Raw genomic sequence first — 1,153,433 nt, 5'->3', positions numbered from 1 at the left:
TACACAGGTAATTTAAAAATACTTTTCAATAACACTTAATTTTTTTTCAAACCTACATTACAAGTTACAACATAGCTTAAATCTATGTAGAAAAATTGCAGAAAGATATTTTTATGGTTGTTTGTATCGCAAGGGGGCAGGGGGTGACCCAACCTTGGCAGTTCTGCCAAGGATGCAGGACCACCACAGTACAGCTCTGTCTGGGCGCTTTTTTTTTTTGTCAGTTTTGTAATTTGTTTGTTATTTTATTGAAAAAAATCATGACTATTGATTCCAAAATTGACTGTCACCCTGGTCTACCCCCTTAGCAAAGAGTATGAGCTGGTGTATTGTCTTGATGCAGAACCCACGACTTGTTCTTCTGCAGTTCAGGGTGCTTTTTTTATTATATTCTCATTGAGTTGAGCAAGGTACCAATGTTGATTAATAGTTTGACCTTCAGACATCCAATGGAGATACCAAATTCTATAAATATTGTTGAAACTTGATTTGTTCACTCGAGGTTTTTTGTTCTCAATGAAGTTGGGCCTTTGCAATGCACAGATTGGCACTGTTCTGTGTCATAAGTGAAAAACCGAGATTTGTCACATGTTATCATTCCTTTCAAGAAATTAGGATAATTTTCAGTGGTTTTCAAGGTGCCAATATAAATATTTTCAAGAGTTTCTTTTTGTTCAATCGTGAGAATTTTTGGCTCCAGTTTCTCATGTTAAGTTGTTTATGTAAAATTTGCCTTATGCATTCTTTGTCAGTTCCTACAGTTTTAGCAATCAATCAAATGTCAGATTGAATATGATAACCTACTTTTATGATACTTTCATCCATTTGAGTTGAAGGGTGTTCCGGGTGTGACTCATCTTCGGCGTCTACTCGGCTATCTTGGAAACACTTGAAACACTCGTGTATGTGATAAACAGTCTTCACTATACATATCTTTTAGTAAACAATAAATTTCAATAGCAGTTTCTCCAAGTTCCATGTGCAACTTCAAGACAATTCATTTCTCTGGTATTACACTTATAATTTTTCTGACAAAGCAAAATAACAGTTCTTACACATACAAATGCCACAGTCAAGCTGCTCTGTCTATAGACACCAGAGTTGCTGCATTTGACTGAGAAGACTTCACACTTCACAGCTATTAGTCGTTCATCTTTGGTGCATGCAAACTTTCTTTGTGACAGCATCAGTCCTGTGATTTTATACCCACTGCTCGTATTGCTTGCTCCTGTATATCAGAATATTTCACAAAAGTACCTGGCAAGCAAGATCTTTGAGCTCACATGGAGGCTTACCAACAATTGCTGTTTCCACACACTATTCACAAATGGAACAGGAAAATTTGCATGATGTGCATACACACAAAATGTTGTCAGTGATCATGCAGCAGTTGTTCCAACAATTATCATCAAAGTACAAAGCGCAACTAAAACAAGAAGAAAGACTTATAGGTTCTAAGAATGAAAACAATCTGCCAAGCTGTGTCTACACCATGTCCCCACAATATCATTATTTCCACGAGTGCTAGTGCAGCAAGGTATGCAGGAGAACACATGTGAAGTTTGGAAGGTGGGAGACAAGATACTGGCTGGAGTACAGCTGTGAGTGTGGGTCATGAGTTGTGCCTGGATAGTTCAGCCTGTACAGCACTTGCCTGAGAAAGGCAAAGATCTCAGTTCCGAATTCTGGTCCAGCACTCTGTTTTAATCAGCCAGAAAGTTTAAGATTTACATGTTCAGTAAACTAGATAAAGAGACTGTAGAGTCATATCACAAACAGGGACTTGAAACCGTTTGCTATGGAGAATTACAAGTCTATAAGAACAATTGAACAAGCATTGGATAAATACAGGGATTGGACAAAAACATGGAAACAACATAAGACATGTATCCTTGAACATAAATGCAGATGCTAGCCAAGCCTGCATGTTACACTGTTGTGTTTGAACACGAATGATAACTGTGCAGTGCCCTTAACATGTTCCAAGTGTCAGTCGAGGTACATTATGTCGGAGGTAAGTGAATTCAAATGTGGGCAAATTGCTGGTGCTCATATGGTGGGTGTTTCCATAACAGGGTTAGCTGAAGTTTTTGGTGTTTCAACAGGCACAGTATGGAAGATTTATACTGCATACATGGAAAGCAGAAAACCATCATCTGCTAAGTCACAATGGAGACAAATGTGTGTGTTAAGTGATTGTGATAGATGATTATTGAAAAGGATTGTGATGAACAATTAGAGAACGACAGCTGCAAAAGTCACTGCACAACTAAATGTTGCACTCATGAACACCGTCGGAACCAAAACAACATGAAGGAAGCATGGTGTTCCATGAGACCCATGGTTACTCTGCAAGGTCACATTACTGCCATGTATTATTTGATCATTTTGACTGATCAGGTCCATCCCATGGTAAAATGTTTGTTTCCCAATAGTGATGTCGTGTTCAAAGACAATATGGCCCCTGTTCACACAGCTCACATCATCCAGGACTGATCTTGAGAGCACAAGGCTGAACTGTAACATCTCCCCTGGCCACCACAGTACCCAGCTCTCAGTATTATTGAGCATACTTTGGAGAGAAGAGCAAGTGATAAGATTCCCTTGGTAACCATAAGTGACCTGTATTTATCCATTGTGAGGTGACGGGAAGCTTTTTTGAAAGCCAACAGTTTTTCTACACCATATTAGGTGTGGTAATGTGTTGTATTTTTGGTGTTTCCTTATTTTTGTCCACCCCCTGTATGTACATAGCAGAAAAGTTCATGAATGGAGGGACTCTCCCAGTCACTGTAAAGAAGGAAGGGCGATTAGAGTTTAATGTCCCATCAACAGGGTTGTTAGAGACAGAGCACATGATTGGACTGTTTTCGTTAAGAATGAAAAAAAAGCTCGGCCAGCGCTTTCAAAGGAAAACACCCCAGTATTTGCTGGAGCGTATTTGGGAAATCATAGAAAATGCTGAATGAAACACAGTTGTCTGTCAAAAGGGCAATTAGTGCTACCTTTAAAAAACTTCTAAAAAAATCTAGTTATATGTTAAGGCTGTTAGTGGTGCTAAAGCAAGTGTCCAGAAACTCATGCATGACATGAACTGAAACTGAGGATAGCAAAAATAAGCAGAAGTGCTGAATTCTATTTTCAACTGTTACTTTACAAAGGAAGATCCAGAAGTACTGTCTCAGTTAAATTCTCGCACTCTTGATAAGACGAGTAATGTGGATATTAGTGTCAGTGGTATTTAAAAGCAACTGAAACACGTAGGCCCTAGGATTAGATGGAATCTGTATCAGGTTCTATACAGATTTTTGCAGCTGAGTTAGCTCCCATTTCAACCATAATGTACCATGAACCACGGACCTTGGACCAAGCCAAGGAGGGGTGGCTTGCATGCTTCAACAATACAGATAGCTGTATCATAAGTGCTATTTAGACAGCAAAATAATTGATGAGGCCAAAGTAGAGAGGATATAAAATGCAGACTGGCTAGAGCAATAGAAATGTTTCGGAAAAAAGAGTAATGGGTAATGTTGAATATTAATGAATGTATAGGAAGTCATTTCTCAAGGTATTTGGAGTATAGCCTTGTATGGAAGTGAAACATAAACAATAAGAAATTCAAACAAGAAGAGAAAACTTCTCATTGTCGGGTTCATAGTCATGTAGAATTTTTTAAAGAACATCATATTCACTGTTGACTGTAGAAATTATTTATTTCTATACTGCATTTTCAAGTGATACTGCAAAAGATTTTGCTTCAGCACACATCAGACTGCAGAATCCTCCAACATGCATACATCTCATTGTCAAAAAGAAGGGAACAGGAGCTCCTGAATGCTAAATGAGTAGATTGAGTAATTAATGAACTAATGGGGGGAGTGGGGGGGGGGGGATAAAAATTGCAGGAAGAGACCAAGGGATGAGTACAGTTAGCAGGGTCAAATGGGTGTAGGTTGCACAGATGCTGAGATTTGTACAGGATATACTAGCACGGAGAAATGTATCAGTCCAGTATTTGGACTGAAGACAACAGCAGCAAATCACTTGAATAAAAAACTGGGCTTAATATCTGGTAGAAAGCACAGGACACACTCCTCTACAAAATGGGTATCAGAAGTGATCTATAAACTTACTGTCCCATATCACTGACATCCATTCATTGTAGAATCTTAGAACATATTCTGAGCTCAAAGGTAATGGCTTATCTCAAATGGAAAGACCTTTTTCACACCAACTAGCATGGTTCCCAAAAACATTGTTCATGCAAAATATCACCTTTGCTTGTCTCGCATGATGTCCTGACATCTATGGCTCAAGGCTCAAGTAGATGCAGTATTTCTTGACTTCTAAAAAGCATAGACTCAATAATGAAGTACTATCTGAAGACAATTGCACCAATATCTGGCCAAATGTTAAGATTTCAAAACGGTGCAAATAATGGCAACTTGCCTCAAATGTTTAAAAAAACTGTGTAGTTCATAAATTGCAAAAATTTAGTATTCCTATTTCTGCAATATCTAACAGTCACAACTGGAATCAGCCATTTTGTATAAATATTTGGGTATAACAATCTGTGGTGGTATAAAATGAAATAATAATGTAAGCTCAGTAATAGATAATTAGGCTCAGTAATAGATAAAACAGGTGACAGACTTCAGTTCATTGGTAACTTATTGGAAAATGCAGTAATTCTACAAAGGACATTACTTATAAGACACCCGTGTGACATATTCTAAAATACTGCTCAAGTGCATGGGTGTCATACCAAGTAGGACAATTTTCGGTTACAAAACATATGGAAAGAACAACAGCACAAGTACTCACAGGTTAGGTTGATTCATAGAAGAACACAATGGAAATCCTGATAAATCTGAACTGGCAGATGCTTCAAGGAAAACACCAATGATCCTGCAATAAATTGCTTACAAAGTTGCAGGAACTAGCATTAAGAGAGAAATGTATGAATATACTACAACCCTGTAAGGGCCATGAAGAAAAGATTAGACTAATCATGAGAAGCATTTATGCAGTCATTCTTTTCAGGCTCGATATACAAATGGAACATGGGAAGAAATATCATGTGTGATACAATGGGCAGAACAATCTTCTATTCATTTTATAGTGGGTGCTAGATGTAGAATGATATCCATTGGGAATGGATGACACTTATTTTCTTCCACCAGTTAACTCTTTTTTAAGTAATGGAAAATCCAAGATGGAATAATGACAATATTGTGAAAAGGATAGCTTGCTGCTCACCATGTAGCGGAGATGTTGAGTCACAGGTAGGTACAATGAAAAGTCTGTCAGGCAAGTAAGCTTTTGGCTGAAAGCTTACTTGTTTGGCAGTGCTACTTTCCATGTAGTGGAGATGTTGAGTTACAGAAAGGCACAATGAAAAGACTGCCAAACAAGTAAGCTTTTGTCCAAAAGCTTACTTGTTTGACAGTCTTTTTGTTGTGCCTATCTGCAGCTCAGCATCTCTGCTATATGGTGAGTAGCAGTCTAACCTTTTCATAATATAGATACTGTTTTTTTCCTTTCATTCTTAAATCACTAGTATGGCAATATAAAACTTAAAGCTAAATTAAAGGCAACACTAATAATATTAACAAATTAACAATATTAATTGTAATATAAATAAAAAACATTTACATTAAAGTAACAAAAGTCACGGGACAGTGCTAGGCACATATACAGATGGCAGTAGTGTCATGTACACAAGGTTTAAAAGGGCAATGCATTGGTATCTCTGTCATTTGTACTCAGGTGATTCATGTGAAAAGGTTTTTGATGTGATTATGGCTGTATGACGGGAATTAACAGCCTTTCAATGCAGAATGGTAGTTGGAGCTAGACGCGTGGGACATTCCATTTTGGAAATCATTAGGGAATTCAATATTTCGAGATCCACAGTCATGAGTGTGCAGGGAACACACATTTGAGGCATTACCCCTCATCATGGACAATGCAGTGGCCAGTAGCCTTCACTTAACAACAGAGAACAGCAGCATTTGCATAGAGTTGTCAGTGCAAACAGACAAGCAACACTGTGTGTGGCACATACATTGAACATATCCTTTAGGATAGTGTGGCAAAATTTGGCATTAATGAGCTGTGAATGCAGATGACCAATGCGAATGCCTTTGCCAACAGCATGAGATAGTCTGCAGCACCTCTTGGGCTCGTGACCACGTATATGTTGCACCCTACACGACAGGAAAACTGCAGCTGGTCACGAGTCCCAATTTCATTTCATTAGAGCTGATGATGGGGATTGAATGTGGTGCAGACTCCACATAGCCATGGCCCCAAGGCACTGTGGAAGCTAGTGGTGGTTCCATAATGATGTGGGGGCTGTATTTACATGGAATAGACTGGGTCCTCTGGTCCAAGTGAACTGATCACTGACTGGTAATTACTTGGAGAGCATTTACAGCCATTCATGGTCTTCATGTTCACAAACAATGATGGAATTTTTGTGACTGACAATGCGCTATGTCATTGGGCCACAATTGTTAGCTATTAGTTTGAAGAACATTCTGGACAATTTGAGTGCCCGGCATGGATCCCATTGAACATTTATGGGACATACTCGAGATGTCAGTTCATGCACAAATCCTGCACCAGCTCACTTACACAATTACAGTCAGCTATATAGGCAGCATAGCTCAGTGTTTCTGCAGGGACTTCCAATGACTTGCGAGTCCATGCCACATGTAGTTGCTGTACTACACTGAGGAGGAGGAGGAGGTCCAACACAATATTAGGAGGTATTCTATGACATGTCGCTTCAGCATTTAATGAGAATATTTGGAAGAAAGGTGATTTTGTTTTTGTGAAACCTTTTCAAGTAAATAAACCTGAGGGTGTAACATCAAGTAGTAGTTCAATTAATACTAGCAGCAATGATGAAACAAGTTCAGACAACCCAGTTAATGATAATGAGCAACTGCAGCAAATATGAAGGTCATTGAAAATTCCAAACCCAAAGAAACTGCATGACTTTGTAACTTATCAGTCTAAACAGTCAATTGAGTCCAATCCCTTGACATTAGAAGAAGCGATGTTGTCAGAAAATGCTGAAAACTCGCTGAAGGCAATACAAGACGAGTTACAATCTCACAAAGAGAACCACATGTGGGAGTCTGCTGATTTACCTTCAGGTGAAAAGCCATTAAAAGCAAAATGGGTATCTAAAAGAAAGAAAGATATGAAAGGTCTCATTGTATGCTATAAAGCACGGCTAGTGAAAAAACGTTGTGCTCAGAAGCAAGGCCTGGACTATGATGAAACATATGCGCCAGTCATAAGATATAACTCATTAAGGTATTTATTTGCTATGGTTGCTAAATATGATCTTGACACTGATCGCTTAGATGTTGTCACAGCTTTCTTACAAGGTGACTTACATGGAGAGATTTATGTGAAAGTTTGAGAAGTAGATCCAGTTACAAAGACAGTGAAAGATGATAATGTAAAAAGACTGAAAAAGGCAGTATATGGATTGAAGCAAGGTGGCAGCTGGCTGGAACTTGAAATTAGATGGTACACTATCAAATCTAAACTTCAAAAAGGTCAACAGCTGATTCGTGTGTCTATTATAAAAATCAAGGTTCAGACATTGTAATAGCTGCTGTTTATGTGGACTATATGCTCATTTTTACTAACAATTCACAAGACAGAGATGCTTTTAAAAACAAACGCAGAGAAAAATTTAAGTGAAAGATCTGGGTGAAGTTACAAACTGTTTAGGCATCCTAATTACTAGGAACTGCAAAGAAGGTTATTTGTGGGTGGATCAGACACACTATGTGGAATCAGACACACTATGTGGAACAAATTCTCAACAGATTTAATATGAAAGAGTGTAACCAAATATGTACACCACTGGACAGTAATCAGATGTTCACTCATGATATGTGTCTGAAAACAGAACAAGAGCAAGAAGCGATGAAGAACACACCCTAACATGAAGCAATGGGTAGTTTAATGTATGTTCAATTGGGAACAATGCCGGACCTAGCATTTGCGATAGGAATTGTTAGTCATTTTTGCAATAATCCAGGCATACTGCACTGGCAAGCAGTCAAAAGAATCTTCAGATATCTAAAAGGTACTAAGGATATGAAACTTTTGTTTTCTAAATCAGAGGACTGCCACATAGTAGGTTACTGTGATGCAGATTGGGCTGGAGATTCTGTAGACAGAAAGTCAACAACTGGATATCTCATTAAATCTCAAGGAGCAGTGATATCTTGGCAGTGCAAGAAACAGCAAACAGTGGCCTTATCTACAACTGAGACAGAATATGGCTCTGACCTCAGCATGTCAAGAGACACTATGGCTTCAAAGGCTACGCAATGAAATATCACCAAACCCCAAAAAAGACACTGTCAAACTATTATGTGACAACAAGGCAGCAATTGATATGTCTAAGACTAGCGGCTATAACAGTCAAACCAGACATATAGATACAAGACACCACTTCACAAGGGGAAAAATAGAGTCAGCACGAATTACTGTGGAGCACATACCTTCAGACCAAATGCTGGCAGATATGATGACAAAATCTCTGACGAAGGCACGCTTTCATCTGCTACTGCAAGACTTTGGACTGAGAAAGTAGTTTTTTGTTGTGTGTGCATATCTTTTTTGCAGGCATAATTCTAGTGGGGGTGTGGGATTTTAGAATCTATGCCTCTCTGGTGTGTGAATATCTTTGGTGTTGTTATGGGCAACTACGGATACTATGATTTATTTTATTCTGTGTATTGAGCTTTATGTGTGTAATTCATGTAACTTGCTTAATGTATTGATAAATTGTTCCAATCAGAAACCACCCGTAAATTACTCTGCTAACACTTTGCCACATTGGCAAGGGATTTGGTAGACCCCTAGTTTGCAAAGGCCTGGGTCATCCTTAACCGAATCGACAGTTGAGTTGGCATACAATGATTCCTTACAGTTGCAATGGGTAGGCACTGCAGCTTTGCACATCTACCTCAACCAATCACATAACATGATTTTGTAAACATAACATGTCTATGGCAATGCCTCACTGTTGCTGCAGTTGTATAGACAACTGTTGCTTTCGTCTGCAGCTGTAAGTGCTATGCCACTGAAAGCTGACAACAATGCTTATAACTGTCAGGGATCTGCTTACTCCAACTAGACTATTGTGGTGTCAAGATCTTCGAGGATGGCGAAAAAGAATTTTAACATTTTGTCATTCCAAAATTCTGCTGACTTTACTGAAGACATTGCTGACAAACGAGATCTAGGGATCTGAGCTCCTCTTTTTTTCCTGCTGTTGTCTAGGTACAACCTGTTTGAAGGCACATCTTATTTGCTTGCTGCCATACCCATTTCTTTGGAATGTTGTCTCCAGGTCCTTTTGCTCAGTTGGAAGGCTGTCTAGTTGGAGATGGATCACACCCCGTGAGCCAGTGTGTGGAAATACCTTCACAAGGGGAGTTGTGATTACTGTAGGCAGTAAATACAAATCAATGTATGTGGGCTTTCTGTATATGCTGTCACCCAGCTTGCCATCCTCTTTTCATTTCACTGGTGTCTCCTTTAGTGGTACCGTGGTGCAGGAGGTGGCAGTGGTGGTGGGGAGGAGGGGGGAGGGATGGGGGGTGGAGAGGGGGGAGGGAGGGAGGGAGGGAGGGAGAGAGAGAGAGAGAGAGAGAGAGAGAGAGAGAGAGAGAGAGAGAGAGAGAGAGACGGGGGAGGGGAGGGGGGGCTCAAATCGCTAGTGTGCATCGTCAGTAGAGTTCTGGTGTTACACAATGACAAATGCATGTTTTGCCCTGCCCCCAAGCCTTTGACACTACTGGATTCAGTAAAGAAGGATTCTGGTCTTTGCAAACCAGGGGTCTATCAAGATGCCACAATGAATCACATCCTATGACCAAAGCAAACAATCCTGTCAGAGGAATATCCAGAACTAAGCATTATACCAGAGGTTCAAAATACTACTACAGCTTTAAGGTTCTTTTATTTAACACACAACCAGTTTTGGGCTCTTATACGCCCATCTTCAGGTGTTGTACTGAAAATAGCAAGAGACAGAAGATAACTTTTTTTTACACACAGCAATACACACAAAAAACAAAAACCCAGAAAAAAATTTAAAACATTTAAAAAACTGCCAGTTGGGCTAGGTGCTGTGAAACCTGTATCCCCACTAAATTTAAAACTTGCATGCCACTTGTGTAAAGGGAACAGTTTCATTGCATTTTACAGTTTATACATAAATTTTATGTTGCAGTTTCCACTCAGTTTTACTACAGTTTTGTACTGCCCTGTTCAACATATTCCTTTACCACACATAATGCTCTTTTAACATTTTTCATGTAACTTTCTATGTAATGTTTCTTTTTTTTCATTCTTCATTTTAAATGTAAATCACTAATTCAAACTGTGAACAGCCTGGCTAGTAGCCCCACATTCTTCTTCCTGTCAACAGATGGCAGTACTTTTGCCACACTTGTTTACCAGTTTGCTTCCTCCTTCGTGTCCACTACTTCATGCTCTGCACTTGTTGGTAGCACAAGGCATCTTGTACTCGTCCATTGTGGCACTCAGAGTCACAGCACCAAGTGTAAGTGTCCTGGTATTCTTTGCATATTTCTTTACACAGGCAGTCACCCATAGTACTGTCTGTTGTCACTTTAGCTTTGACTTAGGTTTCAAAGCACCTAGCCCAAATGGCAGTTTTTTTAAATGTTTTTAAATTTTTTATGGATTTTTTGTTTTTGTTTTGTGTTTACTGTAACATCAGATCACATATCAGCATTCAGTTGGATAGTTGTCTAAAAGAAGCAGCATTTAAGCACAAATATTTCCAAATTGTATGCAATTTTGCAATACTTCACAAAATGACTTTTCAGTGGTTGAAAAAAAGGCAGAGAGTTATAAGAAAATTAAAAAAGCCTGTAAGGTTAGCATCACTTTGTATATGGACACTTTGATGAAATCAGCCATCATGTAACTGGGGGAGATGTGCTCTGAGGAAGAAACACATACCATTTCAATGGACTGGAGAAAGTGTTTTCAGTTTTTGGAAAACAGAAGGAAGCTTAGCTTGGCTAGAATGTTTGATGATGAGATAAAACACTACAAAAATCAAAATGTCCCTCTCTTCTGTCTGTTGACATGATATACTCTTTCTCTGTGTAGAAATATTTGAAGAGTGATTGCAGACACTGTATTGTTTCACACACACACAATATCTGTTTTAATTTTCTCGACAAGTGAGTGAAGTAGCTCACTATTCAGGAGTAGTTAGTCATAGCATTCTGTAATGTAAGTAGACAGCACAGTGAAACATTGTCATACATTCACCAACTATAAAGCAAAATTAATGACTAACTTGGTTAATAAATAATTCATTTATGGAGCAGTTTCATAGAGTAATAATATATTTGTACAAAGTATTGAATATTTTCACTTTATTTACATGCAGATTGTACAAAATTAACTGAAAGAATTCACCGATTTACTCAGTGACTGAATACAAAGCATGTTTTCAATATATGATGTCATCCACTACCTATTTCACATTTCCACTACCTATATTGAAAACTAGTTTTCATTCCTCAGCTATTTTCCATTTCTTCAATTGAAACTGTACTTTTCCTTAGATTCTTGCTAGGCAGCTCTGAAATGAGAGGAAAAATTTGTGTATAAAATAGCATCCAAAAAATAAAGCAGACAGTGAATGCCACAACTTCCATTAATTCAAGTTTTTTTTTTTAATTTAAAAAAACAAAACACTGATTGCGGTCAAAAATGCCTCGCACACTGAAATACATGATTATGTTATTTTCTGAGTAAAACAGTAGTACCAATTAATTGTTTAAAAAAATATTTTAGTTGACTTCTGAAGATGAATTTTTCTGAAGCTTATTTAGTTGAGAAGGGGGATGCGGGGAAGGATTACCCATTACATTTTAATTTTTCATTTCGTACTATCTACAAAATAAAAAAAATAATACTCAACAAGATGATGGATGCAACTAAGCTCACTTAAACAAGGCGTATGTTCAGAAGAAACTTAAAAATATACATGCTACTGTCTGATTTTTAGATTTGTTATCTATTGCTCCCTCTCAGGTCCTTGTTCCCAATAACTCTTGTGTCTATCCGTATCAAATCAACAAAACCCTGCTTAGTTTTGGACAACAATGTACTATTTTACAGCATCCACACAGTTAACAAATACTGCAGATTCTTTTAGCTTTAGCTTCCAAAAGATGAAAAACTGCCCGATTTTTTGAGCATTTTGAGAAATGAATTTGAGTGTATCTTCAAAATTATTCGAATTATAGAGATCCCTCTGATGCCATTTTAAAGTTTTTGAACTGTGCATTAATTTGATATTCAACAAAACACTGCTGTGAGATTAAATTATTGTTGCAAAAATTAAAAAACTCTGGCTTTTCAGAATCTCAAAAACACCCTTCCTACTTTTTATCAAAAATATGTATGTTTCTTAACATTGCTATTTATCTTTGATAAAATTTGAAGATGAAGGTAAGGTGGGTTGAAAAGGAAATTGACTTTTAAATAGAATACTGATTTTTCTTAAAAGTTCAATTGGCAAGTAATGGTTAACAACTATAGAGTGTGGAATTTTTGGTTGTAGCTTTTACTCTGCTGTTAAGATTGTACGTAGTTTTTACTTTGCAGATATTAATGCGTGTTTTATTATGGGAGAGACTCTTAACCTCTCAGGGGTGAATTAATTCAATTAGGTACTTAACTGGTGACATTTAATAGTCATCACTGAAGCTCCTTTTAAAAAAAGAGTGATCTCAGATTTTGTTATTATAATCCGTTCATCATAAGAATAAGCCTGATGTATACAATGCACTATGTATTCTTCCACATTTGCTGGAACCTCATTGGATTTCCGTTTCATGTGGGACTACAGCCAAGCTGTCTCGAGTTCTGTCAAGTACGATAATAAGGGTACGTTTTGTGCTGTGCGTTACGAGCTCATCGACACAGCGATAATATGGGATAACAGCTTTACCAGCATGTTTAACTTTGACAGCACTGGCTGGTCAGTTGGTACAGCTAGCCTGCAATGACGTGGCCAGCTGCAGTTCACACGTAAAAGAGACGAGCAGAGGAGCATACAGCTCTGGATGTCATTTAATTTTTAAGCAGAATGAATAATACACTGCAAATCTCCCACAATATGCCCCTTAGACGACTAGACGAAAACCGCAACACATTATTGTTTTTAGCTAACGTGCTATTGTAATTAAAAACATGACTGACGAAAACTCCTGACTTAACCACAGGGTATTTTTTTTGCACAAGCTGTGTGTAACGTAAGTGAGTATTGAAGGATTTCCTGTATAGTTAAATATTGAAGCCACTGAAGGTATTACTTACAGCAGGTCAGTCTGGTAATCTCTTAGGTCCTTCCTTATCTGAATCAGAGAAATACATTTCAGTTCTCAAAGTGTCACCTGCTGCTTTGATAATGAGTCTATCAACAACAGAATCCACGAAGCCAACCAGGTGCAGCATTTTCTCTTTTTTTATGATGAGCCGTTCCATATCCCGCCAGCATTCGGCAGAGACGTGTGAAAAAGCTGTGTGCGTCAATTCCAAGATGTCTGGCAGCTCAACAGTCTTGTTACTTCTCGGGCCAAATCCCGCAGCTTGCCTCCAGATCAGTTCTGGTGGGTTCATATTGTAATGGTACAGTAGCAAATGTAAAAATGCAGCATTTGTATTATGTGCTTGATGCTCTGAAGATGATTGTTTTTCATATTTCTACGGTACTTGTCTACCTCTGGGGTATAAAACTATGGACATAGTCAAAATAAAGAGAATTTGGTTTTATGTTTTTGCCTTAAAAGATTAAATTGTTATGTTTTCTTAATTTAATCAACTTTTATGAAACATCAACAATTAAGAATTTGTAATTGAAATGGAAACAGGAATTTCGCGTCCAATAAGTAATTAGAAACAAGAATATCGCATTATTCATAAAAAATGATGAAGAGTTCAATAATTACGAGATGTAGGTATTTCAAATAAAAATAAAAAAAAGGCACAGGGGTAATTTGAAACAACGCACTAATAACCTCATGTGATTCACATTCTACTACGCTATCGAATGTACTATACATTCAATGTTAAGATCATTGTCAACTGCAGTATATACAGCCCTGGGAAAACTTGAAAGCCGGTTATCTCTGTAAATTCATGAAAAACATTAAGAACAACCTACTTCTCAACACTTTTTAACCGTGTTCCACGTGCGTGTTTCACTAAGGAACAGGAAGCAGCCTCGGCCATTTTCATACTGCGCATTAACAGTGTGACAATCAGACCACAACGCTGCAGAGGCTGCGACTGTACATGATTTTTGAAATAAAAACTACGTAACTGGAGCTTGATTAAGAAAAAAGTTGATAGCTGTTAACACATTTGAATGTCTTAAAGTTTCATTTAAGGGGCTCCGGAACGCCCTATACTTGCAATGTTAAAATAACGCTTATAAATTACATCTTTCCTCACAAAGTATTTGAGGTAGGAAGTTGAACTTTTTACAGATTATTTATTGGAATATGGGCTACAACTTAACACAGGGATTTTACAAAATTTTAGTTCAGTTATTAAAGATGATTTTTTTTCAATTGTAATGAAAATTCACAACGTTTTTTTGCAATTTTTTATTTATATATTCAAGAATATACAGTTTTTTGGAAAAAAGGCTGTGTTAAATTATGCAGAAGGTACTGTGTAACATTTACTGAAAGTCTGAAACAAATATGTTTGGAAGATCCTTAGAAAACATGTAATTAGTATGAGAAAATAAAAGTTTTGGGAATCGAGTGACAAAGATTGGATTAACTTTTTAGTGCATTCCAGGTCCATAGGATGGATTATCTTCATCCTCTGCAAACTCCTCCTCCAGCTTCCTCTTGTTCCTCCTCCTGTTTACTCTTGCTTGTATTTCTAGACTCTTTACAGCCCTGTCTGCAGCCCGAAGGCGTTCCTTGTCTAAAGCAAGCATCGCTCGTACCATGTTAGAACCTATCTTCATTCCCATATTTCTAAATACCTTGCACCTTACAATGTTGCCATCATTGAAAGTCGCAACAGCATCATACACACCAAAGTGAAGTGTTTCTATTCCAACGAATACAGTCTTGGGGATTCTCGACCATATAACACTATTTACACTTTCATTGGGGTTTTGAGTTTTTCCGTGAATACACTTTTTCAACAGTTCAGGTGCTGCTAAGTCTCTAAAAATAGGTTAGCCACAACACATACTTTATCTCACATCACTAAATTGTACCTGATGAACACGGACGTTAATAATAACACCATTTGACAGCAGTTTAACAGCGCCACAGTGGGTCATGCCCATGTAGAACACATTTCAAAAAAAATTTAAAAATAGTTGTAGTCTTCGGAATTGAATAAATTATATATCTATTAAAAGGTAATAGTCTGCAGATTCAGAAAACGCAAAAAAGTAAAAATTGAACTTTTCATGATTTTGAGCCTTTCCGGAGCCCCTTAATGTAACTTAGTAACAAGAGGGAATTAGATTTGAAAATGAGACACTTAAAGTAGAAAAGGAGTTTTGCTATTTGGGGAGCAAAATAACTGATGATGGTCGAAGTAGAGAGGATATAAAATGTAGACTGGCAATGGCAAGGAAAGCGTTTCTGAAGAAGAGAAATTTGTTAACATCGAGTATAGATTTAAGTGTCAGGAAGTCGTTTCTGAAAGTATTTGTATGGAAGTGAAACATGGACGATAAATAGTTTGGACAAGAAGAGAATAGAAGCTTTTGAAATGTGGTGCTACAGAAGAATGCTGAAGATTAGATGGGTAGATCACATAACTAATGAGGAAGTATTGAATAGGATTGGTGAGAAGTTTGTGGCACAACTTGACCAGAAGAAGGGATCAGTTGGTAGGACATGTTCTTCCGAGGCATCAAGGGATCACCAATTTAGTATTGGAGGGAAGCGTGGAGGGTAAAAATCGTAGAGGGAGACCAAGAGATGAATACACTAAGCAGATTCAGAAGGATGTAGGTTGCAGTAGGTACTGGGAGATGAAGAAGCTTGTACAGGATAGAGTAGCATGGAGAGCTGCATCAAACCAGTCTCAGGACTGAAGACCACAACAACAACAACAACAACAGTAACAAGATATCTAATACATAAATAGGACCTACTTCCAAGAGCATAACAACACCAGTGTACATGTGCTACGGCTTCTGACCAAACATTACATTTGTGTTTGTTTACATCAGGTTTAACCTTATGTTGAATGGATTATAGTTCATTTGATGAACAAAGTGTGGCAAACCAGTTTTTGGTTGTATAAAATCATTTACAAGAGACAAATTTCTTTTAAGCTTTAGTGCTTGAAAATAAAAGTTATGACCTTCCCCTGGACCACCAACTAAGCCACATTGTGTCCTTGTGTTGGACCTACAATGAGGATAACTTTGAACTCAAACACCTGGATCAGGTTTTCATTTTTGGCAGGTTCAATGAAGGTACAGGGAAGTCAAAGCTGATATCAATAACAAAGAAAAAACTGCTTAGCATAAAATGACATTCTGCTCTTTTGGTGGCAGTGTTGCACAATAGAAGAGCATAAAAAATTTCTCAACATGTGCCTTCACAAAACTCATTATAATACTGACACAAAATGGCCTTGTTTTGTCACATTATAGGGTATAAGTCCTTGCAATGAATGTGAGGACACTGTCACAAGGCATGCTGCTAAAGTAAGTTTATGAAGACTATTTGAAAATCAAATCATGACACCCAAGAAGCTGTATAGTTTTGCTCAAGAAATCATTCCTTGCATTCATTTTAAATTATATATGACAGAGGAATACTAGCAATATATATTACGTTATTCCCCTAATTTAGTAATACAAAAACCATTCAAGAGACTGATAAACTAATTATCGAGTTCTAGATGCCAATCATTGATTTATTAAAATATTGATGAAATGCAAGGCAACTTTTGTGTACAGGGAATAGAAAATGTTTATTTATTTTCTGGAGAGAATGGTATGGTGAAAAATATTTGCTCCAGTAAAAGTCACACCTGCAGTAAATATTACTAAGTATATTTACTTACCATCTAGGAAATGCTCAGCAGTTCTCTTCCTTAGTTCATCAACATTCTCCTCAGTTTCTGCCCATTCCAGCACAAGTCGTCGACCATATAAATGTGTGCTCTGACAAAGTGTCTTAAATGCTCTCTGAAACATCATATAATAATTAAAATGATGGCAACAGAATAAGGCATAACATGACAAATGTATCTCAAAAAACATTTAATCTGTTATAACTACTTCTTCCTAGAACTTCTTAACATACATATAGTTTGTCTCATCAAATATACATTGTACCAAAGTCTTTATCATGGTTTCACCACGAAACCTAAAAGTGTTAAAATTTGTGAATGATGCTACAAATACCAACAATTACAAACAACTACTACAACTACAGTTTCACACAGTGAAAGCTCTTATCATCTTACCTTTGCATCATGCTTTGTGTGATAGTCAATAAATGCAAAACCTCTGTGTTGTCCAGTGCCTACCATCTTTTTAGGAAGACGGACAGCCTTAAGTTCACCAAAAGTCCTGCGAATAAAGCCAATAATTACTATTCTTGGGCATTAAGGCATATCATAACATAAGACAAAAAGGAAAGGATATTTGACAGTGCACAATTCTCACTTGATAGTTTCTTTATATATTTTTCTAGTAGCAAAAACAGGCTGTCAACACTTTTTATAGTAGGCATTGCATAAAGTCTTCCAATTGCCTCATTAATTGAGATGTTCTCCTTACAGCACATTTAAGCAGGTAAAGCGCGTGTAAATCCTGCTACTGACCATATAGACATTGAGTTGCAGACAGGCTCAACGAAAAGACTGTTATACATATAAGCTTTGGGTCAAAAGACCTTCTGGCCATTGTAGCTGGACTGTGGATTGGAACTGCACCTGATGGGTACAGCAGTCTGGAGTGGGTGAGGGGTAAGTAGGAGGAGGGTGGGGAGAGAGAGATATAGCAGGGTAGCTGTGGGGGAACGAGTACTGCTGCTTGTGGGAGCATGCACAGATGTGGTGCCGACAGGCTAGGGCTGCTACTTGCAGTCGAGAGGTTTGGGGTGGAAGAAGAGGGGATGAGGAGAAGGGCAGCAGAAAAGTAGAGAAGAGGATAAAGACTAGTGGGTTTGTTGGTGTAGTAGTAGACTGTGTAGTGCTGAAGTGGGAGCAGTGTAGGGGATAGGTGGGTGGAAGACACAGGAGAGGAAATGCTGAGTCTATGGGGGTTATAGGGACATAGGACATTTTGCAGGAAATGCAATTCAGAAAAGATGGTGGAGATTACTGTCTAATGTCCTGTCAACATAGAGGTCGTTAGAGATGGAGCACAAGCTCAGATTGGGGAAGGATGGAGAAAGAAATTGGCCATGTCTTTCAAAGGAAACATCCAAACATTTGCCTGAAGTGATTCAGGGAAATCACAGAAAACCTACATCAGGATGCCTGCACAGGTTCAGAAAAAATGGTGTTGGTAGGATGGATCCAGGAGGCGCAGGCTGTGAAGCAACAGGAGATGCAGGCTGTGAAGCAATCACTGAAGTGAAGCACTCTGTGCTGGGCTGCATGTTCAGCAAATGGCTGGTCCAGCTGCCTCTTGGCCACAGTTCGTTGGTGGCCATTCATGCGACACGTAGAAAGTAGCACAATTGTTGCAGCTTAGCTTGTCAATTATACAGCGCTTTCACAGGTAGCTCTGTCTTTGATAAGAGAGGAGATGCTTGTGACTAAACTAGAGTATATGGTGGTGGAAGGATATATGGGGCATATCTTGAATCTAGGTCTATTGCAGGGATATAATCCACGAGGCAATGAGGAATGGACTAGGATATTGTGTAGGTTCAGTGGGCAGCAGAATGCCTCCGTGGGAGGGATAATGGGTAGGATATTCCTCTTTTCAGGACATGAAGAGAGATAGTTGAATCGGAATCACATTCTCTGCCAGAGTTTCAACTACACCTCATTGTGTCCTGAAACATGGAATAACCTACCAATTACCCTTCCCGCCCCTCCCTCAGTGGCATCCCACTGCCATTGAACCTAGGCCTGGGTTCGAATCATGGACTGGCACAAACCTCCTATCGCACCAAAGGTAGGGCTACCTGTCAAAAAAGCCACGTGATCTGGCAACTAAGCTGTAACCACTGTGCTGCTTTCAACAAGGGCACGACAACTAACAACCTGTCTGTCTGTGTCTGCCTGTCTGAATGGCCACTGGCAAACTGTTGCAAAGAATAGCTAGACCACCTAGTTACTAAACATGCTGCTCAACATGGGGTGCTCCACTTCCATGACTGTTTCACAGCCTATGCCACCTGGATCATTCTTCCTAACAGTAAATTCTCTGAACTGCACAGGTGGGAATTCTCCTTGCAGTATATCCTAAAGTTCTAGTAACCTCATTGGCACCAACCATTGCTATTTCTGTGCTCCTGTTAATTAATTCATTTTTTGTATCTTTTACAGTTGATAAAATTTTCACTTACTTAATGATATGTCAGATGACTAATATTAAGTCAACTTCAACAAAAAGGATTGGTTTGAATTTCATAGCACTTTACCAGGTATGATAATATGGAGGGGTATGCCTTTGTCTTTTGCAAATGTGGGAATTCACTCATCCAGTTAGTTAAAAATTTAACATAGACCCCAAATTACAAGGGAGCATGTCTGCATCCCCCCCCCCCCCCATATGCCAAGTAACTTCCAGAGGTATTACATAAAAGGCAAATAAACACAACAAAGGACTTACATGGAAAAATCATGCACACCCGAGATTTTTTACATAACGGATTATTCATTCAGGGTACCACAATACACTTGATAACAATGTTACAAATCTTTCTCAGTAATAAGGGCCTAAAGGAAACCAAATCCTGGACTTTTACATTTTCCCCATGCAGCCAGGAGACTGTATGCCATCAAAGAATTAATTCTTTTAGAAGACAAATACTGAAATAGATGACAGAATTTTAGAAGAGCCGACTTATTCCAGCATAATGTATTTCCTCTCTCTCTCTTTTGTTTGTTTCACACGAAGTCAAATTCCATCATCTCAGTTAGACTGGGAAGAGTTATTTCTTTATTTCTTCAAGTTGCAATGAGACAGTGGAAACAATAACCGCAATCATCAATAAAGTGAGCAATACATACTTGAAGAGATCAAAGATTTCCTTCTTCGTAGCTTGAAAAGGAACATTGCGAACCAAGATTTTTGTTCCAGTTTGCTTTCCTATTTTTGTTTTCTTCCTGGCTGTAACAACTTCATTTCTGAAATTAAAATAACCACTGAAATTAGTTACTGAAAGAGATCAAAATATACAAAATTTAAGAAATAAGATGATAATGTTGCATAGTCTACAGAAAGTATATAAATGTGTCTAAACAACAGCATCCACAAAACTAAGTTTCCTTGTGGCCATTAACACCAATATTTTTACAAATTTCAGAGCTTACTTCAGCAAAATGATCACTTACAAGGAATTTACATGGCAGACTAAGCAATTATATAAATTTGAACTTTAATTCACATTTTTTGGCTTTTTGAAACCAATTATGAATAACATAAATTAATCTTTTAAGGTCATGATTGCATTTAATAACAACACAGCATGTTATTACTGCAAAGTAATATCAGTGTTGTTAACTGTCACAAGGTAAGTTATTTACAGACTTGAAGAAAATGGTCATGGGATGGGGAAAGGACGGTGGAAGTGGGAGTGGGAGTGAGAGAGGGAGAGAGATTTGTTGAAATCAGGTTTCTTTAAGGTGTGCTGTATAATGTGAACTTACAATACAACTGTTTTGGAAGAAGGTGGAATCTAATATAAGGGTATGCAAAACGAAGGAAAGAATTACATGTAATACAGGGATGACTGTGCAGCACAAGGAAAAGTTGTAAAATAAACCATTTTACTGTTTCTGCAATAAGGAGCAAATAAATTGTAATGATGAAAAACTCATGAACCAAATTTACAGTATTTGAAAATTGAGTTAAGAAGGATGACAACTGTGTAAAGCATTTTCAATCATGTCCATTCTGGCTAACCACTATATATATTTGTCTCATGTGTGTCGAAAATTAAAATTTCTACACACACACACACACACACACACACACAACACACACACACACACACACACACACACGCACACATACTTTTTATTAGAATAAACTCCACAAGCCACAGTGCAGCATTGTTCCACTTCATTCTTTGAAGCTAACAGCTGTTACTTACTTTAGTGTCCTGTTTGAACGTTTCAGTTCAATGCTATGGCCATCAATAACAGAATGCTGGAGTGTCTTTAAGGCTTTATCGGCACTTTCCTTATGCTTAAACTGAATAAAGCCATACCCCATTGATAGCATCTTCCCTGGGCTTTTTGGATCTTTCTTCATTGCAATTGTCACATAATGTACTGGACCACAATGTCTGAAATGCTAGAAGTTGGGCAACAGTTATAGCAACTCCTTTTAGACTATCAAAATTAAAAGTATATTCATCTACACCTACATTCAGACTCTGCAGAAGGCATTTTAAGTGTCATTATCACTCCCTCTTTCCCCCCTTCCTGTTCCAGCTACGAATGGTGCACAGGAAGAATGGCTGTTGGCATGTAACATGCACAACACTTATTTGTAGCATCTGCCACAGGTTTAATGAGCATCTCTCTGTGGCACTCACACACTAACTAAATAAACACACAAAAAATAAGTGCTCTTCTTTTGCTCTTTTCTATAGCCTATTATATTTCTTTAGGCTTCTTTCAACAAATCCCAGTCTGGCATTTGATTTTCCTACAACTAGCTTTATGTCATCATCATAATTTAGGTCACTCCAGACACATACTCCTAGATATTTAGCATAGTTAGCACATTCTCACATCCTAGTTAGGCTCAAAATGTTATTCAGCTACAAATTTCCTTGAAGGTAATAGCAGGAGAAGATATTGCAACACAGTACGAACATTTCACAGGTTTTCAGAATCCATCTTTAGAGACTGAATGTGTGCATCTAAAAGACAACAATCTTTCACCTTTCCCACACATGATGCAAGAGACAACACACTGTTGTGTAACGTCACTAAACAAATGAAAAGATTCAATTTATTACATAAAGTTAGCTCCCTTCCCTATGAAACTAACCCCCCATTATATACTATTATTCATGACTAAAGGTTGAAAATGATGGTATAATAACAAATGTCAAAACTTCAAAGCAATAACAGCAGTTACACAATGAATCTTTCAGTTTGCAGTGCAGTGTGCATTGTTTTCCGGCATACTAAAACTGTGTGCCAGATTGGTACTCGAGCCCAGGACCTTTCGCAGACAATTTTCTTACAGGCTGATTTATCCAGGCTTGGCCTGCCATCAAAGCATCACTTCTTACTTTCCAAAATTCACATGAGTCTCCTGCATACCTTGCAGGACTAGCACTTGTAGAAGAAAGGATACTGTGGAGAAATGGCTTAGCTATAATCACTCCTTTCACACAAGAGTCCTAGTCCAGCAAGGTACGCAAGAGACCTCTGTGAAGTTTGGACAGTACGAGAAGTTCTGGTAGAAGTGAAGCTGTGAGGGCAGGTCATGAGATGGGCCTGGATAAATCAATTGACAAGAACACTGCCCACAAAAGCAAGGCTATGCTTCGAGTCCTGGTCCTGCAACAGTTTCAATGTGCCAGTAACTTTAAATAACAGCACTGTTAAGATGATTACACTGATTTGATAACCAATTAGTTTGGGCAAGTGTTTTCCGGGCTAAAACTTAATTGCACCTTTACAACTTACCAGTGAATGTCAATAAAAACAAAATGAATGGAAAGCTGCTAAGTGGGAAACAAATGACAAAAACCTATTATACAGCAAACACATAACCGGTACAAAAACATAGTGTATCATCCAAAACGCATTTTCCATCATTTTACATAGGCAGGCAACACAAAACACGCTCTCAAGTTCACCATTAAGTAATAAAATGCAAGCAGCAATTGTACGAAGTAATTTTATCTGATGGGAATAAATCAAAATGAAATTAACTGTTGTAATGCAGTGCTAAATTTCTCATTAAAGTATCAAATCAGCTGATGATTATTTCATATTAAAGCTTCTCACAACATCAGCTGTTTAATGAAAATGAAATTGTCATTTCTCATGACTGAAGATCTACCACAAATTTAAATAAAATTTGATCACAGTGCCTTTAAACATATTAAGCATTAACTTCAATACAAAAATATGTATGAAAAAGGCATCAACACAGCAAAACACACAATTAACCAGAATCATATGACATACCTCTATCACATCTTTTTCCCTTGAGTTGAAATTAAGACCTTTAATGAACAAGACTGTATCCTGTTCAGGAGGTTCATCCTCCTCCTCACACTCATCAGTTTCCTTTGCAACCTCAGACTTTTTAGTCAGTTTATCACTCTCTTTCACAGTTTTGGTTGCAGCACAAATGCTGTTTTCCCCCTTATTCTCTTCTAAAAATAAAAAAGTAAATAAATTAACACTGTACAATACAACAGCATATAAAAATAAAAATAACACACACACACACACACACACACACACACACACACACACACACACACACACACACAAAGACTTAAATGGAACGCCATAAATAATGCCATTGTTTGCAGATGAAAAATGTACAGCTCTGTTGCAGACGACAGCTATTATTTGCTGAACTGTGTTATTAATGAAGCATACATTCTAAAGTGTATACTTTAAGAGTTTCTTCATACAAAATTGAATCAGAATAGCTGAGAAGAGAGATGTGAACATTGAAGTAGCTCAAGCTTGGTTGATAACATAAAGGGGGAGTAGTAGCCAATCAAATTGAACTTTCCTTATATTTTTTTGCCATCATTGAATGTACTGCTGTCTCTGGCACAGACTCCCCCACTTATCAACTGAACAAATAATTATGGTTGGGTAAGCTGAGTTACATGAAAGAGGCCAAGGCATGATACCTTGACTGTAGAAACCTTAAAAATTTAAAAGTAAATTTTGTACATAGATTTTTAATAAAGTATTTTTATTCATGACAGTGAATCATTTCATAGAAAATTGTCACAAAAATTGTCACAAGACACTAATATACCAAAACAACAGAAACATCTATCACTGCAGTGGGTGAGATGTAGCATGAGCTATGATGTCAGCATGAGCAATCTCTACCCACCGGTTTTTTGTGGTGGGGGGAAGAGCTGGCTTGCAACTACCTCTGTACATGTATCACTTATTATAACTGCCTCTGTGCACACATTATGTACTTGACTTTGATCAAAACAATTTTAGGTAGCTGTGTATGCAAGTTCATGAGTAGTGAGGTTGATGTAAACCACCGTACTCCTTGCAGAATTGTTGATGCTGTGGGTGTACTTGTGTATACTTTGATGAAATGGAATGTGCAGATGGGTCATATAGTTGACACAGAAGCTGGATCATTCACAAATACGAAACATCCCAAGAAGAAGTTGTAATGGAAATTGATGATTTCAATAGATGTGTCATTTACTGGACAATAAAATGTTACTTCCAAATATGAATGGTGAATGCACTGTTGAGAACAATGCTTTTATTTGGATTCTACAAAATGATTTAATATATAGATGGAGAAAAATGGTAGGAAAGAGGAAAGGGAGACATAACAAAAACTGTCTGCAATTTTTCCAAGGCCTTGGGAAATGTGATAATTGTGCAAGATCTGTTATGTATGTTATTGAAACTAGAGTGCACTTTTTATACAGTAATCATTATTTTTGGAGTTGTGATGGGGACAAAGGCTTCTTGCACTTGTTTCTAAGAGAAAGTGAGCTAGTACTGTGATTTTTGGTGATGAGAATGGGTTTTCACTAAATCCGTTATTATTATTTAAGTCTGGGATGAAATACTGTGATTATGCTTATTGTAACATTAAAGTTAATCCACCATCTACCTTTCTTTTCAGAAAGCATACCTTCCATGAAAATGTATTTTATTTCACAAAGCTACGGAAAAAGTTGTGGTGTGTTTCTATTTTAACAACAACACAGAAAGATTTGAAACATTTAAAACTGATGACATCAATGTATATGAGCACTCAGTTCTTGGATTGGTTGGTTGATTTCAGTTCTTGGATTGGTTGGTTGATTTGGAGAGGGGGACCAACTAGCGAGATTATCAGCCCTATGATCTAAGATGGCAGAAATCCGAGAAGGGTCAACACTAACAACACAATCCAGTCAAGGAGAAGGGTTAACGTGCAAACAAGGAGGGGAAAAGGAACATCAGAGCAGCAGGAAAAGGACAGAACAGGAGACTAGTAGGTGGAAACAGGTAGAGCTCCAGACATGCCATGTATGATGGGGCACCAGCACTGCCACCAACAGGTCCTGACAATCCACCATACCATATCACGATACAATAAGGACAACACCAGGGGAAGAAGGCACAGGAAAAGGAGAAACAAAACAATACAACAGACCAGACAAAATGTAGGGGAAAGGCAGTTAGAGTATTTCCGCTGTGGAGGCAACATCAATTGTGGGACTCAAATTCCAGAGTTAAATTCAAGGACTTCTACCCGAGATGAAAAACCACTTCTACAAAGAAAACTGATGACAGACATAAGAATAAGAGAGTCGTCCACTAACACCTGAAACAAGAAGATGGTAGGGCACATTAAATGAGAATGGCCAAAAGGCGGGGGCAGTGCAGCAAAATATGGATCACCATGAGAGGAGTCTTACAACTACAAAGAGAGAGAGAGAGAGAGAGAGAGAGAGAGAGAGAGAAAGAGGGGGGGGGGGCAATGGCCACTCAATGCAGAGTAAAAAAGTAAAAAACCATGGGTCAACCTAGTACGGCCAATACAAAGATGGCAGAGGATGGTAGATTCCTGCCAGGAGAGGCAGAGGGAAGAATGCCACATGGTGGTGGGAGTCTCATTGATGGCATGAAGTTTATTCAAGAGTTAGCTCACAATCAAGCAAAAAGGGATTTGATGTAAAACTGCAAATCCGGTCCCAGAAGGGTTATGGAGAATGGGGAGGATAGGTTGCTGCCTCCCCCCACCCCCAGTCAGATGATCAGCAAATTCATTACCCACAATACCTACATGGCCAAGAACCCAAAGGAAATTAACCGAACAAGCACCATCCGAACAAGTACCATCACCAAGATCAGCGAGTAGGTCGTGGATGGCAGAGACCACGCAAAGCCAGGAAATATAATGAGCGATAGCCTTAAGGCTACACTTTGAGTTTCTAGATAACAAAACTCAAGTGAGTGAGAACTATTTAATAAAGCAGAGGGCCGACAGCCATCAGTTCCACAGAAACACCTCACACGTAGCAGGCAAGAGATGATGTTCTGTGCCAACAGAAGATGTGAAGGCATATCCCACATGATCGGTGGTTTTGGAGCCATAGGTGTAAAAAACAACGGCATCCTGAAACTCCCTTAAGAGGATTCGGAACAAAGAATGGAACACCACTGGAGCAATGGAAGCTTTTGGTTCCCAGATAAGACCTGTCCAAATCACGGGCCGAGGAACTAACCAAGGGGGGATGGTCGGGAGAGAATGTGGGAAGAGGACAAGGAGAGGACATGGAAGTCATGGTGGAGAGAAGTGAGGCAGAGCCCAACCGGTAAACCCACTAAGGTCGCACAGTGGGCAGGTGATGGCCCAAAGTCACTTAAAGATAGAACAGGAAGGGTGAGCAGGGGAAGAGCAGATAGTTGTACCATAGGAAATCAGGAGCTGGGACCACTGAATCAGAAGGGGAGGGATCCCAGCGTCAAACAGAAGACTATCGGCAGGGCTAGTGTGAAAGGTACCAGTGGATAAATGGACACTACGATGGTAAAACAAGTCCAAGAGGAGCAGCGTGGAAGGGGCTGCTGATCCATAAACTCAACAACCATAGTCCAGACGTGACAGAACTAATGCGCAGTATAGGTGGAGAAGGGTCGAATGACCTGTGCCCAAAGAGGTGCGAGCAAGGGAACAAAGAATAATGAGTTTACAAAAATTGCCAATCTTCAGATGATGAATACAGGGCAAAAAAGTTAGTTTTTTGTCAAAAAGAAGAGCCAAGAAAAAGAACTGGGGGGACCACGGTCACACGTAGGGCACCGAGATAGAGCTCTGAAACAGGATGGACTGTGGTATGGCAACAGAAATGCACCACTCTCAACTTAAGGGGAGACAACTAAAAACGGTGCGAAATGTGCATGTGGAAGCACACTGGATGGCACCCCAGATCTGTCATTCTGCAGATGCGAACGAGTGGGAGCTAGCCCAACTACAGAAATCATCCACATAGAGAGCACGGGTGACCAAATGTCTGGCAGAGGCCACAAGTCATTAACAGTGTTGAGAAAAAGGACACTTACTTCGTAGTCCTGAAGAATGCCATTCTCCTGGACCAGAGGAGAGCTGAGAACAGTGCCAACCCGGACTCTGAAAGACTGGTGGGAGGGGAAGTGATGAATAAAAATCAGGAGGGATCCCTGAAAACCCCACTCATGCAGTGTAAGGAGGATGTGATGGCGCCAAGCTGTCACAGGCTTTACGAAGATCGAAGAAGACCACGACAAGATGGCGGCGTTGAGAAAAGGCCTGCTGAACTGCAGTTTCCAATCAAAGAAAATGATCGATCGGAGACCCACCACCTGTTCTAGTAACTTACAGGGGACATTGATCAGGCTAATTGGCTGGTAACAGTCAAGGGACGACAGATCCTTGCCAAGCTGATGGACAAGAATCACAATACTGCCCCTCCAATGAGAATGGAAAATGCCTTGGAGCCAAATACTGTTAAACACCTTGAGGAGATCTGTAATTGTGGAGGATTGGGGTGTTGAAGCAATTGGTTGTGGATGGAGCCGGGGCCAGGAGCTGAACTGTGGGGAGAAGAGAGGGTCAGAAGATGCTCCCAAATTCAGTAAAAGGTTTATTGTAGGATTCTGCCCCTGACAAAGGGTAAAATAAGAGGGAAGCTTCAGCCCGTTATTTCTGGAGGAGGAAGGCAGCTGGATGAGGGAGCTGATTCTGAAACCGTCACAAAATGGGTCATGAGGTATACTGCGGGAACAGGAGGATCTGTACAATGGCCACCTGGAAGAGCAAGGCCTGGAATGGAAGACTGCCGATGACAACCTTGGAAGGTGCGGAGTGTAACCCACACCAGTGACGGGGGGTCAGAAGAACCTAGAGAGGAAACAAAGTATTCTCAAGATGGCCATTTGATTTGTTTGATTAAGTAATGGGTTTTGGCATGAAGATGTTTAAAGGTAATAAGACAAGTGGAGAACAGATGCCACTTAAGACATTGCAAGGTGCGACGAAGATAATGGACAGTGGTGGAAATGGCTGTGCTCCACCACAGAAGTGGTCGACAGCAAACAGGGTATGTCAAGGGGGGAACAGCAATGCCAGTAGTGTGGATTATCTTATCAGACATATCACAGACGACTTCATCAAAAGAACCCAACAAAGAAGGGGTAAAAACGACCTGGGAGGTATATAGAGGCCAGTTCATGTGATGGAAAGCCCAGTGGGGTAACCTGGTGATTGGGAGGTAGGAAGGCAACAACAGAATCAAGGGGAAGTGGTCACTATCACAGACATCATTGTGTGACAACCAGTGTAAGGAAGGAAGAAGGGGATGGGAAAAGAGCGAAGATCAATGGCAGAGAAAATGCCACTTGAGGCACTGAAATGAGAACCATTACCATAGGGGAACCATAATTAAGAAGGCACAGTTCGTGGTTCGCGAAAAACTGGTCAATGAGAAGCCCCTAACTAGAAGAAGAAGCGCTGTTCCACAAAGGGTGATTGGCCTTAAAATCCACGAGGAGTAAGAAGGGAGGGGGGAGCTGCTGAAGGAGAACAGTTAGGACAGCAAATGAAGGTGGCCTGTCAGGAGGATGATACAGATTGCAAGCCGTGACCCCAGAGCCCAAGTGGACCAGGACAGCAGCTGCTTCCAATGGGGTTTGAATTGGGATCCATGTACTAAAAATATCTGTATGGACCAACATGCAGGTGCCACCAGAAGCTCTCAAAGGGCCAACCTGGTTCCAACAGCAAGTAAGGAATCCAAAAAGAGTCAGTGAGTGATTATCAGTAACATGAGATTTTGGCAGAACAACGAAACTGCTGAGTAAAAGGCAATTGCAACTCTGGGGGATGATGGTAGTAACCACTACAGTTCCATTGAATAAACACTGAGTGGATATCCAAACAGGAGGCAAAAGCACTGGATCCAATCACATTGCCAGGTCACCATCTGTCACCAATGAGGACGGGGTGACATCCACAAATACGTGACACTAGTTGCGCAGGGGAAGATGGCACCTCTGGGCAGGAGTGAAGGCTTGTCCTGCGACTTTTATTTCTTCTTCTTCTCTTTCATAGGTTGAGGGGGGGCAGGGCACAGAGGGAGAGCAGGACCAAAAAACAGTGGGTGGCCTTAGAGCACTTATGACTGTGCATAAGGTGGCCGAGATGTGACAGTAGACCTCCGACCTGAGAGACGCCAGCCATGATGAGGGTTCCCAGGAGGGAGGCTCATCACTGGCGGGTACTGAAGAATGGGGCACTTCTTCGGCCAGGGAGAGAGAGTGACACCTGGAGGAGAGGGCGTGGAAACTGCAGGAGAGGGGGAGACGAGAGGGAGATGGGACTGGGGTATGGAAGAGGGATGAGGGGAAAGGATGTAACAGAGGTAAAGTAGAAGTCATTGACACAGGATGAAGTCGGTCAAATTTCTGGCCAGCCTCAGTGTAAGATAAATGATCCATAGACTTTTACTCTTGCATCTACTTTTCCTTGTTATAAGCCGGGCTATCTGGTGAGTAAGGAAAGTGACAGTCATGACAATTAACACACACGGGTGATTAACACAGGGGCCCCCTCATGGAGTGGGGTCCACAATCACCACAGAGAGTCTACCCTACTTGGGAAGACACGTACCAAAATGCAAGCACCGAAAGCACCTCATGGGTGGCAGGATGTATGGCTTGACACCAAACTGATAACACATGACCTTGATTTTCTCTGGGAGGGTATCTCCCTTAAATGCCAGACTAAAGATGCCATATCAGTGTGATTGTCCTTACGAACAAAATGAATGCCCCATCATTCCAGATTGACCTGGAGTTCCTCATCAGTTTGAAGGATGAGGTCCCTATGAAAAACTACTCTCTGGACCATATTCAAAGCATGGTGAGATGTAATGGACACCAGGACATCACCAAGATGATCACAAGCACAAAGAGCTGCAGATTGTGTGTTAAAAAAGTTTGATCAACAGGGAACCCGACCACACCTTATTCCGACACTCCATTTTGCCAAACTTCTCTTTCATATTTTCTGTGAAAAATAATGGCTTTCTGGTGGTGAATGTGTGCCCGACTGGTCTAGTACAGACCAGGTAGCAGGGAAAGTGTTTCACACCACGTCAGCGAGCCTGTCTCTCCTCCCAGGATGTAGCCACGGAAAGGAAGCCTACAGGGTCAAAAGAAGCAGCATTCAATGATCCGTCACCATTCAAAGAGACAGCTGTACAACAGCAGCCAGATTTTTGGAGCTTAATATATTTCATATGCAAAGCATCCAACCTGATACTCCAATCAAGAGGGTCCACTCACGGGTGCCACCCAACCACACCAAGGGCCATCTGGTACAGCGGCCACTGCCGGGAATTTCGATGCTCCAGAATGACAAGCAACCCCTTATAAGCATACATGGGGAGGCAACAGCTCAGATATCAGAAGTGTGACACCTGTGGTGTCCGGGGACTAAGCCAGAAGGGTACATGATGACAGCTGCACCACACGATTTGGCTACACATACTGGTGGCCAAGCAGAGCAGAGGGGAGCTAAGGGGGTGGGGATGAATCCACACCATGGACACTAGGGAGGGAGCTCTCCCCAAATGGCTTACACTAGGGACAGAAAATTTAGAAGTGGAGGTCAGACCCCACAGGAAGACCAAAAAGGCCAAAAAAGAAGGATGAAATAGAAAAGGCAAGGAGAACAAAACTGCATGGAATGCAGCAAAACCAGATGGGTAGCCAGGTCAACATAAGTAAGAACACTGAGAGATAGGAAGGAGGGGGCAGTGGAGAAGGAGCAAGGATAGGGAGGGAGAGGCACAGGGAAGAAAATGCAGCCTGGAAAGAATGGGCTGCAATAGCTCGGGGACCCACGGGTGTCACACACGAACTCACAGAGGAACCGTGAGCCCCCCCCCCCCCCCCCATGCTTGAGGGATTCAGTTCTTGGATTACCTCTTTACTTAAATCATATTGAAATGCAATCAATCTAATTTGCATAATAGTGAAACAATATTTACAAAAGGAGAAAGTTACTACTTTCACATTGGATGGTGCACTTGAAAAGTGAAAGAACAATTTCATATTGTAAAGTTGATTAGGCTTCTCATTAGAGTCATTTTCAAAAATTTTTAGAGGAATATCTATTGACACAATGCCAGAACAGTTTATTTCAACGTACAGGGATATTGGGAGTGAGAGTACTAATGTAAACAGCAGTGATCCCTTGTAGGATACCAATATTGGCAACCAACAGCAGTGATCCCTTGTAGGATACCAATAACGGCAACCAACAGCAGTGTCATTTATATGAGTGGTGTTAGTGTCACTTTACAGGTAGTGTGTGTGCTATTTGACACCTTAATATTTTTACGGTGGGTTATAGCAAGAGTGCACAGCCTCCCTCCAGCTTGTTGTCACCATATGTGGCTGCTCTCTTCCCCTAACATGCAGTACATGCTTAACTTAACACACTATAGTACTGGCAATGGCTGCATGCAAGAATACACTTTTGAGGGTATGAAAATCATTTTGGTTGATGTCAAACTTGGCTCTTTCTTAGATCAAATTCAACGTGGCTTTATTGTGGAGTAAACAATCCTAAATGACTCACAATGACTCACTTCATTCAAATTTATAAAAACAGTACTAAACAGGTAGGGAGGAGTGAGGGAACAGAAAATCAAGTGGAATGGTAAATGTAGCCAAACAGAAATTACCTTCATTCACTGCTTGATGTACTGAATCATCATCTTTTTTCATTTGTGCTTCCTTCAGAGCATCTGAGGGAGCCCACTCTAAATAAAGAGGGAGATGCTTAAATTTTGTGTATGCTAACTTCATGAAAGCTGTTCGTGCTTCTGAAGGCTCCAAGAATTCAATAATTGCTGTAAAAATGAAGAATAGTTAAAACCAAGTGTAACATACTATTAAATACTAATTAGGAGTAAAGGAGATCACTCACCGAACAGTAAAGGCAATGAGTTGCTGACAGGTTCACAAAAATGACTGAAATCTCTACTAGCTTTCAGATGAATCCCTTAATGAGCTACAGTACACATACAGACTCTCTCTCTCTCTCTCTCTCTCTCTCTCTCTCTCTCTCTCAGCAATGAATGGAGCAGGGAGAGGTAAGGTACTGGGCCCCAGAAAGTATAGTTCTTACAGAACAATATATATAGAGGGAAACATTCCACGTGGGAAAATTATATCTAAAAACAAAGATGATGTGACTTACCAAACGAAAGTGCTGGCATGTTGATAGACACACAAGCAAACACAAACATACAGACAAAATCAAGGCTTTCGCAACCAACAGTTGCTTCATCAGGAAAGAGGGAAGGAGAGGGAAAGACGAAAGGATGTGGGTTTTAAGGGAGAGGGTAAGGAGTCATTCCAATCCCGGGAGCGGAAAGACTTACCTTAGGGGGAAAAAAGGACAGGTATACACTCGCACACACACACACACATATCCATCCGCACATACACAGACACAAGCAGACATTATATATATGTCTGCTTGTGTCTGTGTATGTGCGGATGGATGTGTGTGTGTGAACCTGTCCTTTTTCCCCCCCTAAGGTAAGTCTTTCCGCTCCCAGGATTGGAATGACTCCTTACCCTCTCCCTTAAAACCCACATCCTTTTGTCTTTCCCTCTCCTTCCCTCTTTCCTGATGAAGCAACCGTTGGTTGCGAAAGCTTGAATTTTGTGTGTACGTTTCTGTGTCTATCAAACCTGCCAGCGATATACAGCAACTACCCTACCGACCTGGTACAGAAGCAAATAACCAGAGCCACTTCCTCATCTCCTCAAACCCAGAACCTCCCACAGAAGAACCCCAACAGTGCCCCACTTGTGACAGGATACTTTCCGGGACTGGATCAGACTCTGAATGTGGCTCTCCAGCAGGGATACGACTTCCTCAAATCCTGCCCTGAAATGAGATCCATTCTTCATGAAATCCTCCCACTCCACCAAGAGTGTCTTTCCGCCATCCACCTAACCTTCGTAACCTCTTAGTTCATCCCTATGAAATCCCCAAACCACCTTCCCTACCCTCTGGCTCCTACCCTTGTAACCGCCCCCGGTGTAAAACCTGTCCCATGCACCCTCCACCACCACCTACTCCAGTCCTGTAACCCGGAAGGTGTACACAATCAAAGGCAGAGCCACGTGTGAAAGCACCCACGTGATTTACCAACTGAACTGCCTACACTGTGAAGCTTTCTATGTGGGAATGACCAGCAACAAACTGTCCATTCGCATGAATGGACACAGACAGTGTTTGTTGGTAATGAGGAGCACCCTGTGGCTAAACATGCCTTGGTGCACGGCCAGCACATGTTGGCACAGTGTTACACCATCCAGGTTATCTGGATATTTCCCACTAACACCAACCTGTCAGAACTCTGGAGATGGGAACTTGCCCTTCAGTATATCCTCTCTTCTCGTTATCCGCCAGGCCTCAACCTCCGCTAATTTCAAGTTGCCACCACTCGTACCTCACCTGTCTTTCAACAACATCTTTGCCTCTGTACTTCTGCCCCGACTGACATCACTGCCCAAACTCTTTGCCTTTACAAATGTCTGCTTGTGTCTTTGTATGTGCGGATGGATATGTGTGTGTGTGTGCGCGCGCGCAAGTGTATACCTGTCCTTTTTTCCCCCTAAGGTAAGTCTTTCCGCTCCTGGAATTGGAATGACGCCTTACCCTCTCCCTTAAAACCCACATCCTTTCATCTTTCCCTCTCCTTCCCTCTTTCCTGACGAAGCAACGGTTGGTTGTGAAAGCTTGAATTTTGTGTGTACGTTTGTGTGTCTATCGACCTGCCAGCACTTTCGTTTGGTAAGTCACATCATCTTTGTGGATATATATAAAAGAGGGAAACATTCCACGTGGGAAAAATATATCTAAAAACAAAGATTATGTGACTTACCAAACGAAAGCGATGGCAGGTTGATAGACACACAAACAAACACACAAATTTCAAGCTTTCGCAACCAACGGTTGCTTCATCAGGAAAGAGGGAAGGAGAGGGAAAGACGAAAGGATGTGGGTTTTAAGGGAGAGGGTAAGGAGTCATTCCAATCCTGGGAGCGGAAAGACTTACCTTAGGGGGAAAAAGAACAGGTACACACACACACACACACATACAAAGACACAAGCAGACATTTGTAAAGGCAAAGAGTTTGGGCAGAGATGTCAGTTGAGGCAGAAGTACAGAGGCAAAGATGTTGTTGAAAGACAGGTGAGGTATGAGCGGCGACAACTTGAAATTAGCGGAGGTTGAGGCCTGGTGGATAACGAGAAGAGAGGATATACTGAATGGCAAATTCCCATCTCCGGAGTTCTGACGGGTTGGTGTTAGTGGGAAGTATCCAGATAACCCGGACGGTGTAACACTGTGCCAACATGTGCTGGCCGTGCACCAAGGCATGTTTAGCCACAGGGTGCTCCTCATTACCAACAAACACTGTCTGTCTGTGTCCATTCATGCGAATGGACAGTTTGTTGCTGGTCATTCTCACATAGAAAGCTTCACAGTGTAGGCAGGTCAGTCGGTAAATCACGTGGGTGCTTTCACATGTGGCTCTGCCTTTGATCGTGTACACCTTCCGGGTTACAGGACTGGAGTAGGTGGTGTGGGAGGGTGCATGGGACAGGTTTTACACCGGGGGCGGTTACAAGGGTAGGAGCCAGAGGGTAGGGAAGGTGGTTTGGGGATTTCTTAGGGATGAACTAAGAGGTTACGAAGGTTAGGTGGACGGCGGAAAGACACTCTTGGTGGAGTGGGGAGGATTTCATGAAGGATGGCTCTCATTTCAGGGCAGGATTTGAGGAAGTCGTAGCCCTGCTGGAGAGCCACATTCAGAGTCTGATCCAGTCCCGGAAAGTATCCTGTCACAAGTGGGGCACTGTTGGGGTTCTTCTGTGGGAGGTTCTGGGTTTGAGGGGATGAGGAAGTGGCTCTGGTTATTTGCTTCTGTACCAGGTCGGGAGGGTAGTTGCGGGATGCGAAAGCTGTTTTCAAGTTGTTGGTGTAATGGTTCAGGGATTCCGGACTGGAGCAGATTCGTTTGCCACGAAGACCTAGGCTGTAGGGAAGGGACCGTTTGACATGGAATGGGTGGCAGCTGTCATAATGCAGGTACTGTTGCTTGTTGGTGGGTTTGATGTGGACAGACGTGTGAAGCTGGCCATTGGACAGATGGAGGTCAACGTCAAGAAAAGTGGCATGGGATTTGGAGTAGGACCAGGTGAATCTGATGGAACCAAAGGAGTTGAGGTTGGAGACGAAATTCTGGAGTTGTTCTTCACTGTGAGTCCAGATGACGAAGATGTCATCAATAAATCTGTACCAAACTTTGGGTTGGTTGCGAAAGCTAGAATTTTGTGTGTATGTTTGTGTGTCTATCGACCTGCCAGCGCTTTCTTTTGGTAAGTCACATCATCTTTGTTTATATAGAAGGAAACATTCCATGTGGGAAAATTTATCTAAAAACAAAGATGATGTAACTTACCAAACGAAAGCATTGGTATGTTGATAGACATATAAACAAACACACACACACAAAATTCAAGCTTTCGCAACCAACGGTTGCTTCATCAGGAAAGAGGGAAGGAGCGGGAAAGACCAAAGTATGTGGGTTTTAAGGGAGAGGGTAAGGAGTCATTCCAATCCCAGGAGCAGAAAGACTTACCTTAGGGGAAAAAAAGGACAGCTTTACACTCGCGCACACACACACACACATCCATCCGCACATATACAGACACAAGCAGACATATCATGCATGCATTAAATATGTCTGCTTGTGTCTGTATATGTGCGGATGGATATGTGTGTGTGCACGCGCGCGCGAGTGTATACATGTCCTTTTTTCCCCCTAAGGTAAGTCTTTCCGCTCCCGGGACTGGAATGACTCCTTACCCTCTCCCTTAAAACCCACACCCTTTCGTCTTTCCCTCTCCTTCCTTCTTTCCTGACGAAGCAACCGTTGGTTGCGAACGCTTGAATTTTGTAGGTGTAACAACAATCTTCAAGCAAATCTTGAATCAATTCCACCTACTAACAGTTGAAAAAATCTCCAAACAAAATTTACCATGGTTGAGACAGGCAATTTTCGACACTGATCACAGTTGTGAAAGCAGTTTCCAAGAAATTTTAACATCCTCTAATTAATAGTGAGTATTACTTTACCATTTGTAAGCTTAACAAATAGAATAACAACTTCAGTGATTAAAAGTAATAAAAGAATTACAATCTACTTCTTTGTACTAAGGGTGCTGATTCAACATGTTAACTGATGTCAGCTTCTTACATGTGAGCGTGTAGCTTACAAATTATGCAGATCGCATTTATCAGCCACTTTACTACAACACAAAGAAAACAGAATGATATACTTGCCATGTATGAAATTCCATAAAAACTCAGTTAACATGCCAAATATAACTGCAAGTTAAGCAACACTCGGCACACCATTGCATATGAAAAGTAATATACATATATCATCAATTCCTATCTGCTAGATAAGCTGTAGCAAAGCAAACTGGGACCCATTCCCATTTTGTTTTGTTATTTGCTCCCTAAATTTTTTTTTTTTTTACTTTATTAATTATAGAGATGTGCTATCATCCTGTAATTCTGAGTAAAAGACCAGGACCAACCTTTCTAAATTACATTAGAATAATTTCCTAATTAGTTTAAACCATTTTAGGTAACTAATTTTGCTAAAGCTCAGTTCAGTTACCTAGCAGTAATTATTTCCTACTCCAATCACAACATTACTGACATGTGAACAGGTGTAATTACTATATTACTGATAAAGTTAGGAAAATAACCCATAGAAATCCTTAAAGTATTCTTATAGCTAATTTCCAAAATGTGGTAGGAACATCAGCAAGTAATTAGTTTCCAGGTATTTAACACTTATGACATTGTGTATTTACCTATTTTTGTAGTTTTCATCATCAGGGACGCTTATTTCAGTCAAAACTCTTATTGTGACAATGTTCAGACTGAAATCAAATTTTCTGCACTATTCAATTAATTTGAGATGTAAAATTATAATTGTAAATTATCGAAATTACGTATTTCAGAAAGTGAAACTATAGTAGAGTTTCACAAAACTATATAAGCACTGGGCCTGAAACCATTTTAAGTCAGTCTGTTCTGAGATTTTGAGAGTAAAACTCATGTCAATATGAACTGTAAAAATGTAATGGTGCAATGATGTGTTGTGAGTAAGAAGATGGACAGTGAAGCAGGGCAATAAACAATGACTACTGATTAACTTTAATACATAAGTGCCATACATATCGTTCATCTGAGCAAGACTGTTGCCAATTGGTTAGGTTTACTGCATAGTGACTATTGTCATATAATTAGAAGGTTCAGAATGTGCACACTGGTTAAATAATGACTTAATTATGTAATTAAGACACAGACTGATCATAGCTAATTCAGTGAGCGGGGGAGGTCTGAGGTTTATGGAAGTGAAACCTGCAAAACTAAAAGTGTGTATGTCAACCACGTTACTGGATCTAGGTAGTGCTGTAGTTACAGCCAATTTTTTGCCGTGATTGCTGCCACTGAGGAAATACAAGCTGATTTATGATAAGGTATGCAACAAAGTTCATGTAAAATCAACTAAACGAGTTGGCATATGGCCGTAAAATTGAGCTTCTGGGGAAGCAACCAAATAGAAGTTAATGTCACCACATGAAAAACCCCATACAAAACATATTCAAAACCTCTCACGCTTACTCTTACATTAGTTTGCCAAAGGGCAGTCAAGGACATTACACTAGAATGAGTCTCCAATGAATCAAAACCAATGGTACAGGTTTAACAAATTTAGGTTCGGCAGACTCAACATAAACAAGTTACTTGGATGAAATTCCAGGAAATCAAAAGTGAAATCCACCCCAGTAACCAGCAGCCAAGAGTTTAGGACCCATTCAGTGGTAACCTTCTGACCACTGTGGTGCCCTACTCACAAGGCCAATAACTGCTAAATTTGTTACACTTTCTCTTGGTCTGTCACACAAAGAGTATATAACTGGGTGTGATCCACCTGTCACGTAACAAACTACTCCAGTCTCAAGGGCCATCAACACCAGGCTGTGTACCACACAAGGCAGACCTCGTGCACTTGCATCTGCACTGCATTTTTTTACGCACCTCTTCAAGTGCTCCCTAACAGGATGCCGTGAAATCCAACACCCAACTATGAGATACAAAGGTCTGGCCACAGACTTAACTCATCAATATGAGCGGGTGCATGGCTCAGATTGTGTTACAAGGGTAACTCCCACCTGCATAGTTCAGAAAACCTGCTACTGGTGGGAAGAACTGAGATGATGTGGGATGCAAAGCAGTCACTGAACTCTATCGAGTTGTGCTCAGTAGCATGTTCTGCTACTGGGTGGTCTAGTCTTGCCCACAGTTTGGCAGTGGCCTCTCATTCTGATGGACAGCTGATTGATGGCCATTCCCAAATACCACACTACGCAAACGTGCTGCAGAGCTGGTATGCTGGTATATTATATGGCTGCTTTCACAAGTGGCCCTGTCTCTGGTGGGATAGGATGAGCCTGTGACAGGACTAGAATAAGATGTGCTGGGTGAAAAAAATGGGCATGTCTTGCACCAGGGTCTTTCACAGGGATAAGTCCCCTGTGGCATGGGGATGGGAGAGTGAGTGGTGGCATACGGATGGAACAGGATGATGTGTAGTTTGGATGGATGCAGGATACCAGTTCAAGAGGGATGGGAAGGATTGTGGGAAGAATGTTCTTCATTCCTGGGCATGATGACAGATATTTAAAGCTGTGGCACTGGACATGCCCGGTTGCTCCAGTCTGAGATGATGTCGGGTGATAAGGTGCTCTTTAGTACCTCATCCTTGGGGGTGGTGGGGGATTATGAGTGTCTGAGGATAAGGTAAGGGGTTTCTGTTTGTAGATTAGATTTAGGAGATAGCACCTGTCTGCCTGTGAAGACCTTTGAGGGATCTTCATCACAATAAACAAGAGAATTCTGTCACTGCAGATGGGTGGCCATGCTAAATGGAAGTGACTTTTTTGTGTGGAATAAGTGACAGCTGTCAAAATTCAGGTACTGTTGGCGGTTAATACATTAAATATTAACAGAGGTAAAGATGGAGCCATGAGAGAGGTAGAGGTGAATCTCGAGGAAGATGGCAGGTTGGGATAAGGAGGACCAAGCGAAGCAAACTGGGGAGGTGTTGAGGATGTGGAAGAATGGGGATAAGGTGTCTTGGCCCTTGCTCCAGATCATGAGGATATTACCAGTGAATCTGAACAAAACAAGGGTTTGTGGTTTTTGGAGGCTAGGAAGGTTTCCTCTAGACGGTCCGTAAACAGACTTGCATAGGAGGGTGCCCATAGCCATGCTTCCAGTTTGTTTACATATCTTCCCCTGAAAGGAGAGGTAGTTGTGTATGAAGATGTAACTGTTTACATGTATAAGAAGTGAAGTAAAGGGTTTGGAGTAAGAAAGACATTGGGAGAGGTTGTGCCTGATAGCAGCAAGGCCACCAATATGATGGCTGTTAGTATATGGGGAGGTGGAATCAACAGTGATGAGTACAGATCCAGGTGATAATGGAGTGGGGATGGTCGGGAAGTGGTTTCTATCACTGATATGAGAGGCTAGGCAATGAGCATCTGGTTGGAGGCACTGGACAACAAGAGTGGAGTTCCTCTAAGTGGGAGCACATTAACAAGCTGTCATAGGCTTATTCTATTCAATCAGAGGCTGGTATAAACCAGTTCTGCTGCAATTTCTGCACAGCATTTTATGTGGGCATTAGATGTCTGCAAACTGGGCATTTTGCTTGCCCATACTTATTTGAAAAGACCATGCTTGGGAATGGCATGCACTAGTATGAATGCTCGAATAGGTAGATTGTGGTCAAACAAGACACCTTGCGTAGGGCAGAGAGTGCACGGTTTGTGGTGCTTGCCGCATTACTTTTGTGACCATTATAATAGTAGCTCTGTGTGCATACAGGCTGGTGTTGTTTCTGACATACTTCCACCAGCTGACAGAACTACACTCAGATCAATTTAGTTATGTTGTGGCATATATTCCTGGATGGTAATGTCTATTCACAATTTCATTATCATACATAAGAAAAAATAGACTGCCTTGTACAATAACAAAAATTTAAATAGTTTAATGTTTCACAAGAAAACTACTTAAAGATCAATTTTTGTACTGATGGTTGGTCTCAGAATAAGAAATCACATTGTTGTTTTTTATAACACCATCTGATTATTGATTCAGATTTATATATGCAAATTTTACCACCTAAGAAATTAGAAGTCTAACTGAAACAAAACTGACTCCCAATTATGCCCTATTAACATTGCAATTACAATCATCTGTCAGGAAATCATCATCTCGTCTCGTTGTGGACCAAGTCTGCTTACTCTGTCTGAGGTTAGGATTTCTGATGACTTTTGCTAACCACATTTAAGGCTGTAACACACAACATTCTTCTTGTTACAGCAGACAGACTGAGAAAGATACTACAGTTATGCTTCCACGTCTCATTATGTGGATTGTGGATTGTTGTCATCATCACTATCTACTTGGGTTGCATATAAGTGAAACGCATTTTTAGATTGGAGACTACTCACCAAATGGCAGGACTGTTGAGCTGCTTATACATATAACTTTGTGTGTGTGTGTGTGTGTGTGTGTGTGTGTGTGTGTGTGTGTGTGTGTGTGTGTCCGTCCGTCCTCTAGGTTATCAAACGATATAACTTTGTGTGTGTGTGTGTGTCCGTCCGTCCGTCCGTCCTCTAGGGTATCAAACGATTTCTTCTGAATGCTACCAAAATTCTTCTCTCTTGTGTGTGCCCTGTCGGTGACTCAACACTTCTGCTACTCAGTGAGTGGCCTCCCTTGCTCATAAATTATATACATTCTTCCAGAACTGAACTTATTATATTTTCATTTGATTGAATATGAAGTGGCCGCAGTCTATAGTCCATTCCACGAACGATGGCAATTCGTGTGTTGTTGTTGTTGTTGTGGTCTTCAGTCCTGAGACTGGTTTGATGCAGCTCTCCATGCTACTCTATCCTGTGCAAGCTTCTTCATCTCCCAGTACCTACTGCAACCTACATCTTTCTGAATCTGCTTAGTGTATTCATCTCTTGGTCTCCCCCTACGATTTTTACCCTCCACGCTGCCCTCCAATTCTAAATTGGTGATCCCTTGATGCCTCAGAACATGTCCTACCAACCGATCCCTTCTTCTGGTCAAGTTGTGCCACAAACTTCTCTTCTCCCCAATCCTATTCAATACTTCCTCATTAGTTATGTGATCTACCCATCTAATCTTCAGCATTCTTCTGTAGCACCACATTTCGAAAGCTTCTATTCTCTTCTTGTCCAAACTATTTACCATACATGTTTCGCTTCCATACATGGCTACACTCCATACAAATACTTTCAGAAATGACTTCCTGACACTTAAATCTATACTCGATGTTAACAAATTTCTCTTCTTCAGAAACGCTTTCCTTGCCATTGCCAGTCTACATTTTATATCCTCTCTACTTTGACCATCATCGGTTATTTTGCTCCCCAAATAGCAAAACTCCCTTACTACTTTAAGTGTCTCATTTCCTAATCTAATACCCTCAACATCACCCGACTTAATTCGACTACATTCCATTATCCTTGTTTTGCTTTTGTTGATGTTCATCTTATATCCTCCCTTCAAGACACTATCCATTCCGTTCAACTGCTCTTCCAAGTCCTTTGCTGTCTCTGACAGAATTACAATGTCATCGGCGAACCTCAACGTTTTTATTTCTTCTCCATGGGTTTTAATACCTACTCCGAATTTTTCTTTTGTTTCCTTTACTGCTTGCTCAATATACAGATTGAATAGCATCGGGGAGAGGCTACAACCCTGTCTTACTTCCTTCCCAACCACTGCTTCTCTTTCATGCCCCTCGACTCTTATAACTGCCATCTGGTTTCTATACAAATTGTAAATAGCCTTTCGCTCCCTGTATTTTACCCCTGCCACCTTTAGAATTTGAAAGAGAGTATTCCAGTCAACATTGTCAAAAGCTTTCTCTAAGTCTACAAATGCTAGGAACGTAGGTTTGCCTTTCCTTAATCTTTCTTCTAAGATAAGTCTTAAGGTCAGTATTGCCTCACGTGTTCCAGTATTTCTACGGAATCCAAACTGATCTTCCCCGAGGTCGGCTTCTACTAGTTTTTCCATTCGTCTGTAAAGAATTCGTGTTAGTATTTTGCAGCTGTGGCTTATTAAACTGATTGTTCGGTAATTTTCACATCTGTCCACACCTGCTTTCTTTGGGATTGGAATTATTATATTCTTCTTGAAGTCTGAGGGTATTTCACCTGCTTCATACATCTTGCTCACCAGATGTTAGAGTTTTGTCAGGACTGGCTCTCCCAAGGCCGTCAGTAGTTCCAATGGAATGTTGTCTACTCCGGGGGCCTTGTTTCGACTCAGGTCTTTCAGTGCTCTGTCAAACTCTTCACGCAGTATCGTATCTCCCATTTCATCTTCATCTACATCCTCTTCCATTTCCATAATATTGTCCTCAAGTGCATCGCCCTTGTATAGACCCTCTACATACTCCTTCCACCTTTCTGCTTTCCCTTCTTTGCTTAGAACTGGGTTTCCACCTGAGCTCTTGATGTTCATACAAGTGGTTCTCTTATCTCCAAAGGTCTCTTTAATTTTCCTGTAGGCAGTATCTATCTTACCCCTAGTGAGATAAGCCTCCATATCCTTACATTTGTCCTCTAGCCATGCCTGCTTAGCCATTTTGCACTTCCTGTCGATCTCATTTTTGAGACGTTTGTATTCCTTTTTGCCTGCTTCACTTACTGCATTTTTATATTTTCTCCTTTCATCAATTAAATTCAATATTTCTTCTGTTACCCAAGGATTTCTACTAGCCCTCTTCTTTTTACCTACTTGATCCTCTGCTGCCTTCACTACTTCATCCCTCAAAGCTACCCATTCTTCTTCTACTGTATTTCTTTCCCCCATTCCTGTCAATTGTTCCCTTATGCTCTCGCTGAAACTCTCCACAACCTCTGGATCTTTCAGTTTATCCAGGTCCCATCTCCTTAAATTCCCACCTTTTTGCAGTTTCTTCAGTTTTAATCTACAGGTCATAACCAATAAATTGTGGTCAGAGTCCACATCTGCCCCTGGAAATGTCTTACAATTTAAAACCTGGTTCCTAAATCTTTGTCTTACCATTATATAATCTATCTGATACCTTTTAGTATCTCCAGGGTTCTTCCATGTATACAACCTTCTATCATGATTCTTAAACCAAGTGTTAGCTATGATTAAGTTGTGCTCTGTGCAAAATTCTACCAGGCAGCTTCCTCTTTCATTTCTTAGCCCCAATCCATACTCACCTACTACGTTTCCTTCTCTCCCTTTTCCTACACTCGAATTCCAGTCACCCATGACTATTAAATTTTCGTCTCCCTTCACTAACTGAATAATTTCTTTTATTTCATCACACATTTCTTCAATTTCTTCGTCATCTGCAGAGCTAGTTGGCATATAAACTTGTACTACTGTAGTAGGTGTGGGCTTCGTATCTATCTTGGCCACAATAATGCGTTCACTATGCTGTTTGTAGTAGCTTTCCCGCATTCCTATTTTCCAATTCATTATTAAACCTACTACTGCATTACCCCTATTTGACTTTGTGTTTATAACCCTGTAGTCACCTGACCAGATGTCTTGTTCCTCCTGCCACCGAACTTCACTAATTCCCACTATATCTAACTTTAACCTATCCATTTCCCTTTTTAAATTTTCTAACCTACCTGCCCGATTAAGGGATCTGACATTCCACGCTCCGATCCGTAGAACGCCAGTTTTCTTTCTCCTGATAACGACATCCTCTTTAGTAGTCCCCGCCCGGAGATCCGAATGGGGGACTATTTTACCTCCGGAATATTTTACCCAAGAGGACGCCATCATCATTTAATCATACAGTAAAGCTGCATGCCCTCGGGAAAAATTACGGCCGTAGTTTCCCCTTGCTTTCAGCCGTTCGCAGTACCAGCACAGCAAGGCCGTTTTGGTTATTGTTACAAGGCCAGATCAGTCAATCATCCAAACTGTTGCCCTTGTAACTACTGAAAAGGCTGCTGCCCCTCTTCAGGAACCACACGTTTGTCTGGCCTCTCAACAGATACCCCTCCGTTGTGGTTGTACCTACGGTACGGCTATCTGTATCGCTGAGGCACACAAGCCTCCCCACCAACGGCAAGGTCCATGGTTCATGGGGGGGAATTCGTGTATGTCGAGGCATATACAGGGATTGCATTGTTGACGATTCCAAGCAACAATTGCGATACATGCATGCACGTGCTTTCTGTTTGAAATCTTGCAAATCAGGTATCTTGCTTGCTTGTGCAGGATTTGTCACTTACTGCTGCAGTCAGCGATGAAAACTCGCAACAAATGGAATCGAAATTCATTAAACAACTCACTACAATCACGTTTAATGCTCAATTAGCTACAGCATTTGCAGCAAAGTGTGCAAAACACTACTGGCTGTCAAAAGAATACGTAATGTAGGTGTGCAGAACAAGCCTAAACTCTACCGCCATTGTTAATGACTCCAACTATAGTCATTCTGCAAAGAGTGACCTCATTTTCTGACTGGTGAGCCCTAAGCAAATGTTTAAAGATATCACAAAAACAGAGTAAGACATTATTTTCATATTATAATTTTGCTGTAGCTTACCCGGAACAGATATTCCATCAGAAATTTGAGGTACAGTATTCAACGTCTCATCTCTATCACAGACATCAGTTTTAATAATTGGAATCACTACAGTCCTGTGCAATGTCCAAATTTTGACCTTCTCCTCTATGAGATGAAGACAGGGCTTTTAAAGGCTACAGTTAATACGACAGCTGTAATGAACTGCCAAATTCCAGTGACACTGTAACTAGCATTTTGGAGCATACAGTCTTCAAGCACTGCATTACAATGAATCTTGCTGTTTATGCACCCATAACGAAACAAACTGAACTGTACATTACCTCTGCTTTGGAGCACCTCCTTAGCATCTTTGAAAAGCTCTAAAAATGTCACAAACTCTTTCACAGTGTTGGTGTTGTAACCTTAAGTTTTCCAGAGATGTCCTTCTCCACTAGCATTTCCATGATATCATCATACTGCCTAACTACAGTCTGTATCAAAAAAACATGCTGTTACATCTAGTCTTTGTTTCTTGCTTCAGGTTCTTCTGTATGAATTCTCTTTACCAGAGTTAAAAACATGCTGTTCCATCTAGTCTTTGTTCCTTGCTTCAGGTTCTTCTGTATGAATTCTCTTTACCAGAGTTTGTCATGAAACAGAAAATTTAAATATAATTGTATAGATAAACAACCTACTCGCCAAGCAGTGGCGTGAGAAAACGCACATAAAAGTTAAGGGAATGTGCAAGCTTTCGGAGCTAGTGGCTTCTTCTTCTGGCAAAAGGATTGAAGGTGAAAGAAGAGGCATGAAGGAAATGGACTGGCAAGAGCTATGGAAAAGTTGCCCAGGAAGTTACCGGGCATGATGAGAAGGAAACGCTGATTGTTGGGAACTGTACTAGATAAGATATGAAAACCTAAGAGTTTGATGGTGGAAAGTACGATAATAAACGAGACAGATATTGCTGACAAAACACAGTGCAAGAATTAATAAGAACAGAAAGCTTAGTGCATTATATGTGGTAGATATGTGATGTGGGCAATAGACAGGTCAGAAGATAAAAGAAACCGAAAACTAAAATGGAGCAAAGAAAGAAATAGTTACTTAAAGGAAAGGCTAAGACCAAAGAAACTAATGTGAATTAAGGCCAGGTGGTGGTGAGAACCAAGGACAAGTTGTAGCATCACTTCTCGCCTGCGTAGTTCTGAAAAAATTGGTGTCAGGAAGGAAAATCCAGATGGCACACGTGGTGAAACAGGTAGTGAGGTCAGGACTACCATGTTGTACCGCATGCTCTGCTACAGGATACTATGCAGTGTTTACAGCTGACATATAAGATGTGTCGTTTCACAGGTAGATCTCCCTGTGATACTATTCTCCCTGACGTCGGTTTCTCAGAACTATGCAGGTGCGAAGTTGTGTCCTTGATTCTCATCACCCACCAGGACTTAATTCATGTTAACTTCTATCTCAGCATTTCTTTTCAGTAACTATTCCTTCCTTCACTCACTTTTAGTTTTCTGTAGCTTTTATTTTCTGACTTGTTTATTTCCCCACCTCAAATGACTACACTTAGCTTTCCCCTCTTATTAACTCTTGTACAGTGTTTTATCAGTAATCTCTGTCTTGCTTATTACTGTATCTCCCACATTTGAGCTCTTAGATGTTCAAATCTTGTTCAGTGCAGTCTCCAACAATCAGTCTTTCCTTCTCATCTCATCTGGTAAGTATCCCCAAGATCAGGTGTTCTGGGCAAGTTTTCTGTAACTCTCACCATTTTCTCAATACTACTATTACTATTCCTTTTCCTTCATCCTTCTCCTTCTATCATTCTGCCAGAAGAAGGAGCTACTGGCTCTAAAAGCTTGCAGATTTCCTTAATGCTTATATGTGATTTCTCCTGCCATCACTTGGTGAATAGATTTCTTTATTTGCTCAGTACCTTTGGTAGCATAAGTTGCAAAATCAACTACTGCAACCTTATTTTTCAAACAACTGTCATCAAAAATGTGTTGCAGGACAGTGCTTAAAACATGTGGAAAGCATGAAAAATGCTGAAAGGATTGGCAATGGTTAGCATATATTAGCACCATGGCCAGTGTGAAATGAAAATTAATTAAGAATCTGGGGAATATACCTAAGTTAAATATTGTTTCCTAAATATAGTTCATAATAGATTCCTTAGATTTTTGCTTCTCAGGAAAGTGAGTTGTCAACAATACCATACTTACACTATGAGATCAAAAGTATCCAAACACCTGACAGAAAATGCACCCTCCATCGGTAATGCTGGAATTTAGTATGGTGTTGGCCCATTCTTAGCCTTGATGACAGCTTCCACTCTTGCAAACATACATTCAATCAGGTGCTGGAAGGTTTCTGGGGGAATGGCAGCCCATTCTTCTAGAAGAGCGTAGCATTCCAAAGGATTGGAAAAGGGCACAGGTCATCCCCGTTTTCAAGAAGGGACGTCGAACAGATGTGCAGAACTATAGACCTATATCTCTAACGTCTATCAGTTGTAGAATTTTGGAACACATATCATGTTCGAGTATAATGACTTTTCTGGAGACTAGAAATCTACTCTGTAGGAATCAGCATGGGCTTCGAAAAAGACGATCATGTGAAACCCAGCTCACGCTATTCGTCCACGAGACTCAGAGGGCCATAGACACGGGTTCCCAGGTAGATGCCGTGTTTCTTGACTTCCGCAAGGCGTTCGATACAGTTCCCCACAATCGTTTAATGAACAAAGTAAGAGCATATGGACTATCAGACCAATTGTGTGATTGGATTGAACAGTTCCTAGATAACAGAATGCAGCATGTCATTCTCAATGGAGAGAAGTCTTCCGAAGTAAGAGTGATTTCAGATGTGCTGCAGGGGAGTGTCGTGGGACCGTTGCTATTCACAATATACATAAATGACCTTATGGATGACATCAGAAGTTCACTGAGGCTTTTTGCGGATGATGCTGTGGTATATCGAGAGGTTGTAAAAATGGAAAATTGTACTGAAATGCAGGAGGATCTGCAGCGAATTGACGCATGGTGCAGGGAATGGCAATTGAATCTCAATGTAGACAAGTGTAATGTGCTGTGAATACAAAGAAATAAAGATCCCTTATCATTTAGCTACAATATAGCAGGTCAGCAACTGGAAGCAGTTAATTCCATAAATTATCTGGGAGTACGCATTAGGAGTGATTTAAAATGGAATGATCATATAAAGTTGATCGTCGGTAAAACAGAGGCCAGACTGAGATTAATTGGAAGAATCCTAAGGAAATGCAATCCAAAAACAAAGGAAGTAGTTTACACTACACTTGTTTGCCCACTGCTTGAATACTGCTCAGCAGTGTGGGATCCGTACCAGATAGGGTTGATAGAAGAGATAGAGAAGATCCAACAGAGAGCAGTGCGCTTCTTTACAGGATAATTTAGTAATCACAAAAGCGTTACGGAGATGATAGATAAACTCCAGTGGAAGACTCTGCAGGAGAGACGCTCAGTAGCTCGGTACGGGCTTTTGCTGAAGTTTCGAGAACATACCTTCACCGAGGAGTCAAGTAGTATATTGCTCCCTCCTACGTATATCTCGCGAAGAGACCATGAGGATAAAATCAGAGAGATTAGAGCCCACACAGAGGCATACCGACAATCCTTCTTTCCGCGAGCAATACGAGACTGGAATAGAAGGGAGAACCGATAGAGGTACTCAAGGTACCCTCCGCCACATACCATCAGGTGGCTTGCAGAGTATGGATGTAGATGTAGATGTAGAGTGCTGCACTGAGGAGAGGTATCAGTGTCAGTCGGTGAGGCCTGGCACGAAGTCGGTGTTCCAAAACATCCCAAAGGTGTTCTACAGGGTGTATCAAAAAGGATGGTGAAAACTTACATGGCTGAAAGTATACGATAATATAAGCACAAATGTCAAGTAAACATGGGCTCTAAAACATACACCTTAAGGGCTATGAGATATTCTTGATTTTCAATATTGTGAAACAAATCTCTTGTGCTGTGAGCTCTTTGCTTTCCATATTTCGGGAAGTGGACCAAAACAAGAAAAGGTATGCATTTTAGCAGATATTTACTGGACTTTTTTTCTTGTTTTGGTCCGCACTACCACTTCCCAAAATATGGAAAGCAAAGAGCTTGCAGTAGAAGAGATCTGTTTCACAATATTGAAAATCAAGAATATCTCATAGCCCTTAAGGTATGAGTAAAGCCCATGTTTACTTGACATTTGTGCTTCTATTATTGTGTACTTTCAGCCATGTAAGCTTGTGCCATCCTTCTTGATACATCTTGTATAGGATTCAGGTCAGGACTGTGCAGGCCAGTCAACTACAGGGATGTTATTGTCATGTTACCACTCCAACACAGGCCGTGCATTATGAACAAGTGCTCGATCGTGTTGAAAGATGCAGTCATAATCCCCCTATTGCTCTTCAATAGTGGGAAGCAAGAAGGTACTTAAAACATCAATGCAGGCCTGTGCTGTGGTAGTGCCATGCAAAGCAACAGGGGGTGCAAGCGCCCTCCATGAAAAACTGGTAAGTATCCCCAAGACCAGGGGAATTTTACTACACATGCTGGCAGAGGACGTTCACCGGGCATTTGACATACCCCCGCCCTGTCATCAGATCGCCACATTGTGTACCGTGATTCATCACTACACACAACAGTTTTCCACTGTTCATTTTTCCACTGTTCAATTGTCCACTGTTTATGCTCCTTACACCAAGCAAGGCATCGTTTGGCATTTACCGGCGTGATATGTGGCTTATGAGCAGTCACTCGACCATGAAATCCAAGTTTTCTCACCTCCCACCTAACTGTCATAGTACTTGCAGTGGATCCTGATGTAGTTTGGAATTCCTGTGTGATAGTCTGGATAGATGTCTGCCTATTACACATTACGACCCTCTTCAACTGTCGGCAGTCGCTGTCAGTCAACAGACGAGGTCAGCCTGTACGCTTTTGTGCTGTATGTATCCCTTCACATTTCCACATTTCACATCAGAAACAGTGGACCTAGGGATGTTTAGGAGTGTGGAAATCTCGCATACAGACATATGACACAAGTGACACCCAATCACCTGACCATGTTCGAAGTCCGTAAGTTCCACAGAGTGTCCCATTTTGCTCTCTCACGATGTCTAAAGACTAATGAGGTTGCTGATATGGAGTACATGGCAGTAGGTGGCAGCACAATGCACTTAACATGAAAAGCGTATGTTTTTGGGGTTGTCCGGATTAATGCCTAATTTTGATAAAGTTCATAATAATAGATAGGCAACAACTTTTCTGACATGTATCGGTCCAAATAGTTGCTGTACATGCACCTGCAGTTAGGCCTGCGGTCTGGACAATGGTGAGTATCACACTCGCCTTTCATCTGCTTGCCTTTCAATTTTTTGTGCTCCTGTCATAGGATGAGACAAAATGTTGGAGACATCAACATGTCCCAGTTTTGAAATAATGGCATAAAATGATGAAAACTCCGCCCAATTTTAATATAAATGGACACAGATTTCTACTACACAATTTGAGCACTTTTTAGTTACAGGACTTTCACTGAAACTGGTTGTGTTTCAGAACTTACAATCTGTTGTGTTCTGGAGACATGTGCCTTCAGATATGTGGGGGTAGATTTGTAAGATAGCAGAGCAGAGCACCTGACCACAATAAACATAGCCAACAAGATTTTCATTCTTACCAGTCACTAATAAAAATCTCTCCCAAACACAGCTCCAACCATCATCTTTTTCACTCATATGATATTCTTTCACCTCATGTTCACATGCCATGGTCCTGCAGCAGGCAAAAGAGTGGTGATCAGGTAACTAGATGGTTGAGGCACTTGAGCATGGGATGCTCAAATTAGTGGAGAGGAAGTTGAGTGCAGTTGCTTCCTGCATTCACAGTGGCTGTATTGACATCTGCCAGACATTCAAGAAACTACATGCACTGAACAATTAAGTGAGCACAAATGCTGGATATATGACAACCTACCAGCTGTCCTCTGGAATAAATAGCCACTACCAAACTGTGGCCAAGATCAGAGCTACCATCTGGTGACAGAACACACTGTCAAGCATAACATATCTGAGTTCAATGGCTGCTCCAAAAACAGTTCCATCTGACCCCCAGCACTAACTTTTCTGATTTGTGTAAATGGGAGTTATTCTTACAATGCATTCCTACACTGTGCAATTATTGCTTCTCCCTCCCACATTCCTATCCTGCACATTTGCTGCCTCCCTCTGAGCCACTAGCTATTCGTCCCAACCTTCCTTCCACTTTCCACTTCCTTCTGCATCTACTGATCCCACCCGACACAACCACTCACCCCAGTCTACCAGCAGAACTGCAGTCCCAGCATTGTATGTTGATCTGGGACAATGTAGCTAAACACGTGTAAACATGAGGGAGTGACTGTGTGTGCATATCATAACATATTGATTCAATACTGATTACACAATGACTTGTCTGTGGAACAGATGTTTTTAATTATTCTGGATGGAGTTGTATTGAAGAGTATATTCACTTTACTAAAATGTAGTTATTACTTAACTGACTGTCTTGAATTTGGCTTTGCTGTCTTCTTATAGAGGTCTGATAATGCTGTAGGTGTGCTACATCACAAACATGACATGTCTCCATTACTCATCAACTTCTTGTCAAATGTTCACACACAAGCAGTACAATGATAACATTTAAAGGGATGAGATTTACATTGTTGTCAAAGACATTAACTGATTGGTAGATTTAAATTAACAGATTTTAACTTAAATATTAAGAAATTATCCAAACATCTCAGATATACAGTAAGTAGTACTGTATGAAATAATGAATGTTAGTGGTTCTAGTTTTATATGTACATAAAAATTTATAAAATTAAATTATCGATACTCAGCGGTACCGAAGAATTGTGAATATGTCTCAGGCTTGATTACACCACAGTATGTATATACACTCAGCTCATTAAAGGATTCGTACAAAAGCTAGAAAAGTCTTCATTGCTTTTTGTGTGCTTGTTGACAACTCAGTAGTTCTACTATCTAGTGAGTAGTCTTCTTTACTCCTAACTTATTTGCATTTTGCCAGAACTTGCTTATCATATTAACATTGTTATTTAAAATGACAAACAACTGTTCTGTAATCACCAAAAATATATGTTAATTCAAAGTGTAGAGAAAGTCATGTCCACAAATTGAAATTTACCTGTAACTCCACTTGGTGGTAAAATCACTCTTCCCAGCTCTCCATATTTACCAAATAGATTTTTGATTTCTTGTAAGCTTGTCTTTGCAGGCAAATTCTTAGCTAAAACTACAGTCTTGGATCTTGCTTTCGGGGCCTAAAGCAAATGGCACCATTACAATCTACTTAAGTGCTGCACAAAAATGCCATGTAAAATCAGTCATTTCCTTATTAGCACAAATGTACAACTGTTTTGTAGTATGTATGACCAGCCATATCAAATTAAATCACAATAATACCAGCACATCCACAACAGTGTCAAAGTGCATCAATAGCATATATAAAAAAAAAAAAAACTGTGAACATCTACCTATGCAAATATACTCCAAATGTTAATGGAAAGTGTATGGCACAGGGTTATTGCTATAAATACGAAACCCTTTTGAATAATAATATAAATCAGGTGTCGAGTATTTTGATTTGTTTTATAAATGTTATACTGAAGACAATCATTTTCTTCAAATTCAATGTTTGTCAAAAACCATTTTATATAGACCTGATTTGTTTATTTTAGAAAACATGGACAATTTTATACCATAACAAGAAGTGCCTTACCTGGTTAAAAGCATCAAGATGAACACCATTTTCAATTAGGAAATCTCTTGTTTCTGTCACTATCTGTGTTTCTCCCAAAGCAAGACGGACAGCTAAACTTTCAGGTCCTCTTGGATCCAAGACCTTGAATAAATCAAAACAAGCATTGCAGCTAACATCAAATGTAGGCATTTGAGACAAAATATTTTAATTTCAGATTGAACTTCCAGTCAATGATTTTGGACCTTCCAAGAATCTTTATAAATAACACATTTTTAAGTATCTACAACTGGCATATATGTAAGTTGCACTCAAAACTATAAAGTACAACAGAAAGTCTTGGAATTACAGGTACACTTAACATGGTAATGATTTAATAACTAAGCAATGAGCTAAGTGGGTTGAGTAAGGCACTAGGAGCACATACGTGAGCTCCCTGCCAGACAAAGCACTGAATCGAAGCAAAAGATGCTTAGTAAACAATCACTACTGTGCTGTACATGCAGCACGACTCGACAGTTAGCTTGGGGATGTTGGGAGGAGATATAAGTAATCTTTGCTGGACACATACAGTGCTTTTGCAGGGCAATCAGCACATTAAAAAAAAAAAAAAAAAAAAAAAAAAAAAAAAAAAAAAAAAAAAAAAAAAAAATTGCACCTGTGTTTTTACAAAAGCAGAGAGGACAAATGGAAGTAATAATTACTTAAATGATTATATAGAATAGTCGAAACTGAAATCTTGTAGCTACAAATTACAAAACACTATTATACAATGCTCCTGTGAACAGTATTGTCTGCTAATGTTGACATCGAATGGAACATTCTACATACCACCCAAATTTTATTGTTTCCCAGCCTCCTATGTGAAAGGGGCATCTTCTACTGCACATATAGTAATTTTGCTACGACGTCTTTATAAATCTGGTAGAAAATTAGTTACCAGTACAAAAATTGTACATTTCTTGGGATATGAGACAGACAAGGCAGAGGACAGAAATAAAGAACTGAAAAATAAGGATCCCCCCCCCCCTCTCCCTCTCTCTCTCTCTCTCTCTCTCTCTCTCTCTCTCTCTCCCACACACACACACACACACACACACACACACACACACACACACTTTTTCTTTACCCCATGTCTAACTTTTTTCAAATGTATCGACAAGATTTATTAGCTCCTAATTTGACCACCTTAAGTTGAAGCACTTGCATTGATATTGTATGCACAAAGCCAAGAAATAATTAATAATTTAGCACTGCTATTATCTTGTGTTTGCTTTATATGTTTCGACCTAAAACTGATTTACAAATGTCTATTTTTGCAAAATAAGCACAGTTCTGACCAGTATTTGGATACTGACAATTTACATTTGGTAACAATGTTCTGGTGGTTAACACTGTAGTTAGGTGTATATTACTGTGTTATTATTTTCAATGTTAAATATGTTTTTAAAATTTGTTACGAGGCTTTTATACTAACTGAAAGGCAATTTTTCTTTTTGTTTCTGTATATTTGAGGACAGTTGCTAGTCAACTGAAATCATTTATCCTTTATTGTGATAAAGATTATTAAAATTTACAATAAGCAGTTCAAAGAATTGAGGACAGTTTTTTCAAAACTTGCTTTCTGCAAAATTGGTCAAAATGAGTTTTTTGTGGCATACAGTATTTGAGATAGCCATCTTTCTTATGCATAAAACAATTTTTTCAAAACCCAAAACACAACTACCACGGTTAGAAGCTAAGCTACCAAGCATCCTCCATTATTCCAAAACTCACTTTCTGCCACAAAACTGATATAGCAAAACTCGCTTTCTGCAGCTAATTTTTGTGGGGTGAATAGTCTTTTGATTTTAATACCAACATTTCCAATGGAAGTTCTATGACTTTTCTCGGATTCATGAATGTCACAAAGCAAGAACAGTATTTTAATGGAAACTTTATAAAGACTCCTGGAAATACCTGAAGTCTTCACAAGTACTGACATTACTTTCAAATTTGGGAGCACAGCTGTATGCCTCCTGATTGGATGTTGGGTAATGTGGGAAAAAAGTACAGAGAGAAGGATGAAATAACATCTTCCATTTTAAATTAGCCCTTTCACATTAAAGTGACCAAGATTCATACCCCTAGATATTCTACAATGGTGACTGTTACCATGGACTGATTGCCAATACAGCAAGTACACAGTGATGAATCCTTCCATCTGTTTGTGACCAAAAAGTTTCATTCAGTTATGTTGAGGGTAACTGGCTGACCATGCACACATCTATCCTCTGAAGGTCTTCTTCACTTAAAACAATTTTTAATTATATTGTGAATGTAGCTGGAGGAAAATAACAAACTACATTTTTTACAAACAGATATACCATTTGTCAGGAATTACAGACATAATCATTATGTGTTAAAACAACATGCAGAGATACCAGTATCAATATTAACTTTTACATCACTGCAATACACATGGCCACTATTTTCTTTAAAAACTGTTTTTGACTAGCAGCAAAATACATATGGAGCACTTCCTCTACCTCTTGATCAAAAGTACATGAACAGATAGATCTCTGACACATCTTTAAAGGGATCCAGCAAATGATATTCTAATGAGATGAGATCAGAACAATATGCAGTATGCACCAAAACCTCAAAATGCACATTTTCGGCTACTGCCACAATAACATATCTGCTATTAAGATTGAAGGAACATAGAGAGTGACAGGCATTCACTATACAACATCAAGCCACAAAAAATTAAAAAAATACTTTGAAAAGTTCACTCATCAAAAAACTTGAACTTGCAAAACAAGGGTCAGTGTCAATACTAAAACCTATGCCTAAACAGCGTGTCAACTACAACTGGGTCAAAAATTATACAAAGATGTAAGTTGTACCTGACAGGTGGCATCAATGTGGGGGACTTGGGCATCAAATTTTAATTTTAATTTTACTTTATCATCATTCATTTTTTTTTCATCTTCCACTTACCTCTTCATTCACTGGATCTAAAAGTTAAGGCCCATTTTTCACCAGGAGATCTAAGACAATACCCTCTTCAAATATGCCTTCTCAGATCGAAATTACCTTCCCTACTTTTCCCAGAAACACATCTCCCACACTTTGTCTCCCCACCTATCATCCCCACAGACCGGCCACAAAGGAATGCACAGCTTGTTACTCAATACCACTCAGGATTTGAGCAACTGAATCACATTCTCTCTCACAGTTTTGACAACCTTTCATTGTGCCTTGAAATGAGAGGTATCTGCCCCAGCCCACCCACAGTGGTACTCTGCAAGGCCCCCAACCTTTGCAATATCCTTGTCTGTCCCTGTTCCACCCTTGTTCCCAACTTGCCCTGCAGCTCATATCCGAGTGATGCAAGACCTTGCCCATTCGCTCCTTCCACTACCACTCTTTCCAGCCCAGTCACATGTATTTCCTACATTTTCAAATGCAAGAGCAGTCATGTGGTCTACTAATTTATCTGCAACTACTGTGCAGCATTCTATGTGGGCATGACCACTAACGAACTGTCTGTTCACATGAATGACCACAGTCAAACTGTGGCCAAGAGGCAGTTGAACACTTAGTTGCAGGTAATGCTGCATAACACAGTTCATTTGAATATGACTGCTACTTCATAGCCTGTGGAATCAGGATTCTTCCCAATAACACTAGCTTTTCTGAACTGCACAGGTGGTGACTCTCCCTCCAACATATCCTTTGTTCCCATTACCCCTTGGCCTCAACCTACGCTAGTCCCTGTCTTCTACCTGACTCTACCCCCTTCCCTGTTCCCATTCCAGTTTCAAGCATGCCTTCTATCATTCAGTGCACCTGCACAGTCTTGCCTCCTTCTGCGCTTCTCTCTCGTTTTTTCTCTGGTCACAGTCTCCCAATGCTGAAATCTGGCAGTCACTGCCATGTCCCAGACATGTCCTTTCACACACCCACAGCCAGCTGACAAAGTACTTTGTTCAGTAGCTTAACAACACCCAAAAAATATCCCTGACTGTCACTCATTGCCTCCTCTATGTGGCAAGCACCATTCTAGCCTAATTTATATTGTTGATTAGAACAAATAAAATATTCTACTGCTTGAACCTGCAATATATTTGCAAACCATATTAACTATCACAGAGTTCTCCCTAGCTACTAAAAGGAGGTAATTAAAGATGGTTATTTGATTAACTGCAGTATTTATCATGCTGCCATTCATATTATCATTGGTGCCTAGTTCACTTACATAGAAGGCCAAGTTATAACTCCGTGTCTGCTACACCTGCTTCAATTTTGCAATGGATGCATCTCATGACATACTCAGTTGCAGGTCAATATCCTTTTGGAGGAGTTAGTTGGTATGTTAATTCCTTTGGCTTCTTTTGTGTCGCTATGTCATAAGCCATTTGTTTGACTAATGAATGTGCTATTATCAAATATATTTTGATCTCCATTTTCCACAGCAGGTTAGCTGTACACAAGCGTATAAGTGGCAGGTTAGCTGATTCCTGTAGACAGGCAATACGAAGTCAATCGTTAAGCCTCCACCAAAAATTGAGCAACTCTTGAAACTTGTGAAGGGTGACAAGAGATTCACAATTGCCAATGGACATTTATTAACCCAAGTGTAAACCTAATCAGACCAAGCAGAGCAGAAGCAAAGGGATGTGTGAGGTGAAGAAATCTATAAGAAATTACACCATACAAGATGGACATATACTGTACTTAACACTATCAAACAAGTAACATCTGGGACACTCTTAACAAAATTCTGGAAATTATAACAGCAATAGGACTGATGGCTCACAGTTATGTATAACATGTGACCCTGCATAATAGAGTTGAAGTAGGCACAGAGGCTATGAAGTGAAAACTTTGTCCAATATCATGATGGACTACTCACAACCAACAGTAGCAACGAGACTACTGTCAATACTGAGGAGTAATTAACCAAGGGACTGTGATGTGTGAACCACTTGGCACAGCTGGAAGCTCATATTGGTACAAGGATATGCTTTCCTAAGTGCAATAAGAACTAGAAGGAAAAAGAAATGGAAGAGAAAAAGAAAAAATAACAATGAGAAATTGGGGAGGAGAACAAAGATGAAACACTGAAAGCAATAAAAAAAACCAGTCAGAAAAGACATAATAAATAAGTACACAAATAAAAAAAATAGCAAAAAAATAAAGGGGGGTAACATTTTAATGAATCTTAAGTCCAAGAGGATGTTGGGATGCCAGAATATGCTAGAGGGCAAGTTCTGTCTCCAGAGGTCACGAAAACCAGTACTGGGTAGGAGGATCTGTGGTGTAGCACACACACAGGTTCCATGAGTCACACTGCAGAGCATGTGCAGCAGCTGGATACTAGGTTTCGCCAAGGCGGACAGTTCTTGTGTGACCATTCATGTGTTCAACCAGTTTGGTGGTTATCATTCCTCTACAAAACACTGTACACAAATTAGTTGATAACCAATATTTGCAAATTGCTCTGCAAGTAGTGAGGCTGGAGTAGGTGGTTGGTTGGTTTAAAAGAGGGGAGGGGGTAAATAAACTGCAAGGTCATTGGTCCCTTGTTCTGATTAAAATAATTCCACAAGGGTGGAAGTAAAATAATCCGAGACATACAAAACACAGGTGGAAGAAGGAGAAAATCACAAGAATGAAAGAAGGGCAACAAACACCAAAATGGACAAAAATGGACAAGAAAACCACAGAGAGACACAAGAAACATGTATAAGAGATTAAAACAAGAGGGCTGGCTGACCATGAGAATAAAAAGGAGAAGCCAGCCACTGTGCAACATATTAAAGCCTCCACCCTAAAAGCACGAGGGTGGAGGACACAGAAGGACAAAGGACAAGTGCTAAAACTTAGATCAAATGATAAAACCCACCCTCATGAATAAAACGTAAAACTAAAGCTGCTGTTGAGGCACTGTCGCCCAACACCGAAGGTAGGGTGCTGGGAAAGTTAAAAGTCCGCCGCAGAGTGGCTAAAAGTGGGTAGTCCAGCAAGAGGTGGACAACTGTCATTTGTGAGCCACAGCAACACTGAGGTGGGTCCTCGCAACAGAGGAGGTAACCATGCATTAGCCACGTATGGCCAATGTGGAGCCGGTAGAGAAAAACTGATTCCCTGTGAGAGGACTGCATGGAAGACGTGACTCCAGGACCCAACCCAACCTCTGACAAACCATAAGTACAGCAGCTTATAAAGAAAGTTGGTGAGGCTGATGGGCTGGTAGCTATCCACATCAAGCGGGTTTTGACCAGGTTTGAGCACCGGAAGGAGGGTGCTCTCCTGCCATTGCGATGGAAGGATACCATTGCACCAGATCTGGTTGAAGATGATGAGGAGGTGTCGCTTGTAGTCAGACGAGAGATGTCTAATCATCTGACTGTGGATCTGAACTGGCCCAGGAGCTGTGACGGGGCAATGTAGAAGGGCGTTGAGGAGCTCCCACTCTGTAAATGGGGCGTTATAGGGTTCACTGTGGCCTGAAGTGAACGAGAGGACTTTCCTTTCCATCCGCCATTTGAGGGTGTGAAAGGCTGGGAGTTAGTTCTCTGACACAGAGGCTTGAGCACAGTGTTCAGCAAAGTGCTTGGCAATCGCTTTTTTGTCGCTAGATAAAATGCCATTGATGTTAATGCCAGGGATAAATGATGGGGTCTGGTAGCCAAAAAGATGTCTGATCTTTGTCCAAACTTGGGAAGGTGACGTATGGCACCCAATGGTCAACACATACCTCTCCCAACACTCCTGTTTCCGTTGTTTTATAAGTTGACGAATGCAGGCACGGAGCCGCTTAAAGGCTATTAGGCACTCTAGGGAAATGATCGTTGCAATGACAACATCGATGGCACTATGTGGGGGAGATTCAGTGGTGTCAGCAGAGGTGAAGGCTTCCCAGTCTGACTTGTTTAAAGCCCATCTGTGTAGACGTCCATGGGCATGACACCGGGGGAATGATAGGAAGATGGGGAAGTGGTCACTACCACACGGGTCATCATGTGCCCAGTGGATAGATGGGGGAAGGCCAGGACTGCAAACCAAGAGATAAATGGCCGAATATGTGCCATGTGCCACACTGATATGTCTGGGGGCACCTGTATTTAAGAGGCAGAGGTCGAGTTGTGACAGTAAATTTTCGAAGTCGCTACCTCGGCCAGTAAGCATGGTGCCATCCCACAAGGGGTTATGCGCGTTAAAATCTCTCAAAAATAGGAAAAGTTTAGGGAGTTGATCAATCAGTGCACCCAATACGCTCACGTGTACTGCACCATCTGGAGCAAGATATACATTGCAGACAGTTATTTCCTGTGTCGTCGTTATCCTGACTGCCACAGCTTCAAGAGGTGTTAGAAGGGGCACAGGTTCACTACATAATGAATTCAGGACATAGACGCAAACTCCATCTAACACTCTGTTACAGTCACTATGGATCCTGTAATACCCCTTATAGCTGTGGAGGCCAGGGGATCTGCATTGCCAGGCACCAGGTTTCCTGGAGGGCAATGCAGAAAGCAGGTGTAAAGCTTAACAGTTGCTGTAGCTCAGCCAGATGGTGGAAAACGCCGCCACAATTCCACTAGAGCATTACATGATTGAGAGATTGGGAAGGCATGAAACACTCAATGAGGCAGTCTACACCTCAGTGTCACCTGCTGCCACCAGATGAATTCCTGTGCGATCAACATCCATTGTGTCTGAGGGCCCAGCAAGATTTATGTCCTCAGTAGATGCCAGAATCTCCACCTCCTCCTCAGATCCACCTCATCCTCAGACACAGAGCTTACTGTAGGTAGTGGTGGTGTGGGTGCCACCACAGTGCCTTGGTTCTTGGGGGTCTTTTTCTTTTTAGGTCTCTCTCGCAGCTCCTTAGGCTTGTTCGGCTGGGAGGGATTCACTGTTTCAGTCTCAGGGACTGAGGAGGACCGTGAAGCCCTATGACCAGCTACCTGTGGTTGCTTCAGCCACTGGTGGGTGTCAGCTTTGTCACTGGTAGGAACCTGGGAAGGGAGTGACCTAAGGGATCCCTTCCTGGTGAGAGAAGCTGAAGATAACTTACACTTCTATGGCTGAGAAGTGGGGACTGATGTCCCTGATGGTTGGGGGGGGATTGCTCCTGAAGTAGGTTGTGCAGGAGCAAATGGAAGGGAAGTGCCCCCCACCATCAAGGGGGCAGGTGGAGTCTGAGGGCGAGGCGAGCTGTTGTTGTAGCAGTGGCATAGGCTGACTTCATATGTACAGGATGTAGCCTCTCATATTTTCTCTTAGCCTCAGTGTAGGTCAGTCGGTCCAGCGTCTTGTATTCCATTATTTTTCTTTCTTTCTGGAGAATCCTGCAGTCCGGCGAGCAAGGCGAATGGTGCTCTCCGCAGTTGACACAGATGGGAGGCGGGGCAGAGGGAGTATAGAGTATTGGGATGTGAAGGACATAAGGACATCCAGGATCAGGACAGGTGACGCTGGAAGTACAGCGGGAAGACATATGGCCGAACTTCCCTCCAGTCGGGGGAGGAACATATGGCTTTAGGTCACAGCAGTAGACTTTCTTGTGTAATGTGTCACCTTCGAAGGCCAAGATGAAGGCACCGGTGGCAACCTGATTTTCCCTCGGATCCCGGTGGACATGCCAGACAAAATGGATCGAAGTTCATCATCAGACTGCATAAGAAGGTCCCTGTGAAATATGATACCCTGGACCATATTTAAGCTCTTATGGGGTGTGATGGAAACAGAAACATCCAACAGCTTGTCACAGGTGAGTAGTGCCTGTGACTGGGCAGAGGAATGGAAATATTTTAGATCTGGTAGCATCCTACAGACCAGACCTCATCGACGGTGTCAGTGTTGAGACAGGGATTAGTGATCATGATGATGTCATTACGACTATGGTTACGAAAGTTAAAAAGTCGGTCAAGAAGGCTAGGAGAGTATTCTTACTAGAAAGAGCAGATAAGCAGTTGTTAGCATCCCACTTAGTAAATGAATCAACTTCATTTACTTCCGGTATGATGGACGCGGAAGAATTATGGGCAAATTTTAAACACATTGTAAATCACAAATTGGACAAGTATGTGCCGAAAAAGTGGGTTACGGACTGAAAAGACACACCGTGGTTTAACAGTGCAATTCAGAGAATGCTCAGGAAGCAAAGGCAGTTGCACTTGCGGTACAAGAAAGATCGGGAGAATGAGGACAGGCAAAAGTTAGTAGAGGTTTGTGCTGCTGTAAAAAGAGCGATGCGCAAAGCATTCAACCACTAACACCGTCATACCTTAGCAAAAGATCTTGCAGAAAACCCAAGGAAATTCTGGTCTTATGTAAAATCAGTAAGCGGGTCGAAGGCTTCCATCCAGTTACTCACTGATCAGTCTGGCCTGGCAACGGAAGACAGCAAAATGAAAGCTGAAATTTTAAATTTAGCATTTGAGAAATCTTTCACGCAGGAGGATCGTACAAACAAATCGCCGTTTGAGTCTTGTACAAATTCCCGTATGGAGAACATAGTGATAGACATCCCTGGGGTTGTGAAGCAGCTGAATGGGTTGAAAATAAATAAATCGCCAGGTCCTGATGGGATTCCAATTTGGTTTTACAGAGAGTACTCTACTGCATTGACTCCTTACTTAGCTTGCATTTATCGCGAATCTCTTTCCCAACGTAAAGTCCCGAGCGACTGGAAAAAAAGCGCAGGGGACGCCTGTATATAAGAAGAGTAGAAGAACGGATCCTCACAATTACAGACCAATATCCTTAACATCGGTTTGTTGCAGGATTCTCGAACATATTCTCAGTTCGAATATAATGAATTTCCTTGAGACAGAGAAGTTGCTGTCCATGCATCAGCACGTCTTTAGAAAGCATCGCTCCTGAGTGGCTCGAAGACTTCTTAAGTAATAGAACCCAGTACTTTGTCCTCTACGGTGAGTGTTTATCGGAGGTGAAGTCCGCTGTTGTTTTCTATCTACATAAATGATCTTTTGGATAGGGTGGATAGCAATGTGCGGCTGTTTGCTGATGATGCTGTGGTGTACGGGAAGGTGTCGTCGTTGAGTGACTGTAGGAGGATACAAGATGACTTGGTCAGGATTTGTGATTGGTGTAAAGAATGGCAGCTAACTCTAAATACAGATAAATGTAAATTAATGCAGATGAATAGGAAAAAGAATCCTGTAATGTTTGAATACTCCATTAGTAGTGTAGCGCTTGACACAGTCACATCGATTAAATATTTGGGCGTAACACTGCAGAGCGATATGAAGTGGGACAAGCATGTAATGGCAGTGGTGGGGAAAGCAGATAGTCGTCTTCGGTTCATTGGTAGAATTTTGGGAGATGTGGTTCATCTGTAAAGGAGACCGCTTATAAAACACTAATACGACCTATTCTTGAGTACTGCTCGAGCGTTTGGGATCCCTATCAGGTCAGATTGAGGGAGGACATAGGAGCAATTCAGAGGCGGGCTGCTACATTTGTTACTCGTAGGTTTGTTCATCATGCGAGTGTTACAGAAATGCTTCAGGAACTCAGCTGGGAGTCTCTAGAGGAAAGGTGGTGTTCTTTTCGTGAATCGCTACTGAGGAAATTTAGCGAACCAGCAATTGAGGCTGACTGCAGTACAATTTTACTGCTGCCAACTTACATTTCGCGGAAAGACCACAAAGATAGATAAGAGAGATTAGGGCTCGTACAGAGGCATATAGGCAGTCATTTTTCCCTCGTTCTGTTTGGGAGTGGAACAGGGAGAGAAGATACTAGTTGTGGTATGAGGTACCCTCCGCCACGCACCGTATGGTGCATTGCGGAGTATGTATGTAGATGTAGATGTAGATGTAGGATACTGTTTTGATCAAGACCGACCCTGATCGCATTTTGGACAAGCCCTCCACCTCCCCAAACTTGTCCTCTAAATGCTCCACAAAAAACTGAGGTTCACTGACGCAAAAGAGTCCCCATCAACTCTCATACATACGAGGTACCGGGGTGAATAAGTTTAGCTGCCATCCTTAGCCTGGCGTTCCTCCCATGGTGCGGGCTTAGACACTGCTGGTGTTTGACTACCAGCAAGAGATGACGTACTACGCTTCATGGCGTGTGATCTGCCCAGGGTTCCTCCTCACAGGCGCCACCCCAGCCTCAGCATAGGCCACCTGGCAGGATGGCCGTTGCGCGGAGTCCCGATGCCCCAGGGTCCCAGGTAGAGGGGCATCTACTCCTTGGCATATGCGAGAAGTTAACGGCACAGGCATCAGCAGAGCGATCCCAGTGTGGTCAAGGGGCTACAACCAACAGGGTACATGGTGGCCCCACCGCAACGGACTGGCTACCGCGCTGGATATCAGGTGCTAAGAAGTCCATCGTCGTCGAAAGTGCAGAAAGTGATACTGCACAGAGGATGGAGGAAAATGCACCCAGGAGGGTGACCTTGCCCAGCAGCTGGAGAATGAGCGGAAGTGCAGATCCATATTGACGAAGGATGTGAGAGGTCTCAGCGCATGATGGACACTATGCACCATGTAAAGCATCCTTCCCGAGTTGGCTCGCTCTTCAGGAAAATTTTGAAGAATGGAGGGCAAACCCTACAGGGGACCATCACATAGCCAAAACGTGCGAGACTTCTTTTAGTGGTCTCTTACGAAAGGCATGAATACCTTGGGCCTATTCTAACCCCTGGGTCCACAGGGCAGGGGGGAGGGGGGGGGGAGGTTGTGGCTGGATGCATATGGCAGGTTTCTGTTGGAAATGATTACAAGCGAAGGAACTTTAGGATAGGATTAATGGATTGGCAATGTCATATTTGGTGACTAGGATCTTACAGAGATTATGAGGGTAGCAGAAGGTGACAGTGGGTGGTGTGGAGAGGATATCAGGGAGAGAGAATTTCATTTCAGAGGCTGATATGAGAAAATCATAGCTTTGGCAGAGCAATGTATTGAGGAATTCACGGTCTGGGTGGTAGTGGGTAGCAAGTGGGGTGCTTCCAAGATTTTTGGAAGTGGAAGCTGTATTAGTCAGTGGGTGAGAGGAGGACACCACCTAGGAGATTTATTAGTGAATAAGATCTTTATGACAGTTGCGAGGCAGCAAACCCTGGGAGAGGTGATCAGAGTAGATGTTCAGGAATTCAGTGCTGTAGCAGATACATTTGCCATGGCTGCCTAGGCTATAGGGAATGGAATGTTTAGTGTGGAAAGTGTGGCAACTGTCAAAGAGAAGGTACTGGTTGCTTTTTTGTTGGTGTCATATGGACTGAGGTTTGGATGCAGGGTTCAGTATGGTGGAGGCCAAAGTCAAGGAAGGTAGCATTGGATTTGGAAAAGGACGAAGTGAAAATGAGTTGGGAAAAGCTATTGCAGGAAATGGAGTAACACATCTTCAACATGAGTTCAGACCACAAAGATGCTGTCCATAAGTCTGTACCAAGCCAGGGACTCCAGCTTCTGGCTCTTCAGGAAACCCTCTCCCACACAGCCCATGAATAGGCTCAACATATCTCTCTGATTTGATTGCACGCCTGGTGTCATGTACTTTTATTCATATATGTCTCTATTGGAAATATTAAAAATTTTGTATCTTGAAGCACTGGCGAGCAGCTCTATCTTATAATTTTAAAAGTTTTCTCGAGTGCATTTTCCTTTTGATACATTATCTTTCAAATGTACACTAACAGCACAGAAAATATTATTCTAAAAAGCATTTTAAGTTATAATACTGGTCTATACATTTATTTTTTTCAGTTGGTGGGCTTTTTATCCGAACCTTTCATTACCCTTGCATCTTGTTCAGATAACAACGACAATTCTACCACGGATGGTAATAATACAACAGAACCAAAGAGTTCTTGGGCTTGGAACGTCATGCAAGATAGCACTTCCAGTGGCTCACTTAGTCCTGTCATCTGGAGGGCATATTGCCTTCATAAGCAGTGGCCAGAAGTGATACACACAAAAGTCACTGAATGAAGAATGCTTACGTCATCCTCATGGCACACTTCAGGAACCTTGCTTTCCTCTGACGGATATCGAATCTGGATCGCTCTGCAAACTGTTACAGTTATGCCACTTGGACTTTTACAAAGACATACAGACTTTCTGGTTTCAATCTTCTACAATCTAGTTTGCTAGCTTGTGTCAATTCAGCATGTTCAGATTTTGCGAATTTTTACTTTGTTCTGAGGTTGCTTTAATTCAGAGTTAATAAAGATTGTGCACTTTGGTACACATGAGCCTTATAAGTGCGTATAAAAATTACCTTGTCTTTTGTAGTATTGTATGTGTCTGCTATAACATCAGCTACAGCATTCTGACCCAAAAATAAAGTATTCCAGTTGTGCGAAGATGCTGCTTCTGCCTTCATTTTCAACATCTTTTTCTGCTTGAAGGTAAGGCCCTCTGAAACAAAGAATTCAGAACCATCACAAGAGGCACAAAAGAAGAATATCAATAAGAACAATAAAGGACTAAAAAGTGAACAGCTAAAATATAAATGTGTCAAAGAGATACGATGACATGATCAAGAAATATGGTGTTATTGTCACAATTCCTTAACAGATGAAAAGGAGTCCATGTGAACATTTCTGTGAACTGTCAATGCAATAAAAATATGTTTTGGTTACTAACAACATCAATCTACAGGATACTGTATTTACTCGAATCTAAGCCGCACTCGAATCTAAGCCGCACCTGAAAAATGAGACTCGAAATAAAGGAAAAAAAATTTCCAGAATCTAAGCCGCACCTGAAATTTGAGACTCGAAATTCAAGGGGGGAGAAAAGTTTTAGGCCGCACCTCCAAATCGAAACAAAGTTGGTCCATTGTAATATGAGACACAATTTAGGTCGAATGAATGACGATACAGCTACAGAAGTTTGGTTCGAGTCGTAAGCTTAGCAGTTAAGCTTTACCGCGTAGCCATTGCTATGCGTCAGGCACTCCGTCCGTATTTATACGGGTACCCTTCCTTTTTCACGTGCTTTGTCTGGTTTGAATCGATTGCTTATTTTGCTTTGATCTGATAAGTGCCGTTTTCGTTGTTATAGGTGTTTGCGTCACTCTTAAGCTGAAAATGCATTACTGCACTGTGTCATGCATTGTTTGTTGCATTCTAATAGCGCGTGTTTACGGCCTGTCGCGGCTCGCGGCATGGCTTGCTTTTATGCGCGCTACCGCCGCGTACAATTAAAAAAGAGAGAGGAATCGTCTCATTAGCGAAACAATGGCAAGAGACTGCTATTTGTTGTTACTTACACTGCTGCTTTCTTTGATAATGATCAACAAGAATAAAATAATAGACTGCGTATGATAGAACATGTTCTGAACGAGAGTTAGGCGAAAATTTTTCTCCATTTGAAAATCTTTGCGGCTGCTTCTTTATTACATCAAATTCTGCACAGAAATTAGAGTCATCTTAGATTTAAAAATCTAGTCATTTGCCGTGCTTCATTTCTGACTGCATCACTATTAGGCATAAGAATAATACGAATATTAAACATGACACGATACGTATATTCTTCCGCGTTTGCTGTTGTCTCACTCTAGTTTCGTAGTTTATTAGGCAGGCAGGATTTAAATGAGATAGCAGCAAACACGAAAGAATACATGGCAAAATGTTTATATTCGTATTATTCTTATGGTGAAGAGAATACTGTATGTGATTCAAATTTCATCAGGTTCCTATTAGCAACCATCTCTTCTCACAGATAGGAAAAAATTCAGAACGTAGAGTTGGCCATAGTGACAAACATCCCAAACAGTCTTGCCAGTCAGATTTTCGTAGTACACTGAAATTGTGCTACATTCGAAGATGAACAATAAGGAATTTGTATTTACTTCGTTGGATAATGTATGAAAATGCAGTGGTCGAAACTCGCGGCGGAGAAAAAAAGCTCGTCTTCCACTTTTTTTTAAAAAATTTGTTTACTGACGCAGAGGTTTTGTCGCCAGTATTTATCTTTGTGCCTACAAAGTATGCCTGCGTAGCGCTACATATATTCAACGGCAGAAGTTAGTTGTGGCGGCACGTACCAACATTTTTCATAACTTCCGCTTGCTTTGTACTCAATTCTAAGCCGCAGGCGATTTTTTGGATTACGAAAACCGGAAAAAAAGTGCGGCTTAGATTCGAGTAAATACGGTATTCACATTGTCTCAGAAAACATATTACTTTCTCCCAAGTTTTGGTGACATGTCAGTACATCATAGTCTGTGTGTCACTGAATACTAACAGATGATGATTATTGTTTTTTCAAGGTATGGCTCTTTATCTTTGGATGACTCAGCAGTGGTGAGACTTTTATCAGGTTTATCTCTATGTCTGTTCTGTTAGCTGTAGCTAGTGTAACAGCTGTGTGAGCAAGATGAAGACAACCCAGTTGGGAAACCAATATCCTCTACCATATCTAACACAGTGCATCACCCAAGAAGAGGGTGTTAAGTCCTAAAGTTTGAACAAGTGCATAGCTGGAGTTTCCAAAGGGTTGAAATTGAATCCCTATTTTGAAGCTCCCTGCCAAAAGCAGCTTCAGCTGTACTCCTCTATCTTCCTGGTGACGACCGTACATGCATGTGGCATATGGAAAATGGCAGCAAACCTGGCACACAAGCTATATGTTTTTCACCAATCATGCTTGAGCAAAATTTTGAATATCAGCTATTGCAACTACATTTCAAATGATAAAGTGCTGGGAAGAAATGGTCTACACAGCCTGTGCAAAATCTTTGCTGAAAAGACACTGAAGCCTGTAGGGTATGTCCTACACATGACAAATAGAAGGAACCCCAAATAAGCACTGTTGTGGAAACCAATGGATGGATACAAAATTAGAAGAAGATTTTATACCATCTGAAAATTATTTTTTGCAAAGGATCTTTAATGCATGGACATAAACTGGGAGGAAGCTGAAAACCTGACAGCTGATCAAGTTCACCGGAGGAAACTTATTGCCTAATGTGCTACGTAGTCCAAGTCTAAGTCTAAGTAAAGTGCCATCTGTGTATGAAAGCTTCTTTAGTTGCAGTTTCCAAAAGCACCAGATGGATAGTGGAGAATCGCAACATGCAGAAACCAAATTAAAGCTGAGAGAAGAGGCCTTGGGATCTGAGATACCACAGCAGGCACTTTTATTCAAGGAGCTTGCATAATCTCTTGGTCAGAGCAGCAGTGTGGTCCTTTCTCTGGCCTCAAGAGAAACAATGATTCCTTCTCATCACTGGAATGGGACTACCCCTTTACATGCGGTTGAATATCTTAAGAGTAATCCCCACCCCCATTAACAATGGACCTTGCCATTGGTGAGGAGGCGTGCGTGCCTCAGCGATACAGATAGTTGTACTGTAGGTGCAACCACAATGGAGAGGTATCTGTTGAGAGGTCAGACAAACGTGTGGCTCCTGAAGACGGGCAGCAGCCTTTTCAGTATTTTCAGGGGCAACAATCTGGATGACTGACTGATCTGGCCTTGTAACATTAACCACAACAGCCTTGCTGTGCCAGTACTGCAAACAGCTGAAGGCAAGGGGAAACTACAGCCATAATTTTTCCCCAGGGCATGCAGCTTCACTGTAAGGTTAAATGATGATGGCGTCCTCTTGGGTAAAAGATTCTGGAGGTAAAATAGTCCCCCATTCGGATCTCCAGGCAGGGACTATGCAGGAGGACATCATTATCAGGAGAAAAAGAACTCACGCTCTACGGATCAGAGTGTGGAATGTCAGATCCCTTAATTGGGCAGGGAGGTTAGAAAATTTAAAAAGGGAAATGGATAGGTTAAAGTTAGATATAGTGGGAATTAGTGAAGTTCGGTGGCAGGAGGAACAAGACTTCTTCTGCTCAGGTGAATAAAGGGTTATAAATACAAAATCAAATAGGGGTAATCCTGGAGTAGGTTTAATAATGAATAAAAAATAGGAGTGCAGATAAGCTACTATGAACAGCCCAGTGAACATATTGTTGACAAGATAGACACACTGCCCACACCTACCACAGTAGTACAACTTTATACGCCAACTAGCTCCGCAGATTATGAAGAGATTGATGAAATGTATTATGCGATAAAAGAAATTATTCAAACAGTTAAGGGAGATGAAAATTTGATAGTCATGGGGGATTGGAATTCAACTGTAGGGAAAGGAAGAGAAGGAAAAGTAGTAGGTGAATATGGACTGGAAGATTTCAGACAGATTGTATAATGGTAAGACAGAGATTTAGGAACCAGGTTTTAAATTTTAAGACATTTCCTGGGGTAGATGTGGACACTGACCACTATTTATTGGTTATGAACTGTAGACTAAAACTGAAGAAACTGCAAAAAGGTAGGAATTTAAGGAGGCGGGATTTGGATAAACTGAAAGAACCAGAGGATGTAGTGAGTTTCAGAGAGAGCATTAGGGAACGATTGACAAATGCAGGGGAAAGAAGTACAGTAGAAGAAAAATGGGTAACTTTGAGGTATGTAATAGTGAAGGCAGCACAGGATCAAGTAGGTAAAAAAAGACGAGGCCTAGTTGAAATCCTTGGGTAACAGAAGAGATATTGAATCTAATTTATGAAAGAAGAACATATAAAAATGCAGTAAATGAAGCAGATGAAAAAGAATACAAATGTCTAAAAAATGAGATCAACAGGGACTGCAAAATGGCTAAGCAAGGATGGCTAGAGGACAAATGTAAGCCTGTAGAGTCATATATCACTAGGGGTAAGATAGATACTGCCTACAGGAAAATTAAAGAGAATTTTGTAAAAAAGAGAACCACCTGTATGAATATCAAGAGCAAACATGGAAAACCAGTCCTAAGCAAAGAAGAGAAAACAGAAAGGTGAAAGAAGTATGTAGAGGATCTACACAAGGAAATATGAAGGAAGTGGAAGAGGATGTAGATGAAGATGAAATGGGAGATACGATAATTTGTAAAGAAAGCAGATGGCAGTTATTAGAGTCGAGGGGCATGAAAGGGAAGCAGTGATTGAACAGGGAGTGAGACAGGGTTGTAGCCTATCCCCGGTGTTATTCAATCTGTATACTGAGCAAGCAGAAAAGGAAACAAAAGAAAAATTCAGAGTAGGAATTAAAAACCATGGAGAAGAAATAAAAACTTCGAGGTTTGCCGATGACATTGTAATTATGCCAGAGACACCAAAGGACCTGGAAGAACACCTCAACGGAATGGACAGTGTCTTGAAAGGAGGATATAAGACGAACATCAACAAAAGTAATTAATAGGAGGTTACTGGAATTAGTTGAATTAAATCAGGTGATGCTGAGGGAACTGGATTAGGAAATGAGGTAATTAATGTAGTAGATGACTTTTGCTGTTTGGGGAGCAAAATAACTCTTGATGGTCAAAGTAGAGAGGATATAAAATGAAGACTGGCTCTGGCGCGGAAAGCGTTTCGGAAGAAGGGAAATTTGTTAACATCAAGTATAGATTTAAGTGTCAAGAAATCTTTTTTGAAAGTATTTGTGTTGAGTGCAGTCATGTATGGAAGTAAAAAATGGACGATAAATAGTTTAGACAAGAAGAGAATACAAGCTTTCGAAATGTGGTGCTACAGAAGAGTGCTGAAGATTATATGGGTAGGTGCTGAATAGAACTGGGGAGAAGAAGAATTTGAAACAAAACCTGACTAAAAGAAGGGATTGTTTGGTAGGATACGTTTTGAGGCATCAAGGTATCACCAGTTTAGTATTGGAGGGCAGTATGGAGGGTAAAAATTGTAGAGGGTGACCAAGATATGAATACGCTAAGCAGATTCAGAAGAATATAGGCTATGGTAGTTACTCATAGATGATGAAGCTTGCACAGGATAGAGTAGCATGGAGAGCTGCAGCAAACCAGTCTCTGGACTGAACACCACCACCACCACCACCACCACCACCACCACCACAACAACAACAACAACAACAACAACAAGAACAACACCTGTTACTCTTTCATTGCTTGGGTGCTTTAGCATCTGGTTGCATACAACTGGGTCATAGAGATATGCAGTGCTTAAGTGGTAGTACACTGTGAAGCTTCCACTTACTGAATGAGTCATTTTAAGGTTCCACATGTTGTAAAGTAAAAGGCAGATACACAGAATCTGCCATGTGTTTCTGAGGTACAAGTGTTTGTTAGCAGTTACTATTTGTGAATACTCTGATAGAGATGTAAGGGTGGCTGCTATAGACAAAAGATAAGTGGCAACACTGCAGTTGATAAAGATCCCTGGTACCATAGCGGAGGATTGGTGAACACGGAACATCTTTGTTTCACCCACAAATGCGACGATGGGGGGTGTGTCCACACTGTGCGGATGTAAATTAAAAATGAAACCATTTGTCAGATCAGTAAAACCCATGAAAAACCTGCCAGAAGTCAAGAGCAAATAAGTTCAAAAATATATAGATAACAATGAACATACCTAAAATCAGTACAATGTGTGCATGTCCAAGTTAAGTTAAAAGGCAGTATGACTCATCACCACCTTTCAAATGTGCATGACATAAGTGAACGATGTAATGAGAGTACCGGCATGGGACTAGAATCAAAATAAGCCCGAACAGAGCCAATTAGACACTGTACAAAAGACAAGGCGCTACAAAGTAAGGCTTGAGACAAAAATAGCTACACTTATGGTACATCACTTGATGCCAAGTTTGCACAGCACTATTATTGATAGGCAACATGCAAATTGCCATAACTACAACAAACAAAAACACTATTCTAGTATCTGTACTATGTAACTAAATGTTTGAGAAATGACATGACTGCAATGTCTGCTACATACCAATTTCTCGTAGAAAGGAGCAATGTGACCATTGGAACAGAGACTGAGTAATGTGCCTTCAATGTGGACCAAGTCCATCGTAACCAAAAAATATATCACCAGGTCATATAATTAAAACATATAAAATAATGAATAGCAGTAAGAAAACTAAGACGGCATCATAAAAAGTACTAATGATGTCATTTAAAAGCATGTGGCACCAGGACGAAAAACATAGAAATTGCGATGAGTAATCAAATCAGTACTGATGCAACCAGACATTAAATGGCCAACAATCATAAAAACAGATAAAGAACACTAGCAACAGGGGCAATGGGAGGACTACGGAATAACACCAACAAGAGTGAATTAGGTAAAAAATAATTGGCTACTTCAGCCATTGCAAAAAATTGCTCATACTGTTTTCATATTTAAGCTCTACCTCAAAAACTAGGGGCCTTCTCATCTATGATTAACAGGTTGCATGAGGTACTGCTTAATAAAGAGTACACTAACACAGAATGGGTCATTGTAAACTTTCTAACATACATGAATGTTACACAATAAAGAAGGTCAAGAATACTCATAGGCAAATGATGGCTGAAGGCAGTACACTCATTGTACACAATGTAGATGAGAAGAAAAAGTGCATTAGGATCCCATACCACACGAATATGTCGGATTAAGTGGGTAACTGGCTGAGGTGTCTAAATATTATTCCCATATTCTTTATACCTAATAATAATAGACAGCAGCCGATTCGGCATGAATATAGAGCTCCCCAGCTATTTAATAAAACAGAGATTTATCATATTAAGTGCCCACAGTATGACTGTAAGTGTGTGGGGGCAAGCTGATACAAGTTTTTACTCCAGGCTCAAGGTGCATTCAAATGCAAGTAAATCCAACCGTGCATTATCTATGTGTCTTGTGCTTAATGATCACAGGTTGGATAATACCATGGAGAATCTGTCGGTATTACATATCTATCCCAAGGGATTGACTCTGAACTTCCTACAAGAGAGAGAAATTTTCAAAGGTACAACTAATATTCCTCAAGTTGCCGTGAATTAAAAGGCACAACTTAAAACATACAAACATTTTGAGTAATTTTATGCAATAGCTGCAACAGTCAATTATTTTTTACCTCCTTTGTTCCTGTTGGTGCTGTTCCACAGTCTTGCCATAGTCCTTGTTCTTACCGTTCTTTTTTATTTTTATGTTTGTTGGCCATTTAATGTCTGGTTGCATGATACCGGTTTTGGGTACTCATTGCAATTTCTACATTTTCAGTCCTGCTGCCAAGGAGTTTTAGACTTGTCATTAGCATTATTTATGGTGCCATCTTGGAAGTTTTCTTACTGGAATTTATTACTTTATACGTTTCAATTATTTGACCAAGTGGGTTATTCAGATTATATGCAGTTTCATCAAAGCTTCTAGCCTGGGTTTTAATGTAACAATTACTTCTGTGCTGTTATTATAGCAGTCATTTACTAGACTTCCACATGCATCTCATGTAGTGCACTAGTTTGACATTATATATGATCTCTCTAAGTTTTTGCGTTTATTAATTTTACTGGTTTTACCTCAAGTTTTTTTATATTTTTTCTAGTTACTTTTGTCTTGGTCCTGTATGTTTTTTATGGGACAGGCACCTCTCGCACTTGTGCCATTACCTTCACCTGCCCATTACTATTTTCACCGCTCTGAGCTTTATCTTGTTTCTCTTTTGTCGAATGGGACAATCCTCACACACTGATTACTTTAGTGCAGCTTGTAGGCGCCAACAATAGATGGATCACACTGCCACTTTATGGGAGAAAATGGTAGTGGCAGACATTGTGGATGCGCTGTTTTTCAGACTTTTAGTTGCTTAGTTATGGATACCCGGATAGTGTTTTCATTTGTTGTCAGTTTCCATGTTGTCCATCAATGTCGGCACTGTGCAAACTTGGCATAGGTTGGCCTTCCATATGTGTACCTATTTATTGTTCAGTTTTAACCTTACTTTGTAGTTCCTAGCTTTTCATATAGTCTCTAATTCAGTGCTATTTGGGTTTATATTGACTCTAGGCTTCACCGGCACTTGCAACATACGGCTCACTTATGTCAGACACATCTGAAAGGTGGATTTGATAGTCACTTTTCCATACTCCCTTAGATGAGCCATGCATGGCAGAGGTACTGCCTTTTAACTTGGACATGTACACTTCATACTGATTTTTGGTATTTTCGTTGTTGTCTATATATCTTTTTACCTTATTTATTCTTGACTACTGGCCGGTTTTTTGTGAGTCGTACTGTTCTGACATACGGTTTCACTTTTAATCTACAATTGTGCCTGAAAATGGGGATGAAAGTCCGAAACCGGGTTGTGTAAGACTTTGGTATTAATTTTGTATAACTGTAGTGGAAGTTTCAGTTAAAACAATTTATAAAACAGTTGTGGATGTACCACTAACAGATATTTATGCTCATATGGTGTTGCTGGCCACTAACAGACCGATCCAAGATTCAATTGTCAATGACCATTTCAGTTTTTTCTGCCATGGGAAGGTCTGCAACCAAATGCGAAGCAGCTGGAATAAACAGCAGTGAAGCTGACGAGCTAGCTGTCAAAGAGGTGGTATTAAAAACAAGAAAACTCACAACCCAGATGAAAAATAAGTTAAATGTCAAAGGATAATCTTAGGACCAGTTTTAGTCTGCATTATAAAGTAATATATGAACACAGCCACAACACTTAAAAGAGTTTCCTTGATGTTACAAAATTCACATCCATTAAACTTACCCATTTGTAACATCTCTTCCAAAGTCTTTTTTGCCTTTCCTGGTAGTAAGTGTAGCATTCTGCCGTGAAAAACAGATCCATCCAGTTCTGTATACGCTTTAGCTGCATGTTCAGGCATCAAGAAAGTCACTACTGCAAACCCTTTTGTTTTTCTGGTAAGCCTGTCAACAGGCATAACAACTTCCGTAAGAGGTCCTGCAAAACAGTGTAAGCTAAGAAAAAAAGATTCTGCATTTAAAGAGAGAGATTAAATGATTCAGTCATACCAGAAATTTGCACGAAACAGATTTTTTGCTTTGCTGCATACATACAACAAAGTCTTTACTGCTGCAATACACAGCAGATTATCTTTTTACTTAAATCATTGCTAATGCTCTATTGAAGTAAAAACCTTTATATTTTCTCCCAATATTTCATACCCTTAAAACTGCAATCACAGTGAAACAAAAGATAAAGTAATAATCCAATAAGACATATATTGTCAGAGGAACTAATTTCAGATAACTTGATAAAGTTTCTTCAATTTATTAACAATTAAGGGTGAGCTTGAAGACACCAGAAGGAATTTCTCAGTTTGCCACCATCAGTTGCTATAAAACAGAGGACAAGTCATTAACATTTCTCATCTCTCCCGGTGGATTGTTTCTTGCATTAAATGCACATACGTAATTAAATCACATGTAATGCATAATTCTTAATACTCCTATGAAAAAGTTATTCTGCTGAAGCTTTCTGGCATACTAAACTGGGTGTCAGATCAGGACTCGAACCTATGGCGTTTTGCAGACAAGTGCTCCACCAAATGAGCTATCCAAGCATGACACACAAGCGCCCTCACATCTTTACTTCCGCCAGTACCTGCAGGACTACCATCACTGCAAGAAAGAATATTGTGGAGACATGGCTTATCCACAGCCTTGGAGATTGTTTGCAACAAATTTGGCCACAGAGTGAAAATTCATCCTGGAATTTCTTCTCTTTCTCAGCTTCTTCAACAAAAACTTTTCTGGATTGGGTATCAGTAAAAACCTGCAGCATTCCCAACAAAAAATTCATGAGAAAAATTTTTTTCAATAAAATTCTTAACTTTATAATAAAATATGTTTTTATTAGAGAAATGGGAAAAATCTGGGAAACAACCATTCATCTGTAGAAGATTGATGCACCGAGCAGCCTAATTATCTAAATGTTTATGCACTGGGAAACTAGAAAAACTAGGGTTGTTATCATTCCATTTGATAAAATTGTCATCTTTGAACTGCTACAAGTCTTTGGCTATGGTTTTGCTTGTTGCTTCGACTCAGGTGTCAGATTATGGATACAAATTTCATTCATGGTCGCAAATTGCGCATAGTCCAAAAATGTGCTTAGATTCTGATGGACTGTCATTAATTCAGCTTCCCCTTTAACTATAAAATCAATTACCACAGCAGTAACAGTCACTGTGTCCACAGTTACTGCCGCCTGCTGCTCTACACCAGAGCTAAAATCTCATTACTTTTCTTTTTCACCTGCATTTCAGAATCTTCTGAAATGATAATCCGAAGATTGTCTGTTTTTACAGTAATCTTGCAGGATCAAACAAAGGCACCCAAGAACTCTCAACTCCCTAAGTCTGGTGAAAAGGGAGGGACACCAAAATGATGAAAAGTTTCCAGGATGTTAACGAAGTTCTTGTAACCAATTTATTGCATCCTGAATACATTTTCCATTCCAGCAACATGCTGATTAGATCTAGGACTGTCAACTCATTATAGGTAAGCTGTAGCGTACAAATACGGATGTACTGCTTCCCAATCTTCCCCCTGTGCAAATGGTAGGACTATTGGCGACACATTGTGTGGCATATTTATCAGTCTCATAAGCCACTGCCATTGATCATTGTCCTCTTCTGCATAGTCCACTGGTAGTAGAATGTTTAGCAGCTGTTCAGTAGTGTCCTTCCACACTTGTCTCATTGCACCATATCCCTTTTTTTTATCATGAGCATTAACAGTGGCAATTAAGTTTTTTTCTGCTGCTATTTTGGAAGGGGCTGACCTGAGATTTGTTCCCAACATTTCACATTTCTTTGCCTTTGTGCTTTGAATTTTATCTCAGTACATCTTCTTGGGTAAATATGGTAAAGTAATAATTGCCTTTTCTATCTGTTTCTTGAGTGTACTTTGGTGTCTTTGTTGTATCTGTATTAGGAGAATGGCAAATAAACACAAGCACACATCTACAAAAAGATTACACATTATTAAGTTTATTTACAGTATATACACTTAATAACTGAATTATACACAGCTCTGAACACGGTAGGTTCTTCTCTGGTACTGAGCTATGTGCAAATGATGATAAGGTTACTGACTGTAACAACCAGTCTTGAATGCTGATTCAACACTGATTATATTTAGTAGTAATATTTAGTAGTATTGTGCTGCTTCATTGCAATGTTCCTCACTGCAGTCACTCACATTTATGTTCATAAATCTCTAGATGTACTGTATCAGGGACGAGCTCTGGATTGTGGATGCTGTCTAATCAGATCTGTGTGGAGCAGGGTCACATGATCCGAGTGTCCTCTGGTGGCATATTGCATAGTGCCCCTCACTGGAGACGATGGAAGGTGGCCTCGCCTGGCAATACGCTGGTGGGAGAGTCAAAAGTGCTGTCTCTTGTGTAGCCACGAGCTGCACTCAGCACACAGGGTGCAGTCAACAGAGATGCTGTCGATACTGCACTTTTGGTCTTTAGATTGTGTTTAAGAGACACTGGTTTGCACTTATGAGGCAGACACTTGGTTCTGTAAGAGTTCAAATGCTGACCAACTGCTGAAAACCTCACAGTGCTTTGGGCTGTGGCAGCAAAAGATTGAAGAACTTCCCAAGAGAACAAAAAGAGGACATGGCTAGTGTTTCTTCACATGATAAATTACCCCATTAGCTTCACAAAAGTATGAGAGGCCATTAGGAGAACTTCTGGCCAGCACAGGTGGTTACCAATCACTGTCATACTCAAATAGGAATGTCTTCAAACAAATCCCAAAGACATCGTCAAAACAACAATGGTGTGATACGTTGCAGCCTCTGATGTGGAAGTGCAGGGTACTGATGGAGGAAGGCAGTTGGAACATCTACTATAAGAACATTCATGAATATATATGTCCTTTTTCTTTAAGGGGGCTGAATTTGGCAGTGTCCGAGTCTCGTAAAATTGTTTCTCAATGTAATCAAACACAGTGCAACATGCTGCAACACCTAAGAAATGAGATAAAGTCAACCACCAAGAAGTTTTTATAATACATGGCTGGATGGAAACTTTTCTGACTCATGAAAATAAGCTTTCTTGATGCCCCTCCTCAAACCAAGGAAGGCCATACATAGTCCAGCAGTTATTACAGAGTTGCACTCACTAAGTGTCTAGGAAAGGACCTTGTGCACATGGTCAGCTGACACCTCACTTGGGTCCTGAAGTCATGTAAACTATTCAGGTTGCTTCCAGTATGAGTTCACGAGATACCTCTCAACCTTTAACAACTTAACACCACTGTAGGTGGCTTTCTTACACAGACAATATCTGTCCACCAAGATGGGATTAGGTTCATCACAGATACCCGCATGCCCACAGTCTGGGCTTTGGCAGGTGAGTTGTCAGTAATAACCTGGAGGAAACTTCTCATTATGCAACAAGCATATAGGTTCTTAACTGATAAACAATCCCTCATATTCCAACTAATCAAACATTTACCCATGGAAATGGCTTTTTATAATCAACCAGTTTAATAAGCCACAGCTGCAAAGTACTAACACGAATTCTTTACAGACGAATGGAAAAACTAGTAGAAGCCGACCTCAGGGAAGATCAGTTTGGATTCCGTAGAAATACTGGAACACGTGAGGCAATACTGGCCTTACGACTTATCTTAGAAGAAAGATTAAGGAAAGGCAAACCTATGTTTCTAGCATTTGTAGACTTAGAGAAAGCTTTTGACAACGTTGACTGGAATACTCTCTTTCAAATTCTAAAGGTGGCAGGGGTAAAATACAGGGAGCGAAAGGCTATTTACAATTTGTACAGAAACCAGATGGCAGTTATAAGAGTTGAGGGACATGAAAGGGAAGCAGTGGTTGGGAAGGGAGTAAGACAGGGTTGTAGCCTCTCCCCGATGTTATTCAATCTGTATATTGAGCAAGCAGTAAAGGAAACAAAAGAAAAATTTGGAGTAGGTATTAAAATCCATGGAGAAGAAATAAAAACTTTGAGGTTCGCTGATGACATTGTAATTCTGTCAGAGACAGCAAAGGACTTGGAAGAGCAGTTGAACGGAATGGATGGTGTCTTGAAGGGAGGATATAAGATGAACATCAACAAAAGCAAAACTAGGATAATGGAATGTAGTCGAATTAAGTCGGGTGATGCTGAGGGTATTAGATTAGGAAATGAGACACTTAAAGTAGTAAAGGAGTTTTGCTATTTGGGGAGCAAAATAACTGATGATGGACGAAGTAGAGAGGATATAAAATGTAGACTGGCAATGGCAAGGAAAGCGTTTCTGAAGAAGAGAAATTTGTTAACATCGAGTATAGATTTAAGTGTCAGGAAGTCATTTCTGAAAGTATTTGTATGGAGTGTAGCCATGTATGGAAGTGAAACACGGACGGTAAATAGTTTGGACAAGAAGAGAATAGAAGCTTTCGAAATGTGGTGCTACAGAAGAATGCTGAAGATTAGATGGGTAGATCACATAACTAATGAGGAAGTATTGAATAGGATTGGGGAGAAGAGAAGTTTCTGGCACAACTTGACCAGAAGAAGGGATCGGTTGGTAGGACATGTTCTGAGGCATCAAGGGATCACCAATTTAGTATTGGAGGGCAGCGTGGAGGGTAAAAATCATAGGGGGAGACCAAGAGAGGAATACACTAAGCAGATTCAGAAGGATGTAGGTTGCAGTAGGTACTGGGAGATGAAGAAGCTTGCACAGGATAGAGTAGCATGGAGAGCTGCATCAAACCAGTCTCAGGACTGAAGACCACAACAACAACAACAACAACAACAACAATCAACCTTGCAATACGAAGCAAACATGACCCTAATGGCACCTGCTGTCTTTCACAAATTGAGGTTTTCCCCAGGATAGAGACAACTGCCACTTTGGTTAGTTATGAGGTCCAGTATTACTGTAATCCACATTCTACGAGGGTGCACTGAAAAGTAGCGCCTTCAAATTTTATATGTGGAAACTCTTAAAGCTTTTTAAATAAAACAATCATCATTAACATTCTGCATCTTTATTCTTCATGTCTACGTATTTGTAGCCCCCTGCTACTAGAGTGCTATGAATTGTAACATGGAAATGTGTAATGTAACTTTGTTGGTGAGTGAGAAACAGCTTGCCGTAACCAAGTGTCAAATTCAAAGAGTTCGTCCACACATTAAGTACGGTCTCCTTCAGCATGACAATGCCAGAAAGGTACACAAGTGCTGCGACATCTGCAACTATCCAACACTTTGGATTCGCTGTCATCCATCATCCTCTACACAGTCCCGACTTGGCTCCATCTGATCTTCTTCTGTTACCAAATCTTAGGTGGTTGGTTTGTGGGGTTGAAAGGACCAGACTGCAAAGGTCATCGGTCCCTACCAAACCTTAAAGAACATCTTCGACAACATCACTTTGATAGTGATGAAGCCTTGCAAGCAGAGGTGAAGTTGTGGCTCCATCAACAAAGTCAAACATTCTACAATGATGATATCAACAAACTGATCTCTTGGCATAAATGTGTTCATCGTCAAGGTGATTAAGTTGAGAAATAAGTATGCAGACATGAAGAATAAAGATGTAAAATTTTAATAACGTATGTTTTATGTAAAAAACTTTAAGAGTTTTCACATAAAAAATTTGGAGGCATTACTGTTCAGCACACATTCATAATTCCATGCCGATATTTTATACCAGCACCACAACTGTATATTAGTCAACAATGTATGGTTCAAGTGGGGGACAATCTTGTCTGTTCTACAGTTTTCCCTGATGATGTGTTCAAGATCCATTTACTATCTACAGAGGAAACATACAAGGAATTTCAAAGGCAATGTGACATTTAAAATGAATTTATGATACAAAATATCTCATTTCCCCCAACTCCCTGAGTACACTACAAGTCATCCATGATATTTAGCAAAAGAAGCAGACATGCACTACATTTATGATAGCACAGTATACCATCTACTGGGTTGCCATGTCCTCACTCTTGAGGCACAAGGTCTAACATGAAAGAAAGTGAAAAATGATTAGAAGTGAGTCACTGAAATCTACAATCAGGCTTCCCATCACAGTTTATTTCTTCAGTGATATGGCCAACCCGTTTTGGTGCTTGTTGAGTACAACCACTTGTAACTACATTTTAGAAGAAAGCAGCCAACTCACACATGAAAATACAATCCATAATTTGGTTGAGGACTATTTTAGGTGATGAAACACAGAAGTGTTAGATGTTTGCCAAACTTTTGTTCAGATTCCATCTTCCCAGCTTTTGCATAGAGTATTGGGAAGAAATATACAGTTTAGTCCTCAGATTGGTTCAGTTAAACAACCATTTCTGCTTTTAACATTTTAGATTTATTTTGGCACTTTTTATACCCTTTCACATTTTTATTCTACCACTCTTTTTCATTAAGTTTCACTCTCTGATAGTAACACATTAGTGAAGTGTGGTCACTGTTGTTCGGCATCCCTTAATCAATAAAACAGCAGCAACAGTAATACCCTGAGCTCATTTATGTTCAGCTTTTTTTTTATGAAGAATGTTATGTACTCATTAGGTGATAAGTGCATACAGTATCAGCTCTCCTACACAGACTCATTTAGTAATCTCTGATTGCCATATAATGAACTGTTCCCACAGTTTCCTGTATGATGACCTGATTTTGATCCTTGCAGCACTCATACAATGCAAATGAAAATCTTTGATAACTGAAAAAAAAAAACTCGTTTTTCTCCACATCCAATTAAATACTTTAGGTGACTAACAAAAGTAGGTACCAACACTCATGCAGCTTAACAAAATGCTCCATTTTATAACTAACAGTTTAACACTGTGAGGAAGGGGGAGAAAACTGTAGCAGCAAACATCAAATCTGAGCTGGTGAGCTACCAGACAATGCACTTATCACTGTGCCACAAAACTGACTTGAAAATCATTGAAAAACAGTCTCTCACATTTTACTCAAAAGTCTTCACAAAGTGTTTTACCTTTTCATACAGCCCATTCAAGCAAGATATTCTAGGAACTTAAAAGGGACATCTATCTCCTCCTACTTGCACAGTCTTGGCCAAATTGATAAGGCTCAGACCATGGCATTATTCTGTCAATACTGAATACACATGATATCCAAGAGCTCTACATGTAACATATCCAGATTCATAAGTAGCAATGCTGGGAACTTGGCATTTTTCACATTGACAAATCATTGCCGCTGGTGGAAGGATGAATTGGGGAGCAAACCCTGGACCTTAGGAGTTGTATTCTGGCACTTACCCACTGAACCAAACTTCAGGTTAAAAATTAGAAAAATAAACTTTATTTAGAAATGAAAACAATTTTCATTCAAATCTCTTGTATGAAAAGCACAGGGTATAAACACTGTAGGAAGTTCTGGCAGAATGCAAAGTAAAGGATTAAAGGAGACCATTCACTGAAAAGCAGAGAAAGCAGAAGTGTTGAGTAATTGATAGGCACACACAAAGAAAGAAAACTTGCTATATTTTCCTTTCTTGAGCTGTAGTAAAACACACACACACACACACACACACACACACACACCTATGCCCCTACAAGGTGCTGGCTGGATGAACAGTACCAGTGCTGCATTTCAGTAGGTGGGCCGTAAGACAGGTTATGGTGGGCATTATATTGGGTAGTGTGCTTAGAGGCAGAGAGAAGAGAGAGGCAAGAGGCAGGGAAAAGGATTGGGGGGGGGGGGGGGGGGCTGGTTAGTGGCTTGGAAGGAGGCAGCTGGTTTGAAGGCTAAGAATGAAAGAGGCAGGACGAGGGATTGGGGATGGTTAACTAGTGGCTCAGAGCAAGGCAGCTGGTTTGCTGGCTATGAATGTGGGAGGAAGAGGTGGCAGATACACAGGCTAGGCATGACATGCACAGCTGTCAAAGTTGTTGGGGAGCAGCGTACACTGAAGGTGATGTGGGGATGTGAATATATGAAAGTGATGACAGGATGGAGGAAGAGGAAACTATTTGGTAGAGTTGTTTTTTTTTATGATGCTGCTGCCATTTGACTGTAATAAATTTTTATTTTATTGTTATATGATCCAGATTTTGGCCTTAGGCCATTTTCGAGTATAAAAAGTTATTTATATGTACTTTAAAATGGTCAAGCCCATAATCTAGATCATGTAACAATAAAATAAAAATTGTGACAGCCAAATGGCAGCAGCATCATTCAGAAAATTTAGCATCACTATGCCTCCAGCCAAAATAAAAATTATCTATTGGGTCATCCCAGTGGACAGCATGTTGGTAGTCATACTGACATATCCTCACACACCCCCAAGAATCAGCTATAAACAAGTGTCCCCCTCATCACCCATTATCGCCCTTGACTGGAAAAACTGAACTACAACCATTGTCAGGCCTTTCATTATCAGTCACCAAGCCCTGAAATGAAGGACAGCCTACCCAAGATCATTCCAATTTTTCCTAAAATGGTGTTCCATCATCCACCCAACCTACACAACCCCTTGGTACAGGGATCATATCCCTATTGTAGCCCAAGCTGCAAGAACTGCCCAACCCACCCATGCAGCACTTCCTACTCCTTCAATTCACAGGCCTATCTTACCATTTAGGCTCATCTTATCAGAGGACAGGACATGTGTGAATGCAGACATTTCATATACCAACTTTGCTGCAAACACTGAAGAGCTTTTTATGTTGGTAAGATTACAAACCAGCTGTCCACCAGAATAAATGGCCACCGCCAAACTGTTGGCAAGAACAAAGTAGACCACCTGGTGGCACAACAAACAGTTGGGCACAAAATGCTTAATTTCAATGACTGCTTCAAATGTGGACCATGTGGAATCTTCCCTCCAACACCAGTTTCTCTGAACTACGCAGGTAGGAGTTATCTTTGCAACACATCCTTTGCTCCCACAATTGTCCTGGCCTCAATCTCCAGTAATCCACTGCCCCCGCACCCCCCACCCAACAGTATCCCCTTCCTTCGTCCTGTCACCCCTATACTATTCAAGCCTCATATCACCTTCAGTTTGTCAGCATGTGCCTCCCAACCCCCCCCCCCCCCTCTCTCTCCATCTCTCCAACAACCGTGCATCCAATGCCCAGCTGGCGTACCTGCCACCTCTCCCTCCCACATTCTTGGCCAAAAAACCAACTGCCTCCCTCCAAGCCACTAATGCAGCACTGGCACTGTTTGTCCAGATGGCACTATGTAGGGGTGTAGGCAGGTGTGTGTGTGTGTGTGTGTGTGTGTGTGTGTGTGTGTGTGTGTGTGTGTGTGTCCGTTTGTTTGTTTCTTGAAAAAGTATTATTCTGAAAACTAGATAGTTTTCTTTTTTTGTGTATGCTTACTGTAACCCAACACTTCTGCTTTTTGGTGAGTGATCTCCTTTAATCCTGAAGTATTTACAAAAGTATAAGGTATTTAGCCTCCTGAAAATTATTGTATTTGATCAACACAAACTTGAGCCCATAAACAAACCATAAAGCATGGCAAACACAATACAGTTAATATCCGTACAGAGCCAGGAAAGAGTAATTAGATATCTTCCATCAATAATATATATGGAATCCCAAGTGTTAAATCCCAAAGTAGTGTGACAGCACTGCATGTAGAAATACTAGTCTTAGTTAATTGTTTGGAGTAACCTGTTTGCTGTAACATCACTTAAAATTTATTGGTAATGTTATTATATGACATTTTTAACAACTCACCATATTTACTGAATAATTTTTCAATATCATCTTCTGTGACAGTGTATGAAAGATTTCTGATAAATATTCTCCCTGATTCAGCAATTGTTTCTTCATTTTTCAAGGTATTTTCTTGCTCCTTCCATTTATTCTCATGCAGATTTTCTTCAGCTGTTTCTTCAGTTTTTGAAATGTATTTCAGAACCCATATTCTTCGACCAGCTACAAAATAATGAAAGAGGAAGAACTTCTGAAAAATGGCATTTATGATGCTTTTATTCTAATTATCACTCAATGTTACAGCAACAAACAAGTTCATAAGTGAAATTTTTTAAGAGGGAAGTTTATAATGGCTTATTCCAAGATGCTATATTCAGTAAAATACGAATTTAAATTTGAGAAGCTCAAAGACATAATAAAACATAGCATTTCAACATATTCCTTATGTATTATTTTCACAATACAATGGGAGAAGCTAGAGTTAATCGAATCTTGCATAGAAAAGTTACATGATGTCATTTGGTGCAACTATGAAAATCAATAGCAGCTGATGAAAAAACAACTTAAGACACCCCATATTGGATTTCACTGCACTTCGTTATTTTTGTATTATAACTTATGCGCTCTGAAAGAATACTGTTTCAAGGTAATGACACATCAAAGATTTATCACAAACACATAAGTGCTATAATTGAATGTCAGTTAATGGCTCATCAGCAGTAAAAGCCTTTGAGAGTTGTTAACAGGAACGATAATTTCACTGAGAGTTGTAAGCGTCCACTGTGGTATTGTGACGTAAGAAGTGGAATAATGAAGTTGAAGGAATTAGTTTTGCATCCTTCTATAAGCTTTTTCGAGTTTGTTACAGATCCTGGGACTTTCTTTGTTATGTCATAGAAGTATGTTCTGCAATATTTGATATCATTTACATATAAGACTGCACTCTCTCAGGAATGAATTTATTCCATTTTCTGATTCAATCTGATCAAAAAATGAAAGATTCAATTGCAGAGAGTGAAAAGATCAGCAATGACATGTGCATTCTTGCTTGTCAGAAATGTTTGACCACTTTTTCCAATTACTGCATGATTTCTGAGGGTGTGGTTAGGCAGGAACCTAAGAGTGCAGCTTATTTGCTGCGAGTGATACCAAGACAAAACTACTGAACTTGGTATGCTAGATACATGAGATATGTGAAACACCCTCAGACTTCACGAAGAATGCAATAATTCAAATTACAAAGGCACAGGTGCTGTCAGGTCATGTATTACCAAACCATCAGTTATAGTAACAAAATATCAACAATATTATGAAAAGGATAGATTGAAAATCACTATAAATATGACCGGTTGTGGTGCAGACAGGCACAATGAAAAGAGTTACACATTACAACTTTTGGCCAAAGCCTTCTTCAGCAAAGAAAACACACACATTCACACACGTAAGTAAACGTCATATACATGACCACTAGCATCAACAGCTCAGACCAACAGTCAGTACTCTTCCTCCCCCTCCCACTTGTACCCTGTTATCCCTTCCATTATCATGCCCCTCCACAATGCTGCTTCTGTGCTATGTGACAGCCTCATTCCGGTCCAAGCTGCTGGACATGGCACTCGTGTGCGTGAGGTGTGCTTGCTTGTGTATGTTTTCTTTGCTGAAGAAGGCTTTGGCCGAAAGCTAAAATGTGTAACAGTCTTTTCATTGTGCCATTCCGCATCTCAACAGGTCTTCTTTACAGGGGGTTGCAATTTATCCTTTACCAAATACTGTTGATATTCCAACCTGGAGTTCCCATTTTTTGATAGTTACAAAATTCTAAGAATTTTGTGGTCTGACTGGTAGGCACACACACACACACACACACACACACACACACATACACACACACACACAGTAACTGACAATTCCCAGGTTTTGTGTGTGTGTGTGTGTGTGTGTGTGTGTGTGTGTGTGTGTGTGTGTAATACTTTATTAACAGAACACATAATAACAAAGGTAGATTCTGGTAGATCCTCATGATCTGGTACGGAATACAACGAAGTCAGGGTCTATTGTGACACTGGTCATGACAGTCACTATTAGGCATAGATTCACAAGGTAATTCACAGAAGAAATATCAATCCAGGGACACTGGGAGCAAGGAAGGCCAGCGTTGGAGAAGGTGATGGCTCTGAGAATGATGGCTGGCAGCTCGGTATTGATGCTGTAGAGTATCTTCCCTGATGATCCAGAGGCAGGGCTCAGTTAGACGGGCATGTGGACCTTGGAGAAACAAAAGTCGCTACGGGCGGCCAGAGGGTGTGGCCAGCATCAAGCCCAGAGCATGAGTGAGAGATGCCTGTCAACGACTGAGCAGTGGTTTTAACAGTCAGCAGCTGGTCGGATACCTGCATGATACTTGGTGAGAAAATGACCTGCAAATGTAACCTAATTCCACAATTGCAGTACTGCTGTTGTTGGTGCTTGTGCTGCTTATAGGTGAGTCTGGCATCTCTACTGGCACTTGCTACAGACTAGCATGTCAAGAGGGGTACTTATGTCTGTGGCTGTAATGTTGCCAAGCATTGCAATGCAATGTACTTGCACTGCTTGATGCATGTACTGTCTCCAGTGAACTGCCTGTGGCACCGGAGCAAGACTACCCATGCTGTTCATAGGTGGTGTGCTGGAAGAGCAGAAGTGGTTGGCAGTGGCTGGATATAATACAGAAGAATGGAAAAACTTATACACGGCAACCTCTTGGGGAATCAGTTTCGGTTCTGGAGAAATGAAAGAATCCATAAGTTATAACAGAACCCACAACTTGTCTTAGAAGATAGGCCAAAGGAAGGCAAATCTGTGTTCATAACATTTGCAGGTCTACTGAGGGCCACACCGCACAATAACCCTGTGTCTGGTGTGGGGCAGCAGTGGGGTGGGTGGACTGCTGTGGCCTGCTGTGGGGTTGTGGACCACTGAGGGCTATGGCAGGATGAAGCCTCTCTGTCATTTTTAAGTCCCCGGTTTAATACGTAACACACAAAGTACATATGAAGTGGATGACACAATGGCAGGATGCCTGAACAAATAATGAAAGGCACATTGTATTCCCCCAGAAGGAAGGGCCGACTAAGAGCTAGATGGCTGGACAATGTGTTGGCTGACTTTACCAAGATGGAGATCCAAGGACTGAAGAGAAAAATTGAGAACAGAGATGTCTGTAGGAAGATTATTGAAGAGGTCAATACCCATCAAAGGTTTTAGTGCTGAAGAAGAAGAAGAAGAAGAAGAAAAAGAAGAAGATAGTGGTGAACCTTAAGAAAAACAGACAGCCAATCTGGCTTCATACCATCCTAAAATGCCACTAATATGAAACTATCAATGCTCAGTCACCTAGATACCTAAAGAGAATCATGCAAAGAAAGCGTAAACAGTCTTGCCATTAATAAGAAGTGTCTCTTCTTTGATCATTTTACTTTTAAATACCAACAACTTGACTGTCTTCTGCCAAACAAGAACATTACTATAATAAAGAGAGAATTACCACAACACCATTCATTATCACCTTACCCAAAAAGCTCTTATTTTTTACTAAAGCCTGCTTCATTTCCTTTTCTGTTTTGAAACAGACATATGCTATTCCTTTTATTTTGACAGGAATTCTGATTGATTTTGGCTTCAATGGATGAAAGAACTGTTTTATGTCTTTCTTTTTAGCACTGATGGCCAACCCACGGACTTTGACAGTAAAGAATTTCTGAAGTGGTTTGTCACTCTTCTTCTTTTGCGGAATATCTCCAGATGGTGGAACATCTGTATGGTCATCATTTTTCACTGTCTTCAGCTTCAGGTACTGTAAATGCAAGAATTCATTGTTAAGAAACAATATTTAACCTTGAATGTCATCATTGGAAATCAAAGGGAAAAGCCCTTAACTACAAATTACCTCAAGATCAGATATATTCTTCTTTGCCACACTGTCATTGTTACTCAAAGTTTTCACATCCTCTGATTGCTGTTCTTCACCTTCACTTTCATTGCCAGAATCATCTGAATGTTTGCTGTCATGGATAGCAAGTGTTCTTTCATTCTCAGGTTTAGAAATGAGAATATCATTATTCCATGGTATCTTAGTTGTTTTTGCACGTACTTCCATAAATTCAGCAAATAGTGGATCATCTTTATGCTGTCCAGAACAAAGTAATGAAAATAAATATTGTACATTACTTGCTGAATTAGTTTATAACTAAATTAAGTAAGGACTTAGGCAAACATAAAGTATCTATGCAGTGTCTATCCTACACACTTAGTTATATATTGTAGATGGATAGATAAAAATCTGCTCACCAAGCAGCAGCAGGAGAAAACACACACACACACACACACACACACACACACACACACACACACACACACACAAATGTTTAACTTCTGCAAACTTTCGGAGCCAGTGGCTCCTTGTTCGGGCAGAAGAGTTGAAGGGGAAGGGAGACGGATGAAAGAAAAGGACTGAGTGACAGATAAAATTTGCAATTCACACACTTTAAGGTGCAATATTAAATGGATACTTTTTATGCACTTGCCATTATAAGAGGCTGGTACTGCTTAAGAGGTCCCTAACCTCAAGATTGCAAATAAGAACAGTCCAAAATGCAAAAGTATCCTGCCTAACTCAACATTGTAGGATGTGTATATTACTTCTTAATATGCTTGTCTAGCAAATCCTTATGATGTGCATGCACATACAAATGGTCAATAAGGTGGAGCAGATGATCTCCATGCAAATACAATTTCAAATATTAAGTTTATTAAAGGATTAAGTCATCATTCAACTGTGCCTGTCATCAATTATTATCCAGAAAGTTTGCCTAGTGATGAAAATTAAGACCAGTGTTCCTTGCTGAGGAAATATTAAAAACAAACTGCTAATTATAAATTGCTTTTTGTTGTTATGTGGTTAGAAGAAGAGCACAAATCAAAAAAATAGTCTACAGCACATTAAGCTGGAGTCTGTACAAAGTATTTTACACAATCAAGCACTACCCCGAAGACTATTACTTAAAAACTGCCTAAGGAGGATAACATGCCCCATTTCAAAGTCATCTTTCAATACATCAGAAGTGGTATGAAAAATGATAGTGAAAGAAAGAAGAGATGGAAGGAGATACCCAAAATCCCCACTTGGAAGCTATCCAACGGCTTCAAACAGCACCAATCACCTTCTACACATTGAGAAAAAAGCAACTGTCAGATGCTCTTTCCATAAAGAGACATCATGTATTACTGCCTCTAACAAGGTTACAACATTGAGAGCCAGTCTACATCACTGAAACTATATTCCAGGCAACCAGTTTCATAAAACAAGGATCTGGTTTAGCTCACCATCTGCAACAGGTCTCTGATATGTGACCAGTAAGAGCAACACTATATTACTTGTTTGGATAGGGATGTTCTTCCAGGCTTTTCATGATGGAAAATTAAGGAATCTTGTTTCTACAAGTCAGGGAATTGTCCTGTTTTCTGTACTGAGTTATAATCTTATGGAGAATATTGTCACATCAAAACCGCAATAAATGGTCATGTCACTTGGATTTCCTGAATTTGGTGGCTGTGCGAGTGGCTGGGTGTAAGTGATGGCAGCATCGTGATACTTCTGAAGAATTGGAGGAACAGACGCTGAGAGACCACGTGAGCATGCAAGCCCTAATTCATGGTCTGGGAACTAAACAATGAGATTGTGTAGGAGAAGATTGCGGTAAGATGTCTCGAGGTGCATTGCAAATGATAATACCACCCGAGAATGAGTGTCTGGGGATCAACGTCCATTACATGAAAAAAGAATATGGTAAATTAGATGATCAGGAAATTGTCATATGATGATTTCAAAAGTGAGCAAGAGTTGGTAACATTGGAACTGAAGAGGTAAAATCCCCACTTCAGTGAAGAGACTATCTACATAACTAGTCTGGAAGGAGAAAGTGGCCAGTCTTACTCCATGATGATGTACTGGGGTGAACCTTATCAAAGCACCAAAGATGCCACGAGGTCAGATTAAAGGGAAACAATGAACAACGGTGTGCTGCTAGATTTGTCACTGGTAGGTCCAATCAGCACATGAGTATTACAGAGATGCTCAGTGAACTTAAATGGAAATCCTCGGATGGAGGAAGACATTCTTTTTGCCAGGTGACTGGCAACCATAGTTCATTCAGGACAGGAACAGGACACGATAAATATGGAGTAGAGTAGCGTGACCCACAAGATATATGGACAAGGAAGCATTTTCATCGAAGAGGAGTCCCACAAATCAGGGCTGTGTAACGACAAGTGTTGGGTACCCAGATACTGTTCTTGGTCAGGATAAACTGTGATATTATAACAACAGAACTAGAGGAATTGTGTTTTTGTGTGCGAAACTGGAAGCTATGGTAAGGTGTCCAAGAGGAGGCTCTTTGGATGGCTCCTTATAACTAGCATTCAGCCAAAGTTACAGATTGGGAGTGACACCAAATTCAAAAGTCGTCTGCATTCGACAGCTATTCAGCACCCATTGATGGTGATGAGCAGGAATATAACACTCAGCACGGAGAACCCATGCAGAGCTGGGTGATGTACCAGCTATAATCCAACGCAACTAGATGAAAAGTGATGAATACAAATTGTAGGGAGCCAACCACAGAAGGTAAGTAAAATGTGAAGCTGCCAAGCAGTGTTGTATGCCTAAGTGGGTCAAGACTACAATGAGAAGTTGGATTTAGAAAAAGGGTGTTGGATTGCTCTTCCAAAACCTAACCAGATGGTCAGCTGTACATCATCCCTCCCACAAATGACACTGATTGAGGGACAAAAAAGCCCCACAATTCGAGAACCCAGCATGATGGCTCATCATGCTATCATCCTTTCAAGAACCTTGCAGAGCACACTGGTGAGGCTAATCAGTCATAGCTGTCAATAGATGTTGGGTTTTGGTCTTGTTTAAGAATCAAGGTGATGATACTATCTCTCCACTGTGAAGGGAAAACACCTTCTAGCCAAATACAGCTGAGGACTCAGAGTAGATCAAACTGTGAGTCACATTCAAATATTGTATTATCTGTATATCAATAGAATCAGTGCCTGGACAAGATGATTCAAGAGCTTGAAGCAGTTCACAGTCAGTGAAAGCTTCTTTATATAATCCAGAATAGTAGTAGTAGTAGTAGTAGTAGTAGCAGCAGCAGCAGCAGAACCACAACCACCACCACCAGCACAACTATTTTTTTTCTTCAGTAAGAAGATTGGTTTGATGAGATCTACACAGTAATCCGCGATGATCAAGCCTCTTCATTTCTACACAACTATCTCAAGAAAACCAGCAGAGCTCCACATTCTGGCACTGACGGGCCAACTGGGACTGTTTGACTTTCACGCGCCCTCTGCTAATGGTGTCACTGGACCAGCACACCACTCTCCCAGCTGTTGTCGGCTTTCTTGACCTTGGAGCTGCCACTTCTCATTCAATTTGCTCCTTGAGTGGTCTCAAGGATGAGTGTGCCCTGATCCAGTCATCTCACCTAGGAAAAATCCCCAGCAATACTGGGAACCGAACTGTGGTCCTTTGCACTACAGCCAGAGACACTCACCACTGAGTTACAGAGGCGGATAAAACTATCACAATTTATATCCATTTGAAATTACTTACTGTATTCAAGCCTTGATCTCACTCTACAATTTTTACCTGCCCCCCCCCCCCCTCCCCACACACACACTTCCATTACCATACTGGCAATTCCTTGATGTCTCAGGATGTGTCCTATCAATTGACCCATTATTTTAGTCAAGTTATGCAGCAAATTCATTTTTTCCACGATTCAATTCAGTACTTCCTCATTACTTTTTCAGTCTACCCATAAAACTTCCAACATTCTTCTGCAGCACCACATTTCAAAAGCTTCCATTCTCTTCTTGTCTGAACTGCTTATTGTCCATGTTTCACTTTCGCAAAATGCTGAATTCCATACAAATAACTTCAGAGAAAGACTTTCTAACACTTAAATTTATATTCATTGTGAACAAATTTCTCTTTTTAAGAAACATTTTTCTTGCCACTGCCAGTCTGCATTTCATATGCTCTCTACTTTGGACATCACTACTTATTTAGCTGCCCAAATAGCAAAATTCACCAAACTACTTTAAGTGTGTCTTTTTCTAATCTAGGTCTATCAATATAAAATGATTTAATTCGACTGCTTTCCGTGATCTTTGGCGGCCCACTAGATAGGAACTCAGCCCATGTCTGGAATGAAGAAGCTACATTCCCAAGAAGGAGTCGTCGTGCTCCCGCCATTCCTTCTTGCTGCATTTAATCAGATACTTTACTGAGCCTTGGTCAACATGGTGATGACAAGGAAGTGACAGGATCACCAAAAATAGGTCACTGTCACAAGATTGTCAATAGTAACCATTTTAGCAAGGCCACAAGATTTGGGGAAGGGACTGTAAGGTCAATAGTTGAAAAGGTGCCACGAGTGGTGCTACAGTGAGTAGGAATATCATTATTGAAGAGACACAGATTAAGACTGGAAAGAAAGTGATCAACCAGAAGGCACTTATTATATGACGTGGTACTACCTCACATGGTGTGGTATCCACTGAAACCCCAAGCAGGAGATAAGAGATGGGAGAGTTGCGGAATCAAGGAGCGCATCTCAGGGTAGTAAATGCCCTGTCCATTGGTAAATGAATGATCAATGGGGTCATTCGCGCTCACACTGCTATTGTTTCCAATGTGGTACAGAGGGGAGTCCACTCACTGACAATATCTGTGGGGACCAATGTACAAATCCCCCCAAATGCTCCCTAAAGGTCAGTATTGATTCTGGCAGGGCAAGTACAGTTGCGACAAAAGCATGGTAACCTCAAAAAGTTGGAGAATGGTCCCTAGAGAAATGCAATTCTCGGAGATCAACACAGACCCAGAATAGAGCATTTGTTGCTGTACTTCTGGCCGGTGACAATAATATCCATTGCAGTTCCACTGAATTATCGTGCTGAGGGCATCTTGGATAGGCACGAAGGAGCAAGAAGACAGGTCACACCCCAGGATCATTCTCTGTTACCCAGCAGCAATGGAACAACAGTGATGAACGAAGGTACCAAGCTATCAGCATGTGGGGATCCAGCTGCTCTGAGGTCACTGGGTTAGCCTTCATCTGAAATTCTCAGGCTGAGGATAAAGAATCAAAGTCCCCAGAGATGGTGCTGCAGGTCAAGGTACTGCAAATGAATGGGCCATAATAGTGGCAAAAGTCAGTATCACTGGAATGGGACATAGCTTATTGTACTTCTTCCTAGCTTCATAATATGAGAGGGTATCAGAGACATCAGTTTTCTGGATTTTGGGTTCCTTGATTAGGGTAGCACACTTTGAGGAGCACAAAGTGTTGTCACCTCTGCAATTGATACATAAAAGAGGTAGCTCACATAGAGTGTTTTCAGGAAGTTGTCAGTTATAGTCTCCACAAATTGGGTTGTTTGCCTACCTGGAAGACACATGCCCAATGCATTGGCATTTGAAGGACTGCATTGGGAATGAGAGATATGGCTTTACAACACAATACAAGGTCATGACTTTGACTTTCTCAGGAAGCAAATATCCCTCAAAAGGGGGGATGAATGCTCTGGTGTCATCCTTGTTGTCTATGAGCCTGGACATACAAACTGCACTACTCGTTTTGCCAAGTTTTTGCACAGTTCTTTACCTGCCAGCAGCGGCAAGTCTCAGTGAAAAATTAAACACTCTACCCTGTTCAAGCAGTAATGGTGTGTTACGGTAATAGATACATCAAATTTTTTACATGAGAGTATTGCTCAGGACTGGTTGGGGTTTTGCTGCTTTAAGACTAAACCATTTCATAATTTACTAAGGGAAGAGTTTTCTCCAAATACATTTTCAACATTCTCCCTAATATACATTGGTTTAGTAGACAGCAAAGGCCCTCCATCAGTTTGGATGCAAGTCAAGAACTGAGGATGATAAATTTCTGCAGTTTGTTTAATCTTGCTTTCCTGTCATGATGCTGCCAAAGACGGAAAGTTAATAGGGTCATAATGATCTGCACTGAGGAATTCAGATTTGTCTGAGGAGACTGATCCAGCCAGAGCAATGAGTACCTGGCTTGATGGCTATCGCAACAAGTCCCAGTGCTCGTAAATGGACATGCACCTTTGTATTTGTGGAGAGGTAACACCTCTGGTGTCAATAGTGCATTTCAACATAGTCAGGGGACTAGCACACGTCTATCGCACTTCTGTAACTTTTTTTTCTTTGTTTTGATAAGTGTGGGGGGCAAATACAAATTTGGGGAAAGCACCTGTATTACGCAAAATAGGTGGTGTAAAATACAGCAGGAAGAGCCATAATTAATGTCCTGCAAGACAGCTCAGTTGTAAGTAGGGAATCTGTCTGCCTTTGAGACCAAATCTGAGAAACAATACAGTCAGAGAGTAAGATTGCAGCACAGGAAAAGAAGAAGTACTGCAACAGTCTGCGGCTCCATGCTCACCATGCAAATACTCATAAAGAGTTCTGAGCCCCCTAGGTATAGATTCAGCATGTACTCCACAAATTCTACCGAGCGAGGTGGTGCAGCAGTTAACACACTGCACTCATGTTCAGGAGGACGACAGTTCAAACCTGCTTCCAGCCATCCTGATTTAGGTTTTCCATGATTTCCCTAAATTGCTCCAGGCAAATGCTGGGATGGTTCATTTGAAAGGGCATGACCGACTTTCTTACCTAATCCTATGGGACCGATGACCTTGCTGTTTGGTCCCATCCCCCAAATCAACCAACCAATCCACAAATTCATCATCTGTTGTCTTGAGTGGTTTTCGTTATTACTTTTTCACATTCATTGTCCTTAAGGCCTGATCTTGTGCAGTCACTATTTGAGTTTCTGACTCTGCTCTCAGGTGTGTCTTATTTCTGGCAATGTTCCAGCTCTCCAAGCAGTTTAGATAATGCCCATGCCAATATTGCTGTCTCCAGGATTGTTTTAGCTTATTCTGAGTCTCAATTTCACTGTCACTGCAGACGTAAGTAAGTATCAACTCCTGCAAACTGTCAACACTTTCTTGCTTCTTCTTCACCTTGGCAAAAATTGAGTTTGCCTCTCAGAATTAATTATTTGATGGTTGGATAATGTGCTAGGTCACAAACCTGCCAAATATGACTATGGTATTTTCAGCTCTGACCTTATCCTCCATCTTCACTGTCGCATATGGTTTGTCGATGTCAACTGTGGAGTGCAAAGCAGCATACGTGTTAAGCAATTTTCATGTCTTGTGGTCTGCAGATAAAGTTACTTCTTGTATCTAACCAACCGGACCAAAGCAGTATTTGATTACATGAACAGCCAGTGATCTTATAACCATAATTTTGTTCCTCGAATGATATTGAATTCTCAGCACATGCTTTAGCCTCCTGGAGAACTCTTTTCTTAATGGTTTCTTTCGTAATTTCATTATTTTTCTCTATACCATGGTAACAGTAAGACTACATTATTTTAAGAAGCTGATGATTTATTAAAAAATTATGATCTGTACAATAGCTGTATGTAGCTTTAAGAAGAACAATCAATTTTGGCCAGATAACAGGCCATCTTGAAGTATAAAGTGACATGTCATTCCCCAACAGATTTCACTGCTTCTCATCTAAACCACAGCACTGAATTACCATTCCATACTTTTCTTAACTTTTAACATTCCTGAGGCAGAAGAGATGTCTTTACAATTGTTAACATGCAGACTTTTGAAGTAGTTCATTTATGAAGGGAAAACAACAATGTGAAATATATAAAATGTACAGGAGCTACATAGCGTATGGGATTATTGTAAACAATCATATCTACTGACCCTGCCTCCGAAAGGTGCCTGTGATGGGACTGGAATGGGAAGTGCTGGGTGTGTGGATAAGATAGGTCTTGCACTTACCCCGTCTGTGTAATAGCTTGTTCCAAACTCTTGCCACATGGGTCTTAACACTCTAGAAGACAAAACAAATCAGAAGTTGCAATGACTTAAAAGCCACTGTCTTCCCAATTTTGTGGGCATTTCACTTCCTCGGTTAGCTACTGCCCCTCCCCCTCTTGTATCTTGTATATTTCTCTTTTCACTTCTGTGAATCCTGACAAACTGGAAGACAAGACATACTCCACTGTTCTTTACTAAGTTGTAATAATTCCATTTGAAGGTGGTTGTTCTCAAGAAATGGCTTTCAGACCACAGTTAAGAACAAATATATCTTAAATAGCAGAATGCTACTCACCAAGTCCTTCTAATCTTCAGTCAAAAAAGTGAAGCAGAGAAAAATGAGCTGGGGGACAAATGATGGAAAGGGAATAAGAGAAAGATGACAAAAACAAAGATAGAGAAAGGTATGTTGATACACAGAGAAAAATAGATGCACTGTATTACACGTAAGTAATCTTCATTGTTCTACTTCTTTTCCTTACATAAGTTACCCATAGAAAAGACTGGTGTGGTTTCAAAAGTTAATAAATATGTTACTATTTGAGATACATAAAACAGCATAAGCATCAGTAACTGCTTATGTTTTCGAGAAACTACTAACAGTTTGCCTTTTATAGTAACTGTGGGACAGTATACAGCATTTTAAAAGCAGCATCAGACACTATGAAGTTTTCTGAGTCACTGCACTTGATGTGTCAAAACCTGTGCTTATAGCACAGTGAGAGTTTCATGAACAGTTCAATAAAAAATTGCCACACAAACATTTCAAATGGATGCTGTCAACATTTTGTGGCAACTGGACACCTGTATAAGAAAAAAAGTAATATAGACCTTGTATGCCACAAATAAAGTAGAAAAAATGCATTAAGTGTTCTTTACATAGTTCCTGCAAGTCTGTCACATATGCGGGCATGGCCATAATGACAATATAGTGATGACTGCATAAGAAATTGCACCTTAGCCTCTACAACCTTTTCTAGCGTACACTCTGAGACAATTAAATTTTATAGTCAATTTTTTGTTTGTTTACTGTTAATGTCTGCAATCCTGGAACACACTGAAATCCTCACATCATGGTACAATAGCACACAACTTGAAGGGCCTAAACAAAATTATGTAGCCCACTGATGCAGTGGAGTATCGTGGTGTAATTCATTTCTGGCACTTAAGGGGAACAATACTGCAATAATCCTTACTGAGTTGGTGGAAATGTACAACAATAATCCGCCAACATACAACCCTGGTTACATGGCACAGACACTTGCCCTGTGGTCAAACAAGACTGGATGACAAAGGACGAAGTGGTAGATCATCTCAGTGTAAAGAAGTGGAAATAACATGAGAAGCAGAGGCACAAATGCTCCAAGACTTAGATATCCCAGTCAAGGCAACAGTGGGAAAAGTGGAAAACCAGTGCAATCCAAATTACTTCTTTAGTTGTCTGGATTATCTTCACACAGTTGCAAAATTTTTATTAAAATCTAAAAGTTTTTTGAATGTCAGATGTACTCTTATGGTTTATGAAAATCTGACATAATTCTTCAAATCAACAATTTATAGTATACAAGCTGTAACATTCATAAGTAAATATATATAACTTTTATCTGGTTAACAAGTAACAAATGTGGTTAATATCATAATAATGTACAATTCAAGTACCTTATCAAGCACTTCCTTGATTATGTTGTCTCTTGCTTTTTTGCTCGAGTTACTTTTTTCCTTGCCATCTTCATTCACAGCATCTGTTGTCTCATGACTTTTCTTATATGCAGAACTATCAAATGAATACTTGCTCCACGCTTTTGGTTTTGTTGGATCACCTGAAGGAGAAAAACATACTACAAACAAGTTTTACGGACAAATTCATGACCTTCTTTGAAAAAATCTGTATCTATCTGCTAATGTCAGCTATACAAATATTTTCTTTACAAGCTCTTTTCCCCCACTCTCTTTACATGCACTCCCTATCCCTTTCCATTTACCAACACTCACTCACTCACTCTCTCTCTTATCAGAACTTCGGTCTGGAAATGCTTTTCACACACACACACACACACACACACACACACACACACACACACACACCTATGTCCCTACATTATGCTGACATTATGTAGGGGTGTGTAAGAGTGGGTGAGTGAGTGAGTGAGTGAGTGAGTGAGTGTGTGTGTTATTCTAGTTCATCAAAGTTAACTCCGAAAGCTAGCAAGTTTTCTATCTTTTGGGTGGGCCTACTGACAACTTAACACTTCTACTTTCCTGTAAGTGATTTCCTTTATTACAAAAGTATTAAAATTCCCTCTTGGTTACAACTGGATCACTGTGAAAGTTTTGTGTCAGTTACCCCAAAGATAATGTTGAAACATGGCACATATCACTGCTTGTGGTGACATGTCACTCATTTCACTGCCTTTCTGACATGCAGGACATTTAATTATTGCTTCTGATGTGTGACTTACAAATTTACATGTTTTAATTTGTAATTCCTGTGCAACACATACCCACACAGTACTCAAGAATCATCCTGATTTTTTTTTTGAAGTGAAGCACCCAGAAGACGTGGTTGCAGGTCAGTGTAACTTCATACATGAACATGCCATCAGTGAATATGTAAATGATTAGAGTTGCAATTCTTTATGATGGGTAGAATGATCACCAGAGTGCATTAGTGTTTAGTGTTGTTACTGGGCCTGGCAGGGTATATAAGAGGCATGAACAGTGTTAGATGCTAAGTGATTACTGTGAAGGACACGGAAATGCCACAAACTCATGTGAGACAGCATTTTCAGTACCTAACTGAACTGGAAGGGTGCTTCGTTATGGGTCTCTCTTTGGCTGGCTGGTTGAATCTTGCAATATCCAGATTTGTGGGACATTTGGAACTGACAATGGTCCATGGGAAGATGTGGGCAGGCATAAATGCCATCAAGGTTCTGGTCCACAAAGTCTAACCACACAATGGAGCCATACTGTGCACCAAGCATGTTGTAATCTGTTCACATCTGTCTCTGCCATCAGAGAAAAAGAAATGGACTCCCTCCAATATATTGGGTCATCTTGCACCATTGGTCAGAGACTGTCAGCAGTCAAACTAGGAAATTACTGTTTCATATGTACCCATTAACAGCACAAAACAAATGGCTGCATTTTGAGTGATGACATTACTGGGACGCATGGGATGTTGATGAATGGGATCACATGGTTCTGCACTACTCTGGATGACCATCACCTGTGGGTAAAGTGGCAGTGTGGGAAGAGGTCCCATTCTCCCAATGTTTTGGAGAGGCATATTAGTGTTACTTCTGCCTTCATGGTGTGGGGAGCCACTGGGTATGATTTCAGGTCTTGATTGGTAGTGAATGAAGGAACTCTGGCAGCACAACAGTATGTCATGGACATCCTGCATACTCCTGAGTTACCACTCATACGACAGTATAACAATGTCATTCTTCAGCAGGACAATGTTCATCCACAAGGTGTGCATCTCTCTATGAAATGTCTGCTTGATGATGTGGTACACCTGTGGCCAGCAAGATCCCCAGATTTATCCACTATAGAAAACATGTGGGACCAGCTTAGATGTCAACTCCATTCCAGTGCCAGTGTCTAGGATATAAATGACCAATTACAACAGTTGTGAATATAATAGAGGGAAACATTCCACGTGGGAAAAATATATCTAAAAAGAAAGATGATGAGACTTACCAAACAAAAGCGCTGGCAGGTCGATAGACACACAAACAAACACAAACATACACACAAAATTCTAGCTTTCGCAACCAACGGTTGCCTCGTCAGGAAAGAGGGAAGGAGAGGGAAAGACAAAAGGATTTGGGTTTTAAGGGAGAGGGTAAGGAGTCATTCCAATCCCGGGAGCGGAAAGACTTACCTTAGGGGGAAAAAAGGACAGGTATACAGTCGCACACACACACATATCCATCCGCATATACACAGACACAAGCAGACATTTGTAAAGGGAAGGCCTTTACAAATGTCTGCTTGTGTCTGTGTATATGCGGATGGATATGTGTGTGTGTGCGCGAGTGTATACCTGTCCTTTTTTCCCCCTAAGGTAAGTCTTTCCGCTCCCGGGATTGGAATGACTCCTTACCCTCTCCCTTAAAACCCAAATCCTTTTGTCTTTCCCTCTCCTTCCCTCTTTCCTGACGAGGCAACCGTTGGTTGCGAAAGCTAGAATTTTGTGTGTATGTTTGTGTTTGTTTGTGTGTCTATCGACCTGCCAGCGCTTTTGTTTGGTAAGTCTCATCATCTTTCTTTTTAGATACAATTACAACAGTTATGAGCTAGCTTGCGTCAAGAGAGGATACAAGGGCTTTATGACATCCTTTACAACCAAATTAATCCACGCATCAGGCCCAGAAGGTGTCTAACAAGTGTCATACTGGTAAGAGGGCTTTTACTGCTAAGTTCTCGGTAAATTTGACTTAATACTGCAATTGCTGATGTAACATCACATACCTGCTCAAGACATGTGGTTTCATTTCATTTCCTCTTGCCCTTCTTAGTGCATGACATTTGTTGTCAGACAATTATTTGTCTGCAGACATACTTCCAAGGGCAATATGTGTGTGTGTGTGTGTGTGTGTGTGTGTGTGTGTGTGTGTAAGGAATCTTTGGAAAAGCCCCAATACATTTCATGCATATAAATAAAATAAATTGTAAATTTATCCAAACCATTATAAACAATGAACTTGCATCTGTGGTTAAAACTGCAGATGGTTTGTATTGAAAAGAACATGTTTTACGAAGCATTAGGAAGTGAGTGGTAGCAGTATTAACGTAAATTCCCCAATAAATTGCCCCAAGAAAATTCAAAAGGGTGAATACTTTTAGCTCATACTTTAATAATAGTTGTGCATTAGAAACAGAATTATTTATAGTATTTGTTCTATTAACATGACATATGGCAGATCAAATTTTTTGGACTTCATGTACAACAGATACATCATATGGAAATTCCAGTTGATATATCAAGCCATTTATGTGGAGGGGAGTATCAGTCAGAAAATATTAGTTCCCCCCACTATTGGAAAAACAAAACCATTTGTGATTTTCCTGACAAATTGCGAAGTTGCTGTTTTGTGTAAATAGTTAAATTATTTTTTCTCTTCGTGAGGTGACTAATATTTTTGACTTGTCAGCTAAATGAGTTGTCATGAAACAAAAAGATAAGGAGAAAATATTTTATGGGTATGGGAACAGAAGAACTTTATTTTCATGTTAGAACTCATTTCCATAATTAGGAATAGAACACACTACCAGACCACATGAAACTCTTGCTAATACGGCATTTTCAAAATTTTATTTCCATTATGTCTGGTTAACTTGTAGTACTTAGACCCACAGCCGGTGGTGTGTGTTCCATTTAGTAAAAGCCAGTGCTGTGTGTTCCATTTAGTGAAAGTAACGCTAACATGCAATGCTTAAGGATTGTCTTGACCATTAAACAAATGTAGTGTTCACATGCAACCAACTACAACATCTTATTTAAACCATTTAATTGTGTACGTCATGGACATCGTTTCCTGCATAGTACAAAGAAAGTGTGAGCAAATGTGAAGCTGGCAGATGCCTGTTTGTAGCAGGAATCAGCAAATGGTAATGGCTGTGCCAGTCAGTGTTATGAAGAGAAATCACCTGAATGAAGGTGTCCAGAAAGGATGATACATGATGCAACCCACCATCATCATATTAAACATGGGGTGTGGAAGGTCTGCTACTTGTGACAGAGAGGCCTAGAAGGATGAGACGAATTGAATGAGACAATTCTTCATGCAGCTGACAACCCTACTGACAATTTAAGACAAGCAGCTGAAAGAAGAAATGTTGACCAGATGACTCTCTGGTGACTGCTACATGATAACTTGAAGTAGCCATGTCATTTACAGTGCCTATGAATAGTTTATTCAATGTGTCAGCTCTTATTATAGTGTGATGGTGCTATTCATGGGATTTTTGTAACTGGCAACAGGACTAATGTGAATCATCATGCAACTGTTGCAGTGCATCTGCAAAGATTTTCTGTGAATGTCTGGACCAACATCGTTGTCGGCTGTGCTTCATGCCAGGCACAACAGGAAAATTTACAATGCTTCCTTAGAGAATATGCTGTCTAATCCATTAGCTGTGTATTTATTAGTATGAGACACATGTATTCATGCATAATGGAGCTCCTCCATATTTCAATATTATACTCATTTACCTACTACATTACACATCCCATGACAGAGGGATTGCAAGGGCTGGACTAAGTCCCTGGCCTACATATTCTCTGTAACTAAACCCACTAAAATATTTAGCTGTAGGGGCATCGGAAGATTGTGTGTCGAACCCTCACGTAGTGGTGGCCTGTGAAAACAGGGACATACCAGTGCATCCAGGATGCAATGTGACTAAGTTGACGGATGTATCAATTGTGTGGAGGTGCATTTTGAACATTTCCCACAAGAAATTGTTTTATGTGGCATGTTAGTAAATTTTGTTCTTGTGTGTTCCCCATGAATAAAGTACTACAAAGAGTTGCAGATAATAACAACTAAAATGGACATAAAATGTTTCTGGATTCATGTTGACAGAATATATTTTATTCTTCTACATATGAGGCATTTGGCTATACATTTTTGTTAGACTTTGTATATTAGTGTGCACCACAGATTTTACAACATACATCCAGAAAGTGAGGCTTAATTTATGGTTCTCATAGTTTGTACTCCCAAGCCAATAAAAATTTAGTGCTGAAAATAAGAACTTATTCTTCAACTCAATTTGCTTTCACCTTGTTTCTAACTTTCCATTCTCATTCTCATTGCCATTATATTAATGTACTCTTCCCACTAGTTTTAATTAAACAATTTTGTAATTTTTCCTCCACTGAATGCTGTGAGATACCAGTCTTCACTATCTTTCGGGCAAAAAGAGATAATCAATTTTCTTTAGTTCCAGTCTATCTACAAAATTAAAGTGTAAATACAGAATACACCAATGCATATAACTGTGACAAAATAACCATACAGTTATAATAAAAAATTAGTTTGTCTTCCATCTTAATATTTGTTAATAATTTCAACTTTTGAACTAATACCATACCTAAGCCAGCACAGATCTCCACTTTTATCCTTGAAGCATTGATACAAGTATTATTGAAATATTCTAATGCTCTCAGAGCTTCCTCTTCTGTTTTATAGCCAATAAATCCAAAGCGGCGAAATTTTCCATCTTTTGTATATTTCAGTTGCACATCAGTAATTACACCTTTTTCACTAAATATTTTCCTTATCTTCTCTTCTGTGACCTGAAAACAAATCATTTTTCATTAATGAGTGACAAAAATGTGCATCCTCATTATATTTCATTACAGTCTTAGATTCAAAGTTAAAACCAAAGTTTCAAAAACTTTCAATCTTGTATGTTTGTCTCTTGGAGCATGGCTGCAGACATATCAGTTTGCTTGATAAAAGATTTCTGTTGCATGCTATAATAATCTCTGATTTTATAGAGTTAGGCAAATTCCATTACTGTAAAAAATTATAACAATATTTTAGAATCCTATATAATTTGGGTATGCAGGAACTGAAGAAAGTTTAGAAAGAATAACTCATAAATAATATTAATAAACAATTGTGACTGACAGCATTCCGGTCATAGAGCAGAGATGAGCTAAGCAGTAGTGGTACTTAAGCCCTTATTCAGTAGTTTTCTTATGTACTTCCCATTATAACTGAATGGTAGCTATTACTCATTTGATTTCAGTTGTTTTATTTATTTTGATATACGAGTTAGCATATTTTGCAATCATTAGTGTAGAGCGAGATAATTTTGTAGAGGAGATTTTATTGCAACTTTTTATTTTTCTTGGTTATATTTTCTATGTCTCACTATTATAGCAGGGCCACATATAGGTAACATAATCCCTTGTTGTGCCCTGTTTGTTCTTCCTTAAACTGTCTCCAACTACTTTAGTTAGTAAATTTTTTTGTGGTTTTATATGCCTTTTATGTAGCAGGAAATAGATATGGACTGTGCTTCCTGTGTGCAGACACAAGCTAAATGGGCCACTGTCCAGAAACATCTATAAGCTCTGCTGGCTATAGTTGACAGGCTTCAGGCTGCTGTTCTCACTTTGCAGGTACACTGGGACACCAATGGCAAAAGCTACGATACTTCTAGTGCCATTGGAATCCCCTGGAAATCTCAATGTCACTAAATGTTCTAATGTATAACATTATCATCCTCACTTGAGGGTTGGTCGATTTGCGGGAGGGGAGCAAACAGCGAGATCAGCGGTCCAGTCATATTAGGGAGGGATGGAGAAGGAAGTCAACCACTCCCTTTCAAAGGAACCATCCTGGCATTTGCCTGATGCAATTTACGGAAATCACAGAAAACCTACTTCAGGACGGCCTGATGTGGGTTTGAACTGTCATCCTCCCAAACGTGGGTCCGGTGCACTAATGACTGCGCCACATTGCTCGGTGACTTGAGGGTGACTGGCAGACAGTTTTGGGTTTGTTTATCTCTGGGTAGAGGAAATACGTAGAAACTGGCATCACAGTTCAGGAGGTCTCGTTTAAAACATGGAGAAGGCTCTGGCAGTGGCTGTCAAATACACAAAGTGCAACAAGTTGCAAACGACGGCTCATGTGGTCATGAATGAGGCCATCCCCAGTTCTGATGACTAGTTGGCAGGACTGGTGATGGCAGTTGTCACTGTTCATAGAATGCAAGTGCAGCTCACTATTTGCAAAATCATACTCATAATTGATCACAATGCTCTGGTTTGAAGCTGAGTGGCAGGTCTAAACTAGAAGCACAGATGATTCAGCATGTATCTTGAATGCAAATTTCTCAGCCTCCACCATCAGGTAGATAATTGTGCCCCCCCCCCCCCCCCCCCTCTCAATAGGCCAGGTGTGCACTACACAAACAGAGCAGCTTCTTGGATTACAGAGTACATGTGGTATGCATTCTTTCAAGATTAGAGAAACCCCTTGTGAGTGTCAATGATGAGCTGCCACTTGAAATCAAAAATAGTTCAGCCACTTTATTCTCAGAAAAGAATTTTGAGCTTGCATATCGGAAAGAGAAAAATGTTGAAGTGATGTTAGTGAAGTGCTGAAGCATTACTAATTCTGTGACTTTAACCATGGATATCACAGCACTTTACTAACATCACGTTAAAATTTTAAACACAATGGTTAGATATGCGTCACAGCAGAGTATTTATTGCTGTAAAGTACTTGATAATATCTAATAAGGTAAGTTGGTTTCGGGTATAAAGGGACCAAACTACAGGTTCATCAGTCCCTTTTTCCTGATGCAAACAAGACTCAAGGTAAAACAAAACCCATATTTAGTTTGGGAAAGTAAAAGGGGTAAAAGGAATGAGGAACCACAATACAAGAGAAAACAAAAGAAAGGAACAAAACAGGGAGAAAACATTTACCACAAGGAAAAGTAGAGGAAGGTATTAAAACCATAGAGCAGATGGTCTGGGCTGGCTGATCACAAGAATAAAAGAGGATGAGCCAGCCACTCTGCAACCCACTAGAATATCCATCCCAGAAAGACCAGGCAAGATGAACACACACAGAGAAAAGATGAACAACAAGGCAAACAAAATGCAAAGAAAGAGTGACAGAGAGTTAAATTGGAGAGAGGGTGGAGGCCCCAGAGAGAAGGCCAGACACCCACCCTCAGATGGTACAATAAAAAACCCTCTAATGAATAAAATGTAAAACCACATCTGCTACTGAGGTATCGTCACTACAACAATGTAGGTAGGGTGCTGGGAATATTAAAAGTCCACTGCAGAGCAGTTAAAATTGGGCAGTCCAACAAGATGTGGATCATAGTCATAGGGCAGCCACAGTGACAACAAGGTGGGTTCTTGCGATAGAGGAGGTGACCATATGTTAGCCACACATGGCTGATGTGGAGCCGGCAAAGGACAACAGATTAACTGCAGGTGGCTTGCATGGGTGACAGCCACACATTTGTTGACTCCTTGATAACACAGAGTTTATTTGGTGTACTGAGGGTGCGCTATCAGTATCCCAGAGTGCGAAAACTTTGTGGTGGAAGACCATAGCAAATCAGTCTCCTGTAGTCCAATCTCCAGAGTTGGTTTACTGGTAGCCTGTTTCGCCAGGCGGCCAGCAAGTTCGCTGCCCACTATCCCTACATGTCCTGGGGTCCAAATGAAGTTCACTGAATGTCAATGTTGCATAGGTCATTAAGAGACTCCTGGATAGTCATTACCAAAGGATGTTGGGGTAAGCACTGGTTGGGAGCTTGTAGGCTGCTTAAGGAGTCACTACAGATGACTAAGGACTCACTAGCACAGGAGCGAATATGCTCAAGAGTGCGATAGATGGCAACCAACTCTGCAGTGAAAAACTGCAGCCATCCAGCAAGGAGCACTGTTCAGTATTACCAACATCAGCATAAGTGAAGCCGACAAGACCAACGATCATTGGTCCATCTGTGTAGCCTATTTCTGAGCCCTGGAACTCGCCAAGAAGACAGAGAAATTGCTGGAGGAGGGCGGAATTGAGCCTTTGGGGCCTTGCAAGAACTCCAGCCAAAGCTGTGGCTGAGGTTTGGACCATGGAGGGGTATGGAAGTGGACCCATAGGAAAGGTGGTAGAGGGGAAGCGCCCAATTCAGTAAGAAGCGACCAGACATGGACGACGAGGGGATTCCCAGTTCTGGGCCACCTTTGTGGGAGACAGATCACTTGAGTTGGGGAAAAGGAAGTGGTAACTTGGATGGTGAGGTGAAATGTAAACGTGGGCAGCATAATTGGCAAGCAGTAATTGCCACCGGAGCTGCAATGGAGGAATGCCAGCTTCCATCAGGAGACTGTCACTGGGTTCGTTCGGAAAGCTCCTGTCATGAGGCGAACTCCACAGTGGTGGATAGGGTCCCGCAGACAGTGTTGAGGGTGATGCTGCACCATACACCAGGCTCCCATAGTCAATATGAGACTGCATGAGGGCTTTGTACAGCTGCAGCAGTGTAGGATGATCAGCACCCCAGTCGGTTTGTTTGTTTGTTTGTTGTTTGCTGGTTGAAAAGGGGGGGGGGGGGGGGGGGACCAAACTGCTAGGTCATTCATCCCTCATTCTGATTAAAATAATTCCACAAGAGTCGGAGTAAAATAACTGAGACATACAAAACACAGCTGAAAGAAAGGAGAAAACCACAAGAATAACAGAAGGGCAAGAAACACGAAAATGGACAAAATCGGACAAGAAAAACCAGAGAGAGAAGCAAGAAACATGTACAAGAGATCAAAACAAGAGAGCACATTACCATGGCTGGCTGACCATGAAAATAAAAAAGGAGAAGCCAGCCACTCTGCAACACATTAAAACCTCCACCCTAAAAGAACTAGAGTGGAGGACACAGAGGGACAAAGGACATGTGCTAAAACTTAGATCAAATGATAAAACCCACCCTCACAAATAAAACGTAAAACTAAAGGTGTTGTTGAGGCATTGTCACCCAACACCAAAGGTAGGATGCTGGGAAAGTTAAAAGTCCACCGCTGATCGACTTAAGGTGGGTAGTCCAGCAAGAGGTGGATGACCATCATTTGTGAGCCACAGCTACACCGAGGTGGGTCCTCACGATAGAGGAGGTAACCATGCATTAGCCACATATGGCCAATGCAAAGCAGGCATAGGACAACTGATTCCCTGGGAGAGAACCTGTAGTGATTCAAGAATTTCTGTGTAAATTCTAGAACCACCCAGCCTTCTACCATCTCGAACACACAATATTCTAGATACGAGTGTGGAATGGTAAAATCCTACCTACTGCGCGTCACATGTTTGTGCGTGCAGGTTTAAAATCAGTCACAGCAAGAAAGTAGACACGGCGGTCAAACGGCACCGACTAGTACCTGTGGGGCAATCCACAGAGGTTTTAGTGCATGTGTAAGGAAGAACCATGGAGTTTTTATGCCATTCTGTGCTTATTGTGTCATTGACTATTTTTATGTGAAACAAGAACAGTTGAAAAAGTACTCTTGTAGACTCTTGACTCAGCCTTGCTAGAGGCAAGGCGCAGTTTCTGATTCATTTTAAGAAAGTCATGGTAGTCAAGAAAACTTTCTTTTAACTGTAATTTACTTTGTTTTTATGTTCGGCGGTACAAGGTACTAACAGAAAGTTACATATGTATGTTGAAAATGTGAATTATATTGTGCATGAAAGTCAAATACATCATTGATTGACAAAACTTAAAGTTTGTATGTCTACTTTTGCACTTTAAGTTGTCATAACACGTTACAACAAAGCAACCTGGGAGGGGGGGGAGGAGGGGGGGGGGGAGACAGTAATTTCCCGTCAAAAACAAGAAAAGAAGCAATTGTGTGTTGCCACAGCAATCAAATATAATACAACAAGGGATTTACTCTGAGACGTTGGAATATGTTCATCAAGTATCTAATGCAGCAAAATTTGAATGAAAAATGGTGAAGACATGAAAAATTCACAATGATAAAACAGCTAAGAAGATTTTGACATATTTGACTATGAAGAAATACACATAGAATGCTTCAACCAAGAAGATCCAGTGTGGGGAGTATACAGCTCTCACACAAGTCGCGGGGGCGCAGACGCGGAAACCAACTTACATCCGACGCCGCCGGCACCAGCTGCTGTTCACCGGTGCTGACCTGCCTCCACATCCACACACCTAGGCTACGAGAATTTTACGCAGGGTGAGTGTAAACAAAACTTTATTACTTTCGTACGAAGTGGTACAAGATCTGTTGAATGAATCTTATTTGTGTAGTTTTCATATTTAAAGTTAGTTTTACATGCTTACAAGAGCTAAAACATACAAGAGTATGGAAAACATACAACAGGTTGGGGAAACTCAAGACCCAGCTATGGCCATCAAAGTTAGCAAAGAAGCACCTGACTGGGCTGAGTTGGTAAATTTAATCAAAGCTCAGAGTGCGACTCTAAGTTTGGTAAATTCTCAATTAAATGCTCAAAGTGCGACTCTAAGTCCATTAAATACCCAGAGTGAAGCTTTAAATGCTCAGAATGTGATTCTAAGTAAAGAACTAGGTTTGTTAAAAGCCAAAGTCGACTCTCAAAGTAAAGAATTTAATAATCTATGCAAAGGCATGGGTGCTTTGAAGACTGAGTTCGACACTATAAGTACTAAAGTAGAAATTTTAAAAATGGATTTAAAGAACGAGTTGACAAATTCTTTAACTTCTCATATAAATCATATGTTTACCAACCTTAGGCAGAAACAGAATGATACCTTTCAGGATTTATCAAAAAGGTTAGAACTTAACATCGAAAACAAATGTAATAATTTAGAATCAGAACTTATTGAAAAGTTAGGATCTTTTAATAATTTGTACAATGTTAAATATATTGATGTAAGGCATGGGTTGTATACATTGCAAGTGAGTGTAGATAAACAGAATGAGTAAATGCCAATCATTCAATCGCAAATTACAGGTATTGGTACACAGGTAGACAATGTAGAAAGGAATTTCAAAGAGAAAATAGCTAACTCTGATATTATAAATTTAATTAGTTTGGAGGAACAATTTGGGGAAATTATAGATCAAAAAGTTACCGAGAGAATAACATCTGGGAATGTATCGCCTATTCCTTCTTCTGTACTTAATGATACCAGGGAAGGTATGGACGACCTGTGGAAAGAGATTAAGCTTATCCAAGATAAAGTATAAAAAAGGGTATCTTCACCTAACATTGTATTAACTAGTGAAGCTGTGACTGATTTACAATGGGGAGCTAATTCAGGGTTATCTAGACAATTGCCTAAGTTTAAGCCAGATGGAGAGGTACATCCAACCCATTTCTTAAACAGATTTAACCAAGTTTTACAAAAAATTGGGAAGATTCCAAGAAGATCGAATTTGCGGTGGGGTACCTTTTAGGGGAAGCCTCAGAATGGTGTACAGTAAATATTGAGAATTTTTCTTCTTGGGAGGACTTTCAAAAGAAATTTAAAGAGAAATACTGGTCTGCCAGTGCTCAAGAAAAGTTGATATCAGATCCATGGGACCCGGGCGGAATCATCTGTCCCCCAGGGATGTTAACATTCTGAGTTAACGGGGGAGTGACGACCATCGGATCCCGAGTTGTTGTTTCTTCCAAAATAGTTTTTCTGCACAGCATTCCTTTAAAATCTAAAACTATCCTACAATCTTACTGCTTTAAAAAAACTGAATATGACCATAAAATAGAGACCAACTTGAGAGAATCACAGAAAAAAGTGATATCTAGACAAAATAAACTGAATAAAGTAGTGTATTTGTAGAAAATGTAATATTATGTGACTAATTGAACAACTGTTATACCGAAGTGTATATCTTTTCTATTTGTATAGAGTATTTTATACCTTTTATGAGATGTGATATAGATGGGAGGGTTTGTATATATTTTGAAAGGGGTGGGTATTGTAGCTAAAAGCTTGATTTACAAGAACAAATAAATCATGACTAACACAAAACACACATCACACATTTCAAACAACCCTTACAAACAAGTGTGCTGGATTCTTCTTCATTTGCCATTTCCATAGGCTTGCTAGAATTTCCTTTGGGGACCTCAAAGGATGAAGGTGGGACCAGTACATTCTGTAGGAGACAATTTAATACCAAACCTCCTCCGGCATCTCACTAAAGTACCTGAGAGGTAGGAATCCTGGGGAAGGAGTGTGGGAAAGTATAAAGGGCAGGCGTACCTACGTGGAGACAGGATGATTCGGTGGCCTAAAAAATATGGATGTTTATAAGGGGCGTACCTACCAGAATGGAAAGAGGAAGTGCTCTCATAAGGTCAACCCACAAGCAAAGAATAGGTGCTGATCCTAGGAGAACGGGACAGTATCGTGACAACAGTCACAAGCTTTATAGGAATTATTCTGGAAAGTGTAAATTCTATGAATGACTAGCATTATTATGTTTTTTGGAAGTAAATGAGTGTCAAAAGAATACTTTCATTTCGCCCAGAGTTCCTCCAAGCTACAACTAATGAAAATAGTACATACTAGGAAAAAGGTAGTAGAAAAGATAAGAATAGAAAATAGATTACTCATGTGTCATAAACACCTGAAGTTTTTGATTGAAAAAGGAAATAAAGAATAGATGAGAACTAACAAATCCTAAATATTAGTAAAGCTAACTAAAATAGAGAAAAAATGCTAATGTCTTAATAACAAAGTAAAATAAGAAAAGACCAGAGAAACAATAAGTGAAAGATTGTTCCAGAGAGGATAGAGAATTGTTATGGAAAGGAGTGATATGTATATAAACATATGTAAAAAAAATGTATACTGTTAATATATGAAATGTTATTATGAGTGATATTACTTGCATAATGATTGTTAAAATATCGAGTGTTCGATCTGAGGGAAGGGGATATGTAGTGATTCGAAAATTTCTGTGTAAATTCTAGAACCATTCAGCATTCTACTGTTTCGACACACGATATTCTAGATACAAGTGTGGGATGGTAAAATCCTACCTACTGCGAATCACGTGTTTGTGTGTACAGTTTTAAAATGAATCGCGGAAAGACAGTAGACGCGGCGGTCGAACGGCTCCGACAAGTACCTGTCGGGCAATCCATAGTTTTTAGTGCATGTGTAAGGAAGAATCATGGAGTTTTTATGCCACTCTGTGCTTATTGTGTCATTAACTATTGTTATGTGAAACAAGAACAGTTGAAAAAGTACTCTTGTAGACTCTTGACTCGGCCTTGGTAGAGGTGAAATGTATTTTCTGATTCATTTTAAGAAAGTCATGGTAGTCAAGCCAACTTTCTTTTAACTGTAACTCATTTTGTTTCTAATGTTTGACGGTACGAGGTACTTACAGAAAGTTACATATGTATGCTGCAAGTGTGAATTATATTGTGCATGAAAGTCAAATACATCGTTAACTGATGAAAAGGAAAGTTTGTATGTCTACTCATTTTATAAGCAGAAAAGTTTTAAAACTTCCTGGACCTAGCGTTATTCGAAGGAGAAGAAGTCAAGAGATTTTCCAGCAGCCAATTATCCCGTACAGAAGAGGGGCTGCAAAATTCCAAGTCAGTCACCTCGTAAAGAAGTGGAAAAAAAATCAGTATACCCCACACCCACACTCACACTTTAAGTCGTTAAAACGTTAGAAACTGCATGGAAGACTTCCACACATTCATAGTCTCCTTAATGACACACAGTTTGTTGTGCGTATAGCTACGCCATTCTGTCTAGCGTAAGACAACACAGGTGAATTTCAGAGATGTCCGTCTTTTCGGAGATGTCCGTCTCCAGAAGCGGCTTCTGCGTAGCCTGTTTGGCCAGCCTGTTGGCAAGTTCGTTGCCTGGGATTCTGGCATATCCTGGGATCCACACAAACATCACTGAATGACAAGACCATTCCAGGGCATTGATGGACACCTGAATGGATGCTACCAAAGGATGGTGAGCGTAGCACTGGTCGATAGCTTACAGGCTGCTCAAGGAGTTAGTACACTGAGAAATGACTTGCCAGGGCAGGCGCCTATGTGCACAAGAGCATGAGATATGGCAGCCAGCTCTGCAGTGAAAACACTGCAGCCATCTGGCAAGGAGTGCTGTTCAGTATGTCCTCCATGGACATACGCAAAGCCTACATGACCATCAGTCATCGAGCTGTTAGTGTAAACCACTTCATGGCCCAGGTATGTGTCGAGAATCAGGAGGAAGTGATAGGGGAGAACCGCAGAGTTAACGGAGTCCTTAGGGCCATACGAAAGGTCCAGAAGAATCTGCTGCCTACGTGTACACAGTGGAGGTGTACGTGAATGGACCTCAAGGAGAGGTGGTAATGGGAAGGGCTTCAGTTCAGACAGAAGTGACCAAACGTGAACCACAATCGTAAGCCCTGACCTGGCCTGTCGATGCGAGAGATGAACTGTCGTGGTTGGAAAAAGGAGGCGGTAATTAGGATGCGCAGGAGAACTACAAACATGTGCAACATAACTGGCGAGCAGTTGTGCACGCCGACCTCCACCAGGACACTGGTCACTGGACGTGTTCTAAAAGCTCCCTTCGCTAGGTGAATGCCACAGTGATGCACTGGGTTGAGTAAACACAATGCTGAGGGCACCGCCGAACAGTAAACCAAACTCCCAAGGTCTAGGCGGGATTGAACAAGGGCTCTGTACAGTTGCGGCAGCTTAGAGCAATATACACTCCAGTTGGTGTTGCTCAGGCAGCTGAGGGCATTGAGGAGCAGCAGCACTTCCCCTAAAGCTGACAAAGGTGAGGCAGCCAAGTCAATTGGGCATCGAAAAACAGTCCTAAGAATTGATATGTCTCCACTACAGTGAGTGGATCATTACTAAGGTAGTAAAGTTCTGGTTCTGGATGAATGGTACGATGCCGACAGAAGTGCATGACACACGACTTCACAATTGAGAACTGGAAGCCGTGTGCTAGAGCCCATGACTGTACCGTGTGAATGGCTTCCTGTAGGCACCGCTCAGCAACACCAATACTGGAGGAGGAGTACAAAATGCAGAAGTCTTCCGCATACAAAGAAGGTGAGACCAACGGCCCTATAGCTGCTGCTAGAGCATTAATAGCCACTAAAAATAGAGAGACACTAAATAAGGACCTCTGCAGAACACCATTCTCCTGAATACAGGGGGAACTACAGGAGGCACCAACTTGAACATGGAAAGTACGGAGCAAGGATAAAAATTGGGAGCGGGCCCCAGAGACCCCATCTCATACAATATGGCAAGGACACAATGATGCCAGGTCGTGTTGTATGCTTTACATAAGTCAAAAAAGATGGCAACCAGATGCTGGCGTCTGGAGAAGGCCATTTGAATGGCAATCTCAAGGGACACAAGATTATCAGTGATGGAGCGACCCTGGCGGAAGCTGCCCTGATATGGAGCAAGTAGGCCACGTGACTCCAGGACCCATTCCAACCTCTGACACACCATACATTCCAACAGCTTACAGAGAAAGTCTGTGAGGCTGATGGGCTGGTAGCTACTCACACCAAGTGTGTTTTGACCAGGTTTGAGCACTGGAATGAGGGTGTTCTCCCGCCACTGCGATGGAAAGATGCCATCGCACCAGATCCAGTTGAAGATGATGAGGAGATGTAGCCTGTAGTCAGACGAGAGATGTTTAATCATCTGACTGTGGCTACGATGTAGCACAGGAGCTGTGTCGGGGCAATGTGCAAGGGCGCTAAGGAGTTCCCACTCTGTAAATGGGGCATTATAGGGTTCACTGTGGCATGTAGTGAATGAGAGGACTTTCCTTTCCATCCACCATTTGAGGGTGTGAAAGGCTGGGGTGTAGTATCCTGATGCAGAGGCTTGAGCATAGTTCTCAGCAAAGTGCTTGGCAATCGTGTTTGTGTCGGTAGATAACACGCCATTGATGCTAATGCCAGGGACATCTGTTGGAGTCTGGTACCCTAAAAGATGTCTGATCTTTGTCCAGATTAGGGAAGGTGATGTATGGCACCCAATGGTCGACACGTACCTCTCCCAACACTCCTGTTTCCATCATTTTATAAGCTGGCGAACGCAGGCACGGAGCCGCTTTAAGGCTATTAGGTGCTCTGGGAAGGGTGCTGTTTATACTGCTGTAGAGCTTGCCGACGCTCTTTAATTGTCTCAGCGACTTCCAGCGATAAACAATGGACTGTCCGTCGCCAGGGGCACCCTTAAGAACGAGGGATCGCGTTTTCCGCAGCAGAAACGATCGTTGCAGTGACCTGTTCAAAGACAACATCGATGGCACCATATGGGTGACGTTTAGTGGTGACATCAGAGGTGAGGGCTTCCCATACTGCCTTGTTTAAAGCCCATCTGAGCAGGCATCTGTGGGAGTGGTCACAACCACACAGGTAGTCATGTGCTCTCCAGTGGATAGGTGGGGGAAAGCCAGGAGTACAACATGAGAGATCAATTGCCGAATATGTGCCACGTGCCTCAATGAAATGTGTGGGGGGGACCTGTATTTAAGAGGCAGAGGTCGAGTTGTGACAGTAAATTTTCAACCTCCCTACCTCGGCCAGTAAGAATGGCGCCACCCCACAAGGGGTTATGGTCATTAAAACCTTCCAAAAGTAGCTAAGGTTTAGAGAGATGATCAAGCAGTGCAGCCAATACGTTCAGGGGTACTGCACCATCTGGAGGAAGATATACATTGTAGACAGTTAATTCCTGCATCGTTCTTATCCTGACAGCCACAGCTTCAAGAGGGGTTAGAAGGGGCACAGGTTCACTACATAATGAATTCAGGACATAGATGCAAACTCCACCTGACACTATTACAGTTGCTGTGGTTCCTTTAATATCCCAAAAGCCATGGAGGCCAGGGGATCTACATTGCTGGGAAACAGGTTTCCTGGAGAGCAAAGCAGAAAGCAAGTATAAAGCTTAACAGTTGCTGTAGCTCAGCCAGGTGGTGGAAAAAACTGCCGCAACTCCACTGGTGGATTATGTATTCGTGAGACTGGGAAGGTATGAAACACTCATTGAGGCAGTCTACACCTTAAGGTCACTTGCTGCCACCACATGAGTACCTGTGTGATGGACATCTGTTGTGTCTGAGGGCCCAGCGAGATCTATGTCCTCAGCGGATGCCAGAATCTCCACCTCATCCTCAGACACAGGGCTTGTAGATAGTGGTGGTGTGGGTGCCACCACAGTGCCTTGGTTCTTGGGAGTCTTTTTCTTTTTAGGTTTCTCTTGCTGCTCCTTAGGTTTGTCCAGCTGGGAGGGCTTCACTGATTCAGTCTCAGGGACTGAGGAGGACTGTGAAAAAGTAGGCTGTGCACAGAGGGAAGTGCCCCCAACCATCAAGGGGGTAGGTGGAATCTGACGGCTCTGAGAGCCAACTGTATGTGGCAGAACGGAAGATGGTAGAACCATTGTCATAGCACAGGATGTAGCCTCTCATATTTTCTCTTGCCTCATTGTAGGTCAGTCGGTCCAGGGTCTTGTATTCCACAATTTTTCTTTCATTCTGGAGAATCCTGCAGTCTGGCAAGCAAGGTAAATGGTGCTCTCCGCAGTTGACACAGATGGGGGGTGGGGCACAGGGAGTACTGGGATGTGAAGGACGTCCACAATCCCGACAGGTGATGCTGGAAGTACAGCGGGAAGACATATGGCCGAACTTCCAGCACTTATAGCACTGCATTGGGGGAGGGATGTATGGCTTTATGTCACAGCGGTAAACCATCACCTTGACCTTATTGGGTAATGTGTCACCCTCGAAGGCCAAGATGAAGGTGCTGGTGGCAACCTGATTATCCCTTGGACCCCAGTGGACACGCCATACGAAATGGAATTGGCGCAAAGTTCATCGTCAGACTACATAAGAAGGTCCCTGTGAAATATGATACCCTGGACCATACTTAAGCTCTTATGTGGCGTGATGGGAACAGTAACGTCCAACAGCTTGTCAGGGACGGGTGAGGGGGGGTGGGGGGCAAGGGTGGGGGGGACAATTTTGAGTGTATTTCTTAGCATTGAAGTTAGACCTTGACCATTTAGAGACTGATGGTGTTTGACCACCAGCAAGAGATGACATACTACGCTTCATGGCGTGTCATCCGCCCAGGGGCCCCCCACCTCACGGGCGCCACCCGAGCCGCAGCAATGGCCACCTTGTAGAATGGCCATTGTGGGGAGTCACAATGTCCCAGGGTGACAAGCATCTACTCCTGTGCATATGTGAGAAGTTAACGGTGCAGGCATCAGCAGAGTGATCCCTGTGGTAAGGGGGCTACAACCAACAGGGTACATGGCGGCCCCACCACAATGGACTGGCTACCATGCTGGATATCAGGAGCAAACAAGCTAAGAAGTCCATTGTCATTGACAGTGCAGAACGCAATACTGCACAGAGGATGGTGGAAAATGCACCCAGGAAGGTGGCTTGCCCAACATCTGGAGAATGAGTGGAAGTGCAGATCCATGTTGACCAAGGATGCGAGCGGCCTCAGCGCATTATGGACACTATGCACCGTGTAAGGCGCCTTACCCCAATTGGCTCGCTCTTCGAGAGAATACTGAAAAATGGAGGTCAAACCCTACAGTGGACATCAGATAAAGGCCAAAATGTGAGAGACTCCTTTAGTCACCTCTTCCAACAGGCAGGAATACCTTGGGCCTATTCTAACCCCGGACCCGCAGGAGGGATGCCAGTCAGTGTGGCCTAGGCATCGAATAATATTAAGGTGCTGGCAGCATTTGTTCTTAAGCTGATGAAGATAGGGAAACAAAGTTAAACGGGCATTGAATACCAGTCCTAAAAAAATGTTGTGTGACTAGGGCCGCCCGTCGGGCAAACAGTTCGCCTGGTGCAAGTCTTTCAATTTGACACCACTTTGGCAACTTGCGCATCAATGGGGATGAAATGATGATGATTAGGACAACACAACATCCAGTCCCTGAGCAGAGAAAATCTCCGAACCAGCCGGGAATTGAACCCGGGCCCTTGGATTGACATTCGGTCACACTGACCACTCAGCTACCGGGGGCGGACAATACCAGTCCTAAAAAGCAGTAAGTCTCCACTACATCTAGTAGTTGGTCATTGAGGTAAAGTTCTGGATTGGGATGGACAGTATGATGGCAACATAAGTGCATGACGCAAGTTTTGGAAGCCGAAAACTGAAAGCCGCAGTGAGCGCCGTTGACTGTACCTTCTGTATATCTCCCTGCAGCCAAAGTTCAGCCACAACAATAGAAGAGGAGCAAAAGCAAATACAAAAATCATCAGCATATAGGAGGGGAGATCCTGACGATCCTACTGCTAATGCGAGACCATTGACAGCAATTAAAAAGAGTGGGACACTGAGGAAAGAGCCCTGTGGGACCCCATTTTCTTGTATATGGGGTGCACTATGGGAAGCACCGACGCGAACTCTGAAAACATGGAGTGGCAAAAGGTTCTGAATAAAAATCGGGAGCAGGCTCCAGTCCCCACTCATGCAGAGTAGCGATGATGTGGTGTCACCATGTGATACCGTAGGCCTTTGTCAGGCCAAAAAGGATAGCAATCAGGTGTTGATACCAGGAAAAGGCAGATCGAATGGCAGACTCCAGGTGCACCAAGTTGTCGATGGCGGAGCGTCCTTGACAGAAACTGCCCTGGGACAGAGCCAGAAGGCTCCGACACTCAAAGAGCCAACTCAACCGCTGGCTCATCATATGTTCAAGTAGCTTGCACAGAACATTGGTGTGGCTGACAGGACAATACCTATCAACATCTAGTGGGTTCCTATCAGGCTTTAGCACTGGGACAATGATACTTTCTCACCATTGCAACAGGAATTCATCATTGCTCCAGATGCAGTTGAAGATGGCGAGGAGGTGGCACGGGGAATCCATTGACAGATGTACCAGTGTCTGTGAATGGATGCGGACTGGGCCAGATGATGTGTCGGCAAGGGCACTGAGAAATTCCCTTTCACTGAAGAGAGCTCAGGGTGGCGTAGAGCAAAAAAGAGGTGTTGTCATTCCCCCCTCTGTTTACGGAGACGAAAGGTGGGGTGGTAATTCTCAGACATGGAGATATGAGCATAATGCTCAGCAAGACTCTCTGTGATTACATTTGGATTTGTAGATACAGCTCCATTTGTGGAAATTCCAGGTAGAGTGAGGTTTGTGTTCCAATGGTGGAGACATAGTGTTCCCAACATTCCTGCTTCCTTTGCTTGATGAGGAGCAGAAACTGGGCATGAAGCTGTTTGAAGGCATTAAGGTTCTCCATGGAAGAGTGGTGCTTATGATGATGGAGCCTATGGTATCTAATGGGCACAGCAATTTCCAGTGACCACCAAGGCACGACTTCCACTGGGGGCAACCAGAGGAACAAAGGATTGCCAATTCAGCTGCGGCAATAATGGTAGTAGTGATGGTGTGAATCACCTCATCGATGGTGGCACGCAACAGAGATTCAACGGTGGTAATGGATGTGAAAGTGTCCCAGTCAGCCTTGGGAAGAGCCCACCTGGGCAAGCATCGAGATGAGGGATGCTGGGGTAGGGATAGGAAGAGTAGACAGTGGTCACTGCCATACAAGTCTTCATGTGCTCTCCAGTGAATAGATGGGAGAAGGCCACGACTACAAACCAAGAGATCAATGGCCAAATAGGTCCCATGTGCCACTCTGAAATGTGTGGGGGTACCTGTATTTAGGAGGCAAAGGTCAAGTTGTCCTGTGTTGTCCACACCCTGACAACCACAGCTACTAAAAGTGTTTGAAGGGGGCACAGGTTTGCTACAGACAGAGGTAAGGACGAAGACAGAAACTGCACCTGACGGTCTGTCATAGGCAGTAAGGTTGTTGTAGTACTCCCGATAGCCACAAAGGACAGGGGTCCGCATTGCGAGAAACCAGGTTTCTGAAAGGACAGTGCAAAAAGCAGGTGTAACACTTAAAAGTTGACTTAACACAGCCAGGTGAGAGAAGAATCCACCACAGCTCCACTGGAGAATGACGCTTTCTGTCATCTGGGGAGGTGTGAAGTAACCAAGGAGGCAAATTAGGCCTCAGCATCACCTACCACCACTGGTTGAGTGTTGGCATCTGGCACCAATGCATCTGAGGCGTCGGCGAGATCTCTGTCCTCAGGGGACACCAGAATCTCCACCTCATCCTTGGACACAGAGCTGTGGGGGAGTGCTGGTGTTGGGGCCACCGTAAGATCCCATTTCTTAGTAGACTACTACTTTGGTGGTTTGTCCTCTCACTGCTCCTTAGGGGCTTTCTGGGAGGACTTCTCAGAAGTAGCTTCAGGGACAGAGGAAGACCGTGAAGTCCTTCCATCAGCAGCCACTGGCTCTTTCAGCAACTAGCTGGTGTCCACTGACCACTGGCGGGGGGCAGGGGGGGGGAGGGGGGTAACAATCGAAGGTAGAGTCCCAAGGGACCCCTTCAATTGAGAGAAGTTGGAGGAGGCTGTTTCTTCTCTGGCTGGGGGGAGGGGACCGATGTCCCCAGCATTTGGGGGAGCAATGCTACCAAAATAGAAGCTTTGGGAGCAACAGAAGGAGACTTGCCCCCAGCCAGCTGGAGTGGGACAGAAGATGGACAGCCCCAAGGGCCCACTGGAGTACCCTCAGATAATGGTGTCATTGATGGTGATGCCATCGTGGCGGCAACATAGGAAGATAGCATTTGAACAGGATTTAGACTTTCATATTTGAGTTTAGCCTCACAGTAAGACAGCTTGTACTCCATAATTTTCCACTCCTTTTTGAGTACCGGGAGGACATGTGCACAGGGAGGATATGTGCCCAAATTTCCAGCACTTAAAGTATTGCATAGGGGAAAGGACATAAGCTTTGATGTCACAGCAGTACACCATCACCTTGACATTTTCAGGTAATGAATCACTCTCAAAAGCCAAGATGAAGGCAACAGTAGAACCCCTATTACCTTTGGGTCTCCTGTAAACGTGCCAGATGAAATGAGCACCCCACTGTTCTAAACTGGCACGTAGTTCGTCATCGGACTGCAACAGGAGATCATGATGAAAAATAATTCTCTGGATCATACTGAGGCTTTTATGGGGAGTGACCAAAACAGGAATATCACCCAGCTTGTCACAGGCGAGTAACGCCCGGGACTGGGTGAGAGATGCTGTCTGAATCACATCTGACCCACTGCGCATTTTGGACAGTGCTGTCACTTACCCAAACTTATCCTCCAGGTGCTCAACAAAAAACAGAGGCTTTGTATCCAGAAAGGAGTTCCCATCAGTTCTGCGGCACACTAAGTAATGAGGCAAATATGAATCCTGTGTTTCTGAGGCCCTCCGTTCCTCTCAAGGTGTTGCTAGGGAGGGGAACAATTTAGGGTCATACCCATCAGCATTGAAATCAACCTTCCCTTTCTTAAGAGACTGCTGGGGCCATTCGGTCCTCAGCAAAAGATGACTTGGTCCGCTTCACTGCTGGTCACACGCCCTGATCAGGTGCTCTCCTCACACGCACCACCCAGCCACAGCTAAGGCCACCGGGCATGATGGTCTTTTGCCGGGGTCCTGATGCCCCAGGAAGACAGGCATCCCCTCCTTGGCATACGTGGGGAGTTTAAAACTCAGGCATCAGCAGTGCAACCCTATGTTGTCAGGGTGCTACTACCAAATGAGTACATGATGGCCCCACGACACCGTACTGGGTATTGTGCTGGGCATTGGTTGCAGAGAAATCTGATACTGTCATACGGGCGAAAGAGGACAGGAGACAAGGGAATTAGATGACATACGCCAGAAGATGTCCTCGCCCAAATAGTTGAATTGTAGGTGGAGATACAAAGCCACGACAAGAAAATGTACAGGAGATCGATTCTAATGAGACTAAGGATAACTAGTGCACCACGTAAGGCGACATTCCCCAAATGGCCCACACTCCTGTAGAATTTGGGAAGTGGGAGGTCAAACCATAAAATGGGACCTGAACTTATAGGGCCGAAAAATGGGAGACTCCTTTTAGTCATCTCTTGTGACAGGCAGGAATACCTTGAGCCTATTCTAACCCCTGGACCCGCAGGGTGGTGATAGTGGTGGGGGGAATCTAATAAGGTTGTTACAAGTTCTGAACCGTATCCTTTTACACACTACCAGAGTCAAAAACTGCAGTGGCAGACTGCTACAGAAAACTTTGAAAATATTGCAATTAAATATCCTCATAATGTTATTGTAATAGCTGGATACTTCAATTTTTCATCTACAGAATGGGAGAATTATGGGATTAAAACTGGTGTAAAGAGAGATTGTTCTGAATATGTTGGCTGGAAATGTCTTCAAGCAAGCACTTAGAAAACTGACTAATGAGAACAACGCCTTAAACCTTCTAGTAACTACAAACCCACAGTTTTTGAAATAGTGTAGAGGAGGGCATAAGTGATCATAATGCTGTAAATACATCATTCACTATGGGTCTTACAGCCCATCCGGCTAGCCGTGCTTGTGTTGCTTCCCGAGCGGGAAGGCATGCCAATCGCCGGCATGAATCCGCAAGGTCGCCGGCCAGCCTGTGGATGGTTTTTAAGGCCATTTTCCATCTTCCTCAGCAAATGCAGGCTGGTTCCCCTTATTCCACCTCAGTTACACTCTGCCAGCGATTGCTGTGCAAACACCATTTCCACGCGCGCGTACACCATAATTACTCTACCACACAAACATTTAGGGTTACACAAGTCTGGTATAAGACAGTGCCAAGAGTGTGCCAAGACTATCACATTTCTGGCATTACCCATCACCACAGACAATACAGTGGCGAATGGGTTTCACATAATGACAATAGCAGTGGCATTTTCATAGAGTTGTCATTGCTAACACACAAGCAACACTACATGATATAACTGCAGAAGGCAATGTGGCACGTACAACGAATTAGATTTACTTTCATTCCAATTGATCGGTAGTGAGGAGGTCCTCCAGGATGTAGAACATGTCAGAAAAACAATAATACATGACAAATATTTACAACTGAAACAAATAAGCTAATGTACCTTCCACAGGTCCCAAGTGGAATGATCGTCATTTTTTTTTTTTAATGAACACTATATGAAAGAATCATTTTACAAACACTAATGCACTGAATTTTAAATAAAAAAGTTTTTTATTTATAAGGTAATAAACATGTAATAAAACTACTATAATACTTATTTACAATGAACAGATTACTGCACTGAAATGGTACAGAAGTTAGATTGTACTTTTACACACACACACACACACACACACACACACACACACACACACACACACACACACACAAAAATCAGTTGGTTCTACTGAGAAATTCATCAATGGAGTAGAAGGAGTTGGCCACCAATAAATCCTTTAGGCTTCTCTTAAACTGAATTTCATTGGTTGTTAAGCTTTTTATGGCTGCTAACAAGTTACTGAAAATGTGTGTTCCTGAATAATGCGCACCTTTTTGTACAAGAGTAAGTGACTTTAAATCCTTGTGAGGATTATTCTTATTTCCAGTATTGATTCCATGAATTGAGCTGTTGGTTTGAAAAAGTGATAAATTTTTAATGACAAATTTCATTAAGGAATAAATATATTGGGAAGCAGTAGTTAGTTTCCCTAGTTCCTTAAACAGGCTTCTGCAGGATGTTCTTGAGTTCACACGACATATAACTCCTACTGCACGTTTTTGTGCCCGGAAAACTTTAGCTTGGCTTGATGAATTACCCCAAAAAATAATCCCATATGACATTATGGAATGAAAGTAAGCATAGTATGCCAGCTTTTTAATTTTTATAACCCCTCAGTCCAACACAATTCACATTGCAAATAGAGATTTGTTACGAGGCTTCAGCAGTTCTGTGGTGTGCTCCTCCCAGTTGAATTTATTATCACGCTGTAGTCCCAAGAATTTAACACTGTCCACTTCTTCTATCTGCTTGTCATCGTATGTTAGGCATATACTCGTGGGACACGCCTTACAAGTTCTGAACTCCATGTAGTGTGTGTGTGTGTGTGTGTGTGTGTGTGTGTATGTGTGTGTGTGTGTGTGTGTGTGTGTTTTTCAAAGTTTAGTGACAAAGGATTGGCTAGGAACCAGTGATTAATGTCCACAAATATTTTATTAGCTGATCTTTCTAAGACTATGCTTGATTTGCTATTTATTGCAATGTTTGTATCATTGGCAAACAATACAAACTTGGCATCTGGTAATGTTACTGATGAAAGGTCATTGATAACACAAGAAAAAGTAAGGGCCCTAAAATGGAACCTTGTGGGACCCCACATGTAATTAGTTCCCAGTTGGATAATGCCTGATAGCTTAATACATGTCTCTTTCCTAATAACACCCTTTTTTTTCTTGCCAAAGATATAAGATTTGAACCATTTTGCAGCAATTCCTGTTACACCATAATATTCTAATTTACTTAAAAGGATACTGTGATTTACACAGTCAAATTCCTTTGACAGATCACAAAATATACCAATTGCTGCAATTTTTTGTCTAATGAATTGAGCACATTTTCACTGTAAGTGCAGATAGCCTTCTCAATATCAGAACCCTTTAGAAATCCAAACTGCGACTTTGACAGTATGTTATTTGAGATATGATGGTTATTAAGTCAATCGTACATTACATTTTCTAAAATTTTTGAGAATGCTGGCAAAAGTGAAATTGGACGGAAATTTGATGCTATTTCTTTATCTCCCATCTTAAACAGTGGCTTAACTTCAGCATATTTCAACCATTCAGGAAATATTCCACTGATAATCAACTGGTTACACAGATAGCTTAACATGTTATTTAACTCAGAATCACATTCTTTAATTAACTTTGTTGATATTTCATCATACCCACTAGATGTTTTTGATTTTAAATTTTTTATGATGGAAATTATTTCTGCTGGGGTTGTTGTTGTTGTGGTCTTCAGTCCTGAGACTGGTTTGATGCAGCTCTCCATGCTACTCTATCCTGTGCCAGCTTCTTCATCTCCCAGTACCTACTGCAACCTACATCCTTCTGAATCTGCTTAGTATATTCATCTCTTGGTCTCCCCTACGATTTTTACCCTCCACGCTGCCCTCCAATACTAAATTGGTGATCCCTTGATGCCTCAGAACATGTCCTACCAACCGATCCCTTCTTCTGGTCAAGTTGTGCCACAAACTTCTCTTCTCCCCAATCCTATTCAATACTTCCTCATTAGTTATGTGATCTACCCATCTAATCTTCAGCATTCTTCTGTAGCACCACATTTCGAAAGCTTCTATTCTCTTCTTGTCCAAACTATTTACCGTCCATGTTTCACTTCCATACATGGCTACACTCCATACAAATACTTTCAGAAATAACTTCCTGACACTTAAATCTATACTCGATGTTAACAAATTTCTCTTCTTCAGAAACGCTTTCCTTGCCATTGCCAGTCTACATTTTATATCCTCTCTACTTCGACCATCATCAGTTATTTTGCTCCCCAAATAGCAAAACTCCTTTACTACTTTAAGTGTCTCATTTCCTAATCTAATACCCTCAGCATCACCCGACTTAATTCGACTACATTCCATTATCCTCGTTTTGCTTTTGTTGATGTTCATCTTATATCCTCCCTTCAAGACACCATCCATTCCGTTCAACTGCTCTTCCAAGTCCTTTGCTGTCTCTGACAGAATTACAATGTCATCGGCGAACCTCAAAGTTTTTATTTCTTCTCCATGGATTTTAATACCTACTCCGAATTTTTCTTTTGTTTCCTTTACTGCTTGCTCAATATACAGATTGAATAACATCGGGGAGAGGCTACAACCCTGTCTCACTCCCTTCCCAACCACTGCTTCCCTTTCATGTCCCTCGACTCTTATTAACTGCCATCTGGTTTCTGTACAAATTGTAAATAGCCTTACGCTCCCTATATTTTACCCCTGCCACCTTTAGAATTTGAAAGAGAGTATTCCAGTCAACATTGTCAAAAGCTTTCTCTAAGTCTACAAATGATAGAAATGTAGGTTTGCCTTTCCTTAATCTTCCTTCTAAGATAAGTCGTAAGGTCAGTATTGCCTCATGTGTTCCAGTATTTCTACGGAATCCAAACTGATCTTCCCCGAGGTCGGCTTCTACTAGTTTTTCCATTCGTCTGTATTCTGCTGGGGTAGTGAGGGTCAAATTCATATTATGGAAGTTACTTGAAATGTCTGGTCTGTGGTATTCCATAGCAGCATCTATGGAACCTGACAACCCCATCTCTTCAGTAACAGTTATAAAATGTTTGTTTAAAAGTTCTGCAACACTATACACATCTTTCACCAATGTATCATTTACTCTTAATGCTATTTGTCCCTCTTCATGTCTGGTTCTACCAGTCTCCTCCTTTACTACCAGGTGTACTGGTATGAAATGAGCGTGGTTTTTTTTTTTTTTTTTTTTTTTTTTTTTTGGTGTGAAAATGAAACACTATTTTGAATTTAAAAGTAGAAACATTTTATTCAAAGTACTGACCATTGCTTTCTATACATTTTGACCACCTTTCTGGCAATTTGTGGACACCACGCCAATAGAAATGTTCATCTTTTGAAGCAAACCAATCAGACACCCAATTTTCGACTTCTTCGTAGGAATCGAAGTGTTCCTCAGCCAATGCATGTCCCATTGATTAAAACAAATGGTAGTCGGAAGGGGCCAAGTCTGGTGAATACGGCGGGTGGGGTAGCAGCTCCCAGCCAAGTGTTTTGATTGTATCCTGAACCAGTTTTGCTTTGTGAGCAGGTGCACTGTCGTGTAAAAAAATTACTTCTGGCCCATTCTGGTCTTTTTTCGATCAATGCATAGTTCAAATTGATCATTTGTTGTCTGTAGCGATTAGTATTCACAGTTTCACTGGATTTTAGAAGCTCATGATGCACCACACCTTTCTGATTCCACCAAACACAGAGCATTGTCTTCTTGCCAAATCGATCTGGTTTTGCAGTCGATGTTGATGGTTGTCCCGAATTAACCCATGATTTTTCCCATTTAGGATTCTTAAAATAAATCAATTTTTCATCGCCAGTAACAATTCGATGCAAAATTGATTTTCTTTCATGTCTTTGAAGCAAAATTTTACAAATGGTTTTTCGGTTTTCCATGTCTTTCATTCAATTCATGTGGCACCCATTTTCCACACTTTTGGATCTTTCCCACAGCTTTCAAACGGTCAGAAATTGTTGTGCAACATTTAGCACTGCTGCCATTTGCTTCTGACTCAAAGTATCATCTTCATCCAATATTGCTTGCAATTTGGCGTCTTCGAACTTTTTTGGTGGTCTTCCACGTTCTTCATTTCTTACATCAAAATCATTATTTCTGAACTGTTGAAACCATCTTTTGCATGTAGCTTCTGATAGAGCATGATCACCATATGCCTCGACAAGTATTCAATGCAACTCTGCAGCACTTTTTTTTTTTTTCAAATGAAAAACAAAAAATTAATGCTTTCTGCAAATCATCACTTTCTGGTGCAAAATTTGACATTGTTAACACGATGAAAACATATGATGATGTTTGTTCCATACCTTGATGTATACTAAATATCTTTGACAGATGTCATACCAACAAAACAAAACAAAAATTAAGGCTCGTTCACAACAAATGTTCCCTATCGACACATTTGTATCTTAACGCTCATTTCATACTGGTACACCTGGCATATCCCATATTGTCTTTATTTTGTTATCTGATATGACTTTTATCTCTGTAATATATTTGCTTTGATGTCCGTATTATAGTCTAATATTTTGCAGTATTTCTTGTAATGTGCTATAGCATCAACATCAGAAGTGTTTCAGATTGACAGATACAGTTTTCTTTTTGTTTTACAAGATACCCCTATTCCTTGAGTAATCCATGGCGTCTTTGTAGACTTTGCTCTAACCTCGGCTAGTTTTGGGGGAAAACAGTGTTCAAATAAGGTAAGCACTTTATTGGCAAAAGTGTTATATTTTTATATTTTTCATTCATGTCATGAGCACTGTAAACATTGTTCCAGTGAATGTCTCTCAGGAGTATCCTAAAATAATCAATTTTTGGCTTATTGATTACCCTCTTGAGCTCAGATTTAACTGCTTTTATATCCTGTTCAGTAGTAACATTTACGAGAAGGAACTGCGTATCATGGTCTGAGAGGCCATTGACTACTGGTCTTGTAATATAATTTTGTTCATTGGACTTTTCTATAAAGATATTATCAATGGCTGTTTGTGAGCAATTGGCTACCCTAGTGGGGAACTTTACAGTGTGAATTAAGTTGAACAATACTGTTACAAACTCAAATAAGTTCTTATTGGGAGAGTCTTTAAGGAAATCTACATTGAAATCACCAGCAACCACTATTTCCTTGTTTCTGGTTGTTAAATGGGCCAGTACAGCTTCAAGATGGTTTATGAACAGATTAAAGTTACCTGCAGGTGCTCGATATACACTTAATATTCTGAAGGATTTTTTTGTGAAATTCTACTTCTGCTGCACATGCTTCCATATGCTGTTCTAGGCAAAATTTATGAATGTCAATGTTCTTAAATTAATGACAGTTCCTGATGAATGTGGCAACTCCTCCTTTCTCCATTTCTGCTCTACAAAAGTGAGATGTTAACCTAAACCCTGTAACACTTAAAAGTTTTATACGAGTGGTCACATGATGTTCAGAGAGGCAGATTATGTCAGCTGGGTTTGAAGACTCTAATTCATCTATGTAGATAATTAATTCATTAATTTTATTTATCAGTCCTTGAATATTCTGATGCAATAAAGAAAGCTGACATTTCACACTGACTAAGTTAAAATTGGGTAGAGTTGGAATATCTGCTGACTGTTGAAAATTGTTAAACAATAGCTGTTCATGCTGATGTAATAAGCTAGAATTATGTTTTTTAGTTTCTTTCTCAAACTGAAGGTTTGTCTCAGTCCTAACATCTCTTAAAATTTGTTTTTTTCTGTCCTCCCTACCCTAAAAAAGGGTCTTTTCTGCACCTTATAACCACTGATATTTTATCACTCATGACAGTGCCTCCCCCCTTTAACTTCCCTGCTATTTTCCCAGACAGTTTACCCTTCCCTTTTGAGGTGAAGGCCATTCCTAGTATAATCCCCCCTATTGAGAGAATCAACAAGAATCACATCAATGTGTGACCCTGCACCCAACATAAGCAGCCGTTCCAACTCCAAATTAACTCTCTTGAAAGAAGAGTTCAAATGAGGTCAGTCATGGCGCCCAATAACAGATACAAACTCAACACTAGTATGCTTCGATGCTGATGCAATCTTTGCCCGGTCACACTCTATACAGTTCCCAGGACCTCTGTCAATACTATTACCAGCCCCACCCACTATAACGACAGTGTCTTCCTTAGTGAAATCTTTGAAAGTGATCCTAAATCCTCTGTCACCTGCTCCCGACCAGCACTAGGTTTAAAAAAAAAAAAAAAAAAGAAAAAAAAATTGGTGACCTGGAATTCTGATCCTAGTTCACCCTGCAAAAGTTGGCCAACACCTCTTCCATGGGAACAGCCTAACAACAACACTTTTTTTCTCTTTACTGATTTCCCTAAATTCTTACTTTTCAATTTGCTGCCGTGTCTACAACTGCAACTGCTAGAGGCTCACCAGCTCCTAATTGAAGCAACAGGCCAAATCTATTTTCTACATTCACCACAAAGCTGTCAGACAAAGTTCTAGGCATGTTCCTCCTGTTGCCACTTCCCACTTCTCTTTACCCTTCTCTATCTTTAACCTGTCAAGATCTCCCCTGGCCTTGTCTAACTCAGCCTGAAGGGCGGCAATTTTTCTCCCCTTGTTCTAGTATCTTCCTATCTCTACTACATATCCTACAAAACCACTGATTAGTCTCATTTACTTCCCCGATTCCCACACCACTACAGTCATCCACAGGGAAAAAACTACAGCACCTGTCACACCAAAGCCCTGACCTAAAAATTCTACGGCAACTCAAGCACTTTTCACTCATGGTAAACATAATAGTTTATTAAGAATAAGTCAGTTAAATTAGACATAAACACGAAAATTTGGGTCCACAAATTTGGCCTACACGCGACTGTGTGTAAAAAAAAAAAAAAAAAAACAGTGCAAAGTTTCTGAAACAACAACTTAAACTTTACGCTACTTTCCGGAAATGTGAGTTAAATAATGAAGAGGTATGCTACAGTTAAATTGCTGGAGAGAGCAAAGAACAACTAAACAAAATTCTATAGATTTGCTGCGGCAAAACATAAACAGAAAATATGACTGTACTATCTTTTTGCGTTTTCTGCTATATTACGTAAAGAAAAATGAAACCTTCAATGGTACGCTTAAAAGGCACACTAATACACCTATTATCATGTAATCAGTACTAAACTATTTATTTTTATAATCTAAAATGACTTATCTTTACGAGAACACCAAAACTCGCACTAGTCGCCTGGCTGCAGGGCTACCAACGAATGTATCCCTGGCTATAGCAGCAGACAACGGGTGACACAAGTACCTTTGATAACAGCATGACATCACCTATAGCACCTCTCCTTGGCTTATGACCATATCAGGTGGACCCTAGATAACTGGAAAACTGTGGCCTGGTGAGATGAATTTGGATTTCAGTTGGTAAGAGCTGGTAAGGTTCGAATGTGGCACAGACCCTAAGAAGCCATGAACTCAAATTGTCAACATACTACTGTGCAGGCTGGTGGTGGCTCCATACAGGTGAAAGCTCTGTTTACATGAAATTGACTGAATCCCCTGGTCCAAATGGACCAATCATTGACTGGAAATGGTTACATTCAGCTACTTGAAGGCCATTTGCAACCATTCATGGACTTTAAGTTCCCAAACAAGGATGTCATGTCACCGCGGCCCACAATAGTTCGCAATTGGTTTTAAGAACATACTGAACAATTCAAGAGAATGATTTGGCCACCCAGAATACCCAACATGAATTCCATCGAACATTTATGTAACTTAAATGAGAGGTCATTTTGGGTACATCATCCTGCACCCCCAACACTTTTGCAATTATGGATGGCTATCGAGGCAGCACACCTCAATATTTCTGCAGGGGATTTCCAATGACCTGTTGAGTCCATGTCACGTCGAGATGTTGCACTACACGGGACAAAAGAAGGTCTGACATGATTTTAGGAGGTATTCCATGACTTTTGACACCTCAGTGTATATAGAAGTAATATTAGGAGCTATCTAAAACAGAGTGACCACATAAAATAAAATGCCAGGCTGGGTTTCATTGGGGAATATTAAGTAAACGTTATTTTATTCACGAAAGAAGTGGCTCACAAAATAGTTGCAAGACTAATTCTTGAATATTGCTCACTAGTCTTGCAACCTGACAGGTTTGGGCAATAGGAGGGAGAGGGAGTGGAGGGGCAGAAGGACGGAAAGGGCAGGGGGAGGGGCTTCGGGAGGGGGAACGTGAAAGGGGGAAGGTGGAGAGAAGGAGGGATGGAGAAGATCAGTGTGTTTCCCTGGGGGTTGATGATGATGATGTTTGGTTTGTGGGGCGCTCAACGGCGTGGTTATCAGCGCCCGTACAATTTCCCAACCTTTGCTCAGTCCAATTTCGCCACTTTCCTGGATGATGATGAAATGATGAGGACAACACAAACACCCAGTCATCTAGAGGCAGGTGAAAATCCCTGACCCCGCCGGGAATCGAACCCGGGACCCCGTGCTCGGGAAGCGAGAACGCTACCGCGAGACCACGAGCGGCGGACATCCCTGGGGGTTGTTTAGCCAGTGTGACAGTGTTAAGGAGACACTCAAGAAACTCCAGTGGCTGATGCTGCAAAAGAAGCATTGTGCATCTTGGTGAGGTTCACATTTGAAATTCCAATAGTGTACATTACAAAAAGAGACAGGCAACAAATTACTTCATCCCAAATATGTATCGTGAAATGACCACAACAAGAAATTTAAAGAAATTAGAGCTCTTATGAAGTTCTACCATAATCCTTCTCCCAACGTCGCATTTGACAATGTATTAGAAAAGGGGAAATAATACAGCATCACCATAACTATCCTCCAGCACACATAGGAAGCTGGCTCATGGAATACAGATGTTAGTTGGTTGTGCATTATTTCATAGATAATTTACAAAATATCAGTTACATCATCTTAACTAAAAAAAGAAACATTTCTTTCTTTTAAATTGACTGATTCATGCATACAGTACTATGACCTCATGTACACCTACATTAACGTGCTGCACTGTTAATCTTGATACAAATGGTTCAAATGGCTCTGAGCACAATGGGACTTAACATCTGAGGTCATCAATACCCTAGAACTTAGAAGTACTTAAACCTAACTAACCTAAGGACATCACAGACATCCATGCCCAAGGCAGGATTTGAACCTGCGACCATAGGGGGCACGCGATTCCAGACTGGAGTGTCCACAAGCGCTCAGCCACACCTGCCGGCAATCTTGATACATTTTTTACACAAATTCATGAACAAGTGAACAATAACTAACAAAAAATACTTTTACCCTATTCACTTACTTGTACATCCATGCCCTGAAGACCTCTGTAAAGAATATGGTAGATGGTACACCCCACTGTACCAATAATTAGGTTTTAAGAGGAGGAGGAGGAGATTAGTATCCTGTTGACAATGAGATCATTAGAGACAGAGCACAAGCTTGGATTAGGGAAGGATGGGGACGGAAATTGGCCGTGCCCTTTTAAACGAACCATCCCAACATCTGTAAGAAGCAATTTAGGGATATCATGGAAAACCTAAATCCCAATGCCCAGATGTGGGTTTAAATAATTATTTGATCCTCCCCCCCCCCTCCCCACCCAATTACATTAACATACAGAGTGCTGGAAGAATGAATAGTTAAGAGTCTATGTGGGCTCCGTAATTGGTCTAATGTTGATTTTGCTATCACTGAAGCAGTAACAAGTAGGAGGTTGTACTGTATTCCTAGATTCATCACTTAATGTTGGACCGTGAAACTTATTAAACAGCCTTCAGGGGGTAATTTGTGTCTCTCATCAATCATTTGCCAGTTCAGCTCTTTCAGCATCTCAGTGATGTTCTCCCATGGGTCAAACAAACCTGCTGCCCTTCTTGGTATATGTTCAATATCCCTGTTAATTACACTTCATAAGTGTCCTTAGCACTAGAGCAGTGTTCTAGGATGGGTTGCACGAGTGTCTTTTAAGCAATATACTTTGTACACTGATTGCATTTTCCTTGTATCCTACCAATGAACCAAAGTGTGCCATCAGTTTTGCCTACAACTGAATCTACAGACTGATCCATTTCACATCCCTACAAATTGTCACACCCAGGTATTTGTTTGAGTTGAATGATTTCAATGACAACTCATTAATACTGTTGTCATACGATACTACATTTCTGCATTTTGAGTAGTTAACAATATTACAGTCCCACACATGCAAAGCATGTTGCCAGTCTTTGCACGACTTTGAAACCTTATCAAGATGTGACAGAATATTTTTGCAACTTTCTTCAGAGTGTACTTCATTGTAGATAATGTATCACAAGAAAACAATCGAAATTACTTGTAATATGAAATTACAATGAAATCCAGACCATTAGTTGCTTACAGTCATTGATAAATATAAATGAGGACAGCTGAAAATGTTTGTCCTGATCGGGACTCGAACCTGCTTACATGGCAGATGCTCTATCTGACTGAGCCACTGAGTCCATGTCCGAAAGAACAGATACCATCTTCATATAGATAAGGCATACCAGTCAATGATCTTCTTTTGTGCGAATGCACTCACAATGCCCGAATTCTTACGGGAATCGGTAGACTGACTGCCACGAGTAATTTGTATAGTGGGCAGGGGCAGTACAAATGTAGTGTGTGGATAGTAAGTAGTAAGTGAGGGTCTCACAGGGATTGTGCCAGAGATAAGTGCCTGCAGTTGCACTATTCTCTGTGTCCTCGGTGGCTCAGTCGGTTATAGCACCTGCCAAGTAAGCAGCAGATCCCGGGTTCAAGTCCCGGTCGGGGCACACATTTTCAACTGTCCCTGTTGATATTTATCAACGCCTGTAGGCCAGCTAATGGTCTGGATTTCATTGTAATTTCATTCTTTGAGAGCTGTAAGATCACTAATGGTATCTGTTCTTTCAGACAAGTTTGAAAGAACAGATGCCATCTTCATACACTTGTAATATTGTCCGCCAGTTCATTAAAATACAACATGAACAGCAAGGGTCCCAACATACTTCCCTGGGGGACATCTGCTGATGACTCTCCAATGAAGATAACATGCTCCATCCTCCATACCAAAAAATCCTCTGTCCTGTCTCTAACTTCCCATGATATCCTATACAACCATATTTTTGATAATAAGTGTACATGTGGTACTCAGTCAAATGCTTTTTAGAAGTTGAGAAATACTGTATCGACCTGACTACCTTTGTCCACAGCATTCAACATGTCATGTAAGAAAAGTGCGAGTTGGATTACACATGAGTGATGTTTTCAGAATCCAGATACCACATTACATTTGAGCTCAGAATATGATCTAAGATTCTACAACAAATGGATATAATGGTAGGTTTGTAGATCACTTCTGCTGCCCTTCTTGTAGACAGATGTGCTTTCTCCCACCCAATGGGAACAGTTTTTGTTTGAGTGATCTATTGTATTTTATACTGAAAGAGTGGCTGAGTCAGGCATGAATTTGGTATAAAATCTGATACAGATTCCACTGAGCCCTGGAGGTTTGTTCAATTTTAACGATTTCAGCTGTTTCCAAATGCCACAGCACTAACATCTATTTCACTCACCTTTGCAGAGGTACAAGAAATAAGTTGGTGCAAAACTCATGGATTTTCTTTGTAAAGGAACATTTGAAAACTAAGTTCAGCATTTCTGCTTTTACTTAGCTACAATCAGTTCCATTTCCCATCTTGTCCATCAGTATCTCGACATTTAATTTGAATATACTAACAGTCTTTACATTTTGGGCAAAATTTCTTTTAGGTTTTGTGAGAGATCTTCTGGTAATATTCTGCTACAGTAATCATTGCAGGCTTCATGCATTGCCCTACAGAGAGCCAAATGTGTTTCATTCAGCATCTCTCTAACTAGAGCCCTATGCTTTGTTTTAAATTTGAATCACATCAATGGACACACTATGCACAAACACAAACTATACCCCTTATGCACACGTGCGATCACTCACCCACGTGCAAACACACACAATAAATGTTAATTTTTTACTCTTCCCTAAGCCATATTATTAGAATAATCCTTTACTTTGTAGTATGAGTTATTTGAGAGGCGTGCTTTAATTCACTTTTTAAATATTTGGATTGCATTCATCTCTAATCTTCTTGACAATTTATTGTTCACTTTTTTGTCTTCTGTTTGTTTACTGATTCTTGTTCCATGATCATAAATGCTGCTCTTTGAGGGATAACTGCTGATGTTCTTCTTGAAAAGCATAACCAATGGGCAGGTGTACTAACATGGTGTAATTCAAATCCTGAGATGTTTAAACAGATATTTACAGGAAGCTCCATTACTGATTTTAGTTATTATTCTAATGACCCTTTTCTATAGGCTGAAGACTGTGTCCATATTTTGTGTATCGAACTCTCAAAAATTATTCCACAGCTAGGGATGGAATGCATGCAGGAATAGTTTGTCACCATGAGACATTGTCTATTACACACTGAAGAAAGGACTCTAAGGACATGGCACGCCAATGACATGTTGTTTGCTAGTGTAGTTGTGTGTTTATTCCACTTCAGGTGACAGTCGATATTAATTCTCAAAAATTTTGTGTTTACTTTGCAATCTATGAAATTTTCATTAGCATTCACCTTTACAGCTAATTATTTTCCCTTATTATGCAGAAATTCAAGCCATTTGTTTTCTCTATATTCGGTGTAAGTTTATTGCATGATTAATTGTTAAGTTTTAATTTGCTTTCTCTACTACAAGTTCTGGAATTCTATCTGTGATTACAATGTTGTCATCATCAGCAAAACAAATTTTTCTCCACAGGTAACATTTTTATATTGATCCCAACATGGTGCCCTGACGAACTCTTTATGTTAGTATACTTGGAGATTACTGGCCAAACACAGAATGCTGGGATTGTAGTTTGCAGAGACTGGTGTGAGGGTTAGTATTCAGCAGGATGGGTAGAGGGAGAAGAGAGGTGGAAAGCAGATGGAAGGTTTGGGGAAGAGTGGCTGAAGGTCCAGAGGGAGACAGTAGGTGTGCGGAACAGGAATGCTAGAGGGAGGTAGCAGAGATACAACATAAGAATGTGACACATGGGCACCAGAGCTGGTACGTTTGTGTAGCACATGATGATGGTGGCACAGTGAAGTGTACTGGGAGCAGAGGTATACGAGACATTAGAATACAGGGTGTGGGTCAGCTAGTTAGCAGAGATTGAAACTAGGAGGATCACTGGAAAGAAGGATGTGTTGCAAGGATAACTCATATTTATGTAGTTCTCAACGTAGAATCCAATCCCTGCTCAAATCCTTATGCCCATCTCAGATTCTCAGAATATTTCCTCCGAATCCATTTCCCTTTTCAACTCCCCCCCCCCCCCCCCACACACACACCCAGCTTCTTACTACATGAACGCCAAAATCCATAAACCCAACAATTCTGGGCATCCCATTGTATCTGGTTACTGTGCTCTCACTGAAAGAATCCTATTCTTGTCAACTATCACCTGCAACCAACTGCTGACTGCCTTTTCTCATATAAAAGACACAAACCACTTCCTCAACTGACTTGAGCAGCCCCATCTCATTACCACCTTGGCCCCTATACATCACTATTAATGACACTTACCTACACACCAACATCTCCCATGCCCATGGCTTCACTACTATTCAACACTACCTCTCCCAATGTCCTAACTTCAAACCCTTTATCTCATTCCTTATACATCTAACAAATCAAGTCCTCACAAGTAACAACTTTTCCTCTGAGGGGGAGATATGTACACAAATCTGCAGTGCGGCCATGGGCACCCTCTGATGTCCATCTGTTTATGGACCATTTAGAGGAAATCTTCCTAGCTCCCCAAAACCCCTTGACTGATTCAGGCTCATTGATAATATCCTCATGGTCTGGACCAGCACACACTATCCTTATTCCTCCACAACCTCAACACCTCTCCCATTCACTCAACTGATACTACTTTATCCCAATGCACCACCTTCCTACACATTATCACTCAGACTTCTGTCGTTATCAAGCCCATTAGTCATCAACAGTACCTGCATTTTACAACTGTCATCCCTTCACACCAAAACATCACTGCCATACAGTCTGACCACCCATGGATGGCACATGTACAGTGGTGAGAATTCCCTTACTCAATATGCTGAACATCTCACAAAGGACTTCACAGACAGACACTATCCCCCAAACCTACTTTGGAAACAGATTTTCTGTGCCATATCCTCATACAGCCTAATCCTCCCACTACCCCACACCAAACTGCGAAGCAGCACTCCTGTATCACCCATCATCCCAGACTAGAGCAACTTAACCACATCTTTCACCAGAACTTCGGCTATCTATCATTGTGCCTGGAAATGAGGGATATCCTACCTACAATTCTTAATACCCCTCTTAGTAGTATTCTGCTGCTCATCATACCTACTACCTGCCCAATTCACCCACCTAGCACATCCTATTCCACTTCTGACACAAGCTTATTCTATCCCGTCAGAAGCTACGCACTTGTGAAAGCAACCATATCACATACCAGCTCTGACACAATTTTTGGACAGCATTTTATGGGGAAAGACTACCAACCAGGTGTCCACTAGAATGAGTGGCCACTGCCTAACACTGTGCCAGTAGAAGAATTGACAACCCAGTGGCAGAACATGCTGCCGGGCACAAAATGCTCATGTACCATCTGGATCTCACTCCCCCCCCCCCCCAAACACCTACATAGATGGGAGTTATTCTTGCAACACATTCTTCATTTCCATAATCCTCCTGGCTTCAGTCTCCACTGCACCCACATCATCTACTCAACATTTTCACCTTCCTCTAACTTATCATACCTTCCCAATCAACTCCTCCACATCATCATCATCATCATCATCAAGTGTTGCATGAACTCACCAAAAGCAGTGTCTGTATGCCACTTTTTTACCTGGTGCACCTACTGCCTCCATACAAGCCATCAGCCACCCTTCCACCCAAATCCCTTCTCTCTGTAACCACCCCAATCTACCTGCTGAATTACAGTCCTAGCATTATCAGTTTAGCCACACAATAGCACCAGTGTGTGTGTGTGTGTGTGTGTGTGTGTGTGTGTGTGTGTTGCCTCCTCACCTCAGTGGTCACACAGTGGTGACATTGCGTTACTGATAGTGTCATCTGTACGAGCTGGTAGGGTGTATCACATTCTTTACTACTTCCAAGGAGTAAATGCATCCCAAGTATCCATAGCTTTTTATATATTCAATTTCTTTATTTTGGAAACAGTGAGGGAAGATAGTTGATAATAACAGCTTGGATGGAAGTACAAGAACTGTCATCCCAAGTATCCATAGTTTTTTATATATTCGATTTCTCGATTTTGGAAACAGTGAGGGAAGATAGTAAATAACAACAGCTTGGACGGAAGAACAAGAACTCCCATGAAAGCCAAGATGTTAAAAAGTTACCCCATCTAATCTACATCTATATTTATACTCCGCAAGCCACCCAACGGTGTGTGGCGGAGGGCACTTTGCATGCCACTGTCATTACCTCCCTTTCCTGGTCTAGTCGCGTAAGGTTCGCGGGACAAACGACTGCCGGAAAACCTCCGTGCCTGCTCGAATCTCTCTAATTTTACATTCATGATCTCCTCGGGAGGTATAAGTAGGGGGAGGCAATATATTCAATACCTCATCCAGAAACACAGCCTTTCAAAACCTGGACAGCAAGGTACACCGCGATGCACAGTGCCTCTCTTGCAGAGTCTGCCACTTGAGTTTGCTTAACATTTCCGTAACGCTATCATGCTTACCAAATAATCCTGTGACGAAACATGCCGCACTTCTTTGGATCTTCTCTATCTCCTCTGTCAAACCGATCTGGTACGGATCCCACACTGATGAGCAGTACTCAAGTATAGGTCGAACGAGTGTTTTGTAAGCCACCTCCTTTGTTGATGAACTACACTTGCTAAGGACTCTCCCAACGAATCTCACCCTGGCACCCGCCTTACCAACAATTAATTTTATATGATTATTCCACTTCAAATCGTTCCGCACACATACTCCCACATATTTTACAGAAGTAACTGCTACCAGTGTTTGTTCCACTATCATATAATCATACAATAAAGGATCCTCCTTTCAATGTATTCGCAATACATTACATTTGTCTATGTTAAGGGTCAGTTGCCATTCCCTGCACCAAGTGCCTATCTGTTGCAGATCTTCCTGCATTTCGCTGAAATTTTCTAATGCTGCAGCATCTCTGTATACTACAGCATCATCCGCCAAAAGCCGCATGGAACTTCCGACACTAATGAAATAACAATCTCTTTGTGTTATCTGTACATAGCAGACAACTTAATGTCTGAGAAAAAGAAGACAGTGCAAAGAAAAGAGGGAGAATTTACAGAACAAACTGCAATAAAGTGCCACTGGTGTTTGGAGCCAGGTGAAACTTAAGAGACTGACGACCATAGATGTTAAGTCCCATAGTGCTCAGAGCCATTTGAAACTTAAGACATAGTGGCTAAGTAGTTAAATGTTTGACCTAATGTTGCTAACATACCTCAGTACCATCTTCAAGTCATGGACATGGCAATCAGAAAGTTCCGCTTTAGAGTGCACCATATGAACAATATTCAGCAATATTAATTCAGTGGAATAAGACAATTATCACTTTTATGCAATGGTTTTCCATTGCTGCATTCAACAGAAGAGTGATGCCAATTACCATTACTAGAATCTTCTATGAAGTGTATATTTAAGTAAAATCAAACAATCATAAATCCAGGCTTGAATATCAACAATATAAGGGAAAGGACAGTTGCCACTCACCTTAAAGATGACATGTTCAGTTGCAGGCAGGCTTGGACTGGGCCAAGCTGCCAGAGATGGTCGTTTTGTGTGTTTGTGTGTGTGTGTGTGTGTGTGTGTGTGTGTGTGTTTTCATAGCCCCTGTCTACAACTCAATGTGGCATCTTTAAGATGAGTAGCAATCCATCCTTCTCCTTCTATTGTACATTTAAGTATGGTGCCCAGAGACAAATGTACTGTTCACTCCTTTCCATTGGAAGGGCAGTTTATTGTGAGTATGCCAACAAGCACATGGGTGTAGATCAAAGTAGATGAGATTTGTACAATGTGACAGTGGCTTTGTTTTTATATGGTAAGGTTGCTGAAACTGTAATCATCCATCACATATCTATGAAAGGGATTCCTTCAGATAAAACAGCATGGTCAGCAAACAACACAGTGCTGCATCCACTGAGTGACAACGCCATCAATGTGGCCAAGAACAAGCCTCAGGAAATAAACAACACAGCAGAAAAAAATTACCAAAACAGATACTGACAAACTAATGGGACATAAACGGAACTAGCGAAACTGTGGATGGAGGTGTTACTGTTATTGATGCCTTTAAATATATTTACAAAACTTAAAAATAGGGGTAAAGTAAAGTTACATGGCATGGGTAGTTTCAGCTGCCTAATTGGAAAGGTTTTTCTTCCTTTTTGCACACTAGCATATTTACCTCGTGAAGTGTGAGAGATCTGTGGTGACTGTAATGGGTGTGCATATAGCACGGTGTCACGATTGTGTGTACGATGATGATAGAAGAAAGAGAATGAAACCGAGTGTTAGTAAATAGCCCACCCCTCTCTAGTAGCACCAAAGGGGTTATTGATGGACTTAATGTCTCATTCCAACAGACTAATCATCATCAACAGTGCCACGTGCCCTCACTCCATAAAACACAGAACAGCAGTTTGGAATTTAATCCAGGACATTGGCACATTGATCAGGAACTTAACCACCAGCTCTCTTCAGCTTGCAGCCAAGTACTACAGCTTGAATATAATAACTTCATGGCTGAAAGTTGCAGTGGCAGGGAACAGTGTTGCTGATGTGCAGCCAGCCACTCTAGACAAGGCTCTGCATGCACCTACAAAACAGGCAACACAGCAAGCAAATTACTTTCGAGGGAAAACTACGACAGACTGGCAGTTGGCCCCTACCACTCAACTATCTGACATGTCAATCACAAAGTTGTTTGAATACAGGGACAGAATAATAAAAAAGCCTCAGGAATTGGCAAATTTTGTAAATTACTATTTCTCTGGTATTGTAGAGAAGTTTCAACAAAATAGTCTTAAAACAAATGTAGCACACTCAATAATGTACACAGGAAAAACAATGATAATGAATTTTCCTTTACAGGCATGTAGAACTTTACCGTTCATTTATTTCACACACTCATGATTTTGACTTTATAGCCATTCTCAAGTGCATGTTGAAATGTTGCAAAATATCTGATCTGCCGACATGACACTCCGTGTCACTGTTGATGTTTGTTTCTCTCAAAGACAATGTTGTTGTTTCTCACAACTGAGCTTGAAAGCAGGAAGACAACACAGAAATTAAAAAATAACAAGTCAGTAGACATAGATGAGGTTTCAGTCTCTGTTTTGAAGGCATGCATAGAGAGCACAAAAGCCCTATTAACCAACACAATAAACAAGTCTTTCAGTTCAGGCGTTTTCTTAAAGTACCTAAAGCAAGCACACGAAAGATGATGTGAAGAGTACTGGAAACTACAGGCCAGTTTCACTACTGTCGGCATTCTCAAAAAGAATTGAAACACTCATGAAAGATATCAGACTAATGAGTTATATGAATAAATACAACCTTCTAAACGAGGCCAAGTTTGGTTTCCAAAGTGGGAGAAGTACAAAATCAGAGTCCATGAAAGTCATTATTGAATATCTTGACAACAATAATTGTGTTACAGGTGTATTTAAGATTTGTCGATGACTTTTTTACACCTTTGGCTATAAAATACTACTAAACAAGCTAGAAGCTCTAGATGCACAAAGACTAGCAAACAAATGGATCTAGTCTTATTTGGAAAACATGGTGCAGAAAGTAGAGATAATTCACATATCTGCTGACATTAAATTTGTAGTAATACGATTGTCAGATAAGAAACATAAGTATAGGTGACCTTAGTGGTAGTGTATTGAGTCCAGGTCTGTTCAAAATAAATATCAACGACTTAACAGACAGTGTAAGACATGAAGAAGATGTTCTCTTTGCTAATGACAGCAACATCAGAGATGCCGATAAAACACTAGAACTCCAATTAGAGAATGCTAATGAAACACTCAATGGGCAGTATATACGACATTATACAATGAACATAAAGAAAACAAATAGTATGCACTTTAGCTTAAACAAGGAACACAGCTGAGTCTTTAAAGAGACCAAAAGTTAAGGTCACCAGTCTCTTATTCACCTCTCCTCCTCCCCTCCCCCAGACAGAAGCAATGCAAACAATGTGCTTGCACATATAGTAACTACTGTGTGCAAGCTTGAAAAAGTGTTGTCAATGCTTGTATAGAGTGTATCTGAGGCAGTACATGGGAACTTGCCCAGTGTTCACCTAGTCGAATGTGAGAAACCACCTAAAAACCACACCCATGATAGCCAGCACACCAACCCCTTGTCATTAAAGTGCCAGGTAGATTCGATACAGGACTGGCCCATCTCCCTGAACTGGAAGCGGTCATATTAACATGCGTGGCCACTTGGATGGATGGGGAACACAATTCTGTCACATTAAACACAGATGATAAATTTATGTATTGTGTAACATACACAGAGTTTTTAGGGATGAATACTGATGGTCAACTAATATAGAATGAACATACAAAGATGCTGCAAAAAGTTCGCTCTTAGTGTTCTTTCATCATTCTGTGACAGCCAATATCTTGCAGTAACATACTATTCCTAAACACACTCAGTTCTTAGTTGTGGGATCCTTTGCTGGGGATTGAAGGCACAAAACATTGGTGTTACAGCTAAGCATCTGATTTCACCCTTCTGCTTTGACCCATGGTGTCATCAATATGGCAGAAATGGTTACTTCCAGCGTATTATAAAACGACATCACTACGTACACATGCCAACAAACATGTAGAAAAACAGGGAACCACCGGAACTCTCATCAATCTCATGTTGATGCCATAAACATGACACCTTAACATATACAGCAACAAGACCAAAAATCTGCAGAAACTGCATGACAAACATCATATCACCCACCTCAAAACGTAATGATACACTCGTAAACTTCACTGTCATAGCCATATGTAACAAAAAAGCAGTTTCACACAACAAACATCAAACTAATCAGACCTAACAAAACTGCCAAACACCTAAACAAAAAAAAACCTTAATAACTCAGTGAAAAAACTCAAATGAACCCAATACCACATATTAAACTCAGTACATCCACATTCACCACCATAGGCCACCATCAAATACAACATGATATCTACAGGGACAACCAACTCAACAACTCCATACCGTAATGATGTCACACACCACAACACTATTATGTCACGGGGTCAAAGCAGATGGATGGAACTGTAGAAAAGGGCCATACAAATAACAATTGGAGTTAACCGTCAGGCTCTGCGTAAAGAACTGTTTGAAAAATTGGGTATTCTTACTGCACCAGGAGAGTATATCTACTAATCTATTGTATATATCGTGGAAAACATCACTAACAATTTCACTAATAGGTCTATACATATTCATGCAACAAGAGCCAGTTTGGACTTACATTTAGCAAGGAAAAACAAACAAAAAAATTTGAAATAACATTTTCTATCAGGGAATAGTAAGGTACAATAAAGTGACCAAGGAGATGAAAAAGATTACTAAAATGGATCTGTTTGAAAATACAGATAAATATTCTTCATCGGTAATGCAAAGTGCACAATCAAAGATTACTTTGAGGACTCTTGAGTAGTGATTAATAATGAAAGGGGGTAACAACAACATCTCATCACATGCCAAGTGATGTGTCAAGCTCTGTAGAGCATATAATAATGTCTTGTCATTCTCCTGAGTTCAACAACTCACTCATCATGGAGGGATGTTGACTCAGTTCTTCAGATAGATTGAGGGGATTACATGAAGACATGCATGGGGAACAGAGGTGTGTTTACACACCTGGAGTCACTTTTCTGAACGGACTAGAGTTAGTGCAAGGGGCAGGGTAGCAAGTTCATGGTTCCAAAGTCTCCAGGGGGTGTCCTTGATGTGTGCAGCGATGAAGAGTGAAACTGTACAATAGGGGGCAACTGAACGAGGCAGTGCTGTTGATAAAACACCAAACTCATATTTGGGGGAGTGGAGTTTGTTCTGTCTGGATATTCTCATGTAGGTTCTCGTAAACAATTTCAGGCAAATGATGGGACAGTTCCTTCATCAAGGCTTGGTCTGACAGCCTGTACTATTCTCATAAGGCATTCTTAGACAGCCTGATCCGAGTGTAGTGTTGAAAATTTCTTTCAAAATTATGGTTCAAACCCACATATCTACGAGTCAAGGCAACTGCACAAGTACATGTTAGCAACCTTAGTCAGAGAGGCAAGTTTATAATTGCAGACATAAGTGTAACTATGGAATGACTTGCCATCCTAACCAAGTTCTCCAGCTATGGTAAAGATCTTTTGTTCACAACAATCTCAAAGAAAATAAATAAATAAAATAATAAGAAACTGGTGCTGACAATGAGCTTGGCACTCGTCAAGGCACGATTGCTGTATCGCAACATTCAGTACTCACATGGACTTCACAGTAATTAGATAGGTTAGTACACTTGATCCAAGCCATTAATTCCCTCAAAGGGTTTACTAGACATAAAAATTTTAGTAAACAGCACAATCCAAGCTACTGTCCACAATAAGTGAATGACATATTGTAAATACAAAACATCAAAAGCTGAGCACAACACCATGACAGATGCCATCTCTATAACACTTGACATCAAACTTCTAAGATTATATGGATGATTTAAGTCGCTCACTAGTTATGAGGAAGCATAAGTGTGGGGAGCGGTATAGATGTGAATGAACCCACAAACATCAGCATCTTGCCACATGGAACTGTGACATATGCACAGATGAAAGGCTCCAGGTCAATTTAGCTGCATCCTCATCAGGTGCTTGACACAATAAGAATGGCTTGTTCCAAACATGGTATTTTAGTACCGCTGTACTCATAGAGACTGACATATTTCAATACTCCTACACAAAACTGACAAAATCACTTGTCACTTTTATAATATGTTCTGAATGTGAACATAAATTTGTTGCCTGTATTGAGTTTACACGTTTTGACAGACCAATAATAAATGAAATACAATACGAGCATATCTGTGCAACAGTGCTTTGTATCCAAGCTTACATTTATATGATTCTTATTCCATCTGTTTACTAAGGGACGGAAATATGCAAAGTAACTGCTTAAGTTTTCATTGAAATATTTGGACGATAAAGAATTTACAGACGTCAACAGCTTGTACTTTGCAATTTAAGAAAAACATACAAATCTTGACAAAATATTTGTTTTGTTATCGTCATAGAAGTCAGAATGTACTATGGTTTTAGATGCAAAATAAACTGCCTATAGAATTGGTAGCAGTTCCCTCCGACTTATTTAAGCACAGAATGTATAGTTGGTTATCCATTAATCCTTTTTACTCAGTAATGAAATTTATGAATGCGAAAATGTGACAGCATAGTAGTAATTCTTTAGGGAGTGTACCACAATTTCTTTACTGCTGTCGAGAAAACACTTTCTTCAAATTGTTTTACCTTCAATATTGTTCTTTATAGGAAATTTATTGTGATTTTAGGTTTTACGAACAATTTTTTTATGTATATGCTGCATATTTATACAGCTGTTACCCGAAGACTATTTCTAGAGCAGCTGAACGGAAATAACACTTTATTTATGTATTTATTCTATACCGTTCGCGACCAGTGTCATGTCGTTTCTACCAAGCTGTGACAAAAAGAGATATAGCGTACCACTTCGTAAATTTGCAGTCACAAAATGCACAAGTTAGTATTTACTCACACTCTGTGGAAGGTTCTTTACAACTAAACGCGACATTGTTGAACACCGTCAGTCACATCCCACAATAACAAAAATCGCCAGTTCTCTTTCTATCACGCTTCGCTCTTCTACGACGTTGACAAACATAAACATTCTATACGACGCACGTGTAGTCCTGTACACAACACCAAAGACAGTATCTTCCAAAGATGATGACGTAGACGTTCAGGTTAAAAAAATTCTCACACGCAAAATTGAAGTGTAAAATTTAATCAAACTATGTTATCGACTAAGGCCCGTCCACACGCAACGATCTGTCTGCGCAAATGTCTGCGCACATCACATCTGCGCAGACAGATCGTTGCGTGTGGACAGAAGATTTGCACCAACCGAGGTGTGTGCAAAACTGGAAGTTGGAGTTGGAGGTTTGAGCGAAACCTCTCAAATCTGTGGGTTCAAACCACATCTGCGCAGACGAGGAGCGTCTGGACAGGAGATCGCCGCAAATTTGGCACGAAACAGCTGTTTGCTCAGTCTAGTGTTTGTATTTGTGCGCATAGGGCACTAAAATGACTGATACTCGTCAGTGTTCTAAAGAGTTTGTAAGTGAATTCATTGAAATATATAGAAACTACCCATGTTTGTGGAAGATTAAAAGTAAAGAATATAGTGCCCAAGACAAAAAGAGAGCAGCATACAATGCTCTCATTGAAAAATTGCGGGCAGTTGACGCCTCGGCAAACAGAGAAACGGTAATAATAAAAAAAAAATTCTTTGCGAACTGGAGAAATTATTTGTAGATGGATGTCGAAACTTATAATTATCTCTTAAAGCTTGTAACCCCTCATATTATGAGAAAAAAATACTTGTATGAGAAGGGCAATTTCTCCTCACAAACGGCTGGCGTAATATCAAGATTCCTAGCAACATGAAGGAGCTACAGGGATTTGGAATTTTCAACTTCAATATCGAAACAAGCGTTGAGTAAAATAATACCCAACACATGTGAAGCTATTTACGCTGTCCTGAAGAATGAGTTCATGAAGGCAAGTCAAGTAAATTAAGTCTGTCAGCGAAATGTTATCCAAAGAGTTATCCAAAGTTCAGAAATCTAGAAGATCTGGTGTAAGAGTAAATCAAGTATACCAGACAACGTTATGGTATTTTGATCTGCTTGGCTTTCTTAGTGATCAAGAAACGCCAAGACCAAGCAGGAGTACAACTGAAGATGAAATTGGAGTGTCAATGTGCGAGGAAATGGAACACGAGGTAATGTAAAACAAAACAGGTTCGCCCTGCAACTCTCGCAGTAAATGTACGTGAGAAAACTGCTTTCGCTTTAGCAACCACTGTCTTCACCATTTTGACCACCTTCTCTGTTTCCTGCGGTTGGTCTGAATGTTTTTTGCAACACAAGCTGCGAACACAGACCACAACAGAACTTCCTCCATTTCTATATTTCAAAATAACTATATTAAATTTTTGACGTTTACGGGGAGCGTAGTCGCTTGCCACTGATATTTCTTTTCTACACCGACAGATGGCGGGCGAGTAGTAGATTGGGGTTTGTGTCGTGTGAACACACCACATTTGCAGCGATCTTTTGCATGTACAGACATCTGCGCCAATGTCTGCGCAGACAGATCGTTGCGTGTGGACCGGGCTTAAATCGCTTATAAAGAAACTTACAGATACAGATTCACATTGGCCACCGCAAATGTTTCCCTCGACCCCAATCCACATTATGAAAATGACAGATTAGTAATGGCAAATTCAAAATAGCCGTCACAACACATCACGTCGCGTCACATCGCGATACCTCAAAATATTTCGCAATGCATTTCAAATAGTGACATTCTCACAGGTCGACAACGGACCGTCACGTTCCGATACGTCAAGATTCCTGGGTATGTTTTTGGGGGTGTAGCTATCAGGTAATATCGAAAGTTAACCTATTACCAAAGCGCCCACACAAGTTATAGTAGTGAATATCGTGCTTTTGTGTCTTTGTAATCTCTCTCTCTCTCTCTCTCTCTCTCTCTCTCTCTCTCTCTCTCTCTCTCTCTCTCTCTCTCTGTCTCTGATATGTATTATATGTATTAATTTACTTATTTCGTGTTCCAAAGATCCATTCCCGAACAATGCAAGTGGGTCAAGTTTTGCAAATTATTGTTTATACATAATTACATTGAATTTACGATATGAAATGTATAAATAATATATGAGTAACAGAAACTTATGAGTAACTTAAAATATGAGTCACTACTCACTCTTATTTAGAAATACACACACACACACACACACACACACAACACACCGAAGCTTTGCTGTACAGACTACAAATGACAATATACATTGTGACTAAGAAATTCAATTTTGCTACAATAACATCCATCCAGAAGTAACTGTCTCAGTTTTTCTTTAAACTTTGGTAGTTTTCAACCAGATTTTGAATTTGTGACAGAAGGGTATTAAAAATCTTGCTACAACTGTACAGAACTTCTCTCTGTGCCGTACTCTTAATTTTAGATCAAATTTTCTCCAGGTGTTATAATTACGGTATGAACTATGGTTTTGAGTAAGTTGATGTTTTTAGTAACAAAGGGGGAATATATTTCACAGTTGTTGTAAATATTTTAAGATTTTTAAACAGATTTCTCGATGAGTGCCTAAGACGGATTCATTATATAATTCTTACAGCTCGCTTCTGTCCACAGAATGCTTCTTTTGCTAATGGTCGATTTCACCAGAATATTATACCATTGCTAATAAATGGATGAAAATAGCCCAAGTATACTGTTTCCATTGTGCTCATCTCCCTATTGCCAGATATAATTCGTAAAGTAAATGTTACAGTGCTTGATCTTTTGGACAGGTCCTGAATATGGTAGTGCCACTTAAGACTGCTGTCCATATGCAGATCCAAAAAATTGGATATTTTTTTATTGTTTCCCTTTGTTTCTGCGGCAAATTGTAAATGTCTCAGAATGACTTGGATATTTTTTCGACAGAGTGGTCTTCCCTCAGCAAGATCATATATATATATATATATATATATATATATATATATATATATATATATAATAGGTTTTACAGTTACAGAGGAGAGCTGACACTGATATTATATATAAATTAGAACATAATCAGATGAAACTGTTCTCAATCAATTACATGTTAAATGATACATTCAGTTCTAATTAAGGAGAAAAAGACAGTTGTTTATAACATTGTTAGCTATGTAAGAAATAATGACAAGGACAAGATAAATGAATCTCTATTTGTTCCCTTATAAATATGTGTTCATATTATAGATTTTTTGTTAGCAAATAAATGTCGATGTTCTGAAATTCTTTTTCACTTCTCAGCACTTTACCAGACAAAATTGATAAGAGCAAACGTTATGAAGTTTGCTTTAGCCAGTCATCTACTATAGTATTTTTAGTTCATCAATTCTGATACTGTATTCCGACATGTTTGTATCTCGAATGGTAACTCATAACCTCACTTTTATTATTCACTAGTGGGCTAAGTGAACTGACAAGAAGTAACATGACCGACAGTATGAAACCATCCTGCCGTGATGGTGCTGTGATATGATATGAGCAGCTGGCCAGTGTGAATTGGCCTTAACTTTGTGACAGTATATTGTTACTGTTGTAAATACCACACTGTGTACAAAGTTGGGACCTTGTATGGGCGCTCAGTTGAGTGGCCCACAAACCAAACATCATCATCACTACGCATCAATATGAGAAAACTACGATATAGTCAATCAGAGCTCGTTTTGTGTCTTTGTACAACTTAATATTTCTGTTTTAAATGGCTGATACCCCTCTTACTGGGATATTTTGTTCTAAAAGTCACAGAACTGTTCCTTTTAGAGAAAACTCATGCCAATATGTAGGACACCAGTGATTTGAAACAAAAATTGTGGCGATTCAGTGGTTAAATACTAGACTACAAACCCTCTCAGTCAGTTTCTTCAAGCCGATGTGCTCAGGCACAAGTGCAAGTGGCTATACAGTGAAGTGAAACAAAGCAGTGTGTTAGTGTCTAGAGCACTGTCATTTGCTCTATGCACCTATGATATTGAATACAAATAAAAACGACAATGTACATAAGATACAATATTCTCAAAATGAAAGTTAGTAGAATATGTTGTGAACATGTTGATGTCCACAATTGGATGTACTAACATTAACGTTTTTCAGATGATGATGTTACTGGAATTCATTTCGATTATGAGATGGGAATGTTGCATCTTGAACGGAAAGCCAAAGCTACATGTCCAGAAATTGTGAATTGATTTAGTGGTTGACTTACAGTGTAACATCAAACTCCAAGCAGTAGTAAATATTTGTTTAGAAGGACTTTAGATAGAAATGTCAGAAATTTTAACACTTTGAAAGTCTTAATTAATTTATTGGGAATATGATCCAAATTCGAGTATATGGTACACTGAGAGAGATTAAAAGCAAGAAATGGCATTATCACCTTTGATACCATGTAACCAGTGTACCAAGCATTGTGAAACTGTTTTTAGACAAGCATATATCACTCTATATAAGTGTTGAAGGGCTTATGGGTGTCATAAAATATGATAGAAAATTCTGACAAACAAGTACTGCAATTTTCAAAACCATATCATAGAGGACTGCAGCACTGTAAAAACTCCACAACTATGACTGCAAATTGATACTTCAAGAACAGAAAATGAGATTACAAAATACTTTGTATAGCTATAGAGATCTTGAATGATCATCACAAACAGAAACTGATCGTCAAACGGTTGTTCAGTGTGACCAAAAATATACTCATGGAAGAAAAAATCAAAATGAAGAAGCAACACAGACCAGTGAATGCAAGGAGTAGTACATACACAACCGACCAAATATGAAATAACAAAAATTGCAAGACGAAAATGAAGTAAGAATCAAAGACAAACAAACTGAATGTGTATCATATAGGAGGGTAGAAGACAAAGAGAATTAACACTTATAAGAAGAGGCCAACATAGACATTGTGTTAGAGGAAGATTAAGAAATGGTGACTGTTCATTATAAAAATACTCATAGATGGAAATGAATATCGAAAACTGGATTAATGAATCAATATTTGATAACAAAAGATGCAAAATATGATTTCAAAAATAAAACTCATTTGTAAAAGAAAGTATAAGAAAAACAAAAGTTGTGGGAAATATACGAAAAGTTATTCCAAAAAAACTTAAAAAAGGCCTCATACTTAGTCAGTTCGAAAAATAGGTGCCACATCCCATGTTCAAATAATCAAATTAAATCGGAGAAAACATAATATAGTTTCTTAGTGGGTATAATATTACACCTATCAAAAAGTTTTAGAATTTCTGTGTGTTTTAGGTTCCTTTATAAATAACTCATCTGCTACCAGTTACGATTTTCTTTATTTTATTTTCAAACAACGCGTTTCGAGAAATGATCCCATTTTTCAAGTGCGTTTTTTGTGTTTGTTATGTCATTCCTATGTGATGTTGTCAATGTATGAGATTCTGCTTCATTTTGTTGACTTTATGGCTCTAGTGAGGCAGGGGATACAACCCGTCGGCTTTGACCAATGATGTCATACATTAGAAATCGGAGAAAACATAATATAGTTTCTTAGTGGGTATAATATTACACCTATCAAAAAGTTTTAGAATTTCTGTGTGTTTTAGGTTCCTTTATAAATAACTCATCTGCTACCAGTTACGATTTTCTTTATTTTATTTTCAAACAACGCGTTTCGAGAAATGATCCCATTTTTCAAGTGCGTTTTTTGTGTTTGTTATGTCATTCCTATGTGATGTTGTCAATGTATGAGATTCTGCTTCATTTTGTTGACTTTATGGCTCTAGTGAGGCAGGGGATACAACCCGTCGGCTTTGACCAATGATGTCATACATTAGTTATAGATAATAATGTCTTCACTTTCAGCCATAGATAATAAAACAGTTTTGTGTCCTGGATACGCGCTATCATTGTACATTAAAATAATTGAACGTGATTTTAAAAGAGATCACAACATATTGCTCAAAATATTCTTTGTGTGCATTTATTTAAATAATTGGTTGTTTGCAATTCATTATGTGCTTAATTTAATTCTTAGTGGTACTGAGGAACTTTGGACTATTAGTTTGTTATTTTAGGGCAATTTTTAGTATCTCATTTTCGTTTGTAGGAATGGATTTAGCTGTTCCAAAGAACCGGGCTGATTTGAGAGAGGCTATGGGCGTAGACATGCTGGCCACGATTTGTTTTTTACGACTTACTCATATGGCGCTGCACCAAAGATCGTTTGTGGCGCTCCATTAGACGAGGGATGTGTTTCGAAAAATCTAACCTCGCCTAGAGAGACATTATGAAGATCATGTATTGTTGGTGTCTGCAAGGTTCGCAGGAGAGCTTCTGTAAAGTTTGGAAGGTAGGAGACGAGATACTGGCAGGAGTAAAGCTGTGAGTACCGGGCGTGAGTCGTGCTTCGGTAGCTCAGATGGTAGAGCACTTGCCCGCAAAAGGCAAAGGTCCCGAGTTCGAGTCTCGGTTGGGCGCACAGTTTTAATCTGCCAGGAAGTTTCATATCAGCGCACACTCCGCTGCAGAGTGAAAATCTCATTCTAGTTCATTGCTTGTTGCAATGGGCGAAGTTGTTTCAATATATTGAAATTGGTGGTGGTGAAGGTGTCAAAAATTTTCGCGATTTCCTTGTTAGTGTTCAGTAATTGTTGGAATGTTTTTTTTAGGTATCATGGGAACTGAGGTACCATCATTGTTTAGGATACATTTCTGATATTAGTCATGTGAACATGGTTTGGTTTGTTGTACTGAGAACTTTGGTTTCGATAGATTAAGTGAAAGTGCTGTATCTAGGGCTTTGCTTGAGCTTTGTGGGTGAAGTGAAATTTGCAACACCATGTTTTAGAGTGGTTGGTTCCTGGTCTAGAGGGCTTTGTTGGAACTGTGTAGCTCGAGTGAAAATTGTGTTGAGGTTTTGAGTTCTGTACGGGTTACTGGTACTGAGGTCTTCATTTGAGATATATAGGTTACATGAAATTTACAACACCAATCGTTTTCATTTTTGTAATTTTTTGTTAAGTTTTGAGGATTTCGTGTGCTTGATTTTTGGGTGAATATTTGTTTTGCAGTGATGTCATTATTCTTACTATCATTTATTTAGTTTGTCCTCTTCATATGGTTGTTCTGATAGTTTCATTCTATTGCTGGAGTTAAATACGTCACATGCTATTTATGTTTGTTCGCAGGTGTAATACATGATGTCATGGTCACCATAATGTATGTGTTTGAAATAGGGTACTCCATGTTGATGGCATTACTGGTCAAAACAGGCATGTGGAGTCATGACTTCATGACAATCTACCTTCTATGATTAACAAGTAGATCACTTTATAGTAACTGATTTTGTTCTGCGGATATAGTTTGTGTATGTTTTGGTTAGTTAAAAACAATGCTGTGTTCCAAGGACCATTGGTCTGTTTCTATCAAAATGGTGTAGATTACTTTGGATTTACACTCTGTGTCTTTGTTTATGGCTACATACTGGCTACATGCTGGCTATTTACAGATTACTAGCTGGAAAGTAATGATAATGAACATATTGGTCTGTGTCAATGCTCATGTTACTATTACAGAATGTGTACATCTAGTTTTAAATAGCACAAGCAATCATTGTAGTCTTTTTATACCACAAGGTTTTTGTTAAATATCTGTCTTTACAGCAGCCAGTTGCCTTTGGTTTTATTCTTCAGTTTCTGTTTACCATGACTAGTTTTAAATTAACAAGTGATTTATCATCAGATGGTACATATTTATTGCATATTAGGCCCAATATTGTTTCTTATATACATTAACGACTTCCCACAAAGTATCAGACATGGAGAAAAAATACTTTTTGCTGATGACAGCAACATAGTAATAACAGGTGAAAATCAAACACAACTGTCAGAAAGAGCAAACGAGGCTCTCAATGATGTCCACAACTGGTCATTAAAAATAAAGTAACCCTAAATGTAAAGAAAACTAACTATACTAACTTCCAATTGAACAAAAAACACAATGCCACTAGAATAAAAGTTAATAATAATGAATTAGAATGTGTAACAAGTACCAAATTCTTAGGGATGAATGTAGACAGCCAACTGAAATGGACAAACCATGTCAACATTTTGGCAAAGAAATTATCCACAGCATGATATGCTCTTAGAATCCTTGCACCGGTATGCAATAATACCTGTCTTAAAATAACATATTACGGATATCTACACTCAGTCCTCAGCTATGGGATCATGTTTTGGGGAACAAGTGCCAGTAACATACAAACTGTGTTCAAAGTACAAAAAAGAGCCATAAGGATAATAACAAACAGCAACAACAGGGCCCACTGTCTAGAATTATTTAGAAAGCTAGGCATTCTAACTGTTTCTTGTGAGTATATCTTTCAGAACATAATGTTCATTAAGAAAAATCTCAACATGTAGAACACAAACAGCCTAATACATGACCATGAAACAAGAGCTTGTCACCACCTCCATCTAGATAGAAAGAACAAGGCAAAGACGCAAAAAAGTATATTTTATAATGGGATAAAACTGTATAACAAATTACCACAAGAAATTAAAGAAATAAATGAGCCCCTCACTTTCAGACAAAAGCTTAAAACCTTTTTAGTAAGTAAAAGTTGTTATACTGTAAAAGAATATTTAACATAGATGTACATTATTAGCAACATATGACATTATCACCAAATATTATGTAATTATAAATGTGTGTATGACTAGTTATAAAAACTACACAAAATATGAGAAACCTGTTTCATTGTAAATGTAAATATGTGCTCATGTGTTGTAAACTGACGACATCCATACAATATTTATTGTTCCACGGATGAATAAATAAATAAATAAATATTTGTAGCATTCTTGTGGCTCATGTAATTATGGCAAGAAAACAAAACATTTATGCACCAAATGTGGTTAGAAGTTTGTTCACAGCTGCACAACTCCAACAAAGCTGCAAACATACAATAAATATGTACCATATGATGATAGTCATTCAAAAGTGGTCTTCGTAAAATAATACAAAAAGTGGCTGACAGCAATTTCTGGAAAGTTTTAATTTTTTTCCCCTCTCAGATGATGATAGTGGGACAATAATAAAAAACTTTTGTGGCTATTGTTGAACACTTTTGTGCACCTTCGGCAAACTTAGTGATAAACGATTATTATGTTTCCTTCTAAATTTTGATTGAAATAACTTCTTGGTTGACAGACAGCTATGGTGGCACAGGGTAATTCGTTATATACATCATTCCACATACTTAGAAGGAGCAAGAGCTGCACATGCAATGCAAATAGAGCAAAACATACATTCAGATTACTTTTCTTGTTGTCATTGTCAGCAGCAGTGGGAAATACATCAGTGGGGATGGCGGATAGGGCAACAGTTGGCTCGCGCCTTCCTGTGCATCGTACTGCAGCTGAGAAAGCTGTGTGGTGCCTAAAAAATCAGTCATTATACTGGACACATAGGTGTCAAGAAAGAATGACAGTTGGCTGACTGTTAGCCACTGCCAGAATGACAGAGTTATTGTGAAAAAATCAGTTCAATCTGAAATTTGATCTGCACTATCAATACAAGACAGAAATAGAACTTTTGTGTAAGCTTTGCATCATTAACTAGGATTTAACAAAGTTATGTACTATGGTATGAAGATATTTGAGAAGCGGAAATACAGAAGTGTACGATCCCGCCCGTCTGCTTTGACCCATGATGTCACAAATATGGTGGAAATGACCATAAACCACGATTCCAATACGGTACATATAAAGTCGTTACATACACATTATGAGGACGAAAACACATCAAAAAACAAACACACACACTTTCCACAAAAAGCCTAATGACACTAACGGGACAAGCGTGGGAAATGGGGTGTTTTTGGGTGGGGGGCAAACTAAATACAAACAAATTTAGACACCCACCCCCATACAAAACCACACAAAAAGAGGAAAAAAAACCAACATCACAAAACTCCCCAAATACCACTAAACACAATATCATCTGGAATCGGACACTTCCCTTGACCTGTATAGCTCAACAGCAGCTCCTGATCCCATAAATTAGGATCAAACATTTCCCTTGGTCTATATAGCTCAAAAACATCTCCCGATACCAATACCAACAAACACAGCCACACATTGGGATCGAACACTTCCCTTGACCTGTGCACTGTTAATTTTATCTGTCATATCCATTCCTGAACAAAAACAACAACTGATTAATTTTACTAAAATTACCACACGACGTACAGCGAACAAGACTAAATTAACCTTCACACAAAATCGTTAACTCACTGAAACGAATTCCACTACAAACACAGCCGACACTAACAATTCTGGATAATGAGCAAAACCAAACTGAGCCCATTACATCACACAAACGAAAATCCTGAACATACCACCAGAGAGCACAACAAACCACAACATGACGACATCTACAAACACGCCACACTCACAAACCAAACTCTGCGCCATCATGACGTCACACACGACAACACCCTTACGTCACGGGTCAAAGCCGAAGTGTGGGATCAGACGCTTCTGTCGACCCTGAGAATCTCCTGTCTAACATACATCAAGTAATTAGTTATCTCAGCGAATTCAAAGGAAAATTTAAAACGTATCTCATCAGTGACTCAATCCACTGATTATCTTAGTGCAAGGATTTGATTCCTTCTTTAGATAGATGGCAGGTAGTGTGTAGTAAACTGTCCTATGTAATTACATATGTAGGTTACTGTTTTCTTTGAAAAAATACATGATTAATGAAGTAAATATTAAGTATCTTATAAGACATCCTGCAGCTACCTAATATAACTGAAGGAGCAGTAGCTTTCTTTCTAATTCAATAGAACACATTTAACTGGCATAAACAGAACTAGTATTAAGCAGTATTGTGATGTTGTTGTTGTTGTTGTTGTGGTCCTCAGTCCCGAGACTGGTTTGATGCAGCTCTCCATGCTAATCTATCCTGTGCAAGCTCCTTCATCTCCCAGTACCTACTGCAACCTACATCCTCCTGAATCTGCTTAGTGTATTCATCTCTTGGTCTCCCTCTACGATTTTTACCCTCCACACTGCCCTCCAATGCTAAATCAGTATTGTGATAGTTTATTGTTAATATAGTGTACAGCTTAAGCAATGTTTGGTTTTTCTCTTTTGTTAATGTTTACCTTCACTTGCTCCCTCTACGTTCACCTTCTTGATGGTAGAGTAGACGAAATTTCTATACTTGTTCACCTTCTTGGAGGGATGTAAGGAATATCATGAATGAGTAGAATAAATTTCTATTCTTTTGAAATTGTGATGGTTTATTTATGTCAAACCACGTTAGTAAATGTATATAATGTGAAGTGTGCTATTAGAATGCTTAATGCCTTCAACACGCACCTACATAATGACTGTTGGTAAATCCGTAGCATCACTATCTTCAGTTGCCCAGTTGCAATATGAATGCAATACATGATCAGATTAGCTGATTATATGTTCTACCATTTAACAACTTAATATGTGCTCAAATGTAGGAGTTTTTACTCATAGGTACTTTATTTGAGATTGATTTGCACCTCATTGGCGACAGAGTGGTGTATTCTACATACAAAATTAATGTTACTGATCAGTACATACTTAATTCTTTTCTAATTTGGCATTTAGTGATGTTATTCTACTTATGTTTGTTCTTTCCATTACTGCCAGGTTCTATCAAACAATATTCAATAAATCATTCAGCATATCTTTGATTTATTTTCAGAAGCCCATTGCAAATCCAGTACCACAACAGGGTGACTACAGAACTGCACAACCAAATGTTTTCTGCCGCCACCCTATATTTTCTGGGATGGTTACTAGGGATAGGCAACAGCCAGTACCCAAGATCATTATTTTTATTTTGCCATCTGTGCCAAATTAATGTGTCTGGTAATATATTAATGTTATGTCACTGTCTGTAGTAGTATTATCGATACACTTTAAGAAAATGAAATGGTTTGCATTCCACTGTGAAAACCCACTGTCATAAAATGTTTATTGATGTGGATGACACTTGTATCTCTTGTGTTGGAGTTACTGTTGCAATGAATGTGATTTTTTAGTGTGACAAGTTAAAAACAACTGCAGTAAAATAAATTTATTTATTGGAAAAGGAGTTGTCTTTTACATATGTTGTATTGTCCCATTTTGTGTGTGTGTTGTTCATAATCCCTGCTCCTATCCACACGGAAAGTAATTATAGAATCAAGAATCATTGCATAAAGTGTGTGTATGTGTCTTGGAATAGGGGGCTGGGGCACGCACTTTTGAAAAGAGTTCAATGGTCCATCCACTAATGATTATAGGTCCAAGGATAATATTTTTTGGCTGAGTTGTTTACATTTCTTCAAAAGTAAAGCTGTGAGAAGTATGAAATTAAAATATTTTGTGATTGGTTCTGCATGGAATGTTTAATGTTTTGTTATAATATATTCAATTATTCAAAATTTATTCGCTTACTGTGAACTATTAGACATCAGCTGTATTAGGTATATTAGTGACATGAAAATTTCTGCTGACTGCAACTGGAGCCTCATCAAAGATTCACCGTGTATATGTTTAGAATAAGGTATAATGAGCCATTTGTAACACATTTGGCCAGTGATACACAGCTAATTATTTGTTGTGTGTTCAGATCTTTTTCTTTGATTCTTTCCACACATCACCTCTCCTCTGCTTGTAACTTTAGATTGATCAGTCTGTGACAGTACATAATGGGCCATGAAAACAAACACTTCTTTTCAACAGTTTCTTCTAGATAAGTTCAGTTTGGTTTGACATTTTGGATGTGACGTGATCTTGAAGAAATAAAACAAGTAGAAGTAGTAACAGTTATGACCAGTGCTTGATTTATAAAAAAGAAGAGGTACCAGTACTGTGACTTAGCAGAGGTATCAGTATGGCATACCATCACAAATCGAGCACTGGTTATAACAACAAAAGCAGTTGTTTGGTTTAAAATAGTGATGCCAGTAGCCGTACCTGGATTGCTTTGTCTGCTCACGGCAACGAAAAAGGAAGATTTATGTTTGACAGTATTATGAAACGATAGTTACTACCCACCATATAGTGGAGTCGCTGATTTGTAGGTAGGCACAACAAAATAAACTGTCAAACACAGCTTTCGGCTGAACAGGCCTTCATTAGATTTAGACAGTACACAACACAACACACAAATGCAATATGTGCAGACGTGGTCACAGTCTGTAGCTGCCAAGGCAAGACTTTGAGCATCTTGCACTGCTGCTCACATTCTGGCCTTGGCAGCCAGAGACTGTGGTCAGGTATGTGTGTTTGAGTTGTGTTTATGCACACTGTCACTGACACCCAAAGAAATTGATAAACAAAATTGGTCTTATGAATTTTTGTGTGATGGAGGCAGAGGGGAAGGCCTGCACTGCCCACATGGAAAAATCTATCTTAGTATGTGTTAATTAAGTAATCCCAACCTAATCATGGATCTGCCATTATAGATTTATCATTGAGCCAGCACAGTAGAATTACAAAATAATTTGAAAGTGATGAATGAAATCAAAATATTTTGTGATTGGCTCCGCATGGGACCTGAACCCTGACACATTTGTCTTTTTTGTTTCATTTTCATTTTATTATCTTCCTGTAAATCATTTACATGATGCAGGAATTGTCACAACAAAGTTATCATACTAGTACAAGTACTACAAACATAATAATGGAATATCACTCTCAAGGCATTTTTTAAAAGTACAAATTTAGACATATAAATTAAAATTTTTGGCAATAAATTTACACACAATCAAAGTACTCATCTACATCATAGATAGTTTTGCTTAAAAGGTAATTTTTAAGCTCAGTCTTAAATTTTACTTCACCTATTATTTCCTTCATGTACACTGGCAGAGCATTGTAAAGTTTTATTCCAAAATAACTTACATGCTTTTGGGTTTGTGTTGTCCTTACCCTTTCTACATACAATTTCTTAAGAGTTCTAGTATTATAATTATGGCAGTCCTCATTTGTACATAGATTTTTCATATGTGCTCTTGTACACAGAATGCTTTTAAAAATGTACAGTGATGGTATTGTGAGTATTTGCAGTTCTTTGAAAAGGGGCCCTCAATGAGTTCTTGGAGAGTTATGTGTTATGATTCGTATAGCTCTTTTCTGAAATTTGAAGATATCTGTTAAGCTTGATTTAGTTTTACCGCAGAACACTATGCCGCAAGACACGATGGACTGAAAGTAAGCAAAATACACTAGTCTAGTACAGTCTGTGCTGTATACTCTAGATAATATCCTCAATGCAAAACATGCCGAATTGAGCCTGTGGGATAAGTACTTGAGATGGTCTTTCCAGCTTAAGTTTTGATCAATGTCCATGCTCAAAAACTTTGTGGATTGTACACTCTCTATCTTCTTATCCATTAGTTTTAACTGGATGTCAATTTCTTGAGTTGCTTTGCGATACTGTATATAATTTGTTTTACTTAGATTAAGTGTTAACTCATTAGCATTAAACCAATGTTGAATATATTTCAGGACTATATCAGTTGTGGTGGTTAATGGTTTTTTATCATCACTTATAATTATGCTAGTGTCATCTGCGAACAACATTATTTTGGTAGAAATATTAGGATTTTTTATGTCATTTATATAAAGCAAGAATAATAAGGGACCAAGAACACTGCCCTGTGGGACACCTATTTCCAATTTCTTTGCATCTGAGACCCACTTGATTTTCTGATTTTTATGTTCTGTGATGATTTCTACCACCTGAGTTCTATCTTGAAGGTAAGATTCAAACCACTGCTTCACAACTCCCCTTACACCTATTGCCTCCATCTTGTTTAACAGAATTTTGTGATTTACTGTATCAAAAGCTTTAGATAAATCTAAGTTAATTCCCACTACACAATATTTTAGTGTCGAGACTCCTGACAACCTCTTTGGTATAGGCATGGATAGCCGATTCTGTGCTGTGGCCCGAGCGAAAGCCATGTTGATTGCAGTTTAGAAGTTTGTGAGCATCTAAGTAATTTATGAGTCTGGTTTTCATTAATTTCTCTAGAATTTTTGAAAATGATTGGAGAAGGGATATTGGTCTATAATTTTCTACCTTGTATGGATCTCCTTTCTTAAACAGAGGTCTAACCTTAGAGATTTTCAACCTCTCAGGAAACACACCTTCGCTGAAAGACAAATTGCCAATATGTACCAGGGGCTTTATAATTTGCTGGGCAACTTTTTTTTATTATTGACACAGGCACTTCATCCATACCTGCAGACATTTTTGATTTTAGACTTTTTATCACCTTTAATATTTCATTATCATTTGTGGGAGTTAACAACATACTACTGTCTACTTTTGGGGCTGTTAATTTCTCATGTTTAATAAAGTTCTTACTTAATGACACTGGTGCACTTAAAAAGTAATTATTAATGTAATTTGCCAGAGTTTCATGTTTTAATTCAATATTTTCACTATTTTTGAGTACTATTTCCTGATCCTTGAGGCCCTTACCTGTTTCCCTTTTCACAATTTCCCAAATAGTCTTTGATTTATTGCCTGATTTTCTTATTGTAATATATTTGGTTACACTGATGCAAAACTTCAAAAAGAGTACACAAGATGAAAGCTCCATGAAAATAAGACTGATGGAAAAAAAGTAAGTTAACTGTTTAGTATTCCAAAAGTAATCACCATAGCTGTGGAATACATTTATGCCCCTGTGAGGCAAGATGGTCAATCACTTCATGGAAATATGTTTGGATTGTTCTACAAAAACATGATTGTACCAATGTGTGCACCTCTTGGTGGGAACCAAATGAATGGCCAAGAATCTTTCTTTAGGGCTCCAAAAAGATGGAAATCACATGAGGAGATATTGGGACTGTATGGAGGTTGTGTGAAGGCTTCCCAGACAAAACTCTGAAGCATAGTTTGAGCAACCTACTATCCTGTTAAATTTACAAGTGGCTTGGTAAATTCCCACGGCAGTGTGCATGATATGAATAAAATAATCCACCCAACTTTTTTTTATTTCCCAATCATCTATCACATAGATAAACCAAATTATTAGTTGCTTGCCTATAATGTCATTGCCACTTATTTCAAAATCGTTCTCTTTATATAGCAATAAGAATTTAGGTCCTAGTAAGCGTTACAGTAAATTCTGCATGGCAGAGTCATGATTAGCTATTTTCATCTTAATATATCAATGTAAAAATCCATAGAGTGCGCCCATCCATTCCACATTTCAATGTCAAAGTCACTAATGTGAACAGATCTTACTGTTAAAGTCACTCAGTTTAGTTATTTAATGAACTTTTATGGAAAATCTGTCTGTAGTCATCCACATAACTTATCTGTGTTTAAGTGTTAAAGTTTCAGTGACTGAGTTCTTTCAAATGCTATTTTCTGAAGATTTACTTTTTTGTAGGCTTGGATGACAACTTTGCCATGGAAAGAACCTGCCACTGTTTAGAGTTCAAGTGTTGTAGCTCAATTGGTCTATTTGAACTATAAAAGTAGTTGTAGCCGAAGTTATTCTTCATCATTGTGTGTTTTTGGCACTAAGAAATGTGAAGTTATCTCAAGTTTAAATCAATGATGTCATGACTATCACTGAACTAGACTACATCTTAACCAATTTCAGAGAATGAGACTTCAAAAGTTTAGCATTATGAAAGAATACCACCAATATAACCAGGTCAGTAACGTTACATAGTGTGGTTACCTTTTCACTGGGCAACTGTAGAACCCCTAATGATAATGAAAAGCTTCCTAATGATGCACTAAACATAAAATGTGGCTACCTATACAACCAAGTATGAGAGGAGTGCACGTTAAAAAACTGATTTAATAAGCAACTTACTTTCCAACTGGAAAAACAGGTTGCCCAAAACTGCAATACTAAATGCTATACTGTACAGTGCACTCATTGACACTTGAAGTGTTTTTTTCTGTTTTTTGAAGTAAACAAATCATATGAGGAATGAGTCCATTTTATAAAGATTTCTATTCATCATATACAAGATATGCCTGTAAGAGTTACTGTCAAGTCAGTTATATGTTCATCAGGCAAATTTAGGAAAACTAAAATTACAAATGGGGGCTAGATACCTATACAAAATGTTAATATGCACGTCTTACAATGAAATTATGGAGTAGTCTACATACTAATGCAATGAGTTTGTTGAGGCGATGAATCCATAAACAATAAACACATTCCAAGTACAGGAAACCTTGGCTAAATAGTGTTATACTGCTGGAGGCTAAATAGAATAAATAAACCTTTCAGTGCACATGAATAATTTTCTGGATTAAAATTATCTTTCACAGATGAATAATATTGAATTCAGTTTGTGTTAATCACCAAAATTTTAATTAATTGAGGGATAACCATTGTACCAAACATAATTCCTTCCTTTTGACAAAATGGTAGCATGTTGTAATTAATAGTATTTCCATGGGTTAGTACACACAGTAACAGAACACTGCTGTTGTAAATGAGAGCAGTAACACTTGCACCAGATCTAAATTCATGAAGGTGCTATCCAGCATAAATATTTTGTGACATGTACACTCTTTGACATAAAACTCGACCGGCGGCCGGCCGCTTCAGAGGCTAAGTCCGCGCCGATCGCGACATGGGACAAAAAAACTGGCCAACTCGCTAATTCTCTAAGTCCGGTTATCTGCACAATCTGGCAACACTGTAGACTGCGGCACTTCCTGGAGGAAAACTTGTCCCAAGATAGAGAGACTCTAGGCTGGTTACGCCTGTGGTCTAGTGGTAGTGTGCGTTGTTTCTGTTCATAATGTCAGTGGATCGAGAGCAGCTGGCATAAAATACTTTTATAGCCTCTTCTGTCTGAATGCTGAAGACGTAAATGTAATGGTAGCGCAGATTCAATCTATTTCGCTTTGTGACACACCGATATCAAAATTTTATCTAGTAACGATTTTACGGCAGATTTCCTGCAGACTGTCCTCCTCTGGACCGCCGTATGCGGCAAAGCTCCGGGATCCATTTGCTGGCTACTGGCAGCGGCCGTGGCGACAGCAGCGGCGCTGCACTCCCCCGTTCTTTATCGAAAGCGCCTGTTACCGCTCATCGCTTTTGATGATTTAAAACGCTTTACTATTAAATGTTGCTCCACAGAAAATTTCTACAATTTCCATTCACGCTCAAAAGCAACGGAGACAGACGCCCTGATTAGTAGGCGGGTAATCGGCAAGAGCTGAGTATGGCCCAAAATGAATTTTATAGACTGGGACGAAATTAAACCACCTCACTACATTCGATGAATTTATAAATGCTTCATACCTCGTTTCTTTTCCTTTCAAACTTAATTATTTGTGCAACTTTTGGTCAATGTTTGGATGTTTTCGTCAAGCCAGAGTGAGCGTCTGTGGTGTAAAGTGTATTACAGTTCTTGTTTCATTCCTTATGGTAAGACTATGCGATAAACTGTGTGAATACCTTGCAATGCATGCTCTGTAGCAGTGCAGGCACACTGCACATTTGGAGTTCCATGTATGGGTTCATGAAGTATTTATTGTTGATCGGAAGTGATAGTTAAGGTCATCAGATTTAAACCAGAAAAATTTGTCGTTTTGAAGGTTTCAGAGAACGGAAAGGAATTGCTAACGCAGGTATTAGAAAACGTCTACAGTTAAATGGTATTGCAAAATTTTAGAAGATGGGAACTATATTAATGAACATGTGCATTTCATAAACAACCTTCTGACATGTTAGACCTATATGACGAACAAAGCTCAAATTTATATCGTTGACAGTCGGTTTGAATCTTTTCAGGACCTATTTTACAGTGAAGCACCTTGGAATTTGCAAAGCAGAAGTCCATGATATTAACTTAATTTACTAAGTCGAAATCGGACGAAGATTGATGTTTAAAGGCATTCTTCAGATTTCGCATAAGAAATTTTTACTAGCAGTTTGCAACTCCATTAATTAAAATGGAAAATAAAAGGTTGTAGTCAGCGGCTTCTACCGTGACTCGAACTTATAGTACAAGCACTGCAACGCACAAGTGAACCTCTGAGCTAACGACACACTGGCGGCCAGACGCGGACTATAGTCACTGCGATGTTGCCTGAGTCTCAAAACGCAACCTTAAACACACAAAAAGAGGAGGTGGAGATTACTGTTTTAACGTCCCGTCGACAACGATGTCATTAGAGACGGAGCACAAGCTCGGATTAGGGAAGGATGGGGAAGGAAATCGGCCGTGCCCTTCCTAAGGAACCATCCCGGCATTTGCCTGAAGCGATTTAGGGAAATCATTGAAAACCTAAATCAGGATGGCCGGGCGCGGGATTGCACCGTCGTCCTCCCGAATGCACACACAAACAGGTGTTACTTATGTGAAGAACGCCGTTCTTGGAGTCCAGAAATTAAATATACTTTCTAATTGTGTCATCTTGCAGTGGATTATATCGTACGAGTCTTCGATGTGGAAAACGAATGTCAAGTGAATTTAGCGAGGTAACGCCGACCTACACCCGGAAGTAAATGCACTATCAGAGTGTTGACAAATACTTGCTACGACGCTGCCATTTCTCGGCTCTCTGACGAGGCAGCTCTTCAGCGAAATGCTTGCCGTGATTCTCCGATACGGTTCTTCAGAGTGGAGACGCGCGCGCACGTTTGGTTTTTATGCGGCGTTCTCCCCTGATGGTTTCTGACGTCGCCTTGTGGGCTATGTATACATATGAGACATTCAATTATCATTAATCCAGAATGATACAAGTTTCAGCTTCCGGCGTGGAAGAAGGCTGTTGACGCCGACATTATATCATTTCACCGTAGGGAAAGCAAAACGGATCATTCAATGTTTCTCATTCAACATAAAGCATGTGAGATAAATTTCCGTAACGTTCATAATCATCTAAAAATACAAACGAAGTAAAAATACACCGGAAGCTTATTCGAATTGAATATAATGTAAGATACCAAACGCTTTGCACCTCGATGTCGAATTTGTCCACTTGCAATCGTTTGCAGCATGCACATAGAATGTCATGATTACCACGAGAATGAAGAAATATGTTGGTAAGGATGGAAGCAAGAAGAGACGCAGTCAACAAATATTCTATTCCTCATGGCATTCATTTCATTTGACACGTAAGAAGAGGTAAAGCGGGAATTTACTTTCGTTAACACGAAAGATATGCCGCACATATTGATAACGAGGAAGTCTGCGTCTTCATACGTTTCCTCCTTGAAATCTGTATGCTCTATTATATACTAAGTAGCCCGATCATTGTTTCTCTTGTTTGACCCCGTAACGATGAACAGATTCCAAATGCATGTCTCTGCGTGAAAGTAGCTGTTCGAACCCTTCCTGGGTTGTTTTTTGTGTTTTATTGCTTGGAATTCCTGAAGCAGACCACTGTGCCTTCCCCTCTCGTGGGTTAGGTCTCAAAACTAAACCGCTTTGTATCCAATGGCATAATTTATTCATACAGCATCAGCATAAGACTCTTGCGAGTGAGAGAATGACAATAACAATCGTAACAAGAACAAGCAAATAATGAATGATGTTTATTCCAACGCAGAACGAGAATGGCTTTAAAAATCTATATCTATATCCATATCTATTGATCTTTGAGTTGGCACAATGCAAATATATTCTTAGCATTTAGTTACTGAATTTAGTTCTGGATGTTTGCAGAGAAAAGGAAAAGTCGGTACTTCTCGCTAGTGTAATATAATGTGAACCAGCAACTACCCTTTCCTTAGAACACGACTCAAGCAGGTCCTCAAGTAGGCACTGCTGCATTCTGTTCCCTGACATTGCTCTGATGACGGTTAATGCAGATAGTTCCGATTATGAAATACAAAACGTATTGCAGGTTACTTCCTAGGATAGTAACATTAAATTTGCGTTGTAGACGGCACATGAACGTGACGACTATCCATATTACTCATAAATATAAAAAGACAATATTTTGGGAATTTAGCAGGATTACTCAAAATGAATTCTGAAATTGGGTGACTGACCATACAGGTGCTAAACGTCGTCAAGAGTATACGATGTCCTAATCGCATTAGAAATATGAAGATCGTCTTCGACAGCTCGCAACTTTCACATTGCTATCTCCACCCTACTCCAGACAGCTCTCGGTGGAATTGCACTACGTTGCCGATGTTATGGAAGGCCTTCAAACCGACAACAGACCACATATTGAAAAATACAAGCGAATTATCTTGCAGCGTAAGCTTATTGTAACTAATCTAAAAATTATTGGAGAGGAACATTGTCCTATTCAAAAAAAGTAAAATGTTACACACTGTTGACGTCAAACGGACATTATCTATGTCCTGTCTTGTGTCCTACTCATCTATAATATCAAGTGTACTATGAAAATTATTATATATAATGGATTATAAGGTAATGCATTGATACCAGATGGTGGGGGCCGGCCGATGTGGCCGTGCGGTTCTAGGCGCTTCAGTCTGGAACCGCGTGACCGCTACGGTCGCAGGTTCGAATCCTGCCTCGGGCATGGATGTGTGTGATGTCCTTAGGTTAGTTAGGTTTAAGTAGTTCTAAGTTCTAGGGGACTGATGACCTTAGAAGTTAAGTCCCATAGTGCTCAGAACCATTTGAACCATTTGAACTATTTAACACAAAATGACATTAAAAATTTAAGTTATTCACGAGCAGCTAGTTGAGAATATGTATGAACATTAAATGACACGACGAACCGTCTTGTTCTGCATATGGATTCAAACCCAGCTCATGCAGACTAAGCAAAGATTTCGTGACTGACGGAAACTAACAGTCATTCCTGATTAGGCATACAGAGAGTGATATACTTCGATTTTAGACAGTATCAGTTAGCAAATATCAACTTTAAATTGCATAACGCAAACATTCCTACCCAGCATCTATTGTCCCTGTTAACGAACTACGAGAGATGTTAAATATTGCTTCTTCACAAGTAACTTACTTGAAATGCCGTGAGCTAAAGCTGTGTGTTGGACATGGATTCGAACCCGGAACCTAATCGGATTGCTATCGAAGCACAGTCAAATGTGACATATCGGAATTTCGCGGCAGTAACTAGATGTTTTAACTGAAATGACGAGACGAAACATTAATTTTTTCCTTCCCAGGACTCCAACCCGGCACCTATCGCTGTTATATTCTAGAGAAAACTAACGTTAAATATGGGTTTGTTGCACCAGCAGTGACATGTGAGCATGTTTGAACTGAAATAATATGACGAAGAGTTCAGCGCTCACTGGGAATAGAGCCCCACACATATCGTTGTTGACTACACACAAAGAGACGTCAGCTACCGAATTTTTCTCCACCAGCTGCTCAGAATAGCATCTTGAACTTACAGTCATCTCGCAAATAGTTCTGTGTCTCACTGGGAGTTAAAAACGTCGGATATCGTTAGTGTTGACAGCGAATGAAAATACATTAAAAATCAAAATTATTATCCACCAGCAGATAGGTGTTCTCATGCTAGAGCTTGATAATACATAATTAAATCTTTAGTGCCGGGCCAGGATTCGATCCCATTCACGCATAATATGTGAAGGTGTTGAGGAATCTGCAGTTTTGAACAAACAACAAATTGTAGCCGAGCTGTATTGCCACGAAGGGATCAAATTCCGCGTTAAGGGCGGTCTGAGTTGCATTCCCAGTTCAGAACCAATTTTATCGACATACAGAAGCTCAAATAAAAGATGGAATAAGTGTCCTGTGACCATACATAGCGTTTGTGTCGTCACTTGAAATAAATAACTAGTATAAGAAAGGTTACTGGTGATAGAGTTTCTACATGTCGCCACTCCAGACTTTATTGTGGTTCAACCTACCGTCTACTTGGTAAAGAAGGAATATCATCTTTAATGTGAATTTTCAGACCACGCAGCCATTATATCTCCTTCACTTGGTGTAGCCAGGAGAGAATGGAATCTGTCTCTCCCTATGTAAAATCATTGACAGAAGTGGGAATCGAACCCAGACCATAGGTATAACAACCTACCATCCGTCCAACAGACCACGAAATCCTCTTCTCTGCGAGTCATTTTTCTATCGTAACGCAGTTGCGCCACACTGGATGAGAATTCTGACACACAGGCTCCCTGTAGTAATTTGCAGCATGTTCAGTAAATTCATTTACTTGATTGACCGAATCACCATGAACTAGCTGCCTCGGCTTCCCAGTGCATACATTCGACTATTTTGTAATTACAGAAATAAAATCACGTTACTGCCACTTACACACAACTGCCAACATTGTAGGATGCAGAAGTTTAAATAGGAAGTGTTCCTTTCCACTTGAGCTATTCTATTGCGCTATCTGTTACTAGAAAACGTCGTTCAGTCCAAAAGAAAAGCTGTAACTGTTTGTCTCTCAGAAGTCAAGACCCGGCCATATGCACAATCTCACAGTGCTGTGGAATCCAAAAGTTCTGGAGGAATAGTTGCCGAGCTCTGGAGCTGTTGTAGCTACGTGTCAGCTTGTAGCATAGATAAGATGTCGCGAGTTCGAATACATTCAGTGCTACATTTTTTAAAACGCAATTCTGCTCTCTGCTGAAGTTATCAATCTAATGGAACTTTGAACATAATTCCCTTCACTTCTCAACCCAAAGTAGTCGCATGTGGAAAAAGGACTAACTACTGTTACATTTTGTTCTATTCAGGTTTAATAGACAGCAGGCAGCAGATGCATCTCGAAGATGTGCAGGGAGAGCGCATCGTGCCATAATATGTCAGAAAAGTATTTTCTACATGGTAGTGATATTTTATTCTTCTTCAAACTTTGATTGACAGCTTTAACTCAGAACAAATTTTCTACATGCATGTAATCAATAAACTGCATGTGCATTGTCAGACTGTCATAGGTAACATCAGAGAATTCGCATAAATCGTTGATGATTAATTTCTCTCTCATGTTTACTATTGTGTTAACAACACTAAAGGAAACCTTACGAAAATTGTGCACTGTATTATAAGAAATGAAATAAAACTAACCATGATAACCTTACGACGAACGTATCTGTACACAAGCATGCCTCTATCGACACGAATTAGTAAAATACTACTCACTTAGATTTTGATTGGGTCTGTGTTTAATTGGTATGCTGTGTCATACTCAAGATGTATGCAAATGTGGCATTTCATAAATATAGTTACGTATTCCTAGAAACCCAAAATTCGCTTGTCAGCAGCGGAAAGAGGCGTTACCTGTTGTGCAGCGTTGTAAGTTTTTCAACATTGCACTATGAGCTGAAAGCATTTTCTTGCGATTTCCTTATTGATGTTTAATCTGACTGCTTGTAGCTCTTTCACAGAAGGGATAAAAACGTTTCAGTCAGTGAGACTAGAACTGCGAACCGTAACAGACACTGTTTCACAGGTCAGCACGTTACCACAGAGCTGGCGAGGAGGTATGGGTCTCAGCTTCCTATTACGACGGCAATAGTAACTAGAACTCGTAAACCGCTATTTAAAGGTCGAGATTAGTTGCGATTTCCACCTGCAACTACTTTCCTGGGCTGAAAACCGTAAATTTTCAATTTTTGTTACCCTTCAAGCTATAATAACTCAGATTATTCAATGGAAATGACAGGTAAAATCAAGTGAACTTTGAGGCTTAATTCCGTGCACACCAGGAAGTAACTCGTCGATCACAGAGTTGCCAAACATACGTTGCCTTGTTGCCAAATCTCAGTTACAGTACCAGCAGGAAGAAGACGAACCGATGTGATCCTACAGCGGTTTGGGAAGTGACCATAGCTGGTGTCTCCAAGTCGCAGCTGCTACGGCCTGGAATACGTAATGCGTCTGATTCGCTTTCTGTAACTAGGTTTAGGGATTGGAGCGTAGTTACTAATAATACTCAGAACTGACTGCAAACTGAGCATCATAAATCAGTAACTCTCATTGTTGTTTTTATATTTCTTTCGTAAGTGCACTCAAAACTAAGAAAGTCATTCACAGGCGTTTTCGTGCCTCGCCGATAGTCGAGCACAACATACAAATAAAAATAAAAAAGAATGTGTGTGTGTGTGTGTGTGTGTGTGTGTGTGTGTGTGAGAGAGAGAGAGAGAGAGAGAGAGAAAGAAATAAAAAGCAATGAGAGAGAGTGTAAAAAATTGTTGTAAAGAAATTGAATAATGGTATTAAAAGAAATCTTTCATTAAAACGACACGTTCCACATCATTACGAAATGTCGTATTCATGATCTATGGAACAAGAGTTAATCTAATGTAATCTAATCTAATCTAATCACATCATATTGATGATTAGCCATGAAGAGTCATGAATTACCGAAAGTTTTGCCAATACCAGTAAGCAAATCTAAACTTGAAAATAAAAGACGACAATTTTTGTAATAAACTGTGACTCCTATCAAGACCCTTTCATCCCTGTTTTCTAACCACGAAAGATGTCTGATATACCTCCATTCTGAAGTAACAAAGTGTGCATGCATTTAAAGATGAAGTGCATGATGTGAAGTTCTGTGACGGAGATACGAACCCAACACGTAATCCGATTGTTAACTAAGAAAAATCAAATGTTACGTATCGGTTTTTCTTACGAGCCGCTAGGTGTCTGAATCTAAAATAAGGATACAAACTTTTGTGCCTAAGCGACAATCGAACTGCACACCTACCGTGCATCCACGAATATAGCTTAAGTATCAGTTGCTTACTCATGAACAGTAAGATGTGTGCGTGTTTGACCAGAAATAACGACACCTGTTGCGATTGTTGGCAACACATGGACAGACATTGAAATTGCGCGTTAATTTTCACTAGCAGGTGGGTGTGCACTTGATAAAGCTAGAAATGAAATTATGAATATTTTTGTACTGGATCAGGTTTCAGACCCACATACTTACCTTTAGAGGAGACCTAGAGAAGATTGCAGTCTTGGGAAAAGGAACGAAATGACTGAACTATACTGTTCCGAGAGATTCAGATCCTCGAAAGAGGAGATACGAATTCGAATCACAGTCCAGCACCAAATTTTTAAACGTCTCTAGTTCAATCAAGTACACGTAAAATAAGAGCCCTGTCCCTTTAAATGGCTATCGGTTCATCAAATAAAATAAAATTTTCTAATGTAAGTAAGCTTACTGGCGACTGTATTTCTTTTTACCATGACTTCCGCTGTGTCATTTCCTAACGTAAACCGGCTGTGCCCAGTTGGTAATGAAGGAACGTGATGTTTAATGAGGATTCTGGATTATAACGTCTTTCTCTTGAGGTTACCAGAGGTAAAATAAATCTGTTTGTGCCTCTTAAAAGTAAATGCCTGAACCCACGCATTGCACTTGTGATAGCTTGTTCCACCAGACCATTTTGGCCACATTACCCAGCCCCAGGAGTGTGCTGTAACGGATGATGTGCTTAGCTTACAAAATTAGTCACGGTGGAAAAAATGCGAGTCTATTAAATGGTCAAGTAGAAGCAAGCTTCTGATGCAGAGATTATGCTATTCTCATGTCAGCAGGATGTAAAGACTCTTCTAGGCATCATAGGCTGGATGTGAAGCCATTTTGATTTTTCACAAATTCAGCAAATTTCTTAGTTCGAGAAAATCCACTGTGAAGTGTGAAGTTGCTGGATAATTCGATTATTACTGTTATTATTAATATCATTTTATTCATACTGCTGCTGTAACACCAGTGCTTGAACATCATTTAGTGCCTTTTGGTCACTATAGAAGTAGTTTCCCAAGAACAGGTTCTTCCCCTGTCTACGGAATCCTTTTCATGTTAATATAAAAGTGGTTCTGAACTGGGAATGCAACTCAGACCGCCCTTAACGCGGAATTTGATCCCTTCGTGGCAATACAGCTCGGCTACAATTTGTTGTTTGTTCAAAACTGCAGATTCCTCAACACCTTCACATATTATGCGTGAATGGGATCGAATCCTGGCCCGGCACTAAAGATTTAATTATGTATTATCAAGCTCTAGCATGAGAACACCTATCTGCTGGTGGATAATAATTTTGATTTTTAATGTATTTTCATTCGCTGTCAACACTAACGATATCCGACGTTTTTAACTCCCAGTGAGACACAGAACTATTTGCGAGATGACTGTAAGTTCAAGATGCTATTCTGAGCAGCTGGTGGAGAAAAATTCGGTAGCTGACGTCTCTTTGTGTGTAGTCAACAACGATATGTGTGGGGCTCTATTCCCAGTGAGCGCTGAACTCTTCGTCATATTATTTCAGTTCAAACATGCTCACATGTCACTGCTGGTGCAACAAACCCATATTTAACGTTAGTTTTCTCTAGAATATAACAGCGATAGGTGCCGGGTTGGAGTCCTGGGAAGGAAAAAATTAATGTTTCGTCTCGTCATTTCAGTTAAAACATCTAGTTACTGCCGCGAAATTCCGATATGTCACATTTGACTGTGCTTCGATAGCAATCCGATTAGGTTCCGGGTTCGAATCCATGTCCAACACACAGCTTTAGCTCACGGCATTTCAAGTAAGTTACTTGTGAAGAAGCAATATTTAACATCTCTCGTAGTTCGTTAACAGGGACAATAGATGCTGGGTAGGAATGTTTGCGTTATGCAATTTAAAGTTGATATTTGCTAACTGATACTGTCTAAAATCGAAGTATATCACTCTCTGTATGCCTAATCAGGAATGACTGTTAGTTTCCGTCAGTCACGAAATCTTTGCTTAGTCTGCATGAGCTGGGTTTGAATCCATATGCAGAACAAGACGGTTCGTCGTGTCATTTAATGTTCATACATATTCTCAACTAGCTGCTCGTGAATAACTTAAATTTTTAATGTCATTTTGTGTTAAATAGTTCAAATGGTTCAAATGGTTCTGAGCACTATGGGACTTAACTTCTAAGGTCATCAGTCCCCTAGAACTTAGAACTACTTAAACCTAACTAACCTAAGGACATCACACACATCCATGCCCGAGGCAGGATTCGAACCTGCGACCGTAGCGGTCACGCGGTTCCAGACTGAAGCGCCTAGAACCGCACGGCCACATCGGCCGGCCCCCACCATCTGGTATCAATGCATTACCTTATAATCCATTATATATAATAATTTTCATAGTACACTTGATATTATAGATGAGTAGGACACAAGACAGGACATAGATAATGTCCGTTTGACGTCAACAGTGTGTAACATTTTACTTTTTTTGAATAGGACAATGTTCCTCTCCAATAATTTTTAGATTAGTTACAATAAGCTTACGCTGCAAGATAATTCGCTTGTATTTTTCAATATGTGGTCTGTTGTCGGTTTGAAGGCCTTCCATAACATCGGCAACGTAGTGCAATTCCACCGAGAGCTGTCTGGAGTAGGGTGGAGATAGCAATGTGAAAGTTGCGAGCTGTCGAAGACGATCTTCATATTTCTAATGCGATTAGGACATCGTATACTCTTGACGACGTTTAGCACCTGTATGGTCAGTCACCCAATTTCAGAATTCATTTTGAGTAATCCTGCTAAATTCCCAAAATATTGTCTTTTTATATTTATGAGTAATATGGATAGTCGTCACGTTCATGTGCCGTCTACAACGCAAATTTAATGTTACTATCCTAGGAAGTAACCTGCAATACGTTTTGTATTTCATAATCGGAACTATCTGCATTAACCGTCATCAGAGCAATGTCAGGGAACAGAATGCAGCAGTGCCTACTTGAGGACCTGCTTGAGTCGTGTTCTAAGGAAAGGGTAGTTGCTGGTTCACATTATATTACACTAGCGAGAAGTACCGACTTTTCCTTTTCTCTGCAAACATCCAGAACTAAATTCAGTAACTAAATGCTAAGAATATATTTGCATTGTGCCAACTCAAAGATCAATAGATATGGATATAGATATAGATTTTTAAAGCCATTCTCGTTCTGCGTTGGAATAAACATCATTCATTATTTGCTTGTTCTTGTTACGATTGTTATTGTCATTCTCTCACTCGCAAGAGTCTTATGCTGATGCTGTATGAATAAATTATGCCATTGGATACAAAGCGGTTTAGTTTTGAGACCTAACCCACGAGAGGGGAAGGCACAGTGGTCTGCTTCAGGAATTCCAAGCAATAAAACACAAAAAACAACCCAGGAAGGGTTCGAACAGCTACTTTCACGCAGAGACATGCATTTGGAATCTGTTCATCGTTACGGGGTCAAACAAGAGAAACAATGATCGGGCTACTTAGTATATAATAGAGCATACAGATTTCAAGGAGGAAACGTATGAAGACGCAGACTTCCTCGTTATCAATATGTGCGGCATATCTTTCGTGTTAACGAAAGTAAATTCCCGCTTTACCTCTTCTTACGTGTCAAATGAAATGAATGCCATGAGGAATAGAATATTTGTTGACTGCGTCTCTTCTTGCTTCCATCCTTACCAACATATTTCTTCATTCTCGTGGTAATCATGACATTCTATGTGCATGCTGCAAACGATTGCAAGTGGACAAATTCGACATCGAGGTGCAAAGCGTTTGGTATCTTACATTATATTCAATTCGAATAAGCTTCCGGTGTATTTTTACTTCGTTTGTATTTTTAGATGATTATGAACGTTACGGAAATTTATCTCACATGCTTTATGTTGAATGAGAAACATTGAATGATCCGTTTTGCTTTCCCTACGTTGAAATGATATAATGTCGGCGCCAACAGCCTTCTTCCACGCCGGAAGCTGAAACTTGTATCATTCTGGATTAATGATAATTGAATGTCTCATATGTATACATAGCCCACAAGGCGACGTCAGAAACCATCAGGGGAGAACGCCGCATAAAAACCAAACGTGCGCGCGCGTCTCCACTCTGAAGAACCGTATCGGAGAATCACGGCAAGCATTTCGCTGAAGAGCTGCCTCGTCAGAGAGCCGAGAAATGGCAGCGTCGTAGCAAGTATTTGTCAACACTCTGATAGTGCATTTACTTCCGGGTGTAGGTCGGCGTTACCTCGCTAAATTCACTTGACATTCGTTTTCCACATCGAAGACTCGTACGATATAATCCACTGCAAGATGACACAATTAGAAAGTATATTTAATTTCTGGACTCCAAGAACGGCGTTCTTCACATAAGTAACACCTGTTTGTGTGTGCATTCGGGAGGACGACGGTGCAATCCCGCGCCCGGCCATCCTGATTTAGGTTTTCAATGATTTCCCTAAATCGCTTCAGGCAAATGCCGGGATGGTTCCTTAGGAAGGGCACGGCCGATTTCCTTCCCCATCCTTCCCTAATCCGAGCTTGTGCTCCGTCTCTAATGACATCGTTGTCGACGGGACGTTAAAACAGTAATCTCCACCTCCTCTTTTTGTGTGTTTAAGGTTGCGTTTTGAGACTCAGGCAACATCGCAGTGACTATAGTCCGCGTCTGGCCGCCAGTGTGTCGTTAGCTCAGAGGTTCCCTTGTGCGTTGCAGTGCTTGTACTGTAAGTTCGAATCACGTTAGAAGCCGCTGACTACAACCTTTTATTTTCCATTTTAATTAATGGAGTTGCAAACTACTAGTAAAAATTTCTTATGCGAAATCTGAAGAATGCCTTTAAACATCAATCTTCGTCCGATTTCGACTTAGTAAATTAAGTTAATATCATGGAATTTCTGCTTTGCAAATTCCAAGGTGCTTCACTGTAAAATAGGTCCTGAAAAGATTCAAACCGACTGTCAACGATATAAATTTGAGCTTTGTTCGTCATATAGGTCTAACATGACAGAAGGTTGTTTATGAAGTGCACATGTTCATTAATATAGTTCCCATCTTCTAAATTTTTGCAATAGCATTTAACTGTAGACGTTTTCTAACACCGGCGTTAGCAATTCCTTTCCGTTCTCTGAAACCTTCAAAACGACAAATTTTTCTGGTTTAAATCTGATAACCTTAACTATCACTTCCGATCAACAATAAATACTTCATGAACCCATACATGGAACTCCAAATGTGCAGTGTGCCTGCACTGCTACAGAGCATGCATTGCAAGGTATTCACACAGTTTATCGCATAGACTTACCATAAGGAATAAAAGAGGAACTTTAATACACTTTACACCACAGACGCTCACTCTGGCTTGACGAAAACATCCAAACATTGACCAAAAGTTGCACAAATAATTAAGTTTGAAAGGAAAAGAAACGAGGTATGAAGCATTTATAAATTCATCGAATGTAGTGAGGTGGTTTAATTTCGTTCCAGTCTATAAAATTAATTTCGGGTCATACTCAGCTCTTGCCGATTACCCGCCTACTAATCAGGGCGTCTGTCTCCGTTGCTTTTGAGCGTGAATGGAAATTGTAGAAATTTTCTGTGGAGCAACATTTAATAGTAAAGCGTTTTAAATCATCAAAAGAGATGAGCGGTAGCAGGCGCTTTCGATAAAGAACGGGGGAGTGCAGCGCTGCTGCTGTCGCCACGGCCGCTGCCAGTAGCCAGCAAATGGATCCCGGAGCTTTGCCGCATACGGCGGTCCAGAGGAGGACAGTCTGCAGGAAATCTGCCGCAAAATCGTTACTAGATGAAATTTTGATATCGGTGTGTCACAAAGCGAAATAGATTGAATCTGCGCTACCATTACATTCACGTCTTCAGCATTCAGACAGAAGAGGCTATGAAAATATTTTATGCCAGCTGCTCTCAATCCACTGACATTATGAACAGAAACAACGCACGCTACCGCTAGACCACAGGCGTAACCAGCCTGGAGTGTCTCTATCTTGGGACAAGTTTTCCTCCAGGAAGTGCCGCAGTCTACAGTGTTGCCAGATTGTGCAGATAACTGGAGTTAGAGAATTAGCGAGTTGGCCAGTTTTTTTTCCCATGTCGCGATCGGCGCGGACTTAGCCTCTTAAGCGGCCGGCCGCCGGTCGAGTTTTATGTCAAAGAGTGTACCTAAGACAAAGAGCTACAAAACAGGACTCTGGGTTAAGTAGGTATAATCTTGTGTAGGAAAGACTTCACGTCAGGACATGATACAAGAAAACATAAAAAATGTATTTACTATCACAGTTATTTTTTATTTTCCGTGTACCATTAAGATTAATCAAATACGTGTAATAAGATACCTGATCACAATACGATTACTTCAGACAAACAAAAATTTATGAATAAACACAAGTGGTAGAACAGCCTACCAAGATATTTTAAAAGCAGTAACTGAAATTTATACAGGTAGGGAATAAGCAAAATGGATTGTGAAATTCTCGGTACTGTATGGCATAGTCCAAAATAAAAGAACTGTGATTGTACAATTGAGACATGGCAGAATCCAAAAACTGAATCTTACAATTCTGCAAGTGGCACCAGTTGCACACCTATTGCAGTAAACTATACATTAAATCATGATCTCAGTTTCAGATATCACTATGAGTGATTGACACTTACAATGAAAATCAAATTACGTGCATTTTATGTATTCATGCAGAACTGACAAAAATTGTTTGTGTAAACATTTTGAAATCCCACTTGTGAAATGTGAACAACAATATTTTAGAGTCATTGGCAAATCTAGAAAAAAAGGAAACTGAGCAGGCAAGAGAGAGAGGGAACATGCTGGGACATAGTAGAGACAGGATAATGAGCTGCTAGTTGCAGCATCTGCAGGCTATGCTGGGTCTGTGGGGAAAGTGGAGTACAGTAAAGAAGGGAAAAGTATTCTGCCAGTGCGCTGGTGGGGTAGGAGGTTGTGCAGGGCTGGAGTGGGAGCAGAGAAGGTTGAGATCAGGGTTGTGGTGTGGGTGGAAAGAATCCCATCAGTGAAGCAGTCATTGAATTTGAGCGTATCATGTTGGGTGGCATGCTCAGCAAATGGGTAATCCATCTGTCTCTTTGCCAGTTTGACACTGGCCATTCATTCATGTGGACATACAACTTCGCAGTGGTCATGACCATGTAGTATGACAGAAAGTGGTTGCAGATAACTTGGTAGATCACATGACTGCTTTCACATTTGCCCCTGCATTTACGCATCTGCATTGGCACTAATCCGTTTATGGGTACAAGTGCAAAACTGAACACCATGGGAGAGTACACAATTTTCATAACTAATGGCTCAAACAATTAATGAAGTATGCCACCATGTGCATAAAAACTGGACAGAAGTACAGCACTCAGAGATGAAATCTTATAAGCACAGAGTCAAAATTTGCAATGTAAAATGTGTCTACTTCTAAAATTTAATGATAATTGTCTTGTAAGTTAATTCCACAAAATTTTACCTAATGAAAAGTAGGAATGCTAGTCTTTACAATGAGTGGTATCATCCTTACCAAATCTTTAGCTCAAAATACTTTAGCTGCTATTTACTATAGTAAAATTTTTACTCAGACATAACTTTTAATTAACATGGTTTTAAACAAAACTAATTGTATTTTTGCTGTCAGGTACTGACACTACAGCTGTACCAATGAAACATGAACTAAATAATAAATGAGCAGATTTATGCCTACATCACATACAAATATTACTGAAAATCAGAACCAAAAGACACCCAGAGACAGAAAGGAGAGAAAAAATGATTGGTGGTAGTTGGGGTGTAATTAGAGTAGGTGGTGGATGCCAGCTCGGTATGCCGCAGTATGCCAGGACCATCCCCCATGATATGTACAGTTGTAGCTTATCTTCACTGAGCCAGTGTTTATTAACACAGAATGTAGTCTTCTTATTTACACCTAACAGAATACTAAGAATACGAATTTTATTTTTCAATGACCTGACATTTATATATAAGAGAAATCATGAGTCATCACCACAATGGGATAAAGATGGATTCCTAGGCAACACCACAGCATTGTCTTCACTTTATACACAGTCTTCTGTTATAAGGACATTGCATACATACAGCAGCAGCTAGCTCCTTGATTGCATTGAATCCAGATGCTCCCAGCAAAGTAATTTGCTCAGAACCACCCATAAAAAAATCACTGTTCCTTTCTTGTTCTGGCAGACTCTCATACAATGACTTCGTTGTTTTCATACAAATTCTGTGTATTTGTTTTTTGCAGTGTCCTACTAATATAACTGAACATTTGTAATACTGTTCTATGAAAGAAATGTAATTGTTTCCTTGTAACATTACATATGAAAACATGACCAAAGAATGAAATATTTAAATTTTTAGTCATTGCATGGAATATAAACAAACAGTGATATACTGAAGTCATGTAATAATACTAGTTCATTCTTCTCAACTATTTATCGTGAAATAAAGTAGAACTATTTATTGTATGTGGTTAAAAGACAGTATGACATTCCCGCACTGCATTTTTTTGTAGATTACGTACAATGTACGTCGTGCACTCATGACATACTGACACGTTGCACATCATACTCATGATCTATGGAACAAGTACTAATCTAATCTGTTATCCCGTATGTGCTTTTTGAATTTACCTTGCAGTTCATTTTTATAACAAAAAGTGCAGTAATATGACATGAACGTAGACATCATGCTGCTCTACACATCAATATGTTACATCTAGCTCCAAATAGCTTGGCAGCCGCACAGCCCTAGGTGTGTCTACCTTTTTGTTAGGAAGGAGTGACCATCTCAGTATGCAGCAATCTGCTGAGCAGTGTGCTCAGTACACTATCAGCAGTTTCATTAATTGTTAATGGGGTGATTTTCTTATTAGCCACTTCACTCAGTTATATTATTAGTCATTCTGGGATGAGCTGTCCATATGATCTTTTTCAGACTCGCTAACTGTAGCTTAGGCGAACTGCTTTTGAGTAGGCCTCATTCATTAAACTGAATCCACCCTACTAGATAGTGCTCACACACAACGAAACCGCTACCACTTCCACTGTACCCACCCAAACAATACTATCTGCACAGGTATGGGACGATACTTTACTCTTAACACTATGCTTTCACATTCACCTTGGCCACAAGTAACCAAACTCTCACCTAGCCACCCTAACCTAATCCTCTGGTTAAACTACAGTTCAGTCATCACAACAAAATGACTATTTAATCTTGTTATGTCAGTATTCATTTAGGGCGATAAAGTAAATATTTACAGAATCTGAAAATTAATTTGCATAAGAATAAAGCGTCTAAAATGTAGTGTTACAGAAGAATGGTAAAGATTGATATGGGTATATCAGAAAACTAAATAGGTGGTACTGAATAAATTTGGTAAGAAGAGAAATTAATGGAACAATTAAAAAATGGGACTGACTGTTAGGACACATCCCAAGGCATCAAGGAGTCATCAAGTCAGTTTGGTACTGGAGGGAAGTGGGTAGGATAAAAATTATAGTGGTGCACCTAGGTTTATCTGCTGTAAACAAGTTCTAATGGATGGAAGTTGTGCCTTATAACAAAATGTAATGGAAGCTGTGTCTTATAACAAACCGTATCCAAGTTTCCTGAATAGATTAATTACAGTTACAGCCAATGCTTTTAAGTGTGATATCCTCATGGATTTGTGCATCAGTACAAATTGACAGGGTTGCTTCTATAGAGTATCAAATATAAATTTGTTTCATTATTATTTTCAATTAACTATTATCAGTTCCAATATTTACTATCAACAAACATTTGATATAATAAGTCAGTGGATGTAGACCCATTTATAACATGATTCCAGCTATTCAAGAAAGTATTAAAAACAACTTCAGAACAGCTCTTGAAGGCCCAATGGTACTGACTGGCTGCTGTGTCATCCTCAGCCCTTAGGCGTCACCGGGTGTGGATACAGAGGGCATGTGGTCAGCACACTACTCTCCCAGCCATTTTCAGCTTTCGTGACCGGTGTCGCTACTTCTCAGTCAAGCAGCTTCTCAATAGGCCTCACAAGGGCTGAGTGCACCTCATTTGCCAACAGCACTCAGCAGATCCGGATGGTGACCCATCCAACTTCTATCCAAGCTTAACAGCTCTTAACATCGGTGATCTGACAGGAACTGGTGTTACTACTGTGGCTAGGCCACTGGCCAAGAAAAATATTGGTTTCATTTTTTATTGTGTTCTGACCAAAGAAAACTAGGGTGCAATTGTCTTCCACATGTTCCTTGGTGTATTACATAACTCACAGACTTCAGCATGTTTACACAAAAAACATTAAATACAAAATAATTTTTAATCATTATGGGTTCCAAATATTTATGTTTTCTGTGTAGTATTATAACTCCTAGCAGATTTGTATGTTTGCGATATTTTTTATTTCAGTGTTACAAAATCACTGATTAAAAAATTGGCTATTTAGAACTTTCTTTCCCATGAATAAAGAGTATTAGATATTTATTTCAACACAGGAAGCAAGCTGTACAGGATACTCCCTCAAGGCAAAATTCACATTCTTTGGCAGTACTTTGTCAGCATTAGTAAATGCAATATACCTTATGCCCTTGATCCTGCAAACCAAGTTGAACCTGGAACATTAGACAATGAATGCCGGTGTAATAAAATCTCAATACTGTAATGTTTAATGCAATTATAATTGCACATTTTGCTCATCTTTACTCTTGGTGCATTTCCTTTGCCACACCTGAATAATAAATCTGTAAAAATGTAATTGTAACGATTACATTACAGTGTGTAGTATGCTATCAATACTGTACAAATTACAGTGAATACTGTTATTAGCTAAGAAAAATAGACACTACATTAACCATTGTTGATTAGTATGGTTATGACTTTAATGTAGAATAGAAGCAAATTCTTCAGAAAATGAGGCGTTAATACAAAGAAAAATCTTAATACACACATCAAAATAAGACTTAAAACTACATCAGAATAATGGTTACAAAGGATCAAACTCAAGAAATGTTCTCCACTTGTTGATAGTAAAAATAAAACTACCTTAAATGCGCACATTGTAAGCTATTCATTTTACAAATCTTATATATTTTACTTGCCATCCCATGATTGGAATAGTCATTTTTTGAGCATTGTCATACCATACTCTTCCTGCCCATGTATCTTAAATAAGCCTAAAATCTGTAGCCATTCTTAAAGCACTTAACGATGTCTTCTGCTGTATTTTATGCACATTTCTCAAGCGTGCAGCATCAGTATTTGGGCATAGTCTGACAGCATTGAGACAATACTCAGTAGTTGAAGTGGAAGGGGTAACTTCTGTGAACGATGTTACTTCCCATGTTTTGGTGTGTGTTACAAAATCACTGATTAAAAAATCGGCTATTTAGAAATTTCTTTCCCATGAATAAAGAGTATTAGATATTTATTTCAACACAGGAAACAAGCTGCACAGGATACTCCCTCAAGATCTGATGTGAAAAGCCTTGAGGAACATTGTGTCCATCTTGATGGAGACCACATAGTAAGAGATAAGCTCTGTCTGTTGGTAGAAACCTGATAGTCTGTCCTTACTACAGCGGTCAATGATACATTATCTTATCTTCACACAATGTAAAATCCATTACGTAATAATGACAATGTTATGAAAAGGGTAGTTGCTACTCACCACATAGCAGAGATACTGAATATATGTTGTCTAATTGTGAAGAATGCTTGTTTGGCTGAAAGCTTTGTTTGACAATCTTTTTGTTGTGCCTAACTGTGAATCAGCATCTCCACTATATAATGAGTAGCACCTATCCTTTTTATAATATTGTCAAACAATATTCCTTTTTTATTACTGTGACATGACAAAGCAATCCAGGTACAGTCAGTGTGACTATTTTAAACCAGACAATTGCTTTTGTTGTTATAACCAGTGCTTGATTTGTGATGGCATACCAACTAATACCTCTGATACAAAACCATTAAAATAATGTTTTAAGACCAATCTGAAGTTACAATCAGAGAAGAGGTGATGTGTGGAAATAATAATAATAATAATAATAATAATAATAATAATAATAATAAAAGAACTGAACACACAACAAACAAGAAGCTGTGTATCATTGGCCGAGTGTGTTATAATTGGCTCATTATACCTTAGTCTAAAACATATACACAGTGAATCTTTGGTGAAGTTTCTAGGACAGATGAATATTCAGTATTTCTTCATCCCATTCACATTGCCAGAAGTTATGGAGTCAAAAGTCAGTAACATCTGACTGCAAACTCACAACTTCACGGAATATTTCCTCACAACAAGAGAGAAATGTTGGTTCAAGCCGCAGTTAGGTAGAAATTTTCGTGTCACTAATAGGCGTTACATTTGTACCTAATACTGCTGATGCCTAACAGTTTGCAGTAAGTGAATAAATGTTGAGAAATTGAATATATCATAATAAAACATTCAACGTTCCATGCAGAGCGAATGACAAAATATTTTAATTTCATATTTTTCACAGCTTTACTTTTGAAGAAATGTAAGCAACTCAGTCAAAAAATATTATCCTTGGACTTATAATCATTAGTGGATGGACCAATAAACTCTTCTCAAAAGTGTGTGCACTTCCCTCCCTCCACATTTCTGAGACGCACACATATGATGTAACATTATGCAATGTTTCTGTAATTACTTTCTCTGGGTGGGGATGGGAGCAGGGATTGTGAACAACACACATATATAATGGGACAATACAACATATGTAAAAGACAACCCATTTTCCAATAAACAAATTTATTTTACTGCATTTGTTTTTAACATGTCATGCTAAAAATATCGCATTCATTGCAACAGTAACTCCAACACAAGAGATACAAGTGTCATCCACTTCCATACACATTATATGACAGTGGGTTTTCACAGTGGAATGTAAACTGTTTCATTTTCTTAAAGTGTATCTGTGATACTACTATTGACAGTGCCATAACATTAATATATTAACAGACACATTAGTTTGGCACAGATGGTAAAGTATAAAATAATGATCTTTGGTATACATCATGGCCTATCCTTAGTAACCATCCTAAAAAAATATGGTGGTGGTAGAGAACATTTGGTTGTACAGTCCTGTAGTTCTGGTGTGGTACTGGATTTGTTATGTGTTTCTGAAAATAAATCAAAGGTATACTGAATGAATTATCCAATACTTTTTGATAGAACCTGGCAGTACAGAAAAGATTAAACATAAGTAGAATATCATTACTAAATGTCAAATTAGAAAAGTATTAAGTACGTACTGATAGGTAAAATGAATTTTGTATGTAGAGAATATTAAGTTGTCAAATGCTAAAGCACATATCCAGCTAATCTGATCAAATACTGCATCAAATTGTACACGAGAAACGGAAGATATATGCTAGTGTTTAACAACTATCATTTTGTGGGTGCATCTTCAAGGCATTAAGCATTCTCACAGCACCTTCACAATATATACATTTACTAATGTGGCATGACAGATAAACAATCACAATTTCAAAATAACAGTGATTTCTTCCACTCACTGGCAATAATGACACCACTTCAAAACAAGTATTCACCCAAAAATCAAGCACACGAAATCCTCAAAACTTAACAAAAAAAAATTACAAAAATGAAAACTATTGGTGTTGTAAATTTCATGTGACCTATATATCTCTCAAATGAAGACCTCAATACCAGTAACCCATACAGACCTCAAAAACTCAACACAATTTCCACTTGAGCTACACAGTTCCAACAAAGCCCTCGATACCACAAACCATCCACTTAAACATGGTGTTGCAAATTTCACTTCACCCACATAGCTCAAACAAAGCCCTAGATAGAACACTTTCACTTACTCTATCTAAACCAAAGATCTCAATACAACAAACCAAACCATGTTCACATGACTAATATCAGAAATGTATCCTAAATAACAATGGCACATCAGTACCCATGATACCTACAAAAACATTCCAACAATTACTGAACACTAATAAGGAAATCCCGACAATCCATGACACTTTCACCATCACCAAATTCAATATACACAAACAACTTCACTCATTGTAACAAGAAATGAGCTACTATTTTCTTCATAACAGAAGAAAAAAGTAAAATATTAAATCTCTGACGACAAGAGACACACGGCACTAATGTATCCAAACATAAAAATGAATCCATCAACTAAAATATGCAAATTCAAAGTAACTCACCACAAATCCAGCAGAAATTCTTTCAATACCAACATGAAACATTCAATTCTTGTCAAACAACTTACTAACAAACACACAGCACAACAGAAAGCTACCAAATACTACAACACACTATCTACAAAGACTCAAAAACATCAAGACTCACCATGACATTACGGGTCAAAGCAGATGGGTGTAGCATCAGCACCTGACATTGTGCAAATAACCTCACATTAGCCTCAGGTAGGATATAGTGATGAGACAATGACTGCCAATTGAAAGAAAACAGGATTATTATCAAGAATGAGACTTGATTACTGTTGGTACACTTGTTCAGAGTTTGCATCTTTTTGGAACAACCCAAAAAGGCCAGTACAGCCTGCTTTGCGCTTAGGAGTTCTTTCTCACTGTACTGCCCATAAACAGAACACTTTTATTCAATCTGTCCTAGAGAATTTTCTTTCTTAGCAGCACAGCTAAGATCTAAAAATTTTCCTTTCTAACTTTGAAATCCTAATACTTACGTCCTAAAACATTTACTCCCTAATGGTCCTTATGATTAATAATGAAGAGTGAATTTGCTAGACACTGATTTGTTTTACGAATTTTCTGATGTCAGGCGAGACATTCATATGAATCCTTACCTATTTCTGCGTCTTGTTTTGCAAACGCAAATTTCCCACAGTATCTCCAGTTTTGTTGCGTTTCTCTTCCTGTTTTTAGCGAGTTTCATCGCTATATACTTCAGTGACTAAAAATAAAGTCCAACAACTCCATTAATTAACATCTCAAAATGTTTAAACTAGAGTTACATTTGAAGAAGCCTTCCAACAGCCACTACAATACACAGCTATAATTTAAATCTGCCATTTATGACGTTCATGTGTAAAACACTGCACGTGCAGCTTGAGTACATACTTCTCAGGATTAAATAAATCCTAAACATTTATATTCTTTGGGAAAATACGATATTCTAAACACATTCATTTTAACCGATCAGCTTGTTTGCCTCCCAGAATGCGAATGCATATTACGTTTCCTGTTTTCTCTCCAACAATTTTGCGTTCCGCTTTTCATCTCTTACAAATCACAATTCCACAACGCCTATTGCTTAGTTACTGCAAAAAGTTCCACACAGCATATACCACCTCGACGAAAACAATACCAAACACACTTACACTGTTACACAGCTCTATCTGCCCGCCAAAAATTTAGTCTTCAAAGATAATAATCGCAACGCCTTCAACTGGATGTGGCAACTGCTGTGAACTACGTCACTTCCCGTGTTTCGCTGTCGCTAGAGTATAGTTTCCCAGCACTAGTATCAGTACGATTTTTTCGAATTTGTAGTAGCAATATTAAAGGCGAAACGCCTTACACAACTAAAATCTGTATCCCGGACTTCAGTTGACCTTTACACTGACACTACCTATTCGAGAAGAACGACATATGTAACATTGATGAGATTTACCTTACATGCCAACTGGAAAGCAGGATACAAATGTTGTGTATAGATGTATAGCTCAACTACAGAATGGGATACTATTGTCACTGCTATGAACAAAACTATGACTTTCAGTCGATACTATTATCATCGAAGGCGAAAAAAAACTGTACCTCATAGTGAAGCATGGGTTACAAATTGTATGTGTGTCGTCTTATTGCCTCTTCGCGCAGTTCAACTGAGGTACAGGTTGCAAATGTAATGTACTTCTATTTCCATGTTTTCGTTAGCAGTGTACATATATATAGGTCAACGGAAGTATGAGAAACAAATATTATGTACGTAGCTCCTTCTGCTGTCGGTAATACTACTATCTACATAAGAACTGGCTATTAGTGGTAGTGGAGGCGAAAGAAACAACACATTTAAAATTTGTATCCTGTGCTTCAGTTGACCTATATAGTTCAACTGAACAACAGGATATTAATGCTAACGAAAATGAAGAAATCGACGTACGCTAAACTTATATCCCAAATCAGGTATACAGGGTGAGTCACCTAACATTACCGCTGGATATATTTCGTAAACCACATCAAATACTGACGAATCGATTCCACAGACCGAACGTGAGGAGAGGGGCTAGTGTAATTGGTTAATACAAACCATAAAAAAATGCACGGAAGTATGTTTTTTAACACAAACCTACGTTTTTTTAAATGGAACCCCGTTAGTTTTGTTAGCACATCTGAACATATAAACAAATACGTAATAAGTGCCGTTTGTTGCATTGTAAAATGTTAATTACATCCGGAGATATTGTAACCTAAAGTTGATGCTTGAGTACCACTCCTCCGTTGTTCGATCGTGTGTATCGGAGAGCACCGAATTACGTAGGGATCCAAAGGGAACGGTGATGGACCTTAGGTACAGAAGAGACTGGAACAGCACATTACGTCCACATGCTAACACCTTTTTATTGGTCTTTTTCACTGACGTACATGTACATTACCATGAGGGGTGAGGTACACGTACACACGTGGTTTCCGTTTTCAATTATGGAGTGGAATAGAGTGTGCTCTGACATGTCAGGCCAATAGATGTTCAATGTGGTGGCTATCATTTGCTGCACACAATTGCAATCTCTGGCGTAATGAATGTCGTACGCGCCGCAGTACATCTGGTGCAATGTCGCCGCAGGCTGCCACAATACATTGTTTCATATCCTCTGGTGTTGTAGGCACATCACGATACACATTCTCCTTTAACGTACCCCACAGAAAGAAGTCGAGAGGTGTAAGATCAGGAGAACGGGCTGGCCAATTTATGCGTCCTCCACGTTCTATGAAACGCCCGTCGAACATCCTGTCAAGGGTCAGCCTAGTGTTAATTGCAGAATGTGCAGGTGCACCATCATGCTGATACCACATACGTCGACGCGTTTCCAGTGGTACATTTTCGAGCAACGTTGGCAGATCATTCTGTAGAAACGTGATGTATGTTGCAGCTGTTTGGGCCCCTGCAATGAAGTGAGGACCAATGAGGTGGTCGCCAATGAATCCGCACCATACATTTACAGTCCTCGGTCGCTGTCGCTCTACCTGTCTGAGCCAGTGAGGATTGTCCACGGACCAGTAATGCATGTTCCGTAGATTCACTGCCCCATGGTTTGTGAAACCCGCTTTATCGGTAAACAGGTAGAACTGCAACACATTCTCTGTTAATGCCCATTGACAGAATTGCACCCGATGATTAAAGTCATCACCATGTAATTGCTGATATAGCGACACAGAAAACGGGTGAAAGCGGTGACGATGCAGTATGCGCATGATACTACTTGGACTCAGTCCACCGGCTCTCGCAATGTCCCGTGTACTCATGTGTGGGTTCATGTCAACAGCAGCTAACACACCAACTGCACCCGCTTCTCCTGTGACGGGCCTGTTACGGACCCATTTGCATGCTACGACCATACCTGTTGCATACAGTTGGCGGTAGATGTTTTGCAATGTGCGGCATGTTGGATGCTCTCTGTCCGGGTACCATTCTGCATACACCCTGCAGGCTTCAGCTGCATTTCGTCGACACTCGCCATAGATGAGTATCATCACCTTTTCAGAGTTCGTATACACCATGGTCACAGTTCATACAACACTACACCACAGACGTCTGGTAACACGGTGTACTACAGTTGGACTGCATGCGGAGACGAATGCAGAATAACAATAGCAGCAATCGCTACATGCGGACACTGCGACTGCTAGACCAAACCACAACAGTGCACTACAGCCACACTCGTAAACACGGTCTTCATCGTAAACATGTCCCTGCAGATGCTGCTCGCCGACTGTGGCCCGCGTTTGTTACAACACGCAACTGAACGTCTGAGGTGTCAAGCGTCAACTTTAGGTTACAATACCTCCGGATGTAATTAACATTTTACAATGTAACAAACGGCACTGATTACGTATTTGTTTATATGTTCAGATGTGCTAACAAAACTAACGTGGTTCCATTTAAAAAAACGTAGGTTTGTGTTAAAAAACATACTTCCGTGCATTTTTGTATGGTTTGTATCAAACAATTACACTAGCCCCTCTCCTCACGTTCGGTCTGTGGAATCGGTTCGTCAGTATTTGATGTGGTTCACGAAATATATCCAGCGGTAACGTTAGGTGACTCACCCTGTATATATGTGTATGTGTGTGTGTGTGTGTGTGTGTGGGTGTGTGTGTGTGCGCGCGCACGTGATGTGAAGTATTCCATGCTACCAATATTTCTATCCCCCTTCATTTTCCGCAGAAATAATACGATACAAGCACGCAATATCCTTAACGTGAAGTGACTACTTGCCTTGATATATGTCAACTGTATTTTTCGAATCTCTTATTCCTAGTCTTGTCAGCTCTTTCATCTGTGAAATAAATGCTCTTTGGCCAAATCTGACGCCATTGATCAAAGCAGACGAGTTGTATCCTTTGTTTCTGAACAGTCTTGTCAGCTCTTTCATCTGTAAAATAAATGCTCTTTGGCCAAATCTGACGCCATTGGTCAAAGCAGACGAGTTGTATCCCCTGCTTCACTAGACCCGACTTTACTGCAATATATAAGAAAACACTCGATTTTTAGTTGGTTGTCGATCTTTTTGTGAAGTTAGTGACGAAATTTAGAAGAATTACAGTTTCCTTACCGTCTATTTGTGCATAATCTCACACACACTAAACATCGCACACAACTTTTGGTACACTTTTAAACATCGAAAACATTTTACATAAACAAAATAGTGTCAAAGATTTTCTTACAAGTAGTCAGCAGAGATGACATTATAGGTCTTCCACAGAGTATGATATGCTTGTACCTTAACAATTTTGGATCATAATTCACTTATGTCTATTTTACAATTGTGCTTATTTCTATGTGTTAGTATTTTTATTTAAGTATACTATAGAAATATCTGATGAAATTCACTGATTCACTTTCAAGTTTTTCGTTTAATATTTTCTGAAATCTGAATATATCTCCAGTTTTTCTAGCAAATCCATTTTATGTCCTTTATTTAGTTGGTGGATTACTTTGACATTTTGGTCTGTTTTTCCAAATGGGCGTCCTGTATTATGTACATGTGTTGCTATGGCTGATGTGGTGTGTCTGTTGTGTGTGTAGGCTTTCATGTGCTCTGTGTACCTGGTGTTGAAATTTCGGCCTGTTTCTCCTAGGTAGAACTTGGAGCACTCCTGGCATGTGACCTTGTATATTTCAGAATCTGAGTATGGAACATGCTTACACTTTATATTGTATATTAGTTTTTGTTGTAGTTTATTAGATGTAGAAAACCCTATTTCTACTTTGTGATTTTTGAAAATGTTTGCAATCTTCTGTGATACGTTGCCAATATATGGAATACTAGATATACATCTGTTTTTCTCTTTTTCTTCTGTGATGCAGTTTGTACGTGGCCCTTTCTTTACTTTGCCTAGGATTGTGTCAACCATGGAAGCATTGTACCCATTGGCAACTACAATCTTTTTCACTGTGTTTATTTCTTGTTGCATGTTTTCTTGGTTCAATGGTATTTTAGTTGCCCTATGTTGCATTGCCCTGTATGCTGCCTGTTTATGAATATTTGGGTGACATGACGCTGCAGGGATTGTGGTGTCAGTCATTGTGTTTCTCCTATGAATTTTGAATGTACATGTGTTGTTGTGTCTTGTAATATTTACATACAGAAAGTTGATGCTTTTATTTTGCTCATGTTCCACTGTAAATTTAATTTTCTCATGTAGATTATTTAAGTAATTTAGAATATCTGTGACGTCTCTGATATCCTGTTTCACTAACAGTAGTGTGTCATCTACACATCTCCTATAAAATTCAGTTTTCTTTAGGCAAGGTTCTTGGCTGTTAAATAATTTTTGTTCTAAGTGATTTATGTATATGTCAGCAATGGTACCAGATATTAATGATCCCATTGTTAGGCCATCTGGTTGTTTATATATGTTGCCATTAAAAGCGAAATAGTTGTAACTTAGGGTTAGCTGAAGGAGTTCCATAAAGTCAACAATTTCTGTGTATGATTGTTTCTTGTGTTTCATAAGGTTCTTTTGTACTACTATTACAGCTTATTATATGGGTATGTTTGAGTAAAGGCTGGTGATGTCAAGTGATATAAACTCAACATCTTGGGGGACCTTTCTGGTTTTTAGTTCCTTAGCTAGTATTGTGCTGTTTTTTATGGAATGTGTTGCTTCATATGTATAATTTTTCATCAGTATGTTATTCAGTTTTTGTGATAGTTTGTATGCTGGGCTACTTATAGAGATGACCACAGCACGTACCGGATTTTCATCCTTGTGTATTCTTGGCTGTTCTCTTAGGTGTGGTGCTTTTGGATTCATGCATGTAAGGTATTTCTTTTCAGTTTGTGTCAGTAGAAAATGTGTGTTCTTTAATTGTCCCTTAATTTTATTTTGAAATTGTTTGGTTGGGTCTTTTTCAATGTGCTGAATATTACTACCATAAAAAATAATGTGTTTTGTCTATGTATTCCTTTTCTTTCATTACAACTAGTGTATTGCTTTTATCTGATTTTACAGCTTCGGATTGGTTGTTTTTCAATTTATTTTTTATGAATTTTAGAGTTTTTCATCATTTATTATATATGTAGATCTTAATTTATCTTTATTCATTTCATTCTCAGGAAGTTTGCTTACTTTGTGACCTATTGCTGCTTTTGTATTAGAATTTAATTTAGCATCATCTGCAGCATTTTTAGTTGCAGCTATAATCTGTTTCAGTGTATGGTTATTGAGGTTAGGTTCTACATTGTATTTTAGTCCTTTTTGGAGCAGATCACTTTCTCTTTGTTCAAATTTTAAGACTGTGTTGTTCACCACTCTACTGTAAATGGGTGTGTGTTTTTGTCAGTTATCTCAAATAAAGGAAATCGTGACTGGTAACAGATGAGTTATTTATAAACAAACCTATTGTTTTCACAGTCGCAGGCTGTCACAACCATTTATAATGGATCAAATCAGATTTCTGTGTTTTCTGTGCTGAATCCAAGAGCCGTGATATAGGATGTTCCTGTAGAATGTATGTAAGATAGTTTTGTTATGTGATGTGTAAGAACTCACTCCCCTCTCCCCCATTTTCCCAGATATTTCGTATTTCAAAGGGTGTGCAATGTTATTTCTCTCTGCCAGCTGTACAGCCGTCCTTCACGAGTCATTCTGAGTAAGCATGAAGAAAGAAGCTTACATAGTAAGACAACAGTAAACCAGCTCTTCTTCAAGATATTTACCCAAAAATGTAGGTCAATCTCGTTTTGTTTTCGCTGCTTCTTCAGGTGTACTGTACTTCATGTTGGACACCCTCATAAGAGGATTTTTTTTTTGGACATTAAACTGTTCATTGGCTTTTTTTGGCCTGTTTTTTTAACTACATCAATAGCTTTAGTCATTTTAGACATACTCCACTTCCACTGATAAACACTCCTTATTACCCTTTTGGAATCAGCAGGAGAATTTCAAGGGGATAAGAGAGTGCACTAATATGAGTAGATTTTAAACATGAGAAAGTAAGGGGCCCAGTTCAAGGAACTGAAGCCTACATTTCATAACAGAATAATTTTTTAACCAAACATCTCAATCAAAATGCAAGAAAGTTTGATACAACAAATGCATCAAAGTACAACAGATATGCTTTGCATAAATAATGTAGCAAACATTACTATGAAAAATACCAATTTTCCATAAATGCATTTACACTCTGTAAAAATGTTGCACTTTGTATAATTTATTTGGCGCCCAATTGATAGCATTTATGATGTAGGGTTTGTTTTTACCACTGCACTAACGTTCAGCTATGAAGTGCACCAAACATTCCCAATAGAAACTATACTAGAAACTTCATATTTCACTTCATATTCATACACACATACACACAGTTTATCTGATTTCACTATTTAAAACAGCAATATGAGAAAAATACTAAACATAATTTTCTCAAACAAGTACAATTATTAGAAATAAATATAATTTTCACAGGAAACATTTTTCACACACAACTAGGCAAATTTTCATTGAAGCAGTAGTGCTAAAGACGGTAAACAAAAATCAGCTTTTTTTAAATGCATGTGGGTGAAACATAGCGTTTTCCGATTGGCCTTCCAGTTTTGATTTTTCATTGGTTGCTTGGTTGGAGCTGGGAAGATGTGGTGGGGTTCAGTAAAAGGTTAAAACAAAAACAATAGGCTACTGAATAAAAGAGCTCATGTTCGTAATGTTGTACTGATGGATGTTTTCTAAAGATTTATGAATACTTTATAAAAACAATTGCATTTTGTATGGCCTTCATGGAATGATGCACTCAAGCGCAGTGCGATAGTGTTAGTGTGCAGAACAGTTTTCTTTAAATGTGATTCTAAAGGAACACAAAGTAAATGAGAATTTCGTTAATTAATCATAGTACACTACAATGTTTGTTTACTGAACTACTGCCCAATGTGTGAAAAACTTACTACAGTTGAACCCTTGTCATAATATTTAGGTATAATACCAAGTGTTCAAGGAGGCAATCAAATGTTACTTTATAAAGGTATAGAAAAGTACCTTCAATTTTAATTAATGTCTGAAAATATTATTAATAATTTTACATATATAAATAAATTTGTATATTAAAACAACGATGTACTAATGAGACGAAGTAAATAAATTATTCACGAATAATTTTGTAAAGAAGTGTCTATGAGTTAAGATGTGCAAAGAAAACCCTGTGAAACAAAACATAATAGGTACCTTCGTTCGTCTAACGATATAAGAAAGCGGAGCACAACTTATTCGCTCTCTCTCTCTCTTTTGTCCTCTACTATCGAGATAAGCTATGTAAGTGTCTCTTGTATGCTTTTGTTGAAATTATGTTAATTTGATGTTCAGTAGCCATGTTTCATTTGAAGATCCCTTCCTTTGCTATTCGTGTTATATGTGATTTTATTATTTATTCGCTCTTTAATCAATCACATTATAATTCATAGGTCTCTGAGATTATTTTTACCATTCTTTTTCTCTCAAAATCCGGGAAATGTTATTACGTGAACTGCATAATATTCAGATCGGTCATTGGCCTCAAAACAATATGAACGTTTTATAATTTCAATAGCATTGCCTCCAGCAAAACGAGAAACACTCATGTAGTGTTTTCAAGCCATATTTACGAATTATTCAATACTTTCTTAAAGTCATGTTTACTAGCAGAAAAAAAGGAATTAACATTCCATTTTAATTAATTAATTCATATCTATATAACCAGTAATAATATAAAACTATTTTATATTTTAATTTTTATTTTTGTATTGAGAAATGCTGTCGATTGTCAACAGATGCGTTATCACGTGTATGAGGTGTAGTTACCAGTGAGATGTATGATTAGTTTCTCTGCTGTGCATAAGCTACTGGTAGCTACTCACATGCCCCATACTCTCCTTTTTTTACACAATGTGTATCACTATACACAAAACTGTTATTTTTCTTATTTAATGTTTTACCATCTGTCTTTTCGCTACTAACAACAAACTGTTCACTTCAACCCAAGCTTCCTATGCTTATTTCATTGTGTATTTGGGGAACAGCAGTCTTCAAACTGGTATCGAGTTTATTAACAATCTGATCGTCCCTTTCGATTATCATGCTTTCTGCTTCTTAAAGGTGAGTGTACTGTTGCTCTACCACTTTTTCTGCAAGTCAAATAACCCAGCATCAGCCCAATTATTAAATTTCTATGTGTCTTTACTGATGCGTTTCTTTTCTAATTTAAGAAATCCCTTATCTTCCGATATTTTCCATTTTTGGTCCGGTAAATCACCATATGTGTTGTATAAATCTCACATGTTAGCTTGCTCTACAATATCGCCTCTGCTCCACTATCATGTTCTGTCTGTATAGCTGATCCGCCTGATGAGTATTTTTTCTGTTCATTTAAAAATTCGGAAAATTTTCAATTAAACTTGTATTTTAACTTTAGCTCCAAATACGAAAATTCTGTCTTAAAGTTGTTTGACATTTGTTCCAAATGCATAGACAATATTTGTTTAGACTTCTTATAATTTGCTCAAGGTATTGTAGGACAAGACAGTCACCACCTGATGTCAGTCAGACAGGGTTTACTAGTCTTTGCTATTGTTTCTTTTTAGTGGGTATTTCCTGTTCCATTGTTTGTGGACTGGTGCATGATTCACACACATCGTTATGATAAAAGCTGTCATACAAGAATGCACTCCTGGGCGTCGACTTTTCATATATTTTCGACAAACCATTGGTTGTCATTTCTTCTGAGTTTAAAATCTGTTTATCATTATCCCTGCTTTCAGTGATTTCTCGTATTGCTGCAGTTTCCATTGACGACTCAGTTACCAGTACATTCATTTCGCCAGACTGCATTATTTCGTCCAATTTTTCAGTTACATTGTTCACTTCCATAGTAAAATTCTATTTGTAATGTCTGTATTTAATAATAGATTCTACTTATTACTGTGGATATTAATAGTCTATTGGTAGGATGGTTTCTGTCTGCACATGGAATGGAACAACAACATAAATGGCTATGTTATCTGTCACTACATGTAGTACACTATTTTAATAACTGAAATTATCAATGGCAGAGAGAGCAAAACTATTTGTCTAGAAATAATAAAAATAATTTCTGAAAGAGTTGTACAAATTGGATACAAATGTGCTCTGTATGATTTAGTTGATGTAATTAACTGAGTTTTTAATCATATATTGCATCTTGGTCCCTATTGTTACAAGAATTCCACTTTGAAATAATATTCATGAAAGGGAGATAAAACAGTATAGTCGGTGCACTTTCTAGACACCCACAAGGTTTAAACGAATTTACAGAACTAAATGAACAAACAGTTTTTAATACAAGACGAAAATTATAGACCCTATTACTTAACTCTGACAAGAAATGGGCAATTAATAAGGGAAGGATGCTTGTTCGAGGAAGATTGAAGAGAAACTCAATAACAAGAAAGATGGAAATCGAGGTAAGTATTGCACAACATACAAAGGTGTGCTATTTCACTTGCGAGGGGTCCTATCGAACTGTTTCTGAGTTCTGTATACTTGAAGATGATGTCACTGATTTTATCAAGTCTACACACAGCATGTTGTGTCATTATAGAGTTAGAAGTAAGAAAATTATGTCATACTGTTACTCTCCAAATTTGTACCACAAGAGTAATAAAAACATGTATCATATGTCAGAGGGTCAAACACCCCAATGGATCCTACCTGAATGAGTTACATCCTATCATTACAAATAAACTATTAGAAGTAGTGTCACTTGACACAGGTGGACCTTTTCCTCAAGGAAGAGGAAGTGTCAAATATGTGATTCTATGTATGAAGACTTCACAAAATAAGTATGTATGTACACTATGAGACCCATTGTAACTAACAAGATTATTAGAAGGATAGTAGAGGGCTATTTTCTTTCAATATGTAAACCGAAGGCCACTGACAATGCATAATATTTTACAAATCCTAAATGGAAAACCTTTCTCAAAGAACAACAAGTAAAACATATTTTAGTAGCCTGATTGCACCCAGAAACAAGTCCAGTTGAATGTGTATTAAAAGAGTTTACTCTCTTTGTTAGAACTTATCTACCCAACCTGCAAACAAAATGAGTAGAGGACATTGCTCCTTTTCAACACATAGTTAATAATTTATCAAATTCATTTATCAGATTTACACCTACTGAACTAATGTTAGGAGAAAATGAGCTTGATGGGTGATCAAAGCATTTGCCACATATGCCAGGGCGTGAACCTTCACTCAAAGAGAAAATTAGGAGCTGCAATTATACCACATGAACAAGTACGAAAATGAACCTTAGGTACAGAGAGAATGTAGGCAGGACTTGCACCTCCCAGATAGGAGATCCGGTGTTGTTGTGAACATATGCAAAACTAATAGAGTTAAAAAGGTACACAAGTAGTGGAAAATATACTCAGGACATTTCCTGGTAATGGAATTTCCACATCCTGGATGTATTTGTTAGTATATACGAAACTGGGAAAGATCGAAGGGGTGTATGCACACAAAGATGTGAAGAACTATGTTCAGTGTACATGTGAAAAAATAAAATGTAGAAGAGAGTAAATATGTAAATAAGTTAGTAGTAAATTTAAATTATGAGCGTTGTCCTGACAGAAGACTTGATGATAAAGATCCATTTTGCATCACTACTAGGGAACATAACTGAAAATTTTGTAGGTTGTATGTAACTTCACATATATAGAGACAATACAGCTATGTTATGACATGATGAGAGTTAGGAATATTTTGTGAGAGGCAATCGATTCATATAAATTGTGAGGCATATTTTTGTGATATGATCCAATGGGTACTATTATTTTAAGCTACAAGAGACATATAAGTATGTATGAATATATACAGCTATATGCAAAACAAACTACGGATATACACATCTATGTTCATCCCAACGACCTACAAACTAACGTCAAATAGGTATAGTCAGTAGGTATAGAAAGTTTAAGTTACAACTGCATTCAAACTGAGCTAAATATTACACTTACTGCTAAAATCTGCTATAAAATACGACACTAAATACGAGCTGCTGCCAATGTAAAGGAGTACTATGCGGAGGAAAAACTGAATGAATGATTAAATATGTGAGAGAGTAAAGTTACGCTCACCTGGCATCAAGCAGGATGTATAAACTCAATTGAAATATTTGTAATGTGCACCAATATAAAGATGTTATTTTGTTGGCAGATTTCCTCCATCTAGAAAGCCTTTGAATGAATGAGTATGAATATATGAACAGCTGGTCGACCTTTATGGAACCAGAATCTAACTAGTTAATTAAGTATTTTTTTTAATAAAGACGATGCAAATGGCGCTTTACAAGTTCCACATTCTATGAAGGGAATAGGTGATTAAGGCAGAGGTAATAACTTTGGGCTCTGCTTGTACTGTAGTTACAAGTATTTTGTGTGAAAATGTTTTACGAATGAAAAAATAATCATTATGGAACTCTATCATATTCAGCTGTTAATGGAAAAACAGGTGACTGTTAGTTGGGACAGGTACAATTTTTACCTTAGCCTTGAAGGAACACAAAACACTGTGCCAGTTACTAATGTACTCTAAACTTTGTATACCTCCACATATGCACAAGTGCGAGTACACCTGTGTAGATGAATCTTATACAATTTAATGAGAAGATGTTTTAGAATGAAGTGAGTATAAGTAGTTGTTTTAGATTGTCTTAGCTACAATTGCTGGAAACACTGAACACATAAACTAGTACATGAATCAGTGCTGTTTCAGACAATATGATAGACGAATTTCTACATAAAAGAGAACTAATTAGTTGCACAAGGAAAATACATTTGCATACAAGAACTTGTCTGGTATAAATTAAGGATGATGTTGCTGCTTGACAAACAGAAATAAAAAAACCCTCATTACTGACTTGCACCTTGAAAGATGCAAGAAAACACATCATACACTATAATGCAACACACAATAATACATAATAACAAATGGTACTATTAAATCTCCACAAGGGTGCAGCGACTGGATAGCCCACATAAGTGGAGTGTTGACAAACAGAGAAGACGTGGTTGATAATATGAAGTAACGGCATGTTGAAATAGTTTTATTCTCCTTTGTGAATAGTAATTATTTCTGTTCTTTGTAGTAAAAAGTTTCTTATATTGAACATTGTAGAAAGTCGTATACTCCACAGCTAGATACTTCTCTTGAAGTACAGAATCTAGATATAGCAGATGTGATCACTGGGATGCAGATACCTGTCCTTGCCCGAAAGATAGAAATGTAGAATTATAGTATTATTTTTATTTGTCTCTTCTTAAATGTAAACCTATATGTACTTGTGCTGAGATTATTTTGATTGTGATTATTGTACTTATGTGATATATTGTAATGTACTCATAGGAAATAAATGTTCAAGAATTAAGAAAAATGTGAGTGAAAGGCTACACCAAGTGGCACATGGGTAAATTCTGTAGTACTATGGTGAGGTGTTGTTAGTGGAATTGAACTGTCGTCCTCCTGAATGTGAGTCCAGTATGCTAACCAGTCAATGTTTGTATGTGAATAATATTCTTAGTGAGTCTCAATATGGCTTCGGATCCAGCTTGTCAACAGTAAAATCAGTCAAACATATTATTTCATTTATACTATCATTATTTAAATCAAGGTTATCTGTTAATGCTGTCCTTGTGGATCTCATCTAGACATATGACTCTGTAAGCCACAGAATGTTGCTAGAAAAACTCTACTGCTATGGTTTTAGATGTTCATAACTATGTTCTATCAGGTCCTAACTGACTGACAGAAAACATATTGTGCAGTTCAATGACATAAAGTCAAATGTCTGGGTATCACACAGAATGTGCCACAAGGTTCTATGTTTGGATCTTTACTTTTCATAATATATGTAAATGACCTGCTCAGCACTATGTTGTGTAAATCCACACTTAGCAGCATTAAACCAAGAAAGTCGATATTCTCAGAGCAGTCAGTAAGTGGTTCCAAAGCAATGAATTGCATGTTAATCATGAAAAAACTATAAAATCCCTCATTAGCTTATGTACTAAAGGTGATAGGAGTGATTGTGCTCCAAATAAACTATGTGGAATCCATCTTGAGTCAAAATTAAAGTGGGATAATCAGAAGAGTTCTATCTGCATTACGTTAGCATGTATGACTCATTTGTTAACTAAACTAAGGTCTTGTGTTAGTGATAAGTTATTGATCAATGCATACTATGCCTTTTTCCACACCCACTTAACATACGCTGTTTTGTTATAGGTGATTTCTGCTGGAGTAAAAGAAGTTCTCATTTGGCAAAAGAAGACAATCAGATCCTCTGTGGAGTCAGAATAATGTATTGTAGGCGATATACCACAAAACGTCATTACGCTCTTTATACTAAGTTGCCTAACTCATACAAAGAAACTCTCAAACTATAACAATCTTTTCATCAATATGACACTTGCCGAAAACAGCAGATTAGCATTACAGGAGTTAGACTTAAGAAAACTCAAGAAAGTTACAGGTCCTTGGGTGGTAAAATTATTTAACATGTTGTCACAGAGTAAGGTGGAATCGAATATGTTTAAAAGCGCCACAGTGTAATGGCTTATAGAAAAGGCATATACAATAGGGTAATAGAAGAGATCCACAAAACTACCGTCCAATATTCTTCACAAGACTTTGTTGTAGAATCGTATAACGCATTCTGAGCAGACACGTAATGATATATCTTGAACACAATAACCTACTCAAAGCCAACCAGCTTGGATGCCAAAATCATCAATCATGTGAAACCCAACATGCCCGTTTCTCATATCACATAGTGAAAGCTATGGGTCAAGGTAATAAGATAGATGCAGTATTTCTTGACTTCTGAAAAGCATTTGACTCAATACTACATCTACGCTTATTGTCAAAAGTTAGATCATTTAGGGTATCAAGTGAAATTTGTGACTGGATGGAAGCTTCTTGGTAGAGAGGACAAAGCATGTTATCTTGGATGAAGAGTCATCGCCAGATGTAGAAGAACTTCAGGGGTGCCCTGGAGAAGTATGTTAGTACCCTTACTGTTCATGTTTTATATTAATGACCTTGCAGACAATATTAATAGTAACATAAACCTTTTTGTAGATAATGAAGTTTCCTACAAGGAACTACTGGCTGAAAGAAGCTACATAAATATTCCATCAGATTTCATTGTGGTGCAAAGACTGGCAACTTGTTTTAAATGTTCAGAAATGTAAAATTGTGCATTTCACAAAACTAAATAATTTGGTATCCTACAACTATAATATCAATGAGTCACACTTTGAATTGGCCCACTCATAAAAATACTTATGTGTAACACTTTGTAGGTATATGAAACGGAATTATCACATTGGCTCAGTAGTGTACATAGCAGGTGGTACATTTCTGTTCATTGGTAGGATACTGAGAAAGTGCACTTATTCTACAAAGGAGATTGTTAACAAATCTCTTGTCTGGCCGGTTCTAGAATATTGCTCAATTGTGTGGAACCCATACTAAATAGGACTAACAGTGGTTACTGAATGAATGCAGAGCAGGGCAGTATGAATGGTCACAAGTTTGTATAACCTGTGAGATAGTGTCACAGAGAAATTGAAGGAACTGAATTTGGAGACTCTTGAAGATAGACCTAAACTATCCCGAGAAAGTCTATTAACAAAGTTTCAATAACCGGCTTTAAATGATGACTCTAGGAATATACTACACTCCCCTATGTATCGCTCAAATAGGGACTCGCGAGAAAAAGATTAGAATATGACTACGCGCACAGAGGCATTCACACAGTCATTCTTCCCGCGCTCCACATGTGAATGGAACAGGAAAAAACCCTAATAACTAATGCTATGGGACATGCCCTCTGCCATGCACCTCACAGTTATTTGCAGACTTTAGATACAGATGTAGATAATGTGATGGACAATTTTGCATCTTTACATACAATAACTATCTTAAATACGCATGATGGACAATGCTGTATCGCTATAAGACAATAAAAATCTGACATATGCCCTACTCCATGTATGTTATGTATGTAATTGTTCATGGCAATGTGTATGGACACGAAATAAGGTATCGATTGTATCTTTAATCCTTAAAGATGAATAACAAATAAATAAATAACTCCAGCTTTAATTTTTGCACATCTCATTTCTGCACAAATCTCCTGTTCACATGCAACCATCTGTCTGCGCTGATGTTGTGTGCGCAGACTTTTGCGCAGATAGATCGTTGCATGTGGACTGTTGGTACTTTTTTGTTTAAGACCTTTGGATTAGCATTATCTGTGTGAGGTGTGTTTGTTTACATGTGAGTCTATGGTGAATTGACAGTAGCTATGACAGCATTTTTTCTTAAAAAAATTGGTTAACTATTATTGTCCAGTGTGTTTGAAGAATACATCAACGTCCATAATGAGTGACACACTGACAAAGAAAATAGGAGCACCGGATTTCGCTCCTGAGAAGTGTAAGTATGTTATGTATAAACGCTTATATACTGGTGGTTGCTATCAAAGAGCATCGCGAAATAACAGTTTAGCCACTTTCTTCTTTGTTAGAGAGCTGACAAGGGAAATATGTCACCTGAGCTGGAATGATGATACGTTGTGTGTGGTGCACACACACCTGTTTGCGACATATTCATTGGGCATTTCTAAATATCAGTATACAGCACTTAGTGGCAACTGTTACTTGTCCCTCTTCGTACATTTTACAAACTTCTATACATTTTTTTCCTCTGCGAATTGCAGATTTTACATTCCATTCTTATTACCAAGTTGATACAATAATAATGTCATAATTTGATGGACGGCTGAAACAGTAAACTATGGATTTGTTTCTTGATGTAGGGCAGGAACTGTATATTTGCAGATTTATTGATAGCTATTACAAACTAGTCAAGTTACGTCCGGTTTCTTTATTGTTCACTTTACCACCTGTCAGTGGTGGTGAGTAACATATTTAATTGCTAATTATAATGAAACTTGTCACATTGCAGTTGTTAAGGAGTTGACACAGCAGTGCGTTGGTGGAATAGAACTGCAGCAACAACGGCAGAAGATCCAGCAATTAGCAGATGAAACGAACGTACTTCTGAAGAAGAATGTGTACCACAATTACATGCAGTTTATTGAAACTGCAAAAGAAATTTCTCGTATCCATTCTAAATGGTTCCTTGGAATTATTTTCAGATGATATTTAATACATATTTCTTCCTATTGATTAAGAGTGACTGTGTGTGTGTGTGTGTGTGTGTGTGTGTGTGTGTGTGTGTGTGTGTTTGAGTGAGAGATGGAAGGGGGTTACATAAAAATAGGATTACGTAATATATTTATATTTTAGATTTACTTAGTGAAAAGAATGAATTATTTTATTTCTGTGGGTCATGTTGTTTATGAAACTCAGGGTGTGATACTGTATATTTGACCATAGTCAAGCAGGAGAAAGGCTCTCAGTTGCTTTTAAACTGGCAAGTTGTTTTCATACACAGTGGTATCTTTTGATGCAATATTGGCATATTCTTCTGACTATTTTCATAAAGGTCATCATCATTAGCCAGTTCTGTCATAAAATTATGTAGCCGTTCAACTATAAATCAAATGAAGCAATCAAATGGTATTATTTCTCTTAGTAGTCACTGAGATGCCGAAAGAACTGTAGTGACCGGCCTACTCTTGAAGATAGACGGAAACTATCCTAAGAAAGTGAACTTACAAAGTTTCAAGACCCAGCTTTAAATGATGAGTCTAGGAATATACTACAATCCCTGCATATCACACCCATAGGGATGATGAGGACAAGATTACGTTAATTATGGTCTGTGCAGAGGCATTTGAACAATCATGCTCCATATGTAAATGGAACAGGGAATAGCCTTAATAACTGGTACAGTGGAACAAACCCTCCCTGCTATGCCCCTCAGTGATTTGCAGAGTATAGACTTATGTGCAGAGATCTGGTCTGGGGTTGTATGGCCATTTGGGCCCTCTACTTGATACCACCTCATTGATTTGTTTGTTGATGGATATTATGAGATGATTAAGACAATACAGACAGGAAATCTGTGACTCAAGAAAATTCATGGCTCGGTATTGTACCCAGGACCTTACGATCTAGAGGCAGCTAGGACCTTGCAATCTAGGCTACAGGCAGCTACGCTATCCACTAGATCGTGAGCTGTGGACTACTCTTCAAATAAGGTGTTAAGATAATCTTTTTGCAGATTGCTGCAACTATCACAATCTTGAGCTAACTGCCACAAAACTGTTGTAACTTTCCATGTATCCTTGTCCCCTTGTGACCTTTTGTAGGGACTGGAAAAAGTTCTGAGGAAGCAAACCAAAGATTGTGTTTTTTTATAGGCAGAACATGTAGAAAGTGCAACAACTCTACTGAAGAGATTACATGCAGTATACTTGCTGACCTCTTCTGGAGTGTCGCTGCATGGTATGGGATCCTTACGGAGTAGGACTGATGGAGGATACTGGAAAAAAGTTCAAAGAAGGGCAGTTTGTTTTGTATTTTTGCAAAATGGACGGTGGAGTTTCATCGAAACATTGATTGGGTTGGCAATAAATCAAAATGGTGTCTTGCATTGTGGCGAGATCTTTACAAGAAATTTGTATTGTACTATATTTCTCCTCTGAATGTGAAACTAATTTTTTGCCTCCCACCCAAAGAGGGAGAAGTGACCATCATGATAAAGTCAAGAAATATGTGATCACACAGAAAAATTTAAGTGCTCATTTTTACCATGTGGTGATCTTCTGTAGAATGGTTGAGAGTGAGTCTGATTGTTGTTCTATGTGTCCTCCGTCAAAGACTTGAGTGTGAATTGGAGAGTTATGATGTATTAAGTAGATATACATTTCCATAGGTCCCTGTACTATCCTGAGTTTTCCTTTGACAAATTCTTTCAGTTTTCCGCTCTCAAACCTAATGGATATTTAACTTGGCTCGAACCATATATTAAGGATTCTTTCTCTTCCATCTACAGATGGAGTGTGGGAGTAGTGGATGCTTGAGCACCTTTGTGCTAGCTGTTATTTCCCTAATTTTATTAACATGATGTCTGTGGGATAGATACATAGTTTATTGAATAATGTTTGTAGTTTCAACACTGAACTGTTTTTGAAGTTTTGTAAGCATGTTCTTGTGAGATATATAGCACCTTGTCAGTTCTTAGCATTTCTGTTACGCACTATCACCATTCAACCAAACCTATTGCTATCCACAGTGCCCATGTTATTTTTGCTCTGTGTATCGACTTGATAGGGATCTCATACAATGGAGCAGTATTTAAGTGTGGGCTATACAAGTGTTTCATAGATGAACTGCAATTTCCAAGCATCCTAACAATGAATAATACTCTGCTAGTTGCTTTATCTTTGTCTGAGCCAGTGTTGTCATTCCACTTGGCATATCATCACACTGCGAATCCCAAATATTTATGTGACATGACTGACTCAAGTTGCAACTCATTACTCCATATGTTTATGTTTTCTGAATTGCACAACCTTGCATTTTTCTGCATTAAGAATTAGTTGCCAAGCTTTGAAACAGGCTTGGGTTTTGTTGAGGTCAAACTGATTGTTATTGGAAATTTCACTACATAAACTTTCCTTATAGCAACTACATCATTGCGTTCCTGGGGCACAGTATATATTCATTCAAGACATGTGCTGTCTGTGGGGTAATTTTTGAGCCAGTTAAAATTCTGGTTAGATTTCCAGTATTCTTTAGAAGGTGTTACATGATATTGACTCTCAAGCTTTTTGAAAACCTGGAAACATTAAATAACCTTGATTTCCTAGTCCTGTAGCACTGAGGACGTAGTGTGTGAAGACCACAAACTGAGATTTGTGTCATTGATGTTTTTGAAATCCGTGCTGGTTTGCTGGTTTCCATCAAGAGGATTATTGTTCCTAAAAGGTCGCAATGCTTGAAATTGAAATATATTCTAGTATTTTGCTACAGTTGTGTGTGGTTGATGTACAATAATTCTGTGGTTCAGTTCTTCTTCCTTTTCTGTGACTGGTGTTGTGGTGTGTGTTATTTTTCAATCATAAGGAACAAATATGTGCCCAAGGGATCTGTGGTAAATTGTGACTAAAAGCAGACTGAAGTCAGTCACAAATTCTGTACGGAAGTTGATTACGCCCAACTATCTTACTAAGTTCTGATAGCTTAAACCTTTTTTAACACCACTAGTCCTGATTATTAACTCATTCATCACAGCAGCGGCACAGATACTGAATGTTGGTAACATTCCTAGATTTTCCTTTGTAAAAGAACATTTCATGACAAAATTGAAATGTTGAATTTTGTCTTTAAGTATTCTTTCACAAAAGAAGCTCAAGGAATGTTGCCATCTGTGCAAAAATCAATATTTCAACTTTGTTTTCTACTTTTGCTTTTGGCCGTTTCTTGTCCACAAGTTCCTGGAAACCAATTTTTTGTGAACTTTTAACTTATGACAAAAATTTCTTGGGTATTTTAGTAATAATAGTAATTGTCAAAAGCATGTTTATTTGTGTTGCTGTACTCCGATCATCATATACAGGGTATATATAAAATCTGGGAACACTTTCAATTATTTATTGCACAAGAACTAAACATTGTACAGATGCCATACATATTTCATTTTGAAGAGAAACTCTGAGTTTTTTTTTTACAATCATTCGATATGCGAACCATGAGTGACCCAGCAGACATCAATATGGTAATCAAATTCTTGCCAAACCCATCCCAGCATGGCATTGTCGACAGGTAGCAGTTGCTTCCCATACTCTCCTGGAGTTCTGCTACATCATGTGATAGAGGTCATACATACACCATTAGCGTCTCCACTGGAAGAAGTCACATGGAGTGAGATCTGGTAAGCGGGGAGACCATTTCATGAAACAGCTGTCCCCTTCTGTAGCACGGCCGTTCCATCAATGCTGCATCTCCATGTTCAGGTTGCCATGAACTTCACCATGAAAGTGGGGTCGAGCCCCATTGTGCTGAAAGATGAACAGAGAGTCTGATTGAATTTGAGGCATCAGCTGTTGCTGCATGTTCAAGTAGGAATAACCAGTGACAGTGCTCTCAGCGAAGAAGAATGGCCCGTACAGTTTTCAATGTGACAAGGCACAAAAAACATTTACCATTGGGGAATCACGCTCAAATTCAATGCATTTGTGTGGATGTTTTGTACCACAGATTCGACAATTATGCCATTTCACTTTCACATTAGTGTGAAAAGTGGGTTGCTAAAAATTAAACGATCGACAATGTCATTTGAGCCATTTCGAGTCCACGGGATGCACGATGCACCAATTTCTTTGGACTCCTTATCAATGTCTCTCATACGAGCTCCACATTCACTTCACTCACACTGGGACGTCCGCTTCTCTTTGCCGGGCACAAGCAAACCGTCGTAATGAATTTGTTGTGCCAATGGCAAATGGCCTTCCTTGTTGGTGGATTCTTACTGTACTTGATTCTAAACATCTGTTGAACAGCTGTAGCACACTTGCTTTTGTCGAACTCCAACACGCAGAAAGCTCGCTCCGCACCTGAATTCACCATATTTGTGACTAGTGCAGATTACCAAACTACGCTGTGGCGGTATACATGAAAAAACTTTCATAGTTTCTCTTCAAAATGACATATGTATGATATCTGTACAGTGTTTGGTTCTTGTGCAATAAATAATTGAAAGTGTTCCTGTACTGTATGTACACTCTGTACAAAAGAAATCTTTCCAAAAATGTTGTCAGTAAGTACTAATGATTGCAAAATGTGCTTAAAACTTTACTAGTTTGGAAAGTTTTTCAGTTACAGTAACCATAGCTTCACCCCATGAACAGATCAATAAGTATAATAATGGGTGGCAGGGACAAAGAATCCAGTGAAATTTTTTAAAGTGCTTTATGTGAAAACTACCTTGAGCAGTTAAACAGAGAACCAACTCGTGGTGATAACATATTAGACCTTCTGGTGACAAACAGTTAACGCAGAACAGGGAATCAGCGATCATAAAGCGGGTACTGCATCGATGATTTCAGCCGTAAATAGAAATATTAAAAAAGGTAGGAAGATTTTTCTGTTTAGCAAAAGTGACAAAAAGCAGATTTCAGAGTACCTGATGACTCAACACAAAAGTTTTGTCTCAAGTACAGATAGTGTTGAGTGGACAAAGTTCAAAACCATCATACAATATGCGTTAGATGAGTATGTGCCAAGCAAGATTGTAAGAGATGGAAAAGAGCCACCGTGGTACAACAACCGAGTTTAGGGAACTGCTGCGGAAGCAAAGGGAACTTCACAGCGAACATAAACATAGCCAAAGCCTTGCAGGCAAACAAAAATTACACGAAGTGAAATGTAGTGTAAGGAGGGCTATGCGAGAGGCGTTCAATGAATTCGAAAGTAATGTTCTATGTACTGACTTGGCAGAAAATCCTAAGAAATTTTGGTTTTATGTCAAAGCGGTAGGTGGATCAAAACAAAATGTCCAGACACTCTGTGACCAAAATGGTACTGAAACAGAGGGTGACAGCCTAAAGGCCGAAATACTAAATGTCTTTTTCCAAAGCTGTTTCACAGAGGAAGACTGCACTGTAGTTCCTTCTCTAGATTGTCGCACAGATGACAAAATAGTAGATATTGAAATAGATGACAGAGGGACAGAGAAACAATTAAAATCGCTCAAAAGAGGAAAGGCCGCTGGACCTGATGGGATACCAGTTCGATTTTACAGAGAGTATGCGAAGGAACTTGCCCCCCCCCCCCTGCTTGCAGCAGTGTACCGTAGTAGGTCTCTAGAAGAGCGTAGCGTTCCATAGGATTGGAAAAGAGCACAGGTCATCCCCGTTTTCAAGAAGGGTCGTCAAACAGATGTGCAGAACTATAGGCCTATATCTCTAACGTCAATCAGTTGTAGAATTTTGGAACACGTACTATGTTCGAGTATAATGACTTTTCTGGAGACTAGAAATCTACTCTGTAGGAATCGGCATGGGTTTCGAAAAAGATAATCGTGTGAAACCCAGCTCGCGCTATTCGTCCACGAGACTCAGAGGGCCATAGACACGGGTTCCCAGGTAGATGCCATGTTTCTTGACTTCCGCAAGGTGTTCGATACACTTCCCCACAGTCATTTAATGAACAAAGTAAGAGCATATGGACTATCAGACCAATTGTGTGATTGGATTGAAGAGTTCCTAGATAACAGAATGCAACATGTCATTCTCAATGGAGAGAAGTCTTCCGAAGTAAGAGTGATTTCAGGTGTGCCACAGGGGAGTGTCGTAGGACCATTGCTATTCACAATATACATAAATGACCTTGTGGATGACATCGGAAGTTCACTGAGGCTTTTTGAGGATGATGCTGTGGTATATCGAGAGGTTGTAAAAATGGAAAATTGTACTGAAATGCAGGAGGATCTGCAGCGAATTGATGCATGGTGCAGGGAATGGCAGTTGAATCTCAATGTAGATAAGTGTAATGTGCTGCGAATACATAGAAAGAAAGATCCCTTATCATTTAGCTGCAATATAGCAGGTCAGCAACTGGATGCAGTTAATTCCATAAATTATCTGGGAGTACGCATTAGGAGTGATTTAAAATGGAATGATCATATAAAGTTGATCGTCGGTAAAGCAGATGCCAGACTGAGATTCATTGGAAGAATCCTAAGGAAATGCAATCCGAAAACAAAGGAAGTAGGTTACAGTACACTTGTTCGCCCACTGCTTCAATACTGCTCAGTAGTGTGGGATCCGTACCAGATAGGGTTGATAGAAGAGATAGAGAAGATCCAACAGAGAGCAGCGCGCTTCATTACAGGATCATTTTGTAATTGCGAAAGCGTTACGGAGATGATAGATAAACTCCAGTGGAAGACTCTGCACGAGAGACGCTCAGTATCTCGGTACGGGCTTTTGTTGAAGTTTCGAGAACATACCTTCACTGAGGAGTTGAGCAGTATATTGCTCCTTCCTACATATATCTCGCGAAGAGACCATGAGGATAAAATCAGAGAGATTAGAGCCCACACAGAGGCATACCGACAATCCTTCTTTTCACGAACAATACGAGACTGGAATAGAAGGGAGAACCGATAGAGGTACTCAAGGTACCCTCCACCACACACCGTCTGGTGGCTTGCGGAGTATGGATGTAGATGTAGTGTGATTTGTCCATGCATGCCTGTATAAGTCTACAGCCCAGCCCAATGCTTTTTTTTCCAATGGGGCTGGAGTGTGGTAGCCCTCCATCCTCCACCCAAGAAGAAGGTTTTGGTTTGGAACTGTAGGGCTTCGTTTCCGAGGTATGTGTGCCGAATGAGGGCATTGCACTAATCTGCTTCTTAAGGGAAGTCTGTGAAGCAGCTGGGAATCAAATGCCATAGTTGCTGAGTCTGCCCAGAATGTTCCTTTTAGAATATTGTAGAATACTCCAGAACATTATGTATTGTTCCAGTAGGTTCAAGAATGTTCTAGAGTTTTCCAAGATGCTCGAGAACATTAGTGAATGTTCCATTAGCCTGTTGTGATGCGGATACATCCCAGCACAGAACAGTGTTTACAGGCAATGTCAGTATACATGTGTAAGCATACTATTGGAAATCAATTGGGATGGGTCAAGGTAAAGTGAAAATGATAGAAAGTGCAATAAATTTCAATGAAAGTGATTTCTGTGAAGTAGGGTTCTAAGTAATATTAATGTATAACAGGATGCAAGTGCTTCAACAAGACATTAGTGTAAGAGAAGTGCAAAGCAGAAAAAGAAGGGATTAAAGTTTGGCAGGTGTAGTATTCTGTTATGAGCCTACTAAAAAGTACAACAAACACATTGACATTGGCAAGATGGATCAGATGTGTCAGTTCATTAGTACCAAGAAATTCATTAGTTTTCTTGAGACTGTAGTGTGCAGATTCACACAAATTATTGACACTTTGTGGCTTGTTATATTAGCTGACCTATGTAATCATTGATTAAGCACACAGGACAGAAAATTGGTCACCTTTAGAGACAACATGGTAATACTGCATAACACTTGACTCGGGCCTTGATGATAATGGTCATAATTTGGCAAGGGAGAGAGTCTGCAAGTTAATAAGATCCAGTAAAGGTATCAAATTGAGATTAGGTTGATTGACATGTTTCATCTGCAATTCCATTTACTTCCAGATTTTTTTATAGGATTATAATTGGGCGATTTAGCAGGTCCTTCAAGGTGGAGTAAGGTGCCTGAGCATTCATTAAAGCAGGAATGTTTGCATACATCCCAATGTACATGGTTGTTGTAAGCAGTGCCCTTCTGGAAGTTTCTTGACTACAGATGTCTATTGCATGCAGTACCCTGCTTTGATGGACCTGCATATTCTGCGCGCACGTGCACAAACACGCTCTCTCTCTCTCTCTCTCTCTCTCTCTCTCTCTCTCACACACACACACACACACACACACACACACACACACACACACACACACACACACATATATATATCTCCATTCTCTGCAAACCACCGCAAAGTGCATGGCTGAGGGTACACTCCATTGTACCAGTTATTAGGGTTTCTTCCCGTTCCATTTATGTATGGAATACAAAAAGAATGATTGACTGAATGCTTCTGTGCATGCTGTAATTATTCTAATCATGTCCTTACAATCCCTATGTGAGTTATATCTGGGGGTAGTAGTACATTCGTAAAATCTTCATATAAAGCCTGATCGTGAAACTTTGTTAGTAGACTTTCTTGGAATATTTTACGTCTGTCTTCGAGAGTCTTCTAGTTCAGTTTCTTCAGCATTTCTGTAACATTCTTGTACAGCTCAAACAAACATTGGACCATTCATGCTCCCTTTTTTGTATACACTCAATATCCCCTCTTAGTCCTATTTGGTACGAGCCCCGCACACTTGAGAAATATTGTAGAGTGGGTCGCACAAGTGATTTGTAAGCAGTCTCCTTTGTAGACTGACTGCACTTACCCAGTATTCTACCAATAAACTGAAGTCTATCACCTCTCTTACCCACAACTAAACCTATTTGGTCATTCCATCTCATATCCCTACAAAGTGTTACCCACAGGTATATCTATGAGTTGGCCAGTTCCTAGTGTGACCCATTGATATTTTAATCATAGGACACTACATTTGTTCATTTTGTGAAGTGCACAATGTTATATTTCTGAACATTTAAAGCAAGTTACCAGTCTCTGCATCACATTGAAATCTCATCAAGATCTGACAGAATATTTATGCAGCTTCTCTCAGATAGTACTTCATTATAGATAAGTGCATCACCTGTAAATAGTCTGAGGTTACTATTAATCAGTTCTGCATTGTCTACATTGTTTCAAAGTGACCAATATTCTCTTTTAAGGGAGTGAATAATATTTTATCTGGTGGGCTTGTATCGTGAAGTGGAACAAGAACATTGTCAGTTTCTGCTCTTGTTTCTCCTCATCCAATAAGGTAGCGTGAATTGTCAAGTGCCTTCTTTGACAATATTATAAGCAATCATATTATTGTGTCATATCACAATTAACTACTTGCAACTAACATAAATAGGTACAACATGCAATTATATTTTAGTAAAGCAGTACATATATCTATTTATTTGCAGAAAAATGACATAAAGGTTGTTCATAAGCTATCTTTATAACTTAAGGCATTAATATCTTTCAAACTATACTTGATATCAACAAACGATTTTCAACATGTCATAAGATACCTCATAAAGTTTTGTTTCCTCATTCATACAATTAAATGTGTGCACCTGCATATTCATGCTTTCCTACATTTGGCAGAGCTGCTTTTCCAGTTTCTCGCCATGGGATGGGAGTTCTATTCAAATGCTTTAGGTTACTGTTTTAACATATTAATCTTTTATTTTGAAATTCCGTTCTTTTAAAGCTATGAGATATCACATAAAATAATTTTACACTAAATTGTGTGCTGTCTCACTTGTTCAGAAAGCTCTTATGTTGATGGGCACACAATATTGTATTCACAGCTATTTGTTGCACCTGGCTGACAGGTAATACATCATATGTTTGTGTATTACTGGTACTATAATTGGTAGAGTGGAGCATGAGCCACTGATGGTACATGTTACCCAGAGGAAAAATCTAGTTTGAGCCACCAGTGGTACATGTGTGCGTGAACATGTCAAATGTCATATTTTATCAAGAATCTGAAAGTAAGCAACAACAAAGTGTTTGACTCATGAATTTTAAATAATAGACAACTTCTGTTCCTTTCAGATGTGTTCTGAATGTACACTTTAACACCCAGAAAAGGTGCAGATTACAACTTAATATTACACTAGTAATAATTATAAGTTTCTGTACATGTTTGTGTACTCTTATTTTGTTGCAGTAAACTCATTCTGTTATGTCCTTAACCTTTTTCTTCAGATCTTGAAAGTGAAATGTATCAACTGTCACATATGCTGACAGAACAACGCTCACTTTTGTCTTCATTAGCTTCTATGTCACTGTTAGGTGATAAAATTTCTAGTGCACCTCAGGAAGCTGAATCAGAAACAGATGCCAAATCTCCTCAGGAGGATGGTGAAGAAGAGAGGCGTCGCCGTCTTGCTGCAATTCTAGAAAAAGTTGAAGGATGTATGGTGAGAACTGCTATTATAATTGCTTTACATACATAAAATGCCCTGTATTTTTGTAATGATGCATTCTAAGCCGGGACAGAGTAGTATTTAACACATGAGTGGGTGTGCCTATATATACAGTGTGCGAACCACAAATGACGTCATCTTGTACTGTTCCATTGTTGTTTTCTAATTGTGTGCTCATACCTAGTCCTTCATTATTGCTCCAGCTAACACAGTTATAAGTTGTGTTGTCATACGTCCAATTGAGCAGCAATAATGTATGATAAACACCAAGGTAGGTGAGAAACACCAAGGTTGATGAGAAAAAACTTACAATCTGTGTAAGAAAATGCCCCAAAATTCTGAGCTAGCAACACAATCTCACAATGAGGCAGTTGTGTACAAGATAATTAGTAATTGAATAAGCATTTGGATGGGATCTGATGCAACTGTGCTGTTCAATGCTTTGAGTGGGGCATTACTATGGAGTAAAACGGAGCAATAGTGTGTTCCAGTGAAAGTGTATTTCAGTATTTTTTAAGTAAACAGTGATTTCTCTCATTATGTAAGTTTATTTTATCATTGTTTCATTAAGGTAAGATGAAATTGTGATTTTTTTCATACATGTTTACCTTGGTAACATAAAGACATGTATTCTTTACATGTGTTCAAAGTACACCACGTAACTGCTTGTGTTAAGAAAATTTGGGTGCCAACTCAAGTATTCATATTTAAAAGTGAAGTAAGAAATGTGGAGCTGCATGAACTCTTTGCAGTATGTGTTTTCTTGTTAAGAGATGGTATGGTGACACTAGGACTTATGGAAATTCCTAAAATTGTACAATACATAAATAAAAGGACTTTTAATGGAATGGAGTGAATTGGTCACAAGGGCTAGGCTATATTGTGCTTTTATGAGAAGGTACAATGTATGCAAGGGAATTATAAAAAGTGTGTAAAAAGAATTGAGGTGCTCTTAATGGAAAGCAGAGAATCGATATATTAGTGCTGTGCATTTGTATGAATTGTAAATTAGGTATTGATGTACGAAAAGAGGAGGATGGGGGTCGACTAGAAGGGTGGAGGGAAGAACGCCATTTTCCATACTTGCAATTCCACAAGTGTGTAATATTTCATCAAATCGTCTAGTTTTCATGTGTTTGTTCACAGTCTGTATTGTTGTAATCAAACAATACCACACTGTGGTGCTTACTCAGTTGTCACTCTGCATGTAACATCAGTTGCCTGTTACCGAAAGCCATATATTATTGATTTCAAACCATAATTCACAATTCAATGTTAGATGAAAATTGTTTGTAAGAAATAGTCTCGCTAAACTGAATGTACCCTCAGATGGTGAAAGCAAAATACTATATATACTTTTCCTGCTTGCCAGATGGCAGCAGACAGAAGTACAAATTGAATCTTATGTAAGTGTTAGCTTTCTGAACTATAAGTTTCTGAATCTGACAAGATAGCTACAAGTTGGAGGAAACTGTGCTGTTCAGGGATCTAAACCACAGGCCAAGGGAGATGCATTCGTACAGAATACAACAGAACTCAATAAAAATGCCATGAAAAAAAAAATTTAAAAGTTTCTCATAGATCTGTTTATAAGTTAAAGGAAAACAGAACTAAAAATACATAAATGTAGGAAATTTGACAAAAAAGAGGGTTGGGGGATTACTGGAGACGAAAAAAGGAGACTAAGTAAGTTACAGTAGTGAAGCAACTAATGAAAGAAAAGATAAGACAAACAGCACAATATAAAACAGAGATGAGAACGGTGGTATAGGTAAATGATAGAGATGGGGATGAGGTGAAGATTTAACCCATGATTGCTCACATCTATTGTTTTCATGTGATAACTCCCATGTTAGATTTTTTGTAAAAAAGAAAATTTTTACGTTTTCAGTGGCAAGTTCTATACAATGTTATATTTATCAAGCAAATTACCCATTTTTTTCTTATTAACACATTATAAATACTTATAAACATAAAATGAAACATCCATCTTGCTGGAACTGAAAATATTTCTGTTTGCAATTATTATATGCAGTTGATCATGACAGTACATCTCTCCTGACAGCACTTGAAAAAATCATAGTAAGTGAACCAACTAAGGTTAACATCACCATTGTTTTACTGACCTGGGTCAGGTCCAACTTCTTGTGCCATCCTCACTTGGCAGGTAAGAACACTCAGTGTTGCATGTTCCGATGCTTGTGACTGGAATGAATATGGCAGTGATGCGTGTGTACCTGCTTTTTCTTCTTGGGCAGTAGTGCCCTATAGATATTTCTTGTGTTTCAGTTGCTCCTTCTGCTGTAGCTAAGTTGTGGGTACCTAAAACACCTTTTATTTTCTTCTAGTAGTGTGATATTCTAGCAGTTGACATATGTTTGGTTGGTTAGTTTGGGGTAGGGGACCAAACAGGGGACCAAACACCCAGGTCATCGGTCCCGACATATGTTTGATCATTTGTGCTGTTGTAAGCACCATACTCACTTTTGTAAGAAATCTCCTCTTTGGCATTAAGTCATTTGTATTCATCTTGTATATTATTTGATTAAGTATTGGTCCTGTGTCCAGCAAGCTGAAAAATAGCATTAGAGGCCAGCAGTTACTTATTCTAGGAACAGAATATTCTGATTTCAGGCAGTTGACAATATCTACACTTCTTTCTGTGAGATAGCAGAATGTCATTACTTCAGGTTTATTCGCCTCGTCTTTGTCAGCATCCATGCCATCATCACTGTGCATGATATATGACATTAGTACATTCTTTTTCTGTTTTCTTGTTTGTAATATATGAGCAAAAGAGGCAATTGTTATCTAGTTTCTCTCCAAATACAAAAAAAAAAAAAACTGATGATTACTGGCCCGTCTTTTATTGATAGCTGTTCTGGTGGAATTTCCCTCATATTCCTCTGCAGAGTACCTAATACTGTGAATTGATGATTAATGCACAATTTGTTAGAGATTAACATAGGTGAAAAGTAGTTGTCCATCGTCTTATCTCAGCATTTGTTGTCATTGGGTCAAATTTGTTGTATCACCACATTACTTGTACCATTGGGTACTTGATATGGACAATCATGCAGATACTTCCGTATTTTGGATGTAAAACTAGCAACACAAAGTGCAGATTTTGCCCTCTTATTTGGAACATACTGGCTAAATTTGCAACACTTCCAAATGTCATCTATTGTTCTCAATGCTGCTACATTATAACTTGTCATGAACCAATCACAAACTCATTGGAATACTTCTCTAATTGGTACCAGATTACCTGTTTCTTTCCTCTGTGCCCTTGTAGGGTTATTGTCAAATTGTTCACCATAGAGAAGAGTATGAAACATCCATTTACCCATTTACACAATTACAAAAAATCTGGCGCAGCCCAATCAGAGGCCCACACCTTATTGGTATTGCATGTGAAGTACAAAACACCAAGGAAAAGAGATAATTCTTCAAAACACAAGGTCAAGGAAAAAATGCTGCGCTGGGAGATCTGTGTGCAAACCTCATCCAGATTCAAGACAATAGTTTATCTAAGAAAATCTTATAGGATGCATTTTGAAATCACATGTATGAAAATTAGGTGCTGGCAACACTGTCACATCATGCAGCACATCAGAATGTACAGAGGAACTTGTATCTCCCCACACTACCACACCAACTGTCATAGCTCTCTTAGTAGACATCAAACCCGCATTTACTGTGGAACCATGATTCAAATCCTTGTCAGGTTCCTTTATTATTTTTTAGATTTCCATTTCCTGTTTCTCATTGCTTATAAGCAAGATATTATTTTGCTATGTGTCAGTAGCCTATCACATGACAGTGGGATCCATTAAATTGAATGCATGTGCCTACTAACCGTGCAGTGCACAACCATAACTGGTCCTGTCAAGGTTCACACAGGGTGGCTTCCCGATGGAATACACAAACGATCAATACTCAATATGCTTTTGCTGCTGGGTGCATCTGATAACCAAGCTGCTGATGCTGCTTGTGCGTATGCTGCACAGTACCCGTGAAGGTGTCATCCTGATAACTATGTTTTTGGTTGTGTGGAGCAGTGCCTTTAGGAAAAAGGTAATCTTCATCCACAAGCAATGGACAGAGGTCATCCAAGGACTAGACATACTCCACAAACATAGGACTTTATTCTTGAAACCATTCACCAATCACCTCAGCGAAGTACTTGTGATATTGCAAGCCAGTTCCAGATATCTCAAAAACTGGTTGATGAATTGTTGCACAGTGAAGAACTGCGTCCATATCATTATAAATTAACTCAACACCAGCAACCAGAAGACCGCATTCAATGAGTACAGTATTGTGAATAGCTTGTGCACAAAGTGAAGATAACAAGCATTTTATAAATAATGTGATATCTATTGATGAATCTAGCTTCACTTGTGAAGTTGATTTCAACATCCACAACAGCCATTATTGGTTAGAACACAACCCACGTCATCCGTGAACGTGGATTTCTGGCACACTTTGGCATAAACCTGTGGGCTGAAATTGTGGGAGGAGTACTTTTTGGTCCTTACATATCACCAAAAAAGTTCAGTGCACCCCTGTATTATACTTTTTTTGCAGTACTTTACCTGATGCATTTGGCAACAGCTATGGTTTCAGCAGGATGGTGCACTGCCACACTATGGAATTAGTCTGTGTAACAATTTAAACGAAGCATTTCCATGGAAATGGATTGGTCCTGGGAGTCCATTTCTGGCCTCCATGTTTCACGTCCTTAATCCAATAGATTTTTATTTGTGGGGACACTTAAAGGAATAGGTTTATGGTACTCCACCCATGTAAGCACATGACTAATAGCTTGTGTGCATTCCACTATGGCAGTGGTAGATGCAGATGTGTTGTGTGGGGTCCAGCAAAGTATGATCCAGCAAATGGCAAAATGTTTGCAAATGCAAGGCGGAAACTTTGAACATCATCTCTGAAGTGAACATTGCTCGTGCGTGTACATACCAGCTTTGTGAAGATAAGCCTGGACGTCAAATTTACAGAATGTAATTATCGGGTGTAGCATAATGTACAATCTAGTGTACCTTATTGAGTACAGGTGCTGTTATTGTATCCACCATTATTTTCTATTGGCTTTATTTATGTAATGGATGAAACAAAGTGGTTGTTTATGTTTGGAAGGAGCTCATGTTGTGTCTTAATGTTTCAATAAAGGAAACAGTAACAGAAGGAAATACCCAAGATACTGCATTGTGGATGTGTAAATTGGATACAGTTTGATTATGTAATGGAAAAAAAGTTTGATGCAAATGTGATTTGAACATCGGCGACTCTGCATATCCATTTCCGAAGGCATTGCCTCATCTTTGCTGGGCTAATGGGAGAACACTACTAGAAAAAGTGCAGAGTTAATGCCATCTGTTCTTGGCATTGGTCAAGCTGCATGCTGTTACAGTGTTGCCTGAGCCTTGTTTTTTAAATCACATTTCTATTAAATCAGTTGGCGAGACTAGGTTTTGTTAGGTACACTTTTGTCTTGAATTGGGGTGAGGAATCGCATGCCGACCACAAAGTGTGGCAATTTTTCTTTAACCTGTATGTCTGTAATCAGTCTTGAGCACTCCATGAATAAGCTACTGTTGTTCTGTCCAGTTCTTGGTTTGTGTACTTTACAATGCAGTCATTTACACTGTCTAGAAAAGATAGTTTCTGGCAATCCAGAACCATTTTTGAATATTTGCATCCTCTGTTACTCTTGCAAACTGTGCCTCAATATTCTGATGGGCTTGTTTTACTGGAGAGACATTGTGCTTGAACCATGTTGTTTTTTCATCCCACCTTGATACATACCATAAATTGCAGAAGTTTGGGCTACTGTATACACAGATTCAGAATCATTGTCAGACTGCTCAGTTGCTGTGTCAATCTCTTAGTGCTCAGGTGTGTGTTGGTATGTAAAGGCAAGCCCCCTATGTGAAAGTTCTCATCTAATGGTTCGAGTGTTAGGTTAACCATGTAGCAAGAGTTAGCAAATGACAACAAATGCTGCAGCCCCCTCTCATTAGAGCCCCTACTCATTAGAGCCCCCACCCTTGTCTGGGTGTAAAAAAAATAGTCATGTTAGATATGAGTGGTATACTACTTACGATATGATGGAAAGCTGGTGGTGTCTCAATCTACAGTGAGTATTAATTACTTTAGCTCATTTCTAAAAGTGAACTCTTGGCACACCACATACTATGTGTTGCTGATTAACAAAACCACAGAACATACTGGGGAATTCTGTAACGTTGTCCAAGCTAGTTGTGATTACCTGATCAATTAGAATAAGATTCTATTGATTACTAATAAGAAAGTAATTCATGGATATCTTATTGTATTATATTTATATGTCCACTGTAACAGTTGTTCATTCCTTCTACAGCATATTTTCTTTTCTTACAGTACTTTTGACATGAGCCGTGTAGAGTGAATGTTCCTTTCTTTTTGGTGGACTATTGTTGTCTAACACACCGTAGTTTTTTGGTTCCTGCATTTGTTTCTGTGTCTTGCTGTTGTTCTGTCATAATCTGCTGGTGATGGTTGAAGTGATTGCTATAGCAAGCAGAAATCAGCAGATAACAGTATTTGAATGCTGGCCCCTATTTTGACTGGAACCGAGGTGGAATCTTCCTACATGTTGGTAAGAGGTCTGAAGACAGCATAGTAAATCGCCAAAATTGGTAGCCAGATAAAGTAAGTTTGGAAATTAGGTGTCTGAAAGGTGTTTGATTGGATAAAATGTATGGGTGGACATTATCCCCAAGAAGAGATGCATACCTGTTTTGATCCATTACCCCCTTCCAGAATGATAAGATCATCCTGTGAATGCCACAGAAACATTCCCCAGACCACTGTTGCATGGTGTTTTCTTTCAGACATTTGATGTTGTACATCTGTCCAATGGAGCATAAAATGTGATTAATCTGGAAAGGCCAGCTGTTGCCACTCAGTGGACGTCCAGTTGTGGTACTGCCATGCAAATTCCAGGCTTCATTGCTGATGAACATCAGTCAGCATCATAGGTGCATGAACTAGATGCCTGCAATGGTGATCCATTTGCAGCAACATTCTCTAAACAGTCGTTGAGGGGACGCTCTTGGTAGCCCCATGGTTCATCTGGGTGGTCAGTTGCTCAACAGTTGCATGTATATTTGCCTGTACACATCCCCACAGCGTCGTTCACCCTTGTCATCTACGGCTCACAGTGCACCACACATTTGGATAGCACGTTTGCCACGCACAGTATACTTTAACCATGGCGAAATGCAAACAGTTAACAAACTTAGCCATTTCATAAATGCTTCCACCCTAGGCCCGAAAGCTAATAATTACGCCCCTTTGGGCTCCGTTTCTGCATTATGACAATGATTGCACTGTTTTTGGTGTTCCTCTGATATGCTTTATATACCTTCCTTCCACTGCTAGTGTTGCTGCCTACCATCCGTGAGTGGTTATTGCGAGTTGATGTTGAATGTAGGTGGTGGTCACATTAATGTGACTGGATCATGTATTATAAGTAATAAATTCCTTCGTATAATAGTAGGGCAGGCAGCTAACCAGTCGTGAAGTATGTCTTTGAACGCTCATACAGGAAGTCCTTGTACAGCTGCTGAGAGCTCATTAAATAATTTGTGCCCCATGAGTTCGTAGCTGGTAACTGGTTTTATCAATCTTAACCCTCTGCTTATAAGAAAATCTGTATACTATTGTCTAACGGTTGAGTCTTTCAGGCTCGTGTTGTTTAAACTGACATTAATTGACACTATTTTGACTACTTACAATGTGAACGACTATTGAGAAATAAATACTTTTAAAATATTTATTTAAAGTTGTCATCTTAAAAAAGCCATTTTTACCCTTTTACTGGTGGCTTTTATTCTTATTGCAAATTTGCACAATGTCTATAAACAATAATAGAATTGGTGAAATAACATGTAATTTGACTTCTCTATCTTTCTTCTCTACACGATATACACACCTCCTTTTCTTAGCTGGTGCTTTCATTGCCCTTCCTGGACCTTTGCTACTAACGAATTCATTGGATCCCATACTACAATGAATTCACTGACTTCTTTACTCCTTCTAATTGCTTTCTGAAATTGATGATGAAAGTCTGACATCCTATTTTTTATAGATTGCTAGCATCATTCAATATGCACACACTCATTACAGTTACATCGATCATGTTGAAGAAAACCACCAATGGCCAGCGTCTTGTTTCTCTCTTCACACTTTAGCATCACATCTTCTGGTCCATGGTGTCAATACCACCGTTTTTAGCGTTGTATGTCATTATAACGTCAGGCTTCTTTACTTGTGATGATGGCACTGTTGATTGGTCATCAAGAGAGCTAATGACAGTGAAAACTTTGTTTTTCTTAGGAACATCAGAGGTTACCATCACATCTGGTTGAAAACCAAATAATGTAGAGTATCCTTCATGTCCTTGAGGTGTAGTGGAATTGGCATCTTTGTTTTATATATAATTATCACAGTTGATATTATGTCCAAGTTCAGTCACCTAGGTTTTTACAACATTCTCTCCAAGTCGCACGGCTCTTGTTTCTTCCGCCTTCCCCAAAAACACTTTCATGTTGCAGCAGTAGCTTGTTGCACTGTCACAAATAGCCCAGAACTTTATTCTGCATATACTAGGTTTTGATGGGATATATTGTTGAAATAGACAGTGACCTTAAAATGTGACCAACTGTTCATCCACAGTCATGCACCATCCTGGAATGTAGGCATTCCTAGCGGTTATTTCTAACATCTCAAAAACTCTTCTGATTGGTTCCAATTTGTTACTTGACCTATGTTCACATTGGGATGCTGCATTGTCTAAGTGCAGCACCCTTAGACTAGCATGGAAGTGGTTCCGAGACATAATTTCACTGAACAGTGGTTGGCCATTCTCAACACTCCAAAGCTGACTGATGTCATCATTTCTTGATTTATAAATTCCAGTCCAGATCAGAATACCAAGAAACTTTTTCATTTCCGGCATATCTATATTCACCCCATCCTCGTAAATGATTCAACTTTCCTTGTTGGTCCACACACACACACTTCGTTAATGAGGGATACACGAAAGAACAACTTAAAACAAGACTCTTCATTATCACAATTCTTAATAGAATAACTTGGATGTCTCTGGTCTTCTTTCAGTACATTCTTTTTGCTCTGCCAACCAGCAATTCCAGCTTGAGGAGCTGTAGCCCATATTTCAATTCCATTATGAGAAAACAATAAGTCACACTCATCAGAATTTGCGCTAAATTGCTGTTCTCCACTTCATAAAGTGATTCTTCATGATCATCATCTTCATGTAGTTCTGAGTTTTCAGTGACATCTATTTCATTATCATCCCTGGAAGATTCACATTCACTAGGTTGGTTTTCAGAATGAGAATACTGCTCTAACAATTCACTTATCTCCTCATCTGATAGTCCTCCATAGTTTTTCAATTTGTATAACAGACATATGTTATGAAATAATGTACCAAAATAAACATGTACCTATCGCTAGGAGGAATGTTGAACACTGAAAGAATACTGGCATGAGTCAACAGTGGCAAATGATGTAACAGACACTGCGCAGACAGATATCTGGTTGTTGAAAAAGTGCTTCGAACTGCCTGGACCTGCAAGGCCCTTAAGGGAGGAAATGTGCACCAACAGCTTAACACAAAGTGATAGGTAAATTTTTATAATTTTTTTCCCAAAATTATGGCTAACTTGACAAATTAGGAAAAGTCATAGTTCATTAAAATAAAATGTGTAGTTACTGATAGAGAAGATATTAAACATCATGGACGGGCATCAGAGGCTCAGTATTAGGTAAAGGGTTAAGTATCATGTATAAATGTGCTTATTACATCTTGTGTTTTAACGATGTACATTTTCTCTGCATGTTACTTCTGGTAGCTGCTTCTTTATATGAATTAAAACAAATATTTGTATATTTTTATCACAATTGTGATTTTTTGTCCAGGATACGTAGCTTTACAGTGTGCTTTATATGACAAACTCATAATTATTGTAATAATTTATTCTACAGTATTAAATATGTCATGCACGCAGCTACAGTTTCCCCACGAAATAATTCCATATGATGTTAAGCTGTGAAAAAATGCAAAATAGGCTGTTCTAACATATAGTTCAGGTTGCCTGAATGACCGTATTTTAAAGTCAAGTTTTAAGACTACTGGGATTGTTACTAGTTTAAAGAATAATTGTGTCTTCTGCATGTATTTCTGTCCTGGATGTAATTAATGAGGGCAAGTCGTTAATTGTAATCAAGTACAGGAAGGGTCCAGCACAGATCCCTATGGAGCCCCTGCCTTAACTTGTACTATACCACCGGATATTTCTTTGCCAACACAGCTAACTTGCCTACAGCTCTGTAAATAAGATTTTAATACTTTAAGTGTCTCTCTCTCTCTCTCTCTCTCTCTCTCTCTCTCTCTCTCTCTCTCTCTCTCTCTCTCTCTCTCTCGCTAATGTCATGAACAGAGGGCACATAGGAAAAGTTTTGTAGGTGAATAATAGCACCCATCTTCCTAACCAAAGCAGAGCTGCTTCCGGCTACTGAAGTTATTTGCCTCCTGACCAGGAATACATTTATATATGCTGTACTGTAGAAGTTCCAGATTGTGTGCTACTTGTGGTATGCAAACTTCAGTATGTGACTTTTAGGTAGCAACGTATTCTCTGAGTGGAGATGCTGTGATTTTGTTGGGGATTTGCCTTCTATTTTGGCCAGAACACATGTCAGATATACTGTAAATTTTTGTTTAGCATATCTGCATCTACCCAATGAGCACAATGTAATTTACTTCATATGAATATACTGATTTATCTAATAATAGTGCTGTTGTGCGAAACACCACCACCCTGCAATAAGAAAATTGATTGAGGAAGAACACGGCATCCACCCAGACTGTTTAAATGGTTGTAAGTCTGGTGGGAAGCTATTTGGGGTACAGAAAATCCCATCTCTGGGGGGGGGGGGGGTAATGCTGTGTGACAGTAGTCCATGCTTTCTTTGAGATGCCTAGTGGATCAGACAGGCTGGTGCAGTAACCATTAGAAGTGAAATTAGATGTGAGACTGACTGTTTATCATTATCCAAACGCTGGTACTGAGCGCCACGGGTTTCAAATCTGCGCCAGACAGCATGGACCTCGATTACCACTAGAGGTTTCTGCAGCTGTCGCACCGTAAGCCGTGGCTGCGCTCGCTCCTGGCCCGTGTATAATGTGAGGGCGCCACGGTGGAGCACGTGGTCCCAGCAGCCAATAGCGACGTACCCTATCATCTATTTAAGCTCCTGCCTCTCGCTCAGTGAGGCAGTCTGATATTCGCATGAGTCTATCGACATCTCACCTACAGACAGCGTGTTTACTTTGCTTGTTTCCACGTATGAGTGGACGTTGTTGATTCGTGAGGTTTTTGCTTGTGACCCCATTGCTTCTTGCGTGTTGTTGTTCATAGGGTCTTACTCGGTCATCAGTCGTTGTTTGTGTCTGTCCTTTCCTTTCGTCTGTTTTGTTTGTTCGTGGGCTGCTCCCATTCGGTCCTGCTGCAGTTTCATTCTTGGCAACCCTGGCAGCTACAACACAAACGAATGTAATTGCTAAATATGTCAATGTTGAAAGGGATGTAATGTTTTAGGTGTAAATAGTATCAAATGTCAAAGTCTAAGTATTACTGTTGTTGGTGGATTTGGTATGTGCTGATAAATCCTGTTTCCTTATCTCACTGATGGTCAGCATCAAGGAAAGTAAGAAAAGATTAAGAAAAGAACAGCATGCAGTGTGTGCATGAAAATGTTTTCAGATCATCTACGACACATTCACACCTTCTACAACATGAGCACTTAAACCTCATCATAGATCTTTCGCTGTGTTTTGGAAATGGACAGAGGACTAAGGATTCACAAGTTCCACATAATCCCTCTGTATGTGAGCCCCAAAGATGCTGTGATAAAAGCCAATTATACTGCTCAAAAGACACACATTCAAGATCCTGCATATACAGTTGTAAATAAACATGCATGACTGAGAAGCTTGGGTTGGCAGAGTGAGCTGTTACTATGTCACACAGCATGACCCAAAAGTAGAAAATAAACTGAAGATAAATTGAGGAAAAAATACGGAAAAATCGATCCCAGTGATGAAATAAGTTCCTTCACCAAGAGAACAGAGAGTTGCGTAATTACCCATAACAATAGTGAGCGTTCAAATTGCACAACACTGAATACTCTCTTTAGCAGTGGGAAATTAGTACCTTTTGATGATGTACACTGTCAGACCTGTAATGAGGTGCACATATACACCTTTTTTATATTATAATACTTTTTCTTTCTTTTTCTGATCGTACATGCACACTATTAATTCATAGTTCATTGTCAGTTCCAGAAACTGTGAAGGGACAATCATATTCATGACTGCAAGTATTGAATTTCGCATGATTTGGGGCACTGATATTTTTCGAGGAATCTTGTCATTTGTGGCATAATCACTAAAATTTTCTGGATGTTAACCATGTTGTTAATTTCCTAAGTACAGTAGTTTGTTTGGAATGGTCTACATTTCAGTGCTACTTGAATTTTCATTAGATGATCAAACAGGGGAATCTATTTGTTAGTTATGCTGATTATATTTAAAAGAGAGTTAAACACTCGATAGTGTCAGTTTGGTGGACATTTGACTCCACAGTAGGCTGCAAAAAGAGCTCGGTGCATCAGTCAGAAAAATTTACCCTGCTTCCAGGATAGTGATCAGCGGAATCATAAGCAGGAGGTTGGTGAGTGACAGTTATATCAATCGAATCAATTGCAGAATTAATGAGTGTTGTGACAGACTAGGTGCAATATTTATAAACTCAAATAAGTTTTTGGGCAAGGAATGTCTAGCCAAAGATGGACTGCATCTAAACAGATTAGGATCGATGACCTTCAGCAAAATGTTTATGGATGTTTGTAAAATCATTAAAACTAAGGGAAACTAATATTTACTCGAGGGGATGTAAAAGAAAAATGCCTGTTAGCTGAAAATAAATCTGCTAAAGAGTGTCTTTGAAAATGTATGCTTAATACCATTAAAACAAGCAAAAGTTCTTATTTGATGCACTGGAATATAAATGGCTTAAGTTTTAAATCTTCCAGCAGTCTAAGCTACAAACTCTATGAGTTACAAATTCTGCTCTCAGAATGTAAAGTCATAAAAATTATTTGTTTAAATGAATACTGGCTTAGCTCTAATACAGTAAATATTTTAAATAAAATTGAAAATTTCAATGTTGCAACCATCTATTGTAGGGAGAAAAAATCTCACGGAGGTTGCTACATACTCCTAGACTCTTCTGTAAGCCAAGAAGTGAAAACAGATTTTAATTGTTTAAATGGAGATTGCATATCTGAAAGTTGTTGCGTAGAACTTAAAGACCTTAAGATGTTGATCATTTCAATTAATAGAATTCTGAAAAGGACTTTAGTCGCACCATTACTCTCTAAATTCTAGTGCATGCTAGATGAACTAAAGAAACTACACAATCCACTGAAGTACAACAAAGATCCTGCTTTTGTAAAATATGTTAGATACTTTAACACTATTTTTTTAAAAAGTTGTGAAAGCTTCAAAACAAATAGCAAATAACAAATTCATTCTTGTGCAGAAAAATAAAACAAGGTCAGTATGGTACGTAGTTAAGTCTGAATTAGGTGTCCGAAATCATAAACAAGACATTTTAGAAATCAAACTTAAGGCAAAATTGGTTGTAAATCCAGCTCAAACATCTGAGTGCTTCAATGAGTACTTCACAAATGTAACAAAATCTGATTTAGACATAGCAAATTATGAGCAGAAAGTAAATGGTTTTGGGTTAAAAGGCAATACCAGTGAATGTATCAAAAAATTCAACACAGTTTCAGCAAAATTTGTTGAAAATGTCATACTCTCCGTAAAAGACAAAAACTCTGCTGGCAGGGATGGGATACCCACCAAAATAATTTTAAAAAAGGTTTACAGCATAATAGCTCCCCCCCCCCCCCCCACTCTCATAATAAACAAATACTTTGAAGAAGATTACTTCCCTGATCTCTTGAAATATACAGAAGTAAAACCATTGTTTAAAAAAGATTCAAGAGATGATATGGGAAATTATCGCCACATCTCTATACTCCATGTTATATCAAAAATATTTGAAAAAATTGCTGCTTTACAGATACAAAGCTTCATCACACAGAATGATATTTCACATAACCAATTTGGCTTCCAACAAGCCAAAAACACAGTAGATGCACTAAATGAGTTTATCGAAAAAATTACTTCATCACTAGATAGGAAAGCTAAGGTCACAGGAATATTCTGTGATCCTAAAAAAGCATTTGACTCTGTAAACCATGCCCTGATGCTTTTCGAACTCAACAGGTGTGGAATAAGGGATGTTGCTTTGAAATGGTTTGAATCATATCTCTTGGAGAGGAAACAAAGGGTAGTAATCACATCAAATGGGGCAGATCACTTCTCCGAGTCGAAAACTATGCCACAAGGTGTTCATCAAGGCTCAATCCTTGGACCCATTTTATTCCTATTCTATGTAAATGACTCACCTCTCAATATAAATACTCATTGAAGTCTGTTTGCAGATGATTCTGCTGCCCTAGTTGAAAATGAAAATTCTGACAATATACCACAGAGAGTCATGAATACGTTAAGTAAACTGGAAACATGGTTCAGTCAAAATGGCTTAAGGCTAAACATTTAAAAAATCCACATGATGAGTTTCAAAACCAGTCACAAACTGAATGAATCCGTGTCACTCACAACAATCAAAAAATGGAAGAACTTGACTCAGTCAGGTTCCTGGGAATAAAATTAGACAGAACTTTGAGTTAGAATTCTCATATAGAATATCTAACAAATAAATTAAACAGCCTTGCATTTGCAATGGAAATTTTAGCTTGTGCCACTGATATGGCCACCAGGAAAATAGCATATTATAGCTACTTTGAATCAGTTATTCGATGCGGAATAATTTTTTGGAGAAACTCGGGAAATGTTACACAAATTTTAAAGTTGCAAAAAAGAATCATTTGCAACATGTGCTCTGCACAGTTGATTGCATCATGTCGACCATTATTTAAAGACCTAAAAATATTAACTGTCCCCTCTTTATACATCTTTGAGGTGGTTCTTTTCCTATGCCGCAGAACTGAGCTATTAAAAAAAAAAAAATCATTTTGAACATTCATATGACACAAGACATAAAGAGAACTTTTATGCTCATCTCCCATCGCTTAAAACTGTGTGCTCAGACTCCTCAGTATATAGCCATGAAAATTCACAACACAATAAAAGGGTGTGACATAATGAATATGAAGATAAATATTTTAAAAAACAAGTTACATGATTTTCTAATTGAACGATGCTACAACTCTGTGGAAGATTTCATGAAGGACGAAGCGATACTTTGAGCTGGATCCCTAAAATGGAATAAAAATTTAGGATAGTTATAGTAGACGTAAATACTGTAAGGTTGACAAATTGCAAGTAAGTAAACGCTCCTCAAAGTATTAATGTAAGTGTGACAATTTTAAGTAAGCAGATTGTAACCTTGACATGTCTCCTGTACATCAGACATATGTTCTGGTATTGTGTACATTATGAAATGAATAAAACACATTTCACTTCCTTCTCTTCATTACTCTTTTGTTGTGATGTCATTGAACATCTCACTTTTAAAAATATATATTTGTTGTTTTAATTGCTGTCTTTGTAGCTATAATGATAACTCAATTAATAAAATAAGTAATTTGTGTTGTGAAAGATCTACATTTAAATAGAACCTGTATAATGAAATTTTTAGGGACTGCTAGAAACGCCAGGGAGAACTGTTCTACATGAGGGTGATGTACTAGAGCTGGATCCAGTTGAGAACACTGCTTTACAAAGGGTGCATGCATACCTGCTTAGTGATGGTCTTATGTTAGCCACTTGGATACCTAACAGGTTTGTTGAATTTTACAGTACATTTCAACTGGTTTCCACTATTATTATTATTATTATTATTATTATTATTATTATTATTATTATTAACTTTAGAGCACAAGAAAATTTCTCTCATAATTTTTGTCATGTGTGGTGTTCTTATTAATGGGACTTTTGCGAAACACTGACAGGCTGTTGTATAAAGTGTTTATGTTCTCATTGAAGTGCTGTATAGTAATGTGAAATACAATGGATAAATAATTGTCATCAGTTGTAAATAACACTTAAAAGATTGATGTAATCTGTGTATATGTTTGTTATACACATAATATGTTGATTTTACAATCGATATTCATCAAGGTAAATTCTCATTTCACTGAGATTTTGTTAAGTTTTCTTGATGTGATCCGTTGTACCATCATTAACTGTCTTCAAGATTAATGAGAGTTGTGATCTAAGAAAATATTTCTGTTTTGTCTGTAGGTGTAGGAAGTTGCACAGACACTTCAACACTTATTACATGCTTAAAATGAGCATATTTATTTACACTATTCACAACACTGATAGATTTACACATAAGCAATCATTAAAATGAAGAATGTCGTGTTGGGCAGTGTGCTCAGCAATAGGGTGGTCCAGTTGTTTCGTGGCCACAGTTTGTCAGTGGCCATTCATGCGTACAGAAAAGCTTGCTGGTTGTCATGTCCACATAGAATGTAGCACAGTGATTGCAGCTTAGCTTATAGATCACATGACTGGTTTCACAGGTAGCCATGGTTTTGATGGAATAGGCAATGTTTGTGACCAGACTGGAGCAGATGGTAGTGGCAGTATATATGGGACAGGTCTTGCATCTGATCTATTACAGGGATATGAGCCATGAGGTAAGGGGTTGGGTGCAGAATGATTACTGCAGCTGTCACCTGTTCCACACCAAGAAGTCCTTTCCATACAGCCTAGCCACCCGTGAGGTCCATTATCAGGTGTAATTCGTCTTAATACATGCTTTATTTTTTCTCTTGAGTGAGATGAAATGCATATTCCTATCACAAAAAGGATGTTAGGTTATGAATTTCATAAGTCAGAAGCAGCAAATATGTGCGAAACAGTGGAAAAGATGAACGGTGTAAACTTGTCAAATAATCCAAGAAAAGCGTTTTTACGTTTTAGCACCAGCATACACTCTTTTCTCCATCATTTTCATACATATCACTTCATTCAAGAGGCATATTCACATACACGTTTGTAAACCCTTTAGAGATTTTTCTGTATATGGTGTGGTCAAGGATGAATTTATTCGTGGTGCATATACCTTGATTTCCATTTCCTTGAAGATTTTATTGCACAGTTGCACACTACGCTGCTTTTTGTTTGTGGCTGTCTATGGATGAATTGTTCTGCCAGAAAACACACAGGAAAGGATAAACACTTTGGATTATGTACACTTGCTATTGAAAGTTACATTAAATTTATGAAATGTTATTAACAGTGTGACAAAGAACTGTGGTGTCCTTTTCTGACTGGCATGCAATTGTTGGAAATTTAAGAAACATATTGTCAAATTTCCTAACAGGACAAGAGATGTTCTGTGGGTATGCTGACTACCTGTGCTTAATATATACAGGCAACCTATACTTTCCATTGATTAAGTACTCAGTTAGTACAGCAAAATAATTCATGAAGCTGCCAAATACAGTGAGCTGGCAAACGTCATGGAATAGTGATATGCACAAATACAGATGGCAGTAGTATCATGCATACAAGGTATAAAAGGGCAGTGCATTGGCAGAGCTGTCACTTGTACACAGGTGGTTCATATGAAAAAGTGTCCAACATGATTACGGCCGCATGACAGGACTTAATAGACTTTGAATGTGGGATGGTAATTGGAATTAGACACAAGGGACATTCTACTTTGTAAATCATTAGGAAACTCAATACTCTGAGATCCACAGTGTCAAGAGTGTCCGAGCATTGGTGTGTGCATAGAGTTGTCAGTGCAACAATGCATGAAGTAAGATCAGAAATCAATGTGGGACACATAATGAATGTATCCATTAGGACAGTGAAGCAAAATTTGTCATTAATGGGCTATGCCAGTAGACTACTAATGTGAGTGCCTTTGCTACCAAAAATGGTTCAAATGGCTCTGAGCACTGTGGGACTTAACTCCCGAGGTCATCAGTCCCCTAGAACTTAGAACTACTTAAATCTAACTAACCTAAGGACATTACACACATCCATGCCTGAGGCAGGATTCGAACCTGTGACCGTAGCAGTCTTTGCTAACAGGAGGACATCACATGCAGTGTCTCTCTTGGGTCTGTGACCATATTGGTTGGACCCTAGATATTGGAAAACCATGAACTGGTCAGATGACACCCAGTTTCAGTTGGTAAGAGCTGATGGTAGGGTTTGAGTGTGGTGCAGACCCCACGAAGCCATGGACCCAAGTTGTCAACAAGGCACTGTGCACATTGGTGGAAGCCGCATTATGGTGTGGACTGTGTTTAGATGAATGGATCATTGATCATGACTCGAAATGGTCATGCTTGGCTACTTGGAGACCATTTGCAGCCGTTCAGTGCTGGAATTTTTATGGATGACAATGCACCATGTCATGGGGCCACAATTGTTTGCAATTGATTTCAATAACATTCTGGACAATTCGAGTGAATGATTTGGTCACTGAAATTGCTCGACGTAAATCCCATTGAACATTTATGGACATAATCGAGAGATCAGTTCTTGCACAAAATCCTGCACCAGCAACACTTTAGCGGTTATGGATGGCTATAGAGGCAGCATGGCTCATTGTTTTTGCAAGGGATTTCCAACAACTTGGTGAGTCCATGTTATGTTGAGCTGCTGCACTACACGGGTCAAAAGGAGGTCCAACATGATATTAGGAGTTATCCCATGAATTTTGTCACATCAGTGTAAGGCTATACAATAAAACTGAAGTTAAAATGTTTTTAAATTTGGTTCACAACAAATGCTAGTGAGAATGACGTCACATATGATCACTATATTCTAACACTTTAGATGACCCGAGGCGATGTGAAGTTGGATTGCAAAATTCACACCTCTCTCACACCAGTTGACTTACTTCACCTGCACAGCTGATCTTCTTCTCTGGATTCTCAGCTCCATTGATCTCCAAAACCTTAGGTAACCTAGACAAAGCATCTGGTATTATATTCTCAGAACCTTTTACATACTGCATCCTAATGTCATATTCCTGTAGGAACAACATCCATCACATTAATATACTATGTAACAATCGACTACTCATTGGAAAAGATACAGCTTGATGATCTGTATAGATATGGATTTCTGACCCCCATACTAGTGTTTGAAATTTCTGGATACTCCATACAATTGCTAACAGTTCCTTTTCAGTAGCTGTGTGATATAATTCACATTTATTCAGACTACGGCTAGCAAAGGCTATGGTTTGCTGTTCTCCATGATCTAGATCCCACTGTCCTTGGAAGAGTTCTGCATAATAAGGTATATTTCAACTTCCGCCAATAACATATTCACCATTTCTCACATTAATATTTTAATGTTTACAAATCATCCGATTCGTCTCGCTCCAGACTCGATAAAATACATCTGCAATAAAATTGGTTTAACAACCACATAATTTATGAACCCATCTTCCCTCTAGAGAGTCCAATATGTGAAGTACTTAAAAGTTAATATTCAGTTGTCCATTTTTCTTTAACAATAATCACAGTTACTAAAACAGCAAAGAATACTACATAATTACTCCTTGTTCTTTCATCACGGCTTCTGTGGCGCTAGCAGCAAACACTTTTCAGCGTTGTTTGACTGCCACGCTTACAGTTTTGTCATAACAAACTTCCAACCTGCACACAGAAAGATGTGGCGCAGCAGATACTTTTCCACTCTCCAACTTATATTTAAAATATTGTGTGTTTGAGATGGTAGAAGGACGAGTGGTTCTAGAATTTACATGGAAATTCTGGAAGTACTACAATATTTCATGCACTGTATGATGTTACAGGATGCTTTTGACTACAAAACTAGAAATACTGCATCATTGATGGCTTTCTTCCTTTCCTTATTTTGTAGAGTGAAAAATACTTGCAGTATTCTAGCTGTTATTGACATGCAGTTATGAAGGAACATTAAATTACTGAAGTGTAATGAAAGAAGCATGTAACTATCAGAATGGGTTAGCAAAATCACATTGGAAACAATTGAAGGGAAAGGTATTTTAAAATCTCTGCAGTTTTGTAATAGTAATTAATTCGCAGACACCCTCAAAAAGTCAGAAACTAATTTTTACTCCTACATTTATTTTCCTCTCAGTGGTTATAAAACTTATAGCAACAGAAAGAGAGACATTGCAGATAGCACTCCAAAAGCATTCAACAAAGGATGAGGCAAGCTGCTCAAATAGCCCCAGCCTAGCTAAAAGCCCAGACACAGTCTACTTATCGCATTAGGTAATAATGAAGAGTGCTCTGCTTGATATGTAGCAAGCATGCCAGTGTCAAACGGTTAACACTTTGCATTACTTCATAATTTTAAGTCCTGTTGTACAGCACTGTGATAAAATATATATGCTTCACTTTTTCCACATTCCAGAGACTCCTCTCTGTGTGGGATCCATATATTATATTAGTGTAAATTACAAATATGAAGATCAGGAGGAAGACTCTGGCATTTTGAGGATGTGGTTCAGGCTGTTAAGCCTGCTCAAGTAGCTCAGTTGGTAAGACTATCGCCTGCAAGAGACATGTTTCAATCCCAATATATCACTCTGAACCTGTCTGGAAGTATAACAACAATTATACTCAGCTGAATATTCAAGAGTCATTGTGGTCAGATTTTAACCTCTCTTAAAGATTTTTGTTGTTGTTTGAATGCACCAACATTTGTACACATTGTTCCTGTTGTATGATTACACAGAATGTAACACACCTTTTTTAAACTTTTTGTAAAGTGCACTATACTGCGTGATTCTGCTGGATATGAGATCTAGTAGTGACATTTTCTCTTTTTTGTTTCTTAAGTTTTACAGTTCTCGTTGGCCAGATTGTTACATGTCCTGACTACCCATTTCATTTCACTTCACTTGAATCTTGTACTGACAATATTTAGTACAAAGCTCTCCTTAGTGTAAAATCTGTTAAGTGCTTTAATTAAAATGTGTGCTTTTTTGTTCATCTTCATCTTAAGAAAGTAATTCAAGTACTCTTCACAATTTATCACAGACTCGCTGACCTGTTATTGCCATGTATCTGACCTTTTTCTTATACATATTGTCATATACATAAATTTATAAGTATTTACAGAAATCTATTTAAAAAAAATTATAGCTGGTATCACTTGAAGCCATGAACCATGGACCTTGCCGCTGGTGGGGAGGCTTGCGTGCCTCAGCGATACAGATGGCCGTACCGTAGTCGCAACCACAATGGAGTGGTATCTGTTGAGAGGCCAGACAAACGTGTGGTTCCTGAAGAGGGGCAGCAGCCTTTTCAGTAGTTGCAGGGGCAACAGTCTGGATGATTGACTGATCTGGCCTTGTAACAATAACCAAAATGGCCTTGCTGTGCTGGTACTGCGAACGGCTGAAAGCAAGGGGAAACTACAGCCGTAATTTTTCCCGAGGGCATGCAGCTTTACTGTGTGGTTAAATGATGGTGGTGTCCTCTCGGGTAAAATATTCCGGAGGTAAAATAGTCCCCCATTCGGATCTCCGGGCGGGGACTACTAAAGAGGACGTTGTTATCAGGAGAAAGAAAACTGGCATTCTACGGATTGGAGCATGGAATGCCAGATCCCTTAATCGAGCAGGTAGGTTAGAAAATTTAAAAAGGGAAATGGATAGATTAAAGTTAGATATAGTGGGAATTAGTGAAGTTCGGTGGCAGGAGGAACAAGACTTGTGGTAAGGTGAATACAGGGTTATAAATACGAAATCAAATAGGGGTAATGCAGCAGTAGGTTTAATAATGAATAAAAAATAGGAGTGCGAGTAAGCTACTACAAACAGCATAGTGAACGCATTATTGTGGCCAAGATAGACACGAAGCCCACGCCTACTACAGTAGTACAAGTTTATATGCCAACTAGCTCTGCAGATGATGAAGAAATTGATGAAATGTATGATGAGATAAAAGAAATTGTAAGATACTTCCAGGGGCAGATGTGGACTCTGACCATCTATTGGTTATGAACTGCATATTAAAATTGAAGAAACTGCAAAAAGGTGGGAATTTAAGGAGATGGGACCTGAATAAACTGACTAAACCAGAGGTTGTGCAGAGTTTCAGGGAGAGCATAAGGCAACAATTGACAGGAATGGAGGAAAGAAATACAGTAGAAGAAGAATGGGCAGCTTTGAGGAATGAAATAGTGAAGGCAACAGAGGTTCAAGTAGGTAAACAGACGAGGGCTAGTAGAAATCCTTGGTAACAGAAGAGATACTGAATTTAATTGATGAAAGTAAGTGAAGCAGGCAAAAAGGAATACAAACGTCTCAAAAATGAGATCGACAGGAAGTGCAAAATGGCTAAGCAGGGATGGCTAGAGGACAAATGTAAGGATGTAGAGGCTTATCTCACTGGGGGTAAGATAGATACTGCCTAAAGGAAAATTAAAGAGACCTTTGGGGAAAAGAAAACCACTTGTATGAATATCAAGAACTCAGATGGAAACCCAGTTCTGAGCAAAGAAGGGAAAGCAGAAAGGTGGAAGGAGTATATAGAGGGTCTATACAGGGGCAATGATCTTGAGGACAACATTATGGAAATGGAAGAGGTTGTAGATGAAGATGAAATGGGAGATATGATACTGCGTGAAGAGTTTGACAGAGCACTGAAAGACCTGAGCCAAAACAAGGCCCCGGGAGTAGACATCATTCCATTAGAACTACTGACGGCCTTGGGAGAGCCAGTCCTGACAAAACTCTACCATCTGGTGAGCAAAATGTATGAGACAGGCGAAATACCCTCAGACTTCAAGAAGAATATAATAATTCCAATCCCAAAGAAAGCAGGTGTTGAAAGATGTGAAAATTACCGAACTATCAGTTTAATAAGTCACAGCTGCAAAATACTAATGCGAATTCTTTACAGACGAATGGAAAAACTGGTAGAAGCCGACGTCGGGGAAGATCAGTTTGGATTCTGCAGAAATACTGGAACACGTGAGGCAATAATGACCTTACGACTTATCTTAGAAGAAAGATTAAGGAAAGGCAAACCTAAGTTTCTAGCATTTGTAGACATAGAAAAACCTTTTGACAATGTTGACTGGAATACTCTCTTTCAAATTCTTAAGGTGGCAGGGGTAAAATACAGGGAGCGAAAGGCTATTTACAATTTGTACAGAAAACAGATGGCAGTTATAAGAGTCGAGGGGCATGAAACATGAAAGGGAAGCAGTGGTTGGGAAGGGAATGAGACAGGGTTGTAGCCTCTCCCCAATGTTATTCAATCTGTATATTGAGCAAGCAGTAAAGGAAACAGAAGAAAAATTGGGAGTAGGTATTAAAATCCATGGAGAAGAAATAAAATCTTTGAGGTTCGCCGATGACATTGTAATACTGTCAGAGACAGCAAAGGACTTGGAAGAGCAGTTGAATGGAATGGATAGTGTCTTGAAGGGAGGATATAAGATTGAACATCAACAAAAGCAAAAGAAGGATAATGGAATGTAGTCGAATTAAGTCGGGTGATGCTGAGGGAATTAGATTAGGAAATGAGACACTTAAAGTAGTAAAGGAGTTTTGCTATTTGGGGAGCAAAATAACTGATGATGGTCGAAGTAGAGAAGATATAAAATACAGACTAGCAATGGCAGGAAAGCGTTTCTGAAGAAGAGAAATTTGTTAACTTCGAGTATAGATTTAAGTGCCAGGAAGTCATTTCTGAAAGTATTTGTATGGAGTGTAGCCATGTATGGAAGTGAAACATGGACAATACATAGTTTGGACAGGAAGAGAATAGAAGCTTTCGAAATGTGGTGCTACAGAAGAATGCTGAAGATTAGATGGGTAGATCACATAACTAATGAGGAGGTATTGAATAGAATTGGGGAGAACAGGAGTTTGTGGCACAACTTGACGAGAAGATGGAACCGGTTGGTAGGACATATTCTGAGGCATCAAGGGATTACAAATTTAGCATTGGAGGGCAGCGTGGAGGGTAAAAATCGTAGAGGGAGACCAAGAGATGAATACACTAAGCAGATTCAGAAGGATGTAGGTTGCAGTAGGTACTTGGAGATGAAGAAACTTGCACAGTATAGGGTAGCATGGAGGGCTGCATCAAACCAGTCTCAGGACTGAAGACCACAACAACAACACAACATCACTTGAATGTTAAATCAGCCATTGATTTGACATTAAAAAATTGGAAGAATTCTTGAAGATTACTGAAATAATAATTAGAGTTAGAGAGATCCAAGAAATTTATGGTACTCACTTCCCCTTTGGCATTCATGACATATTTCATTAGTTTGCTTCATATCCTACTAGTTAGAAATTTTTAGTTCTGCAGTAACAAATTTCTATACAAAGTACTAAACTTTTATCACGCAGTCTCTTTTGAGGCCTTTTCACATATAAAGATTTTGGGTTGATTTTTCAGTTGGTTCTAGGTTTTTGTTTCTGATGCAGATAAACAAGAAGTTTAATATTGTAGCAAAGCTTCTGAACTTGGACCTCTTTTTCCCCCAGACGAGGTCCTGTACGCTACAAATTTCAAGCCATTTATGAACTTGGCAGTCTTGCTGTAGTAAATGTTCGTGACATGGGTAATGTGAAAATGGCTTGGAAGCTTTTGGCATTTCCAGATACTCGAGTTTTCCAGTGTTCCAGCAATCAGAGTAAGGTAAGAAATATTTCTTATCTTTATTTGCAGGTGAGTTCCATAATTGCTGTGGATATTTTGTGTAATAATATTAGTACTGAGACATGCATTTGGGTATTAGACAGAATACACATTTTTTAAATTTGTAAAACAGTGGAATGAATGAATATAACCATTCAACAAACAATGTAGGTCAGTTTGGTTGGTGTTGTCATCACAGAGACAACGGAATCAAAAAGACAGTAAAATAAAAGTAGCAGATAATGAGATATGTCAATGAGGAAAAGGAATTCTAAGTCTGTAGGACCAAAAGCATGGGATTTACCCGCTAGTTGGACTAAACAACTAAGGAGTAGGACAACAGAGGAAAGTGTGATAGAAGCTTAAAGTTGAAGGAGCAAAAGAGATTGACGATGGGTATATATCACATGACTGGTGGAACATAAGCATGCCTTGGAATGAAAGTGCGGGTTTATTAGTATTTTTGCTTGTGACCAAATCTAAATAATTTAGGCGGGGTGCAAGCAGTACTCAGTTTCCATCATGTTGATTTTATTGCAACTTCAGAACTAACACCACTACTGTGCATTTCCTTTTAGTGATTTTTCATTGTCATTGAAAGTTTCATATAAGTCACTGTGCAAAGTGACTGCATGTGAGTTGTTTGGTAACATGAGTAGTTTTGCTGGTGGTTACCACCTAAGGTTGTTTAATCACCTTGTTACAAGTGGGTCAAAAGTAGGTGGACTTTGGTGGGTGCATCTGACAAATTTATATGGAAATCTTATGGCTGTTAGAGACAAATGGGACCAGGTAGCATTTTGCAACTGCAAGGTTTCAATTGATATGTTACAAATTTAATGGGTAACAAAATGCCATGCTGAGAAAATTTAACAAGACCAAAACATATATTTAGTAGACCAGTGTTGTTGAACAAAAAAAGGTTTAGTGGGAGGATTCCATTGTGTGTGTTACACATTATCAAGGAAAGCGTGTATTTATCAATATTTTGTTACAGGAACTTTATTTATTGATCTAATGATTGTATACATTGGAGTTGTCTGACCAAATTGCAGGCCTGGTTTAATTATTTTAGAATGGATTTGGCTTTACTCGTCTCTTACAGTTAATTCATCCTGACATCTCCAGAGATCTGAATTGAGTTCAAAATGTGGCTGTTTTAATAACTCAACATTGCAGCTATGGTTGCTTTAATCATTCTACATTGGTACTTGCACTGAAAAAGTCTAAACATTCAATTTAGTTACACATCACTTTGGCGCACTGAGTGTGTTTCCACCCACACTGGGGGAACTCATTCAAACTGGTTTTGAGAGCAGTTTACATTTTGTAATTTGTTCTAGAAAATGTACAGTTTGGTGTAACTGTTATCATTGCCCTCAGTGTAAATGAATCCTTGTTGGTGAACCTACTTGTCTGTACTTAGAAACATATTGCCTTACATCATGATAGTTTCGATCACCAAGCCTTCCATAAAATGGAGTATTTTAATTTTTTTTCAGCCTGTAGCAGGAGACCAATGACCTCAACTCTCTCTCCCCCCCCCCCCCCCCCCTCCTTTTTTTGATGGTGTTCTTCCAGGTATGCTCAATATTTTGATGACCACCTCAGTCTTCTTCTTCAGGCGCTGCGAGGTTTATCCTTATGTTTATTCACCAGACTGTGAAATGTTGTTTGTCCCACTGTGCTCACTATGCCTTTTGATACTCTTTTGTTTTTTACAGTGCATATGATATTCCCTGAAATGCACATTCTGTTAACATTTCCTAGGTCTGGTGGATGTGATGGCAAATCGGGTTCTCAGTTTATTAAAATTATCTGCCATCACATCCACCAGAGATAGGGAAGACCGAGAGAATGTGTGTTTCAGGGAATCTTAGCAAGGGCTCTGAAAACCGAGAGAGGGTCAAAGGGTATAGTGAGTGTTAGTACTCGAACTCGGCAGTAAATAGCAGCACGGGACCAACAATAGTTCACCATCTGGTTGGAGTCCAGGCAGCAAGTACACATGACAGCACTACTCACAGCAGTTGAAGAAGATAACTAGCTCAATCAACAAAATATTGTGCAAAAAATGGAAACAACAACTTGGCTGTATATGAGGTTGCACACCATGCTCTCAGCTCCAAGCATCTACCAGAAATTTATTTCAAGTTGTGCTTGAAGTACTTGTCATCTGTTGCTCATTTTATCACTGAGTGCACAGCATTTTTTAGGAGGTGCACAAGCACATCACAGTTGGGTTTGAAATTCTTGACAATTGTCCATATGTTGTATATGAGGGAAATTTTCTTTGCTGGACTGTTTTGGGTAGTAGTGGCGAGTTGAATGATTGCCACTGCCATATTGACAGTGCAATAAAACTTCTGCCTGTATGTTTCTGTGTGCCACAAATCTACATAATTGAAGGTCTTAAATATTGTTAGTGTTTATGCTGCAAAAACTGGTTATGTGTAGACAAAATTTAATTTGAAGGGTACAAAACTGTCATAATGACGCTTTTACTACCTGTAAATTGGTAAACCCTCGCGTGTCAAGTTTAAATGTGGTGCGTACACTCTAAGACTCAAATTTACGTGGGAGGTCTGTCATCACAAGGGCAGACATGCATTTAAAAAATCATAAAAGTTCAGAATTGAGTATGTAGAATTGAAAGTTATTATGCATATTTTAGAAACTCTACACTTACATTTAGATAGGTTCACAATGATGTGTTGGTGTGGTTGGTTTCAAAACATTTTGGTAAATGTAGGTCACTGCGTCTTTTTACATTGACAGCCAGTTTGGAATAATCATCTTGTACCGTGGCACACTGTACGACATTTTGTTGGATTCTTATTCTTTTCATTTACTGGGATATACATTGGAAAATGAACCCAATCAATTGCTTGTATACATTAAGGATATAGGATAATGTGTGTTGCCATAATGTTACACATTCTGGGAGCTGTACTAATTATAATAATTGTTATGCAGCATTTACTTGAAAGTCTGAGAACATTTTCAACTGTCACTTTATGGTCCACAATATGGGCAGAACTACAAAAAAGATTATGTTGCAGTTTGTGTTATTTCCACCTTTTGTAGCCTCTCTAGTAAACATTAGAAGGGAAATTACTACCACCATCTGAATTATTACTAAATTTGTAACTGTGGTGTAAAAAATGAGTTATGAGATTTGTAATTACTACTTCTTCAGTAAAAACAATACTGCCTAGAAGTCATTTTGTATCTGGAGAATGGAAATTTGAGACTACTTATCAAATGTAGAAATGATATTTTGGACACATGAAGCTGCTGTAAAAATTATTTTTTATTGTATAACCGGTTTCAGACAGACACTATTTTCCAATATAATTTTTTGTTGATAGCAGGAGTTACACATATACAGTGTGTCCTCCTAGGAGTCATCAGGCACTTGGTTGATTCTGCATATATTTGCAATTTCAGTTTTGTGATCTGTAGCTGGAGCCAACCTAAACAAATACTACTCATAATATCTTTCAGGCAACACCCAGTGTCGACTGAAACTTTTGGTTTGTTTCCAGCTACAAACAAAATTATTTTTAAAAGCAAAATTTTATGTGCCCACCTGGTAGAGGTGTCCCAAGTTAGTCTAGAAAACGAAAACAAAATTTCACATATCTGCCAAAACATCAGAGAAAATATGCCTGATGACTCTTAGGAGGGACACCCAGTATAAGATAAAATGAATGTCAAAATATAATATTTATAAATAGTGAAAGAGCTTTAATACCGCTGACTGCTTTGCACACCTTGTAGTTAAAATCTTCATCAAATCGTTGGTGCTGTAAAAGCTACATGCAAAATTTTTTGGTCTCATTTGGGGGTTCTGTGGTTGAAAGTATAGTACTATCATTCATCCAATGTGAATGTGTTGCTATGTACTATGTAGTGTCATTATTTTTACAGATTTTTCAAAGAGAATTAAAATTAAAGGGTGATATTTACTGCACATGGCTAATTTTTGAAAATACTAAATATTTCAGAAATATTGGAACTGGAAGCCATTTTTCCTGTTACAGAGCAGAATATTATGGCCTTATGTATCATAACCAATACCTGTTCATATGTGTGATTTTGTAACTTTGTTAGTGAACCCATTGAAAATAACCTTTTCTGACTTGTCATCATTAAGGAAGAATTCATTGCTATACGCTTTCAGGAAGAATGGCTGGAAAAATTTGACCAAGCTAAAAAGGCCCGCCTTGCTCAGGAGCAGCAGAAAAGGGAATCTGCAAATACAGGTAGTGCCTCATCTCCAGTGAAACCAGTACGATCGGAATCTATTGACTCGTCAACTAACCGTAAGTGCTGCATTGCTTTATTTGTTTATTTGTTTCAGATGAGGTCTCAAAATGCTAGAAACAATTTTTTGTATGACTGGAAATGGAAAATAAATTTATCTTCTGGATTGTCTTTTTCATTTTATGTACTCACTATTGATGTACTGGTCAGTGTGGCATTATTGAGAGGATCTAACCTGGATGTTCCCAGACATGAGTAGGTGACACTAGTGTATTGGAAGGTGTTGCTAAGTATATATATTCCACTTTGTGTGAAAGAAAATTGCTTGGCTGTTTGATGATATGGACATAACATTGACTTAAATTCATTAACATTCAAACCTGACTTCAGTATGGCAGAAGCAGGTGGAAACTGTGCAACACACTGTAGTGATGACAGTAAATTAACAACCCATGCAGTAGTGGTGCTTCAGTAAGTTCTGGGTAGGCTAATGTGGCTCTTTATAAATTTGATGGGGATTACATTAGATCAGATTCTTGATTTTGCAACCGAACAGTGAGCAATCAAGAAGACACGAGTTCTCCTTGAAGGCAGTGATCATCATCACATATGTACTCTTGGAGTGAGTATTTCTCCAAATTTTTCATAACAAAACCTTCTGGTGTTGCACAAAGCAGTGATCTGCAAAAACTGTATTAGACCATAATTATCATTTGTCTGGAGGGTAGTTAGATGCCAGAAAGTCCAGTCATCTTAAGAAAAAATAAAGGTAAGCATGGTTGTTAGTTCTCTGCTGCCATTATTCATAATTCATTTTTGTAAACTGCTGAAAGAGTTAACAACAAACAGTACTATAATCTGCAATACAAAATATATTAAAGTCACTTGTTGAGCTCATGTGAGTGGTTTGTGACAATGTGAAAGTCCGAGGCAGCAATGAATCTCTTCTAGATTAATTATACACACCAGCTCTCTATTTCCAAACATTTGTATGATTTTGTGTGTGGAGAGAGTTTGATCACTGGAGTAGCTGTCACAGTGCTTTTGATATGTTTCTGTTGGCCCCAGCACCAAACTATAACCAAAGCGGCGTCGATACACATATATTGTAGGAAATGTATACAATCAAAAAAATACTTACTTTCTTGTTTTCTCTGACTCTTTAATCTTTTATGTTTTTCTGTTACATGTATAATTTGTTAGTGTTAGTCACAGTATTTTATAATGTATAGCTCAAACAAATTACAGTGACATTTAATTATACTGTAAAATGCATTCTTATTTCTCAGCATTTGAGGACTCAGAAGACAGTATTCCTGAGCTAGAACTACCAGACTGGCTTTTAGAAGTACCTGAAGACCTTGACGTATGCATTGCCCAGCGCCATTTTGAAGATGCTTACAATTTGCTTGAACGAGCTCGAGATTTTCTGGACAAAAATTCTGGTAGAGGCAGTGATGCAGTTATTATTGATATCCGGTAAACACATACTTGTTCTTAGTTGAATCTGTTTATATGTGTTGTGCATGTTACATAAATAATAAGGCTGCATTAAAACAAATTGTTTTTATTGTGATGTCTTGCATGTAGAAGGTAAATGTGGAATGAACTCTGAACACCGAACTCTAATTTACAGTGTGTTTTTTGGTTGCTTTAAATATCTATATACACAACAGTTTCCTTCATACAATTGTTCTTTGTGTTAGTGTAGGCTTCTGTGGCCGTTTTCACAATCAATAAAATTTTTCTTGGTCTGTGATGGCATTGTCAAAGTGGTCACAGCCTCCAAATAATTTTAATGAACTGTTCTTTGTGTTTGTCGCTCTGTGTTTGAATTACTTCATTTAGAAGTAATATAATACATTGCATGATTGTTGAATTATGTTCAAGGGTCTTACACAAAATAGATTTTCCATTAGTGACCAGTACAGCAGTGTTACGAAAGGATGTTGTTCCTGTTCTTGTGATAGAAACACCCACACTGCTTGTTACCGAGCGAGGTGGCGCAGTGGTTAGCACACTGGACTCGCATTCGGGAGGACGACGGTTCGAACCCGCGTCCGGCCATCCTGATTTAGGTTTTCCGTGATTTCCGTAAATGGTTCCAGGCAAATGCTGGGATGTTTCCTTTGAAAGGGCACAGCCGACTTCCTTCCCCGTCATTCCCTAATCTGATGAGACCGATGACCTCGCTGTTTGGTCTCTTCCTCCAAACAACCACAACTGCTTGATAAAGTGTCTCAAAATATTGAGAGTGTAGTCTGTATTATTAAAATCATTCCTAGAAAGGACACATCTAATGAGTCAGTATATAATCATATTGGAAGGAAATGTAGCTACTTACGAAATCCTTAACATTGCAGTTTGTAGCAAATCTACAAGAAGATGGGAATATCAACACTCAGTTGTCCTGCACAAAGTAGTTTCAGTATTTTATGTTTTAAACTTGTCCCTATGCCTTGTGACTTCAGAGGCTGTTGATACTGTATTGCAAATACTAATACCTTGAGTGGAGTTCACAAGGGTGTTTTGATAAATGTCAGTAACAAAATCAAAAGATAAGATAAACAAAATACTAAATACATTATTGATTTATAGTGCAATTCTTATAACATGACCTTAATAGCAGTACACACTTCTGTTTGCAGCTGAAAAGTATTCCATTGTACAAAGCAGTTGAATAATCATATCTTTTTACATCTTGCCTAACACCCATCTTTGTAGTATGATGAGAAGAGCATGTGAATTCGTGTACTGAGGGAGGTGGGGGAACCTTGTTATAGCAATTCCCCATCACACACCTCAGCTGCAAAGTGAGCGAGCTTTATCATTTTAACGGGATACATATCTTCAGTGCTTGCTTGTTTGTTGTATTTAAAAACTGTGTTAGTGTTTATAATCTTTGGAGGTGCACTGAAAGTTTCAAAACTGAAGGACACACACACACACACACACACACACACACACACACACACACACACTCTCTCTCTCTCTCTCTCTCTCTCTCTCTCTCTCTCTATGATTCTCCAGTGTAATTTCAGAAATTATTATTATTAATCATATGGCAGTTACACATCATATTGGATAAATAAAATATGTACATATTTTACAAAGTTATAGACATATTATTTATATAATATATCACATTTGCTGTAGTGTCCAAGGAGACTGAAGAGTTTCCAGGGTACGAATTTTGGGGACACTCTTCAACAACGTGTCTGACAATCTGTCTCGGGAAGCCACAGACACAATTCATAGTGGTGGTCTTTCTCCACCTGTGCAGTTGGTCATCATGTCTCCCATGATTAGTCCAGATCCTGTTGAGTGTACTCGGTGCCCTCTGGGGCAGATTAAGCTCCCATGATTTGTTGCTGACTTGAAGAAAGCTATGGAGCTCTGGTGAAGTATTATTATACCATTATTTTGGCCAAGCTTAGAGGAGATTCAACTTATCGGGAATTCCTATAACAACATTCCCCCACCACTCTCAGCACATGAATTCACATGCTCTTCTCATCATACTACAAAGATGTATAAGTGGGAGTGCCGGAGCAGTCTGTTGTTTCAGGTAGCAAGCATGCCCTCATGAACTGGCAGCTGCTGGTTGTTGAGGATTTTTTTATATTCCCTTGAAAGGATATTCCTTCTCCTCAGGTTAAGTGATGGAATTCAGCTCAGGGTAGGTAGGCAGAATACTGGAGTGGACTTGATTGGGCACAATCCACATTGTTTGATTTAGCAGGCCTGCAGTATTCTGCTACTGAGTCAACAAGGTCCAGGACAGATGATCAAAAGATCAAAGCTGCAGAACTCCGTGTTGTGCCATATAATTTCTTGTCTTCAGTTTAGCTGCAGTCTTTGTTAAATGCACTTCAAATGGCAGCATTCTGTCAAGTATAACTCCAATGTACTGTGGATGTTTGTTATGGGCCAGGCGAGTACCCTGGAAAAATATGTCCAGTTTTCTGTTGGCTGGGATATTATTCAGTTGAAAGCAAGTCCATTCAGTTTTGTCATGGTTCGCTTGAAGTGTCCCTTTATGAAAATATTGTCCCATTATACTTAGTTCTTTTGTTAATATATCTGCTATTACTCAGTCACCAGCATAACCAAAATTCCCAGACGGAGTGGCTTACTTATCGGCAATATACTAGTTAAATAGTGGTGGAGCTGAGATTGACCCATGAGGTAGGTCATTGTTGAGAATCTTCTGCTCACTAGTGATACTGCATGTGATTACCTGAAATGGCCTGTTAGTCAATATGTTGTTAAGAAGTTGTGCTGTTGTGCAGGGTGTTGCACGGAACAGCTGATCAGCCGATAGACAGCACCCTGCCTCCAATCAGTATCATAAGCTACAGGCAGATCAATTAATAAAGCAGAGATCTTTAGATGTTTGGGGAATCCAGCTTCTACGTAAGTTGTCACTGAAAATACATGATTGTGTCACACAGCTATGGTTTGGTCAGAACCCAGTCTGTTCAGCAGGAATTTTTCCAAGTATTTTGATACACATTCTTTTATATAGGAGTCTCTCAAGTAATTTGTAAATCAGAAGGGCAATAAGACAATAACTTTAAGGTCTGATGTTAGGTTTACCTGGTTTTAAGATACCAGTGATATTTGTTTGCTTCGTAAGTCATGGTCTGGACCCTGTTGGCACAGTGTTGGAGAAAAATTGGGCTAACCATATTTTAGCATATTTGCAAAATTGTAGAGTGAATTCTGGATGTATGCCACCGAAACCTGGAGCTTCAGCTTATTGAATGTCTTGTGAAGTTGTTGAAATGTCATTGAGAGTGAATGGGAGAGAATATGGGCTGTGATGTGAAATTCCACCATCATGGTTCTTTGTTCTCACTTCACTTGTACAGCATGAGGTCGGGAAATAGATGATTTCGATCATGGGTGGAAACAGATGGCCTGCGGGCCACATTCAGCCCATGATTGGATTCAATCCAGCCCGCGGAAGAAATTGTGAGTGAACACAAAATGAATGTAATCTCAAAAAAAAAATGTTTTTAGGCATAATTTGTTGGCATGGCATGCCGGGAAAGGGGTGATATTCATTTCAATGTGTTACCCCTTCAACATTAACTTCATGGAAGCCATAGTTTTCACTTCAAGCACTAGGAGTGTTCCTGTCCCATTCTGAAGAGGTAGCCTGCGATATGAATTAAGTAAGTGAATCAGGTCCATGGGCCACCAGAGGTTGCCCATGCGTGTTGTAAATGTTCGAGCAGTGTATGGAGCCAGCTGTGTTCAGTTTTATGAGGTTGTTGTTGTGTTATGTTATTTGATTTGTACCTCCCAGGTTTCTGCTTGATTGAAGTCATGTTTTTCAACAGTGTCCAGCCATTTATGGCAGCGTCTGGCATCAAGACTATGCAACATTTTGTCTGCTATTTCTTGTTTTCCAGTTGTGAGGAAGTCCCCATACAGTTTCTCACCAACCATCTAGGAATGTGCTCCTACTGTTCATAATACTGCTCCGACAAATCTTCGATAGTTATTGCGCAAGGGAGGAAATCCATCCCAAGATCTTATGAAGGTTGTTAGAGAAGTTGGATCAGTTTGCTTTCTGGAAGTTCCAGAGGCTTCCATTACCACTAAATGATGCTGATTGTTTAGAAAGTCAGGCAGAACTGTTTCTGTGGTTGCTAGTGGCTGGAGATTATCATTTGAAGATACAAAACATAGATCAGAATTGCACTTTGCCTCCAAGCGGCTGATCTAAATGTGAATTGGTTCTCGGCATCAAAAAATAGGTGCGGGATGTGTTCTTCTTCCCATGGTAGCTGTTGACATCATATGCGTAAATAGAAGTGTGTGTGTGAAGGCCATGGAACTGCAGAAGTTTGTAGATATTTACAATATGTAAATCTCCAGTTTTTGTAACATCTTTGTGGATATTGTTAGAGGTTCCTGTTTAGATTAAGAAAGCTTTTTTTTTCTGTGAATATATATGGCGATCCTATAGGCTGGATGGTAAGTTGCACCAAGGAGTCACATCCTGGTAGTCTACTCTTGTCATTAGTTAATCTTCATTATTTGCGAGTGTTTCTTGGCTAGCGATAGTGATCACATCAACATTATTTTGCAAGTGGAGAGTTGATAAACCATTGCATTTAGATCTGTTTAGGTTCACTATTTTAATCTGCAAAATTCTAGTACTGGGTCAAAAATATCTAGGACCTTGTTTTTTAAAAGAACCGTTGTTGATGTTACGTGCTAAAGTGATGTGTTGTGCTAAATCACGCGGATTGTCTAGCTGCCAATTTCGTTGGTTGTGTAGCATCATCCAGATGTCACTTGTTGCGTATTTTGAGGTTATATCTACATACGGGAAGTAGCAGCAACCTCCAGCCTTGGAAAGAAAAGTAACTTTGTAATGATTTTGATATGCTTGACTGAGTTTGAGGTCTCGTTTCTCATGAACATGTGTTTTTTACTATTCAGGGACTACAATGCTACTGTATATGCAGACCTCCATTCGGTAAATTACGTACCCATTAATATGAGATACCTACATTCTTAACATTTTCATGGTGACTGTTTTCTGTCACATTTCCATTAATTCTGTTGGATATTTGATCCGAAGAAATCTCGTGTGGCTGTATGGAGCATGCCTGACTAGGGTTGCCTGTACGACCACATTTAAATACATTTATCAGTGATGAACAGCTCTTTTTACTGGTGCAAAGATTCATTAAAATTCCCCTCAGTCAGTTTGTGTCTGGGCTACAGTTAATTTTCTTTTTATTGCTGCTCAATACTTACATTAATCAGTTTTTAAGAAATGTGACACCAATCTGTTAACGTAATTACCAGCAGAAGACTGTGTATTGTGTTTGGAAAATAGAACTAAACCATTGCAAGATTTTTCTTGCTGACAGTCATACTGCTTAACGCTATTTACTGCTGCCCGCTACTTACCTTAAGGAGACAAAATTCCAGGCCCTCCCAAGAGAGGCACAAAAAATTATCCAGAACTTTTAGTTCCTTTCACAGGAAAGAGGGATAGGTTAAGGAAGGTTGGACAAGAGGAATAGGTCACCGAGTGCCCAGGTTGAGGGGTCTACCTGTAATGAGGATGGGGAGACAAAAATCTGTGTTTAATGAGATGACATACAGCTCACTTTAACATAGAAACATAAAGCTCATTACAACTGATTCATTTTTACATTAACCTTCCATCGGGCGCGGCTGTTCAAATTGATACACCTCGAAGTTTACTGTAAATTATTTGTCGACGAGTGGCAGCACTGACGCCTACTCGCTAGTAGCTAGCCTTTTCCGAACGCTTGTCATTGTTGTGTGCTTCAGTGTCGATACGACTGCTCTGTTGTCGATATATGTGCTGATTGATCAGTTTGATACACTGCGCCCATTCGTATTGCATTTAACAATTCATTTCTTTGGTTATCAACATAACTTAGTAAGTAGTACAACGTTAATATACAATGTGTAATGCACTTATTTTCTTTTTGGACCGTTTAATCGTCAGTTAAGAATGTTTGAGTATCAGGTATCAAATTGATACACTGCACCTCACTGCTTTATTTTATAGGAATTTTATCATTTTAGGTGTGAGACACTTGATCACGGCAGGCTACAGTAAGATATACAACCTCCTTGACCCAAATAATGTTGCAGAAATACAAAAAATGTTGTTCGAAGAGGATAATGATGAAGTTCAAGAGGATTTTGAAGATGAAGTAGAGACAGATTGTGATGATGCATTTGAAGTTCGGCAGGAAGATTCAGAAACAGAGGAAAACGACAGTGAAAACGATGAGGAAGTACTTGAAGAAAGCCAGAATTATTATACTGGAAGGGACAAAGAGACAAAATGGAATAAAGTTCCACCATCGCAGGGAGTACGTTTCAGGGCCCACAATATTATTCAAAAGTTACCTGGTCCTATAGGTGCGGCGAAAGCATTGAGAACACCTTTGGAATGTTGGAATTGCCTCATAGATGACGACATTTTGTCGATTATATTTCTGTATACCAATCAGTATATTGAGAGCATCAAAGCTTCTTTTCAGCGAGAGAGAGGCGTAAAACCTATAGATATTATTGAATTAAAAGCTTTCATTGGTCTTCTGTTTTTGGCTGGTGTTAACAAAAGTAACAGACAAAGCTTAGAAGATCTGTGGGGAAGTGATGGGGATGGAATTGAAAAATTTCGTCTCGTTATGAACATAAAACATTTCAAATTCATCATGCGGTGCCTTAGATTTGACAATCGTGTGACTCGCGATGAAAGGAGAAAATTAGACAAGATAGCAGCGATTCGGGAAATATTTTCTCTGTTTGTACAGAATTGCCAGAAATCCTACACCCTCAGAGAAAACGTTACAGTAGATGAGAAACTCGAAGGATTCTGTGGAAGGTGCAGTTTTTGCTAATACTTACCTAGCAAACCAAACAAATATGGAATTAAGATATATGCTCTTGTGGATTCCCAAGTATTTTATCTCTATAATCTGGAAATATACGCTGGGCTGCAGCCAGAAGGATTGTACCATGTTAGCAATAAACCTTCAGATGTTGTTCTGCGACTATGTGAACCAATTTATCAGTCAGGTCGAAATGTGACGGCAGACAATTGGTTTACTAGTATTGGTTTGATAGAAGAGCTAAGAAGAAAAAAATCTTTCTTTTGTTGGGATGATGAAGAAAAACAAGCGTGAGATTCCTCTGGAGTTTGCTACCAGTAAAGGCAGGGCTGTCCATAGTTCAATTTTTGGCTTCAAGAAAGGCTGTACTCTAGTTTCCTACATTCCTAAAAATGGGAAGTGTGTTATCTTGGCATCAAGTTTGCATGAAGATAATTCAGTAGATGCTGACACTGGAGATAAACAGAAGCCATCCATTGTAACATTTTACAATAGCACCAAAGGTGGAGTCGACACTACAGATAAGTTGACCGCTTCATACAATGTAGCAAGAAATGTGTGCCGTTGGTCCATGGTCATATTTTTTGCAATGATCAATATGAGTGGAATCAATTCACAAGTAATTTACTATGGCAACAACGAGAATTTTATCTGAAGAAAAGGATTCCTGAAGCAACTCTCACATGCATTAGTTCTACCTCACTTGGTTCGTAGATGCTTGGACACCTCAGGAATTCACAGAGATCTTCAACTGCGGCTACAACAATATAGGCCAACATGTGAAGAAGAAGCAGAAGACACAAGCAGAAACGAAGAACAAGGGACTGGGATCAAGAGGAAAAGGTGTAATACCTGCACAGAAAAAAAAGACTGACAAAATATTGTTGCAAAATGTGTCAGAAGCCTATCTGTTTGATACACATTGAACCTTTTTGCTCTGAATGCGGAAAAATTCCTCATTTGTTACCACAGTCAAAAAGCGACGATGAAACAAATGAATGAGTTGTAATATCATTGTTGTTCTGCTCCAGTGTCATAATAGCCTTTCTGTAAAGATAGTTGTCATTTGTAATGTGTTTCATTAGTGAAATATAATAAAGAAGCAAATGAAAAAGCGATGTTTTTATCATTTGTTACTAAAGCCCAACATCGATGATAAGAAATCTGAATGATGAATATTTCTACTGCAGTTGTGCTCGTATGTCATCTTTGTCTTTCTTTAAATGTATTTGGCACTTATAATATGTTTTGTGAATAGAATTTAATAAATGATAGTGTGAATAAACGGTGTGATCAGTTTGATACACCACGCTCAATCTCGCTGCGACAAACACCGCGCCCGACAGAAGGTTAGTCTGAGAGCATGAAAAGCATAAGTGTGATTTGGGCATGACTACATAGTGTTCAGTCTTTAACATTTTCTGTAAGCTGTAATAAATCAAACTTTAATGGTTGTTCTGACATGTCACACACTGATGAGCTAGAACATTATGCCACCTGGCAGTATTTTAGGTGAGTGATATGGTAAGGAAAATATATAAGTGGAGTGGAGATGACTTAGGATTATTTCTAGGAATGACGTGGGCTGCAAGTTGGGAAATCCATTGATGACTTTGACAAAGGGCGGAATTGTTATGGCCCGGAACCCAGGAATGAGCATCTCAGAAATGGTGGAGCTGGTTAGCTATTCGTGGGTTACTGTCATGAGCACGTATGGAAAGTGGTTGAAGGATAGAAAAATCACAAGCAGACGATAAGATGTTGGACGTCCACACCTCTTAGAATCGAAGGTCAGAGGCTTGCCCACCCTGTAAACCAAGATTGGCATCATTTTGTGACATACCTGACAACAGAGTACAGAATTGGTGCCAGCACATGTGTTTTGGAAGACACCATTTTGTGCACATTGTTGAACATATGGCTGTGCAGCAGATGACACCTACATGTTCCCAAGTTGACCCGATGATATCATGAGTTATGTTTGCAGTGGGCATGAGACCATCAAGATTGGACCGTGGACCAATGCAGACATGTAACCTGATGGAGTGAATCACATTTATTGTTATACCAGGTCAATTTTTGCATCCATATACATCCTCAACTAGGTGAACGGATGCTGGAAATGCGCACTGTGCCATAGATGAAGGTCAGTGGAACCAATATTATTCTATGGGGGGAGGGGACATTCACCAGGGCTCCATGGAGCCTGTGGTAGTAGTAAAAGATACTATGACAGCTGTGAACTACATGAACATTGTTGCAGATCACTTACAACTCTTCATGCTTGGTGTCTTCCTGAAGGATAACTCTGCTTGTCACAAGGCCAGAATCATGCCAGAGTAGTTTGGGGAGCATGATAGTGAACTCATATTGGTGTCATGGCACCAGATTTGTGTGATCTGAACCCTGTGGAACACATTGTGATGCTATCAGGTGTCATGTCCCTACCCACAAACCCCCGACCTGTCATTTACAAGAATTTCATGACCGGTGTGTAAACATCTGGTGCCACATTACTCTGGAAACCTGCCAAGGATTTGTTGAATCCATTCCATACAGAATCTCCGCTATGTTGCATTCCAAAGATGGGCCAGTGCATTGTTAAGTAAGTGGTCATAATGTTTTGGTTCATCTGTTTACTTTATCCTTACATTGGTATTTGTTGAATGTTTCTTAATTGCAGACTAAAATTTATGCTTTTACCAGTTATAATGTGAAGCTTACTGAAAATTCAGACTAGTCCACTTTCCCTTATGGGCCATACATTGAATAAAAATTGTTTGTATACAGTTTGAGCAACTCTTTTTAGCTCTTTCTCTTCTGTGTAATGTGTACATACTTGACTTTAATCTCTTTTACTGCAAATAAACCCCTTTCCTGATTCAAAGTACACAATGTATGCACATGTACTGCCCGGCCTGAGCAAACAGTATGTCTGACTTATTGCGTGCTAGCCTCTTGGGGCCACTGAGATAATGCATATCATCGTTTATGGCCCTCCTGTATCCTTTGATTCCATATCTGAATAATAATTGTGGGATCCTCAGCAACATGATTAGCAGTATTGTGAAATGATAAATTATGTGTACAATAGATGATGAACCTGGCACTTTCAAATTCTGATGTGTGCTGGTAGATGTTTCTCCTCCTTACACGAGGCTTAATATGATCTCACAAACAACAAAAATATTAAACTGTATTTCCTGAACAAGGAATCTGATGCCTAAATTTTTCATAACTGTAGAATGTAGAAGGAGTTACTTTTTCATATTTTGTGCAGTTTGCATAGTCATTCATCTAATATACTTATGTCAGTGTGACGATCTTCAAGCTGTTGCTATTTTAATAGTCAATAGTGTATATTACTGTGCCTGTTTTAGCAGAAATAATTATGTAGTAAGTTGTGGGAATATCAGTAATATCCCCCTCTGATGCCTATAACAAGTGGTCGAAAACATGTCAAGCTATTTTTAAACTTAAACAAATAATAGAAAATCCAGGTTGGAAAAGGATAGATTGCTACCCACCATATAGTGGATATGTGGTGTCAAGACAGGCACAACAAAAAAACTGCTGAACAAGTGAGCTTTCAGCCAAAAGGCTTTCTTCTAACATAGAAACTCACACACATTCACACAAGCACAATTCACACACACATGGCCACATTCTCTGTCTGGTCTGTGACCAGAGACAGTATTGTATGTGTGAGTTGTGTTTCCGGGAATGTGTGTGTGTTTTCTACGTAGAAGAAGACCTCTTGGTCAAAAGCTCACTTGTTTAGCAGTCTTTCTGTTGTGCCTGTCCGCAACTCAACATCTCCATTATATGATGAGTAGCAGTCTTTCTTTTTTTTATCTATACAACTAATTTATTTTGTCAAAAATTGATTGTTTTTCATTGTTATATTAGCCTGTCTTTTTCATAATGTCATTATTTTTAAACTTAAGAGACTGGCATATTAGCTATGTCATATTTTTCTTTCTTTCTGTCTTTTCTTTTTCCTCAACCACAAGCTTATCAATGCATTTTTATTGTTAACAGTATCATAAAGCATATAGGTTATCCTTAACTAGGTACATAAATAAAGGCTTGTCTGTGTTAATGTCTATTGTCTGTTTACATTATAGGCGAAAGGTAGAAACTCGCGTGAAAGCATTGACTGATGTGTTAACAAAGGAACTGACTGTTTCACCTGACAAATCGTTGCAAGGAGGACTGAGAGCTGCAAGGAGAGCAGTTAGATTGCTAAACAAGTTATCATGTTCTACTCAGGCAAGTGGTTAATACTACAATAAAAAATTTTACACCACTTCTCTTATTTGAAAGATTCAGTTTCAAAACCAATTCTAGTCAAACCATGGTTAAATATCTGTTGCAATACCAGAGAAGGAAAGTTGCTACTCACCATATAGTGGAGATGCTGAGCCGCGATAGGCACAACAAAAAGAATCACACAATTACAGCTTTTAGCCATTAAGGCCTTTGTCAGCAGTAGACACACATACACACGCGCGCACACACACTCGCGCAAACGCAACTTGCACACTCGTCTGCAGTTTCAGAGAACTGAAACCATACTGAATCTTTTTGTCGTGCCTATCGCAACTCAGCATCTCTGCTATATGGTGAGTAGCAACTTTCCTTCTCTGGTATTGTTACATTCCATCCTGGATTTTCCATTGTTTAAATAAATATCTGTTGGTTTTCTTCCATTATCTCTTATTAATATTGTAATGATTTCTGTAGCAGTCTGTAGCTAGTTAATGTGTTCATGTTTCTCAAAATGGAATTTGCAGTTTGATGGGCTTTAATATAAGTGAAACACACACACACACACACACACACACACACACACACACACACACACACACACACACACACACACACAAAAAGATGTTAGGAGACTAAAAGTCTTTATCTGTGTTATGCTGTGTGTGTTTTGACAGCTGGATGCTAACAGTCAGCACTTTTTTGCATTCCTGTTTGCTGTTAAATTTCTCCTGCATATTGCATCCAGGAAATCCCCTTATTCTTATTATTTATGTTTGAATGATGTATTTGATTTCTGACATACAATACTGGAACTTATAAAACGAACACTTGTAAAAGATGTAATGTAAAAAATATAAAATCATGTATTAGGGTGGGACTAGAACAGAGGGTAAGATTGGCAGTTATTCAAAGCACTGTCCTGTAAACTGAGCATGGCTGATTTATTGGAGCACTGCCAGTTGTATTTGGCTTACTGAAACATTGCTATCTTGTTAATAAAATTTGTACTGGTTTCATGCAAAATGTAGATGTGCCAGGGTGGTGTTAATAGGCACAATTCATATAATTAACTTAATTTCGTGGAGCTCGTATTGTGGAGCTGTGGCAAACTGGATGGTGCTGAAGAATTGCCAGACATGTTGGACATGATCTGCCAAATATTTATCAGTATTGGTGCCAGTGGTCTATTGTCCCTTTTCTGACTGACGTGGAGTGCATACAGATTGATTTCTGGACTTATCATGTCAGATGAAAAGCCATTAGTGACTTCACAGCATATCACTGTGCAGGCCACATCTAATGATATCCAAGGCACATCTGGAAAAATGAATGATGCACAATTTGTACATGGTAATGAGTCCAATTCAGTCTTGGTGCCACTGATTTTGAGTGCAGCACCAAATATTAAGGTGAGAACTATTGGACGGTGGCAGGCAGCAAATTGTAGATCCAAGAACCCATAGTTTGCAGTGACCATCGTAGGTATTTGTGGAGGAAGCACCGAACAATGCAGGATGCATCCAGTATGTTATAAAGCCCATTCTGTGACCGCTTCTATGATGTTAGGAAGAACTGCTCTCCTAGCAGGATTCTGTTAATGCACACACTTAGCATTTATCGTTGTGTTCACCAACTTCCCTGACTGGCATGACTATCATACCTAACTACTGAACATGTCTGGGACACTGTGGCATAGCATCTGATGCAATCTGTGTTACTGGCAACATCTGTTGACCAATTACTGTTACAAGTAGAATTAGTGTGGAATATCTCTTCCCAAGGTGACATCAAACACCTCTACCATCACTTTTATGCACTGTCGGAGAACTGTATTGTAGTTAAAACAGGCTACACAAGATACTGTAATCATTTTGTAAGAATCTTTCTATAAGTATGTGGATATCTTATCATTATTTATGGAAACAATTTGAATACTAAGAGGAGATTAAAATGCTTTAGTCATGTCAGATGATTGGTACAGATTGTTCATTTTCCACTACTATATTTAAGATTTGTGTGTGTGTGCTTGTGTGCATGCGTGCATGTGTTTAAAAACCTATGTGAGAGTACTTTCTGTTGTATACTTGTGACCGGCTTGATGCTTTAGTGATAAAAGTACCAGGCTGGGGATCCGAAGGTCTTGAGTTTGATCCTCAGTGAGTCCTATGGTTTTTATCTGTCATGTATCACTTCTTTTACCTTTAGCAATGTTTATTAATCTGAAGTCAATTTGCACCATGGTCTGGAATCCATGTTAAATTGTAGATGCCAGCATATGAAAAGCTGGCTTGGTAAGTCAGTTAAAAGGGCAGATGGAGGCAACTGCGTGCCATCCCCAATGGGAGCATACCTGCTAAAACAATGTGGTGTTCAAACCAAACTTCAGGTTGATGAAAGCTTTGCTTTACTACTATTTTAATGACAGTTATAGCCTTGTAAAGAAATTTGGAACAAAAAGTAAAGATACAGGACTTATAAGAATATTTAAAGTAATTTACCTGCATTTTGATATGTTATTGTGCATATATAAAAAATTATTTTCTTACTGTGTATTGCAGAATGGTATGTAACATTTAGTGAGTTACCTGTGCCATAATGCAATTTGCAGTTTTGTTTAACTGTTCATCATCATCATCATCATCATTTAAGACTGATTATGCCTTTCAGCATTCAGTCTGGAGCATAACTGTTCAAAGTCCTAATTGATTCTCACTTTTCTTTCAAATAGCTACATATTCCAATAACTACCAACTAAGATAATTATTTCCAATTCTTAGTCATAAATGTTTATTTTTCTTACAGGCTTGTGATTTGTTCCTGAAGCTGTGTTCGAGTATATTGAAAGCACAACTAAAACATGTTAAGCGAGAAGGAGCCACTGTACTTTATGTACGTCAGCTTGGAGGCATATTCTTCACAAACTTGGCTGATATGGCCCGTGAGTTTCTGCGTGCTTTTCCAAACTCACCGAGTTGTGCTTCAGGTACACCCATGCTATAACATATTCATTTTTTATTACCAATCTGCTGTACCTAGAAGAAATTTCTTGAGCTCTGTGTGGTGAATGTACATACCGACAGAACATGCGAACCTCTGTAAAACTCAACAAATTGGTTAACATTCAACAAAATAATTTTATTCTTAGGAACTGAGATATTAGAACTAGTCTTTTAAGTACAAGCAATCCAAATTATTAATATGTAAAATAAGTGAAAGGCAACCACTCACCTGTAGCAAACCAATGCATGTAGCACAAACGCATAACAGTAATCAGCATCCACTCTAGCTTCAAGGTCTTGCTCTTTTTCTAGCAAAGTAAACATCGTCACCCATAAAGTCACCCAAAAGTGCACTCCCTCGACCACGAGACTGATTATTGACAATCAATTCTCGAAAGCAGTTGTGTGAGCTGATGGAGGTGTGGGAGGAGTAGGACAGGACACAATTAGGGGGCTAGCAGGAAATAGGTGTTTGAACAGATGACTCTGCCACCACACAATAAGACAAAAGGAGTACAGAGAGTAGAGCAAAAAGAGAGATAGGAGGAGGGAGAGGAGTTGAAGGGGAAAGGTGGTGGAAGAAGAGGAAGGTGGAGGTGAAGAGGTACAATGGGATTGAAGGGTGAAGTGCTCAAGAACTAATCCTGTCATGGCACTAAGCCAAAATGAAGTGTTTTAGTGAGTCCAGTTATGGGTTGTAATTGAACCAACTACACCAACAGTCTGTCACCTCGATGTTCAAGAACACTTTTACCTTATTGAAGATTTACGGCTGCCTTCTTGCTCTTTCTTGATGCAGTGAACCTGCTATGCAGTGCCACTAATCGTTTTGTGGGACTTTGTTTCTGGCTACAGTTGGCCCCAGGGCTGTAAGAGAGTTCACATCTCTGCCAACTCACTACAAAATGACCAGAATGGCACAAATATCTTTTCAGAGAACTCTTTTGTGTTGTGTTATTCTTGTACTCAATATTTGCAATGTTGGTGACACATCTCTTATTATTCAGAACAAAATGCCTGAAGTGAAGTTCAGAACAGCACATAAGAGAATGACATTTCGCCACAGCTTCTAGAAATGACCTTTCACCCCCCCCCCCCCCTTCCCCGCCCATAGAGGTGCTTCCTCTATGTCTTCCAAAACACTGACAAGCTTTTGGGCAGATGAAGACTCTCGACAGCATTGCCCCTTGCTGATGGCCTGTGCTCATGCTTCTCACACTGTCTCAGGGACTCGAACCCATATTTCCCATTTTACTTGAGTTGTTGCCTTAACTGCTTCGGCTATCCGAGCATGACTCATGGATAGACTCAAACTTCTACACATCATAGTCCACATGTCATACCTGATTCATATATCCCATGAATGTTTGTTTTTTACTGGCTAAGTATTGGCCAATAAATATGAAATTGCAGAGCCTGTATTGTGAAGAAGTATGGTGCAATGTTCATTTGGATATGCATGTGTGTCTAAAGGAAGAGGTACTGCATCTACTACAGCTGCAATGAAAGACATGAAGTGTATTTGCATCTGCCTATATGAACCTAATCCATCTGTATAATGGAATAATGACATTGGAAATTTGTACCAGACTGGAACTCGAACCTGGATTTCCCACTTTATACAAGCATTCACCTTACCTCCAGGACCGCCCCAAACTCCCATATGTAACCTTTGTCCACATCTTGTAAGGCTTGCATACGTGCTGTGAGATTCCTGCCAAAGAGGTACATTTGATATGATCATCATTTTAACCCATCAAGGCATGTAATGTTTATTATGTAATTGCACAGTGTCTGTGTTGACAATTCGTATGAAACAATGCTCCTTCAGACATTCATGTGTGCATTATCAGGCAGGAATCAGATAGTTTGTGTGCGAGCATCACAAGATCTGGGTAAGTGTGACATTTGGAAGTTTTGGTTGCTCCTGAAGACATGTTCAGATAGCCGAAGTGGTTAAGGCAACTGCTGACATAAAGTGGGAAATCAGGATTAAAGTCCCATTCCGGCACAAATTTTCATTGTTGTCATTCCATTATACAACTGGAGGAGGTTCACATTCGCAACTGTGAGTACATTTAATATCTTTCACAGCAGCTGTAGTCGTTGCAATGCCAGTCCCTTTATATATGCCAATCAGTGACATTGCTATCCTTTGTACACAGGTCAATGAAGCAATCAGCATTGTTGATGCAGCAGTGCCGGCCTGTACACAGGCAGAACTCAAATATCGCCTTTATGTTCTTTGAGTGACAAGTGGGGGAAATATTGAAATTCTGGCACAACAGAAAACAACTTTTAAATCTACTAAATGTTTTATAAATACCATGATGGTGTATCTCTAACAGTTTTCAAGTTATGGTATTTTGAAACATTAACAGGGCAATACAAACACCTGTGTATATTAGAAAGCAAACACGGATGAAAAGTGAGCTTCAACCAGAAAATTAACTGAATAAAATATTCTTAGTCTTCAAATCACTGCAATGTCATTGTGAGTAGAAACCACTGATTGTCAGTGGTTTTTACTTCTGATAGTGATGATAGAGAGAGCTGTCAAAAGCTCAAGTGTTTTAGCCAAAGTGACACTGCTGGAACTGAGATAATTTTATACAGGCATGCCCACACATCAGACTCAGGGAACACAAGATGAATTATTAGACAGTTTTTGACTTTTGTAGTCCTCTCTTCTAACAAAGAGATAGAGGGGCTGGCCAGTACTTACCTCAGCTCAGTACAGCCGATAGATACACATAAAACAGAACTGAAAATTTACATTCCTAGCTTTCGGAACAAATGTTCCTTCATCAGGGAGGAGAGAGGGGAAAGAAAGGGAAGAAGGGAAAGGAGATTCAGTTACTCACAACCCAGGCTATGAAGCAACAGGGAAAGGAAAATAGGGAGGGTAGCAAGGATGGAGGCATGGTTGTCAGAGGGAAGCCAAAGATCTTTGGCTTCCCTCTGACAACCATGCCTCCATCCTTGCTACCCTCCCTATTTTCCTTTCCCTGTTGCTTCATAGCCTGGGTTGTGAGTAACTGAATCTCCTTTCCCTTCTTCCCTTTCTTTCCCCTCTCTCCTCCCTGATGAAGGAACATTTGTTCCGAAAGCTAGGAATGTAAATTTTCGGTTCTGTTTTATGTGTATCTATCGGCTGTACTGAGCTGAGGTAAGTACTGGCCAGCCCCTCTATCTCTTTGTTAGTATTTGTTTCACATCTTTATATGAGATTTTCCATTAATCATGTAGTCCTCTCTTCCTCAGTTGTGTGTAATATTAGACAGTTGTTTATGGTAAAGTGATGAGGAATGAACTAACACAAAAAGATAACAATAAAAACCTCTGTTCCTGGCTTTATTTGTGACTAAAATATTTAATCATATTGGGCAGGCTTAATCCCCCATCCTTCCCTTAGAAAAGGGTTTTGTACATATTAATTGGGGTGGTGTTCCTTTTTTCCCCTTTCAGTTTGTGTGTTAAATTAAATATGTAACAATTGGCATTGTCTCTCCAAACATAGTTTATAATAAAGCTCTTCTGATAGTGTTAGTAAGTACCTATAACATGCATCTAAATTATTCTTGAATATTCCTCTATTCTACTGATATTTTTGTATTTATTTCTAGCATTTGTGGTCTGGGCAAGTTCTGAGCTCACTTTATTCACATCTCATCTGATAAAGCAGGTTTTCATGCCCCAGTCTGCTATAACAAGCCTTGCAGAAAGTGTAACTTGCATCAGAGGCCAGTGTGACCAGGTAAGTTGCTGAAGAATTTTTTTAGATCAGTATAGCAATAAACTTGAATTACATAAGTAATTAGATGATAATAATAATATTAGTTGAAAATTAATTTTCAATTTTGTAGAGTCTTGTAACGCAAGGAAAAGTGTGGGAGAGGATGTTGTTATGGTGGCCGGTATCTTCTTTCTACAACACAAATACACGTATGGATTAATACAGTTCTCTATTAACATGAATTGGTTACTTTACTTAACTTGAATAGAGTCCATGTGTTGTGGTACAAGCTCATCAGTAATAGTCCTATTGCAAACTGATGTGAAGTACAATTCTGATTGAGGTAAACTAGTCCCATTGTAGTCAATAATCTGGTTGCTATGTACTGTTGTAACCTGTGATGGACTAAACCCACTCTGTGAGTAAACTGACAGAAGCCAAACTGGATGATTGAGTGAGACTGAGAGATTGAGTGAGTGCCTTCTGGCCAGCAGTGGCGGCCTGAATACATGCTATTGAGAGGGCATTGGCAGCATTTTGCTTGTGGGAATGTCTCTGTAACTGCAGTTACACGAGCGTCGAAGGTCGACAGAACTCATCTAGCAGTGTCCATCCACCACTGTGGAGTCTGAAGATGACTCTTTCATAGAGTTGAAACCGGTCACTCACTCTAATAAAAAATATTTTAACAAGATTGCAATTAAGACTGTTTTAAATTTTAATTTTAACAAATTTTAAGATTGCTGACTATGTTTTCAAAAATTTTAAAAATCTAATGGGACAAATGACATGTGCAAACTTGGTTCTGGTGGCAGTGCTGTAAACCTTTGGGCCCTGCAATCAAGTACATAAAAGAGCCAATGCGTTCCTGGATCACACCTCTTTCCCAGTGCCCACAGTTGCCACAACTGTGAAAAAAAGAACATCATGCGGTGCAAAATGATACTTGTGGATTATTGGTGGCGCTGGATGCTGCTGTGGGTGTAGCAAAGGTAGCAGCATCCATTGGTGGCGGCCATGCAGAAGTTCCACTGACGATTGTCCATCGTGTGGGTAGGGAGCATAGGAGGTGAGAAAAAGTTGCAGCGCCTGTTCCCAAGTGTGGGTGGAGTGAATCTTTGGCATCTGGTGTTTAAAAGTGCATATGAAACATTGTGCTTCTCCGTTGGACTGGGAGTAAAAGAGAGCAATTGTTAGATGATGAATGCCATTTCATTCACAGAACTATTCAAAATCGCATGAAGTGAACTGTGGTCCGTTGTCCAATACAAGTACTTCTGGCAAACCTTCTATGCAAAATATGGAGGACAATGCTTGAATGGTGCTATAGGATGTGGTAGAAGCCATAGGCACAGCAAATGGGAGCTTGCTAAAAGTGCCTACCACTATCTACATCTACATCTACATTTACATTTACATTTACATTTATACTCCACAAGCCACCCAACGGTGTGTGGCGGAGAGCACTTAACGTTCCACTGTCATTACCTCCCTTTCCTGTTCCAGTCATGTATGGTTCATGGGAAGGACGACTGCTGGAAAGACTCCGTGCGTGCTCAAATCTCTCTAATTTTACATTCGTGACCTCCTCAGGAGGTATAAGTAGGGGGGAAGCAATATATTCGATACCTCATCCAGAAACGCACCCTCTCGAAACCTGGACAGCAAGCTACACCGCGATGCAGAGCGCCTCTCTTACAGAGTCTGCCAATTGAGTTTGCTAAACATATCTGTTATACTATCACACTTACCAAATAACCCCGTGACGGAACACACTGCTCTTCTTTGGATCTTCTCTATCTCCTCTGTCAACCCGACCTGGTATAGATCCCACACTGATGAGAAATACTCAAGTATAGGTCGAACGAGTGTTTTATAAGCCACCTCCTTTGTTGATGAACTATATTTTCTAAGGACTCTTCCAATGAATCTCAACCTGGTACCCGCCTTACCAACAATTAATTTTATATGATCATTCCACTTCAAATCGTTCCGCACGCATACTCCCAGATATTTTACAGAAGTAGCTGCTACCAGTGTTTGTTCCGCAATCATATAATCATACAAAAAAGGATCCTTCTTTCTACGTATTCGCAATACATTACATTTGTCTATGTGTTAAGGGTCAGTTGCCACTCCCTGCACCAAGTGCCTATCCGCTGCAGATCTTCCTGCATTTCGCCGCAATTTTCTAATGCTGCAAATTCTCTGTATACTACAGCATCATCCACAAAAAGCCGCATGGAATTTCCGACACTATCTACTAGGTCATTTATATATATTTTGAAAAGCAATGGTCCCATAACACTTCCCTGTGGCACGCCAGAGGTTACTTTAATGTCTGTAGACGTCTCTCCATTGAGAATAACATGCTGTGTTCTGTTTGCTAAAAACTCTTCAATCCAGCCACACAGCTGGTCTGATATTCCGTAAACTCTTACTTTGTTTATCAGGTGACAGTGCGGAAATGTATCGAACGCCTTCCGGAAGTCAAGGAAAATGGCATCTACCTGGAAGCCTGCATCTAATATTTTCTGGGTCTCATGAACAAATAAAGCGAGTTGGGTCTCGCATGATCGCTGTTTCCAAAATCCATGTTGATTCCTACAGAGTAGATTCTGGGTTTCCAGAAATTACATGATACGCGAGCAAAAAACATGTTCTAAAATTCTACAACAGATCGATGTCAGATAGTTTTGCGCATCTGCTTTTCGACCCTTCTTTAAAACTGGGACTACCTGTGCTCTTTTCCAATCATTTGGAACCTTCCGTTCCTCTAGAGACTTGCGGTACACGGCTGTTAGAAGGGGGCAAGTTCTTTCGCGTACTCTATGTAGAATCAAATTGGTATCCCGTTAGGTCCAGTGGACTTTCTTCTGCTGAGTGATTTCAGTTGCTTTTCTATTCCTTGGACACTTATTTCAATGTCACCCATTTTTTCCTTTGTGTGAGGATTTAGAGAAGGAACTGCAGTGCGGTCTTCCTCTGTGAAACAGCTTTGGAAAAAAGTGGTGTTTAGTATTTCAGCTTTATGTGTGTCATCCTCTGTTTCAATGCCATCATCATCCCAGTGTGTCTGGATATGCTGTTTCGAGCCACTTACTGATTTAACGTAAGACAAGAACTTCCTAGTATTTTCTGTCATGTCGGTACATAGAATTTTACTTTCGAATTCACTGAACGCTTCATGCATAGCCCTCCTTATGCTAACTTTGGCATCGTTTAGCTTCTGTTTGTCTGAGAGGTTTGGGCTGTGTTTAAACTTGCAGTTAAGCTCTCTTCACTTTCACAGTAGTTTCCTAACTTTGTTGTTGAACCACGGTGGGTTTTTCCCATCCATCACAATTTTTCTTGGAACGTACCTGTCTAAAACGCATTTTACGATTGGCTGAACTTTTTCCATAAACACTCAACATTGTCAGTGTTGGAACAGAAATTTTCGTTTTGATCTGTTAGGTGGTCTGAAATCTGCCTCCTATTACTCTTGCTAAACAGATAAACCTTCTCCCTTTTTTTATATTCCTATTTACTTCCATATTCATGGATGCTGCAACAGCCTTATGATCACTGATTCCCTGTTCTGCGCTTACAGAGTCAAAAAGTTCAGGTCTGTTTGTTATCAGTAGGTCCAAGATGTTATCTCCACAAGTCGGTTTTCTCTATGAGCCAACAAGCGTTTCAAAATGGTTCTGCAATGTTTATGTGCACTTGTTACCATGGGGATAGTCTAAAGCCAAGCTGAGAATGCCTGTGACGGAGCAGATTGGTTTTCTGCACATGCGCGACACTGTGATGTCATCTGTTTAGTGTGGGCATCCATGCCCTGCCAATTACAGTGCTGGTATACTTACTGTTTAGTGCAAACAATTTCCCAATACCCTTGATGAAGCAGATGTAACACATCCTTTTGCAACACTGTGGGAATAAGCACACACAATTGTCCACTGTCATTTTGAACTAGACTCACACTCTGTTGAACTGAAAGGTTATGCTGACATGCAAAATATTGGCGCACAACTGAGTTCTGGATACTATTCAGTGAACGAGGCCAAGACATGTGAATGTAACGCAACAAAATCTTGAGAGCACGGGCTGCTTCCATGGCCTGTGCTATTTTTTGTAGTGCAACAGAAAAGATTCCAGCAATTCAGAGTCCTGTGCATTAATTTGGCAACAAGATGCAGCAGAATCAGAGTCGTGGCCAATCGGAAGGCGAGACAGGGCGTTTGCATTGCCATTCTTCGCTATAGATCTGTACACAATTTCAAACAGACATTGCGAAAGCAACAAAGCCCAACATTGCAATTTTTGAGCAGTGCACGTAGGCACTGGCTTTGACAGATGAAAGTACTGTAAAGGCTTGTGATCTGCACTAAATAGAACTTGCAAGCAAACAGATAGTAATAGAATTTTGTCACACCACATACAATAGCAGGAGCTGCATTTTCAATCTGCAAATAATTGATTTAAGTTTTAGTTAACAACTTTGAGGCAAAAGCAGTAGGTCTGTCTTGGGCATCAATTCTGTGTGAAAGCACAGCCCCAATTCTGTAGAAAGAAGCATTTACTTGAAAAACTACTGACTTGGCATGGTCAACATGCACTAAAAATGTGTCACTGAGCAAGGCATTTTTGAGTTTTTCAAATGTGTCTTGACACTCTTTGGTCCACACAAAAGGCACATTTTTCAAATGCAAGCGATGCAATGGAGCCGCCATCTGAGCGGCATTTGGTATGAATCAAATGTAGTTTGTCATCTCACCTAGTACTGACTGCAGTTCAGACACATTGCGAGGAACAGGCAGATCATGGTTCACAAGCAAATGAGACTGGAGGGGTTGCACACTGCGACTGTTCATCACGTGACTTAAGTACTGTAGTTCAGTTTGAAAAAAAAGTCACACTTTTCGAGATGACACTTGAGTCCTGCTCCTGACACCACTCGAAGCAGTGATGTGTTCCTTTGGTGTTTGACCTGAGATGACAGTATCATCAAGGTATTTTGAAAAAAAAATGGCACTTTTGCCATCCTCTGTTCGAAAAAAATGGCAGGTGCAGAAGCTTGCCGAAGAGCAAATGTAAATACTTGACGAGTCCTAAATTTATTCACAACAAACACTTACTGTGATTCTTCATCCAATGTAATTTGTAAGTAGGCTTCATGCAAATCTGTCTTAGAAAAGTAATGTCCTGTACCAAGCCTGTCAATGAGTTCCTCAGGGCGAGGTAACATATAAGTGTCAACTACTGTCTGTGGGTTGACTGTAGACCTAAAGTCAACACAAATGCAAATGCAGCTAGGAGGCTTAGGCAAGAAAGTGAGAGGACTTGCCAGTGACTAGCTTGTGTGGGAGCACTTACACCATTATCTTGCATCTTCTTCAATTCACTGGCTACTTTGTTTCTTGAAGCAATTGGAACAGGGCAGGCCCTTAAAAACTTAGGCTGTGCCTTGTCTTTCAGTGTAACAGGTGCTAGAGACTTATTAGCTTTTTCCCATTTCTTCTGAAAATAGTTCAGGAAATTCTTTAAGCAAGCTAGCTACACTGTCTTTAGGTTCAAAAGCAGACACTGAAAATACATTTTCTTGGATGCTAAGTCCAAACAAATCAAAGGCATCTGAACCAAATATGTTCTCACTGTATCTTGATGTCAACATAGTAAAATTCACTATCCTAGTGTGAGATTTGTAAGTGGCAGGCAAACGACACTGTCCAAGCACTGGAATTTCGTGTTTGTTGTAAGCAGTGAGGTGCCATGCACAAGTGGGTTCTTATTCCATCCTTGTCACCACTGTAGAGTCTTGTACCACAAGGAAGCAAGGGCAAGAATGTTGTTATGGGTGGCTGGTATCCTTTTTCTACAACACATGTGGATTAATACGGTTCTTTATTTACTTAACTTGAATAGTGTCCATGTTTTGTGGTACAAGCTCATCAGTAGTAGTCATCTTGCTGACTAATATATCAATAAAACTAGTCCCACTATAGTCACTAATCTGGTTGCTCTGTACTGTCGTAGCCTGTTATGAACCAAACCCACTCACTCTCTCACATATCCAGTTTGCATCTGTCGGTTTATGCACAGATCGGGTTTAGTTCGCCACAGGCTATGGCAGTACATAGCAACCAGATTAGTGACTATAGCAGGACTAGTTTTATTGACTTTACAACAGTCTGCAAGAGGACTATTATTGATGATCTTGTACCACAAAACATGGACTCTATTCAAGTTAAGTAACAGCTTTCTGTTCATGTAAATAAAGAACTGTATTAATCTACATGTACTTTTGTGTTGTAGAAAGAGAATACCGGCCATGATAACAACATCCTCTTCCTTGCTTCCTTGTGACACAAGACTCTCCAGATTTGAACCGTGGACATGTCGAAAGTGTACAGAATACTTATTCAGTGGAAAAAGAAAGGAGGGAGAAGTGATACAAGGTTCATTGACCACTGAAACTACTCACAGTGCTAATTCTTGTGTTCTTCTAAATTTTTACAAAAAATGCTGTTAGCGGTATCATTACTTTGTCTCCATTGAAGGCTTTCACCAGAAAATGGCAGAGAAGGTCTTTCAGTATTGGTATGTACATCTCAGGACCTGTGCCTTCGTGAAACTGTTTTCACTGTATCTCCTCCTACTTCTTGAACTGATGGATCCCAGGTCACCACAAAGAACATGATCTGAATTCTCTGTATGCTCCAGTATCTCCACATGGAGATGTTACCATTTTCTTGGTTTTTGTAACACACATTTTATTTTTTGTTTAATTTGTATAAAATAATGAATGACAAAGTAAAAAAGTACATGCTTTCTCATTTGCATTTGGCTTGTATTTAAGAATATGCATGTTGCACTGAGAGGAGAGTTGTGGATTAGACACTTTGATATATAAAGACTAAGGGACTAAGGGGTAGATGGATACTTTACGAACGAAATAGGCATTGACCAGTGCACAAGCATGTAGAAGTGGTAAATTGGTCAAACTTTGTACAAAATGTTTTTTTCACAGCTAAGACACACACACACACACACACACACACACAGAGAGAGAGAGAGAGAGAGAGAGAGAGAGAGAGAGAGAGAGAGAGCATGCATACGTTTAAAGTTATCTCCTGATTCTGCACTATTACCTGACTGGCTGCAGCTTCAGGCGATAATGGATACATGTGCTTGAAGTTTGTGTATATGTTTTCAGTATTGAAGGTGGACTTGGTCTAAAAGGTAAACAATTTATTGACCCTTTGATTTGCCTATCCATTGTCCATTACCTTCTTTATTTGATGACTAGTGAGCTATCCTCAGAAATTGTAGTCCGTATTGGATTCACCAGAACACACACACACACACACACACACACACACACACACACACACACACACACACACACACACAAACACACACACACACACACACACACCACGTAACAAAAAAAGGTTGAAATATCCAGAAGGGAAGGAGAAAACAAACTGAAACTTCATTGGTTGAGAAGAAGCACATCTTATTTACACTGCCTGACAAAAACAGTGAAGCCCCATAAGGGGACAAAGAAATGGAGTGAAACTAAACTGGTTGAGAGACTGTGTGACATTATTTCTGTGATTACAAAGTTGAGTCAAATTTATAAAGACCTTGGCAGTATGAGCCCACTTATCAGTAGGACATTGCTGCCCTTCTGACCTGGATGCATGTGTTTGGAAAGGGTGTCACAAAGCTGTTGTATCCTCCCCAGAGGCAAGCTGGCACACAATTATTGTAATTAGTCCTTTATATCCTGGGCCAATGTTGATGCCTGAGCTGGTCCTGTACATGATCCATTGGGCACAGATCTGGTCTCTTGCTGGCCGTGAGAGCACCTCAGCATCATGCAGACAGCTCATAGAGACACCTGCTATGTGTTAACGAGGATAGTCCTGTTGAAAAATGGCACCACAATCATATTGCATGAGAGGTAGCACTCTAGGATGCAGGATGTCCTTGATGTGCTTTTGTGCCATACTAGCGGAAACCTCTGTGGTCATCGCTGATGGCTCCCAACACAATAACATCAAGAGTAACACCACTGTATCTCACCAAATCGTTGCACGAATGGGGCCTCTTCCCATATTGTCTTTCTGCTAGCTGATGTCGATCTTCCGGGATAGTGCAGAACCATGATTCATTGCTGAACGCCAAGTAATGCCATTCATCAGCAGTCTGTCTTTTTCTGGTCATGGCACCACTCCAAATGCAGCAATTTGTGTTGTGATTTTAATGGCAGTATATGCATGGGACAGTAGTTTCCTAGTCTGCCTGCTGCTAGTCTCTGACCAACGGTGCATGACAGCACAGAGAATGCTTCTGGAAGTCCGTTACTAGTTCTTGGATGACAGACACATGTGTGAAGGGGTTACGACATGCTTGGTGCACATTATTGTGATCCTTCCTTATGGAGGACAGAAGCAGTCCACAACTGTCACATCCAAATGCCCCATAAATCTGGATATTGCACAATTTGACCAGTTGTCCAAAGCCTGTCACATCCTAATAATGCTGTCTCCCTCCAGTATGAAACATCTCTGTGTCCATCACAGTGATCGCTCAAACTCACACCTCTTTTATGACCCACCGTGTATGGTAACAACACTAAACATGAAGAGCACTAATGCATTCTCATGATCACTCTTACCTTTTGAGTGAATTTCAGCACTATAATCATTTATGTACCCACTAAGGGTGAGTAAATGCACTAAGTTAAATTGACAAATAAAACAATGGGAACTCCAGGTTTAAATATCAGCAATATAAGGAAATGATAGACTGCTGTTCAGCATAAAGATTACATGTTGAGTTACAGACAGACAGAATGACAGGACTGTTACATCTTTAGCTTTTGGCAAAAGCCTTCTTCAGAAAAGGAAATATGCACACACATTTTCATTCACATAAGCAAGCACCCCTCATGTGCACATGACAGCCACCTCTGGCAGCTCTGACTGGAGTGCCATTCCGGCCTGAACAGCTGGAGATTGCAGTTGTGTGTGTGTGTGTGTGTGTGTGTGTGTGAGGTGTGCTTGCTTGTGTGAATAAATGTGTGTGTGTGTGTGTGTGTGTGTGTGTGTGTGTGTGTGTGTGTGTGTTTACTTTTCTAAAGAAAGGTTTATCCAAAAACTAAATGTGTAAAAGTCTTTCATTGTGCCTGTCCGCAACTCAACATATCATCTCTAAGTTAAATTGACATCCGACCATGTCTTCTCAGTCCTTAACTTATGTCAGGCAGTGTGTGTATCTGTAACAAATCATTCTTTACCTGGCACGAAATAAGTGCTGTACTCCACCTCTCCACCCTGGCCTCCCTTTTTTATTTTATTTTATTATTTTTTTAAAGTAAAAATGCACTTATATTACAATGTACTACATGTTTGCTCATTACACTCTGTCCAGTTTTTTCTTCTTCTCTTCAATGAGTAGATTCAATCCATTTAGTGTCATTTTGAACGGGTTGAAAAATACCAGTCTATAGCTGGCATATCCCGTTGGATACCAAGGATTTTCCAGCTATAAATTTCTGTATATATGGAAACAGGAGGAGGTAAAAGGTTGCCAAATCTGATTTAATATAGTAGATGTTCTACAATCCAGCTTTAAAATAATTCACTTTTCATATTGCCAAATCACGTTTGTGTATAAGGTCTGTTGGTCTTATCAAATGTGATACTTTTTCTTTTGTATTCCGGACCTCTTCTCGTGTAGTTTTTATCCACTCACTCCAAATACTTAGTGGTACTCACCAGTTATTGTTTTAACCTTTGCAAGGTAATCAATAAGAAGAATCCCTTTAGTATTCCAGAAACATTAGCTGTAAGCTTTCCTACAGATGAAAAACACCTTTTTTGAAGTAGGACAACTGACTTCCATCAGCTGCTTTGATTGCTGTTCTGTTTCTGGTGGGAAGTGGGCAAACATTCTCTCATCTATATTAACGTATCTTCACATGAAGTTAGTGAGATTGGTTTTAAATTTATTCATTTGTAACAGAGAAATTTGTTATTGTATTTAATTTCGTGAGTGGTTGACAACTGTAGCTCCAGTTTTTCACAAAGCTTTCACATAGTTATGTCTTGTTGTAAAATGTATAATACTATTTAAGTGTTTTCTTCTTTTGTTGTAACTTCAGTGTGTTGTCCACTTCACTTAGTGTGCTTTCTCCCCTCCATTGCTGTGTGAATTAGGTCTTGATTTATGGTATTTTGTCTTGTGACATGCCTATACTGTCAGCTATTTCACATAACTTTAATGGCTAATCGTCCAGCACCTTATTGTGCACTTTCTTTGTGTTTTCATCTGCGGTTGCAGTTTTGGACTGTTTTCATACAGATCATCTTCAAGATAAGTGTGGCCATGTTTGAGTTCAGTTGCCCATTTCTTAAATGTTGGAAATGTAAGTGAGGTGCCTTCAGATGAATTTTCGTTAGTGACAAACTGTCCAAAATTATTAACTTTGTGATAACAAGACATTTTAGTTTATACATTTTGTGGGGCAGCGGAGATAATGATAATGATAATTTAGTAAGTTGGTTGTTATTCAGTTCGCTATCTTTCTCACTCGAGCCTGGCAACTAAATTTATGGTCAGCCAGAAAATGAAGGGAAACATACTGACCTTAGTTTCCAGTCTACATGGCCACATTCTGGTCCAGCCCACTGAAAGAAAAGTTTCTATTCTCCCTCTACTTAGCGGGATCAGGGCCATGATTTTAAATGAAAGTATAAACTTCTATTTAATACTTCTATTGAGTGAAGTTTCTCATGTACAACACTTGGAATTCACAATGTTCAATTGAAAATAAATCTTTATATTCTAACAACACAACTAGCAGTTATGAGGCGACCTCTATGGTATGTTCCTACCAGATTATCTTTTGCTAAAAGTTTGCAATAAGTGTTCAAAATTAATGCTCACCATAAAGTGGAAATAATAGTCGTCACTTGCCAAGCGGATTTGTAATTCTCACGGATGGCACACTAACTGTTACCTTGGCGAATTCCAAGCAATCCAGGATGGTGTACAGTCCTCGCGAGTTCACTATCAATTTTTACCACAAATACGCGATCCATCACAGTCCACCTCTGACTTCATCCGAGGCAGAGCGCAATCCGACGTTTAACAGACATGAATCTTACAGTGACTGAGTGCGAAGTGAACCTTACTACTGGCTCTCAGGCTGCATTGATATAGGTGCCGGAGTGGACGGCTAAGGGAACATATGTTGTGTACGGCTTTCTGCGTACTGCAGCAGCCTCCGAACGAAAGTTATTTGAAAGCATAGAAAAAGTTTCAGCTCGCTTGAATGAAAATTTTGCCTTCTAGAGTTTTATACTGGAACTAACGGTAGATCGTTACCTCTAGACCATACCTTTACTAGAACTTGTATTGGCTATTATTAATACTACAACTCTAAAATTTAGTATAGCTCTATTAACTGGTAGGTTTTATCATCAGCTTAAAAAAAAATTATCATTAAAATTACAGGTACTTAATTTACTACAATTGAGTATATTTTAGTTACAAAATTGGTTTTTACTTAATTATTGAAAAACTGTAAGAGTTAGTTCAATGAGGTCTCTCAGTTATGATTTTTAGGGTGAACCAAAATTTTTACATTTTTAAGTCCAATATTTAGCACCTTTGATTTTTCCTAAAATGTAGATTCCGGTGTTAATGTTTTGTTGTATGGGCTTCAAAATTGCACCACTTATTTATAAGCTCTATATGCACATTCTGACCAAATTATGGCTTTCTAGCTTTGTTATTTAGTGCACTTATCTTTCTCTTAAAATGGCCATTTTACGTAAACTATTAAGTCTAGGTACATAGAACTTTATATTTGGAACATTATTATTCTAAACTATATTTTAACAAGGTTTTCAATGTAAATTTTGATTTTTAATTTCATACTTAATTGTGGTGCAATACTTACACGCTGCACACAATGCGTTAAGGTGATGTGGCGCTACTATCAGTGAACTGGAGTAAGTCCCGGCACACTTGCTTGCCTCTGTATCTCACACACGATACAGTGCTTGCTTTGCTTCAGTTTGACTGCAGAATGCACACTGTTAATTAAGAAAGGGAATAAAGAAACAGAACTTCTGCAGCTTTTATTGCATTCATATAAATATCAACTGTGTGGCAAGCTGAGAACCTTTTACTTTATCATTGTATGTTCTTACCTTAGTGTTGTGCAGATTTGTAATATTCTTCAAATTATGGCCTTCTGTATGTGCGGAGAATAAGTAAATGAAATCGTATTAACTGTGGGTAGTGTGGTCATCATATCTATCTCATGAATGTAATTATTAGTGGCTCTTAAAAATTGTGTGAAACAGTTGTCAAATTTTACCAACCAGTGAGAAATTTGAATTCAATACAGGTGCAACATTAAGACAGTTATAAAACTAAGTAATAATAATGACTGTATAATAGTAGATAACTTTTCATGTGACAGAAGAGGGCTTGATCAACAGACAGGCTCATAGACTGGGTGATAAAATTCTTACTTTTTGAGTATAGTTCTTCAGAGCTCTTTATCTATCCCTGGTCTTCTCTCTCTCTCTCTCTCTCTCTCTCTCTCTCTCTCTCTCCTCTTCTCCACCTCTGTCTCTTCCTTCCATGCTTGTGGCTTGTGTGGAATTATTCCTCATTGGAGAGGCTGATCCACTGAGTTTCCTACGTTTGGTGGTAGCTAGTATGAAACTCTGCCAGGGTTCTTATTGAAAACGTGCATTTTTAGTGGAATTAAAATTCCTCAAGAGTGATGTTGCCCTAATAAGATACTGTGTCCAGATATTGTTGAAGAAATTTCTGGTATTTGTTTGATGCATGTGGTTTTATGAAGAATTTCAAAATATGTGTCCAAATATTGAGCATTTATTTGACATCCTCCACATAAAACCCCCCAGAGAGCAGTGGGGAGCTACCTAACATCCGTTAGTTAAAGCAGTATCATATTGAGTTGCTGCTCATTGTCTAATTTCATTGGCCATGAACAATTTTACATACTGTTTATGTTATATTGACTCTTCATAGTTTTCTTCGTGTGGTTCACTTCTCTTAGAGTTCTTTTCCCTCATCATAGCTGTGTGAACTAGGCCTGGATTTACGTTATCAATTGGATGGCCAGCTGCGTCAACCTCTAGTGCGACTGTTGCGTGAGACAAGAGAAAAATTAGTAGATGCTGTGAAGATGCGTGCTGTTGAAGACCGTTGGCGTCCAACTAACATGCAGAACAAAGCAGGTCTACAGCGTTTCTTGCAGGAAATGTCTGAAATTGGGATTGAGAATCTCGAGTCACAGGTAACAGGTAACTGTGTTTTCTTGCATTCCCTTGAAAGCTATATTTACTTTGTAATCGGGCATATTATATATTAATAAATCAGTTTGTTGTGCTACAAGGGCTGTAAATAAAGTAGTGAAAATGTAGTGCAGACACTCACAGGAGACTCAGCGTGCACAAGTAGGATATGGTAGCAGTCAGCAGGAGTTGTTATTTGATGTGTAGTATGTATTTGAGGGGCATCCAGTTAAGAGAGTAGAGAGCATTGAAATGAAGAGTGTTGATTTCTCTACTCTAAAGTATGTTTTCAAAGGTGGTCAATATTTGTGGATTAAAATCGAGATTGCCCTTGGCAAAAATGCATCAGAATGTTGTCAAGTATTATGTGAAGCCCGCGGTGAGAATGTGTTACGATCACCTTATCATGTCATATGATAACTTACATTATCTTGTCAGAAACACAATGTAAGGCTTTTATTGCAGTTGTGGCATTGTGAGGTTTTGGGACACCCTCCGCTCTCACCAGAGATGAATCATTATGTCTTTGACCTGTTTCCAAAGATGAGCTCTTCTGAGGCCTCCAATTACCTGATGCGGCATTTTTACTCTGCATAGTAGGACACTCAATATTTACAGCCCTTGTATTTTACTGTGTGTTCCCTTTATATCATTGGTTCATTGCCTGTCTGTGTATTATTGCTAAGCTACTGCATGTGAATTATACTTTCTGTTAGATGTACTCTGTTAACCTACATTATTATTTGTCTAATTTTGGCAACAGCCTTGCCAAGCAGTGCAGCACAGAAAAATGAAAATTCAGGGCAAATATGTATAATGTTTGATTATAACACACGTAACTTTTATTATTTCTTTAATACAGTTAAATGGTGCTATTGTAACATGTGCATTATTTAATCTGAATTATATGACACAACTAGTGTATACACCATGGGTAATAAAATTGACCAACTGATGTCACAAAGACATTAAACAGTAGTTTAGAAACCATTGTTTTATTGTGACTGTAACCTGTGGAATGATAAGTTTTGTCAAATGATACCATAGTCAAGCGGAGAAATGCAGTGAACCCGCTGACTGAACTTTTCCCCCCTCCGTCTGTGTGTGTGTGTGGGGGGGGGGGGTTATTATTATTATTATTACATCCTTAAAAATAGTAATATTTTAAATGATTTCTTAGACTTGGGGTCTTTAGTCTCAGGTTCAGATGCAGCCACTACTTAAATTTTGAATAAAAATCATCAGCAAAGGTGGCCGAAGACTTCCAGCATAAGAAGTCACCCTCGTTTAGCTAACAGTCTTGTCAAAGAGAGCAGAGGAGCAGACAGAGATTCAGAGCACTCTGTTGCCCTTGGGATGGGAACTGCCCATAAAAGGTGAAAGAATTGGTAGTGATTAACGGCATGAGGATGCAGAAGACAATACATGGTGTGTATTTGCAGGACCTGTGGCCAGTAATTGAAAAAGTGGTATGATAATCTCTTCATTGGCAAAAGATTCTGGATTAGTCCCCCATTTGGATCTCCGGGATGGGATTGACCAGGGGATGGGATTGACCAGGGGAAGGTGAGAAAGAGATGGAATAATCAGCAAAGGGATAACATTCAACAAGTCAGGACATGGAACACCAGAAAGCTAGAAAATCTGAAATGGGAGATGCAAATGCTCAATCTAGATGTAGTGGGGATCAGTGGAGTAAAATGGAAAAAAGAAAGAAGATAATGATTTCTGGTCAGATAAATATAGGGTAATATCAACAGCAGCAAAAAGTGGTATAAAGGTTGTAGGATTTGTTATGAATATGACAGTAGCGCAGAAAGTGAGTTACTGTGAACAGTTCAATGGTAGGGTTGTTCTCATCAGAGTCGACAACAAACCAATGCCAACAATGAAAGTTCACATATACATGCTGATGTCATAAACAGAAGATGAAGAGAAGGAGAAAGTGCATGAGGATATTTGACAGGTAATTCTTTATGTAAATTGAGATAGAACTCTGATAATCATTAGGGATTTGAATGTGGTTATAGGGGAAGGAATAGAAGAAAATGGGCTTGGCAGCGAGAATATAGAGAGGAGAAAGACTAATTGAGTCCTGCAATTAATTTCAGATGGTATTAACAAATGTTCTGGTCAAGAATCACAAGAGGAAGAGGAGATATATGTGGATAAAACCTGGAGACACAGGAAGATTCCGGTGGATAACATCATGGACATACAGAGATTCCGAAATCAGAAATTGGATTGTGAGGCATACCCAGGATGAGATATAGACTCAGATCACAATTTGGTGAGAGTGGACTGAAGTGCAAGACAGTTGTCTGCAAGAATCAGTGAGGAAGGAAGTAGGATAACGAAGTACTGTAGAATCAAGAGACATGATTAAAGTTCATTACAGATGTGGGTACTGCAATTGGATTACCAGTGTAGGCAGTTCAGCTGAAGAGGAGTGGACATCTCTGTAGAGGGCATTCACAGATGTTGGACACTCAAACATAATTACTAGGATGCTAATTCTGAAGAATGCTTGGGTAAAAGAAGAAAAGAAATACCATACTTCCATTGATTTATGAAAGAAGAAAATGGAAAATGTTCAGGAAAAGACAGAAATATGGCAATGTAAATCACTTAGGAATGAAATTAATAGGAAGTGCAGGGAAACCGAGGTGAAAAGGCTGTAGAAAAAATGCAAAGAAATGGAAAAAGAAATGACCGTCAAGAGAACTGACTCAGCATACAGAAAAGTTGAAACAACCTGTGGCAAAAATAAAAGGAAGGGTGGTCACATTAACTGTGCAACAGGAACTCCACTATTAAATGCAGAGGAGAGAGCGTATAGGTGGAAAGAGCACATTGAAGACCTCTATGAGAGGAGGACTTATCTGGTGATGTGATAGAAGAAGAGATAGAAAAAGAGACAGGAGTCAATAAGCAAAAGATAGGGGATACAGTATTAGAATCAGAATTTACACTGAATAGCCAAAGAATCTGGTACATCTGCCTAACATCATGTAAAACCCCCTCGAGCATGCAGAAATTCCGCAGCATGAAGAGGCATGGACTTGACTAATGTCTGAAGTAGTGCTAGAGGGAATTGACACCAATGATGTCCATTAATCCATAAGAGTATGAGGGGGCGGAGATCTCTTGTGAAAAGCACATTGCAAGGCATCCCAGAGACGTTCAATAATATTCATGCCTGGGGAGTTTAGTGGCCAGCAGAAGCGTTTAAACTCAGATGACCATCCCTGGAGTCACTCTGTAGCAATTCTGGAAGTGTGGAGTGTCGCATTGTCCTGCTGGAATTGCCCAAGTCCATCGGAATACATAATGGATGAGAATGGGTGCAGGTGATCAGACAGGATGCTTACGTATGTGTCAGCTGTCAGAGTCATATCGAGGCATATCAGGGGTCCTATATCACTTCATCTGCGCACACCTCACGCTATTATAGAGCCTCCACCAGCTTGAACAGTCCCCTGCTGACATGTAAAGTCCATGTATTCATGAGGGTGTTTCCCTATCCGTACATGTCCATCCACTCAATACAACTTGAAAAGAGGCTTGTCTGACCATGCAACATGTTTCCAGTCATCAACATTCCAATGTTAGTGTTGACAGGCCCAGGCGAGGTGTAAAGCTTTGTGTCGTGCAGTCATCAGTCTCCTGCTCAGCCGGTTCTTTGCGTGCTATAAACAAGGTGGTGGTTGTCTGCAATCCTGTTGTCATTATTTACTTGACAACACTATTGTCTTAATTCTCAGCATCTTCATTTATGATGGAAAAAGAGGAAATACTGAATTACTGTAATAAGCGTCTTACAGAGTAGGATATTTGACTCTGAGTGATGTGTGGTATGTAGCTTGCAATGGGGAAGGGTAGGTGCAGTACCAATGCCCACATCTTCCCTGATTTCAGCCAGTCTTCTTTTCTTTAAGGTTGTTAATGTGCTTTTGAATTTCTGTGGCCTCTTTGTACATCCTAGCATACAAATGGATGATGTTAAAATCATAGTATTGGAGAGAAGAATGTGTTGGTTTCTTGGTCCCAGTGAATGACCTGCTGCTGCCAGTTTAGGCATGTTTCCCAGATGACAGTTTGTTCTCGTGTCCCTTAAAATGAGTGTTAATGGTTCTTTTTGTAGTTCTCACATACAATTGTCCACAAGCACAAGAGATTTATTTTTATATTCGTGCTGTGGCAAGTGGCAAGCGTAGATCCTTTGCAGTGTTCAAATATTCACATTTTTGTTGTTGGTTGTCAATAGTGCATCCTTTTTATTGCTTTGCTCATGAAATTTGTGATTGTTTTTTTACAAATGTGAGGAAAACTTTTTGTTTAGTTGATTATTTTTCACCAGAAGCTTCATATCTTTTAGGATGTAGGCCCTATTTGTATGTTGGTTAGAGTAGCCATTTTTTTCAAAAAGTTGTTGATAAATGATCAAGCTCTTCCTCCAAGTACTGTGGATCACAGATTGTGTCAGCAACATCCACGAATGTTTTGATCCCTCCTCTTTTCTGTTTGTGACAATGATTGGAATTTATTGAAAATACCTAATTGTGTTAATGGGCTTTCTGTAAATTTTGTGCCCTAAAGTTCTGTTCAATTTTCTAAGTATCTTTACATAAAAAAATGATATTTTGCCTTCTTTTTCTTTCTCTACAGTGGACTTTATAACTAACATCATTAAGAAAATTTAGAAATTCCAAGTGTTCTCTTTATCCATTAGGCCATATAACAAAAGTATCATCAACATATCAAAACCAACAAGAATATTCCTTTTTGACAGTGTGAAGGGCAGATTCTTCAAAAAGTTTTCATACAGAAATTCATTACAGCTATACTGAGTAGGTTCCCCATACCCACACCATTGCTTTGCTCGTAGAATTTTGGTCCCATAAAATAAAAATCACCAAGGACACAAATGCCAGCTGTGAAAGCCTACATTATGTGGTCATATTGGGAAATTATTGTTGTTCATGTTATATGGATGGAGACTGCACATTTAATTATGTAAATATGATGGAATGTAGCATTTGATGGACTAGTGGAGAACTGCTGTTGTTGCTTTTGTGATAAAATGCATAATTTGCAGCTGCATGTTTATGTCAGCTAGCTGATCTATAAATGTTTCATGGTTTGCTATTACTCTGACAAAATTTGATGTAATTTCTGTTTACATAGGTGAGTGCTGGGTTAATTTAACCAGTAGCACTGTAGCGTTCACTAAGCTCTACCTGCCACTACTGGATGACTGCCTGAGGCTGTCCACCCCTGAGCTCCAGCACACTGTAGATGAAGTTTTAGGCGACGTGTTTCAAGCACAGCTCAAACATGTGGAAGCTTCAGTAGCCAGTGACAAGCTCCGTGCTGAGGTATGAGTAGATTTTCTCATATATGTCAGTGCACCTTTATCTGCAATCTTGTTTCTGGAATTTTGACCTTAGATTGTTGCCTGTGAATGTTGTTATGTGTGCATGAGATGTGCTCACTTCTGAAGAAGGCCTTGGCCGAAAGTTAAATGTGTAACAATCTTTTCATTGTCATCTTTACAGTGAGTAGCAATCTCTGATTTTCCTAATATTGTTGTTATTCCAACCTTTAGTTTCCTTTGGTTTATAGGTCGTGTGATGTAGTCACTAGAAAGATAAGAATCCAAGGATGTAAATAAATATTTGGATGTATCACTGGGAACTGCTGTGGTAAGCTGAGTACTACATCTGCCTGTCGGGATACAGGCTTAAACATCAAGTGAGCTTAAGATTTACTGCTCATGTCTAGGGACAGGAAAATTTAACAAAAGTGATAAAGCAAGGAATAACACAGAATTATCGGCTTTAGCAAAACAAAGTGACATCAACAATTTTTATGAGATATTGTGAAATTTGTAATTTTGCCATATACAAATGTAAGTGTCCTCATACCTGTATTTGTAAATGATGATAATTATTGAATGTTAAAACTGCAATTTGACTTCTTATCTTCTCAAGTCTGAGTTTCCTGCATAATCTTAAACTTTCAGTTTGTTTCCTGTGTAACAAAAATAGATGTGGCAATGAAAATAACACAGAATTTGGCAAAAAAAAAAAAAAAAGAAAGAAAAACAGAATTTGGTCAAAACATGGAATTTGGCAGAAAACAATATCGAATTTTACAAAAACATTGAATTTGATCAAACTTTGTAAAAATAAATGACACCGAATATGATAAAATAAACAACACTGAATATGACAAAATAAATGACAGAAAATTAGACAAAAGAACACCAAATGCATGAAAAAAGCCAACACCAAAAATAACATTGAGTTTGACAAAAAAAAGGCCACTGAATTTGGGGTAAAACTAACATCAACTTTCACAGGAAAAATGAGAATTAATTGTGCAAAAACTGATGAATTAAAACAACAAATGTCGAAAAAAACAGGAAACAGAGAGATATTGGAGGGGGGGGGGGGGGGGGGGGGGGAGAAAGAAAGGAAAAGAAATAAAACCAAAAATGGCAAAAAGTAACACTGAATTTGACAAAGAATATAACACCAATTTTGGCATGAAGACTCTGATTTTGTGGAAAAGTAACACAAAATTTGACCAACAAATACCAAAACGTTTGGGGGGGGGGGGGGGGGGGGAGGTGGAAACCCCAAATCTGGCGGAAAATAACCCCAAGTTTGGTAAAAAGAGTCACCAAACATGGCAAAAAATTGCACTATTTGCAAAAAAAAACCCACTGAAAATGCACCAAATCTTGTCAAATAAATATGCCAAATTTTGCAACTAAATATGCCCAATTTGGCAAAAACTAACACCAGATTTGGAAAAAAGCGACCAATTTGTAAAAGTAACAAAGAACCTAGCAAAAAGTGACACCGATATTGGCAAAAAAGAATAACAAATGTGGCAAAAAATAAGAGTGAATTAGGCAAAAAAAATAAATAAATAAATAAAAAAAAATAAAATAAAAAATATGGCATGACAGCCAACATTGTCCTGTCACAATAAAATACAAACTGGACTTATGAACGCGAAAGAGGGATGCCAACAACCTTCATCTGAGTCACAGTATGACAGCATAACAACGACTGAACGTGATCATTTAGTAATTTGTACAAGAGGGACTGGCCATAACCAGTGCAAGACAATATAAAGGTTATTCTGTTCATCTGCCAGGGGCCGCTGGCTTCCTGCCGTGGGTGACTGAGGTGCTGTCGACAGTTTCTGAGCAGGCAAATCCACCTAGTTAATGAGATTTGTAGAGGACATATGAGGCACTTTCTGTAAAGGGGTTTGATCTCAGTGAATGTATATTCCACTTATTTGTCTTCACTATTTTTGGCTGTGTGAGCACAGTAACTGATAAATCAGTGTGTGTGTGTACACCCTGCTACAACCCCCTGTCGGTTACACCTGTCATGTCTTAGAAAGATGCAACCATCTAGATTTACCAAATTTGTGGGAGTACTTGGTTTTAGCCAGGTATCTGAGATAAGTATTAAATGGGTGTCTATTTCTTGATATAAATTACTAAACTTGTCGAGATGAGCTGACTGATATTCTTCATTTGAGGGTGCGACATGGAATTCGGTGCATTCAGCACTATGACTTGTGAGGATGCTGCTGATGGATACTTCTGGCTCTGGGTCAGTGCTGGCAAGGGAACAAACCATAAGAAATGTGCCAGGGAGAGGAAGTGCTGGTTTGTGGAAGTGAAAATGGCAGGTAGCTTCAGGGAGAATGGAGATCTTGTGACCAAGACCAGCAGGGTTTGCAGCAATTGTCAAGTAGCCGAGTGGTGACGGAAAAAGAATCTCGCTAAACGGAGCTAGAATAATCTGTCAACAGTAGTATTAAAAGCAAGATGAATGGGAAAAAAAACAACAGATTGCACCATTGATGGCACTAATGATGAGTATCAATGATGATAAAAGTGGAAGTAAGGCTAAGCTGGTACAATAATTGACAAAGGTTAGTTAAGTCAAGGTCCCATCACTCTATCAATTAAAATCTTGTGTTTTATCTCAACTCGTGTTCAGGTCTTGGTGGCATATCGACAGGAACACTGTCAGTCTGCCTAACCAAATTGATTCTTTACTTTGAACATTTTGATACAGTGAAGCTTCTGTTAGCATTTACTACAGATAACGCTCTCTACTACTTGAACTTGCTATTGTACCCACTCTGCTACTCCACATCATAATAGCCTCAAACTGCCTTCACTCATTTTTTTATTGGTTGCAGCTATCAAATTTTGCATTAGTCTCTGCCTACAGCAAGAATCGTGGTTCCTATAGTTGGGTGTTCCCAATAAAATGACCCCTGGGAGATGAGCTTTAAAGAGCCAACTGGCCCTCCGCTGTCACTTCACTGACTGTCAGAAGTTGGCCAGATGGCCAAACTTTCCCTTTCATGGTGTCCACAAAAATGGTTCAAATGGCTCTGAGCACTATGGGACTCAACTGCTGTGGTCATAAGTCCCCTAGAACTTAGAACTACTTAAACCTAACTAACCTAAGGACATCACACACATCCATGCCCGAGGCAGGATTCGAACCTGCGACCGTAGCGGTCATGCGGTTCCAGACTGTAGCGCCTTTAACCGCTCGGCCACTCCGGCCGGCTATGGTGTCCACATGCCACATCATTGACCATAGGTAACTATTTGCTGTGTAACACTTTCTGTAGACTGCGGCCACCTCCTCCCATTCAATTCTAGGTCTGCAGAACAGCAGTGACAAAATACAAGTCTCAACTTCTTGGAAGAAGTCAAGTTCACATTACTATAATGATAACAACAGTAACAAAAGCTGTTACTGAATTTACTAATAAAATTGCTACTTAAAGAAATGCTACTGCGAGTAATTATGGATCCAGCAACATGCTACTAGAGAGATGTAACTTTTCGAGTGATTGACTGCAACTGCAGTTGTAGGTACTTATATTATCCACGTACTTGAAGCTGCTTTCAAGGCCGTGACATTAGGCAGTGCTCTGTCTGTCTTATCTTACCCCCTGCTCAGAGTTTGATAAGAAAAATGTTTAGATTCTGCAATGTTTTAGTCTTTGGTGGAAGAAAAATCGGAAGTTCAAAAGACTGCTTATGAAAATTATGTTTCCATGAACAATTGGAATCGTTTCTGAACCTGTTTCACATAGTTAATGACTGCTGTTAGATAGTTACCCAGAAACCCTATTCATTTACAGCCCTTTCTGAAATACAGTAGCAATGTCCCATGAAATTGCTGCATATTTATGGCTGGGACTCTCCGTTAAACAGCCTAGGCTTACATGTCGACTTACCTCATGTTTCTAACTGCAGTCCCCCAACCTGACAGCAGGTATCTCGCCAACAATGGCAGCTGGTGATGACCTGCTGGACTGCGTTGTTGGGTGGTGGGATGCGTTGTTGCAGCTCGCTGATGTGTCAGTCGCTGCTTCAGATTGCTGGCCTTGTATCATGCTACATTAACAAGCAACCTTCCTTCATAAAGACACTCGTGGCATTGCTCTGCTCCACTCCTTCCCTGACCAAGGAGCATCCCCATAGTCGGTGTTCAGCCTCCTTGTCATGTTAATATTTTTAACTCTCGCATGACTGAGAAAATCATATATAGCTGGTATTTACAATCTGTGGTTAATACCAACTGTTTTAGTCTTTCTTGATCTTAAATTTAACATTATAAGCACTCATGATTTACTACAAAAAAGTGCTGCTTGAATTTGTCTCATTACTTCTCCACCAATGACAAGCTTCTTGTTTGTTTTCATGTACACTCCCCCCTCCTGCAAAAGCTGCTAAGGTGTCCATATTTATGTTAGTCAGTTAAAAAAATGATCTAGTTATGTATCATAGCCACTACAGTTTGTATACACACATTTCATTATTTATTTTTACCTTTAGTAATCAAGAGAAGGTGCATCACCCTGAGACCGTTTATTTCTATCATTTATCTTTGCTCAACTAATAGTCTGACAAAGTTCTAACTGTGAGTCTCTTTTGATCCAAAGTTTGGAATGACTTTCCTTTTTCCATGTCATCAGTCTTTTATTTTCTGTTTCTTGTATTTATTTATCTCCATTTAAAGAAGAACTTGAGTATTCGTTCTCTCCCTTAGCACTTTACTGGCAACTACATTTACTTATCTCTAGTTCAAGCAATAGAACTAGTAAAGGTCATCACTCATTGTACAGAGGATGAGTTTAATGGTGTATAAGCATGTAATGAAGAAGCTGAACATCAGCCTTGAACTTGTCATTTTCTTTGGAGCACAGCTCGCAGACACATATGCACCCATAAATACATTTTCTGATAACTCTTTGCCATTCCTTGAAGTAGTATACAAGCTGAAAAGCTGAGCTGTTGTTCTTACAACTTGATACTGTGTTCCGTTGGGAATAGTGTGCTACAGAACTGCCTAAACAAATCTTTATTTGCAATGTAGATATTGTAAGAAATGAAAAATGTAGTATACCAGCAGAAAGGTTGAAGGGGAAAGAAGAGAGGTGAAGGAAAAGGACTGGAGAGGTTTAGAAGAAGGGGTAGAGTTTGGAAAATTCACCCAGAACCCCAGGTCAGGGGAGACTTACCGGATGGGGTGAGAAGGAAAGTCATCTACTGCAAGAAGGAGCCACCGGCTCTGAAAGCTTGCACAAATAAAACCTTTTCTATGTGTATGTGCTCCTACCGTTGCTTGATGAGTAGATTTTTTTATCCATCCAATTACATTAGAATGTAATATGAGCTATTTGTAATATGAACTCAAAATAGTCCTACAGGTCTTGTTCAGGAAACAGGGGCTACTAACTACGGTTTCCCAATATGTTTATTCCTTTATGAAATTTGTTGTAAATAATATATGCTTTTTTCAAACGAACATCTCTGCTAGAAATAACAATAATCTCCATTAGGATTTAAAGCCACTTTGTCACAGGAACACACGATTTTCATTACTTTACCAGCAGACGTAAAAAGTTCAGCTACTAAAAAGTTCAGTTTAAGTAGCCAACTCCTCCTACTCCATTAATAAATTTACTGGTACAACCAATTGATGTTGTTGTTGTTGTCTTCAGTCCTGAGACTGGTTTGATGCAGCTCTCCATGCTACTCTATCCTGTGCAAGCTTCTTCATCTCCCAGTACTTACTGCAACCTACATCCTTCTGAATCTGCTTAGTGTATTCATCTCTTGTTCTCCCTCTACGGTTTTTACCCTCCATGCTGTCCTCCAATGCTAAATTTGTGATCCCTTGATGCCTCAAAACATGTCCTACCAACCGGTCCCTTCTTCTTGTCAAGTTGTGCCACAAACTCTTCTTCTCCCCAATTCTGTTCAATACTTCCTCATTAGTTATGTGATCTACCCATCTAATCTTCAGCATTCTTCTGTAGCACCACATTTCAAAAGCTTCTATCGTCCATGTTTCACTTCCATACATGGCTACACTCCATACAAATACTTTCAGAAACGACTTCCTGACACTTAAATCTATACTCGATATAACAAATTTCTTTTCTTCAGAAACACTTTCCTTGCCATTGCCAGTTTATATTTTGTATCCTCTCTACTTCGACCATCATCAGTTATTTTGCTACCCAAATAGAAAAACTCCTTTACCACTTTAAATGCCTCATTTCCTAATCTAATTCCCACAGCATCACCTGACTTAATTCGACTACATTCCATTATCCTTGTTTTGCTTTTGTTGATGTTCATCTTATACCCTCCTTTCAAGACACTGTCCATTCCATTCAACTGCTCTTCCAAGTCCTTTGCTGTCTCTGACAGAATTACAATGTCATTGGCGAACCTCAACGTTTTTTTTTCTTCTCCATGGATTTTAATACGTACTCCAAATTTTTCTTTTGTTTCCTTTACTGCTTGCTCAATATACAGATTGAATAACATCGGGGACAGGCTACAACCCTGTCTCACTCCCTTCCCAACCACTGCTTCCCTTTCATGCCCCTCGACTCTTATAACTGCCATCTGTTTTCTGTACAAATTGTAAATAGACTTTCGCTCCCTGTATTTTACCCCTGCCAACTTTAGAATATGAAAGAGAGTATTCCAGTCAACATTGTTCAAAACTTTCTCTAAGTCTACAAATGCTAGAAACGTAGGTTTGCCTTTCCTTAATCTATTTTCGAGATAAGTCACAGGTTCAGTATTGCCTCACGTGTTCCAACATTTCTGCGGAATCCAAACTGATCTTCCCCGACGTCGGCTTCTACCAGTTTTTCCATTCGTCTGTAAAGAATTCGCGTTAGTATTTTGCAGCTGTGACTTATTAAACTTATAGTTCGGTAATTTTCACATCTGTCAACACCTGCTTTCTTTGGGATTGGAGTTATTATATTCTTCTTGTAGTCTGAGGGTATTTCGCCTGTCTCATACATCTTGCTCACTAGATGGTAGAGTTTTGTCAGGACTGGCTCTCCCAAGGCCGTCCGTAGTTCTAATGGAATGTTGTCTACTCCCGGGGCCTTGTTTTGACTCAGGTCTTTCAGTGCTCTGTCAAACTCTTCATGCAGTATCGTATCTCCCATTTCATCTTCATCTACATCCTCTTCCATTTCCATAATATTGTCCTCAAGTAAATTGCCCTGGTATACACCCACTATAGACTCCTTACACCTTTCTGCTTTCCCTTCTTTGCTTAGAACTGGGTTTCCATCTGAGCTCTTGATATCCATACAAGTGGTTCTCTTCTCTCCAAAGGTCTCTTTAACTTTCCTGTAGGCAGTATGTATCTTACCCCTAGTGAGATAAGCCTCTACATCCTTACATTTGTTCTCTAGCCATCCCTGCTTAGCCATTTTGCACTTCCTGTCGATCTCATTTTTGAGACGTTTGTATTCCTTTTTGCCTGCTCCACTTACTGCATTTTTATATTTTCTCCTTTCATCAATTAAATTCAGTATTTCTTCTGTTACCCAAGGATTTCTACTAGCCCTCGTCTTTTTACCTACTTGATCCTCTACTGCCTTGACTACTTCATCCCTCAGAGCTACCCATTCTTCTTCTACTCTACTTCTTTCCACCATTCCTGTCAATTTTTCCCTTATGCTCTCCCTGAAACTCTGTACAACCTCTGGTTTAGTCAGTTTATCCAGGTCCCATCTCCTTAAATTCCCACCTTTTTGCAGTTTCTTCAGTGTTAATCTACAGTTCATAACCAATAGATTGTGGCCAGAGTCCACATCTGCCCCTGGAAATGTCTTACAATTTAAAATGTGGTTCCTAAATCTCTGTCGTACCATTATATAATCTATCTGATACCTTCTAGTATCTCCAGGATTCTTCCATGTATACAGCCTTCTATTATAATTCTTGAACCAAGTGTTAGCTATGATTAAGTTATGTTCTGTGCAAAATTCTACCAGATGGTTTCCTCTTTCATTTCTCTCCCCCAATCGATATTCACCCATTATGTTTCCTTCTCTCCCTTTTCCTACTCTCGAATTCCAGTCACCCATGACTATTAAATTTTCATCCCCCTTCACTACCTAAATAATTTCTTTTATCTCATCATACATTTCATCTATTTCTTCATCATCTGCAGAGCCAGTTGGCATATAAACTTGAACTACCATAGTAGGCATGGGCTTCGTGTCTATCTTGGCCACAATAATGCGTTCACTATGCTGTTTGTAGTAGCTTACCCGCACTCCTATTTTTTTATTCATTATTAAACCTACTCCTGCATTACCCCTATATAATTTTGTATTTATAACCCTCTATTCACCTGACCAAAAATCTTGTTCCTCCTGCCACCGAACTTCACTAATTCCCACTATTTATAACTTTAACCTATCCATTTCCCTTTTTAAATTTTCTAACCTACCTGCCCAATTAAGGGATCTGACAGTCCACACTCTGATCTGTAGAATGCCAGTTTTCTTTCTCCTGATAATGACATCCTCTTGAGTAGTCCCCGCCCGGAGATCCGAATGGTGGACTATTTTACCTCCGGAATATTTTACCCAAGAAGATGCCATCATCATTTAACCATACAGTAAAGCAACCAGTTGATATATCTGTTATTAATAACATCAGATGTGACTTTTATGGAAAATTTACTTTTGCACATTTTCAGTACAGTATGATGGTGTCTTCTTGGGTAAAATATTCTGGAGGTAAAATTGTCCCCCATTCAGATCTCCGGGTGGGGACTACTCAAGAGGACATCATTATCAGGAGAAAGAAAACTGGCGTTCTATCGATTGGAGCATGGAATGTCAGATCCCTTAATCAGGCAGGTAGGTTAGAAAATTTAAAAAGGGAAATGGATAGGTTAAAGTTAGATATAGTGGGAATTAGTGAAGTTCAGTGGCAGGAGGAACAAGACTTCTGGTCAGGTGAATACGGGGTTATAAATACAAAATCAAATACGGGTAATGCAGGAATAGGTTTAATAATGAATAAAAAAATAGGAGTGCGGGTAAGCTACTACAAACAGCATAGTGAACGCATTATTGTGGCCAAGATAGACACGAAGCCCATGCCTACTATGGTAGTTCAAGTTTATATACCAACTGGCTCTGCAGATGATGAAGAAATTGATGAAATGTATGATGAGATAAAAGAAATTATTTAGGTAGTTTTAAATTGTAAGACATTTCCAGGGGCAGATGTGGACTCTGACCACAATCTATTGGTTATGAACTGTAGATTAAAACTGAAGAAACTGCAAAAAGGTGGGAATTTAAGGAGATGGGACCTGGATAAACTGACTAAACCAGAGGTTGTACAGAGTTTCAGGGAGAGCATAAGGGAAAAATTGACAGGAATGGTGGAAAGAAGTAGAGTAGAAGAAGAATGGGTTGCTCTGAGGGATGAAGTAGTGAAGGCAGCGGAGAATCAAGTAGGTAAAAAGATGAGGGCTAGTAGAAATCCTTGGGTAACAGAAGAAATATTGAATTTAATTGATGAAAGGAGAAAATATAAAATCCTTGGGTAACAGAAGAAATATTGAATTTAATTGATGAAAGGAGAAAATATAAAAATGCAGTAAGTTGAGCAGGCAAAAAGGAATACAAACGTCTCAAAAATGAGATCGACAGGAAGTGCAAAATGGCTAAGCAGGGATGGCTAGAGAACAAATGTAAGGATGTAGAGGCTTATCTCACTAGGGGTAAGATACATACTGCCTACAGGAAAGTTAAAGAGACCTTTGGAGAGAAGAGAACCACTTGTATGAATATCAAGAGCTCAGATGGAAACCCAGTTCTAAGCAAAGAAGGGAAAGCAGAAAGGTGTAAGGAGTATATAGAGGGTCTATACAGGGGCAATGTTCTTGAGGACAACATTATTGAAATGGAAGAGGTTGTAGATGAAGATGAAATGGGAGACATGATACTGCGTGAAGAGTTTGACAGAGCACTGAAAGACCTGAGTCAAAACAAGGCCCCAGGAGTAGACAACATTCCATTAGAACTGCTAATGGCCTTGGGATAGCCAGTCCTGACAAAACTCTACCATCTGGTGACCAAGTTGTATGAGACAGGTGAAATACCCTCAGACTTCAAGAAGAATATAATAATTCCAATCCCAAAGAAAGCAGGTGTTGACAGATGTGAAAATTACCGAACTATCAGTTTAATAAGTCACAGTTGCAAAATACTAACACGAATTCTGTACAGACGAATGGAAAAACTTGAAGATCAGTTTGGATTCCATAGAAATATTGGAACATGTGAGGCAGTACTGACCTTATGACTTATCTTAGAAGAAATATTTAGGAAAGGGAAACCTACATTTCTAGCATTTGTAGACTTAGAGAAAGCTTTTGTCAATGTTGACTGGAATATTCTCTTTCAAATTCTAAAGGTGGCAGGGGTAAAATACAGGGAGCGAAAGACTATTTACAATTTGTACAGAAAGCAAATGGCAGTTATAAAAGTCGAGGGGCATGAAAGGGAAGCAGTGGTTAGGAAGGGAGTGAGACAGGGTTGTAGCCTCTCCTCGATGTTATTCAATCTTTATATTGAGCAAGAAGTAAAGGAAACAAAAGAAAAATTCAGAGTAGGCATTAAAATCCATGGAGAAGAAATAAAAACTTTGAGGTTCGCCAATGACATTGTAATTCTGTCAGAGACAGCAAAGGTCTTGGAAGAGCAGTTGAACATAATGGACAGTGTCTTGAAAGGAAGATATAAGATGAACATCAACAAAAGCAAAATGAGGATAATGGAATGTAGTCGAATTAAGTCGGGTGATGCTGAGGGAATTAGATTAGGAAATGAGACACTTAAAGTAGTAAATGAGTTTTGCTATTTGGGGAGCAATATGACTGATGATGGTCGAAGTAGAGAGGATATAAAATGTAGACTGGCAATGACAAGGAAAGCGTTTCTGAAGAAGAGAGATTTATTAACATCGAATATAGATTTAAGTGTCAGGAAGTAGTTTCTGAAAGTATTTGTATGGAGTGTGGCCTTGTATGTGAAATGTGGATGATAAATAGTTTGGACAAGACGAGAATAGAAGCTTTCGAAATGTGGTGCTACAGAAGAATGCTGAAGATTAGATGGGTAGATCACATAACTAATGATGAGGTATTGAATAGAATTGGGGAGGAGTTTGTGGCACAACGTGACAAGTAGAAGGGACCGGTTGGTAGGACATGTTCTTAGGCATCAAGGGATCACAAATTTAGCATTGGACAGCAGTGTGGAGGGTAAAAATCATAGAGGGAGACCAAGAGATGAATACACTAAGCAGATTCAGAAGGATGTAGGTTGCAGTAAGTACTGGGAGATGAAGAAGCTTGCACAGGATAGAGTAGCATGGAGAGCTGCATCAAAGCAGCCTCAGGATTGAAGACCACAACAACAACAAAGTAAATTTGAACAATAGTTGAAGACTATGAGCAATAACAACGGCCTACTAGCGTTAAAGTGTTTATTTTTTTATGCTAGAGAGTGTTAGTATAAATGTGTGCATGACCCACATTCCCCCTTTCCTCTTTCCCATCCTCTTTTTTGTTCCTCACCCCCACCGCCTTCCACACATACAGACTCTCTCTCTCTCTCTCTCTCTCTCTCTCTCTCTCTCTTTCTCTCTTTCTCTCTCTCTCTGGTCTTGATTAATTAACAGTAACAAAAAAGGTACTGACAGGATTACTGTGCTGTCCCACAAGCTCATGAATTTGAATCATTTGAATTTTTTCTTAGATTCTCTCTGATGTGTACCTGTTTCCTCATTTTTCAGAGACAGTTCATTCACAAAAATGCTGTGTTCCTCTTTGATACACTGTTGAAATTAGTAGAACAGCGTTATGCAGAAAAGATTGGTCATCCTTGTGCAAGGCTAATTTCTCTACGTGATGAGTATTCGTGGCTGAAGGGTGAAGGACACTCTCGTATGTCATCATCAAGCAGTAAGGCAGCCAAAAAATACACATCCCCAGAATTTGTATGAAAGAAGTTTTTGTGTTTATCAGTCTTTGAGAAGTTATAAACAGATTTTGGTACCCTGAAAAATAGAGCAGTATGTACACTTGTATGTACCAGAGCAAGTGGCATGTTTGTTTACATTCATAGAAATAACAGGCTACAGCTCAGTGATAATGTAGAAAGAAAGCAAAACGTGAAGAAATCAAAACATCTCAGTGAATGTATGAATTATTATTATTATTATTATTATTATTATTATTATTGTCATTATTATTATTTGTAAATATTTGGCAAACTGTTGCTGTTGCTGCTGAAATGAACTGTTATTTACTGTAGTAAATAAAGATAACTAAGTGCAGTTTTCTTTACAGTGTACATAAATGTGTAATTTTGAAGATTTATATCATAATTTTCATAACATTTTGGATAGAAAAAAATGTGTATTTTATTTATTTATCAGAATAAAGCACTAAGGTACATACTGTCAGAAAGTTATGAAATATAAAAGGTCATTAAGTGCCTTCTTAGTGTGATCTACTTCAAATGTATTCATCTGCTGATTTATATTTCATAATTGCTCTTATAAAACAATAGTACTGGATTATACAATTCATTACACAATAAAACAATATTGGGAAGAACTCAACAGTGTTGCTTTTATCTACTCAGAATAGTAAAAAAACCTTTAACACTTATTTTAATTCTCACACTTTTATTTAGATGCCAAGTCTGTAAAATCATTCATGCAAGGTCTGTCTGAAGATCTACTTCAACAAAGTGCTTTTTCTGAACATCTATGGCATATGTTAAATTGGTCAACTGCTTTAACATAATAGCAAAAAATATCTTTCCTTCTGTTACAGAAGATGTGTTGCAGTCAGTAAGAAGACTGATTTGAGGCAGCTCTCCATGCTACCCTATCCTTTGCTTTCATCTCTGAACACATACGGTAACCTTGAACCTTCTTACTGTACACACCTCTTTGTCTCTCTCTGCATAAATTACAATGTCATTGGGAAACCTCAAAGTTTTCTCTTGGTGAATTTTAAATCCATCTCCTATTTTTTCATTGGCTTCCTTTATTGCTTGCTCAGTGTACAGATTGAATATCATAAAGTATAGGCTACAACTCTGTCTCTCTCTTCCTTTCATGCTCTGTGACTCATGAATGCCATCTGGTTTCTGCTACAAGTAATGTATAACCTTTTGTTCTTTATGTTTTACCTCTACTATCTTCAGAATTTAAGAAAGTGGATTCCAGTCAATACCGTCCAAAGATGTCTCTAAGTCTACAAAAGCTATAAATGCAGATTTACTTATCTTCTAAGATAAGTCATAGGATCAGTATTGCCTTGAGTATTCCAACATTTCTCTGGAACCTACACTGATATTCCCCAAGGTTGGCTACAAGTTTTTCCATTCTTCTCTAAATAATTCATATCAGTATTTACAACCATGACTTATTAAACTGATACTTCGGTAATAGACATAGTGGGAATTTCTGAAGTTCAGTGGTAGGAGGAATAGGACTTCTGGTCAGGTGAATACAGGGTTAAAAATAAAAAATCAAATAGGGGTAATGCAGGAGTAACTTTACTAATAAGTAAGAAAATAGGAATGTGGGTAAGCTCCCGTGAACAGCTTAGTGTATGCATTAGTGTTGCCGAGATAGACACAAAGCCAACACCCACCTCAGATGTAAAAGCTTATATGCCGACTAGCTCCGCAGATGAAGAGAATCAAGAAATGTATCATAAAAGAAAAGAAATTATTCAGGTAGTTAAGGCAGATGAAAATTTAGTTGTGGTGGGGGACTGGAATTTTATAATAGGAAAAGGAAGAGAAGGAAAAATAGTAGGTGAATGTGGACCAGAGGAAAGGAATAAAAGAGGAAGACACTTGGTAGAATTTTGCACAGAGCATAATTTAATCATTGCCAACACTTAGTTTAAGAATCTTGAGAGAAGGTTGTATACATGGAAGAGATGTGGAGACACTGGAAGTTTTCAGATTGATTATGTAATGGTAAGGCAGAGATTTAGGAACCAGATTTCAAATTGTAAGACATTTCCTGGGGAAGATGTGGACTCTGACTGCAATTTATTGGTTATGAACTGTAGATTAAAACTAAAGAAATTGCAAAACTGTCGGTAATGAAGGAGATGGGACCTGGATACGTTGAAAGAACCGGAAGGTGCTGAGAATTTCAGAGGGAGCATAGGGCAACGATTGACTAGAACAGGGGAAAGAAATACAGGAGAACACAAATGTATAGCTTTGAGAGATAAAATAATGAGGGTAGCAGAGGATCAAATAGGTAAAAAGGCAAGGCCTAATAGAAATCCTTTGATAACAGAAGAAATATTGAATTTAATTGATGAGAGGAGAAAATATAAAAATGCAGCAAATGAAGTATCCAAAAGGAAATGCAAATGTCTAAAAAATGAGATTGAGAGGAAATGCAAAATGATTAAGCAGAAATGGCTAGAGGAAAAATGTAAGGATTTAGAAGCATATATCACTAGGTGAAGGACAGATACTGTCTACAGGAAAATTAAAGAGGCCTTTGGAGAAAGAAGAAGCAGACATATGAATGTCAAGAACCCCTAAGCGAATAAGGGAAGGCTGAAAGGTGGAAGGAGTATATAGAGGTGGTGTACAAGGGAGATGAATGTGAAGGCAATATTATAACAGTGGAAGAGGATGTAGAGGAAGATGAGATGGGAGATACCGTACTGCGAGAAGAATTTGACAGAGCAGTAAACAACCTAATTCGAAACAAGGCTCTGGGAGTATATGACATTCTGCCAGAACTACTGATAGCATTGGGAGAGCCAGACATGACAAAACTCTTTCATCTGCTGTGCAAGATGTGTGTGATAGATGAAAAATTGTCAAACTTAGAAGGGAAGCAGCGATTGAGAAGGGAACGAGCCAGGGTTGTAACCTATAGCTGATTTATGCAATCTGTACACTGAGCAAGCAGTAAAGGAGACAAAAGAAAAATTTGGAGTAAGTATTAAAGTTCAGGGAGAAAACATAAAAACTTGGAGGTTTACTGATGACATTGTAATCCTATCAGAGGCAGCAAAGGCCTTGGGAGAGCAGTTAAACAGAATGAACAGTGTCTTGGAAGGAGGATACAAGGTGAACAGCAACATAATCAAAACAAGGGTAATGGAAATACTCAAATTAAATCAGGTGATGCTGACAGAATTAGATTACGAAACAGGACACTTAAAGTTGTCAATGAGTTTTGATATTTTGGCACCAAAACAACTAATGATGACCGAAGTAGAGAAGATATAAATCGTAGACTGGCAATGACAAGAAAAGTGTTTTGGAAAAGAAATTTGTTAACATCGAATATAGATGTGAGCATTAGAAGTCTTTTCTGAAGGTATTTGTCTGTATTGAAGTGAAACATGGATGATAAACATTTTGTATAAGAAGAGAATAGATGCTTTCGGAATGTGGTGCTACAGAAGAATACTGAAGATTCATGGGTAGATCATGTAAATAATGAGGAGGTACTGATTAGAAATGGGGAGAAAAAGAATTTGTGGCATAATGTGAATAGTAGAAAGGGTCAGTTGATAGGACACCAAGGGAACACCAGTTTAGTGTTGGAAGAAAATGTTGGGGTAAAAATTCTGGAGGGAGAGAAAGAGATGAATACAGTAAGCAGATTCAGAAGGGTGTAAGTTGCAGTAGTTATTCAGAGATGAAGAAGCTTGCACAGGATAGAGTAGTATGGAGAGTTGCATCAGACCAGTCTTTGGGCTGAAGATCGCAACTCCTACTTCGGTAATATTTTCACCTGATGGTACCTGTTTTCTTTGGAATTGGAATTATGACACTCTTCTTGAAGTCTGAGGATGTTTCTCCTGTCTTGTAGATCTTGCACAGCAGGTAGAATAGTTTTGTTATGGTTGGCTCTCCTAAGGATATCAGCCATTCTGGGAAATTTGGTCTAAACCAGGAGCATTTGTTTTGGCTTAAGTCTTCCTGTGATTTTTCAGATTCTTCACACAGTATCATACCTCCCATCTCATCTTCATTGACTTCCTCTTCGCTCTCTATAATATTGCCTTCAGTTTCATTTCCCTTGTATAGTCCCTCTGTATATTCCTTCCAACTTTCAGCCTTCCCTTCTTTGCTTAGTACTGGCTTTCCATGTGAGATTTTGGTATTCTTACTGCTACTTCTCTTTTCTCCAAAGACCTCTTTAATTTTCCTGTAGGTGGAATCTATCTTTCCCTTGGTTATACATGCCTCTCTAGACGTAACATTTCTCCTCTAGCCATTCTGTCTTAGCTATTTTGGTCAAGGTGTCAACCTCACTTTTTAGAGATTTAAATTGTCTTTCAACTGCTTCATTTTCTGATTGTTATATTTTCTCCTTTCTTCAGTAAAATTCAGTATCTCCTGTGATTTTCTAAGGATTTTTACTAGGCCTTGTCTTTTTGCCCATTTCCTCCTCTCTTGCCTTCACTATTTCATCTCTCATAGCTACCCATTTGCTTTCTGTTTTATTCCTTTCCCCTGTCTCAGTCAACTGTTCCTTAATGCTCCCTTTGACACTCTCAACAACCTTTGATTTTTTCAAACTATCCAGATCCCATCTACTTAATTTGCTAACTTTTTGCAAGTTCTTTAGTTTTAATCTACAGTTCATAAGTAAATTATGGTCAGAGTTCACATATGTCTTACAGTTTAAAATCTTATTTCGAAATGTCCTTCCGTCAAGCGTGACAGTTCTTCCTTTTACGGTTAGAGCTACTTTGAGCTGTAAAGAATAAAAACAAGAAGAAATTTCTCACTATTAGTTAATATAATTCTTGGTAGAAGGAGATTTGACAAAAAAATCTGATAGTGAAAAACTATTGAAGGACCAATTCTGTTTGCTCCTCATCATTAAGGGCTTGAAAGTTATCAGGTTTACACAAATTACTAACAAAGTGAGTAGCATCTTTGGTTCACAAGTTGTGTGCATTCAGAGCTCTCATAAAGATAAAAGTTTAATTGCATAATAACAATTAATTAAGGCAATATTACATCATAAATAAGTAAATTAATACCTAGTGTAAGCTATCAATTGGAGGTTTCACATTTATTCGGGTACTTTTTGGGAAAATAAAACATTTCATAGGCACGAATTTTGTATTAGGTTTTGCTTAAGTTATTGTATACCGGTACTGTAAGCTACATGATTATGTTGATAAAGTACAATTTGTGTATGCTTATACACTATTCATTTCATTCTCTAGTAAGTAGCTGAAGTGAAAACTTCAGAAATAAGTGAAAAGTTCATATAGTGTAGGCTCTGTTCTTTGTTTACTTTTGTTTTATCACATAAAGAGTACAGAGTTAATCATTTCTATTTCTCCGGAAGTTTTAAATTAGTATCCAAACTTTAGGCCTAAGCTGTCTAAGAAATTTAATGTATTAATTAAGTAGTGTTGGAAGTTATTCTTGTTTAATTTAGACTAAAGCTAAAGTTTGTTTGCCATGAATGAGAGGTGTATGACTTGCTGTAGGACTGTTAGTTATGGGGTATGATGTGAGGGTTGTTGCAGTTTTTTTATGTGGGTGACTGTATCAGTATGGGAATTGGGGAAATAAACAAGTGGGTTCACTTTTCAAAGAATATACAAAAGAAAACACCATGGTAATAGTGGTGGGGTGGGCAACAGCATAGACAGGGATTCTAATTATTCAGTTGAGGGTGACCTGGTAAAGATAGCTACAGCAATGAGACATACTGGTGTTGGAATTGTAATTGTTCTGAGATGCCCTGACTGTCCTCATTAAAACTTTTCTGGTAGGAGAGTTAATTTAGAAGTGGAACTGCTGCTTGGATCAGGTATGGAGTTTCATATCAGTGTGGTTCCTGTTGATTCTGTCAGTAGGTGGAACTGTACTAGTCAAGGCCTTCACCTCAACAGGAAAGAGAAGGCAAAAACTGTCTGGGCTAATAGCAAATACCTTAACCTCTTTGTGACCTTGGTCCACATATGTGGACCTTCATACGTTATGTTTTTTCTGCATGAATAGGCATATTTTTTTCTTTTATAGACCAAACATTTGTGATTGTGGGCCTTCTAGTGCATAATTTTAAAACCAGGGCGCAGCACATTTCAAGGAACAATTCATGTGTTAGTTTATAGCTGGTCATATGCAGGAAATGGTTATTTCTCCAAATCAAAAAGGTGTGTGAATAATTATTGTGTCTAAACTGAAAGTCTGTCTTTTTTTCGTATCGTTAACTAACTATACTAGATGTTGAGAAATACTTCAAATTTATTTAACTTTTGTTTGTTACTATGAAATAACCTATTTCCTGAAGATCCTTGTAAGTGGATCTCTATCCATAAGACATATTTCCTAATTATAAATTGGTCTTAGATAATGGAATAACCATTATTTTTACATGCTACAGTAATACATAAAATGTTAATTAATCAACAATTAGAAGGTGTCCTTAATGATAGCAGTGTTGAATAATTTGGTTGGGAAGATGAATTCTCATTTTTGACTGAAGATTGCCCTGCTGAGCTTGATGAAACTGAGTGGCACACAGTAAGAAGTCATGCCAGTAGGTAGGGGGTCGTCCTTGTGCAAGTGGATTCCTCTGACAATGAGGATGTAGAAAACATGAATAAAAAGCAAAGAAGTGCTGTGCTGGAATCAGTTTCAGAAGTTAGGTTTTAAAATGCTGGCCACCTACCAAAATTTGTGGAGGCAAGGAGTGCCTCAAAATGCAGGAAACTTTGCTTCAATTCCGAGGTAAGAGGCATATGCATCAAATATGAAATGCATTTTAGTATTGCAAAAAATAAATATTCTGAAGCTTGTCATGAAATGTACCTCAGAGATTTATCTACTGGTGGTAGAAAATTATAGCTTGCACAAAAATTATTGTATGTTTATTATTATCTTGCATTTGTGAAATTGTTTTAAAGCACCAACAAAAATCTGTATTGAAAATCATATAACTACAACATTTTAACATTAAGAATCCAATTTTCTGTTTACATTAGCTAATACAATTTACTGTTTAAAGGAAATATGTAAACTGCTGAATAAAATGTTCTAATTGAAGAAAGGGGGAAGAAAACACAAATCAAAGACTCATAAGTTTTCATAATCTGAGGTCCACATACGTGGACCTCCATTTATGCCTTAGTGAATCATCAAAAAATAGGGGGACACTATCACAAGCGGTAAAGTACTTGTGATTACAAGTCACAGAACAGCAATTTTTGTACTGTAGGGAGGGCAGAAACAAAAGACGTTCAGAGACAAGATGAAAATGACATTCACTTTTTTGATAAAACAAGCAACCAGAAAGCAAATTTTAATGTAAACGTTTCATGTAAAGAGCCCGTGATTGAAACTGGAGATATTAAAAAATTGACCAAAAAAATACTTTCATCCAGTTGTAATTTAGCTAGTACACAAAATCAGTTATCCTTACTGTATCAGAATATCCAAGGACTAAGGGCTGAGTGTAATGACTTGCTTATTTGTGTTGAAGAATTAGAGTTCAGCAAGACAGTTGATGTGATCTGCCTCTCTGAACATCTTACGGTCCATGGTATAGATATGTTGAATGTTACAGGATTCAAGTTAGCTTCTTACTTCTGTAGAGAAACTTTGGAGAAAGGAGGAGTTGCCACATTTGTCAGAAGCTGTTTTGATTTCAAGAATACTGGTATTAACAAATTTTGCTCAGAGCAGCACTTAGAAGATAGTCCAATAGAAGTATTATTTCATAATAAGTCCTTTATAATAGTAAGTATATGTAAGGTTATAATAGAAGGAAACATTCCACGAAGGAAAAATATACCTAAAAACAAAGATGATGTGACTTACCAAATGAAAGTGCTGGCAGGTCGACAGACACACAAACGAACACAAACATACACACAAAATTCAAGCTTTCGCAACAAACTGTTGCCTCATCAGGAAAGAGGGAAGGAGAGGGAAAGACGAAAGGATGTGGGTTTTAAGGGAGAGGGTAAGGAGTCATTCCAGTCCCGGGAGCGGAAAGACTTACCTTAGGGGGAAAAAAGGACGGGTATACACTCGCACACACACACATATCCATCCACACATATACACATATATACACATATACACATATATGTGTGGATGGATATGTGTGTGTGTGCGAGTGTATACCCGTCCTTTTTTCCCCCTAAGGTAAGTCTTTCCGCTCCCGGGACTGGAATGACTCCTTACCCTCTCCCTTAAAACCCACATCCTTTCGTCTTTCCCTCTCCTTCCCTCTTTCCTGATGAGGCAACAGTTTGTTGCGAAAGCTTGAATTTTGTGTGTATGTTTGTGTTCGTTTGTGTGTCTGTCGACCTGCCAGCACTTTCATTTGGTAAGTCACATCATCTTTGTTTTTAGGTATAAGTATATGTAAGTATATAAAGAGCCCCTTCAGGAAACCTTAACCTCTTTATAAAATATCTGTAAGCTCTGTCGTCGTATCTTACATTAAAAAACAGGGACATAGTGGTTGCTGGCGATTTTAATATAGATTTATTGAAAAGCTCTGCCAGTGAACAATTATTGCAATCAGTAACACTGTCATTCAATTTAATTCCTACTGTGAACTTTACAACTGCAGTAGCCACCAGAAAGATCGCAGGAGGCGCACATTGGCACGGCGCGTCACGGACGGTAGTGCCGCAAGTAGAGTCCCGTCCAGCAGCGGGCACGCGAGAATTCGGACGCGACCTCTGCCGGCATAACAGCAACAACAACAACAAACATCAACAACTCCGGCAGCACGGGCCGTGCCCAGTCAGTTAACATCGGGCATGCCTACGACACAGTCCCGGTCTACGCTAAGTGAAGTGCGACGTAAACGTGAACAGTGTTGCTACAACAACTATGATACGTAAATGCTTTGAGACTTCTGTTGATAATATCTTTGTAGATAAATCTAGGAAAAAAGGTCATATCAGGAAAAAGGTAGTAAATAGGCTGTCTGATCATGACATGCAGCGTCTTGCATCAAATGTTGAAACTGGTCAGGATGAAACTTTTTTTTTAAATTGGAGTACAGGAAGGTAATAAAGCAGCAAAAAATTGAGAATTTTAGAAGATTGCTCAAAGACATGAACTGGATGGGTGTTTACAATACTTCTGACTTAACTAGAAAATACAAAGCATTCATTAATAAAGTTACTTCCTCTTTTGGAAATTGTTTTCCCCCTAAAGGTAACTCAAATCAAACAGAAGTCTAAAAAAACCATGGATTACACAAGAAAAAAAGATATCACATGGGACAAAAAGGAGACTGTATACTATCTAGGAACAGCTCCGATGTTAGCATTGTAATGCGTTACAAAGAATACTGAAAAATATTGAAGCAAGTAAATGAGAAATCTAAGCTAGTTTATTATGAGAAAATGATAATTACATCAGGCAACAAAATGAAACCTATATGGGACATAGCGAAGACAGTGACATATGGAGCCAACAAGGAAGAGGAACAAATAGCTTTAAAAATAAATGAAACATTGGTAACAAGTGCATGTACCGGTAGTGTTGCAAACCTCTTAAACTAGTACTGTGTTAAGTTGGGATTATCAGGTTTGGTAAATGGTGCAATGGAGTATCTGAGACCACTCTTTACAAGTAACTTCAGTAAAATGTAATTGACACTCACATCTCCCAGAGAAGTAGCATCCATCATAAAATCCTTAAAATCTATGTACTCTACTGGTTATGATAACATATCAGCAAAGTTAATCAAAGAGTGCTGATGTGAGTTGAGTTGTTCCTTAAGTTACATGTGTGATCAATTTTTTATCAATGAAACATTTCCAAACTGGCAAAATTATGCTGAACGTAAGCCTCTCTTCAAGAAGGGGGATAAAGAGATACCATCAAACTATTGACAGACTTCACTTTTGCTGGCTTCTTCAAAAATATTTTAAAAAGTTGTGTTCAAGCATCTCCTTACACATCTGACTGCAAATGATATATTGTCCAAGCCACAATTTGGGTTCCTTAAGGGTTCCGACATAGAGAAAGCTATTTACACATACAGTGAGAATGTACTTAATTCATTAGATAACAGATTAGAGGCTACTGGCATTTTCTGTGGGCTGCCAAAAGCCTTTGACTGTGTGAATCACAGCATTCTCTTAAGTAAATTAAAATATTATGGTGCCACTGGCAGTGCTGTGAAGTGGTTCGAGCGTTACCTAGTTAACAAGAAACAAAGGGTGTCATTGTGAAATACCTATGCAGTAAGCAGTTAGCCTTCATCTGATTGGGAATTAATTACATATGGTGTTCCACAAGGTTTGTTTTGTTTGCAGATGATACAAACTTTGCAATAGGTAGCAAGTCAAGTATAGATTTATAAATTGCTGCTAATCAAATTTTCACTGACATTAATAAATGGTTTAAAGGTAATTCATTGTCATTAAACTTTGAAAAGGCCCTCTATATACAGTTCAGAACCTGTAAGAGATTTCCTTCCAACATATGAAGACATGCAGACTGAAGTGGTTGACAGTGTAAAATTTCTCGGTTTGCAACTCGATATAAATTCAGTGTAAAGGGCATACCACAGAAATGCTGAATTGCCTAAACAAGTCTGTATTTGCAGTGAGAATGATGTCTGATGTTGTTGTTTTGTTGTTGTGGTCTTCAGTCCTGAGACTGGTTTGATGCAGCTCTCCATGCTACTGTATCCTGTGCACGCTTCTTCATCTCCCAGTACCTACTGCAACCTACATCCTTCTGAATCTGCTTAGTGTATTCATTTCTTGGTCTCCCTCTACGATTTTTACCCTCCACACTGCCCTCCAGTACTAAATTGGTGATCCCTTGATGCCTTAGAACATGTCCTACCAACCGATCTCTTCTTCTACTCAAGTTCTGCCACAAACTTTTATTCTTCCTAATTCTATTCAATACTTCCTCATTAGTCATGTGATCTACCTATCTAATCTTCAGCATTCTTCTGTAGCACCACATTTCGAAAGCTTCTATTCTCTTCTTGTCTAAACTATTTATCATCCACATTTCACTTCCATACATGGCTACACTCCATACAAATACTTTCAGAATTGACTTCCTGACACTTAAATCAATACTCGATGTTAACAAATTTCTCTTCTTCAGAAACGCTTTCCTTCCCATTGCCAGTCTACATTTTATATCCTCTCTACTTCGACCATCATCGGTTATTTTGCTCCCCAAATAGCAAAACTCCTTTACTACTTTAAGTGTCTCATTTCCTAATCCAATTCCCTCAGCATCACCTGACTTAATTTGACTACATTCCATTATCCTTGTTTTGCTTTTGTTGATGTTCATCTTATACCCTCCTTTCAAGACACTGTCCATTCTGTTCAACTGCTCTTGCAAGTTCTTTGCTGTCTCCGACAGAATTACAATGTCATTGGCGAACCTCAAAGTTTTTATTTCTTCTCCATAGATTTTAATGCCTACTCCGAGCTTTTCTTTTGTTTCCTTCACTGCTTGCTCAATATAAAGATTGAATAACATCGAGGAGAGGCTACAACCCTGTCTCACTCCCTTCCCAACCACTGCTTCCCTTTCATGCCCCTCGACTCTTATAACTGCCATCTGTTTTCTGTACAAATTGTAAATAGCCTTTCGCTCCCTGTATTATGCCCCGCCACCTTCAGAATTTGAAAGAGAGTATTCCAGTCAACATGTCAAAAGCTTTCTCTAAGTCTGCAAATGCTAGGAACGTAGGTTTGCCTTTCCTTAATCTTTCTTCTAAGATAAGTCATGTTCCAACATTTCTACGGGATCCAAACTGATCTTCCACGAGGTTGGCCTCTACCAGTTTTTCCATTCATCTGTAAAGAATTCACATTATTATTTTGCAGCCATGGCTTATTAAACTGATAGTTCGGAAATTTTCACATCTGTCAACACCTGCTTTCTTTGGAATTGGAATTATTATACTCTTCTTGAAGTCGGTGGGAATTTCGTCTGTCTCATACATCTTGGTCACCAGATGGTAGAGTTTTGTAAGGACTGGCGCTCACTCTGAGTGGAAAAGTCTGTCATGCAGGATAAGTCGGTTGTCCTGCAACCAGTATCTGCAATTCTGGAAGTTTACGTAGTTGAAACCAGACCTCATCTGACATGAAATAAAGCAATGGGTCCAAGTAACTGTTAACAGTTGTCTTGCACCACACTTGCACAACAGGATTTTAATTTCATATCTTTTAGTACATGATAAAAAGATGTACAAAGCACACCAATCTGTTGTGATAACCTCCTTACCAACTTGCAGGGACTTCTCCTATTGTCTATGCGAATTCTGCCTGTAATTCCAAGGGTGCTTGTTGTTGGTTGTATATGCCTCTGCACATTCTGAATGGATCTTACAGCCCACCATTTCTTGTACAAATCTTGAATAGCACTGGTTGTTGGGAGTTTCATACCAGGATACTTTGCTTGAAACGTTTCTTTACATTCCTTGATGGAGCCTGTCTTAATGTAACACTTCACAATACCAATTCACTGTTCGAAGGCAAGCTGCCCCATTTCTGTAACACTCAATACGAGCTTCTTACTACAACTGACACATGGACACACAGCAGCACTCAACTTTCTGATAAAACACAGTGTTGCCAGCTTTCAAGACAATGTTGTCACTTGACAAGCAACTCGATTAAAGATGATTAACCTGTGCATGGTTTTGTGTTGGACACCCTGTATCTGTTGGTGTACTGGGAACTGAATTTAGTAGACAGGGCTACCATCTCTGGCAATAACAGTGGCTGTGACTTAGCTGGGCATCGAGTTGAATTAAGCATGGATGACAGAGACAGGTCTGTCAACTTTGTGCCAGATTTCATAAATAATAGTGGCTGACAAGAGGTGGTACACCAGCCTCTTTGCAAACAGTGATCAGATGTTTTCAGAGGATCTGTGATCTGGAGGACATGCTATCCAGGCTACCAATTAAACACCCTCTGTGTTATGGTAGGTAAGGACAGTGTGTGCTTTATGTTATTGAAAGATGGCATTGGCCTTAACTGCTCAGAAATATAACACCTGTTGTCCAAATTATTGGCTTCACAAACCAGAGGTGATCATGTTGTGTACTCATTGGTGCCCCACTCCATCACACCAGGTGCTGGGCCCATATAGCGATGATGAATGCAACTGTTATGCTCCTTGAAGCCTCCACACATGGACGTGTCCACCATTGTGCTGTATACAGAATGGGGACTCTTCAGAAAAGATAACAAGGTGCAAGTCCTGTTTCAAGTGTTGTTGTTGGGTACACCATTGTTGTTATGCCTCTCTCTCTTGCCTTGTTAAGGAATGCAGCAAGAATGGTTATTGTGCTGACAGTGTGGTACTCAAGGTACAGTACTTGGATGTATGGTCATGCACAGCCGAGCAAAGAATATGTCTGTCCTCTAGGGTGCTGCTGACATAGGGCCACTAATATCCTGCACAACATTACACATGGCCATCCTGAACACACTGATTCCATATTTTCATGACAGTCAAGAGATTCTGGCCAATGCCAATGCCAATATAATGTAAGTTAACTGGGCAGATTTTTTTACCTGTCTGTCCAAGCAAGCAAGTGGCAACAGGAGAACAAACACACAAAAGGCATTAAAGTTTGCAAGTTTAGGGAGCCAGTGGCTCCTTCTTCTGGCAGAATGATTGAAGGGGAAGCAAGAGGGGTGAAGGAAAGGAACTTGTTAGGTTTAGGAAATGGGGCAGAGTTTGGAAAAGTTGCCCAGGACCCCAGGTCAGAAAATGGAAGATGTAGAAAACTAAAAGGGAGTAAAGAAAGAAATACACTACTGGCCATTAAAATTGCTACACCAAGAAGAAATGCAGATGATAAATGGGTATTCATTGGACAAATGTTCTAGAACTGACATGTGATTACATTTTCACACAATTTGGGTGCATAGATCCTGAGAAATCAGTAGCCAGAACAACCACCTCTGGCCGTAATAACAGCCTTGATACGCCTGGGCATTGAGTCAAACAGAGCTTAGATGGCGTGTACAGGTACAGATGCCCATGCAGCTTCAACACGATACCACAGTTCATCAAGAGTAGTGACTGGCGTATTGTGACGAGCCAGTTGCTCGGAATCCTTTGACCAGACGTTTTCAATTGGTGAGAGATCTGGAGAATGTGCTGGCCAGGGCAGCAGTCGAACATTTTCTGTATCCAGAAAGGCCCGTACAAGACCTGCAACATGCGGTCGTACATTATCCTGCTGAAATGTAGGGTTTTGCAGGGATCGAATGAAGGGTAGAGCCACAGGTCGTAACACATCTGAAATATAATGTCCACTGTTCAAAGTGCCGTCAGTGCGAACAATAGGTGACCATTGGCAACCCACAACATCACGCTGGGTGATACACCCGCATGGTGATGACAAATACATGCTTCTTACGTGTGTTTACCGCGATGTCGCCGAACACGGATGCGACCATTATGATGCTGTAAACAGAACCTGGATTCATCCGAAAAAATGACATTTTGCCATTCGTGAACCCAGGTTCATCGTTGAGTACACCATTGCAGGCGCTCCTGTCTGTGATGCAGTGTCAAGGGTAACCGCAGCCATGGTCTCCAAGCTGATACTCCATGTGGCTGCAAACATCATAGAACTGTTTGTGCAGATGGTGGTTGTCTTGCAAACATTCCCATCTGTTCACTCAGGGATCGAGACGTGGCTGCACGATCCGTTACAGTCACGTGGATAAGATGCCTGTCATTTTGACTGCTAGTGATACGAGGCAATTGGGATCCAGCATGGCGTTCCGTATTACCCTCCTGAACCCACCAATTCCATATTCTGCTAATAGTCATTGGATCTCGACCAACGCGAGCAGCAAAGTTGTGATACAATAAACCGCAATCGCGATAGGCTACAATCCGACCATCATCAAAGTCGGAAATGTGATGGTATGCATTTGTCCTCCTTACAGGAGGCATGACAACAACGTTTCACCGGGCAACACTGGTCATTGTGTATGAGAAATCGGTGGAAACTTTCCTCATGTCAGCACGTTGAAGGTGTCGCCACTGGCGCCAACCTTGTGTGAATGCTCTGAAAAGCTAATCATTTGCACATTACAGCATCTTCTTCCTGTCAGTTAAATTTCACGTCTGTAGCCCGTCATCTTCGTGGCGTAGCAATTTTAATGGCCAGTATTGTAGTTACCATGAAGAAATGCTGAGGCTGAAGAAATTAAAATAGATTAAGGCCAGGTGGGCAATGAGAACCAAGGACGTGGTGTAGTGTGCCAGTTCCCACCTGTGGAGTTCTGAGAAATTCATATCTGGGAGAAGAATCCAAATGGTAAATGTGCTGAAACAGGCACCATGGTCATTATTTTCATGTTGTAGAATGTGCTGTGCAACAGAATATTGTGTGTTGCCAATATACGCCCTGTGCCTAGGCCCATTTATTCTAATTGATAACTTGGTGGTAGTCATGCTGATGTGAAATGCTGAACAGTGGTAAATAACAACTGGTAAATGACATGTTTTGTTTCACAGGTGGCTCTCACTTTGACAGTATATGTTTTGCCAGTTACAGGGCTGGTGTAGGTTATGACAGGAGGTTGCATAGGGCTAGTCTTACAGTGGGAACCATCACAGAGGTAGGAGCCATAGGGTTGGGAGATGGATGCAGAAGGAGCATAGGTGTATTGGGTATTGCGGAGATTGGGGGGGGGGGGGGGGGGGTAGGCACTGAAAAGTTATTCTAAGTGTGGTGGGCAAAATGTCAGACAGAATGGACCTTATTTCAGGGCATGATTTTAGGAAGTCACAGTCTTGTCAAAGTATCTGATTAAAACATCTAAGACCAGGATAATACTGTGTGATAAATGGTGTAGTCCCAAGTTGTTTGTCAGAGGATCAGCATTACCAGGACTGGATGTGATGGCCTAGAAAATCTGCTTTTTAACTAGGCTGCTGGAGTAATAATGTCTAGTGAAGGCTGAGGTGATAATTGTGGTGAAGAAAGAGTCTGCATCTGATGCTGATGGACATTTCCCCTTCTTGGTTGAAGCATAACACAATCTTCTCACTAACAATCAACATTCAGTGTGATTTCTGAAAGAGAAAAGCAGTAGATAATCTTTTCTTGTACAGGGTGCTCTTAAATTCCCCGTACCAACTCCTGGGACTTGTAAAGGGGACTGAGTAGATAAATCTTGAATTAGAACCCATGTCAAGAAATGTACTGTCTCCATGGTACAACCATTTGAAAACATGTTGGAAACAGTACCGCTTTTACAAGTAGTTTATTAGGCGTGACCCAATGCATCACTTGTTTTACAGTTCCACTCATTAATAACAAAAGAAACGAAAGGGAAATATGACCCATTTTCACAGACACTGCTGTTTACAGGTAAACTTAAACAATTGTTGCCCTTTTTTAAAGGAGGGTTAGCATTCTGATTCACTACAAGTAAAATCTGATGTGGCGACCACCAAGTTTGGTGCACCAGATCTTCTTCTGTCTCTACATGAGACTCACAAACCAAACTCTTCACAGACATGTGCTTGAGGCTCGAACCGGGTCAGAAAGGTAGGCTAGGAGGCTCAAATGACATCAGCCAATCTGAGGTAAGCACCCCTCCAGTATGACTACCTAGCAAACATGTTGTCAGATGGCTGTAGCATGGAAACTGTATGTTTCCGGACATGGTTCCAATTCAAAATATTGTCTACTGTGGCCCCTGTACAAGTCCTGAAAGTTTGTAAGGAGAATTTTAGAATCCCATGTATGCAGAACATAGACTGCATTACTCCCATTTGCTTTGTACGGTTGCACTGAAGTACTAATTATTTGCATATCCATGCATCTAACATGCTTCATGCCAATTTAATGTTTGTTGCATTGCATCCTCTTTCCTGGAGGTACGCAACTGAACATTTGAGGCAGACAATACTGTCCTTGTACATTGAGACATAATCACTTATTCTGCTTAACTGAAGTTGCATGATCTTGCAAGTTTGTTTCAGATTTAAATTGTTATGGCTGAGTAAAGCATAATTTAAACTAAAATTTAATTTAATTTGTGATCTCATACTAAGAACATGAAAGGATTCTGTAGATCAGAACTGCATACGTCCTTTTTTTTTCCTAACTCGAATGTCTTTTTCTTGGATCTTTACTGTGTTGTGTTTACAATTTCTCTGGACAACTACCACAATTATGTGTACAAAAAAATCTTGAAAAAAGAACAAATGTGGACACACACACACACACACACACACACACACACACACACACACAGAGAGAGAGAGAGAGAGAGAGAGAGAGAGAGAGAGAGAGAGAGAGAGAGAAGAAATATGTAAGGTAAATGTTCACCAATTTGTTTTCATGTAAAGTGCTTAGAATGAATGATTATACAGAAAAGGCAAATGCCCACTAGAGCACAAAATCTACAGGGACTATGTTGTCATTTACATCAAGTGTATCATCTTCTCCCAATCACATCTTACGTGATTGATCAGCTAAAGAAGCACTTGACACAAAGCAAAGAGAACCCAGAGCTTGAGATTCAATTCTGCCTCTTGATGTTCGATTTACTGAAGAAAATGAACGTATAATTTGTAAATATGTCTCCAACAGAGGTATTCTCCAGTTGCATCTGTTTATCTTCCACAGACAGAACCACAGTCTAATTCTTATAAAATCTTTTCGCAAACTCTTTACTCTACTGACATCAAATTAACTTGTTTCCAACACTTTCCACTCAATCTGTGTAGAGGTTTAATTACTGTAGGTGTTGTGGGACTTGGTCATGCAAAATCTTTACCTTTTGGCCATCCCTTAAAATTATTTTCACCAGTCACTAGTCTGTAGAGCACGCAAATTCCTAACCAAAGTGAGATCCTTGAGAGGCCTGGGATATTTGATGTATAGATTTCTTTATGTGTGCGTGCAGTTGCACTGCAGAGTGGCCATTTAATTGTTATTTGGAATTTTATAACTCATGTTTATACACTATCTGAACACTTACACTCTTCAGTGTGGACAAAGGAATAAATAATTTCGTTACTTTAGTGAAAGATGACAATCGAGAACTTTAATTATCATATGTAATTGTGATAAGAGACTGTTCACATTAATAAACCATCATTCAGGAGGATGGCAGTTCAAACCCACTTCCAGCTACCCAGACTTAGTCTCTCCATGATTTCCCTAAATCACTCCAGACAAATGCCAGGATGGTTCCTGTGCCATGTGTGGCTCGCGTTAATGCCGTTAGTTCTTTGGTATTTTGTCACATCAAGTGGCATCTTGTTTCTTACTTACTGGCGTAACAAAGTTGCTGCCTTGCCTCCTTGAGTGGCAGCAGCAGCGCTTATTGATACTAGTGCTGTCGTACTATCTTTGGTGTGACCGCTAGTATTTCCGGGTGGTGGTGGTGGTGGTGGTGGTGATGGTGTGTGTGTGTGTGTGTGTGTGTGTGTGTGTGTGTGTGTGTGTGTGTGTGTGATGCTAAAGTTGAGTGATCAGTTAATCTGTTATGAAACCTCAACTATTGTGACAGCTCTTCATTCATTTGCGGGTTGTTGCTCCCTGGGCCGTTTGGGCTAGCAGCAACATATGATGTGTTGGAGTTGACGAAATCTTGTAGCAGTCTTCCTATATTGTGATTAATTATTATATTGACTGTAACTTGCCAGTGAAGTGCACCAGTGGTATTTTCTGCCCTGTGGCCATTAATGCCCCAGTTACCTGCCCTGGTCGTTAACATAGTTTTCTAGCAGTGTTCCTTTCCTCGTAGTGTTGATGCTGTCTGTCATGGTGTGTAGTTTGACAGCCTTTTAAGTTGTTTGGTTCATATTTTGCTTAGAGTGGTTATTGTTCCCTTGGCTGTTTTTAGACGCCAATTTCTGAAGACCTAGTGCTGTTCGTAATCTCATCCTCGGCCGATATTTTCCATTGTTGTGCCATTAGTCGGACAGAAGGGAATTGGTTAAATTGTTGGTCGCTCCTTGGGCCGTCCCTAGTTTGGGTTGCCATCTGATTATTTAACTTCAGCTCTTGGCTGCCTGTCTCACCTCACCTTACATTTGAGCTACCTTCTCAGGCCGACCCTTGGAACACTTCTGAGCACCACTTGTTCTCCTTCTTTTAGATTGTGATTTTCATTTTAGTTTGAAGTATTGTGCAAGGCCTTTGGCTGTGTATTAATTCAGTTCTTTTTAAATTTTACATAAAGGCCTACAACTGTGTTAAATTGAAAATTTGAAGATTGATTTTATTTAGAAAAAATTTTTTTTCCTTAAAATTTGTTCTATCTGAAATTGTTTGTAATCCAGGCCCTAAGCCGTTAGTTGTTCTATGTGTTATGTGTGGCCTTCAGCCGAGGATTTACAAGAACCCCTTTTGATAAGGCCTTCAGCCATGTGTATTCTTTAAAGGAATTTTTTTTATAAGAAGGAAGGCGTTTATTTTAAATTGTTTGTCTGACTTGTTCAGGCCTTCAGCCGTTGTTTCAAATTTGTTTGTGGCCTTCAGCCATGCAATAAGTTAATATTTCTTGAATTAGGCTCTTGGCCATTCTGTTGTAAGTTTAAAAAAAAATTTCTTGGTTAGAAAAAAAAAGTTTATTAATGTGTTTTAATTATAGTTGTCCTTCAGATGTGTAGTGTAGGCCTTCAGCCACTAATTGTTTTCAGTTTCATGTTTTTAAATTTTGCCTTCTATTTTTAATTGCTTTGATTTCTAAGCCAGGCCTTCAGCTGTTCTTCTTTTTGGTGTGGTTTTGGGCCTTCAGCCCAGAAAGCATGTCAAGTTTTCTGTAACTACGCCTTCAGCCTTATTGTCTAATTGTGATATTTTAAAGCATTGTGTAGATAAGTGGTTCTTAGAAAAATAAAGTTGTGTGTTTGATTGTGCAACTTATAGTAACTGTTTACAGCCCCATCCACAATTCCACAATTGTAACCTTATCCTGTGCGCTCTCTGAGTACCTACCAACCAGGTTTCAGTTCCTTTCAAAGGGCACAGCCGATTTATTTCCTCATCCTTAACAAAACAATCTGAGCTTGTGCTCTGTCTCTAATGACCTTGTTGTCGAAGGGATATTAAACCCCAATCTTTCTTACTTTTTCAGAATTATGGCTCACTGATTGTAATTGATTTGAGGCATTTTCTTTTGTTTTAACTATTATATTTATAGTAATATGCATGAGAGTAAGTTCCAAAGAGAAGTAAAGGAAACATCACTCACTAGCAAATATTTATTTCAGTATTTACTTTAATTCACTGGCTGCTTCTAAATATTATCACCACTATTATTAAGGCAGATTTGTGTACCTACATTTGTATGTTCATGTCATAGTGGAAATATTTTGCTGCTAAAAAATGCTTCAGTATTTGAAATAGAAAAACATCATTTGGTGTGAATTTGTGGTTGTAGGTTGGATGGTCAGTGATGTTCCATCCAAAACAAAGTGAATGATTCCAATTGACGTATGCTATTGGAATTGTGCATTGCTGTGCAAAAGCATAATGCGTCCACTCAGCATTACATTTTCATGTGTATCATGTTTCACAGATTTTGCAATGTCTCATGGTATTCATCAACATTTATGGTCTTCCCGCAATCAGGAGAATACAGAACACAATACCTTTTTTTTTCCTTTTTTTTTTTAAATTTCAGACTTTTCTGCCAATGCATATACTTCCGCCCATCCGAAAAATGTCTTCTTCACTGTTCCAAGAAATCATCAACCATTGCTGTATGCAATCATCAACCATTGGCTTGGTTTTCTCTAAGTGTGTGCCACAACATTATAGCTGCTATTTTCTCTTAACACTGCAAAATAATGTTTGCCTTCATAACATTGATACTGCGCAACATTATTGCCCTAGTTGAACCTTATGAGCTAGTTGTGAAGGATATGCTTGGAAACCCAAAGGCTGTGGGATTAAATCCCAGTTGAATCACAGAGTATTTGAGCCTGCCTTTAAGCTATATTTCATCTCTCTATACCATGAACATCCGCCAGGAAAAACATGTGGTTAGCATTCTGCATTGAACTGTAGGTCAACTTTCTCTGGTAGAACTACAGGGGTAGGTTGGGATCTCACAAATTGCCAAACAGATGTCCGCTCAAAGGACTTGCACCATACCAAAGAGACATATGGAATTATTATTATTATTATTATTATTATTATTATTATTGCCTCATACCCCAACTCTACTACATACGCATGTAATGTCTGGTCCAACTACTGATCTCATCTGTGGACACGATCAGAACTTACTTTATGAGTGACTATTACTTGACTTACCTTTGATTCTCTTCTTAAACTGGTGGCAAACTTCCTTCTGTAGCCATTAAAATTGCTTCCTTTCTTTGCCCAAAGATAGTATCATCCTTGAGATCATTGAGATAATTGTGATAATTGTTTCTTGATCTAGTTGCAATAAGGGAAATTGGTGATTTTATGACACAGAATTCAAACTTGCTGCCATGCAGTTCTTATTACATCCTAAACCTGACATCTTGTACACTGTCAGGTACTGTAGACAACTTCTTACTGTCAGGCTCACTTGTCTAAAAGTTTCAAATCAACAAAAGTGGTTCAACTTCCTTTATGGAGAAGGCTCTTCCATTTATCTTCAACAAGGGGAAGTTGACAAATTTTTAAATGAAATATATGACATTTAAAGTGAGAAAACACACAACAGGAATTCTTCTTGACATCTATTATTTTTATAAAAATTGCTGTAGCATTGAATTAGAGGAAAATGCAATGATTCATTCAAATCGCATTTCAGGCAGAGTGCAAAGAGTTGTAACTACTTCATGAAATGGTGAAAACAAATGGATAAAGAAGTCAGGTAGTCAGACAAGGCATTCACCAAAGTTTCACAAATGGTTACTTAGGGTTTATCATAGTGTTCCACACAACAGAGTGGCTGTAAAGAAAAGAGATGTCACTATATGAATGTTCATTTGGCATTAAATATTTCACTAAAAGCCATGCAAATAACAAGTTTAGCAAAATCATTTAGTCCTACACTGATCATATTATATTCATAGTACTTCACATCTTGGAAAATGGTTGAGTGCATAAGTTGTTACAAAATGTTTAGTCAATAGGTAGGTTACACTGTTCTCACTTATACAAGATGGGTTTCAGTGAACTGGCAGAAAATTCAATTTACTTTGATGTGTCACAATTTGCTGGCACTGTTTTGTTATAGCTATAACAACCAATGTATGAATATAAATGTACGTTGCTATGGCTGCACATCAATACCTTTCATTTACATTCATGGTAATTAATGGGGTGTTACAATTTATTCCTTCATCTGACAAACTTTTTTGGAAACAGAACATCAAAAAAGTATTTTTATGGTATTGTTGTGCTTTGTCAAGCAACAATGCAGAATTTAGTTAATGTCTTTGGAAATATATATTCAGACTGACGCTATAAATGAAAATTTGTACCAAGGCCAGGATTCAAACCAGGGTCTCCTGCTCACTAGACAGATGTGCTAACCACACCACCATCCTGGCATAGTGGCTTTGCACATCTGCATGGACTACCTTAGCATGCATCCCTCCTCAATCCAAATTCTCACTCACACTTCAGCCCACTTTGTATCCTCCCTAAACACAAACAGCATTGCAGATGCTCTCCAGCTGTGTCGAAATTGCACCTCAGCATTCTGGCCTTGGTACAAATTTTCATTTGTCCCTTCAGTCTGCACGTGTTTGAGATTTTAAAAGGTCTTTGGAATTGTATAGTTCCATTTGATTTTTGGAAATAACTTAACAGGGACAGTTTAAGCTTATCAGCTTCTTAAAGATGTATGTAGTGATGCTCCTGTTGATTTGTTGTTTCTGGCTTGCTGTTTTGACAGAGACCTGGATTTCTTGTTAGTGCACTGTGTGTTATTTGGTGAAGTAATCTATAGATGCAAACATTGCCCCCCCCCCCCCCCACCCTCCCCCCCCCCGTCTCTCTCTCTCTCTCTCTCTCTCTCTCTCTCTCTCTCTCTCTCTCTCTCTCTCAAAATGGATAGGTAAACATCAGAAGACATTAAGACACATGAAGTTTCTTTAATTGTTGTTGACAAAAATTTTACTTTATAATCAATCATAACTTTTTACTTTTACAATTCTCTGAAAAACTTTTCTGAAACCATGTTACAATGCACAGCATACTCTACAAGACAAATTGCACAGTAATAATGTGCTTAATTAGTTTGTTTATACCAATATTCTAACAACTCTACTATCTAGAAGCACCATTTTACTTACTGATACCTAATAGAAAATGAAGCAAATGTTAGTTTCTGTAATTAGCAATAATATGTCTCTTACTAAATTGTTTTAAATTTTCTAAATTTTCTTATAAAACAGTGTGTCACACTGTAATGAATTTTTGTATGGTATCAGGTACACCCTCTGATTATGTGTTGTTGAGACTGGTCTTTGAAAAGAATTCTGGGTATGTTGAGCAGCAATTGTCAGTTGTATCTGATGTAATGTACGTATGTGCAGAGATTTTTTACTGTGATCTATTTTTTTCTGTACTTCCTTGTACAGGGTTGTTCATAAGTACCTCTGATGTTTCAGAAGCAGACTGCACAAAAACTACCAGACATACAGAAAACAGATACATATCAGTGGATACAGTATCTCTCCAAGTTTTTAACTCACATTACGGGTGCTCAACACGGACACATTGTGACATGACATCCATCAACATGGGTAGAAGAGCACATGTATGAAATTGATTGAAGTTGGACAATGGAACAGCCAGAGATTGTAGTCATGTGTCTGTGAGTTGGATTTGCATAAGAGTGTGTGTGTATGTTGTCTATTTCCGTTGAAGGCTTGGTGGCCAAAAGCTAACAATTTTCTGGGAGTCTTTTTGTTGTGCCTATCTGCAACTCAGCATCTCCGTTGTATGGTGAGTAGCAACTATCCTTTTCATAATACGAGGGTCATTCAATAAGTCATGCTCCACATTTTCTTAAAACACCATTAATATACGTAGAGAAACATCCTTGTTGGTGCTTCACATTTGATGTTTGTTTTGTGCACGGGTGAAGTTTAGAACTGTTCTGGCAGATGGCAGAGCCGTAGTACGGCATCAAAATGGCGTCTACATATGACTCATGTTACAAGAAGTGTGATGTTATTGAATTCCTGTGTGCAGAAAAAGAAACTGTGGTGAACATGCATAAATGTTTGTGCAAATTGTATGGCAATGCTGCAGTTGATAGGAGTATAGTTGGGCAATGGGTAAAGAAAGTTATAGCCTCAGGAAATGCAGAAACAGAGCTCCATGATCAGCCACACTCAAGATGTCCTATTACAGCCATGGCTCCAGACATGCTGAATTGTGCAGATGCCATTATTCATGCCGACCTGCACATCACAACTTGGGCGCCTCACAACTTGACAGTTGGTGCTACAGTTGGCAGTCAGCATTGGAAGCGCATCTGCAATGATTGAGACTCTAAGATATTCAAAGAGGTGTTCACAATGAGTTCCACAAATGCTCACAGCAGATCACAAGATTCAAAGAAAGGTCATTTCATCTGAATTGTTGGAGTGTTTTGAGACTGACGGAGAGGACTTTCTGTCACAGATCATTATGGGGGACAAAAGCTGGGTGCACCACTCTGCACCAGAAACAAAAAGGCAGTCCATGGAGTGGCATCATCCTTATTCACCACAAAAGAAGACATTAAAGATAACCCACTCTGCTGGGAAAGTCATGGTGACAGTCTTCTGGGACTGTGATAGTGTCATTCTTGTGGATGCGATGCCAAGAGGGTCAACCATCAATGCAGAGGTGTATGTGAAGACTCTGAATAAACTCAAGAACCATTTCCGATGTGTTCAATTGGACAAGAATCCAGCAGAAATTTTGCTCCAACATGATAATGCATGCCCACACGCAAGTCTGAAAACCCGGGAACACATCACCAAATGGGGTTGGACATCACTGAATCATCCACCCTACATTCCAGACCTGGCACCCGTGGACTTCCATCTCTTTGGACTGCTTAAAGATTCTCTATGGGGAAGATGACAAGAGAGTCATGCAATGAAAACATGGCTGTTCCTACAGGACAAGAGCTTTTACCAGCAAGGGATACATGCTCTTCCACAATGTTGGTGCACGGCCATAGAATGTGATGGAGACTACGCAGAAGAATAGAACATGGACATGACCTCTTGATGTATATTTACACCAGATTCTGACTCTTAACAATAAAGATGTTCTGAGAAAAATATGTGGGGCATTACTTATTGAACGACTCTCGTATATTAATTGAAGTTGCAATGACAGCATTCCACTTTGAAAATCTATTCATCTGGTTGTCTGTCTGCAGGCATGAACTAATTTGATTTCACAATATGGAGTAAATGATTTGTTTCATGTTCTGACACACCTTTCACCTAGTGCAACTGCACTGTGGCACGTATTATGAATCGAAGTGCGAAGAAATGCTCGATCCACTGATATGTATCATTATTCTGTATGTTTTATAGTTTTTAACAGTTTTCTTTCAACCCTGGAGCTACTTAATGGACAACCCTGTACTTCTGCAGTTGCTTTGTTGTTATCATGTTGTAATCAAGCTGTGTGCTGTAACAATAGAATATTACACTCTTCAAATCTTCATTACATTAACAGCAGGCAGTAAGAAAAGGTTGAGTGTGTGCAAGGGAGCAGTGATAAGCTGGATGTGTGTGAGCATGTGTAATCATTACATTGTCTTTAGTTCAGTTTACATACATTAATGGTAGTACTTGATCTGTAGACAAAGTAGTATAAGATGATTAACTTAGTTTTCAAATAACTGAAGTGGATTTTAAAGTATTATTGGAATATGAGAAAATGACTGAGGTGCAGATGACATGGGACACAGTTTGATGATGTTATAATAGATAAAATAAAACTTCTGAATCAGATTAAACTATGTACACTCTATAGAAATGACTGAAAACAAGAAAAATGGACAAAATAATGAAGCAAGTCTGGACACTATGTTACTATTTTTCATACAGTTGCCAGAGGAATCCGTACAACCAGCTTAGTGTGAGGTGAGCACAATTGTATCAAATTTAAAAACAACTGATGAAGGCTTTACACTCATAGTTCCTATTATGATATTAATGAAAATGACCCAAAAATATGCATCCAATTTTGTAAGTGACATGTAGACCTACATGACAGCATTACAATGAGTATTACCATTTGGTCTGATAAGGCAACTTCTAAATTGAACTAGTGCTATATCAGTGTACTGATATAACTGTTTTCAACTTTTAAACTGAATGAGTCTTTTGGAAGACAAAGCTTGATGATGTGCAACTAATGAAAATCCTTACATTGGGATAAAAAAAATCTTTCAGAATCATATACTGAGTGTTGCCAGAGGAAGAGTGAGGACGTTAATTTATAAGTAAGTGTGACTGTAAATTATTTTGAGCTGCATCCTCGGAAGGCACGGTATTAGCTATTCACTAACTGTGCAGCTGAAAATTGCTTTTGCAGTAGGATGGTAAATACCACTTTACCATTAGGATAAGCATATATAATTTGAGGTGGATGGGCCAATGTGGAATTGTGTGTTCAAACAAGTCTACAGATTAACACAGACATTTTTACTAAAATATTTGTGAGATATCCTGAAGAAGGCCATTTGCTTCAAAGCCACTGACTCTGCAACACTTTAGAAATGTCATTGTAACAGCATGTGAATCTATTCCTATATAAAAAAAGTTAACCACTGCTTGTCATTCTGCTTTGTAGTGTTGTATATGGTACGTAGCTGTAGACATTAGTTTATTTCACCATTTGTAATGACACTTGTTTTTCAACCTTTGCAATTCTAAAGATTTACAAAAACAATTAACATTAACCTGGGACATACAGTATACATGAAATTAGGAGTTGTCATCTGCAGAAACCATGAGGGATGGAGTTCATAGCCAATACTGAGCAGGATGTTGTTAAAGCTAAGCAAAATTCATGTTAATTTCTTTCACATGTTGATTGGTGAGCAGCAAAACAGGGTGAAGAGTGACATGCACACATGAAGCTCGAAGGCAGGTTGTCACAGGATGATTGATTTATGTCCTTAAATTATACATGTACTATTTGTAAATATTTTTTTTTTTGTCACTGCTTATAACTCACTTGAATGAAATGTGCTTCTGAGAAGACAATGGTGCATGGCTGAATTACTGTAAATGCACTGTATACAAAGCATATTGGGCCCTTCTCCTGCTATACTTCTTCTTTTGAGAGGGGAAAATTCATTTGGTGCTGTACTTGTTATTTGTCTTCAATGCATAAATACCTCTGTTTCTGGAATTTGGATGTGCAACATGTTCATGTGGTGCCTTTGTAGTCTGGCAACGCACAGTAAATGTTTAACTGTCACCTGTTTCAGCTTATCATCAAACATACAGTAGTGAATATTATATAAATATGCATTAATCATATGTTGTTTCTTCTGATCTCATTGTACTATCTGTTTTGTTTTTCACAACTATATCTGAAATTTTGCATCACAAATCAATTTTCCAGTACTATAGAAACAAACTGTTTAATACAAAAAGGCTGTGAATGCTCTTTTTGTTGAGTAAGTAATAGCAATTTCATAGAAGTCATCTTCTACTCATTCTGAAATCTGGTTACATGCTTATACAGTACATTATGTTTTATGCTCCATGACTGTGAGTTTCCAATGACTGAGTACTTTGTCATTGTAAAATGACTGGCATTCTAAACATTGTCATGAAGTTATTCCAGGATCACATACAAGGGTGTTCACTAAGGTCTTAATTCTTGAAGTAAGAAAGAATTGCAAAAGAAGATTTTCATATCCTACACAAGGTATTAAATTCTCTGCATGTGTGCAGTGTGAACTAACTTGTTGTTTAAAACATTATTCTTAGCTTCTTTGAATAAATATTGTTAAATATATACACAATTTGGTTACCTTATATCTGGTATTTCCTAAAATATTTTTGATTTTGGTTTTTGTGATGTGTTAATGAAGTTGGCTTATACGAGAAATCGGTGTTTTGTGCAGTCATGTGTCAACAGAAAATAGCATTTTGGTTCTCATTATAAACTAAACGATCTTCGAAGTGCATTTTGTTTCACTACTGAAAACACTTATTATTTTTCATATTTTGCTTTTCCACCAATAAATATCCCTGGAGTAGGTACTGACCAAGCTAAATCAACTTCATTGTATCATTTACATAAATAAAAATCGCAATCCAAATTTTCTTGGTGCTAAGAACAAAAATGTCATTTCCTGTTGACAAGAGGCACTGAATCTGGTAGAGAAGCAGGTTACTCCCAACCAACTGCAACAAACTGACAAGTGCCGGTGACTCAGGAATGCAGAATATGGGGTTACAAAGAGTAAAAAATCTTGCAACAGAAGAAGTAGTCTCATTCTGTTACTGAAGGTTTTCTGTGACCTGTTAGCAAATTTTGTCAGGGTTATTTGTATTTGTCATTGCCCATTGATGGTGGCTGTCTGCTGACTGACTTTCTCCATTCATTGGCACAATTTGTGGCACTATTTGTGGAAAACTCTACTGTTGGAAATCTCCACAGCCTGAGTAAAATTGATGTTGGAGTTGGCTGGTAGTGTGATTAGTCATCTGATGTGTAGTGCTCTGAGATACCACTGTCTACCAGCACTTGTATGCCTCAGGCATTATAGCATAACTCGTCTTCACAAAATAGCAGGATCCATTACCAAACAACACAATGAGATGGGGCACCACAGCATTGAGTACCCTGAGTCAGACAATAAGTTCTGTTAGCTGATGTGCTTCCTTTTCACTGGCCACAGGCAGCACAGTGACACACTCTGATGGTAAGAGGCTGGAAGCTCTGTACCATGACATGCAACTGTTTTGAAAGACTCACAAGGATCAGTTATTTTGTAGCTAAACTCTCAATCAGTCCAAACATTCAGAGACACATCTCTCATAAGTTGATCACCATATTTAATTTTAAAAAATGTATTTGGTTTCCTATAGGCGTTTGTAATTCACACAGTTGGGTACTAATTCAATAATTTTGATCATTGATGGTTATGAATTAAAAAAAGAAGGCAATATCAAAAAAGCATTCAGAAAATCACAGAAACGCCATCTGAACGATCTTAGGAGATACATTAGCCTTATTTATATACAACTAAGGTCCTGACATATGAAAGAACTAAACTTTCAAAGGACATGATATGGAATGATGAAGCACTTTAACATTTGTGTTATACCAGTAGAGTGATGCTTCATCATATCTCTAGGAAATATTGTATTGCTTGACTTTATTATTAAAAAGTAATGATATATTGTAGTTTGTGAGGCACAGTTGCATTTGTTTATTTACTGAAGCACTACACAGTTGAAGGTTAACTATAGCACTAGCTTGCCATATTTTACAAAGAGGCTTGAATTTGCATGTCCAAGATAAAAGAAATTTGTAACAGTATTCCAGAATGAAATTTTCACTCTGCAGCAGAGTGTGCACTGACATTAAACTTCCTGCCAGATTAAAAATGTGTGCCAGACCGAGACTCGAACTTGGGACCTGAGTTGGGGTCTTGGTCCAGCTCACAGTTTTAATCTACGAGGAAGTTTTGTAACAGTATTAATAACAACAACTGACAGAAAGATGCAATGGCAATGAATCATTCTCGTAGCAGTAGACCATTTGACATGTAGATGTTTTGACCTCATAAGGCTATGTTTTTAGTAAATATATAAATGTTTTCCTTCACAATATGTATAAAATAAGATGGTTTGATGATCATCATTAGATAGAAGTTGCAAATTATCACTAGACAGAAGAGTTCATTTGATGCACAAACAGATCTTCACTGCTCAACACTTGCAACAATCCAGCTTTGATAAAGAAACAACTTGACCATACCATATAAGGAAGCTTCTCAACTTATCAGGTATTAACTGCAGCATACAACTGAAGAACAAAGTCTTTTTAAAGTGTTCAAAGGTGGTATGTGGAGCAAACTGCACCATTATATTATGTTCACTGACTTATAATGGCCATTCGAATTTGAGAGTGTTGTTGCTGGTAATATCCTCCATAGGTTCCTTCACCTGCAGACACTGCAACAATATATGTTTGGAAAACATTAGAATAAGCTATATTACTAATAACAATTCTAAAACAATTTTTATTGCTGTTTCAATCTACTGTAATGTAATAACATACAGGGTGTCTCCTAAATGTTCTCTCTCTTTGACTAACACTTTTTCTGTTTGTAGATGTATAATTAACATGAAACTATGCTGCGACTAAGCCCTGTGCTAAATAGATCTGCAGTGAAAACTGGAAAATGCAAAAGAGCCATGGAATCGCAATCACTTTCAGGAGAACTTAACAAGAAGCCCCCTCCCCTCCTCCTCACTCACACACCACAACACATATTACTTAATTGTACACTGAAGAAATTGGAAGCCTATGAGAGATCCGTGAACTACCTTCTGTAAGACACCATGGCCATTTACCACTGCTACAAGAGATAACTGTTGGATACTTACCTCCAAGCACCAATGTAAAATTCACAGAGGGTTGCAGGTCAGAAAAATTTAAACATATCCACTGGATTTGAAACGGATATTGGGAAACTTCCATACCAATGTTGATTCACATTCTCAATAAACATAACTCTGATAACGATACTGCACTGAATTTTTGACTATACTATTTGGAAAGAAAATCTGAGAGAAACATAGCATTTCCACACAAAATCGCTTGTAGCTATACGTAAGTCAAACAGCATAATTAATCAATACTGGCCCACTCAAAATTTGCATATTTTTGTGGAGTGTCACATGAAATTACCAAGTGCTAGTGTGGGATAATGGCACTAAGTCCCTGGACAATTCATTTTTTACAGCACTGTCAAAAGTATGACTTTGTCGAACTTTACGCAAAAATCTGTGTGGCCACCAAAGCATGAAATGTTTGGCAGTGGAGGGATTTACATAAAAGTGTCAATATTGTAATGAGATTGGTTGAGGTCAGCAACCGACGTACAAAATTTTCAAAATTACATGTATTCTACTTCAATCCCTTTATTATCAAAAATCGTCATATCTTTCAGCAGCAATGCTGTCATATTTTGGTGGTTGCATGTTGTTAACGTATTATACATTGAAGAACTTTGTATCACTAAGAATAATGTACTAGCAATGTACTGGCATCTGAGAGTGGCTGGAATGTGTCATGTCAAACAGTTTTTGAGAATTGGGAGGACTCAAGCAGAAAAATGCATGTAGTTTTGTAAATAAAAAAGAGATTTGTATCTTGCAATATTGTGCACTTCTTCACCACCAGGCCTAAGGGCCTATCTGGATACAATATAGTACACTGCCAAAGAAACTGATTGGACAAAAAGGTTTTGCTAATACTCCTTACACTCATCTTACTTATCATACATAAGGTCCATCCCAAATACTGAATGACAACACCTTGCAGTTCTTAATCAAATAATTTATTCTAATTATTTTTCCAGTATTCAGTGTTGTCAGTTCCAACTGGACAATGATGGTAACAGTATGTATCCTTACAAACAAGCACAGTGGAATAGAGTTGTTCTCTTTAATTTGAACAAATTGCTATGTGTGTGCATTAATGAATAGGGTTACTCAATGTGTGTGTACATTTTTTGAGACACCATATATTAATGTTTGAGTTACGCAGAAAAATTCCAGGTGATACTCTATTGAAAGATGCTATACCTAAATTTAAAAAATAAGGCTAAACAGTATAGTCTTATTTAGGATGGTCTGAGCATAGCAATACATTGTTGGTTCATTGTTTCTAATGCATAACACTAGAGTCATGAATGAGGTCACTGGGATGTATCTGCTAGGAAGCTCTTGCTAGCCTTCAAGACTGATGTTTTACCAAGTTGCTGAAAGCTACTCCTCTCGTGTGCTGTGGGGCTACCTGGCATGAGTCACAAGTAGGGGCCTTCTCCAGTTCTTTTCATATTCAAGTACAGTGCACGCACTTTTTCTGTAGCTCTGGTTTACATAGTGATCAATCGGTAAAAATTTGAAGATTTTGGGCTGGTACAGATTTTTTTCACCAACTTTTGTGAACAGATAGTACAATGGTGCAGTATCGGCCTTGATGGATATTGTGTTTTGTTTTGTTGTACTATGCTCAAAGTGTTTGTGGTAGAAAGGATGACAAAGCAGTTCCTGCTCCACTGTGCGCAGAGGCTATCACTTCTAGTCAGAAGAGACAGCCTACAATTCGTAGCTAGAGCATGTAAGAAAATTTTGCACTGCAGGAACTAAGCGAAGTTTACCCTGTTTTAACTGCTCTTGTCCATGAATCAGTCCATGTGGGGTGGGGGGAAGAAAGGGGCAGAACTTCTTTCTTTGTTCCTCAACCAGCCGTATAAAGACTCAAGAAAAAATGCGTGCATTGTAAAAGCTTCCTTACCCATAACTGCGCTGTTGATGAGAGAAAATGTTCACAAAGGACAGTGACAACAAAGACAATCATGACAAGACTTGAGACAGGAACAGAAGTGGATGTATCATATGCATCAACCAAGTACGTCACTAGGGTGCTGATTGTGACGTTAATAATATAATGAATGAGTTGAAATGTGGACTCTGTTTCATTGCTTGTGTAAATAAGTATATTAAACAAAACAGAAATGTACATTCGTATTTAGTTCACCGGTTTCTTGTGTACTTGGTTACAGGCAGGTAGTTTCATGTTAGAAACACTGGCATCGACTGATATGGCAACTACATACAGCAAAGACCTAGACTACAACACTAACACACAGGTGCAAAGTGGACTGGATGCAGACAACGGACATGCTGGACGACAACTGATACAGGACATCAGAACATACAGTAATCATTGGTTTCGCACACCGCCAACAAAAGAAACTGCATGTCTATATGCAAAAACAAAATTTTGTAATCAGAAAGTTAGTGGACCATCCTTTTCCACTGAAGTTTTACATGTCTTTTGTATGAAGATTTACAAATTACTACGTCTATAGTGGCGAAAGTCAGTGTCAATTACCCTTGCCTCTTAATGGCCAATCTACATCAACATCAACATATATACTCCGTTAGCCACCAAGCGGTGTGTGGCGGAGGGCACAATTCGCGCCAAAGTCATATCCCCCCCCCCCCCTCTGTTCCTTCTGTTCCTCTCGCGGATCGCGCGAGGGAAAAACGAATGTCTGAACGCCTCAGTACGAGCTCTAATTTCCCTTATCTTTGAATGGTGATCATTGCGCGATTTGAAAGTTGGTGGTAATAAAATATGCTCTACATCCTCGGGGAATTTAGTGAGCAGCTCCTTCCGTTTAGCACGTTGTCTATCTACAAGTGTGTCCCACTTCAAACTTTCTACGAGATTTGTAACGCTCTCGTGATGGCTAAATGTACCAATCACGAATCTTGCCGCTCTTCTTTGGACCTTCTCAATCTCTTGAATCAGATCCAACTGGTAAGGGTCCCATACAGACGAACAATACTCTAAGACTGGACGAACTAACGTATTGTAATCAATTTCCTCTGTTGGAGCATCGCTTCAGGATTCTACCAATAAACCGCAATCTAGAGTTCGCCTTGCCCGAGTTCGCCTTGCCCGTTACTTGTGTACTCTGATCATTCCATTTGAGACCATTTCGAATAGTCACACCCAGATACTTGACGGATGTTACCGCTTCCAAAGACAGGGCATTTATTTTGTACTCGTACATTAATCGGGATTTTCTCCTTGTTATACGCAGTAGATCACACTTACTAATATTGAGAGATAATGCCAGTCATTACACCACGCATTTATTTTCTGCAAATCCTCATTGATTTGTTCACAACTTTCGTGTGATACTACTTTCCTGTAGACTACAGCATCATCGACAAACAGTCTAATGCCGTTGTCAATACCATCAACCAGATCGTTTATATAAATTGTAAAAATCAGTGGACCTATTACGCTGCCCTGGAGCACATCTGAAGTTACGCTTGTTTCAGTTGAAGTCACCCCATTCAGGACGACATACTGCTCTCTGTCTGTTAGAAAACTTTCTATACAACCGCATATGACATCAAAAATGGCTCTGAGCACTATGGGACTCAACATCTGAGGTCATAAGTCCCCTATAACTTAGAACTACTTAAACCTAACTAACCTAAGGACACCACACACACCCATGCCCGAGGCAGGATTCGAACCTGCGACCGCAGCAGTCCCGCGGTTCCGGACTGCAGCACCAGAACCGCTAGACCACCGCGGCCGGCCATATGACATCGGATAGATAGTAAGCGCGCACTTTTTGGAGCAAATGGCAGTGCGGAACTGAGTCGAACGCCTTTCGAAAGTCGAGAAATATGGCATCAACCTTGGAGCCGGTATCTAGAGCCTGTTGTATATCATGCACAAAGAGGGCCAGCTGTGTCACGCAAGACCACTGTTTCCTAAAACCGTGCTGGTTGCTGCAGATGAGCTTCTCAGAGTCTAGAAGGGTCATTATGTCTGAACACAAAATATGTTCCATGATTCTACAACAAATCGATGTCAGTGAAATTGGCCGGTAATTATGTGCATCCGATTTTCTATCCTTTTTATAGGCTGCTATGACCTGGGGCTTCTTAGGGTCCCTTGGAACTTTCCGCTGTTTCAATGATCTCTGATGGATGATGGATAAGAATGGTGTTATATTTGTAGCATAGTCATCATATAATCTTACCTTCTGGGCCAGATGCCTTCCTGGCGTCTAAGGATCTCAACTGTTTTACAATCCCAGATTCACTAAACACTATGTCAGCCATCCTTGCGTTTGTTCGATAATTGAAAGGGGGAATGGCCCTGCAGTCCTCTACCGTAAACGAGTTTTTGTAAGCTAGGTTTAGAATTTTGGCCTTCTGTTTATCATCATCCGTTACATTACCCGTACTGTCAGCAGGAGAAGGTACTGAATTATTGGTAGCGTTCATAGATTTTACGTACGACCAAAATTTTTTGGGATTATTTTTAGAAACTGCAGATAAAATATTGCTTTCAAATTCGTTAAAAGAATCTCTCATTGACCTTTTGACAGCTGCTTTCATTTTGCATAATTTCTGTTTGTCAGCGGGGCAGTGACTACGTTTAAAACGACTGGGCAAAATTCTCTGCTTTCTCAGCAACTTCCTAAAATGTTTGTTGTACCAAGGTGGATCCTTTCCCTCCCCTATTTTTGCTAGGCACATACTTCTCTAGCACTTGGTGGACAATACCTTTAAATTCCGACCAAAGATGCCACGATATCTTTGTGTCCCGCGGTGAATGCTTGGAGCTGACTATGAAAATGTTCATTAATAACACTTTTATTTTATTTTATTTTTTTGCAACTCCCACTGACGTAGAAGCCACAATGACATTATGGTCGCTAATATCTTCTTCAAGATTAACTTCCTCAAAAAGATCAGGTCTGTTTGTCGCCAAAATATCTAATATGTTCCCATCTCGAGTTGGTTTTCTAACCAATTGCTCAAGGTTGTATGTTGAGAGCGCTCCTAGAATAACTTCACACGAGTCTTTGCTTCTGCCCCCTGTGATAAACGTGTAATTTTCCCCGTCATTGGATGCCAGACTAAAGTCTCCACCTATAACTAATGGATGATTTGGATATTTATTTCCTATGTCCTCAAGAGTTTCCCCGAAACGTTCTACGACGTTTGTTGTAGATGCTGGTGGTCTATAAAAACATCCTAATACAATGGTCAATTCTTGTCTGATTGACGACTTTATCCAGACTGTTTCACAGTCCGACCCAATATCGATCTCGACTGCGTTTAAACAGCTTTTAACTGCAATGAACACACCACCTGCCATAGCATCAGTGCTATTCTTCCTAAAGATTGTCCAATCCGAGTTCAAAATTTCACTGTTATTTATGTCTGGTTTCAACCAGCTTTCGGTATCTAATCCAATATTGGCATTGATACTGTTTATTTCGGAGAGTAACTCGGGGATCTTGCTACAGACACTTCAACAATTGACTAACATGAGATTAAGCATATTTAAATCCTTTGGAATGACCTGTTTAGGCGAACTAACAATTTTTACAGTTGGCACACCCACATCAGTGTCATGAACTGCTAATTTTTCAGGCCAACGGTTTGTTTCACGTGGGGAGGAACCTAATCTAAAAAAAACCCCATGTGCACGCCACAAGTACTGTGCTACCCACGTAGCTGCTTCCTGTGTGTAGTGCACACCTGATATATCGAGGTGCGTCCTACAACCTTCCGCCCCATAGCGTAGGTCGAGGAATATACAACCATTTTCGTCACAGAGTCGACGTAACCTGTGGTTTAGATTCTCCACTCGACTCCAAACCAGAGGACCCCGGTTCACCCTGGGTACGATGCTGCAGATCGTCATCTTGGCTTCCACTCCTCGAGAGATGGAGGCCGCCTTCGTCAATTTAGCGAGCCGTCGAAAGGACCCAAGGATTTCCTCGGAACCCCGACGACAGGCATTGTTGGTGCCAACATGTGCAACAGTCGGTAGCTGTCGCACCCCGCATGCTCGAAAGCCTCAGGAAGAGCCTCTTCCACATCCCATACAAGGCCCCCCGGCAAGCACAGCGAGTGAACGTTGGACTTCTTCCACGCCCTAGCCGCTGTATTCCTGAGGAGCTCCGTGACCCGCCTAACACGCCAATGACAATAATAACCAGCATCCCCTCTGTAATGATCTCTACACCTACGGACTTCAAACATGAAACCTATTATTTCTTCCATTTCTAGGGTTGACTAAGGGCAAGCGATATACTAAAATCAGATTGCTATAACATGTGGTTTTCCCAATGATTGTTTCGTCATTTGGATCTTCTGGGTGACTAGGACGCAGTTCCGCTTCTATTCCCGCAACTACTCGACATTTCGAACCGCCTGTTGAGACCTCCTTCAAGAGTGTTCTGTGGTCGGTGGAAGCTACCAACTGTGAAAATACAGTCTCATTTACAGATCACAGATGCTAATGTTGTGTTAGGGGCATTATTGAGTAAAAGTTCCCCATGCTCTCATTGTTATACCATAGATGTTGATCATACATGATAATGGCCAGTACTAGGTGGGGGAACATTTCAACATGCGCCGGAAACAAAACTGTTACTGTTGTTGTTGCCTAGTTGGTTTCCTGAGAGTTGTTTATATTGCCAACGTGCCACAGCCTGCTAGTTACTACTAGTCGTCTGTAGCCATCATCTCTGTCGAAATTGAACTCGTTCTGCTATTTATATCTGTTGTTGTGATTAGTACAGAAAACGCACTACGTACTTCTTAGTTAGATTGGGGTGCGAACTGACGCTGAAATATATCAATGGGTATCGTGCGCGTTGAGTGTCAGACCATCTGTGAAAACATCTTAGAAACAGGAGACCTCACTGATAGCGCTGGCAGGGATCGAGATTTGTTTCATAAGAATGATAATGACGTGTTCGCTGCTCCCCGCAAATGGCTGATTTAATTATTATTGAATTATTTACTACAAAAACAAGCTTATTACCTTCCCCCAGCAACTCACGCTGTAATGGAGCGATTGCTTTGTGAGGAATGGTGTGTAATCCTACCAACGACTACACTTCAAAGTGACACAGATGTAGAACGCTATTTTTCAAGATGGCCACCAAGTCTGCGATCCACTTCCTCGATAGCCAGGGCATTGTTGTCTGTGGTCGACGTCGATGACCTTCTTTCCCAGTCAGCGTCAGCCACGTCTGCGTAGACTTAGTCAAATTGTTGGCACAATTCGCCGTGGATGGCGCGACATTACGTTTGGTCGATATATCGCCAGGATTTCACGGTGAATATGAATGCAATTCAGACGATTTACCCATAAGAATCGTACTGTACCCCATACTCCAACTTTGGAATATGTTCCTACTTGCTAACCATTTCACTCTCACACTGTGATGCAGCTGTTATCTTCACCACAGCAGAGCTGTCTCCGCAGGAAACCCAGAACATGTGCTCTCTTCTTACAATGCGCCGCAGTTGTGCAGTGGTCATAGCGTGGGATGACATATGTAACTCACTTTTTGAAGTTCTCTCGTAACTGCAGTCTGGTTCCCGTACAAGTTATAGGTAACCTTTCGCTACCTGTATTTTATCCCTGCTACCTTTAAAATTTCAAAGATTGTAGTTCAGACAACAGTGTCAAAAGTTTTCTCTAAATCTACAAAAGCTGTAGATGTAGATTTGCCTTTCTCCTGTGTATCTTCTAAGACAGGGCTTCCCAATCTTTGTAGCTGGTGGACCCCTTCTTAAGTCGAAAATCCATGGCGGACCCCTAGTCTGTTCCCAATGACCCCCCCCCCCCCCCCGAAGTATCAATAGTCTTTGGTTAGAGATGAATGAAAACAACTTGAAGGTCAAAAATCGACTTATGAAATAGGTAGTGTACTGACGAAGCAAGTTTAACATTTAATGATGTCTGGGCCGCATACGTGCCAGCGAGTGCTGCGATTGGTCGACAAAGCTCGCTCCGCGCAAGCGTAAAAGGTTTCAGCGCATCTACCGCCGTGAGCCGGCGCACAAACGACCCCCGTATTAAAGCGAAACAGTCGATCAGAGAAGCCGCATTCTCCGGCACTAAGCTGTGTACGCGGTCTCACTTAGGAACCGCAAAGGCTGCTTGGGAATACGACCTGAAGTACACATTTTTTTCACACGAAAAAAAGTGATGAATTTGATTTTCACAATTTTATTCAATAATTTTACTCACTATTTTACACGATTTGGTGAAGGGTGGCTGCGGACCCCCTAGAAAGAGCCGGCGGACCCCTAAGGGGTCCGCGGACCACACGTTGGGAAGCCCTGTTCTAAGATAAGTCGTAGTGCCAAGTTCCCACATTTCTCCAGAACCCGAACTAACCTTCCCCGAGGTCAGCTTTTACCTATCGTTCGATTCTTTTGTAAAATTTTCAATAAATATTTATATTTCGATGGTATCCACACCTGTTAGCATTTGCCTTATTTCAGTCTGCAATTATTTTATTCATCTTAGGTCTCCCTTTTCACGGATACTGTAAACGCTCGCTAAACTTAATCTACTTCAGTGACATTGGATTGAGAAATTTCTAAAGCCACATACACTGCTGTACAAAACTTAAGGACGAAAGTAACTTTCACATGACTTATCACTGTCAAATAAAATAGCTCAATGAAAATTGGACCATAAATAGAAATAAATGCTGCAAATATAATACAGAAGGTAACTGAAAGAAATACGTTATGAGATGAACAGGAATGACACTTTTATCAGAAGATAATAATTCGTGATGGTCGCCTGGACATAACAAATGGCGGAACACGATTCTTACCAAAGAGTGTAATCACACGCCGTGCTCTGCAACGTGCTCCTGTGTTGGCCACAAGGTTGGTGAGAGATTCTGTGGTAAAGTGTTCCATTCCTCCAGTGGTGCGGTTGACAACTTCCGAATGGTCACTGGTACACATGGACGTGTTGTTATACTTCTCCCCAGAGCATCCGACATGCTCTCGATGAAATGCTAGTCGGAGGAGCGTGCAGACCAGTCCATTCACCGAATATCTTCTTGTTCCAGGAGCTCCACCACCTGCGCTGCTCGATGTGGTAGCGCATCGTCGTATATGAAAATGAAGTTAGGGTCGAATGCACCCCTGGAAACACGTACGTGGGGAAGGAGTACAGAGTCACAACGACGTTGACTGGAGACTCTATCGTGTTCAAAAATTTGGAGGTCGGTATGCCGATGAAACATTAATGTTTCCACACACCATAACAAATGGACCACCAAAACGAACTTGTTCAACTGTGCTGGACGAACCTACATGTGATGAGAAGTGGGAACACAAAATACACCCATAAATATTGTTGAATATGTGTTATGGTGCGAGGAGGCATAATGTTGCTTGGGCTTATTGACCTCCACATTTTTGAAAACGGTACACACACTGATAAAAGTTATTGTGACACTGTACTCCTTTCCCATGTGCGTCTTTTCAGGGATTCATTCGGGTTCAAAAATGGCTCTGAGCGCAATGGGACTTAACAGCTGTGGTCATCAGTCCCCTAGAACTTAGAACTACTTAAACCTAACCAACCTAAGGACGTCACACACATCCATGCCCGAGGCAGGATTCGAACCTGCGACCGTAGCGGTCGCGTGGTTCCAGACTGAAGCGCCTAGAACCGCATGGCCACACCGGCCGGCGATGCATTCGGCCCTGACTTCATTCTAGTGGATGAAAATGCACGATCGCATTGTGTGGCACAGGTGGGGAAGCTCTCGGAACGAGGAAATATTCAGCAAATGGACTGACCTGCCCATTCCACAGACTTAAATCCCATCGAGCACATGTGGGATGTGTTGACGAGACGCATTCCAGCACGTCCATATGCATCAACGACCGTCCAGCAGGTGTAAATCACAGTGATTTTTGGACAACATGATTGTGGAGAGAAGCAGCGATTAGTATGATTAATCAATAATTCAAGTACAGTCTTAATCGCATTTATTATTGTTATAATACCACCAACCGGTTTCAACCCGACGAAGGGGTCATCTGCTGCGCGTTTACACCATTGGTCAACTGCTTTTATTCGAAGACAATAATTACACTGAAGTGACCACAATTTATGATGGTTCCCCGGACACTATAAGTGTCGAGACACGGTTCTTAATAGGGTGTGTGATCACCACGGATGGTAATGCGTGCTCTGCAACGTGGTCCTATGTTGGCCAGAAGGTTAGTAGGGCGTGTTTGTTAAAGCGCATTCCATTCCTTCATCAGTGTGATTTACCAATCATTCAAGAACAGTCTTAATCGCATTTATTATTGTTATAATATCGCCAACCGGTTTCAACCCGACGTAGGGGTCATCTCCTGGGCGTTTACACCATTGGTCGACTGCTGGTGGTGTCACTCCTGTCTACATAACGGCAGGAAACTAGATAGTGGAAACTAGATAGTTTCCTGCCGTTATGTAGACAGGAGTGACACCACCAGCAGTCGACCAATGGTGTCAACGCCCAGGAGATGACCCCTACGTCGGGTTGAAACCGGTTGGCATTGTTATAACAATAATAAATGCGATTAAGACTGTTCTTGAATGATTGGTAAATCACACTGATGAAGGAATGGAATGCGCTTCAACAAACACTCCTTACTAACCTTCTGGCCAAGATAGGACCACGTTGCAGAGCACGCATTACCATCTGTGGTGATCACACACCCTATTAAGAACCGTGTCTCGACGTTTATAGTATCCGGGGAACCATCATGAATTGTGGTCGCTTCAGTGTAATTATTGTCTTCGAATAAAAGAGTCATTTCTGTTCGGCTCCTTGCGTATTTCTTCCTGTTATGTTCTGTACTATACGGCCACAGTTCTATTTGTGTGTGGTCCAAGTTTTATGGAGCTATGTTACTTGGCAGTCACGCGTCATGAGAAAGTTACTTTCGTCCGTAAGTTTCGCACAGCAGCGTATTTAGTTTCACATACAGCCTGGCAGCTTCTACGGCAGGCGGTGCACGAGAGCCAAAACGTGACAGAACTCGCGAACAGTGGACGACACAGAAGGCATGCGCCTACTAACCGCTGGGCTCGCTAGAGGGGTCTAGAGGACGGCTGCGGCTACTTTGGGTTCTGGGAAGGGGTCGTCCGCCTCGTCGGGCAGGGACACGAGGCTGCCGAAGGGGTCCTTCCCGAGCGGGGGCAGGCTGCTGGAAGAGGAGCGCCTCGCCGCCGCGCCGGGTTCGGGCAGCGACGGACTGCGCCTCTCCAGCGACGGCCGCGGCGAGCCCAGGCGCTCCGGCTCTGTCTGCGTCCGCCGGAGGGCGCCGACGGCTCTGCGCACGCGCACACCCCACCAGTCACCACCCGCTGCTCTCAGCGACAGGCGCCTGCTCTGGCTCCAACAGCGATTTCATACAATACCGTGGATCTCTGCAATTGTTTCACTGAACGTCTGGATCTTGTAGGACGGCGTCGAACTGTCAAATTGTCAATAGCACCTCACGAAACTGCGTACCTCCTGCTGAAAGCGAATCTAGCGAGATTCCTCAAATAAATGTAACGGTTAGACCAACAGTAACGCGATATTTGGGAGTAGGCCTGATCTTGGATGAAATCGCTGATTTCATATATGAAGTAGACGAGATAGGCAGAAAAGGCACAAATGTGATGTACAAAATTGTAACAAGCACAGACAGGCGATTTCGACGACTTTGAGAACAATCAGAGCAAACGACTAATTTATATTAGCACCAGTTTCAGGATACGGTCTGAGCGTTTGGACTCACGGATCAGAGCTTATGAAGCCACCTGCGTTTGTGAGGGTTCAACAAGGAGTGCTACTGAGATTAACGTGCGCTTTGTACACTGCTCTGCAAAACTTAAGTATGAGGTACGTAAAGTAACATAACACGTTAACAGCTTGATGCAAATAAACGAAAATTCTGGAGTACATTGGCAGAGGTCTCCCAGTCTTGCATGGAAAGCTGGATGTCACATGGCCTGGTATCAGTGAGACTATAGCTCCAAATGTGGTTGGCCGTGCAACACGAGGCGGGTGAAGAAACGGGAAAAGACTGTGTGTCAATCAGCGATGATTTACGGAGCGCTCTGGTGGTGTTCTTCATTACACCAGGGTCCACAAACGACATTTGGATGACTTCACATGGGGAAGAATCATCGGGAAACTTGAAGGACGAATTGTGACAAGTGTAGCCCAGGAGTTTAGTATTGCTCGTAGCACGGTTTCACGCGAATGGGGTGCGCTCCGAACCACAGGCACTGCTGCCTGAAGAGAGAGGAGGTGGTGGTCGACCACGGTAACTACAGCAGCAAATGGCCGTTAACTGTGAAAGAGGCGAGAAAGGACCCACGTCAAACAGCGGGTGCAACTGCAACCTTTCGCATGTTAAACGATTTGGCAGCGGTAGTGTTCAGGACGGACAAGGACGATTCGGCGAGGCACGCACCCACACTCAGCGTGCTGCCATCGCGGCAAGACGACATTCTCTACAGACTTTCTACCGCGTCGGCGCACGTAACTACGGAAATGTGGGTCCTAAGAACGTTGCAGTGAATCGTGGAATCGATTATTTCAGTGGAAACGCTGCTGACTTGCTGTTCTACGGCCAAGGAATCTACCAGACAGTGGCTTTTGAGTGGAGTAGTTTGAGGGGAAATCTTCAAGTACCTTAATGAATATACATGAACAGAAGCGAACAGATTTCACTCACGAAATATGTAGTACCAAGTGTAATACTAGTAGTTGGCTAATTCGTTAAAGAGTTTTATGATGGTAGAAAGTAGTTTTTTTCCATTTAGATGTGATTCAGTGAAACACGAAAAAATTGTGACTGAAGGCATTACTCATACTTCCTGTGTATTTTTTTTTTGCTTATTTCTTTGTTCTAATATCAGTTCCTTTGTAATATTAGCATTTTTCTACGAGTCTTGTATGTATTAGGTATACATGGTTAATACAGGTGTTGAATAAAAATACAGAAACACCGCGAGAAATGCACGCTTGAATATAAATCCAAATACAAGCCAAGCCTGCTGGTTGCGCTGTTGCATTTGATCACAACGTCTCTTGTGCAGTGTCCTCAATATGTTGCAAGTGTCAGTCGTGGTCAGAATAGCGATCTGTGTAGTTGTGAGAAAATTATGTTGGAGCTAAGTGAATTAGAATGTGCGCAAATTGTTGGTGCTCGTATGGTGGGTTCTTCCGATGGGTAGCTGAAGTGTTTGATGCTCCAAGAGTCACCTTATCGAAGATTTATACCTTAGACAGCGAAAGTGGGAAAACATCGTCCACTAACTACAACAGGAGGAAACTGTGTTTTGAGTGATCGTGACAGACGGCCCATTGCAGAGGATTGTGACGAAAAATAAGAGGACTACAGCTGCAAAAAATCACTGCAGATTTAAGTGTCGCAGTCGCGAACGCTGTCAGCGCCAAAACAAAACGAAGAGAGCTCTAGAAGCAGGTAATTACAGGGCGGGCTGGAATACCAGAAACACTTATCAGTGATGCAAATGCCTGTAATAGGAAAACGTGGTGCAGAAGCCATAAAACTTGGACTATTGACCAATGGAAGAATGTCATTTGGTGTAATGACTCTTGTTTCACACTGTTTTCAACTTCTGGTCGAGTTTACGTCTCAAGAGTGAAACATGGCAGGGGTTCGTTCATGATTTCGGCAGCCATATCGTGGCATTCTGTGGGTCCTATGGTTACTCTACAATGTCGCATTACCTCAAGGATTCCATGACCATGCTGGCTGATCAAATCCAACCCGTGGCACAGTGTTTGTTCCTGAATGGCGATGCTTTTTTCAGAGACGACTGGGCGCCTGTTCGCTCAGGACTGTTTTTGTGAGCACGAGGATGAACTGTCGCATGTCCCCTGGCCGTCGCCGTCAGCAGATCTCAAGATTATTGAACTTTTCTGGTCTACTTTGGAAAGAATGATGCACCATCGATATCTACCACTATCGTCACTGTAGGAAGGATCATGTAAGGGTCCCCTGAAAATCATACAGGACCTGTATTTATCCATTTTGTTACAACTGGAAGCTGTTTTGAATGCTAACCGTTTTCCTACACTGTATTAGGCACGGTAATGTGCTGTGTTTTTAGTGTTATCGTATGTTTTTCCACCTCCTGCTTATACGAGGAGCGTTTGAAAAGTCTGTGCAAAGTCCGAGAGATGGCACCACCGGCGCGTATCGAGGTCATGTTTAATTAGTAGCATCTTTGGAAAGAACGCACATCAAGTTTCAGCCATATTGGTCTATTTATTTGTGTTTGGCATTCGTGTGAATCAAGGAAGTCGAGTGATTGTCAAAAAATTGACGAAAAAGAATTCCGTGTGGTGATTAAACATTTGCCCAAGAAATTCACAGTGCCGTAGACACTGGCGAGCAGATTGATGCCGTATTCCTGGACTTCAGGAAGGCATTTGATACGGTTCCGCACTTACGTTTAGTGAAAAAAATACGAGCTTACGGAATATCGGACCAGGTTTGTGATTGGATTCAGGATTTCCTAGAAGAAAGAACACAACATGTCATTCTTAACGGTTCAAAATCTGCAGATGTAGAGGTAATTTCGGGAGTACCGCAAGGAAGCGTGATAGGACCTTTATTGTTTACAATATACATAAATGACTTAGTTGACAACATCGGTAGCTCCGTGAGGCTATTTGCAGATGACACGGTTGTCTACAAGAAAGTAGCAACATCAGAAGACTCGTACGTACTCCAGGAAGACCTGCAGAGGATTAATGCATGGTGCGACAGCTGGCAGCTTTCCCTAAACGTAGATAAATGTAATATAATGCGCATACATAGGGGCAGAAATCCATTCCAGTACGATTATGCCATAGGTGGTAAATCATTGGAAGCGGTAACGACCGTAAAATACTTAGGAGTTACTATCCGGAGCGATCTGAAGTGGAATGATCACATAAAACAAATAGTGGGAAAAGCAGGCGCCAGGTTGAGATTCATAGGAAGAATTCTAAGAAAATGTGACTCATCGACGAAAGAAGTAGCTTAGAAAACGCTTGTTCGTCCGATTCTTGAGTATTGCTCATCAGTATGGGACCCTTACCAGGTTGGATTAATAGAAGAGATAGACATGATCCAGCGAAAAGCAGCGCGATTCGTCATGGGGACATTTAGTCAGCGCGAGAGCGTTACGGAGATGCTGAACAAGCTCCAGTGGCGGACACTTCAAGAAAGGCGTTACGCAATACGGAGAGGTTTATTATCGAAATTACGAGAGAGCACATTCCGGGAAGAGATGGGCAACATATTACTACCGCCCACATATATCTCGCGTAATGATCACAACGAAAAGATCCGAGAAATTAGAGCAAATACGGAGACTTACAAGCAGTCGTTCCTCCCACGCACAATTCGTGAATGGAACAGGGAAGGGGGGATCAGATAGTGGTACAATAAGTACCCTCCGCCACACACCGTAAGGTGGCTCGCGGAGTATAGATGTAGATGTAGATGTAGATGTACTTTATGAAAGGCAAAACGTCACAGGAGACTAAAGAGAAGCTTGATAAACATTACGGTGACTCTGCACCTTCGATTAGAACAGTTTATAAGTGGTTTCAAAATTTTCGGAGTGACCATATAGGTACAAGTGTTGCTGAACGTTCTACACGCCCTGTGGAGGGTACGACTCCAAAAATCATGACAGAAGAGTTAAGGTGCATGAGATTGCTAGTGCTGTCGGCATCTCGAATGAAAGGGTACATAATATTTTGCATAAACATTTGAACGTGAGGAAACTATCCGCAAGATGGGTTCCGCGATTTCTCACGCATGACCAAAAGCGGAATCGTGTGAAGTGTTGCAAGAATGGTTTGTAGCTGTTCAGGACGAATCCGCAGGACTTTAAACGTTGTTTCGTCACTGTCGATGGAACATGGATACGTTACTATACTCCTGAGACCAAACAACAATCTAAACAATGGGCTACCAAGGGAGAATTTGCACCAAAAGAGGCGAAGAACATTCCTTCGGCTGGAAAGGTTATGGCGACTGTCTTTTGGGATTCTCAAGGGATAATACTAATCGACTATCTGGAAAAGGGTAAAACTATAACAGGTGAATATTATTCATCGTTATTGGACCGTTTGAAAATCGAGCTGCAAGAAAACCGCCGGCGATTGGACCGCAAAAAAGTCCTTTTCCATCACGACAGTGCACCAGCGCACACCTCAGTAGTTGTGGTCGCAAAATTAATGGAAATCGGATTCCGACTCGTTTCACATCCCCCCTATTCTCCAGATTGGCTCCCTCAGACTATTATATGTCCCCCAATTTGAAGAAATGGCTGACAGGACAAAGATTTTACTTAAACGAGGAGGTGATTGCAGCAACTAATAGCTATTTTGCAGACTTGGACAATTTCTATTATTCAGAAGGGATCAACAAATTAGAACAGCGTTGGATAAAGTGTATAAGTCTAAAAGGATACTATGTCGAAAAATAAAAAAGGTTTACCCCACACACATAAGTAGTTTTTATTTTTGCACGGACTTTTCAAACGCCCCTCACACACTTCTTTATAATCCACAAAGATGAGTTGTATGGACTACATTAGCTTCCCAGATAATAGGTGATAATTGTGAAGAATGAATAAATGAATGTCATAAGACATCCACATCTAGCATCGGAAACTGAATATTGTGTAAGACAAATAAGATAAATGGAAAAGACTTGCGCAGAGAGTGAAATGAAACAGTAAGGTTAGTGCACCGGAAGAAACATTAGTCAACCATCCCACCCAGGAGACATTATGCTGGTACCATGTAACACACGCCTTGATAAAGGCCTCAGCACAGCTAGGAAGAGTATCGTACCCAACTGAAGCCACTCATAGAGCTGTGGGGATGTTGAGCACTACATTTTACCCACTGTTACAAATAATCGTAGACTTTTCTGTGCAATTAAAATGGGATGTTCAGTGGGCGAGCCAAGGTGCAATAGGGTGCCTGAGTGTTCGTGACTCATGATAATACACAGCACGCTCACTGTCAGCTAATGTCCAGTATCTGTGTTGTTTGACTCTTGGAAGAATGCAGCTTCACGTACCTCTTGTGTTCACTGTGCTTTTGCGAGGTACACGATTCCAATACGGATATTCGCCGGAAAACTGGTTGAGATGGACATGCATTAACTGACTGTGGCAATTCCTGGCGGATATGAAACCGTTGTTACTGGCAGGGCGTGGCAGTAGTCTACAGTCCCTGTTGGTTAGGTGCTTTTTACGATCACTGAGAGTGATACACTATTATTTGTAGACACGTTAGACAGTCGTCGTTGGTACATCAATAAATCAGGCAACTTCATCGATGATGTAGTCACGGGGATGTCCAGAGACGATCGCTCTTTTCTGCCATTCTGTCACGTTTCCACGTCGATCCATCGTACTGTGCTGATCCCATACAACCGACTGGTACATAAATACCGCGTCACTGCCATGGCCTGTTAGCAGTGTAGGTTAACTTGACCGCCCGGTTCAACTCTCCAAAGCGACTGGTGTGTTGTTTTAAGTGGTAGAGTAATACACCGACGGAAAAAAATCCCAGCGCCGAGAGGGAGTTGTGCAAGATAAACGAAAGCTGGTAGGCGTGTTTCTATATCTGAAAGATGACGTCTATTCAGATTTCGCGCAAATCGCATAAGAGTGGCGCTAGTAGCGCCACTATGAGAATACAAACCGAGTTTACTTTAAATAAACACTGTAAGTGTCATGAACGTTAGAAACCTTTGAGATTGGACGTGGTGAGTTGATGTAGGTCAAGAATGCCTTTAAGACGACTAAGGCGCCATTATCAACAGCTCACTGAGTTTGAATGAGGTCATGGAAAACTGCCACCTGAAGTTGGTTGTTCCTTCCGTGATACTGCAGAAAGACTTAGCAGGAATGTAGCCACAGTACGTAATTGCTGGCAGCCTTGGTCACGGGATGGTGCGGTCGAAAGACGACCGGGATCCAGACAGCCGCATGGCACTACCGAGAGGGGCCGCCGTCGTGTTCGGCCTATGGCTGTGGTACATCGTAATGCGTCTGCAACAGCAATTCGAGCAGCAGTTGGCACCACAGTGACACAACGAATTGTGTCACTTCAAGGACGTCCTGTAGCGTGCATTCCACTGACCCCTGTTTGCGACTTCAGTGGTGTTACGTGAGTGGTCACTGGAGCGCAGAGCGGGTGTCTGTTGTTTTATGATGAAAGCCGGTTCTGCCTCGGTGCCAGTGATGGCCACGTGTGGGTCCAGATGAGCGGTTGCAGCCGACCTGTCTACATGCTAGACACACTCGACCCACACCTGGAGTTATGGTCGAGGGCACAATTTCGTATGGCATCAGGAGCACACTCTTGGTTATACGTGAACCATCAACGCAGATTTTTACGTCACTGTGATGATTCGTTATGCTGCCATTAATGAATAGCATTCCAATACGATAACACTCGCACACAACCGCTGTTGTAACCGAATATGCTCTACAGAGTGTCGATATGTTGCCTTGGACTGCTCGATCACTAGATGTGTCTCCAGTCGAGCACGTATGGGACATCATCCGACGACAACTGCAGAGTCATCCACAATCAGCATTAACCTGTACGAGCATTGCGTGCATGTTTGTATTCAACATTCTGGCGGTTGTACAGGTTATTAATGTACCAGCATTTCACATTTGCAATGGCTTTTCTCGCACTTACATAAACCTGTGACCTTGCAATGGTAATCAATTAACTATGTTACCTACGCAAATGTATTCCCTTAATTTGTTTAGTCTATATTAATTATTTCTTCGTGCTGGGATTTTTTTCAGTATGTGTTTTTCATCTGCTGATATTATCTTCTGACAGATGAAAATTGAGTGTTGATTTTGGAGAAACGCTGGTATTCGACTGTCAGTAGAATCTGGAGAAACAACGTAGAGGTAAGGATGAATGAAACTTGTGTGTGCTGTCCATCTCCTTGGAATTTGGTGAACTGATAGACAGAAATACTACTCAGTTAATAAAGTTCTGCCGGAAGGGTGGAAACCTAACATCGGTTCCTAGTTTGGTAATGAACCATCCTGTCAGACTACAATTGTTTACCGGTGCTATATTCGAACTCAGAAATCTGTGTTTCTGTGGAGCTTGAAATAGTAGCAGAATGGTAACGACAAAGAGAAACTTTGTTTCGCCGAGAAGCTACCTTCGTGTTGTTTTGGTGCTGACAGGACTCGCTAATGTGACATTCAGTTGTGCAGCGACTCCTCAGCTACCGTCACAATCGTCTTCAAAGAGTTCGAGTGCCAGCCCAGTAAACAGTTTGAAGGTGCCAGGAATTAGGAATCCGTGCAAATTGTGAGGCAGATGTTCCTTGAATACCTTGTAGCACAGCGACACAATTTGCGGAGAATCCTAATTTCTGGCAGCTTGAAACTGTTTACTGGGCTGGTACTCGAACTCTTTGAAAACGATTGTGACGAAAAATAAGAGGACGGCAGCTGAAAAGTCTCTGCACAACTGAATATCACACTAGCGAGCCCTGTCAGCAAGAAAACAAAGTTTGTCGTTACCACTCTGCTACTATTTCAAGTTCTCTGTCGTCACATTCCGATGGAATGGATTCGTTGTTCTTTGCGTTCAGCCTTATGTGACATTTTGAAGTAAACTATGTTAATAACTACTGGGGAAGTTGCTTCTATTATCAGACAGACAGTATGATCTTATTGAAAGAAAAACAAATTATAACGTTTTTAACTGTGTCATCTCTGCGGTTGTGTGTCACACGAAGAAAGCGCGTCAGATTCCCATTAAAGCCGAATAGTTACCCTTGGTGGTGTCCTCTCAGTATCGTGGAAAAATCGAGGAACTACTCGAAGGAGAAATGGAAGATCCGTTTTGAAAGCTGGGATTTAAGGCTATTAGAACGATCTGCTGACCACGTGTTCATCTGATACCACTGTCCAATAATGAGGATGAAGCAGCGGTCAGTCAACAGACCATTGTCTCACGAAACCGAAAGTATATTGCAATTTTATCGAGTTTAATTATTTTGATGTTTGTCACTGGAATAAACTGACCTTAGACGTTAAGACTGCAAAGTGCTTCCGATATAATTTTAAAGGACATCAACTCCAGTCCTTCAATACAGAGAACAAATCTTACCCAGTGAACCAGGAGTGGTGCCCCGTACAAGGTACGTAGTACGTTCAGTAACATTTTTGAAACAAATATAAGACTGGTAGTTCATTTGACATACATAAGAGGAGCTTTTTAGCAATTGTTGTATTTGTGAAATATTACCTGAAAAATTGTCATGAGAGCAACATTGTCACGTTTTTATTCTTGTGTCCTTAGGCAACAGTTGCCGAAATAAGACCGATTACTAAAAAAGATGTCAGTATGACTTTATATGCACAATAAATACAGTTTTTTCTGCACTACGATACGTGGATTCGTGCATAAATTGTTGTAAAATTCCACCTAACGTTCAGGAAAAAATATGACTAGTCATCAAAATCTGGGCCCTCTTTATATGATGATGGAGTGTTGCCATGCATTTCTACCAGCTCAGCATGGACTGTTTCAGCGTTGTTTCCTTTCAAACGCAAACAACGTACTATAATAGACAAGCTGTGTAAAACATAAGTCGGTTTGCTGACGTAAGACTTTTTGCACGGGATCGACCAAACGCTCTCTAAACCGACAAAAGTGGCTTACGACGCAACAAACATCGCACACGTTGTCACACTATTAAGTATAATGCACTATCAGTCTAATCCAACATCACGAAAGTAAAGTGCTCCAACAGCATGCATTTACGAGGTTTTGTTCGCGATTTTGGAGAACATTCTTCAGCACTGACGGGGAAATATTATTTTGTAAACTATGTGATGTTAAAGTTGGTGCAGAAAATCGGTTTAATTTGCAACAATACGGTAATACCGTCAAAGGTAGCATGTTTGAGAAGAAAAGTGCTGAAAATGACAGCAGACAAACGCTGTTATTTGAGCACACAGGTCCATGTTCAACCATGCAATCATTCGTTAAGGACTTGCGTGAGACGATGACATCTTGCAACATCCCACTGGAAAAGCTGAAGAATCCACGCTTCAGACACTTCTAGGAGAAGTACACAACACATCCAATACCCGATGAATCTACATAGAGAAAGAACTATTTATCCGTGTGCTACGAAGAGGTGCTGACTGAAACGTCTGGGTGTCCACAGACGAAACCACCGATTTGGATGGGCATTATGTTGCAAACGTTGTTGTTGGTGTTCTAAAAGTTAACAGGCCCGAAGAAATGTTCCTCCTAACGCGTCAAGCTCTCGAAAGAGTAAGCAATTCGACAATTGTCACTATGAAGCTATGGTGGCTAGATGGTGCAAATAGAGACAACGTTTTGGTGCTAGTATCAGATGATGCTTCATATGTGGTTAAAGCAAGCAAGGGGCTTCAAATTCACTTCACTTCACTTGCCTAGGACGTGCGTTCCACAGTGTTGCAGAAGAGGAGCGATCATATTACTCTGATGTGGACAAGTTAAGTTCCTTTGGCAAGAAAATCTATGGGGAAGCTCTGCTACACCTACAGAAATTAAAAGGCAACTTCGCTGTCCCTCCCGTCTTAACCTTACACGTTGGCGTTATTGGCTTAATGCTGCTGACTATTATTGTACCAACAACACCAACATAAAGACAATCTTTTTATGAGCTTGAACGCGATGAAGCCAATGTCAAAACAATGAAACCGGTACCTTATTTGGTAGATAGACGTACATCAGCACCAAATTTTCAGTGGTACCAAAAGTCATCATAAGACTGGAAGCTGCTGGTACTCAGTTGGATGACATCCTGTATTGTGCAGCATGTGCAGAGTGAGTTGGGTCGAACTTATGGTCATGTGACTGTCGAAGTGAACAACAAATTGCATTGTGTCCTCTAGCGGAATCCTAGATATTGCACAATGTACAAAATTAGTGCCAGTCTTTCTTGCAATGCCACAACGTTTGAAGACAATGGATCAAAGCCGGTGACGTTGCCACCTTCAAATACGCTCCTGTGACGTCCAGTGATGTAGAGAGGAGTTTTTCCGTGTACAGAACTGTCCTCAGTGACAACCTTACACCTTTGAAAATAGGAAACATGAAAGTGCATTTTGTGATCATATGCAGCTCTGCGGAGACTGAAGAATGACGGAACGCGTTAACTAATTTGGAATAAGTTGAACAAGTGGTGTGCGTTAGTAAAAACAGGATTTATTATTTGGATAGGTGTTATTGTTTTCACTGTGCTACGTGTTTTTTTAGGCACATGCAGACATTTCAAAAATAAGTGCTAGTTCGTTTCAAACACTGCAAAAAAGTAAGTACTACACTCACAGTTTGTTCAGAAGCGAATTCTGTATTACATGGTACATAAAAAAATCGACAAGAATGTTTTTAAATGAAGCCATGTTTTATTTTCTGAAGTGAAATTTATACAAGTTTTAGATCATAAATATTCGCATATTTCGCTGTTTTTAGGTAATTAGAATCTGGGTCCTACGTATAACACAGTCGTTACGTGGCGCAGACGTTTCTAGAGTGGTCAAATAAATCTGAGTGACGAAGGATAAAGTGACAGACTATCTCTTTGTGAAGAACCGGGAATCTGAACTGAAGTGGAGGCCCTCGTGCACACGTGTCATAATCGAGGCGATAGTGGAAAAGAAAAAATCAACCACTAATATATTTCAACTATCTTGCACTTCATTTTGAGCATGACAAAGTTCGTCATCGGCTGAGTTTCGCAACAGCTCACGCTCACTCAAAAAGCGCGCGGACTGGCCAGAGGAATGGAAATGTTGCAGCTATCTCGGGCCAATCCAGATGACATCTTTAGCTATGTAATCAAAGTGTACGAGTGCTGGGGGCATCACAATGATCCCGAGACAGAAGCAAAGAAATCAGTAGAAACGTGGAATCACCAACGCCAAAAAAGGTGAAGACCATATCATTATCAAGCAAAATGATGCTGAATGTTTTAAGGACTACGGTGGTGTAGGTGCTTGCGGATTATGCTCTTCAGGGGCAAACAATTCAGGAGCATACTACGAAAATCTCCCGACGACGTTACAGGCATTGTCAAGACGGCGCTTTGCAGGAAACTGCCCAAGGAGGTGCTTTTGCTCCGGACAACATCCCAGATCATTCTGCTCAGCATAGTCACACGTATTGCTTCTTTGGCTATCGAATTTCGTTTCCCATCCCACCTTCCCGGTCCCTTATTCTCCTGACGTGACACCATGTACCCACATGGTACAGAAGCGGCAGTTGTAAAAGTTTCTTTCCTCGATTTCTGGAAAAGTTTGCATTTGCGGACCCCATAGCTGATGATGAAAAATGCTCTATTTACAATTATCTATGGATCCCTCCAATTTTGAGTCGATTGCTCGTCATAACCTTTCGGGGTGATTTTCTCAAAATTGCGGGGGTGTTGACCCACAATATCTTGGAGTCCTTCGTTTTAGGTTGTACCCAAGCGACCTGCCAAATTTGAGCCGGATCGGTTGACTGTGTCTGAGGCCTTCGCCTTGTTGGAGAAGAAATAAAATCATTACTAACTATCGCAGTCACACCTTAATTTTTTCTACATGATAATAAAACTTCGCGACTGTCCTCCGCATATTTTCGGCGTAGCAAGCAGGACTCCCCACAATAGCTCTACGATTAGTGCCGGACTGCCACTTGAGCCGCGCAGGACCGCTTGGTGCCTCACCTGAGAGCGCTGGTGCGTGACGTGGTGACCACCGGCCGCTCCTCCGGCGTCCCCGGGCTGGCCACGGCGCTGCCAGCGCCGCCGCCGCCGCCGCCGCCAGACTCCTCCCACGAGTTGTGCCGCCGGTGGCTGCGCTCTCGGAACGAGTCCGCGATGTTCGTCATACTGCTGCAGGAATGAGCTCCGTCAGTTAACAATGCTACTAACGTGATTCAGTTCACTTGCACTCGTTTCCGTATTATTTTGTTGTTGTGGGGTTTACAGCCACTGTAAGTAACTTGAAAGACGATAATAGGGTGTTTTTCGTAGTCTGAGTGCAGTCCTCGCATTGTGCTTAAGAAAAAACTAAATGCGGAAGGACATGAACACATTTACGGTATTTTGTACTGTGTAATGTAGAGGAACAGTTCGCAGACAATGATTATTTGTTTCAGCATAACAATGCCCTTGTGATAAAGCAGCATCTGAGAGGCAATGTTTCGTGGACAATAAAATTCCATCCAGTAATGACTTGTCCTGCCGGACTCTCTCTCTCTCTCCCCCCCCCCCCCCCAATCGGAACACTTTTGGGATGAGTTACAACATCAGCTTCGCTCCAGAGCCCAGCCAGCGTTCAACACCGCTGCCTTCTCCGGTTTCGGCTGTTGAGGAAGAACGGCCTGCCATTTCTCCACAGACCTTCAGACACATCGCTGAAAGTGTCCTTAATAGACTTCTAGTCGTCAAAGAGACGAAGTGAGGACACATCCGTATTATGGGTCTTATAGTTAAATGTTTCCCTGAGACATTTAAGTCTCTTCATTATCTACGATAATGCACTGCCAGCACGATTATCTACGATAATGACCGAAGCAGAAGAAATGAATTAAAATTTGTGCTGTGACCGGTACTCGAACCTGGGTCTTCTTGCTTGCTATACAGATATGCTAACCATTGCACCACCGCAGGACAATCGTTAACATTGCTGCACGAACTACCTAACTTCAGTGCCCTCCCCAACAAACTTCAATTCATATCCTCTGCTTATTTTCCCTTACATTGTCACTACTGCTAGGGCTCTCCGTATTAATATCTACTAGTAGATGTTCGTATTCTTTCTATCAATAGAGTATAGGAGATTTTCTGCCGTACCAGTATACAAAGAAAAGCGTATATGGAATTTAACATTTGTGAGTTATGTGCCCATGCCTACTACTCCATTTTTCTTGGGAGGGGCCCCATAATAAGTTGTTTACACTATGCTGTGTAGATCGTGACGTGTTGTAAGCATGTAGTATACAATGACGTCCAAAATCAAAGCAACAAAACACTATTTCCTCTACCTCTGTCTAATTCACGGTATAATCATACAAACTGTCAACCAGATGTTCGTACGATCGTGTTCTGCACGGAAGAGGTCATTCTGGTCAACGGACAACCACGCCAACGATGACGTCAGGGCACCTGTGAAACGAGGCAGTATTTGTAGGATAGCCCCACATCCACAATCGCTGTGTACACAGTCACAGACAGTGCAGTATGGCACAGAGAAGGCGCCTACCAGACTCTCTGCGGCGTAGGGCCATAGAAAGAAAGGAAGCAGGACAGTCGAAAATTGATTTGGCCCGATGGCTTAATGTGGATTGTTCTGTTGTTTCTCGGATGTGGCGGCGGTTTTTAGAGACCGAAACGGTATACCGAAGACTAGGGCAGGGCCGACCACGAGTGACTTCGGAAGAGAGGGCCGTTATTTGGCTGAAAGTATTGCATGGCAACTGGCACGTGAGCTCGCAACATGCACTGGACGTGCCATATCGAGGCAAACGGAGTGCAGAAGGCTTCGACAGAGTGGCCTTTATTGTCAGAGACTTGCTGTATATCTACCTCTGATTCGTCTTCACAGAAGGAAACGTACAGAGTCATCAACATGCCACCTGGACGGTCGAACAGTGGCCAATGTTCTTTTCAGAGATGAGTCCTGATTTAGTCTGGAGAGTGATTCTCGATGGATTCGTGTCTGGAGGGAACGTGGAACACGATTTCGGGACACAAACATTGTAGAAAGAGACGAGGATCGAGGACGATCCCTAATGGCGTGTCTTCCAAAAAAAAAAAAAAAAAAAAAAAAAGGTTCAAATGGCTCTGAGCACTATGGGACTTAACATCTGTGGTCATCAGTCCCCTAGAACTTAGAACTACTTAAACCTAACTAACCTAAGGACATCACACACATCCATGCCCGAGGCAGGATTCGAACCTGCGACCGTAGTAGTCGCGCGGTTCCGGACTGAGCGCCTGAACCGCTAGACCACCGCGGCCGGCTGTGTCTTCCATTCGAACCCCTCTTCATGAAATTGTACGGGTGAACTGGCAAGGCTGAACTACCGTCAGGTATCGTGACGAGATCTTGGGATATCATCTGCGGTTTTTGCGAGGTACTGCGGGCCCAGACGTCTTACTGAGGGACGATAATTTCGACCTCATAAAGCACGGGTGGCTGATGTTTTCTTGGAAATTGAAGACATTGCACGCATGGCGCAGCCTGCTCGCTCTCCCCGTTTGAATCCCATAAAGCATGTCTCGGACGCACTAAGGAGACGGCTTGCATCACGTCAGCATTCACCAACCACTCTTCATGACTGAGAGCAGCTCCGCAGCAAGAATGGGCGTTACTGCCTCATGTTTCACAGCATGCCCCGTCGTTGTTAGGCCTCTACTGTTGCCGGAGGTGTACAAATTCCATTCTGAGCACATTAACCAGTTGTCGGAATGTGTGTGCAGATCCGTTACGTTGGAAAAAAACGAAGAATACTTTTGTCTATCGTTATGCATGTTGCAGTCATTTGTGTTCTGTATTCCTTACATTGCTTATACTTTACTATAACCTATTTACACTGTTTTGTGGCAAAATAAGCGCAACCCTGGAAAATTTCCTTTTATTGCTTTAATTTCGGACACCAGTGTATTTACGAATTCTTCCGTCACTTCTTAGTAGAGCGACTTTGTATTTAAGGCTGAAAATAAACTAAGGGAATTTTTCAACTTTAATTATAATTTTTGTGTGTTATTGCTTGATAATGCCCAAGGGGGATAACTGCAAGTGAAGGAAAATAAAATCTTTATTCCAAATGAAAAACAGCTTCACGCAGGAAAATTACTTCTTTTAAAACACTTGCTTCCATAAATTAGCGGAAAATCATAACAAACGACAACTTAGGAAAAAAATAAAGCCATTGATACGAAAGTAGAGCTGCACTGCACAGCCACGTGGAACCAGCGGCGTTGCAATCTGCCGACATAGCTGATAACCGCATGCTTGGGAGTGGATGAGTCTTGATGCTGCGAGAGTGAGAGATGAATGCTGTGACAGCCAGCTTGATGGAATGGTCGTTGGGTATCATCTACAGGACGAACTGAGGCGGAGAGCCATTGGCAAAGTGGTCAGTGATACTACTGGCATGGAACGATACTGCAACAGATGTGTATGTATTTTACCTGCATTATTCGAGTAACTGATTTTGTAAATTTAAGTTTTCCATTTCTATGCTACTACTCGTAGCTATGCATTTGAATGTTTCATTTTTAATATCGAAAGCCATCTGTAATATCCACAGAGACTTCATTTGTTTGATACATCAATTGTAAATTACGGGCTTATTAATTTCAACGACCCAGCAGTCTTTCATGAACTACCACTGAAAGTTTCCTGTAGAGTCTATATTCACCATACATAGCCTGTAGTTTCAGTCTAATTGTTATTATTTGCGAATGCAGTGTAAGCTTTATCTAATTTGTAAAACAGTCAACACATTCCACATCGTACTGAATGGCATTAGAACAAGAAAATCGCTAATCAACTAACATACCTGGTGCCGATTCTTCTTCGCTCAAGTTCTTTCTGTATGGAATCTGGTAATCTGTGTGGTGGCTTGGCCGATCTTCGGTTGTTCTGAAACAAATATCCGGGAAAATTGATAGCTGGATGACAATCACTCAAACAGAGGAAGCTGAAACAGTTTTACACCTTTATCAAGATGAAATGATGTAAGTGATAATGACGATGAATATGATGACTGCTGGCTGTTGAGGGATTAAACTTCATGGTCATCAGTTCGTTTATTTACAGTCTAGATCATCAATGACGAGGCTATTATCAAAGCTCTCACAAGACCTGTCCTTTTAGCGATGTGTCTATGAGGGTAACATGAAGCACGAGTAAGGCAGTGGAGATTACATTCTCGTCTTCTGTCGCTGCCCTCTCCACCCTGGCCCTGTCTGCAGGAAGAGGCACTTCCACCAAGTGCAACTGTTAACAGTTTAAATTTTGTGGTAGTCTTAATGAAGCATCGGTTGTTCTCCATGAACCATTGAGTTCACTGTATGGCTGTCTCACCTTCTGCTAATATAAATTCACCTTCTGCGCATTTCACAGGTTGGGCCGTACAGTGTGTAAATATATGCAGCAAAGTTAGATAACACCACAAGCATAGCGCAATGGGCTTTCAAGTCCCAAAAGAAAAGAAATGGAGACTTTTGTATGACCAATGAGTGCCCAGCGTGGTGTAATAGCCAGTGTGAGTGTCGTGCTCACCTAACTATGCCACACTTAGGGTGACCATTGTGTTCCAAATGTGTGGCCTGTGAAGTGTAATAGTATGATTGTGTGCCCACTTTACCATGCCACATATAGGGTGATCACTATGTGGCCAATGTGTGGCTTGTGTGTTGTAACAGTCAGTGTGATAGTTCTGCTTACGTGACTGTGCCACAGGTAGGTTGCCCGTTGGGTGGCCAATGTGTTGCCTACATGGTGTAACAGTCAATGTGATTTCGATGAGCAGCTAACTGTGCCACATACAGGGTGGCTGTTGCATGGTCTGTGTGGTGCCCACCATCTGTTCCACATAAATGGTGACCATTGCGTAACCTGCGCAACGATGCAGTTGTGCAGTGAAGCAGTCAGTGTAATTGTGGTGTTCACCATCTGTGCCATGGATAGGGTAATTAATGGTTGTGAGGCCAAACTGTGGCCTGTGCGATATAACCGTCAGAGTGATTGTAGTGCCATCAACTGTGCCACATATAGGATAACTCTTGTATGGCCAATATGCGGGTTCTGCGTTGTAACAGTCAGTGTGAAAGTGGATCCAAACTAACTGTGTCGCATTTAGGGTGACCACTTTATGACGAATGCATGGCTTGCCTGGTGTACCAGGGTGACTGTGGTGTCAACCAACGGTGCCAAATACAGAGTGACTGTTGTGTGGCCAAAGTGCGGCTGGTACAGTCTACCTGTGAGTGTGATTGCGGTGCTTGATTCTGTGCCACATATGAAGTGATCCCATATAGTGTATATCTATTTCAATAAAGCACATCATGTAATATATGATATAGGCGCTGCTGGCATTACAAATAGAAAGTGGTCATATCAAGTGACTAGTGCGGGCTTTCCATTAATAATAATGATGAAATGAGGTGGTGGCCCTGAACTACGTACCCTCAGACTCAAAGCTGAAATATTGAAAGTTTTGACTGGTTTCGTTGTCTAGGGGCTGGGATTCGTAGTTGCCGCATTACAGGCCAAATATTGCGGAGTCTACAGTATACAATATGAATGTACACATGAATCGAATGGTCGAAGGTTCCTATCACTCGGCTATCGCGAATGTAACGTAGAAATTTATAAATAAAAGATTGCAATAAATAAAATCTACCTTAACGACTTTAAATGACGAGTACGATAGCAGAAGTACTGTAGAGAATGTGGTATATTTCTGAAAAACACTTATTGGTGTCGATGGTCCAGCAAGTAAATAAAATATAAGTTGATTCTGAAAAACACTTATTGGTGTCGATGGTCCAGCAATTAAATAAAATATAAGTTGAATAACAGGGAAACAATAGATTCCTACTGCACATAATTAGTTATGAACGACAACATAGCTCGCGAGATATTCACTTCTAAACGTATACTACGTCTTCACTGTAGAAACCTCGGAAATCTCACAAGTTCACAAGTCCGCACTCTGAAGTATTTCTATCTCTAGCGACCACGCACAAACCTCTCTACACTCCAAGTCTCTCTTGCGACCACGCGACCCTCGCGCCGTCCTGTCCCAGAATTTCTCATGTCCTCTCCCATACTCTTCTCCTACTTCCATCCAGTCTCCCCATTCACGAGCGCTGTGATTGGCTAGAGCGCTCCCACCATGTCTTCAAGCCAATGCACATTCACAAACATCATGAAACACATTCGAAATACTGAATTTACATATAAATAACTTGAAATTAAATAAATATTGCAACAGCTGGACCATAAACACGCTCTAACATACATTATTAAATATATAAACAAATTAAATAAACATATATCAAAGAAATAGCAAGCAAAAGTAGGCCAGTAGCCTAATGTCTCTGTGCTTTCTAAAACACAGTAAATATTTGACCAATTTCTTCATGAATAGTTTATATCGGATATAAACAAAGACACAGATGAATAAATATATTTATAAGCATGCTGCTACCCTTTTTTTTGTGTAACTGTGGAGTGCTTATGGCCTGACGCGATCGATAGTAATCGGTCACTTTGACCTCCAATATCTCATGTACTATTCAAGTTACATGCATGTAATTTATACCAGTTTAGGTTTGCACTAACAGCTTTCTAAAGATACATCGATAGACGCAATCGCATGAACCGTTTAGATTTTGGAAATTCGTTTCTGAGTGTTACTTGTATAATTCACAGTCAGATACTAATCATTAAACTAATGAAGATGTTGAAAATCTGATTACACCATCAGAATTGTCGTGCAAGTAGTAGGAACACACATGTTTCTTTTTGAGGTATCAGATTCATCTTTCTATTATTAATTTCTCTACCAACTCTGAAATGTCTGCCATTAAGGTTTCACAAAGTCCGCCATCTTTGGCTCTCCCGACGTACAAGTCTCTTTCATCGACACAGCGTCACCAAGGAATTCCCAGCCACGCTCTCGACCTGGACCCCGACTAACGTTCGGTACCACGTGGCCGCCGACGATCTGTGGCTCGTCGAGAGGCCCCAGCACGGCCACGCCAACTCTGAACTTAGAATATTTTCAGGGCGTCACAACCCGCCATTACCTCCCACTAGACAATGCTGGATGGGAAATAAACTGGGTTTTAATAAGGAAAATACACTGCCCAAGAGCAGTTTGTAGCACTTGCTTGCCTGTGAGCTGTGTGACCTTCAATTCAAGAGAAGTGGGCAATGAGAGGAGAAGCCTCATGAACCTAGAAAACAGTACTGTTCTGTGAAATAGAAATGAGATAATAATCAAAATAAAGCTGTCTGTTAGAAAGTGCATGAAATCGAAATCTGATGCTGGGTACCATTCAATGTCGTGTTGCTCCACACCAAGCATTGTAACCAGCTGGGATCTCCTTGGAATGTCGACAACAAGGTTGTCGAGGCGTTGCTGCACAAGCCTGTCCCATTCTTTGGTGTCGTCTCTGCTCGGGTTATCAGGTAAACGAGTTGTGTTCCTGCAATGACGCGCTGCGTGTTCAGCTGGTCCCAAGACTGATCTGTTGGGTTGTGACAGAAGGTACTGCAGGCCACTTCATTCATTTGTTTCTGCCTCTTTCTTAGAGATAGGCGTTCATAATGAGGACGTTATGAGCTCGCGTATTATCATCTTGAAATATGAACCCATCAGTGAAATGCTGAAGTTAGGACTGGACAATACATAGGAAAATCCTACTCCCATTACTTTAGAGCCCTTAAATTATCCACGACTGGTGAGAGCTGCCCATTATCCAGTCCAGAATATGGCTGACCCACTTCCCTGCTGAACCTGTAGGACTGCATGCCTCACCCTGTATCGGTATCATACCACCTCCCTTCTGTAAGGATTATCAGGTGTCAGTGAAATCCAGCACTTTTCGGTGAAGTGAACCAGTTGTCAGTGATGCAGGTTCTTCTCCTGATGTTCCATTGCCCAATTTCTTCGCTGAAGGCTATCAAAGCGGGTTTTGCTGTAGTTCTTAATGGACCCCTACAAGCAAAATTGAGCATATAGCGATGACTGTGCACCCGTTCTCGTTGCTTTAAAAAAAGCAATGCACAGCTCTATTGCATTCTGCAGATAATTTTAAATCAGGGGCAACCACAGATGAAATACACACACATATATATATAGCTTACGGAACTTTCAAGCAGTAAAATATTGAAGTTAAAATGAATGAAACTGATGAACATATAGCTGAATGAAAGCTCGTTAATCCATTGTAGCTTTATTTATTGAAGTCCTTGTAGATTGTTCAAATGGCTCTGAGCACTATGGGACTTAACATCTATGGTCATCAGTCCCCTAGAACTTAGAATTACTTAAACCTAACTAACCTAAGGATATCACACAACACCCAGTCATCACGAGGCAGAGAAAATCCCTGACCCCGCCGGGGATCGAACCCGGGAACCCGGGCGCAGGAAGCGAGAACGCTACCGCAAGTCCTTGTAGATATTTAGTATTCAAACGATACTGGCTTTAAGGAATTTTAGTTTTAAGGAGTTCTTGCCGGTACAACATACACCAATGGTGTGTGTCGGCGTCGATCATTATGCATTGCAGTCGTAAACTACAATAGCCACATGTAACAGAAACAGATGCACCAGAAAGATCCAGCTCGAAATGTTGCGAAACCGATAGTGCTTCAGTAAATACAGGTATAATGGATCAACTACCTTTCACTCAGCTATATGTTCATCAGTTTTATTCATAAAAAATGTATGAAATGTGTGAAATTTTATGGGACTTAACTGCTAAGTTCATCAGTCCCTAAGCTTACACATTACTTAACCTAAATTATCCTAAGGACAAACACACACACCCAGCCGCACAGTCCATGACTGCAGCGCCCCAGACCGCTCTTTTATTCATATCAACATCTGTATTTTACTGCTTGAAAGTTCTGTAAACAATGTATCTGTTGTATCCCTCCTAGATATGTACGAGCCATAACTTGTAGCCAGTGGTCATCAGATGCGACTGTTGGCTGTGGGCGACTGCAGTGAGGGAGATCTTCAATGTATCGTAACGACTGAATGTTGAAATGACTTCGCTGTGGTGTAGACCAATTTGGAGGACATCATCCCGTTCTGAGAACCATCCGTGCCATAAAGTAACGAGTAACAATGAATGTATGGCTCAAGCTTGAAATGACTCTTTGAGGCATTCTGACTGACTGAATAGTCTACGCAAGCTGCAATGTCTCGTTGATGGCTGGAGACATTTTGTGCTCCACTGTACCACACTGAGAGTGCTAATCTACTTTAACTCTTTTACAAAGGTAGAGATTTCCTGCGGCTGGGGGAAAATTGGAATAAAAAAAGCACTATGCAATTCATGAGCGTGTTGGAAACGTTTTTGAGCGATATATCATTTAACAGTGAGTGCTTCTCCAAGCGGCCTTGTGTAAGAGCGCAGTACCTTGGCAGCCTCCGGCGTCGGGCTGGACCAAACTGCTGACCCGGTGGCCTGACCGCCCGCTGATGCCTCTGGGCCGTTGCCGTTGATGGAGGCGGCCAGCATCTCTGCGGAGTAGGCCGGCCGCGCGGGGATGATGGGCGAACGGCAGCACACCCTGCAAGCACGCACACACGCACGCTATGCTGTTTACAAGGGACAACTGAAGCAAAGCTGTGGTGGACTACTTCCACAATCATGCTTTTATAGCAAGGGGAATACTTCTGACTCACCGGAAGAAAGGATAGAATGCTGCTTTCTATGCCGGCGTCTAGATTTACAGTTGATTAGCTCAGTGTGAAAACTTAAAGAGTAGTAAACGAGGTTAACGAATAATTGTGACATTCGAACACCGTGATTTAGACGATCACAGAAAGTCTAAGTAAGGGTAGTTAGGCGGGAAACCGAGCCCAGCTCTTCGAGAGTACAAATAGTGTCTTAACCACGCTCGACCCTGTTAACTCGAAAAAACACATCGCAGGTTGGTAACACTGTGAAAGGGATAATGGAGATCTGGGTATACGTCACGAAATGCGTAGGTGATCATACACTCCGTCCTCCTCCCCTACCGACATAAAATACATTTTACACGGAGGTGACAAAATCATGGGATATGTACATATACAGAACGCGGTGGTATGCGGTACACAAGGTATAAAAGGGCAGCGCATTGACGGAGCTGTTTGTACTCAGGTGATTCATGTGACACGGTGGTCGTCGTGATTGTCGTTGCACGACGAGTATTAACAGGCCTTAAACGCGAAATGGCACTTGGAGCTAGCTGCATGGAACATACCAATTCGGAAATCGTTACTGAATTCAATATCCCGAGACCCACAGTGTCAAGAGTGTGCCGAGAGTACCAAATTTCAGGCAATACCTCTCCTAATAGACGACGCAGTGGCCGATAGCCTTCACCTGCAGATCACCTGCAGAGAACATTCCAGCCAGGAAAAGGCGTTCATTCAAGGGCTGATTGTATCTGCTGCTGGGAACAAATACGACGCAGTTTGTGAGTCCACAGGACAAAAACTAACAAGCCATGCGAAGCCGATGTTGTCCCCGGTGGCGAGTGGTCATCAGAGACAAGGGCATCGCCAGGAATGCCCTAGGGAAGTGTAATAGGACCGCTGTTATTTTCTACAGACATAAGTGATCTGGCTGATGGTGCTGTGGTGTACAGGAAAGTGTCGAAGTTGTGTCACTGTAGGAGGATACACAATAACTTAAACTAAATTTCTAGTTGGTGTGCTGAATGAAAGCTAGCTTTGAATGTAGAAAAATGTAAATCAGTGGCTATGAATAGGGAAAACAATGTTCGAATACAGCATTAATAGCGTCCTGCTTGACTCAGTAACGTCTATTAAATATCTAGGCGTGATGATACGAAGCGATATGAAATGAATTGAGCATGTTAGGATTGTAGTAGGAAAGGCGAATGCTCGACTTCGGTTTATTGGGAGAATTTTAGGAAAGTGTGGTTCATCTGTGAAGGAAACCACACATAGGACGCTAGTGCGACCCACTCTTGAGTGCTGTTCGAGTGTCTGGGATGCGCACCAGATCGGATTGAAGGAAGACATCGAAGCAATTCAGAGGCAGCCTGCTACATTAGTTACCGCAGGTTCGAACAACACGCAAGTGTTACAGAGACGCTTCTGAAACCCAAATGGGAATCATTGGAGGGGGCGTTCAATTCGTGAGACGCTATTGAGAAAATTTAGAGAACCGGCATTTGAGAGCGATTCTATTGTCGCCATATCGCCATGTCGCGTAACGACCACGAAGATAAGGTTAGAGAGATTAGGGCTCGTACGAAGGCATGTAGATGGTCATTTTCCCCTCCTTCTCTTTTAAAATGACCAGTGAAGGTGCAGGGTACCGTGCGCCACGCACCATACGGTGGCTTGTGTAGTATGTATGCAGAAGTTATCTAAGGTAGACACTACTACAAAAAAAGTAAAAAAAGAAACAAAACAGAAAATCTGACCTCCGAAATGCGGGCGGAAACGACTTAAAGAGACAGTTTTACCTGCAGCTGCACCCTCCCATAGCCATAGTCTGCAGACTTGTGTACAAAATCGGGGTAAAAAGGAAGGATGATTAGGATTTAACGTAGACTCAGAATCCTAAGTGAAATACTGATAATAGTACGATCACACTTCGATTTGATATTTTGTAAATTACGACGTTGCTGTAGTTGTGACATTTTGTTGCTATTGTGCTTGTTATATCAGCTGCATGACACACATATTTCTCAAATTTTCGGGAGAACTGCAAAAGTGGGGGTGACGGGAAGTTAACATTTGGAGTAGGAAGCGAGAGGAGATATTAATAAATGATGAGTGGTGAGTACCCATCCCCCCCCCCCCCCCACACACACACACTCGCCTCAGAACTGAACACTGGATCTGTAACTGGAGCAAAGAGTGTTAGAGATCCCTATGAATCTGGAACTGATAAAACATCTGCTAAGTGTAATGAGAAAAACAGTTAAATCTCTTGAAGCTCCTCCACCTGCTAGTGAGGTACAAACTTTTCTTCCTGTACAGGCATAATTATCTAATACAGAAAATGTAAGAAGTGTTAATAATGGAGTTAAAAGAAAATTAGTTATTTATTTGAGCGAATTCTATATATGATGCTCAATTTTTAATGGAACAAGTCAATTACCAAATTCACCAATTTTAAAAGTTCTTTTTATAAAGAAAATTATTACAAATATTTGAACTGTAATAATTACATCATATATTTAAACATCTGCAATTAAACATCCAACTTGTCACAGTTAAGCTCAAATAAGTATAATTATTGAGTTCCTACTATTCCTGCCATACTATGAATAAGAATTATAAATTATCTATAATCAGTTTTGCTGTAAGATGGCTGAAATATTGGGTGGTAGACTGTAAATATTTTTATGACAGATTTTCTCTCTTACAAAAATTAGGCTGCACTGCAATTTTAGAGATGCAATTTTTTATTAAGGTCTAAAAGATTAGTCTTTTAATTATAAATTTAAAGCTTGTTAGTTTGTTTAATTTGAGTCCTTGAAATAACGAAATTAAAGTTCATGATGCGATTAATTATAACTGTTATTGATAAAATAAAATTTAATTCTTCTTGATCACGAATTTTCTAAATAAGGTACAATAGTATGTGATAGTATAACGTAATAGTTGTTAAAAATATTATACTTTTTATTAAAATGTTATTTTCTTTCTGTTAGTGGGTGTATAATAATTTATTTTGGCAAAAATACTAGGAATGGTGGTAATCCAACTGTTGGGAGAAATGATAAAAATGTTGTAAATTCAGTTTTTTGTTTTCACGTTTCTTGCTGAGTAAATCTGATTAAAAATTATTTGTTTAAATATTGGAACTATAATTAGTCTTAAAATGAATAAATAAAAAATACAATTCTCAAAATTTTCTCTCACAAATAATGATCTAATTCTTCAGCTTTAATTACAAATGATGAATATGCTAAAAGTTCTTGTAATGACTTTTGATTTAAACCTCCTGAAGCTCTCATAATAATTCTTAAAGTAATAGTGAAAAATGAATGTTATTACTTCAATACAATATGGTAATTTTTTGCCCTGTTATTGATGTTAGATAACTGATTCGCATTGATACTGCTATAACGTCTGCTAATCAGAAATGAAATGGAGCACCTCCTTTTTTGATAATAATAAATATTGTTATTGATGGAATTAAGTCTTTTGCACCCTGTTGAGTATTATAGATGAATTGAAAGTATTGAAAATAGTATATCGTTGTTGTTATTGCTTGAGCAATAAAATATTTAACTGGTGATTCATTTATTAGTACGTTTTTGTTCTTTGATATTAGGGGGATAAATCAGAGTAAGTTGATCTTAGTGCTTTACAGAACTTTGTAAAATTGAGCTGTTGATCATAGTGTAGGCTACTGTTGGTTAACATTTTTCAATACGACACTTCTCAGTATGAAAACAAAAAAAGGGCCGACAGTCCAAAAACAGTAACTGAAAAACCATGTACAGTGTATCGAATATGCTCTCTGAACAGAATCGAGTAATATATAATACACGAGTCTTTTTTTTTACAGTACCATTTGCAGTAAGTAAAGAATCCATTGTTGTCTAAATCTCACCAAAAACAAATTCAAAACATGTTTCATAGAAACTGATATGGGTATAAGATGTTCAGAAAGATGGACATTTCCTTGTAATTAATTGTCATCATTTCATAATATATGAAACTTCCTGGCAGATTAAAACTGTGTGTCGGATCGAGATTCTAACTCGAGTTCGAGTTTCAGACTGGCACTCAGTTTTAATCTGCCAGGAAGTTTCATATCAGCGCACACTCCACTGCAGAGTGAAAATCTCATTCATAATATATCATTGGAACGTTTGAGCTGGAGTTACTGTCAGGCAAATGAATGGCAAGATTTCTCTCTATGACCAAAGGAATTTCGAGAGCGACAGAAATAAAAGGCAACCTATGAATTGCTACAGAATCGTCACTGATGGATAAAGTGCCACGGGGATCATTTGTGGTTGTTGAGTACTACTACAATTTTACAAACACATGCATCCTGTACAGAGAAATACGCAGGAATCTTCCAGAGCAGTTGCGTGTTGGCTCACTGTCTTTATACGAGAATGCACACCATTTGCTAGCGACTCTTGGCATCTTTTACGCAACTAAAGGCGGAAGCAGTACCTCATGCACCCTAAATTCCCGACGTGAGTAATCGAGACTTCGATCTTTTTTCCAGGTGGAAGGAAACAATAAGGAAACCATTAATGCATGCCTCCCGAGAAGTGACCTTTACGGCGCATTACCCGAGGCACTGCCACATGAAACGGACGTGGTTGCAAAATGGGAGGGGGGGAATCGTTGGAATATGGTCTCATAAACTACATACACTGAAGATGGGTAAATTCAAGATGCCTGCGATGTCATATACCGGTACAACCTCATGATATGGGCTATTTTCCCACGCAGAATGGAACTGATTTTACAACGGGGTTGGTGCGAGAATGAAAGATTACACGCGTCTGGCTTGCTTCCTTCCGTTAATAAGCCAACACTTTCTGCTCCCTGTGATGATCGGAGGTATGTGGGACACATGATTCTCATCGCTTTATCTAACTCTCATTATCGTAGTTGATTCTGGGTCTGTATTAGATAAAAAAAATTGCAGGGGTTGTCTGTCTTAACTTACGTCGCTTCGGCCGATGGCATTCGTGGGAACCTTGCAGTTATTTTCCCCAGAAGTCGGGGAACGGCCGATGCGCGAAACTTGGGGAACAAAGGGTCAGTCTGCTCATAGTATTAAGTCGCTGGCTTACCTGAGTGGTAGAGTCACTCGAGTGAGGTTTGCGGCTCTCTCGTATCACTCAAAGAAGTACGGGATTTTCGGTGTTGTGGCGTACGGTACTGTCCGGTGCCCAGCTAGCGGGTCTTGTGTCTATGTAGGGTCGCAACGTCGCTCTTAAAAATGCTAATGTTGAGACATCGATGTTCATACGGAAAAATCGATTTTAAAAAACATCTCTCTTAAAAACGATTTATCGATTTTTTTGAGATTTCTATATACACTCCTGGAAACTGAAATAAGAACACCGTGAATTCATTGTCCCAGGAAGGGGAAACTTTATTGACACATTCCTGGGGTCAGATACATCACATGATCACACTGACAGAACCACAGGCACATAGACACAGGCAACAGAGCATGCACAATGTCGGCACTAGTACAGTGTATATCCACCTTTCGCAGCAATGCAGGCTGCTATTCTCCCATGGAGACGATCGTAGAGATGCTGGCTGTAGTCCTGTGGAACGGCTTGCCATGCCATTTCCACCTGGCGCCTCAGTTGGACCAGCGTTCGTGCTGGACGTGCAGACCGCGTGAGACGACGCTTCATCCAGTCCCAAACATGCTCAATGGGGGACAGATCCGGAGATCTTGCTGGCCAGGGTAGTTGACTTACACCTTCTAGAGCACGTTGGGTGGCACGGGATACATGCGGACGTGCATTGTCCTGTTGGAACAGCAAGTTCCCTTGCCGGTCTAGGAATGGTAGAACGATGGGTTCGATGACGGTTTGGATGTACCGTGCACTATTCAGTGTCCCCTCGACGATCACCAGTGGTGTACGGCCAGTGTAGGAGATCGCTCCCCACACCATGATGCCGGGTGTTGGCCCTGTGTGCCTCGGTCGTATGCAGTCCTGATTGTGGCGCTCACCTGCACGGCGCCAAACACGCATACGACCATCATTGGCACCAAGGCAGAAGCGACTCTCATCGGTGAAGACGACACGTCTCCATTCGTCCCTCCATTCACGCCTGTCGCGACACCACTAGAGGCGGGCTGCACGATGTTGGGGCGTGAGCGGAAGACGGCCTAACGGTGTGCGGGACCGTAGCCCAGCTTCATGGAGACGGTTGCGAATGGTCCTCGCCGATACCCCAGGAGCAACAGTGTCCCTAATTTGCTGGGAAGTGGCGGTGCGGTCGCCTACGGCACTGCGTAGGATCCTACGGTCTTGGCGTGCATCCGTGCGTCGCTGCGATCCGGTCCCAGGTCGACGGGCACGTGCACCTTCCGCCGACCACTGGCGACAACATCGATGTACTGTGGAGACCTCACGCCCCACGTGTTGAGCAATTCGGCGGTACGTCCACCCGGCCTCCCGCATGCCCACTATACGCCCTCGCTCAAAGTCCGTCAACTGCACATACGGTTCACGTCCACGCTGTCGCGGCATGCTACCAGTGTTAAAGACTGCGATGGAGCTCCGTATGCCACGGCAAACTGGCTGACACTGACGGCGGCGGTGCACAAATGCTGCGCAGCTAGCGCCATTCGACGGCCAACACCGCGGTTCCTGGTGTGTCCGCTGTGCCGTGCGTGTGATCATTGCTTGTACAGCCCTCTCGCAGTGTCCGGAGCAAGTATGGTGGGTCTGACACACCGGTGTCAATGTGTTCTTTTTTCCATTTCCAGGAGTGTATTTTATAAATATTAGAAAAAGCACACCGAAATGATTTCATTGTCAAGTAGCATAATAACAGAATGTAAGTTGTGATGTGAGAGATATTTTAAAACACAAAGGAACCGGAAATAGTGGCATTTTACTTCATAAACCTACCTACTTCTTCCTGCCTTTACTGACGTTAATTTACGTTGGGTGCAATGAGACTGACCGATGCGATCATTAATTATCTTCATACGAATCATATTACGAAGCTAAATAAAATGGATCTTGCAAAGAAAATCCTTTTTTATCATTAAAACAAATTATTTCTTTGATTATAACAACTTTGATACAGACTTTATGAAAAGAAACTTAGATAATCTAGTCCCTAGAAGTGTGTTTTTTTTGGGTAATAGTTGCCCCAACCTCCGAGAGCAAGCGCTCGCTTGGCACAAATTTTGGGAAAAGTAACTTCATGTCCAGGTACACGTGAACCTCGGTTCCCAGAAGTTGTTGATGACTTATTTCGCATGTTTTTGTGTGCCAAATGCTTGTGGTATTTCCAGATTAAATTCCTGTATACGTTTATTTAAGCAACTCATTGCCTTTGCTTTAGCGAAGGCATCTTTTAAGTGCATGAACTAGAATCTCGGGTCATGAGTTATTGAAATTACCAGAATGGGGGAATGTTCTAAGTTATCGAATCTTCTTGTCGGTTGTGTTTTTATTTCGTTTTTAAACTGAATAATCATTTCGTTTCTAAGTTTCATATTTTCGACGGCATCCGGGCACAGCTGACTGACGGGATCACTTTGCTTGCTGTAACGTAAATGTACTTTGAAATTCCTTTTGTTGATTTTTCAAATGGTCGTAGCAACTTCGCCGTTTATTTGACATACTTTAACTCGCTGCAAGGACTGAATGAGGGAGCCTCAGGTATAGTTAAAAGTATCGCCGCCACAACTGGCACTGAGTCCATCAATCGTTCTAACATAAACGAACACGAGATCCCTACTGTGCGGACGTCAATTGTCTTTTATTTTTTTTTAATTTAGCTTTCTTTCAGTCAGTCTCCACTGGACCATTCCGTAACTCGTCACTTCCACTGAGTCTCCCTTTAATATGTTTGACATTATTTCTGACCGTACAAATAAATTTTGCATCGTCAATGGATACAGTTACGACTAAGTTAATCGTATGGACAAAACAAGAGATAATCATTTTTTCGCCAAACATACCCCGACTGACCTTCGTAAGAGTGATGGTAGCTGAAACCTTTTCAACTGAAATTTTCGCCCGCAGAAAATATCTGACAGTTTTTCAGTGACGTAAAGCGATGTCTGGTGTTCTGTCAGTTCAGAAAGATCTAATGTTCTGATGACGGGTTGAGATTTGTCTAGATAGTGAATAATAGTGCCCACAAGTGATTTATTTTGCACTGTTTCTGTCCAAATGTTGCAGGCAGAGCAACAGTTTTCAGCATTTTTAATTTATGTGTAAAAAGATCACACATTGCTTCGTACTCATCGTCAATCCTGGTTTTTATTGTTTCTCGACTTGGCACCTTGCAAAATGGACATATCCTTTCCTTCTGCTATGGTGAACGTTTTATTGTCCATGACTATAAAATTGGTAATACTTTCAGTGATTTTCTTTGATTTTCCTCTGTGCTGTGTTGCAATGTCATCAAATGTTACAGCGCACAAGAATATGCACAGATGTGGAAACGACAATGAGAAGCACTTATAGACAGTGAGTGTAGTACATAATTCAACTGAGACTTTTTGAAGTAAATGATAATATTTTAAACTTTATATTCTACGTATCTTCTACTACAAAAGTACAAAAGTAACTGCACGAATTACGAAACTGGACGTGTCGACGAACAGAATGAATGATCCATTGTTGATCGATATCGATGTTTATGATCTTTGTCGTCAACGCACCGCCAATGTATCGTTACTCAGAATATCGATGCTAACTTCCACGTTTATGGCCGAAACGTCAATGATCTCAAAACATCGATTTATTGTCTACACCCCTTGTCTTAAGGGCCGGCCCTAAACCTGATAACATCTGGAGAGGCCTCACTATTCTTGAAGAGGCCAAGTTTTCTGCTGTGGGAACGGAACCTTGTGGAGTTCCTATCGCGTTCGTTCAGCTTTTTGGAAATTATGAGTTGTATAAACAAAGTACTGATTCGCATATCGCCTCTTAACGTCAGACGGGAATTTCTGCTACAAACTTTGAGAGAGTGTGCCCTCATTGGCCCTCTACTTGATGTATTTTGTAGTGGAATGTTATCTAAAATTGCAGTATCATGCCATTGGACGGGCGTAAATAACACTTTGCTTGATTGGTGTTTGCTGGGAGTCGGCTGCAGGGATGCATGATCAGCGACTTTGGGATCGGTCGTCTTAGAAGCGACTTCAAGACTCCGATCGCTGAGGAGAAGGGGTGGGGGGCGATCATTCTGGTGCTCTACTCTGGGACGTCGTGCCGACGGCTTAGCACGATCTGCAGATTCAGGGTTGCTGACCTATACGTATATTCACGTCCACTAAGAGGACCAGAGATTTATTTTCATTTTTATTTATTTATTTATTTTTATTCTGCGCGGAATCTCCTCATTCCTTACCTTACCAGTCCAACTAATTTTCAATATTCGTCTGTAGCACCCACATCTCAAATGCTTTGATTCTCTTCTGTTCCGGGGACAGTTCAAAAAAATGGCTCTGAGCACTATGGGACTTAACTACTGAGGTCATCAGTCCCCTAGAACTTAGAACTACTTAAACCTAACTAACCTAAGGACATCACACACATCCATGCCCGAGGCAGGATTCGAACCTGCGACCGTAGCGGTCACGCGGTTCCAAACTGAAGCGCTTAGAACCGCACGGCCACACCGGCCGGCGGGACAGTTCACGTTTCTCTACATACAATGCTGTGCGACAAACGTACATTCCTCAAATTAAATTCCTGGTCGACAGATCCTGTGTACGTATCTTGATTTTTCTTTAGTCTTGGTTCCATTATTAACCGAAACGTCAGAATCGCCTCTCGGGTGTTTTTACCTTTCCTAAAGTCAACCTGATCGTCATCTGACATGTCCTCAAGTTTGTTTCCCAGTCTTCTGTATATTATTCTTATCAGCAACTTGGATGCGTGAGCTGTTAAGCTGATTGTACAATAATTCTCGTACTTGTCGGCTTTTGCAATCTTGGAAACTGTGTGGATGACGTTTTCCTAAAGTCTGATTGTATATCACCAGTCTCGTACATTCTACACACCAGCGAGAATTGTCGTTTTGTTGCCACTTCCCTCAAAAGATTTTAGAAATTCTGATGGAATGTTATCTATCCCTTCTGCCTTATTTGATCTTAAGTCTTCCAAAGATCTCTTAAATTCTGATTCTAATCCTGGATCCCCTAACTGTTCTAAATCGACTCCTGTTTCTTCCTCTATCACATCAGACAAATATTCCTCCTCATAGAGGCGTTCAATGTAGTCTTTCCATCTATTCGCTCTCTCCTCTGCATTTAACACAGGAATTCCCACTGCCCTCTTGATGTTACCAGCCTTGCTTTCAATTTCACCGAATGTTGTCTTGGCTTTTCTATGTGCTGAGTCAATCCTTCTGACAATCGTTTATTTTTCGAGTTCTTCACATGTTTCATGCAGCCATTTCGCTCTAGCTTCCCTGAACTTCCTATTTATTTCATTCCTTCGAGACTTGTATTTCCGTATTCCTGAATTTCGCTGAACATTTTTGTACTTCCTTCTTTCATCGATCAACTTAAGTGTTTCTTCTGTTAGCCATGGTTTCTTCACAGTTTTCGTCTTTGTACCTACACTATGTGATCAAAAGTATCCGGACACCTGGCTGAAAATGACTTACATGTTCCTGGCACCCTCCATCGGTAAAACTGGATTTTCTTATGGTGTCGGCCCGCCCTTAGCCTTGATGACAGCTTCCACTCTCGCAGGCATACGTTCGATCAGGTGCTGGAAGGTTTATTGGGGAATGGCAGCCCATTCTTCACGGAGTGCGGCACTGAGGAGACGTATCGATGTCGGTCGGTGAGGCCTGCCACGAATTCGGCGTTACAAAACATCTCAGAGGTGTTCTAAAGGATTCTGTCAGGACACTGTGCAGGCCAGTCCATTACAGGTAAGTTATTCCTGGAGCCATTCCACCACAGGCCGTGCATTATGAAAAGGTGCCCGATCGCGTGGAAAGATGCAATATCTATCCCGGAATTGCTCTTCAACTGTGGGAAGCAAGGTGCTTGAAACATGTAGGCCTGTGCTGTGGTAGTGCCACGCAAAACAACAAGAAGTGCAAGACCCTCCATGAAAAACACGACCATACCAGAACACTACCGCCTCAGAATTTTACTGTTGGCATTACACACGCTGGCAGATGACTTTCACCGGGCATTCGCCACACCCACACCTTGCCATCGGATCGCCACATTGTGTACCGTGATTCGTCACTTCACACAACATTTCTCCACAGATCAATCCTCCAATGTTTTACGCTGCTTACACCAAGCGAGGTGTCGTTTGGCATTTGCAGACGAGACATATGACTTATGAGCAGCCACTCGACCATGAAATCCAAGTCTTCTCACCTCCCGTCTATCATAGTACTTGCAGTGGATCCTGATCCAGTATGGAATTCCTGTGTAGTGGTCTGGATAGATGTCTGCCTATTATAGATGATGACCCTCTTCAACTGTCGGTGGTCGCTGTCAGTCAACAGACGAGGTCGGCCTGTACGCTTTTGTGCTGTACTTGTCCCTACACGTTTCCACTTCACTATCACATCGGAAACAGTGAAACTAGGGATGTTTAGGAGTGTGGAAATCCCGCGTACAGACGTATGACACAAGTGACACCCAATCACCTGAGCACGTTTGAAGTCCGTGAGTTCTATGGAGTACCCCATTCTGCTCTCTCACGTTGTCTAATGACTACTGAGGTAGCTGATATGGAGTACCTGAGAGTAGGTGACAGCACAACGCACCTAATATGAGAAACGTATGTTTTTGGGGGTGTCCGGATACTTTTGATCACATAGTGTATGTCTTTGTTTCCAACTTCTGTGACTGCCCTTTTTAGAGCTGTCCATTCTTCTTCAACTGTACTGCCTACTGTGCTATTCCTTATTGCACTATCTATAGCCTCAGAGAACTTCAAGCGTATCTCTTCATTCCTTAGTACTTTAGAATCTATTTGTTTGCGTATTGATTCTTCCTGTCCAACCTCTTAAAGTTCAGCTTACTTTTCATCATACTACATTGAGGTCTGAGCGTATATCTGCTCCTGGGTATGCCTTACAATCCAGTATCTGATTTCAGAATCTTTGTCCGACCCTGATGTAATGTAACTGAAATCTTCCCTTATCATCCGGTTCACCCACGCTGCCTCTACAGCCGTCCGTAATTACGTTCTTCTCCAAGTATACCTCCTTCTCTTGTGATTCTTGAACAGAGTATTCGCTATTACTAGCTGAAATTTATTACAGAACTCAATTAGTCTCTTTCTGCTCTCTCATTCCTAGGACCAAGACCGTAGCTTCCGAAACTCTTTCTTCTACTCCTTCACCAGAGATTGGTGAGCATTGTGCAGCACCGACTTGTCAGATGGAAATGTACCTCTTTTATAAGCGTACACAGACGCCACAGTGTCGTCAGATTTCAGTTATGAAGATAGATTCTTTTCAGTTGTGTTTGGATAATCAACCACTGCATAGCTAAATTCAGATTTGTGAGGTTTTTCTCGTCATTGAGGGAATGTGTAGCTTGAATCCTTTATCCTTTCCTGCACACCATACTTCCTGTGATGTATTGTTTATTATGTTAGATGAGTATTGTCAGTCTGTTGGTTGTCTTGTATATGAAGTCGAACTTATGCAATGAGTCATTCATTTATTATGATTTGAATTTCATTTAAAGTATATAGTATTCCCTTCATCTCATTTTTATTATCAATTGTTTTTTAAAATGTAATTACTAATTGATTTTATAGCAATTCCCCACCTTAGGATCTCATTTTAGGGCAAAGGAGGAGATTAGTGTTTAAGTCCCGTCGACAACGAGGTCATTAGAGACGGAGCACAAGCTCGGATTAGAGAAGGATAGGGAAGGAAATCAGCGGCACCCTTTCACAGGAATCACCCGGCATTTACCTGAAGAGATTTAGGAAAATCACGGAAAATCTAAATCATGATGGCCGCACGCAGGTTTGAACCGCCGTACTCCCGAATGCGGGCCCAGTGAGCTAACCACTGCGCCACCTCGCTCGATCATTTTGGGACCAAATTTCAGATAACGCATTTCCATTGTGTTAAGGGTATCAACATCGGGTCTTAAGTGATGCGTCGGAGTCTAGATAGTCTCTGACTCCGGTAACGATTTCTAAGTTCACACATGCGGGGTATTGCAAGAACACTACAAAATTTCAGCATTTAAATCTACACTTATATTCTGAAGGCCATGTTGCAGCATATGGTAGAGGATACTTGCTGTTCCATTGCGGACGAGAATCACTCTCGGTAAGCCTGAGGGTGAACTCTAATTTATCTGATTTTCAGTCATGATCACAAATCCCGTCTCGAGTGAAACGTACTAAAGATCAGTCGTTGTTCAATGTTACAAGACCGGTGTTTGTGCGTTTCGGGGATGCTCGATACAACTTACAGGATGTATATGATAGCGACCTAATACGTTACGCACATCAAATTGCGCCGACGTAGTTTATATCGATTTCAAGGGAAGCAGTGGATGGTTGCATAGCTTCAAACTGTGCTACGGAATTGGAAGACGTAAGATAACGGAATTTCAAACAAAGCGTCAACCTGACGATGCACACAAAACTGCGGAAACAGTCTGAATATTTATGGATAAGATAGACAATCTTATACTGTCGTTAGGTAAGGAATCTGTTTTCAACTCCGAACAATCGGGATTTGAAGAGGAAATGCATATGAAAGGTACCCTGGAAATTAGAGGTACCAAGAGAGTCGTATGAAGATCAACTAACATCAAAGCCTTAACGCATTCGTATGCAATTATTCAGACTGTTCATCTGGATGGTAACTTGGCTGGAAAGTTGTTCATTGTGCTTCGAGAAGTTGGAGGTGCTCTGCCCCCTACGATTCTTTCTCGTGTGTGTGATCTTGCAACGACAGAAGGGAATATTTATGTCACTGCAAGCTAGAGTGGGAAAATGGGCTTAAGAGAACTACAACTATGGTAAGAGCACTGCTTTTGCCCAATATATGGTCAAAATAACTTACTTCTGCTTCATTCCTGATCTGTGAATAAAAATCATACTGGCTTATAGCAAGCCATCCCTACTGAAAAGTGTGTGATATTGTAGTTCATATCACCTGGAACCGCTGGACGAATTCGGACTCTGGATTTTTTTTTTCCGTGTTTATAAAACATACTATCTCACTATCTGCAGCTACGCCTTAAAGGATAGCCAGTTTCACGATAACCTGCACGACGTACTGTTTCGTATTCGGTTGCATGTTGTGGTGTCACCGCCAGACACCACTCTTGCTAGGTGGTAGCCTTTAAATCGGCCGCGGTCCGCTAGTATGCGTCGGACCCGCGTGTCGCCACTATCAGTGATTGCAGACCGAGCGCCGCCACACGGCAGGTCTAGAGAGTCTTCCTAGCACTCGTCCCAGTTGTACAGCCGACTTTGCTAGCGATGGTTCACTGACAAATTACGCTCTCATTTGCCGAGACGATAGTTAGCATAGCCTTCAGCTACGTCATTTGCTACGACCTAGCAAGGCGCCATTATCATTTGCTATTTATCTTGTGATGCATGTACCGTCAGACAGATGTTCACCAATTATGAATTAAAGTTAAGTATTCCAGAAGCTACGTACTTTTCTTGCTACTATAAAGTCCTAGTCCTGTTCCAGACCTCACGCCAGCCTGCGTGAGCTTAAACGCGTGCCTTTCGGCTTCCTCTCCTAGTGGCTTGGCTGTCTTGCCAAGTCACAACACATGTCATCACATTCATCTACATCTACATCTACAACTATGTGATTACTCTGCTATTCACAATACAGTGCCTGGCATAGGGCTCAATGAACCACCTTCAAGCTGTCTCTCTACCTTTCCACTCTTGGACGGCGCTCGGGAAAAACGAGCACTTAAATTTTTCTGTGCGAGCCCTGATTTCTCTTACTTTATCGTGATGACCACTTCTCTCTATGTAGGTGGGTGCCAACAGAATATTTTCGCAATCGGAGGAGAAAACTGGTGACTGAAATTAGTTGTAATGATGTCCACTCCATTTCACGTATCATGTCTGTGGCACTATCTCTCATATTTCTCTATAATACAAAACGAGATGTCCTTATTTGACCTTTTTCGATGTCATTGGTCAGTCCAACCTGATACGGATCCCACGCCGCACAGCAATACTCCAGGACAGGGCGGACAAGCGTGGTATAAGCTGTCTCATTAGTAGATATGTTGCACATTCTTAGTGTTCTGCCAATGAATCGTAATCTTTGGTTTGCTCTACCCACAAGATTATCTATGTGATCGTTCCAATTTACGTTATTTGTAATTGTAATCCCTAATAATTTAGTTGAATTTACAGCCTTCGGATTTGTGTGACTTATCGCCTAATCGAAATTTAGCGCATCTCTTTTAGTAATCATGTGAATAACTTCATACTTTTCTTTATTCGGAGTCAGTTGCCACTTTTCACACCACACAGATATCTTATCTAAATCATTTTGCAATTCGTTTTGGTCATCTGTTGACTTTATAAGACGGTAAATGACAAAATCATCTGCAAATAATCTAAGAGGGCCATTTGGATTGTCTCCTATGTCGTTAATATAGATCAGAAACAATAAAGGGCCTATAACAGTTCCTTAGGGAACTCCAGATATTACTTCTGTTTTACTCGATGACTTTCCGTCTATTACTATGAACTGTGACCTTTCTGACAGGAAGTCATGAATCCAGTGGCACAATTGAGGCGATATTCCATATGCACGCAGTTTGGTTAGAAGACGCTTGTGAGGAAATCTAAAAATATGGTATCAATTTGACATCCCCTGTCGATAGCACTCATTGCTTCATGAGTATAAAGAGCTAGTTGTTTCACAAGAACGATATTTTCTGAATCCGTGCTGACTATGCGTCAATAAATCGTTTTCTTCGAGGTACTTCATAATGTTCGAATACAGTATATCTTCCAAAGCCCTACTGCAAATCGACGTTAGTGATATGGGCCTGTAATTCATCGGATTACTCCTATTTCCATTTTTGGGTATTGGTGTGACTTGAGCAATTTTCCAGTATTTAAGTACGGATCTTTCTATGAGTGAGTGGTTGTATGTAATTGCTAAATATGGAGCTATTGTACCTTACTGGTATACAATCTGGACCAGAGGCCTTCCCTTTATTTATTGATATAAGCTGCTTTGTTACACCGAAGGTATATACTTCTGTGTTTCCCATCTTGGCAGTTATTCTTGATTGGAAATAAACTCAAGTTTTCTTTGTAATGTTCAGGAACTATATCTTCTGAGTCGGGGGGTCGGTAAAACGATCCAATTAATAGTTTAGTCCGATTGTCAAGTGTAACCTTTATCCATACTATTTCGCAGGAACTATATACTTCAATTTCACTACAAGGTAAACGACTTCTGACGGCAATAAATACTCCACCACCAACTGCAATTAATCTATTCTTTCTGAACACTGTTAGGTCGTTTGAAAAAAATTCGGCTGAACTTATTTCCGGATCTAGTCAGCTTTCCGTACCTATAACTACTCGTATTTGAGCTTCAGTGCTTTCTGTTAGGGCTTGGAGCTCTGGTTCTTTCCCAACACAGCAACTACAATTTACAGCTACAATACCGATTTTTGTTACAACTACCTTACTGTGTTTTACCTGCCCCTTTTAGATGGACGTCCTTTCTGTGGTTTTCTGAGACCCTCTAACCTAAAAAGCCGCCCAGTCCCTTCCACACAGCCCCGCTACCCGTGTAGCCGCTTCCTGTGTGTAGTGGACTCCTGACCTATTAAGCAGAACATGGAAACACACCACCCGATGGCGCAAGTAAAGGAATCTGCAGCCTACACGCTCACAGAACCACCTGAGCCTCTGATTCAGAACCTCCACTCGGCTCTGCACCAAAGGACCATAGTCGGTTCTATCGATGGTGATGCAGATGGTGAGCTCCACCTTAACTTTGCAAGCAAGAGTGGCAGTCTTTACCATTTCCGCTAGCCTCCTGAAACCAGAGGGAATCTCCTCTGATCCAAAGTGACACATATCATTGGTACCGACAAGAGCCACCACCGCAGTTGGCTGCACTCTGTGCTCTTCATGGCATCCAGAAGTATCCTTTCCACACCTGGAATGACTTCCTCTGGTACGCATATGGACTGCACACTGGCTTCCTTCCCCTCCTTGGCAGCCATGTTCCTAAGGTGCCCCATTGGAGCTCCCAGCTACCAGCAAACCCACCCTCTGTGACTGCCCAGACCTTGCAGGCCGAGAAGCTTTCTCTGGAACACGGTGGACGACTGCATCCAGCTCAGAGTCTTCGTCAGCCACAGATAACGCCCGAAACCTGTTCGTCAAACGAACCAGGGAGGACCTACGATCAGCTCCTCAGAAAGTCTTTCACTACCTGGCAGACTTCGGAATGATCTCCCATTCGACAATGGGTGAGGTGTCAACTTCAGTGCAGGCAGTACCCGGGATGCCCCAGCAGTGGACGTCCCTTGCATGCCTGTGTCCAACCCCCCACAGTGATGCCCCTTGGCAACAGCCTCAGCCTCAAGCTGTTTGGCAGAAGCCAACACCACCTGGAGCTGTGAGCGAAGGGTCACCAACTCAACTCTCATCTGTACACAGCAACCACAGCTGCTATCCATTACTGAAGTCGCTCTTCTTAGAAGTTCATAAAAACATATAACAAACGTATGGTGTACTCGCCTTATTAGCAGCAGGAACTCGAGGTGCTCTCTCACAGACGGTCTAACCAACACATTCCATCAATTCTCATCATCCCGTTACACCAATATAATTCTACATGCATTCCTTAAGTGTGCATGCATAGCTGAACGTCCGGTATGGGTTGTAACTCCCAAGTAGCTCGCTTTCGATCTTGATTGTGAGAACCCTTTGCGATCACAGTGGCGTGCAATTTTGTATTTGCTGTTCATGGTGCAAGTTAATGGTTAGTTTTGGCCAATTCTTGGCTGTCGACGACGTCCATATTGTGAGGTGTAATAATATATCCCATAGAAGGTTGATCTCTGAACCTCCCGGACAGCCTTCTGACACAGATGGTGAGGCATTAGCAGCTAATATTTTTCCTGTCATAACTGTTAACACAACACTTTCTAATGAGAATTACTGAAGACTGAAGTAGCGACCAAGCATTCAAGGGATTCCTTATCAGCCTATAAAAGTTTTTCGAAAATTAGTTTCATGTGGTTGTTTCACTTTATATTGCACCAGACTGTTACACTCGGATATTTCACGTATTTTACTGCTTTGCGTGACGCCAGTAGTATAACGGAACAGTAATGGATCTTTCTACGTATTTATGCGCAATAAATTACATGTATTTACGTTAAAGGTCAACTGCCAGTCCTTACACTAATCGTCGATGCTCTGAAAGTTTTCCTGCTTATCGCTATAGTCTTCTGGCGTTGTAACCTTCTTATAGACAACAGTTTCGTACGACAAGAGCCTCGTGGTGTCCCAAACGTTATCTACTAGATCGTTAACTGCTGTGCAAAATTTAAGGGTGAAAGTAACTTTCGCATGTTGTGCCACTCGGCCGGTGTGGACGAGCGGTTCTAGGCGCTTCAGTCTGGAACCGCGCGACCGCTACGGCCGCAGGTTCGAATCCTGTCTCGAGCATGTATGTGTGATGTCCTTTGGTTAGTTAGGTTTAAGTAGTTCTAAGTTCTAGGGGACTGATGGCCTCAGATGTGAAGTCCCATAGTGCTCAGAGCCATTTGAACCACTTTGTTGTGCCACTGACAACTAACATAACTCGATGAAACTTGCACGATACACAGAAAGAACTACCACAGTATAGTACCGAAGGCTAATGAAGGACATAGGCAGTGAGACGAACAGAAATGACATTTTTATTCAAAGACAATAATTACACTAAAGTCACCGCTATTCTTGGTGGTTTTGTATACATTAGAGACGGCGGGACATGGTGTATGATCATCAAGAACGGCGATACAAGCTCTGCAACGTGCCCGCATACTGGTTTAAGGGGAGTTGGAACGCCCTATCCCGACAATGTTAAATTTAGTGACTTGGCTTCCCTGTATTTCAGGAACCACTGTAGCCATTCACATGAAACTTTTACAGGACTTTAAACTGTATGTTCCGAGCCTACTGAACTACAATAATTGCATTTCAGCCACTGCTTTCGGAAATACTATTTTTAATTACGCGGTTAAAATTTTGTATACTTTTTGGTACGTTATCCTAAATAATTTTAATTATACATAACATTATGTTCTTATTTTAGTTCAGTAGACTCAGGATATGTATGTTATTACTCCCTTAAAATTTGAATACTCTACTCGAAGTGGTTTATGAGACTTAGGGACAAATGCAACAGAAAATGTAAATTTTCAGGAACGGCTTCTAAAGTTTCAAAATACTGTAACTCAATTAATATATGCTTAATTTTTTATTTTTAGTTGCCCAGAAGCACCGTGCCCCACACTGTATCTCATCCTCTTGATATTTTTTCAAGTTTTTTCTTCTTTTCTTCTTTCTGGACACCTTAGTGGCCAACTGTGCTGCATACTCTGCTTTTTCAATGCGAACCTTGTCCATCCGTTCAAGTTCTCTCATGCAGTTTGTTCCAGGATTAATTCCCATATGCTGTAGCACTTTCACCCCACCAATGTTGCCATCATTAAAGGCAATAACAGCATCACTGATCCCCCAATTTAGTGTCTTCATTCCTACAAAAACATTTTTTGGTAAGCGAGTCCATATAAGATTATTGAACGAGTCATTGGGATTTTGAGTCTGACGATGCAGACACTTCTTCAGTAATACAGGATTTGCCAGGTCTCTGTAAATAGATCTTATGATATCCGTGACTGCTGCTGGGATGGAATGTTTATGGCTGTATGAACCGTTTGAGTTCTGGGCATTGAGATAATTACACCATGAATCAGGTCCAAGAGGGCAAAGATGGTGTATTGGTTTTTCATCAGTTGACAGTCTGTGGAAGAAGGTAGCCCATACTTCCTGCTTCATTTTCAACAAATCCTCAGTATTATTTCTAATGGCCATCCCATAATACTGCTGTAGTTCATCAATCATTTTGTCTGTCAGCCTCTGCCTTGATGGTTTTACCATCAGAAAGTTTCTTGTCTCTCAAACTTTCTTTCAACTTCTTCAACACGGTGCCCATCTCCCGTAACAAACACGTTATAACACAGCAATCCACAGCCTTCGATATAAAAAATTACAGATTTCATTAGATCTTGAAGTAATGCACGTAAAAATTTTAACGTTTTCAACCGGTGTAGATTATATTTAAAAAAATAAAATAAAATACTTCCCATGTGAGTTTATAAGTGATGCATATATTATTTTATTTTACTCGGAAAATTGCAAATTTTATAATGAGATAAAAATCTGAAAATCTGGAAAAAAAATTTTTTTCCGCTGTAACTCATCTTAAGTTTGGTGCGGAATTCTTGTGGTAGGGCGTTATATTCCTCCACCAGTTCAATTGACAACTGCTGCATGGTCGTTGGTGCGTGTGGAAGTACTGCACACGTCTCCTCAAGGCATTTCGCACGTAAGCGATGGGTTTTAAGTCAGGTCAACGGGCACGCCAGCCCACTTGCCGAAAATACTGCCATTGCAAGAACTCTACCACTTTCCCTGCGCGATGCGGCTGCGCATTATCCATAAAAGTGAAGCCAGAGCCGAACAAACCTCCGAAAGATGCACATACGGAAGAAGTACAGTGCCACAATAGCGCTGACCGATGAGTGTAGAGCGTTCAAAACTCTAGAGGTCAGTGTACCCCTGGAAAACTATGCTTCCCCATACACACGCAGCATCAAATCGATCATGGCTACGAAGTCTTTCGCAACGTATTTCTTGAATAAAAATCTCTCGGTGTACATGCCGCGTCAGTTCAGGATAAAACTCCAAGCGCCGGCCGCGGTGGTCTAGCGGTTCTGGCGCTGCAGTCCGGAACCGCGGGACTGCTACGGTCGCAGGTTCGAATCCTGCCTCGGGCATGGGTGTGTGTGATGTCCTTAGGTTAGTTAGGTTTAAGTAGTTCTAAGTTCTAGGGGACTTATGACATAAGATGTTGAGTCCCATGGTGCTCAGAGCCATTTGAACCATTTGAAACTCCAAGCTTTCGACCACTACCTGCACGGTCGTCGTCAGGGCTAAAACTGACTGTCGTAAACTAGCGAGGCTCCTTCTTTTATATGCAAAAGGACGGCTTCTGATTGGCTGGAATACGTCATAGCAACAGCGATATGGCACGTAGTGAAGCGGTGCCCTCTACTTCCATAGATGTAGTTTCTATCCCGAGTTGCTTGCGGCACCATCCCTGGAATCAAGAGGTAAAGTGCGGGAAGTTTTCCTCTTCGATAATAACTTTAACAGAGGCAACGGCTATGCACTTAGCAACACCTGGAAGAGTGCACTGGATAAAGAAATTGCAATTTTGACTGTAGTACGTGTTGGTTTCGTTGCTAATATATTCAATTATATCGTTCCCAATATATAATTCTATGATATCCTCCACGCTCTGTGTATCTTTGGGAAATATGTTTGGACCCGGGGATCCTTCAAATTTATTATTGGTCCGCGGTAAAGCAAAGTCTGACCACTGTGCACCGTCTTCTTCGTCTGATTCAGCCGAATCCGTTGGCAACCGAAACGTTCGCCGAATTCTCCTTGGACGTATTTCACTATCTTCCTACAATTCTGCTTCACTTTAATTTTTTTTTTGTTATCCAATGTCTTCTTCCCAATCGGACAAGTCGTGCGGAACGTAAGACAAGACGTCCGCGCATTCATCATAAATAATCCTATTGTCTTGTCCGCCATGATGGAAGGGCACAAGTACTTATAAAAACAAAAAACTTGTTGTCGTGTATAACTTATTGTTACCTAAACACAACACCAACAGAATGCAATAGATACTAAAGTGCTGTCGCCGGCCACTGCACGATACTATGCAGATGACACCACTGTGGTGTCGCCGGCTGTTGACCGCTATTTCGCGCGCGACACCACTGTGGTGTCGCCGGACGGCATAGTGTTAAGAATCAAGTCTCGCCGTTTGTAATGTCTAGGGAATCTACACGAATAACGGTGACTTTAGTATAATTATTATCTTTGATCGAAACAGTCGTTTCTGTTCGTCTCACTGCGTACATGATCGATTTGCTAATCCAGGTGCCATAGTGTGAGGAGGCATATGAGCTGTGCTGCGGCTCGCGTTGGTCCTGTTTGTAGGTTTCCGCCTTCTGTTGGACGCCACACGGTATCGTTTAGTTGGCACTTTTGCGGTTGCTTGTCTTCTTCTCGTGTTGAATGGCGCCACTCGGTTTCGCAATCGTTGCCTGTCAGCTAGTGGCAGAAGCGGCGATTATCGATATGTAGTAACTGTTGCCCTATCTTTGGGGCGACGTCGTTGTTCTTCCGGGTCGTGTGAGTGGCTAGTTCGGTTGGCGACTCAGGGGGAGCCACGACCGCGCAGCGCGGGAATACGCCGGGACCGCTGGTGGCACGCATGGACTGCAGGATGGAAGGGCTGTGGTCACGAGGGTGCACGACCTCGTCGTAAACCGTATCCAGCAAGCTTTAAGATGAGTGCATCTCAATCCTAGTAGAGCGGAGTCACTCACCCGTGTGGGCCCCGTAGTAGGTATGTGATGTTGTGACAGATTGGTGGTGGTGGTGGTTAGTGTTTAACGTCCCGTCGACAACGAGGTCATTAGAGACGGAGCGCAAGCTCGGGTTGGGGAAGGATTGGGAAGGAACTCGGCCGTGCCCTTTCAAAGGAACCATCCCGGCATGTGCCTGAAACGATTTAGGGAAATCACGGAAAACCTAAATCAGGATGGCCGGAGACGGGATTGAACCGTCGTCCTCCCGAATGCGAGTCCTGTGTGCTAACCACTGCGCCACCTCGCTCGGTTGTGACAGATTATCATCGCGCCATCATGTGCAGTTTGGTGAATCTGCGTACCGCTTAGTACTTAGTGATTAGACAGTGTGGTTACTTAACTGTGAATTAATAAAGCAGTGAAGAGATTTGTTTCATTTTGCCAACAGTCGTCAGAGTTGTCACAGTGAGTTCAGTGTGCGTTTGTGTGCCTAATGAATTTGATGTCACTCATTTGGCGCTTGGTTTTGGCTCGCTTTGCGATTGTTTCCGCAATGACCTGTGGTTGCTGATTCTGGTTGGTTACATTTCGGTTTTGTCTCGCAAGCAAATCGAGTGGGGTTTTAGTAAATGTTAGTTTGTCTGGTGTTCTGTACTGTGACTTGTTTGTTCAGATTTTCAGGTTTGTGGAATCGGACGGAAATCTGGTGGTGGTTCCTTTCTCGTTCCGGGCGCTCTAAACACAGTATTATGGGGACGTAGTGCAGACCGCCGGTTCCGGCTTTGGCGTATTGTTCCATCGTTGCGTTTGTTTTATCGGACGTCAGGTAGCTTCAGCAAGATTATCATTAGTCATTCGTTAGACTGCCACTAGTCTGAGTTACTATCTTGTGAAGTGAATGCAACTCTTGGCTGCCTATCTCATCGCTCGCAAAAGTGTTTGTTGCAGACCTTCTCAGAGGTCGATTTCTTGAGCACCGTCTGGATCAGTTGCTTATTCTTTTTTAAATTAACTTTTGCTAATGTATTTGCTGTTTTGCAGCAGGTTTCTAATTTTTTTTGTATGTAATTGCCTTCCTGGCGTGAAAAACCTTCAGGTGTGATTGTGGTCATTTGCATTAAAAACATAATTCGTTATTTGTATTTTAGCAGTAAGCCTTAAAACCTTATTTACTGCCATTACTGGCGTCGGATACCTTCTACTGTGTTTGTAGCCACTTCTTATCTTTTAATATTTCAATACTCGTAAGTTGTAATTGCAGCAAGTTTTGAAACATTCTTAATTTATTGCCATTATTGGCGTTTAAGGCCTTCAGCCGTAATCACAGTGTTTTACTTTTTTTTTACGTTATCTGTATCTATTTTATGGCGATTTGCTAAATTGTAACGCACTGCAAACACTATTATTTACACAGTTGTTTATTCCTTCATTAATAACGTGTGGTATTTTTTATTTATTGTTGAGTCTGGAATTACTGTTTTAAAAATAAATGTGTGTAACAGTAAAAGGCAACCAATAGTAACTGATAACGGCCCCTTCTTCAATCGTAACCGAATCCTGCCTTCCCTTGACTATCAGGCTTCAGCATAATTTCAAAAAACACAATTTCATAAAGCTTCTTAATACTGTTCGTAAATAATTATTTGATGTGACGTAATCACTAATATTGTAATTCGATACTGTTGTTGGTGGTGTCTTCAGTCCAAAGAGTGGTTCGATGCAGCTGTCCATAGTGCTCTTCCCCGTGCAAGCCTCTTCATCTCCGATTAACTATTGCAACCTACATTCTTCTGAATCTGCTTAATGTATTCATCTCTTGTCTCCCTCTACGATTTTTACCTCCCACCATGCTTCCCTTCAGTACTAAACTGGTGATTCCTTGATGCCTCAGAATGTGTCCTACCAACCGATCATGTCTTCTAGCCATGTTATGCCACAAAATTCTTTTCTTCCCAATTCTATTCAGTACCTCCTCGTTAGTTGGATGATCTAATCATCTAATCTTCCACAATCTTTTGTAGCACCACATTCGAAAAGCCTCTATTCTCTTCCTGTATAAAATGTTTATCATTCATGTTTCATTTTAATACGTGGCTACACTCCAAATACCTTCATAAAAGACTTCTAACTCTTAAATCAGTATTCCATGTTAACAAATTTCTTTTCTGAAACGTTTTTACTTGCCATTGCCAGTCTACATTTTATATTCTTTCTATTTCAGCCATCATCAGTTATTTTGCTACCCAAATAACAAAACTCATCTACTACTTGAAGTGTCCTGTTTCCTAATCTAATTCCCTCAACATCGCCTGATTTGATTTGACTATATTTCATTATCCTTGTTTTGCTTTTATTGCTGTTCATCTTGTATCCTCCTTCCAAGACATTTTTTATTCTGTTTAACTGTTTTCCAAGTCCTTTGCAATCTCTCATAGAATTACAATGTTTGCAGCAAACCTCAAAGTATTTTTTTATTCTCCCTGAACTTTAATTCTTACTTCAAATTCTTCTTTTGTCTCCTTTACTGCTTGCTCAATATACAGATTGACTAAATCGGCTATAGGCTACAAACCTGTCTCCACTACTGCTTCCCTTTCAAGTCCCTCTACTCTTCCAACTGACATCTGTTTTCTGTACAAGTCATAAATAGCGTTTTGCTATCTGCATTTTATCACTGCTACCTACAGAATTTCAAAGAGAGTGTTTCAGTCAACATTGTCAAAAACTTTCTTTAAGCCTACAAATGCTATAAACATAGGTTTGCCTTTCCACACTCTATCTTCTAAGATACGTCAGAGGGTCTGTTGCCATGATGTTCTTACTTTTCTTCGGAATCCGAACTGATCTTCCACAAAGTCAGCTTCTACTACTTTTTCCAGTCTTTTGCAAATAATTCGTGTTAGTATTTTGCAACTATGACTTATTAAACTGATAGTTGGGTGATTTTCACACCCATCAGCACCTGTTTTCTTTGGAATTGGAATTATTATATTCTTCTTGAAGTCTAAGAGTATTTCGCCTGTCTCATACATCTTGATCACCAGAATTTTGTTATGTCTGGCTCTCCCAAGACTATCAGTAGTTCTACCAGAATGTTGTCTACTCCCAGGGCCTTGTTTCGACTTAGGTCTTTCAGTGCTCTATCAAATTCTTCATGCAGTACCATATCTCCCATTTCATGTTCATCTACGTCCTGTTCCATGTCCGCAATATTGCCCTCAAGTACATCTCCCTTATATAGACCCTCTATATATTCCCTTCACCTTTCTACTTTCCCTTCTCTGCTTAGGACTGGTTTTCCATCTGAGCCCTTGATATCAAAAGGTCTCTTTAATTTTCCTTTAGGCAGCATCTATCTTACCCCTAGTGATACATGCTTCTATACCCTTACAGTTGTCAACTAGCCATTCCTGCTTAGCATTTTGCAATTATTGTCGATCTAACTTTTTAGACTTCTGTACTACCTTTCATCTGCTTTCTCACCGAATTTTTACATTTTCTGCTTTCATGAATTAAATTCAATATCTCTTGTGTTACCCATAGATTTTTACTAGCCCTCGTCTTTTTACCAACTTGATCCTCTGCTGCCTTCACTGTTTCATCTCTCAAAGCTACCCATTGTTCTTCTACTGTATTCCTTTCCCCTGTTCTTGTCAATCGTTCCCTAATGTTTTCTCTGAAACTGTATACAACCTCTGGTTCTATCAATTTGTCCGGGTCCCATCTCCTTAAATTCCTACCTTTTTCCAGTTTCTTCAGATTTAATGCACAGTTTATAAACAATAAACTGTAGCCAGAGTCCACATCTGCCCCTGGATATGTCTTACAATTTAATACCTGGTTCCGAAATCTCTGTCTTATCGTTATATAATCAATATGAAGTCTTCCGGTGCCTCCAGGTCTCTTCTACGTATACAACCTCCTTTAATGATTCTTAAACCAAGTGTTAGCTATGATTAATTTATGCTCTGTGAAAAATTCTACCACGCTGCTTCCTATTTCACTCCTTTCCCCCAGTCCATATACACCTACTGCTTTTCCTTCTCTTCCTTTTCTTGGAAACGAATTCCAGTCCCCCATGACTATTAAACTTACGAGTCCCTTAACTATCTGAATAATTTCTATTATCTCATCATTCATTTCTTCAATCTCTTCGTTATCTGTGGAGCTAATTGACATGTAAGCTTGTACTACTGTGGTGGGTGTGGTCTTCATGTATATCTTGGCTTCAACAATGCGTTCACTATGCCGTACATAGTGGCTTATCCGCATTACTATTTTTTATTCATTATTAAACCTGCTCCAGCATTACCCCTAATTGATTTTGTATTTATAGCCCAGTGTTCAACTGTCCAGAAATCTTGTTTCTTCTGCCACCGAACTTCACTAATTGCCACTATATGTAACTTTAAACTATCCATTTCCCTTTCTAAACTTTCTAACCTACCTGAAAGATTAAGGGATCTAACACTTCACTCTCTGATCCGTAGAACGTCAGTTTCGTTACTCCTGACAACGACGTTCTCCTGAGTAGTCCCTGCCTGGAGATCCGAATGGGGGACTATTTTACCTCCTGAATATTTTACCCAAGGGATGCCATCATCATTTAACAATACACTAGAGCTGTATGCCTTCGGGGAAAATTATGGCTGTAGTTTCCCCTTGCTTTCAGCCGTTCGCAGTACCAGCACAGCTAGGCCGTTTTGGTTAGTGTTACAAGGCCAGATCAGTCAATCATCTAGACTGTTTCCCCTGCAACTACTGAAAAGGCTGCTGCCCCTCTTAAGGAACCACACGTTTGTCTGACCTCTCAACAGATACCCCTCCGTTGTGGTTGCACCTACGGTACGGCTATCTGTATCGCTGAGATATGACAGCCTCTCCACTAGCAGGAAGGTCCTTGGTTCATGGGGGGCGGAAATACTATTGTAAGAGCACAGAACTGATGGTACAAGTAACCAGTTAGCGGTGTTTAAGCGACTGTAGCCGGCCTCTGGTGGCCGACCGGTTCTAGGCGCTTCAATCTGGAACCGCGCGACCGCTACGGTAGCAGGTTCGAATCCTGCCTCGGGCATGGATATGTGTGATGTCCTTAGGTTAGTTAGGTTTAAGTAGTTCTAAGTTCTAGGGGACTGATGACCTGAGATGTTAAGTCCCATAGTTCTCAGAGCCATTTGAACCATTTGAAACGACTGCAACACTGGGCCTGCAACTATGAAAAGTAGGACTCCCATTAAGCAAGGCGTTGTCATCATGCGACTTTCCCCAGCAGCCACAGAATATGGAGAGTCGTGGTTTACAAGCGTTGTACTGATTAAAAGCTGAAGGACGTCGCCGACTTCCTGAGGACCTGCAACATTCGAGTAGAGCAGCTTAAACGCCTTCCTTGAAAACCACATCCGGCCATCCAGATTTAGGGCTTCCGTGATTTTCCTAAATCACTCCCGGAAAATGCTGGGATGGTTCCTTTGAAAAGGGAACGGCCGATTTCCTTCCCCATCCTTGACATAACAGTTCTTGTGCTCCATCTCTATTGATCGCGATGTCGACGAGACATTGAACCCAATTTTTCTTCCATTTAAACACCTTCCCGTTACCAACAAACAGACCTCCTGTTAAACTGCAGCCGGCCGCGGTGGTCTAGCGGTTCTGGCGCTGCAGTCCGGAACCGCGGGACTGCTACGGTCGCAGGTTCGAATCCTGCCTCGGGCATGGGTGTGTGTGATGTCCTTAGGTTAGTTAGGTTTAAGTAGTTCTAAGTTCTAGGGGACTTATGACCTAAGATGTTGAGTCCCATAGTGCTCAGAGCCATTTGAACCATTTTGTTAAACTGCAGACTTCTGGGAGACTCAGAAAGGCAAAGAAAGTACACTACCTCTGCAGGCTAATCACTACAGACAAAAGACTCCGCATTAGCATCTGAAGACAGCATTGAGTCGACAACAAGGATGCGAATTTGCATGGGGGGCGATTAAGAAGGAAGAGGTGGACAGGACGTGGGTTAAGCCCCTCTGAACATTCCCTATAACGCCATAGGTACAAGAGATCCGGAGATAAAAGCATCCGGCAGGCAATCAACCGCCATGCGACACAATGCCAGCCCTCCTGGAGATCGACAAGTTATACGACACCAGCTGCCTACACCATCATGCAGGATGGAACGTACCGTCGACGACAAGATCATTAGGGCGTCTTGGTGAAGGATTAGGAAGGAAATTGGCGATGTCCGTTTGCAAAGGAATCACTCGCCTTACGCAGTGGGGAAAACCTTAATCTAAATGAGTGGCATCTGATACGCTGTCATTATGAATGGAATCATTCGCCTTAAGCAGCGCGGAAAACCTTAATCCAAATGAGTGGAATCTGTTACACTGTCCTCATGAATACCAATGCAGTGCTCTACGCATACGCCATCTCACTTAGTATCATGGGGTCCTTAGGCCACATGAGGTGTTTGCTATTCTAACATGTATCATTTGCATTTCATACATTGTTGAAGTGTTTCAAATCTATGTTGTGTTCTCCGCCACTAGTATGGTAATATTTCTGAAATTCAAAAGGCAGAGACGATTCCAAAGGGTAGAAATCTAGAAGATGAATAAGGCTAATTTTCAAGTTATCCACTTTGTACAGAAACATAGGTTCCGAATAGAATTGGGGAGAAAAGAAATTTGTGGCACAACCTAACTAGAAGAAAGGGTCGGTTGATAGGACACTTTCTGAGACACCAATGGATCATCAATTTATTACTGGAGGTAAGTGTGGAAGGTAAAATTCGTAGAGGGAGACCAGGACGTGAATACAGTAAGCAGATTCGGAAGGATGGAGGTTGTAGTAGTTATTTGGAGATGAAGACGATTGCACAGGACAGAGTAGCATGGAGAGCTGCAACAGGGCAGTCTTCAGAGTGAAGACCATAACAACACCCAGACAAGAATGAGATTTTCATCCTGCAGCGGAGTGTGCGCTGATATAAAACTTCCTGGGAGATTAAAACTGTGTGCCGGACCGAGACTTGAACTCGGGACCTTTGCCTTCCGCGGGCAAGTGCTCTACCAACTGAGCTACTCAAGCACGACTCCCGCCCCGTTCTCACAGCTTTACTTCCCCCAGGAGTGCTAGTTCTGCAAGGTTCGCAGGAGAGCTTCTGTAAAGTTTGCAAGGTAGGAGACGAGATACTGGCAGAAGTAAGGTTGCGAGGGCGGGGCGTGAGTCGTGCTTGGGTAGCTCAGTTGGGGAGTCTGCTTTAGGCGGTGGCGCGGCACGGACCTGCTGTCCCGGCCGCGGGCGCGCGTGGACGAGGAAGTGTTTACACCGTCGGTACTCGCGCGTGTTGTTGTCTGACTCGATCACCATGGCACACAATTTTCGAAAGACTACGCTCCAATTTACGTTCGACAACGAATTTGCCAGACCAAAAGCTTTCGAAATAGAGCGTTTTTTGAGGGAAGAAGTTCGTTTACCTGCTACGGACATAATTGGAATACACCTGTCCATTGTCAGCAGTACAATGTACGTAAAGATGACCGATGAAGCTGCGTGTGAAAGAACTCTCTCCGCTGCTCAAAGAGGATTTAAATTTCGACACTCTGATGGCCATATCAGCGATGTAACAGTAGCTCCTTCAGGATTGGGTGTGAGGATGATTCGGATCTTTGAACTGCCGTTTGAGGTGCCAGAATCGATGGTGACTGAATCGCTGCGACCATATGGAACGGTACTTAGTCATACGCCTGAACGCTGGGCAAGTTTTAGTACCTATCCTGTGCTAAACGGCGTGCGACAGGTGCGGATCGTCCTTACTAAACATATCCCGTCTTATTTATACATTGGCGGGTGTAGAGCTATTGTGATCTACGATGGCCAGCCACGCACTTGTTCTGGCTGTGGTGGAGAAGGACATATCCGCTCGGAGTGCATACAACGCCGCGTCGTGCAACTGCCACATGGAGACGCGTCACAGCGAGAAGTTCCCACGCAACTGCCGATAACGTACGTGTCGGTGGCTCGCCGGGAGGTGTTGCCCAGTTCGGAGCGAGACGAAGACGTGTTTATGCAAGAGCCGACCGAGTTACGGGAGCGTGGAGGTGACTCGGAGAATGTCCCTACGCCCACGTCACGTCGGTTGAGGGAGGAACCTTCTGACAACTCACATGAAGCACGCGACTTGGAAGTAGAGGTCGAGACAGTGGCGCCGGCAACGGACCAACGAACGATCGACGAACACAGTGAGGCAGCAGAGGGCAGGGCACGCAAACAGCGATCGCCGAAGCGTCGCAAAAAGCGTCGCCATAATTCGGGTGACACGTCCCCCCCTAGCCTAGGGGACACGGAAGTTATCCTAGCCGACGAACTGTCTGACACAGAACACGTGCCTTTAGAGAACGCTGACAGGATTCCGTCAGATGGAGACCGGATGTCCTGCCTTTCAGATGGTCCCTCTTCATTGACACCGACTGACCCAGACCTGCCGATGAAGGAGTCCGGGATATCAATGTCCCAGCAACCTCGTCGAAATACATCAGAGCACGTTTCTCGGATGGATGACCACTGTGATTGGGCGGAACCAGTCGAGGACATACAGGAATTGCCAACCCCTAATGATGACCACTCACCTACAGGATGCACACCACGGAACGACAACAAAGGAGGGCAGCCCGTTGGCGGGCACCCCTCTGAGCACGAATAGTGGCCTAACGCCCTTGGAGTTCTCAGTGACATGACACGAGCATGACAACGACAACGAACCAAGCATATAAGGTGGGCACAGTGAACATTAACACCGCACGTTCGCTTGCAAAGATGCAACTTCTCCGGGACATGATTTACGCCACTGACGTTGATATTCTGCTGATGCAGGAAACCTGCAATGCTGCTTTTCCCGACGTGCACGGATACAACACTTACCTAGCGCCGACTCCAGATGGAGGACGTGGCACAGCGATACTAGTCCGGGAAGGGATTCCGATGTGTGACCTCGATTACCTTCCTTCGGCTCGGGGTTTGGCTATGACCGTGAACGGCATTCGTATCGTCAACATCTATGCACCCTCCGGATCTGAAAATCGACAGGCGCGTGCACGATTCTACTCGGAGGAGATTGCCCCCCTATTCCATGGACGGTATGACCACATCTTGATAGGGGGGGATTTTAACTGTGTACTCGCCCCGAAGGATCAAACTCCTAATTTCAGCTCATGCCACGCATTGAACACGATCTGCCGGGACATGGCCCTTATGGACACGTGGGAAAAGATCCATGGGCAGCGAGAGGGCTACACATATTTTACTAGCCATTCGGCGAGCAGGCTGGATCGGATTTATGTTTCTGACGGATTAAGAGATCACGTGTTGGCTGCTGAACGTTGGCCCACAGCTTTTACGGATCACCTTGCATATTTATGCACGTTAACCCTCCCACGGCAGAGGGTCTGGCGGAGTCGTAGTTCCTGGAAACTCAATTCATCCTTATTGGTGGATCTCGAATGTCGCCAGCGGATCGAAGAAACATGGCATACTTGCACTCGCCGTCTGCCGCTGCACCGTACGGTTCTTTCGTGGTGGCTGCAGTGTGCAAAACCGGCGATACGAAGAGCTCTCATCACGTATGGCAAGGAAAAAGCGAAATGGCTCCGAGATACACTTGACTATTTCTACATGGTGCTCCGCGACCTGTCCTCCATGGCCCCATCGCTCGAGCGTCAAGCGGAAGTCCATCGCATTCAGGCCTGTATTTTATCGATCACGAGACGTCGACTGGAGGGACTTTCGATCCGTGCTCGGTGCTTGGACAACGTCGATGGAGAACGTATCGGCATGCATCAAGTGTCCAAGGGAAATGCGCGTAATCGCCGATCCCTAATCACGGTACTCCATGATGACGATGGTCGGCCCCTGACGTCACAACGGGACATTGCTGCTGAGTTTCTGGAGCATTATCGCCTCCTTTTCACTGGGACGCCGACGGACAATCGGACAGGAGAAGAACTTTTGCGACAGATGCAAACGGAGGTGGATGGTTCAGATGCAGAGGCGCTATTGGAACCCCTAACGGAAGATGACATCCGGGGCGCACTCGCGAAGGGTGCGGTGCATAAATCCCCTGGGCCAGATGGGTTGACACTCGAATTTTACCGCGCATTTGCGGATTTAATGATGTCCCAGTTGGTATTGATGTATAATGAGTTATTGAGCCCTGACATGGACGTTCCGTCGCAGTTCATGGCGGGACTGCTTATACCAATACCGAAATCGACAGCGAGTGTCAGCGTCCATCAATTTAGACCGCTCACGATGCTCAATACTGATTATAAGCTCTTTGCGCGAATGTTGGCGGCAAGGCTCAAGACTGTCATATCCAAGACAATACCACCTGACCAGGCTTGTCTAGGGGTTCGGAGCAACATACATACTATCCTCGGCGAATACCGTGACGTAATTTCACTGACGGAAGCTTGTCGCATGCGAGCGGCGTTCGTATCGGTGGACTTTGATCGTGCCTTTGACAGGATCAACCATGATTTCCTTGACTCGACCATGCGACGCATGGCGATACCACAGGATTTTATTACCGTCCTCATGCGCCTCCTTCGCGGCGCTTCTTCGACGGTGAGAGTCAATGGCAGGGAGGTAGGACCGATTCCTGTTTGCAGCTCAGTTAGGCAGGGATGTCCCTTGTCGATGTTACTGTTTACAATAGCGCTCGAACCATTGATGCAAACTCTTAGACGGACTCTAACAGGCGTCCGACTCCGTGCGAGCTCCTTCACGTGTCGTGCATATGCCGACGACTTGATGATACTCGTCCGGTCGGAGAATGAAGTAAGTCAGGTGGTTACCCTTCTTACTACGTACGGCGTAGCTGCGGGAAGCAGGGTCAACATGAATAAAACCAAGATCATGCACATCGGTCGAGGGCTGGACGATCTGCACAGTCCGTTTACGACGGTGGACATCTTGCGATGCTTAGGTGTATTGTTCACCCGATCGCTACGGCAATCAGCGGCGGCGAGCTATCGACGTCTCCTCCAGAACGTCCGACTGCACATACGCAACAATTCACTCCGAACGCACGACCTGCTCCAAAGGGTGGACTACACTAATGTTCACCTGGCCTCGCGACTGCCGCACCTGGCACAGGTACTGCCAATGCCACATGGTATTGCTGACAGATTAATGGCGGCCTTTGGATACTATGTCAGCCAAGGAATGTTGTTTAAGGTCAAATACAAGACTTTAACTCTCCCACACCATGCTGGAGGACTTAACCTCACGGATGTGCGGAACAAGGCTCTAGCTCTATACTTGCGAGCGACGCTACGCACTTGGAACCAACGGCAACACGCCATCACGTCGGCCATCCTGGATGTGCTTCATCCCACGTCCTTTGAACCACCGGTCGCTGTAGGCACAATCTCACCCTCTTTTTCTCACGTCGCGCGATTTTTTGTTGATTTTAGTTATGTTCAGTTACAGATACCTTCTACAAGAATCCCCACTACCCGTGAGATATATCGATACTTGCGGCGTCATCATGGCAGCAATGTTGTCGAACTTAAATACCCAACACGAAACTGGCGACAGATTGGCGAGCTGTCCATACACCTCTCCTCACCACAGCAGCGCGATCGTCATGGTATACACTAATCAACCGCAAGACAGTCAACCGCCAACGTTTGTACGACATTCACATGGTTGATTCCCCGCTCTGCCTTATATGTGGCATGCAGGACACCGACGAACATTCTCTGCAGTGCGGTGAGGCAAAGGATGTTTGGAGGCTGACGCAACGCATCATGGCCCTCCTCAGGCGCACCGATGAATCAACGATCACGACGGACGCTTTATTTTTCCCTGACGCTGTATTTTTCCCCTCACAAAAAACTTCGGCAATCCGATGGATTGGTGGACACGCATCGCACTACGTGCTCTCGCGGACATTGATATCGGGCATGGACTATTGGCATTATCTACTAGAACAACACGAAATCATCCGACGCCACTCTAAATATAAAACGACTTTTGCGAACTTTCTAGGCAGCATGTTTCATAACCCCCCGAAGCGGTGGGGAGTCCCAGGTTTACGTTGTTTCGAGGGATAGAATGTACTCCCGGTGAAGTGACGAGGATGTCACTTCAGTCCTATATTTCTTTTCCTTCTTGTTTATATAAAAAAAAAAAAAAAAAGCGGTAGCGTGCGAAAAAAAAAAAAAAGATAAAAAAAAAAAAAGTTGGTAGAACACTAGCCCGCGAAAGGCAAAGGTCGCGAGTTCGAGTCTCGGTCCGGCACACACTTTTAATCTGCCAGTAAGTTTCAACACCCAGACAAGCTAGCCCTGGTGCTGATGATGCGTTTATAATAGCTCCATGGTGTATAGCCCAAATTAATCTTTTATGTCTTGCTTGCCAGTAACCGATCAGGACTGATATGCAGTGACAAACCATCATTATGACATATATCTTGCGTGATATCAAGGAGACAATCACAGCAGATTTCTCGGGTATTTTAAGCAATGTGCTGTTATGAATGGGTTATTTCACATCTGGGGCGTTAGCAAATGATTACGAGGAATTGGCCAGCACATATCCCACTAGTAGTGGAAGAAATGTTTATCACCACAATTCGAGCAATGGGCATATAGACACAATGAGAGAGCATAACGCCAGATCTCTGCAAAGAAAGAGTTCACTGTTTAAATGTCCACCCCCTGACGTCTCATCGTTTCTCACATAACGGTCAGATCGAATGCATTTGTGGTCAGTGTGAAAACCTCACACAACAACTCTTTCTGAAGTACCAAGCGAGGTGGCGCAGGGATTAGCACACTGGACTTGCATTCGGGAGGACAATGGTTCAAACATGCATCCGGCGATCATGATTTAGGTTTCCCGTGATTTCCCTAAATAGCTCCAGGCAATTGCAGGGATGGTTCCTTTGAAAGTGTGCGGCTGATTTCCTTCCCCATCCTTCACGCAATCCGAGCTTGTGCTCCGTCTCTAATGACCTCGATGTCGACGGGACGTTAAACCCAATCTTCCTTCCTTTCCTTTCTGAAGTATGGTGAGCAGCCGCTGCTGAGTGTATCGTTAGGTTCATACGGCACAACACCCGATTCTCTAGTTTATTTAAAGATTAGTTGGAGGCGAGTTCAGGGCTCCGAGTAAGTCTGGCTGACTAGTAAGACTGACGATTTTTTGTCTGAGCACTCTGCAGTGGCTTCAGTTCGTAGACAGGAGTGGAAAAAATTGTAAGATAAACGTCTAACGCTAAACAGTGGTTATAATGATGGAAGAACTTATTGTCTAAAACACTTTCAGCATTTACCATTGGAGGATTAAAAGTAATGGGCTTTGTCCCACTGAAGTAAAACAGCCCGAGACCGTGACAATAGCTTTGTCGATTTTCGCTATCGTCTAAACACAGTCAGGTAAACAGTGTTCTCCAGGCATGGTCCACCTCCACACACGCCCATATCGGTGCTACACCACGTAATGTGACTCATCACATCAAGACACATTCCTTGATTGTTCCACTGGGCAGTGTTAGTGTTAATGTACCACTCTAAGCAGCAATGTGCTTTCATCTTAGACTGAATACTTTCTAAGCGTGAGCGCTATGGTACTTCTATTACCTGAGATGAAACTAATATCACCTGGAACGGATAACAAGGATGTCTGATGCCTGAATTTTAAAGTGATATGGCCACAAGATCCTGAACCACAGAGCTGTAAAGAAGGGAGGCGTCCAAGAGCCCAGAAGGACGAGTGGACTCACGAGTTGACGTCCTCGAGCTTCTTGAGGAGTCGCTCGTTCTCGCGGCAGACGACCTCCTGGTCGCGCAGCAGCAGCTCGCGCGTGCTGAACAGCTCGAGGTTCTCCCTGCGCAGCGCCGCGTTCTCGGCCACGTAGTGCCTCGCCAGCTCCACCAGCTCCTCGCGCTCCATGCCCGCCAGCGCGGACGCGTCCGGCGCCGGCGACCGCGGGTCCACCGAACCTGCGGCACACGCAACACGCAACACACCACTCGCACTCTTCCGCCAGGCGGGGAACTCCAGCTATCAGCGTGGATCTACTTGTGCAGCTTGGCAATAACTTCAGAGACATGCTAATGAAGAAATGACCCAGACAATGAGCTATTTCCAGTGCTAGTCAACCGCAACAAGCTAACATTAGTAGAGTCTGGACACTATAGCGTGTAGGGATGAGCTAAACCAGGGATGTACAGACTTCCTACTACCTCAGACTGCAAAGGACTCAGTTTGACTACATAACGACCGCAAGGCAGGAATAAATGTCTCCACATACATAACTAGCTGCAGCCCGGTATGTTTAATATCTGCCGCACAAAGTGACTGGCCCTGTGCTTTGCTGATACTCGTAGTGAATCCCAGCTGCATGGGAAACTGGAATCACTATAAATTGAAGGACGTATTTGAGTCAATGGGTGTCAACAGGACTGCCCCATCTGTTGTTACATTTTGTGATTAGTATCTCTTGTGTTTCGGGAGAATTCATCTTCTATTATTTCAGCTTAGGTTTCACTGCTTCAAGCAGGGCAGTATTTGTGCACGACTTGAACGGTTCGAACAGTTTACGTCGCAGTTTACGTCATAGTCTGGGAAATTTTGGTCTGTGTTTGATTTTTTTGATCAGCCCATGATCTAGTGACTTTTGCTGGTACTATATCCACAACCTGTTGTCTCAGCATTTGTATGGCACTACGGATATTAAATATAAAAGTAACTATGAACATGGACTAAAATATCTTCTAGGGTACAAGTCATATGTAAAACAACAAGTAACCAATAAATAAGAGTTTGCAATCATACTTCTGTCAAATTCTTGAGATTTCATTCATGCCACGATCTAGTGATGTCTAATAGCACTATCTCTAAGATGGGTATTGCCATTGTAATTTATTCTCATGGTGGGAATTCAGTTTACCTCGACATATTTCGTTTGTTAGGCATTTAATTTTACATTAATTTTCTTCATTGTTTCATCTGAATATAGAAATTTGTAGTAAATCGGCTATTAACTTTGAAGTAAATCAATCAAGTACTTTTCGAGATTTTTGGAATTAACGTTTCTCCTTTATACATTTTGTATGCGTATATATATTTATAAATTGTCTATATCGTCAGATATATAGCCTATCTTTGCCTAAATGTTCATTAGGGGAATGTATAAAAATTTGAAGTAAATTGGCCAAGAACTTTTAGAGATTTTTGCTAACAACCTTCTCCTTTATATGTTGCATACATATATGTTTCAAGTCAGATCACAAAAATCTAATTTAGAGAGTGATCTTTCTCTTCTCGAAGGTAAAGTATGCAAAATTTCACAAGAACGGAATAAAACTGTAGATCTGTATCAGTTACAAACAAACAAACAAAATCGGTTGACAACTTTTATCCCTCCATAATCCATTAACGTTGAAATGTCCCTGTTGTTATTTATCACTGTGTTGTTATACTGTGATAAGTCAAAAACAAAAGTATCAGACGTTGGCAGGTATGTCTGCCAACTGGTATAGTTGACCAGTTGAACTTCGATTGTGACGTGTTTGTGTCAGTAGCGCGATTTCAGTAACCTAATTGACAAAACGTTTCATGGCATGATATTATTAATATATGCAATTATTATTTCTCAGTTGTTACAAGAAAAACAGAAGTTATGTGAGAGGTGGACACACTTGTGCATATAGATATTTCCATCCCAACAAAATAGTCTGCAGTACCTTGATTTACATTTGTTCTTCTACTGGTTTTAAATATTTTAGTAATGAAGCAAGTGTGAAAATATTAGTAGTGCGATGTTGAGAAATGTAACAAAATGCCATATACTTCAGTATGAGGTCCTGTTTTAGAACACAAATTATAACCGCTTTGTTATGCTCACAGGTTTTTTAACTACATTTTCAGTCTCTCGATAGAGAGGTATTTCAACATATCGCTGACAGCAGAAGTGGGGAAATAGCCACTGCTACTTCAGACCCCCATCTTATGAATAAAGGTTAGTTTCTAAATTTATGAATGGGCTTAAGCGAGATTGATTATTGCGAGTGTGAAAACCTCTCCCATTCACATGGTTTCACTGTCGGAAATGTTAGCAGTTGTATATTGTGAATAATGCTGCTAGTAATCATTAATAGCAGAAAAGTTTAGTGATCCTCGTGGGAACAGTATTGCCATTGTCATTTCAGCCTCGCGACATCGGCCTGTGTTCGGCATCAACATTTATCAAGGGCATATATGCCAAAGTCTTACTGAAGTGTCCTGTGAGGCCGTTCGTTCGTGGGAGCAGGCAGCTGTCGTTTTATGGGTGGACATTCTGATACTAGTCTGGACTGGAAAACCTTTCCACGACCGTAGATCATCAGATGGAGTGTTCTGTGCTTCAAAATGATGTAACCTACAAGGAACCTTGTAATTTCTATAGCCTCAGCAGTGAGCACAGCTTTGGTAACAGGCGTAGCAGGTGAGTTAGTCAATGCTGTTTGTCGACTTCGAGAACCTACCAAAGAGACCGATTCCAATCCAGTGGAAAGGCGCTGCTGCAGGCGGAATTGGTATCACATACCTTACAGGCTAATTGTTGCTTGTGCTTCCGACGCTGGCATTCCTTACTGTGGCTCACATAGTGTCTAATTGCTCAGTGGAGACATGGCCAATGATGATGTATCTGATTCTGTTTAGAGTCTTCATGAATTCCGGGTGACCAATTGTTGGAGCATTAAGGAATTACCTCAGGATAGCCCCATTGGATCATAGGTCCTCTAAGACAATGATCCGTTTATTAAATTGAATTCTCCTATGGTCTGTTCCTCCTAATTCAACAATTATATGGACACAGACGCGTCAGAGTCGAAGTTCAACTGGTCAACTATACCAGTTGGCAGACATACCTGCCAACGTCTGATACTTTTGTTTTTGACTTATCACAGTATAACAACAAAGTGATAAATAACAACAGGGACAAAAGAGAAAGACTGATCTCCCCTCTGATCCGCAGAAATGCCATTTAATGCAACCATGACTGAGATTTCAACTACGCTGCTGTGTTCTGCCAAACGATTCCTTAAAAGGCTCTCTTGCACACCACTGTGAAAGTGTATGCCTGAAGCCTCAGTGCCTCTCATGCTAGTTGGCCCAATGGATCCTTCAGGCTACTCAGTCAGCAAAGGAGTGGTGATGTGTCTCAACGGTGAATCGTTTGCCAAATGAATACAGCTGGAACCTGTTGATGGCCAATACAACTGCAAAGCACTCTTCCTCAGTTGTAGAGTATTTCATCTCAGATTTAGACCTTACATTGAAAGCATAACGTGTCATCTTTTCAGCATCTTCCTGAATTTGTGCGAGACCGCTATTGCCATAAAACGCTGGGGCTGCATAAGATGTTAGCGCCTCCTTAAGGACAAGGAAACACAGTCCAGAGGTCATATCTTTGAACTTATAGATGCCATCTGGCGTTATCAAGGCAGCCTTTCCGTCAGCAACTTCATCAATCTCATTTTACCAGTAGCCTGTCTTCTAGTCTGTGGTTGAGAAATTCTTTACTCCTCTCAATAGTCTAGACTATCATCAATGCACGAAAGTCAATAGAATTTCTTTTTCGTATGCTTTTTCAGTCGGTAGTCGACGCAGAAACACCATGCCGTCCTCCCGAACTATGTGTCGTCTAGCTGGCGACGCACTGTATAACAGCTACCTAATTGCGGGAAGATTCCCAGCGTTGATATAATGTTTTATCGTGGTCCGCTTGGTTTATCTTTACTCCGCAGCGAATTTGAAAGCACCTGAAAATTGGCGCAGGACGGCTAACACTCACCGACGTTGTTTCCCGTCAAGCCAGACCTCTGTAGTAACTTCCCCCACTGTGTTTTTTGAAGTATTAGCGGAGCACGGTTCTTCGTCGATGGCACTGAACTGCCCTTCCTGGACTGGTTCGTCTCTTGCTACGGCGCACTGCTAGCGATGAGTTGTGACTGCTCCTGACAACTGGTGATCCAGTGTTGTCCTTCACCACCTACAGTGGTTAAGATCATCGCTGGTATGTAGATTTCCTTTGCGAGCATGAGTAATTTTTTTTTTTTCAATCGACAAAAGCTTCTCAGTTTAAATGAGCTTCTAGACTGACGACCGTGAACTCACCTCGTTGCTGACAGTGGTATAACAACTTTTTCTACGGCAAACAACCGCCAAGAGCAATCTTTGTTACGCTTGGTTGTACCCAATCTGGGGCTCTGATTTTCCACAAACTATGGCTGCCTGTGATGCCTGCAACAAGGCCCATCCGAGAATAAAATTAATAGTTACTCTGGCAATACGTGTTCCTGTTGACTGGACGTAGTTTCCATCAAGACCATCAGCACAATCGCTGTCGTATTAGGGAATATAGTCTTCTTAACTGGTGACGATAAGCATTCGGCATTACAGAAAAATAATCCATTAAGTCAGTTAGCGCCTGGACAGGTAGGCCGACGATGATGACGTCGATAAGATTTCCTGACTGTTGGTAACTGTCGCCCATGGAGGATGTTGATCTGTGGCGACCCCTGCTCCATACGAGGTGCATTCAAGTTCTAAGGCCTCCGATTTTTTTTCTCCGGACTGGAAAGAGATAGAAACATGCGCATTGTTTTAAAATGAGGCTGCGTTCATTGTCAATACGTCCCAGAGATGGCAGCACCATATGGCACATGGAATTTTACCACCAGCGGCGAGAATGAGAACTGTTTTAAATACTTAAAATGGCGACGTTTTCCTTACTTGAACAGCGTACAATCATTCGTTTTCTGAAACCAATTGAAATTCATCGACAGTAGAAGGAGACCTGTGGTGATGGAGTTATGGATGTGTCGAAAGTGCGTTCTTGGGTGCGACAGTTTAATGAAGGCAGAACATCATGTGACAACAAACTGAAACAACCTCGGGCTCGCACAAGCCGGTCTGACGACATGATCGAGAAAGTGGAGAGAATTGTTTTGGGGGATCGCCGAATGACTGTTGAACAGATCGCCTCCAGAGTTGGAATTTCTGTGGGTTCTGTGCACACAGTCCTGCATGACGACCTGAAAATGCGAAAAGTGTCATCCAGGTGGGTGCCACGAATGCTGACGGACGACCACATGGCTGCTCGTGTGGCATGTTGCCAAGCAATGTTGACGCACAACGACAGCATGAATGGGACTTTCTTTTCGTCGGTTGTGACAATGGATGAGACGTGGATGCCATTTTTCAATCCAGAAACAAAGCGCCAGTCAGCTCAATGGAAGCACACAGATTCACCGCCACGAAAAAAATTTCAGGTAACCCCCAGTGCTGAAAAAATGATGTAGTGTCCATGTTCTGGGACAGCGAGAGCGTAATCGTTACCCATTGCGTTCCAAAGGGCACTACAGTAACAGGTGCATCCTACGAAAATGTGTTGAAGAACAAATTCCTTCCTGCACTGCAACAAAAACGTCCGGGAAGGGCTGCGCGTGTGCTGTTTCACCAAGACAACGCACCCGCACATCGAGCTAACGTTACGCAACAGTTTCTTCGTGATAACAACTTTGAAGTGATTCCTCATGCTCCCTATTCACCTGACCTGGCTCCTAGTGACTTTTGGCTTATTCCAACAACGAAAGGCACTCTCCGTGGCCGCACATTCACCAGCCGTGCTGCTATTGCCTCAGCGATTTTCCAGTGGTCAAAGCAGACTCCTAAAGAAGCCTTCGCCGCTGCCATGGAATCATGGCGTCAGCGTTGTGAAAAATGTGTACGTCTGCAGGGCGATTACGTCGAGAAGTAATGCCAGTTTCATCGATTTCGGGTGAGTAGTTAATTAGAAAAAAATCGGAGGCCTTAGAACTTGAATGCACCTCGTAGACAGTCGTCCTGCTTAGTTTTACAGAAACCGGCGGCTACACCATTGGCTGGTACCTCTGTACAGCGACGAGGAACGGCTATGGTGTGTTGGGGAATTATGTCGTCCAAGATAGCCAACGGGTTTCGTCGCAAAGTTCGTCTATAATCGCCTGCAGTTGAATGGCGTGAATAGGACTATTGGGATGATTCAAGTATTGCGGCGTTATAGTTGTCGAACACTCGTCTTCTTTCTCTGCAAGAGCGTACAACATGTCCAGGATGTCCACGATGGGAACAAATCGACGTGTTTTCCTCCGTCCTCCAAATGTCTGTTCTCCTGTGGCCGTTATACTAGGCGGACGAGTTGGTTGTTTGATCGGATGGCGGGTTGTCGTTTGATGGCTGCGGCGTATAGTTGAGAGTTGGCCGACTCCATTTTTCGTGGCGCGTTCAGCTAGTGGCGGAGATTGGTGCTAAATATCGATACACCTATTCTTCAGCTCTTTTCATTAATTCCTGACGTATGGGGTCGACATCCAATGACTGCTAAATCTTCTGAAATCCATCCGACATTTCTGGCTGCCACGCATTGCTATATCTCTTCCTTTACTATGTTGTGTATAGGAGGGGCGAACCGATGATGGTATTCCAGAACTATCATAGGGACCACATTCGGCAGTTGGTAATACCTCTTCGTCCTTTACCAGAAGAGCTTGGTACATGTCTTTTGCGACTCCATTCATCAAGTGTGAGACTTTGACGGCTTCTGTCCCACTCGGATTTATGATGCGGCATAAGACCAAAACGTTGTGTATCTACGACTGCAACATTTCCCCACGACCTGGTCCCTTTTCTTCGATTGTTCTTCCGTTAGCGGATTAGCCGCTGTTTGTCGCCAAACGTTTCCATCAGTTCGGATCGGAATTTCTCTCAGCTATTGAGCTTCTCCTCATTGATCTGGAACCACAGCTGGGCTGTGCCGTCGAAGAAAAAGCGCTCATTTGCCAAACCCATCGTGTCGTCCAAGCTGCTATATTTGGTGCCGCGGTCGAATCCCTTCAGCCATTTCATCGAGTCCTGATCAGTGTCTCTTGAAAATACTGATGGATGCCTGACGCGCTGCTGTCGTATAATGTTGTTTTTTCGAATCCATCGACCTCCTGAATATACGATTTACTACTTGTACTCTGATTCCTGTCCGTATAGGGGACGTCTTTTACGTTGTCTAATCGGAGCGACGGTGAAGTAGATGTTTTGAAGTACCCAGGACTTGCACCAAATAGTGCCACATCGTAAACAAAAGAGTGTTCGTCAATGAAGTACAACACTTAGCACTGAAGGCACGTTTATTACGGACACCAACGTACAGGCAGAACAGAACTGCCTCTCACACGGAGAGAGATGATATTTATAGAAACATCCAATGGTTCAGAACATGGAAACATTACAAACATAAGAAATTTGGAGAACATTTTAGAAAAGATAAGTTCTCAATAACAAATATTTGTTTCTGATCAACGACGTCGACCTCTACTCCGCATTGCATGCAGCCCAATACCTATGCGATAGCCCACTTCAGATCGATCGTTGTCCGTGCTTCCCAATTTGGACACTCCTCTGGTGTTGCGAATGCGTTTACTGTTCTAATGTTTATTTATTGCTTTGCGGTAAAACTGTATTCGCACTTTTCATTTGTTACAACTCAATGGAAAAAATTAAAAATGTTCTGAAGCTGTCAATTACTTCCGTGTTTTTGGCCATCATTTCTGTGAGTGTTTGAATAATGTGTGATAGCTTTCCTTCGTCACGCAGTGTCAGAAGTTTCCAAATGAACGACACTGTTGTGACAGACAGCGTGACTGTCAACCCACAAAAGTTGCCTCACGACAGGGTTTTCAAGAAGATATGAGGTACATGTTCTACACTTGTAAAAATTACTTTACTATTGCAGTCGCCTGCATCTCTGCAGATGTTTCAAAGTTTTGCAATGTACTTATTATTATTGTGTAACTGCAACAATAAAATACGCAATGAAATTGCTGTAATTATGAGTAAACTTCTCGTCCTCTTACTTTGACCTATTGACTGGTGGTGTTTTAGGAGCTGCTGCCAATCTCACAGGAGGTGCAATTCGTTTACCAATGCGTAAAAATTTAATGCTAGTAAGTAAACTAACCAACGATCAGTCAACATTAACCGAACTACTAAGGAAAAATAAATAAATATATGTTACTCTACGAGTGAATTCTGGGAAATGTTAAAAGATATGATCTCAGCTTTATAGGGCAGTGTTTACCTTCGTAGACTAAAAGACTTATCTTTCTTTACTCCATCTGTAAACCAAATTTAAACAGTCTTGTTAATAAAGCAATTATCAAAAGGGTTTGTCTGGTTCAACAAGTTCTAATAAAAGGAAGGGGCCCTGATGATATAGACTCGTTTCTGCAACGAACTCATTACTGAAATCATAGGCTATGAAAGAAAGCAATGAGTTAGACTCGCTGACGCTCGTCTGTTTGCTCTTGATATCTGAGGAAGTCGTTAGTCAGAGTGCAGTAATTTGTTCTAAGAACTGTGTATCGATCTTTCCTGGCCGCGCGAGGGAGAAGTCGTGTTGAGATTGCCTTGTGCGATAACATGTATTTCTTAAAGACTAGAGACAGAAAACAACGACATGCTGCCAACAAAGATTGGTAAATGAACGGGAGGTCATACTTCCGTACAAACAGGCAATGTATCTTGAATATTCCCTTATATCACCTAGCGTATGAGTACAGTGTTTTCTAGAAGTCAAGTAAAAGCTATGAGCTGAATCTCAACCAAAAAGGAGCAACACATGAAATCGTACAGGGTGGCAGCCAGTCAAGGACTCTTTTTGGGAACTGATTTAAAAAATTTATTTCAAAGGCCCAGTCAAGTCTTTACAGGTTTTCTCACAGAGCAACTTACGCTGTGCCTACGTGACACAAGTTGCCTGTCTTTCAGAACTGAAGTCGTCCTGTCGAGTTAAAGCTGCTGACAAGAGACTGCTGAAACTGCTAGCGAATTCAATCCATTGGTTTTAGCCAATAGCGTGCGTGGGATACAGGTCACGTGTGTGGACGCCGGAGCGTTCCGCAGTGCAGAATACAGTTGCCTCTCTCTCTTGTGATCCAGAGCTCGAGCAGAAAAGACGTCTTCCTCAGGAGGCAGAGCCTCTGGTTCTGCGTTTCACAACCGGCCACCAACGTAAGTTAGCATGAACCGCTTCGCATTCCGTTGCCGATTTCAATTAGTCGTTCGACCTCCAAGACTGGCCTGAACCTGTTAACTTCCGGCCCCACGCGCGCCCCTTGTATACCTTACACTGAAATACATTCTCTTTATTGTACCTAATTTCCTGTTGTGTCATTTAACGGCAGCCCTCGATGCCCACTTACAAGTCCTGACCATTAGACCGCCTGTACATTGACGCTATAAGCCGGATGCAATGACCTTTTTCTCCTTTCCCTGTCCTTGTACAAAATAGAATAAATACAATATCAATGCACAGTTTGAGGCAAGTATTTTGTATTTATTATGAGAACATGTTTCAAATGCAGAACATGGATGTAGCATTTTGGTGTGTCAGGAGAAACGCCAATACCGAGTGATTACATTGAACATATTGCATCATATGATTCCCAGTCCACTGAATGGTTCTTTTTGGTCACTGTAGATTGAAGTCCCAGTTTCTGGTATCTGGAGGAAGGGGGCTAACTTCCTCCATCCTGGAGAGGCCGGGTTGGACTTCCTATAATCCGTCGAAAGCGGTTTGTGCAGGAGCCAAATTTGCTGGCATAGGGGTTGACAATTTTTCATGACGACAGATGTTTTCCAGCATTTATTGGAAATAAACTTTTAAAAGCTCTGACTAGCAGTCGTTCTTTGAAGAACAGTAAAAATATTAGTAGAAGCAGGAAGTGGTCAATGGAAGATCCTTTCTGTAACGCTGATCGCCTGAAGAAACTAAATGTTAAAACAAATTTTATGGAACTTCTTGGAGCTCGCCTTTGCGTCTATACGAGGCGACTTGTGCGCTCTGTGGTCTGATGGTGATGTTTCAAGAGTGTCGCGTACTTTGAATGAGTAACTCTTTGTGTTACATAAAGATTCTTGAAGTAAGTCATCTTCCCGTGTAGGCTGTTGTTTTATTTTGAAATGAACGCTTTACTTCAGCTAATATCGCCACAATGGCCACTATGAAGTTACCTGGGGGTAAAAAAATACCAATAGTTAATAGCAGCTTGAAAAAGAAACATGAAATAAAAATGGAAAACTACGAAAATATACATAAAAGTTGCTCAGTTATTTGCTTGAAATATTATTTGATCAAAAGGATCCGGACAGCCTGTGTGATGTGGAATTGATAACTCGATGCCACGAGAGGCGGATACGCCAGTATAAGAAGGAGGTGGGGAGGGGGGAGTACTGTGTTGTCAGTAGGAAAGCAATAACAGCAGAGTGGATCAATCAGGAGAGCTTACTGACACAGAACGCGTATCAGTCATTCGATGTCATCTGTGTGACAGATGCATCAGGGATGCATAACATGGGCACATAGCAACTATTCAGAGCGGTGACATCGAGGATCTCTGTATCCATTACAAACCACGTAAAATTTAGCTGCACTCACTTAAATGGTCCTGAGCACTATGGGACTTAACATCTGAGGTCATCAGTCCGCTTGACTTAGAACTACTTAAACCTAACTAACCTAAGGACATCACATACATCCACGCCCGAGGCAGGATTCGAACCTGCGACCGTAGCACCAGCGCGGTTCCGGACTGAAGCGCCTAGAACCGCTCGGCCACAGAGGCCGGCGCACTCACTTAAATACGCCCGTTGTTTGCTGTAGAATGGGACAGGCAGCTGGGACCCTACCAACCAGTTCCCCTTCGGTTTCTACTGGGATTTCATACACCAAAGCTGTTAGGAACAAGATATGGCGATGGCATTGGGCGACTAACAAGACCTCCTCTTCCAATCCAACAGTGAGGGTACGTATCACCCAGGTGCTCACGGACATAAAGTGTGATGGGGTGGTGGACAGTCGTCTTGAAACTACACCTTCTAGCGAACAAGAGGTACAGCTTCCAGAAACTGTGGCAGCACATCTCGAATGAGTACCAGGTAACGTGCACCATTCGAACAGGGTGGCAGCAAATAGTGTCTCGTTAGCAGATCTTAACAAGGATTCTTTGTTTCGTGGTATGCGTTTAATGTTAACTGTTTAACATACACAGTCTATCAAGTAAGATCGTGCTCGGGTTAATAAGCAGAAAAATGTGTTCGACAACAAACTACGTACAGTCAGCCGCAGCGTCGATAATTGCTTGGCATCCGCGAGGCATGCTAGAGTTTTCCGCGTATTCACTTGGAAGAGACCTCCAAATGCGTCGAATTTCAGTTAGAAGCTGTTTCAAAGTGAAGATATTTATGCTCTTCACGGGTATGCTGCTGGATATGATCGTCTTCATTAAGCGCTATTTCGGTGATCTATCTGGTCGTCATCTTCAAGTGCGATCGCTGAGTACACAATCACGCAGGAACTGAATGAACGTCAGAAACGGCGGCTCCTTAAACGCGAGAAGCGGAAGAGCTGCCCCCTGCGAAACGAAGAATTGCACCGCCGCCGGCGGTAGAAACTGGCGAAAGTGATAAATCTCAAATTAAGATGTAGCGGGTAGAGAATCAGACAGTTGTTGTTTTATATCAATTAAAATAGGGTTCCATATCCCGCTTAAAGGAAAACTTTATCACTATTAATAATGTCATCAGATAATCGTATTTCGATGGATTCCTTGAGCACACAATCCCAGTAACGAGAAGCCAGAGCAATAATTCGCGTCTCTTTAAACGACTTGTTGTGCCGTTCATTGGTATAATGTTCGGCGACGGCAGATTTTTCAGACTGGAACAAACGAATGTGACGCTGATGTTCCACGCAGTGAAGATATTTCTTCCTTGCAACTTCTTTTTGATGTAAGACCATACATTTTCAATAGGATTAACGTCAACCGACTGTGAGGGCCAATCCAGTACGTACACACCTTTCTCTCTTTTCCATCCACTGTAAAGCGTGCTACGGTGCTTAGGATCATTGTCCTCCTGTAGTATTCATTTTTGTCGAAATCAAACATCTTTCATAAACGCGACGCGTAAGCTGCACTCATGTTCCTTCTTGTGTATCTCAATCAAGAACCCATAGTAAACTAATGCTTTATGGACACTGCATGGGCCGGCCGTAGTGGCCGTGCGGTTCTAGGCGCTGCAGTCCGGAACCGCGGGACTGCTACGGTCGCAGGTTCGAATCCTGCCTCGGGCATGGATGTGTGTGATGTACTTAGGTTTAAGTAGTTCTAAGTTCTAGGGGACTGATGACCTAAGATGTTAAGTCCCATAGTGCTCAGAGCCATTTGAACCATTTGACACTGCATGAAGGACAAAGGTTCCCTCTGTTGGGATGCGAAAGAACTAAGGCGATATCTTTTACTAGTTGTGTGTAATGCCGACCACGCCCTTACTTAACAGACTGTGCACCAACGACCAACCACTACCTCTTCAGACAAAGAGTTTCTTGTACGTGATGGCTACTCAGAGTAAAAATGTCTTCACTGTGGAACAAAATCTTACTAATGCTCTGAAAATACGTTCACACAATTATGAGGAAAATCATTTCAAGCCAAATCCAGCGAAAGTCGAAGTCTGCGCCTTTCATTAGAAGAACAATGAAAACCTCAGAGGAGCTATTTGTGAACTGGAAAGGAATAGAACTGGAACACGGAAATGCACAAATTTACCTCGGTGTTACCACAGGCCGTCCTCTAACCTTGAAGACACATTGCATCAACATCTAGGCTAAGGTTTCATCACTTAACGGTCTGCTACGTAAGACAACTGGATCTGGATGGGGTGAAAGTATGGCCAACTGCACCAGCACTCTGGTACTCTGTTGCAGAATACGCTACTCCTCTGTGGTAAAATCTTCTCATGCAATAGAATTCCATATTGCCCTGAATGAAACCTGCAGGCGAATCACAATCTGTTTGAAATCAACATCTACACAGAAGTTGTGTTCACTTGCAGGTGAGGGCCTAGCCGGTATCAGACGTGAAATGGCTCGAGTTATAGAGAGGCAAAAGCTCTGTAACACTTCTGTTCATCCTCTTCATAAATGGTAGCCACCATCAGCTCTTTCGAAGTTTAGGAAGAGCTTCTTGCAGATTTCTACTTCACTTCAATCAGACCCTTGAAAAGCCAGGGTAGATCTATGGAAACGGAGGCATCGTGGGCACCCGGAAGCTATCAAAACTGAAGAATTTTCACCTGGTCATGAAAAGGGATGTTGTACGTGGGAGTCCTTATATGGGCTGCACACAGGTTTTGCAATATCCAAGGACAACCTCAAGAAATGGAGAGTCGTGCAAGATAGAAACTCACTGGGCGGATGTCGGACGGAGTCTCGAACTCTAAATCTTTTCATCCAGTGGAGACTGAAAAATTCATTCTGGAAATATCCTCCAGGGCCTCCGCAACATCCTTTCTTGCAGGAGTGCTAGTTCTGCAAGTTTCGCAGGAGAACTTCAGTGAATTTTGGAAGGTAGTTGATGAGGTACCGGCGGAAGTAAAGCTGTAATGACGGGTCGTGAGTCATGATTAGACAGCTGAGTCAGTAGAGCACTTGCCCGCGAAAGGCAAAGGTCCCGAGTTCGACTCTCGGTACGGCAGACTCTTTTAATCTGCCAAGACGTTTCGTATCAGCGAACACGCCGCTGCAGAGTGAAAAATTCATTCTGGAGATCTTGTAGAAATCAAACCAACAAGACGATACAGACTTATTATTGGTGATGTGACACGAGTGTGGCATATGGATTTTCATCACTCCAAACTTCGATATTACTGCAGTTGAAACCACTATCACTGTAGAAAGAAACCTTATCCATGAATAATCGAACTGTAAATGTTCGGCACTGCTATACAACACTGAATAATTCATTGACAGAACTGAACTATTTCAGCCGGATGGCATCATCCAAATAGTGTGATATTTTTGGGCAAACTGACTTTTTACTATCTTCATGCGGTCCTGATGACATTCCCTTCTCTGCAACTGAGCATCTTGGGATCATATAATAAACTTCATCAGTTGTAAAGGGTTTATTTGTTCATTTACGACCGGTTTCGGGCGATTACAAGCCCATCTTAATGTGAAACGAGAACGGTGAGGCACGTGGCCGCCGCACAATGGACACCAGGTTGCTGCTGTCATCAACCTGCAGCCTGGTGTCCACTACGCGACTGCTACACGCCTCATAGATTTCGTTTCACGGGAAGATGGGCTCATAATCGCTCGAAACCTGTCATGAATGCCAAATAAATCTTTTACAACTGGTTTATTGTTTGATTTCCTTCAGTTGGGCACATTCTTTTATACCTCCTCTTTCTCACTGGCGAGCTTCGCTGTCGAGGTGGAGGTGAAAGTTCACAGATGGGATATGAACCACAGCCCTCAGACTCTGGATCACTACTGCGGAGGGGGCGCGCCTACGTCGTGTGATCTGAACTCTTCAGCTGGTGTGGGGTGGTGTGAATGGCTCTTTCACAGACTGCAGGAGCACAACGCGCAGCAGAAGACCAATCTGCCATCAGGATCGCCTGAAGTTGGCAACAAATCTGCTTGCCGAAATAGCGCACCAGTTGGAGGATTCCACCCTCCTGAACACTCGAGAACTTTTCAGAAGTTGGCTTCACTGTTTACGTACTTATAATAACGGGATGGGAGTAATTGCTGCTCCACCAAGAACTCTCCACATTGTCTTCTGAGAAGTATAAATATCTCGGGGAAGCTGATGGGTAGTTGTTGCTCAGTCTTCTCGCACAATCTAGCACCGTATCCTCAAATTTTTTTGTGGAGCTTGTCTAGCTTTTTGCGCTTTGAAGGATCCAATTACTAGTAAATTTTCATCTACGGCAATATATTTACTGCCACTGTTCAGTAACTCTTCCCTCCATATTCATTGGCCTTTTCGGGCCCTGCGTCAGGTTGACCAGACTTTAAATGCGCTGCTACAAGATCCTGTAGTGAGAGATGCATCGACAGGAAGTCATGAAGTCTAAACGGTGGAAAACTCCAGCAAGGTAACACTACAAACGATTATGAGTTTTCTCCGAGGTAGCGTCACCAACGTTGCTGTGACAGGCAGATGTTGGTAATGAAATACGGGCTACTTGCAAACACGTGGATCAAGCACACTATCTGATCAAAAGTATTCACGCACCACTATACAATGCGGAACTGACCACTAAATGCCATCAGAGGCGGACCTGCCACTGTAAAAGTAGGCAGGGGGTACTGCGTAGTCAGTTGAGAACTAGTAACAGTGGAATTGCTCGCTCAGGAGGGCTCAGTGACTTCGAACGTGGGCTAGGCACTGGATGTCAACTGAGTAACGAATCCATCAGGGACATTTAAGCCTTTCTAAAGCTGCCCAGACGGGCAGCTTGTGAAGTGACTGAGAAATGGAAACATGAAGGAACAACCACAGCCGATCGAGGACCGTCGAGCACTGCGGAGGGCGGTTGTAAAAAATCACTCCAACTCAGCAGGAGGAATCACTCTTCAGCTTCACAGTCCAGCTAGCACAATGGCTGTGCACAGGGAGTTAAAAAGAGTGGAGTGGAACTGCCGAGCAGAGGAGGGATGTTTTTCATGGTTGGTGTGTGGTTTCCCTATTGCACTTAACAAAACGTCGAATACTGAAGGATGTGAACGCATTTTACAATATTGTGAATTGTGTATAGTAGAGGAACCATTCGGAGACGATGATTGTTTTTGTTAACGTGAGAATGTACCTCGTCATAAAACAGGATATGTGTGGTAGTGGTTTGCGGACAATAACATTCCTGTAATGGATGAACCTGCCGAACGTCCCAACCTGAACCCAACAGAATAGCTCTGGATTGCGTTAGAGCGGCGACTTCGCTCCAGATCCCAGCGTCCAGCATCAGTATCTTCTCTAGTTTCGACTCTTGAGGAAGAATGGATAGCCAGTCCTTCAAAGACGTTCGTACATGTCATTAATAACTGTCCGTATACGTTTGGTCTGGTGATGTACGTTGCTCTTTCATTTCATTGCACAGACTGAAATACTCATTTCCAACCAAGGCTGCCTGCACTTCCATTAATACGAGTTCTTACATGTCTCCATTACTTCATGTACCTCCAGGGCCTTATCCCAAAATAGTGGAGGATGTTCTACCTTTCGTATAATGTTGACCCTAAGGCTCGATGCAACAACCGCGAGTGATCGCAGCGAGATCTCGCCTCAGAAATCCTTTCAGTGCACGCACAGCGGCATCGCAGCGATAATCGTGTAGCTGTACTAAACTGGAAGCCAACTATTGTGCACCTAGGCAGAAGAAACCAGGCAATATCTGCCTATTTCGTTTATGAATATATTTAGATACGCAACAGGAGGTTTTGGGCTCACTTCGTGGTTAGTTCGAGGCTGCTGATTTACGAGAAGATGATGATAAATTCATTTTCGACTGAAAGTACCGCCGTTTGATGAATTAACAGTAAAAACAGCAGTAATGTCAACTGTCTATCGTTTCCAGATGTCTGGGTAATGGCTGAACTCTAATTGATGATCAATAGAGAATCGGCCACACAACAGTGTGCAGAATATTAAGGAACGTTTGTAAGGCTCTGTGCGAAGTCTTGAGCAAAGAGTGTATATCGAAATTCACACGAGGAAGGTGGATGTTTGAAAAAACATTCATGTTATCTGGACAACGAATTCCCCTCAACCCAAGAAGAAAGTTCACTCAACATTGGAAGAAATGTTATCACTTATTACTTTATAGACAATGTTGGCATAGTATCACCTAAATCTGCTCGGTAACAACATTGAACAGATTTGTTCCGGGACGTAAAAGACTAATCAATTTACATTGAGGTGAAAGAAGTCACAAGATGCCATCTTATATTGTGTCGGACGTCCTTTTGCCCGTCGTGGCAAAGACTCAACAAGTTGTTGGAAGTTCCGTGCTGAAATATTAGGCCAAGCTGCCTCTATAGCCGCCATAGTTTCGAAAGTGTTGTCGGTGCAGGATTTTGTGCACGAATTGACATTTCGATTATGTCCCACAAAAGTTCGTGAGATTTATTTCGTGCGATCTGGGTGGCCAAATCATTCCGTCAAATTGTCCAGTATGTTCTTCAAACCAATAGCGAACAGTTGTGGCCTGGTGACATTGCGTATTATCATCCCTAAAAATTCCATCGTTGTTTGGAAACATGAAGTCCACGAATGGCTGCAACTGATCTGCAAGTAGCCGAACATAACCATTTCCAATCAATGATCGGTTCATTTGGACCAGAGGACCCAGTCCATTCCATGTGGACACAGCCCACACAATTCTGGAGCCAACACCAGCATGCACCTTGGCTTGGTTGACTACTCGCGACCACGGCTTCGTGAGGTCTGCACCAAACGCGAACCCTACCATCGGCTCTTACCAACTGGAACTGGGACTCATATGACGAGGCCACGGTTTACCAGTCGTCCAGGATCCAACCGATACGGTCAAGGGGCCAGGAGAAGGGCTGCAGTCGACGTCGCGCCGCTAGCAAAGGTGCTCGGTCGGTTGTGTGCTGCCACAGCCCATTAACGCCAAATTTCGTCGCACTGTCCCAACGGATACGTTCGTCGTACGTCCCACATTGATTTCGTCAGTTATTTCACGCAGTATTGCTTGTCTGTTAGCACCGAAAACTCTACGCAAACGCCGCTGGTCTCGGTCATTAAGTGAAGGCCGTCGGCCTCTGCGTCGTCTGTGGTGACACGTAATACGTGAAATTTGGTATTCTCGGCACACTCTTGACAGTGTGGATCTCGGGATATTGAATTCCCTGACGATTTCTGAAATGGAATGTCTCATGCGTCTACCTCTGATAACCACTCCGCATTCAAAAGTCTATTTCAAGTTTTAAATAGCCAAATTCCAACTCTGTAGAACAGACGCATAATACTTTAATAATGATGTTTACCTACAGCATTTATCTCCTGATTCAGTTTCACAGCAAAACTCTTACAAAACTTTACACACATTCGAAACCACGCGGCTCTCTTCTTAATCCTGTCGTGATACTTCTTGCGAGGTGTGTCCCATATGTCAGGAAACTTTTTCACCCGTTCAGTGAACAATTGCACCTGCAAAGCGGCTGTATCCGTGGCAAGATGACGGCAGCCGTTGCTGGGTTTGCGAAAGCGGGTGCACAACCCCGATCACTTATAACTGCTGCTGCTTCCTGGCGATCAGCGGTAACAGGCTTGGGCGTATGAGGGTGAATTAGTGAGGCTGAACAAATGAGGTGGTGTGAGAGTATCGGCTGCAGCTGCTGACCTGCGAGCGTGGCGGCGACGCTGGCGGCTGCCGTGGGGCCGGCGGCGGAGGCGGCGGCGGCGGCGGCGTGCAGGTGCAGCGCGTGCTGCAGGTGCTCGTTCTCCTCCTGCAGCGACGCCACCTCCCGCTTCAGGCTCAGGATCAGCGCCTCGCGAGGGTCCTGCAACGCGACGTCCCACACACACTCCGTCTATCTCTGTCCGTCATTTATTAAACTGCTGACCGTTGAAATTACAGTTACTGGACCTCATTACGTTTAAAGCAGTGATTTCCCGAGTGATCTACATCGACCCTCAGGGATAGATTCAAACTTACAAGGGTTCACGTCCGAGGACAAAAATAAAATGAGTAAATAAGTTGGAGGTGAATTAATGAAAATCTGGGTCCATGAGAGTGAACATCATTTAAGCAGATCGAGCAAAAATCTCAGTTCCTCTCGTAGAGTTGAAGCTTGCTTCTGTATACCTCACTGTTTGTCTTGTCCGCTAAGAGAGATGGTGGAGTAACTCTTTATTTACACTCTTTCACTCGCAGTATCCACTGGCATCATTAATTATGAACTTCCAGCACTGGAAATGTACACTGCAAAAAAATGGTTCAAATGGCTCTGAGCACTATGGGACTTAACTACTGAGGTCATCAGTCCCCTAGAACTTAGAACTACTTACACCTAACTAACCTAAGGACATCATACACATCCATGCCCGAGGCAGGATTCGAACCTGCGACCGTAGTGGTCGCGCGGTTCCAGACTGAAGCGCCTAGAACCGCTCGGCCACCAGCGGCCGGCTGTACACTGCACTCTTTTTACAATCTTCTGAAATGCCATTTTCGACTTCGTTATGTTGATATGAAAATGTGTCTCGGTCCGAAACTAGTCATCGAATGAATAAAAAGTAAAATATTTGCAACTTGGATTGGTTTTTAGTTCTGTTGATTATCAATTATTTTTCTAGCTCCACTCCGTAGAGTACTACCTCTTGCCCTCCTCCGAGGAGTGGAAAGAGTGTCTGGCGCATCGAGATATGTATTAATCTGCTACATAGCATTCACGGCACAAAACCACTTCGCAATGGCTATGTACGCAAGGTTGTGTATTACATCTCTCAGGTTAGCAGTGGTCGGACACAAAATATGAGCGGGCTGAAGTCTGTCGGCTTCTACGGACTTTTGCAGATGCAGAACTAGGGTGCCCTCGTTCATCTTTTTGTGAACAGACTACAGTTAGGTACAATACAAGCAAAAGTGAGTGAATGTCATGTTGATTAGCAGCGCCGGAGAAAAATAAGTAAATTACTTCTTTAATCATGTTTGTGGTAGCTTTTATATCTTTTATCTCGTGGAAAACGGTTTCAGCGCGGTTATCAATCTTCTTTTATATTAGTAATAGGCTGGAAATCACTGGCTGAGGAGATTGGTGGTAAAATCTAGTACACTGAAGCCAAAAGTTAAAAATTTGCTAATAAAGTGTAAGGCTTATCCCTGTCATTAAAAGCATTTATGTGTTAATTTTACTAGATTTGCGTTTTATGTCGGTTACAGTAATAAATGTGCGTGTAGCACCGTATCAGGCGTCAAAAACGCATCTGAAGTCCATGAATTTGTAAAAATTCAAAGTATGAACGAGAGGGAGTCTACACAAAACAGAAACCATTACCACTTGGTCTATGAGAAAAAGGTTTGGAGACCTTTGGTTTGAAGCATGCTGTTACCGCTGAGGAATCAGCTCGCTGATATTGGTTGATAAATGATTGAAGCGAGAGATGGTGGAGAGGCAATTGCAGACGGATATGGGTCCAAACGTTATTCTGAGATATTAGCTATCGCGGTTAAAGTTATTTTTCGGTGTCAGATTCGATTTCACAGCTCTTAAGGTAAAATGCCGCATGGGATAGTATTCGTATCATCGTTTGGCTGCGACGAAGAAAAGAAATTGTGCTTCCGGTTGTCAGTGAATTGAAGAGCTATCAGAAGTAGTCGTCTTGGTCTACGATTTGATACAATAAAATGGCGAAACATGGGATGTCGACATAAACTGAGCATCAAGTAAACCAGTACTTAGCAAATATCGCAATGGAACAATCCAATTGAGCTGTAGATAAAGCTATCGGGTTTGGCGGCCGCAGCGAGTAACACGTGATTTTGACTTAACTTTCGACAGTGTCACTAACTTTTTCCATTGGTCTATCTCTACAGGGTGGGCCAGAAGTCACGATTGGGAAGTATGCACGTAATATATACACACATCAAAAAAAGTTTTGCTCACTACGGTTCCGAGATTTCCAGAACCTGTACAAAAAATTGGAATAGAGAGCAACATAAACATCATTTCCGCTCTTTTTATTGCTCGTGGAAACCACACATTGATTTTGTACCACCATACAGCGAGACCTTCAGAAGTGGTGGTCCGCATTGCTGTACACTCCGGTAGTTCTAATACCCAGTAGCACGTCCTCTTGCCTTGATACATCCCTATATTCGTCGTGGCATACTATCCACAAGTTCATCAAGGCACTGTTGGTCCAGATTGCCCCACTCTTCAACGGCGAATCGGCGTAGGTCCCTCAGAGTTGTTGGTGGGTCCCGTCGTCCATAAACAGCCCTTTTCAACCTATCCCAGGTATGTTGGATAGGGTTCATTTCTGGAGAACATGCTGGCCACTCTAGTTGAGCAATGTCGCTATCCTGAAGGAAGTCATTCACAAGATGGGGGCGTGAATTGTCGTCCATCAAAGCGAATGCCTCGCCAAAATGCTGCCGATATGGTTTCACTATCGGTCAGAGGATGGCATTCACGTGTCGTAGAGCAGTTACGGTGCCTTTCATAACCACCAGCGGAGTACGTCGCCCCAAAACAGCAGGGAACTTCCACCTTGCTGTACTCGCTGGACAGTGTGCCTAAGGCGATCAGCCTGACCGAGTTGCCTCCAAACACGTCTCTGAAGATTGTCTGGTTAAGGCATGCGCGACACGTATCGGTAAAGAGAACGTGATGCTAATCCTGAGCGGTCCATTCGGCATTTTGTTGGGCCCATCTCTACCGCTCTGCATGGTGTCGTGGTTGCAATGATGGGCCTCGGCATGGACGTCGGGAGTGAAGTTGCATATCACGCAGCCTATTGCCCACAGTCTAAGTCGTAACACGACGTTCTGTGGCTGCACGAAAAGCATTATTCAACATGGTGGCGTTGCTGTCAGGGCTCCTCCGAGCCATAATCTGTAGGTAGCGGTCATCACTGCAGTAGTAGCCCTTGGATGGGCTGAGCGAGGCATGTCATCGAAAGTTCCAGTCTCTCTGTATCTGCTCCATGTCCGAACAACGTCGCTTTAGTACACTCTGAGACGCCTGGACACCTTCTTTGTCGAGAGCCCTTCCTGGCCTAAGTTAACAATGCGCACGCGATCGAACGCGGTGTTGACAACACGAGCCGTGTACCTTCTTCCTGGTGGAATGACTGGAATTGATTGGCTGTCTGACTCCCTCCGTCTAATAGGCGCTGCTCATGCATGGTTGTTTACATCTTTGGGCGGGTTTAGTGACATCTCTAAACAGTCAAACGGACTGTGTCTGTGATACAATATCCACAGTCAACGTCTATCTTCAGGAGTTCTGGGAACTTTTTCTGATGTAGTTTCGAGTGGTTCTGGCGAATACTACGGCATGTGATCGTGTTCTGTTTCGCTACCAAGGTGGTACTGTTTTAAATATTTATACTATGAGCACTATTCGGAAACTAAGATGCAATGGATCACGAAACGGAAACCACTGTGAAAATCAAAAATATTTTATTTGCAGCAGTTAGTTACACCTTCCAGCTACTTCTCTATGTAGTCGACGACCGGACTTGGACATTTGTCATAGCGTCGTACCAACTTTCCAATAACCTCATCGTAGAAGGCAGCCACCTGTGGTTTCCGCCACTTCTCTGTGCTGGTCTACAGTTCGTTGTCTGTGCCCAAATGCTCTTTTCACGGCCAGCAGTTCATGTGAGATAAGATAAAAGTCAGGGGGAGCCAATTAAGGGCTGTATTGTGAGTGATAAAATACTTCCCATGGAAACTGCTGCAGGGGCATCTTCTTTGCCTGCAGGGTGCGGGCTACAATTGTCATGAAGAAGGAAACGCATGGCAGTTACGTCATGTGGACTGCATGACATCAGACAAAATCTTTCATCAGGCCTTCACACTTGGTCGGAGACACTGTTTTCGAGGCATCTTTACGTGCTTACTATGCTCTCAGAATTGAAGACAGCGATCGATGGGCCTACTGGAGCACTGGCCAACACATTTGTGCAAAACTTCATCCGGTTTTCACCGTGTTTTCCATTTCGCACCCAATGGGACCTTACTTTCCCAATAGTTCTCGTATAATGGTGGATAAGAGTAGACTTACAATTGAAGAACATCTTTTTCATAGCGTCTGGGTACGTGGAAAGGAATGAACGGGTGAGACATATGATGAAATTAGGGAAAACCTTTTTAATCGCTTTGAGAAAATGCCCCAATGGACGCTAATCTTCGGAAACGGGAAAGAAAGGCCTTTTTAACTGGATCTGTGACAGATACACCTTGCGGCGGAAGACTCAAGAAATATGACAACGATAATGAAGTCACTGAACGCATAAATGCGTCATTGCTTCGTTCACCAGAAAAATTGAAAAGGAAGCGATCGGTTGAGATGAATATTTCCAGGACCTCCGTAACTCTTTGTATGAAAAAAAAAAGGATGTTACCGTTCATTTCGACCCGGCAGCATCAATGAATTAAGTGATCATATTATGAACAGGCTGCGTGATGCGTACGAACAATTACTTGCATCTTTTCCAGCTTAACGTAAGGTTATGATGACAGATGAATGTGCTGTGTATCACAGCTCCCGATTTCGAAAGGTTTGTATCTTGGCGAAAGAAAATCCTGAGAATAATCACTCCCGACATGCTGCGTCAGACAAGCAGAAGCACATGGCAGCGAATGCAACTGCGTGCCGAGAGTGATTGGCAGCGTACAGAGACAGTTTGAAGTATGTGAGAAGTGTGCAAGAACATTCACTTCTGTGTTATTCCATTCTTGCGTGTATCTTTTTCTGTTAAATACAATTTCTGCTAGACCTATGGAGTCGTTCCATGTTCCTGTTTGGCTTTCATGCTGCTTCTTGTTTCGACACAAAAACATTAAGATCGTGACTTATGGCCCATCCTGTACTTGTACCTTAAGTAATCATAATTCAAAACTCCCACTTAAAAGTGCCACAGTAATCTAGCTGTGTGGCTGTTATGGTTTGTTGCTGCTGTCTCCAGTCCGAAGACTGCTTCGATGCAGCTCTCCACGCTAATCTTTTCTTTGATGCATAACTACAGTCACATGCATTCATTTGGTGGTCTTCCTCTATAATTTTATCCCCCACACCTCCTTCCACTTCCAAACGAACTATTCTTTGATGTCTCAGCATGTGTTCTATCAACCGACCCCTTCTTTTTGTTAAATTGTGTCATAAATTTCTTTTCTCCCTGATTAGATTCAGTGCCTCTCCATTAGTAATCACGTCCATCTATAATGATCGTTAGCATTTCTCGCTGGTACCACGTTTCAAAAGCTTCTTGTGTATACTATACAGTGTTTATTGTCCAAGTTTCGCCTCCTTATAAGGCTACAAGCTTCTTGTATATAGTATACAGTGTTTAACGTCCAAGTTTCCTCTCCTTATAAGGCTACACTCTAGACGGATGATTTCAGAAATACTCCTAATACTTAAATTTATCTTAGACGATAAAATATTTATGTTCTTTAAGAACATTTTTCTCGACTATTGCCAGTCTACATTTTATATCATCTGTAAGTCGACCATCATCCAATTTTGCCTCCCAAATAGTAAAACTCGTCTACTACTTTTAGTGTGTCATTTCGTAATATAATTTCCTCAGTAGCACGTGATTTAATTCGGCTGTGTTCTATCACACTTTCTTAAATTTGTATGTTTACCTTATAATCTGTTTCAAAGATCATATCCGTATTGTTCAACAACCTTCCAAGTAATTTGCTCTTTTCGCCAGAATTACGACGTCAAAGACATATCTTAGTTTTTAATTTCTTCTTCCTGTGATCAAATTTTGCAATTGTCTCCTTAGTTTCCTTTACTGTTTGCTCAATGTACAGACTGAATAAAGTGGGGAGTAGGCTGCAACCTCTGTCTTACTTCCTTCCCAATTACTGCCTCCTTTCCACGGCCGGCGAACCTTTGAACAACAATCTGGTTTCTCTAAAAGTTCCATCTGTAAAGCGTAAAATAAATTTTACTGTGACCAGTAAAGCTACTGTAGTGAAGAAAAGCTGCCAGAGAGTGGCTACATTCTCCCCCACCCCTCTCTCCCTGTTCAATTTGAAATGAGAATTGACAGGTATTGGCTCGCGGGGTATACTGTGGTTTGGATGCTTAGGTTGGAGATGAGGCAGCACAGTGACATCAGGAGCGAACAAGAGATAAATATACGGAAGAAATATTTTCGCAGTTGCGAATACGATTAGACTTGAGCTGCACGACTTATTGGTGACACATGAAAATTTATCGGACCGGTCTCGAACCCAGATTTTCCGCTTTACGGGAGCGGTCGCCTAAACAATTTCGCTATCCGAGAACGCCTGACGGACCGAGTCAGACCTCCATATGTCACCGTGTGTCCATGTCCTACACACTCACAGCTTCCGCTATTCCCGCACAGGGAGAGACTTATTTATAATTGTCGCGTTCTGTCTAGGCATGTGATAATAATTTGCAGTGAGTGCCTTTTGTTGTAATATGCAGTATCCTTCAAACGTGCATGCATACTCCGATAGTCGAAGTTGTTAAGGTAACCACTGGTGTAAAGCGGGAATTCCGGTTTCGAGACCCATTCCGGCACAAATTTTGATATGTCACCAATAAGTTGTGCAGCTGAAGCCTAATCGTAGTCGCAGTTGCCATGCATGCATACCTGAGGAACATTGCATCACTGCATAGTACAGTTAAAAACACTGACACTGCTAAGTATTAGATGACAATTTCGTGATATCTGGGGCGTACAGTCAGAGCCTTTGTGTGTCTTTGAAAGGTATATCACAAGTGTCATTCCATAATACGAACAGTAAAATGACGGCACGTAGTAGTAATAATTCGCATCGTCCCCTCCCCCTCCTCCCTCACTCCCTTTCGTGTTGTGTTGGCGTTTGCAAGGAGATGAAAAAATTTGCGGCAGCACGCAAAACAGAATAAATAAAAACATAGCAGATAAGTAACACGTGAAGTGTAGGTGCTCGTGATTGTTGTTGTGTCCTTGACCTTGTCGTAAGTTCTACATGTTTACAACACTGATCTAGTTATAGTATCCGAATTGTAACAAAAGGCTAAAATAACGGCAAAAATAACAATATCGCATTTCCAAAATTCTTGACACGTAAAAGCGACGATCTGTATACTTCAGAGGTTAACACAATTTCTTTATACCACGAGATAAGGGACCACACCTTGGTCATGGATGCATGGTTATATACTTGATTGTTATATTTTTAATGTTCACGGGGATCCTATATTTTTCTAGACTAATGTCATTTATAATCATCATAAGAAATTTACACCTAATTGGCACGTCGTTTTATGTAGACGTGCGCTGTACGTTAAGACTCTTTTTTTTGTACTCTCGCGTATGCAATGTGTTCTTGTGTTATCGGCATTAGTAAGTATAAATTGTTCATTGCATGTATCAGATGGAACTTCTGGGTTGCATGTCCGAATACCAGCCTGACAAACACTTTTGAAATGGAGCGCATGGTGTACAACAGGACATCCTTTATGAAATCTTTTACGTTCACCTATAGTTTCGAGTACGTATAGAGACAAAAAGTATTATCTTATGTATGATAATAGAGGACCTGAGAAAAATACAGGCGCCAGACAATTTTTTAAATTGCATTTGTGTCAACAAGCGTGTCAGTTTTTCGCCCAAACAATGATGGGCGAAAGCTCAAAACGGGTCCTGGTATAGACACCTCAGGCACGTCGAGAACAGAGAGCGGCGATCAGGCTTAGCGACCACGCACCATGACGACGATGGGCTGCGTGCGGATCTTCTTGGCCCTGGCGGCGTAGCGCAGCGTGTTCAGCGTCTCTGTCACGTTGGACCGCGCCGGCGAGATGCACGCGATCTGCAACAGACAGGGACAGAGAAGAGATTTGATCAAATGTTGGAGAAGTAGTGTCGAGCGTGTCGCATTATAGTCAAAATGAATCTCCAATTGAAGTACCGTGTACTTTCTTGCCCATTCTCGACTAATGACTAGCACCGCGAGTTGCACGAACAGTTTGTACCGTTATTGAGTCTCAGAAGAATCGGTATCTATCTCAGATTGTTCTGTTTACATGTATAAAGACCTAGGAATGTACTTGTTCGCCGAAATTTACCAGTAAATGATTTCTCTCTGCCTAGTGTGAGCATCCAAGGGTCTACAGTGTATGGTTTGTCTGTGTAGATCTTCTCCTCAACTATTCCAATAGCAACGACGAGTTAAACTGTTAGTCGACGAATTCAGAGGTCCAAATGTCTTCGCAGTGTTACAGTCACTGAAGAAAATTGTAAGTGCAGTATATGCGATGTCATTCCACCTTATTCGAAATATCCAGCGGAGAGCTAATTTTCACCCAATTAATTAATTCACTATTTTTTTTGTCATCAGTCTTCTGACTGGTTTGATGCGGCCCGCCACGAATTTCCCTCCTGTGCCAACCTCTTCATGTCAGACAGCACTTGTGACCTATGTCCTCAATTATTTACTGGATGTATTCCAATCTCTGTTTTCCTCTACAGTTTTGGACCTCCACGGCTCCATCTAGTACCATGGAAGTCATTCGTTGATGTCTTAACGTCCTATAATCCTGTCTCTTCTCCTTGTCAGTGTTTTCGACGTATTCCTCTCCTCTCCGATTCATTGCAGAACCTCCTCCTTCCAAGCCTTATTTTCAACTTTCGTTAGAGACAAATGTTGAAAATGCTTAGACTCTCTTCTGCTCTGGTTTTCCCACAGTCCATGTTTCAATACCATACAATGATTCGTTCCAAATGCACATTCTCAGAAATTTCTTTCTGAAATTAAGGCTTACGTTTGATACGAATGGACTTTTTGGCAGTGCGAGTCTGCTTTTGATGTCCTCCTTGCTACTTCCGTCATTGGTTATTTTGTTGTCAAGGTATCAGAATTCCTTAACTTCATTTACTTCGTGACCACCAATCCTGATGTTTCTCGCTGTTCTCATTTCTCCTACTTCTCATTAGTTTCGTCTTTCTTCGATTGACTCCCAGTCCATTTTCTGTACTCGTTATACTGTTCATTCCATTCGGCAGATTATGTAATTCTTCTTAACTTTCACTCACGATAGCAACGTCATCAGAGAATCACATCATTGATATCCTTTTAACTTGAATTTTTATTCCACTCCTGAACCTTTCTTTTATTTTCATCATTGCTTCCTCAATGTTCAGGTTGAACAGTAGGGGCGAAACACTACGTCTCCGTCTTACATCCCTTTTAGTCTAAGCACTTCGTGCTTGGTCGTCCATGTATTATTCCATTTTGGCTCGGGTCCATATTGTATATTGCAACTCTTATGAATGTGTCTTGATTTTTCTTTAATCTTGCTTCCATTATCAACCGCAACGTCAAAATTGCCTCTCTGGTGCCTTTACCTTTTCTAATGCCAAACTGATCGCCATCAAACACATACTAAGTTTTCTTTTCCTTGCTTCTGTGAATTATTCTTGTCAGAAACTTGGATGCATGAGCTATTAAGCTGATTAGATAATTCTCGGACTTGTCAGCTCTTGCAGTCTTCGTAGTCTTCGGAACTGTGTGAACGATCGTTTTCCAAAAAATGGTATATCGCCAGACTCATGCATTCTACACACCAATGTCAATAGTCGTTTTGTTGCCACTTTCCTCAATGATTTTAGACATTCTGATGGAATGTTATCTGTTTCTTCTGCCTTATCTGAACTTAAGTACTCCAAAGTTCTCTTAAATTCTGATCCTAATATTGGATCCCCTATCTCTTCTAAATCGACTCCTATCCCTTCTTCTACCACATATTCATCTACACGGACACTCTGCAAATCACACTGAAGCACCTAGCAGACAAATCTTCTCCTTCACAGAGGCCTTCTATGTACTCTTTCCACCTGTTAGCTCTCTCCTCTGCATTTAACAGTGGTATTCCCGTTGCATTCTTAATATTATCGCCTTTGTTTTAATTTCACCGAAAGTTGTTTTCATTTCCCTATATGCTGAGTCAGTCCTTCCGACAATCATTTATTTTTCGATGTCTTCTAATTTTTCATGCAACCATTTCGCCTTAGCTTCCCTGTAGTTCCTATTTTTTTCCTCAGCGACTTGTATTTCTGTATTCCTTAATTTCCCTGAACATTTTAGTACTTCCTTGTTTCATCGATCGGCTGAAGTATTTCTTCTGTTACCGATGATTTCTTCGCAGTTACCTTCTTTGTATATATGTTTTTCTTTCCAACTTCTGTGATTACAGTTTTTAGACTCCTCTTAAAATGTACTGCTCATCGAGCTATTCCTTATTTCTCTATCTACAGCTTTAGAGAACTTCGTGCATATCACGTCATTACTTAGTACTTCCATATTCCACTACTTTGCGTATTGATTATTCCTGATAAATATCTTGAACTTCAGCCTGCTCTTCATCACCACTACATTGTGATCCATGTCTATATCTGCTCCTGGCCTTACAATCCAATATTTGCCTTCGGGTTCTCTGTCTGACCATGATGTAATCCAACTGAAATCTTCGTGTATCACCTGGCCCTTTCCAAGTGCAACCTTCTCCTTTAATGTTTCTTGAACAGAGTATTGGCTATTACTAGCTGTACTTTATTAGAGAACTCAGTTAGTCTTTCTCCTCTCTCATATGTGAAGGGCTTATTTCAATAGTGGTACAAGTCTATTATCTCCACTTTCCTCTCTATAATGCTTCTGAAATTAATGAGCCAAACAAACAGAAAGAAAGGTTCATCTCTAGCAGGAAGCCATATGCTTTATTATTTCTGATATCTCAACTGCAGATTTTTCAGCGCCCATTTAACTTTAGGACTCTGTATCTCAATATGAACGAAAATGGACATGTACCACTATTGAAATAAGCCCTTTATATTGTCCCAAGCCCATATTCTTCTGCATCGTTTTTTTCTACTCCTACCTCTACAACTGCGTTACAGGTTACGCCCAAATAATTCATGTTCCTCCACTTGAACACAATTCTTATCGAAATAAAACGGTTGTCCACAACCTCCTAATATCATGTCGGTGTAGTTCAGCACCTGGCATGGACTCAACAAGTCGTCGGAAGTCCCCTGCACAAATACTGAGTCATGCTGCCTCTACAGCCGTCCATAACTGCGAAAGTGTTGCCGGTGCGGGGTTTTATGGACGAACTCATATTTCGATTATGTCCGATAAATATTCCATGAGGTTCAATGTCGGATGATCTGGATGGCTACAAAATGGTTCAAATGGCTCTGAGCACTATGGGACTCAACATCTTAGATCATAAGTCCCCTAGAACTTAGAACTACTTAAACCTAACTAACCTAAGGACATCACACATACCCATGCCCGAGGCAGGATTCGAACCTGCGACCGTAGCAGTCCCGCGGTTCCGGACTGCAGCGCCAGAACCGCTAGACCACCGCGGCCGGCGATCTGGGTGGCCAGATCATTCTCTCGAACTGTCCAGAACTTTCTTCAAACCAATCGCAAACAACTGCTGCCCGGTGACATACCGCATTGTCATCCATAAAAATCCCATCGTTGTTTGGGAACATGCAGTCCATGAATGGCCGAAAATAGTCTCCGTGTATCCGAACATAACCATTTCCAGTCCACGATCGTTCATTTGGACCAGAGGACCTAGTCATATTCCGTGCGACCACAGCCCACACCATAACGGAGACACCACCAGCATGCACAGTGGCTTGTGACTACTCGCGGTTATGGCATCGTGACGTCTGCGCCAAACGCGAACCCTACCATCAGCTCTTACCATCTATCGGCACTCATCTGACCAGGCCACGGTTTGTCAGTCGGCTAGGGTGCAACCGATATGGTTACGAGCCCAGGAGAGGCGCTGCAGGCGATGTCGTGCTATTAACAAAGGCACTCGCATCGGTCATCTGTTGCCATAGCCCATGAACGTCAAATTTCTTCGCATTGTCCTAACGGATGCATTCGTCGAGCGCCCCACATTGATTTCTGTGGTTATTTTAAGCAGTTTTGTTTGTCTGTTCGCACCGACAACTCTACGTAAACATCGCTGCTCTCGGTCGTTAAGTGAAGGCCGTCAGCCACTGCGTAGTCCGTAGTGAGAGGTAATGCGTGAAATTTGTTATTCTCTGCACACTCTTGACACTGTGAATCTCGGAATATTGTATTTCCTAACGATTTTCGAAACGGAATGTCCCATGCGACTAGCTCCAACTACCATTAGCCGTTGCAAAGTCTGTTAATTCCCGTCGTGCGGCCATAATCACGACGGGAAGCTATGAAGCACATGAGCGAAAATGACAGCTCCACCAATGCACTGCCCTTTTATAGCTTGAGTACGCTATACTACCGACATCTGTATAAGTGTATCACTGTTCCACGACTTTTGTCATCTCAGTGTATAGTTACTCTATCCGATGGAGGGTATTTAACGTACCACATTAACACATTACATTTCCTGTTTTAAATCTACAATGTAAGGCTGTCATCAACCCGCATTTGTTTGGGCACCACAGTGCCTTACTAGGCAAGATAATATTGGAGGTAGTAAGCTGTTTCCTTCATTCGGGACTATGAACCAGCCAGTTGTAGGGGAGCTACAGTCTAACGTGGGCTCCCAGTCATTGTACAACTCGCCAATTTTCGCATTGACAAACACTGACGTAGGTGAAAGAAGTGATCGGCCGGAGACTAAAGTCACACGAGTGACTGGTAACTGTATCAGTGACCTATGGCTCGAAGTCTGACATTTTACTTCTGAGCCACCGAGACACACTACATACTCTGTTAACCACTGTAGTGTGCATGACAGAAGTTACTTCTCGTCAATATTAGCTATTTTCTGGTCTATTTATTTCACGTGAGAGTATAATTAAAGTAATGGAAGCTCTGAAAATAGATACCCTGGTACTGGCAGAAACGAATAAGAACGATGTGGACAAGGAGTGATTGTAGACTATATTCTTTGCTGAAGTGAAGTGTAATATAGTAAAAGAGCAAATTTAGGGACAGCAGTTCCTGTGAAAAGAAAATGGAAGCGAGGATTGATTAATTCGATGGAAGTGAATGAAGCAATGGTCATCATAACAATAAATATTCATGGAATAAAACTGGAATTAACTAGGGTGCGTGGCCCTAACGAAGATGCCCCTCAGGAGAAGAAGAGAGCCTGCTTCGATTACCTACAAAAAGTGGTTGACGAATGCCTAGATGGACGTGAATTGTAAATAATGGGGAACTTAAAAGGATGAATTGGAAAAAGATTATAAATGGTGAGATTGTAGGTCCGTGGGGAGAGGATTAGAGAGTGATAACGGCAGTAAATTTAACTTCTGTAAGGTTCAGAAGTACAATGTTACGAATGTCCAATTCCAGCATTAAAAATTCATAAATATACCTCATGTATACTAAAATCAATTATGGACAAAGAAACAGTACGCAGACAGAGGGTGAACTACGTACAAAATGTAAGGTTGGAAAGAGGAATAGATTGTGACTCCGTTTTTATATAGTTACTTTTCCGTTGAATATCAAGATAACAGAGGAAGGGAAAGGATCTTGGAAATACAACTATAGAGGATCCAAAATACCCAAAACATTACTGCAAAAAGTAAGAGTGAAAAGTTTGTGCTGGCTAAGATTAAATCTAGGACTGAATGCAGAGGAGCAGGAGTAGATAGCCAGTGAAACAGTCGATTAAGGAAACAGCGGGGGAGGCTTTAGGAAAGAGGAGGTGGACTTGAATAGATACAAGACAGATAAAAAGAGCGCTAAGAAATTAAGAAGGAAGTTAAAATTTTGTTTCTGTTTGGATCCACAGCCTCTAAACACGTAATAAAAGAAAATCGATTTGCTAATTTCGACTACTTGTCATTTTCAAGAACGTGTGTGATATTACGTATTAATTATCAAATTATTTTTCTTTACACTTACAAGGAAAATGTCGTAGTTCATCGTCACATTGGGAATGGATCCACATTAACGTTACAACATCACTTGTCACATAACTATTGATTTAGAAAAGATAATCCTCAAAGCATCTTATAAAACGAAAAAGGTATGCTTTCATAGTATGTAGTGCTAATAATTGTAACAAAACACGAAGTTCATCAATGAAAAAAGCGAAAATCTGTTTCAGTCCTGGGGATTCTACAGCAAAAGGTAGAGATGTAATTTGTATTATGATTTTTAATGCTGAGATTACTTTTAGTAATGGAATAGATTGAAAATTAAAAAATTAAAAAATTGAGAGACTTAAAATAGCTGCGGGGCAAAATATAATACTGCGTTTGAAGACTGAAGACATGTGGACAATAAACTCGGCCAAAAAAAGGGGCAGTATGGTCCCCCAAGGAGGCAAGGGAAGCAGAAAATAGGGTGAAACTACAAATAAACCTAGGAAAGAAGAAGAGAAACTAGTAAACTATTCACTGGGCCATGCAGTTTTAGTTCACAGAATTCATCCAAAGGTAACGTAAAACAATTTTCAATCTTCGAAGGGTTCTCCGTGTATTTACAGAATGGCTTTCCTTATACCTTCTTGTCTAATGTATGAATCATACTTTCGAAAGGATACTCTGCTTATGGAGATCTAAAACATAAGCTAGACTTTCTGCTGAACACTAAATACTTCGTAAGTTATGAATTTTTAATCCATGTAAATATGGCATAAAAAGTGGTTAAGGAACTCACTTATAAAGAGTTTCCGAATGGACTGACTTGATGATCCGAGTTGTGTTCAACCTATGTGTTTTAGCTGTAAACCACAATGAGAATAAACGTAAAATGTTTGTTACACACTGAATTATAAAAAAAAAAAACATAAAAATCAACAACGTCACAAGGTTAAAACATAATTGTAATTTAAGCCATTTGCAAACTAGTTATTATCCGAGAGTCTGTTTTCCTCGTTGCCTGTATGCTTATTTCTTAACGCAATAAATTGCATGGAACTATCTTTAATATATTACGAGGGACAAAAATTAGTATGTACTCTAACTTTACTGTGCAATAGCTGTATGTATTGCCTTGTATGTGTGGTTATAGTACCACATCTGAGCGAAGCGTACTCTCTGAGAGAGTGGGCTCTATCCACATTCCACGTCTTTAACACCCTGACTACAATTGATGGGGATGGGTCGGTAGTGAGGGAGGATCCACAGTATCTTCATTTTGAGCAGGTACAGCGTCTCGTATTATAAGGAAACTGTATTTGTTTTGGGCTATGCCTCGAAGAAGAACATTAACGGGTCGAACTGAAAGATAAAGGGCTAGGGAGACACAATTTTTGCGCAGAGAAAGAAATAGGGATAATGCGGATGTTGATAACGATAATTCTGTTGTTGTTCTGAACGACACATTTAAATGTATAATTTTAAGAACTGTACTTGGGGTTTGATGACTTTACATTGCAGAATTTATAATGCAAATAATTTCGTGTCTGAGGTGACTTTACGCAGTACAACGACATTCATATTACAATGAAATGAACACCTTTAGCTGCTTACAGACGTTGACATACGCCAACGGGGACAGATGGAAATGTGTGCCCCGACCGGGACTCGAACCCGGGATCTCCTGCTTACATGGCAGACGCTCTATCCATCTGAGCCACCGAGGACACAGAGGATAGCGCGACTGCAGGGATTTATCTCTGGCACGCCTCCCGCGAAACCCACATTCTCAACGTATTGTCCCGCATTACATTCGTAGTGCACCCGCCCATTACACTCATTACTCCGTAAGAGTTCGGGCTCTGTGCATTCGCACAGAAGAAGAAGATCGTCAAGTGGCCGGTGAGCCTTAAATATATATTTACTAAGATGGTATCTGTTCTTTCGGACATGTACGAAAGAACAGATACCATCTTAATAAATAAATAGACATTCATATTGTGTTGTTATAAGGGTAAAGTAATTTCCAGCTATTAACAAAAAAATTATCTTTCAACGCAGTGTATCAAAGACTCCCTTCAAATGATCGAACTATTGAAGAGAATCAAAGAATTATTTTCAAGAATACATGTAGCTACAATGCAGCATTTGTCACGGATCTGTACTGCGGCTAAAATTTCAGATACTTTAAGATACATGATATAATTCATTACAGATGAGGTCCATTGACGCAACTGGTCGAATTTCGACCACAGGCGATACTAGTCCTCTAAAATCCCCTTGCAGTGTATCCGTCAATACTGAAATTTTGTAGTACATAATGATAAGGCGATCCTTTGAAAACAGTTTTTGATCTTACGAGATTCGGTAGAGAAATTGTTTATATAGTCGGCAAGTGGTTACAGTTGGTGTTTTTTTTTATTTGAGCAGAGCCTTACCATGAGCGTTACTCCGCTGCCGGCGAGGCTGTCTGCGAGAAGCTTGGTGAGCTTGCTGTCCCGGTACGGGATGTGGCCCGCCTTCTTCCTGCTGTCGCTCAGCGAGGCGATGCAGTACCCTGGGGACAGGCACACGGCGTCACACACTCTGCATAGGGGAACGCGAGCGTCAAGCACAGAAATGCCCGCCTTCTCATCCTCTCTGTGAGCATGCTATGCTTAGTGTTGCTTTAATGAATGTCGTAATTACTTATTTACGCAACTCCTTCGCAAGTTTAGTCCTTCATGCCCTCTCTTACATCGAATCAAACATTTTTTTGGGAGTCAACATTACAATTTGTAAAGTGTGTGAGCAATACACACTGGTGTGCGAAACTTAAGAACGAAGGTAGCTTACGCATGACATGTCACTGCCAAGTAATGTAGCTCGTTGAAACTTGGACCATACATAGAAAGACGTGCTACAGTATAGCATAGAAGGTAACTGAAAGGAATATCCAGTCAGACGAACAGAAATGACACTTTTACTGAAAGACAATAATTACGCTGAAGTCACCGGGATATATGTTGGTCCTGTGAACATAATAAAAGGTGGCATATGATTCTTAACAGGGTGTGTGATCACCACAGAAGCAGTGGATGCTCTGCAATAGCTCCAACCACGAGGTTGTTAACGAGTTCCTGTGATAGGGGTTTCCATTACTCCGCCGGCCGCTGTGGCCCAGCGGTTCTAGGCGCTTCAGTCCGGAACCGCGCGAACGCTACGGTCGCAGGTTCGAACCGTGCCTCGGGCATGGATGTGTGTGTTGTCCTTAGGTTAGTTAGGTTTAAGTAGTTCTAAGTTCTAGGGGACTGATGACCTCAGATGTTAAGTCCCATAATGCTCAGAGCCATTTCATTTTCCATTTTTTTCCATTCCTCCACCTGCGTGGTTGACAAGTGCTGAGTGTCGTTGGTGTACGTTGCCGTGCTACAACAAGTCTCCCCAACGCATCCGACGTGTGCTCGATGGGACTCAAATCGGGAGAACGGGCAGGCCAGTCCATTTGCCGAATATCATCTCCTTCCAAGTCCGCCCCGATAGCTGAGATGTTAGCGTGACGGATTGCCGTCCTACGGGCCCGGGTTCGATTCCCGGCTGGTTGGGGACTTTCTCCGCTCAGGGACTGGGTGATGTGCTGTCTTCATCATCATTTCATTCCTATCTGGCGCGCAGGTCGCTCAATGTGGCGTCGAATGTAATGAGACCTGCACCAAGGCGGCCGGATCTGCTCGGCAAGGGGCCTCCCGGCCAATAATGCCAGACGCTCATTTCCATTTTACATCTCCTTCCAAGAGATTCTCCATCTGTGCTACTCGACGTGGTCGCGCATTGTCATGCCGAATGCACGCACACAGTGTAGGAGTACAGTGTTACAATAGCGTTGGCTGATGAGCGGTTCAAAGACAACATTATGCCTCCTCACACCATACACCTGGATCGCCAAAACGATCATGTTCGACAGTGTTCGTGGGTGCATTACGTGGTACCACCTGCTACTTTATGAGAGTACGACCAGAATCACTAATTAGACTTAATCTGCTTTCATTCGAGAGGACCACACGAGCGCACTCCCCCTAAGCTCTTGCCAAAATCGCGATCTGTTCCGCCACAGCGAGGGTGTCAGTAGAACAAAACGTACTGGTTGTCCAGGAGAGGGACATCTCCATGTAGGCCGGCCAGTGTGGCCGAGCGGTTCTAGGCCTTTCAGTCTGGAACCGCGCGGTCGCTACGGTCGCAGGTTCGAATCCTGCCTCGCGCGTGGATGTGTGTGATGTCCTTAGGTTAGTTAGGTTTAAGTACTTCTAAGTCTAGGGGACTGATGACCTCAGATGTTAAGTCCCATAGAGCCATTTGAACCATTTTTTTCCCTCTTTTGGGCAGGAACGCTAGCTAAACACGTCAAACAATGCTGCGAGCAATATCAAACTACTGGGGTACACTTGTCACACTTCATCCTTCTTCCAGTCTTCCCATGGTTAGCCCCTTGTGAAGTCGTTCATATGTTGTCTTTGGGCCACGTTGCAATGAAGAACACTACCACACTGCACCGTAAATTACTCGGTGATTGATGTACCCTCCCTTTTCCCACTCCTTCAGCTGCCTCGTGTTGCCGGACCAGCCCCATTTGGCATTACAGACATGCTGGATTTTCGCTATGTGACTTCTGATTTTCTATGCCGATTAGTTAGTATTTTATTTGCTTCATTTAGCTCGTCCTTAAATTTTGCAGAATAGTCTATGGCGACGTTGGTAATGAGACTGTGACACGCATCATAGCCCCTAGTATATAGTCTATCCATCAGCCACGGGTATAACTACGACTGCATATCCATCATGCGAAGCTAGGCCGACGTATTCCGGCAACCACCCACAGAGGTCGTCAATGACATGGGATTATGTTGGACGTCGCCTGTCACGTGCACCGAATCGTGCAAAGATGTGGTACGACTTAGCGCTAGCAGCCAAAAGCGCGGAGCCAGACTGTCACACCGCGCTGTCTCCTCTTCATGAACAACGTGGTTATAGCTAAAATTTCGCTACCTGAGGCAGTGTACACGGAAAACTACGTTCAGTAAGGGTATCCAACTTTATAGTACTGATGTTCAGACTGTAAGCCGCAGGATTTGCACTGTTAACGTTAATGTCATGTCCTGCCGTTAGGTGCCGGTACTAGAGTCTGGACGAGGCGAGCAGAGCTTTTCTTGTAAAGCTGTTTTATCAAACCAACAGCAATAGTGATAATTAATTGAAACCCTCAGCTGCCGAAGGGGGGGGGGGGGGTGTTGATATACCTCGTTGGGAACAGCAGAAAATGTGTGCCCTGACCGGGACTTTTTTTTTGTTGTTGATCTTATTTTGTTCTACATTGTTCGTTGAATTAGTTCGGGGTGGACGTCCGATGACACCCGTTTAGGTTCTACGCTGATCTGTTCACTCAGTTTTTTGTTACAGAGGGTAGCTAACCCTCTGACCGAACACGCTGAGCTACCGTGCCGGCTGAGTCTTCTGTTGACCGACAGCGAGACAGTTGAAGAGGGTCGCAATGTGTAATAGGAAGACATCTATCCAGACCATCACACAGGAATTGCAGACTGCATCAGTACTATGACAGGGGAGGTGAGAAAACTTGGATTTCATGGTCGAGCGGCTGCTCATGAGCCACATATCACGCCGGTAAATGCCAAAGACGCCTCGCTTGGTGTAAGGAGCGTAAACATTGGACGACTGAACAGCGGAAAAACCTTGTGTGGAGTTACGAATCACGGCACACATGTGACGATCCGATGGCATTGTGTGGGTGTGGCGTATGCCCGGTGAACGTCATCCTCCAGAGAGTGTAGTGCCAACAGTAAAATACGGAGGCGGTGGTCGTGTGGTCGTGTTTTTCATGGAGGTGGCTTGCACCCGTTTTGTTTTGCGTGTCACTATCACAGCACAAGCGTACATTGGTGTTTTAAGCACCTTCTTGCTTCCCACTGTTGAAGAGCAATTCAGGTATGGCGATTGCATGTTTCAACACCATCGAGCACCTGTTCATAATGCATGATCTGTGGCGGAATAGTCACACGACAATAACATCCCTGTAATGGTCTGGCCTGCACAGAGTCCTAACCTGAATCCTATAGAACACGTTTGGGATGTTTTGGAACGCCACTTCGTGCCAGGCCTCACAGAATGACATCGATACCTCCCATTCTCCAAGAATCCTTCCAGCAAGTTATTGAACGTATGCCTGCTAGAGTGGAAGCTGTCTTCAAGGCTAAGGATGAGTCAACACCGTATTGAATTCCAGCATTACCGATGGAGGGCGGCTCGGACTTGTAAGTCATTTTCAGACTTGTGCCCGGATACTTTCGATCACATAGTGTATCTTCAAGCATGCGTTACTCAGGGTATTTCCATATTTTTGTCCAACCCCCGAAAATTATATTTTGTGGGACTTGTTTCCAGGAAAAGCTAGGAAACATAACAGATTAGTTATTTTCAACTTCATGACGAGTTGATGTGAACTCTACGAATAGTATAACGAATGGTTGTGAAATTGAACTAACCTTCCACTCACCTCAGTTCATAATTTAATTTTATAATCGAACTGAACTTTGTGTAAAAAAAAAAAAACTTGGGTTAGTCGATGTAAACGAGTCGCTCGTGCCATCCTTTGACCGTAATGAAGAGTAAGAAATTGGAAGCTTTTGAATACTGGCTATTCTGGCCCAGACACTCTAGACAGTCGTGGAGATTTCTCCCTGTGATCTCACCAAGTTTTTCATCTGCTTAATTAATTCTGTATTTTGTTTAAATTTTTTGCTTTTATTTTTCACTCATCAGTGGTTTGATGCGGCCCGCCACGAATTCCTCTCTTGTGCCAACCTTTTCATCTCAGAGTAGCATTTGCAACCTACGTCCTCGATTGTCTGCCGGATGTATCCCAATCTCTGTCTTCCTCTAGAATTTTTACCCTCTATAGCTTCCTCTAGTACGATCTGTCATTCCTTCCCATTTTCTTGTTAGTGTTCACGATATATTTCTTTCTTCGTCGGTTCTGCACAGAACCTCCTCATTCCTTACCTTGTCAGTCCATCCAATTTTCAACATTCTTCTGTAGCACTACATCCCAGATTCTTCTACTCTCTTCTCTTCTGGTTTTCTCACAGTCCATCTCTCACTACTATACAATGCTATGCACTAAATGTACATTTTCAGAAATTTCTTCCTCAAAATGAAGACTATACTACCAGATTTCTCTTGAACAGGAATGCCCTTTTTGCCATTGCTAGTCTGCTTTTAATGTCCTTCCTGCTCCGTCCGTCTTTGGTTGTTTTGCTGCCTAGGTAGCAGAATTAATTAACTTCATCTAATTCGTAACCATCAAAATGGTTCAAATGGCTCTGAGCACTATGGGACTCAACATCTTAGGTCATAAGTCCCCCAGAACTTAGAACTACTTAAACCTAACTAACCTAAGGACATCACACACACCCATGCCCGAGGCAGGATTCGAACCTGCGACCGTAGCAGCCTCGCGGTTCCGGACTGCAGCGCCAGAACCGCACGGCCACCGCGGCCGGCTCGTAACCATCAGTCCTGATATGTTTTTCACTGTTCTCATTTCTTCTACTTCTCGTTACTGTTGTCTTTTTTCGATTTACTCTCAGTCCATATTCTATACTCACTAGCTTGTTCATTCAATTCAACAGATCCTGTAATTCTTCTCAATTTTCGCTGATGACATCAGTGTCATTATCGAATCTTATCATTGATATCCTTTGACCTCGAATTTTAATCCCACACTATGATCTTTCTTTTATTTTCGTCGTTGCTTCTTCAATGTTTAGATTTAACAGTAGGGGCGAAAGACCCTTTTTAAACCGAGCACTTTGTTCTTGGCCTTCCACTTTCATGATTTATTCTTGGCTCTTGCACTTGTTGTATATTATCCGTCTCTCCCTATAGCTTTCCCCAGTTTCCCTCAGAATTTCGGACATCTTTCACCATTTTACGTAGTTGAACGTTTTTTCCAGTCGACAAATATTATGAACGTGTCCTCATTTTTCTTCAGTCACGCTACCATTATCAACCGTAACGTCAGCACTGCCTTTCTGATGCCTTTACATTTCCTAAAGCCAAACTCATCGTCATCTAACTCTTCCTCAATTCTCTTTTCCATTCTTCTGTATATTATTCTTGCCACCAATTTGGATGCTTGAACTGTGATAATTCTTGCAGTTGCCGGCATATCTAATCTTGGGAATTGTGTGGATGATATTTCTCCGAAAGTATGATGGCATGTCGCCAGTATCATAGATTCTACACACCAACTTGAATAATCGTTTTGTTGCCATTTTCCCCAATGGTTTTAGAAATTCCAGTGGGATGTCAGCTATCCCTTCCGCCTTATTTGATTTTAAATCTTCCAAAGCTCTTTTAGATTCTGATTCCAATGCTGGATACCCTATCTCTTCCCTACTGGCTACTGTCTCTTCGTCTATCACGTCATCAGACAAGTTCTCCTCATAAAGGCCTTCAGTGAACTCCTTCCACCTATTCGTTCTCGCCTCTGCATTTAACAGGGGAATACCCATTGCACTTTTAATGGTACATGTTACCGTCCACGCTTTTAACTTCACCAAAAGTTGTTTTCACTTTTCTATATGCTGAGTCAGTCCTTCCGACAATCATTTTCTCTTCGTTTCTTTCACATTTTTCATGCACCCATTTCGCCTTAGCTTTCCTGAATTTCCCATTTATTTCATTCCTAAGTGACTTGTATTTCTGTATTCCTAAATTTCCCTGAACATTTTCGTGCTTCCTTGTTTCATCGATCAGCTGAAGTATTTCTCCAGTTATGAATGGTTTTTTCGCAGTCACTTTCCTTGTACCTACGTTTTTTTTCTCCAACTTCTGTGAGTGCCCTTTTCAGAGATGTGTATTCCTCTTCAACCCTACTGCCTACTGAGCTATTCATTATCTCAGTATCTATAGCCTCAGAGAACTTAAAGTACATCTCTTCATTCCTTACCACTTCCGTATCCCACTTCTATGCGCATCTTTTCACCACCATCGAGTTGTAATCGACCCAGATTTGCTCCTGCGTATGCCTTACAAACCAATAACTGACTTCGACATCTCTGCCTGACTGTCATGAAATCTAATTGAAATCTTCCTGTATCTCCCGCCCTTTTCTAGTATAGCTACTGCTCCTGTGATTCTTGAACACAGTATTTACAATTACTTACTGTCATGTAACTGTGTCATAAATTACGATTCGTCAAGAGGTCCCTTGACATCAGCCATAGGGTGCCCTTGCAGTCGGTAACTGTTTTGGTCTCACCAGCTGTTGATCGATATAAGGGCAAGTCAGGGCAGCTATTGGTTCTTTAAAACCTCGTAGGGTCTTAGAAATGAGAGCCATGAAGCCGTCTTGTCTAATGCTGGATGAATAATTGGGGTAAAAGATGAAAGCTTATTTATCATTTACAGTGAGGAACACACGAATTTACGGTATGCTTGCCAATACAGAGGGTTATTCAAAATGATGGGCTCAATTTAATTAATTTTATTACATGAAATATAAACAGCACATGAAAAACCTCCACGACGTTGTAAAGAGAAACGATGATAGTTGCGTAAATGACGGTTAGAGCCAGGGGCGACTTCTAAGGTAGTGCCGCTGTGCCGTGGCATCACTTGTATGAAAAAGAAAGAAAGAGAAATGTATACGAATTGAGGGTAGAACATTGTTTCGGAGTATGTATTTTCTGATTTGAAAAGGCGCCTTTCGCAGCGCGCCCCTAGCTCTTACATTCTGGGCACCGATGTCTTCCGATATCATGCCACGTAACTTTTTTTCGTGTGACTTGTAACAGAGGCAGTTTACATTCCACTCTTAACAACGACTCTGGTCGAACTGCGGAACCACATCACTGATGCAGTGAGCACGATTAACGAGATGATTCTCTGTGCGTGGGAAGAGTTCGGCACCCGCTTAAATGTGTGTCGAGCAGCAGGAGGAAGATTCATTGAACATTTATAACCTGTATTTCTAAATTTTCATACGTCTTGTTTTCAACTGTATGTAGGTAAGTCAAATCTATCTATATTTATTGAAACAATTAAATTTGGTCCATTTTAACAGTTCTGTAATTAGACAAATATGGTATAAAACAATATCAAAAAATACAACTAACGAATACACTTAAGCAAGTATATGAAACACAAGAAGCTAAATAAAATCGAACCCACTATCGGGCCAACTTAGGTGCATTTGCATCTTCCACTACTGGGTCACGGGTTGAGTATGTAGAGTCCAGAGGGGCACGGATTTAGCCGCAGTCACAAACATTGATGCTACCACTTGGAAAGCATCTCGATTTTATGGCGTAGTCTCTGGTTTTCGCCACTCTCGACCTGATTCGCTTGATACATGTCTTCAACCTCATCTATCACAAGTATTCGTTTCATCTCATCTGCCCTCTTTACCCTCCTCCCCCACCCCTTCCCCCACTACTCACCGCTCCTACTTCCATCACCACCGGTACTCGGAAAGAACGACTCTCGATATAAATACGAATTTTTTGTGCTGTTGAAGGCTATCCCGACGTTATAGCTGCTTAAATGGATCTGTGGTATTGAGTCGGATATGTCGCAGAACAGCAACCGACAAAGTTCAAAATGGTTCAAATGGCTCTGAGCACTATGGGACTAAACATCTATGGTCATCAGTCCCCTAGAACTTAGAACTACTTACACCTAACTAACCTAAGGACATCACACAAAGCCCAGTCATCACGAGGCAGAGAAAATCCCTGACCCCGCCGGCAATCGAACCCGGGAACCCGGACGTGGGAAGCGAGAACGCTACCGCATGACCACGAGCTGCGGACAACCGACAAAGTACCCGTATTTTTTTCAGATATGGATTTCTCTGATTTTACTGTCGAAGTCATTTCTTGAGATAAATGTGAAAGGAAGCAATATGATGGCTGACCTTTCTTGATACATACGCTCTCGACAATGAAATAACGGCCGGCCACTGTGGCCGAGAGGTTCTAGGCGCTTCATTCTGGAACCGCACCACCCCTACGGTCGCAGGTTCGAATCCTGCCTCGGGCATGGATGTGTGTGATGTCCTTTGGTTAGTTAGGTTTAAGTAGTTCTAAGTTCTAGGGGACTGATGACCTCAGATGTTAAGTCCCATAGTGCTCAGAGCCATTTGAACCAATGAAATAACGAGCCTCTGATGGACTGCACATTCCTTGTAGTGTCTGGTACTGGAGACAGATGATCGTTTCCACGATCTCCTCCACGATGATTAAAATTGCTCGCCCAATTTGAACTACATAAAGTTTAATAAGATGTGGAACATGGCATGTATGCTTTTATGGTTGTTTTATTTATGAAAATTTGTTGCTGGCAGAAGATTGAGATAATATATCTATCACTTTAAATTAAATAAAAATCGCAACTGAGATGAATTTGTCTTTCGCCTATTACTATCGGTATCATTTACTACCCTGTTAAAGGATAAAACAACTTCGACCTAACGAAAAATTGTATACTGAGAAAATGGTAATGATTTAAGAAAAAAAATATTTTAGCTTCTGTCAGAAGACACGTTTGATATAAATGTGGATGCTGACCGAACGGTTAAAATTTGCTTATAGTGGACATCGAAAGCACCATTCTCAGTTCTTATGCGTATTGTTTGGCTACCCCGAACTTGGATCAATGCAAGTGTCAAACTGGGTCCTTTGCTGCTTAGAACACGAAATATACCTTTCTAGGAAACATCTAAATTGGCAGTAAATTTTCTAAAAAACATTAATATTTTTCACTTAACAGAATGTACGAGCAAGCCCAAGTAATTAACTTATCCTGAGAGCATTAGTTTCACACATGTATATAGTTTAACATATTTCTCAATTTCACATGACCACGAAGAAGGTAAACGTAGCACTGTATGTATTAACTCGCCATGTTAACTCATCATCTCTATTAAGTTCCTGTTTGGCGTAATTTTACTCAGCGATTCCTAACTGACTGGTGATGACTTTTTGGGAGCGAATTATAAGAACGCCGTTTATGTAGAGTCCGTGCAACATCGAGGTAAAGAGATTTCAACTGTGTTGAAATTGACGTTAGCAACGATAGTAATGGAGGCAGACCATTATTTTGCACCTTTTTTTCAAGTATAAAGCAGTAAACGAATAATGATGTCACTCATGAGTGGCTACTGGATTTGCCATTCCCCCACAGACAAGTCCAGAGTCCTTCGACTTTTTGCATGCGAGCTGTCAGTTGGCCTGCAGACACTTAATATCATCGGTATTTTTCCCACTGAGAGTTCGACTAACTACGCATTCCAGTTCGTAACAATGAAGGGAAACATGAAATATTGACAACAAGACGAGATTTACGCTCGTAATCGATGGGCGGAGCTGACGCCGGGGGAGGAGATATTCTTTGAGGATGCAAATTGTCCTGCCCGCACATAGGTACCGGGCCCAAGCGGGCTGTCAGAGGGAATGAGAAACCAGCGCCAACAACATTTATGTAATGCTGTTGCATAACGCCGTAACAGCCTTATTGTTATATGTGCGTTTTTTGTTGCTAAAGTCCTTCACATTACAATACAATACCCGGTTTTATTTGTTCATTTTATTCGTTTAACAAAATGTATGATCTACTAACAAGAATTTAAATTTCCTCACATTCTACCGTTCATTTAAACATTCAACAAACAGCGCTAACGGACTGTTCGTAGAGTGTAGTTCAATAAACTAAACTACAGCAGTTTGGCGTCTCTTGCTGTGTCTGTCAACTGCTGGTGTGCCACGTGGCGTCATTGTGAGTGCATCGGTGTTATGGTTGTTGCTGATTTCCTTACACAGTGTGTGCCTACGAATTTCGAAATGGTGGACTTGAAGGAACAGTCTATTTGCTTTCAGTTTTGTTTTAAGCCCCGTAGAACTGCACCTGGAACCCACCTCATTGTAGAGATGGGAGGGTGGGGGGAAGAAGCATGAATAAGCTTTGAGTTTAACAAGAACAAATGAGTGGTTTAATCTATCAAAATACGCTGGGAGTCAATAGAGGGTGACAAATACTTGCGTCGACTGTCATCGTAAACAGCTCCGGAAACGGTTGCGAAAATGTGTGAGTGATCGACAAGGCCAGACAAAAAAATGACTCTGAGCACTATGGGACTTAACATCTGAGGTCATCAGTCCCCTAGAACTTAGAACTACTTACACCTACCGAGCGAGGTGGCGCAGTGGTTAGACACTGGACTCGCATTCGGAAGGACGACGGTTCAATCCCGCGTCCGGCCATCCTGATTTAGGTTTTCCGTGATTTCCCTAAATCACTCCAGGAAAATGCCGGGATGGTTCCTCTGAAAGGGCACGGTCGATTTCCTTCCCCATCCTTCCCTAATCCGATGAGACCGATGACCACGCTGTCTGGTCTCCTTCCCCAAACCAACCAACCAACCAACCAACTTACACCTGACTAACCTAAGGACATCACACACATCCATGCCCGAGGCAGGATTCGAACTTGCGACCGTAGCGGTGGCAGGTTCCAGACTGAAGTGCCTAGAACCGCTCGGCCACAGCGGCCAGCTAGGTTACTTTGAAGCTGACGCTGGGCATTAATGTAAGGTTTGTTATTTTCACGGGGATATTCTCGGGCATTTTTGGTAGCATCTTGTATAGTTGAGTTTATACTGTACGGTTCGTGCTCACGCTTCCTCGAGATAACTACTGAAATGCATTTGACAATCCACTGTGGCGGAGGTCGGTGGCCTAACTGGGTGATAACTTGGTAGGCGTGGAAGAGAGCTGATTGGCACGGTGATTATAGCTTCTCATTAGTTTGTTTCGAGAAGGAGCCAGAGGTGAATTCCGTCCAACAAAATCTGTTCCGTTTAAAGACAAATTAAAAAGCTTGTTTTAATATTTATCATTCTCTAGGTAGACGAATGTAGAGGCGCGGTATTTTTACATCCAAATAAAGGCAAGGTGATAGGGAGAGGTGGGAGTCCCAGCTGGGAATATTTGGGACGGGTTTTCAGATCCTTCATTTTCCTTACAACTAAGGGATCACTCCCGAACACTCCGATCGGAACCAGAGAGACAGCAACTATTTTTAGTTTAATTCTGGACAATACGTCTCAGGCAAAAATAAAGCCTAGCGTATATGAATATGTTTTATTTTTTATTATTAATTTACAAAGAGAAGTCGGTGACTAGTTTGAGACGAACAATGTACCCAAGTCACGTTTGGTTCAGACTGAGTTACGGGGCGAAAGGACACAGTTATTATGACGCTACATTCATGTTCCGTAGGCAAATGGGTCACTGTATCTTCCGACGACCCTGTTTTACGTATTTTGTGGTTTGTGCGAAGCACTTTACACGAATACTATTCTGTAAAATGACGTCTACCTTTTTCCTCCCCCTTCATCGTCAATATGTACTAGTACGCTGCTCTAATGGCCCTGATATCACGGTAAATTATTATCTAGCCCTCTTCACGCTAGGTTAATATGATGCCATTCACTTTTATCTTGGAGAAGAGATCGTTTACTTAACTTCTGTAAATTGAAATACCAGCAGCAAGTGACTATCAATAGCTTCAGTACATGGTAGTGCAGATAATTTTACCGATGGTACCGCCAGTAATGCGGAATTATTAAACACGGTATTCCGAAATCCCCTTACCAATGAAGATGCATTCCAGCATTTGAATCAACAACATTTGTCAACATGAATAATTTAGAATCAGATATTCTGAGTCTAGTAAAGAAACTTAAGGCACAAACATATAAGCCAATATCCAAAGTAAAACAGCGAAAGACACTTGCAAAAGGTGTGAACCGTAGAAGATTGAGAAATTAAGATATAGCAGGTGAGTAAGTCTTACTTCCATTCTTCCGTTTCCAGGGCTGTCGACGTTGCCACCATCGATACCACCAACTGTTTTTTCTTTTTTAAAAAGGAAACAAACAAAAAAACACCAGCTGCGATAATTACGGCTCTGGAGACCAGTCTACGTGCTGTAGAGTTGCTTCGTCGTGCCACGGTTTCCTGGAGCGACAATCTGTGTCACACATCGCCTGTGACTAAAGCGTGCCGCCGTACTGGAGCCCTAGACGCTGACGTCGACGCCGCCGAGCAGCAAAGGGCCACCATCAAGAATTCAGCAGGCCTCAGGCCCCTTCGTGAGCTCCTTGGCGTCTGACGGCATTCACTCCTTCAAGGTCGCCCACTACGCTTCACGGGCCTCCATATTTCGCCAAGTGGCAGCCACGCTGTTTCGATCTTAAACGGTTCTTAATTGAAGTGGAACACAACAGCCGTATTTTCGATGTATTTATTATTCAGACTACTAGTTTCAACTCAACATTTGCGACATTTTTAGGTCTCTAGCATCATGGAAGTCATTCTCTCATATCTTAATAGATGTCCTATCATCCTGACACTTCTTATCAGTGTTTTCCACATATTTTTCACTCCGATTCTGCGCAGAACTTCCTCATTCCTTACCTCATCAGTCCACCTAATTTACAACATTCGTCTGTAGCATCACATCTCAAATGCTTCGATCATTTTCTGTTCCGGATTTCCCACACACTATGTTTCACTTCCATACAATCCTGTACTCCAGATGTATAATCTCTGAAATTTATTCCTCAAATCAAGGCCTATGTTTGACACTAGTAGACTTCTCTTGGCCAGCAATGCACTTTTTGCCAGTACTAGTCTGCTATTGATCTCCTCCTTGCTCCTTTCGTCATTGGTTATTTTGCTGCCTAGGCAACAGAATTCCTTAACTTCATCTACTTCGTGACCATCAATTATGATGTTAAGTTTCAGGCTGCTCTCATTTCTGCTACTTCTCATTACTTTCCTATTTCTTCGAGTTACTCCCACTCCATATTCCGTAGTCATTAGATTGTTCATTCCATTCAGCAGATCACGTAATTCTTCTTCACTTTCACCCAGTATAATAATGTCATCAGCGAATCGTATCATTGATATCCTTCCAACTCGAATTTTAATTACAGTCCTGAACCTTTCTTTTATTTCCATCTTTGCTTCTTCGATGTACAGACTGAACAGTATGGGCGAAGGACTATATCACTGTCTTACAGCCTTTTTATTCCGAGCACATCGTTAATGGTCGTCCACTTTAATATTCCCTCTTGGCTCTTCTACATATTGTATATTACCCGTCTCTCCCTATGGCTTACCCCCATTTTTTTCAGAATTTCGAACTTCTTGCACCATTTTACATGGTCGAACGCTTTTTGCAGGTCGACAAGCTCTATGAACGTGTCTTTATTTTTCTTTAGTCTTGCTTCCATTATCAACTGCAACGTCAGAATTGCCTCTCTCATGTCTTTACCTTTTATAAAACCAAACTGATCGTCATGTAGCACATTCTTAATTTTATTTTCCATTCTTCTGTGCATTATTCTTGTTAGCAACTTGGATACATGGGATGTTAAACTGATTGTGCGGTTATTCTCGCACTTGTCAACTCTTGCCGTCTTCGGAATTGTGTGGATGATGCTTTTCCGAAAGTCAGATGGTATGTTGCCAGACTCATACATTCTACACACCAACGTGAATAAGCGTTTTGTTGCCACTTCCCCTAATAATTTTAGAAACTCTGATGGAATGTTATCTATCGCTTCTGCTTTATTCGATCTTAAGTCCTCCAAAGCTCTTTTAAATTCTGATTCTTATGCTGAATCCTCTATATCTTCTAAATAAACTCCTGTCTCTTCTTCTGTCACAGCAGACAAATCTTCCCCCTCATAGAGGCTTTCAATGTTTTCTTTTCTCTGCGTTTAACAGTGGAATTCCCATTGCACTCTTAATGTTACCACCCTTGGTTTTAATGTCACCGAAAGTTGTTGCTGAGTCAGTCATACCTCAATCATTTCTTTTAAGATTTCTTCACATTTTTTCTTGCAGCCATTTCGTCTTAGCTTCCCTGCATTTCCTATTTACTTCATTCCTCAGCGACTTGTATTTCCGTATTCCTGAGTTTCCCGGAACACTTTTGTACTTCCTTCTTTCATCGATCAACTGAAGTATTTCTTCTGTTACCCATGGTTTCTTCGTAGTTACCTTCTTTGTACCTATGTTTTCCTTTCCAACTTATGTGATAGCCCTTTTTAGAGATATCCATTCGTCTTCAACTGTACTGCCCACTGAGCCATTCGTTACTGCTTTATCTATAGCCTTAGAGGACTTCAAGGGTATCTCGTCATTCCTTAGTAATTCTGTGTCCCATTTCTTTGCGTATTGATTCCTCCTGGTGAATGTCTTAAACATCAGCCTATTCCTCATCACTACTATATTGTGATCTGAATCTATATCCTCTCCTGGGTACGCCTTACAATCTAGTATCTGATTTCGGAATCTCTGTCTGACCATGATGTAATCTAACTGAAATCTTGCCGATCATCCGGGCTTTTCCAAGTATACCTCCTTCTCTTGTGAGTCTTGAACGTAGTGTTCGCTATTACTAGCTGAGATTTATTACAGTACTCAATTAGTTTTTTCCTTCCTCATTCCTTGTCCCAAGCTCATACTCCCTTACAACCTTTCTTCCTACTCCTTCCCCTACAACTGCATTCTAGTCCCTCACGGCTATTAGATTTTCATCCCCCTTTATGTACTGTATTACCCTTTTAATATCGTCATACACTTTCTCTATGTCTTTAACTTCAGCTTGCGATGTCGGCATGTATACCTGAACTATTGTTGTCGGTGCTGGTGTGCTGCAGATTCTGGTAAGAACAACCCTGTCACTGAACTGTTCACAGTAACACTCTCTCTGGTCTACCTTCCTATCCATAACTAATGGTATTCCCATTACAACATTTTCTTCTACTGTTGATATTACCCTATACTCATCTGACCAGAATATCTTGTCTTCTTTCCATTTCATTTCGCTGACCCCTACCACATCTAGATTGAACCTTTGCATTACGCTTTTCAGACTTTCTAGTTTTCTTATCACGTTCAAGCTTCTGACATTCCACGCCCCGATTCGTAGAACGTTATCCTTTCGTTGATTATTCAATATTTTTCTCATGGTCCCTACCCATTTGCAGTCCCCTCCTGCAGATCCGAATGTAGGCCAATGGAGAGATCATCATGTCACTTTTTCAATTGTAGGCCACACGTCCTGTGAGTACACATTACGCGTCTTTAATGCAGTGGTTTCCATTGCCTTCTGAATCCTCATGCCGTTGATCATTGCTGATTCTTCCGCCTTTAGGGGCAGTTTCCCACCCCTAGGACAAGAGAGTGCCCTGAACATCTGTCCGCTACTCCGCTCTCTTTGACAAGACCGTTGGCAGAATGAGGGTGACTTCTATACAACTACAAACCAAATAAGTAATTTAAGCCATCGGCTCCTGTACCAAAGGACCCATACACTAACTAGGCGCTGTGGACCTCTGTTCATCAGGAGTGTGTATTCCTAACATGTAGCAACCACTTTGACCACATGGACATCACGTGTAGGTAGCATATGATGTGCATGTGGTCAAGTGGTGACTACACGTTCGGAATATACATTCCTGATGAATAACGGTCCACGGCACCTAGTTAGTGTGCGAGTCCTATGATACATGAGTCAATGACTCGAAGTACTTATTTGATTTATGGTAGGACCCGAAGATGACGCAGTTGCAGCATTGAAACTAATCATCCGAATAACAAATACTTTGAAAATACGCCTGCGATGTTCCTCTTCCATTAATTATGCTGTCAGCCACTGTGCCATGCCTGCAAGAATGAAGAGCTTTCATGCGTTAAACGGATCTATCCTGACACCAACATGTTATCTCACAATGAGTTTGCAGCACGAGTGGTCTGTGTGTCCATTATAGCCATTTCCCCTACGTTACCCTTACACTCTACTTCTATTTGAGTCGCACTTCTTTTCCATCAAACTCTTTTCTCGTTATCTTTCTCCACACCTTATTTTCATATGTTGAAACGGTATTGTCATATTAGAAAACCTTGCTTCCTAGCCGTATTGGCGAGCACTTCCGGCTATCATATGCAGCTGAGGTCATATGGCAGGCAGAGCCTCGCTTTCCATCGCCACAGACGCAGATATTGAACGTATACAAAGAAAGGCAACACTAAAAGGTCACTGATTGGTTTGACACATTGGGGAGCGTCACGGAGATACTCAACTGGCAGACACTTGAAGATAGATGTAAACTCTCCTGTGAAAGCATACTTATAAAGTTTCGTGAACCAATTTTAAGTGATGTGTCTAGGAACACACAACAATTCCCTAAGTATCTCTCCCTCAGGAATCGCGAAGGTAAGACTGCATTAAGTAAAGCACGCGCAGAGGCGTTTAAGCAGTCATTCTTCCCGTGCTCTATACACGAATGGAATGGGATGAATCCCGAATAACAGGCCCACTGGAAAGTAGCCTCTGCCATGCATTTTATAGTAAGGATGTAAAAAAAGATCCTATTTTCGAGTTGCTGTGTCGTACTCACACGACCTGCAGTCGAACAATTGTCTAGCAAGACACACAATTCTAAATTCGGAACTGGGGAATCAGACCTGGCTGGTTGACTAGAGGAGTTTTAATAAAATGTATGGTAATACGCAGTTGTATACACCTTATGGATTCGGGAACTTATGACTAGTGAAGTCACAATTTTCAACGAATGGGTAGACAATGGTGGAAATTTCATTGTGCCTAATTCTTTTATGGGCTTAAAATGTTCCTTAGACTGTTTCTAAGATTCATTCATATAAGTGTATGCCCATCTTTTAAGGAATGGTTGCGGGACCTTGGCTGTTGGTATCGAATGTCAAATCAAACACCTTTCAGCATTCTTATTTATCTCGAACAGCTGGTAGATGATGTTTGGAGAGATCGCTATATCAAGCAGAAATCTACGTTTACCACTTTTATTATTATTATTATTACTATTATTAAGCCTAAGAAGAGGGTCAGGGGCAAAGAGGGCAAAGGTCGCCTTCAGAGGCCTGGCTAGAACGCCCCGTTCCCGCCCTCTAAGAACCAAGGAAGGAAAGGGCCTTACAGGATCAAGAGAGCCTTATTTGAACAAATTTATTCATTTATTTATAAGTATATTTTTTGTTATTTTGTTTTTTATTAATTTGTTTTTATTCTTATTTTTTTGTAACCGGGTTCTACTACCGACAACAGAAGCTTCCAAGTCGACATCGCGCAAATTAATGGAGAGGGGACTCCCTCTAAATAGTTTCCCTGTGGGATCAATCATGTGCCATGAGCCATCGTCAAGTGTGTCTTCTGGTACTAGGAACGCCACAAAGGGCAGGAGGATCCTCGAATAATGCACCTAAATAATTCGATAGTCGTGTCCAGTGAATGATGGCGAAACATCTCATGAGTTGTCGTCAGGTGGAACCACAAGTCGAGATCGCTCTCCGGCGCTTCTAGCGGTGGGAGGGCAAACGGTATTTGGGTGTAGCAGTTCGTTCGGTGTGATAGACCCAGGCTGTCATCACAACAGGAGCGCAAGCACACGTTGTATAAGGTCCCAGCAGCTGCCCGTTGCAGCACATGCCAAGTGCTGCGCATCTGAATCGACTACTGCGCAGAGCGGGCAAAAGTGGTCGTCCGTAACAGGTGTAAGTAGGCTGTTTAGGTTCTTATATGTAGGCTGTTTAGGTTCTTATATTGGTAACGCCGCCGCCACGTAGCGCTCTCTGTGTGAGAATCACTGGCTGTGCTGTGTGCAGTTTGTGGCTAGTTTGCATTGTTGTCTGCCATTGTAGTGTTGGGCAGCGGCAGCTGGATGTGAACAGCGCGTAGTGTTGCGCAGTTGGAGGTGAGCCGCCAGCAGTGGTGGATGTGGGGAGAGAGATGGCGGAGTTTTGAAATTTGTAACACTGGATGTCATGAACTACTATATATATTATGACTGTTAAGGTAAATACATTGTTTGTTCTCTATTAACATCTTTCAATTGCTAACTATGCCTATCAGTAGTTAGTGCCTTCTGTAGTTTGAATCTTTTATTTAGCTGGCAGTAGTGGCGCTCGCTGTATTGCAGTAGTTCGAGTAACAAAGATTTTTGTGAGGTAAGTGATTTGTGAAACGTATAGGTTAATGTTAGTCAGGGGCATTCTTTTGTAGGGATTTTTGAAAGTCAGATTGAGTTGCGTTAAAAATATTGTGTGTCAGTTTAAGCACAGTCCTGTACAATTGTTCAAAGGGGACGTTTCATATGGCGACCCTGCCAGGATACCTCACTGGACTCTTCTGATTTTTTCTTGTAGTTTGTGTAATTAGTGTAGCTTTTGTTTATTGCTAGCACATAATTGTAGAGAGAATCTCCTTTGTAGTTGCAGTCTTTCATTGTTGTACGGTAAAACAGTTGTGGCATGCATGTAGATTTGCACCAAGTATTTCGCAGCTGCGCTTGCAATTAACGAGATATTATTTTCAGTGCTATGTTAATGTGTTCTCTTATTGTTGCTCTTCAAATTGTGTTTTTCTGTGTTGTCGTGTGAAATATTGTGACGATAATGGCATGTGAAAAACGTAACACTAGGTTTCAAAGTAAACTGAGAAATAATAGTGACGACGAGTGTAGCTTATCAGCACCACTGTGTAGTGAATTAACAGACATTCGAAGTAGTAATTTGGTAATTGTGCATAGGGAAATGGAGCGGGCGGCAAATAATGGTGTAGACAGTGAAACAGGTAGTGAACAAGGAAGCATTATCGATCGATCGGTCAGCAACAGCTCGCCTCAGGAATCCGAAATGACAGAACACAATATTGCAAATACTGTAGACTTAGGTTTTGGGTCCTCACCGTTTTCTCAAATGAGTCAAGACACATTTTCTGCTTGTCAAAATGTGAATGTTGCCGGTGAAAATGCACTGCCAAAAAGCATAGAGAAACAGATTCCAGACACTAATACATTATTATTGCAATTAATGCAACAAATGGAACAAAATCAGAGACAAATGGGACAAAGGCTTCAAAAGTTAGACACAATGGAACAACACCAGAAACAAACACAACAACAGTTAGACACAGTGGAACAAAATCTTCAAAAGTTAGACACAATGGGATAAAATATTCAAAAGTTAGACACAATGGAACAACACCAGAGACAAACACAGCAACAGTTAGACACAATGGAACAAAATCTTCGGAAGTTAGACGCCACACTTGAACAAACACGTGAAGATTTAACTACTGAGTTACATAACATTGAATCGAAATGTCAAAAAGTCTGTAATGACGTAAAAACACAAATTTGTGAGCATTTTCAACCTATTTTTTCGCTGCATGAAAATGTATTACAGAATCACAAAGCAGCCATAAAAGAACTGCAAACCATTGTTCATGAAAATCATGAGACCTTGTGGGCTAAAATTGACTCAGTTGCATCTACCGATTCGGTTACGCAACTTGCAAAATCTCAGGAAAACTTAAAGGACACAGTAGATTCGATTTCAACACAAATGGACACTCTGAAACTTGGTTCAGAAAAGCACACTGAGGAAATGTGTTCACTATCGGAGAAAGTAGCTGAACTTTCGGATCAGGTCACTAACTTATCTACAAAGGTAGATGATGATCTGAATGACACAAGACCCGTAGCCTTCACTGACACAGAAGAGTATGAACAAATTAGAAAATTCAAACAAAATCAAAATCAAATCAATACACAGTACAAAAGAGAAATCCGGGAAGTGCAAGACCAGTTAATGCAGGAAATACAAGAATTACATATTTCAGAGGACACTCGCGCTCCAGTACGGGAAGAGGGACATAAAAATACGGAACAACCACAAAATAATAACACAGGACACTTCGGAAATTATGAAAGAAATTGGCAAGGCGCACTGGATTTTGAGATGGAACCGCCGAAACGAAGTAACAATGAGCGATGTGTGACTCGCCGACACGATGATTTCGACTATAAGCTGTTCATTACTACACGTAAATTCAAAACATTTAAGAATTCTGACAACGACATTCATCCACAAGCATGGCTTCATCAATTTTCTCATTGTTTTCCTCCCAACTGGTCATTGGAGCACAGGTTAGAATTTATATGTGGCTACTTGGAGAATGAACCAGCTGTAAGAATGCGATCGGTCATTCACGATTGTCACAGTGAAGGAGAATTTTTTCATGCCTTCCTCTCAGCGTATTGGTCTCAAGCTACACAAGACCGAGTAAAACATGTCATCATAATGATGAAACGTTTCGAACAATCTGAATTTTTCAGGCTTATGAAATATTTTGAAGACATGTTGCATAAGAATCAGTATCTTTCAAACCCATACAGCCCCTCAGAACTCATCCACATTTGCTTAATCAAACTGCCTGAACATTTACGACATATTATTTTAGCAGGACGTTGCAATGACGACATTGAAGCTTTTCAGGGACTGTTACAAGAACTGGAAATTGACATTGACAATAGCGGAACACGAAAACAGGAGTACAACAATTACAGGTCACATCTGTCACAATTCCGCGATGACAGAAATAATAAATGGACACGACAAGGCTATTCTTACAACGTAAATCATGACCAAAACAGACACCACCTGTATGACAACCGTTGGCAGAGTGGTAATAATTACAGGGAAAGATCACCTCTCCGCGGTAATGACTATCACAGAGACAATCAGAGAAACAGACAATATGGGAACCAAAATAATTATTATCAGGGGAGACAGAATAACTTTAGACGCAACGGTCCAGTGCGCAGGTACGACTCAGGGAGAAATTCTCCACCATGTGACCGACAAGAAAGAAACTATGGAATCTACCGACATGACGACAGACGATATGATCGTAATGACAGACCTGAACTGCATTAGAACTGGTGGGATTTAAACAGGGCAGGGCCCTCTCGTAACGGTGAATTTGTAGAAGTTAGGTCTCCAAATCCCAATAACGACGCGCGCCAACAAAGAAACAGACAATGACTCGCACCGCAGGCAGCGACGTGCGCCCGCTGGCTCAGGGAAAAATAACATAGACGCTAACATTGAGAAAAATTCCAGTATCCTTTACCGACGTATACCACATGATAATTGCGTTAAAGTTGAAACTCTGCATACTAGGAAGAGTAAAGGCTTACACCACATTTCACATGTAAAACCGTTTATTGAAAGATAATCTGCTTTTTAACTTTGTCTTTGCCACAAAACTTTTCCCTTCAGATTTCTAATATGCATTGTCAGACTTAGAAACTGTTACCATGCAACAATGTTTGAAGTTAAATATCCAGTCAAGAACCAAGAGAACTTATTTAAACAGAAATTACGAATGCATTGTTATTGCGAACAGACGACACAGTGTTATTGTGTGTGTACATTCTTGCTTGTTAGTTGCACGATTACGTAACGACTATAAGGCTCACATACTTAGAACATATACTGGTACTGCTAATGAGATTCTAATGCAACATTTTGGTTTACTTGAAAATACATTCTGGATTTAAGGTACTTTCTGTGAGATACCAGATGAGACAGTGGTTAGTTTATGTGACAGCTACACGATTTTATCACGACACTACTAATGAGTGACAATTTACAATGTCGCTTTTGCGGTGTTTCTGTTTCATATCCGCACAGTTTTTCTGAATTATTCTGGAAAGTAAAAAATGTTTTAGTAGTAACTTTTGTGGTATAGCTACAATGAGACAGCCTTTTCCGTAGCACAACAATACGTTACAGCACAGTAATTTCTTCATCACAACAATAAGCGTAATAACTAAGATATCTATACGCAAAGCATTTCACTTTTGTTTATCATGAGGTAAGTACATTGACTTCTGCAGAACTTAGCTTTCGGAGGACAATAACTACGACACTTCCACAGAGATTATCTTACAGCAAGACGCACATTTAGCACTACAGGACACGTATTTGAGTGATTACTTTTGTACTTAAATCATTTATTTTTAAAGATATTTGAAGTACAATGATACAAAGATTTTCCGTAATACATTTTATTCCATTCTTGTAATCTGTAACACCTGAGGGTATAATTACATTAATCCTCAGGGGGGTACACACTTATTTTGTGTATCATGTGTCTGGCAAGCACAAGGAGCCCTAGCTAATATGGTATTTGCTTATACAACTTTACACATCGGTACCATGTTTCTCTAACTCAGAATTACACAGCTATCTGATTATTTAACTGAGAGAGACAAACATTTATTTTACTACATCAGTGACAGATGTTTACGTAATTACACCGTTGGATAACTTCACACTTATGAAATTGTATTTTGTCTGTACTTTGTGAACTGTTCATATTTTTTCAGGCCCATTGTGATATTATGAGAACTCTGAATGATATATTTGGTATGGGATCATGATTTTTAAAGTACGTTTGAGGTAGATGGCACTATTGAAATGAGCAGAGAATTTTTTTAGGTTTTGGAATTATTGCAGAAAGCTACGACGTTTTTGAGATTTGGCTGAGGTGTTATGGTGTTATTATTACAACGACGATGTGTATTATGCTTTTGAGGTATGTTTATGATCAATAAGCTGATGCTATATGAGGAATTTGATTATGCTATGTATTTATTATGATGAAATATTGAAGTGTCGCCGCAAGATTGACGTGTCGACGAATATGTACATGTGTAATAAGGTAAGGAATAAGGAGTAGTGGTTAGGGACTCTGATTTGTGAAAAAGGTTGTTGGAAACCAAGAATCGTACTTTAAAGAGTTATGAAATGTATGTAAATGCGTGAATGTATTACAATGCCGACGAAAATTTTTTGGACACTGTTATATCAATAGGATTTTGTTTCTACAGCTTTGTAACGCAAATTCTTGACCTGTGAAATATTTTTATATGAGACTGTCACTGTAGCGGAAACTGCTGTCGTAAATATTTCCGTAAGAAAGATAAGTGACCACCTGCACGTAATGCGTCGTGGGCACCCAGCTGTGTCAGACGCCTGGAGAAAAAGCCATTAGTGTGTGCCTTTTCAGAGGCACAGGTAGAAAAAAAAAGGGAGGCCATTATCCTCACTATTGACATTTCTTTGTAGAAAGCATCCTAAATACGACACTCTCAAACTTGAAAATATATGATTACACTGTGGAGCTCTTAATTTATGATATTTCCTAAAATGCCTAATGAAATGATGAGAGACAGTTTACATCTATTGTCTTTCTAGTTGAGAGATTGCTCAGTTTGTTTAATATCTAGTTTCTAGCTGCCCTGCAGCATTGGTTAAAATAAAATTTTATAGATGTACTAATATAAATATTTTATGCCTACAGATCCAGTCAATTATAAATTTATGATCTACTTCCAAGAAAACGAGGGCACATAAATAGACATTTCCCTTCACAGGAATTGCATAATTAATTTTTTTTAATGACTTGGTAACTTTTTTGCAGAGTGGCTTTTTTGCAGAGTAAGTTTTTGTGATGCATCACTCTAGTGTCAAGATGTGACATAGGTATTAAATATGGCCATTTTTACTGTAATATTTTTTTTGCTTGAGCTTTGTCATGTTTAGATATAAGTTATTGCATTTGCTGCTGCTGTTTGCCAGGCATAATGTTACTGAATTTCACTTTGTATTACTCTGTTAAGCTAGTTTTACTACTGATTTATTTTTCTTGTTTGCTGCACAGTGCCTTATATTAGTTGTAATATTGCAATTGCTTTGCCTATTTAAATTTTTTGTCATTGATGTTTGTGTTAATTGTTTTGTGCTGCTGCATTGCCTCGTCCCTTAGTTTAGCATCTGAGCTCAGTAGATTCAAGTTAGCTTAAGAGGGGGTAGCCTAAAGAGTTGCGATGAATTTGAAAAGACATGCACTGAGAGGTTATACGAGAAAAATACAGAAAGCATGTTTGGATAGGATTTTTTTTGGTGGAAGCAAAGGTTGAAATAAGACGAAAGATCTATGGAATGAAGTTTTGGGTTGGACTGCAGTATCAAATGTTACACTGAAAACAAACCCTGTCCCTTCCTTTTGGTGTTATCCCACTATGTGTTTGTGTACCCTTGTGTATTTGTTTTCTTCCTGTCTCTGTGTAGTTTCATAGAATTTTTTCTTCTTCTAATACTAAGCTACATTCACAATGATGAGGAATACTGTTATCCTAAAATATAATTGGCATTAATAATATGTTATTTACCTTGTAAATATGCTTAGACATTATTTATTCTGTTTTGTTTTAACGCTCATGTGTGAAGATGATGTTTCAAAATTTATTCTGATCTTTTATGTATCTACTTATCTGATAATTCCTGTAACATTGATGTATATGTTTATTTCTATTTTGTTGTAAAGCCTGTACTACAAATGTTATCTGTATTGTTATGTTCTTTAATGATGTATTTTGTACCTTTGTAATTATATTCTTATATTGTAAATTTATAATTGTATAGACACTAGTTCTTCAAATTAAGTATCATTTCACTGCACACGTTTCTGTTGGTCATAGTATATGGACAATATGTGAGAAGTAGGGACTGTTAGTGTTTGCACGTGTGTTAATAATTCAGCAAGGGACTGGATAACAGCATTGCTGGTTCTAAGGACAATTCCAAATCTTTGTGAGTGCACAAGTGGTGGTTATGGACTTGCTATATTATCTGCAAGGCTTTTCAATGGTGATTGTGCACCTGCACAGTCACAACAGATGGCTGCTGGCTATCTTTACAAGGACTACAGTGGGTCGGCATCTTTGATGACCCACCAATACCATTATTTCTACAAGGACTGCAGTGGGTCTGCACCTCTGGTGGCCCACCAGTACCACAATCTCTACCAGGACTACAGTGGGTCTGCACCTCTGGTGGCCCACCAATACCGTAATCTCTACCAGGACTACAGTGGTCTGTTCTGTGATGACCTACCTACCAGTATTCTTCAAAACGTTGACTGACTCTGCTGTGGGTTTGCTCTGTTGTGGCCCATTACCTGTCTGCAAGTCAAGAGTCAGCACTGTCTTTCCGTTGGAAGGACAACACTACTTCTTCAAGACTGCATGGAAATCCACTACTTCTGTGTGCAATGTCTTTTACTAATGAGACTTTGTGAAAAAAACTGTAATTACTATTATGATGAATGATCAGGACTGTCTTTATGGACTGTGAGAAAATTTTAGCTTTTGACCAACATTGTATTAATAAGTGTGTGCATTGGATATCTTTGTTATTGTAATTTTGAAAAATTTTATCAAATCATTATTGGCCACTGCCCAAAACAATTTGTAAAATTTTTTGTGGGGAGCATGGGGGCTATGTAAGTAGGCTGTTTAGGTTCTTATATGTAGGCTGTTTAGATTCTTATATGTAGGCTGTTTAGGTTCTTATATTGGTAACGCCGCCGCCACGTAGCGCTCTCTGTGTGAAAATTACTGGCTGTGCTGTGCGCAGTTTGTGGCTAGTTTGCATTGTTGTCTGCCATTGTAGTGTTGGGCAGCGGCAGCTGGATGTGAACAGCGTGTAGCGTTGCGCAGTTGGAGGTGAGCCGCCAGCAGTGGTGGATGTGGGGAGAGAGATGGCGGAGTTTTGAAATTACATATATTATGACTTGTGATGATATTAAGGTAAATACAGTGTTTGTTCTCTATTAACATCTTTCAATTGCTAACTATGCCTATCAGTAGTTAGTGCCTTCTGTAGTTTGAATCTTTTATTTAGCTGGCAGGAGTGGCGCTCGCTGTATTGCAGAAGTTTGAGTAACGAAGATTTTTGTGAGGTAAGTGATTTGTGAAACGTATAGGTTAATTTTAGTCAATGCCATTCCTTTGTAGGGATTTCTCAAAGTCAGACTGCGTTGCGCTAAAAAATATTGTGTGTCAGTTTAAGCACAGTCATGTATAATTGTTGAAAGGGGACATTTCACAGGGATGGAGTGGAGGCGCTGGCGTGTAGTTAATTTGCCATTCAGCACCAAGTACCGCAAGGAAAGAGCGTATGTGGGCAGGTATAAGGTGTGGATGACTTCATCCCCGATAGAGCCTCGGTAATGTAGTTCAGTTCTCTTAGGAAATCTCGGATGTGGGTGACAGACGAAGCTACACTACTGGCCATTAAAATCGCTGCACCAAGAAGATATGCAGATGATAGACGGGTATTCATTGGACAAACATATTATACTAGAAATGACATGTGATTACATTTTCACGCTATTTGGGTGCATAGATCCTGAGAAATTACTACCCAGAACAACCACCTATGGCCATAAAACGGACTTGACACGCCTGGGCCTTGAGTCAAACAGAACCTGGATGGCGTGTACAGGTACAGCTGCCCATGCAGCTTCAACACGATATCACAGTTCATCAAGAGTGGTGAGTGGCATATTGTGATGAACCAGTTACTCGGCCACCATTGACCAGACGTTTTCGATTGGTGAGAGATCTAGAGAATGTGCTGGCCAGGGCAGCAGTCAAACATTTTCTGTATCCAGAAAGGCCTGAACAGGACCTGCAACATGCGGTCGTGCGTTATCATGCTGAAATGTAGGGTTTCACAAGGATCGAGTGAAGGGTAGAGCCACGGGTTGCAACACATCTGAAATGTAACGTCCACTGTTCAAAGTGCCATCAGTGCGAACAAGACGTGACAGAGACGTGTAACCAATGGTACCCCATACTATCAAGCCGGGTGATATGGCAGTATAGCGATGTTGAATACACGCTTCCAATGTGTGTTCACCGCGATGTCGCCAAACACGAATGCGACCATCATGATGCTGTAAACAGAACCTGGATTCATCCGAAAAAATGAGGTTTTGCCATTCGTGCAACCAGGTTCGTCGTTGAGTACACCATCGCAGGCGTTCCTGTCAGTGATGCAGCGTCTAGGGTAACCGCAGCCATGGTCTCCGTGCTGGTAGTCCATGCTGCTGCAAACGCCGTCGAACTGTTGATGCAGATGGTTGTCGTCTTGCAAACGTCCCCATCTGTTGACTCAGGGATCGAGACATGGCTGCACGATCCGTTACAACCATGCGGGTAAGATGCCTGTCACCTCGACTGCTAGTGATACGAGGCCGTTGGGATCCAGCAAAGCGTTCCGTACTATCCCCCTGAACCCACCGATTTCATAGTGTGCTGACAGTCATTGTATCTCGACCAACGCGAGCAGCAACGTCACGATACGATAAACCGCAATCGTGATAGGGTACAATCCGACCTTTATCAAAGTCGGAAACGTGATGGTACCCATTTCTCCTCCTTACACGAGGCATCACAACAACGTTTCACCAGGCAACGCCGGTCGACTGCTGTTTGTGTATGAGAAATGGGTTGGAAACTTTCCACATGTCAGCACGTTGTAGGTGTCGCCACCGGCGCCAACCTTGTGTGAATGCTCTGAAAAGCTAATGGTTTGCATATCACAGCATCTTCTTTCTGTCGGTTAAATTTCGCATCTGTAGCACGTTACCTTCGTGGTGTAGCAATTTTAATGGCCAGTAGTGTATGTGGCTCACGGCGACTGGCTGTCAGAGATTTCGGGGCGCGACGATCTGAAGCAGCGTCCCTGTCAAGCTGGTGCTGGCCGCGGTCCATGCGAATAGCGTCGTCCGTAGGTACAATGCCCGCGCACGTTTGTGGACATGAGTCAAACCCAGGCCTCCCGCCAGCGGATTCCTCGTTAAAGTAGTGTAGCGCACTTTGAATATGAGACCTGCGCTCAAAGAATTTTCGTACGCCACTTGGAAACTATGGGCCATAGTGACCATTAGGGGAAGAATGTGTGCAAAATGTGTTGACGTATCGCGTCCAGAGAATCATACCCATTTTGCGGAATTTTCTGTCATGGAACAGCACACGTGTTCTTTCTAGCCATAGATATGTAGCTGTCGCAGTTCGGCGAACTGTGTGGACGACTGCACTCCCAATGCGGTCAGTGTGGGAACCTTCTGGAAGGGGATTGGTGTCGGGCGGAGAAAGCCTCTCCCAACATCCATGTGCGTCATCTGGTGCATGTTGGCGACACTGCCTGATGCCGCACTGTAGCGGCACAACCACTGAAGCGTCGTTTGGATTTCGTCGTCCGGCCGCACCAAGAGCATCACATGGTCAACGAAGGCACCACTTCAGTACGTCACGTCTCGAATGCAGATGCCTTCCAGTCGTTGGCGAAGGCCGTGCAGTGCCGGTTCGAGGGCTGCCGTGAATAAGACTCCTGATAAAGGGCACCTCTGTCGCACCAACCGATCTAGAGTGATGTGTTTGGTTTGATGGGTGTTGACCATAATCTGGGAGCGCGCCCCCTGTATTAAACGTCGGATTAGCCTTGCCGACGCCTGCGAGAGCCCGTGTGTTCAAGCACGGCGCCAAGGAAACCGTAGTCGATACGATCAAAGCCGTAATCAAAATCGACGGCGACAAGGGCGCCTCGGAGGCGGCAGGCTGTCGCCACGCCGGGACGTCGCGGTAGACGCCAAGTGCCGTGTTGACGTTGTCGCCGCCTAAACACGTCTGGTCAGGATGGATAACTTGTCTGATTATGGCCTGATGATGTGTGCGAAGGATACGGGTGAAAAAATTCAGGAGCCTAAGAGGACGATAGTCGTGACAACAGTGACCACCATTCAGTTTTAGAACCGGTATCATGATGCCTCTAAGGAAATTCATGGGGATGGTAAAATTGTTGCAGAAGAGGTCTTGAAACATTTAAATCCACTGAGCTTCCATTAGGGCATAGAAGGTGCAGCAGAATTCGTTCGAAAAGCCATCTGGTTTCAATGATTTGGCTGAGGGTGTCGTATGCCAAGATTGCTGTTAAGTCTTCAGTAGTTATGGGAGCCAGCAGGGCGTCGACCAGGGACAGGCAAATCACACAGCATGCCTTCATACTCGTGGGCTGTACGTGGATCCTCGGCATAAAACATGCTATAATGCAGAACTATTGCTGCAGTGATGGCACACTGCACGTCGATTCATCCACCCACTGCTGTCTCTGCTGATGTAATAAGTTGGCGCTTGAGGTGGCGTCTCCCTCTGACGTCGTCGTATATAGATGCCATTTCATTGCGGATGGTAACCTGTGACCTCGCCCTTTCTCAGGCTCTGTTAAGCTGTTCCATGGTGGGACAGACCAGGCAAACTTTGAGATGATTAACCGCTGCCTGCCTTTCTTTTCATGGCGGCTGTGTCATTAGTTCCCTCAGCGTTGTGTAGTAAAATTCCGACGTCGCCCGATGCGAGCAGGCTCTGTCATGGCCATATCCCATGAGCGTCCATTGGAGGGCTGGGTTGGTACGGTCGAGCCACGAATGTAAGGTGGAAGGATGGACATGCAGAATCTGGAGGCAGAGATCGCACGCAGCAGCGATCTCCCGCCGACATGGGTCCTCATGCAGGTAGTGGACATTCAGCGTCCATGAACCGCGGCTTCGGTATGTGCGTTGTTGGTGGAGTGTGACCAAACAAATGTTTGCGAAATGGTCGGTAAAGGCTGAAGGCCACATTTCCGCGTCCCTTGTCACGCCTCGGAGTCCTCGGGAGACGTACATTCAGTCGAGGCGACTGTCGGCGTGGTCGCTGAAGTATGGATAGCTACAGTGGTCTCCATGGAGGAGACGTCACGTCTCTTGAAGCGTAAGATCCTGCGCGAGTAGTGCAGCGTTCTGTCTGCTGGATCCGGGACGCTATTAAAATCGCCGCCTTGATGAAGTGTTCTGTATTCCCATTCAGGAGTGGAAAGATTTCGTGGGAAGAAAAGGTGATCCTTTCACTGCGGCGAGATGTTCCGGAACCACGTGTATATTGATAATATGACTGCTCCCACCTTAATGGCAAGGCCTCTTGTAAATGGCAGATATGTGATGGCCAATGCCTCGATGCCGTCGCACAAAGAGGAAGGCGGTTCCGCCAGCACCGTCGCTAGATGGGATGCTGTAGGGCATGTACCGATAAATGTTCAATTGCAGCTTGGGGTGGATTTCTTGAAGGAGGGTGACATCCAGGTCCGCTGCCCAGAACCTGTCATGAAACATCCGCGTTTTGATGACAGAGTGTATACCAATGAGCCGGCCGTTGTGGCCGAGCGGTTCTAGGCGTTCAGTCTGGAACCGCGCGACCGCAACGTCGCAGGTTCGAATCCTGCCTCGGGCATGGATGTGTGTGATGTCCTTAGGTTAGTCAGGTTTAAGTAGTTCTTAGTTCTAGGGGACTAGCCGGCCGGGGTGGACGAGCGGTTCTAGGCGCTACAGTCTGGAACCGCGCGACCGCTACGGTCGCAGGTTCGAATCCTTCCTCGGGCATGGATGTGTGTGATGTCCTTAGGTTAGTTAGGTTTAAGTAGTTCTAAGTTCTAGGGGACTGATGACCTCAGCAGTTAAGTCCCATAGTGCTCAGACCATTTGAACAATTTCTAGGGGACTGATGACCTCAGATGTTAAGTCCCATAGTGCTCAGACCATTTGAACAATTTCTAGGGGACTGATGACCTCAGATGTTAAGTCCCATAGTGCTCAGAGCCATTTGTATGCTAATGACATTGATCGAACCCACATGGTAGGATTGGGGAATCTTAATGGGGAGTATGTGTTAATGTAGTGGTATTAGTCCGCAGCTCGTGGTCGTGCGGTAACGTTCTCGCTTTCCCCGCCCGTTTTCCCGGGTTCGATTCTCGGCGGGGTCAGGGATTTTCTCTGCGTCGTGATGACTGGGTGTTGTGTGATGTCCTTAGGTTAGTTAGGTTTAAGTAGTTCTAAGTTCTAGGGGACTGATGACCATAGATGTTAAGTCCCATACTGCTCAGAGCCATTTTTTGTAGTGGTATTAATGAGGCCGCATGGCTAACCATCCTAGTGGCAGGTATGCTTAACATGGCCCTTCTCGTGGTGCTAGGCTCCCCCAAGTGGGGCGCCATTCCTGTGTGGCAGAGGAGCTTCAAGGGCGTCTTGTGTCTTTCGCCTCCATTTTAGCAGCCCAGCCACCAAGCGAGGAAGGGGTCAGTGATGGCATGTCTTCATGGGCAATGGGCTCCATCGCCTGGTCTTTGTCCTGAGGGGCGTCGGGCATGAGGACTCCCGGTGGGTGACGCCGCCGCCCTGTCTGTGGCGTTGGATGGCTGTCTTGGGGCGGTACTGGTAGAGTCTGTTGGCAACAGCGAGTCAGAGGCGCTGTCGGCAGCTTGCTACCTGTCTCCGCCCCGTTGGTCGTCTTCAGTCGAGAGGCGGTGTTTCTTATGACGCTTGGGAGACTGTTGTTTCCTCGGGACCGTGAGTCCACCCCCGTCGAAGGGCTGGTGTCAGCACCTTCGGTCATGAGGCTGGCCTTTGGAACCGACGCCCCCAGTGCAAGGACGGTGGTGGTGCTGGCGGGTGCTGTGTCCTGCAAGGGCGTCTCGTCGTGCAGCGCCGCCGTCACGACGTCATCGGTGGCTGAGCTCGCAGTCGCGTGAGGCTGCGTCATGGGCCCGACGTCTGTGCACAGCGGCCGCACCGCTTCCACGTACGTAAGTGGTAGCGCGGTCGGCACCGCTGTCTGTACTGGTTTCAAACGTGGAACCTAGCTAATGCATGGCTGGAGGCAGTTTGATCGGACGTGGCCTTCATGTCCACAGCAGGCATACGTCCGCGATTGTTCATCATCAATAGTGATGGCTCGGCAAACGCCGATTAACATGTACGACGGACCGTGCTTGTGGAGTTCGATGCGTACCTGTGGACGCCATTGGGAACGTGACGGATTTCAAAGGTGTTCCATTTCTGTTCCACGTAGTTTAGGACCGTGCCATACGGCCGTAACGCGTCAGTGACGAGCGCGGCCGGGACATCAAACGGCAGTTCGAATATGCGCACAGTACGTACTCCCATACCACCGTGGTCCACGGTTACCGTGCTGGTTGCCGTCAGCATGCCGAAAGCAGTAGCCGTTCTTGTGACGTCATTCTTTATCTTGAGGTAGACTGTACTGGAATTGACAGACAGATGTACGCCTGTCAGCTTGTGAGGATCGATACGCATGTCGTCTCTCAAAAACCATTCGGTTTCATAAGCCTTCGGACGCACGTAGGAATCGTCGAACGTGAGTTTCACCGTCGCCTGGCGGTAAGACAACGCCATATCTAGTGAGAGCTCTAAATCACAACGAACGCAGTACACAGAGCAACGAGTAAGACAACGCCATATCTAGTGAGAGCTCTAAATCACAACGAACGCAGTACTCAGAGCAACGAGTAAACAAACACAAGTGCGGAGCGCTGCTCGACGCGTCGCGCGTCCGAGTCGTGTCGCGGCTGAAGGCGGACAGAGTGGTCATCGCGACTGCACGGACTACCCTAGCACGCTTCCCGTCACACTCAAATTCTCAACTTATCCACACACTACTAACTTAGTGTCCCTGCCCATTATTTTCATAACTCGCGGCATTTCACTGATTCTCCTAGGAGTTCGAGCTTAGCTTACATCCACACTGGAGCGATCATTGGCCGTCTCTGCCTTATTTATATACAGCGTGAGTCACTAACTATTGCCGCCAACAATAACTCCGAAAGTATGATAGGAGCTGAAAAGTTTGTGGGACAAAAGTTGCATGAGACAACTGAGGCCATAATATGACGTTGGTTTTTTGTTGCTAGGTGCGGTTCCTTCAGAGATATGGTCAGCTTTGTTTTTTTTATGGGATGCTATAGTTTGGTACTTATTTTCTGATAGCGGCTATCGAGACGAATCCAATGACGTGTTACAGTAAGGTCTTTGAAGGCCAACGGTCACAAAGGTGGCATGAACGTCCATTTACAGAAGGAGTTCGAAGTGATGACCATTGGTATCAATGCAGTGCTGCAATCTTCTTATCATGGACTGAGTGGTATTCCTTATCACATCGGCACTTACCGGAGCACATGCTCTGACAATTCTCTCTCGTATATCTTCAGGTGTTGTTGGAACGTCTTTATAAACAATGCCTTTTACGAATCCCCACATGAAAAAATCCAGAAGTGTCAAGTCTGGCGAACGAGCCGGCCACGACACATCTCCTCCGCGTCCAATCGAAAGATTTGGGAATTGTCTCTGCAACTAATTTTTAGCCATCAGCGAAAAATGTGCCGGACACCCATCGTGTTGATACCACATTCTGTTTCTTGTTCCTAAGGGTATTTCTTCCAGGGACAGACGTAATGTTTCTTGCAGGAATGTGGTGCACTTCCTACGATTAAGATTTTCTTCGAAGAAATAGGGGCCTATAAATCTGTCCTCCAGAATCCTACACCATACATCGACCACGGTTTTTGGTGTGCAACTTGCTGTAGCCAACATGGATTTCAGTTGCCCAATAATGCATGTTATGCAAATTAACATTTCCATGTTTCGTGAATGTACCCTCGTCAGTAAATAAAATCAGTTAAATAAATGTGTCATATCTCTGAACCTGAAGTTGAGCCCATCGTCAGAATTCAATGCGACGTATACAATCCGTACCAGTTAATTCTTGGTGGAGACTAATATGGAAAGGTGATATTTACAGCGATGCAGATCACGAACAACACTACTATGCCTCTTGCGATTTGACGCGAACTAACACAAGGATCTCGAACCACAGTGGCAAGAGTACCAATTTCCGTTCCTTCGTTAGTAATTTTCCTTTTCCGGATATGTTTCCGATGCGTTAAAGATACAGTTGTTCTCAATTTATCAGACACACATCTAAATGTACGACGTGTAGGGTGAGTACGTCCAGGATATCTCTCAGCGTATAAGTCGCTAGGTCTCACTGAATTTCGTTGGCATTCTCCATAAATGAGAAGCATATCGACTTGTTCTTCGAAGGAATACACCATTCACATTCTCTTAATTCCACGATACTAGTCTTACCATCGAATGGTGTTTACATGTCAATGGCACTTTAGATGGATACGCCGTATTCGGTGAATATTTACTGTTGAAAAGGTACAGTACCGCCCGACATTGAAAATAGGTACAACATTCTTCGTTATTATTGTCAGTACAACATATTTTTTCTAATAATAACTCAATTTCAATTAATACAGCGAAGCCGGATACCATTGTAGGAAAGAATGACAATTTATTAATTTAATTGATCACATGTGCACTCCCACAAAATAAATCGCTACATCCAATTTGGTGAGATCTGCGAAATGAATGAATGTATGGTCGTCTGCTAACCACAGATAGTGAATGTGCAATATATGATCATCTTTGAGACGGTACTTGGGTCACCTTTGGTGGGACCAAAGAGATGAAATTTACCTAAGCTTTGAGCGCCTGAAATGTGGCTGACCAATACGGTAGCATGGTGCTCCCCCACCTTGGCGGAGGTGCGAGATCGGCCATGTTTCAGCACTCTGCCGCTGGATCTAGTGTTGGTAAGACCTGTCTTAGGTGTGCTCCGTGAAGACAAAAGAGTGGAGACATGGTATGCATGTGAAATACTTAAGAGTAGTTTGGAATAATAATTTCTCTATTTCAGGAACTTTTGTTGGGAGAATTAAATGTCAGGCAGGTAATATTAAGGGGATCGTAGTAATCTTCGGAAGTGACCAACGGTCACAATGAAACCACGTGTAGCAATAAGTTGAAATACTTCCGAGTGCTTAAGTTAAGCTGAATTACTATCGTGTGTACTATAAGTTGGAAATATTTAAGAAATGGCGTGTGCAGGACTTGAAATTAAAGACGAGTACTTCCACGTGGTGAGTACTGTGTGAGTCTCAATCTGTGTATGAGAAAAAGGATAAAGAGAAGTACTCGTCCATGGTATCAGTAGAGGACTCGCGTGTGTGATGAATATGTTCTTAATATTACTTTGCGTGTTATGTTTCCGTGTGACGCTTGATTCAAACTATAATACTCTGAGAGAGAAGCAAGCTGAGTCAGCCGTCTATCCAGCAACGCCACTTGGCTTGCATTGCACAGGAAGACGTTCATATATCCTCCAGAGTTCATAGTAGGAAAGAAAAATTACGAAGTGGGGCAGTGTCGTGTGAAACTGGGATAAATACTAATTGAAGTGGGAAAGCTGAAAGTGATGTGATTATAATGTTGTGACTACTCTTTGTATTGTATGTTGCCAGTGTGATGTATTTCATGAAATTTAAGTATGTGTGGTTGGCATGGGAGAGTAACAAGATAGTTTGGCTCTGAACACTATGGGACTTAACATCTATGGTCATCAGTCCCCTAGAACTTAGAACTACCTAAACCTAACTAACCTGAGGACAGCACACGACACCCAGTCATCACGAGGCAGATAAAATCCCTGACCCCGCCGGGAATCGAACCCGGGAACCCGGGCGTGGGAAGCGAGAACGCTACCGCACGACCACGAGCTGCGGACCAAGATAGTTTCAGAAGCAGTGGGTTATGTATGTTCCTTTTTGTACCGCTCGGTCTGGAGGAAATTTTCGTAATGATGGGTGTGAGAGTCGAAGTGTGAGATATAGAAAAAGATCCACCACCCTATCCAGAAAGTGCACTGTAGCGTTAAATAATTACGAGACCATAAGATAGAGAATCACCAAAGTAAAGCCATGCCCACTGGGCGGAGTTTCTCATGTGTTATTGTTGTAGGTTATAGAATTTGTGTGTTTAGGTTATAGAATTTATCGGAATAAATAAGATAGTGAAAAGAAAAAGATTGGTGGCCTTTTCCTTCGAATAGTATGTTGTCACGATACCCAGAATTTGTAATGTGTGCGCCATTCATATTCAGTGCGATGGCCACGTGTTGATAGAAGCCGTTAAATAAGAAAGAAAATGTGGTATTGCCAGTGCGTAGTGAACAGCCAGAGTTGTGTAAATTACTAATAGTCAGATGTGCGTTTCCGTACCCGTTGCGTAATATTCAAACAGGAGAATAACTTTTAACTTAATTGTGAGTACTAGAGTTCATGTTACTCGATAAATAAGAATGAGTCCACTCACTTGGGAGACCACTCATCTTGCAGGCCTGACTGCTTGATGCCACAGTATGAGCAAGGCATGTGGGTGCCTCTCACTGTTTGCAGGATATACGAGAGAGAATTGTCAGAGCATATGCTTCGATAAGAGCCGAAGTGCTAAGGAATACTACTCAATCCATGATAAGAAGCATCACTGCATTGATACCAATGGTGGCCGAGCAGTTCTAGGGCTACAGTCTGGAACCGCGCGACCGCTACGGTCGCAGGTTCGAATCCTGCCTCGGACATGGATGTGTGTGATGTCCTTAGGTTAGTTAAGTTTAAGTAGTCCTAAGTTCTAGGGGACTGATGACCTCAGATGTTATGTCCCATAGTGCTCAGAGCCATTTGAACCATTTTTTGATACCAATGGTCATCACCTCGAACACCTTCTGTAAATGGACGTTCATGCCACCTTTGTGACCTTCATTGACCTTCAAAGACTTTACTGTAACACGTCATGGGATTCGTCTCGATAGCCGCTATCAGAAAATAAGTACCACACTACAGCATCGCATAAAAAAAAACAAAGTTGACCTTCATGTCTCTGAAGTGACCCCACCTAGGAACAAAAAACCAACGTCATATTATGGCCTCAGTTGTCCCATGCAACTTCTGTCCCACAAACGTTTTAGCTCCTATCGTACTGTCGGAGTTGTTCTTGGTGGAAATAGTTAGTGACACACCCTGTATAAGTTGTGCCTGTTCTTTCGGTGGTGACTCACTCTTCCACTAGTTGGGGTACTCAAAGCTGTGTGCCCGCCTAACGGGAGACCATAAAGAGAAACGAGTTTGAACCAATGAAGGCTGCACGAGGCGAGAAGCTGTACGTGGTTGATAGAGGTGATTATTAACGCAGGAAGATGCTGTCTCCGACATCATCCAGAAGAGTGGTACCGTACGACCATATAGGCTCCCTAGGAAGGCGGCGTAAGGCCGTCGCACTGAACGGAGATTTTGGTGAAAAACAGAATTTTGTAGCCAAAAGAGTGGGAAATAATACGGTGTTTCTGATTCCTGAATAGAGCCACCCTGCTTTCAGAAAAAAAAGTTTGCGTTGCTTAACGAACGCCCCTCGTACTTAGTTCAACTGATATGAAGCTGGGATGGGTCGCTAGCCCTTATTTATTTGAGCTCAAATTTCAGCTTTGGCCTATGTGTTGCGGATCATAATAAATGCATGGTAAGGCACCGGTAGATTGTGCTGGTAATGGAAGAAGATATCTATGGCTCCAATATGGTCCAGTAAGGGTAGGTGGAGCAAGTATGTAGCTTGGCCTCCAACATCACCTGGCTTCAATCCTCTGGATTTTTCTGTCTGGGGTCATCTCAGAAGTGAAATGTACCGCACTCCAGTTGATACGGTTGGAGGACTGGAGCAGCAAACCGTACAGTCCTGTCAAGATTAACACGATGGTTTGGGGGTTACTTGGCAAAAAAGAACCTTGACACGGATCACAGAAGAGTGTATTGTTGCACCTAAATGCAAAGACGGCACGCACGTGGAATATCTCCTTCAGCAGATTCTAGACTACAGTGAAGAGTAACACTTAACATGCTGACGTACTGGGTGGGGCAGACGTTGTGAAGGGAGGTGAAGTGCTGCAAGAATAGGGATTTGGGCTATAATGACGCAGTAGCAGTAGAAGTTTCCTCCGGTGTCACTGTCAGCTATAAACATAGCTTGGTCGAAGGAGAAACGCGCTGTTGCCGTGGAAACGACTTTGCCAAAAACCGGCCTATCGTTGCAGTGCAGCGTGCGGTGCATACCAACTACTGAAATGGTGAGAACCCTAGGGAAATTTATGCTAGCCCTCTACACAGCGAAAAGTGACAGTTTGGCGTGCAATCAGTAGTGAAGGCATAATTGGAGATTATATATATATATATATATATTTTTTTTGTTTTTTTTTGAGGAGAGTGAGCACGACTAGTACGGTTTCAGCAGGATGGTGCCACGGCCCACATTAGCGTTTGGGCGGAAATCGTCCCCGGAGGCTTAATCTCTCGGTACGGTGAGATTCCATGGTCCGCGCGCTCGCCTGATATAACTCCTACTTCCTATGGGGCTACCTCAAGTGTGAGGTTATAAACATCGACCCAGCACCCGACGAACCATAAAGGATGCAATACGCCTTGAAATGGGGCAAATTCCGCAACAGATGCTTCACAAAGTTCAGCACAACTTCAGAACACAGGCTGCAGCAGTGTATTAATAATGAGGGACATCCAATTGTACCATACATATAATTTTATCCCACCATGTTTATTTTTTAATTAACCTTTAAAGTTAGGAGACCTTTCCTGCCCCACCCTGTAGTACTGTAGTTTTTCTTAAGGCAGTGCACTGGTATTTGAGTACAGTTAGGAGGGGACTTAATCAACTTTACATTTCAGATACGTTAGTACAAAGTAGGACAATATTTCATACCGATGTCAGTGACGGCTCGTAACCACATATTCCGAATTAACTCTCAAACGGCTCGTCGAAGATCCATATTTACGGGATCAATTTTGCTTCTACTGCCCCAGTTGGCGCATCTTTGCGTAGTGATAGGTTTGTGGCGGTCGATGGACTGGGAGACGGCGGCGGCAATGAGGACGGTTGTTAAATACGGGACCACGTAGGGACTATAAGCAAGGGCGGGCTGTATATGGGCAGTAACGGAACGGAACTTACATGTAACAAGTGAGGCTATGGCAGTCTGTGTTCTGCGACTGACGTGGAATGTTGCAATGATTACAGTGGTTAAATCTGTGGAGATTCTGAGTCATTGCCTTCATAGAGGAACGAGGCTTGTGCAGCATGGAGATGATTGTGTGTTTCTTTTCAAGGATCGTGGTAAATGGGAGCGGCTTCCTGTTCTGTAGTATGGATAGGCTGAGTCAAGGGACTGTTATGCGGTAGGCTTTCTCAGTAACTCCGCACGGAAGGGAATCTGCTGCTATGAACTGACATCATTCACTGCTTGTTGGCACTGTGTTTAACCGCAAGATCATGGGAAGTATAATTGGTCTTTGTCTTGTGGCCCTCTAAGCAATATAGAACTCATATAACAAAACATATGTTATTGGCTGTTGTTTGCCCGTCGGGGTAGTGCAAGTATACAATTAACAATACGGTGATGTGGGGTTTGAGTTTAGTGCATTTTTGGTATCAAATCACTTTCAGCTAACTGTGGAGTGCTAAATGTGTCGTTGGACGTCTCGTGGATTTTTCTGTATCTTGCTGGGCAGCAGGAGCTATATCGTATAGCATCTGTTTCAGATAATCCTTAGGTATGGTAACTACCTGTTATGTTTGGACAGTAAACAGAAAATCCCGAACAAGTAACGGTGGTTAAATGACTAGAAATGTACCACGCTGGTGACAGAAAATGCAAGTGCATGAGCCATTTCGCCAATGTTTGCAAGTTACGTAAATGTTTGTTTTGTATCTTGATGGTCCTTAAGTACTATATTAATGTCAATTTTATTTAGTAATGAATGAATTATAGTCTTCGACTTTAGTAATGCAGTAGTTGGTTTCAGATTTTAGTAATGCTGTTGCTAGTGTTGTTTTGTTGTTGTGGTCTTCAGTCCAAAGACTGGTTTGATGCAGCTCTCCATGCTACTCTTTCCTGTGCAAGCTTCTTCACCTCTGAATAACTACTGCAACTTACATCCTTCTGAATCTGCTTAGTGTATTCATCTCTTGGCCTCCCTCTATGATTTTTACCCCCAACGCTGCCCTCCAATACTAAATTGGTGATCCATTGATGCCTCAGAACATGTCCTACCAACCGATCCCTTCTTCTAGTCAAGTTGTGCCACAAAGTTCTCCCCAATTCTATTCAGTACCTCCTCATTAGTTATGTGATCTATCCATCTAATCTTCAGCATTCTTCAGTAGCACCACATATCGAAAGCTTCTATTCTCTTCTTGTCTAAACTATTTATCGTCCATGTTTCACTTCCATACATGGCTACACTCCATACAAGTACTTTCAGAAACGACTTCCTGACATTAAATCTGTACTCGATGTTAACAAAGTTCTCTTCTTCAGAAACGCTTTCCTTGCCATTGCCAGTCTTCTACTACTTTAATTGTTTCATTTCCTAATCTAATTCCCTCGGCATCACTCGACTTAATTCTACTACATTCCATTATCCTCGTTTTGCTTTTGTTGATGTTCACCTTATATCCTCCTTTTAAGACGCTGTCCATTCAGTTCTACTTCCAGATCCCTTGCTGTCTCTGACAGAATTACAATGTCATCGGCGAACCTCAAAGTTTTTATTTCTTCTCCACTGATTTTAATTCCTACTCCGAATTTTTATTTTGCTTGCTCAATATACAAGGTTAATAACATCGGGGATAGGCTACAACCCTGTCTCACTCCTTCTCAACCACTGCTTCCCTTTCATGCCCCTCTACTCTTATAACTGCCGTCTGGGTTCTGTACAAATTGTAAATAGCCTTTCACTCCCTGTATTTTACCCCTGCCACCTTCAGAATTTGAAAGACAGTATTCTAGTCAACATCGTCAAAAGCTTTCTCTAAGTCTACAAATGCTAGAAACGAAGGTTTGCCTTTCCTTAATCTGTCTTCTAAGATAAGTCATAAGGTCAGTATTGCCTCACGTGTTCCAATATTTGTACGGAATCCAAAATGATCTTCCCCGAGGTCGGCTTCTACCAGTTTTTCCATTCGTCCGCGTTAGTATTTTGCAGCCGTGACTTATTAAACTGATAGTTCGGTAATTTTCACATCTGGCTATTACTAGTATTAAGCGTAAATTTTCGAATAAGAGTGCAATGACTCTGCGTAGAAAATTATAATATAGAGATGTGTGGATGCAGGACGATTGAGAGTACAGGAAAGGTTCACACTAAAATCTGTTTTTGGATAATTCTGAGCTCCACCCTTTTTGGAGCCACTTATGTCCCGTTAGCATTACGGAATTGTTTTCACTGTGGAATGTGGGATAACTTACATGTCTGGAAATAAGTGTTAGGGAACCCGTGGGGTGTTGCTTCTAATTTAAGTGGAACTGAAGCATCATGTACTTTGTCTTTCTGTAACGGTTTACTGCTCGTAAACTGTTCTTCGTCCGGAACTTAATGGTATTATCTTTTCGATGAAGATTTTATTGTGATGTGTTTGGTAACATACTCGAGAAATAAATAAATGTTACTCTGTACTTATTTTCCGAGTTTAAATGGAGTAGTTCAAGCTAAACGGCACACTACTACCATGTGTGTTTTACTTCTTAATTATGATACACCTGCGTATATTATTATTTCAGATGAATGAAATGTGCCTTCATCACCGTTAATGATTCATTCCGGTAAACCTTCAACCTATTCAGTGAATACCATAAATTGCTCCATTGTTCTCTGGTCTGGTGCAGCAATAGTGGTACGATGTTCCAAATAAAAGTCAGTCTCTGTTGGAATGTTTAATGATTAATAACGCGTTTCGCTCTCTTAGCACATCATCAGATTAACTGTAAAACGTGACAAAATAAATATTACACAAAAGTTTTGATCCGCGAAATTATCAAAACCATTAAATGGCAGAATAAGCTAATGGTGCGAGGATGCAAGCATGCCTTACAAAGGCAGCGGAGGCCGCATTAGTCGGAATTGAAAGTCATGGTGGATTATTAAAGCCATGGAAAAATGGTTGAACCGGAAACACAATCGTCAAATTGGAGGCAAAAATTCTGAAACGATATTAATCAATAAACGTTGTCTTTTATTTGGAACAGAATAGCCTAATGTTACGACAGGACCCGTGCCTCTCTACCAGCCCGCCATGCCGCAGGTGCTAAACTGTTCAGCATCCAGTGTTGATCGTTGTAACCCATTTTTGGTTGGATCTACCGACTGACTTCTGCGGAGTTCCATAGGAAACTTCCACGCACCAGTGGCTGTACCTTCACTTATGTTTGACCTCCACATGCGTCCTCGTATTGGGTGACGTATGCTTCTTCTGCAATGCGATTGTTCGTCTCACCTTCTGTCTGATGTCGCAGCAAGATCATTCTTTAAAAAAACTGGTTTATAAATCCTGTTCCAACTGCTATCTCTGTCAGCCGGCCACTGTGATCGAGCGGTTCTAGGCACTTCAGTCCGGAACTGCGCTGCTGCTACTGTCGCAGGTTCGAATCCTACCTCGGGCATGGATGTGTGTGATCTCATTAGGTTAGTTAGGTTTAAGTAGTTTTAAGTCTAGGGGACTGATGACCTCAGATGTTAAGTCCCATAGTGCTTAGAGCCATTTGAACCATTTTTAAATTGTTGTCTCTTAGTTAGTATTCAAACATACACTTTTTACGATCGGGCGGTAACGCAGGAGCAACGTACACTTTTCCATTAAAAGCCACAAGAAGTCAAATGCTACCGACTAGACTTCAATATCCCTTTTCGGAGATATTAGTAAAATGTTTATGTTTGGTGAAAAGATAATGTTATGCGGTCCTCCAATAATTTATTTTTTCGTATGCGTGTTTAGTATTCATACTTGAAGGTTCTTCCTGTTGCCTCCTTCACTGTTGACGTTGGTCTGCTTCTAATATTCATAGATTCCCGCGCTCTTTGTGTATGAGCTTTGTGTACCAGATAAACGGACACGCGGAGACTGGCTTCACGTACAGAGGTCGACGTCGAAATCGATTTCACCGGCCGCGGACCCAAGCTATTATTATTTTTAGCCCGGTTTTAAAGATTCTCTTTTGCTGCGAGACCCCGGGCTGCGAGTCCAAATATTAGTCAACGTCAATGTTTGCTCGCTTTCGAGAACTCACTATTCTGCTTTGACGGCGGTCGCGTGTTTTTCCACGGGCCGTGCCAGCGTACTCGGTCGTGAACCTTGAGAATGCTCTACAAGCACAACTGGGCGAAATGGCGCTGCTCATATCGCAGCTGATGTACAAGCAAAGCAGCAACTACTTCATCACGCAACTGGCGTGTCTTGGTATAGCGGGTGTTAGAAAAGGATTTTTACTTTGAAGATTCTAAATGTCCTGCCAGAAACAACTCCCTCGTGATTGGAAGTGCTTAGACGCTTATCTAAGGAGAGAATTTCAGAGTCACGCATTACTTGGTTCGTATTTTCAGAAGCTGTGAAAACATAAAAGTGGACGAAGAGAATGGAAGACAACGGAAGGTCAAGTATACAACTTATTGTGACGCTGAAATATTTGTTCAGAACATATTGACACTCATGTAGACTGCCTGACAAAAACGTGAAGCACCCAGAAGGGAAGTTTGTTTTGTTTATTTGTTTGTTAGTTACGTGTTCCGTTGATCAATCTCACGGTAATCGCTATGATGTGGAATGTGTCAAATGCATAATAAATGTACACATGAATGAAGGGTTTTTTTAAGCTTAAAATTTTATTACCTACGCCATTCCATTAAATGGCACAAAATACATATACACTCCTGGAAATGGAAAAAAGAACACATTGACACCGGTGTGTCAGACCCACCATACTTGCTCCGGACACTGCGAGAGGGCTGTACAAGCAATGATCACACGCACGGCACAGCGGACACACCAGGAACCGCGGTGTTCGCCGTCGAATGGCGCTAGCTGCGCAGCATTTGTGCACCGCCGCCGTCAGTGTCAGCCAGTTTGCCGTGGCATACGGAGCTCCATCGCAGTCTTTAACACTGGTAGCATGCCGCGACAGCGTGGACGTGAACCGTATGTGCAGTTGACGGACTTTGAGCGAGGGCGTATAGTGGGCATGCGGGAGGCCGGGTGGACGTATCGCCGAATTGCTCAACATGTGGGGCGTGAGGTCTCCACAGTACATCGATTTTGTCGCCAGTGGTCGGCGGAAGGTGCACATGCCCGTCGACCTGGGACTGGACCGCAGCGACGCACGGATGCACGCCAAGATCGTAGGATCCTACGCAGTGCCGTAGGGGACCGCACCGCCACTTCCCAGCAAATTAGGGACACTGTTGCTCCTGGAGTATCGGCGAGGACCATTCGCAACCGTCTCCATGAAGCTGGGCTACGGTCCCGCACACCGTTAGGCCGTCTTCCGCTCACGCCCCAACATCGTGCAGCCCACCTCCAGTGGTGTCGCGACAGGCGTGAATGGAGGGACGAATGGAGACGTGTCGTCTTCAGCGATGAGAGTCGCTTCTGCCTTGGTGCCAATGATGGTCGTATGCGTGTTTGGCGCCGTGCAGGTGAGCGCCACAATCAGGACTGCATACGACCGAGGCACACAGGGCCAACACCCGACATCATGGTGTGGGGAGCGATCTCCTACACTGGCCGTACACCACTGGTGATCGTCGAGGGGACACTGAATAGTGCACGGTACATCCAAACCGTCATCGAACCCATCGTTCTACCATTCCTAGACCGGCAAGGGAACTTGCTGTTCCAACAGGACAATGCACGTCCGCATGTATCCCATGCCACCCAACTACCCTGGCCAGCAAGATCTCCGGATCTGTCCCCCATTGAGCATGTTTGGGACTGGATGAAGCGTCGACTCACGTGGTCTGCACGTCCAGCACGAACGGTGGTCCAACTGAGGCGCCAGGTGGAAATGGCATGGCGAGCCGTTCCACAGGGCTACATCCAGCATCTCTACGATCGTCTCCATGGGAGAATAGCAGCCTGCATTGCTGCGAAAGGTGGATATACACTGTACTAGTGCTGACATTGTGCATGCTCTGTTGCCTGTGTCTATGTGCCTGTGGTTCTGTCAGTGTGATCATGTGATGTATCTGACCCCAGGAATGTGTCAATAAAGTTTCCCCTTCCTGGGACAATGAATTCACGGTGTTCTTATTTCAATTTCCAGGAGTGTATTATACCTACAGATTTATTTGTTCCTATTCGAGAATTCATCTGTGGTATAGAAGGAGTTGTCAAGGAGATATCTCCTCCCGAACAGGCCATGAAGACCCAACGGCACCGACCGGCCGCCGTGTCATCTTCATCCCACAGGTGTCACTGCATGCGGATACGGAGGGGCCGGCCGGAGTGGCCGTGTGGTTCTAGGCGCTACAGTCTGGAGCTGAGCGACCGCTACGGTCGCAGGTTCGAATCCTGCCTCGGGCATGGATGTATGTGATGTCCTTAGGTTAGTTAGGTTTAAGCAGTTCTAAGTTCTAGGCGACTGATGACCTCAGAAGTTAAGTCGCATAGTGCTCAGAGCCATTTGATCCATTTGATACGGAGGGGCATGTGGTCAACACACCGCTCTCCCGGCCGTATGTCAGTTTCCGAGACCGGAGCCGCTACTTCTCAATCAAGTAGCTCCTCAGTTTGTTTCACAAGCGCTGAGTGCACCTCGCTTGCTAACAGCGCTCGGCAGATCGTCTGGTCACCCATCCCAGTGTAAGCCCGGCCCGACAGCGCTTAACTTCGGTGATCTGACTGGAACCGGTGTGACCATTGCGGCAAGGTCGATGGCTCCAAGGACATATGATTTCAATTTATTTTTGACACTACTACTACTGCTGTCATTTCATCTAGTAATTTATCGAAAAGTTTTACAGCAGCATATTTTACCCCTTTGTGTGCCAAAGACAGGTTAAGTAGATGATTGTGCAAGTCTTTCTTTCTTCTGGTATTATAATCATGAAGGAGGAGTCGAAATGAGACTTCACAGATTGAGAGGGTATGTAATGTTATTTCAGGGAATACGAAATCTAGTCAATTTTTTGCAAAGTATGAGCTTACAGGGCTATTACAAATGATTGAAGCGATTTCATAAATTCACTGTAGCTCCATTCATTGACATATGGTCACGACACACTACAGATACGTAGAAAAACTCATAAAGTTTTGTTCGGCTGAAGCCGCACTTCAGGTTTCTGCTGTCAGAGCGTTCGAGAGCGCAGTGAGACAAAATGGCGACAGGAGCCGAGAAAGCGTATGTCGTGCTTGAAATGCACTCACATCAGTCAGTCATAACAGTGCAACGACACTTCAGGACGAAGTTCAACAAAGATCCACCAACTGCTAACTCCATTCGGCGATGGTATGCGCAGTTTAAGGCTTCTGGATGCCTCTGTAAGGGGAAATCAACGGGTCAGCCTGCAGTGAGCGAAGAAATGGTTGAACGTGTGCGGGCAAGTTTCACGCGTAGCCCGCGGAAAATTGGCTCATGCCAGAACTGGAGACCGACAGCGCCGACTTCATCTTTCAACAGGATGGTGCTCCACCGCACTTCCATCATGATGTTCGGCATTTCTTAAACAGGAGATTGGAAAACCGATGGATCGGTCGTGGTGGAGATCATGATCAGCAATTCATGTCATGGCCTCCACGCTCTCCCGAATTAACCCCATGCGATTTCTTTCTGAGGGGTTATGTGAAAGATTCAGTGTTTAAACCTCCTCTACCAAGAAACGTGCCAGAACTGCGAGCTCGCATCAACGATGCTTTCGAACTCATTGATGGGGACATGTTGCGCCGAGTGTGGGAGGAACTTGATTATCGGCTTGATGTCTGCCGAATCACTAAAGGGCCACATATCGAACATTTGTGAATGCCTAAAAAAACTTCTTGAGTTTTTGTATGTGTGTGCAAAGCATTGTGAAAATATCTCAAATAATAAAGTTATTGTAGAGCTGTGAAATCGCTTCAATCATTTGTAATAACTTTGTACTTGTCACTTGAGCCCCTCCGGCTTTGGTGCATGTACGATTCAGCTGGAAAGGATGTCACAAAGCCGTCGCATCCTTTCCTGAGGCAAACTGACACACCGCCTCTGTAACTGATCCTTGGTGTCCCGGATACTGACACTGGGACTAGTTGACGTCCGACCTGGTGCCATACATGTTCTGTAGGCGACAGGTTCAAATGGTTCAGATGGCTCTGAGCACTATGGGACTTAACAGCTGAGGTCATCAGTCTCCTACACTTAGAACTGCTTAAACGTAACTAACCTAAGGACATCACACACATCCATACCTGAGGCAGGATTCGAACCAAGGACCGTAGCAGCAGCGCGGTTCCGGACTGAAGCGCCTAGAACCACTCGGTCACAACGGCCGGCGCCAGCAGGTCTGAGGAACTTTCTGGCTACTGGAGTTCCCCAACATCAGGATGACATTTCGTAGAGACACATCGCCTGTTGAAAAACGGCATCACGATACTGTCACATGAGCGCGCAAGCTGTCCGAGACGTACCGTTGTGCCTACAGAGTACCCTCAGTTGCTACCAGCCATGACATGAGGCCATAACTGATGATTTGCCACACCATATCGGCAGCCAAGAGTAAAACCACTGTGCCTTTCCAAAACATTGGAAGAACAGGACTTCTCGCCAAGTTGCCGCCATACTCGTCTACGATGGTCATGCGGGACAGTGCAGAAGTGCCGTCCTTCACTGAACGCAGTGCGACGCCTTTCGTCAGCAGTCCATGCGTCCCAGTCACGACAACACTCCAAACCAGCCGTTTGTGTTGTGATGTCAACGGCAGCCTACGCGTGGGACTGAAATTGCTAGTCCAACTGCTGCTGGTCTCCAGCGAATGGTGCGGTATGCCACGAAATGTTGCCGAGTATCCATTATTTATTGTTGGATGGCAGGCGCAGATGTGAAGTGATTACGATGTGGCTGTTGTAGAATACGGGGGTCTTTCCTGGCGGCATTCAGACGTGCTCGGTGGGAACCTTGACGATATGTATGCCTGCCCTCACGTTCCCATGCAGTCCAACATTGGGCCACTGTCACATCTGGACACCTCACAGATCTGGATATTGTATAATTCGACCAAACCGCCAAATGGATGCGCATAATGAGGCCCTTTCTATCACTGTCTCTCATGCGTATGCGGCATCTCACTGTTCTTCACAGTGATCAGTCAACATCTAACATCTGACGCTGTTGATGCATCTTATATACCCCTCTAGGCCTGTAAACAACGCTTAATACGAACAACATTACCGTACTCTGATGGCCGTTCTACCTGTCACAGAGAACTGCATCTCTTGTCATTTATATTCGGCCCATGGTGTGTACGCTACTTAACTTTCTTTGTAAGGCGGTGTTTGTTAAAGATAGTCTAAAAGTACTCTGACTAAATATTTGACGAGAAAATTTGATTTCTAGTGCAGTTATTAAAACGATGGTTTACGCTTGAATGGTACTCTTGAAAGTGTAGCTTGAACATTGTCGGTGGTTGCTAGGGCAACGTCGAGAGGCAATTGGGTTTACGACGTTTACGGGAAAATTACATTCAAAAGTTTCTTTTTTCTAAAGCAATTACGAATTGCTCCTTCATAATTCTAATTATGAGAAATTTTAGTCAAATGTTTCTTCCTTTCGACAACTTTTTGTACACTTGAACGAGCCTAACCTGCATAACTGCGAAAAATTGTCCAGGTGCGAGTAGGACCCACGATCGGAGGTTTGCGTACAGACTTAGTTAAGTACACAGACAGTTCGTCATCCCGGTAACCAAAAATCTCGACGATTTTTGGCCGTTATCGACACTGATTCTGGCAAGATACAGGTCTGGGGAATTACACGACTTTCGGGTATGTTTTAATTTGAAATGAAAAACCAAATATTTTTCTTGGGTGATACAACAACAAATTAACGATTTTCTTCTGATTTTTTTCCCTCACTTCTACTGTGAAACCTTGCCTCTTCCAAATTTCGTGATTCTAGGTCAACGGAAATAGGTTTTAATGAGTGAGTTTGTACTTATCAAAATATGTTACATAAATGGCCGTATCTTTTGCTTGCGTTGACTTACAGGCTAACTTTTCTTACTAAACCAAGGGAATACAGCCCTTAGTATGTGATATAAATTTCACCTTGATACGTCTATCCGTTCCTGAGAGAAAGGTGGTTCAACTAACGGTCAGGCAGACACTCGGATAACAAATGAAAAAGAAAAAAACTTTGTTTCATGTTGTGTAATTATGAACTAACAATATTCGGATTTTTTTCTTTACTTGTACTGTGAAACCTTTCTACTTGCCAAATGTCATGGTTCTAGGTCAACGGGAAGTATCCTACCGGTTTTGATGAGTGAGTTTACCAATTAAAATATGTGTGACATAAACGCCTGTATCTTTTGATTGCAATAGAAGCGACAATTTTTACAACGCCAAGGGACCGTAGATTTTAGTATGTGATTTAAGTTTAAACTTGTTATGTCTACCCGTTGCTGAGAAAAAGATTTTTAAGAGTCGGACAGACAGACAGGCAGATAGACAGGCAGACATAGACAACAAAGTGAGTCTGTAAGTGTTCCGTTTTGGTTGGCTGATTGATTTGTGAGAGGGGACCGAACAGCGAGGTCATCGGTCCCATAGGATTAGGGAAGGATGGGGAAGGACGTGGGCTGTGTCCTTGCAAAGGAACGATCCCGGCATTTGTCTGAAGCGATTTAGGGAAATAGCGGAAAACCTAAATCAGGATGGCCGGAGGCAGTTTTGAACCGTCGTGCTGCAGAATACGAGTTCCTTTTCTACCAACTTAGATACAGAAGCCTAAAAGTGAAGAACATTGAATCAGAAGTTGAAAACAATAGAGTTTCTGTCCGATACAATAATTCGTACAACATCTAAAATTTAAACAGACGCAAAATCCCCAAGATTGGCGATCTTTTACAAAAGCTCGAAATTTAGCGCGGACTTCAATGCGAGATGCTTATAACAGTTTCCATAACGAAACTTTTTCTCGAAACCTGGCAGAAAATCCAAAGAGATTCTGGTCGTATGTGAAGTATGTTAGCGGCAAGAAAGAATCAAGGCCTTCTCTGCGCGACAGCGATGAAGATACTATCGAAGACAGTTCTGCCAAAGCAGAGTTACTAAACACAGCCTTCCGAAATGCCTTCACGAAAGAAGACGAAGTAAATATTCCAGAATTCGAATCAAGAACAACTGCCAACATGAGTAACGTGGAAGTAAATGTCATCTGAGTAGTGAAGCAACTTAAATCACTTAATAAAAGTAAGTCTTCTGGTCCAGACTGTATACTAATTAGATTCCTTTCAGAGTATGCTGATGCATTAGCTCCATACTTAACAATCATATACAACCGTTCGCTCGACGAAAGATCCGTACCCAAAGGCTGGAAAGTTGCACAGGTCACACCAATATTCAAGAAAGGTAGTAGGAGTAATCCACTAAATTACATGCCCATATCATTAACGTTGATATGCAGCAGCATTCTGGAACATATATTGTGTTCGAAAAGAAAAAGGTCTATTGACAGACGGTCAACATGGGTTTAGAAAACATCGCTATTGTGAAATGCATGTAGCTCTTTATTCGCATGAAGTGTTGAGTGCTATTGACAAGGGATTTCAGATCGATTTCATATTTCTGGATTTCCAGAAGGCTTTTGACACTGTACCACACAAGCGGCTTGTGAAATTGTGTGCATATGGAATATCGTCTCAGTTATGTGACTGGATTTGTGACTTTCTTCAGAGACGTCACAGTTCGTAGTAACTGACGGAAAGTTGTCGAGTAAAACATAAGTGATGTCTGGCGTTCCCCAAGGTAGTGTTATTGGGCCTTTGCTGCTCCTTATCTATATAAACGATTTGGGAGAAAATCTGAGCAGCCGTCTTAGGTTGTTTGCAGATGACGCTGTCGTTTATCAGCTAATAAAGTCATCAGAAGATCAAAACAAATCGCAAAGCGATATAGGAAAGATATCTGAATTGTACAAAATAGGCAGTTGACACTAAATAACGAAAAGTGTGAGGTCATCCACATAAGTGCTAAAAGAAATTCGTTAAACTTCGATTACACAATAAATCAGTAAAATCTAAAATTCAACTAAATACCTAGGAATTACAATTACGAACAACTTAAATTGGAAGGAAAACATAGAAAATGTTGTGGGGAAGGCTAACCAAAGACTGCGTTTTATTGGCAGGACACTTAGGAACTGTAAAAGATCTACTAAGGAGACTGCCTACACTACGCTTGTCCGTGCTCTTTTAGAATACTGCTGCGCGGTGTGGGATCCTTCCCAGATACGACGGATGGAGCACATCGAAAAAGATCAAAGAAGGCAGCACGCTTTATATTATCGCGAAATATGGGAGGGAGTGTCACTGAAATGATACAGGATTTGGGCTGGACATCATTAAAAGAAAGACGTTTTTCGTTGTGACGGAATCTTCTCACGAAATTCCAATCACCAACTTTCTCCTCCAAATGCGAAAATTTGACACCGACCTACATAGGGAGAAACGATAACCACAATAAAATAAGGGAAATTAAAGCTCGTACGGAAAGAGATAGGTGTTCGTTCTTTCCGCGCGCTATACGATATTGGAATAATAGAGAATTGTGAAAGTGATTCGATGAACCCTCTGCCAGTCACTTAAATGTGATTTGCAGAGTATCCATTTAGATGAAGATAGAATCAGCTTCCATACTAAACTGAATCGTCGACGACGTTAGTTGTTTGTGGTTGACTCTCTGTACAAGAAGCACATTTTACGGAACATATCATGTCGTCGTAACTGCCGTCTGCTTCACGTCTGCTGTGCAGCGAGCTACCTTAATTTAAGTATTAACTGTATTTTTCTTACTTGTCACTTCTTCTTCCGTGTGTATTTGCTTTTAGGAAGCTTTAATTGTCTGGTGCTATTAATAGTGTTCCATAGATTTCGTGTTTGTTTTGAATACAGTCAGAGAGAGTCCCTTTAGTCAACCATAGTGCCAGTAGTGCTAGTGTTTGTTTTCAATACAGTCCAGAGACAGGTAGTGCAATTTTCATTGTTTTCTACAAGAAGTGGCTAGCAACCCCAGTTTAGTGAATAAACAGCCGCCTTTAGTGAATTAGCAGTCTAGTTAAAGGTTGAACAACTCTCTTCAGTAAATTGATTCTTAGGATGGATAGGATGTGTGACTGCTGTGTACGGACGCAGGAGGAGCTGGCCACTGTTCGCGAACAGCTGAGCGTGTTGATGGCCGCGGTCAGCCGTCTTCAGGCTGCTGCCTCGGAGTGTAGCGGCAGTGGGGAGTCTGGTGCGTCGCAGGGTACACCCCAGGTGTTACATGCTTCACACACTGTCCCTGCTGTCGAGACATCTTCGCGGGTACCGGGCGCGGTTGGGCCACCCTCTCCCCAAGGGGAGTGGCGGGTTCAGCGGCGTTCGCGGCGCACGAGGCGGAGGGTCAATGTGGAGGCTGGCCGTGTGGTATCGCCCGCTCTGCCTGTGAGTGGACATGTGGCTGCTCCTTCAGCAAGGTCCGAGCAGGCACACGGGGGGAGGGGTTTATTAGTTATTGGGAGCTCCAACGTTAGGCGGGTGATGGAGCCCCTTAGGGAAATAGCGGGAAGGTCGGGGAAGAAGGCCAGTGTTCACTCTGTCTGCTTGCCGGGGGGCCTCATCCGAGATGTGGAGGAGGCCCTACCGGCGGCGATAGAGAGCACTGGGTGCACCCGACTGCAAATTGTTGCTCATGTCGGCACCAATGACTCCTGCCTTCTGGGTTCAGAGGTCATCCTCAGTTCGTACAGGCGGTTGGCGGAATTGGTGAAGGCGGAAAGCCTCGCTCGCGGGGTGGAATCAGAGCTAACAATTTGTAGTATCGTTCCCAGAACTGATCGCGGTCCTCTGGTTTGGAGCCGAGTGGAAGGCTTAAACCAGAGGCTCAGACGATTCTGTGGAGATCTGGGGTGCAAATTTCTCGACCTCCGCTATCGGGTGGAGAAATGTAGGGTCCCCCTGAATAGGTCAGGCGTGCACTACACGCCGGAAGCGGCTACAAGGGTAGCGGAGTACGTGTGGAGTGCACATGGGGGTTTTTTAGGTTAGAGAATCCCCTCCCTAGGCCCGACAAGACGCCTCCTGAGACGCGGCAAGGTAGGAGTAGGCAAAATGCAACAGGGAATAACAATATTAATGTGCTAATAGTAAACTGCAGGAGCGTCTATAGAAAGGTCCCAGAACTGCTCTCATTAATAAACGGTCACAATGCCCATATAGTACTAGGGACAGAAAGTTGGCTGAAACCAGACGTAAACAGTAATGAAATCCTAAACTCAGATTGGAATGTATACCGTAGAGACAGGCTGAACAGTGAAGGGGGAGGCGTGTTTATAGCGATAGGAAGTGCAATAGTATCGAAGGAAATTGACGGAGATCCGAAATGTGAAATGATTTGGGTGAAGGTCACGGTTAAAGCAGGCTCAGACATGGTAATTGGATGTCTCTATAGGCCCCCTGGCTCAACAGCTGTTGTGGCTGAGCACCTGAAGGATAATTTGGAAAATATTTCGAGTAGATTTCCCCACCATGTTATAGTTCTGGGTGGAGATTTTAATTTGCCAGATATAGACTGGGAGACTCAAACGTTCATAACGGGTGGCAGGGACAAAGAATCCTGTGAAATTTTTTTAAGTGCTTTATCTGAAAACTACCTTGAGCAGTTAAACAGAGAACCGACTCGTGGCGATAACATATTAGACCTTCTGGTGACAAACAGACCCGAACTATTTGAAAAAGTTAACGCAGAACAGGGAATCAGCGATCATAAAGCGGTTACGGCATCAATGATCTCAGCCGTAAATAGGAATATTAAAAAGGGTAGGAAGATTTTTCTGTTTAGAAAAAGTGACAAAAAGCAGATTTCAGAGTACCTGTTGGCTCAACACAAAAGTTTTGTCTCAAGTACAGATAGTGTTGAGGATCAGTGGACAAAGTTCAAAACCGTCGTACATTATGCGTTAGATGAGTATGTGCCAAGCAAGATCGTAAGAGATGGAAAAGAGCCACAGTGGTACAACAACCGAGTTAGAAAACTGCTGCGGAAGCAAAGGGAACTTCACAGCAAACATAAACATAGCCAAAGCCTTGCAGACAAACAAAAATTACGCGAAGCGAAATGTAGTATGAGGAGGGCTATGCGAGAGGCGTTCAATGAATTCGAAAGTAAAGTTCTATGTACTGACTTGGCAGAAAATCCTAAGAAATTTTGGTCTTATGTCAAAGCGGTAGGTGGATCAAAACAAAATGTCCAGACACTCTGTGACCAAAATGGTACTGAAACAGAGGATGACAGAATAAAGGCCGAAATACTAAATGTCTTTTTCCAAAGTTGTTTCACAGAGGAAGATTGCACTGTAGTTCCTTCTCTAGATTGCCGCACAGATGACAAAATGGTAGATATCGAAATAGACGACAGAGGGATAGAGAAACAATTAAAATCGCTCAAAAGAGGAAAGGCCTCTGGACCTGATGGGATACCAGTTCAATTTTACACAGAGTACGCGAAGGAACTTGCCCCCCTTCTTGCAGCGGTGTACCGTAGGTCTCTAGAAGAGCGTAGCGTTCCAAAGGATTGGAAAAGGGCACAGGTCATCCCCGTTTTCAAGAAGGGACGTCGAACAGATGTGCAGAACTATAGACCTATATCTCTAACGTCGATCAGTTGCAGAATTTTGGAACACGTATTGTGTTCGAGTATAATGACTTTTCTGGAGACTAGAAATCTACTCTGTAGGAATCAGCATGGGTTTCGAAAAAGACGGTCATGTGAAACCCAGCTCGCGCTATTCGTCCACGAGACTCAGAGGGCCATAGACACGGGTTCACAGGTAGATGCCGTGTTTCTTGACTTCCGCAAGGCGTTCGATACAGTTCCCCACAGTCGTTTAATGAACAAAGTAAGAGCATATGGACTATCAGACCAATTGTGTGATTGGATTGAGGAGTTCCTAGATAACAGGACGCAGCATGTTATTCTCAATGGAGAGAAGTCTTCCGAAGTAAGAGTGATTTCAGGTGTGCCGCAGGGGAGTGTCATAGGACCGTTGCTATTCACAATATACATAAATGACCTGGTGAATGACATCGGAAGTTCACTGAGGCTTTTTGCAGATGATGCTGTGGTGTACCGAGAGGTTGTAACAATGGAAAATTGTACTGAAATGCAGGAGGATCTGCAGCGCATTGACGCATGGTGCAGGGAATGGCAATTGAATCTCAATGTAGACAAGTGTAATGTGCTGCGAATATACAGAAAGATAGATCCTTTATCATTTAGCTACAAAATAGCAGGTCAGCAACTGGAAGCAGTTAATACCATAAATTATCTGGGAGTACGCATTAGGAGTGATTTAAAATGGAATGATCATATAATGTTGATCGTCGGGAAAGCAGATGCCAGACTGAGATTCATTGGAAGAATCCTAAGGAAATGCAATCCGAAAACAAAGGAAGTAGGTTACAGTACGCTTGTTCGCCCACTGCTTGAATACTGCTCAGCAGTGTGGGATCCGTACCAGATAGGGTTGATAGAAGAGATAGAGAAGATCCAACGGAGAGCAGCGCGCTTCGTTACAGGATCATTTAGTAATCGCGAAAGCGTTACGGAGATGATAGATAAACTCCAGTGGAAGACTCTGCAGGAGAGACGCTCAGTAGCTCGGTACGGGCTTTTATTGAAGTTTCGAGAACATACCTTCACCGAAGAGTCAAGCAGTATATTGCTCCCTCCTACGTATATCTCACGAAGAGACCATGAGGATAAAATCAGAGAGATTAGAGCCCACACAGAGGCATACCGACAATCCTTCTTTCCACGAACAATACGAGACTGGAATAGAAGGGAGAACCAATAGAGGTACTGAAGGTACCCTCCGCCACACACCGTCAGGTGGCTTGCGGAGTATGGATGTAGATGTAGATGTAGATGTAGAATCAGATATATTTTATATTGTGATTACTGGAAGGCACACAGACGAGTATATTATAAACTTAAGTTATGGTCATTCCAAGTAGCTTATATGTCACCTGTAGCACGACAATGCACCTGCATGTAGAAGATATACCCTTGTAAAATCGGATGGCACTCTTTAAAATAAAAATTTGTAGCCCTATGCGTAAGTTAAAATTTGTCCCACGTTTCTGCCTTCATTTAAATGTTCAAGTATGTGTGAATTCCTAAGGGACCAAACTGCTGAATTCATCGGTCCCTAGATTTACACACTAGTTGAAGTAACTTGTCCTAAGAACAACACACACACCCATGCCCGAGTGAGGACTCGAACCTCCGGCGGGAGGGGCCGCGCAATCCATGTCATGGCGCCTCTAACCGCGCGGCCACTCCGCGCGGCTCTGCCTTCATTCACGTAGAAGATTATACGGCCTTGTGAAACCGTACGAATTTCTTTAACACTGTGTGCTGTTAAGGTCCTGTTCAGTCCAAGAGGCCTGCCGAACTGCACGGCTAGCATGGTGGCCACTTGGCTCTGAGCACTATGGGACTTAACTTCTAAGATCATCAGTCCCCTAGAACTTAGAACTACTTAAACCTAACTAACCTAAGGACATCACACACATCCATGCCCGAGACAGGATTCGAACCTGCGACCGTAGCGGCCGCGCGGTTCCAGACTGTAGCGCCTTTAACCGCTTGGCCACCACAGCCGGCATGGTGGCCACTGTCTCCTCGATAAACACTGGCAAGTTCTCCGAGATGGATGGCCGTTCTGCTACGGGATCAGAACAAAAGAAGGCGCTAACCACGTACAGACGACCAGCCACTACCGGCGTCTCAGTGAATACTTCGATTGCATCTCTCTGCCACACTCATGCGGCTGTCGTCAGCGCCTGTTTCCATCGGATACCGAAACGAGGCTCGAGGTCTGAGAGAACGGCGCTCGGTCCGGCCGCTTGTGACCCACTTCTGCGTGCGCCGCGGCCTCATCGATTGACATCGACGCGGGTTTTCCGTGAAACGTTGTTCGTGTGACGTTGGCTCGTCATCCATCAGCACGATAAAACGAACGTTTGCAGCAAATGATCTTGTTGGTTATGGGAACCTTGGCAATTAAGCACAGCGGGTGGCCAGCCAGCTGTGTGTGTGTTTTAGTTTTATGGACGCACAACAGCAAAATGGGACAAAAAAGAATTCATTCTAATGTTGTCATCTACATCTGCTCGATTACTGTGCAACTGACACAACTGTTTGGTAAAGGGTTCGATAACCATTTTCAGACTATCTCTAAATCGTTCTATCCTCGAACAGTACTTCGGAAAAATGAATGCCTAAATCTTCCCGAGAGAGCCCTGATTTCTCTTCTTTTATATCTTAGTTATTTCTCTATATATTCATAGCCGTCAGCAAAATATTTTCGTATTCGGAAGAGAAAGTAGGAGATAGAATTTTCGTGACAAATAACTGAAAACTCCTTTATTTTAATGATTAACGCTCCAGTTCGTTTGTCACGTTCGTGAAACACTTTCCCCTAATTCGCTGTAATAAAAAACGAACTGCCCTTCTTTGAACTTTTCGAGTCCTCCGTCAATGTTATCTGGTAAAGATTCCATACCAAGCAGCAATACTCCAGACAAGTGTAAGGTAGGTAATCTGTTTATTGGATTTGTTGAATCTAGGTGCTCTGGCAATAAACCGAAACTCTTGGTTTACCTTCTGAACAAATTTTTTATACAGTGGTTCCAGTTTAAGTTGTTCGTAACTGTATGCGCTAGATATGTAGCTGAATCGAAAATATTTAAATTTGTGTGACGTAGCGAATAACGGAAATTCAACGGAATTTTTCTGTGGATTACCTCAAATCCATTTTGTTTAGGGATAATTGCTGCTTTTCGCACCATGCAGATTTCTTGTCCAAATCATTTTGCAATTCCTTTCATCTTCCGATCACTTTAGCAGGCGATAAACGACAGTATCACAGGGCTGCTCAGATTTTTTCCTAAATCGTTTATAGAAATTAAAAACAACAGAGGGCCTGTAAGGTTCCTTGGCGAACGCCACATGTCACTTCTGTTTCACTCGATGATTTCTTGTCAGTTAGTACGAATTGTGATCTTTCTGACACGAAATCACGAATCCAAGTCACGCAACTGAAACGATACTCCACAGACATGCAATCTGTTTAAAAACTGCTTGTGAGGAACAGTGTCAAAAGCCTTCTGGGAATGTAGAAATGTGGAGTGAACTTGAGATCCCTTGCTGGCAGCACTAAAATAGATATGACGTTACTGTAAGTAAATATCCTACAGCCGTTAATTTAAAAAAAATGTAAAGTTGTCGACAGATTTAAGAAACAACCTGGTTGGTTCAAATGGCTCTGAGCACTATGGGACTCAACTGCTGTGGTCATAAGTCCCCTAGAACTTAGAACTACTTAAACCTAACTAACCTAAGGACAGCACACAACACCCAGCCATCACGAGGCAGAGAAAATCCCTGACCCCGCCGGGAATCGAACCCGGGAACCCGGGCGTGGGAAGCGAGAACGCTACCGCACGACCGCAAGATGCGGGCAAACAACCTGGACATTTCATTTAAAATTATGAGCTTCTGCGTTACCTTTACGAAATATTACGTTTTGTGCGACTGGTGGTTTTACGAAAATGTGGTATGAATTGAGAAAGATGAGTTTGGATAATTCAAACATGTTGAAAATTCTACTGACTAGGGAGAAATCACAAAAAGAGCAACACAGGCCTCAATCTTGGGACCCTTCCATTAGTATCCTGCCACTACAGCGATGTGTGCTGGAAGAATGGCACTGATATCATCTGTATGAGGCACTGTTCCGTCGGCTCCCGCGACTCCATGATATATGTCAAACCGTGGCCAACGTGCAAGGAGATCTGCGGCTGCCCCGGGGACCACGAGATATCTGGACCCCACAGCGAAATATTGTGACGTCACCCTGGTCGCCTAGCCCGCCACACTTTGTCAACGCTTCGCTCCATCCAGGGCCACTGCAAATAAGTATGTTACTGAAACAGTATAGTGAACGCATTATTGTGGCCAAGATAGATACGAAGCCCACCCCTACCACAGTAGTACAAGTTTATATGCCAACTAGCTCCGGAGATGACGAAGAGATTGATGAAATGTGTGATGAGATAAAAGAAATTATTCAGATACTGGTGGCTGGGATTCGATAGTAGGAAAAGGAAGAGAAGGAAATGTAGTAGGTGAATATGGGATAGGGGTAAGGAATGAAAGAGGAAGCCGCCTGGTAGAATTTTGCACAGAGCATAACTTAATCATAGCTGACATTTGGTTCAAGAATCATAAAAGAAGGTTGTATATATGGAGGAAGCCTGGAGATACTGACAGGTTTCAGATAGATTATATAATGGTAACACATAGGTTTAGGAACCAGGTTTTAAATTGTAAGACATTTCCAGGGTCAGATGTGGACTCTGACCACAATCTGTTGGTTATGAACTGTAGATTAAAACTAAATAAACTGCAAAAAGGTGGGAATTTAAGGAGATGGGACCTGGATAAACTGACAGAAGTGGTAGAGAGTTTCAGGGAGAGCATAAGGGAACGATTGACAAGAATGGGGGAAAGAAATACAGTAGAAGAAGAATGGGTAGCTTTGAGAGATGAAATAGTCAAGGCAGCAGAGGATCAAATAGGTAAAACGACGAGGGCTAATAGGAATCCTTGGGTAACAGAAGAGATACTGTTAATTGATGAAAGGAGAAAATACAAAACTGCAATAAATGAAGCAGGCAGAAAGGAATACATACGTCTAAAAAATGAAGTCGACAGGAAGTGCAAAATGGCTAAGCAGGGATGGGTAGAGGACAAATGTAAGGATGTAGAGGTGTGTATCATTAGGGGTAAGATAGATACTGTCTACAGGAAAATTAAAGAGACCTTTGGAGAAAAGAGAACCACTTGCATGAATATCAAGAGCCCTGATGGAAACCCAGTTATAAGCAAAGAAGGGAAAGCAGAAAGGTGGGAGGAGTATATAGAGGGTCTATACAAGGGCGATGTACTTGAGGACAGTATTACGGAAATGTAAGAGGATGTAGATGAGGATGAAATGGGAGATATGATACTGCGTGAAGAGTTTGACAGAGCACTGAAAGACCTAAGTCGAAACAAGGCCCTGGGAGTAGCCAACATTCCATTAGAACTACTGACAGCCTTGGGAGAGCCAGCCCTGACAAAACTCTACCATCTGGTGAGCAAGATGTATGAGACAGGCGAAATACCCTCAGACTTCGAGAAGAATATAATAATTCCAATCCCAAAGAAAGCAGGCATTGACAGATGTGAAAATTACCGAACTATCAGTTTAATAAGCCACAGCTGCCTAACACAAATTCTTTACAGACGAATGGAAAAACTGATAAAAGCCGACCTCGGGGAAGATCAGTTTGGTTCCGTAGAAATATGGGAACACGTGAGGCAATACTGACGCTATGATTTATCTTATAGATTAAGGAAAGGCAAACCCACGTTTCTAGCATTTGTAGACTTAGAGAAAGCTTTTGACAATGTTGACTGGGACACTCTTTTTCAAATTCTGAAGGTGGTAGGGGTAAAATACAGGGAGCGAAAGGCTTTTTACAATTTGTACAGAAACGAGATGGCAGTTATAAGAGTCGAGGGGCATGAAAGGGAAGCAGTGGTTGGTAAGGGAGTTGTAGGCTCTCCCCGATGTTATTCAATCTGTATATTGAGCAAGCAGTAAAGGAGACAAAAGAAAAATTCGGAGTAGGAATTAAAATCCATGGAGAAGAAATAAAAACGTTGAGGTTTGCCGATGCCATTGTAATTCTGTCAGAGACAGCAAAGGACATGGAAGAGCAGCTGAACGGAATGGACAGTGTCTTGACGGGAAGATATAAGACGAACATCAACAAAAGCAAAACGAGGATAATGGAATGTAGTCGAATTAAATCGGGTGATGCTGAGGGTATTAGATTCGGAAATGAGACACTTAAAGTATTAAATGAGTTTTGCTACTTGGGGAGCAAAATAACTGATGATTGTCGAAGTAGAGAGGATATAAAATGTAGACTGGCAATGGCAAGGAAAGTGTTTCTGAAGATGAGAAATTTGTTAACGTCGAGTATAGATTTAGATGTCAGGAAGTCTTTTCTGAAAGTATTTGTATGGAGTGTAGCCACGTACGGAAGTCATAGGTGGACAATAAGTAGTTTAGACAAAAAGAGAATAGAAGCTTTCGAAATGTGATGCTAGAGAAGGATGCTGAAGATTGGATGGGTAGATCACATAACTAATGAGGAGGTATTGAATAGAATTGAGAAGAAGGGAAATTTGAGGCACAAATTGACTAGAAGAAGGGATTGGTTGCTAGGACATATTCTGGGGCATCAAGGGATCACCAATTTTAGTATTGAAGGGCAGCGTGGAGGGTAAAAATCGTAGAGGAAGACCAAGAAATAAATACACTAAACAGATTCAGAAGGATGTAGGTTGCAGTAGGTACTGGGAGATGAAGAAGCTTGCAGAGGATGGAGTAGCATGGAGATCTGCATCAAACAAGTCTCTGGACTGAAGACCACAACAACAACAATGAAACGGTACCGACTAAATGTCTTAACTTTGTCGAGTGCTAGCGAGAGCTTGCATGAATTCAAACGCGCAGTTACGAATCATCAGACTCGTCAGAAATAGTTACTCATTCCCTGACAGAGTCGGCTGTTGGCAATCATAAGACCTGCAGTGTCATGTACTGTGACGAACGTGCCGCTGGATGTCTTTCTGGTGGGCCTCAGGCTACCTATAGTGACGTCATAGCTTGAGTGCTAAGCACAGGCATAGGTGTGGTGGCTCAAGCAAATCACAGTGCGATTTCCATCGCGAAATTTTGGTACGAAAAGTGCAATCTGCCATGTACTGTGCATTTCACGCAGTTACATTACGCTGTAAATAATCTCTATAGGAGAATAAGAACTATAAACACTCTTCAACAATATTACTTTAAACACAATGTGCTTTGAAGACGATTAGTTGTTTCATTTTCGAGCTTTTGTGAAATGTGAAATTTCAAAAAAATATAGGTACAACTAGCCAGGAAATACACGCCACTATACAGGAGCCAGTATTTAATATGAACATGTAAGGAAGTTTCCTTGTAACTTCGGTTTTTTCTTACGTTCGAATAATTGTTTGTGAAAATATCTTCAAAAATTTAACTTATTCTTAAAACTCATATCTTTCACATCATTACCGCAAGTGGACCTATATTTGTAAGAAAAGTGATTAGAGTTAATTTCTAGAAACTAAATTTTGAACTAATCGGATATGAGTGCTTAAAATACTCAACGACTGTATGGAATATTAAATCAGTTGGATGCTTTCAGCTGCCTGTGAACAGACTAAGTAAATATGATATAATGTCACTGTTCATCCTGCTTGCAGCGAGCTCATCACTGCTGGCTTTGGAGTCAGCGGTCCCATTTACGAATTTAAATAAACAAAGTGATACATGACCACCTAAGTATACAGTAGGCTTAAATCATTATGAGAGGATTATATTGTCACCTTCAATGGGGACTGTCCGATTTGCAATGTCGATTTTCAAGAAGTTTTGATCATAATTGAGAAGTTGCGAATCTGATAAATGTACTCACTATCTATACTGTCGACATTATAATCTTCTTTGTAAGCCTTCTTTCAGACCAAAGATGTTAGAGTAGCTCAGAGGGTATCAGTGTGTAGTGTGTGTGACAGTTAGCTATTTACTTGATTTGAAAAAGGTGGAAGCTGGCCTGCTGTGTAGTGAGGCAGCATTATTTAGAAAAGGATTCTGTAATAACATGTTTTGAAGAATACTGAAGATGCTGAGGAATTATTAATAGAAGAATTACAAACTCAAGTGTTAAGGTAATTCAGTTTTTTTCATATTTGTAATTGCGTAGTTCCTTATTGTTAGGACATTGCGTATAACTGAAGCTTACTGTGGAAATATAATGCAACATATTGTTTTGTCTTATAATTGAAATAAGTGTCAAAGAAAGTAATTGTGTACAGGGCAATTATTGGGAAATGCTTTTCTAACTTGTCTAGTTGTGAGAATTTTGTGAAAGGGTGTATTGTTGTTATGGGTTAATTATACTAGGAGTTTTTGTTCGTATTTATCAGTCGTTAATTTTAGTTCCTCATTTTTCATTCTTTATCTTTATGAGTGTGTTTGTATACTCGCGTTAAACATCGCTACTTGTGGCGTCCGCCGCTCGTGGTCTCGCGGTAGCGTTCTCGCTTCCCGAGCACGGGGGCCCGGGTTCGATTCCCGGCGGGGTCAGGGATTTTCACCTGCCTCGAGATGACTGGGTGTTTGTGTTGTCCTCATCATTTCATCATCATCCAGGAAAGTGGCGAAATTGGACTGAGCAAAGATTGGATAATTGTACGGGTGCTGATAACCACGCGGTTGAGCGCCCCACAAACCAAACATCATCATCATCGCTACTTGTATGCTGCAGAAGCATTTTTATGAAAAGTGATAAGATGCCGGCTTGCATAGCGCTTAGCAAGTATGGTAACTGAAATTCGAATTTTAACAGTTTCATCATTATCTTAATAATAACAGATTGTAGAACAGATGAGAGTTCCGTGCGCACAGATAGGCCAACGAATTTAATTGTCACCAAAGTTCATATCCACAGTAAGGTACAGTGATTGTCAGAGTGTACTTGTGAAAATAATATAATGTCAGTTCAAAAGGTTTCATAGCCATAACATATTTCAGGAAGGTACTATCTTGTGAGTTTTAAAGCAGTTTTATCAGACAATCAGACACGTTAATTTTTATTTTCATTTGATCTGTAATAATAACTGGGGTTCAGTGATTGTTTACAAGACTAAAATAAAGATTAGCTAATTTTTAATCCGAATAATTTCTGTTTTGCAATCAGATGGCTGTGTAAATTTGAATCAAAACAGATTACTCTCTCGTAGGCGAATTGTTTGATGTACCGACTAGTCTCGATTACGCATCGTGTAGTGTGAGCTTCACACATTTCCGTTCAAAAATTAATATTAACACAGTTCTGTTGCCCTGCACTGAGATTTATGTATTTCGATATCACAATAAGCTTTATATATTTTTTGGATACCAATCAGACATTTACAAACACGAGTTTAGAAGTTTAACACTTAACTGTCAGCCTCTAAGCAACAATAAGTCCAACTTCGAGGGCAAAGTCATCGGTGAAGTTCATCAATTATTACTCACGCCATCCTAGACAATCTTCTAGTTAGTGTGTGCAGCTGTTTTTGTAAACATAGAATATTCGGAATGTTGTTATTTATACAAACATCGAATATTCCAGAACTGTTACATGCTGACACTAAAGGACAAATAGTAGTTGGTGGCCAGATTTGAACTGGCGCCCAGCATCATGTCAGTCAACTGCACTAACCACTACGCCATGCTGCATGTACCACGTTCTGGGCATGTTGATATAACCTCCTAACTAATATGAGCATCGAAAGTAATCCCTCTCGTCGAAGCTTTCACGACCGTAGAGTGAGTCTTCAGTTTCCTTGAACCTACCTTAATCCATCTACGCCTCAGGATTGCATTAGGGCTTCATACAGAGGACACTGACGACTTCTCTGTGCTTTTCTCTTCTTCAGGAAGTGTCATAATCCTCAACTTCATATGTGAGGTCCGACAATCGATGAAAAATACGATACGGCTGAAAGAAGCGCTTCACTAACTTTTCACACAGCCCCACTTCTAACACAGGTGTAAAAATCTGTACCAGGTCTCCCAATCTGACAGCGCTTGGCATTACAGCAATGTCGGTCTTTCTCCCGGGTATCCAGCTTCCATGTAAGAGCTAGATGCTTGCTTCTTTAGTCGTGGTGATTCATGTAGTCATCCTAAATATAGTCCAGTTGAAATGGAAACAGTGTATCCATTGATATTTTGGCATCACGACTGTGGAGTAGAAAAAGCGGCGTGAACCTGTAGTGTCTTACCTCGCAGTGTTGTGTGCGAATGTCACGACGGGCAGTATTGTATTTCAGTCTCTCTGTTGGACCTCAATACTCATAGAGAGCGTATCTGCTAGTGTCTAACTATAGTTTTCTGTTAGACAATTTGGTCGTGCGGTAGCGTTCTCGCTTCCCACGCCCGGGTTCCCGGGTTCGATTCCCGGCGGGGTCAGAGATTTTCTCTGCCTCGTGATGGCTGGGTGTTGTGTGATGTCCTTAGGTTAGTTAGGTTTACGTAGTTCTAAGTTCTAGAGGACTGATGACCATATATGTTAAGTCCCATAGTGCTCAGAGCCATTTGAACCATTTTGTTAGACAATTAGACTGTAGATGGTAGGCAGTTGTCACCTGTGGACGATGTCGCAAAGCGAAATTATGCCGGATACTAGTCTCGCCTGGAAAACATTTTCATGATCAGAAATCATCACACATGGTTCTCCTTGCTCCTAAATTATGTCTTCTACAATGAACTTTAGAATCTTCGGAGCTTTGGCAGTCGGCGCACCGTTGGTGACAGTATAACGGATGAGGCAGTCAGTACCGATTATTATTCATCTATCCCCATTTGTCGACTTAAGGAACCTCCCAAAAAGGTCGAATCCATTTCATTGGAGTTGCGCTGCTATAGGCGAAATTGGTGCTAGAAACCCCTGATGTAAGTGTGGCACATGATTTTGTCATCGGTATTGCTTACTGTGGTTCACATAGTGTCTAATGGATCGGTACAGATCTGGCCAGTGATACGTCTTCTGTCTAGAAACTTTACGAATCCCAGGTGACAATGTATTGGAGCATTACAGAAACATTTCAGGCTAACTGACCGTAGATGAGTTGGGATGATGAGCAACCATTACCGCCCCACTGGATCATAGGTACTCTTATAAAATGATCTGTTTATTAAACAGAATCCTCCTATGATCAGTTTCTCCTACTTCAATAATTCTAATGTTTTCAGCAGTGAGAATCTTCCCTCTCTTCAGCAGCAATGCCATTTACTTCACCAATGACAGAATTCATCCACACTGCTGTTTCCCCCAAAAGATTCCTCGAAAAGCAGTCGGTGTCAGGCTAGTCAGCCAGCTTAGAGAATGGTAGTGCGTCTGAACAGTGAACGGTTCACCAAACAATTACAGCCAGAACTTGTTGGCTCATCCAGACTATTGCAATCCGCTCTTTCTCAGTTGTAGAGAAGTTTGGACTGTACTTTGGAAGCATAAGCTAACACCTTTTCAGCAACTTCCGGAATTTGCACGAGAACTGCATTCATCCTATAACAGCTAGTATCCGTGTGAAGTTGTGTCTCGGCATTCTCGTCATACAGTGCTGGTACTGGACAAGCTGTTAGTGCCTCCTTAAGGACCATGGAAGATATTTCTTGCATCTCGTTGCAGGTAGATATGGCGTCTCCCTGCAGTAAATCCTGTAAGGGCATGCCTTGGACAGAAGTCTTATGAACTGTCAAAAGTACAGACACACTCTTAGGAAACTTGTCACATCACAATTGTGTTGAAGAGGCGTAAAATCTGTGCCGCCTCCTATTTTCTCTGGATCAGAAAGGACTTCATCACCATTCACAATAATGGCGTCGAAGATGCACTTTTTTGGATTCAGATGGAAGACTGCAGTCCGAGCACACTTCAACACGATTATCAGGCAGCGTTGATGTTTTTGAAACGTCTTCGAAAAAAGGATAATGTTATCCAGATAGCGAAGATGCATCATTCACTTAAGCTATGGAAGCAAGTTGTCTGCCACACGTTCGAGGGTGGATGGAGTGATACGCAATCTAAATGGCATAACTTTAAACTCAAGGAGGCTGTCAGGAGTTACGAAGTTAGTCTTTTCCTGCTCAGCCTCATTAACTTCGATTTATCAGTAGGTCTTCTACATGTCACAGCTGAGAAATAGTTTGTTCTTTGCTGCTTATTGATGATGGTGGGATATCAACTTCTTCAATGTGCTTGTTGGAATGGCTTCGTTGATTCCTCGAAACCAGTCTATGACTGGTTGTGTTGCGTGCAAGAAGTCCCATCTGAAAATAACATTATAACTATATTCTGATAAAACTAGAAATTAGAAGTGGTGTGTTCTTTTATTAGTACTTGTTCTTCCAACACATGTTCCTGATAGCTCTACAAATTTTCCGTTTACTTCAATAGAAATGTTTCCGTATCACGCAACATGGTCTTCTTTAGCTAACGATGATGTGCATGCGACATTACAAAAAAAGAGCTGACTAGCACCCAGAAAGGTTGACCGTCGATAATGATGTTATTGAGATTTCCCGATATCTTGGTACCTGTCATCCATATGTGGTAACCTCATCTCTATGGACGGTAGCTTCGCTTAGTTTTCGTGTAGTTGGCAGCTAGATGAGCGGCTGGTACCTCTCTGTATGGAGTTGAGGAAGGGCTGCGGCATATTGGGGAGCGACTTTGTCCAGGGTATAGCAATGGGCTTAGGCTCACAGGTCGCCTATAAACGTCTGTAGCTGACTGGCATGAATGTAACTGTTGTGATGATTGACATCTGGCAGCATAGTAGCTGTCTGAAACTTGCATTTTTTTCTCTGCAGCAGCGTACAACCTGTCCAGGGCATCCTGGCCTGGAAAGAAACAGGCGTGTCGTACTCTGTTCTCCAACCGTATGCTCTTCTGCGAAGCGTTCAACTTGACGCAGGAGTTGGTTTCACCTGCACTGGTCGGATGATGGGTTATCGTTTGGTGGCTGTGGCGTAATTCCAAGTTGGATAATCCATTCTTCTTGGTGCGTCCAGCTGGTGGTGGAAATTCGTGCTAAAGATCGATACACCTCTTCAACTTTCTCTATTACCTCCTGTCGTACCAGGCCACAATCAAGGCTGCCACCTCTTGTGTACTCGGTCCGACAGTTCTGGCTGTCATGCAACGATGTATCTCCTTTCTTACTATCTTGCGTAAGAGATTAGTTTTCCACTATTACCACAAGGACCACAATAGGCAGCTGTTCATTCCTCTTTCGACTAACTCTTTTTCCTGCTGATTTCCTCGATTAGTTGGCACCACTTGATGAATTCTTTTGTGGTTGTGACATCGTTTACCAGAGTTGTTGGTATTTGTCTTCTGCAACTCCTTCCCTCAAGCGGGGAACTTTGTTGGCTTCTACCCCATGACGCTGGTCCCAGTTCTTCAGTTGTTCTGCTAAGCGGACTTGCCGTTGAGTGTCGCCAAACGTTTTCTACAGTTAGGCCTGAAACTGTATCAGCTATTTAGCTTCTCTGCATTGTTCTCGAACCAATGTTGGCTGGGCTGTCCAAGTATACATTTGTCAGACAGATCAGGTCATTACATTCTTTGTATTTGGTAACTCGGTCGAACCGTTCCGGTCATTTTGTTGGGAACTTATCAGCGACTCTGGAAAATATTGATGGATGACTGAAGAGCAGTTGACTTACTGCTCTTTTGGAATTCATCTGTCTCCTCAGTATACGAATCTTTGGAGTGAGAAACTGCTTGTATTCAGGTTCTTCAAACTATGTCACATCTAAACCACAATCAAGTCCAAATCCGAGGGCAGGCTCATCAATGGAGTTCAACACTTTTAATGAAATCACGTTTATTACAGACACTAACTTACAGGCAGAACAGAAATGACCTCCTGGACGGAGAATGCACCTCGTTATACAAACATAGCATATTTCAGACTACTGCTATTTATACATACATCAAACATTCCAGAATATACAAACATTACAAAGATATTTCAAGAACCTTCCGCAAATGATAACTTCCAAGTAACAAATGGTTGCCAGAGATGGGGTTTCTACTGGCGACGCGTTGCACTTGGCTCAGCGATGCCAGGCACTACGCCACCCTGCATGGACCAAGGTCTTACTTGCAAGTTCATGAAGTGTTCTAAATGCCTAGCAGACACTTCTTCATCAGACGTTTCTACATAGCTCAGTGTCATGTCTATTACACATGATTTTCCGTTTTTTTTCAGATACACAAGACCCGCGAAACTGGTACACAGTTATCTACACCATACATATGTCTACAGCAACCAAACCTGCTCGCTTCAAGATTATTCGCAAATTCACCGTGTAACAAATATACACATAAAAGAAAGTTTTGCATCACCTCGGTTCCGAGAGTTACGGAACCTGTACACAAAACTGGAATAGAGATCAACATAAACAACACTTCCGCCCTTTTTATTGTTCATTAAAACCACACATTGCATGTTGTGCAACCATACAGCGAGACCTTCAGAGGTGGTGGTCCAGATTTCAGTACACACAGGTACCTCTAATACCCAGTAGCACGTCCTCTTGCATTGATGCATGGCTGTATTCGTCGTGGCATACTATCCTCAAGTTCATCGAGGCACTGTGGTCCAGATTGTCCCACTCCTCAACGGCGATTCGGCTTAGATGCCTCAGAGTGGTTGGTGGGCCACGTCGACCATAAACAGCTCTTTTCAATCTATCCGCGGCATGTTTGATCGGTTTCATGTCTGGAGAACATGCTGGCCACTCTAGTCGAGCGATGTCGTTATCCTGAAGGAAGTCGTTCACAATATGTGCATGATGGGGGCGCGAATTGTTGTCCACGAAGACGAATACCTCGGCAGTATGCTGCCGATATGGTTGCTCTATCGGTCGGAGGATGGCATTCACGTATCGTATAGCGGTTACGGCGCCTTCCAAGACCACCAGCGGTGTACGTCGGCCCCACATAATGCCATCCCAAAACAGCAGGGAACCTCCATCTTGCTGCACTCCCTGGACAGTGTGTCTAAAGCGTTCGGCCTGACCGGGTTGCCTCCAAACACGTCTCCGACGATTGTCTGGTTGAAGGCATATGCGACACTCAGTGGTGAAGAGAAATGTGATGTCAATCCTGAGCGGTCCATTCGGCATGTTGTTGGGCCCATCTGTATCATGCTGCATGTTGTCGTGGTTGCGAAAATGGACCTCGCCATGGGCGTCGGGAGTGAAGTTGCGCATCATGCAGAGCACAGTTTGAGTCGTAACACGACGTCCTGTGGCTGCACGAAAAGCATTATTCAACATGGTAACATTGCTGTCAGGGTTCCTCCGAGCCAGAATCTATAGTTAGCGGTCATCCACTACTTGGGCGCCCAGAGTGAGGCATGTCACCGACAGTTCTTGTCTCTCTGTATCTCCTCCATGTCTGAACAACTACGCTTTGGTTCACTCCGAGACGCCTGGCCACTTCCCTTGTTGAGAGCCCTTCCTGGCACAAAGTAACAATGCTGACGTGATTAAACTGCGGTACTGACCGTCTACGCATTGTTGAACTACAGACAATACGAGCCGTGTACCTTCTTCTTGGTGGAAGGGCTGGAACTGTTCGGCTGTCGGACCCTCTCAGTCTAATAGGCGCTGCTCATGGATGGTTGTTTACATCTTTGGGCGGGTTTAGTGACATCTCTGAACAGTCAAAAAGACTGTGTCTGTGATACAATATCCACAGTCAACGTACATCTTTAGGAGTTATGGGAACAGGGGTGTTCCAAAACTTTTTTTGATATGTGTAATTGTAACCTAGAAAACAGCTGAAAACATATTCTGTTAAATGAGTATACGGTTGTTGTATACAGCAGAGAAATAAATATATCAGTCGTAAGTTTTCCAATATGTTTATAAGTAACTAAAAGTAGTGGTAAATTTTTCTCGTGCATTATAAATTATCTGAGATAGTTAGTACTGGCTTCATCATCAGCATGGAGCCACAGCCGTAGCCTATGTGATTATGACTCGCCGTAACCTGCAGGACTTCAAACATTATAGAGGCATTTCATGTAAAGTTTTTCCTGCCGCGACACCGGTTATGTGGGGCACACGGGCTATCTGTCAACTGCGGTAGGCTCTATATCCCGTATGCTACATGGGAATGACTGTTAAGCCCTGTAGAAGAAATTAATGTACCCAGATCGTCTGGCGGTTGGTTATAATATATCTCGTCAGTAGCCTCCATATGCCGATTCTCGAATACAACACTTACGTCGCTTTCTGGACCTGGACCCGGGCTTTGAACTTTTCGTAACTGTGTTGCTGTTTAAGATATTTCTGGCTTTGTTAATCGATACTGATATAAGCTCACGTTATTTGCTGATTCAAGGTTTGCTCTATACTTTATTTCGGGCCATCGAATTAGCATCGATGCTTGGTTTCCATATGCTGCTTGTTGACTGCACCTACCTATCTAGTTCACGTCAGGTAACCACACAAAAGGAAAGAAACAGAACAAATTGTTGGCCATGTTTTTCAGAGAACTAGTGATTCTCCCAAACACATGGTGACAATCATTGGACTATATTAAAAGAAACGTAAATTAGTTACAAACTACGGCGTGTACACACTTTATTCATGTGAACGCCACTACAGATATTCGGATTTAGGTTACGACTCCCCCCATTAACCATAGAGCTTGCCGTTGGTGGGGAGGCTTGCGTGCCTCAGCGACACAGATAGCCGTACCGTAGGTGCAACCACAACGGAGGGGTATCTGTTGAGAGTCCAGACAAACGTGTGGTTCCTGAAGAGGGGCAGCAGCCTTTACAGTAGTTGCAGGGGCAACAGTCTGGATGATTGACTGCTCTGGCCTTGTAACATTAACCAAAACGGCCTTGCTGTGCTGGTACTGCGAACGGCTGAAAGCAAGGGGAAACTACAGCCGTAATTTTTCCCGAGGGCATGCAGCTTTACTGTATGGATAAATGATGATGGCGTCCTTTTCGGTAAAATATTCCGGAGGTAAAATAGTCCCCCATTCGGATCTCCGGGCGGGGACTACCCAGGAGGACGTCGTTGTCAGGAGAAAGAAAACTGGCGTTCTACGGATCGGAGCGTGGAATGTCAGATCCCTTAATCAGGCAGGTAGATTGGAAAATTTAAAAAGGGAAATGGATAGGTTAAAATTAGATATAGTGGGAATTAGCGAAATCTATGGCAGGTGGAACAAGACTTTTGATCAGATGAATACAGGGTTATAAATACAAAATCAAATAGGGGTAATGCAGGAGTAGGTTTAATAATGAATAAAAAAATAGGAGTTCTAATAAGCTACTACAAACAACATAGTGAACCCATTATTGTGGCCAAGATAGACACGAAGCCCACGCCTACTACAGTATTACAAGTCTATATGCCAACTAGCTCTGCAGATGACGAAGAAATGTATGATAAAATAAAAGAAATTATTCAGATAGTGAAGAGAGACGAAAATTTAATAGTCTTGGGTGACTGGAATTCGATAGTAGGAAAAGGAAGGGAAGGAAACGTAGTAGGTGAATATGGATTGGGGGTAAGAAATGAAAGAGGAAGCCGCCTGGTAGAATTTTGCACAGAGCATAACTTAATCATAGCTAACACTTGGTTCAAGAATCATGAAAGGAGGTTGTATACATGGAAGAAGCCTGGAGATATTGACAGGTTTCAGATAGATTATATAATGGTAAGACAGAGATTTAGGAACCAGGTTTTAAATTGTAAGACATTTCCAGGGGCAGATGTGGACTCTGACCACAATCTATTGTTTATGTACTGTAGATTAAATCTGAAGAAACTGAAAAAAGATAGGAATTTGAGGAGTGGGACCTGGATAAACTGAAAGAACCAGAGGTTGTAGAGAGTTTCAGGAAGAGCATAAAGGAACAAATGACAAGAATAGGGGAAAGAAATACAGTAGAAGAAGAATGGATAGCTTTGAGGGATGAAGTGGTGAAGGCAGCAGAGGATCAAGTAGGTAAAAAGATGAGGGCTAGTAGAAATCCTTGGGTGACAGAAGAAATACTGAATTTAGTTGATGAAACGAGAAAATATAAAAATGCAGTACATGAAGCAGGTAAAAAGGAATACAAACGTCTCAAAAATGAGATCGACAGGAAGTGCAAAATGGCTAAGAAGGCATGGCTAGAGGTCAAATGTAAGGATGTAGAGGCTTATCTCACTAGGGGTAAGATAGATACCGCCTACAGGAAGCCGGCCGAAGTGGCCGTGCGGTTAAAGGCGCTGCAGTCTGGAACCGCAAGACCGCTACGGTCGCAGGTTCGAATCCTGCCTCGGGCATGGATGTTTGTGATGTCCTTAGGTTAGTTAGGTTTAACTAGTTCTAAGTTCTAGGGGACTAATGACCTCAGCAGTTGAGTCCCATTGTGCTCAGAGCCATTTGAACCATTTGAGCCTACAGGAAAATTAAAGAGACCTTTGGAGAAAAGAGAACCACTTGTATGAATATCAAGGGCTCAGATGGAAACCCAGTTATAAGCAAAGAAGGGAAAGCAGAAAGGTGGAAGGAGTACATAGAGGGACTATACAAAGGCGATGTTCTTGAGGACAGTATTATGGAAATGGAAGAGGATGCAGATGAAGATGAAATGGGAGATATGATACTGCGTGAAGAATTTGATAGAGTAGTGAAAGACCTAAGTCAAAACAAGGCCCCGGGAGTAGACAACATTCCATTAGAACTACTGACAGCCTTGGGAGAGCCAGCCCTGACAAAACTCTACCACCTGGTGAGCAAAATGTATGAGACAGGCGAAATATCCTCAGACTTTAAGAAGAATATAATAATTCCAATCCCAAAGAAAGCAGAGGTTCACAGATGTGAAAATTACCGAACTATCAGTTTAATAATTCACGGCTGCAAAATACTAACGCGAATTCTGTACAAACGAATGGAAAAACTGGTAGAAGCCGACCTCGGGGAAGATCAGTTTGGATTCCGTAGAAATATGGGAACACGTGAGGCAATACTGACCTTACGACGTATCTTAGAAGCTAGATTAAGAAAAGGCAAACCTATGTTTCTAGCATTTGTAGACTTGGAGAATACTTTTGACAATGTTGACTGGAATACTCTCTTTCAAATTCTGAAGGTGGCAGGGGTAAAATACAGGGAGTGAAAGGCTATTTACAATTTGTACAGAAACCAGATGGCATTTATAAGAGTTGAGGGACATGAAGGGGAAGCAGTGGTTGGGAAGGGAGTGAGACAGGGTTGTAGGCTCTCCCCGATGTTATTCAATCTGTATATCGAGCAAGCAGTAAAGGAAACAAAAGAAAAATTCGGAGTAGGTATTAAAATCCATGGAGAAGAAATAAAAACTTTGAGGTTCGCCGATGACATTGTAATTCTGTCAGAGACAGCAAAGGACATGGAAGAGCTGTTGAACGGAATGGACAGTGTCTTGAAGGGAGGATATAAGATGAACATCAACAAAAGCAAAACGAGGATAATGGAATGTAGTCGAATTAAGTCGGGCGATGCTGAGGGAATTAGATTAGGAAATGAGACACTTAAAGTAGTAAAGGAGTTTTGCTATTTGGGGAGCAAAGTAACTGATGATGGTCGAGGTAGAGAGGATATAAAATGTAGACTGGCAATGGCAAGGAAAGCGTTTCTGAAGAAGAGAAATTTGTTAACATCGAGTGTAGATGTACAAGTCAGGAAGTCGTTTCTGAAAGTATTTGTATGGAGTGTAGCCATGTATGGAAGTGAAACATGGACGATAAATAGTTTGGACAAGAAGAGAATAGAAGCCTTTGAAATGTGGTGCTAGGGAAGAATGCTGAAGATTAGATGGGTAGATCACGTAACTAATGAGGAAGTATTGAATAGGATTGGGGAGAAGAGTTTGTGGCACAACTTGACAAGAAGAAGAGATCGGTTGGTAGGACATGTTCTGAGGCATCAAGGGATGACCAATTTAGTATTGGAGAGCAGCGTGGAGGGTAAAAATCGTAGAGGGAGTCCAAGAGATGAATACACTAAACAGATTCAGAAGGATGTAGGCTGCAGTACGTTTTGGGAGATGAAGTTTGCACAGGATAGAGTAGCATGGAGAGCTGCATCAAACCAGTCTCAGGACTGAAGACCACAACAACAACATGTTCAGTATGCCTACGATCATCGGCGATGATGTGGCGCGGTCGAATAGCGAAATTCGGCATGACATGCTGGAGTGTCGGAACATCGATGCGTCGGTGACTTCCTGAATGGCTGTTTTCAACATGGAAATGGTTATGGTGTTATTGCTGTACCCCTTGTCTTTAATATAACCCCACAAAAAATGAGTCTCATGTATTCAGATCCGGAGAATATGGCTGCCAATCGAGGCCCATGCCAGTGGCCTGTGGTTACCCCAGACCCAGAATGCTGTGTTCGAAGTGCTCCTCCAGGACATCAAACACTCTCCAGCTTCGAGAGGATCGAGCTCCGCCTTGCATAAACGACATCTTGTCGAAATCAGGGTCATTTTGGATAATGGGGATGAGTTCATCTTCCAAAACCTTCGTGTATCGTTCGGTAGTCACCGTGCCATCAAGGAATATAGCACCGATTATTCTGTGATTGGACATTGCACACTACACAATCACCCGTTGAGCTTGCTTATTGACGAACCCAACCAAATGAAGTTGGCTTCGCCGCTAAACCAAACCACACATGCGCCGAGGCCAACCGTGCAGTTTGTCGTAACGCAAACCTTTCGGAAGTTATGACGATTTTATTTCATACAGCTCAATAATTGTCACCCTGTAGAATCTTCTTTAATTTTGAAAAAAAAAAGATTATTCTAGTAAATTTAGTTCCACACGCGAAATATAACACTAACAACGTATCACTTTGGAAAGAGTCAGTAAATAAGGTGGAATATTCCAAAATTTTGGGTGCACATATTGATAAAGCCTTGGACATGAGGACGAAATAATCATGGGTTCGCCACTAGGACCAGCAATTTTTTCATGGAGAATTTAGACGAACAAGCGTTGACCATTGCCCCCAGCCCCTCCCCCCTTCCGACCCTCAGCAGATATGTTGATAAACACATACTTAATCTGGTCGCATGGCGGTGAGGCGCTGAGCATTTCACCGACAATAGGAACGGAGCGATACATATGCAAACTCAGATTTACAACCGAGATGAGGAAAGACGGGAAATTGCCATTCTTTGATGTGTTGGCCGAATGGAAAGCAGATGGACGAATGGGCCATCGGACAGCGGCGGCGTAGCTTTAATTCACAGATCTAGGACTAATTCAAAAAGGCCTCTTCTGCTCCGAGCTGAAGTATTTGACGACCAAGTGCACTAGAAACGGGTGTTCAGTCCGCAACATTAGGTCAACTCTTTGGAGGGATCCAAGACACGACAATGTTTAACCAAACCAGGAGGACCTACACATAGCGAGGCTTCCATTTTGTGGTACACCAACGAATAAAGTGGGAAAAGTCTTAAACAAGAAAGGGGCCAGACCGGTCTCCTGACCACACAGGAACATTACAGAAATGTTGCGACCTGTTAAAGATAATCTCGGCCTTAGAGTAGGCCTACCAGGGATTTGTAATATACCTTGTGAGTGGTAGCAGTTACGTGGAGCAGTCTACGGACTATTGCCGATCGATGCGTCGATGCGTTCAACACCGACGTCATCTTAAGTATAAAAATTTTCAAAAATCAGCTCCTGCTGACGCTTCGGACTAGTGGGGCCCTCTGACTGGGGAAGCAGTGGAAATTAGACTGTATACTACCAACTTCTATAGAGACAGCCACTATGCACTTAACAATGAATGGAAGCGTGCCCTTGCCAGCCGGTGTGGCCGTGCGGTTAAAGGCGCTTCAGTCTGGAACCGCGTGACCGCTACGGTCGCAGGTTCGAATCCTGCCTCGGGCATGGATGTATGTGATGTCCTTAGGTTAGTTAGGTTTAAGTAGTTCTAAGTTCTAGGGGGCTGATGACCACAGAAGTTGAGTCCCATAGTGCTCAGAGTCATTTGAACCATTTGAAGCGTGCCCTTGACAAAGAAAGGTCACCGTCTAATGTGAGTGCTGCGCCAGAAGCGATGCTGGGTAGCAAATTAGAGATATAATCTACGGACGCAGAGGGCGCCCCTCCCCATTCGTGTAGCGGTTAAATTCAACATGAAGCAATGCAGACAATCAGACGCCATCCACTGGCCAATAAAGTCGGAACCTAGTGGGTTTTACGACAGTCAGACATAGCCCCTGACAACGATGGTGAAGGCAGTTGAGGAAACTTGGGACTTCATCTGAATTTGACGCCGTAAGTTAATCGCGCGCTAATTAACCAAATAAACCCACATATTAAAATGTTTCGCTTATTTAAACTCATAATTTCTCACGACCGCAAAGGTGGAGTGAACGTCCTCGCACACTGTGTTCTGGATACATATGCAAACTGTTTTTTTATTACTGCAGTTGTAGAAATAGGGCCGAAACACTCACACATTCTTTGGCCATAAACGTGTTCCCCGAGCAGTAGGAACTTAGAAATGCACCTACTTCGGGATTCCCAGACCAGAAACGAAACGAGTGGTGACTCAGGTACCAGACTTCTGTGTGCACACCAGAAAGTTCGTAAAAAGTACACTGAAGCGCCAAAGAAACAGGTATAGGCATGCGTATTCAAATACAGAGACATGTAAACAGGCAGAAAACGGCGTTGCGGTCGGCAACGCCTATATAAGACAACAAGTGCCTGGCGCGATTGTTACATCAGTTACTGCTGCTACAATGGCAGTTATCAAGATTTAAGTGAGTTTGAACAAGGTGTTATAGTCGGGCACGAGCGATGGGACACTGCATCTCCGAGGTAGCGATGAAGTGGAGATTTTCCCGTACGGTCTTTTTCACGAGTGTACCGTGAATATCAGGAATCCGGTAAAACATCAAATCTCCGACATCGCAGCGGCCGGAAAAAGATCCTGCAAGAACGGAACCAACGAGGACAGCAGAGAATCGTTCAATTGGACAGAAGTGCAACCCTTCCGCAAAGTGCTGCAGACTTCAATGCTGGGAGTATGAAAAAGTGCCAGCTTGCGAATCATTCAACGAAACATCATCGATATGGGTTTTAAGAGCCGAAAGCCCACTCGTGTACCCTTGATGACTGCACGACATAAAGCTTTACGTCTCGCCTGGCCCCGTCAACACCGGCACTGGACTGTTGATGATTGGAAACATGTTGCCTGGTCGGACGAGTCTCATTTCAAATTGTATCGAGTGGATGGACGTGTACGGGTATGGAGACAACCTCATAAATCTATGAACCCTGCATGTCAGCAGGGGACTGTTCAAGCTGGTGGAAGCTGTGTAATGGTGTGGGGCGTGTGCAGTTGGAGTGATATGGGACTCGTGCTACGTCTAGATACGAGTCTGACAGGTGACACGAACGTAAGCATCCTGTGTGATCACCTGCATCCATCCATGTCCACTGTGGATCCCGATGGACTTGGGCAATTCCAGCAGGACAATGCGACACCCCACACCTCTAAAATTACTACAGAGTAGCTCCAGGAACACTCTTCTGAGTTCAAGCACTTCCAATAGCCACCAACCTCCCCAGACATGAACATTATTGCGCTTCTCCGGGATGTCTTGCAACGTGCTGTTCAGAAGCTATCTCCACTCCCTCGTACTGTTAAGGATTTATGGACAGCCCTGCAGGATTTATAATGTCAGTTCCCTCCAACACTACTTCAGACATTAGTCGAGTGAACGCCACGTCGTGTTGCGGCGCTTCTACGTGCTCGCGGAGGCCCTTCACGATACTAGGCAGGTGCATCAGCTTCTTTGGTTCTTCAGTGTATGACTGTGTTAGTGTGTAATGTATTCTCTAAATACCTTACGCATTTACGAAAGGGGTGTTATACTGCCAAAATAATCAACGAGCTGGATGTAAAGGTAAACTACTAATAAGCAATTTTAAAAAAAGCGCCAAAAAAGGCACCTTGGGTTGGGTTGTTTGGGGGAGGAGACCAGATAGCGAGGTCATCGGTCTCATCGGATTAGGGAAGGAAGTCGGTCGTGCCCTTTCAAAGGAACCATCTCGGCATTTGCCTGGAGCGATTTCCCTGAATCACGGAAAACCTAAATCAGGATGGCTGGACGCGGGATTGAACCGTCGTCCTCCCGAATGTGAGTCCAGTGTCCTAACCACTGCGCCACCTCGCTCTCTCAAGGTACCTTGGGACTCTACGGTTATCTGGACGAAATTATAATTTGAGAAGGGAAAGAATGCTATGGAAAATGTTGCACTTACCATCATACTAATGGCCAATTAGACGTACCCAGAGAACGTTCTACCATACCCAACACTTCTGATGTCTCATTGATAGCCAGCATGGCTATTCTCAGTAGAAGACAATAAAATAAGGCACGTACATCACACTGATAATGATATTCGCGAAGTCAAGGGACATCTCACGCGAGACAGATTAAATTCACAATCCTTGAAAGAGACATACAGTGGGCTGGAAAGGGAGAATTGTGCATTTCGAGGCCCATCTGTTAGCATTACTCTGAGACATTATTCCCGACTGAATTATCAGAAGATAGATTTGTATGTACTGTTGTCGTAGATGAATGTGCAACTACGGGGGTTGGACAAAAATTTGGAAACAACAAAAACATGATACATTACAGTGCCTAACACGGTCTAGAAAGACCGTTGGCATCCAAAACTGCTTCTAGTCGTCTCGGAATGGATAAATACTGGCCCTGTATGGTTTTTAAGGGAATATTGTACCATTCTTCCTGCAAAATCGTGGTATGTGAGGGAACGGCGATAGAGATGGTTAGCTGTCAAGTACCTTTCTCTCCTAAGTCACATTCTAAATAACGACAGAAATCGGCCACGGCCTTAACAGAGCAAGGATCCCAGCATTCACATGATAGGAAGACCTGACTTTGGATGGACGGGCGAGGATTCCATTCCCGTTCCTTTGCAGTGCCAGAGCATTGTCTTAATCACCATGCTAACTCGCACAGTGAAGTATTAACCAAATTTCAGTTCATGTTTTGCGTTCGCATTGTATCGCTTTCGATTTTGTTTAACTCAAACTAAAATGAAACTTAATTGTACCAAAGATCTGACATCGTATATAACGGGTAGTTGAGAACAGTCTGCAGGGCTCGTAAGATTGTTAACGGTAAGTTGTGCTAAGAAACAATTGCTAAGGAAAAAATTCGATACTTTGCGCGGTTTCCGAGTTATTTAGCATTGAAGTTGGCCTATCAGGCAGTACGCGCACAGGTTCAAGTGGCCCGCCAGATACAATAAATTAGAGTCAGTTGTTCTCATAGCGCACGAGGGCGTTCAGCCTTTGGCTCGGGTTTAGTCCTTACTACCGTCACATGTCCAATTTTAGTATCACTCTCTTGTTAGGTTTTAGGTAACCACAAGCAGAACATGTTTGGCGACATCGTCCCTGGTGGGCCGCTTGGATTTACGCACGAAATGGGCTGAATGACTAACTGCAATATTAAAGTAACTCGAAAACGGCGCGAAGTATTAATTTTTGCATGACAATTATTTTTCAGCACAGCCTACCCTGCAACACCCGTACAACCTTTCAAAGTGTCACTGATCATTCCGTAAATAAATGGATGTTTGAGACTGGGAGACTTCGACACCGTTTGACCGATCAACATGAAAGTTGGTACATACAGGATGCTCTAAAATTTCCCTTAAGTCTTCCAGGACTTGCAGAGAGCACTGAGTAGATAGTATTTTGAATTGTCCAGAAATTATCGTTTGCGTGCTGGAACCATTCGAAAACATGTTGATAAAGCGACGACATTCACAAGTAACTTGTTAGGTGTGTCCCAGTACATCATTTGTTTTACAATTCCATTCATTAATAACCAAACAAAGAAAGAGGAAACTTAACCAGTTTTCACTTCTAAAGCTGTTTACAGTTAAACCGTTTTATTCTTTTGAAAAAATGGTTTAGCCTTTTGATTCACTACAAGTACGGTGCATGCACTGTATGTACAATGATATTCGTAAAATGAACGTTTTTTTAATTCTACTTCTCCCAACTTTGGTGTGCGGCGTCTCCTGAGAGCACCACAGTCTAGCCTGATGACGGTGAAGGTACCCTTTCTCGAAGCCATTGCGTAATTGTGACGATGTAGACGGACGTTGTGGATAACGAGCTTGATAAAGGCGAAGAGCTGACCTTCCATTACCGTGAGCTTTGCCATACACAAGGATCATGTCGGTGTACCCTGAAAATGTGTACTCAACGATGTTGCTCTAACACTCACAAACACGTGAATGAGCTTCAAACCAGGTCGGAGAGGTAGGACAGACGTCAACTGACATCAGCCGATCAGACATACCATCTCCCCCCCCCACCACCACCACAACTACCCTGTTGCATACCTATCGAGAAATTTTTTCAGACGGCTGTGGCACGGGAACGGTACGTTTCCGGACATGTTTTCCAATTAAAAACATTTTCTGCTCAGTGCCCTCTACAAGTCATACAAATCTGTAAGGGGAATTTTCGAGCACACTATACATGTATTTTTCATGGAGAAGATTCCTGTGCTATCTACTTTGCTGAAGCTCGCCACTAAATAGTACAGCGGAATGTTTATACCTTAAGTAAATTGAAAAATCGTATCGACACCTCATTCCTCAATAATAAGAAATAGTGGTTGTGACTACGGTTAGTAATTGGTGATTGAGTTTGAAATGGCATACCGTTTTCATTCTGTTGAGTGGTAGACGTCAATATCAATGACGATTCTTCTTTTGTTAATAGGCGAATGACATTCCACTTTCCTTTTCTTTACAGGCAAAAGAAATCTTCGGACGGACTACCTCCCACCAAAAATTCAGATGTGTGTGAAATCTTATGGGACTTAACTTCTAAGGTCATCAGTGCCTAAGCTTACACACTACTTAACCTAAATTCTCCTAAGGACAAACACACACACCCATACCCAAGGGAGGACTCGAACCTCCGCCGGGACCAGCCGCACAGTCCAGTACACCAAAAATTAAGTACTGGAAATTGCTTGAAATACCTCCCAAAAATCAAACATTAGAAGATGAACCAGACATGCGCGGAAACTGTCAGCCTGTAGAGCTGCTGACGCTTCTAAAGAGCGAGGCGCGCGGTGGGAATCTGTGCGAATCAGAATCCGTGCTTCCAAAGCTGCTGAAAAATAGCAGGTATCGTTCCAATAGAACTTTTGTCAACTTCACAACTGAATATTTTCTTCCGAAAATCGCCAACAATTTCAGGAATCACGTTTGGTTGTGCTAGCGAGCTATCTTGGCTCTAAATATGATGACGACAGTCGATACAATTATAAGACTCAATTGAAAATTCCCGGTGCGGTTACGAAATACAAATCCGTTGACACAGTTACAGAAGACGATCGAACTGTTAATTACCCAGTAGGATTTCTGAATTAATAGGGGCCTGCTGGAATGTCAGCGCTCATATTGACGTTGAGAGCTGGCTCACCAGTACTGCTCCTTCGGAATCTCAACACGCCAAAATAGTTCAACTGAGCCAGATTTTCCGTGAAAAACACTGATTTCGAATATGTTTGAAGCAACAACAATTAACAGCATACGTAAAGGAGGGGATGTGCTGATTCCGCATATTCCAGTGATCCCCACTGATTAGCCCTTCACGTTCAAATGACTACAGTTTCTCCTTGCGTCTTGCTTCCGCGGTGACAATCAACAAAGCTCAAGGATAGTCACTGCATGTTATCGGAATAAATTTAGAAAATCCACGTTTTTCTCATGGCGAGCTACATGTTGCTTATTCCAGTGTAAGAACTCCAAAAACTCTGTACATGTATACACCAAATCAAAATACCGAAAATATTGTTTAGCAAGTTGGTTCACGTATGTAGCAAACAGAATAGTCAAATGTATTCATCATTCACGCCATTTATTAATAAAATTTGTATAGTTCATCACAAATTCATACAAACAACAATATAGGAATCTCATCAATTTTTCCACATTTTTCTACAGCGAATTATAGATTCTAAATTACATAGAGATCATCTTTTTTGGGCATGCTCTGGTAAATAAACATACATTGGCAGGATAACGTCTGCCAGGCATCGCTAAATCTAAATAAAACCGCAGAGAACTGACAATCGTGATGTTAGAAATGGAACCTTACTCTGTTTAAAACACTGTAGAAAATATTTAAAGTTCATCGTTGGATGTAAAGAAAACACTAGATGTGACATTTTAAGAGAGCTGATTGTAGTTGTTACTTCATTATTAAAGCCAGTGCAAAATGTTTGGACGGCGTTGGCACATATTTCTCACAAACTGCACATAAGTAAAAATACTTTATCGTAATTTAGTGATTGGCGTATTTCTGAGGGGTTTTCTTTGTTAGTTAGATGAATACTGGAATTATTCAGTCAGTTTTCGTTATCTCGCAAAGATATGATGAATAACTTACCGAGCACCATGAGACTTTTGTTAATGTTGTTGGCCTCCTCGAGCGTTTTGCCTTCGCTGTGTGTCTTCTTGGTCATCTCGCTGCCGGCCAGGTCCACGAAGTTGATTTTACCCTGCTTCGTTAAAAATACTCCCTCATTGCCGACCTGAAACGCGTAGACACACATTTTAGAAAGAATTTAGGAAGAGACAAGATATAATGATAAAAAAGCCGATGTTGAGTTTGGGTTTAGTGTAAATTACACTGAGGGACGAAAGTCACGGGATAGCGATATGCACATATACAGATGGCGGTAGTATCGCGCCCATAAGGTATAAAAGGACAGTGCAATGGCGAAACTGTCATTTGTACTCAGGTGATCCACCTGAAAAGGTTTCCTATTTGATTACGGCCGCACGACGGGAATTAACAGACTCCGAACGTCGGATGGTAGTTGGAACTACGCACACGGGACATCCATTTCGGAAATAGTTACAAAATTCAGTATTCCGAGATCCACAGGTGGCCGAGAATACCAAATTTCAGGCATTACTTCTCACCACGGACAATGCAGTGGCCGACTGTCTTCACTTAACGACCGATACCAGTGCCGTTTGCGTAGCGTTGTCAGTGATAATGGACAAGCAACACTGCGTGAATTAACGAATAATCGCGCCTCTCTGGGGTCGTGGCCATGTCGGTTGGACCGCAGCCGACTGTAAAACCGACGCCTAGCCAGACGTTTCCTGAGTTCAGTTGGTAAGCGTCGATAGTAGGGCTCGAGTCTGGACCAGACCCTACGAAGTCATGGACCGAAGTAGTCAACAAGCTGGGGTGGCTGCATAACGGTGTGGACTGTGGTTACGTGGAATATACTGGGTCCTCTGGTCCAACTGAACCAATCATTGACTGGAAATGGTTATGTTCGGCTACTTGGAGACCATTTGCATTCATGGACTTCGTGTTCCCAAACAACGATGTAAATGGGCCACAATTGCTCGAGACTGGTGGATTCTGGACAATTCCAGCAAATAATTTGGCCAGCGAGATATAAATTACAACGAAAATTTATGGAACGTAATCGAAATGTCAGTTTATGCACAAAATCCTGCACGGTGACACTTCCGAAATTGAGGACGGCTGTAGAGGCAACATGGCTCAGTAGTTCTGCAGCGTACTTCCAACGACTAGTTGGGTCCAGGCCACGTCGAGCTCCCGCACCACACCATGGAAAAGGCATGTCCGACGCGGTATTAGGAGGTATCCCAAGACTTTTGTCACCTCAGCGAAATTAAACTCAAGACAAATTACATTAGACTTATTAAACCGATGATGTTCAAAGGCTAGTGACGTAACATGTGTGTCACTAGTGGGTGAGTGCCTTGGGCACCGATTCGTTAGGGTTACATTTCTGTGACAGGCGGAAAAGATGAGGAAGAGCTGAAGAAAAGGAAGTGCACGGGAGTGCGGAAAGGCGAAATAGGAGGAGGAAGAGGAGGAAGAAGGGGGGGATTGAAAAGGAACGAAAGGATCGGAAGAGAAGTAGTGCACTGAAAGAGAAGGGGCTTGGGGGAGAAGGTGTTGGAAGAGTAGGATGGAATTGTAGGAGAAAGAGCAGATCGGAGGGTACTAAACAGGGAGTGGGATGGGGTGTTAAAAACAGGAAACAATGAGGAGGTGCGGATTTGATTCTTTACAAGACCCACCTCTCCCTGGTATGGAGAGATTGTTTTTGGTTATTGGGTGGAACCACTCTCGTTATACCTAGTGAGGCAGCGTAAGGAAAGTGTAAACACAATGTTTTATGTTCATTTTTTTTATTTGTCGTGGTTTTGTACTGATTGGTAATGAAACAATGAAAAAATGTTCACGTTATTCTTGCATACAGTGCGACACTATAGCAGTGTGTTTTCGATGTAATTATTCAAAAGTGCACCTTTTACTTCGTAGTAAAGTTTTGTTGGTCACAATCAACGCATCAAGAGGGTTGCATCAATGACTATCACAAAATTAGGAGTCTTCAGTAGGAAAAGGGTGTATGTGTGCGTGGGTTGGCGGGGGGGGGGGGGGGCGTGGCAGTGAGGAGGGGGAAGGGGACGGCACTGTTTAGCAGTTAAGCTACTGTTGACGCCCAATACTATTGTAAATATAAGCAGTACAAATACTTACTACGTACACTGAACGGATTAACGAAAGTGCTAAGATTACCGCTACCGCTAACATTGACCTTACGTCAGAAAAAGCAGATTAGGACAGGGAAAGAGAGAATTCCCTAGAAAAGAAGTCTGCTAATATCTAATAATGGAGTATATAACTTTGGAACACAGAATTATGTGTAAGTGAGTATGGACTGTGGGAAAACCAGAAAAGAAAATTGAAACGTCTGAGATGTGGTGCTACGGAAAGTTGTTGAAAATTACGTGGACGGATAAGATAAGAAATGCAGAGGTTCTCCGCAGAACGGTGAGGAGACGAACATTGACAATAAGAAGGGCCAGTATAACAGGAGATGTGTAAGCCATCAGGGAATAACTTCCATGGCACTCGAGAGAGCTGTAGAGGGTGAACACTGCACCTTTGGGGGAACACGGATATTGGAACACATCCAACAAATAATTGAGGACTTAGAGTGTAATTACTACTCCGAGATAAAGGGGATGGCACAGGAGAAGAACTGGGGGGCAGGCTGCATCAAACGAGCTGAAAACAAGTGACAAAAAAATCTTTAGTTAGCTAGTCGCTAAATACGGTTTCAACAACAGGTAACTCCCATACTGATAAACTTCGGTGGCCTGTGAGAATACCAGTCACGTCGGAACGCAGTTTATTTTCCACTGCTTACTGTAGACGTTGTTAATACGAAAAGGCAGTCTATTAAATTCGTTTACCTTGCTGGATTTACGAAGTGTGGTAAATAAGAAAATTTTAATCACAATAATAAACAAATAATGTATTTTATGTTGTAAATAAAATATTAAATAGCTGAAATGGAAACGTGAACTCAAGTACCCAGATGCTCCGTTTTGCCTCATATTCCCGATTTTGCCGATTTTATTTTATATGTGTTGTCCAATCTTACTGTAAAGTTTGGTGACTCGAATAACAACCCTTGATGACTGAAATTGACGCCTAGTAGCTGGTTAGCTCACGACGCCTCGTCCTCTAGTGTGATGTAGAGGCTAGGATACCTGGCTCTCACCCACGACGTCCGAGTTCCATTCCTGGTACTAGAACTACAGTTTCGTGCTGCTCATTATATGCTACTTACCGAAACTTTTAGCAGGACCGTCATCAATGGTACAACGTCGTCTATGAGCGGGTAAGTCAGTATTTTCATACGTCTTACCAACTTGTTTCATTAGGATACATAGTCAAGATTTTTGTGTGAAAAACATGGTTAAAATTACGTAATGCCTGAGAATCAAATCACTTCTCAAGACATCCACGGATAGTTTAATGGAATGGGAAATGGACAGCAGACTGAGAAGCTTTATTGTCGGGTGCTGCGATTGCGCTCCTAAAGGTGTGGGGGAAGGGTGAAAAGTATCAGACAGGTAAAAATTTTCAAACGATTTTAGATCTTTTAAAATTAGAGAATTACTTTATTTCAAAGGCGGCTACCTAATTTCAGTCATCAAGGGATGTTATTCGAGTCACGAAACTCTACAGTAAATTTAGAACGAGTATGATCATAAGTGAAGTGCAGTAGGCGCCGTCACCTTATTGGCTGATATAAAATTCGTTATGTGATCTGGTCTGGAGACACCATGTTGAGGCCCACTTCTTGACGAGAACCTGAATCTGCCGGACGTCATAGATAGCTCTGATTAATGAAGACGTATAGGCCGATGAGTCAAAACGTAACGACCAGTCGCTTTAGTTGCCTGATGGTACACCTTTGGAAAGCAATACAGCAGCTGTTTTCCGTGGCATGGATTCGACGCGTCCTTAGTGGCTCCCCGGAGATATGTGGCACCAGATGTCTACGCACGGGTCACACAATTCCCGTAAATTACGGGCCGGTGGTTTGTAGGAGCGGTGCTGGCGGCCGATAGCGCCACCAGTGCGTCCCACCTTCAGATCAGGCGAATCGGCGGGCAGATGCCAATGTGAGTTCACTATCATGCCCCTCAAACCACTCTAGCACGATTATGGTTCTGATACGGACACTTATTCTGCTGGAAGATATCGTCGTCTTCGGGGAAGACATCAGGCGTGAGGGGACGCAGCTGGTTCGCAATTACGTTCACGTAGTCCACAGCTGTCCTGGTGTCTTGGATTGCCACCACGGGTTCGTGGAAGCCCGGCTGAATGCCACCCATAGCACAATACTGTCCCCACCGGCGTGCGTCCGTGACGCAGTGGATGTTTCGAGCATCCATTCCCTGGATCCCGCGTTTCAGACACTACCATCGAGCAACCTGATTCATCCGATCAGGTGACACGTTTTCTTTGATTCGCGGTGACTATAGTCATAATCCACTGTAGTCATAATTGACAATGTCGTTGGGTCAATTTGAGAACATGCAAGTGTCGTCTACTGCAGAGCGCCATTTTCAGCTATGTGCGATGAACGGTGTACTCTTAAACACTTCTGCCTGCACCAGCGTTATACTGTCGCCAGTTGTTGTTGTGGTCTTCAGTCCAAAGACTGGTTTGAAGCAGCCCTCCATGCTACTCTCATGTGCAAGCCTCTTCAAATCCGAGTAACTACTGCAACCTACATCCTTTTGAATCTGCTTAGCATATTCACCTCTACTATTTTTACCCTACACGCTTTCCTCCTGTACTAAATTTGTGATCCCTTGATGACTCAGAACATGTCCTAACATACACATCCCTTCTTCTAGTCAAATTGTGCCAAAAGTTCCTCTTCTCCCCAGTTCTATTCAGTTCCTCCTCATTAGTTACGTAATCTATCCATCTAATCTTCAGCATTCTTCTGTAGCACCACATTTCAAAAGCTTCTATTCTCTTCTTGTCTAAACCGTTTATCGTCCATGTTTTACATCCGTACATGGCTACACTCTCGGAAAGAATTTCTGACACCTACATCTATATTCGATGTTAATAAATTTCTCTTCTTCGCAAACACTTTCCTTGCCATCGCCAATCTACATTTTATATCCTGTCTATTTCGACCCTCCTCAGTTATTTTGCTGCCCAATTAGCAAAACTCATCTACTGCTTTAAGTGTCTTCTTTCCTAATCTAATTCCCTCCCTCCCTGTATTATCCTCGTTTTTGCTTTTGTTGATGTTCATCTTATACCCTCCCTTCAAGACACTGTTCATTCCGTTCGACTGTTCTTCCAAGTTCTTTGCTGTCTCTGACAGAATTACGGTGTCATCGGAAAACCTCAAGGTTTTTATTTCTTCTCCATGGATTTTAATTCCTACTCAAAATTTTTCTTTTGTTTCCTTCACTGCTTGTTCAATGTACAGATTGAATAACATTGGGGATAGGCCACAACCCAGTTTTACTCCCTTCTCAACCATTTCTTCCCTTTCGTGCCCCTCGACTCTTATAACTGCCTTCTGGTTTCTGTACAAGTTGTAAATAGTCTTTCGCTCCCTGTATTTTACCCCTGCCACCTTCAGAACTTGAAAGAGTCTTCCATTCAATATTGTCAGACGCTTTCTATTTCGTCCTAACTGTACCATATCGCTGATTCAGAGAAGGGGCCAACCTCCGACGTTCACGTGGTGTGAACGTCCAACATCTCGCCTCCCACACGTGGTTTTACGGTCCTTCAACCACTTTCGATAAGTTATCAAAGCAGTAGCAAGCGAACAGCCGAACACCTTCGCCGTTTCGAGTATGCTCGTTCCCGGACGCCTTCCCATAACAATCTCGTCTGTGTCAAAGTAGTTTATGTCACTGGATTTACTCATTCGCGGCCCGTATCGTCGCTAGTATGAGCTCCCATTCGTTTCTGCTGCTGTCGTATGTTTTCCTTTTCCTCAATGCTACCACGTAGGATGCAGTATTACGGTAGGCAATAATAATAATGTTTTGCTTCATGAGTGTAGCTGTTTCTTTACGGCCTTCCGTTCCTGCGTGCAACAAATGACCTTGTAGTTGCGTGTTTAAGTATTAGATATAGTTACGTAATAATTGGAGTAAATAATTGACATAAGTGAATATAGGTTGAAAGCCACCTGTTAGACTCGTCTTTCATTTACAGTATAACTAAGCGAGGTGATAAGTCACTAGGATCGCACGAAGACACTTTATGCTCTGCTCTAATCTGCTACGGAAGTCATATTTTACGCTCCACAGTCAAAGTGTGTCTGTACGGTGCACTTTGAGTGTATAGTCCTGTTTACCGTTCAGGTGACTGGGGCGGGGTTTAAAGTTTGAGTTTGTTTGGCCTTGGGATTGAGCACACAAAGGCACTAAGAAGTTTCTGGGCCTGGCTAACGCTGCTTCCTCGCATGAACGTGAAGGCAGCTAATATCGTTTTATTTATTAAGTTTAGACGCTTCTTTCGTGAGTGGGCCGAGATATTCAGGTGTTTACGGTGAGAGCACTGCTCGCTAACGTGCTTTGTCGTAATATTGTACTGTCTGATTTTTCAGCTCAACGGATGTGATGCTTTGTGACCAAGTGTAGACCTCTTATTCCGATCGAGGCTTTGTTCATTGTACAAGGAACAATATGGGTCTTTTATTAAGTCATTCATTGATATAGGTCATGATTCACGTTATTTTATCAGTAATTTAATAAGACGAGTACGATGGGGATTTGAGAATATGAGTTTATTTCGTTCTGTTTTGATAATACCCGTTACTGTATTCTAGCGCGGTTCATTGGAGGACATGTGTCACTTTTGTATTGAATGCCATGCTCATTGATTAAATAATAAGAGAAATTCCAAATTTCTTCTTAATTATTTCATCCTAAAGTCATTTATAAAAGTTTACAATTCTCATGCGCAATTCTCATGTGCTTCCGTCCCCGTTTTCTACACTTGTAGTTGGTGCGGGCACAATTCGCTGAGTACGCAGTAGTTGAAAATATCGCTTCAGTTGTAAGGTTCCTTTTGTTTAAAACATGACCGGCTTCGGGCTCTTGTGTGCCCATCAACAAGTTATACTGAAAATAAACAACAGACCGAAGCTAATGTGTTATATGGAACTTCATTTTTGCTTTTTTATGTGTGGTACTGCGTGTAAAAAGTATTATTAGCTTCGGTCTCTTGTTTATTTTCGGTACAACACCTGATGACGGGCATATAAGATCCCGAAACCTGTCGTGTTTTAAATAATAATAAAAATAACCTTACAACTGAAGCGGTATTTTCAACTTCTGCTATAACGCTCAGTTGCGGATGTTTCTCTGACAGGATTGTTTGTTGCTGAACACGATTGCCTTCAACGGAAATGCTGTCACAAGAAATTTGCCATTGGCGGGAAAAGATATTTCTTTCCTTGCATGGATATTGCAGCTAACATACGGTAAGTTTCTCTATAAGAGAAAACGCACTTACTCGTTGATATTTGCGATAGAATGACTGAACGAAATGATCGTAATTTTACACTACATGAACGTGACTAACTGTGGTTGTGTTGAAGATTGTTGCTGCGTTTTCATCACTGACGTCCCTCGCTGGATGCGGGAAACATGCTGCGGCGTGAAACGCCGGGGTTTCGTCATTAGTGTCTACTGCAGCTGGCACGTGTGCATGCATTAGGCGCGCGTGCCGTGATTCGATATGGAATGCCAAAAGGCTTCACATTCTGACAGCCACGGCAAGCGTTTAGCGGGACACGCAGGCTGTTACCTATAGCTCGGTAACGAGCATGCAGTAACATACCGCGCATCCTAGTTACCGGGCATCATGGCTGTGTGAAGTACGACTCGCGCATGGACTTTTTCTGTATTTGTGACTCACAAACCATGTACCGGTAATTAAAGATTATTACATTCCTACGCCGCGTCAAATACAGCTACTATTTTTTTTTTACGCTACCTCTACAGCAAAGATCAACATGTCTTCTGGACAAAGAAATATGACGTCACAACTAACACGTAAACCTCCCCTCCCCCCCCCCCCCAAAAAAAAAGTTAACATAGGATATACAGTTTACATAGATGCTTCTCATATTTCCTAATTTGTTCGAGACATTGATCGCCACATTGAACCTTAGTTTTAATGGATCAGAATGTTAACCCTCCTTTGAAAAGGACAAAAATGGTTCAAGTTTGGCTGTAAACAACAGCGTTTGTGAAAAATGATTAAGTTTACTTTTATTTCTTTGGTTATTGATAAGTGAAATTGTAAAACAAGTGATGTACTGGGTCGCGCCTATTAAATTACTTGCAGGAGTGGTCGCGTTACTATAACGTTTTCAAATAGTTGTAACACGCAAACGGTACGTTTCCCATCATGGGTTCCAGTTTAAAATATTGTCTACTCAGTCTACTCTTCAAGTTCTACAAGGCGGTAAAGAGAATTTTAGAGCATCCCGTATAACACAGGTACATAAATACCACTGCAACATGTGTTGGAAAACATATCCAAACATTACGGACAATATTTAGATAGTAAGTTTTCATTGTTTAATTGCTGTTTTTGACTAATTAATTAAATTCTTCTCATATTTTCACATATAATTTAAATTCAGTGTAGCGAGCAGATCATTTTCTGTAAGGCAGATGTGCCACTTGTATGTATCCTACAGATGTATTCTACAATTAACGAAAAGTAAATATGGTTTTCTCTATGTGAAAATTGCTATCATTCCAAAATTATGAGCAAACTATTCATCCAAAAATGCTATGTTACATATAATATTAATCAGCTTTTCAGTGCACATCTTGTAATATCTCTAGTCTAAAGCCATCACATCATGATAAAAAGTTGTAGTTGAGACTGGTGAACGATCCTGTCAGTTGTTTGCTGTTGCTGTATGAAAACCCGGGTGGTGTCAATAAAAGAGGGCTGCCGCCTTTGCGTGGGGTAAGTCACTCAGTCACAGGTAGGACAGAGCGGACTTAGAATATTTATCATCTGTGGACACGTGTGGTCAGTTATTTTGCTGAGAGTTGAGACTTTAACTCTGGCGTAGCTATGAACTGATACAAGGAGTATGTACTTATGTTTAAAGCGATTTGCAAACCACTAAATTGGGGCTCGAGTTACATTTAGATCGAAATAGCGATAGCAATTAAATCTTCAACAGTCCGCTGTTTAATATATGTGACTGTTTAATAAACAGTAGCAATTTTTTATAATTAAACTCGTTGTTGGGTTGCCCCGTTTACACGCAAACCTACAAATCCAACCAAACAGAATTAATTTAAATTTATAGCGAGCGACAGACTGAGACCATGGCGCTTATGATACAAAAACGAATGGTAGAAATAATCCACCAGTTGCATTGACCTACAATTTAATGCTGCACTGTCGCAAGCTATAGGATTATTCCCATCAGAACCGAAACCAAACCTACATCAACAACTTTAGTTCAGGAATGCTTGATGAATTAACATAAAAATCATGAGAAGATACAGTGTATGAAGTCATTTTATGGGTAATTCAATAGGTAAAAAGAGATAAAATCAAATAATCATGGAGTAGGACGCTATAGTGCAGAATAGAATAGAAGGCAGACTTACAGGTGAATGTAGGCTTCAGAACGGGGATGAGAGAGGAAAACGACTGCTTAGGTTGTATAATAAATTTCTGTGTGTTGCAGCAAATACCTGGTTCAAAAGTCACAAGAGGACCAGATAATTTTGGAAAAGGTCAGGAGGCACAGGAGCATAACATCTTATTTAAATCACGCTGAAGTGAAAATTCCTAAATCAGCCATTAGACTGCAAAACATATCCAGGAGAAGATCCAGACTCTGATAACAATGTAGTAATGATGAAGAGTAGGTTAAGTTTAAAGGCATGGTCAAGAAGAATCAATGAGTAAAGAAATAGGATACTGAGTTACTGAGGAACTGTGCTTTAGAAATTGCCGGAGGCTACAGATACTGCGATAAAGGACACTACAGTTTGTAGTTCAGCTCATCTCAAAGAGGTCAGCACAAAAGCTGCACATACAAATATAGGTGAGGGAAGGCAACTGCGGAGAAAATTTGGGTAACTTCAATTGCTCGACAAAAGAAGAAAATAAAAAAAAACTTTAAAGAGGAGAATGAAATCTAACAATGTAAGACACTTGGAAAAAACCTCAACAAGAAGGGCAAGGAAGCTAAAACGAACTGATTACAGGAAAAATTTGAAGTAATCGAAAGTAGTTGGCAGGAGGGATTCATTATACAGAAAAATCAAATCAAATTTTAGAAAATTCAAAGGTGACGATGTCAAGGTTAAGAGTTCGAAATGAATTTTACAATTAAGCACAAGGAAGAGAGGGCTTAATTGGAAACAATAGGGGAGGGTGTTGCACCTGGAGGTTAGTGCTCTCAGATGAGTGTTCTGATCTAGTGACTGATTTTAAAATCGCTTTCAATGAATGTGTACTAGAAACCGCAATTTTCTACTGGTTTTGATGTTGTGAGGCATGAGGTTGTGGTTTGTGTAGAACTTGTAGAAATTACGAGTTCCACGTATTTAAGTACTTATAATATCCTATACTAAAACTATCTGGACAATATTGTTAATAATTCAGTTACAGAGTTTTTTGTAAGTAATCACATATTTTTAAAACTAGCTACGCAACATGTGAACGGTTAAGCCATACTTCTTCGGTCATGCACCATCTTATACCCTGAAACGGAAGGTCTTCTACTATGGAACCTGTCATATTCGTGAATGAACTAAGTTTATTTAAAGTGATAACAATTTTGCCAGTCTTGAGATGGAAATTTGTGTTAGTCGCCAATAATTTGTATTCCCAAATGAATTTAACTTGTAACTGGTTTTTGATAATACTTCTTATTAAATTGATTTGACCTACTGATTACTGGTGTTTAGTAAATCATGTAACACACAAACTACTAAATACATTATTGGCTACATTTTTTGGATGCAACACTTTTCAAATTTGAAAAAATATTTGTTCCTAGGTACATGGCTATTTGGTACTTTGAACTCTGTTTCACATTTGGAAAAACTTTTTTATTTTGTAGTAATTTTAGTAATTTCAGGAAAAGACTGCAGCACACATAAAGTGAATGCTATTATATCAAAATGGAATAAGAAAATATATTAAACTTGTATTACAGGGCTGGCTAGAGGCGAATGCCTGAAAAATGTTCCAACGTACAGTACCTTCCCAATATTGAGCATTTCTATGATCATGAGGAACAGCCTGCTAACGTAACAGGGAAGAAACTGTTATCGATAAGAAAACAGGGGATCCAGTATTAGAGCAGGAGTTAGAAAGCGCTTTGGATGACTTGCAATAAAATATGGGAGAAGATGTTTACACATTCCCTCGGATTTTCCACAATCATTTACAGAAGCCGCATCCAAATAATTGGTCTAGTTAGTGGGACTGGAAACCTTTGGAAGAACGCTACTCACATAATCCCGTAACAAGGGCATAGGAAAGCGAGATATACAGTACAATCAGCTCAAAAGCTCCTGCACCTATATAGCCTACCAGAAGAATTTACAAAAGAAGGGAATTAGACATTGAGAATCTGCTAGATGACGACCAGTTTGGCTTTAGGAAAGGTAAAGACAGGAGAGTCAGATCTGACATTCTGCTTGGTAATAGTAGTAGGGCAAAGTTCGCACCACCCTACGTTGCATTGTTGCCAAATTTATTCAAGATGGCGGATCCAAGATGGCAGCGATAGATGTGGCAATGTCGCAATGACGCCATGGTGGAATGTTCAAATTTGCTGGGAAAATAGCCCGCATCTCGTGGTCGTGTGGTCGCGTTCTCGCTTCCCACGCCCGGGTTCCCGGGTTCGATTCCCGGCGGGGTCAGGGATTTTCTCTGCCTCGTGATGGCTGGGTGTTGTGTGCTGTCCTTAGGTTAGTTAGGTTTAAGTAGTTCTAAGTTCTAGGGGACTGATGACCATAGATGTTAAGTCCCATAGTGCTCAGAGCCATTTTTTGCTGGGAAAATAGGTCACTTGGGATACCTCCACAAACCTAAGCCCCCTCCAATACCTCCTCCCCTCCCCTACCCTCTTCCCAAGAAAATTGCAGGAAATTCAAATTTTGGCATGAAAAGGGTCACTTGCACTATCTTCAGTAACCAAAGAAAGTGGCGGGAAAATGTTGCCTGGATGATACGTCAATTGGGCTACCTCCACTGACGTAAGTCATCCGACCACTACCTCTTCCTTGGGATTGGCGGGAAAATGACTCAGTCTGTATCCAGTTGCTGTAGAGGAGGGAGTGTATTTTATTTATTTTCAGTCAGAAGTTGGAATAATTTATTTAGGGTGAGATTTCACATAGTTTATTTATTACACTGATACAAAACACTCGGTCTGGCATGCTTGTTGTCACAGTTAATAACCCAGAGGCACTGAACTACAGACATGCCAACAATTCGTAAATTGTCAAAATAATGCTTGTATAAAGCTCTGTGAACAGACTCACAAATTGTAAACTGTCGGAATTATGCATTGCACAGCCAACAGACCTGCAAAGTACTCGTAAATCACCGAAATAATGCAGCGCACTGATGTACAGACACGAAAACAACTAAACTGTCAAAATAATGCATGTAAAACAATCTGCAAACACAATCACTAGTTATAAACTGTCGAAATAATGCACTGCACAACTTTCAGGCCTGTTCAAAAAATAATGCAACAGACACGTTCATCACTCATCAAACTGTCTAAAAATAATTTTTAATGCTATGCAAAGACGCTCACATCGCTTAAACAGCCGAAAATAATGAAGGGTACAAACGCTCATTGGACGTAAAAAACTTTACGAACTATCGGTAAGAAACTCGACCGCGATGTATCAGTGAACTGTTCCTTACAGAGGCACCAACACGTGCATGCCAGGGTGGTTCAAGCACGCTCGTCTCAAATGCGAGCTGTGTCTGGCCGTGCATGTGTTTATCATTGCTGACACAGTCTTTCTACCTACGGTCCAGCGAAGACCTAATTGCCGAGTGAGAGATGTTTGCCTAGCTGCTCACCATCGCAAGTGCAGCTAAGAGGTTGTCAGTGTCATACTGATATCACAGTGGGAGCTTATGCAGCTTGTCTGCATGGAAATTCTAGTCCTGACAGGGCCAGTTCATGAAAATTGCCCTACATAACATCAAATGCATTATTCATAGCGATCCTAATGGGACAGCCTATCCCAAATGTGAGACGCAACTGGCCGCACACATGTTTACCTGCTCAGCGTGGCTGATGGATCGCAGCAAGATGTTCGCATAGCATAGCTGGAAATTTCGGTGTCCTACAGCTCCTGGTCTGGAGATGTCCTAATGCCACAATGGAGGGTGAGTAACAGCATACCACTGTACATGCCTTGCCCCCATCTTGTTAGAACCATTCTGTAGATGACCCTACGTCCTGGCACAAAGGATGTCTCGTGAATAAATGGAGCATTCTGATTGGCTCTTACTGAATTTATCCACCAAATTACTGATGCTGCCGGTGCCTCACACTGTCGGCCTTTTTTCTGCAGACGAGATTTTCAGTGGTAAAACTATTTTGTACAGATCGCCATATTGCACTGACAGTTAAACCTTGCAAAAGTTGTCTACAGATGGTCAAATATGGGAAAACACTTCCTCAATTATACTGCTCTGCTGCTACGACAGATGCTTGAATATTTCAGTGTGAAATCTATCCCCAACGCGGCTATAACACCAAATACTGTATGGATGTAGTAAACACGCAATTTGTATCCTGCGCCATACAGAATCATCACTTCTGCATCCTGCATATAGCTAGCGACCACTAGACACTCGTACATATATCACGAAGACTGTCGTACAAAGGCTGGGTTGATTCCCCTTGGCACAAAGGCGTCACCGTTTCTGGCCCCAACCTGCTTGCTTGCTTGCTTTCTACAACCATCTCCAGACTCTGGGATTACAAGAACACATGTATTTTCAAATTGTTTGCCAGAATATTGTACCATTTACGCGATACTTTTCGGTATCAAGCACATAGCAATATCGCTTGCATAGCAGTATCGCTTGCACAGTGTAAGTCCGAAAATATAGACTGGAAATTATTTCTCTAGAAACCCGAACCTTTAGCGAGGTGCAGCGTGCTGTAAACCACTGAGCGATTAGAAACGTATCCTGTCTGTGAAGATCTCTACGTGAAAACTCGCAAAATTGGACGAAACTGATATTTCCACTCGCGAATACCGATGTCGCTGATATAACAGATAACAGATTCGAAATCATACCTATAATTTATAAAGTCAACTAATGTGTTTCTCAGGTCTACAGGACCAGCAAATGTGTCTTATACCCATCTTTCATCTACTCGATGCACACACCACAATCGATGATCTCTCAACCAAATAAAGGCGGGAAATGGAGAAGCAGTCAATTGAACTATTTACATGGGGGGGGGGGGAGGGGGGGGGGGAGGGATAATGATCCAGGGCAAACACACGTCCACATTGAATCTTCTCAAATTTGCATTGGGAACACATATAATCACGAAAGCTGTCCATCATATAATGTGTATTGGTTCACTATTCATCCATTTAGAGGATGACACGGTTAGGTAGCCTACATTCCTGTACCCTAACCAGTCTCAGGCATGGATGTGTGTGATTTCCTTAGGTTGGTTAGCTTTAAGTAGTTCTAAGTTCTAGGGGACTGATGACCTCAGATGTTAAGTCCCATAGTGCTCAGAGCCATTTGACTCTAACCAGTCTTTCCATTCCGACGGCTCTTGCTATTAGCTGAAAACATGAATAATTCTCGCCACAAGCCGCCACTGCCACGTACTCCTCGGACACCAGACAGAATGGTCGTAGGAAACTGGCTACAAATATATTTGATCGCTATACTTACAATTAAATGTGACGATTACGGTCTCATCTGGAGGACATTCGACAATGAGCGAAGTATTGGAAATATCCCTTGCTGACAGCTGGGGAATAGTAATATCTTAATATCTGTACCTTTCTTATGACTTGACATACTTTTCCAAGTAAAAAGTAAAGCTTCTATTTCCTTTGCTATCGCAGTACTCCACAACAACCCGATACCTTCATAACGACTGGACATAGTCATTTTTTTGCACATGTCAGAGCACACACGCACACACACACACAAACACACACACACAAACACACACACACAAACACACACACACACACACACACACACACACACACAAACACACACACACAAACACACACACACAAACACACACACACACAAACACACACACACACACAAACAAACACACACACACAAACACACACACACACAAACACACACACACTTTATAAGCGTGATGCTTAAAGTGAACCTATCATGCATCCCCTACTACTAAGTATAATACTTCACCAATAACTGATTGCTTGCGATATGAAACAATACTGAGTGAAAAACCAGCGATGGGTGGACTAGTATCATAAGTTTTTCCGGTGAGTGGTACCACTGTGTCTTAGAAAGAGAGGTGTAATCGTCTTACGAACCACCAGATGTTCAAAACACAATCGCAATGACCATGTTACTATCACCATCGATCTTGGTTCTATAGACGTTCACAAGTATCGCTAACGATATCCATTTTAAAAACTATACAAGCCTGATAAATCGAGGTATGGCATTACCTCAGAATGAAGTGGTTTTTTCAGACAAATACCGTGACACTGAATATAGACGGTGATCGCCGGAGTGGATAGTATTAGACAAACAGTGCGGCTACACGTCGCCAACGGATTTAACCTCGTAATAAAATCACTGAATTTAGAAAGTGTTTCTGCTACGGAACGCAGTATGAAGCCAGTATTTGCAACTTCTTCATGCTGCCGCTAAATATTTCTCCCGTATTTGTAAAGCATTGTGTCTCAGTTCCACATCAGAGGTACTACAATATACGCACTGGGCTATAGGTGATGGTTGATTGAGAAGGATCACAAACAGTAGATGGTATGCTGATTGAGGTCGTAAGAAATGTACACTAGCTTTTCTGATCGCTAGCGCTACACTTTCCGGTAGAAATGCTGTCTGTGATTTGGAATCAAGTCTTTCCATTCAACCACATACCTGCATTGGATCCTATGGAGAACCTTTTAATGATTAGAGCCACTAGTGAATATTGTTTCTGGCACTCTCATATGTCAAAAGAGTCACCTTTTTCGAACCTATCTCCTGCAGTATAATTTTAGATAGCTCCTATGCATCTTGCAACTGCCCCTCAGACTCTGTGCTGCCACCCTGCAGTTTTGTGCATGTGATCGTTGCAATTTAAGTCGGAACTGAGCAGAAGCCAGAGAGAGCTATATCTACCATATTCTGCAGCCCATGTGGAAACAGGCTAAGCTGAGTTAGTGCCACAGGACCTTGTTTTGTCCATTCGAAGGAAAATGGGAACATGTTGTCACAGCTCCGACAACAGTGTACGATGTGTAAGGTCAGCGGCAAAGGAAACTCGCTCCTGCAACAGGAAGTAGTATTAAGGCAGTACGAACAGTTATGGTGGTGTTTCTTATCGGGAAAATTAGGAAGACTCAACGTCATATAGGTACTGCAGTCTGTAGCAGATCCGTGTCACTCAGGGTCCATTCACATCTATCACTCCAAAATTCTATTATCGTTATTCCGTACCACCCAACAGAGAAAACTATTAACTGTAAAAGCTCTGCTAACTTCATCCAATAGAGAACTTGACAAGATTTTTACCGCGTCTCTCTCTTCCCATACGTCGAAAACAAATACCATCTGAGTGCCAGAATCGAGAGCATGTGGCTATCCTATTAAATATACAGCTATTGATCCACTGGAGCAGGTGGCCAGTGATCGAAGTCGCTTGCACAGACAAGTGTAAAGTATCAACGCCGATAATGTATATTAAATATACAGCTATTGATCCACTGGAGCAGGTGGCCAGAGATCGAAGTCGCTTGCACAGACAAGTGTAAAGTATCAACGCCGATAATGTATCCGGCAGACTATACTGTCAGTCGCAAGACAGGCTCCCTGTGTCGTTGTTTGAAACATTGTTTTCTTTTCTGCTGTAACACACTGTGCACGCTGCCATACATTTTGCTTTTACCATCATGACTTTGAAGTCTGTGTCAGGTTCTAAACTGACATTAACATGTTCTGATCTCATAGAAAACTAGACGTCGCACGGTGTAAATCATGTTGTTGCTGCTGCTACCACAAAACACACACACACACACACACTGGATGATTTTAAATAAAAGACAGTCACAACATAAGGTGACTGGAAGAGTTTTGCGGTGTTGTGGAGCATTTACAAACTGCTGTCAGAAGGCGATTGACGACATCTACATTTAAACTCGTCTGTCGCAGTGACAGGAGAGTTGATGACTCTGAGTTTCGTTTTTATTGATTCCTCATATTGCAGTCATCTACCTAATCACTTTTTCGGTGCTAGCCATCCCCAGAAGGAGTTGCCCCTCCACCAATACCCTCCCTCCATCTCAAACAAGCGTTCTCAGTCAATCATTGTATGGTAATCAACAGCGCACCAGTGGATGGGTGGGATGGAAAAGACACCGCCGAAGTACTGTAATAATAAGCATCAAAGTTCGTAGTGCGAACAATTTTAGCAATTTTACAGTAATTTCAGCACTGAGCAATGATGAGACAGCATGCTTCCCAATTTCAGTATCATTGCTAAGCCGCCCCTCCTCTAGTTTGTGAATACCACTGCGAATGTAGATAGATGACTGTGCAGTACGTCCATATTGTAAGTATAGCGATCAAATATATATGTAGCCGGTTTCCTAGGACGATTCTGTCTGGTGTGCGAGGAGTATGTGGCGGCGGAGGGCCTTTGGCGGGAATGACTCACGTTTCCAGTTAGCAGCAGGAGTCGTCCAAATGGAAACACCGGTTAGCGTATAGGAACGTAGGTGACTTAACCGTGTCGTCCTCTAGACGGCTGAATAGTGAACCAATACTCAGTATGTGTTAGACAGCTTTCGTGATCACATGTGTTCCCATTGGAATTTTGTGAAGATTCAATATGGACGTGTCTTTGTGCTGGAACATTATTCTCTCCCATGTAAATTGTCCGATTGACTGCTTCTGCAAATTACCCGCCTTTATTTGGTTGAGAGAACATCGACTGTGGTGTGTGCATCTAGCAGGTGAAAGATGGGTATAATACACATTTGCTGGTCCTGTAGACATGAGAAGCGCCTTAGTTGACTTTGTAAATTATAGGTATGATTTCGAATCTGTTATATCAGCGACATCGGTATTCGCGAGTGGAAATATCAGTTTCGTCCAATTTTGCGAGTTTTCACGTAGAGATCTTCACAGACAGGATAAGTTTCTAATCGCTCAGTGGTTTACAGCACGCTGCACCTCGCTAAAGGTTCGGGTTTCTAGAGAAATAATTTCCAGTCTATATTTTCGGACTTACACTGTGCAAGCGATACTGCTATGCAAGCGATATTGCTATGTGCTTGATACCGAAAAGTATCGCGTAACTTGTACAATATTCTGGCAAACAATTTAAAAATACATGTGTTCTTGTAATCCCAGAGTCTGGAGATGGTTGTAGAAAGCAAGCAAGCAAGCAGGTTGGGGCCAGAAACGGTGACGCCTTTGTGCCAAGGGGAATCAACCCAGCCTTTGTACGACAGTCTTCGTGGTATATGAACGAGTGTCTAGTGGTCGCTAGATATATGCAGGATGCAGAAGTGATGATTCTGTATGGCGCAGGATACAAATTGCGTGTTTACTACATCCATACAGTATTTGGTGTTATAGCCGCGTTGGGGATAGATTTCACACTGAAATATTCAAGCATCTGTCGTAGCAGCAGAGCAGTGTAATTGAGGAAGTGTTTTCCCATATTTGACCATCTGTAGACAACTTTTGCAAGGTTTAACTGTCAGTGCAATATGGCGATCTGTACAAAATAGTTTTACCACTGAAAATCTCATCTGCAGAAAAAAGGCCGACATTGTTCCCACACCAGCAGCACCAGTAATTTGGCGAGTAAATTCAGTAAGAGCCAATCAGAATGCTCCATTTATTCATGAGACATCCTTTGTGCTGGGATGTAGGAGCATCTATGGTATGGTTCTAACAAGTTGCGGACAAGGTATCTACAGTGGTATGCTGTCCCTCACCCGCCATAGTGGCAATAGTGGCATTAGGACATCTCCAGACCAGTAGCTGTAGGACACCGAATTTCGAGCCATTTTTCTCTTCTTCAGGACAGTGATTCGAATTCTGGTAGCGTAATTGTTCTGATTTTCCTGTCTGTGCTGAGACAGTGCTCTCTTTTCAAAGAACAAGAATGTTTTCTTAATTAATGGTGTTTTTGCAAGCGTGCACATACATGATGATGGCTTCTAGTTGTGAGAATGTTTACCATTTATGAGACGTGTGTTGAACGCTGGACGCCACGTTTTCCAGGAAGAGTAGCACGGGATGCATTGTTAAGACCATCAGGAAGAATGTATTCCTTTTTATTCTGGACTATTTTGTAAACAGGTCCTCTTAGGGCAAGAATTTCCATGCAGTCAACCTGAGACATCACGAAAGCTTCTACAACGACGAAGCGACCGTTAACTATTTATGTGACACTTTATGATTTCCGAGAGGTAGACTTGGCACTTATTTACATAGACATGTGACATCAGTATAACACTGACAGTCTTTCAGCTGCGCCTGCGAGGGTGAACCACTACGCAAACATCTCGTTCGGCGCTGGATACGCAGCTCTGAAAGCTATACATCAGCCACAGTAAACATGTGCACGACCAGACGTATCTCGCATATGGGATGGGATGTCCCATTAGGATCGCTAGGAAGAGTTTGTGGCACAACTTGACAAGAAGAAGGGACCGGTTGGTAGGACATGTTCTGAGGCATCAAGGGATCACAAATTTAGCATTGGAGGGCAGCGTGGAGGGTAAAAATCTTAGAGGGAGGCCAAGAGATGAATACACTAAGCAGATTCAGAAGGATGTAGGTTGCAGTAAGTACTGGCAGATGAAGAAGCTTGCACAGGATAGAGTAGCATGGAGAGCTGCATCAAACCAGTCTCAGGACTGAATACAACAACAACAACAGGAAGAAGGCATCTTTTCATCATTCCACCTTGGAACTCTGTAGGAAACATTTCGCTGATATATTGCGGTCGAATTTCTTAACGATAGTTCAAAAGCTGTTTTACATGCGATGAGAGATTTACGAGTAGTTTGCAAGTCTGTAGGGTATGTATTGTGCCCCCAAGCACGTCAAAGGGAGTGATTTGTATCAATGTAATAAATAAACTATGTGAAATCCATCCCTAAATAAACTGCTCCAACTTCCCACTGAAATTAAATAAAGTACTTTCCTTCCTCTCCAACAGCCGAGCACAGTCTGAGTCCTTTTCCCGTCAGTTCCAAGGAAGAGGTGGTGGTCAGATGACATAGGTTATTGGAGGTAGCCCAATTGACCTATTTCAACACCAAAATTTGAACGTACCACAATTTTGTTGGGGAGTGGGGTGGGGAGAGGTGAGGGGAGGGGGTTAGGTTAGGATTGTGGAGGTAGCCCAAATGACGTATTTTCCCGCCAAAATTTGCACTTCTCGCTACGACGTCACTGCGACGTTGCCACATCTATCAGCGGCATCTCGGATGCGCCATCTTGAATAAATTTAGCAACAATGCAGAGTGGGGCCATCTGAACTTAGCTTACTATTGGTAATGACTTAACAAATATGAAGGTAGGAAGACGTTTGAAACCCTTAGAAAATATCTACACATTGCAGCGGAAGACAGATAATATGCAATTAATACAGGAAAAGAAAGGGTAAGAAAAACCAACGACAAGTGCTCGGATTAAATAGAGAGTAGGGCTGAGATGCAATTTTTCTCCTCTGTTGTTCAACTTATATACTGAAGAAGCAATGAAGGAATTAAATTTAAATGTGTGACTAAAATTAAGCCTGAAAGAATATAAATGTTGTGATTCGATGATGATGTTGCTATCCTCTGTGGAAGTGCAGAAGGATTAAACGACCTTGTTGAATGGGATGAACAGTCTACCGACTACAGAATACGGATCGAGTGTATGCCAAAGAAAGACGAAAGTAATGAGGAGCAGCAGAAATGTGGTTAGCAACAAATTCATCAGCAAAATTAGGTACCACGTAGTAGATAATGTGAAAGAGTTCTGCCACCTGATGAAAGGCGCTAATCTATGCGCCTCTCGTATAGTTGTGTGGTTTTTGCTTCACCAAGTTCGACAGAGTATCTTTTATCGTCGTTATAATTTTTGACGGGGAATCTTCTCTCCGCCTGCATTTATCCATATTTCTCATACCAGAGAGAGAGAGACAGAGATGACGCTGGGAGCCGAGACCGTATGAGTTTTATTTCCATTCCCATTACATTTGTCATTCAGTATACTATGTGCTGTTGCCATCTATCCTTAAACATGAATGCTACTGGGTAGAATGAAGGTGGGCGTAATTACTGACGCATGCAACTGAGAAAATTCACGTGGGTTCTGTTGGTGTAACTGAGGCGGAAGGCTGGGAACGGCAGTCCAGGACAGTCCAGCCTGGCTGCTGGGGGAGCGTTTACCTGCGCGAGCTTTCGTGTCGGAGCCTCTCACGACTGGCTCTCCCAGATATCCTAACAGGTACGCTTTGGTCCGAGCATCGGACGTTAAGGAACTTTGAGAACGCATAAACCTGCAAAGCTTCTCCGGTCTTATGATTGGAGGAGAAGTCTGGCGCCACAAAAACAATTCAGTCCTGCCCCTCCAAGTTTTTCGATCTCACTGATTGGAGGCAAGGCAATTTGTTGTTCATCACAACTTTTTGGGGAGCTGAAGAAGGCAGTCGCAGTCGCAGTTGACAATCGCTGCTCCTTAAGAATGATGTGCGGTTTTTGTGGCCACTTGAACGGCGATTTTGATCAGGTACTACCTCAGAATTTTCGAGTTATTAACTCTATGTAACGTTTTGGATTTCTTGCTAGTATTAACCATGGCGTCATTTCAATAAATCTAGATGATGCCGAACTTGCTCAATGGAGAACATGATTCACTTCATGGCATCATGTTGTATCATGTTCTATTTACGTCCGTGTTTTCTTTCGAAGCACAGGCCACTTTTTTTGTGTCAACAGTGAGCCTTGCTTTGAACTGGCGTGAAGCTTTGCGTGTGAATAAATGCGCGTCTTTGTTATGTTGCTTACCCAATCCATTTCCTGCTGAATAATGATAGGTTTCAATTATTTCAATTTGTCTGTAGTGAACCATAGGATAGGTTTCATATGTGATCCATGTCAAATTCTGATCGGGAGTTCCTTCCTCTTTGTGAGTAAATGTGTTGTTCTGACATGTAGCATGCACATAAACTTCTCCGGAATGTCCATGTCAGGACGTCTTCTCCTGTGTCCTCTCATCGTACGCGCCCTGTAAGAGAGAATTGCTGGGATATATTTAGTAAAGTGAAATCCCTGCTCGATCGAACCTTAGTAGCCATATTCCCGTTTTCCTTAAGATGGGAATTATGGCAAAAATTCACTTAACATTTATGGAACTTCAGTCGAACTGGCACTCAGGGACAGGTAGAGACTAATAAACTCTATAATAGGAAGCTCGAGATTCAGGAAAGTTCCTTTTATAGAGCAAAAGTTCGACCCACCATAGAACTAATTACAAATCTGTCAGTTTTTCTATAACAGTTATCGGATTTTGCTTGGAGCGAAACAACGCAATACGAACTAAGCAGAGAGTACATTAAAAGCCGATTAGCACAGGGAAAAAGAACGTTATTTGCCCGAAGAAAACTACTGGTATTAAACGTAGAGCTTCAAGTGAGGAAATAATTTCTGAGAATATACGGCAAAATTTCTTAGCAAAAAAAAAAAAAAAAAGGTTCAAATGGCTCTGAGCGCTATGGGACTTAACATCTGTGGTCATCAGTCCCCTAGAACTTAGAACTACTTAAACCTAACTAACCTAAGGACATCACACACATCCATGCCCGAGCTAGGATTCGAACCTGCGACCGTAGCGGTCGCGCGGTTCCGGACTGAGCGCCTAGAACCGCTAGACCACCGCGGCCGGCATTTCTTAGCATTTACGTCTGGAGCACAGCAATGAAGTGAATCACGGACTGTGTGGAAACCGGAGAAGTAGTGTATCGAAGCGTATGCGACCTGCTGTTAGAGGGCAGCTGAAAATTAAGTGGACTGATGCGGAAAGAAATATGGTTTTTCTAGGGAATGCGCCAGGAGCGGGATGTGTGGAAAACATTGACCATAAGGAGGTGCACTATAGTAAGACGTGTGTCAACACATCACTGCATAACTTCCATGGTATCAAAGGGACCGTAGAGAGCAAAATGTGAGGGGAAGACAGGTATTGTGATAATTGAGGGCGTTTGGTATAATTATGGTTTGCCGATACACTTTTAAAACAAAATTACTTTAGAGCACATATGATTTGTATTACACGCTTCTATGGGAGCGAATCTGTGGAGCAAGTTTTACCTAGCAATTTGTAACCACGTAACGAAGATAGCGTACTAGAACAACATTTTTGAGTTTCGCGTGCTAATATTGAAGTGTGTTAAATGGGTACGTACAAAAATTGCTCAATATGGCGACCATTAAATTCGTTATAGAAACTCTAATTACGCAACACGTTCCGACATAGTTGTGCAAAACTACCTGCTGTGCAGTAATTCATTTGTTACGGACCCATAACTCTGCAGCCATATCTGACCCGGATTAAACCAGAATTTCGTGAACAAGACTCTTCAAATACAGAGGCACTGGCGGCAGCAGATGGTCTTCCTCGACCTATCTACTTTTCCCTGAAATAGAGCCTGGCAGTAGCTGCCAAATGTACGAATCGTTGACGCAGTTTGCAAACAGAGGACATCAGGTCTTTACATCATGTAGACAGTCATTGTAGGGTACCACAGAGGAAAACTACGTAAAAAATGTCAGTATCATCGCAAGAGTTTAGAAAGTGTTTTGGATGTTACACTTAAAAGAGTAGTTTTGGATATTTTTTGTGTTAAATTTTACGTACTACGTTTTCTCTACAGCCTCTAGAAGCCTGCAGTGTGAACTGCTGGACCGCGTGTAAAGTCGCAGGTGGGCAATACGTGTTTGAAGTGAGTGTGGACTCACCTGCTGCTCTGACGTGATGTGCACCGTCAGGATGGTGTGGCTGCGGCTCGAGTACTCGTTCATGTTGTGCCTGCCCACAGACCTGTTCCGCATACCTGAAACACGCCTTTGTTTCTATACTTTCCACCCAAGTTCCTTAACTACGTGATAACAGTCCTTTGTTTTGTCAATACAACTAAACATGAAATACAGGATGACACAAAAGTCCGTTAACATTTGTTGTTGTGGTCTTCAGTCCTCAGACTGGTTTGATGCGTCAACATTTAAAAATTCAATATTTCACGGAGTAATGTAGGTAGAAGGGTAAAAATTGACACAATGCTTAAAGTGATATGGGAATTTACTAAAAATAAAAAAATGTACAAAATGACCAAAATATGACGCTTCATGTGGTACAGAAGCAATAATTATCATAGTAACTGATTTTTAGCAAAGACGGTGTTCCTTGTGACAAATGCTCAGCGTGTTGGCCATCATTCATCAACCAATCCTGTAGTCGAGGGACAATATTGTGTCAGGATATCAATAGGTATGGTGAGAAATTGCCGTCGGATGTTGGCTTTTAGTACCCCTAATGAGGTTGGACGATTGTGGTAGACTTACGACCTCATGATAAGTCGGCAACCAATAATGATACGGATTGAGGCCTGGGGACGTGGGAGGCCAAAAATGACAGACCTGGCGGCTCGGCATGCGATACTCACCAAACGATCTGCGCAAGAGATCTTTCACATGCATAAAAGTTTGGGGTGGAGCGCCATCCTGTATAGAGGTCGTAACTTCCAGCAGGTGTTAATCTGCTAGGCTAGGTACGATGCGATTCTGTAACACTCGATCTCTCTTTTTTTTTCTTTATTGTTATTTTTAAACCCGTACAACAGGCAGGCTGTCAGCAGCATGTTATGCTGCTCTTCAGCCATAGAATGGACAAAGAAACAACAGAAAGAATACACATAAGTTACATAACGGTGGGTAATAAAACAGTAGACACATAAAGACAAACACGGAGCCGTTCACACTCTACGATAATCCACACTACAAACTGGTGACACGACGCACAAACACTGAAAATGTCGGTGGCACAGGTGAACGATGGAGTGCGACGGTGAACACTGAACACTAAACACGACGGCACACACGAGACACTGATGGCGATGATCTCCGGCGCGCGAATGTCCACGTAGCGTGTGTAAGTCCGGGGACCTGCCAAGAGGGGGAAGAAGGGTGAAGGGGGGGGGGAGAGGGGAGAACAAAGATGCCAATGGCTGAGGAGATGGGAGGAGGAGTAGAGGGACAGGGGAGGGGAAGCCCAGGGGAGGAGTGGGGAGAAATGGAGGAGGGAGGGAAGGGGGAGAGATGGGAGGGAGGGTGCCCAAAGGAGCAAACAGAGGAAGAGGGAGGGAGGATCAAAGTTTGTAGGAGGGGTAGATGGAGGGGAGGAGGGCATCATCAGGGAGGGGGAGCTGGTGGAAGCCACCTTGGGAGAGGGTAAGGAGGGTGGAGAGATGGAGACCGGGTGGGATGTGGGAATACAGGGGTGGCAGCAGGCAGGTGTGGGAGAGGATGGGTGAGACAAGCGGCTGAGGACGATCGAGTTTACGGGAGGTGTACAGGATCCATATCCTTTCAAGGAAAAGGAGGAGGTGCGGGAACGGAATTAGGTCGTACAGGATCCACGTGGGGGAGGGGAGACGGATGCGATAGGCGAGGCGGAGAGCATGGCGTTCAAGGATCTGAAGGGATTTATAAAAGGTAGGGGGGGGGGGCGGAGATCCAGGCCAGATGGGCGTAACATTGGATAGGGCGAATGAGGGATTTATAGGTGTAGAGGGGTCCAGACCCCATGTACAGCCGGAAAGGAGCTTGAGCAGACGGAGTCGGGAGTGTGCCTTGGCTTGGATGTCCGGAGATAGGGGGTCCAGGAGAGGCGACGGTCGAGGGTGACGCCAAGGTACTTAAGGGTGGGGGTGAGGGCGATAGGACGGCCATAGATGGTTAGATAGAAATCGAGGAGGCGGAAGGAAGGGGTGGTTTTGCCTACAATGATCGCCTGGGTTTTGGAGGGATTGACATTTAGCAACCACTTGTTGCACCAAGCGGTGAACCGGTCAAGATGGGATTGGAGAAGGTGTTGGGAACGCTGCAGGGTGGGGGCAAGGGCAAGGAAGGCGGTGTCATCGGTCAACTGGAGAAGGTGGAAGCGGGGGTGACGGCGGCGGCATGTCCGCCGTATACAAAAGGTACAGAAGGGGGGGGGGTGAGGCACTCGATCTCTGACAACAGCTTATTTTATACGCGATTCTTATGCTGCGTCATTGAAGTGTTGCTGTTCAGTGCCATCTATTGGTCGCTTTTTGCAGAAGTTTTTTGTTTCAGTAGAACCCCATCGCATTTAAGGCAGGTGTATCAAGTTTTACGTCTCTACCTACGCTATTCCCTGAATTAGAACATTTTCAAATATTAACTGTCTTTTGGGTCACGCTGTATTTCGTGTTGCACTATGTAATTTGATCGTGGATGTTCCACAGAAAGGTAGCGTAAGAGGACCTCTAATGTTCTCAATACATCTATACATGAGTACTCTGTCATATAGGGTGAGCAGTAGTACACAATTATTTGCTGAGGATGCTGTCAGTAGAAAAGTACCATCATTGGACTATTGTAGGGAAATGCGGAAAGATTGGACAATATTTCTATTTGTTGAATTTATGGATATGGATAAATTGAAGGTAACACTTGTAACAAATAGAAAGAACCCCAAACTTTTCGTTTTAAAGCTGATTAGTGAACAACTTCAGCATGTCAGATCGTATAATTATTTAAGTGCAATGCTAAGAAGGAAGGTAAAATGGGTCAATAACGTAAAACCAGAATTAGGGAAGGCGAATAGAAGGCAGGTTTGTTGGTAGGGTTCAGGGAAACTGCAATGCATTCGTAGAGGTAATCGCATACAAGACGCTACTACGACAATACTAGAGTAGTGATCCAGTGTTTGGAGTCCTTATCAAGTAGGCATTACAACAGACACTGAACGAATTGATAGACGCGCTGCTAAGATAGTAACAGGTCGGTATAACGCATACTAAAGTGTAACTGAAATTCTCGGTGAATTTAAACTACTCCTGGAAGAAAGACAACGTAATTCTCGCCATTCCCTCTTCGGTGAAATTAGAGAATCTGTATCCGAAGAAGACTCTACGACCATTAATTTGCCTCCTCCATATCCTCGTGTAGGCCTCTGGAAAATAAGCTGACAGAGATTAGGGTGCGTACAGAAGCATATAGTCACTCACTTTTCCCTCGCTCAATAAGTGAATGGACAGAAAGTCGTTAATATCTAACACAATATACACTCTAAGAAAACATAACAACAAAAAAAGACATACCACGAAGGAATTATTCGAATGGGACGGAAATCGGTAGATGTGATGTATCCATACAGACAAACAATTCGTTACAGTTTCAGAAAAATTGGATGATTTCTTAAAGAGTAAGAGCTTCACAAATTGAGCAAGTCAATGTGCTGCTCCATCTCTGGCCTTTATGCCGGCATTTATAGATTATGAGAGTTGTTAGATGTCCTTCTGACGGATATCGTGCCAAATTCTGTCTTGTCAAAATCCGGAGCTGGCTGAAGGACGCTGCTCATAATTCTCCAAACGTTCTTGGATGGAGAAAGATCCCGCGACCTTGCTGGCCAAGGTATGGTTTGACAAGCACGAAGACGAGCAGTAGAAACTCTCGCCGTGTGCGAGTGGGCATTATCTTTCTGAAATGTAAGCTCAAGACGGCTTGACATGAAGGGGAACATAACGGGGCCGGTTCGCGCGGCTCCCCCCCCCCCCCCCCCCCCGTCGGAGGTTCGAGTCCTCCCTCGGGCATGAGTGTGTGTTGTCCTTAGCGTAAGTTAGTTTAAGTTAGATTACGTAGTGTGTAAGCCTAGGGACCAATGACCTCAGCAGTTTGGTCCCATAGGAACCTACCACAAATTTCCAATTTTACAAATAACGTACCGCTGTGCTATAAGTGTGTTGCGTATGGCAACAAAAGAGGTCCTGGAGAGGAGCCTCGTGTAGCCGTAGATGTAGGTAACTTGCAGCAGTCCTCATTAATTAGGAGGCCTAGGTTAGTTGCAAAGTCTAGCAGAAAGAAGGTTCTGCTGCTAGGTAGTTCCCACGGTAGAGGGAAGTGTTGCAGGAAGTGTTGGGGAGTGAGTACCAGGTCACCAGCATTGTGAAGCCTAGTGCAGGGTTGGCTCAGGTGACTGAAAGCATAGGGAAGTTATGTAAGAATTTTACGAAAGAAGATCAGGTAGTGATAGTGGGTGGAGCATGGAACAGTCCCGATAGGGACGGGGAATATGATGTCAGTGGTGACTTGGTTAAGATAGCTGCTCAAACTGGTGGTACTAATGTGCATTTCGTGCAACTGTTTCAGCGTATTGATCGGCTTCACCTTAATGCGGCTGTTAGGCGCGTTGATGTGGGGCTGGGGAGGGCACTGATGGCGGAGGGCATGGATCACATCTCAGTGGTGCCAGCTGGGTCTATCAGTAGATGGGGTTTCACTAGGCATGGCCTGCACCTCAATAGGTATGGGAAGGGGATGCTGGCTAAGCTTACAGGTGACAGTGTAGTGGGTGGTGGTAGTGGTATCACTCATGGAAAAATACGTATAGCAGTTGGTGTTAGAGCTGCACCTTTTTTAGACTGAAGTCAGCTGATAGGTATACCTGCTTAAAGGAAGTGCCTCTATCTAAGGGCTCACCTCCAGGGGATGTAATGTTTCCAAGTAGAGAAGGAATTAGCATATTTCATCAAAATATAAGCGGTATTAGAGATAAAGTTAGTGAACTGCTAATAGATGTTAACTCTGAAATTATTGGCATATCAGAGCACCACTTAAATAATTTGATAATTCAGAGGCTTCCTTTACCAGGCACAGATTAGCTGGCAGTTCCTCAAGGAGTTCCTTGTGGGGTGGGGGAGTGGCTCTGTACGTAAAAAACAGTATTTCATTTGAGTCCATAGACGTATCACGACACTGCACTGAACAGATATTTGAAAGTTGTGCAGCATTAGTTGAATTTAGTGAAACTAAACTTCTAATTGCTGTTGTTTATAGGTCCCCTAACTCTGACTTCAGAGCATTTTTGCTTAAGCTAGAGAGGGTTCTTGATTCACTTTGTAGGAAGTACCAGAAAGTAGTTCTATGTGGTGACTTCAATATTAATTTTGTACATGATTATGCAAGAAAAAGGATGTTGGTAGATCTCCTAAATTCATATGATCTGACGCAAACTGTGTTTTTTCCAACTTGGGTGCAGGGGAACAGTAGCACAGTCATAGATAATATTTTTATTCATTCTTCATTACTAGATGGGCATTCTGTTAGTAAAACGGTGAATGGCCTTTCAGACCATGATGCACAAATTTTAACACTAAAAGGTTTTTGTACTTTAATCAATGTCGTATTTAATTACAAACTACGTAGGAAAGTTAATCCAACAGCAATAGAGAGTTTTTCAAAACTTGTCAAGGATCAAGAGTGCCAAAATGTTTATAGTGCCGATAATATAGATGATAAATACAATGCTTTCCATACACATTTCTCATGTTCTTTGAGAGTTGCTTTCCATTAGAACATTCTAAACGGGATACCAGCAGTAATGGACAGCCCGGTTGGCTGACTAGTGGGATAAGGATATCAGGTAGAACAAAGCGGGAATTATATCAAAATGTTAGAAGTAGTCAGCCGGCCGCGGTGGTCTAGCGGTTCTGGCGCTGCAGTCCGGAACGGCGGGGCTGCTACGATCGCAGGTTCGAATCCTGCCTCGGGCATGGGTGTGTGTGATGTCCTTAGGTTAGTTAGGTTTAAGTAGTTCTAAGTTCTAGAGGACTTATGACCTAAGATGTTGAGTCCCATAGTGCTCAGAGCCATTTGAACCATTTTTTTTTGTTAGAAGTAGTCACAATCAAGCTACAGTAGCCCATTACAAACAGTATTGTAAGGTGCTTAAAATGTTATTAGCAAGGCAAAAAGTATGTGGTGTGCAAATAGAATAGCTAATTCACAGGATAAAATTAAAGCCATATGGTCAGTTGTGAAGGAAGTGTCTGGTCAGCAGCACAAGGATGACGATATAAAGTCAGTTTGCAGTAATAATATTTCTGGTACTGATAAATCAGATATATGTACAGTATTTAACAACCATTTTCTGAGCATTGCTGGTGAATTAAATAAAAATTTAGTATCTACAGGAAATCATATAAATTTCTTAGCAAATGCCTTTCCGAGATTGACGTCTGAAATACTCCTCTGTCATACACACAAAAGGGAGATTGAGACAATAATCAAAGACTAAGAACTCTCATGGCTATGATGGAGTGTCTAGTAGAATATTAAAGTACTGTGCTGCACATGTTAGCCCTGTATTTAGCCATATTTGTAATTTTCCTTTAGGATTGGACAGTTTCCTGAGCGATTGAAGAACTCAGTAGTAAAGCCGCTTTAGAAAAAGGGAGAAAGGGATAATGTAGATAATTTTAGACCTATTTCTATGCCATCAGTGTTTGCAAAAGTTATCGAAAAGGCTGTGTATGTAAGGTTAATTGATCATTTTATATCACACGATTTGCTATCAAATGTACAGTTCGGCTTTAGAAGTCGTTTAACAACTGAAAATACTATATTCTCTTTTCTCTGTGAGGTACTGGATGGGCTAAACAAAAGTTTCGAACGCTTGGCGTATTTTTTGATTTAACAAAGGCATTTGACTGTGTTGATCACACAATATTGCTCCAGAAGTTGGACCATTACGGAATAAGGGGAGTAACTCACAATTGGTTCACCTCTTACTTTAGCAACAGGCAGCAAAAGGTCATTATTCACAATGTTGATAACGGCTGTGATGTGTGATCTGCGTGGGGCACTGTCAAGTGGGGGGTGCCCCAGGGATCAGTGTTGGGGCCGCTCCTGTTCCTTATTTATATAAATGATATGCCCTCTAGTATTATGGGTAACTCTAAAATATTTCTGTTTGCTAATGACACTAGCTTGGTAGTAAAGCATGTTGTGTGCAACATTGACTCGTTTTCAAGTAGAGCAGTACATGACCTCAGTTCATGGCTTGTAGAAAATAAACTAACGTTAAATCACAGTAAGACCCAGTTTTTACAGTTCCTAACACACAATTCGACAAAACCTGACGTTTTAATCTCACAGAGCGGGCATATGATTAGTGACACTGAACAGTTCAAATTCCTAGGTGTTCAGATAGATAGTAAGCTGTCGTGGAAAGCCCATGTTCAGGATCTTGTTCAATGACTTAATACTGCCATTTTCACTATTCTAACGGTATCGAAAGTGAATGATATTTCGACACGTAAATTAGTCTACTTTGCTTATTTTCATTCACTTATGTCGTATGGTGTTATGTTTTGGGGTAACTCTTCCCATTCTAGAAGGATATTTTTGGCTCAGAAACGGGCGGTTCGGGCAATAAGTGGTGTGAGTTCACGAACCTCTTCTCGACCTCTTTTCACGAGTCTGGGTATTTTGACATTGGCGCCTCAATATGTATATTCCTTATTGTCGTTTCTTGTTACCAATATTAGTTTATTTCCAACAATAAGCAGCTTTCACTCGATTAATACTCGGCAGAAATCAAATCGCCATTTGGATCGTACTTCCTTAACTCTTGTGCAAAAAGGTGTGCAGTATACTGGTGCATCTATTTTCAATAAGCTGCCGCTCGAATTCAAAAATCTTAGCAGTAATCCACGCGCTTTAAAATCGAAACTGAAGAGTTTCCTCATGGGTCAATCCTTCTATTCTGTCGAGGAGTTCCTTGAAAAATTAAGATGACTCTCATTGTATTGTTGATAGCGTTTGCTTAAACTTATGGACTGATTTTCTTTCAGGTTCATGAACATTTATTTTTATCTGTTATTACTTTTTATGTTGTAAGTTCATGTACTGACACGTTCCATGACCTTGGAGATTCGCTCCTCAATTTGGTCCTACGGAACTTGACATTTAAATAAAGTAAATAAAATGAAATAAAATGGCACCCCAGACCTTCACTCAGAACTGTTGGGCCGTGTAGCGGACGACAGTCGGGTTGCTATCCCGCCGCCGTCGATGTATGAACGTATGTATATCTCCAAACACACCTTCGCTGGTCATCGTAGCTCAGATTATCACTGAATACAAATGGTTCAAATAGCTCTGAGCACTATGGGACTTAACATCTGAGGTCATCAATCCCCTAGACTTAGAACTATTTAAATCTAACTAACCTAAGGACATCACACACATCCATGCCCGAGGCCGGATTCGAATCTGCGACCGTAGCGGTCGCGCGGTTCCAGACTGAAGCGCCTAGAACCGCTCGGCCACACCGGCCGGCTCACTGAATACAATTCTCCTCCAGTCAATGAGATTCCAGGCCGAATGTGGCCGACACCTATGGAGACGGGCTTATTGGTGTACAGAGGTCAATGATAGTCGGCGCCAGAGGTGCCTTGACCGTAGTCCTGCAGTGATCATAGCCCCCTTTCTGTGAATCACCTATTAATGGTCTTTGTGGTTGCTGAAGCACCAGTTGCACGTCGGATTGGTGATAATGATGAGCCTGGGACTCTAAGACCCTCTCTGACAATTGCTTGTCCGCTTCTTTCTTGACGCTGTGTTCGGCCACGGTTCACTCGTTCTTCCGTCATCTGTTCAAATGTCGAGCGATGTGTCGATTACTCAAACAGGCTTCTTTGAGCGCACTACACCTCCTCTCTCAAATGCCGTCCGCAGCTCGTGGTCTAGGGGTTAACCTTGCTGCCTCTGGATCACGGGGTCCCAGGTTCGATTCCCGGTCGGACTGGGTATTTTCTCTGCCCGGAAATTTTGTGTTTGTGCTGTCCTCGTCATTTCATCATCATAATCTTCATTTGTGGCAGTGGATAGAGTGGACTGTGAAACAATTGGGACTTTGTACGAGCGCTGTGGACCGCGCAGTTGAGAGCCCCACAAACCAAACATCATCCATCATCTCTCAAACGCTGACATGTAAGTATATTGTTTAGGCGCCTGTCTGCGAGGCATAATTACTTCCCACCAGAGCACACAGTATGACATTCGCAGAGACTAAGCCGAGGTATCGACATGTCCCCTGTTTACTATCCTTGCCAGCTACACGGTGAAATTGCGCTGCAGCGTCACACATTCATCCATTGGCCGCCAAAGTTTCCAATTTTGCATTTTCCGACCATACTTTTATGAATATCAGTTTTTGACTAATTTGCATAACTCTTTTCTATTGTGTCGTTTTTTTTTGTCTTAGAGTGTACTATCATCATCTGTATTTTTATAGTAGATCACCTAAACAAATAATTTTTATTCTGTTTTAATTCTATTGTTTTAATCTTCTTAAATATGAAGTGTTATAAGTACATTTTTAATATCGTGTAGCTTAGCCACATTATACAGATTTGTAGTTGCTTTTTGTTAAGAGTCCTGTCTTGCTCAAATGTACGCGGTAAATTATACATTGTGTTTTTCAATTTGCATTTCGTTGAGAGATAGTTTTATTTCCTTGTTTGAGCATTTCATTTCCCTGTGTGAAAGGGGGAGGGGTGGATGGGCCCTTTCGCGCAAGGGAATAAAATGCTAAAAAAATAGAAAACAATTCACGTGTAGGTAGACTATGGTGGCTAAGCTACACGTCAGTTGCTAGGCTAGGCCATAACTTTTCTCCTCGACAATGCAGTGCTGCGCTAGGTCTAAACTATGGAAACTGTAGAGGGGTGCAGCGTTTTCCAACTGACCTTCCTCGAGCACGGCGAGTAGGTCATCGAGGGTCTCACAGTCGACGCTGAACAGGTTCTCCACGAAGAAACTGCGCGTCTTTTTGGACCAGCGCACCGCCAGCGGCTTCCGCGCCGATCCCGGGTTCAGCAGGTCAATCACCTGGAAGCACAGCCATGTCACTTTGTTAGTTATCAACTGGTTTGTGTCACGGGCTGGAAGAGGTTTGACTGTTCCTATAGTAGACGGTGAATATACGACACAAGCGAAATTAGCACGTGTTGTATTACAAGAAAATAGGATGTCTAACGATCGCAATATCCATATATATTACAAAAATAGATATTTGTGTATGTGTGTGTGTGTGTGCATATATGTTCAACATCTGCTCCTAAACCACCAGACCAATTTCAACCAAACGTGGTACACACATACGTTACTGTCGAGCAACAATCGTTAAGGAGGCAAGAGCCACCTACCTATGAAAGGGATGGGGATGAGGGCGAAAAAGATTCGTGACACACGATACCTTAATTCCCAAACTTTATTCATGCAGTATTTGAGAATGGGAGCAATTAGCGAATTGCAACAAACTTTACACATAATTTCAAACCTTTAAGAAATTTTTTATCGCTGACTAGCACTACAAAATGAAAGGAAAAATGTTTATTACTTACCCCTTTTACGCTGTTCATGCAGTGAAAGTACTGCATGAGCCATGACGTTATCATTTAATATGTCTTTACTACTAACTGTATTCGAGACACGTTTTTCAGACAGTATGCGCTTATAGCACCGAATGTAAAGGCTAAATTATATCGTAGTACGACACATTGTTGAGGAGATAAGACGTCATAAACACGAGACGCGTGAAGAACTTCCGCATCACGCTTGATGTTAAAATTTATTACTCCTTTGCTACTAACTGTATCTAGCAATAACTTTAGCAAACAGTATCCACATATGTAGCTTAATGTACCTAAAAAATTATACCATTGTGCACGACATAGTTCAGGAGATACAACGTCATAGACATTAAGCGAAAGGCCAGACGGTGCGTGGTACGGGCGTCGATGCACAGCCATAAATAATTACCTGGGCAACGCCAGGCTCCTCCATTAGTACATAAATAATTTAAGAGAAGGGCTCAGTAAATCACTCCAATTGTGCAGCTACTAACTGTTGTGTATAGGATAGTTTTGTCGCTGAACGACAGTAAGGTAAAGCAGCACCACTTGCCGAACACAAGGCAAGAAGGCTGACTAGGGTTTAACGTTCCGTCGAGGACGAGGTCATTGTAGACGGATCACGAGCTCCTTTTCAAAGGCACTATCCCGGCATTGGCCTTAAGCACTTTAGGGAAATCACGGAATAACCTAAATATTCTGCTTCTGCCGCTTCTACTATTAGTACTGCTACTTGTACTAGCGAGTCACCACAGGCTGAACTAATTCCAGTCCTTCCAACGCAAGTGCAGTGGCATGTCACCTCGTTTGATGCGGTTTACAAGGGGACGGCGCCTACTCGTCGTCAGCGATTTTGTCCGTATTTATAGTGTATACAGGGGTTGAGCAGAAGTAAAGTGACTGAAGTGGGACCTCCAGATGGCCAAGCCTCTAGAGAAAATAGCATTTTCGACACGGGTCGAGCGAACTGTGAGTCATTTAAGTGTATCAGCGCAGCTTGCAGCCAGCGTTTGACGCAGCGGAAACAGTACAGAATGATAATCAGAGGGTCACGGGGTCGAGTGCCTGTGCGGATTTTTTTTTACATTTTCAATTTTTACGTTACTTACACTGAAAACAAAGCGAAAGAATGCACAATATATTGAACTTATTTTTTCTAAGCGGTTGGCAATCTGGAGCTCCCACTTTTGCCTACACCCTGCACATATCATAAATTTGGATGAAATCGGTGGTGCGAGAAAGCGCCATCCCCTTGTGAGGGAGAACGTCCACTTGGTATACAGAATGTCGGCCGTCTCTAAACGTGGGTAGCTTTCAAACAAAAGATAATATGTGATAATATCGACCTATAGCATTAGTGGGAAACATCTAGGGGTTGTGAAATTATTTAAATATCTAATAGGGACATGCACTTGTATATAAACAAAGAGATATTGTATATCCGCAAAAACTTAATGCATAGCGACAGCGTCTCCACTAAGACATGCCATGGAAATATTAGGGGAACTCCGCTAATTACATGAGAGTTTTCTTCAAAATTTTGATTCTTCTTGCCCATTGGTGAGATTTGGTGAGATGTGGGCTTCCCCACTTCCCCCGTCGTGTGAGGTTTAACCTGTAGTCGGGCAAAAATAAATAGTAGTTGGTATTGGGAGTGGTCGTAGATATACACTCCTGGAAATGGAAAAAAGAACACATTGACACCGGTGTGTCAGACCCACCATACTTGCTCCGGACACTGCGAGAGGGCTGTACAAGCAATGATTACACGCACGGCACAGCGGACACACCAGGAACCGCGGTGTTGGCCGTCGAATGGCGCTAGCTGCGCAGCATTTGTGCACCGCCGCCGTCAGTGTCAGCCAGTTTGCCGTGGCATACGGAGTTCCATCGCAGTCTTTAACACTGGTAGCATGCCGCGACAGCGTGGACGTGAACCGTATGTGCAGTTGACGGACTTTGAGCGAGGGCGTATAGTGGGCATGCGGGAGGCCGGGTGGACGTACCGCCGAATTGCTCAACACGTGGGGCGTGAGGTCTCCACAGTACATCGATGTTGTCGCCAGTGGTCGGCGGAAGGTGCACGTGCACTGTTGCTCCTGGGGTATCGGCGAGGACCATTCGCAACCGTCTCCATGAAGCTGGGCTACGGTCCCGCACACCGTTAGGCCGTCTTCCGCTCACGCCCCAACATCGTGCAGCCCGCCTCTAGTGGTGTCGCGACAGGCGTGAATGGTGGGACGAATGGAGACGTGTCGTCTTCAGCGATGAGAGTCGCTTCTGCCTTGGTGCCAATGATGGTCGTATGCGTGTTTGGCGCCGTGCAGGTGAGCGCCACAATCAGGACTGCATACGACCGAGGCACACAGGGCCAACACCCGGCATCATGGTGTGGGGAGCGATCTCCTACACTGGCCGTACACCACTGGTGATCGTCGAGGGGACACTGAATAGTGCACGGTACATCCAAACCGTCATCGAACCCATCGTTCTACCATTCCTAGACCGGCAAGGGAACTTGCTGTTCCAACAGGACAATGCACGTCCGCATGTATCCCGTGCCACCCAACGTGCTCTAGAAGGTGTAAGTCAACTACCCTGGCCAGCAAGATCTCCGGATCTGTCCCCCATTGAGCATGTTTGGGACTGGATGAAGCGTCGTCTCACGCGGTCTGCACGTCCAGCACGAACGCTGGTCCAACTGAGGCGCCAGGTGGAAATGGCATGGCAAGCCGTTCCACAGGACTACATCCAGCATCTCTACGATCGTCTCCATGGGAGAATAGCAGCCTGCATTGCTGCGAGAGGTGGATATACACTGTACTAGTGCCAACATTGTGCATGCTCTGTTGCCTGTGTCTATGTGCCTGTGGTTCTGTCAGTGTGATCATGTGATGTATCTGACCCCAGGAATGTGTCAATAAAGTTTCCCCTTCCTGGGACAATGAATTCACGGTGTTCTTATTTCAATTTCCAGGAGTGTATGTCTAGTAGAGTGGTAATGAAAGTAGCCTTAATTAAATTAGGTAGTTGTTTTCCAGTTTGTTGTCCTGTGGTTAATTGCAGAAGAAAATTTTTTCGTTTTGTGGTAAGCTGGCTGAAATTATTCGTGGTAGACTGTAAATCTGATGAGAGTTTTCTCTCTTACCATTATTGGTCTTACATTCAATTATGATTCTAGACTGCATTTATAGGGGTGTAAAATTTTAATAACAGTAAGATCTAAAATTACAATTTTGAAGGTTATTAGTTTGTTTCAGTTAAGCCGTTCATATGATTTGTCGATCTTGAAAAAGCGTTCGACAGTGTCAAATTATGCAACATGTTCGGAATTCTGAGTAAACTATGAGTAGGCTACAGGAAAAGACGTGTAATACACAGTAGGTACAAGAACGAAGAAGGAACAATAAGACTGGAAGACAAAGAACGAAGCGCTCAGATTAAAAAGCTAGTGCTGTGGTCTTTCGCCCCTATTGTCCAATCTGCACATCGCAGGAGCAATGACGGAAATAAGTGAAAGGTTCAAGAGTGGGATTAAAATTTATGTTGAAAGGATGGCAATGACACGATTCTCTAATGATAATGCTATCCTCAGTGAAAGTCAATAAGAATTACAAGATCTGTTGAATCAAATGAATAGACTTATGAGTACAGAGTATGAATTGTGAGTAAATCGAAGAAAGACGAAAGTAATGAGAAGCAGCAGATATGAGAACAGCGAGGAACTTAATATCGAAACTGGGATCACGAAAGAGACGAAGTGAAGGACTTCTGCTACTTAGGGAGAAAAATAACACATGATGGACGGAGCAAGGAAGACATAATAGTAGACTAACACTGGCAAACAGGTTATTCATGGCCAAGAGAAGTCCTCTACTACCAAATACAGGCCTTAATTTGAGGAAGACATTTCTGAGAAAGTGTATTTCGAGCACAGCGTTGTATTATAATGAAACAGAGACTGTGAAAACCGGGACAGAAGAGAATTTAAGCATTTGAAATGTGGTGCTAGAGACGAATGTTGAAAAGTATGTGGACTGATAAGGTAAAGAATGAGGAGGTTCTGCGCAGAACTGATGAGGAAAGAAATACATGGAAAACACTGACAATATGCTAGAGCATCTGTTAGGACATCAGGGAATAAGTTCAGTGGTACTAGAGGGAGCTGTAAGGGGTAAAAACTGCAGAGGAAGACAGAGAAAGACGGAGACTAGAGTACATGAAGCAAATAGCTGAGGTCGTAGGTAGCAAGAGCTACCCTGAGACGGCGAGGTTAACACAGGAGAGGAATTCATGGCGGACAGCATCAAACTAGTCAGAAGACTGATGAAAAAAAAGTATGACATGATGTGACGAGCGCGTATAGCGTAAGTTCAGCGCGCTAGACTGCGATACATGCAGGTGAGCCAAACCGGGATTGCATCCGCAAGACATATTAACGATAGCGAACTGGTACACCGGCCGGCCTCAGTGTGGTCTGTAGGCGATTTCCCACGCTCGTTTCGAGAAATTCTGGTCTGGTCTCCAAATTATCCCCGCGGGGAATACAATACATAAAGAGTGTATATACGATCACACAGAGTACAAAGTCTACACGATTCAGTAACAAATGGCTCACACGTCTTCCCTCCATTGGGTTTTCTTTAGAATTATGGCGTCAGGAAGAGCATCAGGCCACAAACTTAACCAAAATAAAAAATAAATATAAAATAAAATAATTTTTTAATCCTGAAAAATTAGACAGTGTACTATACAGGACAAACGCCAGAGAACAGACGAAGAAGAATATGACGTCATCTAACAGTCACTTTCCCGGATGGGCTCTCAATTGAAACTAAGAGCGGTTACTCTGTTTAATTTCGAGAGGATTGAAAACGGACGGATTTCAGGATGACTCTGTTCAATTTTAATTTTCTGATTCACTGAAAAATACCTTGTACGTCGCAATGCCATTCCCATAATACACAGACGGATCAAAAACCAAAGGTGGAAATACACTGAAGAGCCAAAGGAACTTGTACACCTCCCCAACATCGTGCAGGATCCCCGCGAGCACGCAGAAGTGGCACAACAGGACGTGGCATTCACTCGACGAATGTCTGAAGTAGTTCTGAAGGGAACTGATAATATGAATCCTGCAGGGCTGTCCATAAATCCGTAAGAATACGATGGGGTGGAGATCTCTTCTGAACAGCATGTAGCAAGACATCCCAATTATGCTCAATAATGTCATATCTGGGGAATTTGGTGGCCAGTGGAAGTGTTTAAGAGTTTTTCTCGAGCCACTCTGCAGCAATTCTGGACGTGTGTAGGGTCGCATTGTCCTGCTGGAACTGCCCAAGTTCGTCGGAATACACAATGGACATGAATGGATGCAGGTGATTCGACAGAATGCTTACGTACGTGTCACCTGCCAGAGTCGTATCTAGAAGTATCAGGGGTCCCATATCACTCCTACTGCCCACACTCCACACCATTACAGAGCCTCCATCAGCTTGAACAGTCCTCTGCTGACATGTAGGGTCCATGGATTCAAGAGGTTGTCTCCATACCCGTACACGTCCATCCGTTCGATACAATTTGAAACGAGACTCGTCCGACCAGGCAACATGTTTAAAGTCAGCAACAGTCCAATGTCGGTGTTGACGGGACCAGGCGAGGCGTAAAACTTTGTGTCGTGCAGTCATAAAGGATACACGAATGGGTCTTCGGTTCAGAAGCCCACATCGGTGATGTTCGGTTGAATGGTTCGCACGCTGACACTTGTTGATAGCCCAATATTGAAATCAGCAGCAATTTGCGGAAGGATTGCACTTCTAACACGTTGAAGGATTCTCTTCAGTCATCGTTCTTGTAGGATCTTTTTCTGGCCGCAGCGAATCGGAGATATGATGTTTTGCCTGATTCCTGATTGTCACGGTACACTCGTGAAATGGTCGTACGGGAAAATCCCCACTTCATCGCTACCTCGGAGATGCAGTGTGCCATCGCTCGTGCTCTGACTATAACACCGCGTTCAAAGTCATTTAAATCTTGATAACCTACCATTATGGCAGAAGTAACCAATCTAACAACTGCGCCAGTCACTTTTTGTCTTTAAAGGCGTTGCGGATAGTAACGCCGTATTCTGTCTTTTTATACGTCTCTGTATTTGAATACGCATGCCTATACCAGTTTCTTTGCCGCTTGAGTGTGCTATAGGATGTATCGTACGGCAGCCTGTGGTCTTAGTAGGTACATTGTTCGAGCTTCCTGTGGAATCTCCTATTCTTGCTTCGAATATACTGTTATAATAAATGTATTGAAGTTCGTCAAGGTCAAAATTTTGATGAATCAGATAAATTGCTCTTTCTAATTACAGGATATTGTCCACAGAATTATTTTATCACGTGAGAGTAGAATTACTAACTACAAATTTTAATTAATAATAAATTCGACTAATCAATTTAAATTGCTCGTTGTAATTACAAATATGCTTTTATATGTATAGAATGAAACAGCGAGTGAATGTTTGTACCAAGGCCGGCAATCGAACCCAAGTCTCCTGTGCGCAAGGCAGACGCGTTAGCTACTAAGCCATCTGAACACAGTTGGTCACAAAATTGCACAGATTACCCTGGCACGTCTCCCTCTTCGATCCAAATTCCCCCTTACATATGAACAGAATTGCCGAGGCTCTCCATATTCTGGAACAGCACCTCCGCATCGAACGTAGACGGGGGATGCAGCCTGAAACCGATGTGCAAGTACTTATACAAATGAATTGACACAATTTCAGAGACTTTATTGGTTTCATACAGATATGATTTTATATGTATAGACTGAAGCAGCAAGTGAAAATTTGTACCAAGGTCGGGAATCGAACCCGGGTCTCCTCTGTACAAGGCAGCTGCGTTAGCCATTAAGCCATCTCATCTCAGCCATGCGAGACATCCACACGGATTACCCAGGCATGCTTCCCTTCTCGATCCAAATTCTCAGTTCCATCCCAGCCTGTTGAAATTCGTCCTTACACGCGAACGGAACTGCTGAGGCTATTTATGTTCTGAAACAGCACCTCAGCGTCTTACGTAAATGGGGGATCCAGCATGAAACCAATGTGCTTGTACTTATACGAACGAAATAACACAATTTCAGGGATTTTACTGGTGGCTTAGGGGCTAACACACCTCGCTATTAATCAGGAGACAAAGGTTTTATCCCTGGCCTTGGTACAAATTTTCACTTTCCGCTTCAGTCTATAAACACAAAATCATATCTTTACGAGTATGTGATCAGTGAAGTCTCTGAAACTGTGTCAAATCATTTGTGTAAGTACCTGCACCTGGGTTTCAGGCTGGGTCCCCCATTTACGTTCGATGCTGAGGTGCTGTTCCAGAATATGGAGAGCCTCGGCAATTCTGTTCATGTGTAAGGGGGAATTTGGATCGAGGAGGAAGGTGTGCCAGTGTAATACGTCCAGTTGCGTGAACCAGTGTGCCAAGGTGGCTTAGTGGCTAACGCACCTGCCTAGTTAGTAGGAGACCCGAGTTCAACTGTCGGCGTTGGTACAAACTTTCACTCGGAGCTTCAGTCTATACACATAAAATTTCGTACACGTAATCATCGTCGATTTTAGCGTAAACAGGCTGAAGTGGGAGAGTGGAACGGTAGACAGACAGCTTGAAGGTGGTTCATTGAACCCTCTACTAGGCAGTTTATTGTGAATAGCAGAGAAATAACGTAGATGTAGATGTACTCGTCTACTCCAACTTCGCACACGCCCCCATGCAAGCTGACTTTTCTGGGAGAAACGGTTTGAGACTACATAGCTTAGTAACAACCTAAAATGATACTTTATGAATTTTACAAAAATTATTGGGAAATACTCTAAATATTAAAAACAAGTTTCTTGGTGAAATACTGTTTCTGTCCCCTTAGCCTACGATTACTTGTCAATGAAGACATACCTGTTCTTCGTTGTCAGAATAATGTGTCACATTCAGCATATTTTCTGTATGATTATACCACTCTTTTTATCGGTTAACAAAAACCGTTAAAATATCTCTTATTTATCATTTGATAAGAAACTTAAAAATTATTCCCATTTTCATACTTAATTGGCTGAAATCCTGCTTGCGGATCAGGAGTTGTTTGTGAAATATAGGCTAGGTACGTAACGAAATAACTCTTTATGTAACGCTCAGAATAGGGCATGCATACTACATCGAAAAGGGAACTTATCTATGAGATAATGTAAATACAATGTTCTCTTGGATCTTGCTCAACAAAATATTTATGAAGTTTGCTATCATGGAAGCTTTATAGCGTGAGAAGTGAAATTTGTCTTTTTTTTCGCTAGTTAGAGTTGTTTCACAAGTAACGTTGAGTTACACCAAGTTTCTATTTGCAATCGATTCACGTAGTTTGTTAAGCGCAGTGGATCGATACGTGAGACTGCATCCAAACTGCTGTTGCGCGTTCTTATTGCCATGCTTCCTTATTAATTACACGTTTTCTCGATCTAATAACTACTTTTCCATAAATTACACTTCATCAGCCGCTCTGTTGTACGTACATGAGTTTCATAAAAGCAGGGGTACTTTTTACCTGCTTTCTTTGTCGATATAACTAGGTGGCGCAGTGTGAACACGAATGACTCTTATTGAGGAGTGCGCCTGTTCCTAACACCGTCCAGCCATCCAGACTTGGGTTTCCATAAGTTCCCTAAAGCGCTTAAGGCTTATACTGGGATGGTTCCATTGAAAAGGATGCATCCTTCCTAGCTTTCCTCCAAATTAGAGATCCGAAGCTAATGGACCCGTCGTCGACGGGATCTCAGATACCGATCTTCATATTCTCCTTTTTCCCTCTCCATAATCGGTTTTACAGCGTTAGACACGGTGAGTCCCGGCTTAAATCAAAAGTTAGAAGAAAACTTAACCATCATCGTTAGGCAGGGGAAGGGGGCATCGAGTATGGATTAGCACTATACGAGCAGAAGTTTCCGGACGCCTATTAGTTTATATGAATATAGGATGCGTCTATCCCCGCCTTTATTAGGATTTCAGCTCTACTGGGGACACTTTCAATGAGGTGTCTGAATGTCTCTGGAGGTATGGCAGACCATTCTTCCTCAAAAGCCGAAACTGGAGGAGGTAGTGACGGTGGGGACTGGAGCGAAGTCGACGTTCTGAATCATCTCAGTGATGTTCCATTGCGTTCAGGTCGGGACTCTGGGAAGTCAGACCATTTCAGGAAACTTACCGTCCACTAACCATTGCCGCACAGACGCTACTTTTTGACGGGGTGCATTGTCATGCTGATACAGTCATCGTCTCAAGACGCTTCCTATACTGTACGCAGTGCACAATTCCGTAAAATGTGTTCGTATCCTTCAGCACTTAGCGTTCTCGTAAGTGCAACAAGAAGACTACGTAAAACATCCTCATATCGTAGCACTCTCTCTTCTGTACTTCAGTGTTGGCATTTCACGTGATGGCAAGTTACGTTCTCGAGGCTTTCGCCAAACTCAGACCCTGCCATCGGACTGCCACAGGATAAAGCGTTATTCATTACTCCAACTCACTCGTTTCCAGTCATCCACTGTCCAGTACCGTCACTCTTCGTACAAACTCTGACGTCAGCCCTGGATATAGAAATGAGTGGCTTATGAGGAACTGCTCGACCACTGTTTGCTTTTTAGCTTGCTAACACAGTCATTGAGCTAGAAGGACTACTGGTAACACTTTACAACGCACGAGCCACTTCTTCCACTCATATTATACGATTTTTGCAACAACTCTCCACAATGCTCGAAGGTCTCTGTCTGTCAGTACACAGATTCAGCCTTGTTTTGATATTGTTGTGGCTGTACCTTAGCGTTTCCACTTCACAGCCGGCCGTTGTGGCCGAGCGGTTCTAGGCGCTTCAGTCTGGAACCGCGCGACCGCTACGGTCGCAGGTTCTAATCCTGCCTCGGGAATGGATGTGTGTGATGTCTTTAGGTTAGTTAGGTTTAAGTAGTCCTAAGTTCTAGGGGACTGATGACGTCAGATGTTAAGTCCTATAGTGCTCAGAACCATCAGCCACTTCACAAACAAAACAGTCGACTTAGGCGGCTTTAGAAGGACTGAAATGCGGAACGGGTGTCTTACCATTTGAAAAAATCGTAAACTGACATAAAATCGTATTTTTATCTCAAAAATATTGATCAGAAGTAGTTTTTAACACAAAACTTTATTACACACATTATAAAAAGTTTTACATCGCCTCGGTTCCAAGAGTTACGGAACCTGTGCCGAAAACTGGAATAGAGATCAACATAAATATCATTTCCGTCCTTCTTATTGCTCATGCAAACCACACATTGCATGTTGTACCACCATACAGAGAGACCTTCAGAGATGGTGGTCCAGATTGCTGTACACACCGGTACCTCTAATAGTTAGTAGCACGTCCTCTTGCATTGATCCGTCCCTGTATTCGTCGTGGCCTATATCCACAAGTTCATCAAGACACTGTTGGTCCAGACTGTCCCACTTCTCAACCGCGATTCGGTGTAGATCCCTCAGAGTGGTTGGTGGGACACGTCGACCATAAAGAGCCCTTTTCAATCTAGCCCCGACATGTTCGGTAGGGCCCATGTCTGGAGAACATGCTGGCCACTCTAGTCGAGCGATGTCGTTATCCAGAAGGAATTCACAAGATGTGCGTGATGGGGTTGCGAATTGTTGTCCATGAAGACGAATGCCTCGCCAATATGCTGCCGATGTGGTTGCACTATCTGTCGGTGGATGGCATTCACGTATCGTCCAGCCGTTTCGGCGCCTTCCACGACCACCGGCGGCGTACGTCGGCCCCACAGAATGCCACCCCAAAACATCAGGAACCCTCCAACTCGTTGCACTTGCTGGATAGTTTGTCTAAGGCGTGCAGTCTGACCGGGTTGCCTTCAAACTCGTCTCCAACGATTGTTTGGGTGAAGGCATATGCGACACTCATCGGTGAAGAGAATGTGATGCCAATCCTGAGCGGTGCATTCGGTATGTTGTTGGGCCCATCTGTATCGTGCTGCATGGTGTCGTGGTTGCAAAGACGGACCTCGCCATGGACGTCGGGAGTGAAGTTGCGCATCATGCAGCCTGCTGCGCATAGTTTGAGTCGTAACACGACGTCCTGTGGCTGCACGAAAAGCATTATTCAAGCTGTTGGCGTTACTGTCAGGGTTCCTCCGAGCTATAATCCGTAGTTAGGGATAATCCACTGCGGTAATAGCCCTTGGGTGGCCTGAGGGAGGCATGTCATGGCCAGTTCCTGTCTCTCTGTATCTCCTCCATGTCCGAAAAACACAGCTTTGGTTCACTCCGAGGCGCCAGTACACTTCCCTTTTTGAGATCCCTTCCTGGCACAAAGTAAAAATGCGGACGAGACCGAACCGCGGTATTGACGGTCTAGCATGGTTGAACTACAGACAACACGACCCCTGTACCTCCTTCCTAGTGGATTGCCTGGAACTGATCGGCTGTCGGATCCCCCCCGTCTAACAGGCGCTGCTCATGCATGGTTGTGTACATCTTTGGGCGGGTTTATTGACATCTCTCAACAGTCAAAGGACTGTGTCTGTGATACAATACCCACAGTTAACGTCTATCTTCAGGAGTTCTGGCAACCGCGGTGATGCAAAACGTTTTTTGATTTGTGCACTTTCAACTTATTTACTACTGCCGTATTAACTTTGATAACTCAACTTGTAAACCTACTATTTACTAAGCATATGAGGCAAATATGACGAGGAAATCATATTTTCTTTTGAAAAGACATGTTCTTCGACAAAGTCTCTTTTTTGTCCTGGAACTTTACAGACACAGCCTGCAGTATATACAGCTTCTGTTCCTCGTTTGTTGTTGTTGTATGTGTGTAAATTACTTATTATAATTCTCCTAGAGCTTGAAGCCTGTCTCAGCTGAATAGTTTACAACTTTCAGCTTTTTCATACCTCTGTGAAGAACCTGTTTTAAAGGAACCTGTTGCTCCAACCGTATGTGTTTAAAGATACTCTTATTTTATTAGGAACGAATTGCTCAGTCCCATTATTCATAGTATTTTGTGATTTGATCGTCGATTCCTACTCGAATCCTTACGTATTTAGTCCGTTGGTTCTGCTTCACGATTCAGTGCATTGACATTTTCACTTATTATTCAAAAGATGAAGACGACAGAAAAGGGAACAGCAACCATAAATTATTTTTCCATTTGCTCACATTAATATATATTATTTTCTGCAAACGAACTGGTAACGAAGACTCTGTACTTGCTAGATTACCTCGAGAGTGAATAACGAATGCTGTGGGCCGCGATGGGTGGTAAACAAGTTTCGTAATCCGTATTTCCGTTCATCCTGCTCTGGTCTCTCTCTACCTGGCTTCTGTTCACTGGCCCGTCACGTCACCTGAATAATGTAATGTTTTCTGAGAGCGCTTTCAGCTAAGGAAGCAGGAGGAAACAACCCTTATACGTTAGGTAATCACTGAATTTATCGTGCAGAGTTAAGACTTGTGGTTTCTTGCTATTTTTCTGAAAAATTAACTAAAATCCATGGAGCATGCACAATCAGATAAAAATGGAGCGGTAAACGGGTAAAAATGAACGGTTCACAAAAGAAACGATCACCAGTGAACTAGTTCTCAAAGCTGGACGAGTCTGCCCATCTCTGGTCCGCATCCGGTAACATCCAGTGATCAGTTACGCATGTGTAGAGTCTCTGGATACTTGGATCAGATAGTGCATATCCCATATACGGAACAGGGCATTGTTCTTCTTAACAACAATGTCGCACTTGCAAACTGGACATAAAAATAACCAGGCATTCTCAGTGCTGCTCAGAAGAGCGCTGCCACTATACACGAAGACGGGACAATTCTATGAAAGAATAGAATATTTATGATCCACCTTCGTGCTTCGTAAGCGTGATTAATCCAAAGATCGTGTAAAGAATTTCAATAATGTACAGCGTAGAGTTCACCAGTTCATTGTCAACATCTGTGTGGGGACACAAGCTCTATGGACTTCCGTCCCCGAGAATATCACTGCAAAAGCAGTATCTTTGGACCTTGGTCAGTGCGTTCTGAGACGCCAAGTATTTAAGTTGTGTCTGTCCGTATAAATAAATGTCGTGTATTTGAATCGGTAACGTTGACAGTCATAACACATCAAGAACGTCGTGTTCTTTACCCAAATCCTACAGCTGTATGAACTGGTCAGTGTGTCGACTGCGATTGAGAATGAAGAAAACCATTTTCCTTTGAAAAATTGGACTGCGGCTCAAATCAAAATACAATTGGTTGAAGTTCACATGGACTCAGCACCATCGCTGGAAATAATTTACTGTGGATTAATGAATTTAAACGTGGTCTGACAAGCACCGAAGACGAATTGCGCTCCGGCCGTCCAATTGAGGACACCACAAAAGAATCAACAGACAAGATCCATGATATGGTAAGCAAGGCCGCCTAACAAAAATTCGTGAGATTGCTGCGACTGCACGCAACTCAACTGAGCGATTGCATAATATGCTGCGCGGAGAACTGTCTATGAAGAAGCTATGCGCGAGTCGGGTGTCGCAAATTGCTCACAGTCGACCCAAAGCACATCCGGCACCACATTTCAACACAATGTCTGGCCATGTTTAATCGCAATCTGCGAGATTTTTGCGTCCGTTTGTGACTTGATGAAACCTACACACGCTAGTCAGAATCAAAATTGCAATCAAACCAATGGACAAAGACTGCTGAAAGTGCAGCGAAGAATGCAAAAACCATTTTGTCAACTAGTAAGGTGAGGCCTCAAAGAATAATACACATAGATTATTTAGCAAAAGGCATAACTGGATCCTATTACGAATCATTGCTGGGTCGTTTTAAACTTGCGTAAATTGGAAAGGACCGAGATGCTTTTTCATCAGTATAATGAACTATCCCACACATCAGCGATAATGTACTGTCCCACACATCAGCGATAACAATGCCGGAAAGGGCATGAAATGGGCTTTGAATTGGTTCCTCATTCACCCTATTCACCAGACGTAGCCCGAAGCGACTTTTTCTTTTTTCCTAGCTTGAAACTGATTTGCTGGGAAGAAATTTTCATCAAATGGGGAGTAACACTTGCAGTCAACGATTGTTTTGCAGAGTTGGAAGAACCTATTTTTCTGATGGAATGCTGGATCGCTGGACCAAGTATATATTCCTCAAAGGAAGCTATTACGAGAAGTAAGGTGAGTTGTTTACGAAACAAACATTTTTTCTTGATTTTTTACCAGACTTATCAAACCACCCTCGCGGATGTGGCAACCTTCTGTAGCAGTAGCGCAAGTTCAGCAGGGAGGTGGCTCAGCCATGTTTTGGTCCGGTATCGCATATGAATTTGAGGTCTTTGCAGTAGCGGGAAAGAATCCTGGAGTCTATTGTCCAGATCTACAACCAACATTTCGGAGATGAGTTCGTTTTTGAAACAGACAATATACGAGGACACAGCGCCTAACCAGTGAACCCTTTCCTCCAAAAGCAGGAATCAACGGAATGAAATGGCCTGCGGCGTGTAACATTCTTAGGAGGATCTACGCATTTTACCGTGGAGGAGGTGGAGTAACACAGTATTGAACGTTACCAGCAGCAGCTCTTTATTTCATAGTTATGTAAAGATGTGCACTTTCGAATAATGTTTCTCGCGAGTCAAATCTGGTAATTTCGACGAAATCCTCCATCGCCTTCGACGGGAAAAAAATGACTGTTGTGGCTGCTGTTGTGGTGACAATACATAGCCCATGGACGGCATGTCAGTGGTCAGCGTACGTCATAAATGCATCATGCTGCCAGTGTTTGTGTTCATGTCTGTATTGTTGGTGCTAGCGCTATCACAGGAACGTAAACAATTCAGCGCATTTCTACGGGTCTTGTCGGCATGTAGAGCTCGATTCCACACACTACAAAGATCTGTTGTGTCGCTTAAATCTGTTCCGGCACATTCTTATTTCTATTGCTTCTTTGATAACAGAATTCCAGTAAGGAGACGCAAGAAACAAGATATTAGTTTCATCGAAACTTATTCTCTTTTTATTTGTTACTTTGTGCATCGCTACTGCTGATTTCTCAAGTTCCCGACATTCAATGTGACTTTGGTGTTATACACAGCAGTCGGTAACAACACGGATAGACTGACCGAAGTAGTTACTTCTGAAATCACAAGGAATCTTATAAATTCCAAGGACACTGAGACAGAGACTATCCTTAACCTGGCGCACCATCTCTTTTTATCTTCTTTAGTGTTCAGAAAGTCGGTGAGATATCTGTGGAGACCAGCAAAACGGATATATTTCATGTTACCTAGCAGCAGGTGGCGGTTAGTGTCGACACTAGAATGGTTTGCACACAATAACGAGGTTAATGGGGGGATACATAGTGTCGTACCAGCCAATAGCTCCAGACGTACCAGCCAACAACTTCATCCTGCCTTCATTTGTTCACAGCGTCCGTTTTTACGACTGTGCACAATCTTCGATTTTCGTGTTTCTGAAGATACGGTGAATTTATTTAACCATTGTAGTGTTCATTATAGTCACACAGCTCAAACTCCAAGCACACTCTAAGAAAAAAAAAGAAAAGAATAGAAAAGAAACGACGACCCATGAAGGAATTATCCGAATAGGGTGGAAATCGGTAGATGTGATGCACTTGTGCAGACAACAAATGATAACAATTTCAGAAAAATTGGATGATAATTGAAGACAAAGAGCTTCACAAACTGAGCAAGACAGCAACGCCACGCGGGGTATCCTTGCGGTCTCATGCGCCTTGTCACGGTCCCCGCGGCTCGCCCCCCCCCCCCTTCCCCCCCCTTCGGAGTTTCGACTCCACCCTCGGGCACGGGTGAGTGTGTTGTCCTTAGCGTAAGTTAGTTTAAGTTAGATTAAGTAGTGTGTAAGCTTAGGAACCGATGACCTCAGCAGTTTGCTCCCATAAGATCTTACCACAAATTTCCAAATTTTTCAGCAACGCGTTGGTCCACCCGTGGTTCTCAAGCAAGCATATATACGGCTTGGCACTGATTGACAGAGCTGTTGGATGTGCTCATGAGGGATAGCGTGCCAAATATTGTCCAACTGGCGCGTTAGATCGTCAAAATCCCGAGTATGGTTGGAAGGTCCTGCCCATAATGCTTCAAACGTTCTCAACTGGGAGAGATCCGGCGACCTTGCTGATGAAGGTAGGGTTTAGAAAGCACGAAAGCAAGCAGTAAAAACTCTCACCGCGTGCAGGAAGGCATTGTCTTGCTGAAATGTAAGCCGAGGGTGGCGTGCCATGACGGGTAACAAAACTGGGCGTAGTATATCATCAACGTACCACTGTGCAAGATTGGAATACATCCAGCAAATAATTGAGGACGTAGGTTGCAAGTGCTACTCGGAGATGAAGAGGTTGGCACAGGAGAGGAATTCGTTGTGGGTCGCACCTAACCAGTCAGGAGACTGATAACCCCCCCCCCCCCCTCCCCAAAAAAAACCCGATGTGCTGTAAGGGTGCTGCGGATAACAACGAAAGGGATCCTGTGCTCCAGACGGTCACTCCTAGTTGTAGGGGCGTATGACAGGCGATGGTCAGGTTGGTATTGCACCACTGTCCAGGGCGTCTCCAGACACGTCTTCGCTGGTCATTGGGGCTTAGTTAGAAGTGGGCCTCTTCACTGAAGACTGTTCTACTACATTCAATGAGTTTTCAGGCCGAATATGTGCCTGGGGATACCCCAGACAGCGGTGACATACCAAACTAACCGTCGCCCGCCATGAGGCCCGACAACCAGGAGTGATGGTTGGGGGTGCCATTTCTTTTTCTCCCCAACTGAGAACGTTTGGAGCATTATGGGCAGGACTCTCCAGCCAGCTCACGATTTTGAAGATCTAACTCGCCAATGGACATAATTTGGGACATATTGTAAGTTGGCTGCTTCTGTGTTGGCAGCGCTGTGTAGCGCTTTGCATTAGATCTCCGACTGCGCTTTCTTTGTAAGAGACTCTGTGGCTGGTCGGACTCGTTGTTGGAAGTTAGTCGCCAGCAGTGATGGAACTACTGTTGGGCAGTTGGAGGTGAACAGCCAGCAGTGATGGATGTTAAATATGAGAAGTTAGCATTAATGCAGGGTAGAGGTCTGGAGTTTTAGCCTAGGCTAACGATCTGGAAGTATCCGACTTGGAGACTGAAAACTATTCATGATTATATATCTTTCTACTGGATGTCAATGTCGATTTATATTCGCATTTGAACTGGATGTCATATTATTAAGGTAAAAAATTCATTATTTGGTTTGCAACAAAATCTTTCCTTTGTTAACCACATGCCTATTAGTAGTTAGTGGCTTTAGTAGTTAGAATATTTTTTTTATCTGGCAGTATTGACGCTCGCTGTATTGTAGTAGTTCGCTTAATGAAGATTTTTGTGAGGTATGTGCTTAATGAAATTTATAGGTTAGTGTTAAGATTTCTTTTTAGTCAGGGCCATTCTTTTTAATTCATTATTTGAAGTCAGGTTGTAATTTTTTTTGAGCAGTCAGATTGCATTGCGCTAGAATATTGTGGGTCAGTGCTGACATGCTAAGAAAAAGTAAAGACAAAGCAGGCTCAGTACGTTCAGTTTTACTCAGCTGTTTCAGAATCAAATAACGTAGACGTTGCATCTTCTCTGTCATTCAGCAATTTAAGTACAGACACACACATTTAAATAAAGAAGTTTCAATATCCTTCAGGGAGGCATGCCACAACTCTGCCAATCAATGCCAAGCCTTGTATTGTAAATGCTTACATACGGGCCAGAGGCGGACTAACGTGTTACTGAGTTGTTCAATTTGTAACTCTCTTTCTCTAAAATGAATCAGACTTTTTTTTTCTGAAATTGTAATCATTTGTTTGTCTGTACATGTACATCACATCTATCGATTTCCGTTTCATTGGGATAATTCCATCGTGTGCGGAAAGCACACTGCCGACGTCTCTCTCTGCGTAGAACACATCACCCAGTCACTTCCTAACTTGCACTCTAGCAGGTTGTCATAACAATGGAACTTGGAAGTGCAGTCCGTCGCTGCTAGCTGGAAGGTTCTCCACACTTTGCAAGTCGCGTTTATGTTTACCAGGTGTTGTGTTCCTAGTGATAACGTAACTGTGGCTGGAAACATCTGAAAATGACTTTAGGATTCTAAAGCTTAACTAGGTACCAGCAGAAACAATCATACTGGAAAACCAGCACCTTAATCTCGTCGCTCAGGTGAATCAGTTCAAAATGCAGATAGTAATAAATTTGAGTCGATCTTTATTCAAAGGCACAGCACGATCGGTTTCCGAATTTCAAAATACACTACTGGCCATTAAAATTGCTACACCACGAAGATGACGTGCTACAGACACGAAATTTAACCGACAGGAAGAAGATGCTGTGATATGCAAATGATTAGCTTTTCAGAGCATTCACACAAGGTTGGCGCCGGTGGCGACACCTACAACATGCTGACATGAGGAAAGTTTCCAACCGATTTCTCATACACAAACAGCACTTGACTGGCGTTGCCTGGTGAAACGTTGTTGTGATGCCTCGTGTAAGGAGGAGAAATGCGTACCATCACGTTTCCGACTTTGATAAAGGTCGGATTGTAGCCTATCGCGATTGCGGCTTATCGTATCGCGACATTGCTGCTCGCGTTGGTCGATATCCAATGACTATTAGCAGAATATGGAATAGATGGGTTCAGGAGGGTAATACGGAACGCTGTGCTGGATCTCAACGGCCTCGTATCACTAGCAGCCGAGATGACAGGCATCTTATCCGCATGGCTGTAACGGATAGTGCAGCCACGTCTCGATCCCTGAGTCAGTAGATGGGGATGTTTGCAAGACAACAACCATCTGCACGAACGGTTCGACGACGTTTACAGCAGCACAGATATCAGCTCGGAGACCATGGCTGCGGTTACCCTTGACGCTGCATGACAGACAGGAGCGCCTGCGATGGTGTAGTCGACGACGAACCTAGGTGCATGAATGGCAAAACGTCATTTTTTTTGGATAAATACAGGTTCTGTTTACAGCATCATGATGGTCGCATCCGTGTTTGGCGACATCGCGGTGAACACACATTGGAAGCGTGTATTCGTCATCGCCATACTGGCGTATCACCCGGCGTGATGGCATGCGGTGCCATTGGTTACACGTCTCGGTTACCTCTTGTTCGCACTGACGGCACTTTGAACAGTGGACGTTACATTTCAGATGTGTTGCGACCCGTGGCTCTACCCTTCATTCGATCCCTGCGAAACCCTACATTTCAGCAGGATAATGCACGACCGCATGTTGCAGGTCCTGTACGGGCCTTTCTGGATACAGATAATGTTCGACTGCTGCCCTGGCCAGCACATTCTCCAGATCTCTCAAAAACTGAAAACGTCTGGTCAATGGTGGCCGAGCAATTGCTCGTCACAATACGCGTCACTACGCTTGATGAACTGTGGTATCGTGTTGAAGCTGCATGGGCAGCTGTACCTGTACACGCCATCCAAGCTCTGTTTGACTCAATGCCCAGGCGTATCAAGGCCGTTATTACGGCCAGAGGCGGTTGTTCTGGGTACTGATTTCTCAGGATCTATGCACCCAAATTGCGTGAAAATGCAATCACATGTCAGTTCTAGTATAATATATTTGTCCAATGAATACCCGTTTACAATCTGCATTTCTTCTTGGTGTAGCAATTTTAATGGCCACTAGTGTACATCCTCACCGAGTTTTACAGGCCTTGGTTTTTGATGTAATTGTGGTGTCACACTTTGATATGAACATATGTGATATTATGATTGTAGGAACTGATATTGGCACCTCAATATGTACCCACCTCAGAGTATTAGTTTTCTTTCTGCGTCTAATCGTCTACCAGCAAACACGTTACATAATTTACTACATGATGTTTTCTGCAGTGTCGTAACTCGTAACTGCACCGCGAACTGCACTACGCCTGTCACTACAGTCTTCGTATTGTGTCCACGCGTCCACTTTTCAGTTTCTGACCTGCTGCCAGGGGAAAATAAACGCTAATGGCTTGCTTGTGCCACGCGTACTTCGAGTTATTACCCGGCAAGCCGAAAGTAGTAACGTGGTCGTAGCAGGAACTAACATCGTCGCATGACTAGGTGTAGTCACACTCAGATGAAATCAGTGCTCGTTATGACGTTGCAGTGTAAGCACGGAAGATGTGAAAGGAGAACATATTCGCGGACTGGCTCGACTGCTTGCGGTTAACGTGATTAAATTTGTTGGCAATGATAAAGAGAAGTGATTCATAACTCAGCAGACAAGGCGACGGAAAGTGCTGCCGAAACGATAGAGTTGAGCTAGAGGATGGTCTGAAATTACGGAAGGAAGGACGCAGACCTGAGTAGAAATGAATTCAAGTTTCTACGCCAAAGAAGGAGAAGCAAGGTGTTTTCAGTAGGTATTCAATTAACGATACGGATAAATGCATTATGAGGCAGCAATTTCTACACTATTACGGACAGTAGAAAGGAATAGCTGCTGGGGCGCGCCTACCGCAGAGCGCCGGCGCTCGAATGTCTGCTCGCCGCACAATTCAAACGCACGTGGGTCCACTCGAACCACGGCAGGACCAAGGAGTCAGCGAGCAGACCATATGAGGGCGACACCAGCGGCTGCGCCAAAATCTCAATCGTTGCGCGCAGTTAGCATCGTCGTGCTCCAATGTACACTATGTTCTTCTTCCGCAATTCGGTCAAGCAGCCAGTCAGAAAGATGTAATACCCCGCACATCGAGGATTTAAGTTCGCGCCGCTGCAGAAGAAGGCAGTGACATCGCCAGCCCGGAACCAGAGGCGCCGCCGCAGTCGCCGTCCAGTCCGCCGCTCACCGCCGCCCTCCCGCCAAGGCGTCGAGCTCCCGGCGACCGGACTCTGCCAGCTCGGGGTGTCTCGGCTTTGTCGTCGTTTCGGCGATTGTAGCTAGAAAACTTTTCATTATCCGTGCTCGGCACGAACTTAGGTTCACAACGAGTTTGCTCCACAGTGACTTGTCGGAACAGTAACTTTTGTTCTACCAGTTATAACGTCCGGCAAGGAACTTGATTATTTGTTTTCCAGTTTTTGACGTTTGGTAAGACTGTGTTGTTCACTACAGTGTCCAAGAATAGCCCTTCTTGCCACAGTAAATCTTCTTCAGAAGATTTAATTTCTATTGTGTTAATTGATAAGTTTGGAAAAAAATTCAAGAAGCATTTTTTGTGTGTTGTTAATATTTAGGTGAAGGCTCAGAACTGTGCGTGTACAACAAAACAGTGTCAATAAACATTTTCACGATTTAGATTCCGTGTATCAGTTATGTCGGCCATAATAATGGCGAAGAGTTAAAAACTATGTCTTAACACGTGCTATTGCAAAATGTTATCTGGTGATTTTACACTCTCCATGGCAGCACCCCCGGATACCACGGGCCTCACGGACTCAGTTCTAGTCCTACTCCAGCAGACGCAGCAAACCGACTGAGACTGGAGGCGTAGCTGGAGGCCATCACCCAGTCCACGCCAATAGTGTCGGGCCAACTAACACAGGTAGACTCATCGATGTGGAAAATCCGCCAACCGACCCTGCCCTTCCCGTCCTTCAGCCGGAAGGCGGAACCATGGGACTGCTACGTCGCCCAACTGGAACAACACTTCTGTATCTGTGAAGTGACAGGTGATACCCAGGAATTCTGCACTTTCCTCCTGGCTCACGCTGGCTCTTCAGTTTTCAAAATAGCAAAACAAACCCGTGGACTAGGGGTAGGGTCTATGATTCATAATCAAAATGTCTTTGGTCCTGGGTTCGAATCCCACCCCTGCTTCAATTTTGATTAATAATCAGCATTGGTGACCGAAGACTTCCGGCATAAGAAGTCACCGCTCGTTCTGCCAACGGCCTTGTCAAAGAGGGCAGAGGAGCGGACAGAGGTCCAGGGCACTCTCTTGTCCTAGGAGTGGGTACGCCACTAAGGCGGAAGAATCAGCAATGATCAGCGGCATGAGGATGCAGAAGGTAATGGAAACCACTGCATTAGAGACACGTAACGTGTATCCATAGGACATGTGACCTGTAATTGAAGAAGTGTCATGATGATCTCTCCATTGGCAAAAGATTCCGGAATAGTCCCCCATTCGGATCTCCGGTAGGAGAGTGCCAATGCGGATCTTACCATGAGAAAAATATTGAATAACCAACGAAAGGATAATGTTCTGCGAGTCGGGGCATGGAATGTCAGAAGCTTGAACGTGGTAGGGAAATTAGAAAATCTGAAAAGGGAAATGCAAAGTCTCAATCTAGATATAGGAGGGCTCAGTGAACTGAAGTGGAAAGAAGACGAGGATTTCTGGTCAGATGAGTATAGGGTAATATCAATAGCAGCAGAAAATGGTATAACGGGAATACGATTCGTTATGAATAGGAAGGTAGGGCAGAGAGTGTGTTACTGTGAACAGTTCAGTGATAGGGTTATTCATACCAGAATCGACAGCACACCAATACCGACAACGATAGTTCAGGTATACATGCCGACGTCGCAACCTGAAGATGAAGAGATAGAGAAAGTATATGAGGATATTGAAAAGATAATACAGTACTTTAAGGGAGACGAAAATCTAATAGTCATGGGAGACTGGAATGTAATTGTAGGGGAAGCAGTAGAAGGAAAGTTTACAGGAGAATATGGGCTTGGGATAATGAATGAGAGAGGAGAAAGACTAACTGAGTTCTGTAACAAGTTTCAACCAGTAATAGCGAGAACTCTCTTCAAGAATCACAAGAGAAAGTGGTATACTTGGAAAAGGCCGGGAGATACGGGAAAATTCCAATTAGATTACATCATGGTCAGACAGAGATTCCGAAATCAGATACTGGATTGTAAGGCGTACCCAGCAGCAGATATAGACTCAGATCACAATATAGTAGTTATGAAGACTAGGGTGAAGTTTGAGACATTAGTCAGGAAGAATCAATGCGCAAAGAAGTGGCATACGAAAGTACAAAGGAATGACGAGATACGGTTGAAGTTCTCTAAGGCTATAGATACAGCAATAGCTCAGTATGCAGTACAATTGCCGACCGCGGTGGTCTAGCGGTTCTAGGCACTCAGTCCGGAACCGCGCGACTGCTATGGTCGCAGGTTCGAATCCTGCCTCGGGCATGGATGTGTGTGATGTCCTTAGGTTAGTTAGGTTTAAGTAGTTCTAAGTTCTAGGGGACTGATGACCACAGATGTTAAGTCCCATAGTGCTCAGTGCCATTTGAACCATTTGCAGTACAACTGAAGAGGAATGGGCATCTCTAAAAAGGGCCATCACAGAAGTTGGGAAGGAAAACATTGGTACAAAGAAGGAAACTACGAAGAAACCATGAGTAACAGAAAAAATACTTCAACTGATCGATGAAAGAAGGAAGTACAAAAATGCTCCGGGAAACTCAGGAATAGAGAAACACAAGTAGCTGAGGAATGAAATAAGTAGGAAGTGTGGAGAACCTAAGACGAAATGGCTGCAGCAAAAATGTGAAGACATCAAAAAAGAAATGACTGTTGGAAGGACAGACTCAGCATACAGGAAAGTCAAAACAACCTTCGGTGACATTACAAGCAAGAGTGATAATATTACGAGTGCAACGGGAATTCCACTGTTAAATGCAGAGGAGAGAGCGTATAGGTGGAAAGAATATATTGAAATCCTCTATGAGGGGAAAGATTTGGCTGATGTGATAGAAGAAGAAACAGGAGTCAATTTAGGATAGATAGGGGATCCAGTACTATAATCAGAATTTAAAAGACCTTTGGAGGACTTAAGATTAAATAAGGCAGAAGGGATAGACAACATTCCATCGGAATTTCTAAAATAATTGGGGGAATTTTACGTTTGGTGTGTAGAATGTATGAGTCTGGCGACATACTATCTGACTTTCGGGAAAGCATCATCCACACAATTACGAAGACGGCAAGAGCTGACAAGTGCGAGAATTACCGCACAATCAACTTAAAAGTTCACGGATCCCAGTTCCTTACCAGAATGATATACAGAAGAATGGAAAAGAAAATTGAGGTTGCACTATATGACAATCAGTTTGGCTTTAGGAAAGGCAATTCTAACGCTGCAGTTAATAATGGAAGCAAGACTAAAGAAAAATAAAGATACGTTCATAGGATTTGTCGACCTGGAAAAGGCGTTCGACAATGTAAAACGGTGCAAGATGTTCGAAATTCTGAGAAAAGTAGGGGTAAGCTATAGCGAGAGACGGGTCATATACAATTTGTACAACAGTCAAAAGGGAATAATAAGAGTGGACGACCAAGAACGAAGTGCTCGTATAAAAAGGGATGTAAGACATGGATGTAGCCTTTCGCCCCTACTGTTCAATTCAAGGTGAAAGGATATCAATGATACGACTCGCTGATGACATTGCTATCTTGCGCGAAAGCGAAGAAGAATTAGATGATCTGCTGAACGGAATGAACAGTCTAATGAGTACGGAGTATGGACTGAGAGCAAATCGAAGAAAGACGAAGGTAATGAGAAGTATTAGAAATGAGAACAGCGAGGAGCTTAACATTGATGGTCACGATGTAGATGTAACTAAGCAATTCAGCTGCCTAGGTAGGAAAATAGCCAATAACGGATGAAGCAAGGAGGACATCAAAAGCAGACTAGCAATGGCAAAAAGGATATTCCTGGCCAAGAGAAGTCTTCTAATACCAGATATTGGCCTTAATTTGAGGAAGAAATTTCTGAGAATCTACGTTTGGAATACAGCATTGTATGGTAGTGAAACATGGACTGTGGGAAAACGGAATAGAAACTAAGCATTTGAAATGTGGTGCTACAGACAAATTTTGAAAAGTAGGTGGACTGATAAGGTAAGGAATGAGGAGGTCCTGCGCAGAATCGGAGAGGAAAGGAATATGTGGAAAACACGGATAAGGAGAAGGGAGCCCCAAGCCCTCCTCCACAGTACCCTCAAAGCCAGCCTCTCAGACTATTTTGATTTGCAGATCCACGCCGCAGCAGTGGGACATAAGTTTTTTAGCTGTCAAAAGGTAGAATGAGTCATGCCGTGGACGAATTCATGTGTGATAATGGGCAGTGTTGTCAATCCTATGCTTTCTCGCTCGTTAGACACATGGTTTTAGTGCACTCTCCCGACGAAATACTACTACACGATTTCCTAAAACTCAAGGACCCATCACCTGATGTGCGTCGCCCAGTTATTCGCGCATCTGAACATCGCTCTGCTCTACGGCGATTTTCCAGGAAATCACCTTGATGTCCGCGTGTGGGCTGGGCAAGTCTGCGCTTGGACCCCAACGGCCGTTCCACAAGCAAGATGTGATACTCCCTACAGGTCGCCCACAGCAGCCTCTCCCATCATATGCGCATTGTTTCATAGAATACCCCAACCAGCAATGTCGTTTTCGACATGTGACATGTACGTCTTGCGGCAAAACAGAACATAAAGCGGAGGTGTGCCGCATCTACTCACAAATAAACGTGGATTAGACTCGAGCGGAACAATTTTCGCAGGCGCAAGTTCGAGAATCCCGACGTAGCATACATCCAGTGCGTCCTCACCCCTTCGGCCAAGCCCGCGAAATTAGAGGTTCTAATTTACGGGATGAAGATGAAAATGTCCTTACAAACTGACTGGTTCAGCCATCTCAATAATCGACTGGAACACGTACAAAAAAGTGTAGGCACCACACTTGTTTTACTTTTGCACACTGTTGAAGTGTTTCAGTAATGATGTAATCTCGGGGCAATTTTTCTCCATGGACATGTGTTTTATAAGAACAAAGCACTCTAGTTGTCACTACCCCAGTCGCTTGTAATTTGCTGGGTATGGATCTCTTTCACGTCCTGGGTTTGGTGATACACGACACCACACCAACATTGAATTAGTGGATAGAGTGCCGCAGGTACAACATCTCATTCAGTGGTTCCCCTACGATTTTTGCACCGCGTAAGTTAGGGGTAAACAACTTTGAGGCACACGTTACCATTGCACTCAAGCCATTTCCAAGTTCTGGAAGCCCATAATGTTCCATTCACTCCGAGGGACAGATTCCACACCGAACTTCAATGCCTGCAAGAGGACGGGGCTCTGTCTCCAGTGCCCAACAGTAGATGGGAATCCTCTACAGTATTAGTCGAGATTCCCAATGCGGTGATCCGTGTCTGTGGGGACTTAAAAGCCACCGTCAACGCACAAGCGGTTACCGACTCATATCCAATCCCCAAAGTTTAAGATATTATGACTCGTCTCGCTGGGGTAGAGTGTTTGCAAAGACTGACTTGAAGGATGCCTATCTGCGGCCCCCCTCGATGATGACTCTAAGAACATACTAGTGATTAATACGCTGTTTGGACTTTTCTGAAATAATCGGTTACCTTTCAATATATCCAGTGCACCAGCCATGTTCCAAAGATATTTAGAACAGTTACTTGGACATGTTCCCGGCATGGCCGACTATCTGGACAACATTTTGATGGTGGGCAAAACTGTGGAGGGCCTTATTCATAATCTAGAAGCATTATTTACTATTTTTATAAAAGTGAATGTACATTTAACATAGACAAGTGTGAATTCTTTGTAAATGAAATAGAGTATTTGGTACATGTAGTCCGTCTGTGATTTGAGTATCTGCCCATCCCAGCGCATGTGAAGGCAGTCCAAAAGCCGCCTACCTGCAAGGACATCTGTCAACTGAAGTCAGTCCTGGATCAAATCAATTACTACCGCTGCTTTATCCCCCAGGTGGGAGCCATAGCAGAATTGTTACATCAGCTCTTACGAAAAAATGTACAGCGGAAATGGATTGACCAATGTGCTCAAGCGTTTCACAGTCTGAAGTAAGCCCTTCTCAAGCCTACGTGCCACATCTGATTATGGGGTGGGGACAGTGCTCCTATGCACTGTGAATGGGGTGGAAGCCCTACAGCCTATGTTTCCAAAACACTGAATCACGTACAGAAATATTACAGCCACTCGACAAAGAGCTCCTTGCCATTATATTTGACATTAAAAAATTCTACGACTAAGCATGCAGCCATCAGTTCACACTCCTCACAGACTAAAAGCTGCTCCTTCCACCCCTGTGCCCTTTGGTAGCACTTCCCACCAAGACCGCTCAACACTTACAACACTGGGTCCTCGTTTTATCAAGTTAATCATATGACATCCTGTCTCGTTCGAAAACACATGATGGTAATGTGGCTTTTCTCCCCCACTTATAGGGTCAGATCCTGGCTCTGATGAAGACCCCCAAGGTCTGCTTACACCCGGACGTCACAGTGGAGGAAGCCACCAACAAACCTCCAATGGATGCCAACACCGTGAAGCAGCACAGAACCCAGTCCTTAGCAAAGTGTTCACGTGGGCGCAATCTGAGTGTCCAAAACTTCAGACATCCTGGGATCTCTACCACAACCTCTTTACACTAAATAGGGAAGAAAGGGTGAACACGTGATGTAATCCCCATTTCGCCCCAATAGAGAGCTGTGGAACTCTATCCCCAGGGAGATTGGTGGACGGGGGGGGCGGGGGGAGGGGGGGGGCGGAGTTGGTTCTCAGGAAACAATTCGCCAGACACCACATGTACTGGTGGGGAATGGACACAGCCATCACAAACATGGTTTCCACTTGTGTCACTTGCCCAACCTAGTGGCCCCTGTCTGTATTTATATTTCCGGTGGCCATCCACAGCAACCCCGTGTTCAAGGATTCATCTGTATTTCACTAGTCCCTTTCTAGGGAGATTTTTGGCTCATGGCGGTAGAAGCAGGCTCTAAATACCCATTTATCTCATAGATGCCTTCCACCACTACCAATGCCACTATCCAGACTTCAGCCAGGATATTTTCCTTAGATATTTTCCTAGAAAAAGCAGTAACAGCTAATGGTCCACAATTTACATTCACAAAGTTCCAGATATTTTGTAAATTTAATGGTCCCCTTCAACCAGATTCAAACAACCTCATGGAATTATAAGAACTTTCAAAACTCAAATGTCCAAACTTTGCCATCATCACTCAGTCACCAATACATTCTTCCTATTTCTGCCCTCTTACCAGGAACACCAGGAACACCAGGAACACATTCCTGAGGGGATATCACCTGCCAAGAAACTACACAGTCGTCATTACGTTCCCAACTGTCCATCACCCACCCAGCACTTCGATCACATCAACCCTCCTGCTCATGTCATCAAAGGTATACTCCATAAGACCTGGTCTGGGCAAATCTGTACATCGTGGTATGCCATTATGGATCCCATCCTCCATTCAGTGCCTCCTAGAAAGAGGCATGGTAGAAATCTCGTGTACTGATGGGTCCATACACAGAAGCCATCTTAACCAACTTCGTCTACGGTGGGGAACATCACAATCAGCAGGAAATCTGATACCACTGTTTGCTCCCGAAACCCTCGCGCCAACAGCTGACAGTGACCAGGCGCCAGCCTGGAAGGACTCCATCCAATCATCGGCAACTCAACAGCAGTCCGAGTGGGGAATCCCGATGACGACAATCGGTCACGTGGACGTCCTCTCCCCCCCTCCTCCCCTGTGAACGGAGGGCTTGGACGTCAGCGAGGCCGCAATCACCTGCTCCAACTTCGATCGTCCTAGGGGGACGGGAATGCTGTAGCGCGCCTATCACCGTGCGTCGGCGGCCGAATGCTTGCCAGCCGCACAATTTAAACGCCCATAGCTCCACTCGAACTACGACAGAGCTAAGGAGTCAGCGAATGGACCATCAGTGGGCGACGCTGTCGGGCGGTCCAAAATCCCAATCGTCGCATGCAGCTTGCATTGGCGCGCCGATCAAGACTATATAGTCTGCTTCCGTGATCCAGTCAAGCAGAAACATGCAGCCGTCCAGTCGGCCTTATACCATTCTCTTCAACCACGTCATCGAGCCCCAGGAACCGGACTATGCCAGTTGAGCACATCTGGACTGTGTCATTGTTTCAGTGATTGTAGGTAGGAACATTAATTTTTTTATTATTCGTGCTCGGCACGGACTTAGCGTTCACAACGAGTACGCTCCACAATGGCTTGTCAGAACTTTAACTTTTGTTCTTCCAGTTACATTGGTCAGCAAGGAACTTGAGTATTTATTTTCTAGTTGCTGGTGTTTGATGAGATTGTGTTGTTTACTATAACGATCAAGAATAACTCTTCTTGCCACAGTAAATTTTCTGAAGAAGATTTCGTTTGTACGGTGTTAACTGATTAGTTTTGGAAGAAATTTCAAGGAGCATTTTTTTGTGTTATTAATATTTAGCTAAAGGCTCAGAACTGTGAGCAATCAGCATAATGGTGTCAATAAACATTGCCCAGTTTAGATTCCTTGTATCAATTACTTCGGACATAATAACACCAACTTTGCAAAAACTACACAGTTTTCATCGTAAATAACTAAACTTCAAGGCTAGCAAGGACACTCTTAGAATAATGGTTATGTGCATGAGATTTAATTTTAAAATGTGTCAAACTAAACGTGTAGTTATGTGAGTACGAGAGAAAATAGTTGCAAAAAGAGCATGTTACATTAGGCTTTTATGTGAGAATGAAGCGTAAGAATCAAAGTGGTCAGTGCTTTACTTAGACGAAACATAAAATAAATAAATAAATGTTGGCAACGTGACAATGTTCAAGGGGGATTATCGAATAAAAATTCCGGCCAGCATATTGAATTGTTGTGCATGCAGACAGTGACACGGATTTCTTTAAGGATTCGCTTCATATACATGACTCAAAAACCAAAACATCTGACTATCATTCAGAAATGGACTATGAAGTGTTCTCTGTTTATCTGGACAGAATCACATTTTATCTTTATTTGATGCTGAAATAACTACATCAAATTTCCTAGAAATAGGTGCTGCTAATTTTTTTCTGTTGAACTAATAGTTTGCACGTAGCGAGCAAGAAAATATGAAAATCTCGCACGTAGTTTATGAAGGTCAGCTACAACATTGCGGGTTGCATACGACAGCGGTAGGGGCAGCTGAATGGTTCAGATGGCTCTGAGCAATATGGGACTTAACATCTGAGGTCATCAGTCCCCTAGAACTCAGGACTACTTAAAACTAACTAACGTTAGGACATCACACACATCCATTCCGGAGGCAGGATTCGAACCTGCGACCGTAGCAGTCGCGCGGTTCCGGACTAAAGCGCCTAGAACCACTCGGCCACAGCGACCGGCTCGGAGGTAGCTGAATCACTCCGTTTATGACTCGATTAGATCAGATTAGGTAGATCCACAGTGACGTGAATCTTGAGGATGTGGAAGAAGCCAGAAAAATTTCACGTATGATTTCGCCGTTTACAAGCGTGTTGTATGTAAGTGATTCACAATCAGAGGTTCCAGTTTCTAATGTGTAGCTCAGAGACACACTCAATTAACACTGCAATGCGAGGTCTCGACAGATGAACTTATAAACCAGCCTTTTATAGCAGGCAGTTTTTGCTCGGGACAAGGCTTATTTGGAAGCTGTCAGACACAACAGGACTTGCTCTCGGGTAACAGAACGAGGAACGAATGCACTGAAAGCGTTATTAAAAATGTATCGTGCTATAAATTCAGGCTTACAGTTCATGCTTCTACGTCCCTGTTTCATAATTCTACGTATCTAATAATAAATTTATTTGAATTAGGTACGCCGTCTACAGCTCGCTGCTCGTGCTGTAAGTCGTTCAAGGCTATCGGGGTCTTAGGATTTCCGTTTGTTGGGTTTTCTCAGATTCCCGTTTACTAGCTCTCATGTGTAATTATTTACTTCGTCGATCCTGCGAGGCCTATGCTTCCAGGTAGACTGTGGTCTGTTACGGGAATGGAGAGCGACGTCCGATTAGTGCATTCGCAAAGGAGGCACTCAGAGCGGCCTTCACCCACTGCGTGTCCGCAAACAGGTCGGGTGAAGGGTGGGGGGTGGGGTCGCGTGCCGCCGCTGGCTGTTCCGCGCTGTTTATTTGATGAGGCCTGGCGGCTGGCCTATAGCGCAAGCCGCCCTGGCGCTCAGGACCACTTTAACCCGGCGACCGCTTCACGCAGCTCGTGGGTCATCGGCAAGACGCCGACGCTCGGTCGATGCTTTCGTTGCTAGAACCTCATGCTGAGGGAGATTTTCCGACCGCTGCTGCCACATCTACGTGAACGAGACGCCGAAGAAAACAGTGTGGAGATTTAAAAGTGGAAGATGTGCAGTTCAGTCCTTTCGCTGCTGACAGGTGGACCGTACGAATTTCCCTCACCAATTTCATTCATATTGACAGGGTGTGTAGGCCACAGCTAGGACTTCGACATACACAAGCAGGAAGACGCAGCTCAACAGTTTTAAAAACTGTAGTCGTGTTTATAACTTTTTTATGGTCGTTAGTATTCGAGGAGACCGCAGCGGAGCGAGTAATGCCGGCAAGGTAGCTGAGTGTGTTCGGTTCCGGGACTGGCCAACCTCCGTAACAATTTAACATAAACACATAAGTGAAGTTCTCATCCAGTGAATGTGAGAGATTTCATGCGACATACACTCAGACCCACTGACGCAACCTCGACGGATAAACACGTGGATGAAGAGAAAACAAAACAAGTACGCACTTAGTTTTATAAGCGCGAAGTCTTTGAATCAAATCTCGCTGCTGGCACTTTTTTTGCTCCTGCGCAATTCTAACAAATGTTTTATTATGATTGTGTAGATTACCAGTATTTAATGATTCATTCATTATTTTCATAATCTTTATCCTGAAAAAACAGAAATAAGATTTTCGTAAAAAGATTGGAAATAAAAGATGGATACACGACAACTTTCAATCAAATCGCTATAGGAATTTTCCGATGGGTGTTCAATAAATAATGCATCACTTTTTTTCTCGACCAATTTCGATTGCAAAAATGGGGAACTTGTTGTAGGATATCGTTGAACATTCTCGCTTCAGCCCCTCTAGTTTCACGAAGCTCCGATACGTAGTGGAGCTATATGTAGCTTTCAAAATGGCGTCTGTAACATACGTGCGCTATAAGCAGAGAGTTATCACTGAGTTTTTTTCGGCGGAAAACAAGAGCTTCGCAAATATTCATAGATGCTTGCAGAATGTCTAGGGAGACCTGGCAGTGAACAAAAGCACGGCGAGTGGTTGAAGGAGGTGCCTTTCATCATCGCAACAAGTCGCGCAAATCTCCAGCACGCCGGCCGGTGGCGCACAACTGGACTCCTGCAATTTTGGAACGTGCGGACACACTCATTCGAGGTGTTCGACGAATCACAAAGACCTCGCTGCACAGGTGGACGTCTCTGTTCGTAGTGCTGACACACGCGTCCACCATTCGAGGCACTCAAAGATTGTGCCCGTTGTGTTCCTCACCACCTAGCAGAAAACCACAAAGAACATCTACGCGGAATTGCTTGTGCATTACAAAGATGATCGTGATGATTTTTTTGTCGAACATCGTCACAGGCGATAAAACATGGGTTCATCACTTCGAATCTGGAGTATCCCCACACCAGCTCTCCTGGGAGGAAACGTTCAATGCCGGATCCTCAACTGGTACGGTTATGACGACAGTCTTCTGGGATTCTGAAGGGGCTATTGTTTTTGATATCCTCCCTCGTGGTGTAACGATCAAATCTGAAGTGTACTATGCTGCACTCAGACAATTGGAGACACAAATTCAGCGTGTCTGTCGCCACAAAAATGGAAACGACCTTTCCCTTCTCCATTACGCAAGGCCTCACACAAGTCTGCGCACCCCAGAGGAGCCTACAAAACTTCATTGGACTGTTCTTCCTCATCCACCCTACAGCCCGGGTTTCGCAACTTCCGACTTTCGTCTGTTTGGCCCAATGAAGGATGCTCTCCGCGGGAAGCAGTAAGTGGATTGTGGGGAGGGTATTTCTGCAGTAAGATTTTGGCTCCAGCGCCGACCAATAGAGTGGTACCATTCGGGAATGCAGGCCCTTCCAGTAACGTGGCGCAACGCTGTCGCACTCAACGGAGATTATGCTGAAAAACTGAATTTTGTAACCAGAAGAGAGGGGAATAGTATGGTGTATTGGAATCCTGAATAAAGCCAATGTGCTTTCAGAAAAAATGTCTTGCATTGGTTATTGAATGCCCTTTGTATTTATCGTATCTAAATTTGTAGCAAGTGTCATGTGTAGGCTTTGGAGGACTGAACGAATAAGGATGTTACTCATGGTAGCAGTAAAGAAAGCAATAATGATTATGACGCACAGCGCATATAACGAACCCAAACCGTTATAATGAGAAGCTAGTTCTACTATTTTTGAGCAATATCCGATTTTTAGGGGCAAAGATTGTGAAAATCATAAATGATTCATTAGATACTGATAATCTGCGCAGTGATAATAAAGCTGTTGTTAGAATTCATGGGAATGAAAAAAAGGACCAGCAGCGAGATTCGATCCAGAGACCTCCCACCTATGAGTCTAAGCACTTATGCGCTCGCCTGCAGACATTTCTATTAGGAGCGACCATATAAAACGTATAAGCAGAGCTAAAATTTTCAAACTATTTTCTCCAAAATTTCTTCCTGTTTACATACGTTGAAATTCTAGCTGTGGCCTACCCAGGTTGTCAGTATGAATCAAATCAGTGAGAGGAGGTTGGCCCTCTCCCCTTGCGAGTTGGTGGCAGGAGTGTGGTCGCTGTGTGCGGCGTGGAGCGCCTCACGCAATTACCAACTGTCCTGGCCATTTACGTCCTTCCGTTGGCACAATTGTACATACACTGGACGGAAACTCTCTGTCAGTCTCTTCTTTGTCATCCTTCTGGAAGGCGGACACCGGAAACATGAAAAACGATTTTCTAGAACGTGAAAACGTAGATGAGGATCGACAATAAGATAAGCATCCTCATCCGAAGACGAAGCACAATTAAATACGTCTGGTCCCAGCGGAGGTTCGAGTCCTCCCTCGGGCATGGGTGTGTGTGTTTGTCCTTAGGATAATTTAGGTTAAGTAGTGTGTAAGCTTAGGGACTGATGAGCTTAGCAGTTAAGTCCCATAAGATTTCACACACACATTACATACATCCTCATTATCACTACTGATATGTAAATTTTTTACTTCCGCGTTTGATAATCTGCGTTTGTACTTCTTAAAACAGTTTCGTAACGCACCTCTACACTGAAGCGCCAAAGAAACTGCTACAGGTATACGTATTCAAATACGGAGATATACAGGGTGAGTCACCTAAAGTTACCGCTGGATATATTTCGTAAACCACATCAAATACTGACGAATCGATTCCACAGACCGAACGTGAGGAGAGGGGCTAGTGTAATTGGTTAATACAAACCATAAAAAATGCACGGAAGTATGTTTTTTAACACAAACCTACGTTTTTTTAAATGGAACCCCGTTAGTTTCGTTAGCACATCTGAACATATAAACAAATACGTAATCGGTGCCGTTTGTTGCATTGTAAAATGTTAACTACATCCGGAGATATTGTAACCAAAAGTTGACGCTTGAGTACCACTCCTCCGCTGTTCGATCGTGTGTATCGGAGAGCACCGAATTACGTAGTGATCCAAAGGGAACGGTGATGGACCTTAGGTACAGAAGAGACTGGAACAGCACATTACGTCCACATGCTAACACCTTTATATTAGTCTTTTTCACTGACGCACATGTACATTACCATGAGGGGTGAGGTACAAGTACACACGTGGTTTCCGTTTTCAATTACGGAGTGGAATACAGTGTGTCCCGACATGTCAGGCCAATAGATGTTCAATGTGGTGGCCATCATTTGCTGCACTCAACTGCAATCTCTGGCGTAATGAACGTCGTACACGCCGCAGTACATCAGGTGTAATGTCGCCGCAGGCTGCCACAATACGTTGTTTCATATCCTCTGGGGTTGTAGGCACATCACGGTACACATTCTCCTTTAACGTACCCCACAGAAAGAAGTCCAGAGGTGTAAGATCAGGAGAACGGGCTGGCCAATTTATGCGTCCTCCACGTCCTATGAAACGCCCGTCGAACATCCTGTCAAGGGTCAGCCTAGTGTTAATTGCGGAATGTGCAGGTGCACCATCATGCTGATACCATATACATCGACGCGTTTCCAGTGGGACATTTTCGAGCAACGTTGGCAGGTCATTCTGTAGAAACGCGATGTATGTTGCAGCTGTTTGGACCCCTGCAATGAAGTGAGGACCAATGAGGTGGTCGCCAATGATTCCGCACCATACATTTACAGTCCACGGTCGCTGTCGCTCTACCTGTCTGAGCCAGCGAGGATTGTCCACGGACCAGTAATGCATGTTCCGTAGATTCACTGCCCCGTGGTTTGTGAAACCCGCTTCATCGGTAAACAGGTAGAACTGCAACGCATTCTCTGTTAATGCCCATTGACAGAATTGCACTCGATGATTAAAGTCATCACCATGTAATTGCTGATGTAGCGACACATGAAACGGGTGAAAGAGGTGACGATGCAGTATGCGCATGACACTACTTTGACTCAGTCCACTGGCTCTCGCAATGTCCCGTGTACTCATGTGTGGGTTCATGGCAACAGCAGCTAACACACCAACCGCACCCACTTCTCCTGTGACGGGCCCGTTTGCGTGCTACGACCATACCTGTTGCATACAGTTGGTGGTAGATGTTTTGCAATGTGCGGCACGCAGGATGCTCTCTGTCCGGGTACCGTTCTGCGTACACCCTGCAGGCTTCAGCTGCATTTCGTCTACACTCGCCATAGATGAGTATCATCTCCGCCTTTTCACAGTTCGAATACACCATGGTCACAGTTCCTACAACACTACACTATCACAGATGTCTGGTAACACGGTGTACTACAGTTGGTCTGCGTGCGGAGACGAATGCAGAATAACAATAGCAGCAAGCGCTACATGCTGACACTGCGACAGCTAGACCAAACCACAACAGTGCACTACAGCCACACTCGTAAACACGGTCGTCATCGTAAACATGTCCCTGCAGATGCTGCTCGCCGACCGTGAATCGTGTTTGTTACAACACGCAACTGAGCGTCGGAGGTTTCAAGCGTCAACTTTAGATTACAATATCTCCGGATGTAATTAACATTTTACAATGCAACAAACTGCACTCATTACGTATTTGTTTATATGTTCAGATGTGCTAACAAAACTAACGTGGTTCCATTAAAAAATGTAGGTTTTGTTAAAAAACATACTTCCATGCGTTTTTGTATGGTTTGTATTAAACAATTACACTAGCCCCTCTCCTCACGTTCGGTCTGTGGAATCGGTTCGTCAGTATTTGATGTGGTTTACGAAATATATCCAGCGGTAACGTTAGGTGACTCACCCTGTATAAACAGGCATGATACTGCGCTGCCACCGGCAATGCATATAGAAGCCAAAAAGTGTCTGGCGCAGTTGTTAGATCGATTACTGCTGCTACAGTGGCAGGTTATCAAGATTTAAGTGAGTCTGAATGTAGTGTCGTAGTCGGCGCACGAGCGAAGAGACACAACACCTCCGAGTTAGCGATGAAGTGAGGATTTTCCCGTACGACCATTTCACGAACGTACCGTGAATATCAGGAATGCGGTAGAACATCAAATCTCTGGCATCGCTGCGGCCGGAAAAAGATCCTGCAAGAACGGGACTAACGACGACAGAAGGGCAACCCTTCCGCAAACTGCTGCAGATTAGAATGCTGGGCCACAAGCAAGTATCAGCGTGCGAACGATTCAACGAAACATCATCGATAAGGGCTTTCGGAGCCGAAGGCCCACTCATGTACCTTTGATGACTGCATGACAAAAAGCTTTAAGCCCCGCCAGGGCTCGTCAACACCGACACTGGACTGTTGATGACTGGAACATGTTGCCTGATCGTACGAGTCTCGTTTCACATTGTATCGAGTGGAGGACGTGTACGCGTATGGAGACAACCTCATGAATCCATGGAACCTGGATGTGAGAAGGGGACTGTTCAAGCTGGTGGAGGATATGTAATTGTGTGGGGCGTGTGCAGCTGGAGTGATATGGGACCCCTGATACGTCTAGATACGAATCTGAGAGGTGACACGTACGTAAGCATCCTGTCTGATCACCTGCATCCATTCATGTCCACTGTGCCTTCCGACGGACTTGGGCAATACCAGCAGGACACTGCGACGCCCCACACCTCCAGAATTGCTACAGAGGGGCTCCAGGAACATTCTTCTGAGTTTAAACATTTCCGCTGGCCACAAGGACATTATTGAGCATATCTGGGATGGCTTGCAACGTACTGTTCAGAAGAGATCTCCATCCTCTCGTACTCTTATGGATTTATGGACAGCCCTGCATGATTCATGGTGTCAGTTCCCTCCAGCACTACTTCAGACATCAGTCGAGTCCATGGCACGTCGTGTTACGGCACTTATGTGTGCTCGTGGGTGCCCTGCACGATATTAGTCAGGGGTACCAGTGTCTTTGGCTCTTCAGTCTATATTGTAAAAATGTAAAGCCCTGCGTTCTGGACCTAAACAGGCCTATCTGCCGTGCCCGATCGCCGTGTCATCCTCACCCAACAGCTTCATTAGGTCGTTGTCAGGTTCCTTGGCCTTGGAAACGCTAGTACACGGTCATGTAGCTCCTCAACTGGTCTCACGAGACTGAGTGCACCCCGTTCCAGCCCTCTTACCAAGGAAAAATCTCTTACTGTACCTGGAACAAGTCGCCAGTTTGGGCGCCAGAGTCGTCACTACTTGCGGCACCAAGCGGTGACTGGAACCAGCTGGTTTGACAGTCATATTGGGTTTCGGAATGAGTAATCAGGCGATGGAGTAAGGAGGGTTGTTGTTAAGGGGCCTTTAGTAGGATACATTGTTCTTGAATAGTATTGGAAAACTTCCTGATGCGTAAGAGTGTTTGTCCGCCTCTTTCTCGTTTTCCACGGTAAGTAAAGTAATCTTGAATGGCATGAATGGCTGGGAGACACCGAAGGGCAGGTACAGACGCCTAATTAGGAAGGATTTTTCTATCTTTTGTGCCCGCAGGCATCTTCCCTTCGTCAAGTTTGAGCCGTATATGTAAATGTCACTGTAATGGGTGTGTGAATGTAGTGTAGTGTCAAGTTCGCGTTGGAAATAATGAGAGAAGGGAGGGTGTAAAACCCGGTGCCGGCACATTGCGTACTCCTCTCGAAGAACACCATTGGGGCTGCTGAGGATTAACGTCCCCATACATGGCCGTATTTCATAAGACACTGCGGAGAGGTTTGGAATTTAATCCAGGACATTGACGCAAAGAGTGGTGATCCGGTACCTTACACCACCATCCATCCTGTTAAAAAGAGTTCAAATGGCTCTAAGCACTATGGGACTTAACATCTGAGGTCATCAGTCCCCTATAACTTAGAACTACTCAAACCAAACTAACGCAAGGACATCACTCACATATATGCCCGAGGCAGGATTCGAACCTGCGACCGTAGCAGCAGCGCGGTTCCGGACTGAAGCGCCTGGAACCGCTCCCCCCTGGGGACAGTTACCGACACCGCGGACGGTCACTGATCGATGTACTAGTCACTCTGGTGTTCTCGCAGGAAAGGGTCATACAGCTCATGCTGTACACGCGTGATTCGAAGAGCATCAGTACGAGTGTGCCGCACTCCGCTGGCCACAAAACTCGGCACGGCCGTTTACGCTTTCCGTGGTCACTTACAGTAACAAACACGTCTGGCCGAGGCCACCACTCGAGATATGGTTGGTGGCTGAGTGGTTATCGAACAGCATGACTGCTCGAAAGACTTCATGGCTGTCTACTACGGGATTCATCGCACGGTGCGTCGCCGGAATCACCGCGAAAGTCGATGCTACACGCCGCTAAGAAGGTGTCTCCATGTTTCTCCTTCGATAGTGTATTCTCTGCATGTAATATCGTATATAACGGCGTTTAGTATTATGGCGACCGATAAATTTGTGAGAATACATTCTTTTGTTGAAACTACTTTGATGGTTTTAAAATTACACATAAAAGGTACAAGACTGTATTGTGTGTCATATACACATATCGACGGCGCATGTTCCAAAAGTAGTAACCCCAGTTTCTATCGAAGTACAATGAATATATCGTTGAAAGATTGTGCTACGTGACTGAATTTCTATTTTTGTTGTATTTCCAAATTTCTCGTTGTCAGCACTGGCCTGCATTGAATTTAGTATTGCATTGCTTTGGGTTCGGTGTTGTTCTTATCATTGGGGGAATTACGTAAATGAAAAATGCAGGGAGCGTATTTCGATTATCGAACTTGAAATTACTTTATTGGAAGGCCTGACGCCTCTTCTAACCCCCCCGCCCCGCCCCCTCCTCCCCCCGCCACCACAAATTTAAGAATTGGGTATAAAGTAATCGATCGGACTATTTCAATTAAATAAGTTAGTTCTACAAGCCCAAATCTCAGAAATTGATATATTCAGCTTATAATAAAACAACTAGATAACGTTATACACGGTCCAGTCACTTTAATGTGATCACCACCTACGTTCGTAATAATCACTCACAGACAGCATGTGGCAGCACTAGCAGTGGAGGGTATATAAAGCGTGTCGATTAGCCGAGCGGTCTAAGGCGCTGCAGTCACGGACTGTGCGGCTGGTCCCGGCGGAGGTTCGAATCCTCCCTCAGGCATGGGTGTGTGTGTTTGTCCTTTGGAGAATTTAGGGCAAGTAGTGTGTAAGCCTAGGGACTGATGACCTTAGCAGTTAAGTCCAATAAGATTTCACACACACAAAGCGTGTCGGGGGTGGGGGGTGGGGAGGACGACTGGAAAACAGTGCAGTCGTCGGAAACGGAGCGGTTTATCTGATGGCGAAAGGGGCACGACCATTGGCTTTTAAGGATGGAAGCATAGGCTAAGTTTGTAAACTGTGCGCGTGTCGCCATGGTTATACCTGGTATGGCAGAATGGCGCTTTCAAAAACCGGCTCCGAGGCAGTTGTGGTGCACCACGGGCCCTACATGACAGCAGTTAGTGGCGGCTGCGGAAATGTGCACGGGTGAATAGACGTGCAACTCAACGGCGTCTCCTCAACGACCGTTCAGCGAAAGTTGCTGCGTATGGGCCTCCGCAGCAGGCGCGTCGCTCTTGCTGACTGCTGATCATCGGCGACGAAGCCTGGAATTCGGACGCCAATACCAGTAACTGGACTTCGACTGAGTGGTAACAGGTGGCCTTTTCAGCTGAATCACGTTTTATGTTCCATCTAACAGATGGCTGTTGGCATATAGGGCATGAGACATCCAAACGCAAATACCCTACAACAATCGTCGGAAGGGTCCAGGCCGGAGAGGGAGCATAATGGACTGCGGAATGTTTTCATGGCATACCCTAGATGATCTAGTCATTATGGAAGGCACAGTGGATCAACACGTGTGCATTTATCCTTGGGAACCAATGCCCACTCCTCCAAGCAGTTTACTTTTCCTCTGAACGGTGGCGTCTAGCGGGAAAGTAATGCAACGTGTCGTACAGCTTACACTGTACATGCGTGGTTCGAAGAGCATCAGGACGAGTGTACCGTACTCCCCTGCCCACAAAAGTCGCCGGGTTTAACCAAAATCAGGAAAATGTTGGACCACCTCAATTGTGTTGTTCGGTTTATGGTTCCTCAACTGAGAAACCTAGCGCTTCTGGCCACGGTCCAGGAGTCGGCATGGCCCCACACCCCTGTCGATACTATCCAGAACCTCACCGACTCCCTCAGCGCTCCGCACCGCAAAAGTTGGTTATTCATGCTTTTACAAGTGATCACAATGTGGCTGGGCAACGTATGAATACTGCTCCATAACGTATGTGCAGAATTGGGCTTATAGTATAATTTAAGCGGTTTAATCTCACACCCTAAACTGCGCCTAGGTTAAGATGTTTGATGACGCGATCGAAAGATATTCTGTGCATTTATTTTCTTCAGTACCCTAAATGAAATGTTGGCTTAGTAGGACGGTAGAAAATTAAAGTGAAACACTCCATCTCCCATAGGCTTGCTACTCACGTCATATAAATAAACGCATAGGTGAACGTAATACCTAGCTAGTAAGCTCATTACGCTTAATGTGGCTCCCTGTGATCAAAAGTAACGAGCGGTGAGTACTTTGTTGCCCCTGTAAACTCGTTAGCCAGACTGCAGGCTCACGTTACTTTCACCGTGGCGGACGACTCCTGGCACTCATTTACACATCGCAATTAAGACAGCCACTGTCAGTCAGTATCAGCCCCAACGTATCAGAAATAGCATCGCAACGGCCAGAGGCAAACCACCTATCCCTGTGAGTAAGCAGAAATGCCCTCTAAAACACCCCTGTGTTGAGTGCGGTGTTTAATACAACTTCGGGGACTTTTAGACCATTAATTATTTTTTAGTTTGTGATTGTCATATTTTGATATCTCTAACTTCGAAAGCGACAAGAAGAATATGCACAGCACTTTCCGAAAGTGCTCGTGAGTGAAAGTAAGCAATCGATAACAGGGCTGTAGCACTTACCTGTGGGTCAAAGAACACGAGGAAGAAAGTGAAAAACTGTTGAGAATACAGTTACCTGCGAGTATCATAGACAGTCTCACATGTGCGACAATTTCACGACTGTCTAGCGATTCAGGATTTCCTAGGATTGAGACTAAAGATGACAATAATTTGATGCTTTTTAAATAGTAGTCCGGTAACGGTACTTTTTGCCTGCAAAAGACTAGGTAGAAGATCCTTGTTTTTTATCTTGTGCATATAGTTTTCGACTCCAAGTTTTCACCTCCGAAGCCCTTGGGACAACTTTTTGTGGGCAAAAAACCAAGAAATTTTGGCACTTTTTTCAGGTTTTCGCCTATTACTCGGAAAGTATGCATCCTTCTGAAAATTTTACTATTACCAAAATGAAAGAGCATTAAATATTGGTTCGAATGATCTACTTGAAATTCAGAAAAGATGGAGTCATCTGGTCGCAATCACTTGTTCGTTGATTTTTACCAATTTGGCTAAAAAGTCGTCTCCGACGCTCGTAACTCAAAAATGGCTACTCCGAATGAAAAATGTTAAGTTATCAAAGCTGTAGAGCATGAAATATCGCGTTACAAAAGAACCTAGTTTTTTAGTTTTAGGCACTATTAAGCGTTCATGCTTTTGAAAGCAAAAGTAATTTCATTCTGTTGTTTTTTTTTCTTTTTTTAAAGTCAAAGTTATTTAATGAAATTTCCAGTGGGAAGACGGCTCTCTAATGAGCACATATGTGTTTGCTATGTGTATTTTTAATGTTCTTCGCTCATGTGTATTTTGATTCATTTTTATCCATGCCTTAATTGATAAGAGTGAGTTGCTAAAATGAAAATCAAGAACATAGTAGCGGCCAATACGTATTTACGTATGGGTAATAGAAAAATTTGTACAAATAAAATAATAAAAGGGCATGACAATATTAAAAAAACACTTTTTAAATATCAGCGATTGACATTCTATCGAACTTCAGTTCCACCGAGGTCGTCTCGGAGACTGCGGCAGGTCCCGGTCCAGCATCCGATGTTCAGGGTCCATTGCGGCACCTTCACCAACTTCCTCGTCCTGGAACATATCTTCTATCTCTTCATCATCCCCGTCGAGTTCAATTTCTGGGGCGTTATCTCAAGGTAAGCCATAACAGTGTTTGAACATTGAGGAGCAGATCAGTCCAGTTTTGCGACATCCACATACCGCCGTGCATCCTGTTTTGCATCCGCAGGAGACCACCTTCAGTAACGTGTGTGGTGACGCATCTCTCGTCATTGTCACGGGAAACAAGCCTGATGAGTTTTTCTTCCAGCCCCAGTGGCATGGATCAACTTTCTTCCCCAGTCAAGATTGCACCTGATGGCAGGATCGCAATGAGTGCCACCTTGCTGCATCAAATGTTGGCGGTAGCCTTTCGAGTTTGAAAGATTTTCTCGAGGCAGGCTTCACAAAAGAAAAACTCGTACAAAGTCGCTCAGCTCATTTCCCATACATTACTTAACATAAGCTGTTCTCCTGCCTGTGCTAGTACGTCTTGAGAAACTGAGGGTTTATCAAATTCAGCAGCTTGCACTTTGAAGTGTAGAAGAAGTGTGGTAGTTGCTCCATAAGGTTTAGTAATTTCCCTTTTCCTTGGCCGAAAAAGAGAAAGTGGTACCATATCCTCTGAAGGCCTGGTTGAAAAAGGCAAATGAAAGATGGAAAGTGAAAGAATTACTGGAGTACCACATTCCTGCTGATTTCCGTCTTCCCGGTTTATGAAAGTACAAGTTGTTGTTGCTGTTGTTTCCTCGACCCGTTAAGAGACCAAGCACGTCATTGTCCACGCTCACGACTACCACATTGCCAGACGCAGCAACTTGCGAAATGGGTGTTCCCACAATTATTGAATCCGCATTCTTCTGCATGTAGCACTTAAACACTTCCACCCTCAAATTATCGCATGAGCATCAAAATCAGGCAGTTCTTGTTGCTCTCATTTGCGAGAAACTTCTCCTGTTTCATTGCAGCGTTTTTATCTTCATCGAAAATGATAGCTCATGAAGAACCTGGTTTCTTCAAACGACGAGATCTTTCAGAAGACTTTGTGCCCCTTTGCGAAGCACCAGTTGGATGATTTCGGATCCGTGGAGCTTTTTCAAATAGGTTTTATATTTCATACAGATGGTTCAAAACTTATCTTTGATGTGCCAAACAACCTTATGAAGCAGGTGACCACCATCGACCACAAAACTTTTTATTTTGGTACTTCATAGTGTTGAAGAGGTGTGAATTTTTCATAGAGATATGATTTTGTACCCCTATTGAGACCGTCTTCTGTTTCAGGTCTTTATCAGATTGCTTGATAACACACAGTCTGTGAAGCAATTTTAGTAGGTTTATAGTAGGATTCCTCTTCTTTCCTATCCTGAGAGCCGTAGTGCTGGATGTAAGTGTTATTACTTTGGGGTTGCGCTGAGATAAGACATTTTTAAGGTTCTCTCATTGAATTCTGGTGATCCGTTCAATTCCTTTTACTAACGCTTCATGATAATTTACCGATTCATCACCAATTACGCCACTGCTATTGACATTAGCGCATTAAGTTTTGGAAAAGATGAATGTTTTAACTGCCAGTCATTCAGCTTGTCACTTTCTGCTGCATTTCGATATCTGCGTGAAACTCTTAAACCCATATGTTACTCGCTTGTTCCTGATGATGCACTACAGAATTCAATTTTTTGACAAATATCCTGTATGGATGCCATCCCTGAAGTCCACTTTGTGAGCACAGAATATGAAAACCCACGTCTGTGAATTAAGCTGCATATCGCTTCAATGTCTTCATTTAAGTTTGCTCTTTTGTCATATCAGACCATACGCCACGCCAAAATTGATCACTTTGCCTAATGATGAAATTGCATTCAGTTGTAAATTTGTTGAATTCGGACTTCCAATGTGAGCATGTCTTGTCCTTTCTGTTTATTTACATTGTCAAAGACGATCTAAACAGTTCTGAGTTGTTGTACTTCTTCTGACAAGCACTGTACACTTCAACTTAAGCAGGCTTCGAATCATCGATCATACGAGAAGGTATTTGATTTTGATAAACACTGCTTTTGTTGTGGCGAGGAAACTGATGCTAATTGGGAGGAACTTATCAGATTTCGTTATGCAAAGCGAAATATTGTTCATGAACTGATGGACTGAATTAAGAGATACTGGACTAGAAATACTACATGCCGCTAGCATACCAAGGTGGAAGGCGCACTTAACCCTTATGAAACAGCTGCTGTTGCTCCCTTAGAACTCAAAGACGCTTAATAGTGCCTAAAACTCAAAAACTAGATGCTTTTGTAACATGAAATTTCTAGCTCTACGACTTTGATAATATGAAATTTTTCACTTGGCGTAGCCGTTTTCGAGTTACAGGTTTGGAGCCGACTTTCTAGCCAAGTTGGTAAAAATATGACGGAAATTTGATTGGGGCCAAACAGTTGGACCGATTTTGACATTTAAATAGTCATTCGACGCAAAATTTAATGCTATTTAATTTTGGTGATGTTACATTTTCAGCATAATGCATAATTTCCGAGCAAACTCGAAAATCTGAAAAAGTGCCAAAATTTCGTGTTTCTTTTTTATTTGCCACAAAAAGTCGTCCCGAGGGTTTTGAAGGTCGAAAACTTGGATTATACACACTATCAACTACATGCACAAGATAAAAAAATAAAACCGTCTACATCATTTTTTGCAAGCAAAGGGCTTCTCTTGTTAAGCCGTTATTGGGATCGCTGAAGCTTCAAGCATTATTGGCGTGGGAAACGATAAGTTGGTACCATGTATTGTAGCCGAAGAAAGCGAGTTTCCGAGAGGACACTTCAGTTACCGTTTGTGATGTCTGTAGGAAGGAAACTTTTGTCTCTCTCATGACGTATAAAAAAAACTGCAACGGTACACGTGGAAAATGATAGACTGTTTATTTTGCACGGTATGACTCTGAACCGCTAAGACTTTACGAGGATAGATTACACCAGATTCTGCATTATATGAGCCCGCTGTTACTGTTAAACACTGCTGTGTAGAATCAGTCCTTATCACCTTGCCTTTATAGGAAGGATGATATAAATTGGACAGTCACTTTACCAAGACACGTTCCAAGCGAATGTGTACCGGCTTAAATGATAGACATTACTTGGACGTTAGACTACGTTCGGTGGTTAGAGCATTTTAACCGTGTAAGGAAGTTGGGTTACCCTGCAGCTCTCTGAAAGGCGTCTGAAAGACTCGCATGTCCAGGTCATCACTTAAACATAAAGATCCTTAAATGTTGCCAAAATTCAGTCCGTGGTTCTGTAATCTCATATTTGACGTTGGATCCTCTCTTAGGAAGGCTACAAAAATGTTATAAGTTGTGTTTTATGTTGTAAACCAAAGTTGTTTCCTATTCTTAAACATTTATATACGTCTATGTTGAATATGAACCTGAAAAATGCAAGTACTGGCAGTTAAATTTTACCAGAAATAATCAGAAGACCTAAAACTGTATACCAAAGAAACTTTTACGGAAGAATTTTGCATCGTGCAGTGCAGTGAACATTGCTGCAGTGCGTGATGTCACAGCATGTGACTTGTAGTTCCAACAACAAAACTAACAGAATAAAAGTTCTACATAAAATTACAAACCATGTCCTGTAAATTAATGTACGCAAACTGAATATAAATAAAATTCGAAACATTAAATGATGCTCACGTGAATGTAACACTGCGCTGTAAGAATAAGACTGTCTCCTAATAAATGAAATCTGAACTGAACTTTACCTAAATTGCACCTGATAATTTTGAAATGCAGTGCTTAACTGTGAATGATCTCACTATGTCCTGATTGACGCTGAAATGGCGACAAGAAATTATGTCGTACCTTGTGGCAGCGGAAACTCGGTACTGCACGAAAGTGATGAATATTAAATACAGCGCAGTAGCAAATGAGCTAAAGAAAACAAAACCTTGTCCAGTGCAATGCAAGGAAATGCAGTTATGCTAAGCACATCATGCTTTACTTTGAATGACAGTGTTCCGCTCAGTGCAATGCGGCGACACACAATTACAAACCGAACTTTTCGGTGGTAGAAACTCGACGTACAAAATAATTGAAAAGAGATTAGATTTGAAAACTGTATTATTAATCTTATTGCTTAACAATTACAATCATCTTCACAAAAATCATTTCTTATTACTCCGCCCATATAACACGTCACTGGAATGGTTAAGGAGTGGTGTATCTGCAGCTCTGAGTGCAAGCCAAGTGAACAGATAATTTTGTTTAATCATGTCTGGAACAATAAAGAGAAAATTGCTAAGTATTTGTGTTTCTTAAACTCATGGTAAATTACAAGCGAGCAAGCGATGCAGCGATAACACTGCCTGAAAATCTTCACACTTCTCGAATCAATCTGAACCAAATCATATTTCCAAAAACCAACATCCTCTGCATTTGTATCTCTGTGTTGTGCTTGTAAGCGTAACCAACACCTGATTGCCCCACTTACTTCTCACTGAGTACTATTAGCAACGACAGTGCTAGTGACAACCAAAGATCACACTGCTTGTATTCAGAATCTTTGGGGTGCAACATGTTCATCTAGCAGGAACACTTGGATGACGCTGGAAAATGAAGACAAACTCACCTCAATTTCTCATTGTGGTATATCATGAGACTGCACGTGAAAGAGAATCTGCTTCACGTGAGAGAGTAAAAGACGAGTCCACTAACCTGAAGTGTTGTGCTGTACAAAATTGTGTAAAAGGACGGTTACATTCCACTGCGAGTGCGAACGTTAACTGTCGGTGTCGTACACGTGAGCACTCCGTGCTGTTAATAGTCGCGGAACGAACAAAGGTAATAAAATGCTTCTGTATGAGAAGCCAGAGGAGAAGGATGTATTACAGATATGGGAAAAAGGAATTTTAGATTGTTAACAGCAGACAAGTTGCAATTTTCCGTTACTGAGATTTTGATGTTAAAATGTACATAGAAAGAAGCGTAACTTCCGACTGGAAAAGGGAGATTAAAATTGTAAACAATAAGCCAGTATAACGAAGTTTATTTAAAGCAATTAAAGATACACTGGAGTTTCATTTCAGTCATCACTAAGTACGAAGTTTATATACCAAATGACTCGCGTAAAAGACAACGACAAATGAACTCATCCTATACCGGTACCGGTCTGGACAATATAGTAATATGTCGACTTATTGCAGGACCACGAAAAGGAAGAATTGTGGACAGAAGTAACGATGAAAAAAGAATATTAAGATAATAAGAAAGAGGAAGTTAAATAAAAAACTGATATAAAAATAAAATAGAAGTTAATGATTTCCGATGTATTCTATGCATATAATGTGCATATGCTAATACAGTTTTATTGCTTTTCATGTAAACATCTGGTGGATACAAAGAGCAAGTCGCTGAGCAGCCAGGTCCATCACAAACGAATTTTAGTCGCTGTAATCATGAGAAAGGCAGGTCCACGCACAGGAATTTTTCTTTGTACAATCTGAATCGCTTGAGCACTTAGCTTTCAGCAATGTCTAGGAATAATATACTTGGACTCTGTAGTTTGTGCAGAATTGTGATATAAATTTCTATAGCCAAGTACTAACTACGACAGTGGTAGATATTAGAATATTACTGATTAAATAAACAGATTAGTCGGGGATTCTTGCTTGTTATGGTACTAACTAGAAAACAGTATAAAATGGAGACCGAAAGGCAAGATAATGTACAACCGACAGAAGAGACAGGCGTAGCTGCACAGCCACCCAGACTTAGTCAAGGTGAGGTAGGCCCTCTGACTACTATTTTGCAAAAGTTATCGCTTCAAGTAGCTCAAGTCGACGGTATCTCAACCAAGAAAAAGGAGATGTCAACGAAACGAACAGAGATGTAGCCTCAGGTCGCAAGTATTACAACTCAAGTTTCAGAAGTAGTACTGAAACAACAAGAGGTCTCTAAAGAGATAGCTGAACTTTAAAAAGCGCAGGAGAGTTTTCAGCAGGAAATACAGCAGATAAATCAGGAAATTTCAGACATTTAATCAAAGTGGGATGATTTCGAATAAAACTTAGGAGAAATGGCGGACACTGTATAGGATTTGTCAGAGTGAAACGAAAAGCTAATAGAGCAGAAGTTCAATCAACATAAGCAGTTTTTTTTTCACAGGAAACAGGTGCTTGGGCTAGAACAAAGAAAAGCCAACTTGTCTAGTACATAAAAAAACACATGTCTGAAGCAGTCGTGAACTTGTCGAGAGATAATTACTGATAATACAAGTAGTTTTATAAAACGCGAACTACAAGAAGTCAAAAACCAAATCGGTTCAGATTTCTTGGAGTGAAAAGCACAGATATAAAATTCGATAGGGGACACTAGCAGAGAAGTAGAAAAAATGCAGGGGGTGGGGGGTATAAAGGGAAGTCGTACTGAATTGCTGTATGCTAAGCGGCAACAGATTTCGCCCCTTACTCGGAAACAAGCGAGCAGCGGCGACATCAGCTGATCGGCAAGAGTTCGCGCAAACTACACCACTGCTCACAAATATTTACGCTGCACGGAAGAAAAGTTAATAAACCACAAACAGTTCCAACCGTTTTTACCGGATGAAAGGAAAATAAATCCAGTAGTGTCAGTACACAGTTTTCGCTGTGTATTACCGAGATCCTGAAATGAGAGACTAACGTAAGGCAGAGCAATTGCGCTGTGTCTACAACTCGCAAAAATTGGTTCAGAGGAATACAAGAACATATTAGTAAATTAGTGTTCAATTCAGAAACATATTCATTTAGCAACGGCACATTACGCTGGTACTTTGAGAAATATCCAACAAAGTTGGAATGTTGAAAACTACATTATCGTTTGATGTAATAGAAAACCTGATTAATGTTTCAGAGGAGAATTTAAAAGACTGTCTCTTAGTTCTTGAGTCTATTATTCTAATACGAGAAGATGTTAGGAACAGGTCAGGATCTAAGAATCACTATGTAATTCTAATGGAAACACGAATATATCATATGGAGAATAACATAAGTTTAGAGTCAATCATAATAGTCCAAATTAAGGAGAGAGAATATATCATCCAAGCTATAATTCAAATAATAATTATCTGTTGTGGAATGATACGATTAGTGGAACTCCACAGCAACCATCCATGACAAATAATGAGACTTACTGGAGAGCATATCCCCCACCAACAATAACTGAAGAAGTGGAGGACGCAGCTACAAATAACGAGCAAACATCATTAAACTGAATTCGATCGACTCGAGCTCCTAAGAAGCGGCCCTGGGGAGAAGTAGGGGCTTTGCTTCAAACGTTAATTTTTTTGAGTTTCAATGAGGGAAAAGATATGAGAGAGGAATGGTGCTTGGACACACACAAACGTCAAACCGAATTTTCAACTGCACCTGTACCAGAAATAAAAACAGTAGTTGAAGATATACCAATAGTAATTACTTGGACAATGGAGCATCGGTAAATATCTTATCAGAAACGTTATTCGGGAGGATTTTGCAGACAAAATGTTTACCACTATTGCCAGTTCACAACTGTAAAATTATTGGGACTGTTGGCACATGATCACAGAGTATCCAGGTACAGACGGAATTTGACATACTTTAATATAAAGCTAGGAAATAGAGCAATGAAATACACATTCTTACCAGGATATGCAGACCGACTGTATTTTCGGAGTAGTATGAATCCCTGAGCAGGAAGCATGTAAATGCAACGAACTTAATATGTAAATAAAGAAAAGTGTGGTATAAAAAGGGAAATGATCACTCATTTCAAGGAAACTAATAAGGCAAGTAATCTTAATTTAAAATGTTTTATGTATGTGTATGTAACTAATTTATTTATTTCGGACCTGAGCTAAGATAAAAGTATAGCATAAGAATAATCCATTATTTTCCGAAGTTTTTCAGCAAAATATAGTTCCTAAGTTCTTTACATAATTCCAGAGTTTCAGAATGAAAATTTAAGATCAAGGCAATTGAAGATTTGATTTATGAGACAACGTATATTTTATATGTAAAGGACTCAAAAACAATCAATGATTGAAAAGAAAAGTGAAGACTATAATTCAAATGTGAGTGAACTCCTTGAGAAATCTAATAAATCTTCATCAGACTGATGACTAGGTCAAGGGATGCCAATTGTATAGAATTATAACTTGGAGCACTCCAGCACTCTGAGTGTGTTGACTTTATGTCAAATGTCGTCCATAATTCTCTGAATTCGAGGGTTCGGAGGTGGTTGATTAATTAAACTTTCTTAATCAGTAAATCAATTCTGTAAAATTTAAAATAAATGATCAAATGTAATCATTTCGGCGTAAATACGAAACAAGAACATCGGGCATGAGCTTCTAATGAAGAAATGTGTGAAATCTGATAAGAACTGTAAACAGTTATACAAAGTAACAAAAGAATATATGGCAGTGAAGCAAGATGCAAATTTAAGTAACATTGCAAGTATGCTACATAGGAGCAGAGAGAACCTCGGTGCACAAAGACTCAAGAGAAGACTGTCCATAGTGCAGATAAAGTATAAAGAACAAGACAATACGTGAAAATATCCTGGCATATTCCTCTTTGGTAATGAAACGTAACTCGCAAAAATCATGAAAATGTAAAAGGAAAAGCATAACAGATGTGCCATAATGGGAGCAAAGAAACCATTTGAACTCCAGCATTCTGGCAGTCACAGACCAATGATACGTGTTAATCAATTTTCTTACAGCTGTACTGTAGTTCAGTACTAATACTCGTTCGAAAACATGTTGCAAGCATTACCTGCAATCGATGTCGGAGTGGCGTTCAGTCATTATCGTTCTGGTCCATTTCACACCTCACCAGCGCTGAAGGGGTCTGACAACGCATCCAATCCATACCCAGACCTATTCATCCCGACGTCCACCCAATGGGATGGCTAAGCTTGAAGGTGCAATGGAACCAGTCCCTGGCAGCACTAGAAGCTTTGAGAATTAACGCTAGCCGCAATAAATGTAGTAAAAAAAGACAAATAAAAATTAATATTATTATTGAATGAGATAAACTAGAATTGAAATAAGGTTTTCTATGAAAAATGGTCTAAAGAACGCTCCATGATCAATTATAAGTTCACAAATGTTTATAGCACATTCGTGCTGCGCACGAAAAGACTGATACAGAAACTTTAGGGAGGTAGCAAAGTGTTTAAGACAGTAAAAGCTCCCACAGAAGGCTATTGTCGTATATCGCAAGACTGCGCGTGAAGAGGAGTTTGTGTCACATGGAGGAGGAAAAAAATAGATCACTAACCGAAAGTGTTCTTTTGTGATAAAGTTGTGCAAAAGGACGGTTACATACTTCTGCAAGTGGTACGAGTCACGGAATGAAGAAAGATAATAAAGTACTTTTGTCTGAGCTCTCAGAAGAAGTGGGTGTATTACAGATACGGAAATCTTAGATTGTTAACGGCAGACTTGTTGTAATTTTCAGTTACTGAGATTTTGATGATAATGTATATAGGGAGAAGAGTAACTTATGACTGTAAAATGAAGATTTAACTTGTACAGTGTAAGTACAAGGTTTATGTACTGGTTGACTCGCGTAAACTAAGTGGGCAGATGTGTATTGGAAACTCGGGGAAAAGCTGCAGCTTGCACGGTCGAATTCATCTTTGAATGTAAATTTATAAGAAAAAGAATAATCGTTCTAAATGTAATTCCTTGATTTCCAAATCTAACGGACATCTGAGCCCTGTTACTGTACACGAACAGCCGCCCTGGGGTTCACATAAAGACTGATCTCGTTTTTTGAGTTCTAGGTAATCGGACAAGTGAACGACGACGAATGAGCTCATCCTGCACCGACCTGAACAATATGGTAAAGCGTATATCAAACAAAGGCCCATATTACAACACCCGGATCCTCCAACAGCGCTGACCCACTTTCTAACGGACCATTGTCCTTACACCACGTACTTGCACCAAATCAGAAGGAAACAAAGTCAGACAAGAAAGCATCCACTGCACGGTGTATGGCGACGTGGCTACTGGTGGGCGGTAACAGCAGACAGCCTGGAGCACCACATGTTAAGGAAATCCTGCACCATGAGTCGACCTGGCAGATTCTTGTCAACATTACTGATCCAGTATCCAAAAAGGCATTTGAACCACCCGCCCTCCCCCCTCCCCTTTATGTAAAATACGATCCTATAAACAAGGGACGAGAAGTGTATAATTTGTAAGTGTGATGCTTCAGTGATCTTTATATGTTTCGTGGGAAAGGGATTAGATTGTAGAATGTGACACCTTGCTGCTCCCTATCGTTGGCTGCTTATTGTAAAGTTGTGTAACTGTATTGTCGTCACTTGGTTGTAAATGAATGAATGACCAGGAAATTACCGCCCTTCTCTCACTATTAACTGTGTTACTGGTAGACAGCCTAAATGACTTCCGTACAGGAATTGTTAGTACTTGTAGTTCGGACTGCAGTGAGTTGAGCCACTTACCACACACCCACTGTATATCTTCCGAGGCGGGTTTGAATATGCCTCATGGAATGGGACTCATCACGTTCAGATCTAGAAAGATAGTCTGCTATAATGCATTGTTTGACTTTTGTTGAAATATCTGAAGTTACGTAACTCTTAATCTGCTTCTTTTGTACAGGGAAACAACTGAAGCCTCTAGGTCTATTCAGATGTTGGGAGAGCTGAGGCTGAGGTGATGTATTTGATATCCTTTATGCTGTGAAAAGTATTCTAGTCGGTTATATTGGAGTCAAAGAAATCGACATGTCGAATGCATAATGACAGCACGTTGCACCTGGGACAGGCTCTTCATTATAGTACACAGTTGACAGCTACAGCTGTTGGACATTTATCCGTCAAAGTTCACTCAACAACTGCAAATAATTACTCATTTAAGAAACAGTAAGTAACTCCACTATGTACACACAAGTTCAGTGGGGCAGGAAATGCTAGGGATATGTTGTCTGTCCACAAAATCAAAAGCAAGCAGTGCTCGTGGTGGGAAAGTTCTCTTTCCTGCAAGAACGCAACAACCGCCGTATAATATGACTAAGAATGAATTACCCCTCTAGCAATGTAGAACAGCGCTCAGAGAGGCATATAGATTCTGACCATATACGTATCTTGTCTCAGTATTATTAGTAACTCATATCTGTAATGCGTGTGGTGGTAGTGCATTTTAGGGAAAATAAACACCTCCGGGAATGTCTGCTCACTGCTTCTCCAATCATTCATAAGGCGCACTTCAAAGGTTCTGTGTAACATTGCACAACACCCCGTAGCTGCTTCTTTGATGTAGTGAGGTAGATAGATTGCGGAATCACCAATTCGTTCTTCAGCTGGCAGACATGTGAAGGAGTGAAGTGCATGACCACACTCCGGTGACCTAACTCCCCTCACATTTCAACCCTGCATCCCGGCCCCCTACACACTGTTACACCCCCAGAACACAATTTATCCCTTAACGCGGCTCTCCTGCACTTAGAGGTGGAACACACATCTAATATTTGTTCTTAATGCATTCCATTTAACAATATCCACTAGTTTTATACGATCAAAATACTATTTTTAATAATCTACGGTTTTTTCATCACGTGTAACACGTAAATGATTGTTCTTAGAGAAAAAATGAACAGAATCTTTTTTTGTAGGAATTTATACGTAGTTTAATTTCGTACTGGGAAATATTATGGCTAGAGATCGCGGTTTTCGTTATTCAAGAAAAACATAAAAATGTGACCTTTGCACGTCCCATCTCTGCGCTCATACCCCACCGGTGGGGATTTTTAGTATGTTGTTCAAGGCACTCTCGCCTGCCACTGTACACAAATTTTCGGCTGCACGATGTTTTCCCCTGTTCGACTATTTCTAGTCTTCGCAGACTAGGCTACTACTGAAATAAGCGCCCGGTGGAAGTACAGTTCTGCACACACAAGGAATCCGTGAGATGTATCGTGCATTATACGTCCCAAAACACACTAGGACGAAGGGAATGTGGCCTGCAACGAGAGAACACAGGTAGAAGTACGCAGACAAAGACTGCACACTAAACTGAAATGGAGGGGCAGTTAGATTACTTCATAACGTCCTCTACAGTGCAATGTCCACGGAACCTGCAGACCAGGGTGCTACTGTGAAGAGTCTGGTATAAAAACTGTTAAACAGATAGATAGTTTTTTGTGGTTGTACACCGTAATGGTAGGAGAAATAGTAACGGCGGTCGCAGACTTATGCAGACACGATCGCAGTAATGGCGATGGTGTTTGCGCTAGTAAAAGTAATGGTAATTTTGTTATATTTAAACCATATCGTCGTTTCTATTTAGCTTTAAATGAATGTAGGAATATAATTATATACAGGAGTAGGACCTATTGTTGAATACTATGTAACAGGAAATTCGCACAGAAAATAGATACATATTAATTCCAGAGTCAGATAAATTATTTGATCATGCGAATAGCCTTGGAACATCTAGAAATACCATGGAATTCATGGGCAGAAGCGATGACACTACGTCGGTAGCACTTGGGCCCATACATGTAATGGTCAACTCGTGACGTGAGCAGTGCAGCGTCCGTAACTGGCTGGAAGCAACCTCGCAGGACGGCACGTTACGGCCCCCTTAAATGTCTGCACAGCGAAGACGCGGCTACGCTAGCAGTGCCTCTCCAATGGAAATACATACCGATGCTCGCTTGCGAGGTCGCTGTATGGGTGTCCGACTCCGGATGAGGTACGACAAAACTCTGGGCATGTGTATGGAATGCTCTAATTGCATTTGCAACTAAAAAAATGTACAAAATGTATTTTGAACATTACCTGAATGTCATTAAGCTGATCGTCGGTAAATAAGATAATCTACTGCAAAACTGGTTATATCTATTTACTGATTTATCATTATTAAAAATCATCGTGTTGGAATTATCGCTGCATTTGGGGTTTCTATAAGAAAATTAATTTTCGGCATCATCTCTGAAAAGGCCCCCCCATGAACCATGGACCTTGCCGATGGTGGGGAGGCTTGCGTGCCTCAACGATACAGATAGCCGTACCGTAGGTGCAATCACAACGGAGGGGTATCTGTTAAGAGGCCAGACAAACGTGTGGTTCCTGAAGAGCGGCAGCAGACTTTTCAGTAGTTGCAGGGGCAACAGTCTGGATGATAGACTGATCTGGCCTTGTAACACTAACCACAACGGCCTTGCTGTTTTGGTACTGCGAACGACTGAAAACAAGGGGAAACTACAGCCGTAATTTTTCCCGAGGGCATGCAGCTTTACTGTACGGTTAAATGATGGTGTCCTCTGGGTAAAATATTCCGGAGGTAAAATAGCCCCCCATTCGGATCTCCGGGCGGGGACTACTCAAGAGGACGTCGTTATCAGGAGGAAGAAAACTGGCATTCTACGGATCGGAGCGTGGAATGTCAGACCCCTTAATCGGGCAAGTAGGTTAGAAAATTTAAAAAGGGAAATGGATAGGTTAAAGTTAGATTTACTGGGAATTAGTGAAGTTCGGTGGCAGGAGGAACAAGACTTCTGGTCAGGTGAATACAGGGTTATAAATACAAAATCAAATAGGGGTAATGCAGGAGTAGGTTTAATAACGAATAAAAAAATAGGAATGTGGATAAGCTGCTACAAACAGCATAGTGAACGCATTATTGTGGCCAAGATAGGTACGAAGCCCACGCCTACCACAGTAGTACAAGTTTATATGCCAGCTAGATCCGCAGATGACAAAGAGATGGATGAAATATATGATGAGATAAAAGAAATTATTCAGATAGTGAAGGGAGACGAAAATTTAATAGTCATGGGTGACTGGAACTCGACAGTAGGAAAAGGAAGAGAAGGAAACGTAGTAGGTGAATACGGAACGGGAGTAAGGAATGAAAGAGGAAGACGCCTGGTAGAATTTTGCACAGAGCATAACTTAATCATAGCTAACACTTGGTTCAAGAATCATGAAAGAAAGTTGTACACATGGAAGAAGCCTGGAGATACTGGAAGGTATCAGATAGATTATACAATGGTAAGACAGAGATTCAGGAACCAGGTCTTAAATTGAGAGACATTTCCAGAGGCAGATGTGGCCTCTGACCACAATCTATTGGTTCTTAACTGTAGATTAAAACTGAAGAAACTGCAAAAAGGTGGTAAATAGAGGAGATGGGACCTGGATAAACTGAAAGAACCAGAAATTGTAGAGAGCTTCAGGGAGAGCATTAGGGAACGATTGACAGGAATGGGGGAAAGAAACACAGTAGAAGACGAATGGGTAGCTCTGAGGGATGAAGTAGTGAAGGCAGCAGAGGATCAAGTAGGTAAAAAGACGAGGGCTAGTAGAAATCCTTGGGTAACAGAAGAAATATTGAATTTAATTGATGAAAGGAGAAAATATAAAAATGCAGTAAATGAAGCAGGCAAAAAGGAATACAAACGTCTCAAAAATGAGATCGACAGGAAGTGCAAAATGGCTAAGCAGGCATGGCTCGAGGACAAATGTAAAGATGTAGAGGCTTATCTCACTAGGGGTAAGATAGAACAGCCTACAGGAAAATTAAAGAGACCTTTGGAGAAAAGAGAGCCACTTGTGTGAATATCAAGAGCTCAGATGGAAACCCAGTTCTAAGCAAAGAGGGGAAAGCAGAAAGGTGGAAGGAGTATATAGAGGGACTATACAAGGGCGATGTACTTGAGGACAATATTATGGAAATGGAAGAAGATGTAGATGAAGATGCAATGGGAGATACGATACTGCGTGAAGAGTTTGACAGAGCACTGAAAGACCTGAGTCGAAACAAGGCCCCGGGAGTAGACAACATTCCATTAGAACTACTGACGGCCTTGGGAGAACCAGTCCTGACAAAACTCTACCATCTGGTGAGCAAGATGTATGAGACAGGCGAAGTACCCTCAGACTTCAAGAAGAATATAATAATTCCAATCCCAAAGAAAGCAGGTGTTGACAGATGTGAAAATTACCGAACTATCAGTTTAGTAAGTCACAGCTGCAAAATACTAACGCGAATTATTTACAGACGAATGGAAAAACTGGTAGAAGCCGACCTCGGGGAAGATCAGTTTGGATTCCGTAGAAATGTTGGAACACGTGAGGCAGTACTGACCTTACGACTTATCTTAGAAGGAAGATTAAGGAATGGTAAACCTACGTTTCTAGCATTTGTAGACTTAGAGAAAGCTTTTGACAATGTTGACTGGAATACTCTCTTTCAAATTCTAAAGGTGGGAGGGGTAAAATACAGGGAGCGAAAGGCTATTTACAATTTGTACAGGATCCAGATGGCAGTTATAAGAGTCGAGGGGCATGAAAGGGAAGCAGTGGTTGGGAAGGGAGTAAGACAGGGTTGTAGCCTCTACCCGATGTTATTCAATCTGTATATTGAGCAAGCAGTAAAGAAAACAAAAGAAAAATTTGGAGTAGGTATTAAAATCCATGGAAAAGAAATAAAAACTTTGAGGTTCGCCGATGACATTGTAATTCTGTCAGAGACAGCAAAGGACTTGCAAGAGCAATGAACGGAATGGACAGTGTCTTGAAAGGAGGATATAAGATGAACATCAGCAAAAGCAAAACGAGAATAATGGAATGTAGCCGAATTAAGTCGGGTGATGCTGAGGGTATTAGATTAGGAAATGAGACACTTAAAGTAGTAAAGGAGTTTTGCTATTTGGGGAGCAAAATAACTGATGATGGTCGAAGTAGAGAGGATATAAAATGTAGACTGGCAATGGCGAGGAAAGCGTTTCTGAAGAAGAGAAATTTGTTAACATCGAGTATAGATTGAAGTGTTAGGAAGTCGTTTCTGAAAGTATTTATGTGGAGTGTAGCCATGTATGGAAGTGAAACGTGGACAATAAATAGTTTGGACAAGAAGAGAATAGAAGCTTTCGAAATGTGGTGCTACAGAAGAATGTTGAAGATTAGGTGGGTAGTTCACGTAACTAATGAGGAGGTATTGAATAGGATTGGGGAGAAGAGAAGTTTGTGGCACAACTTGACTAGAAGAAGGGATCGGTGGTAGGACATGTCCTGAGGCATCAAGGGATCACAAATTTAACATTGGAGGGCAGTGTGGAGGGTAAAAATCGTAGAGGGAGACCAAGAGATGAATACACTAAGCAGATTCAGGAGGATGTAGGTTGCAGTAGGTACTGGGAGATGAAGGAGCTTGCACAGGATAGAGTAGCATGGAGAGCTGCATCAAACAAGTCTCAGGACTGAAGACCACAACAACAACAACTCTGAAAAGTGGTTTTTCAGCCTCTGTCTTCTCGAGGAAAAACTTCCTTGCGGAGAGCCCGGGAAGGTAAAGAATGAGCGCTTGATAATTCCGAAGGGCTTTCATCTTATAAGCGAGATCTGAAGAGAAAAGGGAAACACTTTGGCCACTTCGATTAAGCTCACTATTAGAATAAAGTGACCGCAAGCGCTCCAATAACAGTCTATGAATGGAGGTGAACAAACGAGGGCCGGCTGGTGGTGGCCGAACGGTTCTAAGCGCTTCAGTCCGGAACCGCGCGACTGCTACGGTCGCAGGTTCGAATCCTGCCTTGGACATGGATGTGTGTGATGTCCTTAGGTTAGTTAGGTTTAAGTAGTTCTAAGTTCTAGGGGACTGATGACCTCAGATGTTAAGTCCCATAGTGCTCAGAGCCTTTTGAACGATTTTGAACAAACGAGAAGATGCAATCCTAAAAAGTTCTAATGAACCAGGTGTCAGCCTATTCTATAGTAAAATAAAATGAAACAATGACATCCAGGACTACACGCTTCTTCTTACCCAGCAAAATCTTTTATCATCAGAAATCGACTTACCATTATATATATAGCATAGTCTTCAAGGATTAGATTTTTTCGCCTATTCCGCTCATAAGTTTTCACGCTATCCTTTTAAGAGACTCCCACGGTTTCTGTTTCCTGTTGGGTAATACTGTATTACAGATCTGGTTATAGCATTGTTAGACTACATTGGCCATGGTCTATCCATTTCAGTCTGTATTTTCCGATTATAGCTGTATAGTTTTTGCCTAACATCGGTCTTTATTTTATGGTCCAGTAATGAATATTCGCTACAGAGCGGAGAAAATTCATCTGTTATGAATAGATTCGTGGTCATCCATCAGATGTTAGGATCCCACATCGCTACCATGCGGCAGCAAACACAGGGATATTATTTAGGAAAGTTAATGTATCTTTCCGTACGTTATGTTTTAATGTAAGAAATGTCTGAATAAGTCCAATTTTACCTCTACATCGTCTGACTTGGGAAATTTAAAATTGCACTTTAGAGATTTAAACTCTCTTACTTGTCCAATCATTTATCCATCTGTAATAAGTTGACTATTATGGGTCCCAATACTTGAAATTCCATCCCTTTTGTTTTACCTGTTGTTATTCTCATTCCATATTTAGCCACAGTTTCACTCATCTCATGTACTGCAGTTTGAACCTTTTCTTCAGATTCTCCTAGTACTTTGGTACAAAAATTGAAAAAAAATTGAAGAAAAGGTCAAATGTTTTTTAAATGATTTGTTTAACAGTGAGAAATCAGATAGATCAGAGAAACATTTGACGCATCTGATTTGCTGGACTTGATTTTGACCATCGTTCAAAACCTCGTCAAACGTTTCTCTAATTCTTCCATTTCTTATTTTCAGAGAAATGATTTCGCAAAACAATTGAACTTTTTAAAAAATAATCTTCATCGTAGCTGAGTACTGCAATACTTTAGAAAAATTGTTCTTGCCTTGTACTCTGTTTCATACATTGATTCCCCGTTTTATTGCATTTCGGGTAATCGTTGCAATTTGAAAAAAGTGATGTCAATGTCCGTGTTCAAGGTCTCTAATAGTTGCAAGCAGTTAACACCTACGGGATATTACTCATGACGCCACGCGAGTCTCAAGTAGTAGTTTCATGAAAGCGACTTCCAGTTATTTTCTTACAGAAAAGGAACGAAAATCCAAAGCTAATCGACATATCTTGTCTAAACAAGCAAACGATGGTATTAGAGAACACAGGGCCCTTTTGAAACAATACACACTCCTACAATATAACGGCAGAAGACGATAATGTCATCTAGTTTGTCTGCCGAATAGTTGCTATCCAAGCTGTGCCGTTGTGTTTGTCTTTTAGCGGGACCCTTGCCCCTGTTTCGAACACGGCAGCTCTCACACTGTCTCTCTCTCTCTCTCTGTCTCTCTCTCCCTCTCCCTCTCCCTCTTCCTCCCCCCCCCCCCACCACTCTCTCTCTCTTTCTCTTGCTCTGGTAACAGCGGCCAACGCCGGCCTGGCATTTACGACCTTGGCGACTCGAGGACGTGGTACCATCAGGCAGTTTCCCAGAAGGCGGTGCTCCCATTGTCGTGGCACCCCATTGTACACAGGCTGCGTGCCGCAAGACCACCATTAATCACTTCGACTCCATAGAATAGAGGGCGCTTAGCAACGGGTGTAACAAACCCCACAGCTCCAGCAGAGCACATTAAATTCTGCGGTATGTGGGGCGCTATACGGCATGTTCAGGTGTGTGTAAGGGTTTATTGTGCCACGAGTGCCTTATGTTCTGCTGTAAGTGGAAACAGAGCATAGAATCTGGAGATCAATGCTTAACGATAGACTACAACTATGCACAACTACTGAATCGTAAGAACTGGTAATAAATTAAAATTTCACCGTAACTAGGCCTAATTTTCAATGGCAGAATTTAGTTTTAATGAATTTAAATCGCAGAATAAAACGATGGTCAGCCCCAAAACGAGCGAAAGGTAAATTTAGTAAATTACTTTAAAATTACGCAAATATCGTATGGGAAAGACAAAGCAGTAACGGGACAAAATGCACATACGCAAACTAAAACGGAAAAGACACGTCTAAGACACAGCTATGTGATATATCGACGAGATGCCGCGAGTACTGAGGCTAATGAGCGTGGGCACTACATCAGTAGCGTGTGGTATGAGCTGACAATTTAGGTTTGACGGAGGCGTGCTAGGATAGTCCGTACGTTTGTGGCGACCACTGTGTCCGGACGGCGTTGTGGTTAGCACAACTGCCTAGTAAGCAGGAGACCCGGGTTCGAATTCCGCTCCAGCAATGATTGTTAACTTCCCTCATTGATATAAAACGATACCCATTGACAGCTAATGTCTTTAATTCCTTCGTTTCTTTATAAACACAAATTAATTTGGAATGCAGTGACGGTAGTTACCTTTATGATCACCAACAATACGCAATGACTAGCAATACTTTATTGAAACTGTATTGTGTTACGTAATTCACGATAATGCTGCCTGTCTGAAAGTTATGCTTTAACGTGACAAAAACTGTTTATCTTTCTTCACTTATTACTTTCCAAATGATTGATTTTCAGGTTAATGAAGTAAAATTTTGATTCATGACAAAGACTGTTTTCAGTGCTAACGTTACGCAGATCTATGCATATAATATCATTTGCAAAACACAAAATAAATTTCTAAACACACTTTGGCTTGAAGAATGCCAACATTCTTTTGTCATCGAATACGAAACTCTTTTAAATCACTTATAACTTAAACTGGTCGTAGTGGTGCAAAACTGTTTGAACTACTGTTTTTACTAATGCTTTTGAACACAATAAGTACTTGCTTGAAAATCAACTGTAAATTTAACTAGGTTCCGTTAGTTTTGACAAGTGACTTTCTCGAAACTTATGGTGAAGTGATAGGACTCTGCTCATGGTTAACGACACATGTCAATGAATATTCTCTCGACATGTTTGTTCTTTGACTAAACACACTATAATGAACCAAAACGCTGCAAAGACACTGGCGTGCCTATTATACAGCTACAAAAATAATGGCTGGCTGTTACTTTGCGATGCGTTGCTTGTGGTGCGAAGTAGTGCTTATTATAAGATCCATTATTAGTAGCAGACTCGTCTTGATTAGCGATCAACTTGAATCAATTTGGGCCACGCAGTATTCTTCATTAATTCCAAGATCTTCTTGTAACCTTATATTGGGCTCACATAGCTCCTCGCCCACTTACAGTTTGCCTGGCCTCTTATTAGAACAACATTTTCGGCGCAAAACATTCTGGCATTTGCGAGCCATCCCGCACGCTTGTTCCACAACAGAGATGCTTCGGAACTCTCTCTGGTTTCACCTCTACAACTGTGCACACTTGCGCCAACGATGCTATAGTTACACGAAAGATATTCTCTGTGATTTATACAATAAAAGTCTCTCTGACACTGCCACCTTGCTTTCTACAATGACTTGACATAAACAAACGTTAATTATCCTATCAATATACACTGATAAGGCAAAAGATTGTGACCACGGTCCACCGCGACGTTGGATGCCGCCTGGTGGCGTTGCAGGCACATGACACGATAGAAAATGTATGTAAGCGGAGCGGACACGGGTTGGGGGAATACCCTAGCGAAGATATGGGCTGAATATGGGAAATCCATTGAGATGAACGACTTTGGCAAAGGGCAGACTATTATTGTTGTGGACTGGCAAGACAGCCAATCCACTAGGAGGAAGCCGAAAGGCACGCGTTTAAGCTCACGCAGGCTGGCGTGAGGTCTGGAACAGGACACGGAAATGAGACTAGTACAAAAAAGTACGTAGCTGCTGGAATACTTAACTTTAATCCATAATTGGTGAACATCGCTCTTGACGGTACATGTTTTACAGCATCAATAGTAACTGGTAATGGCGCCTTGCTAGGTCGAAGCAAATGACGTAGCTGAAGGCTATGCTAACTATCGTCTCGGCAAATGAGAGCGTAATTTGTCAGTGAACCATCGCTAGCAAAGTCGGCTGTACAACTGGAGCGAGTGCTAGGAAGTGTCTCTAGACCTGCCATGTGGCGGCGCTCGGTCTGCAATCAGTGATAGTGGCGACACGCGGGTCCGACGTATACTAACGGACCGCGGCCGATTTAAAGGCTACCACCTAGCAAGTGTGGTGTCTGGCGGTGACACCACAATTATCACGCAGAGTCCGTGAACTAGTATCTCGAAAACGGCGAAGACGGTCCAATGTTCACATGCTAGTGTCGTGAACATCCGCAGAAAGACGTAGAAGGGCAGTGAAACTACCAATAGGAGCTAAGTGGTTGGACGTCTACGATTCTTCGCAAAACTTGGGGTACGGTTGTGTCCTGGAGCACACTGTTCGTCGTACGTTGTTGAACATGGAGCTCTGCAGCGGGCCACCTCTATGTGTTCACATATTGACCCAACGATATCGTCAGTTACGACTGCAGTGGGCACGGGACATGGGGATTCGATCGTCGATCAATGGAAACGCGTAGGCCCTTCGAGTGAACCACATTTTTGCTACACTAGGTGAATTGGCGGCTCCATAAACGCCGTCATTGAGGTGAACGGAGGCCGAAACGTGCAGTGCGCCATGGGCGCAGGCTTGTGGGAGCAATATTATGGTTGGGACATAGTCACCTGCGCTTGCATGGAAACTGTGATAGTAATCGAAGACACGCCGACAGCTGCAAATCACCTGCATCCCTTCATTCTTGGTGTCTTCCCCGACGGCGGTGCCATCTTTCAATAGTATAGTTGTCCGTGTCTCGGAGCGAAAACTGTGCTACAGGGGTTTGAGGAGGATTACAGTGAACTCACTTTGATGTTTCTGCGACCAAATTTGCCTGTTGTAAATCCTATGGAACCCACCTGGGTCGCTATCGAGGGCATCACTGCATACGCAGATCAGCGCCCCTTTATTTACGCGAATTAGATGACCTGTACATAGACATGTAATGCCACATACCTCCACAAACTTATGAATAAACTGTAGGATCCCTGATTCACAGGATCAGTGACGTATTTAGTTCAAAACACGGACAATCAAGCTAATAAGCACGTGGTTATAATGTTTTGGCTCATCAGTGTACATTACATTTTCATAAACATTAATTACTGACAAAATTCATTAATACATTAGTTGACAAAAAATTGTAATAAACTCAAGATATCAAGTAGCTGAAAAATACATGAAGTGCCGGACTGTAGCTTTACAACACAATTCATTTCTAAAATTTAATGAAGTCAAGTACGTGAATTAGTGAAAAGTAAGCGACCTGAGAATGGACGTAGATGACAACTAAGCAGCATTAGCGTGAGACAAAGCTTGTCAAAGGGAATTACCCGTTATCTGATTATTTTAAGGTAGTCTACAAGAAATACAATTAGGTTAATCAAGAGAATAATGTGGGTAACTGTTATCGAAACACTTTGAAATGGTACGCCATACATGTCGAGAAGCGATAGGGAAAGATTAAGATTTACCATTCTCATAAAGAGTCACAACATAAATAGAGCTCCCGCTTTGTACCTCGTACCAAGCGTTTGCGAAAACACAAGTCACATAATGAAGTAATTAACTCTTAAATGTGTTGTGAAGTTGAAAGTGAAATCGCCTAGCATACTGGCATGCACTGTGTTGGTACTAGCGTTGTCCCCGGAGGATTGGTCAATATTCAGGGTTACATCAGGAACGATAATCTAAAACAAAAAACCTCATATTCTCAAATGTCCTGTTTCGAATCTTTTCTCAGATAGTACACATTTTATGTGCATTGTTATTTATTTTTTGTATTATTCAACACATTGTCAAGCTTACACATGTACGTATGTACAACTGTTAGTAAACATTACAAGATGTGTTTTACAAAGTATCAATTGAAAAATACGTATTTTTTTAACAGATTCACTTCTAAGCGTTACACGGCACGTTACAGCTGTTCGAATATCGAACCGTCAACTTCAGTTCGTTTGTGTACTCTATGGAGAACATGCTGCGATGCTTGTCTGAGTGCCTCTGCACGTTCTCTAATGGGGGCAAAGGCGTCCATGATATGACCAAGTAGTTCATCTTGCGTATTCATCTTTCATTTGTAACCTCAGACCTCAGCCAACCCCATAAACAAAAATCTAATGGTGTAAGTTCTGGCGATCTTCGTGTCCACTTGGTTGTGCTACCAAGACTAGACCAGCAGTCAGGGTAAGTGCCGTTAAGACATTCCCTAATACGTATGCTTAAATGGGGAGGGTCTCCGCCATGCTGGAAGCGCATTTCAGTCTGAGTGGTCAAAAGAACATCGTCAGGTGTTCAACAAATGAATTTTCCAAAATATGCAAGCAATTCTGTCTCGCCATTTGCTCTCCTAAAAATGACTGGATCTGTCAACAAGTTATCGATAATGCCACACCAACATTTATCGAGAAACGAACTTGCAAATTGGTTTCCACTGTAGGGTGTGGATTTTCCTGCAACAATCGATGATTATTAAGTGTGTAGTTGATTCCATTCCGAGTACACCTGGCTTCATCAATGAATAATATTAATGGGAGCAAATGACCAGTGACAAAATTCAAGTCGTATGGCACTGTCGCCATTGATTATGGACACGAAGTATGTAAATGGGTACAAGTTTTCCGCATGTAATGTTCGCTATGTACGTGTTCGTCGGTCTCTGATACATGCAGAAATTCGCCGTGTTCTAGTGGTAGGACTACGCTGCACCATTTCAACAAAGTGTTGCTTTTACTGCACGGGTTGTTGAACCACAAGTTCAAAAGAACAATGGGAACATGGAAGAATACGCGTTCCACGCACTGTGCTGGAAACTCTGGTAAACACTGTTCGTACGATCAGGAATTTGACGAATCGGAAATGCCGCCAGTATGTTTCAACGGCAGTAGGAGCGCTACCATCGCAGAAGCCTTAACGTACGTTATGTCTGCATATTCTTCATTAGTACATGTGATGGCATTTTAGCCATTGCGTGTACAAAAGCAGTTAACCGACGCTTCTCTCTGACACATTCTCAATCCCCCTCACCATTTCACTCACAAGACATCACGGAAAACTGCGCGTTCGACTGGGTAGTTTAATAGCACAGAGACATCCAGAGAAACGAAGTAGATTAGGCCAGAATTAAAAGTCAAAGAGGCTTGGCACGTAAGACACATACGTGCGCACCAATAGTCCAAAAACAAATGTATATGAAATGTGTTCTATCTGCGAAACATTCGTAATAGAGAATACGTCTGTATGAAGTTTATTGCTTCACATAAGCGTTCGTGTCATATGCATGAATATTGACCATTCCTGCTAGGACACCCTGTATAATCTTTGTTAGTCACCAAATAAACAACTTATTAATATAGCAGGCATAATATTGCCCAAATTAAGTGCCTGACGACTCAAATGCCAAAATAATCTTTGGTAGTACACCAAATATGCAACTTAATGATATGAGAGGCATAATATTACCCAAAGCATATGCCTGAAACTCAAAATGACCGAAAAACTTTTTGAAATGCCCTGCTTAAATCCGCAGGACAGAACAGGTAGTTGGAATTGTGGAAAGGGGCCAAAAGGGGGCTGTCAGTTACACTCAAACAAATATAATTTTATTTAGTTGTCCAAACAATACAGCAAAAATTTTTGAACTTAGTTATCGGCTGGATAGGCCACACTATCTTATGCCTCAAGGGCACAACCACTTAAATTTAAAACGGCTGAAAGCCATTAACTTAAAATCCAGGCTCAAAATAGAATACTTAGAAGGCAGAAGGCCTCACATAAGTAAGTTCTATAACTTGGCTGAAGGCCCAACAAATCTAACACTTGAAAAACAAACAAGTTTAATTTAAAAACGGCTGAAGGCCGATTACTTAAAACAACTAAAATAATCTTTAGTAGGCAGAAGGCCCAAAGCTTTTTCCTTAAACAATATTTTACACAGGCTGAAGGCCCAAACAATGCAAGACTTGACAAGTAGGGAAGTTTCAATTTTAAAGCGGCTGATCGCCCATTATTCAAAACCCAACTGAAAGCATACAAATTCAAACCATCGGCTATAACCCATTAAAATACACAATCAAACACCAACAAGAAAAGGCAGTACAGCCAGCGGCGCTCTGAAGTTTCCGGGGGTCGGTCCGCACTTGAAACATTAACGTTCGCTTAGGGGAGACAGGTAGTCGGCCCAACTATATCCGATCCGCCGGCAACCCAACCAAGAGACAGTCAACGGACCCACCGACAAGACGACTTGCTTTCCACCCGACCAATACACAAGGAAATCCAAAGCTAATCGTAAAAGGCGTAGCCGCCCACAACAAAGTATGAATAAGCTGCCAAATCCACACACACGTGTTGGACAGCGACAACACAGTGAGGAAAGGACACTGCCTGAATTTTACGTCAGCGGTCAGGGCAGTCACCGGAACGCTGACGGCCACAAGGCAGAAAATTACGCTGGTGCACTTGGACTTCAAATAAGCAAAATACAATTAAACTGCACCGGATGGTGGCCAAACTTCCGTCAACTCGAACACTCGCTGTTGCTCACGGGAATACTCCGAACAGCCAACCATGAAAACCAACGGCACAATGTGAACAGTCTGGCTTCGGTAAATAAATCATCACTCAATTTTGATGCCCTGGGTCGGTGAGCCACGAACCCCGTAGCAACAGGAACAGCTCCCATATACTCCGACACTGAGCAGAGATTGCCAGCGGGCCAGGCCCACTGCGCCGCGCGGAGGTTTCCTGGCTGGTCCACACCAACCGACCGACTGCCGCACACCGGCTAGCCGAAAACTATAAGCACCAGACCAAAGATAGTACAAGGTGCGAATATCGATACACACCGCTGCTGCCACACGTAGAAAATGGAAGAACCTCGGCGTAACCGCAATAACCGCGGGAAACCAAACGCAGAGTAACAGTCAAGGTTAAAACCAATGCATAAGCCGGGGCCGCACGGCTCACTTTTAGTAGTGTCTAGCTTTACAACTAAATAATACATCAGGCATAGTATTGCCCAAATCATGACAGACCATCCAGCAACCACGATCGCTCACGTTGCACAGTCTGCATCCCAACGTTGAGTAGGTGGGCGCTACAGGTAAGACTCACAAATCGAGGTTGGGCCGTGATTGAGATAATGGACTAGTACCTAGGAGATGTGGAGTTCTCTCATCAGGCCTTCCTCTTCTAGGTTTCCTGCAAACTCACCCCCCCCCCCCAAATCACTACAGGCGAATCATAAGGCCACGAATGATTCATTTTCCTCTCCTTGTCCATCGCTTGAGATGGAGTCCTACTGCTAATGACCTCAGCATCGTTTTCCGTCTCCGTAGCACGGCTGTGCGGTGGCGCTGGACTCTGAAGTAGCTAGTTCGAATACTAGGGGTGGATGAAATATTCGGCTGGCAAAGGCAGGACGGCTGTTGAGGAATCTTAGCCTCAATGTCCCGGATTCGGTTCCAAGTCTCTTCGAAGCGGCTCATGGAGTGAGGTATGTGACAATGTTGATGGTAATCGGAACGTTGGATGGGGACTCTAAACCTCGGTGGCCACTTTGGTTCTATTCGAGAGAAGCAGAGTTTATCCTCTCCCTTCAGGATACAAGAAAAATACGACATCACACTACTCATGCGTGCTTATATATCACAGTCACCTGCACTCAAGAGACACACTCAAGACAACTGTCACACGTCGCATTATGTATGGAGGCAAAAGCGCTTTCGAGCTAGGTGGCTGAACCTACTCCTTAGGGACTCCCAGACGACAATGACACTTGACTCTTTCTGACTTTTAACTTCGATGGACCTTTAATATCTTATCTAACGTACACTAACCCCACGAAAATTCGACCCCTCGTAGGAAATAACGTGAAGTTTTCATCGATTGGCTGCAAAGACTTGGAGAGGGGCACCCTTGAAAGCCGTTCACGAAAAGCCGCATTTCAAAATTTTTATTGAAGGTTTTGAACCGCTGAAGTAGTGGTGCAAAGGCATGGTGTACACGGGTTTCGCTGCTAAACATCCTACAGTCTTTGAAAGGCAAAGTGAAGGTATTTCCGTAGTACAGTGGACTGACAAATCGCGTGTCTGCTAACAAACTTTGGTGGTAGCACACCCTTGTGAACGCCAGACGAAGACTCAATCAGTTACCTGCTTTTGGTAGTAATTTTACTTCATGCTGTTTGGAGCTGGCTTGCTTTTCTAATTCGTTGAGGCTATGTGCATCGTAAGGGCACTGTCTGTACTAAGCTGATGCTATGGCTTGACAGTCATTTCCATGCTGTAACCAGCAAGAACTATGGTGAGCTCATAATCGTGGCTATGCTAATTCACCGTGGCGTAATATTCTGTTCGCAGCGCTTTCAGGGCTATATGTTTAAGGAGAGAGATCATGTTCCACGGAACAACTTCGGTATTTTAATTGCCCATGCGTGAGATTAGAACATGGTATGGTATTCATTACCTTCTCACTAATTTAATATTGTTCCGAGTATTCAAGAGTTATACGGAGTTCCTTTTTGTTCGGATTCTCTGTTTCGTGGAACTGTACTCCTCACGGTCCACCATCAGATAAATTTAATTTTGTTGTGGCCATTGATTACTGAGTTAACTATTTAAAACAAGCAATTCTAAAGCATTTCCAATTTATTCACATCCCACAGTTATTCAAAAAATTGCTCGATATCTGTATTGTTTCCGTGTGCTCTTATATGCTTTACATGAAACAGCATTTTGTCTGAGAAAACGTTATTAAGTATATTTTGCCTTCAGCAGAATTGTGATTGAAAATACTAATATAGAGGGTGTCCCACATAAAACTGAAATGATTCACGACGCAGTAAATCATCTCAAGCCAAACTGCTTGTGAAGTGGCAACACTGCATTGCATTTTGTCGAAAAGTTGAGTGCAGCTGTGTTTTCGTGCGTCAGTTGTTCTGAGAAGCTCGTACTGTTGAGTTATTGTAGAAATCGAGCAATTTGCATTAGAATAGCGGACTGGTATTGTGTCACATTAAGATAGCTCCGTCAAGGAATGTAAAGAAATGTTTCAAGTGAAGTATCCTGGTAGGAAGTTCCCCACGACCAGCACTATCCAAGATATCTACAAGAAATGGAGGGCTGTAGGATCCATACAGAATATGCTGAGGAATAGACGACCGACAGTAGGATCCCTGAAAATATAGACAGAATTCACATACACATTACGAGAAGTCCACTTTAGTCGGTAAATAGGATATCGCAGCAGTTGGTGTATCTCGTATATCGCTTACTGAAATATATGAAATTAAAAGCCTATCGTGTGAGTGTGTGCGAGAGTCGAAAATTGAGGATTAGGAAAAAATTCATTACTGTAGCAGACTGTTAACATCGATTGCTAACGGTTACTTAGAACCCTTGCTTTACCTCATGGTAGATGAGGCCTGGTTTCATTTATTTGGTTATGTAAACACCCAGAATTGCAGAAACTGTTCGCAGGATAATCCGCATATTCTGCATGAAGAACCTATCCACTCAGGGAAGATAGGTGTTTGGTGTGCGTTGTCCGGCATGCGCGTTATTGGCCTCATATTTTTCAATTACACCCTAAGCAGTGCCAGATATCTGAAGACCTTACTCTCTTTCTATGCATAATTTATTCAGATCACAATTTAGTAGGCTGAAGTTCAAGATACTAGTCAGGAAGAATCAAATGGCAAAAAAATGGGATACTGAAGTTCTAAGGAATGAAGAGATATGCTTGAAGTTCTCCAAGGCTATAGATACTGCGATAAGGTACAACTCAGCGTGCAGCTCAGTTGAAGAGAAATGGACGTCTCTATGAAGGACAATCACAGAAGTTGAATAGAATTGCACTGGTGCAAGCAAACTAACTGCGAACAAATTATGGGCAACAGAAGCTATACTTCATTTCATCGATTAAAGAAGGAAATACAAAAATGCTCACAGAAATTCAGTGATACATAAATGCAAGTACTTATGAATGAAATAAATAGGAAGTTAGGGAAGCTAAGGCGAAATGGATGCACGAAAAATATGATGAAATCGAAAAACAAATGATTGTGGAAGAACTGCCTCAGCATACATAAATGTCCAAACAATCTTCGGCAAGGTTGGTAACATTAAGAGTGCGGTGGGAAGCCCACTATTAAATGCAGAGGAGAGAGTGGATCGGAGGGAAAGAGTACATTCAAGGCCTCTATGAGGGCGAAGACTTGTCTAATAAACGTGATAGAAGAAGAAGAAGAAGAAACAGGAGTCGATGTACACGATATAGGGGACCCAATATTAGAATTTAGAAGGTCTTTGGAAGATATACAATCAAATAAGACTGCAGCGACAAATAACATTCCATCAGAAAATATAGAATCATTGGGGAAGTTGCAACAAGACGACTATTCGCATTGGTGTGGAGAATATACGAGTCCTGCGATATACCATCTGACTTTCGGAAAAACATCACTTATAATTTCGAAGATTGATAAAGTTGACAAGTGTGAGAACTAACGCACAATCAGCTTAAAAGCTGCTGACAAGAATATCAAGAATATCAAACATAGGTGTTAATATGAGGAAGAAATTTTTGAGAATATACGTCTGGAGCACAGAATTGTATGGAAGTGAAACATGAACTATGCACAAACCAGAACGGAAGACAATCGAAGCATCTGAGATGTGGTGTTACAGACGAATGTTGAAAATTTGGTTGACTGATAGGGTAAGAAATGAGGAGGTTCTGCGCAGAATTGGAGAGGAAAGGATTATTTGGAAAATGCTGAGAAAGAGAAGGGACAGGAAGACTGTTAAGACGTCAGGGAATGATTTCCACGGTACTAGAAGCAGCTGCAGAGGGCAAAAACTGTAGAGGAAGACAGAGATAGGAATACATTCAGCAAATAATTGAGACGTAGGTTGCAAGTGCTACTCTGAGATGAAGAGCTTGGCACAGAAGAGGATCGTGGCGGGCTGCATCAAACCGGTCAGAAGATTGATGGAAAAAAAAGACCTGTTACTTACTACCTGTGATACTCGTTGCTGGCGCCTTTCGATCCAGATACCATCCACACAGCAGTGTGCCGCGGTTGCAGCGTTTGTAGGCGCTTGCAAACTTCACCTCAACACATTAAGCCTGCAGCTGCCACTGTAGTGTCTGGTGGCGCCACATGTGCGGATACTGCGCCGTTATCGCCAGTACTTGCTAGCCTTTGCGAGCCACGTGACACTGGCACGATTTCCTGGTATTAGTCCGCACAACGGCATTATAGGACGCCTACCTACTGCTCTCTAATCAGTCGACATTGGGAGCTACTGTTCTTTGGGCCAAGAGCAGTTCCAAAATCAGAGTTCCACTCGTCGAAGAACAACATATGTCAGTCGGACCTCACATTCTCGTATGTTCCGTCCAACCCTCCGAGGCATTGCTAATGCATTATCCACGGACTATAAGGACTTCGCCTGCATCAGCGCTACTCAACTAGGTCAGACAACGTACTCCGCTTCAGGTTTAGACTTTATTATTGCATTGATGTTGAACTGTTATCCTCAGATAAGAACAACCTTTAGTTTTATTACACCAGAAGCTTTATAGGCATTTCCGGCAGAGCAGACACCACACTTATCCATAATTCTATGGGCGCATGACTGACTGACAAAAAAGCTTCCGGGCAGAGTTACAAGCAACGTTCGAACTCGAAAGACAGTCAGAAATCTGCTAGTAGATGGTTAACTGCACTGATGAAGTTTGAGCTGAAAAATAAGAGACTTGTCTGGAAGACTCGACGCGCAATGAAGTGAGATACTGAAGTACTGAAGGATCATAAGATGCGTTTTAAGTTCTATGAGGCTATTTACCCTACGATAATGAATATCACAGTAGGCTGTTAAGATAAAGAAGAATTGATATTTCTAAAAAGGGTAATCATAGAAGCTGGAAAGACAAACACAGGTAGAAGCAAAGTAGCGGCGAAGAAACCTTGGGAAATGGAAGAATAAAGTACCAGAACGTTCAGGGACATTAAGGAGTACAGAAATATGTCACACAGGAATCAAATAAATAAATAAGAAGTGCAGGGAAGCTAAGGGCGGCAACAAAAATGTGCAGAAACCGAAAAGGAAATTATCGTTAGAAGTACTAAATGAGCATATACACAGAAAACTGAAAACAAACTTCCATGAAATTAACAGCAAGGTCGTTAACATTAAGCGTGCAATGGAAATTCTACTGTTAAGAGCAGAGGAGAGAACGAGCAGGTGGAAAGAGTACATTGAAGTCCTCTATGAGAGTGAGAACTTGTCCAATGACGTGACTTAGGGAGAAATGAGAGTCAGTTTGAAAGACAGGGGATCCAATATTACAGTCAGAGTTTAATATGCCTTTGAAGACTTGCGACCGGAAGGGATACATAACATTAAGTGGAATTTCTGAAATTGTTGGGGAAATTGAGTGCAACCGAATGTTCAAGTCCTTGTGTAGAATGTTTAAAACTGGAGACCTACCATCAGGCATTCGGAAATATATCATCCACAAATCCCCAAGATAGCAAAGGCACAGACGTGCTTGAGGTGTCGCACAATCAGAGCGACATTTCTTGCGTCTAACTTGCTGACGAGAATAATATGCAGAAGAATGGAAAAGAAAATTGAGGATCTGTTAGACGACGATTAGTTTGGATTTCGGCAGTAGAGAGGCAGTCATGACATTGCAAATGATAATGGAAGCAAGAATGGAAAATATCGAGAGTTTTCACAGAATTTGTGCAACTAGAAAAAACGTTAGACAAATAAAGCGGTGCAATATGTTCGAAGTTCTGAGAAAAGTAGGACTAATCTGTAGGAAAGACGGGTAATACTGAAACGTCCCCTTAGAAAAATTATGAATGACTGTACTAGTAAACCTCTGAAGTTATTTCATTTTCAAACAGCTGAGCAAAACTCAACGAACTCAAACAGTTCTCTCTTTACTTATTCTGATCATCACTAAACTGACACACAATATTTTTTTAGCGCAACGCAATCTGACTTTCAATAATCCCTACACAAGTATGGCAGTGACTAACAATAGCCTATACCTTTCATGAATCACTTACGTCACAAAAATCTTCGTTACTCGAACTACTGCAATACAGCGAGCGCCAATACTGCCAGCTAAAAGATTCTAACTACTGAAGCCACTAACTACTGATAGGTATAGTTAGCAGATAAAAGATGTTGATAGAGAACAAACAATGTGTTTACCTTAATAATGTTCAAAAGTCATCATACATATATTTATCTATCAATTCATGACATCCATTTTTACAAATTTCCTTTTTCAGGCAGACACACGTCCAGATCGTGCTCACATAGTAATCTCTCAAAACTCTGGCATCTCTCTCTCTCCATTTCCACCACTACTGGCGGCTCACCTCCAACTGCGCAACGCTATGCGCTGTTCACATCCAACTGCCAAACGCTACAATAGCGAATATTCCAACAATGCCAACAAGCCACAGACTGCACACAGCACAGTTAGTGATTTTCATACAGAGCGCTAGGTGGCGTTACCAACATAAAAACCTAAACAGCCTACTTACAATACACAATACAAATATATACAAGAACCAAGAGGTAACAATAAGAATGAAAGATCAAGAACCAAGTGTTGATATTAAAAGAGGTATAAGACAGAGATGTAGTTCTTCGCCATAGCTGTTCAATCTATACATTGAAGAAGCAATGACGGAAATAAAAGAAAGGTGGGATTAAAATTCACGGTGAAAGGATATCAACGATAAAGTGAAGAATAAATAAAAGACGTATTGAATGGTATGAGTGCACAATATGGGCTGACGAAAGTAATGAGGACTAGCAAAAATGAGTTCAGAGATAAAATTAACATAAAAATTGGGGACTAAGCAGCACACGAAGGAATGGAAGCGAAATAACATACGACAGACGAAGCAAGGAGATACAAAAAGCAAACTGGCACAAGCAAAGAAGGCATTTCTTGCCTTAAGAAAAGCATTTAATATTAAACACCTTCTTTAATCTGAGGAAGAAAGTTCCGAGAAAGTACGTTTGGAGCACAGCGTTGTATGGTAGTGAATCATGGACATGGGAAAAGCAGGACAGAAGAGAATCGAATCGTTTGAGATGTGCTATTAGAGAACAATGTTGAAAATTAGGTGGACTGATGAGGTAAGAAATGAGGTTCTGCGCAGAATCGGCAAGAAAAGGTATATAATGTAAATACGGAGAAGAAGAAGGGACAGAATAATAGGAATCTAAATTATAGTGAGGTCAGATAGCGTTATTATTATTCATAAGCCGAACGAAATCTTGGGTAAAACTATTTTGGCAAAAGCAGATTTGTACCTGTTGTGGGCGATGTCGTCTTTATGAGACTAAAATGTAGCTCGATAGTAAAGTCTGCAAGATTCACTTCCTGATTCATACTCGCTTACTGCGCTCTCATCTTTCTGTCTTCCATTTTGCACGTTCGACATCGTTGGTGTTCTTGTTATGTGAGTGATTCTAATTTCATACCTCTCACCGTGATTTTGGGCACAGTGTGATATAATTCTATCGAACTCGACGTTCTTTTCAAAAAATGGTTCAAATGGCTCTGAGCACTATGCGACTTAACTTCTGAGGTCATCAGTCGCCTAGAACTTAGAACTAATTAAACCTAACTAACCTAAGGACATCACACACATCCATGCCCGAGGCAGGATTCGAACCTGCGACCGCAGCGGTCGCCCGGCTCCAGACTGTAGCGCCCAGAACCGCACGGCCACTCCGGCTGGCGACGTTCTTTTCATTAATCCTAAACCGAGTGCGGCCTTTAGCTCTATTCCAAATCGACTGTTTCAGATGAAAACTCCTTTGAAGTGTAGCTTAAAATTTTACGTAATAAAAGTAGGTTCTGATGTAATATAACGGCCATTTTCGGTCACTACATAAAATTATTTCAAATTATCCATCTCCTTCCGTGTCGATCTTATTACCGGTTTTTACATAATGAACTCTCTTCGTATGGTTGAATTTTTCGTATTTGGTTTTTCTTTTAGAAATTGTCCCCAGATTTACTAACATTTGCTTGAAGTCAGAACCACTTCTTATTTGCAGGGACATGATAGTCTGGGTATAGCTTCCGTCAGTTCACCTCTGCAGAGTCACATATGAGAACACTGCTCGTCCTAATTTTGGCATTTTTTTTAGAAAAGCCTTTTAAAGTAATTAAAGTCTTTCAATCGAAGTACTAGGCAAAATACCTCGATTCTGATAATTAGCTTTACTTAAGTAGGTTACATTTTGATCCCTGTTTATACATCGATAACTCTCGTGATACTTTGCCTAGGCAAAATCCAATTTTAGTTTCGCAATCCTCTGACCGACTAATATCGTTTCATATGCATCAGAATAACATTCTGTTTGATTTTTCTTTCCGTATTTTTCTAGTCACTTATGTCTTCGTGTGTTTAGCTAATCCAAACCCATTTTAACGTAATTCAATCAGTATATTATAAACACGATTTGTATGCCAACAGAACTGGGAATTTGTGAATGACTCAAAATGACATTTAGGTGCACTAAAGTATTCATATGACTGTCGATAAGTATATCTTAAAATTATATGGAACTTTATTTGGTTCATAAGACACGTCGTAATTCTGACATAGAGCATGTCTGACGCCAGGAAATGCCATCAAGAGAAGCACCCCTGCTGAAAGTGGATGTTGGCAACACTAACTCCGTCGGGTGCAAGATGTCGTTGTTGTTAGTACTGAACAATAATAATTAAACATTACTTAAAGTTTTTGTTCGTTTTTTAGAAAGTCAAGTCAAACAAACAAACAAAAATCGATCAGTAGACCTGCAACTCTGGAGAAGTAATGACGACAAGAGAAGTCTAGGCACAGGAATTGTGGATTAGAGAATCCGTTGTGTTTGTATTAAAACTCTCTATGGATGCACGATATGATTGCTGAAGACAAAAGTGAAACGATTACAGGCCTCTGAAATGTGCTGTTAATGGATGTAAGGTAATGAGATGGTAAAATTCACAAGAGCACTGCAATCTCGGGGCTGTTCTTTGAGCGCATAAAGCCAGCTGTGGCACCTGGCGCCTGAAGCCGTGCTGGGAGGAGGGCGTAGGGAAGGGGGTTGCCAGAGGAAGCTGCACCGCTAGGCTAGCACATACCAGCTACGACTTGGTGTCTTTTTTATTTTCGTCATCGGCACCGTCGCAGAACGGGTATCATTCTTCCAGCCTCCACAACCCCCCCCCCCTCCCTCCCTAACCTTGTGGAAATGAAAATATTGAGTGAAACGAGAAACCGTGAGAAGCGACGTGGTTAGAAATAGCGATCTTACATTACTAACGCAGTGAGTGATTAAAGTAATAAGACGTATAAAAAAGGATCATATTAAAGGGAAATGTGTATTGTATGAATCTTGCATTAGTTCAAATGGTTCAAATGGCTCTGAGCACTATGGGACTTAACAGCTGTGGTCATCAGTCCCCTAGAACTTAGAACTCCTTGAACCTAACTAACCTAAGGACATCACACACATCCATGCCCGAGGCAGGATTCGAACCTGCGACCGTAGCAGTTGCGCGGTTCCGGACTGCGCGCCTAGAACCGCGAGACCACCGCGGCCGGCTCTTGCATTAGTATTTTGCAACAGGAGGAGAAGGCCTTATTTGTGGTGGAGGATCTGACGCACTCCTATTGGCTTAATTAGAAATCGAGCAGCTGAGTGCAATTGGGACGCCAGTTGCTAAAGCCGCTGGACATTACTTGTCTCTAGGCTGTGATCTGATTGAGCAAGGTCGAACCCTGACTACTCCACGGCTCAGGCTTAGATACATAGATATTTGCCATTAATTTATCTGTGTACTATTTCTAAGATCTTGCAGTATATGATTGCAGGTATATGAACTTGAACGTAAATACAGAAGGATAGCGTTAGCAGGAGTTTTGTCATTGCCCTTTTGTTGTCTGTGTTATTTGGAGAAAAGTATGTAACCATAAGCTTCATCTAATAAATTTATTTAAATTAAATGTCAGCAAATGTCTTATTGTGCCTCGCGATACGGAAGCGTCACCACGAGTTATCAATGAGTGTGCTGAACTACCTGCAGCTATTAGGAATGTTGATTCGCTGCTCTGATTTGGACATTAAGAGATGCAGAACTTTTGTCTTTTTAGAAGTAAGGGCTAGTGGTCACCTTCTTACACAGTGTTTATGTTTCAAATGTGGGTTTCCGCAGCCATTGTCGCAGTCGGTAAAATTCTTCTGGATTGTGACCGCATTGTCAATGCGTTAAACTTCCAATGTTTCGGCCACTATTGCAAGTGGCCTTCCTCAGGGTGTAATAGCAAAAGCAAAAGAAACGGTCTGAGGAAGACCACCTGCAATAGTGGTCGAAATGTTGGACGTTTTACACATTGACAATGGGGTCAAAGACAAAGAAGAATGTTATTGATAGTATTTAATTAGTTTATGTGATATTTCAAAGTTACCAGTCGTCTTGTAGCAGGGCCTTAGTTAAACTTAAGTTTATGAAATTGTGAGACCGTGTGAAAAAGAAGTGGAGGCGATAAGCTAATGAAGGAGCTGGTATTGAGAGAGCTGTTATACAACCAAATGCCTTGTGCAGCTAAGGAGGATTTTGAGAATGGACGGATGAAATAAGGAATTAAGCTATCATGCAACGAATCGACGAGAGAACATTAGCTGAAAGGTAGACACAGGGAAAGAATCTCAGTGACGGACCTAGGTAGGAGAACATACGACAGGTCGTCGATGGTATGAAATGCAGGAGCTGTGCTGGTATGGTAGCGGCAGGAAGGGAGAGAGGCGTCGCACCAACCTTACCTTGATGTCCAAAACAGCAAGCAACAAGTGAAGAGTGGAAAGGAAATGGAAAACGTTCTAAGTGTCATTTCCTTCGTAAAACGCGTTTTCAGTGTTACTGTTTTCTTGATACTCTGTTGCATGTCTAAATTTTTTACATCTGTCAAATCATGGAGACAGTGTTCCAGATACTCATGGTCTTTGTTCCAAGCAGTGCATCTCTCTGAAATTTACGCGCCATGCTAGAAGCTCTCCTCCATTTAGCCTGGGATGGTCTGAAGAGATAATGCAAGTTTTGGTAGGGAGATTTTGAGCTGTGTCAGATATTTTGCAATTATAGACAAGCGAAGAAATGTAAGCAGGGCCTTTGTTCCGAAATATTTACATAAGACTGTTGATTCAATTAAAGCTATGAACACATTCCATGCAACTCCAATGCATACAACCGACTTATTTCATTTTAAAGATGCTGCTGCAATACTGTTATCATTGCAAGCGTGTAAGATCTACAGATGCAGTAATATCAAAGTATCTCTTTCTCATTCATCTCAAATACCTACTAAAAATTCTAGCTCTGAAACAGAAGAACGGAAAAAATGTCGATGTATCAAAAGAGAAAAGACCATGGCAGATGCCGAACTTCATCTACAAGACCAGCCATGTTCGTCACTTGCAAAACAAAGATTTTTGACGACGTTCCACTTCTTTCTCAATAACACAGGGAATTTTACAGTACATTTCACAACATCTGATAACAAGAACGGTGTTATGTAACAAACAGAAAACCCTGAGAGACTTTTTTATTGAATGTAATTTGCTATTCATTTAAAAGATGTAAAAGAAATCAGAAATGGTTATTGTTAATTACAGTTCTACCAGGTAAAATATTACTGCTGTATTTCTGTACTGGTTTTATCACAAATAAAACGTAGTCCGTCTCTGTTAATGACACTTAAAACAAAATCTTTCTTAGTGGCACTTAGAACCAGTCAGTTTCCTCGTATTGTCTAATTTGTCTCGTCTTCTTTTTTTTCAGTGATGAGGTGGCTAGCTCACTTCTCTGATATCAGAATATCTTACCAGATTTTTGGATTCAAATAAGTTATGTGCAAAAACACGTGCATTGTTTTCTGATCCTCATGACATATCTGAGATTTGGCACTGAGAACATTTTCCATTTCCACTTCCCATACGTTTGCATAAGAGACTATTATGTTAGCTTAACAAGGCAAACAGTGGTGAACTATGAAGTTATACAGAGGGAACGGGAACAAATAGAAGGCCACACTTGGTATACTTAAGCAACTGCAGTCAGTTAAGGTAATGTTAAAGTCTGAAGCACGACCCAGTGATTACGATATTGGCGTGACTGTAGGTACAGTACTGGCTTTGCCACTGCGGCGCTAGGCGGAGGCGGATATCGAGCCCGATGCCCCGACGACCTTTTACCCCCGTGAAGGATCCGGGATTGAACCGGGACCTCCACGGATAGCGTCTATTGCTATACCACTAGACCACCACGGCTGCACTAACAGTCAGCATGCAACCTAATGAGATTTTCAAGCGTAATTGTAGAGCTCGAAATTTTGTCGACGGGCATTGATGGTGTTTTGTCGACGGGCACAGATGCTCGGATGTTGCCTACTGCGGGAAGTGAGGCGCCATTTCAGAGACGGCGTCCTGTAGATCTGGGGAGGACTCGAAGCCAGAGAGTTGCGACCAGGTCGCCAGAGGGTCATCAGATAGTCGGCAACCGTCGCAGGCCGCGGTGGCGTTGTCGTTGCCGAGGTGACCGCCCACAATCGATTACGCGTATTTTTTTAAGGCCGTCACGAAATGTGCGAAAGCTCAAACAAACACTTTAGATAACAATCACTGTCACTATAAAGCTACTACTCGCGCACGGACGGCGACAGTGTTACAGCGTAGGAGAATCGTGATATCTGAGGACTGAACCGCTATTTTAACGAAACGTGACCATTTTTAAATGTTTTTTATTCCAGTCTTTGGTCACAGTATGAATTCTTTAGATGATGACCGGTTTCAGTCCGTAATGATCATCCTCAGATTCTTTTTACACCATGTCCTAAAGAAATAAGGCCACAATGGCATCGTCGAAACATAAAAATATATTCAGCACAGCATCGTCATATAGATCTAATAAAAGGTGTAGAGTAGGTCACATCGTCCACACAGTCATTATTGCAACTGCAATGGTCATTACGGACTGAAACCGGTCATCGTCTAAAGAATTCATATTGTGATCAAAGACTGGAATAAAAAACGTTTGACAGTATTGGATCACTGTTTGTATATGCGACCATGTCGCCGTTGGTGTAACCTTTTTCGTAAATATATATATTAAAGAATTTTGTCTACAATTATTGTTTATAAAATGTAATGTATGTTGATAGGATAAGTGAACTTATTTATGTCAAATCATTGCTGTAAACACACTGACCATGCCACGGAAGTTTCTATTGTATAAAGCGCAGAGGCTGTCTTTCGTGCAATAATAACATCATTGGCGCGATTACGCGCAGTGGTAGAGGTGAAGGCAGAGAAATAGTTACGAACATACGTATGTGTTGGCGCGCAAGTGCCAGTATGTTTTCCGTCAAAATGTTCTTTTAATATGTGACCCGGCAAATTGTAAGCGGGCGAGAAAGTATATGGGCTCAGTATATGGTCGCAAGAAGATTTTGGAAGTAATGAAGAAGACTGTGTGACCCATATCTATCCAAGCTGGCCGGCTTCGGTGGCCGAGCGGTTCTAGGCGCTTCAGTCCGGAACCACGCGGCTGCTACTGTCGCAGGTTCGAATCCTGCCTCGGGCATTGATGTATGTGATGTCCTTAGGTAAGTTAGGTTTAAGTATTTCTAAGTCCAGGGGGCTGATGACCTCAGATGTTAAGTACCATAGTGCTTGGAGCCATTTGAACCATTATCCAAACTGGTCTCTAATCTAGAAGAGCCCGTTGCTAATAATGGATCTCATAATAAGCACTACTTCGCACCAGAAGCAACGCATGGCAAAGTAAGATCCAGTCAGTATTTTTGTAGCTGAGTAATAGGCATGCCAGCGTTTTAGTAACGTCTTGCAACATTATAGTGTGTTTAATCAAAGAACAAACTTGTCGAAACTTCATTGACCCGAGTCGTTAGCCATCAACAGGGTCTTGCCCTTTGATTATAAATTCCGAGAAAGTCGCAGGTGAAAGAAATAATCAAAATATGATAAATCTAATTAAAATTACAATTCATTTTCAATCGAAGGATTATTGTAATAAAAGGCAGTAGTAACTATAGCTCGTCATAAAGTATTATACTATTACTGTAGACAGTCAGTTAAAATTAAAAGTAACTTAAAGAGAAATTTATTTTCTGTGACAAAAACATGCTGAGTTTCTTGTAGTCAAAGCAGTTTTAGAATTTTATGTTGCATTTTGTAGATGATATGTGTGTACGTGTAACTGAAATCACTACCGAAAAAATAGTTGTTGCCATTAATGAACGTTATTACTGCATTATTCTGAGATGCAACCATTTGCAGAGTAATAAGGAAAGAATGATAAACAGTTTTTGTCACGATTCAGGATTTTTTAAACAGATTACATTATCGTGAGTTAAGGTAACGCAGTACAGTTTTCTTAAAGTGTTGCAAGTCATTGCTTATTACTGGTGATCAATAAGATAACTAAAATCATTGAATTACAAATTAACGTCTTTTCGTGTCACACATGTCTTTTACATGTGAGTTAGCGCGTGTGCATTTTGTCCACTTACAGCTTTGTGTTTCTCACGTGGTATTTACCTGATTTGAAAGACGTAAAAGTCATTTACTAAATTGAAACTTTTGCTCGTTTTTGGATCTGGGTACCGTCTAATCCTGCAATCTGAATTCATTTACATAAAGTCTGAAATGTAAAATTACGGTTAACTACAGTAAGATTTTAATTTATTACAATTTTTCTCATTTCGATCGTCTTTGTAAGCAGTAACAAACACCCGTACGATACCGATCATGTTTTGACTCACCTGTGCGATACCGATCATGCTTTGACTATCTATTTTCCATGGATAAACGCTGATCTTCGGATTCGACGCCTTGTTTCCTTAACAGCGGAATGTTAGGTACGTGTGTCACATAAAACCTCGTATACACCGTAGAGTGTAGGTACGTTAGAAGGTAAACATTGAAATCAAACGTCAGAGTGCCTTAATACAGTAATAGAGAAAGCAAACAAAATATCGCAGTCCATTAATAAAATGGAGATGCATATTGTTTTGGTCTCTCTAGAGGCGTTGTACGGTACTGAGGCGCGGGAGTGTGCCAGATCTGCAGACGTGTACTGACAAACAAACAGAACACTAATCACGTAACTTTATATGTTCGAGGTGATAATTAAAGCTTTATGACTTCCCTCCAACGCACAAAGTCTTAGGAAGCGATGTGGCGAGTCTCACAACTTGTGCCAGGCAACTTGTTGCAACAACTTGTGTGTGACACTAAACCGACCACCATGCGCGTGCATCTGGTTATGGCGCAAACTAAGAAAGGAGTGATTTTCGCAGGAAACCACTCCGATGTTTCAGAGACGAAAAACAGGGTAATTTTTTTCCCAGCTCAGTCTTTAGCGCTTCTTGCCGTAAGGCTATCACCACAGTACACTGACAACCATGAAAAGAATTTCATGTCTTTAGAGCTTCAAAAAATTAAGTAAAATAAAATAAACATTACACAGTTATAATAAATAAAATGTCGTGTCATTAGGTCCTGCCATTGGGTAGACCGTTCGCCGGGTGCAAGTCTTTCGATTTGACGCCATTTCGGCGACTTGCGCGTCGATGGGGATGAAATGATGATGATTAGGCAACACAACACCCAGTTCCTGAACGGAAAAAATCTCCGACCCAGCCGGGAATCGAACCCGGGCCCTTAGGATTGATATTCTGTCACGCTGACCACGCAGCTAGCGGGGGGCTGACACAGTTGCACGGAGTAGAAGCGCGAATATTCAGAAAGGAGGACGAGAGAAGAATTGAAGCTTCTGAAATGTAGATATGGCGCAGAATGGAGACCAGCTGGACTGATAGGAATGAGGAGGTGCTGAGAAGAGTTGGAGGAGATCGGAAGAAGTAGTTGTTAGTGAAGAACAGGAATCTAAACAGGAGAGGAGATAATCTGAGACGAGACGGCCTTCTAATACAGGCAATTGGAGGTTTCATTCGCGGGAACAGAGGGAAGAGCAGATTTGATACTATGAGGGCGTGATGAAAAGAAATGCCTCCGAATTTTTTATGTAAAAACTCTTAAAGGTTTTTAAATAAAACAAACGTCATTATACTTTTCTCATCATGTCTACATATTTCCAACCTACCGCCTCTAAACTGTTGTGGAATGTAGCGTACAACATGGCGGTGTGTAATGTAACAATGTCGGTGCGTGAGAAACAGCGGGCTGTAAACGAGTTCCGAATTCGAAGTGTTCGTTCACATATGGCGCACCCTCCCCTTCAGCATTACAGTCTCAGATCACACACAGGCCATGCGACGTCTGTTCACTGTCATCGATCATCCTGCATACTGCCCAGACTTGGCCCCATCAGATTTTCATATTTTTCGAAAAGTTAAAGAACACCCTTCAAGGTCTTTACTTTGCTAGTGATGAGGTGCTGCAAGTAGAGGTAAGGCTGTGGTTCCGTCAACAAAATCAAGCAGTGTACAGTGACAGTATCAACAAAATGGTCTTTCGTTAGGAGAAATGCGTTCATGGCCAGTGTGACTATTTTGAGCAATAAATATGAAGAAACGAAGAATAAAGATGTAGAATGTTAATAACATTTCTTTTATTCGAAAGATTTACGAGTTTCCATATAAAAAATTCGAAAACTTTAGTTTTAGGCACACCCTTGTAGATGCTGGTTGACGTCAGTAGTCAGCAACGAGGTTGCCAAGCATGAAGGGGAAAACTAGGAGAGAAGCACCGAGGAACTTGAAATACAAACCTGACAATCATAAGACACCGACAATCGTAAACTGTTTCGATGGAAAAACAAGGAATCAACACTACTGAATAAATCAACATTGTTTATTAACACATATGCATCGCTTGGTTGGTGTCCACAGTCTCGTATAGAAACGTTATTCATAAATAAACTATGCCCGTGCTCATTTCAAATGTGTATTCCTGACTCTTTTAGTAATTTTTCGACTCTGTGGCAGCTTTCCCCTTGAAAAAGGTGTATAGTGAGACGACGCTCATAGGGAGAGTGATATTAACCTCTTGCTGAACTGTATACTCTGTTGACTGAACATCGTACATTGTAGTATGTCGTCGTTTATATCACTCATCACTGTAATTCTGACCACATTTATACGAATATAGTACTTCCGTGGTATGTAAATGTGCTGGGTAGATATGCCCCGATCGTACTCATGTCATGGACAAAAGTTGTTTACCGAATCCGATCATTAGGAATCAGGGTCATGAATGTGTCTTTGGAGAATTTTTTAGGCGTAAGGGATCGAGAAAGTGGAATCATCGGCTTCCCATTAGTGCTACAACCGTCCTCACACCAAAAAATACGACTCACACAACCATCATGGAATTTTTCCTCCACATGTAATTAAGTGTATTTGCACAGATATATTCTTTATCAAGTACTAATACATTTTTGCTGTAAATATCAGTTCTGACAATTACCACTTACGTAATCCTTGGCTGCATTGTACGTAGATTAAACACCAATAAAAAAACTTACTATAATGACTCTGGTACGTTTTCGGTGTAGCTTCTCTGTAGAAGGAAAATATTCTGATGCTTACGGCCGTTCTATAGGCGCTGGTTACCCAGCCGCGTAATTCTAGGTGGTGATGGGTCTCAGGGTACGAGAGACATAACAGTGCTGTTTGACGGAGTCACAAAAGACAGCTGTTACACAATACGCCGTTCAGCGCCTAACAGACACTGCAAAATGCCGATTTCCAGGAGAAATTATAGTAGTTGTAACAGCTCTATCGATCCTTCTAATGTACTTACTCGCTTTGTTCCTTCATTTACGACCTTTACAGCAGTGTAGCTCACAGTTTCGCAGTTACAATGGCAGTAAAACACAGGGGTCCTCTTCCACACCTTTCCAGTCTGCTGGGAAAACGTCTTCGCAGTATGTGTAAAGGCGCTTCCCGCCACTCTAACTGAAACATCACTAACAGTTTAAACGAATTTCGAGATGATCTGATTTGCTGTCTTTTGACTCCATATTTGTTTACCTCAGCCCGGAGGGATGCAGATATGTTAAAAAAGGAATTGTACAATTTATTATCTTTGTTTTAATAATAAAAGTGTTATCATCGTTGCCTCTCCGCGGATACCACAGATTTTCACTGTGTTGAGAGCTACGCGCTTCGTTAAGCGTTTGTTCAGGCATACCGTGTACCCTCTTCCACACACCCTACGGCGGCTGCGTGAGCACAGATATCGATATATTGGTGATATACACTGCCTGAAAATAAAAAGTGAACCCCCCAGCAGGCGAGGAGGAAACGAAATTCCAGTATTGAGACGCTATTTGACGCTGTTGCAGTCATTACAAAATTAACTCAGATTTCTAGAGAAAATTGGAGTATAATGAATGGTGATATATGTGGGCAGGTGGAAAATGGAAATAATAATTGCTTGAATAATGGGAAAAATTGATTGGCAAGAATAGTTTAAAGAAAGGCACCAGTTACCCGGGAAACAGTGACTGATTATTTTTAAAACCTTGAAATGATCTTGAGTGGTGTCCCTCCCTCCAACATTATAAACTACGACGGGACAAACTTTTGTGACGATCCTGGACAAGTGAAAGTAATAGTGAAGCGAGGCACAAGACCTCCTGAAAGGAGAGTGGGTAGTTCTAAATCAAGTATCAATGTGATGATAGCAGTAGCTGCTGACGGCTCAGTCCTGATACCAATATCAACAGACCTTCAATATCAATACATTCTAGGTCAATATTCGTACTGCTTCACATTAATTCTACTGTGTGTAGTCTTGATTATGATAATGCCGATGCAGAAATTCCTCCTGTTTGCTCCGAACCTCCAGGATCTCGGCGGCGGGCGAAATGATGAACAGACAGAGATGGACTCACAAATGTGCGAATGAACTTTGCCTTTCTAAAAACTTTTTCTAACATTTTTAATGTACGGTTGAGGTACACATTTTTTTTAACAATGCTGGTACGACGGATACGTCAACACGCATACGTCCGCACGCGGATACAGGAATTAATAAATTGAAGAGCGTATTCATTATTTTGTTTCATAGAGATGTATCAAAACATTATCCTTGCCACAAACGAACTCGTTAATTTATCTTTGTCGTTGTTTGTAACCCATTCAGTTTACATACAGCTTACATACAAGAAAAGAAAAGAACGAAAAAATAATACGATTCAACACAACAAGCGCATATATCAGTTTGACGTTGCATTCACTCTGCCGTGTATGCAGGCACTGATTTGGTTGGGAAGGATATCATAAACCCGGTGCACCCCCTCCTGAGGAAATCTGGTCCACTACTGTTGTAATCGCTCCTCAATATCTTGAGTACTGGCACTGGCAGGAGTCGACGTCCGAGCTGGTCCCACACATCTACAGGGCCCACGTCTGAGGATCCTATTGGCCACAGGATTACTTCAGCATCGCGCAGACTGTTCATAGAGACACGTGCCGTTTGTGGATGATCATTGTCCCGTTGAAAAGTGGCACCACGATACTGTCACGTAAAAGGTAACTCATGAGGACGCAGGATGTCAGAAGCGTAGCGTTGTGCCGTCAGAGTCCTCCGACACACATCAGCCGTGACATGTTGTCCTGCCCAACGGCTCCCCACGCCATGACAGAGGGAGTAACAGCCTTGTTCCTGTCCAAGACAATGGAAGAATAGGACATCCCCCAAGGTCGCTGCCATATTCACCAATGCTGGTCATCCGGGTAGTGCAGAAATGTGAATCTCTTAAAAGTGGAAGTTTTTCTGTGAGGTTTTTCTGGGTGTGAGATTGTGCGACTAGGCCAGTTTCCCACGGAAATTAGCCACCTTGACAAAGTATTCCAACCACAAGCTGTGTTCAAGCGCTTCCTATTCCAGTACTACAAACACAGTCAAATGTTGAGAAAATATTATCGAAATGGCGAGACCCACCATTCTCTTGTACAGCCAACATGGTCTCTTTCTCTTTACAGCACAGTCCAGCAAACACGTATTCCTAAGAGCTCCAGTAGAGTGCAAAAGAAAAACACACGCACAGACACTAGAGAGGAAACTGCCAATAACTTGTTGTGACAAGATAGTTGTGTTAGTTACATACAGAAATTACATTACTACACTTTAAGGTAATGAACAAGCAGAGTTAGCGGCAACTAACATCGCTCGGCTTCAGAGCCTATAGGGATCTGTGACGTACCTTTTCGTTGTATATCTCGAGGAAGGAAGCCTTGAGAACGAAGTGGCAGTCGCGGCGCTCCTGCAGCAGCTTGAAGAGGTGCACGAACGACCGGAACACCAGCCCGTGGTCCTCCGAGTACGGGTTGGGCCGCTGGTCGAACTGCGCAACATGCACACTTCAAAAACAGCACCAGCTTAAATAGAAATAAGCCAGGAACTGGAACCCCTAGCTGTTTTTCAGTTTCAGTGATTGAGTTTTATGTTTTATTTTAGAGATTCTCGACTGAGTTGAGTAAACAGGTCCATAGCATCATCACAAAAAAAAAAAAAAATCACTAACTCCGACTAACTAATTTGCGGAGGCATTTTCTTGAAATTTCTATGCTCCTTTACTTACCGGAAAGCTCATAATCACCTTCCCGCAAACTTCGAGCAGAAATTTCCATTTTGCGTTACTATGATTTCACTGTAATAATCCACTTAAAATTGGCTTCTGATAAATTTAAAAGAACGATACTCAAAATCGCTTAACCATTGTCATAATTGTTAGTTTGATCTACATGCCTAATTTTTAATAAGTGAAGTCTTAGGGAAACCGTGACTGCTGTTAGTAAAACGCACTAAATCAATGTTTGAGACACACACCATATTGGTCCCATTCCGATAACTAGTTTCGACATGTTGTAGATATTCTCTTCAAAATAAAACTAATACTGAATAGCAAAGTTCATCTAACAAGGAGATGATGTAACATTAAGTTACCTGCTTTAATCACGTTCACTATTTTACGAAATTTCTTTTCATTCCCTAAACTCTGCTCACATTTATAGAAGTCGCAACGTTTCAACTAAGCAACAAGGTAGCCAACAAAAAGCTGACGGTGTACTTGGGTGGAAGGCTACTCAGACAGAAACTCGAAAGCCCTAGAAGTTTCGCTTGATAGAACGCTCAGTTACAAACAACATCTATTAAGAGCAGCTGCCAAAATCGATATTCGAAATAAGGTTCACCAGAAACTCTGTGGCACATCATGGAGACCACCTGTACCACCAGTCTCAGAGCACCGTTGTACCCTGTTACGGAATTTTTCTCCTCAGTTCGGATGAGTAGTACTTACACGACACTTATTGATACACAGCTCAACCGTGCCATGCGTCGTGTAAGTGGAATAATCATAACTTCATCTTCTTCCTCGCTACCCGTACTGAGGCACGTACCACCCCCATCCCCGTGGCGGGAAAGTGCACTTGTAAGTAAGTACAAAAACACTACAGTAAAATCATCAACTTCCTGTTACGGAGACATTCCAGCATTCAGTAAAGGAAAGCTTTGCTCTCGTCACCAATCCCTGGAAGCTGTAGTGATGTTTGTTACCAACGGCTTTTATGATAATGATTGCCTGAGACACAAATGGCCGATTAATGCTACGACAGAACAATTTAGGATGCCGTGCAATCGACCACGCCAGTTGGCTTTAAACAGCCACGCAAGATCTGGTCGGCTTCTAACAGCACTGGCAAGTGTGCTGATTCTCTGCACGAGAGGAAGAAAATATCATCTCCAAATTGTGACTGGGCGTTGAAGAGCAGTCTGTTCACCATGTAGTACAAGGATGTCCTCTGTGAACTTAACCTGGCGATCCAGCTGAGTTGCTGGTGATGACGGAGAGATCAGTACATTACTTTCGTGCCCCGAAAAGTAGCTTGTAACTTGAGATAATTGTAAAAAGTACTATTTAATGATAAAGCGAAACGTTAAATAATTAATCTCCAAAACATACTCTCTTTCTAGTTGTCATATCTTCTACAGAAATATACCTCTTCCGAATCCTAAAAATAACTGTATCTGAAAACTGGAAATGTTTGTAGTACTACTAACAAATGGTACAGAAATGCGTCATTGTTTCCATATAACTTATAGGCGTTAGTAGAGGACCTTTTTTTGACTGATTGTTCATTTGTTTACAGCTTGTTATATTGGTGATAAAAATTGACCGTTCCTGTTTGTACTCACAGTTGTCATTTCCTGACACATTAAAACTTGGTGGCATACCGCTACTCGAATTCAGCCGTTTGCTTTTTTACGAGTAATGTTCTTACCAGCAATCCTGCGTCAGTGGCAGCTGTCAGGTCAGTTCGTGAGTCGTTCCTGGGAAGTTTAGTCGGCAAGAGCATTGCGTTCGGGTGGCAAACGATCGGATTAGAGTACTAGACACACAGTTTAAATACACTGATGTGAAAAAAAGTCGTGGGTTAGCAAACGTACTAATGGCGATAGTATGGCGTACACAAGGTACACGAGGGTAGTGCATTAGCAGAGCTGTCATTTGTACTCAGCTGATTCATGTGAAAAGATTTCTGAAGCGGTTATGGACGCACGACGGGAATTAACAGACTTTGAACTTGGAATGGTACTTGGAGCTCATTGGACAGTCCATTTCGGAAATCGTTAGGGACTGCAATACTCCGATATCCATAACGTCAAGATCGTGGCGAGGACACCAAATTTCAGGTGTTACGTCTTACCACGAACAACGCAGTAGGGAAGGGCTTTCACTTAAGGACTGGGAGCACCGGCGCTTGCTTAGAGTTGTAAGTGTTTAAAGACAAGCAACTCTGAGTGAAATAATTGCAGAAAACAATGTGGGACGTACGACGAACATATCCGTTAGGACGGCGCAGCGAAATTTGGCGTTAATGGGCTATGTTAGCAAATAACAGACTCGATTGCTTTTACTAACAGCACGACATCGCCTGTGGCACCTCTCCTGGTCTCTAGACCATGTCGGTTGGACCCTAGACGACTAGAAAACCGTCCCAATTTCAGTTGGTAGTAGTTGATGGTTGAGTTCGAGTGTGGCGGAGACCCCGCCAAGCCATAGACCCAGATTATCAACAAGGCACCGTGTCAGCTGTTGGTGGCTCCATAATGGCGTGAGCTGTGTTTGCATGGAGTGGACTGGGTCCTCTGAATGGAAATGGTTATGTTCGGCTACCTGGAGACCATTTTCAGCCACTCATGGACTTCATGTTCCCAAATAGGAGATGGAATTTTTGTAGATGACAATGCGCTATGTCACTGGGCCATAGCTGTTCGCGACTGGTTGGAAGAACATTCTGGACAATTCGAACGACTGATTTGGCCATCCATATCGTCCGACATGAGTCCCATCGAACATTTATCGTACATAATCGAGCGGTTAGTTCATGCACAAAACCTAACATCACCAACACTTCCGCAATTATGGACGACTATGGAGGCAGCATGGGGCAGTATTTCCGCAGGGGACTTCGAACGACTTTATGAGTCCATCTCACGTAGAGTTGCGGCTCTACACCGGCAAAAGGAGATCCGACGCTACATTAGGAGGTATCCAATGTCTTTTGTCAGCTCAGTGCCTCAGTGTAATCAGGAAGGTTTAACGCAGAGTTAAAAATTCTTTTGAGGTTATTTGCTAAATAAACTATTATACTTTTCTACTTTTGTTCCTACCACACCAACGTTAGTTCGGTCGCTACTGTTACGCAGTTACGCCACTCTGTGATTTTCCTTGTGGTATCAGTCATCTTTCACAGTCGGTTCTCCACTCCTGGTTCAGAAAAAGAACCCTTCATCTCCTTGTACATCATAATCTGTTTTTATTCTGCGCTATATTCTGATCTCTTCTGTGCTGTTATCAGTCATCTTCCGGCACTGCATCAACTACGATTATTATTACTGCTACTACCACTCCTAGATTCAGGTACGCAGCAAATTTCTACTTGCTACAGACTATACGCGTACTCTAAGGAGACTTTCGGCGAGATAGCTGATGGAAGACGTTAGAGAAGTACAAATCGATTGTCTTTGATCAATACCGACTGCTTTACGGTTGCTGCTAACGTTAGCTAGCGGAAAACACTTAACTCAATGGCTCTAGTGTGTCAAAGCGATTTCAAACTCAGCTGCACTTAATATTTTAAGGGCCGTTAATTCCACGTGTCACTACACTCGGTACTGTCTGCTAACTGAAGTTGGCAGCGGCAAAAAGGTAGTCATTACCGATCGATGTCGTTCGACTTCTTTCCGTTCTGCAACTCGTATGAGCCACCTCGCCAACTGTCTTCATAGAACGCGAGTACAGAATACTGTCTAAACGATTCTTGTTACAACTAATAAAGTTTGCAACGCGTTCGATACAGGTAATATCTCTGACCCTAACACGTGAGCAACATTCTGCCCTATCTGACTGCAATCATTGTTTCTACTACACAAGCCCAGATACGTCCACAAGTCGATGTTCCGCAATTTGCTCTCGCGATATAAACATATCTTGACTCAAACAGGCCGTACCGTCTCGTTCAGCAACACAACAACCTTTCCACTTGCGTGACAAAAGTCGTGGAATACCTCCTAATATCGTGTCGGACCTGATTTTGCCCGGCGAAGTGCTGCAACACAGGCGGCCGCAGTGGCCGAGAGGTTCTAGGCGCTTCAGTACGGAACCGCGATGCTGCTACGGTCGCAGGTTCGAATCCTGCCTCGGGCATGGATGTGTGTGATGTCCTTAGGTTAGTTAGGTTTAAGTAGTTCTAAGTTCTAGGGGACTGATGACCTCAGATGTTAAGTCCCATAGTGCTCAGAGCCATTTGAACCATTTGCTGCAACACGACGTGGAATGGACTCAACATGTCGTTGGAAGTCCCCTGCCGAAATACTGAGTCATGCTGCCTCTACAGCCGTCCATATGTGCGAAAGTGTTGGAAGTGCAGGATTTTGTGGCCTTCCGATTATGTTCCATGAATGTCCTATGGGATTCATGTCGGGCGACCTGGGTGGCCAAATCATTCGCTCGAACTGTCTAGAATGTTCTTCAAGCAAATTGTGAAAAATTTTGGTTTGGTGACGTGGCGCACTTTCAACCATAAAAATTCCATCGTTGAATGGCTGAAGTGGTCTCCAAGTAAACGAACATATCCATTTACAGTCAATGATCGGTTCAGTTGGATCGAAGGACGCAGTCCATTCCATGTAAACCCAGCCCACAGCACCACCAGCTTGCACAGTGCCTTGTTGACAACTTAGATCCATGGCTTCATGGGGTCTCTCCCACACTAGAATCCTACCATCAGCTCTTACAAACTGAAATCTGGAATTTTCTGAGACGGTAAACCGTCGTCTAGGTCCAACCGATATGGACACGAGGCTAGGAGAGACGCTGGAAGCGACGCCGTACTTTTAGCAAAGGCACTCGGCGTCAGTCGTTCGCTGTCATAGCCCATTAATGCCACATTTCACGGCGCTGCCCTAACGGATAAGTTCATCGCACGTCCCACAATGATTTCTGCGTTTATTTCACGCAGTGTTGCTTGTCTGTTAGCACTGAGGACTTCAAGCAAATGCCTCTCCTCTGAGTCGTTAAGTGAAAGCTTTCGGTATCTGATTTGTCCGTGGTGAGAAGTAACGCCCGAAATTTCGTATTCTAGGCACACTCTTGACGCTCTGGATCTCGGAATGTTGAATTCCCTAACGGTTTCCGAATGGGAATGTCCCATGCGCCTAGCTCGAACTGTTAATTCCCGTCTGAAACCTTTTCACAAGAATCACATGAGTACAAATGACAGCTCAGCAAATGCACTGCCCTTTCATACCTTGCGTACGTGATGCTGTCGCCATCTTTATATGTGCATACCGCTGTCCCATGAGTTTTGTCACATCAGTGTATTACTCCACTGTCCGATTGTGCAGTTAGTTCCTTTCTCCCTGCTCTCAGTTTCTGTATCTCTCTGACATTACTAAAGTGACTTTGTATCCCTTGCTTAATATTTGTTTATTCACACTTTGCTTGTTCAGAAACTGCATCAGTCACGTGATTAACAGTATCAAAATCCTCTAACTGTACCATAAATATTTGAAATCTCTCAAGCGACTTTGTACCCGCAGCTTATTACTCGTATAATCAGGCCTTGCTGCTCAGAAATTGCAACAGCTAGATGGGTAATAGTATAAAAATTTGGGAACCTCATTAAGACATCCGAGGGGAAACCTAACAGAGGGTTCGAAACGTCTGCTCTTGAGAATAGCGTGATGACTTTTTTTGCGTCATCAGTATCTGGCGGGTTTGATGTGGCCCGACACGAATTTCTCTCCTGTGCCAATTTCTTCTCTTAGATTAGCTCCTGTATGCAACAAATCTGTTCTACGTACTTCAATCTCTGTCTTTCCCTGCAGTTTCTACTGTCTACACTCCCTCAAGGGGAGTTAACACATGCACTGTAACCCCGTCCCTTCTTCTTGTCAACGATGTTCTCTTTGGCGGTTCTGCGAAGAACCGTGTCACGTCCTATCACTCTACCTAATTTGCACATCCTTCCATAGCACCACATTTCAAATGCTTCGATTCTCTTCTTTTCTGCTTTTCCCACAGTCCATGATTCTCTTCCATTTAATTCTATGCTAGAAAAGAACATCCTCAAACATTTCATCCTTAAATTAGATACTATGTTGAGTTATAGTGGGTCTTTTTTTTCTTTGTGCTAGTATGCATTTTATGTCTTCCTTTTTCCGTCTGTAATGTTTTATTTTTCATCCAACGCTACAAAATTCTACTTCGTAGATCTAAATTTTGGTTCTGAGTTTATCACCAAGCTCATTTCTACTACTCCTCATTACCTTCCCGTTTCTTCAGTTTACTCTCGATCCATACTGTGTGCTAACTAAACTGCTCATTCCGTTTAACATGTCCCGCTATTCTTTCTAACTTTCACTGAGGGTAGAAATGTCATTCGTGAATATTATACCTGATATCCCACATAGATCTAAAACTAACCAATGATAATAATCAATATAAATTTGAAATTTACAGAAAACATACAATTAGAGGTCGCACAAATATGCATACTTTAAATCAACGATCGATGGAATTATAAATTTACCACTGGAAGAAAAATAAAGAAAAAAATGAAATTACAACACGACAATACGTAACACAGAAAAAAATAATTTCGACCCTGATATAGTACTCAAAATCTACAAAGAGCATGCTAAACCTAAAGCAGACAATATACATAAAAACAGAACACTGAAAAGACATGACAAAACCAAAGCCAAACCGATGAATATATATACACACTATGTGACCAAAAGTATCCGGACACCCCGAAAAACATACGTTCTTCATATTAGGTGCATTGTGCTGCCCCCTACTGCCACGTACTCCATATCAGCGACGTCAGTAGTCATTAGACATCATGAGAGAGCAGAATGGAGCGCTCCGCGAAACTCACAGACTTCGAACGTGGTCAGGTGATTGGGTGTCACTTGTGTCATACGTCTGTACGCGGGATTTCCACGCTCCTAAACATCCCTAGGTCCACTGTTTCCAATGTGATAGTAAAGCGAAAACGTGAAGGGACACGTACAGCACAAAAGCGTACATGCCGATCTCGTTTGTTAACTGACAGAGACCGCCGACAGTTGAAGAGGGTCGTAATGTGTAATAGGCAGACATCTATCCAGACCATCACACAGGAATTCAAAACTGCATCAGGATCCACTGTAAGTACTATGACAGCTAGACGTGAGGTGAGAAAATTTGGATTTCATGGTCGAGCGGCTGCTGATAAACCACAGATCACGCCGGTAAACGCCAAACGCCACCTCGCTTGGTGTAAGGAGCGTAAACATTGGACAACTGAACAGTGGAAAAACGTTGTGTGGAGTGACGAATCACGGTACACAATGTGGAGATCCGATGGCAGGGTGTGGGGCGAATGCACGGTGAACGTCATCTGCCAGTGTGTGTGGTGCCAACAGTAAAATTTGGTGCGGTGGCTTTATGGGGTAGTCGTGCTTTTCATGGAGGGGGCTTGCACCCCTTGTTATTTTGCGTGGCACTGTCACAGCACAGGCCTACATGAATGTTTTAAGCACCTTCTTGCTTCCCACTCTTGAAGAGCAATTCGAGGATGGCGACTGCATCTTTCAACACGATTGAACACCTGTACATAATGCACGGCCTGTGACGGAGTGGTTTCACGACAATAACATCCCTATAATGGACTGGCCTGCACAGAGTCCAGACCTGAATCCTACAGAACACCTTTGGGATGTTTTGGAACGCCGACTTCGTGCCAGGCCTCACCGACCGACATCGATACCTCTCCTCAGTGCAGCACTCCGTGAAGAATGGGCTGCCATTCCCCAAGAAGCCTTCCAGCACCTGACTGAACGTATGCCTGCGAGAGTGGAAGCTGTCATCAAGGCTAAGGGTGGGCCAACACCATATTGAATTCCAGCATTACCGATGGAGGGCGCCACGAACTGGTAAGTCATTTTCAGCCAGGTTTCCGGATACTTTTGATAACATAGTGTATCTGCCCTTGAAAATAACATGTACTAACCACGCGGAAGATTTTACGTTCGATGACAAGAATCAGGATTGCAGGCTTGTATAATTCCACCTCTGCACCCACTGCGTGTGTACTGCAGTACTGCTGCCAGTACTTCTTTAGTTAGTTGCAACTTCCATTTAAATCTAACGCAAAATAATTTCTTTCACCTAGATAACTCCTTCAACAAAAATAAAATAAAAATTGAAAACACCTTGTTTTCAAGTGTAGTTGCTGGAGTAAGACTAAAAATATAATACTGTATTATTAATGTTAACACCAATCATGCATACATATCTTGTAAACTGATTCGTTTCATATCATTTCGATAAAATAATCGCCAGATGATCAACGCAACATGTAACAAACTACTGCGCTTCACAAAGTAAGCGACGCTCCTGAGGAAGCAGTACTCACAAGTCCGGGAGGCCCGGTGAGGGTGTGCGTCTTGCCGGAGCCGGTCTGGCCGTAGCAGAAGCAGGTGCAGCTGTAGCCGTCGACGGCCATGTCGATGAGGCGCGTCACGCCCGAGTACTGCAGCACGTCCTCCTGCGTGGCCGCCGGCTCGAACACGGCGTTGTACGAGAACACCTTGGGCCGCACGCTGCCGCCCAGCGCCGCCGCGCACTCCAGCGCGTTCAGCTGACAACACACACGCACAGATACTTGCTGGGGACACTATTATCTCGACAACAGTCTCTCAGGAAACACAACAACTGTAAAGTACACTACAGACTCGTGTAAACTACAAAAGAAAAATTCAGTTCCCCCTGCGTTTTTGTGTCGCACGTGTATGAGCTTAGAATCAACCGGAGCTGCAATGAAATAATAAGCCTTGAAAAACTTAAAAAAGCTCCAACAAAAATAAAAATACTGGATACTGAAATCCCCACTGGCCAAGGGTAGAATAACAAAACACCAGCTCAATATATGAAACTTGCTATCCGGAAATGGTACCATAGGTTCTGCTAATTTTATACACTACTGGCCATTAAAATCCCTACCCCACGAAGATGACGTGCTACAGACGCGAAATTTAACCGACAGGAAGAAGATGCTGTGATAAGCAAAAGATTAGCTTTTCAGAGTATTCACACAAGGTTGGCGCCGGTGGCGACACCTACAACGTGTTGACATGAGGAAAGTTTCCAACCGATTTCTCATACACAAACAGCAGTTGACCGGCCTTGCCTCGTGAAACGTTGTTGTGATGCTCGTGTAAGGTGGAGAAATGTGTACCATCACGTTTCCGACATTCATAAAGGTCGGATTGTAGCCTATCGCGATTGCGGTTTATCGTATCGCGACATTGTTGCTCGCTTTGGTCGAGATCCAATGACTGTTAGCAGAATATGGAATCGGTGGGTTCAGGAGGGTAATACGGAACGCCATGTTACATCCCAACGGCCTCGTATCACTAGCAGTCGATATGACAGGGTTCTTATCCCCATGGCTGTAACGGATCGTGCAGCCACGTCTCGATCCCTGTGTCAACAATTGGGGACGTTTGCAAGACAACAACCATTTGCACGAACAGTTCTATGACGTTTGCAGCAGCATGGACTATCAGTACAGAGGCCATGGCTGCGGTTACCCTTGATGCTGGATCACAGGCAGGAGTGCCTGCGATGGTGTACTCAACGACGAACCTGGGTGCACAAATGGCAAAATGTCATTTTCTCGGATGAATCCAGGTTCTGGTTAGAGCATCATGATGGTCGCATCCGTGTTTGGCGACATCGCGGTGAACGCACATTGGAAGCGTGTATTCGTCATCGCCATACTGGCGTATCACCCGGCGTGATGGTATGGGGTGCCATTGGTTACATGTCTCGGTCACCTCTTGTTCGCACTGACGGCACTTTGACCAGTGGACGTTACAATTCAGATGTGTGGCGACCTGTGGCTTTACCTTTCATTCGATCCCTGCGAAACCCTACATTTCAGCAGGATAATGCACGACCGCATGTTGCAGGTCCTGTACGGGCCTTTCTGCATACAGGAAATTTTCGACTGTTGCCCTGGCCAGCACATTCTTCAGATCTCTCACCAATTGAAAACGTCTGGTCAATGGTGGCCGAGCAACTGGCTCGTCACAATACGCCAGTCACTACTCTTGATGAACTGTGGTATCGTGTTGAAGCTGCATGGGCAGCTGTACCTGTACGCGCCATCCAAGCTCTGTTAGACTCAGTCCCCAGGCGTATCAAGGCCGTTATTACGGCCAGATGTGGTTGTTCTCAGGATCTATGCACCCAAATTGCGTGAAAATATAATCACATGTCAGTTCTAGTATAATATATTTGTACAATGAATACCCGTTTATCATCTCCATTTCTTCATAGTGTAGCAATTTTAATGGCCAGTAGTGTATAAAGGTTGAACTTTCCTACAACCACATCTACATCCATCCTCCGGAAACCACAGTCAGGTGTATGGGAGAGGGTACGTCCCGTTCTATTAACATATGGATCGTGGGAAGAATGAGTGTTTGAATCCATGTCTGTGCACTGTAATTATTCTAACCTTGTCCTCACAATCCCTACGTGAGCGATACGTAGACGTTGTAGTATATTCCTGGAGTTATCATTTAAAGCCGTTTCTTGAAACTTTGTTGGCAGATTTTTTGGGATAGTTTGCGTCTATCTTCAAGAGTCTGCCAGTTCAGTTTCTTCAGCATCTCTGTGACACTCTCTCACGGGTCAAACAAGCCTGTGACCATTCGTGCTGCCCTTCTCTGTATCTCCTTTTGGTCTTCTTTGGTACGAGTCCCACACACTTGAGCAATGTTTTATAATGGGTCGCACGAGTGACTTGCAAGCAATCTCCTTTGCAGACTGATTTCACTTCCCCAGTATTCTACCAATAAACCGAAGTCTGCCATCTGCTTCACCCACGACAGAGCCTATATGATCCTTCCATTTCATATTCCTACAAAGTGCTACATCCAGGTATTCGTATGAGCTGGTCGATTCCATCTGTGATTCTCTAATGTTATAGTCGTAGGATACCACATTTTTTCGTTTTATGAAGTACATAACTTTACATTTCTGAACATCTAAAGCAAATTGTTAATCTTTGCACCACTTTGAAATTATATCAAGATCTGACTGAATATTTATGCAGCTTCTTTCAGACAGGACTTCATTATAGATAACTGCATCATCTGCAAAAATCTGATGTTACTATAATATTGTTCGCAAGGTCATTAATATAAAACATGAACAGCAAGGGTCCTAATATCCTGTCCTAGGGCACGCCCGAAGTTATTTCCACATCTGACAATGACTCCTCATCCAAGGTCCTTCCCGCCAAAAAGTTCTCAATCCATTGACAAATTTAACTTGATATAGCATATGATCGTACCTTTGATAATAAGCTTAGGTGTTGTACGTGGTATTGAATCAAATGCTTTTCGGAAATCAAGAAATATTGCCTCTATCTCACTGCCTTGATCCAACGCTTTCAGTATGTCATGTGAGGAAAATGTGAGTTTGATTTAGATGGTCGATGTTTTCGGAATCTATGCAAAATTTAAATAATAAACAATCCTCACAGTTAAAGAGCACTCCCAATTAAGAAACAGTCATCAAAAAACAACTAATTTAAACGTAATAAGAGCTTGCAAATTCATCGCAATAATTAGTAATTCTCTAAAGTAAATCTTGAAGGAAAGCCAATTTAAAACAAATATGTCTTAGGCATGCTCCGTGATCTCCACCGTGTTTTCTACGGAAGAAATACACTGATGAGCCAAAACATTATGACCACTGCCCACCGCGAAGTTGAATGCCTCCTTGTGGTGTAGCCGGCACGTGACGCAGTAAGGAAAGAATGTAAATGGAAGAAAGGCGAATTGGCAGTCATTACAGAGCGAAGATACGGGCCACAATTGCGGAAATCCACTAATATGACAGGTTTTGACAAAGGGCACATTGTTACGGCCATGCGGCTGCAAACGAGAGTCTCTAGAACGGCAATTGTGGTCGCCTGTTGGCTTAGAATTGTCGCGAGCGCCTGTGGAAAGTGGTTGAAAACTGGTGAAATAACGATTTGGCCGTATGATATTGGACGACGGCGTCTCATCACAAAACGTAGAGATCGAAGAATCCCTCACTGTGTAATCCAGGACAGGCATTTATCTGTGGCAGATGAGATGGCAGGGTGCAACGCTGAAGATGGCACAACTATTTCGGAGCACACCTTTCAAACGCCATTGTTGAATATGAAGTTCCACGTAACACGACCCCTACGTGTTCCTGTGGTGATCCAACGGCATCGTCAGTTATGTTTGCAGTGGGCGCAGCGCCACTGAGGTTTCATCATGGATCACTAGAAACTTGCCTCACGTCGAGTGAATCGCATTTTTGCTGCAGCAGGTCGACGGCTGGTTTCTTAAACGCCGTCATCCAGGCGAATGGATGCCCGAGACATGCACGGAACCACAGTTGCAGGCCCGTGAGGGCAGAATTATGCTATAGAATACACTGAGTTGGGCCCCCACGGGATATGTGGCGGTAATCGAAGGCACTTGAACATTAACGCATCACTTCGTGCTTGAAGTTTCTCCTACTTCTCCAACAGGATAATTGTCCGTGTTTCAAGATCAGAATCGTGCTATAGTGGTTTGAGGGGCATTGTAGTGATCTCACATTGATGTCTTGACCAAGAAATGTGCCTGATATGTGCCCATTGGCACACATATTGCGCTCCAGCCTCGTGCCTTTAACCATGATCCCAGAATTTTCGAAAATTGCTTGACCTGTGCTTAGATATGTGGTGTCACATACTTCTGGAATGCTGTCAGGGGCTTCTAGAATCCATGCCAAGCAGAATCTCTGTTGTACTGTGTTTCAAAAGTGGAACACCACGCTATTAACCAGGTGGTGATAATGTTTTGGCTCATCAGTGTACAAACAAATTCTGGCCAAAACCACTCACGGTGAGAAATATTCAGTAGTATTCAGTTTCCTTATTCAACTCTTACAAAGGCAGAACAGATTAACATTCAGATGGCAATCTGAAAATGAACTAACACAAATACCATGCAAAAATATTTAAGAACTTCTGCGATAAATTTCATTTACGCGACAGATAACAAATCACAGTACAAAACACATTTTCTTAAAACTGCCTGGGGGACCTTTTCTCTTTAAAAACAAAAACAAAAAAGTTTGTGAAGTACACACACCGTTAATATCACACGTAATTGCACGTATAGCTTACCAACCAGGTTAGCTGAGAGCGCTAATGCGCTGCTTCCTGGACTCGCGTAGGCGTGCAAGCCCCGGATCGAATCCGCCCGACGCGGACCACCGGCAGTACACCCGATTCTACGAGATGACAACATATCGCCGGGAAAGTCTTAGAAATTATATTGCAATATTTCCTGTTATTTAATAGAAACCAAATAAAAGCTCACTGAGGATGAAGTGATTTCAGCAAAAAAAAAACTGGGGTAGAAAATGATAAAAAAATTGTTGGCACAGGGTGGAACCTATGCTAAAACAAATTGGTTAATGTTGTATGAAGGTTTCCACGTTTTCGATGCACTGTGTTATCATTCCCAGATACAGGTTCCTACTCTCTGTTTGCTCCTCCACAAGCATTTTACAATATTTCTAAATGCTTCTTTTGAAATATTCTGTATAATTAATAATGTACGTGGGTTTCGAGACTTATCACTGGAATTATTGTCGAACATCTGCTTAGGCTGCGCTCTGGTAAGGCATTGCGTAACAGTACCCTACCTAACGACACTAGACTTTTAGCGGAGTAGGTTGACTTGTCCTGGCTGAGAGGACTACTGCCTTCATTTGATACTGCCGGGCTTGACTTCTCAATCCGGTAATAGTTACGATTATGCTGTCCAGGGCGTACAACACAAACGTGGAGAGGATCACTATTTAAAGTCTAAACTGGCGAAGTTAATCGTATATTTCAGTACAGACACGGATAGATATCAATATGAGAGGAAGCGACTGGAAATTTGGCAAAAAGAGGAGACAGGTGAAGTAGAGACTCGTGTTTTACAGCAACTATCCGACTGAGAGACGTCAAAATACACTCAGCTCTTGTAGTAAGGTGGGGACAAAAATATAGCTGGAAATTACTATATTTTTTCCCCATGGGTTGTGTCCTACCTCCAAGACAAACCCTTTTTTTAACGGACGTCCACAATATTAATAAAATCAGTATGTTGAGAACTATGCAAGTTATGAAGGCAAAAATAATTCCGACGAGTGCTCAAAGAAATTATCGTGTATATATGCAGACTGAAACCACGAATGAAAATTTGTACCAGGCTGGGATTCTAACTCGGGTCTGCTGCTCACTAGGCAGATGAACTAGTCACTGCGCCACTCGCTCACAGTAGCTTCACACAATTGCACGGACTACCCTACCATGCCTCCCTTCTCGTCGTAGATGTCCGGGACTTGTCTGGACTCATACAGTTTCATTTGATTAAAGCATCTACGCCTGCGTTTCAGGCAGGATCTCATGTATCGTTACAAGCTAAGGTGCTACTCCAATATAGTTGGAGAACCTCTGCAATGCTGTTCGAGTTTACAGGAAATATCAAGTGGATTGAGATGTGAATGCGAATTTGGATTGAGGAGGGAAGCGTGAAGTGGTGCAGAGCCACTATGGCAGGGCTGCGTAGAGGTTAATGCATATACCTAGTGAGCAGGAGAACCGGGTTCGAATCCCGGTCTTGATACTAATTTTCATTCGTCGCTTAAGTCTGCAACCATACATCATAGATGTTTGAGACTTGAAAAGGTCTCTGTAACCAAATAGTTTCATTGGATTGTAACACAGTTTACTTTCACAATAAAGTTTTATTTGATTATAGCACAGTTTAATTTCTAAGAACTACAAAATCTTCCTCTCTTTATAGCCAAACAGATTCAGTGTGAAGATTGCACAAGAAAGCATAAATAAGAGAAAAGGAAAAATTATAGCAACCCTTTCAACGTCGTTTCGCTATTTAGTGAATGTTGTGCTCACATTCAACAGGGAAACCTCAACCTTTTAATTCAAATAGACGATTTTTTACAAGAAAAAAGATTCTCACTAAAAGCAAATCATGTAATTTAATGAAGCGCCCTGCAGATATCCAACTCCGAGGTACATACTGTCAAGCTTCTCTTTTTCTTTATCTCCTTAAACTCTTTCCTGCAAGGCACAGAGGAATATAACAGGTAAAATACAATGAATTCACAGCTTTACTGATAACCCACTATTTTATTTCTGTTACGGGGCTCGTCAGCTTGTGAGCAGCTTATCTCTAGGGCCACGTCCTCAGTGGCCGTGCAACCATTCCCGTTAGTGAACACAGCAACTACAAATGCGGGCGCCAGAGATAGCACCTAACATGCAGGTGAACGATTTTGCTGAAACAGGTGTGCCATAAACGACAACATTCAGCGTAAAACTTACGTTCCCTCTGACTTGGCCTGACCAAGTTAGTTAAAGCTGTTATTCCCGTAAGGTAACGTATCACACAGCCTGGAGGGTGAATGCGGTTCGTTTGGTTTCCTAACACTAGGGAAGAAATCATATACCTCTCGCTATTGTACCAGCAACCCAATACTCATATCCTCTCCCGTTACATGTCACGGGACTTGCTCCTTTCTCTAAAGCTCCTACAGGAGTGATCCTTAGGCTTTGGTCAGTCTCAGTATTATGTTCCTCAGCAATCTACCAACACCTTATTTTCGTTTGACAAGTGTTGTCCTGCGTGTATATAGACAGGCGACGAGACATATTCTCGATAAAGTACAGTTTTTTTATGTAATCTGATTGCGCTCAGGAGCAGAGGAAGTTTACTGTCGCCAATTGTTATAATTTTTGGAAAAACAACATTGTGTCGAAAGAGGTCCGTGAGTGAAGTATTGTGGACTTCGTTTTATTTCTGACAATCATATTTCATGACACAGTCGTAGTCGTTAGCGTCCTACGTTGGCGGTTTTAAAGTACTACACGTCAAGAGCGGCATTTGAGGACAAAACGACGATTACATGCGTTGCCAGTTCGTTGACCACTAAATGCCGATAATGTAACAATTTTATTCGTGAGACCAATGACTCGTTGGCAGAAAAATATAATACGCTTACGAAATATTTCTTGTTAATCAATATGCAGCACTAATTACCTTGTTACTGCGGGTATTTTCATAATAATATTGTTTCATAACAGATTGTTTGTTTATAAAAGACAATTTTCCTATGAGCACAGTATTTACTGTTTTATTCTCCGGTATTTCTAATTTGCTCTGTAAACGCCAGAACTGAAGCACTTTCATAGCTCACTACTGTCTCCCAACCTCGACCTACAGTGCCGTGTTATCACTGCCATCAGGCTGAAATGGTACCATCCACGGTGTGCATGGTTTATTTATTCACTACTATGCATTTAGCAGGATAACAATAACAGCATACGTTATGCAGTCTTTCACTTGCTCCATCTGTTTTCTGTTTGAAAATTTCCAGGTCTATCCTAGAATTCTGATCCATAGACAGAGCTATGTGTACATACTTCTGATTGATCATCTTCGACCACTCTTCTCATAAAAATTTTTTTTGGTTTCTCCGTCTGGGAGAACAGAGGTCCCTCGACCGCCCTGTTTACCTCAATATAGAAAGCAAAGCAGAAGAATTGAACATTTAAGAAGATTAGAAGATCTAATTTGATCCATCCTAAAGTTAATAGCACACTTTTCCCCAGAAGGGGTGATCAGATTTAGCGCTTTGTTTAAAAAATGTTTTCTACATTTGTCTTTTCTAATTACGAAATCAATCGACTTGGCTTCGGTGCTCTTACAGCTTACGGTATGTTAGCTTCTCTCGTATTTCATCTAACGCTCTTTATAAAAATTAGATGTAGGCCATAAACATTTCCATTATTTAGCAACAAAGTCTTCTATCTTTCTGAGCATAACTACTTCGGCTGCGCTCCGCCATATATTCGTTTAGAAGCTTCCTGAGACAAGCAGCTGTCCGAGTCGTCGGTACTTGTAGTTCCCACGTACGCATTGCTTCCAAAGCGTGTAGCAAACGCATCTTCTTGCGAAAACCGGATCCATACAATGTCGTTTTGGTAAGGAGCTTCCAACTTCGGCGCCGCTATTACGCATCGCATAGAGAAAGAATATCGATTTTTTTTTTCAAGATTCCAAATCGTTATCAGTGACAGATTTTATTTCTTCAATACAGAACGAGCATATTTTATTTTGATTGCAGTAATTTTTAGTCTCATTTCCTGGAGTGTTCTTCCAGTACAAAACGCTTTCAAGTCACAATGCCTTGTTCTACATCAAAGGTCTTGTAGGACTCTGCGCCGTGACATAGTTCATTACTTTTCTGTTCGTTCTCCTCTTAGTGACTGGAACTGCTTCTTCACTGGAAATCTCTTCTTATTATTAATTTACGTCACACGATGTTCAATCTATCTCAAGTATTTCAGATTCAGATTGCAGTGTATCTCAATTTGCTTCTCTTTTCTTAAAAGCTGCTTTATTGTTGCATAATTATTAGTCACATAAGCCTCGTTAGACAGAGCATGTTCAATAATGTTAGTTTTTATTGTTGTCAGAGTTTCGTCAAAATCGCACAATATTATGTCAGAAGAGACTTTATTGATAGCGAGAGAAACGCCCATCTAAGTCGACACACATGCCTAGTTGTGGTTAACGGCAGTATTAAATGGTTTGTCAGTTGTAAATAATCATGGTTCATGTCATGTGTCTTGAAGACCCAAAACTCTTTCATCTTCCTCATCGTGTTCCAACCTCGATATGACGTTAGAATCTGGAAAGAAAATCTCTTTGGTCTTAAGTCCAACATTATCAGTTTCCCTAGGTGTTACGGATCTGACTAATTATCATAACAGTATTGGAAGTACACTGATACTAAAAAATAAGGATAATAAATTTAGAACTTATAGCGATCCACTGCACCCAGGATGCGGCTACACTGGTAGAGGGAATCGCGTGGAATGAATGGACTGTACGGTTTGTTAGGTTAGAGGGTCTCGGGAAAATACAGAAATGGCTTTAGCCCCAAAGGGTACAGGACAAACAAAGGACGAGCGTAGACATAGCAATAACCTGGAGCTAAACGAATAGCTGTATTAAGTAATGGAATTTGTATAGGATTGAAAGGTTGAATTCCTATTGGGCCAGTTCTGTAGTTATAAACCGTCGTAGCTACGTTGGGAAAGAACCAGAGTTCGAAGCGCTAGTAGAAAACACTGATTGCCAAATCGTTATAGGTACCGAAAGTTGGCTAAAGCTGGACATACGACCAGAATTTTTTACAAAGCGCCTGATGGTGTTCAGAAAGTATACATGAAATACTTGCACATCTTATAAAATAGCTATCCCACTCAAACGATTATAGTTAGTCGTGGCTCCAAGCTACCCTCGATATGTTGGCGCAAATACGTGTTCAAAGACGGTGGTAGGTATGAAACATCGTCAGAGGTTCTAGTCAAAGCTTTCTCCGAAAATTATTTTGAGCAGTTAGTTCAGGAGCCCACTGGAAATGTAAATGGTCGCGAAACCGTTCTTGAACTCTTAGCAAAAAATAATCTTGAGCAAATAGAAAACTCATGATGCATACAGGAATTGGTGACCACAAGGTCATTGTATCGAGACTAACCATCGCTACCTCCAAGTCCATCAAAAATAAACGTAAAATAGATCTATTAAAAAAAAAAACAGATAAAAATTTTCATGGCACTTTCATTCCCCTCAAACGAACTACGTAAACGAAGGTCTAGACCAGGTGTAGCTTACATTCAAAGGAGTAGAATCTGATACAGCTGAGTGATGTATACCGAATAAATTAATAAAGCTTGGCGCTGATCCTCCATGCTATGCAGAACAGGTCAGAACACTGTTACGGAAGCAACGGAGAAACATGCCAAATTTAAAAGAACCCAAAATCTTTACTGACGATCGGAACTTAGAGCAGACTTCAATGTGAGACACTTTTAACAGCTTCCACAGAGAACCTCTGTCTTGAAATCTGGCAGAAAATCCGTAGAGATTCTAGTCACGTGTCAAGTACAACTGCGGCATACAATAATGATACCTTCACTAAGCGATACCAGTTGTGATATTGCCGATTGGAACTACTAAAACAGCGTTACTAAACACAGTTTTCCGAAATTCTGTCATTAAAGAGGAGGAAGTCAATATTCCACATTTCACATCGAGAACAGCTGCCAATTGGGTAACGTAGAAGTAGGTGTCCTCAGTGTAACGAAGCAGCTTAAATCACTTAATAAAGGTAAGTCTTCCTGTCCAGACAGTATAGCAGTCAGATTCCTTTCAGAGTACGCTCATACAATAGGCCCATACTTAGCAATAGTATACCATCGTTCGAGGGACAAAAGGTCCATAATCAAAAGACTGGAAAGCTGCACAGATCACACAATATTTAGGAAATGAAATACGAATAATTCGATGATTTACAGACTCATATCACTGACGTCGATTTCCAGTAGCCTTTTGGAACATATACTGTGTTCGAACATTATGAGTTACCTAGAAGGAAACGATAAATTGGCACATAGCACGAATTCAGAAATCACAACTAGCTCCTTATTCACACGAAGTGATGAGTGCTATCGACAGGAGAACTCAAATTGATTCCATGTTTCTAAACAACCAGAAGATTTTCGGCACCATTCCTCATTAGGGACCTCTAAATCAAACTGCATGCCTATGCAGCCTCGTCCCAGTTGTACGACTGCATTGTTGATTTCCAGTCAGAGAGGTCACAGTTAATAGTAATTGACTGCAAGTCAACTAGAAAAAAATGGCTCTGAGCACTGTGGGACTTAACATCTCAGGTCATCAGTCCCCTAGAACTTAGAACTACTTAAACCTAACTAACCTAAGGACATCACACACATCCATGCCCGATGCAGGATTCGAACCTGCGACCGTAGCGGCCCCGCGGTTCCAGACTGACGCGCCTATAACCGCTCGGCCACCTCGGCCGGCAACTAGTAAAATATTTGTAAAATATGGTGTTCCCCTAGGAAGTATTATAGGCCCTCTGCTTTTCTAAACCCAGGTAAACGATTTAGGAGACAATCTGAGCAGCTCTCTTAGATTGTTTGCGGATGATGCTGTCATTTACTGTCTAGTAAAGTCATCATCAGATCAAAACCAATTCAGAAATGACTTAGACACTATATTTGTTGCACTCAACTATGAAGAAGGAAAAGTGAGAGTTCATCCACATGAATACTGAATAAAATCCGCTAAAATTCGGTTACAAGATAAATCACACGTGTTTAAAGGCTGTCACTTCAACTAAATACCTAGGAATCACAATCACGAACAACATAAATTGGAACAATCACTTAGAAAATGTAGTGGACTAGGCAAACCAAAGACTGCGTTTTATTAACGGAACACTCATAAGGCGCAACAGGTCTACTAAGATACTGCCTATACGACCCTTGTCGTCTTCTACTAGAGTATTGCTGTGCGGTTCGGGATCCTTACCAGTTAGTTTTGACGGAGGACATCAAAAAGTCCAAAGAAGGGTAGCTCGTTTTGTACTATAGCGGAAATAGGGAAGAGTGTAATCGATATGAAACGCGAGTTGCGGTGGCAGTCATTCACATAAAATCATTTTTCGTTACGGCAAGACATTTTCAAGAAATTCAATCATTAACTTTTTTCCTTTGAAAGCGAAAATATTTTGTTATCCGCAACCTACATATGGGGGAATTATCATCAGAATAAAGTAAGAGAAATGAGAGCTCGTTCTGAGAGATTTAAGTGTTCATTTTTTCCACCTGCTGTCAGAGTGTGGAACGGTAAACATTTATTCTGAAGGTGGCTCCAAGATCACTGTGCCAGGCAGTTGAGCGTAATTTGCAGGATATTTATGTAGATGTAGACAGTTTTCGACCGGGGTATCGAAGGGTTAACAGAAGAAGCTAAAGTTCAAAGACAGTTGGAAGAAACAGTATGTAGGATCATGTAATTAGAAATATTGTGAAATGGGATACACTGAGGTGACAGAAGTCATGGAGTACCTCTTAATATCGTATCGGAATTCCTTCCGCCCAGAGTAGTGCAGCAACTCGACGTGGGCGCTGCAGTCATAGGCTGTGTGGCTGGTCCCGGCTGAGGTTCGAGTCCTCTCTCGGGCATGGCTGTATGTGTTTGTTCTTAGGATAGTTTAGGTTAAGTAGTGTGTAAGCTTAGGGACCGATGACCTTAGCAGTTATGTCCCATAAGATTTCACACACATTTGAACATTTGAACAACTCGACATGGCATGGACTCAACACGTCGTTGGAAGTCCCCGTCCAGAATTATTGAGCTATGTTGCCTCTGTAGCCGTCCATAATAGCAAAGGTGTTGCCGGTGCAGGATTTTGTGCACGAACTGACCTCCCGATTATGTCCCATAAATGTTCGATGATATTCATTTCGGGCGATCTTGGTGGTCACAATGTTCTTCAAACCAATAGCTAACAATTGTGGCCTGGTGACATAGTGCATTGTCATCCGTGAAATACTCATCGTTGTTTGGGAACATGAAGTTCATCATAGCTGCAAATGTCCTCCAAGCAGCCCAGTATAACCAGGATCCAGTCCACGAAAACACAACCCAGACCATTATGGAATCACCACCAGCTTGCACAGTGCCTCATTGACGACTTGGATCCATGGTTTCGTGGGATCTGCGCCGCAATCGAACGCTACCATCAGCTCGTACCAACTTAAATCGGAACTCCTCTGACACGGCCACAGTTTTCGAGTCGTCTGGGGTCCAACCGATACGGTCACGATCTCAGGAGAGTCGGTGCAGGCTGTTAGCAAAGGCACTCGCGTCGGCCGTATGCTGCCATAGCCCATCAACGACTGTCCTGACGGATTCGTTCATTGTACGTCTCATATTGATTTGTGTATGTTTCAAGCGGAGTTACCTGTCTGATGGCACTGATAAATCTACGCAAACGCCGCTGATCTCGGTCGTTAAGTGAAGGCCGTCGGTCACTGCATTGTCTGTGGTGAGAGAGAACGCTTGAAATTATGTATTTGCATCACATTCTTTGCATAGTGCGTCTCGGAATACCGAATTACGTAACGATTTCCGAAATGGAATGCCCCATGCGTCTAGCTCCGACTACCATTCCGTGTTCAAACTCTGTTAATTCCCGCCGTGTGGTCATAATCACGTCGGAAGGCTTTTATACCTTGTGTACGCTGTTCTACCGCCATCTGTATATGTGCATATTGCTATCCCAAAATTGTTGTAACCCCAGTGTATACACAGATAACAAAATATATAATAAAAACAAGAAACGTTCTCCCCCTGCTTTTCTGAACTCGAGGTCAAAAAACATTAAATACTAAGCCCACTTTAAACGCCACAAATCCAAATTGTTGATTACACAGACAAACAATGATGAATTAATTAAACTGGCTGCAATCGATTGTACGAGTTTCATTCCAGGGATCATTTTTGATAAAGGCACTGTGTTCCATGTACCAAGTTCAAAATGGCTCTGACCACTATGGGACTCAACATCTTAGGTCATAAGTCCCCTAGAACTTAGAACTACTTAAACCTAACTAACCTAAGGACATCACACACAACCATGCCCGAGGCAGGATTCGAACCTGCGACCGTAGCAGTCCCGCGGTTCCGGACTGCAGCGCCAGAACCGCTAGACCACCGCGGCCGGCCATGTACCAAGTATCAAGTCAAAACATGTGTCCATAGGATTGCATTTATTAAGTGACATGGCTCACAATCAGAATTCAAGGTATCAACAGGCATCAGCCTCGGTTTTAGCATGGGTGCTAACCTAACTTTGGAAGGTGACCACAAAAACAAAAACAAAGAATGGGAGGTATAGCGGGTTACCTCAACATCAATTCACTCAGGATTGCTATTCGGCACCTCTCAAAAATCTATGTATAATGATACCTCTCTCACCAATTTAAAAGACGTGATGTCACAAAAACGAAGTGTATGTATTTATTTGATAGTAGCCTGAAGGATAGCACGACTTTTACTAATTACGTTGGTTTGCAAAACGTAAGGACAAAAGAAACTGATGCGTGATGTATCATTGCCAAGTAACACACCTCGATGGAACTTTTCCATAAATACGCTACTAACCATTAAAATTGCTACACCAAGAGGAAATGCAAATAATAAACGGGTATTCATCGGACAAATATATTATACTAGAACTGAAATGTGATTACATTTTCACGCAGTTTGGGTGCATAGATACTGAGTAATCAGTACCCAGAACAACCACCTCTGGCCGTAATAACGGCCTTGATACGCTTGGGCATTGAGTCAAACAGAGCTTGGATGGCGTGTACAAGTACAGCTGCCCATGCAGCTTCAACACGCTACCACAGTTCATCAAGAGTAGTGACTGGCGTATTGTGACGAGCCAGTTGCTCGGCCACCATTGACCAGACGTTTTCAATTGGTGAGAAATCTGAAGAATGTGCTGGCCAGGGCAGCAGTCGAACATTTTCTGTATCCAGAAAGGCCCGTACAGGACCTGCAACATGCGGTCGGGCATTATCCTGCTGAAATGTAGAGTTTCGCAGGGATCGAATGAAGGGTAGAACCACGGGTCGTAACACATCTGAAATGTAACGTCCACTATTCAAAGCGTCATCAATGCGAACAAGAGGTAACCGAGACGTGTAACCAATGGCACCCCATACCATTGCGCCTGGTGATACGCCAGTATGGCGATGACGAATACACGCTTCCAATGTGGGTTCACCACGATGTCGCCAAACATGGATGCGACCATCATGATGCTGTAAACAGAACCTGTTTTCATTCGAAAAAATGACGTTATGCCATTCGTGCACCCAGGTTCGTCGTTGAGTACACCATCGCACACGCTCCTGTCTGTGATGCAGCCTCAAGGGTAATCGCAGCCATGGTCTCCGAGCTGATAGTCCATGCTGCTGCAAACGTCGTCGAACTGTTCGTGCAGATGGTTGTTATCTTGCAAACGTCCCCATCTGTTGACTCAGGGATCGAGATGTGGCTGCACGATCCGTTACAGCCATGCGGATAGGATGCCTGTCATCTTGACTGCTAGTGATAGGAGGCCGTTGGGATCCAGCACGGCTTCCGTATTACCCTCCTGAACAGTCATTGGATCTCGACCAAAGCGAGCAGCAATGTCGCGATACGATAAACCGCAATCGCGATAGGCTACAATCCGACCTTTATTTTTCGAGACTGGAATAGAAGGGAGAACCGATAGAGGTACTGAAGGTACCCTCCGCCACACACCGTCAGGTGGCTTGCGGAGTATGGATGTAGATGTAGATGTAGATGAAAGTCGGAAACGTGATGGTACGCATTTGTCCTCCTCATACGAGGCATCACAAAAACGTTTCACCAGGCAACTCCGGTCAACTGCTATTTGTGTATGAGAAATCGGTTGGAAGCTTTGTAGGTGTCGCCACCGGCGCCAACCTTGTGTGAATGCTCTGAAAAGCTAATAATTTGCATATCACAGCATCTTACTCCTGTTGGTTAAATTTCGGGGCTGTAGCACGTCATCCTCGTGGTGTAGCAATTTTAATGGCCAGTAGTGTAGAAAAAACTACTACCATATAGTACTGTACAGAAGGTAACTGGAAGTAATACCCAATCAACGAACAGAAATGATGGTTGGTTGTTGGGGAAGGAGACCAGACAGCGAGGTCATCGGTCTCATCGGATTAGGGAAGGACGGGGAAGGAAGTCGGCCGTGCCCTTTGAAAGGAACCATCCCGGCATTTGCCTGGAGCGATTTAGGGAAATCACGGAAAACCTAAATCAGGATGGCCGGACGCGGGATTGAACCGTCGTCCTCCCGTATACGAGTCCAGTGTCTAACCACTGCGCCACCTCGCTCGAACAGAAATGATACTTTTATACAAAGACAATAATTACAATGAAGCCACAGCGATTTATGATGGTACCCTGAACATTACAAAAGATGATTCGTAACAGAGTGTGTGATCACAACGGACGGCAATGCGTGCCCTGCGACGTGCTCCTATGTTGACCATAGAGCTGGTAAGAAGTTGTTGTGACAGGGCGTTCTCTTCCTCCACTGGTGGTGTTGAAAACTGCTGGTTGGTCTTTGGTGTATGTGAGCGTGCTGAAAAATGTCTCTCCAACGCATTCCAAACATTTTCGATGGGATTTAAGTTGGGGGAACGAGCAGGCTAGTCAAAAAAATGTTCAAATGTGTGTGAAATCTGATGGGACTTAACTGCTAAGGTCATCAGTCCCTAAGCTTACACACTACTTAACCTAAATTATCCTAAGGACAAACACACACACCCATGCCCGAGGGAGGACTCGAACCTCCGTCGGGACCAGCAGGCTTGTCCATTTGCCGAATGTCCTCTCGTTCCAAGAGATCCTAAACCTGCGCCGTTCGATGTGACAGCGCATTTGAAACATAAAAAGGGATATGAAATGGAGAAAAATGGCCAGGCGTGAGGAAGACCCACGTACTGAGGGTTCTGCACAAACGTAATTATGTACAGTGTAGGGAAAATAAAAGTGGCCTGGACGAGTAGATACGGCTGGACGTGAATGTACGCATATAAAAACGCCCCGCTACTCATCACCACGTGTACGCCCGCCACGTAATCCATACCGGTTCAGAGCGTAGTGTGGGCTGTGTCCGTGTGACTGGAGCGGTGCAAAGGGGACGATGGTACTCACAGTGGAATAGCGGGTGTTCATTGTGGAAAGTTACGTGACGACAAAGTCGTGGAAACGGTGTGGTAAGTAAGAAGTTTAGTGGTATCAAAGAGCCAGCAGAGAGTACCATGCAGCTCATAGCCCGGAAATGGCATCAGACAGGATCTGTTTTGAACAGGTCAAACAACATTGCGAAACGTGACCGCACACCAGAAAATGTGGCTGTAGTTCACCAGAAATTGCTTCAGAGTTCTACCAAATCCACGCGACGCCTTTAGTAAGAACCGGCATAACACGTCGATCGAGCAGACGAATACTCCACCTGGACCTACACGTGCATCAGTACCGAGTGTCTATTATTCACGCATTAAAACCAGCGGTCTTTTGTGAGTGGTTGGTCACTGAGATAGTAATGAATGGCGTGGACACCGATTTGTTCTTTATGACTGATGAAGCCTGGCTTCATTTGAGTGAAATTCACAGAACCACAGGTTCTGGGCAGCGAAGAGTGGCCATAAGTTCCACGAAAAATCATTGCGGGATCAGAACGTAGGGATGTGGTGTGTAGTGTCTGCACGCTGCATTATTACTCCCATCTACTTCTATCACAAGCTGACTTCGGCGAGTTACATTGCCAACATTTTGAAACCATTTTTGGCAATATTAACGGAAGAGAGAAAGACCTACAGCTACGTCCAACAGGATGGAGCAACTGCTCATATGGCCAGCCGAACCTTGGAGCACATTTACACAATCTTCACGACTGACAGAGTTGTTATCAAAGGTCAGTCTCGCAGCGGTCCCAGCTGGCCACCCACGTCACCTGATCTGTCAGTGTGCGATTATTTTGTGTGGGGAGCCCTCAAGTCTGAAGTGTATCGCAACAATCCTCATAATCTTCAAGAACTGCAGCAGAACATTTCGAATGAGACTGCAGCAATTCCAGCAGTCTAGCTTAGATCCGTATTCAGCAACTTGCTGACCAGGGCTCAAAAGTGCTAAGAGATGAAATGTAATTGGAAGGAGAAACAGCCTTGGTCGTATTTTTTTTTTTTTTTATTATCCGCAAAATCGATTTTCGGTCACTTAGTGACCATCCTCAGTGCTGTAAGATACAATTAAAATTGTTAGGCACTGGTATTAACAAGCTTAGAGCGATCACATAAACTACGACCAAGGCTGTTTCTCCTTCCAATTATGTCCATTATCTGGTCATGGTGCACAGAACACTCCATGGAGTCGCCAATCAATAAGATGAAACGTAGTCACATTAAACATCTGCTATAGTCAGTTTAGTACTGTATTTCCTTTTCTCTATCGTGTTTCCTTTAACCCTGGAACTCTGTTCTTCAGGCCACTTTCATTCCCCCCCACCCCCCCACCCCCCTGTGTATAGACAGTTCATCCATTCCGGAAATCGAAGATCTGGACCATTTTTGCTTGTTACCGACATTGATACGTCAAGATATCGGTCCCAGAGGTTACAAGACATTCGGAATGGAAACTGGTGGTAATTCCTAAGAGACGAAACTGTTGAGGTCGTCGGTCCCTAGGCTTACACATACTTAATCTAATTGAAACTAACTTACGCTAAAGACAAAGCACACACCCATGCCCGAGGGAGGACAAGACATTCGAGAGAGTTTTAATTTCAATAATATAAATGTGACCTAAAGTACTGCATGAAGTAGGCGATCACTGTTATAATAATCAGTAGCTGTCCATGCAGGCTGACTGGGTCGCAATGGTAAAGAAACATCCGGCGAGAAAATACTTCATAGCTCATATGACGCATTTCGGAATTTATCCATCACTAGATAAGGTATCCAGGAGCGATTACTGCACGCAGATACGGCGTTTCAAGTTGTATGCGAAATAATCATTTGAAGACTAATTGCCCCTGGATATCTGATGATGGATAAATTCCGAAATGAATCATCTGAGCCATAAAGTCATTCCTTACCTGATGGTCGGCCGGGGTGACCGAGCGGTTATAGGCGCTACAGTCTGGAACCGCGCGACCGCTACGGTCGCAGGTTCGAATCCTGCTTCGGGCACGGATGTGTGTGATGTCCTTAAGTTAGTTAGGTTTAAGTAGTTCTAAGTTCTACGGGACTGATTATCTCAGAAGTTAAGTCCCATAGTGCTCAGAGCCATTTTGATACTTACCTGATGTCTGACTTTTACCATTGCGACCCAGTCAGCCTGAACGGAGATCTACTGATTTTAATTTCAAGATTGACGTCGTATAACAAATGACAAAAAAATGTATTTTTCGTATGATATAATTACAAATTAATAATTTTCGGTTTTTTCCTTATTTGTACAGTGAAATCTTGCTTCTTGCTAAATTTCATGATTGTAGGCCAACGGAAAGTAATCTACTAGTTTTGATGAGTGAGTTTGCGAGCGCTGAAATATTTGAAACAAATGGCCGTATCATGTTTTGATTGCATTACTTAGGCCGGCCGGAGTGGCCGTGCGGTTCTAGTCGCTGCAGTCTGGAACTGAGAGTCCGCTACGGTCGCAGGTTCGAATCCTGCCTCGGGCATGGATATATGTGATGTCCTTAGGTTAGTTAGGTTTAATTAGTTCTAAGTTCTAGGCGACTGATGACCTCAGAAGTTAAGTCGCATAGTGCTCAGAGCCATTTGAACCATTTGCATTACTTAGGAGCTTCAATGTTTTACGCAGCCAAGGGACCCTAGACCTCAGTATGTGACATAAACGCCAACTTGGTTTGTCCACCCTTCCTTCGGAAAAGTGTTTTTAACAGGCGGACAGACAGACAGACGGGTGGACAACAAAGTGATACTATGAGGGTTCCGTTTTTAGCGGAACCCTAAAAATGACGTTCGGGTCGAATAAACCTTTGAAAGGGCGCACGAGGGGAAAGGGCGCAATGTCACAATAACCACGACCCGTAAGTGTACCGTGTCCAAAGATCTGGATGTCACTACGCTCTTGCAAAATTATGCCCCCCACACCATAACACTTCGAGCGCAAAGTGGATCACGTTCGACAACGTTCCTCTACGGCGAGATGCTGGAACGCCTAATGCACCTGAGAAGGTTGTCGAACATGATCGTCTAGGTGGTCCAGGTGATATGGTGTGGGGAGGCATAATGTTGCATGGGCGTACAGACTTCCAAACCTTTGAACATGGTACACTTCCCGGTCAACATTATTATGATACTGCACTCCTTCTTCATGTGCATCTTGTTAGTTTTTATTCGGCCCTAACTTTATGAATGAAGATGCACGACTGCACAGAACTGCGCGGCTAGAGTGCTTTTGTAACGGTCTGCATCCTTCTATTTAAATGCCATTGGGACATGTGGGATATTTAGGGGAGACGTATTGGAGCACGTCCGCATGCATCAAAGGCCATGTAACGATTGTCACTCGCGCTGGTGGAGGAATGGAACGCCCTACTACTGGAGCTCCTGCCAGCACGAGAGCACGTTGCAAAGTATACATTGCCGTCAGTGGTGGTCAAACGCTCTAGTACGGCTATGTTCCGTTTCAAATGTCCAGGGGACCATCACAGTTTTCGATTTCAATGTAGTTATTGTCTTTGAATAAAACTACCAATTCTGTTCGTCTAATTGCGTGTTCCATTCCGTTCCCTTCTGTACTACACACATCAAAAAAAGTTTTGCATCACCTCGGTTCACAGAACTCCTGAACATAGACGTTGTCTGTGGATATTGTACTACAGACAATGCCCCTTTGACTGTTCAGAGATGTCACTAAACGCTCCCAAAGATGTAAACAACCATGCATGAGCAGCGCCTATTAGACGGAGGGGTCCGACAGCCGATCAGTTCCAGTCATTCACCAGGAAGGAGTTACACGGCTCGTGTTGTCTGTAGTTCAACCATGCCTAGACGGTCAATAGCGCGGTTCGATCGCGTCCGCATTGTTACTTTGTGCTAGGAACGCCTCTCAACAAGGGAAGTGTCCAAGCGTCTCGGAGTGAACCAAAGCGATGTTGTTCGGACGTGGAGGAGGTACGGAGAGACAGGAACTGTCGATGACATGCTCGCTCAGGCCACCCAAGGGCTACTACTGCAGTGGATGAACGCTACCTACGGATTATGGCTCGGAGGATCCCTGACAGCAACGAAACCATGTTGAATAATGCTTTTCGTGCAGCCATAGGACGTCGTGTTACGACTCAAACTGTGCGCAATAGGCTGCATAGTGCGCAACTTCACTCGCGACGTCCTTGATGAGGTCCATCTTTGCAACCACGAACCGTGCAGCGCGGTAGAGATGGGCGCAACAACATGCTGAAGGCTCAGGATTGCCATCACGTTCTCTTCACCAATGAGTGTCGTATATGCCTTCAAACGGACAATCGTCGGAGATGTGTTTGGAGGCAACTAGGTCAGCTTGAACGCCTTAGCCACACTGTCCAGCGAGTGCTGCACGGTGGAGGTTCCCTGCTGTTTTGGGGCGGCATTATGTGGGGCGGACGTACGCCGCTGGTGGTCATGGAAGGCGCCGTAACGGCTGTGCGATGCGTGAATGGCATCCTCCGACCGATAGTGCCACCAATCGTCTTAATGGACGACAATTCACGCCACCATTGTGCACATCTTGTGAATGACTTCCTTCAGGATAACGACATCGCTTGACTAGAGTGGCCAGCATGTTCTCCAGACATGAACCCTATCGAACATGCCTGGGATAGACTGAAAAGGGCTGTTTATGGACGAGGTGACCCACCAATCACTCTGAAGGATCTACGCCGAATCGCCGTTGAGGAATAGGAAAATCTGGACCTACAGCGCTTTGATGAACTTGTGCATAGTATGCGATGACGAATACAGGCTTGCATCAATGCAAGAGGACGTGCTACTGGGTATTAGAGGTACCGGTGTGTACTGCAATCTGGACCACCACCTCTGCAGGCTGCAGGTCTCGCTGTATGGTGGTACAACATGCAATGTGTGGGTTTCATGAGTAATAAAAAGGGTGGATATGATGTTTATGTTGACCTCTATTTCAAATTTTTGTACAGGTTTCAGAACTCTCGGAACCGATCTGATGCAAAACTTTTTTTGATGTGTGTATATTATAACAGCTCTTCCTATGTATGGTCCCTGTTTCATCGAGCTATGTTACTTGGCAATGATACATCATGCAAAACATACTTTCATCCTTAAGTTCTGCACACCAATGTATATAGTGTGTATGTACCTAACGGCCAACTCGTAACGAGAGGACAATTACATTATAATTCGTATTACGAGCAGGTCGCCATAAGTGTGAGTAGTTCAACAAAACAAGCAGCCTTTCATTTGGTTTTGAGTAAATGGACCACAACTTTAAGAATATGCACGATACTAACGTCATTAGAAAAGTATTACCGTTTCGTTGCAAACAATAGAACGTCTAACATGCTGCTGGTTTGAACACATGACTCACAGAATTTTTATTTTTTTATTTTTTTGAGTTAGTGTTTTGACTGTTTTGATGCGGCCCGCCACGAATTCCTTTGCTGTGCCAACCTCTACACCTCAGAGTAGCAATTTCAACCTACGTCCTCAATTATCTACTCTATGTATTCACATCCTCTGTCTTCCTCTATAATTTTTGCCCTCTACTGCTTCCTCTAGCACCATTGAAGTTATACTCTGACGTGTGAACAGCTGTCCTACCCTCCCGTTCCTCCTTTTTGTCAATGTTTTCCATAGATTACTTTCCTCGTCGATTCTCCGGAGAACCTCATTCCTTACCTTATGAGTCCACGTAATTTTAACACTCTTCTTAGCACCACGTCTCAAATGCTTCTATTACTTTCTTTCCCGGTTTTCCCACAGTCCATGTTTCATTCTCAGAAATTTCTTCCTCAAAATTGACTGCCCTTTTCGTCAGTGCTAGTCTGCTTTTTGTGTCCTCCTTGCTCCGTCCGTCACGGGTTATTTTGCTGTCTAGGTGGCAGAAATCCTTAAATTCATCTCCTTCGTGATCACCAATTCTGATGTTAAATTTCCCATTACTCTCATTTCTGCTACTATTCGTTACTTTACTCTTTCTTCGATTTACTCTCAATCCATATTCTGTACTCACTAGACAGTTCATTCCATTCAGCAGATCATGTAACTCTTCTTCACTTTCACTCGGGATGGCAATATCATCAGTGATATCCATTCACCTTTAATTTTAATTCCACTCCTGAATCTTTCTTATATTTTAGTTAATCAAGGGCGAACAGTAGGGGTGAAAGACAACATCATTCGACATTCCCTCCTAGCCTGGGCAACTAGGTGGATAGAGTTAGTAGAGATTGATTTTTGTAAAGAAAATGGTAGACGTTAGCTTACTGTACGCAGTTTGAAAAGTAATTCCCAGACCACTGCAGATTCGAATACGTGTTTAAATTCTCACTCACCAGCGTGGAAACATTATATCCGCAACGTAATGCAGCAATCCACTTTCAATCCGATCCATATAATGATTTCATTCAAGTAAAAAAATAATTATAAAACGGATCAGATAAACACAATGTGTAGTTCAGAATGTATTGTATTAAGTGAAAAAATTCGATGAACAGCTGGTTCTCGAAATACTGTGAAAGTAAGATGATTGATAAATCCTAGAAATACCGGTAAAACCTAAAACTTTACACCGCTATGTGTTGTTGCTTATTCTACGCACAGATTTTGAACTTTTGCCAAAACAAGTTGGTAAATCTTTAGATTTACTCATGTGAACTGGTAAAAACTTATTCGAAGTCTTCTACCTCCGCCATGCAGGTTCAGAAATATTTCTCTATTGGCAGATTTTTTGTTCGTAGTTCACTGACCGCTGCATAGCTTCTGCCTGTCTCAAGTACCGTGTGTGCATGTATGGTCATCTCTCTGACTCATTTGAGTGGTGTTGTTTCATGTGGAGCTTTGCGTCACAATGAGTGATGTTATGTGTAACAGACTTAATGAACTTTTAATTTCATCAATGAATATGAAGTAGGACAACACTTTTAATGTAACTACTGAGCAGTTCAATATTCTGTTTAGTGAAGTGAAAACTGTAAAGAGCGCTGCCGATAAAGAACCTGTTTACCACAAAATACTGTAATGAAATTAAATTTTTATTTAATCGTATTACTAGGGGCCTCCCGTCGGGCAGGTCGTTCGCCGGGTGCCGGTCTCTCAATTTGACGCCACTTCGGCGACCTGCAGTCGATGAGGATGGTAGGGTGATGATAAGAACAGCACAACACCCAGTCCGTGGGCGGAGAAAATTCCCCGACCCAACTGGGAATCGAACCCGCGCCCAGAGGACTGACAAACCGCTACGCTGACCATTCAGCTACCGTGTGCGGACATGAAATTTAATGAGCGTATGGCATCACTGGCCGGGAGACCCCATCCGGTGAAGTTAGGCCGCCAAGTGCAAGCTTTATTTCATTCGACGCCACATTGGGTGACTTGCGCGCCGGTGATGAGGATGAGATGATGATGAGGACAACACAACACCCAGCCCACGAGCGGAGAAAATCTCCAACCCGCCCGGGAATCGAACGCGGGCCCGCTTACAGGAGAGGCAAGCACGTTACAACCAGCTATCCAGGCGGACACCACAAACTATTGAAGCTATATGATGTTGTCAACATCGGAGGTGAAGAGAAACTTATAGCACCTGTGCCTGCTGGAAAAGAGTAAATTCATCATTACGTTTGTTTTTATGAACTATTTGATGAAATACAGGAGACCCATGTTGCTATAGACCATAGCGGCCAAACTCTGATGATTATGGAACTGAATCATAAGTACTAGAACGTGACTGTTGAATCAATAGTTACTTAATTGAGAAAAAACAGTAAACACTGAAAAGGGGTTTTGCAGTGACACATATCATATACTGTGAAATGAATTTACAATGCGAAATTGACTTGGTTGACATGCAGGCAAACCCAGACAATAATTCGAGTTCATACTTGTATACCAGAATCATCTGACAAAATTTGTTATACTCTGAGCAAAAACTTCGAAAAGGGCTCACGTAGCACTACATCTTTTGGTGTCCCAAAAATCCTTCATTCTGATAATGGCAAAAAGTTTGGTAATCAGGCACCTAAAGTTTAACTGGGTTTTGGAATGATACAATAATGGGAAGCTAAGGCTAAATCAGTTTCAGGGATCAATCAAAAGACCAAATAAAAAATGGTCTGAAGTGTTAAGGTTTGTGCAAGGAATGAAAAATAAGGCTTATCATGAAGGGATCGGATGTTCACCATATGAAACTATGTTTGGTATTCCAATGAAAATGAGCATTGCCAGTTCAGTTATTTCACTTGATTTAATAAAAAATGTAAAGACTGGAGAAGATTTCGAAACAGTGTTAAACACTACTATGACTGACTCACAAGAAGGGGAAGATGATGGTCAAGGAAATTATTCCAATGAATAAAATCTAGAACAGAAGGAACATAGGTAGAAAGTGTGTTTGCAGCAGGCGAAGAAGCATCAAAACATTGGCACCAACTGATGGTAGTGACGAGACGCTTAACTTCTAACAGTGTTAATAAAATGTAGTGGGTCTAAGAGACTGTCAAAGAAGGTCTTCAGCAAAGGAAACGAGAGCAGCCTTTTTATAAGAAAAATCCAAAATCTTCAGTTGGACAGAATGTGAGAATTACTGGACAAAAACTGATGCAAAATCAATAATAGTAGAAGTCATAAATATTCAGAATTACAAATGTTATCAACTTTTTACCAAAGATGGCAAACTGAAGTCACTGTAAAATAGAAATCAGTTTAAATTGTCAAAAGAAAATTTTATTAACGTTGAAGTAGTAGGAAGAGAAGAAATCAGTGTCTTGGAAGTAGCAGCCAAACTATCTTTCGTTGGAGGACAAAGGTTCAGACATTGCAATTCTTTAAAAAAATGTTGAACTAAGAAAAGCTTGTGCATATTCTCTTTTAAGTTATGTAGTTCTAAATGACACAACAGTCAACCTTGTTCTAACAAAAATTAACAATTACAAGATAACATTTTGTAACTTTTTGTTTAACATTTTAATAGTTCATTACAATCACATTGGAATGCAGAAATTTTTAAATAACAATTTTACAATCAATACAAACTATTTCAATAGCTGCTAGGGTGATTTTTTTTGTAAAGAATACTGTTTCTCCATTATGCATGGGTAAATCCTAAGATTTATCAATGTCTCCTGGTAAAAGTTCGAAATCTATTCATATAGTAAGAAATTTTGGACCATTAGCACAATGCAATGGTAAATGTTGGGATTTACTGGTAAATTCTAGGATTTACCAACCACCTTACTTTTACAGTAATATATATATATATATATATATATATATATATATATATATATATATATATATATATATAATTCTGTCGTAAGATATAAATGTGATTTCCAACTACTCTTAGAAAGAGCAGATCTCTTGACATGATGGTATCGAGGGCATCGACGTAAGAAACATCAAAACACTCTGGCAGAATAGTAAGCAGTAATGTTTGTAATGTCATTACGGTACGAGACAGAGGCGTTTAGTGATAGTGATGCACGACGAGCGCTGTCTGAATACTCTTCACCTTATTTCTCTTAGATTACACAGTAATTTCCTCTCTCAAACTATGCCTTCACATCAAAATTTCACTAGCAGCGCTTGCGCCATTGAAAATGCGTCGTCAGGTTGTTGTAATGACAGAGCAACGCTTCCTCGAAATAATCAGGTCTCTGCAACGAACAATCAATAACGCCGTGCGTTTCCGCAAAGCGAAAGTCACAACATTGGCACGGACAACGCGGCGCGGCTTCTGTGCGCTGGAGCGGGAACAAAACCATTAATTTTCGGGAAAGTGAGGGGAAGCAGACGTAATGAAAATGAAAGAAACAGAAGTAGAGATTCTTATAGATGTCTGCATCAGCAAGATTACATAATTCTTTTCGAGATGTGCGTAGGGACTCATTAATCAAAAGGACAGAAAAAGATGTCGTTTCAGATAAATTTCTTTCTCAAGTTGAAGTGCCTCATTTGCGCCTCGCTTTTGTTAGATCTTACAATCGAAATATCTGTCATATACGAAAGTCTGTAGAGGATCACAGGAATTTCCAGTTAGTAACGTGTGAAATGAAGGAGACGGGATTCTTCTAAATTTTCGTACACCAGTTTCACTTTTGTACATGTACAAATTTGTGATTATAACAGTCAAGACCTCAAGACCACAACTCCGAAATATCTAGTGCCATTCTCAGATTCAGCTTGATGTGTCACGCGATAAAAAGTATCTTGTCGCGAATACGGTGCATTACCAGTTGAGAAACTTATTATAGGATGATAATAGTACTCACCGAAGCTCATTATTTTCGGAAAATTAAGCGATATATTTACGATCTTGACTGTACATTGTAATAAACTGCTAGCAGAATGATCGCATAATCTTGTACAAACTTTTTATCTTCAGCTGATGCTACCAATTACAAGACTGAGCCGTGGTAAAAATTGCTGTTTTGAAGAGCGCGCCGCAGCGCGTAGTATGAAGCAGTCGCCCTCCGTTTCTGGCGGTGGTGCCGCTGTGCCAAACGCAGCTTTGGTGTCTCCTTCTGGTGTCTGGTGGGAAAGGTTGCCTGTTCACGTGCATTTAAGGGGCGCTATGAACTCGCCAGGGTCAGTATGGGTCAGTCTCTCGTCCCCAGCTTGCTAGTCTGTCTCTCGTCCGCAATTGCGAGGCAGTTAGTGTCTGTCTGTCGTTCGGAGTGCTAGTATGTCTGTCGTTCGGATCAACCTTTAAAGCCGGCAAAATGAGAGTCTTTCCACTCCGCCAGTAAGGGAACTCAGCGAGTGGTCGCCCGGTCGGGGCTTAGTTCCTGCATCTGAGTTCGCGCGTTAGGCCGCCGGTCTGCTCGAGTTTGCTAAGGCAATGGTCATTGGCGGTTGGATCGATCGGTTGGTCGGTCGCGCACTGAGACACAAGACGACTTCTCCGTCTTGAGCGTCGGCACATGTGAGGTCGCCACCTGAGTCCAGTGGCCGCGCCTTATAGCGAGGGTAGTGGCTTCGCGGTCGACACGAGAGCAACAGGAGTCAACCCACGACATCATTCTGGCCGGTGCGAGCTGCGTCGCCGTTAGACGGGAGATCGGCGCGTCTTCATGCGTCCGTTGAAGCGGCTGGCAGCGGACGGTTCGGGAGAGCGATTTCGGGGTGCTGCGCCAAGTCTTCTCAAGAAATCGCAATTTATTAGAAGTTAAGTGATTGGTGATATATTGTTTCATTTACTCTTGTTAAATTCTATTTGTTTTCTTGGTGAGGTCACCGGCCGTTTTGCTTTGGGGTCGTCCCACCATTCTTCTCCGTTTGCCCACCCACGGGAAGGTGGTTGTTTATAAATTGGGTGGTCCGTTTTCCATTGTGGGGTAGGGGCGCGTTAGAGCAACCTGCGGTTCGGGTTGTTCGGTAATCTCCCTATCAATCAACCGTACGTTAGTAGCTGCCTCTGTCAAGTTTGTCGGATTTCGTGTGTTAACGAATTTATTGCTTGCAGTGTAACGGCCTAATTCCTGAAATATGTTTTGATCTAGCCTATCATTTTGAGAGGCGGTATCTGTGTACCGTAGAGCAACGTAACTTGTTTGGCCAATCTTGTAGAATTTTATATAAGATTGCATTTCATGGGCTTTTATTTAAATGATCATTTTAGTATATGAAGTTGCCACCCTTTCACCGTAAGACTTTTCTTAGAAGTTAAAATCAAGTTGCACCTTCGGTGGCAAAGTTAATATTTTTACTTTTAGGGTTTTGTACCATTTCCATCCCTCCTAAGGGGGTGCATAGTTTGTGTGCTTGTGTAAATAGTTAAAACTTTTAGTTTAAAGTAATCTGGCGTGTTGCAGATCTGCACCAGTGTAGTCTTTCAGAGGCTGTTGTGAGCGGTCGTAACTACGACCGTGTCAAAAGGGAGCGGCAAGGTTCTCTGCCCGAAAGCTCTACATTCAAAACTTGTTTCTTTCTGCCTCTGAATAAATTGTAAGTTGATATTTAGAGGGTGCTTTCTGATTATAATTTTAAATCTGTTTCTTTTAAAAAATGCTTTTAGGTACTATTAAAGTGAATAAAATTCCCATTTGTTAAAAGGAATTTGCTTATGATTTCATCAGTTACACCCTGGCAACTACTTTCATGCTTACATAGTGTGATTAAATGTGGTGGCCGTGCGGTTATAGGCGCTGCAGTCTGGAACCGCGAGTCCGCTACGGTCGCAGGTTCGAATCCTGCCTCGGGCATGGATGTGTGTGATGTCCTTAGGTTAGCTAGGTTTAACTAGTTCTAAGTTCTAGGGGACTAATAACCTCAGAAGTTGAGTCCCATAGTGTTCACAGCCATTTGAACCATTTTTTTTATTAAATGTGTTAATGTTCTTGATGAATCGCTAGTAAATAAAATAAATTCTTAAGAATATCCTTTGAAAATAAATCACGGTTCAAAGACACAACAAAAATATTTACGTGAATGTTGCTCAGTACAATGTCTTCCTTTCTAAAAATCTTGCTATCATCCTATGGCAGTACCCTGTACTAAACGTGATGTTTATCCACAGTCTATAACAAACAGTCGCGAAACTCTATACTGCAGAAAACTGCACAATTTTGACAGCTGTAGCGATGCTAACGTTCCGAGCGGTTACATGTAACAACAAAAAAATACGTCTACTGAGGAACTGCTATTTTTAACGCTGTTACTTCCATATTCTCCAGTCACTAGATGAGGAGATAACTTTTCCCATACGAATAGGAAAAATAATTAAGCTAATGTCACACCTGCTGCTGATGTTAACATATAATAATAAAATCTGAGTGCAGTGTAATACACTGCCGGAAAAGAACTGCAAGTGAGATTACAGGTAGTTCATCGTTGTAGGAGTATATGATAACAAATGAAACACACATCTCACAGCAAAGGGTACCCAAACAGTTACATCAATACAGAGTGTATCCCCTCTCTGGTGGACACACAGGCGTGTGCTCTGGCATGCAAGCGATCCTGTAGGAGGCGAATGACATCCTGCAGCAGACTGTTCCAAGCATCTTCAGCCTATTGTTGCCTTTCGCCAATGGTTCTTGCAGGCCCTGGCATCATTATGTCCCATCAACTGGCGAGGGATCTAGCGAACTTGCTGGCCAGGGCAGCTGCTGTACACCACGAAGAGAACGTTGCGTCGTTGCAGCCGTATGTGGGCGTGCGTTGTCCTGCTGATAAAGAGCATCATATTCCTGTCTAAGAAATGGTAGTAGCATGGGGCTAACAGCCTGTGCAACTTAGCGGGCCCTAGTTACTCTACCCTGCAGAAACACGGAATGTGAACACACGTTGTAAATGAAGCCCCTCCACCCCCACCCCTTCCCTCACAACATGAAGCCTGGGATGGCTGAGACCTGTCTGTCATCGGCGAATGCGCTCTGGAATAGGTAGTTCACCGTGTGCATACTATAGACGTTTATGTCCATTGCGTGCATACGGATAAAACGTACTCTCGTCACTGAAGACAACAGAGCCCCATTCCAGTCCCCAGTCAACGCCTTCGCGACACCAGAGTAGCCGTGCTTAGTGGTTGGCATGGCGTCAGTGGTAGTCTGGCGAGAGGCAAATCTGATCTTCATCCTGCTGCAAGCAGAGGGTTCCCAGTGGTACCGGATGACACTGCAGGTGCAAAAGTCCCCAGATTTCATCCCAGGATGGTGTTTGGTCGGCCTCCGATGCCCGCACAATGCTCGATCTTGACGTCTGTATTACGCAGATGTCCAGTGCCTGGTCTACAGGTGTGGGAATGTTCCATAGATCACTGTTGAAAGCAGCGACACTCCATCGATACACTACGGTCTGCATGTGCAGCAATCCGTCGATACGTCAGTACAGCTTCACGCAGGACCACAGTCCGACCGCATTCATATTGCTGAAGCTGTTCAGAAGGAGTACGTAACCGTCGGTGAGGCATGGTTTTACTGCAGAATGAATGTTGCAAACGCATTTCATATCTAAACTCAGCACAGTTACAGCCTGCAGAGTCAAAACAAGGGAGCACAGATAGGCTCCTGAGCGCCATGTGATCGCCAATGACCGTGACAAATGAACCACTAACAACACACGACCACACACTGTGGACACATTGTACCCTGTTTCCGCTGAACAGTCCTTGAAGGAGCGGCATTTTTTCCTGCAGTGCACATAAGGCTCCCAGTAGCCGATTCGTAATCGTATGATTGAATATCTTTCAACACGGGAAATGAATTGTGACCTGATATGTTCGAGTTTTAAAGGAACTGATTATGAGTGTCCTACGTGCTTGCCACGTACTTTCTGATGCTTAACGCCGAAAGTAGTTCGCCTAACGAATTCCTTATACTGATTTCAGACTCATTTTAATACATTCAAAACTAAGCTAGCCGCTATTTATTCTTATTAGGGACGTTTTGCTCTCGTCCTTGTTGCTAAGCTAGCATGTACAGTACCTATCATGTCTGTCTATATCGTTTCCATGTATCGAAATGTATGTATCCCTTCTAGATTCTCTTTCCCGCCTGTAACATTTAATGCCCCAGTATGTCCACCTGAAACGCTTTCTTCTTAACCTGCAACTAACACACATTCCATTACATTTAGCACAGATTGAATTCCTACTGACTTGCGGCTACCGCTGCCGCATCATAAATCAGCCGCACTGTGCTAATTTTTCTCCTTGACAAACAACAGTCCTTTAATACCTCGTTCCATTTTCAATGAACTGCCCTCATCTTTCCCGGTTTTAACTTAATATATAGATCTGTAAGTACAGACTAGGGTGATTTTCTTTGAAGAAGGACAATGGATTTACATCTCTCTCTCTTATCGATACCACATTACGCAAAAAAGGAAAAGCATATCGTTTCACAGCAAATTATAAAAAGGTCGTTTCATATTTATATCGCCACAACAAGCTCCGAAGTTGCAGACGAACGGTGAGAGTTTCGTGACTCATTGTTTTGGACTATGGTATAAGTGCGAAGTGGAACGCCCACATGAAACTAGCAGTAGCAAAAGTAGTTTGTAGGCTGTGATTCACTGAAAGAATCCCCTGGGAAAGTAAATCATCCAGAAAAGAAGTGCGCCTGTTTCTGCTGTACTGCTCGTCAGTGAGGGAACTCTGCATGCAGGATTAACAGAGCGATAGAGAACATCCAAACAACAGTGTCATATTGCGGCACAGGTTTGTATGGAAAATGTCAGAGTGTTAAAGAGATGCTGATCAAATTCTAGTTGTATACTCTCTAATCACGGAGAAGTTTACTGTTAAATTTGTGAAAGATGACGTTTCGAGGAGATGTGGCTACACATTATCTCCACGCATGTACTGCTTGCTAAAAGACCGTGACGGGAAAACCAGAGAAATCCATTCTCATATGCAAGCTTTCCGTCAGTCCTTCTTACGGCGCATCTTTCGCGATTCCAATAGGAGAGGACGGAAAATGATAGTACTCATAGTCACACACCGAAAAGTGACCCTTGTGAGGCCAATTGCAGAGTTGCTTAATTGAGGAATAACTGCACCGGTCACTAAAACTGACAATCGTCGGCCGGCCGCGGTGGTCTAGCGGTTCTGGCGCTGCAGTCCGGAACCGCGGGACTGCTACGGTCGCAGGTTCGAATCCTGCCTCGGGCATGGGTGTGTGTGATGTCCTTAGGTTAGTTAGGTTTAAGTAGTTCTAAGTTCTAGGGGACTTATGACCTAAGATGTTGAGTCCCATAGTGCTCAGAGCCATTTGAACCATTTGACAATCGTCGGGACAGCGGTGACCTGGCTGACCACATGCCTCTCTGTATCCGCATCTGGTGCTGAGGATGAAACGGTGGCAGGTCGGCACCGTTGTGCCTCCAAGGCCTGTTCGGACGGTGTTTATTTTGTACGTCGGCAAGTAAGGTATCTTCGACGCCCACTAAAGACCACAATTCATACTGATAATGTTGCATCAAAAGGACTCTTGTCAAGCATTACCACATACGACTCAGTTCTAAGGAATCAAGTTATACCGCGGAACTCAAAATGACCGCGGTTTGCATGTGTAAGGTGTTTTTGTTGTTACTGTGGTCGCCAGTCTGAAGACTGACTTGAAGCGGCTATCCATTATTCTGCGACAGCGTTTTGATCTCTGCATAACTACTGCGACCTACATCTATTTGTCGTACCTCGTCATCCCTTCGTGTCATCGATACTTAAGTCGCCATTAGTTATCCAAGCATCCTAACTAGTCTTCTACAACACCACGTTTCAAAAGCTTCTATTCACTTCTTGTCTGAACGAGTTATTGATGACATTTCATTTCTATACAAGGCTATAAGCCAGCCAAACACTAAAAAAACACCTACTAACACTAAAATTTTTATTAGATGTTAAAATACTTCTCTTTTTTTTTAAAAAAAAAAAGGTTGTTTTGCTATTGCCAGTCAGCATTTTATATCGTCTCTGCTTCAACCATCGTCAATTATTTTGTTACGCAAATAGCTACTCATGTACTGTTTTCAGAGTCTGATTTCCTGATGTAATTCGGCTGCACACCAATACCTTTGTTATATACTTGTTGACGTTAATCTTATAACGAGTTTTAAAGACGCTACCCATTCCGTTCAGTATGTCCTTGCTGCGTCTCGGCTACTCACCAGACACCAGTGTCCAGCGGGTGGCTTACACAGCCAACTGCAGGGGTCACCTCAGTAAGTGCCTGTGCGGCCATTTAGAGCGCCCGCCAGGTCACGAGGAGGAAGCAATAACACCAGATGTCGCTGAATTCGCGGGGTCACGTGTCTCCAACAGTACCCTGGCGCCTCTAAAGTATTTTGGCCGGCGCTCTGTGGTGCCGGTTGAGTTCGTTCCTAGCGAACTCTTTGGGGCAGGCAACGCCCATAGTAGCGATTCGTCATTCCGAATCTCGCTAGGGAGCCATTGTACCTGGAGCACCTTCGACGTCTCTAATCCAGACGGACACTGATGACATGTCGCCTTTTCTGCCGTGCGAACTTGGGTGGATATTAGTAATGGGCCATCACAGTCGTACTGAATCGAGGACAGTAACTTTAACTCTCGTTATTCAGGTTTCGGACTTACGGTGATTAAGAGTACATTTTCGCACTTAACGGAGACCAAAATTAGCTAGTGCCCTTTTTTCTGAGGTATCAGTCTCCTGACGGGTTTGTGCTGCCCGCCATGAATTCCTCTCCTGTGCCAACCTCTTCATCTCATAGGTGCACCTACAACCTACGTCCTCAATTATTTGCTGGTTGTATTCCCATATCTCTGTCTTTCTCTACAGTTTTTACCCTCTACAGCCCCTCTAGTACCATGGAAGTCGTTCTCTGTCTTATTAACAAATTTCCAACCATCCTGCCCATCTATTTGTTAGTGTTTTCCATATATTCCTTTCCTCGCGGAATCTCCGGACAACCTCACTCCTTACCTTATCAGCCTACCTAACGTTAACACTCTTTTGTAGCAACACATCTCAAAAGTTTCTTTCCTCTTATTTTCCGGTTTTCCCGCAGTCCATGTTTCACTACCATACAATGCTGTGCTCAAAATGAACATGCTCAGAAATTTCTCCCTCAAATTAAGTTTGATACTAGCAGACTTCTCTTGGCCAAGAATGCCTTTTCGCCAGTGCTACTCTGCTTTTTGTGTCCTCTTTGCTCTGTCCGTCACGGGTTATTTTCCTATCTAGGTATCAGAATTCCTTAACTTCATCTACCTAATCATCACCCACCCTGATATTAAGTTTCACATTGTTCTGATTTCTGCTATTTCTCATTACTTTCATCTTTCTTCTATTTACTCTCAATCCATATTCTATACTCAGACAGTTCGTCCCATTCAGCATATCCTATAATTCCTTTCACTGAGTATAGCAATGTCATTAGCAATACTTATCATTGATACCTTTTCACCTTGAATTTTAATTACACTCTTGAACCCTTCAACTAGTTCCCTCATTGCTTCTTTGATGTTTAGACTGAGCGAAAGCCTACGTCCCTGTCTTACACCCTTTTTAATCCAAAGCATTTCGTCCTTGGTCTTCCACTCTTATTGTACCCTCTTGGTCCATCTTGTATATTACCCGTCTTTCCGTATAGATTACTCTTATTTTTCTCAAAATTTCGAACGTCCTGCACCATTTCACACTGTCGAACGCTTTTTCAAGGTGGTCAAATCCTATGACCGTGTCTTGATTTTTCTTTAGTCTTGCTTCCATTACCAACCTCAACGTCAGAATTGCCTCTCCGATGCATTCAGTATTAGAATTTATGAGAGCTTTAGAGAACTTAAGATCAAATAAGGTAGAAGGGATAGATAACATTCCATTAGAATTTCTAAAGTCATTCAGCAACAAAACGACTATTCATCCTGGTGTGGAGAATGTATGACCAAGCTGATCGTCATCTAACTCATCCTAAATTTTCTTTTCTGTTCTTTCGTATATTATTCTTGTCAACAGCTTAGGTGCGTGAGCTGTTAAGCAGACTGTACGATAATTATTCCACTTGTCGGCACGTGTAATCTGAATTGTGTGGATGACGTTTTTCTAAGTGTCAAATGGTATATCACCAGAGTCATACATTCTCCACACCAGGATGAATAGCCGTTTTGTTGCTGACTGACTTTATGTAAAGCTCTCTTAAATTCTAATACTGGATGCCCCTGTATCTTCTATATCCACTCCTGTTTCTATTTCTATCACGTCAGACACATCTTCCCCCTCATAGAGACCTTCAATGTATTCTTTCCACCTATCCACTCTCTCCCCTGCATTTAACAATGGAATTCCCGTTGCACTATTAATGTTTCCACCCTTGCTTTTAATTTCACCGAAGCTCGTTTTCACTTTCCTATATGCTGAGTCGGTTCTTCCAACAATCATTTCTTTTTCGATTTTTTCACATTTTTCATGCAGCTATTTCGTCTTAGCTTCCGTGCACTTGCTATTTATTTCATTCCTCAGCGGCTTGTATTTCTGTATTCCGGAATTTCCGTGAAAATTTTTGTGCTTCTTTCTTTCATCGATCAACTGAAGAATTTCTCCTGTTATCTATGGTTTCTTCGCAATTACCTTCTTTGTACCTATGTTTTCCAGTTTCTCTGATTGCCCACTTTAGATATGTCTACTCCGTAATGCGGCATCATAAGCCCCCGACGAGACAAATCCCGTTATAAAGGTTGGTATACATTGATAGTTCTATGACGTGTCTCGCGAATCCGCCACTTGGATGGACAACGAGAACACTATCAAGGTTTAACTGTTGCCTATAAAGAAAACACTGTGGCACCGTTCCTAGGTCACTCACGGTGAGCAAGGTACTATTTGTTTCCGCACTGTCTATTCTCAGTGTGGTTCACGCAGTGTCGATATGACGCTTTTTTCCGAGGATCTTGAACATATTTTAACTTTTGGACATTTGCGAATTATTGAAGAATCTCAAGAATACGTCGCCCTATGCTCGCGAAGATGCCGTACATTACGGAGGGCACGCATTCGTCAAACCGAGGAGAGACGTGAAAAAACCCATCTCACTTCAAAACACGAGAAACCGTAGAAGAAGTTGTGAACCACGTATTAATGTCAGTGAGATAGTATACACGTAAAGCGGTCGCGGATCTGGAAGCAGGAGGGGTCGTGATCTGCGCCCCCTTCCACCGGCACCTCAAGGAAATATACTAAAAGCGTTTTTATTATTTTCTTTCGTTCAGGGTGTCCATAATTAAAGTTCCAGTTTCAAAATGCAGTAGAAAGAGAGCCACTGTTCAGAATGACGTCAAATTTGAACAGCATATTATTAACTAGGGGGAAACGTCATGGAAGAGAAAAAGATGAAAATTTGACCGATACATGGCACTGTAATCGTCAGAACATGGATACCAAGTGACGCGCGGCAGACGGCTGTTCCTCAGTTTACGTCCGAGACTCCCAACACTAATGTCTCCATGGAGGATCACTCGCTGCTGATAAAGATCTTTTACAGCAACAGTGACTGCGCGCTAGTAACCCTGCATATGTTCTGAACATTCAAGAACATGAAGAAAATCAATGGGCCGATGTCTGCTAAGGGTTTGGAGAAATTGGTTACAAAATTCGAAAAGACTGGTTCTTCTGAACTGTAACGTGGGAGAGGGAGGAAAGCAGCTGATCCGACGTTTGTAGAGGAAGTGGCCACAGCATTGCAGAAAGGGTCAAGCGCTCGTGTGTAACATGGAACCTACGGGAAATTGCCCGAATGCTGGACATGCCAGTGAGCACCGTGCATAAAATCCTACGAAACATCCTGCATTGCTACCCATACCAAATCAACCATCTTCAGCTGTTGTTTGCTGCTGACCTGCCAGTAAGACGACCGTCCGCTATGGAAATTCTTGCTCGCATGGAAGTGGGCAATGAAAGGCCGTAGAACATTCTGTTCATATACGAAGCCCATGTCCATCTACAAGGACATATCAGTACGCTGAATTGTAGAATATGAGCAACAAAAAATCCGCATGCACATCAACCGGTATCACTTCATTCCGCAAAGGTCACTGTGTGGTGCAGGTTGACGGCATCGTCTATTGTAGGGCCGTATTTTTTTCGAAGGGATGCGTCCTGGGGGTTTTGTCACCTGTACCGTCGCTGGTAAACGGTATGAGAGTCTTTTGCGCATAAACGTTATTCCAGCTCTTCAGGATCGTGGACATGTGGGTAGAATCATTTTTCTGGAAGATGGCGCTGCTCCACAGATTGCAAATGCAGTGAAGCGGCTGTTGCAGAGGCATTTCGGAAATATTAGAATTGTTAGCCGTCATTTCCCTACAGACTGGCCATCCAGATCACCTGGTCTTAAACCGTGTGACTTCTGGCTGTGGGGTTATTTGAAATATGTTGCGCTCAGTGCTACAGTTACGAACGTAGCTGAACTGAAGGCAAGCATTGCTTAACGCGTTTTGAACGTGATTCCCGAGACAGTCCGATCTGTTGTGGAACATGGTAATTCTCGATTTCAGCTTGTGGCGAAAAATGGTGGACAGCATATTGCAAATGTCTTGTGCCAGTCCACTACCGTTAAAAACCGATGTCATTTTGAATTATTGTGGTGTTTGGCCACGGGATAGCTAAAAATAAATTTTCGCATCCGATGTGGTACGACCTTGCGTGGTGGATGGACTTACGTAACTAACAGTGCCACAACTGATGACTTCCGAACTTGTGCAGTCACGCACATTGAGCAGTATGGAGGGAGTAATGAGAAACCCAAACCACAGCCGCCGTGCGGAGTGGCCGCGCGGTTAGAGGCGCCTTGTCACTAATCGTGCGGCCCCTCTCGCCGGAGGTTCGAGTCCTCCCTCGGGCATGGGTGTGAGTGTTGTCCTTAGTGTTAAGTTAGTTTAAGTAGTGTGTAAGTCTAGGGACCGATGACCTCAGCAGTTTGGTCCCTTAGGAATTCGGACCGAGCGAGGTGGCGCAGTGGCTAGCACACTAGACTCGCATTCGGGAGGACGACGGTTCAATCCCGCGTCCGGCCATCCTGATTTTAGGTTTTCCGTGATTTCCCTAAATCGCTCCAGGCAAATGCCGGGATGGTTCCTTTGAAAGGGCGCGGCCGACTTCCTTCCCCGTCCTTCCCTAATCCGATGAGACCGATGACCTTGCTGTTTGGTCTCTTCCCCCAAACAACCCAACCCCTTAGGAATTTTTTTTGTTCCATGACGTTTCCCCCTGCGTCAGTAATATACTGCTCAGTTTTAACTTCATTAAGAGCAGTGGTTCTCTTTCTGCAGAGTTTTGAAACTGGAACTTTAATTGTGATCATCCTGTACATCAATTGCCAAATTTCTCAGCGATTTTTGTAAATAAATCATCATGAAAAACTAAGAGTCCAGAAAATGACTAAACGTGCCTTTGTTATTAATTTAGAAAGGATGTCGTGCACTTGTCACTTGATGATTTCTGAAGTTGTCGCTAGTACCTTAATTTAATCGCGAAAAACGAAGTAATGACAAATATTACTTGGCGAGTTAAGTGTAGTCTCCTGATAGGACAATTTGTACCGCAGTTCATTGGAGGCGGAAAACAACAGTTTCGACCGGCAGATGATCTGTATAAAGAAAAAATGTTTCAGATTGAGAACAAATGCATAAAATACAGGATGTGACTATTTTCGCAGCAAAAGTTGATGGGTTTGCACACTGACTTATGGTTTCATTACCATCTTATCACAATAACAGTTCCAACAGTTAAAGTGATTCTATCTATCATTCACTTTAAGACTATGTTCTGCTTCACGATTTATTTCATTGTGGCTACTGCAACAGTTATTTAATGAGAATCGTGATAATAAATGTAACTTTGTTTTCATGTGAAGTTCTCATCCTGGTCCGAAACCCAGTGGCAACCTTGAATATCTGAATTGATCCAAAGCAATATTTTTCCACATCACACCCCCATAGCTCGAGATATATTAAGGAAGCGGGTGAGCGGCAAAAAAATGGTGGCTATTTCGCCACGCAACATGACCGCAGCGCAAGATGACTAACATATCGCAAAAATATTCATAACGGACCGTATATCATTGTGCACAGTGTAGACCCATGCTTGGAGCAGTGAGACTGTCTGCGTCGACAGTACAATGCGATCTGCTGCGAGCTGGGCTATGGAAACACATTTCATTGGGTCGGATTCTATTGTCTCAAACCCGGAAACGCCTCGGATTGTAATGAAAACGTGAACCCTGACGCTTGAGTAAGGACTGGCAGAATGTGTTTCCAGACACAAGTCCCTCTTCAACCTGTTTTACTGTGACCTCTGCGTACGTGTCAGCACGATGACGACCATAATGTGACTGTTTGCATTGTTAAGCGTAATATCGGACAAACACCTGGTGTGATAGTTTGTGCGCTATTGGATGCAATGCGCTGTCTCAATTGCTATGTTTCTGAACAGCAGCCGTTAAAACAACGATGTTTTAATCGTGAGGCACTGCCCAACCTTTACACTGCACAGGGCTTCAAAGGCAGGACGAGACATTTGGTGACAGGTGTAATCCGCTGTGGTAACATGGAATGCACTGCGACAACAGAGAACTATATCCGGCTATAACTGACCCATTGTTTCGCTTCAAGAGCAATGTCTATGCCATTGGACAAATCATTTTTTTTCATTGCTAAAACAATTATGGTAAATTTTTTATCGCACAATTATTTATATGTCAATACCTTAGACGTTTGAGTACATGTCCGACACAGAATCTGTGGTACATAACAAAAAAAAAATCAGCATAAAGAAAAAGATAGTTACATCAACACATGGTTGTTGAAAGTTAGGCTACTAAGCTACTTGCATAGGGTGGAGTAGCAAGAGAGCACCATCAAACTACATTGTTAAAAAAAAAAAAAACGAAAAAATTAAGAAATTCAGATTGCATGAGACAATATGGTAGCAGATTTCCTGTGAGACTTTTTGCCTAAACTGATACAATCCGATGTAATTTGAGCATAAAGCTTGTCCGGGAGTGCTTATCGGGAACCAAAAGGAAGTCTCAGAAGACACAAAACAACTCATTAATGAAAGATACCTGTTAATATTAATACCTTTGAGTGTACCGAGCGAGGTGGCGCCGCGGTTGGCGCACTGGACTCGCATTCGTGAGGACGACGGTTCAAAGCCCCGTCGGGCCAACCTGATTTGCGTTTTCCGTGATTTCCCTAAATCGCTTCAGACTAATGCCGGTATGGTTCCTTTGAAAGAGTACGGCCGGCTTCCTTCCCTTTCCTTCGCTAATCTGATGGGACCGATGACCTCCCTGTTTGGTCCTCTCCCCCAAATCGACCAATCAACCTTTGAGTGGATAGCAGATGATACATACATCTACCACATTGCCAGAACTTCTAGACTCCTTGTGACAAGAAATGAATTGCTCACATCAGGCCTGTATCTCTCTCTCTTCTTTTTGGTCGGTCTTCTGACTGGTTTGATGCGGCCCGCCAACATTTTCATCTCTGAGTCGCACTTGAAACCTACGTCCTCAATTACTTCGTAGATGGATTCCTATGTTCGTCTTACTCTACAGTTTTAACCTCTATAGCTCCATCTAGCGCCTCGCGGGGTAGCTGCGCGGACTGAAGCGCCTTGCCACGATTGCGTGGCTCCCCCCGTCGGAGGTTCGAGACCTCCGTCGGGCATAGGTGTGTGTGTTGTCTTTAGCATAAGTTAGATTAAGTAGTGTGTAAGCCTAGCGACCGGCGACCTCAGCAGTTTGGTCCCATAGGAACTTACCACAAATTTCCAAAATTTCCCTCTAACACTATGAAAGTTACTCCGTAATGTCTTAACAGATGTCCTATCATCGTGTCCCTTCTTCTTGTCAGTGTTTTCAATATATTAATTTTCTCGCCAATTCTGCCGAGAACCTCTTCATTTCTTACCTTATAATTTACAACATTCTTCTACATAACCACTTCTCAAATGATTTGATTCTCTTCTGTTCCCATTTTCTCACAGTTCATTCAGTGCCGTGGTGCTGCAAATGTACATTCTCGGAAATTTCTTCCTCAAAGTAAGGCCGATATTTGATATTAGTCGACTTCTTCTCTTCGCCAGGAATGCCCTTTTTCCATTGCTAGTCTGCTTTTGATGTCCTACTTGCTCCATCCGTCATCAGTTATTTTGCTACCTAGATAGCAGAATTCCTTAACTTCATCTATTTCGTGATCACCAATTATGATGTTAAGTTTCTCACTGCTCCCATTTTTATTACTTCTCACTACTTTCGTCTTTCTTCGATTTACTCTCAACCCATATTCTGTGCCCATTAGGCTGTTCAATCCATTCAATAGATCCTGTAATTTTTCTTCACTTTCACTGAGGATAGCAATGTCATCAGCAAATCTTATCATTGCTGTCTTTTCACCTTGAATTACATATCACACTCCAACTTTTCTTCTATTTCTTTCTTCGATCTAGAGGTTGAACAGTAGTTGCGAAACACTACATCCCTGTCATACACCTTTTTTTATCTCAGCACTTCATTCTTGGTCTTCCACTCTTTATTATTTCCTCTTGGCGCTTGTACATATTGTATGTTACCCGTCTCTCCCTGTAGCTTACCCCTATTTTTGGCTCTGAGCACTATGGGACTTAACATCTATGGTCATCAGTCCCCTAGAACTTAGAACTACTTAAACCTAACTAACCTAAGGACAGCACACAACATCCAGCCATCACGAGGCAGAGAAAATCCCTGACCCCGCCGGGAATCGAACCCGGGAACTCGGGCGTGGGAAGCGAGAACGCTACCGCACGACCACGAGATGCGGGCACCCCTATTTTTCTCAGGATTTCAAACATCTTGCATCATTTGACATTGTCGAGCGCTTTTTCCACGACGACAAATCGTATAAACGCGTCTTGATTTTTCTTTAGTCGTGCTTCCATTATCAATCGTACCATCAGAACTGCGTCTCTGGTGCCTTTACCTTTCCTGAAGCCAAACTGATCGTCATCCAACAGGTCTCCAATTTTCTTTTACAGACTTCGGTATATATTCTTGTCAGTAACCCGGATGCGTGAGCTCTTACGCTGATTATGCAATACTTCTCGCACTTGGCGGCTCTTGCAATCTTCGGAATTGTGTGGATGATGTTTCTCCGAAAGACTGATGATATATCGCCAGTATAATATATTCTTCACACCCGCTTGAACAGCGTTTTGTTATCATTTCCCTCAATTACACTAGTTAACAAATTTAAACTTTTTTCTGTATTTGGTTTTTAAATCTGTGAATTTGCTTAATTTTGGAGTGCTGATTACACTGGTAACATCAGTTTCTGTCTATGTATCACATTCCCTGGATACACAGCAGAATAAAAAATGGTAATAGCAAAAATTGACACAGTTAAGCCAAACAAAAATACACATTCAGAAAGTTAGAATTCAATACTATTTTGTATGTATATATGGGAATGATGCCAATAAAAGGTCCAAATTAGTTCAGATGATATTTTCAACATTAATCGTCATTGGCTTTTGAAAAATGCGACGACAGAGCTCTTCTTTCGTTTGCCGTTTCATCACTCTCCCTAACAGGAACCCAGCAGTAGCCACCCATCATCGAACGGTTCCAATAGCCTTGGTAACGGTGTCCCATGGTAAGAATGTCTTGGTGAAAGCGTTCACCATGCTCATCGGTTACTGTTCCCAAATTTTCCAGGAAGAAATCAAAATGAGAATGTAAAAAGTGAATTTTAAGCGACATTCTACATACCAAGTCCTTATAGTTGTCCACCAGATCATTCACAATGGTAACATAGTTTTTGTCTTTTCTGTTACCCAAAAAACCCTTCATAATTGCTTTAAAAGGAGACCAAGCAGCTAATTGGATATCTGTGCGTTTGGTATCAAAGGCTGGATCTTTCAGCAATATTCTTATTTGTAGTCCAACAAATATACCCTCTTTCAGCATTGCCTCACTTAATTTGGGAAACTTTTCTTTTAAGTGATTGAAGGCCTCACCTTCTTTATTTAGAGCTTTTACAAAGTTCTTGATAAGGCCCAACTTGATATGAAGGGGAGGCAAAATGATTTTATCGGGCTGAACCAATGGGGTATTGTTCACATTCACGTTTCCCGAACTTCCTTAGAGGCCATTCCTTGACTGTACAGTGGTTCTTGGTGTCATGGCTGTCCCAAAGGCACAGAAAGAAGTAGTATTTCGTGAATCCAGCCTATAAACCTGTAACGAGTACAACAACTTTTAAATCACAGCAAAGCTGCCATTCAAGATCCTTTTATGTAATTGCCTCTAGCAGCAAAGCCATGGTTTCATAAGTCATGATTTGTAGATCTTCTAGCTCTCCTCTGCAAATCAAAAACAAGCAATTAAACATCAAAATGTAAGGACAGCAAAAAACGAAACACGGGATACGAAAAATGAAAAACCTTTAAAAACTCAAATATGGTACGTGCTAGAACATTTTGAAAGGTATATTCTGGTTCTACACACCAAAATACATACTAGTTGATGTATCACATCCCAGATGCAAAATGGCTGTTGACTAGTGTTATTTTAGAATTTTCGATGAAATGTTATCTATCCCTTCTGCTTATGTTCGTCCAACGCCCTTTTAAATTCTGACTCTAGTACTGAATCCCTTATCTCTTCCCTATCGATTCCTGTTTCTTCTTCTTCTATAACGTTATCAGACACGTTCTCCCCCTAACAGAGACCCTCAGTGTGCTCTTTTCACCCATCCGCCCTCTCCACTGCATTTAATAATGGAATTCCATTTATAATCTTAATGTTACCGTCCTTGCTTTTAATTACACCGAAGGTTGATTTGATTTTTCTATGTGCTTAGTGAGTTCTTCCGACGATCATTTTCTTTTTCGATTTCTTCAAATTTTTCGTGTAGGCATTTGGCCTCAGCTTCCCTGCGTTTCTTATTTATTTCACTCCTAAGTGACTCGTAGTTCTCTACTCCTGAATTTCCCTGAACATTTTTGTACTTCGTTCTTTAGACGATCAACTGTCATGTTATGACAAATAAACGTGGTTGCTGAACAAGGCTTTGAAATAAGTGGGGCCGCTATTTGAGTGCTGAGCGATAAACAGCAGTCCTAATTATTTACTGTCATAGGGGAACAGTTACTGTTCGCTCACAATGCTATCTTGTAAGCGCGATATGAGCTGGATTCGTTTTACACATTATTCTCAGTCTCCGGGTGATTAATTTAGGGTCAAGCTGCTGTGTATTGTGCCCGCAACAGCGTAAATTGTCAACAGCGAAGAGTCGCTTAATTTCTCTTTAACCGGGAGGAAATCGTATCAGATAACGGATGATACGATACAAGAGTGCAGCCGACGTCGCGTGCGCAGTCAAGTTGCAGTTATCAGATTCGACTTCGTGCACGGCGGAAGTAGCTGCAGTACTTAAAAAAGTATTCGTACGTATGATTAATGTACCCCCGGGCTGAGCTAGAATATCTTCCCTAAGCAGAAACACTTAAAAGTTGTTGTCCAATGAAAGCTGAATTGGAATGCTGTATAGCCCACAGTTCCATAGCTGTCAGAATGTGTTTTATATAGGAAGAATTCACAAATATTCCGAAAAAGCTATGGCTCTCCGAGAGCATAATTCGTAAATGTAACGTACTGAAGATGCGGCATAATACTCTTCTGGAGTATTGGTACGTCGTGTGTAGTCCGCATCAGATATGATTGACGGAGAACACCTAAATTATTCGAAGAAGGGTAGCTCGTTTTGTATTATGGCGGAATAGGGGAGAGAGTTTCAGCGATATGATACGCGAGATGGGGTGCCAGTCATTAAAACAAAGGCATTTTCTCCTTTTCATGAGATTTCAATCACCAACTTTTTCCTCCGAATGCGATAATATTTTGCTGGTACCCCTCTACATAGAGAGAAATGATCATTGTAATAAAAGAAGAGAAATAAGAGAACGCACGGAAACATTGAAGTGTTCGTTCTTCCCGGGCGCTGCTCGAAAGTGGAAGGGTAGAGGAAATAGCTTCAAGGTGTTTCGATGAACCCCTCGCCACGCACTTATATGTGAATTGTAGAGTAGAGTGTAGATTTAGATGTAACTGTAATCTCTAAAATGAACACAGGAATAAGGATATAAAGAGTAAACATTTTTAAGACTAAGACAGGCCAACTGCTAAATTAGAGGCAGCTGTCTAAAGATAGAGTGTTCTTCTCGCATTGGCGAAGCAGTAGTTCGTCGTGGTGCGTGGTAGTCGTGTCGTCATCCTTTGTAGTGGCCTCCTCAGTGAGAATCCACAAACTGACCATAGTGACTCAAACAGTGACAGCGCAGAATGTTTCTTAGTGATCCGTCTGCCAGAAAAAAGCTCGGTCGCGACAGACAGTAGAAGGCCATCTGTGGCAGTTACTTTAACCCTGTCTCATCCCTTCATTGTCATTTGTACAACAAAATAAACTAGCACTACATTACAAGTATTCACCACAGAGTTGCACTTAACCAAAACATATAGTATAAAATACAGTGAAGATGTAGCAGGGAGTCTACCTCAGTATTCAATAAGCTCCACTATACCCACTGAAAGGTGTTTTACTAATGGGAAGAGAAAATGATGTTAAGAGATGACGGCATTGTCAAGCGAGAAAAAAAAACTGGCTCTGTTGGAGAAGAACACAGAAGGAAGTCAGTCATAAGAAATTCAAACAAACCATCCATGCGTTCACCTCCAGAAAGTCATAAATGGGCTAGTCGAATGGACTAACCGAGCAGTCGCCTGAAGGAAATCCTTTTGAAACTAATTATCTGAACATTAATGTGAATGATGTGAGCTGCGATCAACTCCAATTAACCAACTGTGCATTCGGTTGAAGGAAGTCGTCCATAACCTATTAAAACTAACCATCCGTGGAATTACTTGAAAAAAGTCACCTGCATTCTTTCAAATATACTGACCATACGAACACCGGAAGGAAATTAGCCGCAATCGATTCAAACGTAGTAAATGTCCATGCACCTTAAACAGGTTCGCCGAAACACGTTAAACGTACTTTGTTTACGCCTGAAGAAAGTTGCCCAAGGCCTATTCCAATGATCAACTCTCACATTGGTCTCAAGTACGTTGGCCGCAGTCTCCTCAAACTATTCGTGCATCCACCTGAAAGAAGACGGTAATGAACTGTGCAAACAAACAATCCATTGATTTGCTTCAAGAAATTAAGCCACAGTCTGTTAATGTGAACTACCTGTGTATTTATGAGAAGAAACTCGACCACAATCTATTCAGACTAACCATCCTTCCATTTATATGATGTGAGTCAATTGCATCCTATCATAACGAGGTATCCATCAAATTGGCCTGAAGCTGTCTGGATGCGAGCTATTGAAACAAATCATATCTACATTTCCAGAAAGAAGTCGGCTATGACATACTCCAACGAACCATCGACGCATTCATCGAGAGGTAGTCAGCTGTGGCACATCCAAACGAATGATACGTGCATCCTTTCATCGTGGGAGGTCTGATTGACATTCCTCCCAAATAGGTTTACAGTGTTTCAATCAATGCACGGAATTGGTTTCTCAAGATTTTTGGCTTCATACTAAACTCTAGGCTTACAAGAATGTCTATACACATTTTTTTCTATTATGTTTCAGTTCCCTGACCCCCTTACAACCTCCAATCCGACAATTTGGGCGGTCTATACCAGCTACATTCGCATTTTTTAAGTTCACAGGCTATTCACATAAAGAAGATTAAATTAAAGGTTTTAAATAAAGAAAACGCTATGTTGTAGATGGTATATTTTCTGTGAAGTGGAGTTAAACAATGCTAATGAATGACGAGTTTCTCATGTTCAAAATTGATGGGTCTGATCTTTCTGCGAGAAATATAAAATGTGTATAGAGGGTCAAGCACTTTATATTGGTCTTGTAGGAAGGTTATGAAGGGAGTTGTTAGGTTGGCGTAATTAAGATAGGGTTTTCATGGGTAGGGGGTTGAAACTTACGGTAACATGGTCTTGATGTACGGAGACATTAGGTAAGAAAGATGAATTTCGTCAGAAGAAAATATCACTACACAGATTCAAGAACGACTGCTGTAACAGACAGAATAGATATGCTAGTGTACTAGACAATGTACAGTGCGTATCATAACAGCTCTCTTTACCGATAGGATCTACCTGCTCCCCGTATTGGTCTCTGCCGTAGAAGTAATGGCTGTAGAAACAGATGGGTACTCACCACGACTTGTCCGTTGCCCGGGAACTGCACCACTGAGTTGTCGCCCGATTTGAGTTCCCGTTTGCTCAGCGGCCGCACTCTGAAAATAAGGAACACAGTCGCAATGCCGATTAATACAGATCTGTGTAATTAATAAAATCAGAGCGAATATATGAGTATGTGGTACGAGAATGTTTTGGGAACTTGAACATTTGACATGTAGAGCCGTCCGTCCTTCCGAATGACTCTCCTAAGACTGCACTGTCACTAAACTGAAACAATATGCATGGGAAATTTTGAATCTGCGTCTCATTCTAAGTAATCTTATATTCAGCGCTTGATTTGTGACGGTACGCACCGTTACGCCGTACTGGTAAACCTGACGAGAAAAAATCAGAACCGCGGATTTAGAGATGTGGTTTGATAGAACTTTAGCTGCAGTTGAAGCTATGTTAGACAAAAGATGTATTGAAACTTTTGAAATGCCCAGGAAAGTGTTAAAATAACGTTTTAAAAAGTCTGAATTTCAAAACGGCTCACGGTAAGGGGTACAGTATCGGAATCTTTTTTTAACTTTTTACAAATCAAGCACTGCTTATATTTAATATAATTAATGCGAACTGGCTCTAGATGTAAAAACAATTAGAAGTATGCTTCACTAATATCGCGCTATGAGGCCTGTGTGCAGTATGGCACTTGTATTTTATTGTATGTTAACTGGGGACCAAGAAACGACGGAGATGCTTCGTCCTCGCTTCAGCTGCAGTTGTCCACAACCTCATGACGACTACCGCAGTCCACTTCACCCCTCCGTCGCCCCACACCGAACCCAGGGTTATTGTGCAGTTCGGCCCACGGTGGACCCCCCCCCCCCCCCCCTCGCCGGGAAAGTCACACACCAGACGAGTGTAACCCCTAAGTTTGCATGGTAGAATAATGGTGGTGTACACGTACGTGGAGAACTTGTCTGCGCAGCAATCGCCGACATAGTGTAGCTGAGGCGGAATAAGGGGAACCAGCCCGCATTCGCCGAGGCAGATGGAAAACCGCCTAAAAACCATCCACAGACTGGCCAGCTCACCTGACCTCGACAGAAGTCCGCTAGGCGGATTCGTGCCGGTGACGAGGCGCTCCTTCCCACTCCGGAAAAGCATGGCATTTACGACATACATTACTGCAGCCACGCGGATTGGCCACGCGGTTTAGGGTGCCATGTCACGGGCTGCGCGGCCCCTCCCGCCGGAGGTTCGAGTCCTCCCTCGGGCATGGGTGTGTTTGTTGGTTCAAATGGCTATGAGCACTAAGGGACTTAACTTCTGAGGTCATGAGTACGCTAGAACTTAGAACTACTTAAACCTAATTAACCTAAGGACATCACTCACATCCATGCCCGAGGCAGGATTCGAACCTGCGACAGTAGCGGCCGCGCGGTTCCAGACTGTAGCGCCTAGAACCGCTCGGCCACCCCGTCCGGCGGTGTTTGTGTTGTTCTTAGCATTAATTAGTTTAAGTAGTGTGTAAGTCTACGGACCGATGACCTCATCAGTTTGGTCCCTTAGGAATTCACACACATTGTGGTATTGTAAGAAGCCTTTCTTTTCTTCTTAGTCGGCCGGAGTGGCCGAGTGGTTCTAGGCGCTACAGTCTGGAACCGCGCGACCGCAGGTTCGAATCCTGCCTCGGGCCTGGATGTGTGTGATGTTCTCAGGTTAGTTAGGTTTAAGTAGTTCTAGGTTCTAGGGGACTGATGACCTCAGAAGTTAAGTCCCATAGTGCTCAGAGCCATTTGAACCATTTTTTTTTCTTCTTAACAACAGGAAGTTGCGAAAGCACGCTGGTACCAGCGCCCAGGCACAAAGCCTTTGCGACGCACGCGATCCCTACACTCGACATAATTGTACTATAGTCGGCGGACGAACTGTTAATTGGCGGACACTAGTCAACTATCTTGACTGCCACATCACTGAAATAATTTTTGAGGGTCGCCAAACTGGCTTTGATGCACAAAACAATGTTAAAAACTAACGACTCTGACATCACCATGTAATGCATTGCATCAATTCGAATTCTATGAAAAAAAATAGCAACAATAGTGCTGGAAAATCCAACGCTGTCTCCTCTTAATGTCCATCCCAGCACACAAAATAGGTTCTGATAGCACATCCAAAGACAAATATTTCAGCTTCCATGGTAACAATACAATTTAGTTTCTCAGTAACGAAACTCACAAAGTTCAGTTCTACCACGTTAAGTGTCACAGTTGTCTATCAGCACTCACTACAGTAAAGCAGGCATCCTAAAATCATTAAGCCCACCGGGCACAGGGGTCACCGCAGCTCCACAGACAACGCTCACGCTAGCACGTCCTCCGCCAAACTCAAATTCTCAATCAATGCCGGCTCGCAGCCAATGTCTCTAATTTCTTTATGCCTCAAGTCCTTTTGTCAATCAGCGATATGGCTGCTCAGTGAGCGGCCATGGATGAGTGGCTATCGTTTCTATTTAGTTCATTCTCCTGTACAGCTAATTTTCGATGTTTCTTCGTGTCTAGCAGAGATAACCTGACACCTAATTCTGTGTAGTAATGACCGGAAAGCTTTCCGTTACATCTTGGAAAACTCGACACTGGTCGTACCACGTACTAGGCCAGAAACTCCAGTCAGTTTGCCATCTTGCATTGAAAACTTCCCGTGTGCCACATATCTCCTAAGGCTATGAACAAAGGAGTACCCCAGCTCTTGTTCTGTTCAGAACACCTTGTGAAAATCCCATTGATGCCCTCAGTTGTCTCAAACATTATACAGGTCTTTTACGCCTCTTTTATTATTATTATTTGCTTTCACGGCCTCATTGGACCACTTGAGTCAATCATTTCCTGGCCCTCTCCTTCAGTAAGAGCATGTTTCGTTCTTTCTTAATTGCCCAGTATCTTTTCATTCGTTCTGATCTTTCCTGTCTCTCCTCATCTGTAAATAACATTTTCATTGTGTGTCATTTGTATAGCTTTGAATTAAATCTTATTTTCTTGTCTTTCACTTTCTTGAGATTTTCTGTCTTGTTTTGCAGATCATCCAAGGTTATATCTAGTTCCCCCATAACCTGTTTAATTTCCTTGATCCGTCCTACCTGTTGCTTCAGATTCCACAGTTTCTGCATATTTTTTCTTGCTAATCTGGTTTCTGGTGTCCTCATAATGTTGCCAAAGAAATAAATCCTTTTTTTAGTATATTATCTGTGATGGGCTCCAGTTCCCTGTACACTACGTCATTCGGCATTATCCGCCATAGTCCTTCCTTCTGGTATTTTTTATTTATGCATATTTTAGCTATTATTCTCTCTACTTCTAGTATTTTTTCTGAGTGACTTTAAAAAGAGTCCGCTTGCGTATGTTACCTCTGGCTGAACCACCGCCCTGTAATGTTTTAATTTTGTTTGAATTGATAGACATTTCTTATTGCATGTGGACCATGTAAATTTTTGAGCTTTTATCATTTTATTGGTTCTTTCTTGCCAAGCAGGTTTTTCATCCAAGTTGTGTGTTATAATCTCTCTAGGATATTTAAATTGCTACACTATTTTAATTTTTCTCTTGTCTAGTGTTACGTGGCCTATTACAAGCGGGTCTGTTACCATCATGTCGGTATTTTCGAAAGATATCTGGAGTCCTACTTTTTGCGCTATATTATGCAGGCTTATTATTTGATTTCTAGCTTCTTGTGCATTATTAGCTAATAATGCCAAGTCATCTGTGTATCCCAAACAATTTAGGTTTATATAATCTTTCTTGGTTCCTATTGTTATGTTTTTAGGATTCTCTTTGTATCATTCACTCATCAAGTATTCAAGAGCACGGTTGAAGAGCAGTGGTGATATGGCAAATTGGCATTACTGAATACCCGTGCCGAGCAACTAAGGTGCACCGCGGACCATAGATTACAGGGGCGAACGACAGCTGCGGAGAGGCGTATGGGTGAACTGTTGTGCAGCTGTTGAGCAACTTACCACCCAGATGAACCAGGGGGCTTTTTTCTTCAGTCATCAGTCTTCGGACTGGTTTGATGCAGCTCGCCACGAATTCCTGTCCTGTACCAACCTTTTCATCTCAGAGTAGCACTTGCAACCTTTGTCCCCAGTTGTTTGCTGAATGTATTCAATCTCTGCAGTTTTTACCCTTTACAGCTCCCTCTATTACCGTCGAAACTATTCTCAGATTTCGTAATAGATATCCTACCATCCTGTTCCTTCTTCTTGTCAGTGTATCCCGTATCCTTCCCGATTTTGCGGAGAATCTTCTCACCTAATTTTCAATGTTATTCTGTAGCACCACATTTCAAATGCTTCAATTCTCCTCTTTCCGGTTTTCCCACAGTCAATGTTTCACTAACAAATAATGCTGTGCTCCAAACGAAGATTCTCAGAAATTTATTCCTTAAATTAAGCCTAGTTTTGATATTAGAGACTTCTCTTCGTCAGAATTGCCATTTTTGCCAGTGCTAGTCTGCTGTTTATGTCTTCCTTCCTCCATCCGTCATCGGTTATTTCGTTGCTCAGGTAATAGAAATCTTTACTTTCATCTAGTCCGTGATCATTAATTTGATGTTAAGTTTCTCTGTATTCTCATTTCTGCAACTTTTCATTACTTTCATCTTCGTTTGATGTCCTCTCTGTCCCCATTCTTTACTCATTAGAGTAGACTGTTCCTTCCTTTCTGCAGATCCTGTAATCCTTCTTCACCTGCAGTCAGGAGAGCAATGTCATCAGCGAATCTTAACAGTGATATCCTTTCGCCTTGAATCGTAATCCCACCGTTAGACCTTTCGTTTATTACCATCTATGATTCTTCGATGTACAGGTTGAACAGTAGGCGCGGTAGGCTAGACCCTACCTTCCAATCTTTTTAATTCGAGCACTTTGCCCTTGGTCTTTCACTCTTAATGTTTCCTCTTAGACCTTGTACATATTGCATATTACCCGTCTTTCCCTATAGCTTCTTTCTTTTCAGAAATTCGAACATCTTTCACCATTTTACATTGTCACGCGCTTTTTTCAGGTCGACAAATCCTACGAACGTGTCATGCTCGCAGTACCAACAGCAACGTTAAAGCTGCCACTCTGGTGCCTTTACCTTTCCTAAACCGAAACTGATTAGCATCTAAAAGATATTCAACTTTTTTCCATTCTTCTGTAAATTATTCTTGTCAGTAACTGGATTCTTGAGGTGTCACACTAATTGTGCAATGATTCTCGGACTTGTCGGCTCTTGCAATCTTCGGAATTGTGCAGTTGATGTTTTTCCGACAGTCTAATGATATATCGCTAGTCTCATACATTCTACACAGCAACGTGAATAGTAGTTAAGTTGCTGCTTCTTCCAATGAGTTCAGAAATTCCAATGGAACATTATCCAACCCTTCGGCCTTATCTGACCTTAAGTCTTTCAAAGCTCTTTTAAATACTGACACTTTTCTCCTTCTATCACGTCATGAGACACGTGTTCCACTCATACAGGTCTTCATTGTACTCTTTCCACCTATCCCCTATCTCCTCTGCATATAACAGTGAAGCATTGCAGTCTTCAAGTTACAGCCAACACTTTTAATTTCACCGACGGTTGTTTTAACTTTTCTATATGCTGAGTCGTCCTTCCGAAATCATTTCTTTTTCCATTTTTTCACAGTTTTCATGCAGCCAATTCGCCTTAACTGCCATGAACTTCCTTTTTATTTCATTCCTAAGTGACCTGAATAACATTTTTGTACTTCCTCCTGTCGTCGATCACTTGAAATATTGCTTCTGTTACACATGGTCTCCTCTAAGTTACGTTTTTTGTACCTATTTTTTCCTTTCCAATTTCGGAGATTGCCCATTTTTGAAAGATATCTGTTCCTCTTCAACTGAACTGTCTACTGGTTATTCACTGTCGCAGCACCTACTGTCTCAGATTCATTCTTCCTGACTAGTCTCCGAAACTTCAGCCTACTCTTCATCGTTACTAAATTGTGACGTGACTCTATATAATCTCCTGGATACGCCTTACAATCCAGTATCTGATTTCGAAGTCTGTTTCTCGCCATGATGTAATCTAACTCAAATGCTGCAGTATTTGCGGCCTTTTCCAGGTATATCTCCTCCCCTTGTGATTCTTAAGCAGGGTATTCGCAATTACTAGGTGCAATTTATTGCAGAACTCACTTAGACTTACTGCTCTCTCCTACCTACTAGCAGGTCTATATCCTCCCGTAACACTTTCTTCTACTACTTCTCCTACTACCGTATTCCCTCAACATCGTCATGTACTTCCCCTGCCTCTTCATTCTCTGCTTGAGCTATTGTTATCGATGTTGGTTTGCTGTCGATTCTGACGAGAACAATACTATCACTGAACTGTTTACAGTAACTTATTCTGAGCCCTGCCTTCCTATTCATAATGAATCCTACTCCTGTTATACCATTTTTTGCTGCTGTTGGTATTACCCGACATACATCTGCCCAGAAATCCTTGTCTTCTTCCAATTTCACTACAGTCACCCCAGTATCTATATATCACCCGTAGCATTCATGTTTTTCAGCTTTCCATACCGAGGGGCTGCCAACAGCCAACAGTGCCTCCTCAACGATCCTAGTATGCGCATGCGCACATGCCTTATTTTAGTCGTCCATCTGCACCTGAAAATGTAACTGTACAGTGTGCATGAGCGTATAACGCTTGTGAAGCTCTACTATGTGAGCAACCCAACTGCGGCTCAAAGGCAGTTTGCGACCGAGTTCAACCTGAAGACAAACGGTCCAAGTGTGCTAACAATCCAGAAGTTTGATTCCCTGGTTTGAGAGAACGAGTAGCGCTCGTGATGACAGTGTTGCTAATGTAGTTCGTCCAAAAAGGGTAAAAACGCCAGAAAATGTCGAGGAGACACGCGCTGTGTTTCAAACTAGCCCCAGGAAATCAATCAGACGAGCTGCACAACAGATGCGAATCAACCGGGTGACACTGCGAGAAACTTTTGTTGAAGACCTGCATCTCTTCCCATGCAAAATTCAAACTCATCAGCCACTGAGCCCCAGGGCCATGGAACAGCGGTCGTGTTTCTGCAACACTCTTGTTCACAGAATTGGTGAATAGGACTTTGATGTGAATGTGGTTTGGTAACTACGAAGAAGGCATAGGTAACAGAAGAAAGGCTACAGTTGATCGATGAAAAAAGAAAGTACAAAAATGTTCAGGGAAATTGAATAATACACAAGTACAAGTCGCAGAGGGATGAAATAAATAGGAAGTGCAGAGAATCTAAGTCGAAACGGGTGCATGGAAAATGTGAAGGAATCGAAAAAGAAATGATCGTCGGAAGGACTGACTCAGCATGTAGGAAAGTCAAGGCAACATTCGGTGATATTAAAGGTAAGGGTGGTAACATTAAGAATGCAACGTGATTTCCGCTGTTAGATACAGAGGAGAGAGCGGATAGGTGGAAGGAGTACATTGAAGGCCTCTATGATGGGGAAGATTTGTCTGATGTGATAGAAGAAACAGGAGTCGATAAAGAAGATATAGAAGATCCAGTATTAGAATCACAGTTTAAGAGAGCTTTGGAAGACTTGCGGTAAAATAAAGCAGAACGGATAGATAACATTTCATTAGAATTTCTAAAATCATTTGGGAAGTATCAACAAAACGACTATTCACGTTGTTTTTTTTTATGGACATGTCCGAAAGAACAGACATCATTGATGACCTGCAGCCGTCTATAACGAAATTATAATTACATTAATACCTTCAGCTGCTAACGGGCGTTGATATATATCACCTGGGACAGGTGAAAATGTGTGCTCCGACTGAGACTCGATCCCGGTATCTCCTGCTTACATAGCAGACGCGCTATCTGTGGTGTCACCGCCAGACACCACACTTGCTAGGTGGTAGCTTTTAAATCGGCCGCGGTCCGCTAGTATACGACGGACCCGCGTGTCGCCACTGCCAGTGATGGCAGACCGAGCGCCGCCACACGGCAGGTCTAGTGAGACGTACTAGCACTCAGCCCAGTTGTACAGCCGACTTTGCAAGGAACGGTTCACTGACAACTACACTCTCATTTGCCGAGACGATAGTTAGCATAGCCTTCAGCTACTTTTGCTACGACCTAGCAAGGCGCCGTATTCAATTGATATTGAGATTCTATTAATGTATCATCAAGAGCGATGTTCTACAAATGTGGATTAAAGTTAAGTATTCCAGAAGCTACGTACTTTTCTTTATAGCATTCATTACGTATCCTGTTTCAGACCTCACGCCAGCCTGCGTGAGTTTAAGCGCGTGCCTTTCGGCTCTCTCTCATTGTGTCTAGGCTGTCTTGTCTAGACACAACACTATCTATCTGAGCCACCGAGGGCACTGAGCATAGCGTGACTCCAGGGACTATCTCGCGCACGCCTCCCGCAAGGCCCACATTCTCACCTTGTATGTCCACACACTATATTCGTAGTGTCCCTACGCAACACACTCATTACTCGTGGAAGACATTCTTACCAAGTCCCGAAAGAGTTGGGGGAATATGTGTGCATCCGCACAGAAGGTCATGGCTGGTATTGCCAGAACTATATACTTATATGGATATGGAGTCTGTTCTTTCTGACATCCATATATATGGATATGGTGTCTGGCGGATGCACACATTTCCCTCGAACTCTTACGGCACTTGGTAAGAATGCCTTCTACGAGTAATGAGTGTGTTGGGGTGGGACACTACAAATGTAGTGTATGGACATACAAGGTGACAATGTGGGTCTCGCGGGAGGCGTGCGCGAGATAGTCCCTAGAGTCGCGCTCTGCTCTGTGCCCTCGGTGGCTCAGCTGGATAGAGCGTCTCCCATGTAAACAGGAGCTCCCGGGTTCGAGTCCCAGTCGGGGTACACATTTTCAGTTGTCCCCGTCAAGGTATGTGAACAACACCTGTCGGCAGCTGAGGGTTTCAATTGATTATCGTTTATTCTAGAGAAGCTACACGGTCATCAATGGTATCTGTTCTTTCGAGAACAGTTACTATCTTCTTATATAGTTAAATGGCTACCCGGCCATTGACCTTCGTCTGTGCGAGTGCACACGGGTTGCCCGAACTCTCATGGGAATCGTCAACTTAAGTGGGCGCGAGTAACGAGTGGATGGGCAAAGTATCTATTAGGAACATTACGAATGTAGATTGTGGACAGTTGGGAGTATGGGTCTCACGGGAAGCGTACAACGGATAAGTCCCTGCAGTCGCGATATTCATCTGTGTCCTCGGTGGCTCAGATGAATAGAGCGTCTGCCATGTAAGAAGGAGATCCCGAATCGAGTCCCGGTCGAGGCACACATTTTCAGCTGTCCCCATCAAGGTATGTCAACACCTGTCGGCAGCTGAGGGTTTCAATTAATTATCATGCATCAGTTGTACTCAGACTGAAAATAATAACAACATCAGTATTCTGTAATAAGCTTTTCTAGCTTCCAGCTTGTGAAATATGAAGGGCTGTTCCTTGAGTTAATTACTGAAGGAATGGGATATATTTGTTTATGAATCTTTGGTTGTGCGTGTAGTTTTAGTGCTGAGCGATTCATTGTTATACCGTTGCATAATTCACATTTGTTCAATAAAAAGTTACAGTGATGCAGTAGCTTATGGAGTTTAATTTGCGATTTAACTGTGGGATCAGACTTTATTTTGGTAATGTTGTTGCTACAGAAAACTGTAGGGTTTCCTCTATATGTTCTTTTTCATTTATTACGATTAAAAAATTCTTTTTATTAATCTGTATTATGAGTGGTTTGCTTCAAGACGGTTTGTTAATCCTTTACTTCAGCGCTTCTATAGGTGTTATTTTCAGCTGTTTCATTACCAATTTATTTGATTTATAAGGCAATGCATTTTTTTACATGTATCGTATCAATGTATTTAACTTAAAAGCCAATCCATCTTTCTCATTTGCGTCCAGTTTTTACAAGCTATGAGATATTTGACACTGTGATAGTTAAGTTTAATTGTAAGATTATGTTTCAAAACTTTATTTAATAGGGTAAATTCCCTGCTACTGAACTGGATGTCAGCGATATTAACTATTCTGTCAAAGAATGTGTGTTGGCATGTCTGTTTATTTTTATCCCAACCAGATTTATTAATAAATTTTAAGGCTTCCAATTTCTTTTTGTTGTTCTGTAGTTAATTTATATCTGTGTACTGCAGGACATGTGATAATTGTAAAGGTATGATAATTGTAAAGGTGCGAGGCTTTTTTCTTGTACGCTACTACGAATGTATTAGGAGAAACAGAAATACACACACACACACACACACACACACACTGACAGAACAGCTCCTCTTACTACATCATTAACGAGCAGACTGAGCCTGCTAATACTCCTTACCCAAACAACTTACAGGTAGTGCTCTCAAATATAATGAAGTTTCTACACCTATCTGATGATCAAGTGATAAATCTTATAATATTGTATATATCTGCAATAGAATATGAATAATGGCCGCCCGGTGTGTCCGAGCGGTTCTAGGCGCTTGTCTGGAACCGCGCGACCGCTACGGTCGTAGCTTCGAATCCTGCCTCGGGCATGGATGTGTGTGATGTCCTTAGGTTAGTTAGGTTTAAGTAGTTCTAAGTTATAGGGGACTGATGACCTCAGATGTTAAGTCCCATAGTGCTCAGAGCCATTTGAACCATTATTGTGAATAATGTGAATAAATTTTGATGCACTGTCAACATCACTGTTCGAATGGCATACAGGGATTTGATATACTTTCGTATCAATTGATTTCTCTACCATTTTGTAAATAAGTTTGTAACATTGTTATTCACATAATCCCATTTTTCACTCTGTATTTAATGCCCCACGTTTTATGTAAAATAATTTTCCAATTTAACATAACAGTAATATACCCTTGCTATCCCGAAATGCCATATCTTTGCAATTTATCACTGCACTGCAGCATCTTTGACATTCGTGTACTTTATAAACACTCTGTATTTGTTTTCATACGTTGTGAATCAAAACACGTGGTGCGCATTCGAAATTTGTTTCGTGACCAGATGAAAGTGTTTAAAAATGCAAACCGACTTATGTGATTGCGAAAACACAGCCAACATTACGAATATGATTCGCTGGAAGAAAACTGTGAAAACAAATAATTCAGAAGGACAAGATGCATTGTAACACAAGTCTGTAGCGTAACCATCTTTATTAAATGTTTGTAACTGTGAATTATCGATTAGCCTAGTGTAATTTATCATTAAATCAAAGCATCGTTTATTTTGACGAAAGCATGAAAGTTGTCTGATGATGAATTGTATAAATTCGAAACTGGTAACGGTACTTTTTAAATAAAGTAACCTAAAATGAATTTGTGGCTGGGTGCTGTGAAGCATCAACAATTTATTTCACGTAACAGCCACGGTCTGCAACCATGTCTTTATATGACAAAATTACATTTGAAAGTACTTCTTCCACACTACCATCACTATGCCAAATATATCCTTATGATTCATTTCGAGAAGTTCCGGATTTTCATCCATCTTCAACTGGAGTAATACATTTACACCTTCATTATTATTACAAGTTTTTTCGAATGCATTTTCAGCACAGTAGCTGCGTTTTACATTGTGTCATTTAACCCGTTGTTTCACACTTATACACAAACTTTTAGATTCATATGGTAGACTTGTATCTCTTGTAGTAATTTCAGCATCAGTCAGGGATCTCAGTCACCAGTATCATGAATAAATTAGTGTCATCATCACTTTCTCACATTCAGCACCTGATCATATCTTAAACGACTTTAAGGCTACTATTATTTTGCGTTAAATGCCACAGTAGTAGTGATTTGGTCGTTTTCTCAGTCGTAAACCTAATGATAATATATCTTGTACACATAGCTTCAAGAAACGGAAATATTAAATTAAAACTACAACATCAAATCGTATACGAATAATTCGAAGACAAACAGCTTGTAATTAAAAGATACAGTGTTGAAGAATCTTTTAATACAAGGTCGGGTCAACCGAAAATGGTCGATGGGGCAAACACTAAACCGGTGTTGTGATCAGATAAAAGCCCTGGCAAATACGTGACAGAAGCAATATGCATATTGGAAGACCTCCGGCCGTAGAAAAGCATTACGAACACGGCTCTGTTGTGCTACGAAGTTCTATCTTGAAAAGCGACAATGATGGACGGATGACCTTCGTTGAATCTGCCATGGTTTGAGGACGTCATTCGTAGCACGACCAAAAAAAGCATTTTCCTTTTGAACTGACTGCATTTCTAATTTTTATTGAAATAGTTTTATGACTTATTGACACCATATGATTCAAGGGGCACAAATACATCTCAAATAACTCTTTAGTACAATACACAAAGATGTTTCACTTAGTGTTGCAAAGAGATATTTCAATTCAAGCTAATGATTGTGATCAGAATTTCGTGTCACTGCATTTTTTTAAACCAGTAACTGTGAAATCGGCTGTATAAAAGTCATAAGTAGAACTTTTTTCAAATCATTGTAGGATGCGTAATTACTCGTATTTGCAATTTTGTTTACCGTGTGATTGATATGCATGGTACTACTGTCTTGCATATTGTGTCGCTGCTTGTTATACACGTATCTAACACTCTTATTTCATTCATACCACAGTTGAAAAAAAGAACAAAACGTTTCCACTGCTTGGGGATTGGTCTGTCTAATATCTAAGTCTAAATAACTTCCACTGTCACGTTATAAATGTAATCATATATACACTCCTGGAAATGGAAAAAAGAACACATTGACACCGGTGTGTCAGACCCACCATACTTGCTCCGGACACTGCGAGAGGGCTGTACAAGCAATGGTCACACGCACGGAACAGCGGACACACCAGGACCCGCGGTGTTGGCCGTCGAATGGCGCTGGCTGCGCAGCATTTGTGCACCGCCGCCGTCAGTGTCAGCCAGTTTGCCGTGGCATACGGAGCTCCATCGCAGTCTTTAACACTGGTAGCATGCCGCGACAGCGTGGACGTGAACCGTATGTGCAGTTGACGGACTTTGAGCGAGGGCGTATAGTGGGCATGCGGGAGGCCGGGTGGACGTACCGCCGAATTGCTCAACACGTGGGGCGTGAGGTCTCCACAGTACATCGATGTTGTCGCCAGTGGTCGGCGGAAGGTGCACGTGCCCGTCGACCTGGGACCGGACCGCAGCGACGCACGGATGCACGCCAAGACCGTAGGATCCTACGCAGTGCCGTAGGGGACCGCACCGCCACTTCCTAGCAAATTAGGGACACTGTTGCTCCTGGGGTATCGGCGAGGACTATTCGCAACCGTCTCCATGAAGCTGGGCTACGGTCCCGCACACCGTTAGGCCGTCTTCCGCTCACGCCCCAACATCGTGCAGCCCGCCTCCAGTGGTGTCGCGACAGGCGTGAATGGAGGGACGAATGGAGACGTGTCGTCTTCAGCGATGAGAGTCGCTTCTGCCTTGGTGCCAATGATGGTCGTATGCGTGTTTGGCGCCGTGCAGGTGAGCGCCACAATCAGGACTGCATACGACCGAGGCACACAGGGCCAACACCCGGCATCATGGTGTGGGGAGCGATCTCCTACACTGGCCGTACACCACTGGTGATCGTCGAGGGGACACTGAATAGTGCACGGTACATCCAAACCGTCATCGAACCCATCGTTCTACCATTCCTAGACCGGCAAGGGAACTTGCTGTTCCAACAGGACAATGCACGTCCGCATGTATCCCGTGCCACCCAACGTGCTCTAGAAGGTGTAAGTCAACTACCCTGGCCAGCAAGATCTCCGGATCTGTCCCCCATTGAGCATGTTTGGGACTGGATGAAGCGTCGTCTCACGCGGTCTGCACGTCCAGCACGAACGCTGGTCCAACTGAGGCGCCAGGTGGAAATGGCATGGCAAGCCGTTCCACAGGACTACATCCAGCATCTCTACGATCGTGTCCATGGGAGAATAGCAGCCTGCATTGCTGCGAAAGGTGGATATACACTGTACTAGTGCCGACATTGTGCATGCTCTGTTGCCTGTGTCTATGTGCCTGTGGTTCTGTCAGTGTGATCATGTGATGTATCTGACCCCAGGAATGTGTCAATAAAGTTTCCCCTTCCTGGGACAATGAATTCACGGTGTTCTTATTTCAATTTCCAGGAGTGTATTTTCGACTCCAGTTAATCAAGATTCCCTCATATCTACAGAAGATTTAGCTGATTAGCACCACGAAGAGTGTGGAGTTCCTTAATATTCATATTAGAAAAGTAGTTCTGACGCTGCGCTTGATAATGAGAGCAAGAATTAAGAAAGATTAAGAAACCTTATTACGATCTGTCGTCCAAGACAAAACGTTCGACAACTTAAAACGGTGTACGATGTCTGAAATTCTCAGAAAATAGGTATAAGCTGTAGGGAAAAATTTGTAATCTACAACACGTACAAGAATCAAGACGGAAATATAAGAATGGGAGACGAAGAGAAAGGAATTCTGCTACCTTGGACGCAAATTAACACTTGATGGACGAGCAAAGAAGGATGTAAGAAAAAGGCTAGTACAGACAAAGAAGACATTCCTCAATAAAAGATGTCAACTAATAGCGGACAATGGCCTCAATTTTCGGAAGAATGGACGTGCTACCATGAGATACGGAGTTTGACGCAGGGAACGAATTCGTGATGGACCGCATCAAGCTATTCAGAAAATTAATGATTCTAAAAAAGTCGAGTGTAAATTTTTACGACTGAGAAAACGACCAAATCACTGCTACTGTTACATTTAACGCAAAATAATAGTAGCCTTAAAGTCGTTTAAGTTATGATCAGGTGCTGAATGTGAGAAAGTGATGATGACACTAATTTATTCATGATACTGGTGACTGAGAAATGGAGGTGGCAGCGAAAGAGAAATGAGACTTCCAATATTGGAACGCTGGAAGGGTTAGATGTCTTGGGGGAAGGGGGAGGATGTGTGGGGGGGGGGGGTAATTGTGAAGAAGCAAATGCTGTGCCATGGACAGAGGAAATTTCTTGGGTGGACGGGATTATTAACTGGACCTACTGGGACTGTCAGTCTGAGTGTAAGAGTTGATTTGGATCCGCATTAGGGGTGATACATTGGATGGGAAGAGACAGTGGGACTTCCTCCAGTGAGCACCCGTGGACGGGTTGTGGCTGATTTGCGAAAGGCGATCGTTGTATGTGATAAGCTTAAGGGAGCGGTAGGCTTCAGAAACGTTTTGGAATGACGGTTTCTTGTAATGTGTTATAGCCCCATTGAACAGAATATTGTCGACTGTATCTGAGTATTCCAAAATGCTCTGATGAGGTAGGTTCTGCCGGCATCATTTCTGATTCGGAGAGATTTACATATTTTTAGGTAGAGACAGAAACTTACCTCTGCTTCTTTTTAATCAGTAGTGATGTTTGGAAGTTATTAAGAAGAAAAATTTGTAACACTAGAATTTATATCTAGTGCTTGTAGCTGGCCTAAGGCCAACGGATCGTCGTCTGACAGATACGGATCAACTTCCTTTTCCATTCTGCTGTACGTTATGTTTGTCAGGGACGTGGTATGAGATGTTAAGCTGATCGTACGATACTTTTCGCTTTTATTTGCCATTGTTTTCTCCTATATTATGTAGATGATACTTTTCCGGAAGTCTGTCGGTGTGTCTCCAGTCTCACAAATTCTACACACACACTTCGTTAATCGTTTTATTGTCACTTCCCCTATTGATTTTAGAAATTATGCAAAAAATCTATGTACACCGTCCACCTTATTTGATCGCAGTTCTTCCAAAGCTCTGTTAAACTTTGTCTCGCACTGGTTCTCCTATTGTCTTCCATATTGACTCCAATTTCTTCTTCTATCACGTCAGCACACTGTTCCTCCCCATCGCCATGGCCTTCAGCGTGCTCTTTTCATCTATCTGATCTCTCTTCTGCACTCTTGATGTTAATACCCTTGCTTTTAATTTCACTGAAGGTATTTTTGTCTTCTCTGTACACAAAATCAGCAGCTCTCTCAATCACCATTTCCTTTTCAATTTCTTCACATCTTTCCTGCAGCCATTTCGCCTTGGACTCCTTGCACTTCCTGTTTATTTTATTTTTGATAGATTAATATCGCTGTCTTCCCAAATTCCGCAGAACACTTTTGTATTTCCTTCTTTTATCGATCAAATGAAGTACTTCTCTGTTACTCAGCGTTTGTTCGCTGTTATCTTACTTGTAGCTATATTTGTCTGTACAGCTGTGATTGCCCTTTTTAGACGTAGCTATTCTTCATCAGCGGAACTGCCCGTTGTAGTATTGGTTATCGCAGGATCTACAGTCTTAGAGCATTTCATCAGCACATCATCGCTCATCTGTATTTGAGTATCCTACTCTTTTCCACACTGGCTCTTCCGAACAATTCACGCAAACTTCAGCCCAGTCTTCATCTTCCTGAGGAAGGTTAACAATTCAGCACTTGATTTCGGAATCTCTGTCTAAGTATGATGTTGTGGCACAGCAAACGGTGGGAGTGGAAGTGGCTGGGGATTCTGTGGGCGAAAAACGCTTTACAAGTTTTCAGCACATTTATTAACAACACAATCTAATAAATCAGAGCGCAGGAATAAAAATAAGCCACAAGGAAAACGACTGGAACTAAATCCGCAGTTACTCTTTAACTTAATATCTGCCGTAACACGCCAAATGGATAAATTCCTGCCCTTCAAATAATATTAGCTTTACAGTAACACGGAGGCCGAAAAACAATAGAAAACCGTTTCGCCAATAACTATTAAAGCTGCAAGGAATCTCAAGAAAAATAAAGTAGCAAGGTTCCAGCTCAGGACACAATATCCAAAATTAAACCAACTTAATTCGGCACACCAAGAGACAAAACTAATACAGATACAACTAATGAACAAGAGGAATAGTAGATAATTAAGGCACACTAAATCAGGCTCCACAACGCTGACCGCAAAACGAAGTAAATCTGAACAGTAATTCAACCAAGGCCATAAATCTTGAAATCAGGAAAATAAAACAGTTAAGCACAATTGACAATATTATAAGGGACACCCTTAGGGTATTTAATTCGTATAAAATCTCCTTCTATTTGACTTATTTCAGATAATAACGCTAGGCCTTGCAGCGGCCCTGCCGTTATGGCAAAATTTTAGGTTGGTGCGTAAGTTCATAGTGTTTTTGTTTTACGTATTGGTATTCTAGTAGCTATAGGTTTATTTATCGATTGTCATTTTTTATTTGTAATTCACTATTGGTATTTGAGTTTAGATTTTGTCATTTGGAGATAGCGAGTTTAGCTGTGAACGCTAGAAAAAGGAGTGCTAAGTGGATAAATCGGAACATTTCCTACATATTCTTCTGTTTGAGGTGAATAGAGGGGTGACCGCAGCGGATGTAGCCAGAACATTTGCGCCGTGTGTGAGGATAATGCCACTGGACACAGCACTGCAAGAAAGCAGTTTTATCGTTTTACGGAGGATCGTCTTGACGTTAGTGACTCACCACGTTCAGGAAGATCTTCGGGGTTCGATAATGATCGTTTAAACGGATTAATCCACAATTAACCACGTCAGTGTACTCTAGAATTGGCAAATGTGATTAATCAATCCACCAACGTGCGGCATTTGCATGTAACGAGAAACGTTCAAACTTCAGGTGTGTGGGTACCGCATGCTCTAAGCCAAAATCACGGAAATCAGCAGGTGAATCTCTGCTTGCTCGTCATCAACTGGCTAATGAACAACACCCACCATTCCTACCCTATGACGTTACTGGTGATGATAAATGGTGTCTTTACGCTAAAATAAGGAAAAGAAAGCAACTCCCCGTACAAAGACCTACGCGCGTCCACGAATCATCATGTATGTTATGCATCTGGTGGACCGGCGACGGTGAAGTGTACTACGGATTGCTTCGGGTGTTGCTATTTATTGTCAGCAAAATAACTAGCACAGGTGAAGTTGAAACACAGCCAGACACGGATGTTTACACATCAGTGTTCAACCGAGCAGAAGTAGCACAACATTCCTCCTGCGCACTGCCTTCCGAGAGCAGACACTGCAGCTAATAACATGTGACTGCGTCTCGTCCCCACCATCTTCTTTCGAGCCACGATTCTAGGCCCCGTCCACTCACCTAGAACAGGAACCGATGTCTCATCTTGATAACAAATGACTGCTAGCTCAGGCTCAAACTCCACCATCACTGCCTGCACTGCTGGCCATGAGAACCTGCCACTCGCGTCTTGTACAGCCGACACCCATCTCAGTTGCTCTGCCTCCTCAATGGCTGTCTGCATACTGTCCTTGTGTCCACTGAAGCTCCATTAGCTTGCAGTCCCCATGACGACAGCTGCCACTCCATCCTCCATAAACACGAGTCCTCTATTACAGGCTGCGAGCAGTCAACGGCCCTCGGCTTCTCAGGTGCCGCTGCTCGCCAGCCACCTCCCTGAACCAACCACTCCGGGACGTAAACAAGCCGGCTGGTGCATCAGTCCTGGCCCGCCGCTGCAAGCGATGTCTATTCCTGCTGCAGTTCCCCATTGTCCCTGGCACAGGCAGGTGTTGTTACCACTTCCTTGTCCCACACGAGACTGCTCTCCTCTGTCCCTAATGACCGCTCATATTCTCGCCACAGCACTGCGCTCCGGTATTTTGCAGTTACGCTCGCGCTCTTTCTGACAACAGCCAACAAATGGGGCAGAATTTTAACTGTACCTTGAAACGCCAGTTGACGACACATTATAATCCAGCTGGAATATTCCCGTGGCTTTAGGCTTTTAGCGAGTTTACCTCCTTCTTCTGTGATTTTTGAACGATATATTCGGCATTGCTAGCTGAATTAGCTCACTCCTCATTCTTACTGCCTTGCCCTTAATCACCCATAACTCTGTCCTCTATTCCTTCTCCTACTACTTTCTTTCTTTCTTTTGCTTGTGCCTTTTTCCCGCAATGACGCGGGGTCGGCAGGGTTAATCGGATTTGGCAAGGTTAATTTACGGGGTGGCCAGATGCCCTTCCTGCCGCCATCCCGTACCCCCCCGGGACGGAATTAGTGTACCCCAACTGTCTGCGTCCAGTGTAATCCATGGAATAGTGCGAATGTGCTCGGATGTCTGCGAGCCGGGTTTGAGGCGGGACGTGGGGACCAGCCCGTTATTCACCTAGTGGGATGTGGAAAAACGCCTAAAAACCACATCCAGGATGGCGGGCACACAGGGCTCCATCGTTAAGCCGCCGGGCGGATTCAAACATTGGTTCAAATGGCTCTGAGCACTATGGGACTTAACTTCTGAGGTCATCAGTCCCCTAGAACTTAGAACTACTTAAACCTAACTAACCAATGGACATCACACACATCCATGCCCGAGGCAGGATTCGAACCTGCGACCGTAGCGGTAGCGTGGTGCCAGACTGAAGCCCCTAGAATCGCTCGGCCTCTCCGGCCGGCTGGGTGGATTCGATCCGGGGCCGGCGCGCCTACCCAAGTCCAGGAAGCAGCGCATTAGCGCTCTCGGCTAACCTGGTGAGTCATTCCTTCTCCTACTACAACATTCTAATTCTAGCGAATCGCTTCAGTGTCAGGAGAATGCGTACACTTTAATGTATTTGGGAACAATTTTAAAGCCCTCCTCTTCCAATTCGTTTATAGTGTATAATCCATTAATCGCAGCTGATTGCACGTCCTTACATTGTTGCTTGAATGGTGGTGAACACATTAGAAAAGAACTCCTATCAGTAGTTTTATTCTTCATTCTAACTACAGTATAAACTTACAACGGGTATTTAGCATATAAGAGGAGATATTTATACTTTTTCTTGCTTTTTCTGGTACGAAATTCTATTTCATCACATGTCAAACGCCGGTCTCTGCTGCTGAGTTTGTAGTCACTGCGAGAGACATCTATTAAACTCCAGGTTCAGTCATACGTTGCCAGCAGCTGCCACTAGATTGAATTAACACCATCTGAAACTACAATATATATTCTCGTAGCATCGTTGTCAATGAAAAAATAGTGTAATGTAATGTATCTGGTACACAGGCTGAGTCAGCTGCCCCTACTGCTGTCGTTTAATGCAACCTGCAATGTTATATCTGGCCTTCAATAACCAGGCGGAAGATTTTGATATTTTTTCGCTCTCTACGCGCAAACTATTAGCCCCACAGAAAAATTGAGCAGAGTCTTTTCGTAGGACTTTTAATGAAGTTAAATTTGGCATTGGGATACGTTTTCACTGTAGGCTACGGTTTTCGAGTTATTCAAGAAAAACTACAAATGTGGTCTTCAAACGCACCTCCTCCCCGACACTCATCTCTCACTAGCCAGGATTTCTAGTGCGTTGTTCGTAGCACTCCCTCCTACCATTGTATAAAAATTGTCGACTATTAAATACGCCCGTGAGGGCACTAAAAGAAAAACGACTTTAGTAAACGTTACGTTAAAACTAATTACTTTGACTACTCGATCCAAACTTAATCCTTCTAAGTGCAGTAGTTTCGTAGTCAGAAGGGCTGACGAATGCAACAATTTAATTCTTTATTGTATGATGTTAAAATTCACAAGGTAAAATTCACAGGTAAAATTTACACAAACGTCGATTTTTCGGTTTGTAAGTGTGCGACTAAGGCGGTGGCGTAATAAGGCCACGCCATGAAGACCAAGAAAGGTCGAATGTGGGAAATAATTCGTGCATTCGCAAATTTTTATACATTGGGTTTGCCATGAAGAGCATACTGGAAATCCTGACCGATGGGTGCTGATACTGGGGGAGGGGGTGCGTTTTAAGGACAATTTCGTACGTTTTTCTTGAATAACTCGAATACTACGGCCTGTAGCGAAAACATGTGCCGGTACAAAATTTAACTAATTTGAATTTCATACAGAATAGGTCCCGTTCATTTTGTCTTTACGTCTAATAGTTTACGCGCAGCAAGCGAGAGAATATGAAGATCACGCCCACTATCCTTGACGGTCAGATATTGTTACTTTATGCGAAATCCGTCATTGTCTATTACCGTGTACTTAATTTTATGTAAAAAACAGACTTTTAAATTTTCTCGACTTCTTATCTCATGCTTCCCAGGACTGGTGCATTTAAGGTAATTTTTCGTGTAGCCATACGGTTAAAAACTGATACGGACAGGAAACAAATTTGCTAATATCGGAACTAAAGCGTAATTTTAACATTTGTAACTTTATTACGGGGAAGTTACCCAGAAAATAAATGCACAGAAACAGACAGTTGCGCTAATTCTCATATGCACTTTTAACTAATTTCCTAACAATTATTTTATTAGGCTGCTTGGTCTTTATGCAGCACTTGGCACAGATGACCGCCCTTTCAACGAAATGCAAATGCTTTCATATTCCGCAGAAAATAACCGTAGGAAATCACTCAGGACAGACATTCTGATGGGGTATTCAGGCAGGGAAATAGATTGTTTCGCTCTATTCGGAGTGATTCTTGTTAATGTTTTAAAAAAACCCGAAGCGACGGAGATGGCGCTCACCTGTAACACAAGTAATTTAATATAAGACACAAGGGACGCCAAATGTCGGGAAATACCCCGAAAGTGGTCGACAAATGTTGAACACGTGACGTCGCCAGATGACGCACCTCGCAGGACGTGCAACGATTGGGCTTGTCAGTCCTACCTTCTCCGGTTGTGGGCAGTGCTACAGATCGCTCCGTCAGGCCACTCTGTTTTCAAACACCTTTTGTAAATGAAGAGGTTACAAAATTATTGCCCTCGCTGTAACCAAGCAAAAACCGTTTTTATTTTGTGTTTCTTTCCTTTTGTTCTTTCTGTTTTTGTTTACAAACTTTATTTAGTAAAGAACACGAACGTCTTTTAGTGGTAGCGATGCAGTGCAGAAGATTATACTCAATTACTTGTGACGTAATGTGGCAGGCTTTTGTTGTACTGTACTTTGCAACAAATTAGCGGGGACCGCGACATCGGCAAATAAAATAATGAATATTATCTCAATGTAGACACATAACTGCCTACCGCACTGCAAAAAAATACTGCCTGCCAGACACAAGATCGAACTCTGAACCCCATGCGCTAACGTCGCGCCCGTAGGCCCGGTGCCACACTGACGTGAATACTTGATTTGGTTTGGGATGATCATGTGTAAGAGACGGATACATTCCACTGCTGCACATGAGGCGACGTACGTCATCTGGTGACGACATGTGTTCAACGTTCGTCATCCACGTCTGGAGTATTTCTCGACATTTGCGGCCCTCTGTGTCTTATATAAAATTACTTGTCTCAGCGTCATCTACGTTCCTTCGGCGTTTTTTAAACATTTATAAGAATCACTCTGCATACTGAAATCCATAAGTAAAGATACGATTTATTACTAAAGTATATCTGAAAACATTTAATGGACATAACTCCACCAGAGACCACTACGCAGCGATCCGATACAATACCGGTGACATTCAGCTAAACAGAAAGCAAGACACGTTTTAATCAATTATCTTATTTGATTACAATTAATCTTATACAATGACTTTAATAATGATTCTTTATGAATATCATATTGCACTACTAGGTTCAGATCAATAATATTACGAAGATTTTCCCTTTTCGGAATTCTCATTGCACTTCGAGATTCCAATAAACAATAATTTGACGATTTTGTGAAAGTGATAAAGAGCGGAGCACTTTCATTCCTACCCCTCCATTCCACCAATATACGACGTTTCTCGGCCCTACATAGACAATTATTTTTAACATGTACGTGGAATATTGAACAACGCATGTAATTATTTCGAGTGACGATTGCTAGAATAGACCCAGCTAGTTTTCAGTTAATTGAGACAACACTTTTAACCGTGTATTTTTCTTCTGAGGTTCCGTGAAACTGAAGCCCTTGGACTTTGATTCTGCGAGGCGGGACGTAAGTGAAATACATGCATGTGAATGCTGGCTGCTTCGTATGAATTTTTATTTTGGATTGAGCTGAACAGTTCACACGTATGTGACAGGCACTACTATTTCTAGCGGCATACGCTGCCACCAAAGATAATCTGAGTAATCGCACAATCACCCATGATTATTAGATTTTCATTTGCCATCACATATTGAAACACTTGATCAATGTCTGCAAATTCTTTCTCTATCTCATCTGCTGCTTGTGGCGCCAGTATGCGTACCTGAACTATTGTCGGTGACGTTAGTTTGCTGTCAGTGCTATTGAGAATAATCCTGTCAATTAACTCATCACAATAATACACTCTCTACACTGCCTTCCTATATGCGACGAATGGTGCGAATTCTAGTAAAATCATCACTATGTAAAGCAGCGTCTAATCTATGTATATATATAAAAGACAATGTCCTAACTGACTGACTCATCATCGCTCAGCCCAAACCGTTAAGTACAGACGCTTCAAATCTGGAGAGGGTGCGAATCGTATATTTCAGGCATCGTTTACGAAGGGATTGTTCGAAATTCCACTCCTAAAGGGCTGAAACAGCGGATGAAAAGCTTTATGAAAACGTCTTTATTAAGGCAATTTTGAAGCTAGAACTACGAAAATTGGTATTTGGTTTGTCAGTCAGAAATAAAGAAATGCGTGTTTCAGCATTTCTAGAAATTTAACCACTAACTGGGTGAACTGTGGGTGAAATTTTTTTGATAATTCATTATTAAAGAACTACTAATGCGTTTTAAATGAAATTTGGTATTTGACTTTCGGTTAGAAACAAAACCATACGTGTTTCACTGTTTTTGGAAATTCATGCCCTAAGGGGTGAAGTAGGGGATAAAAATTTTGAAGAAAACAATTCGTTGTGTCAAAAAAATTTTAATCTATGTATATGAAAGACACTTATCAGTTAGATGTAAAGAAATATGTGTTACAGAATGAAAGTTCCTATGGAAATAGCACCATAAGAAAACAAAATGCACGATTAAGAAAAACTTTGCATGCCAGGTATCAGAATCACGTTTTGGTCAGAAGTACATTCGGAAAAGATCACGCTACTATGGCCTTAATTAACGTGAAAAGTCTAGAAGGTTTTGCAATTTGTGAACAACATAAATATATATAAGGAGAACAGTCAACAGCAACAACGCCACTCTGTATGTACTGAAGTCTGTGAGACAGGTACTTGGAGTCGAGTCCCGACGATGAACGTTGTGGCGTTGTTGCTGTTGACTGTTCTCCTTCAAGTCAGTCGAAATGTTCTCCTAAAAATTCATGAAGAGGGGCCAGTGAACTGGACTCACCGCACGACGACGTTGATGTTGTCCTCTGGAGTGGAGGGCGACCTCAGCGACCCGGTGGCGCTCACCTCCAGTAGGTCCGAGCTGGAGCTGCTCCTGCAACATCAAACAGCGGGCACTCAACCACACAGCACATCAAATTGTTCTCACAAGCGGTCTGCAAATTCTATAATGAACATTCATTTGCATGGAAAGTAAGACACTATTCTGAATAGATATTCACTTATACACAGTCTTAATTTATAGAAGACTGCGGTTGATTTACTTGGATATTGAGTTTGTCAGTAATGTAGGGTGATGATATTGGATGATGCATTGGATGATGCATGGCGCTCAAGCCTCAACGCAATAAGGGCATGAACTTTCTGTTTCCTTACCTGGAACGCCATAGTATGCCCAACATAATGGCATTGCCATATGTAAAAATAACGAAAATGTGAGAGATTTGTGACAGGTTGGTCATCAATTTGCCATTAGGATTCCGTTTTCTTGTCGAAGGAAATGAATGCATATTAATCAGATACTGGAAACTAATTGCTTGGTGCGTGATTGTAGTTACGAAGCGAACGGTGCCGGTTATCATGGCTGCGGTTGTTTCAGCAGTGCGTGCCAAATAGTAATCAGACGAACAACGCAGCATAATGATGTGGTCAATATTTTAAGTAGCGTCGCTGAATGGAATGAACATATAAAGCTGACAAAACGGCCAGGAAACATATTTTTAAAGAACACAATGTTTACAGACGGAACTGGTAAGAATAATAGGCAGTGACGAATTGTTCCTCCGATGACATACCGATCGATCTGATATATGTAATACAACGAGTAATGACTTATATTCCCACCTTTTTCGGGCACAGCTCTGCGATATGAACTACATGTCTAACACCTATGAGTCACTACTCCCCATCTCCAGCTCCACGCACTCAAGCCCCTGCTTCATATATTGGCCGACTCAACTGCTGTGGTGACGGTTGCCATTTCATCCCTTCCTGTGCTGATACTGTCCTCTCTACTACTCTGATACTTTTTTTTGACATATTTCATACTTTGTCTAACCCTACAACTTGCTAACTCTACCGCTTCTTCCATTGTCATTTCAGCAACTCCTTAAATCCTTGGCAAATGCCACACCAACCAATCTCTATTTGACATAACGCTTTTACATGCACTTTTTCGTTGTCCGGATGACCACCGTTTTCTTAAGAGAGGAATACGTTTCACAGTCCTGCTTTATCAAACAGTTTATTTCTTCATTTATTTATCTACCTTGCAATATTAGGCATAGGGCCTCAGTTACACCTGACCAGGCGTTCTTCATACGCTGATTAGCCGGAGCATTATGACCACCTACTTACACTCCTGGAAATTGAAATAATAACACCGTGAATTCATTGTCCCAGGAAGGGGAAACTTTATTGACACATTCCTGGGGTCAGATACATCACATGATCACACTGACAGAACCACAGGCACATAGACACAGGCAACAGAGCATGCACAATGTCGGCACTAGTACAGTGTATATCCACCTTTCGCAGCAATGCAGGCTGCTATTCTCCCATGGACACGATCGTAGAGATGCTGGATGTAGTCCTGTGGAACGGCTTGCCATGCCATTTCCACCTGGCGCCTCAGTTGGACCAGCGTTCGTGCTGGACGTGCAGACCGAGTGAGACGACGCTTCATCCAGTCCCAAACATGCTCAATGGGGGACAGATCCGGAGATCTTGCTGGCCAGGGTAGTTGACTTACACCTTCTAGAGCACGTTGGGTGGCACGGGATACATGCGGACGTGCATTGTCCTGTTGGAACAGCAAGTTCCCTTGCCGGTCTAGGAATGGTAGAACGATGGGTTCGATGACGGTTTGGATGTACCGTGCACTATTCAGTGTCCCCTCGACGATCACCAGTGGTGTACGGCCAGTGTAGGAGATCGCTCCCCACACCATGATGCCGGGTGTTGGCCCTGTGTGCCTCGGTCGTATGCAGTCCTGATTGTGGCGCTCACCTGCACGGCGCCAAACACGCATACGACCATCATTGGCACCAAGGCAGAAGCGACTCTCATCGCTGAAGACGACACGTCTCCATTCGTCCCTCCATTCACGCCTGTCGCGACACCACTGGAGGCGGGCTGCACGATGTTGGGGCGTGAGCGGAAGACGGCCTAACGGTGTGCGGGACCGTAGCCCAGCTTCATGGAGACGGTTGCGAATGGTCCTCGCCGATACCCCAGGAGCAACAGTGTCCCTAATTTGCTGGGAAGTGGCGGTGCGGTCCCCTACGGCACTGCGTAGGATCCTACGGTCTTGGCGTGCATCCGTGCGTTGCTGCGGTCCGGTCCCAGGTCGACGGGCACGTGCACCTTCCGCCGACCACTGGCGACAACATCGATGTACTGTGGAGACCTCACGCCCCACGTGTTGAGCAATTCGGCGGTACGTCCACCCGGCCTCCCGCATGCCCACTATACGCCCTCGCTCAAAGTCCGTCAACTGCACATACGGTTCACGTCCACGCTGTCGCGGCATGCTACCAGTGTTAAAGACTGCGATGGAGCTCCGTATGCCACGGCAAACTGGCTGACACTGACGGCGGCGGTGCACAAATGCTGCGCAGCTAGCGCCATTCGACGGCCAGCACCGCGGTTCCTGGTGTGTCCGCTGTGCCGTGCGTGTGATCATTGCTTGTACAGCCCTCTCGCAGTGTCCGGAGCAAGTATGGTGGGTCTGACACACCGGTGTCAATGTGTTCTTTTTTCCATTTCCAGGAGTGTATTAGCACGTCCGCCTTCACACGGATGACGGCGACGACGCGTCGCGCATGGAAACAGTGAGGCCTTGGTAGGCACACACAAGTCACCTGATTCCCGTACATTCCGGGAGGGAGCGATGAGCTCTCACGCCACATTCAATTACATTCCATCAATCCATATTCCGTAAGCGTTCGATCGGTTTCAGATCTGGCGACCTGGGGAGGGGGTGTTGTAGCACAGCAGTTGGAATCCGCCACTGTTTTCCTCGAACCACTCAATCACTTCTGACCTCACATGGCGCATCATCTTCTTGAAAAACGTCATTGCTGTCGGGTAAGATGACCGTCACGAAGAGGTGCACATGATCTGCAACCAGTGTACGATACTCCTTGGCGTCATGGTGCCTTGTACGAGCTCCACCGGACCCATGGATGGCCTCTTGAATGTTCCCCAGAGCATAATGGAACCGTTCCCAGCTTGCCCCCGTCCCGCAATACAAGTGTCAAGGAGCTGTTACCCTGGAAGACGACCGATTCGCGGCTTCCCATCGGCATTGGAAGAGGTATCGCGATTCATCAGACCATGCAACGCTGTGCTACTGCTCCAACGTCCAGTGCCGATGGTCACGTGCTCATTTCAGTCGTAGTTGCCGATGTCGTGGTGTTAACATTGGCACATGCCTGAGTCGTCGGCTGCGAAGGCCCATCGTCAGGAGTGTTTGGTGTACTGGGTGTTCAGACACACTTACACTCTGCCCAGCATTAAAGTCTGATGTTAGTTCCGCCACAGCTCGCCACCTGTCCTGTTTTACCAGTCTGCCCAGCCTACGACGTCCGACATCTGTGATGTGGGTTGGAGCCCAACCCCACAAGATCTGGACGTGGTTCCACCTTCGTTTTGCTACGTGTTGAAGACACTCACCACAGCACTTCTCGAACACGCGACGAGTAGTGCAGTTTCTAACACACTCGTGACGAGCCTTCTGGTCACAACAATCTGCCCTCTGTCAAATTCAGATAGCTGGCTGATCAGTGAATTTTAAATAACATTTGTTACGATAAGCAAGTTATAACTTACATCTAATATGGAATCCAGCATTTAGAAATTACTATGGCACAAATAGTGCAGAAAAAACACAGTTTCTACAGTATTTATTCTTGATAAGCACAAAATTAAACAAATTACAGGCCGATAGATTCAAACTAAGAGCACTGGCTGCTAGACACGAGAGGAGGTATCCAACAGGGAGAGAAAGACGAAAGTGATCAAACACAATTAATGAAGACGGGGGAAAAGAAAGTAACGTGACTGGTTGAGAAGTAAAAACACAAAGAAGCATAACTTACAGAAGACAGTGGGAAAACTGTACTTACACGTTAATTTTTGGGAAACTTTGTTAGGATCACAGAAAGCATTGCTTCAGTCTCCCCTCAAAACCAACTGGGCATTGAATTGTGCGCAGAGGCGGACGGTAACAACAGGGGACGAGTTTCCCAATGCACAACGGTGTTTCACTCGGCAGTGGATAGTGCGCTAATTTGAAACCTCCCGGCAGTTTAAAACTCTCTTCCGGACCCCGTCTCGAAATAGTCACCTTCGCATTTCGTGGGCAAGTGTTCTGTCGGCTGAGCTATCGACAGCTTCTCACAGTTGTGCAAGACAAGAAATGAGGTATTGGCTGAAGCAAAGCTGTGAGGGCGGGTCCTGGGCCGTGCATGAATTGCTCAATAGAGCACTTTCCCGTGAAATACGAAGGTCCAGGGTTCGACGGCGAGGCACCAGGAACTTTCGAATATTTGTGTTTTATTGGTGGGCACAGGTAGAGTACTAGATAAACGATAACTTGTGTTATGAAGAGATGACAGCTACTTGGTCTCTGATGCGATGTGTTGGTGAGGCGTCACCCTCTGCCTCGCAATGATAGTAAACTAAAGTTAATGGTCACTCATAGGAGCGGCATGAATTTAACAGTTTACAAGTGGTGCAGTCTAAAACAATAATATAGCCACGACATGGAGACGACCCCCACAGAGGCTGGATAATTTTACTAAAAAGTGCACAATGTAGTGCGTTACAGGGAAGTTCTGTCATTTTATACAACAGTTTACCTGATAGAAATCCATGCTATTGTACATTATTTGCAGATCTGCAAGGTATTAGGCCACTGAGTAGGCTGGGAGACGTCATTGTTCGGAAACGGAAACCGATCAGACCATCGTAGTTTTAATGCCAAAATATTGCATACAGCCGAAAAATCATCGGTATAAGTATCTCAGATAGGTTCGGGCACTTAACTGAAAAGTAACTAACGAAAGGACACTAATTATGTCCGATTGTTCATGTTCGAACAATCCGCAACCACCTTCGCCTGTCTTTTTATGTAACACGTGGAAATCATAATATAAATTATTGAGAGAGAACATAAACATCACACAGCCAACCAGTTGCATGTAACTGTTTGGTACATTGACCTATGTTTCGACTCCTCTAAGGATGTCTTCATCAGGATGAAATTTTAAGAAACCGTAATGTTACATTGCGAGAAGGCAATGTTCAAAGTTTCGAGCAGATATGCTCAGGTCAGAAATTAATATTAAACACGTTCCACCCTTTAGCACTTAGGTATGCTTTGCTAGGAACAACATCAGACAAATTTTAACTTTTGACTGGAGTATATCTGCTCGAAACTTTGACCACTGGCTTCTCGCAATGTAACTTCACGCTTTCTTAAAATTTCATTCTGATGAATACATCCTTAGAGGTGTCGAAACAGGGGTCGGAGTAACAAACAGTTATTTGCAACCGGCTGGCTGTGTGATTTCTATGACGAAACTTATATACGATTGCTGAGAGACAGCCATATTTAAAACTGTATTAACAGATAAGGTTGTGGTTAGAATCAATAGCGGAGATAACACAACAGACAGATTTAAATAATCTTTATTGATCAAATACATTGACAACAACGTAACACACATCTCCTCAGCTTGAAGTCCTAACAACAAAAGGCTACAACGCAGAAACGAAGACGAAAGAGCAGCACTCCGTCGTTTACTGTCAGTGGCTTTCCAATCATCACTTCCACAACTTCTGCAAGTTTTGCTATGTTAAATGCAATCTTTGGACACATAGCGAATACGTTTTTCACAAACATGTTTCTTCTTTACAAATGAGATGTGGTTTTCCTATTACATATCATTATGTTACCAATTATGAGAATAAAAATTAACGCAAAAAAGATATTCTGAAACACTTTACTGGGGTGCATCCGCACTGAGGAGCCGATGAAGTAGGCAGACCTGTAACAAATGATCAACTGGAAAAAATACACCTTTGATATCTAGGAATTGGTGAAACATGACACCTGTGTAAAACAGGTAAAAGGTAGACATTTCGAACAATGATCTCATTCAGTAGCAATGTATAATTTGAAAAACTGAAGTATGACTGTACAGAATTTATAGTGGCTAATAGAGTTTCTCTTCTCAAATAAAATGTTAGATACCGAGAAAGATTTTGTCAAGCTTCAGTTAAAGCAAAAGTCTGCACTAAAGCTCCACTGCCAATGAGAAGTGTGAACATGACTTACAGAAGGTAATTGCGCGATTACGCTACAGACTTTCATGAATGATAAAGATGGGTTAATGCATCAGTTTGAAGTAAAGAGCCATAATCCCGAAACGACCGAATTGGAAGTTATAAGCAAAAATCGTTCTGATGCATTTGATATTGGACCTTTTCTACTGTAAAATATTTTCTTTCCGTTTTTTGAGGGGAGATGGTATGGACCAAAACTAGAAAAAAATATCGAGTAAACTTGGGCTCTAAAGTGCATACCTTACGAGCTATCAGCGCATGTCGCTCTTTGCTACTGTGAAACATCTATTCTAGTGAACCAGTACTCATAGCTCTCAAGGCATTCATTTTAGCGCCCAAGTTAACTAGACGATTTTTTCATATTCTGGTTCATACTACCTCCTCTCTAAAAATGAAAAGCAAAAATCTTGTTGTAGAAGAGGTCCTCAGCCAAAGATATCAGAACGATTTTCGTTTGCAGCTATTGATTCGGTCGTTTCTGGACCAGGATATCTTAACTTCTGATAAATTCACCATTCTCCGTCATCTCTGGAAGTTTGTAACATCATTGCGGAATCATTCTGTATATGAAAGAGGTAAGAAGAAGTAAACAACTTAAAATTACAATGACGTAAAATTTCTCATACACCGAATGCTAAACCTAAAGAACAGAAAGCAGAACTGACAAGCAGGTATATTGACCTTCTCGTGGTAATGTTTTGAGCTATCAGACTGGTTTGATGTAGCCCATCACGGATTCCTCTCTTGCGTCAATCTCTTCGACTCAGAGCAGCATTTGCACCCTATGTCTTCAATTATATGTTGGCTATACTTCAGTCTCTGCCTCCCCTACCGTTCTTACCCTCTACAGTCCCGCCTAGCCCAATGGAAGTTATTCGCTGATGCCTTAACATATGTCCTATCACCCTTTCCTTTCTTCTTCTCAGTGTTTCCTTTATGTTCCTTTCTCCACTCCTTGTCTTATCAGTCCACCTTATTTATAACATACATTCTGCAGTACAATGAAATGAAATGTGTGGCTAGGGCCTCCCGTCGGGTAGACCAGTCGCCTGGTGCAAGTCGTTTTAAATGACGGCACTTCGGCGACTTGCGTGTCGATAGAGATGAGATGATGATGGAGACAACACCCAGTCCCTGAGCAGAGAATATCTTCGACCCAGCCGGGAATCGAATCCAGGACCCTTTACATAGCAATCCATCACGCTGACCACTCAGCTATCGAGACGGACACAACTCAAGTGCTTCGACTCTCTTCTTTCCCGGTTTTTCAACAGCCCATGGTTCACTATTATACAGTGCTGTGCTGCAAAGGCCTATGTTTGATAGAGGTAGACAGGAATGGCCGCTTCCCTGCTCTGGTCTGCCTTTTTTGTCCTTCTTGTTTCGTCAATCATGCGTTGTTTTGCTTCCAACGTACCAAATTACCTTCACTTCGTTTACTTTGGTGATCACTAATTATGGTGTTAAATTTCTCGCCACTCTCATTTCTGTTGCTTCTCATTACTTTGATCTTTTTCCGGTTTACTCTCAATCCATTTTCTGTACTCATTAGACTCTTCATTCCATTCAACATACTCTATAATTCTTCTTCTTCACTTTCGCTGAGGATAGCAAAGTCATCAACAAATCTTATCACTGATATCCTTTCAACCTGAATTTAAATCCCACTCCTGAGCCTTTCTTTTATTTCCGTCACTGCTTTTTCAAGGTATAAATTGAACGGTAGTGGCGAAACACTTCCCCTTTTTAATCTGAGCATTTCGTTCAAGCTCAACCGTTCTTAGTGTTTGCTCTTGTTTCTTGTACGTACTGTATCTGCCTTCCCCATAGCTTACTCATATTTTTCTCACACTTTCAAACGTTTTGATCCATTTTACGTTGCTGATTTTTTTTTCTTTAGGTTGACAGATCCTATGAACCTCTTCGACCTGGACTAAGGGTTTCTTGATAGGGAAGACGCAGAATGTGTCTCTGGACGGAGGGTCGTCGATTATAGTGCCCTAGTGAAGTGTGCTGGGATCCTTGTTCTTTATGTTGATTATTAATTACTACAGACCGGATTATATGCTTCATGAAAACCTTAATATATACATGCAAATATGCATGAAAAATGCTTAAAAATACATGAAAACTGTCGAAATATGCAAGATCAAATAATTAAAAAACGTGTTAGTTACTGCGTGCATTATGTCTCAAAGTCGAACCTGTGCATATCAGTTACGAGGAAGAGTGCCGGCCGCGCGAAAAATCTGTACATTTAGAACGCTGATATCATTTTCTGAATATTTTCTGGTAGAGGTTAGAAAGGGAGCCTTTCTGGAATTATTTTTTAAAAATTTCCAAAATGAGGACGCATACCGTGTTTCAAGAATTGTTCATGCTTTGCTATTGTTGTCAGTAACAAGCGGATGCGATGCGAATGAGTCGCAGCGGAACAGTCGATATGTACAGGATCAACTTGCATATATTTTGCACGCAGAGGGGCACGCTGAAAAACTTCGTAATATTTTATTTGAACAACAACATACAATCATGATTTTTTTAACTGCATTAACTTGTAATTAATACTATTGGACCAAAGCACCATTTACAATTTATTTTACATTTTTCTACTTTTGTAAACATAAACGACCAACTACTGTTCCAAACGTTCGGCAATAAGATGGTGTCTTCGATCACTCAAAACATTTTTATAAGCAGAAAAGGACCGCTCTACATCAACTGAGGTAACTGGCAGAATTTGGGTGCTATGTTGGCACTTATTCTTTCCGGTAAAAGTTCACTTATTCTCTTAACAAAACTATCAATTTGTCTCTGAGCACTATGGGACTTAACTTCTGAGGTCATCAGTCCCCTAGAACTAAAAACTTCCTAAACCTAACTAACCTAAGGACATCGCACACATCCATGCCCGAGGTAGGATTCGAACCTGCGACCGTAGCGGTAGCACGGTTTCAGACTGTAGCGCCTAGAACCACTCGGTCACCCAGGCCGGCTATAAATTTGGAACAAGTGTCAAAGCCTGAGTTATTTTTTAAAATGTTTTCAGACTTTTCTTTAAGTTTTCTTGGGAATACCTCCGACAATGAGCAGTTCACTAGAATAATTTTATTCATTAAGTGAATAGATGCAATCAAGGCCAAACTTGAGTTTCAAGCTTTTTAGTGCTTGCAGGTATATAGGAAAAATGAGTGCTAATCATAGCAATTTCTTTTTAATATCTGAATCATTAAAAGCTTCCTTGCACTGGCAAACTGCCAAAGTTTTTCTTTGTAGGTCTTAGTGGATGAAATCAGTTTATTTACATTCACAAACGTGGAACGTACTTCTTCAGCAAGGCGATGTACTCCACGAGCAAAGCACGTCACATGAATCAAACTGGGATAAAATACTCGGAGGGCTTTTCCTGCTTATATAGGGAGCAGCATCTGAAATAAACACAAACACCCTTTCATATGCAGAAGATTCTGGAAATATTTTTGTAATACCCTCATTCACAAATCTGGCGACAGTGGAATGATTTACTTTTCCAAATTCTTTGCAGGGCGCTAAATAGGAAGAAGAAGGCTCTTCTTTTAAAGCACCAGAAATTAAATTTGCAATGTAACCACAAGTGTGTGTAGTTTCGTCAACTGACATACAGATAATGCTGTCATCGAGTTCATTGCATATTTCTTCCAGAACATTTGCATAAATTGTCGGTATGAAATTTTTACGCAGTGATGATTTATCTGGTATATTTTGATGTACGCACTATTTCCGCAGCAAACTTTTTAGGACAAGGTTTGTAAGTTTGTGAAGAGGACTATTGATTGCAATGAATGCTTCACATAGATTCATATTAAACCGACTTGGTTACCTTTGGACTATTCCCTGCTACTGCAACTGTTGTCAGATGTTGTTGTCGTGGTCCTTTCTTCCGCATTCCTGCGATATGAAGACTTGTCTTGACGTATTAGTCCATTTGAAACTTTTTTTGCGCGAAGCGTTTTTTTTTTCGCAAACTCTACAATATAAAACAATTCCGTCATATGTAAACGTTCCAAGTTGGTCATATATGCACAAAACGACGTTTCTTATTTCGGGCTATATGGCGCACACTACTTTACACACTACACGTCGTAAACACGTTCAACTATGTAAAAGTAAATAGAAAGCTAAGCTGAAACAATGGACATGCGAATATAAGCTTGCGTAGTTTAATTTAATATTTGCCGATACGTACGCTATGACAGCGGAGGGGCGCGGGCACAGGGGCGTGACTCTGTCTGCCTGTTCCTGTTCCTCTTCTGTAATGACTCCTCTTCTGTAATGATGTCGCTAGACTGTGGCCTCTCGTTTAGCGATTGCACGTAGTTCAAGGTCGCGATCAAACTGTGAGATATCACAACTAGATCGAGCTAGAGACCGCCCATCTAAATTTTTAAAATATTGTAAACATAGAGCGGAAATATGTATGCATCGGCATTAGTTTTTAGTTAAAATATGCAATAACCGGTGGAAAGGAGCCAAATATGCAAATGCATATGCAACATGCAAATGCATACAATCGGGTCTCTATAAATGACCTTGCAGACAACATTAAGAGTAACCTCTGGCTTCTCGCAAATGGTCCAGTTACCTGCAGTGAAGTAATGTCTGACGAAAGCTGCACAAATATTCAATCAGTCCTTGATAAGATTTGAAAGTGGTGCAAAAATTAGCAGTTGGCTTTAAACGCTCAGAAATGTAAGATCTGCATTTCACAAAAGGCAAAAAAAGGAAGTATCACAAACTACAATATCAGTGAGTGACAACTGGAGTCATTCAATACATACAAATGCATGGGTGTAAAAATTTGTATGTTTGTCTGAAATGAAATGACTACATAGATTCAGTCATTAGTAAGTCCTACGTGACTTTTGTTGAATGGGCATAGTGCACTCAGGCGTCTTCTGAAGCTGAGTTTATGTTTGGCACCTCTGAGTCTTGACACACTCTGATAATGTCTCCTACAGTTGCACACGAAATATTAGGCACAGAATAATCTCTCAGACTGCGATCTAATGCGCATATAACAGAAATCACCGCGGTTGCAAACACCGGCCGTCAAATCCTACATTGCACGATCAGACTACAGCTCGTTGGTACTATACTGGGAAAATGCAGTTTGCAAAGCAGATTGCTTACAAAACACTTTTATGACCCATCGCAGAAAATTGCTCAAATGTGGTGGACCCACACCAAATAGGGAGAACAGGGGATATTGGATGTACACAAAGAAGGGCAGCACAGGTTTGTGTAACCCATGAGACAAGGTCACGGAAGTACAAACTCTGTATTGACGGACGTTTTACGACACTTATCACACAAAAACCTGCTTATAAAATTTTAAGAAAAAGCTTTGTATGAGGAATCTAGGAATGTATTAAAACTCATTAAAACTCACTACATACCGCTCCCGTAGGGTCCGCGATTCCAAGATTGTATGATTTATTGTATGCACGGACCTCCTGAAGTAAGCGTTCTTCCTACACTCCATGAGCGAATGGAATGAGCAAAACCCTGAAAAGTTGGACCATCGGAAATACCCTCTGCCGTATACTTGACAGTGCTTAACAGAACGTAAATATGAAGTAGTTGTAGATGATCCTGAATTAATCCACCAGATAGCGATTTCTCACAGTAGATAGAATTAGCGACAGCTGCTGCTTTTCTGTAAGTAAACGTCTAATCTTAACAAAAGAGAAATGCGGGTGACTGTACGAAATTAAGGCCACTTAGGATGAGGGGATGGAATGTACTGTAAACAGTCAGGTTATTGCCTCGCTTACATTCCGAATAAAATGCTACTATGATTGTAATTAGCTGGTCAGTGGCTGTACGTTTAAAAGAGAACTGATTAGTTTAGTTACACACTGATGTACGAAAATAATTAATTAATTGCTTTCTCAAAGCTCCAACCACATAAAAATTCGTGGTTTCCGCCACACCGACCACAAACTGCTGACGAGACACACAGAATATCACACTGGTGACAAGTTCCTACTAAAGAAATAACGTATGTCTCAAGGTACATCTGGGGACGTACTCTAGCACAGAAAAACTGCAGTATTCAAATAGAAGGGCAAAATAACAGGGCAGGCAAGGTCACTCTCATCAGGAAAGGAAGTCGCGTGCTGCAGAGTAGGAAGATCTGGAACTGAGTGCTCGACTTAGCCCGGCGCCCGTCGCGTGCTCGTAGCTGTGGACGTTGACCTGGGAAAGGCAGCATTTGTTGGCCTCCTTCCGGAAACTGCTGTGAGCCGCATTCACTTTCCGCAGCTACTCCGCGTAGTTTCACGTCGGACAACTTCCTGCGACGAGGAGCTTCCGCTGTTAGTTCTATCCCAAAAGATCTATGAAGTTTCTTCACGAAGTACGGAGTACAGCCATCATTGTGACTGAAACTTTTCAATGTCTTAACTTCATAGACATAATCACTAAACAATTTCATAAAGTAACTGGCATCGACTGCTTAACGTTCATCTACAGGTCACAAATAAATGTAGCATCATACTTCAAACATTTTATACGTAAGAGGTTTGAGTTCATAACGCATAGTTCATACGTCAACAACGTGTTTAGTATACAACTAGAATTACATAATCTACAGCTACATAAATACTTCACAATTCACCATAGAATGCAATGTCAGTGACCTTCTTTCCTATTTCCGATAGGAATGGAGTAACTGACAAAACAAATCATGGACAGACTGCAAAGGCAACGGAATTGTCACCAGCTCTTACTCGAATAACCTCCAGATTTAATCAACAGCAACTTTTGTGATATAACTTGAAACAGACAAGGCCGGTCACTGCCACAAACCACGTAACGCGTGGAAACCAAAGCGACACGAAGTCGATAGCCGGAAATGTAACTGAGACATAACTTTACGATTGAATGTAATGAGAGCTCAAATCACTACCAACGTACAAATCTAGAATGATCTTCAGCTAAAGCATGCAGAATCTGAGCTCCAATCCAGTGTCCTGGTCCAGAAACAAGGTAAATTCGGAGAATCAAAATGTAAGTTGCTTAAGTACGCCGTGGAGACGGAAAACTTCTAGCAAATGCTAAAAAGTGGGAAGACAAATGGCACCAGTACATGGAAGGACTGCGCAGGGAAGGGCAACTGTACCGAAGTGCGACGGAAGAGGTGGAGGAAGATGATGTGGAAGAAACAGGTGATCCAGTAATGTAATTGTAGTTTATCGCGACACTGAATGATTTGAGCTCAAGAAAGGCAGCCAGAATTGATGTAATATCTTCGGAGTCACTGAAAGCTGTGGCAATGGTAGCAAGTAGAAGCTTATTTCAAGTGGCCCGTGTTTCAAAAATAAAACACGGCACGATAGACCCATTGTTCCTCCAGTCAGATTCACAACTTCGATGCGACCGGTGTGTATCTCGAAAGGACAGATTAGGTGCCACAGGAGAGGGAGTGTGCATTGCACTTGACAAAAATATTCCGTCTTTGAGGTTGAATTTCAGTGTGACAGGGAAGTTGTCTAGTCGCGTATAGAATGTCTAGGTTAAATAAAGTTAACTGTTGGATGTTTTTACCAGCCGCGCGATTCTGCTGTGACAATTTTAGAGCCATTCCAAGAAAGGCTACCGTCAATAGCGCTGAAATACCCAGAGCGTGCAATATTAGTTGGAAGTGACTTTAATGTAACGAGTGTAGAGAGGGGCGTCTATGGATTCATTATAGGGAATATAGCCAGACAGTCTTGCGAAGTACTTTTGAATAAGTTTTTCGAAAACTGTTTTGAGCAGCTAGTTAGACAGCTCAAACTTAGTGGAAATATTTTAGACCTTCTAGCCACAAACAAGACTGATCTTAGCGACGGCGCCAGTATAGAGACAGGGAATAGTGGCCATGATAACATTATAGCGAGGATGGTTACTAAAGTTAACAAATCAACTAAGAAGGTTAGGACAGTCTGCTAAAAACAGCAGATAATCAGTTGTTGGCATCCCAGTTAGACAATGAGTGTTCCGGTATGACTGGCATAGAGAAACCATGGGCAACGTTTAAACGGGTTGTACGTAAGTCCTGCCTGGAAAAGATATGTGCCGAGTAAGTAGATTAAGGACGGTAAAGACCCACCGTGGCTTAACAACGAAATTCAGAAACTGGTGGGGAAGCAAGGGCTGTTACACTATTGGTTCAAAAGAGAACGCGCGAATTACAACAGGTAAAAGTTAGTAGAAATTCGTGCGGCTGTAAAAATATCTATGCCCGAAGCATACAACTACCACCTTCCTATCTTAGCACAGGATCTTGCCGAGAACATGAGAAAATTCTGATCCTATGTAAAATCGTGGATCTAAGGTTCTACTCATCACTTGTTGACAAGTCTGGTGTAGCAGCGGAAGACAGCACAAGGAAAGTCGAAGTATTAAACATCGCTTTTAAGAAATAGTTCAGGCATGAGAATCGCTCAAACACACCGACGTTTTGCTAACGCACAGACTCCCGTATGTAGGACTTAGTATGAATATCCCTGACGCAAATAAGTCGCCAGATCGAGATGGAATCCGATTTCGGTTTTACAAAGAGTCTCTACCAGCCGGTAGTGAACATGAACACTTGAAATCGGTGGAATATGGTTACATTTATATATTTACTTAACACTTTTACAAACGACATTCCAATGTACAGTATATTGATATTCATGTTAGTGGGGCGTATATATTCAATTTGAAGCGACTTGTAACACTGACGGATAATATGTTGCAAAAACGCTAAAGCATAAGATCCAATGATGACAGCATAGCTCTGTCGAAACCGGCCGTCTAATAAAATGTTTGTTAGCGACCTTGGTTTGTGAAGTTTTCTTCAGGTACTATAATTCTCGATCTTCAAAAAAATGGCTCTGAGCACTATGGGACTTAACATCTATGGTCATCAGTCCCCTAGAACTTAGAACTGCTTAAACCTAACTAACCTAAGGACATCACCCAACACCCCGTCATCACGAGGCAGAGAAAATCCCTGACCCCGCCGGGAATCGAACCCGGGAACCCGGGTCTCGATCTTCAGAATCATTATCCTACATGTCTAACAGCACGTTAAGTAACTAACTTTCTCGGCACTAGATTCAATTCTACTGTGCTCGTCTCTGCTACCATCTACAAGCCGTCTGGCCTTGGTCCAGTTTATCAGAAAATGTGGCCATCTACCGAAGGGCAAGTTGAGGAAGTCGATTATACGGATTTGTGTATCCTTCTTCGACTATTTCTGAGTTATAGAGTTTCCGTCTGCCCAGGTCTACGTGGAGAGAATTGTTCAGACTGAAACTGCCGCTCTGAAATTCGCAGAATTATCAGGATACGAGCAGGAACGCGGACAGTCTTCTCCGAGCATTGGAGGCATTTCCTTAAGACGCTGATCGGTTCTTAGCACTTTCAGAAGTCGTTGTCCGTGCTTTGATTGCGACATCACTTGATACCAACTGATCAACAGCAAAACTGACAATTGGAGCTCCAGTTACGGGGTACAGTGCACATCCGGAAATGTTAACATGCAGAAAAGCGAGCTACCATTTTGTGGCTAGGCTCACACTCCAGGAAACATCGGTACTTTTTGGGCCCAGCAGTGGCCTCTTCAGGCGAGAGTTGTGGTGCAAGAACGGCCAGCGCGCCCTGGCACGGCGTCGTCTTTTGTCCGAGAGGCTCTGCGGACGTCAGTCGCTTTGTGCGCGGCTGACACCTCGCCAAATGGAACGCTTCGATCCGCCATCACACTGCGGCACTCTGCGAAACCGATCTTACTGGAAGCTCCGCAGCCACGTGCACCATACACAGAGTCCGGGAAATACCTTCGGCACGTCGCTGTTCATTTCTGAACTCTGAAGTTACTGGTCTCTTTAGTTTCTTAAGTTGTACATCGATCAACAAATATAGTATTCAGCACTGTACATTTACAAATAACTTTAGTTTCGAGTGCTACTCGTATTTGTTGAACCAGTGACCTACTGAAGACATTGTGCTCGAAGAAATATTTTGATCCAGAACGAAATTGTCACCCTGCAACAAAGTGTGATGTGTCTTTGATTGCGTAAACAAGGGTTATCAATCGCCTTTCGTTCGTACACCGTTTTTCTCAATTGAGCCTCAACACACATTTCAATGAAATTCTTGTTGAGAATATCTGTACCAATCGAGGATGTACGGTTTTTTTTTATAATTCCTACGAAAAAGATGGTAAACGTTGAAACATGTGTTTCTTTGAAATAATTTGTTTAGGAATATTACGCTGAGAAATTTTTTAGCATAGAATATAAATTTCAGTTTTAGGAAGTAATGTCGCTTGTATGGGAATGAAACGAGGGCGACAAAAATTTCAGACCAGAAGGGAAGTGATGCTTTTGATCTGTGGTGCTACGGAAGAATGCTGAACATTATATGAATAGGTACTTAATCGAATTTCAGAGGAAAGAAATGTATGGCAGATTTTAAGAAAGAAAAGGAATCGATTGGCAGAACGCATCCTGAGGCATCAAGAAGTCGCCTATCTGGTAATTCAGAGAAGCGTAAAGGTTAAAAATTGTAGATTCAAATGAATGTTGGTTGCAATGCTTATGCAGAGATACAGTGAAATGATGTATGGAATTTTAACCGTGGGGCCCCGGCTAGGGTTGTTCAACAGCTGACATCACTCCCACGTCTTGCGCGTATTTGTGAAATATCAACCATGTGCGTCGGACCTCCGAAAAGGCTACAACTCCCCTTGGAGATTTCCTCCGCAGATGAGGAGGATACATTGGTTCTCAACAAGGAAGACCACGGCATAATAGCCCCGAAGATTTTAATAAGTTTGCGCGTGTTTGTGATGATGAAATGATTATAACAACGCAAAACCCTGTCCGAGAACGAAAAAAAACATCCGACCCGGCACCCCTGAGGTTTAGAGGCAACGACGCTGACAACTTTTTTCTTGTCTTCCTTATTTCAACATGTTCCTTCGTCGTTATGTCAGAGGTTCTTGGCGGATGTCACATAATATCTTTCAAACTCTGTCGATGACAGCTTACCTCAGTAACTTTTATTACAAAGGGTGGGCAATCTCCTGATCGACACTGGTGAGCTACGGTGCCGTCTACCATAGACCACGAGCATGACGGGGCTACAAAGCGTGGAGAACTGCATCAAACCGGTCTTCGGGTTAAAGACCACGGCTACACTTGTTTTCGTGTAGACAAAAATAAATAAATAAACGAATATGAATGGTACCCACAATCGAGTTCGTTAACTCATACTGATGCGTTGGTGTTCGATTTGCAAAAAGTCCATTCGAATCCTGTTGGTAAAACACAACTACATCGCCAGTGTTCGGCAGATAAAGAGAGAAGATATGGTGGAATGAACTTGATCTTTGTGCTAGAATCCTACCTTAAATCCAAAACCTCTCCACAGTGGAAGTGAATGCACGTAATAGTGATCGGAAGGGTATGTTGAGTACAGTGACCAACTTGGAGCTGTTTGGGGGAAGCAGGCTATATGCCAACATCGGGTTTCATCTCCAGTTTCTCTTTCACTTTCCTAGCCTTTATCCCATCGTAATGAATCCGATGTTTTCATGGTTTTGTAAATTTATTTTATTTTCACTCTGTGATTAGATGCCCTTTATGTCCCTTCATGTAATATATCAACCCTCCCCTGCTCTTCTTGTTTTTCTTGTACCTGTCTCCCGTGTCTGCACAGGGTCGACATCGTTACGAACGGATATGGCATGATTAATTAAAAGGGGTGGTCGGATGCCTTCCCTGTCGCCACACCGTTACCACATCGGAGGAACACAGGTACCCCAAGTGTCTGAGTGAAGTACTGTTTATGTGAACGATCATGAGAGTTTTTTAAACGATTGCGAATCGTGTAACTGAGGTAACTTGGGCACCAGACCCGTGTTCACCTATTGGGATGCGGCAACCTGCCTGAAACCAAATGCACGCTGGCAAGCACCCGGACCCTCGTTGTGAAACCGCCAGACGATTCGATCTGGGGCCGACGAACCTCCGCGTACCGGCAGCGGGCTTTGACGCGCACTGGCATGCGGCTCGGTACATCACACCTCTCGTGGCTGAAACATAAATGTTACTGTTCAGCTTTGTGGTTGTGTGAGTTAAATTTTTAACAATCTTGATCGCAATCAGATTTAAAATTATAATATATTGACTGCCAGTTTTGATTGATTAACAGCCAAAATGCCATCGTTACTAAGTGTAACTCAAGTCTATAGAAATATATGGAAAATTGCCTTTAATTCAACGCGAAAACATAAGTCTTTAAAAATATGAACTATTTATAAAAGTACACACATCAAAAAAGTTTTGCATCGCCTCGGTTTCGAGAGTTCCAGAACCTGTACAGAAAATTGGAATAGAGATCAACATAAACATGATTTCCGCCCTTTTATTGCTCATGAAAACCACACATTGCATGTTGTAGAACCATACAGCGAGACTTTCAGAGGTATTGGTTCAGATTGCTGTACACATCGGTACTTCTAATACCCAGTAGCACGTCCTCTTACATTGACGCATGCCTGTATTCGTCGTCCACAAGTTCATCGAGGCACTTTTGGTCCAGATTGTCGCACTCCTCAACGGCGATTCGGTGTAGATCCCTCAGAGTGGTTGGTGCGTCACGTCGTTCATAAACAGCCCTTTTCAATCTATCCTAGGCATGTTCGATAGCGTTCATGTCTGGAGAACATGCTGGCCACTAGTCGAGCGATGTTGTCATCCTGAAGGAAGTCATTCACAAGATGTGCTCGATGAGGGCGCGAATTGTCGTCCATGAAGAAGAATGCCTCGCCTATATGCTGCCGATATGGTTATACTATCGGTCTGAGTATGGCATTCACGTATCGTACAGGCGTTACGTCGCCTTCCATGACCACCAGCGGCGTACGTCAGCTCCACAGAATGCCACCCCAAAACAGGAGGTAACCTCCACTTTGCTGCACTCGCTAGACAGTATGTCTAAGGCGTTCAGCCTGACGGGGTTGCCTCCAGACACGTCTCCGACGATTGCCTGGTTGAAGGCATATGCGACACTCGGTGAAGAGAACGTGGTGCCAGTCCTGAGCGGTCCATTCGGTACGTTTCTGGGCCCATCTGTACCGCGCTGCATAGGTCTTGGTTGCAAAGATGGACCTCGACATTGAAGTCAGGAGTGAAGTTGCGCATCGTGCAGCCTATTACGTACAGTTTGAGTCGTAACACGACGTCTTGCGGCTGCACGAAAAGCATTATTCAACATGGTGGCGTTGCTGTCAGGGTTCCTCTGAGCCATAATCCGCAGGTAGGCGTCATCCACTGCAGTGTCCACCTCTATAGCTGAGTGGTCATTGTGACTGAATGCCATTCTAAGGGGCCCGGATTCGATTCCCAGCTGGGTCGGGGATTTTCTCCGCTCAGGGGAAGGGTGTTGTGTTCTCTTCATCATCATCATCATCTAATCCCCATCGACACGCAAGTCGTCGAAGTGGCGTCAACTAAAAAGACTTGCACCAATCAATCAGTGTACCCGACAGGAGGCCCTAGGCACACGACATTTGATCCACTGCCGTAGCAGCCCTTGGGAGGCCTGTGCGAGGCTCTCAACAATGGAAGTCAAAATATCCACGGGTGTGCTGCCGGCAGCACACCCGTGGATATTTTGATTATCAAATACGCCGGGAGAAACTCAAGAATCACAACAATGGAAGTGTCCCAGCATCTCGGAGTGAATCAAAGTGATGTTGTTCAGACACGGAGGAGATACAGAGAGACAGAAATTTTCTTTGTAATATTTTTCTTGACATACCCCAGAGTTGGGATGTTACTGCAATGAGTAACTGATCCACGCTTTCTGCAATGTCTTAGTACCGATTATTCTCTGATCATTGGCATTTTCTTCTCTAAGGAACTAAGCATCGGTAGTCCCACCAAGGATGGTGAACTGACGCTCCCTCTTCCTCGCGATGTCGGTTTTCCTCTACGCTTGGGGATGGAAAAAAAAGACCTCCGCTCCTAGTTTCCTACGCTTTCCTTGGTTCCTGGGGGAGGGAACGAGACATGGTGATCAGGGGTCGGGTTGCGACCCCTACCCACTAGGCCCCCACCCTTAGCTTTACGCACCAGCAACGTTCAACTGGGAAAAAGGAAATAAATAAAAACAAATAAAAACAAAGTGGGTTTGACATCTGACTTTACTGAAACTCATTTGCACTAGTATAAATAAATAAATAAGCAAGAGATCCTGGGTTCCAGTCTCGGTTCGGCAAAAAAAAAGATAGCGCTTTTGACTACTAAAACAAACGTTCTCGGTCCCCAAATTCGAACCTCGCCACTGCTTTAATTTTGAATAAAAATCATCACCAATGGCCACCAAAGAATTCCGGCATAAGTAGCCACCCTCACTCTGCCAACAGGGGTACAGAGCTCTCTCTTCGCCTAAAAGGCGGAAGAAGCAGCAATGATCAACTGCATGGACATGCAGGAGGCTATGGAAACCACTGCATTAAAGCCACATTATGTGTCTCCACAGCACATGTGGCCTGTAACTAAAACGTGTTCTGATGATCTCGGCAAAAGAGTCTGGACTAGTCCCCCATTCGGATCTTCGGGAGGGGACTGCAAAATGGGAGGAGACGATGAGAAAAAGATCGAATAACCAACGAAAGGATAACGTCCTACGACTCGGGGCGTGGGATATCAAAAGTTTGATCATGGTAGGGAAGCTACAAGGCCTGAAAAAGGAAATGCTAACGCTCAATCTAGATATAGCGGGGGTTAGTGAAGCGAAATAGAAAGAAGACGAGGATTTCTTGCCAGATGAGTACAGGGTAATATCAACAGCAGCAGAAAATGGAACAGGGTGGCGCAGGAAACACCGGCCCCGAGTACTAGAATACTCATTGTCACCCGCCAATTGTGATTCATTGTTTCGAAGTTATTGCGACTACGTTTTGTACTGTCAGTACGAAAGCCGTTGCGACTTGGTTCAGACAGGTGAAGTAAATATCTTAGAGTGGTGTACCATCTTCAAGAAAGAATCGCAACAGCGAAGCCGTACGTGTCTAGAGGTTCACGTAAGGAAACGCAGGACATTTTTGCCAAAAAGTTTTCTGGTGTTTCAGTACCAGCATAGAGCAGTGTACAGTATCTGGTCACCGGCGTACTACAGGGTCAGTTGCAAACGCAAGAAAGAATCGAGCACCATCCGTTCGTATACTTGCTGTGGTCGCGGATATTCGAGCACGAATGATCCATAGTCCAAAGAAGTCGACAAGTGAATTGTCACAATAAGTGAACGTTTCGCGCAGGTCCTGTCAACGTGTTTCACACCATCTAACGATGAAGCCCTACCAAATGACGTGTGTCCAAGAACCGTAGATGGAAAATAAGGTAAAACGTGTGAATTACTGTACGCGGCTATGTCAAACTAATGTCAGTGGAATGCTGGATCCGTTGCTATATTTCGAGTGCGATAAAGCGTCGTGTCATTTGACAGAACACGTGAACTCTCAGGACACCAGATCCCGGTGAACAAAGATTCCCTACCCGAATAATGAGGAACCTCTTCACGCTGAAAAAATCGGAGTGTTGTGTGCCGTGTCAGCAAGTCACATTATGGGTCCCATATTTTTTCAAACAGCAAAATCTGCTGCATTTATGCCAATCTAACGCACGGTTGGCCCGCCATGAACGTGCATGTGCTGTCTTTCAAAAGGATGGGGCGACCTGTCACACCTCACGCCAGTCAGTCTCACAAATTCATGAAAGATTCACAGAAGAAAGGACTGTCAACAAAGTATTGTGGCCCCTGCAATCACCGAAGCTAACCAGTTGTGACTTTTGTCTTTAGGGTAGTCTAAAGAGAAACGTGTGCGCAAATAACCCAAATACGTTAGAACACTTGAAGGACAATACACTTAATGAAATTTTCAGAACTGATGCAGCCGAGTCACACGAAGTGGGTTGGTACCATGTTAGAACCCCAGCAAAGGAGTACTGAAGCACAAGGAGGTTATTTTCAGCACCTAATGTAATGTAACGTGAAACATAAGATCAATTCAGTAAATATAGACCCGTGTATTGGTTTGTTATCTCTTTATTATCTGATTACTACATGTTTATCTATTTTTTGCTGTATCTGTTCGTGCTTGGCAACTATTTGTGCGTAAATGGCGAGCAGTGTGTACTCGGGGCCGGTTTTCGGTGCGCCTCTGTGTAACGGGAGTAGGATCTGTTGTGAAAAGGTGGACAGGACAGCGAGTGAGTTACTGTGTACAGTTCAGTGATAGGGTGGTTCTCATCAGAATCGACAGCAATTCAAAACCAGTATCAGTGGTTCAGGTATACATGCCGAGGTCGCAAGCAGATGATAAAGAGATAAAGAATATGAAGATACTGAATTGGCAGTGCAGTACGTAAAGGGAGATGAAAATCTAATAGTCATGGGAGACTGGAGTCCGATTGTAGGGGAAGGAGTAGGAGAAAAAGTTGTAGAAGAATGTGGGCTTGGTAAGAGGAGTAGAAAGAAGAAAGACTAATGGAGTTTTGTAATAGATTTCAGGTACTAATAGCGACTACTGCGTTCGAGAATCACAAGAGGAGGACGTTTACTTAGGGAAGTCCGGGTGGTACCGGAAGATATCAGTTAGATCATATCATGGTCAGGCAGTGATTCCGGAATCAGATATTGGATTGTAAAGCATACCCAAGAGTAGATATAGACTCAGATCACAATGTAGAAATAACGAAGAATGTGCTGAAGTTTAAGAGATTAGTCAAGAAGAATCAGTACGCAAAGAAGTGGGATACAGGAATACTAACGACTGGAGAGATACGCTTGAAGTTCTCCGACGCTGTAGGTACTGCGGTAATTGATACCTCAGTAGGCAGTTCACTTGAAGAGGAATTGACATCTCTAAAAAGAAAAGTTGAAAAGAAAAACATAGGTACAACGAAGGTAACTGCGATGAAGGGATGTGTAACAGAAGAAATAATTCAGTTGGTCCGCTTCAGAAGAAAGTACAAAAATGTTCAGGGAGATTCAGGAATACGGAAGTACATACCACTTTGGAATGAAATAAATAAGCAGTGCAAGGAAGCTAAGCGGAAATAGCTGCATGAAAAATGTGATGGAATTTAAAAAGAAATTATTGTCGGAAGGACCTACTCCGCATATAAAAAAGTCAGAACGACCTTCGATGGAATTAGAAGCAAGGGCAGACACATAAAGTGTGCAGCGCGAATTCCTGTGTTTAATGCGGAGGAGAGAGCGGATAGGTGGAAAGAATACATTAACGGCCTCTATGAGGGGAAGACTTGTCTGACGTTTTAGAAGAAGAAACACGAGTCGATATAGATGAGATAGGCGATTCGTATTAGAATTTGTCAGAGCTTTGGCAGACTTAAGGTAAAATAAAGCAGAAGAGATGGATAGCATTCGGTCAGAATTTCTAAAATCATTGGGGGACGTGGCAACAAAACGACTATTCACGTTGGTGTGTAGAATGTGTGAGTCTGGCGATATGCCATCTGACTTTTCGGACAAATATCATCCGCATTATCCAAGTTGCCAACAAGAATAAGATACAGATGAATGAAAAAGACAATTGAGGGTGTGTTAGATGACGATCAGTTTGGCGTTCGGAAAGGTAAAGGCACCATGAAGCAGTTCTGACGTTGCGGTTGATATTGGAAGCTAGAGTAAAGAAAAATCAGTAAATGGTATAGGATTTGTCGACTTGAAAAAAGCGTTCGACAGTTTCAAACGGTGCAATGTGTTCGAAATCCTGATGAAAATAGAGGTTCGCTATAGGGAGAAATGGGTAATGTACAACTTGTACAAGAACCGAGAGGAAACAATAAAAGTGAAAGATCAAGGGTGTAAGACGGCGACGCAGCCTTTCGTCCCTGCTGTTCAATCTATACATCGAAGAAGCAGTGATCGAAACAAATGAAATGTTCAAGAACGGAATTAAAATTCAAGGTGAAATGGTATCAGTGATAATAAGATTCGTTGATGACATTGCTATTCTGAGTGAAAGAGAAGATGAATTACATGATCTGCTGAATTGAATGAATGGTCTAATGAGTACAGAATACGGACTGAGAATAAATCTAAGAAAGACGAAAGTAATGAGAAGTAGCAGAAATGAGAACTACAAAAAGCTTAACATCAGGATTGACGGTCACGAAGCAGATGCAGTTAAGGAATTCCGGTACCCAGGCAGCAAAATAACCCTTGACGGACGGAGCAAGGAGGACATAAAAAGGCTGTTAGTGGAATGAAAAAAATTGAGTATATGTTAGATGACGATCAGTTTGGCTTTCGGACAGGCAAGGGGCTAGAGAGGCAGTTCTGTAGCTGCGGTTGATAAATGGTAGCAAGACTGAAGAAAAATCAAGACATTTCTTATTTTCTTCCTTTCTTGTCGTTTATGTCTGTTACGAAAGTAGTCAGAGCGGGGAGGAGAGGCTCATTAGCATAAACATTTCGTTTTAAATCAAAAGTGAAAATGTCTGTATTTTCATTTGTACATCAACATATACATCCATACTCCTCAAGCTACCTGACGGTGTGTGGTCGAGGGTTCTGTGAGTACCTCTATCGCTTCTCCCTTCTATTCCAGTCTCGTATTGTTCGTGGAAAGAAAGATTGTCGGTATGCCTCTGTGTGGGCTCTAATCTCTCTGATTTTATCCTCAAGGTCTCTTCGTGGGATATACGTAGGAGGGAGAAATATACTGCTTGACTCCTCGGTGAAGGTATGTTCTCTAAACTTCAACAAAAGCCCGTACCGAGCTACAGAACGTCTCTCTTGCAGAGTCTTCCACTGGAGTTTATCTATCATCTCCGTAACGCTTTCGCGATTACTAAATGATCCTGTAACGAAGAGCGCTGCTCTCCGTTGGATCTTCTCTCTCTCTTCTATCAACCCCATCTGGCACGGATCCCACACCGGTGAGCAATATTCAAGCAATGGGCGAACAAGTGTACTGTAACCTACTTCCTTTGTTTTCGGATTGCATTTCCTTCGAATGAATCTCAGTCTGGCATCTGCTTTACCGACGATTAATTTTATATGGTCATTCCATTTTAAATTACTGCTAATGCCTACTCCTAGATAATTTATAGAATTAATTGCTTCCAGTTGCTGACCTGCTATATTGTAGCTCAGCCATTCCCTGCACCATGCGTCAATTCGTTGCAGATCCTCCTGCATTTCAGTACAATTTTCCATTGTTACAACCTCTCGATATACTACAGCATCATCCGAAAAAAGCCTCAGTGAACTTCCGATGTTATCCACAAGGTCATTGAAGTATATTGTGAATAGCAACGGTCCTACGACACTCCCCTGCGGCACACCTGAAATCACTCTTACTTCGGAAGACTTCCCTCCATTGAGAAAGACATGCTTAAGGTCTTATAATTTTTCCTAAAATCTAGAAACAAAAGAGGAACGAATGCCAAGTGAACCGTTGGTCAGCTGGGCAGGCCAGACGAGCTGGAGCGTGGGGGTGAGGGGAGGGTGAGGGGGCCGCTAATTGTGGCCTGCCGTGCGGGCCCGGCCTGACTCACGGGTCGTTGACCGCTCGCCTTATCTCCGCACCCGCAGCGCACAGCGCGCCGGGTCCCGTAGTAACGCCCTCGCAGGGGCCCCGCTTGTGCGTTTGACCGCTACTCTCCCAGAGCCGTGATATTCATATGGAGCATACGGATTACTGCTGTCTACCTGCTCCTTGTTTACCCAATCTTGCAGCTGTCGAGCGTGTCAACACTGTCCGGCAACTGGGCGCTGATGACCGTGCAGTTGAGCGCCCCACAAACCATACATCACCATCATCATCATCAACTTGTCCGACAAGGTGTTCTGAAGAACTGGTCATGCTGGCTGTACCGTCGTGCTTACGCCCGAGAAACGCGGAGGGGAGGCGGTAACAGCGTACTTCTCCGTTCTCAATAGTGCTGTGATTGAGTGCAACCTGGACAGCTCGCTCAGCTTAGGCCACATTTCGGGAAATATTCCACATCTGTTGGTGCTACCTAGAAGAATACTTCTTTTCATTTTATCATTGTATCGTATCTTCGATATTGAAGTTGGGTTCGTTACTGTACAGTAAACTATTGTTAATAAAAGACAGATACAATTTATTAATGTACATAGCATTGCAATAATAAAATTAATAGTGGAAAATTGGCCAAGCGCGTGTAGGAGAGAGAGATAGAGAGAGAGAGAGAGAGAGAGAGAGAGTTCATCCATCCAGGGAATGGAAAACCTCATCGATTTTGCCTGTTTTTGCTACAGGCACAGGCAGGATAACGGTCCCAGGAGTTCCAGAACACCTCAAAATCCCCACAGTACTTTCTCAGAGTAGTCCAGACATACCAAAACAAGCTAGGAGGGGAGTACACGTTATATATGTGCATATAGAAGTTTTAATAAAATATTTTTATTTACTTGCTGAAATATGACTACACTTTATATTTGCGTGCATTAATATCTATTATGCTTTTGATGAATGATGAATGCATTGTATGTTTCAATGGCAAAAATATTTCTTTTGTGTTATATATAATTACAATTTACAATTTTCAGATTTCTTCTACCTTACTTGTGCTTTGAAACCTTGTTTCTTGCCAAACTCCATGTTTGTAAGTCAACGGAATATGCCCTATAGGGTTTGATCAGTGAGTTTGCGAGTATCAAAATATCTGAATATTTTGACTGCACTGACTTAGAAGCTTGAATTTTTTACAGCGCCAAGCGATCGTAGACCTTAGTGACAAAAATATGAGTTTGATACGCCAACCTGTTCACGAGTGAAAAAAGGGCCTTAACAGACGGACAGACAAACAGACAGACGGATAAAAAACTGACAAAAATGTTTGTTCGTGTTATATAATTACAATCAGCAACTTTAGGATTTTTCCTTTACCTCTATAGTAAAACCTGCATCTTGCCCATTTCATGATTCCAGATCAGCGGGACGTAACCTATAGATATTGGTGAGTGGGTTTACGAGTTTCAAAATATGTGCGATTAATGGCTGAATCTTTGGAATGAATTGACTTAGACACTTAAATCTATTGCACCGTCAAGGAATCATAGACTTTAGATCTGACATAGATTTGAATTTGATACTCCAGCCTGGTCAAAGGAAAAGGGCTCTTAACAGATAGACAGGCATGCGGATAAAAAAGTGATAAAAAAGTATTATATTGGTGTGATATAATAACAAATTCGCATTTTTCGGATTTTTCCTTTTACTTGCAGTATGAAACTGTACATCTTTGCAAATATCATGATTCTAAGTCCACGGGAGCTTTTGGTGATTGATATGTGACAAAAATGCTCGCATCTTTTGATTGCATTACCTTAGAGGCTTAAAATTTTGACACCGGCAAGGAACCATAGCCATCTGTTCCAGAGGAAAAAGGAGTCTTAACAGAGGTACACACAGACAGAGGAATAAAAATGACAAAAATATATTTTTTCATGTTATGTAATTACAAATTTTCAGTTTTCTGATTTTTTCCTTTCTTGTGCTACGAAACATTGCTTCTTGCCAAATTTCAGGATTCTAGGTCAACAGGAAGTGCACTACAGGATTTGATGAATGAGTTTTCGAGTATCGAAATACATGATACAAATGACCGAATCTGTTGATAAAATTGACTTAGAAGTTTAAAATTTTTACACTGCCAAAGGACCGTAGACCTTAATACGTAAACAAATCTGACCTCGATACGTCAATCCGTTCCTGAAAGAAATTTCCCAAACAGTGGCACAGACGAACAGCAAAGCGATCCTGTAAGGGTTCCGTTTTTACAGATTGAGGCACGGAACCTTAAAAATGGATTGTAGTTTCTTCTAGGGTGCAGATCTAAGTAAATTCAGGAACTAATCAGTAAATAAAAGTTTGCAATCATGATTCATTTAATTTTCCAATTTGGTCTCTTCCCGCGGTCTAGTGACGTCTGTTGGTACGACCGGTCTTGCCGCTGTAGCTCTATGTCACCGTCGCAAGTACACTCAGCGTACTCGGATTTATTTTGTTTATTATTCATTTTATTCCTAATCAATGTTCTTCTTTGATTCGTCTGAATGCTTTCTTGTTTTCAAACTGATTAATTGCTAGTAACTTTTTACCTGTGTTGTAGTATGTGAACTGGAAATGAAATGATAAGTTGCAATGCACGTGATAAATCATTATCGTATCGTCTGTAACCAGTAAGCAGCTAGAAACATCTTATTACTTTACATATGAGTTAATGTTAAATGATAAAGCGAAAAAAGTTTAAAAAGGATTAAAACTATATGTAAAATTTGTTGCGAATAGCTAAACATTCTCATTGTGAAACTGAATGAATATAAACCCTCTGATCAAAAGTATCTGGACACCCTTCAGTGATGCAAAACTGACCACTAGATATCATGAGAGGCGGACCCGCCAGTATGAAAAGGAGGTGATGAGTACTGTGTTGTCAATGGGCAGCATCAACAGCAGAGCGGATCAATCACGAGAGCTCAGTGACTTCGGACGTGGACCAGTCATTGGGCTTCACCTGACTAAAAAATCCATCAGGGACATTTCAGCCCTTCTAAAGCTGCCAAAGTAGACGATCAGTGACGTGACTGTGAAGTGGAAACCCGAAGGAACAGCCACACCCAAAGCAAGACAGACGCACCTCATACACTGACGGTTCGAATCCTGCCTCGGGCATGGATGTGTGTGATGTCCTTAGGTTAGTTAGGTTTAAGTAATTCTAAGTTCTAGGGGACTGATGACCTTAGAAGTTAAGTCCCATAGTGCTCAGAGCCATTTGAACCATACACTGACAAATACCGATCGTTGGCAACTACAGAGTTGTCGTAGGAAATCAGCTGAAGGAATCATTGATGAGTTCGAAAGTGATACTAGGAGTCCAGTTAGAAATGACTGTGCAAGGGCTGTTAAAAAGAATGGGGCAGAATGGCCGGTCTTCATCAGCCACACATTTCTGTAGTCAGTACTAAGCGACGCTTGAGGTGCTGTAAAAAGCGACGTAAATGGACAGTGGATAACTGCATTGGATAGTTTGGATCAGTCACGCCATACCCCGTGATAAACCGACGGAAGCGTTTGGGTTTCAAATGGTTCAAATGGCTCTGAGCACTATGGGACTTAACATCTAAGGTCACCAGTCCTCGAGAAATTAGAACTACTTACACATAACTAACCTAAGGACATCACACACATCCATGCCCGAGGCAGGATTCGAACCTGCGACCGTAGCGGTCGCGCGGTTCCAGACTGAAGCGCCTAGAACCGCTCGGCCACACCGGCCGCCGTTTGGGTTTCGGAAGGCCTGGAGTACGTTACCCGCCATTATATATTGTACCAACAGTGAAGTACCGAGGCGGTGGTTGTTGTGGTATGGGGAGTGGTTTTCGTAATTACAGTGTGGTCCACTTATTGTGCCTAAAAAACGCTGAAAGCGTAAGTATGTGAACCCATTGTACAGCATTGTGTATTTCGTTCAGATGACTGTTTGTATCAAGATATGGCAACCTGTCGTAAAGCAGCATATCTGAGAGAATGACTTGTGGACAATAACAGTACTGAAATCGATTAGCCTGCCAAGATTCCCGACCTGAATCTAGTGGAACACCTTTGGAATGAGATAGAACGGCGACTTCGCTCTGACCCCAGCGTCCAACATCACTGCCTTCTTTTGTTTTCGATCTTGAGAAACAATGGGCTGCTATTCCTCCATTGAGACAGTTCCCAGTACAGTTCACGCCATCATAAAGGCGAAGGGGTGACGCTTTCCATATTGATGTACAGTCTTGGCTGTCCAGGTTTTTTTGATTGGATAGTGTAGTCTACGTAATTTGCACTGCGTTTCAGGAAAAAAATCTAGTTTTTCACGAATCTCAGTCATATGACCTCATAACTCCTGAATTATGTGCCCTGCATTGATATTATTTTGCAGGTACATTCAGCGTACGAGGTGCGACAGTAAAGTAATGAGACTGATTCTCTTTGCAAGATGTGGTAACCCTGCAGGCTTGCGTAGGCGCAATATCTTTGACCTTGGTCTATAAGCTGCTTCTAGTCCAAGGGGCACATCGATGCAACTGCTCTGTCGTGAGTGGTGCTGTAATAAGTTAACACATGTTTGTGTCTCTCGTCACGGAAATGGTACCACATAATATTGCGCAACGGTATGTCATTTCTTTTTGCGTTAAATTGGGTGAAAACGCGACGACAACTTACAGTAAGCTCCAGAAGGCTTTTGGAGAGGAGGTTATGTCAAGAGCTCAAGTTTTTCATTGGCATAAAATGTTTAGTGAGGCAGAACGAATGTTGAAGATGAAGACCGCTGTGGACGACCATCAACCGCACGGACGGATGTCGACTTGGCCAGGGTGTGTGAACTCATACGATCTGATCGAAGTTTATCCGTGAAAATGATTGCAGAAGAACTGAACATCAATCGAGAAACGGTTCGTCTAATAATAACTGAAGATCTTGGTATGAGAAAGATTTGTGCAAAAATGGTCCCCAAAAATCTCACACGACAACAGCGAGAAACACGGAAAAATGTGGCAGCAGAGCAAAGGGAAATCAATCTAGATTTGTTGAGCCGTGTTATCACTGGTGATGAGAGTTGGTTTTTTTCAGTACGATCCAGAGACAAAACGCCAAAGTTCGCAATGTTGCTCAAAGGGATCACCCAGACCAACAAAAGCTCGTATGTCAAAGTCAAAAGTGAAGTGCATGCTTGTGTGCTTCTTTCATTCCAAGGGAATTGCTCATAAAGAGTCGCTGCCTCCAAGACAAACAGTTAACCAATATTACTACAAATAAATTTTAGAAAGACTTCGTAAAAGAGTTCTTCGTGTCCGTGCCAACATTGCTGATAATTGCATTCTGCATCACGATAATGCGCCATCCCATACTGCTCTGTCAGTACAGCAATCTTTAACCTCAAAAACAAATTTCAGTAGTACCACAGCCACCTTATTCACCAGATATCGCTCCGTGCGACTTTTTTCTATTTCCAAGAGTCAAAACGGCGGTCAAGGGACACTATTTTCAAACAACACAAGATGTCCAAAAAGGTGTGACGATGGTCTTCGAGGATATTACAGAAGATGAGTTCCAGAAATGTTACCATCAATGGCAGAAGCGCTGGAAAAAGTGTGTGCAATCAGAAGGGAACTACTTTGAGGGAGACAACACTAAACTTTACTAAAACGGTAAGCAAAATTTTTTTAACATCAGTCTCATTACTTTATTGTCGCACCTCGTATTCACTGAGGTGATAAATCTCATTGGATACCTCCTAACACAGTGTTGGTCCTCCGCGTCCTCGGCACGGCAGCTCGATGTGGCATGGATTCAATAAGTCACTGGAAGCCTTCTACAGAAATACTGAACCTTGCTGCATCTATAACCACCCACAACTGCGAAGGTGTTGCCGGTGCAGGACTTTGTGTACGAACTGACCTGTCGGTTATGTCCCAAAAATTTTCTTAAGTATATATGACGGTAGTATCTGTTCCCGAAAGAACAGTTACCGTCGATGACCATGCAGCTTTGCTAGAAATGAAATGATAATTAAATTGACACCCTAGCTGCAAGCAGGCGTTGATACACTTCATTGGGGACATGTTGAAAATGTGTGCCCCGACCGGGACTCGAACCCGGGATCTCCTGCTTACATGGCAGACGCTCTATCCATCTGAGCCACCGGCCTTTGACGTTCTTGTGCGAACGCACACGCTATGCCCGAACTCGTACGGGACTTGGTAGATTAATCTGCCACGAGTAATGAGTATGATGGGCAAACATCTATTAGGCGCACTACGAATGTAGTGTTGTGGACATGTTGGGAATGTGGATCTCACGGGGGGCGTGCAAGGGATAAGTCCCTGCAGACGCACTATCCTCTGTGCCCGCGGTGGCTCAGATGGAGCCGGCACGGTAGCTCAGCGTGTTCGGTCAGAGGGTTAGCTGCCCTCTGTAATAAAAAAAACTGAGTTAATAGATCACCAACGACTTAAAAGGGTGTCTTAGGACATCCGCTCCGATCAGATTCAACGAACAAAAACGAACAAAATGAGATAAAAAAAAAAAAGATGGATAGAGCGTCTGCCATGTAAGCAGGAGATCCCGGGTTCGAGTCCCGGTCGGGGCACACATTTTCAACATGTCCCCAATGAAGTGTATCAACGCCTGCTTGCAGCTAGGGTGTCAATTTAATTATCATTCCAAAAATTTTCGATGGGGTCATGTCGGGCGATCTGGGTGGCCAAACCATTCACTAGAATTGTCCACAGAGCTCTTCAAACCAATCGTGAACATGGCGCATTGTCATCTATAAAAAATATATAGTTGTCTGAGAACATGAAGCCCGTGAATGGCTGCAGATGGTCTCTAAGCCAGTGATCAGTTCATTCCATGTAAACACAGCCCACACCAGCTTGCACAGTGCCTTGTTGACGACTTGGCTCAATGGCTTGGTGGGGTTTACGCCACACTCGAACCCTATCGCCTACGCTTACCAACTGAAATCGGGTCTCGTCTGACCAGATCATGCTTTTCTAGTCGCCTAGGGTCCGACCGATATGGTCACGAGGAGAGGCGCTGAAGACGATGTCGTGCTGTTAGCAAAGGCACTCGCATCGGTCGTCTACTGCCATACCCCACACACGCCAAATTTCCCCGCACTGTGCTAACGGATACGTTCGTCGTACGTCCTACATTGATTTCGTGCAGTGTTGCTTGTCTGTTTGCAGTGACAACTCTAAGCAAACGCTGCTGCTCTCATTCGTTAACTAAAGACCGTCGGCCACTGCCTTGCCCGAAGGTAGAGATAATGCCTGAAATCTGGTATTCTCGGCACACTCCTGATACTGTGTCTCGAAGTATTGAATTCCCTAACGATTTCCGAAATGAACTGTGCTCCAGCTACTTTTCCGCGTTCAAAGTCTATTAAATCCCATCGTGCGGCCATGATGACGTCAAAAACCTTTTCACATGAATCACTCGAGTCACAAACGAAGCTCCGACAATGAACTGCTCTTTTATACGTTGTGTAACACGTTACACAATTAGCAGAAAAGAAATAATAGATTTAAACGTCCTGCCTGGTGCTGAAATACTGAAGTTTTACTGCATTAACAGCGAAAATGTAGTAAGCGATAATTTTTTTTCTTGGGCTGGTCAGCAGACAAAAGCCTCGTAAAGGTTTGTTAATTATTTTGGAAACTCCCTCTCAAAATTCTCAAATACTGGATGAATATAGTCAGGGTAAAATGGGGGCCCTGCCTCAAGAGATAGTTTCGAGATTGGATTAATTAACATAAATGGACTAACGAAAATTATTGAATTAATAAACGTTAAGATGGTGGTCTTAATGCTTCAGGTGCTCTACACGCTGTCTCCCCACTTCAGCACAGAGTTCAGAATGTTCATGCAACTGTCAGAAAAGTCCTTCTTTGGGAAGTTGTTCAACTCGCGCGTCACTTTGGCTGGAATGTCGGTTATGTCGCCAGAGCATTGAGCGTTCAAGTGAATTCCTGCATTGTGTCGTTTTGTGGTAGGTTCGTCAACTGCGACGATTTTTACCAGAAAAGAACCGTCCGCTTTTTGCAGTCAAGTCACGGAAGGCTTCCATGGGTCGTTATTTTTGGTTGGGAGTCAATATTTAGCTGGATATAGAGATGTTGCTCTATTTCGATTCGTGTCAGTACAATGTTGACATACCACGGTCGTAAGTCCACTACTTAACACTGGCTATTCACAACTGACTAGTATAATGCATGCATCTGTTGTTTACAGTCGTTAGTTCAAGCTCTCGCCGTGGTTACTGTGCTGACGTCTCTTATACGCCAGGCATTAATTCAGTCCCGGATTTTCTTTTATTATGTCAGCATTTTAAATTCGGTCAATAATCATGACTGTACTCAGTCAAGTTTAGTTATCTTTACGACCGTGTCTACGTTTCGCTTTGTCGAGTAGTGCGTGCACAGATTAATACTAAAGTTAGGTGTTACAGATAAGCCGTCATAACGCCGTTCCGGAAGAACAATGACGCAACTGCAAAATTCGACAAATCGACTTTATTGCTTCAGTCATCTCAGAAATAGGTAACGCATACCGTGAAATATCGTCAGAACTGATGTTATACATAGTACAGCTAGAGGGCAGTTGCGTCTTTGTGGATGTATCGATTGTTGTTACTTAGGTCGGGAAGAACGTCGTGATAATAATCAGTTGCGTTTTTTATTTTGGGGACCGTATTAACGTATCAGGCGAAACAACGAAGCAAGTGTTGAATGCTGCAGTTGACAAACATTTCAACTGAAATCGGAGGTGCGATTAAAACGTAAGTGTACACTGTGGCCGCTTTCGACGACCGGTTCTAGGCGCTTCAGTCCGGAACCGCGCTGCTGCTACGGTCGCAGGTTCGAACTGCCTCGGACATGGACGTGTGTGATGTCCTTAGGTTAGTTAGGTTTAAGTTGTTCTATGTCTAGGGGACTGATGACCTCAGATGTTAAATCCCACAGTGCTTAGAACCATTTTTGTACACTGTGTTACAGTTTTCCCAGTGTTTGGGTAACTTCTGCGTCATAATCGTTTTTAGCATCATTTTTGTCTCAACGTTTAAATAATCTTCCTGTCACAACTGCTCTTAACGTAATCCTGGTGTGAGTAAAATGGCTTGAATACATTTACGTCAACCTCATTTCTGTTGTACAGGGGCAAAAATGAGCGACCGAGCAAAGACGATTATGCACCTTGGACTTGAAGGGCTAACGAACGATAACAAAAGAGCAATAGCCATCACTACACACCGAGAAATAAAAAAAAAAAAACAAGTGAGCAAGCTGGAGCTTCAGGCATCGCCATCGAAACATACGCTCAACGTGACACAAACGACGGTAGCGACAAATGTGTATATGGTTGAAAGGGCAAGCGTGGCAAAATCAGTTGTGGAAAGAGTGCTAGTAACGTCCCCTTTGCCGTGCAGCAGTTCCGAAAGCAGTTCAGAGTTTTTTTCTCTGATTCAAGCGACTATTGTTAGCCATATAGCAGTGATGAATCGTCACATTCAAGTGAAATGTTACTCACCCGTACAGAAAAAGCTCTCATTAAAAACCTAAAAAAATGGGGAATGTTAGCAATTGGATCAGAGTAAAAGACAAAACGTTCAGAAGAAGTGGGAAAAGTTACATATCAACAACGGGGAAAACTGTCAAGGCTCGAAAAACTGGTGCTGAATGCATCCTCTCTTGTGCAAAGAAACTATTAGAAGACTACAGACGTCAGCTGTTCACGAAGTACTGGGCCGTTGGGTCGTTACAAAGGCAGCAAGATTTTCTGCATTCATGCGTTGAAATGCTCGCTCTCAAATATCTTCACATTACTTCCAGAGGACTTAGAAAGCCGAATAGCGCTTTCTGCTTGATAAAAGATGAGCAGAAGATTCATGTATGCAAAATGTTTCTGACAAGTAGCTTGGGAATAACAGAAAAGCAAAACAATACTGTTATCGAAGCGAAAATACCTGGGACTGGAAATAATTTGGATTTAAAACTTGCTTGTGCTACGAAAATGACCCTCTCCAGAAAACAATAATTTGGTTAACAGCAATGTCAGTCCTGAATATTACAAGGCTTTCTATGATTCTCATTCCGTATAAATGTAATTTGTTGCTTTTTATCACATTTGTTTATAAGTTCTTTCTTTCGCTCAGTGTATTTTTTTAATTTTTTTTAATAGAACAATGAAACTCTGTAAGAATGAAAAAAAAATAATGATTTAGCCACACACCTTTCATGGCTGTAATTATTATTTTGGTTAATAGTGTCAGAAGAAGAATTACATATATGTCAAAATGGTTGCAAGGGGTGAACAGGATGCTATTTAGCAGAAATAAGTTTTTTATTTTGTAGAGAGTACTTAATGTCGCAATCAGGCCGACTTTCAATTCCGTATATAATTTTATTGTTGTTTAATGAAGTTTTTAATCAATGTCCTTTGGTTTTCTGCGTATCCTGTAAACATTTCATTTTGACAGTCAATTTCCTTTCCAAACGGCGATAATATATTCCCTAAACGATACTTCGATAACATGTTTCTAAATACGTTACCGCGTCGTCGCGTAACAGGGAACTACAGTCAAACAAGTATCGAGCGAATGTTTTGTACTCCATAGGGAACACAATATAAGATCGCATGAGCTTCTCCACGTCCATAAAAAACAAACGAAATACCTTATAGCCATTCTAAAAACTGTTGGAAATCTTATTTAATTTCTGTGGATATCGAAACACGAAATTTAAATGAAACTAGCTGCAAAATATTTGATAGTATCGCCGCAGGCGAGAGAACCGCAGAAGTTTAAGATGATGACGAAGATACACGTATTTCGTGAAAGCGATGAACATACTTCTTAAAAGAACATTGCAAGATAGGTCATGTCCATTGCAAGATATGAACTTTTGTATTTGTTTACTTGTCGTCATGCAATTTTTTTAGGTCCATGTGTGGTAGACATTTGGTCACCGGGAATATCAGGTTTATTTTCCTATAGCAAGGGCGTCATCATCGTCGTACCCTATGTTGGGCCCCAAAGTCATATGTGCCCTTTCTATATGAATCAGGCTAAGTGCCTTAGTGCCGTGGGCGGAAACAGGAACTCTCTGCATTTTGCTGATGGGGCACGAAGAGTCATCCGAATCCACTGCATGATGTGCCGCGACGCTAGTATGATGCAGTCAGCGAGCATCTAAGCGCAATTCATGTGGTTCAGGTAACCACTTTACTCGTTGCACTAGAAGCGCAGATGCGACTTAGAGATCAAAAACCTCAGCAGAAGACTCATTTGTCATTAAACCTGGGAAGAATCATGAAGAGAGGGTGAACGACCTTTGTTGGGCATATTTATCATGATCATGTGTTCGCGTGGTACTGACCATTGTTATAGCACGCGAACTGCAATGGACACATGTCGTAACCGTGCGTGATACAGTGCGACTAAGTATAGCTGCATGCGTTTTCTTAGCAGTCTGACCTGAAACGACATTTGCTCTCGTTTTCGCCACAACCATGTAATTTCAGGTGAATTACTGTATCACGAAATCTACGCTACGAGAAACTCCGATGTACTTCCACAACACTTTTGGTACAGGAAGATTGTATAGTGCACAGTAAATTTATGTAGTCATTGTTAGGACGTTTAATTTACTTTCACAATAATTCCATTCACCAACTTTCGACATGAATAAATGGTTAACACACAATAGGAATACTGACAACCTTTGGCTTCTTCATAAAACTTTTTTTTACTTCAGTCACTTTTATTTACCAATATTTATTGGCATAACACTGCCATCATCAGGTGATTTACAGTGCCGGTACATCGATTTTTGGTTATAGAGTCCTCTCCAGTGTGATGAAACCTATTTGCTGCATGTCCCAGTGAGGCTGTGAACCGAAATTTGTCCATGTCCAGAAATAATAATTTATTTTATTGTGCCCCTTAAGTGTATTCAAGCACAACACTATCACTTCACGTATTTACCCACAGTTATTTACATCCCAAAGATCCGGAACTTCCAACATAAAATACATTTCAGTTGCTAATATAGTCCATACACTAAGAGTAGAGGCTTCTTGTGTAAACTTGTTTATATCATGGCACATCACATGATTATTAAGTATGTATTGGTCTGTTCAGCATTACTTCTTGTTATTAAGTTAACTGAACCTCTTTAATATTAATGAAACAAGCACTCCATATTGGAGAAATTTTTGAAGAAATTTACTTTATTACTTTTGAGTCTGTCGTTTAGCAATGTATTGTGCCATGGGTGAAAATTTCTAGTTCTTCATAAGAATCCGTTTCACGTTATTTTATGTCATTGACAAAGATCATCAGTGATATCTTGGAATGGGTGGAGAGTATCCTCAATCTGAGTAGCTATTGGTGACTTACCTTAATTATTTGTGTGGCAAGCAAGGGTGTGTTCATTAGATCTGTTTTGAAAGTCACTCCCAGTTTGGTCTTCATAGAGGGTACTATTTTGTAAATGTTTGCGTGTCTGTGTTTATTTCCCTGTATCTTTATGCTGTGTTGAGTGCGTGTCACAATTTTTAATGAGCTGTGAAAGCGATGATGTTGTTGTGTAGTCTGAAAATATTTGTGATTTTGTTCGAGAGTTTGCTTATGAATGGTACATAAACAATGGGTCGCTTTTCTATTTTCTTTATAACAGTTGGTTTATTATTTTCTTTTACGTATGAGTTTGTCAGTGTGCCGGAATAGTCATTTTGGTGCAACTATTTGTATAACCATGCTGAGGTCATCATGTTTCGCAAAGAGACCTCATCAAAAACCAAAGGAATCTATAATTAAAAAGTTATGTACAAGGAAGTGTGAAGCACATGATGACGGCAGCATGTTGGCGGAGAGCATCGTGGCTTATTTTATAAGTATTATAATACAATCACAAACCCCAACGAATGTATAAAATGTAAGCACACAACGTGTGTACAAGTACAGTTTGTGACTCAGGAGGGACGACATATGGAAGTTTGGGTCTAGACTTGAGTCGTGCACGCCGGCACAAATTTTCATTGTGGTCATTCCTTCACACAGTCGATGGTTGTTCATATTCGCAGCTGCGAAACATTTCACGAACTTGTGAAGTAGGTTTGTTCCTCAGGAATTTTCAGTTAGTTAGTTACGTTCATGTTCTGTACATCATCTGTAAGACATATTTCAACGATGTGGAACGAAGCATTTTACATTAATATTGCAAATTGATTTGTAAATGTGGGTACATGCTGCACACTTATAAGATTTTTTCAACTTTTTAATTTTCATTTACATTTATTCAATATACAGGCGTGAGTTAGTAATTCCTACCTACCACCTTTTATTCATTGCAATAACAGAAATTCCGTTGCGGAGTGGAAGGAATTGTCAAGTAGAAACACTTTCAGTTTGTTTTCAGATTTAGTTCTGCTGTCTGTCAGACATTTAATATCACTGACTACGTAATCAAAAATTTTAGTAATGGCATTATACGCCACTTTTTGTGCAAAAGACAACCTTAATGTGGAATAATGAATGCCTTTTTCGTTCAAGTATTGCAATAATGTAACAACACTTTTATCGACCCCCGTATTTGTTTGCATATTACATTTAGGAGCTTAGAATAGGAGTGAAATTTTTCAGTTATCTTCATTTCTGGTATTTTTGAGTGCTAACCAGACACAGTTTACAGTTTTAATAGCAGTGTAGTGTACAGTTTTGCTTTCTTTGATATGGATAAGGACTGTGACTGTAGTGTTCAGATGTGAGCTGAGTTCGTTCGTAGACAGCTCCAGGCGATGTTGACTTTGGTCACACAGCTTGATGCGTTAGCCAATGGACGTCACTGTGGGGGACCGCAAGTGATGATCCAGGGCACATACAGCACGTCCCATGTACCCTGACCAGCCTACTACTGTGGCCACCCTGGGTACTGACCACAATGAAGTTGACTTCTTACCCCCGATCCAGTAGGAGATCGCTCCAAGGAGAGGCAGATGGCAAAAGGCTTTCCAGGGCACAGATCCGAGGGTCACTCCAGTTCGTTCGACGAACAGGTTTGGAGCGCTTTCAGAATCTGAGATAGATGAAGTGGCACACCTTGTTCCAGAGGAAGCCTCTCGGTCCACAAGGTCAGGGCATTCACAGAAGGTGGATTTACCAGTAGTTGCTAGATCCACAGTTAAGGTGCGTTATCCAAGGTGAGACAGCGGCTTGCAACAGTGACAGGAACTCAAGATTTTAAACATGGCTGAAACAGCAACTGTTGAAATTCTTCACGGTAAATGATGACAGCCAAAACAGTTGCAGGATAAAGATTTATTAAAATTCTTGACCAAGGTTTCGGTATATATAAATATACCTTCATCAGAAGTAAAAAATCTAAAATTACATCCTGCAATGGAGATTAATAAAAACAATTGTGCCAAAGGCGTCGTCAATAGTTAAGACATCATCTCCATTTGTACAACGTGATCATGGACACAGGGTCAAAGCGAATACGGTTTAGCACCAGTACTTCGCCTATGAACTATCGTGAATTTTAATAAATCTTTATCCTGCAACTGTTTTGGCTGTCATCATTTACCGTGAAGTGACAGGAACTCCCACGACAAAAGGGGCTGCCTGCTTGCACATGCGCAGTTTGAGTTTGGGCTGCGACGCGCAGCTGGTGCAGACGCTGTCGCAGAATTCCACCAGTGACCAGTGCTGCGACGGGAGCCATGCGGCTGAGGTGTTCTACCCAGTGTTGTCGCATGATGTCTACGCAAAGAAAAATATAGTAAGAGTTTCACAAAACGTAATACTCTATGAGTTGGTCTCTCAGCATCAGTGTCTTCAGATTTAAATCATCATAAGAAGAAGGGCGCTTTGTTTCATCACAATCACAGTTGCAAAACTGCCACTTGGCCGTAAATTCCTTTGCTTATTCCAAAAGTTTTTCTGTTTGAGGAACTGGAAATAAATACGAGAAAGTTTGTAGACAAATGCGAACAGTGCTTCTTCCACAATTCTGCTGATGTATTCTGTAGAAATTCAGGAGGAAAATACTGGAGATGAGAAAGATTCTCCCGTTGCTAAAAATTCAAAACAAAGATAATTAAGCTAGTGCACTTTCATTTTTAATAAGTCTACACTCCATGGAGAAACATTAGGGACTCATCTCATAGAAATAGAAGAGAAATAATGCTTGGAGCAGGTGGCTTCGCGGAAGCGCTTTGGCCAGAGACAGGCATAGCGTGGAGGGTGAACAGACAGCAGCGGGCTTTAAACATGCAGGAGAGCGCCGTTGAGTGGCGGAAGTGTGCCGAAGCGTCAGCCGGTGAGTGACCCGTGGCCGGCAGCGCACACAGGCGCTGTCTGCCGAGTCACGCCCCACGTCACATCAACGTCACCCCGCCTGCACCTGCCCTTACCCAAAACTGTGTGACACGCAAGATGGATAGAAGGGTAAGGCATCTCGTTGTTCGAGTCAGACACGCGCTGCCCTAATCTTATATTACAGTGATTGACCTTTCCTTCGAATCCATTGTCTTGTAGCGGGTCCTGCAGTTCAACGAACTAATTGATCTGCTAGTCTAAACTTTAACGCGATATTGTGTGTATGCCTTACAGTACGTACGGGGGGGGGGGGGGGAGGGGAAAGGTGGAAACACGCGAGTTTTACTGTTACGTGTACTTGTTGGCTGGACTCCAACCATCGAGTTAAGGCAGCATGGAATGACGAGCCTGTATCTATCTTCCAAGCCCAGTTCGACTTGATACCCATCCAGGTTGGAGCCGCTACTGTTACCAGAGGAGGCATTTCCGTATACCACCTAGATATTTAATCACGTGGTTTTGCTACTATGCTTCTTGGACACAACAAGTAACATATCGACATTTACTTGCTTTCTTGGTGTTCAATATTAAAGAGCAGCACTGTATTAAGGTACGTTTACCGGCCACTATTTCCAGGAAGTATTTGCAGTAATACATTAATGGACCAGAAGTGTTTGTAAGGGTCCACACAATTATCACAAAATAGACCGCGAGCTACTGGAAATGATTGCAACTCTAAGTTTTTACATCAAACAAGGAATCAAGTTAGAAAGAACAAGAGAAAACTGACTTTATGGATGCATTCTTTTTTAAGTAATCGGAATGCTACCGAAAGTGTAGCTAATGGACTGATACTGGATACATACTAGTTCTAGCAGTTTACGAGAATGTCAGAACACGATTACGAATATGTCGTGGAAATAATTGGTCTAAGAACTGCTAAATCCGTTGCATATACACTGCTGGAAAAAAAATCAGTACACCTAGAAAGACGAGATCGATTTTCACCCGCTGGCGACGTATGCCCTCTGAGGACAAACAGATAGCATAGTTGTATAGCTACCAGAGCGCCATATGTGTGTACCCATTAATTGAGAATTCTCACAGCCAGAAGGCTCATTTTGGTGCAAACGTGTGAAGCAAGCACTCGTACTTCATACAGCCAAATGAGCGAGTTTAAGATAGGACAAACTGTGGCCTTCCGAGTGACGGAATCGACCTATCGGAAAACTGCCACACAAATTGGATGTGCTGCGTCAGATGTGAAATGTTGCTAGTATCAGTGGTTACGTGAACATTCCCGTAGACAAGGTTCTGGGCGTCCACGCAGAACAGACGCCCACCACGATATTCGTATTGTAAGGGCAGCCGTGGCAGGTCGTAAAGTTACTACAGCACAGATAAGAGGGCTTGTGAGTCCGGACGTGTCAGTACGAAAAAAGCAACACGTTACGGTGTAAGAAAGCCGCACGCATTCAAAACAGCTTCCAGTCATCTCGGAAAGGATAAATACAGGTCCAGTGCGGTTTTCAAAAGTATCTTATGCCATTCTTCCTGAAAAATAGTGCCAAGTTCGCGTAACGATGGTAGACGTAGGTATCAATCACGCACCCTTCTGTCCAAAGTAGGTAAGAAAGGCTTAATAATTCTGACATCTGGGCCGGTATGTCCACCTTTTGCACGGATGACAGCGGCGAAGCACGGAAGCAATGAAGCCCTGCCAGGTCGCTGCAGGGAGTTGGCACCACATCTGCACACACGTCACCTAATTCCTGTAACTTCCATGGAGTAAGGCGATGAGCTCTGAAACCACATCAGTCATATCCCAGATGTGTGCGACCGGGTTCAGATCTGGCGAGCTGAGGTGCCAGCACATCAAGTGGAACTCGCCACTCTGTTCCACGAACCACTCTATCAAACTACTGGCCTTGTGATGCGGTGCATTATCTTTTTGAAAAACGCCACTGCCGTCGGAAAACATGATCGCCATCAAGGAGTATACGTAGCTAGCAATCAGTGCGTCACACTCCTTGGCCGTCATGGCGCCTTGCACGAGCTCCTTCGGACCCACGGATCCCCACATGAACGTTCCCATAGTACGAGGTGCATTCAAGTTCTAAGGCCTCCGATTTTTTTTCTAATTAACTACTCACCTGAAATCGATGAAACTGGCGTTACTTCTCGACGTAATCGCCCTGCAGGCGTACACATTTTTCACAACGCTGACGCCATGATTCCATGGCAGCGGCGAAGGCTTCTTTGGGAGTCTGTTTTGACCACTGGAAAATCGCTGAGGCAATACATCTACATCTACATCTACATCCATACTCCGCAAGCCACCTGACGGTGTGTGGCGGAGGGTATCTTCAGTACCTCTATCGGTTCTCCCTTCTATTCCAGTCTCGTATTGTTCGTGGAAAGAAGGATTGTCGGTATGCCTCTGTGTGGGCTCTAATCTCTCTGATTTTATCCTCATGGTCTCTTCGCGAGATATACGTAGGAGGGAGCAATATACTGCTTGACTCTTCGGTGAAGGTATGTTCTCGAAACTTTGACAAAAGCCCGTAACGAGCTACTGAGCGTCTCTCCTGCAGAGTCTTCCACTGGAGTTTATCTATCATCTCCGTAACGCTTTCGCGATTACTAAATGATCCTGTAACGAAGCGCGCTGCTCTCCGTTGGATCTTCTCTATCTCTTCTATCAACCCTATCTGGTACGGATCCCACACTGCTGAGCAGTATTCAAGCAGCAATAGCAGCACGGCTGGTGAATGTGCGGCCACGGAGAGTGTCTTTCATTGTTGGAAAAAGCCAAAAGTCACTAGGAGCCAGGTCAGGTGAGTAGGGAGCATGAGGAATCACTTCAAAGTTGTTATCACGAAGAAAGTGTTGCGTAACGTTAGCTCGATGTGCGGGTGCGTTGTCTTGGTGAAACAGCACACGCGCAGCCCTTCCCGGACGTTTTTGTTGCAGTGCAGGAAGGAATTTGTTCTTCAAAACATTTTCGTAGGATGCACCTGTTACCGTAGTGCCCTTTGGAACGCAATGGGTAAGGATTACGCCCTCGCTGTCCCAGAACATGGACACCATCATTTTTTCAGCACTGGCGGTTACCCGAAATTTTTTTGGTGGCGGTGAATCTGTGTGCTTCCATTGAGCTGACTGGCGCTTTGTTTCTGGATTGAAAAATGGCATTCACGTCTCATCCATTGTCACAACCGACGAAAAGAAAGTCCCATTCATGCTGTCGTTGCGCGTCAACATTGCTTGGCAACATGCCACACAGGCAGCCATGTGGTCGTCCGTCAGCATTCGTGGCACCCACCTGGATGACACTTTTCGCATTTTCAGGTCGTCATGCAGGATTGTGTGCACAGAACCCACAGAAATGCCAATTCTGGAGGCGATCTGTTCAACAGTCATTCGGCGATCCCCCAAAACAATTCTCTCCACTTTCTCGATCATGTCGTCAGACCGGCTTGTGCGAGCCCGAGGTTGTTTCGGTTTGTTGTCACACAATGTTCTGCCTTCATTAAACTGTCGCACCCACGAACGCACTTTCGATACATCCATAACTCCATCACCACATGTCTCCTTCAACTGTCGATGAATTTCAATTGGTTTCACACCACGCAAATTCAGAAAACGAATTGCACGCTGTTCAAGTAAGGAAAACGTCGCCATTTTAAGTATTTAAAACAGTTCTCATTCTCGCCGCTGGCGGTAAAATTCCATCTGCCGTACGGTGCTGCCATCTCTGGGACGTATTGACAATGAACGTGGCCTCATTTTAAAACAATTCGCATGTTTCTGTCTCTTTCCAGTCCGGAGAAAAAAAATCGGAGGCCTTAGAACTTGAATGCACCTCGTATAACGGCGCCGCCGCCAGCTTGTCTGTGTTCCCCTGGAAGACATGGGATTCGCATACTCCCATCGGCATGATGAAGAAGCCATCGGGATTCATCAGACCATGCAATGCTCTGCCACTGCGCCAACGTCCAGTGCCGATGGTCACCCACCCATTTCAGTCGTAGTTGCCGATGTCGTGGTGTTAACATTGGCACATGCATGAGTCGTCTGCTGCGGAAACCCATCAGTAGGAGTGTTCGGCGCACCGTGTGTTTAGACACACTTGTACTCTGCTCAGCACTGAAGTCTGGTGTTAATTCCGCCACGGTGTTCAACGCCTATCCTAGTTTACCAGTCTGCCCAACCTACGACACGCGAGGGATGGCCGCCCAACTACACGAGATCTGAACGTACTTTCACACTGGTTTCGCCACATGTTGAAGACACTCACCACAGCACTCCTCGAACACCGGAAAAGTCGTTCAGTTTCCGAATTGCTCTTGCGGATCCTCTGGGCCATCGCAGTCTGTCCTCGGTCAAACTCATTCTACACACGGACAGCACGCTCACTGATACTACATACATCAAGCGTTGTCAAACTAGTGGTCATTCCTCGCCAATTGACGCTGCTATCACCTGTACTGGTTTAGATCGATTGTAGGTCGATGGTCATAGCGTTCTGGCCCATCAGTGTATGTTTTCATAGACTGTGCTGTACAGTAGATTTGTCTCTACGAGCGAGCCTCGGCGACCGCACTGTATCTAACATGGTGCGTCACCACGCCTATCCGCGTGTGTGTGTTAGGAACTGCCAGTGCTTTCGAAATTCCTTAGCCTTGTTGTTGTTCCAGTTTTTGTACTGGTAATGAGAAAATTAACTGTATTTATTTACAATATTTACACTATTTGCTGCAGTTTATCACAACAATACGGTCATACTTGATGCACGAAGATGCAGAATCGACCAAAATCACACATATAAGAAAGTAGGCTTCCGCGGCCGGTGTCATAGTGATTAAAATTCTTCTGGGTATTATACCGCGTCATTGCTAAAAACTAACAACAATAATAAACAAGATCGGATCCCACCAGATATCTGCGATCTGGTTCGCTTATGCCTGTCATCTACGTACTTCACCTGGCGGGGAAAATATTACGAACAGTTAGATGGAGTGGCAATGGGTTCCCCGCTCTTCCCTTTAGCTGCGGACATCTTCATCGAAGCCTTTGAGCAAACGGCCCTAGCTTCTGCTCCATTACGTCCCACTTTTTGGCTACGTTCTGTGGACGACACATTCGTTATCTGACCTCACGGTGAAGCGGAATTGGGAAACTTCCTCCAGCACTTAAACAGCCTGCACAAAAATATAAAGTTCACACATGAGACTGAAAACAATGGTACCTTGCCATGTCTGGATGTGGAAGTATACAGAGCTGCCGAAGGAAAACTGGGACACATAGTGTACCGGAAACCAACGCACACTAATCGGTACCTGCACGCGGAGAGCCACCACCACCCAGCTCAAAGGTATTCTGTTCTGCATACGTTAACTGCCTGACCCTACCGGATAAGCGATGAAAACAACATCAAAGAAGAATTAAAGTAGCTGCAACACACCTTTCGTGCCAACGGCTATGATGACAACATCATAAGAAAGGTAGCTAAAACCAAAGAGAGCAGAACACGAGAAGAAGGCAAAGAAGAGAAGCTTCCACTGGTAAACTTACCATATGTAAAAGGCGTCAGTGAACGGCTAGGCAACGTCCTCCGCCGACGCAGTCACAAGATCCACGAAATGATAGGTTCCACCAAGGATGTAGTCAACAGTCTTAGCACTGCAGGTGTTTACGAACTACGGTGTGAGTGTGGAGCTGCCTACATAGGAGAAACAGGGAGACCTGTCAGCTTACAAGTAGCAGAACACGAACGCTATGTACGATTACAACAACACAATAAATCGGCGATAGCGGAACACCACCGGGACTGTGGACAACCTATCAGCTTCCAGGAAGCCCGAGTACTGGCGAAAGAATCGTGGATGCGAGAACGCAAAATACGGGAGGCGATCGAAATTATTAAGCAGCCTGACAACATCAACAGAGAAGATGGCTACAAACTCCGGGCGTCCTGACTGCCGGCCATCCCAGACAACGGGCCGCGAGCGGTCGCGGGGCAGAAGTTACAGGGGACACGGACGTATCTGCACAAACAGCTGTGGAGCAACTATCAGTCCGCTTCCGCGCACACCAGGAGGAAAACTTGCCGACCTGAAGCCGAACGCTGATTGGCGGACAGCTACCAATCGTTGTCGACATGGACATCCACTAATAGCTTCTTTGCCGGCCTGGGTGGCCAAGCGGTTAAAGGCGCTACAGTCTGGAACCGTGCGGCCGCTATGGTCGCAGGTTAGAATCCTGCCTCGGGCATGGATGTGTGTGATGTCCTTAGGTTAGTTAGGTTTAAGTAGTTCTAAGTTCTAGGGGACTGATGACCTTAGAAGTTAAGTCCCATAGTACTCAGAGCCATTTGAACCATTTTTAATAGCCTCTTTCTTTCCATTTTCTCTTGCGTCATGACTAGCCAATCATATTAGAGGGCCAATTAAAAGTTTTGCAACAGTGACGTCAGACATCGATAGTCTGTAGTAAATAGCAGCACCTATCCCCATGCAAAATAAGTCGTGCCCTGCGGAAGGCCGTTGCAATTCGGCCGAAACGTCGATTTTAGTTTATTATTGTTGTTAGTTTTTAGCAATGACGCGGCATAATACCCAGAAGTATTTTAATCAAAAATCACACAGTATACATCGAAACGTTATCTGATGGATTTAGAGCGAGCTACTAAGCGAGGTTAAATTGCCCCAAAAGTGCTGGGATTGAACAGACGAGGAAGTCATATACTGTACATACTCACCCAAAAATACTTTTGCAAACTCTGGGGAAAGCTTCCTTAAACCAAAACAAGAAAAAAAGTGAGTCGTGGTGGCTCATTTCACGGTCGATAACTTCTAGCTGGCGTCTCACCAGTGGGCACGGGTTACTACCTTGTACGGTTATCGCTGCCCCGCCGTCTTAAGGCGGCCGTTGAGCCGGGGGCAGCAGCAGTGCTTGGAACGACGCACACGGGCTGTCGATCAGCACGAGATCTTCTCCGTGTCGTTGTTCGCTCTTCTTCGCCAGGGCTGGGAAGAAGTCAGAGGTCTGGTTCGCTTATGTTGTGCGCAACCTGTTGTTCAGCTCTGTGCACAGATTTTCCGCTCCGCGAGCTGTTTGAACAGATGTTCGCGTTTATGTTTCATTGAGTCGTCATGCACGCCTTGTTACTTGGCTCTGTGATTTTGTGAATAGTGTATTGCCCTGCCTGCTCTGTGCGATTTTGAAGTAACTTGTCTTAATCTGCTGGCCAGCGTTCACTCGCAGAAAAAAATTTGCCACGGTTAATGCTGTTATGCTTATGTAATGTACCCAGTTGTCATGCATACCTGTATCAAGGGCCTAAGGGGCTAAGAAAGCCGCACGCATTCAAAACAGCTTCCAATCATCTCGGAAAGGATAAATACAGGTCCAGTGTGGTTTTCAAAAGTATCTTATGCCATTCTTCCTGAAAAATAGTGCCAAGTTCGCGTAACGATGGTAGACGTAGGTATCAATCACGCACCCTTCTGTCCAAAGTAGGTACGAAAGGCTGAATAATTCTGACATCTGGGCCGGTATGTCCACCTTTTGCACGGATAATTATATGGTTTCATCTAATGTGTCTTTATTAATTCTTATGCAAGACATCTAGTTGTTCTAAGTTTTAATGTTTATTTTCACGATGTTTTAGAAGCTGTTGGACTCTCTGGTATTACTATTATCCAGCCCTTTTAAGCATGTTGTGAGCTTCGGCTAATGGTAAGACCCTAGCGATTTGTTTATTACATTTCTCCCTTTCTGCAGTTCTCTGTTAGCGCAGCTCATTTCCTACGGCGTAACATTTTATTAGAAACGCTCTATAAGTGCAATCATGGTTAAACCATAACTTTACTTGTAGTATAATCCATCAGAAACGTATCTTTGCTGTTTGTTGACGGCACTTACTAAGTTGTTGGGAGAATGTTCCGTGTCGCAGGCTTCTTGCGGCGTGGGCCTGGCTTACTTGCGGCCGTGTGCTCGGCTCTCGAGCATTTCCCAGCGCGCCGTGCTGTTCGTTTGCAGTCGCTCGTCCTGGAGGTCTGTGCTCAAGCTGAGTATCTTATGTTATCTGACGTGCACTGTAAATGAAATGTGGCTGTGGCCAAGAGGCCTTTGGTTAACTGACTTCTCACAAGAAATTTTCTCTTTAATGTTTAATACATATTGTTTTTTTTTTTCATTTTCCTCTGTATATTTTCTTGACCGTGAGAGAAATTCATTCTAGTTCGGTCGCCTAGCGTGTAGACTATTTGCTGTTCTGTCGTCACGGACCGTTGCCCGGGGTACATCGTCTTGGAGGTCGTCTACACTTCGTACCATGAGGATTGTCTCAGGAACTCTGCAATCAACTCCACTTCCCTGGCTTCATGCCCCTTGCAATGTAGCTCCTCCCCCCACCCCTAGGAAGGCAACAAGCAGATATCCGAGAATGAAGATAATTAATGACCCCTCTGAAGATATACCTATCTGAAGAATATTGGACCATCCACAAACCACCCACCTAAAATCCAGGTTCAAATGGTTCAAATGGCTCTGAGCACTATGGGACTCAACTGCTGTGGTCATAAGTCCCCTAGAACTTAGAACTACTTAAACCTAACTAACCTAAGGACATCACACACATCCATGCCCGAGGCAGGATTCGAACCTGCGACCGTAGCGCCTAGAACCGTTCAGCCACTCCGGCCGGCCAAAATCCAGGAAACCTATATGGGAAGACGAAGTCCTCAAATTCCCAGAAAGATACCACATAGCAAGGGAATGGAGGCAATACTGGTCGTTGAATAATCACCATCCTCTCATCACTGAGTTTGACCCTTCGATATCGGTGGAAGGATTGCAAATGCCCAGAAGAACTTGGTGCAGATTTAATCGTGTAAGGCCATTCTACACAAATGGAAACTCACTGATGACCCACGATGCGACTGTGGTGCAGAAGAACAAACAATCCCTCACCTGATCTTCGAATGTCCTGCGAAGAGGTTTGAAGGATAATGGAGGCATATCATGAATGCTACTCCAGGTGTTGTTCAGTGGGTGACCTACTTACATGTAGAAACTTCCTGGCAGATTAAAACTGTGTGCCGGACCGAGACTCAAACTCGGGACCTTTGCCTTTCGCGGGCAAGTGCTCTACCAACTGAGCTACCCAAGCGCGACTCACTACCCGTCCTCACAGCTTTACTTCTGCCAGTACCTCGTCTCCTACCTTCCAAACTTTACAGAAGACCTCCTGCGAACCTTGCAGAACTAGTACAATTGTTAGAGCACTTGCCCGCGAAAGGCAAAGGACCCGAGTTCGAGTCTCGGTCCGGCACACAGTTTAATCTGCCAGGAAGTTTCATATCAGCGCACACTTCGCTGTAGAGTGAAAATTTCATTCTAGAAACATCCCCCAGGCTGTGGCTAAGCCATGTCTCCGGAATATCCTTTCTTTCAGGAGTGCTAGTTCTGCAGGTTCGGAGAAGAGCTTCTGTAAAGTTTGGAAGGTAGAAGACGAGATACTGGCAGAAGTAAAGCTGTGGGGGCCGGGCGTGAGTCGTGCTTGGGTAGCTCAGTTGGTAGAGCACTTGCCCGCGAAAGGCAAAGGTCCAGAATTCGAGTCTCGGTCCGGCACACAGTTTTAATGTGCCAGGAAGTTTCATATCAGCGCGCACTCCGTTGTAGAGTGAAAATTTCATTCTACTTACATGTAGACTTGTAATAGCTGCAGTGGCTGTCTCCCTAATCTTTCGCATACTGTTGTTTGCAATCAATTATTTAATAACATATTTGTAATTCGTTTATTATATTATATTAATTAATAGTGTGTGTGTGCAATTGAACTCTGAAGATTCCATACACTAAATAAATAAATATTGTATTCATGTTCTAAGTTTTATTGTAAATTCTTTTGTGCAAAGCTTTGGGTAATCTATTTCATCTTCGTTAATATTTATCTTTTGGGGGTTCGCCTAATATTTTGAACGTAAATTTGCTTGAAGTAATTGATCTAGAACTGTTTTAATTATTTTAATTGGCTGGTTTATTTTTAGAAAATGTCACTTAAAAATTTTACGTTCAAAATCTTTCCAGACACAACCTAAAAGCTTCTGTTCACTCACTGAAAGAAGACGTCGACTCATTGTATCCTATGTTAAGTGTGGTCTGTAATTTTAGTTGACTCATTGGTAGGTTTATCTATGTGATAGAGGAAATAAGGGAAAAAAAGAAGTGGCCAGTTGCGAGTAGGGCTCCCGCACTGAGGGTTCCGTACAGACTTAATTATGTAGGCAAACAGCTCATCCATTTCGAGATTAGTGGATCTCCACGATTATTGCCTGTTATCGACATTGAAACGAGGTAAGATCTGTCTCAGAGTTTCCTAGACTTTCGTGAATGTTTGTTTCCGGTTTGAAGTTATGTAACAAACGACAAAAGAAATGTTTGTTTTTTCGTGTTATATAATAAAAAAATATTAATTTTCAGATTTTTTCCCTTTGCAACTCCTTTCTTCTAGCCAACTTTGATGATTCTATGTCAGGGGGAGGTACCCTACACGATTTTATGAATGAGTTTGCAAGTATCAAATTATGTGGCATAAATGGGCGTATAATTTGACTGCATTGACTTAGAATCATAACATTTTTACAGCACCAAAAAACTGCAGATCTCAGCACGTGGCATAAGTTTCAGTTTCGCACGTCTACCGGTTCCCGACAAAAAGTGTGATTAACAGACGGACGGACAGGCAGATGGTCTGATAACTAATGACAAATTTTCACTCCGCGTGATATAATCACAAATTAACAGTTTTATGTTTTTCCCTAGTTTGTAGTGTGAAGCCTTGCTTCTTGGCAAATTTCATTATTCTAGATCGACGGGAAGTACCCTGTAGGTTCTGATGTGTGAGTTCGCAAGGGACCGTGGCCGAGGTTCTAGGCGCTTCAGTCCGGAACCGCCCTGCTGCTACGGTCGCAGGTTCCAATCCTGCCTCAGGCATGGATATGTGTGAGGTCCTTAGGTTAGTTAGATTTAAGTAGTTCCATGCCGGCACGGTAGCTCAGCGTGTTCGGTCAGAGGGTTAGCTACCCTCTGTTTCAAAAACTGAGTGAACAGATCAACGGAGAACCTAAACGGGTGTCATCATCGGACTTCCACCCCGCGCAAATTCAACGAACAATACAAAACAAAATGAGATCATAAAAAAAAGTAAAGTGGTCAGCACGACGGACTGTCGATCTTAAGGGCCCGGGTTTGATTCCCGACTGTGTTGGAGATTTTTTCCGCTCAGGGACTGGGTGTTGTGTTGTCCTAATCATCATCATCTCATCCCCATCGACGCGCAAGTCGCCGAAGTGGCGTCAAATCGAAAGACTTGCACACGGCGAACGGTCCACTCGCGGGAAGCCCTATTCACACGACATTTACATTTACCTCGCAGCAGAAAGAAAGGGCCTGTCATCTCACCATAATCGTAACACGAGATCTGGCTTATTTAATATGCTAGTTGTGCTCATTCATAAAATCAAAATCTTCGCAAACTTCTTCTCTATTCTGTCCACCTCTTGTACTAGTACATTCCACCCACCACTGTGTAATTGTTTTCTTTTTACTGTATTTTGTTCTTGTTGCGTATTTAAACTGGTTTCCTATTCTTAAGCATTCGTGTTTCTCTGTGTTGTAATGTGGGCCTGAACAAAGCCAGTGTCGTGTTTATAAAAACGCTACCTGATAAAGAGTCACCAAATCCATCTGAAACTGTGTAACTGTATTGCAATTAACTTTTACAGAAATTATTGGAAAGCGTAAAACAGTATCGTAAAAAAGCTGTCTGGTAAAATCTTGTATGTGCAGGGCAGTGAGCAGGACTACATCACGGTATCTAACACACAAAACTAACAGAGTAAAAATTCTACATAAAATTAAAACCCGAACTTTGGAAGAGCTTCTGTGAAAATGCGCTGTACATTTATGTACGCAAATTGACTAGCTGAAATTCCGAACATTAAATGATACACTCGTGAATGCAATACTGCGCTGTAAGAGTGAGAATGTCTGCATAAGAAATGAGGTCTGAACTTAACCTTACTTTGACCCTGACGATAATTTTGATATGCAATGCTTAACTGTGAATAATCTTGTTGTGTCCTGACTGTGACGTTAAACTGTCCCTGACAAATTTGCCCTTGTGGCAACGGAAACTCGGTACCAGTACAGCTCGCAGCAGCAGCAATCCGACTGAGGGAATCCTTGCGTAGCGCAATGCAAGTGAAACCAGCTACGTTAAGCACATCATGCCTTACTTCGAGTGACGGTGTTCCGTTCGGTGCAGTGCGGCGTCAGACAAATGTGAGACAAAAGTTTCGTGAGGAGACGATGGAAGAAACTAAACTTACTGAATGACTAAAAAGAGAGTACTATTCAAAAACTGCGCTGTGAAACTCTGATTCCCAAATTATCCACCTTCACAAATTTCACGTCTTATAAAGAGATATTACTCTTCCATATAATACGTTACTGAAATGGTAAAGGAGTGGTGAATTTGCAATTCCGACTCCAAGCTATGTGGAGAGAGAACTTCGCTTAATCAAGTCTCGACAATCAAACTAACTGACCCGAATCAGTAAAGAAAAATCGCGCCAAATATGTGCCTTTGTCAAGCTCATGATAAATTACTTGCGGGCGAACAATGCAGCGACAACATTACCCGAATAGCTTCACGCTTCTGAAATCTGAATTTACAAAATCATATTTCCAAAAAGCAACATCTCTGCATTTGCACCTCTTTGTTCTGCTAGCTATTTCCAGAGCGCTCAGCAGAGCGGGCAACTGCCAACTCTATCACTTGCTTCTCATTGAAAGCTATACTTGGAAACGACAACCAAAGATCACATTGGTTGCCGGCCCTACTCAGAACCTCTTTGGCTTAACATATTGACTACTGAAGACTTCTGTTTGAAAAATATCCATTGTACAGATATGAAGTATGACACATCGAACAAAAAGAGAGCTCACTTTGCTTTCGTTGAATACCACTCCTCTTGTCTCGATTGCTGCTAGCGCTCATAGTTTAAATCAGCCTGCTTGTAAGTTGTATTCATCATTGTACTTGCAATGAAAGAGTGTAAACTGTGCTTTTTCTGCACGACTTGCTGTGTCGTCGTTGTGCTGTCTAGAGTGAAGGGACTTCCGTCTCCTGTGTACTGTGTCTACGAGCCTACGCTATCAGAACAGTGTCAACCAGTGTCTGCGAATTTGTGTTTTCTAGTGCCTGTAGTGAAGTCACAGTACGGCCATTCTGAACGTGTATCAGTTCACCACTCAGTAATCGTGGCTCATTTAGTGTGTTCTGAACTGCAAGTCTACGTGTGCAGCTTCATAGCTTCAGCTGAGCTTGGCGAGCAAAGACAAGTCTTGTTGTAATTAATAAAATATTACTTATCCAGAGTGTTCTGATTAACGGTAGTATTACTAGCCACCTCAGTCTCCAAGGAGTCGGTCACAGCACTTCTGTGATATTCATTTCTAAATGTTCGATTCTGTATTAGATGAAATGCATAAAATGCTTATTGTAAAAAATGTAATTTAAAATGCGTAGAATGCCTGGCTAGATGTACGAGATATGTTTATGGTCAGGTAAAATTAATGCATCAGTATATAAAAAATAATTAAATACGTGCTTCAGCTGTAAGATTTTCAGTACAATTTTTAGTTCATAGTCCTGGGCCAACAGTATTTTACATTTGTTCCATAAATCACAATGGCGAGAATCATTTTTCGCCCTGAGCGCTAGGTATTAGATCTGTGCTCTAGTAGTTACACATGTAAGGAACATAGAATAGATCTGGTGATTGTTCATAGACAAAAGCGATATCGAAGAAATATAAAACTTTGACAGACAACAAATACATTGTGGAAAGTGAAGTGTGGTATTTGTATATCCGCAGATACTATTTCATCACTCATAAGATTGTCGTGTAACACACTGGTCATGGCCACGCGAAAAATACAGTATTTCTTCTTTCCTTAATACATAATGAAAGAATAAAATCTCACGTTTGAAAATCTCCTTGATCAGTTCTCAAAGGTTTTCATTTCTCTTCAAAGTTAAGACATTAAGGAAAATTCAAAAGGCAATTTTTGATGAAACAACGCAGAAAGTATAAACAGAAATTTTATCTTAAGTTCGTTAGTCATTACTTACACGTTTTCGTCATTAAATTAGAAAATTTCTCTTTAAGTGCAAGCAATTTCGCCATCCAAATTGTTTGCGTCTGAAAAAGAAAGTGGTCTAATCTTGCAGTGGATACAAGAAGTATTTGAAATCTACTTAAATGAAAGAAACATCATAAATTTCTAAGACCTAATAAAAACCAACGCTCGCTGTAGATTAGTAAATTTACACTTCAGCATCTCTTGCTTCGTTTTGAACTTTGTATGATTTCCTGCATCTAAATTTTCAATCGACGACATTTTTATTTCAACTGGTATTTTATTTGTATCTGTTCATTATACACACCATTAATTCCAGAATACTATGGCCGTTTGCTCCATAGAGGCAAACAGAAGTAAATGCAAAATGTAACCATCGTTATGAAAAGTCTGCTGGAGTCAATCATGGCGGGCAATAGAACGTAATACCAGAGATTGGTTTTTGCAACTAAATGCAACAGGAAGTACTTGAGCTAACGCTTTAATGCAATCTTTCACAGACTTAGATGAGCGCACATCAATAGATGACTGTACTGGTCGAAAAAGTATGTCTTCCGTATAGGGACACTTTAGTTACATTAAAAGCACTTAAATAGAGTAATGTAGCGGAGGACAATTTTTGCTCGTTTTCAGTGTCGAATTTTTTGGCAGTTTCGGTATTGTGTGATTGTACACTTTTATGCAAGCTTATGATATGCAGCTGTCACAAAATTGAAAGCTGAATCTCCAGTGATAATTTGTGAATTCAAATGATCGTTTATAATAATTGATAATTACTTGGTCCTTTACACCATTCTTGTTCTAATTTAAGATTAGAATCAATGCTGGTGGATTGTTATCGCAGTCTGTGAAATATAGTTAGCTTTCAAGTAGCCAAGGTTGCGAAAAGATAAGTCATCTCGTTTCTAGTCTCACCTGTAAGAGGCTACCAAGATTATTAAGGAACAAACGAATCATACATATAATGTTTTTGGGTAGATGTTCTGCCGATGCTGAATCCACGAATTGTAGAAAATGATGAGTTTTGCAGCAATAAGATAAAGTTTCAATTAATGTTCTACAACAACTTTCTGCATGTTACCCGAGACAGAATTCACTGACGAAGATTTTGATGAATAATAACTACATTCTGCGCCGTTGTACACATTAAGTTGGTAAAGCGTGGAAAGAAATGGGGGGAAATTAGAGTTTAATGTTCCACCGACGACTAGGTCGTTAGAGACGGACTGCGCACTCGAATAGAGCATGATGGGAAAGGAAGACGACCATGTCCTTTTCAAAGGTATCACCGTGGCATCCATTTTAATTGATTATGAATTTCTTGGAAAACCAAAATCAGGATAGATACTGCCATCTTCTAGTACGACAAAAGCTGTGTTCACGGGACTGAAAGCATACATTCCTGATTTGATGAACACTCAGGCAGCCTACAAAATCTCGCCTCGCTAAATCACCTGTCTGAATCTCCTAGAAAAATCTAGGGTTTTTGGGACAGTGAGTGAGACGTACAGTAATCGAAATCTCTGCAATGCAAAAGCTCTACCGGTTCTAATCATCATTTACTTTATCCCTTGGTTGGAGTACACCGCAGCATTTTTTCGTAAATTACACTGTAGGAAATACTACGACCAGCCGCAAGCATTTTTGGAAATGATTTTATTGTACCATCACTAGTTTCGGGCCTGAGTTCATCGTCAGATGGTACCGTTGACTTCCTTGCAAGATTTACATTTGTATCTTCCTAAAAAGCCCTCCTTTACATATTATCCTGGTCCTGTATTTAATTCAGTTCATTGATCAGTACGAATTGTAAAAGAAAATCAAACCTCTGTCTTATATAATATGTAAAGCAGAGCTTTTCAGGAAGACGGAAATGTAAAACTTTCAAAGAAGTCAACGGTACCATTTGACGACAGGATCAGTACCGAAACTAGTAACGGTACAATAAAATCACTTCAAAAACACTTATGGTTAGTTGCAGTATTTCCTATAGTGTAATCATCAATGACGGGCTTTAGCAGGCTAAGGCATCCAGGAAGATGTTTGTCGATCCTGTTGCTTGCCGAATAGAGTCCATTATCAATGGTAGATGGGGTATTACACGGTATTGGCTTCCCGTCTTCTGCGACTTGCTGTCTGTTTAGTTCGGCTGTGCTTAATTACTCATATGCGTGACATAGCACGTGCCAATAAATTAACGCAACGTCGGCCATACAGCGAACGTTATGTCAACGTCACTTAAAGTCAGAAGTTACATACGGTGTTCTTGATATGTGTTATGACATTCAACGTGACTGATTACCATAGCACAATAATGAATCACTTAAATGGCTATGGTACTGAAATAGCAATTGTCAAAAAAGCACATTCACGAACAGTAACATAGCGATAATGTTATAATTTAGAGAAGTAAATTTGAGATGACGGCGAGGAGTGCTGACAGTGTCCAATACGCCGTTAACTTCGTCACTGAGCGACACACACACACACACACACACACACACACACACACACACACACACACACACACACACAAGTGCAATTAGATTATTTTCTCGTCCACGAATCACGTAAAGTAACGTTAGTCATCTCGTGTAGAATAGTGCGAAACACAGTTTCAAAGATGCAAGTTTCTTGTCAGCAGTCGACCTCGTTTCTCTTCCGAACACGACTATGGACTGAGTCACAAAATATTTTCATAATCTTCGAATGTAACACAGCGTTGATGAGCATAGTCATATCTCCTCTGTTACAACATACATAGTCCCTAGGTTCGATCTTAATTTTTAATTATTATTACTATTAATAATAATAATAATAATAATAATGTAGCAGTAGATGCTACCACAGGTTTCGTCTCTCTGTGAATACCTCCTCTGATATTATGCACATTTATACTACGTGCCTGTGTGATTTTAGCTTTTATGGCAGTGACGATATCTCAGGATCTGGCTGATCTATTATTAATGACGTTCTCATCCTGATTAGTATCGCATCGTGGACTTGGTTGTCTATCTCTCCAAGTACTCAGCCTATGTCTGTCAATAATGTAGGAGGGCGAGCGTACATCAGACGCTGGAGTTCTCTGTACATTAAGTGGATTACGATGATGAATCTAATGTCTGTTTAGACGTTGAAGCGACGCGTAACCCTCATGCATGGGTCGTCGTCATTGGTGCAGTCGGCTCAAGAGTAGTGTCTTGAGTAGAAAGTGCACGATGTTATCTGGATTTTGCAAATAGGGCTCTTAAATTCAGTAGTGTGTTTACATTTTGCGGCGAGCACTGCAGCTGTAGTGGTTATAAAGCTAAGTACTTATTTGTGCTCAGTAATACAGTTATTAAATTTAATAATTTTCAGCTCAGTTGCATGCCGTTTGTGGCGAAATAACGCCTTAATAAACTTTTATGATCGTTCGCTCGCTGTGTTTTATAGAGTTTTCAGTGTGTTGGAGTCGTTTAGTAAATTTAGTGCTTTAGTTTTCAACTGACGTTTATTATTGCTTCTAGTGAAATACTTCAGTAAAATTTCCATTCAGTGTTTTAACTTCGCTTAGTGCTCCAGTGGCCATTTGAATTTCTTGGTTTCAGTTAATAATTTTGTGGAATTTTGTTGGTATTGGTATTATCTGTGGTGTAGTAGTATTAATACGAGTAGTTGCTTCCTTAATAGGCAGAGAATTTCGAGACTATTATTGTTAGTTCTTAAATCTACTGGTGTAACTGAACTTTGGTAACGTAGACGTATAGTTTTTTTGGTAACTGAAAAATTTTACCATGAGTGAGAAGTGTGGACTCTGTCGTAGGTTTGTGAGTAGTGGGTTACGGTGTGGGATTTGTTCAAAGTTTTTTCATTGGGGGGAATGCTGTGGGGAAGCCAGTGGTCATTTTAGTGAGATCCTCTCCTGGTAATGCAGAATCTGTAGTAGAAATAAGTTGATAGAGGAGCAGGAGCGTAAGATCTGTGCCCTTCAGGTGCAGTTACAACGCGCAAAAGAAGGAACTAGATTGGTTGAGGAGGGTGAAGGGTGGTGGGGAATGGGAACTGGCAGTTGGCAAGAAGGCAGCTAGGAAGAGGAGATATTCAGACAGTTTCACTTTGCGTACATGCACTAGATATGACCAACTGTCAGAGTTGAGTGGAGAGGAGCCTCGTGTAGCTATAGATGCAGGGAACATGCAGTCCTCAGCAATTAGGAGGCCTAGTTCAGCTGCAAATTCTACCAGAAAGAAGAAGGTTCTGCTGCTAGGTAGTTCTCACGGGAGAGGTGTGGGCCAGCAGTTGCAGGTAATGTTGAGGAGTGAGTACCAGGTCACCAGCACTGTGAAGCCTAGTGCAGGGTTGGCTCAGGTGACTGACAGCATAGGTAAGTTATGTAGGAATTCTACGAAAGAGGATCAGGTAGTGATAGTGGGTGGAGCAGGGAACAGTCTCGGTAGGGACAGGGAATATGATGTAGCTGGTGACCTGGTAAAGATAGCTACTCAAACTGGTGGCACTAATGTCCATTTCGTGCAACTGTTTCAGCGTCATAATTGGCCTCATATTAATGCGGCTGTTGGGCGCGTTAACATGGGCTGGAGAGGGCGCTGATGGCAGAGAGCGTGGGTCACATCTCAGTGGTGCCAGTTGGGTCTATCAGTAGATGGGGTTTCACTAGGCATGGCCTGCACCTGAGTAGGTATGGGAGGGGGATGCTGGCTAAGCTTATAGGTGACAGTGTAGTGGGTGGTGGTGGTGGTGTCACTCATAGAAAAATTCCTGTAGTAGTTGGTGTTACAGGTGCACCTTCTTTAGATTGAAGTCAGCTGATAAGTATACCTGCTTAAAAGAAGTCCCTCTAACTAAGGGCTCACCTTCCGAGGATGTAATGTTTCCAGGTAGAGAAGGAATTAGCATATTGCATCAAAATATAAGAGGTATTAGAGATAAAGTTAGTGAATTGCTTATAGATGTTGACTATGAAGTTATTGGTATATCAAAGCACAACTTAAATAACTTGACAGTTCAGAGGCTTCCTTTACCAGGCAACAGATTAGCTGGCTGTTGTCTCAAGGAGTTCCTTGCGGGGTGGGGGAGTGGCTCTGTACGTAAAAAAAAAGACACTATTCCATTTGAGTCCGTAGATGTATCACGACACTACACTGAGCAGATATTTGAATGTTGGGCAGCGGTAGTTGAATTTAGTGAAACTAAACTTCTAATTGTTGTTGTTTATAGGTCCCCTAACTCCGACTTCAGAGCATTCCTGCTCAAGCTAGAGAGGGTTCTTGATTCACTTTGTAGGAAGTACCAGAAAGTAGTTCTATGTAGTGACTTCAATATTAATTTTGTACATGATTGTGCAAGAAAAAGGATGTTGGTAGATCTCCTAAATACATATGATCTGATGCAAACTGTGTTTTTTCCAACTAGGGTGCAGGGGAACAGTAGCACAGTCATAGACAATATTTTTATTCGTTCTTCATTACTAGATGGACATTATGTTAGTAAAAGGGTGAATGGCCTTTCAGACCATGATGCACAAATTTTAACACTAAAAGGCTTTTGTACTCAAACCAAGGTCATATTTAATTACAAACTATGTAGGAAAGTTAATCCAACAGCAATAGAGAGTTTTTTAAACCTTGTCAAGGAACAAGAGTGGCAGGATGTTTATAGTGCCGATAACGTCGATGATAAATACAATGCTTTCCTTAACACATTTCTCATGCTCTTTGAGAGTTGCTTTCCATTAGAACATTCTAAACTGGGTACTACCAGTAATGGGCAGCCCGGGCGGCTGACTTGTGGGATAAGGATATCATGTAGAACATGAGGATATGTTAAAACTGTTGGCTGCTCATTTCTCTCCTGAAATAGTGAAGTTATTTCGATACACTTTGACGACCACTTATTTTTTGTATGGTGGAAAATATTATGAAATGACTGCCGGAACAGCCATGGGTTCGCCACTGTCACCAGCCATAGCTAACGTCATCATGGAGGATTTCGAAGAACGAGTGTTGAACGGTGCTTCCTTACGTCCATCCTGCTTCTTCAGTTATGTTGACGATACATTTTTAATCTCGCCACATGGCAATGAGACACTGCAGCAGTTTGCTGATCATTTGAATGGTATACACCTGAAAATAAGATTTACAGTGGAGGGGGAGAAGGATGGAAAGTTACCCTTCTTAGAAGTGCTGGTGGAGCGAAAATCACATGGACGTCTCGGACATTCTGTGTACAGAAAACCGACGCATACAGAGTTATATCTAAACGCACGTAGTTTTCACCACCCAGCTCAGAAGAGAGCTATGCTGAATACCTTGGCGCACAGAGCAAGGACTATTTCGGACAAGGATCATCTCGGCTCCGAGATTAACCATCTGACGACGGTATTCAGAAAAAATAGATGCTCTGATCGTGATATCAGACCTACTCTGGCTAAGAAATCTAGGAAGGACGCTGTTCGAACAGATCAAGAGGACCAACACATCGCGCGGCTACCATTCTGCGGTGCAACGACCAGCAAGATCGGCAGAGTCCTGAGCCGGTAGGGAATCAGACCAGTCTTCCGGTCATCCAGGAAGATTAAGAAATGTTGCGACCCGTGAAAGATAGTCTCGGCCTGAGAGTACCGGGAATTTACAGCATTCCTTGCGAGTGTGGCAAAAATTATGTGGGCCAGTCTATAAGAACTGTTGCCGATCGCTGTGTGGAACATCAGTGTCACCTAAAATACAGGTATCTTGAAAAATCAGCGGTGGCTGAGCAAAGTTTATTAAATAAACATAAGATTTTATTTGATGAAACAAGAATACTGGCTCACGCTTCACAGTATTGGGACTCTGTCATCAGGGACGCCGTTGAAATTAGACTTTGTGATAATAATTTCAACAGAGACTCCGGATATGCACTCAGCAATGCATGGAAGCGCGCATTTGATAAAGAAAGAGCACAGAGGGCGACTTCATACATTCCTCGCAGTTCTCCGACTGTTGCGATGGACGGCGCTGCAAGGAACGCTGGACAAAGCGCGCAAAAAAAATCTATGAACATAGAGGCCGCCGCCTCCGTACGCGCCGTTTTCACCGTGACGTCATCCAGCCAATGAGAAGCCGTCCATTGCTTATAAAAGCGGAAGCCTCACCGATCCACGACAGTCAGTTTTACCCCTGACGAAGATGACGGAGGTAGTCATCGAAAGCTCGGGATTTTATCCAAATTTGATGCGGCAAGTAAACCGAGAACTATTTATGCAATCATATAACTTTCTTGGCAAATGCCATCCCGAGATTGATGTATGAAATACTCCTTTGTGATACAGACAAGTGGGAGATCGAGTCAATAATTAAATCACTGAAGACTAAGAACTCTCATGGTTATGATGGAGTGTCTAGCAGAATATTAAAGTACTGTGTTGCACATGTTAGCCCTGTATTTAGCCATATTTGTAATTTTTCCTTTAGGAATGGTCAGTTTCTTGAGCGATTAAAGTACTGAGTAGTAAAGCTGCTTCATAAAAAGGGAGAAAGGGATAATGTAGATAATTTTAGACCTATTTCTATGCCATTAGTGTTTCCAAAAGGTTATTGAAAAGTCTATGTATGTAAGGATAATTGATCATTTTATATCACACGATTTGCTATCAAATGTACAGTTCGGCTTTAGAAGTCGTTTAACAACTGAAAATGCTATATTCTCTTTTCTCTTTGAGGTACTGGATGGGATAAACAAAAGGTTTCGAACGCTTGGCATATGTTTGGATTTAACTAAGGCATTTGATAGTGTTGATCACAAAATATTGCTCCAGAAGTTGGACCATTACGGAATACGGGGAGTAGCTCACAATTGGTTCACCTCTTACTTTAGCAACAGGCAGCAAAAGGTCATTATTCACAATGTTGATAACGGCTGTGATGTGGGGTCTGAGTGGGGTCCTGTCAAGTGGGGGGTGCCCCAGAGATCAGTGTTGGGGCCGCTCCTGTTCCTTATTTATATAAATGATATGTCCTCTAGTATTATTTCTGTTTGCTGATGACACTAGTTTGGTAGTAAAGGATGTTGTGTGTGCAACATTGGCTCGGTTTCAAATCGTTCAGTACATGACCTCCGTTCATGGCTTGTAGAAAATAAACTAACACAAAATCACAGTAAGACTCAGTTTTTACAGTTTCTAACACACAATTCAACAAAACCTGACATTTTAATTTCACAGAACGGGCATATGATTAGTGAAACTGAACAGTTCAAATTTCTAGGTGTTCCTATAGATAGTAAGCTGTCGTGGAAAGCCCACGTTCAGGATCTTGTTCAAAGACTTAATAGTGCCATTTTTGCTATTCGAACGGTATCAGAAGTGCGTGATCGTTCGACACGAAAACTAGTCTACTTTGCTTATTTTCTTTCGCTATTGTCGTATGGTATTATATCTTGGGGTAATTCTTCCCATTCTAAAAGGATGTTTTTGGCTCAGAAACGGGCGGTTCTGGCAATAAGTGGTGTTAGTTCACGAACCTCTTGTTGACCTCTGTTCACGAGTCTGGGTATTTTGATTGGCCTCTCAATACGTATATTCCTTACTGTCGTTTCTTGTTACCATTATTAGTTTATTCCCAAGAATAAGAAACTTTCACTCGGTAATACTCGGCAGAAATCAAACCTGCATTTGGGTCAGACTTCCTTAACTCTTGTGTTAAAAGGTGTGCACTATACTGCTGCATCCATTTTCAATAAGCTGCCACCCGAATTCAAAAATCTTAGCAGTAATCCACGCGCTTTCAAATCGAAACTGAATAGTTTCTTCATGGGTCACTCCTTCTATTCTGTCGAGGAGTTCCTTGAAAAATTAAGCTGATTTTTACTGTATTGCTGATAGCGTTTACTTAAATTTATGGACTGAATTTTTTAGGGTTCATGAACATTTATTTCTAACTGTTATTACTATGATTGTTGTAATTTCACGTACTGACACGTTCCATGACCTTGGAGATTCGCTCCTTAATTTGGTCCTACGGAATTTGACGAGTAAATAAAAAAATAAATAAAATCAAATACCGCCAGCAGTCACAAATTTTGTAGATTACTACATTACTTATTTAGTGACGTGTTTCGAGGTGTCACTTAATGTTGCTAACAATGAGACAGAAATAAACATTAAAAAATACATTGCACTCAGCAGCGACTATGTGGACACGAAATAGATGCACTTTCACAACGCATAACTAAAAACAAAAGCAAAGAAATAACATGGCTACCCCCCACTGAATACAAAAATCTATGTATATAACGATTCCATATTTAGGAGCAGTCTCAGAAAAAACAGCCAAGCTGTTTAAAAACACAGATGTCAGGACCACTTTTGACGCCAACGACAACTTAAGAAACAAAGTGGTCCATGACATCGTACAACCTAGAGAGAAACTGAGCCTGTCAGGAATCTATAAAATTAGATGCAGTCATTGCAACAAATCCTAAAGTGACCAAACGAAAATAAATTTTAAAACTCGTTTTAAAGAACACATTGACTGTTTCAGACTGGATAAAGCTGCTAAGTCAGCTATAGCAAGATATGTATATGAAACAGACGGTATTACACAACGATCTCAAAATACTGCATCCTTTGGAAAAGAGGTGGAGACTGGACTTCTTGGAAGAAATGGAAATATTGATCCATGGCCATAAGTCGAAAAACGAGATCCTAAATAAAATGACAGCGTTCAAAAATTCACAGTTGCGAATTTCAATTCAGTGCTATTAAATAGTAAGTGCATGATATTAAGGACATATCAGTATAGATCTAAGTAATATCTTTGCAATTCTTAAAATAAAAACTTTATATACTGTCATTTGTATTATAAAATTGTTACAGTGTTATTTCGTAATATATTACGCCAACTAAAATCAGTGCTACGACAGCAAGACATACAGAAGACACTGCTACTGACAACGCCATGATCGACATATCGGCAGTAAATTCCAAACTAGCCTTGTTTTTAGTGTCACATTGTTTACTGCACTGCGCATTTTCTTTGTGTTATCATGTTATAAAGTCACCCTTATGAAGTTGGTGAACAATGGTGAAGCAACCTAAGACAGTCAAGAAAATAGCGATACCTCAGCACATCATAGGAAGACTGTCATATCACAAGAACAAAGTGAGTGACTGTTTTATAACAAATTTTCATGTGAACAGCACACCCAAATACAAAGTGACATTGCCTCTTACTCTTCTCTATCTCCACCGGATGATAATAGCAGTCATGTATAGAAACTTTAATATCTGTTTGCACTTACGTTAAATGGTTTTTTAGTACCGCTATAGCCTGATAGTGAGGCAACATTTTGTACATGTCCCTAAATCAGTAACGTAGCAGTCAACAAAATTTGTGATCGATAGCGGTATCCGAAAACCTTTTCACAACTTGAAACAGTCACGGTCGGTTAACGGTCAATATGAATTCAAATTATCTCTTAGAAATCACTTTTGCGGGAGGTGTTTTTTTGTTAAGGAACGTAGAAATAGTAAATTTGTTTAGCTTTTCGTCCACGAAGAGGACCATAGAGTCGGCAGGCAAGCTTGCACTGGACGAGATGAGGGAAATTGACTGGACCAATTTCAAACGCATTATTCACCAAAACCCGATTTAATGAAACCGCAGATAACGTAACTCTCGGTAAACGCGGGGGATTTGAGCCGCAGTCCACACGAATTCGAATCCAGTGAGACTGCTGCGCCAAATCACTCGAAAGAAATTGAGGCTGTATGGTGCCACTGTTTGAAAGGTAGCCAAATGAAAGTTCTTGGCAACTGTAAAATAAAAAAAGGCAGAGCAAGGACACCTTAAGTTGTAGACAATAATGTCCCTGCGGGAGTCTGTTAGTGCTTTCATTTTCTCCGATAATAATCAGTACCACTATTTGTCTTCCCATTGTGAAGTGCGTGGAAGTTGTGGTGGTGGTTGTTGGGATGTTTAAGGGGGACTAAACAGCGTGGAAGTTTCTATCCTCCAATTTTCGCAACTTATTCCGTATTAAGGTGATGTGACACGGAAAGCGCTGGTTGCTTCATTGTTCACAACTGACTCATTCGCTCACAGAGCCTTGTGTGCAATGCAACCAAAGATGCAGAAACCTGCATGCAAGGACTGGTCCAAGTTGGAATAGGCTGAATGAAGTTCTTTGAATATTTTAGTAAAGCAGAAATTGGGCATTCGATTGAGGTGACATTCTTTGATCCTAAGCGGCGACAAGGAAGTGCTGGATTAGCAAATTTTACTATTTACCACATCGTTTAAATGAAAACCATATGGTAATAGCGACGATAACATGTAATACAATTCTCTTGAATTCTCCTTTCGTAAATCCAAGATAGATTGTACTCTACTTACATGCAACTGGTCCTTTGAAACTGCAGACTGTTTGTTAAACATAAAATTTTAACGTATTATAAGCTGATTCTGAGTAACAGACATTGCGTTTGCAACATGAAAGTGCTTGAAATAGTCTGTCTCTAATTTCTTCTTCTTTTTGCTGCTCTTCATCCCGCAGGCTGTCTTCACGGGGTCGGCCGTTAATTTTTGGATTTTGCAGTGTTAGTGATAGAGGCAGGCCGGATGCCGTTCCTGCCACCATCCCGCACTTTACAAGCCTTTATTCTTTTCTTGTCTGAATTCCTTATTGGCCATGTTTCAGTTACATATAACCTAGCCGAAGTGCGAGACACACCACGGTTAAAATAATTCGTTTCATCTAAAAGACGATATTTTAATTAAAATTAATTAAATAAACCATCGATAATTTTCGAAATATTTCGCCCTGATAGAATCGGGTCCGGAATTTGTAATTTCCTAACTGAACACAATCATTATTAAGGTCATTCGAAGAGAGATGAGTTGGGGGCTGTAAAATGAAAACCGCTAAAGGGATCGTAATGCTAGTGCCTACGGAGGAAAATGTAGTTTCCATAAGAGCGCTGAGTCTCCAAATTTGCAGCTAGAGACATGGGCGTACACTCACGTGGCGACAGAGGGGGTACATAAACGCATCAGCAGTCCACTGCACTCAGTAATGCTGAAAACGGTAAAATGGTGGCTTCGAAAGAAGAGGCAAGGGGTGCAGCGCGTTTCCTTAGGCGGACGGAATGCAGGGAATGGAGACTCGTCGAACAATGGGACAAGTGTACAGCACTGAATGCCTGTTGCAATTGCGAAGCTCAGTCCAACCTCTAGGACAGAGGTGGCCGCCGTAAGTCTTCAGTAATGAGATCATTCACATGCTGGAGAATGGAATCGGTAATGCGGTGTGGTGTGCGTCATCGGCCAGTGATATCCGTCGTTCCCTCAGTCGCTTGTAACACTCCTTGAGCCTTCCAACGGACAAGCAATGCTCTTTGTACACTTGTGCCGTTCTTCGATGAACTGCCGTTCCCTGCACACCTTCCATTGTCGGGAAACACACTAGACCTCTTCGCAATTCTTTTGAAGCCTCCATTTCTCTGTTTTCAGCACGAATGCGTGCAGCGGACGGCCGACAAGTGCACGTTCTCGCTCTGTCCTCATATTTTTCAATAAGCAATGGTGTTACGATCCCCCCAAATGGTTATCATTTTATTGCCTCCCACTCGTTTCTTTTTGAATGACCCTAGTATATAACAGCAACATCCTCTTAATTTACTGTATGTCCATCTTTTTAGCGACGGTGGCGGGAATCGTCTGTCCCATAGAGAGTGTCAAATTAACAACCTTTCAGCCGTCAATTTTCAACCTTATTTTATTGGGCAACCAGTTTCAGCGTTTTAGACCCCTGAGAGACGTGTAGGAATAATCTACCGCCCTTGTGATCAAAACAGAGGCCAGCAATACTGGTATTAGTAGATGCTTGTTACAATGACCACTTCAACCATCACCTGCCGACTAGTAGTAGATATTTGTTACAGTGAACACTTCAACCAACACCTGGTCGGCAGGTGACGGTTGAAGTGGTCACCGTAACAAGCATTTACTAATACCAGTATTTCTGGCCTCTGTTTTGATCACAAACGGGATAGATTATTCCTATACGTCTGTCAGAGGTCTAAAACGCTAAAACTGGTTGCCCAATAAAACAAGGTTGAAAATTGACGGCTGAAAGGTGTGGAATTTGACATGCCCTTCTCTTTAAGTTATGTCATCTGCTAATTTTCTGACGTTACTTCTAATATTGTCTGCTAGGTCTTTAATATACAATATGAACAGCAAGGGTCACACTACGCTTCTAAGAGGCACTTCTGAAGCTACTTCTTCATCTCTCAATCACTATCTATCCAAAACAACATGCTGCATTCTCCTTACCAAGAAATCGTCAATCCTGAAACAGATTTTGTTTAATGCCATTACTATCGTACTTTTATTAATAATCTTTGAAATAGTGCTGACTTAAATATTTGTTGAAAGTCAAGAAATATTGCATTCACCTGATTGCCTAGACTCGTGGCATTCAGATACTGTTTGAGAAAAGCACGAGTTGAGTTTCGCATAGTCGACTTTTTCGGAATGCTCACTGGTAGCCATTTTGTTCTAGATATCAAATTATGTTTGACCTAAGAATGTGTTCTAAGATACTTCAGCAGATAATCGTCAGAAGCTCGAGGTTCTAGTGTAATTTGACGCCAAAACAAGACGGCGAACATTTTATACGCCTTGTAGTCCAGCCAATGAACCCATAGTTTCGACCGTCTCTAACGAGCGAGGTGCCGCAGTGGCTAGCACACGGGACCCGTATTCGGGAGGACGACAGTTCAAAACCGCATCCCGCCATCCAGATTTCGGTTTTCTGTGATTTCCCTAGATCGGTCCGGGCATATACCGGGATGGTTCCTTTTAAAAGAGCACTGCCAATTGCCTTCCACAATTCGAGATTGTGCTCCGTCTCTAATGACCTCGCTGCCGGTTAAAGTCTAATCTCCTCCTCCTTCTCTAATGACCCCGTTATTGGTGAGACATTGACCCGCAATCTTCTTCCATAGTTTTGCGGCACGCCTCGTATGACCTGTCATAGCACATTAAAGTTAGCGAATCCATCTAGGTCAACGTTTGGCTTTTGAACTGTCTGCAGTTACCTTAATCGGTTTACCCATTCAAAGAGCCAGTCGCGAGCATTGCAACGCGTGGGCCATCCATTAGCAATGTTACGTCACCAGAGATAAGAAGTTCACAGAGTACCGGACAGGAACTTATCTGCGGCTCTCCATATCGATCCGGAGGCTCTCGCAATCGATAGTCCACCTGCTGTGTCGCGAAAGCTCCCTCTTACTACACCCGCTTACTGCGAGGATGCTCTCTCGGTTGGCAAAATATTTATTTACTGCGAAGTGCCCGAACCCCTGGGCCTTACGCAGTTAGTGACAGTTGGCAATCGATTTGGCAGATGAGCGGCGGCAGATAGCGGGCAGACAAAGCACGCCTTTACCTGAGAGCTCTCCTCGTTACTCGACAACTTCTCGTCAACCTTAATTGCGTCGTGTTATGCTTCCTATAATGTAGCGAAGACTTTTGCGTTTAACGCTTACTTTACCCTTAGGTGTGAGTTATCAGATTGAGGCACTATTGTCCCAAATTAATGGCTAGACCGGCGATTCACAAGTTAGCTCGTTCGCAATACTACTTAGCATCCAGATGTGCAAATATTGCTACAGTAAGCTTAGCAATTAACATTAAGTGGGTAAGATGGAGAAATGCGGTATTGACTCGTAGGTTTCTCTTTGAATTCTCCACAAATGGTAAGAGAAAGAGTTGGCACGGAGGGAAACCAAAAGTTGTTTAAGTGGAATAATCTCGGTGCAAAAGTAGCCGTGGTTCTCCGCTTTAAATTTTCAAGTATATAGAGCCCCCGGACGATTTCGTACTGGTCTAGATACATCCCGCTCATAAAGAAATTAAGCGAACTGCCAATAAACAGGTGACATTGCTGCAAAGGTTCAATTTTTTGTGTCACTCTTAAATGTGAATAAATCATTGGAGGTTTTCGATACCTCTTCCTAACAAACTTCGGCTGTACTTTCAGGAAGTGCTGCCCCACAGCTCATGTATATTAGAAAAATATCATTTTACGTCCTTGAGCTACTGTAAAATGCTTTATTTAGACAACCAGTTTCAACCGTATGACTGTCATAAGGTACATAAAAGTAATCGTTGCATCGTATTAGCCGAAATACAAAATCGTTATCGACAGTTGATCAAATCATGAATAATACTCTGAAAATAAAGGTACACCACAATACAGTGGTGTGACTCATAACCATAAAGACGTAAATTATTGACATTTGTATAGAGCTACCTTTATCATATCGTAATCTAAGTTACGTCGTCAATTTATAAATAAAAATTATGAACCATTTACGTCTTTATGGTATCTGGTATTTTTTCAGCAGCTCAAGACGGTTACGTGATATTTTTCAAACATCACCCATCCAAATTGCTCTATATGTTGACATAGTCGGATGAGTATAAAAATAAATGTAAATGCCGCGAGACTGTTATCGGTTTGCCCCATAATGGGGAAAGTTTTATTTACTTATACCCCCAAACGACTAACCCTGGAGAAAGAGCCACTTCCAGGGTCCACAAAAATTTGATTTTCAATATTTCGTAAAAGTAGTGACTGAAATGAGTTTCAATATTGAAAATGTTGTCATCGACTCATTAAGAGGTATAATCTTATGTCAAAAGACTGAAATTTAGCAACAATGTCACAGTGCAATAAAACAAGTATTGCAGCTAGAAACTGTGTTTGTGCCTTGAACTCATAGCAATCAAATTAACCATACTATATTCATCTAGTTGTAACGGTGAGGTTTGTTTTTGCTTATTCTAGAATTGAGAACAACTGTGTGAGGCGAAAGGACATGTTTAATGTCGCACTATTTCTCACCAAATTGCAGCTTTTCACACAGTTTTCAACTCACCAACATAAAAACAGCGCAATGGATAACGCATCTTGCCAACATCAAGAAGTGAAATATGTTTATACACAACAATGTTAAATATTAAATCTCTGAAAGAACATTAATCCTAAGCACAATAATATGAAACTTTAATTAGATGTTTCTTTACAAAATTGCTCCTACACATACATTATGATGTTGGTCAGTACTACGACAATCGTCCGATTCCGGTTCAAAGTTCGGTACAAATTAGGATGACAATCAAGTCTACAGTGGATGGTTAGTCTAGTGACAAATTTGAGGGCAAGATTACCCAAGGCTGCTCGAGTTTACAGTGTACGCAAGCTGGTGAACGAACAAAGTTTACGCCTCTGCACGCGGTATTTATCTTAAGCTGCGATGTACTGCTGTCTGCAAGGCCACTCTCTCCCACTGAAATTCCTGCAAAACTAATCTGGCCTTTGCTCAACTTTCCAGCAGAAACTTTCCCTATGTTTCTCGTTATGCGAGAAAACATGTACTCAGCCCTAGTCTTATTATGTGGCGATATGCACGCGCCTGGTTGGAGCAGCATGCATATTCTCAGTTCTCGCAAGAAAAATTAACTAATTTGGCTTGTTCGTTTCTCCACAGTTGGAGCTAAACGTTGCTACAGCTAATTCTTTAGCTGGAGTGCAGCTGCTGTGAACACAGTGTCCACACAAATTTCTTCTCTGCATCATACGGAGTGTTAAGTGCTCCGTCCTGCACTTGACGACAGTTCAGAGAAGAGTCTCATTTGAAATTTCTCTCTTTTCTTATTCATGGCAGAACTGCCTCCCTTCACTTGGGTTTCTTTTTCACATCACAGCTTTTTACGACCAATAGGAGTGTTCCTCTTATTTTGTAGAAACACACTCTACCAATCGCAACGTCCCTTCTATCAAACTCATTGAAACTTTAGTATTTTTCTCCTTCCTAGTGCGTTTCCGCCAATCGGACGCTTTGTGCCCACTCTAGACACCTAAAGTACATTAACCTTTCCACGTGTCGCACTAGCTGGACGAAAATGCGTCACTTGCTTTTGTTCGTATCCAATTGGAATTTCGAAACGCAGTTTCCTGAAGCTTCTTCTCTGCCCTTGAGCAGATGCCTCGCTACCGGCGGTCCTCCGGCTTGAATCACTTGGTCCAAAGTCGCTGTCCTCCTTCCTGCCACTCCTTTAAGTGGTTTCCGGCGTATCTCCCGCAGCGTGGCTTCGCTATGCCGTTGTGGAGCTGGCATTTCAAAACTAAAAGTGACTCGACTCGTGTTCCCTGTTGTACCTCACACTCAAAGACATGCGTTGTATAGGAATGGTATGTTAATGACTGTTGATTGACTGTCATCCCTTTTTACATTACATATTGATAGGCAAATGTTCTCATAACTGTCGATTTACGTTAAGTGTCAGCTCCACCTTCTCATTGCGATTTGTAAAGGTCTCATGTAAGGTGCGAATCTGACCATTTATTGTGCCACCTTACATAGTATTTGAAAGTGAGAGCAAACCTTCTCCAAACTTTACATTGCTTATGTGCTTAATGCTATCCATTGAACACAATAATTCATTTGTAAAGTACACTGAGGTGACAAAAATCATCGGATATTTTCTAATAATGTGTCACACTTTCTTTTTCATGACATAGTGCAGTAATTCGATGAGGCAGGGACTCAACAAGTCGTTCGAAGTCCGCTGCTCAAATACTAAGCTATGCTACATCTATAGCCGCCCATATTTGCGAAAGTGTTGCCCGTGCAGGATTCTGTGCACGAATTAATCTCTCCATTGTGTCCCATAAATGTTAGATGTGATTCATATTGGGAAATTTGGATGGCCAAATCATTCACTCGAATTATGCAGAGCGTTCTTCGGTTAATCGTGAACAATTGTGGCCGGTAACATGGTGCATTGTGATCCATAAAAATCCATATAGTTCGAGAGCGTGAGGTCCATGAATGGCTGAAAATGGTCTCCAAGTAGCCGAACATAACCATTTCCAGGCAATTATCGGTTCACACCACACCACCAGCTTGCACAGTGCCTTATTGACAACTTGGGTCTACGGATTCGTAGGGTCTGCGATGTGCTCGAACCCTACTATCAGCTCTTACCAACTGAAATCGGGACTCGTCTAACAACGCTACAGTTTTCCAGTCGTTTAGGGTCCAACTGGTAGGGTCACAAGGCCAGGAGAGGCGCTGCAGGCAATGTCGGGGCGTTAGCGAAAGTACTTGCATCGATCATCTGCTGCCGTAGCCCATGAACGCCGAATTTCGCCGCGTTGTCCTAAAGAATATGTTCGTCTTACGTTGCACATTGATTTTGTTATTTCACGCATTGTTGCTTGTCTGTTATCACTGACAACTCTACGCAAACATGGCTGCTGTCGTTCATTACGTGAAGGCCGATGGCCACTTTGTTGTCCGTGGTGAGTGGTAATGCCCGAAATTTGGTACTCTCGGCACACTCTTGACACTGTGCATATGGGAATACTGAATTCACTAACGATTTCCGAAATGGAATATTCCACGTGTCTAACTCTAACTACCATCTTGCGTTTGTGCGGTCATTATCACGTCGGAAACCTTTTCACGTGCATCACTTGAGTACAAATGGCAGCTCTGCCAATGCACTGCCCTTTATACCTTATGTATGCAATACTCTGCCCTGTGTGTATGTGCATATCTCTATCCATGGCTTTTGTCGCCTCAGTGTTATCAGACGTTTGAAGCTCTTATATACAAGGGAGTTAGATATTTTTATAGAATCAGGGGTACAGCTTTACTTACCTGCCTTTTAGGTGATATCTCGTAAGAGTAACTGTTTCGTGTAGCTAGTAATCGTACGTACTGTAGGGTCGTGCTTATGCACTGATGACGATAAGAGAGAGAAAGAGAGAGAGAGAGACAGAGACAGAGACAGAGAGGGAGAAGATGAAACCCGCTGTCGACACACATCCAATTCTCCAGGTACAGCATCAGGTGAGCCATCGACATTCACAATGGACAGAGTCACGTTTTCATTGTCCGCTGACTTCCGCTGGGAGGTTTAGAATTTACAGGAAATGTTTTCACAGTTGTGAGTATGAACCACCAACGGCTGTGTATTAGACCCACGATAGTGAAAATTTGTGCTAGATCACGACTCGAACCCGGATTTCCAGTTTTACGTGAGCGTTCGCCTTAATCGCTTCGGCTATCCGTGCACGAATCACGGGCAGACCAAAACTTACATATGTCGTTGCCCATGTGTCGCAAACTGTACTGGTACGTTATGTATTTCCGCGTAGGAAGGATATATTTATTGACAGTCGAGGGCATTTTATTGGCGAATAAATACGAAATAGCAGTGCCTGTGTTACTAAGGACTAGAATGCAATGTTCCTTCAGGACACATACATGTTTTGATGTTCAGAATTTAATTCAGGAAATGTGCTGACCTAATGCTTGTGAAGCAATTTTTCTTTTCACCAGGTCTCTAACAGCAAGCAAATGGAATGCCACTGAATACATGTTGGTTAACAAGCTCTTGTGCAGACGCAGGTAGTAACATGGTCAGAGACGAAAATTCTATGCTGCAAACAGTATATTTAATATGTAGCCCTTTCTTTAGTCTTCTTACTGGTTTGATGCTGCCTAACACGATTTTCTCTCATAAGAAAGGAAGGAAGATTAGTGTTCAATATCCCGTCGACAGCGACGTCATTGGAGCTCGGATTAGGTGAAGGATGGGGAAGGAAATCGGCCGCGCTCTGTCAAAGGCTGCATAGCAGGCATTTACATTAAGCGATTTAGGGGAATCAAGGAAAACTCAAATCTGAGTGCCCAAATGCGGGTTTTGTAACGCCGGAAATGCATATCCTCCTATTTCCATCTATTGTACTATTTTTTTTCCTTGCTTTGTTACCTCAAGATATGACATTTCTGTCTCTTTGTATATTGTAATTGTTTTACTATTTGTATATTTATGCATTTATGTCGATGTATAATTGGTTTGTTTCGTAAATATTATTTGTATTTTTACGCTGGGTCTTGCCTAGGGAAAACTGCTATCGAACGATTACGTCGATAGGTCGTGTGAAGAATCAAAGTGTGTAGGATCTTTGGTAGTGTTAACTCTGCCGCGTGGAGCGCGGGCGGAGGGAAGGAGTGTGGCGGGAGTAGCGAGTGGAGCAGGTGTGTTGTGTGACGCTCCCGCGAGTTGCCGCGCTTTCGGGGTTTGGCAGCATGTAATTGCGCTCGACTTGCGATGATAGTTTCTGACATGGTGTCGCGGACGGGAAACATTAACTAGCGCACATCAAGAGCCCGTTTCGTCTGGTGACCGTGTCGAGAAGAAGGCGCGCCAACATCCAGCTTCTGCAACAGCGACGGCCGACAATGAGTGACTGTCGCCACCTCCTCGATCGACGGCTTCAAACCTTCAATCAACCATCAAGGAAGACTGGAAGCAAGTAAAGTTTTAGAACTGTATGGCAGACCTCAGCTTTTCAAACTGTACCATTTTCGTAACTATAATAACAGCAACTTAGCATGAACCTTTGTTGCTCATTGTCCCAATTGCATTACCAAGCAGGGTCCCTTCCTTTTCCGAAATGAACCCGAGTGTCGTTGAAATTTAAACGCCAGCACTAAAGTAATATAGCTAATTCTATTTCACTGCTTTAATTTCAAAGTTCAGTTAGCTGGCTACAATATTCAGATTACACAAGCACAAATTAAGAGTGCGAGTTTTGTTATCGTATTTTAGCTTACCTGTGACTGCAGCTCAGCTTGGTACGTACTAAATTTTACTATTGTTAATTGTTCAGAATCATTTAATTCAAGTTCAAAGTTAAATCTCTTATTTCCAAATTGCGTAGATTCAAGTAGTTTTTTGAAATGATTGTTGAGGTAGTCCAAGACTAACCGTATTTTACTGAATTTCGATGTGCTTCAGAAAGAAAGCTCACTATTAACTTCAGTCACTAAATTAACTTTCGATTTTCCGGTTTTATTAATTCTTTGCTAAATTAAGTCAGGGTGTAGCGAAATTTATTACTTCTGACAAACTTTCAGTTTTCACACTACACGTGTCAACCTTCAGTTGCCACGCTTCTAGTGCTAATTATATGTGTAATAACCTTTCTTTTTCAGTTACTATAGTAATTGTCCTTAGGACTGGCGACCGTGATTTCCCCCAAATCTCAAATACCTAATTACCGCTAGTTAATTGTTAACGTAACGGCTGCACATTTACTTTCTTTATTAACTTTACCCCTTTTCAAAATTAATTTCCACCAGTTTCATTAGCACATTTCCTTTCATTTAGATGTAACCCTTTCCTCCCTCTTTACCGACAGGTTAACTTCGGTGACGATTGCTTTTCCAAAACTCCCATTAGGTACACGCGGTTTCATCTTTCACTGTCATTAAGGTCGGTAAGTGAGGGGCAGGTTACAGTTTGAAGCGTCGTCCTCGAGAAGATGAGTCCCGTGCACTGTCCACTGTCCCACTCCCATTGGTACTTCCTCTCTTGTGCCAACCTCATCTCAGAGTAGCAGTTACACCTCATATCGGCAGTAATTTTCTTTTTTGGAGTACAAATGAATCTAGCAGTTGTATTTAAAGGCATTGTTTTATCGTCTACTGATTTCGGCGCTACAGTGCACAACATTCAGGTCTCTCTATGATAAACTGGGTGATAAAGTGGATAACCTGTAATCAGCATAATCTCGACAAATGTCACAATCAAATCGATGTCCACAATGATGAATTTCACACTTCCTGCTTATAATATGGTCAGCACCAGTGCATCAAGAACAATTCCCTCTAATTTCGAATACTGGAATGTTGTCATACATTTACAGACACTCCCATCACCCCTATACACACACACACACACTCCACACCATTTCGCAACTGAACTCCAGCCGACTGTCTCCTGATCCGCTCAACTCTCCAGCCGCTCAACTCCACAGATATAATCAGTCGGCCTCCCTTTGTTTTCACACTTCAACACACACACACACACACACACACACACACACACACACACACACACACACACACACATACACGACTCTACTATACCAACAGACGTTATTTTGATATTGTTGTGTTATGAAATCAGTTTCGACGTCCCAATCACGCCATCCTCTAGCCTGTCACATGAATGACACCAAGTAACACTCGTACCTCTATAAGCACACGTGCTCATGAAGTTCGTATACCTACGGAACCAAATAGGAATATTGGTACCTTGTCTTACATGTGCGCGAGTGGTAGGTACTTGATGTCATTCATGCAACAGGCTTGAAGATGATGTGACTGATTGCCTAATCAAACAATATCAAAATAACGGCTGTTGGTACAGTACTTTTAAATCGACCAGCCGTTGTCCCAAGTTCCTGAGCCCAGGCTACATTTACTCCACAGAACGTCCAACATTCCTTCTCCTATGTACCCATTCCTAGCCCAGAACTTTCATCTTTCAGTGACTGCACTGTGTTCCTCTTTAATATTTTAATTTCTCTGCACCACCATATATCTAAGTTAAGGATTTATTTTTTATTACCATCTACGAAGGTCTACTTTTTACTAATCTTAAATATTTTTTTAAAATGTCAAGTACTTTTTAATCCTATTTTTCTCAATAATGCGATGTTTAGCCCACTGACAATCCCTAGTTTCGCGTCTGCTTTCCTTGCAGTTATAGAGGCCTCTAAACTCAGTTGTTTCTTGTTTCGGTACAGCTCCTCTTGCACTCTAATACATTCGGGGCGTCTGTTTTTGGCCAGTACATCCGTTTTTGCTCGGTTTATCGAACTCAATACACTTACACCATTGTTCCGCTTCACTGTCGCGAGAGATTCTCAGATAAAATACTCACGAGGAAATCGGGTAATGGCGTGCGTGTCGACAAACAAGGGCGTTCGAATAAATATTGCAGGTAGCGCCCTTGAGGTGTTACACGGTCGTCTGGTCGATACCAGTTCGAAATGTCAAAAAGTACGGCTTGCACTAGGGAGGCTAAAAGAAAAGTGGCAGAAAGCAATTAATTGCCACATTAACGGTAATCGATAGAGCGGTTACTTCATTGTTATCCCAGAAGAGGCACGTACTGCCGGCCGAAATTATCACTGCGCAGCACGTTTCGAGCCCCGCCTCAGTAGCATCAGCTGTGGCGGCCGTCGGATCGGATGTACTTGGTTCGAATCCTAACAGCAATCTGAAGTTAGCCGTCCAGGAGAGCAGAGGTGCTGGCATACAGCTGCTTAACACCAGACCTTGATCGCCATAGTTTCAGTTCTAAGCTTCTCCGCAGTGTCTCATGAAGAGAAGGCACTTGATACTGTCAAGCTGATCCGATGATCCAATCGTAGGTTCGTGACGTTATGATCGGTGGTCTCCGTATATGAAAAGACAAGGCTATTTGCGGTCACTGCATTTGGAGCGAGCTCGAGAACTTTAATTGATGGTAGGATTCGGTAGTGCCAGGTTCAGGAAAGGTCAGTGACGGTAGCAAGTAAACAAAGAAGTCATCAAACTATGGAATAAACTGACATAAAAAGTGGGACAGTCACATAAATATATTTGTCATATATCGCCGGAATTGGAAAAAAATTCTTTTTGTATGCAGTTTTATGAAAAAGGGATAACTAAATTGTAAATAGTGTTCAAATGAATAGATACGAAATGTCGAAACAATCAAACCTGTTGAAATTTGCATATGCCGCTTTGCGTTTGCGATAACTTAGTGAGATATCGAGATATGCGAATGTACCGTCGTCACATCCGCCGTACTCTCAGCAGGCAAGGTGATGCTTACCGTCTTTTTCGACGTCCGAGGTTCGATGCTCAAGAATTTCTCGAACGCGGAAGACACTCCGTGGCCTACGCATGCACATTAAGAGTTACTGCCTGGGCTGCTCACGGAGAGAGTGATCTTGCTCAAAGATAAAGTGCTTCATGCCTGTTCAAGGTCACACGAAGTGAGGGAAGCGCTTCAACGTAGGCGACGAAATGAAGGATGAATTGGAAGACTGACTCCCGTCATCGCCACAGGAATTCTAGGAAAAGGAAATCCTTCGCTCTTGAAACTGTGGGATAGTTGTGCTCAGGCCTCTGGTGACTACTTTCGAATAAAGTCCCACAGTGTTGTTTCGTACCTTTTCTTTTGAACACCCGTCATAAAAGCAAAGCAAAAGAAAAATAAGCCCTTACAGTCAAACAAAAAAGTTCTCCGCTGCAGAGTGAAAATCTCATTCTGCAAGTTCATCAATGTACGACGAAGATGCAAAAATATATGTAAATACATACCTACAAAATAAACCTACTTACAGTCTCACACATACATACATACAGCCTTGGACGATGAAAAATGAGATGCAATTACGTATTTGCAACGCAGTGTCCATATGGATAATTAAGACTGTCGTTAGATTGTTTCAGCTGAGCCTCAGAACCAGTTTTACTTCTTTTTTGTCCGTACGCAATCGCTCGCTGCACCCAGCAGTATTTTCGTTTACAAACGTTTTATGAATTGCATAGCGGCTACTCCCAGGCAGTAAAAGGTTTTTTTTCCATTAACAGCAAGCGAAGATTCTATCGGAAAGACCAGCTATCGACGGGAGTTCAATAGTGCTACTCCATCACCTCGCCGACTCAGAGATCAGATACGGTGGTGGTGGTGTGTCAGCTTGGTTTCCAGCGACAGATTTATCTGGAACCGGAATCTTCGTATGGAGAAAGTTTATGACGGCCGTGAGCTCTACAAATACGTAACGTAAATAAGGGTTACGAAGTAAATGATGTTTCGGAAAAGCCTTCCTAGCTTTGTCATCTGTACTCAGTTCAACAGACGAGACCATAATTGTCTCATTCACTTGGAACGATATCAGCAACTGGACATAAATTTAAATTGAACACTCGAACGTTAGAACTTGTACTTAATGTAAAATATGAAAGTTTTCAAAGCGATCTATTGTTAATTTTAAAGTGTATCCGAGCACAAGAAATGCCATACGGCTTCAATGAAAGCTGTGAGTATCGGTGGAGCATTGAACAAGAACACGAATTTGTAGTAACTGTGGAACTGTCTTGCCTTCATCATGTGTTTTTCCTCAGTTCTGAGAGCTTTAGAAACAAAACTAGAACTTGGTTAATCAAGATAGGAGAGGAAATCAACGGTTGATTTGTTAACGGAACAATGCCGACGTTTGCCTCTGTGGGAGAAAGCAGCAACAGGAAACTTGAATAGTGATTATCATACGGAGATTTGGGCTACATCGCTTTCGATTTCGTCTGAGTTGTCTGTCGTGTGGTGCTGCATCTCGGTAACAACTGAGTGTCTGTATTAATCGGATTCTGTAAATGCGCAATATACGCAGCAGGGCGAACAAAAATAGTGCGGTGATATGCATTTTTCTGCAGGAGACATCACTCATTAACTTCGCTTTCCACGAAACAGAGTACTACCACGCCTTTTCTGAGACCAGAGATTAGGAATATAACATGTGGGAAACTATTTCACACGATCGACCTGAGTACCAATGGCAGCTCCGAATATGAATTGCCCTTTCATACCTTGTATACGCGATATTACCGCCGTCTGTATATGAGCACATCACTATTCCACGACTTTTGTCACATCAGAGTATTTCAAATGGTACCTCCTCTAGTAGAGCCGGTAGCACTTTGGTAAGAAACTGTGCGTATCTCTTATCGTTAAGGTTTCTTCAGTGAAGCAGGGAGCAGTAACCTGGTTTCCAATAATCCTGTACGAAATGTCCACACTCTGCTACCTATCATGTACCAGTACAATCTGTCTCAACCCGAGAAAATACCTAGCGGCTTATTAAAACCTACTCCTTACATTCAGCTTTCATTGATTTGTAAAAGTCGTTTCATCGGTAAAGAGGATTCTTTGAAGAAAGGGTCTATTGTCCCGATGTGGCAACAAAACCGAGTGTCAGAATTCCGTAATTGTGCGTTTCTGCTCGTTAAATTTCTGACTCAGTAAGACACGGTACAGATGGAAAATGTCTGTGTGTAGAATGTGCACAAGGCTGGGTTGTCTTATTCCCAGAGGCAATCGCACTTCTGTCTGAAGCTAACATGTGGATTATAAGCAACAGCTCCCAGAATATGTATTTCGTCTTTGCTGATTTGAGCTTTACCCGATGCATAGTTTTTCATCGTCCTTCAAATAAAATTTTTTTGCACATTCACTGGATTGTTATTCTTGTAGGACTCCGTCTTCAGGTATATCCTTACGCATGCGACTCAACTGTGCTCTTCAAGTTCCTTTTGCATTCTCCAAACAGAATTAGCACGTAACTGTACGGACCAATTACATCAATGTCACCACCGCCTATGTTCGACGTCAACATTCAATAACCACTCACAGAGGGCAGATGGGAGTATATAAGGCGTGTCCGGGGAACGCGGAAAACAGTGCAGTCGTTGTCGTAATGCGAAAACGGAGCATTTTATCTCACGTCCAAAGGCGCAAAAATGGTTCAAATGGTTCTGAGCACTATGGGACTTAACATCTTAGGTCATCAGTCCACTAGAACTTAGAACTACTTAAACCTAACTAACCTAAGGACATCACACACAACCATGCCCGAGGCAGGATTCGAACCTGCGACCGTAGCAGTCGCACGGTTCCGGACTGAGCGCCTAGAACCGCGAGACCACCGCGGCCGGCAAAGGCGCATGATCGTTGGGTTTCGGGCCCAGGGTGGAGGTATTACCAAAACGGCTAAGTTCGCCAACAGTTCGCGTCCCACCGTGGTTTAGGTATACCGTGAATGGCGAAAGAGCACTATCCAAACCAGATGCCGATGCAACTGTGGTGCACCACGAGCCGTAGTTCACAACGCTGAACGACGGCTGCGGGATGTGTATGGGGAACAGATTTGCAACTGAGGAGCAACTCACCAGCCAGATGAACCAAGGGGTTCCCGACAGTGTCTCCTCAACGACCGTTCATCGAACCTGCGTATGGATCTCCGCAGAAGGAGACTAGTTTATGCACCCATGCTGATTTCTGTTCAACGACAAAGGCTGGAATTTGCACGCAAATGCCGCAACTGGACATCCATTGAGTGACGGTAGGTGGCCTTTTCAGGCGAATGATGTTTTATGCTCCATCGGACAGATGGCCATCGACGTGTACGGCATGTAACGGCTGAAAGCAAGTACCCTGCAACCAAGACAGTGCGCCATGGCCTGGAGAATGTTTTCGTGGCATTCCCTGGGTGATCTCTTCCCTCTGGAAGAAACAGTGGATTAACACAAGTATGTATCTATCCTTGGGGACCATGTCCACCCCCATATGTAATTTATTTATCCTCTGTTCGACGGAGTCTACTAGCAGAACAATGCAACGTGTCATAAGCTCGCAGTGTACGTGCGTGATTCGAACAGCACTAGGGCGAGTTTATTGTACGCCCCTGGCAACCGCACTCCTAGGATTTATACCCAGTCGAGAATCTGTTGGACCACCTCGATCGGGCTGTTCGCGCCTTATACCCTCAACCGGAAACTCTGGTGTAGCTGGCCGTGGGCTGGAGTCGGCATCGCTCCATATCCCACCTTCCAGAACTTCACTGACTCGCGTTGCAAAAGGTGATTATTCAACCTATTAACAGGTACTCACATTAATGTGACACAACAGTGCAGTTTCTCTTTGTTTGTGGGAGATTAATTTTTTTCAGATTAAGCAGCAGTCAGCTTACGTGAACAACACAGGCAGAATGGAACGTTCATTTCCTCTGTTTCCCTTTTATACCGGTATCGTGGTGGTGTAACACTGTTTCCTCCTTATCGATCGTGACGTATTTTCTTATTTGGTTATGAGATAATGAACTTTCATATAAGGTAGAAATGGGCTACATTATTTCTCTGAAACTATCAATCGTATTTTCAAGAGTGAATTAGCGTTTTAATCTAAGATACCACCAACAGAAATTACAATTGTCCAATTTGAAAAACCTAAGTTGATACCGGTATCTCCCTATTACTACCACCGAAAAATAGTAAGACATTCCTCGAGGACTGACTTCAATGGTGAAAATTCTCTTACGTTTAGGTGCTGTTTCGCGTGATAGCCTGACACGTAACTAAGGCGAATGAATTCTATGGTTAATTCATGTTTGCCGAAATAAGCGTTCCTGCTCGTTCTTTTCCATTGACAATCTTCTATTGTATTCGACGTGTACTGTCATGTAGGCTGTACAATAATTTCGAAAGCGTATCGCACAGTGCTTTACCGTATGTTTATTGGAGTGTGCTCCACGTGATATCCACGTCGTTCAGCAGTTCGCCACCGTACTGTCACGCTCTTTAAATGAAAGACCATATTTGAGGCAAATTTCTAAATTAGAGGCTTCTGAGAAATCCCGTAACGGATATGAATGAATTGTTACATTTCAACGAAAAGTAACTTTTCTACGTGAATGACCACTTGTCCTTAATTACAGGACCCAACAAAATAAGTTCTGCATGTCTGGCCAGTACGTTACGCAAGCAGTAGCTGCCCGTTATCGGGCCTGAAAGTCTATGAATCAGTCTGGCGCAGTGGCAACACGTTTGACTCGCGTCTGGGAGGACGTCGGTGTTCAGACATCCGTCCGCCAATCCAAATTTAGGATCTCTCTGGTTTTCAAAGTCGCTTATGGTAACTGCCACCATGGTTCCTCTGAAAAGTACATTGCTGAATTCCTTCCCTGTCCTTCCCCCCGTCGGAGAACCTGCCCTAAAGAGCTCGTCGTCGACGGTACATTAAACTCCGCCTTTCTTCAAGGGCGTTGGATCAATGATTGCTGCATAAGGGTCGAAGTCGGGAACAACGGAAATTCAAAACTAAGTTGTGATACCCTGATTTAGAGTTTACGCGATCTCCGTAACCCATTTGAGCTGACTGATCTATGTCGATGGGACGTTTCAGTATATTTAAACAACAACTGAAAATTAGATATGTTGGTACTTGGACTTTCTAACTCGAAATTTTGGGTTTTGGTTCAAAATGGTTCAAGTGGCTCTGAGCACTATGGGACTCAACATCTGTGGTCATAAGTCCCCTAGAACTTAGAACTACTTAAACCTAACTAACCTAAGGACATCACACACATCCATGCCCGAGGCAGGATTCGACCTGAGACCGTAGCGGTCACGCGGTTCCAGACTGAAGCGCCTTTAACCGCACGGCTACACCGGCCGGCTTTTGGGTGAGAGAGCTGTGATGCGTGACGCGTGGCGTAGCAGCTGATGCCATTGGCCGGCAGGCTATTGGTCAGCAGTTCAAACCCAACCAGCCGCCATAATTTTTTTATTTAGCAGTCATCATCCTGGAAGATTTTTGAAAATTCTTAAGTTTGTAATGTTTTTATATTGTTGAATATTCGATGTTTGTATTCGTAACTGCTCTCTCCGCCCAGAAGTTCTGTTCTGGCTGAATCTTTGTGTTGGTAATAAGTGTTTTCAGTACTTCATTGACGATTTGGTCTTGATTGTGGTTACGGCGTGACATTGTTTGACAGAGACACTGGGTACTTCAGAACGTCTACGCGCACATGAGCAGCAATACATGCAGTACATCCTTCCCACGGTTCGTATATTCAAGAGACCAATGGATTCCGAAACAGTCCGTTGCACATAAGGCTTCCATCACCGATTTCCGGAAACGCTGATCAGGACCTGAAGAAATTGCTGAGTCGCCAAAGACAACAAGTGGGTGACATGATGCCTCCTGCGAATATGTAGTTTTAATTGGACGGCTCTAACCAGCACTGGTTCGTGAACAACGAAGAAAAGCTCAATCACGGGGTTAAATTCCATGCTGAACTGAACAAACGTTTGGCGACTCTCAGCAGCAAGTCCTCTTAGCTGAAAAACAATTGAAAAATGGAGCCCAACGTAATGGGGAAACGACACAATCCTGGACGCAGATTGTTTTGACCCTATGCCACATTTGGATCTACTATAAAATCAAACATGTCTGTTGAGAAGGAAATTGATGCTCGCATTCGAAGAGCTGCGACAACTTTTGGCAAACTCTCTACACGTGTTTGGAAAAACAACAAACTCTCTTTGACCACCAAAATTCTTGTATATCAAACTTGCGTCCTCAGCATCCTTTTGTATGCATCGGAAACATGGACTACCTATGCCAAACGAGAACGTCGCCTTAATGCTCTCCACATGCGGTGCCTGAGATCCATCCTCGGAGTAACGTGGACGGACCGAGTGACCAACGAAGCAGTGCTATCTAAAACTAACTGCAACAGTATTTCAGCTATCTTGAAGCAGAGACGACTCCGCTGGCTGGTACACGTCCACCGTATGGATCCTGACAGATTACTACGTGAGGTGATGCTTGGAGAGATCTCTATAGCCAAAAGACCTGTAGGACGTCCTGCATTGAGGTTCAAGGACTCCTGTAAACGAGATATGGAGAGCTCTGGAATCGACACAAACAGATGGGAGGCACGGGCTAGCATGAGACCAGAGTGGCGTGATGATATATCATCTGGAATGTCGAAGCATGATGAAAGCTTGTTAGACAGATTAAGGCAGAAAAAGCTTCGCAATGCTACCACTACTCCTGCCTCAGCAGCCAGATACACTTGTGACAATTGCGGCAAGAGATGCCGTGCTGCCATTGGCTTGACAAGTCATATGAAAACCCATAAACACACAGACACTGCAATAATCATCTACCAATATGTGGCCAAAATACATGCCACATTGTGAACCCCAATATGACAGAAACTTACAATATCTTCATTAATTGATTTAAAGGGATCTGGGATGTCTTCGTGTAAGAGATGTCACAGGAAACGAAGCATTCATCAAGTGGTGCCAAAGAATCGAGGAAATACAACAGAAAAATAGTCGGACGAAAGGGGTATGTTCGGTTCTCGAATGTGGTCTCTGTGAAAGGTGTGGAAGACCACTACGACCTCGTCTCGCTGACTCACCAGGTTGTAAGAGAATGAGGTACATCATTTTATGGCAGCCAGAAGGTCTGAAAGAGTAAGAAAGAAGTAGAAGCTCTGGATGTCGACTTCATACTTCGGCAGGTAGCAGAGAATGTTGGAAAAAAATATCTATCTTTAGCAACAATAGCAGCCACCAGCCGATCTTGCAAGGAAGAATAAACTCGGTCATTTCTAATACTACAGCCGTTAAACGCCTACTCAAGCACCCTACCGACGCTGCTACAACCTCCGCCAAGTACAACACCCCAAACAAGAATAGAGGCTTGGAAGACAGCGGACAACACGCCAGTTAAGATTCCACTGTGGACGCCCTGGACGATGTCTTTCTGCGCTTTTGTCTTCCTGGTGAAGGATCGCAATCCTAGACTCTTTAGTAACGGCGCTTTAGTTACTTTCCCTCCGACAGTCCCAGCTTCCTCGCACGCATAAAAATCCACAATAAGCCCTCTTGCATAAGTACCATCCCTGCTCAAGTACCCTGTGCTTCTAATTAGTTTATCCATGTGCGACATGTAGCACATGCTAGAGACCCCGCGCTGCAGCGGACCAGCAGCCACACTGCGAAACCCTATGAGAGAAAACTAATTATTTTGAGTTCCAGTTAATGCCAGTATTTAGTAACGTCTGAGTGACGCAGTTTATCTCACAATTAATTTTAGATGACCGTTTTCGGCCAGTGTAGTTCATCTCAGATCAAAAAATTAATGTTGAATATTCAAGGTAGCTATATGCTATATACAATACGTATATCGGTCTGTAAAGTAAATGAAAAGAATATCATTGAAGTTACCTGATTACCTAAAAACTCGTCACAGCAACTACTGCTCGTCGTCAACTGAATTGTTTACGGTACCCGAATACACACCGGATAATGCCTTAAGCTGGAGTTCGCCAGTGCAAATTTCTTGACCGATATATTTATTGCACGCAATATATAGCTAATTTCAATACGTTGACTGCCAAGAAACAGCCGGCGGCCACAGCAGAATCTCACTAACGCCAGACGTCGTTTGTTCACCAGCGTGGCAGTGAAACATCTATGACTGTGCCTGCGGCAGGCAGCATCTTAATATTCAGCATTAATTTTTAGATCTGAAGATGGCTTAAACTGGCTGAAACCAGACATAGAAAATAAAAAAAACATGATGATCTAGACTGTGCTACATAGTCAATATGAATATACAGACACTGTAGTGTCTCCTCGACAGCAAAGTACCGTCTTTTCGTACTGCTAGCACCACTGCGTAGATCTCGGTGTCCGGAGTTCCAATCGCGTCAGGGTAAGAGATTTTCTTAGGTCACGTACTGGGTATCTGAGTTATCATTTCATCTCAGTTTCAGCACAAACACGCTCAAGTCGCCGAATTCGTGTCAAATAGAGAAGCACTAGGCGGTCGAATTACCCAAACGGGGTTCTCTTGGCCAATATCATCAGACGCTCATCTCATGTTAGCACAGGGGTGTCCAAACCACGGCATCCGGCCCGCACCTGACTCAAAGCAAGTATAAAAGCGGCCCAAGAAGTTAGCACATTGATCATACGATCGGTGAAAAAAATTTGTTTATCTAAAGTAATGAAAAATCGAATATTTTAAATTTAAATCTCCTGCCACACAATGCTGCTCGTTGGTCCAGCCCGTTCTCTCTCTCTCTCTCTCTTTTTCTCTCTAGTAAAAAAGATCCAAATGGCTCTGAGCACTATCTACATCTACATCTACATCCATACTCCGCAAGCCACCTGACGGTGTGTGGCGGAGGGTACCTTGAGTACCTCAATCGGTTCTCCCTTCTATTCCAGTCTCGTATTGTTCGTGGAAAGAAGGACTGTCGGTATGCCTCTGTGTGAGCTCTAATCTCTCTGATTTTATCCTCATGGTCTCTTCGCGAGATATACGTAGGAGGGAGCAATATACTGCTTGACTCTTCGGTGAAGGTATGTTCTCGAAACTTTGACAAAAGCCCGTACCGAGCTACTGAGCGTCTCTCCTGCAGAGTCTTCCACTGGAGTTTATCTATCATCTCCGTAACGCTTTCGCGATTACTAAATGATCCTGTAACGAATCTCGCTGCTCTCCGTTGGATCTTCTCTATATCTTCTATCAACCCTATCTGGTACGGATCCCACACTGCTGAGCAGTATTCAAGCAGTGGGCGAACAAGCGTACTGTAACCTACTTCCTTTGTTTTCGGATTGCATTTACTTAGGATTCTTCCAATGAATCTCAGTCTGGCATCTGCTTTACCGACGATCAACATTATATGACCATTCCATTTTAAATCACTCCTAATGCGTACTCCCAGATAATTTATGGTATTAACTGCTTCCAGTTGCTGACCTGCTATTTTATAGCTAAATGATAAAGGATCTATCTTTCTGTGTATTCGCAGCACATTACACTTGTCTACATTGAGATTTAATTGCCATTCCCTGCACCATGCGTCAATTCGCTGCAGATCCTCCTGCATTTCAGTACAATTTTCTATTGTTACAACCTCTCGATACACCACAGCATCATCTGCAAAAAGCCTCAGTGAACTTCCGATGTCATCCACCGGGTCATTTATGTATATTGTGAATAGCAACGGGGCTATGGGACTTAACTGCTGTGGTCATCAGTCCCCTAGAACTTAGAACTACTTAAACCTAACTAGCCTAAGGACATCACACACATCCATGCCCGAGGCAGGATTCGAACCTACGACCGTAGCAGTCGCGCGGTTACAGACTGCAGCGCCTAGAACCGCTCGGCCACTCCGGCCGGCTCTCTCTAGTATACGAGGTGTTTATAATTTAGTTATACGAAAGTAGCCTTTAATTGTGCTCAAAAAATGTGTGTGAAATCTTAAGCGACTTAACTGCTAAGATCATGAGTCCCTAAGCTTACACACTACTTAACCTAAATTATCCTAAGGACAAACACACACACACCCATGCCCGAGGGAGGACTCGAACCTCCGGCGGGAGGGGCCGCGCAGTGCGTGACATGGCGCCTCAAACCGCGAGGTCACTCCGCGCGGCTATAGCGGTACAGAGCGTGTACAGTTCTTTATGGTTTCGTGGATCCAAATACGCTGCTACATTTCGGGGAGTGTTCAAGACTAAATATCGCAATCCACCACCTTCAAGTGGAACTATTATAAATTGGCACAATCATTTCACCAAAAACTGGCTCCGTTTCACATAGGACGCCGGGTCAGGGCCAGCCAATAGTCTACGACGCAGCAGTTGAACAAGTTCGATATTCTTGAATTCCACTTCTTTTTGAGTCAGTTGTTTTCATGCGACCCGCCACGAATTCCTCTCCTGTGCCAATCTCTTCATCTCAGAGAAGCACTTGCAACCTACGTCCTCCGTTATTTACTGGATGTATTCTAGTATCTGCCTTTCTCTATAGTATTTACCCTCTACAGCGTCCTCTAGTACCATGGAAGTTATTCCCTGATGTCTTAACAGATGTCATACCAACCAGTCCCTTCTTTCTATCAGTGTTTTCCATTTAATCCCTTCCTCTCCAATTATGCGCAGAGCCTCCTAATTCCTTACATTATCGGTTCAACGTTCGTCTGTTGCACCACATCTGTAATGCTTCGATTCTCTTCTGTTCCGCTTTTACTATTGTCCACGTTTCACTACCACACAAGTCTGTGCTCCAAACGTACATTCTCAGAGATTTTTCTCAAATTAAGGCCTATGTTTGATACTAGTAGACTTCTCTTGGCCAGGAATGCCTTTTTGCCACTGCTAGCCTGCTTTGATGTCGTCATTGTTCCGTAATTTGTTATTTTGCAGCCTAGATAGTAGAATTCCTTAATGTCATGACCATCAATCCTGATGTTAAGTTTGTAGCTCTTTTCTTTTCTGCTACTCCTCATTACTTTCATCTTTCTTCGATTTACTCTCAATCTACGTTTTGTACTTATTATACTATTCATTCCATTTAGGATGTCATGTAATTCTTCTTCGCTTTCACTAAGGATAGCAACGTCATAAGCCCATCGTATCACTGATATCCTTTCACTCTGAATTTTAACATTTCTAGTCCGGCTACATCAACGAGACATCCAGCTTAGATGGGCGATAACGGCGAAGTCACTGATGACAGTGCCACTAAAGCAGAGTTACTAAAGACGCTTTTCCGAAACTTCTTCACCAAAGAAGACGAAGTAAATATTCCTGAATTCCAATCAAGAACAACTGCCAAGATGAGAAACATAGAAGTAGATATCCTCGGTGTAACAAAGCAGCTTAAATCACTTAATAAAGGCAAGGCCTCCGGTTCAGATTGTATACCAGCCAGGTTCCTCTCAGAGTATGCTGATAAAATAGCTCCATATTTAGCAATTATATACAAGCACTCGCTCACAGAAAGATACGTACCTAAAGAAAATCGCGAAATAGGGGAGATAGTGTCACCGACATGATATGTGAATTGGAGTGGCAATCATTAAAACAAAGGCGTTTTTCGTTGCGACGGGATCTCCTCATGAAATTTCAATCACCAGTTTTCTCCTCCGATTGCGAAAACATTCTATTGGCACCCAACTACATAGGGAGAAATGATCATCACGATAAAATAAGAGAAATCAGGGCTCCCACGGAAAAATTTAAGTGCTCGTTTCTCCCGCGTGCCGTTCGAGAGTGGAACGGTAGAGAGACAGCATGAAGGTGGTTCATCGAATCCTCTGCCAGGCACTTTATTGTGAACAGCAGAGTAATCATGTAGATGTAGATGTAGAATTGAATGTACCTTGTGTTTGTGGAAGGTATTACGGAAACGCCCGTCATTATCATCGTACAGTCGTCGCGTATCTCCGCAGCAATCTGTTGACTGGGGTTGGACGTAGTGGAACAACATCCAGGCCAGCACAATCACAAGACTGAACCCTTTGTAATTCTGTGTATGAGGTTACATTTTAGAAAGTTGACAAGCTGTGACAAAGTATAGCACAGGCAGTTGCCACCATACATCAGGACTTGCTTCATAGGATTTGGCAGGAAACTGATTACAAATGGGACATTTGTCGTGTTACAAAAGATAGAAAGATAGCCACATTGAATATTTGAAATAAAACTTCAAGACATGCTGCATTCAATGCTACTGAGCCGTGACGGCCTTAATTTTGGCGGTCATGCCACTCCACTGGCGCCACTAACTACATGTACAGCCAAAATCGATCCTCATCATGTGCCAGGTAAAGGAACATAGAATAAAAATGCCAGGTCTAGTGTCTTTTGACGGGGAGTGAGTTTGGCGAGCCGTGGTACCAATAGTTAGCTGGAGGGCACGTGTCTGGCAAGTTGTTGATTTTGGAGGACTCCTGCTGTCCGGTACGGGCCTCGAAAGCTGCAAATGGTTAAATCGGTCGGACGCAAGCGTTGCCGGCTGGATTAAAGATTGATAGCGGCAAGTTGCGGGAAGAGCAGTGGACCCCGCGAGCAACATGGTCAGCAAGTTCTGGGCTAACTCCGCAAGCTTCAATTCTGCGGCACCTGAAAGATCACCTGTACAGACTGGAGCTAATAACATTTATGCCTGAAATCCTGGAAGTCAGGGCTCCTTTACACCCCAGTGGAGTTGTGTCGTTTTTTATTGGTACTTGTTATCGTAAGGCCGGCCGCTGTGGCCGAGCGGTTCTAGGCGCTTCAGTCCGGAACCGCGCGACCGCTACGGTCGCAGGCTCGAATCCTGCCTCGGGCATGGATGTGTGTGATGTGTCCTTAGGTTAGTTAGGTTTAATTAGTTCTATGTTCTAGGGGACTGATGACCTCAATGAACTGTTGAGTTTTTCCTTTTTTATTCGCATTCATTTGATAACTCCATTCTTTGTGAAACTTGCCCGCCTGTTGCCTTTTGGCAGTGACAGCTATCTGCTGTAATTCGCCGCCTTTTCTTGCATTTTGGGGGACTGTATATTTATTTAAGGGTCATTGTTAATGTTTCTGCTCGTGTGTACCATTTGGGGGTCACATTTAAACTGCATGTCTTCCTTCCCAGCTTATCTTATATTTTGCGGAACTGTATATTTTAGGGTCATTGTCAATGTTTCTGCTGGTGTACCAGATAGGAGTCAAAACTAAATTGCTTGCCTTCCCAGCTTTTCTTGTATTTTGGGGGATTGTGTATTTTATTGCTTAAGAGATTTTATTAAGGTTATAAACCGTTAAGGGCTTTCCAGCAGCCTCAGTCAGAGGTGTGAATTGTTAGTCTTACTGTATTTTGGGTAGGTAGGAAGATCTAGAACTCGATGGAGTGACTACGTATCCAAAGACCTTCAGAAAGTGGGACTGTTGGGAGGATGGCAGAAAGGAGCTGAAAACAGGCTGAAGTGGAGGCAATATCTCAAAGCAGCGCGCGATCCTTTGGTCCTGATAGCATAAAGTAAGTAAATACAGTATTTTGTGTGGACGTTGTCTGTTGCTTAATGTTTTACCCATGCTTGGCTCCGGAGGTAAAATAGTCCCCCATTCGGATCTCCGGGCGGGGACTACTCAAGAGGACGTCGAAATCAGGAGAAAGAAAACTGGCGTTCTACGGATCGGAGCGTGGAATGTCAGATCCCTTAATCGGGCTGGTAGGTTAGAAAATTTAAAAAGGGAAATGGATAGGTTAAAGTTAGATATTGTGGGAATTAGTGAAGTTCGGTGGCAGGAGGAACAAGACTTTTGGTCAGGTGATTACAGGGTTATAAATACAAAATCAAATAGGGGTAATGCAGGAGTAGGTTTAATAATGAATAAAAAAATAGGAGTGCGGGTTAGCTACTACAAACAGCATAGTGAACGCATTATTGTGGCCAAGATAGACACAAAGCCCATGCCTACTACAGTAGTACAAGTTTATATGCCAACTACCTCTGCAGATGATGAAGAAATAGATGAAATGTATGACGAGATAAAAGAAATTATTAAGGTAGTGAAGGGAGACGAAAATTTAATAGTCATGGGTGACTGGAATTCGTCAGTAGGAAGAGGGAGAGAAGGAAACATAGTAGGTGAATATGGATTGGGGGGAAGGAATGAAAGAGGAAGCCGCCTTGTAGAATTTTGCACAGAGCATAACTTAATCATAGCCAACACTTGGTTCAAGAATCATAAAAGAAGGTTGTATACATGGAAGAATCCTGGAGATACTAAAAGGTATCAGATAGATTATATAATGGTACGACAGAGATTTAGGAACCAGGTTTTAAATTGTAAGACATTTCCTGGGGCAGATGTGGATTCTGACCACAATCTATTGGTTATGAACTGCAGATTGAAACTGAAGAAACTGCAAAAAGGTGGGAATTTAAGGAGATGGGACCTGGATAAACTGAAAGAACCAGAGGTTGTAGAGAGTTTCAGGGAGAGCATAAGGGAACAATTGACAGGAATGGGGGAAAGAAATACAGTAGAAGAAGAATGGGTAGCTCTGAGGGATGAAGTAGTGAAGGCAGCAGAGGATCAAGTAGGTACAAAGACGAGGGCTAATAGAAATCCTTGGGTAACAGAAGAAATATTGAATTTAATTGATGAAAGGAGAAAATATAAAAATGCAGTAAATGAAGCAGGCAAAAAGGAATACAAACGTCTCAAAAATGATATCGACAGGAAGTGCAAAATGGCTAAGCAGGGATGGCTAGAGGACAAATGTAAGGATGTAGAGGCTTGTCTCACTAGGGGTAAGATAGATACTGCCTACAGGAAAATTAAAGAGACCTTTGGAGAGAAGAGAACCACTTGTATGAATATCAAGAGCTCAGATGGCAACCCAATTCTAAGCAAAGAAGGGAAGGCAGAAAGGTGGAAGGAGTATATAGAGGGTTTATACAAGGGCGATGTACTTGAGGACAATATTATGGAAATGGAAGAGGATGTAGATGAAGACGAAATGGGAGATAAGATACTGCGTGAAGAGTTTGACAGAGCACCGAAAGACCTGAGTCGAAACAAGGCCCCGGGAGTAGACAACATTCCATTTGAACTACTGATGGCCTCGGGAGAGCCAGTCATGACAAAACTCTACCGTCTGGTGAGCACGATGTATGAGACAGCCGAAATACCCTCAGACTTCAAGAAGAATATAATAATTCCAATCCCAAAGAAAGCAGGTGTTGACAGATGTGAAAATTACCGAACTATCAGTTTAATAAGTCACAGCTGCAAAATACTAACGCGAATTCTTTACAGACGAATGGAAAAACTGGTAGAAGCCGACCTCGGGGAAGATCAGTTTGGATTCCGTAGAAATGTTGGAACACGTGAGGCAATACTGACCTTACGACTTATCTTAGAAGAAAGGTTAAGAAAAGGCAAACCTACGTTTCTAGCATTTGTAGACTTAGAGAAAGCTTTTGACAATGTTGACTGGAATACTCTCTTTCAAATTCTAAAGGTGGCAGGGGTAAAATACAGGGAGCGAAAGGCTATTTACAGTTTGTACAGAAACCAGATGGCAGTTATAAGAGTCGAGGGGCATGAAAGGGAAGCAGTGGTTGGGAAAGGAGTAAGACAGGGTTGTAGCCTCTCCCCGATGTTATTCAATCTGTATATTGAGCAAGCAGTACAGGAAACAAAAGAAAAATTTGGAGTAGGAATTAAAATCCATGGAGAAGAAATAAAAACTTTGAGGTTCGCCGATGACATTGTAATTCTGTCAGAGACAGCAAAGGACTTAGAAGAGCAGTTGAACGGAATGGACAGTGTCTTGAAAGGAGTATATAAGATGAACATCAACAAAAGTAAAACGAGGATAATGGATTGTAGTCAAATTAAGTCGGGTGATGCTGAGGGAATTAGATTAGGAAATGAGACACTTAAAGTAGTAAAGGAGTTTTGCTATTTAGGAAGTAAAATAACCGATGATGGTCGAAGTAGAGAGGATATAAAATGTAGACTGGCAATGGCAAGGAAAGCGTTTCTCAAGAAGAGGAATTTGTTAACATCGAGTATAGATTTAAGTGTCAGGAAGTCGTTTCTGAAAGTATTTGTATGGAGTGTAGCCATGTATGGAAGTGAAACATGGACGATAACTAGTTTGGACAAGAAGAGAATAGAAGCTTTCGAAATGTGGTGCTACAGAAGAATGCTGAAGATAAGGTGGGTAGATCACGTAACTAATGAGGAGGTATTGAATAGGATTGGGGAGAAGAGAAGTTTGTGGCACAACTTGACTAGAAGAAGGGATCGGTTGGTAGGACATGTTTTGAGGCATCAAGGGATCACAAATTTAGCATTGGAGGGCAGTGTGGAGGGTAAAAATCGTAGAGGGAGACCAAGAGATGAATACACTAAGCAGATTCAGAAGGATGTAGGTTGCAGTAGATACTGGGAGATGAAGAAGCTTGCACAGGATAGAGTAGCATGGAGAGCTGCATCAAACCAGTCTCAGGACTGAAGACCACAACAACATGCTTGGCAATTGTTAGTGCCTTTAGTGGCACTCATTTGTAATTTATCTTACTGGTAAACTCAGTTCGTTTGAACCAGCTTACAGTCACATCTAGTTGGTGTGACTTCTCACTTGCATTTTCCCACTTATTTATATTCTTGGTTTTAAGCTCTGTTCTTAATGGTATAAAAAGTTTTTTATTAATGAATTAATCTTTTAAAATTCTTTAAATTATTGTTATTCATTTTTGACAAAACTTTTAATTTGTAATCATAATTATCTTTGTTAAGGAATAAAGAGTATTCCATCAGATGACAAATGACGAAATACGTGGATCCACCTTCCACGTGTTTTTCCTTAAAATTATCCCAACTTTCGTTTTGATGTATCAGCTGTTCAGATATTTCTGTAAGTTACTTACTCTTTGCATAATCAAAGGTTACTTTTGTATAACCAGTTTATAAACATGCTGTATTGTGTGCCCAAAAATATTCGTCTTCTTACAATGCAGCTCAGGAAAGCTAAAAGGTTCGACATTCCTGGTTTAGGACACTATGAGCATCACTGAGCAGTATTTTAAAGCACTGGAGACAAAAGATCATGGGCATATTTTATTTATATGTTCTGTCCTACTCTGATCTGCTGTATGTGAACTTGTATCACACTATCGTTGTCGGAAATTGTTTCCTTTACATTGTTAATAACTCGCCTAAAACTTATTTATTGATGTTAGATAGCACAAAACGACGTAGGCCACCAAGCGAAATAGTTGGACAACCAGTCTGACCGCTACTCTTTTGAATTAAAGGGTGATACTTATTTCACTTAGTGCTGGCTGTTTTTTTGTGATTCTCACAGTCTTCACACGTTACTGCACAGCCACCTGAGTGAGTTAACTATTTACTTACTGAGCAGAGGCACAAAATACTGGGTAACATTTACTTATTTAGAGGTCTACGTAATGATTTTCCAACGCTATGTGAACGTAGCTACTAAAATTCAAGTATTAAACCTGCTGGCAGATTAAAACAGTGTGCCGGACGGAGACTCAAACCTGAGACCACGACCTCCACGGGTAAGCCCCAGGTTCGATTCACAGTCCGAAACACGATTTTAATATGCCAGCAAGATTCCAACCAGCTCCAATAGTGAGTGAAAATCATTCTGAAAAAATGGACACTATGAAAGGTAGATTTAGAGTCTACACTGCTGATTATAATGTGGGCTAGGTAATGGTTCAAATATCAACAACACAGGATACTTCAATGCCGAAAGTAGTGAAACGTAAAGGGGCAGTCAGTCTGGCTTTAGTAGCCGAGCAGAGCGAACGTGCTTTGCGTTTCCACCTACAGTGCGAGCCAACTCGCCTTGTTTACTTCCTCCTGACAACACTGACTTGACACCGTAGCGCGATAAGAAACTACTTCACTGGACCAGAAGCACTCGATTTTGATCGCTTTTTAAGGGAGGTGGTAAAGATCCCAGTTGCCGACATCGTCGGCATCACCTTTCCGATGGTTAGTAATACAGCTCATGTGAAAGTTATTAACGACGCTGCAAGCGACAAGGTTCTTCGAGAGATGGAGCAATGACTATGCTCACCGACGGAAATGCTGGCAGCGTCGTGACTGACAGTGCCGGACTTGGACTGTAAACGATACGCGTATTCGAGCTACCCTTCGAACTCCCGTCAGCAGACGTCGCGGCGGCGTTCCGCCTCTACGGTGCTGTACAAGAACACGTGGCAGGAAGGTGGACCCAATTTAAGAAGTATCCTGTCCTCAGTGGAGTACGCCAGGTGCGCACTGAACTCCGACGATACCATCAAATTCCAAACAGGAGGCTGCCGGGCCGTGGTTATTTGTGACGGCCAACCTAAAACGAGTTCCGGATCAGGCAAGGAAGGCCACATACGTTCCGAGCGCCTCCAGCGTCAAATCACACAACATCCACCGCACTACGTGACACCTCCACTGAGCCGACAATCCTCCCAGTAATTCACGTGGTGACGTTCACGACGTCTCCATCTGTCCAGACACAACAGACAGATGTTGCAGTTCCGGGGCAACTGTCCGCCGACAGCCACCTGGCCTGCCTGTCAGTCAGCCTGGTCAGCCGCAGAACTCCGTTCAACGCCATCGATACCACCGGACACTAAAGGCGCTGCCGACCAGAGGATGGCAATCGATACACTCATCGTACCAACAGAAGCATTTGTGCTGACGAGGTGTGAGTCATTCCCATCGTCTGACACAGAGAGCCACGCAAGAAAACAGCATTCATCGAACCGCCGAAAGCCAAGGCACAGGACCGTGTCGGAACATAGTAGTTTCCACACGCCAGAGGAAGAACAACTGATCGTCCCAGACGCCAACCGTGAGTCTGAAACCGTTGCCACTGACTTCAGCCCTTCAGAACTGACGGCAGGGAGGGAGGAGTCCGTCTCCCACACCTCTGCAGCGAACAGTGGACAACCGTGAGGTTCCAGAGCAGGCTGCCAAGCCTCCTGGTCCCTTCTTATCGACCATTATGACCTCATGGAACACGAAGAGACTTTCGGTCCCACATCGTGGGCAGAGGACGTCGAGACCGGGCAGGACCCCAATCCGTGGCTCGCCAGGTGCGGCTGAACACAACCCGGAAGCCCGCAGTGGGCGGGAAGTGACGTCACTCACCATGTCCACTTGTCTCCACTATCAACAGTCCATCTCCTTACCTGAGTGTTCAGCACATCTGACTGCCATGCAGAGAGACCAGGTTCGAATCCAGGCGTGATTGGAGATTTTCTTTGCTCAAACACTGAGTGTTGTGATGCCGTCATCATCGTCATCACCAACTCGCAAATCGTCCATTGTGGCGTCACCTGTAAAGACTTGCAACTCGGCGGTCGAACTTGCCCAGGTGGGACCTTGCGGCCGTCAATGCCACACTATCATTTCCGCCATCACCATGGACAACCCTACCCAACCACCGCACATCCAGATTTCCCACTTGTCCACGATGAATATCAACTTGGTTAGTTCCCCTTCCAAGAGCCAATTCATAAGAGAAATAATGCGAGCCTCACGAGTTAATTTTGTATTCCTACAAGAAGTGCGAAGGGACGCACACCCGGTCTTTTATGGCTACGCAATGTACGTGACGCCTGTGTGTCCCACAGACACCAGCGTGGCGAATTTAGTGGGTGATGGTATTGATGCCACTGAAGTCACATACATTCCTTTCGCTCGAAGATTAGCGGTCACGGCACTCGAAACTCGATTCATTAAAGTTATGGACCGTCAGGCACCACCGAACGTCGCGACGGACTAGATTCTACGCCGGTGACATCACCCCCCGTTTTCCTAGGAAGGTATGAACACAGCGTGCTCGCCGGCTATTTTAACTACGTCCTTCATTCCAAGGGCTAAATCCGCAGTATTAGTCTTGTCTGGAACAGGATATGGCAATCCACGATCTTCACTTGTGCGACACGTGGAGAAAAATACACGGTGACTGTGATGTCACCGCCAGACACCACACTTGCTAGGTGGTAGCCTTTAAACCGGCTGCGGTCCATTAGTATACGTCGGACCCGCGTGTCGCCACTGTCAATGATTGCAGACAGAGCGCCGCCACACGGCAGGTCTAGTCTAGAGAGACTCCCTAGCACTCGCCCCAGTTATACAGACGATTTTGCTAGCGATGGTTCTCTGTCTACATACTCTCTCATCTGCAGAGACGACAGTTTAGCGTAGCCTTCAGCTACGTCATTTGCTACGACCTATCAAGGCGCCATATTCATTATATATATATATATATATATATATATATATATATATATATATATATATATATATATATATATAGTTACTTCAAGAATGTATTCTGAACAGATAATATTGTGACTCATGTACCGTCAAGAGCGACGTTCATCATTAATGGATTAAAGTTAAGTATCAAACTAATTATGTCCGCTTTTCGCTTCAGAAATTAGATGCCAGTTCTTAACAATTACCATTTCTCTGTGGACAAACTGTTCTGCCATTAATTAGTCCAGCCTAATCTGCGTGACTGCTGCCTGTTCCGTACTGCCCAGGGTCCGAGGCGACGAAATGCAAATGGGCACGGGCGAAGGCACACGCGAGGCCTGACCTCGCCGCTGCCGCGGGCTGCGGTCACCGGCAGTGACCTCCGAAGGCCGGCAGTCAGCCACGCTGGTCGATGGCTGCGGCGGCCGCAGCTGCACCCAAACGCCCGCCTAGCGAGCGTCCTCCGCCTTACCAGAACGACCCTTGGACAGTGCGGTCAGTGGCAACGTGTTCAGAGTCGACTATGTATTGACTTAAGAGGATTCTCTTCACTTCCCTTGGCCTACTGAGTTTCGTCACCTGGTCAACAGTATCACACACGCATCGTCCACTAGACACCGCGTAGAAGTTTAGAATTTAAATCGCGAAATTAGCGTCAGATCTGAGGATCTGCAGCTTACACCATCAGCTCTCCTCCTCTTGCGGCCAAATACCAGCGGTCTAAATTTTTTCCAACATCAGGGTTCGATCCCATGCGAGCGCACAGACGTCCGTCAGTGATCTCGGCTATTCTTTTTTTCATTAAATCTCTTACTGTACTGAAATACAGTGATTTACAAGGTTTTACAAATGTTGGTTCACATCTTTACCATCACCAGTATATCGTTCAACTTATTTACATCATGCAAGGAATTAATAATAATAATAATAACAATAACATGGTGATAAAAATGGAGATTATAGAAGTGAAAATATTGTAGCTGCAGGAACATATTATTCAAACACAATAAATTGATTGTAGTTGTTCTTGTAAAAAATTTTCTTTTTGGTATGCTAGATGTTGTTTGAACTGCTTGTCGATTTAAATTAGAGAAATTAAACAGGAGAACTGCAACAACTGCTACAGGAGTTGAGTTTTTCCTAAAACAAAAATTTCTCGCGTAATACGAGAAAATAAAAAAGCGATGTTTATGTTTACGACATGAATAATTCGTTGTAATTTTTAGTTTATTGGTGAGATCTGCCCAATTTTTGCTAATTAAACTTTATACATAATAACGATACAAAATATCTTTTCCTTTTCTTATACATAAAATAATAATCATAATTAATAATAATCGCAATAAATAATAATAATAAAATTAAAAAAGCATAAAGTTATACCAAACAGAGGTTTGTTTCTGTTGAATTCTCTTATGTGGTCTCAAAATAGTCTGCATCTTAGTCGTTGTTTTCTTTTTCTTTTCTTAACTCGGTGTGATTTCCCAACCGTCTTGTCTCATAGACGCTTGTTGTGCTAGCTCCTTTAGGAGCGGGTGCACCAGTGCGCCTTGCGGCTAGTCGCCATGCGCCCTGCGTGAACACAGCTATGAATGGAGTCACACGTGCGTTCACAGTGTGGAAAAGGCATGCGCCTTCACGCGGGTCTCTAAGCGCATGTTAATTAATGTTAACTTCTGCAGCAACGGACTTAAATATCTAAAGAAGACTTAAATACTAGAAAGAATGTGTGTACATATGTTCAGCAAATATGGTTAAATGTACTTAAATGGGAGAAGTTTAAGTATTACTACGCAGAAAAACATATGTGCGAGTGCAGCATAAATCAGTACTACTTTCAGCATAATTTTCTTTATAGTATTTTTTTTTCAATAAAAGTATTGTCTCCGGTGATCTCGCACACATAGCAAAACGAATTTTTTTTTCTTCGTCTACCATTAATAGTCCGTTGAAAACTTCCATTAGCTTTACTCCTCTCTCCGCCACATCATTCGTCACCTTAAAGTTTTTCATGGTCTCTTTATCACCAAAGTAGGGAGTGTTTGAATTCCAAGAAAATGGAACCATATTTAAGAAATCTAAATGTATGCTTAACTTCTTCGGCATGTCCAAAGTCGTAACTGAAATGAACTATCTTTGGCCATCCACTTTGCTTGATGAAAAGCTCCATGTGGTCTTACTGGTAGATTCAAGTCCACCCTTGTACCCAGAAACATGATGCACAGTTCATTGAGTTTATGGCAACCATTTTCATCTGTTCTACGTCTAGTAGTTTTCGGAGAAATTAAATGCTTTGTCAATTTCGACGTCGCTGAAAGCTTGATGTAAATTCCACACCCATCTTCATTATTTGCTTTTTCCATGGCATTCCACTTTTCTCTACGTTTTTTGAAAAATGTTACATTGAGGCTGTCATTTGGCGTAACTCATTTTCGATCACACTCCATAACACAAGCTCATATGTGTGACGACGGCAAGGGAATACCAGCAATTCTTCTTGCTAATACTTACAGCAAACTAACAGCTCCTCTGAAAGGAACTGTACTGGATGCAATGGTATCACAACAAAGATTTGAAATTAGCAACCAGTCCCTAAACATTTATAGCATTCGAAAATGCCATGACTGTTATTTTCCATTAGAACACGGTAACACAGTCACATCAATTAATTGTTCCTGATTTCCGTAAGTTATGATGATTCAAGTTTTTCAGTTCTTGAAAGCTTGACATTTAACGCTGGTACCAGCTTAAGCTCCCACTGAACAGTCACAAAAGTTGGATTCTTCTCTTTGAACAAATGATTAATACTTTCAGCCAATTTCTTTCTGAATTTCTCTCATTATGCTTGACTCTAACTACGATTAAGAGCTGTTTCATCAACATTGCGACCCAAGGCCTCGGCTGTAGCCTCAGGGAGAACACATCATCCCTCCGATTAAGTGATAACAGTCTAAAACGGCGGCTAATTTTGATGTCATAAAACACTTCTTTCACAATTTCTGACATTACGTTATTTTCGTCTACAGTTGCATCTTTTCGAGAAATTGAAGTGCACCTCGTTGAGTGTTCCGTGAAAATAGTACCACAATCATAATCACTCACTTCAGAAGTTTTTTTTTTTCAGAAGAGTCAGTAGTTTCCAAAAGCTATGAACTATCACCACCCTTCATCTTCCTTTATTCCTCGTCCTTTCCTCTTTTACCGCCAACTTCCAGTCAACATCTTTATGGCTGGGCTTTCTCTGATGTAACTAAAATAGTTATCCTCTTCAGTTTTTATTTCTGTTTTTATCATGTTCGAAGTATTAGCATCGAAGAGATTATTCAGATTTGAGGAAAACATGTGCTCTTGTTCTCCGTGAATTTTTGTCATCTATGGGCGATTTTCTGCAGACTGCGCCAAACTGAACTCGGATCTAAAAGTTTCTTTGTAGGACTTCTAGCCTTCTCTTAAAGCATAACACATTTACACATGACTAAATCTGCACTTTCACTGATAGACAACTTCACTTCGCGTATGCTACAAATCAAGAACGAAAAAACCTGTCGATTAGATGGTAATATGCGTCCACTGATATGGTGCTTAACATCACTGATAAATAAATAAAACCGCCATTACTTCTTAAACTACTCGCTTTGACATAAATAAACATTCGCACCGTCGCAGACTGAAAGCAGACGCTCAGCTGAAGGTGGACAATAGTTGAGCGTACGCATAAGCAGTGAGACGTAGCGACATAACGCAACTACTTCCTGTCTACTGCGGCAAGTGTTTTCGTCTAAAAAGTGGAAATACTAAGTTCGAAAAATAAGGGTCACCCTACCGCAGCCATTATTTCTTAAATTCATGGTTGTTTTTATAGTGTTAGACAATCATTACCATCATTAGCACGCATTTTCCAGTTGTACATTAATGTAAACTGACTACATTTTTAGCAACAACTCTAAAACAGTATTCGTGACATGGGCAAACGGCGCTCCTGTGACACTACTGTCACATAAAAAATGGTTTCATTTTATCTCCTCTAAACGTTCTAAAATTTTCCATACATACAGTGTTACGAATTATGTATAACTAATTCAACTGAGGAAGAGCTATGCCTGCTTGTAAGTGATGAAACGTAGTGAACGAATCAGTCGGACAGTCAGTGACATCTGCCTGCATGAAAAGGGGGCAGCCTAGCCTACGCAGATGGCATGACAGTGCTGTAACGAACTTCTGTTTCGAAATAGATTTTCGTTATGGTCCTCAGACGACGATGACCTCGATAATATGCTTTCTTCGTCGGAAAACAAACTAATTCAGAAGATTTTCAGTGTTGAGTACGTCTGAAGGATCTGCGTTTAAACTTTTGTTGGCAATGTTGTGCATTAACGTCACGACTTGGGCTAAGTCATTAGAGACACCGATTACCGGAAGGCCGTAGTAACGAGTCAGCTCTGTCTGTGCTGAAAGAATCATCCCGGCATTCGCGTGAGACTATTCTGGGATATCACGGAACACCCAAATTAGAATGGCCAGATCGATGTCCAAGCCAACTTCTCGGGAAAACAGGTATGCGGCTTACTTCCAGAGTTGGCCTTGTTTCACCAAGGAGACCAAGTCTAACTTTTTGGTGACTGAACTCAAAAGAGAAAACTACGAACAACTGCAAAAAATAAGCTTGAAATACCAGGTTTTGGAACTTAAGCTAAGAGGAAGCAATAAAAACTTTGAGCAAAACACGATGTCTTATTTTTCTTCGATTCCCCAGACATGTTTCGCTGACGTTACAGCATCATCAGTGGGTTTTATGATATCTTCTATAAAACAGGAAAAATGTTTCTTACTGCTGGTACTCATATGCTGCAAAAACCACTTTTCCTGTTTTATGAAAGATAACATAAAACCCACTGATGATGCTGTAACTTCAGCGAAACATGTCTGCAGAATAAAAAGAAAAATAAGAAATTGAGTTTTGCTCAAGGTGGACACTCTCCAAAGACGTCTATTTGTAAGCAGACACGGACAGAAGAGTTTCAAGCTCAAGATGATTAACTCTTAAAGGCAGGACGCAGATTTAACCTCTCTCCAAGCGAATGTAACCCCAGTGTTTTAATCAGCTATCTCATGAACTGATCACGAACTCTTATTACGTGGTCATCTTTTCGAAAAATACTGTCAAATCAGTGATTCTTTACAATGGTTCAAGGTGGCAGCACCCATTTTCACCGAATTGATTAACCAATGGTTTCACATGCTAGTAGATAAATATTTTAAGATCATAGGAGTTCTACAGCGAACAATATGACCAAAATCAACAGAAACAGTGAATGAGTAGTGCCGGAAACAAAATAAAAAGATCTACAATCCCTCACCTTCCCCCACCGTCCACGTTTTCGACTGCGATTTTCTGGATGACTCCAGTGGCTATAAGCAAATTCCTGAATTAGCAATCCCATCCCCAACATTCTTAGTTGGCACCCGTTTTCCAACCCCTATATACCCGTAATTTGGCGAAAGAGCGAGCCCTGCAATGGGTCGCCCATCAAACAACTCAGACCAGCCCCACTCTTCGGGACAGCGATTGGAAAATAAAAAATGGCGCGAATCGTCAGTCAAATACTCCATTAAGCACATCAGTCTTTCTTCTTCTTTCTGTTTTTTTCTCCTTCTTTGATGTACAGGGTGACAATTGTTGAATTATATGAAATAAAATCGTCGTAACTTCTGAACGGTTTACGTTAGAACGTTCAAACTGCGCGGTTGGTCTCTGGGCATGATGGGAATTAGTATACGCATGCGCACGCGCCTTATTGTTGTCGGCCATTTGCACCTCAAAATATCACGGTACAGCCTGCCTGAGCGTACAGCACTCGTGAAGATCTACTCTGCGAGCGTTAACAGCCCAACTGCGGCTCAAAGGAAGTTTGCGACTAGTTCAAGCTGAAGACAATCGGTCCACGTGTGCTAACAATTAAGAACTTGACCCGCAAGTTTGAGGGAACGGGTAGTGTTCGTGATGACGGTGTTGGCAATGTCGGTCTTCCAAAAAGGGTAAAAACGCCTGAAAACAACGAGAAAACACGCGCTGTGTTTGAAACCAGCTCCAGGAAATCGATCAGACAGGTGGGGATCAACCAGGTGACACGGAGACAAATTGTTGTCTAAGACTTGTATCTCTTCCTACAAAATTCAAACCCATTAGCTATTAAGCCCCAGGACAATTAAACAGTGTTTCGCCAACACTGCTGTCCACTGAATTGACGAACAGGCCTTTGATGTGAATATGGTTTGGTTTAGCGGTGAAGCTCATTTTCATTTGGATGGGTTCGTCAATAAACAAAATTGTCGTATTTTGGGGCCTGAGAATCCGCATTTCGCGCTCGAGATGTCTCTTCGCCCTCAACAGGTGACTGTTTGGTGCGCAGTGTCCAGTCAAGGAATAATCGGTGCATTATTTCTTGATGGCACAGTGATTACCGAACGGAACGTGAAAGTTTTGGAAAATGGTTTCATCCCGATTATCCAAAGTTGCCCTGACGTCGATAAGACGTGGTTCATGTAAGACGGAGTCCGACCCCATCGAAGCAGGAGAGTGATGTCCTGGAGGAGCACATTGGGGACCGCATTCTGGATCTGGGGTACCCAGAGGCCACTGTCGTGGGCTTCGATTGGCCGACATAGTCTCTGAATCAGAACACATGCGACTTCTTTTTGTGGGGTGTATTAAGGACAAGGTGTACAGCAATAACCTTAAAACCATTGCTGAGCTGAAAACGGCCATTCAGGAGATCATCGACAGCATCGATGTTAACGGCAATTCAGCGGGTCATGCAGGATTTCGCTGTTCGCCTGCGCCACATCATCTTTCTTTTTTCATATAATTCAATAATTGTCACCCTGCAATTGCTCGAACTCCATTCCTCACGGCATTGTGCCTTCGTACAGTAATTTGGATATTTAACATTACGACGTCACGTTTCCATTGATGTCTCCATACCAGCGATCGCTCTGCAACTCCTTATTAGCATACATTTATTATCAAGAAACAGCGTCCTGTCTTAGAAAGTGTTCATCGCCATCCGTTCCCATACTTCGACGACGCACTGATCTGAACAAGAACGTTCTACCATTAATGCCTGAATCAGAGTTACCTTCGTTGAATGATACACTCGTACTGCTATCGTCTCGTTGCCCATCAACTGTCGTTAAATTGTTCGTATTATCCTCGGAATTACGCCAATGAAAAATAATCTCAACACCAAGAAATAATTAACACAGAGTAAAGAACGTTCGAGATTCCATTGTCTAGATAACATACTTAAGTGATTAACACTATAAGATCACGGGTTAATGAAAGCGCGAAAAAAGACATTGCAAATGTGAAATGCTCGAACATTAATAACCGGTACAACTGCCAGAATTTTGAGTGTAACCATGGAAATGGGCATGCATTCTGTTGTACAGGTGCCGGATGTCAATTTGTGATCAGTAGTTTCATGCCTGTTGCACTTGGTGAGTCAATACAGCGACGGCAAATGCTGGTCGTAAGTGACGCTGGGTTTATGACGCGACTGTATCCCTTACGTGTTCGATTAGAGGCAGATCTGGTGGCCGAACAGGCCAAGGTAACATTTCGATACTCTGGAGAGGAGTGTCTGTATGTCCGTCTTTTTAGAGTTGGTGGCGGGATCTCGCTAGCTCAGTGCAGAATGTGAAATCACACACCTTTCACCCGTCTGATTTCCAAACTGTTATTTTAATGGGTTGCCAATTTGGAAATTAGACGGCTGAAAATTGTTTCATTTGATATTATCTCTGTAGAGGACTTCGGGTTACAACAGCGGTACGCGGTCGATCGTTATCCTGTTGGAAAACACTCCCTGCGCTGCTGTTCATGTATGGCAGCACCAGACTGACGTACAAATTTGTGGGAAAGCCAGGAGAATGCCCATGCTGTCATACAATCGCACCCTAGACCATAACACCAAATATAGGTCCAATGTGTCTAGGCCGCAGATAGATTGGTTGCAACTTGTCTCCTTGTAATCAACAAACGGCCACCCATGACATCGAGGCAAACCGGCGTCATTAGCAAACACAACAGACCTCCATTCTGCCCTCCAACGAGCTCTCGCTTGACGTCATTGAAATCGAAGACGGCAGTGCTTTGGGGTCAGTAGAACGCACGTCACAGGATGTCTGGCTCGGAACTGTCCTTGAAGTAACCGATTTGTAACAGTTCGTTGTGTCACTGTGGTGACAACTGCTGCTCGAATTGCTGCTGCAGACGCGGTACGATGCTTCGGAGCCATACACGACGGTCTTCTCTCTTGATAGAGCCTCATCGCCGTCCTAAACTCCGTCTTCTAACAACCGTACATTCCCGTATGCAGTCGCGTGTAGTGGCTACTTTCCTGTGACGTTTTCTGCAATATCTGAGAAGAACATTCATCTTTTTGTAGGCCTATTACACTGTCTCGTTCAAACTCAGTGAGCTGCTGATAATGGCGTCTTCATCGTCTGTCGTGAGTAACATCAACTCACCATGTCCCTTCTCAAAGGAAACCAACTCTTGAATGCGTTACAGCGTGTATTTAAAGCAAACCTGATTTGCATCCTCAGGGTGGCAACTAACGCGTAATCTGGATAGACATCATGTTTCAGATGTAGAAACACGCCTACTAACTTTCGTTTATCTCGCATAACTCCTTCGTGATATTTGAATTTCTTTTTCAGTCAGTATATATTTCCACGGAAATGTCCGTTGAACCTCAGCTAAGTAACCTCTTCACGATTTTTCGAACACGTATCACCTATGAACGGAGCTAAATTTACTACAACATACTACTACTGACTTGGTCACGAGACTTTGTACAGTCACGCTCCAGTGGAAATTGATGCGCGTTGACCTTTCAGACTGAGAGCATAAAAAGTTTTCGTCGAAAATACTTTTGTGAACAGCCACGAGGGCTTGGTGTTAATGACTTATTAAATTTATTCTGGATGAGGAGGAGAAAGAAGTGACAGTGTTGACGCAGACGGATCGTGCAAGCAGAGTCTTAAAGAAGACTATCTCGATGGTGTGCAAATTAAGGCAGCAAGGACATGAGTGGGATTCAAGATGCTAACCTCACACAATAAATATCCGATTAATACACGCGTAAATGTGTTATTAGACAGCAATTTCTGTGCTATTATGAACAGCATAATGACATGCCAACTTTCTGAAATCTTCGCAGCTCTTTCCGTGCAGAACTAGACTTGAAAGCTAAGGAAAATTGTTCTTTGTATGAGAACTGGTTTTAAAAACTGTCAGAATGAACATGTCATCATGTGGGAACAATCTCACATAGTTTTAAATAAGCCAGCATACATTACATATTTATGAAAAAATAAGCGCCTAAATTAAAGCGGACAGAGATTTTAATTTTAATAATTAACAGCCTCAGTTGCACCGTTTACATAGAATTTACAGGGTGTTTTAAAACTGACCGGTATATTTGAAACGGCAATAAAAACTAAACGAGCAGCGATAGAAATACACCGTTTGTTGCAATATGCTTGGGACAACAGTACATTTTCAGGCAGACAAACTTTCGAAATTACAGTAGTTACAATTTTCAACAACAGATGGCGCTGCAAGTGATGTGAACGATATAGAAGACAACGCAGTCTGTGGGTGCGCCATTCTGTACGTCGTCTTTCTGCTGTAAGCGTGTGCTGTTCACAACGTGCAAGTGTGCTGTAGACAACATGGTTTATTTCTTAGAACAGAGGATTTTTCTGGTGTTGGAATTCCACCGCCTAGAACACAGTGTTGTTGCAACAAGACGAAGTTTTCAACGGAGGTTTAATGTAACCAAAGGACCGAAAAGCGATACAATAAAGGATCTGTTTGAAAAATTTCAACGGACTGGGAACGTGACGGATGAACGTGCTGGAAAGGTAGGGCGACAGCGTACGGCAACCACAGAGGGCAACGCGCAGCTAGTGCAGCAGGTGATCCAACAGCGGCCTCGGGTTTCCGTTCGCCGTGTTGCAGCTGCGGTCCAAATGACGCCAACGTCCACGTATCGTCTCATGCGTCAGAGTTTACACCTCTATCCATACAAAATTCAAACGCGGCAACCCCTCAGCGCCGCTACCATTGCTGCACGAGAGACATTCGCTAACGATATAGTGCACAGGATTGATGACGGCGATATGCATGTGGGCAGCATTTGGTTTACTGACGAAGCTTATTTTTACCTGGACGGCTTCGTCAATAAACAGAACTGGCGCATATGGGGAACCGAAAAGCCCCATGTTGCAGTCCCATCGTCCCTGCATCCTCAAAAAGTACTCGTCTGGGCCGCCATTTCTTCCAAACGAATCATTGGCCCATTTTTCAGACCCGAAACGATTACTGCATCACGCTATCTGGACATTCTTCGTGAATTTGTGGCGGTACAAACTGCCTTAGACGACACTGCAAACACCTCGTGGTTTATGCAAGATGGTGCCCGGCCACATCGCACGGCCGACGTCTTTAATTTCCTGAATGAATATTTCGATGATCGTGTGATTGCTTTGGGCTATCCGAAACATACAGGAGGCGGCGTGGATTGGCCTCCCTATTCGCCAGACATGAACCCCTGTGACTTCTTTCTGTGGGGACACTTGAAAGACCAGGTGTACCGCCAGAATCCAGAAACAATTGAACAGCTGAAGCAGTACATCTCATCTGCATGTGAAGCCATTCCGCCAGACACGTTGTCAAAGGTTTCGGGTAATTTCATTCAGAGACTACGCCATATTATTGCTACGCATGGTGGATATGTGGAAAATATCGTACTATAGAGTTTCCCAGACCGCAGCGCCATCTGTTGTTGAAAATTGTAACTACTGTAATTTCTAAAGTTTGTCTGCCTGAAAATGTACTGTTGTCCCAAGCATATTGCAACAAACGGTGTATATCTATCGCTGCTCGTTTAGTTTTTATTGCCGTTTCAAATATACCGGTCATTTTTGAAACACCCTGTACCTAGGTTTCAGTCAAGATAAACCAACCTTCTTCAGAATAAGAGTAACTATCGTTTCTCCATAGTGTCCATAGCTTTAAGCATATTTCCACTGTCTTTCCCTAAGTTCAGTGGCAGTGATCACCAGGCCCGAATTATGATGGCAGTGGTCCACACACAGTTTTTACAGTATTTGTGTGGATCACCTCCATGAAGGCAAATTGAGTACCCCATTGCCGCCACATTATCCCCTACTGTAGTGTTTTCTGCAACTCATAACCATAACTTCGCCAAGAAGCTCAATCAGGCACGTGCGTTAGTTTTTGACTTGATTCTAGACCATTTAAGGTCAAATATACTAATCTTGAATAATGACAATCTATTTTATATGGCCCGTATTGCCGGATGTTACAGTTTAAATATAGACTTGTTTATAAGTTCAATCATGACCATTTGTGTGCTAGGATGTTCATGCGTAGTAACCATAGCTAAGCAAGTGCTTAACAATTACGTCTTAAAAATTTCTATACCTAGTCGTAATGACGATGTTAGCTTTGTATTATCCTTCCCACTCGTAAGTTCTTTTTAGGTGATAAAACTTCGTGCTTAAGCACAAAAATTTTCCTAGATAGGCTATACCTTGTAAGCACATGATGTCTTCCTCATATCATGACCAATGAATACTTCATAAATGTTAAGACAGTCGATCTAAGTACGTTCTGCACAGATTAACATATACGCCCTTTTCCTCAGCTATAACTTTTATTTCACTTTACTAGTAAATTCAACGTCAGGAGTTTAGTTCATGTCTTGTCCCAACAAGCAACTATCATACAGTTTATGCACAGGCGAAAGGTATTGTGTCCGCTTAGGCGGGCCTCATGACGCTACGGTTAGTTCCAGTACAGCACTCGTGGCTGCCGCATCGCGGTCGCGAAGTGGAGCCGAGGCAGTTCCAGATAATTTTTATAGTCTGACGATGATTTTTGGATTTGTAGTTTTAGCTTGACGATGTCCACTATGGACAAACGATAATTACTGTTATTCTGAAGAAGGCTGGGTTATCCCGATTGAAACCTAGGTAAATTCTAGGCAAACGGTGCAACTGAGGCTGTTAATTATAATTAATAATAATTATTAAAATTAAAATTAATATTTACACAGTTGCTGACAGGGCCGCGAAATGTTGAAGGTATTTAAGGACAGTGATTTACCACGTAGTGAGGCCATTGTTAACAAATGGTGTCGAAACACACGAAATTTGATGAAAAGCAACTTGACACATCTGAGAGAGATTCTAAGACAAATTCTTTGCTCAGGGGAAGAAATTTATGTCTGGGGGAGGAGATTCAACTATGACTTACATCTTATCTGATCGAAATTATCAGGACAGTAATAGGAAAATAACAACTAGATATTACGAGAGCAGGATCCGCCAGTATAAAAGGAGGCGGGGAGTATTTTGTTGTCAGTAGAGAAGAAATAACAGCAGAGTTGGACAGTCAAGAGAGATCAATTAAAAAAAAGTGGTTCAAATGGCACTGAGCACTACGTGACTTAACAGCTGTGGTCATCTCTCCCCTAGAACTTAGAACTACTTAAACCTAATTAACCTAAGGACATCACACACATCCATGCCCGAGGCAGGATTCGAATCTGCGACCGTAGCAGTCGCATGGTTCCCGACTGAGCGCCTAGAACCGCTCGACCACAGCGGCCGGCAGAGATCAGTTATTTCGACCGGCTATGAGCCACTGTAAGTCACACGAGTAACAAATCCATCAGCGACATTTCAACCTTTCTAAAGCTGCCCGCCAGCCGGAGTGGCCGAGCGGTTCTAGGCGCTACAGTCTGGAACCGCGCGACCGCTACGGTCGCAGGTTCGAATCCTGCCTCGGGTATGGGTGTGTGTGATGCCCTTAGGTTAGTTAGGTTTAAGTAGTACTAAGTTCTAAGGGGCTGATGACCTCAGAAGTTAAGTCCCATAGTGCTCAGAACCATTTGAAACATAAAGCTGCCCAAGCTGACTAGAGTGTGATGTAGAAACGTCAAGGAACAACCACAGCTAAACCAAGTCGAGCCAGACCTCACGTACTGACGAACTGTGACTATCGAGGATAGGGAAGGGCGGTTGCAAAATGAGCGGTAGGAGTCACCCGTGAGTTGCAGAGAGCTAGCAACAGTCAAGGTGGCACGATGACTGCGAGTAGGGAGTTAAAAAGAGTGGGGTACGACGGTCGAGCAGCTCCTCATAAGTGAGGATACATGACGGCTGATACATTTCTGTTGTCGCTGCTAAGCGACACCACTGCACAGTGGATGATTGTTAACGAGTGATTTGGAGTGATGAATCACGCTTTACCCCATGGAAGGGTTTGGGCTCGGCGAATTCCTTTACCTGCCATCACGTGCAGCACCAACAGTGCAGTATGCAGAAGATGGTATTACGGTATGGGTTTGTTTTTCGTGGTTGGGATGTAAATCCTTTATTGTGCATAAGAAAATGGTAAATGCGGAAGGATATGAATACATTTTACAGAACTGTGTACTGCCTAGAGTAGAGGAAAAGTTCAGAGAGGATGATACTATCAGCATGGCAATGCACCCTGTCATAAATCAACAACTGTGAGGCAATGGTTTGTGGACAATAACATTCCTAGGATGGACTGGCCTGTTCAGAACCCCGACCTGAAACCAGTGGTTCACCTTTAGGATGTCTGAGAACTTTGTTCAGGCTCCAGTGTCCAACATCACTTTCTTCTCTGTGTTCGGCTGTTGAGGAAGAATGGACTGCCATTTGTCATTTCTCCACAGAGATCCAGATACCTCATCGAAAGCGTCCCGAGCAGATTTAAAACCGTCATAAAGACGTAGGGTGGACACAGTCGATATTAACGACTACTAATAGGCGTCTGGATACTTTCGATCTACTACTCACTCCATCTTCATTGCCGCCTTAATATTATTTAGACAGAGTATAATCTATGTCCTGAACCAGTAATTGTCAGTCAGATTAAGATTAAAAGGCTGGAATGGGCAAGACATCCAACGAGAGCTAATAGTAGAATCATTAAGAAGATATTCAATGCCATTACCTGAAGGACCCAGGCGGGTAACAAGAACAAAGCTAAATGGGAAGGATGATACCAGTGAGCACGAAAGGAAGACAGGAACTCATAACAGGAATTCGGCATTAATCAGGAAAGAATGAAATAACCTTCTACGGGAGGCGAAGGCTCACAAAAGATTGCTGAGCCACTGAAGATGATTAGTGATTTATGATGAAGAAACGGGAGTAATAATTATTACTCTGTGAATAAATGTTGCCACAGTGATCGTGTGTAAACCGTAATGTCAAAGAAAAGTGTCATTCAACGTCAAGATTGTTGTGCTACACAGTGCGTCGACATTTAGACGAGTAACCTGTGGCAGCGCTCCACTTATACGAAACTTAGAGAGTACGCTGTTACAGCCTTCCTTCCCCGTTTGGTAAAGATACGAACGTGTTGCCACTCTGACCGATGGATATGTCGGCTGCTATCAAAGCCGACCAACAGGCTACAGCAGGGAAGCCGACAAGCTCGCATACTAACGCACAAAAAAAAACCGCCAACACTACCCTACACTGTGAATCCGATGTGTGACCTACCTGACACTAAACGGTGATGAACCCAGCTGTTACAGGTATGCTGACGCTGACCGAGAAGCCGTCACCGGCACCTAGCTGCAGCCGCCGAGTCACACCGCTGCACACCGTCAAAGGTATTCGCCTGCCCGATACCCACTACCGGCAAAGCCTACCCTTGCATGACCTGTCACAGGCTGCTGCCCTTACAACCCGACCCTTGGCTCTTGCCTTAGCACTTTTTTTCCTCTGCCCTTCAAACCGCTACCCTTAGTTCAACTTTCGACCCAACCTAACTCCAGATGAGCGTCTATTAATGTTTAATCATAATCAGACGTACGCAAACATCGCAGTACCCACATCCTGCGAGACCTCACTTAGTGAAAACTAACCAATATACAGAGATAGCAATAGACTTTTGTGTTGGCTATTATGCCGGCATTATTGGCCGGGTATTCGTTTCCCTTTGCCGATCCATATATGCTACACATTAGATGGAATATGAAACCAAATGCTAATGACAGAATTAGAAGTTCTTCAGGTACCTTCCATTCAGAATGGTGTTGCACTCAACTACTGTTATACTGACTTGTAAATTATAGATTGCAGCGATCAGTCGTCCTTTTTACGTGCATTGAGCGAAAATAATAGTGCACTGAGAATGGCTAGCTTCTAGCCAAAGTATAGATCTGTACAAAAACATTTAGAAAGAATGACTGATTGCTGCAGTCTATAATTTACAAAAATTAGAAGTTCTGTCAGTGATCAGATTAATACCGAATATCGGTGAAAGCTAGATGAAATTGTCAGTTTGTAATGACCAGATATTGAATCCCTCCTCGTTACCTCGAAGGTAGTTATTAAAATGTTTTTAAATGAGATGCCACAGACAACCCTGGAGGCGGACCTAATACAATATTAACAGCGCAAAGGAAAAGGGCAGCCTCGTGGTTGTCCCCGCGACCTGGTCACCGCCCAGCAGGTGTCGGCGGTCAGCTGCTTGCGTGTCCAGAGCAGTGGCTGCTGCGGGGGTCGCATTTGCATTCCGCCAGGCCGCGCCGCGCCACGCAAAGGTCACCGCCGGCCCCCTCTGCAGTTCCGATTAAAGGGGACTGACCGGGCCAGGGGCTACCAACCGCCGGTGGCAGCTTTATTGGTGCGATTTACGACCACAACGTGGCCAAATGAGAAGACAGCCGCTGTGGAGGATTGAGGGAATGTGAATTGCGGGGGTCACTGCCGGTGTACCACATGGATCAACATTGATTCCATTTTTTGTTTCTGTTCTCTAATAATAATCAATCGCATAAACAGGAATCTTATATAGGTTTGTTTCTGTTATTTTAGATGTGATGCAGGAATTAAAGATTCTACACTGAAGCGCTAGAAGGACTGGTATAGGCGTGCATGTTCAAATACAGAGATATGTAAACAGGCAGAATACGGCGCTGCGATCGGCAAAGGCAACAAGTAGGCTGACGCAGTTCGTAGATCAGTTATTGCTGCTATAATGGCACGTTATCAAGATTTAAGTGAGTTTGAACACGGTGTTATAGTCGACGCACGAGCGGTGGGATACAGTACCCGGTATCTCTGAAGTAGCGATGAAGTGGGGATCTTCCAGGTACGGCCGTTTAGGAGTGTACCCCCGCTGATATCAGGAACCCGGTAAAACATCAAAACTCCGACATCGTCGCGGCTGGGAAAATATTCGGCAAGAAGGGGACCAACTACGGCTGAAGAGAATCGTTGAACGTGACAGAAGTGCAATTCTTCTGCAAATTGCTGCAGATTTCAGTGATGGGCCATCAACAAGAGCCAGCGTGGAAACGACTCAGTGAAACGTCATCGATATGGGCTTTCAAAGCCGAAAACCCAGTCGTGTAACCTTGATGACTGCACGACGCAAAGCTTTACGCCTCGCCTGAGCCCGTCAACAGCGACATTGGACTGTTGATGACGGAAACATGTTGCCTCGTCGGACGAGTCTCGTTTGAAGTTGTATCAAGCGGAAGGACGTGTACGGGTATGGAGACAACCTCATGAGTCCATGGACCCTGCATGTCAGCAGGGCACTGTTCATGCTGGTGGAGGCTCTGTCATGGTGTGGGGCGTGTGCAGTTGGAGTGATATGTGACTCCTGACATGTCTAGATACGACTCTGACAGGTGACACGTACGTAAGCAACCTGTCTGATCACCCGCAACCATTCATGTCCATTGTGCATTCCGACGGACTAAGGAAATTCCAACAGGACAATGCGACACCCCATACGTCCCTAATTGCTACAGAGTTGCTCCAGGAGCACTCTTCTGTGGCTCAAACACTTCCTCTGGCCACCAAACTCCCCAGACATTAACATTATTGAGCATATCTGGGATGCCTCGCAACGTGCTGTTCAGAAGAGATCTCCACTCCCTCGTACTCTTACGGATTTATGGACAGTGCTGCCCAGGATTCATGGTGTCAGTCCCCTCTAGCACTACTTCAAACATTAGGCGAGTTCATGCCACGTCGTGTTGCGACACTTCTGCGTACTCGCGGTGGCCCTACACGATGTAAGGCAGGTGCACCAGTTTTTTTGGTTTTTCAGTGTATATAAATTAGTATGCTATGAGTCGCCAAGAGGCTACCTGTAGTAAGGGAACGCTAACTTGGCTGCCGGCCCCCAACTAATGATCGTTGGGAACTCTTCGTGTCCACTGCTCTGTTTCAGAATGTTCCCACCATCAGCAACCACAAAGTTGTGACACTTTAACTGCCTAATGAAGTGTTGTTCTTTTGTGTGAACATATGATTAATAGACTTAACAGTAACTTTACTCTATTTAAATGCAATACTCAATGGGCCAGGTGGTCACAAATATTTACTAAATGTTTAACTTGTAGTTTTCCTTCTGCTCATTGCGTTATATTACAAGTGTCTTAATTTAATTTCGCATACCTTGCTACAAATAAGTACAAATATATACCGCGTTTGAAGATGGCCGTATTTGTAATGATCAGTCACGAATCTGTGTTACTTTCATTTGAAATGTATACTATACTAGATGATTGGTAAGTGGCACACTCGGCCCGTGAATTGCCAGTGCGGAAGGTAACAATAAAACATCCCCCATCTCACATCCACTAACCTCAAAGTGGCCCCTGAGGTAAGCAGCTAATTTTACTTAGCTCAAGGACGAATGCACAAACATCAATTAAAATTATGGTCATCTTAAAATATTACTGTCCCTGTATTTTTATTTTTTATTGAATGAGAGCAGGGAAACTACATCCTGAAGAAGCTCTTAACGTTATGTGATGGTTTTGGATTTGGCTGTTAGTTGCTGGATGCAAATTATTACAATGAAGAGCCAGAAAAACTGGTACACCTGCTTATATCGTGTAGTGGCCCCGCGAGCAAGCAGAAGTGCCGTAGCACGCCGTGGCATGGACTCGACTAACGTCTGTAGCAGTGCTGGAGGGAATTCACACCAGGAATCTGGCAGGGGTGCACATAAATGCGTAAGAGTACGAGAGGGTGCAAATCTCTTCTGAACAGCACGTTGCAAGGAATCCCAGATATGCTCCGTAATGTTCATGTCTGGGGAGTTTGGTGGCCAGCGGAAGTGTTTAAGCTCAGAAGAGTGTTCCTGGAGCCAATCCGTAGCAATTTTGGACGTATGCGATGTCTCATTGTCCTGCTACAATTACCCAAGTCCTTCGGAATGCACACTGGACGTAAATGGATGCAGGTGATCAGACAGGATGCTTACATACCTAGACGTACCAAAGGTCCCATATCATTCCAGCTGCACATGTCCCACACCATTACGGAGCCTCTACCCGCTTGAACGGTCCCCTTCTGATATGCAGGGTTCATGGATTCATGAGGTTGTGTCTCTACCCGTACACGTCCATCCGCTCGATACAATTTGAAACGAGACTCGTCTGACCAGGCAACATGTTTCCAATCGTCAACAGTCCATTGTCGGTACTGACGGGCCCATGCGAGGCGTAAAGCTTTGCGTCGTGCCGTCATCAAGGATACACGAGTGGGCCTTCGGCTCTGATGATGTGTCGTTGAATGGCAGTCAAGCTGACACTTGTTGATGACCCAGCATTGAAGTCTGCAGCAATTTGTGGAAGGGTTGCACTTCTGTCACGTTGAACGATTCTCTTCAGTCGTCGTGGTCCCTTCCTTGCAGGATCTTTCCCCGGCCACAGAGATGTCGGAGTTTTGATGTTTTACTGGCTTCCTGATATTCTCGGTACACTCGTGAAATGGTCGTACGGTAAAATCCCCATTTCATCGCTAACTCGGAGATGCTGTGTCCCATCGCTCGTGCGCCGACTACAACACGACGTTCAAACTCACTGAAATGCTGAAAACCTGCCATTGTAGGAGCAGTAAACGACCTAACAACTGCGCCAGACACTTGTTGTCTCATATAGGCATTTCCGACCGCAGCGCCGTATTCTGACTGTTAACATATCTCTGTAATTGAATACCCATGCCTATACCAGTTTCATTTGTGCTTCAGTGTATATCATAAGGCCGAGAACTGCGGGCCGCACGAATACTTCTTCGGGTCGCATGCGGCTCGCATGCTATGTTCTTATACTTTGTTCGTCATTAGAATAAACCTGATGTAAACAAAAACAAACGCAATGATTGGTAAGCATCAGTAGCACACGTCCACTGGTGTTGTTACGCTCTTGGGAGTAGGTCCTAAGTACGTATTAGATACGTTATTATCATGTTACAATAAAATGAAACTTTAACGTTTATCTTAATCACGGTTTAGCTAAGTAGTTTTTATTTCAAAAATCGTTTATAGTCGCAATCTGTACTTTTGTGCTCTGATTGCCGTGCTGATCCGGCCGCTGTGGCCGAGTGGTTCTAGGCGCTTCCGTCCGGAACCCCACTGCCGCTATGGTCGCAGTTTCGAATCCTGCCTCAGGCATGGATGTGTGTGATGTCCCTAGGTTAGTTAGGTTTAAGTAGTTCTACGTCTAGGGCATTGATGACCTCAGATGTGAAGTCCCATAGTGCTTAGAGACATATGAACCATTTATTGATTGCCGCGCCGTTAATATGTAGTGTGATATTGGCTGACGCTGCTTCCTGCTCTGCAGTGAAACACGCGCGTGCAACAGCGCTGAAAAGTGGCGAGAAACATGTTGTCCTTAACGCTTTTCACAAGTTTGCAGAAAGGGTCAGCTTTAGAAGTTTTCTGAGGCATTGTATTTTCTAAAGTTAATGGACGTTTGGTAATGGGACGTTTAGCCGAGTCAGTAGAATTGTTGACTAATAACCCAGTACAGTTCACGTTTGGACGGTTATAGTCTCACTTTAGTGTGTTTTCTTCTAATTTAAAATGTAAAATTCATCAAATATATGATGATTAACACATATCTAATCAACATTTTTAATGTTAAATGCACGCCTTCATGTTTCTAATCACATATTAGACACAAAATACCTGTTTTCATTGCAATTATAAATTCTTAACTGGCGATATTTCAAATAAGATTGTTAATAAACGTTGTTTAAATTTAAAAAAACATAACAAATGAAATTTTCAGGACAAAAATGAAAATGAGATACTCTGTCGGGACTACGTCCATTCTTTTATACCACAGATGTGGTCTCATATGAGCCTCGTAAAAATATAGACAACAATAATTTTCACAGCATCGAGCACGCGATGCAAATGCTGCAATTTTATAGTTGCCACCATACCAACGTAAAATGAACCAAACAGAACTGATCTAATCCAAAGGATTTATCGCCAGAAATAACAAGGCATTTAAATTGCCAGACGTACTGGAACTAATGCACGAAGCTTTGTCACATGTCACTGCCCAACGTTGACAGTATACGGAACTGCATGGCTCAAAATGGTTCAAATGGCTCTGAGCATATGGAACTTAACTGCTGAGGTTGGCAGTCCCCTATAACTAAGAACTACTTAAACCTAACTAACCTAAGGACATCACACACATCCATGCCCGAGGCAGGATTCGAACCTGCGACCGTAGCGGTCGCGCAATTCCAGACTCATGTTATGCTATCCGTCTGGTCTTCTAAGAAGCATGCGACATTGCTGTAGTTTCGCCGAATATTATTTGATTGTCTTCCAAAAATTGATTGACGTTCGAGGCTATATTGTTTCTCTGCTCGTCACTCCACGTCGTAACTGCGACTGCTCTCATCACTGCAGGTTAGTTGGACCAGCTGGCTGCCCAGAACTGCACCAAGTTCAATGCCGCGGTAAAGCTGTTGTCCTGCCTTTTCGCTCAGTCGATGAGCGCGTAATGGACAGCATAAAACTTATTATCATACTTGAGCGTACACGGGAGATCTTGGCTTCCGGTCCATGTGAAACAAATTCCAGTGAAATTCCAGAAAATTCGGAGATTACATGGCGTAATGTTTACATTACGTTTATTCTTATGATAAACACAGTACAGTGGTGCGAGCTCTGGACGCTTGAAACAAATTGTTTACTTTCCTACGGGAGCACTGGTGCCTTCAGCGTAGACATGGGCAGTGTCTCCGGCAGCAAGATGTAATGAAGCCGCACGATAGCTAATAAAAGCCGTCTATGGGCAGCAACCACGACGGCACCGCCACCTTGTTCCTCTTACCATCCTAAAGGAATCAGATTCGGATCATGGCTAAGGATAGCAGTGTTACAGCCGCCAATAATGTGCCAGTCTTGATACGACCACTCAGTATGTGACGTCCGTGGTACGACCACCAGAAATCACTACCTATGTAGTTGTGTTCCCTCTTGCCCACCACCTTGAGCTTCCATCGTTGGACGCTGGTACGAGACTAAGTCCCACAGCCACACCTTCAACGTGGTGTCCAGTGATGTCATTGCAATGATGTCCTTGTTGGACAGAAAAATTTTACACTTACACCTAGACAGTACGACCGCCATCCACCGGTGACGCTGTAACCCAACCTACCAGAAAAAAAAACAACAGAATTCAGTTGTTCGTGACGAATACGATGGAGAATTTCGTCGAAAGTTCGATATTTTCAACAGATCTGATGCGTAAAGCTATCAAAAGTGTCTCATAGCGTGGTGTTTCTCGTTCTCACCCCTCACGATGCAGGTCTACATGTTTGCCGAGTTTGTCTGCCCTAAAATATTAGCAGCCACATACATAATAAATCTGTTTATTGCATCGTACAAATTATTCGTAGGTTCTCGCATTTCATTGGCAGAATTACTGGTTCTCATTCACAGCTGATGCACTTTCGCTTTTATTTGTCCCTGAAAGTATGCGAAACTACCATAGAAATACCCTGTACCATCCGTGTACGTGTGCTGGTGGACTGCGCAGTGCCGAACTACTTTTAGTAATGTGACTGAAGTAGCGAACATGTAACGTTTTGGAAATCAAATAACAGTGAGTTTTTTTATTTTCTTCTGTGTTAAGTCTAGAATTACAGTAATTTACACTCGTGCGCAAAATTTAACGCCGAAGCTATCTTTTGCATGATGTGGCACTGCCAAGTAATGCAGCTCGATGAAATTTGGGTTATACATAGAAAGAACTGCTACAGTAGAGTACAATACAGTACAATATAGTACGGAAGGTAATTGAAAGAAATACGTGCTGAGGCGAACACAAACGATACTTTTATTCAAAGCCAATAATAACACTGAAGCCATCGCGATTCATGACGGTCCCCGAGAAATTACAATAGGTGAGACATGGTTATTAACAGGGTGTCTGATCATCATTACGACACTGCATGTTCTGCAACGTACTCCCATGTTAGCCACAAGGTTCGTAAGGAGAATGTTCAAATGCGTGTGAACTCGTAAGGGAGCAAACTGCTGAGGTCATCAGTCCCTAAACTTACACACTACTTAAACTTATGCTAAGAACAACACACACACACACACCCATGCCCCAGGGAGCAGGGGAGGACTCGAACTTCCGGCGGGGGGGGGGGGGGGGGGGTGCGCAATCCGCGGCTTTCCGCGCGGTGATGGTAAGGAGTTTATGTTGTCGGTGCGTTCCATTCCCCCACCAGAGCGGTTGGCATCATCCATCTACATCTACATGGATTGCAAATCACACTTAAGTGCCTGGCAGGGGGTTTATCGAAACACCTTCGCAATAATTCTCTACTACTCCACTCTCGAACAGAGCGCCGATAAAGCAAACACGAGTATCTTTCCGTGCGAGCTCTGATTTCCCTGACAGCTGCTGGATTACCGTTGGTGCATCTGGACGTGCTGCAATACGTCTCCGCAACGTATCCCACACGTGCCCCATGGGACTGAAATCTTGGGAATGGACAGGCCAGTCCATCAGCCGGATGTCCTTCCGTTCCCAAAAGCTCCTCCACCAGCACTGTTCGATGCGGTAACACATTGTCATGCATAAAAATGAAGTCTCGACCGAATGCACACCTGAAAAGACCAACAAGAGGAAGGGGTATAATTTCACAATAACGTTGAACGGTGAGTGTACCGTGTTCAAAAATCTGAAGATCCGTAAGCCCATGCAACATTATGGCGCCCCATAACATAACATCTGGAGCATCAAACCGATCATGCTCGGGTGCATTACGTACTCTCATGTGGCGAGAGGGTCTATGAACAATTCACGTTTCAATCAGCTATGTTACCTGTTAGTGACACATCGTGCGAAATTAACTTTCGTCCTCAAGTTCTGCACACAAGTGTACTGTGACAATATAGTACACAGACTTGAATGTGATTACGCAAATGGTGAAAGTATAGAGACAGAAACGTTAAGAAGGACTGTGCGGCGTATTCGGACAACTTTGCCTATAACGGCAAATTCTTGCTTACACTCTCGGGCGACATAGAGATTCAGAAGTTTTTGGAAGTAGTTGACTAACGCCGGCTTAACACAATGACCCAGAAGCTAAATACAACGAAGACCACGAAATATGTAAGGCAGGGCAGTGAGGTGGATCAGGGGTTGAGATTGGCCTGAGTACGGTGCGTGGCAACTGTGTCACTGTGCCAACAATACGTCACTCTGAGCGCCGGCAGTGTCGTTTGCATGCCTGGACAGCGAGGTCACCACGCAATCAATACGGTGGCTCACGCATTACACAGCGGACCGCAAGCTGTTGCGTTGTCTGTGAGTGACAATAAAAACACACTCTGACCGGTCGTTAAAAGCCAAGACGTCAAGTGTCATCACTAAATTCTTGACGTCACCATATCTCCATTGCCCCAGACTCGTGAAGAGGATATCTCTTAGGTCATCGCACGTGTAGCGTGTCTCTATCTTTCCTGATGAACCTTAACTGCTTGTCAGTTGCCTCGTTAGGCAAACAAAAAAAATGAAGTTTCTTTGTTCTCTGTTTCTGTCTCCATCAGATTGGACACTGAGGAATACAAGGAGCAGTGCCTTTTCGTTCGCCCTCGGAGACTCCGTGGCGTCGCGTCAGGTTCAGTACGCGGCAGCTGCCAGAATGCACTCGCTGTAACAGTGGCGTGCATGTAAGAAAACAGGTGCTGGTGTACTCTGTTCTGAAAGAGACGGAGCATTCTTTGTGCCGTCGCTGACGTGCTCTGTGTCCCCATCAGAGTCACCAGTTATTGCATACACTAGTAACCGGCAATGCTGGAGTTCAAATGGTTCAAATGGCTCTGAGCACTATGGAACTTCACTGCTGTGGTCATCAGTCCCCTAGAACTTAGAACTACTTAAACCTAACTAATTTAAGGACATCACACACATCCATGCCCGAGGCAGGATTCGAATCTGCGACCGTAGCGGTCACGCGGCTCCAGACTGTAGCGCTTAGAACCGCACGGCCACTCCGGCCGGCAATGCTGGAGTAAGCGTCCATTAGGCCACTGTTTCTGATTCTTCCTAGATACATTTTTTACACCTTATAAACTAATGTTGTCGCTTCTTAACGAAATACTCGCTATGTATTATACAACTCACAATGAACACTTAATGGCTCACTACCTTCACATAGCTAAAGTAACATGAAAGTCAATATTAAATGTTCTACGGATATCTCGAAGCACACTATGCAGGCAGACATGGCAGAATATTGGCTTGAACGTCAAGTAGTAAAGTGCCATTGCTACTGCGTATCGCCCTGCCACCCGCCTGTTACGTGCAGACCACTAGAACAGCATGCAGTGCGTGAGACAAATTACACTGCTCCCAAGCTTGATTTAGAAATGCTTGCTGGCAGAAATGGATTACAGCAAATCTATTCGCAATTGCCGGCCGCGGTGGTCTAGCGGTTCTAGGCGCTCAGTCCGGAACCGCGCGACTGCTACGGTCGCAGGTTCGAATCCTGCCTCGGGCATGGATGTGTGTGATGTCCTTAGGTTAGTTAGGTTTAAGTAGTTCTAAGTTCTAGGGGACTGATGACCACAGATGTTAAGTCCCATAGTGCTCAGAGCCATTTGAACCATTTTTTTATTCGCAATTGCGAATATGAACCAATATTGGCTGTGTATCGGAATGACGACAATGAAAATTTGTGCCTTACCGGGACTCGAACAAGCATTTTCCGCTTTATACGAGAGGTCTCTAAGCGCTTCAGCTATCCATGCACGAATCACGGCCAGACCCGAACTTTCAAATGTCGTCGCCCGTGTGTTACAATCTGCACTCGTACATTACATATATTCCTGTGCAGGAAGGACCTATTTCTTTAGAGTCGAGGGCCTGCTGTTCTAAAATAAATACGAAAGAGTAGTGCCTGCGTTATTAAGAAGTGTGATGCAATATTCCTCCGCACATCCATGCATGTCCGAAGGAACAGGCACTGCAGTGCCTACAGCCATAAATAAATACAGGAAATGTATCCGCAATTACGAATATGAACCACCATCAACATTTCGGAATGACGGCAGTGAAAATTTGTACCGGACCGTGACTCGAACGCAGATTTCCCGTTTCGGTCTCCTTAACGACTTCGGCTATATGTGCACGAATCACAGCCAGACCCAAACTTCCAAATGTCATCGTCCATGTGTCACAACCTGCACTTTTACGTTACATGTAATCCCGTCCAGGAAGGAAGTATTTATTGAGGGTCGAGGGCCTGCATATATGTCCGAAGAAACATTGCATCGTACTTCTTAATAACGCAGCCACTGGTGTTTCGTAGAACTATAAAATATATTGAAATAAAGGCCGCTGGCCTCACTTTGGTCCACGAGACCAACGTCTCACTACTCCAGTTAGTTAATAGTTAAAACTCTATAGCTATCAAACTACTTTCAGAAAGATTCCCTAATCTTGCAACTACAATCTCTTTAAAATCCCCGCCAGCAGCCGATATCGATCGCAGGTCAGATGCATTATATTCCACAGCTGATGATTGCCACCAGGAACATGTGTGGCATGTCACGTACGCCGAACCCCCTTCGCAACGGTTCCATACCACCAGCTGAAATTCAGTCTAGTACAGTCTGTGGCATCAGCTACTATCAACCTCGTAGTTCTGCTTATTGAATTTCAACCCTGTATTGTGCCTGGTCTTTCTTCCTCAAGTTATTGGCTCCCACTCAGTCTTCTGCTCTCGACATACTTGGCTTTGCTTATAGATTATACATTCATATCGCCGGCCGGAGTGGTCGAGCGGTTCTAGGCGCTACAGTCTGGAGCCGCGCGACCGCTACGGTCGCAGGTTCGAATCCTGCCTCGGGCATGGATGTGTGTGATGTCCTTAGTTTGATTAGGTTTAAGTAGTTCTAAGTTCTAGGGGACTGATAACCTCAGTTGTTAGGTCCCATAGTGCTCAGAGCCATTTGAACCGTTTTTTGAAATAGGAACACGATTCAAATCCAGTGGGAACAAGTCCCATACAACATCATCTACACACAAATTTACACAGAAACAATTGCCATTCATCAGCTTCAATTAAACTTCGCAAAGACAGCTTCATTCACTAAACCCTATGGTCATGCTAACTACTTGGCTCCATAAACTATTTCGAATCGATCGAGCTTCTGCCGACTTGCTAGTCGGCAACACTCCTAACACCTGGGAAAAGCTCAACCAGAGATCCACAACCGTGCATATGAACGCAATTTCGGATTCTCTCAAACGGCAGGAAATAACTTGGTTCACCATAAACATCTACATCAGACTTCACAAATACACTCCTTGAATTGTCACAGAGGGTTCTCGAGTTCTATACCTCACGAGGCTTCCCAGCCCACAACTAGATTCCAAGAGCTACAAAGCACTCCAGAAAATTAACTCTAAGCCCTTTCAGCCAATCAGCCTCAGCAACAGAACACGCATTTTTACTGTTCAGTTCCTGCTCCCAGTACTAGAACTTCTGTAGGTTGGAACAAAAGTCGCTTTCCTCCAGCTACCGGAAGCTAACCCTCGTGTCCACAGTGGCGAACAGGATCGACCACTCAGTCGCAGCCAAAACATGATGTGCTACAACGGGTATTAAGCAACGGCCAGTCTTCTACGACGGATGTAATGCAGGAAACAGCTGTGACTCGAGGCATCCGGTGGATACTTCCCGTAAGAGTCATCGCGTGACTAACCTCTGTTTCCAATTATCGGTGTCAGTTTCTTGTTTAATTTTCGTCTTTCGTAGACTTTTTATAGATTTTAGTCCGGCTGTGGTCGAAGGACATTCCACTGGCAGAGTATCTGACAGACCAGCTTACATATTTAGGTAATGAATGCGCCGGTATCCCAACAATCTGTTCAAAAATTAGAAATAGGCTCACAAGTCGCTACTTATACACGATGACGTTAGTTCAGTGTGACAGTTCCACGAGTTTTGAGCTGCCAATACGCTTTTCTAAGGTCAGCTGGAACTGTGATAAGAGGCATACCCCAAAGATAAGGGCTAATTATATTCAGTTCGTAGAAATAACTGGTGTGACTTCAAACAAATGAAGACTTCGTAAGTAGTCACTAAACGGATGTTTCAGAGACTACTACCAGTCGCAAATTCTTTACTAACTAAATAAAACTGTTTTAATATTACAACATGTTTCGAGATATGACCTCATCATCAGCCAATGGGCGTCAATACAGGAACAGTTAAAAAGAAAATGTAATGTATGCTTTCCCTCCTCTTGGGATGTGAACTGAACGCGAAGAAAGAGCTCTATAACATGTTTGAGAGAGTATTATTTCGTTTTCCCGTCTGTTGCTAACGGAAAACGTAAACAGTCAATTTATGGATCGAAATGGCATCTTCTTGTGTCGTGCCCTTCTTATTTTATGGCTGCAGTGATCTGAACGTTTGTTGCCCACTGTTTGCAAAATCATGAAGAACGCTTATCACATGGCGCTCATTGTATTCAACAACACAGTGCACTAAAATCCCTAGGGTGGTCGAAACAAAGCAGGGCCCACTTCACTATCGATGTATCGACCCTGGTGTTTTGTGTCAGTTTGTGATGTTTTCTACACACCTGGGTGAAGTATCTTGTTGGTGACGAACTATATTGCGATAAAATATTTAACACTCACGATCGAATAACAACCAATATCGCTTTCACCAGTAAGCAAACTATAATACCTGTTAATTACGATGCATTTAAGATGTTAATTAGGTGACAATCTATGTTCTTGTTAGCTGAGTATGGGGTAAAACTTTTGAATCGTATCGTAATAAATGTCTATTGATTTACAGTTTGAACTTGCAGTCACGGAAGCAGCCTGTGAACAGTTCGCTGCTGAGAAGAATGCAACGAATCAGGTGGGCACTGTGACGTTATCTAGAGGAGAATGGTAAGTGGTGTTCTAGAAGCATTTTCGTCAATGCAATTAGGTCAACACGATAACTGTAGCTGGTTTGATGAGGTTGACTGACGTAAGTACATTAATAGGCAAACCCTCACAGCGCAATGATATTTCCTGAGCCGTGCCGGCTCGCTTTCCTTTTACAAACTGGCCGCCTCTTCCGCGTGAGATGGCGGCCACAATATACAGGGTGTTACAAAAAGGTACGGCCAAACTTTCAGGAAACATTCCTCACACACAAATAAAGAAAAGATGTTATGTGGACATGTGTCCGGAAACGCTTAATTTCCATGTTAGAGCTCATTTTAGTTTCGTCAGTATGTACTGTACTTCCTCGATTCACCGCCAGTTGGCCAAATCGAAGGAAGGTAATGTTGACTTCGGTGCTTGTGTTGACATGCGACTCATTGCTCTACAGTACTAGCATCAAGCACATCAGGACATAGCATCAACAGGTTAGTGTTCATCACGAACGTGGTTTTGCAGTCAGTGCAATGTTTACAAATGAGGAGTTGGCAGATGCCCATTTGATGTATGGATTAGCGCGGGGCAATAGCCGTGGCGCGGTACGTTTGTATCGAGACAGATTTCCAGAACGAAGGTGTCCCGACAGGAAGACGTTCGAAGCAATTGATCGGCGTCGTAGGGAGCACGGAACATTCCAGCCTATGACTCGCGACTGGGGAAGACCTAGAACGACGAGGACACCTGCAATGGACGAGACAATTCTTCGTGCAGTTGACGATAACCCTAATGTCAGCGTCAGAGAAGTTGCTGCTGTACAAGGTAACGTTGACCACGTCACTGTATGGAAAGTGCTACGGGAAAACCAGTTGTTTCCGTACCATGTACAGCGTGTTCAGGCACCATCAGCAGCTGATTGGCCTCCACGGGTACACTTCTGCGAATGGTTCATCCAACAATGTGTCAATCCTCATTTCAGTGCAAATGGTCTCTTTACGGATGAGGCTTTATTCCAACGTGGTAAAATTGTAAATTTTCACAATCAGCATGTGTGAGCTGACGAGAATCCGTACGCAATTGTGCAATCACGTCATCAACACAGATTTTCTGTGAGCGTTTGGGCAGGCATTGTTGGTGATGTCTTGATTGGGCCCCATGTTCTTCCATCTACGCTCAATGGAGCACGTTATCATGATTTCATACGGGATACTCTACCTGTGCTGCTAGAACATGTGCCTTTACAAGTACGACACAACATGTGGTTCATGCACGCTGGAGCTCCTGCACATTTCAGTCGAAGTGTTCGTACGCTTCTCAACAACAGATTCGGTGACCGATGGATTGGTAAAGGCGGACCAATTCCATGGCCTCCACGCTCTCCTGACCTCAACCCTCTTGACTTTCATTTATGGGTGCATTTGAAAGCTCTTGTTTACGCAACCCCCGTACCAAATGTAGAGACTCTTCGTGCTCGTATTGTGGACGGCTGTGATACAATACGCCATTCTCCAGGGCTGCATCAGGGATTCAGGGATTCCATGCGACGGAGGGTGGATGTATGTATCCTCGCTAACGAAGGACATTTTGAACATTTCCTGTAACAAAGTGTTTGAAGTCACGCTGGTACGTTCTGTTGCTGTGTGTTTCCATTCCATGATTAATGTGATTTGAAGAGAAGTAATAAAATGAGCTCTAACATGGAAAGTAAGCGTTTCCGGATACATGTCCACATAACATATTTTCTTTCTTTGTGTGTGAGGAATGTTTCCTGAAAGTTTGGCCGTACCTTTTTGTAACACCCTGTAGAGTGCGCTGTCCATCTAGAGGGAGTGGTGGCGGTGTCGCGGTCGGATTAGCGAGGCGTTGTGGATGGCATTAGTGGGCCGTGACCGGTGGTGCTTGGGCAGCTACGTCACCCTCTCTCGGTGTGAAGATGGTCACATGGCTCGAATTTCTGGGGAGGCATACTGACTTTGGACATTAGGAAGTTGAGTGTGTACAACCGTCTTCTGGCGTCAGGCACTTTCTTGGTGCAGAACAGTCAAGTCTTACTGCATTGATTAACCTTCCGTATGGTAATCCAGTTAGTTGAAACTTTCTGGCAGATTAAAACTGTGTGCCGGACCGAGACTCGAACTCGGGACCTTTGCCTTTCGCGGGCAAGAGCTCTTAAGTTTGGAAGGTAGGAGACGAGGTACTGGCAGAAGTAAAGCTGTGAGGAGGGGGCGTGAGTCGTGCTTGGGTAGCTCAGATGGTAGAGCACTTGCCCGCGAAAGGCAAAGGTCCCGAGTTCGAGTCTCGGTCCGGCACACAGTTTTAATCTGCCAGGAAGTTTCATATCAGCGCACACTCCGCTGCATAGTGAAAATCTCATTCTAGAAACATCCCCCAGGCTGTGGATAAGCCATGTCTCCGCAATATCCTTTCTTTCAGGAGCGCTAGTTCAGGAAGGTTCGCAGGAGATATTCTGTAAAGTTTGGAAGGTAAGAGACGAGGTACTGTCAGAAGTAAAGCTGTGAGGAGGGGGCGTGAGTCGTGCTTGGGTAGCTCAGATGGTAGAGCACTTGCCCGCGAAAGGCAAAGGTCCCGAGTTCGAGTCTCGGTCCGGCACACAGTTTTAATCTGCCAGGAAGTTTCATATCAGCGCACACTCCGCTGCAGAGTGAAACTCTCATTCTGAATCCAGTTAGTTACTCATGGTAGCTGATTTGTGGCCGCGGAATTAAGTCCCCCTTCTGCTTTTTCTCCTAGTATGAAATTTGGCTCTGAGAAACCCACAAAAGAACAAATCTGATTAAGTGCATCTAGGATTCGCGCACCGAGGATTCCTTACGAGCTTAATCATGTATATACACTACTGGCCATTAAAATTGCTACACCAAGAAGAAATGCACATGATAAACGGGTATTCATTGGACAAATATATTATACTAGAACTCACATGTGATTACATTTTCACGCAATTTGGGTGCATAGATCCTGAGAAATCAGTACCCAGAACAACCACCTCTGGCCGTAATAACGGCCTTGATACGCCTGGGCATTGAGTCAAATAGAGCTTCGATGGCGTGTACAGGTACAGCTGCCCATGCAGCTTCAACACGATACCACAGTTCATCAAGAGTAGTGACTGGCGTATTGTGACGAGCCAGTTGCTCGGCTACCATTGGCCAGACGTTTTCAGTTGGTGAGAGATCTGGAGAATGTGCTGGCCAGGGCAGCAGTCGAACATTTTCTGTATCCAGAAAGGCCCGTACAGGACTTGCGGTCGTTCATTATCCTGCTGAAATGTAAGGTTTCGCAGGGATCGAATGAAGGGTAGAGCCACGGGTCGTAACACATCTGAAATGTAACGTCCACCGTTCAAAGTGCCATCAATGCGAACAAGAGGTGACCGAGACGTGTAACCAATGGCACCCCATACCATCACGCCGGGTGATACGCCAGTATGGCGATGACGAATACACGCTTCCGATGTGCGTTCACCCCGATGTCGCTAAACACGGATGCGACCATCATGATGCTGTAAACAGAACCTGAATTCATCCGAAAAAAATGACTCTTTGCCATTAGTACACCCAGTTTCGTCGTTGAGTATACCATCGCAGGCGTTCCTGTCCGTGATGCAGCGTCAAGTGTAACCGCAGCCATGGTCTCCGAGATGATAGTCCAAGCTGCTGCAAACGTCGTCGAACTGTTCGTGCAGATGCTTGTTGTCTTGCAAACGTCCCCATGTGTTGACTCAGGGATCGAGACGTGGCTGCACGATCCGTTACAGCCCATGCGGATAAGATGCCTGTCATCTCGACTGCTTGTGATACGAGGCCGTTGGGATCTAGCACGGCGTTCCGTATCGCAATCGCGATAGGTTACAATCCGACCTTTATCAAAGTCCGAAACGTGATGGTACGCATTTCTCCTCCTTACACGAGGCATCACAACAACGTTTCACCAGGCAACGCTGGTCAACTGCTGTTTGTGTATGAGAAATCGGTTGGAAACTTTTCTCATGTCAGCACTTTGTAGGTGTCGCCACCGGCGCCAACCTTGTGTGAATGCTCTGAAAAGCTAATCATTTGCGTATCACAGCATGTTCTTCCTGTCGGTTAAATTTCGCGTCTGTAGCACGCCATCTTCGTGGTGTAGCAGTTTTAATGGCCAGTAGTACATATAGATTCTGGGGATCTAAAATCTCGGCAATTTTTACCTATATCCACATTGGCAAGATATCGGTCCTGGGGATTCTAAGATTTTCGAGAATGACAAAAAAATTTTCTTGTGATGTAATTGCAATTAAACAATTCTCGGCTTTTTTCCCTTTACTTTTACTGTGAAATCTTCTTTGTTGTCAAATTCAATGATTCTAGGGCAACGAGAAATATCCTATAGTTTTCGATGAGTGAATTTGCGAATATCAAAATATGTGACATAAATAGTCGTATCCTCTTATTGGATTGACTTTTACATTTACTATACTGTCATGAGGCCATAGTCCTTAGTATGTGACTCAAATTTCATCTTGGTACTATATCCGTTCCTGAGAACAGGTGACAGAAGGTATGTAAACAGTTGCACAGATAGATACACGGATGGATAACAGAGTTTTCTGATAAGGGTTCCATTTTTACCGAAAAACTGAACCGTTATACGGTACGAAACCCTAAAAACAAAATAAATTTAGACCAAAAACGGTGATCAAAGAAATACTTCATCACTGTCATCTTCATTTTCCGGAGTTAGGCCTGTTCCCTCGTCATTCCTATTTTAGAGAAGATTGGAAGGTTTTAAAACACCTGCTGCAGAAGAATGTTGGAGATTATATCGGTGGATAAGTTGAGTTATGAAAAGGAACTGAAGATAATTGCAGAGAAAAACACATTATCATTTGACTTTGCTTCTCTACAGCATAATATTCAGATCCGCTTGGAAATGGCCTGAGGTAAACGCCAAAACCGATCGTGAACTTAATAAATTTCTTATTAGCAACCGGAGGGGCTTTTCCATAATTCATTAAAAAAACTTATGGTACAACACGACTACAAGAAGGGATCGGTTGGTGGTACATCTAGGGGGATCACGGAATCGTCAATACATTAACGAAGTTGGAATGAAAGTCGGATGCAGTAGAGATATAGAGATGAAAATGCTTGCAGAGGACAGACTAGCATAAAACGAGTTTCTTGTCAAGGCCTTGAAGGCACAAGGGATGTCGACCGACCGCCATATTATCCTTTGCCTTTCAGTGTCAGATGGATATGGTATGGAGGGACAAGTGGCTGTTTCGTCGACGTTTCAGTCCGTGGAGCCGTCCCTTCTCATTCAAGTAGCTCCACAACTGGAATCACTTCTTCCATCACGGAAAAATCCTTGGTAGTATGGCGTATGGAACTCTAGTCCTTCGTGTTGCACCCATCTACGATTTCTACTCAGCAACGGAGGCGGACGTAGAGAGGCGTATAGAGCTGTATCAGTCTGGTGACCACAACTGCATCCCCCTCAGTAGCCGAGATCGATAACGCAGGACTGTGCCGTGCGAGATGGACTCTGAGGTAAGCAGGTTAGAATTCTGATGGTCGGTGAACTTTTCAACTTTTCACTGCCAGTAGCTGGCCGGCAAGGCGATGAGTGGTGGTTGCGTAAAGTCTTTGCGCCAATGTTGTGGATTAAATTCCACACTTCTCTGCGGTGTCTCATATGAGACTGTTAACGGTGACCCATCCTTTACACGGGGACCTTAATCTCGGCGACACCCTCGATAGTGTTCGAGAGGAACATGCTATATGCTGGCGCTGGGTGTGACACCCTCTCACTTCTCTCGTCTTACAACACAAACACAACATTGTTACTCATGTACCCTCCACAAATGCACTTACGATCCGACTATCACTAATACGCTAGGAAAAAGAGCGGGCTAAAAGCACCCTTTCCACAAGGCGGCAGAACCCATCCAATGGAATATCTCGGCCAACAATTCCATATGATATTTACATTTATAAGTACATTTTTATCACAACGACTTATTGCATGGGTTTTAGTGGTCATCCATGTTCTGGTAATCTTTCCGTATAGTCTTTATGTCTATATAAATGTATTACATCGTTTATACGTTCAACTCTCTTCTAACACCTTCATTTTTTTATTTCATATAATTTTCGACATCAATGACAACTCCTAGTAATCTCATGAAACGGCGTTTTGTGGCGTTGGTCACGCATCGCTGATGTTAAGGAAATATTTTTATTTTGAGGTATTTATAAATATAAGTTATATTTTTTTACAGTGAAAATGCAATGTTTTATTTAAATTACATAAATTCTAGAAACGTTAACGGAATTCAACCGCTAACATAAATAAATAGCAGCTTTCCGTGTACTTGTTTTCTATTCGTTCATGAAGTTTTCTTTTCTTTATTTTTTCTAGAACTATAATTTTTATTTTGGGTATTTATCATTTAATATGTGATTATAGAGTCTTTATTGAGTGGAAACGTTTTTAATTTAAATGACTCCTTTTATTGTTATTGTTTTAATGTCTATTCTTTCAATACGGTTATTAATTATTAGTCCAAATTTTATTATATTTTATTAGCCGCTGACAGGTAGCCTCAAGAATACGATGCACTTGTCGAGCAAGTCATCAACTTCACTCTTGTGATGGGTCGCTTATATCGGCCGTCTTAAGTTACCATAATCGGAGATGGCATGGCGTAGGCACGTAATGACACCAAGTTACTTCTGAGAAGGTTGGTTGGTTGGTTTGGGGGAGGGGACCAAATAGCGTGGTCATCGGTCTTCCGAGAAGGAAATCACTGTCCGGACAAGAGGGTTTTTCAAGTGTTAATAGAAACTTACATACAAGGTGAAGAAAAAATGCCGAACTTTGTGGTCAGCACGCGATTCCTCATCCAGATTAAAGATGAAAGTTTATCTAAAAAATCAGATCGGATGCGTTCCGGAAACACATCTATGAAAGCTGGCAACACTGTCACATGTTGCAACGTATAGAAATGTACAGAGGAACGTGTATCAGTTCGCACTACTATACCAGTTGTCGTAGCAGACTGTTGGTAATTCAAACCCACATTCACCACGGAGCTATGGTTAGAATACTCATCAGGTTCATCTTTTAATTTTTAGACGTCTGTTTCCTAGTTATCGTTGTCTATAAGCAAGACATCATTTTGTCACTTGACAACAGTCTACCACTTGAGTGGCCTCCATTAAACTGCATGCGTATGTCTACTAACCACGCAGTGCACAACCATAAGTTCATGTAGGACGGCTTCCCGATGGAGAACACAAACGATGAATACGTCAACATGATTCTGGGGATGGATGCATCAGATATCCAAGCTGCTGCTGCTTCTCGTGGGTATGCTGCGTGGTACCCTCAAAGGCGCCATCCTGATCAGAATATTTTTATTCGCCTGGAGCAACGCCTTTGGGAAACCAATTATCTTTATCCACAAGTAATGGACACAGGTCGTTCAAGAACTAAACATACTCCACAAACAGAGAACGCGATTCTTGAAACCGTTTACCAATCACCTGGTGATAAGGGAAATGCGACCGTTGTAATGAAGACCGAAGATTATGAGCAAAAGATCCGACACCTATTAGGTCCGACGACGTACCCAAAACTAAGCGCAAATCCGACGCAGTGTATCACACACACCACAAATTATATCAGAAGCATAACAGAGCTAAACACACGGCGAAGTAAGAAATCAGAAAAAGAAATGTCGGGTACGGCCTTTCTGCCATACATTACCAGAGTGACGGACAGAATCGACCGTATACTGCGCAAACACGGCGATTTTCAAACCGACAAAGAAGATCAAAGAGTGTCTTAAATCGGCAGAGGTGAAAAGGAACCCACTTGCAATGTCAGGAATATACCGCATACCATGCACATGCGAAAAAGTTTGTGTCTGAATGACTGGACTATCAATCAACACCAGGATCAAAGAACATATGCGACTTCGCAGGTTGGGGCAGGTGGAGAAATGGGCCTTGGAAGAGCACGAACTGTGTGAGACCGACCACGTAATAAAATTCGCCGACACGTAAGTTCTGGCTGTAGAGAAGCAGTGTCACACACACTTGTTCAGAGAAGCTATAGAAATAAAAAAAAAACACGGAAATAACTTCAACAAGAAAGAAGAAAGCCTTTTAAGGTAAACGGATCCTGGCTTCCGCGAGCTCGGCTCCAGTTCACCACCGTCAATGGAGGGTGAAGCTTTGACAATGCAAGCCACTCGTGCTGGCGAAATGTCAGTAAAATCATCAAACGAATATCGGCCGAAGAACCCGAGACAGAAGCCAATAGGCAGTTTGTCAACATTTGCACTGTTGAGATGGCCTGTACAGGCAGGCTGTAGTGATGTCCAACGACTTCACTGGAATGTTGGCATAGAGTCAGTCTGCATAGAGAACTAGAGAGAGGAAAAGTACTCTCTCACCTATTTTTCGTATACAGAAAATTATTAAAGATTTTGTTACAACTTTATATTCCTTCAGCAATACTCTAGAAAGTTAATGGCCAGAGCAGATGTTGATGGGGCCTGGTTGGGCGCTAAAAGCATGAGGTGTTTTTTATGGTTCTTAGTACATAGAAACGGCATGTTGGTAGTTGAAAGCAACTGGTGGCGAGCCCATCCCTCAGTAGATCTTGCCCAACAGGCCCACAGCCGTACAGGGCAGACACAGCAGCCCCTAGTCGAGACAGGTCTCCAGCAGGACAATGGCGCTATACCTGCACTGGCGCTAGCCAAAGGCTGGGCTGGGGGTGCCAGACTGAAGGGACACATCTACACAGTGGAGTCATAAACCGGACATTGTGTGCTGAGCAATGCGTAATAAAAGTTCACAAGTTTTCGTGTTCACTGATACTGCAAGCAGACCTGTGACTTACTCCCATCGACTGCTTCGGTTTATAAGAAACTCCGGCGTCTGGGAAAAGTTTAGAAATAGAATCTTTATTATACCTCATAGTTAGGACTAACATGCTCCAAGGCACAGACAGTTTAGATAAAGATCTTTAAGACTCTATCTGTTTGCTTGTTGCTGTGGGAAGTGACGTGACTTTGGAGAAAAATATCTTTTCCCTCCATGAAAACTTAAAAAACTCCAGTAATTGGCGGTTTCTTTTTTTTCAGAGACGCAGGTTTCTTAACTCTTGCGATAGTTCGACATGAGTTTGTGCTGTCGTGTAAGATGGGAGATTTAGCGCCTCTAAAGCCCTGTGATTGGCTCAAGATGGAATGAAGGAGGTGTCGTTAGTGCACTTTACAGTAAAACAGTATTTTTTTATCTGGAGAGGTGCGAAGCACTCGAGTTCTAGACTTCGGTCTGGAAGCATCTTCTGATCAAAGTTCTGGCATGTGTGATTGGTACTTGGGACCTGTCCTGAGAGCCAGCCAGGGTGGCCGAGTGGTTCTAAGCGCTACAGTCTGGAACCGCGCGATCGCTATGGTTGCAGGTTCGAATCCTGCCTCGGGCATGGATGTGTGTGATGTCCTTAGGTTAGTTAGGTTTAAGTAGTTCTAAGTTCTAGGGGACTGATGACCTTAGAAGTTAAGTCCCATAGTGCTCAGAGCCATTTGAACCATTTTTGAACCTGTCCTGAGACTGACATCACTTGCGTGTAGACTGGGGAACCTGTGGTGAAGTTCTTACTATATTGACAGTGTGACTTCAGATGTCTCGGACCACTCATTTGCCGAGGGCACACTTATTCGTTTTTGGTTTACCAGTCTTGACGTTTGGTATCCTCGTGTGCTTTGTTGTATACGTGAGTCCTTGGTACGAGCAGTAAATGGGTGTGTCACACACGGAAATCTTCCATGATTTCAGAGATCTGATAGAGAGTAAACTGCGATCCATCTGCCTGATCGCTAGACGGTGAGATTTTGCATTTCTTTCGTGGGTGCGATCGATTCACAGGTGCCCCCATCTCGCCAGCAGAGGCGAGCAGACAGGGTAACGCATTGCTGCTCCGGCGTTGTCAGGGCGTACAGATCTCAATCTCCACTTGCTCTCAGCTTCACCTATGTAGACTTCTGTAGGTTATCAATCAAAGTCTGCTCAGTGTCAGATCAATTCAAACTGCATTCTCCACATTTTTAGAGCCAGAGTATTTGACTCACTTCTGCCATCCAGGATCTTTGTCGACTGTTCTCTTAACCCAAAGGTTAGTTGTTTACTGTATTCAATCAATAACTATAATTTATGTCTGTTTTTCTTTTTAAAAATAAATGTTGCTAGTAAATTTTACTACATTCTCAATAATTTTATATAGTCAGCACCACGGGTTAACTTTCATTGTGCCAGGATAACTTTCAAACTCAAAGCCTTTTCTTCGCAGATAAAAGTTCATTTATGCTGTGTAAGCGAGTTATTCTTAGAGAGTCCTGATTTTTGCAAGAACGGTAATACGTTTCTCCTCGCCAATTTCTGAGCAGTCAGGCAGTGTTATTAATTCAGAGTTTCATTGCTATCACGAGTTAGCAAATACTATGGTGATCATTATTGAGGCCACATATTCGTGTGCCATCTCCCTAAGTCGATAATTTGTGCTTGGCACACCTAGGTCTCTATGTGCCAGTAGGTCGACAAACCATTTCCTCCCAAGAATAGGAAGCGCCTGAAAGACATAAGAAGTCCACCACACTCTGTATACACATAAAAATACTCTTTAATACGAATTATATTTAAGATCTTTAATTCAAAAATAGTTGCCATTCATTGGTTCTGACTAAGGTCTTCGGCATGTTTCCTTAGGCCATGCTGATCAAATTTGAGTCTGTTCGTGGGCTGCAGTGTGCCTACTGACACAGGTGGGAAGTGGTCGTCAAACAGCTGATTTGTCATCGGTTTTGCAGCCGGGCTATAGCGTATGCCATCTCACTGCGCTCTTTAATTTTGCACACGAGTGGTATTTGCACACACTCAAGCACAGAACAATTCGTCTCGCGGGTAGCCTACACTATCAGCGCCTGCCCGTGAGTGCAGCCGATGGGGTAGCGTTGGTACAGCTTGCCTTAGTTGCAAGGCAAATGCCAGAACTGGGCATCCTACGCTACATAATTCAATCGAGATTGCGCTTCAACCACTACCAGGCTGCCTGGTTTTTGGCTCAGGAGTCCGACACTCTACCTTCAACGGAAGACGATGAGAAAAGTAAAAGAAATTGCTTGGTGCACGAATGCGGGGCAGAGAGCTGATAGCAGAGAGCGGTACTCACTCGGCGCCCCTGGAGCCGGGCAGCGATCCGCCGGTGCTGTTGCCGGGAGAGCTGCCCCTGGAAGCGGGACCCTGCCGCCGCGACCCCCTGCTGTCGCCGCCCCCGCCGCCTCCGCCGGCCCTCTTGGAGCGGCCGGGGCTAGTGCCGCGCTGACCCTGGCCGGCCATCTCGCCGTCTGCAGCATTCAGCGATCCTGTGGGCACACCGACGGTGTCGTTGCATTCAGGAGGCCTATGTACAGGGTGAAGCAAAATGGCCTAGTAGTGTCTGAGCAGTGTAGCGGGTGTCGAATCGAGCAAATGTTTCCAGATAACTGCAGGTCGGAAATGCAAACGTATGGAGCTACGACCATAAACACATACACAACATGTGACTAGTGTGCAGTGAGCGAACGTGCTTGGGTGCGCCTACCAGCTGAGCCAAATTTTAGGTCCATCCCTCCTCCCTAGCCCCATCACCCGCTCACCAATGTAAAACTAACATTTGGCAATTTCTTATAGATATTTTCCAAATTATAATTTTATAGATAGGATGAATGAAAACGAACACTTATTGAAAAATATTTCTCCCATAACTTGTCACACACAGCAGTTTCTCACTGCAGTGTCTGCCGTGTCTGAAGGAATATGCACTGCAGAGACTACAGCTGTTATGAAATACATGTATGCACTGTAGTATCGTATTTATCCGCCGATGCTGGGCAAGTAACTTTCAAATAAAATGTCTCCCCTGTATGGGAATATATACGAGTGTCACTCCAAAAGAAATGCACACTGTTTTTTTAAAAAATCCATCTTTTATTGTAAATGTTTGAAAGTTTTACAGTGTGTAGATACATCCTTTAGGAACAATATTTTCATTTCTCCACATAATTTCCATCCCTCTCAACTGCCTTACGCCACCTTGGAACCAGCGCCTGTATACCCGCACGGTAAAATTCTGGACCAACCTGATGGAGCCACTGTTGGGCATCGTGCACAATGGAGTCATCATCTTCAAACCTTGTTCCACGAAGAGTCTTTCAGTTTCCCAAAGAGATGATAGTCACATGGAGCCAGGTCAGGACTGTAAGGCGGGTGTTTCAGTGTTGTCCATCCGAATTTTGTGATCGCTTCCATGGTTTTTTGACTGACATGTGGCCGTGCATTGTCGTGCAACAGAAAACATCCTGCTTTTGCCGATTTGTTCGAACACGACTCAGTCGAGCTTGAAGTTTCTTCAGTGTCGTCACATATGCATCAGAATTTATGGTGGTTCCACTTAGAATGATGTCCACAAGCAAGAGTCCTTCGGAATCGAAAAACACCGTAGCCATAACTTTTCCAGCAGAAGGTCTCGTTTTGAATTTTTTTCCTTGGGTGAATTTGCATGATGCCACTTCATTGAGTGCCTCTTCGTCTCTGGTGAAAAATGATGGAGCCATGTTTCATCAACTGACACAACTCTTCCAAGAAATTTATCTCCACCATTCTCGTACTGTTCCAAAAGTTCGGTGCATACCGTTTTGCTTGTTTCTTTGTGAGCCACTGTCAACATCCTGGGAACCCACCTGGCACAAACCTTTTTAACGCCAACACTTTCAGTATTCTGCAAACACTTGCTTCCCCTATGCCAACGTAGTGTGACAATTTGTTCACTGTGATGCGTCTGTCAGCTGTCACCAATTCGTTAACTCTCTATACATTGTCTGGAGTGCGTGCAGTACGAGGCCTGCCGCTGCAACGACAATCCTCAATATTGCCGTGCCCGCTTTCATCACGTAACCTGCTTGCCCACCGACTAACTGTGCTGCGATCGACAGCAGCATCTCCATACACCTTCTTCAACCTCTTGTGGATGTTTCCCACTGTCTCGTTTTCACAGCACACGAATTCTATGACAGCACGTTGCCTCTGATGAACGTCAAGTGTAGGAGCCACCTTGAAGACATGCTGTGACGGCGCCACTCACGGAAACAGGTTGAACTAAGTTTGAAAACAAGCGGGAAGGATGCATCTACACACTGTAAAACTTTCACACATGCAGAATGAAAACTGTATTTTTACAAAAGTAGTGTGCATTTCTTTTGGTGTGACCCTCGTATAATGTGTGTACGAGTACAGGCAGGAACGACGACATATGAAAGCCGGCGTCTGGCCGTGACGCATGCTCGGATGGCCAAAGTAATTAAGGCGACCACTCGCCACAAGGGGGAAATCCGGTTCGGGTCTAGCGCAAATTCTCAACTTCGTCATTCCATTATACAGCTGAAGGTAGGACCATATTCGCAAGTGCGAATACAATTGATGTATCTCTTATCTCCGCGTTGCATTAAAATTGATAAGATGGTCACCTATTGAAATACAGATGGTTGTCAAGGAGATTGCGGAGCTGCGTTCTTGCAAGTTATTAGAACGCTATACAAGGAAGAAGCTCAAGTTTAAGAGTAAAAATACTGGCTGGCGGAGTGGCTGGTAAATTACGTCCTATACGCGCCCCCTTTTCTACTTCCTACTTTCACCGCCGCATCTTGCTTCAGCCATCAATTGGCAGAACCATGGACCTTGCCGTTGGTGGGGAGGTTTGCGTGCCTCAGCGATACAGATGGCCGTACCGTAGGTGCAACCACAACGGGGGGGTACCTCTTGAGAGGCCAGACAAACGCGTGGTTCCTGAAGAGGGGCAGCAGCCTTTTCAGTAGTTGCAGGGGCAACAGTCTGGATGATTGACTGATCTGGCCTTGTAACACTAACCAAAACGGCCTTGCTGTGCTGGTACTGCGAACGGCTGAAAGCAAGAGGAAACTACAGACGTAATTTTTCCCGAGGGCATGCGGCTTTACTGTATGGTTAAATGATGATGGCGTCCTCTCAGGTAAAATATTCCGGAGGTAAAATAGTCCCCCATCCGGATCTCCGTGCGGGGACTACTCAGGAGGACGTCTTTATCAGGAGAAAGAAAGCTAGCGTTCTACGGATCGGAGCGTGAAATGTCAGATCCCTTAATTGGGCAGGTAGGTTAGAAAATTTCAAAAGGGAAATGGATAGCTTAAAGTTAGATATAGAAGGAATTAGTGAAGTTCGGTGGCAGAAGGAACAAGACTTTTGGTCAGGCGAATACAGGGTTATAAATACAAAATCAAATAGGGGTAATGCAGGAGTCGGTTTAATAATGAATAAAAGGAGTGCGGGTAAGCTACTACAAACAGCATAGTGAACGCATTATTGTGGCCAAGATAGACACGAAGCCCACGCCTACTACAGTAGTACAAGCTTATATGCCAACTCGCTCTGCAGATGACGAAGGAATTGAAGAAATGTATGATGAAATAAAATATATTATTCCGGTAGAGAAGGGAGACGAAAATTTAATAGTCATGGGTGACTGGAATTCGGTAGTAGGAAAAAGGAGACAAGGAAACGTAGTAGGGGAATATGGACTGGGGCTAAGAAATGAAAGAGGAAGCCGCCTGGTAGAATTTTGCACAGAGCACAACCTAATCATAGCTAACACTTGGTTCAAGAATCATAAATGAAGGTTGTATACATGGAAGAAGCCTGGAGATACTGACAGGTTTCAGATAGATTATATAATGGTAAGACAGAGATTTAGGAACCAGGTTTTAAATTGTAAGACATTTCCAGGGGCAGATGTGGACTCTGACCACAATCTGTTGGTTATGAACTGTAGATTAAAACTGAAGAAATTGCAAAAAGGTGGGAATTTAAGGAGATGGGACCAGGATAAACTGACTAAACCAGAGGTTGTACAGAGTTTCAGGGACAGCATAAGGGAACAATTGACAGGAATGGGGGAAAGAAATACAGGAGAAGAAGAATGGGTAGCTTTGAGAGATGAAGTAGGGAAGGTAGCAGAGGATCAAGTAGGTAAAAAGACGAGGGCTAGTAGAAATCCTTGGGTAACAGAAGAAATATTGAATTTAATTGATGAAAGGAGAAAATATTAAAATGCAGTAAATGAAGCAGGCAAAAAGGAATACAAACGTCTCAAAAATGAGATCGACAGGAAGAGCAAAATGGCTAAGCAAGCATGGCTAGAGGACAAATGTAAGGATGTAGAGGCTTATCTCACTAGGGGTAAGATAGATACTGCCTACAGGAAAATTAAAGAGACCTTTGGAGAAAAGACAACCACTTGTATGAAAATCAAGAGCTCAGATGGAAACCCAGTTCTAAGCAAAGAAGGGAAAGCTGAAAGGTGGAAGGAGTATATAGAGGGTCTATACAAGGGTGATGTACTTGAGGACAATATTATGGAAATGGAAGAGAATGTAGATGAAGATGAATTGGGAGATACGATACTGCGTGAAGAGTTTGACGAAGCACTGAAAGACCTGAGCCGAAACAAGGCCCTGGGAGTAGACAACATTCCACTCTAACTACTGACGGCCTTGGACGAGCCAGTCCTGACAAAACTCTACCATCTAGTGAGCAAGATGTATGAGACGGGTGAAATACCCTCAGACTTTAAGATGAATATAATAATTCCAATCTCAAAGAAAGCAGATGCTGACAGATGTGAAAATTACTGAACAATCACTTCAATAAGTCACGGATGCAAAATACTAACGCGAATTCTTTACAGGCGAATGGAGAAACTTGTAGAAGCCGACCTCGGGGAAGATCAATTTGGATTCCGTAGAAATATTGGAACACGTGAGGCAATACTGACCCTACGACTTATCTTAGAAGCTAGATTAAGGAAAGGCAAGCCTACGCTTCTAGCACTTGTAGACTTAGAGAAAGCTTTTGATAATGTTGACTGGAATACTCTCTTTCAAATTCTGAAGGTGGCAGGGGTACAATACAGGGAGCGGAAGGCTATTTACAATTTGTACAGAAGCCAGATAGCAGTTATAAGAGTCGAGGGACGTGGAAGGGAAGCAGTGGTTGGGAAGGGAGCGAGACAGGGTTGTAGGCTCTCCCCGATGTTATTCAATCTGTATATTGGGCAAGCAGTGAAGGAAACAAAAGAAAAATTCGGAGTAAGTATTAAAATCCATGGAGAAGAAATATAAACTTTGAGGTTCGCCGATGACATTGTAATTCTGTCAGAGACAGCAAAGGACTTGGAAGAGCAGTTGAACGGAATGGACAGTGTTGAAAGGAAGATATAAGATGAACATCAACAAAAGCAAAACGAGGATAATGGAATGTAGTGGAATTAGGTCGGGTGATGCTGAGGGAATTAGATTAGGAAATGAGACACTTAAAGCAGTAAAGGAGTTTTGCTATTTTGGAAGCAAAATAACTGATGATGGTCGAAGTAGAGAAGATATAAAATGTAGACTGGCAATGGTAAGGAAAGCATTTCTGAAGAAGAGAAATTTGTTAACATCGAGTATATATTTAAGTGTCAGGAAGTCGTTTCTAAAAGTATTTGTATGGAATGTAGCCTTGTATGGAAGTGAAACGTGGACGATAAGTAGTTTGGACAAGAAGAGAATAGAAGCTTTCGAAATGTGGTGCTACAGAAGAATGCTGAAGATTAGATGGGTAGATCACATAACTAATGATGAAGTATTGAATAGAATTGGGGAGAAGAGGAGTTTGTGGCACAACTTGACAAAAAGAAGGGACCGGTTAGTAGGACATGTTCTGAGGCATCAAGGGACCACAAATTTAGCATTGGATGGTAGCGTGGAGGGTAAAAATCGTAGAGGGAGACCAAGAGATGAATACACTAAGCAGATTCAGAAGGATGTAGGTTGCAGTAGGTACTGGGAGATGAAGAAGCTTCCACAGGATAGGGTAGCATGGAGAGCTGCATCAAATCAGTCTCAGGACTGAAGACCACAACAACAACAAGACTGGTTGACCAAACCCTTCCTGATGACTCAATTTCTACGTAAAAGAAATATATGGCAGTAGTTATTGCAATTACCGTATTATGACCGTGCATTGCACTTTGCATGGTTGCAGTATTACTTTTTGAAATATTTTCAGCATGTTGCTGATCACGAAGTTCAAACGGAAAGACGAGTTAAGTTGTCCGCTGCGTACAGGAGGATTGCAGAACAGTTGTTAGGAGCTAGAGAAGTTATAAAATTCGCAGTCAGGTACTTAAGAATTTCTTTCTTTATGATTTGTAAGAAGAGTAATTAATTTGCGTTTCCTTTGTTCTCAATCAGAATTTATTATTGTCAGAGATGTAACGTCACATATCTGCGTACGTCTTTCAGCAGAACAAATTTGAATTGCAAATATTAACGATTTTAAAAAATAATATGGAATCAGTGTCAGTACTAAAATGTACACAAGGTATAAAATGGCAGGACATTGGCGGAGCTGTCATTTCTACTACGATGATTCACGTGAAATGGTTTCCGAAGTGGTTATGGTCGCACGATGGGTTTTAACAGGTTTTGAAAGCGGAATGGTAGTTGGAGCTAGACGCATTGGACATTCCATTTCGAAAATCGTTAGGGGACTCAATATTCAGGGATCCACAGTGACAAGAGAGTGCCGAGAATACTACATTTTAGGCATTACCTCTCGCCGCGGACAAAACAGTGGCCGATAGTCTCCCTTAATGACCGAGAGCGGGGCGTTTGCGTAGAGTTGTCAGTATTAAAAGACAAGCAACACTGCGTGAAATAACCGCAGAAATCAACGTGGAGCGCACGGCGAACGTATTTGTTTGGCCAGAGCGGCGAAGTTTGGCGCTAAAGGGCTATGGCAGCAGACGATATTGCCTGCAGAGCTTCTCCTGGGCTCATGATCGCATCGGTTGAATCCTAGACGACTGTAAAACGTTGCCTGCTCAGATAAGCCACTACTTCAGTTGGTAAGAGCTGATTGACGGTATGGTTGAGTCATGGACCCAAGTTGTCGACAAGACACTTTGGAAGCTGGTAGCGGCTCCAAAAGGCTGTGAGCTGTGTTTGCATGTACTGTTCTGGGTCCTCTGATCCAAATGAACGGGTCATTGACTGGAAATGATTATGTTCGGCTATTTGGAGACAATCTACAGGTAGTAATGGACTTCATGTTCCCAAACCGATGTCGTGTCAATGGGCTACAACTGTTCGCGGTTGGTCTGTCGATTGGTCTGTAGAACATTCTGGACAATTCGAGCGAATGATTTGGATACCCAGACCGCCCGACATAAATCCCATCGAACATTTGTGGGACGTAATAGACAGATCAGTTCGTGCACAACATGCTGCACGGGCATCACTTTTGCAATTATGGACGGCTACAGAGGCAGCATGGCTCAACATTTCTACAGGGACTTCCAACGACTTGTTGAGTCCATGCCACGTCGTGTTGCAGAATTACGCAGGGCAAAATGAGATCCGACACGATATTGGCAGGTATCCCATGACGTTTGCCACATTAGTGCATAGTACCAAGTGTCAAACTTTACTGCAGTGCTGTTTCTAGAGTGCAGTTTACTATCTTAACAAATTAAAGATACTGGGGTCCTTTTATCGTTGTTGATTTCATGTTAAGCTTTACCCCGTAAACATCACAGAAAATTCGTGTCTAACATGACCAGCTATGGATAGCAATTCATAGTTTGCCCAGCTTCTTCTGTTCAACTGGAACCATTATTTTCAACTAATTTTATCAGTATCTGCGATCTTAAACATAACAGGTATTAGCTGGAACAAATTAGTTCAAATGCACACACTTCCGTACACTATCCCCATACTGGCCGTCTTTGTATGGTCGTGCATGCACACTGGTACGTTTCTGACCTATAATCAGCTGGAAATTCCTCTCCGTTCGACGTCTCATACCCTACTCTGACTTATTGGGCTGCCAGACTGTTTTTCTCCATGTCGTGGCCGATCCTTTAGCGATAGCCATAGTTCCCACGGAATCTAGAATTATGTCACGTCCAAATGGGATGCAGTTACCTATCGAACATAAGGAAAGCTGTATTTGATAAGCGAAAGCAAAGCAGCATTTCTAGTGCATTATTTCATAACAGATTGGACAAATGGCGTTCCCGTGTGGCTGTATATCAAATACGGAGTAAATGGAACAGTCCCTTGTTACTCAGAACATACTTTCAGGAAACATCAAGGATAGTGAAAGGAAAGCTATGACTTATGATTTTCTGTACGTACACACAATAACGGGAACCGACCACAGTAATAAGTTTCATACGTTTTATTTCATCGACGCACTAAGCTTTACATCACTTTTCTCGCCTTTGCCCAAAGTATTTTGATTAATCTTTTGGATCTCATAACGTGACTTACACTGAGAACATGCATAAATTCGATAGCAGACATTTAGAATAGCTGTCGGGTAAAAAATGGGGGAAAAGTAATTCCAGTGTGACCAAATTGCAAAATGAAGCCTATCGATAGTTCCTACATCGAAAAAGGCGTACTAATTAAAAAAAAAGTACATGACAATCCAAATTACACAGACTTTAATAAAAATTTAGTACAGAAAACTGCTGTGCAAGTAAAATTCGTAAAGTATAGAGCATTATGAGCATTAAATCACGTTAGTTGAACTGAGAGATGACATACAATATATCAGAAAGACGTAGCTGTATTTACAGAAACAAATAAATTTGGGACAGAAACATTTCCAGATCGTTAAAAACAAACCTGAAGCCCTGCCGCGCACGCTATAAAACCCCATATGTACACAGGACTGGTGATGCCATGACACCTGGACTACTTGGACAATCAGAGGCGATAACCTCCTTGGCCATTCTACTTATACAGGATCTCTGTTCAAGGTGCTTCAATCAGGACACCTTGTATTGTTTGCCGAAATTAGAGATACTCTAACCAAACAACTTCGGCCATCTAGGAGGCTAAGTTTCACTGTTTGTTGACGACATACGCGGAACAATTTAGAAGAATTTCACCATGGATTACCAGAGAAGCAAATTTTTCGAATAGGCAGTATGATACCGTAAATTGTTTTTGCTAACGCTCATATGGTTTTTGTTAAATAACAATGTAACCTTACTCATGTGCAACTATTTCGTTAGGTTTTGAAGCAAAGCCTCAAGTGAACATTAGAAACTCTGATGACGGAGATCTCGCTCCGAAATAAGATTGATTCAAAAAGAAAGAACAGATTTCAGATTTTTATTACAAACTATGAAAGATAGAAACATATTGCGCACGTCACTGGATAGCGGAAGTTCAAAGTTTTATATTCACACAACACTTTGCCAAACAATGAACATGAGCACCATGTGTTACTCGAGAAATATTGAAACGTAGTGCATTTTATTCAACACACGAATCAACAGGTCCCAATTTATTGAAATGACAGCTTCAAAAATATACCACAGAATCAAACGATGATTATTTCTGATACACCTCATTTATAATGACAATAAAATGATATTTGCAACGAAGACTTTCCTATTTATCATTGAGTGCTGAAGCATGTTACTCGTTTACAGCATGTCGCTGTACTCGTATTTTTCTGTTTCTTAAATTTAGTGGTGATTACGTCACGTTGACAAGTCTTTTCGCCACAGCAATTATCACAGTATAAGTCCAGATTAACATTTGTTGAAGTCTCTAAGTTATCGGTAACAATTCACAACTGACAGTTTAGAGTAATGTAGGCAAAGTACAACAGTCGACGATACGCATGGTGATTCACGAAGATATGAAGATATTTTATTATGTTACTGCACAAGTAAAACTAAAGAAAAAAGTTCATATAAACATACGTCCCCAAATATTTAATTACGAGTTAAGGCTAATAAAAGATTTTGCCTGAAATTTAGCAATTTCGCTAATGTGAAGCCATCGCAAAACTGTACGAGGTTCAAGTAAAGCATGATTTTCATTTATGTAATGGTTTTTTTGTGTATGGGGATGGATGAAAAAGATAGTTTATGAGGACAAAGTCAATACACGTGAGACATTACTCGCTCGCATTATGAATGCAATAGACGAAATTAAGAGCAACCCTGTGAAACTGAAACGAGCAACAAAATCTGTTCATACACGTGCAACTAAATGCATTGAACTCGGTGGAGACATTTTTGAGCATTTATTGTGAATGTATTTTGAAATTGCATGTACACTATACAACTTCCTTAACAATGAGCTTTGTTTTTTCCGGTTTAACATGAATTCACGTGTGCTATGGTATTAATAAAAGCAGGTTATCTGACACATTCATACAGTTTCAGTTAACGTTAGTACCTTCATTTTTTCCAAAATTAAATTCTCTACAACTTCTGTTGAAAACTTTGTGCAATTGTGCGGATTTTAGAAAACAAATTGGGCCAAGTAGACGATAAATTAAAAATCTTGCGAAATTACTTCTTTGTTTCTCTGGATGTTACGGAAAACTACTGCAGATGCACGCTTGAGACATGTTTTAATTGATTTACCAGATTATTAATAACAAAATAAATGGAAATAGTGTTTTGCTTCAACCTAGTACAGTTTTACGATGGCTTCATATTAGCGAAGTTGCTAAATTTCAGGCAAAATCTTTTATTAGCCGTAACTCGTAACTAAATACTTACGGACCTAATTTTATATGAACTTTTTTCTTTAGTTTTACTTGTAGAGTAACATATTAAAATGGGCACCTGCCAGTCATCTTCAGGTGAGCCACCGAGCGAGGTGGCGCAGTGGTTAGCACACTGGACTCGCATTCGGGAGGACGACGGTTCAATCCCGTCTCCGGCCATCCTGATTTAGGTTTTCGTGATTTCCCTAAATCGCTTCAGGCAAATGCCGGGATGGTTCCTTTGAAAGGGCACGGCCGATTTCCTTCCCCATCCTTCCCTCACCCGAGCTTGCGCTCCGTCTCGAATGACCTCGTTGTCGACGGGACGTTAAACACTAATCTCCTCCTCCTCCTCCTCAGGTGAGCCGTCGCAGACTGGCGATAACGTCCTCCGCTCCGCAATATATAGCGTACTGTAACTATTCTGCGCATACGTCGAAAACTTGATAGTTGAACCAACACTGCCCGCCGGCAGCGCCCTCGCTGGTGGAATAACGGAACTCACTCGCCCTCTGCGTTGCTGTTTGCCACGGCCGTCGACACACTCTGTCGTCTTCGATTTGAGCAAATCGTGGAGATGATGGGATTCCATGCACTGTCCAGCTGGTAGCCGCTGTCACGGTTTAACAGATTTTCCGCCAGTCGTATTTCTACGGATTCTTTAATAATGGAGTCCCAGAAAGACGTTGCTGTGGACAAAATCATTGTTTTCTCATACTCCATTGAATGTCCAGTAGAAATACAATGTTCAGCAATAGCGGACTTGCTTTCCCCCCTCCCTCCTACCCTCTCCTCCGGGCTTCCCCTCCCCCTTCCTCCCTCCCCCTCTCTCCTTTGCCCATGGCATCTCTGCTCTCCCCTCTCCCATCTCCCCTTCCTCCTCCTTCACCTCCACTCTTGGCAGGTCCCCGGACTCGTACACGCTGAGTGAACTTTCGCGCGCCGGAGGTCATCGCCATCAGTGTATCGTGTGTGCCGTCGTGTTTAGTGTTCAGTTTCGTCGTCACACTCCATTGTTCACCAGTGCCATTGTCTTCTTCAGTGTTCGTGCGTCGTGACAACAGTTTGTTGTGAATTATCGTCGAGTGTGAACGGCTCCGTGTTTGTCTTTATGTGTCTCCTTTTTATTAAACACCGTTATGTCACATTTGTGTATTCTTTCTGTTCTTTCTCATCTCCTCTACGGCTGAAGAGCGGCGTACCATGCTGCTGACAGCCTGCCTGTTTTGTACGGGTTTTAAAATAACAATAAAGAAAAAAAAAAAAAGCGGACTTGCTTGGCTGCAAAAGGCGGGTGTAACGTTGATGTTCCGTGCAGCGTTCTTTCACGATGCGTGTGGTTTGACCTATGTAAGCCATACCACATTGGCACGGTATCTTGTAAATTCCGGCCTTTCGTAGTAACAGATTGTCCTTAAGTGATCCCACTAGGTCCGCAATCTTCGATGGTGGGCGGAAAATCACTTTTACCTGAAATTTTCGGAGGATTCTTGCTATTTTAAACGAAGTGTTGCCAGCGAAAGGAAGAAAAGCTAAAGATTGTTCCGGCATGTTCTCCTCTTTATTCACTTCCTGCTTCTTAGTTTTAACTGTTAGTGCCCTGTTAATCTGCCGGATGGAATACCCATTTTCGCTGAATACTGTCTTTAGATAGGCGAGTTCTTGAGGAATATCGTGCGAAGTATTGAACGACGACCGGCTGCAAGCCCGAAATTTGTTTGAACAGTCAATTCGCCGGGAAAATTTTAAAATTAACATATTAAAATATTTGCATATCTTCGTGAATCACCCTGTATGTATAAAAGGGTAAGTAATACTGGACTACTTACTCGTTAGGCTACACTTCACTTTTTCTCCAGAGAACTCAGTAAACATTGGGCGCGAGCAGTAATCGATAGCTTCGTCAGGCAATTTCTCGCTTATCGTCACTGTTGTCACAACAAACGAGTACGAATGGCTTGAGGCGGAATGCCTGTGCAGGTTTTTTGGTTATTTTTCTGAACTTTCTAACCTTTGGTAACGCACAATTCAGTGACACGGGTTATACAAAGGGTGTTATGACATCAAAATTATAAGGCACGAGAGCAGTTCCGCACTTGTACTATATGCTACAGGCGTTTGTCATGTGTTGTGCCTTCCTTATTCTGTTCTCCCACGTTTCGAGTAGACAAATATGTAGTGAAACAAGAATAAAAGTAAATAATAAATAAATGATCTTTCGGGCGTTCAAGATTTCCAGACGTCAGTTGTACTAGTCGATTTCTTTTAAGATTAGGAAGACGTTTCACATGTATTGTAAGTAGGCTGTTTAGGCTTTTGTGGTGGTAAGGCCTCGTAGTGCTCTGTATGAAAATTGCTGACTGCGCTGTGTGCAGTCTGTGGCTGGTTGGACTCATTGTTGGAATATTCGCTAGTGTAGTGTTGGGCAGTTGGATGTGAACAGCCTTAGCGTTGGGCAGTTGGAGGTGAGCCGCCAGCAGTTGTGGATGGAAGAGTTCTGAGAGGTTACTATGAGCGGTCGATCTGGACGTGTGTCCGTCAGAAAAAGGAAATTTGTTTAATTGTATGTCACAAAATTATATATATATATATATATAATGACTTTTGAACGTTATTAAGGTAATTAAATACATTGTTTGTTCTCTATCAAAATCTTTCATTGTCCGCAGTTTGTGGTCGTGCGGTAGCGTTCTCGCTTCCCACGCACGGGTTCCCGGGTTCGATTCCCGGCGGGGTCAGGAATTTTCTCTGCCTCGTGATGACTGGGTGTTGTGTGATGTCCTTAGGTTAGTTAGGTTTAAGTAGTTCTAGGGGACTGATGACCATAGATGTTAAGTCCCATAGTGCTCAGAGCCATTTTTTGAAAATCTTTCATTTGCTAACTATGCCTATCAGTGGTTAGTGCCTTCAGTAGTTAGAATCTTTTATTTGGCTGGCAGTATTGGCGCTCGCGGTATTGCAGTAGTTCAAGTCACGAAGATTTTTGTGAGGTAAGTGATTCATGAAAGGTATAAGTTATTGCTAGTCAGGGCCATTCTTTTGTAGGGATTGTTGAAAGTCAGATTGCGTTGCGTTAAAAATATTGTGTGTCAGTTTAGTGATGATCAGAATAAGTAAAGAGAGGAATGTCTGAGTACGTTCAGTTTTGCTCAGCTGTTTGAAAATGAAATACGTAAGAGTTTTTCAAGCTCTGTCAATTTTTACATACAAAAGGGAAGTTTCAGTACTAACCGTGGCGCGTGAGGTGGCATTAGTTTTGACGGGTCCTTTCGCTGCCAGGAAAAAAAGTGGAAGCCGCTCCTTGGGTCTGCACCCGCCAATCAACGTTTGTCACCAACCGTAGTGCAGTTCAGTCACACAGTGAAATTGTGAGGACGGGGTGGGCGTACGGTGTAACTTATTCAAGTAAGAGTTATGTGTACGCTAGCTGATCAAAAGTATCCTGACTCCTATTAGTGGACCTTAACGACGGCGTGGACTGTGCTGTGACTCACTCAGTGCGAGTTTGCATGTCAGTGGACGAATGGCAGCCCGTGCCTCCTCAAGAGCCAAAGCCAGAGAAGGTAGTGATGTTGGACGCTGGGGTCTGTACCGAAGTAAACGTTCTAGCTCATGCAGAAGGCTTTCCATTCGGCTCAGGTCGGTGCTCTGCTCACGCCTGTCCATTCCAGGTATGTTACTGTCCACAAAACATTGCCTCACAGCTACTGTTTTATTACAGAATCCATTGTCACGCTGATAAAATTAATCACCTTCTCCGAACTGTTCCTCTGCTGCACAGAACATAGTGCTGTATAACGTGTACATGTCAGGAGAATCGAAAAGAAAATTTAGTTTCTGCTAGATGACGATCATTATGGCTTTAGGAACGGTAATGCCACTTGAGAGGCTGTTCTCACATTGCGTTTGATAATCGAAGCAAGACTGAAGAAAAATCGAGACACCTTCATGGAATTTGTCGATCCGGAAAAAGCGTTCAACAGTGTCAAACGTTGCAACATGTCCGAAATTCTGAGAAAAATAGAAGTAACCTGTAGGGAAAGAAAGGTGATACACAATGTGTACCAAAACCAACAAGGAACGCTAAGACTGGAAGGTCAGGAACGACGAGCTTGGGTTAAAAAGGATGTAAGGCATGGATGTAGTCTTCTGCTTCTATTGTTCGATCTAAAAATGGTTCAAATGGCTCTGAGCACTATGGGACTTAACATCTGAGGTCATCAGTCTCCTAGACTTAGAACTACTAAAACCTAACTAACCTAAAGACATTAAACACATCCATGGCCGAGGCAGGATTCGAACCTGGGACCGAGCAGTCGTGCGGTTCCGGACTGAAGCGCCTAGAACCGCTCGGCCACAAGGTCCGGCTGTTCAATTTAGACATCGTAGAAGCATTGAGAGAAATAAAAGAAAGAATGAAGAGTGGGAGCAAAATTCAAATTGAAAGGATGTCAATGATAAGATACGCTGATGACATTGCCGAGTGAAAGTGAAAAACAATTACAGGATGTATTGAATGGAATTAGCAGTCTATTGAGTACAGAATAAGTACAGAATATGGATTGAGAGTACATAGAAAAAACGACCAAAGTAATGAGATGTAGCAGAAACAAGAAACTTAAAATCAGGATTGAGGGTTACGATAGATGAAGTTAAGAAATTCTGCTACCTAGACAGCAAAATAACGCACGACGGACGGAGGAAGAGCGACATAAAATGGGCATTCCTGGCCAAGAGAAGCCTGCTAGCACCAAACAGATTTTATTTTGAGGAAGAAATTTCCGAGAATGTACGCTTGGAGCACAGCATTCTATGGTAGTGAAACATGGACTGCAGGAAAATGGGAACAGAGGAGACTCTGAGCATTTGAGATGTGAAGCTACAGAAGAATGTTAAAAATTAGGTGGAATGATGAGGAAACGAATGAGGACGTTCCCCGAAGAATCGACAAGGAAAGGAATATGTGGAAAACACTGACAAGAAGAAGGGGGCAGGATGATAGGTACTAGAGGGAACTGTAGAGGGTAAAAGCTGCAGAGGAAAACGGATATTGGAATACATCGAGCAAATAGGCTCAAAACACTACTCTTTATCTAGTTTCTTAAGAAAAGATTTAATTTTTGAAGTTAATTTTTTGTATTCAATTTTTTAAATATAAATAATGACTTATTTTCAGATGAGAAGGAGACGTATTCGTTGCAGGCCGCACCAAACTGATGACTAAAAAGAAATAATAATTTTTAAAAACATCCTTCCGCGCTTAGGGTTTACTTAAGTGCAGTAAGGGGACTACAACCCTGACTATGAAAAATACTCCCATACCGTACCACCACCACCTCCGTACATCATTGTGGTGTGGCAGATAATGTTCTCCAGGCACCCGCCAAACTGATAACTTTCCACAGGATTGCCACAAGGTATAGCGTGGTTCATCATTGCGAATCACTCGCTACAGTCATCTACCGTCCAGTGGCGTCGCTAATCGTAAAATCCTCAAGCGTCGCTTAGAACTGGCGAAAGAAATGCGCAGCTTACGAAGAGCTGCTCCACCAGTGTACTCCATTCATTTCAGCTCCCCAACTCATTGTCCTAGATGGACTGCTGTTAGCATTTTGAAACTCACTTGTGATTCCTTGCGCTGATTCCACGTGATTCTTACGCCCACCTCCAGCAGGTTCTTGTCACGTAGCTGTGTTTTCCACTTCACAACAATTTCTCCGTCAAACGTGGCAGCTTTAGAAGGGTTGAAATGTCTCTGGTGGATTTGTTACTCAGGTGACATGCAGTGGATACTCCGCGTTTGAAGACACTGAGCTCTGCAGACCGATTCATTCTGCTGTTGCCGCTTGTCTCGTTACAGTACAGTACCCCTTTTATAATAACGAGCCCGCCTCTCGTGATATCTTACGGTCAATGTTAAAATACACGGGAGAGTGTCCATAGAAGCTGGCTTGAGACGATAATGCATTTACCTGTGTTTCACGACTCCTCTTTAATCTTACTCTTTACAGAGCCCTTCTGATGATGACTTCCTAAGGTGCCGAAAGTGTCTGCCCGCTGGGTTGCTCGTACCCTGACAGAAGACCATAAAAGCCACTAACAATCATCTGTGCAGAATGACTTGCTGTTTACGACACTGATCGTGACCGTTTTTGTCGAACATCGTCGTAGGCTATGAAACATGTGTTAATCACTTCGAACCAGAAACAAAACGGCAATCCATGAGGTGGCGACGGTCTTCTGGGACTCTGAACGAATTATTCTGTTTGTTTGATGTCCTCCCTAATGGTGCAACGATGAACACGAAAGTATATTGTGCTACATTTAGGAAACTGAAGAAAAGATCTTAGCATGCTCGTCGCCACAAAAAATGCAAACGAACTTCTCCTACTCCACGACATCGCAAGGCTTCACACACATCTGTAACCCGAGGGGAGTCCACAAAACTTCATTGGACTGTTCTTCCTCATCCACCCTACAGCCTGGATCTCGCTCCTTCCGACCTCCGTGTGTCTGGCCCTATGAAGGATGCACTCCGCGGGAAGTAGTATGTGGCTGTTATTGGTGTTGTGGTTCTCAGTCCGAAGACTGGGTTGATGCAGCTCTCCAAGCCATTCTATCCCGTGCGAGCTTCTTCATCTCCGAATAACTACTGCAACCTACATCCTAGGTGCGCGTCTCCAGCTAAAGCTCTGTATAAAGTGAAGTATGGCCATCCTTTTCCCCTACGTTTGCCGCGTACGCAGTTCAGGATTGGCTGAAACCGCGTCACGTGACATTAGCAGCCATTGCGACTACAAGCGTTGCGTGTGAAGCATAGGAAGTGTTTCGTATCTCCAAAGTTTTAAGTAGAATAGTCCCTCAGTACTGTGCATTTGGCTGTTCGTTTCGAGGTGAAAAAGGAGGAAAACTGTACAGAATTCCTTCCGAAGGGAGAGATGCAATGGGAAAGGTTGCAGCAACTCGACTTAACCATTCACTTAATTTTATTCGTTTTCGGCCTTTTATCTTTGTCTCCTTTTTACATTTCTGTTACTTAGTTTCCAATCCATTCGAACAGCAAAAAAAAAATGATGTTTTAATGATAATTCAACGAGCGAGGTGGAGCAGTGGTCAGCACACTGGACTCGCATTCGGGAGGACGATGGTTCAATCCCGTTCCGGCCATCCTCATTTAGATTTTCCGTGATTTCCCTAAATCGTTTCAGGCAAATGCCGGGATGGTTCCTTTGAAAGGGCACGGCCGATTTCCTTCCCCATCCTTCCCTCACCCGAGCTTGCGCTCCGTCTCTAATGACCTCGTTGTCGACGGGACGTTAAACACCAATCTCCTCCTCCTTTAACGGTAATTCAATGACAAAATAGAAATCTCCGAGACAAAACTGCCACTGTTAGCACATAAAACGAAAAATAGTGAGTGGTACCATCCAAAGTTATCATGGTTCAAAAATGGTTCAAATGTCTCTGAGCACTATGGGACTCAACTGCTGTGGTCATAAGTCCCCTAGAACTTAGAACTACTTAAACCTAACTAACCTAAGGGCATCACACACATCCATGCCTGAGGCAGGATTCGAACCTGCGACCGTAGCGGTCGTGCGGTTCCAGACTGTAGCGCCTTTAACCGCTCGGCCACTCTGGCCGGCCAAAGTTATCATGACTGGTAAAAAATTTGACTCGACTGATTGTACAATAAGGTTTAAACTTATACTTAGGATTCTCACAATAATAAATTGTACTTTGTCCCACAGAATGAAATATGAAAAAATTTTGCACTAGGCAAGTACCGAACCTTCGACCTTTCAGTCAATAAGCGTTAACGTTACCAGGATATTATCATTACTGTTGCAACCTTGCCGCTAATCCACATTATACTAATACGAATACAGTTGTTACTGTTTCCTACAGCTTACTTTTGATCGTAGGTCTAGTTGTATTCGAACACGTTTTTAAAATATTGCATTCTCTTGTACTTTCGTAATCGTTCTCCTACTGTCATAGAACAACTTGAAGTCAAAAGTTTATGGGATAGATCTGACAAAAATGTAAAGCATGTTTAATCATAAAGGCACGTTTATCAATTCTATTTACTAAGGTACCGCGCATATATATATATATATATATATATATATATATATATATATATATATATATATATCGCTTTATTTCATATAACAAAAGAAATATTGGGCGAATTTTCGTAGTACTGAGTAGCATCAGTCTGGAACCGCGCGACCGCTACGGTCGCAGGTTCGAATCCTGCCTCGGGCATGGATGTGTGTGATGTCCTTAGGTTAGTTAGGTTTAAGTAGTTCTAAGTTGTAGGGGACTAATGACCTCAGAAGTTAAGTCCCATAGTGCACAGAGCCATTTGCACTGAGTAGCAGGAACAAGAAGTAAGTCGATATAGAGCTTTAAACCAGCGATGGATTTTTCCTTGCAGTTGCGAACTAAAATTGGTTTCCTTCTGTCCTGCTGACTATTGGATAGGACCATTTTAACGCTAATTACGAGAACAGGTGTTCAAACTCGATACCGCAACACGAACTGCGAAATCCGCTTTCGCTATTAATTAAGGATGGCAAGGGAAAAACTGTGTTTCATGCTCGCCACAACAAATACTTTTCGACTCATTTAGCTTAAATTTGTTGAGTTTTTTTGTTGCTAAACATCCGGCATGTTCCGTATGCAGCCACTGATCAGTTTATTAGTACTTTAGACGACAGTACACTTCTTTGACATACACGGCTGCAGAAGTCAATGTATCAACGGCGGCGCAGTGGCGGCCACTAGCAAGTTAGCCGTACTTTCCTTATACAGAGCTTTAGCTCTAGACGCCTCCTTGCAGTCGCTACAGCTGCACCATTGGGGAGGATTCCACTTACACTGCCTGACAAAATAAATGAAGCACTCAAAAGACATGGCCGTATGTCAGCGTAACTTCGTGCACTCACAGCGTGACGATTATTGAACCATATGAAAAAAAAACGTAAATTAGTTACAAACTGCGGAGTGCAGACACTTTATTCAACATGTAAACGTTGATACAGATATTCGGATTCAGGTTATGACATGTTCGAGATACCTGCCATCATTGGCGATGATGTGGCGCAATGGTGAAATTCTGCACGACGCGCTGAAGCGTAGGAACATCGATGCTGACGATAACCTCCTGAATGGCTGTTTTGAGAAAAGCAATGGTGTTCGGGTTATTACTATATATCTTGTATTTAATATAGCTCCACAAATAGGAGTCGCACGTGTTCACATCCGGAAAATATAGCTGCCAATCGAGGCCCATGCCAGTGGCCTCTGGGTACCCTAGAGCCAGAATGCGGCCCCAGAGTGCTCCTCCAGGACATCAAACAATCTCGTGCTTCGACGGGATCGAGCTCCATCTTGCATGAACCACATGCAGTCGAAATCAGGGTCACTTTGGATAATGGAGATGAAATGATCTTTCAAAACCTTCACGTGCCATTCGGAAGTCACCGTGCCATCAAGGAATATCGCACCAATTATTCCATGACTGGACATTACACACTGCGCAGTCATCCAATAAGGGAGAAGAGACTTATCAACCGGAAAATGCGGATTTTCAGTTCCCCAAATGAGCAAATTTTGGTTATTGACGAACCCATCTAAATGAAAGTGAGCTTCGTCGCTAAACCAAACCATGCTGCACACACTAATTCCCACCATGCCCCGCGGCCAACCATTTAGCTTGAACTTCTTAAAGCAAACCGTTCAAAAGTTATGACAATATTATTTTGTAAAAAAAAAATGGTTCAAATGGCTCTGAGCACTATGGGACTCAACTTCAGAGGTCATCAGTCCCCTAGAACTTAGAACTACTTAAACCTAACTAACCTAAGGACATCACACACATCCATGCCCGAGGCAGGATTCGAACTTGCGACCGTAGCGGTCGCGCGGTTCCAGACTGTAGCACCTAGAAACGCTCGGCCACCCCGGCCGGGTATTTTGTATAGTTCAATAACTGTCACCCTGTGTGTTGTTCATATTTAGTGCTCCTCCCAGATCTTTATTGTTTGTATGTTCGTTTGTTCGTCGGTCACCTTTCGACCGACTTATCAAATCGTGCAACATCCAGATTTATGGAGCATTCAGATGTGATAGTGACACGATGTAAGGCTTAATGCAAACGTCGGGGCAGACATACTCGTCGTCAATGTTCCGGACGACCACTTCTGATCTCCACAGGGGAGGGTCGGTTCACTGTGCTCCAAGCGCTTCGTAACCGCTTCACGTATGCGTCTGCCATGCGAAAACAAGCAATGGACTCCCTAGAACATTTTTTGTCATTTCACTCCAATGGTTGAAGGCTATCAGCAGCTAGACTACGGAATTACCACCCCATGTATAAGGTGCCATTAAGGAGGTTAGGACGTCAAACGGGCCGTCTTGGAGCAGGAGAGACGCCGCAGGACATTTTAATTTCCACTGTCTGTGCTTTTACGAATAAATTCAGAAAACTTTGTCAGCATGACCAGGAAGGATTCAGGATTCTCAATCATAGCAGTGGAAGTTCAAAAAAAAATAACAAAATATTTTTGTTTTTTTACATGTGAAAGTTCATCATTTTTTCACTTCTATTGGCTGCGTTTGTTGGTATAGGTACACGTTTCTTCATAAGTAAGAGAGATTCTTCCATGAATTTTGCACAGCATACAAACCATATTTACAGGTGTATGAAACTCTAGAAATTATTTAATTTATGAAAAAATGAATGTGTTGCTACATTTTAAACAATTTTTAACACAGTTTTTAATGTATTTGGAAAATTCTAGGGTTTCATACACCTTTAAGTATGTAGAATGAAACTGATGTTTTTCAGTCATCAGAGCACTTGCCCGCGAAAGGCATAGGTCCCGAGTTCGAGTCTCGGTCCGGCACACAGTTTTAATCTGCGAGTAAGTGTCACCTGTAAGTATGGTTTGTATGCTGTGCAAAATTAATCGAAGAATCTCCCTTACTTATGAAGAAAAGTGTACCTATAGCAAACAAATGCAGCTAATGGTAAGTGAAAAAAAGGTGAAATACAAATGTAAAAAAATAAATTATTTTCTTATATTTTTGAACTTCCACCACTAACAGAGGACGACCGAAGAAAGGCAGAAATACTGAATTCAGTGTTCCGAAACTGTTTCACTGCGGAAAATCGTAACACGGTCCCTGACTTCAGCCGTCGCACGGACGCCAAAATGGAAAATATTGAAATAAACGATATCGGAATTGAAAAACAACTGCTATCACTTAGTAGCGGAAAAGCATCCGGACCAGACGAGATACCCTTAAGATTCTACAGTGATTATGCTAAAGAACTTGCCCCCTTTCTATCAGCAATTTATCGTAGATTGCTGGAAGAACGTAAAGTACCTAGCGACTGGAAGAAAGCGCAGGTCGTTCCCATTTTCAAGAAGGGTCATAAATCAGATGCGAATAATTATAGGCCTGTTTCGCTTACGTCAATCTGTTGTAGAATAATGGAACATGTTTTGTGTTCTCGTATTATGACGTTCTTAGATAATACAAATCTCCTTCATCATAACCAACATGGATTCCGCAAACAGAGATCATGTGAAACTCAGCTCGCCCTATTTGCCCAAGAAATTCACAGTGCCGTAGACACTGGCGAGCAGATTGATGCCGTATTCCTGGACTTCAGGAAGGCATTTGATACGGTTCCGCACTTACGTTTAGTGAAAAAAATACGAGCTTACGGAATATCGGACCAGGTTTGTGATTGGATTCAGGATTTCCTAGAAGAAAGAACACAACATGTCATTCTTAACGGTTCAAAATCTGCAGATGTAGAGGTAATTTCGGGAGTACCGCAAGGAAGCGTGATAGGACCTTTATTGTTTACAATATACATAAATGACTTAGTTGACAACATCGGTAGCTCCGTGAGGCTATTTGCAGATGACACGGTTGTCTACAAGAAAGTAGCAACATCAGAAGACTCGTACATACTCCAGGAAGACCTGCAGAGGATTAATGCATGGTGCGACAGCTGGCAGCTTTCCCTAAACGTAGATAAATGTAATATAATGCGCATACATAGGGGCAGAAATCCATTCCAGTACGATTATGCCATAGGTGGTAAATCATTGGAAGCGGTAACGACCGTAAAATACTTAGGAGTTACTATCCGGAGCGATCTGAAGTGGAATGATCACATAAAACAAATAGTGGGAAAAGCAGGCGCCAGGTTGAGATTCATAGGAAGAATTCTAAGAAAATGTGACTCATCGACGAAAGAAGTAGCTTACAAAACGCTTGTTCGTCCGATTCTTGAGTATTGCTCATCAGTATGGGACCCTTACCAGGTTGGATTAATAGAAGAGATAGACATGATCCAGCGAAAAGCAGCGCGATTCGTCATGGGGACATTTAGTCAGCGCGAGAGCGTTACGGAGATGCTGAACAAGCTCCAGTGGCGGACACTTCAAGAAAGGCGTTACGCAATACGGAGAGGTTTATTATCGAAATTACGAGAGAGCACATTCCGGGAAGAGATGGGCAACATATTACTACCGCCCACATATATCTCGCGTAATGATCACAACGAAAAGATCCGAGAAATTAGAGCAAATACGGAGACTTACAAGCAGTCGTTCTTCCCACGCACAATTCGTGAATGGAACAGGGAAGGGGGGATCAGATAGTGGTACAATAAGTACCCTCCGCCACACACCGTAAGGTGGCTCGCGGAGTATAGATGTAGATGTAGATGTATAAGTGTAAATCCTGAATTCTTTCTGGTCATTCTGACAAAGTTTTATGAATTCATTTTTAAAAGTATAGACAGTGGAAGTTAAAAGTTCCTGTGGTGTCTCTGCTGCTCCAAGTCGTCCTGTTTGACGTCGTACCCCTCAACCCCACAACACAAACGGCTGCGTTTGGATTGGTGCTGTTAATCTCAGCACATAACGTTCAGCGTTGAATCACATTTCTGTACTACCCTGGGCGACTATCATCGCTGTGTATGGCGCCGATCTGCGGAGAGGTCGGAATATATGGCGGTGATCTGGGGAGATGTCCCACTTTCCCAATGTTTTCGAGACGTACAACTGTGTTACTTGTGACGTCGTGACGTCGTGGTATGGGCACCCGTTGGGTATGGCTTCTGTTCAAGGCTGGCAGGAAGTGATGAAACTTGGACTGCACAACGGTTCGTCACGAATAGCCTACTTCCTTATAGGTTACCTCCCTTGTGACAGTATCGTGGCCCCAATTTTCAACAGGACAACGCTCGCCCACACACAGCTCATGTCTCGGTGAACTTTAAAAGTGACCTCTGTGGCGAACAAGATTCCCAGTGCCCGGTTTCGCGCTCACGCTCCCTACTTATACTGATTTGAGTAAAACTCATTTGCTGTGCCGTAGTTTGGGCAGTTCTACTCAGAATTTGAACGAAAGTTTCAGTAGTCTCACTTGTAGATACGTTCCAAAAAAACATCCAGTCGAAGCGAAATTGTCAACATTGCTTCAAATTTGACCGTATGGTTATTTAATGTACGCCATACTGCATTAATGCACGTGGCAAATGCCCTTCAAATCAAAAGCGGCGATGAAATGAGCTGATTCTGTGAAGACAGAGGTGCCAGCGGCGATGAGCTCAGCGCCGAAAAGGGCTCTGAGGACGAAAATGAGGGCTTATAAGGTCAAAGTAGCAGAAAGCGGCCATCCACTATCCGGAGCATTAGTTATTATGGACCAGGCATCGATGATATCCCCTAAGTTTCAAGCTTTGTCCCTTTTTTTTAAATAAGATAAACGCTTGTCAAACTTTATATGCGTTTTTCTCAAAACCATGTTTTCCGGCTTGGTTGTGGATGCCCACGCTACAATGATTTTTGTTAGCCCTTGAGCAAACTGAATGCTCTTCGGTTCATCGTAGTCGATTTTTTTATGTTGGTATTTAGTGTTTTTTCGGTATTTAGTATTTTTTTGGCCAGAAAGGAGGGATCCAAAAATGACCATTTTTTTCAAATAGCTATAATTTTGCCATAATTTTTTGTTTTGCAAATCCCTACGATGAACAAAAGTTACATCTGTAAGCATCTGGTTAATATGTTATATTCATGTTTGACATAACCACAACCGGAGCGATACCAGTCCGTATAGCTCCTTTCAGAGCTGCCTCGGGGAAATCAAAATTACACAGTGAAGATATTAAATTTTACAATAAAAAATACCAGTAAAAATATCAATATATGTTTTATTCATTGCGGCAAATCCCATTTGTCTAGTGTATTCCAGTACGGGGAAAAAAATCCTGAATTTTATCAATATTTTCGTTCGTGACCCTGTCGTTCTCCCTTAATGAACTGAAAGAGACCAATATATTTTTTTTAAAAAAAAGAAAGACATATATAAATACACGTGGTCTGCCGAAGCCATTGATCTCTTATTGATTTTTTTCAGTCATCAATCTTCTGACTGGTCTGAAGCGGTCCGACAAGAATTCCTCTTCTGTGCGAACCTCTCCAACTGAGAGTAGCGCTTGCAACCTACGTCCTCAGTTATTTGCTGGATGTATTGCAATCTCTGTCTTCCTCTACAGTTTTCCCCTCTTTAGCTCCCTCTAGTACCATGGAAGTCATTCCCTAATGTCTTAACAGATGTCCTATCATCCAGTCCCTTCTCCTTGGCCGGCCAGGGTGGCCGAGCGGTTAGAGGCGCTACAGTCTGGAACCGCACGACCGCTACGGACGCAGTTTCGAATCCTGCCTCGGGCATGGATGTGTGTGATGTCCTTAGGTTCGTTAGGTTTAAGTAGTTCTAAGTTCTAGGTGACTTATGACCACAGCAGTTGAGTCCCATAGTGCTCAGAGCCATTTGAACCATTTGAACCTTCTCCTTGTCAGTGTTTTCCCCTTATTACTTTCCTCTCCGATCCCTATTGACTACGTAACAGTAAATAAAAATCTAGCCTGAAGGGTGATAGACACACAAGTGCATCGTCACACTGAAAAGTAAGCCCATACTGCCAGGTTCTTTGTAAATTTGACACGATTTTGTAATCACTGACATAACGTCGCGTATCCTCCTAAAGGGGCCGGCGAGATGTATGGGCCCTGCAACTATCTTGTGACGTCACACTAGTAGGCTTTTCCGCCACACTTCGCGATCGCTCGGCTCCGAGCAGGGTCCACGGGAAATCAGTATTTAACTGAAAAGATACTCCTTAATTTTGGCGTGTGCTATCGAAAACTTATATGCATTTAAGAGACATTTGATAATTATTAAATTAATAGTTACTCGCTCCCCGCCGGTGACGGCTGCTAGCCCTCGTAAGTGCTGCGACGTACGCCCAAGGCCTATCTTGCTCGTGGATATTGCCTCTTAAACAGTGAAGTTTCATTTCGTTTCCTCCCTCCCCCCTTCTGAGTGCCCCGCCCCACTACTTTCGTGAAGCAGCGTAGATGGATTGAAGGAGATCCACTGGCTAGTCGCACGGCTACAGTCGCGCCGCTTGAACTGCCTCAGCCTCCGCATTTGAATCGCGCTTTTACTGGGCACAACAGGTCAGCCACAAGAAGGCGAGCCCGGCGTGCTGTCTGCTCCCTGCCTGGTGCCGCGGCTGCAGCCGTGTCCCGCGCAATGCGCACCGCGTTACGTTACGTATTCCGGCGACCAAATTAGACCGCGTCGCCGCTGACATCGATCCCCCTACTTTGCGTGCTACTCGGAAGATTGCGTCGATACACAGCCATCAATAAAATATCGTGCTCTCGTTAACGGCCACAGTGCTCCTGCGCAAAAACCATTATCTGGGTCGTGCCGGAATAGCCACTTAAATGACGCCATTATATTTTAAACAGGAGCAGTAATTTTTAAAAGTTCATTGGAAGTTCCCCGTTTTGGGCATGGCATGTAAGAAGTGCTAAAGGTAAAAAGTCTTCTATTTCTAAAACGACTTCGGCGAACCCTTGGCACCCATCACTATAAGAGTTGGACCTGGTGGTCTACTCGTAAAGCGCCTGCCTCGATATCGAGGGGTAGCAGGATCGAATCCCGCTCAGAACATAGCACTTTTAAGAATGCCTTTCATATAGCCTTCATTTGCCAATAAGGTTAATAGTTACTAGAAACAACACATAGTTTGGATTCCACGTCAAACTGCAGATGTCCTTTCCCTGTTTGAGTAACTGGAGTGAACTAGGGGCACGTAAGTGTCAAAAAGGTCACAGTTCGTAGTAATAGACGGAAAGTCATCGAGAAAAACAGAAATAATATCCGGTGTTCTCCATGGACGTGTTGTAGGCCCTCTATTGTTCCTGATCTATATTAACGACATAGGAGACTATCTGAGCAGCCGTCTTAAATTGTTTGCAAATGATACTGTCATTTACCGTCTTGTAAAGTCATCAGATGACCAAAACGATTTGCAAAATGATTTAGATAAAATATCTGTATGGGGCGAAAAGTGGCAATTTACCCATCTGAAGGCTGTAAACTCAACTAAATACTTAGGGAATACAAATAACTTAAATTGGAACGATCACATAGATAATATTGTAGGTACAGCAAACCAAAGACTGTGACTCATTGGCAGAACACTTAGAAGGTGCAACAGGTCTACTAAAGAAACTGCTTACACCACGCTTATCTGCCCTATTCTGGAGTATTGCTGTGCGGTGTGGGATCCGCATCAGGTGGGACTGACGGATGACATTGAAAAAGTACAAATAAGGGCAGCTTGTTTTGTATTATCGCGAAAGAGAGGAGATAGTGCCACAGACACGGGTGGCAATCATTAAAACAAAGGCGTTTTTCGTTGTGACAGGGTCTGCTCATGAAATATCAATCACTAATTTTTTCCTCCGATTGCGAAAACATTCTGTTGGCACCCAATTACATAGGGAGAAATGATCATCACAATAAAATAAGAGAAATCAGGGCTCGCACTGAAAAATTTAAGTGCTCCTTTTTTCCGCTCGCCGTTCGAGACTGGAACGGTAGAGACACAGCTTGAAGGTGGTTCATTGCATCTTCTGCCAGGGACTTTATTGTGAATAGCAGAGTAATCACATACCTGTAGGAAATTATGCCCACCTGAATGACATGCACCCCGTCATAGAGCCACACAAAATTGTACGAAAGGCGTTCAATAAGTGAGGCAATGCTTTTTTTCTGAAAGCAGGTTGGTTTTATTTAGAATTCCAATGCACCATACTATTCCCCTCTCTTTTGGCTACAAAACCCTATTTTTCAACATGATCTCCGTTCAATGCGACAGTCTTATGCCACCTTACTGGAATGGCCTATATGAGCTCATGATACCGTTTTACTGGTCGACGTCGGACCCAGTGTCTTGCTGCACCAACAAACTCCCCGTATCCATGTACTGCTTCCCGCGGTGTGTATCCTTCATTGACCCAAACATATGGAAGTTGGAAGGTGCGAGATTGTGGCTGTAGGGTGGATACAGAGGACTGTCCAATGAAATTTTGTGAGTTTCTCTCGGGTGCGCAGACTTGTGTGAGGTCTTGCATTCGTTAGCATATTTGTGGCGACGAACACGCTGGAGTCGTTTCAACAATTTCATGATGGTAGCACAAGACACTTCAGAATTTATCGTTGCGCCATGTGGTAGGACATCAAACGGAATGACCCCTTCAGAGTCCCAGAAGACCTTGGCCATGACTTTACTGGCCGAGGATGTGGCTTTGAACTTATTATTCGGAGGAGAGATGGAGTGACGCCACTCCATGGTTTGTCGTTTTGTTTCCGTTTAACCCATGTTTCATCGCCTGTGACAAGGCTCGACAAGAATTTGTCACGATCAGCCTCATGATGCGCAAGCAATTCCGAACAGATGATCCCCCGCTGCTCTTTATGGTCTTCTGCTAAGCGGTGGGGAACCCATCGGACACACACCATTGAGTACCCCAACTGGCGGACGAGTGTGTGCGCACTACCGACGGAGACGTTCACTCGTGCAGCGAGCTGTTTATGATCCATTAATCACATCGAATGAGAGTGTCCACACGTTCCAACATGGCAGGAATTACAGCTGTGTGAGGCCGGCAGGGAAGCGGGAGATCAGACAGGTTTGCGCGACCTTATTGCGATGATGATAGGTGCCTCGCCCAACGACTCGTTCAAATGTGTATGAAATCTTATGGGACTTAACTGCTAAGATCATCAGTCTCTAAGCTTACACACTACTTAAACTAAATTATCCTAAGGACAAACACATACACCCATGCCCGAGGGAGGACTCGAACCTCCGCTGGGACCAGCCCCACAGTCCATGACTGCAGCGCCTTAGACCGCTCGGCTAATCCCGCGCCCAACGACTCGCCGTGCTTTTGTTCAATGCCAGGTCTCCGTAGACATTCTGCAAGCGCCTATGAATATCGGCGATAGTTTGGTAATCCGCCTGAAGAAAGTCAATAACAACTCTCTGCTTGGAACGCACCTCCGTTACAGACATTTTGAAGGTTGTGCGTAGTGGCACCACCTATCGGAACTTCAGGAAACTGTAGGGGCATAATAGTGCCACAATAAATTCTGTATTTTCCATCCGAAACTGGCCGAGAGAAAATTGCTTATTGGACGTCCCTCGTAAAAAAACTGGGACTCAAAGAGAAGCCGAAGTTTTGCCTAGGGTTGCAGTGGCCTCTCTCTCTCGATCTACTGGTGTATTTTTTCTTTATTTTCATTTCAGCTCCGTCAACCGATATGAGCAGTACAAAATTCCGCTCTTCAACCGAAAGGTTAACAACATAAATTAAGACGAAACAAATTTAATGGAAAAGTGAAAAACATTACAGATGTTTTTAAAATCTATAAAAATGAATTATGTTCGCGGTTACGTTACACTAAAGTACATATTTTTCTTCGTTTTGTAAATTACAATCTAAAGATTAAAAGATAAAGATAAAAACAAAATTAAACATTTGCAACATGTTGCAGAAACGGTGACTTCTTTTGGAAAGGAGATACTGTAGGTTTTGCGGACTTGTTCAGTATGGGTGAGAAAGGGGTGGGAGAGTATTTTGTTGTGCAGGGTCCATCACGTTTCGTCATGAATCTTTTACTGAGAGTGACATTACGTCACAATTTTCAAAACGTTGATATTACTGGTCTCTTGTGGAGTAAGGTGTGGGAAATTTTATTTGATTCCTTTGCTGTGGTAGGAGTGGGCATCGGCTGTTGTCTGCTGCTCCTTGCAGCACGATTATCAGTCATCGGGGAATGGGATGAAGGCTTCAGTTTCACTCAGATGGGATATGAGCCAAGCAGAGCCAGTTTCTCGCTAATTTTTGTACTGCCTGTTGTTAAATTATTCTGGCCGCGGAACACTACGCAATATATCAATGAAAGCGACGCAGCTTACATTGGTGGGCTTGAAAATGCTTACACCATTGCAGCTTGGAAAGAAAAGGTGCCAGATACAAATACCCAATAAGACGCCAAAGACCTAATCATAAACTTTCTCTAATTTTTGACGCCTTATTCTTATCAGTCTCGAAAAATCGTAGAGCGGTCATCAACCGGAAGCATGCTTAGAACATCGAGGTGCATTGCTTGACACTTTTCTTTCTGCGGCGATATATCTTTGACATTCTCCGATCCGATGATTGACAGTCAACTAGTTATATAGGCGGCACCTGCATTTTCAAGTGAAGGCCGATCAGCGGTAAATATTGATTTTTCTCTCTACTTAATCCATTACAAGAGGTGAAAAGCATATGAGGTGTAGATTACGTTTCTGCCTGAAAAAAAAAGTATTAAACACACTGATGATCGAACCACGAATTGAGGTCCGACACTTGGGCCTATACATACAGCCTCCATGCTTCGCAGTAGTTTAGAATTACTGAGTACAAAGGAAAAAAGAGTGAGAAACTCAGTTCCTGCTTCGCTAAGACGTCCACCTTCTCACTATAGCGGATGCCAGCATGGGTGCGCACCGGGAGAGGAAAGTTTGTCTGTGCTCTCCCTTTACGGCGAATGTATCCCAGTACCACATCCAATATATACGGTCAGTAGTTCTATTCCGTATTAGGCGTTGAATACTTTTAATAACAACTGGGAGTAGGACACGATTAATATCTTTAAGAAGGAAGTTGAAGATACGAACTTATTTGTTTCCAACATAGCCATAGTCTCCGCCGTAAAAACTGAAGGAATTTGAGGTAGTTTGTAGGCTTTACTGATTTAGATTTGAAAGCATGGAAAAGCACATCCAGTATCTCTTGTCTCCACTAAAAGAGCATTTGTAGACGTCGAATGCATGGCTCCATGGCAGGTACGGATAGCTCTGAACTGAAGAGTATCTAACTTGGAGAGGTAAATCTAAGCGCACATTGTGATAAAGCCCACAACCATTGTCCAGTCTAGAAAGAATAATCCCTCAGAACATCATTAACAGAGTACTTTGAGGCGTCCGTCGTCATAGACGGGTGAGAGAGCGAAATACATTTAATCCTTTCTCGCATTTACTAACAATAGAATGGATATGAGGCACCCAGCTCACCTGAGAGTGAAATACCATTCCGAAAAATCGAGTAAGAGATTTTATCTGTGAAGTATGTGGGTTATTCGGAAAGTAAGTTCCGATCGGTCGCGAAATGGAAACCACTGAGAAAATCCAATGTAGTTATACCCAGATGTGTTGCACAGAGTCTCTAGTACGCCCGTCGATCGCGTCACGTCGTTCTTTTCAGTTCTGAGAGCACAGTGAGCACGTAAAGATGCCCAGGAAATGGTGTCTCCCGCCAAGTACAGGGTTATTACAAATGATTGAAGCGATTTCACAGCTCTACAATAACTTTATTATTTGAGATATTTTCACAATGCTTTGCACACACATACAAAAACTCAAAAAGTTTTTTTAGGCATTCACAAATGTTCGATATGTGCCCCTTTAGTGATTCGGCAGACATCAAGCCGATAATCAATTTCCTCCCACACTCGGCGCAGCATGTCCCCATCAATGAGTTCGAAAGCATCGTTGATGCGAGCTCGCAGTTCTGGCACGTTTCTTGGTAGAGGAGGTTTAAACACTGAATCTTTCACATAACCCCACAGAAAAAAATCGGGAGAGCGTGGAGGCCATGACATGAATTGCTGATCATGATCTCCACCACGACCGATCCATCGGTTTTCCAATCTCCTGTTTAAGAAATGCCGAACATCATGATGGAAGTGCAGTGGAGCACCATCCTGTTGAAAGATGAAGTCGGCGCTGTCGGTCTCCAGTTGTGGCATGAGCCAATTTTCCGCGGGCTACGCGTGAAACTTGCCCGCACGCGTTCAACCGTTTCTTCGCTCACTGCAGGCCGACCCGTTGATTTCCCCTTACAGAGGCATCCAGAAGCTTCAAACTGCGCATACCATCGCCGAATGGAGTTAGCAGTTGGTGGATCTTTGTTGAACTTCGTCCTGAAGTGTCGTTGCACTGTTATGACTGACTGATGTGAGTGCATTTCAAGCACGACATACGCTTTCTCGGCTCCTGTCGCCATTTTGTCTCACTGTGCTCTCGAGCGCTCTGACGGCAGAAACCTGAAGTGCAGCTTCAGCCGAACAAAACTTTATGAGTTTTTCTACGTATCTGTAGTGTGTCGTGACCATATGTCAATGAATGGAGCTACAGTGAATTTATGAAATCGCTTCAATCATTTGTAATAGCCCTGTATAAGGGCCTGGTGAGAGATTTCGCCTGATGTCATGCAGCCCACAAAACACAACTGTCATACGGTTCGGTCTTCATGACCGTTATCGGTCTCAGTCTGCAGGAGCAATGAAGCTCCTCCTGCAGCATCTTCGATGGGAAATGTTTGATCGCCCGCAATACAGCCTGTAACTTGCTGCCCCCGAGTTTCATCTCTGCTCACATGAACCGCAGGCTTTGAAGACAACATTTTGGCACAGTCAGTGCGCAGTAGACCAGGTGGCTGCCTTCTATGACAAGTGTATCGGAAAGTTGGCACAACACCACAACATATGTCTAAGTCGGAGACGTGATTATGTGGAGAAGTAGCTGGAAGGTGTAGCTAACTACTGCGAATGAAATATTTTTGATTTTCACAGTGGTTTCCATTTCGCGACCGACCAGAAGTTACTTTCTGAATAAACCTCGCACATTTTCCGCAAGTGGCGTGATGAACAATGCAATCAGTGTTCAGTTTGTAAATACGTATGATCGGATTACACAGTACCTGGAAGCCAATGTAAAAAATGGAAAGATAAGCCAGGCTGCAATCTTGACGTTAAAAAATGAACTCGCCTCCTGGGCTATTGCTCATGCGAAGCTCGAGGGGCGGGTTGAAGAACTACAGAAAGAGAATGAAAGGCTGCGCAAGCAGCCAACAAAATCGTGGGCTAATGTAGTCGCTCAAACGGCACCCAAGAGCCAGACTACTAGAGACACTATTGTAAAAGTGTCACAAAGACCGGACACTGCTGTCTTTCTGAGACCATCGCCCGGTCAAGACACTAAAAAAGTTCAAGAAATATTCACAACTATGATTAATCCTGTAAAGGATAAAATTAAAGTTAACAAGGTCAAAGCTACAAAGAACGTAGTTATAGTTGATGTAGCAACAGAGGATGACCGGAACAAAATACTTAATAATCAAAAACTGTGTAAAGCTGTAAGATGTGAACCCCCAAAAAAGAGAAACCCGCTAGTAATTATGTATGACATACCAGTTACGTTTGATAACAATAATGAACTCCAGGAAACAATTCGAAATCAAAATTTTGATGATATAAGTACTGAGGACTTTAAAAATGAATTCAAACTTAAATTCAAAACAGGGCCAAGAGACAAAGACGTTGTGCATCACGTAGCAGAAGTCTCTGGCCAGATGTGGAAAAAGCTCACCTCAATGGGTAAGATCTATATTGGCTTCCACGTCATCAATGTGCGGGACTTCTTGATGGTACCTCGCTGTCATAACTGCGGCGATCTTGATCACGTTCATAAATACTGTGAGAGGAAGTCGGCTTGCTCCAGGTGTGGAGAAGAAAATCATATTAGAAAAAACTGTAAAAACTCGGCAATTTGTATTCCATGCACAAGGAGGGGCAAAAAGACTTGCAATGCCTCCGGTCGCAACTGCCCAACGTATAGGATGCTTGAGCAGAGGTTAATATCAAGAACTGACTATGGCTGAGTCAACAACGGCACCTAGGATGCCTAAAAGAAAATCCCCATGCAAGAGGAGAAGGGACGCGGCAAGAGCAGCCCAGTTCAAACAATTCCTTGCAACACTTGCAGAAGGAAGAGATGGCAGGAGGAAAATGAAGGATGCGTGTGTCCAAACGGACCCACAAGAATAAGTGGCAGCCCCCTCTCCCTATTGCTGGGGATCGCGAACGCCAGGAAATCAGGCATCTCGAGACAGGCGTCCTATAGCGGTGGGCCGACCGGCATTCGTTCAAGGGAGTCCTGTGCTGGAATTGCCGGTGCAGGTCAATACAGTTACTAGCTCAAACACACAAATAAATAACATCAATGTGAGCACTGACTCGAGACAACCAATAGCTGTGAGAACAGCGGTTGAACCGAGCAGAATATATCCCAATCTCGAACATTCCCTACAACTATCCCGCCTGGAGGAGCCGGCTGTCCTGACCACCGCACTACGACATCTAGTGCGGGTGGGACATAGATACGGGCGCAAGGTCACCTTCTCGGCCATGGAGGCTGTAGACAGGGTACAACTAAAGACAATGAATCTCCCCACTGACTTCGGCGCCCTGCGTGACCTAGTTAAAAAGGTGTTTGATAGAAGAAATGAAACTTTTAATTTAGAGGAAATATATAATCAGTCTGTCCTATCTAATGGGAGAATAGCTTACGACTGGACGAAAACCTTTCCTGCATCATATGTACACACATATTTCCCATAGTTACAGAAATACAGATAGGACAGCTAAACGCACACAATAGTAGGCTGGTCATGCAGGAACTTCGGAGGGTGGTGGAGGAGAAGAGCCTTGATGTGCTCTGTTTGCAGGAGCCATACTCTCTTGCGGGGAATATAGCCTTCGCTGCCATGAGTTGGCAAGTGGTAAGCTTCGGAGACGACCCTAAAGCCGCCATCATTATAGTCAACAAGGCACTGCGGGCAACAGTGCTCTCACACCTTTCGGACGACCACTGCGGTGTCATTGAGCTTCAGTCACCAGTTGGCGTCATATATTTAATAAATATGTACTTTCAGTACGGTACAGACATTGACGTGTACCTTGACCAACTTACGCAGGTAGCAACGGTGCTGAGGGGCAGAAAGGTAGTTGTGGTGGCGGACGTGAACGCGAAATCCCCCCTGTGGCACAGTGGCACTCGAGATGAAAGAGGTAGCAAGCTGGAAGAGACCATTATGTCTCTGCAACTCCTAGTTGCCAACAGACCTGGAAACCCCCCCACCTACACAGGAGGGGGAGGAAATGGAACCAACATTGACATCACGATGATGACAGCCAACATTGCTGCCAATATACAAAATTGGACTGTTACCGATGGAGACACTACCAGTGATCACAACCTGATCACATTCACAGTTACAGATCGGGAGTGCCACTGGGACATAGGGTGGGAGGTACAACTAAATTATAACAAGACCAATTGGGAGCGCCTTGCAAGAGAGTTTGACCCTCCGACATGGCCGGAAGATGACGATGACATCAACAAACACGCCGAAGATCTGGTGGGCGCTCTTACCAGGGCGGTAAAGGCTGCCGTACCAACCAGGAGGAGAGCCGTTGCGGCTTCTCCATCACCATGGTCTGCGGAACTAGGGCAGATGCGTCAGTCTGTCAGGAGGGCGAGGAGGTATTACCAGCGTAGTGTCGTCTGGGAAGAAAAACAAAGATGGCTGCAAGCATACAGGGAAGCCAAAGAGCAGTTTCAGAAAGAACTGCGAACGGTCAGACTGGAAAGCTGGGAAAAATATGTGCATAGCCAATTGGCTACGGATCCCTGGGGCACTCCATACAAAATAGTAAGGGAAAAAATCAGGTCGCCAATGGTGCTCTCCACAATCAGGGATGGAAACCGGATGACTGGGTCTTGGCAGGAAACTGCTGAGGTCCTTCTCCACCAACTCCTCCCTGACGATAATGAGGAAGAGGACACTGAATAACAACGCCTAATTAGGCAAGCTTTGCAGGCAGACTACGAGAACAACATCATGGTGTACCCCTTCTCTGAAGAGGAAATTGCAGCCCACATAAAATCACTAAAGAAAGGAAAGGCCCCAGGACCAGACGGCATCATCGTGGAGGTGGTACAATACCTCGCTCCTCAACTAGTGACACCTTTAGCAAGAATTTACAACGAGGCCCTGCGCCTCAGAACATTCCCCAAAATCTGGAAACAGGCCAACGTTGTAATTATCAAAAAGGGGCAAGATAAAGACCCTAAAGAAGCAAAATCCTACAGACCCATCTGTCTGTTGGACCTGTTGGGCAAATTGCTAGAGAGATTACTGGCTGATAGACTGACAGCACACCGAGTGCTGTGCGGGATGAGTGACAGACAATTCGGTTTTCGGCAGGGGCGATCTGCGTGTGACGCAATTGCCCTCGCATCCGAGGTCTGTGGGTCGTCTCCGCACAAGTACATAGTTGGCATCATGGTGGATATCAGTGGCGCCTTTGACAACCTGTGGTGGCCTTCGCTCTTCTCCTGCCTGCGGGAGAAGGAGTGTCCAGGGCCGCTATATGGCTGTCTTAGGAGCTATTGTATGGAAAGAGAGGTCTGGCTATCGTCCCCTAGCGAGCGAATAGGCAAGATGATCACGAAGGGGTGTCCACAGGGCTCTGTCCTGGGGCCACTCTTTTGGGACATAAATATGGAGCCTCTCCTGGAGAGCTTGGAAAACTGTGTAGACGTGCTAGAGGCGATAGCCTACGCTGACGACCTCCTTCTGCTGGTTGGCGGCCGAAGTCGCGAAGACCTCGAACCCAAAATCAATAGGACAATATCAATTCTCACACAGTGGTGCCAAAACACGAAAATGACCATTGCGCCTAACAAGTCTACATACCTATTACTGAAAGGCCAATTGGCCAGAAACCCAACAGTAAGAATTGAGGGCTCACCAGTGATTCGGCGTCGTGAGGCCCGATATTTGGGGGTAATAATAGATGAAAGGTGGAATTTTGCCAAGCATATAGAAACAGCTACACAGAAATCATTAGAAGCTCTAAATAACTTAATTACAATAGGACACAATAGATTTCATCTTCCACCAGAACTTATTAAGTTATATCACAACACTATTCTTGTTTCTATCATGGGTTATGGATCCGGAGTGTGGGCGCACAGGCTCACGAGGGTCGTGCCTGCCATGTCTGTGAGGAGGGTGCAGCGGAACATGCTTCTGCGCTCCATTGGAGCATACAGAACATCTCCAGGAGGGGCACTACTAACACTCATGGGAGTATGTCCCCTAGACGTCAAAATCCGGGAACAGGCAGCCTGGTACTGGGTGAAAAGGGGTGATGTAGAAAAGACTGAAAGTATCCTGGGAGTGCGGGTGGGGGACAAGTTTGCAATCAGGAGGAGAGGAGAAGAGTTATGGCAGGAACTTTGGGATGCGGACACAACAGGCCGAAGGACTTACCAACTGCTCCCAAATATCAAAGAACGTCTCCAACTCTCGCATTTCCAGCCAAGTAAGGGACTGTTGCACTTCCTCACAGGACATGGACCGTATCCGGCATATCTTTGCCGATTCGGGAAAAGGGCTACCCCCTCGTGTGACTGCGGAGCTGAATGGGGTACTCCGGACCACGTGATCTACGAGTGCCCCATCTTCGATGATGTGGCCCGTGACCTAAGAAACCAGTTGCCTCATAACGACACATATCAACTAATTAGAGACCCCACCACATTCAACATAGTAAACCGCCTTGCCAGCGAGGTATCAGCAAAGGTCTTGCGAGAATACCTGAGGGAAAATACATGAACCACCGGACATGACATGACTGAAGGCGACCCATCCCATTCCGCCGGGGCGTGGACTGGCCAATCGCCGTGACGGTAGGAATCCGCCACGCTCTGGAACAGGGGGAGGGTGCGCCAATACCCGAAACTGACATATGCGCACCGATTGTGACTTAGTAATAGTTTAACCTTAAGTAGATAGTAGATAGGAAACTTAACAGAACCTGCAGCGATCCTCAAAAGGCCAGCCCAGTGCCAGGGGCATGCTCACTGGGATTAGCTCAGTGGGCACGGCCACACAGTAGGTTTATACTAAACATCTGGCACGCCTGTAACGCTGCAGGAAGTAGCCCTTAGATTAGTCAGCAAAGATTAGTCAGTAGAATTAGATCTTACCCAATAAGAAACTAACTCCATATTTCCTGTAGCAAGTAAGTTCATTAACACTAGAATAGAAGTAGAAGTAAAAATGCTGCCAAACTCATGAAATTGTAATGTAGATTTAGGACCCACTAATGTATTAGGTGGTGGGTTAAAATGTAAGAAATAATTCAATTGAATAAAGATTTAAAAAAAAAAAAAACGTATGATCACCGATTTCTCAGCCGAGATCGCCAACCCTTTGTTAGACAGCTACTCATCGATGTGTTCTATTGCAGTGATAATTCCGTTTTAGTCTGAATATATGAGTCTTCAGCTGAAGAAACACAAACATCTCCTGCGTATTGCGAATTTTATGTCGGGAGAGTGGTCATTTGGTCCAAATCATAAGTATACTGAGTATATGAGAGGGGGCTTAAAACTGAATACTGTTGCAGGCCCTGAGAGACAAGAAACGCCCCGAGCACATTTTCTTTAAATCTTATATAGAATGTTCTTTGAACGACCAGACAACATCCTCGAAAGAATACCTAGATCCGTCTGCACGTGAATAAAAGCTCCCTTGACATCAAGAAAAGCAGCTACGACCGTCTTTTTTTTCATTTTGAAGGTGAAATGATGTCCTTAGCAAGCGAATACAGATTGTCAATAGCCCCTTTGCCCTTTTTAAATCCGTACCGACCCCGAGTCATTAAATTAAACTTTTCAAACCGCCATTCCAGTCTCATTTTGACCATTCGTTCCAGCATTTTTCCTACACAAAACGACAACGCGATCGGTCGATAGCTGGAAGAAGTATATGATCTTACCCATTTTTTAGAACTCGAATTATAACCTGCGCCTTCCAGTAGGTCCTGTTTCATCCACTGCTAACTAAAAATGAACAAGAACAAATCTTTTGCTTCCATGGACAGATTGTCGAGCATAGAGTAAAGTAAGGAATCAGTGTCAGGACTCCTGTCACACGTTTCTTTAATAGCATTGCTTAATTTTTCTTTATAGAATGGACGAAGTTAGGTATGATGATACTCATCTGCAATTGGAGGTGCATAATGTGGGAATGGGACCGTTGAGGGAGTGAGCGTATAGATAAATCGCTGTATCCAGGAAGCTGTAACTGGAAGAGTGGATGGCAGACGGCTGTTTCTGAAAGCTTTTGTTTTATACCAGATGTTGGTCATGTTCGTTGCTTTATTGGGTGAAGAAAGAATTTAATCCGGTTTTCCTTTCATGTATTTTTTCAGGAATTTCTTTACAAGCGAAGTTTCTTTTCTCACTGCCAAGTAGTTATCTAAGATAGGATTTTGCTGATTCGTTTCCGGAAGTCGGCGTTTTGCAGCATTCGAGATTCCACCAAAGAGGGGTATTTTGCTTCATATTAGCAAACACTTTTTTCTTAGGAATGCTGATATCCGCTGTGGCTTCCATAGCATTTATTAAAATTTGGTATTGTTATTACTGTAAGTTATTCGCTATAGTTTCTAGGTTTCTCCGAACTGTGTCCCAATATTTGTCCCAGCTGGATTCTGCAATTTTCCACGCTAAGCGTAAAATATTAGTTTTGTACCAACGTTTATGTTACTGAAGAATTCTATTGGGCGTCAGTTTTAACGTGCCAGAAATTTCAGTAAAACAGGAAAAGGGGGGGGGGGGGTTGCAAAGCGTTATACCTATTGCAGAGCTGCTACGGAATGGAGTAGACATCATAGTGGGAGCTCCATCATTGACCATCAATAGGTTATTTTCTTCGATAACACACATCAAAGCCCTGCCGTTCCTGTCAGTCGTGTCTCCTCCCCACGCAATGTGATGGTAATTCAGGTGACCAACTATTATAAATGGAGGCCGATTAGGGATCTCAAGTCATCTTCCACGATTCTATAGTGGGGAGCTTTATACACAGAGACTACTGTAACGGTTTTGTGAATAGCTTTGTATTTACACAGCAACTAGTTCGATTTCTTTGTTTCTTGCACTGAGCTGCAATTTTTTATGCAGCAGCCCATTTTTTCCCAATATAACGACACCATGTTTCCCAACGAGACGGTCGTCCCTTGCTACGAAATAATTTTTAAAGAGGTCTGCTGAGACTTGAACCATGTTTCGCAAGTCAGGATTATAGCAGGCTGACTGATGAAAAGATCTCTTTATAAGCTTCCTCTGACCGGCATGAGTGACCGAGCGGTTCTAGGCGCTTCAGTCTGGAACCACGCGACCGCTACGGTCGCAGGTTCGAATCCTGCCTCGGGCATGGATGTGTGTGATGTCCTAGGTTAGTTAGGTTTAAGTAGTTCTATGGGACTGATGACCTCAGAAGTTACATCCCATAGTGCTCAGAGCCATTTTTATAAGCTTTCTCTGTTAGAGTTAGCTGATTGTGTGTTCCATTGCAATACTTTTACAGGCTTCGTAATTTAAGATGGGAGAGAATTAAAGATACTTGTTACGAAAAGCTGATATCGTAATCGTTCATAGCACTGTTTTGTCGCGTATTCAGAATAACAGTGTCTGCAGCATTTGTTAACTTATCCATTAGTGCATTCTGAACTGCAGGCCGCTGTGGCCGAGCGGTTCTAGGCGCTTTAGTCCGGGACCGCGCTGCTGCTGCGGTCGCAGGTTCGAATCCTGCCTCGGGCATGGATGTGTGTGATGTCCTTAGGGTAGTTCGGTTTAAGTAGTAATAAGTCTAGGGGACTGATGACCTCAGATGTTAAGTCCTATAGTGCTAAGAGCCATTTGAACCATTCTGAACTAGAGGCTGTCGTTGGCTTGGTACTTGCGAAGTTGTTACCCTGCGCGCACCAGGCACATAGAGACTGACTGTATGTTGCGTGGGGTATAGCAGGCTTCGGCACTGAGACCACTCACGTGTTCGCTTACTTCCGCTTGTCGCCGGTATGGTCGGTGAGAAATGTTTGTCTGAAGAGGCTCATCCACCCGTTTAGCACCAGTGTCACTTGCGTGCTGATAACCGTGTAAACTTGTCTTTGTTTTGGTGGTCTCTCCCCCTGTGACAGAAGAGAAGGTTGGCATACGAGAGTAACGTTCAGTACACCCTTGAAGTCGATGTTATTAAATGTAGCTAGGTGCTGAGTTCTTCGCCGTCTGTGACATTAAGGACAGGACGGTTTCGTGGATGGGTGTTGACTGCCACGGTAAGTCCAAAAGCAATAGGTGAGGCGCAGGATTCTACAGAATGAGGCCCACTACATTTGTTGCATCTCATTTGAAACCGACATTGTTCGCTGATGTGTTCGCAGCGGAGGCATTTAAAGTACTGCCTGACAGCTGACGTATAAGGATCTACAGGACATCTAATTCCATGAACAGACACAGCGCTTGGTAAAGTTTGAGTGTCGAAGGTCAAGAAGCAGGTCTGCAGTTTCACAATTTGTTGTCTCTCTCTCTCTCTCTCTCTCTCTCTCTCTCTCTCTCTCTCTCTCTCACACACACACACACACACACACCAGTTCTGACGAATAATTCAAAATTAACGCCACAACAAACACAAGACCAACGATGGACAAGTGAGCAGCGACAATAACACAACACCTCTCACTGAGTATGTTGTCAGAAGTGTCTGCTAAGATCAAACTTCGCCACATTTTGTGAAAGTGTATGTGAGGTGAAGTAGTGCGCGGAAATTTGTGAAAAACTGAGTGAAAACAATAAACTAAATAGCAGCTGATCGAGACACCAACCAGAGACACGAAACAAGACGAAAAGTGTAAGTACAGAAACGTACATAGCCCCTGACCTTGAAACATTTCTTTACAAATACGCAATAATTTTCTTCATGGTTAGTTTGCAGGTGACATGCTGTCAAAAAATGACGGAAACTAGCACTGAAACTGGATTGTACATATTGTAACTCTTAGGCCTACAGCAGTTAAATTATTATAAATGTCATATTGCACTTTACAGAAATAATAAAAAATTAACCCACAGAAGATGACGCATTGGTATCGAAACATGGCTGGGTAAATACAAAATTAAACTAATTGTGTTTGCATAAGGCTGATTTTCAAAACAACACAGTTTGTTGATCATCCTTTACATATTGCTTAGTAAGCCTTCTAACGTCTGTAACGGGGACAGTGTTTTGCACGACTTACAAACTCTGCGCTTCTTCAAGGTTAGTATCTCCCTGTTTGTGAGCAACTAAAGAAGGAATGTGAGCTTCTTTATTTTTAAATTTTAATATCTCTCTGTTTACTAAGAAACTGGCTTTTTGTGGAGTTTAGCCTATGTTTATATCCAAACATTCCATATAAACTACTGTACGTCTGCGAAGCTAGGAAACCTCTGAGTCGTTACAGACTCTGCAGGAAGAATGTTTTTAACATTTTGTTGACAAGGATCAGTAGCAGAAACAGTATTTATGTGGAGATCACTCATATATGAAACAATAGCGGCGAATGAAACTTGGTTAGCCGCTACACTGAAGGTTTTTGGATTTCTTAATTGTCTTGCCCTCTTAGTAGTTGTACGTATTGCCAATTGCTCTGTTTCCCTATATATTTATTTTCCTGAGAAATTAGAACATGCTGAACCATTTTACGTTGTTAAAGGCTTTTTCTAGGTCGACAACTCCTATTAACGTGTCTTAATTTTTCGCAAGTGTTGCTTCTGTTCTCAAGTCCTGACCCATAGCTGCTTCTGTGGTGCCTTTACCTTTCCTCAATGCCAAACTAATCGTCTTCTTACAAAATCCTCATTTTTTTCCATTCTTTTGTGTATCCTGCAAGTAACTTAGATGAACGAGGTTTTTCAACTAATTGTGCGACGAACTTACAGGGGTGGTAGCTACCACAGTGCTGGCAAACTTTTACCATAAATCTTGGGTCTTTCGGGGCCTCATTCTGGAGATAGTCATCGCATCTTTGTATGAATCATGTCAGGTAATATGATGCATTCCTGCACCACCAAACGCTTCACTCTCTTTGTCTCCCGCTAGTCTGCAAATTCTTGAATATATATATATATATATATATATATATATATATATATATCGACGCAGGCGTCTTTTAGGCCAGTTCACTTTGTCCAACGTTTTATGGTGTTTCAGCACTTAAGTCTTATTCGCGAAGATCTAAAAAGTATTCACCCACAACTACCATAATCTCTTTAATGGACTCAGATTTCTTTAGATGCAGGAACTGGTCGAAATTATAGGGTGCCAAACATGGTGAAATTCGTACTCGAGGTCCGTCAGGTTTCCTTATTGCCAAGGCACTGTCGTGTGAAGATCGATTATCTTGATGAAAGAATACCTTTTATTCTTTTGCAGTCCAGGCCTCTTATAACGTATATTTTCATGCAACTGGCCCAAAAGGTTTGCACAATATTTGCCACTTATTATTTTGGTTTCTGCAAGCTAACTGTTCAGCATTCCAGGAGGCACTTGACGTACCCTTACCGGGAGACGAAACTAACTAGAATTTTTTATTTTATTTTGAGGGGCTCTAGCTTGGTGAAAGTTGTGACAAGCATTGTAGTTATGAGATTGATGCAAACAATGAATAAGAACAATAAGCTGTTTCAGTTGTGACGTAAATGGTGAACCGACCGTAGTTATAAATTTCAGTACAAAACTGACCGTAGTAATAAATTTCAGCACAAAATCGGTAAGATTGTTTCAAAATAGATCAAACATTGCCAGGAAATTAATTTTTTTCATATTCTGATGGTCAGTATTCTACAAATTCACGTTTTGTACAACAGTTTGTATACGTTGTTCTGTATATTACGGGATTTCAGAAGACGACTGTACCAGAAGTACCGGGAATACAGAGAAACAACTTCAGCAGCCAGAGAGGGTCTCCTAGTTTTGACTCACATTAAAGGTGTTCAATAAGGTCACATTCGTGACGTGGCAAACGTGAATATGTGCACGCATTCCATTCAAGTTGTTGGCGCCCAGGAAGGCACAAAAGTAGCTTGCTTTGCAGATCTTTTATTTGCGTTGCCTGTCTGCTGACGCGAACTAATTCGATGCGACAATAGTGAGTGGATGACTTGTCTACATGTTCTGATACGCCTGCTCTCTAACCCGAATACGTCTCAGCGCGTGTACTACTATTAGGAGCTTGAAGAGATGCCCTATACTCTCATATGAGTCATTTTTCCGTATGTCTTTCAGTTTTCATACATGCGTCTTCTGAAAACGTGGAGGTATATATCAGTAACCGTATGTAGCGTACTTTTCCTTCTGATATGACTAGAGCCTCGGACATTTCCTACTATTTTAGTCGTCGATCGTCCAATATTGTATACTATGCACTTCAAATTATGTGCGACCGTTTGCAGATTTGCGTCGTCGTTCGCTTCGACCACCTGCAAGAGAAGTACGGCCAAGTGAAATGTAGTTGCCGGTTTCTTTGTTACCGAAAAAACAGAACCGAACGTCATGAAAACTTGGTAAAGTCTGGATGGTCAGTAAAAGAGGGTCTTTATGATGACACATTCTTTCAATTTATCTGTGTAAATGAAACGCACACAACAGTACTACCTTAAAAGCACCTAAACACCCTTAAATTCCTTAGGCCAAGCTAAGGACTCGTAATTGCACAACACGTAACAACACAAGAAAAACAAAATTTCATTGATTCTTCGCCGAGGAATTCGCTCTTTCGCGTTGCACGTAGATGTACCTAAAACTACAGAATCAAACATTTTGATCGATATATCACACCGTCAGCCAGAGACGGGTAATACCTTCCCTGTCAAGACAGCGCGATTAAGAGACCTATTTGTTAGGCACTACTGAGTCACTCTTTCCGCCAGTAATGAAGAGCCTGTGTAAAATGCAGTTCATCAGGGCTTGACAGTAAAGATAATGGAAAAATAAAAAAAACATAAAGGATGTCTAATAACAGCTCATGAACTCTTTTTCTGTATACGTCGAGTTACAGTGGCAGACAATTAACGACCGCATACGCGCTCAAAAGACAAGTGACTGCGTCCAAGCCGCATAAGCACGTCGCCACCATTTCTCTTTCTTTTTTTTTCAGATGAGCTCGTCCTTTAGCGAAACCGCTCCACAAAATTATTTAACACTGAGGCCTTCCAGCCAGTTCTCGTGCTCACAAAAACACGCGTGGACGCTGCAAGCTGTGAACAGAGACACAGTCGTCTTGGTTCACAGCGTCACCATGGAGGAAGAAACATTGTACCATGCTACTGTACCACAGGATGGACCTAACAAACCAGATTAGTCACCCAATCCTTCGCAGTAATGCGAGCTTGCAGATTACCCATAGGGCTCATGGTCCACCGAAATCGTCACTGAACACCTGCCATGTTTCACTCTTGGGACGTAAACTCCGCCAGAAGATGGAAACGGAGTGGAACAGCACTCGCCTGCCAAATTGCTGAACAGGACTCATCCCACCAAATGTCTTACTTCTATTGCTCCATAGGGCCGATTTAACAGCTTGTAAGTAGGCTGTTTAGGTTTTTATGTTGGTAACGCCACGTAGCGCTCTGGATGAAAATCACTGGCTGTGCTGGGTGCAGTCTGTGGCTGGTTGGCATTGTTGGAATATTCGCTTGTGTAGTGTTGGGCAGATGGATGTGAGCAGAGCGTAGCGTTGCGCAGTTGGAGGTGAGCCGCCAGCAGTGGTGCATGTGGAGAAAGAGATGCCAGAGTTTTGAGAGGTTACTGTAAGCTGACGATCTGGACGTGTGTCCGGCAGAAAAAGGAAATTTGTAAAGATGGATGTCATGAATTGATATATACACTCCTGGAAATGGAAAATAGAACACATTGACACCGGTGTGTCAGACCCACCATACTTGCTCCGGACACTGCGAGAGGGCTGTACAAGCAATGATCACACGCACGGCACAGCGGACACACCAGGAACCGCGGTGTTGGCCGTCGAATGGCGCTAGCTGCGCAGCATTTGTGCACCGCCGCCGTCAGTGTCAGCCAGTTTGCCGTGGCATACGGAGCTCCATCGCAGTCTTTAACACTGGTAGCATGCCGCGACAGCGTGGACGTGAACCGTATGTGCAGTTGACGGACTTTGAGCGAGGGCGTATAGTGGGCATGCGGGAGGCCGGGTGGACGTACCGCCGAATTGCTCAACACGTGGGGCGTGAGGTCTCCACAGTACATCGATGTTGTCGCCAGTGGTCTGCGGAAGGTGCACGTGCCCGTCGACCTGGGACCGGACCGCAGCGACGCACGGATGCACGCCAAGACCGTAGGATCCTAAGCAGTGCCGTAGGGGACAGCACCGCCACTTCCCAGCAAATTAGGGGCACTGTTGCTCCTGGGGTATCGGCGAGGACCATTCGCAACCGTCTCCATGAAGCTGGGCTACGGTCCCGCACACCGTTAGGCCGTCTTCCGCTCACGCCCCAACATCGTGCAGCCCGCCTCCAGTGGTGTCGCGACAGGCGTGAATGGAAGGACGAATGGAGACGTGTCGTCTTCAGCGATGAGAGTCGCTTCTGCCTTGGTGCCAATGATGGTCGTATGCGTGTTTGGCGCCGTGCAGGTGAGCGCCACAGTCAGGACTGCATACGACCGAGGCACACAGGGCCAACACCCGGCATCATGGTGTGGGGAGCGATCTCCTACACTGGCCGTACACCACTGGTGATCGTCGAGGGGACACTGAATAGTGCACGGTGCATCCAAACCGTCATCGAACCCATCGTTCTACCATTCCTAGACCGCCAAGGGAACTTGCTGTTCCAACAGGACAATGCGCGTCCGCATGTATCCCGTGCCACCCAACGTGCTCTAGAAGGTGTAAGTCAACTACCCTGGCCAGCAAGATCTCCGGATCTGTCCCCCATTGAGCATGTTTGGGACTGAATGAAGCGTCGTCTCACGCGGTCTGCACGTCCAGCACGAACGCTGGTCCAACTGAGGCGCCAGGTGGAAATGGCATGGCAAGCCGTTCCACAGGACTACATCCAGCATCTCTACGATCGTCTCCATGGGAGAATAGCAGCCTACATTGCTGCGAAGGGTGGATACACACTGTACTAGTGCCGACATTGTGCATGCTCTGTTGCCTGTGTCTATGTGCCTGTGGTTCTGTCAGTGTGATCATGTGATGTATCTGACCCCAGGAATGTGTCAATAAAGTTTCCCCTTCCTGGGACAATGAATTCACGGTGTTCTTATTTCAATTTCCAGGAGTGTATATATATATGGTGACTTTTGAACATTATTGAGGTAAATACATTGTTTGTTCTCTATCAAAATCTTTCATTTGCTAACTATTCCTATCAGTAGTTAGTGCCTTCAGTAGTTAGAATCCTTTATTTAGCTGGCAGTATTGGCGCTCGCTGTATTGCAGTAGTTCGAGTAACGAAGATTTTTGTGAGGTAAATGATTCATGAAAGGTATGGGTTATAGTTAGTCAGGACTATTCTTTTTTAGGAATTATAGAAAGTCAGATTGCGTTGCGCTAAAAATATTGTGTGTCAGTTTAGTGATGATAAGTAACGAGAAAACTGTTTGAGTACGTTGAGTTTTGCTCAGCTGTTTGAAAATCAAATAATGTAGAAGTTTACCAGCACAGTCATTCATAATTTTTCTAAGGGGACGTTTCAACCTCCAACAGCATTGCATCAGTTCATATGGTTCAAATGGCTCTGAGCACTATGGGACTTAACGTCTGAGGTCATCAGTCCCCCAGAACTTAGAACTACTTATACCTAACTAAACCTAAGGATATCACACACATCCATGCCCGAGGCAGTATTCTAACCTGCGACCGTAGCGGTCGCCGCGATTTCAGATTGAAGCGCCTAGAACCGCTCGGCCACAACGGCCGGCCACTGCATCAGTGATAAGTCGTTTTGGAATTCCAGCTCGCCCTGCAGTTCCATGCTTATGGAACTCCCTTCGTGTTGTTTAGGTGTTGACAGGGTTTGCCAGAGCGACACACAGGTCTGCAGAGAATTTTTCAGCCGCCGTTCTCATTTTTCACCACAGTGCTGGTCAGTCATCGTCCGTCACGATCACTCAACACACACTTTCGTCCTCGTTGTGACACAGCGGATGATGTTTTCCGCTTTCCCTGCAGGCGGTTTAAATCTTCGATACAGTGCCTCTTGAAACCTCAAACACTTCGGCTACCCTGCGTAAGGAGGTACCTCCCACACGGGCACTAACAATACAGCTCCGACATAGTGCACTCACAACTACGCAGAACATCGTTCTCATCCAGACTGACACCTGCAACGTATTGAGGACTCTGCACAAGTGCTGTTCGTGCTCAAATACAGCAGTCTAACCTGAAGAATCATAATTAATTTTTTTCAGGATAAATTTTCAGTCGTCAGTTAAAAAATAAATTTTATTATGCGCACCAGAGATGGCGAGAATTTATATACGTTTCGGCGTATCGACAAGCGCCGGCACGAAGACAAAGATGGCAAGAGCAAAGAAGGCGGTGAGGCGACGTCAGCTGACAAGGACCGCCGAAGGGAATATAAGCGCCGCTCCTGGCAGCCCTGGCAGGACAGTATAGGGCAGGACTAGACTCGTCCTAGCAGAGAGTGCTACGACAGCAGTTAGTAGCGATCCGTATCAAATGCTTACACGGACCTAATCTATAGCGAAGAACATTACTTGTTTGTATGTCGCCCATCGCTTGCGACACCACTGCAAATTCAAAGTTAAGTATTATCAATCTTCTTATTTGTATTAAAATACATTAATATAATTTGCTTGAATTGTTGTAAGCATTCCGAGAAGCAGCATCCTTTAGGCACCCAATAAGAGATGAGTGGGGAGGACCCCACAATATGTCAACAAAAGAGAGAAACACACGCTTCCTCCCCCTCCTCGCTTAAGACGGAAATTTGACATATAATTGACAAGAGCTACAAAATGAACGTTTTAGAATAATTTGAATTATATAAATATTTTCATCTAAATTCAAAAGATTTGCTGAATGATCAGCTTGCATTAAAAAACACGCTACTTTGACTGGATAGCATTTCTTATAAAATGTGAAAATTAGCCCACCCCTTTCATATATTAGAACTATCTGTCATGTTTACTTCTAATCTATTATATATAACTTCTTTATATGCCTTGGTTATATTTTTATATGTGCTTTTATATATGTTTCTTGCTGCTAGCACAGCATGTGATTCAGTTATTGTAAATTGTCAGTGTTTAAAATAATCACATACAATATGTAAATTTCTGAGCATACCTCGGCACTATCCTTCAGTGCCCGCTGTCTGCTAAACTAAGTAAGTTTCTGTAATATAGTTTTTATACTTCACATAAATGTGTAGCCAATGTCTAAAGATCTATAATATTCTTAAGTTTGTAGGCCTCTGAAGATGACAAATTAATTTGTCGAAACGGGTAAAGCATAATAATCGTTTTATTTTATTTTATTTTTTTTTTAATTGATGACTGAAAATGTATCCTGAAAAGATAATACTACAGTTGCTGAAAATCACAGCCACGAATAAAATAATCAGAATTTATGTTCAACCACGCATTTCTCACGGTGTTTCCGTAATTTTGTGCGACCTCTGTAGCGCTTCTGTAGGTTTCTCCGCAAAAGATATTGGGAAACAACGGCACTCATGGTAAAATCACTTACCCTTGCAATCAGCCTAGTCGGTTCCGACCATCATCCATTTAGGTTTCTTAGGGAAAGACTAGCCCATCACCTTCAGACATCCAAAACCCCCTCTCCCCATAACAGGAAACCAGCCACGGAGACCACAATATCGCGCAGCACTAGCGAACGAGAGCCGACTGGATATGTGTTAGGGAGTCCATCAGACGTTTACAAAATAGTGAAGAAAACAAACACAATTTGCATATGTTTATTGCTCTAATGACCGGTTTCGGGCGTAATAAGTACAAACACTCGAAGTGCTACAAAGAACGTTACACAACATAGATTAACGTTAAAAAATAAACAGCAATTTGATGTAAATAGTAGTGGAGGAAGTTGGTTCGCGTTGGCTAATAACCTGTTTTCATTACTGATGGAGGAGTAATTACTTCGTCTAGCCAAATCCAGCTTATCAAGCAGCGCACTGGACACGTACGTAACGACAGCGAACTTTGTTCGAGCACGCAAGACGAGGCAACATTTTAGTGGTCATGTTAGCACCACAGCTGCGGGTAGTTGTAGGAAATCGCTACGCCATTTAGCGGTTCAAAAATGGTTCAAATGGCTCTGAGCACTGTGGGACTTAACTTCTGAGGTCATCAGTGCCCTAGAACTTAGAACTACTTAAACCTAACTAACCTAAGGACATCACACACATCCATGTCCGAGACAGGATTTAAACCTGCGACCGTAGCGGTCGCGCGGTTCCAGACTGTAGCGCCTAGAACCGCTCGGTCACCGCGGCCGGCCATTTAGCGGTAACTACTAGTCTGACAGCCCTATTTAGCTATCAAACGTGACAGTAGAATGAAAGCAGGCGAATGTGGGTCTGATGCTCAATCGAATTAGCGACTGTCACCGCACCAGGTATTACAGGGTGGCAAACACATCCTGACCAATGCACTGGTCCTCAAGTTCCTCTGTAGTTCGAAATGGAGATTCCTCTAAAGTGGTCTCAGCAGCTCTTCACTGAAATTTGTTTTAGCTTTGAGAAAGAAGGATTTATCTTAAGAATATTTAACGGTGGAGGATAGCATGCCAAGAAGAATAGAGATAATAATAAATTATTACATTTATGTTTGATATCATCAACGAAATTGTTTCATCAAACAAGCTGTTGAAGACCAAATGAGTTCATCTACTTGGCTTTTTTCTTTGATATAAACTCTACTTGAATAAGAGGAATTATTTCTAAATAAACAAGAATTTTATTTTTGCATTTACGGTTAACATTATTAAGAGGAAAGATTAAGAAAGATGAAAATGCTTACATCACAAAGAAGAAAATTCATTTCATTAGAAATGAGAAGAAAGATCCTACGTTTAAAATCTTTTAACTTTGAAAAACAACAAAACAATAATTTATTCTAAGAAATAGACAAAAAACCAAAAACGTACAGAACGTACGTGTGTGTGTGTGTGTGTGTGTGTGTGTGTGTGTGTGCGTGTGTGTGTGTGTGTGTGTGTGTGCGTTCGTTCCATATCTCCACGTAAACCACGGGACCGTTTTCAACCAAACACATTTCTTACTGTCTGGCAACAATCGCTGTTAGGGTAAGAACCACCTACCTGTCATTCATAAACAATGAGATGCGTAAAAAAACTGCTGCATTATCCATGACGTTTTAATGTATTACCTCTGTGCCACTAATTGTATAAGCAATAAATTTCGCAGGCAGTATCCACAAATGCCGTTAAATGCACCTATAAAAGTAGTTCATAGTACCACACACACAATTCATGAGAAATGATGACATAAACACTGAGATGCGTGAAAAACTACCGCATTTAAATTTATTACTTCTTTTCTATTTAGGAAATGCCGTCCAGCGGGGTAATATCCTGCGCCGCTTTTTCAAGTTTCCTAGAGGGAGTAAAGAGCGCTGCGTAATGCTGCCGCATAGCGGAAGCAACTAGAATCGGATCCAGAGAGGCCGTCAGCTTTTAACGGCACAGTCGTTTTCGGCAGTTGGTTTCATTTGATTTCCGCTGTTGTCGTATAAAATAAGCAGGTCACGAGTGTAGAGGTAACTGAAGTATGTTAATAGAAAGCAAATATTTAAAGTAGCTCGATTCAGTTACGAATTTCTAGGGCTTGTTTTAAACATCATGTGTTACCAGTTAATACCGTCATTGTTGAGTTAGAATTAAAAATGCCGGGTCATGTTGTCACGGGCAATCACGCGCAGGATGCATGGTATTGCCCCATGGTGAACGCTGTTGCCCGATATGGCAATTTCTTTTAGTATTTTCGTGAATTATATTTTTAGAAGTGTGTGCCAAATTACAAGCTGTTTCTTTTTATTACAAATGGTGAGAAAAAGAGTCACGACTGAAAGAGGGAAAGGGTGGGCGGAATATGAAAAGAATTGCGCACTCCACGATGTTATAGAAAATGGAAACCCACTGACAGGAGCTGCAAGAGTGTGTGGAACATCTCATTCCATTTCAAGAGATAGGTTAAAAACTGGAGACCATTCTAAAGTAAGCTTAGGAAGAAAACCTACATTTTCTAAAGAACAAAATGACGCAGATAAACATGTGCTTTTGTTAGAAAAGACGTTTTATGGAATATCTTCAGTGGAATAGGAAGATTATTGCATGAATATGCCGCGGCAAATAATTATCGGTAAAATCTTAAAAAAATCATCCATAATAGCTGGAAAGAATTGGTTCAATGGGTTTCTTACAAGAAATCCACCAGTCTGTTTTCCGAAACCTGAAGCTACCAGTCTTAACAGGAGCTCGGCTTTTAACGCAAGTGAAGCTAAACTCTTTCCCTCGAACCTCATCGCTTTAATGGGCTTCTTTTATTTCGATGCCCCTAGAATTAATAATTCTGATGAAACGGGGATATCAATGCCTCAAAATCCAGGAAAAGTTTTAGTACCCAAAGGAGCTAAACAAGCTGGCTCAGCAAGAAGCTGGGAGCGTGGGTAGAGCATTGCGATGCGTTGTGCAGCGAGTGCTAGTGCGGCACATGTGCCTCCCACGTTTATTTGTCCTCAGCTTGCCCGCGAAAGGCAAAGGTCCCGAGCTCGAGTCTCGGTCCGACACACAGTTTTAATCTTCCAGTAAGTTTCATATCAGCGCACACTCCGCTACAGAGTGAAAATCTCATTCCATTTTCATACTACGTCTCTACCATTCCACTCTAGAATGGCGCATGGGAAAAAGGAACACCTAAATTTTCCCGTTAGAGCTCTGGTTTCTCTTTTTTATTATGATGACCATTTCTCCCTACATAGGTGGGTGTCAACAAAATATTTTCGCATTCGGAAGAGAAAGTTGGTGACTGAAATTTCGTAAATAGATCTCGCCGCAAAGAAAACCGCCTTTGTTTCAGTGACTGCCGCCCCAACACGCGTTCATATCAGTGACACTCTCACCTCTATTGTGGTAACGCTATCACCTCACTGCTCTCACAGACTACAACCTATAGAGGCGGCCTTTTTCAGCAGCTTGAAGGCTTTATTTAATGAAGGATATGACAATTTTATGCAGTCTATCCCCCAAGAAGACAAGAAGAAGGGACCGGTTGGTAGGACATGTTCTGAGGCATCAAGGGATCACAAATTTAGCATTGGAGGGCAGCGTGGAGGGTAAAAATCGTAGAGGGAGACCAAGAGATGAATACAATAAGCAGATTCAGAAGGATGTAGGTTGCAGTAAGTACTGGGAGATGAATAAGCTTGCACAGAATAGAGTAGCATGGAGAGCTGCATCAAACCAGTCTCAGGACTGAGGACAACAACAACAACAACAACAACAACATCCCCCACCAGAAAATAACACCCTATAACATTTGTTCTATCTTTAGCAAAGCCTTCACGAGGTTTGGAAATATTGAAAAGGGTATCTCTGGCTTCAGCAAAATAGGAATTTTTCCTCTAGACGACTTCATACTTTTGCACCCAGAAGAAGAGATAGCTTCAAGGCCTTCAGTTGTCGAGGATGGTGGCACTAAAAATGATGAAAGTAATGAGACACTTGTGCTTTGTTCTTCAAAGACAGCAGCTAGTGTCCTCGATGATACAGACAAAGGCTTACAAGTTCAGCCTGCAGATGGGCTATAGTTCAAAGATATTTCTCTATTTCCAGGCCATATTAAGTTGAAGAAAAGTAGTAGACAACAGCATTCCTCAATTTCCTCTCTGTGTCCTAACAAAGTTGGTTTAGAAGAGGCTGATGAGAGTAAAAAAGCAAAATTAAGATACAAAAGAAAGTGAATTATCTTTTGAAAATCAAATTTAAAGTCTAAGGGAAAAAGCAAGTTCAGAAGTTCGCATCAAAGATAAGACCTCTGCAATCTGGCAAAATGAAATATCGACGGAACATTTCTTTTGAATCTGCCTTAGATGATGATTTAGACCCACTCTGTAGAGACAATGAGATGGATGACACTGACCCTTGCGGAGAAACAATGGAGCATTTACTGACAACGTTTCCATTTGCATTCTCTGTGGAGTGTTTGGGAAAAACAGGCAGCTGTGGTTTAAATGTGTGATTTGCAGTGCATGGGTTCATTCAGAGTGTAATGGATGCGACACTGCAGAAAAGTATGTTTGTGACTACTGCCATTGAAATAAGCGCTGAATGTGAACAGAGAGAAGTTGAGTCCATTATGTTACAATGTTATTCTACCAGAAAAAGGGTTTTAGATTTTTTGCTCTCTGTCGGAACTTTAATAAGTTGGGCAATTTACATTTTTGAATTGTAAATAAATTCTTAAGTTCGAATTTTTTCAGTTGACATTTTGCCATTTTATGTGCTATACTGTATTATTCCCTACACTACACAGTATTTTTGTAACATAGCTGTAGAAATGTAAACAGATTAAATATACCGAATACGGGATCATGAACGTATAGGGAATGATTGCTTGACAAAATAAGATGTTCACCATTTCAGATGAACTCGAAAAATAAGAAAATATTTAAAAAATGGCTTAAGTGCACGATATTTTCCCGCTCTTCCCTACTCTGTTCTCAACATACTTTGCAATCAAATTTCCACCTATGCTGCTTAATGTACGTACAAAATTATATCGTTGTATGGCACATAGATTAGGAGATATGACGTCAAAAACTCTGAGCTGCTCGTAAAACCTGCCGCATCATACATGAGGTTTAAATTTATTATTTCTTTGCTACTAAGTTTATACGCAACATACGTCACTGACAGTATCCGCATAAGCCGCTGAATGTACCTACATGAATATATCGTTGAACGACGCATAGCTAAAGAGGTATGACGTGATATGTGGAAAATGGTGCATTGTGCAAGAAGTTTTAATACGTTTCTTCTTAATTCCTGACACAGTCGAGTCATCTTAAGGAAATCCCTGACATCCGGCATCGCTTTCGACAGCTTTCAACTGCGAAGTGCAAACGGCTGTAGGCGAAAAGGATAGCCATCTAAAAATCTATGGAGAGCCGTTGACGTTTACAAAATCGCGTTGCAGTCAAGGGAAGCAGCTGCGTGCAGCCTACAGATACTGTCAGGGATCATGTCTCTTAATTTGGATACTGTACTTTTACATTTGTACATTATACATATTTCTTTGTACGACTTGTAACGCAGCAAGTTATTACGAGATGACATTCAATGCAATAAGGCACGCACCCGTCTAGTACGGTGGCTACAGGATGACTATATGGGTCTTCTTCTTCTTTGTTTTTTTTCGCTTTGCCCACAACCTAGCTGACGCTGCCTGCCCTGAGAACTGCACAGCGAAACATTCAGTAGATGCGAAGATTAATACCCTCTACTAATTTGAATAATCCATATTAGTTATTATCCGATTTTGTTCAAATTTGGTACACAGCCGTTTGTTATTAATGGAATGATGCTGTCAAAATTTTAGATTTTAGTCCTAAAACGCACGCTTCTTTTTTAAAACCAAGTTCGGAACAATAACAGATTGACTTTCATTATTATTTGAAGCCATTCCAAGGTTATCAGTGCATAAAAATCAATTAATTGGAATTTTCTTTTAAAAATGTAGTCACTGGGCATTACGTAGTACATAAATCAGTCAAAATTATTATTTGATTATATTTTTCCGTGTGAGTGTTTGACAATGATTGAGAGAGTGTATGTGGGGCAATCGCTAAAATTTAATATCTCATTTTTCGTAAAACCTTGTACAAACGAACTGTGGGAAACTTACGTTCCAACCACGCTTCAGGTGACGTATGTCGGTGTGTACTTGCTTTTGTATAAAAGCAGCCAAATTGAAGTTAGAGGCGAAATAAGTTTATTTATCAATTTGAAGAATATTTCGCGCTTCGTTCATTTTGGTTAAACAAAGCACAAGAATTCGAAGTTTTGCTGACATTAATAGCTATCAAATTAGTGATCGGATAAGGCAAGATTTGCAGCGAGAATGATCTGGGAGGAACGTTCTGATTGGTCATTTAGATCAACAGCCAATCAGAATTAAGCTGTTCCCGCGCGAATAGAGAAATAGGCAAATAGGAGAGTACCTCGAGAGGAGTTGCTTGCCGGCCGGTCTACGGATAACACGATGTCAGATCGCTCCTTAAGAATACTCTGTAAGATGAGGAAATAGTTAGTTAATTTCGGTTCGAACATATCGTGACTGAAACGACTGGAGTTACGAACATTTTAATGAAAGTTTGGTGTTTCTAAATTAAATAGTTTGAGAGATATGAGCGTGTGAACTTTCTGGTAGTAGTAACAACTCCGCGTGGCGTGTTTCCTGCTCTGTACGGAATATTTTGGCGAGCACCTCTTACGAAGAAGACCACTGAAACGACCGAATGTTCAACTCGCGATTAGTTGTTGGTCTGTGACTGGTAGAACGCTGAAAATTAATCGGGTGGGACTTAGTAAAATTCTGGCTGCTTTTCGAGTGAATATTTGTCATACAGACAGTGAACTTTGAATGATAACGTTTTACCATATTAAATATGGACTTGATAGCCATTTCATGTGCTTCAATGCGAATAAAAAGTAGAGTTAATCTAATTTTAAACGCTTTTCTGCAAGATCGCGAACGCCCGATTTTTTAATCATGAACTTTCAGGAACTGAACAGAGTTACGCGGCCTCTGTGGAGTAGGTATTAGGTGGTGGTTTCATCAACGCTGCTTTACACTGCCAAGCACGTATCTGCTACCACAGAGTGAAGGGACATCGGCAAGAATCCTATCGAAGAAGGTGGACTGAACGAAAACGACCGACCCCGCCCCGCCGCAGACTGTTTCATAATTTTAAAGGCGTTGTCACGAATACATGAAAATGAAATTGTTTCGATACTTCACTACAAATATGTTTTTGTTTCCATTTCTAATAGAAAATTGGCAAAATGAATACTCAGGCAGTGCCGGGTTTGTCAGACAGTAAAAAATAAAAACGTAACTTAGTGATCAATATGTCTGACTACCACAGATCCAGGTTCGATCCCCGCTGCTCATTTGCGGCAGCGGCCAGCTACACATAATATGAGTGGTAGACAGCTTCCACAGCAGTTATAAGTTAGTTTCCTTCACAACAAGAGGAATAGTTCGGATTCCTTTCACTTAGTGCACATAAATTTGAATTCCACCTTCTACCTTCTTTTGGTCAACAGCGAGATACAATAAGCCGAGGAGGAGACATTAATGCTATATAGAGCTACAAAATTCTGATATGTCATTAAGTGTCCGGTGCGTCACAACGTTACGAAGAAAATAATGATCGGGCAGACACGTTTACACGTGTACCCACATTTCTACCAGTACTTCCGTAGTATTGAGCAACAGTAAGCACCGGGAAGATTGCATTTACTTTTTTAATTCACCGCTGTCCACATAACCGATACTCTATATTAAGTGATCCAGTTTTTTCTTCGCTCCACATAATTTAGCGTGCCCAAGCTGCGTTCACTTTCTTATTAGTTCCTATATAATACGGCATACTTCCGGTTCCGTAACATTACTCACTTCATTTGTAAATATCTTCCGTGTCAGTGTATACGACGGTGGACGACCGACTAAATATGGCTGATCTATCCACACGTCATACCACTATGATGTAACAGAAATATACCGCACAAATCACAGGACACATTCCTCACATGGCCGGTCGGAGTGGCCGAGCGATTCTAGGCGCTACAGTCTGGCACCGCGCGACCGCTACGGTCGCAGGTTCGAATCCTGCCTCGGGAATGTATGTGTGTGATGTCCTTAGGCTAGTTAGGTTTAAGTAGTTCTAAGTTATAGGGGGCTGATGACCTCAGAAATTAAGTCCCATAGTGCTCAGAGCCATTTGAACCATTTCTCACATGCAGACGAAGAAATTGTTACATGAACGTGGGTCTGGAAACGTTTTGTTTCCATGTCACGACTCATTTTCTCCATCGAGTTCAACGGGTTCAGATTGTAAGTTTTCACAGTCGTCATGTACGGGCAGCCGTCAATTTTCACGCAACTGTTAAAGCAAGTCATCAAAGACTTTCTGTCAATGTTTGGGTCGGCATTGTTGGTGACTGGTAGAGCCTCACCATCTTCCACCCAGATTCAACGGATAAAGTTATCATAATTGAGAAGGGAATGTTCTACCTAATCTGTCAGCAGGCGGGCCTTTAGCTGTGCGACAAAACTTGGACTTCATGCATGATGGAGCATCTCTCCATTTTAGTGTTAATGTCTGACGGCTTCTAAATAACAGATCCTGTGACAGATGGGTAAGTAGGTAGAGGTGGGCCAATTTCTTGGCCTCCACGCCCTCCGAACCTAAACCAACTGGGCTTTTCTTCGCGGGGGCATTTGAAAGCTGCTGTGTATGGGCCGGGCCCTCAGTACAAGATGTTCAGAGTCTCCGTGCCCGTATTATGAAAGGCTGCGAAGCCATACGCAGTACTTCCGGGATACAACAGCGCATCCGAGATATACTAAGAGGGCGGGTTTATGCGTGTATCAGTGTCCACGGGAAGCATATTGAACATCTCCACTGAGCAAGAGTTGCATGTGGGTTGCTGATGTGTTCTATTCGTGAGTGTTTTCCACGATTAATGAGTTGGTGAAAATGAGTTGTAACTTGGAAACCAAGGGTTTTCAGATCCATGTTCATATAATGTCTTCGTCTACGTCTGAGAATGTGTCTTGCAATTCGTGCCATACGTTTTTTGCCACACCTTGCATATAGATTTATATTTACCACTGCAACTGAAGAGTTGACAACAGCTTCCAAATAGCTTTAATGTACAGGGGTTGGACAAAAATGTGGAAACACAGCGAGAAATGCATTCTTGAACACAAATGCAGGTGCCAGCCGTGCCTACAGGTCGTGTTGCTGTATCTGACCACGAACGGCACCCACGCAATGTCCTCAACACGTTGTAAGAGTCAGTGGTAGTCAGAGCAGTGTTGTGTGTGGCTGTGTGTGCATCACATCGGGGCTAAGTGAATTCGAACGTGAGCAAAGTGTTGGTACTAGTATGTTAGGTGCTTCCGTAATCATGTAGCCAAAGTGTTTGGTGTTTCAGTATGCGCCGTATGGAAGATTTATACCGCATACAGAGAAAGCGGGAATACGTCCGCTAAGTCACAATGCGGAGCGAAGTGCGAATTGAGTGATCGTGGCAGACGATTGTTGGACAGGATTGTGACGAAATTTAAGATGGCAGTTCAAAATATCACTGCAGGTCTAAATGTCGCACTCGCGAATGCTGTCAGCACCAAAACAACTCGAAGGGAACTCCAGAAGCAGGGAATCGCAGAGCGAGCAATCAGTGATACAAATGTCCGTAACAAGAAAACGTGGATCCGCAGCCATAAAACCTGTGCTATGGAACAATGGAAGAAAGTAATTTGGTCGGGTGAGCCTTGTTTCACACTCTTCTCAAGTTCTGGCCGAGTATACGTCCCAAGACTGAAACATGGCGGATATTGGGTGATGATTTGGGCAGCCGTATCGTGGTATTCCATGGGTTCTATCGTTGCTCTACGCCAGGGGCGGGCAAAAGTTGCACGCGGCTCGTGAGCGCACAGCGCTGCACGTGTGCTGCTCGCGTGCAATCGTCGAATGGGGCAGTGGCGACAGCCGGCAGGTTGCGGCAGTGTAGTACAAGGCTAAGCCGCTGACGTTGATGCGAAGCGACTACTACGTAGTGAACGTTGTATTTCAAGAACCGGAAAATGCAGAGTGAATCAAAGAAACGGAGACCTGGAGATTTGCTATCTTTTAAAAAGTAATGGGAGAATCATTTTTTCTTTGTGCAAAAACCTGAAAATTCTAAATGTTTAATGTGGGCAGTATTCTCGCTGGTCAGCGGAAGTTTAGTATTGAAGGCCATTATAATAAATTTCACAAGGACGAGTACAATTTATTTTCGGATTCTGAGCGGATGGAGAAATTGACTGAGCTTAAGAAGACCAACCTGACGATATTAGATGCATCTGTCCTAGTTGCAGTTGTTACGAGAGATCTGCGACTTTCTCTCGTCATGTCTCTCATCTAACTGATTTAATATTTTATGGAGCACTGTTTTCAATTTTTCAGGACGACAACAATAATAGCCCAGCGGTACGTGCAAGCTATAAAATTGCGCTTAATATAGTGAGAGCTGGAAAACCATTTGCTGCATTAATAAGTCTCGGTTAAGAGCAAACATAAGTGATGAAAATTTACGTTAACTGTTTGCGTTTGTCTGTATGCAGAAATTTTGTTCCAGATATTAAACGTATTGTAAACTCCACCTGTGATAATTAAATAAAACGTATCGTAGTTAATAGGTACTCTTTCAAACCATGATTTATTTCAAGCACTCCTGCTAACGTTATTCCATCATTCAATAAAGCAAGCTAGAAAAACAAAACGCATTACAGAGGAAGGAGTGGACAGAAGGTATGGTGGGGAGGGGGGTAAGCGGGTGGCAGACTTGCCCCTGTGTGCACGCAAAACACCTGTTAACTGCACGCGTGCAAGTGCACCGCACACGTGCAGGATTCCTGCCCGCCCCTGCTCTACGCTGTCGCATTACCCTCCAGGATTATCTGCATCTACATGGATACTCTGAAAATCAGATTTAAGTGCCTGGCAGAGGGTTCGTCGAACCACCTTCACCTATTATTCCAATGTCGTACACAGCCGGCCGGTGTTGGCCGAGCGGTTCTAGGCGCTACAGTCTGCAACCGCGCGACCGCTACGGCCGCAGGTTCGAATCCTGCCTCGGGCATGGATGTGTGTGATGTCCTTAGGTTAGTTAGGTTTAAGTAGTTCTAAATTCTAGGGGACTGATGACCACAGATGTTAAGTCCCATAGTGCTCAGAGCCATTTGAACCAATGTCGTACAGTGTGCGGTAAAAACGAACACCTATATCTTTCCGTGCGAGCTCTGATTTCCCTAATTTTATTACGATGATCGTTTCTCACTATGTAGGTCAATGTCAACAAAACATTTTCGCTTTCGGAGAAGAAAACTGGTGGTTGAAATTTCGTGAGAAGATTGTGTCGCAACGAAAAACGCTATTGTTTTAATGATGTCCTCCCCAAATCCTGTATTATTTCATTGACACTCTCTCCCCTATTTCGCGATAATACAAAACGTGATGCCCTTCTTTGAGCTTTCTCGATGTACTCCGTCAATCCCGTCTGGTAAGGATCTTAAACGGCGCAGCATTATCCTAAAAGAGGACGCACAAGCGCAGCATAGGCAGTCACTTCAGTAGATCTGTTACATTATTTGAGTGTGCTGCCAATAAAACGCAGTCTTTGGTTAGCCTTCCCCACAACACTTTCTGTGCGTTCCTTCCAATTTAAGTTGTTCGTAATTGCAATTCCTAGGTATTTAGTTCAATTTACGGCCTTGTTTGGTGATCCGATCCACCCGGTGGCACAGTGTTTGTTCCCGAATGGTGACGGTTTGTTCCAAAACGACAGACCCCTATTCGCACAGCTTACATCGCCCAGGGTTGGTTTTGTGAGCACGAGGACCAAATGACGCATGTCCCCTGGCTGCCGCCGTCAGCAGACCTAAACATTATTGAACCTTTGTGGTCTACTTTGGAGAGAAGTGTGCGTCATAGCTGTCCACCACCATCGTCTTTACATGGACTCGCCACTATTTTGCAGGAAGAATAGTGTAAGACTCCCTTTAAAACCACACAGGACCCGTAGTTACCCATCCTGAGCCCACTGGAAGTTGTTTTCAATGCCGATGCATTTCCTACACCGTATTAGGCACATTAACATCTTGTGTTTTCGGCGTTTCACTTTTTTTGTCCAAGCCCCGTATTGTACAGCACTTAACCTTTAAAACTAAAATTATTTACGCATGCTACACGAAAGTCAGTCTCATGTATCTCAACAACAAAAACAGTAGAAAATGCCGAACACTGCTTATGGTAGTCTGTAATGCACATTCCTTCGCCGGCCGGAGTGGCCGTGCGGTTCTAGGCGCTACAGTCTGGAACCGAGCGACCGCTACGGTCGCAGGTTCGAATCCTGCCTCGGGCATGGATGTGTGTCATGTCTTTAGGTTAGTTAGGTTTAATTAGTTCTAAGTTCTAGGCGACTGATGACCTCAGAAGTTAAGTCGCATAGTGCTCAGAGCCATTTGAACCACATTCTTTCATGTGAATCTAAAATCGGTCAGGACGACGGTTCAATCCCGCGTCCGGCCATCCTGATTTAGGTTTTCCGTGATTTCCCTAAATCGCTCCAGGCAAATGCCGAGATGGTTCCTTTCAAAGGGCACGGCCGACTTCCTTCCCCGACCTTCCCTAATCCGATGATACCGATGACCTCGCTGTCTAGTCTCCTTCCCCAAAAAAACTCAACCCAACCCTAAAATCGGTCACTAGGTTGAAACACCAACTATGAAACATCATGTGTTCCTAGTGATGCTATCCTCAAAGTTGAAGACTCTCAGGGCGAATGTGTTTGCCCCTTAAGCAAGTCAAAAAATACTAATTTACTACTTGAAATGAACTAGACAGCTACAGTAATGGTAAATTTTTTATATTGATTTGAGAGAGTTTATAGAAATAGTAAAGTGTTCCAGAATAACCGTGTGCATAAAACAAAAAGTTCACGATACCAAGCGTCTTTCTTTTCATAATATGCATATACTTCTAAGGCAAAGTATAGCAGTTAGTGGACGACAATACATACGGAATTTGTAACGTAAAATTTTCACCAAAATGAATTAATGCTGGAAGTTAATGTTACTAAAAATAATACCCACAGCCCGAAAAAACTGAATCCCGTGGCTTAAGAAGACGGTAGTAGGAACATAACAGTAACGAAGCTAACATGCATCACGGGTACAGTGTGTGTTTGTGGTTTATGTGCGCTCAACGGCGAGGCTGTCGCCACCACGTCACGGCGACACATGCACCACAGACTGTCCCACCACCAAGTGAACCTGGCCAGTCGCCGAAATAAATTTGTAGTCTCAACATCAGTCGCTGGACCAAACAACAGCCTTACCGCAGTGCAAAATTTTTACGTGTACCATGTAGCGAAGCAAAACTTGTAAATACTCACGAACTGGGCCACAGGACGAAAAACGGTGCTTAAAATCGTAGCTTTCCCATTAAAATTCCAAATGATGAATTTAAATTTCATGAGACACTCGCTTATTGTTAGGTACTATTTTTTTCAAATAAAAGTAATTACAAGTAAGGACAGGAAAGATATCCTGTGCACTGCCTTGACGTGTCAATTTACATCCGTTAAGCACATTGAAAACTTGCCACCATGGATTTTCTGTCTGTTTTTTTAATTTTGCAAAGCATCTCACTGACAAGTACACAACAAAGCGCCGGCGTGGTACCAATTATTTAACTCCAATATCAAATCAAACCAGCCAGCTTTTGATAAATTTTGTAAATTTCGGAAGCTTCGAGAACAGTATCATAGAAGACTGTTTTCTTTTTTTTATCTTACACACACACACACACACACACACACACACACACACACACACCACCCTCCTCCCCCTCTCACCCCTCCACACACACACACACACACACGCCCTCTCTTCATAACCCATACGCCCTTCTGGCCATGAACGTGGGACGAAGCAGTACCGCAACCACACAAATAATCAGTAAGTCTCTTACAATCTATAGCTGTTCATGCGACTAATGAATTACAAATGTCTGCTGTATGCCTCACAACTGCTGGAAGGCTGAACTATTCACTGAAGAAAGGAAGAACCATTCAACGTCCCATCGATCACGGAATAGATTTATTGCACAATCTAACACGAATCACTAATCTCTAAGTTTGCCACACCGGATTTCGTCAGACAATCGCCATATTTCCCCAACTATTACCCTTTAAATAACATTTAGTGTGAAACCAGCAAACCCCTACTTATTTAGGGAGTCGAACTCCCATGGATAAAACAGCTTGAAACGTCCGATTACTTTACAAATGAGTTAATGTGTTGAATATTTAACGTTTACCATATAAGCGAGAAAAATTTGGAAAAGATTTAAAATCATATCTGAGGGCCATTGGAAACTGCTAAATGCACTCATTATAAAACACTGAGCGAGTATAATCCCCGTAATTTGAGCTCTGTTTCAAGCAAAAGGTAGATCTTCACGCATCTCAGTGTTTATGACGTCATTTCTCTTGAGATATGTGTCGTACAACTATATAATTTTGCGGGGAAATTAAGTAGTACATGTGGATACTGTCCGCAATATGTGATACGAATAGAGCTAGTAGCAGAATACGTCTTGCTTGGTGCTGAAGCTTTACTGCGTGAACAGCGAAAATGCAGTAAGCCAGAAGCCTTTTTTTCCTTTTTTGTCATTTAATTGGGGGGGGGGGGCGGTGTCACCGAGAAAACGTTTCTTGACGGGTTGACATTATGTGTAAAATTTGTCGCTAAGTACTCTCATTCTCAAATACGGGACGAATATAGTAAGGTTAGCTTGTAAGCCCTGACGAAGGTCTGTTCCTAAAGACTGGAAAGTAGCACAGTTCACACCAATATTGAAGAAAGGAAATAGGAGTAACCCATTGACTTACAGACCCATATCACTGACCTCAATTTGCAGTAGAATATTGAAGCATATACTGTACTCGAACATTATGAATCACCTTGAAGAAAAAGACTTATTGATACATAACCAATACGGATCAGAAAATATCGTTCTTGTGCAATGCAGCTAGCTCTTATTTCTCAAGAAGTAATGAATGCTGTCGACAAGGGATCTCAGATCGAGTCCATACTCCAGATTTCCGGAAGGTTTTTGGTACCGTTCCTCACAAGCGACTATTAATCAAATTGCGTGCATATGGAGTATCGTCTCAGTTGTGTGACTGGTTTCGTGATTTCCTCTCAGAGAGGTCATAGTTCGTAGTGATAGACGATAAATCATCGAGTAGAACAGAAGTGATACCTGGCGTTCCGCAAGGTAGTGTCATAGGCCCTATGCTTTTCCTGATTTACATAAATGATCTAGGTGATAATCTTAGCAGCCCCCTTAGATTGTCTGCAGATGACTCTGTAATTTACCGTCTAGTAAAATCATTAGACGATCAATTCCAATTACAAAATGGTCTAGAGAGAATTTCTGTATGGTGCGCAAAGTGGCAATTAGCACTAAACAAAGAAAAGTGCGACGTCATCTACATGGGTACTAAAAGAAATCCAATAAATTTTGGGTATACGATAAATCGCACAAATCTAAGGGCTGTCAATTCCACTAAATACCTAGGAATTACAATTACGAGCAACTTAAATTGGGAAGACCACGTAGATAATATTGTGGGGAAGGCGAAACAAAGACTGCGCTTTGTTGGCAGAACACTTAGAAGATGTGACAAACCTACTAAAGAGACAGCCTACATTACACTTGTCCGTCCTCTACTGGAATATTGCTGCACGGTGTGGGGTCCTTACCAGGTAGGATTGACGGAGGACATCGAAAAACTGCAAATAAGGCCAGCTCGTTCCGTGTTATCGCTCAATAGGGGTGAGAGTGTCACTGATACGATACGCGAGTTGGGGTGGCTGTCACTCTTTGCGGCGAGATCTATTTACGAAATTTCAATCACCAACTTTCTCTTCCGAATGCGAAAATAATTTGTTGACACACACCTACGCAGGAAGAAATGATCATCATACTAAAATTAGAAAAATCAGAGCTCGAACGGAAAGATTTAGGTCTTCCTTTTTCCGACGCGCCACTGGAGAGTGGAATGGTAGAGAAGTAGTATGAAAATGTTTCGATGAACCCTCTGCCAGGCACTTAGATGTGAATTGCAGAGCAACTGTGTAGATGTAGATGTCCATGTAGTGACGCTAATTCAAGATGTACAGGGTGGTCCATTGATAGTGACCGGGCTAAATATTTCACGAAATAAGCATCAAACGAAAAAACTAAAAAGAACGAAACTCGTCTAGCTTGAAGGGGGAAACCAGATGGCGCTATGGTTGGCCCGCTAGATGGAGCTGCCATAGGTCAAACGGATATCAGCTGCGTTTTTTTTTTAAATAGGAACCCCCATTTTATATTACATATTCGTGTAGTACGTAAAGAAATATGAATGTTTTAGGTGGACCACTTATTCGCTTTTTGATAGATGGCGCTGTAATAGTCACAAACATATGGCTCACAATTTCAGACGAACAGTTGGTAACAGGTAGGTTTTTTAAATTGAAATACAGAACGTAGGTACGTTTGAATATTTTATTTCGGTTGTTCCAAAGTGATACATGTACGTTTGTGAACTTATCATTTCTGAGAACACATGCTGTTACAGCGTGATTTCCTGTAAATACCAAATTAATGCAATAAATGCTCAAACTGTTGTCCGTCAACCTCAATGCATTTGACAATACGTGTAACAACATTCCTCTCAACAGCGAGTAGTTCGCCTTCCGTAATGTTCGCACATGCATTGACAATGCGCTGACACATGTTATCAGGCGTTGTCGGTGGATCACGATAGCAAATATCCTTCAACTTTCCCCACAGAAAGAAATCCGGGGACGTCAGATCCGGTGAACGTGCGGGCCATGGTATGGTGCTTCGACGACCAATCCACCTGTCATGAAATATGCTATTCAATACCGCTTCAACCACACGCGTGCTATGTGCCGGACGTCCATCATGTTGAAAGTACATCGCCATTCTGGCATGTCGTGAAACATCTTGTAGTAACATCGGTAGAAGATTACGTAGGAAATCAGCATACATTGCACCGTGTAGATTGCCATCGATAAAATGGGGGCCAGTTATCCTTTCTCCCATAATGCCGCACCATACATTAACCCGCCAAGGTCGCTGATGTTCCACTTGTCTAAGCCATAGTGGATTTTCCGTTGCGCAATAGTGCATATTATGCCAGTTTACGTTACCGCTGTTGGTGAATGACGCTTCGTCGCTGAATACAACGTGTGCAAAAAATCTGTCATCGTCCCGTAATTTCTCTTGTGGCCAGTGGCAGAACTGTACACGACGTTGATAGTCGTCGCCATGCAATTCTTGGTACATAGAAATATGGTACGGGTGCGATCGATGTTGATGTAGCATTCTCAACACAGACGTTTTTGAGATTCCCGCTTCTCGTGCAATTTGTCTGCTACTGATGTGCGGATTAGCCGCGACAGCAGCTAAAACAGCTACTTGGGCATCATCATTCGTTGCAGGTCTTGGTTGACGTTTCACATTTGGCTGAACACTTCCTGTTTCCTTAAATAACGTAACTATCCAGCGAACGGTCCGGACACTTCGATGATGTCGTCCAGGATACCGAGCAGCATAGATAGCACACGCCCGTTGGGCATTTTGATCACGATAGCAATATATAAATACGATATCGACCTTTTCGGCAATAGGTAAACGGTCCATTTTAACACGGGTAATGTATCACGAAGCAAATACCGTCCGCACTGGCGGAATGTTACGTGATACCACGTACTTATACGTTTGTGAGTATTACAGCGCCATCTATCACAAAGCGAAAAAAGTGATCCAACTAAAACATTCATATTTCTGTACGTACTACACGAATATGTAATAGAAAATGGGGGTTCCTATTTTAAAAAAAACGCAGTTGATGTGCGTTTGACCTATGGCATCGCCATCTAGCGGGCCAACCATAGCGCCATCTGGTTTCCCCCTTCAAGCTAGACGAGTTTCGTTCTTTGTAGTTTTTTCGTTTGATGCTTATTTCGTGAGATATTTGGCCCGGTCACTATCAATGGACCGCCCTGTATACACAGTTTCTGATTGTGATATCTAACTGATTTCGTTAAATATTTAATTTTAGATTGTACCTCGTAATGAGTAGATTATGAAAGCATTTAAAATTTTTAAATTTCGTAAATAATTATATCAAATACCGAAAGCAAAATTTTAGTTGCTCCTGGAAGCCGATAGGTAGGAACCTACAACTGGAATTGTGTCCCATGAAGCGGGCTGGCTGTTTACTAAAAGAGCCACACTTTTATCTGTTACAGTCCTAGCAATATATCTGTTAATGGTATCGAAGTCTGCTGTCGGCCCTACTCGCTACGGACCTCAAACAATGAAGCAGTACTACTCCCAGACAGGTCAAACTTGACAGACGCTCTGTACTGCAGACAAGTTTACGTTTTTCGTTAACTATCCCTGCAACTGTTTAACTTGTTCGCTTAGTTTTGTACGATAATACCCTGACTGAATACACTGAGGTGAAAAAATGATGGGATACTTCCTAACATAGTGTTGGAACTCCTTCTGCCCAACGTAGTGCACCGACTCGGCATGGACTCAACATGTCGTTGAAAGTCCTGTGCAGAAATATTCAGCCATGCTGAGTCTATAGCCGTCCACAATTGTGAAAGTTTTGCCATGTAGGGTTCTGTGTACGAACTGACCTCTCGATTATGTCCCATAAATTTTCGATGAGATTCGTGTCAGACGATGAAGGTTCAAATGGCTCTGAGCACTATGGGACTTAACATCTCAGGTCATCAGTCCCCTAGAACTTAGAACTACTTAAACCTAACTAATCTAAGGACATCACACACATCCATGCCCGAGGCAGAATTCGAACCTGCGACCGTAGCGGTCGCGCTGTTCGATACTGAAGCGCCTAGAACCGCTCGGCCACCAGCAGCCGGCTCAGACGATGAAGTTGGCCAATTCATTCGCTCGAATTATCCAGAATGTTCTTCAAGCCAATCGCGAGCAATTGTCGTCCGGTCACATGTTTGGGAACATAAAGTCCATGAATAGCTGCAGATCGTCTCTAAGTAGCTGAAAATAAGCATTTCCAAAGAGTGCTAGGTTCAGTTGGACCAGAGGGCCCAGTCCATTTAATGTAAACACAGCCCACACAATTATGGAGCCACCACCGTCTTGCACAGTGCCTTGTTGACAACTTGGGCCCATGGCTTCGTGCGGTATGCACCAAACTCGAACCATACCATCAGCTCTTACCAACTGAAATTGGGACTCAGGTTGGTTGGTTTGGGGAAGGAGACCAGACAGCGTGGTCATCGGTCTCATCGGATTAGGGAAGGAGTGGGAAGGAAGTCGGCCGTGCCCTTTCAGAGGAACCATCCCGGCATTTGCCTGGAGTGATTTAGGGAAAACCTAAATCAGGATGGCCGGACGCGGGATTGAACCGTCGTCCTCCCGAATGCGAGTCCAGTGTCTAACCACTGCGCCACCCCGCTCGGTAATCGGGACTCATCTCACCAGGCCACGATTTTCTAGTCGTCTAGGGTCCAACGGATATGGCCACGAGCCCAGGAGAGGCGCTGCAGGCGATGTCGTGCTGTCAGCAATGACACTCACGTCGGTCGTCTGCTGTCATAGCTGTGAGCGCCAAATTTCGCCACACTGGCCTAACGGTTACGTTTGTCGTACATCCCACACTAATTTCTGCCGTTATTTCACGCAGTTACGCACTGACAACTATTCGCAAACACCTCTGCTCTCGGTCGTTCAGTGAGGGCCACTGCGTTGTCCGTGATGAGACAGATCATATAGTGAGATGACGAATCATGGGATGCCGATGTGTTCATAATTTGGTATTCTCGGCACACTCTTGGCACTACGGGTCTCGGAATAGTGAATTCGCTAACGATTTCGGAAATGGAATGCCCCATACTTCTAGCTCCGACTACCATTCCGCGTTCAAAGTCTGTTAATTCCCGTCGAGCGTCCGTAATCACGTCGGAGGGTCCGTAATCACGTCCGACATCTTTTCACATGAATTGCCTGAGTAGAAATGACAGCTCCGCCAATGCACTGCTCTTTTATACCTTGTCTACGCGATACTACCGCCATCTGTATACGTACACATCGTCATCCCATGACTCGCCATCTCACTATATTATCTGTCTCATTGTGAACAAAATGATATTTCGTGAATTACAACAATTAGTTCACCATTCTTGTTGCCAAGGAACTTTTCTCAGAGAAATTGTTACTGTAGTTAAGAAGCTTATCGTAAGGGCATCAAAGACATCAGCTTCAGTATCTGTTGCTTGATTGTTTTCTCCTTCGGCTAATATTATGCAAATGCTGTGATAATAATGACAGCAAAAACTAGAACTCTCTCTACCAGATTTTTTAGAGGCAATTAATTATTTTACTCCGTGCGAGAACATTTGGAGGAGTGGTTGATTCTGACATTATAGAGCTCTCTTCGAAATTCTGTTGGCCACACAGAAGTAACTTGTCACGTAAAACGAAGTCTGTTCGAGTGTGCGTTTCCACAACTGTAATATAAATCGTATGTTCATTTATAAAGAACATACACTCCATAATACAATACAGATAAAATATTCTTAAAATCGCGCTGCACAGCTTTCAGAAACGACATTTTCCTGTAGGGAACCACCACAAGCTGCTAATTTTATTTCTTGTTTTTATTATTCTGTAACAGCGAAAACTTGAAAAGTTCTGCCAGGTTGAAACTTAGTTCTAGAATAATGAAAATTTTAAAAATAAAATTAGTGGCTTGTCGTGGGTTTTTATAACACAAAACAATGCAGGTAGTTTTTCCATTATACATTTAGACTTTTACTTAAAGAGCATTTTCATTGGTCACTGTGAATTATTGCACGATTTTTATTTAATTTTATTTTTTCAAAACTTCGAATACGGACTGAGGATAGGTCACATTTTAATTTCTTACGTATAAGATGCTAGCGCACTTAGTGCTAATTTTCTTTTTATATGACGTGACTGCTTTCTAAGTAATCATAGGTTCAAAGTTATGACTGCAGTTTCATGCGTTTTATCTTGACAAACGAGCGAATTAATGGACCGAATCTACATTTACGTCTACATTTATACTCCGCAAGCCACCCAACGGTGTGTGGCGGAGGGCACTTTACGTGCCACTGTCATAAGTGGTTAGACGTTTAATACAAAAGAAAGACAGTGTACAATGAATAAAACTGATGGTAACACAGAAAATAGCAGTTTCATAGTGGAAATGCTAGAAAGTGTAACGCAAACTTGCTTTTCAACCTGTGGGAACAGTGCACAAAATAAATTAAGACAGCATATTTCTTAAACCATAAGAAAATCTTTCTTTTTGAAAAATCTTACGAGTGTCTAGCTCGCGTGCATAAACAGACATTAAATATTAGGACTAGTTTCAGTTGTCAGCGCAACTTCCTCAGATCACGTTCGTATCGAGATGCAAGTTGAACAAAAACTGGACGTATCATTACTAACCATATCATGCAATAACTCGCAGTTGTATAAAAGGCCAGTTCAATGAAAATTTCTTGGGTTGTCAGCACAACAGAAATGAGATTGGTTCTACACCATGGGTAACAAAATGGTAGTCAAGCGCAAAACATAAAAAGATCGTCGTTACACCATGGAACTCGTCGAAAGCAAAATAACATTATTGAGTGTCCAATAAAACTAACATGAGTGTCAGTCATTCATAGCCACGACATAATTTTTTTTTAATTTTAGGAAATTACGTAAGATGTCTTTGTCCTTCCTTGAAAAGTCAGTCATTACTGGAACTGCATAATCGCCAGGACATGCAAAAAGAAAGTTCATCGTAAGTATGGCCTCAATTTACGTGGAAGTCAAGGGCTAAACTGGGTTAAAATTAGAAATAATCCTTTTAAAACCAAAAATGATGTAGAATTCTGGGAAGGTCGCTGAAGATTCTTCTTAAATACGAGGCGAAACCATTTTTCCACATTTCTAAAAAGCGTAAGGTATTTTGTTTATTATTTACAGCTAACGGTTATAACTGTAAAGCAAGAACGTGAGGACGTTCAATCGTTGCGAAGACTAGTGGCGGGTGGTGTGGCGTGAAGCGCTCAGCGGCGACCCACTGGCTGGAGCGGCGCGGCGCTGCGCGGCACCCACCTGTGTGAGCGCCTGGCTGGGGCGCAGCGACGCCGGGACTGCCGTCGCTGGGCGTCGCGTCGCCAGCGGCGCCGCTTCCCCCCACCCCTGCTGCTCTTCCCCCCCCTCCCCCCTGGCTCGCTGACCCACGCCATCGCGGCCGCCATTGGCCCGCGCCGTAACCCGTAACGTGCGCTGCTCCCTTCTGGAAACGCCGGCCACCGTCCCCTCCCACTGCTTTGAATTTTTGCACCTGCAGCGCGAAACGTGGCCAAGGTTGACAACTACATTGACGAGCCAAAACATTATGACCAACTGCTTATTACCGTGTTAGTCCCGCTTTTGCAATCCAGTACAGCAGCCGTGCTCCGTGGTATGGATTTGACAGGCCCTTGGTAGGTTTCCAGAGGCATGTAGCACCAGAAGTCTACACACAGACCACGAAACGTACGTAAATTAATGGCCAGCGGTACCTAGACGCTGAACTGGATCCGGATAGTAACTCAGATGTCTTCCATCAGACTTAGATTAGGCGAATTTTGCGCCAAGTTTTCATCGAGAGTTCGCAACCATGCTCTCTACAACACTGCTGAAATGCTAAGGCTCGTCTAGTAGCAGTGAGTGTCAGCGAAATGAAATGGAAAGCAGATAACGATCTCTGTTCAGATGAGTATCGGAAAATATCACCAGCACCAGAAAACGGTATAATGGGACTAGGATTCGTTGTGAATAGGAAAGTGGAGCATAGAAATTTAGAAATTTTTGGTGAGGTCTTATGGGACCAAACTGCTGTCATCGGACCCTAAGCTTACACACAATTTAATCTAACTTAAACTAACTTACGCTAAGGACGACACGCTCACTCGTGTCCGAGGGAGGAGTCGAACCCCCGACGGGGGGAGCCACATGGACCGTGTGGAGCTGAGATTTAGCTAGTGCAAACAGTTCGGTGATAGGGCTGTTCTCATCAATTCGACCAAACCACTGCCAACAACGGTAGTTCAGGTGTACATGCAAGCAGAACATGGAGGGATGGAGAAAATATAGGAGCATTTTTCAACGATTAATTCAGTATGTAAAGGGAAATGAAAATTTAATAATCATGGGCCACTGGAACGCAGTCGTACGAGAAGGAATAGAAGGTAGGGGTATCAATGATAGAGGAAAATATTAATAGAATTCTATGGTAAATTTCATCTACTAACAGCGAATACACTCTTCAAAAGTCACAAGACGAGGAGGAATACTTGGAAAAGGCTAGGAGATTCGGGATGATTTCAGCTAGATTACATCATGGTCAGACAGAGATTTCAAAATCAGATATTGGATTGTAAGGCGTACCCAGGAGCAGATACAGACTACGATCACAATTTAGTACTGATGGAGAATACGTTGAAGTTTAAAAGACTCGTCCGGAACAATCAGTGTGCAAAGTAGTGACATTCCGAAGATTTGAGACATGATTAAATGCGTTTGTATTTCCATGAGGCCATAGATACTGCGATAATAAACACCACAGTAGGCGATTGAGTTGTAGACGAATGAACATCTCTATAAATCACCATCACAGAAGTTCGACAGAGAAACATAGCTACAAGCAAAGTAGGTAACTGAGAAGAAACATCGGTTAAAAGAATGCATATTTCGATTGATTCACGAAAGAGAGAAGTACCAAAGTGTTCAGGGAAATTCAGGGATACAGCAATATAAATAACGTAGGAATGAAATAAATAGTAAGGGCAGCGAAGCTGAGGCGGACTGCCTGCAGTATTTGAGCCGGAGATTAACAAAGCTTTGGACGACTTCAGATCAAATAAAGAGGAAGGGGTAGATAACACTCCTTCAGAATTCACGTCTTCAGTATTTTTGAAATCACTGGCGAATATTCAAGTTGGTGTATAAAATATATTAGTCTGGTCACATACCATCAAACTACCATCAAACTTCGGGGAAAACACTATCAACAAAATCCCAAAGATGGAACGGGCAAATACGTTCGTGAACTGTCGCGCAGACAGACAAACAGGTCACGCGTTCAATTAGCTGACAAGAATAATACACATAAGAATAGGAAATAAAATCGAGAATTTGTTCGGTGTCCATCTGTTTGCCTTTCGGAAACGTAAGGGCAGCAGAGATATAGTTTTGACGTTTCGATTGATAATGGAAGCAAACCTCAACGAAAATCAAGACACTTTCCTAAGATCTGTCTACCTGAAAAAACATTCGACGATGTAAAATGGAGTAAGACGTTCGAAATTCTCTAGGAAATACGGATAATATACAGCACCTGCAGCAACCAAGAGGGTAAAATAAGGATAGAAGACTGCGAACGAAGTGCTTGGATAGGAAGGATATGAGACAGAAGTAATATTTCGCCACTACTCTTAATCTAAACGTCAAACAACCATTTACGGTCGTAAAAAATATAAAAGAAATGCCAGGTGTGGGATTAAAGTACAGGGTGAAAGGATATCAAGATTCGCTAGTGACATTGCTATCCTCAGTAAAAGTGAAGAATAATTATAGGAGGTGTCGAATGAAATAAACAGTCTAATGATACACAATATGAACTGGGTGTAAACTGAAAAACGACGAAAGTGATGAAGAGTAGCAGAAATTAGGTTATTGATGAACTTACGTCAAAAGTGGCGACGAGGAAATAGGTGAAGTTAAGCAATTCAGCTACCTTAAAGGCAAAGTAACGCGTAAGGGACGAAGCAAGCAGGACATAAAAGGCAGATTAGCACAGGCTAAGAGAGAACGTTCCTGACAATATACGTCTACCAGAATAAGAGATCCGCCTTAATCTGAGGAAGAAATGTATGAGAATGTATTTTTGGAGCAGAGTATTGCACAGTAATGAAGCATAGACTGTGGGAGCAACGAAGAAGGAGACTGCAAGCGTTTGAGGTGTGATGACATAGAAGAATGTTGAAAAAATGACGAGGAAGTTTCACTACAGAATCGGCGAAGAAACGTGGAAAACACTGACAAGAAGAAGGGACAGAATAGTAGGAGATGTATGAGACATCAAGGAATGACGTAAAGATGTGATGTGTAAAAGAAAAAAGAAAGAATAGCCCTTTGATTATTAATACAGATCCCAGCCAAGCACATGTGGATGTTCCACATGCTAACACTCCTTCGTTCCCCTCCCGCTCCCGACAGTAAGCGTGGGAGGATGCACGTTTCCAGCAGCCTTTCGCCTGAGAGGATAGTGTATCCAGATACGAAAATCGATCTGGTGTACCAAGGAACTAGTTTAATACGAGTAAGCGTAACGTTCCCGTGGAACCACTGTCTAATCCCAACGATCGCCCTCTACAAACGAAACTGACGATATTATTGGGTAAACATGTAACTGATAGGGTTCGTCTGCTGTGGAGACCCTCATTCAACTACAACCGCTGGACGGAATGCTCCAAAACACTTGTACCTGCACCATCATTAGTCTGTGTCAGCCACACCCATCGAACTGCCACAGATCGACGACGCCTGTCGCGCTTTACAGGGCGGACAAGTCTCCGACGTCCACGTAGTATGACTAGGCGACAACTTACGGTTCCACTGTTCGTACACGTCTTTCCACAGATGGACGCGACATCAGTGAGCTAGCAGGCAATCAGCTTCGTCGTTTGCGAGATGCTCACTCCCAGAAGCTGGGTCATAACAATCTGCCCGTTTTTCAAATTCGCTGATGTCGGTGGACATGCTGCCCGCGTCGTCGCTGGACCGAATCTCATTCGTCTGTGCTCCGCCTTCCTTGCCGCGCCACGTGTCCGCAACAGCACCAATTTGCGTTCAGTATCACCGTGGGCATTCATAATATTTTTGGTGATCACTGTAACTTACAGGCAGACTATGTGGTTTTAAATGTACTGCTACCGCTTAAATTTTGGTACATAATCAGCATTGACGGCCGAAGACTTCCAGCATAAAAAGTCACCCTCATTCTGCCAGTAGCCTTGTCAAAGAGGGTGGAGGAGCAGACAGGGGTTCAGGACAATCCCCTGTCCTTGGTGTGGGAAACTGCTCCTAAAAGCGGAAGAATCAGCAATAATCAATGGCATGAGGTTGCAGAAGGCAACGGAGACCACTGCATTAAAGGCACGTAGCGTGTATTCATAGGACATGTGGCCTGTAATTGTAAAAGTGTCATGATGGTCCCTTCATTGGAAAAGATTCCGAAAGAGTCCCTCATTCGGATCTCCGGGATGGGACTGCCCAGAGGGAGAAGACCATGAGAAAAAGATTGAATAACCAACGAAAGAATAGCGTCCTATGAATCGGGACGTGGAATGTCGAAAGCTTGAACGTGGTAAGGAAACTAGAAAATCTGAAAAGAGAAATGCAAAGGATCAGTCTAGATATAGTTGGGGCCAGTGAAGTGAAATGGAAAGAAGACAACGATTTCTGGTCAGATGAACATAGGGCAATACCTACAGCAGCAGAAATAGTAAAACGGGAGTGGGACTCGTTATGGATAGGGAGGTAGGGCAGAGAGTGTGTTACTGTGAACAGTTCAGTAATGGGATTGTTCGTATCAAAATCGACAGAAAACCAACACCGACATGCCGACGTCGCAAAGTCGAAGATGAAGAGATAGAGAATTTATATGAGAATGATGAAAGGGTAATACAGTACGTAAAGGGAGACGAACATAGAATATTCATGGGCGACTGTAATACAGTTTTAGGGGAAGAAGTAGGAGAAACGGCTACAACAGAATATGAGCTTGCGATAAGGAATGAGAAAGCAGAAAGACTAATTGAGTTCTGTAATAAATTTCAGTTATTAATAGCGAATATACTGTTCAAGTATCACAAGAGTGAGAGATATACTTGGAAAAGGCCGGGTGATAAGGGAGATTTCAGTTAGATTATAACATGGTCAGACAGAGATTCCGAAATCAGATACTGGATTGTAGGGCGTACCCAGCAGCAGATATAGACTCAGATCAGAATGTAGTAGTGATGAAGATTAGGTTGAAGTTTAAGAGATTAGTCAGGAAGAATCAATACGCAAAAAAGTGGGATGAGGACGTACTAAGGAATAACGAGATACGCTTGTAGTCCTCTAAGGCTATAGATACAACAATAACTAATAGCTCAGTAGGCAGTACAGTTGAAATGGATTGGACATCTCTAAAATGGGCAATCACAGAAGTTAAAAAGAAAAACATATCTATAAAGAAGACAACTGCGAAGAAACCATGAGGGACTGGAATGCAGTTGTAGGGGAAGGTTACAAGAGAATATGGGCTTCGAAAACTTCAGCTGATAGATGAGTGAAGGAAGAACAAAAATGTTCAGGGAAATTCAGGAATACAGAAATACAAGTCACTTAAGAATAAAATAAATACTAAGAGCAGGGAAGCTAAGGTGAAATAGCTGCAGGAAAAATATGAAGAAATCGAAAAAGAAATGATTCTCAGAAGGACTGACATAGCATATAGGAAAGTAAAAACAACCTTCGGGAAATTAAAAGCAATGGTGGTAACATTAAGAGTGCAACGGGAATTCTGCTGTTAAATGCAGAGGATAGACCGGACAGGTCGAAAGAGTACATTGAAGACATCTATCAAAACGAAGATTTGTCTGACGTGATAGACGAAGGAACAGGTGTCGATTCAGAAGAGATAGGGTATCCAGTATTAGAATCAGAATTTAAAAGAGCTTCAGATGACTTAAGATCAAATAAGGCAGAAGGGATGGACAATATTCCATCAGTATTTCTAATATCATTGGTGGAAGTGGCTACAAAATGACCATTCACGTTGGTGTGTAGAATGTATGAGTCTGGTCACATACCATCTGACTTTCGGAAAAATATCATCCACACAATTCCAAACACTGCAAGAGCTGACAACTGCGAGAGTTAGCGCACAACCGCATCCAAGTTCCTGACAATAATGATACACACAAGAATGGAAAAGAAAAATTGAGTTTGTGTTAGATGACGATCAGTTCGGCTTCAGAAAAAATAAAGGCACCAGAGAGACAATTCTGACGTTGCGGTTGATAAGAGAAGCAAGACTAAAGAAAAATCAAGAAACGTTCATAGGATTTGTCGACCTGGAAAAAGCGATCGACAATGTAAAATGGAGCAAGATTTTCGAAATTCTGTGAAAAATAGGGGTAAGCTAAAGGGAGAGACGAGTGATATACAATATCTACAAGAGCGAAGAGGAAATAATAAGAGTGGACGACCAAGAACGAAGTGCTTGTATTAAAAAGAGTGTAAGACAAGGATGTAGTCTTTCGCCCCTAATGTTCAATCTGTACATCGAAGTAGCAATGACGGAAGTAAAAGAAAGGTTCTGGAGTGGAATTAAAATTCAAGGTGAAAATAATGAGAAGTAGCAGAAACGAGAGTAGTGATAAACGTAACATCAGAATTGATGGTCACGAAGTAGATGAAGTTAAGGAATTCATTTACTTGGGCAGCAAAGAATTCAATGGCGGCCGGAGCAAGGAGAACCTCCAAAGCAGACTACCTGTGGCAAGAAACGGCATTCCTGGCCAAGAGAAGTCTTCTAGTATCAAACATAGGCCTTACTTTGAGGAATACATTTCTGAGAATGTACGTTGGGAGCCCAGCATTGTATGTTAGTGAAAGATGGACTATGGAAAAACCGGAACAGAAGAGAATCAAAGCATCTGAGATGTGCAGTACTATAGAATTGGTAGGGCGAGTGTTGTGCGAGCGAGCTCCTACGTGAACAAACGGCTTGTCATAGCTTACCTCTAGTGGATCTCACCTCATCCTATTATTATACGGTCACTGCCTCTTAAACTTTTTGAGGTAAGCACCGCATATTCATTTAATGGTTGTAGCTCATTGTAGTTATTGTGCGACGATAGCATAAACAGTTACACGTTTTCTGGTCTGTTATACAAGTAATTCAGTTGCCTACCACCGGGTTACAAGCAGCCAACGACGTCTTCAAATACCATGATCAACATTTTCATATTCTCTCGCGTGCTATGAAAAAACTATTATCCCTCAAGAAAAAATGAACAGGGTCTTTTCGCAGTTAATTTAATGAAGTTAAATTTTGTACTGGATATGTTTTCTCTGGAGACCATGGTTTTCGAGTTATTAAAAAACTCGTTTGAAGGTCACTTTTGTATCTCTTTTCTTGAATAATTCCAAAACTATGGCCTCTAGCGAAAACTCATCCCGGTACAAGCGTTAATTACATTAAATTTCCTACAAAAAGTTCCTGCTCATTTTTTCTCTAGGTCTAATAGCTTGCATGTAGCGAGCAAGATAACATGAAAATCTTGCATATGGTATTTGAAGGCGCTGCAGATTGCGTAAAATCCAGTTGTAGGGGCTGCTATATCATATATTCAATTTCTCTTATCCAATCATATTAGGCTGTTGTGGAAGTAGTCTACCAAATCCGGAAAATACAATATATACTGGGAAGTTACTACTCATATTGCCCTGAAAACAAAACGGCATTTTTCTTCGCAGAATGAATTTCTTTTTCATTCATATCTGACATTAAGTGTTAAACACTGAACCATAATGCTGATATGTTTTTTCGTTCCTCTAAGTATTAGACATCATCATCATCATCATTTAAGACTGATTATGCCTTTCAGCGTTCAGCTAAGTATTAGACATTACAGTAAATTTCAGAATGTATGCTTACAACTTCAACAGCCGATAAAACGATTTTCACAACCCTTAGAATACTTATTAGAAAGAAACACAATTCTTCAATTGGTCCTTGCCTTCAGTTATGAAGTAAAATGCATTTCGCCAGAACTAACATAGCACTTCAAAAACTCACTTAGGTTGCCCTCGAATAAACTGTGAAAATACTGTGAGCTTCGATCTCTTAGCCGGCCGAAGTGGCCGAGCGGTTCTAGGCGCTACAGTCTGGAACCGCGCGACCGCTACAGTCGCAGGTTCGAATCCTGCCTCGGGGATGGATGTGTGTGATGTCCTTAGGTTAGTTAGGTTTAACTAGTTCTAAGTTCTAGGAGACTGATGACCTCAGATATTAAGTCCCAGTGCTCAGAGCCATTTGAACCATTCGCTCTCTTAACTAATAAATTTCCGTTAAAATAATAGGTTGTCAGATAAATGGGCAACCTGGTAGAAATTTTGGATCGGACACTGGTCAAAGGAGTGGTTATACATCTCTCCACTTATCTTTATCCCTTGTCAACTCAGCAAGAGAATAGTTACATTTTCTCTGAGTTTCCTAGCAGTTCATGAGAATTGCAAAATGGTGAGACATTTGCAACTAAAATTTAAAAAAATGAGAAACTACGGTAACTTTAGGTTGAAAGAGTTTATGATTGAAAGCGAATGAACTTTATTTTATTAGATACAGTTGAGTTCATTTGCGAGCTGCTGCCTTACAATCAAATAATCAAGTCAAATAAAACTGTTTTTATGTGAATAATTCTTCGGTGAGGTATTGGTGACTAAGGACGGTGTACTGAACAACATTATATCAGCATTTATGTCATTTGGAGACATAATTATAGTTATTACAAGGCATATATTTTTTGGTTGGTTAGTACGTCAATGTACGTGTGGCAATAGCACGTCATTAATGCTTATTTTCCTCTGGGAAGCAGTTCAGGTGTTGCAGTGTGGACAAGTGGATGCAAAATGGTTAGCCTATACTGACAGGTGTGGTCAGAAGATATCGGTTAGTAAATTATGTGAGGTGTTTGTGGGAATACTGTTAGACGTAGAGAAAAAACAACGAACGCACTGATGCGTGTGCATATTAAGGTACAAAACATAAACAAATCTGCACTTATACCCATTACACCCCGGATTAGTATGCAGTAAAGCCAGCATTACACCAGATCTGACGCCACACATCCTGTTTGACACAATGAAAATTACTTTTATGACCACCACCTAAATTTTACACATGTAGAAATTAGTCTTTCTTGCCGTAATTTTTCTCCTACAAACTACAGTATAAGTCTATTGGTTCCACTGTTATTGACAAAATACATATTGACTCTTTTTACAACATTTGTTTACATAAAGAAATCATGTTTATAAATTAACATAAACATTAAATGACCGGTTATTGCGAATAGTCTTTCGACGATCTGTCACCTAGCGCCCTCAGTATTTACAGTACACGCACCATACTCACATGGCGAAATCATTCACTAATATATCTTGCAAATCTTTAATGGGACACGACCGGTATCGTGGGTAGAGTCACATTTTCATAGGTGTGTAATAGTTTAGTTCAATAAAGACATCGTTGTAGGAAAGAAGGGAGGAGCAGCCTTCATTGGCAAAGCGATATTAGTCGACAGATACGGATAGTTAGTTAGCAAAGAGGGGCGAATTGTGCGTGCATCCTCCATAAAAGCGTGGAACAACAAACCATGCAGCACACCCCAGCTGCAGGCCCTGTGAACAGCATCAACACCCCAGCCACTGTGAGTGCGCAGCAAAGCATTCCATTAATTAACAAATATAACATCACTGTCTAAAACACTGAATGTTGTAGAATCACTAAGACATGAAATAGATAATGGATGTACCTTCACTGTGCTGACTTCATAATACGTAATACTGTCAAGAATAGAGTATTCTGACTTCCTTTCTTTAACTACAAAATTATTTGTTGCTTGTCATGTTAAAATTTTATAGTGTATTAACGCATGGCGCTCAGAAGGCATAGCATAAATAACTATATTTCATTTGCTATCTCGTTATGAGTTCGTAGCACCTTTGGTTCTCATATGATTAATCTGTTAAAGTAATTAGCACAAATGACAATTATTAATACTGCTGTAGTTTGTCTAATTTTTGGCGTATAAAAACATTCTGAGCGGCGATGGAAACGTCTCAATGATGCGCTCAGTTTCGGAATTAATGTAGCGTTGCAGGATCGTGTGACACAAAAACATCCACGACTTTTACGTAGACATATTTTATTTCACGCAGAATTCTCGTCATAACATCATATCGTTCAGTGCATACTGATATGAGGTGAATGGTTTGAACAAAAAAATGGAAAATGTTTGAAAAATGAACGCTTAAAGATAATTACCGATCCTACACAAGCCTGCAGGTTGCGCTGTTGTAACTGTCCACGAACGACATCTGTGCAATGTTCTCTTTAATCATTTGGTCGGATGAGTCTTGTTTCGCACTGTTTCCAACTTTCGGCCGAATTTACATACCAGGAGTGAAACGTGGCGGGGATTCGGTGGTGATTTGGGCAGCCATATCGTAGTATTCCATGAGCCCAATTGTTGCTTTGCAATACTGTTAAGGACTATGAGACCCTTTATTTTGGTCAGTCCCACGATACAATGTTTGTTCAACACTGCTTATGCTGTGATCGATGACGACAGGACCACTGTTGACACAGTTCGCATCGACCAGGAGTAGTTTTATGAGCACGAAAATGAATTATCGCAACACCACCATCAAAACATCGCAATGTTATTGAGCCTTTGTCCCCCAATTGGGAGAGTTGGGTATTTGATTGTCATCCACTTACATTATCATTACCTGACAGGCACGATTTTAAAACGAGAAGCCCTGTGTGCGTGCTCAGTATCCGATATGTGACAGGAATTCACAATTTCATGTTTCGTTACCTTCAAAAAATAACGTTACCCATCTTACTGATAAATACATCAGTCAGTGGTACGTACATTCACTTGGGATGTTTCCAGTCTTGGCAAACACATGCGGTCCATTCACGAATAATCCGGTAGACTGTCGTGTTCTTTCCTGGCCAGCTCTTAGGCTATGACGTCTACTGAATGTCCCAGAGGTCTACTATCAGTCGTGTTCGTAGAAACCACAAATAAACTAAAGAAAAACTTATGTAATTTCATACTGTTGAGTGATACTGCAGATTATTCGAGATGAATGTGTTGTACACCTTCATCTACACTCTGAAAACCATTGTGGATCGCATCGAACCTGTCAGTGGACTGATAACACAAAAAATCTCATTTCGCCTACACCCACACCGCTGATTTGCTTCAATTACCCAAAGAATAACATTTCATATAGTACAACGTAGCCATCATATTCATATTCTCTCTACCTGTTCTCTCTTTTTCCTTTATTGTACTTTACCCAGATAATTAGATGGTTGGTAGAGTTGCGGGAGGGGACCAAACAGCGAGGTCATCGGTCCTGTCAGATTAGGGAAGGATGGGGAAGGACGTCGGCCGTGCCCTTTCAAAGGAACCATCCCGGCATTTGCCTGAAACGATTAAGGGAAACCACGGAAAACCTAAATCGGGAAGGCCGGACGCGGCTTTGGATCGTCGTCCTCTCGAATGCAAGCTTAGTGTGCTAGCCTCTGCGCCACTTCGCTCTGGGCCCAGACAATTCTTGCGACATTAAAATTACAAATGTGTCATTCAGAAACACGCACAAATGTTTGAAGATCTGTACTAGAACACCCAAGAAAAAAAAACAAAAAAAAACAGAACACGAATCCTGCTTTACGTAAGAGATTCATCCCTTGTTTTTACAACCGTACAAAGAAAAGCTTTGAAAAATGCTTAGAAAGCGGTTAAGAAAAAACTCTGTGAACTACATTTCTAAGTCTGTCAGACTGTACGAAGCAACGATAGAATAATGCCACTAAAGACTCATGGTTAATGAAACATTGTCTTCTTTTTTTCTCTTTGTGCACTGTGTCTCACATTCGCCCTAGAAAATGGGTCATCAATGGTAATTTAGGTAATCCCAGGCATGGAGACCCCAAAATCACAGCCCGTACTGTAGAAGATCACTTCGTTTTAATAATTCGTACACGTCGTCCACTGTAACTAAATTGTTCTTTCGAGCACACAAAAGTCAAGGCCGCTGCCCGTTGCTATGTAGTCACTAAACTTCGTATTGACCTGTACGCCAGGCCGCATGCAAGGCGTGCATAACTCCACAACTGTCCGCTGCAAACAGTTCAGTGTCATGCCAATGCCGATAAATACAGGACATTTCAGGAGGCATAACAAATACGCTGACGGAAAAACATCGCAACACCAAGAAGTTGATAGCCCTATTTCTACATCTGAAAGATTATGTCTATTCAAATTCCACACCAGTAGTAAAATAGTGGCGCTATTAACGCCACTATGAGAATGAAAATCGGGCTTGGTTTAAATGCACGCTGTAACGATCGCGAGCGTTAGTTAACTTTGAGATTGGACATGGCGACACCTTGAAGATCACGAAGACGTCATTAACAACAGCTCACTGAGCCTAAACGATGTCGTGTAATCGGCTACGAGAAGCTGGACGTTCCTTACACGATACTGCAGAAAGACTTGGCAGGAATGTAGCCTCTGTACATTACTGCTAGCAGTGGTGGTCGCGAGAATGTACGGTCGCAACAAGACCGGGCCCCGGACGGCCGCGTAGTCACTACCGAGAGGGAAGAGCATCGTGTTCTGCGTATGGCTGTGGCTCATCGTACTGCATCTGGAGCAAGAATTTGAACAGCAGTTGCCACCATAGTGACGCAACGAACTGATAGAAATCGGTTACTTCAAGAACAGCTCCGAGCCAGACGCCCTATAACGCGCGTTCCACTGACCCCAAACTACCGCTATTTGCGACTTCAGTGGTGTCAAGCGAGAACTCACGGGAGGACAGGGTGGACAGATAACTATGGTTTTCCCATCTTCGGGAATGCTATTTGACTATGTTATGATGATTTGATAATGGGTCTCGGCCCGTAACTAGTCATTGAGTGATTAAAAAAGTAAAATTTGACACTTTGGACTGGGTTTTCGTTCTACATTACAAGTGCATCTGGAGTTATGGCCTGGGTGCCATTTCTTATAACATTAGGGCTACCCTCATGGTTATCCCACGCATCCACATTGCACATTTGTTCGTCAGTCTGGTGATTCGACCTGTTGTGCTCCGCCAGCCGGAGTGGCCGAGCGGTTCTAGGCGCTACAGTCTGGAACCGCGGGACCGCTGAGGTCGCATGTTCAAATCCTGCCTCGGGTATGGATGTGTGTGATGTCCTTGGGTTAGTTAGGTTTAAGTAGTTCTAAGTTCTAGGGGACTGATGACCTCAGAAGTTGAGTCCCATAGTGCTCAGAGCCATTTGAACCATTTAGCCTGTTGTGCTCCCATTCATGAACAGCGTGCCAGGGGCTGTTTTACACCGCGATACCGCTCTCCCAGATCCCCCGTGCTTAACCCAACATGCTCTACAGAGTGTCGAAATGTTGCCTTGGCCTGCTCGATCACCAGATCTCTCTGCAATCAAGTACATACGGGACATCATCGGACGACAACACCAGCGATATCCACAAACAGCATTAACCATTCCTGTATTGACCGACCAAATGCAACAGGCATGGAACCCCATCCCACAAACTGACATCTGGCACCTGTACGACAAAATGTATGCGCGTTTGCACGCTTGCATTCAACATTCTGACGATTACACCGATTATTAAGTAGCTGCAATTCTCATTTACAATGGCTTATCTCGCGCATACGTTAAACCGTGATCTTGCAATGTTGTTGTTGTTGTTGTGGTCTTCAGTCCTGAGACTGGTTTGATGCAGCTCTTCATGCTACTCTATCCTGTGCAAGCTCCATCATCTCCCAGTACCTACTGCAAGCTACATCCTTCTGAATCTGCTTAGTGTATTCATCTCTTGGTCTCCCTCTACGATTTTTACCCTCCACGCTGCCCTCCAATGCTGAATTTGTGATCCCTTGATGACTCAGAACATGTCCTACCAACCGATCCCTTCTTCTAGTCAAGTTGTGCCACAAACTCCTCTTCTCCCCAATTCTATTCAATACCTCCTCATTAGTTATGTGATCTACCCATCTAATCTTCAGCATTCTTCTGTAGCACCACATTTCGAAAGCTTCTATTCTCTTCTATTCTCTTCTTGTCTAAACTATTTATCGTCCATGTTTCACTTCCATACATGGCTACACTCCATACAAATTCTTTCAGAAACAACTTCCTGACACTTAAATCTATACTCGATGTTAACAAATTTCTCTTTTTCAGAAACGCTTTCCTTGCCATTGCCAGTCTACATTTTATATCCTCTCTACTTCGACCATCATCATCAGTTATTTTGCTCCCCAAATAGAAAAACTCCTTTACTGCTTTAAGTGTCTCATTTCCTAATCTAATTCCCTCAGCATCACCCGACTTAATTCGACTACATTCCATTATCCTCGTTTTGCTTTTGTTGATGTTCATCTTATATCCTCCTTTCAAGACACTATCCATTCCGTTCAACTGCTCTTCCAAGTCCTTTGCTGTCTCTGACAGAATTACAATGTCATCGGCGAACCTTAAAGTTTTTATTTCTTCTCCATGGATTTTAATACCTACTCCGAATTTTTCTTTTGTTTCCTTTACTGCTTGCTCAATATACAGATTGAATGACATCGGGGAGAGGCTACAACCCTGTCTCACTCCCTTCCCAACCACTGCTTCCCTTTCATGCCCCTCGACTCTTCTAACTGCCATCTGGTTTCTGTACAAACTGTAAATAGCCTTTCGCTCCCTGTATTTTACCCCTGCCACCTTCAGAATTTGAAAGAGAGTATTCCAGTCAACATTGTCAAAAGCTTTCTCTAAGTCTACAAATGCTAGAAACTTAAATATGTTACCTAGACGAATGTATTCCTGAAATTTCATTACTCTACATTAATTGTTTTTTGGTTTTGCGATTTTTTTTTGCTTTGTATTTTAAGTGGTATACGGGGCGTTCAAAAAGAAACGAGCCGGAGGCATAATTACAGAAACCAGTACCTGTATGTTAGAAGTACTGACTTTGGCTGTAGAGACACTTGTCCCACTGTGACACAAGGCAGTGAATGGCCGTCTCATAAAATTCCCGGGGCTGCGATGTTAACCAGTTCCGCACGTACAGCTGGACGTTGTCATCCCAGGTGAATCGTTTGCCCCTCAGAGCCTTTTTAAGGGGACCAAAAATGGCGTAATCACAGGTAGAGATGTCCGGACTGTTTGGAGTGTGGCCGAGAACCTCCCATTTGAAATTCTGCAGGAGTGCCGCGACTGTGTTGGCCGTATGAGTCTATGCATTGTCGTGGAGGACAAGGGGTAGTCAAGGTTTGCGAGTAACGCTGGGCATTCACTGTTGTCCCGTGCTGCTGGAAGTGAATCAGAAGGGAGCCATCTTGGTCGGTGGACAATGTCAGCATAACCACCTGTGTGGACGGCGACGTCCAACTGTACTTGCGGAACTGGTTAACATCGCAGCCCCGGGAATTTTATGAGACAGTCATTCTTGGCTGTATATGTGTCGTCCAAGCAAACAGATGTTTCTTGGACACAGTGCTATTGAGTGCTGTGTTCAAGACTACAAGCTATATATTTTCAACTTTAAGACGTTGAGGTGAGAGTATAATGACGATTGGTGTTGTTTTATTCCCATTTTTCGGTTAGATTATTGGTGATGTTCATTTTACTTTGCAGATGTGGAGATTTTTGTCTTAAAGTTGACCATTTTGTTTGGAGACTATATATATATATATATATATATATATATATATATATATATATATATATATATATATATATAGTAATATACTGTAGTCTTGCATGGATGTTGTTATTTCATTAACTTCATCAAGATACGGTTTTGTGCGTTACGCAAAGAAATATATTTACCTCAAGATATACGCAACATGTTGTTATGGAATTTTACTATTTTTAAGAAATTGACGACTGTTAATTTTTTGCATGTACGTTCTAATACTTCAGTTAACGGTTCCGCCTCACACTCGGGTGGCGTGTGTTTCAGAGTAACAGTAGAATTACTACTATTAATGAGACATGATTTTCATTTGTCATGTTCGTTAGGTAAGTACAAAAATGGTTCAAATGTATATTATATGTATGTGTATTTGTAGACTTATGTGTGCAATGTGCTTTAGAGTGTATTGCTCACCTGCAGCTGTGGCCTTTCGCCTCGCAACTCAAGGGGCCGTTTAAAGGCACATTCGCATGCTGAGCTTTTATTAGCAGAAAAAGTAATTATAAGTAATGAAATAAACAAATAATATTAGCCATAGATACAGACCACGGCTGTATAAATATTGTATGCAGCCACAGGAAACATTTGGAGATTTTTGATTGTCAGATTATTGGCGGAATAAGAGGCACCTTTTGTTTCCCAGGTCTTGTTCGGATCGGACGTATTTTGGCACAGCACCATTAATACTACATTATTTTATTAATACATTCACGAGTTGCAACCAAATGGCACTCGCAATTCCATAATGCAAGTCTCAGTGTAAGTGTCGTAATTTAATTGTGTTTTATTTCAGAATATACTGTTATTATTAACCTATGAATGTTTTACTTTGTATCTTTAGTCCTTGTAATATTGTTGGGTGACTTGGCATGGAAAAAGGTTCCGTACTTTTAAGCAGAAAGTCGTCCAGCTCTATCCACCGTCGTCTTCGAGTGTTGTCTTACTACGAAGTCCGATTTTACTGAAAACACATAGAGAAGAAACACGGTTAAAAATACATGAACGGACTTTTAACAAAAAAAAAAAAAAAGAAAACACGCTCAATCGCCGAGAGTTTTTATGATATTTAATATTGATTACTATAATTCATTGTACTGTCTCGATCCAGGTACGAACGAGCTAAAATCAAATTGGCGACTTAGTGTGTGGACGCATTGTTATATTTACTATATTGTCTTCCTTTTGTTACATGTTTACTGGATACTACAAACTGGATGCGAGACCCTATTATTGGAATACATTAAAGTAAGACGAACTGTATGTCGACACCTGAAATTACGCTGCAATCGCGGATACAAGGTAAGGCACCGCATCTTTACATAAGCAGTCTTGCCAAAGCTCTTTGTATTATCGTAATTTGCTTGGTAGATTTGTCTCAATTTTCCATTTCCGTAGTAGTGATTTTAAGCTACTTCGCAGTTTCCAGATTATTTTCATTATTCATACAGTGCAACAATACAGTTTTATCAGTTCACAATATGGCCGACTTTAGTTTCTGTGAGACGTAACATGGCGTGCCGCCATTAGTGTTTCAAAATTCCACCATTACTTACGACAATTACAACAGTTTTAATCTGCCGGTAAGTTTCATATCAGCGCACGCTCCGCTGCAGAGTGAAAATCTCAATCTGGAAACATCCCAAAGGTTGTGGCTAAGCCATGTCTCCGCAACATCCTTTCTTTCAGGAGTGCTAGTTCTGCAAGGTTCGCAGGAGAGCTTCTGTAAAGTTTTGGAAGGTAGGAGACGAGGTACTGGCAGAAGTAGGGCTGTGAGGACGGGGCGTGAGTTGTGCTTGGGTAGCTCAGACGGACGCCGGCACGGTAGCTCAGCGTGTTCAGTCGGAGGGTTAGCAGCCATCTGACATGAAAAAACTGAGTTAATCGATCAACAACGAACTTAAACTGAAGTCTTACGACGTCCGCCCCGAGCAGATACAACGAACAAAAGCGAACAAACTGAGATTTTAAAAAAAATAAAAAAAAGTCGTTAGAGCACTTGCCCACGAAAGGCAATGGTCCCGAATTCGAGTCTCGGTCCGGCACACAGTTTTAATCTGCCAGGAAGTTTCAATTATTTTCTTGTTCAGACATTGTCGCACAGCAAGATAAATTTTTACATTTATTCTGATTAAACATATGAGTTTAAATTTTTATTGTGTCATACATTACGTGTGGCATGGTATTGACCAGAAAAGAATTAGCAGAGATGGAGAACCAGAGACTGTAAACACAGACGCAATCCGACTGTGACATGCCATTAAATAATGAAAGTGACGTTACGGTTGGCTCGAATACTAACGGGGGACATATTATTTACTATTCTGGTGATGAAAATTTAGAAAACAGGCCGTCCATCAGTAATAAGCCTAAATCTAGTTCCGAACCCATTCTGTGTGTGACGTCATGTCTAACGACGTGTGGAGGAAAAGATGCACATCTCCAGTATTTCCAGTATGTTCGAGGCTATTATCAAACAGATGAACGAACAAAAACACATGCTGACTGACAACAAAAATCAGATGAAATGCATTCAGAATCAAATCACACAACATAAACAGGACATTGACGCACGTATCGACCAACAGATGACGTCTATACGCGCCACTTTGAAAACAGCTCATGACGAGATGAAAACACGACATGATGAAATTAAATCAGATTTAGCTGCACTTAAAACGTCAAACAACACTTCGTGTAGCCGTGTTGAGGAGATAAATAGTAGACTGACTGGACAAGTGTCCGACCTCAACGCGAAATTTTCAGAGCTTACATTACAACAAGAAAACACAAATAAAGATGTGACAAATATCCAAGCACAAGTAAACAATCTCAGTAAAACATGCGAGTCAGTAGTTACTCAGATTAAATCTTATCCGGCAGTGCATAGTGGTATAAAAACACATATCGCCAATGTCGAAAACAATGTTGACACAACTGACAAACAGCTTTCTGATAAGGTAAGACTACGCACTGACAACCATTTCTCGTGCATAAATAGAGAATTTCACAGTTGGATAGAGCAAAAAGACAAATATTTTTACGAGTGCTTTCAAGAAAAATTGCGTGCTGTTGTCCACCACACTGTCGCGGGATTTATAAATAACAACAATCAGGTTTGACAATTATGTACAACCAGTGTGCAATGACGGTAATAGCAAGCAAAACACACAGTTTGGCAATGAATTTATGACGCATACACACCGAACACTACGTACTCACATCAACAACAGTACGCACTTCGACATGACACACTGCACTGCAGTCGTGATAATTATCAACAACATTTTCCTTGCCGTCGGCCAGTTGAACCTTACAGTAATCATTCTGAAACTAAACATTACTATAATGCGAAGGAAGAGGAGAGCCTCATGAAACACAAACAATGTCAGCCATTTATACCTGAAAAAAGAACCTTACATTCTGTCATCTTTCTTAAAGCCTTCAGAAAAGCATTTTCTCTTACGTGGAGTGACCGTAAGAGGATATCTTATGTTGTCGGTTATATCCAAGGCGACGCAGCTGTATGGGCGTATAATGAAGCCGACAGGTGCGTCACATACGAACAATTTGAGAGAGCCTTTGTATCTCAATTTTGGTCAAAATCTGTACAGGAACGACTTCGTAGGCAGATAGTGGATCCTGAACCGTTCAATCCTAAGCACGTAAATTTGTGCCGGTATTTTGAGAAATATTTAAATATGGTACATTTCCTTGATGAGCGGGTCGCAACGCGCGACATCCTCTGCGCATTGAAGGCAAGATTGCCGTTTAATATCAAAGAAAAACTTCTGCAAATCCCAGACAGCGACGCAGAGTATTTTCTCACAGTGCTCGATTCTGTTGATTTGATATGCTTTACGAGGACCAGCGTTCCATACGGCAAAACAATTGCTGCAATGTTTACACCAGCGCCATGCAAAATACGCTGGCTAGACAACCCAATTCCGGTGCGCCGGCTGCTGTCGGACATGCAAGCCAACAGAATCAACCACTTCACATGGCAAATGTATATACACAAGTGAACCAACATGTTCAACACAGCACAAACAGCAATTATAACACTTCTTATTCTACTGGCGGTAATCAAAATAAGAGAGGCGCAATACTAACATAAAACTGTTATAGGCGCACGCGCCACATCCAAAAATTGAAAATCTGTTTTGTGTAAATATTATGTTGTGATATGTACGTTATATATTATACGTATGTGTATTTGTAGACTTATGTGTGCAATGTGCTTTAGAGTGTATTGCTCGCCTGCAGCTTTGTCCTTTCGCCTCCCAACTCAGGGGCAGTTTAAAGGCACATTTTCATGCTGAGCTTTTATAAGCAGAAAAAGTAATTATAAGTAATGAAATAAAGAAATAATTTGAGCCATAGATACAGTCCACGGCTCTATGAATGTTGTATGCAACCACAGGAAACATTTGGAGATTTTTGATTGTCAGATTATTGGCGGAATAAGAGGCACCTTTTGTTTCTCAGGTCTTGTTCGGATCGGACGTATTTTGGCACACCGCTATTAACACCACATTATTTTATTAATACATTCACGAGTTGCAACCGAACGGCACTCCAGTTCCATAATGCAAGTCTCAGTGTAAGTGTCGTAATTTAATCGTGTTTTATTTCAGAATATACTGTTATTACTAACCTATGAATGTTTTACTTTGTATCTTTAGTCATTGTAAGATTGTTGGGTGACTTGGCATGGCAAAAGGTTCCGTACTTCTACGCAAAAAGTCGTCCAGCTCTTATTACGAAGTCCGATTTTAATGAAAACACAGAGAGAAGATACACTGCTAAAAAATACATGAACGGACCTTTAACAAGAAAAAGCCGTGCTCAAACACCGAGAGTTTTTATGATATTTAGCATTCATAACTATAATTCAATGTATTGCCTCGATTCAGGTACGAGCGAGCTAAAATTAACAAGTCACACCCAAAGTAAGGAAACAGTTTTGTATCGGAAAGATTTCCAGTATACAGGATAATACGACACGGCAAAGCACCAGTTATGTCTCTGTAGTAATATAGTGTATAGAAGTAGTGCACAGGTGCACAGTTACACAATTTTTCTTGAATACTTAAGTGTATGTCTTTAAGAGGCGTAGCACCATTTGCTCCAGGAACACTAGGCCATAATTCATACACAAAATGGCATATGTACCCAAAGTGACATAATCTTGATATTTAATTGGACATTTTATTCTGGCTGTAGTAAATTTATTCAGTGCCAAATAATGATTTGTGTAAGCATGCTTTATACTTGTATACTAACAGTTTGGCTATACTACCTATGCTAAGTGATGAGGCTAGAGACTCAGTTTATTAGCAAAAATAAATAGATTTTGTCCAAACTCACAAGTGATGCTGAACACGCCTAGCGTTCACAGTCCCATCAGACATTTTAAGGAGCCCAGCATTTCTCTAATTTTGCAGAAAGGAGGAAAACCAGTCTCCATACTGTATTTGCTCTACACCCCGGTAATCTCGACACCTGCGAGTGTGTGCGATTATTTCACATCGCACGTATCCAGAGGATGCAGGCCGGCAAATTGTAGTCTTTAATATTAGCTTCACAAAGAACCGCAACACTTCGCCAAAAGATGAAAAGTAAGAAGCATTCCCTAACGTCACTACACTTCGACGAGTTTACGCAGCTGATATACCGAGAAGAATTCGTCGGTGAAATTTGCTAAGAAACCTTACATTAAAAACATGGATATTTAGTGAAATAAGTTAAAAGACCGACGGCTACAAGTTGCTGTGATTAAAAAGTGATTAAAAAATTGTGAATATATAAGTTAATTCTCTTGCATTTTCTTATATATAGCATATCCAGCATAACATTACAATGCGCAAAATAAAACTGGCCAAGAAAATATTTCATGCAGCTTAAGATAGGCAAATTTACTTACATTCGGTTCTCCCGCCTCCTCCCCCCTGTACAAAGTGGTACATTTCATTTAGACACCAATTTTGTACAAGGAGATCCTTTCCTTAATAAGAGATGTTAATCTACAAATAGAACTATAGAAATGTCAAATAAATATGGCGAAAGAAAAGGTCTACATAAAATCCCCACGTAACAGAAAGTAAAAAGGTGATTTTCTTTGAAACGCAAACAAAGCTGACGCCTGTTGAATATGCAGTCAACAAGCTAAAGCAGCTGTGATGGTTGCATAGCTCGCTTCTCTCCAAAGCTGCAGCTTCCCCAAAAAACAGACTGACTTCAACCATTAAGAATATTCTTTAGCCTTTGCTTACATACCTCACCGGCTTAAAACATACATAAGAAGCAGTAGCTACTAATTCATACCACCTTCCGTTCTACAAATACTTCAATAAGAACAAAGGAAATGGAACAAAAAGCAGACACTAGCATAGTTGCAGTATTTAACAAAATAACGTACTCTGTGGTGTCTTTTCTCCATGCTATTGGTTTCCAGCTGAAATAAATATCCTTTTTTTACTCTTGATTGTTGTACACAAGATGGTTGTTAATAGGTATATTGAGGTCTTTGCAAAGCTCCAAGTATTCCTGCCATTTGGCTGCAGTTTCGATCCCGTCTTTCGTTAACGTTTCGCCCTGGGCTGTCTTTGCGACATTTTACTGCGTGGCTTAGTCATAAGTTGCAGAACCAACGAAAAAAGCATCCCAGATTCACAAACACGTAACAAAATCTTCAAGATTGGCCATGTTTTACCAACGTTCGAAATTTAGCGCGGTCTTCAATGAGAGATGCTTTTAACAGTTTCCACAATGAAATCTGGCATAAAATCCAAAGACGTTCCAGCCGTAAGTAAAGTACGAGTACACCAGCGGCAATACACAATTAATACCTTCACTGCACGACAGCAATGGTAATGTTACCGATGATAGTGTCACTAAAATGGAGTTACTTAAAACCGTTTTCCGAAATTCTTTAGCAAAGAAGACGAAGTAAATATTAAGAATTACAGTCCGGAACAGGTGCCAACATAAGTGACTTATAAGTAGATACCATCGGTATAGCGAAGCAGCTTAATTCGCTTAGTAAAGACAAGATTTCCAGTCCAGACTGCGTGCCAATTAGGCTCCTTTTCGAGTGTGCTGATGCAGCTCCATGTTTAACAATCATATACGAGGGTTGACTGAAAAGTAATACCTCTACCTTCGTTAACTGGGTTCGGACGGGAATATTTTAATAACTCAGACGCAGAGATAATCCTTAGAATGTGATCTTTAATTACCAATATTCACTTTTCCACATAATCACCAGCCTATTCGATACATTTCTGCCAATGAACAAGTTTTCTGAAGTCGCCATGGAAGAAGTCGACACTCTGTTTCCGCAGCCACAGTCTCACAGTCCTCTCAACGTCTTCATCAGAAGCATAATGATGTCCCCGCAGATTGCCTTTCATTATCGGGATCAGATGGAAATCAGACGGTGCTAAATCTGGACTTTATGGAGGATGCCGTACAGTGTGTGAGATTCAGTCTCTAAAGTTCTGCTGTGGTGGCACCTGAAGTGTGTGGTATGCCAAGAAAAGCAATAATGTGACCCACACGTTCTTCTGAATTGCCGACTGTGCTTGCAGTTTCTCTCTGAGTGATAAGGCGATCGCCCTGAATCAGTCTCTCAATGTTTCGTTTGTGAAACTCGGTGGTTGCTGTCACAGGACGCCCAACTCTTTTTCAAGCAGGTCAAATGTTCCCGTCTCAGCATCTTTAAACTTACTCGCCCAACGACTCACAGTATTCACATCGACACCATCATCATAAACTGCTTTCATTCTCTGATGAATCTCCTTCAGGGTGACACCTTCTGCTGCCAAGAATTCAATGACTGCACATTGCTTAAGTCGCATTGACCGACCGTCTGCACAGGGTTCCATTATTTACACTGTAACAACACAACCGTCCAATGCTAAGACTTCCCGCCTAATGGAGCTGTGGAGAAGAGGCTACAGAACAAACTAGTACCTGCCGCATACCAATGATGCCAACTGTTGAAGCCTTGCCAAGATGGAGGCACTACTTTTCAGTCAACCCTCGTATATCCGTACCCGAGGACTGGAAAGTTGCAGATGTCACACCAATACGCAAGAAAGAGACTAGAAATCCGCTAAATTACAGACCCACATCACTGACTTCGGTATTAGTAGTAGTACTAGGATTTTGGAACGTATACTGTGGCCGAACATTATGAATTTCCTCTTCTTCTCCTTCTTCTTCTTTGGTCAGCCAACACATTATCCAGCCATCTCGCTGTTTGTCGACTCTTCCTTCTGGTGGAATACAACCTGCCACTCATTATTCGTTTCGGCATCCTATCGTCTGCCATTCTCTCCATATGTCCAAACCAGCGTATTCTTTGAGATTTAACAAATTTGCTATATCTTTCCCTTGTGTAAGCTCTTGTATTTCATGTTGTATCTTACTCTGTAACAGGAACATAAATTTTTCTCATAATTTTCCTTTCAAATATCCTAATGTTGTTGATATCTGCTTCTGTTATTATAAATGGTTCCACATGAGAATAGAACACTCTCAGGTTTACTGTTCTGCTAATCAGAGAAATTTTGAGTACCTGTAAGTTTGCACGTAGGCCTGTTTCATGCCTGTATCCTTTCTCATATTACTATCGCTGGTTAAGCGGCCGCCTAAATCATAGAAGCAGTTGTCAAATTTGGACATTTATTAGAGGCCTTCAGGTCATGTTTTGTTCTTCTAGCCTTATAATTGGACGTTCTCGTGTACATGGGCTTGGTTTCGTTCACAGTAAGTCCAAATTTGCTCTTTGTGCTTCCATTATTTCATATATCTGATTAAGTATTTTTACATCTCTCGCCATAATTGCAATATCCTCTGCATATGCACATAACTCACCGGATTTCATCATTATTGTTCCTCTCTCGTATTTGTTTTGTATCAGACAATGTAGAGCTAACTTAAACAGAACTCCAGAGAGAGACAATCACCGTGTTTCATTCCATCTGTAAAGCCGAAGCTCTTGGTCGTTTTGTTGTTCATTTATACTTTATCCCTTGTGTCCTTTGTTCGTAAGTAACACTAACCTTCTTAGCTTGTCACAGATACTCGATTCTTTTAGTGCTTTATACACTGCTAACCTGTTCCAGTTGTCAAAACTGTTCATAAAATTTCTCCATTATTTGACTAATAACAAGAAATTGGTTAGAAATGCCTGTATTTGGCCGAAAATCAGTGGCCCATCTAAGTAAACATTCGTGTAACCCGAGACTAGCTCGGAGATTCTAACAGACTAGCTGCTCGTGCAGCACTTCTTATATGCACATAAATACAAATCACTTACCCAATCAGCAAAGCGGCTTCAAATAAGTTACCGTAATTGCAAGAAAACCACATCTTTCAAACTCCACAGGCGAAGTTCACTGAGGTAATAGTACAGTATCCATCATAACTTCTTTAGTACTCCATAGGCTATCATTCAAAGCAGTATTTCGGCAGCTAACATCCAAACTGCACACGTTGAGAACATTCCAGAAGTAAAATTGCTGGTGCACTCTCTGTCCAAAACCTAGAGATCAGCCGCAACGGTTGCTCTAACAACTGCGCCAGACACAGCAATAACCGCTCTAACAACTGCTGCCGACTCCTGCGTCGTATTCTCCTGTTTACATGTCCCTGTATTTGAATACGCAGGCATATACTAGTTTCTTTGGCGCTTATATATAGTCTCCATTAGCTGCACACACTTGCGCCACCGAGTGATAACTTCTGCAGGATCGGAGTATTTCGCACCCACCGCAAGATAGCTGCTCGTTGTTCCAAGGCATCTACGAAACGATGTCTGCGCAGAAATTTCTTCATAGCCCGAATAGGTGGTAATCAGAAGGGACCAAGTCAGGAGAATACAAGGGGTTCTGTTTTACCTGGAACCCCATGCCAGCGATGTCAGCCGTGGTTGTCCGAATCATATGTGGACTCGTATGAAGGGCGAGACTCCGGAGATTGTGCCGTGCAATTCAAAAGAAACGACCAGAAGAATGCAACACGAAAACTCTCGTCCCCGAACGAGCCGGGCAACCACAAGCATGTTCTCACAGACAGTGAGACATATGGAAGTTTAGGTCGGTCCTGGTAATGTGCTCGGAGAGCCGAAGTGGTTAAGGCGACCACTCGCGACGAGTGCAAAATCTGGGTTCGATCCTGGTCCGGTACCAATTTTCTTGTATCACCAACAGATAATATTGTCATATCTAAAGCAGCTAAAGTCAGACAGATTCTGCAATTTCGAATTAATTTCATAAATTCAGTACAGTTGCATCATCTTCATCATTGTCTGTTTCTTTAGATATTCGGTCGAAGATGGCCGAACGTTTCAAATAAGAACGCCATTACATGCGCAGTTGTAAAGCGGGCGAACTCATCGACCGAATGTACAGACTCTGGACAACAATCGATAAATTCAGATCGATTTGTTGTTTTCTTTACTAGAATCGACTGACGTTCTCACACATGAAATATGGACTGTGAGAAACCGATAAGTTTAGTACTAGAAAGGAGAATTTAGCGTAATGCTGAGGATGAAAAACATCATAATTGTGATATAGCCCGGAATATATGAATTGGAGTCGCAGCTATATTGGAAACCACAAACATGCAAAGTCATTATCGCAAATTTTAGGCGTAAATTGTAATGTCGAAAAAATAATTTGTTAAAGTGAGAATGGTTAGATTTTAACGTCAGCGCCCCTCTTTAAATGTCAATGTTTAATATATGTCCGTATGGGTTAATTTATAGGTTCTGAAGAAGATACCATTATTGGCATCGAAACCTAGGTAAACTAAAAATATTTGACCTTGCAACTGAGGGCAGAATTTCTTATTGTCTGAACAATTCACGGTTGCTGAAGCGCTGCATTATGTTGAAGATTTGTCTCTTTAAATGAAATGGAGTTACGTAGAATAACTGAGAAATGAAAATATTAACTTTCTGTAAATTCTGACTTGAAATAATTAGCGACGTAACAGAAAACTGGGGAGTCTTTTCATGAAATATAGTTTCTTTGATTCTATTGTTAATGCTTTTACATAACTTATTAAACTATTTCAGTGACAACTGTAAAATAGTTTCGGCCCAGAGTTATCTCGGAAGGCTACTGACCGTGAATTTTCCTTTCGGAAAAGAATATATAATTTAAAATTGGACTTAGTAATGTAAAAATTATTGCAGATTCTACCGGGACTTAAAGTCAAAAGATAGCTGCCCATGAAATACTCACATACTCACTGTTGGTCTTCACAGCGACTAATCGATTGTTCCGACGGAAAAACAAGAACGTTGCCTGTGAACTTAAAACTCTTTACTTGATTCCTACACTTTTTTTTTAAATGGTTCAAATGGCTCTGAGCACTATGGGACTTAACATCTATGGTCAGCAGTCCCCTATAACTTAGAACTACTTAAACCTAACTAACCTAAGGACATCACACAACACCCAGTCATCACGAGGCAGAGAAAATCCCTGACCCCGCCGGGAATCGAACCCAGGAACCCGGGCGTGGGAAGCGAGAACGCTACCGCACGACCACGAGCTGCGGACCCTACACATTTAATTATTCCCGAAATCTGATTAAACATTTGCTCTTGAGATATGAATTTAAACCGAATAACCAGCTAAATTAACATCATATAAAAGCTGGCGCAGTTCAGAATCGAGTGAGTAAGCAAAGCGAGGTAGCAAAATAAGCAAGCAATATGATCAAAAAGTGAGATCGAGGACCCTTATATAATCACTTATATCGATGATCTTTGGCCCTTTAGAGATTAAATTTATGGTTACAGCTCTGGTACCTCTGTTACATTTCGTATATAAAGTTTTATGCTTTTCGTCTGTGCATTTTACAGCGTCTGTTTTCATTATTTACATTAATAAAACGCAGTCCAAATATTAAGCTTGGCTGTGACGCCAGAGGATACCATATTCTTAAAGTTACTACAGTGGATTATTTTTGAGTTGTGATGGGTGGTGCATTTGGCTGTCTAGGAATTGTCACTGGTGGTACTGAAAATTATAGGTCTAAATTATAGCCTCAAAAATTATTTGTACAAGTGAGAAAAATGCAGATTAGATTACATTAGATTATTTACTTTCATTCCAATTGATCCGTAGTGAGGAGGTCCTCTAGGATGTAGAACATGTCAGAAAAACAATAATACATGACAAATATTTACAACTGAAACAAGCAAGCTAATGTACCTTCCACTGCTCTCAAATGGAATGATCACATTTTTTAATGAACACTATATGAAACAATCATTTTACAAACATTAATGCACTAAATTTAAAATAAAAAGTTTTTTATCTATAAGGTAATACACATGTAATAGAACTACTACAATACTTATTTACAAAGAACTCATTACATTACTGGCATAAAAAGTTCTCGGTTTACTTGCCGCGTCAAATTTGGATAAAATCCCAAGCTTTCGATGACTACCTCCGTCATCTTCGTCAGGGGTAAAACTGACTGTCGTGGACCGGTGAGGCTTCCGCTTTTATAAGCAGTGGACGGCTTCTCATTGGCTGGGTGACGTCCCGGTGAAACCGATGCGTACTGAGGTGGCGGCCTCTATATCCATAGATTTTGTTTGCGCGCTTTATCCAGCGTTGCTTGCAGCGCCATCCATCGCAACAGGCGGAGAACTGCGAGGAATGTAAGAAGTCTCCCTCTGCGCTCTTTCTATATCAATTGCGCGCTTCCATGCATTGCTGAGTGCATAACCGGAATCTCTGTTGAAATTATTTTCACAGAGTCTAATTTCAACTGCCCAGCCAATGAGAAGCCGTCCACTGCTTATAAAAGCGGAAGCCTCACCGGTCCACGACAGTCAGTTTTACCCCTGACGAAGATGACGGAGGTAGTCATCGAAAGCTTGGGATTTTATCCAAATTTGACGCGGCAAGTAAACCGAGAACTTTTTATGCAAGGACTCCGTCGCGAAAGACTTCGTAGTCATACTCATTACATTACTGCTTGTACTTACACACACACACACACACACACACACACACACTTATTTATAATGAACATGTTACTGCAGTGAAATTGTGCAGAAGTTATATAGTACTTACAAATCAGTTGGGTCTACTGAGAAATTCATCAATGGAATAGAAGGAGTTGGCCACCAATAAATCCTTTAGGCTTCTCTTAAACTGAATTTCATTGGTTGTTAAAGCTTTTTATGGCTGCTGGCAAGTTATCGAAAATGTGTGTTGCTGAATAATGCACACCTTTTTGTACAAGACTAAGTGACTTTAAATCCTTGTAAAGATTATTCTTATTTCTAGTATTGATTCCATGAATCGAGCTGTTGGTTTGAAAAAAGTGATATATTTTAATGACAAATTTCATTAAGGAGTAAATATATTAGGAAGCAGTAGTTAGTATCCCTAGTTCCCTAAACAGGCTTCTGTAGGACGTTCTTGAGTTCACACCACATGTAACTCTTACTGCACGTTTTTGTGCCCGGAAAACTTTAGCTTGGATTGATGAATTACCCCAAAAAATAATCCCATATGACATTATGGTATGAAAGTAAGCATAGTACGGCAGATTTTTCATTTTTATATCCCCTATGTCTGATATAATTTGCACTGCAAATAGAGATTTGTTAAGACGCTTCATCAGTTCTGTGGTGTGCTCCTCCCAGGAAATTAAGGAGATGAGACATAGATAAGTTGAAGGAACCAGAGGTTATTGAAAGTGCCAGAGGGAGCAGTAGGCAACGGTTGACTAGAAGAAGGGAAAGGAATGCAGTAGGAAACGAATGGCTAGTTTTAAGAGATGAAATAGTGAAGGTATTAGAGGATCAAAAAGGTAAAAAGACAAGGCCTAGTAGAAATCCTTGGATAATTTAATTGATGAGAGGAGAAAATTTAAAAATGCGGTAAATGAAACAGGCAAAATGGAATACAAACGATTAAAACATTGAGATTGACAGGAAGTGCAAAACGGCTAAGTAAGAAGAGTTCAGAAGAAACACCTGTCCTAAGAAAAGAAGGGAAAGCTCAGAGGTGGAAGGAATATAAAGAGGTCCTATATGAGGGGAATAAAAACAATATAATACAAAAGGAAATTGGACGTTGATGAAGATGAGATGGGAGATACGATACGGCGAAAAGAATTTGACACAGCACTCAAAGATGTAAGTAGAAACAAGGCCCTGAGAGAAGACGACATCCTTGGAAGAGCCAGCCATGACAAAACTCTTCCATCTTGTGTACAAGACGTAAGAGAGAGGTGAAATACCCTCAGACTTCAAGAATAATACAGTAATTCCAATTCCAAAGAAAACAGTTGCTGGCAGGTGTGAACATTACCCAACTATCAGTTTAATAAGTAATGGTTGCAAAATACTAACACGATCTTTAGAAGCTGACGCCGGGTAATATCAGTCTCGATTCTGGAGGAATGTAAGAAATCCTAAGACTTATCTCAGAAGATCGGTTAAAGAAAGGCAAACCTACATTTATAGCATATGTAGGCTTGGAGAAAGCTTTTGACCGTGTTGTCTGGACTAGTCTCTTTCAAATTCTGAAGGTGGCAGAAGTAAAATATAGGGAGCGAAGGGCTATTTACAAGTTGTATGGTAACGAGACACCAGTTATAAGATTCGAGGGCTTATCCCTGATGTTAATCAATATGTACATTGAACGAATAGTAAAGCAAACCAAAGAAAAATTAGGAGCATAAGTTAATGTTCAGGGAGAAGTGATAAGAATACGACAACATTGTAGTTCTGACTAAGACAGGAAAGGACTTGTAAGAGCAGTTGAACGGAATGGACAGATCGGAGAATAAAGATGAACGTCAACAAAAGCGAAACAAGGGCAATGAAATACAGTCGAATTCAATCAGGCGTTGCTACGGGAATCAGACTATGAAACGAGACGCTTAAAGTAGTAGATGATTTCTGGTATTTGAGCAGCAAAATAAGTGATGGTGGCCGAAGCACAGAGGATATAAAATGTAGACTGGCGATGGCAAGAAAAGCGTTTCTGAAGAAGATAAATTTATTAACATATAATATAGATTTAAATATCAGGAAGTCTTTTCTGAAGGTATTTGTCTGAAGCGTAGCCTTGTATGGAAGTGAAAATGGACGATAAACGGTTCAGTTAAAAAGAGAATAGAAGCTTCCTGAATGTGGTGCCATCGAAGAATATTGAAAATTAGATGGGTCGATCACGTAACTGCTGCGGAATTGGGGAGACAAAAAATTCTGGTACAGTTTGACCAAAAGAAAGGGATCGGTTGATAGGACACATTCTGCGACATCAAGAGGTTACAAATTTAGTTTTGGAGTGAAGTATAGGGGTTATAAAGCGTAGAGGGAGGCCAAGAGATGAATACAGTTAACAGATTTAGAAAGATGTAGATGACAGTAGTTATTCGGAGATGAAGAGATTCGCACGGGATAGAACAGCATGGAGCCAGGCATCAGTATAGACTGAAGGCCACAACAACAACAGCCACAACAAGGAAGATAGGAGATCTTATGTTTAAAGTAACAGTAGCAGGCCTTTTTGGTTGTGGTAAGTGGGCATTAGCTGCCTTCGAATTATTAATACTGCTTACTGGCGTTTTTGTGCCAGCTGCCCCTGTCTGTTTTGCCTGAATTTATTTTAAGTTACGCAGAGTGTTCGTAATCTTCCTTTCAATGTCATCATGAAACATCTCGAATATGTAGATAAAAATAGAACGTTTGTCTCTTCACCCCATTTATTTGTAAAATATGTAAAGAGAAGCAGAAATATTAGACTGGGCATGAAGCTATCCATCTGTAATATTCAAATGAAGCGAAATAACGATTGTGTCGACTGAATCAGAAACTGGATCAGCTGTTTTCCAGACGATATATTTATCTGGATTAGCAAATCCGCTTCGGATCTTAACATGTACACGCGACAGCGAAAAACTGTTTCCGAAATACGGTTCTCGTCTTTCGCAAGATGTGCACGTAGTGATAGAGGCGTCTTGGTGTCCATCCTACTCTTAAGAGGTTAAAATCTAGCTGTCGGCCGACGTTATCGGGTGATCTCTGGCAACAGCGTCTGCCGACCGTTGTCGACGCCACTGTGAACGCAGTCTTAGGAGGTAAGACACAATCTTTACTTTTATAGTACATAACATGTATATCTGTACATCTTTTCGTCATAGGCAGTCGCTTTGTCTGTGTTTGATTATTACAATAAGCGCCTGCAATATTTACGTTACCAACTATCTGTTGTGTTTCAGTGTTTTATTCGCTGTCGTAAGTTGAGACAATTAACTTAGTTGTCACTACCATATCATCTGCTACAACAATTTAACTCTTCTGACGAAGCTGCAAGTGGTTGTCCCTTTCAGTCTCTGTTCGCGTTTTTGCGGAAAGTGAAGCGAGCCACAGCGGATGTGATTCACCAGCTTGTCACTAGGTGTCAGCAGCGGTAAGGCGTACACGCTGCTCCGCTCTGTGGACGTCTCGGAAACATGTTCGTAACACAAGGGCCACAAACGCCTACAGTTGATCACAATTTCATGGTGCGATAGAGAACAGTTTACCGTTGTCTAACTTAAACATAAGAACATAAGCTAACTAACGTTAAAATTTTAATTTTAACAAGCGGGCCACCACTTACATGAAAAAATGGTTATGTAAATATACGAGACTTAAACTGAAGTACGAGGGCAGTTCAATAAGTAATGCAACACATTTTTTTTCTGAAACAGGGGTTGTTTTATTCAGCATTGAAATACACCAGGTTATTCCCCAATCTTTTAGCTACACAACACTATTTTTCAACGTAATCTCCATTCAATGCTACGGCCTTACGCCACCTTGAAATGAGGGCCTGTATGCCTGCACAGTACCATTCCACTGGTCGATGTCGGAGCCAACGTCGTACTGCATCAATAACTTCTTCATCATCCGCGTAGTGCCTCCCACGGATGGCGTCCTTCATTGAGCCAAACATATGGAAATCCGACGGTGCGAGATCGGGGCTGTAGGGTGCATGAGGAAGAACAGTCCACTGAAGTTTTGTGAGCTCCTCTCGGGTGCGAAGACTTGTGTGAGGTCTTGCGTTGTCATGAAGAAGGAGAAGTTCGTTCAGATTTTTGTGCCTACGAACACGCTGAAGTCGTTCCTTCAATTTCTGAAGAGTAGCACAATACACTTCAGAGTTGATCGTTTGACCATGGGGAAGGACATCGAACAGAATAACCCCTTCAGCGTCCCAGAAGACTGTAACCATGACTTTACCGGCTGAGGGAATGGCTTTAAAATTTTTCTTGGTAGGGGAGTGGGTGTGGCGCCACTCCATTAGTTGCCGTTTTGTTTCAGGTTCGAAGTGATGAACCCATGTTTCATCGCCTGTAACAATCTTTGACAAGAAATTGTCACCCTCAGCCACATGACGAGCAAGCAATTCCGCACAGATGGTTCTCCTTTACTCTTTATGGTGTTCGGTTAGACAACGAGGGACCCAGCGGGAACAAACCTTTGAATATCCCAACTGGTGAACAATTGTGACAGCACTACCAACAGAGATGTCAAGTTGAGCACTGAGTTGTTTGATGGTGATCCGTCGATCATCTCGAACGAGTGTGTTCGCACGCTCCGCCATTGCAGGAGTCACAGCTGTGCACAGTCGGCCCGCACGCGGGAGATCAGACAGTCTTGCTTGACCTTGCGGCGATGATGACACACGCTTTGCCCAACGACTCACCGTGCTTTTGTCCACTGCCAGATCACCGTAGACATTCTGCAAGCGCCTATGAATATCTGAGATGCCCTGGTTTTCCGCCAAAAGAAACTCGATCACTGCCCATTGTTTGCAACGCACATCCGTTACAGACGCCATTTTAACAGCTCCGTACAGCGCTGCCACCTGTCGGAAGTCAATGAAACTATACGAGACGAAGCGGGAATGTTTGAAAATATTCCACAAGAAATTTCCGGTTTTTTCAACCAAAATTGGCCGAGAAAAAAAATGTGTTGCATTACTTATTGAACTGCCCTCGTATAATTCTGACGTTTGTTAACCGTTCTTCTTTTGATTTTTATGGGTACCCTGATAAGTTTAATATTTACCACAGCTTTAAGACTGTGATCCGTTTCAGCTTTTAATGCCTGAAGCATATTCTATTCCAATTACTTGTAACGATTTTGATTTGAAAGCTCTCTGAATATGGTTAGAAGTAAACGAAACCAATACCGCTAACAGCGTAATATATAAACAATGTAATTGATTGAATAAACATCCCCGAGAGTCCACAACCGCCCACTCTCCCTAACTAAAACACGAAAATGCCTTGAACTAACACTCGATCCGAAACCAATCTAGAATCCCCATCTACTAACCAACCAAAAGAAATCTCACAATAGACTGAAATTACTAACAGTGTTGCATAGAACGCTCTCTACCCTTCCCAAATTCTATCTCTCCCTCCAAATCCTAGAGCGCCATGCAGTCCAGTTTACCTTCCATATCCCCCTCTTTTAGAACTAAGATAGTGATAGCAGAAATAACTGTCGTTCCATTTGGAAAAGCGAAGTTGGTACCGATATTTCCGTATTCAATATAGCTACGAAACGAGATTATACGTAATTTTGTCGACTTTCTTACAACTCATCTGGTCGGGAACAATTTTACGATACCGTATCGGTACCAGGTTCCGGAAGTATTTTGGGTGAACGGCTCACAAGTGGAACGTACGAATTTCACCTCGCCACTTATTTTCATATTGATAGGGTGTGTTCGGAATGACTAAGACTTCAAAATATGTAAACAGGAAGACACAACTCCCACCTGTTTTCGAGAAAATCGAGTTTGGGCATTTTAGGCGCACTTACGCATATACTTTGTACTGCCGCTAAGCCACAAGGAGTACGCACCCGAAGAGTAAGCGCTTAGTTTCATGAGAGGAAGGTCTCTGATCGGGTCTCGCTGCTGGTAGTTTGTTTTTCATTCTCACGAATTCTAACTACAGATTTATTATGGCTATACAAATTATTGCTATCTAATGAATCATTTATTTTTTCATAATCTTTATCCTGAAAAAAGAAGAAAAAAAGTTTTTGAGAGGAGATTGTAAATAAAAAAATATACACGAGAACTTCCAATCAGTGTAGTCATTTTACTTGTATCTACATGTACTTGATTATTCTGCTATTCACAATAAAGTGCCTGGCAGAGGGTTCAATGAAACACCTTCATGCTGTCTCTCTACCATTCCACTCTCGAAAAACGAGCACTTAAATTTTTCAGTGCGAGCCCTGATTTCTCTTATTTTATCGTGATGATCATTTCTCAATATGTGAGTGGGTGCCAACAGAACGTTTCCGCAATCGGAGGAGAAAAATGGTAATAGACATTTCATGAGCAGATCCTGTCACAACGAAAAACGCCTTTGTTTTAATGATTGCCACTCGTGTCTGTGGCACTACCTCCCCTCTTTCGCGATAATACAAAACAAGCTGCCCTTCTTTGTACTTTTTCGATGTCATCCGTCAGTCCCATCTCATGGGGACACCACACTGCACAGCAGTACTCCAGAATAGGGCGGACAAGTGTGGTGTGAGCAGTCTCTTTAGTAGACCTGTTGCATCTTCTAAGTGTTCTGCCAATGTATCGCAGTCTTTGGTTCGCTCTGCCCACAACATAATCTATGTGATCGTTTAGATTATTTGTAATTGTAATTCCTAAGTATTTAATTGAATTTACAGCCTTCAGATTTGTGTGACTTACCGCGTAATCGAAATTTACCGGATTTCTTTTAGTACTCATGTGAATAACTTTACACCTTTCGTTATTCAAGGTCAGTTGACACTTTTCACACCATACAGATATCTTACCTCAATCATTTTGCAATTCATTTTGGTCATCTGATGACTTTACAAGACAATAAACAATCTAAGTCGTCTATTCAGATTGTCTCCTATGTCGTTAATGTAGATCAGGAACAATAGAGGGCCTATAACACTTCCTTGGGGAACGCCGGACATTACTTCTGTTATACTCGATGACTTTCCGTCTATTACTGCGAATTGTGACCTTTCTGACAGGAAATCACGAATCCATTCGCACAACTGATGCGACAATCCATAGGCACGTAGTTTGGTTAGAAGACGCTTATGAGGAGCGGTGTCGAAAGCCTTCTGGAAATCTAAAAATATGGAATCAATTTGACATTCCCTGACGATAGCACTCATTACTTCATGAGTATAAAGAGCGAGTTGTGTTTCACAAGAACGATATTTTCTGAATCCGTGCTGACTATGTGTCAATAAATAGTTTTCTTCGAGGTACATCATAATGTTCGAATACATTATATGTTCCAAAACCCTACAGCAAATCGACGTTAGTGATATGGGCCTGTAATTCAGCGGATTACTCCTACTTCCATTTTTGGGTATTGGTGTGACTTGAACAGTTTTTAGTCTTTAGGTACGGATATATCTGTGAGCGAGCGGTTGCATAAACTGCTAAATATGGAGCTACTGTATCAGCATACTCTGAGAGGAACCTGACTGGTGTACAATCGGGACCGGAGGCCTTGGCTTTATTAAATGATTTAAGCTGCTTTGTCACACCGAGGATATCTACTTCTATGTTTCTCGTCTTGGCAGTTGTTCTCGATTGAAATTCAGGAATATTTACTTCGTCTTATTTGGTGAAGGAGTTTCGGAAAATCGTGTTTAATAACTCAGCTTTAGTGGCACTGTCATCAGTAACTTCGCCGTTGTTATCGCGTCTTGCCACTGGTGTGCTTTATGTATGACCAGAATCTCTTTGGGTTTTCTGCCAGACTTCGAGACAGAATTTCGTTGTGGAAATTATTAAAAGCATCTCGCATAGAAGTACACTCTGTATTTCGAACTTCTGCTAAACTTTGCCAGTCTTGGGGATTTTGCGTTCTTTTAAATTTGGCATGCTTTTTTCGCTGGTTCTGCAACAGCGATCTGACCCGTTTTGTGTACCATGAGGAATCAGTACCACCACTTATTAATTTATGTGGTATATATCTCTCAATTGCTGTCCATATTATCTCTTTCAAATCAAATGGTTCAAATGGCTCTGAGCACTATGGGACCTAACATCTGAGGTCATCAGTCCCCTAGAACTTAGAACTACTTAAACCTAACTAACCTAAGGACATCACACACATCCATGCCCGAGGCAGGATTCGAACCTGTGACCGTAGCGGTCGTGCGGTTCCAAACTTAAGCGCCTAGAACCGCTCGGCCACACCGGCCGTCTCTTTCAAATCATTCTACAACTTTTCTACGCTTACATGATCAGATCGGAATGGGTGAAGACTGCCTCTTAAAAAGGCATTAAGAGCATTTTCATCAGCTTTTTTAAATAGATATGCTTCGCGTTTCTTTTTGATGGTTGTAGGTATTACGGTATTCAGCCTAGCAGCAACTGCCTTCCGGTCGCTAATCCCTGTATTCGTCACGATACTCACTGGATGTTTCCAGGATTATTTGTTGCTAAGAGGTCAGGTATGCTTTTGCAACCATTTACGCTTCGATTGGGCTCATGAACTAATTGTTCAAAATAATTTTCTGAGGAAGCATCCAGTACAATTTTGGACGAAGGTTTTATGCCTGCCGTCGGCTTTAAGCGTGTAATTTTTTTCAGCATCATTGAATATATGTTTGTGATACATGTAATATGGAGCGCTGCACGAATCAGGATGCTACTGATAGTAGAAACGTAGAAAACAATAATTATTGCAACATACAATACTTCTAATGAACACCTAAGTTTTGCACGTGCAATGTGTCCATTGCAAGACATACTTGGTGTATATTCATAACGATTCTTGGTCACCAGATACTGGTGTAGACGATTCATGATGTATGATTGATTGAATTTTAACACAATTTTCTCTAGAAGTAATCTCCCTCTTGTGTTCGACGACGTACACGCAATTTTGTAATTGTTTTGTAAGATTCTCTATCTGCCTGCATCAATAAACGTCGCTAGGCTGCACTAACGAAGTACATTTTGGAAAAATTATTTTAACACTGCATGTTGCAGACAATCTCCATCTTTTTTGTGGGAATGAAGAACAATATTGGCAGTGAAATTAGATCCAGAGACCTCGCGTTTACGAAATTATGCGCTTATTCGCTCGGCTGCAGACTTCTTGAAGAGTAGCAACCGTACAAAGTATACCAGCATGCCCAAAATTTTCGATCTCGGTTTTCTCGAAAGCGGTTGAGAGTTGCGTCTTCCTTTGTATATATGTTGAAGCGTTACTTGTGCCCTACACCCCCTGTCAATACTAACCAAATCAGTGAGAGAAATTTCGTCCTTGTTTGCTGAAGCACGCTGTATATAAACGACAAGTATACAGGATGGTCCATTGATCGTGACCGGGCCAAATAGCTCACAAATTAGCGTCAAACGAACAAATTACAAAGAACAAAACTTATCTAGCTTGAAGGGGGAAACCAGATGGCGCTATGGTTGGCTCGCTAGATGGCGCTGCCATAGGTCGAACGCATATCAACTGCGGTTTTTTTAAATAGGAACCCCCATTTTCTATTACATATTCGTGTAGTACGTAAACAAATATGAATGTTTTAGTTGGACCACTTTTTTCGCTTTGTGATAGATGGCGCTGTAATAGTCACAAACAAATGGCTCACAATTTTAGACAAACAGTTGGTAACAGGTAGTTTTTTTTTTAATTTAAATACAGAACGTAGTTACGTTTGAACATTTTATTTCGGTTGTTCCAATGTGATACATGTACCTTTGAGAACTTATCATTTCTGAGAACGCATGCTGTTACTGCGTGATTACCTGTAAATACTACATTAATGCAACAAATGCTCAAAATGATGTCCGTCAAACCTCAATGCATTTGGCAATACGTGTAGCGACATTCCTCTCAACAGCGACTAGTTCGCCTTCCGTAATGTTCGCACATGCATTCACAATACGCTGACCCATGTTGTCAGGCGTTGCCGGTGGATCACGATAGCAAATATCGTTCAACTTTCCCCACAGAAAGAAATCCGGGGACGTCTGATCCGGTGAACGTGCTGGCCATACATTGCACCATTTAGATTGCCATCATAAAATGGGGGCCAATTATCCTTCCTCCCATAGTGCCGCACCATACATTAACCCGCTAAAGTCGCTGATGTTCCACTTGTCTAAGCCATTGCGGATTTTCCGTTGCCCAATAGTGCATATTATGCCGGTTTACGTTACCTCTGTTGGTGAATGACGCTTGGTCGCTAAATAGAACGCGTGCAAAAAATCTGTCATCGTCCCGTAATTTCGCTTGTCCCCAGTGGCAGAACTGTCCACGACGTTCAAAGTCGACGCCATGCAATTCCTGGTTCGTAGAAGTATGGTACGGGTGCAATAGATGTTGATGTAGCATTATCAACACCGACGTTTTTGAGATTCCCGATTCTCACGCAATTTGTCTGCTACTGATGTGCGGTTTAGCCGCGACAGTAGCTAAAACACCAACTTGGGCATCATCATTTATTGCAGGTCGCGGTTGACGTTTCACATGTGGCTAAACACTTCCTGTTTCCTTAACTAACGTAACTATCCGGCGAACGGTCCGGACACTTGGATGATGTCGTCCAGGATACCGAGCAGCATACATAGCTCACTCCCGTTGGGTATTTTGATCGCAATAGCCATACATCAACACGATATCGACCTTTTCCGCAATTGCTAAACGGTCCATTTTAACACGGGTAATGTATCACGAAGCAAATACCGTCCGCACTGGCGGAATGTTACGTGATACCACGTACTTATACGTTTGTGACAATTACAGCGCCATCTATCACAAAGCGAAAAAAGTGGTCCATCTAAAACATTCGTATTTCTTTACGTAGTACACGAATATGTTATAAAAAATGGGGTTTCCTATTTTAAAAAACGCAGTTGATTTCCGTTTGACCTACGGCAACGCCATCTAGCGGGCCAACAATAGCGCCATCTGCTTTCCCCCTTCAAGCTAGACGAGTTACGTTCTGCTGACTGTCCACCCCCCACCCGTAAGGAACGAGGGGGATGAAGCAACAATAAAGGAAAAAAGGAAAACCTACATCTTTTACATCTACCCGTGCACCCACACCACTTGCGTCTCCCAAACACTTCCAGGACCACTCCGATACCAACAGGGAATTCATTGCTACCGAACGTGAAAGCCATCTCTCATCTTTCTAAGAACCACATAACATCCACCATGCTGCCACCCTCTTACAACAGACTTTGTAAAACGCCATAACTCACAACAGTCCGACGAACCCGTCCATCAACGCCGTCCCACACTCTCTCCACGTGTTCTCCTACTCCTCTGTGAATCCCGTCGCCTTTATTGATCCTTCCTGCAGTCCCGTGACCAAGACACATTTACATGCCTCCTAAACAACCCAAGCAAAGCCAACCACTTTGCATCCTACCCCTCAACCCTTCACCATCCCACATGACCCTCATTTCGATTACTCCTTATTCCAGACAGTCCACAAGCGCACCAACACCTTCCTCACACAGCTCGCTCCTAGCTTCCAGTATATCTACATCCCAAGGACAAAACTCAATATTCCAATAAAAAACAAGACATTCAACAGATCCTCCATCACAAATGCAACACGTCTCCTGGTCATGACTGCATCACATACAGATACCTGAGAGAATACCCCCTCTCCTTCCTGGAAATTCTAGCCGCTCTTTACAATGTAATCCTACACGAGGGTTTCTATTCTGAGCTGTGGAAAACTTTAAGATCCTCCTCTTCCTCAGACATAATAAACTTTCCACCAAGACCTACTTCTACCATCCCACCAGCCTCCATATTTAGTAAGGCCCTTGAGTCCATTCTATCCCAATGTATCTGTCAAAACCTACAGAGATACCTTCCTATTCCTGTCTATCAGTGTGGCTTCTGTCCCAATTTTTCCTCCAATAACCAATCCCTGTACGTTACTCATCTTCTATCCCACCAAAACAAAAACCGCAAATTCGCCATTTTCTTTTTCCTCCCTAGATCTTAAGAAGGCTTAGGATGTGTATTGTAGTCTGAGTTCCTCTTTAAGCTCCAGACCTATGCACTTCCCATAAATTATGCCTGCCTCATTTCTTCCTTTCTCTCTAACCGCCCATCTTATGTCACCATCAACAACACCAACTCCCTTATCTTCCATCCCATTACAGGTGTACCCCAAAGTTCTGTCCTCCGACCTCTCCTGTATGCCCTCCACACTGCCGATATGTCCAAGCCCCCTCCTCCTATTCACCTCCTCCACTATGCTGATGACACTGCCTTCCTCTCCCTCTTCCCTACCCTCCAGAAATGCAAACGATCTCTCCAGCTCCACCTCAATCAGTTCACCTCCTAATGTAATTGGTGGCACCACCAAATCAACCCTACCAAAAAGCAGGCAATAATTATAAGCCAAAATATACGCAGCTTCAGTCACCACGACTTTTAACTTACCATTTACGACCATCCCATCCAGTTACCCTAAAATACGAGGGTTGCCCAGAAAGTAATGCACCACTTTTTTTTCTAAGCCAAAAACAATGCTACGAATGCGAAACTTTACATATTATTATTTAATGTCTCCTTGGACTAACGCTTGATCGCTAACATGGAAGCCTCATCTACTAATCATTAAAAATAAAACCCACAGTGGACTATACCTACTAAAACAATTAACAGGCCAAACATGGGGATTGCACCATTCTACAATCCTCCACTTCTATGAAGCCCTAATTTGACCCATCATCTGCTATGTTAGTGTGGAATGGACTTCCACTCCTCCCTCCTTTCAACACGCCCTACGTATTCCTCAATGCCATGCAGTTCAACTAATCTATCAGGTCCTCATCCTCTACCATCTCATTAGATTCTCTAGCGTACTCTTCCATCTTGAACACCTCCAGGTGTCTTACATCACCCTTAAACTAGACAATACCCACCCCCTAGTTTCCCCACTGCCCACTTATCCTGGTACTCTGACATGCCTCTACCAATATATTCTACCCAGCAAAACACCTCCATATCATCCAAGTTCTCTCCCAAAGAAACTTTAATCGCCTACCCTTACCCAACCATGAAATCCGCCCTGATATATACCTGTACAACCAGATCTAGGAGATCCCTACCACCTGCCACTCATCAGGCTTAATTTCCCCTCCAATCTTGGTTCGAAACTATATCCCTTTCCACGATTCCCCCATCCCTTCTCCAATCCTACACCCCCCCCCCCCCCGCACCCTCCTATGCACTACCTGTAAATGGTGCGTTCTGATACCCTTCTCCCTGGCAGTCTGTTTCCACTCTTTTCACTCATCCATGTATCTCTTTTAATAAGTCACACATTAGCCTTTCCATTTTACTTTGTGCACTGTATACCTGTTTTTATACCTGTGTATGTGACTCTCATTTTCCATTCACCTGTGCCTATATTTAAATTAATCACCAAATCAACCTTTTATATTTTAACTTAAGTAACTGATGATATGTCTTTTTATTGTACAAAACGTTTATTTTTGTCAAAAACAAAATTGTCATATATCAACAAAAAATGGCTCTGAGGACTATGGGACTTAACTTCTGAGGTCATCAGTCCCCTATAACTTAGAACTACTTAAACCTAATTAACCTATGAACATCACAAACATCCAAGCCCGAGGCAGGATTCGAACCTGCGACCGTAGCGGTCGCGCGGTTCCAGACAGTAGCGCCTAGAACCGCTCGGCCACTCCGGCCAGCTGTCGTTTATCAACACCCTACCCTCAATAAAAAATATCCTTATATTGGGGAGGTGGCAGATCCTCCCAGCAGATCCCACCCAATGACCCACAGCAAGGCTGCTGCACAAGAGGCGGGAAGGCAGACTGCTCCCATCGACGCTTCTGTCCAGCCGTCCATCAGGGGGTGACGGATCGGCTGAATCTGGACCAATCAGGAGAGATGGGCTCGGAGAGAGCAGGAGCTCGTCGCCCAAATGACGGGTGGAAGCAACATCGACACCAGAAACAGCGCCAGCAAACGCACTAGATATGCCCTCATTATCGTCGCTGCGACCCCCCCCCCCCCCCCAAATCGGAAATGACTATTCTGAAGACCGCAGAGGGACAACAAAACGAAAAAGACGAACCTTGGCAGCTGGTAGGTCCAAAACGCAAACGGCGCCAATATACACAGGCAAATGAGCCAATGGACTCACAAGGCAAACGCTGAGTGCTTTTTCCAGTACCAGTTCCAAGCACTAGCAACACGAGGGACCACACAAACAACTCTACAGCTGCTCAACAACACAACACTGTACTAGCAGCTACGCAGAACACAACAAAACCTCAGCAAGCTAAACAAGACATTTATAGAAGAGCACTTCCCTGTCACATTCCACACAAAACTCTCAGGAGATCATGCATCACTGTATGTATGCAACAAAACAGTTTTCGCCAATCTCATCAACTTCCTCAAATCTGGGGGGATCTAGTATGAAACATACAGATCCCACAAGGAAAAAACAGCATGTCATGAAAGGAGTCGACCTCAAACCTCCAATGACATTCTACATGCTGAAATCACAGCCCTGAGCTGGGATTGTGTGAGAGTGAGCAGAATGCTGGGTTTCAGAACACACAGACCAGAGCCAAACTACGTACTGGAGCTGGCCAACACAGCTCACTCCCACAACTTACTGAAGCAGACGCATCTGTCTCACATGATTATTTTAGTCAGAAATATACACATCTCCATGAATCCCACAACAGTGCCATCATTTCCAGCGGTTTGGGCATGTGGCCATCCAATGTGGTCTGTCACCTTGGTGCCCCAAATGCACTGGTCACCATACAGCACAACACTGTGAACCTGGTACAACTATAAAATGTGCAACTGTGGAGGTGCCCATGTGGCAAATTACAGAGGAAGCATAGTATACAAAGAAGCTCTGAGGCGCCAAATCGTCAGAGAGAAACAGGTGGTAATCAGAACAGCTCCAAGACCCCCTCCCCATGCGACCAGTGAAATGCGAAATCTGTTTCGCTGGCGTTGTCAGTGGCAGGGAAAGGGTCGGGGATGCCCAGAGCGGAAACTCATGGCACACGCCCCCACCAACAGAAGCAGACCCTATACACACAACGCCAGAAACTGCCTGTGCACTGGTGACAACATTGCTGGCCCCAGACAACACCAAGTCGACTCTGCCTGCACCATTCTGTGACACTGTACCATACTCCGATACACATGATATCACAGAAGACGCTCCCAAACAAGGGCTACCACAAACCAACCAAGGAAAAGGAGGTACGCAAAAATCAAAAGAGGAAACACTGCCACACCGCAACAAACAAACCAACAACAGACCAGGCAATCACAAGCATATACCCTCACCACAGCAACAATACAGGCGACTCCAGATGAGACACGAACCATGAACACACAGGCCAGCCCATCCAGTACACCAAGAACCGGCGGCCACCAACACTTCTGATGACATAACAAACATTCTCACCACAATCAGAGGTTTTAGAGGAGACACTATTCCCAACTCACACATGGTTTAAGGGTATTGAACTTCATCATTACACAAGGCATACAGCTCATGACGGCCGCACCTGGACAGCTCATGGCTGTCATCAAAACTGTTATACCACACTGCTCACACTCTTCCACGGATAATACACCACGACCACACCAACACTCAAACAACAATACTCTGACACAGATCCTGTTCTGGAATGCAGACAAGATCAGCACCAAAAGGGCTGAACTAGCCGCCCTTGTGGAGAAGGGAATCCGGATCGCTATTGTGAACTAAAATATACTCCAGCTATACAAACAATCATGTTTTCCGGAATATTGTATCGTACCGACCGACCGAACTGCGCGACTACGGGTGGAACAGCTATTATCATACACCAAGACATAGAACACTCGAACGTCGACCTCTCTGAAATTGAAAAGTTAGAGGCCGTGGCTGTCAGCGTCAAGCTCGTCGCAGCGAACACTACACCGATACTGATATACAATCGACCTGGTAACATCATCATAACACGCGATATCAACACAATACTCAATATAGTATCGCAAGTAGCACCTGCTAGAGATCTTAACGCTAAATACGCCAACTGGAACTCACCAACGGCAAAAACTATACGAACATGCACGAGTAGGAAACTACATTACACTAGCGCCTGCTGAGAGGACGCACATACCTTACCAGACGTGATAGCCATGGCCCTGATCAAGAGCATCACAGTCACGCTCAAGCTGACGTTGTAAACCATTTGGCGTCAAATAACACACCGGTAATACTTTACATGGAAGAAACACTGCAGTACGATGAACCACGCAGGATACTGAACTACAAGGGCGTGAATCGGGCACTTTTCAAGGAAACGCGTGATTGTCGTGTCACAGAAATTCACGAAATTACGCAAACTGCACAAACTGATGAAGCTGTCAAAGCGCAGTAACTGGTATTATTCCAGTCCTTACACCACAACAACGCTCAGTGGTCCTGACCCCGAATATCCAGGGGCTGATTCCAATGAGAAATCGTCTCAGGAGATATTGGCAGTGTACCAGGCGTCCACGGTACAAACAGCACATTTACAGGCTCCAGGGGATAATCTGGGGAAAAATTCAAACATTTAAAACCACACATGGGATAATACACTCGCTGGGCTGGGTACCACACAACCTTGAGTGTAGCAATTAGCTCGTTACTTCACCAAGGACAAACACCGCATACTAACTTTATAAGGACTTGATGGATCAGCACATTCCGTGGAGGAGAAGTGAGCTGATGGCCAGAACACCGACAGTGTCATTCACACGGAATCTGGCTCCTTCTGATCCAGCACTCTCACTTGAAACGGACCAGGAGGTTACACGACTCGTTACCCAGTCCACACACTGGTACACATGAAATTGCATGGATTATTAAGCACACCACAGCTAGAAAAGCTCCAGGTCACGATGGCATTCAAAGCCACGTCCTCCAGGCGTGCACGGACAAAGGTACAGAGTATCTCACACATATCACGAATGCCACCCTACGACACCAACCCTTCCCTGCCTTTTGGCAGGTCGTGATGTTCAGGAAGCCAGGGAGACACCACCCCCTCCCACAAATTTACCGACCCATCAGTCTCCTGTGCTCGCTCAGCAAGTTTGTTGAGAAGGTGATTCTCGAACGTCTCACTGTGCACTGCACCACCAATGACACCCTGAAACCGAAGCATTCGAATTCAGGAATCATCACTCCACAAAACAACAGTTCCTTTGCGTAGATGATTACACACGGCTACGACACCAACAAAGCAACAGGATCGGTCTTCCGATTATTTTTTTTTTGTCATCAGTCTTTGGACTGGTTTGATGCAGCTACTTCTCATTTCCTTCGTCTTTCTTCGATTTACTCTCAGTCCATACTGTATACTCATTAGATTGATCACTCCATTCAGCAGAGCATGTAATTTTCACTTTCACTCAGGGTAGGAATGTCATCAGCGAATCGTATCATCGATATGCTTTCACCTTGAATTTTAATTCCACTCCTAACCTTTCTTTTATTTCCTTCATTGCTTCCTCTTCCTAGACATCGAAAAGCCCTTCGATCCTCTATGGTACAACAGTCTCATTAGCGAACTCAATGCTAAATCCCCAACGGACTCGTATGTCTCATACACCCATATCTCAACAACAGAAGCTTGAACACTGATGATCAGGGCAGTCAACAAGACACCGTGTACAAGCGGGAGTACCCCAAGTCAGCATCCTGGGGTCCATCTCGTTTAAACTCTACGCCAATTACTTCCCAACCAAACAAAACATGATGGAAGACATCGCCATCCTAGCGCAAGCTTGGAGAGCATCAAACATCAATTCACGATTACAGACAGCACTCAGAACTGCCAAGCCTTGGCTGGAATGATAGGGTGTTAAAGTAAACCTCGAGTAACTTGAAGCAGTTCTGTTCACATGCAAACCGAAACAACTGCACAAAACACAAAGACTGCAGACAAATAACACTATGCGCACGCCCAATACGTTTCTGTGCGAAATTCAGATACTTCGGTGTCTGGCTGGACTGGAAACTTACTTGGGGGACACCACAATGGATACGTAACCTACTGAGCAAACGCGAGGCTCAAACAGCTTTACCCTATGCTCAACAGACAAAGGACACTGAACAGGAGGGTGTCGAGATCCATGATCACGACACAAATTAGGCCCTCTACATATCTACATTTATACTCCGCCAGTGATGACGTACGCCGATCCTGCCTGGGGATACGCGGCTCCAACACGCCGTTGCCGTCTGCAGGTCTTACAGAACAAAGTGCTACGTATCATCAGCAATGCTCCACGATACACACGCACCGCGGTTCTTCACCGGGAATACCACCTTGAGGCCCTCACGGAGGTATTCAAAACACTCGTCACACAACTGTACATTAACTTTCTAACACTCGAGACACTCGAACAGTCCCTTGATTCTTAACCTGGGAAACTATGACCACAATCATAGATGGAAACACAACCGCCAAAAAACAATTCTGTCTAGGTACAATTAACCAGCTATGGACAGCACAAGCTCACAGACAAAGCAAATACTGGTGAACCCCTGCATTACAGCAAAACTAACTGGCATTGCCAACTGCTAAAAACTAGCCGACCAACCGGCAAAGCAGAGAAGCCATACTGCACACTAAACGCAAACAAATTCAACCAAACATCTCACACAGTGCGATCGATTGATGGCAAATCGACTGCTTTGCTTCAGCTGACCCAGGAGCCTCATAGTTGTCCAGCCCAGCAGAACCCCTCCTCCATAGCATTGACACTCTTTATCACGACCTAAGCTATCACAACGCTACTGAGCATGACACAATACCCGAAACTAACAACAATCTCACCCTTGCACAGCCTGTCGCAGATAACAAGAAACTGTTCCCATATTCGTCGATAATCCTACCCAAACGTACTGACAACATCACGGGCTCACACCCCCTGAACACCTCGTCTGTAACTAACAAAACGGAGGTGACACTAGAACTTTTGTGATGTTCACCACATTGGTGTGGGCGTGGAGGGGCTCCACCCTACAAAAAGAAAGACAAAAAACTACAACAGGAGCCCGTATGTTATGTATGCCACGCGAATGTTACATGAATTTTTGGAAGGCTGATAATGTTCTATAATGTAATTTTAAGAAATGTTGATTGTGGAAGGTCCCCTGCACGGACATCGTTACAATGATTAGTATGTGGTACGTGTCAGTAATCAGTACATTAATTTCAAATATTTACAAAGTGTACATAGTTTGTAAGAGAGAAATGTTTACGCTTGTTTCGACAGACGATGTTAAAGATGTGTATAATAGTGTGCCGCAGGAGGAACGGTCGTTATGCCGGCCGTTGTGGCCGAGCGGTTCTAGGCGTTTCAGTCCGGAACCACGCTGCTGCTACGGTCGCAGGTTCCAATCCTGCCTAGGGCATGGATGCGTGTGATGTCCTTAAATTAGTTAGGTTTAAGTAGTTCTAAGTCTAGGGGACTGAAGACCTCAGATGTGAAGTCCCATAGTGCTCAGAGCCATTTGAACCATTTTGAATGGTCGTTATCCAGGGGTAAGACAGGAAAACTCATTTGAAACAAAAAGCTTGATATGGGCATATGCCCCATTCTGATTAGTTTCAAAGCTAGGAGACTTTTAAAGTTTCTGGGTTACTGCCGTGCACGTATGTGTCTTACCCAGCCAACCTTTTTGAAATTTTATTCTAGCCCAACCTACCTTGTTGCTTTCAGCGTTCTTGTTCGGAATGTCTTTCAGCTTAAACCAGCCTGTTGAAAGCGTAATTGTCGATGGTTTGTTCCGGATGAAATGTACATAGGACTGTGAATGTATCAGAGAGAACAGTGTTTGTACACGCGCAATATCGTTTACCAGTTACTAAAATTTCCACAACATCTCCAATTGGGATAGACAGGATATAAAACTAAAAATAAGGGATATTTAGCACTCTCGGCATGTTTTAGCTTTAGGAGGCGGTATATACAAGTGTACACAAATAATGAATGTTTCCTGAAACGTTTAGGTATTGGAACTTCTTTTACAAAATACGTTGGAAACTAAGGAGACTTTGTCTTGTATAAGGTACTTAAAATATTTAATTAAAATAACCTTATTTAAATTACAGCACTATTCATATTTACCATAATATTTCATTACAACAACTTTCATAGGAACGTGGCTCTATTCATATTTACCGTTTGCTTTGCACTCATTCAAAAATGTGATACCATTTTGCAAATTTTTGAAAAAGTCTCTGCAACAAATGTTGGCATTCGTAAGGACTTAATATTACTAATTAACTTATAGGCTTTCATAAATTCTTTGTTAATATAGACCCAGGCCTAGAATTTAATTAAATAAATGAATATAATTGTTGCATTCTACCAATCTACCAATATATTAAATGATTATTTTACCTGTGGTTGATGCATGTTGCAAATAATCTCTTGCCCTTCCATGTGCTATGCAGACTTCCATTTTGTATGGAGAAGAAAAATCTGTATGCTTGTTATTTTTTACTAATCCCTCCCAAAAATAAGTTTTTCCCAATGAGGTAGATACACGCACGGCTTTCTTCTTTGGTGATGTCTTCAAGTGATCTTCACCGTCGCTCTCCCCAACTACAGTCAGGTAGATGCACTAAATACAACACGAACTGCACACTGAACTGAGCTCGAGCTGCACGTCCACCACGCTACCGAAGCACAAGACGAAAGTTTCGTCAAAGAAACTTCAAGCTTGCGAGCATGAAAAAAAGAAAATTCAAAGATGATAAACTGGAAATATCGATTGCTGATTTGGGAACGATAATCTCTGAAACATAAATGTTACCATAAATAAATATATAAAACTTTATGAAATACGTGAGATGGGTAAAATACGAGGAAAATATGTAAAATATGGGAGACTTGTCGAAAATATGGGGGACACTAGAAAATGTGGGGAAAATACGGGAGACCCCGTAAAATACGGGACACCTAGCGACCCTACCTGTAATACGTAAAACATCTTCACCTCTCATACTTCTCCCTGTACACTTGTGTCCCAGCACTATAATCTGCCTCACATTAGAGAACCCTGGCTTGCTGTCTGTTCTCTGTCAACATGTTCAACTTTCCCTTCTCTACACAGCCTCTACATCCTTTCTCGGTGGAATTTCAGTTGCCTTCCCCTCACAGACTGTGAAATTGTCCCTGATATTTACTCCTTCTTCCAGCATAACCTAACCTATCCATCCCATCCCAAATTGTGTCTCCAGCCCACATTTTCCTTCCGCAGCTGGCTTCCCCCGCTATTCTAACTCCAGCATATCATTTTCTACCCATAAGGACATCCCTCATCCTTTTCCATTCAACAACATCCTCACTACGTCCCATATCCCAATCTCCACTCCCAATTACCTTAAGCCGACATCATATCATCCTCATTGTGATTTATATTCTATATCACATCATCATAATCATTTCACAAACATAATCATCTCTACTTTAACCTCATAAATTGTTTGAAAAAAATGGTTCAAATGGCTCTGAGCACTATGGGACTTAACATCTTAGGTCATCAGTCCCCTAGAACTTAGAACTACTTAAACCTAACTAACCTAAGGACATCACACACATCCATGCCCGAGGCAGGATTCGAACCTGCGACCGTAGCAGGCCCGCGGTTCCGGACTGCAGCGCCTAGAACCGCATGATAAATTGTTTTATTTTAATCTCAATTATTTTATAAAAGTCAAGAGCGTCCTCATAGTGGCGTGAAATCTGAATAGATATCATCTTTCATATGTAGAAACACGCCTACCAACATTCGTTTGTATCGCACTAATACTTTCTGCTGTTCCGATTTCTTTTTCATTTAGTGTATTTATGTAGACTCAAACGTCTGGGCTCCAATACGCTCCTTTTCAATATCAATGTCGGCTCGTAAGTCCATGTAAGATTTTAGCTTAGCGACTTATTGTGGTTCTTATTTTGGTATGGACAGAGATGCACCTATGCATTCCTCAATACGAGTTTGTCCTACACTGAAGAGCCAAAGAAACTGGTACATCTTCCTAATATCGTGTGGGGCCCCCGCGAGCACGCAGAAGTGCCGCAACACGACGTGGCATGGACTCGACTAATGTCTGAAGTAATGCTGAAGGAAATTGACACCATGAATCCTGCCGGGCTGTCCATAAATCCGTAAGAGTACGAGAGAGTGGATATCTCTTCTGGACAGCACGTTGCAAGGCATCCCAGGTATGCTCAATAATGTTCATGTCTGGGGACTTTCGTGGCCAGTGTTTAAACTCACAAGAGTGTTCCTGGAACCACTCTGTAGCAATTCTGGACGTGTGGCGTGTCACATTGTTCTGCTGGAATTGCCCAAGGCCGTCGGAATGCGCAATGGACATTAATGGATGCAGCTGATCAGACAGGATGCTTACGTACGTTTCACATGTCAGAGTCTTATCTAGACGTATCATGGGTTCCATATCACTCCAACTGCACTTGCCCCATACCATTACAGAGCCTCCACCAGCTTGAACGGTCCCCTGATGACATGCAGGGTCCATGAATTCATAGGGTTGTCCCATACTCGTACACGTCCATCCTCTCGATACAATTTGAAACGAGTCTCGTCCGACCAGGCAACAAGTTCCCAGTCGTCAACAATCCAATGTCGGTGTCGACGGGCTGGTTCAACTGGTTCATCTGGCTCTGAGCACTATGGGACTTAACTTCTAAGGTCATCAGTCCCCTAGAACTTAGAACTACTTAAACCTAACTATCCTAAGGACATCACACACATCCATGCCCGAGGCAGGATTCGAACCTGCGACCGTAGCGCCTTTAACCGCTTGGCCACCACGGCTGGCATCGACGGGCTCAGACGAAGCGTAAAGCGTTGTGTCGCGCAGTCACGAAGGGCTCCGAAAGCTCACATCGAAGATGTTTCGTTGAATGGTTCGCACGCTGACACTTGTTGACGACCCAGCATTGGAATCTGCAGCAATTTCCGGAAGTGTTGCACTTCCGTCTCTTCAGACGTCGTTTGACCCGTTCTTACAAGATCTTTTTCCGGCTGCAGCGATGTCGGAGATCTGATGTTTTACAGGATTCGTGATATTCACGGTACACTCGTGAAATGGTCATAAGGGAAAATCCCCACTTCATCGCTACCTCAGAGATGCTGTGTCCCATCGCTCGTGCGCCAACTACAAGATCACGTTCAAACACACTTAAATCTTGATAACAACTGCACCAGACACTTGTCTTATATAGGCGTTGCCGACGGCAGCACCGTATTCTGCCTGTTTACATAACTCTGCATTTGCATACGCATGCCTATATCAGTTTCTTTGGCGCTTCGGTGTATTTCGATCATTTATTCGCAATATAACAGCTTTCAGTGTCCTGGTTGAGAAATTAGCTAATTATAAGAACGAAGTAGCAATCCCAGTGGCCAGTGGCACAGTCCACTCAATAACACGACGGATTTCAATTGTTACATAATCATCGTCAAGTTTTGCCCTCCTAGTTCGTGTTCATATTAGCTTGTGTGATAATTCTTCCAACTGCAATTAACGAAATGTAACCACCCTGTTAAATTGTTAGAAACTTAATCAGACGGTGTCGTAATTTTGAAATGTGGGTTAGGATGATTGTCGCCGAAGCGCCTTTGCGCTACAGGGAAAGGTCAATTGTGGAAACTAAGCCACTGAATATTAAAAGTAACGTTATTAAGGAATACACCCGAAGAGGGCACGTACATAAGCGAGTGAGTGGTTCAAAATAAGAATTAATAGTGTAAAGGAAATGGGTCATAAGTACAGTTTACGTTGGTAGACACTCAGTTGAAAGCGAACGTTCGATCGGGATGGAGGCACGTGCGTTCTACGTACTATCATTCCCCGTGGCCTGGGTAAAAGAATTGAGATTAAAATGCATTTATCCATCCAAGAAAGAAAATAATCGGACTTCGAATTAAATGAAAAGGAAGATGCGTGTTCTGAACGTCGCAGCAAATATGACCTAAATATAGAAATTGTCACTGGCGGCCACGAAGGGAAAGAGAAAATGGTTCAAATGGCTCTGAGCACTATGGGACTCAACTGCTGAGGTCATTAGTCCCCTAGAACTTAGAACTAGTTAAACCTAACTAACCTAAGGACATCACAAACATCCACGCCCGAGGCAGGATTCGAACCTGCGACCGTAGCGGTCTTGCGGTTCCAGACTGCAGTGCCTTTAACCGCACGGCCACTTCGGCCGGCCAGGGAAAGAGATGAACACATTCACGTATCTTTGTTGTTGAGCTGCGCTGTCGTGAAGATCGTCTCCTCCGTCTAAATTCTCCATGGAAAATTAAAATAATAGTAACCTAGCAGAGTTGCAGGAGCTGGGATCCATGGTATCGTAAATGAGAAAGTGCTCGCTCCTAAAAATCTTCCATAAAAAGACTGGCTCTCCTGCAAAAATTTCGTCGCTGTTGGGATCTGTCAAAGACGACCTAGAGCTGCGGAAGGCAGGTTTTTACAGGTTTCCGTGTGAGTGCGGCAAATCTTATATTGGGCAAACGACGCGTACTGTAGAACGTCAGTGGTGTACTCGCCTTTTTCAGTCTTGTAAGTCTGCCATCGCTGAACACTGTATTTCCACTGGTCACGACAAGAATTACAATAAGACGAAAAATCTGGCCCATACGTCTAACTTTTGTAGTTCTATATTAATGAATCCGTCGAAATACGACTGACAGTGAGACTCTTATTAATCGAGACGGCCGTTTTCAGTTGAATTCGGCATGGAATCCAGTCGTTGAAAAACTTCGTGTTCTTCGTAGCCAGCGTAGTTCTGTGATGGAACCGCGGGAAGACAATCGAATTCATATCGATGCGGCGAGTTATCGCCACGGAGGTCGCGCTACGCAGCAGAATCGAACGCGCTCAAGTAGCGCACGCGCAGCGCCAAGTGAATCCACCACGCATGTGCCGGCGGGGCCTTAAATGCCAGAGCTCAGTGCGTTTTCGCCATTACCATCTGAAGATACCCAGAGGACTCTGTGCCGAAATATTGTGGCAGGAAGTTACAAACATCCGGAAGTTCTCCCGAAATTTTGTGGGACGATATGTACGCCAGGAAAGTTTTAAATCACACATTAAGAAATCCAGTTCTCCACGGACTGGGCGATGAATAGAATTTATGGAAAATTCTGACAAGTAGAAGGTACAGGATGATAGAACATCAGTTAAGTCGTCAGGAAATTATTTCCATGAGATTGGAATATATCCAGCAAATAATTGAAGAAGCGCTTTTCTGAGAAGAAGAGGTTAGCACAGGAGAGGAATTGGTGGCGGGCAGCATCAAAGCAGTCAGCAGACTGGTGACTCAAGAAGAACAAAAAATAGGTATCCGGCTACATCATCAGCTTCGATTTAAGTAAGACCTGGGAGCGGAGCCTTGAGGGTGTACAAATCACGACAGCAGTTTGTGGGGAGATCCATTCACGCGACGTCACGGAGACAGAACCGCCACTCGTGTCCCGGTAGCGCACTTCCCCCTCCATCTCGCTAGGAGGAGGAGGAGGAGGAGGAGGAGGAGGAGGTTAGTGTTTAACGTTCTGTAGACAACGAGGTGATTAGAAACGGAGCACAAGCTCGGATTAAGGAAGGACGGGGAAGGAAATCGGCCGTTCCCTTTCAAAGGAACCATCCCAGCATTTGCCTTGAGCGATTTGGGGGAATCACGGAAAACCTAAATCTGGAAGGTCGTACGCGGGTTTGAAGTGTCGTACTCCCGAATGCGAGAAGTGTGATAACAACCACTGCGCTCGCTCGCTCGGTCCATCTCGCTAGCGAAGCCACCAACGGGTTCTAGGGACATGGGCGTGACAGTGGAGGGCAGAGTGTGTATAAGATGGTGCCCAGGGCCGCCTGAATATGGTACCAAGTGTGACGTTTTCTATGACTAGGCTCGATAAAAATAAATTCTGGGCCTCTACTCGAACGTGCCAAAAACCCACCTTTTGGATTTCATCGTTGTCATGTGATGAATTTCAGTAGCTGCAGTAAAATTCCAGATATGTGGTCCCAGAGTTCACTTGTGCTCTCCGGTTTTTCTGAGAGTGTAGATACTGTCAAGTTAAAAAATATATCCATAGCAGAGCATTAATTACGTAAACATAACTCACAAAAGAATTTCAAGTAACACCAGACGTTGGACATGTTTTCGCACTGTTACCAACATACATTTTGATGGCATTCATAGAAATTAAAAATATTGCAGACATACACGACGTACCACATTAATTGACTCTAAACTGCCATGCGACGTTTCTATGAAATATATATATAGACATATCTCTCCCCACCAATTTTTAGGGATATTAGATCATAAAAGTAAAGTGTATACATGCGCTAAGTTAAAAGTCACTCTTCCTGAAGACGAACTATTTTGATGTATATTAGTCTTAAGAGTTTTCCTTTGTAAATTACATTTCTGTGAATTTATTTTAATGTGACAGCAGCCGTACTTGCGTCCACAATTATTTCCATACAGTGTGCCATCTTAGCAAAATAAAATATCTGAATTATTTACGTAATTTAAAACGATGGGAATTGATGTGTAACCTGCCTCATCTTAAAGAAATTTTCGTTCTGATTCCAAAACTGGTCTTAGTCCGATATTATGGAGGATTTAATATTATGATTTATATTTTACAAATATTAATTCAACTGATGCGTTTTGGTTACAGTGGTATGTACAAAACGTGACCTGTTGTCCTCGAGTATCAGTTGAATAAACATCTTTTTCAAAACAGCCCTTTAACTGAATTTTAACATTGCACAGCAGCTACCTTTGTTAATACGTCATACAGTTTTGGAATTAGCCAAGTGAGTAGGTCCCCAATGAAAAGTATTATCCTGTTACGGTGCACACTTATTATAGATCCTGAGTTCATGACATCAAAATATGGGATAATGAATTTAACTGGTTTCAACATTCAAAATATGGATTTCTTATAGAAATCGTAAAATATAGTTTCAGAAGGTTTGTATGGTATTTATGGAATCAGCATGCATGAATTATGTTGTGCGGCTTATGTAAAAGAAAAAAATAGAATTAAAGTGATAAAGTTATTTTAGTGTCAAAGAGTTTGTTTCTAGATGCGTTCGACTTTGCTTCGATAATAGGCTATGGAATTGTATCACACAAGTCAGTTTGCCGAAATATCGCACCGTTTGGACGATGCAACCACTTGAATATATCCAAGAACATATCAAAATCAAAATGGGAAATGTACAGTTAAAGTGGAATTTTATTTGATGATGCCAGCGTAAAGAAAGTATTCCCTTAGCTTAATCACGCGAGCAGAGCTACAAAACATCTTATGGCTCAAAATAAATCTTTCACACTGCAATGGATTGTATATTGATTTCAAACTTCCTGACAGAAACCAACTGTGTGCCAGACCAGAACTCGAACCTGGTACCTTGTATTTCCCGAGAAACGCTGCTACTGACTGAGCTATCCACGCAGGACTCATGTCTCTCCGTCGGAGTTTTACTTTTGCCAGTACTTCTTTCCTAATCTCTAAATTTCTTGCGTAAGTAGCGCTCCTGGAAGACTGGATGCCACAAACGTATTACGAATCAATAAAACTGTGAGAAATTCAATATGGAACTCATACACGCTGCTATTGACGCCATCTGGCGTATGTAATGTATTGTTGTTACATTCTACTGTATATTGGCAGTTTCCGTGCTTTACCACTCTGTCACCTTCACTTCGTGCATTTGAAATACTGTATATTCGAAGTTTAACATGATTGATGTCTTAAGATCCTATTGATGTTCTGTTTATGTCAGCAGTTGTTACATTTTGACTAAATTTTGCCTATTACGTCATATGACATTTTCATTTGTTTTTTACTTTTTCATTTATCTTCTATTCAAGGTAACCGCAGCAATGACAGAGTAATGGACACTCCCTGCACATATGCAGGCAATCTGTTGAGCAGATGTGTCTAGCGGGTAGCATTCACAGACACTGAAGGCGTTGGAAGCAAGTCTTGCCTCTCTCCAGTACGATGTCATTCACATTCACAATACCTTTCATTTACTGCTCAATTCTTTAAATGACCACCGAAACGTATACACATTCGGCGCGATACCCCTCGGGATGACATCCAACAACTCTGTCGATGAATGCCAAGCCGAATAACTGCTTGGATAAGGGCCACAGGTGGACCAACGAGTTATTGACTTGCTCAATTTGAGAAGTTCTTAAGCTATGCACACCTTAGCTTACATCTGATTTTATTTGTGTCTGACTGACAGTCATGTATTTAAAGATACATTCTAATACACTTCGATGTTTTTTACCTGTTTTGTATTTGACTCCGAGCATTTTAGTTTACAACAGGTGGTATCTCTTCTGTAGGAACTAACATTGGTTCTGAAAACAACGTGGTCTAGGGGTAGCGTCTTTGATGAGATATCAAAACGTCCTCGGTCCCGGGTTAGAAACCTGCCACCGCTTAAACTTTGGTTAATAATTAGCACTGGCCGCCTTAGATTTCCTGCATAAAAAGTCACCCTCTTTCTGCCAATGGCTTTGTCAAAGAGGACGGAGGAGCGGACGGAGTTTCAGGGCACTCTCTTGTCCTAGGGGTGGCAAACTGCCCATAAAGGCGGAAGAATCAGCAATGATCAACGGCAAGAGGATGCAGAAGGCAATGGAAAACACTATGGAAGTACGAGAGTAATCCCAAAAGTAAGGTCTATTTTTTATAAGTACATAGACCTGTTTATTTCTACAATGGTTTACATCAGTTTACAGCTTGAACATTTAGCTATTTTTCGACATAATCACCATTTATGTCGATGCATTTTTGTAGATGCTGAGCAGTTTTTGTACGCCCATGTCATACCAGCTCACCGCCATGCTGTTCAGAAAGTTACTAACCTCTTCTTTCACCTCGTCGTCGGAGCTGAATCGCTTCCCGGCCAAATGTTCTTTTAACTTAGGGAACAGGTGATAGTCACTGGGTGCCAAGTCAGGACTATAGGGTGGGTGGGTCATTACGTTCCACTGAAACTGTTGCAGGAGAGCAACGGTTTGCCGAGCGATGTACGGGCGAGCGTGGTCATGGAGAATGTGTACGCCCTTGCTCAACATTCCTCTTCTCCGGTTCCGAATTGCCCGTTTGAGTTTTTTCAGAGTCTCACAGTACCTGTCAGAGATCATCCAGAGTGATCCGCTGAACTTCACGCATGCTTTTCTCAACCTTCAACACTGTCTCCTAAGAAGTTGACGGTCTCCCGCTCCTTTGTTCGTCGTGAATTTCTGTCCGATCAGCTGCAAACTCTCTACACCACTTACGAACAATTTTGACATCCATGGACGACTCACCATACACTTCCGTCAATTGGTGATGGATTTCAATTGGCGCAGTGCCCTTTCCGTTCAAAAACCAAATACCAGGGCGCAATTCGCACTCGGCGGTAACATCCAACGGGAGCTCCATTCTCAACGGCTGCCAAGCCAAGACTGAGCGCCTCAGCGCCGCGTGCGCATGTTTACACACAGCGCGTGAAGCACTCTTCATAACGGTGTGACCAACTGCCACACAAACAGAGTTCTGTACTTATAAAAAAAATAGGACACCTTGATTTTGGGATTACCCTCGTACTAAGGAATGACGAGACACGTTTGAAGTTCTCTGAGGCTATAGATACAGCAATAAGGAATAGCTCAGTAGGAAGTCTGTTGGAGATGAATGGACGTCTCTAAACAGGGCAGTCACAAAAGTTGGAAAGAAAAACATAGGTAGAACGACAAAAACTGAGAAGGAACCGTGGGAAACAGGAGAAATACTTCAGTTGATCGATGAAAGAAGGAAGTACAAAAATGCTCACGGAAATTCAGGAATACAGAAATACAAGTCGCTGAGGAACGAAAGTAATAGGAAGCGATTGGAAATTAAGACGAAATGGCTGTAAGAAAAAAGTGAAGAAATCGAAAAAGCAATGCCTGTCGGAAGAACTGACCTAGTATATAGGGAAGTCAAAATACGTTTTGGTGAAATTAAAAGCAAGGACGGTAACATTAAGAGTGTAACGGGAATTGCACCGTTAAATACAGAGAAGAGAGCGGATAGGCGGAAATACACTCCTGGAAATTGAAATAAGAACACCGTGAATTCATTGTCCCAGGAAGGGGAAACTTTATTGACACATTCCTGGGGTCAGATACATCACATGATCACACTGACAGAACCACAGGCACATAGACACAGGCAACAGAGCATGCACAATGTCGGCACTAGTACAGTGTATATCCACCTTTCGCAGCAATGCAGGCTGCTATTCTCCCATGGAGACGATCGTAGAGATGCTGGATGTAGTCCTGTGGAACGGCTTGCCATGCCATTTCCACCTGGCGCCTCAGTTGGACCAGCGTTCGTGCTAGACGTGCAGACCGCGTGAGACGACGCTTCATCCAGTCCCAAACATGCTCAATGGGGGACAGATCCGGAGATCTTGCTGGCCAGGGTAGTTGACTTACACCTTCTAGAGCACGTTGGGTGGCACGGGATACATGCGGACGTGCATTGTCCTGTTGGAACAGCAAGTTCCCTTGCCAGTCTAGGAATGGTAGAACGATGGGTTCGATGACGGTTGGGATGTACCGTGCACTATTCAGTGTCCCCTCGACGATCACCAGTGGTGTACGGCCAGTGTAGGAGATCGCTCCCCACACCATGATGCCGGGTGTTGGCCCTGTGTGCCTCGGTCGTATGCAGTCCTGATTGTGGCGCTCACCTGCACGGCGCCAAACACGCATACGACCATCATTGGCACCAAGGCAGAAGCGACTCTCATCGCTGAAGACGACACGTCTCCATTCGTCCCTCCATTCACGCCTGTCGCGACACCACTGGAGGCGGGCTGCACGATGTTGGGGCGTGAGCGGAAGACGGCCTAACGGTGTGCGGGACCGTAGCCCAGCTTCATGGAGACGGTTGCGAATGGTCCTCGCCGATACCCCAGGAGCAACAGTGTCCCTAATTTGCTGGGAAGTGGCGGTGCGGTCCCCTACGGCACTGCGTAGGATCCTACGGTCTTGGCGTGCATCCGTGCGTCGCTGCGGTCCGGTCCCAGGTCGACGGGCACGTGCACCTTCCGCCGACCATTGGCGACAACATCGATGTACTGTGGAGACCTCACGCCCCACGTGTTGAGCAATTCGGCGGTACGTCCACCTGACCTCCAGCATGCCCACTATACGCCCTCGCTCAAAGTCCGTCAACTGCACATACGGTTCACGTCCACGCTGTCGCGGCATGCTACCAGTGTTAAAGATTGCGATGGAGCTCCGTATGCCACGGCAAACTGGCTGACACTGACGGCGGCGGTGCACAAATGCTGCGCAGCTAGCGCCATTCGACGGCCAACACCGCGGTTCCTGGTGTGTCCGCTGTGCCGTGCGTGTGATCATTGCTTGTACAGCCCTCTCGCAGTGTCCGGAGCAAGTATGGTGGGTCTGACACACCGGTGTCAATGTGTTCTTTTTTCCATTTCCAGGAGTGTATTTCGAATTAATACGGGCAATACTTTAAATGAAGACAGTACGCTCCAGTAAAATTTAATTTATACAAATGTTCTGAAGTAGGCCTAGACCTATAAGTTCACTCTGACGTACTATGTATCATAAATCACATTCTTTTAATAAATGCGATTGATAGATGTCGCAAAGAAACTGTTGTCAAGCTTTGTTTTACATTTGAGATGTTTCAGTTTTTCTGTTATATAATTGTTGATGCGGAATGTCTACTTCATCATTTTCTACCAGCAGTAAGTACAAAAATAGGTCGCTATCATTAATTTGAGAAACGTGGGCTCACTTGCACGAAGTGTTCACGACAGAGTTGTGGGTTGTTTGCACGTGATGCCGTCATCAGCGCGCTCAAATAAAATACATTAACTTCTAATTCTATGGTGCCGAGTACGAAGAAATTAAGTATCATAGAAACTATGACCAATATCGAAAGAAATAGACGCTTTATGGTCGATCTGTTGCACGAAACTGTAAGATACGAAAGTAATCAGTTTAGTGCGCCATGAGGTTTCCTCAAAATCAAATGAGGAATTATACTCAGTAGTGAAAAAAATGCGCAAATGGGAAACAGTGAAACCGTACACGAAATAAGCCGACCCACCGTCGATAGCCTATGTATACCGTTTTTTATCATTGTTCATGTGCAGCGACGGAAGAACAAACGTGAGACAGAACCATGCAGTACTGAAGGGCGAAGGGTGAAGTGAACATTGGGTCCCCATTGTCAACAGCAAGCACCTTAAGTGGGTACAAGACACACGGCACATACCGTCGACATTTGCAGTGTTGTGCAGATATATTCAATGCAATACAGGTACAGACAAAAATCGGAATAAGAAATCTAAGGAAATGCATTTACTCTGTCGCGAGCCATCGGAAATCATTACAGCCTTGAAAAAAAATACTCAGAAAATATCCCTTAACAACTCCAAAAGTTTGTCGTTGGAGTACAGGTTCACCCTGCAGACAGAACGCACGCTGGGGCAGCCGAAAGTACTTTCTGCTTTTCGGTACACAGAACATGTCACGCACCTTTTTGTGCACAGCGCTTTATATTTGTTCGGCAGACAATGATGATCCAAAACATTATGAGCGCCTGGTTATTAGTGTGTTGGCCCACCTTTGGAAAGCAGTACAGCAGCAATTCTGCATGGAATGGACAGGTACTCGGTAGGTTTCAAGCGAAGTGGGGCACCATATGCCGACCCACAGGTCACGCAATTCCCGCAAACTACAGGCCGGTGGAAATTTTAAGAGTGTATCATGGATTAGACAAGTTAAAAAGGACCACGAGAAAGTCCAGACAGAAGCAGTGGAAGTAGCTGACAGGAAGCTGTTCAGTCAGAAGATAAGCCGTTGGATAGAATGAAGTAAAAAAAAGAACAAATAAATTACAGAAAGAGAAACAGTCTAGAGAGAGAGAGAATGAGATCCTTAAGAAAGATCAGGAACAGGAATGTAACAGCACTACATGATCCAACACGATCCACACGCAATAATAATAATAATAATAATAATAATAATAATAGACAGACATTGTTTCTTCTTCATAAATGATCAATTGTGCATATATTACTAATTAGACATAGAGGAAAAATGACTTAATTAAGAGTTGAGTAAATATTCATTTCGAGAATTATGTTTGTATTACAATTCTACTTTGCACTTCTTCGTTTTGAACGAAGCAAACGCCGGCCGAGGTGGCCGAACGGTTCTAGGTGCTACAGTCTGGGACCACGCGACCACTACGGTCGCAGGTTCGAATCCTGCCTCGGGCATGGATGTGTATGATGTCCTTAGGTTAGTTAGGTTTAAGTAGTTCTAGGTTCTAGGGGACTGATGTCCTCAGAAGTTAAGTCCCATAGTGCTCAGAGCCATTTGAACCATTTGAACGAAGGAAACATATCGATTATGTCACCGAAGGCAAATTTAACAGCTGTGTCGTCTTCTATGAACACGAGATCAGAATTAACAGTCCGCTGTCACCCGAGATACTGCAGTCACTGGCAATGCTATTTTCGACGTTTGGATAAGCATTTCCTAACCCATACTCAAAAAACTTTCAAAATATCCAAAAGGAAATCCGTTTCAATGCTCTTAATGTGCTGTTTGACCGAGAACTTGAAAGCAGCTATACTTCAACTAGCTCATTATATCAATACCTGTGCTAATTTGGCATCAATATCAGCTGCACATTTTTCGAGGTAGCACACAGAGTTTGCTGACAAGAAATAAAAGTCAGATGGAATGTTTTGGCATATGTGTGGGGTGTTACTCTGTTAAATACAGGGTGTCTATAACTAAAGGTCTAGTTTCAAAACGCTGTAGAAAGAGAACGATTGCTCAGAATGACGTCAAATTTGAACAACGCATTATTGACGCAGAGGAAACGTAGCGGAACCACAAAATTTAACTAGAAAATTTGACCAATAGATGGCGCTGTAAGTGCCACAATATGCACACCAACAATCGTGCCGCAGATGGCTGTTTCTCAGTTTGTCTCGCCCAACATGAATGTCTCATGAAGGTTCGCGCACCGCTGCTAAAGCTGTTTCACAAGAACGGTGACTGTGCGCCAGTAGATCTACACAAGTTGGTTGGTTGCTTTTTTGGGGTCATCGGCCCTACAGAAATTTCGGACACTTAAGGGTATAAAAAAAAAAGGCATTGGCCCGATGTCTACTATGGGTCCGGAGAAAATGATTACAAAATTCAGAAATACAGGGTATTTTGAAGTGCATTGTGGAAGAGGGGGGAAATCAGTTGATCCGACTGCAGAATTGCAAGAAGGGTCGAGCGGTGGTGTGCAAACATGCAGTGCACGGGGGTTGCCGTACGTTGGACATGCCTGCGAGCACAGTGCATAAAATCATACGATACATCCTGCTTGCCTATCCATACAAAATCACCCGTGTTCAGGAGTTGCTTCCTGCTGACCTGCAAGCAAGACAAACATTCGTTCTGAAATTGCTCGTATGGAAGTAGACAATGAATGTCCATGGAACTTTCTGTGGACAGATGAAGCCCATCTCCAAGATCATGCCAATACGCAGAATTGCAGAATATGGGCATAGCAAAATGTGGATGCACATCAACTGGTACCACTTAATTCTGCAAAGGTGACTGAGTGGTGCTGGTTGACGATATCCTTTATCGTAGGGCCTCTCCTTTATTTCCCAAGCAGATGAGTGACCCACGGGTCCTGCCACCAGCACCGTCACTGGTAAATGCAACGAGCGTCTTCCGTGCAACGACATCATTCCAACGCTTCAACAGCGTGGATATGTGGGTAGGATCATTTTCTACGCAATATGGCGCTCCTATGCACATTGCACAGCCAGTGAAGCGGACGTGGCAGAGGGATTGCGGAAATGCTAGAATTATCAGCGGTCATTTCCCTGCAGTCCGAATCACCTGATCTTAATCCGTGTGGCTTCTGGCTGTGGGGTTATGTGAACGATGTTGCGTTCAGTGCTCCTGTTACGAACGTTGCTGAAACGAAGGCACGCATTCCGCAACGCATTCTGAACGTGGGTCCTGAGACACTCCGATCTGTCGCGGAACATGCTGTTTCTCGTTTTTAACTTTCGTCAGAAAATAGTGGACAGCATATTGAACATGTCTTGCGCCAGTCTCACGACAATTAGTAATCAATGTCATTTTGCTTTTTATGCGGTTTTTGGACCCAGGACTGTTAAGGAACGATGTCTTTTTGCTTTTTATGCGATTTTTGGGCCCAGGATAATTAAAAACCAGTTTTTCCTATCCCATGTGGTACGACCTTGCCGTGATGGATGGTCTTACCTAACGAACAGTTCCACAACTACTGACTCCCGAACTTGTGCAGTCATGCACGTTGTACAGTACGGATGATGTAATGTGCAACTCCAATCATGTCTGTCGTTTAGGATTCATCTGTCATTTGTAGCCGACCCCATTTACTTTAACATTCTTACAGCGCCAACTATTCGGAAAATTTGCGATTTCCGTGACTTTTCCCTCTGCGTCAATATTACGCTGTTCAAATTTGACGTCATTCTGATCAGTGATCTCTCTCCTCCCTCTACAGGGTTTTGAATCTGGAACTTTAGTAATGGACACACTGTACAAGCAGCGATCAAAAATTTTCGGTTGTGGCGTTGCTGCATCGTATGTACAACGTAGCGCGACATCGATGCGGGTATATAAGCGCCCACATGCAGGCAAGGGATTCGTGCGGCGTCCGTGTCTCTCCGACGTGCGTGCGGTAAATGCGGAAACGTGAACTGTGGCGACGCAGTTACCAAATACGTCGAAACTGTTATTCTTTTCTGGCTACCGAAGGGCAAACACCGGTAGACATCCAGCGGAGAGTGAAGAATATGTATAGGGCAGCATGTCCCTCGGAATCCACCAGTGTGGAATGGTCGAGATTCGGCACTAGACCCCGTTCGATCTGGGAGGCCAGCCTCAACTGGAAGACCAAAATGTCAGACAGTTCAGCATCCGTCCTAATGTCCTGATATCTCCCTATGCCCTCCGTCTCTTAAAAAAGGCTTTGAAGATTCGATGATTCCTGTCGGACTAGAATGTTACGGACTTCTACACGCAGCAGGACAACGTATTTTACCAAACGGGTATTTTCAACCTGCCGCGTCTGTGGAATGATTTCTTCAGTGTTCACGGCGTTTTTGCCTGATTGACATACAGATTCTGGACTGTACGGCTTTCGAACGGAAACTTTTTGATTGCCTCTTACATTTTCAAGTTTTCAAGCTCAAGCGCTCTCGCTCCAAACCTCAGTCGGTAAAAATCGGATGCCTTCAGCCAAATAGCGTATCTGCTTCAGCATCAGCTAGCTGACATTTGAGTCTCTGCAGTATCACAGCAAAGTTCCAGCAAGCGTCCACTGTTCAACATAGCGCCCTGTGTGAGCGGAAGCTGTGTGAGACGAGCGCAGTGTTCCACATAAACCACGTTAGCGACAAACGTCTCGTAGGCAGCAATCATCTGAGGGCAGGTGTGGCCGAGCGGTTCTAGGCGCTATAGTCTGGAACCGCGCGAACGCTCCGGTCGCAGGTTCGAATCCTGCCGCGGGCATGGATGTGTGTGATGTCCTTAGGTTAGTTAGATTTAAGTAGTTCTAAGTTCTAGGGGACTAATGACCTTAGAAGTTAAGTCCCATAGTGCTGAGAGCCATTTGAGCAGCAATCATCTCTTCATCGTGCTGCTTGGACAAAATGACACTGCATAACTAAAACACTAACAAAAGCATGCAGTGACAGTCGCCGAACGATGGAAAGGATTTCACTCTCAGATAGGAACGCGAGGGTAGGGAAACCGTCACACTTCCCCCTATTAATCCTTAAATTGTATTTTTTTAAGTGGTCAGATTTGGTGCCCCCTCTGTTGTGTCCTCGGTATGGCCCTGCGACCATGATCTTCCAACACCTTGTCGCCTAGTTGTTGTTGCACCGTCCTTCAAGCACCAGATGCTCATGTCAGTAGCACGCTAATGGCCGGCCAGTAGAGCATTTCCGAGATGCTTAGTGACAGGCGCTGAGCCACACCCATCTGCCCTTTGCTAAAGTCGCTTATGTCAATGGATTTCCCCGTCTGCAGCCCGCATCGTCGCTAGAATGATTCTCCGTCCCCCCACCCCTACTTTTTTTTTAAGCCCCATCGCATCTCCGGCGGTCTTCGCTTGTCGGTGACAGGGTAAGATTTAATTTTCACCACTTTATTTATTGCATTTGGGGAAGACTTCTAAGGGCTACAGGTTCATAAGTCTCTCCTCCGAGGGTTTGTTTCTTTATGTGTAGTGTCTCTTCTCTAATTTCCTATTCAACTAATGCCTTGGGGACACGGTACCACTGCCATGGCTCTGCGCTGGTGGTACCCACTTCTCGGATGCTGCCATGTGACATGTCTGAGTTGGTCTAACTCCTCATGAATTTTTTTGGACCTTAGTTTGCTCATTTCTACAATAAGTTTAAAATAGGTCTCCTTGTGCAATGTCTGGACGCGCACGTATCGGGAAGCCCTAAGTAACCACTGAAGAAAAATTGGTTCCAATCCATACTGGGCGCCTGGTACAGCAACCGGTTATGAACTTCTAGAAATAAGACATAGGCTGTGTTTTTTCAGGGAAACACCAAAGGACTTTAGTTTGTAATATCTGCATGTGCCGTATTTGGGTCTTGCTAGCGAGGCCATATGACGTGCTCCCATAAATGATTGTTGATAGTACACTTACCTTGTAGAGTCTAACGTTTGTATTTGAGATACTGAGCTCCCTACTGCGGAATAGTGGCATCAGTTTTCTCGCCGTGCCACAGGCTTTTTCTACGTCTTCCACATGTCTATTAACAAAAAAAAAAATGTGCTGATCCAGTGTGACTCCCAGATAATTGACAGTTCAGCACCAGGGCACTCTTGCACTTAGACAATGAGGTTTCTTGATAAAGTATATTGCCTTTCTTTTGGCGGGTTAATTTCAATCTTGTTACGTCTACACCAGTCTGCGGTGAGGTTCAGTTGTGTCTGTAATCTTCTGATGTTTGTGTTATGTTAGCGCCCGCTAGTAAAGTACGCAGTGTCATCAGCGAACTGCGTCACTTTAACGTTTGCTGTTGTCGCCTTCTTGTTGACGTAGATTGTAAACGAGGGTGGTGACAAAACTCAGCCTTGCGGATTTCCGACCTCTACGAGATACATCTCCGATATGATGCCTTCAGTTTACACTAGCATTTTCCTGTTAGAGAGAAAGTTTACTGTGAGTATAACATAGATGTCTGGGACCGTTGTTTGGTCTTCATCATGCGTAACAAGTTCTCACGCCAGACCTTATCATAGGCCTGTTCCACGTCTAGAAAAACAGTAGCGGTCGAGATCGTCGTAATGAAATTCTTCGTGACGTGTTCCGTAATTCTCAACACTTAGAGCTCCGCCGAAATCTTCTGCTGGAACGCATACTGTTCTGGAAGGATCGTCCCATCTTCAGTTAAAATGTCTTTTAGTGTATCCTTAAAAGATCCTTTCGAAAGTTTTTCCTGAACTGCTCAGTCTGTGACTGGCGTAAGTCTTTCCGTGGTTTTCGAATAGGAAAGATGTGCGCCAGCTGCAAGTTTTCCGGGAAGTAGCACTTGAGCAAGTCGCTGTTGTTAATTCTATTCAACAGGACTAGTAGTTTCTTCAGTAGTCTCTTTAATTGTTCGTTTGTTATTGCATCCGGGCCATATGCTATTCCCCATTCATCTGTGCTGCACTTACATACTTTCCTTGACGTGTCACGTGCCCGCAACGTTGCTATGCGGCATTCTGCCTAGCGGTTGACAGAGGTCATAGTGTATGTGGGTCCAGGATATTAATTAGATGTGAAAGAAGGTGTCTTAAGACTTTTTCTGTGTACAACATTATGATTTAGTAACAAATTTAATTAAATATACAGGGTGTTTCAAAAATGACCGGTATATTTGAAACGGCAATAAAAACTAAACGAGCAGCGATAGAAATACACCGTTTGTTGCAATATGCTTGGGACAACAGTACATTTTCAGGCGGACAAACTTTCGAAATTACAGTAGTTACAATTTTCAACAACAGATGGCGCTGCAAGTGATGTGAAAGATATAGAAGACAACGCAGTCTGTGGGTGCGCCATTCTGTACGTCGTCTTCCTGCTGTAAGCGTGTGCTGTTCACAACGTGCAAGTGTGCTGTAGACAACATGGTTTATTCCTTAGAACAGAGGATTTTTCTGGTGTTGGAATTCCACCGCCTAGAACACAGTGTTGTTGCAACAAGACAAAGTTTTCAACGGAGGTTTAATGTAACCAAAGGACCGAAAAGCGATACAATAAAGGATCTGTTTGAAAAATTTCAACAGACTGGGAACGTGACGGATGAACGTGCTGGAAAGGTAGGGCGACCGCGTACGGCAACCACAGAGGGCAACGCGCAGCTAATGCAGCAGGTGATCCAACAGCGGCCTCGGGTTTCCGTTCGCCGTGTTGCAGCTGCGGTCCAAATGACGCCAACGTCCACGTATCGTCTCATGCGCCAGAGTTTACACCTCTATCCATACAAAATTCAAACGCGGTAACCCCTCAGCGCCGCTACCATTGCTGCACGAGAGACATTCGCTAACGGTATAGTGCACAGGATTGATGACGGCGATATGCATGTGGGCAGCATTTGGTTTACTGACGAAGCTTATTTTTACCTGGACGGCTTCGTCAATAAACAGAACTGGCGCATATGGGGAACCGAAAAGCCCCATGTTGCAGTCCCATCGTCCCTGCATCCTCAAAAAGTACTGGTCTGGGCCGCCATTTCTTCCAAAGGAATCATTGGCCCATTTTTCAGATCCGAAACGATTACTGCATCACGCTATCTGGACATTCTTCGTGAATTTGCGGCGGTACAAACTGCCTTAGACGACACTGCGAACACCTCGTGGTTTATGCAAGATGGTGCCCGGCCACATCGCACGGCCGACGTCTATAATTTCCTGAATGAATATTTCGATGATCGTGTGATTGCTTTGGGCTATCCGAAACATACAGGAGGCGGCGTGGATTGGCCTCCCTATTCGCCAGACATGAACCCCTGTGACTTCTTTCTGTGGGGACACTTGAAAGACCAGGTGTACCGCCAGAATCCAGAAACAATTGAACAGCTGAAGCAGTACATCTCATCTGCATGTGAAGCCATTCCGCCAGACACGTTGTCAAAGGTTTCGGGTAATTTCATTCAGAGACTACGCCATATTACTGCTACGCATGGTGGATATGTGGAAAATATCGTACTATAGAGTTTCCCAGACCGCAGCGCCATCTGTTGTTGAAAATTGTAACTACTGTAATTTCGAAAGTTTGTCTGCCTGAAAATGTACTGTTGTCCCAAGCATATTGCAACAAACGGTGTATTTCTATCGCTGCTCGTTTAGTTTTTATTGCCGTTTCAAATATACCGGTCATTTTTGAAACACCCTGTAATTACGTCTAGCAGCTAGAAAAAAGTATTGTACCAACTGAAATGGATTAACTCTGCAAAACAAGGCGGCAACTTGGGAAAGTGCACAAAAACAAAAAACGAAAAGAAAAAACACTCGCGGAGAGTCAGTTCGTTGCACCAGAAAGGAGGGCAATCACTCCACAACCTGTATTTATGTGACTGGCAGAGAGACCCGTTCTAAGTAAACGCTGCCGTCCCTCTAGTCCGTTAATATGCTAGAACCTGCGGCGACCGGTGTGAGGAAACCGGATGCACAGGCTGCGCATCGCAGGGGGAGCTTCTACTGCTGACCGAGAACGAGTGCCAGCAACGACGAATATGGAGATGTGAATAGAGTAGTGGACCAGGCAGGTCCATGGAATGGGGGTGGAAGGAGGGGGGCGGGGCGGGGGTTGGCGTAGTGTCACGACCCATGCTTTCCCCAAAGAACATTTTACTAAAAGCATCTGTACACAGAGGTGACAAAAGTCACGGGATATTGATATGCACATACACATACGACGGTGGTATCGCGTAAAAGTGTAAGTGGGCTGTTTAGGTTTTTATGTTGGTAACGCCACGTAGCGCTCTATATGAAACTCACTGGCTGTGCTGTGTGCAGTCTGTGGCTGGTTGGCATTGTTGGAATATTCTCTATTGTAGTGTTGGGCAGTTGGATGTGAACAGCGCGTAGCGTTGCGCAGTTCCAGGTGAGCCGCCAGCAGTGGTGGATGTGCGGAGTGAGATGGCGCAGGTTGGAGAGCGGATGATCTGGACGTGTGTCTATCAGAGAGAGAAAAGACTGGATGTCATGAACTGATATATTTATATGATGACTTTCCAACATTATTAAGGTAAATACATTGTTTGTTCTCTATCAAAATCTTTCATTTGCTGACTATGCCTATCAGTAGTTAGTGCCTTCCGTAGTTAGAAGCTTCTACACTCCTGGAAATTGAAATAAGAACACCGTGAATTCATTGTCCCAGGAAGGGGAAACTTTATTGACACATTCCTGGGGTCAGATACATCACATGATCACACTGACAGAACCACAGGCACATAGACACAGGCAACAGAGCATGCACAATGTCGGCACTAGTACAGTGTATATCCACCTTTCGCAGCAATGCAGGCTGCTAGTCTCCCATGGAGACGATCGTAGAGTTGCTGGATGTAGTCCTGTGGAACGGCTTGCCATGCCATTTCCACCTGGCGCCTCAGTTGGACCAGCGTTCGTGCTGGACGTGCAGACCGCGTGAGACGACGCTTCATCCAGTCCCAAACATGCTCAATGGGGGACAGATCCGGAGATCTTGCTGGCCAGGGTAGTTGACTTACACCTTCTAGAGCACGTTGGGTGGCACGGGATACATGCGGACGTGCATTGTCCTGTTGGAACAGCAAGTTCCCTTGCCGGTCTAGGAATGGTAGAACGATGGGTTCGATGACGGTTTGGATGTACCGTGCACTATTCAGTGTCACCTCGACGATCACCAGTGGTGTACGGCCAGTGTAGGAGATCGCTCCCCACACCATGATGCCGGGTGTTGGCCCTATGTGCCTCGGTCGTATGCAGTCCTGATTGTGGCGCTCACCTGCACGGCGCCAAACACGCATACGACCATCATTGGCACCAAGGCAGAAGCGACTCTCATCGCTGAAGACGACACGTCTCCATTCGTCCCTCCATTCACGCCTGTCGCGACACCACTGGAGGCGGGCTGCACGATGTTGGGGCGTGAGCGGAAGACGGCCTAACGGTGTGCGGGACCGTAGCCCAGCTTCATGGAGACGGTTGCGAATGGTCCTCGCCGATACCCCAGGAGCAACAGTGTCCGTAATTTGCTGGGAAGTGGCGGTGCGGTCCCCTACGGCACTGCGTAGGATCCTACGGTCTTGGCGTGCATCCGTGCGTCGCTGCGGTCCGGTCCCAGGTCGACGGGCACGTGCACCTTCCGCCGACCACTGGCGACAATATCGATGTACTGTGGAGACCTCATGCCCCACGTGTTGAGCAATTCGGCGGTACGTCCACCCGGCCTCCCGCATGCCCACTATACGCCCTCGCTCAAAGTCCGTGAACTGCACATACGGTTCACGTCCACGCTGTCGCGGCATGCTACCAGTGTTAAAGATTGCGATGGAGCTCCGTATGCCACGGCAAACTGGCTGACACTGACGGCGGCGGTGCACAAATGCTGCACAGCTAGCGCCATTCGACGGCCAACACCGCGGTTCCTGGTGTGTCCGCTGTGCCGTGCGTGTGATCATTGCTTGTACAGCCCTCTCGCAGTGTCCGGAGCAAGTATGGTGGGTCTGACACACCGGTGTCGATGTGTTCTTTTTTTCCATTTCCAGGAGTGTATTTAGCTGGCAGTATTGGCGCTCGCTGTATTGCAGTAGTTCGAGTAACAAAGATTTTTGTGAGGTACGTGATTCATGAAAGGTATACGTTATTGTTTGTCAGGGCCATTCTTTTGTAGTGATTTTTGAAAGTCAAATTGCGTTACGCTAAAAATATTGTGTGTCAGTTTAGTGATGATCAGAATAAGTGAAGAGAGTAATATCTGAGTATGTGCAGTTTTGCTCAGCTGTTTGAAAATCATATAACGTAGAGGTTTATCAGCACAGTAATTCATTAATTTTTCTAAGGGGATGTTTCAAAAGGGCATTGACGGAGCCGTCATTTGTACTCAGGTGATTCGTGTGGAAAGGTTTCCGTCCTGGTTGTCGCCGCACGACGGGAATTAACATAATTTGAATGTGGAATGGTAGTTGGAGCCAGACACATGGGACATTCCATTTCGTAAATCGTTAGCGAAGTCAATATTACGAGATCCGCATTGTCAAGAGTGTGTCGAGAATACTAAATGTCAGGCATGACTTGTCACCACGGACAACGCATTGGTCGAAGGCCTTCACTTCACGACCGAGAGCAGCAGCTTTTGCGTAGAGTCGTCAGTGCTAACGGTCAGGCAACAGTCCCTGAAATGATCTCTGAAATCACTGTGCGAGGTACGACGAACGTATCCGTTAGGACAGTGCGGGGAAATTTGACCTTAATGTGTTGTGGCAGCAGACGTCGCCTGCAGCGCCTCTCCCGGGCTCGTGACCATATCTGTTGCACCCTGAACGATTCGAAAACCTTGGGTTGGTCAGATGAGTCCCGATTTCAGTTGGTAAGGGCTGATGGTAGGGTTCATGTGTGGGGCAGACCACACTAAGCCATGAACTCAAGTTGTCAACAACGCACTATGCACGCTGGCAGTGGCTCCATGATGGTGTGAGCTGTGTTTACATGGAATGAACTGAGTCCTCAGGTGCATCGGCTGCTTAGACATCATTTGCAGCGATTCGTGGACTTCAGCCCCCAAACAATGATGGATTTTTTTGTAGACGACAATGCACCATGTCGCCGGGCCACAGTTCTTCGTGATTGGTTTGAAGAACATTCTGGACAATTCGAGCGACTAATTTGACCGCCCACATCGCCCGTTATGAATCCCATCGAACATTTATCGGACATCGACTAAATCACAGGCCCATATCATATTAATGTCGATATGCAGCAGGATTTTGGAACATATATTGTGTTCGAACATTATGAATTACCACGAAGAAAACGGTCTATTGATAGAAAGTCCACACGGATTTAGAAAACCTCGTTCTCGAGAAACAGAACTAGATCTTTACTCGCACGAAGTCTTGAGTGCTATTGACAAAGGATTTCAGATCGATTCCCTATTTCTGGATTTCCGGAAGGCTTTTGACACTGTACCACACAAGCGGCTCGTAGTGAAATTGCGTGCTTACGGAATATCGTCTCACTTATGTGACTGTATTTGTGATTTCCTGTCAGAGAGGTCACAGTTCGTTGTAACTGACGGAAAGTCATCGAATAAAACAGAAGTGATTTCTGGTGTTCCCCAAGGCAGTGTTACACGTCCTTTGTTGTTCCTTATCTACATAAACATTTTGGGAGACAATTTTAGCAGCCGTCTTAGGTTGTTTGCAGATGACGCAGTCGTTTATCGACTAGTAAAGTCATCAGCACATCAAAACAAATTGCAAAACGTTTCAGATAAGATATCTGTAGGTTGTGGACATTGGCAATTGACCCTAAACAACGAAAAGTGTGAGGTCACCCACATGAGTACTAATAGAAATTCGTTAAACTTCGGTTACACGATAAATCAGTCAAATCTGAAAAACGTTAACTCAACTAATTACCTAGGAATTACGATTACGAACAACTTAAATTGGAAGGAACGTATAGAAAATTTTGTGGGGAAGAGTAACCAAAGACTGCGTTTTATTGGCAGGACACTTAGAAAATGTAACAGATCTACTAAGGAGACTGCCTACACTACACTTGTCCGTCCTCTTTTAGAATACTGCTGTGCTGTAAGGGATCCTTTCCAGATAGGACTGACGGAATAAATCGAAAAAGTTCTGTATTATCGCGAAATCGAGGAGAGAGTGTCACTGAAATGGTACAGGATTTGGCCTGGACATCATTAAAAGAAAGGCGGAAACTTCTCACGAAATTCCAATAACCAAATTTCTCTTCCGAATGCCAAAATATTTTGTTGACACCGACCTACAAAGGGAGAAAAGAGCACCACGATAAAATAAGGGAAATCAGAGCTCGCACGGAAAGATATAGGAGTTCGTTCCTTCCAGGCGCTATACGAGATTGGAATAATAGAGAATTGCGAAGATGGTTCGATGTTCCCTGTGGCAGTCACTTAAATGTGGTTTTCAGAGTATCCATGTATAAGTAGATGTAGATACAGACACAATCGAGAGGTCAGTTCGAGCACAAAATCCCGCACCTGCAACTTTTTCGGCGTTAGGGGCGGTATTATATCCCTTAAAAAAGTAATGTAACTATTTATTTAGAGGAAACACTCTCCTAGTAAATTTGTTTGTCCTTTGATTTATCGTGATCTGTTACTGATTTTTAGTGGAGCTAGGTTTTACTTTTAGCTTTCAAAATAATACAAAAGAGATATAATAAGCAAAATAATGAATTTCGTAGGTTGCCAATTACGTATTATATCTGGTTTTATCGAGCGCCAGGCTCCCTACAAATTACTGTAAATGCAATAGCGTAGTATTACTCAGCTCCAGTTCACTATCATAGAAAATAGACAAGTTTTCATAAAATTATTTCACTGGATTACTTCAATTAATCTCACTGAATATTTTTACATAATTTCTTCCGCTCCGGCTATAAGACATTGTGCTGTGAAAAAATATTTTTAAATGTACCGCGTAATGGCGGCTAATTGTTAACAATCTGAGATCACTGTTACTCGCTCCGCAGCAGCTGGAAACATGCTAAATAATTTTCATTAAATATTCTTTTCATAAGATAAATGTGGCGTAGGTTCTTGAAATAACACACGGAGATCACTTTATGCTAATATATTCTTACTAGGACACAGTTTACATCATTAAATATTTGCAATTACGTTACGACAGAAACAAATGCTAGCGCAGCACAATAGCTTGCGTACCTTATTCCAGCTAACACCAGAACGAACAGAACAAAACAGACTAGACAGAAGAATGAACATTGCATTGTGTTTTATACTCTTACAGAGATGATAATACTTCTTTTAATTATTTACACATTATAATCTCATACACTAAAAATAATGTCTTTTCTGCATCTATCGATCTATATTGTATACTTTTACAGTTAGTATTATTACCTTTCGCAGATAAATCGATGTTTGCAATTCATTTTCGGTTACATACAGTCATTTTTATTTATATTTCACCTCGATAAGGGTGAATATTGCAAAAGGGACACTACAGCGGCTATACTGGCAGTATAGCTCAATATTTCTGCAGGGGACTTCCAACCACCTGTTGAGTCCATGCCACGTGGAGCTGCTGCAGTACACCGGGCAAAACGAGGCCCGACACGATATTGGGGGGTTTACCATGACTTTTGCCATCTGAGCGTACTATTACATGTATCGATTTCTCCGTTTACTGTCAGAGAATGAAGTAATTTCCCCGTTTGCAGTCATCAGTCATCTGTTCGGTTTGATGTGCCTCATCACAAGTTTCTCGCTTGTGGCATCCTCTTCATCTCAGAGTAACACTTATACCAAGGGTCCAAAATTATTTGTTAGCTATATTTCAAGCACCGTCTTATCCTGCTTCCCGACTGTACAGAGAACCTACTCTCTTCTCCTCATTCTATCTAATTTTAAACCATCCTTCTGCAGCTCCACATTTCAGACATGTAAATTCTTTTAATTTTTGGTTTTCCCAGTCCATGATTCACTTCCATGAAGTGCTGTTCTCCAAATGTACGTTCTCCAAAGTTTCTTCCTCAAATTAACGCTGATGTTTGATAAAAGTAGTACATTGAATGCCTCTACGCATCCAAGTTGCTGACAAAAATAATTTTCAGAAAAACGACAAAGAAAATTTAGGATCTTTCAGATAGCTATCAGCTTTGCTTTAGGAAAGGTAAAGGCACCATAGACGCACCTCTCACTTTATACTTTATTTTAGCAATAAGACGTAAGAAAAATCATGACACATTCATAGGGCTTCGAACTAGAAGAGGGGTTCGACAGTGAAAATCGCCCTAGATGTATGAAACTGATGGAAAAATATGTGTGAATTATGCGGAAAGGCGATGTATAAGAAACAAGATGGTAACATAAGAATCGAAGACCAAAAACGTAGTGCTCAAATTAGAAAGTGTGTATGGTAGGGATGTAGGATTTCGCTCCTACTGTTCAATCTATACATCGAAGAAGTAATTGCGGTAATAACAGAAAGTTTTAGGAGTGAGAATAAATCCTCGTTGAAAGGATACTAATGATAAGATTCGTTGATGGCATTGCTATACTCATTGAAAGTGAAGAAGAATTACTTGATGTATTGAACGGAATGAACAAGTTTAATGAGCACGCACAATAAATTGAGAGTGAACCGACTAGAAAGGAAAGTAATGAGGATTAAAAGAAATAAGGTTAGCGATCAACTTCACATGAAACTGCTCGAGTCTGCTTCGCATTTGATGAGAAATAATATTCGCTGCGACAGTCTAGGGTAAAATGGCATTAAAAACGGATCCTACCACATTTTGTTTAGATTTAGAGGTAACTTGAGCATGCGACAAGTATCTTTGAATCAGATATCCATTCCAACCTCGATTAGATTCAGAAACCTCTTATTTCATGGTGGTCCCCCATGTCTCCATAAATCTGCATTTATTGCATATTCTCCCTTAGCCTTCGAAGTCTTCTTTTAATATGTTTCTAATTCTTCTAATGTAATGGCATACACGTTTCCAAGTCTTCATTTCTTTGAATAGTGTTTCTAATTTCTCTAATGTAATAGGATACACGTTTTCGTCGTTGCCTTCCTCTGTTTTCAAGAGTTATTAGACCACAAATCTCTATAATGATGTATCCAATGTTTTTCTTCCATTCCGTTTATATTTCAGGTGTGAAAATTACAGGGGACTAAGTGTTTTGAATGCAGGATATGATACACAAGGTGATCGAAAACAGTCTGAAAATGTTGTAAGGGTTTAGCTGAGAAGTAATTGTTAAGAAACATTCGATTCATTCCGCCGTTTACGAGTTAATTGGGGTAGAAGTTAGCTGGTGAGGCCTTTCGCGTGCAAATTCAAGCGGCCCACCACAGATGGTGTCACCAAACGTGTTCTTCATTCGGTTTCCTACAACCAAACAAGAGAACGATACAAAAATTTTACGTGACACGGTAGTAAGACTCGAATGCCAGCCAAAGGCTGTTATAAAAACTAATTGTATCTGACGGGATGCTTTAATTTGTTCCCGCAACTGCCTTATTTGCTAACTTCGATGCTAATTAACTCAGAAACGCTGCGATGGATATAATTTTTTTCCTAACAAATACTCCTCAGCAGAACCTACCCGCAACACCCTTAAAAGCTTTTCAGACTCTTCGTGACCACTCTGTTTAGGCAAAAATATTAATTAAAAGAGTACGAACCATCGAAGGCATTTTATTACTAGAAGAACAAAATGGTTTTAGGAAGGGACGATGCTGTACAGATGCCACTGCCACAGTTAAGCAGATAATTTTAAAAAAGAAGGGAGTGTAACCTTGAAACTGATACAGATCTTATTGATTATGAAAAAGCATTCGACCGAGTAAGCAGGAAAAATTATTGGAAATTATGACTCAATGAGAAGATCCGAATAACTTAATTAAAGTACTAAAATGTAACTATAAAGATACAACAATCAGCGTTCTTGCCGGAAACAGATGGTATAGTAAAAAGATACATATAAGCCAAGGTATAAGGCAGGTTTGTAACTCGTCTCCTGTTTTGAGTACAATGTATACAGACGATGTGGTTAGAGGATGGGTGTATAAAATTAACGAAGGCATTTGTATTGCACCAAACAGTATGCTCGAGGCCATGCTGTTTGCTGATGATCAGATTATTACAAGTAAAACTGTACACGCGCTGCAAAAAGCAGTAATACTTTACAGAAGTTACGTAGGAATTAGAATTTAAAAATTTCCAAAAAGAAAAGCAAAACAACGGCCTTCAAAGGTAGAAATACTATTAGAACTAAAATTGTAATCAGTGATAGTATAGTAGAACAAATCACTTGTTTTAACTACTTAGTAACACATATTAATTATAAATATGTAAAGGATTTTTTAAAACTAATTACCCATGTTTCGGTAAATATGCGATACAATAAGTAGAAACCCAAAAACTAAATCCAGGAAAGGAACACTCGTACAGAAACAGAAGGAATGGTTAACACTGCTCTTAAAAGCATCATTGATTAGTTTTCTGCGAGTGGTCTCACCCTCAGTTTTCAAAAGACACAGCATATTCAGTTCTGTACATCTATGGGTACTACATCAATGGTAAGTGTAGCACATGATGATAAAATGAGAAATAGAATGTAAACTTCAAACTTCTTAGGTTTTCATATTGGTGAGAATTTAAATGGAAAAAAGCACATTTTGGAACTCCGAAAACAACTTAGTTGAGTCACATTTGCACTTAGGTTGATTTCAAATCTTGGAGAGAGACAAATCAGTAAGTCGACATATTTTGCATATTTCCGTTCAATAATGTCATATGGAATAACGTTCTGGGGTAACTCATCTTTAATAAAGGAAGTCTTCATTGCGCAAAAACGTGGTGCCCACCCCCAATCGTCTTTTAGGCATATTTTTAAGGAGTTGGGCACTCTGACTACTGCTTCACAGTATATTTATTCCGTTCTGAAGCTTGTTGTAGATAATCCATTACAGTTCAAAAATAACATCGATGTTCATAATTACAATGGCAAAAGGGAAAATTACATTCACTGCTTCACGCTATGGTTGTCTTTAGCACCGAAAGATGTGCAAAACGCTGAAACCAAAATTCTTAATCACTTAACCAGTAATATAAAATGTCTGACAGACAGTAAAGTAAAATTGGGAAGCAAACAGAAAATTTGTCCTTGGCAAGTCCTTCTATTCCCTAGAAGAATGCGTAAAAAGTGGTGGGTAAAAATTAGTAATTCTGTAATGTGAAAAATGGTGTGCAGGAATTATTAACTCACGCCTATACATCTTTTTCCCTTTTTCTAAAGTAATAGTAATAATAATTAAAGTAAACTTATAAATGTTCAGAATGTGATCAAATTAATTTGAGATGTGAAAGTAAAATGACTCGTGCCACATCATTACGATCTTTCGTGCAAAATGATCCAATGAATATGTAACTAACTAACTAAATAACTGATGATAGCGGAGACAGCAATCGAAAGTACGTGTGCTTTATTCGAAGTAAACGAGGAGATTTTACTACCTCCAGAATCATTTGTATAGATTAGGAACAGCAGAGGGTCGATAATACTTCCTTGGGGACCACCAGATAACTCCCCTGCTTTTCTCGGTGTCTTACCGCCAATTACTTTGAACTGTGACCTGTCTCACAGGAAAATATCAGTTTCTCGAGGAGCTCCCCCTGCTCGACTCTTGTCAGAACTCGCTCGTTCGTTTCCGTGCAGCGACTGATTACGACAGTTTCAGCTGTTGCCAGCCTATCCGGAACTTCAGCCGATGCACCAGTCTGACCCCTGGCGAAGCGCTGCAGGCTTGTCCACAGCTTCCAGCCTCTGGGAGATGTTGCAGACTCCAGTTGCTGCAGCTGACTGACTGGCGCTTGCGCCGACCGTGCTCCGTGCTTGCCAACAGCTCGGCTACGGCTGTACTCACGGCAATCATCCGTCTGCACCGACCGCTCTCCCGCGGCCGCAGCATTACTCTCCATATAAAATGACTCTCTGGGCGCGGGAAAATGAAGCGTGTAGCTCGACGTGGCACAACTGACATTCTCTGTGCTTTAGTTAGTGACAATGTCTAGCCCAAGTAATAACATTGCGAATGAGAAAATACCGTAGCAGACGAAATAATTTCGGTGTGTACCAGACAAAACAAGTAGCATAAAATTATTTTTACGACTTTTTTCTAACAGGTGAAGATGGAGAAATTAGGACATAAATGGGATGCAAACAACATGAACGAAGCCGCTGAAAATGTCAGACTTCTTGAAATTAGTGACACATATTCAGTTCCAAGAAGTACAATTGGTGATAGAATTGCATATTTCAAAGGAAACTAAGAACTAGCAGTGAAAAACGTTTTAGGAGATAATGAATTTTTTCCCAAGAATATCAGTGATCAATAAGAAACAGTGTTGTACGATCACGTTAAAAATTTAGATAGCCTTTGAGTAAATATGAGTTATTAAATCTAGCGTACAAATGTGTAGAGTAACTGAAAATGAAGCATAGGTTCAATAAGACTAAAGCGAAAATGGATAAAGACCCACTAAGGCGTACCCCCATGAACCATGGACCTTGCCGTTGGTGGGCCGGGGGGGGGGGGGGGGACGCTTGCGTGCCTCAGCGATACAGATGGCCGTACCGTAGGTGCAACCACAACGGAGGGGTATCTGTTGAGAGGCCAGACAAACGTGTGGTTCCTGAAGAGGGGCAGCAGCCTTTTCAGTAGTTGTAGGGGCAACAGTCTGGATGACTGACTGATCTGGCCTTGCAACACTAACCAAAACGGCCTTGCCGTGCTCGTACTGCGAACGGCTGAAAGCAAGGGGAAACTACAGCCGTAATTTTTCCCGAGGGCGTGCAGCTTTACTGTATGGTTATGATTTTATGAAAAGACATGAAGGCTTAACGCTTAGAACAGTCGAGTACACGAGTTTGCAGTGAGCAGCAGGTTTTAGCAAGGAAGAGATTGACAGAGTCTTTGGCAAAGTAGATGAACTGATGGGAAAGTTCATGTTTATAATCATTAAAACTTTTTTGCAACAAGCTGACTTTTTAAGACAATTTCAGGTTCGATATAACCCTACAAAAATTTAAACGACCAAAAAGGCGTGAACCGTGGCCGGCTCGCGTTGATCCCATGTTCTTTGGCATTTGTCGCAATCGAGTGGTGTCTTATTTCTCCCTGAGCTACTGCCTTGTCTCCTCACTGGCAGCAGCAGCGTTTATCGATACTAGTACAGCTGTACCATCTTCGGTGTGACCGCTATATTTCCGTGTGTAGTGTGTGTGACAGTGGGTCACTCGGGACAGAGCAGCAAGGAAGTCTCCACGGCGCAAGGTCAGGCCGGGGCCACTGGCGGCGTGCACACGCAGTCGGATTTGTGAGGAGCTAGCTGCGAGAGCTACAAAGTTCATGCCCACAGAACCTGGACACTGAAGTTGAGTGATCAGTTAATCTGTTATGAACCCTCAACTGCCGTGACATCTCTTCGTTCATTGCCGGCTGAGCCGGCTGGAGTGGCCGTGCTGTTCTAGGCACTACAGTCTGGAACCGAGCGACCGCTACGGTCGCAGGTTCGAATCCTGCCTCAGGCATGGATGTGTGTGATTTCCTTAGGTTAGTTAGGTTTAATTAGTTCTAAGTTCTAGGCGACTGATGACCTCAGAAGTCGCATGGTGCTCAGAGGCGTTTGAACCATTGCCGGTTGTTGCTTTCTGGGCCGTTCCCGCAAGCAGCAACGTATGGTGTGTTGGAGTTGGCAAAATTTTGCAGCCATCTTCCTTTATAATGTTTAACTATTGAATTGGTTGATACTTATTAGTGAAGGGCACCAGCAGTATCTTCTGCCTTGTGGCCGTTAACATTCCAATTACTTACCCTGGTCGTTAGCGTAGTTTTCCGGCAGTGTGTTTTTCCTCACACTGTTGATGCTGTCTGGCACGGCCCGTAGTTCGACAGCTTTTGGTGTTATTCCTATTTTTGAGTGGTTATTGTGTCTTGACTGTATTTAGATGCCAGTTTTCAAGACGTAGCGCTGCTGGTATCTTCGTCCTCGCTAATTTTTCGGTTGCCATGTTGTCGGTTGAGCAGAAGGGAATAGATTAGGTTGCTGGTCGGTCCTTCAACCGTCCCTGGGTCAGGTTGCCGTCCGATTATTTAGTATTACGCTTGGCTGCCTGTCTCACCTAAACTTATGTTGGAGTTACCACCTCAGGCCGACCCTTGGATCACTTCTGAGCGCCACTGTTCTGTTGCTTTAGATTGTGATTTTCTTTTAGTCTCAAGTACTGTGCGAGGCCTTCAGCCGTCTATTAATTTAGTTTGTTTTAATGTTAAGATAAGGCCTTCAGCCGTCTTAAATTAAAAGTTTCAAAATTCTTACATAAACTAATTTTTCATTTCTTTTTTTTAAAAAAAAAATGGAGATTGCCCATTGGAAATCCTTATTACTATCCAGGCCTTAAGACTTGATTGTTCTATGTTCAGTATGTTGCCTTCAGCTGAACTTCACGCGAAATATTTTAAGATAAGGACTTCAGATGTCTTAAATTAAAATTTGAAAAGTCACTTGTTTAAAGCCTTCTAAAATTTTCTTCTCTATCTGAAATTCTTGTTATCCAGGCCTGAAGCCCTCAGTTCTATCTTCAGTGTGTGGCCTTCAGCCGAGTTTTTACGTAAAATTTGGTAATTAAGTCCTTCAGCTGTGTGTATGCCTTAAGGCAATTTTAATAACTTGTGTTCAGGTCTTCAGCCGTATTGTTTTTGAATGCTTTTAAGGGCATGTGTGATTAAGTGTTTCAGGAAAATAAAGTTTGTATGTTTTGTGCAACTGACAGTAACTGATTTAGGCCCCTTTCCATAACTATAACCTGATCCGCTCTGTCCTGAGAAACCAGATTTCAAGGCGGAAAAAGTATTGAAAAATCAACGAATTTATATTCTTACAATTTTATTAAGTAAAGTATCATAGTATTGTTTAGTGTGAAGAATATTCTAATACAACTTGCAGAAAATATTGTGATTTTGAAAAAGCTTACTTGTCCGATACTAGGCGACCTTCACTAATAATTATGTAGTTGCTCATACATTTTTCCAGACGGAATCTCAGTGCCTTCTATCACGATTGTGGCTGTTTTAAAGCTATTTTATTGTCCATGACGCACTGGCCGTCAATACCTCCGGTCGCGAGTACGTCTGAACACTCAGTCTTCTAACCTTAACTCCTTCTTTCAGCAATCACAGTAGCGCTATCAGAGGGAACAGGGTATCAATATGGGCTGCCGGCAGCGATACTAGTATATGCTTACGACATTTTCGCACTGCTTCTGCGTCGACAAGAGGAACCAAACCAGCATTTGTTTAGGTGGGTGTTTAAAATACATCTAAGCTAACTTGTTTACCAGACTGTGGTAAATTCAGAGCGGGAAATCTGTCAGGCTCTGATTCACCTCTGTACCGTGAAAGAAAGATGACACCCGTCGGACGAAACAAGGACGACATTAAAAGCAGACTAGCAAAGACAAGAAAGGACTCATCGCCAAAAGACGTATGCTGCGGCAAACACTGACCTGAGTTTAAAGGAGAGATATCTGAGAATGTCGATTGGGAACACAGCATCGCCGCGCAGTGTGGCCGCGCGGTTTGAGGCGTCATGTCACGGACTGCGCGGCCCCTCCCGCCGGAGGTTCGAGTCCTCCCTCGGGCATGGGTGTGTGTGTTGTTCTTAGCATAAATTAGTTTAAGTAATGTGTAAGTCTAGGGACTGATGACCTAAGCAGTTTGGTCCCTTAGGAATTCACACGCATTTGAACACTGCATCGTATAGAAACTAATCATGGTCATAGTTTTTCGACCAATTTGTGAGAATGTACCTTTGGAACACAGCAGTGTATGGAAGTGATCATGAACGGCGTGGACATTGGAACAGCAGAGCATCGAAGCACTTGAGGTGTGGTGCTACTGAAGGACGTTGAGAATTAGATGGATTGATAAGATAAATTAGGTTCTCCGCAGGATATCTAAGGAGAGAAATATGCGGAAAACTTTGACAGTAAGAGTTAGGTTGATAGGACATGTGTTAAGACACTAAGGAATAACTTCCATAGTATTTCAGGGAGATTTAGCGGAAAAAAGCTGCAGGGGAAGACAGAGAACAAATACTTGAAGACGCGTGTGCAAACATAAGAGGAAGAGATTAGTAAGCGAGAGAAACTGGTGATGAGCTGCATCACGCCAGTCAGAAGGCTGATGAAAAAAAAATCAAACTCTACGAATTGCGTTGTATGGGCAGCTAAAGATTTACGAATTAGTAATTTAAACGTGAAATAAAAGGCGACGGGGTGTGGTTCAGAGGATGATTAAGTGTGTCAGACTGTTACGCCTGGGGTACTACCCTCTGTTAGACCCACAATTAATTTGTCGTCGCCTCTTTGTAATGTGAATAATATCAAATTTCCCCATGTATCGGAGTCCATGCAAACGTGGGTTAACGGGCATAGTAAGCTAGTTCAAAAATCTGAAGAAAAGGGAAGAACGTTTCAGCTCCAACAGGATCACGCCTACTACATCACAGCAGTATTCAAACCAACCTATGTAGTGAGCGTACCTTTGCTTCTTTTCTTCAATGACAAGCTGTATTCGAATCCCCACGGTACTACTCCAAAGTGCCCCATCGCGGACTTAGAGACGGACGGGAGAAGATTGCTACGTTTCCCCTTTGAACGCCTGTCGTGGAATTTTGCGCAGATGACTTCTGCAAATACGAGGCGAGCCATCGGCAGATGTCGCCGAGATAGGGTGGCCCGGCGGAAGTGACGTGCATGCGCCGGATGCGCGTATCGGGCTCCGCGTGTGACTGGATTAGACCCGTCCTACTCATAAACGCGCGGCCAAATCGCAGGTGCAGAAGAGGGGATGAGCAAAGGCGCCTGTCTGTCTTTGACTAGGTCTAGATCGAGGCCTACGTGAAAGGAAGTGCCTCTGGTGACTTTACAGCGAGAACGCAAAGCGCAAGCGCTGGCGAGGCAGCGCTAGTAGTTCACGGCGCGGTTTTCTGTATGAAATTTTGGTGGAAAACCTACACAGAGAGGTGACAAAAGTCAACGGATACCTCCTAATATCGTGTCGCACTTCCTGTTGCTCGGTGTAGGGCAGCAACTCGACGTGGCACGGTCTCAGTAAGTCGTTGGAAGTCCCTGCAGAAATACTGAGCCATGCGCCCTCTGTCGCCGTCCATAATTGCGAAAGTCTTGCCGGTGCAGGATTTTGTGCATCAACTGACCTCTCGATTATGTCCCATAAATTTTCGTTGGGATTCATGTCACGCGAACTCGATGGTCGTTCGCTCGAATTGCCCAGAATGTGCTTCAGACCAATCGCGAACAGTTGTGGCCCAGTGAAATGGCGCATTGTCATCCATAAACATTCCATCGATGTTCGGGAACATGAAGTCCATGAATGGCTGCAAATGGTCTCGAAGCAGCCGAACATAACCACTTCCAGTCAATGATCGGACCAGGGACCCAGTCCATTCCATGTACACCATTAAAGTGCGTTGTTGACAACCTAGGTCCATGGCATCGTGGCGTTTACGCTGCATTCGAACTCTACCATCAGCTCTTACAAAGTGCAACTGGGACTCATCTGACCAGGGCACTGTTTTCCAGTCGCTTAGGGTCCAATCGAAGTGGTCATGAGCACAGAACAGGAGCTGCAGGCGATGTTGTGCTGTTAGCAAAGGCACTCGAATCGGTCATCTGCTGCATCAAGGCCGTATTTAGCCAGGTGCAATATGTGCAGCTGCACAAGACGACAACATTTTGGGAGCGGCAAAACGTTGTCATCGAAAAAACGTTTTGAAGTAAAATTGTAACATTCATTGCACCAAGATTCACCCATTTAATAGTTTATTGGAAAAGTGTTGACAAATATTTGAATCAATTATTTTGAAAAGGGCATGAGTCATACTTTTTGCCATATTGGGTTATGCTTGGATTCGGTATCTATAGAGATAGATACATAATGTTGTATGAAAGCAGCATCAGTCGAATGCATAACATAGGCAGGGGAAGGCAATGAGTTTGTTGAATGTTCTGAAAAGGGCATTAGTCCTGGACTCATGCCCCCTTCAAAACAACTACGTTGCTGCTATCTGGTGACCATTCCAGTGCAAGAGGTATTTTACATGAGACACTTTTGGGTGTACTTGTTTTGATCCAAGATATGAAAAGGGAAACCTCAGTACAGCATGTATATCATGAGGGCTTGGGCAGAAAAGGACCCAATACGGTGTGCTCACTTCTTAATCATTACATACGTAATAACGTACCTGACAGCATTTATTTTGAGATTCCTGTGATGGTCAAAACCGAAACCACACAGTCACGCGCTTTATCATGAGTCTTGTTGCAACAGGAAGATTCGACAAAATTGTACAACATTATCCTACTCGTGGCACTCTTTCCTCCCCTGTGACCGTGACTTTGGGGCAATTAAAAGATATATAAAACGGAGTGATCGTGTGTACTCGCCTACAGCGTATGCAATGAAAGTAGCTGAATCGAGTTCAAAATGTAAATTTACCAGCGTACTGCATGAAAAATCGCTCAGTACTGATTATAAAGTTTGGTGGGCAAAATTTTACAAAAAGACAACCAAGTCGACTGAATCTTTGGGAAATAGGATGCCAAAAAAGGACAAAATTGATTTTAATATATCAAAGTATTTCGTATTGCAGTGTGAAAAATATAATTCTGGTGTGTTAAAAGCTTATGAACATATTGATGAGTTACAAGTACAACATTTTACTCTGGTTAAGGCAGGAAACATTTCATTACCACCACAGGAGGCTTACCGTAACAAGTGCCCAGTCAACCATAAGAAAGTTGAATATATTATAAAGTTGGTAAAGCACATTCCACAGGAGCATCTCCCCTTTTATGATGAAATATGTAAATGACCGACACAAGATGAGGAACTCAATGATGACTCAATATAAAATATAACCTTAAAATGTACATGTTATTTTTTTATTGGTAATCCAAATAAGTATTGATTTTTTGATACAAAGTTAACATATTTAAATTCAACATGAAATCAAAACACATTTTCTTAGAAAGTGCTATTATTGAAATTTCCTTTTTTTAAGGGCATAAGTAGACTTACTTTAAACTTTCTTTTGCGAAAATAAAAAAAGATAATCACTTGCTATTTAGGTACACAATGGATGTTAAATATATACATTAATGAAAAATTCTTAAAAAAATATAAATCAAAAACTTTTTTAAAAAACAGTTATCATCGATTTCCGGAAAATTGCTTCTTGTGGACTGCGCAAGACCACAATTCCTTGCAAAGACGGTGAAATTCCGCATCATCTCGTCGCTCGGCGTTAATTTCATATTTCCACTTTTTTCGTTTCCTCGAAGCGAATGCGAAAAAGGCAAGAGTTGACCGTCGTAAAAACTGCTACTCTTGTTTACTGAACAGCAAATGTGTCGCTGGCAACGAGCGCCGTTCGACAGTGGACCGCTGCGTCCTGCCCACACACTGTCTGACCACAGGGCGACAGCAGCGGGCAGCCCGCTCTCCGTGTGACCCAGCCTTATACTATTCAAGTAATCACGTAGCATAGGAAATGCATGTGGCGTTTTGTTCAATTCTTCATCCATTAATGGGTATGTTGGCATATACACAACATAACGCTTCAGGTGTTTTTCAACTTAAAATTAAGGTGCGTAATTCGAGTACTAACTGGTCATATTGAAGTTCTTCTGTTTTATTTGCTATAACCAACATACAGTGGACTCTCGAGTGTTCGGCTGTTGACTATCCGGCTCCGGCCTATCCGTGCTACTTAATTAATATCCTAACAATACTTCTCCGTAGTAAACTGACAATTAATTTATTGTACGTTCTGTACTTCCCCAAAGCTTTAGCAAGCAGGCGCAGGCTACAATGCTGCGTCGCCCTTCGGAATGTTTTATACATCTTCTGTGCTTCTAACCCATCTGGAGTCATAATTATAGTATTGAATGAATTACGGGAACCACACTCCAAAAATCTATACTTAGAAACTCTCACAAAGAACAATAACACACGTAGAGAGCAGCTCTCTTGGCAATCCTGTATCCTTTGTTAATGTCACTTTTTATCCACTTGTGGTGAATTCGTTACGACTGCCAACTAGTGCTGTACATTTATCGCACTCATTTAGGAATTTTATAAACAATGCCATATGTAACATTCAATGTGCAACATTACAAGTAAGACATTCTGAGAGGTTTGTAGTTGGCTTGCAAGTCCATTAATGTGTGTCTAAATTCGCAATAGATATCTCGTACTTCGTAATTCTGTCAGTTTGACGGCAATTTCCTGATTGGAAGACGTTCAGATCTACAAACAAATCCAACTGTAACAGATCCCAAGGGCAGCCGATGGTTCTCGATCAGATGTTAAAAGCTTACTGAACACAGGATGCACAAAACAGTGACGTATACAATTAAAATTTGGCCGTAGCCTACGACATTTCCGAGACTGCAGTGGGATTTGACGTTAGAGTCGCACTGGCGCGGCACTGCCTCCGCGACGTCACGTGGTCTGCCTATCAGCTGTTGGAGACCGTGTATCCCGTAGCGCACGGCTAGATGCATCGGTCTCGTTCGCGTAGCTCAACGGAACCGTATGGCATTCCTAATACCTACATATACGAGGAGCGTTCAATAAGAAAGGCAACACCTTTTTTTCTGAAAGCATGTTGTTCTTATTCAGGCTTCCAGTACACAATATCATTCCCTACATTTTTGGCTACAAAACCCTATGTTTCAACATAATCTCCATTCAATGCGACGCCCTTACGCCACCTTACTGGAAGGGCCTTTACCCCAGTATGGTAACACTCTACTGGTCGACGTCGGAGCTGAATCAATAACCTCTCCAAAAAAATGGTTCAAATGGCTCTGAGCACTATGGGACTTAACTTCTGAGATCTTCAGTCCCCTATAACTTAGAACAACTTAAACCTAACTAACCTAAGGACATCACACACATTCATGCCCGAGGCAGGATTCGAACCTGCGACCGTAGCGGTCGCGCGGTTCCAGACTGAAGCGCCTAGAACCGCTCGGCCACTTCAGCCGGCAATAACCTCTCCATCAGCCACGTATCCTGCTTAACGTGGAGTTTGATTCTGATCCGTCGATCACCTCGAATGAGAGTGTCTGCACGTTCCAACATTGCAGGAGTCACAACGTGGACGTGGGAGATCGGACAGGTTTCTGCGGCCTTGTTACGATGATGAAAGACTCTTTGCCAAACGATTCACCGTGCTCTTATCCACTGCCAGATCTCCGTAGATGATCTGCAAGCGCCTGTGAATATCTGCGACGCTCTGGTTTTGCGCCAAAAGAAACAACGACATCTCTCTTCTTGGAACGCACCTACATCTAGATCTACGTGATTACTCTGCTACTCACGATAAAATGCCTGGCAGAGGGTTCAATAAACCACCTTGAAGCTGTCTCTCTACCGTTCCACTCTCGAACAGCGTGCGGGAAAAACGAGCACTTAAATTTTTCCGTGCGAGTACTGATTTCTCTTATTTTATCGTGATGATCATTTCTCCCTATGTAGGTGGGTGCCAACAGAATGTTTTCGCAATCGGAGGAGAAATCTGGTGACTGAAATTTCATGAGAAGATCCCGTCGCAACGAAAAACGCCTTTGTTTTATGATGATTGCCACTCGAATTCACGAATCATGTCTGTGGCACTATCTCCCCTTTTCCGCGATAATACAAAACGAGCCGCCCTTCCTTGAACTTTTTCAATATCATCCGTCAGTCCCACCTGATACGGATTCCATACCGCAGAGCAATACTCCAGAATAGGGCAGACAAGTGTAGTTTAAGCAGTCTCTTTGGTAGACCTGTTGCACCTTCTAAGTGTTCTGCCAATGAATCGCAGTCTTTGGTTTGCTCTACCCACAACATTATCTATGTGATCATTCCAATTTAGGTTATTTGTAATTGTAATTCCTAAGTATTTAGTTGAAAATACAGCCTTCAGATTTGTGTGACTTATCGCGAAATCGAAATTTAGCGGATTTCTTTTAGTACTCATGTGAATAACTACACGCTTTTCTTTATTCAGGGTCAATTGCCACTTTTCGCACCACACAGAATCTTACCTAAATCATTTTGCAATTCATTTTGGTCATCTGATGACTTTACAAGACGGTAAATGACAGCATCATCTGCAAATAATCTAAGAGAGCTACTTAGATTGTCTTCTATGTCGTTAATATAGATCAGGAACAATACAGAGCCTATAACTCTTCCTTGGGGAACGGCAGATATTACTGTATTTCTGTTTTACTCTATGACTTTCCGTCTATTACAACGAACTGTGACCTTTTTGACAGGAAATCACGAATCCAGTCGCACAACTGAGGCGATATTCCGTAGGCACACAATTTGGATAGAAGACGCTTGTGAGGAACGGTGACGAAAGCCTTCTGAAAATCTAAAAATATCGAGTAAATTTGACATCCCCTGTCGATAGCACTCATTACTTTATGAGTATAAGCAGCTAGTTGTGTTCCGCAAGAACGATATTTTCTGAACCCGTGCTGACTATGTGTCAGTAAATCGTTTTCTTCGAGGTACTTCATAATGTTCGAATACAGTATATGTTTCAAAACCCTACTGCAAATCGACGTTAGTGATATGGTCCTGTAAGTCAGTGGATTACTCCTATTTCCCTTTTTGGGTATTGGTGTGACTTGAGCAACTTTCCAGTCTTAGGTACGGAACTTTCTGTGAGCGAACGGTTGAATATAATGGCTAAATATGGAGGTACTGCATCTGCATACTCTAAAAGGAACCTGACTGGTATACCATCTGGACCGGAAGCCTTGCCTTTATTAAGTGATTTAAGGTGCTTTGCTACTCCGCTGACATCTACTTCCATGTTTCTCATCTTGGCCGTTGTTCTTGATTGGAATTCAGGGATATATACTTCGTCTTCTTTGGTGAAGGAGTTTCGGAAAACCGTGTTTAATAACTGCTTTGGCTGCACTGTCATCAGTGACTTCACCGATGTTATCGCGCAGGCGCCATTATCCTTTACAGACGCCATTTTGGAGGCTTTTTATAGTGCCACCAGCTATCGAAAATTCATAAAACTGTAGGCGCTGAAGCGGGAATATTCTACGATATCCGACAACGAACTCCACATATTTGCAACCGAAACTGTCCGAAAAAAAAGTGTTGCATTACTTATTGGACGCTCCTCGTACATCGACGCTCTGGAAGCCCTTTACAGTTTGCTCTGAAGGGTACCTCCGGTAAAGTTTATCATTTCTGCATTTCTTTTCTATACGAGAATGGCGGTAGGAAGAATGACTATCTCTAAAGTTCCGTATGATGTAAAATTTCTCTGATTTTCTTGTCGTAATAGTTTCGTAAGAAGTATACGGGAGGAAGTAATACGTTGTCGGACACTTCTTGGAACGCACGCTATAGGAATTTCAACACCAAACCTTCCCGTGATGCATAACACCTGTCTTGGAATGTGTTCCAGAGGAGTTTGTTGAGCATATCCGTAACAATCTTGCAACGACTAAACGATCTGCTGAAGAAGATCGTGGATCGTTTTTGTCTCTTGAATTAATCCAACTTGCTAAGAGTCTCAGTCGATGAGCCATGCTCATGAATCGGTGTTACGAGTATTTTGTGAGCTACGTAGTTCGTGGATGAATTCCATGTCCTTAGAATTCTTCCAAAGGATCGCAGTCTGTCACCTGCTTTTCTTTGGGTTTGTTTTGAGAGTTCATTCCACTTTAGGTCAACCCGGAATGTTGCTGCGAGGTACTTTACGGCAGTTACTGTTTTCAGTCATTTGTCGCCAGTAGTGTTATCGAAGACTAGCGTACCTCTTCCCTTATTTATGCGGCACACATTCATTCATTTACATTCAGAGTCAACTGACAGTCCGTGCATCAAACGTCGATCTTCTGCATCTTTTTCTGCATTACGGTACAAGCTTCAGGTGTTGCAAAATTCTTATAAATCTTGTATATTTATTGTAACCAGTAATGGCACTGTAACACTCTTTTGGAGCATCCCGAAATCAGTTTGATATCTGTAAATTTCATCCAGTTGTTGAGTCGTAGTTGCGACGAACTTTTGATGCAAACATAAATCTGATACGATATTGCAGAGCTAGTGTTGTTAAGAAGAAGGATGCAGCCTTCCTTCGGACACGCATGCATACGGGAATTACATAATGTGTGCAGGAGTACAGGTTGTGACGCAGGAACGACGACATATGTAAGTTTGTGTCCGGCCGTGAGTCGCGCGCTGATAGCCAAAGCGCTTAAGGCGACCGCCCGCGTAAAGCGGGAAACCCGGGTTCGAGTCATGGTCCGGCACTACTTACCATCGTCGTCATTCCCTTATATAGCTGTTGCTTCCTCGTATTTTCACCTGCGAACACATTTAATGTAAAACATAATTCTGGTCCGACGCTCGACAAGCGCATATTTCGTTCATTAAAGGGCAGTGCTGTACCCAATGCCTTCCTGCAATCAAGAAACAATATGGTTCAAATGGCTCTGAGCACTACGGGAACTGTGCGGCTGGTCCCGGCGGAGGTTCGAGTCCTCCCTCGGGCTTGGGTGTGTGTGTTTGTCCTTAGGATAATTTAGTTTAAGTAGTGTGTAACCTTAGGGACTGATGACCTTAGCAGTTAAGTCCCATAAGATTTCACACACATTTAACTAACAACACTATGGGACTTAACTTCTAAGGTCATCAGTCCCCTAGAACTTAGAACTACTTAAACCTAACTAACCTAAGGACATCACACACATCCATGCCCCAGGCAGGATTCGAACCTGCGACCGCAGACTGTAGCGCCTAGAACCGCTCGGCCACCCCGGCCGGCAATCAAGAAACAGGGCATCAACATGAGCGCCATTGTCTACAGCGGTACATATTTCATAGATGAACAGAGTAAGCTGGTTTCGTTTCATCTCTGCGGAATCCATGTTAATTTTCAAAGAGTAGATTTTCGTGCTCCAAATACGATATAAAGCCTGAGCAAAAAGCATGCTCCATAATTCTAGAACAGACTGGCGTAAGCGATGTGGACCTACAATTATCTGCAACGATCCGACGACATTTTCACGAAAATTAAGATGACTTGCGTTTCTTTCCAATTTTACTCTTCCTTCCTCAAGCGACGTACGTTAAACTACTGCTGAAACGGAAGCAATTTCTTTCGCATAATCTCTGTAGAAGTTCACTCTCATTGTACTGTTGAGCAGATTTAGTTGATTTTCTATTCCGCGATCATCTCAGTATGTGTCACTTCGGCTCATCACGACATTGCTCTCACTGGTCGGACGTACCATTAGACCCGCAAGGTTAGACTAGAACGCTATTGCGCTGGTTCCTGGACTCGGGTAGGCGCGCCGGCCCCGGATCGAATCTGCCCGCCGGATTAACGAGGACGGCTGGCGTGGCGGCCGGCCTGATGTGGTTTTTAGGCGGTTTTCCACATCCCTCTAGGTGAATACCGGGCTGGTCCCCATGTTCCGCCTCAGTTACACGACTCACAGACATTTGAAACACATCCGCACTTTTCCATGATTTACACTGGACGCAGACAGATGGGGTACTCTGATTCCGTCCCTGGGGGGTACGGGGTGGTGGTAGGAAGGACATCCGGCCACCCCTTCCCATTAACATGCCAAATCCGATTTAACCACACCAACCCCGCGCAAAATGCGGGACAAAGGGGCTAGCGATAGAAAGTGATAGAATAGTCGGACATACCATTAGATCCTTCTCAAGTCAGAACTCAATAGCTGACGCAGTTGCACACGTTCGTTTTCACCTGTCCTCCGACCGGCGTGATTGACAAATTTACAGAAGCAAGCATACCACTAGTTGTGGTCCTAACTCTTTAATTGGTAAGGGAAAATACGCTAGTGTTTGTAACAAGGGAAATACTTAGAAGCAGTCTCCAACAAACTACGATAAGAGGACGTGTAGAATAGTGAAACTATAACAAGTAAGTGAAATGGTAGAGAGATGGCGTTCACATAAGCGCAACGGCGCCCGCTTCTGTGTGACCACGCAGGTCAGTGTTACGCAATGCTCAGTCTGTGCGGAGTGGAAACGTGTAACGACGTCACAGGATGGAATATCGGCATGCGAGTGCGTTCGATCGGGAAAGAATGTTTGGTCTCCGGGAGGCGGGTCTGTGGTTCCGTGACACTACAGCTGCTTGAACAGTGGGGTGTACGTGGAACCAGTGAAGAGAAGAGGGCCATACACACACAGCGCCGACAGGGTACTGGACGACACAATGTGATCACAGCGCGAGATGGCCGCCATCTTGTCCGCGTGGCCGTAATGGACAGAACAACTTCATCCACAGTGTTGGCGCGACGTTGGAGGACTGCAAAGTGTGTGTGGACGCCGTCTTCTCGACGCTGAACTGGTGGCACTCTTGCCATTTCGTCGGCTCCCATTGTGCAGAGCCCACCATCGCACAGACTGCTATGGGCAATTGAACACCGACACAAGCGTGCTGAGTGGTAGCGTGAAGTGTTTTCGGACGAGTCCCTGTTTAACTTGTGCCACAGTGATGGCCATATACCCTTCGGGCAGACTGTATTGTTGAGCGGTATAGCAGACAAACGCCAAATGTGACGGTTTGGGGCGCCATTGCTTTTAATACGCGATCTACGTCTTGAGAGCAATCTGAACAGTTACGGCTATATCAGAGAGGTTTTACAGCCCGTGGCACTGCCCCGCCTGCAATTCGTTCTACATGCCATATTTCAGCAGGCTGCAGGTGGGGAAGAATAAGCAAGCCTTCTTTCTAAGAACGATGGGTACCACTGCTTCCCTGGCCTGCCCGTTCGCCAGACATGTCGCTCATCGTACATGTGTGGGATATGGTCGGTCGGCAATTTGATCGTTCAGGTCCTCCTGAAGCCACAGTTGATGCTTGTAGACACGCCTACAAACCTCGTGGTCCGCAGCTCGTGGTCTCGCGGTCGCATTCTCGCTTCCCGAGCACGGAGTCCCGGGTTCGATTCTCGGCGGGGTCAGGGATTTTCACCTGCCTCGAGATGACTGGGTGTTTGTGCTGTCCTCATCATTTCGTCATCATTCATGAAAGTGGCGAGATTGGACTGAGCAAAGGTTGGTAATTTGTACGGGCGCTGATAACCGCTCAGTTGAGCACCCCACAGAACAAACATCGTTATCAAACCTCGTGGCAGAGCATTCCGCAGCAACATATTCAGGCACTCTTTAATTCCATGCCAAGATATGTAGCGGCTCTGACTGCAGTATGTGATTGCGCTACTCCGTTTCGTATTTCCAGTCTCAGCGCATGTACAGGTCTGTAATGCCAACCATTTGTTTAGTGTCATGTCCCTAATTCATGGAATAGATTTCATTGTGATCACATCTCTCGGTCATGATGTTTATCTTTTTCCAATGAGTAGTGCTTCAGAAATGTTCATTTTTAATAGGAATTTGTTCTAAACTGTAACATCATGAAGGAGTGTCGAATAAACCCCGGAAGAAGAATGTTCTGTGCGATATATTATGAGTTTATACACGTAAACCTTTCTTATTTCAAAATGTAGTTTGACCGACGACTATCTAGATTTCGCGGGACGAGATAGTTATCAGTTGTCGGTACGGAGAATATGACCTATAGGTTGCAAATCCAGAATCTATGTCACAGAGTGTGAATTAGCGATATGGTTCCGCAGTTAGTTACACATGCCGCAGAAATGACGCGGGATGGGTCATGTTCCAGTGTGTGAGAATATGATTCGTTTCAGTGCATGACTACGTGCACATCGGCCTAAATTTAACAATAACGAACATATTATTTCTGAGTTGTAATCATGCAGCTACACTCATTATTAGAAATATTTTTAATAAAAAATTAACCGGAGTTGTTCAGAGAAAACGATTTTACGTTATATTTAAAACTTGCTTCACTGCCTTACACCGCATTTTACATTATTGGGAAAATCGAAAAAAATTATGGTGCATGTTGTTATTGTTTTGGTCTTCAGTCGTGAGACTGGTTTGATGCAGTTCTCCATGCTACTCTATCCTGTGCAAGTTTCTTCATCTCCCAGTAACTACTGCAACCTACATCCTTCTTAATCTGCTTGGTGTATTCATCTCTTGGTCTCCCTCTACGATTTTTACCCTCCACGCTGCCCTCCAATACTAAATTGGTGATCCCTCTATGTCTCAGAACATGTCCTACCAACCGATCCCTTCTTCTAGTCAAGTTGTGCCACAAGCTCCTCTTCTCCCCAGTTCTATTCAATACCTCCTCATTAGTTATGTGATCTACCCATCTAATCTTCAGCATTCTTCTGCAGCATCACATTTCGAAAGCTTCCATTCTCTTCTTGTCCAAACTATTTATCGTCCATGTTTCACTTCCATACATGGCTACACTCCATAAAAATACTTTCAGAAACGACTTCCTGACACTTAAATCTATACTCAATGCTAACAAATTTCTCTTCTTCAGAAACGCTTTCCTTGCCATTGCCAGTCTACATTTTATGTCCTCTCTACTTCGACCATCATCAGTTATTTTGCTCCCCAAATAGTAAAACTCCTTTACTACTTTAAGTGTCTCATTTCCTAATCTAATTCCCTCAGCATCACCCGACTTAATTCGACTACATTCCATTATCCTACATTTTTTGCTTTTGTTAATGTTCATCTTATATCCTCCTTTCAAGACACTATCCATTCCGTTCAACTGCTCTTCCAAGTCCTTTGCTGTCTCTAACAGAATTACAATGTCATCGGCAAACCTCAAAGTTTTTATTTCTTCTCCATGGATTTTAATACCTACTCCGAATTTTTCTTTTGTTTCCTTCACTGCTTGCTCAATATACAGATTGAATAACATCGGGGAGAGGCTACAACACTGTCTCACTCCCTTACCAACCACTGCTTCCCTTTCATGTCCCTCGACTCTTATAACTGCCATCTGGTTTCTGTACAAATTGTAAATAGCCTTTCGCTCCCTATATTTTACCCCTGTCACCTTCAGAATTTGAACGAGAGTATTCCAGTCAACATTGTCAAAAGCTTTCTCTAAGTCTACAAATGCTAGAAATGTAGGTTTGCCTTTCGTTAATCTAGCTTCTAAGATAAGTCGTAAGGTCAGTATTGCTTCACGTGTTCCAATATTTCTACGGAATCCAAACTGATCTTCCCCGAGGTCGGCTTCTACTAGTTTTCCCATTCGTCTGTAAAGAATTCGCGTTAGTATTTTGCAGCCGTGACTTATTAAACTGGTAGTTCGGTAATTTTCACATCTGTCAACACCTGCTTTCTTTGGGATTGGAATTATTATATTCTTCTTGAAGTCTGAGGGTATTTCGCCTGTCTCATACATCTTGCTCACCAGATGGTAGAGTTTTGTCAGGACTGGCTCTCCCAAGGCCGTCAGTAGTTCCAATGGAATGTTGTCTACTCCGGGGGCCTTGTTTCGACTCAGGCCTTCAGTGCTCTGTCAAACTCTTCACGCAGTATCGTATCTCCCATTTCATCTTCATCTACGTCCTCTTCCATTTCCATAATATTGTCCTCAAGTACATCGCCCTTGTATAGACCCTCTATATTGAACTCATTTTCTGAGTCACTGAAAGTTTTAATAATGAGTAATTAAGGCCATTTTTCTTCTCATGGTGAATATCTGGATATCGCTGTTCTTCTAATATTATGTTGAATTATTTATGGCGAATTTCCTAACTCAATATAGTGTCTGATCAAAAGTATCCGGACACCTGTTAGTGGAGATTAATATCGAGCATGTCCACACTCCATCTTTACATCTTGCATCTTGGAGGACACTTTCAGTGACATATCTGTCTGTGGAAGAATGGCAGCCCATTCTCTTTTAAGAGCCGAAGCCGTAGAAGGCACATACTGGACGCTGGGGTCTGGATGGAAGTCGACGTGCTAACTCATCTCGAAGCGTTCAGGTCGGGACTCTTGGCAGGCCAGAATATTTCAGGAATATTATCGTCCACAAACGATTGTCTCGCAGATGCTGCTTTATAAAAGGGCGCTTTATCTTGATAAAAACAGTCATCGTCTCAGAACTGTCCCTCTGCTGTAGACCGTACTCAATGGTTTAAAATGTGGTCATATCCCTCCGCATTTAGCGTTTTCTTAAGCGCGGTGATGGGACCACGTCCGAACTACGACAAACACCCACATACCTTAGCATCGCTTCCTCTGTACTTCACTGTTAACAGAACACATGGACCGAGCGAGGTGGCGCAGTGGTTAGCACACTGGACTCGCATTCGGGAGGGCGACGGTACAATCCCGCGTCCGGCCATCCTGATTTAGGTTTTCCATTGAAAGGGTCCTGTAGCCACCTTTCATTAGTCCGGTAGCCCATTTTCATTACCATTTCTCTTTCTTTTCCTTGTTTCTCTTTTTTCTTTACTCTCATAGTAGTGTGATTGAATGAATGTGGTTGTGTGTCACGTTTCTAGGCGGTCTGCTGCAGAAAGTCTGCGATAGTCGTACAGATTCAGCAGCAGTTGTACAGAATAGCCAACTCTCGTAGTGGTCAAGTAGGCAAAGAGGTTTTCGCTACTTGTGAGAAATCCACCTGCTTTAGGTTGATGGCGGAAATGGCATCTTTGGGTTTTCCGGGCCACGCGGAGCGTGGAAGAGGCTGGGGAAGAAGCGGGAGGCAGTCTGCCGCCGGTACGGGAAGCGTCCACAGCTGTGCTCCGGTCGAAGAAGAATGAGTTAGACTGACCGCGTGGCGCGTTGTTACTTGGCGAGGAGAGAGCTGTTAGCTTTTGATCTCGCTTTTCAACTCTGAAAGATTGCTTTGCCTTGTCGCAGCAAGGAATGCAAAACTTTGGCAGATGTTTCATTTAGTAAATTTCTATAGCAGACTTGGATCCACCGGAAGAGCACCACACAAAGGTGTCGATAAGAAGTGAGCATTTGCTTCTGTATGAATGTCTGTTTGACTTCAGCTGCGCCTGTATAAGCTTTCATTTTTCTAAGTATTAATAGCTTTGTCTTCTCGTAAATTTTCCTTGCTTAATGTATCTTTCGTCCGTGGGGAGCCGACCACGTGGTTGAACATTAGAGTTTTGTTGGGCTACTGTCATCACTAACTGTCCGGTCTCATGCTTGTTTTAAAGAACTTTAACCGCTCATGATTGTGTGATATGATATTGTTGCAACTTGAACACGATACCTATGAAGTGCGTCTCCACAAACCACGTGGGCACGCGGGTGTACTGCGAAACGTGTACCGCTTTACGAGTTATTGCGATCAGGCAACAGCAGTGGTATGAATGATTCACACCAATGATTTTAGGAGTAGATTATAACGGTGAATATATCGATGCTTTTCTTTAATGTCTTAGGAATAAATGATTTTATCCACAATTTTCTCTTGTGTTCCGAGGTTACGTTTTTGCACCTAAGCCACTCACCTCATAGCTTTCCCGTTAGCAGATCCAACGCGTTTCGTTACGCACAGGTCCAGTGATTAGTTTCCTTTTTTTATTTTAAAACAAGTGCTTTAGATTAAGTCTTATTTTCAGGTGTGTTCTGGGAGCTGCTCTTATGCAGTGTTCATGCCTTTTCTATTTTATTTTAAATGTTTGATTGTCGTGAACAGTGCGCGGGCAATACTATTAATTATATTGTATCCACTATGAGCGACATCACAACGTATGCATTTTTGTGAGTTTTTGGTCTGTGATAAAATTAATTTATTTTCCGACTCGACCAAACCTTCGATTAGTTGAATGGTTAGAGTCGGTGGCGACCCTAATCTTCTCACGTTAACTTCCCAAGCAATAAGTATTTACATTCCCAATACTAACGTAATAACCCGTAGAAACAGGTTAGTTACACCATGATTTCCCTAAATCGCTCCAGGCAAATGCCGGGGTGGTTCGTTCGAAAGGACACGGCCGACTTCCTTCCCCGTCCCTCCCTAATCCGACGAGACCGACGACCTCGCTGTTTGGTCTCTTCCCCCAAACAACCCAACCCCATACAACACATGCAGGCAGGTAACGCTAAACCCGTACCCTCCCTTAGGATTGCTATAGCATATACTGTGATTCAACACCCCAAATCACTCGTTTGCAGGCACCCACTGCCCAGTACCGTCCCTCTTCACACCACATCAAGCGCCGCTTAGCACCGACTAGAGAAATGTGCGGCATATGAGGGGCCGCTTGACTATTCTACACCGTTCTTCTCATCTCCCTATGCACGTACACCATGCTAACTGGGCTGCTGGTGGCAGTCCAGAGCTCACGAATAAGTAACTCGTTCCGCATATATCATGCGATTTTTTACAACCACAGACGTCAACACCTGATTGTCCCTGTCGGGCAGTACCCGAGGTCTGCCTGATCTTGGTATATCGGTGATCGTTCCTTTGTTTTCGCATTTCACAATCCTGTCACGGACAGTCGACTTGGGCGGATTTAGAAGCGTTCTGTCCCTAATAGACGTGTTACTCAGTTGGCGTCCAATGACTAGTCCAAGTCTGAAGTCACTAAGCTCTCCTGATGGACCCATTCAGCTGTTACTGCTTCTCAATTTACACAATACATCCTTTCTCCTTTTATACTGGTGGATCCGCCTCTCGTAGCATGAAGCGTTACGTAGGAGTGTGTGCACTTTTGATCAAACAGTGTATAAACGGGGAAGGTGCAGTTTGAGCCTTTTACTACTCGAAGAGATATCTAGAGCACGACTGCAGATGGATACCACACACAGTATTCTTATTGCTCACATTTGTGCAATCAGTACTTTCTTTCTAAGGGATGAATAACCTTAGAAGATTATTCCATAAGACTTTGAGTGGATATAAACTAAATATATTAGGAAGATGATTCGCTTGTTTTCAAGACTACAACGAGCAAAAGTAGCAGACCTTAATTGTTTAACCAGCTTAGTAACACACTGAGGTGACGAAAGCTATGGGATCCCTCCTAATATTGTGCCGGACCTTCTTTTGCCCGGCGTGGTGCAGTAACTCGACGTGGCATGGACTCAGCAAGTCGTTGGAAGTCCCCTGCAGAAATATTCAGCGATGCTGCCTCTATGGCCGACCGTAACTGCGAAACTGTTGTGCACGAACTGACCTTTCCATCATGTCCCATAAATAATTTGATGTCATATTGAGTATTGGTCGATCGTGACTGTTTCAAAAATTTAAAATACCGCTACCAGTCACAAAATTTGTTGACAACTAAATTATTTATTTAGCGACATGTGTCGAAGTGATACCTCACCATCAGGCTTTATTGGCATTATATTGGTCTACCAACACACACATGACATCGCCTCTCACGAGGTTATCCTTCTCTCTCTCTCTCTCTCTCTCTCTCTCTCTCTCTCCGCAGGACGATCACAGCGCTCATATAAAGAAACTTTAATATCTGTATACACTTGTGTTGTTTTGTAATGCCAATATAACTTGATGATGAGGTATCACGTCGAATCATATCGCTAAATAAATAATTTAGCTGTCAACAAATTTTGTGACAGGTAGCGGTATTTGAATACCTTTCCATGTCCCATAAATGTTCGATGGGATTCGTGTCGGGCGATCTGGGTGGTGTTAGTTGGTGCCATTCGTTATGAAATGGGTTCTTGAAGGGCCGTTGTTACTCATGTACCAACTTTAGATGTTTAACGTAATGACTAAAATATAGTTGCCGTTAACTGAATTGAATGAATTTTGTTAATTTCTATTTATTGATTGCAAAACAAGGCTCGAGAGAATTTCGATTGTTGAGGTGGAGGGGCCAAGATAAAACTTACTGAACTCATGGAATCTGTATAATTTAAAAAATGAACTTTAACGTAAACTAATTGTCTGCTGCAGTTTAGAAAGGTTCCTACAACGAAATCTCTCGCATTTACAGTTACTGTTAACACTATAAAAAAATTAATACTTTAGCGCGTAATGGCCGACCAGAGGCTGCATCAGATGAGCTTCCCGCAGCGCAAATTACTGAAAAATGCTTATCAAAAATAATTAGCCGCTGCGATCATTTGAGGTGACAACTATTACAAAGAAATTCATTTTGTGATAACAATAATTAGTTTATTTTAGCAGAATACCGGATAACTTACATAAAATATGTGTAGCCGCTCAATGGCTGCCTTCCGTATCGCGAAACAAAACTGTGTCTACCTTAAAAGTACGTCCTTCGTCCTCAGCCGTACAATCGCACCTCTTTACGATCCTTTTTTATTTTCATAGACATCTTTTAAGTAAAGATGTTACTCTTTCATTATCGCTGCATATCAGTTGTTTCATGACCATTAACTGTGTCTTTTATACTAATTATATTCATAAAATACGTTAACTACGGTTTACAACCGATAAAAATGTCAATATTTATGTGACGTACCGTCACAGTGGCCAAATCATTGGTTCGAATTGTCCGGAATTTTCTTTAGACAAATCGCGGACAATTGTGGCCCGGTGACATGGTGCATTGTCATCCACAAATGTCCCATCGTTGTTTGGGAACATGAAGTCCATGAATGGCTGTATATGGTCTCAAAGTAACCGAATACAACGATTTGTCGTCAATGATCCGTTCAGTTCCATGTAAACGCAACCCACACCATTATGGAGCCACCACAAGCTTGCACAGTGCTTTGTTGACAACTTGCGTCAGTTACCTCTCCGTCCGTGTGTATACATATGATTTCGGATCTCGATTGTTCAGTATAAAATTTCGAATAAAAACATCTTCAGCCGTCTAAACCTCCAGTTGTTATTTTATTTGAGCAACTAGTTTCAGCGCTATATTACGCCATCTTCAGGCCCCCTAACAGACTTGTAGTCGGCAAGTGACGATCGAAGGGATCGCTGTGTCAACGATCTACGGATACCAGTCACTGAACGCCGGTCCCCATTTTGACTGGACCAGAGGTGCGATTTGTCCTATACGTCGGTCAGCGGGCATGAAGGTGGCGTAATGTAACGCTGAAACTGGCTGCTCAAATTTAGAGGTTTGAAGGTGTTTTGATTCGACATTTTACCTAGGTATCGGGACTCATGTGAGCAGGGCACAGTTTTACAGTCGCCAGCACCGACAACTCTACGCAGACACCGCTGCTCTCCGTAATTAAGTGAAGGCTATTAGCCATTGCGTTGTCTGTGGTGAAAGGTATCCCTGAAATTTGGCATTCTCGACACTGTGGATCTCGGAATAACGAATTCCCCAACGATTTCCGAAATGGAATACCCCACACGTCTAGCTCCAACTACCATTCCGCTTTCAAAGTATGTTAATTCCCGTCGTACGGCGACAATCACGTCGTAAATCTTTTCACAGGAATAACCTGACAGCTCCACCAACGCACTGCCCTTTTATACCTTGTGTACGCGACACTACCGCCATGTGTATGTGTGTATGTCGCTATGTCATGATTTCTGTCACATCAGTGTATGTTTCTATAAGTTAATGTTTTCATCAATAGGTACACCCAAAAGCTTTCGAATATTCTATCCTGTGCACTGACTCCTTCATTAGTTGTTGTTATTAATATCTGTTGCGCAGAACTGAGTGTAGCTTGTTTTTGCCAGTTAAAAACGACTCCATTTTCAGAGACCACTTCATAATTTTCTGAAAAACATAAACAATTTCTTCTGTTGTTTTTTCTCTAATGATTCTCATTATAACACTAGCATTGTAAGTAAAAATTACCAAATACACTACTGGCCATTAAAATTGCTACACCAAGAAGAAATGCAGATGATAAACGAGTATTCATTGGACAAATATATCATACTAGATCTGACATGTGATTACATTTTCACGCAATTTGGGTGCATAGATCCTGATAAATCAGTACCCAGAACTGCCCGTTATATGGTTCAAATAGCTCTGAGCACTATGGGACTCAACTGCTGTGGTCATAAGTCCCCTAGAACTTAGAACTACTTAAACCTAACTAACCTAAGGACATCACACACATCCATGCCCGAGGCAGGATTGAACCTGCGACCGTAGCGGTCGTGCGGTTCCAGACTGTAGCGCCTTTAACCGCTCGGCCACTCCGGCCGGCTCTGCCCGTTATAACGGCCTTGATACTCCTGGGCATTGAATCGAACAGAGCTTAGATGGCGTGTACCGGTACAGCTGCCCATGCAGCTTCAACACGATACCACAGTTCATCAAGAGTAGTGACTGGCGTATTGTGACGAGCCAGTTGCTCGGCCACCATTTACCAGACGTTTTCAATTGGTGAGAGATCTGGAGAACGTGCTGGCCAGGGCAACAGTCGAACATTTTCTGTATCCAGAAATGTCCATACAGGCCCTGCAACATGTGATCGTTCATTACCCTGCTGAAATGTAGGGTTTCGCAGGGATCGAATGAAGGGTAGAACAACGGGTCGTAACACATCTGAAATTTAACGTCCACTGTTCAAAGTGCCGTCAATGCGAACAAGAGGTGACCGAGATGTGTAACTAATGGCACTCCATACTATCACGCCGGGTGATACGCCAGTATGGCGATGACGAATACACGCTTCCAATGTGCGTTCACCGCAATGTCGCCAAACACGGATGCGACCATCATAATGCCGTAAACAGAAACTAGATTCATCCGAAAAAATGAAGTTTTGCCATTCGTGCACCCACGTTCGTCGTTGAGTACACCATCGCAGGCGCTCCTGTCTGTGATGCAGCGTCAAGGGTAACCGCAGCCACAGTCTCCGAGCTGATAGTCCATGCTGCTGAAAACGTCGTCGAACTGTTCGTGCAGATGGTTGTTGTCTTGCAAACGTCCCCATCTGTTGACTCAGGGATCGAGACGTGGCTGCACGATCCGTTACAGCCATGCGGATAAGATGCCTGTCATCTCGACTGTTAGTGATACGAGGCCATTGGGATCCAACACAGCGTTCCGTATTACCATCCTCAACCCACCGATTCCATATTCTGCTAACACTCATTGGATATCGACCAACGCGAGCGGCAACGTCGCGATACCATAAACCGCAATCGCGATAGGCTGCAATCCGTCCTTTACCAAAGTCGGAAACGTGATGGTACGCATTTCTCCTCCTTACACGAGGCATCACAACAACGTTTCACCAGGCAACGTCGGTCAACTGCTGTTTTTGTATAAGAAATCGGTTGGAAACATTCCTCGTGTCAGCACGTTGTAGGTGTCGCCACCGGCGCCAAGCTTGTGTGAATGCTCTGAAACGCTAATAATTTTCATATCACAGCATCTTCTTCCTGTCGGTTAAATTTCGCGTCTGTAGCATGTCATCTTCATGGTGTAGCAATTTCAATGGCCAGTAGTGTACCTTTGTTAAATGTTAAGTAGGTCATTCACATATACAGGGTGTTACAAAAAGGTACGGCCAAACTTTTAGGAAACATTCCACACACACAAATAAAGAAAAGATGTTATGTGGACATGTGCCCGGAAACGCTTAATTTCCATGTTAGAGCTCATTTTAGTTTCGTCAGTATGTACTGTACTTCCTCGATTCACCGCCAGTTGGTCCAATTGAAGGAAGGTAATGTTGACTTCGGTGCTTGTGTTGACATGCGACTCATTACTCTACAGTACTAGCATCAAGCACATCAGTACTTAGCATGAACAGGTTAGTGTTCATCACGAACGTGGTTTTGCAGTCAGTGCAATGTTTACAAATGCGGAGTTGGCAGATGCCCATTTGATGTATGGATTAGCACGGGGCAATAGCCGTGGCGCGGTACGTTTGTATCGAGACAGATTTCCAGAACGAAGGTGTCCCGACAGGAAGACGTTCGAAGCAATTGATAGGTGTCTTAGGGAGCACGGAACATTCCAGCTTATGACTCGCGACTGGGGAAGACCTAGAACGACGAGGACACCTGCAATGGGCGAGGCAATTCGTGCAGTTGACGATAACCCTAATGTCAGCGTCAGAGAAGTTGCTGCTGTACAAGGTAACGTTGACCACGTCACTGTATGGAGAGTGCTACGGGAGAACCAGTTGTTTCCGTACCATGTACAGCGTGTGCAGTCACTATCAACAGCTGATTGGCCTCCACGGGTACACTTCTGCGAATGGTTCATCCAACAATGTGTCAATCTTCATTTCAGTGCAAATGTACTCTTTACGGATGAGGCTTCATTCCAACGTGATCAAATTGTAAATTTTCACAATCAACATGTGTGGGCTGACGAGAATCCGCACGCAATTGTGCAATCACGTCATCAACACAGATTTTCTGTGAACGTTTGGGTAGGCATTGTGGTGATGTCTTGATTGGGCCCCATGTTTTTCTACCTACGCTCAATGGAGCACGTTATCATGATTTCATACGGGATACTCTACTTGTGCTGCTAGAACATGTGCCTTTACAAGTACGACACAACATGAGGTTCATGCACGATGGAGCTCCTGCACATTTCAGTCGAAGTGTTCGTACGCTTCTCAACAACAGATTCGGTGACCGATGGATTGGTAGAGGCGGACCGATTCCATGGCCTCCACGCTCTCCTGACCTCAACCCTCTTGACTTTCATTTATGGAGCCATTTGAAAGCTCTTGTCTACGCAACCCCGGTACCAAATGTAGAGACTCTTCGTGCTCGTATTGTGGACGCCTGTGATACAATACGCCATTATCCAGGGCTGCATCAGCGCATCAGGGATTCCATGCGACGGAGGGTGGATGCACGTATCCTCGCTAACGGAGGACATTTTGAACATTTCGTGTAACAAAGTGTTTGAAGTCACGCTGGTACGTTCTGTTGCTGTGTGTTTCCATTCCATGATTAATGTGATTTGAAGAGAAGTAATAAAATGAGCTCTAACATGGAAAGTAAGCGTTTCCGGACACATGTCCACATAACATGTTTTCTTTCTTTGTGTGTGAGGAATGTTTCCTGAAAGTTTGGCCGTACCTTTTTGTAACACCCTGTATAGGGAGTAAGAGTGGACCCAATATTGGTTCCTGTGAGACTCCCTTCGTGATTTCCCCCCAAACCACTGAAATTTTCTCTCCTTCCGATATTGTTTCAGTTATTCGGCACAACATTTTTGCATTCTGACCAGTCGTTTGTAAAGTCAACAGGTCCACAATACTTGAGTCGCGCACCGGCGGGCGTGCGCGAGCTGCAGCCTCGACAGCCGTGGCCGTGAGGCGAGGTGAAGCCGCTGGAGCACGCAGCCGCCACGCAGTGACGACCACGACGGCTGGAACAATGGCGGGATTAAGAGGTGTAGCGCAGCGCAGCCATCGGCCCGCAACTCCACGCCTTTCCCTCCAGCGGAAGACCAGCTGACTGCTCGCGGCCCGCTTCCGCGCTTGCTCAACGCGTCAGCGGACAGTGCCGGCTCACGTCTCGTATCTGCTTTCCGCGGTCGCTTCTTTCTTTTGCGCAACTTCCGCACAGTGCAGGTCACGAATGCATAACTGTATTCTGAGAATATCGTTGCACAAGACAGTGCTTTCCGTTGGCAAGTTGTCTCACACGATGACAGGCGTTTGCGAGCTGATGTGATGCTAGTGGCGGATGTCAGGAAGGATCTAGAAATTCAAGTCCAAAAGTGGTACGATCGTCTGCAAACAACACCCACAAGACTGAATACCTAGGAACGATTTCATCTACTGAAACTACAGAAATTAATGGAGCTCTTTTCACAGTGGTGAATACATTCCGATACCTAGGCTCTCGAGTACAGAGTGACGTCTAAGTGGATGAGGATGTACGAGCAACGATCAGATCGACCTGGATGTCACTCAGAGATGTCACTAGTGTTCTTTGTAATACGAGGAGGAGTTGGAAAATAAGTTTCCCCTGTCGACTGTGGGCAGAGTTGTGTGATATGTGCGAAAGATGACACGGCAGGTGAACGCGGACGTGCAATTGGATAGAGGTCGACTGCGATCAAGCAGATGGCAATGACCTTCTGTTTCGGATTGTGACGGGGAATGAAACGTGTAATGGTGGCATTACACGCCCGAATCGAAGGCCGCATCCATTGAGTGGAAACATCCGTCATCACATGTCCGAAAGAAGTTCAAAAGCACTCCGTCTGCAGGTAAAGTGCTACTCACCGTATTCTGGGACGCCAAAGGAGTTTTGCCGCTGGACTTTCTGGAGGATGCGACCATCAATGCTGCGCGGTACTGTGCCACTACCGCGCGACCGCTACGGTCGGAAGTTCGAATCCTGCCTCGGGCATGCATGTGTGTGATGTCCTTAGGTTAGTTAGGTGTAAGTAGTCCTAAGTTCTAGGGGACTGATGACCTCCGATGTTAAGTCCCATAGTGCTCAGAGCCATTTGAACCATTTTTACTGTGCCACTCTGTCGAAATTGAAAGAGGTGATTCGGAAAAAGCGGCCTGGCCTTCTCAGATCTGGCGTTCTGCTGTTGGATGACAATGCGAGACCACACACGGCGACGGCAACGCAAAACCATGTTGCAACTCTTCGTTGGGAGCGCCTATACCATCCGCCTTACAGTCCGGATCTCGCACCAAGTGAATTCCATGTTTCCTGCTTTGAAGAACACTCTCGGCGGAAGGCGTTTTGGCAGCAATGCTGGCGTCAAACAAGCCGCTCAACGCTTCTTCCGTATGCAACGCCCTGATTTATTCGTGGAAGGCTTTTTAAAGCTTCTAAAGCGGTATGACAAATGTCACAATGTATTTGGAAATTATTTAGAAAAATAAAGATATGTCTTATCTTTAATGTCTCATTCTCTTTTTTTTCTTTCACACACAACTCTGACCACAGTCGACAGGGGAAACTTATTTTCCAACTCCCCCTAGTAAACAGTTGTCCGTCCTCTTAAAGTCAATGACCGGTGTTAGGGTATGACGTCGTTATAAAATGTCGTTGCTTATTACATCTGAATACAGCAAGGCTGTAAGCCAAATATAAAACGACACACAGCCTACTTACATAATCCTAAGGGAAATCGACGCAGCTCTCTCTAGCCAATAAACAGACTTAAAATCAAATAAGGCGAGCGAATGCAACGCTCGTTACCTTCACTGGATAACAAGACTATGGTCACTGAGTTTGGCCACTGCGCACAAAATAACATCCTCACAGTGACAACAACTAGCTTAGATGAGCAACAATTTATATTCATCTCGAAAATAGACGCTTCAAGGTCATCTTCATCTTCTTCTTCTTCTTCAGTAGCACTACAGCCCTTAATGAGCCTTGGCTTCTTCAACAATCTTCCTCCTCATTTCTGGGTTATTTGCTGCTCTTTTGATCACATATATTTGATCAGTTGTTCCTCTGTCTGGTCGAAAGCCACACTGATATTCCTCTAGTATGCCTTCTGCAAACTTCTGTATTCTTTCGTTCAATATACTTGTGAATATCTTATAAGCTGTGCTTAGGAATGTTATACTTCTGTAGTTTTCACATGCTGCTCTGTCCCCTTTCTTATAAATGGGGATTATTTTTCCAATTTTTTCCACTTCAAGGTCATCGACCCATCTTAAAGTATTGTGATAATTTCAGATGACAGTAATGGTTCAAAAAAATATTACACATCTCTGGGTCTAGAATAGGATGCAGTAATTTCTAAAAGAAAATTCTTGCCACCTACAATAAGAAAACATTACAAGAAATTTCGAAGAAAAATAATTTTTTACTTCAGCCTGTTGATAAAACAGAACCACTGATATACACTCCTGGAAATGGAAAAAATAACACATTGACACCGGTGTGTCAGACCCACCATACTTGCTCCGGACACTGCGAGAGGGCTGTACAAGCAATGATCACACGCACGGCACAGCGGACACACCAGGAACCGCGGTGTTGGCCGTCGAATGGCGCTAGCTGCGCAGCATTTGTGCAACGCCGCCGTCAGTGTCAGCCAGTTTGCCGTGGCATACGGAGCTCCATCGCAGTCTTTAACACTGGTAGCATGCCGCGACAGCGTGGACGTGAACCGTATGTGCAGTTGACGGACTTTGAGCGAGGGCGTATAGTGGGCATGCGGGAGGCCGGGTGGACGTACCGCCGAATTGCTCAACACGTGGGGCGTGAGGTCTCCACAGTACATCGATGTTGTCGCCAGTGGTCGGCGGAAGGTGCACGTGCCCGTCGACCTGGGACCGGACCGCAGCGACGCACGGATGCACGCCAAGACCGTAGGATCCTACGCAGTGCCGTAGGGGACCGCACCGCCACTTCCCAGCAAATTACGGACACTGTTGCTCCTGGGGTATCGGCGAGGACCATTCGCAACCGTCTCCATGAAGCTGGGCTACGGTCCCGCACACCGTTAGGTCGTCTTCCGCTCACGCCCCAACATCGTGCAGCCCGCCTCCAGTGGTGTCGCGACAGGCGTGAATGGAGGGACGAATGGAGACGTGTCGTCTTCAGCGATGAGAGTCGCTTCTGCCTTGGTGCCAATGATGGTCGTATGCGTGTTTGGCGCCGTGCAGGTGAGCGCCACAATCAGGACTGCATACGACCGAGGCACACAGGGCCAACACCCGGCATCATGGTGTGGGGAGCGATCTCCTACACTGGCCGTACACCACTGGTGATCGTCGAGGGGACACTGAATAGTGCACGGTACATCCAAACCGTCATCGAACCCATCGTTCTACCATTCCTATACCGGCAAGGGAACTTGCTGTTCCAACAGGACAAAGCACGTCCGCATGTATCCCGTGCCACCCAACGTGCTCTAGAAGGTGTAAGTCAACTACCCTGGCCAGCAAGATCTCCGGATCTGTCGCCCATTGAGCATGTTTGGGACTGGATGAAGCGTCGTCTCACGCGGTCTGCACGTCCAGCACGAACGCTGGTCCAACTGAGGCGCCAGGTGGAAATGGCATGACAAGCCGTTCCACAGGACTACATCCAGCATCTCTACGATCGTCTCCATGGGAGAATAGCAGCCTGCATTGCTGCGAAAGGTGGATATACACTGTACTAGTGCCGACATTGTGCATGCTCTGTTGCCTGTGTCTATGTGCCTGTGGTTCTGTCAGTGTGATCATGTGATGTATCTGACCCCAGGAATGTGTCAATAAAGTTTCCCCTTCCTGGGACAATGAATTCACGGTGTTCTTATTTCAATTTCCAGGAGTGTATTAGGACTGATAAAATATATGAACGTTCTGAAAGTTTATAGATGCATGTGATACATATTTTAACGCGAAAACACAAAATTATTTCGGGATAAAAAAGTAAATAAAATACCGTAAGAGGTGTGAAACTGTTCCGCGTCTGCAACAGAAAATTTCGTCGCTGATGTACTTGCGTTTTGTTGGAACTTGAAGAACTTTCCAGTGAGAACGTTAATATTGGTACCATCTGACATATCATTATTGTATCGTGTCACCTAAGAACGTATTTTATTTGCGAGATATTCCGTGTGTGGCAGTGCTGCCGCCAGGATTTTAGTTCTGACGGCTCACCATAATTCGACCAAGAATATTCCCTGCCTCCAGCAAATTGTTTACTTGCGTCTCCTACTGATCTTTTGTCTTTGCACCCTTCACTCAGATTGCTGATATATACCACAAAAAAGTAGCTGTAGATACTTTCAAGCCACGACTTCCGTTGAAGTCGAGCAAAATACATTTGTGCTTATGGTTTTGTGAAAGTCAAGTTTTATCGAAGTATACTACAAGACTATTTATTGTCCTCAGCAAGCAATAAGTGCATTGTATAGAAAAATTTGTTCCTCCAGCTGACATGTCTCAGAATTCCACTGAAAATTTTTGTCCACTATTACACTTTCCGAATCAAAAGCCAAGTTAGCGGGGAACACAAAGAGGGGTGGTCTCTGAGCCATAATAAGTTTTTCACCGACATGACCCTGTATTTTTCTAGCTGTTGGATACTCTTGTCGGTTGTTCAGTAGTATGGACCAACTTTTCTCAAAATCGTCCAATTCTGTAGATTTCAATTTTCATTTATATTCTTTACCAGGAAAATCAAAGCACTTGCTCACATCTAGAGATTCTACCGATGTTACTGCGCTTTTAATATGGAATACAGACGATTTCGAAATACTACAAATAAGTGAAAAACGTCAGTACATTCGATACATTCCATTACATTGTTTTCAAATGTCTTTTCGACCTCGACATAGGCCATTTCTCTCACTACCAAACACACTTTAGCGCACTGTTCCACAGACGATTGAAACCACTCGTGAACACACGGCACGGAATGGATGCAGAACTTGCAGCCGGCGCTGGCCTACTGCACTGTTTAGTGTACATGCGGCAACAAACTTTGAGGCGGACAAATCACAGTACTTAGCGTCTGGGAGGTGCAGGCGGCGAGTGTAACCTTTGAGATGAAACTTCCTGGCAGATTAAAACTGTATGCCCGACCGAGACTCGAACTCGGGACCTTTGCCTTTCGCGGGCAAGTGCTCTACCATCTGAGCTACCGAAGCACGACTCACGCCCGGTACTCACAGCTTTACTTCTACCAGTACCTCGTCTCCTACCTTCCAAACTTTACAGAAGCTCTCCTGCGAACCTTGCAGAACTAGCACTCCTGAAAGAAAGGAGATTGCGGAGACATGGCTTAGCCACAGCCTAGGGGATGTTTCCAGAATGAGATTTTCACTCTGCAGCGGAGTGTGCGCTGATATGAAACTTCCTGGCAGATTAAAACTGTGTGCCCGACCGAGACTCGAACTCGGGACCTTTGCCTTTCGCGGGCAAGTGCTCTACCATCTGAGCTACCGAAGCACGACTCACGCCCGGTGCTGTAAAGTTTGGAAGGTAGGAGACGAGGTACTGGTAGAAGTAAAACTGTGAGTACCGGGCGTGAGTCGTGCTTCGGTAGCTCAGATGGTAGAGCACTTGCCCGCGAAAGGCAAAGGTCCCGAGTTCGAGTCTCGGTCGGGCACACAGTTTTAATCTGCCAGGAAGTTTCATATCAGCGCACACTCCGCTGCAGAGTGAAAATATCATTCTGGAAACCTTTGAGATGTCTAATTTCGTGACGGCCGCTCTAGTGGGCCATCTGACCATGGAAAAGTCGCAGGACAATTTAAAGGATTTTGTCAGAATATAACAGATTTTTATTTGCTCTGATTATTGGGCACAATATACAAATAGTTAGTGGAGACCAAAGTTTCCTAAAAATCTAGACTTAATTCATAAAAAAATGATGCTAATGCTGTGGGAATGTTCAAATTATATGGAAGGGTGCATGAGGAAATGCGAGGATTTACCATTATCTGGGCAACTCGGTGTCTGAAGATTAATGAGACAAAAGCACAAATTATAATCAATGGGAATCTCGTGTAATGCGCCAGAACACGTAAGCAGCGAACTGCTCAGATAGCGCTGCTGCAGAATGTGAGATTTAGATTTCCTGCTGTGGCATATCGACCCTGATGTTCGTGTAGAGAAAATAACAATGTCACACGCAGTTACTCTCTGAAGACGACAGTGGTGGAACAGCCTGCCCTGGTCTGAGCTAGGCTGGGCGCCGGTTCTGCCCACCAGAGCACAAAAACTGCGGAGGCTCAGCACTCCTAATGAGATTCACTGACTGATTTCCGCCAACAACAGGACGTTCCCAACATGAAAAAAGCAAAGGGTTACTCACATGCACCCATGTCGAATATTCTCAATGCGATAACCACGAAACAATGGCAGGAAATGAAACAATATCGGTTAGCGGTACGTGACAGTAACGTCACATGGTGAAGCCAGTTACGAGTGTTGGCCAGCACGGAGAAGTGTTAACAGTTCACTATATGTCACGGTAATCGTTATATCGAGAAGTTCATCAGACATTCCCCCGCACCGGCCGGTGTGGCCGAGCGGTTCTAGGCGTTACAGTCTGGAACCGCACGACCGCTACGATCGCAGGTTCAAATCGTGCCTCGGGCATGGATGTGTGTGATGTCCTTAGATTACTTAGGTTTAAGTAGTTGGTTTAAGTAGTTCTATGTTCTAGGGGACTGATGACATCAGAAGTTAAGTCCCATAGTGCTCAGAGCCATTTGAACCATTCCTCCGCGCGACCACATCAACAATATAACCATATGAAGTGGCTCCACTCAGTGACAACATGCAAGAATTGAGACTTTACACATACTTGTAGTCCGAGTGTGCTGAATTTATTAATTTGTTGTATCACAATCAATCACAAAAGAGCAACACATTCGTGCAAAGGTGCTTTAGAATGAGTGTGGTTCGCCAATTAATGAGATACAATTTTTTTACCAGTATTTTTCTTAAAGTGTTATACGAAGTACTTGAGAATGCTACAAAACGTTCATATATCGAGCCTGTGCTAATATCAATGCTACAATAAAATGAAGTCACAAGTGAAAGCATCAAAGTATTACTGGTTTGATTAGTTTTATAGATGTGTACATTGCAGATACAGTATAGTGCTTTAATACTATTTGAACATGTTTCAGTACTATTCTAAAAAAAAAAAAAAAAAGGTTAAACAATGTGGCTAGTGAAATATCAGTAAGCAAGTTTTGGTTTCGTGAATATTAACTAATATAATACATGTAGTTTCTTGCATTAATTGTATAATACTCTGAAAAATTAAGAAAACAACTTGCGTGGCAATCAATCTTCATCTTGTGTTACCGATGGATTATCTCTGATAGCGGAGTTTTTTCTGTGATTATATCATCTGTGAAATGGGCAATTAATCGAAAGCAAAAACACGGTTTTAGACACATACCACACATAACGTTTAAGTGTATGAAAAACATCTTTCTTATTACGACGTTTAGTTTCAGCATGCTGTTTTTCAAATTTTTGTTGCGCTGGTGTCTGTAGTGTATCTTCATTATAATCTACTTTTGGATCTAAGTGACTATAGCTACACATAGCTAACGAATTATTATCAATGGCTGAATCAATATAATGTAAGTAGCAGTTGCCACAAATGTCTGAATGATACTGGTGTTTGCTAATGTGACTCCTGAAGTAATTAAACATGCTTCACCCATCAATTCGTCACACACAACAATACACTAATGTAATTGTTCGCTCGAAATAAGACCATGGAATTTCCTCTAACTCCACATTTACATAGTAACATATACACTTGAACTACTCACAATGTCTGCATTCTAATAAATCAAAATCGTAGTGTTCACCAGTGTTTGTTAGTAACATATTTGTAACAAGTTACGTGATATCTTTACATTCAGTCTGATTTCCAAACCGGTCAGCGTAGTCTGTGTATTTTGTTGGGCTTTAGCTGTAGATGACTGTCTTTTGCAATTAAAAGTGTCGTGAAGTGCTTGTTCTCCATTAAAAAAAAATTATGTTCACATTCTGTATGTTAAGTGGCCAGGCCGCCACATTGCATCCATTTCATTTATGTCTTCAGTAACAACTGGATAAATGTAGTACAGTCTGTTGCTATCAAATAACACTTCCGTAAAGTCGCCTTGTGCTAGTCTTTGGTGTAAAGGTTCCGGTGATGGCTGTGACATCTCCCCAGATGAAGTATAAAGTGAAATGAAGATCTCATAGAAAATAGGGAAAAATGACGTCCAGCAGCTCGATGCGTCACTCTAAACAGGCAGAAACAGCTGCGCTGATTATAGGAGACACCCAAGATGCGCGTCCATCTGGTTGCGGGTACACAAGTGCAGAGAAGGGTAGGGAGAGTCAGGCAGTGCAGCCTGAGAGACAGGCCGTGTCGGCGAGGTATTTTCGGTTTCAACCAAGGTCGACAACGTGAGAACCGTTGACTCGGCACCATGCCTGTTGTGCAACCTCTTGGTGGAACCAGAGAAGAGACGGGTATCTGGTTAGCAGCCACAGCTGCGTCGCGTCTGCGGGGGACATGAACGTCAGGAAGCAAGTTCACTTTCCGTACCACGTATGGACATCAATTTACGTTCTGAATGATTGGGATTTCATCATACACAGAGAGACTCCCAAGGGAACCTGGATGCAAGTATCAATCGACCAGTGGCACTTTTATTGTCATATTGACAATGTCTCCAAAATTATTTCTCTTGTCCTTCAAGAGGAGTACAGACGACGTACGTTAAATTCTTATCTGAAGCCTACGAGTAAAAAGGTGATAAAATCGAAGGAATAAATCGTTTAAAAAAATTATTTTTTGGTGCACTAATTGATGGTATTCTGCGGAAGCAACCAGCCTAGTGTATACACTCACGCCACAGCCGACAACGTGCCTTTTCGCGCTATAGCAGCCCCAGACAGCCCTCAGCCCTCGTGCTACGCACAATACACGTAACGTATGATGCCTAACATCTAACGGCTAATGCATAACTTCTAACGTGTAGCACCTAATGCATAACGCAGGACGCCTAATGCAAGACATTGTCTGTGAGAATACCATTATATGACTACCTACCATTGTTATAAATGCTAAAGAACACGTACCAAAGTGATATGTAATATAAGGATGTCATGATTTTTTCCGTAAGCACACCCACCTACCCTTACTATCTGCTATAACTTTGACTGTTTTTTTTCTCCAAATACTTCCACATCCCCTATCTAAGATATGTAAGCATAAACACGCGATTTTGAATGACTAATAAGTAGCACAGTGTAACACAGCGCGATATTTTAACACCTAAAATAAGTAGCACAGCGCGATAATTAGTTAAACATAAAAAGCATAAGCCGCAAATAGACGCCCACTGGCTGCTAGACAATATATAAAATAATGCGACACTTAACATGCTTCATCTACAGTGAGAGTCATCTACACAAAGCTGCTGCAATAGTTAGATTAGTCTCGGAAGAGCGTTAAGTTGATGTTAGCGAAGATAACTGTGCAAGGGGGTGTACACAACGGATTATCTGCCTGTTCTAAATAGTATTCCGAACTTAAGTGGCTGGAAATGGAAGGGCGGCGTACTGTCATTGGTGTTAACCCATGTTTAATGGACGTCTATTTCTTGTTTTCGACTATCTCTCAAAATATGAAAAGCAAAGAGCTTGCAGTAGAAGAGATTTGTTTCAAAGTATAGAAGCTGAAGAAGTCCTCATTGCTCTTAAGGAACGCATTTTAAAGCCCATGTTTACTAGACCTTTCTGACACATTCACCCTTCTTCATCACCCCTCAAAGTTTGTCACATCATCACGGAATCACTCTGTATATCCAAATGTCAGCTGCTGCAAAATATATTATGTGGTTTAGCGTAAAATTCATTTAGCGACAGTGAAGCAGTTCTTTTTCTTGTAACATTCTTACTTTTTGCTAGTGTCCATTATGTCACCATGGCAGCCATGATCCCACGTATGTCTGATGCCTAATTCCGTCGGTCTCACATGTACTGGGGCGGCAGCTGTCACATGTTTGGGACGTGCGATTTCTCCCCGCGCGTTGCAATCTCGCTGTTTGTTGTAACTCTTGGAAACGGCATTCCACTCGGCGGCGTGATGCAGGACAAGGCAATAGGGCACAAAAACCTGACGGCGGCCTCCGTAGTCTTAAGAAGGGAAGCTCGCAGACAGGGCTGAACGGGTCGCAACATTAGAAAACAGAAGACTCACGATAGATAAATTACACAAAACCGGTATACCCTTACTCTGTTGATTTCATGTAGCCAGTCTAGCGAATCTGATCCATAATATAAAAATTTTTGTTGTGCCATTTCTTTTGACCATGATGAGTGTTTTCATATGGGATGCCAAAGCCACAGCTTTATTAAAATAATTTCATTTTCCATCTTCACTGTCGTAGAATCACCGTCACTTACGCCGGCCGGTGTGGCCGTGCGGTTCTAGGCGCTTCAGTCTGGAACCGCGTGCCCGCTACGGTCGCAGGTTCGAATCCTGCCTCGGGCATGGGTGTATGTGATGTCCTTAGGTTAGTTAGGTTTAAGTAGTTCTAAGTTCTAGGGGACTGATGACCATGGATGTTAAGTCCCATAGTGCTCAGAGCCATTTGAACCATTTTTTTGAACCGTCACTTACGTCATGCGATCAGATGATTTCGGCGACATGTTACTCGCAACGTCGTTATTTTACACCGTCACCATGTGTGACTGTATACAAATGTGCGTCTGTTGTTTAAATGCTAACGAGTGTCGTAACAGACTCGGGCGTGAGCGACGTTCACTAAGACTACTCGTCAACGATTACTACCGTAGTAGCATCACCCAAGCGTATTCAAACAGCTGAAACGACTCTAATGCACAAAAATTGCTTAGATTATTTGTCAGAAACTTTCAGGTGGGGAAAAATAAATAAAAGGTCGCATTTTGCTAAATATGCGGTATTCGATGCAGCAACTTAACGCTCCCTTTGTAGTCATTGCAGAGACAATCTGCCCTGGAAAGTGATATAGCATTGTTATCAGAGAAGCTTATCAGCTTTTTGTGGACGTGAGTCACAGACTTCTGAACGTCCGTCAAAAATTTCATTACTTCTGATTAACTCTGATAACACACTGAGCACAAGCACCTGCACATTCCTTATCGACCGAAGTGGAGTGGAGTAATGGAGGATGTCAGCTTCTACCCAGAAGCCGCAACTGCCACGCATACAAACTGCGAAGGTGCTTGCTCTTAACACAGTGTCTCCAACAAATACCCAAACATCCTTTAAAATCGTAACTCCTAACTAATAATACACAGTATTCTGAAGCTTCTCAAGACTCGACCAGCAACGCATTCTCGACTTTATTCTCGCTATTGTGTCTCTACAGCATTACTCTTAAGATCACTGCCCTAAAAGAGACATCTATGTTACTCTCCGTTAACTGAGCCCTTACGTCGAAATCCGGGTTTATTGCAATGATACTACACGAAACACTGGGACATTTTTGCGACAGTATAAGCACGACTCTGTATCTACATCCACGTCCATACTCTGCAAACAACCGCGAGGTGCATGGCAGAGGGTACGTCCTTTTGTATCAGTTATCAGAGTTTTTTCCTGTTCCATTCACGTTTGGAGCGCGGGAAGAATGATTGTTTGATGCCTCTATGCGTGATGTGATTACTCGAATCTTATCGTCGCGACCCCGTATGAGAGCTATATGTAGGGGCTGTTGTATATTCCTAGAGTCATCATTTAAAGTCGGTTCTTGAAACTTTGTTGGTAGACTATCTCGGAATAGTTTACATTCTATCTTCAACAGTCTGCCTCTTCAGTTTTTCCATCATCCCTGTAACCCTCTCTCACGGGTCAAAGAAACCTGTGACCATTCGTGCTACGCTTCTCTGTATATGTTCAATATCCCCTGTCAGTCCTATGTGGTACGCGTCCCACACACTTGAGCGATATTAGGGAATGGGTCGCACGAGTGATTTTTAGGCAGTCTAGTTTGCAAACTGTTCGCGCTTCCCCAGTATTCTACCAATAAACCGAATTCTGTCACCTGCTTTACCCACAATAGAGCCTATGTGATCCTTCCATTTCATATCCCTACAATGTGTTACACCCAGGTATTTGTACGAGTTGGCCGTTTCTAACTGTGAATCACTGATTTTAGGGTAGTAAGTTTATCCGTTTTGCGAAGTGCACAATTTTACAGTTCTGAACATTTAAAGCAACTTGCCAATCCTTGCACCACTTTGAAATCTTATCAAGATCTGACTCAATATTTATTCAGGCAGTACTTCATTACAGATAACTGCATCGTCTGCAGATCTGGAAAACCACTATGAAACGAGTAATCTCAAATTAAAGTTGTGTGTTATGTGGTACTTTCGGTTCTTCAATACTTCTGCTTTCAGTAGCTCGCGAACTGGTTTTGCTAAGTTAGATAGCTTCAAGTTCCGTGATCATTTGCACGATAAATTTTAATGATATGAAACGACTCGCTTTACATTCACATCGCAAATTAGTCTGAAATATGGTTACATGCTGAAAATTTATAAGTTTGTTGTTTTATTATTAAAAATACAGACAGTTCTTATCCACCACCTTTTACACATTACAGTAATACAAATTCCTTTAGGGAATAGATGAAGTTGTCAAAAAGGAACTCTTTTAATTTGTTATTAAATTTTACTTTCCTGTTCGTGAGACACTTTAGAACCAGTTCCACAAGAAAGCGTACACCTTAATTTCAAATGTAACGTCTGCAGCGACATCTCTGGTAGTGCTCTCGAACCTGTAATCAGTGCGCTTTTGCTCAGTGTACCGAAAAACAGTGTGAGAGTTGAATATTTTGGATATTTGCACTTATTTACAGCCAATTTAAACGCTGAAAAATGTGCAGTATTTATCAAAAATGGCTTCTGAGGCCCATTAAGAAGTTATCTGGCTCGAATGAGGCAAACTGGGTGCTTCAAGAGAATAATGATCTGAAACACCGCGCTCGTCTTCTTACAGCATGGAACAAAACAATGGGGTGTCCACGACTGATTGGCCTGCAATGCCTCCGGATGCAAATCCGATCGAAAATGTCTGGTCATATGTTAAGATGAAACTTTAAGGAAAGCCAATATATACTTTGAAGCGGCTATCATATAAAATCAGGACGATATGGAGATCGTTACCGAGAGAATGTGCAGAAAATCTCGTGAAAAGGTGCCAAGCTATAATCAATAATGGCGGCGATTCGATTAATTATTAGGTAATTGTGCAATTAGTAATGACATGTATTTTCATTTAAACAAATATTCATGATAGTGCCTTTTATTTCATACAGATAACGGCGTACACTTTCTTATGGAACTGACTGTATATCACAGGACAAGATATCAATCATTTTTGTTGCAGCATTGTGCACCCCGTTTTGTGCTAAAGACAACCTTAATGTGAAGTAATGAATGTCATTTTTTCCATCTGGCATTGCGATTATGTACATCATTGTTCCTTCTGAAATGCAATGGACTGTTTACAACAAACTTCGTGAGAGAATAAATATAGAATAGTCAGAATGCCCTGTTCCTTACACAGATGTCTACAAGATGGTCATGAATGAGCACCACATATTATTCTTAAAGCATGATTTTCAGCAATGATGACTTCCTTCCCTAAAGATGAGTTACTGCAAAATATTTCATATGCCTTAACTGAATGAAATATGTAAAAGATGTCAACGTACTATTTTGCTCTCCCCAAGGTTTGCAATGGTTCTGAATGTGGCTGAACTAAGCTGTTTAAGGAGTTCCAAAATGTGCTTTTTTCAGTTTAAATTCTCATCAATACGGACGCCTAAGAATTTGAAGTTTCCACGCTATTTATTATTTCCTCACCATATATTACACTTGTCACTGGTGTAGTCCCCCTAGCTGTGCAGAACTGAATATGTTGTGTCATTTTAAAATGGGGGTGAGACCATTCGAAGAAAAGCAGTCAACTATACTTCTAAGAACCTTGTTTGTTATTTCTTCTGTTGCAGTATGTATGCTTGGATTGATTACAATACTAGCGTCGTGCAAAAGGAACTATTTCCGTTTGTATATTAGACGAAATTTCGGTCACATAGATGAGGAATAATAGTAGATCTGAGACTGAGCCTTCGGGAACCACTTATGTGTCTTCTCCCCAGTCAGAATAATATCCCCCGACTGTACTGGTTGAATTACTAAGTACAAATTTCTGTACTCTTTTGGTTAGATATGATATTATCCATTGGTTTGCTATACCATCACTCCCGCAAAACTTTATGTAGGATAATATTGTCACTTACACTTGGTTAAAATGGCTCTGAGCACTATGGGACTTAACTGCTGAGGTCATCAGTCCCCTAGAACTTAGAACTACTTAAACCTAACTAACCTAAGGACATCACACACATCCATTCCCAAGGCAGGATTCGAACCTGCGACCGCAGCGGTCGCGCGGTGTCACTTACAGTGTCTATGACCTCAGATAGGTCGCAGAAAATACCAACTGGCGATATTTTGTTGTTTAATACTAGTAAAATTTAGTGAGTGAACATGTAAATGGCATTATCAGCAAAGCAACTCTTTTGAAATTCGAAATACTGGCAGCCCCTGTGTTTCATCTTGCACATATGAACTGCTGGCTTTGAAGACAACATTTTGGCACAGTCAGCGAGCTGTAGACCAGCGTAGATTGTTGGCGGAAAGCACAGGCCGCTGCCTCCTGCGACGAGAGTATTAGAAAGTATTAGAAAGTTGGCAAACGTCCAAGTCGCAGCGCCGACTATATAGAGAAATGCAAATGAAATATTTTTGGTTTTGACTGTGGTTTCCACTTCGTGACCGATCGGAACTTACTATCCGAGTAGCCCTCGAATGATTTGCTGAGAGGCCGGCCGCGCTGCTGCTACGGTCGCAGGTTCGAATCCTGACTCGGGCATGGATGTGTGTGATGTCCTTAGGTTAGTTAGGTTTAAGTAGTTCTAAGTTCTAGGGGACTGATGACCTCAGGTGTTAAGTCTCATAGTGCTTAGAGCCATTTGAACCATTTGCTGAGGACATTATTGTTTCTGAGGTGAGACACTATTCTACAACACATCATCTTCTCAAATATTTTGGAAGACGCTGTCAGTAGTGAAACACGTCGGCAATTACGACATCTCTCCTATCAGCTTTCTGTTTTTTACAAAGACGTTCAGTAAACAGTTTCTATCCGGTGTTGATTCTTTTATCTGTTTCTGTGCGCTCCGTGCTAATCAGATGAATGGCGGTTAGTTGGGGCATGTACGCGAGTAAGTTTAAAAAGACACTTGTTCCGGGAGACATGTTATGAGTAGACGTAGTACAGGGGCGGCGGCAGACTTCCATTTATTCGAAGTGGCTGTTGATGGGCTAGGGGATGCAGTCAGTTCACTCGTCCGGTATTCGTATCATTAGTTTTGCGCAGTATATCTGTGATGAACTGTGGTGGCGAACACATATTTAGACGCGAAGTGTTACAAAAGTTCAGAGTCTTTTGTGCTTTTTGTGAGTGTAAAGTTGGCTGCTCGATTGTGTTCTGTTCAGTCTGAAGCATTGTGCACTCAATTTTATTACTCTCTCCTACAATTTTGGTCACCATATTTCGCTGGAAGTCGTACCTACAAATTTGAATCTCTGTCATTACTGACATTCTCGATTTATGCTCCAATAGTATCTTGAAACCTAAGTGGCTCGTGTCCTTTGCTTACTTAATTATACAAAATACATTAATTGCATTTGCTGTTACTCATTCCTACCCTCCAAAGTTATTTATAGAGCAGCTTTTGTCTGATGCCATCTCGTACACGTATGCTGCAAATTATTTTTTCCACTGTTCATAGTTCAAAATTGTGTAGATAATGAAACAATTATAATTTTACAGAGTAAATATGCCGCACGTCATTATTTAATAACTTGTACGGTTATCATCAGCAGTTAGTCACTTCCATACCTAAGTACCTTGATTAAAAACAGGAACCAAGATCCCATTGCAAAGTGTTCAACCATAAGTCTTGTAATTTTTATGCGATTTTCACAGTGGCTCATGTTCAGTTACACAACTTATGCCTGCCTTATATTAGTTGCTTGGCTTATTCTGTCAATTTTTAAGTTAATTTCTTATTCATTTTCGAAGTCACGTAGCGTTATGAACTTTGTTTAGAACAAAGCAAAGTTCCATTAAATCAGGGCTAAAATATACTATTTACATTGGTTGTCCAATCTCTTAAAACAGTACCCATGTTGCAAGCTAAACTACTTCGTTGTTCTCAGACTTTTCCCTGGAAATTAGCCTTATAGTGCAAAACTCGGACAGTTAAAACACGTATTGCATCACCCTCAAGATTTGCGTTTTATTTGCCTTTATTTATTTTCATATTATTTATTTTCATAATCGGAAACCCATTACTCAACATTTGAACACCTACATCGACACCTGTTAACAGAGGTAAAAGACAATCTGCTTACTCAGTGCTTTTCAGAAGAGCGCACTGTGTCTCCACTTACGAACAGGCAGTGTGGCCTTTTTATTACTAACAGTTTTTCAGTGTGCCTCGAAGGGTTATTTTCAGTATAGTCCACGTGCATAGTATGTACTTTACGAAAAGCAGGGTCGTCGGCATGGCTACCTGACAGCCGCATTGGTGTTTACCACAACAACATCATGCAAAAATGCAAATTCTATCGAGAGACACATTGAAGCTATTCAATGAGAAAGCGTTATGAACATATATAGATCAGATAGCGTTGCGAACACAATGCATAGAAGGGCAGTGCATTGGCAGGGCTGTTATTTGTACTCATATGATTAACGTACAAAGGTTTCCGACTTGATTATGGCTGCATGGCAGTTTGAACTAGACACATGGGACATTCCATTTCGGAAATCGTTACGGAATTACATATTCAAAGATCCACAGCTACAAGAGAGTGTCGAGAATACCAAGTGTAAGACGTCATGGTCTCCTGACCTTGATTGCTTACATATTCCGCCCTCACAATCATATTCTGCACATCAAGACGCTTCATTTGAACCCAGACTCGATAAGATGAAGTCTGTGTTGTATGAATTCATATAAATGATATGCAAATAACAAGTAATCGCACTGTGGTAGAAATACTCGAGGCTGGCGCACACACATACATTCCAGACACAACGGTCACGGGAGCTTTTAGTTCGAGAGAGGCAGACTGCATGCCGGGAGGCCGGTCCCTTCAGAGGACGACTCAACCTCGACCACCCGTGGAGTGGACAGCATTTGCCTGAGTGAAGAGAAGAACGACCCCGTGTTCGGCTTAAAAGCAAATTCCGCTACATTGTGTGGGAGCGCCCAGCCTACGCCTTCTTTACAAACAGAGCACGCAGTTACACAGGTTTTCACAGGGAGACAGCAAACGCCAAACGCCGATGCTACAGATTTCTGGATTGGTCGCCTTAAACGAAACGTCATTCTCCCATTTTAGAAGAGCAGTGCTCATTGGCAGACGATATTTCTGACGCCTTGAGCTGAAGGAGTAATGGAAGAGACCGAAAGATATGCCCCTTCACATCTGGCGTGCAGAGGGGTCGTTCCATTGTCACTCTTGGAGCGAGAACACGTAACGAGAGCGTGTGCACTTGTACGTGTACTCAAAGAGCGAGGAACAAGTCTCTCCTCAGTACTTCACTGGGAGAGCACCTCCGTCGATAGTGAATCAGGTGCGACTCTATATTGAGTCCTTCCGAACTAAGTGTTGTTCACTGTGTTGGCCGCCACACTTATTGTGCGGTGTGAATGGACAGAGTTATAGTTAAACGCCTGCAAGCGAATTTTTGAGTGGCATCGCGGTGGACTGGTTATCTGACCGGTGTACCACACCAGTAGTTAGACTAGTAGCAAATACGAGTCCTTGACTTCATCAAGGCATAAGGAGAGTTTGATTGGCGAAGGTCAATCCAGCTAGAACGAGAGTTATCTTATTGTCAGCAGCGAGCGGCGCAGACAGCAGTCATCGCAGCTTATGGTATTGTGCACTACAGCTCTTGCGAGCCCCATATTTCCTCCACAACAGTACACTTCACTGCATTTCACATGCGACAGCCTCGACCATACCTAGGAACATTCTGACAGATAATTTTTCAAGTTGAGTAGGTGCACCTCTCAGCCATTCTGCCAAGCCAACAACTATCTTAAAATTTGTATAGAAATTTCATTAGCGAATCCTATCCTTGAGAGGCAACTTCACATTCCAATAAGAACCAGGATATAACTTATTCAATTCATAAGTAAAAGTGCCATTGTGATTTCTCAGAATTTTTGCAAAATAAATAATAATTTTCGTTAGTTTCATGTTTTTCTTACACTAACTAGCACTACTTCAGTACCCAAGTATCCCACTCATTACGTAAGAAATTTTGTGAATTTTTATGTCATTTCCTTACAGCGGACGACTCCAGAAGATATTTATTGCTGAAAGTGTTTCAGGCATTTCTCTTTAGAACGTTAGCAGCGTCTGTCTGACTTCTGTTGTAGTGTGGGGGTGGAAATTGCATCTTGCAGGAGCCACAGGGTAAAGGGTACATCTCAGATTAATCCGTTGCCCAGAATGACAGAATAGCACCCACACGGTCACACAAGTTTCGGGTATTACCTCTCACCATGGACAACGCAGTGGCCGCTGGCCTTCACTTAATGACCGATCGCAGCGGCGTTTGTGTGCAGTTGTCAGGGATAACAGATAAGCAACTCCATGTGAAATAACATCAGAAATCTACGTGGGGCTTACAAAAAACGAATCCGTTAGGACTGCGGCGAAATTTGGCGTTCATGGGCTATGGCAGTAGACGAGCGACGCAAGTGCCTTCACTGACAGCACGACCCCGTCTACAGCGTCTCTGCTGGGCTCGTGACCACATCGGTTGGACCCTAGACGACTCGAAAATCGTGGCCTCGTCAGATGAGTCTCGCTTTCAGTTGGTTAGATTTGATGGTAGGTTTCAAGTAGGACGCAGACGTCACGAACCCATGGACCCAAGTTGTCAACAAGGCACTGTGGAAGCTGGTGGTGGCTCCATAATGGTATGGGCTAGGTTTATATTGACCATTGACTGGAAATGGTTATGTTCAGCTGCTTGGAAATTATTTGTAGCCATTCATGGGCTTCAGGTACCCAAACAATGATACAATTTTAATGGATGACAATGCGCCATGTTACCTGGCCACAGTCCTTCACGATTGGTTTGAAGAACGTTTGGGCGCTGATGACCATGCTGTTTAGCGCCCGAAAACCTCAAACCACACACACACACACTGAAGAACGTTCTGGAGAAATCGAGGGAATTATGGGCCATAACCGAGGGGTTATTTCGTGCACAACATCCTGCACCAGCAATACTTTCGCAATTATGGACGGCTATAGAGGCAGCTGGCTCAATATTTCTGAAGGTCTTCCAACGAGTTATTGTGTCCTTGCCACGTCGAGCTACTGTACTGCGCCGATCAAGAGGGGTTCGACATCATATTAGGATGTATTCCGTAATTTTCGTCACCTTAATGTACCCTGTAGTGCCAACGGTGTGGCCTCGCTGAGTACACCCGTTCCCATCAGATCAACGAAGTTAAGCAAGCCTGGGCATGACCGGTACTTGGATGGGTGACCACCCCAGTAAGTCAGATACTGTTGGCGATTTTCCCTTTGCCTTTCAGATGAAGGAGAAGATGTACGGTTGCGTAACGTTCATGGTCGCCAGACTCAGCACCAATGTCCTGGATTAAACTCCAAACTTCTCCCCACTGTCTCATGTAGTGGGAGCATGTTATACTGTTGATGGGTACCCGTCCACTGGATGGGGACATTAAGCTCTATGGAGTAGGTTATGTCTCGGCACCAGGTTTCATCATCCCACACAAACATAACACCACAATACGTACACACACACACACACACACACACACACACACACACACACACACATCACAATACAGTACACGTATGAGATATCTGAACACACAAATCTCTCACTTCACAAAGGAAACATGCTTATATGCTCAGGAAAAATCTTTCCAATTGGACGGCTGAACCTGCCGCCCGGGGTCTCCCAGACAATTATGCCATAGGACTTTACATTAGCTTATATGCCATAGAGCCCGTCCGTTGTCAGTAACGGCAGCTGATAACCGATACCTACAACTTATGTCTCGTAGCTACCACGAGCAGACTGCTTTAGAAGTCTTTGTCGACCTAGACATCAGTTAGTCCTCTAGGCCTCCATTACGAACAACAGTACAAGTAACCTGCAGCAAGGATGGGCAAGGAACACCTCTCATGGAACGTGGATCTATGGCGTCGAGTTCGCCAACGAGCGCAGGAGTTTTGGGACGTCTGATGATCTATGATCGTCTTACAAGTGTGTGGAAGTAGCCAGGTATTTTAACACGTCTGGCAGCACCATCCTAGTTTAGCAGGGATGTTGGTAAGTCATCACTTGGGTGAGTACCATGCATGGACGTCGGACACCTTGTTTCTTTGGGAAGAGGTGTCTGTTCTTCTCGTCAGTGTTTTCCACATATTCCTCTCCTTGTCCATTCTGTGGAGAACCTTCCTCATTTCTTATTAGTCCTTCTCTAGTATCACGTCCACAACACTTCGACTCTCGTCTTCTCCGATTTTCCCACAGTCCATGATTCACTTTGAAATAATGCAGTGTTTCAGACGTACTGTCTGAAGAGTTTGTTCCTCAAATTAGGGCTGATGTTCGACTTAAATATTCTTTTAGCCATGAAAGTCGTCTTTGGTTATACTAGTATGCTTTTTAAGTCCTCCTTGTGTCGTCTGTCATGTGGTATTTTGGTTCCTTCACTTTGTGTACGTTGTTGATCCCAACTTTGAACATTTTATCGCTTCTTTAATTACTTTCAACTTTTTTCGGTTTGTTCTCAATCCATAGCTTGCGCTCATTACGCGACTCATTCCATTTAACAGGCCCTGTAATTTGAGATGTCTGCGATAAAAATTACTAATCTTCAATTTAGTAAGGATTAGTCTGATCACAATATCTAAAAAGTAGCGGATGGTTATAACTAAACTTTCTCCCTTTAGCACGTTACAAGACAGAAACTAATTACCGTACGAGTACCAAACTTCGTAGCTTTAAATGTCAAATGTCAAGGACATGGGGAAGAGAAATAATGCCGAATCATTGTTGGATGTGAGGTCCGCCAGTTACGCAAAACACCGTCTTTTGGTTCAAATGGCTCTGAGCACTATGGGACTCACATCTGAGGTCATCAGTCCCCTAGAACTTAGAACTACTTAAACCTAACTAACCTAAGGACATCACACACATCCATGCCCGAGGCAGGATTCGAACCTGCGGCCGTGACAGTCGCGCACACCGTTTATTCTCAGTACCCAAACATGTTTTGGCACCACTGTGCCATCATCAATGGGTTTTCCTTTATTCATTCTGTAATGTGAACATTTTTGTTAAATGATTATAAAAATTATGTGGATGTTTAGTTGAAACAACAGATCGTTTGTTTTTGTAAATACCTTTACATTTGATGTGCATGAATTTTCAAGGTCACTTGTGTGTTGATTACTACAGGTAGCTTTTCATCTGCAAACAAACGATGTTGATGAGAAAGTTTTTTCCTGGGAGTTAACCTATCTTCTAGAATGTAATTTAGTTTGACGCGATGTTTTCGCGCCTATATTCTTTTTTACTTACGTTTTCGTGTGTTAACATAGCAACAGCGATTTCATAACCACCTGTGATGCAACCGGTCGTCGGTCCCTTCCCAGACCGACGTTCAGTTCTCCAGTCGATTCGAATTTCTTCAATACGCTACTCACAGCAGGTGGAGCCTTCCGTAATCCATTCAGCCGGCGATATTCTCGAAGTGTAGCTGCAGCATGATTGTTGTTTTGATAATAGAGCTTCACCAATAATGCCTTGATGCTTTTGTCCAACCAGATGTTGAAACGTCAACAAGTGTTCTGCGACTGGTCAGACTGGTGGTAAGATTGATGAGACTATGAATCACGATGACTGATCACGACACCTGGTGGCCACAGTTGGAACTGTAAGGAGGCGCTGTGACGCGTGGAAATCATGCACCATATACTCCGGACAATAATACTACCGAGTTCGGTACTCGTACGGTAATTAATTTCCGTGTTATAACGTGTTAAATATGAAAAGTTTAATTATAAACACACGGTACATTTGTGCCGCTGGAAAGAGCTGTGAACTATGTAAATTGTTTTGTCTTACTGTGGTTACATATCCAGTTGCAACAAACATACAATATGTAAATGATATGCTTATATTGCCAAAATTTTACAGACAGTACATCTCGGTGCGCTTGAGAAAAAACTCTAATGAAATATCGTTGTATCAGGTTATTTATTTTTGTATTCCTAAGAGACAGATATTTGTAGGTTTGATAGTAGCCGCGTTTCTGTTTACATTGTCAAATGGCGGCAAATGACCTTGCTGTGTATTACCTTCGTCGACGCGGTGGTAACGGACGAATCAGAGCATTGTAAACATTGGATGCGTAAAACGACGCGGCGCAGCGCTTATGTGCTACGGAAACAAGCAATTTAAACAGTAATTGAGTTGTCAAGAACGTGTCATTTGTTTACGTAAACAATGAGGTAAGTACAACCAGACGTTTTACAGCAGTACCGTAACGAAGGTCGTGGTAATAAAGAAAAGCTATCCAGCTAAGCTCCGGCCAGCGATCACACACGGAAACAACCGCCTAACGCCAAAGCGCAATCTGAGTGAAAACGCAGCACTAAGATCGATACGGACTTGGAAATAAGCGAGCACCGAAACAGCTACACAACAATTCATGTACCAGTCAGCGATCTATTGCCTGACGTCGTCTCACAGCCTTCTCTGCTCTTGTATTCTTCATCTTCGTGCCGCGCTTATCGATACGCCGGAACATTTCTCCCCCCCTCCTCCAAAGCGACGGATCATAGTCATCCCCTAGAGAGTGCGACCACGGCGTGGTAGGCAGGAGGGTGGGCGCCTTGAGGAACCGGAAGCTGTGGCCACAGGGGACGTCAAGCTTCCGATCGTACCCCCCCCCCCCCATCCACTCTGGCGGAAACGTCCCCCCGTCCCCCGGCAAACGACCAAAAGGGTACGCGTCCACCTCCTGATGCCAGGAACCAGATGAAGAAGGCACCGACTGCTGCGATGATGGCGGGTCCAATTCCAGCTATAGAACGAGAGGAGGCGAAGGCTCCGTCTCCATGAAGTCGTCCCGAGGTATGGTGAGGACACCCTCTGGCGGCTGCTGTGGCCGTTCTCTGGACCCGTGAATCTGGGGGAAGAGACACTGCGAAATCATCGTGCACATGACAGAGGCGAAATTTATTTTGATATCGGCGCTGCGAGCCATTTGGACCTGAAATAAGATGCATGCTATCGCCAAATCGGCGGACTATCTCGTCTCGTGCCCACCGTCTGCTGCCGCTAAAAATCCTGTAAAAGACAATATCACGTGGCGCGAAGTGATACTTGCGACCTTCCTCGAGTGCCGGATGCTGAGGAGGATGAAGCAGATGGAGCAGTGTCCGATGGCGGCGGCCGTGAGGCAATTCCGCCGGCGATGGTCCATCTCGTGGATGCGACCGGTATGAGGCGAGAAAAACAGTTGCAATGCTTGGTCCCTGGTGAGTGCGGAGCGAAGTTTGGCCATCTGCTGCTTGAAGGTTCTGACAAAACGTTCCGCTTCGCCGTTTGACGGTGGATGGAGCGGTGCACTAGTTAGATGCTGTTTGCCATTTCCTTCACAGAATGTTTCAAATTCATTTAACGTGAACTGTGAGCCGTTGTCCGATACGATGACTTCAGGTAAACCTTAGAGGCGAAAAATAGAGGACAAAACCTGAATTCTGCTACGTGAAGTTGTCGAGTTCATTGGCACAGCAAAAGGAAACTTGCTATACGAGTCAACCACAATCAACCAGTGAGTGTTCCAAAAAGAGCCCGAAAAGTCTATGTGCACACGTTCCCATGGTCATTGCGACTTTGGCCAAGCAGAGAATTTTTGGGCCGAGCTGAATGATTTGTCGCATTTGCGTGACACTGTGACGTCTTCTGTTCTATTTGGGCGTCGATACCGTGCCAAGTACAGTGTCGACGCCCTAACTGTTTCGTATGAACAATCCCCCAGTGTCCTTGGTGAAGTAACTGGAACACTTCTTCGTGCAAAGCTTTAACGATCAACACGCGTGACTGTTCACTGTCATTTTGAACAAGAATCACACCTTTCTGTACCGCGAAGCTATGCCGACGCGCAATGTATCGGCGCACTACAGGGTTCTGTAAGCTGTGCAAGGAAAGAGACCAAGATGTGCGAATGTATGTTAGCAAAATGTTCATATCTGGATAAGCTTCCGTGGCCTGTGCAATTTTCTTATAGTTCAAGCTGCGAATATAATAGTTCATTGTGTCTAAAATTGACTGCAATTTTGTGATACTGGGAGGAACTGGCAAGTCTCGTATGACACCTTGACTGTTTATGACATGACCAAGATACTGTAACTCAGGTTTTAAAAAATCGCACCCGTCCAGTCTACACCTTAGTCCTGCCTCGAATAACACGCGAAACAAAGCCCGTAAATTTGCAATATCTTCATCAGGTGTACGACCTGCTACTACAATATCGTCAAAATAGTGTGCCTGAAGGATGCTGCGTTCTCGGAATGCTATACAAGAATTCGTGGAAATCACATTAATAGTTTTTATTACAGTAAAGAAAATAGAAATACTTTGTATTACAGGAACGTGTCGCAAGCGATGGGCGATTGGCAAAGAGTCAGTGTTTTTGTCTATATGTTGTGTCCAACAAGTAATGGATCTGTATCAGTAATAACTGCTTTCGTAGTGCTCTCCTAGTGCCGGTCTGGTGCTGTACAGACGAGGCAGTTTTTTTTTTCTTTATTGAATTTCAATTCCCCCCGAAGGGGGCGGGCTGGCAGCAGCTTAGTATGCCGCTCTTCAGCCTACAGATTTTGTGAGAAAGTTCAAGAGAATAAATAATGAAAAACAGGCGATAAAATCGGAGACTTAAAGAGTAACATGGCGAAAAGAAATCGTGGATCTTAAAACAAACAACAGAGGGATGATGATGCTAATAAAATACATACGAAGCAGACAGGGAAAACAATAGACAGACAATTAAAAAACACGGCGACAGTCTGGATTCTGTTCGCAAAAGACATAAAATTCACACCTAGCGACAGCATGGTTTCTGTTCGCAACACGAGAAAGACAAACAACAGTGAATAGTCACTGGAACACTGCACTAAAAAGTTGGCAAATGTGACATACCACAGTCGTGAGCAGGTGGGGGGAAACTGGACAGAAGATGGGAAAACAAAAAGGGGGCAAAGGAGAGTAAAAGCGTAGGGGGAAACGGGGAAAGGAGCTGATGGAGGATGATGACCCATATGAGGGGTGGGGGGCAGACGCGACAGGGAGTGGGGTAGGCAGAGGAGGGGAATACAAAAGGACTTGGGGGGGGGGGAGAAGGGAGGTAGGGAGAGGTTTAGTGGGGAGAAAACAGGACGGAAGGGGGGAAGAGGGAGCCCAGGGAAAGGACAGAGGAAAGGAGGGGGAGTGAGGATCAGAGTTGATAGGAAGGATAAATGGAGGGAGAGAGGGCATCGTCCGGGAGGGGGAGTTGACGGAAGCCACCTTGGGAAAGGAGATGGAGGGTGTAGAGATGGAGGGTAGGGGGGACACAACGGTGAAGACGTGGCAGGGGGCGGGGATGGGAGAGGAGAGGAGCAACCAGGGGGTGAGGGGGTTCAAGACGGCGGGAGGTGTAGAGGATGCGGATATGTTCGAGGAATAGGAGCAGATGGGGGAAAGGAATGAGATCATAGAGGATTCACGTGGGGGACGGGAGGCGGTTACGGAAGGCGAGGTGGAGTGCATGACGCTCAAGGATCTGGAGGGACTTCTAGAATTTGGGGGGGGGGGCAGATATCCAGGCAGGACTGGCATAACAGAGGATGGGACGGATTAAGGATTTGTAGATGTGGAGGATGGTAGAGGGGTGCAACCCCCACGTCTGGCCAGAGAGGAGTTTGAGGAGTCGGAGGCGGTTGTGGGCTTTGAATTGGATGGAGCAGAGATGAGGTATCCAGGTGAGGTGACGGTCAATGGTGAGGCCAAGGTAGGTGAGGGTGGGGGTGAGGCGGACAGGACGTGCGCAGACAGTAAGGGAGAAATCCAGGAGCCGGAAGGAGCGAGTGGTACGACCTACGATGATTGCCTGGGTCTTGGAAGGATTGAGTTTCAGGAGCCACTGGTTACACCATGCAGCAAAAAGGTCAAGGTGATTCTGGGGAAGGCGTTGGGACCGTTGGAGGGTAGGAGCGAGGGCGAGGAATGCGGTGTCGTCAGCATATTGCAAGAGGTGTACTGGAGGGGGGGGGGGTTGGGGCATATCCGCCGTGTACAGGAGGTAGAGGAGAGGGGAGAGGACAGAGCCCTGGGGCACACCGGCAGAGGGGTAGAAGGTGTGGGAATTGGCATTATGGATGGTAACATAGGAGGGGCGGTGGGAGAGGAAGAAGGCCACCAGACGGATGTAGTTGATAGGAAGGGCGTAGGTTTGGAGTTTAAACAGGAGACCGGGATGCCAGACACGGTCGTAGGCCTTTTCGAGATCAAGTGAGACAAAAATGGCGGAGCGACGGGAGTTAAGCTGGAGGGAGACGAGGCAGGCAGGAGCGGCTCTTATATTCTCTTCTTGTAGTGGCCGCTCCTTTGGCGGTGCGGTCCTAGTCAGCCGGCTATTGGCTGACGTCGTCTCACAGCCTTCTCTGCTCGTGTGTTCATATTCGTGCCGGCGCTTGTCGATACACAGCAACATATTTTGTTTACAAAATCATGCTGCGCACTTTGTAACAAAAACCACTATGATAATTCTCGTCGCGGAGGGAAATCTTGCTCTTCAAACGCTTGTACGCGTTGAATGTGGTAAGGCCGCAGACGCTCCTCTTTTAAAGTGCGATGAACGACAGTGTGCGGTCCGCCCCCGGTAGCTGAATGGTCAGCGAGGCAGAATGTCAATCCTAAGGGCCCGGGTTCGATTCACGGCTGGGTCGGAGATTTTCTCCGCTCAGGGACTGGGTGTTGTATTGTCCTAATCATCATCATTTCATCCCCATCGACGCGCAAGTCGCCGAAGTGCCGTCAAATCGAAAGGTACCCGGCGAACGATCTGCCTGACGGGAGGCCCTAGTCATACAACATTTATTTGACAGTGTGCGACACACCCACTTGGCGGGCGATGCTTCTAGGGCTGTGAATATGATCTTCGTGGATGAGGCCCAGAATTTGTTCCTCAGCTTCCAAAGTACGTTCTTCACGTTGTGGGCCTGCCTTCTGTGCGGTATAGTAAAGAGACAGTGTATCTCAATCTTTATAAATTAAATACGCACTCTAAGCTGCGTTCTGTCATGATTTATTTAATAAGAAAGTGGAAATATATCACAAGAAAAAATGGTTCAAATGGCTCTGAGCACTATGGGACTCAACATCTTAGGTCAGAAGTCCCCTAGAACTACTTAAACCTAACTAACCTAAGGACATCACACACACCCATGCCCGAGGCAGGATTCGAACCTGCGCCAGAATCGCTAGACCACCGCGGCCGGCCATATCACAAGAGACAATACGTTTCGCATACAGAATTAAATGTAAAAAGGAAAAGATAACTTACTTTGTTACGAATGAATTGCAAAGCAATCGAGTAAAAATAGAGAATTATGATGATAAAGACCTTTGGTGAGCAGCAACAAATGTCGATCGTGCAAGAAGCCTTCGTTGTGGAAGCGTTCTCAATAAATGTATACGGCTGTCCTCACAACAACTTCTGCCTCGTTGTAAATTAAATGAATACCACATAGTTCAGCGGTAGTAAATCCTCCTTCCATCCTAAGGTTTGACAGAGTTGCAATAATGTCTGCACAGGCAGCTCGATGACTGCCGACGATCGGCGTATTGCAGTGACTCAGCAACGCAGGCCCTTCTTACTTGCGTGTTTGCGACTCATACTCGCGATGTCAATACGCGCAGCGGTAAATAATGCTATAACCGATTGCTTACGTAAGTTCACCTGTGTTGAGGGAGGGGGGAGCAAGCGTCTCGTAGTGTTTTGATCCTGTTTAATGAATTCTTCAGTGCATAATCTTTCCACAAGTCACGCCTAATTCGGGTGCGCTGCGCAGTGTTTACTTTTTCAAAAACATTGTCCCGAGATGAATTTTTTTTCCTGGGAGATGTGAATAAAAAGGTATATTTCTAAAAATAAAGTACATTCAAAACGTATGTTGAAGTACCAACATACTTGTAGCATTAAATATCAATTTTTGATTGATTTTAAAAGTCTAATATCTGATGCTGCACTGTAAATTTGTGTATATATAAATGAACATTCACTTTTTAACACGTTTTTATTAGATCAGTTTTTTGTCTGTCTTTCGGTACACATTCTGCAATTGATTTTAAACTAGCTCAGAACTAGATGATACTCGCTTTCGAGTCTGGTATGAGGCGGAGGGTACTTTGTTTTTCGGTCTGTCTGTCTATATGTTCGGTGCAAATTTTGCAATTAATTTTAAACTAACTTCCCGATAAGCTAAAGACTTGAAACTTTCAACTTAGATGAGAATTGGATGACAACGCAATGTTAACTTGCTTTCTTTTCCGGTGTGTGGCGGAGAGTAGCTACTTGGTGCACCACTGTAATTTCCCTGTTTTCTTGTCACAGACGCGAATGTTTGGCACTTCAGAACGATTGTTGCTAAGCTTCACTGTCAGCTGGATTTTCTCTAGTCTTTACATTCGCGGTCATGTCGCGAGATATGCCTATGAGGAAGCAATATATTGGTTGACTCATTTGAAGAGAAACTGAAAGAAACCTGAAGTTTACCACATGTCCTGCTGTAATATCATCAAAATGTTTGAAATCAACTGAAAAATTTCATACACACAAAACTAAAAATCAGAAAATAACTACTTAAATAGAAAACTTTTTAATATAGCACTGTTTTAAACCGAACTAATAGATATTAAATAATGTTTCCTAACCCCCATACAAATTCCTCACGCCATCCAGATAGTCCTGAAAATTTGTGCTTGTGAATTTTTAATAACTATGACACTCTTTGTGAAACTGAAAACATGTAGTTAACGTATGCAGGTGGTGACGTATTTTCTGTACAAAATATTTAGCTTCCACACAAATATATGGCTGAATACTCAAGTGATTTCCCATTTGTGGACATCATCACACATTGCCTATAAAAAAGAATGCAAACTGTCACTGAAACGAGGCAAGGTTCATTTCCTCTTCATACATCCTTAAGTGAACCACTACGCCCCCAACTAGGGCTGCAACACGTCCAGATTCCCCGGATTGGTCCTAGTTTTGAGGGCGTACATAGGTGTGCTGGAGGGATTTTTATACAACTGTCGGGATAAGCCTGGGCCTCTTTTCGTGTCTGTGGAAATTCGATTGATTTAAAATAGATTGTAATAAAAAGGAGAACCTAACTGTAGATAGTTTCTTCATTTTAGTCTATTAAAAACGCAGCGGCAAGCACGCTTAGCCGGTCTGCTATGCAGTTACAGTATTTTCCAAAACTGTCTTTACAACTTTGATCACGTTATTTTAGAACTGGGAATAGACAGCAAAGTCGGCTTTGCGGCATAATGTTCACACTCAACTGAGGCTGTTTTTTATTATTTTCCCAAGTTAATTATTGACTGATCACCCTCCGGCAGCTGACAATTTGTGAAATGGTTTATTCAGAACAGATTTGACAGCCAGGTCCTGCAGAACGCCATTACATTTTTCTCTTTGGATTGGACTTGGCACGAACAGTGTGCTCGCATCTGAACAGGAATAGCACACGTTAATGAGGACATCCTAAGCCTGACATGGAACTGGAATATCGCTTAGAGAGCCTGTGTGCTAAGGGTTGGGGTTGTTTGGGGAGGTGGCCAAACAGCGAGGTCAACGGTATCATCGGACTAGGGAAGGAAGTCGGGCGTGCCCTTTCAAAGGAACCATCCCGGCATTTGCCGGGTGCGATTTAGGAAAATCACGAAAAACCGAAATCAGGATCGCCAGGCGCGGGATTGAACCGTCGTCCTTCCGAATACGAGTCCAGTTTGCTAAACACTGCGCCACCCCGCTCGCCGGTATGCTACGGGCGGCGCACGAATTTAATGTGACCATCCGTCCTCCCTTTCTTCGTGACACGATTTTTCTAGCGCTATCCCGAACTTTTGAAAAAGTGAAGTGTACCGGATTTAACAATTATGAAACGACTTATCTCTGACTGTATGGTCATTTCATCTGTATCGGTATGCTGTTACTGAAAGTGTATTTTCCAAAATAGAGCAGTGACAAAATACAGTTTGTTGTTGAAACTACGCAAGCAATGTTAGTAGCTGCTGAAGAAAACTTACAGTACTGATAAATACTAATATGCTTGCACGCACTCCTTCATCTTAGAAGGTGCTAATAAAATATAAATTAATGTACTTTTTATAGCAAATGAAAGTGATAGTTTGCATGTATTACGTTCAATTCAAAAACTTTTAGTAACATTAAAAATTTTTATATGTCCCGAATTTGGCTCTAAAACAAATACGGTCTCCTTAACACACTGAACTCTGTTAAGCGGCTGCTAGAACCGTAGGTGTATACGAACTTTAGGCCGCAAACCGCGCTTTTCTACCTATTCCCATTTCTGAAATATATGTGATCGAAATTTTAAAGACAATTTTGTAACGCCCTGTATTCTCCATACTTCTTTATTAAGACGAGAAGCCGCCGACAGTGGGCGTTCACGCATACCGCGACGCCGCCCTGCCCGCCAGACAACTAAATGTCTTGAATGTCGTTTGCCTTATATTCATTGAGCTGTATAAAACTGATTTCATTTACGTTCATTTTCCTTAGTGCGAATTAGTACTACGTCTAAATATGAACGTCTCTGTAATGCGCTTTCACAAATCCTTGTTACTCTCAGTGTCACCTACATCTGCTGATGTGTAGGACGCCCGCCCGCTGGCATTGTTAGCACTGAAACGCAAGCGAGGAACCATGCCCTGTCTCATGTACCGCTCCCCGCGGAAAAGCTAAGCAATCGGCCCTCAGACTGTTTGTATCCTGGGAAATAATCCGATTTGACCCACATGTCAGGGGTTTTGAAGCTTTTTTTGGGGGGGGGGGGGGCGGCAATTTAAGTGATGGCAGGACTAACCCAGTGATACTTCAGGTTAATTAGTTGCGCGTTAATGGCACCTAGAACAATTTAATCCACAACAGCATATGAATCAGTTTTAAATGATGAAAATAAAAATTAATCCATTCAGTTCATAATTAAATGAACATGTGTACTGCTTATGTTAACTTTGGCATACTCCTGAGATACATCTTCACTTTGGACCACGCTCTGTTAGTATAATGTAGCACTGATTTAGTTTAGTTACTTAAAGTGTCGCAGGCTGGTTTCACTCAGAAGAATGAATGGATAGCTCGGTCACCTAAAACACTAAAGAGCGGTTAAAAGAATGACTAAATAGTTCAACCGACAGAAAAACTGGTGATTGTTTCCATTGAAAGAAAGAATGAATAATTCAGTAAATGTGCAAAGCTACAACGGTGCCGAATCTTTTCATTCGATTGCTCCCACTTGCTGCTTTCACTAGAAAAAAATTAATGAATAGTAATCCAAACGACAGGCAAAACTACCACCGACTGAAATTAAATGATCGTATGGCATTTATTGGCTGGATATCCCCTTCGGAGCTCGGCCGCAGTATTGTAAGTCCTTTTAGTTGACGCCACTTCGGTGACTTGCGTGTCAATGATGATGGAAAAGATGATGAAGGACATACAACAGCCAGTCCCGTGCCGGGATTCGAACCCGGGCCCCCTTGTGTGGTAGGCGATAACGCTACTGCTGCGCTAAGGAGGCGGACTAGAACCGACTGACACGAATGTTTTCATTCGTTTGCTAGCACACACTGGTTTCATTCTAAAGAATGGGTAGTCCGACCAACTGAACGATTGTTTTCAGTTGGTTGTTCCCACAGACTGAATGAATGAGTAGTCGAACCGATTGAATCGATTGTTTTCATTCGGTTGCTCCGACACACTGGATTCACTCAAAAGAATGAATCAGTAATCCAACTGATACTTGTAACAACAGCCGGCCGGTGTGGCCGAGCGGTTCTAGACGCTACAGTCTGGAACCGCGCGACCGCTACGGTCGCAGGTTCGAATCCTCCCTCAGGCACGGATGTGTGTGATGCCCTCCGGTTAGTTATGTTTAAGTAGTTCTAAGTTCTAGGGGACTGACGACCTCAGACGTTAAGTCCCTTAGTGCTCAGAGCCATTTGAACCATTTTTTTTTTTTTGTAACAACAACCGAATTCGTCGATTGTTTTCATTCGGTTGTTCCCATCACTATCCTCAAGTGTTTTACAATTTCTATGGCCTCTTTGTATAGCCTTTCATGGTATCCATTCATGGCTGCCAGTGCTTGAGTCCTATCAAAATGAATCTGTTGGTCTCCTGGCTGCAATAATAACAAGGCAGGCAAACAATTTTCTCAAACAACTTGTATACAATGCATTTGGGAATCGTACACAGGTTCTCTGCTCCCGAACCGCATGCCTGATTGCTACGCCAGCGGCACTTCCGTTGAAGAGCGTTTAGCTTACGAGTCCAAAAGCGGAAGTCGTAACAATTTTCTTTCCTTGATTTCTAGGAGAAATTGCGTTTGCGGACCCCACATATGGCGACGAAAAATACTCACCTTTCTGTTATCTGTCGATCCCGTAAATTTGAACCGGCTGCGCACCACAACTTTAGGAATGAGGAGAGAGGTCTGAGGCAAAATATCTTAGTCTTTCATTTTAGGTTTACACAAGCGACCTGCCAGATATGAGCCGAACCGGTTGACTGTCTGAGGCCTTTCCCTTGTCAGTGGTCTAGGTCACTAAAGGATGAGCATCTCAGCTGCTGTATATGATTTCAAGCATCATTCAAAGGCGTTCAAATGTTTAGATAATCTTTTTTCGAGTCATCAGTTTTCTGATTTACTTTTAGGCAAATCGTTTCACAAGACATTTGACCTTTTTTCTTAATTTCTTTCAAATCTATTTCTGGGACAATGCTGTCCATTATTCCAGGCAAAAGTAACTAAATGTATGTGTGACATCTCGCCTTTATAAATCATTCTGTTTTCCCCCTAAGGAGTCGCTGCAGCGACTGACGTGCTGAGAGTGTTCAAGTGTCATACGGTGGCGTCGTCTGCGCTTGTTCTTCAAGCTGCCGTAAAACCGCTTAGCAGTGCCCTGAAGGATCATTTCCTCTTACCGTCGTAACTCAGGTTCTCACGACGCTATGTGAGTCTCAAGCAAACTGCAGTGTGCGGGAGGATGGCCGACAATAACAGCACCGTTCTTCTCGTTTTAGAAGAGCTTCACTCGTTCTGTGTCCTAGATACCAACGAGGGAAACCACAGACAGCGCCTCGCCGTGCATCATATCGAGACGCCTTTCATTTCCAAGTTAGCTCAAGCCACAGCCGCATTCGCGTGTTGGCAGGCCGGGTGATGAACATAATGGTGATGTGCTTTTGGGTGTTGACTTCATTTTATGCACAACATTTCGTCTCCTTCAGGTGTTAAGTGCTGTGTTATGCATAAAAAAATGTTCAAATGTGTGTGAATTCCTAAAGAACCAAACTGCAGAGGACATCGATCCCTAGACCTACACACTACTTAAACTAACTTACGCTAAGGACAACACACACACACATATGCCGGGAGGACTCGAACCTCTGGAGGGAGGAGCAGCGCAATTCGTGACATGGCACCTCTAACCTGCAAGATACACCGGTAGTTCCGGGCTGTTAGGCGACGTGGAAGGAAGACTGGTCCCAAAATATGGCCGCCAATCATCCCGGTCCACACATTCCGGATGCAACGATGCTGATGATTTCGCTGTCATCATACCATCGGCGTTCTGCATACTATCCCACAGATGACTGTTATGAAGGTTGAAGATACCTCTCTGAGTAATGGTGGCCTCATCCATGAATAGGATGGGTGACACATATCCCGGAATAGTGGTTGCGTGGTGAAGGAACCAGTGACAAAACTGCTCCCGATGTGGACAGTCTATCGCCAGCAAGCCCTGCACATGCTGTACGTGATAAGGGTAGTAACAATTGTCATGGAGAATATTACACGCGGTCGTCTGGCTTACCCTGTACTGGCGGGCCAACAGCCGGGTACTGACACAGTGTTAACCACATTTTCCTTCAAGTCTGGTGTCCGAACATTCCGGGTACGTCCTTCATGATTTGCTGCTTCCTGAAACGACCCTGTCTCAGACACATGGCGAAACTCTGTTGCAAACATTGAATACTGTGGTTGTTGTCGGCGGGGATAGGCCTCCTGATACAATCTTGCTGCCCGTTGCCCGTTGCCATTTGCCTTTCTGTTAGCAAACACCATATCGGCAAGCTCTCGATTTGAACATTGTAAGCCCACCGCCGAGCAGTTCTAGCCGCTTCAGTCTGGAACCGCGCGACCATTACGGTCGCAGGTTCGAATCCTCCCTCAGGCATGGATCTCTGTAATGTCCTTAGGTTAGTTAGGTTTAAATCTTTCTAAGTTCTAGGGGACTGATGACCTCAGATGTTAAGTCCCATAGTGCTCAGAGCCATTTGAACTATTTGAGCATTGTACCACTGTGTACAACGCTGTATCACATACACTACAAGGTGAGTCAAAAACAGAAGTGAGTCAGACACATTACCAATTACTATCACAGGAGAGGGCGCTAGGGCGTGACGTCTGAGGATCATACCACCCTCTAGGAGAAAACCACGAGTACTGTAACTGTGGCTGCGTGGTACAGAGCGTATTAGACCGCAGTCTCTGTAACAAAGTATGATTGAATGAATGGTCTCTAGCATGGAAACCAAGCATTTCCGAACATAAGTACATTAGACCTTTATTGTTCCGTATCCTCTCATCGATCAATCCTTAGAGTTTTTTCACGATGGAAAAAATCACCCTGTGTATTCCTATGTAAAGAACTGTGGTGACTCGATGTCGTGTCGAGTCGCTCAGTAACTGGACTACTAATTACATATGAAATGTTAGATGAGCAGAATGAAACATTTTCTATAAAATCCCTACGGGACAATGCATTGTTGATACTTACCAATATACTGGAGAGCTGCTCATACGTTAGAGAACAAGTAGTCTTCGTATGGATAATAAGAGGGTTGGAATTTTAATAGTGGCTACTATTTATTTACAGCTCCTACAAAATAGATACGTGTTTGAAAGTTTTACTGACCTTAAAAGTAGTCACCAGCATTGTGTATAACCTGTTTCCAGCGATGTGCAAGTAGTAGGATCCTCTTAGCAGTGCCAGTTATGTTGACAGTTCGAGCGATGCGGTCTATTGCCCGACGAATTTGTAGCAGTTCTGAAGCGAATTCCGTGAAGTGTTTCCTTCAGTTTAGAAATCGAGTTGAACTCACGAGGGCTTAAGTCAGGGGAGTGCAGTAGGTGGTATAGCACTTAGCAGCCCCATCAGTCAAACAAATCAGTAACAGCTTGCACTGTACGTGCTTGAGCATTGTCCTGCAAAATGATGGTCAGATCCTGCAGAAAGTGTCATCACTTCTGACTCTAAGCTGGTCGTAGGTTACGTTCCAAAAATGAACAGCATCAGAAGTGACTTAATACATCAAAATAGCAATTACGGAAATAGGGGAAAGGTTCAGTAGGGGGATTAAAATTCAAGATCAAAAGATATCGATGATAAAATTCGATGACGATATTTCTATCCTCAGCGAAAGTGAAGAGGAATTGGGAGGACCTGCTGAATCGTAGTGAACATCCTACTAAATTCAGAATACACACCGTGTCTCTGCTAGGAGCCGTCAGGCGCGTTTTCTCTGTTTCAGCAGATATTTGCAATTTCGTTTCTGCATTGTCTGTTTGGAGTCAGCCCAATCAAATACTGCTCATCATGTCTTTCATGCGACGCCCAATGTCGACCAAAAGCGTCGGTTTGTTTCCAGTTACAAACAAATTTATTTTTAAAGCTAAATCTTATGTGCTCTTTCGATAGAGCAGTCCGAAATTAGTCTAGTGTGACACTTGATTTATCTACATGTAATAATAAAGACAGCAAAAGCCGAAGAATAATCAGTACTACAGCAGCGGCAGCACTGCCTTGGCTTGCATTAACTTTACCGCCAAGCATGCAGCGCCACTTCGTCGATTCTGCATTGCTCTTTATTCTTCATGTTTTACTGTCCCTGTTAATACACATCGATTAAACAAATATCGGACTAGACTAATATGGGAGCGTTCTATCGAATGGACCCGTAAAATTCCAATTTAAAAATAACAGTACGAGAGATTTTGGATTTTCCATTGTTCAATTTAAAAATAATTTGGCTGTAATAAGAAAAAAACCGACGCTTTCTTTGACATCGGGCATCATATGAAAGACGTGGCGAGCAGTAATTGTTTGGGCTGATCCAGCTAAACGTTCCTAAAACTTAACTGCAAATAAGTGGCGAAACACCAGAGACGATTCTTAGAAGAGACAGCCGGTATGCTGCGAGTACACCGAAGAAGGACAGTATCAACGGGGAGTAACAGAAATGATATTAGCAATAAACTTAACATGGTGAAGGGATTCTGCTGCTGTGGAAGCAAAATAACACTAGAACAGAGCCGGCCGCGGTGACCGAGCGGTTCTAGGCGCTACAGTCTGGAACCGCGCGACTGCTACGGTCGCAGGCTCGAATCCTGCCTCGGGCATGGATGTATGTGATGTCCTTAGGTTAGTTAGGTTTAAGTAGTTCTAAGTTCTAGGGGACTGATGACCTCAGGTGTTAAGTCCCATAGTGCTCAGAGCCATTTGAACCATTTGAAGAAAAATGAAAGTAAATGAAATCAATTTTATACAGCTCAATGAATAGAAGGCAAATGACATTTAAGACATTTAGTTGTCTGGTGGACGGGGCGGCGTTGCGGTACACTTGAACGGTCATGGTCGGCGGCTTCTCATTGTCTTAAGTATGGAGAATAGAGGGCATTACAAAATTTAAAGAAAATTTTAAAAAAAAGAACAGAAGGAGGCATAAAAGCAGATTAGCAAGGTCAAAAGGACATTCCTGACCAAAACAAGTCTGCTATAACTAAACTGAATACTAGTGAGTCATGGACTGTGGGAAAACCGGAACAGAAGAGAATAGAAGCGTTTGAGATATGGTACTACTGAAGGGTGTTAAAAAGAGGTGGACTGATGAGATAAGAAATGAGGTGGTTCTCCGCGGAACTGGCGAGGAAAGGAACACATCGAGAACACTGACAAGGAGGGACAGGATAACAGGATATTTGTTAAAACATCAAGGAATAACTTCCATGGGACCTGAGGGAGCTAAAGAGGACGAAAAATGTAACAAATAACTGAGGACGTTGGTCGCAAGTGTTATTCTGAGAGGAAAACGTTGGCCCACGAGAGGCGGTCTGCATCAGACCAATCAGAAGACTGATAACCCCCCCTCCAACACCACACACACACTCAAAAAAATAGAAAAGATGCTTCTTCCAATACACACTCGCCATGTGTGCCACTGAGTCCGGCTAATTTTCAACATCTTCCTATAGCATCACATGTGAAACGCTTCTATTCTCTTGTTTTTTTGTTTTTCCACAGGACGTGATTCAATTCAATACCTGCTGTGCTGCAAAAGTTCATTCTCAGAAATTCGTTCCTCAAGGCCGATCTTCTATGTTTCTTACTGACGGGAATGTCCTCCTTGCGTCTTCCGCCGTGTGTTATTTTACTTCCTAAGTAGCAGAATTCTTTTACTTCGTCTACCTCGTGGTTTCTGTGATAAAATCTTAGCTGACCAGCCGAGTGGTGGCGTTGTCCTGTCACAACGTTTCAGTAGGTTTCACCTTCGCCTGAAGATGAACTCAATAAAATGTTACGACAAAACGACGCCACCACTCGGCTGGTCGTCATTGGGACGCGTCAAAAAAACCTGGAACCACATATATCGTGATCTCAAATTTTAATGTTAAGCTTATCGCTATCCTCATTTTTCCTACTCCTCATTACCTTCGTATTTCTTCCGTTTACTGTCATTCCATTGTGCGTCCTCATTGGATTGATCACTCCTACTAACAGGTCCTCTAGGTCTTCCCCATTCCCAGTGAAGACAGTAACCTCATCAGCGAACCTTACGACAGATTCATTATCCTTGAGTTTTATTTCAACTCCCGAATCTTTCTTCTATTTCCGTCATTGCTCCTTGTCAATTGTAGATAAATACACAGGAAATACACATGTTCTATCAAAAAATTGTGTCATTCATTTGGAGACGTTGATACAAGATGATTCAGCCGCCACTACCTATATAGTTTTATGCAACCCGGAATGTTATTCCTGGCCTTCAAAAACCACGTGCGCGATTTTTATATTCTTTCACACATTAAGCGCAAACTATTAATCCTACAGAAAAAATGAACAGGTCATTTTGTAGGAAATTTAATAGTTAAATTTTGTTCTGGGATACGCTTCCGCTGGAGGCCTCGGTTTTCGAGTTATTCAAGAAAATCGTACAAAGTAACCTTGAAACGTATCCCCATCTCTCCACTCAGTACCATCGGTCAGGGTTTTTAGTATGTTGTTCACGCACTCCTTCATACCACTGTATAAAAATTGGCACCTGCACGAATTATTTCCCACATTCGACCTCTTTAGCTCTTCACTGACTGGCCTTATTACGCCGCCGGCTTAGTCGAGCATTTACTGATTGTAAACTTGACATTTTTGTAAATTTTATCTAACAATTTTGTGAATTTTAGCAGCATAAAATAAACAATTACATCGTTGTATCCTTCAGACCTTCGGACTACGAAACTATCGTGCTTGTAAGAGTTGATTTGGATCGATTTGTCGGAAGGGAGAGAGATTAGAGTTTAACGTTATGTCGACAGCGAGATCATTAGAGACGGAGCAGAATCTCGGCCTATGGGAGGATGGGGAAGGAAATCGACAGTGCCCTTTTCAAAAGAACCATCCCGGCATTTGCCTGAAGTAATTTATGGAAATCACGGAAAACCTAAACCTGGATAGCCTGACGGGGATTTGAACCGTCGTCCTCCCGACTGATCGATTTGTCAACATAATTTGTTATAGCATAATGTTCACAAAAGTCGTTTTCTTTCAGTACCCTCACGGGTAGTTAGAATTACGTTAACGAAATAGCCGATTACGCTGGTGGTGAGTAGAGACCAGAACAGGCCGAATGTCGGGAATAGTTCGTGCAGTCGGAAATTTGGGCATCGTGATAGGAGTGCCAAGAACAAAATACTAGAAATTCTGCCTGATTATGGATGAGTGTGGGGTGGAGGTGCATTTGAAGGTAACTTTTGCACGGTTTTCTTAAAGAACTCGAAAACCGTAGCCTCCCATTAAAGCATATCCCACTACAAAATTCAACTACATTAAATTTCCGACGCAAATGTCCTGTTGATTTTTTCTGTAGGACTAATAGTTTGCGCATAGCAAGAGAGAGAATATGAAAATCTCGCACGCGGCTTTTGAAAGCTGAATATAACATTGCGGGATGCATATAACGACATCGGTAGGGGCAGCAGAATCACCCTGTGTAATTGACTACAATGAGCTGTTGGATATGTATCATATCTGACGAGGTTAGGATTTTGCCATCGGTGGTTTCTTTTCGTTGCTGTTATTGCCCATAACTTGTGGTGCTTCGTATGCACTTAGGTAACGAAAACCGTGGGATACTTCCTAAAATCGTGTAGAAACTCCTTTTGCCTGGTTTAGTGCACCGACTTCACGTGGCATGGACGCAGCAAGTCGTTGGAAGTCCCCCGCAGAAATACCGAGCCAAGCTGCCTCTACAGCCGTCCATAACTGCGAAAGCGTTGCCGGTGCAGGATTCTGTGCACGAACTGACTTCTCGATTATGTCCAACAAATGTTTGATGGGATTCATATAGGTAAATCTGAGTGGCCACATCATTCGCTGGAATTTTCCAGATTGTTCTTCAAAGGCCCATTGTCATCCACAAAAATTTCATCGTTGTTTGGAATCATGAGGTCCATTCAAGATTGCTAATGATCTCCAAGTAGCCGAATATAACCATTTCCAGTTAATGGTCGGTTCAGCTGGAACAGAGGACCCAGTTCATTCGAGGTAAATACAGCCCACAGCATTATGGAGCCACCAGCAGCTTGCACTGCACCTTGTTGACAGCATGGGTCCATACCTTCGTGGGGTCTGCACCACACTCGTACTCTACCATCACCTTTACCAACTGATATCGGGTTTCATCCGTCCAAACCATGGTTTTCTAGTCGTATGGGATCCAACAGATGTGGTCACGAACCCAGGAGACGCACTGCATGATGATGATGATGATGATGATGATGATGTTTGGATTGTGGGGCGCTCAACTGCGCGGTTATCAGCACCTGTACAAATTCCCAACCTTTTATCAGTCCAATCTTGCCACTTACATGAATGATGATGAAATGATGAGGACAACATAAACACCCAGTCATCTCGAGGTAGGTGAAAATCCCTGACCCCGCTGGGAATCTAAACCGGGACCACGTGCTCGGGAAGCGAGAACGCGACCGCGAGACCAGCACTGCAAGAGACGTCGTACTGTCAGCAAATGCACTCGCGTCGGTCGTCTGCTGCCATTGGCCGTTAACGCCAGCTTTCGCCTCACTGTGCTAATGGGTACGTTCATTGTAAGTCCCACGTTAATTTCTGTGGTTATTTCACGTAATGTTGCTTGTCTATTGGCACTGACAGCTCTGTGCAAATGCCGCTGTTCTCGATCGTTAAGTGAAGGCCGTCGGTCACTGCGTTGTCTGTGGCAAGAGATAATTCCTGAAATTTGGTATTCTCAACAGTCTCTTGACAATGTGGATCTTGGAAAATTGAATTCCCTATGATTTCCGAAATGGAATGACCTGTGCAACTAGCTCCAGCTACCATTCCGCGTTCAGAGTCTGTTAATTGTCGGAAACTGCTCTTTAATACCATGTGTAGCCGATGCTACCGCCATGTGTATACGTGCATATCGCTACCGCATGACTTTTGTCACCTTGATGTGTTCATGAGCGAGTGAGAAATAAACAAACTAATCAATCGAAAAGTAAGCAGTAGAAATTTTTCTGTGCGGAACTACCGACCTTCCTGGCCCCCTGCAGTACGGCGGCCGTTTGTTTGCGTAGCCACTAGTTGCCGCGGCAGGTGCGGATTCGCGAGAGGCGCCAGACAGCTACGGGCGCCCGCAGCGAGCGGACTGGCCGGCCTTTCCCCGCGCTATTTACGATCTGGAATCCTGTGGCTTGTAGTGCCTTCTCCCAGGCGACACTCCTCCGCTTTCCTACCGATTTAGTATTCAGCCGAGAAAGCTAACTAATCAGTTGCCGTGTCAGCGAACACGGCTGTGAAATTAATTGAGAAAAGAATATGATAACCTACTACGCTGCTCACCGCTGTGCGAATAACTCGTAAAGACATTAGTGAGCAGTTGGGTCTCTGATGTAGGATATGGAACCGGTCGTCTGCTTAGAGGCGGATCTCGGTGTGGCCCACAATGTTCTCTTCAGTCCAGGGTCAGGCCTGAGGCAGCTCTCCACATTAGTGTGTACTGTGCAAGTATCTCCATTTGCGTAGGACAACTGTCACCTAAATCTACCTGAACCTACTTACCATGCGCGGATTCAGTGGGAAAGGGTGTGACCCAACCAACTCCCTGCCTCCCTCCCCCCTCCCCACCACCACCACCACCACCACCACCACCACCACCACCACCACCACCAAAGAACATACTGGAACAGTTTTCAAATAAAGTAAGATGAAACCCAATGGCCTCGAAAACGGTAAAGAATTTAATAATTACAAGCTATCTTTAACACAGGTTACTTTTCAGTTGCCTGCCCGAGGTGATACCCAATATGAATGCATTGCAGAGAATATTCCAGCCAGTTAAAGACCACGATCAGTTTGGCTTTAGGAAACGTAGAGGCACTAAGAGAAGCAGTTCTGATGTGATTGATAACGGAAGCAAGACTAAAGAAAAATCAAAATACATTCATTCATAGAATTTGTCGACCTGGAAAAAGCGTCCGACAAAGTAAAATGGTGTAAGTGTTCGAAATTCTGTGGAAAAACAGGGGTAGGTTATAGGGAGAAACGGGTAACATACAATATATACAAGAACCAAAAGGGAACAAAAAGAACGAAGCGCTCAGATTTAAAAGAGTGTAAGTCAGGGATGTAATCTTCCGTTCCTGCTCTTCAATTCATAGTCGAAGAAGCAATAATAATATAAAGGTTCACGAGTGGACTTAAAATTCAAGGGGAAAGGATATCGGTGATAAGAAAAAAATGGTTCAAATGGCTCTGAGCACTATGGGACTTAACATCTGTGGTCATCAGTCCCCTAGAACTTAGAACTACTTAAACCGAACTAAGCTAAGGACATCACATACATCCATGCCCGAGCAGGATTCGAACCTGCGACCGTAGATGACACGCGGTTCCAGACTATAGCGCCTAGAACCGTCAGTGGTAAGACTCGGTGATGACATTGGTATCCTCAATGAAAGTGAAAAAGATTTATATGATCTTTTGAATGAAAGGAACAGTCTAATGAGTACAGAATATACACTCCTGGAAATTGAAATAAGAACACCGTTATTTCATCGTCCCAGGAAGGGGAAACTTTATTGACACATTCCTGGGGTCAGATACATCACATGATCACACTGACAGAACCACAGGCACATAGACACAGGCAACAGAGCATGCACAATGTCGGCACTAGTACAGTGTATATCCACCTTTCGCAGCAATGCAGGCTGCTATTCTCCCATGGAGACGATCGTGCAGATGCTGGATGTAGTCCTGTGGAACGGCTTGCCATGCCATTTCCACCTGGCGCCTCAGTTGGACCAGCGTTCGTGCTGGACGTGCAGACCGCGTGAGACGACGCTTCATCCAGTCCCAAACATGCTCAATGGGGGACAGATCCGGAGATCTTGCTGGCCAGGGTAGTTGACTTACACCTTCTAGAGCACGTTGGGTGGCACGGGATACATGCGGACGGGCATTGTCCTGTTGGAACAGCAAGTTCCCTTGCCGGTCTAGGAATGGTAGAACGATGGGTTCGATGACGGTTTGGATGTACCGTGCACTATTCAGTGTCCCCTCGACGATCACCAGTGGTGTACGGCCAGTGTAGGAGATCGCTCCCCACACCATGATGCCGGGTGTTGGCCCTGTGTGCCTCGGTCGTATGCAGTCCTGATTGTGGCGCTCACCTGCACGGCGCCAAACACGCATACGACCATCATTGGCACCAAGGCAGAAGCGACTCTCATCGCTGAAGACGACACGTCTCCATTCGTCCCTCCATTCACGCCTGTCGCGACACCACTGGAGACGGGCTGCACGATGTTGGGGCGTGAGCGGAAGACGGCCTAACGGTGTGCGGGACCGTAGCCCAGCTTCATGGAGACGGTTGCGAATGGTCCTCGCCGATACCCCAGGAGCAACAGTGTCCCTAATTTGCTGGGAAGTGGCGGTGCGGTCCCCTACGGCACTGCGTAGGATCCTACGGTCTTGGCGTGCATCCGTGCGTCGCTGCGGTCCGGTCCCAGGTCGACGGGCACGTGCACCTTCCGCCGACCACTGGCGACAACATCGATGTACTGTGGAGACCTCACGCCCCACGTGTTGAGCAATTCGGCGGTACGTCCACCCGGCCTCCCGCATGCCCACTATACGCCCTCGCTCAAAGTCCGTCAACTGCACATACGGTTCACGTCCACGCTGTCGCGGCATGCTACCAGTGTTAAAGACTGCGATGGAGCTCCGTATGCCACGGCAAACTGGCTGACACTGACGGCGGCGGTGCACAAATGCTGCGCAGCTAGCGCCATTCGACGGCCAACACCGCGGTTCCTGGTGTGTCCGCTGTGCCGTGCGTGTGATCATTGCTTGTACAGCCCTCTCGCAGTGTCCGGAGCAAGTATGGTGGGTCTGACACACCGGTGTCAATGTGTTTTTTTTTCCATTTCCAGGAGTGTAGATTGAGCGTAAATAGAAGAAAGACGAAAGTGACGAGAAGTAGCAGAAATGACAACAGCGAGAAACTTAATATCAGGACTGGTGATCAATAAGTAGATGAAGTTAATGAATTCTACTACCTAGGCAACGAAGTAGCCCTTAACAAACGGAGTAGCGAAGATATAAAAAGCGGACTAGTACAGACAACAAGGCCCTTCCTGGTCAAGAGAAATCTGCTAGTATCAAAGGTAGGCCTTAATTTGTGGGAAGAAATTTCTGAGAATGTACGTTTAGAGCACAACATTGTATGGCAATGCGACATGGACTGTTGCAAAAGCGGAACAGAATAGATTTGAGAAGTGGTGCTACAGAAGAATATAGAAAAGTAAGTGGACTGATAAGGAATGAGGAAGTTTCCACGGAATCGGCGTGGAAAGGAATATATGGAAAACACAGGCAAGAAGAAGACATCACGGAATAACTATCATGGTACTACAGCGAGCTGTAGAGGCTAAAAACTGTAGAGGAAGACAGAGATTGGAATACAACCAGCAAATAATTGAGATTGTAGGTTTGAAGTGCAACTCTAAGATGAGTAGGTTGACACAGCAGGGGAATCCATAACGGGCTGCATCAAACAAGTCTCAAGACTGATGACTCCAAAAAAACTAAAAAAATGAAAATAAAGAAAAGACGAACAGCCACACACAGGTGAACAGTCTGAATAAAAATATTTTAAAAAGTATCTTGGTTGACAGTGGGACGACTGAAAGAAACAAAAATGGTTCAAATGGCTCTGAGCACTATGGGACTTAACTTCCGAGGTCATCAGTCCCCTAGAACTACTTAAACCTAACTAACCTAAGGACATCACACATATCCATGCCCGAGGCAGAATGAAAGAAACAGCATACCCCCTTCATCCCTCTCCCCCTCCTCCACCCCCACCACCCGCATATGTACGCTTGTACGCTCACAATGTCTGCAGATCCCTGTTCACAATCTCAGTACTAAACTAAATCCGCGTGGTCTAGGGGGCCTTACCACGGTTCGCGTGGCTTCTCCCGTCGGAGTTTCGGGTCATCCCTCAGGCATGGATATGTGTGTGTGTGTGTGTGTGTGTGTGTGTGTGTGTGTGTGTTGTCCTTAGCGTAAGTCAGTTTACTTTAGATTAAGTAGTGTGTAAGCCTAGGGACAGATGACCTCAGCAGTTTGGTCCTATAGGAACTTACCACCAAAAACTAAACTCAATACTGACAATTATGAATGCATATTTAAATTTTACGTCGTGTGTGCTATGACACTGCCGAAGATGGTAGAGTTTATTTTTATTATAGCAATTAAAACAATTCCATGACAGCTACGTTCCTCAAATTTTCGAAAAAAATGCTTTTAAAATGATATACACTGCCTGGCAAAAAAGTACCATGCTCGGATTTCAATGCTACTTACAATGTGTACACACTAGATTTGGTGTGTAAATGATTACGGTTGCAATTCTCTGTGACAGGTAGAGCAGCTGCCAGAGTGGATTAGTGTCATTCGTTTTTAATATAACTATTTCAGGCCTGGTAGGCTACATAAGGGGCATGAACAGTGCCAGGTGTCGTTGTCGCTAGCAGAACCCATTGTAAGGTCGCACCTTGAATGAATATTAATTTTGCACCTTACATGAGATTCTATATGTCGTAATGAGTAGACTGATATGTCACATGACATACCTCAGTGACAGTGAGCAGTTTTCCCTATCAAAATGTACTGTAAGTCGTTCAAAAAGGTACGACACTCAACTCGACGGTATTAACACACCGAACGAAATCCTGCGTGTCAGTGAGGAAAAGGTGAAAAAAATCTGCTGGAAGAGACGCTGGAGGCGGTAACAAAATGTCCGATTGGCTGAAATAAACTCAGAAGGAGTAGAAGTGGCGAGATTACGGTGGAGGTTGAAGGTACGCCTTTTGTGTCACTGGTGGGGTAGTTTCCAAGAGATGAAAGGAACGCTCCCATTGCTCCAAAAAGCCGTGACGCGAAGCACGAAAGGACACATGTGGGGGAAAGTTTGCTACGGAAGACAGAATACCGAAAACTTCCGGGACTCTCCTCTGAACCAACGTCAAGTGTAGAATATAGCGTATCACTCTTGGCACGGCGCAAAAAGAGGAATTTTGTGTGAACACTGCGATCACTTTGGCTGACATTCAGCTAGAAATTACCTGAAGAGTCGTTAGGCTCCGATAGCAGAGAAACGAAACAGCCACGTAGTTAATTGTTCTTGGGAGAACTGAGAGGAATTGAAGTATACAGGCTGCTCTATCTATCCGCGTGTATATCACTATATTTTCCAGACTAGGGATGAGTGCATGTTTTCTCGCCTAAGGAGAGACATAGGGCAGCTTCTGCTGGAAGAGGCGTAAAAATATTGGATCACCAGCTTGCATCCACTGTGAACATGAGCAACCTTGAGTAATATTTTGCATATGTTGTCATAAAAACTAACCATTCTCCGTAGACTTGATTGTCATCCTAAATAGTACCGAACTTAAAACCTGGAATCGAATGATTTGACAGTGCTTCACTGCATAGATGTGAGGAAAAACTTTTAGAGAACCTTCTATTTAAATTTCATATTTTTGTGTTTAGTGTTACTTCTGCTAATCAGGATGTAATACGTTACCTTGACAATTGTCCTGAAATTGTCATGTCACACTATGTAAACCATGTGCTTCATTTTCAATAATACAGTAAATAAACCAACTTTGTACGGCTAAACACCGATGTGTTCTGTCGTAGAATAAGGGTCCACTCCTACCCCATTAATTTATTCTAGCAACGCTAACGCACTCACAGGGTGTTCTTCCTGGTGTCTGACGAATGTGAAAAGGAGTGGAGTGTCAGATCGTCGAACGACGTTCTGAACAGTTACACACGGACATGCACCAACTGCGCCCCACAATTAGGCATATGCACGATGTAGGCATCACAGTGGTATCGATTTAAAGTTCCCATGGCCCTACAGCAATTTGGGATCCAAATTCCACACACAAGTTAGCAAATACATGACCTACACGTATGAGGAGAGTCTTACGAGCTGGTAATGTGGCCCTTGCAACTCCTCTCCACCGGAATAAAGAATCAAGTGCATCGTCAAACCCACGCTTGTCACGAAAAGAAGGGAACACGATCAATGATGGAGATTATTAAACAGACAAAAGAATAGTGAGATATTGAGTGATCACTTTGGAGAAGAAGGAGATGCCCCGTATTGGTATGAGACAGTGTCATCAACACCTGACAAAGTTTTAAAGGAGCCTCATTGCCGGCCTCCATTTGTCCAGCTGGCGAAGTCATGCAATGTCCAGATTTGTGGGGCATTCGCATCTAACAGTGGCCTCATATCACCTGTATGGGAACGTGAGACTATGCATTGCCAGAGGAGGTGCACTGTTACATTAATAATTGAGATCAAACTGCCAGTTTCTTTGCAAACTTGACTCTACTGTATAGTCACTGAAATAACATCACATACCATCACCACCAAGGTTCCAGTCGACCATATTTGATCACTACAAAGATGGATAGTCGTTCTGTGCGCCAAACGTTTCGTAACCCTTTCACATCTGTGCCCGCCATTTGATTGCGAGTAATGGATTCCTTACAACATTCTGTGTCATGCCGCATAATTGGTCGGAGGCTACGGAATTACCGTCCGACGCGTGCGCTGTCGTAAACATCGAACAGAAATTGCTGCACTTAGCGTGCTTCTGTAACTGGTAAGCACGGACTGCTGATGATGTACACTGCATTGTGTTCAGCGATGAATCAATGTTCTGCGCTACCCTGAAGCACCATCGTCGCTGAACTGTGATAGTAGCATATTTTTTCGAATTGTAATTTATTTAGAGTTAAGGCAAAGCATTATGCTGAGCGCTAATGTAAAGAAAAGATTGTTATTGTACACATCTTCATTATCCATCGTAATGACTGGTGGGAACGCAGCCGCCTATAGTAATCACAATAAATGAAATAGCATCGGTGCAGTTACAGTTTTATAAGTTATATTGCATCTGGTGATGAAGCGTGAGGCCTCGAAACAGAGCATGTAATAAAACTCATAACACCATAGCTGCAGCCTGATGCTATTTCATTTACACTACTGGCCATTAAAATTGCTACACCACGAAGATGATGTGCTACATACGCGAAATTTAACCGACAGGAAGAAGATGCTGTGATATGCAAATGATTAGCTTTTCAGAGCATTCACACAAGGTTGGCGCCGGTGGCGACACCTACAACGTGCTGACATGAGGAAAGCTTCCAACCCATTTCTCATACACGAACAGCAGTTAACCGGTGTTGCCTCGTGAAACGTTGTTGTGATGCCTCGTGTAGGGGGAGAAATGCGTACCATCACGTTTCCGAGTTTGATAAAGGTCGCATTGTAGCCTATCGCGATTGCAGTTTATCGTATCGCGAGATTGCTGCTCGCGTTGGTCGAGATCCAATGACTGTTAGCAGAATATGGAATCGGTGGGTTCAGGAGGGTAATACGGAACGCCGTGCTGGATCCCAACGGCCTCGTATCACTAGCAGTGGAGATGACAGGCATCTTATCCGCATGGCTGTAACGGATCGTACAGCCACGTCTCGATCCCTGAGTCAACAGATGGGGACGTTTGCAAGACAACAACCATCTGCACGAACAGTTCGACGACGTTCGCAGCAGCATGGACTATCAGCTCGGAGACCATGGCTGCTGTTACCCTTGACACTGCATCACAGACAGGAACGCCTGCGATGGTGTACTCAACGACGAACCTGGGTGCACGAATGGCAAAACGTCATTTTTTCGGATGAATCCAGATTCTGTTTATAGCATCATGATGGTCGCATCCGTGTTTGGCGACATCGCGGTGAACGCACATTGGAAGCGTGTATTCGTCATCGCCATACTGGCGTATCACCAGGCGTGATGGTATGGGGTGCCATTGGTTACACATCTCGGTCACCTCTTGTTCGCATTAACGGCACTTTGAACTGTGGACGTTACATTTCAGATGTGTTACGACCCGTGGCAATATCCTTCATTCGATCCCAGCGAAACCGTACATTTCAGCAGGATAATGCACGACCGCATGTTGCAGGTCCTGTACGCGCCTTTCTGGATTCAGAAAATGTTCGACTGCTGCCCTGGCCAGCACATTCTCCAGATCTCTCACCAATTGGAAATGTCTGGTCAATGGTGGCCGAGCAACTGGCTCGTCACAATACGCCAGTCGCTAGTCTCGATGAACTGTGGTATAGTGATGAAGCTGCATGGACCATCCAAACTCTGTTTGACCTAATGGCCAGGCGTATCAAGGCCGTTATGACCAGAGGTGGTTGTTCTGGGTACTGATTTCTCACGATCTATGCTCTCAAATTGCGTGAAAATGTAATCAAATTGTCAATTCTAGTATAATGCATTTGTGCAATGAATACCCGTTTACCATCTGTATTTCTTCTTGGTGTAGCAATTTATTATTAATTCTTATTATTATGTCAAAACATACATTTTATTGTCAATTTTTTAACGGAATCTATGATACTGAATCTATGATACGTTAAAAGTAATGATGACAAATCATCAGATTTGGGGCTGGGAGTCGGTGAGATGAGCAAAAAAAAAGAGGAAGTAAGAAAGTGCGACCCCTCCACGCCAAAACCCTATGTTCAATCCGCTACGTACCGAAGTCAGGCCTTCGTCTCTTACAATTTTCGCTTCCGCACGTCCTCCCATTACCACACTGACGAGTTCTTGAAGCCTCACGATACGTCCTACCAACCTAGCTCTTCCTTTAGTCAAATTCTACCATAAATTTCTTACACCCCCCCCCCCTCGCACTCCCTCCCCAGAAACCCTTCACCCCACCGCATCCACCGCACCATCCCATTTGATTCGGTACTTGTTCTTTAATTATTTGCACTGCCCATCTAATACCCAGCATTATTCTTTAATACAGCTTTTCAAAAGCTCTACACAGTTACAAGTTCTCATACCTTCATCATCTGTCATATTCATTTGTGTGAACGCAGCTGCTTATAGTAATAGCAGTATAGGAAATAACCTCTTCTAGTCTGTAATATTCATCGTCCACGTTTCACAACGAGATTCTGTACTCCACCGATAATATTTTAGGGGTTGTTCATGGATATTTTACCGAGCGAGGTGGCGCAGTAGCTAGCACACTGGATTCGCATTCGGGAGGACGACGGTTAAATCCCGCGTCCGGCCATCCTGATTAAGGTTTTCCGTGATTTCCCTAAATCGCTGCAGGCAAATGCCGGGATGATTTCTTCGAAAGGGCACGGCCGACTTCCTTCCCCGTCCTTCTCTAACCCGATGAGACCGATGACCTCGCTGTCTGGTCTCCTCCCCCAAAACAACCCAACCCAACTCAGGGATACTTTCTGAGTATTTTGGTTTAAGAGACCCGCGCTCTCTGGTAACACATTTCAGTCGTAACGCAATTATGATTTAATCTGCTTATTACTACCTCTGTTTCTGTGAAAGTAAGAGGACGTTCAATGCAACACATTTTTTCTTCAGTCAGTTTCAGTTGAAAAAATGCGGAATATGTTGTGGGTCATCGTGGAATATTCCCGCTTCTGCGTCTATAGTTTCATGAAGTTCCGATAGGTGGCGGCTCTTTACGTAGCCTTCAAAATGCCGTCTGTAACGGACGTGCGTTTCAGGAAAAGAGCTGTCATTGGATTTCTTTTGGCGGAAAACCATGGCACCGCAGTCTACGGAGATCTGGCAGTGAACAAAAGAATTGTGAAACGTTGGGCGAGGCGTCTTGTCACCATAGCAACAGCGCCGCGCAATCCTGTCCCATCTCCCGCGTGCTAGCCGGCCGCACACAGCTTTGACTCCTGCAATGTTGGAACGTGCAGATACTCTCATTCGAAATGATCGAGAGAATATAATAAACACCTAGCTGCTCAACTGGACGTCTCTTTTAGTAGTACTGACACACTCGTCCACCAGTTGATCTACTCAACTGTGTCTGCCCGCTGGGTTCCTCACCGCCTAAGAAAAGACCATAAAGACCAGTGAAGGACCATTGTGCGAAATTGGTTGCGCGTTACGAGGCTGATAGTGAGAATTTTTGTCAAACATCGTCACAGGCGATGAAACATTGATTCATCACTTCGAACCGGAAACGAAACGGCAATTCTCCTCTGAAGAAAAAGTTCAAAGCCGCACACTCAATCGGTAAAGTCATGGCGACAGTCTTCTGGGACTCTGAAGGGGTTATTCTGTTTGATGTTATCCCTCATGGTGCAACGATCAACTCCGAAGTTCACTGTGCTGCCTCAGGAAATTGAACAACTACTTCAGCGAGTTTGTCGCCGCAAACATGTAAACAAAATTCTCCTTCTCCATGACAAAGCAAGGTCTCACACCATTCTGCTCGCCCGAGAGAAGTTCACAAAACTTTATCGGACTGTTCTTCCTCGTCCGTACTACGCCCCGTGTCTTCCACCTTCCGATTCCCACCTGTTTGGCCCATTGAAGGATGCACTCCGTGGGAAGCAGTACGTGGATGATGGGGGTGTTATTGACGCAGTAAGACGTTGGCTCCGATCGCGACCAGTAGAGCGGTACCATGCGGGCATACAGACACTCCCAGTCAGGTGATGTAAGGCCATCCCGACGAATGGAGATTATGTTGAAAAATAGCTTTTTGTAGCCGAAAGAGTGGGGAATAATACGGTGTATCAGAATCCAGAACGCAACCAAGCTGCTTTCAGCAAAAAGTGTTGCATTACTTATTGAATGCCCCTCGTACCATCGCGACAACGATAAAGTCTGTAACACGCAACATGCGTCACAGAACACCAATGTTAGCTGTGTAAGTCCTGTGGTTTGGCTGCCATCGCTGCGACAACGACTCAGCATAGCGTCGTTGTGTGATGATGATGTTTGGTTTGTGGGGCGCTCAACTGCGTGGTTACCAGCGCCCGTACAATTACCCAATCTTTGCTCAGTCCAATTTCGCCACTTTCCTGGATGATGATGAAATGATGAGCACAACACAAACACCCAGTCATCTCGAGGCAGGTGAAAATCCCTGACCCCGCCGGGAATCGAACCCGGGACCCCGTGCTCGGGAAGCGAGAACGCTACTGCGAGACCACGAGCGGCGGACATATAGCGTCGTTGTGCCGCCCTTCCACTACACTGAGTAAACGAGGTGCACATCGGTCAACATTTCATCAAAATTTATGCGTACTGTTAACATAGAAATGACACTGTCGCACCCATTACAGTAGCGAGCAAACTGGCTCTGAGCACTATGGGATTAACGACTGAGGTCATCAGTCCCCTAGAACTTAGAACTACTTAAACCTAACTAACCTAAGGACATCACACACATCCATGCCCGAGGCAGGATTCGAACCTGCGACCGTAGCGGTCACACGGTTCCAAACTGACGCGCTTAGAACTGCACGGCCACACCGGCCGGCAGTAGCGAGCAGTACTGAACGCAACGCGCGGAGTGGCCGCGCGGTTTGAGGCTCCATGCACGGATTGCGCTGCCCCTCCCACCGGTGATTCGCGTCCTCCCCCGGGCATTGGTGTGTGTGTGTTGTTCTTAGCATAAGTTAATTTAAATTAGTTTAAATAGTGTGTAAGACTACAGACCGATGACCTCTGCAGTTTGGTCCGTTATGAATTCACACACATTTGAACATTTAGTACTGAACGCAAGCTTGAGGGAGAATATTAAGGCGGACATTGCTGTTGTGAACAGCAGCTACTGTGAGCAAATGAAAACAGTTTATTTCCAAACAAAACGCACTGCGCACAACGTCGACATTTTCATTGTTGTGCAGGAATTTTCAGTACAATACAAATACAAAGGTAAATGGAGATAAGAAATAAAGTGAAATTATATTCCTCTTTAACGAGCTACTGGAGTCCACCGGTTCGCTACACTAAAATGGTCAGAAAATATCTCCGAACAAGCTCTGAATTGCGAGGTTGGGTTCCCCCTGAATAACGCTATACTCTACACAAATAAAATGACACGACTCCAAATTCTCAAGTTGTTATTAGACATTGCCAAATATCTCTCTTTGAAAAGCAGTTTTCGTGCTATTACCTGTCGGTATTTTGAACACTCTCCTCCGTGTCGGTCATCGTCAGTTATTTTTCTGCTCAAATAGCGAAATTGTTCTACTGCTCATTTCCTAACCTAATTCCCTCAGCATCAGTTGATCTAATTCTTTTACACTCCATCACTTTTGTTAATATTCACCTCACCTCATTCTTTCGAAGTAACTACCCGTTCCACTTAAGCCTGCTGGCTTTCGTGGCAGTTGTCAATGTTGATAAAATAGTACCCCTTAAGTCCCTTCTTACACAATCAAAGTTTCGGCCCCTCTACTGGGATCTTCTTTGGGATCTTCTGGTATTCCCAGTTAGCTGAACACTCGGACTGGTGTCGCGTTCACTTGTAAATGGCTGCTATCTCGCGCTTAGTTTGAAGAAGTGGGGTTATTGTATAAAATCTTTTCGGCTACTATTGCTGGGCCATCGTCTTTGGAAAGACAGCGGCACAGGCAGGTAATGAGAATGTTACTAAGTTTCCTTTAATTTACGTCTATGGTCACAAACATTTTGTTAACAGATTACCGGTTTCGGTCGATAATGACCATCATCAGATCTGCAGCAAAAATGGGAAAAACATAAATATACTCGCAGATTTTCTACAGCTTAAAAACAGTACATAGACCATAATGAAAAGTACTACTGACAAATATATGCATTTGTGCGCTTTTAAGTATGATGAGGCATACCTGTTTTACCAAAACAAAATCCTGATGTACTGCAGCCATAGTGGCATCGTCAAACGTTAAATGCAGGATCAGCACCAGCATCGTCAAATATATATAAATAACATCATATGCGCGAGTCATGTTGTCAGTAACACTGCTGTTCCAAACAAGCTGCTGTACAGTAGCCACAAGCTGTTTGTGTTGTAAGTTCACCAGATGTCGCTAATGTCGGCATACACTAGTTTTTAATAATTAATTGCACAGCGAAAAGAAAAGGGGATACAATAGTCGATGTCTGTAATGAGCTTATAACATATATAAGGCATTACAGTAATAAAAAGCAATGAAAAAGAACACGACAAAAGTAAGATTGTTAAAAATAGGAAGAGTTAAGAAACAGTAGTTGACATATGCTCTAGTGCCTATATTCTAGATAATGACATAAATAATAAAAACCTTTGATAGGGCACCGGATAATATAAAACAACCATAAAACAAATCGCTAAAGAAGGCACAAGGAAACAATACATAGTGCTGCACATAATCAGCGCCCTCTGTTAGTGCTAACACTAGAATTCCGCATAAGCTGGAAGTTGTTGGAGGAACGTGACCGCCAGAGGGCCCCTTGTACCCTGCAGCACTCCGTTGCAAGAAAAGAATGATAAAATTCCTTAACAGTGCATGACCCAACTTATTTGGTTAATGCAGCCTGTGAAATGAACAGAGAAGGAACAAGAAAATACTAGAGTCAAGCGTAAAACGTACGAAAACGAAGTAAATATGTGAGGCACTCAATACTGGGTGAAACTGTCAACAAACTATATATAACAGAGACATGCAGTGATTAGAGTACACATCTCCGGCGGTAATTCGTTTGAATACCGCCCTTCGATTGTGCTATCACAGTACCAATCGAAGTGATAGGTGTTACAGGTACCAGCCAGCCCGTCGACGTGCAGCAGCCAGCAGCAGTCCCCGCCAGCAGACAGCAGCGGCCCCAGCCATCCCACCCAGCAGCCAGCAGCGGTTCCTCCCAGCAGCCAGCGTCCAGCTGCGGTCCCAGCCATCGCCCAGCAGCAGCATCATCAGCATCCCTGCCAGCCAGGTCGCCTCCCCCGCCAGCAGCAGCAGAGTGGGCCTTCGGCCCCAGTCTCCTTCATAGTTTCTCCGTCCCTTCTCCTCTGTGTTTCTCGTCGCCTTCTTTGTCCTGTCCTGTGCTTTTCCCTTTCTCGTAATGTCGACCACTGCCATCATATACACATCCCCCTCCGCCGCCGCCAGCACTATCACGTGGTGTGCCACATCACTCCCCCCTCCGTCCATCCCCCCACTCCTCACTCTCCCGTCTCCCTCCCTATTTGTTGCCCCATCCCCGGCTCCTCCCTCCCGCGCCTCCTCTGATCCCTCGTCTGCTCCTTCCGTTTCTGCGGCCCCCGCTCGGGTGGTCGCCCGGAGGGCTACGGCCCACGCTCCACTCTCCCCTTCGCCTTCATTGTCATCGTCATCGTCTTCACCGTCGCCTTCGCCATCGCCAACCTCCTCCGTCGCCGTCAAGTGCCCCAGTGGCACCCCTGCCTCCTCTACTCCCAAAAAGGCTCCGCCTCATCCCCCTTCCCCCACCCATGATGCCATGGATGTCTCCCCGCCTGTTTCTGCCCCCTCCTCCTACCACTACCTCCTCTCCCGTCCTGATCCCACCCTTCTTGAAGCCTGGAACCTCACCCTCTTCCTTCGCCAGAATTTTCCTGGTGCCCCCATCTTCCTCCTCACTCCTCGCCATGATTCGGTGCTCATCTCCTCCCCCAGCCCTACCCTCCACACAGACCTCCTTTCCCGCATCCCTGTCACCCGCTTTGGCCCTAATGCCTCCCTCACCCCTGCTCCTTCCCCTCCTCTCTCCCGCCAACCCCAACCCCTGCGTCACCCGCCGACCCTCACCGCCGTGATCACTCAGCTTAGTCTGACGATCATGGAGGAGGAGGTGTTGTCAGAGCTTCAGGCACATCCCCATCTGGAGGTGCGTGCGGTTCATCGCATACACAATGCTGCTGGCCCCATCCGCCTTATGCAGGTCTTTTACGAGCACGCCCCCTCCATAGACCATCTCCTGAAGGAGGGTGCCCTCCTTTTTAACCAACGTTATAAAGTTGACGCCTCCTGTTCCCCTCCTCAATCCCTCCGCTGCCAAAGGTGTTTGTGGTATAATGCACACCTGACATCTGAGTGCCGCGAGGCCCCCACCTGCCCACACTGTAGGCAAGCCCACTTTTTACGGCAGTGCCCCAATCTCCAGTCCCCCCCCCCCTCCTGTAATACCTGTAACCTCCCTCATCCTACCTATTCCCAGAATTGTAAGGCCCGACCCCCCTTCTACCACTCCTGAACTCATCGTTCCTGTCCGCCCTTTGGACGCCCCCACCCCTACCGGCAATTCCCTTCACCCACCCCCTACTGCTGAGGACATCATCCGATTCCTCACAATCGTCCTTCAGAATGTTCATCCTTTTCATCGCCAGCACACCGTCCAACAGATCTCCCTTGCCGCCCGTTCCATTTTCCAACTCAAAATGTACGCCACCTACTCCAACAACCAGGCCCATTTCACCTTCTCCCATCTTGACACCCTCGTTTAAATCTCTGTCATGGCATGACAGCACGGTATCCTTTTCAACAACATCCGCTCCCTTCCCGCCAACAAGAACCTCTTCCTGCACACCCTTGCCACCCACCGCGTGGATGCCTTCCTCCTCAATGAAACCTTCCTCCAACCCCACCACTCCGTCCACACTTCACCCTACCTCCTCCACCGCTCCGATAATCCCCTCCTGATTGTGCATGGCGGAGTTGCCATTGGTCACCACCGCCAGATCCCAGTTCGGCTCCAACCTCTCCTTCCCGACCCCACCGAACACCTGATCCTCAGTATCTTCTACCCCGGCCTTACCGATACCTGCGCCACCATCTATGTACACCCTAACGACCCTATTCCATTCGACTTCCTCTCCCACATTGACCGTACCTTCTCCTCCTACGTGATCACCGCCGACCTCAACATCCATAGTCGTTCCGCCGCCCAGTTACGGCGGTTGCATCGGTTCCTCTCCTCCCTTCAAGGCGACCTCATCCCCATCCCCCAGCACACCCGTCCTGAATCCAACTCCACTCCCAATGATATCCTCTCCTCCCCCAACCTCCTTGGCCGCATAATGGTGGATGTCCTGGAGCCTATTGGTAGCGACCATCTCCCTGTCCTCCTCACTGTTTCAGACGGTCGTCGCCCCTGCCCCGACCCTCGTATTGACCCTCCCCCCTAGGTACATCCATGGCTATTCCCGTGCCAACTGGAATGCCTACCGGGATACCCTGTCCACCCAGGTCGATAGCCACCCCTTCACCTACCACCACCCTGACGATGTAACCCATGCCACCTCCTTTCTCCAGCAGACCTTGTCTGAGGCTGTGGAGGCCCACGTCCCTACTGTCGCCATCCACCCCCACCGTCCTACCTTACCCCCACAGGCCGTCCTCCTCCACCGTGAATCCCGCCGTCTCTACCATGCCTTCCTCCGCACGCGTGACCCGGGCACACTACGACGCCACTGGCAACTCCAGCGACACATTCGTAATTTGCTCACAGCTAAGAAACACCGGGACTGGCGACAGACATTCACCCGTTTAAATGCTACCCTACCTATCAACTTGTCCAAGTTCTGGTCAGCCTTCCGTCACCTTACCGGAACTAAACCCTCCCCCTACTATTCTCTTCTCCATGATGATCACCCCTTCCCTGACACCCTTAGTAAGGCCAATCACTTTGCCTCCTACCTCTCCGATGTATTTTCCATCCCCGATGATCCCCAGTTCGATTACTCCCTATTCCCTGGTGTCCGCAATCGAACTGACACCTCTGTCCCTCCCCTAGCACCTGGTTTCCAGTACTTGGACAACACTGCACACACGGAACTCAATGCCCCTATCACTACACGGGATCTCATTGCTACACTCTGCACAAAACGCAACACCGCTCCTGGTCACGATCGTGTCACCTACTGTCACCTTCGTGAAGCTCCTGTCTCTTTCCTCTCCACCCTGGCCAGGCTCTACAGTGTAGTCCTGTCCACCAGTTACTACCCTGACCTGTGGAAAACCTCCCGTATCCTAATGTTCATCAAACCTGGCAAACCGCCGTCCGCCGTCTCCTCCTACCATCCCATCAGCCTTACCTCGGTCTTCAGCAAGGTCCTGGAATCTATCCTCATCCGACGCATCCACCAGCATCTCCGCCAGCACCGCCTCCTTCCCGTTACCCAGTGTGGCTTTCGGCTGTCCTTCTCTTCCGACGACCTTCTCCTTCACCTCACTCATCTCCTTTCCGACCAGCTTAATTCCCGTCGCTTCGCAATCTTCCTCTCCCTGGACTTCGAACATGCTTATGACAGTGTATGGCACTCCTCTTCAACCTCCAAACCTTCACCCTTCCCACGTCCGTCTGATCGGCTCCTTTCTCTCCCACCATCCTTCCTATGTCACCATCCATAACACAGACTCCTAAACCTTTTTCCCCTCCGCCGGTGTGCCCCAAGGCTCCGTCCTCTCCCCCCTTCTGTACCTTTTGTATATGGCGGACATGCCGCCGCCGTCACCCCCCGTCCACCTTCTCTAATTTGCCGATGACACCGCCTTCCTTGCCCTTGCCCCCACCCTGCAGCGCTCCCAACACCTTCTCCAATCCCATCTTGACCAGTTCACCGCTTGGTGCAACCAGTGGTTGCTCAAGGTCAATCCCTCCAAAACCATGGCGATCATTGTAGGCAAAACCACTCCTTTCTTCCGCCTCCTTGATTTCTATCTCACCATCTATAGCCGTCCTATCGCCCTCACTCCCACCCTTAAGTACCTTGGCGTCACCCTCGACCGTCGCCTCTCCTGGACTCCCCATCTCCAGACAATCCAAGCCAAGGCACACTCCCGACTCCGTCTCCTCAAGCTCCTTTCTGGCTGTACGTGAGGTCTGGACCCCTCCACCATCCTCCACACCTATAAATCCCTCATCCGCACTATCCTTTGTTACGCCCATCCAGCTTGGATCTCCGCCCCCCCACCCTACCTTTGATAAATCCCTCCAAATCCTTGAATGCCATGCTCTCCACCTCGCCTATCGCACCCGTCTCCCCTCCCCGACACGGATCCTGTACGATCTCATCCCCTTCCCCCACCTCCTCCTTTTCCTTGAAAGGATATGGATCCTGTACACCTCACGCAAACTCGATCCTCCTCACCCGCTAGTCTCCCCCATCCTCTCCCACCCCCGCCCGCTGCCGCGCCTGTATTCCCACGTCCCACCCGGTCTCCATCTCTCCACCCTCCTTACCCTCTCCCAAGGTGTCTTCCGCCAGCTCCCCCTCCCTGATGATGTCCTCCTCCCCTCCATCTATCCCCCCTATCAACTTTGATCCTCCCCCCCACTTCCTGTGTCCTTTCCTTTGGGCACCCTCCCTCCCTTCTCTTCCCTTCCCTTCTCTTTCCTTTCCCCCCGTCTCCTCCCTCCTCCCCTCTCCCCCAGGCTTCCCCTCCCCCTTCCCACTATCTCCCCTGCCCTTGGCATCTGCTCTCGCCTCTCCCTCTCCCTCTCCCACCCCCCCCTCCTCCTCTCTTGGCAGGTCCCCAGACTCGTACAGTTAGTGAACATTCGCGTGCCGGAGATCTACGCCTCGTGTTCTGTGTGTGTCGTCGTTTTGTGCTTAAGTGGTTCAGTGTTATTCGTTTTTATGCACCTATGTTCACGTGTGACAATATTCGTCTCTGTCCAAGTGTCTGAACAAATTTTATCTTGGACTCAACGCCCGTGAACGGCTCCATGTATTTTAAAAAGTGATTGTCTCCGTTTCTATGTCCACCATGTTTTTTCTCTCGATGTCTTCATTTATATCTTGTGTGTTTCTCTGAGGCCAAAAAGCGGCGTAGCATGCTGCTGCTGGCCTGCCTGTACACAGGTTTTCAAATAACAATAAAGAAAAAAAATGATTAGAGTAAAACATTGTTTAATAAAGCTAAGTAGGCATTGGGCACAAAGTTGCTCTGCCAGTTAAGCAGTTTTGTTGGTTCTTTATTTTTTGCTTTATAAATTTCAAGCTCCTCTAACAATTAAGAGCACGGCCTTTCTCCACTCTGTGAAGAATGTGCATACAAGTCTCAATGTTCTTTTTGGAATGACAAGTTTCAGATAAATGCTGTCGCAAAGCAGTTTTGTTCCGTGGCTGCGAGTGTTCTTTAAACCTTAATTTAAAAGAGCGGCTTGTTTGACCGATATAATATTTTTCACAGTTACTGCAGTCAATCCTATATACTCCAGAGCCATCAAATTTGTCATACTTCCCTTTCAGTTTATGTTTTATTCGCAGTTTTAGGGTGGTGTTAACCTGAAAGCCACATCTGACATCAGACTTTATGAAACATTTTTCTATTTGCAGGGACATTTTGCCATTGAATTTCATAGGAATGGTTTTCATTCTATCTTTGCCGGTTCTTTTTTGTGTGTGGGTGTGTGTCTGCAGATGCTTCTGTACCAATATGTAAACACTTCGAACCACTGGCAGTTAAATTATATCCTGAAGTGAACAGTAGTGGTGCACAGTGGCTTAACTGGTATCTACTCATTCACTACATCCTCACTTTGCACATGCAGTATCCCTGGAATATTCTGTGACACGGGGTGTACGATGGGGTATAGTATCGACATGTATCATGCTGATTAGGACCCCTGCTGCTGGGCCACCCTATATCCCCGATGTGACTGGATGCAGCATTCAGGTTGGCTACTGCCAATTTCAGGCGTCTCTGGTGGTATAATTGTGTTGGGGGGGCGCACTTGGGCTTTCCATCCAGAAGTACTGGGGTTCGAGTCCCGGAAAGGACACAGCCATTTTGAATTTCCCGCCAGTTCCTTGGGGGGAGGGGAGGGGGACACGTCAGCACAGACCATGGACAAAGACATTCCCGCCAATATTCGAAATTCCCACCAATAGGATAGGTGGGGTTGGGGAGGTGCAGGTGCGGGGACCCACGTGCAGTCTGAGGAAAACACATGACATCATCTGGTGGAAGGTTGGGGTTGGGAGTAAGTAATTGATCAATTTAATTAATTTGCATCAAAATAGCACCAGTGCCACCTTTACCCAACTACTAAAGCAATGTGACGCCATTCATCAGCATTCCATACTTCCCAGTCACTGCACCGTTCTAAACACAGCCTTTTGTGTTACGGTGTAGACGGCAGCCTACGCATGGGATGGTAATTATCTAGTCCGGCCACTGCTAAACCAATGGTGAGGAACGACACAGACTGTTACAGGGAGCCCATTACTTGTTCCCAGATGTCAGGTGTAGACGTGAGGGGGCTACGATGTGCCTGGTGCACTATACAGCGCTGATCCCTTGAGGAGGTCAGCAGTGGTTGAACGGCCCTTTGATGACGAGTATGCCTGCCTTCACTGTCATGCAATTCAACATCAGGCCACTGGCACATACGAATGTCCTAGAAATGTAGATATTGAACAATAGGACCAGCCAGCCAAATAGAGACCCATTTCGAATTACGTCAGTTGCTGATAACGCCGTCTCGCACGAGTACGCGGCATTTCCGTGTCCTTCACAGCGATCAGTTACCATCTGATGCTGTTCGCGCCCCTTATATACTCTACCAGGCGTGGTAACAACACTAAACACGAACGACACTAATGTAACCTGGCGGCCGCTCTACCTGCAGAGAATTGCAACACCAATCATTTAAATATCCGCCGATGTTGTGTACACGTGGAAGCTACATTGACAACCGGCCATGCCGTTTCGGTGCTTCACGTGTCGGGCAGTGTATTATGCGATGTAACAATGGAAAGAGTGACGGAAGATTTAGGAGGAGAGCCTCTGCGCCACCACGGCGAGCGGCGCAGGCGGCGGCGAGTGACGCTGAGTGGAGTGTTGTATTTTCGCGGCGGGCCGCTGATTAGCGGGTCGTGTAGGAAGAAGAGCTTCCGTATCCTGGCCACTGGCTCGCAGAAGCCTGTCTGTAGCTGCAGTGGCCGCCGCCGCTCTGCCAGCACCTGGCAAACGTAAGTGCTAACTTAGCTGTATCCATTCTTGCTATGCTGGATGGCAGGACAACAGCCGGTATATATGATATACACTACTCGCCATTACAATTGCTACACCACGAAGATGACGTGCTACAGACGCGAAATTTAACCGACAGGAAGAAGATGCTGTGATATGCAAATGATTAGCTTTTCAGGGCATTCACACAAGGTTGGAGTCGGTGGCGACACCTACAACGTGCTGACATGAGGAAAGTTTCCAACCGATATCTCATACACAAACAGCAGTTGACCGGCGTTGCCTGGTGAAGCGTTGTTGTAACGCCTCGTGTAAGGAGGAGAAATGCGTACCATCACGTTTCCGACTTTGATAAAGGTCGGATTGTAACCTATCGCGATTGCGGTTTATCGTATCGCGACATTGCTGCTCGCGTTGGTCGAGATCCAATGACTGTTAGCAGAATATGGAATCGGTGGGTTCAGGAGGGTAATACGGAACGCCGTGCTGGATCCCAACGGCCTCGTATCAGTAGCCGTCGAGATGACAGGCATCTTATCCGCATGGCTGTAACGGATCGTGCAGCCACGTCTCTATCCCTGAGTCAACAGATGGGGACGTTAGCAAGACAACAACCATCTGCACGAACAGTTCGACGACGTTTGCAGTAGCGTGGACTATCAGATCGGAGACAATGGCTGTGGTTACCCTTCACGCTGCATCACAGACAGGAGCGCATGCGATGGTGTACTCAACGACGAACCTGGGTGCACGAATGGCACAACGTCATTTTTTCGGATGAATCCCGGTTCTGTTTACAGCATCATGATCGTCGCATCCGTGTTTGGCGACATCGCGGTGAACGCACATTGGAAGCTTGTATTCGTCATCGCCATACTGGCGTATCACCAGGCGTGATGGTATGGGGTGCCATTGGTTACACGCCTCGGTCACCTCTTGTCCGCATTGACGGCACTTTGAACAGTGGACGTTACATTTCATATGTGTTACAACCCGTGGTTCTACCCTTCATTCGATCCCTGCGAAACCGTACATTTCAACAGGATAATGCACGACCGCATTTTGCTGGTCCTGTACAGGTCTTTCTGGATACAGAAAATGTTCGACTGCTGCCCTGGCCAGCACATTCTCCAGATCTCTCACCCATTGAAAACGTCTGGTCAGTGGTCGCCGAGCAACTGGCTCGTCACAATACGCCAGTTACTACTCTTGATTAACTGTGGTATCGTATTGCAGCTGCATGAGCAGCTGCACCTGTACACGCCATCCAAGCTCTGACTCAATGCCCAGGCGTACCAAGGCCGTTATTACGGTCAGAGGTGGTTGTTCTGGGTACTGATTTCTCAGGATCTATGCATTCAAACTGCGTGACAATGTAATCACATGTCAGTTCTAATATAATATATTTATCCAATGAATACCCGTTTATCATCTGCATTTCTTCTTGGTGTAGCAATTTTAATGGCCAGTAGTGTAAATATAAAAAAAAGCAGTCAGCTGTAAATTCATCTCCAATTTATTTTGTAAGGTAACGGATACGGCAATATACTACGCCATCAGGCACTCTGTTCTGTATAGTGGCTGAATTTTTCAATGAAAATTCAATGTCATTGGAAAGCTCGTCCACTATCTAGAATAGAGGGCTGATGATGGTGAATTATATCGCCAAAACTGGTAGCCTATAAAATAAATTGGAGATGAAATTACAGCTGACAATTTTTTCTATATTTCTTACAACGTAAATACGTGTAGCACACAACTAGCCTCGCAGCCTGTACACCTATATCTATTGCCAACTTCCCCCTTCCATGTTCCATTCGCGTGAGCAATGATACCTCGAATTTCTCGGATTTTATCGTAGTTGTCATTTTGCGAGACGTATTTGGGGTAAGTGACACGTTGCCCTCTCTTCCAGGATCGTGCACTGTCGGAATCTCAACAGCAAACTTCTCCGCGATAAACAACGTCCCTCTTCTAGCGTCTGCTACTGGAATTTGTTGACCATCTCCGCAACACTTTCGCGTAGAGCAAATGATCCCTTGACAAAACGCACTGCCTCTTCGTCAGATCTTTTCTATTAATCCAACTCTGTAAGCGTCCCAGACTGATGAGTAATATTAAAAAATCGGTCGATCAATCGGCTTGTAAGCCCCTCCTTCCGTGGATGAACTACATTTCCTTAAGATTCTTGCAACATGGCAGCTATTTTCCTACAATTTGTTTTCTGTGGTCATTCCAGTTTACGTCGCCGCCTTCTGTTACTCTTGGTTCTTTATTGTTTCTTTTTTTTACAGTAGTTACTGTTTGTCGTAAACTGTGCAATCGTGAAACAATAGATTTCTTTGACTACTTATGCGCATTACGCTACATTTGTTTACATTTAGGGTCAACTGTCAGCCCCTGCACCATTCTCTCCAGGTCTTCCTGCAATTCACTACGTTCTTCTGGAGCTGCCAATTTCTTACACACTGACGGAAGAAAGTGGCAACACCAAAAGAAGTTGTGGGACATAAACGGAAGTTGGTTGACGCGTTTCAACTTTTGAAAGATGATGTCACCTTAAATTTCGCTTCACTCGCATAAGAGTGGCGCTAGTAGTGACAGTATGAGGATGTAAATCAGGTACGCTGTAGCAGTCGTGAGCATTAGTTACCTTTGAGACTGGACGTATGGCTTAATGCTAGTCAAGAATGCCTTTAAGGTGACAAAGACGCCATTATCAGCACCTCCCCGAGTTTGAATGGGGTCTTGTAATAGGGCTATTACACGAGGGATGTTCCTTCTGTGATTCTGCAGAAAGACATGGCAGGAATGTGATCACTGTACATAATCGCTGGTAGCGATGGTCACGAGAATGAAGGGTCGCAAGGAGACCAGGCTCTGGACGGCCTCGTGGCACTACCAAGATGGAAGACCATCATGTTCGGTGTATGGTTCTAGCGCATCGTATTGTATCTGCAGCAGCAATATGAGCAGCATTTGGCAACCACAGTCACACATCGAACTGTTACAAATCGGGTGCTTCAAGGACAGCTCCGAGCCAAACGCCCTGTGGCGTGCTTACCACTGACCCCAAACTACCACCGTTTTCGACTTCAGTGGTGTCCAGTGAGAGCTCACTGGAGGACAGGAAGAAGGTATGTTCTGTTTTCTGACGAGAGCTGGTCCTGTCTCGGAGCCAGTGATGGTCGTGTGTTGGTTAAAAGGCTTGAAACCAACCTGTCTCGGTAATAGACACACTGGACCTACACCTAGAGTTGTGGTCTGAGGTGCACTCTCGTGCTTATCCCACGCAACCTGACTGCAAAATTGTACGTCAAACCGGTGATTCGACTTCTTGTGCTGTCATTCATGAACAGCATTCCAGGTGGTGTTTTCCGAGAGGGTAACGCTCGCCCACATACCGCCGTTGTAACCCAACATTCAATACAGAATGTCGACATGTGCCTTGGCCTGCTCGATCGCCAGATCTGCCTCCAATTGAGCACATATGGAACACAATCGGTTGATAGCTCTAGCGGCATCCACTAACAGCATTAACCATTCCTGTATTGACCAACCAAGTGGAACAGGACTGGAACTCCATCCCATAAACTCCGTCCCAGAACCTGTACAACACAACGCATGCTAGGCAAATGTATTCCCGAAATTTCATTACTCTACATTACTTATTTTTTTGGTGTTGCTGTATTTTTCACGTCTGTGTAGATAATCGCATCATCTGCGGACAGCCTTGTGGAGCTTATCCTTCATACATATTCCAAGCAGTACTAGTCCTACCACAGTCCCTCTGGGTACTCTTCTGTGTACATCTGTTAAGAGCCACGTATTGAATTCTATCTGCAAGGAAGTCCTGAGTCCATTTGTAAATCTCTTTAGATGCTCGGTAAGCTCGTATCTTGTTCAGTGAACGATAGTGTGGAAATATATCAAATGTCTTCCTGAAGTTAAGAATGTGACCTCAGCCTGGACATCGATGTCTACGGTGCTCTGTACCTCACAGTCGAACAGGATGAGCTAAATTTCAATCTGTGTTTGCAGAATCCACGTTGAGTTTTACACAGGAGATTTTCGTTCTCCAAAAACAATTATTACGCTGACTGTAACTCACATGATGAGTCGTTATCATTAAGCAATGAGCGCGCTGCTGTTTGTTAGCCTACAAAATACATGGCAGCTGACGGAAGGCGGATCTGCCGTCGCACAATACAGTACACACTGGCTGAAATATTGTTATTTTTCGCATCCGCTTTAATAATTTTATTCTTCCCTGAATTACTACTGCTAACAATGTGTCCTGAGAGATACATTTTTAGTCTATCACATGTTGACGTTTCAAGGAGAGTTTTCTGCTGGACAGCTGATTTTATTGTTTTTTGCACTGTATGGGAAACCAGCTTTAGTTCGTACCAAGTCTTAGTCGAGTCACTTCGTGAGATGAGAGTAAGGCAGCTTGAGCACAAGTTAGTTGTATTTCCTTTCTTTCTTCGTTTGGAAAGCAAGGGGAAAATTTGTTGACCTTTCTTTATGCCCGTCAGGTGGGAACAAGTCTCAACGGCAGAAGCCATCCTTCCCTGCGTTTTTAAAGCCGCGTCCCTTGATTGGGCCTCTAGAATCCCGTGCCTTACTTTCAAGAACTTTCTGGAACTGTTAGCTGTTCAGAGAGTGCTTACAGTGGCCCACGCTTTTCAAAAGACGCTAAGGACAGGCTAGCTGCCGCTCCTCCATAAAGGACTGATCTGAAACCCTGTGTCCACGGGAGGTAGGGGAAAATTCTGTGAGAGAGACTCGGAGGCGGACAACCAGTGTGTGCACACGTTTCTGATGGTACGTGGTGTTAGCTAATGTCAGGTTGAGATTTTATAAGTTAGGTCGTATTCAGACCTGTTGGTATGAGCTTCCTCAGGTGTAGGGACCGATTCATTACACGTATTTTATGTTGTGTGATTTATTTCTTTCGAATGAAACTTAGAATCATGAATTCGAGTTGTTGGGCGTCCCTGTAATACACCCACAAAAAAGTTTTTCATCACCCCGGTTCCCAGAACTCCTGAAGATAGACTTGACTGTGGATATTGTATCAGAGACCCAGTCCCTTTGACTGTTCAGAAATGTCACTAAACCCGCCCAAAGATGTAAACAACCTTACATGAGCATCTCCTATTAGACAGAGGGGACCGACAGCCTATCAGTTCCAGTCATTCCACCAGGAAGGAGGTAGACGGCTTGTATTGTCTGCGGTTCAACCATGCCTAGACGGTCAATACCGCTGTTCGATCGCGTCCGCATTCTTACTTTGTGCCAGGAAGGGCTCTCAACGAGGGAAGTGGCCAGGCGTCTCCAAGTGAACCAAAGCGATGTTGTTCGGACATGGAGAAGATTCACAGAGACAGGAACTGTCGATGACATGCCTGGCTCAGGCCGTTCAAGGGCTACTACTGCAGTGGATGACCGCTACCTACGGATTATGGCTCGGAGGAAGCCTGACAGCAACGCCACCATGTTAAATAATGCTTTTCGTGCAGCCACAGGACGTCGTGTTACGACTCAAACTGTGCACAATAGGCTGCATGATGCGCAACTTCACTCCCGATTTCAATGGCGAGGTCCATCTTTGCAACCACGACACCATGCAGCGCGATACAGATGGGCCCAACAACATGCCGATGGACCGTTCAGGATTGACATCACGTTCCCTTCACCGATGTGTGTCGCATAAGCCTTCAATCAGACAATCGTCGGTGACTTGTTTGGAGGCAACCCTAGACACACTATCCAACGAGTGCAGCAAGGTAGACGTTCCCTGCTGTTTTGGGGTGGCTTTATGGGGACCGACGTACGCCGCTGGTGGTCATGGAAGGCGCCGTAACGGCTGCACGATACGTGAATGCCATCCTCCGAGCGACAGAGCAACCATATCGGCAGCATATTGGCGAAGCATTCGTCTTCATGGATGACAATTCACGCCCCCATCGTGCACATCTTGTGAATGACTTCCTTCAGGATAACGACATCGCTCGACTAGAGTGGTCAACATTGTTCTCGAGACATGGACCCCATCAAAAATGCCTGAGATAGATTGAAAAGGGCTGACATGACCCATCAAACACTGACGGATTTACACAGAATCGCCGTTGAGAAGTGGGACGATCTGGCTGGTTCAAATGGCTCTGAGCACTATGGGACTCAACATCTTAGGTCATAAGTCCCCTAGAACTTAGAACTACTTAAACATAACTAACCTAAGGACATCACACACACCCATGCCCGAGGCAGGATTCGAACCTGCGACCGTAGCAGTCCCGCGGTTCCGGACTGCAGCGCCAGAACCGCTAGACCACCGCGGCCGGCTGGGACGATCTGGACCACCAATGCCTTGATGAACTTATGGACAGTATTCCACGACAAATACAGGCATGCATCAGTGCAAGAGGACGTGCTACTGGGTACTATAGGTACCGGTGTGTACAGAAATCTGGACCATCACTTCTGAAGGGCTCGCTCTATGGGGGTGCAACATGTAATGTGTTGTTTTCATGAGCAATAAAAAGGGCGGAAATAATGTTTATCTTGATCTCTACTCCAATTTTCTGTACTAGTTCCGGAACTCTCGGAACTGAGGTGATACAAAACTGTTTTAGTTGTGTAAATTTCGTGGTTGCTACGAAACCGGTGGCTAATTTCGGAGAATCTCTTTCTTCTAATCCTCAGATACGACCAGGTAGCCGTGGCACCAATTCCGTTTGCTCTTAACACTTGGTTCGACAAGTTTTATGAATTTTTTTACCATGGTATCTGATGCCACGTGGTTGCTGGCCACTCTAATTTCTCCTGTAACCTACTTGATTGGAAAGATCTCTGGCCTACGAAGCGACTGAATCCCAATAGTCATTGTATAAAGTAAATTATCTGCTGCTGCCTGGAATTTATTGCAGTTTGGGATGATGGGCTGTATACCCTTGTTTACTTCTATTTCCTTGGAATCCCCACGTGAATGCACGACTGTAGATTCATCTAGTAGATCATTGTCCGAAGAGGCCTTTCGTGCTGAATTTTCATGCTAAATAAAGTGATCCATCTCTCCTTTCTGTGTAGATAAAGGACTCATGTAAATTTGTCCCTCCTTTTGCTTGTGCGCTATCCGTTAGCAAAGTTTGCAATAAACGATCAGTTTTTTAATGCAGCCATCTTGTCATTTAAGACCGTCCCCTACCTTTCACTTAAATAGTTTTGAACCATGATCTCGGAAACTAGCAAATATGATGGACAGCGAATGCCGTTAAATAGTATGTCACTGGATGGCTGATAAGGTAAGGAATGAGGAGGTTCTACGCAGAACCGGAGAGGAAAGGAATCTACGAGTCGCTGTTTTGCGTATTTTTAAATCATGCAGGGCACCGTTTAACCCACTGTGTGAAGAGGGTGTAGTTTAGGTCAGAGTTGGTTCTGTGATTGGGGGTGCTCTTTGTGCCATGACTTGGGTCCATTCATTGAGACTATCATGAATGTGAACCAGCATGTTTATTCGAACTTTCTCGGTAAACAAATGTTGCCCTTTCTTCTGCTCCAACAACGATATTCTCGTGGCTTTAAATAGCTGATCCTTTTACAATTTTAAGGTTGTTTCTCTCCACACAATTTAATATTAATTCAGTTCCATAAAACAGAAAGCAATGATGTGTCACTACATACGAAACTGCAAAATATAAATATTTCGAAGTGTTCTATCTTGATCGCCAATTGTAAATAAAACGAATAAAACACAGTATACGAGGTGTGACAATAAAGTAATGAGACTTATGTGAAACAAAAACGTTGATTACCGTTTTAGTCAAGTTTAGTGTTGTCTCCTTCAAAATAGTCCCCTTCTGATTGCACACACTTTTCCAGCGCTTCTGCCATTGATGGTAACATTTCTGGAACTCATCTTTTGTAATATCCTCCAAGACTCTCGTCACAGATTTTTGGACATCTTGTGTTGTTTGAAAATGGTGTCCCATGAACGCCGTTCTGACTTTTGGAAATAGAAAAAAGTCGCACGGAGCGATATCTGATGAATAAGATGGCTGTGGTAGTACTGAAATTTGTTTTGAGGTTAAAAATTGCAGTACTGACAGATTTTTGGGGGACCATTTTTGCACAAATCTTTCTCATACCAAGATCTTCAGTTATTATTAGACGAACCGTTTCTCGATTGATTTCAGTTCTTCTGCAATCATTTTCACGGATAATCTTCGATCAGATTGTACGAGTTCATGCACCTTGGCCAAGTTGACATCCGTTCGTGAGGTTGATGGTCGTCCACTGCGGTCTTCATCTTCAACATTCGTTCTGCCTTCACTAAACATTTTACGCCAACGAAAAACTCGAGCTCTTAACATAACCTCCTCTCCAAAAGCCTTCTGAAGCTTGCCGTAAGTTGACGCGTTTTCACCCAATTTAACACAAAAATAAATGGCATACCGTTGCGCAATATTATACGGTTCCATTTCTATGACGAGAGACACAAACACATGTTAACTTATTACAGCACAACTCACGACTGAGTAGTTGCATTGATGTGCTGCTTGGACTAGAAGCAGCTTATAGACCAAGGTCAAAGATATTGTGCCTACGCAAGCCTGGAGGGTTGCCACATCTTGCAAAGAAAATCAGTCTCATTGCTTTATTTTCGCACCTTGTGCGTATAGTAATATACTCTATTCGTTCTGTCTGATGTAATAAATTTTTATTAATCTTCGCTGTTAATGCAAATGACAATTTTAAAATTAATCAGTGACCAGGACTTGTTGCAGAAGTGCAAGTTCTGACATCACTAAATGCAATATAATTATTAATCAAGGAATGTTAGCTGCTACCAGATTGGATACCAATGCACAACACATGATAAATCCAAAATATTCCATTACGTGAATGCTCAGTATTTGATCTTTGCAGAAAATTTATTAAATATTTCATAAATCAATATTGAGGTACAAGTTAAGATAACACACAGATATTTATTTTAGCTTTTTGTTACACAGTAGTGTCTTCTCCTCAGAAGTGAGTAGTCAGAAGAAGGCGAAAGAGGTCAAAAATGAGCGCAAGAATGAGCCTTGAACATTAATGATCTCATGTTTTATAATTTCCTAATAAACACCAAATGGAGTTGAGAATACCACAGAACCCACCTGAGAAAAGATGCATCTCTTGTGCAAAGTGCATTCTCGTAAACGTGACATTACACCATGTAGATCATCCAGCTACAACCGAACTTCACGACACACAATTTTAAGAAGGCTTTGCGTCCTGCTGAGATTTAATTTCTGTAGAAACACCAGACTGGTAAACGTGTGACTGAATAGAAACCTCTAACCCGCTTAGCGATTTTACATGAAACCAGAACATTGTCGGGTTCTCGACAATATTTTTTGCTAAGTTACGACGGCGGAAGTTGTTATATGCTTCGCGCATAAATCTTTTTACAGAGGCACGAATATCTGCTAACTTTACCTTTCATCGTTTGCACGCTATACTTTTAACCGAGAGTACAACAGTCTCTGCTTCCTCAGCAACCCGAATTTTGTTATTAAACCACGGTAGAGCTTTTCCGTTCTTAATCTGCCTACTTGGCACACAAGTCTCCAGAGCGCGATTGACAATTCGTTACGATTTGCCCATAATTCCTCTATGTCCATCATACTGTAACTATATGATGTCCATTCATTGTTTAAGTGTTATGCTAACAACCGCTTTTTGCTCTTACTAGTAAAAATACTCCCCTAGCGTTCTTTATGGACATTTTAACTTACATAACCATAATTGCTATAATGACATCGTGATCACTAATCTCTACACTGACACCGTCGATAAGGTCAGGCCTGGTTGTAACTACAAGGTCTAAAATATTTCCATTGCATGTGGGCCGTCGAAATAGCTGCTCAAGACAGTGATATCGGGAGTTACCAGGCTCAGGAAATAACATGGAACAAGGAGGCCCCCTTAACTAACATCATTTATGCTTGGACAACATTTATTTTAACATTTTTTTAGATAAAATGGGTTGAGAAAATTGAAATTGATTTGACATTACAAACATGAAGGCGTTCAAAATAGTGAATGAGACAGCCGTTGAATTACAATAATAACCTCAAAGCAATTCAAGAAATAAGACTTTAACAATGTTACCCTTTTAAAAGTTTTAAATTAAATAATTTTAAATAAACCGGACAATAATTAAAACAGTTCTAGATAAATTTCTTCAGAACATTAGGCAGAGCTACCAAAAGATTTACAATAAACGTAGAACAAGGATACAATATGTAATAAACATTGAAAGGTGGCTACACTGAGCCACAGCGCCAGAGATTGCGCCAGAGAGTATTGTCCCGCCGCCTCCACTGGCAGTGCTTATTGAGAAGTAGCGGTGTGCAGTGCTTGCTGAGATGTTGTAGTTAAGAGTGCTTGTCGAGAGGTAGTGGTGGAGAGTGCTTGTCGAGATGTTGTAGTAATGAGTGCTTGTTCCATGTTTTATGCAGTTGTTTGATGGGCTACAAAGCAGATGTTGTTCCAATGGAGATATTGTAATGATTAGAGTGCTTTTCATCAATATATATGAAGGTAACAAACTCGCTTTTTTTTCATTATTTCAACATCTTGAATAATGCGTCATTACAGGTTCAGTCAACAAAGCATCTGGCTCGTGCTCTTGTGTTAGAGTGTAATTCTGGTTTTCTTGCGTAATTATAGTGTTTCTATTTTTTTAATTACTTCAATATAAATTGTATTTAAAATTTCTTGTCTTATTGAAGAAGAACCGTGCCAGATGTGTACGTTGAATCACACTTCCACACACAGAACAGTTACACTTGTGCTTGGGTTTCATAGGTTTTATAGTTGCTGGGGACTTAATTAATTGTGTTAACGGAGATTTTCTTTCATTCTTTGTCTGTCCGGTTACGCAGCCGCGTAAACGGTTGGCTCTGACTAGTTTTAGTACGCAATCTGACTGCATAGAATAACAACAAGAATGAAAGAAAATTTCCGTTAACACAATTAATTAAGTCCCCAGCAACTATAAAACCTACGAAACCCAAGCACAAGTGTAACTGTTCTGTGTGTGGAAGTGTGATTAAACGTACACATCTGGCACGGTTCTTCTTCAATAGGACAAGAAATTTTAAATACAATTTATATTGAAGTAATTAAAAAAATAGAAACACTATAATTACGCAAGAAAACCAGAATTACACTCTAACACAAGAACACGAGCCAGATGCTTTGTTGACTGAACCTGTAATGACGCATTATTCAAGACATTGAAATAATGAAAAAAAAAGCGAGTTTGTTACCTTCATATATATTGATGAAAAGCACTCTAATCATTACAGTATCTCCATTGGAACAACATCTGCTTTGTAGCCCATCAAACAACTGCATAAAACATGGAACAAGCACTCATTACTACAACACCTCGACAAGCACTCTCCACCACGACCTCTCGACAAGCACTCTTCACTATGACATCTCAGCAAGCACTGAACACCGCTACTTCTCAATAAGCACTGCCAGTGGAGGCGGCGGAACAATACTCTCTGGCGCAATCTCTGACGCTGTGGCTCAGTGTAGCCACCTTTCATATGCCCTTCCTCCACGGGCTAGAATTTGATGGTATTTTTGCCAGCATTGGTGGTGAAAATACCACCAAATTCGTCCAAAAAAGTACAAACAAAAATAAAAGATAATATTAATACGTAAATATCACATAATTAGATAAAATTTTGGCTTTGCACTGACCTTTCAATAACCTAATATATAAAATACAGTAAGCAATACAAATTCTTTCATACATGTGACTTTACATAATAATTTACACAAGTATTATGTGGTTAAACAATTCAATCAATAGCGTCAGCAATAACGAATATGTGCAGGTAAGAGTCTCATAACATTTCACAAACAGTAATACACAAAAAATCAGTTTATACAAATATTCACATAAATGATTTCCATAGTTCAAGAAACAAGTAGTTGACAGTTCCAGCAGTAGCACCCAGCAATGGTCAACAGGTGCAAATACCAACAAGTGACATCATTTCAGTAGAAGCAGTCCATCAGTGGCACCCAACAATGTTGAACAGATGCAGACAGCAACAAGTGACATTATGTCAATAGATGCAGTCCATCAGTGGCACCCAGTAATGTTGAACAGGTGCAGACATCAACAGGTGACATCTTTTCAGTAGAAGCAGTCCGTCAGTGGCACCCAGCAATGTTGAACAGGTGCAGGCACCAACAAGTGACATCATGTCAGTAGAAGCAGTTCCAACAGTGGCACCCAGCAATGTTGAACAGGTGCTACAGCAACAAGTGACACCATTTCAGTAGAAACAGTCCATCAGTGGCACCCAGCAATGTTGAGCAGGTGCCGACCGCAACAAGTGACTTCATTTCAGTAGAAGCAGTCCATCAGTGGCACCCAGCAATGTTGAGCAGGTGCAGACATCAGTCCATACTATTCACTATCACACTGTTGATCAGAGTTTATCAGCAGAAATGAAACATGTCCTAGTGGCACCAATCACGTAGAAAAAGTGCAAGTAACAGTCCATAATATTCACTATCACTAATTAGACAGTTCATCAGCAGTAATTAAACATTTCCAAGTGGCACCCATTATGTTGAACAAGTGCAGGTAACAGTCCATAATATTCACCATCACTAATCAGACAGTTCATGCATGAACAACAGTTTGAATGCACACACAATTGCTTTTACAAAATTATTATCAATGCTCTTACACTAAACATACAAATCATAATAAACACACAAATGATGTCAGATAATTGTCCTATTAACTATTACAATACACAAATAACAGTAAACCTATAATGTTTATGGGTGTCAGTGCAAGCCACAACAAACAAGTAAAATAATATTTAGGAGATTGGTACCAACCTATTATCTGGGATTATAAAAGGAAAATACACAAAACACACTCACTCATCTTTCATCCACATTAAGTGCTACCATGTAATTGAATAGTGTTAACTGTGTAAATGCAATTCTATCAAAGGTTTGATGTTCGACATGTGTATCAAGTAGTAGTGGCAGCAATGTATAACAGTCAATAATAGTTAGTCAACGTCATAGTCATCATGTCAAGACCAATGTTTGCCAAGCCAAATCAAAATGTACGGTTGCTGAACAACTGTCAGTGTGCCAAGATATGCAAATACTTCCTCTCTCCAAAAAAAAGTATGTACTGCTTATTGATTTAACAAAGTGTGTGTGTAGACAATCTTCCTTCTACTTGAGTGTTCTAGTCTGCCATCTTCATCCTCCTTGTTCCATATAGACCAACAAAAAAAATATGCTCCTCACTTACTTTACCTCTTATCCACCAAAACTCCAATAATCATCAGCATCACATAGTGTCAATACTTCAATAATACCTCTTACTTCGATAGATATAGACCTTATCATCAATATCATCAATAATACCTCTTCAATACGTCGATACATATAAACCTTATCATCAATATCATTTATCTTACCTCTTGTCCACGAAAACTCCAATAATCATCAATTTCACATAATTTCAATACCTCAATAATACCTCTTCAATACGTCGATACATATAAACCTCAGCACCAATATCATTTCACTTCCATAAGAACTCTTTCCTCTAGTCAGTCTCCTCGAACAAGTACAGACAAAATCCTAGTGCAAACTTCAATTTCCTCTAGTCAGTCTTCTCGAACAAGTACAGATAAAACCCTAATGCAAACTTCAATTCATCATCCCATGCAATCCGAAGACACAATGTCCACACACAACCTCTGTGTAATCCATCTGACCCAAATCTTCTACTCATTATAAATTATAAGATACATTTTGGTTACCTTGTCCATCATTAAACAAAAGAAATGCATACATGACTTCTAACAGACTTTAGTTCGAAGAATTCTCAGTAATTAAGTACGATTACGGAGTGTGTATCATCGTAATATTTCACAGTGTGTACAACACTTCAAGAATCATGGGAAAACAGAAGCAAACATGTGGAGTATTTCTTGTGTCAAGTGTCACTTGCTATTTCAATTGCTCACGAAGAATGCAGTGTAATAGCTGTCAATGGTCTAAACCTAGTGTTGGTATGTCATGTCGTTAGCTTCCTTCCTCTTAGCATAAATTTATACAGCTTCCATTAAACCTCCAGCTCATGTGACTTCTATAAAGTTTCTTGTACTAATGTCGTTCGTCGAATTATAGCAGTTCATTTTCTTATCTTAAAAATATAAGGCACTAAGCGTAAAGCAAAACATGCAATAGCGAGTAAATAAACCAGTAGAAAACAGAATGTCAACAAGTGGATGCAGCACAATTCCTACAACGAGGCACTGCCAAGCAAACAATCTATAATTAATACCATAGTGTGACCTAAGCTCCATGTTCGTACACAGTATATCAGCATTTTTATACACCAAATTAAAGAGTAGTTATGACAAAAAAAAAACAAATGTATAAATATGCAATCCATACGCAAAGCAGCAAATATGTATCTTTCATAATAAACAGGTCATTAGCATCATATCAGCATAAGCAAATAAATGTTCATGTAATCTTAATAAGTAAACATGAAGGCGCAAGCAGATAAATCACAATGTGTAACCTACATACATAACTACATCAGCACAATTAATCAAATGACAATTATAATTTAAATAAATAAGCACAGCAGGCACATAATAGAAAAATATGACATCAATGAAAAAGCAGTGCAGCCAAGCGATGCATAATATACACAAGTAACAACCCTGTTCATTAATCAACCATTGTCAATATCAGTTAAAGTACACAAGCACGTCGCTTCACAAGTAAATTCATAGAACATGAAATTTAGCACAAAGTATGAATCACGTAATCGGGAGCAGCAAATTACGTCTAAAGTACGTACCTAAGTGGAAATATGTTACCTGAAAAATAAACTCAATTAATAGTTACCTTTTTGGTTTATTAGTTTCTTCTTCGAAATGACATTCTTCCTGAAATTTTCTCGATAGAAAGTCCTCTTAACGTCGGACACACAAATTTACCTGAAGTTCTTAAATATTTTATACAACCGTATCCTGAAAAATTCTGAACGTTAATAACATAATTTATCAAGTCACTATAGCTTCATACTGAATTTAATCGGAGAAAATAGACTATGTATTTGTTTACGGCTGTCGGTGCATTCGCACTGATCGCTCGATCAGCTGTAGGCGCGTGACGTAAGAAGTAATTGTTTGCGGTCAACGACTGCCTTGTGCGGCGCGCAGACTTCACTGTTGCTTTGAGTATGTGCCGCCGCCAAAACACAGCGCGGTATCCTTGTATTCTCTGCATGTTTACGTATAACAGTTGGTTTCTCGAAAGTATGTCATTCCACAAAAATTTTAACGTTAGATATATGATGTATTCCCTTAGAGCGCCGAGATTTAAGAGTTTCTACTTCAACAGTGTTATCATGAATAATTTTGCGAATCCTACACTCCTGGAAATTGAAATAAGAACACCGTGAATTCATTGTCCCAGGAAGGGGAAACTTTATTGACACATTCCTGGGGTCAGATACATCACATGATCACACTGACAGAACCACAGGCACATAGACACAGGCAACAGAGCATGCACAATGTCGGCACTAGTACAGTGTATATCCACCTTTCGCAGCAATGCAGGCTGCTATTCTCCCATGGTGACGATCGTAGAGATGCTGGATGTAGTCCTGTGGAACGGCTTGCCATGCCATTTCCACCTGGCGCCTCAGTTGGACCAGCGTTCGTGCTGGACGTGCAGACCGCATGAGACGACGCTTCATCCAGTCCCAAACATGCTCAATGGGGGACAGATCCGGAGATCTTGCTGGCCAGGGTAGCTGACTTACACCTTCTAGAGCACGTTGGGTGGCACGGGATACATGCGGACGTGCATTGTCCTGTTGGAACAGCGAGTTCCCTTGCCGGTCTAGGAATGGTAGAGCGATGGGTTCGATGACGGTTTGGATGTACCGTGCACTATTCAGTGTCCCCTCGACGATCACCAGTGGTGTACGGCCAGTGTAGGAGATCGCTGCCCACACCATGATGCCGGGTGTTGGCCCTGTGTGCCTCGGTCGTATGCAGTCCTGATTGTGGAGCTCACCTGCACGGCGCCAAACACGCATACGACCATCATTGGCACCAAGGCAGAAGCGACTCTCATCGCTGAAGACGACACGTCTCCATTCGTCCCTCCATTCACGCCTGTCGCGACACCACTGGAGACGGGCTGCACGATGTTGGGGTGTGAGCGGAAGACGGCCTAACGGTGTGCGGGACCGTAGCCCAGCTTCATGGAGACGGTTGCGAATGGTCCTCGCCGATACCCCAGGAGCAACAGTGTCCCTAATTTGCTGGGAAGTGGCGGTGCGGTCCCCTACGGCACTGCGTAGGATCCTACGGTCTTGGCGTGCATCCGTGCGTCGCTGCGGTCCGGTCCCAGGTCGACGGGCACGTGCACCTTCCGCCGACCACTGGCGACAACATCGATGTACTGTGGAGACCTCACGCCCCACGTGTTGAGCAATTCGGCGGTACGTCCACCCGGCCTGCCGCATGCCCACTATACGCCCTCGCTCAAAGTCCGTCAACTGCACATACGGTTCACGTCCACGCTGTCGCGGCGTGCTACCAGTGTTAAAGACTGCGATGGAGCTCCATATGCCACGGCAAACTGGCTGACACTGACGGCGGCGGTGCACAAATGCTGCGCAGCTAGCGCCATTCGACGGCCAACACCGCGGTTCCTGGTGTGTCCGCTGTGCCGTGCGTGTGATCATTGCTTGTACAGCCCTCTCGCAGTGTCCGGAGCAAGTATGGTGGGTCTGACACACCGGTGTCAATGTGTTCTTTTTTCCATTTCCAGGAGTGTATATGGACCGTTATAAAGCAGAAAAAATTTGCGACACAAGCCTTTTCCTTTGTGAGACAAACGATGAGACTTAATTAACACCTTTTGACCAACTGACAAGGTTTTTAAACGACCAGGACGCTTAGCTGATTTCTCTCTTCTAGCAGCCGCAGATGCAATATTTCGTAGAGCCAGGTTGACAACTTCAGAATGCCGCAGTTTCTGTGTAGGCGGAAAAGGAACAATTTCAGAAATGCGATTTGTCGGTGCTTTGTTTTTTAATATCAGTATAGGTGGTAAAGAAGTTGAGTCATTAGGAAGTTCATTCAGAATGTTTTGAAAAATATGAAGATACTGATCCCACGTTCTGTGATTCTGATGACAATAAAGACGACACAATTTATTGATTTCCTTCATCCATCTCTCTGAAGCGTTAGATTGAGGGTGAAAAAGTGAAACGAAAATTGGTTTAATCTTACGACGCCGTAGAGTACGAAGCCAAATTTTAGAACGAAACTGTGATCCATTATCTGATATAACCTTATCAACATGACCCACTTCTTTAAGAAAATGTTTGATGAAAGCATTAGATACTGAACGAGCTGTTACTTTGCGTAAAGGTGTAAACCACACATATTTTGATGTCAGTTCCACTGCTACGAAAATGTACGCAAAACCATTAGTAGAACGAACCACTGGACCGAACAAATCGACTGCAGCCATCTCCTTTAATTTCGCTGGAATTATAGGAAACAACGGTGCTCTGTGAGAAATAGTTGGTGGCTTAGCCTTTTGACATAATTTGCATTTGGCAAGAACAGATCGAATACGTTTTTCCATATTACTGAAGTAGTATTTTCTCGTAATTTATGAAAGCATTTTCTGGGACCAAAGTGTGCATAACTGAAATGTGTGTACCAAATCAATTTATTGACCCACTCATCAGGAATACAAACTAACCAAACAGAGTTGTCGACCGATTTTCGTTTAAAAAGAATATCATTCCGAACTAAATAATGCTGTCTAATCGCTACGCTTTCCTTTCTCCTCCACTTCTCCTTAATGTCCTTCCAGATTGAATCCTTATTTTGCTCCTTAGCGATGTCCTGGAGCGAAGGCGAAATAAAATTTTCGAACGCAAAATTTCTTTGCACTCCTCTTCGGCACTTTGTTTCAAACCCATAGGTGCACGTGATAAAGCATCAGCAATATTATTTGAAGATCCCTGTATGTAAACAATACTAAAGTCAAATTCCTGTAGATACAGCGCCCATCGTGACAATCTTCCATGAGTTAATTTTGTTGACATAAGAAATTCCAGAGCTCGATGATCGGTGTAAACCTTAGTATGTCTGCCATACAAAAATACGCGAAATTTTGTAAAAGCCCAAACAACAACCGAAGCCTCAAGTTCCGTAATCGAATAATTCTTTTCTGATTTAGAGAGAACACGACTTCCAAATGCAATAGTTTTCTGTACTATAACGCCGTCTTCTTCTATCTCTTGAAATATATGTGCACCTAGGCCTTTGTATGAAGAGTCCGACGCCAAACAAAAATCTTTAGATAAATCCGGTTGTGAAAGAAGTGGAGCAGCAACTAAAGCATCACGAAGTTGTTCAAATTCTGATTGAGCTTCCTCATCCCAACACCAATTAGAATTCTTTGCAGATAGTTCACACAAACGAGGTGTGGCCAAATCGTCCAATCTAACAAAGCGTCTAAGTAAATTACAGACACCAAGGAAACTACGAACATCACGTTTTGTGGTAGGAAAGCATAATTACGAATTGCGTCTAGTTTCTCTGAATCAGGAAGAATACCTTCTGTAGAAATAATGTGACCAAGAAATTTCACCTGAGAACGACCAAATTCAGATTTTTCCAAGTTCACTGTAATGCCAACTCTTGCAAAGATACGTAATAATGAATCCAAAATTTTGTTGTGTTCAGTCCAAGAACGTTCAGCAATAAGAATGTCGTCAACATATGAAGTAATATTGTCACGAAGATAAACAGGTAAAATTTCGTTTAAGCTACGAATGAATGCTGCTGAAGATACAGTAAGTCCAAACGGTAATTTCCGAAATCACTTTTGGGTAAAATAGTCATATCCGGTTATTTTTTACACGCTCTCTAGATAGATTGATAGTTGAAGAGTTGTTTCGATAGATGCAAATAATAGTGAAAGAGTAGGCAGCGGTGCAGAAAACTAAAAGGGAAATAGCACCACTACAGCTCGGGGCTCTGTGAACACTACGGCACATATTCACTTAGTGTAGTGAATCCCCTGAGGACATTAATAGCTGCACATAAATTTCAATTTGTGACTTAGTGGCCAATTTGGTGCAAGTGCGCACACAAACCGATCCAACCATGAACATGGATGTAAGTCGTTCCTAGAATTGCGAAAGATCTTAAATTTCCGAACAGTCAAGAAGCGTTTACAGTCAAAGTCTTCTCCTCGCGGCGACAAAGACCTACCGCATCTGTCCCACTCCGAATGTCGATTATTGTCAAGTTCGCGCGCCTGGCGATCTCTTGTTGCTTCTCGTAAATGAAATAAATTACTTTCTTCAAAACCCGCTGCTATCGGTGATTCCAAATTTCTTCTACCGTCCTTTCCTACGATTTTGCTTTCAATTTGTTTGACTTGCTTTTATAATGCCTCAGATTCCTTTTTAACGCGTTCATTAAATTTTCCGTAATTTTCAACATGCTTATTTATGTTCTGATACTCTTCGGTTTCTGAAAATGGCAATGGAGCTGTATCATCTGAATCTCTGTCCCCATGTAAACTAAGATTTGTCAATTTATCTGAAATCTCCTCCACTCTTTCCGATAAGTCACCAATTTGTTCTTTCTGTTTATTTACGTCTTCCGTAAGTGTCGCGACTCGGGTTTCGGTATTGTCACATTTAGTAGTTAACTGTTCACACTGTTGCGTTATGTTATTTATTCTGTCATTTGGTACGGATTCCTCGATTCCTTCAATTATTTCTTCCTTATCGTGTGCACGTTGTAAATTTAATTCTGAAAATTTTTGTACTATCACGCGATCTTTTTCTTCCTGTTCCCTGTCCTGTTCCTCTTGTCTAATTCCTGTTGAAATTAAACTATTATTGTGAGCATTCAAAATCGGTTGTACTTCTCTAATTTCTTTCTTTGATTCATCTTTCATGTTTTTAAAACATGTCCCTGTTCGTGAGCCTAACTGTGTTTCCATTGTTTCCATCTCGGTTTTACTTGTTCCTATTTGTGAGCCAAACCCTCTTATCACTGCTCTTAATTCAGATCCCATTGTTTTTAATTCAGATCTTAACTCCATTTCTTCTGTCGTTAACCACGTAATCTGTGAATTTTCTGATTGAGAAAAATTTTGAAATGGTTCCGGACTATTTTCCCGACTTATTAAATTGTTTTCCACTTCATTATTCATGATACTGTTTTCCTCTGTTGGCGAGTTCGCCATGTTAACAATTTCGTCATTCTCACTAACCATTGTTTTTGCCTTTTTCATTGATCGCGTAATCGTTTACAAAATATACAAAACTCGTCACTATACAAAAATTACACACAATGACACTATATCATCAACAATATCATTCACACGAAATGCTTCCCTCAAACACGATTAACGAACAATTGAAATCTTACTAACTGCACAAAATTATCAAAGCCGTATACAAGACATCAAAAATTAAATTCTGCAAAAATACCATTAGTAGAAAGACAAGACAGCTACAAATGTTCAGTTACCAAATCTACACATGCAATATAGACTACAATTACTGAACTACAAATTACTACAACAATACTACTGTCCACCATTTTTACAATCAGAAGATTCCAAGGGACGATCCGAAGCAGCGGTCGCCACGTGCATGGGGGCTTAATTAAATAAATTTTACTGTCTGTCCGGTTACGCAGCCTCGTAAACGGTTGGCCCTGACTAGTTTTAGTACGCAATCTGACTGCATAGAATAACAACAAGAATGAAAGAAAATTTCCGTTAACACAATTAATTAATTAAGTCCCCAGCAACTATAAAACCTATGAAACCCAAGCACAAGTGTAACTGTTCTGTGTGTGGAAGTGTGATTCAACGTGCACATCTGGCACGGTTCTTCTTCAATAGGACAAGAAATTTTAAATACAATTTATATTGAAGTAATTAAAAAAATAGAAACACTATAATTACGCAAGAAAACCAGAATTACACTCTAACACAAGAACACGAGCCAGATGCTTTGTTGACTGAACCTGTAATGACGCATTATTCAAGACACTGAAATAATGAAAAAAAAGCGAGTTTGTTACCTTCATATATATTGATGAAAAGCACGCTAATCATTACAATATCTCCATTGGAACAACATCTGCTGTGTAGCCCATCAAACAACTGCATAAAACATGGAACAAGCACTCATTACTACAACACCTTGACAAGCACTCTCCACCACGACCTCTCGACAAGCACTCTTCACTACGACATCTCAGCAAGCACTGCACACCGCTACTTCTCAATAAGCACTGCCAGTGGAGGCGGCGCAACAATACTCTCTGGCGCGATCTCTGGCGCTGTGGCTCAGTGTAGCCACCTTTCAACATTAAAGGGAAAAATTCTTGTGCGAAGCCAGTTAATCGAAGGTCTCATGGCCGACAGCGAAATTTCATTTACAGTGCAACTCAGATAACATAAGATACTCAACTTGAGCACAGACAGCCAGGACGCGCGACAGGAAACAAACAGCAGGCCGCGATAGAGAATGCTCGAGAGCCGAACACACGGCCAGGCCCACGCGGCAAGAAGTCGCCGACACGGAAGTAGAGTTATGGTTTAACCATGACTGCACTTATATAGTTTCTAATAAGTTGATACGCTCTTGGAAATAAGCTTCGCGAAAAGAGAACTGCAGAAAGGGAACTATAATTTCTTCAGAGAGAAGTACAATAAACAACCCGCTAGGGTTCTTACCATTAGCCGGAACTCTTATCATGCCTAAATGCATGGGTAACAGTAATACCAGAGTGCCCAGCAGTTTCTTAAACAGCGTGATAACAAACACTTAAAACTTATTTTTTTAAGAAGCCGTAGGCCCCGATGTAGCTATGCGTGACAACTGAGCACATTAATCATAACATTAAACACGGCAATTTTTTTGAGAGAGAACGCTGGCCTGGAGGTTAAGACACGTTACTTCAAAATCACACAGAGCAGACAGGGCAATACGCTATTCCTAAACTCACAGAACCAAGCAACAAGGCGTGCATTATGACTCAATGAACATAGAGACATCTACATTTTCAAACATCTTGCGGAGCGGGAAATCGGTGCACAGATCTGAACAACTAGATGCGCACAACATAAGCGAACCAGACCTTTACTTCTGCCCAGTCCTGTTGAACAGTGAACGACGACCCGGAAAATACGTGCCGATCCGCACCGCGCATTCCGTCGCTCCAAGCACTGCTGCTGCCCCCGGCTCCACGCTGTGCGAAAACTACCCGTCAAGTGCCGGCGCCGCTCTCTTCGGAGGCCTCTCTCTGTAGACGCGACTCTAGCGGCCGCTTTTGAAGACCACGCGAGGCTGCGACAAACGCACAAGGGAATAATCCGCGTCCCCTGGTGTGACTCCGGCTAAAAGTTATGGATAGTGAAACGAGCCGCCACGGCTTAGACAGTTTTCGGAAAACGTGTAAAATGTACTTCAAAAGGCTGCCTATGCGTGCCACCTGCAACGAATCCATAGACGTCCCTGTCTATACTCAGTAGGTTAAATTCTCCTTCAACTAATATGATAAGATCTGGATATTTCTTCGCTACTGAGCGTAGACTTCCTTTGAATGACTCAATCTGACACGACGGAATCGGGTGCCAGGTAAAAACAACCTATACTTAACTTGAGTTTACCTAGATATGTCATATACGTCCAGATAACAATACAGCCACACTCGATTTCGATCTCGATAGATAAAATATTTTCGCCGACTACAACGAACACCCTGCTCCTATGATGCTTAACCTGTCTTTAAAGACGTACATGCCATGCCTTGCTAAATATTTCAGAGCTTTCTATTCGGTCGGGTCTCGGTTCTGAGAATAACTTGAGCACTACAACTTTTCTGAAGGGTAGTAAATTCAGGAACTTTGTTACGAATATTTCGACAATTTACTGATAAAATTTTGACAGTAGAGGAATGTTTGTACGCTGCCTGATTTCGCTCTCTGCGTGTCAATTGACGAGCGTTTATGAGACAACTTCAAACTATACTCTTGCCTAAAAAGCCACCACATGCGTTTCACAAAATACTCTGCTAACCGAGTAGCTGTTTCTTTGGATCTATCAAAAGGAGTCTAAAATTCTCCACTCGATAACGCAAGTCCATTATGCTGCAGCCAAGGCTGTCACTGAATCGAGGGAGCCTTTAGTTGAGACAGTCGGGTCCAAACCAAAGGACCCCAGTGAGTGCCGGGAGCGATGCTGCAAATAGTGAGCTCCACTACCTCAGCCAGCCGCCTGTACGAACTGAGTATGGCCTCAGAACGCTAGTTGATACCTCTGGACTGAGGTGCTATAGCCACAGAAGGGAACATCACCTCAGTGTGGAGAGAAATGAGGGCAGAGTGGACAAATTTTTCAAAGTTATCTCTCCCCGTTTTTCTTACGTGAGGAGTTTAATATACATAATGTGCTATGGGGCTCTATTACCATTGATATGAAAGAGATACAATTTCCAGTCACTTATTTAAGAAATTATTGCTATCGTTCCTTTATAAAGAGATTGTCTGCCCCGTTGGCTGAGTGGTCAGGGTGTATCATTGTCATGCAGAGGACCAGCCTCAACTCCCAGCACTACCACGGATATTTTTTCGGTGAGAAAACTGGAAAGGAGGTACACTCAGGCTCGTGATTTCATATGAGGAGGTACTTGAGAGAGAAGTAGCGGCTCCAAAGTCTGAAAATTTATTAGCGGCCGGAAGAGCAGTGATCTGGATCCCACACTCTCCATACCACGACCTAATGGCGCCACTGGCAGAAGACGACACGGTGGCCGCTCGGCACTGAACCCTCGATTTGGGTTTCTTACGATGTTTATGTGTCAGTCGATCGGCGCGTCATGCTTCTTTTATTTCTCAATCTTCTTCAGCGGATCTGTAATAGATAATTTGGTGCTATACTCAACATCAGATATGTAACAACCTTATGCTAAAATGCTGTGAACATTCGAAATTCTATCGTTAGCTTCCCTTTGCAGGGTATAAATGACTACTGGCGCACATTCTTACCGGAGGTTTTTAATAAGCTACAGAAAGAGGCTACAGGCAATAACTTTGATGCAAAAATTGGTCATAATTATATTTTCTCATCTCTAGCATTATTGGCATATATAACACCAAATCAGGTATTACAGGCAGCATCAGAAGGTTCATAAATAAAAAAGGCATTACGCATATGACAAGCACTGTTGAATAACCTTTCATTTTGATCAAAAATGGCTCTGAGCACTATGGGACTTAACTTCTGAGGTCATCAGTCCCCTAGAACTTAGAACTACTTAAACCTAACTAACCTAACGACATCACACACATCTATGCCCGAGGCAGGATTCGAACCTGTGACCGTAGCGGTCGCGCGGTTCCAGACTGTAGCGCCTAGAACCGCTCGGCCACTCCGGCCGGCCCTTACATTTTGTTACAGACAGCTTTGAGTAAAATTAGAAAAACCATTCTTACGAAATTACTCTCCACAACAGTACTGTAATTTTCTTTCTATATTGAGACTGTCTGACACAAAATAAAAGGTTATCCAACAGTGCTTGCCATACAAGTAATGCGCTTTTTTATTTATGGACATTGTGACAGAGCGGTGGAAGATAGTTTTCATGCTTCGCTTTGATGCATCGTGTCCTGCATACGGATGTGGGAAGTACACTGACCTCTTTCCGCTTCCGGAGGCATCGAATGCACAGAACTGCCTTACAGCATTTCACAGACAGAAATGTTCTACTTCTTCAAACTTTATAAACTATAATGCATCCTTTCAGCAGTCTCCAGGGTCACATCGCCCAAAGGACAAATCTGTAGAATACCGCTTTACATTTCCCTGTCGATTGTACGTCTAGGCGAGCAGTGGATGTTTATTTAACTTAATTTTAGAGTAGGTGGTTACGAGTAGTAGGTGCAAGATACACTGATGAGCCAAAGCGTTATCACTATCTGCCTAACAACGTGTTGGTCCACCTCTGGAACGCAGTACAGCTGCGATTCGGCGTCGAATAGATCTGATATGATAGGTTTCCGGTGGTATATGGCACCTGTTGTCTGAAGCAATGCTCGCGTAAATTGCTGGCCAGTGGTTTGTGGCGTGGAACTGGCGCCAGACAGCACCGAGATGTGTTCGATCGCGGTCAGATCAGGCAAAATTAGTGGCCAAGACTCTAACTACCGTAGCGCTACTCTGGTCTTGTCACACCGATCCTGCTGGAAGATGTCATCGGCGTCGGGGAAGACATCAAGCAGTAGGGGATTCGAGTTGGTTCACAATAATGTTCACGTATTCCACAGCTGTAATTGTACACGTACCTTTGATTACGACCAGCGGTCCCATAGAAACAAGGCAAATGTCCCCCATAACGTAACATTGCCCCCACTGGCCTGCCTCCGTGGTGCGGTTCCTGTTTAGATTAGATTAGATTTACTTTCATTCCAATTGATCCGTAGCGAGGAGGTCCTCCAGGATGTGGAACATGTCAGAAAAACAACAATACATGACAAATATTTACAACTAAAACAAATAAGCTAATGTACCATTCCACAGGTCCCAAGTGGAATGACCGTCATTTTTTAATGAACACTAAGGGTCATTTTACAAATACTAATGCACTGAATTTAAAATAAAAAAGTTTTTTATTTATTTGTAAGGTAATAAACATGTAATACAACTACTGTAATACTTATTTACAATGAACACATTACTGCACTGAAATGGTGCAGAAGTTAGATTATACTTACACACACACACACACACACACACACACACACACACACACACACACAGACACAGACACACAAATTTTCAGTGAACACATTACTGCACTGAAATTGTGCAGAAGTTATGTTGTACTTATATACAAATCAGTTGGTTTTACTAAGAAATTCATCAATGGAGTAGAAGGAGTAGGCCACCAATAAATCCTTTAGGCTTCTCTTAAACTGAATTTCATTGGTTGTTAAGCTTTTTATGGCTGCTGGCAAGTTATTGAAAATGTGTGTTCCTGAATAATGCACACCTTTTTGTACAAGACTAAGTGACTTTAAATCCTTGTGAAGATTATTCTTATTTCTAGTATTGATTCCATGAATTGAGCTGTTGGTTTGAAAAAGTGATATATTTTTAATGACAAATTTCATTAAGGAATAAATATATTGGGAAGCTGTAGTTAGTATCCCTAGTTCCCTAAACAGGCTTCTGCAGGATGTTCTTGAGTTCACACCACATATAATTCTTACTGCACGTTTTTGTGCCTGGAAAACTTTAGCTTGGCTTGATGAATTACCCCAAAAAATAATCCCATATGACATTATGGAATGAAAGTAAGCATAGTATGCTAGCTTTTTCATTTTTATATCCACTATGTCTGACAAAATTCGCATTGCAAACAGAGATTTGTTAAGACGCTTCAGCAATTCTGTGGTGTGCTCCTCCCAGTTGAATTTATTATCAAGCTGTAATCCCAAGAATTTAACACTGTCCACTTCTTCTATCTTCTTGTCATCGTATGTTAGACATATACTCTTGGGACACCCCTTACAAGTTCTGAACTGCATGTAGTGTGTTTTTTCAAAGTTTAGTGACAAAGAATTGGCTAGGAACCAGTGATTAATGTCCACAAATATTTTATTGGCTGATCTTTCTAAGACTACACTTGATTTGCTATTTATTGCAATGTTTGTATCATCAGCAAACAAAACAAACTTGGCATCTGGTAATGTTACTGATGAAAGGTCATTGATATACACAAGAAAAAGTAAGGGCCCCAAAATAGAACCTTGTGGGACCCCACATGTAATTAGTTCCCAGTTGGATGATGCCTGATAGCTTGATACATGTCTCTTTCCTAATAACACCCTTTGTTTCCTGCCAGAGATATAAGATTTGAACCATTTTGCAGCATTTCCTGTTACACTATAATATTCTAGTTTACTTAAAAGGATATTGTGATTTACGCAGTCAAATGCCTTTGACAGATCACAAAATATACCAGTTGCCTGCAATTTTTTGTCTAATGAATTAAGTGCATTTTCACTGTAAGTGTAGATAGCGTTCTCAATATCAGAACCTTTTAGAAATCCAAACTGTGACTTTGACAGTATGTTATTTGAGATAAGATGGTTATAAAGACGACTGTACATTATTTTTTCGAAAATTTTTGAGAATGCTGGCAACAGTGAAATTGGACGGAAATTTGATGCTATTTCTTTATCTCCCTTCTTAAACAGTGGCTTAACTTCAGCATATATCAGCCATTCAGGAAATATTCCACTGATAAACGACTGGTTACACAGATAGCTTAATATGTTACTTAGCTCAGAATCACATTTTTTAATTAACTTTGTTGATATTTCATCATACCCACTAGATGTTTTTGATTTTAAAGATTTTATGATGAACATTATTTCTGTTGGGGTAGTGAGGGTCAAATTCATATTATGGAAGTTACTTGAAATGTCTGGTCTAAGGTAATCCATAGCAGCATCTACCGAACCTGACAACCCTATCTTTTCAGTAACAGTTATAAAATGTTTGTTAAAAAGTTCTGCAACACTATACACATCTGTCACCAATGTATCATTTACTCTTAATGCTATTTGTTCCTCTTCATGTCTGGTTCTACCGGTCTCTTCCTTCATTATATCCCATATTGTCTTTATTTTGTTATCTGATATGACTATCTTTTCCTTGTAATATATTTGCTTTGACATCCGTATTACAGTCTTTAATATTTTGCAGTATTTCTTATAATGTGCTATAGCATCAACATTGGAAATGTTTCGAGCAGCTGTTCGCCTGGATGATGGCTGTCTCGGCCCTCGTTCCCAGCTGAAATTTAAAAGAATTTGTATAATGCATTAAGTCTGCATGAAAAGAAAATTAGATCGATTTTTTGACATACGGAAGTACTTCTTCCCTTTTCGCGAGAGGTAAATACCGGGTGATCAAAAAGTCAGTATAAATTTGAAAACTTAATAAACAACGGAATAATGTAGCTAGAGAGGTAAAAATTGACACACATGCTTGGAATGACATGGGGTTTTATTAGAACAAAAAAAACAAAAGTCACAAAATGTCCGACAGATGCCGCTGGACAACAGAACGTCAGTGACTGCGCATGACAACCGTGTATAAAAGGAGCTGTAATGAGAGAGAGATGCGCCAGCAGTTGCAGCATGTTGACGTTACCTGAAAAGGCGCTTTTAGTGAAGCTGTATTATCAGAATGCTAGTTCAGCGTTACGATCCTATCGCCATAGGAAGGGGATTCGAACGGGTAACGGTCCGTTGACAAATGCAGCTGTGGCGAGAATGATTTCGAAGTTCGAAACCACGGGTTGTTTAGACGATAGACCCCGTAGTGGCCGACCGAGCACAAGGCGTAATGCTGCTGAGACAGTTCAGGAACAAATGGAGACTGTAGCGGGTTCGTCTATGCACGAGGAAGTCAGCGCTCGTGCAGTCGAACGTCGCACCGACATTCCATACACTACTGTTTGGTTGGCACTTAGGCGTACCCTCCGATGCTATCCGTACAAAATCCATCGGCATCATGAACTGTTACCTGACGTTTTAGTGAAGCGGAGGGCATTTGCGGTGTGGGCGTTCAAAAGATGGCGGAAGATGATTGGTTGAGTAACGTGTTGTGGACCGACGAAGGTCATTTCACGCTCCGAGGGTCTGTCAACGCCCACAACAGCAGAATTTGGGGTACTGAAAATCCTAGAACTGTCGTGGAAACTCCATTGCACGACGAGAAAGTCACGGTATGGGTTGGATTTACAACATCTACCGTTATCGGGCCTTTTTTCTTTGAGGAAATGCGTGATTCTGGTTTTGTAATTGCTACCGCGACGGGTGACAGGTACGCCGATATGTTACAGAATCGCATTATCCCCAGCTTGGCTGATAAACACCTGCTGGAACTTACGATGTTTATGCAGGATGGCGCTCCACCCCATATTGCTAGTCGCGTGAAAGATCTCTTGCGCGAGTCGTTTGGTGATGATCGTGTGCTCAGTCGTCACTTTCGTCATACTTGGCCTCCCAGGTCTCCAGACCTCAGTCCGTGAAATTATTGGCTTTGGGATTACCTGAAGTCGCAAGTGTATCGTCATCGACCGACATCTCTAGGGATGCTGAAAGACAACATCCGACGCCAATGCCTCACCATAACTCCGGACATAATACAGTGCTGTTCACAACATTATTCCTCGACTACAGGTATTGTTGAGGAATGATGGTGGACATATTGAGGATTTCATGTAAAGAACATCATCTTTGCTTTGTCTTACTTTGTTATGCTAATTATTGCTATTCTGATCAGATGAAGCGCCATCTGTCGGACATTTTTTGAATTTTTGTATTTTTTTTTGTTCTAATAAAACCTCATGTCATTCCAAGCATGTGTGTCAATTTGTACCTCTCTATCTACATTATTCCGTGATTTATTCAGTTTTCAAATTTATACTGACTTTTTGATCACCCGGTATTTTGTAAAAAAAAAACTGTAAAACTGATATGTTCAACAAAACATTTCACATCACCGGCAGAGGACACCAGAAAAAGTTCATGAGTCTAAAATAACAGCATAGCTGATTATTATCCGTAATAACGAAACTGTAGCCATACTCAGTACCCATCATGTGCTCACATCATTCTTTATCTGTACGAATGGCTTCTTTTTGTAAGGAACGAAATGAAAATAATTTTAGATAAGAATGATTTATTTATCAACATGTTTCCTAGAAATGGAAACAGAGGCGTTTTAATTTGGCAACGTTCAGTCAAGGTGTCTTCGGGTTAACTGTTTCCATTTCCGTCAGTTTATTTATCTTTATAGCGGGTTCCCGGGTTCGATTCCCGGCGGGGTCAGGGATTTTCTCTGCCTCGTGATGCCTGGGTGTTGTGTGCTGTCCTTCGGTTAGTTAGGTTTAAGTAGTTCTAAGTTCTAGGGGACTGATGACCATAGATGTTCAGTCCCATAGTGCTCAGAGCCATTTGAACCATTTATCTTTATAGTGTTTCCTATAGTTCATGCAACTATTCTTCTCGCAGCAGCAAATGTATGTTCAGTGTGCCAAAACGTAATCGAACTTCTGGATGAAGTTCCTCAGATTACGCATCAACCCAAGTTTCCAAAAAAAGGAAGACTGTTCTAACGTCCTGTCGACATGGAGGTCCTTAGAGACCGAGCACATGCTCGGATCGTGTGAAGGATGAGTAACAAATCGGCCATGCCCTTTAAAAGGGCCCATCCCGAAATCCGCCTAGTGATTTAAGGAAATCACTGAAAACCTAAATCTGGATGGCCGGGCGCTGGTTTTAACCATTGTCCTCCCGAATGAGAGTCAAGTGTGCTAACCACTGCGCCATCTCGTTCGGTTCCAGGTCCCCATTGCCCGAATAAATGGTTGCTGTGTGATATGTAATGCTTATGCATTCGTAGACAACATACATGTAGGAATCATGTCAAATTTGTATCACAACTACAAAAAAGGGTTCATCTTAAAATCTTACCTTCCTACACACCACTATTAGAATTCTCTGTCTTTGCACAAGTTTTGAAAGCTTCGAGAGGCGTAAGAATAACTTTTTATTTATCTTCATTATCGCGTTGTTGTTGTCGATGGCTCAAAGTCTTGCCTACTGGTACATTCTTGCGATTTTGTAGGTTCTTGATGACGTAAAATACTGATAAAGATTTGTCTGTAAAATTCTTGAAATTTATTCTTTGTCACGTCTTTCATTCCACATTCAAAAAAGCCAATAATTACACTGTTGGTGACAAACTTAGAAAACGTCTAATTCCATCAAAGGCATGCCCGCCACTACTTACATTCTGCACTGCTCACATTATTCCAAAGAGTTTAGAAACCATAAGTGTTTACAAACTTTCTTTTCCAAAGAAAAATCTTCGCTAAAAGATATCTTTATTTTGTAAATCAATCTAGAAATAAATATAATAATCAGAGTTAGATTGTGCAGTTAATAATAAAATTTTAAGTATGCCACAAATTTTGTAATTTCAAATATTTTTAAAAGAATTTTAACTGTTAGTAGATATCGATTGTAACACATGAATTACTTGTTTATACATTTTAGCCTGAAATGTAATACATCGTATACAGGATCATATGAATTATTTTAATGAAACAGCTGAGATAATGTTAACCAACGCAATAATCGATAGTGTACATCGTATCGGTTATCTCTATTTAAAAAAAGTAATGTTAGAGGAGGGTGACTCATTATAATGTCTAATAACTAGTATTTAGCAAATTATAATGCTATACGTCAATATCCCAGGCCTATATCAAATTAAATTACAATTTTTCTTTCATCGTATATATATTAAGCCAAAACATTATAACCACTGCCCACAGCGACTCTGTATACCGCCTGGTGGTGTTGTGGGCACGTGACGCGGCAAAAAAAAAGTATGTAATCGGAACAGAAACGGACTAGGGCTCATCCTGGCGAGGATACGGGTTACAAATGGGGAAATCCATTGAGATAAGCAACTTTGGCAAAGGATCGATTATTATTACGCAGAGCATGTGAACGAGTATCTCGAAAACGGTGAAGCTGGTCGAATGTTCACTGACTACTGTCGTGAACATTTACGGAAAGTGGTAGGACGGTGAAACTACCAACAGGCGCTAAATAATTGTACGTCCACAGCTCCTCAGAAACCCTAGGGTCCGCAGGCTTACCCGCTCTGTAAACTAGGATAGATGGTATTACGTGGCATCTCTGTCGAAAGAGCACAATGTTTGTGCACGCACAATTGTTTCCGAGCGCACCGTTCATTGCACATCGTTGAACATGGAGCTCCGCAGCACACCACCCACACGTGTTCACATGTTGAATAACAATATCGTCAATTATGACTGCTGCGGGCAAGGGACCATCGGAATTCGAATGGCTCAAAAAATGGTTCAAATGGCTATAAGCACTATGGGACTTAACATCTGGGGTCATCAGCCCCCTAGACTTAGAACCACTTAAACCTAACTTAACCTAAGGACATCACACACATCCATGCCCGAGGCACGATTCGAACCTGCGACCGTAGCAGCAGTGCGGTTCCGGACTGAAGCGCCTAGAACCGCTCACCCACAGCTGCCGGCTCGGAATTCGACCGTCGATCAACGGAAACGTGTCAGCTCTTCGGGTGAATAACATTTTTGCTATATTAGGTCGCTGGTCGTTTCCACAAACGCTGTCAGCGAGGCGAACGGCGTTTTGAAACGTGCACCGCGCCACGGACGCAGGGTGGTGTAGCAGTATTACGCTATAGGAGACTTTCTCCTACGCTTGCGTAGGACCGGCGGTAGTAGCCAAAGACACAGTGACAGCTGCGAACCACCTGCATCCCTTCATGCTTGATGTCTTCCCCAATGGCGATATCATCTTTCAGCAGCGTAATTGTCCCTGTCTCCGAGCCAGAACGTTGCTACAATGGTTTGAGGAGCATTATAGTGAACTCACGTTGATGTCTCGGCAACCAAATTCGCCTGATGTAAATCCTATGGAACCCGTATCGATCGGTAACGGGCACCATCACCGCGTACGCAAATCAGCGGCCAGTGATTTACACGAATTACATGACCTGTGTGTAGACATCTAATGCCGCATACCTCTACAAACCTACCAACAAACTGTTGGATTCCTGAAACGCAGAATCAGTGGTGCATTTATTTCCAAAGGCGGACAAACAAGCTGTTATGCAGGTAGTCATAATGTTTTGGCTCATCAGTGATATATATATATATATATATATATATATATATATATATATATATATATATATATATATATATATATGGCAGTGTGTGCATCTTTCTCTCTCTTTTAAGAACACATTTTGAGGTTTATATAACGCACATCTCATTTTTACATAGTATTACATTGCAATTTGTCTTTTTTGTATCAAAAATATTTTGAGAGATTTTTTGAGAAAGTTTTTATTATCTCTCTAAAGTTTGCTGGAGGGTTTTATAGGCGTTTGGTCCTGCATTTAGACGGTTTTGGTTTGAATTTCATGGTGTTGGGCACGGCTCATGGAAGAATGTCCGTTTCCTTATGTTGTCGTTGTGTCGTGTCTCGATATCCTAAACATAGGTACATACTTGAATTTTGTACAGCATAGTTCATATACAGGGGTGGACAAAATTATGGAAATACAAAGAGAAATGCATGTCTGAAAATAAATGTAGATTCTGCAGGTTGCGCTGTTCTAGTGGACCATCAACGGCATCTGTGCAATGTCCTCAAAACGTTGCAATTCTCAGTCATGATCAGAACAGTGTTCTGCGTGATTCTGAGTGCTTTATGTCTGACCTAACCGAATTCGAATGTATGCTGGATGCTTCTGTAATCAAGGTAGCCGAAGTGTTTGGTGCTTCAAGAGCAACCGTATCGAAGATTTATACCGCATATTGGGAAAGCGGAAAAACATCATCCACTAAGTCACAACTCGAATGAAAGTGTCTTCAGTGATCGTGATAGACGGTCATTGAAGAGAAATTTGACTAAAAGAGCGAGCTTCAAAAGTCACTGCAGAACTGAATGCCGCATTCACGAACCCCGTCAGCAACAAAACCACTTGAAGTGAGCTCAATAAGGAAAGAGGCGCAGGGCGAGCTGTAATTCCAAAGCTACTCTTCAGTGAAGCAAATGCCCGCAACAGGAAAACGTGGTGTCGAAGCCATAAAACATGGAGTATGATGCAATGGAAGAAAATCTTTTGTTCGGATGAGTCTTGTTTCACACCGTTTCCAACATGTGGCAGAGTTTACGTCCAGCGTACTCCGACTCAAGCCTACGATGCAGTTTGCTTGCTGCCTAGAGTGAAACATGGCGCGGGTTCGGTGATGGTTCGAGCAGCCATATGATGCTATTGCATGGGCCTGCGAGGTCGCGTTATTCCCAAGGATTACGTGACCATTTAGGCTGGACAGGTCCATCTCATGTTACAATGTTTGTTCCCAGTGGTGATGCTGTGTTGCAAGACAAAACCCCTGTTCACAGATCTCGAATCGTTCAGGACTGGTCTTATCAGCACGAGGATAAGTATTAATGAGGCTATGAGGTTTACTTTGAACACGAGGTTAGTGATTGCTATCCACTTTCATCTCCATGACTTGAACTTCCCACAATTTTGATGGTAGAATGGTATAAGGTACAATCGAAAACCCTTCGGGCCTGTATTTATCCATTCCAAGATGACTGGAAGCTGATTTGAATGTTAACAGTTTTCTACACCATATTATGCATGGGAATGAGTTTTTAGTGTTTCCGTATTTTTGTCTACATCCTGTGGGTATATATTTGATAGTGTTAGTATCTTATGTGTTTTAAGTGGTAGCTACATGATTCCAATTAAGGCCGACTATCATTCTCCACCCCATGAACCATGGACCTCGCCGTTGGTGGGGAGGCTTGCGTGCCTCACCGATACAGATGGCCGTACCGTAGGTACAACCACAACGGAGGGGTATCTGTTGAGAGGCCAGACAAACGTGTGGTTCCTGAAGAGGGGCAGCAGCCTTTTCAGTAGTTGCAAGGGCAACAGTCTGGATGATTGACTGATCTGGCCTTGTAACAATAACCAAAACGGCCTTGCTGTGCTGATACTGCGAACGGCTGAAAGCAAGGGGAAACTACGGCCGTAATTTTTCCCGAGGGCATGCAGCTTTACTGTATGATTAAATGATGATGGCGTCCTCTAGGGTAAAATATTCCGGAGGTAAAATAGTCCCTCATTCGGATCTCCGGGCGGGGACTATTCAAGAGGATGTCGTTATCAGGAGAAAGAAAACTGGCGTCCTACGGATCGGAGCGTGGAATGTCAGATCCCTTAATCGGGCAGGTAGGTTAGAAAATTTAAAAAGGGAAATGGATAGGTTAAAGTTAGATATAGTGGGAATTAGTGAAGTTCGGTGGCAGGAGGAACAAGACTTCTGGTCAGGTGACTACAGCGTTATAAACACAAAGTCAAATAGGGGCAATGCAGGAGTAGGTTTAATAATGAATAGGAAAATAGGAAAGCGGGTAAGCTACTACAAACAGCATAGTGAACGCATTATTGTGGCCAAGATAGACACGAAGCCCACGCCTACTACAGTAGTACAAGTTTATATGCCAACTAGCTCTGCAGATGACGAAGAAATTGAAGAAATGTATGATGATATAAAAGAAATTATTCAGATAGTGAAGGGAGACGAAAATTTAATAGTCATGGGTGACTGGAATTCGAGTGTAGGAAAAGGGAGAGAAGGAAACGTAGTAGGTGAATATGGATTGGGGCTAAGAAATGAAAGAGGAAGCCGCCTGGTAGAATTTTGCACAGAGCACAACTTAATTATAGCTAACACTTGGTTTAAGAATCATGATAGAAGGTTGTATACATGGAAGAACCCTGGAGATACTAAAAGGTATCAGATAGATTATATAATGGTAAGACAGAGATTTAGGAACCAGGTTTTAAATTGTAAGACATTTCCAGGGGCAGATGTGGACTCTGACCACAATCTATTGGTTATGACCTGTAGATTAAAACTGAAGAAACTGCAAAAAGGTGGGAATTTAAGGAGATGGGACCTGGATAAACTGAAAGAACCAGAGGTTGTACAGAGTTTTATGGAGAGCATAAGGGAACAATTGACAGGAATGGGGGAAAGAAATACAGTAGAAGAAGAATGGGTAGCTTTGAGGGATGAAGTAGTGAAGGCAGCAGAGGATCAAGTAGGTAAAAAGACCAGGGCTCTTAGAAATCCTTGGGTAACAGAAGAAATATTGAATTTAATTGATGAAAGGAGAAAATATAAAAATGCAGTTAATGAAGCAGGCAAAAAGGAATACAAACGTCTCAAAAATGAGATCGACAGGAAGTGCAAAATGGCTAAACAGGGATGGCTAGAGGACAAATGTAAGGATGTAGAGGCTTATTTCACTAGGGGTAAGATAGATACTGCCTACAGGAAAATTAAAGAGACCTTTGGAGATAAGAGAACCACTTGTATGAACATCAAGAGCTCAGATGGAAACCCAGTTCTAAGCAAAGAAGGGAAAGCAGAAAGGTGGAAGGGGTATATAGAGGGTCTATACAAGGGCGATGTACTTGAGGACAATATTATGGAAATGGAAGAGGATGTAGATGAAGATGAAATGGGAGATACGATACTGCGTGAAGAGTTTGACAGAGCACTGAAAGACCTGAGTCGAAACAAGGCCCCCGGAGTAGACAACATTCCATTGGAACTACTGACGGCCTTGGGAGAGCCAGTCCTGACAAAACTCTACCATCTGGTGAGCAAGATGTATGAAACAGGCGAAATACCCTCAGACTTCAAGAAGAATATAATAATTCCAATCCCAAAGAAAGCAGGTGTTGACAGATGTGAAAATTACCGAACAATCAGTTTAATAACTCACAGCTGCAAAATACTAACACGAATTCTTTACAGACGAATGGAAAAACTAGTAGAAGCCGACCTCGGGGAAGATCAGTTTGGATTCCGTAGAAATACTGGAACACGTGAGGCAATACTGACCTTACGACTTATCTTAGAAGAAAGGTTAAGGAAAGGCAAACCTACGTTTCTAGCATTTGTAGACTTAGAGAAAGCTTTTGACAATGTTGACTGGAATACTCTCTTTCAAATTCTAAAGGTGGCAGGGGTAAAATACAGGGAGCGAAAGGCTATTTACAATTTGTACAGAACCCAGATGGCAGTTATAAGAGTCGAGGGACATGAAAGGGAAGCAGTGATTGGGAAGGGAGTAAGACAGGGTTGTAGCCTCTCCCCGATGTTATTCAATCTGTATATCGAGCAAGCAGTAAAGGAAACAAAAGAAAAATTCGGAGTAGGTATTAAAATCCATGGAGAAGAAATAAAAACCTTGAGGCTCGCCGATGACATTGTAATTCTGTCAGAGACAGCAAAGGACCTGGAAGTGCAGCTGAACGGAATGGACAGTGTCTTGAAAGGAGGATATAAGATGAACATCAACAAAAGCAAAACGAGGATAATGGAATGTAGTCGAATTAAGTCGGGTGATGCTGAGGGAATTAGATTAGGAAATGAGATACTTAAAGTAGTAAAGGAGTTTTGCTATTTGGGGAGCAAAATAACTGATGATGGTCGAAGTAGAGAGGACATAAAATGTAGACTGGCAATGGCAAGGAAAGCGTTTCTGAAGAAGAGAAATTTGTTAACATCGAGTATAGATTTAAGTGTCAGGAAGTCATTTCTGAAAGTATTTGTATGGAGTGTAGCCATGTATGGAAGTGAAACGTGGACGGTAAATAGTTTGGACAAGAAGAGAATGGGAGCTTTCGAAATGTGGTGCTACAGAAGAATGCTGAAGATTAGATGGGTAGATCACATAACTAATGAGGAAGTATTGAATAGGATTGGGGAGAAGAGAAGTTTGTGGCACAACTTGACCAGAAGAAGGGATCGGTTAGTAGGACATGTTCTGAGGCATCAAGGGATCACCAATTTAGTATTGGAGGGCAGCATGGAGGGTACAAATCGTAGGGGGAGACCAAGAGATGAATACACTAAGCAGATTCAGAAGGATGTAGGTTGCAGTAGGTACTGGGAGATGAAGAAGCTTGCACAGGATAGAGTAGCATGGAGAGCTGCATCAAACCAGTCTCAGGACTGAAGACCACAACAACAAACAACATCATTCTTATTTCCGTTTTATGCATTTTAGTACCCTTCTAGTATTTGCCACGCTATAACTCAAATTAACTACTCCATCCTAATAGGCCTCGGAAGGCCTAACGATACTGACCGACCGCCGTGTCTTCCTCAGCCGATAGGCGTCACTGGATGGACATGTGGTCTGCACGCCGTTCTCCCGGCCGTTGTCAGCTTTCGTGACAGGAGCCAGTGCTTCTCAGTCAAGTAGCTCCTCAGTTTGCCTCACAAGGTATGACTGCATCCCGCTTGCCAGCAGCAATCGGCAGACCCGGACGATGGACCATCCAAGTGCTAGCCAAGCCCGGCAGCGCACATTTTGATGATCTGACAGTAACCGGTGATACCATTGTGGCAAAGCTTTGGCCCATAACTTAATGTAGACTGATTTTGTTCACAGCATGTCGTTTTCATAATATTCGTGTTTTTTAGAAAACTGAGTTTGTGCAGGACATATATTTGAGTTTTCCAGTTATATATTCTATGTACTAATCCCACTTTTTCCCATCGTTTATTATACCAAGAAATTTTGTATATGTGGAGTTTTCTACAATGCACTCATCAATGCAAATGTTTATATCTCCATTGTGTTGGTAAGGAAATGATTCCTAAAACGCTTCATAGTACTTGATAACCAAACATGTCGACCGAAGTCCATTCTTTGACCACTTTTAGCTGGTCTAAAACATATAAAAACGGCCGCTGCTCTGGTGGATGAAAGTTGCATGTTTCAAGTTAGACGCAAAATGTGTGTGGCTAACGTCTACGTTTGTATTTGGTGGTTGTGCTTCTTTTCCTTCGTTTTCGTTGAGACATCTGTTTCCGCCATAGTAGGGTATTAAAAGGTTTATTTTGCAGCCTAATCAGGGAGGCCATTCGTTTGTTTTTAGCTGGAAGGCTGAAACTTTTTCTTTTTTTCTTTACGAAGTGTTACTCATCTTTTTCACTGCCAGTCATTTCAGTTAATTACATATTTTGTTTGCAAGTCGGTTACACATCTGACGCATCTGTCAAATAACAGTCATCCCGTCTGTACGCACAGCGTCGGAGAATGTTTGCAGTCACTACTGTTAAGACATTCTTCCGAGAGCACGGGTCCAGTAGAAAGTGCGGACAAAACATACAAGAATCTGACCTGAATACATTATTCAGAGATATAAGTTACTTACATCTTGAACACAAGCACGACTGCAGTTATAAGAGTCTGTAAACAGAGCAGAAAGGTAGGTATATAAGAAGATGAATCCTGGGTAAACAGAAATAATCTACTTGTCTGCAATGTCCCCGTGTCACAAAGCCACTTCCATCACTTAAGTTTTGACCCCAAAACGCATTCCTGTTGTTCCACAGCCCCCCTTCCCCATCCTTTCCCTATTCACTTCTGACTTTTTTCTTTTCCCAGAATTGAAAAATGTCTTAAAATGAGATCATTTTAGGGCTCTGGAGAACATTCAAAAGAATGTGTCCGACATATTAAAGGCCCTAGGAGCGTTGCTAACAATACTGGGAACAACGACCCCGTTGGTGTATACCTACCGAAGGAAACTACTTTCAAGGGGAAAATATTGTTTTATGGAAAAAAATAAAAACGTTGGTGGATAAAAAATCAGTCTCATTACTTTCCTAACATATTTCTTATTGTAGAAAGAGAAGAGGATATTACGAGAATGAGTTTGAGACAGCATCGAAAGATCGGAGTGGAAACAAGGCATTCCCTCTGAGTTATTGACGTCATTAGGAAAGTCAGCCACGACGAAAGTATTCGACCCCGTACGTAAGATATACGAGGCAGAAGAAATACCTTTAGACTTGAAGAAGAATGTGATACATCCAGTTCAAATGAAGGCAATTGCTGACGGGTGTGAATACTATCTAACCAACAGTTTAATAAGTCATGGTCGCAAAATACTGATGTGAGTTATTCACAGAAGAACAGAAAACTAGTAAAAATCAAACTCGGGGAAGATCAGTTAGGGTCCGGAGGTATGCAAGAAAATGACAGGAAAAAGTGACCCTACGTCTTATATTAGAAGATATTTTGAAGATATGCAAACCTGTGTTTGGAGCAGTTGTCGATTTCGAGAAAGCTTTTGACAGTGTGTACTAGCCCAAGTTAGCAGAGATACAATACAGGGAGCGAAGGTTTATCTACAGCTTGTACAGAAACCAAACTGCAGTTGGTTAGTTGTTGATTCGTGGGAGGGGACCGAACAGCGAGATCATCGCACCCATCGGATTTGGGAAGGATGGGAAAGGAAGTCGACTGTGCCCTTTCACAGGAACCATCCCGGCATTATCCTGAAGCAGTTTAGGGAAATGACGGAAAACTTAAATCAGGATAGCCGGACGCGAGTTTGAACCGTCGTCCTCTCGAATGTGAGTCCAGTGTGCTAACCACTGCGCCACCTGGCTCGGTACAGACTGCTGTTAAAAGAGCCGAAGGACATGAAAAAGAAGCAATAGTTAAGAAGGGAATGAGACAGGATTGTAGCCTGTTCCCTACGTTGTTTAATATGTACACTGAGCAAGCAATAGAGAGAACCAAAGAGAAATGTGGAAAGGGAATTAAAATTCATGGAGGAGAAGTGACAATTTTGATGTTTGCCGAAGAAACTGTAATTCTACCACAGATGGCATTGGACTTGAAATAGGAGTTGAACGGAATGGATAGTATCTTGAAAAGAGGTTATTTGATGAACATCAACAAAAGTGAATCAAGTGTACTGGAATGTAGAAGAATTAAATCAAGCGATGGAGAGGGACTTATAAAATGAGACACTAAAAGTAGAAAATGAGTTTCGCTATTTGGGCAGAAAAATAACTAATGATGAACAAGTAGAGAGGATAAAAAATACAGAATGACAGAGTAAGAAATATATTTCCGAAAAAGAGAAATCCGTTAGCATCGAGGATAAATATAAGTTAGTGAATCTTCCGGGTTGTGTAGCCATAGTCCTCGAAACTTCATTGTTCCTGACGATTCTTCCAGAGCTGCAATGAAAATCTTTATAGATGTGACTGGTTGCAAGGTAACCGTTAGTGTAACTGTTAGTGAAAGTCTTTCATAAGATTCGTTTAAGTGTTAGGAAGTATTTCCTGAAGGTATGGAATGTGGCCTTATACGGAAGTGAAACGTGAACGATAAGATGACAAGAAGATGATAGAACGTTTTGCAATGTGGTGCAAGGGGGAGAATGCAGATCTCTAGTGAGGATATGCTGAACAGAATGAGGAAGAATGTAATTAATGGCACAACTAAGCTAAAAGCAAGAATCGGATAACAAGACAAATTCTGAGACACTGAGGAATCGTCGATTTGGTAATGGGTGGATATGCGTGGGGAGAAAGAATTGTAGATGAGGACCAATGCTTGAATACAGTGAGCAGGCTCGAATGAACATAGGCTGTAACGGCTATCTGCATGTCTGTCACGCAGAGGCTTGCACAGGCTAGCTAGCGTGGAGAGCACCGTCAAATCAGTCTGCACCGAACGTCACGGTAGGGCGCATTGAACCTAATCTTCCCAAGACAAGTGAATCAATAAATAAAGTATGTAAACAAATAGATCGTCTACAAACTGTTACATATTTAGCGGAAAATTAATGACTTATCCACAGTTATTTGTGGTAATAATCTACCTCTGTTACTAAGGATGGTTTGAAAAGTTCTAGGTACGTAATAGAAAAAAAAGTTCTTACATCACTGAAACTTCTTTTTTATTTTTCAATTCAGTCTCGTTGCAGATTAATGCACTTGGTCCAACGATGTTCCAGTGCCTTGATCCCATCTCGAAAGCCGGCCGAAGTGGCCGTGCGGTTAAAGGCGCTGCAGCCTGGAACCGCGAGACCGCTACGGTCGCAGGTTCGAATCCTGCCTCGGGCATGGGTGTTTGTGATGTCCTTAGGTTAGTTAGGTTTAACTAGTTCTAAGTTCTAGGGGACTAATGACCTTAGCAGTTGAGTCCCATAGTGCTCAGAGCCATTTGAACCATCTCGAAAATGAGTGTCCTCCAGGTCCGCAAAATAGTTGTCAACTCAGGCTTTCAATTCTTCGTTTGAAGTGAATCTTCGTCCACTAAGAAAAATTTGCTTTTTTGGGAAGAGGTGGAAGTCTGGCGGAGGTGAATAAGGCGTGTGCGGCCACAATTCACACCTTAGTTCGTGTAATTTTGCCATGGCGACGGCACATATGTGTGGGTGCGCGTCAATAGTCGCGGCACCCATCTTGCACATAATTTTTTTCATTTCTAATTCTTCAGTTAAAATGTGATATTCCCTTTCAGATGACATCCGGCGAGCGTGAGCAATTTCACGCACTTTCAATGAACGATCCTCCATGACCATTTTCTGCGCTTTTACAATGATTTCTGGAGTAGTGACACATCTTGGCCGACCACTGAGCAGATCGTCTAAGCTCTCCCGACCAAATTTAATACATTTGCCAACTTGGCAACAATTAAAAAAATGTTCAAATGTGTGTGAAATCTTATGGGACTTAACTGCTAAGGTTACCAGTCCCTAAGCTTACACACTACTTAACCTAAATTATCCTAAGGACAAACACACACACCCATGCCCGAGGGAGGACTCGAACCTCCGCAGGGACCAGCCGTACAGTCCATGACTGCAGCGCCCTAGACCGCTCGGCTAATAACGCGCAGCAAACAATTAAATATGAAGGAGGAGAGTCCTCCAGTGTATTCTGGAAATCAACATGAATATCCTTTGCTTTCATACCTTTCTTTACGAAGTAATCAATCACTGCTCGGATCTCGATTTTTTTCCATCTTCGCAAATCACTAAGCGGGAACAAAAACGGAGCCGCGTCACCGCCACAGCTCTCTTCCAAGAGAACTGACGTGGCACGTGTTTAGAGGCAACAGTCCAATGAATATCACGTGAACAACTCGTTGCGCTAGCGCTGACTTCTTGTGGTGATTCCCAGAACTTTTCAAACCACCCTCGTAAAATTACTCTGGGGATATAAAAACGTCGATCCAATGTGAGGATATTCTTGCAGAGGGATAAATTTCACTTAACTTCCTCCATCATAAAGAAGTTTTATGGAATCTAGCATCTCTGTCAATAATAATTTAAAGGCGTGTTTCAGGAATTTATTCCGATAGTCAAGTGCTGTAAACGTTTACATCATTGTTGGATACGATTTCTGCGTGTGTGTGCTGTTCTGCCTTTATTTTCCTACCATATGACAATGTAAATAAACATTGTGGATGGTGCGTTGCGTGTGTGTGAATTTCTACGTGATGAAGAAGGCACAATAAATTAAGACCATAAAGAGACGACCGTGGAGAAAGTGAAACAAAACAATATAATGCAGAAGTCATGTAAAACACAGATGTAAACAGCATTTGAAAAGGGGAACGAATTTCTGAAAAAAAAAAGAATAATTAGCAACTGACATTTGGAGATTTACCCCCAGTGACAAAACGACGACCTACCGAGCGAGGCTTATATCACGAGATAGAAGGCTGAGGATGTTGCTGAACCGAACATGAGAGCCACAAATCCGTAACAAAGATTTTAAGACTTGGAGGCAAAGTAACGCGACGGATTGCGGTGACGCGGAGCTGTGCGTCCTTCGCCTCAGAGTCAGCTTAGTAAACATCTCATTGACTTTCAGCACAAACCACAACTTGCCAATGCGACCGCATGTCTCTTCGGATGGTGAATCTCGCGCTGGGCCCGAGGTACGAAACTACAGTTTAGGGAAATGTAAGCAGATCTTCCGCATGAATCGGGCTTTGGAAAGCCCTAAAATAACCGTAATATTAATAATGTTTTGCTCTTACTGAACAGAGAAAGTACGAAACACGTCAATACTCCATTCGGCCAATGGCCATTGTGGTATTAAGTTCAAAAATAGTTCAAATGTCTCTAAACACTATGGGACTTAACATCTTTTTTTTCATTTTGTTCTGTATTGTTCGTTGCGTTTGGTTTGGGCGGACGTCACAAAACATCCGTTCAAGTTGATCACTGATTCCTTTACTCAGTTTTATTTTTATTACAGAGGGCGAGCAGCCCCCTGACCGAACACTCTGAGCTACCGTGCCGGCAGCATCTGAGGTCTTCAGTCCCCTAGACTTAGAACTACTTAAACCTAATGCCAGAGGCAGGATTCAAACCTGCGGCCGTAGCAACAGCGCGATTCCGGACTGAAACGCTTAGAACCGCTCGTCAACAGCGGCCGGTTGGTATTAAGTGAACAACTCGCTAAGACATCAGCACGACATTATGTATGTTTAATATTTGTGGGACTTGATTAGACATGCTGATACTCCTCACTGCCTTTTATTGTAAAACGACGCAACATCACTATGTGTCTTGCAGATTTGTATAGATCATAAAGTCCTGTTAATGTGTTCCAAGATCCGATGATGACAGTAGAAACCGGTAATCAATGAAATGATTTACAAGCCATCTGGGCGAACCTGTTATTTCAAAATAATATTTTATATTAATCGCCATCCACATTTAAATTTAGTAACTGCAACACTCACATACACACTTTATCAATCCTGAGAATCATCTGTTGAGTAGAAGTTAGGAAGTAAATGTGACATTAGTTTGTTTCAAATATTTCTTTGTCTACCAGTAACTTTAAATCATAAGTAAGGGTCAGGTACTTCATTGTCTTCTGTGTAACTGTAGGGTTAAATTGTGAAAAGCTGGGGTCGTTATTATTCTTTGCGTTTCAAATTTTCACCGATTTCACCACATGTACTGTGAGGATGTTATCGGTATGGTTTTTTTTTTTTTTAAGTTGCCTACGTGAGGTCAGATAAAGTACACTAGACATCATCTATAAACGACGTTTCTGAGCAGTGAACATGTTGACTGTTATATGAAATGACATTAATGGATGGAAGTATGTACAGTAAGAGAATTGTGTGACGCTTTGGTTTTCTAAATCTGATATCAAATGCGGTGAATATTGATGAACTTAAGAGAGCTGAGGTCTTTTATGTAACGGCAGACATGTGGACAAATGTTGCTCATGCCAAATGATTTATGACCATCTGCATTGACAAAATGATCCTTTATATCCCGTAGGCACAGTACAGACATGCTGATACATCGATAGATGCGTACGGTCAGGAATCAGACGGCAAAGAGTAAATGGAATAGCTATCAGGTGCACGCATCAACAGGTCACCTAATTAGAGTACATCATTTTGAAGAAGTATGGACCGTTGTGAGATGTACGTCCTTATATTTCGCTTTCTTACCATGGAAACAAGCAAAACAAATGGGATTCGACCGCAAGAAGACGTGTTCCGTCCCGAAACTATCCAGCTTCCAGGAACGACCAACGTCGTTAACTCACCAATTACAGTTCACGCTTGTGTCTTCTCCATGAGCCGTGAACTTTCTACGCTGTTTTTTGCTCATTTATTTTTACTTATTATTTACCTGTTTCAGTCTTAGCAGGATCACGATACAAATGAAGTAGAATCCGGTTCAGTATTTTTCCAATTTATGGCGCGCTGTACAATGTCTCGCTAAATGATCAACAATCGTCTGTTACTCAACAGCAGCGCCTCTCGCTAACAACACTCGACTAACATAACGCTTTATCCTGGCGCCTTTAACGTGTACGAAAAATCTGTATCTTATGTTGAATGTTGCATTTTCAATCAAATGCTTTAAATCACAAATACCAGAAATAGGTAAATGGAACCACCACATGCTACATCAGTTTTGCGGATGATACATAAATGGTCGCTGACACCGAAATAACCATGCAGAACATGGTGAATAAGTAGTCGAATGTCTTACAAGAGTATCGGTTGCGGTCTGAGATATACATCAGTAGTATCATGGTAGCTAGAAAAGAAAAACAAAAGCATCAGCAAATTTTTTAAATGTGAAGAAACAAAATGAACGAGGTAAACAAACTTTGTTACCTAGTATCGATCATTTATAGGTCCTCCGTGCGGATTAGAAGAAGAATTGCTGAGGCGAAAAGAGCATATGCAGACAGGAAACGGGTTTTAACTAAGTTTTAAGCAACAAGAGAAGAAAGAATTTTGTCAGTCATTGCGACTGGGCTACCTTATTGTACGGCTTCGAAAACTGCACCCTCATAAAGGATAGTGTAAAAGCCTCTAGAAGCAAGGGTAGTCTGGATTTGTAGGAAGATAACCAAAGCCAGGTGGACAGAGCGGACAACAAACGAAACAGTTTTAAGTGCAGTCAGTGCACAGAGGTAAAGAATAAAATCATCATTCTTCGAGCACACTCTCTATAGCAGCTTCCTCAATTTTTTTTTTTTTTGGCGATATTCTTGGGAAGAAAGGAAGAGGAAATCAAAGAAAGCCCATAGACGGACAGATACAGAGCATAGGATACCGAAAAGAGACGTGAAAACGAGAGAAGTGAATGGTTGCAGCTGCAAAGCATAGCCGATGATGACAAATATGATGATGAAATAATGTTTTTGAGACTGACGTCACGAATATCAGCCCCATAGTTTCTTCTTTTAAGTCTGACCTAAGCAGTGTTTAGACCACTGCTTGGTAAAATATTACAATGATTCTGAGAAGATCATTTGTGGGAGTTTGTATCCATTTGGCCATGACAGTTGTTGAAAAAGAGGCAAACTTATAGTCTTATACAAGTACGACCAGACCAGTCTCTTTACGAGCTAAGACTAAACCTGCAGGGAACGGAGAAACGATGTAGGACACTATTGTAAATTGTATACTTGGGTCAAAGAACACTTCCAAGTGCAGTCTCAATTTTTCTCTCGAGGAACATGCACACAACGAACGGCCAACTAGAATTATTTACATACAGCTATACTAAGTTCAGTTTATCTGTGTTATGCGTTACTTCGCTTATTTCTACCCATGTATGTAGTTTTATCTCTATATCAAATTCCATTTATTTAGTAATTCAAAAATTATTTTTCCAAATCGAGCAATAAATGCATGTGCGTACTGATGCAAGAATGATAAAACAACAGCATTCGTCAAATCAACCACTAAAAATACCTTGTAACTCAATAATAATCAGTTAACAGAAAATACGTTCGTTTTCGGTAACTGATGACTTGGAAACGAGGTGGAAATTAAAAGGTGAGTAGATAAAGCGAAAGTGACAATCAGTAAATATCAAAATCACTGCGCAATGACTCATAAATTTAGCGTTTTGTAACATGTTATACAGAGACTAATCTGCTTTATGAATTCGAAGCTTACACATTACATTAGGCCAATATGAAAAGAACAGAGGCTCTGAAACTATGATTTGAAAGGGTGACATTAATGGTGCGGCTAGCATCAAATACAAAAAGACTGTGTATTTGAGCATGTGTTCTGCAACAAACATCTACAATTTTTTAAACTGTGAATCGAAGGTCATTGAGCTTTAGCTAGAAGAGCTACTGTCCTGCCTTAAACAGGAAACAAGATTAGTGCTTAATAAATCATTAGTAGTGGGACAAAGCCAGCATCACCCTATTGTGCATTGTTGCCAGATTTATTCAAGATAGCTGATCCAAGATGGCGGCCATATATGTGACAATTTCGCCCTGGCGTCGTGGCAGAAGTTCAAATTTTGGCGGGAAAATAGGCTGATTGGACTACCTCCACTAACCTAACTCCACCTCCCCTTCGACCTCCCTTCTTCTCCTCCCTTCCTCTCCCCCATCTGGAAATTGGCAGGAAAAGGACTCAATCTGTGCCAGATAGGATACACATAAGACTTTATTTTGCATGCAGTGCAGTATATTGTTTATTTAAATAATTTGAATTGCCATTGATCAAGCACTAGACAATAGCTCCATCCAGTGTGTTCATCTTGAGGTCTGGAGGTCAACTTACTTGGTTCACAACACCACCACCAGAAGGCGCTGTTGACTCACCCCATCCCCTCCCCCTCCCAGCCCCCCCCCCCTTCCTGCGACATTACCAAAGATGGTGAAAACGACATTGTAGAAATGGAACCTGGTGTATACGATATCGACAATTTAAATGAAGTCTTAAAACAGTCTGAAAAAGGGATTGAGCTATGTGCAAATATCAGTACACTTAAATATGAAATAAAGACTGTGGTTTCAGCGATCGACTAACTAGAAAGGTTCAATACGGCGCCTATTGGGTTTTACAAAAGTACAGGTTTTGAAGAGGCGTCCTAGTAAATTTTACAAGTCAGATTAGCACAATCCGAGTCAAGTGTAACATTGCAACGAACTCATATCTCAATGACAGCCTCATCTGCAAGAGGGTACAACATTGTTGACACTCCCTCCATTGCAATATACCTTCCAGTGGCAGTTCAGACATTGGGCTACATGGAGTTACGTACTGTGCACTAGAATAATCAACTTGTTGACTATCACAGTGAGGAATACGTGGTACGATTACATGGATGGGCGTGCGGTATAAAACCAGTGCCCGTAATCCACAGCATGTCACTTCACTACAAAACTGCAAAGTGATACTACATGCAAACTACAAGTTTCTTAAATCAGTTGACTTGAAAGCTCACAATGACCTCCTCACTCAATATGACCAGTTCAGTAGAGTATGATGAGCGAATTAAAAATATATACTCTCTTTATGCATCAACTACATTTAACAAGAATTATCAGATTAGGATTATCATCCACTAAGCACTAAGACGCACTGACCCTTCAATGCAAGATTTCATATATTTGGAGGGGTCATTCAAGAAAACCGACTGTAGCGATACAGTGCGATCCAAGCCTACACATAACACTTTAACGCTCCTGTTTCAAGAGATACGCTATGAACTCAGTGGGTCTGAGACCGACCATACAAGCAATGTTGACATAACATCAACCCTTAAAACATACACCTCTGCATCACACACGGATTTGAATGGTTTAGAAAGTGCAAAATGGTTCATAGACGATCCAGTGGATAGAACAGTTGCAGAGTACAAACGATTTACTGCATTCATACCTCTAAAAATGCTTATTAACTACTTTGAGGACTTGAGGCAGATTATAATAAATGCTAAACAGGAATTCACTCTGGTACGAAGTGTGACATTCAAGGAGCTCAAGAGGAGACAATAATCACAATCAGCAAGATAATAATAGGAAATGCCTCACATCAGTGTATCAGATGAGGAGTGTTTGAAGGTTTTAAAAGTTCTGAATTCCAGTACACATCTATCACAAACATTCCGCTCTTGGGAGCTTTTTGAGTCCCAGTGCTAGTGATTGCAAGCATACAAACAAGGGCTATTAAAACCTTTTCTCATCTAGAGATGCCTAGATTCATCATACTTATATTTCAGACGGATAGAAGAGGGATTGTTGCAAATGATTCATCTGTATTCGACAACTGCAGGTTAACTAATGTCATAGTTTAACCTGAATTCAGAATTTTACACACATGACAATTTACACCAACAGTGGGATGAAAATGTATACAGTCTGGTAGCGTACTGGGGCTCTGGGTGCAATTTTTATATCAATCTGATATGCAAATTAACTAAATTGATCAATTAATTGCCCCCAACCATGCCCTCCCCAACCCCCTCTCCTGGATGACGTCATGTGTTTGGCACGTGGGTCTCCGCCTCCTCTCCCATCACTCCCGCTCCCCCACCTACCCTGTCAGTGGGAATTTCGAACTTTGGCGGGAATTTCTTTGTCCTAGGGCTGTGCTGATGTCCCACTCCACCCCAACCCTCCAACCTGGGATTGGTGGGAAATTAAAAATAGCGATGCCCTTTCTGTGAGTTGAACCCAGGTCCTTCTGGGCAGAAAGCCCAAGAGCACCCCCAACACAAAGAATCTGGCCACATGCAGGAGAGGAAGGTTAGGTTAGTTTACTTTATTTATTTTGCTTGGGAAACTGAAGTAACATTTCAGACACGTGAAATAACAATAGAGAATACAATCTTTCAAGCAATTAGCTCATGTCAGAAAAAAAGCAATCATATTATATGACCGTAGGATCCTACGCAGTGCCGTAGGGGACCGCACCGCCACTTCCCAGCAAATTAGGGACACTGTTGCTCCTGGGGTATCGGCGAGGACCATTCGCAACCGTCTCCATGAAGCTGGGCTACGGTCCCGCACACCGTTAGGCCGTCTTCCGCTCACGCCCCAACATCGTGCAGCCCGCCTCCAGTGGTGTCGCGACAGGCGTGAATGGAGGGACGAATGGAGACGTGTCGTCTTCAGCGATGAGAGTCGCTTCTGCCTTGGTGCCATTGATGGTCGTATGCGTGTTTGGCGCCGTGCAGGTGAGCGCCACAATCAGGACTGCATACGACCGAGGCACACAGGGCCAACACCCGGCATCATGGTGTGAGGAGCGATCTCCTACACTGGCCGTACACCACTGGTGATCGTCGAGGGGACACTGAATAGTGCACGGTACATCCAAACCGTCATCGAACCCATCGTTCTACCATTCCTAGACCGGCAAGGGAACTTGCTGTTCCAACAGGACAATGCACGTCCGCATGTATCCCGTGCCACCCAACGTGCTCTAGAAGGTGTAAGTCAACTACCCTGGCCAGCAAGATCTCCGGATCTGTCCCCCATTGAGCATGTTTGGGACTGGATGAAGCGTCGTCTCACGCGGTCTGCACGTCCAGCACGAACGCTGGTCCAACTGAGGCGCCAGGTGGAAATGGCATGGCAAGCCGTTCCACAGGACTACATCCAGCATCTCTACGATCGTCTCCATGGGAGAATAGCAGCCTGCATTGCTGCGAAAGGTGGATATACACTGTACTAGTGCCGACATTGTGCATGCTCTGTTGCCTGTGTCTATGTGCCTGTGGTTCTGTCAGTGTGATCATGTGATGTATCTGACCCCAGGAATGTGTCAATAAAGTTTCCCCTTCCTGAGACAATGAATTCACGGTGTTCTTATTTCAATTTCCAGGAGTGTATATATCCTCAATCACACTTAGCACATCAGTCATCCTTATCATTAGTAGTAGTAGTATCAGTTTTGATGCATGCGGCTATGTCTCACTAGGAAATAGAGTGAAGAAAAACTGACATGAATATTTTTGGTAGCTGATACATTGAGATATCTCCCACACTCTACTGCACGAAAATGCACACGAAGAAGCAGCAACTCTTTACAAGGGAGAAAGCACCATGATCAGTAGCCAAAGAAGATGTAACAGTCTTTAGTGCTGTTTACAGTAGCATCACCACAGTTCTGTAGCATTCCTCTTGCACAAAGAAGTCCTAGTCTCATGTTAGGTAGTTTTGTTCAGGTGCAGGATAATATAGGAATTTCACTATAACATGACATCTCTCGAGTACACCACTCTCACTATACGTGTGGTGGGCCGCAAAGCAGGGTGCGGTTGACCGTTTGAAAAAGCGGTATCCCCACTGTAGGTGGAGGGAGGGAGGGCGGTAGGGGGTGGGATGAGGTACTTCTCGGCCGTACACTGAGGAGAACGCACGCTCAACTACCACCCCCTCTGCAGTCTTTTCGTATGACGATTTTCCACAGTTCTGTTGCATTGTGACTCAGTCATTACGAGTGCTGGTGTTCTTTTTTCACGACAATTTGAAATTGTACTTCGAACAGTGATGCATCATATTTGGTAGTGTGTATTGGCTACGATTACCCAGGCTGCAGGGTGATTGTCGAGCAGGTGTCTGTAGTGAACTCTGATGTCAAACAACGATAGATACAGTCTTCAGCTGTATGCTTATAGGTAATACACTTATTAAACACCTATCTGTCCAACACCACCATAGAAAAGAAAGACAGTACCTTACACCCCAACCTTTTTTCTGCCACCTTATAGACGAATTGTGGAGTTTGAGTACATCTGGCACTAGTTTTGAGTCGAATGGTGAAATTTTTTCCCAGCAGGATAACACCAGTTGTATGGTATCGTCAATTTTTGTGTTGTGTTGCGATTTTAGGCACTCCTGAGTAGCACTTTGCATGTAGTTGTGCAATTAGGACAGATATTCATGACTGATTATGTAATTAGAACCAATCTTTACTTCAATTTCCCAGCCAAAATAAATAAAGTAGACTAACATAACCATTCTCTCCTGCATCTGGGGGGTGCACTTGGGCATTCTGTCTGAAAGAACCATGGTTTGACTCCCAGAAAGGGCATCGCCATTTTTAATTTCCTGACAATTCCCAGGTGTGGGTGTGGTTGGGGGCAATTAATTGATGAATTTAATTAATTTGCATATAAATTTGATATCTATTTGATATCAAAATTTTATCCAAAGCCCCAGCACCCTACTACTAATGATATGTAAGCGGGGTATCGTGCTTCTTACTACAAAAGTGCTGATGATGTGATGATGTTTTGGTTTGTGGGGCGCTCAACTGCGTGGTTATCAGCGCCCGTACAATTACCCAATCTTTGCTCAGTCCAATTTCGCCACTTTCCTGGATGATGATGAAATGATGAGGACAACACAAACACCCAGTCATCTCGAGGCAGGGGAAAATCCCTGACCCCGCCGGGAATCGAACCCGGGACCCCGTGCCCGGGAAGCGAGAACGCTACCGCGAGACCACGAGCGGCGGACACAAAAGTGCTGAAGGAGAAGGAGGAGGGAGTCTACTCAGTCCACAGAAATTCAAACAGCTGTCACTGGTCATCGTAATAGACTGTTCAAAACAGAGGGAGATAGTCAGATTTGGACCTATATATTTACGAATTGAATTTGAATCTTCAGCAAAGTTCCTCCTTAGGTTAGTTAGGTTTAAGTAGTTCTAAGTTCTAGGGGACTTATGACCACAGCAGTTGAGTCCCATAGTGCTCAGAGCCATTTTTAAGGATGTTGCATTCGTCGATACACAGAAGATGTCGGAATAATAGAGATATTCTCAGTAAACATTTCATCACTGAGGTCTTCCATCCCTGCACAGCACCAGCATTTTCAATTGTACATATGCATGTTTGTGCCAGAGTGGGTGAACGTTTTGTCTCTTGCACTTCGGAAGACTGACTGGAATTTAACTGAACGATCTACAGTTCCAGCACATGCATTTGTCATCGTGAGTTGTGAAGTGTACCTTAACCCCATCCTGCTGCATCCTCATTATTTGATGAAACTTTTTGTCTCCTTCATACATTCACCAAATACCATTACTTTCCAAGCACTGCGCAAGTGGTTATGAACACAGTACTCAGACGCATAATTACAACTATTAAACCTGTTAAACTCCGCCTCCTCCAGCACGGACACCTCACACATTGAACACATAGTACACAGTGAACAATTACGTCCGTCCTCTCGGGAAGCATACCACATAATGAGCGAATTTCCTGCCATTTTTTCTCCAGGCCGCCATCATGGATTATGTCACAGGAGGGGAGGGGGAGGGGATGGGGAGAGGAGCAGTAGGAGAGGAGGAGAGGAGCTGTAGGGGAGGGATAGAGGAGTAGTAAGAGAGGGTGAGAGGAAGAAGGAGGGGAGGGGAGAGGAGAGAGAAGGCCAACAGCACCCTCTGGCTGCGGTGCTGTGAACTAGGTCAGGAGGTCTCTGTACCTCAAGATGAACACATTGGATGGAGATACTGTATAGTGCTCAATCAGTGGCAACTCAGATTGTTTAAATAAACAGTATACAGCACTGCATACAAGTCTTAAGTGTGTCCTATCTGGCAGTCCAGCACAGACTGAGTCCTTTTCATGCCAATTTCCAGATGGGGGGAGGGGAGGGGAAGGAGGGAGGGGGAGGGGGCGTGAAATTAGGTTAGTGGAGGTATCCCAATTAACCTATTTTCCCACCAAAATTTGTACATCCCACCATGACGTCAGTGTGATGTTGCTACATCTATGGCCGCCATCTTGGATTCCCCATCTTGAATAAATTTGGAAACAACGCAGAGTGGTGTGATGTTGGGTTTGTCTCACTACTCTCGTCCACAGCGAGTTAATCACAGGCAAAGCGCAGGTTCAGAGGTTCAGATTGAGCAAATACTGAAGAGGAAATTGTCTGTGATGTTTTAAATAGGAACCTTTCCAGCAACCATATTAAGTAATTTAAGGAAATGGCAGGAAGCATAATTCCACGTAGATAGAAGAAGATTTGAATCTCATTCCTTCCAACTGTGAATCGAGTGCTTTAAATAATGGGCCACTCTATCAGTTTCAACTCTTCGAAGGACTGAGTCCCATATTTACATTTACATATACAGGATTACCCCTTCATCTTGACCAGCTCAAACAACTTCTTGTCCAGAAGCAAAAAAAAAAAAAAAAGAAAAAAATAATGCACCTTGCAGTCACACTAATATGGTTGCCTCTTACGTTCAGTATGAGCGTGCAGTAACGACTCACGGACGGTGTGTGGCAGCACCAGCATCGGAGGGTATGTAATGTGTGCCGGTGGCAGCGGAAAATTCTGCAGTCGTTGTTGTAATGCGGTAACAGAGCGATTTGTCCGACGTTGGCTTTCGGGCGAAATGGAAACATTTCCGAAACAGCTAAGTCAACATATAGCATGCGTGGCAAAATGTCGCTATCCAAACCGGCGCCGAGCCAACTGCGGTGCAATACGGGCCATAGATGATAGGGGTGAACGGCGGCTGCTGAGATGTGCTCGGGCGAATAGTCGTGTAATTTTTGAACAATTGACTGCACAGATGGCTCTGGCTCTAAGCACTATGGGACTCAACATCTGAGGTCATCAGTCGTGACTGCACAGATGAACCAAGGGGCTACCAGCAGTGTCTCCTCAACGACCGTTCAGTGAACGTTGCTGCGCCCAGGCTTCTGCAGCAGGCGTCTGGTTCGTGCACCCTTGCACTGCTGTTCATCGACGATGAAGGCTGGAATTTGCGCGCCAATACCGCAACTGGACTTCCACAGAGTGGAGTTTCATGTTCTATCGAACAATGAACTTCTTTTATTTCACGTCTATGGTCACAAACTTGTAGGTCCTCACAAGGGAACCTCCCCATCGCAACCCCCTCAGATTTAGTTATAAGTTGGCACAGTGGATAGGCCTTGAAAAACTGAACACAG

At 42.2% G+C, this 1,153,433-nt stretch overlaps 3 protein-coding genes and 2 non-coding genes across 6 annotated transcripts; 1 reads left to right on the top strand and 4 right to left on the bottom strand.

The window, feature by feature from the left end:
- Positions 1–11,432: 11,432 nt before the first annotated feature.
- On the bottom strand, positions 11,433–147,468 carry LOC126175929 (probable RNA-binding protein 19). Its single transcript, XM_049923007.1, has 17 exons — positions 147,218–147,468; positions 104,638–104,842; positions 99,190–99,350; positions 89,465–89,704; positions 89,089–89,371; positions 85,558–85,758; positions 75,599–75,793; positions 66,309–66,448; positions 53,070–53,192; positions 52,476–52,611; positions 32,196–32,363; positions 23,434–23,624; positions 21,372–21,574; positions 20,287–20,403; positions 17,560–17,665; positions 17,155–17,278; positions 11,433–11,668 (listed from the first exon to the last, which is right to left on the bottom strand). The coding sequence occupies exons 1-17, from the start codon at positions 147,251–147,253 to the stop codon at positions 11,607–11,609; spliced, it is 2,691 nt and encodes an 896-aa protein (XP_049778964.1). The 5' UTR covers positions 147,254–147,468; the 3' UTR covers positions 11,433–11,606.
- A 56,647-nt stretch (positions 147,469–204,115) lies between these two features.
- Positions 204,116–295,401, top strand: LOC126175914 (exocyst complex component 8). 2 transcript variants are annotated; one of them, XM_049922986.1, is made up of 13 exons: positions 204,116–204,299; positions 204,831–204,986; positions 215,251–215,465; positions 231,359–231,501; positions 240,203–240,356; positions 244,543–244,684; positions 245,915–246,104; positions 257,158–257,302; positions 260,105–260,285; positions 263,928–264,058; positions 277,158–277,383; positions 282,562–282,752; positions 294,584–295,401. In XM_049922986.1, exons 1-13 carry the CDS (start codon positions 204,245–204,247, stop codon positions 294,791–294,793), a joined length of 2,139 nt encoding a protein of 712 aa, XP_049778943.1. In that variant the 5' UTR covers positions 204,116–204,244; the 3' UTR covers positions 294,794–295,401. The 2 variants fall into 2 exon arrangements, with proteins under 2 accessions (XP_049778943.1, XP_049778952.1); XM_049922995.1 differs by lacking the exon at positions 294,584–295,401 and having other exon boundaries at positions 277,158–277,376; positions 282,562–282,717.
- A 28,687-nt stretch (positions 295,402–324,088) lies between these two features.
- On the bottom strand, positions 324,089–929,484 carry LOC126161568 (kinesin-like protein KIF12). The gene is made up of 18 exons (XM_049917513.1): positions 929,460–929,484; positions 857,738–857,930; positions 718,570–718,662; positions 694,293–694,371; positions 646,204–646,428; positions 637,437–637,577; positions 547,985–548,126; positions 538,164–538,258; positions 513,958–514,102; positions 430,492–430,610; positions 421,929–422,033; positions 413,918–414,018; positions 409,219–409,256; positions 395,344–395,563; positions 358,632–358,785; positions 353,025–353,107; positions 349,180–349,347; positions 324,089–324,951 (listed from the first exon to the last, which is right to left on the bottom strand). The coding sequence occupies exons 2-18, from the start codon at positions 857,902–857,904 to the stop codon at positions 324,939–324,941; spliced, it is 2,088 nt and encodes a 695-aa protein (XP_049773470.1). The 5' UTR covers positions 857,905–857,930; positions 929,460–929,484; the 3' UTR covers positions 324,089–324,938.
- Trnat-ugu (transfer RNA threonine (anticodon UGU)) lies at positions 429,707–429,780 on the bottom strand. Its single transcript has one exon. It is a non-coding gene; the product is annotated as a tRNA-Thr (tRNA).
- On the bottom strand, positions 750,627–750,698 carry Trnat-ugu (transfer RNA threonine (anticodon UGU)). The gene has a single exon. It is a non-coding gene; the product is annotated as a tRNA-Thr (tRNA).
- Positions 929,485–1,153,433: the final 223,949 nt, after the last annotated feature.

Source organism: Schistocerca cancellata, chromosome 1, assembly GCF_023864275.1.
Source record: "Schistocerca cancellata isolate TAMUIC-IGC-003103 chromosome 1, iqSchCanc2.1, whole genome shotgun sequence".
NCBI lineage: Eukaryota > Metazoa > Arthropoda > Insecta > Orthoptera > Acrididae > Schistocerca > Schistocerca cancellata.
The sequence above is the reverse complement of the archived record's forward strand: the minus strand, read 5'-3'. Positions and strand labels throughout refer to the sequence as shown.

What these genes read in the sequence shown, in the direction of transcription:
- LOC126175929 (XM_049923007.1), bottom strand. Translation starts at nt 147,253, where the DNA reads ATGTCGCGTTTAGTTGTAAAGAACCTTCCACAGAGT. An exon ending in AAAATTATTCAGTAAATATG is followed by an intron (nt 75,794 to 85,557) that starts GTGAGTTGTTAA and finishes ACTGTTTTGCAG; the next exon opens with GACCTCTTACGGAAGTTGTT. An exon ending in GGAAGAGATGTTACAAATGG is followed by an intron (nt 66,449 to 75,598) that starts GTAAGTTTAATG and finishes TCTTTGTTTCAG; the next exon opens with AGGGCCTTACCTTCAAGCAG.
- LOC126175914 (XM_049922986.1), top strand. Translation starts at nt 204,245, where the DNA reads ATGAGTGACACACTGACAAAGAAAATAGGAGCACCGGATTTCGCTCCT. An exon ending in TATTGACTCGTCAACTAACC is followed by an intron (nt 244,685 to 245,914) that starts GTAAGTGCTGCA and finishes CTTATTTCTCAG; the next exon opens with CATTTGAGGACTCAGAAGAC. An exon ending in CTCACCGAGTTGTGCTTCAG is followed by an intron (nt 260,286 to 263,927) that starts GTACACCCATGC and finishes ATTTATTTCTAG; the next exon opens with CATTTGTGGTCTGGGCAAGT.
- LOC126161568 (XM_049917513.1), bottom strand. Translation starts at nt 857,904, where the DNA reads ATGGCCGGCCAGGGTCAGCGCGGCACTAGCCCCGGCCGCTCCAAGAGG. An exon ending in CGGGCAACGGACAAGTCGTG is followed by an intron (nt 646,429 to 694,292) that starts GTGAGTACCCAT and finishes GTGTGTTGTCAG; the next exon opens with CTGAACGCGCTGGAGTGCGC. An exon ending in CTGCACCTGCACGCCGCCGC is followed by an intron (nt 409,257 to 413,917) that starts CGCCGCCGCCTC and finishes GGTTTGATTTCT; the next exon opens with ACAAGATCTCCAGAATGAAT.